We start from the raw sequence: 1118259 nt of genomic DNA, 5'->3' as shown, positions 1-1118259 counted from the left end.
CAAGGATGAGCGGATTTATCATTTAAAAATATTTAGTGTTAGCACTCAACGTCGACGGAAATAGAATATTAGAATATATAGGAAATAGAAAATTAGGCTCCTTCAATGAATCAGAATTCAAAATCATTAAAAACATCGAATAAAAGTCTCCAGAAATGGCAACGCTTTCCCATTCAACCAACTTTGTCACTCTTGCCGTTTCAGAGATCCCAATAGGGTGCGCGCCTCAATAATAAACCCTGTAAAAATCATGGAGACGATTAATTTCAGGTATATTATGAGGCCACAGAGTCCCAAGATATCGACACTTAAAATGGGAAAAACCGCAAAAACTAGGTACTCCCTCCCTTCTAGGAAATTTTCCCCACATTCAGGTTAGTTAGTTCAGGATAAAAGACAGTTTGAGCATTTTTTGGATTAAAAATTAGTTCGATGAGGCCATAGATCTCAGGAACTAAAAGAGATATTACAACTCTATTTGTCTACGCTAATAGAGCTCACTAAGACTATTCATTTTATCTATTATTTTAAGGCAATGGCTCTACGGTACCTTAAAACGATACCTCACAAACTAAAAGAAGATATTACAATTTTTTTATGCAGGCTTGTGGAACTGATTAACGCGATTAATTTAAGGCACACATTAGGTTAATTGCTCTCGGGAATTCCGAGATTTCGGCGCTCAAAGATTAAAAGGCGGCAAACAAGAGATGAGATCAGAAAATGTTCGGAATTTAGAGACGCCGTTTCTTGCTACAATTGACCTTTTTCTATCCTATATTAATTCTGAATATTGGTCAATTGAAGTTCCAGGGCTTTTGAAATGCATTTCCAAGCGTGCCCATGTCTTGGAGATGAGACGAGATATCTCAACTCGATTTGGGCAGATATGTGGAACACGTCGAAGCGATTAATGAGATATATATTTTAAAGCAAATACTCCATAAATTCCCCAGATATCGACGATCGTAATTTAAAAAAATGGAAGAAACTTGGCAGTAAAATATACCTCCCGCAGTATTTCGCAAATTTTTCAGAGGCTGATTCCCGTCTGACTGATGTGAATCCTATACTGACTACGGTTATCCCAATTAAGGCCTGCAGCATCGATAATGCATTTTTAGCTACATCGGAATATCCTCGAACCCTTGCTGAGCTCGAACTTGCTGAACTGAACAACTCTAACAGTACTTCAGTAGATGAAGAGTAAGAGTGGATCAACGTAGCCATACCGGGTGTTCTATCTACAGTGTCTTTATAATATACAGGGTGTTAGAGAAATAACTTTCGTGAATTTAACCAATGATTAAGAATATTATTTGGAACAAAAACGTTCCTTACAACAGGAGTCGTAAATACAACCATTTCCCCTGAAAACAAAAAAAAAACATTTTTTGAGAATTAGCAATGTCGCGTCATGTTTATTCAATTTTGAAATCAACCCAAAGAGCCGCAAACATTAGGTATGCAGTCTTACACAGGTTTTTTCGCTTTGATAGGTTTTACAGTACACAATTGACGAAATGCACTAAATTTATAAAATTTAAACATGTGATTCTTTTTTTATTATTTTGAAAAACCATTTACCTTTGAATTTTCCTTCTCATCTCTAATCAGCACATGTAGCAGGTTACGTTACACATTTTGCACCATTCACATCAGAATCAAAAACACAAATTTATTATTGTTTAACAATGTTCGACACGTCCACCATTTGAGGACATACGTGCTCCACTCCGGGTACTCCTTGTTGAGTCCTCTTCAACGAGGTTTGAAAATTGGTCTTCAGTACCAGGACCGACTTCCCGCTGTCGTCTTCGTTCTTGATATGTAGGAATTACGCTAACTGTGTCCAAAAAGGCTTTGGGAAACTTGCACAAATGTTTGTCGAGTTGGAAGCTTCCTCCCTAGATAACGATTAGGGTAAATGCGCTTGGCTTCTTCGGAATTCTTTAACGCCTTTCCATAAATCAAAAGCATGTCATGGTATTCGCGTAAAAAATCTTTTGCACGTAGGTACTGCTAATAAGTCGGCATAAATTCACGTGCTAATGAAAGGTCAGGTTTTATCAGCGATCGGGTATTAAGGAATTGCAAAAAATGATCATAACAAAAATAAACTCCTTTTCCTCGATCACGTTCAGTGCAGCGTTGCCGCCTACGTTTACCTGATATTAGTTATTAATTATGTTTTAAATTGCTTTTAGCAATGTTATTGTTGAGTAATTTTAACTTTTTTTTGTTACACGTCAAACAATCAACATCTGTCAAATCCGTTTTTCAACATTCTATTGAAATTTTGAAGCATATCATAGCTTTTCGGTTATCAACAATCGATTTTGACTTTTTTTTTAATAAAGTATTAGGCATTGCACCTCTGCTGTGACGAACTTTTTTGTACAGAATGATGTTTTTAATCATTGGTTAAATTTAGGAAAGTTATTTCCCTCACACCCTGAATATGTACAGGGTGCTACCCTGTTAGTATAGGGGTTAATCCTGTGCATATACAGGGTGTTCCAAAAGTAATCAGACGAACAACAATAGCAGATTCCTGCCATAAAAATATTAAGATCCAGTGCGACTGTTGTATTCCGAAAGTTAATATTAACAAGAATACAGGGTGTTTAAGTTAAAATTTTATTTTTGAATTTATTTCATATCTTCACAGTCCTTTGACCCATGTCACTGAAATTTGGTATATGGAGGTTTTTAGACATGGGAAACAAGGCGGTGGTGTCGGTTTTATTTTAGCTAATAGGGGATGCCACTGGAAACTGTTTTGGCTAGTTAAAAGGGATCTAATTTTTTTCTACTCAGCTCCAATAGTCCTATTAATAAGAATATTATTCTGGTTAATATTTTAGATAAGAAAAGTATACCTGTCAGTAGCCTCAAAACTTAACCGTTTTCGAGATGTTTTTTGTTTTAATAATGCTGCTATGTTTATAACGTACGTGCGCTATGACTTTCTGTAAATTAGAATTTAGAAAAAAAAAATCCAAAACCGATTTTTGTAGTTTCTACAATGCAAATAAGTCAGTATACCTAGGTAATTTAAAGATCAGTTTTGTATTATTGGTAATTACTTCGCCAGCTTTCGGCTCTATTCAAGAATGCATACATACGCACATTTATGAGGCATTAAACTAGCAAATGTTTCGAAAACAGTCAAGCATTGAGATCACTAACATCTATAGCTTTTTTATCTCGAATGTTAAACAGAATAATATTTTTTATTAATAGGACTATTGGAGCTGTGTAGAAAAAATTAGAGCCCTTTTAGCCAGCCAAGACAGTTTCCAGTGGTATCCCCTATTAACCACAATAAAACCGACAGCACTAGCTTGTTTCCCACGTCCCAAAACCCCCATATACCAAATTTCAGTACCATAAGTCAAAGGACTGTGAAGAAATGAAATAAAATGAAAAATAAAATTTAAACTTTAATACCCTGTATCTTTGTTAACGTTAACATTCGGAATACAACAATTGCGCTGGATCTTAATATTTTGATGACCGGAATCTGCCGTTGCTCTTTGTCCCATTACTTTTGGGACACCCCTACATACGAGACCATATTGCTGCGTTTATCCACATTCATCATTTGGTTGAAACGCTCACCATCTTACCTACAATTCTTGTCCCTCCTGCATTAATCCATGTCTTAATCAAATCTACTCCACAAATTTTAATTAGGAGGACTGTTTGAGGCCGTAAAACTCCGTAATACGAAAACTCCATCTACGGCATAAATTATGGACACACCGGCCAAAAGTGACAATTAAAGATTCCGAATGGCCGAGGCGCCTCGTTCCTTCTCGTTACCATTTGAGAAATCATCGGCATAACTCAATAATTCTTTTTTATCCTTTTTTCAGCTTGCCCGGTTGCAGATTTTATGCCGAATGCAAATAAAGGAATAAATTTGTCATCACTCTGGACTCAAACGATGAGCGAACAATAAATCTGGACCGTTAAGCGAGGCAATAAAAAAATGTGCCTTTATCGAGAACTGTATTTCATTTTGCTTTTGAGATGAAAGAAGTAGATTTGCTTATTGGGGTTTCGAGGATATTCGCGGCAAGTCTGAATCCGATTCTGCCGAAAAAATCTATTTATCGCCCTTTTTGTTTCTAAGAACCATATTTAACTCACTAGCTCTTAAAAACGTATTTAAGAAAATTTATTAACTGTTAACATACCGATAAAAAATAATGTTCGGCGAGTGTGTTGAGGTGTCGTTTGTCGGCCCAGAACGGAAAACATCCATAAAAGCCGATTCCTTCTTATATACTTCGAATGGAGGTACGTGCATAAAAACAACTTATAACATGGTTTCGCATAACGCATAATTCATGTTTTTTCTTCGATTTTGTCCGAAGAAGACAGCTCGGGTTTCCATTTTGCTTCCTTTAGATAATTAATAGAAAATTAAGAATATTATTTAGAGAACTCGCTAATTAACTACTTTTATAGCATCATTGGGGCTGTGCTCGAAATGAGTTATTGAGGCATTAACATTAGTACCTAGTATAAATTGTAAATTAATGCGGCATTAAAGAAAAAAGAAAAAAAATCAATTAAAAGGCATTCGATTTCCTCCAATTATCGCCTTTAAAGGACTTTAGGGCCTCTCTGCTACCGCTTTTATGCTCGAGATACCAATTTCCGATTTTATAGCTCGTAAAATCGGCTCTTAAACTTAACTGGCAGATATCAATTCGGTCGGTACTGATAAAAACGAACCAAAATGCGCGGTACTAAAGGACGGGTACTAACCATCGGTTTGGCTTTTTTTCACCAAATTAAGCGATTAAATGTTGGCCGGGGGAAGAAGCTCTTGTTAAAATTTTATGACGAATAAAAGATTGATAAGAAAGCAGTAAATCGGCAGCTATTTTCGATTTTATGTAGGTATTTGCTTACATACCAACATACCTATTCGCATGTGTTTTGGCTATGAGTAGGTAACGGAATTGACCTCCATCCTGCACTACCTACAATTGAATAAGATTGTCGAATCGACACGACAATTTTAGTTTCCCAGCTTAAAAAATGTCTAAAGCAACTAAGCATATTCTAAGATTTTTTTAGGAATATTTTCATAGGCGCTATAAGGCATGGCTGGACAGGAAAACCACTCTCTCCGAATAATCAGCTATTTCCCTCATGAATTTAATTAATATTTCTGAAACGTTCAGTAAATTCCATAACTAATCTGTAGTATTTCTTACTTTCTTGATGGCATCTCCTTATTTCGCTATGTGAGTCAATGAGCGTCACGATCTCCCCACCATTTGACCATACAGGGATTAACTATGCAAGACCAATCCAAATAAGAATGCCAAAGAGTCTGGGAAACAAATCATTCGAAGAAAGCTAACCTGAGGTTCGACAATGTACTTAGAGGTATAACAAGTAATATGATCATGTTCATGGCGTAACATACAGCAATTTGGCTACCGAAGTTTTGGAAAAGTCTGTTATCTTCTTCGCCTACAAATGGAACGAAACTAAGTAATGAACAATATGTCTCTATAAAGGAACTAATATAAATTTTATTTAAATATTTGCTTAAATGAGTTTTGTCATGAACATTGTTTTAGTTCCTCGTACCCGCTTTAGTTCCTCAACTTTTTGGTCCTGATTATTCTTCAGGTTGGCCTGACTTTTTCATAGGATTTTGACTGACCTCGCTTGCTGCGGCGTCCTCACCAGGCTGATATCGCTCTTGCTTCCGTACCAACAAAACACACTCAAACTCAAATCGTTTAACGTTTTTAATGATTTATCATCTCCATTCTCAATACCTGCATAAATCTAAGCAGAATTAACTGGTATATATCCGTTGGAGATTTTTTCTTGCAATTGCCAGTCCATCCACGCATCGTGTGACATCTCTTTTTACACGCACGCATCGCATGTTGTACGACAATCAATATCCCCGTATCTCGCTTTCATTTTCATCGATGCGACATCGATCAAACGCGAGTAAAGACGTTGCAAAAGACGCTTCGAGTTCGAAATTTTTTTGCATAACATAACATCGAAGAAGAAGGATGCCATAAAACTAAATGTTTTTTTTCTTTGTTGCTGAACTATTGCAGATGGAGGGTAGTGGTGATGTGGTAACGCTCCAAAAGTCGTCTAAGATGTGCTGGAAGCATCCCAAGACTGACTGCCTTAATTATTCGGAGTACCTACACCAATAAAACCTGAATAAAAACAGGTCCAGAGCCGTACAATACGGCCGTATAAAATTAAGTTGTGATACATATTTCTCGGCGATAGCAGCGAAACAAAACATACGGTACAAGGGGTATAAATCTGGCGAATCGGAGGCCAATCCCCGATTTGCATAGGACAAACATTAAGCTCTTAATTGAGCCTCGCGTGACTAGCTTTTATTAAGCTCCGGATTTGCGCCGGTTCAGTACGGGGTAATAAATTCAGAGAGGGATTGGTGCCTTTTGAGATATTGATTCGTTTACATAAAGTACCCCGTCGGTACCGTCTTCGGAATTTCAGCCAAAAGGAAATAAAAATCTTTTGGTGGATGCTTTCGTCACCAGTATCAAACCGAAGGTTCCATTACTGCGCCTGCTACAAGAATAAGTCTTCTCAGCCCTGATCTTTGTCTCCGCTTCTTTCATTATATTCAAATGTCGGACCACCGGCTTTCTGACGTCACGCATTTATCAATGAACCTGAAAATAAATCGTTGTTTTACTTTAAAACAATTACTACCGCGGCTACTGGGTATACCATTATCTTTTTCTCACAGGATGTCCTTTTGTCAATGAAGACCATTAATATTTTTAAGTGTATGCGCTCCTGGTTTCTGCGTATCTTCCCTGTAATGGAGATTACACTTAATGCACATTATGGCCGAGAGACATTTCGTGGAAAGTCGCTCTTGTCCAAGCTTCCTGGAACTCAAGTTTATGTCATATTATGGGATCAAATCGTTTGAGGAGATGTTCTTCAGGAGGCGCTTGATTTCCAGATAAGGTCATTATCACAACTGGCATAGCGGGGAGATATCCTGAATTTCTCATTGCTTCTCCTATGTCACATTAATGTTTGGGTTCTAATTTGTATGAAGTTTTCATAATGTCACCTTTCCATGTTGCCATATTTTCTTCCACTGATTGGCTCTACGTTTTCTATATTAACTTTGTGCCAACAGAGAATAGAGCCACCGCTCCGCTCCAACCCGCCTGGCGATCCAGAATTCTGTCTAATTCCGGGTCGTCAGAAATATACTCAAGACGTCTCAATCAGTCTACTAAGCATATTTCTGACTATTTCCCTCGATCCGAAATGGTTCTTTTACTGTTGAAACAGATCCAATGCTGCGTTTTTCAAATGATTAATTTTCTGATAACCCTCTTGAAAAGCTCTGCAATATCTCGCCAATGGTCATCAAACCCATCGCTATTCAAGAACCTTCTGGAAAGAAAATAATTGAAGTTTCTGAACGTCTTTTAACGTGATATATGAAAATTTAGCTTTCAGCATACTTTCGATGGAAAGGAACAAGGCGAACAATTAGGCGAAAAGTTACTGGCAAGAGACGGTTGATTGATCCGATCCCCGGTTGGCAGGAGCCGCTACGGTAGCAGGACAGCAGTCTTGTTAATAGCAGCACACTATCTGAAGACCACTATCTCTGAAATCGATTTCGAGGTGGTCCCATCTCTCTGTCTGATGAGTACCTTCTGGGAAAATTTGCTGCTACTGAATTTTATACGCGACCCAATGGGGGCTTGCGATACAAGTTACCAACTCACTAACTAGAAAAAAATTAACAACGGGAAATGTAAAACAGTTCTTATACATACTTGATTACACGAGAAAACAAATTATTTATAGTCACCGGCAGTGTTTTCTCATTATGATGGATCTTTCTGTGCAATTATTAACTTATTGTCTCAGTAGTTTTATCGCTCATTTATCAACATTAACCCTGAAATTTACTGCGGCAACAGGAGAAAATACTGCATTAAATGCTAATTAATCTAAATCAAACATCTACTCTAATATCGTAAAGCCATAATGACCAATCATAAAATCTAATTTAGCCCTAACGGCTTATATAGTTTAATTAAACTGACCACAAAGTAAAAATGGCTGTTTCACAGCAGATTTCTTACGCTATAAAAGTACGCTAATTGTACCATCAAAGCTACGGGTACACCTTAATGAGCAACCTTAGGTCTCTCAATCTAACGCTCTAAGGAAACAATCGCACCGAGGGCCAAATTTTTGTAGAGGAACCCACAACAGAAGCTACAGATTATCCTGGTAATGAAAGGTCATTACTGTTTTCCAAACCGACAGTTATTCAAAGTATGAAAACTGTTAATTGGGAACAAGTTATACCTAGAGAAAGATATCCATCTGCAGGCTGAATTAATCGCTCTCAAAGGCTACCGATTAAAGAGCAATGAGAGCCAGTTAAGCTGAACCAATATTTCGAATTGCTTATGCAGATCGGCATTAAAAAATAAGGTTGTTCTATAACTTGGCATATTGGAAAAATAAGCGACAATCAATTATCTGGAGATTTAGCGGATCTGGAAAAGTGAGACGTTAAAATGAATTTATTTTTTAAGGTTTCGCGGTGGGACAGCGAGATAGTCGGAGCAGGAGCTCAATCCGGACCTGCTTTCCTTGATCGAAAAATGTGGCCGCAGGAAATTAAGCGGCTACCGATGCAATTCTGATTTAAAATTAATTTCGATAGCGATCTAAAATTCTCCCAACAAATAACGCATCGCCTATTTTCCGAAGCGACCGAACGGCCTTCTGGCCACCGCGCTTTACTTTGATTAAATATGCCTTCCAGATTGGATATTTCCTTTTCTAGAATCACTTTTTTTATGCGCGATAATGGGTTTGAACAACCACCACTTTGCGAGTTTTTAGTAATCGTTTTGACGGAAAGGTGAAGAAAAAAGCAAAATGCAGAAAAGCTAGCAAAGAGTAATTATTCTCCGCCACTGCATTTTGAAAAATGTCTCGAATTCTTCCTTTACATTTATATAAATTATCAAATTGATTTGACGCAATACATGAGCCGGTGGTTCAAAATCAGTTCAAAAACAATTCGAACTTCTAGAAAAATCGTTCGATGTCGGTGCCATTTTTGGGAAACTTACTCTGGCTCTACTTTAATATTCTCATAATTTCATTTTAATTTGACTTTAAACAGTGGCGTACTAAGGCCCAGAAATTAAAAATCGAAAAATGATCGGTTGATGAGAAGATTTGCGTTCTGCGAGTAATACACAGAGAAAAAAATTAGGGATATTGAAAATCAGCATCTAAATTTAAACACTCGTAAACTTTTTGCGGAAACTGTAATCTTCATGTGTCTTTCATAGTCTGAAAGGCCATCTTATGGTCTTCGACGGATAACCATAAAAATGGTAGGACTATAAAAATGGATTAACCATAAATATAATCATAAAAATGCATTAACGTTGATAGGATATTCCCTATAAGGTGACTCAAAAATGTCTACAAAAAATGAGAAAAATGAATTCCCTCCGTTTTCTGGAAGATGATGAAATTTTATTAGTGTTTGTTCCCCTATCAAGCTAAGGTTTACTTTATGCCTGTTAACAAGGAATCGATTTTATTTAGAGTTTAAAGCAAAATTATAGATTATTAGGTAAAAACTGTATTTAGGTTTGATAAAAGAAACATAATTGAACATCAATTCTCAATAATTCAAATATTACCCCATCGGCTAGGACTTTTTGTAAACTCAAAATAAAACCGATTCCACGTTAACAGGCACAAAGAAAAACCTACTTCAATAAAAACAGAACAAATTAATACATGAGCACCACTAAAAAGTGCAGAGATTTTTAAGATTTTGAAAATTATTGAGGTTGGGGAAAAAAGAAAAAAACATTTCTGACTCCATTGAATTCTGACCTATAGAATGTACTTGAATTTATGATAACCGTCGTATTCAGCAATAATGTGAATCTCCAAGCTTTCTACCCCTAATGCGACTTTTATTACAAAAACTCTCATCTTCGAGCTTTAATGAATCACCTCGACATTGCACATGCTCCTCTTCTCAGTCAAATTGCTTGACTCGAAAATCCTAAATTCAGACACTTTAAACTCTTATGTGTCGTCTTATCCACATCTCAAATGTACAAATTATATTCATACGCATTTATGATTTTAATAATTCCATAAGAAGCCAATACCCCGCTATATACCAGTCTGAGACCCAAATTAAAGTAATTGCGCCCTTCAGACGATTTATGGGTTTATAGAAGCCCATTTTCGGTTTAATGGCTTCTACCTGATGGTACTTTACATGCATTGATTAATGTGCTTGTGACGATAGCCTCTGTATCTGCCTACATTCAATATTGGGCCCCCATCATCAATGCAGCCTCATTCAAATTCTGCAATATTATTAACATTCATTTGAGAAGCATTTGATTCATCTCCACTTTTATGCGAAAATGACATTGAGGCCTAGCCTGGATCTGGATCTACGAAAAATTCCTAAGAGTTGAAAGTTCTTATTCCAAGACTTTTTTCACACAAAATGTTTTAAAAAATGATCAGGACATCTTAATTCAAAGATTGATTGATGGTTATGGTTCGATTTTCAGGTCCCATTTCTAGTCTGCCATTATTGAGACGAAATCACAAAGGGTTGGAGGTATTAGAAAAAATAGTCATGTCATCGAAAAATAAACAATCAATAAGGAATACAAAGTGGAAACGGTTTTAGTGAATCTTGGGGCTCCTGAGGGTGCCCTGCAGGTGCCGGGGCACCTGTTTGTGAAGCACATGTTCCAACGGCCAAGCCAGGTAGAGTAAATGCCCGCGAAGATATGAGGAATGAAGAGACAGTTGTTGCCACATTGACTATAAAATAGAAAAGAACGGGAAATTTGAAAAAAAAAATTTTAATAATACATATAAAAGATTATCAAAGCTTTCAAAACAGAAGAAACAGAGAATATTGCAAAATTGTGTCCAATGTTTATGAATTACGCCTTCAGCAAACCAACGTACCTCACAAACGCATTTTTCACTAATCTTTGATAAGTTTGATTAGCAAATTAGTTTAGTAAATATGTGGCATCATTGTTAAAGAAAAACTTCCAACTGCAACGAACCTGTTGAACTGATTAGGATACTTATTGTAAGGACGTTATGGCATGACATGGGGAAGCAAAGGTATCAGGTGTTGGTGTGTTCTTCGATATTTGACCCTAAGCGTGGTGTCTTTTTTTACTGTTGTCTTTATAACCAGTGGTGGAGGTAGTTGTTAAAACAGAGCCATTGTTTCCAAGTGACTAATACCTCTTAAAAAATATCGATTTAACTAGTTTGATAAACTTACATAACATAGATTTTGCTGTATAGAACAAACAGCATGGGCACCTAGAAAACAGTAAAAAATACGAAAGAGATTAAATAAATGAGAAAAACTTGCACTCCAAGGAAGCTATAAAATATAAAAAATGACATTTTTAACTCTACAACGTGGTGTAATAAGATTTAAAATCCGACGTTTCCCTTTTTTTTTAAACCATCATCGACTTAATTAATTTTTTTTTTTCACTTTAGTCTAGATTCATGTAGGCCAAGCGTTCCTGTTTGATAATTGCCTTCTTATCATTGGTGGCTTATGCCTAGTGCCGTTTTATATGGTAAAAGTAAAAACTACACTCTCTTCATTTTACCGATTGTTGGAAAAATGATTTGAATATTTGTAGTATTCGAATAATTCTAACATTATAATTTTCGAATAAAAATATATTCGAAAAATAGTAAATTATTTCAACAGTCCAATACAACATTTGAATAATTTAGCTATTCAAATTGTTACCAATTCAGAGACAAATAAAGCAATAAGACTGTAACTCGAATGAGGTAATCTTGAATTTTTAAGAGCTTCCTAAATTATCAATAAATCCGCAACTCTGTTAATTGGTGAAAGTGATGATGAAGATGAAGCCTTAAATATTTTGCAAGTAACACCTATTTAGAAATTTTTGAACTATAAAGACAAATCTTGAGCGTTTCGATCAAGGCACAATGAAGCAGAAGATGACGACGAGAAGACGAACTTCCGTCTCATACGTCCGTTATCTGATGGTGCAATGGTTCAATGAGCAGTGTTACTGATCAGAAAATCATTTCGACTTTTATCTCGTATTGTAAGTTTTTATTCACGATAATTTGAACTTCATCCGATCCTTATACTGCATCCGTCAGTCGATAATACGACGTTACAATAAGCGTTCTGTTGAAATAATTTTAACTTTTATCCGATGTTATATGTTTTGACCTTGATTTCTTAATTGTTAGAAAATACTTTGTTTCCCACAATTTTGTAGTTTAACTAAAGCAATCGTAGTAACATAAAATCATCGGTTGTCCAATGCTTGGGACGGGAGGAAGCTTTATTCGTTTAACAAAATAATCGAATGGTGGTTCTATGAGACGGAAGCTTCAAGATGCTGCCCTATGGATCTCTCATTCGACAATTAGAAATGACTGTAATTTTTGCTCCAAATAAATTGTGCTGCTAAATGAGCAACATTAGAACTAAAACATTAAACAAAGAATCCAACAATAATGATTAAAATATATACGGGATGGATTATGTGTTTTGCGTTTCTGAATAGTTTACAGAACTATTTACGAGTGATTGAAAAATCCAGGGCCGTACTAAAAAAAATACCATTTTTAAACAACTTTCTTAAGTGCAGAACTATTTTATCATTTAATCAAAGTGGTATATGACCGTTTTTAAGATTCTCATGCGGCTGATTCATATGTGGGCACCCTGTATTTTAAATTTATTTCCAAGACTTACAAAAACGTTTGTGGGTTACGTCTATGGTTAACTGTCAACCGCTAAAAAGGGCAGAACTCGAAATTTAAATGCATGTTTTAAGGGTGAAACGTATTGTGTTTCTTAATGCCCAAGGCGCGGAATTCGATTATAAAGCACCTGCTTACGTAATTTTGCTCGAAAACCGATACTGTCGGTTTTCTAGAAAAAGGCCATCTCTTCCCATAAAAAAAAACAATTTGACGGGGGATGATTTTCTTTTATAGGCACTTTACAGGCAGCTGGTCATCATACGTCCATCAACAGCACCTTTGCACTAGTCTGCAGATAAGCCCAATAACACACGGCCAAATTCATTAACATGGGAATGTCAACTAATATCAATGTCGTCCCGGTCGCTTAGCATACAAATTGCGATCGGACTTCAAAAAATTTGGTAAACCACAGGAAATTTGCATAAAAATTAATACGAGCGAATTTACAAGGCAGATATCTCCTCGATATAAGCAAATACGGCCCATTAAATCGAAAAGACCTGCCGTTTGATGCGGCCATCAAATCCCCGTTGAAAATAAAGATCCTGGGTTTATTAAGTCATACAGGTCACTTTTACTGCCGATACAGGATTAGCACACCAAGAAAATCGTTCTTGTTACATTTATTAATATTATATTCTGGTTTTATACGAGCGAGCTGGGTTTGGCAGGTCTTAAGAGGCACAATACCGCCTTGGCTAAGATAACAAATATCTTTTAGAACCTCAACGAGCACCTTTTCATGCATACTCTCTTGAAACTTTGTATCCAACGGCAACAGTCAATGGTTAGTTAGCTGATAAAATTGAAAGCAAAATATCACATGAAATAGTATTAAATGTTTATTTGCTATGGGAGTCACTGGGGAGTACGCGAATATTTGGAACGTGACCGTATATGGAATTAGATTTTGAGATCACTTTCTTCCAGGCTTAAGAAATCAAAGTAAAAGTGATGTTGCCGACTTTTTTGGATCTATTTTCTCTATCATTGCTAGAAGATTTTAGAAACTTTATAGACATCGGTTTTACACCGGATGTCTCTAATTAAGATCTTAACTCGAAGATGAAATGCAAACTATCCCATAAAATTGTAATAAATGATGTCCCTGTGATATATAAGGCAAGACGCGGTAAATGTTTTGCTACAGGACAAGTGTTGATTGAACTAAAGTAAAATACGAAGAAAGTAGATTTCAAAAGAAAAAAGTTATGGATATGAGAAAGTGAAAGGACAAAAGAGGAATTAAAATTATAAAAAACGATACAGTGGTAAAAAATTAATGGAAACTAAAAGAGTAAAGTTTGTGAAAAATAAAATAGATTAAATGCGTAATTATAATTTTAGAACATCAGTAACCTAGGAGAAAACGAAAAAAACCGTCATAAAGAAGATAATTGAATCTATATCCCACTTACTACGAACCCAGATTACACCGTGGAAAAACTATTCGTTACGTCATTTACTCCTTCGACCAAATATTTGGTAAACCCAGTGCAAACCTACTAATTGATGGTCAAGACCAGTCAGAAAGTTCTGATGAGTTCCAGCGCTCAGCAACTTTAATCGATACGAAGTATGAATATAAGAATTAACTATTGGGCACATTCAGAGGAGGAAACAGATATGAAATTGCTGTACAACTGCTTAAAATTCGGAGCAAAAAGGATGTCAGTTGTAATTTTGAGGAGTAGTGTGTCGTCCAGCAGAAATCCTAATAGTTGCACAACTGTTGATTGTCATGAAGGTGGCCATCATGTCGAATTATAAGAATCTATAATAAGTTGTGATTGCATTTTTGCAATCCTTTAGAATATTGAAGATAAAAGTGTAGAGGTTGCATGTAATTCATTCATTTCCTGTGCTTAAAGGTATGGCGATCTTCTAAAGAAATAAAGAAATCATAGAAGCAAACGCTTTATACGTTGAACTAGAGAAATGCACGGTTCTGCTTGTTTTTCCTATAAATTTGAATGGAGCATCAGACAAGACCGATCAATTTCAACTGTAAAATTTAATTTTTAAGATGTTGAATTTCTTAGCAGTATTTTTTTTTGTTGAGAGACGTTGTTCCCAGTCACTCACTCAGAGTTCCGTTCTTCATTATCGTGTTGCATCTCGATACTTTACTGGCAATTTCTAGCTATCTTAACTTACCACAAAAGACTCAACGATTGGGACTCTTAATACTACTCATCTAACGAAACAAAAATCTGATCCATTCTAGTAGTTCTTTGTAGGAAGAGTTCGTCCCCCGTTTGAACGGTTTTCCTCCGAGTCCATCCGATCGCCGTTTTATTAGCGAAGATTTGCAGTAAATTGGCGAAGAAATGTGTCATAAATTGAAACGTAACGACCGATTAAGTGCCCGAACCTTACTCAACGAACATGAATGTAGAATAAAAATGGCATTTTATGTGGACTTTATTGGTTTTGTCTAAGCCTTGTTTTAAAAGCAGGACAATAAGGATGGACCTGTGTATTTTTCATTTGCGCAATAAACAAACTAATTAGGCATGCAAGTTGACGCAATTAAAATAAATCATAATAGGAAAATGGTAGTACCAGGCGAGGCACCGAGCAAGTGGCGTTTTTAGCATAAAAAGCAGAAAATATTTAAGGTCAGCTTCCAGGTTTCTGTTCCGAATCATTGAATGCGCAAAGTGGACGCTCGCACTACCAATTAGGCGGGCCTCCGAATAGCGGAAGTGCTAATTCCTTTTATTTATAATAATCCTGCCTTATTATCTTATATTCGCATTCCTCTTGGCCACTCTAATTTAGGCTTTATCCATTATTAATTGGAATTTCCTTGAATAATAAGCTTAAGAGTATTCTCGTAGCTAAGTAACTCAGCTAGCTTCATGATCTTGTCAAAGCCTGACGTCGAATTTTTACCAATTTCCTGACTAACGGGACAAAGTCTAATAATAATAATTAAGTAAAAATCAATACATAATATCGGGCACCATGTTCAATAAACCGTTTTATTAAAAAAATCGTAATTATTGCCTTAAGAATAGCGACACGGTTCGTGCTCGCATTATTCCCCACAGCAAGTGCAACGCGTTACGCAATAAAATGCTTATATGAGTCATTTTACTCAATGAAAATTACCTCTTAATGATAATTGCAGTAAATGAAACGCTATTGCTGTTTAATTGTTGTAAAAAGAATAATTATCAGTTAATTGGTAAAAGATCAGGATAGTGTTTCGCAACTTTTAGTAGGCGCATGAAGACCGAGTTTTCAATGGAGTTTCAAGACAATGGCGAAAATGCCTCGAAATGTTGAGATCCCAATATTTGATCCCAACACTCCCATCAGTTGAGACCGAGACATCTCTCTCAGAGTGTGTGGATGAAGGGTGCATAAAAAAATCCTGGTTAAGACTGCTTTGAAACAAATTTGCACGCCAATGGTAGACGGACAGGGTGTCCTAGAAGCAAAGGGACAAATGAGTGTTGAGTGTAAAAAATAGAGCTGATTAGTTAAACTTTTTTACCGGCGCTGATAACTCCATTACTTGTGCGGATTCTCATACTCTGAGCTCTAATGCATCAAAAAGGGCATTCTGCCAATAAATCAGTATTGCCTTTTTTGAGATATTTCCAGTAAAGTTTTTCGGTGCGTGTTAGAGTTAATTTCGTGTAGTGCTTTGACGTAATTGATACACAAACCCGCACCTAATAGCAAAGAGACGCTATGTTGCATATTGTTAGAGCTACAACCTGCAACATTATGTTATTGCAGGTTTACTACCGGAACCAAGGACAAATTTTAAGTGTTTTTAATCTTTAATCGGCTCATTTTATTACTTCACGGATCTCAACTTTACAGCAGGTGCTTTACTACCTCACAGAATTCTCAAAGCAGCAATTGATATTTAAACTTAATTGCAATTCTAACTAGATCAATGATTTATATCAGTGGGATTTTTAACGAGTATTAAATAGTAATTAAATAACTACTGTGTGCAGCACTCCTTTTGCATGTTTTATGCACAGGATATAATGCCAGTGGTCGGTATTTCTTCCTGATGGCTAATGGATTTACGCATGTCGGAATTAATGGAAATAGTGCTTCTGTTTTTATTCTTATATCAATATAATAATGATTAGTCTCGGTTTTAGAAGAAACGTGGTACGCTTGGCATTCGAGCATTTGGTAGCCTCAAGAATGGCTTTCCTTATCAGTTCGCGATCTGATTGAATCTGCAAGTAACCAATAAGTATCTGCGTGCAAAGTTACATTGGAAAATTGATTTTACGAGCATATAACACGACGGTAAATAATCGCATAATCGTAAACGTCCATTAGGTAACTTAGGGCCCATAAAACCATAAAGTTGCACTAGTTTCCTTTTATGGATATTATAATGAAATTATGTTCTCGGATTTGAGATCTGAAGCTTAACTATATTTGGTATATTGTTTCGCGCACAAGAGGTTCTCCGACACTGGAGATGCAATTGCAAAGTGAACCCACAACCCAAGTGCAAAATTAATAGAGCTATTACTACACGGTTTTAAGAAGCTTATGAACCACCTAGAGAGAAGAAACATTTCAGAATCTCTAGGAGCTCTCACCACCTGATCTAAGCAGACTTATAGAGGTTATCGAATCGATCAGTTTGAGCCATTGTTTAAGGTAATTATTTCTCGGGTTCTGGAGATATCGGAGGTCAAAATTTGAAAATTTTTAAAAAGTGAGTACCGCACCTTCTCCTCCATTTGCAGATGTTAAAAAATACCTTTGAGGTACCTATCTATCATTTTTTGCTGCAGTCGACTAATAATATATATCCTGTGTTGAGTCTGGACGCTTCAATAATCAAGGTCCGACGAGTACAGTATTCCTTCCTAAATTTAGGTTATTTTCTGGAATGGTCCCTCCAAAACGGGACATGACCGAAGAGAAATTTTAGCAAAACGAGTTGCAGTTTCAGACACTCAGTATTAAAGTATCTCAGAAACCAAAAGCTGTGTTCCAACCCACTTTACAGAATATTCATTGCCATTGAAGAATCGTTTTGTCTACTATTTTTCTTTTGCCAGAAACAAGACTTTGAAACCATAAAGGGATATTTGTACTACATCGGTGCTGTCATCGGCGAAGAAATAACTGTGAGAACCCCCGTTAAAATACTACAATGCTAATTATTTCACCATCGTTTCAGCAGAAAAATGAAACAAACTCGCATATTTAGAGACTACCATTAACCACCATGACACCTTTTCCCACCAACATTCGACACTGTCCAGAAGAGGATTTACGAAAACATCGTCAAATACCACGTTCGAATGATCGATGTAAGTTCAATTAATAGAGTGACATCGGCAACCATCTCTAGTGACCAAACCTCATTGGAACCTGCTGCAGTCTGTCCGTATTTACATAGCAGACTAAAAGGTATAAAGAATGTTGGGACTCGGTATTTCGCAGGGAAAAATGCAACGAATCGGTATTAATACGAACGGTGAGTTATGGAAAACGCCGCCGAGTTGACGGGTTAATTATGAGAAATGCGAGAAATGAGAAACAGTCAGGAGAAAAACGAGAGCGCGGGCAACCGTAAAGGTCGCGTTTATCCGAGAATTGTCACATCGAAGATGTACGGCAAAGATGCCGGCTTTTGTATGTTAATGGGTTCTGGGGCGTCATTAGGTTCCAAACTGGCTGCCAAAGTAGGGAAATTCCATTTCATTCCGTCGCATGGCGTATGGTGCCTCGAGCAGGCCGAATCAAATATTGGACTGCACAATTAGACCATGGAAGTCGGCATGAATTAAAGACGTGTTCAAAACCGATATTTGCTTAAATCCTGGGAACATTTTGAGAAAAAGTTCACATAGCAGATGCAAGTAGTTTCCACTTCCTTATGCTTGTAACTGCTCCAGCACATGTCAAAGTTTATCTGCAATTCTAAAGAGACCATGTTTCCTTCTTGATCACAACAATCGAGTTGATCCCGACCTTGGCATCGTCGAATCCATAAAGATGCGACTGCAACGGGATATTTATACGTTTCGTCTGCCCCAAAGACAACGACGGTAACAAAAAGTGGACGCGATTTCGGCGACCGCAAAAGAAAGGGAGATTGAATCGGAGGCACTATGAAATATGCATGGTACGCGTTTGGAAATTGCTTTACGTCCTAACGGTACTGTTTTTCCAATTTCTTGCGCTCCAAGACAATAGATGTTGGCTCATAGACTTGACGCGACCTAATTGATATTCCCCGGCTATAATGACTGGAACGGAAAAAGTTAAATATGCTGCATTAGTTAGACTCTCCAGGTTCCAATTAGACTACTTATCAGAGCCCAGTAATTAAAGTGGCGTTTTTGCCAGGTCCAGTTTTTAGTAGTTCTTATATTACTCCCGCCCCATATGGACATGAGCTCGCTTTTTTAGACGCTCGTAGACAAAGCAAAGACGATCTTTCTTGGCGACAATTAACAGGTTTGCAAATTATCCGCCCATATCGCTGACCATATCGGATTCCTTGACAAGATCGGAAAAATGATAGGGAAGGTATAGCCATCGCTGGGTTTGACCGCAATTCTAAGGTGTCTCGGGTTCAAAAGTACGGATCAAATGCGGACAGGTTACATGTGACGTTGTGGGTACGTTAACTAATTCAAAAAAACCAGTTCAAAAGCTGATGAAGAACACTCTCCCTGGCATCCGGCCTTATAACTAATATAGCGACAACGTTCAATAATTGCGAACATTTGACAAAGTGACGTAAATGGCAACCGTATGGATGTCCTGGCTGTAAAAGGAACATTTAATGAATTTGATCCTAAATGAGGTAAAAAGAAGTCGAGTAAATCTCGCTGCGAATGCAGCAGACTCGTCTTGATTATTACGCCTTTAATTAACCAGGATTTTTACTCTGGTAATCAGGTATAATGCGAAAGAAATAACAAATAATTAGAAACGCAATTAGCGCAATGTCAACTTGAGGAGAGGCCGGGTGTACAGTTGATATTGATTGTTTATGGACCATACAGAGACGTATTCGGATTGTTGTATTTCTGACTGGTCTTATTTCGTACAAGAATAATTAAAATAGTGCGCATTTCAAAAAGTGTTTCACGTCGGTAAAGAATGCTTAATTCTGAGATTTTCCCCATATTTTCATTATGTGGATGCTAAGAAACAAAGGCTTCCTATTTCTGTAATTAATTTCAAGAAATAAAGAGACAAACGGACAAACATTAAGCTAAAAAGTGCATTGAAATCATACATTCGTTCTCTTTACCAATTTGATTCAGTGCGTTCCAAATTGGTTCTCCGCGTATGGGGATCTCGGCTATTATAAGAGATACAGAGTCGATTAAATGGGGAACGTTTGACGTATTTTTTCAAAGTTGCTTTAGGTTTCACCATCTCCCAGAAAGAAGAAAACAAGTATCTTTTTAACTTTGCTCTGTAGTGTCTAAACCAAGTCGAAAGTGGCTTTAAAGGTAAACCGTAGAAGGGGACTTTTTTACGTAGAACGCGCTGACGTATCAAAAATAATTCTATCGTTGTTTATTGGCGAGTTCCGTGTGGTAACTTTGAAAGTTCTTACGCTCGCCATCTCGAATTTTTTAATTTTAGAAAAACGCTTAAAAACCTTTTTAACGATGTACTTGTCGACACGATTTTCTCATTTCTGAAAAGCGAGACGAAGTTTTTTGAATTTTGGTATTGCAAGCTTTAAATGGTTTTGCCTTCTGTTACTCAAAATAAAAGATAATTACTATTGTAAGTGCCAAAATTAATCTTCGTGTAAAATACAAGGTAGCGGACATGATAGAACAGCAGCCGCGGCTTACACGCGTGCAGAAAACACCTAACAGAGTATATAAACATAATTAACTAATTATTTATAAATTGTAATTAATTGACTATTTATAAGCAATTTATAATTCCTCTTGTCTTCCCAACGAAGTAAATCACGTGGAAGACAGCTTAGACACATATTCCATTTCGTTTTGGTTCTAACTTTTTTCCCATACTGTATAATTCGAAAAAGTGTCAAAATGTGCCCCCATTAGCTTCAAATATATCTCTTAAATTTTACGAACCCATTGTAAACTAGTTTATAGTGATTGCCTAATACCATTTCAAAAAATCCACCCTGTATAGGGGATGATACTTTCAAAAAACCACGCAGGAAGCGCGAACCGTAAACGTAGGACGTTAATTAAGTAATTTATTTAAGATTTAGGTTAAGATTACTGATAACAGGTGAATTTATCCAAGACACGCCTCTGAGATTTCAACACCGACTTAAGTTTACTTTTAATGATCACTTTATTTCTGCGGACTTAACATTTAAAAGAGCATAACGCATAAAATAATGACTGCATAGAAAGTTAAAAAGATATTAACTTTCCATGTCTCTTGTTTATACGCTATTGTCTAAGTCTAATCAAATATTATCGTGCGGTAAAATCTGTACACGTACGCGTGCGGTAAAATACATTCCAATGACCACAGCTTAACATTGTCCATAAAGATTTTTCGCACTGATACATGTCATTAATAATTTATTTGCATTTATTGACATTTACATCCTATGATAGTTATTTACCCAACAAATGCGATAAGTAATACTTTACCGCACGCTGTGTGCAGTTGACCGAACAAAACGAAGTCGAGTCCAGTCAGCAATTGAGTACGGTAGTTACTTACTGCGAGTGGTGGGTACTATATAGGATGTATCAAAAAATGTGGGCTGACTATACAGAGCGGGCTTCTACGTCTAAAAATAATAAAAAGAATTATATCGATATGGGCCCGAAAGTGCTTTTTAACGGAAGCACAGCCTTTTTAAAGATAGTGATCAAAAAGTAGTTTATACGTATTTAATATCATTGTAGTTACTTTGGGCAAAATTTTTTAATTTTGATGCGATACTTGCTAGAGTTAGTACTTAATTTTAGCAATTAAAAATGGAAAACTCTGTCCAAAGTAATTCCAACGATATTAAAGAAAAACCACTTTTTGGTCGTCATCTTTAAAGGGCTGTATTTCTGTTAGGAAGCACTTCCGGACCCTTTCAATTTATTGATATAAATTATTTTTTCATTTTTAGACGTAGAACCCCTCTATGTACATTTTTTATACACCCTGTATAGTTTCCTGCAGATGTGAGCGCGTGAGTGTTGGGTTTATTGTCTTCAGCCAATTCAATTTAATATTAGCGTGTGGTAAAATGCTTTACGGCACTCACGTTAACGGTCATGATCATTAAAAGAATTAAGAAGAAAGAAGAAATTGGAGGTTTTTGAAAATTCTAGAGAAAATTTTGCGACGAAACAAAATCATTGGCGCGTTGCAGTTTCTCATTCATTTAGAATTTCTTTGAAAGCTGGCTAGTTTTTTCCCGATATTTCTATTCTCCATATTCTTATCCGGCACGCCTCTGTTTTCTCTTATTTAAATTGAACATATCAAAACACTCTCCAATCAATTTCTTTGATATTAATTCTTAATGAAAGAAATTATTTCCTTACATAACTCTTTCACACACACAATTGAGAGGAAATTAGAGAGATCCGAGGAAAAGTTTCAGCAGGCGAATCCGTACGATTTTATTATTTGCCATTATTCATGGCTATTACTTTGTTATTACACTGTTATTAACTTGATTAAAATGTAGACTTTTGATTGACACGTTTACTTTTTGCTTATGTTAATTTAGACAGTTATTTTTGTTATCAATTAAGGTCTAACGAGGATAAAAAGATAACAAAGTAGCTGGTATTTTCTGATTTGCTGATTCGTTTGAAGTTGAATTAAATCGAAGTCGCAATGATGTTTCTTGGGTACCTCTAACGGATTATAGGTGAACCGATGAGTTTTTTTAAAAATCATTTAAAAAACTCAAGTAAGCGTTAAAATACCAGAGGAATGTCTTTGATAAATTAATCTATTATTTAGGGCCAATATTAGGTGTTCGTACGTGTAAATAGAAAATCGCTTAATCAACGCGGTACGTTTTCAGTCTATTCTTTTACTGCGAAGTTTTTTAATGCTCACCCGTTGCATAATGACGTCAAAAAGATTTTATTTTCTCACTAAAATATCATACTTTTTATTCAGTTATGTGAATGACTTCTAATTTTCTCTAGCTGCTTTCAGAGCTTTTCAAGATAATTCTGATGCTTTTTTAAAATTGTTTTTGATTATTTTCTAACACACAATGTTTTCATGTTTTATGAGATATGCAATTTCCATTTGACACGATTTGGAATAGAGCAAAACTATTGATACAATTTCCGTATTATTGTCGTTTGTCCGAGAGTTCTTGCACTAGTGGTTCGACTTGCATTTAAGAGTGAAGGATACAAACAGGTATATTGGTGAAAAATTAATTTTTATAACACAATTTAACAGCAAACTGCATCAAATAGAAACTAATAGACCGGATAAAAAGAAAATTCAAATTTTAATTCTGCAAAGTTAAGATCTTATTTCAAATACAGACCAGGAAAAAACATTTAAGAGTTATTAATTTTTTTTTACTTTTCTCACACACATAATTTCATTTCATTTCACTCTTTCTTAAATTTATCCTAGAAGCACGATAATTTTGCCCCAATAACAGATTAATATGGATTTTGAGTAAGCATGTCGTGTTCACGGAAGCCCTGCTTCAAAATAGGAGTTGCGGTTGCATACTGGATTTGGTAGAGAAATACCGATACGTGGAATTATTGTTAAAAAAATATTAAATTATATTGTGATTCAAGGTTTGCGATCATTTTCTTGAAAACTTGCTTCAAATTTGAAACACCATGTACATTTCTCGATCTTGTTCTTGATGATGTAACCATCCGAAATTACGCTTGTCCTTCTCTTTTCTGTTATCAAGTTGACCTAGTATATTTTAGGATTTTTTAATGGAATTCTAGTGTTATTTTCAAAGCTAAGTACTATCTGGTAGATTGGATTTGAAATAATTTAATTAACAAAACTACAAAATTGCAAATTTGGTTGTATTGAAGTCGTAATAGAGTTTTCATGTGTTCTTAGGAGCAAAATTAACAAAGTTTTGTTAATTTTAATACAAAGTTAATTTTCGTGGAAATGCAATAGCACGTTCTAACTCCTGGATTAGTCTGCCGTTGAACTTAACAGCTTGCCTTAAAGTGAGGATATGAACAGTCAATAGGACAAGATGCCATCACCGAAAGGCGATATGAAATTTAGGATAAATTTAGTATTATAATAAATATTAGATTTAGCTTAAAAAAAAATGTACGAGCAAAATGAACTTTAAGTTGCTGACAAAAAGGAGAGGAAATTAAGAAAATTTGTAGGGATAACTCAGGAACTTCTAATTTATACCTTTCAAGAGACTTCTTTTACTTCCCGGAAGACTGAGCGTATATACCTCGATTGCAATATGTCGAATACATTTTCCGTTGCTTCCTCTTTCTCTCTTTTTGCTTTCGAAAGAAATCTCTTGTGTTTATCTTAATACGGCGAGGTTTTAACTGTAATACCGAAATCAAGCCTTTTAGAATCTTTTTAGTAGAATTTTATACATTTTTTCGATTTACAGGCCAAAAAAGCATTTCATGGCAGCCGTGAAGGTTCACCAATATCATGATGAACCGTACTTAAAACAGAAGCCAACAACCGGCCGCAATTTATGGGTTTCGTCTGCAGTTTCGACAAATGCATTCCGGCTCGGAGGACCTGAGCAAAAAACTGCCCGCGATTTTCGAACACTTAACCACACTATGAAATATTTATGCTACGTGACGCAGAATCTTATCTAGAGCGATTTCAGACCAGGCGATCGAACCTTATGAGACCAATTAACGCCTTTAAAACGGTTCTCGATCTGTGAATGCTGCTAATATTTTCCAACCCACAGGGACAACCGGTAATTAGGATATTCCGAAATACTTAGGTATTTACCTAACAAGTGCGGAAAGTGGCACTTTTTCGTACGGTCAATAAATGAGGGCGATAATAGTATATCGAGCGCGATGCTCATTTTTGCTAGTATTTTTTCTGTAGATTATTAGTTGTAACGACCGCACTGGACAAAACTGTGAAACTTTTGTTGCGATGTATTTTATTATTTGTCTCAGTCATTTTCATCACAATCAAACTCGCAAATACGTAACGTTTGGCTCATTAAACTGTCCTTCGAATAAAACTTGTGCGAGGAAGATTATCGATCATTTTTATTTCACTTGTAATATTACATATGATTATATCATCTGAAGCGGAATAATGTACCTATTAAAATTATCAGCGACTTGTTTTCATGCCAGCTCCTTCAACCATCTGATAAAATTATTATTATTATTACTTGACCATAAAAATGTTTTGATTCCCTTTTACATGCCCGACCCGTTTTAACTCAACTATAAAACTTGAATAAAGCCATTTTATAATTATTATTTCTCGGGCACGATACGGTTATTGAACGTGAACTCATTGATGAAGTTCATAATATGAATATAAAATTATCATGATAGGGAGTAATAGGCAGGACCGTCAAATATACTTATTAATGGGTTAGTCTATAACAAACCAAAAAATATCCTTAATGGGGTGGTGCCCCTTTCATCAAATTTGATTTGTTTCCTAAACCACCGTAGAGGTTCCGTTTTAGCTATTTGAAAATAAAGGGCTATTATTAAAAAAACTGAAGTAGGCGTTGAAATATCAGACGTATGTCTCGGATAAATTCACCTGTCAATCTGTTGTCAATCAGATGTGTGATAGTAGATATAAAATGACTTAATCAACGCCCTACGTCTATCATTCGATGCTGTTTTTTTTTAATGAAGGTTAGCTCTTGAACTAACTATTAGTTCGAAGTTAACATAGGGGGCCAGTAACAACAATGAATACTGTAGCTCTCCAGATATGGCGCGCAACTTGAACAAAACCAATTATGCGCCTCGTTAGTCTGATTTCTTCATCACACAATAAAATTGGGAAAAAGCATTTATAGAGCTCATTAGGAAATGGCATTTTGTGTAATTAGTGTTACAATCCTACTGCATTTCCTAACTGGCTACATATGTAAGTAGCCGTTTTAGAACCAGGCTACTTCTGTATTTATAGCTACTGAACATTGGATTTAAAGACATTTTCTGTTTTGCAAGGAAATGCTGCTGCCACTCTTATAAAGCAAGAAAATGCTAGTTGGTTTCTTGCATGTTCAAATACCCCCTATAAACACCCACACAGCGCGATCGAAACAGGAAAGTCACTAAAAAGGCTTATCGCAAAGACATAAAGTGTTCCGACTCCGAGATAGAGGTTAATTAAGAAATAAACGAGCTACCGGACCTTCTAATGAGACAAATTTAAGCGTGATATTGAGAGTACGGTTTGCTGACAAGTCCTCGTTTTGCTCCGATAGTACCGAGCTGATTCAAAACGTCATTAGGGCCTGAAAATTATTATATTCCACAATTCATCAGAGAGCTGTGACCATTTCCCACAATTGGAATCAGTGCAAAAATCTAAATCAGCCTTGAACTAAGTACTACCAAGAAAAAATCTTCCCCTAGATCTGTTACTAATTAATGCTTGCTGAGGTGTAATAGATCACAATTATTAATCTGCTTCGGGCAATGCGATAATTATAGTATAAAAACCGAATAAGTTACAAGTTTGTCACATGGATTTAAAAAAGGCGAAGCAAACCTGATTCACGGCTTGATCACATATGCAAATAAACTTGATCTTGAGTGTTAACCTCGTCCATTAGATGCAGTTGTGGTTTATTATTAATTAGAGCCAGCCAGATAGGTACTGTCACTTCCTGCAATTTACCAGAACTCATTTATACCAGAGGCGTATAGGAGTCTAGACCAGGTTGCATTACGACGTTGCGTAATATCAATAGTTCAGCTTATAAATCAAGCATAAGAAAGGAGATGAATCACACGTAAAACATGACAAATAATAATAGGAAACTAACTGCAAAGCTATTATGGTTTTTTGCTGGAAAATTGACAAAAAAAACTTATTATTGTGTATAAAACTGATGGTTCTATTATCTAAAGATAGTATTGAATTCGATTGAATAAAAAGAGAAGTGGCGTTCTCAAGATTCATTCTACGACCCTGAGACCATAACCATACTGGTGTGACATATTTGTGGACGACAGGCGTTGATTATCGAACGGTGACAGAAATTGATCGATCGGTACAGCAACGAAAAGAAATGAGCCATCGAGATAGGATGGGGCCTTATTAATTTAAAAACAATGTCGCTTATTATGTGGTAAATCGATATCTTTTTCTTGTTATTGATTTCCTCGGACCGATCATGTGAAATGACACCACATTCGATGGGGTACCTGAGAAGCCCTGGATTAATAAGCGATCAGTAACCATCGACCATGATCATTTTGTCCTCAGTGGGACTATGTTTTAATATTCATAGAAATATGCAAATCTGTTTGCCAAAATATGTACAATTTATTGAACTCATTATTATTATTATTATCATTAATATTATTGTTAATGCAATCATATCTTTTCTTGATAATTTGGCGGACTAAAAACTATTGATAGTTAGAGGTATACACTATATAAAGTGAAAAAAAAGTGTAGTGGGTTGGCACAAGTTTCGATGCCAAAACGTTATATACAAGATTATTTTTATTTCTCCTCGCAGCATCTCCAAATTCTAAAACGTCATTAGGGCAAATCTAAATTATGCAGGATTTAGTAAATAAGTAGATACCTGTTCGATAATGTGGCAAATTGCATTCTGAGGCTGGCATATAGGATGCTTCAGAAACAAAAATGTTGTACCTTTAGGAGCGAGAAACCAACATCAAAATCATTTAAAATGTATGTTGCAGTACGTAGCATATTAATCTACAATTCCTTTCCTGACAATTTGGAGAATGCATAGGTTATTCTAAGATATATAAATAAGGAGCATCAAAATTAAATGCATCGTTTGGGGGCTAAAGACTTTTATAAAATGTTAAGAAAGTTTATTTAAACGTTTCAATTGTGTGGGTAAACGTTAAAATTCAAACTATATAATATTGAGTAAGTGTATTAACATGGGGATGCATTTTTCTTGAGAATTAGGTAAAGTTCAATTATGTTCTATCTGCTATTACAGGGACGAGAAACCTTCACACAAGTTATCAAAACTTGTGTAAACCTAATGACTTCGCAAACGCCTCAATACTGATACGCCTAGAAGGTTTTAAAGTTCTAGAGGTTTTGTTTTCGTTCGGCGGCAGAGTCGCCAAATTTCAACATATCCAATTAAAATTTTGGGCGCATTTTTCGTTCTTATATGCTATTCCCACTAACTATTTTTGGAACACATTGCCATACTTACCTATCTGCAAAACTATACACCATCACATCTGAATCCTCATTATACAGAATAGCATAATATTACAAATTGTACCTTATATGACGGGTGGTCAGAACATCTTTAAAGAATTCCTGGTAATTGCAGGTTCCGTTTTTCTACATCACTGACGTACCTTGCACGACCAAAGAACCACCTGATCCATCTTTACTCCTGCTCATTTTATTATTAAAATGAGCCTCACCAGCAACGGCGGCGTTCGTTCGTAATGAAGAATCAATCATAAATAATTAATGGACTCATACATTATTGATCTGGATTCTATAACTTTTATATGTACAGGGTGAAATTAGAAGTAACGCGTTCGTGATTTCTAAATTGCATTTGAAATTTTATCACCCATTGCAAGTAAGGCGTAATTATAATAAGTATTGATGGGTAGTATTATTAAAACTTAATTGAAGATTTAACTCTTAACTGATTTCCATGTCACAGGACAGTTTAGGAATGATCATCCGGAATTTAGCGGACGATCACCCTGTAAAATGGAAAACACGCAAACAGCTCATTAAAAGCGATCAGGCTTAATATCCGTTCGTTTGGCTCGAGCCGGATTCAAAGGTCCAAAAATGTACTTTTTAATTGATGTGAGCTTTTTGCGAATTCATAAGGGACATAATTGGTTTTAGTTCTATATTGGCGGAAATTGAACACACTTTTTGTATAGGCGCGCAACAAAACAGGAACAAAAACGGAATACGCTTCAAATAAAAAAATAAAAAAGGAACACAAGTAAAGCAAGATTTTTGATAATTGATCAATCGGTTTAGTATTGAAAGTACATCGACAGTAAGTTCTATACCATCAATCTCGCATCTCCTTAAAGGTGTGGTGCCGGTACGGTTCCCATCGACGTACCCAAATGGGTTCTTTGTTGTTATGTTAATCAGATCGCAATGGAGTGACTAATTATACTACTGGTCAGATTTTGATTTTGAAGCAACCGCCAGTGGCGTTTCTTAACTACCTGGCTGAATATATGGAATGTATTATAATAGAGGTAGCCTAATCAATTTTTCTCTAATTTTGTTACAAAGTTGCGTCTATGGTTATCTTATAATGTAAAAAGGGTCCCATAAAACTTATTGTTCTTCGTAAAGACAGCAGCATGCAGATAACCAAATAGTGACCAAAAAAAACAACTTCACTTTAGAAATTGGTAGAAATAGTGATGGTATCTATGTACATACATATATATACGGATCTCTTGCGCCTATACCAATATACAGAGTTTATTAGAGACTTTCTTGATGTTAATATAACAAAATATGAATGGTATGCCTTTGATTTTCTATAGGTAATAGATATGAAGATTACGAGCCTTGATTAATGACTCGAACATCCGAGATTAACAACATAAATTATCGATGCTACTGAGAGATAACCACCAGTAGATCTGTAGATGGAGATACAGATGAGGGGGCTATTTGCCCGTAGGTAAATTAGGATATTTTTAAGCTGATGTCCGCTATTTGAATAGTTTCATAGGATGTTTAATGTGTAAATGAAAACAATCGAATAAAATGCTTTTCTCTGGTAAAACTTGGCTCTGAAGCGTTATGGAATTCAAAGAAAAAGTGGAGAAATGAAAAAATATATATTATTTTGCATTAAAAATGCAGAATCATTAGTGTTTCGTGTATTAGACGAGGTTTTTTCCAACACTACCTGCTAGAGATGACTGTTAAGGGACTTTTGACTTTCAAGACGAAAGTGTTTGTAATAAAGCCAAATGTTTGAGACTGGGAGATTGATCCACTGGCCGCTTTGTGTAGCTTTCCGAGATTCATTAATAATCCTATAGCGATGCGTTTTAATAAATGTTAATAAGTGAAAAAAGGTTAACTAAACATTTCTTTTTTTAATATAAGCATTTTGAGATTATTGTAACGATCCTGTCGTGTACCTAAAAATTCTCCTCACTCATTCACCTAATACAAACTTCTCTCCTGTGACGACCAGCCGTTTTTGACGTATAAATGTCCAAATTGACACTATATTTCACATTGACACTTTTAATTTAAGATACGCATTACCATTTTTGGAAGATTTTTGTTGATTTCTATTTTAATTAAACAAAAAAGCATTTCTCGCTATTAAAATCCAGCTTCTACACAATGTTTGCAAAGAGAAAATGTAGTATACATCACGGCCTATGCGAGATTTACGCACAAGTTCTGAGCTAACAAATATTTGGAATGTACATCCCTGGGAAAAATCAGTAATTTCAAGGTAGGGTTGAAGGGGAACGGATTAACCTTGAGCTTTTTGTTTACTTTCCTTATATTCAAATGAAATATAAAGTTCAAATTAACCCATGCTATGCTTAATTTATTAATGATTCCATGAATGACTAAGACTATTGTTTTTCATTCATAACAAAGGGTTCCCAAAGAAATTATTGAAACCTGTCTCATCTTCAAAATATATTATTCAATTATAACGCAGATTTGCCTTGGTTAATTGAGCCTTTGCAATTCAAAACAAGGAAGCAAATCCTGAGCCAGAAAATGGGCTGTGTGAACAGCAAGCCAGACATCAATGACACACATCCAAATATTTTTCATGTGATAAATGTTAATGATCGAGGAAGACCTGTTAGCAGAGGGAAATTGGAAGTAAGTCTGCTAGAACTTATCTATTTATTAGTTTTCCCACTATTATTGAATAAGAAAATTCTCATTCTCAATGATATATGAAGGTTTATCAAGCTTTTCTCAGAAAATTATATTAATGAATGATAGCTTGCAATTTTTCATGTTTTTTAAGTAGATCTTTTAAGGTGTGAATAGTTCAAAGTCTTAGCAATTTTATGAAGAGATGAGAAGAGAATATCCATATCATATCCTTTAAAAACAAAAATTGGGTTTTGTGGTTTCAATGGAAATTATCTTCTAAGAAAGTTGCCAGTACATTGACTTAGTGGCTTTTAGTACATTTTGTAACAAAACAATCTGAAAGAGCCTTTGCTTTTATATACAAAATGTTAAGGTCTTATTATAAATAACCCTGCACAAACAATGCTTCTTTGCAAATATTTGGGTAAAACCTTAGAAGGCTTATATTTAACATTTTCATATAAAATTTAAACATAAAGATTTTTATTATGATGAACTACCTAATATCTCCATAGTTTTTAGAATTTTGGTGAGTCATTTGGCTCAAAAATAATAAAATGTTCTCATTAACAATTTAGCAATTTAAACACACATTTGCTTTAGGTAACAGACACTGAACTGATTCTTCATCAAAAAGGCAAAAACCCCATAAAATGGCCTCTACGATCTTTAAGAAAATATGGCTGGGACATTGACACAGATGTCTTCAGTATAGAGTGTGGTAGAAGAAGCCCTACCGGCCCGGGATACTATGCTTTCAAATGTAGAAAGGCAGAGCAACTATTCAATTTAGTGCAACAGCATATTATAGGCGGCTTCCAAGACAATTCGAATTTGATTAGTGGTGATAATCATGTGGTGCACAATTTGAATCACAACAATGTTGATTCTTCCGTCCTAAGTTCCTCTATTGGGCCAGTGCAGAGGCGGCCCGATGCTCATTTTACAGAGGGGGGGCATTTGAATCCTGTACAACCTATTGTGACTCGGTAATAATTTGGGGGTTAATAACTCACTTTCAGTATTGATTATTTTGGTTTAAATAGGTCGCATACCAGAGTGCTAAGTAGACCAGGCTCTGTTTCTAGGTAGGAATAAAAAAAGTATAAATTTTGGGTATAAAGTCTTTGAATTTGTCCTTAAAAATTGGTCAAAATATACCAACTTCAAATTAGGAATTAGGACAAAATTCACTAAATTTATTCAATTTTTTGCAACTAGGAGGCTTTAAGTTTTAAAGTAATTGAATATTTTAGTAATGGGGGGCAATTAAGTCCAACCACAATTTCACCACCTCCTACAATAACTGCTGTCTCTCCATTGGAACACAATAACAACAAACAAATTAATCCGGTAATGGAGAATGGGGTTGGACTTCCGAATTATGCCAATTTAGGTTGTGGAGATGGTAAGACACGACACTTTTTAATGCATTTAAATAAATAATTATTATTTTCATCTTTAGATTTTTTCTTGTCCATTTTGAACCTTATTGAATAGACTTAGTACTAATAAATTCCCCATACTTCAATAAATTTTAGATTCTACTTGCCATGTTTACATGAACGTCGATACCAAAGAGATTGTGAATAGCCTAAGTCAAGACAGTTTTGTAGAGAATAGGGAATATCATAGAGAGTTGAGTGAAGAAGTCCATTGTTATGCCAATATTGATACTAGGGATGTTGAAAGTTTGCAGCTATTGCAGGTAAATTTAGTTCTTAAGATGAAGTAATTAGTGGCAATTTTTTGAGCATTTACAGCAACAATCAAACGCAGTTACCAACTTACCAAGCAACAGTGAAATCGTACAAATGTATATGAGTAATAGCGTTCCATGCACGCCAACGACGGAATTTGGTGTTGTGAGAGAAGTTAATTATGCAGAGTTAGATTTGGGCGCTATTAGAAATGAGAATGGGAATTACCTCAACGGTCATACAGGTAAGTTTCAAAAGCAAGTTTTATATTTATTTTAAAATATGATTCAAAACTTTGAAAATATAAGGTGAGACCCCACCAAAACCCATCGTCAACAACGCAACAGCGACAACCCTGCAAGATAGCCCCGCTTTGCGCAGAAAAAGTTACGCAACAATAGATTTCCCTAAAACAATCGCACTAAGCCAAAGTATTAACCCTAAAGCAGACCTGGAAGAGGGTAGTAGAAAGACTAGACACAACTCTACAATAAACTCTTTCAGTGATTAGTTTGCTGTAAGGTTTGAATCCGTACAAGTCATTTGTCTATTTTTAAGATCTCGGGTGTTTATTTAGTAAGTATCATAAGTTGGTAAGTGAATTTTTTCTTGCTCTCTAATATAGAACAGAATCACTGATCTAATTGCAGAAGCATAAATCACCTAGAAATCCAAAGAAAAAAATTATTAGTTCCTGATAAGATGGGACTTTTACCAAAGATTTTTTCAGTCTTACAATTAATTTGATTACTAAATCGTCATTAGTTAAGGCGCTATTTTTAGTATGTGTGATAATAATGGTACGTCTGAGGTAGCTTTAGAAGAGATTTTTCATATTATTGAATTGAGTAGTTACGATTATAGACGAGTAGATGTTACATCAATCAGGGAGCCTTCGGAGTACAGATGAAGACTTTAAAAGCTCTTGTATTGCGTTTCATTCTTGCAAGAGTTAAGCTCTGTTCACACACGGCCAGTATTTAGTTTAGTTGACATCTGGAACGTCGAACGATCAGTCTAGAATATCAGAAGAAGTTTAACCGCGTGTTGCCATAGGGGAAGAGACTCATTTCCCATTTAACGGAGACTTAAAAAAATCTCCCACAAATTTTTGCTCCAATGAGTTCATCAGAGTTGTACGTATTGTGAAATTAAGACCACGGGAGTTACAGGCAGGATGAACAGAGAGAAATTTAAAAACCCTGCAATTTTTGCCTTCATTTTTGACATATTTATAATACGCTTATGAAACGAAATATCTGCTAAAAACCTCAAGCAGTTCAATTCTTTTCCATTCTAAACATTTTTCAGGTGGAACAGAGAATGATGAGATTCTAAACTTGTATTTAATAAACTAAACCCCTTAAAATAAAACACATTTAGAAGGAAAATCTACGTGTACATTTAAGCTAATTTATTTTTTATATATCTCAAAAACAAACACATCGACAAACGTGTCTAATAAATTAGTGGTCATAGGTGGAACGTGGTGATAGTTTTGTAAGAAAATTAAAACACGTTAAAGGTGTTGATTTGTAAAGTGAGTAATGATTATATTTAACTAGTGCGTTAAGTCAGGTAAGTCGAGTAAATTTAAAGGAAGTTGAGTTTTGTATTTTTTTTTTATCAAAAGAAAGTAGCATTAGTGAACAGTTTAAATTAAAAAAAATTAAATGTTACGTTTCTTAGCCCTTGTTAGACGTTACATAATTTAAAATTTTCCCCTAAGATAAAGTTTTACTGACGTTGTGAGAAATAAAGTTTTTATGCGAGAATATACAGTCGCCGACGAAAAGTATAGTAAAGCACTGTGGGATTTATTGCCAAATCAGTTTAAAAATGAGATTTTTACCAAAGCGCAAAATGTCCATGCCAAAAAATGTAGATTAGACAAATAATAGGTGTAGTGTAAATTACAAACAGATGTAAAAAATCGTATTAATTTTTAAATATATTACTTTGATAGTATTTGTTATGTGTTCTTGCGAAGTTTCACTAAGGAAAAATTTATGAGAATTAAAACACCATTGAACATCACAGAGTCGCCTTTATTAGGCAAAACATACAACCAGTTGTAGGTATAATAATAAAACTAAATAAATAAAGTAATCATGACAAAAACTAGTAACACACTGATCTTTGTTCTTTTGAGGATATTTTATACACTAATGCTTGCATTTTATAAGGCCCTACTTCTTTTCTTTCTCAGTTCTATGGGCGACATAAATAAACTTCAATACATCTAAAAATCTCTAAAAGATCTCTCTATCATATCACCGAAAATATACTTTTCATGGAAAGTTCACTCAGTCGCGGTATCATGTGCAAAAGCCAAATGGTGTATTAATGGTTACGTCGTTTACTTATGCTCATTCTTATCCCCTGATACTAAGCAAATAAAATTGCTGCTTTGGCTGTTTGTAGCGGGTGTGTGTGGCAACATATGCCGTTGAGTTATCAAGGATTATTCGGACGTTTAGCTAAGTGACTTTCTTATGATAAATATATGTTCGGTAATATTATCTTTGTATAGTAAATACTCTTATTAATAACAATTGATTAATAATTATGTGTACCATTGTATTTATGACTTACCTAAAAAGATTTATTGATTGGATTACCCTGAATAAAATACAATGAGTTACAACAAACATTTATTTATAGCATAAAGCAGCTAAAACACCTAAAAAACAAATATGAGATTTAATGAGAATCAAATAAGTTTCGGGCGTTAATGCGATTGACACTTTTCCTTTAAAAATACAAACATCTTGACATCACATCACAAAGTGAAGTAACTGATATCCACATTAACAATTAAACAGTTTAGGGAAAAATTGTGCTTATTACTCACAAGTGTTTTTATTTGATTTTTTAGTAACTTTATATTCAGCCATTGAAGATGTCTTTCAGGCTTCCACTGTCTTTAATGTTTTTTTCGGATAAGAATCTAGATTTTATTTGTAACGTATATTTTGAGGAATTTCATATTTTTTCTGTATTCAGTCAAAAATATGGTTTTCCGAAGTTACAAACAATACGAAACAAAAATCGCACGAAAATAGTTCTAGGTATATTCTCTGAAAACAAACCCTTGCAGTTCTGGTTACTTGAGACCGGCTAAAATCAGTATATCCGTGAAAACTATCATGCAAAAATTGAAAACCCCCATAAGGAAGTTTTTGTTATATGCGACACCACGGCATAAATCAGCTACATACCCCAATTATGCGTTACGGTGGCGGGTGGCAGGGGAGAACATGCGACGAGGAAACCAACAACGCAAAACGCAAGACATGAACGGCAAAAAAGCGGCGGCGGCCGAGCGAACGGTCGAGGGGTGGGCGGTTATGGGTGGTGGTGGTGGTAGGCGGGGGTAGTGGTGGTGATAATGGGTGGAAACCGAGAGCCGTACTCAGTTTATCGCTGAAACACCATATAACATCGGGACGTTAAATCGAAGGCGATCTCCCAAAGTCATGAGAAATGTCTACATTTATTTATCAAGTGCAAGTGGCATACGGATAAATAATAGATCACTTTTATGGGATATAAAAGACGACTAGAATAACCAAATAAAAGTAGACATTTCTTGAGATTATATTTTTATTTCAAATAGAATTTTTATTAAAACCATAAAAAATTACTTATTTGAATACCTCTTGGTTTGATCGCCTTAATAACAAAGAAAAGTCAAGAATGCTATTCACAGACTACAGTAACAATCTCTTTAGGAAGGACACATTGAAATACAACGATTAACATCAAGACAAATGCATGCCGCAGCAACAAGACATAGATTACAACGGGCTTAAAGTTTCTTTTTATAGATAATTCCTGTGAAAGGAATTAGTGAATTAAAAATACTTTGAGTTCAATGAAAAGACGATATAAAATTTGGTGTTCAATTGGTATTAAAAACCTCCCTGTATAAGAAAATATTATAATATATCACCCTTGATCAATAATAAAAACTTATAATACAAAACACAGGTACTAAATAAACCCTCAAGAACTCTTTATAAACTCGGCACTTTGCAATACTTAGTTCTTGACAATGACCGGCTTTTCCTAATAAATCAGCTACCTTTATTTGATCTCAAGCGTTCAATACCTGAGCGTTCCTCCTCCTCATCACTCGTGTACGAGGACATGCCACTCACAGCAGCTCGAGTCGAAGTGGCTTGCATGAGCTCTTGATTCGGTGCGTTGCGATTCTCATATAGGAGAATGTTTAGAGTCTCCTCGTAAATTCGAGCTTCTGGACACTCTACTTTTGTGTGTTTCTTGTCAGTTGCATACACAATTGAAGTGCAACAAACTTCTGATACCTAATATGCAAGTTGGTCTTGGGAATTGAAAATTATAGGGCTATTTCATACCTTTTTTCCATGCCCATAAAAAATCCAACAGCAAATCTCTCCAGTACTAATGACGTCCTTCAGGAACATTACCCTGTTGCTGTACCAAAGTGAGAGTTTGTCAAAAAGTTCAATATTTTTCAATAAATTGTCATCAGATGTAGAAGTGTAAGAGTATTTGTTATTATGGCGGTTGATTAGGAGTTTTATTGCTGGTTTCGATGAGTTGGAACTGATCAAAGTTTCTTCCTCTTTTAAAGAAGTGATCAGAGGCACCTATGTATTAAATTGTGGTACTAATTTTTTTTTACACAAAAAAAATAGGAAATATTCCAGAAATGGTTAAGGATTTGGACCTACCATACATATGGGCTCATGTTCACCTCTCTCCTTTTTTTGCAAAGCTTTGTTGCATGATTCTGCCAACTCTTCTATACAATAATACTTAGCTTCAGCTAACAGTTCTGCTATTTCCCTGCTTGATTCAGGCAGAGATACACTACCATCTCTAAGGAAGTTTAGAATTGTCCCAAAGTGTTTACCACATCGGTCAATGAGGATCCAACCTAAATTAAAGGAGAAAACCTAAGCTTATGCGTGAAAGATGAGGCTTTTAGCAGCATTCAAGAGAAATGTATATCTGTATGTTTACAACTAACTGACAAAAAACTTGATCTTTATTTTTCAGTTGGTTAATTTTTAAATCAAATTGATTCAATTTAAACTTTTAAAATTAACACTTGCTATGCACATAAACAAGTTCAAATTTTCAAGTTTATCCCAAAATACTATAGAATTGACTTAGCATTATGTGGCACAGCAATTTTTTAAAAATTGTTTTTACATATATCAGTCTAGGTAGGTGTATGATTTGTAACTGTGATTTTTCAAGGAACATTATGTGCCTACAATAACTAAAATTTGCTAATTTATGGTATGTAGTAGGTAAGGTGATTCGAGGGTACCTATTATGATTTTGTTGGTTATTAAATTATTAAGTAACTAGTATTTTCCACTATTTTCACAGCGTGCTTGGCTGCATTTTACCTTATCCTTAGCTCAGTCAGAGTTTAACTTTATTAAATAATGTTAAATACAAAAGTTGTTGTATAAAAGCTAAAGTTATTGTAGGATCAATTTATCAATATATTATACTGTTTTTCAGAAAAGCCACATGACACAAAGTTACAATATTCTAAATGGAAGCACTGTAACATTATTCGCTATTGTGCTTAGAATTATATATCTTAATATCTAATCTTAATAATGTACATATTAATAATAGATTTTCAAAAACCTCAAAGTAAAAGAACCATTTTTGTCAATTTAGGCAACTTGTCCTGTTATAGAAGTAAAATTGTTGACTTCCTGTTTTGTGTAGTCAATACACACATTTAGTAACTGGCAATTTACTGTTAGTAGGTGTTTAACAGATTAAGGATCCATTTTGCCCAAAAACTGTTTTACCTTAGTGGTGAGTGTGTTTATGTAAGCAGTACTTTCAGATTCAAATACTCAAACCACAATCACTGGGATGTTCTTACCATCTGAATCCGACAACACTTCCATCCGCCCACTAAACATAGCCCTAAGCATAGTATCATGTTTGGTAAGGGTCCCAATAGTAGTGTAATGCAATGATCCTCCTACGTTCAATTTCACGTACTGAGAAGGGTTACCCTTTATCGTCGTCTTGCCAGACATCCCGCTCGATTCAGTTTCGATCATATAAACGGACGTTTTGAAGGATTTAAAAGAGCGAAGATAACGTTTAAACTGGCAAAATAAGCCCTTTAAACGCGATTTGTTTTAGTAAAAGTTAAAGGGAAAATGACTCAAAGGGAAGTTTGGTATTTTACTTGACGTTTATATTTAAGGTTATGTTGGTGGTTACAATCGAAAAGTAGGCATATTGCGTTCTTCTTTGCATTAATGTATTAAAGAGACAAGGATAGTCTGTCAGTGCATTATGTAATGAGCACATGCAAGGAAGAGCAACGTTGCCTCGCTTTATAGCAGCGGTTACGTTTTCCTGTTGGACTAACCTGAACTAACCGGTAAAGTGTACTACGTTGAAAAGCTGGCCTTTTAAGCCTCCAATTTTTCGTAAAATCAAATTACCAACTGTTTATTAAATAAATTTGTTAGACCAAAAAGCAGTTAATGCATGTGCCCAATAATAATTTTGATTTATTCGTCCACAAACTCTCAAGATCTTCTATGTATATTAAATATCATTTCTATGGTTTAATTACATATTTATAAAAAAACTACTTTGGAGTATTAAAAACTAATTTTTATAGTAATTTCCGATCATCTTAGCTTTTACAAAATCTCGAGAAATATATATCTACATTGTCTACATTCGTTTCCTATGACTTACACACAAACGCGAACACGTAAACTGGTTCGAACTGTTTATATAATTTCATCTGATCAGTAATGTCCTGATGATGTGATATATAGGGTGTCGAATTTAAAATTTTTAAAATTATTTCTTTATAGTTTCCAGAGTGTATGAAATATTTATCTTAAATTTGAAATATAGCTAAGCTTTTAAGGAACGCATCATTAAACAATAATAATTAATTAAAATAAAAATAATTAATTAAAAAAGTAATAAAGTTGCTAAAACATAACAGTATAGATTTTCGCAATCAATTGGTATATCTAAAGATCTAGGCCCTAAAAGGTTAGCTATATTCCAAATTTGAGGTAAATAAATACCATGAACTCTATCGGCTTAAAGAAAAAATTGATTTTTTAAAAGTTGGACACCCTTTATGTTTATATGAACTTTTTGTATGAATTTAAAAAGTTCTGTTGTCTGTTAATGTTATGTAGAAAACACTTTTGACCACCCTGTATACCTTTGGATACTTTTGAAGATTTGACAAAATAATCCATCAGGATGGATGGATGCTGGTAAAGGAAAGGAAGTCCAAACAAGAGATGCACTGTGAATGTATAAACTGGTATAAAACTTAGCTAATGGATTTTTTATGTAAATTCCCTTCTACTCACGTCACGATTTTAGCTGGCCCTCTATGTAATCCCTTGTGGCATAAGATGATTGATGTGTCCCCTATGGTTATTCTGTTGGTTATATTTTGCATTTTAATTGTTTAGGGCCCCATGGTCTTAGAGGCTCAAAAGATCAGCTTTTGTTATGCAACTCACATAATAACTATTTTTGTGACTCGTCGGAAAATGTATAATTTTCTGTAGTGAGTGAGATCTTACGAGACGCGCAAGGTGTGGTCATGCATCACGAGCTACATAAAATAATATTTCCTATGAGTTTTAGATATGATTTTTCTAATTTTGCTATGCGATAAGGGAATTGTAAAGAAATGGTTTATGTATATTTGAAAATATATAAGCTGCGCTAGGTATTTGCAAAACCACAGTGACCGTTATTGTTAGCGGTTCCGTTTGTAAACTAAGTTATCAAACGAAAATATTTTTTTTCATTATGTAACTAGTATTTAAATGAAACCCATTTAGGGACCAGTTTTGATAAAGAAAACTGTAACTTTGTTTTTCTTTTATACTTAAAACGTTACAGTTGTCCAATTATACAATGGTTAAACTTTAACAATTTTTTCCGAAAAAATTTTAAGGATTTTCCAAAAAAATTTCTTACAAAATCGACTTAGTTTTTCATGACACAGCTACCCCTAAAATTTTATACATAAGCTGTGAATCACCCTGTATATAATGATATTTTTCAGAAGCCTTTGATGTTGAGAAACAGTTTACTTTTTGTAATAAGTCACAGAAAGTGCTTTTATCATAACTGGGAATGAAAAGATGTATCGTCAAAGACAAAACATTTTACTTTTCGTATCTGGTTGTGAAAACTAAAACAACATGCTGTTTTTCCGTACTTTTCCCAATTGGTTACATAAATAGCTATTTTGCCTAATCCCTCATGATCTGGATACATAAATTTATTTGAGACTAATTTAGACAGAAATAACGAATTAAACCGACCCAGTTTTCCATACATTGTCGGCAATTTGAGTGATTTAAATTTTTTAGGAGAATTATCTCCATTTTTGCTTTTTTAGTTTTCGACTGCTCGCCTTATTAAATTTATTTTTGATGGTAGATACTAGAATACTGAAGAATTGCTCAAAAATAAACTCTTTTTGCAACTCCAATCTCGGAAATTTTTACATAGCTGACGAAATAAAAGACGAAAACAAAGTCTGAAAGTTTCTGCATTTTATTACAATTTAATATTCTAATGTAGAAAATGTGACTTATTATTTGCACTAGTAATAATTAATTATAAATGGTGATTCGAGTAATATTAGCAAGTAAAGAAAATTCTCTATAATATGATCCTTATACTCAATGTAAAATCACAGTTTACTTTATACCCACTTATACTAGTTACTCTGCTACCTCTCCAGATTTTTCGCTATTCTTCACTAGTTTAAACAACTTCTTATTCGGCTCGATCCCACTTTTGCCCTTCCACTCAATAACTTCCACGGCAGTGTACCCTGAGGCTCCTATAATAAGCAACCCCAAAAGTAAGTAGAGTTTTACGTCAATGCATAAGTATGGGCTGTAGATGTAGGTAATGACCGATCCTGTAGATTCCCAGAGACGGAAGTTGCTATAAGAAGCTTCTTCTTTGCCAGGGAAGAGAATTCCATAAAGAGCTAAAAAAAAAACGTTAAAGCACAAAGAAGAGGAAATTTTAGAGAGGAATTTTTTACAGTTAATTTGAACCAGCCATATAGCATCGCAAAATCCCCATAAGCCAGCAATAAGGAAGAACGTCATTTTGGCATCAGGGCTTGGCTTCCACACCAGCAAGGTCACAATTAGCGCTACATGCAGAGACAAAGCCAGACAGATTACCGGACTTCTTCCTGTGATTTTGATAATCCCCCCTATGAAGAGGGCCGCAATCCCATTGCAAACACCAAAGCAAATCATAACAAATCCTATATTGCTTATGCCCCATCCGCAGGACACGAAAGCCTGAAAAGATAAAAACATGAACCTATATAGCTTCTGGGAGAAGGGCCTTTATTAAGTAGAACGGTAAACACAGTGATATAAATTAGTCAACAAAGAGGGGAAACTTGTACGTATTGGGGTTGGATCAGGGGGTCACAGCGATCTAAAAATTCACTCGGACTTTTTGATAAGATCTGGCACCGCATAAATTTTCGGAAATAGACCGGGTCATCGCCGACAACCAAAAGCAAATCATGACAAATCCTGTGTTGCTGAATTGCAATCCCTTAGAGATGAATGCCCGGAACGGTCACAAGATTGTCTAAATAAAATCCGAGAATGGATGACCAACTGCCCTAATCCGGCGTAAAGGATGAGCCAGGGATGAAATGGCCCTTAAAATAAGAATTGATGGGTTTTGTTTCGTGTAGTTAGAGCTAGAGGCTAAATGAGAGATTTGAATGTTGTTTTGTGTTTTTTAGCAGCGTTTATTTATTCTTTAGTCTTGTCAGTTTTCAATGTAGGCGTTAGAAAAACGGAATGGCCTTGCTAAGTTAAAGTCGTAGTATTTCAGTGAAAGGAGTCGTATGTCTGAAAATTTCTAAAGCAACTTTGTATTTGGTCTGACGTCAAATTAGGTACAGCTCCCACGAGACTATAGTTACAGGAGCGAGTCATTCATATTTATTTAATTGAGTGTCTTTCCTTGGCTTTAATATCGTAATTAGTAATGGTTGCAATATTAAATGGAACGATTTTTATATCATTACCAAGGAATAATTATTTAAAAAATACATAATTTCGACAAGTGACCAAAGAATAAGAATATTTTTGCTCCTTTCTAATTGCGCTAAATTAGCTGAGCATATTACTTACGGAGGTAAAATCTGCGGCCAAGAATGCTTGTTCTGCCCCGATAAACATCGTAATAGGCAAGATTAATATTTGATAAGGATTTCCCAGTTGCCTCACAATAACTGCCAGTAACTTGAATCCAGAGATGCCACTTCCACTTCCTTTTCTGTCCTTATTATACCTGATTAAATTGTGGCAGAGTCAATAATGCCTCATGACCAAATCTAAAAATTATTACCTTTTTACAGAGTCAACCCCCAAAGCCACAGTTAGGCTTGCGACAACCATACATAGTAGGTAAATCCCAGCTATGATGTTGATTTTACTCGCAGGAGGTGGGGCTAAATTGGGGATCACCTCAGTTGCAGCACTGGGGCAAAAACTAGCCCCACAGATCTCCTCAGAATTTTGAGTTTGCTTTGACACGTTCAAGGTTTCAATGAATTTTGCAGTGGCATTGTTGATGGTTACGTTGTAGGTCCCAATCTTTGGCGATGACAAAACTGCAATTATATTAATTAACCAATTCAATTAAATTACTGGACTTCTGAACTTTCTCATATTATCGGTTTCAAAGCCCACATATTAATGTTTAATTTTCAATGTGTTTGAATAAATATCAAAACTATCGATTGCCCCATTAGGAACATTTTCATCCACCACTGCTTGAGCGAACCACCTCAGACCAATGAGTGCTCTGAAAACCGCTATAATAAGACTCACCGGTCGAGCTGATGAGATTGCCCCACACTTGGGAAAACTGGTAAAAGAGGAAAAAGACGCCGAAAAATCTAGTCACCACAATATCTGCTCCTACTCCGGTCACCTTGGAGTAGGCCTCCGAGAGGATAGTGAGGTAGGTACATTTCGCACACCAGAGTGGCCCTCCTCCCAGGCCTACGGCCAAGCCTGCAGGAATCATGGTGAAGAATCGGGGGTAGAACTGGGCCATGATGAAGGGGATGTAGGTCACGAAGGCTAAGGCTATGGTCCATTTTACCCCAAGCCATCTGGAAAGATTCATAGGGTCTGCTTTACGACAACTTCGTGTGATTTATTCATTGCGACATTGCGTGATTTACTCATTACTTCATGCATACAATGTGATTCAGCTAAGTGGAACAAATTCATTGCCTATTTCAATTAAATTTTCAAAGAATTGCCCACAGAAAATCAGTGCTGATATAATTTATGAGCTTTTCTTTTAAAAGATTGAATTCGTCAGATCATTATAAAACCAGGTGGAGAATACTTTACTTGTAGTATCTGTCTTAGGAACGTAAACCAAGCACTCACCAATTCATTGACATCATCATCCTCGTCCAATAGAGAAGACAAGTCAAAACTAAAAAGATACAAATTGAGAGGATGATAAATATTAACTGCTGTTATTGGTCTAAGGGCATGATCCAATAGATTCATTCAGTGGTCACTTAGTGTCCGAATTACTACGACACTTTCGCCACAAAAAATTAGAGTGTTTTTTTTTTTTGTTAAATGGGCACAATAATCGAAATACTTTACCGTACTTATTTGTTTGGGACAGTATTGCCTTGTACATACCGGGTAATTGAAGAAGGTGGCACGCCCTTATGACTTTTTTGTTTTTGAACTTAGAAAGTTGAAATTCGGAGGGAAGCTATGTGAGAATAGAGCCGATTGATTGACATTAATGACGTTTATCTAGCACTTCCGGTTTAACCGGAAATGACTTCAACTTTCGATTATTAAATAAAATGCCCTATAAATTTTTTCTTTTTTGAAATGTAGAGGTCATTTTTAGTCTAGAAATATGTCATTAAAAAAAATTGTAATTTTTTCATATCGAAGCTACGCCCTGAGATATGCGTGTTAGGCACAATTTTAGGTCAGAATTATGGGGGAAAAATACTAATTTGTCATTTGATTGAATACTTTTTCATTTATAAGCAATTTAAATACCGAAAAACATTTTTTTCCATTTATCTTCCGTTTTTCAAATGGCAACATGGTGACTGTTGACATATTTTTAGACTAAAAATGATCTCTAGATCCCAAAAAAGAAAAAAAATCATAGGACATTACGTTTAAAAATCGAAAGATGAGATCCTCTCCGGTTAAACCGGAAGTGTTAGATAAACGTAATTAATGTCAATCAATCGGCTCTATTCTCACATAGCTTCGCTCCGAATTTCAACTTTCTAAGTTTAAAAACAAAAAAGTTACAAAGACGAGCCACCTTCTTGGATCACCCGGTATACCAATATTAGTATTGGTAATAACGACTAGGTACATTCAACTTAAGTAACTTCAAGGCCAGTACTGTACTGGCACCTTCAAACCGATTTTATTATTATTTATGACCCCATAGAGTTATGTCTGTTGTAGCAGACTTAACCATCGGCTTAACTGTTATCAAATCCGCCTAGATGTGGGTGAGGTCATGGGTGCTATTTCACGTATGTGTATATCTGACAGCAATTATTCTACTTCTGGCATTTTATTATCTATTATTGCAAATCTGAATCGGTGAGTGGGTGCAGCCAAATATGCTCGTGCAACTTATCAAATCTGACACCAAACGGGTAAAAACTAAGTAAGGCCATTGATGTGTAACAAGGAAAATAAATAATTGGGTTTAATTATTAATTATAGAGTAGCTTCCGTGTTTTTTACCAGGAAAATTCTGGCTTATACCAGACAGGAAAAATCATGTAAATTATGTTTACGTTCGTTTTAAACAATAAAAATGAAATGACTCGTTAATTGTTCTGTCAACAACCGCCAGTTTCAGCAAGGATAAAAATGTACCATTATTGTCGCACATAACATTAAACACAGTTAGCTAAAGCGAGTACAAAATTTGTAATAAGTGCCTTATGAGGCAAGAAAAAATATTGTTCTTTCTCCGTATCAGGAAGACTTTCACAACTCTCAGCTACCTATCAATCCCTTTACCCACCGAGCCATGTAGGTCCCAAATCTAATTTTCCTCATCAAAAGCTTCTGGAGTCAAAATGATAATTCGAAATAAGTTTTGCAATAATTCGAAAAGTTTGAGGCAAACTTGGTATCGCGCATAAAATTAATTGGAGACGTGTCTGAAAGCTTTGAGTTTATTCTAAACTACGAACGTACATAAACTTCTTACACGCATAGTGAATTATTAATTCTATGGATGTACCTGTTTCAAAGATGAACCTATCGCCACACAGGTACAAAGGTTCGAACTGTTCAATTTATACATTTCTCTTTTCCTCCCCTTGTTGTTGACAAAATTGACTTTTTAAATGGAACAACATGTATTTGCGGATATTAAAAATCTGGAAACAGGCAGACAGTTTCGACTGTTTTTAAGTTCCAGAGTCGTACAAGGCACATTTCTCCAGTAAAAGAATTTTTGGTTATGGTTACGTCTGTGTATCCCCTTTTTTGCCGCCTAAAGTCGGCATTTTTTAATGGAACTCTCTGTATATCTTTCGTTTAGGTGTCTTTCGTATTAGGTGTCCCTATATTTATCTCTAACCGCTTTGAAGATACAGAACCGCAAACAATGGAATGGAAAAAAAACAAAAAATGGAAAAAAAACTATTTTCGTCTTTCAATTTCTCCACTTTTTCAAATGGGACTCCCTGTATACTTTTAAGTAATTCAAAGCGAGAAAGTCAGGACATAATTTTCAACAGGATACAATAAAGTAATTCTCTTCCTTGTTCTCGTATTTCTGCAACTCGAAAGTAAACTTTTTTACATGGGACGCCCAGTATATTTTTAGATATTGAAAAACTCGAACTCAATTTCGAAACTATACTGGTCTCTAACCGTTTTTAAGTCAAAAAACCTAGAACAAGACACTAAAGACAATTTACAAAATAAACATTTTTAAGGTTTTCAGTGATCTAAAAGTGGACTTTTCACGAACTCTCCATATTATTTTTGAATATTTGAAAACTGGAAAATCAGGAGATAATTATTTCTGTTCTGTTTCATACTTTACCTGATAACGATGACTGGGAGAAATATGTTGGAGAGTAGCAGTGAGGCATAAATGGCTGCCAATGTGAAAGTGCCCAAAGAAGCCTCCGAGTTGATCGAGCTTTGCAGATTTGAAGCCCCCCAAAAAGCTGTGAAATGCAACATAAATGCAAACCCCACCACCAAGACATTCTTCCATATTCTCCATTGCTCATTGGAATTCGGACCAATCTCATCTTCTTCGGTTTTGACCCTTTGGAATTTGGCGTCCATGTCTTGTTCTCGAGTTCTGCAAAAAGTAAGCATTTTATATTCAAGCAAGAAATTTAATTTAAACTTTTGGGACGAAGTATGTGGCATTAATTCCCCTAATGTGGCATGTGGTGTGCACAATAACGAAAACGGTCCTTAATGTGAGCTTTTACTACACGTTAGATTAAAACTCGGCAGTTACCTCGATGTTTTACGCACTTTGTAGCTCAGGCCGTCAAAATGAGGTTTTTGGGCGTGTTTGAATTTTTTCCAATTTATTTATTTCCCTATGGAAAAATGATCTTCCTAGTTATACGACGGTTTTATCGGGGGTTTTGACCGAGTCAGTCAATTCAAAACAAAGTCGTTTTCTTTTTTAGTAGAGATGGCAGTTCTAGCTAGAGCGTCGAGGAAATTGGGGTTTTGTGGGAATTCAGGAGATGTTTTCTCGGGTTTTGGACTAATAATGTTATTAGTTTGTTCCACTCTATATTCCAGAGGAATTTAAACCTTTGATACTGCAACATGTTTTCGTAGGAACTGTTACAGGGGCGAAAAGTTAAACGAGGTGCTAACAATTCAATATAAAGATATGTGCGTATTTTATCAATACATGTAGGTATCGATCCATCCGAATTTTTGCTATTGGTTTAAACCGAACAAGTGGAAGTAAATTGAATATTTATTCAAATTAGTTCTTATATAAGTGAATATACGAAGTTGTGACTTCATCGAATACGATAAATCAGCCAATATTCAAGATTTAATGTTATGCCTAATTACTATTATGCTTTGTCATTATTCATGTCGGACTGCTTTACAGTATTAGAATATTATTAGAAGTATAAGTGATTACATTTTAATAAATTAAAAAAGGAGGTGCGTATCAATACATGCTAAGCTCCATAGAGGTTCCGGACATACCTCCTGTTGCACACAAATATAATTTATTAATTTAATTTCTGTATTGTAATCTAGGAAATAAGGATTGGCCATGATGTGACCCATTACGTCTCACTTTGGTTCAGCAGGATAAGAGAGATGAAAACCTTTGACTCATGGTCAGGAGTATTCATATACAAGATGTTCGTCTTCAATTTGAAACCATTTCAATTTTCTCATGCATAAATCGTAATTACATAATCATCTGTTACCTTCATTGAAAATAGCATGTTTCCACGCCATTACAGATTCGTTTTTCTTCAAGTGAAGGTTAAGCAAACATGACAAATATGAGTAGAAACACTATGAATCGTGGCTCAAAGAGCAATAATCGAAACACAAATCACACATGAAAACAAAAATTAATCACCTCACTAGCGAGTTGAGAGAATTTTAATTGGCTTCCAGGATGTGGAGATTTGCATTTTAGAAAAAGTTACTAAATATATGAAGAACAACTTAAGTGGTTGGCAAACCCGTCCAATTTTCCACGTGCAAGCACGGAGTCAGAAAACCTATTTTATTGCACACTAGATTATTAATTTAATTAAAATCTTCGTAGATATTTATTTCCTCCAAAATCGGTTTTCTGTTCGATACCGACAAAACCAATGGTGCATTAATGATTTTCAGCCAAAGAAGGATATGACGGATCATAAAATCCACCAAACTACGACCTACAAGTTGTCGGATGTGCTTGTTACTTAGCCATAAATTTTGTAATTTTCTGGGTTAATTGGGAGTTACATGCCAAGTAAGAATATTCTTGTAACTCGAATAAGAAACGATCTAACCTTGCACTTTTTGTAAGTGCACTATTCCTCATTATTGGCAAACAATCTTATAGTTCAGTACTTGTACATTGTACTCACCAAATAATTTAATTTTAAATTTACAGCCTTATTAAAAGCTATTTTTCAGTCGCAAAGTTGCATATGTGGAAATGTTTCGTAGGCGAGAAATATTTACCATTTCTCTTTCGAATTGCTTATTTATTCACTATTAGTTCTAAGCGATATATCATTAAAGGCTGCCTGGTGATATGTCTTAAAGACACCGTGTAATTTGTAATTTTTGAGAAATCACCAAATCAGCTTGTACGATCATTTTTGAAAACTCTTGACTTCATTTGAAAATTCAAACATTTTTATTCGTTTTGGTGCTTGAGGTGCCTCCGAAGCTCCTAAAGACCCGTTAAGTCTTTCTTGGACCCAATATGAATGGGGGTGCTAGTGATCAGTTCAAAGAAGATTTGCAGGTAGTATCGGTAGTAAAATTCAACGAACTTAGTTCTAGGGGAATTTTTCAGGGAGATCCTGTGAGGGGATGTAACAACGATAAAAATGAAATATGACTCAGAAGCAATTTCGGGTCAAAGGTAAATGAAATCAAAAACATATAGAAAAATAATTATAAATTTACTGGGCAAGTCATCGAAGCAAAAGACAAAATCTCACCAAAACAATTTGGATTTGTTCGTTTATTATAAGTAATTAAAGGGGCATGTAGGCGTGCTTGTGAGGATATGTCTATTTAATAGTACATGTATGGGAATTTAAATTCGGTAGTTTAACTAACACATAACTTTTTTTTACAACAATATAAAGTATTTAATGTATTATTAAATAATTAGAGTGATCCTGAAAAAATCCAGGCAATTAGAACCGGAAGTGTATCTCATTTCAGTAACGTATTGCAATTTAAAAAGAATAATTTATCTACCTACTTACCAATAATTTTCTGTAAAAATAATTTTTCACAACCCGAACTGAGCCCGATCTTCTACCAACCACCAGAGACGCGAAAATCGCATTAACCAAGGAATTGCCTACAACCACCCGCCAGTCCAGACCCAAGGCCGTCAGATTTCTTCAGTCGCCCTTCTATTCCGCCAAAGATAAGAAACAATAATACCATTTATTATAACGACAAAGTTATGTTTTTGTATGGTCCCACCAAGAAGCAACTTTGTAGGTGTGCGAGCGTCATTCGAAGCACACTGGGGTATCCCCAGTTGCTGATGGTGGAGCTGTTGGTATGAGTTTTCTGATGGTAAAAATCTGAAAATATCCAATGGGTTTATGCTAAGTAGCCGCTCTGACCAGTTTCGTTTAATTAGAAGAAACGCAGGTATACGTAGGTTTGTAAATAGGCTGGGTGTTCCCCATCGTTAGGCTATAAAAGCTTCGCGTACTGCAAGTATTTTAGTTAATGTCCCATTTATTGCTGAAAATGAGCTAATATTTTGCAATTATTCACGTGATGGTAAAGCAAGACCGATAAGGAGATAGAGCTTATGGAGCTCAAAGTCGTTAACCGAATTAGCAGCCTTTTATGCAAAAAGCTTATAGTACATATTATTTACTGATTATTTATACGTGTGGTAGCACTTAACAAACCAATAGATAATATTTAAGTTTATTGATAGGACTTTACAAACGTGTGCTAGGTATAATGCAGAGGCTATTCTTTATACTATATTACTTGGTCGTTTGGTGAGTTCTTCAGATCCAAAAATACTACTAAGGCAAAAAATATTTTTTCCTTAATACGAGGAAGATTTTGCAACTTATTTTTCCTGAAAATACAGTGTCTCTGTTTAAAACAGGTAGTCGTTATCTAGAAAAACCACAATGCTGGTATTATAACATACTATTACTTTCATTGTTGACCTAGACCTTGCAGCCGCTGTAAAAGATCGGCAGGCGAGATAAATCATTTAAATAATCGCATAATTTGCAAGCCAGATGAAGCTTATATTCGACGAAATTAACGCAAAACTAATTTGAAACTTACCCTAACTGGCTAAAATCTAATTTCAAAATCATACGATACTTTAAAAAAAACTTTATTATTTAAATTTTCAGGGTTTTTTATTTTAACAGAGGATTTTCATAAAAACCTGTATAGATGTCACGCCTTTGAAGTGTTCGTATTTAGAAACCATGTGCTATTTCACTTAATGAAATTCGTATCCATTCACCCATGAAATGTTAAATGCCCACGAAAAATCGAAAATAATCAGCGGATATTCGTGAAGGATACTTTCCTGCCTATTACTATTTTAAAGACTGCTGGATGTGCAAGGTTGATTAAATAAGGAAGTGTTCTCTATGTGAGAACATATTCGATTTCTCATTATTTCATAAATTAAGGAAGATATAAACGGTCAAAATCATAAATAGGCCGTGTAAAGCACTAATAAACGGCAAATTCTTTCATTTTTAATTTAATCAATCTTGCCATCTAAGAGTTCGAGGGTCCAATAATTTATTTTTGGAAATCTTAAAAATGGCCACATTAGGATTTTTAAAAGTACGCAGATTTGACATAATCAGACTCGCCTTGACTATTAAAAAAACTTTGAAAATGCTTTGTTATTGGAAATTATAAATTTTTCGTATTTTAACTTTTAAAAATATTTAGACTTCACGTATTTAAACTACAAAACCCGTTTGGATTCTGGATTGCGAATTGGCTGTTGAAATGTCCTGAAGATGGGTATCAATGTTTTAAAAAAATTTTCTGGTTTCTTCCAGTGAGAAGGAGAATCGGTCCAAGCCAAAATGCTGCAGAAGACCCAATGAAAACTCAAAACAAATGCCTCAAAATAAAATATGAGCACAAAAATACACATTATTCGTAAATCACTTAAATCTAGTTTTTCATAAAAGGTTATTTCCTAGCCGGACCTAACACTAACTAAACACATAAAATTAAATTATACTAACATTCGATCTGAGTACGCTCCTGGAAACCTGGATTTTTATCCCTAAAAAACGAAGAAAACGAACGATTTTTTTCCGAATCGCTTTGCAGCGAATTGCGCTCTCGTGCAATATTTTATTCGGTTTTGAGCGTCTTTTTTTGCCGTTAGACAAGATCCGACCAAACGACATTTTGGGCTTGCTTATAGTGTTATCAGAAAGAGTGACATCAAAGGAATTCAGCTTTATGTTCGAAACGAATGGAAATTCCTCGTATAATATGGCGCTATTTTTTCGCTTTGAATAATAAAGGGTAAAGCAATAAGTTCTTCTACGCAGTCTGATTTGCTGTTTAATGCAGAAATTTGACCTAATGCCAAAAGATGATTTTGAGTGAGTTCTTGCTTTGAAAACGATCTACAATCTTGACAAAATATAACTATGTTAATCAAAATAATTTAGTAATAAACTAATATCCTTCACCATATTTGCAAGAAAGGCTATTAACTAATTATGATATGATATATTTGCGATAGTATAATCTCTGGTGTGTGTTGCAATAACGCGCACATGAAAAATATTAAAGAATAGTGAATTAAACTTCTATTTACAATGGATGTAGTTAATTACGTAACAACTCCAATAGGTAACTTATTATAGTATGAGTTTTTTTATATAACAGTATTATAACAGTATTTCTGGACAATATGGCGATTAAAAATTTTATCTATCCAAATTGCTCAGTCGCCTTCCATCGCAATTGTGATAGGTATTTATCTAAATGTGAACGTAAATTGCATCGTTATTTATTTCATAGACTTTTAACTATATTTATATGCAAAAAGTGAATATTATAATGTTTAAAATTATTGGTTGAAATTAGTGCTCATTGTTATCACGACAGTAAGAAAACAATATGCAATTTAAGTAAGAGTTTTTGGACGGAGTTACAGTTTTTTTTAAAGATAGATCCCTCACAAGATTTCAGTAAGGTTGCTTAGCGACGACATTACAGTATCCATGGACTGTAAATGCATGTTCCATTTACTGGCCGTAAATCAGTGAAGTGCAAAGGGCAAACAGATTTACCCTGACAATATCAAATAAACGTATAGACAGTATTTTGACCTGAGATAATGGCAAAATCCTTCTTAAAACGAAAACCTGTTATTTTGTTCCATAAAGGGAGAAGAGAAAAATAAATAATTGGGAATTGAGTATCACTGGAGAACACAGTTTATTAGGTTTTTGGTGTTAGAAGGCTATTAGCAGTATATCTATTGAGATGGAAATAAAATACCGTGTCTATTAGTATTTTATCCAAAAAACCATTGTTTTCCTTCATTAGCTGATACGTTGGTGAAGAAAATAAGCGGTAAAGCTGGAAAGAAAAATCGTGCCTGGAATAACAATTGATTCATTAATTACGAGAACTTCTGGATATTTAATACTGTCGGCTCCAAGGAAAACCCATTTAATTGAGAATTCGTAGCCATGTTCCAAAACATATACACTTGTATATTTCTTCTATTCAACAAGACTTTTCAATCTTTATTGGATTTTCCTGAAGACTGGAGAAGGGGTTAAAAAATAGTAACTCATCACCATTTTGTTGTCTAGGAATGTTAATGCATCAGCAATGACGAGACATCATTTCTGAAACTGTGGTAATATTATAATATTTAATTTTTGGACACAAGAGAGACACTAGAGAGGCACTAGAAAGATACTAATTGTTAAAAATTAAAATGTGGCTCTCGTCTGAACTTATTTCTATTGGAGCTACTATGAGTGGACTCTGCTTGGAAGTAGGAAATGAAACTTTAACATTCTTCATTTCTGCTTTATTGTATCTAATTTGAAAACCTAGACTATGTTAAACCTTTGCCACAGAGTACAAAAAACTGAAATTCTTTTTTTTAATTTTTCGTGATACTGCAATTTCCGGAATACAAATGACCGATATTAATTTTTTAACAGCCTTTTATATTTAATCAGGCCGACTTTTTCAACTTCCATTTAGAAAGAGTTTGGGGGAAACTGCCTAGGAATTTCGAATTAATTTTTCCGGACATTAACGCTCATGAATATTTATGTAATAATTATTTATAGAGGTCCATTCATACTGAAAATTTTCCTGCAATAACTATTGAATGTGGCGAAATTGTAGCTTTTGTTTATTTATATCGAGTTAGTATTGGGAAATTGGATTTACTAAGAACGATATATTGATTTTGCGTTGATTGTATTTGAGGCATAAATAACTGCTGTTTAGTGTTTATAATAATAGCAATGTAGAGATTAATATTGCTAAATTAAGCAATTGGGGGGGCATTATGTAAAGTCCGAGTATTGAAGTTTTAGAGTTGCGTCATAGATTTTCTATTTTCACTAACATATGTTTAATGGATAAAACGGAAAAAAAATAGTGATAACGAAGAACTCTTTCCAATTAAATATTATTATACAGGACGTCCCATTAAAAACCCTGACTCCCCGACCCTTAAATCTCCGTTGCAGGACTCCCAGCACGCTACTTCAGCCCCGATTTCAGCTGGTTACTAATCGGGGCCACGAAGAACGGTTATCCCTTTTCAGTGACCACACAGCGAATATTATTATAAATCTCTACTTTATCGCTTTCACGCGCAACTATAAAAATTGTAAAGTGCAGCTAATTGTTTTTTAAATTTATTTTTACATTGAAAAAACACCTCATTTCGCGAAAATGAACTCCATAAACGTCTTTTTCTTCTTTTATTTGAATGTAGAAAAGACTTGAAAATAATATGGCGGACATAAAATGCGGATATCTTTTTAAAGGTACGGCAAGTTCTCCCCAACACTTTGTTACATTCTCCATGAATAAACAATTAATTTAAAATATCACTATTTGAATAATTACTATTAAAGTTCATGATTCTAAACTGCTGAGCGGACTTCAATTGTCAGTATATGACAATCACATTGACGCATTTTTAGCAAGAAGCAGCCATCTTCTTTTCAAAGCCAACTAAGATATTTCGAATTGTTAGTGTCTAATATTGAAAAATCGCAAATTACAGCAAAAGCGTTAATTTTAGGTATGGGGACAATTAATAGAAATCTATTCAGAATTAAATTTAAAACCTAGACGTGTAAAAATATACGGGATATTCTATTTAAAATAAGCGACTTTTTTGCTTTCAAATTCTTTAAATTTGACATTGTTCTTTGGGGACCCTGTATAATATTTATAAAAACTTTTCTCGTTAACCTAATCCACCAGGTCCGGTTAACATGTCAACAAATCTTCATAAAGCCAGCTTCAGTAATAGCTGAGAATTTGTATTTTGAAGGAATAGTGTTTTAGAAAGATTTCTCTTTTACATCAAAATATCTTCGAAACGGTTAGGTTTAGGTATAGGGATATCTAATAAGAATTTAATCAGGTTAGTCCCTAAATTCAAAAACTGCAAAAATATACCGGGTGTTTCATTTGAAATAAGGAAGTTGACCTTGACTTTCGGTATGACCGGAAGTAGCATGACCTTCAAAATATTTTTAAAAAATAGAGTGTATTTATATTAGTTTAACCCCAAAATATGAAAAATAAAAAATAGTCACAAGTCCAAAAGTTTCTAATGAAACAGTTACGTGAATCACCCTGTATCCCATTAATAAGTTATGAGAATATTTATTTTATTTCTCTTCACCTATTTACAACTTATTATAAACGGCCTCATTCCTGTTAATTATTCTTTGTTACATACACTGAATAATAACCGGCAAAGGAAGTCGAGCGCCCCAAAATATTTCATATAAAAAATTTATATCCCGTATCTGCATCTTGCTTGCTAATGTTTATTCAACTCGTTCCTTCAACCCATTTATCATTGTTAAGTTGAATAAATGAATATTTAGTGGTTTCTTCAAAAATTTCGGCTTTTTTGCCTGCTGCTGGCTTTTTTGCCGGTCAGTGTACCGGCTTAAGTTTCAACATTAAGGTAAACTGGCTTTAACGAAAACACAAACTAAAACAAGTTTGTAATTAAAAGCAAATATTATTTAGGGCATGCTGCCATTGAATGCCTATACTACGATTGATGACGCAACCCAACAATTCTAATACTCAGATTTCATGCACAGAATAACAATATCACAAATCAATTCATTTTCCTATAGCAAAATTTCACAATGCGGAAAGCACATATTCATCAAAACAAATATCTAAAGTAAATCTATTCTGAACTATGCATTATCGCACAGTTCAATGCAAACTTGGGGACCATTATCTTGCGGTTATGTGCCTTGAACTGCAAATGAATGACCATAGAAGGTCATGGTGATTCCCATTTGATACATTAATTCTAATTTGTTTTGATGATGAACACTATATTTCAGCGAAGCTTACTGAATTGAATTGTATCAGAACCACCAAATAAAAGCCCACCGAAGCAGCCATCTGAAACATCAGAAAAGCTTAGCTAAAGCTAACTGCTTGGCAAGCTTCATACTCCTTTCATAAGAGCTGAGTTCAAGTTGTATATCCCATAAGCTTGCAGCTCAAACTGCTGCTCAACTATCTGCCTGATAATCAACACACTCTGAAACATGACAAAAATACATCAATTGCTCAACACCTTCAAGTCCTTCTTTACATTTTTCTTAAAAGTAATCTTGTTGTTTGTAGGTAAGCTCAAAAGTTCCATTTTAGTGGCCATAAACTCGTTTACTGGTCCTTGACACACCATACATAGAGTCACTGTAGTGTACAAGGTAGAAGCACAACTTATCAAAAATTTAACTTTTCTTCCATATTGCAGGAACAGGTAAATTTGGGTAAATAAGTTGATTTCAAAGCTGAAGAGTACACACATCAAAGGGAGGCCGTGGATTTTCTGCAGAAGCACAGAAGTTTCGAAGATGCTTTCGAGAATTCGTTTGACCCTGCTCAAGATATATTCTTGCCAAATGCTGTTGAAATTCTTGGTTTTGCGTAGATGGTTTAGATTTACATTTACAATCACTAAAGAATGTCGAATCAGGAGAACATAGACGCAAAAGATATTTATAAATATTGAGTTTATCCTCGGAGGAAGCCTTTCTACACCCCATCGCGTAATGCATTGCCAGGTATCTGAGAATACACACTTTATCACAACCGTCGAAAGAATCACCATAACTTACTTGCTGGACAATCTAGGATTTCAAAGTAAGCCAAAACCATTAAAACCACCAGATTAAGTCCTAACATCACCACCGCAATTATTTTAATGTATCGACAAGATCTCCAAATACCAAATCTCTGACATTCCAACTCTAGTCCAATTAATCTTTCCCTGAGTTGAGATAAAGCCTTTTGGTTTGCCAGGCAGGTTGTTATAACTATTGAAGTCGCCAATGTTAAGCTGAGTGAATTCAGGAACACTGAAAATTCTATTAAGGTGTAATGAAGGAAGATGTGGTGGTTAAATCTGAAGTAGATCCACCAGACTGCTAGAATGTAGTGGAAGATGATGTAGAGGAGGGCAAGGGGTCTCCTTGAAGGGAGTTGAAGGGGGATGCCGAAGATGAGACCGACGAGCCTGTATGGTTTGAGGATGTTTAAGTATTCACTTTGAGGATGGTTTTTGAGAAAGGGGCGCATTTTTGCTTACTCTGTAGTAACTGAGCGAGGGATAGTTATGATGTGGTATTTTGATTTGACGCAAAGATAACGAGGAACTTCGTTAATAAATAATAATTACTATACCTATCGAAGTACAGCATTGACGAGGATGCCTGGTGAATAAACGAAGCCAAGTAGGGAACTTATTGTAATATTAATCAGAGTGATAGTAATCAAAATATAAAATAGGTATTTGTATCTGAAGCTTTATAGGTTGTTTACTTAGGTATTTTATAAGGTTTTCGGAATACAGGGCGTCTCTCAATAGTCTGGATGAAACTCTACCACTTAGGTTTTGGATTAACTTGGCTTAGCAAAGGTTAACCGGATTAAATTAAATTAAATTAAATTGTCTACCACTCACCAGCTGAAAACTCTTGACATAATTTCAAGCCTCTGAAAGAGCGTTATTAAACGACAATATTCCCTTAGTCCTTAATGGAATATTAACCTCATTTCATTGTATAAAAATTTCCCATGTTCATCATCATCCATTATAAGCCCATTTCTTCACGGCCCTTTGCCCGCCGTAACAAGACATTATTGTTACACAACCAGGTAACAATACAGCTCAAATTAATGCTTTTTTTTTAGTATAAAAATGAAAGTCCGTCGAAACGATTTAAGGGGAAAACCTCGGCCCTGACGGTTCGAAATTGTTTTTCTTTGGGGGTTTGAGAGGACGCCACGGAGCATACAATTTAACGTGCCCTTAGAAAATTGAATGTCCCGTGGGTAGTTCATTAAAATTACATTAAAAGAGCAACTCTCGCTTTATGCAGGGAAAATTAATTAATCTCCTGGACTGCGTTGGACTTTTAAATATCCCTCCTCCGAATACAGTTTAATTAAAGCTTTATAACGCAGATTTAAAGGCAAAGGCGGACCACTCGTCCGTGCGGATAAAACTTGTAAACTTTGTTATGAATTCACTTTCCATTTCGATAATTTCCTAATGGAAACAAGGCTTTTTTTGTTACCTTTACGGATTTTTGCTCGTGCGGATATACCTCTGAAATATTTCCTGAACCCTCGGAGCTATCAGTCTTTTTTCTCTGTATGCCCAACAAAGGTTTTGAACCCTTTAATGTACAAATTTGCTTCCTGGAAGAGAACGCCCTTATTTAATATAAAGGGAAAGCATGGAAGCCTATTTGAGTTCTGGCTCAATGTGAGGACCAAAAGATGTGTGAAAACACACTGAAATCGAAGAGTAGTTCGGTTGACGAGAAAATTCAGTTATAGTATTGCCAAAGAAAATTTCACACATTTTGATTTCTTTTTTTTTTTTGGGAGGAATAACGCCTTATAACAACGACTAATAAGTGTTGTTGTACCGATGAAAATTCATACCATTCTCAGATAAAACTAATCGAGAATAATGCTTAGTTGTTATTTGTGTTAATAATTGTTACTAAGCCCAAGTTAGATTTATCTCAAAATACTGTGAAATTCGACTCTTACAAGAAACCATACGGGTGTGTAAACGGTTATTCCCAAAAAAAAAGAATGGACAATCCGCCTCAAATGTATAGAACAAATTTATGACTTCTTACATAGAACGGTATGTTGATTAATATATCATCCTATGTCAGTATATGCACTATACATATAGGGTGTCCCAAAAATAATGGGACAAAAAGCAACGGCAGATTCTTGCCATCAAAATATTAAGATCCAGCGCAATTATTGTATTCCGAAAGTTAATATTAACAAAGATACAGGGTGTTAAAGTTTAAATTTAATTCTTGATTTTATCTCATATGTTTACAATCTTCTCACCTATGGGATTGAAATTTGGTATACAAGAATTTTCAGACTTGGTAAACAAGATAGTGCTGTCGGTTTTATTGTAGCTAATAGGAGGCACCACTTGAAACCGTCTTAGCTAGTTAAAAGGGCTCTAATTTTTTTCTACGTAGTAGATTAATATTTTTTCTTAATAAGACTACTGGAGCTACGTAGAAAAAAATTAGAGCTCTTTTAACTAGCTAAGACGGTTTCAAGTGGTGCCTCCTATTAGCTACAATAAAACGTACAGCACTCCGAAACCCCCAGATACCAAATTTCAGTACCATAGGTGAAAAGATTGTGAAGTAAAATCAAAAATAAAATTGAACTTCAACACCCTGTAGCTTTGTTAATATTAACTTTCGGGATACAACAATTGCGCTGGATCTTAATATTATGATGGCCGGAATCTGCCGTTGCTCTTTCTCCCATTCCTTTGGGACACCCCGTATAAGTACTGTGTAAATATCAAATAATAAACAACATAAAATTATCATAAACTTAATTGTTTTACATTTTTCGTTTGCTTAAGACAAGGCTAATTGAAGGCCAAGAAACTAGAGACAAAAGAATGTATTGCACTTCAAAAACTAAATCAAATATTACCTGCAATATCCTGGAGATTATAAGTGTAACCTAATAGAGTGTAATTATAATGATGGTTATATTAAATCATATCATTTTTGAACCTCGTTTATTCATTACAACATGTATTGTTATTGTTGAAATATATTCAAATTTTCGCAATGAATCTTTAAAAAAAAACTTAATACAAACAGCAAGTCTAAAAGCATTTTGAAAAATTTTTAGCATTTAAAAAAATTTCGGATATACAGGCAGGTGATTCACAACTTATCCGACGAACTTTAACTACTTGTGCGCCTTCAAATCACAAGTCGATTTGTTGAAAAGAAATATAATAAAAATCTAACAGAAATGGAAATAAAAATTCTTAAAGTTTCAATAATTGAAATTAATAAGTTAGACTCTGCCATCTGATTTATCGTACTAAAGTAAACACTGCATAAAAAATGACAAAAATAAGGTGCCACACTTGTTTTTTTTTTAATACTGAGTCACTAATATTTAGTTTGTGTAAATTAGTTCTTGAAGTGTTATTAAATTTTCTCAATAAAAATAGCGTATGTGTACAATAATGAGGAGTTAATGGACATTGTTTTAACGAAGAGACAAGGCAAAACTCAAGAGAGGTTGACGGTTTGTATGCCCAACGATTTCCTAATAGGCACTGGATTCGAAGAACCCAAGTTTGCTTGCAAGTCAATGGAGGTAACTTTGGACTTCTTTTGTAGAAGTAAGTAAAATGTTATGTTATAAACTTTAAGAATTTTTATTTCGATTTCTTTTGGACTTATATTATATTTCTTTTCAACAAATCGATTTGTTATTTGAAGGCCCGTATGTGGTTAAAGTTTGTCGGATAAGTTGTGAATCATCCTGTATAATATAGTTATATTATCTAGGTCGAACACAACAGTAACATTTGTATGTAAATGAACTGCAAGAAGTGAAAAAGTTTGTAAATCGAGCAAGGCCTTTTTTAGCCACTGGCCACAAAAGAATTTGGGGAATTAAAGGGGGCACAGCCCTAGTTACAAATATTACATGTCTAATTAGGAAGGATTTACTAATGCTTCAGATTTGAGCTAAGTAGCTCGTAAGCTGAAGAAGTTGTGAATCACATGCTTCAAAACATCTGAATTTTTTGAATACGTAAAATTTTTTTGTATCGTGTGCAAGGAGCTCAGGATTAGCAATATATCATACAACATTTTTGAATTTGAATTGTTTTCTCACATAAGTTACCAACATGATTGATCTCCACTTACTCTTCATTTTTCCGCTCAATTTTATCCGAAATCGTATACACCTTCCTGGAGCCTCCCATTTTTAGAGCTGCCGCTTTTAGCCACTTCTAAACTTCCATTTAACACTTTCACTTTGGTATTAGAGTCCTGTGTAATAAAACTCCATCAGTAGCAGGATTCTAAAGCTGCATACCACGTAAAGCGATAATGAGAACACTACTTGTCTACACGATGTAGACTACACCGTGAGATAAATCCTGCAACGTCCTTGTATGTATGCGAAATCAAGTTAATTTCAGTTTTAATGTTGCTAATGGCAATTAATAACATTCTACGTTTTCAAGTTGTTAAAATCTGTAAATACCGAGCCATTAGTGTTAGACAATTTAACATGATTATAAACTATTTCGATTTCAAAACTCAATCCGATTTACTGCTCGGCACTTTTACATGGTGAACACCTCGCAATAAAGATCTTTGATGGCTTAAGGTGATGCAAATGACATTATGGATTGCAATATTGGAATGTTGAAATCTCTTTTCTTATTGGGGAAAAATCTTGCGTAAACAAAGCTTGAGGTTGTAACTAAGAATAGGAATCCTAAAAGCTGTTAACAATGTCTTGAAACTCGAAACTGTCTTTGAACTTTAACCCTTAGAGCGTAAATTACAATTACAGAGAACTAGAGAAAACCTAATTTGAAATATTATTTCCTCTTTGGATGTTTTGGTTCGTTTTTCTTCCAGTTTCCTGGCAGAACAAACAGTTCTGAGCTGGATTTTGAGCAATTGCCAGAGGACATAAGGTTGAGCGGGCTTTAAAAGTTGCATTAAATGCTTTTCTAACTTCAAGCATAGTATTTTAATGATATAACAAAAACCAAATAAAACGATGGGTTTGAGTTTGTTTATATGTTTACGATCCTGGAAAGAGATTTTATGCTAGATTTAGTACCTAATGTTAAATGAAAAACTTTGATAGGCGATTTTGATGTTACAGGTTTATAAAAATTATTAATCTTGACGTAAAACCTAAGCCTCGATTATTGATGATCCACGGAAGGTGATTAGTCAGGCTAATGTACGTACTATCCACGGCGCATTTATAACTAATTATAAGATTTAATCAGTCTTAAAGTGATGATGAAATTCGAGATTTCTTCCTGAACGAACCCTGCTGGTAATTGATTTTATAATTTCGTTGTTTTTATTGGTCAAATCACTCTGTATTTTTCCTAATCAAGAAAACCAGTGTAATGATGATATATTCCGTAAAAACAATATTATCCATTTCAAGCTCATTACATTATTCAAAAATAATGCAGCTAACAATGTAGTTTGTGGAATCGTGTGAATGTTAGTTAAGGTCATGGCAAAAAATATTAAATTTAAAGTCAGTAAGAGGCGACAAAATAAATAGTTATTCAGTAGTTATATGCTGTTCCCACATTTTTGGCTCTGTTATACCATATTCCTCTGGTTCATTCAGTGCCCGCTAATACCTTCCGAATAGTAAATCTTAAGAAAATGTCTTAAATGTGAAAAACAAACTTGGAGGCAGTCGGTGGTATACCTGCACCGACGAAATTCAGTAGGGAGGTATTTGTAATTGGAAAAGCAAGTATTTTCAGATGTAGGGCGTATCAGAGGCTCTACTTCTCAATTTCAGTGGGAAATTTCTAAGTAAATAGGTTCCTTAAATAAATATAACAAAAAAAAACCTGTATAAGGTCTATAGTTAAACAGACAAGAATTTTGTATATTAACTGATTTTTCTTTGTTTCTCTGCTGAACTAAATTTGAATTCCACTAAAATTTCTTATACACAAAACAGAATCTGAATTTTAAAATTTTTGGTCCACATAGAATACAAAAACACTTCTCCACGACCGCTCTAATCAACTCAAATGAATCCAATAGCGAACTGGAACTATCTTGAATTAAGGTCGTTGCGTGCTTGAAATCCTGTTTGAGGTGATTTATTTTAGACATTCCTTTAATAGCTAATCAAAACATATTTATACCTTTTCTGTAGCTATAGGAAGGAATATACAGGGTGTTACTTAGTGATAGGCTGTATTTCTAAGGACGCGTTCTTGAATTAAATTCGAATAGAAAAGTTATTATTAATAAAGTGGTTTTTATTTTTTCTTGAATACGAAGTAAGATACGACATAATAACAAAAAACGAAAAAGTTGCATTTTTAGGTGCTTAGTCCGAAAAAAATACAAAAATTTGAAAAAGTCAATGGCGTACGTTTTTTTTTGGTAATATTGTTCGTAAGACTGCCTCCGGGATGCTACTAGAACTCACAATTATCATCTAGTTAGTGCTAACTTAGTGTCTTATTACAACGAACAACAGAGCCAAATTTCAACAAAATCGGCAAAAGGATCTTTGAAATATTAATTAAAAAAAACATTTTTTTTTAACCTTTGACACCTTGTATCTTGAAAACTAGACTTTCCAGGACACTTGTTTATATGAACTTTTCTACTTGAATTTAGTTCAGGAATACGCTCTTGAAATTACGGCCTATCACTAAGTAACACCTTGTATTATAGAAGCATGCGCATAAATATTTCTAACTAATCTGCGTAAAGAAAGAAAAACTTTGGGAAGACTTCTTAGTTTTAAGGTCCAAAACTTCTAAACACACACATAAATTTCAACAAGTTTTCTCTCCTGCATATTCAACGACAAACTAATTCCAAGCTCAAACTCCTGATTATTATAAATTCATTAAAGCTGGTATTAAGTGGACTCCAATGGTGCAATTACGACGCTCCTAGTAAGCGTTTAAAGTTTCCCGGAAATAATTGCTCCGAATTGTGAGTTAATTTATCGAGTGAGGTTAATTACCGCACACTTTGAGGACCTAAAGCAATTTGCTTATTTAACTTACTAAAATTTTCGTTCTGCTTAACCCTTCGACGACTTTCAAATGCGATTGACAATTTGAGGGATTTAGTGAGCTTTTTCGAAAATAAGTTTGGATGATTTTGGCTCATCAACTTCTAATGTAATCGACTATTGGAAGTGCGGTTATTCTAGGCAATCAGCGAAATCATAACAGACTCAGCTCAATCAATTATCCGGGGACCAGTTTCAAGAAGAACGTAATTAGTTTTAGATAATTGGATATTGTACTTACTTTACTAATAAACTTAATGGATTTATTTCATTAACGAAGGATTCTTTAATAAGTTCAGACATTAATAACAATTAGTTAGGTGTGATCCTAATTACTTTTAAAGTGGTGTATTTAATATAGTATATACAGGCTGTTCCTTAATGATGCGCGGATATTTTAAGGTGGGATTCTACATGAAAAAATAATGATAGTTTGTTATACATGTATAGGGTGGTAAAATTGCTACGGGCCACTATTGCTATCTTCTAAACCGTAAACGTTACAAGTTCGGTTAAATTAGACAAAAGTCAAATTTGATGACAAGTTAAGATCTCGAAGCACTGTTGTCAAAATTTGTTCGGTTTCGGAAATATTTTGGAAAAAACAAAATTTTGCCAAAAACGTGTTTCGTTTTCTTATACTTTTAGGTTTATTCTTTGAAAACTATAAATTTTATTTTGCTCCAATCTGAAAACTGGAATATAGAACAAAATAAATTAGGTACCTCTGTTGAAATAAGAAATTAAATTAATGATCCAGGTCATTGGTGAATTGAATCCAGGTCCGTATTTAAAAAATTGAAGTTAGTGTCGATATTTCAGAAACTAAAAGTGCTATTTTATAAAACTTAACATTGGTGTGTAGAGCTTTAAAAACCAATAAAATATCACAAGAAAAACTTTTTTTAGAAAACCCTTAGTTTTTAGCTTATTGACAAAGAACATTTTCGGCGAAATTTCGTTTTTTCCCAATACTTGTGAAATCGAACAAATTTTGGCAATAATGCTTCGAGATCTTAACATGTCATCAAATTTGACTTTTGTCTGATTTAACCGAACTTGTAATGTTTACGGTTTAGAAAATAGCAATAGTGGCCCGTAGCGATTGGACCAACCTATACATGTATAACAAACTATCATTATTTTTTCATGTAGAATCCCACCTTAAAATACCCGCGCATCATTAAGGAACACCCTGTATAAATATATTAAATGCAGGAATATATGATTACAGTCATTTAGCTCTAATAGAGTTTCTCTTAACGTTAGGACGTTTATCATGGTTAATAAATCACGCATGTAGCACACATGGAATTTTTATATTTCACCACACATTAATCTCTCCTCTCGCGAATAAAATTCCGAATGCATGTTGTAAAATATTGAGCTTGTTGTTGTTAGCAGCCCCTGTTTGTGTTATCAGTTCCAGGGTGGAATTAGGGAGGCAATCGCATGCAATTTTGTTCGAAACTAGTCGAGGGATGCACACAAGACGATTTAGGTTGTTTCGAATGTAAATTTGCTCTCTCTGCTTAATTTCGTTACTAAAACGGAATTTGTAATTTCGTTTAGTATCGGTCTCTGTGGGGTGTAATGCTGCCGTAATAGGGCGTTTGCAGAATGCAAGAGCTTTGTTTCAGTGTCGAAGGTATAGAGAAATGAATTGCTGTTCTCAAACGACGAAGTTATAGACTTTGTAAGTTAATAGAAACTACCTACCATGTCGAGTGTAGTTTTAAAGAATAATTTTACGAGTTAAATTACCAAAAAACATATTAGGAAGACAAGGCTAAAACCTTAAAAGTCTTCAACAAACTCTTACGAGATTGGTTCGTTCCCAAAATCCTGCTTTTCTCTTTGTCAGAAATCCGCCACTGATTTTAGAATGCGAGAGAATAATCAGCAATTCTCATGAGGCACGTAACCAAGAAGGGCTCGGGTTTATCTTTATGATCGCAATCCTCACAACAGTAACAAATTCAATATGAATTAAACTGAAATTCACAGTGCGTTCTACAAAACTTGACTTTACAGACTGTTTTCTTTTAGAGACTTCAGCAGACTGCTGTAGGTTTTGTGCGATGAAATTCACCTCTCTAAATATTCAAATTAAAAAAACTGCATTATTTCAATTTACAGAGTTTAGATTATTTCAAGTTTATTCAATAAATCTAAGAGCTGCGTCGCTTTAGTTCAGAAACTTTCAAATTTGTAAATATTGTCAGAGTATATTTGTGGGGCACGGCCGATCTCGCCCAGTTTTTGAGATTCAGAGCATTGAAATGTACGGAATTACCAAAAATGTAACTTGCATAACCTCTCTCTTCTGATGGAAACCCAAAGCAGTTTTTTTTATTCGAACACCCTGTATATGTTTTCATATTCTGAAACTACGTATCCTAAGAATTGTTTCTAGAATACATCGCTGTGCAGCCACAACTTCCAGACTTTTAAGTCGCTTTGTGAATTTTTGGGTACCTATTTTAAAACTAAAATTTTTTATTATGTTTCATTTCTGAATTTTTAACTAAAAAACCCAATTCGTTGTCTCTAATGTACATGGTAATCGGAACTCATTAAGCATTAACTTATGTCCCATGATTATTCTGCAAAGTTAAAATTACCTGCATAATATAGGAGCTAAACGACATGTTGTTTTATAGCTAGCTACTGCCGTTATTCTAAATTTTCCAGCTTTTTAGAGGACTTCTAAAACGTTATACTCAATGGAAGCTACCCCAGATTTAAATTAAACGTGTTTAATGTAAACATCGTCCAGATGTTTCTGAGAAAGACGAGCTGCTGGAACCAGAAATACTGTAATTAATTACATGAAAGTTATTAAAAATTATAATCGTTAGGATTTAAAAATTGGGAAACACCGCCTAAAAAAAAGGTTCAATAAATTCCTGCCTATCCCAGACACAAGACAGAGTTAGTTAATCTTATTTGCAATTACACAGTTAATTTTACGGCGTTACAAACCTGATAAGAGGAATTAAATCCTCTGAACTTATCGACTTGCTTCAGTTAATGATGGGGCAATTTTTAACAATCAAATGCCTTGAACAAAGATACCTTCGATACTTAAATGATCTTTTCAATATTTTTTTCGCATAGCAAAAAATCTTCAGATTCATAGAAAAATCTGAAGATTTTTGTTATCTAATTCGATCCTTCTTTATGTGATTTATGCTCAAATTTCAATAGTTCCAGACATTTTTTTTTCAATTTCTCGCCCCCGCTCTTAAATGGACACCAAACTTACATATTGGTTACCTGCATTTACAGCCTATACTTTACTGTAGGGTGGCAGGATCAATCAAAGATCATCTTTTGCTTCCTTTTAGCTTATATACTAAATAAAGACGGCTATATGATGCAGGATAGGCGGCGTTGAATATGATTTTATAACATTGGTACAGTTGTGGTAGGTGAGATTTTTAATCTGCGATTTTCTTTAAATAATTTGGATATTCGTGTTGTGTTGCTGTGGCCACCAATCATTTAATTTCTTTCATCACTAATGGAAATTAACAATTTCCGAGAGAAATTTACCCTAGTCTTGGGCCAAACTTTCTTCTAAAAAAATTCTTTTAACATCACGCCCTCGAAAAGTGGATGAAGGGCTGAAGGTCCATTAGTAAAGAGTAACGGATTCCTACTTGCGGAAGGAAAGAAAAATCGATGGACAGCTGTCAATTTTATTACTTTTGATGAGGGTTAATTGCGAGACGACCACAAAAAACAACCCTTTGGCCTTTGTGTGACGATATTTTCGGGAGATTTTGAAGAAACGGACATCTTCGGATTTCTGGAGAGGTGAGTGCATTAACGAATGAAGATCTCCACCATTTACATAACAACTGACAAATGGTTTTGTGAGAGACACGGATGGCCAGTTGAAGGTTTACCAGATAGTAATATTCGTGTTCAAGTTTGAAAAATGTGAGGTGCAAATTGGGCTGGAAAGGTTTACTTCCGCACGAAAACTCTTTCTAAAGGAAACATTCTTTTTCAATATATTGTATTTGAGTTTTGTTTGATTTTTGCGCGCGCATCTTATACTTTGCGCCCCAGTATCTTCATTGTGAAAAGCAAAACTTGAAGTGAAGCTTTTTGAAAAATACCGAGCTCCATTTCGCGTCATTCAGTAAACTGCAGTCGCCCTGCGGTAAAGTGTCACCGGATTTGTTAAATACTTAAAAACGGACGGTAGAGGATTATTTGCACCCGGTACCAAATTTCATGGGCGTAGAAAATATATTTTGAATGGTTCCATATAACCTAGTAAGACATTCCACTTTCTTTGATGTACATAATATGATTAAGATAAACATAAGTTTAACGTATTTTGAAATAGCGGAAAAACTTTTTCCAAGAATGCGAGAAACATCGAAATTATCCGAATTTAAATATCTGAAAAGGAAAGTAAGCTGTCGATATGAGATAAAGTATGCTTAAATGTATAAGAAATGTTTATGAAAAGGCCTTTACGAAGAGTAAGAATTCTGTTTTGCTTAAAATTTATCAAGTATTTTTAATAAAAAATGCGAGTCGGGAGAAGAAAGAAATATTTTCTTTTTGCCTTACCGTTCTTTTAACGAGATATGGAATCGGTTTTTATTAAAATACTCCAACGACTTGGAGCCTTACGGAGTCTGGGGAGATTGAGGTCAATTTTAATCCAGTTTGGTCACTGGATGGGGAAACTTTGGGACTAAAACTGCTTGGACAGTATATTAAGGAGCAGGATTTAAATTTAATACTTGGGAGCGTTGCTCGCAATTTCGACAAAGAGGATGATTTTTAGAACAGAAAACTAATTTACTAAATTGTCACAGATCTAAAGGGATTTTATGCATAATATACAGGAAGACGCTTTAAGACTCTTTTTTTTAAGTGAAAAATATATTATAAAATTACTTTACTTATTAAATGGTGCGATCATTTTTTTGCAATGATACGTACTATATATTTTTTGACTATTCAGTTCTGAAATTCACTGAAAGTATTTTTACATACACGTATAATGAGGGTTCAATTAGAAAGGAAGGAGGATGCTGGACAGCCCGGGGATACGTGTTTCTACTTATTGGCCTCGTCAGTCATGTAGGTATATTAAATAGGTACACAAGCACCATGTTGCGTGCGCTTTACGCATATGAGAGTACAGCGTGGAGAGGATGGAAAATAGAAAATGGAAATCGCAGGCAGGCATCAGCTCCGTCAATTAATGGATTCATTCAAAATATTTTCGCATGATGGAAATTCATATGCAATAATTTTCAGTTGCAGCAACTCATGCGTTCCCAACTTTCTTTTCGCTTCATCATTTAAGAGGAATAAAACGAATGGTATACAATGAATCACCTAATTTCAATATTCTCACCGGTAAATCTCGGGAGTTCTGGAAGTTTGAAGCGCAGGAGTTTGAGTCTGGACCGGTTCTCCAACCGTCGGCATCCAAAATACCGAACAGTTGACGCGACGAGCGCACATTTTCCAGACGGAAAATACGAGTCGGGAGTTTTCAAATGCGGGAAAGTTTCCGAAGTTTTTGCGCGATTTCTACGGATTAACATTACGATTACCACTGAGGACCTTTCGGTGAAATGACATCTTGAAAAATTGACTTTGGCCTCGACGATGTGTGAAATCTTCTTCTTGACTTCTCGCACAATGAGACAATTTATAGGCTGAGGTAAGCTCGGTGAAGCAGAACCAATAAAGTTCGACTTTGGTATTTGAAGCTTCTGCAAAAAGCGAAACCTAACGATGGTTAATTTTCATGATCCAGTTCAATTTTGAGGCGAAATTACAAGGCAAAGCAGAATTTTGAGGGGGTGTTTATTAACACCGGTTTAGAGAAATTTATTAATTTTAACTCAAAAGTTTAAAGCCAGCCATTTCCTTCCTGTTTCATCTATTCACACCTTTTGAACTTTTCTGCAGCAGCAATAGTTCTAAATTGCTTTTACCCTGGGAAGCAATTTTTCTTTCGTATGTCGAAATCAAAGTTTACCTCACTGCCCTGCGTCTGACAAGTATACATTAGATTGATTAGGTGTTTAGGGGCCGGAAATATTTCTGAGTTAAAAATGCGAGACCGATCATTTAAGAACTTTTATTCGCGAAGGGGAAGAAACTTCGTACCGAAACGTACTTTAAAGGTTGTATTTCGCATTGCCGACTTTTAACTTAAGGTGTGCTATAGAATTCGGAAGTTGAAATTTATGTAATGCGGGAAACGAAATTGATCACGGAGGTGAATACAGAGGCTTTGTTCTTGTGCACAAGTGACACAAAGACGGATTATAAAGTTCGAAAGATTTTAAAAATTATAGGGAAATTAAGTACCTCTTCTTTGACACTTGTTTTTATCGAACCTTAACGTATAAAGCGGGGGCAGGGGGGCAGTGGGGTGGGTGGAAAAAAATCGTTAAGTCAAAAAATCGTAACAGGCTTTAATTTGTATTGCATCTTGTTCTCGAATAATTACAGAATCAAAAACCGATTGCCTTATTTCTTAAAAAATTTTGATGCAGCAGCACTAGTCTTCATTGCTACATTTCATACCTTTTTCTACTTAAAATATTTAATTTTCTTTTTACAATGTTCCAGTGTTAAAAATGTACGATATTTATTTTACAGCAGTGGCATACAGGGTGATTCACAACTTATCTATACAATTTTAGGGGTAGGTGTGTCATGAAAAATTAAGTCGATTTTGCAAGACATTTTTTTGGAAAATCCTTCAAGTTTTTCCGGAAAAAATTGTTAAAGTTTAACCATTGTATAATTGGACGACTGTAATGTTCCCGTTTTTCTGCAGAATCCCTTTTAGGTTCATCAACCTTACGTATAATTTATTGTTGGGTCTCCCACGTGTCAATGGTTGGGAGCTGAAGACATGGGTATAAACACAATAAAATAACTTTATGTGACTTTTTCGCCTATTGGGTTGCGGTCATCATTCATACCTAGTAGTATTCCCTTCAACTTCATTGAGCTCCACTGAAGCTAAATTGCTGAAGCATGGCTTACGTCTGACCGATCTAAACTTAACTCTCGTAAATTTTCACGTCCACAATGGTCGTTTGCACCAAGAAACTTTTAAATATACCATTTAAAGTTAAGGGAACTTCAAAACAAAAATGCCATGGAGATTTTTCGTTAGTTCTAGTTAAGCAACGTTTTAACTATACTTAAAAATTGCTCAGTGAACACGACCATAAGAAACACATTCGTGTTACAATGATCGCAATCTAACTTTAACAATTTCATTATACGTACGTATATCCATAAGTTGAGTTCGATAATTACATCCTGAGCTTTGCATAAATGGACCCATGTTACTCGAAGTTATCGGACAATTTCGAACGACATTGCCTGGTTTTCGCACCATTCAGGATGCAATTACCAAACTCAGCTATAATGTGTGAGGAGAAGTTTTAGCTGAGTCAAGCTTATGCCGTGATTCGACAAGAGCTGGGTCTGAGACAATCAAAATAAGCAATTTTTAGCATTAATTTATGTGTTTTTCTTTTACAGTTGAACATTATTATTAGTAGCTAGATGTCTAATTTACATAAATTTCACAGCAATGTTTAATCCATATATTATTTGTCATGATTTGTGTGTATGTTACAGTTAAAACTTCTTTTCAGTCAAAAGTGCTTTTGATTGAAGTTTTGTTAAAAGTTGTTTTGACTGGTATTTTTCAGTTAAAACTACTTTTGACAAAACTTTGCGGTCAAAATCACTTTTGACTATTTTTTTTCAGTCAAAATCACTTTTGACTATTTTTTTTCAGTCAAAAGTAGTTTTGACTGAAAAGAAGTTTTGATTGTAACATGTACATTGCCGTCCGTAAGTATTTGCCCATCTCAAAATTTTCATCTAATCGCATTATATCTTAAGGTTTACTATAGATATTGTTTAAAACTAATTTTGAATATAAATTGCCTTTATTTCCAAACTTAGTCTTAAACATTAGCCTCGTCAATATGACCACCTTTATTTTTTATAATCGCTGCACATAACCGTGACATTCTTTCATTTAACTTTATTAGCGTTTCATTTGATATTAGACGCCATGTGTCTTGTAAGATCCTCCACAGGGATTCCTGACATGATGGACACTCGCTTCTTATCCTTCTGTCGAGCTCATCTTACAATAACTCGATGGGATTGAGGTCAGGCGACTGTGATGGCCACTCCATCACCTCATGTTTATTTTCAATTTTTAATTGATTCAAATAAGATTTGCATAGTTTGAAATTGTGTTTCGGATCGTTGCCTTGTCGAAAAATAAATTTGTGCCCGAAAATACGACACCTAGCGGGTAACATTTGCTTCTTTCAAATTTCCAAATATTGTTTCTTCTTCATTATTTCATACATTCTTTTTAAAATTAAAAAATACTGGAGCGAGCAAGTACTTATGAACGGTAAGATATATTTAACTAGTACGGACCCATTCAACTACCAAAATTTGCCGACATATGCGACAATAAAATATGTTTATTTTCGTCAAACATATAGGGAAGATGTTTACCTAACTTTATGATAAAATGAAGATACGTGGACCGAGACAAAATTACTTTCAGAAAAACGCATGATAAGTAGATGAATGATAAATCCTCAATAATAATTTGCTATCGTGTATAAGAACACCAAGTCAAAGCTTGGAGCTGCAAGGAGTATTTTCCCAAGTTGTGATAAATGATGCAGCTATCTCGACAAGTTCAAGGAAACAGTTTGAAGTTTTTGATGAGGATTTTGCTTTATCGCTCTTTCTTCAAGCCAAATTCAGCAGGAAAATTGTTATACTATAACGCGGAGAAGTTCTTCAAGACAAGAAATCTAGAAGGACCCCCAAGAATTGGCATCAATATTGAAATAGGGATTCCACATGTCTTTTGATCAAAATGGCCCTGTCCAGTTCTATTCGGCAGAAAACGAATCCGATTCTAGATTATTTATGACTTCCACAGTGTTGTATGAGACTAATTCATGAGAAAGCACTAGAATTATTCATTTAAATTTAGTTCTTCTTTCAGCTATTTTTCGTATAACTTAATTGTGTGTCCACTCCAATATCTGTGTGATGATCTACGGTTCAAATCACGTGACTTTTTATGCACGTCACAGGTTTCATATCAGCAGAGATGCCACATTTTTTCAAAATTAATATGTAGCAGGAATTTTTCACGTATTGGTGCAACGCTATCAGTATTTAACAGTATACGGGGTGTATCAGAAATAAGTACGTTAATTTTAACTGGTAGTAGAACTCTTCAAGGACAGCAACTTTCCTTAGTACTTTTTTTTCGATCATCTCTCATTATCAAGAAAATATTAAAAGTAGTTTTGGTCAAATTTCACTACTCAGCATTGACCTAGTCGACTGAGCGATAAACACATTTCAAAAACGACCGCAAAAAAGGTTCGCAAGTTTTTATACCTACGCAGTACCAAATAAATTTGATTTGTCGATGAAAGTACGCGTATTTTTTTTCTGAAAAATAATGTTAACTCGATAACAAGCATCATTGGCGTGTTACGAATTTTAAGGAGGGAAATGTAAGAATGAAAGAGTGATTTTCGAAAAAACTGGTACATAGAAAAAATGCTGCCCCAGTTAAAATTAATATACTTATTTCTGATACACCCTGTATAACAGTATTGTTAGATCCAGAACACGTCATTATCATACCAATGAATAAAAACGTCAACAAGTTAAGCGGCAACCATGTAAAAAAAACAGGATTATGTTTAGACATTCAAATATATCTTTATTCTTTTTTAGCATATTAAATTTATGTGACTTGTCATTTTACGTAAGGCGACTTTCAATCGTCATATTTTCTGACGTGAATAAAAAGACACGTGATTTGAACCACACGTCTGTTTATTTGTTATTAAATTTAACTATTTTGAATTTTTTAGCAAAGAAATTACATTTCATTGCTTTTATAAGCCTCAATTAAATCATAAAACTGTGGTGATCGAGAGTAATATTTGAATAATAAAATGCAGTGAATACTATGTACCGAATGAGTCATCATAAATTGACCATTGGATATCTTCGTCCTTATTGGTTTTCCAAAAATCCTTAAAATGGAAAAGTTTTATATTTCTCGTGAAATTATGAGAGCTGGACAACAAATTTGATAGCAAAATTTCATGTAAAATTTTGATGATTTTGGGGAGAAAAATAAAGGTTTTTGCGTTAAATCGAATTCCCTTCATATTATTCGTATATAAGATGCGCTTATTGATTCTGATTTGAAAAATATAGGTTTTGGTGATATTCTTTCTAACCGTTTTAAACAATATCTATTCCGTTAAAAGCAATGGTTTAGATAGATTGAATACATTTAAATAATACGTACTATGAAAGAAGGAATTGCTCGTGTGGAACGGATATTCTTGAAACCTTAGAAAGCGGTTAGAAATAATGCCATACGATTTTATAGCGTCGAAAGCGGAAGAAATACGTGCGTCTGAAACACAAATAATGTACAGGGTGTTCTATTTAAATAAATAAAGTTGGTGTGATTTTAAGAGATTTGAGGTGCCAACCTACTCAATTTGTCAACAAATTCTGATGTCCAGCAAAGGAAATGAAATTTTATAACTCTAAAGGTTTCTGTACGATAACTCAACACGGAGATATACTACATTGATTCATTTATGGTAGCCCACCCGTACCTCTGGAAGAAATTAAATCTTCGTTATATGGGGCGTCTGTTAAACATACGGCAAAAATTCAAGGAATTATTTTCCGGACTATTCTAAGAATATTTTGTCCTTTGATGATTTTTGAAAGGTCTCTTTGTTCCGAAGATACAGGGCGAAAAAATTTCCGACAATAGCAACATTTTATTACTAAATATTATTTACATATAAAGCTTCTTAATCTACAAGAACTGTTGAAAATGCCTAGATGCCACAACATATTTCATACAGTAGGAAATTCTATATTTCTGCAAGATATTCTGTTTTTCCTGCGAGACGAAGGGCATTTTCTCAGGAATTCTCTCACTTTGCTTCTTAGCTTTAAATGAGTATTGCTTTTGTTTCAGTTAGGACTGATAATTTAAATCATTTTCTTCTACTCCAGTTTTTCCAAATTTTCTTAATTTTAGCCAATTCCATTTAAAGTCATACAGTTTACCGTCTATAGTACCTAGTTTCAATACTGCCATCCATACTGAATTACCATGTGATTACCCAACAATTCCGTAAAATTTTACCATGTTCGTGGCAAACACACCTTAAATCACCAACATTAATGTCCAATTTGAACACAAACGAAACTCGGTCAGCATAATTTGCAGGGTAGTTTTATGTCATCGTTAATATACGACCATCCCCACGCATCGTTTTTGCCCATATCTGATGGGACAGATTTGTGCTGCTAAACCATTTAGGCGTACAAACAGGTCATAAAGTTATGGCGAATAAATTTATTTGGATGTGGTCTTTCTAGTAGCTTAATGTTATTATCAGCGAGGCGCCTAAAACTGGAGAAACTTGACGAGGGTTGGTAGTAATAAATACATAACTTTCAGGGCGATATTTCTGCTTCTTACATCAACGGGATTATCAATGAAATCTTTGGGAAGTTGCAGTGGTTTTTAGTATTCAGCAGGTCCAGAGCTTGCCAGAACTAATCTTTATTAAATAAATATTAGATGGGCTCTTTGGGGTTTAGTCTAGAGATTTTTCCGGTCACGTCGCAGTTAAGTTCCATTGACGCAGGCTGTCGCTCTGTTTGAAATTTCATCCCTAGTTTTTCCCTGTAGTGTTCTGGGGAAACATCTAAAATAGTTCGACCAGGGAGCCGTTGTGGGAGCTGAAGGAATGGAATTATTCCAGGGTTTCAAAAGAGAGTTAGCACGTAGAGGAGACATAAAGTTGAATTTATGTGCTAAAAAAATTTGAGTGGGAGATTTAAGGCAATGCTGAATCATTCCACAACAGTTATTTTTAGTAAGCATTTACTAAATTGAGAATTCAGGATCTTTTATGGGGGAGCCCAGTGAATGATTACAATCAATGATTTTAGTGAATGAAGGGTTTTTTCACTTGATAAAAGGTTAAAGTGGCAATAAACTCAACATCACAAAACTCATAATTTACGTGCAGTTTCCCGCAATTTTTTGCAAAATTTTTACAGTTTGTAAGCGTACGATATGACACGATAAGAAAGTAATAGTTTCCGCTCTATTGGCTTGTTATATGAACATGCAACTGCCGAGATAAAGCAAAATGGATGCTTGGCCCCGTTTTCTCATCACCGCAACCTCGGGCAAAAGAGGAATTTTTGCCGGGGAAATTTCAAGGTTCGTTGATTTGGGATTTCTTGGCTCCAAGTTCATGTTATTGTGTCTCAAGGAAAAGATTTATTTATGTTATTGTCCACGTTGCCCATTTAATCTCATTCAGATCACGAGCGCCTAATTAATGAGACAAATTGGAGTATATGTGCATCCTCGAATAAGAGAAATGCTCCTAAGTTATACAGAGTGTTCGATGACGTATACGAAGAAATTTAGCAAACAATATTTCGGCAATAATAAGGGCAGTTATTTAGTTATTACTATAAACATATGTTCGAAAGTGTCTCCATTCTAAGTTATTTCTCTCTAAAGGTCGCGATTTTGGAAGAGAGGGTTATACAAGGTGTTCCCTGATGTATACGAAGAACTTTAGGAGACAATATTTCTGCAGACATAGGGGTAGTTATTTAGTTATTATAAACATATGTTCGAAAGTGTCTCCATTCTAAATTATTTCTCTCCAAAGGGTTTGGAAGAGAGGGTTGCTAATAAAACTTGGGAATCAGAGTCTGCTCGCATAGGTTTATTTAAGAGCATTTTTTCCATTTTTCTCTTGCATCAGAAAAGAGGAAACTTCATAAGACCCTATCTTTTTTATCAGAATTTTTGAAGTAAGTGAAATTATTTTCTTTGAAATATTATATTACATTTGGAACTTTTATTTGTTGGTGCCACATGAAGTGCTTCTGTTCCGTAACTCTTATCAATAGCATTAGGGAACGTCCTGTATATTGGAACATTTTGTACATTACATTCGACCGAAATTTAATTTCCAAATAGACAGAAAACCGAAGCAATCAATAAGATATACGTTCAAGAACTTCTTCTTTTGCTTTTAGCTACAGCTTTGTGGTGAAAGGCATGATTTCTGTAACGAATTGGTCATCCTTTTGCTACTTATTTCTATGAAAACTATAACATTCATTATTTGATTGATATTTGTATATACGTGCAAAAATCTTATACTAGTATAAACTAGGACTGATCATTATTCAAAAAGAGTCTCATCCATCGACTAAACGACTGAACAAGGCAAATTATCCCCAAGAGAGAAATGTCCTTTATTTTATGTGTTCGATTCCACTGAAACATGGAATCGATGTCGTGATACAGAGATGTCGTGTTGGAATCCCAAATTAATGTTGTTGTTTTTGGCCTCTAGGAAACGAAAGAGATGAAACTTCTTTTTAGATAGAACAACAGACAACGCGTGATTTCTACCATACATACAGGGATTTTTTTTCTGACCGGATATTGGTTTAGATAGCAGGATGTTTTTCCGATGGGGTTTAGAATCCTTGATTGATTGTTGCGCATTATCTTTCTTCAAACTTTGTTTGGCTGAAAAAAAGTTAATAAGATTATTTGGGATTGGAAAATAAGCACTACTGAAGTTTCTGGAAGTTCCATATGAAGGAAGAAATCCTGGAAACTTTGAGAGACTCAACATGTTCTGGAAAGATTTTAGGTTCATTATCATCAAGAAATAATTCCGGTATAATTGCTTCTTGAGCATCAATTTTGCCAGTTTTTTGATCTGGAAAAGAGTGCTTAATGTTAATCCAAAGTGATGTCATATTTTGAAACTAGCTTGTTTTTCATTCGGAATTTTCCTGAAATGCTGCATCAGGAAGATTTTGCCAGCTTTACGAAGAAGGATGGATCTCTCCACAGCAGATACGGAGTGGAGATAATTTCACAAGTAGTTTTTATCTTCGCGATATTTTACCAAATTAATTATATTGTCCCATCAGTCCATTTGTTGTTTCATTTCCAAAGTGGAGATAATTTTAGAAGGAAATTAACGATTAACTACTTACTTGGTTCTAATGTAAAATTAGTGCGTTCTCTATTTCTAACTTCGTCACAGTTGTTACATCAAAGTTTTTTTATGCTTTGAACTTGATTTTAATTCTACTCGTCATGTCTGTGCGAATTTTCATTTGCCACTGCTCAGTGCGGACAGATGAAATTCGGTTCTTTGTCCCATCCAGATTGCCTAATTGTTTTCCGACCAGAGCAACTTCTTTCCGGCTCCTCAATCTAATTACGCCCTTGAAGAACTGCCAGATTACCTGATAATCGAAGCCATTCGACAGGGATTTTTCAGATAATTGCCTTTCAAAAGCTTTTTAAAATGAGAATATATTAAAAATTTATCTCACTGAAACTGAAGCAAATCCTTCGGATAAAAAGACAACGCCTAACCCTAATCTGGCCCAGATAGAACAGTCGGTTGCGAAGTTGTGACTAAAGAGAAACTTCATAAAACGGCAAGATTGAAAAATGGCGAGATTCGTATGCCGCCTGAAATGGGAAGCTCCATAATTATTCCATAACTATGCCAGACCTCGCGTCGCTATCCGTTTCATAAAGGGATTAAGCTCGCGAAACTGGGGACCTTGTAGCTGGGGTGCCCTATTAAATTTTAATGTCGATTGTTGGGGATTTTTTTAAGCCTATTTGTAAAAAATTACGGACTTAAAATCTAGAATATTTTTATAAATGAGAAAATTGTATAGGTATTTATACATAAATAATGCTGCTCCAAGCGTCGAAACTTCTCCACGCTATTGATATAATTAGGTATTTGGGCCCATTGCTAGTCTCGGACCATCCCCTAGAATGCCCTACACCGGTCCAACTGGAGCCATGATGTTCTACTACGACTACGATGTTCCAGGGTTCAGTTTTGCTTTGAAATCAATCAGGGTCAGTTCATGCTTCTGTAGGAAAGGAAATGCTGCTCTGAAGTAGATGAAACTGACATTGCTATTGGAATAAAATTTTTGAGATTGGCTCTTCAACGAGTACTAAGGGATCGAGAGATTCGACTGATAATCAGATGAAACAGAATCTAAAGCACAAGATGAAGAGAGCTATAAGGAAATTTATTTACTGATTCGCAAGAAAATCGAGGTCCCCTACATTATTCCCTGCATCAACAATCTACCACCTTCTCATGGTTACTCTAATGTTAAAGTTAGGGTGAACAATTAATTTTTGAAATATTCTAATTTAGAATTAAAAGTATTTAGGTTTTCCTGTAATATATTAATTTAGCACAAATTTATTCAACATTATGAGTGCACACAATAGAAAAATTGTAATTTCCACAAATAAGTTTCCAGTTACGCTATTATGCAAAAATTGTTTAATAAATAATGCAGAGGGCAACATATATAAAGATGTTAATCTGTGTGATTTAGCATTTCAATTAAACGAAAAACGTCATATAATTCTAGAATTTAACAAAAACTTTAAATGATATAAAACCTTCCTTGTGACCTTTAAAATAAAATGGAAATATTCGTTATATATTACAAATTTAAATATATAACAGTATTTATTTCTTCTACTGCAAATCTCCTTATTGACGGTCTTTTCGATTATACAAGAATGTTTGATTCAGGCTTAATTCGAAATTTATATGGAGAAATTTCCATGTACTCTCTGTAATTAGGCGAGGACTTGACCTCGAGAAAACTTGTTCAAGGGCAAATACCGAAAAATAAACGTGAAAAATTTATTTTGCAGATAAGTGGGGAAAGAAAGCCCCAGTAAATCAGAAGCTAAAGTGGGTAACACCACTTTCGAGTTATAAAAGAGCGCGTTTCTTTTAAAAACCGAACTAAACGCCACGGGATATTTCAGCAGGAGTCGTTCTCCTGGGGACTTTGTTGTTGGGAAGAAACCGCCATGTTGGCCTTTTAATGCTAAAATGAGTGTGGTTCTCGCTGTATTGGCTTACAAATGAAAAGAGGGAAACGTTATAACATAGGGAGGAAATTTTACATCCCTCCTGCCTAACTCATTGGATTAAAACCCAAAAACCTTAAATTTACATAATAAATATTAATATTCAAAACAGGTTGTTGTTATATATAAATGGATGAGGGATAGAAGTTTTCAAACTTTACATTAGAAGTTTCAATTTTAATTAATGCCTTTATTTATTCAAGGGTGATGTATAGGTATCTTTATCATTCATTAACTCAGAGGAACTGCCATGAATGTTTATTTTAATATTTTACAGTTTCCGTCATTATACATGGTGTAAGGAACTAAATGTGAGATTTATGGAGCGATATTCCTTGAATCAGAATAGGAAAAGAGTTTATTTAATAACAAGTCAACAAATATTTCGTTTCTGTAATATAGGGCGTAAACGTTTGCCATTTTTTCTATTTTTACCTTTACAGCTCCTAGATTTTATGAGATACTTAGCCCAAAGTTGGAGTGCCTACTATTTCTTAAGGAGTACGCGGTATGTTGTCACAATCAATGTTATGAATCTACACGATGATAGTTATCTTGGGATCAGGAACGCACCTATTTTCAAATGTTAACGTCATAAATTGTGGCAGAATTGTAAAAAGAATTGAAAATAAGCCTCAAATTTATATTCACCATTAGAACATTATTTATTTACGCCTTACGTACCTTCATCTTTTGAGAATCTTACGCGATAGTTCATGCATACTCAAAGATGGCTAACAGAAGCTTTGATTCAGGGTCTAGCCTCAAATTAAAATCCTCTTCCATTTTACAGCAAATTACAAAATGGAATTTGGAGTGTATAGAACAAAGCCCCTTTGCAGCCTTTGATAGTTTATACAGGACAAGAACAATCTCCGTTAAATATAGTTGAAGAGTCTTGATATTTGCTAGCAGCTCTGCCCATATATTCTCTTTACGTTTTTCACAATTTATGCATTTCACAGTCTAAGCAACAGGCCTGCTAAATTCTTAGGATACAGCATTGACGGGCTAAGCCACACTGACTTGTTTTTCAACGTCAATAAAAATGTGTAATCAATCTCAAAAGAAAAGTCGCGTAGATTTTAAACTACTTTTTGCTTCGAACCACTTAAGCCTTCATAGATCTCGTTAAAAACGCTATAAATAAACGATACAGCCCATTAAAGTAAAAAGAGAGCTACTAACAGGCTTTCCAAGGGAAGACCATTTGAAAATGTAAATAGTCAGCCAACATTTCTGTAAAGGCGAATTTCCATCTTGACAAATTGGACGTGTCGCAGTGATCGATGCCCACAATTTGTTACTGCTTTTTAGACATTTCGCACAACGACATTAAAAAGCGATGCGGGGCCTTCTAGCAGAGAAATGTATCAACATTAGTGGTTTGACCTTCCGACGTTTTTTTCTTCCTTATTGTAATTTATCAAGTCTCAATCGTTTCTCCTTCTTTCACTTTCTTTTATCCTAAATCTAGAAAAGCCTGAAGAAAGTGAAAGAGAATGTGAGAGATGTACCTTTGTAGAAGCGAAACGAATCAATGAAAACCATAATTATTAAGAAATAATGGGTTGTAACAAAAGTTTCCGTGATTTTGTAAAATTTATTTTTTAGAAAATAATAACAAGAAACTAATCAATAATATATTCTCCGTTATTATTTAAGACCTTTTTCCACCTGTCAACCAATTTGTTTATGCCGTTTCTCCAGAAGTCGGCGGGTCTGGACTCGAAAAGTTAGCGAGCCAGTTTTCGAGATGCTGGTCATTGTCCAAGATTAAACCGCGCATATGACTTGACAGTGGACGGAAGAGGTGATAATCCATTGGTGCAAAGTCAGGAGAATACGGAGGATGTTGAAGAACCTTTCACTTGAATACTAGAAGGGCGGCTTCGACCATTTGTGCTATGTGGGGTCGCGCGTTGTCGTAAAGCAATATGATTTGGCCCTGTCCATCGCGTCTTTTCAGTTGAGTTGCCTCGTTTACACGATGTAGCTGAGCTGAATAGAGATTCTTGTCAACCATCTTGTTCTTTTCGAGAATTTTCTAGTGCACCCGACCCTCCTAATCCCATCAAATACAGATCATAGTCTTTTTGGGATGAAGACCTTGTTTTACTCTCAGTTTCGGCTTATCTGTTGAGGCTACCCACTCCTTTCGCTGCGTCATATTGGCATAGAGGCACCATTTCTCATCTCCCGTGACAATTCTGTACAAGAATCGCTGCTTGTGGCCATATGTTGTTCGGTGTCGGGCAAGATGTTGAGCAGCAATTTGAAGGCGATTTTCTTTATTGTTTTTAGTAAGGTCGTGTGGTACTCAAGCCCCAAGTTTTTTAGTAAAGTAACTTGATTGAAGGTGACGGAATATTGTCTTTGCATTGCTGTTAATTTTTTCGGTTAATTCTCTGCATGTTTGACGACCGTTCTCCTTCATTAGCACCTTCAAGTGATTCTCATCGAATTCGGATGGTCGTCCGGCGCGTGGACTGTCCTGAAGGTCAAATGTGCCATTTTTAAACTTGATATACCAATCTTTAGCAGTACTCCAGGATGTAGTATCTTCTTTGTGCACACCACAAATATCACGTAGCGCTTCGGCAACTTTTTGGCTTCGATTAATAGTAAACAAAAATAGGAGTCGAAAATGTTGTTTTTTATAGACTCGACACTCCATCTTTCAAATCCAAAAATTAAAAGAAATTAAATGAGTTTAAAAAACGAGAACAAGAGTTTTGTAGAGATGAATAGGAGCTTTAAAATAGTATAAGTCACTTTGACATAAGAATTGCAAATTCTGTCAAAAAAAAACAAAAGAACAAAATGACAGAACTTAAGTTACAACCTTATAGTTGCCGCATGGCATCATTGTGAAAAGTTGCGGGCATCACCTCCTTTTACAAGCCTCATTAAAAGCTAATAAAAGGAAATTTTGGTCCTAAAAGTCGAATTTCTTCTGCAGTATGTAAAGCGTAATTTATTACGTTATCATTTTAATTGAACGTTTTATCTGAGCAACAGAATATTTTACTATACAGGCAGTTAGCAATTTATTATCATTCTCCCTAGCAACAGCTTTCACAAATCTAGGTTCTGCTAAAACCATTCTGCAACCCCCAAATTTACGAATTTATTAACTCTGGTGAACGATTAGGGCCTAGTTTACACCAGTTACGTTGGAATGAATAATGCCAGTATAATTAGCTTGAAATGAAGGTTTATCACTGATCTTGTCGGTTTCATTCATTAGCCATTTGATAAATTGAAATTAAACACAAATGTATGAAACTTTTTAATTATTCAAATGCGCGATTGATGTTCTCGTTGATGTTTAGTGCGACAACGACAATTTTTTTCAATTTTGTTCTATTAAAAAACCCGACTGCTCTGAGATGAGTCTCTCCCACCAAAAGAAATTATGAGGTGGGAAACACGTCTCTCCATTGAAACATAATTTAATTTCATACATTAACGAACATGTGCTTGCCACATACCCTTCATAAACAGTTTGTAGCTTAAAGCGAACCTGGAATTAAGTCTGATCTTTTCAGATGCAACTGGACTTTGATGCAACTTTAATTATCTCTAAGTTTCGTTTATAATAATGTCTGAATTCCGGAAATTACTAACGCTATGGTTTATAAGGGAAATTGTATTGAAATACTTCTTCCTTCGTTTCATAGGAAATAAGCTGGCAAGTACATCAGACCTAGATATTTCTATATATCTCGATATCGATTTGATGCATCATTGAAAGTGGTGCCATAAAACAATGGAAGTTTCTACCCATTTATTGTGCCTCGTCCATTGTTTCGTGTCTATGCAACAAAAAATTGCCGAAGCGAGCTCAGCAACATGGATATATGGATCGTGCATTTCTCTGCACTTGCAATTATCCAGGTTTTAATCTGAACTCATTGTTAGAGTGCTGGAATTGTGACCACCTCCAGAGGACTAATTAACCGAGATTTGATTTAGGCTGAAAGTGTAATTAACTTTGTGTAAGATGATGTGAAAGCGAACCAAATGGATACGACAGGCGAGAAAAGAATTTTTATATGTTGGATTGAAAAATGAAAGGAAAGACTTAATGCAATCCTGAAGGACAGCGATAAGAAATGTTATGAAAAATTTAACTTTGGCAGAGGGTTAATTACCAAGAAACCCCAGGAGAGACGAATGGGTGACGTCTACTTCACTAAAAATTGATAGATCTGATAAGACTGTTGCACACTTAGGCGTTAGATGCTGTTTACTGGAGATAACTTGCTTAAAAAATCCAAGATTGTTATGTCCTGTGAAAGAGAAAGGAGAAGGTCGCTTAAAAGATAATAGTGAGAACAGTTCATCAACATTTCAAGAACTATTCCCATATAATCTAACTTGAATTAACCTGAACTAACCTAGTTTAAAGACCGTTGTGGGTGAAGGGTCTTCTTGTTTATTACTTCGATGTTAGAATTATTTTGTTGTAATAATTCTGATGACAATTCAAATTAATTTATTCTAAGACATAATGACAAGCTCATTCATTCGAATATCAGGTGCCTTTAAGGCAGTGAAATATAGAGTTTTTGCTAAAAGAATTGGATTTGGACTGAAAGAGGGCTGAAAGCTTTTTCCTATTTCAAATAATGATAAAGAACAACAAATGGTTCTTCCGCAACGTTTTGTGGAAATATTTGCTTCATTGAATCAACTCTCAGATACTTAACTATAGCTAGTTCCGATAATAAGATTGATGCATGTCTTAGAAGAAAGATCACCTTCTTGGGCCATTACTCTGACCTCGGTTCCTGGTGTCTTTTTATAATGCATGCAATGCGGCATGATTTAATAATATTTTTGTTTATACGAGGTGTTCAGTTTTCGCTGGCCAGTATAAAGTTTTTTTTTTTTAAATAGCAACCCATAGTTTTTTTTGCGCCATTTGATGAAGCCGTAATTTATAAGAAAAATACATCCAAAATTTTTTTAATTGATTGCGGCGTTGCCATATTAGAGCAATTTTTTTAAAAATGCAACATCAGAAAGAAATGGTCACAAAACTGGTGTTTTTTTTAAATTTGAAATTTGTTTTTGTAAATTAGTAAATTAAGGTCAGATGTACTTAAAAATTTTAAATGTAGTTCTAATACATATTTTTGGGGTATATATATATATTTTGGGGATTAAAGAAACTGGATATACTCGTGACATAAATAGCTATTTGTTCCACAAATAGCGGTAAAGCAACAGAAAATGTTTACACTTTCTAACTTTTGTCGTTTTAGTCCAGGCAAGGAGTAGTTTTTAATAACCAGGAACCAGAACCTGAACAAACCTCTAGATGTATTCTGACTACTCTAAAATCTAGTTTCATAGCCTCAGTTCCTTATTTGACCGAATAACATTGAACACTGTTCTCACTTCTTTTGACCAAATATTATCTGCTAAATACAACGTCTCTTCATAAAACCTATATTTTTTATAACTAAGCAAGATTACCAATTTCTTCCAAATTCTCCTTTTAAATGCAACTCATATCAGCCTTGCAATTAAGTAACCCAAGAAACTTCTAATTGAACTTTTCACGTTATCGTGGGTAAAGTTGGAAAGGCATGTACCTATATTTTGAAAACTTGTAACATCAGGCAAGTAATTTTAAGGGGCTCAAATTTTACCACCCTCAATGCCGTTCTCTCCCATTGTGACGATAATGTTGTTACGAGGGATTTAGAAGGAAAACTTCCATTACTTAAGGATTTCTCAACTTACTATCTCTTTGCTTTAGATTAATGAGTAGTCTATCGGTTTGAGATTGATTATTCCAGGAGGTATTGAGTTTGGAAATCCCTGGTAAATCTTTAAGCTATAATTTAATTTCCAGGATGAGTGAGTTGTGTCAGTTATTTTTTGGTCGGAATTAAATGTTTATTTTAAAAGCCACTGGTGAAATATTGGATTAACTACTAATTTGTGTTGCTGTAACATGTTTTGAATGAAATATCCGTTCATAAAGGCTTTTATTCATCAGTAAATAAGGGCATAAATTATATCCAATAGGCATTACTCAATGCACCAAAAATAGTAAATCAGTCGCTTCTTGTATTTTATTTTTATTTGGTTTTTACATTTGAATTTTCAAGTCAACATGCTCAAATTCGCAGGCAAGTTTTATCTTTATAAGAGAAGCAATTTTTGGGTGCACTCATCATAGACCTAAAATTCGTATATCAACTTCGGCATTATGCCAATAAAATCTGAATGCGGCATCAGATTGTGTCACGTAATATTTTATTCAATACGTCATTTGTTATTCAGAAATTGTTATATAAAAATTCGAAGCAGGTCTAAGCTGTTCATCCATATTTCAGGGCGTGAGTGGCCACGGGGAAAAGGAAACTTGTTTACTTTGAGAGGGAAAATGCACTTTTATTTCGCCCCCGCAACCCCAGTCAATAGATCGTGCCATACAAAAATAAAAATATCAAACACAGCCGAGACCAAATAAACCTTCCGCCGGAAAAAACGGCATGTAAAATATGGTTGGGCCTAAAGTTGAAAATAATATACTACCTGTCTTTGAACAGAGATATCTATAAAAATGAGTTAGTAATCTACATGGGGGAAAATATCTCAGCAATATTTCTTCTGTAGACATATGGTCCAGAAGGAAATATTACGTTCTACCAAGCTTGAGAGGGATGAATCATCAACTTGGACGTTTACAATGCCCCTTAAATCCAAGTTTTCCTCTCTTTTTTTGGGATGCTGAAACAGATTTTTTAATGTCAGAAACATGAGCTTGCTAAATTATCAAGGTAGGGGATCGGCCGAGTCTTCATGAAAACTTGAATGAAAAGTGAATATTGTTTTCTGCGAACATTGGGCAAATGTGCGGAAAGATGAGATTTCAGCGCGCTTTGTTAACTTCGGATTTTTTACGTCGGTTTAAGTTAAAGAGAATAGAGAAGCGAGTTCTTTCAAATAGAAGCAGCATTCGAGAAGGCAAACAAGAGCCAGCAATGGAAAAAAACCCCTTATCCAGTAAATTGGCAAAATTGCAGAGTGGTCTGTCTGATCATTATAGTTAAGAGGACACAGGGAGTGGCACCCAATACTTTAGTGGGACTTCAATCTGGATTAACAAGGTGGCTGTTGTTTTCCGTAGGGGAATTGAGGTCTGTGAATATTGAAATAACAGTTCAATAAGTTCTTGTAGTCGAACTATTGTAATATATCGCAAGGGAGAAGAATTTACGATAGATCTTCTTCAGTCACCATCAGACAATAATCAAGATTGGTATACGATGGATGGATAACGACTTACTGCTACATAGTCATTGGGAGCGGGGGTATGCAACAAAGAAAATCTTCCATAACAAACCAAGGAAACTATTTTATAAAATATTACATTTTTCACAATAAGTTTTTTCAAGCAAAACGCTACCGCTAACCAGCAAATTTCCATCTCTATATGCACAAATCCCCATCAAAATTTCCTCATGCCCCATTAAAAACACAAATCGAACATCGCACACCCCATTGTGTTAAATGTTCGTTTTCATATAAAATTATTTTCGCGATTTGCGTTTCCACTTTAACTGCTCAGTATTATTTATTGGTTCGTTTCACATTTGTGTCCATACGTTAAAAAATCCCTAATTGGAACTTTGCTGCAATTTTTAAACCGGCCATCTAAAGCGTTTTCACTGCCAGACCTTGAAAAACTAAGCTTTTACTCATGCACGTTGTTTATTTACGAGTTGAGCCTTTTTTTGCTCCATTTGTAATAATTTAAAAGGTGTCGTCTCTTTTCCCCCCCCCACTGTTATTATCTAGTTCTCGTTTTGCGCCTTATTCGCATAGAAACCGCCAAAGACATCCAAAAAGAGAAAATGCCAGGATCTTTTTGTGTTTATACGTACTTTCTTGTATGGCACTCTCATTCATCCAGTTCTTTGCATTGGACCCGACAGCTTCGGCTAGTTTTATTTCGTACTCTTGGCAGCACGATTCAACGGGCATTATAAAGGGATTAGGGCTTATTAAATCATGTGCCGACTTCATTATACTGCAGAATAAACTCCTGGATTCACATGCAAGAGAACTTGCAAATATATATTCTAAAATTTACAACAAAGAGCAACGGAGTTGTGGGTATACTTTAGTAAGTTGCCTAATATTTATCCGATGTTATGTGAAACTCGTGTGTCGTGGAATCTTGTTTTCAAAACTAAATACGAATTTATGGGCCTCAGTTTTCAACGTAAAACGCTAAAAGCAGCTGAGGCCGTTGAGTGTATGTAAAGTAATTCCAAAAACTGCTCAATAGTAATAATAATAAATTTCAGTTCATCTTCGATATTCCGAAATATCGCAAAAAGCTTTCGAATAGTGCGCGTAAGGAAGTTTGTGAATGGACAAACTTAAAAGAACAAAATGATGAATAAGAAAAAAATACAAACAAGTGGATTTTACTTGTTCTGTTCCAGCGACTGATCTAGTTATTTTCTCTTACTTCAGGATGACTATGTAACGTTGCTATGGTACGAAATTAAAGTAAAAAATGCTACGAATCTACTGGAAAAGCCACTTAAATACCATGCAAAATCAAAAAATCTGGACAAAACTCGCAAACGAAGGAAATTTAAATAAATTTCGTCAAACAAACTGATTTAAAACCAAATTTCCTGGCCATTCCAAAAAGTTCAATGTATCTGAAAGCGAATTCCGCCCTTTATAAGACCACGTTCTTCATAATATTGCTACAATTTCCCCCTAAAATTTGAATAAAACACTCATCAGGCGGAATTTTACGTCTAAATGGGAACTTTACAACGCGGATTTCCTCTATTGATTATCGATACGCCGATTCTTCAAGAGGCAATATTATGTAATCGAAGGTGTGTTTTTAAATCAGCACGATCTGCAGAATATCAAGCAACACCGGATAAGTCAAACGATCCCTAATAGCTACATTGTCAAGGGATTTAGCACATACTTTGTAGATGTGTAATTGCCATAGCGATGCAGATTATGTCCCTTTGGGGAGTTCCATTGCAGATTCCACTTGTTTGTCTACCACAAAATCGACATTATTCTAAGACTACCAGAGCACTGAATAGACACTTTATAACGAATGAAACTGCAACAAGGTTAAAATTTGCGTAATTTCAAGATTTGTTTTAGACCTTAGAAGTAACAAGATTTATATCTCCGAAACACGCTTCCTTCATGGGAATGAGTAAACTTGTTTGAGATTATATACGCGTGTTTGTGTCTGTGTTTCGGTAGGAGCTCATATCTGATGCTCTTAGCATTACAATTCAAACATGAACTTTATGACAGCTTTTTCATGTTTGTGTGTCCTATATACCTTTATGCAGTAGATACAATACTAGAGTCATAATGTACATGCATGAGGATAAGCTTTAGGTCGCTTCCTGGCTTTAGCTTCATGGATATCTTTAAACTTGTGCTGGATCATCTCGAACGACTCTTAAAGCATAATGGGACGTTAAGTCTTGCTCCAAATATGGGAGCGATTATTGCATGGTTTAAACACTCCTCTTTCAGGAAATACACGCGCATTTACCCTACGTTTTACCATCCGTCGTAAGCTCTAAAACCAGGAAACCGAGCTTTCGATTCCGCTTGAAATCCCCTGAAAAGCCTAAGAAATTTCGAGCCTCGTTTAATTATTCAACATATTCATTTGGGGTCGAAATATTCAGCGAGATCAGATGCCATGATCCTTAATGAGATTTATGACCCTTCAGTTTTTCGAATTACGGCTCAGTGGAATTTTATTATCGAATTTTATCCGTACGAAAACTATTTCGTTTTATTCCGTAAATACGTATTAAGCATTGTAGTGGAATTGCCACCATTCAAATATCCGGAAGTTCGAGTTTATCTATGTTCGGAATGCCAGTAACTCGATTTCGGACAGGAGCATAACACTTCATGTAATTTCAGTTATGTCCTTGAGGTATTATTAATTAGTAATTTGCTTCAATACTACTAACACCATTAAATGGTCATCTCAAATATGCCTGAGAATCTGGTTTATGGATGGTGACAGAATTGTCTTGCAGAATGTAAATTTTGTTACGATAATTAATAAAGCTTCACTTCTCATTGAATTACATCAGCAAAATGTCCTAAATATGGTAATTGCAGACACGAGTTGGCTGCGTAAACGAACCAAATTGCATCGCGTTTCCTATGGTGTGACAATGCAACGAGGTGCAAATAATACGCACCATTAACACACATCTACAAATTATCTATTATTTAACGCCTCAATGGATCACATTTGCAAATAACGGCTATAGACGTGTTTTGCATTCATATTGCAAGCTCAAATTAGCAATTTGTAAGCAACGCTAATTGAAAATTATACGTTAAAGTATAATTAGATACGGTTAAATGTGTAAAATCAGTAGTGGGTTCGGGGCGGAGAAATCAAAAACTTCTCCTTTCGGAAAAGTATTCACGTTTTGATCTCTACGTTGAGTCCTTGTCAAGGCTAAAAATATAAATAATCCACTTGTAACCCGGAGAAAGTAACATTCATAATGACTTGACCACCTTCTTTTTATCTTTTTTAAAATATTTTGTTGTTAAAGAGACATTTGCCAACTCCAGCGTAAGAAGAGAGCTCGAAAAATGACAACACGAATGGAAGTTGCTTGTTGTATGGCACATTGTTCTGCATTTTAAATGAAGTAACATAACGGTCCGCAAAAAATATTGGCGTTTCTTTCTATCAAAAACACCTGGGAAAGGAAGAAAAAGTGAAAATTAATAAGCGAAAAATTTGGCCATGTAGAAGTTAACAGAGGATCAAAAGCAGATGGCGGAAGGTAAAGTTTGCGAGTTGCACCACGGGTTCCTATTATCCAAGTATTTACATTCTCCCTGCTATCCTAATTAGCTAAAAATTAACTTTTTAATGTTTTTACAAGTACTTAATAAACACCATATACAGGGTGTCCTGGAAAATGTGGGCATATTTTCGGATACACATACAGGGTGTCAAAATAATATGACAAGTTCCTATTAAAAAAATTTCTACAGATCTTCCCTACCAAGATATAGGCTGGGATGGAAGTGTTGCAAAGAATTATGATAATATAAAATGTAAGAAATATAAGAAATATGTCTCATTCCGATTAAATAAGAAACAATGCTGGGATTTTGTGGCGGATGCAACAATTTTCAATTCGCCGTGCGCGAGAATGTATTAAACTACAAGAAGCCCATGTTCAACCCACTTCTGAAGTTTTTAATTAAACAGCTAAATTATCAATTCTTCGTTTCGATGTCAAAAAGGTTTAATTTTATTAAAAATTATTTGAAATAATAGGCGTTTTCTGGAAAACGGTTCATTTTATCAATGTCAAACAAGAGTACCTTTTCTTTAATTTAAGCTTCAAGCTATTAAAATTTTTTTTCCTTATGTCTATCATACAGGGTATTAAAATATGAGTATTAATGTGTACCAGCTGGTCGGTCCCTGGCGAAAACAAACAGCAAAATGAGTTTGAAAGACATTATTTTAAGGGGTCTTAACTAGTATCTATTACATTAAAAATGATCAAATTTTACCAAGCACTTTAAAAGTTATTTAATAAAAATCGATTTTAAGGGGCGTCTTTTAGGGGCCCATATCTTGGTAGGGAGGGTCTTTAAAACATTTTTTTATAGAAACTTCTCATGTAATTTTGACACCCTGTATATGTATCCTAAAGCATGCCTGCATTTTCCGGGACACCCTGTATATGCAATAGGGGAGAGAATAATTATTTAGCACTGACACCATCCATCACTTGTCGCATAGAAGATTTCTAAGGGGGGTACAGATTAGAAGAGGTAAACATGCACACAGAGTTACCCCTTTTTGTTTGACTTTTGAAGGTACTTTAAAATGAAGTCAAACCTTAAACTCTGACACAAAAGGGGTTTGTGAAATATATGGCATTTCCTGTAGGTTTTTGTTTTGATATCAGACATTCAATAAAGTCCATTAAAAAGAATATATCTCGACTTATTTGACAGGTGAAGGATTTATCGTGTGCAAAATGGGGAGAATCCGATTCGATAAATGGCTAACGCAACGATTTATATACCCGAAAAGGCTTTGATTAAAAATTTTTGCCAATATCTATAAACTTGCGCATTCTTTTATAATTAATAATGTATTTCCAATTTGTCTAAAAAATCCCTGTTTCTGCTGAGTCAATAAAGAACAATAATTTTCCAACATCGAAGCTTTGTCATCTCAAACGCAATTACTCACTCAAGCCCCTGGATGCCATTATTTTAAAACAGACAGACATTAGTGATAAAATCACAAAGGCGTATGATTTAAGTTATTCATCATTTTTAATCTCCGACTTTCATTTTGGCGTCATAATGGTGATTAAAATGAATGACGCCTTCGTGGAGGAGGAATCAACTTCACTCGTTTAAAGCCGAATTTGCAGGTATACGATGAGAACAATGAGGAATTATAATGATTTGGAGAGGTTAAAGTTTTGTGTGGGACGATGTTGGGGAGGTGCATTGTAGAGTTTTTGGAGTCCGACTGTTGGTTTAATTGAAATATTTTCTAATGCAGGTTAAGTCGTTTATGGTACGAAAGAATAAGCCACTATTACTTGATAATTTAGTATGAAAGCTGTTAAGGTTCCTTCAATAAATGAAACCGCGAAAACAACAATTTGATTTACGAAAGTGGACTGTATTAATTTTTCACTTATATTAATAATAAAAAAGTAAATGGCTTAAGTAGTAATCGGGAGTTCGCTTAGATGGGCAAATTACCAGTTAAGCTTGCGTTTACATGCTCAGAGCGACGACCGAGAAAAAGAGACCCCGAACCACTTCGCTCTCCCCTTACGTACTAAAGCTGAGAAGTTCCAAGCAGGGGCGTACCATTATCAAGAGACGCTAAGAGCTAACAGCTCCTAAAGTCCTAAATCGCAGCCTTTGGGTGAATACCTATACAAGTCACTTTTTTGGAGTGTGGCAGACACGCCAAATTGAGGATCGCGGCAATAGCCCAATTTATAGAGCTTCTATTGAGAAGTAGCGTATTTCCCAGCCATAAAAAAACCTTTCGATTTGGCCTGATGGATACGGTTGTCTAGCCCCCATATGGCATCCTCCAAATATCGATATACATGGACGTAACTTAGGGGCTGGAAGTGCGAATAAATTAACTAAGAGAACTCCACAAAAAACAATAACCTAAAGTCCTTAACAAAAACCCTTTAAATATGTTCCAAAATATTATCCAGGAAAAGTTCTATTTTTAATTTATATAGTCGCAGAGGCACCATTAATATAAATGTGTCAGTTATGCATTACATTTTTTATTTTTGCCTTCATACAATTTTTCAATTGTAAACCGGTATACGCCACTGGTTTTGCAAGAGATGGTCTTCAGATATAATTTGTTTTATTTGAGTAAAGTAAGGTATTTGCTGGGTACAGAATATTAAATAAAAAATTGATAACTTTTTGAAAATACCCTGTAATTTTTTCATTTGTGAAAAAATGAAAATCAGCTAAACAGGCCCCGAGATATTTACCAAAGCTAGTAAATTATGTTATAATGATAAAATAAATATTGCTATCAAAATGCAGTGGATTGAAAATTTATAATTTTGCGTTAATTTTCCTTACCCTATATGAAATTGACATTTTTTTTATGAGATGAGTATTTTCCAATGATTCTAGAACAAGCGAACGTTCATAATTTTTCGTGTTCACGAGAGTCTGCCAACGTGTTCCCAAAATACGAACTCTGAAAAATGGCTGAAAAATGTGTCGCTTCGTCTAGTTTTGTGAGCAGTGTATTTACTTTATGGAATGGAAAATTGAAAAGCTCTTTACCTTTAAAGCCATTTTCCGGAACATGCGACCTGCATAAGAAATGAGCTTTTCGCTTGTGTATTCAATTAGCCGGGAATGGTTGATTTTTGTTTGAAAGTTAACAATATCAATCAATAGTAATAGGTATAACCAGATACAATTCTCAGAAGGCGGCTCATTAATCCATCAGTCGAAGTTTGCGAAAAAAGGAGCGAAACGACGAGTATTGTTACTGAACATAACGACTATGAGGCCAATAAGTAGTGTATTCTATGCAGTTTTTATGGGCTACAGATTTGTTTTTATAATAATAAATGCAATACATCAATATAAATGAACTTCACTTTAAAATTTGAAAGATTGATCCACCTCGCAAACGCCGACAGACGCCATTTATTGCATTGTTTTATTTAATCCACTTTAATATTAAAATATTTCAGTATTTTTTGTTTCTGTGGCTATTATGTTGATAATTTACTGCGGCAATTTTTGTTCCTGACGTCAAGGAGTAAAATGCAAAAAAATGGCATCATTAGGAGCGTCATTTCGATGCTGTGTTAATGAGTTTCGAAATGGGAAAAAAACTTTAGTTTTTATTATTATTCCTTAACAAGAGAATATAATAAAAAGCATTCATAAATCTCTAGTTGCCAGAAATCTAAGGTTTAATCTACACAATATTCTGCTGAAATAGTCCTCTTCCGAATACGGCTTTCGCAATATTGCTGATGGGACGTATTTCGATATAGGGGGTTTAATGGAGCAATCAAAAACTTGTTTAGGCATCAAACAGGCAACAAAAAATGTTTGAGGAGGTGCTAAACAAGCGTTAAGAAATATTGTAATAATCGTCATGATGATGGCAAGAAATTTCCCTTTTTACGTCTTTATTTCGATTTTAAGACTTGTAAACCAGAACGTCAAGTAAAATATAACGATGTCTCGCGTTTTGCATAGAAATGGAACTAGATTAGCCACGCTTCGGAACAAATTTTCAGACAGAAATATCAGCTAGATTTTTCTACATTTTTATCTTCGGCATAAATGTTAATGGCGTCCTAAAAGTCAAGCTCAGCTAGACTAAGTGGCTTATCTCCGGCAGTAAATTATAGTATCGCATATTGAATTTTAATCCAGGCTCGATTCTTTTTAATATGTTTTTAACACGCATCCAATCTAAACATGAGCACGTACCATGTGTAATCCGAATTTCACTTTATCAGTTCTCCGGAACAGATCTACAACTTGCCCCCTAAGGCATCATTGGATTAGCAGGCAAACATGACATGTAATAGTGAACAATTAATGCACGCTCATCAAATGCCCATTCAAACTTGCAATATACTCCACAAATTACAGTTGCCTTCGGATCGCCCCTACATGCATGCTGGTTATTATCCAGAAGGATAAATGGGTTAGGAGGGATATTATGCATTTGGATAGCCCTTGATATGCATTTCAGGTTATAGTGATGTTCTGCCCTGTGGAAATTTATTTAATTGCCTGACCTATGTATATACTAATTTTAGATTTGAATTCCCTGAGTAAAACCTTGTAGTTGTAAAGTTGCTGTTTAAAGCTGGAGTTCTAAGACTTTTAGATCATCACAGGTCGTTGAATTTAAGTCGCCAATTCAGATCTTCAAGTAGCTTTAACTTGTCAAATTTTTATCCATAAATCCCACGACGTTAAATGGCTTCAGATTGCTAGATTGGTACCTTGAAATTCATACCCCGAAGGACCCTCCAAAAGTTTCAAGTTTACTGCAAATTCCAGTCTTTTAGGTCGCTTCAGATTGGTAAATGTTAAATTAGACATTCAAGCCTCTAAGGGCACTTTACGCTACCAAATTGAAGTGTATCAATTCAGCCCCTCTAGCTCTCTTCAAGTTGTTTAATTTCTAGATAGAGAATTTTTAGCGTTACCTAGAAATTCAGGTGAAGGGGAAGCTAAGGCGTAGCGAAAGGATTGGCTAAAAGACATGAACTGGACAGGACAAGGACTGTTGATCGAGAAGAGCCGGTGGGGCGCTAAACAACAGAAGAGAAACAAACGTTAATATATTGATGGATTATGAATGACTGATGCACAGCCATTGGGAGCTGCGATCTATGGGTCTGGTCGCTGAAGAGGCGAAATCCTGATTGACTGTCGAAGATGCAGGAAATTTATATCTATTCCTACAGTCAATCAGCCCTACAAGATGTCTTGAAGGGCTGATGTATGAAAAGTAGAATGAGCCCAGGGTTTGTTCAGGAATGAAGAGACTATTCAGGACCTGACAGATACAAAGAATATCGCCCAAGGTTAGGTTCGAGGTCGCACGGGTTTGAGAAAAACGTCCCTGAGAGTGTACGATATGTGGGCACGAGGTCAAAGTTTTCAGAACAGTTATTTTGTCTTCTGGTAGGAACTTGCGACCTTTTAGTGGGATAGAATAGTCGCTTACATAAAAAATAGAGGGCCATTTTGCGGTAATTTAGAGTTAATAAATTGTCAAATATAAATCCCCGGTCTTAAGGTCACTACAAACTATTTAATTTTTAACTAGGAACTCAGGCCTCCGAGGTCACTCCAAGTTTCCACATTAAACTTAGGAAACTAGATCTCTCAGGTCGCTACAAGTTGATAAATTCTCCCCTATAAATTTCAGCAGTTAAGGCCCCTTGAGACTGCCAAATTTTTGATTACAAATTAAGGCTGATATTGATGTTGAGGTGATAAATTCACTAGATTTTAAGTTATGAATTCTATTCTTTTAAGGCATTTCAAATTTTGAAATCAAACCTGCTTTATCCATTAGATGAAATTGACTATGTCAGACGGAGAAAAAATTTCTTTATTAAAGACATAAACGTTAAATTTTCCAAAGTTGGCAATTCAGGAATATACATGGGTCCCATCGAAAAAAAACTTGGATAATTAAATTTTTAAACCCGGAAATTTGTTGAAAAAATGATCGGAAAATACAATTAAAGAACTTGAAATATTATAATAACTGGTAGAAATGCAAGTTTATTAACAAGGAAATAGCAGAGGTTTCAGTTTTAACGCCTTATGAAAGGTACGTTTTATCATAGAAACAATAAGCACCATTGTGTAAAATCAGAATTTGTAGCACAACATTACCGAAATTAGCCCTTTTCATTCCGGTATGGTTTTTATTAACATTCCCCAGTCTCTCTTGCAGTTTTACCCTCCAAGGAAGTATATTTCTAAGCTCGATGAAACCGTTTTGAGCTTCTACGAATTTCTCTCCTCGCATTTCCAAGAAATGCTCCCAAAAATCCATTATTTACCTGCTGGTCCAGAATTGACATCGTGAATGTTTCCTAAATTCTCTTCGACAGGTATTTCCTATTGCAGTTTAATAGACTCGTTCTTGTATGAATTGAACTTTAATAAAACGAGGAATTTTCTGCAGGAAGCGAGAAGATTATTTCACTGTTTTATTAAAATTTTGAACAATGGTTTATGCATCTTTATTTGCGCCTGGATGTGTCGAGGGATATTATCTTCAAGGCTTTTATCTGTCGTTGTGTCTTAAAAGCTTTCTGCATAACTACCTTAGATCTGAAGCAAGTGCATTTATTAGGCATTTCGGGCACAATACATTAACACTGAACACGTCTACATAAAACAGATTCTCTTCTGCGGAGGCCAATGGAACTGCAATCTGTAATGGAATTATCTACTTTGGCTGGATTTATGGTCGTACGAGGGAAACATTCTTATTCACCTCCACTTGCCAGGCACTGAATAACCTTATTTAAGATTCGACGAGATTTTATAGCTGTAAACAAGCGGTTCCGAAAATTGGCTTAGAGTCTCTGATGATAATCTATCTTCCAGTTTAATTAAACATTACGTCATAAACGAAAATATATTTACTTTCAGCTAGCTACGTACTGAAACCAGGCCAACTGCAAATAAATTAAGATGTTTGTCTAATATTTAACACATCCTTGTAGTTATTTCCATTAATAATTATAATATTCCATCTTGTTTTGCCCTGATCTTGCAAAGGGGACCGGTAGTGACTTTTGAATATTCAGAAAATTATCTACGAGATTCAAAAAGGAACGGTGTAAACCCACTCACTTCACAGCTACGAATATCCTTAGAGGCTCTTATAAATTTGTTAATGAAAACGCTATCTCTAAATCGTTTTAAAACTACAGTTTCTCAATTTCTAACTAGGTTTACTATGGAGTAAAATGATAAAAATTTTTAAAATGATCAACAAACCTTTGAGGTTAAGAAACTATACAAGATGTAAGATAAGTAGGGGTTTTCCTTTTAACACGACATAGACCTCAAAAAACTAAGCAATATTTTTATATAACATTTTTTCGAAATCTCAAAAACAACCAAAATGTGCGCCTATGAAAGTTTTAGTAACTATCATATTTTTAGCTACTGCTCACTTCGGGACTGTCTACAAAAGGTGGTCGAAATTGTCGCCATTGGTTTCATTTGCACAAATTGTCACTCGCCTTATCCACGACCTTATGCATGCTGTTAGAAGAGAAATTTTTCTTCTAACATCAACAACATATCCACCAATTAGCGATTCAAGTATTTATGGGCCAGTGTCAATTAAACACTGTCAATAATGATAGTTTATTAAAATAACACCTGGAGTTAAATTTCACGACTGATTTTTAAGCGGCATGGTTAAATTGCATAAAAACAGTAAACATTCAATGTTTTTGCGTTTTTACAATAGCTGATAATTTTTTGCGGGATATTTTATTTCCATTACATTGCATTTACAATTTTATGCAGAAATAGATTTAGTCTTCATGCAAACATGTATTAAAACTCGCATGTTTCGTTTTTTTTTGAGATTTCGAAAAAATGTTATGTAAAAATATTATTTCATTTTTTGAGGTCTATGTCGTGTTAAAAGGAAAACCCCTACTTAGGTTACGCCCTGTATAGACTGTTGCAATTTTTACATCTAACTATTACATTCAAAATGTCAGTTATGTGTAATGATTACAGCGATAAAAACACTTGTGTATAAGTTAATTCCCGATATTATTCAATTTTAATTACTTGACATGAATGAGATTTTGTTTACCCTCGGTAATGGCACATGGTGGCAAATTACAAGAAAACAAGGAATTACTGCGTATATATTACCACTAATGTGAATATCGCAGCATTTAATTGATTGGAAATCAATTGGATGATACCTAAAAGCAGCTTTGACATGTTAAACCTGAACTCCAATTCACAGCCCCTTTAGGCGCACTTTTTCCCATTATTGCAATCAGTTTTCAAAGCGAATATGTGAGGATTCTGAATGATTTCAGTTCTTTGCAATACTATTAAGCATCGAAAACCTATCGGTGTAGATGTACCGCTTTTATCATGAAAATACCATTAGATGTTGTTTGATAACTGAAATTCTCAAACGATACGCTACGTTTACACTATCGCTGTTCGAAATGTATTAATGTTGATAATACTGCTGATGAGTTTTGATGTTTATGAAATAAGCTCTCAGTCAGCTATGTGCTAGAAATTCAGGAGTAAAATGGATCTCAGCTTGTAGGGTTAGTTCTGGAAACCACAAATATCCCTCAAATGTTATTTTAGATCTGTTATACTACTTGTACAAACATCAAGAATTCTAAAATTTGCAGTTCAAATCAGAATATTCGAGTTATTTGCTCAATTTGAAATTAAAGACGAACGAAGTTATAACTAGTGGTTTTATGAACTAATAGTTCCAAATATTTAGCTGCGTTTACTTTGTCTAGGATTTAAATGTTCGTGAAAAAGAGCGATCTTCGTTTACCGTAGACCTTTATTTTCCATGGATTGTGCGCGAAACGATAAGTAAATAAATTTATTTCCCACGGCTTTGTCCCAGCGCCTCACTAACGAAGCAGAACAAACCAATGTCAACAGCCCGGCGGCAATTTCAGTGACAGCTGTATCGCATTTTGAAGTTTTAAGAAGTAGTTAAATCCATTTTACGCACAAATGGTTCGGAACTGTTTGGTTACAGCTTAAGTTCCATGACGGGAAAAATGAGGTTATGAGCGCGGGCGTTGTTGTACTTTACCTGCCCGTTGCCCATGGCAACGGGACATAAACATAGAATAACATACGTCGCCTTTGGCAACGGGCCGAACAGGAAAAATAATATCTTCTCACTTCTTAACTGCCTTTAATCAAATAACTAGGTAAATACTATAGTCGCAGGTAGAAGATTTCAAAAATATCATTTGTGCGTGGTAGGACTATAAATAAAATAACTTCTTAATAAAAGACTATTTCCTACTTCTCTATCTTACGCCCTTAAGTTTTGTGTTCTTCAGTCGATTAATTACAGCTTTAAGAGACCATTATTTTAAGAAAATATTTACTTAAGAAATCAGCTTTTAATCGCTCTAGCAAATTTTCAATATTCCGACAAAGAAATTGCTCCTTTTAGTTCCAGACCCATTATGGAACCATGTTCCAGGATCGCAGACATCGAACGAATTTCTGCGGCTTACCTGGATAGTTTTGCGGGGATAAAATTCGTAATATTTCACTGGTGAAGTGCATAGGTATGAAGTGAGCTTTTAAAAACTGTCGGAAAACTTTCCGGTTGCGCAATTTTCCAGAACAACAGTTTTAAAGTTCTGAATTTGGCAGCGAGACAAATAGTCTTCTGCCGTGCTTTAATATTTTAGTTTTTATTTATTGAATAAGTTTCGGATCGACAAATAGTTGGAAAGGAGCAGTGTTTAGTGTAGACAAAATACACGAGAGGACTACATATTCAGCATTAAATAATAGTCGAAGTTTTACATTTTTTATTAGTGGGTTTGATATATCGAAGACGGTTATATGAGATTACGCCTCATCTATTTTAGCAACAAAATTTGCAAGTAAAAATGTGTTAGGTGGTGTGAGGTATTTAAAATTTTTCACTAGCGAAAACGCATAATTGAAACAATTAGACCGATGAAGGTCAAGAGTTATTAAACTATATCAAATTATATGAGGAACTTATAAACACATTTCCATACATTACCGTGTTAATAATTGAAATAGTTTTGCAGCTTTGCGCAACACGCAATGGTTTCACATTTTACCCTACATGAGCTTAAGGCGAACTACAACGAAACATGAAATTAAGTCTCCTTTATGTTCAGACAGTATGCCAAGCTTAATTTTCCATATCCAGGCTTAACCATATGAACATAGCTACGTTGAATTCAGCATTCTAATAACAGAGAAATTGCATTTGTGATAAGATCAACATCCAGCGTAACTTTCTCCTCGTAATAATCACTTAACCTAAGGCAGAGGGTTGTAAAATCCGTCGAGAGGAAAATCTTGACTCTACGAAGGAAAATAAATTTTCTTTTATGGGTTTTCTTTGATAGGTTATTCGGTAAGCAAGCCGACTTTCAATAGGGCAACCACGATTTTATGAGTTGTAAGCTCGTATCTTATCGATACGGCTCGTTTCAAGTCAAAGAGACGTGAATGTTTTATTCTTTTCACACGGTTTTTTATCAGTCAAAATCCATGTGTTTACATTGAGAAAAAAGAACTTTTTCAGCAGGATTTCGCCAACTTTGCAAAATAGCAGTCATCTGTAAACAGAATTATTCTGAAATATGAAAGCTGTAAGCTTGCTCCCTCAATATCTCTATCAGCTCAAATTTAACATGAACCTTCTACCTTTTAACCTCAAAACGTGTTTAATCAAGAAACAGATACCATCATATCGACATTAGGAATTTCATCACTGTAAAATTGGAAATTTTAAGTTATTTGCAAGTTCTAGAATTCTAACTTCATTTTTAGGAGTTTAGTAAAAGATGAGAGATTGGTTGAAATTGCTAAAATCATATTTGTTCTCACTAGTTCATTTTTCAAATCCAACACCGGTCTCGACGATATTTTATTTGAATTTTAACACCCTTCAAATTCCTAGGAAATGTCTATGAACCCCGAATATTAAAAATTTAATTTCCTAGACGAATTATTTATATCCAAAGCTCCAAGAGAGAATATCCGTGAATTCTTCTCTATTCGTGCACCCAGACAGCTATTCCCCTTATTAAGAGCTTTTGTAGAGCTTTTGTTCACTCCATCAATTAAAGAAATTCCAGCAACCTCTCGTATCTATTCAGATATTTAACCTTTTGTATTTGGAAATATAAATTTTGTGTACTCTGTAGAAAGGAAGTACAACATCCTGTTAGCAGTATTCTTTACTGAATGGATAAGTAGGCTATTCCAATTAGGTGAACGGAAATGAGTTTTTCCTCTAGATGCATTTGGTCGGGAAATTTGTATGAGTTAATAACATCTGGAGATGAAACCCATTTGTGTTTACCTAATCGGAATCCCGTGAAATAAGAAATTAGCAAATAGCAATTCGTATTCTTCCTGAGGCATGAAACTGATTAATGACAGATCGCATGCGTTCTTGATCCGCCTACTCTTTCTTTCGCTGATGAAAATCAAACTTTTTTTAAAATTACACATTAACTATTAGAGTTATTAAATGTCGTATTCCCGCAATATGATCATGTTATTCAACCTTGTTGTGCAATGTACTATTTTCAATGCTCTAAAAATACAATATGTTTTTGTGAAAAAAGGCAGCTTTGTCATAAAGAGAATTCTTTTACAAACGACTGGATAAGGCTATCGAGGTAGTCCCATATACAAAAATTTATTAGCGCAAGGAAGTTGGGGTTTCATGTCGACGGATACTGTCGTAGTAAATTTCTAGGACATCAGATGTGGCCACGGAGATTGCCATTTTATGGAGCTTTGTGGAAGAATATTTTATTTCAATAATGAATATTTTTGTTTCAGGAACGAAGATGAGATGATCATTTTCCATTACTTGCAATTGAGCTATGATCCGGATTCTGGCCTTTTTCTTCATAGCTTTTATCTCTCTAAACGCCTCTGAAGAGCCAGTCAGCACCAATCCCACATTCACTGAAGTTGCTCGCCTTGACTTCGATGGCAATGATACACAATCCTTCTTAGCAGAGTGTGGGAAAGCCGTTGATGCATGTAAAAAGCCTCTTTATGAGGGCGAAGTGAAGTCACCTCCTGGTAAGCCGTACCATTCATTTTCGAAAATAAATTATGTCCTTCCTTTATTACTGAAGCTTGCCAACTTTCCAGGATAGTAATAATTTTCCACTCGAACTGCGCTTATAGCAATTTGCCAATACTTCCATTAAGTAATGCCTGAAAATGGTTTAAAGCCTATATATTTTCTAAGAGATAATTCATATGAGACATGGCTTCGCATTATTATAATCTCATAACATACAATGTAGTTCTATTGATCTATTAGCAATCACCGTTCTTTTGGACAAAAATCTCTATCTCGGCAATTGGGTCAAGTTCAAAATGACCACAAAGTAAGAGTGCATAAGTCATTTCCAGGGAAGTGTATGAGGCTTTAATTAGAGCTGGAGCAAATTAGACCCAATTAATCACAGAAATTAAGATGCCTCTAACATGGTTTCTCACTCGCAGAAAACGGTAACGGGTTTTTGCGTGAACGAGACCCGGAGAGTTTCCCCTCTAATTTCGCTTTTGCGGTTTTCTGCCCTTTTTTGTAGCTAAATGCTTATCCGCCTATTTGGAGCCTTTCAAAGGCTGTCGGTGTTAGTTATTTTGTAGAGGGGGCCTTAACGGCATCAAAAGACACGATTTTGTTGAATTTACTTTCTTTTATAATCTGGAGAAAGGGATCAATTTTAGATTAGTCGAAGTTAATACAAATTTATTGCACATATTCTAGGTCAGGAACAAATCTAGATCCTTTCGGGCTTATTCAGATTAGATAAGGTTTAAAATTATAACAAGAGGAGCATATGCAAAGATCTATCATAAAATCTAACTCTTGAATTAAGCCTGGACATTTAGGACAATTGAGATTAGTTCAAGTCTAAATAGGTTGAGGTTCGCCTTGATTAGCCGAGGATCAAAATAGGCAACAACAGCTAAAAAGAGGGGCCAGATATATTTAGCCTCTTTAGGTTTTTCAAGCTAGTTTATATTACTTAAATTTCAAATGTTTCTGTTAAAAACTGAGTTATTGCTCTATTATGCCTTTAATTAATTCTTTCATGAGGGAGTTGGTTCTTCTTCGTAAATTTTTCTTATTTTGGAGTCAAATTAATTTCTATTTTATTCCTCGTGAATTTCTACTATTCTTGCTAGTTCTACTTTTTAGCTTTTTTAATGAACATTTCTGATATTATTTAGGTGTGATTTGCATGATTGGTGTTTTTTTGTCGTTATTTTTGTTTAATTTCAGTTTTAAACGTATGAATGTTCCTGATTTCATTTTTAGTCTAATTTTTTCCCCCTTTTCTATGATTTCATCATTTTTGATATTGTTTCTCAAAACATGCGGTTTTGAAAAACTCTCGGTTTGATTGAAACGCATTAATCTGAGCTGACCCTTTGCAGAATAATATGATTGCATTCCCATCCAGGCCTTCCCATTCGTAACGAAAACAAAGGGCTTTTTTCAGCCTAGAAAGTAATGTATTATTCATCCAAGCCGGAAGATAAATAGTTTCAGTTGATAAATTTTCGTTACCTAAGCAGGTAGAATAATACCGCTTATATACGCTAGTTGTTGGTAAAAACCAGTTTCAACCCTCTACACCGTTTACATTTTATGGTCATTAGTTAGGCTTCATTCATTTATCAGGCGTAGAAACTGGGCCTTAATTTCGTTAAGCATCTTAGGTTTGAGCTGAAATTTCGCCCTAGAAAACCCCCTCTGCAGCACAGTTCTTGCATAGGGCAATTTCCTGACAATCATAACGGCGCCCTAATTAAATTAAGCTTTGTGCTAAACTTCGGTTGTGCAAACAACGTGGCATTGCACTTATCATATCCAATAAACTTTAATTAGAAGCAGAAGAACTGAAATTCGAGTTGTTCCCCGCTCACAAACGGCAGGATTATTGGTAATTTCCTGCTCGTTTTGGTTTCATTGAAGTCGCCTTTGTATTGCAGTTCGAGAGGTATTTTGCAAATTCCTGCTATTGCAGAGCACAAGAAGGTAAAAACGTAAAAGAAGAAATTGAGCGATAACTGACTGTTTCAAAGTGATTTCTGAATTTAAAGTTGGAATCAGCCATAATTTTAGCACACGTTTTTATGTGCCACTTTGAATAATTTTGTTCTACATGCATATTGAAACATTGCTTAAAAATGGGGCTTTATTGCTTGTGCCCAACTTCCAATTCGTAATATGAATTACAACCAACTTTGAAACCCACACATGCATGTATGTGAATTGCAATTGAGGCTGAATTTTGTCAATTGGTAATTGAATCCGAATATAAATGCATTTAACTAATTGTTAATTATCGTTAAACTTTATCCGATTTAACGGTACATGTGAAATTGATTTATTATAGTTCTAATTTTGCGGTGAAACTGATTTTTAATTATGTATTACGTTTCAATTTACGCTCAAACATTTAAAATTATCTAGAAGTAGTTGGAGTGTTTTGCGTTGTTTATGGCAATGAATTAATGAACATTTTGTAGAAAATTTGAGCTAAAGTTTCCAAATATGCTACGTACTTTGCCACTTTCTGAACGCTCCGCATAAAAGTTTCAAATGTTTTAATTCTTAACCAATAAAGCATCGAAATTCAATTTGCGTTAGTCTTATCGGGCCGTTAATTTACCGGAAAACTTGAAGAATGGTTTATTTTATTTGAACGACGTCCGAAGATTTAACAGACAATTTGAAAACTTTATTAAACCTTCACAAAGTGCTTCGAAATAGCTTTGCAACAATCGTGTTAAAAGCTCTCCGAAGTACGCGGAGAAGTGGAATCATAGAGGGTATACAGACATAAAGCTTGCAATTTAAAAAAGCGAGATAATCATGGGAAGGGAACGAGTAATTCATTTTTTGAGCGTCAACAGTACGACTCAAGACAGTTTCATTGATTTCGTTAGGACGTTCCAGGTTTTTCACTTTTCAATCAAATGTAAGTCACACTTGACAATATTATCCAGCTTTAATAATATATCTCATACTATCTAAAATGTCAAGCTTTTCCTTGTTCGGAGTACATAGCGTATTTGAAATGCCGACACTATTCAGGCAATATCTTTTTCTTGGCGAGAGTTTTGATGCACTTAGGTATATTAAACTACACTGTATGTGTCGAAATTGGTAAGAAGAAAATTGTGTTTTACTCGTAGATGAATTTTTACCTAAAGAAATTTCATCACTTTATTGATTAAAATCGTGTCAAAAAGTCACAGACGGGTGCCAGGTTCTTAAAATTCGTTATAAGTTCCAGAAGTAAAAAAACCGCATCTAAAAATCACGTTCATGCGATATAAACTGAGTTTTTTTATATGAGATTTTTCTGCTTTAGTGGCTAATATCTTCATTCTACCGTTGTGAATTGAATTTTGAGAGTAAATGGCTTGAGATTCTCTTGTTTAAATGTTCCTTCAGTATGTCAGCACGTTACATTAACGTCCTTCGCGAAATGCAGAAAAGACATCGACATTATTTGCGCTTAATCCAGCTCTACATTTTCGATCCCTTTTGTTACATTTTTTGAACGTCAGACTCGACTCCCAAAACTGGGTTGCTAGTGCCCTTTAAAAGTGATTAATCTTTTATATCATCGCTGCTATAGTTGGTTGTCACCTAAAAAAGTGCAATAATTTCAATTTTTAATAAAGGATACCTAACAACGTGCATGACCAGCAATTTCTTCATTCTTTTCCCTCATGTCCCGATTCGTTCCTCATACTCATTTCGTCTGATATTTATCTCGCCCTAATGTCGTATTTGCGCTTCCGTCACGATGGCTCCTTGCTCGTTACGGGTCGCTACAATCTTTAATATATCGTCATTTTCCTGAATAGTAATGTTAAGCGACCGTGATTAAGTCAGAACGATGCTGTCATCATCTTAGTTTCTCAAATCCCCTTTTTGCCATCTCGATCATTTTTAGAAATAAGGGGAAAATGAAGGCAGATATCGTTTCGTGGTAATTTAGGCTCCATTTTTAGGTAATTTTCATTTTATTAACCATAATTTCGTTTCGTCTTGAATTTGTTGAAAATATAAATAGTTCATAAATTTCTCTTTTTTAAATAGAATTCATTAAAATAATTTTCTTGGATTTTTAAGCAGAATATTTCTGGAAAATACATATGTAAGTTTTTATTATCATTGTCTAAGGTTTTGTTCCCACGATGGATACATTATTTTGAGCTCTGCTCCACGGATAACAGATACAGTTGACCCACGCGGAAGAAAGAAGACCTTTTAGGTTCGGAGCGATCTTAAGTTCTAAATCTAAGGGTAATAAAATAGTGTCGTATCCTGGCTAGAGAGCAATTACCTATTTATGACACCACCTGCGGTATTACAGCATTACTTATAGTACTTGGTCGGCACTTTCTCACCAGTGCCGACAAAGGGGGGCTGGACATCAAGTACCAAATATAAATACTACACAAAGATAACGATCGCAAAACCCTCTTAATTGACGAGAATACTGCTAACCAGGTTGCGAGACACATGGGTGCCCTATAGGGATACAGCAACCCCCTCACATCTCTTTTCACCTTAGAATTAACAGAGATAACTTAACGGATAAGTGGAACACTTTACTCTTACGGAACGTTTATCCGTAAGATAAATATGATACTATTTTATGCCAAAATAAAGAAAATTGAATGTTCTTTCGTCCTATGTGATAAAAAACATACCATTTTATTTGAAAAAATCAAGAAAGAAGTTGAAAAGGTGAAAATTAAAGTTGTTATTGTGGACACCCTGTATACATTTTTGGCTAAATGAGTATTAGTACCTGCTAAGGAGATCTTATGTGAGAATCCATCCTGAAATTATCAAAATCTAACTTAAGGTAACTATGATATTAGTTTTTTATGGGTCACTGTAAATGCCTAAAATTTCTTTTAAAAGGGCATAGTTCCGAGTCACTGCTTCCGAGGGTAAAACTAATCTAGGAACTAACACAGGTTTGAAAGAGGATTCTAGCACGTGAAAAAAAGGTGGATGGTCCCAGTTAAAAAAATTACACTTTACAACGCTCCGCTATTTTGAGACACCCTGTATGGTTATCACTAATTTTAAAATGTACCTTTATTAGCCTCATATATATCCTCATAATTGATTGTTTTATGAAATCACAAATAAATTCATAAGAGTCCGAGGAGCTGTTAAATGGGCACCCTGTATATATTATGATATATTACTCACCGACGGGATGTAATTTAGTTACGAAGGAGAGAAATAAAATTTAGTTATTGTATTATACATAAAATAGTTTGATCGGACAAAATGTAAAACGTTATGTACAGTGATAATTAAATCAGTATGGTGAAATTAAATCAGGATCGTATCGAGAGAGGAATGAAAAATGAAAAATTGACACGAAATTTCATTATGTTTCTCACGAGTATAACAAATGTGTATTTCAGTTATTACGTGTCAAAATAGGATTATAGCTGAACAAGTGGACAACTAAAACCAATACTTGCACATATCATTCATCTATCTGACATTAATTTTAATTAAAAGAATTTTCTATTGACTTTGTCATATTGCAATTTCGTTCGTATCTTTGATCTAGATGATAGCTTGAAAAGTTAAGGGCAAAATTATTGATTTTTTATTAACTTTATTCATCGGTTAAATCCTACTACCTATAAAAGAATCTAGCCAATACCTCCACACTGTTTCAGAATTTATTCTTTGGGCTATTAAAGCTTAATTGAATAGAAGATTATTTTCTGCGAGGAATTTTGAACGTTTATCATTTATGCAGAAGTAGGTGCAACGAATATGAAATAAGTAATAAAATTGCAAAATGAAAATTTGCAAGCAAATCAGCTTTGCGGCTATTCCATAGAGATTGAAATTGAGCATAAGTAGTTGTAAATAATAAATAGAATAAAAATTAAACAGATAGTTGAAGAAATTAAGATAATTGAAAAAAATAAGTTTCTCTTTTGAAATGTGACTTAAAATTGACATATGAAATAAATGGGTGAGATTTTCATCCATTCGTTCCATACGTGGACTTTGGCCAATATTTCAAAACGAAATTTCAATGTTTCCTTAATTTCTTCAACTATATGTTCGATTTTGGTACTAATTAGTTTTTATATTTATCCTGAATTTTATTCCCTATTTATTCGTAAGAATCAATTATAACCAATGTATTAAACCAAATTTTCGTCCAAATTTCTATTATTAGTTCGAGAGTACTTACTTCTGTGTTAACGTTAAAAATTTCAAACTTAAGTCATTAATGTTGAGAGTATATCCATAATTCAGACCTTAGCGCCTATAAAGGTCTTGGTGATGGTGATATGTATAGTCAATTTTCACATAATTTAAATTTTTTTAAAACTTGAAGCTCTTCTAGATAAATTAAAGTTTATATTCTTAGTTCCCATTAACATGTGCATCTGGTCAGTCTGCAATAATTATTGAAGATATGCTCAATTGCATATTTCAAATATAAAAACTAGGAGACTTTTGATGAGCTTTTTCTCCGACAATTTTCTAGGCGAATGAAATTTTTAAGGGAGTTTTGGATCTACTTTGCAATGTTATACAAGGTGGTTACAAGCCACATTATTGAGCAGTAGCTCCTCACATTCATAGATTTTCGAATAAAATTTCTTACTTTTCTACAGTTTCCAGCAGCAACAAAAAAAAACTGAAAAAAACTGAAACATCGTGCGTGAATATGGGATGCCAGTTTTTAAACTCGCATTTAAAAGGTTAAAATAATACTACACCTTTTAAATGTCATGATTATGTATCAACATCCAACATTTCCTCTCATACTCCGAAAATATTTCAAAAGTTCCCTTTAGAGTTGCAAAGTCACGAACGTCGGATTTTAATCTAAAGTCAAGCGTAATTTACTGTTGACTTTTGAAATTTCCGGCTAATTTGTTACGTGCACCAACCATAAAAAAATTTGAAACATGCTCTAGTCATTCTAAGAAGTTAATTACAGAAACACATAACTTACCTTGAATGAGTAGAGCAAATATTAATTGCACAACGTAGCTTTTTCTCGGAGCATAACGTATTGTGAAGTTGAGGAATTAATGTTTCAAACTCTGAATTGTAGGTTTAATGGAATGAATTATAAACTGAATTGAAACCCAGAGACCAGAAGTTTTGAATAAACAATTGGCTCGGGCAATTAACTCGATCCATATTGAGCAGTTTCAGCAAAACTATAAGGCAACAAAATTAAGTAATAACTTGCAATAGTTCGTAATTTTTTCTTAGATTGATCTGATGCAATTTGAGGCTGTCACAAGCAACAATATTTTAGTATTCCATTTGCCTAAAAACTGTGGGAAACGTGCAGCTTGTTTGCTATTATTTGTAATGAGACTTAGGAAAGTGGCTAATGGCACTGTTGAAAGGAGCTTTCCAGATAATATATCAAGCAGTTCCGATTCTTCATTGGGCAATTCTTTTACATTAAAGCAATTTCAGACTTCAACTATAATCCCAATTTAACGAGGCTGTAGCCACTTTTTTAATATGATCGTTTGACCCAATCTGGAACTAAACTTTAAATTAGGGAACTTTAAATTGGAAAACTTATATTATTGCGAAAAGTGGGCAGCAATTAAGGCACTAACTTCAACTGTCGAGTGTTCCTAGACAAGTCATATTCAGGGCTTTGTCGAAGGTCTTCATAATCTTTCCCCTTTCGTAAGCAACTCCGAAACAATTTCTATAGAATATTTAGGATTAAAACTTCCTGTTTTGGCTAAAGCTTATTCGAATACCTAGGCCGGAACCGCGGGTTTAAAGTTTACAACTTCCGAGCTTAAACTTCGGATTAGCATTCATTTCAAGTTGATGGAAAAGTTCAACCCGAAGTTGCGTTAATGTTTGTATTGCTTAGTTTTCTGGTATTATTTCAATTCACTGTTACATGGATTGTGTTCTCAGGGATCTGAATACTAATTTTGCTTTAGAAATCGTATTAGTCTATATAATATCAACGCCTCTGGTATATTTAAATAAATAGTCTAAAATCACTCAGAAATACTTTGAATTTTATCTATAGTGTTAATCATGTTTGAAGCAACCAACAATTTTTTTATTTGAAAGAATAAAAAAATGTTTAAATTAGCAAAAAAAAATGTCTTTTGCCATTCGGTATCTATTAAAATGATGTGTTTGTCTAATACTGATGAAGCCCTTGTTTCCACACATAAAAGGTGCTACGATAAATACGTAACGTCACTTTTTGATAGGTGTTGCGTTAATTAAAACCTTTGTTCGATTTCTCAAAATTCTTTAAATTTTTCTTCTTTCTTGATTTTTTTAAAAATTCTTTCTAACAGTTCAAAGATTTTAATTCTTCAACTTTTTGTCTCCTTTGGACGATGACATGTGTATTTCCATTTTCTACAAAAAATAAAGTTCGCCATTTTGTCAGGCATCTTCACTTGCCGGAGTAAACTGACCTGAACGAGCAAACTTAGGCACTAATTACTACTAACTCTACATTTAAACTCTTTGATATGGTGGTAAGTTTCACGTTTCTGAAAAAAAAACAAGTAAATAAATTTGTTAATTATTTTATAAGTTATTTTATGAACATTTTAATGCAATGACAATGTAAACATGAAGTAAAGAAATATAATAATTTCTATTGACGATTTTGTGGTAATCTAATGCGCTTCGCAGAGTTTACAACTCAGTCACAGATATGATCATTACGAGAGACAAAGATATCTAACACGAGAATATCGCAACGTTATCATACTTTTTAAGATTTGCTTATAGGAAAATATCTAAATATTTATAAATAACTGTCAAAACTACATATGCTGTAATTAGGTCAAATTTACAATAATGTGCTTTAAAGCTAAAGCGTGCTTTATGAACTGCCATAACCGGGTCAGTTATCAGAGGCAAAGGTAATAAATGAGTATCGCGATGTTGTCATTCTCCAGAAATCAATTAATTTCTTGTTAATGAAATCAATGAAAATACTCATACTTGAGTGTTAATGAAAGTCGTATTGGCGAGCTAATTGATTTCATGTTCCGTGAAAAGTTTCTTTTGTTCATTAATCCTCACCACCATGTGCATCCACGCTCTACACGAAACAGCTCACTGTTCTCATAAACCCTTCTTTCGGTGAGTATCTATCTAAAACCATTATAAGTATTTTGTTAGTAATTACCTAACTTCAATATTGCTAATCAGTATATAGAAGCGATTTGAACTAACTTTAGTCCTATTAAAGTTCTCTCGCAACTAAATATTACAAATATACAGCAACCAGGCAGTTAATATAACTGCAGTTAGTTCGAGGTAATCACTTTTATAGTTGCTTTGACCTATTTACACTACACGAATAGACTTTGAAATTGCCCTGAAATACATTTTACCCCCGTTATTGAAAGTTAAAAAATGTACATCCCATCCCTTTCTGATGTCTTTCCCCTATAATTTATCATCACCTTATAATAATACAGTGGTGCAAGTGAAGATATCTTCTAAAAGAAAAAAAAAGCGATTTATAAATGGAACTTCTTGTCTAAAGCAGTTTAGCTCTTCTGTTGATGATGATGTTCAACCTCATAGACATTTTTCCTTTTCAGAATTAAGGGTTGTGTCAAAAAATGGAAAGTGGGCAGTTGGGTCAGCTACGCCAGCTACAACGGCAGATGCTACAAGTGCTGAGGTAATGTGAGCTGATAAACATTTTAATACCTAACACGTTTTGTTTGCTTGAGCTTAAATATCATCGAATCGAAATTGAGTCTAAGCTCTGAGGTCGAACAATTCAATACATCAATTATAGCTCTAAAACAATATCTTCTCGTATTATATTTCCGCTTGCCGATTTTCGCTTTCTTAATGAAAAATCTATTGGCCGAGTAAACAAAGGGTGTTTTATTTGGTTTGGCCCGTCGGATGTTCAATATACTTTAACCAAACAAGAGGCTGACGCTGAAATATCAGTTTGTAATATTTTTGCTAGTAAGTTCCCATAACTAGTCGTCCATTCTTAGGTTTCCCCAGAGCCAGCCGTCAAAGCGGCTTTCCCTCGATCCACTTTGTCAACTTCGGAGGAAAGCGACAAAGTTTCCACCCAAGAATCCAGGGACATTACTTCCATTCCTGGAAGCAAAGCAGTTGAAAACTTTGTTCGGATAAGGAATGGCGACCATGGAAACTATTCATCACGGAGGCCTGTACACGAAATCTTAAAGCTGATCAACGGTCAGTATTCGTGACGATGTTGCAGCACTATGTAGCTGCTTTGAAGTTCTGAGCTTTGAGGCTTAAAATAGAGCTTTTAAATTCGCTACAGGAAATGCGTTCCATTAAGGCTTTTGTAAGCTATATTGCATTGCATTGTATAGGAGAAAAGAATTCTCAGAAATTTAACTTTATAGAGCGGAAACTTTGGAGTGCATGAAAAATTGTAGATAAAATGAGCAATTTATAATTAATTGACATATATTCATGCTAAGTCAGGGGTGGATGTTTTTGAAGTCATTTGTAGATAGCCTTTGTGGCTTATTTACTTTGTTACATATTTCCATTCTTATTGATTAATTTCATCTAATTTCGTTGGCAAAACTGGTCAGGTTCAAGAATACTAAATTGGCATCAGAAATGTGGCCATCCTCTTCAAATGTTCTTTAAAGCGGTAAACTAACCTGAGGTCTATTTTTAGTTCAGAACGTAATCGTATGTACTTTTGAACTCACTAATAAAAGTCACCATCAAAGCTGAAGAGCATTCTCAATGAGAAATCTCCATAGAAGCCCTAATGGGATTTTCGAAATAGTGAAAGATTGCTGAAAAACAACAAGCACAGATACATTGACTTCTTGACAAAATACTTAGGAAATAACAGTATAGTTCCGGAAACAAGTGGAATACCTCCCAGACATATTCTACCCTACCAGGGGGGTAATACCCTACCCTACCAGTCATATGATTGGAAATTTTATGTTTTTATAGGTACATATTAGAATATGGAGACTGTTGATGGAAACATGTTAGACTTTTGGAAAATTGTTGAAGATAATCGGAAATCAAAGCCCTTATTGAAATGTCTAAAAATTGTCAAAAATATTAAGAGACTTATTGCGATCACAAATATATATTATCGACAAGGAGCTGATCGTTCCACGCAATAGTATCACAAAACTATCCGCAATCCCAATAAATCGTTTCGATATCCTCAAAAATCCTTCGCAATCCATAGAAATCGTCAACGATTAATGGAAATCGCTTCGCAATCCATAGAAATCGCTTTGCAATCCTGCAATCCATAATGCAACTCCTGCACCGCAATATCGTATAAATTTCTACATGGTTTACGAATCGTCTGTTGCTTGATGAAGTGACTTACAGATTGAAGCACAAACCACACCAAATATGACTAAAGAGACCGAAGGATGATCTACCTATATGTATACGGGAAAGTCCAAAAGTACCCATGCTCGTTTTTTTATAGTTTCCAAAAAATTTGCATTTGAATCCAATTTCACTTGCATGTTCGCTGTTTTCGTAATGTAAACTTCCTAGATTTATTTTCCACATATCCGTAGTTCATTTCCACGTGTCAGTCGTTCATTTTCTATGAGCCCGTAGTTTATTTTTCAGGCAGAATTCGTCTAAAATATTCACCTTTTTTTGTTCGATTTACCTATTTTTGGGGCATTACTGTATGTGGGATCCGCTTGTCAGACCGCTTAGTGTACATAGTTTGTAAATATTATGCTATAAGTTAGGATTAAGAATTAGGGCACGAGGGCGATTTACCCTTAAGGTACGCCCATGGTTGGCGTTACCCGGTACCCTGAGTTTTTTCCACGACGCTCTGTTGGCATGGGAAGTACAATGCTGGTTCCCTTTGGCGAGATCTTCGCCAAGGGCTGGGTGCCAGATGTGAACGCAGCGGCTCCATGCGGAGGGCTGTCCCAATGCCTTTAAGTATTAATGGTACGCCCATGGTTTACGACCATGGATGTTCATACTTAAGGCTAGGGAGAAAGCGGATCGCCCTCTTTTTCCTGGCTTCCTGGTGGATTGAAGACTCAGGGGTCGTGTCCGCGCTTTTTTTTACTCAGTTATATCTAATATATTCATATCGTTAAGTTAACGTGGCTATCATTGAAAAGTCCCTAACTATCCCTAAAACACAATTGCCAAAGCTTCAATTAATAAACCCCTAGACAACGGAGAAAAACCTATACCGTATATGCTCTCAAGATAGGAAGAACCATTTCCCGATTGCTAAGAATAATCTGGGAAGTAATTTACTTACTCTTCAGTTGAAATTTCTCGAAATTTCTCAAAAAATGAATTTTTACTATTTTTTTGGAAATATGTACGTCTGTTTAAACTATACATGTTTCTTAAAATATTCACTCCTTTTACATTCTCCAAACACTCCTTTCAGACTAATTTTAACCTAAGTCACCACTTAACACAAATCACTTTGGCAAGCGACTTAAAATTTTAATTAACGCGGAAAAGTAATTTTCTTCCCTTGATTGCCTTAGGCAGTTCTAAATTTAATGAATTAGACGTTATTTTATGTGATTAAATTTGCACACGTAATCCCATTAGGGCCTTCGAGATGACGAGTCTAGGCGCGTTTGATGGATAAAAATAACAAATTTCCATACCATTATACAAGAGGAGTACTATGGAATACAGAAGTTCGTATTGTCACCATTCGTGATTTCCATTGAGATTCGGATTTGCAAGAGATATTATGTAAAGAACAGTGAAGTTCTCAAGGGAATAATAAAAGACACTTTCGCCCAAGAGTGCCGCTTTTCCTGAAGTAATCCGGCTCGTTATTTTAAATTTAAACACCGATTCAATTTCAATTATTGAAATCTAAATATTTTCTCCTAGACGCGCTCGGTAAAGTGATTTTGCAGCGCTCATTTAAGAACTGAAAATAGCAATTTACCACACGTGTACGGTAAAATTCATCAAGAAAAAAGTCATTATTACCCCAGAGAAATTATTTTAAAAAACTGGTTGTTGTCCCTGCTGAATATTTTTTTGGGTATTGCGTGCGGTAAAACTTTTTACCGCACGCGCGCGCGCAGAGACTCTGCAGCATGCTAATATTTAATTAAGCTTACAGAGGGCAATAAAGATAACACATGTGTTAGTAGGAAAAATATTGTACCTAACAGGTGTGTTAGTATTTTTGCCGTAGTAGATTGCTGACATCAATTGGTGAATTTTGATCAGCATGCAGTAAAATGTATCTTGTTAGGTAAATAACTGATGATGAAGCTGACGTTAATTACCGAGTATAGCTGACTCATCGCTGGGCCTTTTCATGAAGAACAAATCCAAAGCGAAAAAAAATTGAACTTTCCACAGCAATCTCGGTTTCTCCCCACATTGCAATTTACGCCTTTCTTGCAACTCTTTGATTTATTTCGTGGTAAAAACATGGTCAATGCCACGTTTTGATTTTTGATATATTGCCCGCGTTTCAAGGGAAAAGTACAATGGAAAGTCATTTCAAAAAATACAAAAAAAAGGCCACTAACGGAAGTGAAATTGGTATTACGTGATTAAATGTGGTTTAGAGCTTTGGGGATAACCGCAAATGTTGTTAAACCTCAGTGGAACAGTCTGGCTCCGTTCAGTAGAGTTGAAAACGAGTAAATAAACATAATCGATTGTCCCCAATATAATTAATTTCGTGCTGAGCTGTTTCGAGTTAATTCAAATAGTCCAACGGTTGTTAGCAAAGGGGGTTGCTCTAATAACAATCAAATTTTCTAGGTACTGCGCACAATAGAAACTACTCGACCCCCGGACAATCCCCAACCATGTTCGGGACAGTGAAATATCGGAAACCCGAGAAAAGTTCCGCCAATTCCACTGTGGCGAACCTGAAAAATGAATCGGTTGAAGGGCAGATGACTTTGTATGGAGTTTTTTCAACACTCTCTACGAGGCCCGAAACGACGATCGGCCTCGAAAGTTCTCTGCAAACTTCCACGGTCGCAGTAATTTCCGATTTTGCCACTCTTAACGACTCGAGTAGGAATGAGACGATTGATAAGGTAAGAAATTTATTAAATCAGAAATGAGACATTTTATTGGGCCTATAACATGATTTAGGGTTTAGTTATCAATCAAATCACAGACAAATTACACGAACATATTCGGTCCTAATGGGGGATTTCGAATTTATATGAGGACAACAGAGATATACGGGGAAAAATTCGGTAGAAACAATAAGTGTATTGGCTTTATTAGAAGGACAAAAAGCAATTTGGCGTGCGAGACTCCATCGCGAAGTTATCAGAGTGCTAATTTAAGTGGCATCAGAATAATGTATATTTTAATTGGTTAGGCACTTAAACGCTTTAGTAATCGAGTTAGAAAAAAATGAAAGGTTCACCGTACAGGGTGTTCAATTTTTATTAAAAATTTTAAATGCTCATTAAAAATTGTAAACGTCCACACAAATCCGACAAACTTTGGTTCTCACGTTAAAGGCCTCTTTCTTAACAATACCACCAATTTGCTCTCGGCTTAATGTCGAACTCAAAATAATCTTCACTAATCCTCATCTTGTTCCTCATGAAATGAGGCACTAGAATGCGATTCAGGTCAATAAGACGACTGCAGAGGAATTTATTTCCAGCTCGTTTTAATGAAGCACATAAATTACGAAATGTCGTGATATATGCTTATGCCGTTTGCCATCAAGATGAATGTGTTTTAATGGTAGACGCCTTATTGTAGGTCGTCGACTTTAAAGTCATGTCGCCTGATGGTTCATATTGATTTAGAGGAGTTTGGAAACTTTTTGAGGTGGCCTATTATTCTCCGAAGAGACTGGACGTGGAAACTTGGAAGGAAGTTTACGGCCACTAAAGGAGTATTTATTACTTAGGGAAAGTGAAACTTTATGGAGGGGAAACTGGTCCTCTGAGACTCTATTATGTTTTACCTGGATTCAAAAGTATCTGCCAAAAAATTATGATACTGATTTTCGGACAGGGTAAATCTGTTCTGAAACCCTGGTTAGCTATTACTGTTACAAATTCGGGCAATAAATTCCCCAATATCTCCATTTCAAGGTATTACTGTTGCATCGTTTGTCAAATTTTGGAACACATGCTGCCTTCACTCTGATAAGAGCCTCTGTGTCATTATTTAAAGTGGTCGATAAAACACGTGAAGGAAAGTTACACTTGCATTTGCTAAATCCCTGGCAAAACGCACTCCTCTCGTATCGTGAAAAATCCTTTAAATTTATCAAAGTTCTTTCGAAAATCTATTCCTCGCTTAGAGCGGCATGAAAGATTAATGTCCGCAAGAATTTAAATCCTTTCTGTCTAGTGTGAAGCTGACCTTGGGAATGAAACGATGCACTTTAAAGCCATTTCTCATCCTCACTTTTTCCAGATTTCTAATTTACCTTTGATGATTTATTGTTGGGAATGCATCTAAATCCACACAAAGCTAATTCTTCTCTTAACCCTGGAAGAAGCATGAACTCGAGAAATTTCCTTGCCCAAGAATAAACTATGTCAGTAAGCCACTTTTAAACTGAAATAACGGGATAAATTTAATGGTATAAAACGTTTTCCATTTTAACAGATTTCTCACTGCGCCTTCAGGACTCTCTAGATGTACTCGTATACTATAAGGGCTCGAGTTTACGTCCCATTAAAAACACATGAAAACAAGTCGTTTCGAAGGCAGTTCAGGGTTTCAGTTTACAAAGTGGTTTGTTATTGCATTGCATTAGAATTTAATGGGGAGTGATTAAACGTTTTTAAAACGATTTTCAAGGGGAATAACAAAAAAAATTAATTTGGCAACCAAATACTGATGACAAAACTCGTTCCATTGCTCGGCGATTTCAAAACAATTTTACTACGTTTATTTAAGGGAAACTGCAAGACCAAACGCCGTGTTTACAGTATTATTGTAAATGCCTGTTTTCCCGATACTAATGCATTTCGTATTTTGCAAGACCAGAAAAACACACTGCAAAACTTTCGAATCCGACCAGAACCGATAAACTTGGCGACCATGTTGATAAAGAAAATATATAACTTTTTAACGGCAGTCGCAGAACCGTAACACTAGTCTGTTGTCACCCTCTAATGACGCAATAAATACTTCTGGCGGAGCCACTAAATTTCCTAAATTGCTAATAGCAAACCGGCAGAGCTCTGCGGACATCCAGATTTTATTGCAGCAATTAAAGATAGAGCTCATAACCGCTATACATCCGTGGTCTTGATAGCTAGTAATATTAGAAAATTAAGCAAGTTTCGTTCTTCTGCAGCCCGGACAAGAAATCCCGTGGCCGGTGAAAAAGGAGGCCGTCATTGAAGGAGACATCATTCTCGGAGGGCTAATGATGGTCCACGAAAGGGAGGACAGCATCACTTGCGGTCAAGTTATGCCCCAAGGTGGGATTCAAGCCCTAGAAGCCATGCTGTATACTTTGGACCAGCTCAATTGGTCTCCAGAGCCTCTGCCCCCGAATATAACTCTAGGAGCTCATATACTGGACGACTGCGATAAAGACACATACGGTCTTGAGATGGCGGTCGACTTCATTAAAGGTAAGCGGCTTTATGAAATGTTCAGGTTGATGCAGGAAACGGGTTTTCTGATATTTTTAATAACAGAGGTTTAGGTCGGTTTGGTGCATTCAGTTTGATATTCTAAGATTGATGAGTGGTGACAACGTCTTATTCTTTCTAGACGGATTTGCTTGGATTCAAAATACTGCGTAATGTTTAGAGATAATGGTGTCAGTTACAAGTTGATATAGAATGGCAACTTTGCAATAATTTCCCCAAAGCTGAGTGTGTCATAAGTCTGTTTCAGATCGGTCAGTCGAACTGACTTTCTTAGTTGAAATATTCTTTTCTTTAGTTTTAAATTCCTCTACTTTGTTTCTGGGCAATCTTTTAAAAGTCTTTGAAAAGTGAGATGGAAAGTCAAATGGTTTTCAATGCACTAAAAACGCAAAAATTAAAATGTTTAAATGTATGTCAAATATAAAAATTCCAGTTCAAATATAATGTTTCGTCCTACTCTCTAGCTCTTATTTGCTTACAATCACAAAATACATGTTGTACAAATACGTGTTTCCTTGGAATTTCATGCAATTTAACCTCTATAATTTACATTTTATGGTAATTTATCATACGTGCGCTTACGCCTTCTTTTCATACATAAAATATATGTAAATTTGAGAAACACACTTGCTGTCTGAAGTTACAAGAAATGAAACAGAAACTCTATATAAGGAAATTTAATAAACTTATGATGTTCTTGAGAACGCAATTTCGACCAAAAATTAACGTTATTTATGTACAAAGGAATTAACTTTTTCTCTTCCTCATAAAACTTCTAAACCATAAGAGACGATTAAATTTAAGGATTGCCGCACAATACTGAACTCTGGATTAATACATTTTATCAAAAGGCAATTTCAATTATTGCAGTTAATTTCACTTTTAATCTCCAAATAAGTTGCACCGATAAACAATTTCTTCCATAACTTTGCCAATGCCGAATCTGTTAACATTAAATATCGTCACTTTTCAGTTAAAAAATTACTCTTATTTTTCGACTTCAATGCCTTCACTTAACTTTTCTCCTGAAGCTTAAACATTTTCAGCTCTTAACTTAACTTAATTTCACTGTTCTTTAACATCACTAGATTTCAAACAAGGGAAAAAAGAAATATGCCAATTCATTTTTTTCAACATATAGAATGCACTATACCTACTAATATGCTTAAGGAAGCATGTGAAAAATAAAGAAAATTAGAAAATCTAAATTAAAAATTAAATTATAAGCAATTAAGTTAGTATTATATATAGACTAATGACGGTTGAGAGTTTTTTTAACATTTTCTAAGAACTTAATTATTTGTAAGTGGATTCTATTAATTTCCAGTTATACTATGCTTAGTGTCGTAAAAGGAAATGTATTGCTGTTTACGATTCTTTTGATGGTTTACTAAAAGTCATATCCAATTTTATTGCAGATTAAAATTGTAATAAAAATGTCCCTTTGCTTAGATTAAATTTTTCACCATAACTTCCCATTAGCGCTCACGTCGATAGTCTGAAACAAATTTATTGAAATAATATCAAAATATTCTAACCGTCGCAGAAGTGATCAAATATGAAGTAATAGAAGAATGTTTTTGTAACACTTTTATAGGCTCCTAGTGAAGGAAAGTAGGTATGCAGAAAGTGTATAAGAAATTCAATAAAGTCTATTTTGTACCGGAATTCAAGATGCTCTTCAGCATGCATCTGCAAACTAAAGTGGATTTTATTTTTCAATATGTTTACTAACAAAATGTCGAGACAGCTCTATATGTGCACATAAGGAAAGTATGGTATTTGATTGATATTAGGGTGGTTAGGCACAAAAGGTTGTTGTGGAAGTGAATAAAGCGAAATAGGAAATTTTGCATTAAGGAAGAAGAATGACCAGGAAAACTGTTTTGTTGCACTTAATTTAGAAAAAAAGCAGAGGCAATTTTTTTGCGAATTTCCACTATAACTACTATGTGCGAATTCAATTTTATTATTGAATATTATTTCGTAAAACTGGGAATAGAAATAATTTAAGAATTTCAAGTTCCATTTGCAATTTTTGGGATTGTAGCAAAGCTCAAGATGAACCCACACGAAGTAATAAGGCATTAGACTCAAAATAATGTCAGTACTTCATAAAAACTGAATAATTACAACTGCAAAACATTACCAATTGAAGGAGTAAATAAGGAAAGAATACTGCATTTAGTATTCCAATAATGTGCCGCCCTCTACTAGTAAAATATAGCATATAGCAAGTCTAACATTAAATCTCTTTACTCTAACTGTGGCGCCATCTGAGCACAGGGTTTCAAACTTGACATATTGATCGATGAAATCTAGAATACTGCTCGTAAAACGCGAGAGATTGGCGCTGCAAATCAGAGTTAGCGCTGGATTGCTCGCAAATTCATTAAAGCACGTGCTTAGGATGAATACCCCATAAAACTCCCAATGGCAATTAATGCAATTTTTAAGTTAAATTTTTATAAGCGTGAATATGATGGAGGATTTAATAAAGGGAGTGAAAAAATTTTGATTTGTTAGAGAATTCTCGCCCCGAATCGCTTTGAAATTTCGAAAACTGAGGAAAGCAATTTCATCGCTACTCTTTGTAAACTTACCTTCCCCTTAGAGTTTTCTTACTTCTTAAAAGGCAAAGGTAAAAATTTCCATAAACTTATAATTCTCCACTGAAACCCGCCCTTAATCCGTGCTATAAACCTCCTTCTAGAAAGGGTCTTTCGAGTGCGACTGCTAATCTCCCTTGTCAAAGGCGATTCTAGATTATCTGCTTTCCGGGAAAGTTTGCCGGGTACAACTGCAGCTGTAAATCCAGTTGACAAAATTTCATAAGCTCTCTGTTGTAAATATGTTGGGACTTACGTTATTGACGACTGGCATGATTGTGGGGAAGTAACTTTCGACAGCAAATTGGGAAGGGTTTAATGGTGCTGCGAAGGGCTCATGTGAGTAGAAGGAAATGGTCTTGGGGAGAAATTAAGTTTGAGGTAGTTTGGAGACAAATCCATTTGCGAAATATTTGTTGGGGGAAGTTTTTTCATTATACACGTGTGTTCATTATGCACATGAGGATTAAAAAAAAATAAGTCGAGAAGATTTTTCAAACTTATACAATTTTTACTGGGAAGTAATATGTTTCCCAATCTTCACAGTTTTTAATCATTTGTTAATTTATCTAAAAAGCACTGAAGCGTAAATGGTTATGTTAATTTAGAATTAAGAAATTAAAAAGATTTTCAAGTTTCCTATAGATTTGAATTTTTCAGTAACTATTCTCGAGATGCAAAAGAAAAATGTTTTAGGGTTTCATCGTTTCCACATTTTTAAAAACCTTCTACAAAAATAAATAATAACAATAAATAGTAATTTGATAAGGTATTGGAGTAAGTTATTCTAGAATTTTTTTAAGCCTCCATTAGTTTTTTAGATAGAAAAATGAAACAAAAATGCTTACCCAAAAAAATTGTTGAGACGATGACTTTGCGTTTTCTTATGTTGGAGTTCCTATTCTTCCAACTTATTTTATCTCAGTATTTTTGAAGGAATACATTTGAATAGATGGAGTTTTGTAATTGAATTGTGTGTACCGGTCTTGTAGTCTGAAATAAAGGGTTTGTTCTGAAGTATGCTAACGTTCACACCAAACAAGTTTTAACGAAAATTGCCCCATTCTCCATCATTTTACGATCTTTTCTCCACTTTATCATGAAATAGCAGTCTTAACTCGTATATGTATTAGCAAAAAGATAACTGAAACACCGAAGAGAAAATGAAAAACTCCATTTCTTTCAAGAACCCATTGTACTTTTCCTTTTTCAAATTGAGCTCCCCGAGTATCATCCAATTTTTCAAATACAAATTGGTACATTCAGCAAACTATAGCATAGAATTTGCTTGACAAACCAAATGAAAGTAAAATCTCCAATTTGTCAAGAACTCTTTTGCGTCTTGCCAGCTTCAAAACAAGCAACTCCTGTTACCTGTAACCTAAACAATTTTTAAATGGTAAATAGGAATTTTATGTAAATGGAAAATTGAAATATGAATTTTCACCAGTTGATTGTGAAAATCAAAACAAAACATTAAGAACACACAGAAGATTTGGAGAACCGTTTTGGTTCTTTTTGTCCTCAAACTGAGCAATCCAAGTTTATTGGAAGGTGATGTTCTCTTAGAATACAAATTTTCATTGATTTAAACTAATCTGAAAACTTACAGAATATATGGAAAATACGCTTGTTTTTAAAGCCCTTTTTGCATCCTACTATTAACAATACTTTTACTGTGAATATAAATTTTTCCTGCAAACTGAAGTCAAATATTGTATTTTTCTGAAATGAAAGAGTATTTTTTTATCCTACAGCAACTATTTCTTTCTTCGAGGCTCTCTGAAGTGAGAAAAAGGCGTGCAGGATAAATAAAACATGTATGAAACAATGTATCAAAAAAACTTCTTGAGATAGAGGCCCAATAATTCATCTAACTTTGTAAAAGAATTTTACGGTACCTTTTATTTCCCAAACTTTTAGTAAAAAATTTGAAACCTTCACGCTCTAAATTCGTATCCATACAATGAAACAGAATTTTTAAAAAATACCCCACACAAGGATGGCGCTCGCTATCTTTAGCTGAAGAATAAACATCGGCAAAGAAATGTCGAAGTTACAGCTAATCAAACTATGTAAGTTTTTGTATGTTTCACTTGATCTGGCGCCTAGTTTATGTACTTACTACAAATAGAGAGAGTCATTCAACCTGATTATTATTTATTTTTTTAAGACCTGCAAATGGGTCTTTTCTCCAGCTGGGCTGTAATCTTCTTGCTATTAAATTCGCATTTTTTTTTGTAACATTAAAGAAACTTTAAGAAATTTTTAGCTGTAATAAAACTATAAATATGACTGTTAAACACGCTTTTACCAGACTAACTGAAAACTTTTACACAGATAACATGTAAACGTAAATTTTCACGAGATCGCTCATTTCGGCCTTTATCCTAACTGGTTAACTCTAACAACTTTTGCGTAACAAGTTCATTAATTTTGATAAGTTTAAGCTGCCGCGTGATACATATTAAGCTAATGACTTTATAATTACTTTGCGCACGCAAAACTTTAAGGTCCTTTTCTTGATTATTGATGTATTATTGTATACCTTTTGCTGGGAAGTGATAAATCTCACATTGCCTTAGAATACATTCACTGCAGTTTTTAAGCATGATTAAATTAAAATTTAGTAGAATTCAAGGTGTTTACAGGCCACTAAACCACTACTTACGTATTCGAAAAGAGCAAGGGTGTGTGAAATAATTGGTCATGCAAATGCTAAGGGTTAAACTTGAAACACGTTACGGTTTAGAAGTAATAAAACGCTTTTAAAGATATTATCAGAACTATAAAACGTACACAGAGAAAAACTTATAAAGGGAGTAATTTAGGGTAACTGCCTCCAGCTAACGCTTATCAAAATCATAACACTCTGGCATAAATTGTATGTTCCTTAACTTGACATCTGTGTACCTACCTCCAATGAAAAAAGCATGATATTCAAAATTTGTATAGGTGAATAACGATGCAGGGGTGAGTCGCTAAATGTGCAGGGGAAATATTTAACTCAGAAAACTCCGGGGGGAAAGTTTTCAGTTTTCAGTAAACAAATTGCCGGGATAGGCGACCCTGCCCGAACTCTCAAGTTTGTGATATCCAGGCATTAAATTATCAATGTCATATTGAGGAAAGTTAATTCTGAAATGATATCCAGACCCTTCCCTAAAGTTTGTTGGGATTAATCAGAGGTTTAAGAAAGGGCGTAATAAGAAATAATTTTCATCTCTGCACGGTCAACAATAAATTATATTATTTAGTCCTAGATATAATTCAGCTTGAATTAGTTTATATTGTGACTTCGTTCCGCCAAGATTAGTTGATGTTTGCCTCAAATTAATTAATGATGCCGGTAGGCAAAAAATTATGATCGAAAAGCATCCCCTAATAATTAACAAAGTTAAATGTGATAGAAACAAGAAAAGCTACTCGTCGCCATTTAAGGAAATACCTCATTTGCATTTGATTTAGAACCTTAATAAAAACTTTAATGGTTTGGGGTTGAATTTCCGCTTTTTATGACGCCTTACATCCGCCTCCATCTCCAACTGGAATTATCTGATAATTCACATAACTCAACACAGGACTTTTTAATGAAATAAAACTTTGAAGTAACTTAACTCAGCGAAGCAATCACAAAAACAAATACCTCCGTCAGGAGCAGACCGAATTTATTATCGTTCCGCAAAAAGTATTATTTGCTCTTTCAAAGTTCATTTAGTGGTTCAAACTTTTATAATATTTTGTTCGTCTAATTTATTAGCAAAGGGAATTTGAGGCACTTGCTCGGAATTATGAAGTTGGAAACTTAGGCTGAGAACAAGTTTACTCTACTGAGGAATTAAGTCGCTTGGAACTCAAACTTAACGTAAACAACCTGGAGTTTTTAAGAAAAATTACGAGTTAATGGATATTATACATTCTAAATTGATTAGATAATGTCTGGAAATTTAATTAAAGAGTTCTGCAACTATTATTAAGTCGATTTATTAGGACCATTAGGATGATTAATCCAGAAAATAGCTGTTTACATAGTAGGTACAGTTTCCTGAATGGATTGTAAAAGGCAAAGAGTAGGAAAAAAAATGGGAAATTTTGGAGGTACTGGCTTTCATTTACTTTGATTGATTTGGATTCAATATTGACCCCTTTGTAACTCTGGGCCTTGTAAATACATTTTTAGGCATCAAAACAAGGTATACAACTAACTCCGGGCCTGTGCAATAGTTACTTTAACGGGGTTAGTGTACGGTTATAAAACTCACCGACGTGAATAATGTGAAAAAGCAAAAACATTCCAAGACCACAGTGCATGGATTGTGAAGATGTAAAATCTATAATACACTCTGTGTGAAATTTATTCGCTCAATCACTGAGAAATAACAGTCTTTTTGCCATTCCCAAAATTGATTTGAGACAAGCGAGTAGTATTTAATCATTGCAGTTACCTCAGGTAGCTTCCACCGCTATAATATCAAGTTTTGGTCTATGAGGTGCTGTTTCCAAATTAATTAAAATAAAATATAAGTTTCAAACGTACAGAACATATTGATGGTATTTATGGTTAAATAAAGCCACCGCAAGAATTAAAAAGGGAGGAATAAATTTTTTCGTCGCCAGCCAGTGTAATTAACTATGTATGTATACAGGGTGTTCCAAAAGTAAACCGCCATACGTTAACCATGAATTTTACGTGGAAAAATAATCCTAGTTTGCTATATAAACCGTGGTCCCAAGATGTTTCGTTACAGAAATACAGAGTGTTGAAATAAAATATTAAAAAAAACAAAAACTCAATTACCTTCAAAACCGTTTTAAATGTTGTAATAAAATTTGGGTCGATAGAAACGTAATCCGAATATTTTGCAATGCAAAATACATTTTTCAGTGTTACTAATGGCACGCGTAGCGCTACGCCACTGATTTTTCCATAAATAAATTAGTAGTATTTCGTTTAATTCTTTATTCCATTCTGAAGGAAAAAGCTCCCTTGACGCTTTATCGTACGACGCACTGTTTAAAATGAAAAAAAGGATACTGTTGTTATGCACCGCATTACACTGTCGAGAAAATATTCTCATAGCGAATTGTTTTACCGGCTAGAAAAAATTAAAATAACGTTAAAATAAACATCTATTTTTAAATAATGAATAAAACTAACACATGTACAAAAATTGCTCAAAATGGCCTCTATTACGTCTTATGCAGGCTTCTGAACGCTTAATTATCGACCTAGTGTTTCTGTAACGAAACACCTTTGAACCATAGTATATATAGCAAACCAGCGTTATTTTTCTACATAAAGTTCGCGGTTAACGTATGGCGGTTTACTTTTGGGACACCCTGTATATATAAGAAATGATCCTAAGCTCTTCTGCAGCGTCAATTCATTATATTCGTTATTCTCCACTATTGGCCAACGTCGGTCCTAGCAATAAAAGTCATTATGGCGGTTTGAAGTTGTCATAGAAAGAGAGAACAGGACAAAAACAGACATTATATCGTTGTTATTCGGGACACTAGGACACTTATCCGCACCCAAATAAACACAAACAGGGTTGAAAACTGCAACGTGGTGGTCCACGTTGGCGGAGGGGCGTCGCGCCGTTCCAAGGGCGCGCAATCTCCCCAAGAAGTCCACAACTTCCAAACTCCTCTGGCAATGATTACAGTTGTCGGCGCGGTGTTAACAGAGCGGAGTCCCACGTGAAGTTTTCCTTCGTCGTCGCACCACGAAACGCGAAAACTTCTAAAGTTGGACTACCTGTTGTTAGATGATTATCAATCCTTCTAATGACTTTTCTAGAAGTTGCCATATCTCCTTGATGACGTGCCAAGACATGTGAGCTACATGAGGTAACTATTTCCTGAATTTTCATTCAATTTCAACAACTTAGGGAAGACTTGTATTTGAGTTGCGAGTACACTAACAGACATTCCCTTGTGTTCTGCGGTGGCAACAGGCATTAATTAGGGGAGTGTCGTGGTTTATAACTATTAAATTCGTTACTTAGAAGGTAAATTATATTCACCCCTCCGGTTACACTCACCCCTCCGGTTATATTCGCCCTACGGCTTCCGAAAATCTTCCGGGAAGATTTTGTTATACGATTAAAAATTTACGAGGTCCCTTCACAAGGCCACTAAATAGATTAAATTGTTAATAATGTACAATTTTGTTGTACAAAATTGTCCATTAGTAAAACTTGGGATTAAAAAGAACTGTTTCGGAATTTAACTTGGGTGCGGAATGAATATTGGACACTTTCAAGGCTTTTGAGGAAAAATTATCATGCTTAAGCAAGCAACATGAAGTCATTTTTTGTAGGCCATAAAAATTCAGCAAATCTTGAATCAAATTTCCTTTACTTGAAACTTTCCTGCGCTTCCTTTCAGCTACAATATTGTCAAAAACAACTATAAATGCGAGCTGAATATTTATCTAAATTTTAAGGTATTGTTTCTGCATATTTGGATTTTTGGTATTGTGAAATACTTTTTCGTTTTGCATAATTTCATGCAAATTCGTGAGGGAATAATTATTTTATAGATAGTCAAATTGAATTTATTTCTGATAAGAGCCACAAATTGACAAATAATTATTGGCTTCATGTTTCATGGAATGGTTACTCAAACCAACATTTTAGTTAAACCTCACATTGTTATTGAAATGTTATGTAATTGAAAACTCAATTAATTTAAAATAACATTAATCAGACAGATATATCAATTAATTATATGGGAGCAATTTTATAGTTTTGTAAAAAATATTTATAATATATCTGTTGTTTAATTTAAGGTGACAAATTAGAGCATTTTAGGCAAAGGGGCTGTTTTTCTGCATCTTTAAAAACTTTGTTTCTAAATATTAGGGGATTGGTTTTAAGGCTGTCGTTCGTTGTGTAATGAGAAACAAAATTCCCTAAAACTTGTTTCCCACACAAGGCACCACAATCGAACAACCAATCCCCATAATATGTAATATGGCAATATGGTACAAGACGTTTCTTACTGCACACTATGATCACGAAACCGATAAAACTGTTCGACGGAAGAAAAGTTTGGCTGATCTTCCCTTAAGGGTAATTTTATAAACGATTTAAAGCTGAAATAGAACGGATCTATTGATATGTTTGACACGAAAGCTTAATTTATTTTGGAACGTTTCATGTAAATTCGGAAAGAAATTAGTTAATTATCTAAATCGATTTTTACTTATCATGTATTTATATCTACGTATATTGATCTGCCTACTGCCTTATAAATAAAGCCAATGACTTACTGCTCCAGATCTTTAGCCCTGCCGTCTCATCCAATATGGCCATACGCATTTTCGCCTCATTGACCCGTCAAGCCGAATGATGCCTTTGAAGTGACCCCACTTCAGTCTAATGGATGGAAAAACTGTGCCGTCAATCGAATAAAGATCACAATTGATCTCTGATGAATTTGGAATTTTTTATTCCAGAAAAAGTGGCACGAAACCACATTCTAAGAACATCTCAAGGAACGTTCTCCTCCCCAGATTCAAGATTTTTTTTTCTTTGGAACTTAATGTTTATTGAGATGTTCAAATCGAAGTTGGACAGTGGCCAATTTCTTGGCTCCTATCTTAATTACGCTTATACTAATTCGCATAACTTCCACAATATGTCCCTAAAAGCGATGTTCGTTGAAGCAAGTTTGAATTAATGGTTTTAACCCCTCGTGAAATAACTGTTTCGGTATCAAAATCTTTAAGATGAGATTCAGTTTTCGTCTCAGATACATTTTTCTTGCAAGCATTACTAAGCAAATTTCCCACCACTCCCTCCTTAATTTAAAACTTGCCTGCAACCCCTCAAACGATTTAGCAATTTACATTGCTCACATTCCTTTACCGTTCCCCTAAACATAGTTACATTAAAATTTGCATATAAATTTAATCCACCAAAACAAGAATTTACCGTTATATTTATTTAAGTATATGTGGACTATAGTTATTCACGCTATCAGGAACTTAATCAGAAACACAATTGAGATTATTATGTTTGCAAAAATGGCAGCTGCTCCCATTTTCTTTGCTTTCCCATCTTACACCCATTAGTAAAGTAAACAACAGGGGAAAACCGATATCTGATCGGCTATACAACTGTCCAAACCATATTATAAATAGGTTCCTTCCACGGCTATTATGGCATCCTTCATAAATTGAATAAGCTTCCGCTTGTTTTAGCCGATATAATTGGAATTTTATCGCCACTACATCAATCTACAGACAGGTGATTTAATCGGGTATTGGCACGCAACATGGGCTTTTCTTCAATGATGGGTCAGCCCAGTTCTTTCACACGTCATCCTCCTGGAGTACCAGGACGGTAGACTCTCTGAAATCAATTATGCATAAAGTTGCAGTCAGCGAGAGCCAGATGATCCATTACGTTAATTGAATGGCTATTACGTAATTTCATTAATCTGATTACAGGAAAAGTAATTAAGTTATACATTCTATAATTAAGTCATTATCTTAATGCGCGTATAAATTAAGCCCGTTTTTGGGGGATGTTTGTAAGAAAAATTACGTGCGGATCGAATGGTGTTAGAAATCCATTTGAGTTAGAAACATTCTTAAATCAGTGGCTCAGAAAATAAGACGAAACTGGTGGAAGTAAGACCCTTTGATCTACGGAGCATTCAGAGATTTCACAAATTAAAACCCTTGTGGTATGTCGCCAGGTTCCTATATTCGCCTCTGAATTTGTGGACGGTGTTTGCCGCAAAAAGCTCCTAAAAGTTTTTTACCAGAACTTTTGTGCAAATACGTTCCTCATGTGATGTAATTTGTAAATGTCATTTGCACTGTGTATCCTTTTATGTTTTTGACCAGCTTGTTTTTTCTGTTATCTGCCTCCATGAAACCTGCTCGCCCCCCATATTACTCATCATTTAGGAACTTGGCACCTTCTCACATTCCTTTTTTCGCATTCATCAAATTTCAATTATTACATTTGGCAAAAAGCCACCTTTTTATTCCCTTTAACATTGTTTGGCCGAAATGGCTGCGTTTCAGATGCCAGGAACAAACAAAAATTCGTGGCCAATTTATGATGTCAAAACAACGTTTACGCAGCTTTTTGCAATACCCTCGGGCCGATTAACACAAAAACGATTTTCTAATTTTCTGGTGCAAATTGCTGCCTATAGTTATTGCCCTATAATCAAGTACATTTAAGCGCAATATGGTTCAACGTGCATTATCCGGTGATAATTCCCTGTTGACATACCCGAATGCAAAGCTTTTACTTGCATAAGATAATTGAGGCTTATGCGTTAGTTGTGTTTAATTTGACGGTCAATGAGCCTACATTGGGAAGTTAATTCCAGTTTTCAATACTGCATAATTCAAGTAAATAATGCTGCTCCAAATCTGAATATTTAGTGGTTTCGATCAATGTAAAAAATGTGTGCGCTAAGTGGCGATGGCCTCGTATAAAAGCCAAAAGCACTTGTTGGATAATGATTACTGTCCTCATGTCATCTCGATTTACTCAGTCGTAAATAAGGGTTCCTGGACGACGTACACGTGAGGAATTAACTTCTCAGTTGTGATGCCTTTCAAATTATTTATTTTAACAACTAACGAAAATAACAACTTAAACCAATGCTAACAATAAAAATTCCCGAAAGATATCAAGTACGCCCATTTCAACCAACTTGCCAAAGTGTTCTGGTTTTTTCTGTTGTATATCATCGTTGCCTGTCTCCCTGGTCCTTGGTCAGCTGCACACCATGTGCAGCTCACATGTTTCCTGGCCGTTGTCCACTTGTAAACGGTACAAGTTGGCCCATGTGTTTTTCTCAACAAAGGGTATTCTTTTCCTTGGCAATGATTTACAACGGGAGGTGGACAATGATTTACCACATGCTAAAAGTCCGAACAGCACTGACAGCTAATTGAAACCACAGAGAAAATGAAAACAGTATAACAGTGAAAAGCATAATTAAACCGACACAAAATAATGGAAATTTCCTTTCAAAAAATTATCAACTTCATGTAATTTATGCGAATTTTATCGTATTGCAAAAAACAGTTTCCACAATCCACATAAAAATCTACATCAATGATTTTTAAACGGACATAATGGAATCAACATGACGGGAGAAACTCCCTTGTCAAGCATTTTTCAAGAGGTTAACACTAACGATTAATATTCTGGAAATGGCACTTATCAAACCCTTATCAAAAATTATTTTCCTCATCGTTTATTTATTTTTGTTTCGCTTAGCGGTTCATGATTGAAATTTAAATTGGCAGGGCTATATTTTTGTTTTTGGTTGGTTGTAATTTTGTGATTAAGCAATTTAAGAGGAAGTTTAAGGCTTCATTTCAAAGCCTAAATGAGGGTCAGATAATAAAAGCAAAGCCACTGTCAGAAATTACAGTGGATCAAGAAAATATTGGCGCACCGCTGATTTTTCAAATATAACAAAAATTCTAATATATTTTTTCAAAAAACTAGTTTAACTATTTTCAATTACTTATTTTACGATAAAAATCGATAAAGTTTTTTTGTTGTAGGATTGCAGCAATTAAAAAATATATATTAACAGTTTTCATTACGTCAAAAAAGTATTGGCATAAATAAGAAAAAAAAATTTTTTGGTGCTTAAGTATTATAACCTTTTGCATCTATCACAACTTGTGGATGCTTGGACATAGACTCTATCAAATTGTGGAGTACAACAATTTTAGCCCATTTCTCATGTAGCACCCTTTTCAAATCATTTTGGGATGATATTTTGTGTTTGCGAACTTTCAAGTCAAGGCAATGCCACAGGTTCTCTATCGGATTCATATCCGGAGACTGTGGTGGTGTTCTTAATTGGCGCCGGACATTCTACAGCAATCACTCCTTCGTGTTTGGGGTCGCTATCTCGTTGGAACGTAAATGACTCCCGTAACCCCATTTTTTCGGCAGTGGCCCACAAATTATGACGTAATATATCAATATGGTTGAGAACACCCATAATACCATTAATTAAAACCAAATTTCCAACAACAGTCCAAGACATACAACCCCAAACAAAAACACTCCTACCACCATGTGTACCAATACTTTTTTGACCCAATAAAAACAGTTAATATATTTTTTGAAATTGATGCAGTCCTAGAACAAGAAAACGTTATTAATTGTTATTATAAAATAAGTAATTGAAAATAGTTAAACTAGCTTTTTGAAAAAATATGTTAGAATATTTGTTATATTTGAAAAATCAGGGGTATGCCAATATTTTTTTGATCCACTGTATATGCTCAATTGCATATTCAAACTGGCATTTTGTAACAGAATGAATATTATTATGGTCAATTGAGGGTCGTAGTTCCGGTCTGTTCGTATTGACGGAGTACACTTATAACATTGACAAAAGAACTCTCAAAATTTTGTAGTTTAATACAATTGCCGATGTTTACATCGTTATAGAGTCATTTCACCGGTTTTTGGTCTCTGTAATACCAAACTTTGATTATTATAATTAGACTCAGGCACACACGTCCGAACTCGACAAATCTCGAATAGCAAACATTCAGCAAATGCCAACACGCGTGAATGGATCGTTTCAGGCAAATATTCATACTTCGTGATTTTATTCGCCATTGCCGCCCGAAGTCAGTAAAATATGCCGAATCAAAGTATAAATATAGTAGAACCTTGAATATTCGAGGTAGCTGAACTCAAATGTCATGATGAATGGTATAAACTCAAAAATAGCTCGGATGAACCAGACTCGGTTAACCGGGGTTCTTCTGTATTTTAAAATAAGAGCATGTGTATATTGAGAGCTCGTCAATGTGTCGTGTGGTACCATCTATAAATAGAGTGTCTCTCCTATATCAATCAAAGCTTCGGCACCGAAAAAATATTATATATCAACATTAATTTTTCCTCTGTTATTTTAAGGCCTCCAGTATCTCATCACAGATTGTTTTTCATTCAAATGGGCAATTGCCCTAGGCCATTGAGATTATCATTATGAATTTCCAATAATATTATATAATATTCTACGGTGTACGTGTAATCCCGCTTTACGGTCCCATAAATAATCCTTCGGCTATTAGATTTTATGGTCTTTTATCTTTATGGCATCCTGTTAAACAATCCTATTAAATCTTCCTGATTTGCCACCGGTATAGTGTAGCCCATACATGCATTAAACCCGCGCTTATTTAAATACAAACATTTTAGAAAACAGTAATTAATGTGTAGAAATGAAGGATAAAGTAGAGAGAGCAAATATAAAATAAACAGGTCATTGTCAAGAAAACAAAAAAGGCATTTCCCTGCATAATTAACCACCCTTATTGCAATGCTAATTCGGCTTCCATGGCTCAGGGGGGAAGAATAAGCACAACTTTTATGTTTATATTTTATTGCATGATACCCGTGTATTTACTTAGGAAAGAGAGCAACCTTTCATCGATTTTCGGGCCCAGAAACGTTATTGTTTTACGGGATTCTAGGGGATTTTCGTAGGGAATTCTTGCTGAAATTTTATATAAAAAAAGCGTTGTATTTTGATTTTCTTGTAGAATGTTACAGACAATTCATCGCATTTTTATTATTTATTATTATTCGGATATTTCCTCAGAAAGAAAAATCCGGCTTTAGTAGCTAAATGCCTAATTTTCCTCTGGACTATTTTAAATAACAGTTAATTGGAAACTGAAAACCAATGGAAAAAGTGATATAAAGTCTATATAATTAAAAATGTTGGTGTAGTTACAAATTGCCTGCAACGAAATTCAGAAGAAGAATTTTCACATTTACCTGAAAATTTGCATTTTTGTATATAATTTCGGACCACTAGAGCTTCAGCTTGCTCACACAAACTTGCAAACCTTTTGCATGACAGATTAAAGCTCACCGAAATTATTATTTTAGCAGCCAACTCGCTGCATAATAAATGATACCTACCTTTGCATATCATATGTTTTACCAGGCTTTAGCCGGCAAATTACCATTCAACGGCTATTTTTAACATCTGCATCTAAAAGTAAATGTAATTAAAACCAACTTCCATTTACCTCTTCACAAGAAAAAATGATAATCATTTTTACAATCGCACCTTCCAGGTCCACATTTGTAAATTTTTACAGTTCCCGCCTCCCTGAAATTAAAATTCCGCTATCGACTAAGCCTTGGGATTAAAATATTAACAGTTTCCGATAAGCGGCATGAAGATTGTCACGTATTTTAAGGGCAAATCCGATATTTGATGTCGGTCGTGCTGATTGAATCGATGAATTGCTCGTCTGATTGCATAGAGAAATGGAATTTCAAAAGAGACTCATTGCACTAATGCATCTAGCAATAGATGATAATTTCCTTTCGGACAATGAGAATGAAAACACTGACTTTAATTTAGATAATGCTAGAGCGCACATTTACATTTGTTAATTAGCAATTGAACTAGGTTTCCAAAAAGCGTAAATTTTGCTTTTGCGTGTGCCGTTTACATATGTAACGTTATGCTGATTTAAATAAAATTGTATTAAAGGCAGAGCTTTTTGGTGTTTGACTAAAATGATGTTTTGTGCTAGAAAAATACATTCAGAATGGTTGCACATGGGGTAATAAAGCTTGTAATGTGTAAGCTCCTTAATTCCAAAAACGCAGTTGTTTAATATTTACAGCGGTTCTAGCTATTCGAATATTTCGATTACCTTATTAATGGTGAATTCCATCAAACTCGCAAAGCTCAAATCTCTCCAAATTGATCTCCAAAATGCTCTAATATTTACAGTGTGGTGGTCAAGAATCTGATCAATGCGCATATTCTATTTCAATATGTCTATGAAATCTAATTTGGAATAAATTTGATGTATTAATAATATGACCCTTAATCAAGTTCAGAAAATTCAAACTCAATATCCTTAACTTCCAAAACGTTCTTGCCCTTCAGGGATGAAGGAGAAGATGTTTCTAATAATTGAAAAAGCTCAATTTCCTAATTTCCAAAACGTTCTTTGATTTAGAGTGATGAGGGTCAAGAGTTTTATAATTTCAATACGTTCTCATTAGCTACCTTATCAACACCTCTCTTCACTGAAATAGCGTCGTCATTGGTCTGATTAAGTTACAAAGCACCAAAAATTACATGGCTGTCCTATATTGAAGGCTTTGAAGCAGATACATCAAAGGCTTTAAATAGCAACTCTATACAGCACAGACCCTTTCATAAACTCATCTTCAAACCCACCATGATTATTATTAGGCTAAAACCGGCATTGATCCCTCAACATTATAGTCTCGAACTTACCAATTTATATCCCTATACGTATGTGTGGTGAGATAACGAAAGCATGCTATTGCTTTGAAACATCTTGTAAATAACAGGGTAAACTGGGCGATATTTTATTACCACGCCTCCCGACTCCTTTTCCAGGAATTAAACCGTCCCACCTGGATGAATTCCTGTTGGTATACATTCCCTAGGGAATGCAATATATTTGCTCCGTCGTAAAAGACATATTGTGCACATATGAATCGTATATTCCGGGAATGGAGACAGGACACATTACTTTTAATATAGACTGTAAGATTTTTATGTGCTTTTTTCCTTTATATCTTCCACGTTGTGCCTCTGCATGTAGCTCGGAAATAACGCGGAATAATAGAAGTTGTCGAGGGGATATAACTGTTTGTTTGTGGGGGCTTCAGAGGCCTAATTTGTAGCGAAGTTTTATTTCCAGTGTATAGGTTGGATTTAAGTGAAGCACTCATGTAGGTTCAGCATGTTTCAAGTGTCTATTTGATGATTGAAAGCGTGTTTTTGATGACTGTATTTCAAGTTTGAAGCATATCGTCGCTGTGGGTAATGTCGAAAAAAAAATTAAATAAGGTTGAAGAGCTCAAATTTTGAAATAATCAGTCTGATAGTTAACGTTAATACTTGATTGGTAAACAACATCTTTGTTGCCGTTAAACGAAGTCTAAAATGTCTTTTTTGAATTAATCAGAAATTCAACATTCTATAATAATTAAAAGCCCAAGTTAGAGAGGATTATAGGATTTCTTGACTGAACGAACTGAATTTGAATCTTTCACATTGTCAAATTTAATATAAAATCTTGCCGATTTTCAGCCAGAAAATACGCGCCTAAATAATGGATAAATTAAAGGATAATTTTAACTTCATATATTTACTTATGTAAGGAAAAAGGTTTCTCGAGATTTGCCAGGTCTGGAGCTTCTTTCTGGTTTTAAAGTCCTGAAAAACTTGAAGTTTTATATTTTAATGAAATTCTAATGCTTGATTTGTTCATCACAGAGCTCAGTTGTTGTTTTATGTAAAGAAAGCTATTTAATTTTATGTCACTTCTTTTTAGAATTTTTGCATTGTCATAATTCAATATAGAAGGTGGTCAAAAGAAAAGAGTCTTGTTTTTCGATGGAAGTTAAATTTCGGTGAAGAGTAACCACAAACTATTTTTGCAGTTAAAATACGCCGAAATTTTCGTGGTCCACACATAGATTACTAGTGCACCCCTTTGATTTTTCTTTTTAAGATTTTTACATTGAGAGAAGTCGATATACAGAGTACTGCATATTTGAGGGTCACTATTGGGATCTCTGAAATTATATTATGGATGTAAATGGAATTAAATTATGATAAATAACAGAAATTTATTACTTATTTGAAATTTGCGTTAAAAAATTAAAAATCTGAGTAATTACGTAATTATTTGAAAGCAAGCGCAAGATTGCATATTGTATAATATGCATAATGTATAATAATATTGCCAAAAATACAATATTGCAATAAACAAATTATCAAAGCTATAACTTTAATTATCCAAAACAAAATCTGTAAATTATATTATATTAGTATATTAGCAAAATTTACAAAATATATAAGTATATTAGCAAAATTATATTAGTTGCAAATTTTGAAACTTACAACTAATATAATTTTGCCATTAATCAGATAAAATGATATTGTTATAATAGAGATCACTCTTTTGACTCGTGTTTCCAGAACTTTTGCAGTATCAGAAATCATCTTTTGATACTTATCACAATAAAATATCTGAAATCAATAACAAATCAATAACAAATCGCACGAATATTTCCAAATTTCATTGAACTTATTCCGAAATTTTAGTTAAAGCAAATTGAAAACATTACCTAAACGCAGTTCATAATATAACGCATTTCTAGCCCGCTATGGATGCATTATTAAGTATTTTCTTGCATGTTATACATATTAAACCTTGTGCATTTTATGGAGGCCCTAAATAACACTTATCATCTAACGTGGAAGAATGTATTTTATTTTGCCTATTTTCAAGGCACATGAAGTTCCTAAGAATAGGCTCATATGTTATGCATAAAGTGCTTTACCATTACCACTTTCACCAAGTATTATACCGCAGTTCCGAACAACTAATTAATCTCCCAAGTTCCAGTTAACAATATTTATGATTTCCAGAAAAATCTACTTTGGAAGCTTTATTTAAGGTATTTAACTATGACGAGAAAATATCTTGAAATTTTTAAATAGGCAAACACACCCCAATATGGAGCAAAAAAAGCGGACACATCCACTTACTGCCAACTTAATAAAACACTTCTCCGAAAAGGACTTAATCAAGACGATCCTAGAAAAATGGGAATAAGGCTCCGACGACGTAGCCAGATAATTAACTTTAACTCTGGATGATACGAGTCCATGAAAGCAACGAGGGACCTGCAGCAATCTGGCTTTCTCTCAAGAAAAGTGATATGGATGTGGACAAATTGATTGAACTCGTGCTATATTTACGTCCTTGGATAAAACCATCCAGATAAATGGAAAATTCTTTTGGTTCGGATTATGAGATATTCGTAGCTCTGAAAAAAAGGCCGGAGGTTAAAATAGAGTTTACTTCGAAACCTAGGCGGCGCAATTAATCTCGGGCCAAACCACATAAATCAGGTAATCTCAGCTTAATAAAGATCTCTGCTTTGCCCGAGCTAAGCGGATGACGTTATACTATAGGAATTAATTCAATCTGCGAAATGCATATATTCAATTACTGCAAATAAATCTGATCTAGGCGTAAATGAATCCAGAGTAGTGGAAATTATACTGGTGAGATGTCCAATTAGGGCTAATTGGCTTTGATCTTTATAGACATCCTTCATTCATAGACATATTTGGTGTCCCATTGTGAAAATACTTGACTTTAAGGCCCAATCGTGTTCGCTAGTTGTAAATTTGAATTGAAGCTCCCGATTCATGTATGTTCCATTGCTTATCTATCAAAAATCTGGATTTTAACTGACAATGGATTTTACCTTCAAGAGGATAAGGAAGGTGTTGGGTTAATTAGAATCAGAGGAAAGGAAAACATACATTATCTTGATCATGGCTTCTTAAATATAGCTTTCAGTGTTAAAAAGTAGCACTAAAAGAGAAAGAGAGAAGAAATTTTCATAATTTCTCACTTTCGTCAATTTACCTCCGATGCTAATTAACTCAACAACACCTTCTTTCCACTTTGTAAATTACTGGATGGATAAGAAAGTCAGTTTACATCTAAAAGTGTGTATATAAATGGTCCTTAAGGAGGGCTGTTGACTATTCTTATTAACCTAATTGTGCTGGAATATAAGGATAATACGACAGATGTTATTGTTGATTATGTTGATAAATGAGCAGGAATTAATGCGGTAAAAAAATGTATGAAGTTTAAATAAAAAAAAGTGGACCAAAAAGATTATAAAATATGGAAAAGTCTTTTAAAAATTGTTCAAATATTAGCATTTATGAATATACAATAAAAAGTTAATGCTTTAATTAAATCTAATATACTGCGTGACAAAAAAAGGTAAACACCCATTAAAGATAATTTTATTTTGATAATTTTTTTTGTACGTGTTCAGTACCACATACTTATTTAATGATTACATTTTCAGCAAGGTCAGAGGAAGAACTTCATTTTTTTTTTCAATAGTGTGTTGAGCATCCACGGTTCCTTATACACTCATTGATACGCCTCGGCTCGGATCTAATAAGATTGTCAATGTCTTCTTGAGGTATCTCATTCCAGGCAATCTGAACTTCATAAGTAAGGGCTGCTAAAGTCTGTGGAGGGTGCTGTAAATTCAACAGTCTGCGGCCAATCATGTCCCAGACATGTTCAATAGGAGACAGATCCGGCGATCGAGGTGGCCAGGGTAAACGGTTGATTTGATGTTGATCCATGAACGTTATTGTTTGCCTAGCAACATGAGGTCTAGCATTGTCTTGCTGGCAAATAGCGTTCGGGATAGTTCGAAAATATGGAATCACATATGGCTCCAACACTTCTTGGATATAGCGTTGGGCAGCCATGTTGCCTCTAATGAAAACTAGGGGTGACCTGCTACCATATGCGATAGCACCCCATACCATAACGCCTACAGTACGGTGGACATGACGCTCTCTGTCAAATTGTGGATCTCGCCTTTCACCCCGTCGCCTTCTCACCCTTGCCCGACCGTCGTTCATCCCCAGACAGAAGCGGGATTCATCACTAAAGATCACCTGAGTCCATTCTTGGTCCCACTGAATTCTCTCTCTACACTATTGTAAGCGGTTAGATCGATGTTCGCAAGTGAGAGGCAGCACCCAATGCAGACGATAGGACAAAAGGCCAAAACTTCGTATTCGGCGATATACTGTAGGCATACCAACCCTATTCCCATGTTCTTCAAACCACTGATTTGCAATAGCTCGACTGCTGCTAAATCGGTCTCTAAGAGCCAAAAGTCGCAATCGACGATCTTCGCGCTCTGTGGTTCCTCTGAGTCGCCCAGTGCCTCTGGCTCTGTGCCCACGGCCTTCCTGAGTCCACGCCTGGTAACACCGCACTATGGTTCCTAAGAATCTGTTAGTTCTTCTAGACACTTCTTTGACCGACAGACCTGCTTCGCGCAACCCAACAATCCGCCCCCTCTCAAAGTCACTAAGCTGACGGATCTGTTCAATTCTACGCACTCTAGGCATAATGAGTAAAAATTATGACCGATTGCAACACACTTCATAAAAGTTGCGATGCAAATGTGAACAAAAATGTTTAAACAAAATTTTATTTTTTTAAGGAACGACCCATGGAAACTAAAAAAAAAATTAACAGATAAACTTGAAATTTTGATCATTTCTTTCTTTTTTTAAGATTAGTCAACATGCAAAAAATTATCAAAATAAAATGGTTTTTAATGGGTGTTTACTTTTCTTTGTCACGTAGTATATGTTCTATTGAGTATTTTTAGGTTCATGTATTCACAAAATGATATATCTTGAGTTGAAAATTCAATTTCTTTGCTGTAGTTCTAACTACATTTCTTTATCTTTATTTTTCTTGTCTTGACTTGTCTTGACTTGAGGATGTCAAATTCTTATGTCGAGCAAATAGTCCTTTAAATTAAGAAAATACTTAAAATAAATAGGCGCAACTTCAATCGATCTTTTATTTCGAATAAATGTTCTGCAATTTCAATTCGTCTTAAATTCTCAATTTAAATGCATTTGCTTGATGTTTATTAAGGAAATTACTGGCGCACTTTGGTATTTAAAACTACTATTCACTTTTTCTGTGTAGTACCACTTGTAATTCATCCAAATGAACATAGGAATAGTTTTAAATATAAATAAAAAATATACAAAGATGTTTTCACTATATTTGGATGTAGGAATGGATGATTACGTTATAGCGAGCAAAGAATTTTTATACTCCCTTGGGAAGAAATCGCAAAAAAGCGAATTGTATATGTCGGTGTTGTTTTAATATGCTATTTTGAAGTCATTCCCCGAGGAACATTTTGCTACCCAAAGTACAGCATCAGACCCCTAGAGTCAAATTCTTGAATCTGGGAAGTAAATGGGGTATGGGGAATGACGTCAAAATAGCCTGTCATTCCCTGGGAATGTTCTTCTCCCTAGATACCAGAATTTGGCCTTTAAACTCTCGGAAAATACATAATGAGACGCACACTAATGATTTTAATTAATCATGAAATATTACTGGAACGTTCCTATTGACATAGCATTTTTTCCTTCTCTATTCGTTGACTTCGGAGACATTATTAGAAACGTCCCAATGTCTCCAGAAGTAATAAGGTCTTTCATAATCTTCCTCAGTGAACAGATTCTCAAATGCTTGTTATATAACTGAGGAAGATTGCAGCTAAATTATTTCTATACCTCCTACGCAACACTGAAATCCCTTTATATTGCAACCTACCGCACCCTAGATAAAACTATATTAAGACAAAACTAATCCCATGATAAATGGTCACTTACCCAACTCACTGTTCAAATAGCGACTCCCAGCAAATAAACTTTATCTAGTTAGTTATGTAATATAGGTACCCTACACACTATATGAATCAGCCTCATAAATTATAGCTATAGGGGACATACGGGCATTATATTTCCTGCTTAGCTCAAATTCACACTTAGTTTGCTTTGTAGGTTATACCTACGCAATTTTTATTTATTACAGTCAGGCAGAAAGTTACGGAAGTTCATGCAGGAACTACTGAACCACGAATTCTTGGGAAACTGTAAACCCTTGTTATTTTGCTGTGCGTTTTTTAATCCTGTTTATAGGATTTTACTTATTAAATTTTTCCACCCATTGCTAACATCTGCGTTCACAATCTTCCCACATATCCAAGCTTTATTCCTAAATTTGGATATTCCCTAGTCACTAGTGTATGTTGTTTTAAAGGTATTTTACGATTTTACGCTGATTAAGATAAGTATAATTCATAGATTAACTAACCTGAACTTGCAACTATTTATTCTTTTTATAATTGAAAAATTAATGTTAAATAAATGGCTTTTTTACTTGACCGATGTTAATCATCAACGTTTCCCTTTAAAACTCTTATATTATAATAAAAAGATATACCAACTCGCAGGGCTTTAATTTTTCCGTCCATTTTAATTTGCGTCATTTTATTTCATTACATATTTTGTCAAAATTTCATGCTTGTTCAAGCGTTTATTTTAAGATTTTTCATGCTTTCAAATCCGCACTTTAATCATAACCACGGCATAGGCCTGTATATGTTGATTTTATGTCAGCAAATTTGTTAGTGTCAAGGGGGAAATAGTCCGTAATTTAGCCGCTAATTGTAATATATTCAGTCTCGAGCTAAAAAAATGATTTCCACTTACTGCACTTAGCCAATTTAGATTTTTTCTGCACGAGGAATTGTCGAATATAAAAGAAAAAGAAAGATATATCGTATATTTGAGGGCCAGAGGTGTGCAAATTTAAAATGATTCATTACGTGAAATTCATGCTTGAATGGCACTTGACGGACGGAAATTATGGCTCTGGGTCACAGGACATTTGGACTTTCTATGAATATGATAATTCGCCATTAATAGTCCTAAGTCAAATACAGATAGCGCCATTATATCACCGCTCATAGTCCATACGCATCGTCCTTAATGCCTTTTATACGGACCTGGAATTCAAGCGGGTAATCGGTTTGTCGATTCATTTGTGCATAATATATCACTCATGGCGATCGGTTGTAAATCTGATCACGTTGAGCCAATAAGCTACTGACCTATATTAAAATACTGTTAGTAACGGTCGCAACTAAAATCGTTTATGAAAAGGATGGGATGTCACCTGCACCTTCACTGCAAAAATGCTCAGCGTTGCACATAAGCTAAGCCAAATGGAGTCGAAGAGTTCCCGTTAATGGAGTAGAAAATTCAAAACCTCATTTCCAATTGACTTAGGGGGGTTAAATTTTATGACTTTCCCGGTCACTAAAACGCGTTGTGCTTTAAGCCAGGGGTTATTCTAAATCAAACGAACGGGTTCGGAATGCGAAATAAATCCTAGACCAACAAACGAAATCGGATTGTGAAGCGGACCGCGAACCGAACAAATTCTGATTAGAAATTTGCGGTGAAAGGTCAGAGCCAAAGTGCTAGTGACCTGATCCTACAGTGTTTCCCAATTTACAAGAATTGCACTCGAAAAAAACGAAAATATATGCCAGAATATTTATTTATCTGTCAGGTGCAAAAAATTAACTTCCGCACGTGTTAAGTACACCATTTTTCCTCCGAGGGCCGACTTACCTCAAGTTGAACGTCGATTTATCGAAAAAGTAATGTTTAAGTTCAGTAACTTGATCAAAGAAGTGTACTTTTGATTGTGTGTGAGTCACCTGGTCTCGCGGATATATCCTATATTTGCAGACTTTAGGATTTCATACTACAAATAGCTCGAAATTGCTCGAAAAGGCAAACCAAAAAAAAGATATTGAAAGCGCTTTATTGCGATACTGTTTAAAGGTTGCAATCTCAAAGCCGTGCGATAAAGGTGCCATTTTAAGTGTGAAATACAACGAAATAGAAAAGGTAACTTTACCACAGCGTATTTTTATATTTTTCATGAACTGTTTTCTAAATATACGGAGGCGACCTGTAGGTTAACTGTAGCTTTAGCGAATAATCGTTAATCGATCTTAAAATAAAACAAAAACATGAGAAAACGTTTATGATGCAGCCACTGCAGAAATTCAGAGGAAAATTAAGATCTTGCAGGAACAGTTAAAGCTAAAAAATCTCAATGGCATAAGGATAAAGATAAAATGAGCAGAGATCTAAAGGAATAGGAGCACATATTTCACAAGAGGAGCACCGTTGAAAAGCAGAGTTGAATGGAAATAGCGGAAATTCCCGACCACATGGAAAAGCAAAACCTGGACCTACCTGGAACAATGACTTTTACGGCATAAAAACTTGCTAGAAAGTTGTCGCTTCTACGGGCATTATAAAAAAACAGTTCCAGAATGATGATGGATTTGCTCGCAATATTTACATATTATCCCATGATGTATTGTACGCATACATAATTTCAATGGTACAATGGAAAACTGAGAGAATCCATTATTTACACAGAAAAATCACATTTAGGTCACATATGGAGCATTTGCGAAATCTGTGATAGATGTTACGTAACTCTATATGTTTCCCTCTATCAGTTTGAATAAATAATTATTGCTCGTAGAGAGTAAATCATTATGAAGGCTGCGTCTATTTGCATACCTTATACGCTCATTTCCAGTGAGATAAATGAACTATTATTCACTACTGAGATACATGACTTATTATACATTAAAGTATGACAAACCTGTACATATTCATGGATATTATTTATGTTAAATTTTACTATATGTTGCAACAATGCCAGTGTGGGAAGATCCATATACAATTACCTTAGGCAACATTTATCAAATAAAAGTGGATAAGAATAGTAACATTTACCTAGATAAATATACACCACAGACTCGCGTGGGATAAATATCATATCACATATGAATATATACATGTATATTTCACTGTTGTAGAGTAATGTAATACTAAGGGAGATACTGTGAAAGTCAAGATTAAAGAGATAGTTCAAAATGTAACTTTCTAAAGAAAATTCTAGAATGATCTTTTTGGATAACAATGTGATTAAATTTGCCCAATTTTGACGCAGCTATACATATGTGCTGATTGTAATAGAAAATACTTCCTAATTTGTTTAGCTTTGGATGGAGAAGAAAGAAAAGGGAAAGGAGCGCAGAAATAGGAAGACATTTTTTGATTAAAATTATCTTAAAAATGTATTGTAGATATTGGTTTAGTTTTCTGAAATTTTCTACCAAATTAAAACAATTCGAACTTCACTATATACAGGGTGATCTCTATGGCTAATGGAGCGAATTACGAAATTATTAGGGTTAGAATCTCGTTTAAGTGGAAAAATAATTGTAAATTAAAGAGATCAATTACTATAAATTATATTTTTTATATCTATGACTAACTAGGTAATTCCAAAAATCAAAAAATATTTTAACTTTAACGATTTTTTATCCGATATAGCCTTTTTATTGTTTTCAAGGGCACCTTACATTGGACTTTCCTAAAATATATATATGTCGGAGATTTATTAGTTTTTAAGTTCTGTAGATGTAATATTAGAAGAGACAATAAGATCAAGGGCAGGCTGACAGCCTTCTTAAGAAAAAGCATTGTCGAGCGAGGTCACTAATACCACGACGCTCTTAAGTGGCCATGTGTGTTAATTATTTGGGTGACACTAAACTATTGGTTCCTTTGTAATAGGGACTAGCAGGTACTTTTCCCACGGTTCTGAAGGACTCACCAGAACTGGGAAAGTTAAGGCAACAGGGACAAAGAACTGGCAGTTAATAGATTGACGAGCAGCAGAGCGGTCGTACGGTAGTGAATTCGCTAGTCTGTCATTTCATTCTTTGACTTTTAAAGAGATACCTTTCCTCCAAAACGGAAAACGCATGAAACGCTATTCCGACATATATTTTTAAATCATTCTATAATGTGGTACCTTTAAAGTCTGAAAATCAAAAATATTGACATTTACGTCATACCTAAAAAATGATTACTGAAAGAATCATTCTGATTAGCTTATGTTGTTCATAGAGACTTGCACCAATCAACCTAGCAAGGATTTACCTAAACAAACTCAGTTTGTTGATCAGATTTGTCATGTAACTTTTGAAAAAAGATCAGATTCAGGAGTGAATTTCGACCAGTATGAAAATAGGTTCTGTCTTAATTATTGAAGTCCGACGATGTGCAGTCTGAATCAGAACACGTGCCATTTTCTGCATTACCTGAAACAAGCACCTTGAATACCAAACAGCCAAAAATCCGGACAATAACCATTGAATCACTGATAATTTATTCTCTTCCCCAAATTGAGTTCCTTAATTAGAATTTTCCAGGGCGAATCCAGTCACGTATACCTGAATCCATTAGTAGTAATGTCTGAGTTATAGCTCAACACAACTCTCTCTGATGCGACGTCCAACGTGATTGCGCCTTTAATGGTCCGGCCTCGTCATGCCAAGCACAGTTAGAATAAAAATGCACCTAATCCAAGTTTTTTTTTCGAAGCGGTACCTTTGTTTTCAAATTTGTATTCCACAGAGGGTCGAAACCATTAGTGACTTGACAGGGCACGTCCCCAGGGTAAGAAGTTATATCTACACGTTTTTGCGTTCATTTAAAAGCATTACGTTTTTCGCCACTCCCCGACTCAACCCTTCGTCATTTGGATATTATTTCCAAATTTATAACTGATTAAACGTGTCGTTCCAAGTAGTAGAAACGAAGGTAATTCCCATCTATCGTTCTAAAATATTATAAAAAATATTATAAATATATACTAGATGGAGTAAAATCTGTGGATGCGCCTCCTAAGTGAAAAAGAAATCATTTTTAATGAGGAACCACGACAAAATGTAAATCTCAAACCATTGTGAAAGCTTTGACTTCAAGTGAAATAAATACTAAACGTGACGTTGTTAAACCGAATATTTATTTTTTGAGAAGTGAGTTTATAAAAAGCAGAGTGATGTTTGCCCCAATTCACCTACCTGTAGGTGATGGAACTTTTCACAATAATACTAGGAATAGTACTAGATACTTTCACAATAATATTAGGAAGGAATCGCTATGGAGGCCCATACTATTATTATGAAGGCCAAATTGTCATTTGAAATTTCCGAAAATTGATAGAAATCCCAATGATTAACTTATACAATTTCCTTCAATCTCGTATAATTTGGCAACACTGCTCTAGGAGTGTCCCCGAATTTACCCCCTTAAAACTAAGTCTCAACCCTCTAAGCCATCAAATAACAGAGATCCCATACAACCTAATGTATTTTGCATGTTGCATGTGGACAGTTTTGTTACCGTTAATAGACTAAATTTGAAATTGTTATCGTTTACGCAGAAATAGGTACCATGAAAATGTAAAAAAAATAATAAAATTGCAAAATGGAAAATTGTAAGATCTGCCTTTATCGCCCGATGGATATTTGCAGATTTTTAAGTATTCGAATAGAACAACTAAAGGACAACTCTCCTATGCCATGACATTTATTCGTCTCCCGTTTCGTTTTTCAGCCTAAACTTAAGCTCTAAGCACTTGCACGTGTTTGAGCAAACTTAAATTACAAATTAAAAAAATTGATTAATTGAATTAAAATTTAATAAAATCGATAAAAATTGTAAGTTTAATTTTAATTCGATTTTTTCCTAAGGGGCTTCTAAAGTCATTAGTTAATGCTACGCTTCGGCATAAAATCAAGACATCTTGAGAAATCGGATAATTAATGAATGTAATTCAATAAGGGACAATCCTGGTATTTTGTGAGAATACGGCAACCACTTAGAAAGAGACTGGATTCATGCATCCTAACTGGTGGCAACCATTTCTAACAATGTTTTGTACACTCTTTTTTTATTTAAGTTAGAACAGAAGACTTGTGTATTTTTAGTTACTCTATTCGAAATAATTATGAAAAATGCAAAAGTCTAATAATAAATATTATTATCTTGGATAAAATTATGAAAATATTCCCTTAAAGTTACGCCGTAGGTTTAGAAAACATCCCATATAAGAAGATGATTAGTGCTGCACTACAGGATGGAGGAGTTTTAATATTAGTTACTGCAGTGAAAAGACCTGTTGTATTTGTGATTAAATAAAGTGTGTTTAGTCGCACAAAGTTTGAGGAGTAGCCTTACTCAGCATCGCATCCACGAGAAGTGTAACACTATTATTGGGAGAAGAAGATTAATTAATTATTATTAAGCACATAACAATCGATTAATTAAGGTTTTGGTTATTGCATAGTTCACCGTTGAAAAACATGATTGAGCGAAAGTCTTGCAACGTTGAAAGTAATTGATGGATGACGGAAATTCTGTCAAACAAAAACAAGAGAGAAACGCTGCGCTGCCAAATTTCCTTCTTCATTTAAAAAATTAATTTAATAATAGACACTTTTAGCAAACTTCTTTCAGTCTTCATTCACTGAACCACAGAATTTCCTATAAATTCAAAAATTGCGTACTCCATTAAATCACATCCACGTAAAACCTGTATTGTAAAAAGAAGGAATTTGAATTTTTTATTTTTACCATTCTCGAATTGAAGGGCTAATTTTAAATCTGAGAAAGTTGTAGGACACCTCAATTAAGGAAAACGCCACATATGATGTTACCAAACCAAACACCTACTTTGTGAATATATATGTATGTATGTATAAGAAAGAAAACTAATATTTCTAATTCAAATCTAGTTCAAAATTCTATTAGGAGACAAAGAATGTTAAGATAAAGTCTGGCAACATTGAACCCCCATTGACGTTTGGTAGACTTTTTGCTACCAAATAAAGGAAAAAGAGAGAAGCCGTTATCCAATCTCATGCTTCAATTCGAAAGCTTGATGAATAATTCAAATTTATGTCTCTTCCTATCTTGATTTATTGAGCTGCATAGACGAGTACAGCGGAATGTGATTTTGCTGGTCAGTTCAGGACGATCCATATTATCGGCGAGGATAGAGCCCGATCACGCTTGGGTTACGGTCAGGTCAAACATCGCATCATTAATTTTATATTGTTGAGACCATGACTTGACCGGGCTCGTAAATGTGAATAAATAATGCAAAATGAATGTTATAGTAGTTGATCTATTTAGTACACATTTTTTCACATCTTTATTTATTGAACTTTCAATCGAAATTTTGCGGTTAGAGTCAAGTATTCACTTCTATAAAAATAGAGGAAGATTTTTGTCACAATTTACTGGATATTGATATAGAATAAACGAAAGTTAGACAACGTTGCATGATGGTCGACATTGTAGAACTCATGCTGTGCGTTGAAAACAATAGATAGTTGCCACGTTGCCAAGCCACCTTGATCAACATTAACAAAGTAAGCTAACAATTACTTTTCACACTTTAAAGCTCCATTAAATATTAATTTTCCTGATATTTGTAGCGCTTTAGGGATTGACTTAATTATGCCTCACATAAATAAACATTAACGAAATCCTGTTCAAATCCTTAAATTCCTACGCACTTCTTAAAGGCTTTGGTAAGGCTAACTCAATTACTGTTAGGTCCGAATTTTGGCGCGTGTACGTGGTTGGGTCGATTCACCCTTTTCGATACGATAACCGTGAACTACGTAGATCGTGGACTGGATTGATCGATTATGAAGGACCACCCTGAGTTCGCAGTCTCAGAGACACTGTTTTCGCGTATAAAAGAAACTAAACCTTAACTTAACAAAGGTTTATTGGTAACATTAACAACTATACAATATCGAGAAATGCGTTATTTAAAGAATGTTGACGAGAGTTTAACGCGTACGAGTTCGTGATGAAGTGGCGAGAAAAGAGAGCTTCTTCAGTTTCGCACCCTCCTTAAGTATTGATACGGAGGTGTAACGCCCATAGACGTACCCCCGATAGGGCCCCATTAGCGGCTTCTAGGCTACCTTGTTACGTTAAAGCGTAGCACTTAGAGGCACGATCGCTGGGCTTTTATTGGAGCCCAGCCATTGTATTCGTTTGGCGGTATCTTTAATTTAAATTCGCAATGTTAGTCCGACAAAGAATAGTGCTGGAAATCCCAATCATAAAATAACTTCCCTCAACCGAAGATGGGTGTTAAGCGCTGGGAATTCCAACAGTATTACCCAATGGCTGGGGTTGTCCATGGGCGTAACATCAGTTTGTTAAACTAACTTTTAATCCGTGATAAAACAATACGTCGCAAGTCCTAACAATTACGATTTCTCCCTTGGTTAATTTTATGCGATTCGTTAGCAAATCGAATTTTTATGAATTATTGTTAGTTGTTCCTCGCTGGCGCTTTGATACATAAAGGCCACTTGACCGTCTCTGTAAATGCCTGCCCCGGTGTGCTGAATAAATAAAGTTCTACTCCTGTTTCTCACAAAATTAGGGCGTAAGCCTATCTTTTTTATTGACTGCTGGTTATTGCGAATTTTATTTAATATCAGCATGCACTTGCCAGGAATACTGATGAGTTTTCCTTTTAAAAAGTCCATTGATATACGAGTTTATTACTGGCTTAACTGGTTAAAGATAAGGACATATGTCTTTCCTTCTCTCCCCTTCTCAAAGCTGTGTTTGACCAAATTGAAGAAACGTGTTTGTGAGATTACACATCACGTCTCTCTGTTGTACTTCTGCCTGTAATAAATCATAGCAAAGAATGAAACTGATTTAAGTTTCACCCTAAAGAGTATATCTTTAAAAGCTTAAATATGCAAATTTGAGAATGATGCGCTTGAACTCTCGTGGACATCTTAATTTGATAGATAAACTTCTCGGAAATTTATGACCTTTTAAAATAAAGTATTTGCCAAAAGATAAATTTCCGCCTTTCCGGAAAGAAGCTTCAAGGTCTCCCCGCTAAGAGACTTTTTCCAATTTGCTAAAACAATTTATTGAGAAACCTGACTACGTCGAAAATCGCTGACAAACAGAGCAATAAAGCCCCGTTTCTCTGTGTATATCATACCATTTGTTTTATATCTACGAAGAAAGATATTTAAAATTTATAAAAAAATAAAATCAGCTTTTGTGTAGCGTTTAAGCAGATGAGATTTCTCCAAGTATAACTAGTTTCCTTATCTGTAACAAGCTCTTCGTTTGCTATGCAGATTCGTTATAATGTGATTTCCATAACATTGTGGCTTTCTTAAATGAAAACCGGTCTTAGGGAAAAACTTTCATAGAGATCGTATTAAGGTGAGCTTTGGGCTGTTTATGTTTTGTTCTTGTTGCGCAGTGTCACAACTTACTACGCCTAGAAAGTATTTAATTTATTTAAGTTTTAATACATTTTCTCACCTGATATTAAGTTTTTTAAGCGAAATCTATAATAGAAAATTTATCATGCATTAAAAGGCCAGAAATCATTTTAACATAAATATTTATTTCTTTTTTTCTTTTCTTCGAACCTAAAACCGGTAAAAACATATGGAGACTAATGAAATTTCAAGTCGACCGTAAAACGCCTTGAACTAAAATTCAATTACTAACAGCAATTTTATAATCATGGAAAATATTAACTGAAAAGTATGCTTTCAATTTATTGTTGGGCTTCTCCAATAGACTGCAGATGTCTTTGATAATGAACGGCCAATGCGTCACCAAATAAGTTTCTGAACTGTTATGTATAATTAAATTTTTTTGAAATAAAAAAAAAATTAATCGCAACTTTTTTAAACCCAAATACTTTTTAGACGTGCTATAACATGTTAAAAATAAATACATTACAGTAATTTTCCCTTAAACGAACCCGCTCATTGCGAACTTCCGGTTACAATGAACTAATCTGTAAAGTACCAACCAAAGTGCTATTAAACCGCATGTTAGATTTTTCTCAAATAACGAAACCGTTTATAGCGAACTTTCGGATAAAACAAACCTTAATATGTTGTATAATAGCAAAAGGTTTCGGTTGCAGCGAACTTAAATCGGTATTTTACAGAATATCCAGGGGATTTCCCAAAATCGTTACACGTGAACAGGGGATAGCTTGGCTTGTGAATTTGTCCTCTATGAGTCTTAAATAGTTGTGTGCAATTATGAATGATATTATACCAAAAAACACTCGAAAAACTCTTCTATGAGTAATAAATATCATATTGTCAAGAGATTCTCATGAGGTGAGAAACAAAGCAACATGTATCAGGAATGGGATTAAGTAGATCAACGGTGAGCATTGCTTAAAACTTTCAAAAGTTATCTAAATGAATGGCATATATAGTTTTCTTTAAATTTCAATGGTAAATAACTGAAAATCAGAATTCATTAATTTGACAAAAGTGAAACAAACTACAATAATCGATCATTTGGAGTAAGATTGTGTGCGATTGTGTGTATGTAATAAATTTCTGATATTTATTACCACTAACGCTTGTAGCGAACCGTTTTCAACGGCCCCTTAACGTTCGTTATAAGCGAAAAATTACCGTATTAGAAAACTCGCGGCCTTCGTCGTTGCATAAAATGAGGCAATCATAAACGGGATAATAAAATTCATAACTGTTAGTGGAAATTTAAACTATTAGGTGTACAACTTTGCTTCCGCCGTTTTTGAATAGATGTATGTAGCGGTAAGTAATGATCGAAATAAATAACCCCATGTGGGCATGCAGGAGCCTTGGGCACCTGTTAACATAACCTCATAAAAATATTAGTCTATTTGTGTCTTCATCATAAAGTTATTCGCAATTGAAAATGTCAGTGTACGAGCCAAATTCTCGTCATTTGCGGGAGGTTTTACTTTTCTGCTTCAATATGAAGAAATCTGCTGCTGAGGCTCATCGAATGCTCTCAGATACTTATGGGGAAGCCACTATTAGTGAAAGGACATGTCGTGAGTGGTTTCAGCGCTTCAAGAACGGTGATTTTCACGTCGAAGACCAACATAGCGGTGGAAGAAAGAAGGTTTTCCAAGATGCGAACTTGGAAGCATTACTTGACGAAGACTCGTGTCAAAGTCAACAAGAATTGGCACAATCATTGGGAGTGACTCAACAAACAATCTCAAAACGCCTCAAAGACATGGGAATGATTCAGAAGCAAGGATATTGGGTGCCGTACGAGTTGAAACCAAGAGATATTGACAGGCGTCTGTTCGCTTGTGAACAGTTGCTTGCAAGGCAAAGACGGAAGGGATTTCTGCATCGTATTGTGACTGGGGACGAGAAATGGGTTCATTACGATAATCCCAAACGCAAAAAGACTTGGGGATATCCCGGCCATGCTTCCACGTCGACGGCCAAACCGTCTATTCATGGTTCCAAAATCATGCTCTGTATTTGGTGGGATCAACTCGGCGTAATATATTATGAGCTGTTACAACCAACTGAAACAATCACAGGTGCTCTTTATCGAACCCAATTAATGCGTTTGAGCCGAGCATTGAAAAAGAAACGGCTGCAATACAACGAGAGACATGATAAAGTGATTTTGCAGCACGATAATGCTCGACCCCATGTTGCGCAAGTGGTCAAGAAATACTTGGAAACATTGAAATGGGAAGTCCTACCCCACCCGCCATATTCTCCTGACCTAGCTCCTTCTGATTATCACTTGTTTCGATCCATGGCACATGGGCTAGCTGACCAACACTTCCGGTCTTATGAAGAAGTAAGAAATTGGATAGAATCGTGGATCGCTTCGAAAGATGTCCAATTTTTTCAACACGGGATTCGTATGCTGCCCGAAAGATGGGAGAAAGTAGTGGCCAGCGATGGACAATACTTTGGATCCTAAAGGTATAATTAGTTTTTTACAATAAAATCGCGAAATTCGGAAAAAAAACGGCGGAAGCAAAGTTGTACACCTAATACTTTTATTGTTCTGTCTAAATAACTTCCGACCCATTATTAAAATCACTATTGAAATTTTCCTACTCTATTGGGAATACATCTAACCGCTCATTTTTGATGTAAAACGTTAGCTCTGGCAAGTCCTGGATCATTATACAGGGTGTCCATTAAAAATCCGGAAAAAATTCAGATGATTATTCTCTAGACTATTTTAAGAATATTTTGTCCTTTGATGATTTGAAGATTTGTCATTTGATGATTTTTGAAAAGGTTCTTTATTCCGAAAATACAGGACAAGAAAAATAGCAACATTTTATTACTAATTATTACATGTAAAGCTTCTTAATTTACAAGAACTGTTGAAAATGACTACCTCGAATGAAATAGTCATTGTGAGATCCACCTTGACCAATCCAGTTCTTGAAAAATTCGCTTCATCGGTAAAAAGAATCATCTTCGAGGTGGGCTTCATTTATGATCTGCTCGATCCCCGGACTTAAATCCTCTGGATTATTCCCTAAGGGGGCATCGAAAGTCATTGGTTTATAATACTCCAGTGCAAGATGTGGAAGATCTGAAAAATCGGATCATTGCTGGGTGTAACTCGATAAGAAACGGCCCTGTGTTTTTGAAAGAGTTCGGCAGTCAATGAAGAGAAGATTAGATTCTTGTATCCTAGATGGAGATGGTCATTTTCAACAGTTCTTGTAGATTAAGAAGCTTTACATGTAATAAAATATTGCTATTGCTGAAAAATTTTCTCACCCTGTATCTTCGGAACAATGAAACTTTTCAGAAATCATTAACGGACGAAATATTATTAGAAAGGTCCAGGGGATAACCCTGACTGAGGAATTTTTGTTGTATATTTAATGAACACGCTATATATCGTATTCAGCCAAAGTGAAATTATTATGAGCAATAATCCGAGGACCTCAATTGGAAATTTTCCGATATTAATTGAAGGGCAAGAGCCTCCAGACATATTTCCTGTAAATGCAGCTGCCGGCCTTTAAACTTCTCTTGAACGAATCGCCTTAGGGCCAATGCATCAATATTCAGCAACTTCACCGGAATTGTTGGAGCAAACTGGGAGCTTATCATAGTTGACAAGTGTTTAGTACTCGTTAATAGAGGATGTGGCATTATGTTAGTTTTAGAACGACGTCGGTTGTAATTTCGTCGAAGTGCTTTCAGTGTTCGACTTTTATTGTCTCATTTATTCAGGAAAGTTTCTGAAAATTAAATCCTACAAGGTAGTAACCTACTGGTAGATAAAAAAAATTGTGGCAATAAAAACTTTGTACTTTCATTGCAGGAAAATATTAAACTTTTATTGCTTACAGTGTGATATAAACTTTTAAGGCGGCTCCATCAATTGCTGGTTCCCTTCCGGCCAACTTTAGTGTGAAAAATACCATTTGAAAATTAAAAATAACCCTAATATCTTGAAGGTTTGCAGGAAGTTTCCGGTTTAATCCCCGGCAAGCCCCGTATTCCAACAGACAACATTTGAGTTCAGGTTAGAAATGTCCAACGTAAAGAGTCAGCTCAGTGGTTTCACAATTTCAGGAATCCCTTTTTTGCCATTTTTGCCTTCCTTACATCCCTCTAATATCACTTTAAGGTGTATTTTGCAAAAAGCCACAAAGAATAACGATTTGTTTGTAGTAGAATCAGGAAAAACTTATTTTTACTACCAGTTTATCGTGGGAAATTAAGTTCCCAGTTTCAGGGACAGTGTTGTCGTTGTGCAGATAAGGAAAAGTACCTATAGTAAAGCAATAAACAATTCCCCTTCATTTAACCCTATATCTTTTACACAAACTTTTAATAGGTCACAATGTGCTGCAAATTCTCAATTTTTACCAACAACGATCAGTGAACAGAAAATTGTCCCTGATTAATCTGAATTACTTTGTTCATTCCTACTCTGTAAAATTAGAATTTGTCGATAGAGGTTATTTGAAATGCAAATTGGCAAGGGCCTGTGGCCTAATTGCTAATACACTTGTAACTTCCCATAATCATTCGATTTTATACTCTCCATTATAATAAATATTGTAATAAAACTTATATGGGGATTAGCCTTCGACACATGCTTCTATATCAGTGATCCGTGTTGTAACATTCATGTAAGAAGCACGTTAGTTGAAGGAAAATTGCCATGTTGAGCCATAAATTAGATTAGAAACTTTCAAAATATATCTGATATTGACTCGAAGAAAGAAAGTAGAGATTGCATGTATGAAAGTCGTTGAAGACGGCAACTGTCTGACCTAGATTTCCATGATCTATTACGTATAGTTTCATGGAGCTAACTATACGACCTCCAGGGAATAGGATGAATAGCTGATTTCATGTAGAACATGTAAAGTTACTCAACTTTCTTGCAGCCGCTTTATAATAAATTAGTCTCGAAAAAGACTTCCTTACATTTGTTATAAAGTATCTTCATTAATACTAACAAGAAGCATTACGGTACACGAGTTTATTAAGAACACTTTAAGATTGTCTCTTAAGGTAAGACGCGATAAATAATAGAGATTTTTCCCTCATGTTCAACAAAAGTTCTAAAGCGAAAGTCTCTGAAGTTTGCGTGATATTTAAGAAGATTAGGTCGCAATTTATGGTACTTTGGAAGGTTCCCAAGTGACCAAGTCTGCTCAGATAAAGGAATTTAAGTTATATCTACTTACCAGCCATTTAAAGCGACTATTGTAAGATTTTTCTAACGGTAATTCTAAAATTTACGGTGAAAAAGAGACACATTTTATTACTGGATTTACAACATTGTAAACTCCACGTAACGGCGGCAAACATGAATATTAAGGCTCGCTCTGCTTGTTTTTAGCATTTCCATGAAGTTTATGGACCATTATTGTTCAAGGAGATTAAACATCCAATAATCCTCAGGACATCGTTAAAGTTTAATTAATTTAAATTGGTAACATTTCCCTTCACATACAGATCGATTTTGCTTATTATACTGCCAAACTTCACTCTCAAAATAAATAGTTGTCCAATGCAGATGGTTCCAACTTGGCACCTACGTATACCTTCGATCAAACTGCGATAAAGTTTTAAATGTGTTTGTGTTTAACTTGGCATTTCTGATAGAAATTGTTATTAGTTGAGTGATCCTGCCAAAACAATAACTCTCCGTATACTGCGATATCAGTACACCTATAGTATTTAATGGATAATTCAGCGGAAACTAATGAACAATTCATGTCAACATAATCACGTCTTGTAAGCTTACACTGCCTGTTAAGCCTATTTGCTTTTGACGATTGAGTTTCCAATAATCGCCCTTAAAACATTCGGGTTTAATTACCACAGCTTGGATGAGATGCGATTATATTAATCAAGGGTATAGGATGTAATTGTTTAGGTGTTGAGTCTATTACTATTGTAATTTGCAGGAAGTGACTTCGGAAAATAGTGAGGATAATTTTAAATATTGTGATTTTTCACTTCACTGAAATTTGGCAAAAAATTCAAAGAGAGGAAATAAGTGTTTTAAATAAAGATATATAACGATCAATTTTTTTTTGTGCAAAACAGCACTAAGATTAACTTTAATGTCATTAACTTTAAATTTGAGAAAAAAATTGAATATCTGAAAACCTTTGAGCTTCTAAGCGGGAAAACTTAGTCAAATTTAAACTAGCTTCATCTTTTTTTCCACGGGGTAAAATTTCAAAAAACACCTGACCTGATGTTATGTCGGCCACATAGTGTGGGATTCGCCGAAGCACCTCCCTACTGTAACACTTCAGGATTTCTATGAATGTAACCTGTTGTGTTCCGGAACTATTCAAACTACCTAGTTTGGTCTGCAAAAAATGCCATTTGATGAAAATTTAGAGCATTTAAAGATAAAGTATTTGGGTACATATCTTTCTTCTGAGAAACCCTACATTATTCGGAACAATTTTAAAATATTCTGTTCTCAAATATTGCTATCGACCCTCCAAAATGTAAATCAAAAAACTAAATAGGTAATTACGCATTTTGAGAAGCCTATTAGTCTGAACCATATTGTATATAAGTTTTGTGGACCAGAAACTTTTAGGTGACGTTTGTGGCTTAATAAAATGACTTCAGTTTCACATGATATTTTTTGAAATCATAGAATGAAATCAGATACTAATGAGATTTTTAATTTATCATGAAGTCATCGGATTAATTTGAAGATATATTTTTTTCGTGAGTAAGTCTGAAGTCTTAATTTAGTTCTTTGAAATGGTTTTATTGATGGTTTGATTCAGCTCTAGATCTTGCAACCATTCAATGACATAGTGAGAAAAGTAAAAATAAATTGAAGACATAAGTTCTCTGGTCCGAGAACTCAAGCCCTTTTTCTTCTACAGAATGTGTTATAATTAATTTGCACTTTTACAGCAACAATTGTAAAAAATTCTAAATGTTACATACTTTTGCTTTACTCGTTTCTAATTCTGATAAAGTTTTCACAACTTTAAATACTTCCAATTCTTACTGATCTTAACAGCATTTACGTTAATCCATCGCAAACTTAAAACCGCCCAATCTAGCCGATGCTTCAATAAATTAAGCGAAATTTTAATTGCTACTTTAATTTATACTAGACGAGGACTCTCGTTGCAACGCTGCGGCACGGAGCCAAAGGAGAATGATTAACGAGCGTAGCTAATATGGTATATCATTTGATAAACCGCCGTTAGAGACTTTGTTAATTAAGTTCCGATTCTTATAAATTTTTCGATTTTAATACCGAGATTTGTCTTTATATGATGAAAAATATGATCTCAATTTCTACGATTTATGGCCTGCAGTTTAGCCAGCAAATCATGAGAAATGTTTCCTGTTAGTATGTTATTGCACTGTAGTCGATTTCAATCATGGAAATCGCATAATCTGTTCTATTTAGCCTCTCGCATACAATGCTATTGCTCAAGGTTTACGTGAAAACATTATCTAAGATAAACTGCATCTTTCAGACGAAATAAGGATATTTTAATATCCGAAAATAAAGTTCATAAATCGTAAAAATAAATCTTACAATTTAGTATCGGTACCGATATATGGTGGGTGAATATTCAATTTTTACTGCCTCGTAAAAACGTGCAAACACTGCTAAAAACTTCAGAGTCTCGAGATTATTTATGTAGATTTTTTTGAGTGGACATTCAACTTACTTACATTCAATATCATGACTCACAATATTCCTGAATTACATGATTCATTATAATATGGCTACAATAGCCTAATAACTATTATAGGACAAAGAAGTATGTTTTGCAAGCCTGGCACTCAGAGTAACCTCGAACAAGTCTTCTCTATTCCCAATCACACCCCCTAATAAACCCTCTTTCAGTTTATACCCACAATGTACGCCAGTGACTCAAAAACCCCAGCCAAATCGGGCCATAGCTAACAAGCAGTCATGAACCTCATCCTGCTGTCCACCATTTACTTACTAATACAAGGCAGACTGTGCTTAAGAAAGTCTCGCCTTCACAAGCACTTCTACATTTCCAAGCCCTTTCTCAATCTGAAGGGATATGTGACCGAAAATGAGGGGTTCTCGTTGAGTGAGCTGGAGGAGCACCATAAAATCAGACACTCCCATAAACATACTACTTGTGGAGGATATATTCAGTGGCCTGTAAAGAAGATCGCCACTGTTGAGGGTGACTTAGTACTGGGAGGGCTGATGATGGTGCATGAGAGGGAAGATACCTGTACTTGCGGGCAAGTGATGCCTCAAGGGGGTATTCAAGCTCTCGAAGCCATGCTTTTCACTCTGGACCAACTAAATCAGGCGGAAGTAAAGGTGCTTCCAGGTATTTCGCTAGGTGCGCATATTCTGGACGACTGCGACAAGGACACTTACGGTTTGGAAATGGCTGTGGATTTTATCAAAGGTAAGGCATTTATGATTATTCGGATAAGTGTTCGCATGAAGGACTTCGGAGTTTGTAAGTGAAGGAAATCGCAATATACATAGATTAAGTGGTTTAGTACGCTAAACGCCAACCCTAATATTTACACGACTTAAGGCGAGGATAGGAGCCGGCAAATATTTGAATATGTATATTGGGTGTATTTCCACTGCAGCCTTGCCAAGAATGGTTAAGGTCGGTTTATATTGCCGTATATCAACATAATTATTAGGGACGTTCATACATATAGAGGTTCATACAATATTGGTGTTAGGAGGTACTATGAATTCTTATCTCTGTTTTCTATTATTATAAATACAGATTTAACAGGATACTTCAGAGAATTTTTTTAATTCATATTTTTTTTCTTGAATACTTCTGGAAAGTTAGAAAAGAAAATACATTAGAAAGAGATTCAACCTTTTTTTGATGATTATTAGCTCTTTATGAAATTTTCAAATCCAAGTTTAGGACTTTTTGGTTTTTGAAATTTTCCTGGTTAGTTCTTAAAAAAAGGGTAGATAGGTCTTTTTAGAATAGCGATTTTTTTAAGCACGAATCTAAATATATTGGCAAATTTTTTTGACTATTTTTATGTCATTTTGAGCTGTTTAAATTCAGCCTCAGAGATTTTCTATCCTAAAAAGTTTTCTATCTTGGTATTAGATTTAAATATTTTTCGACGTCTTTTCAGTTCAAATTTAGAAGAGTCCCTTAGAAACGCCTGAAAATTCTGCAGAAAATCTTGAGCTTTTCTTAGTAAAATTCAGACAATCTTTCGTAGTAGAACATTCTAAAAACTTTTTTAAAAATAGCCTGCTTTCGGTTATTATCGTCGATTCCATTTAAGATTAGTATATGAAATTATCTGTCTATTCTGTTATAAAAATCTCTTTTTTCTCATTGGCCTGAAAATCCTAAAAATAATAAATCTAACACAAGACACATTGGCCAACACCACTAGCCATCCTCCTCAGAAGTAAGTATCATTTGTTCCCAACAATAGCTTTCAATGGTTATCGACTATTTTCAACTCCCATTCACATCCTATGGGGGAAAAATGCAATGCAATTCTGGCAACTTCCTTTTTAGTTAAGGATTCTTGGAAAAATGCACTTTCAGTAGGAATTTTGAATGCAAGAAGTCGTATAATAATTTATAGAAGTTGGTTAAGCATGTCCACGAGGGATTGTTCACTTTTATAACAAACGGTAATTTTTTTTTTAGTCTGGCGCATTTCAAAAGAGGAGCAAGCAAATTTTCAAGGCAACTGATAAGCCAATTTAAATGCCAGAAAATTTAATCCCAGGCTGCTCTAAAACTTTTGTAATTTTACCACAACCCGCAGGATTTATTGAGCCTTAAGTTCCTTGATGCAGATGGTCTATTTAGGCAAATAACATTATTTAATATATCCCCTTTTAAAAATTCTCGTAAGCATGTTTTATGATATTCCCAGTTATACCTCAATTATGTCATATAGTATATTTGAAAGCTCTTTCTTGTTTGCGTTGGAATACACATTACAATGTTCCTTTCATGAATATTATCTTACAGTCTTACTACTTACCCTTATGGAATAAATCACAGACAATTTCGCAGTGATAATCTAAAATCTGAGAATAAGAGAAATGTCCATGGGTCTTTTATATATAGCAAATTGACTTCTCATTTATTGACCTTAGTCAGACTTTCAACAAAAGTTGTCTAGGAATGTGATCCTTGTCTTTGAAAATAAATATAATACATGCAAGTGAATAAGTCGGAGAAAGATCCAATTTAAGTTTAAATAGATAGCGCAATTCAAAGTAGAGTTGCGTTTACTTTAAAGGATCGCGCTTTAGAAGTGCATAAGTCTGAAATTGAAACGCGATCTATTCTCAATATTTTCTTGTATGGCGAGAACGATAGTTTACCTGAACAGTCCTCGAGGAACTTCCAACCGAAGACATTCTCGTTATCTACTCGATGTCAAACTTAAAATTTAATCAAATTTCTCTCCCTCAATTTAAACTTTCAATGTGTTAAAGTTAATGTACAACTAACAAGCGCTGTTTCAACTACTGCTTCAGCAATCGTCGGGAGAGCCCTTACTTCGCGGAAAACTAGCTTGGCCTTAAAAATTAAAAGTGCTTGCAATAAAACAAGTGTAGCGTCCTTTTCAATTTCCGTCAAGTGTTTATTGGATTTTCCGGCTATTCATTACGATTTAATATCATTTCGAGGGCTGGCTTTCCACTGTCAGTATCTAATCCTTTTCGATCAATATTCAATTGAATTTCAAACGCGTCTCGTAACTGACGTGTCTCGAGAGCACGCTTCGGTGCACGTTGCGAAATTACTTGGACTTTAAGATCCTCGTATACATACATAGAAAGGAGTTAACACAGCTTTAAAACTGTTGATACGAATGTTAGAATCCGTTTTAGAAGTTTAGTCATAAATTCCATTCTGGTAAAATGCGAGATCCATGAAGTGCCTTCTCGCGTCGCCTTATCGGGATTAGAATAAAATGGCAATGAATAATGAAATGCCGGATTTAATCCCACGATGTCGAATTTAAAAGCTTCGATTGGGGAAAGCGTTTTATGCGGTCCCCAGGGGTGGTTGCACTGCTCCAAGAAATAAGACCGACGAACGAGGGCAACCCCTCAAAACGCACAAGTTCTCGCGGACAATCAATAGAACAACAGAATGAAGAGTAAGTATTTTTATTTGATGAAAAGGACAAAGCTTACAAACAGGTTCTAAAAGAAAAGATTTAATCCCACGGGGAGTTGGGAATAAAAAAAAACAAACGCCATCCGAGGGATCAGGAACAATGCCGTTTCCCTGCGGATATATACTGCGATTTGTTACGGTTCACTCAGATTTTTACGATTAAGGCTTAGGCTCTGAATGATATTATTTCGGATTAGGTAAATCGGAATTTCAATTGCTTTCCCTCAATTACAACAAGATCCGAACAAGAATCAACATATGGAGGATGGGCATTTGAGGAAGTCAATGAGATCAGCTTCAGGTCTCTTAATTTTTCAGTCAGTCTTTACGCTTCCCTCTGATTGATGCCATTTTTAATCTCTAGATCCTCCAAAATCAACTTTCCAATTTACGATTCAGTGATCTTCGATGTATGATCCGAGATACGATGGATGCAAAGATAAAAAGGCGGCGTTGATGAGTTTACAAGAGTTTTTTTCTCTTGGAAAGATGTGAAGCAATTAAAACTGATTTAAATTCCACCAGCATTTCGGATCAGCGTAATTTCCCCAAAATAATCAATTTGTTTTCCTCTGTGAAAGTAAACGATCTAGAATGAGATTGTGACCAAAACTGCGAATTACCTCAATTAATTGAACTTTCCTTCAAGATATCGACTTTTTATCAGAATTACTGCCCGCTCGAGGGCAAATAACAAATATGAGTTGATTCAAAAGCATATAACATATCGGTGAACCTCTAGCTGCACTTGAGTTAACATTATAACTGCACATGAACAAGTTCTCACCATTTCTCTTCCTTTATTTCAAATGACTTGATATTTGTTTTCGACACGAAAGATTTATGAATATCCCCTATAATAAATAGGACTCTATCAGTTTGAATTATGTAAAGTGTGTCGATAGCGCGAGCATCTCGAGAGACAAGTTACTTTAATTTAAACAAGATTGGTGCAGAAAAAGATCTTAATGTGAAAAAGGAAGATTAGAAGAACTTTTTTAGACCTATGTGAAATGAATTGCTAAAGAGAGCGTGATATAGATGGAAATTCTACGAAGATTAGGAGTGCTCTAATACCATAGAGATATTTCAAATTTGGTTCATTTACCTGGGATCTCGAAAGCGGCAAAAGGTTTCTGGAGGAAAACAAGCTATAATAAATCCCAAATTCTCAGCTGCTCTTCGACGAATAATATTTACAATGTCTTTTTATTAAGCTCTGGTATAAACGAAAATAGCCCTCAAAACTCGCTCCTAAATAAAGATTGGATTATAATTGAGACAGAATCATTAATGAGCAAAACTTTGTTCTTAAGTAAACAGTAGTTGTCTAGTGGAAAGGGTAAGGAACAAAATAAGAAAACTTTCTTGAAGTGCAACTTAAATACAAAATAGACGCTCGAGTGCTTGCAGTGGAAACTTCCTTTTATTTCAGTTATATTGAAAATATAAAAAATTGCCAGCCTTAACCGCAATTCGATTGACTCGTTGCATCTTCTCACAGTTTTTTAACCCGAATTCTGACTTTTGCGATAAGCACAGGCGACAGAGCCGGGTTTTATAGTATTGCGAACAAGAGAAACATGACGCTACTCCCTAAGAGTAAGGGCTCGATGGAAGAATTTGGAATTAGCCAGGAGTCAATTTAAACCCTCAAGGGGGCCGCTTACTGCTGAATGTCAATTATTATGCTACTTCAGTTTCTGATGGCCGTTACTGCTTTGTGCCAAAGTATAAGGCAAAGCTCAATGATTCTCTAATAATAGCCTCCAAAGCTTGCTTACAGAACGTCAATTTCTGACGATAAATATTTAAGCTAGGAAGTAAATTTGCTCCCCTTTTAAGTTCGCAGACCTAAACTAATTAACTAACTCAAAAGTCGGCTTCTAAAGTTGTTAAAATGAAATATTTGCCAGTTTACATCTTTTCGTACCTAAGTTTTCTCATTAGAAACGATTGAAGGCTGTATAAGCTGTGAATTATTAATGGTTTGGATTTAAATAGGAACGTTCTATTGGAACTATAAACTCAGCCCTAAACTGCGACATATAGAATTCTTATTCAAGAAAAAGAGGAGTATATTCGTATTTCTTCTGACAACCTGCTGCCGATTTTTAATCAATCCCCATTCATAACGGTCCCTTCTAACGGAAAATCCGTCCGTGTGTGTTTGTGAGAGGAAACGTGCAGATGACATTTGAATTTATTCGAGTCAATATGAGAAATAGGCGGAAAGGTTCTACATTTTAATAGATCCACTCCGCATATTCACACAAGGTTAGAACAGCGATTTGTGTAAACCTGGCACCATGCCCATCCCATGGGGAACTAATAGTAAACGTGGGTAGAATCTTTTAATTTGCGATTTCTTGTCACCACAATTCCGCCAAAGTGCTGTAATGAAGGAGCGGTATTGTGTTTAAGTTTTTAATTAAGGCACGGACAAAGACTTCAGCTGGATAAAGCGAGGAATGAAGATATTTTTCAAACACGCAACGACTCTAAAAAGGGATTTTGATAAAGTGAGCGAATTTTAAAAAGTTTATCTGCGCCACACGCTTTGTCAATCTGCCTTTATGCCGCCGGGAACGGGTAAATAAGTCCATGGGAAGTGCAATCAACGCAGTAACCTTTGTCCCAATTCAGGTGGTAATAAATGGTTCTTCTTGTCGAAACTAATGGCTATTGGATACTACAGCATGCCAGTTAGCGCCGTAATGGAGGTATGACGATAACAAATCACGTCGAACTCTAGTTATCTCCGATGTAGACAAATCACAGTAGCAATGGCCTTTGAATTACTGAAAAATTCATTAAATTTTGTCATCAACACAGATTTTCTAGTAATCTTATGTTCTTAACTGTTTGGTCAAGTGATATTTTTCGTAAGATCGACTAATACTGTATATGAAGATTATACACTAAAGGCTTCGAGTATGGAATATAATACCACCTGTGCCTGGCAAATCTATTGACGTCATCTATGTTCAATTACTAAAATTTAATTATTCTTGCCCCCGACCTCTGAATAATGAACCAATATTCGGTTTATCGACTGAAGTTAACTAGGGGTTATATAACGTCAGAAGGGATAATGAGGGATTTGCGGGATATAAAGCCCTTATTCCCGCTGACCATTTAAGTTACATATTTCACACCGCCTAGCCACAGCCACATGAATACGCAGTCGTGGGTACTCTAACTCCGGTTTGAAATTTAAATAATTTTTCCTTAGAGAAGAAATTTCTAAATATGACGAGAAAACTCTCTCAAATCATTTATTTTTTCATGATGTCTAGGGCAAAAGGTTTTCGATTACCTAATCTAAAAATTACCAATATCAAATTGGGTCATGCGTTCCTTTATTCAAATAACCGAAACAACTTCTAAGAACCTTTCAATGACGAAAATCAGAAATCTGCAGAATAAATTTAGAGAATTTTATTGTCTCTTCACCAAAATGAAAGTTTGCAATGGATATTATTAGAAATTTGGGGGTTCGGGCTTAGCGACGAGGAATGCCTTCGATAAAATATTCATTCCAAGTTCCATTATTGCAACTTCTGGCATCTTCATGATATTCACATTGAAACTTTTCCATTTAACACCTATACATATTTAGAGAAAAAAAAAAGGAATTGAGTAAGTTGCTATAATTCCATACGTCTCAGAGGGTAAATAAGTTTTTCCTCAACTAGGTAACGCCCTTTCGTCCTTGATATTGGCAATAAAAGATATCATTTCCACACCGGAAGTTTCTTCAAGGGTCGTAAAAATCAATTTGCCAAGCACATCGAAAGAGCGACACTCCAATATTCTAGAAAGACGTTCCGTCTTTTATTACTGTTGTATTGTCCCGGTACAAAATAACCAATACCAAACAGAGTCGTTATGTCCATTTTCCGATGGAATTTCCAAAGGTCGATGCTACTGATTGCTTGTTATGGTTCGGTCGTAAAGCATCGGTAACATCTAGTTTACTCATTAATAAGCACTTTGAACTTAAATTACAAAGCAGATGAACGAAGTTTACAAATTTTCCTAACACCTTTGTGTGCAAGGAAGCAAGGCAGCTTTATGTAACGACGAAACACTTAAAATTATAATTTCATAAAGTACAGGATATCCAACTTTCGGGCACTGCACAAATGGAGATAAGTTGCTCGTGCCCGGAGAGTTGTAGAATTGAGGAATTATTGTCTTTGGGAAATATGCGACCTCTCAACAGTATAGTTGTGGACAAAGTTTTCAAGTAAATTAACCTCATTACTCAATGTGTATGCATATTCAACGTGGGGCTCAGCTTTCATTACAAACTTGGGATGACAGGAACGTTCGGACTTTAATTATTAAGCAATTCTGACAAACCGCATGAAAACGAATCACGAACATTATTATTTGTTACCTTTTTGAGGCACAAAAACCCCGAAGTCTTTGTTGGTCTCCGATATAAACGTCAATCTTAATATCGGGCTTAATGCAGGGGTATTGTGCCGATAAATTTGTCAAGCCAAACGATCTAAAGGCAGAAATTCGGCGTTTTAATGGACCGGAAAGTTATTTTCGATACAACTCCGATATGTAACACAGAACGTATTTTATTAGGTCTAATGTCTCGAACATTGGCGGTCATTTTTGAAAGTCTAGCAAATTTCATTATTTTGTGACTCGTCTAAATAAATAAATAATGAGTTATGCCACTTGCCGGACTATCCATACAACCGTATCTAGCCGAACATGTTATTCGGACGATAAATTGGTAAATTCATTGTTGATAATAATTTCCCATCGTATTGAATGGCGAGTTTTTTACCCAAAGGCAACTGGTTTGTGACCGAGATCGATGTTTGTAATATGCACACAACCGATACTAAATAACAGACATTTATTTAAACAAGCATTTTTTTGTAGCAAATCAATATCGACATAAACTTAGTTTTCATCCTCTACATTCAGAGGAAAGTTCTATAATTAGTCTTTCGTTCCTGGCCCACAAAACTTATTAACTGAAATTATCAAGGTCAGCTTTAAGTTTTAGTTTTGATTTAAAGTCTTTAGTTAATGTACAATATAGATAAATAAATGATGTAGCTAATTTTTGAAAGAGATTCAGTTTTCAAGGTCCACATGCTTAAATTCCAATTAGTGACACCCTGCATATTATTCCAATTAATAAGATATATTTTCTCTATTTTAGAAACCGAAAACCATTAAAGCCGGTAATCGTTTCCTACAATAAAAATTATTTTAAACCAGAAAAGCTTATATTTACTTATACGTGCTGTTGTATTTATGTAAATCCCATACCTCTCTTGGGATATATTTTTTGGATCCCAACTGACAATCTGTAGTTTAAAGTTTTCAGTACACGTTTTAACACCTGAAACTCTTAGAACTGCATTTTTACCTTAGACATAAAGTAAAGCAGTAAAAACCAAAGACATCATTTTTAAATTAAATTTTGTAACATAGTTTTAATAACCAAATAAATCAGTTTAACATTTAACGTCCAATATTGTGGAGTAATTAAATTTATGGAAATTTTCTACGGCAACCCAACGGGAATTTCGGTAATAATAGCTGTCATGGAGGATTCATATTTACTAGAAAGGCGAATTATTAAAATTTAAGGAAATTTCATCCTGAAAGGAAAGTCTGACATGTCGGTGAATGGGCGTTAATGCAGCTTTATCGATACAAATAATGTGATAGCTTGCCAAACACGTTTTAAATCAATTTTCGATATTACATCGTTAGGGACGCGAAGAGTTTTTCAACTAAATTTCTTTCTCGCTCAAGGAACTGTATCTAAATATGCGAAACTTAAAGCTGAGAACTTTTTGAAATAAATAACGCATATGACATCCCTCATACTCCGCAGCGACTGGAAAAAAAACTTGAATGGCCAGAATTTGAAAGCATAAAAGGTCTCTGATCCTCAGGGGACTTTACATCACGCTCCAATGGATGTAAATATATTTTTTCAAATATATTGGTGGGTTTTGACAGTCCTTTGGAATTACTCTTGAAAGCGTCAAAAGGCCTTTTAATACCTCCATGGCCAAGGCAAAAACTCCCGCTTTTAAATTCACTTGAACAGGCGCAAAGAAAGTAATTTGCTGCTTGCACGATATTGCTTAATTAATGGGTTTAAGTGCAATTTAGAAATATTAATCACGTCTTGACTCCTAAGGGTTATTAATTTAAGAATATTAATGGCGACATAACCACAAACACCAATGTTTGTTATCGTCGTTCCCTAATTACAGTTTCAGCTGTCAGGAACGTATGCCCGAATGAAGTTTTAAGTGAAAGGAGAGTGCTACAATGTGCTCAGGATAGTTGGCAAATTGTTGCAAAAGCCCAAATTCCATTAGAGGATTGCCTGTGAAGCCAATATAATGCAGAATTAAAATGTTTTCTGGAACACTTGCAATGAGTTGAAAAATTGAATGACCAGTTCAACAAAGGACTAACATAGAGAAAGAATGTGGACAATGCACGATAAGGATTATAACAGAACGTCAAAGCCCTTTATTGTTAAATGAAATTCATGCCTGTTTATGAAACAAAAGCATTTATTGCCTCTTTTGATAGACTTCATCTAAATCCGCTTTTATAAATTAGTTAATCATAAATATTGCGGACCAGAGACAAGTACTAATTCTACGGTTACTTTTGCACACATCTCAGGTTTTCAATGGATACATTTATTTTCCTCAGCTTAGATCCCATCAAGGCGACATTAGGATTTAAGACGAAATCCATTGTCGACCTCTGCTTCATTATCCCCTAAGCCGTACTTAATTAACGTAGGGCTGCGTCCCTTGGAATGTAGAAAACAAAGTCTCCATAGAAGCGATTGATCAACCTGCTTATAGAAACCAATTGGACCATCTCACTGGTATAAATAAACATCTATTAGGGATTGTGATTAATGAAAGCTCTCGGGGAAAAAGTTCCCTTTATTGAAGCGAGCTGTGATTTCAGAAAGGGCTGTTTTCCAGGTTATAGTGGCGAGTCTTTGTCAGAAAGCTGGGAGTGTTTCTGAAAGCTTGCAAAATTGTTGAAGGTTAATATTCCGTGAATAATACGTGGGAAAATGCAACTTGTTATGAAATGCGAACAATGAAATATGCTTTGGTGTCATATTCAAAATGGTCATGTAAAATAGCTGGGATTTCAGATGTAATTATTGAATAATGTGATTAAATTCGTAGCAATTACATAAACTTCGTTGAAGTGTCTGTACACAAATTTTATCTTCACTTTCCTTTTTCCAATTGAAGTCCACTGCACTAAATTCCCGGAAATATTGAACGGTTTTACACACCCTTTCTCTCACCATTTGCACCATGTTTCAAATGCGAGTTTTACTTCAGTAGAGCTCGAATTGTAGAGTACTAAATCTGATGTAGCTCATTTTGTGGATTTCTCTTTAATTTAAATTGAAACAGTGGTTTTACACGAGGTGGAAACACTTCTCTCTCCATTGTCGAAAATGGTTAAATCGAAAATATATGGACAACGAAAACCTGCACGAACGTGTTATTGCTTATTGCGATAGTGAAACGTCATAAATAATACGGAAAACAATGAATAATTGGGCGGATAAAGTTGATGTTCATTAGAAGTTTGTCGAACATCAAATTGGGGGCTATCGCGTTTCAGAATCAGTTTTTAGTTAGTCAGAGAGCAAAGTTATATAAATCAAATTGCACCTTTTCAGTATTCTCTCGACGGGTATTTATTTCTATTCGAAACGTTCTCGTATTAGTCTCACGTCCTCGCTTTCGAGCGATGAAGTGTTTCACTATTTTAGAGTGAAAAGCGAAAATTAAATAGAATCTGGCAAACATGGGATTTAGGGGGAGTGCCGAAAAATTGCGTTCGAGAGCAAAATAAAGTTTGGCAAAAAAATATATCATTATGTGATACACATCACTCGAGGACATTAAACTAATTCCCTTAAATACATGACCCGACATTTACATCCGAAGGGATCAACTTACAGTCTACATCCAGCAATAAATATTTGAGCGACATGTGGATGTCGGTCGGTTCAACTCCCAAATCAGCTTTTTGCGGCACTTCTTGCCAGTAACGTTCCTTGTGCTATGTACTTAAAGTACAAGACTTTATCGAGACTCCAAGCAAATTAACTTTACCTTTGGCTTGCGGCTGCATTAGTGTCTAATATTAGAACGAATTAATAAGGGTACAGTTAACAAAGCAGGAATATTAATCCCTACCAACTTATTTACCGAAAACATAGCCCCGAACAATACCGAATTTAACACACACTTAATGTAACTAACCTGAACAAAATTATTAATTCATAACGATGCGTCCGTTTCTGGAAAGTGCTATGAAGGGTCTTTATTGGGACCGGTTTCTGTAAATACATGATGAAAGACCAGAAGGACTGAAGCTATTTGGAGAAATTACCTTCAGGCGATACTTGAGCTTGATCAAAGAAAATTGGAACTTTACGTCTGAGGACCTTATGATTTCAGTTTTAGAAGGGGATCTTGCTGACTGTAGCAAAGTTATCGAGGTGGGGGATTCAAAGCTTTATTTGTAAAAACACTGATCGAAAGAGAAACATTTGAATTTTCATTGAATGTAGAAAAATATGTCAAATATGTAAATGCGTACGTTCTGTACGTTTGAAGCGGGTTTATCGTTCTTCTTTTTATTTTTTGGGAATAACGCCTCATGCACCAGTAAGGGTTGTCGAAGCGGAGGAATCACACACTATTCTCAGTTAAAACTAATTAACAACAACATGTACCCTTTATCAAGGGCTCGGATAAAAATCCTTGTTAACGTTTCGGTAACAAATAGGTCACAGTCTTCAAACCTAGGAAAAATCAGTTAAAAACGAAAAAGAACAATTACATAATACAATAATTCTGTATAAACCAAAATATCATTTTATTTTAAAAAATTTATATATTCATAGGTCGGCAATCGCTTTGTTTCCGATTTCAAACACAGAAAGTTACTCTTTGTTGAAATACCCAACAAATCTTTCTATAGTTACAAAATACTCACAATTCCATTCAAAATTTGTTATTTATGTACCCGTTAGTCAAAAATCCGGGGCAATTCTTCAAAAATTGCTCAATTCAGATTAGTTTAAAAATTCACGAATACAGCTGGATTGATAAACCCTGTTACTCCCGTTGCTCGTTATTCATTGTTCGGGATTACCGCTGTTCGGAAAATAAACATGCGAATCATACGCATCTGTTGAAAACTGACTCTAAAAGTTCACTGAATACAACATCAGAGGCGGAGAGCTGTAGTTCATAAAACCTTGCTTCGAGATATTTTACCAAAAGGGAAAACAAATTAATAAAAATTTTGCTTAATCATGTGTTAATTGATTTTCAGCGCTACAAACAAGAATTACAAAACCTTTTGAGAATCACTCATTTCTTCTTTTCCGAACCAAAAAACAAAAATTTCCCAAAATCGTTTCGCTACGTTGATTATTAAATGACATTTCATTCAAAATTTTGAAGTTAAGGTAATTAAGCTGAGAATCTATTAATGGATGATTTTTTTAAAATTTACTAACTTTTTCGCTATGGTAAAACTTGCCAAAGCAAATGTTTATGAACTATAGTTCTACGCCACTGATTCTGCACTCAAGGAACTTTCAAAGTCGGTTTATCTCATTTAAATCAGTTAACGAACACTCACTATAAAAAACAAATAGGAATGTGCAAGGGTTTGGAAAAAACTCTTTTTCCTGGGATAAAAAAATATAAAAAATATACCGCCTTGATAATTGCTAAAAATTATGCCATATTGATTTTTTCTGTGAGCAGTTTATATCTAACACTTTTATTATATATTTTTTCTACATTTGATATTGACAAATCTCAAAGACTCTGTGCCCATCGGATAATAAAGCATTAGTATTTTCTCCGGGCAATTCTCCTCTAACAAATGAGACAGTCAAGTTCAGTAGAAAGCGAGGTCAGGCAATTTGAAACTAATTCAGATCGTATTGAATCGAAAAGATTTGGAAAGAATTGGAAAGATTAGAATGGACAAGCTAGAGTTCAGGTTGACGACAGCCAAAAATACTCTGCGACATCGGCTAGCCTAAGCCACTTAATTTGTTTTGTTTTTTTTTAATTACCTCTAGTTTCTACTCGAAAGCAAATATTGTTCAATGATGGATGGGAACACGACTATGCATCAACTAAATTTATCCATCACTGATCAAATTTAAAATTCAAATACAGGAAATTTAAATACACAATAATAAATCTCTAATGAGATTCACTAAAAATGTTCATTTAATTTAGAATGGAGTTCGTCGCTTATATTTTAATATTCATGAACCGAAACCGACTCGCAAAATGATACGTGCGGCCATTTCGATTTTATGAGATTGTGTAGAGCTAAATTAATATCCGATTAGGGAGTTTATTGCATTTTAAAAAGATTTAATTATCATACGAAATTGCAAGTTTTCATGCATTTTTGATAGAATTTCTACATTATTAAGTAACTGGACGGAAATATTCTTCTCAGCGGCAAAGTGCTTTTTACTTGAAACAAAAAAAATGTCTTTCCCTCAGAAAAACGAGGCTTCAAACACCAGACGATGAAGTGTTTAAAATCAATATTCATTCAGACCCTCTGGGAAAGCTGGGGACGCCGCAAGCTAATGACAAAAAACTAAATATTGTAGGGAAATTTTAATTAGAAGGTAGTTGGAAGTTACGATAGCTTTTCAGCCCTTAATGAGGAAAGTGTTGGAGAATATAATTGGTTCTTAGTTGTCGAGCATAATCACTGCCAAGTTTTAATTTTTCTCGAGAAAAGGCAATTAAACGCTTAGAAAAATCATCAAATTGAGAGTTACATACTAAACAAGGTCTTGGAGCAATTTTTGCCTCGTCGAATTAAATCCATCCTGACAGAGCATTGAAACCCTTTTGTGATAAATTTCCAACCCGAATTTTCTGGTAAGAATTTTAAGTTGCATCAACAAGCTGTCAGCTTGGCGATAGCGAAAGGAAAGCAGTCGGTATTTCCACATTTTTCCGAAGCACTTTTAACGCCTACATCTTCCCTCACTTCGCAGTGAATAATGGGTTCGCTATTAAAATGTTTAGGGCTAATAAAATATCTCCCTTTTTGGCACAAATGAAATTAATGCATGTTCCAATTCTTGCACTGTTTCCAGCAAATGTGGAAAACTGGAACGACAATCAGCAAAATATGCGTGTCATGCGAAAAGTTTGGTTTCAGTTTTTGCTTCGGATTGAATCGGGTTCATTAATACCGTATATTTCCGCTCTGATGCCAGAGGGAGATTACAAAATTGAATGCTGGGTACTTAGGGGGAATTATTTACCTGTTACTGGTGCGATTTCCTCCAAAGCGAAACAAAGCTAGTGCTTTAACGCTTAAGCTTTTCTTGTATATAAATTAAATATAAATTTAAACTATTATACATACATTTAAATTTCTCTTTTGGAAGGTTTACCTGAGGGTAGAATTTCAAAGAAAAGACGATATTTGGAATTTGAATGCAAAAATTTCACTGATCTTACTAGTAAATGTGCATATGGGTGAGAAAGCAAGGAAAAAATGAGAAAATTGTCTCTTGCTTGGCTAATTTTCACGAATATTTTGTTAGTAGAATGGGCCATCAATAGGAGCTACATCATATTTGATAGTGACTAAAATTGTACTATTTATAGATGATGCCAAGTCCGATACAAGGTTTGCTTAGTTGGATAATAATGTATTAAAACTTCCTATCCTTAAGGGAATCTTTCTAGAGCCTTGTCCTGTCCTTGATTACAACCCATTACGGCTCTATCTCATTACCAATCAAACTGCAAATTGAACTGTTCATGCTCAACAAAAGCGAGATAACCGAGTCCAAAAATAATTGATGTTGAAAGCCTATTTGGCAGACTTCCACCTACGGCTCTATTTAATTACAACCAAGCAAGTAAATGAACTGTTTATAGACGACGTAAGAGGGACAATTGTTTTCGAGAAACATTGATGTTGAAGATTTTTTTCAGTAGCAACAGTCGAAATTTTCCTTCTTTTAACGATATTTCTAGTTGGCATTTTCCGTTCCTCAAATGTGGCTCATTCCAACACTGTTTCGTTATTAAAATGTCCAATTAAAATGTAAATTGGACTGTTTATACACAACAAAAGAAAGATAATTGGCTTCCGAAATATTGTTTGATATAAATACCTCCATTTTTCCTTTTTCGAGTGTATTGGTGAGCTTTATCCGTTATCAAATATGACTCATTACGAACCTGTTACATTACCGATAAACCTGTAAATTGAACAGTGTCGACACGGCAAAAAGTGATAATTTATACCGGAAATCATTGGCCTGGCCGATTTATTCGTGTAGTAACGATTTCTTGTTTTTTTTCAGATATTCCAGGCTTTTTCATGTCTTATCTATCTAAGGAGCATCTAATTGATCACCACTAAAGAGAGTAATTTGACTACGAAAATTAATGGTGTGTACAGGGTGTTTTAAAAAAGGGTTCAGGAATGAAGGGTGACATTCCTTGGCCCATTCTAAGAAAAAAGTTTCTATTAACATGGGTCCGCAAACGCACCGTTTTCAAGATACAGGGTGTCAAAAAAAAGATTTATCAAAAAAAACAAGATCAAAAACGGTTTTCACCTTTTTTCCTTACTTAAAGAAGATGTTCTACGTGTCCACCTAATATTTGTATACATAATTCACATCTTCGCCGAAAAGAACCTTTTATTCTTTCGAACAACCCTGGATTTTGTCTAATCGTTTGACGCTCATATTCTATTTACTGCTGTAGTTCATCCAGATTATTAATTAGCCTCGAATATACCAGTTGTTACCAGTTACTAAATGACATTTGCAACATTACATTTCCAAGAACAGAAAGCGATAACAACAATAACAAAGGCAGTAACATCGGTATTCTTTTTCTTGACACCCTGTATCTCGAAAATGGTGCGTTTGCGGACCCATATTAATAGGAACTTTTTTCTTAGAATGGGCCAAGGAATCATACCCTTCATTTCTGAATCCTTTTTTTTAAACAACCTGTATAGAGGATAAAAGATCTATTATTAATACCTAATAACTATTTATTAAAATTTGTTGGTGGGCATTATCTTATACCAATCAATCTAAGAACATGTTCGTAAAAAATTGTTTTATTCAGAAAGTAAGTTCCTTAGTTGCATTTTTCACTAAACAAATATGGTATTGAAATGAAGCTTCAACTTGCATCAAGTTCTTCTTTTATTGACCTAAGAATGCCAAGTTCTTATGTTGAGTAGGTCAAGGTTTACCTTTCTTGTAACGATTTGTTTATGGGCTTTCTCCTGTATTCCAATGTTCCATTACCAATTAAACCACGAACTTTTTTAATTATGTCTCACATTAGAGAGAATAGAGAGGACAAAATTAAATTGCACAAAAGGTCTATTTATGACACTCTAGGGCTAGAAAAATACTAGACCTATTCCTAATACGAAGATCTTCGGATCAAGCAACTGTTCCGTAAAAAAGATGTACATCCTTTAAGACATATTTTCTCAAACTCCTGATAACCTTGCTAGCAAGATAATTTTGATGGAAATAGAGGAGTAGATCAATGATCTCTGATTTCGTTGTTTCGATGAAAATTATTTGCTTTACCAGGAGTGTGAGAGATTAGATCTCAGCCCATCCCCTTAAATTTAATCCTAGAAAGTTCAATAAAATTGAAGCAGAAAGGATTATATGTCTTCCTGTTAAAGCTATCAATACAGCATTAATAATTCGACACTTGGCGATTCAAATAACGCAGCAATCAATCGTATCCAATGTTACTGTGCTCAAAACCTGGCAACTTTCTAATCAATTAAGCCCCACGGGGCAACTTTTCCATTAACCCATCAATTCCACACGATATAGCTTTTCCAACACCGAAACCTGATGTTTCATGCAAAAACTTCTCTAACAAATTTTAGATCTATCAGTGTAACAGTACGAAAATTATAGGCATATTTTTTACTAATGGGTCTGATTTTTTACTCCCTTCAACTGTCCGAAGAAGAATTTTTGCAATGGAGATAATCCCTCAGTTTAGGTCCCGCATCCGACAAACTTCTAAAAGGTATTCGAAGGGATAAACCGTAGCTTCGCTTTGGATATTGCAATCCCATTCCAGAAATGGACCCTAAATGATCCTTATAGCGAAGTTGGTATTATAGGATCGCAGTTTCCTGATAGTGTGAGCTGATATAGTTGCTGATGTTAATAATACTTTTAAAGTGTTTTTTACTTAAGAAGGGAAAATTAGGACAATTGAACAGATGGTAAATTAGGATTCCTCTCCGAGCGCCGTTTTGCTAGGAATATTTCTCCCAGTTTGAAATGAAAACCTATTCCTTTGGAAAATTTAATTACATTCCGGGGGCATTAAATTCATTAAACAATTTAATTAAAACCGAGACTATTTCATTGCTTACCTTACGAAACAAAAATATTGTCTTAGCAGCTCTTCTCGAGATTTAAATTGCTTTTTAGCTGAAATGCCATGAATGATTAAAACAGGAAAATAAAGGGAGTTCGGCGTTAGTGGACTTTCTGACGTTTGGTGTAATAATTAAAATCTACTCAGGTTAGTGGTGTATTAAAGAGTTAGTCGTCGTTTATAATGGCCAAACAGCGTGACTGCAACCTATCGTTGCATTTTTCATAAACACGTTCCATTTTAGTAATGTCATTCGTTATCCCGGAAAGGAGCAAGTTACGTGTTATGGAAGGTAACTAGGTTAAATTGGCGTTAATGGAACATTTTCTTGACACAACATTATGTGGCTGCAATAAGGCAATATTACCTAATAGTGTGGAAAAGACAGTAATTTCATTTCTCTATTATTAGAGTAGATGGGTATAAAATAACATTAATTATACTCAACAAAATCTAACACTTTAGCTGTAATATATTTAATGGCGGAACCTGTTTCTCCAGTATGAATTTAATTATTCGCCAAGGACTTCTTATTCGTTTTCAAATTAACTAGTATTTGCGCGAATATATCCTGTAGAATTTCATAATAATAATGATGGGCACAAATGGCTTTGAAACGACCATTAACATGTCTGAAAAAGCATACGAAGTTGCATGTTTTTCACATATTTTCATTTCCGGCAGTTGAATAACATTCTCCAGCCTTAGTAGGCAAATTCTTTTACTATATTTTAAAGCCTAAACCACGCAAACGAGGAAATTTTCATGTAAATGATCCTCAAGTGAAACATGGCGTGCCAATATCATATTAAAATTGCCTGAATTTTAATAATTTTAACCATTAATTTTGATTTAGTATCTTAATTCCTACTGAAAAACTTCTCACTCCAGCTCCAGATGGTTGTCGCTATTGCTGATGTAAAGTGATACCATCCCTCAGGAAGAGTGGACAATATTGAGATAATTGAGAGCGGAAGGAAGGTGGGTAAGAAGAAGAGATGTGAAAATGTAGTTTTGCAATATATTGAGTAAATTATGTAAATATAATAAAAAATAATAAAATAAAAATAGATAATACAACCGATCAGAAGCCTTGGTTTTAGATATGTGAAATGCATATTGCATATTATGAGTCTATATCATCAACCTCCAGCACTCCCCTGATTTCTGAAGGACCCAGTCGATAGTTATTGTATATTTAGAAAAATCAGAATTTACTTCCTTCGGAAGCTCAGTGGCACATAAAATATTTAAATAATACAATTTGAAAATGAAATTTTCCTTGTTACTGTTATTCCAGAATCAGGTTCTCACATGCCCCTGCTTTCTAAAACACCAAATCGATCATTCTTGTACCTCTTCAGAAATACCAAGATTTACTCCATGAGATTTTTCTTCTGATATTATTTTTATCAAGATATCTCATTTCCTTAGAGCGGTGCTAAGCCAAGCTCAGCTAGACCGGCGGTCCGCACCTCCAGCAACGATACATGATGCTGGTTTGTGCCGTGAAAATATTGACAAAATTCATTCAGGACGTATCGAAAACCTGCACTTCTTTCACTGTTTTGCTATAAAAATAATTTGAGTGCTATATAACCTATAAAAAGGAGCTGCAACCCCTGAAGGATCCCGCTAAACGGAAGCTAATTTGGTTTAGTCGATCCTGCCTGACACGGCAAAGCAGCTTGCCGCTGAATTCCTGCCGCCGGCGAAGCTGCCGACTTAGCCCAATTTGGTGTAGTCCCGGCTTTAATATCTTCCGGGTGCAACTATCAGAAGGCTAATACTTACTACGTAGAAATGGCTCGTTTCTTTCCTTTTCCAGATCTGAATGGGATCGGCTTCTAAACGCTCCGGTCTCTAAGATCCTTCGTCATTTAATGATAATATAAATTAAAAGTTGCTGACGGATCCTGAGTAGTGCCTGCAGTTCAATTTGTGTGGATCCAGTTAGTTCGTAACGTTCGCAATAGCGATTAAGAATCTGATTTTATTTCAATAGGACAAGACGGTATCAGATAATGGGTCAAGGGGCGGTACGGTCGGATAATCGACGGGATTCAGGCAATTGCTCTTCGTTCTTAGGGTCGGCAATTTCCGAGGATATTGGAAATAAATTACGCATTAATTGAATCTATTACGAAATGAAACTGATTATAATCTCTGGAACCTCCAGCACGGATATTTAATCAGGCATAGAAAAGCATTCCCGCAGGCGGATATTCACTGCTGAGGGCAGCTCATCTCAAGAATAATAAGCATCGTGGAAACTACATCGCCGGAAGATTATTATTTCATTTTTCAATACCCTCAACAACCCACTGGAAGATATACCGCGGCGGGAACTCTACCTTAAAGAAAAGTGTTACATGCTTTCAATTTGTTTGCAATCCAGAGATCTCTGTTTCGGCAAGGTTTATTAGTAGGGGTTGATATTCCCACGATAGCGTAAGATGTTCAAGACATGAATATCACGTCCAGTTTCGTACCGTCATATACATAATTTCTTTTGAAGATACCGATTGTTGTCCTATTCACGCTATTGTTACGAAGGTGCATTGAGGACAGATGTGCGTTTAATTATAAGAGATCCGCCTTTTTTGATTTACGACCAAAATTTCCAGTGTCGAGTCCAATAAACCTCCCTTCTGGTCTTCTCATCGACGGGGTTGAAAGGATGGGACAAGTCGCCTCTTCTCCACGAACTTTCGGACGGTACACATCGCGATCGGACACTCACAACATCTTATTTACACTCACGAATGCTATAAGTACATTACATTATAGTGATTCGAACATATCATATTTTAGATCTACTGTTATAATAAGTACTAATTAATAAATAGTGTTAACCAACATTGTGAATTAATTGAACTACTAATATCATCTCGTTAGCAAACATACGGGAAAAACAAGAAGAAATCACTGTAATTAATTAAAATTGTACAAATAAACATCCTGAACTCTAACCACGGATTTATTTAACTTGAACAAGAAAAAAATCCTTTAATAAATAAATTTAAATTTTCAAACTACAGAAATATCTAAAATCCCAATGGCTCTATTTTCCTAAGTGGAAACACAATACGTTTATCAGTTTTAGAACGTAAAGTTTCACATATCTCGCCGTCTCAATAGCCCCAAAAGAGGCTTAATTTCTGACTCCAAAACTCTACCCCTAATTCGCCTTGACTGGTTATCCTTCGACAAAAATCACCTTTCAATGAGATTTCCGTTGAAGACAGGGTATGTTATTACGGTGGCACCATCTATGCCACATGCCCGAACTTTGTACGGCATTTGAGCTTTTACAAATAATCGCACAGAATTCTAGTACAGTAGTCCCATCTATGCGACGACTCTTATTGTATGTGGGGCTTTGCAGGCGTTATTGTTTAATTAATTAAGTTGAGAATTCGAAAACTTTGCCACAGTATGTACCAGAACGTGCATTGCTTGCGAATGTTTATAACGACAAGATTCATTGGCCATGAAATATACGATAAAAAGTACCGAAACGCTTTAGAGAAATTGATGAAGTGGGCTCGATAAATGAAAGGAGGAGCATAAAATAAGTTTGATATAAATAAAGCAAAAGCGAGACTGCTTGGTGAGCGGAGATAACCAGAATGTCGTTGCGTGCATTCACTTGATTTCAGATGCTCGCAATTTAAAACGGTTATAGAACACCTCGCTAGTCGCTTTTTTAACTTAACAGATCGATGAATAGAGGCTTTGTCTATATCAAATTCCGATTTTGTTAAGTTTTCTAACGATAGCGAAATGAAATCAGCCGAAATAATTCGCGCAATCTCTTCCTCTGATCTAAGAGACTAATAAGTAAAGCTGCTCGAGCAATAACTTTAACCGCTCGTCTAAAACTAATATGATGATACGAAATTATAGCGGAGAATAAAGTTGAATTAAAATATTCATGAGGGTAAATTCAAAATTTATGGTGCTTTTCCACGTGATGAGTTAAATGCATGAGACTCCTTTAAAACCTCGTCTGGCACATGTTTACAACCAGCGTGGAAGATATGTTTGAAATTTATGAAACCAGGATAAAAGCATATTTGTGCCGGGAAAGGAGACTTATTAAACTATGCACTTTTACTATAATAAACAGCTTATTAGACGTGTTTGCTTAGCAAAGAAGTTCGCGAAGTCAAGCTGAAATCTGACAAGAAATTGGCACTAATAAGACGCGAGAAGGTTAATCAGATGCAAACGGATAGGTTTCAAGGAAAATTTTATTAGTTTTGTACTTCTGGATTGGTGAGATTTAACTTGCAAAGAAAACTCAAGTGGAGTAAAATGATTTTTAACAAAGTTCACAACAATAATTGCAAAAGCGTCTTGTGTACTTGGAAAAATTATTTATTTGAATAATGAGGAGTCCTGTCCCGTTATGTTCGATAATGTAAAACCCCGACACTTCCAGACGGCGACGCTCCCACACCGGCTCATTAAAATCCTCTTAACTGTTATTGAATAAATTAGGTTTTTTCCTCGACGCCAGGGGATTTAGAATTTCTCTCCCACGCCAATACAATTACCATCCTACACGACAAATAAATTGATTCTAATTTCAGAAAAATTCAATGCATCTAACACCTACGGAAACTAGACGAGATCCCCAAATATCTTGTAAAAGGTTAATCTTCCGACATAACCCCTTCAAATCAGACTTCTGCCGGCTTCAATATTATAGATGGAGAAGCCCTTATGTGGGCTTTGATAAGGAATCGTCCATGCGTTGATTCTGGATGAAATTGTAAAATTAATTCTCGGGATTTTAGATTTTTAAGGAGTTCTAGACGATATAAATTCTCTTTCACACAATTTCAAGGGAAAAGGTTCACACGGTCAAGACGACAACTCGTATCTGTATGAATATAAGGTCTTATTTCGAAAATTCCTAATCAGCACATTCCAAATGTCAGATAAAAGGTAAAATTTGTTTGAAAATTTCTGGAAGATACTACTGAAAACTTTCTGGACTAGGCACGTCAAAGTGTCTCGAAAATTCCTGATCAGATCGCTCTCGGTTAGTTTCGAATTTCCGAAAGCTTCTATTCAGATCAGCCTCAGTTACAGAAAATGTTCCGAAAGCTTTAACGTAATTTTTTTGGGGACACCTCGATTATCATGCCTGATGGTGTATCTGAATAGCTTAGACCTTCTCAGTGCGTTTACCAGCCATAGCCACCATCCTCTACGTCAAAATTTCACACAAATTTCGCACGTGCTGCTGCTTCATTCTGATTAAATCTTTTTAATTTATATTAAACTTTGATTAAATAGCTCACGCCTTTCGATATATATATATATATATCCCTTAGGGCTCGATTAAACATCAAATTGATATACGTATATACCCACATGTAACTGAAAAATTGCAAAATATTACTTGCTAAATCAAATCGAATACCGGGGAATAATACAGCTGACGATTTATTGGCAAAACCAAAAATGTCGATTTCTCACCGGAATATTTTATTAAATTTACAAGATATATCGTTTTGTATATGCGAGTCCCAAGATAGAAAAACATTAATTTTTTACCGAGGGTAGTCTCGACTAGTATCCGAAAGAGCTTATAAAATTCCAAGGAAGTTAAAACGGATTTATGACCGCACTCAAACACTTAACTCTAGTCACAGTTGCAATTATGCAATTCGACGACAAATACCGTATAAAGCTAAGCGTATCATAGACAAGCTAATTGCTTTAGAAAGATGCCGTCGAGCTCAAAAACCTCAAATTAATGTGTTAGTGGAGCTAAAGCTGCAATGTGGTTCATTTGGATTCTCAAACGGGTTTAATGGTTTACTGCGGAAATTTCGTTTACTAAAGAGAATTTCCAACTAACACTTTAGTCCGTGAAATGCTGTTTGATTGGCCCTGATGGCTCCGGGCCAAATTAAATATTTTATTTAGGGTTAAGTGTGCAATTTAACCGCAGTATTTAAGTTGAAAATGTAATCACGTAAAAAGGAGAAGGAAGGTCAAACTATCAATTAAAGTTCTGAGACTTAGGACAACTTCTCGGTACTTCTAAAGTGTGGAGATGTACTTGAAAATTCATTCAAACCGGCCTTGTCTAGGAAAAATTCCTTATCAATAATAACATCTCCAACCTTCATCTCACTCGTTTTTCCCTGGCAGATATGAAAAGTCCTACAGCAAGAAACTTTCCATGACACAAAACATTATTAGAAAACCGTTCGAGGATATATCAATGCCGTCGACTGGAACGAAAACAAGGACACCTTTCATGGGATAAGGGTATAAAATATATTAGAGAGGAAATTATTTTATGTTCGACTGACGACCGCAAAATACGATTATGGAAATGCCACACTCGATCGAAGCAACCTTTTGAATTTGAAATTTTGAGATTGTCCTAGGGGAGTTTCTTTATGCTTATTTTAGTCATATAAGTTCCATAGCGATTTTTACTACTATATTCAATGGCTTAAATAGCATGAGGAGTCTTTCTACGAAGAACGGGTCTAAAAAGGCAAAGAGCTATTCAAAATCACTCTCAAGCCATCGATGGAAACTGAACGTGTTTAAACAAATAACGAAACTACGATTGCAATAATCATGCTGGAATGTCCCATTCAAATGGGCATAACTACATCTATCTCAAAATTACATATTTGCACTTTTCTATTTAAGTTTTTTGAAACAAAACCATAATATAGATGTTTTAGCTGAACTGATATAATAAATTCCCAAAATACACGGCATATCCACAAGTGTTACTTGAGTAATCGGACAATATATCTGGGCGCCCCAAGTGAGTACGGGACTAATTTCGGTTAAACATGCCATAAGCCGTTGACCTTCGTATAGAAGCGACTTAACTGTAACAAAACCCCCGGAAACACAATTACGAAATGAGAACAACGATTTGGGCTCATTAACGGGATGGTCTAAATACGTATTTTATTTACTCAATCATTACGGAAATTGGAGAACATGGCAAAAGGAGAAGTTCTATTTCGCAAATTTCGGTATAGGAGATTACTATTGAGGCGCAAGAGACACAATAAGCGTCAGGAATATTGCCAATAAATTGAACCAACCCCGGATTACAGTACGCCCTAATAATTATCGGGGCTGTGATTTGTAGTGAACAGTTACTGAGTAAACTGGACATTTACGTGCTAAGCTTATCCATTATTTCAAAACATGACGCTTGCATGGAACATGCCTCAAATTAACTTACGAGCAGTAATGGCCTCCCGAAAAAACACACACATCGGAATGGCAGGAATTATGTTTCAAAGCTGTCCATATCATTATTTCGGCACAAAAATACTTCAGGGAGGCGAGCTTTGAACTTTAAAGCAATTATTCTGCGAATACTGAAGAAATTGAATTTGAGTTTTGTGAAACATAATATCAGCAGAGTAAATATAGATTCAAATTGAACAATGACTTAAGAATACTCAATGAAAACTAAGAAAAGAGTGCTAGCGTGATACTCGGACAACAAAAACGTTTCCTTTCTTTTATACACAAGAAATGCGGGTATTGATATAATGAGAGAATTTTTTTCTAAAATCGACTCTTCAAAACATCTGATAGACATTTGATGTTTCAAAAGCGAATTCAGCATTTTTGATAACGTTCAACACACCGATTATTGGATCCAGGAATAATTTTCGACCCACTAAATACATGTGAAATTCTTTCCAATTTAATACACATGAAACTGCTGAAACATTTCAAATTAAATTTCTGAGCTCAAGTTTCAGAGAAGAGCTCACCTTTTTGCAGTGCGCGACTGACCGTCCAGTTTCTGAAATTCTAATCCAAACTCACCTCAAATATCCCGCTCTTTTCTTACTTAAAACTAAAAATTTCAGTCACAGTGAGATTAAATTTCAGTTCAGCGCAAGAACTTCTTTAACAACTCCGGACCCTCATCTCTCTAAAGAATGAAGTAATTTATCTAATAAAAAAGACTAAAACAGTGCATGTTATTCATATTTATTTTACCTAATTCCAAAAATGCTGATCATTCAAATTTAAAATGCTTCGTTTAGTGTATCATGATTACGAAATTTTTCCGCATGTTGTGCTATGCAATAAAAAATCAATAACTGACCAGACCCAAAACGGTTGAAGCAAATTTCCTGCCTCCATATTGTAATGCAATACGAATCAATTACCGACGCAAGGGAGTGTCTAAGTTTGCATCATGCAGGTCCTGCCTTGAAATAACTGTCGTTCTCCAAATTGCTCGTTAATTCATTAATTTTATTATGCCATCTCTTTTCACCTAATTAATCGGCTTTAGTCTTATATGCACCGGATCTGCACCAGTAATTAATTTCAACCACACACGATACGCCCTGAAGTATTGCGAGAGTACAAGGATAATTTATGCATTCCATAGTGCTGATGTAAAGTATCAATCATGGTTAAGTGAGGCTGACGGAAAGATGCATAAATTTTAATAAAGATAAATCGATCATCAATATATAGACAACATGTGTCTCATATCGGAAAGTAGATAAAAATTCAACACTGTAAAAGCTAGGCTTTCAGTCGCTCTTTCTTAGTAGCGATCTATTTTATTGGATCTAAAAAACTTTGAGAGGCGGCAACTTTTCCAATTCAAAATCTAAGAAGTTATATTAACTTGGGGTTTAGCACGAGGACTAATTTGCCTTCTATATGCTTCTATGTCAGCGCAAAAAGCTACTATAGCATTTAAAGTGGCTGTTACGTTTTGATATATCCGCAAAAAATGGTCTGAAAAGTTTAATAAAAGCAATATCGGGAACGTGACAGCTATCCTATCGAGTCATTCCATGAACTGGAAAGTTCTTTTGTACCTTTTATGGAGCAAATCGTTCATAGAATTTAAATGTATGTCTAAAACGTATGTTTCTTTTTCTTTTCAGGTAGCATAAGCAATATCGATGGGGCAGAGTACCACTGCAACAAGACCCAGGTGAGGAAAGTTATCTCTGGTGTTGTTGGAGCAGCTTCAAGTGTGACATCCATCCAAGTAGCCAATCTTCTGAGGCTCTTCAAGATACCTCAGGTAAGTTGTTTATTCCATAAATAATCATCCATCATAACAAACCTTCATACAGTTACGTTTCACCCACCTTCAGCTTTCGAGCAAATTGTTGACACGTTGCTATTCGGTTAAAACTGGATTCCTCTGCGTAGGAGTGTCCTTCAACAGGTGATTCGCATAGACATATAAAAATAACTGGAAGTATATCGAATCTTCTAGGAAGGCTTTCAATATCGACTTAATTAAACTTCCACTATTCTAAACGTTGGATTCTCATTCCGGAAAGTTTCCCGAAAATATAACCGAAGCCACGTTTAATGAATATTTCAAAAAGCGCCTAATTACCGGCATGAAAGTTTCGACTCCGGAATTGTAGACGAAGTAATAATATCCCATTTCGCACGTGAAACATGTTATGGAGCGTGAAATTGAGAATTTCGTGTTAAGTGGAAATTACGAAATTTATATTCGCATGGCGCATTTTGAATACGCCAATAACAATTGGAATAATGTGATTATCCTATTAAAATTTGGTCGGGTGTCGTAATTAGATTGAGTTTCTTTAAGGGTTGATTAACGTGATTAGGCATTGCACGAGTTGGTTAGATAGAAAAGTGTGTAAGTCGTTAAATCTTGAGTATCGAGAGTGGCTTTTCCTGCATTATTCCTGCATCTACAGAGGGTTTTAGGTTTTAATACACAAACTTTAAACGAGTATTCTACATTCGAAAATAAAGCTAGTTTGTTAGATAAACTATATTCCAGAAATTATTTGTTTAGGAAATACATGGTATTGAAGTTTAATTAAAATAACACTAAAACTCTATTTTTTGCTGAAGGTGGTTTGAGGTATTTTAATGAAATTCTAGGGGTGCCCAGAGCTATGGAACGTGCATATTTTGCAACACAAAATTATTTTTTTAGTCTTACCAGTAGCGCGCATAGCGGCACGTCACTGGCTATTTTTAAAGAAAAAATGGTACACCACTGCCTTTTGGAAAAATAAAATTTATTTTTTTGATTCCCCATTCAATTCTGAAGAACAAACTCTTTTGAGTTTTTTCGTATGATGTTCTATTTTTGAGTAAAATATGACTATAACTTTTTCTGTGAATTCTTTTATTTGTGCTCATCTTATAAAACTTAAAAATACTATTAAAAATTTAAATTAAATTATTTTTATCTCATTTTGATGGAATACGCCGTTTTGGCTCTAAAGAGTTGAGAGTGCAAGGCTAATTATTGACATTAGAAATTTTGTTCAACACCCTGTATTTCCTAAACGAATCATTTCTGGAATATAGTTTATATAGCAAGCTAGGGTTATTTTTGAACGTAGCATACATGATTAAAGTTTGTGTTTTAAAACCTGAAACACCCTGTATTTCTAAGTAAAATGTCAGTATTAAGAATGTACTAAAAAATATGAAAAAGATGCATTTTTAAAGGACCTGCTTCACAAACTTGTCGCTAAATTAAAATTCTGTTGAGGGTAAGAAAAAACTCTTAAATACTACGAAAAATCAAAGTAAAGCGTGTTAGAAAACAGAAAACTCCTTTACATCTACTTCATTAGGGTCACTAGTAAACCCTTGTGAACAATCAGAATACAGGGTTATGCAAAATTAAAGCATAAAATTGATATTTTCTAAACTGAAAGGAAAATTTTAAATATAATATATTATAATATGTATATAATATATAAAGAGTTTTAAATTCTCTGTAATATATTCATGGCAAAGAACCAATAAGTTCTGTTCACCCGTTACCTTGTAAACGACCACTTCTGTTCACCCCTTACTCTGTAGCTTTTTTATTATTTTTTCTAGACCAGTCTGCATAGTTTTGTGTTTTTCTAAAAGTAGATATAATTACTGAACTCCATGATGTAAAGTAGGAAAATTACACCACCCAACGTAATAAGACATTACGAACACATAAAAAAACCTAACTTTATTCATATTTTTTACTCGTATATAAAATATGAATTTTCGTGCCCTTATTTTGCACAATGCTACCTAACAACAACAGAACTAATTATTGTCTTAAATTTATCCTCACCTCCATCGCTTTCACTATTCACATCGAATTCTACTTTAAACCCAATTAACGCTTTCCATCTTTGAATTACACAACCTTCAGACACGAGAGGGTCTTTGCCTTGTCCACATATCCCTTGATTTATCCCCTGAGATTCGTAAATGGAAATTTCTGACCTAAATTCGATTTAACATGTTGAGCTGCAAACGTCCATCACAATGGATGGTCGCCTCTCAGAAATTGAACAAATACGTTGCCTATTTCCCTGAACTTGACCGAGTTCAGTTTCCACTTCCAAACACTACTGTTTGTGGCCATTAAGTTAACTGCAGACATGACAAAATGAGGAATTTAGTTTTATGATATACAGTCTGTCCCAGATAAAGATAAACAGCATGAAAATCTCGGAAATGCTAATAAATAGAAAATCGTTTAAATTAGGAAAAATTGCACAGTTTAGAACAAATTAATAATCTGCTTTTATACCAGTTAAATTACCAATGGTACAAAGATATCCAGAAAAAAAACGAATTTGGCGGTTTTCGTTTCTTGGAAATAACTCTTATACGGTTACAGTTATAGACATGAAAGTTTTACATTATTAAGACATTTTTTTGAAAATTTCGTAGCAGTGTTGCCACTTTTCTTGTTAAGTCCTTACTTTCGGAAATAAATTGTTAAACTTTCGATTTTAAAACCATCATAAAATTCCCTTTTCAGTCTTACATTTGGCCCTTTTCTCAGAAACTCTATGAGTTATAGCCATTAAAACTATTTTTTATATATCAGTTATGATTTTGACTTTAGCAATGATACATAATAAATAACTATGTTACGAAACCGTTAAAAATATTTTAAAGTTGTAAAACCTTGAATTTCCTTGACGTGTGCATAATTATATTTACTTATGCGTGTTATTAAAATCAGCATAAAATAAGAAAAAAATTAATTAAATAAAATTATGTTTTTAATAATAGCAATATGGCTAAATTTGAATCGAATAGAAGCCTCAAATTGTAAAAAATGTTCAAATAAACCACCATTATTGTCCAAACATAAATATGCTTTTTTCACCGTTTCCATAGCATTTATATATTTATTGTGCACCATTGTTATAAGTCAAAATCATAGCTGACTTATCAAAAAATGTTTGAATGGTTATAACTCATAGAGTTTTTGATAAAAATGCTAAATGTAATACATGGCTAAAAAGAGAATTTTATGACGATTTTAAAAATTTAAACATTCGATATTGGACCTATTCGAAAATCAAAAGTTTAATCATTTATCTCCGAAAGTAAGGATTTAAGAAGAAAAGTGGCAACAATACTATAAAGTTTTCAAAAAAGTGTCTTAATAATGTAAAACTTTCATGCCTCTAACTGTAACGGTATAAGAGTTATTTGCAAAAAACGAAAACCGCCAAATTCGTTTTTTCCAAATATCTTTGTAACCATTCAGAATTCAATTGGTATAAAAATAGATTATTAATTTACTTCAAATTGCGCAACTTTTTTCTAAATTAATTAATTTCGTATCTATTACCCTTTTCGAAATCTCCATGCTGTTCATCCTTATCTGGAGCAGATTGTATATTACTCTCAACTGAAAGATTAACAGGACATGCAGTGAAAGGAGAGAAGAAAAAGGAATAAATAACACTAGAACTTGAGAGTACATGGTCCTTTTTGCGTATTACTTTGTCACCTTCGAATCTCGAATTAATGGTCAAGACAAATTTGAGAATTATTAGAAACACGAGAATTTTTCTTTGTTTTAAAATTTGAGAAATATTCAGTGGTATATTTTTTCGATTTTAACGTGTGATTTTGAATATATGCCTGAGGAATTTTAGCATCTCACGGTATTTGTCAGACCGGCAACTTTAACAGCTTGGTACTGGTCTAAATACGCATACAATTTACTGAGAACCAGCGTTTCTTCTCTGGATTAGGTATCTGCTGCTTTTGGTGACACATGAGAACGACTCCTTTATGTTTCGTTAAAGTTTTAAATAGAAAGGTGCGTACTACTGATGATAAACATGATAATATAAGCATCATTCAATAAACAATTTTAGGGTTGAAATACTGCCATTTAACAAAGAAATTTAATAATCTCCTCGCCTTCCGAATCGAGCTAATTATATTAGCAAATTCGAGCAAACTTTATCGTGTCTCATAATAAATTGAATCTCTCTCAACTTTGCCTATAAATCATTGTTAATTAAATAAAGTTGAAACTTCCGAATTAAAACGTATAATTACTTGACACTGAGAAAAACTTGTCTATAAGGAAAGACGAACAGTCGGTGTATGAGATTTAGAGCCCAACAACTCCTCTGATTAATGAATTTTCAGACTTCACTATAAACCGGCAACGTGGTGATAACGGGCGTTGTGCAATAAAAGGAAAGCTTGTTATTTGCGAGCAGTCCATTATTAACTTATAAAGTAAACATTTTCTACTCTTGAATATCTTAACGAATGGATTTACTCCTCGGTCGTAAAACCCAAATGGCCCTTATATATTACAATATCTCTATTGCCGCGGTATTTACAGAATAAACAGGGTTGGGTTTGGATATAATGGTGCAAGCAATTACATCCACGCAAAATGGATTTATCGATAAGGTTTTGCCTAATTTGTCGATTATATGTATGTACAAATCGTTCAATTAGCGGAAGGTCCTGTGGAAATGTACCTTGGTACATGAAATGTGTGTCGATTCAATTTAATTTGATTTACTTGCTGACTCCTTTGCAACATTAATGTAAAACTATATTATTAATAAGTATAAATTGCGAATGACATTTTAACAAAACTCGCGAATAATAATTATGTGGTGGTGAATAATTTAAATAAACAACCAAAATATTAACTTGATGACTCCAAATATTAGCACAACTCAATTCCACAACTCTATTGACTTTTGTTTCGTTATAAAATTTATTCAATGATAAATGACATACATTTCAGGATTCTCTATTTTAAATCCATAATGTGATATTAATTAGTAAAATGATGAATAATAATGAAGTGAATATAAACAATTTGAAAATTTATATGGAGAAAGTGCAAAATACAATATTGAACTGTCAAGACCAAACTAACAATAATTTCACATTATCCCTTCGATTAAATTATCAATCAACGCGTGGACTCTAACATAGCGAGAATCTTTCCTCGAATTTGAGCAAGAAAGTGCCTCTCAAACCCAGCTACATTTTCTCAAATTAAATTTAGAGTCGTCTCTTTTGGTAAGCGGATGGTAATAACTACTTACCATCCAAAATGCTATCTTTCGATGCTCCCATGTTTTACCAGCATTGAACTGCACTGTTTTTCTTGATCCTAAATCAAGAAACTTCCACGAACTTCAGTGATCACCACAAGAAATTACAGTCACATGTTAAGAGTTTTACACGTGGCCATTTGCCTATCGCCGTTTGATGAACGCTGAGAAGCTGGAAACGGTCTGCTAACGGCCTGACCAGGGATTCTGTGTCCGCTGATACAGTGTGGATCGTTTTTCAGCACACAGGACTATAATCTCTTGCGCTGATCATATGAGTTAATGTAATTTCTTAAATTCAAAGCACTCACCCAAGAGGTCACTACGAAAATCAGTGCAGTTCAATGCCGATGGGAGCATTAGCCCTCGGAGTAGATCTATCTGTTTCTCATCGAAGAAGCGCTTTGGTTTCTCAATTGCGACATATAATTGTAGGTAAATGTGTCCATATTTTTTACTGAAAAGGAATCACATTAATAAATCTATCTTTTGCGATAATACGAAATCCCTCAAATATCGCTGGATCGAAGTTCTTGAGAAGAATGTTTCTCGAACTACTCGTTATTCCATTTTGTGGAAGTCTAATCGACCGAATTCATAGCTTCAGAATTTTACAGGCATTTTTGCTTTTCTCTGGCTTAAGCTGCTATTTGAATTCTAGCCCAAAATACACGTAATTTCATTCATCCAAAGTTGTTCCTCTCTTGATAATCCTACCCAAAATGCATCCTTAAAACCGTCCCCCATCAAGATTGATCCTCCCACTTAAGCCGAGATTAAGATTCTTGATGACCAGCTAGCTTCGAGACGTCTCGCCCTTCAGCCGGCTTATTCCTCTCCCCGAATCCAATTCCCTAGAGCCCACTTTTTCCAATTATAAAAATGACTTTAATACGATTTACATTTTTGCCTTTGCATAGTCAATAGTAAGGATGATTGATGATAGAAGTTAAAAACTTATAGTTACTATAACTTTGCACTTAAATGTCGACGGTGGTGCTCTCGCTAATTCAGAAACAACGACTTTTCAATCCCCTGATCGACGTTTGCATGGAAAGACAGGAAACTAAAATCTCTTATTTCCCCTCGGGCTCGCAAGAAAGAGTCTGAAAAACAATTTAAAGTTTCCTTTTATCGCAAATTGTTTTGGTCGAAACTTGTTTATGTATATTTCAAAGTGCCGATACGCCCAGGAAAATATACTTATTACCCTTAGCCGCACTTATTACCTCTTAATGTCAGCTCAGTATTAAACCGGGCTTTAAATAAAAGCAGTAAATGGACTTTAAAAACTTTTCGATTAGGGGAATTAAGGCAAGAAACTCGTTGCTGTACTCTTTGGGCGTAAACATAACACAGTTTTGCCTCAAGAATTATTCAGAATGAGAGGCTTCGTCTGGCGTTTTGTCTTTATCTGTGCCCTAAAGTAAATGGTTCTTAATTTTCTCGACACCAGGCAATTGAGCCACAAAGCCGAGCTGCTTGCCAGTTACAAAGCGCTTCCTTACATAGCTACCAGTTTTGATGACTTTCGCAGGGAATTACTGCTCGAAATGGGTTTACAGTTTACAAGAAATTTGGAGGCACGCCAAATGTTATAGTAAAAGCTTGACTATGAAAAGCAAATATACCCTTATTTTGAATTTCAAATATAAATAAGTGTTTATTCATTATTTAGCATCAAAGCGGAATTAGGTACGTTTCCAGAATTAGAAGCAAACCTTCCGGAAATTCCGATTCCTTTTAATACCTGCAATTTCAATTTGAATTGCAGAAAGTTGGGAATATTTTCAAGTGAATTAGACATTTTGCTTGCTCGAACACGTTTTATGTTTTAATCTGGACATTATTAATATTTCGGAATTTCACAAAAATATCGTATGGGAATAAAGTTTTGTGATATACGAAAGCACATTAGGGCTTTCGGTCAAGCTTCATTATTAAAAGGTGCTTTATGGCACGCTGAACTTTTGCCGCTGATTGGAATTTGTAATTTTTGGGTAAATTTATTGAGGTTCAACTGGAAGAAGGAAGTTAGAAGGGTGTTCTCCGGGGCTCACTTTATGTGGTATGTCTTTCTCTATTCCAAAATTACCATAATCAACGAGAGCAATTTTCTGAATTCCTAAGTAACATGAATGAACAATAACATAAAATGTAAATCCATGAATAAGTTTGCTGCAGAAACCAATCTTCTAGAGGGTCTTTAGAAAGATTTAAATTTTCTCTGAATTGCTTTTTAACTGAATCCAGAAACTAAACTAAAAAAAAAATTTCTTAAGCACCGATTTTTATCTGCTTTAAACTCATAGTCTTCCTTAAAATAATTTTTAAAAGTGTACTAGTCATAAGAAATGTTACAATCAGGTTTCTGATTCTGATTCTGATTCTGAAAAAATAAAAAATCTGTGTGTGAATGTGGCGTTTCTTGAATATCTTCATGTGCCATATTCAGCACGAGAGTGATTTTGGTAAAATTGACTTTAAAATTTAGGATTTGCAAACAAAATCTTAGAATTTATAAATTAATTCACGTTAGTAGGCCACCTTTATTTCTTTTTTTCAACATTTTTGACAAAAAAAACATGTTGGATATATTTTTTATTAACCACTTTCAAAGAATTTAAATACGACCCGATTTATTACAAAATTGGCTTCCAAATTTGAAATTTCAAAGGAATATCCTCCGAGTAATGACTGTAACAAATTAAAAAAAAAGCCAAAAGCGTAATTTTATCCTCAGTACTTTGACAAACATGTCGACGAAAAAACTTTGAATATGTTTCCTTCTACAATATCTTTTTTCCCAACTCCAAAGCGCAAAAAGCTCGTACTTCCACCGGCATTCTCTATTGAGTTTTATAGAGAAAAGGGCAGTTTTTAAAACCATTTTCCAAAAGCAGACCTCTTCATCAGTTTACTCGTGTAGCTTGAAAACTGGCGTTTTAAATTTTTGTGCTGTATAATTGGAAAACCTCAAAACTGACGAAAATTCCACTATACACGCGAGTTTAAAAAGCCCTTTCTGCCACTTTACACCGTCATAATAAAACGCCATTAAGGGAAAGATCAAAAGGGCGCATTATTTTATGGAAAACGCGTCTTATCTAGGGCGTACATGCTCTCCAGCTATCTTATATTTCAGCTACATTATCCTAATACGTCCCAAATAGGATTCATCCATTTCAGTCTAAAAACCCGGTAGCTGTTTATGAATACATTGGATGATTAATTTGTTTGACAGCTAGCTATTAATAATAAAATGAGGCTCTAAAGACGATATCTTAAGAATAAATCGGTTCAATAAATTCGGGACCAAAATCAGCGATTATTTAAATCTCGGTTTAACCGCTGAAATACTCTACAGGTTTGGGACGTTTACGACCGAAGTTCTCAAAACAAATTATGCCCGATAAGGGGCGAAGATACTTGACTAAGGATGGATTCTTATAACCCTATAGTTTTATTTCTTTTTTATTCAGGAATCAGCATATTGCTCTCAGGCAGTAATATAAACACGAGGAAAATCGAGAAGCATTCGATTTTTTTGCAAAATTGATGGTAATATTACAAGGGGGATTTTCAGAAATTCAGTGAATATGTCTGAAAGGGGCCACGATGATTCTGTTCGGGATATAAAAACGGCTTTAATGGATCATGAAAATTTCCGGTTTTCTTTGTTCTAAGACGTGTATACTTGGAGGGAGATTCGACATCCGTTTCCAGACACCAAACTACTACTCTGCAGGACAAAGGTTTATGTTCGCTCCATTTGTCTTTCTTGTGGCACTCATATAATTCAACCCTCCGATGCAGCAAGATTATTTTTACCCATGTAGAAGCAAACTAGTTGTGATCGGAAAATCAAAGGTTTTGTTTACAAACATGCAATTCCAGTTCCCTTGGCATTGGCATTTCCAACAAACTCGATCCAAAGGCAATTTCCGAATTAATTTAAATTTTAACCACATTCGTTTTATTTTAATCTAACATAATCAATCTCCTTTTGCATATTGTCCCGGCTGCGACCCACAAAAGACCCGCTCTGGAAATAAAGGAAACATAGTTTAAATTCTGGGAAAATTTGTTATCCAGAACAGAAACAGCTGAAAAGGGTTTCTCCTATCAAGACATTTCTATTTTGCCGTAACTTTTATTTATGGTGAGATGGTGAGTAAAAGGATTCTGATAAATTGCCCATTCTTTTGCAGCTTTGATTTATTATCGGGGACGTCGCAAAGCATCCAGAAAGTGCTTAGTGTTAGAGAGCTGTCGAATAATAATTTCATGTGCAAGTAAACACACAGATAGAAGTTTTGTTTCCGAGTAATGGTTTTCTGATTCATTAAATTTCGACTTACAACTAAGGCTTAATAGTTTTCCCTTACTACGGTTACTAAAGATCTAATTGATGTAAGTATCGAACTAATTAACGTTGGAGAGTTTCTCACTCGATCTTACTTAGAAGACTCGAGGAGCACGTACATTAAATAAACTTCGTTCACTTGAGACATCTCGTTTTTCGGAAATGTCTTTATACTTTTAGTAGCAAAATTGCTATGAATTTATTGATCTCACCGGATACCTAAATCCTCAATTTTTGCTTTCACGACTTACCCTTTAAGAATCTTAGTCTAAAATATTTCCTCTTTCCATACTTCCTCATCCTTTAACTTTTAGCAAAGGCTATAGTCACATTTCAACATTCACTTAGGCTAGGGTTTTCCAAGCATCTCCACCATTTAAACTGTTCCTTTTCTTCCTCTTTATAGTCGTCTTTCCGAAGCTTCTAACTTGATTTCGCTTAATGTGCCTATCCAGAATTCTGCCTCATACTTTTCCTGGATAAACACATAACCTTTTTGAGAATACCTTTTACAGGCTGCCCCATTACTGACAATGAATTTAAATTTTTTGCAGTCTTTGATATCTGTTATTACTCCTTGATATCTATGTGTTTTGTGCTGGAAGTTAATATAAAGTCACGTTTCACTCTAGAGCACTGTAATTTGCGCGGTTTGTAAAACTTTTCACCATTAACGAATCAAAATTTTTGTTGAAAATATTTTTTTCGGGTAAACCAGTGCATGCCACTGATTTTTCAAAAAATATTAGAGAAAAATTAAGTTAAACTCCCTGAATATTATACAGGGTGTCAGCTTGAAAACTTCCCACTCCTATTATGACAATCTCCCAATCGTAAGATATATTTGAATAAAAAAAGTCTTAGTTGCGACGTTATCAAAACAGTAATAGAAAAAACGAATTTAGAAAGATCAAAGAGGTGTAACTTGATAACGCAACTGTCAAATGTAACAAATGAGGTACCAAAATGTAGAGAATGAAAGCCCCTTTAAAATGATGTATCACTTAGCCCCCTTTATCATTTGAGATATTTGAGAGGGTGGGTCTGGGGGGTAGAGGGTTGAAAGAGGCGCGGTGAATTTTACATAAAAATTGTAACAAAATCGTCGTGATTCGGAAATTTTCTAAAAATCTGTCCCGTTTCGAGGTAACAGGAGTGGGAAGTTTTCAAATTGAGACCCTATATATCTTTGCCTCCCCTATGGTTTCCACTAGTTCTAAGTACAATTCTGGATATTCGTGAAACCAAAGGTTTTAGTCTAATCTTAGGTTCACCAGATGCAACACTTTCTTTAAGGGAAAAGAGTTGATTTGTAAATTATGAGCCGTGCATTTCAATTTTTTGAACTTAATTCATTTACCAAAAAATAATTCCGTAGGTGCCTGTAAATGAAGGCATTTAAATGAGATTTGCAGTTAAATTCAAACGTAATTCACCATTAACAAACAGTGTACAACCGATTAAATATAAAACACTTTTTCTCTTTGTAAATGCTTCGTAATATGAAAGCTAGGGAAGTTCATTATAAAAATTTTAAAAGTTCCTACGAACAAACCATTAGCCACCACGATCCTACTCGTCAGGATACATGACGTCATTAGCTTTTAAGGGATTTTCTGGAGCCCTTTGAAAAAAGACGAAATAAGTCCCAACAAGCTTAGCTATATTATGTTAAGCTGTTCGGCTGACGCTGCGCAATCATTCTTCATCTTTTTACCGCAGTCACATAATACTTACTTGACACGTGAATAGAAAATAAGGGAGAGACGAGCAAGTGTGGCAACGAGCTCCGACTATAGAGATCGCAGTAAATAACAATATAAGGGCGCAGTTGCCGTCGTTTGTCATTTCACTTGGCAACCCGATCATAATTCTTAATCAGGAACGAGAAACTATCAGCGATAATTTTCTAATCGTCGGAAGCGTTTTTTAGACCGGAAAAGTATTTAGGTCATAGATTAGAGACGCACGATTTATTGTATCTGCTGTTTGGGGAAGAAACTTCAACTAACAAAAGGATAATTGAAAAACAGGGGAGAAAAATGATTAATCGATCTCCGTTAAACTTGTAGCGGAAGATGAGGGCAAAAGGCTCTATTGGTTGTAATGTTGTAATTGACTTATAGGATCGCGTGCCCTTTGTAAGGGATTTGTGAAGATTTGTTGCATAAATTTTAAATTTCACAACTCAAAGGATCCATTACTATTGCCTAAATCCATTTGAATAGTGCTTTGATTCCTCTTTTCTGTCTGTCTCTTCCAGCTGGAAGCTTGAACCCGTCCATAATTAAAGCTGCACAGTAAATTGCAAGCGAATCCTCATCCGCTTTTCTTTAAGAGTTTTAATTAGTTCCCAACCTTGTTAGAGGAGAAAATGAATTATTTAGGATGCTTTGGTCCATGAATTTTCAGCGGCACCGCTTTACAGCTTACCTGTAACCAGAAAACGCTTCAATTACGAAGGATCCGCTACAAGCGTAAAGCTTATAAATAGACGCTCCTTAATAAGCAGATTATCTCTGCAAAGTACAAAGGCTTTTCTAATTTTAATTTAGTTTTCCGGTACTTATGAGACGCATTATGTTCGTCAGATATTTAAGTCTTAATTCCTTCCTTAGGCAGAAGTTTTGCACTGTATAAATTTGTAGAAGATCCTTCCACCTCGCTGTGCGGATATCCTTCCATCCCTATGTCTCTTTGAATAACATTATTTAAATCTCCACTTGTTCCTGGAATTCAGATTTATATTTATGAGATTCTACTATAGTTCCCAAAGGTGAATCAAAATCAAATAAAATTTAGTAAGTAATAATTAAATTAATTTTTTATAAGTTACTTTTTACTAAATCGAACGGGTGTTAAAGTTACGAAAGTGATCACTTATATTTTTCCCTCACTTATCAGATGAATCTAAAAACTCATACATACATATATCTATTTCCACTAGCGAAATCGCATATTCTGCAATCCCTGGTCTATAAAACTCTGAAGATTAGCATGGTTTGAATTTTGGTCTTTAGATCAGGCTAATTATATTAAGCCAAATCCAAAATTCAATTTTCCTTGAAACTCACAAACGACATTTTACTATTTAACCATTTACCCATTTCGGTGGCGCAATTTATTAAATACACATCTCCGCGTATACTTAACTTAATTTGCTCTTCGGCTAAGTCGATGTTAGCCAAGCGAAGAAATACGTCTCCGACCTCATTCCAAGAACAATGTTAGTCTAGGTCATCCGATGTTATTGCACAAAATATTTACTTTAGCATTTGATTGGAGCTTTGGCACCGGAAAAAAGTATGGGTGTAGGACAATCATTAATTATCTAAAACTGCCACTTCGTGGACGACAAACTTTAAGCTTCAGCTTAAATCCTCCCATGAATCATTTTTCGGTTATTAATGGAATTTTGTGCAAGTCCGCCTATCCCAAATTTTACGACCCATAATGTCCTTTGGTCGAACAATTCTTAAATTACACAAATTTTAAGGATAAGCCAGCGTTATAAAGAACTCTTCCCGATAAAGGCAAATTCAATTTTAAGAGTCGTGCGACCCACATAAAACTCTCATTTAATCCGAGTTCAGACGTGCCAAAGGGCCGTTATTGGAATTCGGTTCAGACAAATAAGGGTTAATTAACGTATTTGTTAGGCCTGAAGCGAATTCGTCTCAATTAGCGGCCACTGAGGCACAATCCTTATATTTCTTGGAAGATAATTGGGGAAGCTAGCTTAAGGGCGAAATTGATTCATTTTATAGAGCGATGTGGGTCAAGAGTTTCTTTTTGCAAGGATATACAAAATCATTTCCATGTATGTTTAACGCATCAGAATATTGGTTATTTTTAGAGATTTTTTGTCCTTTATAGAGGGATATTTTAAAACAATCATCTTCTCAGCATGTATTTTTTTTTTAAGTATGTTACAGTACAAGAACTTTCTACCTTCCATTGGTAGAAATTTCTATTCAGTCATTAGCAGATCAGAGTTCATTGTTTGATCTCTTATAGAATGACGTAATAGAATCCTCCTTTCACCATAATAAACAAAGTGTGCCGAAATTGCGGTGACGAAACATCTGACAATATTAATTTTATGTTATGTTATTTCTCACAGCGATTATGGCTAAGAATTTTCTAATTTTTATATCCAAAATTTTAATGTTTTCAAAAATTAACAGCTCACGATACTACATATTGTGAAAGTGCGTTCACTTATGGAGTGATTTTCTAGAAGCCTTTTTCTCTCGTAATATTAATTTAGTGATCCATTAATTGTTAAAGGAATTAGGGGTAATTTATTTATTTTTTTTTTTACTTTAACAAAAATTAACCAAACCTCTTTTTGTTTCAGGTGTCGTTTTTTTCTACAAGCCCCGAACTGAGCAACAAACAGCGTTTCGAATACTTCTCCAGGACAATTCCCTCGGATCATCATCAGGTTAAGGCGATGGTGGACATAGTAATCCGTATGGGCTGGAGCTATATTTCCATTATATATGAGGAATCTAATTATGGAATCAAGGTGAGTCAAAACAGGGTTTGTTTCTATTATGAAATTCTGAGTTTTGGAGTTCCTGCTTATATGACTATAAATATTTATTCAAGATCCTTCCAATACATCAAGTAAACGGGGGAAGAAGTATTTCCTTGTTTGCCATGTATATTTACCCGATTGGAGAGCTGCCACCTTTATTACCTTGGGGAAGATAAAATAAGATGTAAAAGAGTTTTGGAGGCAAATGCGGTGTTTGCGGATTTGCCTTGCGAATCTAAAGCAAAAATCGTATCCTGCGGTTACATTTTTAGACAAACATAAATGATGATGTTAAGGCTGAAATGAAATTTGCACCTGAAACTCAGTTATTATTACGTTTTCAGCACTTTTATAAAATTGCAAATCTTTAAACTGGGATGAGATTTTTTGCATTTACTTAACCTGGATTTGCTCCTTTCCTCTTGACTTTAATTACAACAGATTTGCATTTTAAGTGAAAAGTTGGCCATTTCAATATTAAAGTTATAATTTTTCTACTATTCCGAATAGATTGAGACTTTGCAAGAAGTTTAATTAGCAGCCAGCTGATGTTTCAGTAATAATTTGACACAAGAATGTTGGGAATTTTGAGATTTTGGGATGTCCAAAATCGCTCATGAAAATATTCAAATCCTAATTTCTCTTTATATGACCGAAAATCTGTTCCTTGATTTGCAGGCCTTTGAAGTTCTGGAGGACCTTTTGGCAAAAAATAAAATATGCATCGCCGTAAAAGAGAAGCTTGTTAAAGATTCAGGTGTCGCGAACATATCAGTCTACGACAATATTGTGCAGAAGCTACAGACGCAGCCAAGGGCCAGAGGTATGTTCTCACAAATCCTTATCAAAAAACATCACGTTTCGGGGAAATGTCCTTCTTATGTTTTTTTTTTCTTTAATATTGGCAAAGGTCCCGGAGGCAGTAAAAAACCGTATTAAATTGAATCTTCGTATCTTTGGTGCGGCAAATTAGAAAACAAACATAAGATTGGACAGTGGACAAAAACGGTCACGTAGCCCGAAAATGGAAAACCCCCGCTGAATTTTAAACGGGGGTTCGTGGTAAAAAGTAATCAGACCCCTACAAAATACTCTCATCAGGAGAATTCGAGACTAAATTGGAATTCAAATGATCCCCTAATTGAACCTGTATATTGAACATGATTAGTTTTTTTCAATATTGTAGAATACACTCTAAACGGAATTAGCTCAGATATTTTTCCATTTTTGCTATACACCGTAAGGTGTAACGTTAGGTAAGTCAAGTACACAAATAAAAAAGCTATAATAAAAATAAGATCTGAAAAGAAGATAAAACAAAGGGTCTATAATAAATTTGAATGAGGATTGGAAATACTGATAAACATTAAAATTATTCTATATATTGTGAATGATTGGAGATAGATTATTGAAATTTCGAACACAGTTACCCCAAACACTTAATAGCTGTCCGCTACAGCTGACGTTAAATTATGGCCATCCACATTCTAAAATTTTAAATACAAATTTGGCGTTGTTTGTCACTATTCAGAATTTAATTTTTATTTTGGAGAATTTTTAAACTATTTTTAAGTTTTAGAAATCTAATGACAAGAAGTCATATGAGAGAGAAAAAGGGAATATCAAAGAGAGCGCACAATAAAAAGTAAAATAAATTAGAAACACTATGAAAATAAAAAGAAGAACAATAATTAGATGCATTCTGAGACGGCGATTTCTCATCTTGAATTAAAACAGGATGGGAATGGGAATGTTAACCAAAATTGAACAAAACGTAAAATTCTTAACGAGACAATACCGCTGCATCAAATTTTTAAAAGTATTTTGTTACATTTTTATGCCCCAGAGAGCCTATGCCTACATTCTGCAGTTTATCACACAAACGTACACGTGTAACACATCCATGCCATTAATACTATGGGCCGAGAACGGAGTTTGGAATTTATAAAAACTGAAATTTTATATTCTGCACCTGTAAATTACACAGTTGCATATAGAAGAAATGTGTGCTTATTTTTCTTGTACAGTGTTGAAAACAAAAAAAATACCGACTAATCAAAAAGAAGTATCTTAATTTACATCCGTTCCAACTATAAAAAAAGAATGCACCCATAATATCAGGGTTGCGAGAAAACTCCCACTTTAATTTTCAAACATCCCGCAGGCACATTAAAGAGAAAGAGAACCTCTTTTTTTCCAGTTCTCATTAGAAGGCATAAAAAGTATGTTTCCCATTACGAGGGATGAAAGGTGGACCGGATAATCCTCATATCCCCCAACCCTGAGCTGAATTAATTTTGTATAAGAAATTGATATGTTTTATAAGAATTTATTTCCTTTTTAATTTGCTTCGAGGTTAGATACTTTTAGGCTTTTTGTGATATTGTTTTGTCTTGAGTCTAACGCAAGAAATACATGTACGGATTTGGAATTTATTTTCCGCCCAATCCGCTCGACCTTTTTTCCTTAACATTTAAATTGCTTTTTATTCGTCCCGCGAGAGGGTTCTGGTAGCACCGCATTTAAGAATATGATCCTATTGATGTTGCCCGAAAAAATTATAACGATTTATACAGAAACATATCAAAGTCCCAGTTTAATTTCTTAAGGTCCCACTGGCGCGTCAAGAGGAAACATAGACCTCGTCGTTTGTCATTGCACGACCAAATTTATAGCTCTCACTGTGCTACCTGAGATGAGAGATGGGAGCTAAATATAGCTTCCTGGCAATATATTATTTGATGTGTAATTCATATTTTAAATAAACGAGATTTTCTCTAAAAGTTTTACCCTCGAAAAGACACACGAAAGGATATCTTTCTCATATTAATACCACAAAGTCTCCTTCTCTCATTAAAAAGAGCTGCTTTGTCATTTGTCGAAAAAACAGGCAAAAAGATCGGTCTGATTATAGCACCTCAAAATTCGGCAATGAAAAACCTTTACGAGGCAACATAAATTATTTCCCTTTGTCAGTTTCGGAATAAGGGTAATATTACAATGCTAAAAGTTGGAAAGTTTTGTTGCTTTTTTTGCGAATAAAAAACGAAGAGGCACAAGGGGTCTTAAATCATAAAAGTATAAGTATCCTACCGGGAAATTGGATTTCATTTAATAATGTGTGACCAGTTTGGACGTTCACATTTCACGTCAAAACGGGAAAATTCAATTTCCTGAAGGACATCCTGGAATTCGTCGGTCTGTGATACATTGTCATCAATTTATGTTCTTCTTTAATTCTCAATTTAATTTACGTATGACAATATGTACTGTATGTTTCGCAATACAAACAGACCCGCTTCCACATGAATTTGCTTTGTAGGTGCCGAGGCCCACTCATCTATTTAATTCTTAACAAAGGTAACTTACCTCTAAATCCACGACTATTTTGATTGATGCCATCACGGTTTCAATTTAATTGAACGGTATTTTGATGCCTTTAGAATCACTTTGCCAATTATTGTCCTCAAATTTTCACAATGTTCTTCATTTTCCCCTTTTTTCAGGATGCATAATTTTCGGTTCGGACCAAGAAGTAGCCGAATTAATGAAAGCTGTTCGAAGGTGTAATGCTACCGGCCATTTCACTTGGATCGGATCAGATGGTTGGAGTGCCAGGTCAGTGGTCACTGAAAACAATGAGGCAGAAATTGAGGGCACATTGTCGGTACAACCCCAAGCCAACCCTGTCAAAGGTTTTAAGGAGTACTTCCTATCATTGAGTGTGGAGAATAATTCAAGGAATCCTTGGTTTATTGGTAAGTTACATCAAGATTCTCTGCATATTCAACACGTTTATGCAAAGTTTGGGATAACATGAATGTCGGAATACAAATTTCGGAATTAGGCCCACGCCCTCCGCCCCTCAGGGGTTGAAATCTCTCTAAATACCTCGCAGTCTGCGCTCGAATGGATCGATTATATTTTTGATATCGGAACGTTTTAATTAAAATTTCGCCCTGAGCCAAAGTTTAAGGAGAGCTTACGAACTACCGTTCGCGGGGATTAAGCTCCCGAAAGCACGTGACTTTAACAGATTGAACACTTTGGGAATTAAAACGACATTATCGATGCTTTTTCGTCTGAGGGAGTGGTAAAACATCATTTGCTTGGCATATTAATATAAATCCCGTGGGCGAATATTGATCACTTCCCTATCGCGTTCGGAAATTTTATTTTTCCATAAACCCTATTTAATTCGATTTTGGTAATAAACAGTAATAGCCACTTATGCTAACGAGTCAAAAAAGTGATTTAAATTTTTCCGGTTGAATGATCATTGCTATGAAGCGCAGTAGTTCATTCCGATATGGCTCGTTTATGTAATTTTTGCGATTTAGGAATGCAGTTATTTGGACGAAAATTGTCAGGGTATTTAATTTTAATTGGTCAAAAGGCCATTGTTTTTGTTATTTCCCGTGCGTCAATAACAAAAATAATTAATTAAAGGATATATTTGTAGTGGAGAATCTGTTATTGCCGACATTCCTATACAGTTTCGATACTGATTTTATTATCGCGTCTCGAAGGACCAAAAATAAGCGGGTTAACTTTGAAAATTTGGAAATGGGGAACGGGCATTAACTTGACGCAGATTACTCGGGGGACGATTCTAAACGCCTTCTTTTCAGAGTAGATGTAATAAGAATTTGAATGGATCTCTTGGGTGAAAACGGCCGGAAGAAAATGTTTGTCAAATTTAAAGTTTTCAAGTTTAGCATCATACATATTTCGAATTTTTTGTTCAGTTCCCTATGATTTTAAATAATTTTAAAGATTCTCGTACCTATGGCCACAACCCAAGGTCTTTCTTGTAATCCCAGAGATAATAAGAAATTTTCTTTTCTGAACACATCTTGTAATGTAACACCCTGTAAATTTTAACTTTTTCATTCTTCTATAACGGTTTCGGATAGTATCAAAATTTAATGGTATTATGACGTCACCTTTGATCGAGAGGAAACCTATAGAGCATCTCAAATAAGCGAAGTTCAATGGTGATAGTTACTCGAAGTATACAGGGTGTCATTTAGGCACGTGGCCAAACTTTAAGAGATGATTCTTTGAGTGATTCTAAGACTAAAAGTTTAAATAAACACAGGATCGGTAATGCTTTCGTTTTCGAGATACAGGGTGTCAAACTTTTTTTTAATCTTTACATATAAAAAAAACTTCTAAATAACAAGACGCCAACTAATATGACGTTAAAACTTGGTGACTATTTCTAATATAATAAAAAGGAATCTTTTAAGCTAGAAATTGTTTGTCTCTTTTTACTAGCGACGTGCGCAGGGGTAGTGCCGGAAATTTAAGAAAAACCCAACACGAAAAGCGGTTTATTAAAACTACACTTAAACACATGGAACACAATTTTTTTAATAAAAAAACCATTTAACAATAAGTAAATACCAAATTTCAACAAAATCGACCAAAGGATTATTAAGATTTTTCCGAAAAAAAAACGATTTTTTAAGAACAATTTGACACCCTGTATCTTGAAAGCAAAACATTACCGGACCTGGCTACGTACTTAAATAAAAGCCTGTATAAGACCTGGATAAATCTCAGAGCACGATTCCATTGGCAGTTGTTATCGATAATGGAAAAATACCAAATTTTGTAAAACTTACTCCAAATGGTTTAGTTATAGTCTACGATTTTCGAACATCACTGTACTAAGATTCTTTGCTCGCGTTTAACTGACCCCTGAGAATCCCAAAACCCTAGCCGATGTTTTATTGCCTTGTATCTCTTGCCATGTCCATTGTCCCCTTGAAACTCACACTACTTGGAACACCCCGTATACAGACTGCAATCTAAGCAATCAACGGACAGTTTAGGCGAATCTCTTCATAATCGGTGAATTTGTACACGTACCTATGCCTTCAAGGCTAAATAAGTGTAGTATCAGGTTTTGATACTAGTGTAGATACAGGGTGGTGTTTATATCTATGAAAGAAATCGCAGGTCAGCAGAAAGGATGATAAATGGTCTTTTATTAACACAAACTGAAATAAAGCGGAGGACAGAGTAATTTGCGAGAGCGGACATGGCTTCTGAGTCGCCAGCGAGTAATCTAACCAAGAATCTGTACACGTCCTGCCAATCCTTAAATATTAAAGCCTATGATGATAAATCATGGGCGTACCCTGGCTAGGGTGCTATCTACACTACCCGCCGCATTAAACCGTGGCGCCTTCATTGGGAATTGGGACTACAATTATAGGACCGACAAACTATTACGGGGAATTCCAATGCTGACAAAGTATAACACGGGAAATTCCCGTGTATCAACTAATGCCTACCAGGGACGCACCTCGGGGATATATCAATCCCAGGTGCCCCTTATTAACACAACTTAAAAGTAATAGCTACAACCTATATACAAGGGTTATGAAACGTTCTGACTAATGTACAAAGACAAGAATACACAAATAGTCAACTGTAACTGCGGCTTATTTACACAGTTCTACATAAGCAACCGCCTGAACTGTCAACCGACCAAAAGTCTGTAGAGTGCGGGGGTTTATGGTCGATAATTTAGTCAGGTTGCGGTGCATTCTCGCACTCGTGAGGTAATTATTTTCTATCAGCCTTTTATGATCGGTGAGTGGTGGCACACACATATGGCATTATGCCACTTAAGCAGGCGATTGTGTAGTCTGGTACAGTAGACACAGTACACCCCATTAATCCAACGGTTCAATTTTCAGAAATGTCAAAAAATTCTTTATCGCTTGCGAAAATTCTACATGCAGGGTAAAATTCTGTGACTCATACAGCCAAGCCATTTTGATGCTTGAAATAGCATATTCGCATTATATACAACGCATAAAATGAGAACAAGAATAAAACACACGTGAAATACGAGCAGTATTATTGTCATAATGACCTAGTTATATAAATGTACAGGACGTTCCCAAGCCGGGGGATTTGACTTGGCGAAATAATAAGTGTGCGGGCGATATTATACGGGTCGCCGGGCTGGGAAGCCCTTTCTAGCTCTAAACCTTCCATAATATTTAAAACCCGTCCTTTGCGATTCCGGTTTTTGGCTGCACAAATTGGCCTGTCTCGCCGAAATAGAAAAATTTTTCCAGCGTAATTTATATCCGAAATCCGCCAGCGATATGTGCTTCGACGCGATGATAGGTCTCTTCAATATTCATGAAAATTTCTGCCGATCATTAGAATAACAATGACATTTAGATAAACTTCTCTGCGGAATCATTATAAGGCCTCCGGAGGGCTGATGACCAAATTATGGAAATTAGGGGACGTGCTGCGAAGCCGAGTTTGGGGAATAGTCACCTAGAAATTATGCAGATCGACGGGTTTCTTTGATGGCGAATTTTCTGATGAAAACACATCTGAGCCAATGGGATTATATATCTTAGACGATAATTATGAAAATTGCTTTGAAACACTGAACGGGAAAAGAGAGAATTTGATTAAAAGCCATAAAAACAGGCACTTAAAATGTCCACTAGACTAAGAACTCGAGCACATATATTTTTAATTCGATTTAAGGGCTTTCCCGCTCATTCGTGTTGAAATTTGCAAAACACACGTCTGACGGTGAAGCAAAAATTGACCAAATTCGGACCAATAACCGATTTCTCTTCGTTCGTAACTTCATTTTGTACAAATTAAATTCCGGCTTTCCATTACAGTGGACGAATCGAGTTGATTTAATTTTTAACCGATTGGTCCTATCCAACTCAAATAGATTCAAATTACTACATTGTCGAACAGCTGTTGCCAAATGTAACTTAATCTACTTAATGGAGAACGAGGCGACACTGTTTTCGACATGAAGGAATTCTGTCAATTGAGTTATTCAATTTCGGGGACGGCATTATCCAGGACGTGTTCCACTTTGCGTGATGTCATACCTTAGTGTTTTATCCAAGATTCGACTGTTTACTTAAATGACTTTAGGCCCGGTTTTTCAGACGCCTGATAGATTTCCAAGAAGACAATTTCCATAAAAAAGGAGAAATTGGCCAAATCTCTGCTCTGATTTTGTTATTTATATGGAAATCATCTAGCTAGCAAAATTACCAGGAGCTTGAAAAACTGGGCCTCAGGGCCAAATTATTAATGTGCTATCAACCTCCCCTACAGACTAACTTACTGTTATGCCAAAGTAAACAGTACATTAATTATTTCGACCTTTTTTATACAACTTTTTTTCAGTTTTTTGTCTCAGTTTACACCTGAGAGATCAGTCCCCTGGATAATCTGTTCCAGCTTAATTCCTCGTAACTGTTGATTAATAAATGATTGCCCGCTATCCCATAATTCAAGAGTTTTCCTGAATCATTTTGAATATAAGTTCGCTGTTTGGAAAGATATTATTTTACTGCCATTTTTACTGCGAGATATTCAAATTTTTATCCACAGTCATTAATTAAGATTTAATTCACGGATCGCGTTATGAATGTTTTCTATATTGCGAAAAGGTTCCAAATTGGTAATTCCTAACATCCTCATTTCGCTGTTAAATTGCCTCCAAAGGAACGTTTAATTGATCCATTACGTATTTTTATAAAAAAACTAGAAACAATTTTCTCCCATAATTCTTTTTATATTGACAGAATTCAAGTTCATACACATTTTTCAGTTGCATATTAAATTTAAAATTAAAGTTGCAATTTATGCAGGTTCCCCTAACGAGTCTGGGAACTCGGACAAATTATTGAATAGAACGATTTTAATTTATTCGTTCAGTAATAAATAAAACCCTTTTTTGATAAATGCTTGTTAGGGTTTTGACAATGTTTTTGCTACAGGGTACCTCCCATTGTTGTATATTTACAAAACAAACAGCATTTTCATAACGTCGGAAATTTACGATTAACACACGCATATTTTTTTAATTTAATTGAAATGCCAAAGGCAGAATTGAGTGGAAAATAAAATGTTTAATTACCAAACAAGTTCTTAAACTCTTTAGTGAGAAATCTCTAAGGTATTCCTGGACAAAATAGCAAAGTTAGCAGAAACTGACAACTATTACAAACCGAATACAAACTAATTAATCTTTAAGCATTGTCAAACTATACAACAAAAACATACGAACAAAGTTGCCTAACTTGAAAAGCATTGCAGCCGATGCACATGCATACTGAGGCATCACGAGCATCCCGGCAATTAAGTTAAATCATGGCACTTTCAATTACGTGGGGTTAAATTCGAAAGTTGCTAGCTTAAGTGGCCTATAACTTAGGAGTGGAACTGCTACCAACATCTTAACGGCCGCCAAGACAGTCGCATTTAAGTGATCCTAACTAAGAATTTTATATGACCTAGTTAAGAATGTTAAAGCAGAATGGAGGTTGAGTTGAGGGTGGTTTTTGTTTGGGTCTTTATGACCCTTAAATGGTTTGCCATATACAATATACAGAGTGCGCCTTTGTTAGCTGACACAATCCGTATGTGAAATATAACAGGTTTGATGTATTTTTGTTTGGTGGAAAACATTGGAAAAGTATTTTCAACCTGATATGACTTCCAATTCGCCGGAAACTGACCCTTACTTCATTTTTTTTTAATGGAACATGGCAGTTTTTTTTAGTGGAAACAGGTCTTTTGTTGAAAATAAACATGTTTCATAATACAACATAGTACCGATTCCCTACTGTATTTGATTTATTTTGATTTTTACGACTTTTTTCACGCTTGAAGTGCTTTACTAAAACTTAATTGTTCACAAAACTATTTGACATAAATTGATGAAGTAAATTTTAAATTACTGGAAAATTAATACATTTTGTAGACCATTAAATAATTAATTACAATTTTTTATTAGTATTAGCTGCAATATTTGCACATTGCGTACATTTCCCATGGTAGACATTCAGATTTAATTGAAGTTTGCTGTAAATGAAGCGAAATTCTTCATAGCCCTCCACAAAAATCCCGAGTTTTTAAAACGTCAACCCGACATCATCAACTATAAGCAAATTACCCCCTAAACTCCATTAAAAGTGGACTAATTAAGACGCAGCCCGCACTCCCAACAATATTAGAGCCATTTAAATTATTATTACTCTTTTTTAATTTTCTTTGGGATATTTACCCTCGTCAGTATATCAGGAAAGGAAGGTAAATTAGCTTTCTTCGACAAACTTTGATGAAGGTCATTAAATGAAATCTCGTGTTCATGTTTCACAAAAACAACGATTTACCATTGAGATTGAGTTTTGTTGCAGAATTTTGGGAGCACCAATTCAAGTGCCGGGTTCCTAACAGCCCCCCCACACCTTATAATGACTTCAGGGCTTGTTTTGGTAACGAAACACTTACAGAAGAAAATACCAGGTTTGAAGATCAACTGCAGTTTGTTTCTGACGCTGTCATGGCGTTTGCTTATGCGATAAGGTGAGTTAATTTTACGTTACCATCACATCCAGTTCAACTAAAGCTTCGAACATAACCGTATCTTTTATATGACCACTACAAGTAAGCTCTCTCAATCTTTTAAAAATATTACATTTTACATACAAAAAGAGAGAAACTCGTCCATTTGTCCCTTAGACGGTCTTTTTATGACAACATAAACAACTAAATAAGAGGCAAAAAATGCTCCCCTTGAGCTTGTCTAGTATCAAAATGCTTATATATTCTTATTGTCCCATCAGGAACTTTTTTATGGCAGACTTTTAGGATCTCTCCATAATACTCCAGATAAGGCAGTTATTGACGTAATCTTTTGACATAAACGGCAATTTTACTGCCGACCGCCTGGAAACAAGTTTCCTGAAGCATTGTGTGAAATAAATTTGATGCAGCGATTTTCAATGAAGAAGAGCTTTCTCAATCAAGACCCTGCAAAACTCATTTTTGCATCGGAATTAAAACTCAAAATTATCAACTTCAAATTGAAATCAGGTTTCAGCTCTGATTGTGAAACTGAAACTTAAAAGGAACGTCTCTGTCCTTCGTATTGCAGTTTATAATTTTGTACCCGGTCCGCAGTATTCAAACCACGGTAAAAGCATCTTTTCAATCTTTTTCTTGGATCCGATTTCTAGGGATTTAGAAACTTGAGCAATTTCGTCGTCTGTTTTATGTTGCAACGGACGTTTCGGTCCCTTAATGACGTAATTGCATCAGACAACTCGGAAACTGGATTATGGTCACGGACACGGATCATAGTTTCCTGTTTTCAGTGCTCTACGAGGAAACAAGGAACGTGAGGCGATGACGTTGAAAACGCACCAGATGTGGATGTTTTCCGTCTGAAAGAGAAACCCAGACATGCTCTTGTTGGGAAACAGGAAACGATAAAATTCGCGAATCGCTGGCTTGAAAACTACACAACTCGCCCCTTTGCAAAAATTGCTGTAGCTGGTTTTTGCCAAGAATATTAAAGTAATCTCGTAATGCCATTGTGAATTAGAAGTTTCTCTGGGAAGCATATAATAATATATCATTCATGCATATTAAATTTTCTGATAAAACTGCTCATAGCATGTTTTAATTTTCTCATATTGTTCTCTACTGTTTAAGTTTGTCGGTTTACTATGAAGAATATACATATCATGCATAGATAATATTATAAACGACTCAATGTTTAATCATCAGTTCTGTTCCACTTTTCAGTGGTTTCATTTTTCTTTCACCTTTCGTTGTACGTTTTATTCATTTTCATTTTTCTGCCTTCCGTTTTGCTCTGTTTTTTTTTTATTTGCTCTGTTCTTCTTCTCTATTTTTTCTCTTCGATAATTTGTTATATCTTCCGATTTCATAAAATTTTTAGTTAATCCCAATCTTACCATTTCGAACTTATTCAGATTAACTCTTATTTGCAACTTCGGCAATTCTTCCAAAATAACTATATTTTAAATGTTTTCATTTAACTAAACCCGTTCGCTTGTCTTTGCAAACAATAAGGAATAACCACAGACATTATGAAACCATCGAAAAAGTTCCAGAAACGTAGCTACTTTCGTTATTGCGAATTTTATCCAACTTGGCAATGTTCAGTGCAATTTCCTGCAGGTCCTAGAAAGATGTAAAATATTTTATGAAATCAGCTGCGACATTTGCTGACAAATAATGAAATTGATAGCCTCGAGGTGGATCATTTACGCAAAACAAAGGGATAGGATTTCTTGTTGCCTAATTAAAATGTATTCTTCAAACAAGAAAGATCAATTTAAGGTATATACACACAAAAAGTGATTGATTTTTGACAAATTCAATATTTGAATTTTATTAATTTCAAATTTGGCAACTGATGCTCAATATAAAAGACCTTTATACCGGGTCTCGAGGCGAACACTGGACACAGGCGATTAATACGGAAAATTAGTTTTTATTTTTTTGCGCCTGCACGGATTATCCAAATGACAAACTTTTACATGGAAGTCATAGTTCTCAGTACCGGCCTTCATTCCGCAATTTTTTCATTCTTCTAATTAGAGCCGTTCTGACTCAAAGCGCCTCCTAATTTTAAAAATTTGAATGTCCCGCGTAACCGTTCAGGGCCACGATTGGTCAGAGTCAAGTTTAGAATGAAACAAAAAGAATGTCGCCAACAATATAAGCGTAAAACTCCATGTTAATTGAATTTTCTTCTTTTGCTAATTTCTAAGCAATTTTTAACTCGTTTACGAGTCAATGGAATGGAATGGAATGGAAAACGTGAGGATACTCATCGAGTAAGCTGCTTTGATGTCCCTACAGTAAATAAACAAATTTTTTATTAACTTATAATGAAAATACAAAGACATAACCTATATCTTTTATTTCACTCATTAGACACAATCTCCACGGTTAGGGTTACGCGAGACATTCAAATGTTTTTCAAATTTTTTAAATTTGTGGGCCTTTTGAGTTAAAACGACTCTAATTAGAAAATTGAAAAAAATGCGGAATGATGGCCGGTCTTGAGTACTATAACCTTGATGTAAAAGTTTTTTAATTGAATAATCCAGGGTTCGCCTGAACACCCGGTATAACGTACATTCTTATGTTTTTCTATATAGATAGTTCATAATCCCATTTTGACTTCCTGATCTAAACTTCCTGACATAGAATATAGCATCCAGCTATAAGATCGCTGACAATAAAATTGATACCCTCGAGGTGGCTTATTTGCCAAAATGAAAACTGGAAACATGGAAGTGGAATAAAATAATTTTGTTTACGAGACTTAATTTCCTGCCTGTATTACGAACGACTTTTGAAGAATTCCCAGCCGTCTCTTTCGCAGAAAAACATTTTTGCTAATAACACAGCTTTAGGGGCAAGTCGACAGAACTGCGTATCTTATTTACTCATATAAAAATATTAAATTACTTGTTTATTGTGAGGCAACACGTAAATATTTGAACAACATTCACAAGAACGTTTTCTTTTTTTCAAGCGGTCTTTCCACGTCATAAAATTCCGTTTCCGATAAAGCTTTAAAAGCGTGAAAAAGGCCAGCTATTTTCCACTTTGGGCGTTATTTTACTTAACAACCCTCAATTTCTTCATACGGGCACTGGGCATCCACGAAAACGACCATAAATATATCGGTTCTTTGCTTTATCATTCAGAATAGACAGATTTACGGGAAACTTATTGATATCGGGAAAGCAATAATTTTTCTAAGGGTTCGCGTGTTAAACGGGGTTCATCTGATTCGCCAGAAACGAGAGAAGACAGAAAGCTTTTACGATAACTGATGATGAAAAAAGAAATTAGGTCTTTTTTCCACCAGAAAGTTGTGAATTCCCAGCCTCAGTTCTTCTCTAACTTTTTCAGAGATCTCCACGCACACGTCTGCAGAAAACCGGGTCTATGTGAAGCGATGAAACCCACCAAAGGAAGTGAGTTATTGAAGTACTTGCACAATGTTAGTTTCACTGGTAAGTTATCGTTTCAACTTGATTTAAAAGAAGTTAAACTTAAAATGTATCATCGAGGGCGCTATAATAGATTTCCTTGGGGCACGGTTGTCACCCTGGTTTTTTTAAATTTTCCCCCTTATTTTTGCCCCATTAAGCAAAGGTCAAAAACTTTCCCCCTAAATTCTACTTAACAAGACTGGTGATCTGGTTTAGTCTACACTTAAAAAAAAAGGAAAATCTAAATGGATTTTCAGCATTTCTGTGTAAAAATTGAAAATTGTTATTGTTAAATATGGTTTTGATGGGAAAAGTTAATCGATCGTATGAAGACGTAAAATTGTACCGCTGCAACCTTTTACAAAAAATGCAATTTTGCGTTTTTTGGGATGACCACAAGTATAATAAAAAGTCACAAATTTAACGTGAAAAATATTTGTTTTGAAAATTAACTGAAGGACTCACATATCGATGTTTTAATCATGTAGTGGACTCTTATGTTATTATGAGGTTTTTTAAATTCTGCTAACAATAGCAAACTAAATAAGTAAACAACAAAATTATTTTTAATGACAAAGCAATGAAGAAATTAAAAAATATAATTAAATTGTGACACGAACAAGTTAGAAATATTAAACACAGAAGGAAAACAATAATTAATTTTAAAAAAACAGACTAAAACGATAAATTAAACAAGATCTAAAAGAGTAATGGACAAAACATTTAATAATAGAAGTTAAGAGTTCTCGATGGCATTGGTTCTTCCGATTTTGCCAACATGAATTCGTAACATATCTTATCAAAATGGGGTTGCAGATCTGTAAAATGCAAATCTGGGTACAATATTCCTCAATCATTGATCCTATGCTTATCCAGGCTTCTTGTACAAGCACGAATAATTAAAGTCGCTGAAACAACACTACTAAATGAATGCAGAACTCAAAAATAAACATTAAATAGAGAAAATTTCTGAAAATATAGGATACGGGCACCCAATGCCAGATCTTTACAAAATTAAAAGCTTCTTGTATATGTATAAAAAATAATCTTGAAGACTTTTCACTGGACTTTGTTTAAAAGGTGAAAATTACTGCTCTAATTTAAAACATTCAGCTAAAGTTCTAGCCGAAATTGGCTCAGTAACATCCCAATTACATCCCTATACTAAAACTTATTTTAAACTTGATGCCCTTAACCGTGAAATTGACTAAATGAATGATATATCCGTTTGAGAGGGTTAAGGCACACAAAATGGCCAGTTTCACGAAGTTTTACCCGTTCCAAGAACTAAATTAAATTCCCTTTTTGAAAGTTTCGTTTTTGATGTCGTTCTTCGCATATACTTTCAAGGTAAAAGCTAGAAATTGGAGTTCAGAAATCTCAAGAACCCGCACGTTCGTGTAATTTGAACATCTCGCATAATGTTTCTGTCGATTAATAGAGCAAAAGCCGATACAAATCCAATCTAATGCAATTTCATCCTAAATCGAAATGCCGAGAAATTGTATTTCCTAGATTTGCATAGAAAACCAAAAAGTTGAATGCATAAAATGAAATTTTACACTCTAGCACACTGAGTTTAATTTAGAAAATTGCCAGATCCATCGATTTCCCGTCCGATCCTCGTAGAACTCAAATTTAATATTTGTCATTATTTAAAACGTTTTGCGCTGCAAACAGCGTTCCATGAACGATAATTTATCAAAATTTTTATTTACGATTATTAGGGACGTTTCAGGCAGAGAAGAACTTTAAAATTCCCAACGTGATAGGAGAAGTTTTTACTTTTTATCACAGTCAGAAATACAGCCAACAATTTCAAAGTGAGTCAAGAAAACGCCATAAAAGCATAACAGTGGGATTTAATAACCAAAATGGTGGAGTGACGTAAAAATCTGGGTTAGTTCGTTGGTTTGTCGCCGGAATAATAAAAAATAACGTATACGACAATTTTCTAAAGGAAGATATTTAATAAAGAATTAATTAAGTTGTTTGCTTAGCATTGTTAAGGATTGTAATGTCCAGAGGTGGCTATTGTTACACGAGAAGCAGGACATGACTTTGAGTTTTGAACGTATTATTAGAAGACTGTGAGAGAATAATAAAAATGCGTGCAAAAATACATTTTTCGTTACGCATGCATCATAATTGTCTTTTTGTGCGCTGCAGCGTAAAACGGTTTCCGCTGCGCTTCGTGTTTTGCAACATGTCGCGCGTGTTTTAAAGGCCTTCTGATACTCTTATAAATATTATTAAAAATGTTCAAGTTTAAAGAGTATTTTTTCAAAGCTTCTGTTACTTTACCAACTTTGTTTTTTCAAGGAATCAAAATAAAACGTCACTTAAATGTATTCCTTTAATGCATAATACATGATCGGAAACTGTATCCTATTTACTCGATATATCCCGTAATAGGATATTTTATACATTCTGCCTGAGAAAGGATATGAAAACATAACTTTGTTAGACGAGCTTTCTCATTTTATTGACAGCTTTATAACTGGAAACTTCCTTGGACAAAGTTGTTCTGATGGGACGAGCTCTCCCAATTGGTGGTGTAGTTTAAGCCTTAAAAATATTTAATGTTTTATTTACTACCAAGCTCCCTGTAACTAGTCAATGGGAAGATTTTGTTGGTTTTTCACAGCCTACAAAAAAGGAACTAAAACACATACATTAAATTTAGAAAGTTTCTTTGGTTCCCTATATGGTTCAATAAAGAAAGAGCGATGATTTGAAGTTATGAAGTTAGTAACCTTTAGGTATAGAAAAGATTTAAGGGCCCGCCCCTGTGTATATCACTTCTAAAAGCCACTAAAATCGAAGTAAAGTTTTACGATACAATTTCGAAAATTATTACGATCATTTTTATATTCCATTCTTTTTGTGATCGTTTTTGTTTACGATAGTCATAACGACGATATAGCTCTATGGTATAAATTTATAAGAAAAACCTTGTAATGCGCATTTATTTTATAGTTGAAATTTAGAGTCACATGACTGTAATTATATTTTTTTTAAATCGCTAATTAACTAAGACGAGAAACACGACCACAGCGAACCAAACGAAAGTTAATACAAAGAAAACAAGTTACTTTTCATTTAAAGTGTAATAGACTAGAAAGGTAAAAAAATGCAAACTCAAAATAATAAAATTTGCTGCAATATTACTGGTGCTAACCACTAATCTTGTTTGTTTTTTAGGTTTTATGGTATTTTTTGCACACATTATCTTGTATTTAAGTTAACCGTCCGTATGTAGTACGTAAGATGAAATAATGATTTTTAATACTTTATTTAAAAAACTCTAAAACGATGCAACCTACTACATAATTATCAGATAGACTTTTTGTATAAAAAATTCCATGGAACCTAAAGAACAATCTAAATTAGTGGTTAACATCAAAGCGTAAAGATTCTGTTAAGCAAAAGGGTTACTGATCCTCTCATTGACGCTACTAATGATGATCCAAAACGTTTCGCAAACAGCATATCGAGGGGAACCCCAAAAATGGCAACTTTTTTAGCATTTGACCGATTTTGTCATACCCACCGTTTCGGAGATAACAATAGTGAACAGACCTATAATTTATCTAAATATTAAAGAAATTAGTCACCCCCATAAGCCACACCAAAAAAGCAGCAAAAAGTGTCTCGACGCCTGATTAACCGTCCAGTGATCCAACATATTGAAAATTAAAAAATATCTTATTAATGGTAAATTTCAAGGTGCGTTTCATAGACAGTTTTTTTAAAATAAATGTTTGTTTTTTATTAGTGCTTAGAATTTATTCAGATACTTTAGGTATCTCAAGTGTCTTTGCATGCACTTGATAGTTGCCGATTATTTCTGAACGTTAGTTATGTAGCATTACAAGGCCATCTGCATCTTCAATGGTCATCTGTATTTCTTCGCATTTTCTCTTGTCCATATTATTACCTCACATATAGACGCCTGGCGCTGTGGACAAATGGAGCCCATTAGGATCCAGAAATGAGGAAATTAATGCGGTTTTAATTTTGACCATTCAGCAACATTTTGAACCACTGTAATCGCAATGTATATTTATCTCTGACCCATTTTTTTGCATGACCTACCGTGATGACTAATTTCTTCAATATTTAGACAGAGTATAATTAAAATGCCTTGTATATTCTGAGATGCAGCGAATTTAGTCACAGGGGAACCGTTTCTTACAAATTTATTTGTGAAAATCCTAAAGGTGTTTCCTCAAGTTTGATTAGTTCCCAGCATCGCCTCTTAAAAACATCCAAGAGCATCATTAAATTCTGAAACTCCCCTAAAAACTATAAAAGCTTGTACACAAGTTGTTTCTGATTGAAAATAAAGCTGAGGAAATTATTAAGTAACATAGGTTGCGCGATGAAAACAAAGTTGCGTTTTTATGGCATAGGTTTTTGGCTCATCCAGGGAGTTAAGTATAAAAGGCACGTATTTCATAAGTGGCGCAACTGGATCTAACAGATTCCAGGTGCGTCCTGCACTCACGAACTCTTACGTTTCCGGTAAGATGCAACCCTGAATTAGTTTCTTATCAAACGTCACAAGCACGTGTAAATTCGTAATTCCTGCAACCGCACGACTTGTTTAAATGTAAAGGAAACGTTCTTTCTAAGTTGTACATGCACAAAATTAAAGAGAAACAAAAGGAATTTCGAAATAATGTGCTTGTTTCCCCGGAAAAATAAGGTAAAAAGGGCCTTTCTTTTTTAGGGCGTTTATTCTAGCAAACTTTCAAAGTAAGTGGTTAAGCATTGGCTACTAAGTGCAGGAAAGTAAGCGATTCGAAAGTGCTTACTTTGCCTCTTTTGTCCTGCGATCCCTACATCCAGCTATTATTTCCCAGATAATACTTGGAAATGGAACATTGCAATTCTCCAGTAATCAGGCATTGTTTTAAAGGTCTGAGTGGGGACAAGTTTCATTTCGACGAAAACGGAGACGGCCCTGCACGCTACAACATCATCCATTATAAGCAAGTTTCTCAGGGAAAATACCAGTGGGTTCGAGTTGGAGAGTACCTGGAAGGGATTTTGAATCTCGACGATAATCGTGAGCTTTTGAATCAGTTTATTCAAAAACAATGTCAGAACCTTTAATTCTTTGCAGAAATCCAGTTCAAACTAGGAGAATCCAAGCGTCCAGAATCAGTCTGCAGCCTTCCTTGTGCCGAAGGGCAGGCCATGAAATATGTGGAAAAAGAGAGTTGCTGCTGGCATTGCTTCAATTGCTCCCAATATCAGGTTAGTACGAAAACTCGACGATTCAAATTCAAAGAATTCCTCTCTGGTTCATAGCAAAATCAATAATCCAACTGGATGTTTTTCCAATACCCATCGCCTTTAGACTAACAGGACAAGTCCGCGCAATTGGCATGTTTACATATTGTGTTGGAGTTGCCACCGAATATGCTGCATGTGCATACGAAACGAGGTTTTCTCCTGCTACGAGGGATTCTGCTTTGCATAGAAACGCAGTCTTTGGGGTCAATTCTTTGGCAGAGCTATTCGTCATTCAGCGCATAGATTTGCATCGACTCTTGGGCAATAAGTGTCAAATAGATGAAAGTGATGGAAGGATTGCTGGGATTGCACTTCCTGGTCATAAATCAGCCAAAAAAGGGGAAAAAGCGAGTTTGCTTGTTAGAGGCTGCGAGGATTGTAATGTAATTTGAAAGGTTCATTAATAAAGTTTCAAATGAGGTTGGTGCTGAAAAATGCATTTTCGTTTAAGTATTCATTAGCCGGATGAATAAGTTCGAAGTCTGAAGTACTTACGCATTGATTTTTCCAGCCATTTTAATAAAGATCTTACGGATTTAAGTGCTTAGGACATGACTAATTATATACTTTAGAACCTATACAAGACAAATTGGAAAAAAGCTACCCTTGCTTCTGTGCTCTTTTGAGGCGAACTATAGTTTTGAGGTCATAAATCATGACCACGAGAATGTTGCATGCGAATCGTTTATATCTCGACTTTATGGATTTCACACCCTTTTGGAATAATAATAATAATTTCTTTAAATCTTTATTTCCAAAGGAAAAGGCTATAGACCATTTGCGCTTCCTGCCTTTGTGATAAAAACGTTTACACATTTATACATAATCATTCATAAAATGTAAAGAAAAGAAAAAAAAAGTACATTTGAAAATGTTCCGATAGAGTGGTTGACGGGAAAAGGAAGAGGGTCTTGTTTCTTTAGTAAAACAAAGAGGGTTCAGAAAGGTTCCTTAATTTCTCTAATTATGGGCCAAGTTGTTTGGCTTTTATTATCTGAATTTTTTACTTTATTTTCATACACAGATTGTCCCAGATTCAATGTCACAGCCATTATTTCGACAACCCCTGTAGACAGAGAGAAAATGTTCATACAAAAGGGGTAGGGTGCATTTAGAGCTGTATAAAACACAATAATTTTCGTATAGGAGGTGAGTCAAAAATAAGTTACTTTATATAATAAGTATCATTTGATTCTTCAAATGGAATCCCTTAAATATTTATAACATTTTTTTACAAATTTTTGAATTAATTCATTTCTCCGTTCTTCTATTAAATTCCCTTGAACTAACGGCATTGACTATAGCTCGATCTACCTACGCCACCAGATAGTTTATTTATTTACTTTTTCTTTATGACAATTGCTAGGTACTTAATAAAAACTCATGTGCTTGCGAAATATAATTCTTAAAAATACCTTTTTTGAATTAGTATAACGAATACGTTGACTTGCTCCTAATATTCGAATAATATAAATGTAAAATCGTCACGCGGTAAGACTATATCATCAACGCTTCCCAGAATGGCAATCACCATCACATATGGCCTTTATTCGAGTAGAAACTATGTTAAGAAAAGGATTGTTTCCGTCAAAACTAAAATATCGGCAGCACACCGCACCTGTAAATAATAAAAATGTTCAAATAAATGTTCTGGCATATATGGCTATGAATCCTTATACTTCTATGACAACTATTCCCGAAGAGACTGGTTATAAGAAATCTACGGTTCATCGAATACCGAAGAGACAAAATTTTCACCCATATAAGTGTTATCTTGTCCAAGATTTGGAGCCAACGGACCCTGAACGTAGAGTAGATTTAATTACATAAATGCAACTAGTATTACATGATAATCCAAATATAATCAACAAAATCCTGTGGAGTGATAAATCCCGTTTTCATAATATTGGTTAAGTAAATAGACATAACAGTCACTACTAGTTCATAGAAAATCTCCATTGGGTCAGATGGGTAAGATTGCAAACCATTTGGGGGATCAATGTTTGGTGTGGCCTGCTAAATGGCAATATCGCAGGCCCTTATTTTTATGAGGGTACTTTAACTGGAGAAAGATATTTGCTCTTTCTGTGAAATGAGTTGCCATTACTACTTAAGAATATTACCTTGGACGACAGAATATCGTTGTGGTAGCAGCAAGATGATGCACCTACCCTACGATCTATCTACGAGGGTCACAGAATTTTTAAAAGCAACGTATAAAAATAAATTAATTGCGGCCGGGGACCCATTAAATGGCCAACTCGCAGCCCAGATTTGACGCTACTTAACTTTTTCTTGCGGACCTATTTAAAGGATACTGTTTGTTTTTTCCAACCTCAAAGTTTAGAAAGTTTAAAGACAAAGATAAGAACGGCTTTTGCAAACATTACCCCTGCTATGGTTAAGGCTGTCTGCTCAAGGGAATTTAATAAGAAAATGGAGGAATGGCTATTCGCAACGGAGAACATTTCGAACCATATTTATAAATAGGCACCTATTTAATTTTTTTCAACGTTTTTTTATAATAAAGTTCTAACTAAATTCAGAAATTTGTTGAAACATTGTTATAATTGGTGAATCGTTGATTTTAGACCATATGTACCTTATATTATATGAAGTGTCTAGAATTGAAATGGCAATCGAAAAATTGACAAATATTCAGGGAGTTCCATTTGAAAAAATAAAAGATATACCCGTAACTGATTTTTGACGCACCCCGTATACAAAAATTATTATGCTTCATACAGCTGTAAATGCACCCTATAACTTTTGTATGAATAGTTTCTCCCTATCTACAAGGGTTGTCAAAATAATGGCTGTAACATTGAACCTGGGACACCCTGTATTTTTCTTTTCTATTTTTCCCATAAACCAATCAGTACGCCCTTGGTTTTGAATTACTAGAGAGATAAATTCCGTTATCATTACTCAGAGCTCCCGATTTTTAATTTTCGCTCTCATATTTCTACCAAACACAATAATTTCCTGCGAACAAAAAGCAAATTCATCAATATCCGAGGACTAATTTATTGAAAACTTTAAAATATATATATTTAAAATTATAAGATCAATCTTAGCTTATTGTTTGGGGGTATTCGAGAAAAATTTTTGATCTTTGATGGGAACATTGGGAAGCCAAAAAATATCTACTAAAAGGAAAAGGCATTCCCTTTATTTTTATACTTAAGGACGCCGAAATACAGGGAGATACATAAAGGCAAAAAATAAATAACACATCAAAGCAAAGGCAAAGTCAATTATCCGCATTTTCAGGTTAAACGTAAACATAGCCACAAGCATGGGCGTTTAACGAGGGGTGGAGACTTAAGCCATTACCCCTGCTCCTTAGTAAACGCTCCTTCAGGATAAATTTAAGATTCAAACTTGTAGGTGAGCCAAAACAAAAGAAATTATCCTTTGTAGGGATTGAAATCCATTAGCAAAATAATACGACTTTACGTAACGCTTGATCCATCAAATGTTATTTAAATTTTTATGAAGAAGTTCAGATACGTTTTAGAACGTGTTAAGAAGATAAGGCCAAAGAAAAAGTCGTCGTTTACAATTCAAAACTCACAGAGGCTATGAAAACACAGTACGCCACTAACTTTCATGTATTATGAATATATTGATACCTCATAAATTTTAATTAGGCAGAACTGCTATAAGACAACCGATATCCGTGAAATCGCTCTAAAGACCCAAGGCTGTGTTTTCGAAATCCTGCTAACTTTACTAGCAAGGTACTTTCGTAATCTCTATGGGAGTTACCTTGCTGGCAAAGTTACCAAGAGTTTGCAAAAACCGGCATAAGGCCAATATATGAAACTCATAATAAATTTGCCAACAAGATAAGAGAGTTCTGAAATATTATATTTAATATTACAGGCGCGATGTGGGTAACGCCTTCTGTGTACCATAGCATATGTTTAGTAGTTGGCCAACATCTTGCTTGTTGAAGATTAAAGTAACACTAACACTAATTAAGTAGAAGCAACGGATTTTTTGCTTTTTTCAAGCTTTTTCTAGTTTTTTGCTTCCCAGAGGTTTCATACAAGAAGCACAATTCGTAACAATAGGGTGGCAGGGCCGTCGCTAGGGTGTGATAGGGACTATTACCCTATTATTATAAGTTATGTTTCTTCTATGGAACCTACGTAGTATACCTATCTACACGGTAACATTTTTTTGTGATACTTGCCATCAAAACTACCACAAAAAATATTGTCGTAAAAAAGGCCTCAAGTCGTACGGCGTGACCATTATCGCATAATTTTCTACCATTACCACATAATTTTCTATCATTACCAAGTTAGCAAAGAAATACATTTCTTTTTCAATTCCAGATTCGTGCCCCCGACGACTTAACCCAGTGCATATCATGCCCTATGGGCGAACTGCCCAATTTCCAGCACATAAAATGCATCCCCATACCCGAGGAGTATATGCAAGCAGACAGTGGATGGGCAATAGGGGCCATGGCCTTCAGCTCCACCGGGGTGCTGATAACCCTGTTCGTGTTCGGGGTGTTTATTAAACACAACACCACTCCGGTGGTGAGAGCTTCGGGCAGAGAACTCAGCTACACATTGCTAGCCGGCATAATGATGTGCTACAGCGTGACCTATGCGTTAATTTTAAAACCCACTGACATTGTCTGCGGGGTGCAAAGGTAATTAAACTTCTTAAGCTTAGTTAATTAAACCAGCTGGGGCAGATTTCATTTTAGCAAGTTTGTTCGTGTCTTTTGTTCCGCCTGTGAAAATGCTGCCTATAATTGGGTTAAAAATAGTGCCTGTTTCAGAGATATCAAACGTGTTGTCGGCATTCAGAGATGCATGTGTGCGATTTTTTTATGTTTTCACATCAGAATTAATATTTTGTATATCTCAACTTCAACAAATTGACAAAAAAAGAAAAGGAAAAAAAGGATAGAGAAAAAATGTGTAGGAAAAGTGTTGGGAAAAAAACACATGGAAATAGTATGAGGAAAAAAGTATAAAAAACGGAAATTGAAAGGTAACCCTACTCTCTAATACGGGGAAAACAAAACTCGTAAATGGACTAACTCTGTAAAGTAAGGTTTTATAGAACCAATTCCCAAACGAAAACTATACAGAACTCTCTTCACTCGCTACTACAATAAGTAGAAAGTGATATGTTAATACATCGCATGATTGCCGAAATGTCCCTCTGAAAAGTAACAGTGGACCGTCATAGGCAAGAGACCATCGAGGGTAAGTTTCCCCCAACAAACTAAACTGCTCATCAAATTGGTCAAAATGGCCCATTTTCTGTTCATTTTTGAGGGGTTGGTTTTTTCGGTCAATTTCAGTTTATGCGAATTGATTCCAAAAGCTCACGATTTCAGGAAGACTCGCAGGCGAAACAGGATTCTAAAAAGGCTTTTTTTATAGTATGCTGATAACTTTGACCCACTAAATTTGGTTGCTGCGGTTATTAGATAGCTTTTTTTATAATAAAATTTAAAAGCCCCTGCAGGACACGCATCTTGAGACTTGTTTGAGAGTTTTTCCGCTACGAAAAAAATTATAGAATTTTTCAGGCCCATACTTGTGCGTTGAAAACAGCCAAAATTATCAACCTCAACTCCGTAGAGCTGGTGTTGTAATTTATTTCGGAAAAATCTTCGAAAAGAAGAATCACTTCGCTTTATAGAACTTCGAAACAGACGGAAGAGTTTCTGAGGCACGACCTCTAGAAAATAAGCAAAAACCTAGCCGTTGCCGCTATTTTGATAAGTGGTTTACTTGGCTTGGTGAATTCCTAATACATACTGGGGCATAAATGAAGAAAAAAACCCTATAATCAAATCTGGCGGAATCCATAAGGGTGATAACTAATTGAGCATCTCATGTCTCGCGTGCGCTCAACTCAAACTCAATTTAGCAAGTAATCAAGGCTAATTAAAGGGATGATAATTACTCAAGGGGATAAAACAATGTATTTGTTAGACACAGGTCCCTCCGGAACAAAATAACCCAAGTAATTATTATCTGGGGTTTAGAGGCGAAAAACGTCCAAAACAAAAGAAACCTCAATATTTCACGTTTCAGATTCGGAACCGGTTTCTGCTTTACGGTCGTTTACGCGGCTTTGCTCACCAAAACCAATCGGATTTCCCGCATTTTCAAGGCTGGAAAACATTCAGCGAAAAGGCCCAATTTCATATCCCCGAGGTCTCAACTTATTATTTGCACAGGCCTCGTCGGGGTCCAGGTATGTAATCAAATATGTTTTATTCACTCTCCCACACCATTCAACATAATTTATCGGTTGGTTTCCAACTGGCGCTTTTTTAGGATGATCCGGAACTAGGACAAGGGTTTCGGAATATGCTAATTGAATTCAAGGCATCGCTGCGGAAACAAGGGTTTAACTACATGTAACTGTCTTAATAATGAGGCACTTTTTATTTCCGAATAGTGCAAAACTTCCTCACAATTTCCGCAAAAACTTCCCAACTTTCCAGACACTTACAATAACAAACCCCATCAAAAACCTTAAGTTTTCTACTGAAACTTCCAAACCCCGTTACCCTATTTTAAAATAAAGCTGAACGCCAGCCGTTTCATTTCCTGCAAGAGTAATACAGCAAATCAGGAATCTGGAATTCACCCCTTAGTTCCGGAGCCAAAAATTTATATTTAAAGAGTTTTTCCAGTCGGGGATGGAATCTTCGAGTTTATAAAGGGATTTTGAAAAAGGTGCAACCTTTTGGCCATGATGAGGTCTTAAATGTGCTCGAATGTTAAGATATTTTATCGAAGTCGGGTTCATGGAAAGTCTCCAAATTAAGAATGAGAACGCACGTTCCATATTCAAATTTCCTCCGAGTTAGATAGTAGCTTTTATAGCGCTTAGGGAACGCTAGAAGATTTCTTTTGTCCATCTTTCTCTGCTCTTTTTACTAGGTTTTTGTGAAAAATCGAGATTTTTGTCATTCGCTCAGATGAACTCACGTGACGTTGCAGAAGACTCAGAAAACTAAATTCTGTAACATACGGTTGAGCCTTTAACGCTTAAAATCGTTCGTTTATTAGAGTTGGAATTCTACGAAAACCCTGAGTGGGAATTACAATTTATGTAGACTCTCTCATAAAAAATTACATTATTAAAGTCCGCAGTGATCTGCAGCAAATCTCTAATGGAAGCGGAACAAAAATTCTTGTAGAAAAACCATCTTCGTGCTGACACTTTCCCCTTAAGAGCATTACGCGCGCCTCTAACTCCATTAAATTTCTCCCAGATTTTTCTCTTCGGTTATCAGATTTTCCACAGGCCGAGCTCTATTAAAAAACACTTTGTCACGAGACGGGGCCACTAACCTGAAACCGTTATCTGGACAATTTTTCAGGTAGTTGGAAATCCCATTCGTATAATATATAGACCATCGATCATCGACAAAAATTATTTAAGGTCCAATGGTAAAAGCACTTTTAATTATATCAGTGATATATCTTGTAGGTGCTGATAAACGTAATTTGGATGATAATATCTCCACCCAGGGCGATACATCACTATAGAACCAGAGAGGACAACCTATTGGCCTGCACCTCGCATATAGATGCCTCATACATGATTGCATTCACATATCCAATCTTACTAATTATCATCTGTACTGTATATGCAGTTTTAACAAGGAAGATACCAGAAGCTTTCAACGAGTCAAAACACATAGGTAAGATACAAATATATATAGGGTGATGAAGAAAAATGTTACCACCAGCCATATAATTGAAATTTTGATCACCGAGCATTGATCAACTTAAAAATTTACTGATAGATTCGGAGCAGGGTTGGAAAAATGTGTTTTTCTATGACGATGTAGAAAAGAGAACTTCCACTGTAACCGAAAACTTCGTTTTCCTCTCTTTAGATTATCCCATAACGAAAAGCTTTCATCTCTAGAGACGAAAGTTTGACTTCCCGCCATTCATGGGAGTATTGCTGGAACTTTATTATTACCTGTTTGTTGATTTTGTATACACTTGGGTGCCTATAATAAAATCGTGCATTATCGAATCCTGCTACATGCAGCCATTTACATCATACGTGCAACCGACAACATCGTTTCTACCTCTAGAAATGAAAGTTTCACAATGACGCATGAACGCAATCCACCAGTCATGGAAGTTTCGTTAGAAGTATGCGAGTAGAGTATATCAAAAATTCAAACTCATCTGGATCACAAAGACTGGGACATTGTAAAAGAAAGGAAAAACTATACTTTGGCCCAAAAAAATATTTAAAAAATTTTAAACTTAAATCTCCCTTTAAATGAATTCTGATGGCAAGGCCCTAGTGGAATATGCCTTGAAATTATGCTTGAAATGCCCCTGCAAAAAGAAAATGAATGAAAAAATATGAAAAAGTAAAATTTTGCCAACATTGTGGATTCCAATAGAATGGATTTAGTGGCACCGCCAAATATCAATTTTATTTCTACTTAAAAATGAATCCCCCTAATAATAATCAGATCATGAACCTTATGGTGCTCTCGAAATGAAAACTGGAACACCCCAGGAGAGTTAAAACGACTCTTGAAATGTTCAATTTCATAAAGAAACAACAGCAGATTGTTTATGAATGAATGAGTACGCACAGTATTATACCTCAGGAATTAATTACTAGAAACGTCCCTAGGAAACGCTGTAATAGAGGTGTAAAGGAAACAATTACAATCCTTCCCTTCTATCTTTACAACATACAATTTAATCTACTTCCTCCTCAGACGCCCACATAGGCCTGCCATTGAATAGAAAAGCAACTTGTCTATATTTTTCTTAAACCCATCTCACCGGGATAAAGTGGGGACAAAATGAATTTGCACGCCATTGATTAAATAAAAGAGACGGAGGAAAGGACTGAAATAGATTGCCTCCCTTTTGTTTTCAAAGACAATACTATCAAGGAAATCCCTGAGCCCTCTCGGAAAAGCCCACTTTTAGGCAAAACGCTTAACTCAACTAAAGTGTGTATTTTAACATAACTGACAATAAAATGTATTATCCTAAAGGAAAATGTTTTGTTTGTTAAAGTCCTTACTTACGAGATCGCTCCATCATAGAGAAGGATCTCATCTGAATTTCCAAGTCTCATAATGACGGTAGGGGAGAGTTGCCTGTGATGGCCCCTTTAAATTTAACCCTTAATCATGTCGTAACTTTTTTGATCATACATTCGGTTTATGACGTAGCTTTATGCAATGCAGTGTTTTTTAAATATATATTTTTTAATTTATTAGCATTAAAAAACTGGCCATCATGAGAACATATGTGCCAATGATGGTCTATATGAAGAAATTTCGAAAAAAACATTTCAATTGGGGGATGCCTTTAATTTAAACTATTTTAGACACCACTACAACAATCTGCACAACTTACTAGAAAGTTGTGGCAAGTCGTAGCATACATTTTTTAAAATTAATTGGAAAAGGATGGCCAAGTATGTACTTCATATCACAAGTTAAAGTTTACATTAGACTAACTGCCTACCAACAAAAACCGGAAAACATACAGGAACTTTAGATTAGAAAAAAAAGGAACAGGGGAAACAAAGAAATCGTTCTCTTGACATCATAAGCGTGTTTATAATGATAAAGACGATAAGCAGCCTCGAAAAATCTAAATTTATTGGAAACATTTTTAGGACTTTTGTTTTTCACTACACAAAGGGCCTCGACCCCATAATTTGCAAAATTGAATTACGTGTAGTAATTTGCAAAATTTAAACAAGGGGCCGTCATGGGTAAGGGGTCATCAGGGACGAGTCTCCCCTAATGTACTACGTCCAAAAGTAAGGATAAAAGTAATTCTTATACAATCTGCAAAAGTAAAGCTTAAAGGGGCAATAGTTTTCAGCTCAAAGGGAGCTTTATATAAAAGTTCTGAGAACAAATTCCGTTTAAAATGTTACCTTTTTTTATTATTTTTACAGGTTAGCGCACGTGAAAGTCGCTACCCTTATAGCTTAGATTATATGTATATTTTTTGAGTGACTAAGTTTCTCAATGTGTATTTTAGGAATAGAGTACGTCATTAAGTTGGCTTAACGAAAATCTTCAGTTTAACTGTACGTGTAATTTAAATTAAAGCTATACAACCCGGTATAAAAAAATTAAAAGTTCGAACTAAAAACAAAATTAAGAATATTCTAGAATTTTCATTAAAAAATCCTAGCACTTTTAATGAATGCTAATAGATCTTTCCCCCAACCCTCTGTTTATATCCAGTACTACGCTACCCCTTAACAAAAACACATTTTTGCTGAACCCATTTTCCAGGTTTCACCATGTATACAACCTGCGTAATCTGGTTGGCTTTCGTCCCCCTCTACTTCTCAACAGCCAACCACGTGGCAATGCGTATCACCAGCATGTCCGTAACCATCAGCTTATCGGCCACCGTAACTCTAGCCTGCCTCTTTTCCCCCAAAGTAATCTTCGAACATACATACGAATTCAATAACCAAAACCAAAATACTATTTCAGCTCTATATTATCCTAATTCGTCCTGAGCGCAACGTGCGACAGAGCATGATGCCCATGAGGTACAGCGCCATCAATAAGAGCTCTGTCACCACTGGGTCTGGCAGTATGATGGCAGCAGTGGTGGTTACTGCTGCCACTTGCGACCAGAATCAGAAGATTCAGAAAGCTGTGTCTCCAGTAGACAATAGTAAGTGATTGCTTTAGACCAAGTAGAGTTAAACGTTAACATTTTTTCTGACCTGAAGCTACTCTAGAACTAGGAAAAGAAATGGTGGAGCTAAAAGACACAAGCACCCAAACGAGTCCAGCCTCCAGTACCAACAACATAAACGGTTGTTCCTTGGACAATTTGGGTAAAATGAACAACAATTGCAACATTAACGGGCCGGTGGTACCAGCGCAGATTATTGACATGGCTTTATAGCAGCAGCCAGGTAGCAGGTCTTCCAGTTTAAAATCTAGGAGAAATCCTATACAGGTTTAGAAGTATAAAGAAATTAGCGATTTAAGGTGTTTTTTACGCAGTAGCTGTAAAGAGTGTTAAGGACTTTAGCTAGTTAGGGAAGAAATTTTAAATTGGTTGATGAGGCCGAGGTGTGGGTAGTTGACGCTATTAGGTGTTAAAAGGACAAAATGGAAGGACCTGAGTTGTTTCTAAGGCTATAAGCAAAGAATATCCGTATTTGACTGATTTCTGCACCAATGTTTAGGGACATCTTGCACAAACAACTTGTACTTGGTGATGACAGTTTGTGGTGAAACTGCAAAATTTTACTTTTGATCTTGCATCCGCTTTATTAAAAAAAATTACAAATTAGTACTCTTAACAGAAACTTCTTTTCTACATGGTATTATTATTAGATAATGTAAAAAGTAAACTCTATTTAATTGTTCTGCTTTTTCGCTCTAAATGCTTCTTTTCACGTCTTTGTTGTGATAAGTTTTAATTAAGTACTACGTCTCATAATGGACGGCAATTAAGAACTAAAGAACTCTAACAAATTAAATCATCCACAAACTTCGATTTTTCGCATTTTTCGGTCCTTCGAGCTCGAAAAAACAAACAAATTTCCAAGTAACTTTTGATCCTGCTAAGCGAGTTACACTTGTACACGTGTAAATATATTTTGGCGTTTCAAAACTTAAAAAAGTGAATGAAGTTTCCTTATTAATTTTAACTTATAGAACCGCGACAAATACCAACATGTATTTGATCCTATGGATTCGAAAGAATTTTTAGTTTTCCAAACTGAATCACGACAAAAATTTTATATTTCTTCCGCAAAAAACTTGTTTCCACATTTATTTTAACGTATAGAAATTACGGTGGATCACATATTTGTTATACAATTTAAATTCATCGTATTATCTTCTTCATGTTCATAAGACTTTTTTCAGTTCCAATGGATTACATTATTCATTTAAAAAACTCGATGTTATTTCAGCTCTCAATTTGACTTTCCCCTTTTAACACTTGTCTGCAAAAAATAATCACTATCCTCGCTCAATGGCCCCAAAAATTCCCGAATCAGAAAATTTACTTCTATAAATAATATAGAAAACCATTTGCATCGATCCTTTAAAAGCTCTAAAGACTATCGCATTCCCTAATAAAGAGGGGAACATGTTTTAAAGGTTTTATACAGGGTAAACTCTATGTCACCGTAAGCATATAAATACGTTAGTTGAGTAAGAATTATAGCGTTATTTGTACACGATTCTTATCATTTTTTATTTGAAGCAGTTGATGGTTGAATAACTGAAATATATACCCGAAAATAAAAAAATTTCATACATATAACATATACTTTTTCGGAGATATATGAATGCATTCTGCTACAACTATTTTCAGTGACACAGAATTGAAACTTCAAGAATGGATTAACATTTTTTGACTAAACTAAATAGAAACCTTTGGTTATTTAAAGAATCAACTGAAAGCCTCATATCGAACACTTTTTAGCAGATCTTTGTGCTATTGTTGCCGAGTCTTTTTATGTTCTATTTCCGCTTGTGGTCTTGTGCGAAGGTGCTTTTTCCAGGAGAAATTGTAAATCATTTTAAACGAAGCCAAACCACCATTATGCATTATTTGAGTCTTATCTTTAGCAGATTGACAACCCAGTTTTCCAGTAAGGTAGTACCCGTCCTCACGTACCGAGAGTTTCTTTAAACAAGTTTCTCGTATATTAATCTGTGCCCATTCACCAATTCAACATGAATCTGAACAATATTAAAAAAAATTCAGAAATTTACCAAATCCTTCACATACACTGCAAGCTTTCTAGTATAAACTACTGATTGCTTAGGCCATAATTCTTCAAGACGACATGAACTATTTACTGGACTCAATGACACGAAGACCGAGAGAATGTGAAATCAATAGGGCTGATTCAACCCATTATTAATTAAAAATTATGTTTATCTCGCGATATTTTTCTTTAAAATATCAATCATCACCACAATACCTAAAGGTTTGCTAAAATTAAAGCGAAAGTGAAAAGTTTGATCAAAAAATTCCGTTCTTTCTTGATGTTGCAAATTTCATGCCACTAAGTATAACCAGAACTTTTAGTAAGTATATTATATTTAATCAATATTAAAAGTCCTTTACAGTCTCTTTTATCTTCAGTCTTCCAATTACAGTTGAAACTAATAATTGTACGCATTTAAAAAATATCAAATTTGTAGTTATTTGTTCGATTTAATTTTCAGAATATTGCAATATTATATTACGAAAAATCGATACTTTTCTTAAAAAATAATGTCCATTTCTCCAATTTGTAAATATTGATAAATGTGAAAAATATGTGTTTTTGTATATAAACATGCAATCACATAAAGAGTAAGTACGATTGGTACTCTGTTGTGAATAAAACAATTAGGTAATACAAAATTGAAATACTCTTTATATGTACAAAATATAAATTGACATTCGCTTATCTTTGATTGAGCCCAAAGATAAGTAGGTAGGTACTTACAATGAATGTCATATAAGTGCTGTCAAGTGGACCTTGCAAAGTGTTCTGGAAAAGGATACATTGCGATGGTCCTATATTAATGTTGGAAAGATACTTATATTGTATAAAAACTTCCAGTTAAATACGGAATGGTACCTGTTTTTGTTAAATGTTTCAACGATATTCAATAAATATACAATGATTTATACTGCGGTCATTATTATGCCTTACACTTACCTACCTCAACCACATGCAACTTAAAAAAAAAATGAGTGTGTATCTTACAAATGAAATGAGAAATCAAGGTGCGACAACCTGAACAAAGCCACTAAAACTAAGAAATAGAAAATATAAAGAAGTATGAGCAATTTTATTTTAAATCTACCTATTACAGCATACAATAAAATTAAACAATATAAGAATTATGAGGAAAACAAAGATGAGTGAAGGAGGGGAAATCGTCGTAGCTAGGTGTAAATGATAAAGCCTGACAACTGGCAGCTGCTTAATATCCCTGTCAAGCCAACTCAACGAAGAAGTTTTATACCTACAAAAATGTTTTGGTATGAAATAAAATAAATCCCAATACAATAACGGATTGTTTTAATTTCCTTTTTTGACAAAAACTACTCAACTACTAATGTATTAATAGAAGAGTTACATCAATTATTGCCACAAAAAGTACAATTTGAACATCTCACCTCCTCTCTGACAAAAATTACGATTTTGACCAAAACTTTGTGGTATGTTTACCTTTGCTGGCTTTCGGTCCTTTTTTGCCCTTATCCCCGCTCGGAGCTGCTTCCCGACTATCAACCACCATGACCTCATCTGACCCATCTGACCTTTCTTGTAATTGCGTTTTCAAGGTCTTCTTAATATTTATAATCTAACAAAAATATGTATTCTCAATCCATTCCATGGCAATATATAACATACCTCTTGCTCTATATCAAGCTGCCTCAATACCGCATTATTTTTCTCAGTATCAGCCCTCCGAATTTGAGCTTCCACACAACCCAGTACTTTCCCGCATGCTTGACACCAATCCTGAAGGCAATTAACAATAACGTTAATGTCTTCAGGCCGAATGTCACGCCCAATTGCATAATCCACTTCTAACTGACTGTTTTTCTGGTCGAGCTTGCCATGGATAATATCTTAAGAGTTCAAGGAATGTTTTGAAGATCACAAAGTAGGAAAGGTAAGATTACCTGCGTAGATGGCTTCGATAATTAGATCCTCTAAATCACGGACGTTTTTTATTCCCAGTTCTTGTAGTAGTAACTCATAGGCTATACACTAAGAAAAGATCATCAATTACAGTCAAAAGAAATAATAAAGTGTTCAGTAAAGGCTATTTCTTATTGCAAATGGTGGCCTATTTTTTGGTAGCAGAACCCCTTGCTTCAGCCATTCGGAGTATTGACAATTTTCTTAGAATTTCAGATCTTAAAACTAAGAGAAATCTTCAGGACCCTTCATTTTACTAAAACTCATTAAATAGTGTAAATTAAAAAAAGCAAACAGGGGTTCTTCCTTTAACTATTTTAAAAGCAGTTTTAGGATATTTATACGCTACAAGGAGGACACATTTTGATGTCTTAATTAAAACTTTGAGTTTGGTAAAAGGAGAACATGAAACTGGCATGTCAAGTGGAATATAATTTTGCTTCAAAAATCAATACTGTGGAATTATTTATGCATTACTACAAAAATCTGCACATCAATTTAAGTAATTGTTATAATATCAAATTAAGCAATAGGAACACGAATTCTCAAAATCATTGTAATTTAGAGACTTCTCCCTCCTGTCTCTAAACAGGTTGAAAACACCATTTTCAATTGAACAAAAAATTAGCAATTGTTTGATTAAAAGAGTAGCTATTAATGCCTTTCCTTTTTAATTATTCTATTGATTTACAAGATTTGCTGTTTAATATTTCAATATGGATAATCCAATTCTAACCAAAATTCAAAGATTTCTACAAGGAAAACAACTCTAACAAATTTCTCAATATATGCTATTGTAACACCCCAACTGAAACAATAGCTTAAGAGACAACTTACCTTCGATTTAGTAGCTAAAGTGACAATTGTTAAATGTTGCAATTTTTTTGTTTGTGCTGGGGAGAGCTCAATAAATTCTTGCCAATTGGCCAAGTAGTCCTTATATGTTCCATAAGCAAATAAATTCAAAGTGTTGAAATAGATTTTGTGAGTGTCGGCAAGCTGTAAAATATAAGTTAGGATAGGAAAGAAGTTAATAACATCTGACCATCATAACCAGACTGGGATAAAAATTACCTCCAATATATTGGCATTATCTAATAGTTCTCCAAAAACATATACACCTGGAGCGTCCAGGGCTTGTTTAACCAATTCAGTGCAAGCAGCCCCTTTAGCAGATTTTGCCAATATGACAAACTGTTCTAAGGCATTTGAGGAAGTTGTATTTTTGTCTACAACCATTTTGTAAGTTAATATTAGTAAGCAAGTTTCTTGTTCAATGAGCTTTGTTGAAATGTGTTTTACTATTTAAAAATTAAAAATATTTCATTTTAGAGTTTATTTCGAGCCTGAGAGTCTTTGAACTTCTGATTCAGCAATTCTGTCTTTGATGAACTCCTTGATCTTTCAGTTCAGTAGGGGCGTGTTCGGTAGCTTTAGTGTCGTAACCGTTAGAGTCATATCAGGGCACACACTTTGACAGATCACAAGTCCGGAAATTCTATTACGGTTCCAAATAAATGAATAAAATTTCTAAGCGCCTTCCCGCGCCTTACTATCTTGAAAATGAATTTGTGTCAAAATTTCTTTTGACTAATCAACGTTGTCAAAAATTTCATTCTCACTCTCACGTGCTCTTATAGAATCAGGGTCCTGGCATCTATCCATAAATTATTTACCCCACTGTCTTGTTACGTCAATGTCAATACAATGTCATTGTATGTTGTCATTTAAATTTTTTTACATATTTTTGACTTTTGTTGAAGCTGAGATTTTTGCGAAGGAAAATAATAAAATCGAATAATAATTATTCATAACATTGTTTGGGAAAATAGAGTGCGATAATAAGTATAATATTTAACCCAATCAATCTTCAAAGTTCATCACTATAATGGAGACTTATGAGAGTGTTTTATTAGTGAAACCTGAAGTTTACGTGTTCAACATTCCCCCGCGATACTCAAACCGTGGTTATCGGTAAGCATTTCGTAGTTTGTAAATCACAATCCACATCAAATCCACCCACTTCCGCTCCATGTTTTTTATGCCGTTCACTAAGCTTTTTATTTAGAAATCTTTACCCATAAACAGAAAAATGTCCATCATCCACTTGGCCACAATTGTAATAAAAAATCTCCCATGACTTAATACCTTAGAAATGATACACATTTCATTAGCGCATAAAAAAACGTTGAAATGAACCACTTGCCACAGTGTGTACTTTGTTTATGTAACAATTTCTTCTCTTTTTTGGGTATTATGGCCCCTGTTTGTTTTCTTATGCCATGTTGTATGAGTTCTCCATTTCTTTTTTGTTTCAATTCAAATAGTAAAGTTTTCTAAATACATTAATATACAATTTCATTGCACTCAAAGCTCATATGGTCAAATATTCATAATCAGCAATTCTCCAATATAATTCAATATCTCCTTGTTAAGTCAAAAGCTACCATGTGGAGACTTAATTTTTAAGATAAAGGTTGCAATTAACAGTTTACATTCCTCACTGTCTATAAAAACTATTAAATGTGGTTGGTACAGTTAAGATTTTGATCAATGTACAAACCATAAATTTTACAGTGTTCTGAGCCATTTTAATTAATTTCTTTACTGGTTTCAAACCTCATTATTGTTTATATTATAAATTAGTGTCATCAACAAAACACCTAATGTTACTATATTCTATTTAAGATTACATGTATATACATATACAAGGTTTTGAATGTAAATCAAAAAGAAAAGTGAATTTGTGAAAAATGCTGCCTTATGGTTGGTACCATAATACCATGGTTAGTATCCATAATCTGCGACTATTTGATATTAATGAAGTTAACTTAATATTTTTTAGTAAACTTGAAATGACAAGCAATAGATGTTTGTTGAATTCATCAAACATCCTTTTTTATTAATAAAAGGGAGAAAGTATATATATTTTGTAAGAAGTTGACCCAAATAAATAGAAAAATAAAATTTTAGTTTATCATATTATGTTATAATGAATTAGATGAACTTATGACAACTTTCCACTACAACATCCCCTTACTAAATGTAGGTTCCTTGTGAATGTCATTTTATTGTATGATGGTAGTAGAGAATCAAATTATGATTTTGTTGCTTTTCAAATAGTGCTGCAGATTGGAATTTAGCAGAACCTCAATGGACTGGCCGGATGCGTCTCATTTCAAAAGGCACTGAGTTGGCAATTAAACTAGAAGACAAAAACAGTGGAGAACTATTCGCCAAATGTCCCATTGAAGCTTATCCAGGTGTTGCTATTGAGTCAGTGTCAGATTCTTCCAGATATTTTGTGTTGCGAATACAAGATGATAATGGTAAGGTAAATTAAATTGTCATAGTAATTAATATAAAGAAATGTTGGTTTTGAAGGTCAACTTTTCTAAGCACTTCTCAATATTCTACCTTAATTTGGAGTGTAACAATGAAACTTCAATGCATTTTAGCAGAGATTTCTGAGATTTACATCATTAATAAAAAAATTCTATTTTTTAGGAAGAACAGCTTACATAGGCCTAGGTTTTGGAGACAGATCTGATTCTTTTGATCTCAATGTGGCTTTACAAGATCACTTCAAATGGCTTAAGAAAGAGAAACAAATAAGTGAGGAACCTAACAGTGGTCCGTCATTAGATCTGGGTTTTAAAGAGGGGGAAACTATTAAAATTAACATGAAAATTACTGTAAGTTAAAAACTTTATACCCATATCTAAATAACTCTAAATCTCGTTTCTTAGAAAAAAGATGGGGGTGAAAATTCTAAAGCAAAGTCTAAAATGGGAAATGGCGGGGGCCTGGGTTTCCTACCCCCACCACCAAGCAGCGGGAAACTGCCTGCCCCGCCAGGTAGTTCTCCTGCAGGATCCCCAGCACATGTACCGAAGCCCGACGCGACAACAGGGGATTCTTGGGGTGAATTTGCCTCAGCTCAAACCAGGTTTGTAGCTTTTAACAATGAAAAAATAATAGTCTAAAATAAACTTTTTGGCAGTGGCTCTGCTCCTCCTCAGACAACAACTTCCAACACAAACTGGGTTCAGTTCTAGTTCAGTTATTGTGATAATTTGTTTTGTATGTAGGAACTAGTTTCTAGATAGGTTGGACCTTGTAAGATTTATCATTGGGTGTTATGGATAATAGAAGATATTTTTGTTGTAGTTTTATAGATGTTTGGGAAGTTACTTGATTTTTGAGCAGTACTTAGAGTAGGGCTCAAGGGAGTTTATCCTCACAAAAATGTTGATGTTAAAAATTGTCAGTTAAAGGGAGGCATATCATTCATAAAGTAAACTTAGTTGCCCGACATTATAATTATATTCACATGTTTGCCAAAAACTGGCTACAAAACGTACCAGATTGTCGGTACAATACATACAGTAATTAGATTTATAGGGTTCCTGGTTTTCGAATCTCATCGAACCTCAGTTATCTGAAGAGATATAAGTTAGATTGAAGGGCAATATTGCGCAAAATTTAACCAACTTCGTAGCCAAGATAAAGAAGATACCAATGGCGTGACTCAAAAAATGGACACCCTGTATAGTTTTATGATAGACACAGTGAACAAGAACAATAATGCTTTTTTTTTGAGTAAAAGTTATTTGTGTGAATATGCATTATACTATTATATCATGAATACAAATGTTGTTACTTACCAATATAGATTTAGTGCTATGTTATTTTGTATATTGTTTAAAATAGTTTCTTGTGGGAAACCGTAGAACGACACTCGCAAATTCGTTTTTAGTATTATAATTATTTATGAAGACATTAATTTAATGTTCTGTTTAGAATATCAACAAGCAATATTTGTTGACATTTTATATGATTTATTCAAGTTTTGGTCTTTATTAGAGTAAATTCAATTTTATCAGTATTTATATCATAGACTAACAGAAAGAAATAGTGCAGTTTGTAATTGCCATTACTTTTAAATGAGTATAGTTTCTGTACGTGCTTTTAACTGTAACTGATTTACCCTAACCTGTTCCACACATTCCAATCATTTTACTAGAATTTAGTAGAGATGAACAATTAAAAAGATGTTTTATTTTGTCCCTAGTCATCGCATAGAAACAACAGTGGCTTTCTCATTTTTACCTCAAATTTATTGTCACATTTTCAGTTTCTTTTTAAGATATAACTTAGTGTTTAAGAGAGATTTGTAGAGGAGATAATTTCTGCCATAACACCGATAAAGAAACCAAATCCATAACGTGATCAAAGTCCGGGCTCAATAATGCAACAATGAACATCCTCAAATATAGCACACAAATAATAAATTGTACCAAAAGAGCAACAGTCTGCGAAGGCGTAGAAGAGCACACAAATTTCAGAATTGTATTTTTTCTCACAATTTTAAATCTAAAATTGAACCAATAAAAAAACAATTCTGAAATTTGTTCTACACCTTCGTAATACTCGGTTTAAACACGTGCAATGAACCCAGTAAAGCCAACAGATTAGTACAGAACTGTCGAACTTTCAGCACCATACTCAAAACAAAATTGGAGAAGGGCTCTGACTTCGACTAGAATAGTACAGTACTCTTTGATGTGTTTATATTAAAAAACTTTTTTCTTAAAATAGTGAAAAAATAATTTATTTTTTTAGGCATTTAAAAATACTACGTTCAATTATGTACAGTGTAGATTACAAAATCAATCTAATCATAGTTATTAAACATCTGAAAGCTTTTGCACAAAAACATCAGTCTTGCCAAAAAGAAAATGCATCCCAGTCAGATATTAGGCACTCCTATAAAACGGTTAATTCACAATAAATCGAAAGGCACATAATCACAACTTACCTCACACAAATTATACATTCCTGTTTACGAGTGAGGAATATTTTGGTGCGCCCTGCCACACTATTCGAGACCAATTTTTAAAAAACCCTCTGTTATGAGGCCTATTTGTGCTTAGTCCAAGGCATAGCTTGGATGCAAAAGGCATCTTGTTCCAATCTTTTAAAGGTATACCCAAAGAAACTAGTATTATCTGTTGCAATAATAGCAACCAAAGCAGGAAGGCTATCAAAATACTGTAGATTGCTGAGACAAAGGCTAAGCCTAGTCTAAAAGATCTATCTTTGTAATGATTTGTTTAAGAAAGTCTACAAAGTTCTTACTCAAATTGATAGTACACATCAGAGCAATCATCTGGCAATAAAATTGTTTTCAAGAATTCGAATGGATGGCAAACAGAAGTTAATGTGAGGTTTGAGCTATAGACCAAGGCAGCTATGGCAAAAAACAGAGATAACATAAATAATCCCTGATTTTGTCTACTGATGCAGCAATCAAACCTGTGGTTTGAGTCATTAGTTGATGTGTTATCAAGCTTTCCAGGTCTTACCAAACACAATGATGATCTTTATCAGGAATCCTGGTATCACAAATCTTACAAGAATAAAATCCAATTACATCTTTCCCATTTAAACTTAAGTCAATCTCATTTTCTAAAACAGCAGTCAATTGATTGGCCCTAACTTTAGTAAAATACAGGCACATGACAAAGCCAAATATTAACACACTTAAAAAAATATTCTCTTCCACTAATATCTCCAAAAAGGGGATAACAACAAACTCAAAAATGAAGTAGAGTAAGACAATTGATGTAATTGTCCAGACTAAGAAAAATTTGGTTTTTGGGATAGCTCTTATCAGGAAATTAAATATGAGGGATAGAAACATGGCTACTGTGGAGAAAGCAAACACAGTCCACCAAAGTGAATTGGCAGCTATGAGAAACATTAAGGACAAAATAAATATTGGCAAGAGTGCATCAAAGGCAATTTGCCTGGCTCCACCAATCCATGGTAGTCTGATCCGATCTCTCATGGTATTTACTAGGCCCAATCGGTTGTGTTCTGGTACTTGACGGCCTTTTATTAAACTGGAAAAAAGATAATACATATACAATACAAAGCACACAGATACATAAGTATATAAATAATTTATGTAGTTTCAGTAGTAATAATAAGTGATTCTATATAATTTATGCAGAACATAATTTCCAAGCCACTCTAAACCACTATTCCTCCACACTACTCATGATCTGCTAACTGAATGGAGTTAGACTGAGTCTCATGTTAAATAGTTAGCTTGTAAAACCACTTTACTGTGAAAGTGTAAAAAAAAATAAATAAGACAAAGTGAAAAATAACACCATTTTACCAAGTTACACAGGATAACAAACTGTCTTGCACCTGCAAGGGTACGGCATTGGGCAAAATAATACAAAAATGCCTTGAAACTAGTTGGTGAGAAAACATAAAAAAGCCTCAAAATATGTCACAATACACTTATAATACCTCAAGTAAGGATGTAAGTATACCAAATTGTCTTAGCAATCTTTTTTAAAATACACAAAGAAGGTATCTGCATAGACTATAGAATAAATGTTATGAAATGACAATACTAGCAAATAATAACCAAGGTTTTTAACTATTTTATGTACTTATATGTTGGTATAAGTGCTTAAATATGACTTGAATGTAGATATGTTATTTGGGGACTATGCCATCTCCATCAATAAACATTAGACTAAATTTGGTTAGATAAAACTTAAAGCAAATGTTAAGTGGGAAACCTCTGAGGGAATTGTAGTACTCACTTGTCAACTGCCTCATCCAGATCGACACAGTTGCACAAACAGGCTAGAATATGGTTTCTTTCGTTTGATAAATCATAGTATTCACAACAACACAAATCCCTATCTTCTTTATTCATTATTTAATCATTTAAAACAAGTTTTAAAATGCTTTTTAAAGGGGGCTTCCATGTCCCTGCCCTTCCACCACCAGATGACAGCTCGCTAAAATTAACCTAACCTTATTTGTCAAATTGACTTTAGTTATGATATTGAAAAAAAAACACTTTTAAAGGAAGTTCTATGGTTATGTAGAATATGGAAAATAAACGTAAACTTCTTACGATTAATATGATTATTTGAATATTTACTGTAGAAATGGCAGTTCGTTGTCATAAAAACAGTTTAAAATGCTTTACAAATAAAATGGATGGTTCCAGCACCTAAATTTTCATTAACTATATACCATAGATACATTTCCATTCCACACATCATAACGCGTTCATGAGAGAAAGATAGACAATCGTCGGTGTCTACAGTCAACACTCTCTGTTCTCATGTATCGGATGTTCGAATTTTATTACTGCATTCTCGAAGCTCGAATAATCTGCCTGTATATTATTTTTCTTCCTCGCCCTGTTTCTCGTTTTTGTGCAATCGGTTTTGTTTTTGTAGCTGTAATTCGTAAATTCTTACACTCCAGTACCTCAGAACCCACTACCGATGTTTAGAAATCATCACCGATAGTATCCACTCATCGATGAATCAGATTCCTCATTGTGGTTCTTTCGCAAGTGATGGTGAACAACACATTTGTGGTCCTCAATCGCACATCCGACAAACCTGTTGCATATTTAGAGGATAAATAGATTTGTTTATGTGATGTAGTGTTTACGCGAGAACACCCATCAATTGCAGCATTTAAACATCTCACCACTCCGCAATGGGATTATCCTTTACAAAGGAGCCCGAAGAAAATGGGACTGACACCATGGATTACTCCTCGATTGGTGGTTCTAAGCTGCATGGCAGACAGGCCAGTATCAGGCAAAGTACCATCAAGGCAAAAGCTAAGCAAACCATGCCAGATCCTGGAGAGCTGGAACGCAGATTTACAAAAGTTTTGGTAAAAAAGTCCAGCAATTTTCTGTGTAAATTTATGCCCATACATATGAATACAACTAACATAAAATCACGGTCTATTGTATTCAATCAAAGACCTGCGTTATTTTAAATTAAACCCATTAACTGTTGCAATTTGTTTATAGTGAGGTGTGAGCACATTTGCTTGTTATTAATGAGTCATCAACTTTCATTGAGAAGATCAAGGTTCAGTTGATAAAACTACTGATTATTACTGAATAAATACAACACTCATTGCAAATTACTAGAATAGTTTTTAAAGATATTCCCTACTGAACTATAGAATAGTGGCAGAAAAAACGCCCACAAATATTAAATCATAGTCTCAAGGTTCATTACAAAGCCATGCCTGGTATGACATCAGCTTCCAGTTCTGTTGTTAGGAAATATTGAGGAAATATTAATCTTTTTACAATTTGTTTGTTAAATACTGAAATTTATTATTGCTATATTTTGTATTTATCTTATCAGCTTAGTAAATAAAGAGGTTGTTTAGTAAAGGACTTTAAGAAACTAAGTAGGTACCTACTCCTTAGACATATTAATTTGCTGAGAACAAGAATTGGCATTTGATGTAGTCTGATACTGGATGCATCAGAATATTCCTGGTTAACAGTATTTTCAGATTTGATTTATTACATGCATGTCATAGCTAAGATTAGCTTTAAATTTGACTTTGACAAACTTTACATGTACGTAATGAATTAAGTTACGACATATAAGTGAGGTTTTCATATTTTCCACAGTACTTTTGATCACGAACTTCCTAATACACCATTTTCAAATCTGGGTCTCAAAATAATACTAGGTGGTTAACCAATTAAAATGCAAGGAATTAAAGTTTGTTTTTGCTTAAAGTAAACTATTTAAAACAACTAAAAGCAGATGTTCTGTTTTAAGTAAAAAACAAATATTTTTTTCCAACCTTGGTAATTAGCCGATAGTTAGAGTTGATGGTATATTAATAATTTGGCTCTTAAACGAATGAAACTACCCATTTATTACTTTCTTTTCCATCCTGATTCAATACAGGATAGCTCCTTTATTATTCCGTAAAATCGTATTACCTATTTCTTTAATTGAACGGCTTATTATCTTTGCCCAACCCCTTTTTACTATCTAAAAACACACCTATTTAATTTAGGCATCAATGGATCTTCCACCTGATAAGGCCAAACTCTTGAAAAGCTACGACTCTGAAAAGAAATGGGATATTATCTGTGATCAGGTTTGTACATTTTTTGTTTTTGGTAAAAACTCTCAATTGAATTACAGCCTTTCTTGACTACCACCTAACAAAGGCGTTAATAAATCAATAAGACCGGAAGTTATAAATTGATTCTCTGACCACGTTCACCCATTAAGTTTCAAAGGGGTCTATTGTTATTTTTTAGATATTCTGGGCGATAATCGGTTTGTTATCTCTCTCCTCCTTTGCACACTATTCACACCTTGTGTCTTATAGTGCATTTATGGCCTGAGAAGTTTGGGCGCCAATTGGTCCTTAAATTTGTTTGTCTCTCAGTTGGTATCTACTTTGTGTTATCCTCTTTTTAATGATAAAACAGTTCCCCATTATTGTTAAATGTTATACCTTACATGTTGGGTTTTAAATGTGTACATGGTGTATGTGACGGTATATAAATTATCAAGATCGTTCTTCCCAGGAAATGGTTCAAGCAAAAGACCCACCGTCCTATTATTTAAACAAGCTCAGGACATACCTAGACCCAAAAGCTTCAAGGAGCCATAGAGTAAGATGATTTTTCTGCGAAACCAGTTCAATTTTCTTCAAACGAATTAAAATTAAAAGATCCAAATAATAAACCTGCATATTTCAGAAAAGAAAAATGGTAGTCGATTCCACTTCAACGCAAGTTTTGCGGGATCTAGAAATATCTCTAAGAACCAACCATATAGAGTAAGCTAAAGCACGAATATCCTAAAATAAAAAATTTCACTTTTCTCCTACTTTAGATGGGTGCGTGACTTTCTCAACGACGAAAACAAGGGATTAGATTTACTAATCGACTATCTAAGTTTTCGGCTTGGGATGATGAGGCACGAACAGAGGATCGCAGAATCTCGTTCGTCTTCCGAGGAAAGACTGACTTTGAATACTCAATCGAATTTATCTTCGAACACCTTTGAAAAACCAGTAGACAAATCATTTGATAGGTTGAGTTTTTTTACTTTATATTGAGTTAATTATGACTCAAACCCGTTTTTTTTTAGGTCAAATGGTTATGTGAGAATGTCTTTGGACTTCAGTGATAGTCCCAGTTTGAAGAGACGGTCCAAACATGTGGCCAAATTGAACATGGGCGAATCTAAGGACGATATTCATGTCTGTATTATGTGCATGAGAGCAATAATGAATAACAAAGTAAGTTTTTTAAATTTATCATCAAACTTCTTTGAGATGCAAAAATTCGGAGGTGTCTACTGTTGTTGTAGTGAATCAGTTATTGTTTAAGATTTATTTTACGTAATTGCCAGAATATTTGAATGACAGTCACTTTCGATTATTTCAGTACGGATTTAACATGGTGATCCAACATAGGGAAGCAATAAATTGCATAGCTCTTAGTCTAATGCACAAAAGTCTCAGAACCAAAGCTTTAGTTTTAGAATTATTAGCCGCAATATGCCTTGTAAAAGGGGGGCACGAAATAATTTTATCCGCCTTTGACAACTTCAAAGAAGTGTGCCATGAGACGCACCGATTTCAAACCCTTATGGATTATTTCCTTAATTATGAGGTCTTCCATATAGAGTTTTTGGTAAATTATTCCTTCGTATCAAATATAATTTATTTAAGGATCGATTGCAGGTTGCTTGTATGCAATTTGTGAACATTATTGTACATTCAGTGGAAGATATGAATTTTCGCGTGCATCTCCAATACGAATTTACAGCCCTCGGCTTGGATAACTATTTGGAAAAGCTAAGGATGACTGAAAGTGAAGAACTTCAAGTACAGATATCGGCCTATTTGGACAACGTATTTGATGTAGCCGCTTTAATGGAGGACAGTGAGACCAAAACGGCAGCTTTGGAAAAAGCCAATGAGTTGGAAGATGACTTGGCGCAGGTAAATTTTGTACCGTCTTAAATTTCAGGATCATAAATGTTTTGAGAGTTTAGATGCACGAAAGAGTGCAAGATATCGAACACGCGGCCTTAGAGAAGATCGCTATGTTGGAGACTGAGTTGATACAGCTGAGGTTATAAATAAAGCTTAAATTTTAGTTCCACTTGTTTTAGTATTCCTATATTTTAGGCAAGAGAGAGAAGATCTTTTAGAGTTCAAAAAGAAGGCTGATGAGGAGGTTTCAACTTTAAGGAGAGTGGTGCAGCATCACGAGCAAGAATCCAAAAACAGGCAGTCTCAGTTCGAGAACAAGCTCGCGGAATTGCATAACAAAGGCCTGAGCAAAGAACCGTCAGTTCAATCAACTGGAGGTTAGTTTTTTCATGGTTTCTAGAACATAATAGCAATTACATTTATTACAGACTCAACAACGTCAGAATATTCTTCAGCTTCAACTCCTGCACTTACCACCACCTCCCCAGTAACTCCTCCGGTGGTTGCAGTGGCTCCTCCTCCTCCACCATGTCCACCGCCACCTCCGAAACCTCCCTCTCAAAGCATGCCAATGGCTCCAGCTCCGCCCCCGTTCGCCGGATCCATGCCAGCACCAGATGGAGCTATGACTATCAAGAGAAAGGTTCAAACCAAGGTAAAAACGATTTTACTTTGAAATAAATGTATTCACAATTAAACTTTGATGCCCGATTTATAAACTCAACTTTGGATTTAGCTTCAGTTACTGCTCCGAACGTTAACGCTGTATTTGTAGTACAGCGTGGCAGCTCAATTTACAGTCTTGAATTGGCATTGTGCTCTTCGGTCTATTCACGGGGGCTCTGAGTCGTGCATATGAATAATGGGAATTCTACCCCTTCATTTTATATTTGATCATGCATGATTTGACCACTTTTTAAAAATTACTATAATTTGTATTTATTTTCCAGTACAAATTACCAACAATAAACTGGGTAGCCTTAAAGCCGAATCAGGTCAGAGGCACGATATTCAACGAATTAGATGACGATCGATTGTTCGCAAAAATCGATTTCAGCGAATTCGAAGAGAGATTTAAAATCGGCCCTGCAGGCTTCTTAGCTAACGGCAATTGTGAAACTGATGGCCTTCAAACATTCCCCAGCAAACGGTTTGTTGAACATAAAACCTTGTTTTCTAACTCTATTGTTTGACCTTCATTAGGGGTAACAAAAAACCTGAAAATATCACTCTTCTGGAACATACACGTCTTCGAAATATCGCAATATCTCGAAGAAAGCTTGATATGGCCCCCGAGAAAGTTATAGCAGCGATTAACATGTTAGATCTGAAGCAACTGTCTCTGGAAAATGTGGAGTTGCTCCAGAGAATGGTGCCGAGCGAACAGGAGACCAAAGCTTACAAGGAATACGTGCTTGAAAAGAAGAACATTAACGTGTTGACTGAGGAAGATAAATTCCTGCTCCAGCTAACCAAAGTCGAAAGAATATCAGCAAAATTGTCCATCATGAACTATATTGGCAACTTTTTTGATAGTCTTCATTTAATTCAACCGGTAATTAGTCTTCATTGTTCAGTAAATATTAGCTGAGTTTTACTCTCATTCCAGCAAGTCCATGCAGTCATATCGGCTGCAAATTCTGTTAAAACTTCCAGAAAATTGCGGTTCGTTCTGGAGATTGTCCTCGCTTTTGGGAATTATCTTAATAGGTGGGTAAAAGCAATTTCAAGTAACTTTGTTAATATTGAGTTTTCAGTGCAAAAAGAGGTCCAGCTTATGGTTTTAAACTGAATTCTTTGGATTCACTGCTTGATACCAAATCCACGGATAAGCGCACCTGTCTTTTGCATTATATAGTCTCAACAATAAGGCAAAACTTTCCTGACTTGTTGAGTTTTGATTGTGAGCTGCATTATATTGAAAAAGCTGCCATGGGTAAGAAAGATTTGCAGGTTCAAGGATCAAAGTTTTCACTTAAAATTTCCTTCTAGTATCTTTGGAAAATATATCGACAGACGTCCACGAGTTAGAGAAAGGAATGGATGCGGTTAGGAAAGAGGCAGACATTAGAGGACGGGGAAATCACAGTCTGGTATTGCGAGATTTTCTGGCAAACACCGAAGACAAGCTTCGACGACTTCGGAGCGACTTCAAATTGGCTCAGGAGGTTGATTACTGTTGTTACGCATCTCAAAGCAATAACTATCATTTTATTCTTTCAGGCATTCCGGGAATGTGTGGAATATTTCGCTGAAACTGCCAGAACCACCGATGCCAATACATTTTTCTCTCTGTTGGTCCGATTTGTGAAATCATTCAAGGTGAGTCCAGTTGTGTTGATCTATAAATTACAATACTGATTTTCTAGTTATAATAGTGAAATATATAACAAGTAACCATCCGAAATTTTGTATCAATAACGTTAGAAAGAGCTCTAAAGTTTCACTAAAATATTACCAAATTCCGGTCTTTCACAATCCTTGCGCTTTTTAGCTCGCAGACCAAGAAAATGAACAGAGGCGAAGACTAGAACTGGCGGCACAAAATGCAGCCAACAGCCAAGCCAACGAAGACGCCTATAAGAAGTCCAAATTTAACCCCAAAAAGCAGCAGGTATGTTTCACTAATGCACTCGCGCAAAAACTAGTGTTTGGCGAACTTTATTGCACGCTTCAAAACCAGCAAAACTTTCCCTGCTGACACGCGTAACGCTTCTGTTGTGTTAAGGTGATCGGAGGGTCATTTTTTTGTAAATAGCTTTTATTGGAGATTATTTTACTACTTTACCCATTATAGTGTTGTTGCTCGTTAAATAGGGAGGTCCACAACATTTTTTTTTAATTCTACTTAAATACTATTAAATTGTTAGTAAACGTTACATAATTATATATAAAATTTCACAAAAATCACATCAATCGTTTTGTGGGAAAAACTGGAAAAAAATTAATATTTTCATAAACGGGCGAGATTTTCTTAGCGGCTTACGTTGTAAGTCAAAGTCAACATATGGAATATATTGATACAAAAACTTACCCATTTGTGGATAAAATGATCATAAAGTTAATTTCTACAGGTGCGTAATATGTCAACTTTATCGTTCTAGTCACTCTAATTTATCCCTTTTACTTTGCATATTGCTTAGTACAGTTACAAACAGTTGTTCTAGATTATTAATCGATATGTACATACATATAGAGATGAGGCACCACTTCCTCCTATCTTATTTTATATTGCCGCTTCATAAAAGTTACTTCAAATATTTAAATATGATAATTTGAAAAAATTAATAATATCAAAGAACGAAGAAAAACAATGAGAAAGATCATGTTTTGAGAGTTTGCCGGCAAACGGCCTGTGGTTTCGATTTAACAGATGAGACGTACGACGTTAAAACAATGCATCGGTTAGTAGCATCGTTGATTTTGACTTATTTATTTTCGATTTAATTGGAAGTTAAACGCTTAGTACTTTATTATGTGATTTCCGAACTACCATTTTCTATAATAAGTAAAAAGAGTAGACCTGCCTATTGTGGTATTCATTGCAGTGGAGAGTTGCTCTTAATGCATTTGCCGCGCATGCTTTACATAGGACCTATGTTATGTTGCATTTTGTTTATATCTGTTATTCATTATATACGTTTTTATTTACTTCATGCATTTTCCTTTCAGAACTTATCCTTAATCCTGTTAAACGCACTAATAAATCTGATTTGTCATTTCCTACTTATATGGTGTATCTTTTCACTTCCGCATAACAAGAATTTCGTACGGTTTTTTAACGCTTTCAGTATTATTAGCAGGGAATTAATATTTATTCACTTTGTGTAGATATTTTGGAATTTGAGATATTTTTTGTATTCGTCATTATTTTATGTTTGTGGGGTTTGTTCGTGTTCCAGGTTTTATGTTATCCCTTGTGTAAGTACCTGTTTTTCTATCTATGGCGTTTTCTATGTTCAAATTACATGCGAGACAGAGAAGCTTCTTAAATTCTCCATGCTTTACTTCTCGCATGATCGTAGTATTTCCAAAGTTGGGACTTTAAGTGGCAATAATTTCAGTGGAGCATGTTGATGGTAGTATTAAAAATTGTGTTGTATTGGTCAGTCATCAAAATAAGACAAATTCAACTCCTCCCATCTTCATTTACTTCACCAAATTATATCAATCTCAATAAAATTGTCACCAAAGTATGTCCTTTAACAGGACGCCGTAATAAACGAACTGAAAACCAAAACGAGGATGGTGCGTGAAAAGCCCCTACTGCCGCAAGACGAAGTCTACAACGGCGCCTTAGAAGACATACTTTTAGGGCTTAAAAGTGAGCCCTATCGCAGGGCTGATGCCGTGAGGCGTAGCCAGCGCAGGAAGATCGACAACAATCGGCTTTCCAAAACCATGGACGAAATAGAGATATAGAGGCGGCTTTGTCTAGCTAAGATATTTAATAGCTAAAGCACTAATACAGGTTTTTAGCTTTATTATTGGAATTCTCCAGTCGTTAATGGTTTCGCTTTGTTGTATAGTTCCTCATACGTTTGTTTTGTGCCAGTAAGCATAAGGAGAATTTATGTAAATGTTAATGTTCCTTGCACATAAATTTGCAATTGCTTAGAAATTTGAGGCACATAAGAAGCTAAGAATAGCTTGTCGCAAACTTTCAGTGCCTTTTTTAAATTATAAGATAATTGCTGAAACGTTGCGTGCTTCATAAAAATGCGCAGTTTTTACCATCTCAAATACACAAACCTGTTAATAATAGTGCTGATTATACCACTTTCGTGTTCAGTTAAAACATATCAAAATCACGTTCTTGAAATTTACATTTTCAACTAAAATTTACATGAAAACTTTCTTAAATTTATTTTTCCAAAGACCTTTCTACCACTGAGCCATTTTGCTTCTTGTTATATTAAATGGGTCCATGGTAACCAGTGCCTTACCTACATAGATCTATTCTAGATTTAGGTAACTAAAGCAATATTATTAAGAACTTAAGTATATCTATAGGTTGTACATGAACTCACGAATAATTCCAGAGTATCTTTATTAGCGTATTTATATAATTTTTAAATAGTACATATCGTAAAATGTACTCAAAGTAACATTATTTCGAATTCTTAAAAACCTTTAAACATAATTCAGTTAAATTATGTTGTTGTTGATAAAAATTTATTATCCTTAACAGAGAAGTGATGTTTTATTATGTTTGGAACTCTTAAAACCGCACATGTTTACTCACCCTTTTGACAAAATTATTATCGTCAAAAAAAGTAATTTAAGACGTTTGTGATTTTTTATATTCATATTTTGATACATTTTATAAATACCAGTTGTAATAAATTCATTTGCATATTTGCATAAACTGAGTTTAATTATTCATTAATTAAATTTTAGGGTCTGTAGACTCTAACTTCACAAATTCTTCAGAAAGTTCCCACAGTTTCTTTGCCTTGGATTGGTCTGTGGCTCCGCGGTTCAAAGAATGTACTTGGCATTCCATGAAGTATTTGCCAGAAACGTTTTTCACTTCTTCAGAGCAAGCGAGAAATACTGACGTCTGGCAACCTAGGAAAATTACAAATTGGTTTAAATTCCTTCTTTAAAAAAAGTATATCGTAACTTGAATGCAAACTCTCAACGTAGAATCTTAAACTACACGTTGATTTAAGATAAAAGTTCAATTTTTTTTCTAAATCTCCTCTCGAGGATCATTCATTCAAGAATGACACCTAATGACGATGAGGAAATGACCGGACTTAAGTATGCTGAGCTGCTGAAAACTTAATGTTCATTATCAAAGTTTCATTTGCATGCCATAATCTTTCCGTACACATGACATACTTTGATACAACTGATTATTTAAAATGTTTTAAATTCCGCAAGCAGGATTATACCGAATTCAACTCTGTTACAGCTTGCCAAATGTAATGACTCACCGTTCATGCATTATCATCAAAAATCACTTTACCGGCCCCATCTTTAATGGTTCTGAATGTTCATGAATGGTATTTGAACTTTCATCTTAGTTAACTCAAACTTAGAATACGCTCCTAATGTAACGGCCTGAACTATAGTAGCAACTTGTATAAGGGCGTTATATTCTTAGTGTATTCCTAGAAGTGTGTTTTGATTTAAGTGGTAAAAATATATTTTAAACAAACCTAGTAGGTACGCCCCTGCTTTCTTGGTAAAAATTTTCCTCTTTAATATTTGTCATGGCGAAATAAGTTTTTTTCATTTATGTACTTGAACGGTAATTATGTATGAAAATTAGAAAATTAGCATTTTCACTGCATTAACTGGAATTTGCAAAACGTTAAACAACCGAACTAGAGATAGCATCGCCACACGTGGCCATAATTGAGAGTTATGATGTGAGATGTACATTTAGTTGCATTATTTTCAATTATTGCCGTCCTTGTTTGGAACGTAAATTTAAAATGTCCGGATAATTATAATTCTCCGCAGAAATATATTTCATTTATCAAATATCAATAAACACAATTTTCAATTACATCTATAAACATGAGGAAGTCCTACCTTGTTCTGGAGATTTAAAGAAACTTTTTACAATAAGCTGCAAAGGCCAGTTAAGAGGTGCAGGCACATTCCTCCAAATTCCCGATTCGACAAGACCTGGATGCAAACAATTGGCAGTCACCCCTGTGCCTTCCAGTCTTCTGGCCAATTCCAAAGTAAAGCAAATATTGGCGTATTTGGATGGATAGTATATCCATGGAGGAAACCACGACGAAGTCGGGTTCAGGTTGTTGAGATTGAGCGAGGCCAGTTGGTAGAGCGAGGAGGCTACCACGACGATGCGAGAAGGAGCAGATCTCTTTAAGAGCTCTAAAATGCCCATTCAGTTTCTGCAGTTTTGGAAATCTACTGAAAACAAACCTATAAGTAAGTGGGTGAGCAAAAATGGTCCAAAGTGGTTGGTGGCCATAGTGAGTTCAAGGCCATCTTCAGTTTTAATGATTTTTTTTTCGGCAGTACCGGCATTGTGTATCAAAACATCCAATCTTTGCTCAGTCCTTAGGATGTCTTCAGAGAATTCTCTGATGGATTTTTGAGAAGCCAAATCTAGCTTTTTAACCAATAAATTTTCGTTTTTGGTAAGCTTGACAATTTCATCTAAAATGACCTCTTTTAGACTAAGTAATTGAAGAGTAACTAATGCTTAACATACCTTTGACTTTCTCCCCATTCTCCACATTTCTGCAGGCCAAAATAACCTTAGCTCCCCTTGTGGCAAGTTCCCTGACGGTCTCTTTTCCAATGCCACCAGTGGCTCCGGTTATAATCACAGTTTTTCCGTTCATTTTTACTTTTTCTCTGGGGAAGAATGTTAAAGTTCTGATATATGGTGCAAACTAAATATGCACAATTAATAAAAGTTTAACTACTTCTTGTTTATTGCAAAAAAAATATTTATTATTAAACGATAACTAATGACATTTAAATGAAAATCAATTCTAGAGTCTTACCTGAAACGACGAATGGTCACGACGCAGTAGAACTTGATCAAGGAGACAAAAGTCAAGAATCCAATAACTAAGATTATGACCAGGGCTAGTGGTGATAGGTCTAATGAAAATATATGCATTCTAAAAGGAAAATTGAAATTTAAAACGGTAAAAATATATCCGCAAAACCGTTTCTTTTTAAATAAAAATTGCAGTTAAAGCGTTAAAAGCAAACTCTTAGCTTGCTTTAAATAATCTACGGGTCGCGTGCTTGCCTATAAACTCAGTTGTACTATTTATATTGTATTAAGATTTTTACACTATTTATGCGTCACAATCTTAAGTTTCACTTCAAGTCATATTAAATTCAATAATAATGCTGATGAAGTTTTTACGGTAATGGTTTTCAATAATTTATTCAAATATGAGCAGTTTTGCCATGTAGTATTAAGAAAATTCTATAAAAGATGCAATAAAACTCAAGGTCAAGTGGAAGCATACGTTGAAGACAGTCCATTTACTTCTGACGAGATTTAATTTAATGATTTACGTAAACGTGCATCTGGAGGCTAAATTGAAAATATCATCATTCAGGAACTTAAACGCCAAAATCACATACATAATCGTCATCAGTAACTTACCTCTGTTCACATTTGAATATGCCTGCGTCTCTTCCAAGATTTGATACAGCAGTACTATCCTAGTACCACCTTTACTTACACTCTAAATAACACGTTATTAATTAGAACCGCCCGTAACGAACGCTTTAGCAAAGAAAGATTCATTCATGTAAACTGACCCGTCGAGAGGTTTAAACTAGTTGGACGGCAATCGCTGACCTCAACAGACTGGTGAAGAACCGTTTCTCCGCCACACAATTATGACTTTCCTTCCAATGATGTTTACTGCTAATGGTACGGGTACATTATTACCATTACCACATAGTAGGTTTCTCGTAAATTAGACATTATATTATTTAGAAATGACTGTTAGATTTAGGTTTTAGCTTTCGAAAATTGCAAAGAAGTTAATGGTAGGTAACTTTAAAATTGTTGTAGGGAAAAATTCCATGTCATGATGTCTCAGCATAAGCAATACGTTAATGCAAATTTGGGACGTAAAATGAAACTTTTTACTTTTTATAATAGAATAAATACTCATTTTTATGATTTCCCTTTTTTGCACTCATGAGGTTTTTTTTAATTTGGCTTCGCACATCTTTATTATATAACTTTGTGTTTTTAGTACGGCAGAAAACCACTAATATACGGTCGAAACGTATCAAGAACAATGCATTGAATTTCATTATTGATTATTCCAAATCTCCTGATTGACCCACTCAGCCTTTCTGAAGATACTTGCAAAAAAAAGGATAAATGAGGCAAAAAATTCAGAATAAAAACTGCATAATTTTAGAAAAAAATACGCAATATATTAACGACAAAAATAATTTAATATTAACCACAAAAACCACCATCAAAAAACTTTTACCTCCAGTGAAAAGCCATTTTAATAATGCTACATTCAATGTAACCTGTGTCTCATACACACATATACAGTTTAAAATTGCTGCTATACATTACTATGTACAATACAATATTATTCAAATAGGTTTTGTATGTAAAAATGTGTACAAATATTGAGTAATTAGGTTTACAAGCGACACGTAAGCCTTCCTACAGCTTGCCCGCTAATTAAATCAACTCAAGGAAAGAATGCTGTTAATGAATTTGAAAATCGGGAAACTAAACTGCAAAACTAAATACGCCAACAACTTTTTTTTCGTTTATAAAAATCTGATTTCTTGGTCTCTCACATATAATCAATGGTGGTCAATTAAAAATGTGATAAACAAATTTAGTTTTCGAAAGTAATCTATTATTATCATTATTATAGGACTTAAAAGCGAAATGGTTGCATTACCATAATTACCAACGAGCTTCCCATTTTTGTCGGTACTGGCATCATATATCCTGTATTTCCCCTAAAAAATGGGAAAATTCGTTAATAAAAATGACACTACGTGGCATAAAGATTGTGAAGATATTTATTGCCTTTGTGTAGTTTTGTAACAATAACACATTTCTGGATTTACACTCTTCTGAAACTAACTTATCCAAGTTATTCGCTCAGTAATATTGCCATAAAACTAAATAATTTAAATATTGATTTTTAACTCTAAATGCTCTCTAAGCAAAACTGCCATTTTACGTGTAATAATGATGCAATTTAAATCAATTTAATGAAAACGATGAATTAACAAGTAATGAAATTATTCTAAATGTCGATTTTGAAAAAATTGTTTAATAGGCCAACAATCTATTATGTCTTGTGTAAACAATTAGTACCACATTACCGCGTGAAATTAAAGCAATGTCCTCAAATCAATCTTTAACCATTTCGCAACTGAATTCTTTTCATTTAGTGTATAGGAAAAATTGGGCTAACCTATTATGAACTAATAATTAATTATGTACATTCTATGTCTGGTGTCACTTTGAAGATTTACCTGTTTCCGCAGTGTGGTATTTGGGTTTCCCATGCGTAAACGGCAGATATTTGTACTTTATCATATGCTGTTGAGTAAAAAATTATAAACACAAACTTATTGCTTTCATGTAAAGTGGGAACTTACCCTAATTTGTCTCTTCATAGTAATACAGAAAAGGGTGAGGAAATACATTACTAAAATGGGCCAGAACACTGGTATGTTGAAGCACTCGAAGAATGTACAAAATACAGCGATCGTAGTGCTTTTAGTAACCGAGTACCAGAATTTAAATTCGGGCAATCGCCTAATGAAGGGCTTGAATTCCTCATTGGCTCTAGTGGGCAATTCTGGACCGTTATCTTCGGCTAAAATAATTAATTTTTTATTACGATTTAGGAAGGGGTATTACCACTCTTACCATCAAAATCCATTGCTGGATCGATTTTCGGCGTTAGAAAAGCTATGAAGAGATTTAGATGGTAAATTCCTAAGGCATATGTGACTATATACCACCCCTAAAATATATAAATGCTTTTAAAATATGTTTTTTCCATACAAAGCAAAAGTTAGTAGGTATTGGTTAAATGCAAATCAAATTCAATGAAAAACAGCATGCAAATAAAAACAAAATCTAACAGATAACATTGTCAAGTTATTAGTAATCTCTGGACAATATTTTTAATGGTTAATTTCTTTCCGCAGCTTGTACCTTGGCAAACAAAATCTGGATTTAACCAGCACCAGATATAAATATAATTAACAAAATACCTGAGCTAAGATAATACGGCCCATGAAGCCTAAAATAAGCAAAATAGCAAACACCCATCGTACTTTCTTCCAAGGTACAGTCTTGTCCAGGAGGCTTTGATAACTCTATAACACAACACAAAACGTTCAACAACCTAGTCACCTGTAACAAAATGATGCGTAGGGCAAATACAAGTAGAAGGGCCACAGTGGACAGCCAACGAGCACGACTGTACGGCGTCCACTTGTCTAGTGTTGCCTGGTATATCTGGTACAATATATATCAGGAATATTATGAAGGGAACAATACATATAAATTTCAAACTAACAGCAATTGTGAAGAGTGTTTAAATGTTCTTTAATGGAATGATATGGGAATGACGGGCTATGAAAATAGTTGGAATTTTAAGTACTAAAATTAGGTAACAGTTTGTATGACTATTTTAAAAACTGAATTAGTTATTACCAAACGCTAGAAGTGGTTTTTTGTGCAATTTTTTCTTAATCCTGTTCGTTTATGATTTATAGGGATTGAAAGTACACAACATCTAAGTCCAAGGAAGCTTTATGTCTGAACACCACCATCAATTCATCAAAATTTCACATTTTCATTAAAATTATAGCTAAATATTAAGTTTAATGAATAGAATATGTATGACATTATCAAAATTCTTTAATCAGTTCTGGAATAATCCCAAAAATACAAATGTAGTTGCAAGGTCCGTTAAATTTTAACACAAGTAAAGCATCTGGACAAGAGCTTATTAACTATTCTTTGAAATTAAGCTTTGGCATCCCTATAATCAGTTGTTATATGCGATTTTCAAAAGTCAAGGGTGTCTGATATATTATATGTCATAAACTTTATATATTGTATCATTCCATTTGAAACTGTTCAGGATAATATATCCCAAGTTCATGTAATGCAAAAAAGGTTGAATATTGTTTGAAAAGAGGCTTTTAAAATAAACAACTAACATACATATTATTTATTGGTTTGTCTTATTAATATTTTTCATGTAAAATAAAATATAACTTAAACTTTGTATTAAATATATCAGGATGGCTGCTGTGGATGTGTGTTTAGTCAAAAGAAATTATTAATGTGTGGAAGTTCCACATAAGTGCATCACAGTGAACAAATTAAATATTGAGTAGTGAAAGTGTCTACCTGAGCATATGGGCATTTATAATATAATTTCCCCCTTTATTTATGTTAAGGGTTTTTAAAAATTTGTAATAAATGACAACTATTTTTGTTAAGGTTAATGCCATTGCTTGACACTGAGTTCTGAGAAAGGTGGACATTGTCATTATTGTACCTAGTAATTCAATGTTTCCACGAAATCAAAATATGGTCCACTGTAACACTGGGGCTTATTGTTTAAGTATGTACCTAATGTTATTTTCTTCAAATAGTTGCATAAATAGGGATTTCAGGACATAAAGGAAGAAACCTTTTGAGCCTTACCTGAGAAATTCTTGTACACATTTGAGAAATTTTACTTTTGCTTCCCCCTGATCCACCCAGAAGTTCCTCATCCATCTTAGTTACCAGGTACTAAAACTCATTAAACTACAAAAACATATTTAATTTTAAAAATATTTTACTAACCTTGATATTGCCAATTTTCCTAAAATTTGTCTTTTTTAAAAATATGCCCTATTTAATTGATTCTTTTAATAAAATCTTAAATTGATATTCTTAAAGTTTCATTAGGGTACATTTTGGGACACGTCTATCGGCATTAAAAATTGACAACAACAGTGACATGTGACAACAAGACGACTGTCAGATATTGGAATATTTGACATATTTCTGCAAGGAGTTTTGTCAATCCTTCGATAACTTGAAATTCTGTCTTTTTCCAGAAATGTTCCAATTTTTATTAACTCAGAAATTCACAATATAGAAAGTCAAGAGTGTCGTGCAATTGCACGGTACCACATATAAAAAAATCACGTGACTACGTATTTTGAGTGCGTGCGGAACGCGGTGTGCGTCTTATTCGTCGCAAATTTTAGAACTTATGTATAGAACGTTTCAATTTCTCTATTTAGACCTTCCAGCGAGTCGAAGAACGTGCATATAAGGTAATTAGGGGGGCAACGGACCACGATCCAGAGGATGCCATCCTGCGACAGAAGTCAGGGCACAAGTTATTGGACGACGGATGACCAGGAGATGGACTCATCCTAGACCGATTAGAAAGAATAGGGGAAGAGATCGAGGGAATTTATTCCCAAAAATCTACTGCCGACTAGCCCTAACTGTAATCGCAGACGCTCTCTTCGAGGGGAAGCCACTTTCCGCGCTATCGCCATTAAGACATCCTTTTCCTTGAATAGAGTAGACAAGAGCCAGACAACTTTTCCAAGCTTAAAAATTTTCTCGCAAAGAAAAATAAACTTCAAAATAAAAATTAACTTATAAATTGTTTCTTCAAATGTGTCATTGGGTTGCCACTGCGCCCGCAATACACAAATAATTTAGCTTTTGGCACGATTGTGCTCAAAAAACAACCCTGACATCAACTGTTTTTGTATGTCCCTCCTCCTGCACATTCGTATCACATCGAGAGTCGATTGCAATCGAGTCAAATGGCGAGCTGTCATGTCATCTGTCAAATTCTCTGGCAATCGAAAAATGGCCGCATCATGGATCATTGAAAAATAAAATAATCCCAAAATATTTTATGACCTATGAGACATCTGCATAAACTAATATTAAAAGGAGATTCTATACATGAAGTAGAATTTAAATTGAAGATTATCGACATTCAAAAGCTCCAGAAATATCCGAGAAACGATTGCGAATGCAAAAAAATTGCAGTTGAAGTTCGGTGTTGTGTTAGTGATTTAAATTGTTTGGTGATTGTGGATGTTGATTTTGGATTGAGGTAAGCTATAGATTTAGTACACTCTACCTATAGTTTAGGGCGCTTTTTGTTCTTTTGTGTTTGGGGGGCTTTTTATGTTTTTGACCCACCCCTTTACTAACGTACACGTACTCTTGCAGCCATTTTGTTTCTTATCGTCAATGTCAAATTTGTCAACCTACAACAATTTCCATTTAAAGCTCAATAAAACACTGAAAAAATATAGTTTTTCAAAGACTAGAAAAGTAGAAATGCAGCAGCAAATTGCTATCAAACTTTAAACTCAAAATTCACTACTTTCTACAACCCAACATCTATGTAAACATAACCTATATGCGTGACATTTCGCAGGCAAAAATTCGGTGATTTTTCGTAGGAAGTTAATACTACAAACAGCCAGCTACTATGAGCTGGAACTGGCTCCGGTTATTGTAAAATGGAAAAGAGCCCCCATGCCAAACAAGAAAAGCATAAGAAGTCGAAAAAGCGTAAACCGCGCGATGGTGTTGCCACCTCGGTAGCCTTAAATCTAAAACCACTGGTTGAGTATTCAGATGTGAGTTCTGAAGACCTGTCTGAACCTGAAGCGGGGGAAATACAAAGTGGTGAAGAAGGAGGTGCATTAAGCCCTACTGAGGACAGAGAGGTTGGAGATTTTGGTGATTTTACTGAAGAATACGCTGCAGCCATGCATAGGGAACATCGTAGAAATTACATGGAGGAAATGTATATCAGGTCTGCTCTGATGATGAGGTCACCAGGTAAATTTCCACTTGTTTTGATATTGATTAAACTAAACATTCAAGAGTAATTTGTATTAAGTACTAAAATAAAATAACATATTTTTTATATTTGAAACACTACTAACTCAAATACATAAATTTAATCTTTAAATAACTGTAGAACGCTTTTGAAGACATCAAGGTGGTTATTTTAACACCTCTATATTTGAAAATGAAGTGTTTAACCTAAGTAGTTGTTAGTTTTTTGAAGAACCACATCATAGAAAAATTCAACAAATGCCATTTTAAAATTAAAATCACTGTCAAAATCAAACATAACTGACAAATTTTTTAATTTTATTTTACCCTCCGTAACATAAAGGGAAGAATTGGAACATAAGCCTGTTTGAACCTAAGTTTTAAATTAAAGCAAAAAGGCATTAAAGTATAAGAACTACCCTAACAAAACAGTCTACATTGATGAAACTTGGTAATAAGTAAAATATTGAATTAAACAAAAGTACAATATATGCAAACACAAATACAATAAATCTTTATGTCATCTAGAAATACAAGGCAAGATTACCAAGTCAGTCATCTTAAAACAAGTTCTATTAATAGCTCAGAAATTGATATATCATTATACAATAATAAGGCATTAAAAATGTTTTACCACCCTCAAAGTAGAAGTTTTGTACTTCAATTTTTAATAATAATTTTTCTTTTTTCAGGGCACAGACGACACTTGATAGACTCCTCTATGTTGCCCCGTTCTCCTACACCCCCTTTGTTAATCACCTCTCGGGAGCGACATGTCTCGGCTTCAGATTCTTCTAAATCGAGTGAGCTAAGGCGTCGGATCGTGGAGGTAATCTCGCCTTATCAAGTTGAAGAATATCAAAGTGTAGACAAAAAGAAGAAGAAAAAGAAGGAAAAGAAACACAAGAAAAGCAAAAAGAGTAAAAGGAAAAGGAAGAAGAAACAGAAGAGTTCCAGTGATAGCGATAGCGAATCAGGTTAGTTTACAATTCTATACAACACAATAGTCTGGAATTGCTTCTGTTGAGAAAAATTTTATTGTTTCATTGTTGTGTCATTTTATTGTTTTTATGTTATTTTTAGAGAAGAGCAACAGTCCTAGAACGCCTCCCAGAGTTGTGATGGAAACAGCAGTAGAACCAAATGAGTGGGATAAACCTGAACCTCCAGCTCAAGTTGTCGGTAAGTTTTTTGAATTTTATTATATTTGTTGAACCATTTAAAGGGTTTGAGTAATTGATAAAATGAAACGTTTCATTTACTTTTATTAATTAAATTCTGAGTTTTTGTTGTCATGCAAGACTATTATGGGATAGTCTCTGATAGCCCTGGTAAGTACCTCTTAAAACTAAACATAAATTGAAATTTTTGGTACATTTTATATAAATTTAACTCTCTCTCTTTTATGGTAAATGATATTTAGTCTTGGCAGCCCTATTAATAAATTTATTTCAGAGACCAAAATTGATACAAGTGCTTGTTCACCAGTGTCAAATGACAGTCATATTTCTTCTCCAGAACCAGTTTCCCCTCCTTCAGCTACCCCACCTTTAAGGGTATACAGGGACTACAGGGAATATCCTAGGGAGTCTCCTCACACACCGCCCTTGCATAGTCATCATTCTAGCAGGTAAGTTTAGTTTTCTTTCAGTTGATGTGAACATTTGAAACAAAATTACTTTTGGAAAAATTGAATCTATACGAATTTTTGTATTCAGGACTGTATCAAACCATCACATTACTGTGATGAGAGACGTGAGCCCTCCTATTGTTATTGATGAATTCAATAGACATTCACCTATCCCCAGGTGAGGTGAATTGATATTTTATTTAAAAGAGTTACCCCGAAATTAAAAGCAGCAAATCTTTCTTGAGTCAAATTTAACCAGAGCTATTTAAACTTTCCACAGAACATTAACCCCTGAGATGATGCACAGTAACCATAAACATAGTAGTATTCGTTCGTTATCTCCGAGCAGTAAGAAACGGAAGGAGGCCCACAGAAAACATAAACGGGAGCGGGAAAAGGCCCGGGAAAAAGCCCGGATGTCTCGGTAACTACTTTGCCCTAATTAACTTGGGGAAGTTTTTATGAGGGTGCTTGTAGGAGCCCTCATGGTAGAAAGAGGTCACATTCACCAAGCTACAGTAGAAATAGGCATTTCAGTACATCACCTAATAGAAATTCGCGCAGCAAGAGGCATAGATCAAGGAGTTCTAAGAGAGATCGAAGTCCGCGGTTTGTTTGATCGAACATTACTTTTTGTTCCATCGTTTATTATTGTCTTTCAGGCATCGGCATAGAAGTCCTTCGCCTCACTCAGTAAGGGCCTCGCAACTATCAAATAAAATTACAGATACAAGTCTGTTTGCTGAGCTAGTCAAAGACAAGCATAAGCGTGAGCAGGAACTGAAGAAGCTGGAGCAAAATTTGAAGTCAGAGGTTCCAAGAGAATCGTCGGAAACCATCACAATCGATGACGAAGTAGACAGTGGATTACTGGAAGTTAACACTTCTTCAGTAATTCCCATGGATATCGATAATATCCCCATTCCCGAGGCTTCGCCGAGAATCAGAGACGACTCCATCGTCGCCTCGAATAACGGAGATCCTATAAAGAAACTTCCACCTTTGCCAGTTTTACCCAGAACCGAATTGAGACCAGAGACGACGCAAAATAATTCCACTAAGAGTAAGCCCAAAAACGTAACGAAGCTGCCCATGCCTCCTGGAATGGACGACGCGGAATTGGAAGCTATCGAGTCGCCTCCGAGCAGTGTTTCTTCGCCGGTACCATCTCCAAAGAAGGAGAAAACGCCACCGCTCAATACCAGAAAGAGCATAAAAGATTTACCAATGCCGCCAAGTAAGTAAATAGTACTTTCGTTACAACAGGAGAGAAAACCAATTCCGGATTAATCAAATCAGTTAGGAATCGATTAATTTTTTTGTTGGATCAGGCCAAAGATTCGTCCACGCAGAAACAACATTCATTGTCGATTTTACGTACGGGATTTAAATAATTTAAAGAATTTTCAGTTGCATAATACTTTTGCAGTCTATGCAAGTTTTAGTTCTAATGTTTCAGTATATTTCAGTGGTACCAGGCACCGAAGAATTAAGCGGAGATGAGGATGATATACCGTCAACGCCACCACGAAACCTCGCAAAGAAATTGGAAATTCCTAAAGCGAATTTGAAATCGAAACCCGTGAAAAGGCCTAGGATCCTTAAAAGGAGAACATCTAGGAATTTCCAGATGAGCGGCAAAGATTGGGGCGAGCGGTGCGTTGATATGTTTGAGGTCATCGCGCAGATCGGAGAGGGTTAGTTTTGCTTGCGACTAGTTTACCTTTAGTGATGTTTTATATGGATATTTAGGAACATACGGTCAAGTATACAAAGCCAAAGATGTGCACGCCAACGAATTGGTAGCTCTGAAAAAAGTACGTCTTGAAAACGAAAAGGAAGGTTTTCCAATTACTGCTGTAAGGGAAATCAAAATCCTGCGTCAGTTGAACCACAAAAACATTGTAAATTTACGCGAAATAGTCACCGATAAACAGGATGCCTTAGATTTCCGGAAGGTACACATAAACTAGCGCGTAATTAAATATTTATATTAAAGTTTTTTTTTAACAGGAAAAGGGGTCGTTTTATTTGGTGTTCGAATACATGGATCACGACTTGATGGGCCTGCTGGAGTCAGGGATGGTCGATTTTAACGAGCTTAATAACGCCTGCATCATGAAGCAACTTCTCGACGGTCTGAACTATTGCCACAAGAAGAACTTTCTTCACAGAGATATTAAGTGCAGTAATATCTTGATGAACAACAAGTAAGTTTTTTAAGGAAATTTTCATCAATTTTTCAATAATTCGAGTGACAATTTTTACTAGTTTGGCGTTAATGTTTGTTTTGAAACAGGGGTGAAGTTAAGCTGGCCGACTTTGGTTTAGCACGGTTGTATAACGCGGAAGACCGGCAGCGTCCTTACACGAATAAAGTCATCACCTTGTGGTATCGGCCGCCAGAACTGCTGTTAGGCGAAGAACGTTACGGACCGGCTATTGATATTTGGAGCTGTGGTTGCATTTTGGGAGAGCTATTTTTGAAAAAACCATTGTTTCAGGTAAAAAACTTTTTATAATTTATTTCGAATGAGTTTTGTTATAAGTAAGGCAGGTTGATGGTAAAATTTTAAATATCTGTTTCGATACACTTTTAATTTTCATATGGCATAAGAGAAGCATACATCGCCCGTTGTCGGGAATTTACTATTTTATAATAAAAATTGAGAGGACTATGCAAATTTGGGCACTCTGTACATATTCCTAAATGTCAGTCTCTTAAAAAAAAGTTTTTCCTGCAGGCAAATGCAGAGATGGCTCAACTAGACCGAATATCCAAGATGTGCGGTACGCCAACTCCGGCAGTGTGGCCATCGGTAATAAAGCTGCCCCTATTTCACGCCTTGAAGCCTAACAAACTGCATCGACGAAGACTGAGAGAAGATTTTATGTTCATGCCGACGCCTGCTTTGGATTTGCTCGACAAGATGCTCGAATTAGATCCGAACCGAAGGATCACGGCTGAGGATGCTTTGAAAAGTGCTTGGCTAAAGAGCATCAATCCTGATCAGTAAGTTTATAGGCTATGTTATGCGATTTTAGATTTCATCGCTCTTTAAATTAACGAAATAAATGTTGTTCTAGTACGGTCATGTATTTCTTATGATTTGTTTCAGACCGTTTTTTTTTGTTTTCAGGATTCAAGCTCCAGAATTACCGACGTGGCAAGATTGTCACGAACTGTGGAGCAAGAAGCGAAAACGCCAAATTAGGGAGCAACAAGAAAATATGCTGAATCTGCCTCCGGGGAAACCGGCTATGCCTCAGCGGCCTGAAAAACCAGGTGATAAACCCGAGGAGAACAACGAAGGAGGGTGAGTTAACTCCCAATTAGCTGGTCCTTTGACTTTAGAGTTCGCATCGTCTTGAGTTTAGCTTCAAGCTCCTCGATCTCCTATGTAGGAACTAGATCTAAACTTAAAACAATTCGAAGTGGGCGCATGAATAACTATTATAATTCATAAACCGTTTTGTGATACTTAATTACCTGTCGTGGGTAATTTGATTCGTTTCGGATCAGTTGTTTTAGTTATAAAACCAAAATATTTACACCATTACATTATTCTAAGTACGGTACTAGGTCTTAAAATTATTTTCACGAGTGTGCGATTCGGAATAGTGATTTTTGTATTATGATTAGCGAGATTCGTCTAGGAGAAGGGTTTTAAATGACGGTTTATACAGACCAATCTAGATCTGAAATTCTTATTGTTCTTTTAAATTTTTTGCATCCAAATGAATATTGTGGCTAGACTGATTGAGATTGATCAGTCTGTCAATCTTTATTTTTTCATTTCCTACCATTAATCTATTGGGATCCAACGAGTGGAGTTCGAAATATCAAATGAAATACATGGCGTTACAAATTCGGGACTTCATGTCTATCTTTATCCTGTGACTATAATAAGATTGGTAGAAAAACAACCGAATACTTCTTTAGATATCATTCAATACACTTTAATTCTTTTAAATGTGGACATATTTTTTAAACAATTTTGAAAAGCCCTTTACTTCCATAAACTTATGACGTGGTATAAGTTTTTTGATCGTTATTAAAGTGGAAAAGAGTTTAGATTGGCATTTAAACAAAAACTGTGAGCTTAATATTAGCAAAAGTGCTGTCTCAGGTAACTGTCTGTTTTTAAAGTTAAACACTATGTTATGCTTAGCTGTCAATGTTCACTCTTCAATTTCAAAAAATACTACATAAAATTTGTTTCAAAAATTTAATGACATATATGATCATAGGTTTTGGTATGTCAAAAGCTATTTAAAAACAAAAAAAAAGATACAGGCCTGTATTTGAAAAAATAAAGTTGAAGTGAGTATCCTAAAAACGAAATGTCAAATTTCCCATTTAAAATTATTTTCAGAAACAAGAGTGCTTTAAGGACATGTTGGTTATTGAAAATATTAAACAATAATACCGTAAAAAAATACTGAAATTTGATTTTTTTATAGTTTATTTCAGAAATAATCAGATTTTATTAAATAATGCCTTTTTAATAAATTATTTAACATTAAAACGCGCAACAATGTTGATGTATCGAATTTGTAACACCCTGTTATATAGAATAGTACATACTTAATAAAATTAGACATTTTCTATATTGAAACATTAATAAAATTCTACCTATACCAAATACCAACGTCGATATCGACTTCGAACATATGATTACAAGTCCATAAATAAAATTTTTTAATCGACTCATCCCCTTTGCGGAAGTATAGATTCTACCTTTGTTTGGTAAACATTTTAAAGGAGCGTGGTTCAAAATAGATTGGTTCTACCGGGTGGTCCAAGTTGGAAACTCACCATTGGAATTTCGAAATTCGTAAGAGGTACCATGTAGTAAATTATTATAAAGTTGCACAATGACTAATCTAAACTGAACAAAATATCTTTCTTAGAATTGGAAACTTTTGGGGGGTGAAAATATCTGGTTAAGAAACAAAAATTTACAAAATCTGTTATATTCTTTTCTCCGCCTCTATTTGACAAGATATCTTTAAAACAATTTTGCTAATAGTACTTTGTCTCAACTACAAAATGGCTTTAGTCGAATTTCTATCCGACGTTTCAGACATAATATTATATATATATATATTTGGATTTAGTTTAGGAATTTTTGTTTCACCTGGCAGATTTACTTGTCGCTTTTAGGTACCTGACGCATATTTTTTAGTTCGTAACCGATTATTTGGACGCTCCAAATCGTCCGCAACCAATCTTAAGATGTAAAAAACAAGAAAATTTCATTTTCTAACAATCTAAAAAAATTATTACAGATGCTTAGTTTTTGAGCCGCAATTTACAATAATAATGCATCCATGATAGGCATGAACCCGTTAACATAAAATTTATGTTTGATAAAATAAAAACACTAACCGAACAAAATCTCTCATTTTCCAAAGCTTTACATATCAATAGGTATAAAAACCATTTTATTTTTAAACATTAGAAGAGGATAAAAATTTCTATAAATACCAAACATTTTTTATCGCACCAAGATTTAAAGCATGCAATAAATTAGTTGCATTCTTAGATCTTAGTGTGATAATCACTTTTTGCATTAAAGTAATGTTATTAATTAATGCCTTGATAAGATTTGTGACACCTTGTATATGCATTTAACATATTTAAGTTTAATAATAAACAAAGGGAAAATAGGGTGAAAGGAACACAAAGCAGTAAAAAATGATTATAAAAAGTTTAACTCTTATTTACATGTTTTAAAGTTCTTTTTTTTTTAATATAGAAGCAATAGTAGATTGTTGCTTACTTAGAAAGTTATTTTTCTAAGCTGTAAACTAACGCCAACAATTACATCGTCATTTTACAGAAGGACAAACGAGCATTAGTGCATCAAATTTCTTTAATACAGTTTTTACATCAAATTCCATTATTTTTATATTTCTGAAATGTTTAGAACTCAAGTTTGGATATCTTTATGGTTTCCGTATTTTTGATAGAACAGCATCCTTTTTTTCATTTTCATGTATATAACTTTCTTCAATAATGCTTCTGGTAATTTTGCTACCTAGGTCAAAATTATCGTACGATATTGCGTTGTATAGTGCGACTGTGTCACCACTGATACTAGTATTGCCAGTTACAAAGCCACCTACTTCAACTTCTCAAATGCCCCCAATATGAATAGTTTGAAGGATTTCAATGTCACTCTCAATAGCTTCATTCCCAGTGATTGAACTTTATTCGTGTTCTGACGTAATTATTTTGCTGTGCACATCGTTATTTATGAGTTCTTATATAATTTAACATTGTATAAGGTTGATTGGAAGTGAAAATAGTAAGAATATCTTGGATTAAGGGTTATATGTGTTTTTTAGGAGTTATACCTAAATATAGTTATTTCCTGGCAATATTATTGTTTATTATGCGTTATACTTATTGTTAGATCAGAATACTTACTTTACAGCCTCTAGTCTTTCTATTTTAAGTATGATCAAATATTTATTAATTGTGCGATGGTGAATAAAAGATTAAGAATAGTATTTCAACGCTTAGTGAATCATGGGCGAATTGAAGTTAGATTTACGAAAAATCCAAGACCCAGAAATCAAATATACGAAAATCCAAAATTCGAAACATGTACAAAAAGACAAAAAGAACTTATGTGGAAAGCAATATGAATGACAGAGATTCATTGTTTTTTAAATGTATTAATTTTTTTCATTAGTGTAATAGATCATTTTCTTTAGTCGATCCAATAAATACTAAAGATAAATGAAATGTCGGAAATTCTACTAACGCCAATTTGTAGGTGAAGAAAAGTGTCATTATTTTAAAGGTATATTACGAAGTAAGTGCGGGAAAGAAAATAGGTCTTGCCTGCTTTACGCTCTCGAAAATTGCAATAGGGAGCCTCGAATTTGGATCATGCTGTACTCACAAGAAAAATTATGCTGGTGTAAGATTTTATCAATTTAGGGCATTTTAAGTGATCAAACCCCGTAAAAATCTAGTCAATCAGCCACTTTGACCAAATGTCTATCATTTCCATTTTTTAAACAACACTGAGTTTTCAATAACAATAATTATTATTCCATGCATTTCCTAATAGTCCCTTTTTTGTATTTTTAGTTAGTGGTAGTTTTAGATGGCTTGGTTTTATAGACAAAAATAAAATAATTATCTTCTCCCATTTCAACACACAACAACACTTGGTAAATATACATCTAAGTCATATTTTGTGAAGAAAGTAGGATAGCGAGGTTGTCGGACTGTATATATAAGTTTAGATATTTATTGTATATTTCTGCAAAATAAAAACGATCGCTTCAAGGCAGATAGTGGTGTATTTTGGTGTATGATTTTGTAGAAAAATCCCAAGGCCCCAAGTGCTATGTACTCTATTGGGATAGTTTGAATTTAATTATAGAAAAATACAATTTCTTTACTTAAAAAAATATCAAAAACATTTATCTTAAAAGCCAAAACAAATATGTACCTATATGAGAAAATTGTTAATCACATTGTTTGTAAATACTGGTAAATAGTGTATAATTTGTAACGAACAATTGTTTAATTTGTACTATTATTTCTTTATTTTAAAGAATAAATGGGAATATTTATTTTATTTTTGTGTTTTAATTTTTTTTAGCATGGTAGGGCTTTTGCAATCACCCTTTGCACCTTCCGGCATTTTAGTGCTTGTTAAAATTCCTCATTTTTTTTCTTAGCTATGCTTGGCTGAGAGTGTACAGGTGTTAGGTGTTAGTTGATAAATTTTTCTGCAGGTAAGAGAGACCTCACGAGTATGTTTAATTTGAGTTATGTGAACTTTACATTTTAATATCTTATTAATATTTTTGTGGGTTTGGCGATAAAAAAGACTTCAAACTTCGTGAGACTCGACAAATGTTTTTTTAACCACAAACAATAATAAATAACACACGAATTTTTTAAATAATGTTTTGATACACTTTTGACACTTTTATATATACTTAAATTAGATCTTTTCACTACAGCATATAATACTTGACTCTTTCTCCTATGGCGCACCGTCGTTTTATATGTACTGAGACATACCTCCACAATAAAATCGAATCGTTTCAAGTAGGTGAGTCATCCGTGAATTTTCGGGAATGTTTATATCAGGGTTGTTGACCAAGTAGTATGCATAAGCTGCCCATAGGCAGCAGATGAAATCATATGATTATTTGGGTATCTTCGTTGTTTGAAGGTTCTGAAAGGTAGAGGCTTAAATATTGGAGGGATTATTTTGGGAAACTCCCAGTGCGACGTTGGCACGTTTTACAACTTTTCCCTACATTTATAGAAATCGCAAATTCATAATCTGGCCTTCATAACAATCTACTTTACACCTTATAAGTTAAATTTCACTTTGTTTCAGTTCCTCAAAGAACCTGAAAATGGAAGCCTACGATGCGGCTGTACTATCGTTCGCCATGGCAACAGCGGCAATCAAAGGCAAACCTGCAGGTTTAGGTACGATGTTGCTATTAAACATCTCCATTATTTGATTGCAAAAATGCCGGTTTTTAGGGGATACAAAGACGACTTCCACGTCAAATAGTCCTAAAGATTCGGAGGATAATATCGATCCCCGAAGATACATGTATCAACTCTTGTATAACTTGGAACAAATGGTTTCTAGCAAGACGGCAATTCCGCTCTCCTTGCTTATGGAAGTGTGCAGTTTAAAGCGCAATGAGGTAGTTCGCATTAGCCATTTAAGTGGCGATAATTAAGTTGACTTTTTGCGGGTTGTAGGAAGAATCTCAGATTGTCACTTGCTTGGAAGTTTTACTCGGGGAATTGCGTTCGATTTGCAAAGCCAATCCTGGTTCTATAAATCTTTTATCATTGCACTGTGAAGGTAAGCAGTTGTAGGTGAAGTTTTAAAGGAAGTTGTATAATGTATTTTCTTATTTTATTAGAAAATTACGTGGGTATATCCCTGAACACCGAGAAAGTGTGTAAAACACTGTCAGATTTGTTCCGGCAGTTTGGTCTTCACATCGGTTCCAATGCAGTAAAACTGTTTGTAAAGAAATAATCTCTTATCGGTTTATTATTATCAGTGTTATAATATAATTTAAGTAAACTAAGGAAATAATAGTATACTTGAAAATGTTAATTTATTGTTTTCAGCGGTGGTTTGTGTGACAGACGAATTGTGATTATTGTAGAATAAATTATATTATTAAATAACATGCATAATGGGCAGTTTATTTGGTTTGAAAATTATTATCAGAGGATATCAAGATAAGTTTGCTATTAAATTTATTTCCGCACCAAAACGTGTTTTAATGCATATAACCTTTTTTAATAACCTTTCGCCGTGCAGCAAACTGACTTTACCGCCATACACATTGCAAGTTTACAAATAGAATTACAGCTTTTTATTTTTTTAGTTATTATTTATTTTAAATCAATAATACAAGTGGTAAATGATAGCGTTGATGGTTTTTACAGGATATTTAAATCAAGAAAAAGAAAATGGGGTTGGTCAGTGGTAACTAGAAGGAAGGATATGGGGAATACAGTTCTTTGATAAACTAAGTCAATATAATAGTGAAGCGATGATGTATAAGAGTTCTACAAAAAAGACTTAATACGAGATCAGATACTTTAAGATTGCAATATTTTTCATGTAGATCTTTTTAACGGTACTCCTTTTAAACCAAAGAAATTAGAAACTGCGCTGAACTTTAAACCCATGTAAATGTAAATCCCTATTCCCATTCTACGTAAGCATTATTAGCCAACAGTTTTATCATTGTTTAGTCTTCTTTAAATTATTCAATATAAACAGTGATTACAAAATAAATCGGATAATACGCATTTAAAAGAAAGCAACATTCCTAGTACTAAACGCCAAAACAGAATCTCGCACAATATACTTAAAAATATATTTAGCTCCCTATATTCTACTATCAGATAATAAATTAAAAGCGTAATCAAGTCTTGTTTCTTATTCCGGTTGCATTGTTTTAGATTGATTTGTGAGCCTGGTTCTTTCCAGTTTTTTAGCAGTAACTTGGAATCATTAATTGGGGAAGGTTGTTCATCAAAGGTTGCCCGTTTTTAGGACATATTGTAATCCTAAATAATAATAATGCATTCAAAATATTGATAATTGGACTTGAGATATGTAATTACCCCTCTTGGCTTTCCAGACTTTCCACCGTGACTTTCTTTAAATAGATTTTGGGTGTGCTTAAAAAACGCCACGATAAAGGATTTAATAGAGCGCTGTTGTACTTCCATTCAAGTTCCACGGCCTTAATTTTCTTCACTTCAGTAGTGGCCACAACTTTCACGTAAATTCCACCTAAATTGAAGATCATTAATAATTTTTTTACAGAGTTCTTAACCAACCTGGCTCGTAGTAACGACTGATAAACTCAATAGGAGCCGACTTCATATCTTTTCCGTCAATAGAATTATGAAAAGTGAATATTAGCTGCCCGATTTCACCTCCATGAGATTGACTATTTTCGCTATCCGACACTTTGACTGTGATTCTGTAATGACCTCCTGAAAGTTAAATGTTGTTATTGTGTTTCAAGTAATTGGAAGAAAATTGTTAAGTACTGCAAAAGGGTTTTTCGCTTCCAGTTATAAGGTACTGATTAAGGCTGTAATTCATCCCACTGCCGTAGAGACGATAGTAGTGTTTGTGACCATGGTAACCGAATTTTAGACATTTTTCGCCGTAATTTCCACAATCCCAACATTTACCAGCTATGAAATCCTATTCAAATGAAAACTCAGTCTAAAACACAGATCATTAAACAGTATTTTGCAGAAAATCTTACCTGTATTGAACTGCACGCAATAGACAAGAAACTGCACGTAGGCCTAATGCTGTCCAAATACACTTGGTGAGCCCTTAAGTGATTGCATGATAAGTATTTCTTCATCCCTACTCAATAACCACAACCTTTTTTCTCATTTCCATATAAAAAAATCAAACTGTTCTCACCTACGAAGAAACTGTCTTTCTCGTCTTTAATGAACTGCATAATGCTCTTTTCGCAACCCGGCTGATTGGCACCCCCATTAGGGAAATAATCCACATGTCCTTAAATCCCTATTTGGCCATTTAATTATCACACAAAACTTCACTTACCAATACTCTCAGTCATACCCAAACTCCCCCTAATAAACTGACTGGCGTCAGTATGAATAACATCCACGTACTTGGCAGCACTTCTATCCAACCTCACGGGCCTGGAAGTTTTCCCAAAATGAGGCTCCGCCGGATCTAGACCAGTAATTCTGCCTAGAGTCAAATTAAACTCCTATAAAAATCAAACAAAACTCCTGAAGAGGCCTTAAATGATCGCAGCTACCTACATCTTGGAGGGTGTACCCAATATAACCACACAAATGGGCCCCTAGGGAGTGTCCTACGCAGTAGGCATGGTCCAAATTAATGGACTCAGTAGTTTGAGCAATATCGTGCAATAAATGGGCGGTCATTGTGCCTATTAGCCTTATGTTTGCCACTGCTTGAGTGTATGGAGGGCTTGAGCCCTTATGCCAGTCCACCACTATGACGTTGCAGTCCTCTTGGCTTAAGAATTCTTGAGCGATATTGTAAATCTAATGGAAAATATTCAGGCATAATTGGAAGATTTTGTTGGTTAATTTACCCATGGAATCATGCCTCCCTCCATGTAGCCATGAGTGATAACATAGATGGGCTTTTGAGGGTCTATATCAGTATTTGCTAGATAATCGAATTGGTTGACGTCAATGATAGTGTGTTGAGAGGGGTTTTTGCGGGTGAAGAGTAGGTAGTTGGGGTCGATCTGAAGGTTTTTGAATAACAAAAAAAAACGTGGCAGTAATTAAGCTACCTCATGCAGTTCACTTGGAAACATGGAAACCGGCCTGTGCTCTGATGTCCATGGCGATGATAGTTCGAAACAGCCATACATGCCGTAGCATTTTTTTGCATTTGACTCTATATAAATCCATGAAATACTCTTTAATAGTTGCAACCTGAATTAATACATCTCGACTCACCTCTGCCAATTTTCATAAAGTAGTAATTATAAGAGCTCTCGTCTTGGATAATACTTTGATTTAATACATACATCAGCGTGTGAAATATCACTGACCCATTACTAGGCACCGTTACCATATTACGATTTTCCCAATTAATCTACCACTAATTGCACGAAGAAAACCACTCGAGTTCGAAGTGAGGAGGTATGCCGCGAAGACTTTCAATATACATGCCTCCTAGATAGCGCAACTGAAATGTTGAGCCCGAAGGCGATTTGGTGTTATCTCAGGGGGTAAAGTCTATAGGTCGCAGGGTGTCCACAATCGAAAGACGTAAGCTTATTGATCGTATTCAATTAGATAAGGTCTGTCTGCAATTATGCGCTCAACTTATCTATGAAAATAGGATTGATTCCTCCCTGTAAGATCCGGGTTAGATGGTTCAGATTAGTTATTGGATTTTGCGATTTGTTTACGGCATGTGTAACCTATTTTGGGATTAGAGTTTCAGTCAACTTTGAAATAATTACTGGACTGTTTATTTAGTCTTGCTATGGTTGTTGTGAATATATGAAATATTATATCTTTGGGATTAAAGCCTTGAAACCAAAGTTTCTGGACTAAGTGGTGAAGGGCGTTTAGCCACATTGATTTTTTTCAGCAAGGAACCACATGTACTGAATCGAGTCGAATCGGTCGCCATGAAGATTTTCGGTCTGGAAAGTCTTTTTTCGCCATTTAATCAAGAAATAAGATGTAAATATGTTTATTTTTTGTTTTGAAATTAAAACTCTGACCTTATTTCTGAATGAAATAGTGAGGGAATCGAACCATCCACTTTTGGAGTGGGAATAATTGTAATAAACACATTGCTATCAGAATAAAGTGTATTAAGACATATGTACAAAAGCAAAAAGAGAAGTAGAAAAATACAGGCTTAAGATTAGTTTGAGCTAGTGATATCTAACGAATATGTAACGTTTTGGTCGTACTAACGATACAAGTTTAGCAAAGAGGAATTGATGATGTATAAGTATTTAGCAATAATAGACAAAATTGTATGAATTTATAGCGTTTAAAATTGGTCGAATAGTCTCTAAGAGTTACTTGGTCATTATTTCTTCTAATGTATATACAGCCTAGGTATTCCTAACGCAGTTGAATCCTATAATTGAAACGAACCTTATGTAAAATGCATGTAAAACGAGCTCTCAAAGTTTAAAGTTCGATGTTGTGTACAGCTGCCGGGAAATGCAAATAATTGCCTTTCATGTGGGATTAATTTATTAATGTTTTAACAGGGAAAACTACAAATTAGAAGTCTCTCTTTTTAATAATATGAAGTACAAATTATGTATTAATCGTATGAAGTTGGACGGAAACGTGTTTCTTTAAGTTGACAGTCAGTCGATACGAACATCAAACATTCCAACTAAAGGATTCAGCTATTTTCGGCACTAACAATTAACTATTTTTAGTTATATACCTATAGATGCCTCGACATCTACTTTTTCCTCTAAATTTATAGCCGACTACATGTGCACTCCATATCGAAGCTTATTTGCTATTTACTCTTGTTATTGAAAGTAAAATTGCTTACGCTAAACAATGGTCGGTTTCCCTAATCTCCGTCTCTTCCTCATTCTCAGAGGGAGAGGGTCCGCTAATAGACAAAGTGGGCAGGCCGAAATGTTGCTCCTCCAAGGATATATTGTCCACGCTCCTAGCTTTTCTACAGAGCCTTGACACAGATCCGTATCGGCGGAAAAACTCCTTGGGGTCAATTCCAGGGCCGCTATTCGACACGAAGATGGCAGAGTTCATCCGGGGGCGGGGGGTCCGAGGAGGTTGTGCATGGACCTGGAACATCGGGCTTTCCTTAAAATAGTTTAACTTGAAGTGTTCTAATGTTGTAAGTTAGGGCAAGTTACATGGATTTCCATATATCAGAAATCCTGTTTCTTCTATTGATCGAATTAACACACGGCGGGAATTTGCGTCATCGTAAACACAAATTCCATAGGTTGTAAATAATTTAAAAAGTCGAACGAGTTTCACCCAAAACATCTGGACACGTGGACATTTAACGTGACGTACCACAGGCGTCACTGCTTAAAGGTATTAAAATTTTTTTTTCTTATGTTAAAATTGATCAAAGGTTAAGGCGGATATAATCTCCAAAAAGCCTGCAGTCTGATTAGAATTCCTCTTTCCAGAAATTCGTTTTGTTTTAAAAACTTTAAACGTTGTCGTTCTTCACAGTTGTCCTAACGGGGAACCTATTTTGATGACATAGAGTTCTAAGACGCCTTCTCGCCCCATTGAACAACCATAATTTTTAGATTTTAGAGGACGAATCAGAATTGACTATGATGCTTTGAATGTGAATTTGAACGAACGTCTCACATATGAGGAGGGGTTGGTAAACCGGTGAAATTGCATACTATTTTCAGTTATAACTAACTGAGAATAACATTTATCCTTTACTAACAGGAGTTTCATCCGAGAATAGTGCGCCATCGCTTCAACAACTCCTATTTATGTGTAAGGCGTTATTCCCAACCAAAATAAAAGAAACTCAACAATTGCCTCAAACGTGTGGAACATATGATGATTTGCATTTTCTTCAAAAGAATTAAGTATTCTGAAGAATTATGAAACTTTCTGAGTAAGAGGAGTAAACGTTCCAAGTAATGACCTGGCTATATTAAGTGGAGCTTTTATGGGGATTTCTGGATTTCTATCCAGCTCTGATGTAGGATGGATATTTTGAATTTTGCTTGGACTCCTACTTTTTATGGAATTTGAGAGCCTGTGATTTGAGTTTTGACACTAGAAAATTTCTTAAGAGGAAAGAGGAATAAAGTGGATACTGCGTTGCGATGCTCATGCAAGCCCGTATTGAACCTGTCGAAGACATAAAATTTTCCCCAATATTGAGCATTCTAATACAACCGACTTGAGCATACTTAATTTAGGTCATTATAATCTAAATGAAACTTATGAGAACAAGTGTCAATTGAGAATGAGAATTTCACAAAACGTGGATTTGTGTATAAAATATAAGGCCAAACTAGAAACGAGCCAATAATTTACCAGCACCATAACTGTTCGTGGAACGAAGAACCCAACCAACTCACTGCTAATTCATCTTAATCTTTTATTTTATAATTAACGATGATCTCGGCAAATTTTTCTGATAGCAATATGATAACGTGGAGAGTGAACTATTTTGAAGATAATTAAAAAAACTTGATGCACAGATCTTCCGAGCAAATGCATATGAACACCATCAGTTGTGAATTAATCAATAATTTTCGAAAACCTCATCAACTAAAATAGGATGTTCCATTGAAAAAAATGCATTTCTGCATTGAATCATGCTTTTGTAGTAAAGAAACTCAAATGTACTAAAGAATTAGGTATCACTAATCTAAGCATGATTCAATTCTAGCAGTGAATAAAGTGATGAAGCTCATCTATTTTAAAATGCATCTATGCAAAATGACGTGTATAATTATGTAGTACTTCCAAACTTAGAAAAATCCAATCTTTTGTGGTAATAAAAGCATTCACCCCATACGCAGGGTATTTTATGACGAGAGGAAGATACTTTAAAAGATGATTATACACGCCGTTTCCAACAAAAAAGTCATATAATTAACTCCGATTTTTAACGCTTTAAGAAATATTTAGTGTTTATTACATGTTTAAAAGTAAAGAAGTAAAAGTAAAAATCCAGAAGTTTTAGATCTAGGCCGCGCGGAAGCCATCTTAAGGGGCCATATCTTCCAATCCATTTTCTCTAATAATTTTCATTTTCTGAGAAATTACGTGGATATTCTCTAACAGTTTCAAACGTTTTACCGTAAAAAAAACTAAATATGTCTTAAACTTTTTGCTGGAAATGAGCTGTACAATCACCTCCTAAAGTGTCTTTCTTTCCTCGTAGAGCACTCTATAGAGATTTAAGAATTAAGCGTAATATACAAAGCGGCACCAAAAAGTGATCTCCAATGACAGCAGCGTGAAGCAAAATCCGAGCCCTTCAAAGTGCAAAAAAGTGCCTCGTGCCGGACTTACGGAATGGACTGAAGAGGACCCTTGTTTACGTAACGACTCCACTTCAGTGGTAACGTAACATTGGGATAGTAAGGTATCCTGTTTAGCGAACATGGGCTCGTGTTCTGCCAACAACATTTCTACGCGACTAAGATCGGGGGTGTGATCTTCGACGTGATCGGGGGAATCTGTAAACTCGATCACGTCGGAAACTTCTTGCTAGGTTTCCTCTGCCCTGTGCAACAGGGCGAATTGGCATCCACATTCCTTCGACTCCCTAGTTAGGCGGGGCGTACTGAAGCAATTATCCCATATAGTACAACAACCCTGTATATAAAAATCCGCTTTACATGAACTAAGGGATCCTGCAAGGAAATTGAGGGTAGACGTTGAAACCATCAACAAACCTGTTGGCAAATATTCGATGTGGCATGATGTGCGCAAAGATTCCCAGTGGCGACAGCAGCAGCACAGGCTGCAGTCCCTGGAACTTTTAACTGCTCCTGCTTGTAATCCGGTTGGTAGGGCAGGAGCATTCTTATTTTACCCCAGCGGTTGAAAAACAAGGCTATGGCTGCTATCCACACCACCAGAACGATCAGAACTATTCCGATCTCCACTCCTCGTACCTATACAACATATGTTACATGATCAACACAGTCGATTCAGATTGGGGTAATTTACAGTGGAACTCGTTTGTGGATACTCGACGATGTTGTACTTTTCAGTAGTGGAGCTTCTAGGGGTGGTGTAGTCCGAGGTGGTGGTGAAGGTAGTGGCGCTAACCCCGGCAGCTACAGCCATAGAGTCTTGTTGCGCTGATGACCTGGGTGGTTCTATGAAGGAAAAAAGAGTATTAGGATTATAAAAGAAATCCGCGTTTTTAACAGATTTAACAAAACAACGCAAAACGGTTATTTTAATATCTGTTAAGGTAAACACTGCTCAACACTGAACTGAAGCCTTTTCTGAAATTGTCTTTAGGGAAAATTTCTGGATTTTTTAATAGTGTCCAGATCTTGCGTGCATCTCTATCTTCTAGAATTTAACAGCAATAGCTTGAACTGGATTGAGGTTGTACGTATTTTATCGTAACTTGACTTGCTGACCTTACCCAAAGAACTTTTCGTCACAAAACACTAATCAGAACATTTATGGAGATAATTTTTTTCATTTTTGGCATTTTCTGAAACGTTTTTCGCAAATCGTTTCTCGGAAAATCAATATAACTTAATTAGAAACGATGAGTTAAGGAAAGTTCTTAGGATTAATTATTCTGCCTTAGCAATAGGATTGTCTGAGCTTCTGAGTAACCAAAAAAGCCCTTGTTTGGAGAAAAACTAACCAGAGGCGTGGAGAACCTCATAATTCATAATTTGAAGATGATGAAATAATAGATATTATGAGGAAATAATATGGATGTGGAGACTATAATGGAGAACATTTCGGAGACTAGTTCAGGTTAGTACCTTTTACCGGCCATAAAGGGGATCCTTTGAGTCTCTGAGTAATCGAAAAGGGCTTTAAGGAGGAAAACAGTATATTCTTCAAAGGCGAAAGCTTTTTTACTACATTGAGAACATATTGAAAGTTAAGAAAACATAATCTATTTGGCCCACATCGAGTTAGGGATCATTAGAAAATTCCCTTAATTCGTAGATTTAATATTCCCTTCCAGCATGATATTATTGAGCCAGTTGGTGCTGGGTATTCCTGGTACGGTTATAGTTAATTTCTTCTACGTAAATGTAACGAATATAAAGCGTCAATTTACAAACTTATAGTACATTGAGATATTCTTTAGATGGAATTTCGAGGAAACTTACTGCGAATTCTCTCTGCATTAAATTAAAAATACTTGTTCCAAAGATGTTGCAAATACGTGCGATATGGTGCTACATCTTTGGTTTTAAGGTGTCCCAGGTTTTAAGATCAGGACTTCAGCAATATGTTCTAATGCGCGTTGCTCATCTAAACACAACTCGGTAATATTTTTCTTTGTGCAGATAAAGAATGGCAGAATTAAATTTATTTGTAGCACAACACGAAAAGAGTAATAAAAATAGACAACGATTAGCTTAAAATACATCTTTCCACCGATTTCCAAAGTCCTGAGTCCTGCTCGTAAAACTGGGTACCGGCCTCAGAATATTCTAGGCCGCTTACCCAGAGTCCGGAAGACGATAGGCCTACTTCTATACTTCCTCCCTGACCAGACAGCCGATACTGTAAGCTGGTACTGCGTATCTGGATGCAAGTTGGACAGGGTCACCGCATCGCTGTTGCCAGCCACAATTTCCACCACCCTGTAACTAATAGTATGCTGATTCACCACGGCAGAACACACCAGAATTAAAAGTTAAACGTCGTAAGTTGCGCAATATTAAGTATTCTTGGAACTGAGCCAACATTTTAGGCCCCTAAGGAAACCTTTGAAAATTCGAAATCCAAACTTTCCTGCCTGGTTTTAACTTCCAAAGTTTCCAAGACTTAATTCCAATCCAACAGGAGGTTACTTTAACATCGATTTTTCAATTTTGTTTTATGTATATATTACCAAACGATTTACCTGGCATCAGTCGGTTTGTAAGTGATATCATATTTATCTACGTGGTTCAATGCAGTCGCCCAAGAAACTCTGACTGTCGTAGGGTTCAGGAAGGTTACGGTGATATTTTCGGGGGCTCCGTACCCACCGGGCATCGATTCTGGAACAGAAACCTCACAGTTATACGTGTAACAGTTAAGACGATGTCTCGAATACTGGTTTCTAGGACGAGGAAACAGCTTGTGTGGATGTACTTTATGTATAAGTAAAACCCCCTTATATCGACCTATATTTCCATGTTGGTTTTCAATAAATTACTTAATAATCGTATGGACATGCAGGGGCCCCTTCTCTAATAAAGAATATTTTCTTATGCGCTTCGGAAGGAGAAAGTTGCTATTGAAATTGACGGAAAACGATGAAAGAGAAACGCTAACAATAAAACGTTTTGTAAGTTTGAAAGCTTCCATGGATTTACAGGAAATGATGAGCAATTGGCACGCATCCTCTTTGCAGCGGCTGGAAATGCAAGCTCAGGGGGTTGCATGCAAATACGACAGCAACATGAATAATGGAAGTTTCCCGTTTACTAGGCCGCAACACGGTAAAGTAAGAAGCCTTGAATTTATTTATAGAATTTGTTTACGGACAAATGACCAAAACTCTAAAATAATTCAATTTCCGCCAGATGAATAATAAAGTTTTCATTAAGCAATAACCCGGAAAGTAAAATAGGAACATTCAAATACACAGATCACGAGCTGAGCTATAGCGCAATACCGGACTATCGATCCGAAAAGAACAAATTGCTGGAAGGGTGGTTTGTGTTAAAACAAGAAATTGACAGGTGAATCCGGGGATTTGGACATGGGAAAAACCTCATCGTTCACTTTCTTAACGACCCATCGCTTGTCAGGTGTTCGAGGTAATTACGGTTATTTATGAAGTTATGCGAAGACGAAAAACGCGTAAACGTGAACCGACATTGTTCGAGAGACGAGGTGTTTTTCACATCGTGCTTCAGGGTTTGAATCTGATGATGTGCGAGAGGCAATTGGATTCTCAGGATTGCCGGACAGCCGACCAATCCATTCGGAAGAATTAAAGACTTAATAATAACCAGACGATTACCTAAAACTATAAGCTGAACCAACCAAAACTATAAGCCAACCGGACTTTTAAGTTTCGGTTAGATCATTTCGGGGTTACGGCTAATAACTGATGCTGAAAGGGTGAGATTCGAAGAGCTACATGTACCCAAAGAACAAATCGAAAGGTGGAAATCGAGGGAGGAAGGAAAAGTAGGAAATGCGAAGAGATAGCAAAAATCAGCATAAGAAAAACAACTCTAAATGTTTCCTGATAGCATATGATGAGTGTTGACAGCCAAGTGTCTGGTATCTGGTTCTAATTCGAGCACTCAAACTAGATACCAGCCACTTGGCCTTCAGCATATAAGCCACAAAATGCCCGGTTTTTAACATATATGTGGCCTATATTCGTTGGAGAATTGAATTGAATAGGATGAGAACAAGAGACTGCATTAACATAGCCGCTCCCAAAAGCGGAACGTTTTTAGTCACGTTCCAAAGAATGAGAGAGGAGAATGTAAGGCGTGTAGAAGAAAAAGCAAAAAAAAACGAAAAAATCGAAAAGAAGAAAATTGAGGAGGGAATTAGTTATGAGGGAGAGGGCAAAGTTTGCGCACGTGCTCATCCTTGCCTGGATGCAGCGCGACCACTCGGCCGAGCAACCATTTGAAGGTAGGTTTTACATCATTCGTAATGAAGAGTAAATTCTTTAATTTGACTTCGTCACTGGATCAGACCATTTAAAACCCTGTTATAAAGTCTACAAAATAACACTTCCCGAAATGGGATTACATTTTCTATACTAAGTGATACAGAAACCCGAACACCCAGTAAATATGTTCCGATTCCCATAATATTTTGCACAAATTTTAGAGGGGTCAAAGCACGTGAATGATTAAAGCACCAACTAAATTAGACAATTTAAATCCATTAATTGGAGTTTTTATAATTAAGTATGTGTTGATGCGCCACAATTTCTTATACATTCGTTAAGGCGCGCAGGCACACTCCTGATGAGGTAGTTAATATTCTCCTGGGATATATCATTCCAGGCAACTTCTATCTCATGTCGAACTGCCGTGAGAATTTGAGGAACCGGCTGTAAAGTTCGTAACCTCCTTCTGATAATGTCCCACACGTGTTCAATTGGAAATAAATCTGGAGATCTTGGAGGCCAGGACAGTAGTTCATCTGAGCTTGTTGAAAGTACTCAAACGCTACCTTTGCCATATGTGGTCGGGCATTGTCTTTTTGAAAGATAGGATTTTGGAAGGTTCTTAAGTATGATACCAAATAAGGTTCTACTATTTTTTGGACGTACCGCTGTGCGATCGTATTGTGTCTAATAAAGACTAGGGGTGACCTAGAATTTTAAGCAATGGCGCTCCACATCAAAACACCAACAACACGATGATCACGCCTCTTGACAAAAAAATTGTGGATCTTGTCATTCTCCGCGATGCCTTCTAACCCTTACCCGAATGTTATGCATGTCCGAACAGAACCTGGATTCATCGCTGAAGACTATTGTGTCCCACGTCTCATTCCAAACTAATCGTTCTCTACTCCACCCAAGTCGATTTTGTTTGTGCTCCGCAGTTAAAGGTAAGACAAATTGTGATCGGTGTGAAAATAGACCAAAGCTTATGCTTCGTCGGTATACATTTCGCATTCCGATAACTCTGCCGTGTTTTCTAAACCACTGATTGACAATTGCTCTAGTGGTAGAGAATCGATCTCGTATAACTGACGATCTTAAGCGATCATCTTGAAGTGGGGTCGTCCTACAAACTTGTTTGGTAGCTGTGGCGTTTTTGCATCTGTCATAAAAATACTCAAAAAAAAAGAAATACCCAACCAAATCGAAACGTTTTTACAGGATGTTCGGGTTTCTATGTCAGTTAGTTATATTAACTCCCATCGTATTAATCGGTTGATCTTCCATTCCAAAAAGATTTTTTCAGACTAATACACTTTAATGCTCCTAACGTTAAGAAGTGACCCAGCGTAAAAGATATCAAATTATTGTGATTCGAACGTTCAGCGGAGTTAAAAATTGCCTCTATTTGGCACGACAAAGTCATAAATTCTTCGCATGTTAAATTTTGATCCCCAATGACTCGGAATAAATGGGTTTTACCATTTTCGCAGTCAACCCACTAAAATGTGAAGCAGAAGGTGGCTCGAAATTCAGCCTTAAATAATCGAAACGCTAAACTTTCCGACTTTGTCTTTGCTGAATCCCTACATCGGTTATTCGCACTAACGAAATTTGCCGCATTGTTAGTGAAGCAAGCGATAACTGAACTTCTTTGAGGAGTTAATCTTCGGAAAGTCGCGATAAAGCTTTCATCGGTCGGTTCGTGGGCCAACTCCAAATGCACTGCTTTTGTTGAAATGCATAGAAACACACAGATCTAGAATTTGAAAGCTTTTGTTCCTCTAGTTCGAGATACAGGGTGTCCATGATTTCATGTACCAGCAATTATTTCAAAACCATAAAGAGGTAGAAGAACGGTATAAATACGAGAGTTAAGAGATGAAAGCAGAGGTATGTGCTGGACATAATTATAATCATACAGGGTGGCTCAAAAAAGAATATTAGGATTAAACTTTTTAATTTTAAACGGAATCCTTTGTTATTTTCACGTTTTTGATATTAGAATTCAAAGACAAATCTAAAAATATGAAAATACACAGGGGCCATTTTAAATAAAAAAGTAAAGGGAACCCAATCCTAATGTACTTTTTTGAGTCACCCCGTATATTTAAAATTATCTCCAGCCTTAACTTCTCTCTCTATTTTATAACTTTTGTTTGTAAATCGTCCTTCTATCTCTACAGAAGCATAAAATCTGGGGCACCCAGTATAATTACCAGGAAGGCACCGCAAAGCCATATGAGAGAACAGATTAAATTGAGAATTCTGTGAACTGGTAAATCGGCAATTATTGACGCTCGATAAGTTTTAGGTCACGCTTGAAAACTTCTGAAACATTTAGAAATTGTAGTTTTGTCTTCCTGAGAGAAATAATCCAATGTTGCACAGATAAATTATACAAAGTATTAATTCCGGGATGTAGACAGACTTTATATGTATGTTCAATGATTAAGATAACAAAACAATGTAACTTTGGTAAAAATAACGGATTTTTTACCGATAAAAGAAAATTCGAATAGGTTAAACGACCTCTCGTTCTGAGAAAGCCTTCTGAATATAGTCGTACAAACTTTGTGGCGAAAGATCCACTGGTCCACTGGCATCCACTAGTCTCGAGCTTCACTTAAAATGGAAATTTAATTCCACAATTTCACGAGCCAACAACTGCGATAGAGTAATACCGCGAGAAAAGCAAGCAGAATTCATATTAGAAAGGATGTAATAACACGAGCAATTTTAAATAACTTGTTGGATATCATTCATCACTTGGCTCTGTTAGCTACAAATGCCTTTCACTTACTAGAAGACGCTTTAACCCAAGGGAAGGTCTGAGAATTTGCCAAGAAATGTTGTTATTGAAAATAGCATATAATTCCATTTTTGGTACTATCAAAGTCTCTAATGGAGCAATCTAGCTTTTTACACAAAGAACTTGGTCAGAAACTTTTCATTCAAATTCAATACAGAGAAAATTACTGCACTATAACTAGTTGTGGATGCATCACAAAATCTGTGCAGTTCTCAGCTTTGAAAATTCGCTGGTAATATAAAACGAGAAATTGACAATTCAGATAACTAAGAAAGTTCGGTTCTTAACTGGGTCTAAGTTGAAACGATACGAGATTGAGGAGTTTCATCCCAGTCTATTTTTGAAGTCTGTAAATATTGCATAATGTACTTGACTAGAATGTCGGATAATACACTCCGATTTGTGCGAGGCTTGTCCATGGATAGACATTGGAATGTAAACCAATTAATTTATGGAAACCGCTGCAGTCCAAGAACCTTTAAGAAATGTGGTTTATTATTATCAAAAGTTAAAGGTGTTTGTCGATCGTGACCAGGTAATGACTTAAGAAATTCAGGTGCTTTACTCGCCCACTAGCAGACTTCCAACCCACTTGGTTTTAAAAGTTGAATAAGTTTCTTTTGTAAAAAAGTCCCTCAGAAAACGACTTATTGGTATTTAATACATTATCGATACACATTTGGTGCTCATTTTCATTTGTGTTGTATGAATCTGGACTACGTGCCGCTAGGAAAGCGGCAATTAGGGTAAAATTAATAATATACTATCAATATTAACTACAGGCCAATTTCGATAAAACCAGCGTATTTTATGAATTTTACAATATTTTCCTATCGAACTGGTGGAATTCAAAGCTTAATGGAATTTTAAAATAATAATAATGTATAACTATAATAATAAAGTAAAAATAATGTGTTTTAGAATCATTTGATGTCACTGAATCTCCAAACACCGATACATAAAATGTCGGTAGTAGAATAATTCATTACTACCGATACAGCGAATATTGAGTTAATGAGTTTCGCTAGTAGATACTAAATAAAAATGAATGGAGAACCCGGATGGCATGTTTACATTAGTGTATATGTTTTGCCCCAAATCAATAGACAGATTGTTCCAAATTTATTTGAAAACTCGCAACCCTCATCTGACTATTTATTAACGTAATCTCTTAGCTTTAGAACGATAAACTGTTTTTAATCTTCAGATTTGTACATTGAATAAGTTTATCGCTTGGATTATGTTTTCAAATTGATGGATTAATGGAATAAGAGGCCAAACAATAACTAAGATTTGCTCAGGTTTAAAGTTTTTTTACTCAGTTATTTACTCAGTTTTAAGCTGGTCGGGTATATTGACTTGACCTGATTTTTGGATGAATGGATTGAATTCTTCAACTTTTCATGTGGATGGAATCCATTTCTAAAAGAAATTCGGCTAACATGTGGATTGATCAAACATAATATATCTTTATGATGTCATTAAAAGAGATGTTAGTTCGGGGTTTAGAAGACAGAGTAGCGTTGATGATGTCTTTCTAGAGTGGAAAGATGTGATACTACGGAAATATAGAACTGCAGGTCTATGACTTAATGAATAACTTTACTAGGAAGAGTTTTAACATGGAGAGTTGTGAGTGTACATGTAGGGTGTTCCAAAATTAGATGTAGATATCGCAGGGGCTGATTGTACGACAAAAAGTAGACAAAAAACTGAATAAAAAATATGAGGGTTATATAAAATTCGACTTTGTCAAAATTAGAACCCTCAAATTAAATAAGTTAGATGTTGTTTAAAACCTATTTTATTCGAAAACGAATTCTATGAAAGGCATCTTTTTAATTTAGAAGACTACACTTTCTAAATTTTTGTGGTCCAGTTGCAGAGAAAGTTGCAAACAAAAAAGTTATAGCCAAAATACCCTAAACTGATCCATCAGCTTAGGGTACTTGTTTTAGTTAGAGTATTTGTTTTACAACCCTCTAAGCAATGTTTTCAATCTAAAAGTACCGTCTTACCTGTCACGCCAAATGTATGGATCAGAACTATTGCTGATACCACAAAGAACATATTAGACTGGCCCGGAACCTTTCGAAGGTGCCGACATGACGGTGGCAGTTCCACAACATTCAGACGAGCCTCCAGCAGTCGGTCTGCCTCCGCATACCTTTAGGATGTTCTGCTTGGTCAAATGAAGCTCCTGAAGGAAAAATTAGATTTCAGGGATAATTTTACGGCTGAAAATAGCCTGATGGGAGTGCTATACAATTAACTGTGTTTTCCCTGAAAAGAAACGTAAAAAGAAGGCTGCAGGCTGTTTGGTGAAGTTTTTAAGAAGTTTGTTAATTTTTGGAGAGCCCCTTAAAAGTCTCACCTTTAACGCAATGTATTTCTTTGGCGTAAAAGGCTTTAGGCTGCTAAGGAAAACCTCTTGAACTTTCAAACAAACCCGCATGTAGACATTTCTTCCACTTTAAAAAATCTTGAAAATAATGGAGAAATGTAACGCACTGATTTGACTCCAGAGACAGCTCAGTGACCTGTATCGGACTCTCCTTAAGGTCCTCCTAGCTTTTCCAGAGAGTGTCTCTTTCGAGCGCAGATAATAGAGTCCTTTCTCCAAAAATTTCACGTAAAGGCACTTGAATTAACAATGAGGATAAATAGATTGTGTCAATATTTTATTTGGGTTCGGGAAAACCTTCATGGTCTTATTAAATATTTAAGTGGGATGATAAGCGTTAAAAAGGAGCCTTTTCCAGTTTTATTTTATGATTTTTGATCAAAGGGTTGCTAATTGCGGAGCTGGAAAGTCACTTCATGTTTATCTTGAAGTTTTCTATCTATTTAAAAAAAATGGTTTCCAAAAAACATTTTCAATTCCCTCAACGTTGAAAGAACACAACTTTGTAATGTAATTTCCATGGAAAGTTACCTTCAAAAGAGATCACTTAAAAAGGACAGACGAGCTAACCTTTGCAGAGTATTCTCTTAAGATAAAAATTGATTTTCAACAATTTTAATAACTTGAGTACCTTCTGGCCCTCGGCCAGAATGTTGTTAACGTGTTTTAATTAATGCTCAACATTCTGTTCTTCGTGAGCCACAAATTGCGATTGCGTGTTCACGTATTTTGCGATTATGAATGCTTAATGTATGTTTCCTCTACTGCCCGAAGGTTTAATATTGCAATTTTGCCTCTTTGAGGCAAATTGGTAGCTGCAGATCTTTAAGAATTTTAATTTGAAAAGGTAAAAAAAAAAACAACAGCGATAGGGGAGGAATGAAAGTTTATGGCAGATTATGTTTCAGAGAGTTGTTGTATATAAAAATGTATTTGCTAGTAAAAAAAACCATTAAATTTTACCGTGAAATGAACTTAAAGAAGAAAATTAAAATATGGGATAAAACTTTTAAGCTGAGCATGTCTGAGTATTTTCGATTTTTCTAGGAAGGTTAGAGTTAGAAAATGAGCACTGAAATGGAGTGGTTGAATTTTCTTTTCTCTAAATGATCCACCATGTAGTGAACAGTTTCTAGATCAATTAATCAGCAAATTCAAACAACAATAAAATTTAAAAAATACCACCATTTTCAGATTTTTCGTTTCGCTTCGGCTTGATTTTTATTGTTAACCAATTCATTTAACCACCACATATCGATTTCGTAAAGTATACATTGGCTAGAAAGGTAGGATCGATTTAATTGGCACATGAATTCAGGGTAATGCAGCTTTGGCTTAATTATTCAACTCGTTATTGTTTTGCAGCTTATTTAATAAGGAAGTGTCATTAGTAGTTATCGGTAAGGATACGCATTAGGGTAGGTTATTCAATAATTCCTAAAGTTTTACCGCACTGGGAGCAATTCCACTTTCTGTCCATTTCCATCCAGTTTGAACTAAATTATGAAAATAACTATTGCGCTGCTTTGATTTGGAGATATCCATTTCTACAAAAGGAATTGTTATGGTGAAACTTTCGATGTTTGTCCTCTGTTTTGCTGACCTTTGATATTTATTTACCGCGACGGTAGGAAGCAAGAATACAACGGAGAAGTTATCACCAAAATTCATATAAATAGTTCATTCATTTTTGGCCAAAATATTAGGGAAGACCCAATTTCAACTCCTCAGGACGGGATGTGGGTTTGTTTCAAGTTTGGTACCTTCTGCGTGTCCCTTGTTGCGATAAAGAACGCAGAGATAAGGGAGAGGAGTTATTTAATGAAGTTGATTTTATAAAATAAAAGGTATGAATGAGCCAGCTGCAGTTACTGGGCATGGACTAAATACATGAAGACATTCTAATTCAGTATTTCAAATGAATTTTAGGGTTTTTCCACGCCTATGGTCTATTGTGTACGTCTTCATATTGAAAATATAGACCGTATTAGGGACTAGAGTTCAATAATAATAAACCTCATTAGACCTCCGCAACTATATTTGGTAATTGCGGCCCAATAGAATCCAATTAAGTCGAGAAAGAGACAGCCCAATGAACCATAATTATTAGTTCAGGTTAATTAATTTTAAGTGATTAGGGACTGGAATTTAATGTTAAAACTACACCATATTTGGAAATTGCAACTCAACAGGATCTCATTAACGCGGGATAGAGGACGATAGCCCAATGTTGCTGAATAATCAGTATAAGTTCATTCATTTTCAGTCATTACAGCCTACAGTTTAACAATCATCCTCATTAAACCTCCACAACCAAATTAGGCAGTTGCAAACCAATAGAATCCATTTAATGTGGGAAAGAGAATTAGAACCTCTAGTTGAGGTTAATTTATTTTGAATGATTAAGAACTATTAATTTAACGCTACACGGTTAACTATAATTTAGGAATTATCGTTAACTGTGTAAATATCATAGAATTATGAGTTTAACGATACAGCTATTTAGAGTTGCAGAACCATATCTGGAAATTACAATCCAATAGAATTTAAATAAAGGACGATTCATATTATCGGTTAGGTCATGGTTCAATCGCGATCTAGTCACACTCCACGAGTGATTTTGGGAAACGTCCCTTTAGTTTTACTACACGAAAATGATACAAAAGAAAGAACAATTTTCAGAATTCGTGGTTTTTTCAAATTAAAATTGATTGCAGGAAAAATTTTTCAAGACTTGATTATACCGAACTGTTTAAAAAAAAGCAGTCATTTTCCGATATTCGGAAATTATTCAAAAAAGGTGATTTTTACAATTTTTTTTACACCAGGATCAATTTAAAAAATGTTAATTTCAATAAGTGAAACTAAATAGTTCAAACAATAAAGTCATTTTCTGGATTTTATACCAACAAGACGAGCTCGAAAAGAATAATTTTCAAGATTTTTTTAAGAACCTGAACTAACTAGAATTGATCATCGGATCTTTGTAGATGTTTAATAAAAACTAATTTTCTAAAATTGCGATTTTAAGGAATACTCCCCTATTCAGGAGTAGACTTCGGAACCTGTAAGAAAGCGTTTCAAATTAAAAAAAAATATTTTCTTTACCACTTGTTACGATTTCATTTTTTCATAACCATCTCAACACAAAATTTGTTACAACCCCATATGGTGTTATAGCTAAATTATAACTTCAGCTTAAAACCAATTTAGGACGCCCGTCTGGGCAGGTTTAATTAAAAAATCGGAATGAAAGCTGATAAATGTGAATTTCTACCTTTTTTTACTCTCGTCTCCGTGCAACCCTAATTTAATTCTAACCCGTTTGTAAGTCATGGTTATTACATAAAATCCTTTGAGGCATCGAGATTTATTTACCCCTATGGCGTATCCTATCCTTTGATGTTGCACTGGATTTTTGAAAAAAAACATATTTACATTTTTTAAAGTAATTTCAAAACCGATGAAGTGAATATCGCATCGTTCAATAACTTCCCAGCTCTTCCCAAGTTTTGCTCAAAATTGCAGCTATCAAATTAACACCAAATTTACTTCTTTCTAAGCTAAGAGTGTAGCCTTTATTTAACTAATGGATGGAAGTTCCACTATCTATCACCTCTGTCTAGTGCGTGTCTATAAACAACATTAAAGTTTAATAAAATACGAGTACGTCGAATTCTAATTGAATAAAAATAGTTTTTTACGTTTGACCTATAAAGCATTTGGAAGAACAAATATAGTAGTATGAACTTTTCAATACAAATTATTAGATCGATTATTTGTTCCATTCCGATTGTGTTGTTGTGATGTATGAAGTTCGATATTGAAACGTTCTGGTTACAAATATTATTATAATAATGTTGCTCACTTACCTAGCAATCTAACTCCTCTGGAAGGTACTACTTGTGGAGAAGTAACTTGCTCGCACTAGAAGCCTGAGTGAAACCCAGCCACCATCACTATATGCTGTGCACACCAAAGTCCACTTCTGCAATGACCATCCTCCAGGCTCAACCAAATATTTATGAGCGAACCGAAGAGCTCTCACCCAGATTCTGGGCTCACATGACGTTGCTCACGACGCGGTAGAAACTGAGTGGACTTACCTCTATCCCGGTGCTTGACGACGCCGACGCCATCATATAGGAGTTCGAAAAGCCAGTTCCGAGGGAGTTCATCAAACGCGAACCACTCGAAAACTTCCGAATCATGAAATTTGATCTGGGTAAATACTAAAAGATGTATTAATGGATGCTTTGAAAGGCATATATTTTTCAGATCAATGTGCAGGAGTTATGATCATCAGTGTGTGCAGGGATTAGAGGCGAATTATATAGTTATTTATAACTTTTTGCAGACGTGTGTTAAAGTGGCTTCATCACACGTGTAACTCAATTTTTTTATCCTAATCATTAATTCATTCAAATTTTAATTTGAAAATCGCCTATTTTAAGCTGTCGCCGATAGCAAACGTATCGTACACACATGATTGACGTGTGAAAAGTTCACTTTTCACACGCCAATTTAGGAATGGTAATATTGCCTCTTTCCAAATTGAAATATCCATTATAAAATGTTACATTGTTCTTGTTAGTTTTTCTCATTTGTTTAAGCATCTTGCACCATATCTTTAAATATTGCCATATTTTTAAAAATGTTGAACGTACCTTCTGTCAAATTTAATATTACCATTTAAAAAACTCAGTTTTTTATCAATGTAATCGTACTATGTAATATTTCGGTCCAATTTTCAATAATTTGAAAGAAGACGAAATCTTTCATACTTCCGTCATAGTAACAGTATAGTATCAAAAATTGGGAGTTTGACTCTAGTTACATAAAGTACTATTACAGCACGTAAGACCGAGCAACACGTGTTAGTATGATTAACCCTTTTTTTGCTTCTGTCTTTTACTCGTGGAAGCTACTCGCCAATCGCAACAATACTTCCATTTTTTGTTCCTTAACACAAAAATTGTCTTTTGATGATCCCACAATGCAAACATGATGTATTAATTTATATCAAGGCCATTAAATCAATGAATTGAACTTAAATTGTTACGTTTAATAACTCTAAATTCGTTCCTTCGTTCATTTTTAAATAATTAAATGTATCTCCAGATTCAAGCATTAATTCCGTTAATAAATTAACGTACTAAAATATTTATCTTTTCAGGGATCAATCTTTACTTCAAATAGAACGGCTTTCCTTTTTCTTATTTTTATTTAACGGTGACTGAAAAATCACGAGGTCTGTATCCAACTTTACACTATGGTTCGTATGCATAAAAACTAATACGTCTTTACCTATGTTTCAAGCATTTACTTCAGTTAAGTTTTAATAAATATTCAGATTTTAATTTCCTTTACCATCTTCAGAACCTAGAAAAAGAGTAGAAAAACGATAATAAAAATTTAGTTAAAAAATCAACAAAAATGTATGTATACATATATTCACGTGTCATACAGAGTTTAGGACTACGTAGTGGACGCAATTTTACATTGAAAAATATTGCAAAGAAGCAGAAATGAGAAAAAAAAATCAGAAATTGCTCGATCTAAAACCACTATGATACGTCAATTACTTAGTGTATCTTAAACACCAGATTAGGAATTTCGGTCCCGAAATACCTGGGATCTTGAACTTTTTTAAAATTTCCATTAAGTAACAACGGAGATTTTTCTCTGTTCTTGAAGTACTTTGTATTCCCTAACAGTTTCTCTAATACATTTAAATTGAAGAATAAACCTATTCTAATGGGGTAAATAATCCATAGTCCAGCTATGGGTTTTGAATAAGTTTTATAAACGGTTTCAGAGCCGCCGGGATTCAAAGTAGTTTAAAAAGCTCTCACGTCTGTTTCGATCACTTCATTGGACCAGAAAACCAGGAGCACCAGAAGTAGAATTTGGAATCTATTTAAAATTTAAATCAACAATGAAACTGAACACGGGTTGGCGAATTTCTATAGATCTTTTGCAAAAAATCGCTAATACTACTATTCTATTTACAACCATAATATGTACTTATAGTTTGGATGGACTCTACAATATGTTGTCTGATCTGATATCTATCACGTAAAACTATTAATTGATATAGCTAAATAGACGTCACGAATCCAATCCAACTTTTCTTTTAAGCCCAAAAAGGTAAAGAATTTGAGTTCTAAAAATACTCTAATGACGTATTTTGGAGAACAAGGCAAACAGAAGAAACTACGTTACATGTATAGTTTGCTTGGAACAATACTAGAAATTAATTAAAATAGCCCGGAAAATAGGGGTGGGAAATGAGAGTGGGAAATGAGGACGGGAAGTAGAGCTATATACATATTTACATTTCCAAACCTGTAATGTGTATTTTATACATGTAATGTAAATTTGAGTCCATAACTAAGCACTAAAACTTCGTCTCAAAGCCAATGCGGCTGATATTATTTCACATTGCATTAAAACCCCACAATACCGCTTGAAAAAATGCCTTATTCTACTTTCGTAAAATATATTTTAAATTATATGAAAAATATACTATTTGAGGACAAAAAATACAGAATGCTCTACTCTTTTGTAACATAATTTAAATCATTCGCCCAACCGCAAATTATAGACTTTTGGTCGGTTGATAGTTTAATTGGACGTGTGTCACACATGCATGGATTCGAAATCGAAACAAACAATAAAAATTTTAATAAAAGTGAATGGATCTGATGGACAGTAAAGCAGGTTAATCGATAAAATCATATTGGAACGCAGCTGCGAGATTTTTAAATTGAAGACATACGAGAGACATCGACTGTTCTTGGGACTTGCGTTCGAAAATGACTATTGAGACCATTTTTCTAAAATACACATTTATTTAAAGGATGCTAAGTTCGATTTAAACGGGACAAATGAGGTGTAATTGAACTTTGAGGCTCTACTGGATTCACATATCAATGTGAAAAAAATCAAATACTGTTAATTTGATCTTCTAATCAAAGACAGCTTTACAACAATAAAACGCTGAATAGAAATTTCGAAAATCAACTAAAAAAGTGTCAGCGTATTTCTAACTTTAGACCTCAAATGAGTATCTTAACACTCATTGCAAGATCAATTACATGATTAACCCACATCGCTTTTGGCCATTACAAAGGTGTAAATTATTCAAGTCCTAATATGCCAACATATAACCACCCTTAAATGCCCTTTTCCCTGTTGGGGAAATCCGCCGGTGTTTCCTTTGACCTGAATAATCGGCTAAATCAATTTTGCCACAGTGCAAATATGACATTCCCAAGCCTAAAACCATTAAGGCTGTCGCCCTGGATGCGTGTTATATTTAGTCTTAACCGAATTTACTTGTTTTATGGAGCGTATATCCCTATGCCCTTTACTGGATGTACGGAATTCTTTATATGTGATGTACGTTGCAAATTGGGTCCGAAAGTAAACGAATGTTACGTTGCTATTATCCACGGCAAAAGCTAGTGCAGCAAGGCTTGAACTATGCATCTGGGAAATGTGTCTGGGTGGCTTATTGGTTTTATTTTCCTTTTAGTGCCTACATTCATCTTCCAGGAACTCTTCTTTTTGATGGGCTTTTACTTGATAAAAGAGGCTTTCCAGGCGTAAAGTTTAGAGCTCATTTTTTATATGCCCAACAGGCGAAGTTTGACTAAGTTTTTTAAGTTATTAATTGACTCAAGTTTCTTCATGCGGCATTTTATGGCTTTTTGAGAGGAGCCTAATTTGCAAATAATAGCTACGAAATTTCTGATTAGTATCAATCAGCTTTACTTAACTTAAAACAATGAGTGAGACAGGAGATATTATCGACCCCCGTGCCTGCCTATTAATTACCTATTTAATAAAAATAAGACATGAGCACTTGCGTATGAGGCTCATAAATCTAGTCTCCCTTTTCCGAATCTCCATAACCCTTTCTCATTTTATATGCATTTTGTGGCTGCTACGCGAATGGCGTAATTTTTCCTTTGCCCTTGCAAAGAAGACAAAGTATTCTGAATAAATTATGAATAAGGTAAGATATTTTACGCTACAAGGCCTGATTTTGCTATGGCTGAGGGTATTTATTTTTAGCCCATTAAATAATGACTTAACGCAGCAAATGGATCGAAAGGTACTTGCCAGATATTCATTCAAAGAGATCGGATACATGGTACATTTACCTTAAAATCCTGGTTTATAAAATCACAATGTATGTGGAAGATAAGCTACGTTATATTTTTAACTTCCGAACAATGTGTTAACAGTAATTGAGAACAATATTTTACCTTTTGCTTCAAATCGCATATTTTTATCGTCGATTTGAAGTTTAGTGTCTGTTTTCAATCATTTTATAACTTATTTCTAGTCATTATTGTAATTTCGAGTCATCCGTCATCTCACAATTCAGTATACTCCATACAGTATATCTCCCGACTATACGGTAAGTCGGTAAGCACTCTCATTGATCCACAAGACCGTCGGATGTCGAATAAATTTGAAGTAAGTTTCACTTTTGCCCCATATAATATTGTCGGTTTTGACCACAATATTTACTATGGATCATTTTAAAGTTATTATTTATACAAGTTGTAGTTCTTGTATATTGTTCTAGTATATTTTAAACATCTGTATTAATTTCGGAACATCATATCGACGGATGACGGATGCACGAAACAGAAGCTTCTATCCCGTCCATCCATCATCCCACAAAAACTCTAGCGAACGCTCTAACTGATCAGAAGCCTGCAAGGCGTCGGAAAAATGTGCTACTTGAATCAAAGTGTCATTTTAACTTTAAAGTTAGGCCTTGAAAAAGTCTTCGTGAAACCCTTTAACTTTTCGTATTTGAATTTTTTTTTAATATTTGAAATAAACAAGTTATGGATGTGACGGACTTTAGGTCCTCATTGTTTTACAAACTTGATCAATAAACTAAGTTTGAAGAACACTCACACACAGGCACAGTTCGTCAAGCCCCTATGCATCATCCCATTGAAGGTTTAAAAAGACCGCCCTCTTGCCCATCCGCCTTTCACAATGAAATCAATATAAACCCCAATTCGCGCGCAGTCCCTTTATCGTACAAACCGGACATTGCCCAACATCGTACAAAAAGAACATGCATATCAACCACATCCTACTTTTTATTTTCTTAAATATATTTACCCTTGAAGGTGCAATAATCCTGTGGAGCAATAAGAAAGTGGAGGTGTCACCCTTGCTGCCCTTCGACGATGAAGATTTGGAGCAACTAGTGAAACGGTTGGAGGTGAAGAAGGTTTATTTGTTTAAAGTGGGGTTGAAGAGCAGAACTGCGATTATTCCAAAGAACTTGAAGGAGATTATGAGTGGGTTTCACTCATCGTATAATCCGAACGGGAATATTGCGACTGCCGATGCTACTGGTATATTAATGAGAAGCTAATTAGTTATTCATATCATTTTTTAAATAACTCTTGTAGAATTGTCTTTATTAGAAGACTGCAATGGGATTGACACCAACAAAATAAGGAAAACTACAGGTCCATTAACGAATTCTAGTGACTTTCTTTGCGTCTTGGATATTGTTTATCCTAGGAGGAAGAGAAATGCTGATGATGAGGCAGCAGCAGTTACAACCATAAAAGAGAACGTAGAAGAAAAAGGTATTACATCTAAATAGAAATTTAATTCCTAATATAATCGAATGCAATTTCAGGATATGTAATTTATATCGGAGAAAGCAAAACTAAAGAGTTTGCTCTCCTTTATTCTTCTAAGCCACTCCAGCTAACCATCAGCAATACTACCAGATATCTCGGAAATACCGACAACAGCTTAATAACTGTTGACAAAAGATTGAACATTCCTGTGGCTCTACCTGAGAAAAGCAAAGTTATTTTAAGATTCGGAATTTCCTGGGTGAGCGGGTACTGGTACTTGCAAACAGCCAGAGTAGAACTGATTGAGGAATCGAATCCAAGTACTAAATATGACTTGACAACAGACGAAAACATCATGGCTCCAGCCCATTTTTCTTACCACTGCAATGGCCAATCGGTGTTCTCCGACCAAGCAAGTGGTACCAAACTGACAATTTTTGATCTCCAAGTACAAATTGATGCCAAAAAAGCCAGATTTGGCGACGCAAATGACTGCGTACCCTTTACCACAGCTCCAATTTGGTCCGGTTTATTTGTGACGACTATTCTGGGTAAGAAAATCTTGTTTATTCAGTTTTAAATTAAATCCCATCAGGCCTTAAGGCGCCAGTGTAGGAGAACTGCAGACAATAACAAATTTAATATCTGGTTGCTTTGAAATTAGAGAGGAGTTTGTTTAAGCAAATGCATCTGCATAGTTTTTGGCAATATATATTGGTGGAATTGTTTTCAGGTCTGGGACTTATAGTGGCAATCACCGCTTTAATGGACATTAAGACCATGGATAAATTTGATTCCCAAGCTACTAAAAATTTGGCTATTACTGTGATGGAGTGAAAATTCATATATTTTAATTTTAATACAATTCATAGAGCAAATAGGACTACCTACTATTAAAAACTTCAGTGTTGCTTATTTACTTCTACTCAGTTGGCAAGGTGGATATAAATCCTTCATGGATTTAAATCAAATCTTGCGTTTAATTTTTTTTAACCCAACTAAGCTATTTTGTTTCAAATAGCATAAAACTGACGTTAAACCATTCATACGTAACTATAAACAGTACATTTAATGATTTAAATTAACAAAAAAAAAACTGAAAAACTTTTAATTTGATAAATTTTAAATTGTTTTATCCTAAATTCTTTATAATATGGTGAATGTTAAATTCATCATATTGTCGCGAAAGAAAAAAATTGGAATCTTTTTTTAACGATATTAGAGTTCCCGTTGTAAATTTTAAACTCATAAAATATGATTTGAGGATTTTTTGATATTTAATACCCAAAATTTACTCTTGTTCTTTACAAATCTATAGAAACCAGTTACAATGTTGAACCAATCAGAATGTAACGGGTATGTGCGCATATTAGAATAACTTTAATTATATTTAACATGCAGGCAAAAGGTTTTAAATATTAAAGTTAGTTAGCAACTTCTTCAAACTTTAATCTTCGCAGAATATCATGTACAAAAAAACTTATATATTTTACATTATAATTCAACAATATTAATTTAAAAACGGTAGAATGTACAAAATATACAAAATACACAAATTTAGCCCTATACATAAACAAACCTTATACTAAGTATTCTCAAACCAAAGTCTTTGTCGTCATATTTTTGTCCGTGTTTCCACTACCACACAAAACGCTACTTCCGGTGATTACTTGGCGCACTTTACTCTCTTGAGAAGAATTACCGTGATCTTCTGCACCGCAAGAGTTATCAGAAGTCGCACTTTCAAGCGGATATACTACTGTTTTGTTGAGAGTTTCACTTTCAGGACTATAAGTTGGAGTAAATTCAGATTTGGGGGTCACTTTATCATCACTAAGACAAGGCGACAACCCGGAATCAGCGACATGTTCTTCGGAGCTACTGCCATAACGCGGGGTTGAACGGATCAGATTGGTGTAGACGTGTTGGCCCAACCGATTTACTTGAATATGGATTTGTGACTCGTGTTTACCTATAGTGCAAAATAACTTATCAGGATTAAAGACAGAGAAATTGTTGATTTGTTTTTAGATCACTTATTTTCACGATTAGGGAATTGGGGATTAGGGTTCAAATGAGTGTTTTAAGACGTTAGAAACAGTTCATCATACCAAGGTGTAAAAAAATTTCCGTCCTGATAATACATACTTGATCCAGATTGCTGGGTCTGACTACTTGGTGTGGCGTCAATCCGCTCACTAGGAAACATGGTGCTTTTGGTGAAAATCTACAAACAAATCAGGGAATCCTATTATTAATACAATACTATCGGATAAGAATGAAAGATATTAAAAATATTCAAATATTTGTATTGCAATTTCAAACAAACAGAGTTCGCGTCTGACTATTGGATTCTATGAACTGACAGAACTTTTAACCAGAACTTTTAAAGTCTAAATTCTCGTAACTCAATTTTTTTAAATTAAGGTCATTGCGTAGAGGAAAAGAACGAAGTCAAAAATGTAGAAAGGAAAATTCAATCTCCATAACCTTAATTTCTGATTTTAGAAAAATACATTCCTTTTATTTAAATGTAATATTAACAGAGTTCCATTAAATTATTTCTAAAATATAACTGAAAAAGGAAGAAAGTGGTTGATTATGAAGTTTTTTAAATTCTAAATGCAATTTAAAACCATAGAAAACAATGAATTCTTAACTACGGCACCGCAATATTACAAAATATTGCCTACACACCTGGATAGGCCTCCTAAACGCAGTGCTTTTATGCTGCGGATATCCTAACATCTCACTTTTCGCAAACCCCACAGCAGGCGACAACAAATACTCCCGAAATTTGTCGGGGAAAAAATCAATGCTCTTATAGTTCCTATAAATGATTTCCTGGAAATAAAGTCATAGCTTAACAATACTCGTAAATAAAGATCAAAAACAACCTACCGTTAAATTCTTTTTCCGTTTGTAGCTGCCCCAATGTTGGGGTTCCAAAATCAACTTTCCCCCCGGCCGCAATTGTTCATACATTCGCCGAAAAGATAATTTAAGCCCGTTATCACCCCAATTCAAGTGTATCCATTTAGTCACGCTTAGGCACATAATTACGTCGAATTGTGGTTGTTCCAGAGCTAACGATGCCTCGTCTTCTATTACATAATTACACTGAAAAAAATCCACCTAAAGTGAACGAGTCGAAACGACATTTTACGATAAATAAAAATGGAAATCACTTACCTGTTTAAAAATTACATTTTTAGGAAACTCCCTACCGGGGTATGAGTCATGGAACCCTGGAACATCAATAGGCCCATATAAAATAGGCAACGACAATGGAAAAAACTCACTGCTACTTTTATTCGTAGAAGATTTATAATCGGGCGTGGTTTCGCTTTTCTGCAAAGTATTATCGACCGTTTTAACGTAATGTCTTACGTTCTTACGGGCGATCGAAATTAGTGTTGGATCTATGTCTATACCTATTGGGAAGAAATAAAGTGCTGACAATTAAGATACGACCAATCAAAATAGGAAATTATGCATTGTTGCAAGAAAACAATACTCACCGGTGACAGTTCGAGCCTTAAAATCTCTTGCGATGCTTAACGTAATGTGCCCGATATTGCAACCAATATCAAGGATGTCTTTGTTTTCGAATAAATAAGGATAATGCGAAAATACTTTGAGTCTATGGTCAGTTTCATTGGTTGGGTTTCGATAGCCGTAATACCTAAAAGCAATATGGTAAAGTATAAAACCAAATACATATTCCCCAGCTGTAATTTCTGACTATGAGTAAAGTGTCCACACTATGAGGACTCACATATTGGGCATGATACATTTTAATGACATAATATTCACTTCTAAGCTACAAAACATGGGTAATGAGATCAAAATGATGATGGAAATGTATTGGATGACAACAGAAAGTGAGAAGAATCAATGACTTTTTACTATTTTATATAAAATTTTGAAAATTTGGTGAGGGTGAACCCAATTTCTGTTGTGACTCAAAAGTATGATAACATAAACCGTGCAACTTTCTCTTCATAATGTATAATCTTATTTTTACCTATTGTAGTTTCCATACTGAAAGCGTTTATTCTCCTCCTTAAAAACTGGCAAAGTCTTATCTGAAACCTTGTTTTGCCTAGGCCTGGGTAACTTAATGGAATTCGACCGTTTCAGCCAAGCCCCCGGCTGGGGCACTACTGGACTCACTATTTTATCCATGGAATTTTTGAATTTTTTAACTGCATGATTAACACTGGAATCTTCAGATCTTCTCTTAGTTTTGTCCTTCTTGTCATCACTCAAATCAAAGCATAAATTCCTAACGGTTTTCGTTGAAACGTTTTTGAAAATTTCCGGATCCTCGGGGATTTTCGCCGAGTCCACAGTGGCTTCCGGAGTGCATGCTTCAGAATTTCCTGTAGGATTTGGTACGGAACCTTCGGCAGAGCCGGAAAGTGTTCTTCTTTTTTTGTTTAAACGTTTTTTTCTTGCTAAAAATTACCATATTTAAATTTCGTTATGAATTTGTTCTTAAATTTAATCCTTACCTTTTTTAATCGGCGAATTTAAATGTTCCTCATACTCTTTATCATTTTCACAGTCCATTAAATGAAGCGGGTCATGCGTATTGGGGGAAACGATTACCTGAGAATGTAGAATGTGTTAAAAGGAAATCTGAAGTATTTAACATGTGAAGCCCGTTATACGGTTGCCGAATTTTCTTTGCAATTTTCTATTTTAAGTCAATGTGGTTTTTTTACTTAATTTTAACAACTTTTAATTATGTTATGAATATATGCCGTAAATAATTAAATAAGAAACTTGAATTACTAGTTTTTTACACAAATTTCTTATGGATTGAATGAAAAATTAAGGAATGTAAAATTCACTTTAAGGTGTCTTAAAATTTCTGGTCAAAAATATTTTGTTAAGTGTGTCAAATAATTGTTTTAAGTATTTAATTATAGATAAAAGTTATAGTTGAAATTAGTAATCCAAAAATCTTATTTGGTGGCTGGTTCTGCGCACATCCCGAGGACACTTATAGAATGGAAAACTACCGTACCTTTTTCACAATTCAATAAAAAAAACTGGTAATTTAAGTGGATGTTGAAAAGTTAAATATGATAGGGCTAAGTTTCCCATTATTTGTATATTCTAGTGGCTTTCCACCTTTTTGAATGGATTGTTCTTTTGGATTATTTAAGGATTCTCAAACTGAACTTTCCTTCTTCCTTTTATATTTGTCTGTGATTTGACTTTTTTTTAAGTTACATGTTAAATCTTTTCAATCATGTCTGATCTTGGGACATATTTAACTTTTTTAACCTCAAGTTGGCTTGAAAACGTCGGAATAAACGCAGCAACTGTTGAGATTACATTGTTCTATTTATATACAACTACCAGTAGCTTAGAAAGGGAACTGTATGATTCAAGACATAGTAATCATGTTTGAACCTATTTGCATAACCCACTTAACCAGAAATTTATCACCTATTATGATTAGAGTTTTTCTTTACCTCTATAGGCATTTTTCGTCTCGGTGGGGTGGGTAAAGGGGATGATTTTGGAGTGACAGCATTCATCGCTCTATTAATATCCTCATTCTGAAGACTGTTCAGGTTTAAAGGATCATTTATGTTGCCCCCAAGAAGGAATTTTGTTGGTAATACTGGTTTGGAATTTATTGGTCCACAACCAGAAAAACTGTTAAAAAAAATGTTTTTAAATCATTTCATTATAAATACTCAGAAAATTATGAAATTGTACAATTTATAATACAAAAATTATACTTACATCTTTCAATTATTAGTTACTATTCTTATTAAGTGTTATGGCCTGACCTCAGATCAAATTAAGGGCATGATTTGAATTTATAATGTGCAAACAAGTAATTTTCATGTAAAATTAAAACAAAATAATCAAATTATTAACTGTAAATGTGCTTATGTTAATTAAGATTTATAGCTGACTTTCCTAACTACAAAAACAGTACCTAACTTCTTCATGTAAAAAAACTGTAAATGTTATTATTTTGGTTATTCTATACCTTACATCTTACTACACTCAAGTGTATGATTAATGAATGATATGTAAAAATAGCAAAATTCAATGGAATTATTACTTTTTTTGTTTACAAAATAAACGAATAAATAGTAGATATTGAAAGGTATACCTACTTAAAATAACTTACCTCTTCGATCGTTTTCTGCTACTTCTGTCATGTTTAAATCTCTTCTTAGATGCATTTTGAGACTTATTTCCTTGATTACGGTTGTTATTAATGGGTTTTGGGTCTGGTTTAGAAACAGATAGAGTATCCATTTTTGGAGAGGACATCTTTAATCAAAAGAGAATAAAAGATGAATAATAGCCTAGTTAGTAGTTTAGTTTAGAGGCTAGAAAGCCTCTAAAAAAAAGGTTCTCTAGCCTCTAAGCTAAACTATTATTCCTTGATTTCCATCAAATTTCTTGTTTATCAAGTAACTTCTGCAATTGACCTAATGGCCTAATATCTAATTCAGAAAACAAAAAAGTGCATCATAACTGATAATGAATTACTAGCATATGCAAAAATTGGCAGATATGACTGTTTACCTATGGAAAAGATCATTTTTCTAAAAGTAGTTAAATTCTGAATTTTTAGCAATTATCTTCATACACTTTCTTTTAACATAGTATACTAATTTATCTTTTTTCATCATATTATTGCATATATTTTTTCTTATTATATTTTTATCTTAATTTAGCTTTATATATTTAATTTTAAGAATGTTGTGACATGAAATGTGGACCCTTTTCCTTAATAAGGCAGGCCTCTGGTCAAAATACTATACCTATACTATATATGTCCAAATAAATTAATGAAATGAATAAAATTAACTGCTGGTTTTCCTATGGATTCAATTAATTTCGTTTATTGAACTTAAGCCCTCCCAGGGGGTCCAAATTATCAATGCAATAAAAACTTTATGTTACTTACTTACCCAATTTCTAAGAAAATAAATTGATTGAATTTGAAACAGAAAATCATCTTACCTTTAATTTAAGTGATGTCCTCCTCGTTTTATATCGAAACTTGTTGGATCAATCTGCTTTATTTAAATGCAGTTTGCACCAGACTTCATCTTCAAATTCCGTTTACTTGTCTGAACTGGCGCATTTTTCACTGGCTAAATTTGTAAAACGAATATAACTTGATGCTCAGAGATTCGATTTTAATGATAAACAGACTGCAGAAATCTAGAATTTAAGACATTTTTGCTAGGAACCGAAAGAAAATGAGGGAAAAAAATGCGTGGCGCGTCCTTCCCTTTCAACAATCCGGCACAAACAAATTATTAAAGCAATCTGTCAGAAAAAATGTCGCCACTTGCATTATATACGAAATACGATTTCGCACGATGATCTCCGATAGCAGACGAGCATTCTTGCGCTACCATTTTTATAATCTTTGTTTTCAAACTAAATTTGGTGTTTTTAATATTGATGGTACAAGCACGGTGCAATTCGAGTTGGAATTAAGGCACTTTCTACTCCATTTTTATTAATTTTTGAATCCAAATGCTTTAAGTACTTATGATAACGCATATCCAAAAAAGAAAATTTTAAACTATCAGCTCTGAGTAACAGGATTTTTGATCGGAGATAATTTGGGGCGATTTTGGCCCGCGATTAGTAAGCGCCTTGTACCTGAAATTGGTTGTTCTTTTCTCGTTTCCACTCATAGAGCTGGTTATTGTTATTTTCTCTGAACTGATTCTTGAATTTTTTCTTAAAAATGATTGATGGATGACGTTTCTTTGACAGTGTTGCGATAGTTTATGAAGTTCACGCTGGTGAAACTGATAGAAAAGAAGAAGAAAGTTTTGCCACATAACCTAATTAATTAGAAGAATCATAAATAATAAATAAGCTTGTAAATATACAGTCCAGAATTTCTAGACTTCATCCAAAACTTAGTATTTTTTCTTTACATTTTCCTTTATTTTGTTGCATGGTGAAATTTTTAATTACTTTTAAGCGTACTCGAACTTACCTGCATTTTCGACGAACAATAATCCAGAAGCATTAAACTATGAACTCCTCATGGAATAATAGCACAAACAACCACAGTCTTGGCTTTCTCTATTTCAACCCCTCCAGGTCCACCTCTAATAATTCAGATTTTTTAAGTTTCGACAATACCCCTCCAAGTGCTTCACCTTCACAAGATGGGCACAATTTCAGAGATTTCAGTCCACAAAGCTACAGCAGCCCTAGAAAACCATACTATAGGAGGAGTCCTGGATTTGATAATGGGCCAAGGGGTAATAAAGGTCAGCCTTGGAGGAAAAGTTGGGGATTAACAAGAAACGACCATGTAGGTTAGATTCAAGAGTAGAGTAGACTTCCTCGTTATCCTTTGGGAAAATAAAAATGCACTCAAGTCAACTGAACGCTATGTGAATTTGAAGATGTTTGTCTTATTAAAATTTAGCATTAAATTTTCTTAACCTGAGTAACTTAATGGCACTAACAGTTAAAGAGGATTCCTATTATCACTCAGTTCAAAATATTATAACATTTGTTTTGTATCGTGTGACTGTGCAGACTAATGTAAAATTGGTCTGCAGGTAAAGTTGATCCCATATTAATCATTTGATCCTAAATAACTTGAGTAACATTGAAAAAACAACCTTGTGTTCATTTTTTTTTATAAATAAAATTTATTTCAGGATCACCACCACCATATTAAAAATGGGAATTTTAGAAAAAACATTTCAACTGGACATAGCAACACATCAGCATATTATGACCCAACTTGTCTTGAAGATCCCTGGATTGAATTAGAACAAAAACTTGCTCAAAGGCAAAATTCTCAAATTAAGTCTACACCAAACAGTCCGCTTAGTGCTTCACAAGGTGTACAAAAAAGTGAGTCAGAAAACAGTTCTGAAGGTGAGAACTCGAGTAGTAGTGGAGCAGGTGTCAGACATATAGAAGAAAATGCTGCATAGTACAGAAACAAGTTAAATTTAATTTATAGATTAAGCAAAATAATTATAATATACATATTTAGACTAGGAAAGAATGTGCTTTTCTTTGTTTGTCAAAATCCAAGGACTTTTTCCTCTCTAGTACATATATATATTAAAAATTGATGTTTTTAGTTAATTGATTAGAAAAATCGAACAAATTGAGTTAAAAATACTTACATGATATCATATAAGTACTTTGCAGATCATGAATTTATTATTAGGTACCGTAATTTGCCACCTGTATGTTAAATGAAAATAAATGCTTTTTGATGTTTCAAAGGTGGGAAAAAAGGCTGCTAGTTAAAAATTTGGTGTTTTACTTGAAAAGGAGGACGCAGTACCTTCTTAAAAAAAAATCTATTACAGTTGATAGAAAGTTAAGATTAATATTAAGAACCTTATTCTAAATAGAAGAATTAGAAGAAAGCTGATTATTTTCCATGTTAAAATCTACTTCACTTAAATATTCAAAATAATTAAGACACTGTATTTTACTAATCAAACACAATCATTAGCCATTGGACAGCCTTTGTTTCTTTATTGTAATATCACATGTTGTTTTTAATTATAGTAAATTAATAAAACAAACTATAATTAATTAATACTCCTTTATTGTATTTCCATGGCATAATCTACGAGTATGTATATACTATTGCTACACCCTCAGAATCTAATTTACATATCAATTCTTCAACTTAAAAATGTCGTTACTGCACTTTGTTATATGTTTTATTTTGCTCCATAAAGAACATAATGTAAATACTTATTTAAGAGTCTAAAACAATAAAGATATATTTTTTTGAGTGGGTTTACCTATATTGATTTATTATAAAGACTTGATTAACTGTTGATCGTTAAGCGATCAATATCACACACGTTTCACTTACATAACAAATACCTTCTCTACCTTTTTATAAGGGAATAGTTCCTTCGTCTTGGGACAAATAACGTGACCGTTATTTTCTTTGGCCATAAGCGCCAAGGCCTGAAAAAACAAAAACAATTCTTCAATCCTAAAAAAAAAAATCTTTTACCTGTTCTCCATAAATATATCCGTTAGGCAACATCATGGGCTGATTGTTTTCATTCAAAGGCAGCCCTGTGATATGGCAATAAAGTTTCGATTGTGAGCAATGGGAGAAAGGAAGGGCATCTGCCAGTTTATTTAGATCTTCATTGCAAACTGGACACGCCGGGTTCTTGCTCTCGTTGGTTTCTGCGTAGCACTGAGTGTTCACCATTAAGGAAATATCACTATTGGAATTGTAAAACTAAATTTAATTTAACAACAAGCATGAAAAGGATATGGTGTCTTTAATGCTGATAATCCGGCCTGTAAAGTCACAGTGAATACTGACTGCGACGATAGCTGGAACAATCTGTAATTCTCTTGGCGAAATTGCTCAATTAAATCGTCCCATCTAGATATGTCAAATAAGGCGGCATATGGGGCTATTGTGACCTCAACCGAAAAGACCAACAAAGCCATAACTTTCTGTAAAATTGTCTGATAATTATGCACCCAAATTCAACAAAATGGGTACCTGAATCGTGGGTAAATGTTCCTCTTCAAAACTGGAAAAGTGTTTCCTGGCATGTTTAATAGCCTCCATTCTTCTATCTTTCCTGATTAATTCAACAAACTCCTGAACTCGTAAGTTGAATTCCATTGTAGATTTCAACTTCCTGAGCTTGGATTTATTGTCATGGCACCAGAGGAGACATTTTTGAGTCTCATGGCTTGCCAATGAAGTCTCGACTTCACGCGAATTTAAAAAGATATCTAAAGGCATTTAGAAGGTAATTTGATGCTTGTTTTAAAATTTTTGAGGTAGTACCAATATTCGTATACTCTTTTATGTCGCTACGTTCCGCAAGTTTTATGGCAGAGTTGTAAAACCCATTTCGCAAGAAATATTCGACGACCATGCGGTCCAATCTTTTTCTCCTCCAATTGTTTACAGTTCCTAAAATTCCTCAAAGTGGTTTGTTTCTTGTATCAAATTAAAGTTTTAGGCAAGGTAAACACCATCAGTAACGAAAATGGCATTGAAAATTAAATTAATGTTGAATTGTTTGTTTAATCCATTTTTTGCTTGCTGACTTTATTAGAGAATTATTACCACTGTTAGGGTTGTGAGTCATTAAATCATGATTTGCAACAGATGCTAAAGGAGAAACCATGTAAGTGAAGTTGAGAGACTTTTGTATTTTCCAATTAGGTTCATTTCTCAGTTGGTACTGTTTATTTTGTTGGCTACCTAACATTCATTCATAATAATGTATCTACCTGAGGATGCAGTAGAGCTGTTTCCAACAGCTACTGTGTGTTCTTTTAAATGGTCCAATCTTCTTTTGCACACACTGGTTGCAGTTAATTCTTCAGAAATGCTTTCTTCAGCTTTTCGTTTAAGAACTTGAAGTTTTTCTACCATACCTCCTAAGACAAAAACTGTACTAGTCAGCAGAGCTTATCAGAAAAAACATTTGATTTTGACTGTATTTCTCTCATCAATAAAACTTTTATGAGATGTAAGATAGAGATATCAAATATAATTTAAAAAATATACCAAAGCATTTTCATTTTATTTGATAGTTTATTTGGTTATAGGAATATACAAATATCTTAGAAGGAAAAAGATTTTTTAATTCCTTTGGGATTAAAATTGCAATATTACTTTTTAAAGTGGATAATCTTTATATAATTTTGTTCTTCATTTAATTTCCACCTTTCTAAGGAAGTGAAAATTACATTTAATCCTATAGCCTCCAGCCCATTTTTAATTTGACCTGAAATTTTTTTGGTTTAACAGCAGGAAAAAATTTTAATGAATTTCAAGTGGGATACCTATTAAAAAGTGTTTTTAGTCTATTAAAGCTTTGTCCAAGACACTCATATTAAACTGTGCTAAATGATTTCACTCTTACCTAAGAGATTTGAGATGTTGATAGCTTTAACATCAGGTTCTTGAAGGCATTTCTCCAATTCTGTAACTCCTTGCTGGACATGAGATACCTCCCTGTCCAAGGTTTTCTGAGCGGTCCTGAATTTCTTGTTCAAGATCTCATAGGGTACCTAATATCATAAATCAAACAATAGAATATTATTGAAGATGAAAGGAAATTATGATCTGATCTGCTGTCTAGGTCATGAATAATAATTGTCAGGAAGCTTTTCTAAACTAGCTACTTGCTGCTTCTATTAATAAAACCATTAGGGCCTGGACATAATGATTAACGGGCAGTAATTTCTGCATCTGCGTTTCAAAATAAACGACATAATAGAAGATAATGGCTCTCTTTCAACTCATTAAAATCGATGGAGTTCAAGGTTTTGAACGCTGCATTCAACTTACCTTTAATGTAGGATGTTCTAGAGATTTCACATCAGCCATAATAATGGAAAATATAGAGAAATGGAAAATAGGAATGGATCAGAATATCTACGATTTGTTCTATATTTTATCACAAACCCAAAACTGTTTACTTTTACATCAGAAATGGACATGGACAGCAAACATGTGAAGAAAACAGATGACCGTGACAGGACAGGGACAGCTGTTCGTGACATTAGGCCTTTTCAGAAATTACGACCTGGATCAAAATGATCCCTATCATTCCATCAACCAATTGGATTGATCCCTGATGGTAATCAAACAATTTGATTGGTTGAAATGAGTTGATAGGAATCAATCAAATTCAGGTCATCGTTTACGAAAAGGTCTACTGACACCTTCAAATTTTGCTTCTTTGCAGTATAGCTGTAATGAATCTACGAAAACTACATCGTCTATACTACATTTTTTAATAACAATTTCATCCATTTTCCTATTCGTTTCCAACGTTAATCAATTATAATTTTGAGCACAATTAGAGTGGTTAGAGTGCTTCTGAGCATCTTGGCTTAAATTGCTGTCGTTTTCTATCTTGCGGAATACGACAGTGACAAAAAACAAAGACCGATTTCCAACCCCCACCACTTTCACCCTCAACCTGTCAAAAAGCAGCCAATCAATACAATTTATAGGTTTTTTCAATAGCGAAAGTAACTCACCCTATTTTTTATGTAGAAATTTTTCGCAAAAATTTTCGTTAAATCTCACCGAAAACCACGAATAATTTCCGATAATGCCTTGTACATCCCCCAAGCAAACCGACAAATTCAGTGCGTTCGTCCAGGACGCGTAATACTGCACGGAAATCGTTCATTTTCAAAATTTAACTGGAAGGGATGCCAGAGCAAAGCAACGATTACAGAGTGGTAGTTTTTGGGGCCGGCGGGGTGGGAAAGAGCTCCTTGGTGGTGAGATTCGTCAAGGGGACATTCCGGGAAAGCTACATCCCAACTATTGAAGACACATATCGACAAGTATGTCGCAAAATATGCCTCAAATAGTCTTGTTTTGGTCCAGCTTTTTTCAGTGTGTTCGAGTTTTTTAAAATATTGCTTGGTTTATATATCATTATTATTTATTCATAATTCTGTACTATTTTGCATGCAGTGAAATTGGTACTGGGAATGCAACTGTTGCAGCCATCAATATGCTGTTTCAGATTCATGTGATAATAACCATAAGTAATGGAAAAAACCTACTTTACTTCTAGTTCATAGCTATGAACACAGTATTTCCTTATATTTATATTGCTTCTGGTGTGTTTATTAGAGATGGGAAAAAAATTGAATATATGTATTATAAGACTGCCCTTAAATTTCCAGAAAATATTATTGATTGAAACCAAGAATATTGCAAAACTATTAATTAAGTTAAAGTTGCTAATTATATAGTTAAATTAAGATAAAGTCAATGCCCGTGCCAGGAGGGCAGTAGACTCGCCTTTCATGAAGCTTGAACCAGAATTGATGATATCTCACTGTCTGGTCAAAACGTAGCTCTAGAGATGGGGTGAGCCAATATTCAAGGAGCACTGGAATAATTTGTCTTGTATGTCACATTCTAAGAGGTTCTTTATGGGACCTTCAAAGGAAAGAGCTCAATTAAGCATATTCGGGATTTGTATAATTGAAAACGCCTACATGAATTTCAAAAAAACAGTTAAAAGTTCAAGCTTGGTTAAGAAAGTTAGGAAAAAAGAGCAGTTGCCTGTTATAGAGATCAATTAAGATTTCCAATTAGCTTTCACGTTCTTTTGTCAAATTCACACTTGTTCCATAAATTAGTTCTTATTAAAAAAGCAATTCTGGAGACACAAATATTTATTGAATTTCAAGTTACATTTAACTGTCTCAAAGCATGTTTTTATTTTTCTCATTTTTGTTTTTGTTGCAGTATATTTTGTTGCTTGATCTTACTTGACAGCCATTTTATTTGATGTTTTTCTAAATGGTGAGTAGACTGTTGTCAGCACTATTATTAATATACATTTGGTAAAGTATAAGAATTCATCACTTTGTCTCCCAACATTCCAGGTTATTAGTTGCAACAAGAACATCTGTACTCTGCAAATTACTGATACTACGGGCTCCCACCAATTTCCTGCTATGCAGAGGCTCTCTATAAGCAAAGGTGTTATTGTGATTTAAATTTGTTTGTAAAACAATATTTAATTTGGTAATTTTATTTTTCAGGACATGCCTTCATTCTCGTGTTCTCAGTCTGCAGTCGTCAGAGTTTAGAAGAACTCAAGCCAATCTATGAAGTAATAAAAGAAATTAAAGGACCAGACTTAAGCCATATTCCTATTATGCTCACTGGAAATAAATGTGATGAAAGTGTTGGATTAAGAGAGGTATTTTATTTCTCTCTGGTTTTTATCAGATTTTAATTTCAAGGCTTTTAATTAGGTTTCAACAGCTGAGGGGCAAGGGCAGGCCGCCGAATGGGGAGTAAGTTTCATGGAAACATCAGCAAAAACTAATCACAACGTAAAACAGCTGTTTCAGGAATTATTGAATCTCGAAAAGACGCGTATTGTTAGCTTGAATGTAGGCGGCAAAGCCAACAGTCGAGTGGCTAAAGATAAATGTGAAATTATGTAAACCAAACAAACGACCATAGCAGCGGTTTGATTTAATGTTGTTCCACTATTGCTGCCTGTGGATGTTCAGTTAGTATAATACATTGTCATGTTTTCAAAACATCATTTAGAAACTACATAAATTGGGATCCAAATTCATGAAAGTATGAAATTTTGTCATGTTTATTTTCTTTTCTTTATTATTATCTCAAAGAATTTAAATGTTTTTCTTAGAAAACAAATAAAATAGAAGAGCACAATATTGATAAAGTCCAGGTAAAGCTGCAGTACAAAATTGGCGTGTTTTGCCTCGCGCTTTGACACAACTGAGCATTTTACATCGATCTACCGTCTGCCATACACATAAGCTTGGTAAATAAATAAATGTGAATCTGTAATAAAATTATCTTTAAACAGCGATCTCCATCTTTTTTCCAATAAGAAACATTCCATTTTTTTATCAATTATTACGTCACCAATAGCATATCAATAACTGTAGATTTGAGATTTTAGTGTTATAGCGTTAGATAATTTCCTTAATCTTAAGGCATTATAACATCTGCAAAAGTGCTTCATATGGTGGTTGGAGACGAGCAAAACATCTTTCTCTTATCGAAATAAAATTACACGGTTTTTGTGCATATCACACAGATGGTTTCAAATCCAAAATTTGTATTTTTCTATCTTATTGTACATTAAAGAACATTGCTAATTGGGACTTAAGAGTACATGCTCCATCAAACCTTACTAGCGTTTTCCTAGATTACCACTCTAAGTCATCATTTAACTATAATAATATTGATGCAACTTTTATTAACTAAAAATGTCTTCCTTTTTGCTCTAAACTTACACTCGCTTTAGCACAAGGAAGCTTTGAATTAGAACGTTTTTCTCTACTCGCAGCTATTTAGAAATTTCAACTACTTATAACGATCATAGAACCAATTAGATGATATTCTTCATGAGTTACTACTTTTACCTCCAAAGCTTTACTTTAGAGCCTTGTTAACGTTTCTATAGTTAAAGTGGACCATTAATAATATATTTACTAACTTGTTTAAATAAATGAAGTACTTTTACAGAATATTTTTTAAATATTAGACTGAGTGCTATACGCAAAATATTGTTAGTGTTATTAATCGGCAGTGTTCGAGACCTCACTCAATACAACGTCAAAGACGTATATTGGTTTTGAAGTTTTGAAAACTGTACGTTTAAATCGTATTTGTTATATTCACGCTTTATAGTGTTCACTATATGAACTGCAATTGTGATCCGATTTGTAACGTATTTATGCAACGAAGTTTGTTAAAAATAAAAATATTAATAAAGATCAATAGAAGATTTAGATATTTTTAGGGATATTCAAGTAAGACTGATTTACTACTTCAGTATATCAGTTTTCTGAAGTTATTCATTTTTTTATTCTAGTACAGTCATTTCCGGTCTTCTCTTTCTTCACAAGAGTTTTTGATAATTTTGAAACTAAAATGTTATTAGCATGCTTTCTTCGTTGTCTTATTTGGATATATCTGAACGTGAGATTTAACACTTCTTTGGCTCTCTATATTATGGAAACTTTTTAAGTAATTTCGCCTAAGTCGGGCAGAAACTTTCTCTCAATCCACTCATCTCTTATAAAATACGACGCAATAAATCCCTTTTTGACTAGTGAAATTAAAAAGATATTTAGTTTTTGCCTGTTTTTAATAAAAGTTTTAGTTTCTACAGGTAGTTATAAACCGCACATCAGTTGCGAACGACATTTTTAATAATGCGAATATCTATTTAGGAAATGTAGTTAGTAACTGTCTAGTGTTTACTAAAGATTGTTATTATATAGTGAACTTATGGAACGATTTGTATACTTGTAGATAATTTCCCTAATGTTTACTCAACATTTGAATTTATTAAACATTATTCTTACCAACATAACAATTAGTCGTTTTAATGAAGTAATTGAATTGAGTATATCGTATCCATCAATTAAAAATGCCTTGTTTGAGGTCTTTTACATGCACGTGTCATTGCTTTGTAAATCACCCCGTATAGTCTCTCACCTCGTGTGATGTAAGTCCTCTAGTTACTTGAATCTGAGACAATAAATGTGACATTTTTAGAGGGATTGATTACGCAATTTATTAAAATGGCCAATATAAGACCTTTTTTAAGCGTGATGTATTGCACTGCTGTCGATACTATCCAAAATAACAGAGCAATATGCTAATACTCGTGTGTTGGGCTCTATGTAGAAACATAATGTTCTGAGTAATTTACAGTTTGGGTTTCAACTCTCAATCGGTTAAATACCAGTGGTATTATTTCCTCCTTTATGGAGTAATAAGTGTGTAATTGTGGTATTTTGCGAGTTCATAAAGGCCTTCGACTGCGCAAATCATATTTTTTTAATAACTTGTAGTATGGTTTCATTGGTGATGCTATCAAATGTTGAGGTCATATTAGCGCAACAGAACCCTGAAAGTTCTTAGAGAGCACACTGTTGAGATGTTGATCGTCGAGTTCCTTAACATTGCCTTAGTTAATGAATAGTGTGATGCTAATGAACTATTTTTGAATCCAATATCCTTTCAGAAACTGGGTTTGTACATAGACAATAGTTATATGCAACAACGACTAAAGGCTCTCGTGGGGCTGTTATGGTATGGGAACCATTAGCGTTGGGTGCTGTCAACGATCCACCAGCAGTGCCTCTCAAGCTCGTGAAACTGCTTTTTCGCTAGATGGCGACAGTGCAGATGAAAAAAGAAGGAATACCATTTCTTTAGTTCTACTATTGCAGTCGTGCCAATCAGCTGACTTGTGTCAAACTAGTTGTCAACGTCAGCACAAAAAAATTATTGTTGATTATGTGATGTGAACATGATTTGTTGAGTTTTGAATGATTGTTGATTGCTAAATACTCAATGGCGCATGTCCCCTTTAGCAATCTGATCTAGCGATTTCCGTCTCGCTTTCCACTGAATTCAGATTCAGGGTCAGCCCGGAGCTGGTCAGTGGCATCTACTGCATTTGACGAATTTAAATTGGTTCGTCGCTCCGTAATTCGATTTTATTTTAAATTTCACAATACATTGCAATTCCATTTTGCGAGCAAAACACAATGGCTAGATCTGCAATTGACCGGTTCTGTGATTCTGAATTTTGGGTAAGCACCTCTCAAACCAGCTTCTTTTTTGCTATTGTTTGTTATGACATAATCACCGGTTTTTCCAGTGCCCCCCTTATTATGATACAATAAGGGACTCCCCCAATACCCTCCTTACCAAGTGTACCTTGAGCTATATATTTGACCACAAACCTTTGGGTTAACATACTTTTGTTTCCAATTTAATTTCAGAATACATCACTCACCTGGGAGACTGATGACCCAGATTTCACAATATGCTTTGAAAAGACAGTTTTGGTGTGGATACCATGTGTGTTTCTGTGGCTATTTGCAGGCTTGGAAGTGTATTACATTGTGAGCAGCATCAAGAAAGACATCCCATGGAATTGGCTCAACTTGACAAAACTTGCTGTCACTAGTGCCTTGAATGTTTTAATGATTAGTGATTTTGTTTGGAATTTGCATAAATCCCGGACAGATTCTACACCAAATGTGGATATATTTACACCTTTGCTGAAGCTAGTGTCTTTTGTAAGTATATTTTTCTCACTTATTGATATCAGTAACAGTTGTACCAAGAAAATTCTGGAACAAGTATTAAAATAGAAAATGACTGCATGAAAATAGCGTAGCATATTCAAAATAAAGTTTTTTGTCTATGTAGGTATCTTAGTGTTATTAGGTTTAGGTTCGTTTACCATCTCTGCTTAAACATTTTCTATGATATTGTCTTTCTCCTGCCACTGTCACTTTAAATCTCAATAGAGATTTTTCATTACTCAGTGAATAGTATTCTTGTTATTTCCAAGTTGTACCGAACTAATTTGCATAGTGAGGCTGCCTTTCCAAAGAACATTTATTAGGGTTTTCTGCTCTGGAATTACAAGGAGAGCATCTTAATAATTTTATCTGTAAGCTAAATAGTATCAAAGGCAACAAAATATTTGACAATTTGAAAAGATACCTAATACTAAGGAATTTTGTAATGGTCTAGAAATAAGCAAATTTTTAATATTCCAGATTTTTCTCTTGATGTATATATGTAGATATATAGCAGTTATTGCATTCATAGTTTATTTTATTTCTATAGATTTATTCATTAGAGTCATCATTGAAGTAGCAATTTTCAGTGATCAGTGATGACCTACGGGTTAATTAAATGTAAATAGTAGAAATTGACACTTAAAGGCACTAATAATAAATTGTCCAATGTTTTGCTACAGCACCTACTTGCAGATATTTTGTGTGGTTATCATTGATGAATGTTAGTTGGGAAATAGTAAATAAGGGGAAGAAACCACCAACAAAAATTAATGGTCAGGGAATTCGTTGGAGTTTTCCAACAAACTTCCATTCTGTTTTATTTTGAAAAAATTAAGAAAAAAGTGAGGATGGATAACAATAATGTTATATCTTTATTTGCTCAATAAAAATTGGGGGTTTTAGCATCCTCATGTTAAAAAAAGGCATTGAGGTTTATAATTGATTTAAAATTCACAACCTAAAAAAGAGGGACATAAAAAGTAAAGAACAATATTTAGGCCTATCAGTAATTCTATCTGAGAACAGCTTTTCCCAGATACTCATCTAAACTATAGAGGTTCAAGGTAATTAGCCATTCTTCAGCCAAAAGATACTTTGAGTTTTACTGATAATCACATTAAGTCTAAGTATTTTACAAAGTTTTCCCCTTAGTGTTGTCTCTCATAATGTACAAAATTATCTAGTAAGGTTCAGACCCCCCATTAAGGATAATGAGAAATTACTTAATATGGACATTGTTTTGCTATTGAATTTTATGTGCGAGTATATTATAAGCAGGATGATAGTCAGTAAATTAGGTATTTTTTTTCTAATAACGAAATCGAGACTAAATTTGGATGAGTGGGAACTCAGTTTTGTATAATCAGTGTCAGAAAGCTTATGCGCAGCATTCATAATTAATAATACATATCAATTCCATACTTGGTCATAAAAATAAATTCGTTTAAAAATAAACTGGCAAACAATGCGATAGTTAAATAAATTGTTTAAGCGCCTTCGAAGATAAATGTGTATGCTTTGGGTGAAGAATCTATAAGATATTTATAAATTTAAGGATTTATCTATATTTCCTGAAAACAAACAACAATTCTGAAAAATCATAGGCGTATAATTGTATCTCATTTACGAAGAGCTTAAGGCATGAAACCATTGAAGAACAAACTAGTCAAGTATTGCCACAAGATGTGTACAATGCATCGGTTATATTTAAAAGGTTAAAAAATCACGGTTCATCTACCTTGTCTGAAATTGGCGCCCAAATCTTCAATCAAATCAAAGCCTAACCCGATGGCTAACCTGAACTGTTGATTCATTTTAAAGGATGTTCAAAACTAGTGACAAACTTGTTCTTTTTTACATTTAGCTGCTAGCACGTTAAATTCTTTAAGGCCTAAAAGTTCGTCTGTGTCTTTATTTTCTCTAAATTTGGAAGTAAATGGTTTCAATTAAAGAATTTGTCCTCTTTTTAGTTGATACTCGTCATTGCGCAACGGCATGCAATGCATTCTAATGGCCCCATGACTGGCTAAATTATTATAACTAAGTTAAGAATTGTTGTTGAAAATTACTGACGATATGTAGCACAGCTGCGATTAATTAACAAGTTTGTTTACATATTTTGATTGAGCTTTTCAATTAGTGGTTCTTCTCCAAATCTTTAAGAGAAGCAGTAAAATGTGAAGCGTCAATGTAGAGCGTTGATTAAATCATTTACTATTTACCATTAAACATTTAAATTACTACTGATAACAGATTAATTTATCCAAGATATGTGTATACTATTTGAAGGCCTACTTGAGATTTTTTTTAATGAGCACCCTTGTTATTGATGATATTGGTTTTTTATAGCTTCTCTCAGGGCTGCTTCTCTTTTACAACCGCAAAAATGGCATTCGTTCCTCGGGCCTCCAGTTTCTCTTCTGGTTTCTGGTGTCCCTCTTTGGGGCAGCCCAGTTCAGGACAGAAATCAGAGGGGCTCAAAGGAAAGATTTACCCTCGTCGTACTATCAACACATCAGCTACCTCGTGTACTACCCCTTGGTTGTGCTGATGCTCCTGCTGAACTGTTTTGCCGACCAGCCTCCAAGAGAGACCAAATATCCCAACACGCAGGTAATATTTATAACCTTCAAGAATAATAATTATAATTATTATTAGCGACGGTATTTCCTGTGGTTTGTTGTGTGCTACAAAAAATCTAAATTTGGAGACATTATTGTGGTGTGTTGTAGCATTACTTGCAAATTCGTAGCAGTCGTATAGATTAGTTGTTACTGATTAAAATTTTGTTGCAGTAACACTACTTATTATTTAAATAAATTCCTCACATGCATTTCCATCAGGGGCAGCTCAGTTACCATCCACATTTAAAAAACGCAGTATTTTATGAACCTAATGGCTGCAGGCTTCAATAAATCAATGCTAGATCAAATCCTGATTTACAACAATTTCCAACTCGCGTTGAAATTACGTAAGAGGTAGGATGCTCTGAAGCACGAGATCGCAGGTATAGAAGAACACAAACACATTCCTGTAATTCAAGGTTAAAAAGACTGCTTTAAACCAACGGGAAATGTTTCGAGTAAATTATAATTCACATAAAAACGATTTTTTTTATTAACGGATATAGTGGCAGTTTTTTTATACTCAACACATTTGTGCTAAAGTTTCAAAATAACATTGATTAACTCTTCAGCAAAACGTTCATATAATATGCTTATCTGTCCTTGGATGCAGATGTCTATACACTGGTGACTTACTGTTTGCTTATCTTTTATTATGTACGAAACGGATTGTTTGAGTTAGAATATTCCCAGGTAATACCTATTGTAGGATAGGGTACAACGGAAAATCGTTGGTTGTCTGTTTTACATGGGATTATTGGTATAGTTTTAGATCTATTTTTCAATTATGTCCTTAGAAGCGTCGCTTAAATACCTGATGTTTTGATACAGGCAATACATAGTTTATTCGCGTTCGAAGTTTTTGCTTGTAAACTGGTTTCGTGCTACCTGCTTTCCTTTTTAACCAGAAACAGACACAGAGGAGTAATTTACATGCCAAATAAATTTATAATTTTATTGATTCCTTGGATGTGAGTCGGACCGGACATAAAATATCGGATGTTTCTAAAAACTTCCGTTAAGCGGTTTAATTATTAAACTTGAACGGAAAATGGAGAAATTAGAAATTATTTTGAAAAGCACTGTGCCATTCGGGGTTTTTAAAGGATAGAAAGAAACAAATACTCTTTCATATTATCTCTATCTATACAGTATGTCCACAGATAGAGGGTCCAAGGGGATAAATGGACAAAAAATGTCGTTTTTCGACAAAAAGTCATTCTTGATAAAAGTCTCTGCTTTTCGAAAAAATACGGTTTATGAAGATAACTTTGAACTTTTTTATACAGGATGCCCAAAAACTATTAACACATGAAACACTATTAAGAGTAAACTAGCTTTATTTCTTATTTTAGAGCAAAATGATAAATAAAAAAACAGATTTTTCATCCTATCCAAAGTTTATATACAAAATTGCACTATTCCAAAATAGTTTATAAATAATTCAAAATAAAAGTTAGTAAATATTATTTATTCAAACACACCTCTCCCGTATTTGACGTATTTCTCAAATTTAATATTGTGACATTTGTTCTCATGCTTGTTCTGAATACGTGAAATAAGGTGAAAAAGTTAAAATTAGAAATTGTTTGAATTTTAAAAGAAAAATAAAACTTGGAATACTCAGTTAAAATTTTGTATATAAACTTTGGATAGGATCTGAAATCTGTTTTTTATTTACCATTTTGCTCCAAAATGAGAAATAAAGGTAATTTACTCTTGATAGTATTTCATGTGTTCGTAGTTTTTGGGCACCCTATATAAAAAAGTTTAAAGCTATCTTCATAAATCGTATTTTTTCAAAAAGCGGAAACTTTTATCAAGAATGACTTTTTGTCGGAAAACAACATTTCTTGTCCATTTGTCCTCTTGGGCCCTCTATTTGTGGACATACTGTATATGTTTTGTGGTTCAATGTAGTGGGGTGGGAGGTAGTTTTTAGAATTCACAAAAGAACAGTTTGCACTATGATCGGGATTCCGCTGATGGAATCGTGCAGTAATCGGTTTTAATAGCTTATATAGTATATTAGTCGCATTCAAAAGCTCTTATATTATCATTTGCGAAAGAGAAACCCTAAACTTGTTAAAATCCGTATTAAGTAGTATCTATGATAGATATACCCAGACATAAGTTAAAATAAAGAAATACTGCATTAGTGGTGATTTATAATTAGGTTGAAGTCCGTTCCTTTACTTAAATATTAATTCTAAAATAGCTGAGAAAATTACAGAATTTAGTTGTGCTATAACATGTGTTTCTACATCGCTCCATACGTATTTGATTTTCAAGGGGCCTTTAATTTTTTAACTGAAAATATGTTTAAAGAGAGAAACATGAATTTAAAATACATTGTAGTAGATAGGTCATAAAATATAATATTCATCTCCTTTTTCAGAATCCATGCCCTGAAGACGGCGCAAGCTTCGTATCTCGACTAATATTTGCTTGGTTTGACAAAATGACCTGGACCGGCTTCAAAAAACCTCTTGAAACCAAGGACTTGTGGGACTTAAATCCTGCGGATTCCGCTGCGGAAGTGGTGCCGATCTTTGAGAAGCACTGGCAGGAGACTTTACTAAAGTCAAAAAAGTAAATATAAAAAATTTCGATTTAGGTGTTAGAAATTTGTCGTAAAATTATTATAAGGATTGCCCCTCATGCCAGAGCACAATTTAAAGGAGACACTGGGCAAATAGATTTTCTACCTGAAAAAAAGACTGAAGCTTCTGTATTGCCTGCACTGGTTCGTTCCTTTGGGCTAATGTTCCTTTTCGGCGCCAGCTTGAAATTCATTCAAGACATTCTTATGTTCATCAGCCCTCAAATTTTAGGGTATATATCATTTTATCTATATAGCACATGTTTACTTAATAGTGAAATTTCTTTGAAGGTTCATAATCACATTCGTGAGAACTGGAGGCTACTTCTGGCACGGTCCCCTATTCGCAGTCCTAATGTTCGTAACTGCTACAATTCAAACCCTAATCTTGGCCCAGTATTTTAACCGAATGTTTATAGTGGGTATGCGAATTAGGACTGCCCTAGTAGCCACCATTTACAGGAAATCTCTTAAAATCTCGAATAAGGCTCGTAAAGAGAGAACTGCGGGCGAAATAGTAAATCTTATGGCGGTTGATGCCCAGAAATTTATGGATCTCACCGCCTATCTCAACATGATCTGGTCTGCCCCTTTGCAAATCTGCCTTTCCATGTACTTTTTATGGCAAGAATTGGGGCCCTCGGTTTTGGCCGGCCTGGCTGTAATGATATTTTTGATCCCGATAAACGGGTTTATCGCAAACAAAACCAAGAGTTTGCAAATGAAGCAAATGAAGAATAAGGATGAGAGGGTTAAATTAATGAACGAGGTTTTGAGTGGCATTAAAGTGCTCAAGTTGTACGCATGGGAGCCCAGTTTTGAGGCCCAAGTATTGAAGATCAGGGATAAAGAGGTTAAGGTGCTGAAACAAGCTGCGTATTTGAACGCAGGGACATCGTTTATTTGGTCTTGTGCTCCATTTTTGGTAAGTTGAATTTTTATTTCAAATTAAGATTTAATACATATTTCTGTTTATTTTCGATATTATATTAGATGTGTATTGTGCCGTATAAGCGTTTTCAGAGTGTGTCAATAGTTACATGAGATATGACTAAAAATGCGCAATTAGTGGTAATGTTGTGCAAGGTTTTTTGTTTATAGGTTTACTGTTACAGTCACATTATCAGAAGGAATTAAAGATAAGGGAACAAGTGCATGCGTAAACTAATATTTATCCTACAGGAGAGCTTATTTATAGTTTAAAAATATAATGCTGATGCAAAGAGGAGCTGTAAGAAGACATGATTTATCGAAATTTCTTTGGGAATTTCGCCAAAATATACGTTGAAAATCCATATCGAAATGACTGCTTATATTGAAAACTAAAGGCGATCGTACAATTTAAAGCTTATATTAGATTTATTTTATTGGAATTCACACGTCAAGAATATTCGCCACAAGACTCAATGCTACTCGTTTTTGTTCAAATGTGAATTTTTCGAGTTAAAGACAGTACGAATTCTGAAAATGCTTATGCAATAACTTTAGTTAATTTCCACGTATGTGTTTATCATATCTGTATCTAGGTCGTTTTGGCAACGTTCGTGTCCTTCATCTTTAGCGACAAAACCAACATCCTAACGCCGGAGATAACCTTTAAGTCTTTAAGTCTTTTCAGTCTCATGAGCATGCCGATGGGCGTCTTGCCGATCCTGTTGGTTTACACTGTGGAGGTAAACTGGTGCCTCATTTGGACCTGGACTTCACGCACTCCATTAATACTTTCCCCCTATTATTATCGCATTTAGGTGGCAGTGCCCGATTATTTATTATTTAACCTCCATGGTTTGTGGTGGTCGAAGGATCTGCCCTCTCAGTTGAACATTTTAATTTATCAATCGTGCTGTTATTAATATTCTTACATGCTGAAGTAAACATTTAGACTTAGACGTCATCGTTTCTATTGCATGCCCTAGGTGTCACTGGTCAGTTTCGCTACTTACGTGTTAGTGGACGAGAACAATGTGCTCGATGCGAGCAAAGCGTACGTTTCTATATCGCTTTTCAATATTTTAAGGTTCCCTCTCAGTATGTTGCCTATGATGATATCCAACATGGTTCAAGTAAGCACTTTATCCTATTCTTATTTTCAAGAGGGTTCTAATTCAGTCTTAATTTGCCGGTAGATCTAATAAGTTCTAGTTAGATATATTTTCTGCTTGTTGAAATTTAGAAAACTGTCCTGAAGTGGCAGGGGCGTTTGCACTATGATTTATAGATAAATAGGACTGAAATAGAACGATTCATTAGAAGCTTTTTATGTACTGGTGCAAAGTAAAAAATTAATTCTATAGGAGGTCTCAGTGTGAGACAATGAGAACTTAAAAATACTAATTCGGTTATGGATGATCAGAATTATTTAGAATTTTTTCGATTTTTACATTTTAATTAATTACTGGTTAACTTCTGTTCAGGCAATTGTAGTAAGGTGTTTAATGGTGTGGAGAATGCCTAAAATTCATTACTAAACTTTTCTATTCATTATAACGCTCATTTCTTGCACTGATTTTTAGTTGAATTAAACCTGGATTGGAAAATGTTGTGGGGCACTATTTGCAATATTATTGAAAACCTTGTATATATCAATTTATCTTAGTGTCCATCATTAAAAAATAAACTTTCAATTAGTAGAATAATATTGCAAATAATGTTCCAGCATTAATGGTCATTTTCCTAAATTTAATCTCACTTTCAGACTTGGGTGTCCGTTAAAAGAATAAACACATTCATGAACGCTGAAGAACTGGATCCCAATACCATTAGCCATGACTCTAATGAAGGTATATTCACCTCTTTGTTTTTATTGAAATACTGAATTTTAAGTTTATAGCCGAACCCTTGGTAATCGAGAACGGGAATTTTTCGTGGGGAAGCGATGATGATTCTACTTTGAAGAATATTAATATTAGAATCCCTCATGGAACTCTAAGTGCTATTGTGGGCCCCGTGGGGTCGGGCAAAAGCAGTCTTATTTGTGCTTTATTGGGAGAAATGGACAAAGTTTCAGGAAGAGTAAGTTTCAATAAACTAAACTTAATATTTTTGGACTTAAGAGTAACGACTTGAAGGTCAATACGTATGGAACAGTGGCATATGTGGCCCAGCAAGCCTGGATTCAAAACGCTACCCTAAAGGACAATATTTTATTTGGAAAACCCTTTAATAAATCCATGTATGATAAAGTTATAGAGGCATGTGCATTGAAACCTGACTTTGAAATGCTTCCTGGCGGAGATCAGACTGAAATAGGAGAGAAGGGTTCGTCAGATATTAAGAACAAATCGACGATAAGTTGTGCATTTTTTTTTAGGTATAAACTTGTCAGGAGGGCAAAAACAGCGTGTAAGTTTGGCTAGGGCTGTTTACGCCGATGCTGAAATTTACTATTTGGATGATCCACTTAGTGCTGTAGATTCCCATGTAGGGAAGCACATTTTTGAACAAGTTTTAGGGCCGAAAGGTATCATAACTCTCTTCTTTTCAATATTTATATAATATTATCATATTCTAGGATTGTTGAAACGTAAAACCCGAGTACTGGTAACTCACGGTATAACGTACTTACCACATACTGATAAAATCTATGTTTTAAATAATGGAGAAATCTCTGAAAACGGTACTTATCAGGAACTACTCGACAAAAAGGGCGCTTTTGCTGAGTTCTTGTTACAACACATTCAAGAACAGGATGAAGATGAGGAAGGTGAGTTTATCATGGAATTTTATTCGCTCCAATTGACTTTTCTGTTTATTTGTTGATGGTATTTCGGGTTTTCAATAGAAAATTGTTTTATAGCGCTTCGAATTCGCAGTAAACTTTCAGAGAGTCCTGGTATGTAACTTGCTATTTGAGAATGTATGTTGTTTTTCCATTGATTTCGTGTTGTGGCGAAGTATACGGAATGTGATCTAATTTGTTGAAGTATTGAATAACAATTACTGACATGAATATTTTTTAAAAATTTGGATGGGATTTTTTTAATTTTCTCTTCGAGCATAAAAGTTATGACACTTGCCACAAATTAACATCTTACATAAGGCGGATTTGACTCCGAGTAAGAGTTGTAATGTTGATTTCTTGTTTAGGTTTTTTCTTAAGCTATGTTTTCGAAGTTATAACGTATTTTTTTCTAGAACTGGACGAACTTAAAACCCAACTCAGTCGTCAATTGAGTGAATTAGGCGAAGATGTGTCAAGACAGTTCGTTCGTAAGAGATCAAGAACATCTGAATCGAAATCGGATACCGGTTCAAATCTTGCTTTGAACGGATCTTTGCAGCGGCAAAAGTCGCAAGATAGCAACAAAAGTCCCAGAAAAGGTAGGAAAAACCATTTTTTACATGAAATAGATAGGGTTGTGGAATTTAACCAAATAAGTTTTTTTCTATCAATTGACCAGGAAATGTAATATACAATTTATTCAAATTTCCTTTTTTTTAATTAAAAATAGCCATTTTGAAAAGCAAAAAACAGCCTAAATATTCAAAATTTTGAGCGAATTTGTGAGTAGTGTTTGGTAGGTTACGCTTTAATGATTGAGTATCATTTAACATGTAAAATTCACTTATATATTTGGGGCCTTAGAATTTATTACCGAGTTTAAATCAAGTTTTCAAAGGATCTGAAATATTCGGTTAATTGATTGTTTCCAATTTTAAGAAGAAAACACTAACTGTATTTTTCAGAGTCAAAAGGAGTCAATGGTCCTGTCCAAGGAGAAAAATTAATCGAAGTAGAAAAATCTGAAACTGGTAGTGTCAGCTGGCAAGTTTACAAACATTATTTGTTGTCGATTGGTGTTGTTGTGGTTATTATTACGATGTTTTTGAACATGTTGTTTCAAGCGTTTAGCATTGGTTCGAACGTCTGGTTAGGTATATAATATAATTTAGAGACCTTGCTGTATTTGATAAAATTTATTTTTCAAAGGTGTATGGGCCGATGATAAAGATATGGTCGATGCAAATGGAACTGTGAATATATCCAAACGAGATTTGTATTTGGGGGTTTATGGTGCTTTAGGAGTTGGTCAGGGTAAGTCATTAGTTAATATTTTTATCTTACTGTTATGTATATTCTAACTAATTATTATGCATGTTTTGATTACTTCCTACAATTTTTCAAAGTAATTTCGATGCCGTTATTAACTAGATTTTCTGCATGTAAAACAATACTCTTAAAATCATTACTTTTGATCCATTTTGAAAGATTTTAATTCTAAATTACTTACCTCTCATCAAATAAATTAGTATTTCTATTAAGTAATATTATTTACACACTCATATACTTCTCAAATATCAGTGTTAACGAATTACACAAATCATTACTAACAATTTTATCACAGGGTTGCACTTATCAAATGTTTTAGGTAGAAGGGAATCGTGACTTTGCAGCATTTTTGTAGCATTTTTCAGGCACATTTAGCTTATGCACGTCTAGTTTGCTTCATTGATCGCCATTCCTTTTCTTTTTATAATTTCTTTGGAATAGACCTAAACATTCACAGAGTTTTTCTTAGAAAATAAAGTTCTTCCAGGTGAAACAAATTGTGTTTAGGGGAAAAAATTGTGGGCTTATGAAAAATTGTATACTAGTTATAAGAAGTTTTTGACGTAGTTAAATAGGGATGGAGGAAATAAAAATGATTGGGCTTGATTTAACCTATATAGCTAGCCAAAGTTTCTGACAATTAGGAATTATGTGTTAGAAAACTCCCGCCCTTCATCACTTTGCAAGACATAAAGCGTTTGATAATTTTCTATGCAGTATCATCATAGAAATCTATGTTCATAAGGGTAAACGTGATATTCCTTAAACATGTACACATGTTTCTGATAGCATCTTTTGAGATACAAAAAAAGTATTGATATTAATCAAACTCTCTTTTAAAACAAATTCATCGTAACGAATAATTTTTTCTACAAGCGTGCGGTAAAGTGGTTTTACTGAAAGTATTTTTTGACTGAAAACAGCACTTTACTGCACATGGGCGGTTAAAATTTTTACCACACGAAATTCAAAATGGCATGTGTCAGTATTAAAAACGTTTGTGGATATTTGACATTAACATGCGTGACGTAAAACTTTAAAATTTACCTTACGCTAATATTTTATTGAGTTTACGGAAGTCAATAGATAACACACATGCGTTCGTAGGAAACGTGTGGTATCTAACAAGTACAGCAAGTGATATTTTACCGCACTCGACTAGTACCCTACACGTGCAAAAGTGTCTTTACCGTACTCAATTGTTGATCCATTTCACATCGTTCGCTCAACTATAATTAGCATACAGTGAAGTATCACTTTCTGCACTTGTCACGCAAATAACTATTAGCAAATCTCCACAAAGCGTCGGTAAAAGTGACAAATTGTTTTAGTCGTCGTTATATTCTTCGCATCGTTAGCCCTGTATGTGGGCACATTAAACGCCGCCAAGAAACTGCATTTGGTGCTTCTATCTAATATATTGCGTGCGCCCAATACCACCTTTTTCGACGTCACCCCCATAGGCAGAATCCTTAACAGGTTTTCCAAGGACGTCGATACGTTGGACACAGTTTTACCGATGACTTTGCGAGGATGGATTACGTGTTTCTTTTCGGTTAGTGTTATTAAAGTTGCAGTAACGTTTAAGGCAGTTATATTTGTGGGTTTATTGTGAAAAAGAAATAACGTATTTGCGGCGATATTTGAGAGTTTATAAAATTGTAGGCATGACTTATGAGTATTTGCATGCATTATTTTGCCTGTCTCCAAAGAAAGTCGCATTTACTAATACTAACTAATTGGCCTAGCATAAACTAATACAGTTACACTAATCTGATGTTTATAGCGATATCAGTTTGTTCTTCGGAGGTGAATTTAACAATAGCGTGTCTAAATGCTGCCATTGCAATTCACAGAAGTCTGCTCTACAACGTGCTTCGTCAGCCGATGTATTTTTTCGAAATCCGACCATTCGGTAGAATCGTATCTCGATTTTCCAAGGATCTAACTGATATCGATATCGAGTTGCCATTTAACTGTTACGAGGTCATCGAGAGCGGGCTAATTGTAAGTTTTCCTTTAAACAATGGATGTCGCATGTTGCATCAATAGAGGAAAACTCGTTAAAACCTGTGAGTAGCATGATGGTAGAGAAACGGGATTGCAAAGATCTAATAATATTCGCTTTGCTAACTTTTAAACCTCGTTAACCTGCTTTCTAACTGCTTACACCGAACACAATCCTTCCGTTTGTAAGACACAGTTCTACAAGGCTTTGATGCGTATCAGTAGCTTATTCCTAGATAATTTTTTTCTTTTCAGCGTTTTTCTCAGTTTTCCAGCAGTTGATTCCCGAGCTGGGATGCGTGGCAGCGGCTGCGTTGTTGCATAAGCACTTGTTGCATAACATTTTACGTTTGCCTATAAAGTTTTTCGACACCACGCCCTCCGGAAGGATATTATCTCGGTTTGCCACAGACGTAGAGGTTGTTGACGATACCCTGCCTTGGTATATTAACGATGGCATGTATTGTATTTTTGAGGTATTGAGCGTTTAATTTGTTGAGTAGGATTGTTAGAGTTAGAGTATCGGGAACGGTTGGTGAGAATTTGGCTGAATTTTTGGTTGTTGTTGTCAGTAGTCATCTATGGTTTCGTAAAATTGTCATTCTCTTTTTATAACACTTTAACCAACCAATTTAATGTCCGATTTTGGCTAATAAACAGATATTGGGGGACATTAATTTTTAATATATTGCATTATTAAATAGACTGCATGAATTACGATTCCAACCTGCTGAAAGTTGCCCATCAGTATATCAGTATATATTAAAGCAGGTTTCATTCACTAAAATTGGTTACTATGAACAGCAAATTTGTTTTTGCTTTCCACGAAATTTTTAGAAAGCTCATATTCGCCTGGTTACCAAGTACGGTGTTTAGTATCAATCATCAGTTCAATGTAATGGTACATGGAACTTTGGAGTTTCATTTGTTGTTGTTAATTTTTATGTACAGTATAAAAACCTACAGAAATCATCATCTTGTGATGCATTTTGAAATGGTAGTGATTTATTGTTTGTATTTAATTTAATTGCCATCAAAGAATGACAATCTTATAAACCTCAGAAATGTCCTTTTCGCAAAAATATAACTGCCTTATAACTCTGCGATAAACCTTGAATATTAAACACCGACTTACATCTAACACTTTCTTTTTAGGTGATCGGTACCCTAGTGGTGACCAGCTATACCACTCCACCCTTCATAATTGTAATACTTCCCATTGGCCTGATCTACTATTTCATTCAGCGTTTTTACGTGGCCACATCTAGGCAATTAAAACGACTGGAATCCGTCTCTAGATCTCCGATTTATTCCCATTTCGGGGAAACGGTGAGTGGTGTTCAGGCCATAAGGGCTTATGGCCAACAGGACAGATTCACAAGAGAATCCGAGACTAAAGTGGATCAGAACCAGATTTGTTATTATCCCAGCATTATATCAAATCGATGGTTGGCTGTCAGGTTGGAGATGATTGGAAATTTTATTATATTGTTTGCAGCATTATTTGCTGTTTTGGGGAAAAATCAATTGCCCGGTTTGGTGGGGCTATCCATCACGTATTGTTTGCAGGTAGTTGAAGCAGTATTTCAAAGCTAGCTATAGAGTTGGTGGAATTGGTTTTGGTAATTGCCGATATGTAGGTTTGTGTATTAACGAGTGGATATTCAGATTTTTGGACCAAACTCAATTCTATAGCTTCTTTGGAGACGTTTATTGAATCTTTAACCTGTGTTTCTATCTCTCAATTCTTTTTTCTAGATCACGCAAACTCTCAATTGGTTGGTCCGAATGACCTCCGATGTCGAGACAAATATTGTGGCTGTAGAACGAATTAAAGAGTACGCTGAAGTACCTTCAGAGGCCCCTTGGGATATTCCCGGTAAAATTATGCCCACTTCATGGCCTGAGACCGGTATTTTTTTACATTACCATAATTTTTAATAAATAAATATTTTCTGTTATAATTAGGTGCAGTCACGTTTAAAGATTATTCAGTGCGCTATCGCCCAGGATTGGAATTAGTTTTGAATGGACTAAATTTCACCGTTAAAGGAGGTGAAAAGGTTGGAATTGTCGGCAGGACTGGAGCGGGAAAATCCAGCTTAACCCTCTCATTGTTTAGGCAAGAAATTATGAATTTATAAAAACTACTTTTTATTAGCTAATTTTAGGATTATTGAAGCGTCAGATGGACAAATTATAATCGATGGAGTTAATGTGGCTAGCCTGGGCCTGCATACTTTGAGGTCTCGTTTGACGATTATTCCTCAGGACGCGGTCCTATTTTCGGGCTCCCTCAGAATGAATTTGGACCCGTTTGATACACATAGCGATGATGATGTGTGGAGGTCTTTGGAGCTGGCTCATCTTAAGGTATTCGTGAAAGGTAAGAATTTGTTGTTTTACAGTGGATTCTATTTTTTATTTACATTATAGGCTTATTTTATTTTATTGTTGCTTCCAGAAAATAACATCAGATATTCCAAGGATACTTAAGTAATCAGTATTTTGAAATATCTGTTGCTTATTGTGATATGTGTGACACAATGAGAATATTTTATAGTATTAATAATCTCCGAATAGTCGTTTCCATTATTTGGTGTTAATAGTAAATATACTAGTTCATGGTGGTCAGTTTTAATATCAAAACTTCATTAATTGATAGATAATATTTAATGCGAGTATAAATTGAATCAATCTTTTTATTAGTGTCAACTATATGTCTTGATTCTATTAAAAATAGATAACTCAATTTGAAATGTTTTTCAATTTTACATAGGTTTAGCGGCGGGCCTGAATCATGAAGTCGCCGAAGGAGGCGAGAACCTCTCGGTAGGTCAGCGTCAGTTAGTCTGTCTAGCCCGAGCTCTTTTACGGAAAACCAAAATTTTGGTTCTCGATGAAGCCACAGCTGCAGTGGACTTAGAAACGGACGATTTGATTCAAAGAACCATCAAAACAGAGTTCAAAGAGTGCACAGTTTTAACTATCGCCCATCGGTTGAACACCATAATGGACTCTGATAGGGTGATTGTATTGGATAAAGGGAGGATAGTGGAGTTCGATACTCCTTCTAATTTACTTACACGTCCTGATAGTATATTCCACGGCATGTGTAGGGACGCAGGGTTGGCCTAAACGTTTTAACTACAATTTACAAATGCTTATTTTTATTATTGTTGAGATTAATATTATTAGGTAGGATTCAAACGCCCCAGCAATGAAGGTTTTAATTTAATTATTCCATCGTTTAATAGGGAGTTTTCTTTTTTTACTTAACAAGTGAATTCTTGCCTTATGAATCAACTTGCTAAATTGTGATGTTTGTAAATGCAGTTTTTCTACTTAGACACTATTAAGGTTCAAAGTTTGGGATTAGTTTCGCTTAGTACTTGGCACCATTTTCACCTAACCAAGAGTTTCACTTTATGGCTGTCATAGAAATAAGAAAAGATAGTTGTTGAATTCTCTAAGTATGTGCTAAAGACAATCTGTGAGCTTTTTTTATTGTATTGGAGTATCAGAGTAATTTGTAAATGTCTATTATCCATAAGTAACAGTTTTAGTTGTGATAATGGCACATCGCAATATTTTCATGTATTTATTTGCAAAAGTGCAAATTTAAGTTTGCCGATCAACACAGTAGTCATTATTAAGATTACCACACATTTCCTATGTTAAGATAGGTAGTAATCAAACAAATGTTCAAAAAATATCATAAAAAAATCACTTTATTAGAGCTTTGTATTTTTGTCTTTTTTGTAATAAACCACGTATTTATGTAACTGCGATTGTTTTTTTCTTGTTCTCCTGGTCAACGTTTCAGAGTGTCGACGATTTACTCAACCACGAGTTAAATAAATTGCCCAAAAAACTTCAATCTGTCCTGAAAAGTTCTGATTATCTCTCGGGCTAAGTTAGAATAATTTTACGGAAAAGGTTTGGAGATTTAAAATATCGGGGAATAGATAGAAATTAATTTGCTTATTTTTTAGAAATGTAAAAAAATTTAATTATGAAATTCATGAAGATCACGGACATATTACAAATTTATCAGAAGGAGATCAGTTTTCTGTAACGGTTGTATTTGCAAGTATACCTAGACCGGCTGGCGCTTTTTTATTTCCAAACTTTCCGACGTCGAAAAGTTGTGATTTATTTGATTTCTGCTTAGACTGGGAAATCGCCTCTTACCAGCATTTGCTAATGCCAACGATTTATTGTTTAGAACCTTTTCACTTTTATGACTTGGTGTAAACTTTGATGTTCAACAGAGCTGGCTAGATCTCCGGAAAAATTGCCAGCAAACTTCCAGGGTAATTTTTTCGGCTTGCTTGAAGTAGTTCTCGGTTGATTTTTATTGTAAAGTGTTAAATGTCGCAATTGAATATAAAGTTAATTTGTAAAATAGTTTTTATGACATAATTCCTAACAAACTTTAAGGAAGTATCATAGCACCATTATTGGTTCTTCGATTAGCTGAAAAACACTTTGTAGCCAAAAGGTGTCTTACATCAGGTTGCCAAAAGTGTATTTAAACGTACTTTAAAGAAGATATGTGTTTTCCCATTTGAGGAGTCTATCTATTTCTAGAATCGAAAGATGACCTTTTTAAAGCAGGCGTAATCTTGCGAGTTGGGGCTATCTTTAAAGTGAATATTAGTTAATAATTGTTGGAAAAAACTACTGGACGACCTAATCTTCTGAACACACCAACCCAACTTTCTGGACATACCAAACTTGACGCCCCAGCCATACCTTCTGGACGAATTAATCAAAACATATTAACTAATGTTCGCGTTACCCTTATGTAAACGAATCCGAGTATTAAACGCAAACTTCTATATGTACCTAACTGCTACATAAATTATCTACACCCTAATTCACAAATCACATTAACGCATATTCATAACTATTGATATTACCCCGCAATTATACACATGTTTTTTAATTTATAGCCGAAGACGCAGTCCATCATCTCTAAGTGGATGCTCCATTCAACGTTCCACTCTCGACCCTCTTCGACCCCTCGTCATCGACCTGTTCTCTTTTGTATTTTACATTTCACAATCTCGTTATCATATCGAGATGATGAATTTTTAAAGTCGATCTCTTCAGTCCATCTATTCTTGTGTTTCACTTTTATTAAGGAAGGCAGTAAGTAATGCAGGAAATACATGAAGTTTGCATACTAAAAATTGTATTTTACGTAGTGAGCTTCTTAGCACCTTTATGTGGCTCAAAATATAGAAGCTTTGAAGTGAAGTCGCATTAATTAATTGAAATAAACCATTTAGCTACGCAAAGTTGTTACCTACCTATTTTATGTATTGGTTTGGCAGCAATTTGTAGAGAGGTATTTAGAAAATGATTTCTGGCAAATGAGCTTTTGCCACGCTTTTAGAAACTGGTGGAAAAGCTTTTGAATTAGTTATATCTCCATTATATGCGAACAAATTGGGATGCCACATCAAACCTGGATACGCTTCGTTTGCAGTCGGTACGTGTATACATGAAAATATATCAACGGGAACGTGACTTCTTCTAAATCAGTTTCACCGCTGACTGATAGATAATTTTAGCTTATAAAAGAATCTTTAAAGTGCTTTTTCAATTCGAAACTGTGACCCGAAGAGTGTCGGAGAACTTCTCCGACTTCAAACTTTTTAACCGTCCTATGCTGGGAATTTTTAGTAGCTATTTTTGTGTCAACACCAAGTCGTGTCTAATGAAAAGTAGGATGTGGCACTTTAAAAGTCCACGGTCAAGGGGCGCCTCAGCCTTGGAAACATATAGATAAGTTGAGACGTTTTAGGTCAGGCTGGGAGCACAAAAGCCTTGTGCACGACCCGTTGGCACGTTGTTCTAGCCAGCATGAAAGAGGAGGACGAAAAAGAATAATGTGCTCTAAAGGACTTTAATACTGAGGGATTTTATTATAGAGGTTGCAACCAGGAAAATAAAGGCTGTTGCAACGAAAATATTCCTCAATCCAATTTGTGAGAGAACAATAATTCTGCCAGTCTCTATTATTGGACTGCACGTTGAGATGAACCTGCGAAAAGATTTCAGAGGTATGTTTTAATTATTTTGCTGGCTCTCTTGGGAAAGTATTTCATTTCAAGGAAGGGGAGGAAGGGGATTTTTCATATAAACATGATGTACACAGGGTGGACTTCTTATCCATTGAAAGGCCAACAAAATTCTTGGAAAAATGGCTAATTGGGGGTGTATTTGCACATACATTTTTTTGCAAAATCATTTGCAAAAACTTTTAGAAGAGATTGATTTACATATTTATTGACAAATGTGATTTTAAAACATCTCGTTTTCCCTAATTTTAATCGATTAGTTCGCCAGCATTTGAATGGTCGTGTTGGTCCTATTTCGTAGCCTCCTTGATCGCCCGATCTGACACCTTTCGATTTTTATTTATGAGGCCTTAGGCCCAGGTTTTCATGTCTTAAAAATAATATCTCTAGACTTCAAACAACTGTACAAAAATTTTAAAGATTTACAGACACTTGAAAAAATGCGTTTTCGAAAAACACTTTGTAAATCGAATACGGAGTATGTTATATAATGTGAGTTTCAACCTTCATAAAAATAGCGAAGACTTAACCATCCATATCGGTATTCTTTTATCTAGACTGAAAATAGAATTTTAAAAGTATCTGATTTAGCATACTGTGAACAATCTTTATGCTAAAATCGACACACACACTTTGCACAAAAGGAAACAGATTAATCTTGCACCCGAGCTTTCAGAGGTGCACACTGAAATACATCAAAGAGGAATATAATAAACCCTCCCCAGATAGTGTATCAGTAGCAAAGCACATGCTTCTAAGAGAACCACAAGTGAATCACTTCTGGTGTTAATTGCGCCCTCCTGGCAACTAATTTTCCCTAAATTACGGCTCACTCTAAAGCTTTACTGCCTAGCCGCTCAAAGATAAATACTTAATCAGACATCAGTTTTAGAGGTCTAAACTTTACAAATCCATAAAAAATCTCTTAGAGAAACGTTTTTCCTTTTGTTCTTCTTCGCATTTCACCGTCAATTCCCGAACTAGCCGCAACCTTTTAACCTTTCCAGAGTTTCCCTAAGTCGTGACTTTAGAGCTTAAATTTAAAAGTGAGCCATATTTTAAACTGGAAGATAGGAGGCCAATATGTTATCGGACAGGCTGAATTTATCCCTGCCACATTGCTCGGGCACGATATACCGAAGAGGGGGTTGTAAAATTCCAAATCTTAAGTAGAGAGATATGTATTATTCAAAAGAAAAAGGGCTTTATTTAATGCTTAAGGGCCTATCGAGGCGGTGAAGCTGTAATATTGGTGGATTTCGGGTGTTCGGAATGGCTATATTAAGTGGAACGTAAATTGGAACTTGGAAAAAAGGAATACATTTCATTTTATTGTATTGTTAATCAGCTCTTAAGAAACGAATGTAAAAATGTATAGGTTTAGAATGTGCAGCTAGTGATTTAGAAGCAATAGATCATTTACGATCTAGCGCTTTGACTGCGAAATCCTCCCTATTTATTAATTCGGATAAGATGAAGCATGTAGCGATTACCTTGCGAATAATGAAATTGAGTTGCCTTTGAGTTGGTGGGCTTGGGATTTTCCTCAGAAATGTAATGGATCATCTGGGATCTTTGACGGTTTTCCTTGCCGCTCCTATATTAATTGATGTATACTAAAGTACGAGAGTCGGCTGATAAATTTGGCACACATACGCGTAGCATGGAAATGAAACGAAATATTAGAATGAAATGAAAAATTAATTAAAGCGCAATTCTTCAGCTACAAAACGCAATATTTATGTTTCAATATAATCTCCATTTATACATTTCTCTCAACGTGTAACAAATTTTTGCATTCCTATAGAACTCTGGTCGTCTTTCGCGGATCCAAGTGGTTACAGTCACCTCATAGTCGGCAATGTAATGGTTACCGTTGAAATACCTCTTGAGATGAGGGAAGAAGTGGAAGTCACACGGAGCCAAATCCGGAAAATATGGTGGATGTGAAATAAGCTTAAACTTCAGTTTATCAAGAGCCTTCCCGGTGGCATGAGATGTGTCATGTTGCAGGATTATGGGCATTGTGGTCTTTCGGATGCGACACGCTCGTCTTCTAAGGTGTCTTAACGTTTCAATATATCGTTCAGAGTTGACAATTTGTCTATGTTTGAGATATTCAGTCACGTAAACGTGCTTGACATCCTAAAATACTGTCAAAAAAAGTTTCTTCGCCGGTTTTGAATTTTTTGGGTCTTGGTGAAGTGTAATGTCTACATTCCAAGCTTTGCCTCTTCTCTTCGGGGTCGTAACGATTTATAGATGAGGATTTTCGCTGACATTTGACATCAAATGCAACTCGATAGTACCTTTCATTTCCGTGTGGCGTGCTAGTGTGCAATATTTATCAGCCGAGCCTCGTAGATCCTAGTTGGTAATTCTCCGGTGGGAATTGAAGCTTTATTGTAGGATTTATGTGCCTTTTGTAAAGTAGAGTTTACCAGGTCGTCACGATAGTTATTTTTTTTACATACAACAACCCTCACATCTTTATCCCTTCTAATTCTGGAGATACAGAATTTTCAATCCTATCATACGTGCTTTACGACGTGCAACAATTCATACGAATTTATTTTGAAACTTAAAGATACGCGTGAGCTCGGTTTAAATTCTTTTCGTTCCTGGTCAGAATGCTCTCTGGTAATTTCCGAGCTGAAATCCGGCGTTTCTTAATATATTTTCATTTCAAGGCGCTGAAACGAAATTTACATTGAAATTAAAAAAAAATTAATTAGTACTTTCGAATAAGAGATAAAACAGAAGTGGAAACTTGCAGTGATTTTGTATCACTTCCTACGAGATGAGTCTTCGAAGACCAAATGAAATTTTATTGTCTTGGCTAGACTTTATGGCATCTCATAGTAAACAGAGTAGAGTATATTAAGTTGTCAACTGAGCTGTTTCTTGTTTGCCCCAGATATAGAGATTTTCTTTGCCAACTCCGGAGCAATATTGGCTAATAAGTAATATGTAGGTCAATGGCGACTGCTTTAGACTTTCTTACTTTATTGTTTTGTTTTTCTTAGATATTTACGACACACTTTCCGAATTCAAAGTTATCTAATAAAAGTCTTTCGTCTGCAAAAGCCATTAAACCTTAAAAAAACAAACGAGAAAATCTGATTCTCTACTCTACACCAACGCAAGTTTTGGGTCGATATTGGATCGGACCTCTTAATGGCACCAGCCAGCCTGATGCAGAGAATGTATTTCACGGCTCGTTTTTAAGAACGCTCCAGAAAATCCCACTTTGAGATCGAGGAGTTCATGCATTTTCACTTTAAATTTTAATTTTATGCATCCTGACTGCGCTAATGGCTAGGAATGCAAAGGGGGACCTTAACTGAAAAACCAAAGCGCCTATTTTAGCTACACTCACTATTTACCTTTGTATAATATGATGGAGTTTGATTCTATTACCATTCACATCTCGCTCAAAGAATGACTCAAATTGAGTACACTTCCTTCAAATTACGAGGACGTATTTAAAATTTTTTCACCTTAAATTGCATTTCAAAGTTAGCAAGTTAAATTAGAATTCTAGAAAATTTGAGTAAATTGTAGTTTTCCTAGAAATACAATTACTGCTTTCAGAGCTCTTTGTTGGGCTTTTCTTCATTGCCTTAATATTCTATAATAAACTCAGAAAGCTAAATATTTAAAGTTATTTGGCGTTTCCTGAGTTATTTTACATTCCATTACAGAATTAAATTATTGAAATACAGCCTAATTTAATATTTCAAATTCGGATAAATCGCTATATTATTAGGCAATTTTTGCGTCAGTAGAACCAGAAACAATTAAAGGCAAGATCATGTAGTTACCGGAACGAGTCTCTACTGAATTTAAATTGAAACATGTAATTGTATTAGTGCGGTTTAGTAAGGGAGTTTCGGTATAATTACATGCGTAATAATTATTCTGTTTCCCAGAGCGAAATAATACGATAACCGACATAACGCTCCAATTTTCATATACCAATGATTTAGCGAGTCTTTTGAGTTTAGTGAGCTGTTATCTGGACAGCGAAGCGTTCACTTACTTTACTTACTATTTTTAGAATTATGTAATTTCACTTTAATATTGACAATATGTCTGCAATTGCTTCTTACCGTCCTCCTTATTAAACCTGAAATATCATTCAGATCCCATCACAGCCAATAATTAGTTGCGACATGCCTGAACCGCGATTTAGTAAGTGCTCAGGGTTCCTCACAGGCTTAAATAATTTGATCAGAATCACTTACCTAATGGAACCACCAACAACAATCTTCATCTGCCATTTCCTCACTGATTTGGTGAGTGTTGATAGTCAAGAATTTTCTGCGTCCGCTCGTTTGTATTTTTAACGAAAGGTGGGCGGGTACCATCTTCCCCGGCGGAGGCAGGGAAAAGCGCGATGGAAAGTTTAGTTTAGAGATGTGACCCTCGTGATCTTAACAGAAGATGCTATCCCATCTAGACCGAAACGCGCAAGTAAACCAAATCGCACTTGTGAGGCGCCAACCGCACTTAAGTTGCGGCTGAGGCTGGTAAAATGACTGAAAAGTAGGCAACGCCTTTATGAGCAATATATAACGTGATTTTACCCCTAATGATGATGGGATGTTTTAGGACATTACGCCGTTAACCCGAAACCGGAGGTATTAAATTCCATCTTGTCGATCATTCCCTGATACTTGCTGGTCTCTCGTGATGGTGCGGTTGATACTTTGATTTCATCGAGCTTTGATCCTCTGAAATGCACCATTTCGAAGCAAATTAGATATGTGGGAAGTCAAAAATCGATTGATATATCAGCTAATTGCCCTCGCACGGATCATTTCCGCTAAGAAAGCACCTTAATTGAACTAACTGGCAGCACATCGGGCGCTTCACGTTTAACACTTCGGCGCCGATTTTCGATGCAAACGTCGCAACTTGGTTTTCATGCTCTAATTTATGTTTCAATTAAGCAGCTTTAGCGTCGGTCGAACATTTTCCAGGGTTTTACGAGCCACGTTTACACGAACCGATTGGTTAAGCGCGTTGCTATTATGAGTTTTCTAGGGCAGCAAGGATCCGAGGGATTTATTTCTGCTATTACGACCCTTATCCCGAACTCCCAAAGTAACGCTTAACTCTCTGAGGTGTTGAATCCAGCATTTCTGCGTATTTATATTTCATATAAATAAGAAGATTATCCCTTTATTGCGTGACACACTGAAAATTTCCCCGACAGAGCGTTGTGTAAGGGCACCTGAAGGATGGCCGGTCATTTACTAAAACTAATGACCTCCCTAACGCAGAGTAAAATGGAGCTGCAAAAACGGCAGGAATAAACTGCTCAATCTATTTATTAAAGTACACTCGTTTGGGGGTTTTCTCTACGCTTTTTCGGTAATTTGCTCATTGGGTCGGATACTTATTACCTCTGCATAATTGATGATTTTCCTCCTGCAGAGGGGGTCGAATTCAATTTAGCACGTAGCAAAGGGTTTGCAAAAAATATTGCTACAAAGGAATATCTCGATACGTCACCTCGAGAGATCCTTTAAAGGAACTTTTCAAAGCCAAAGGGATTTAGCGATTCGAAACGTTGCTCCACGCCTGCAATATATTTGATGCTTTGGCCATCCCAAGAGTTCGGTTAACAATAAAAAGACCCATTCTTATGCAATACCTTTATCTATATTCCCAGCTGAAAGGAAAGAGCATGCTGGAGGTTGTTATATTAATAAGCCGTATTGTATTTTCGGCTCAAAATCTTATGTTTTGCTAAGATAAAGAAGTAAATCAGACTCACTTTCATGCAGTTAATTTCCACATAATTAGCAGTCGAATTACGTTGAGCTTCCACTTCAAGTCAAACGATATCCTAATTTACCTAACAGTATTGTGTGACGATTTCAAATCAAGTGTGTATTGCAAATAATGAACCCCTTGGATGCTAAAGCGGTCCTATATTCCAATGGGGGTAATTCAAATCAGCAATCAGAATCAGCCAAGTAGGGTAATTTATGCTTAAAATTACAGCCGACAAGTGGAGCATGAAGTATCTTAATTTTCTGAATAACAGACGCAGCTGCTTATCCATTTAAATCCAAATCTGGGTTTCAGTTACTTTAAGCAGATTCAAGACGTTCTCACTCCAAACATGGCTATTTAAATAGCTCTTCGCTCTCCACTGCAGCTTAAATAATTTAAAAGTTGGCAAGGGATTTTCTTTGGAGATATACTGTTTCAGCCTTTGGGCAGTTTGGGGTGTCACGATAAGGGCTGGCGACGAAAAACGACCCCATCAGACCCGAATCTGTTGTCTGTAATTTATTGCCTGTTAATGTCTTTTTGCAAATCTCTGAGGTACAGGAAGCTTTGTGATGAAGTGAAGAAGAATGGCTGTAAGTCGCCGACAAAAAAGGTACAGGGTGTCTCATATTCGGTTCCCAACATGACGATCTCGGAAAACGTAGAAGACACAGAGTTGGTTAAACGGCAGCAAAATTGTATCTTTATGAAAGGTGTACTTTGTTTTTTTAATTGTTTAAAAATTTCGATTACTTCTCGAGATATCCAGAAAAAACGAAAATTGCTATTTAAAAAAAAATTTCTGCCTTAAATTGCAGAGAAACATGAGAAATTTTCTTAAAGCACTTTTTCCCGCGCTACAACACGAAAATAGTTTTTCAGAATTACGACGTTTCGGTTTTCGATACCATCATCAGAATTTTTTTCCAAATAGAGACCTTTTTTTTTGTTTGCGAATTCGGATAGTAATTAATAATTAAGAAACAACCACGTGTCACACTTGCCAATTTGCGACGCCTGGATCAAAAATATTTATTATCAAATATCTCTGGAAGTAATGGGAATTTTTAAACAATTAAAAAGGCAAAGTGCTCCTCTTATAAAGACATAACTTTGCCTCCATTTAACCAACCCCTTATCTTTTATGGTTTTCGAGATCCCCGTATCAAGTGTTGAATATAGGACGCTCTGTATATCGTGTCAAAAATCCTGGAAACACCCCAATACTTCTCTAAGGCCTTATTTTTGAAACTCCTGCTAACTTTGCCAGCAAGATGGTTTCGATGGAGACGTCGAAAACACAGGAGAGTGCTGGCTGATTTCGCAGTCACAGATCGCGCTGAGGAACTCAATAAATCAAAGACAACTCGACGCCGTTATTAACAAAGTTTCACAACCCAAACTGATACAAACGCTCTCACAGACCTGCACGAAGTATTTTATGTTGTTGGTAAATGGAGGGTCCTCAGAAACTAACTCAATTAAGAGAATTCAATTTTATATTAGTGCAGTTATTACTAAAAATTACATTCGCATATATTGGACCGTTGTCATAGATGGGACCAAAGATCTTAAATTATTGTCTCTGTGGGGGAATTGACAAACTAACTAATTCAAAGCTAATTCACTTTTGTTATCCACGACGTTATTACGAGGTTCGGCTGATAAATATTGCACACTAGTACCCCACACGGAAATGAAAGGTACTATCGAGTTGCATTTGATGTCAAATGTCAACTAAAGTCCTCCTCTAGAAATCATGACCCTGAAGAAAAGAGACAAAGCTTGGAAGGTAGACATTACACTTCACCAAGACCCAAAAAATTCAAAACCGGCGAAGAAACTTTTTTTGACAGTATTTTAGGATGTCAAGCACGTTTACGTGACTGAATATCTCAAACATAGACAAATTGTCAACTCTGAACGATATATTGAAACGTTAAGACACCTTAGAAGACGAGCGTGTCGCATCCGAAAGACCACAATGCCCATAATCCTGCAACATGACACATCTCATGCCACCGGGAAGGCTCTTGATAAACTGAAGTTTAAGCTTATTTCACATCCACCATATTTTCCGGATTTGGCTCCGTGTGACTTCCACTTCTTCCCTCATCTCAAGAGGTATTTCAACGGTAACCATTACATTGCCGACTATGAGGTGACTGTAACCACTTGGATCCGCGAAAGACGACCAGAGTTCTATAGGAATGCAAAAATTTGTTACACGTTGAGAGAAATGTATAAATGGAGATTATATTGAAACATAAATATTGCGTTTTGTAGCTGAAGAATTGCGCTTTAATTAATTTTTCATTTCATTCTAATATTTCGTTTCATTTCCATGCTACGCGTATGTGTGCCAAATTTATCAGCCGACTCTCGTACTTCAGTACATCTTCTACATCAGAATTATTTTATCTCGAAATGTTATATTTTTATTTTCGTTTGGTCTTGATTTGGAAATTTTTCTGCTTTTCAGATAATAATGGCAAAAGTCTAGGGCGGAAAGAAGAAATTTACAATCCCCGAAAAGGGGCAGATCGACATGTTTTTACGTTCTTTCGTTTGTGATTTGGGATTTTTTTTTAATTTTCTTCTAAAATTTACAAAATTTTAACGTTTAATTCGTCAGTTAAAACAGCTTACAAATTATTAACAACTCAAAATTCATTATTTTTGAACGAAAAAAAACTATACATTCATTAACGTCGCTCACAGTAGTCCAGCTTGTGCTTCTGGAGCCGTGTTTGTGGCCTTACACGAGAATCAGAGCGACTAAAGTAATAAATGATAATTCAAAAAATTGATAAAATACTAATAAATCACCATAATTATTTTCTTAAAATTACGCCGGACGTTAGGATTAACGTCACTAACCGGCAGTTGACTCCTTTTTTAATCTTTTTTGAACCAAACAGACGCAAAAGTACATGAGACAGGGCCGAAGTTGTAGGAAGCAAGACATCATCTTGGCACGCCTAATTAAATTTCGAGTTTCCCATTTACGTAGGTATCTTACTGCAAACTTCATTGATTTCGAACCAGGAAATCCCGCAAACTCTGGTCTGAACTTATTTAGCGGGAATGATCTAAAAGGGAATAGGCGGAAAATCTGTTCTGAAATCTGAAACCCAATCAAGTATATATATGCTAAGTTTGATAATCTTTCTCATTTCATTTCAGTTTAGTTGCAGATTGCATGCACGGAGGTGGAAATGGTGGATGCTGCATGTTGCAGGCACAAAGGTGGAAGCGGCGGATGTTGCTGGTTGCAAGCATAAAAGTGGAAATGGCGAGTGTTTCCCTATACAAAGTGTTGCTACTGCTGGAAATTTCCTCAAATATTGACTCCCAAGACTTCGTTAAAATTATCTCCCTCGTCGCGACCTTAATATCTGAAACGTTAAGGACTCTCTTTTGTTTGGAAAATTTGTTAGTAGCGTTATAGATAAGTAAACATCCGGGGCCCATTTCAGAGGAACAGCATTTGTATTTTTAGTCATATTGGATTTCAGCAGAGAAGGGGGTAGTTTGGAATTAATATTTAACGTTGAAACCCTCCTATAAAAGGCGGTGTCAAGACCAAAATCGGCTGGAAATTAAGTCAATTTTTACTCGTCTTATTACGTTTTAGTTTGGAAGTAATCCATGACAAGCAAACGATATTGAAGTGTCTGGTTCTGCGCCCTCTAATAATCCCGTTTATTATTTGTGATTTGTGAGCCGATCGATTCAGTCGAATGCAGGTTTTCGACTAGTTTTAGTTGGAAGTGGATGTTTAGAAATGTTTGATGGGCTTTTCAACATGTCACAAGTCATCTCAGAACATTTTTCCACGCTGCTGAGTTATAATTATGAGAATTTCTGACAAAGCAGCAGGAACCTTTGATTAAGGCAATAAACAGCCGTTATCGCGGTGAAACTACAGACATAAATCTAGTGCAATAATTTTGAGGCAATTAGCTAAATTATAACTTAGGCAAACTTTCCTGAATCTTCGAAGCACGCGGAACATAATGACCCTCGAACGTATTCCACGTACTCCTAAAATGTGTTGCTTTGCAACATTAGCATAGACTACAGCACTTAATCTTTCAAACATAGGACAGTTCGGCTTACTGTGAAATAATGGTACTTATTTCATTACGAAATACTTCGTTTTGCCTTAAAACTGAATAGCTTGAGAAGTAGATGATAGACTTGAGTGATCTATTCCAATCAGAGGAACCATGTTGCGGCTCAGTTCTTCGCTATCAGCAGTAACGCGAATGGCTCTGGACTAGTACTACTTATAATTATAAGCGATCTGAGTTTTGCTTCTTCGCAGATTATTATAAAAACTACATATTCCTAGGGATTTGGCTTCATACTTTTATAAAACACTTGATTTGGATTGAGATTAGAATCACTAAGTTAAGAGTCAGTGGTTCATTCTTTGAAAAAAACGGAAAGATATACAAAACTTGAAAATTATTTAGGTTGAACAATTAAATATAGGGATGACTATTGTCACAGTCACTATCGATTAAATACATCTCTTTTAGAGACACCTCCTAAATTGCCTCTATTTTGGCTTCAGTCGATTTGACCTTTTCCTCCCATATCTGTCTATCATGCATTATTTTTTCTGTGGCTCTAATTCTCTGAAAGTGAACACTGTTTTATTGATATTTTTGCCAGATTGATTATTTGCTGTTTTTCTTTCCGCCTTTAGTGTTTTTTCAGTACCTAAGTACATTAATCAAAACTTTCATGCCTAGGCATTTTTCCATGATGGATAGTACTATAAATCATACTGAAAGTTACTTTCTCTTCAGATTAAATTTGTCGCTTCTCTTTATTCGCATTTCGATTATTTTAAAGTAATAACTCTGACGATGGTAGAGGATTTCCCCCAGACAGCATGTCTCAGCTGTCTCAAGATGTTCCCATTTAATGCTGCTGCCCCCGGTCGACTTCAATTACTTTTCTTTATTATTTCAGTGAGTTTGCAACATATTCCTATACTTCATACGACAATCAGTTGAGGAGATTAAAAATCCCTTGCTGCTCATTATTTTAGTAATTTCAGACCTTAATTTGATTTTTCTATGATTGTTAGGACATTGCATAGCTGCCGACCCAAAAATGATCTCGAAGGACCTTCGAATTTTGTATGCTTTCATTTCCTAAGGGATGTGCGGGAAACGATAAGGAAATAAGCATATTTTCACGGTTTCATACCGGTATCTACAGGAACGAGCTAACCGTATCGTATACAAAATGCACGAACTTACCATTCCTTACGAATATAACTCACTACGTGCGCCTAAGGTTCGTGCGCAAACTTCTCGCTCGTAGGAAATGAGTGTATTTCGTGCTGGTTATATAATATCACATTCTTACACTGCGGATTGTCGAAACGCGCTTCCATGTCTTGTCTCTATTTGTTACCACTGCTACTTTGAAGACGTACTTGATTTATATTAGTGAATGCTGCAGATGTAGAAATTGGTTCGTTCAACCTTGATCCCGTTCTTGTTCCCGCCTTTTTAGAAATTAATTATGTTTTTTCTAGACCTACAGAGTATGAGAGTAAGACTTTAGCTGAAGATGCACATTAATTCCTATTTAGTACCTTTAACTGTACGTTTGTGTTATTTTTTCATTCGTAATGCTAATCAGAAAGCACCTAAGTCCATATGAATAGATAAGTTTTGTTTTTTGATTATGGATGTAGGATCGCGTTTCTTAGATAGGTGATCTATCTTAGATAGATAGGTGTTACCTTTAAGTTGGATACATGTTAAATAGTAGGAATTATCTTTAAGATTGTCATACCCCTGGGGTACGACCCTAGTGGGCATTAGTTGGGGCATGGGAATTTCCCATGCTATGCCTTGTCGGTATTGGAAATCTCCGCAATAAACCGGGTCGGCATTCGAATTGCCTTTGATAGATTCCCTTGGCTCTATAGTTGCAGTTCCAATTCCCAGCTAAAACGTAACGGTTTGATGCGGCGGGGGTGCAGATGGCACCCTAGTCAGGATACACCCATGGTTTATCACCATGGGTTTTAGTATTTAAGATTTTACAGGGCATGTACAAGCTCTCTTTTCTTCAGACTTCGGTTGTCGTTGGTAACTCAGAAGTCGCGTCCGCGCTCACGAAACTCACAAGTTACTTTATACTCTCTTTTGTTCACTTTACATTAATAAACGCATATTTATAGTCCTTTTCCTATCAGTGATTTTATTATAAGATATAAACACCATCCTATATCTACAATAGTATCAAACCCGATGCTACATGGATATAACTTAACTATTGATTCCTACTGGTCATATTGACTAATTAGTCTTTATTGCTGATGATTACCCTACTAAACTTTTTCAACCAACCTTCTCTACATTTGAGTATAAATTAAAGATTTATCTCCACTTCAAAAATTTTACGACCGCCTCAAGAGTATCACAAGAGTCTCAGGAGTTTCAAGAGAGAGCTTCACATGTCAGCCAAGAAATTCAGAATTCTGACGGAATGATTCCTCAAATTAATTCTTGATTTTAGCGGAAGCTCCTCGTTGCAGTGCCCTAATCCCTCAAGTGATCAACTTTTTTAGCAATATCCTGCATTTGGATTATATCAATATCTGTTTCATCGCATTTCCATTGGGAATTCATCAAATTGCTGTCTCCCAATGCTCTAAAATTATTCCCTTTCCTGGAATTTTCAAGCAGTTATCCCTTACTTCCAATACTCTTGGCTTCAAATCACGTAACGGTCCTTTCACGTGTAGTTAACTTCGTTTTCTGTAACCTACAAGCCGTGGAAAATTTATAAGAAATACCAAAATAGCACTAGTTGTCGGTGACATTAGCGAGATTTAGAGAAGACTCAATAGCTCTATGGTACTTCTTACAAAACATTGCGGCGAAAATTTCTGTGTTGTGTATTTCTCCTCTGTTTTTTCTTTCATTTTTCCTCTGTACATTATGCATTAATTTGGCTCAAAGTAACAATTACGATTATCCAGAAATAATCCCTGGCTGGGACAAGGGCAAGGAGAAAATTACATTCGTCATGCACGTTTCCAGACTTCGAGATTCAAGTGGAGATAAAAATTTCCAGAGAAACGCAAAGCGCGTGCTTTGGAACGTAAATCGTCACACAGATTGCACAGACGTTGAATGGGCAGTAAATTGATAAGTATACATTGTAAAAGCTTCTTCAGAAAATCATATTGAACCGCTGAATATGCTGATGTTTCTAAGGCTGTTTCGTCTCAAATCGAGGAAGATTTATGCGAAAAATCAGTTCAAAAGTTTTTCAAGAGTATTTTTTGAGGAGTGAAAACAGCCTAAGTGTAATATTAATTCGAGCTTCGAGATCAATTTTCAATTGGCATGGACCAAAGGCTTGAAGTGAGGAAAATAAGAATATTTTGGCCCTCAGCCAATATGTAACCAGAACACACATTTCCGACCTGTTTGTGGTTGTAAATATTCGCTGGTAATGTCACACATAAATTTCAAAGGTAGGATTGCACATAAATATGTAAACTAGCTTCTCAATAATTCCGACTAACCCTAAGGTATGCTTCACGAGATAGACACCCGTCCTTGGTTTTTATACGAAAGGGGATATTTCCGAAGTTTGTTTTGCTATGTCCACAAAATGCTTCAGATGAGTATTTACGCTCAACGAACTTTGAATTGAAGGATCGTCGAAAACTCGTTTATGAGTGAGCCTCAAAAACTGCAAAAAAATTAATCGTTTCGAGCCCTATATCTCTCTAGGAGACTTCGGCTCTATACGCCAGTATAAGCGGAGTAATATCTCTTAGTTTTCCACAGGCGAGGGTAATTGCATCTATTTTCGCAATTTTGGAAGTGCTTTAAAATTCCAAAGCTCCAGAGCCACAATTCAGTTATTTTTAATTAAGTAGGCGAAAAACACCACCTGAATATGATGCATATTCAAGAATCTTTGGAAAGTCGTGCTCGGTTTAGAGCTGGGATCTTTCAGAAGAGTGTTTCCCGGGAATGACTTCAAAAATAAAAAAAGAGCTACGTTCCCCAATTCCGTTCTCTATCAGCACTTTGATCGTTCCAGAAAATCGTGAGCCATTCTGCGTGCAGAAGATTTGTACATCTTTACATCCGAGCAAAGTGATAATTTTATGGAGGGATTTTACCGATTTTTTCAAAGATAATTAAAACCTGACTGCCTCTTCGGTTTCCAGAAGCTTGGTAAATTTGGATTATAGAGGTGAAGGAATCTTGGATAAACGATGCTCAGTTAGAACCGATAGAGACTGGAGAAAGATTGAATGCGAGAGATTTTTTATGAATTTATTTATGTGTATTATGACTGCCAGGGGTGCATAGTGATACAGTACGCATAATTCGAAATGAAAATACATTTTGGCTTTGGTTGCTTATGGCGATATTTTTCTGTTCCAAGAAGCTTATTATTTGATTTGAACATATTCTCTAGTTTTTTTAGAAATACATTTGTAGACCCATAAAGTCAATGGATGTCCAAATATTTGATAAAAAATTACAGAGCGAGATTTCGGTCAATGTTGCAGGGTTGCCCGAATTACCGCTTTTCTAAAATTTTAACTCGCCCACTGATCAAAACTGGATAAAAGTTTGTCGGATTTTGAAACGATTCGTCCTTGAGGGACCCTCTTCAGACTCTTGAGGTCCTGAAACTTTATAGAACCTCTGGAGATTCTTTTATCTCTTCGCTTATACTCTGTAATTTCTCTTGAGTGTTGTGCAAATGCCCGAAAAGTTCTTTAAATGCTTATCCCCATAACCTCCTCTCTGCTATTTAATGACCAATTACATTTTTTTTAATGAATTTGAGATGGCAGCCTCTTTTGATGCTTTGCGTCTGCACTTTCTATTTGAAGCTTACATGAGGCGATATGTGGTATTTGGTTTTATTTATTATTCGATGTGTCGTAGTGTGAACTATCCGTCTCTGATCCGCCTTTCCCTTCAAGAAAATAATGTTGAAAGAAAATAGACTCTCATTAGGGAACTTTGAGCGATGAGTGTCAGCGAGCTTAGCAAATACAAGATCCTGCCTGCATTATACAGGGTGTTTCAGAGTTGTGGTGATAAAACGCTAGGGGAGATTCCTCTGACCAAAATTTAAAAAAAAGTTCATGTAAACATAGGTCTGCAAGTGCTTTGTTTTTGAGATACAGGGTGTTAAGTTAAAAAAAAAAGTTTTTTACTTATCGCTTAAAAACACATTTTCCTATTTGAATAAAATTTTTACGATTTGTTAAAAAAATTATTATACATCTGTTGGACCAGTTAGATTTGGTCCAGAATGTCTAGGAGCGTACCCTGCGAGCAAGTCGGTTGTTTTTTGCAGGAAAACCTATCATCTTACATTTTTTTGCAGTTTTTATGTCATATTCAGATAACTTCACTAGAAATACTACAGTTTTGTCTCTTGGCTTTTTTTCGTGTTTTGCTTCGTTTTCTAGAAAAAAATACATTGCCGTACTTCGGCACGTCCCTGAACTTTATACGGAGAAATAACGATGCTTAGAATATTTTTTTTTAACAAATTGAGCGTGTTTATTGTAAATGGTTTGCATTGATTTGAGCTGAAAGTCAACAACGTTAGTTCTTAAAATCTTAACAAAAAAAAACTTAACATCCTCTATCTCGAAAACAAAGCACTTGCGGATCCATGTTCATATAAATTTTTTCCTTATTTTGGTCAATAGGCTTTTGTCACCACAACTCTGAAACACCCTGTAATGGCCCAGGTTCTCTCAAATTTTAGTTTATCAAGACAACATTGTCCATTCCTGACTACAAATTTTATGGCCAAATTTTACATGCCAGCGGACCTTCTTTTCCTTTAAAACATAATCCATGTTTTCCACTAAATAAAATCCCATAAATTACACTTATAGGGTTCCAGTTTTTAGTCATAAACAACTTTCTGATTTATAGGGCGCCGCACCTGGAAACTCGGGAATACGTTCTATGAATGAAGTCTAATAGAGAAATTGAAGTTTGGGAACTTTAGCAGACAAAATAACATCTGACCTCCGTCTTGTTATATTAAGAACACGTCCAATGTCTGTGATTTATTATATTTTGTTGTTTTCGAGCAGTAGGGAATTAAATCCTCAAGCTCTAATGCTGGAAAGTTTCCCCACATAATCACGATTCATAATATAATGAATAAATAATCGTGTCCTCAATTTTTTCAGGCCATTTTTACATTAATTTGTGCAAACAACCGTGAAATGAAGTTTTCAGTTTTGATAGCTGGAGATCTTGCGATTTCCAATATTTCATACAACAAAAATTGCGGTGATGTGACTGAAAACAATACTTTCTGGGGGCAAATAATGGCGTTGACTTAAGAGAGTGCTTTGCCTTCAAAAGAAAGTGTTTTCTTTTGGAGAAGTGTCGACAGGAAAATGCTAGACCAAGGGCGGCTGGAATTAATAGCTCCGCTATACCAGGGAGGGCTCAATTTTAATTACGCAGAAAACATCCCTAAGGAATGAAAAATAATTCTCATGGAGTTAAAGGCTTCATTTGTCGTGGCTCACACAATATCCCGACGTTGTTTCCTGAGAAATTTTTCCCGGCATTGTTGTATCTTTGAGGGCCTTCAACGCAATCTAGGAAACTCAGTGACACCCTGTAATTCCTCAAAGAAACTAATGGCCTTTATTTCGTCACTGGATTCTAGGATTTCGTTATCGCCAACTGGAACAAAAGCAAAACGAAATGGTGGAGGAACAAGGATGACTTAAGAGGAGGAACCTTTCGATAACAGCCCGTTATTTATAGCACCAACCACGGATTAATGGTAATTTTCGAATCGATATTTCCCCGATAACGTCAAACTTGAACCTATATCCTTTACCTTCTTTGAATTATTGAAGAGGAGATTCTATTTTAAAGTTTAAACTGCAGGCGGTCAACTTTGTACTGCACAAGGCTGAACTTATTATACGACACGACACAATTTCGCCCTAGAATCTTAAATAAGATATTATTTAAACTTTATATTGGGTTTTCGGGAGTACGATTGAGAATTTAAATGAGATTATTTTATCTAGTTTTGCTTCGAGTAAATTTCAACTTTACGTAGGTGTTGGATCTGCCACTGCAGTAGCAGAAAAAATGGGGAAAAACCATTGATTTGATCTGGAAACGGGCACTTTTCTATGATTTAGAGGGCAACATCTGGCTTAAAGCTGAAGATGAAATACAGTGGTCAATATACCTGGGCGGTTCGGTGCTGTTAAAAGCTATAATTAAAAATTTAATTATGACTGCAATTAGTAAAATAATGAACGGCAAAAGACTTTTATTCCCCTGAACTGACTATCATATGAAGTATAGAAACCTATTACAAACTTATTAAAATATTAAAGAAAAGCAATTTAAGTGGACAGGGGAGAGCAGTATTAAATGGGAGCATTTTGAAAGGTTTTATGCTAATCTAGGGTAGGAATCCTCCACTGTTCTCTGGTCAGAATTATTGCTCCAGGACGATGGGAATGTGAATGAAGGGGAATAATAATATATAAGGTAAAGTGTCCTGATATATGATCCTGATATGTCTTTGTATATAAGTAATATATTAATGTGGGCGGCCATTCACTTACATCTGTCTGGAGCATGGACAAACCTCTACAAGACGTCTACTCACTTTCATGTATTAACTTGTCAGTTTATCCTCTGAACTTGAACTTGAATCTTTCTTTCGTTAGAGCTACAGAAAAAAGGGAAAACTGGAAAAAAGGAACCTAATTTGAACTAACGCGACTAACTATTTTTCTGAAAATATTCAAAATTATATTGAGAAATGTATGCCCTGTACAGCCATGATTTAACTTATATTAGGCCAAGGGCCAAATATGAATCCTACAGAGGCACAATTGCCTGCGGATGGCCATTTTATCAAAACGGAACTTATCATTGTCGGAATGAAAAAAGTTTCATTCAGTCACTTATTCAACTTTACTAAATATTTGACCATTACTTCCAACTAAATTCCCGCTCATTGGTCATTCTAATGCCTTTTAAGCTGGTCATATGCATATCGATATTCGATATTCCAAAATGTATGGGCGGCGATTAAATGCAGTTTTATTTGGAGCTTTCGAGGTAGCTCTAAAGTTCATTGGAATATTAACGGATTTTCCCTAAAGTTGCCTCTAATCTGAGTATCCACCACAGGGTCACAATCGATTAATTAGTTAAGCAGAATTTGCGTGGTCAGTGTCGTCAATGAAACGTTGGAAGTTTATAAGTTGTCTTGGTCAGTAGTTGACTCGTCAAGAGTCTTTGGTAAATGTTCTCTGGAACCTTAAAATGTAAGACAATTGTGAGAAGAAGAGGAATTTTGAGTCTTATGATTCAATAGAGTTAAAGAAACACAATATTTAAGAAACTCCAAAAAAGCGATACTTAGCAATTTAGTAACAAACTCTCCATTTTAAATATTGAAAAATCGATTTGAATTTCAGTTAGTTATCAAACCTGTCTTTTCATAAATTTGGCATTTTTCGGAAAATGTGTCTGACACTTCTTCACCGGCAACGTTGCATGGAACTACCATCACAATAATGAGGCTATCATTGGCGGAGCTGCGATTCTCGTGGTTAGCTGCGAGAAATACAGGGTTGCCGCGGTTAACACTATTTATTTATTTTTAAGGTAAATTATTGATTGTTAATGCCTGATGTTTGACTGTAATATATAAATGAGTTAAAATTGGGGATTTCATTGTGGAAAATTTTATGACCTATTATTATTTTTTCACATTCATATTTTATTATTCTTTTCCTCTAAATACTTTGATTTTTGCATATTACGTCGCAAATAACTTGACTGATTTATTTACTCATGAGTATTAACATTATATCTTCCAAGAATTAAAAATCTTACTTTTACTCGATATTTTGTAAAAAACATGCTACAAAATAAGAGAATTACGTCAATTTGGTTAATCAAGTTAAATGGCATTGGTTTAATTAGGCGGAATGGGAAAAACAGATATCCACCGGATTATTCCGCTATTCCATAAAGCCGTTTTAGCCAGGCAACAACAACCAATATCGAAACTTTATTGATAATAATTTTATGCAATTTTACTTGTAGTCTTGGGGGTGGTTCTAAAGTTCCCAGGATTATTAACGACTTTTCCCTTAGGTTAGCTATTATTCGAGTATATGCCACTGAGCCCTAATCAATGAATATTAGTGGAATTTGAATCTATTGTTGTCGCCAACATTACGTAGTCAGCTTATAATTTGTCAGTCAACCGGAATAATGGAGGAAATAGTCTGACAATGGCGTACTGGGATTGTGCTGTTCCTTGTTGTGATTGTTGTGAATGGGCTACATTAGAACGTGCTGGGAAGTGGGCCCTTTAAACCTAATATTTTTTGCTCGATTTACTGAATGGATACATTAAGAGTTGATTGAGATGGTTTTCTTTTTTTATTTATATTTGTTCTTTTTTGCAAATATGCACAATTTTTTTATTGTTTTTAAAACAAATGTTAATTTTAAAAACATTATATTGTTTAACGAGTAATGAAAATTGCATCTTCTGTTACGGCGAGAAGAGTTTATTTCGGCTCAGTTCCCCTCACTTAGTAATGTTCTGGAATTACAGAAATATGATACTTTTCCTACGATCATGATGATATAAACAGTATTTATTTATTGAACAATTTATTATAGACAGCCAAGTATACTTACATAGTATTGCTGTCCTACTCGATGCTTTTCCAATAGACAAAGACGGTAATAACCATTAAGTTTTTGTCATCTGTCATATCACGGTTCAATCACTGCCATCGGGTTTGTATTTTCGAAATTGACATAGTTCCAACAATATTCTCATGAATGGCGGTTTGCATTTATGTGTCTCTGTCAAACTTTTTACTTAAATTGGAATTTTCAATAATTTAATTTGTGTTAAATTCAGAATCATATTTCCTACAAGAAACATGACAAATACCTATGGTCAGCAGAAAAGTAATGTTCTTCCATTGTACTTTACAAGATTAGATCGCTCTAAATGTATTTGGGTAAAGACCTTTACAGTGCATTTTTCAAAGTGTAACGTGGGATTTCACGTGTTAAAATTTTAATCCCATGTTGGCCTCTGTTCTGTTAGAGTTAAAGCTATAAAATTTTTGTGTCAAATAAAACAATGGAGTCAAAACAACTTGTAAAACGTCCCAAAATGCATTTATTCAAACTTGAAACTGTTTACGATTCTCGTATTTAAATGTTAACAACTTTTACACGTTAATTCAATTTTTTGCACTTCTGAGACTAAACTAGTAGTTTTATACTTTCTGCAGAGGGACTAAAGTATTTTTGGATATCTGACATTACCGAATGTTTCAGAACAGTGTACAATATGTCCAACAGTTACCTCAGATCATCAATATACAGGGCTGCACTTAGCACTCGATATTATTTTATGTGTGACTAATAATAATACCTACATTTAGAAGTATAAAATCTAGCGCATACATCTCGAGACTAAAGTGTCTTTTACTCCTTCAGCGATCTGCTGCCTTTCCTGCGATCGAGTAGTAAACTTTGCCGTGGGACTAACACGTCTGCTCCATTCTTCTGACACATGATATACTATTATAGTCACTTAAATATTGCTGGCATAAACTGTAATAACTTTTATGTAAAGAAGATGATTTTCTGTCACCTTGAGGGTGAGGGTGGTCTCCTGCACCGGTGCATTTCCAGCCGCCTCGACGGAGGCGTCTCGACGCGAAGCATCCATCCGTCAGTTGTTTTCAGACGTTCGCTTGTTTCGGTTGGAAAGGGTTAGCCCTCGGCTAATATCGACAAGTGGCGGTTAAACGCGAAATCGTTCGCGTTTCGCGCTCTCAAAATTTTCAAAACTTTTCCCTACTTTTCCGGAATTAATAATAATTTCTATGTTAGTAGAAAGTAGAACTAGTTTTGGGTGTGTAGTTTCGTGTGTAGGACTAGATTTGAAATATCTAGTTTAGGATTTTTTCGGAGGGCTTTTGAATCAGGTAGGTGAAATATATAAGAAACCAAATGGGGTTTATTTCACTATATCAAACATGCAACCGAATGTGGATTCAGACTTTCTTTGAACCAACCGATACTGGCGGAATTACCAAGTTCCAAGGAGTTGCCAAGATTTTAAAACCCCAAACATTCTGAGCTAGTGAAACTTTCAAGTTTTTCAAGATTTTTCAAGTTTTCCAAATTATGACACATAAAAATATTTTTGGAGCTTCAGCAAGCCCAGAATCTCTTGCGAATCCAAATTCAGACTTTTGAACCTTTCAAAACTTATCATACCCATTTGGTGCTGTTCGTGGAAATTTTGGTTAAGGTAAGGCGCCACCAAATGGTAGACCGTTTGATGCCGCCTACAGAAACTACTGTTAAATCTTGGACAGCACGGAAGTGAGTGAACCTAGGCAGGCATAATTACCATCTGCGGGGAAGGAAATAAATAACGAAATGCTACAAAATTTTAAGTAAGAGTAGTGTAACAAGTTGAAGACATACCAAAGGAATTTAGCTAAGTTGTGCTAAAAAGGCCGTTCAAAGTGTTAATGAAGAAACAGCGAAATATCTGAAAACTGTCAATTGAGACGTTGAAGATAATTGGTAAAGTGAGGTAAATAGAATTAAGGAAAGTAGCGAGTGGTAAAAACAGAAAACTTCAGAAGTGACTATGCAGATTAACTCAAGAAAGATATTGCGGACCGCGTTGCATTTATCAGGCAATTGGAGTGGTTTTTTTAATGATGAAGATTTGAATTCAGGTTAGAGTGTATTGTAATGGAACTAATGATTAAAGTACAAAAGCAAACTATTTTGAAGACCAATATTCTGAGCAGAACTGGCTTCAGTTTTTTTGTTGATAAGTTCTGATCATGTAGACAACTGTACAGGATAGAAAATAATGCAACTATTCAAAAATATCAGCATTCAATGGAGATTCATTGATTACCCTCGCATTGTGCTGGAATAATTAACACTGTGGATTTAAGAATTGGTTGGCATATGAAAGGACTTAGGAACGCTGACACCCTGCATCTTGCCGAGTTACATAACAATTACTTTACAAGGTAGGTCAGCTCAAAATGAGTAGATTATTACTGATTTTGTCTGACCTTTGGTCATGCCCTGGCTCCAAATTCGGATGTTGGCAATGAACATTCTACATTCAATCTGAACGTTCTCATACTTTCGGTTTTCGACGTTCTAGCCAAGTCATTTCATCTTTATAGAGCTTGAGATTCAGAGTTTAGATGCAATAAGCAAAAGATGGAGTGGTTGCAGAAGCAATAGTTGTAAAAGCAACTATTGCAATTTTACATCGTTCTTTCCTCGATGAATTTGACGCTGAGTCATCACAGAATTATTTTGCAGAACTTAAGCGGATATTGATTCTAAAAATAATGTATATGTGCATTCAATTTTCAGAGTTAATCATGAATATTGCAGTAATACTTATACGGTGTGTTCCCGGTTAGGGGAAACGACTCATGTGAAGTTAAAAAAAGTCCCGAATTAAAACTGAAGGAGAGCACTTGGTTTTAATGCCCCCTTCAAGGAAATTTTGTATCTACAATTTCAATACGTAAATTTGCAGGAAAATTTTGTAAATTTAACACTTCATGTACCTACCTCTACGTAAATGCTAAAAATTCAAACCAGAACTATTTTTCCCAGAAAATAAATGTTTTATTTAATTTTTCTGTGAGGTCCCTTTGAAAACCGGCTCCTAGAGTCGTTAGTGAGATTTAATTAATCAATTAGTTTTTTAAGATTCACGGTCGTCTTGAGATCATGAGGTAAAGTATTATGCGTCGTGAACGCGAAGTTCAGCAACTCATGGGTATTTAGTTTGATAATTGTTTTCGTCTTGGTCACTCCCGAAAGTGTGAAAAAGGCCTTTTCAATAAGATTTTTGGTTTCTGTAGATGACGTTGGGCACACTTTTGAGTATTTGTTTATTAACCGGCGTAAAATATAGTCGGTGCTTGGATTTTAAATAAGTACCTTACTGGCATAAGTTGACTCTCCAGGCACCACCTTGTTTCTGCTTCTTATCTAAAAATGTTTCTTAAAGAAAGCTTAATAAATGAGAAGTAGTGCGGTCCCAGGAGCGGACTGTGTAATATCGGCAATCCCATTATTTTACTATAGTAGTATGTGCTAATAGTATGGCTCACATTCGTTCCAATAGCATCAATCTTAATGTTTGTTTTCACTTTGCTTTGCGGGTAATAATTAATATAGGTGAATAGGTTAGGTCGGGTTAGCTATATGCATGTCCTGTTGCAGGCAATGCCCTTAATTAATACACTCTGCGGATAATTGATCAGGGGAACAAGTTAAATAGGGCAGTCATACCTATTTTTTTTAAAAACTGAAATATTTTTGATATAACTCACAAATTGGCGTAAAGTTAGGTACAAAAGCAATAGAACAGAGCCTAACAAAAGGTTAACATTTTAATAGGTAAAATTGTACGTTGTGCGCCAAAAATTGGCGTTTATCGGTTGTTATTAAGTACGTTTTAATCCATTTTTAAACAAAAAGAAAAAATAAGGCGGTGCCCGAATAATAAATTGTTACATCTGGATAATTGATTACTATTTAAGTACCGCCAATTTTTACTGAATTATGTGGCATAAAAGACTAAAAATTACCTTCCAGCAGTTGATTCTCCACTCATTATCTGCTTTTAAGCACATTTTAATGATCCTGGAAAGAAAAAAGCTAAAATGAGGCGGCGTCTGGATAGCACACTGTTACCACACTTTTAGAAAATTGTTGTTGCACCTTGAAATGAACGATGGTTATGTGTGCTATACAGGGAAATTTCCATGCATAGGGTGGATCCAAAAGCATTGCCAATGGATTTCATTATGATTTTGTGACGTGGAATCCAGTAGCATCAATAATTTGATTTTTTTCATTTTCGCAATAAACTACTAAAATTTATAAATTCGTAACAGACGTGCCAGGAGCTTTCGATAGAAGGCCAGGAAAGGGCGTGAACAAGAGCATTTCTGCGCTATATAGGCTCGTTCTAGGTCAATTTAATTCACCAGTAAATTCGGGTTAGCTTGCAAATTAGATAGGCAGAAACCTGAATGTTTCAGGCCATAATGACCCTGACTCATCCACTAATAAAATTCAACCTAAGTTATAGGTACGCGCGGTTTCAACCCTCCTACTGCGCGACATAATTCTGTTTTGCAAATTGTCATGCAAATTAAAAAATACTTTCTCGTTTTAGGACTGGCTCACCTCCGCCATAATTGCCGTAACTGGCTTAAAATGGGAGATACCGACCAACAATAATGCGTTTTAACCAAATAAGCATGAACTTACAAATTAGGTGCCTTGGCTGCATGTGCACGACTAATTGCATAATGTGTTCGAATGTTTATACGTTGGAGATGTTTAGGATCGCCGAGTAATATTTCAACGAGGAATGAAGAGAAGGTAACGTTTTTATCGGTTGATGCAGTCGAAGGCTTCGGGTTAATCTATGAGTGTGTCCTTGCAGGCTTTAGGAGCCCCTAGAGGGGCAATCAGGGTGGCATGGCATCGAGATCTTTAAAAAAATATACATGAATAAATAAGCAAAGAACTTCAATAACCTGTACTTTTACGTGGGGCACTAGTCCCAAGAAAGGGACAGGGAATAAGAGAATTACTGGTGTTCTATAGTCCCGAAGATGTGGTACTTGGGTAGCCTCAGTTGGAATAACAATTATGTAGAAAGCTACCAAATTGTTATCCCAGCTAAACTCCACTTGAGGACGTAAAACGGAGCTGAGTTCGAGTTCGTTAGGGGTCTACTTGTTCAACCTCAGCACATCTTTTCCTTCTTTTAGAACTGGACTCTGTGAGAGGACTCTTGAAGCTGAAAAATGTTTTCATTAATTACACTTCACACCCTGTACATCAACAATTGCATATTAGCATCATAACTGGACATAATTCAGTGCGTTATGTGCTTGTAAACAATCTCAATCATGTCCAAATATGTGTGTGACAATATGGCGGAACCACACCGGATGAATTGGCAAGAGATTGTGTGGTCGAGTTCCCAAAACTCGACCCGAAACAATTAGATTTGCATAATTTCCCCATAAAAATGTCGGCTATCTTCTTCAGTATAACAGTATTGTTTGTTGTTATGTAAAAGGGTGGAAATTTTTATTTTTAAATTTAACGGCGTTACCAACATGCCAAACGTGATTGCGTTTTGGAGCCCTCAGGGTAAGGTATGTGTTATTAAACCATTGAGGGCAAAAAGGAAACTCTCATGCGGCTAAAAGTGGAATATTAATCAAATTTAATTCAAAATCAACTCAAACATCCATGTTGTTCTTTTGCCTGCAAAATAGTATGTTAATTTGGCCCTTTCTATTCCGACATGAAACTTTTGTTGATCCCCTGTTAAAACTTCCAAAGTTGTATTAAAATGGTTAGCATTTTCTGAGCCCCCGCTATGAAGTTTCTTAAAAAATATCCGCATTTTGGATAATATTATCTCCTTGTTTAAAGAAAAATACAATTAACCAGCCAAACTGTTAATTGCACGGTTAATTTTCTAATACATTTTTGCATGTTGCATTATAGAAATTGCAGATCCAATTATCTCCATGTTCAAAGCTGGTTTCAATTACCCTAACAATTTGTCGTAAAAAGCGAAAACATGTGGCACAACATTTTTATGTTGGAGGAAAAAAAATTGTGTTCACCTATGTTGTAAAGTTTAATTCCAGACAGGGAAACTGGTAACACGAGCTTGTAGGGATTTCTTGAAAATATGGGCCGACAGAAATTTACATTTCCTCGCAAATTAGATCGTCAAGTTTCCTTAGCAGGAAACACGAAACGAAGTTTAAAAAATGTTTAATTCAGACGGCCTTAAGGGGAAATTTTTTATTCGTTTAAGAGTATGAGCTAAAAGTTACTGAAACGTAATTTTCATTCTAGAACATTTGAATGATCATACATGTGAAACCAAGTGATTAGAGGGAGTGATGAAAAGAAGTTCCTGGACTTTTTATAAGATTTTTTTTTTTAATTCGAAATAAATTACTCAGATTTCTGTTTTTGTGAGACATGAATCGGGAGCGGAGTAGAAAAGTGGAGAAAAAGGTTAAATAAAAAATAATGTTACAAGAATGACTACCAAATATTCCTTCCTTTTTTACATATCGTACTTCATTGAATTGCGCGTATTGAACTCTTTCAAAATTGGCAACAATCTGGTAAAATCCAAAAATTCGCTTGGGAGCGATTCGAGGCCCGGAGGAAAGACCAAGGGATGAAGAAAGAGAGCAAATTATCTTCCACATTCTCCATTCTCATTGCCTTTGGAGGCAACTTATGCTATGTGTGTTGTACTTTTTTTGAAACTTTTTTAATTTCCTCAGTTTTAAAACCTCGGATAAAACCTCAGTATCATCAAATCCAAATTTAAAAGAATATAAGTGAGATGAAGTCTGCCTTTAAGAATATAATTTAAAATTTTTACTGCGCTTTAGCAACCGTTCCGGTGATTTTTTTTATAACAAATCTCTTGAGGTTTTTTTGCGTTCCGTAAGTTAAAGAAAATTCTTTGATAAAGTTATGGGACGTATCAGGATCAAATTTAAAGGTAGACGTAATTCAAGAATGAATCCTATATTCAGCTGAAAGCAAAGTATTGATTTTTTCTGTATTTTGACACCCTTTTTATTTTTTGATATCTTCCATAAGATTAATCGTCGGAATCTAAGGGTGTTTCGCATATATTTAATGGGATATATGCGAGTTTGTTTGTAGAATTAAATAATTAATTTTGTTAATTCCTTGGATGCTACGGGGGGGATTAGGAACGGGATGAAATGAGATGAAAATATGAACATATACATGGAAAGATAAAAAATGAAGAAAGGTGAGCTAAATATCCAAATTTTTTTGATAATGACATCTCTGTTTCTCAGTTACAAATACAACGAAAAACAACACGAATAGACCTTTTCTTAAGTTGTAATTGTAATGGCAAACTTACTATGCAAACCAAAATCTCGAGACTGCTGTAATTAAAAAATTAGATCCGATTTGCACAAGTTCAAAATAGGAAATTGCAATTAGACGGCATTCATCCTAACAGGAAAACGTCATCAGCAGTAATCGAATTATCAATAGCTAAGGAAAGGACAATCGTCCTTAATTTCTACCAATTATACCTAGAGACAATGCTTCTAAATGGTTACCAGCCAGCTGAATAAAATACGGTGCGAGTCATCTCTTTTTTGCTAACAATAAATTCAAATGTATTTATGTATGATGTTTAAAGGGTAAACTTTCACTTACATTTATATGATAATTTTGTGTTAGTGTGCATACGTATGCTTCAAATGTTTTTTATTAAAACATTCTTTTTTGTTTAAATATGTTAACTGTTTTTATTTCTAAGTCTAGATAATTAGCTCAGCTGGACAAATAGACGACCGTGGAAAGTTGACACAAAAAGTTAAGGCAATGTTGGAGGCATATTTCTATCTATTTGAACGTAGGCCGAATGTTTGACTGGTTTTAGAGATTTGCATTATAATAATAAATCGATGAAACATGGTTATAACTTAACTACACTTAGGTTAAACTAATTCTTCACTTAATACCCATTTTAAAGAAATTATAAGAATAATAATAACAACTGTAACACACTAAAGTTTCTTGGCATCTGGTGAATGCGCCTCATTTCCCTGAATCTGAAAGAAACTTATTTTAGTAGGCGCCATCTATCGAGAATCAGGAGGTGTTTACCAGTAATAGAACACTACCACCCTCTACCGAACCACGCTGACTAATTGTCTAAACTTATTTTTAGCTTTCTAGTCGTTTAGAAGCGATATTGGGATTTGATTAGGTGAAATTTAGGCTTATTGAGACACGACTAATATTTGCCTGATATTTTTCTTATCGAACTAGAGATAATTTACCCTCAAAATATTATTTTATCGTTAAGTATAGTGGATAAAATCTGATCGATTTTTAATAAATATAATTAGATTTGTTCGAATCATAGTTTCAAAAATTCTCTGGACTAACAGGAAATACATGAGTAATGCGATTTTTGCAAACCTACAGCTGTAAATTCAACCATCGGTAAACAAGTCAATTAAGACTGACAAATTGCCGTTTTCCTATAATGTGACCTACAATAAATTTCTCTATTTAAGAGCGAGGGCATGAATGTGGGCCATACATCAGGACTTAGGGATATTTCTCATTTATTATAGTTTTATTTGGAAAATTGCCAATGTTATCATTGCGAACTTATTTGCTTCAATTATGTCAAAAAGAAGTCCGATGTTGAAGATAAATATTTTTAAAAAGGTAAAAGAACATTTTTCAAATTCATTACGGAATTAAAAATGAGAAATCTTTATTTTACAAACCAATTTTTTGATACAAAAAACTTTTTACTTTTTTTTGAATATTGTTCTTTTGTCAATTCAATTGTATGCAGGCTAGAGTTAAAACATCACAAAATTTTGAGCTAGTATTTCCATGCCTCTGATATTTCACTGATGTATTATCTGAAGTATACTCTTGGGAACGTCAACACCAGTGGGCCTAAAACCAGTCGTTGAGAAGGTGTAAGCTTCTTACCATTTCCCTTAGGGGCCCCATGGCTTGAGGTCACTGTGCGCTCATCCAGTCCGCGCAGGTCATCTTCACCACCCAGGGTGACGTATGCAGCTCTCGTGGGTCTCGGGGCATCTTTGCTGTTCGGTCGCGAACGTTTATTTCTGAGCAGGATGATGATAACCACACGGACTGATATTTTTGTTGTTTTAAAAAATCTCTAATATCAGCTTCAAAAGGTCTTCTGTTTATATATTTCTATTATTTTATGATTATTGCTGTTTAAAAAGTTTAAAAAATTGAAGTTAGACCTTGAACCTTCTTAATATTTCGTTAAAGTTGAAGTGACGTTCTTTGAATGTCGATGTTAGCGGGTATAGAGGCAGAAGTGAATGTACATATAAAAAATGTCTATCGAAATCATTCTGGACCATTCGTTAGAGTTCAATCGGTCCATTAAATACTCTAACTAACTTTTCGACCCCTTTAATGTTTTGATTAATTCCCACCACTTGTAATTACTGGACCTTTTAGGTCCTTGATATTTCATTACTTTATTACCTGCAGTGTTATTTTATTATAGATGTCAACATCAGCAGGACTAGGAGAGGTGGAATGTGGACAAGAAATTGTGTATTTCTCCAAATAAGTTTAAACTTCTCTATGAAGGTTACAGTTCAATAATTCCTATTCCACGCAATCGTGTCCATTCTAAACATTTCAGTTCACTCTTAATCGACATACTTACTCAAATTTTGCCTGATTCGAAGATTCTGTGCTACACATATGTATATTTTGATAAAGAGTTATGTTAATGATTTCAAGTCAATGTTAATTGGATTATGTGGTGCCAATTATCACTTTAGATTAATCAATTCAAGCACTGCTAACGTGCTGTTCAGAGTAGTGATGCAAAGTTGATCGAGTAGTTAGACCCTCTAGGACCATTACGTTTGAGGACAAAGTTCCCTTCAATACACCCCTGCAGTAATTTATGGTGTCCACTGAAACTTATTTTATTAAATAAAACGTCATATTATCATTTGTAATTAAACGCGAGCCATTGATGCGTCACCAGTAATTTCACTTGACCCAATTGCGATAAAGGCAAAATAACATGAAAAATAGTGTCAACAGTCGACGAGCCAATTGATGTGAAAGCGCACACAAAATCATATTATGCAAATTGCTCTTGACAAATGATGTGTGATGCCTACGATCTACTTATTTCCTGCAAATATGGTGATAATAAGCGTCTGAACGTGATTAATTGATCAGCCCATTGTCCAGGGTAATGGAATCATTCGGTGTTATTACGATATTCAGATGCGTGGGTAGAATTTTGATTGCTTGTGTTATAACACGTAGCGACTTTGGCCAAAGAATGATGCACTTGCTCACCCGAAATTGATAAATAAGTAAAGATGGTCCCTCTCTTAAGGAGGCGACGCCCTTAAGGGTCTCAGCTAATTCTTACAATGTGAGTGTGTTATCTGGACCCTGTAAGCTATTCCGTTCACATAATTTAGTTTGCGTGGGATATGTCTATTCCAATTGCAGGGAAAAACTATTGCGAATGCACTTAACATCGAGTCCAACAACTTTTTTTATTAATTTCAGTTATTGTTCTGCCCACTAAGTTAGAGCAGAAGTTCTTTGAAAAGTTACTTTTATGCTCTAGCAATTTTTCTTTGTAAAAGTCCTTTAAAAAACCTCTGAAGCAAATCAGTTGATTTATGGCAGAGACACAGCTTTGATTACGTGCTCGATATATATTTTTTAATATCTCCTATGTTGTTTTCCCTTACAAACCGCGGAAAACCATTAATCACCGAAGGAGAAAAGTGGAGCTAAAAATGAAAAACTTGATCCATGATGGAATTTCCTTTGGGTTGCACATGACACATCGCGGGGGTTGTGGATTTTTAACGTCAATGGACGGATATTAGACTAGTTCAAATTCTAAATCCAGACGAGTTTTCACGGAATTTATGATTCCGTTTCGGAGATTCGTAGGCGTCTGGATTACACTATTCTGGTTGGAAGTCAATGAGGGGCAAATTATGAGTCCCTTCGGCAAATTTAACAGAGATAGATGGAGAGCTGTATATTTATTTTTTTGTAATGTATTTCATTTTGTGTGTACCTTCCAGCCCTATCTCCTGTGCATTTCTCGTTAACAAGTGTAGAGTGAGCGACTTGCGAGATTAAATTTTCAAAAGCCAATATATTGTTTAATGTCACGAAACCAAGAAGATCATTAATCATACGAGGAAATTACGGAATGGAGAATGAACAACATGACGTATGACGTAACATTTTCTTGGTGAACGTTAAAAGGTTGTGTCGGTGTCAAATAAGCTATTTTGGGGCTAGAATTCGCATGTGTATGATTTACATCTTGTCAGGGAATTCTTTCCGCTTTTGTGCTTCAAACGGAACTTTTCTCTGTCTTAATAGAAGCTGTGTAATTTTTTTTTTTAAATATGCATTGCATACGCTTCCCAATCTTGACTGCGCGATCTTATTTTGAGAGTAAATTTTATTCTCTTTTTGATTTTGGAAAGGTTATTAGAGGTGTAGTCGTTTTAGCTTTTACGTCTGAATTCTACCGCACGTTTAGGAAAAAACACGAGGAAAACTTAGTAGAAAAGATCATTTTGTCTAACTCATGTCGTGACGTGACATGAATTACGCTTTCCCTCAGCTTCACCCTCCGGGTAATTCTACTCGTGACACAAAGCAACGTATTTCGTAATAGGTTGTGTAAATAGTTACTTTTCAATAATATGCTATATTATACATTTTCCATTATAAATGCGAAGGCTTTACTGCATTTTTGGGAACCTCTGAAGGGAAGGAAATTGTGGTTTTAATGAAGTCCTGGTGCAAATTCTGTTACATTTTAACCAAAATTTCATCATCACATGTTGTTATACACTCGCAGACAAAAATGTTACATATTTTATTTTAAGTCATTATTTTTCTTTTTTTTAATTTACATCAGCACTCTGTGTTTATTATTGCTAGGTGCCATGCACTGAAGTGTTTTGCATACGTTACAACCAAATAAATTACAAGCTGAAGCTTTACAAAAAACTCGTAGAGGAATTAATAAAATAGTCTGATTTTTATTGTAAAATCTAATTAGAAAGAGTAACAACAAACAAAATACAACAATATTCTAAGGCACAAAAATAACAATTTAGTACTTAGTGTTTCCTCCTCTAGCTCAGGCGACAGTCTGCATCCTCTTAGGCATGCTCCGCAGAAGATCTTTTTACGGTTTCTTGCAGAATTCGATTCCATTCTTCAAGTGCAGCATTTTTAATTCTGCAATCGAGTTAGGAGCTGTATCTCGTGCTTCTATATGTCGCTTCAGGGTGTCCCATAGATGTTCTATGTGATTAGCATCATAACTCATCGGTGGCCGCTCTAGTGCCTCAATCCCGACAACTTCAAGGTATTGGATCGCTGTTTTTGCGGCATGGGGCGGGCATTATCATGCATTAGCCCAAAGTTATCGTACCCAATAAAGCTCGCATAAGGTAAAACTTGCTCTTCAAGGAAATTATTTATGCAACAGTCAACAGTTATTTTTAAGTGTACCTTTAAATATCTTGTTCAACAGAAATATCCCTCTTCAGTTTAGTATATTCGTTCACTACAACAAAGTTTACAGTTCCAGAATTAAAAACTTTCAGGAATTCAAAGTATCTTCAATAAAGCCGAATTGTTTGTGTTTGACATGATCTCTTCTCCTCAGAATATTCCATTAATATTATATTCCAGGAAAGCTCTTGATACCACGGCAATAATATTTCTGACTAATACTCGAACCGTACTTATTAGAAACCATTACATGGTAATTAGTTATGAAATGAGTTATTCAACTGGTGGTATCTATGTTAAATTAGAAATGTATGTGCTGGATAAAATAAGAGAAAAGGTAGGATATTATAAAAATGTTTAACGACAAAATTTTATGGCTTAATGCAGGGAACGATTAGCTTTCTAAGTTTCTTGGAATATGAAAATATCAGGTATTTATGATAGGCAAATTGTATTTTAACACTAACAGCTATATAGATTCCCTTTAAAAATTGGAGTAAATGGTGTCTTTATTCTATAATAAACAAGTTAAAGTTGTACAAGGATGTTCAGGACCGTATTAGTGTAAGTTAATGAAATGCTAATTTCATGCAAAGAAAATGATTAAATTTATTGAAAATATCTCTCAGCAGTAATACCGACTGTTCGACAGCTGTAAGTACTTGCAGAAGAAATTTTATTCTAAAGCATTTATTGAATTGGATTTTTAGTTGATGACAAAGGAACATTCTAATAATGATTACTTTTTCCGTAGGAAATATATTTTTGTGCTTTTTATGAGATATAAATCTAGTAGTAAAGAACTGCATCCCGAGAACTTTTGTAATTGGTTCTTTCCAGAAAATGATCGACAGATCAGAAATCTCCCTATCGATCACACTTCTCCAATCACCCCTGCTACTGTCGACCAAGTAGTAAGGATGGTAGAGGGATTAGTATGAGAATTTCTCAGGAATATAAGTTTAAATTCAAGAGGTTTGGTCTCAAATACGGGAACTATGTAGTTATAGTTACTGACTTCCTTATCTACAGGTTAGGGCAATTTTCACTAGCCCATATTACAAAAGCATAGACAAATAATCCGAGTGCAAATAACAAAATCAGACAAAGCTTTAGACATTTAATTCCGAATGGTTAGGCGACGTTCCTCCTGATAAACGACCAGCAATAACTAAACGTCCTGCTATAAATTCACACCACCTAAAGGCAACTGTCAAGAGAATTTGCCATGAATTAATGTTTTAGATTTTCCAAAGAATTACAGACTTTATCGAATGGTATCAATTAACAATTGTGTTATTTTTAAATAATAATCCTTCACTTTTTTTACAACTGGCCCCCGGCCAAAGCCATTGTAGAAAAATCGTTACAAATGCTGATATTTATAGACTAACGCGTCGTTATAATGCATTTCAGTAGTATTTAATTTTCGGGATTCATTTGAAACTGAAATTGTTATATATCAGTTATCATAGAGAAAGTGATTAAATGAATCCTGATCGAATCTCAATTTACCTCAAACAGTAATTGGTTTTGGTCAATTTTTAAATTTGAAATATTGCAACCGAGTTAATTTAGTTTTATTCAACTAAACTGCGGTTTTTCTTCGAGCCGTGAAGTCTAACTATCATAAGTGGTGAGGGAAAAATGATTAATCATGTTCGGTTTAATAATTTATTAATTTCATAGTTAAAAGTACGAAAAATGTTTTTAACAGAAGCTACTCCAAATGGATTTTTCTTTAATTGCCCATTAATTGATACTATACTCTGGCTGCCTCTAAAATCTAATAAGCTCCCAGTTTAAATACCTGGCTCCTCTTTTTTTTATTCAACTCCTTTTCTTTCTCCCTCTTAACGATTTATTAAAATTTAATCTAGGCAGATTAAATCTAAACTGCAGTAATTATTTCCTTCGGCTTCAAATGCTCTTAATCGTCTAATGAATTTCTAAATATAAACTTAAACCTGTCAGGAAAAGGTTCTATGGATCATTCCTATTTTAAATGCAAACTATTTTGTTATTAATATATGTGTCGGTTGAGTTTATTTTAATTTGCCGATTTTTATGCAATAACAGTTAAACATGAGATAAAGAAGAAGGAATTTCTAATTTTTAAATTAAATAACATATTTTTTGGATATATATAAACGCAACCGTCATTTTTTCATTCTCGTCGCAAATATATTCTTCAAATTTCTATATAATTTTAAGTAAGTTCAATAAGATATAGCTAATTTGATTTCTTAGTAATAGAAACAGGCACTTTACTGCTGAATTTTCCCAAATTTGTAGCTCCAGACATTTCGGAGATGCGCAAACTGGCCATTCTTATATTAAACTTACTGTACAATACCATTAAATTGAGATCTCGAATAAGTATCTTGAACGAGGTAATAAAAAATCCCATCCCGTTTGAAATTTAGCTCACAAACCCAAGTGTTAATCCGCCTGATACTCTCAGGAAAAAAGTTTTAATGTTAAAAACAAAAAGTGTATTTATAAGCTAGGCCGTTTCAATCCCGATATAGAACCGACCGACACTTTAACCGAAACAAACTCCCGACTTGTGAGCCACTAAATAAAAGTTTAATTCCGTCTTTATGTGGTCAGAGCTGGTCAGGATTCTCCAATAGGAAGAAAGTTGAGCCTGTCCTAATCGGCTTTTCTTAAATTGAATTCTTAGCGGTGATAATATTGCTGTTCGCGTTTATCAGAGCATGCTCAGAAGATGACGCATCAGAAAACGTAATTCTGTTTATGAACATTTATTTAAATGTAGCATACATGAGAGAGAGAGAGAGAGAGAGAGAGAGAGAGAGAGAGAGAGAGAGAGGAAACCGGACACCGAGAACATTATCACCCTGTAGGTATTTCTGATCGTTTGTAACACCTAGTGGTGCAAATTCTAAAGCTAACTATAAACTTAAAATTTTAGTGAAATATCTCACAAACCGTAGAACAAAAAATAAAAAAATAATTCAAACTTTAACACCCTGTACTCGAGAATGACGCTTTAAAATATACACTATCGAATTAACTTCTCTCTTTTATATGTATATTTAATGTTAGAAAAAAATAAAATTAAATACAAGTTAAACTTGTAATTGCGCAAAGGCAATAAAACACGGAATAAAATTCCTTTTAAAATGCACAACATCCAAAATAATAATACTCTACAGGCAATTTTATTAAATTGGTCAACAAGCGTGAAGAAAGCTTTCACAGGCTGTCGGCATAAACTGAGGATTAAACACTTCGGACTTTGATTTTTACACAAAGCTATAGTTTACGCTTTTCTATATCTGCCGCAGAAGAAGTTCTTTGTTTCATTTAACTGCTAGAAGGAGATTAAATTCTCCAATGGAGTTTCTGCAGCTGGATATTAAAGTGAATTATTATTTCCATTTGTTTAGGAAATTGCACATATTTTATATCTCGTTTTGGCCTTCACGGCTATAGTCATTCTTTATTTAAGCTTAAGCTTTTGTTGAGAGATATAATTGTAGGTTCACCAGAATTCCATAGAATTGCGTTAATTTGAGTCAGATGATGCATTTATACCACTGTTTGTGACTAATGATTGGAATTAGATGCATAAATATCAACCTGGAATTGAACAAATCTGAGGTAATTTCCTAGCTCTTTAATATAAAAAAATAAAATAAAAGAAACCTGAAGGTTCGTGGCAAATTTAGAAAGATGAGGTTACAAAATTCACTAGAAAAAGATATATGAGATCATATCACTCCAGACTAGTTCAATCCTAAAAAATTATTCAAAACGCTGAATAGGTAACTACGAGACACAGAACTACAACAATTCTAGTGAAATGAGCAGAATACTTGTTTCCAAAAAATGGCAAAGTCCACCAAATATTATGCAACTTTCTGGTTGAGTAAGTTATCATATAATTGCGAAAAACTAAGTTTTAGGTTAAATTTTCGGATTTCACGGATTTGCAACGATATTTCGATTTCTAAGATACAGGGTCACGTTACTACCGATTTGAAAAATCGCATCTCAAAAATTCTGAAATTTCGTAAAAATGTTCAAAATACACTTTTTTCAGTTTTAAAATGTTAAACACCGATATCTCAGGAACCTGTGGAGTAGGTATTAAAAATAGTTTAAATGAATCGCCTCAGTACGCTCTATGATCCTGCATATACGAATTTCCAATACGTTAAAAATTCCAAAGGAGGTGTCAGTAATTTATTGCTTGCACTACAAACTTAGCCACTTTTGAGATGAACACATGAAGCCCTCGTATCTCAACTTTTCAAGATTTGAAGTCCGAAATATGATGATTTAATTCAATTTTCTACTTAATTTTCTTCAGTCTCTTTCTTGCAAAGTTGAGAACTTAATTTTAAGCTATTATTGAGCCAATTGTACTAAGGGTCAAAAAAGCAAGAGCATTTCCTCGTATTTTCAAGCTAAGAGAGGTCAACTTTTAGATGATATTTTTAAAGCACATTTTCCTCTACGGTTTTAATAAGCTTTAAGAGAACAAACTCGAACTTCAGCTGGATTGTCCAAGCTTTTAATTTTCTTTCAGGTTTTTTCTTTCAAGTTCGAAATAATAGGATTTCTTCTAAGACTTCGAGCTTTTACTTTTCTTTCCTGCCTAATTTAGCATTATTAACAAAGTTCTACTGCACCATTTTCAATGATTAAATTATATATTTCAAAAATTTGAGTCTCAAAAGATGGCAGCATTAGGTAAACAGAGGTGCTGTTTTTGTGGTTTTCAGCAGGAGCGCGGCGCAGGAGGGAGCAGCAGTTGTGTTGTCAAGGAGGCACATTTTAACATATAGCCAAGTGATTTTTCTATGATAAATATTGAAAATATTGTGTTGTTTTGAGAATAAAATATACCCTGGACTGATTTTTGCATCAGAATAATAATTCAGTATGTTTATATGCTTCTATGGTTCTTGATTCTATACTAGACTGCAAAGAACCATTAGAATTTCAGATCTCAACAGTTGGTATTATAAATCTATAGAGCCATTTGAATCAATTTGGCATTAAAGACATAATTATCTATAATGATCATTGATATATTGCCAATATGAATAGCCAAAATTCGTTTATTTTCAATTATTAATTCCTATAGCTTTATGCTAGCCATATTCCCCTCTAAACTAACCATAAATAAATTAACAGTGTACATACACTGGTATTTTCATCAATAATTCGACAATCGACCAGCCGCAAAAAAAATTCAACAACCCTACACAAAAGGCTTATCCATCCTTTTCATCATCAGGCATTTTGCCAATATCATCACCTGGCTAATAGAGCCGATGCATTGTCCATACTGTGATGGATGATTGGAGCAGAGTCATGTATTATAACCAATTTTTCCTATTTTATTTTTAAATAAGACCTCTTTTCCAGGACTATGAAAATGGCTGAAACTGGCACCTTCATCCCTCAAACTGAAGACAACCCACAAGCAGAGCCCGAAGCAGCCGACCATTGTGCACTACAACATGCATACGTTTAAAGGGTGGTCAGTTTCGGTTAATATGCGGATGTAATGCGAAATACACTAAGCGAGACCGCATGCGCGGCGTTACTAGAAAACGTCCGGTGGTTTGATGCGACTGCGTTGGCCAAACTGACCATTCTGTTACTGATTGACGTCATGGTGATTGTTGGCAATTGTCTGGTTATAGCAGCAGTGCTGTGCTCTTCTAAGCTACAAGTGGCAGTCACTAATATCTTCATCGCTTCACTAGCGGTAGCTGATTTAATGGTTGGAGTTGCAGTGTTACCGTTCTCGTCGGTGTGGGAGGTGTTCAAGGTAAGATCAAGGATAGCTGACTAGTATGCGGAAACTAAAGGGTTAAGTACAGAGGAAGAAGACAGTTCATGTGGTTTTTCTGAGCTCATTTATATGCATAGGAGTTAAAAATATTCAAATTTGCGAAATACTTGGTGTAAGTTTAGAATATTAACAAATTTTTCTTCATACATGCATGAATTTGACTCAGAAAAAAATGGGAATATTGATGAAGTTTGGAGCCAAAATAGAGCTTAATACCTTCATTGTCCTCTGTTGAAAAAAGAGCTATTACGTGAAGGCGGACTAAGGGACATGTAATTTTGAAAATAATTGATGATAGACAATTATTGAATATAATAATTCAGAAAAATAGTCTAAAGTTTGCAAGCAAAAATATTATTTGAGATATCACTCAGATTGATTCATATAGGTAGGAAATCAGTTTTTTGGAACTACAGGTATTAACCATTTCTCTACAGTGTAATAGAAAATAATGAGATTTTGGAGGAAATACAATGTAGCTGATAAATTCAACGCAACTCATTTTTAGCAATCTCTCTAAAATACATATATGAATCTATCCAAAAATTGAAAGAAATTTGTAAAAATTAGAAAGAAATGTTGAATCGCTACGAAACTTCAATTCAAACTAAAGGTTAACGCCTATCATTAATCATGTCCATAATCATATCATTAATATTGCAAAAGCTTATCTCTCTCATACATTCAAATTATCCAGCTTGACGCCAACTAGCAATATACTACAATTTACGAAAGGGGGGGGGGGTGCAATGTACGCCAAGAGATGAGGAATATAACTGTGTTCAATGAAATTGCGGATTAATTATAATTTTGGAATATTTAAATTATATTATCTGACTTTGAAGGCTATTTTGCGGTCAAATACAGTTATTGAAAATATTTACCACATATATAAACTACGGAATAATGCTATTGGCTCTTGACATTTCGTTCACCACTGCAATGGACATTAAGAAAGGCAATGAGATAGAGGACGGAGTAATCTTCCGTGTCTCTTGACGTTGATTAAAGCGTTAACTCTAGAGTCCGGTGTATTTATTCGCTCCTTCCCTGCTGGGTGGGGCATTGGTTTACATGAAGTGCGCTCGCGTACACGGAGCGTAACGTAGTAGATACGGAGTAGACTACAATCTGGGTTCTGTTATTCTCTGTGATTGAGAATATACATTTTTTTAAATAAGATAAGCCTATTAGGTCTTGAATCTGGCACAATTAATAAAAAATCGTTTTAAAAAATGGTGCACATATTCATAATAACACAACATGGAAGTGCTTTCAAGTCTGATTTCTTATACATTCAAAATTCTTGGATGGAGTAACATGCCATGATTGAACTGGGTAAACGTTATATTCAAAGAAATCACTTTTAATGGTGGCGCTGTTGCCTCATATTTCGATGGCAGTTGCCTGACTATAAATTGAGGAAAGTAGAACGAGAAATCAGAGGATTTCCATGTAAATTATTTAGCCGATACCATCAGGAGTGCATTGCCTTTGCTTGTAAATTGATTATACCTTAAGACACATAACACGTAGGGAAATTAGGTTAGTGGGATATCAATGGACGTTATTTCGGATTTATGACGGTTTGGCATGAAGTTGTGTTTAATGGCAAAATGTCTCGCTTGTTATATGAATTTAGGTTTTTAAGAGGCTATTGTATTGTGGCAGTATTTAACTGAAGGATGGTGTTTGCCTTAGTTAACAGTAATATTAATTTTAATATCTAATTAATTAATGCTGAGAGTCTAAATTTAGCAATTTATTCATAACGATTGAACAAAAACGAAATTCTATTTGCTGTTTGAAAAATATAAAACTTGAAAAACCAGTAACTGCCAACAATGGGACTAAAACCAAATACACTACATTATTACCCATGCTATGCAATAATAGTATAGGCAAATAAATTCCCGAATGATTTAGCAACAAATAAAACTCTAAAGAATTTGTTTAATTTTAGAGCGATGCAGGACAAGAGTTTTCGATTTTTTTTTTTTTATAAGCACCTCCGTTACATCGTGTTGAATTCGAAATAGGTACGAGATTGGAGGGTGGATTTAAGATTCATTATGACATGTGAAATATGCCGATGGTACGTATCCGATTATTCTCCATCAAAAACGCAAATAAAATCCTTTCGACAATGCAAAACGATGAGGAAATAGCTGGCAAACAATTTATCATTTCCCGAAATATAAACCGTGTGTTTTATTTAGCTTTCTCCCCCAGTGCGCGTAACGAGCCCCGGATTTTCCGTATTTCTTGGACGAATCTCACAGGTGCCAGTTGGGAAAGATAAATAAGCCTAATATGATAAACAGTTTTAGCTGCAGTTTCATTCACTTTACAGCCATCACTTTGAGTTGAAAGTAATTTGGCGAAACACTGCTTATAAATCTTAATGAATGTCACCCTAGCGACAGCCTTAATTGCGTTTTAGAATGCTTTCGTTGCTTTAGTTATCGCGGATAAGCCGGTTAACCAGAAAATGACAGAGAACATTGAACACTCCATCTCAGTAACCGTTGCTGGCATGTAGAAGGCAATGAGTACAAGAAAAAGATAATAGACTAATGGATTAGTACATCCAATTTGGGATCATAAAACACTCCCCAAGTGCTGCAGGGCTCTGAATTGAAAGAAATATGACCGGTCTGGACACCAGATAGATATTATTAATCTATGGGGTGCACGAGAATTTATCAGGCTCGTAATCAAGTATGTTGTTCTGGCCTCGAAAAAATTAATGTTTTCTGATTCTGGAAATCGTCCAGAGTTCGAGTTAATTAGTTGGTTTCTCTTTTCGGCAGAATCTTAGAACTGGTGTTTAATAATCAATACATTTACGAATTCCTCGAAGTTAGAGTTCTTATTAATTTGGGATTTGCTGAATTTTGCCGAAAACTGCAAATCCAAGTACATTCGTACACGAATGTATTATATCTGAATAAATTTTGAAAACACGCTTCAAACGAATATTATTCCTTTTGTCTTTCATATCTCGTAAAGTGGGAGTGAAGCGTTTCGTAAAGCACATTTTAATCACGTTCAGATTCGAGGCGTGTTTGAATGCGAATCTGGCGTTTTCCAGGACACTTTGGGAAAGTAAGCGGCTTTCCCAGCATGTAAAATATTCATGCAGCTTGTAAGCCATTGTTTCGGCTCATTACTTTTATACATTATTGAACAGCTGATTTTTTTTCATTGAGCTGAGCGAAGCGTCGAGGGTACAAAATTCTAATTATCCCGTTTTCGCTTCAGTGTCTATGACGATATTGTTACTTTCAGGAATTCTAACTTTTTTCAGTAAATAGGGAATGATTGTACTCTGCTAGCCTTTGACAAGGTCCGTTTAATAATACACAATGTCAAGAGGATGCTAATTTTATTTACTGAAGGGAGCTTAAAAATAATCCCAATTTAAATGCAAAGGGAAAGGAACAATTACCTTAACTAAGTGATCTTTGCCTGCTTTAACATTTTATGTTGCCAAAAACAAAAATAACGTTGGTTTATTTCTCTCATGTAGTTTACTCAAAATCATCATTTTAATAAATTATTAATTCCTTAAACACTGTTATTGGCATTTTGATCATCAATCTTTCTATACCTTTACAGAAGATTAATTAGCTCCAGCTCTCAAAGAATCAATCTTCGGAGTCGCTTCTTTTAATTTAAAATACTGAACAGCTGACAATATGCTTAAGCTTTTACTGCTAGTAAACATAAACAGGTGTAGCGAAGCTTTAGAAATTGCCGCTGTAGCGGTTTTCTTAACTCGTGAAAAGCGCATAAAGGAGAGCTTTCTCTTGGGATCTTTTCGAAACTCGTGCCCAATAGATTTGGTTTTCTTGGAAATATAGGTGGGTCAAAACAAAATAATTTCTAGGCTTTACCTGTCAAGCACGTGCCGTAGATTTGAGTAACAAAGTCTGGAGATTGAAACGAAAAGAACGTGCAAGGGTCGAATTTATATTCGGAAAGACTTGGGAAATAAAACTTTTTCCGCATTACTTGACAATAACTTGCGAGGATCGTGAGCAATAAGCTTGCTATTGTTAAGAACGAAATGGCATCTGGCTTATATTGAAGGAATGCAAATTAGCTGCATTGGAACAGTAAAACTTCTTGTCTTTATATTGTCAAGTTTTCCAAGTTCGAATGAGCTGACAAAGTTTGGAATAAATTCCGTATAATTTAATAAATAATAATAATACTCGAGAACGGAAAAATGTGGGTACTTTTCAGCTGCTGTAAATCATTATTTGTTTGTTTAATTTATTTTTTCAGCAACCAACAATCCTACTTTTGGCCAAATAACTGAGGATAAATAATCTAAAAATTTTCCTCAATTCAATTCTCTTTGAAGTGTTAAGGCTGCTCATTAATGTAGCATGTCTTAGAAACACTGGCATAGATTAGTATATTATAATATAAATATACAGGGTGTTTGGTAGAGCGATAGAAAAATTTCAATGAGAGATAGTTGGGGTTATTTCGAATCTAAAATCATATTTATATTTTTATGAAGGCTCTTTATTTTGATATATCGGCCTTTTTAGGTTTTTAAATGAAATATTTGAGTCGATACAATTAAGTTCATTTTTTAGTACTAAATACTTTTTACTTTTGGATATAGTTTTAAAAAAATTCTTAATATCCATATTGACAAATCAAAACAAAGCTTAATTAAAAATTATTATTATAAACAATTATGAAGACAATTTAATGCGTAAAAATGCTTTGGTTCCAATTTATTCTTCCATTATGAATAAAATTTTCTCCAATGCGGTACTAGGTCAAGATATTAAAATAATTTTAAAAACTTCTCCTAAAACCTTTTCTAGAAATACTCTTTTAAATTATATATAACATGACAAAATTATAAATCACAAAACTAAAAACGAAAGGAAATATTACTCACAACAAGAAAATAACCGGCATTAAATTTAAATAAGTATTAATCATTTTATAGCGCTAGTTCTAACTTAAACATTACTACAAATAATTAATTTCATTTTCAAAATGAGTCCCTCCATTTTTAATGCATTACTTGCCCCTTCTACTCTGCCCTTCCCACTTTTTCCCCTTGGTCGATATTTCGAAAACCACAAGACTTTGCATAAGAATAAATATGGCTATATATACTTAAAACGACCCTGTATATTTTCCATTGAAAACTTTCTATTGCTCTATCAAACACCCTGTATAAGGAGCCCTTTAAAGCACGTGTGACATATTTCAGAACACGGCGCGCAGCGGATTATTTTGTAAGGCGCAAGGGATTTAAAGGCTTTTATACTCGAGGATGATACAATATTTTCTTATATAAGTGTATTAAGATTATAACTAATTGATGCTTTTAGGCGTCAAGAAGGGTCGTTTTTGTGCGTTAGCGTCAATAAATTTGTCAAAGAATTTAGATTATATTAAACATGTCTAAATTGGTATATTTATAGTATTGTTTTCCTAGGGATCACATATGCACGATAAAGATCGTTTTATGCACCCTGCCTGCATAAAACTGACACGAACATTAATGAACGATTAATAATTTCAATTTCTATTAAGGAGTTCACTATGCTCACGCGTTAAATCCTCTGAATTATTAATCGCCGTCATTAATAAACTTGTTCGTTAAATAGCTATTCAATGGCATATATTTATTACGTCATTAAATTATTAATTTAAATGAGGTTATATAAGGTATTGAAAAATTATAGTAATAATTTAGTTTGAGAATTGATATTTTGGGTTAAATGTTCGTACTGGACATAAAAGTAGTAAGTGACGTGAGAAGATTGTTTAGTTTTTCCTCTGTCTCTAAAAATTAAGCGTGGGAAAATTAAATATGAACATCGGAAAATTCTGTTTTTAGTATATGCCGGAAATATTGAAAATGTAAGCTAATATATATATACATAACTACCCAATAATGTAATTTTGACCCATTTAAATCAGGTCGTATCTTACTGTTCCCGAGATCACAATAATAAGCTTTAAAATTGGAATAATCTGTGCAAAATTGTCCTCAATATTTCAAAAATTGAAAGAATTCTGGAATGATGTCTTTAAAAATTCTTTAATTCTGAGCCTCGCTGGACAAGATTTTGCGACGATGCGCCTAATTAATCTACAACGTTATTATTTTTCTATTTTTATATTAGTAAATTGTAAATTACATAACGATAACTTAAATTCATGGCATAATCATTAAAACTTTAGTAAGTTTATGGCCAAATGGCTCGAACAGTTCTTATCCTCTCGGTGTTATCGAACTAGGTAAGTCATGGAAAAAGTGCTGTAAACTACTCAATAGCAAGTAATGTAACTCTTTTTGAGGATATTACTGACCTCGCATGCTGCTCGGTCGCAAACTTTCGCCTCGCACGTAACATATTTCTTGTGATATTTTAACTCAATGAAACTATAATATATATGATTAAGGAATTGGCTTTCATTCATGATATCCTGTATAAGTTATTTAAGATTAAAAAAAAACTTTTATTGCTGGATAATTTATTACCGGTAGTTGAGTTTCGTTGTCCCAAATTTCGCATTTTTATATCTGCATTTGAAAACGGGAAGCTTAGGAATGGCCAATTTGCTCGCAACCAGGTACAATATCAAAAGATTTTAGTTGAAGTGTTATGCAATTTCCAACGTGAAAATTCTCCCCTGTGATAATGGCCCAGAGGTTTCATTGCTCTATTTCCCGCTCTTTGAGGGCCAACAATAATACAAAGGCGATTATCTCTTCTGGTTAGTGTGTCATTTGCAGGTAAAATTGTATCCGACCTTTTTTCGTTCTTATGCGGATTTTCGCCAGCTTTTCTAGAACAATAAGGTTTTCCAATAACTGATTTTCTAGGAAATATTTGTTCAGTTTTCTTTTAATAGCTAAAAATAAAATACGTTCCTACGTGTCAACAATAACATTTTGATGATCATTCATGCAAATACAGAATAATAAAATTCAATTCCAATTCAACAGAGCCATGTTTTGTATCTGGTTATTGTGGAAATCGGTGTTCATTTCGAGTTAACGTGTTTACTAGCTCAGCTTCAGTCATATAATGTAATTAGTGGTATATTTGTTTCATTTAATTAACGCAGTAGGTGCTCTAAGTTTTGCTTTATTACGTACGCTCCTGGTTGTATAACTTGATTCGAAGCTGAGTTGCTGGGTGAAAATCATAGCTACCGGTTCAGTTTCATTGGATTAATCCGATCTATTTTTAGCCAATTTTCTCATAATTAAAAACAGTTTTTAAAAAGTTTGAGATACTAACTGCTGTTGACAAGAGGACAGCGGAGATAATTCGACAGTCGTGGCGAGGCACTATGGATATTAGAGTGTATAGTTAAATGAATCGTCATTTTGATAGAGATTGTAGAAGAATTTCAGGATTTTGTGTGGGTGTTTCTATGAGTTCTTCGCCAAAGGCTATGACGGATTTAATATGCACTACCGTCCATAAGTATTTGCCCACCTCAAAATTTTCATCTAATCACATTATATCTTAAGGTTAACTACAGTTATTATTTAAAACTCATTTTGAATATGAATTGCCTTTATTTCCAAACTTAGTCTTAAACATTAACCTCGTCAATATAACCACCTTTATTTTTTATAACCGCTGCACATAACCGTGGCATTTTTTCAAGTAACTTTATTAGCGTTTCATTTGATATTAAACGCCATGTGTCTTGCAACATCCTCCACAGGGATTCCTGAGATGATGGACACTCGCTTCTTATCCTTCTGTCGAGTTCATCCCACAATAACTCGATGGGATTGAGGTCAGGCGATTGTGGTGGCCACTCCATCACCTCAAGTTTATTTTCGGTTTTTAATTCATTCAAATAAAACTTGCTCAGAGTTTGGAATTGTTTTTCGAATCGTTGTCCTGTTGAAAAATAAATTTCTACCGGAAAATACGACGTCCAGAGGGTAAAATTTGCTTCTTTAAAATTTCCAAATATTGTTCTTTCTTTATTATTTCGTCCATTATTTCTAAAATTAAAAAATTCTAGGGTGGGCAAATACTTATGGATGGTAGTGTATAAGTGCACTCTCTTATAACTTTTGGCAATCATATTACGCATTAGAACGCTAACTTTTAAATAAATAGGAATGCATTCGGGAATTCAAGCAAAGCTGAACTAAAACTATTTCCAGTAAGTAGTAACAGTTCTTCTTCAGAAAATTAAATTACCTCGCTTTGTCAACATAAATACTTTTAAATTTCTCTTAAAAAGTTATGAAACGAGGTCAAAATCCTTTTACTCAAACCGCCTCAACAATACAGCCCATACAAACGCTAAAATTTTAATAATTTCCCTGAAATTGTAATTGTTTACAATTTGTAATAACTAGTGTCGAAACCCTATAATGGTCACGAGCCAGACTTATAGCTTTATTCAATAGGCCCCAGGAAGTACCTCTGCTTCAGGCAGTTTCACATCTTGGTCATTTTTTCATTATGAGGCTATTTTTTAACAGTTGTTGGTAACTAGGGCAGCGGATATCAAGTCATTTCTGGTTAGAGCTCGATAAGATTGTCCCTAGTTATCGAAAATATCTATTATGTAAATTGATTTGAGCCCGAAGATTATGAATTAATTCAGTTGGAATATAAAAGCAAAAACTATGAACTTTGCATAAACGACAGGTCGTTTAATTTGCCTATTGTTTTTGGCCAGTTTTTTGAGAAAAATGTTCGTAACTTTTTGACCGAAAAACATACTGAAGTAAAAAAAATGCAAGAGAACTTTCGTTTCCCAAATTAAACAGGCTTTTCAAAAATAAATTTTAATTGAAAAAAAAAACAGTGGCGTAACAATTTGTTATCAAAAGTATCTAGGCATACGTCGCTGCACACGTCACTGTTTACGACAAAGTCAAATTTTTTCCTTTATTGAAGGCAGTTTGGATGGGAGATAATCACTCAAAAGTTTCAGTACAATATCTCAAACGGTATCCGAGAAATTCCAAAGTATGCAATTTTTTTTTTAAGTTTAACACCCTGTATTTTGTAAACGACGCATTACTGGATATTGGATTATAGTGTAAACTGACTATTTTTTTACGTACTATAGGTCGTTAAAGCTTGGGCACTTAAAACTGAGACACCCTGTATATTTTCCGTATTTTCGGAGCATTTTTTAAATTTTCGCACTTATTTCATTTTTTTGGTGAATTTGTCGCTTATGTTTTTTAAACATCTAGGCATTGCCAGCACTGGCATTTATGTGTATAATTAGTATACCAAATGCAATTGTTTAACACAATATCGAGCTATAGGAGCTCAAACTCTATTTTAATGCTGGGAAATGCGGCTTGCTTATCTACATTCAATTAAACTACTAACAATTAGCAATGTGGCTTTGCAGTTATTTGCTACAGGAAAACAGCTATTGTTTCAAAGCTATACGACTAGACAACGCAAATTAAGTAATTGGGGTCCAATTGCATTATGCACTTTACCATGTAGGTTTCAGTCTACTGATTGTTAACTTAAAATAGGGGTGTCACATGCAAATATGTCATGAGAGAAAAATAAATGTTTTTATTTAGCATTTCCTTGTTCTGCAAGACACGAAGTATTACCAATTCGTGATATCCATGCCTCCATTTCCATAAATATTGACAGCTAAACAATAAAGAATAAGCTTTATTTCCATTTGCCAGTGAATATGAATACATACTTTTATGCATACAACGCTGGAGACGATCAATAGCATTCCTTATATCGAAAGCTTTGCAGCCACACATAAATTATTATCAATGTAAGTTCGCGTCCATAATGGATTCGAGCATAAAAGATTGAACTTTGAGAAATGTTCCCGGACATTTTATTAGTCGTAATCTCAAAACAGTCGAACGAAGCCCGTGAAATAGCTGCCTCGTTTCTTTTAGCATATTGTCCGTGTCCTGAAGGAATTTTGCTCTTGGAAGATCAATGGGCGTAAATATAGGCCATAAAATAAAGTTGAAGTTGAATTTTATTGGGCGTCAGCCTTTACTTTGTAACACTACGTAAGTAATGCCTGCTGCAATAAATAATTGTCGAAATGTCCCGGGGCTGATACTCACATTAGGGGAATTCCTCTACAGTTCTAAGTTTAATGTAGTAGAGGATGAGGTGTTATTCGTTATATTAGAAAAATGCAGAACTCTATAATCCTTAGAGGTGTCCCAAAATTGAACTTTGTTGGTACGTCATTAAAAGGATTCTTTAAAAAAAAACAAACGAAATAATTGTATCTCTTATTAATTAGCTGTTTTTTTTAAACTTTTAATTGCCCAGTTGTAATTTATATGTTCCTAGCTTTCGGTCCTTAAACCCCCTTCTAACACAAAATCAAACATGTTGAATTACCCAGTGGAAAATGGGAATGCAATTTCCCGTCCCACAAGATTGCGAATTGTATTTCTTTGATAGGAATAGCGGCACGGATTGCATACTAACTGTGGCCTTAACGGCTTTAAAGAGGGGTAAATAGTTCAAAAAGTGTATGATAAAACAGACTGCTCTGATTTGCTCTTTAAGATTGGGACTTGCCCATGCATTAGTTAAATTAGGAGAAATTATATTAGTGGAATATCTCAGTTAATTACTTATGCATGTAGAATGTGTCCAACTATACGAGAGAAATTCAAGACAGTTTATGATTGTACAAGCCATGATAGTCATTATTCGCTAAGGGAAACGTTTACTTCAGGAGCTCTAGGCGAGGGGGCAAGCCTCTCGAGGGAATGATGTCCATAAAAAGCAAGTACAATGGTATATTTTGTCCACGGCTCTTGTCCATCCCAGGTGTATTAAAAGATAAAAAATATGGAAATATCTTTCGCCATAGAAAAGTTAAGGGCCTGTGGGAGTTTACCCTTCGTTTACATTATTATATGTAATGTGATATCATATCGAACATAAATAATATGGTATAATATTGAACTCACATCCCTTCACCGATTTCCCTTCAGAATATCCTGACTGGGGTTTGGAGGATCATGCCTTTAAGGTACCAAATATTTGCCAATTTTTTGTGGTTAAATTGCTATGATGAAATTCCATATATGTTGCGATTTGTACCCTCAGGCCTTTATAAAGAAACGTCGCTCAGAAAGCTTCCATATGAAACTTCTTCCTGATTAGGTCGTGTGTAAAATTCGAACTGCAGACGGGAAAATTGAAATTCACCTCCTTCGAAGCCACGGAGGTAGAATATTTCTGCTGAAGCTTATCGATTTCGATAGGTATTGTTCTCTTAGGATTAAACAAAAAAGAAGTGCTTCGAGTTCTTTAAAAATAATTCAAAAGGCCTCTCTGAGGATTTAAACGAATAGCTATAGAGGATCTAGTAATTAGGGAAGTTGGTCAACACATTAGAAACTAAACGGGCAAGTTGCTGCTAATTATAAATTACAACTGCAAAAAGGGACATTCAAGTTATTCCGGAATTAAACGAGGCCCATTTACGTTATTTATTACGGTCGGAGTTTTTTTTGCTTTTTGCTTAATTTTAACTCTCATAAATTAGCCCTAAGGACGGGTACTTAAAAATATGCTGAAAAATCTGAATTTGTCAACGGTCGAGGTAAATTTTTGCTCTTAAAATTACCTACACATCAGGCCATTTGTTTACGGTTCGAAGGGCGCATTGCCTGGCGCATAAAAAACCTCCCTTTACATCCCTTAAATCCTCGAGCAATAACGATAAATCTCCGGGAAAGTGCAACGTGAATCAGCAAGGAAAACTAATATGTGCGCTTATCTTTATGCATGTCACAAAATGACGCAGATTAACTCGGCTGCTGCAGTACTAAGAGAGAAATATATAGTATTAAGATAAATTAATGCGCTGCACTCCTGCTGACACCCTAAAACTACTGCATTGTTAATTTAATACTTGACGAGTGAAGTGGAGTTTAAAGTTTAGAAGTTGCTCTTCTCATTTCCTTTGTAATATAAATTTGTTTTGAAGCGTTTGCCAGGTTAGTTCATGATAGTTCTGGTCAGCCAGGAAAAGGGGTTGATTAAAAGCATCCATTTATTTGCAATCTTATCGATTCTTCTTGACCTGCCACGGATGACTTTCCATCTGGATTTCACCTCACTGGCCGTAGCGGCTAATTTAATTGCCATCAGCTTTGAAACAGTTTCAGCTCTCTATATTCTATTTACAGTTCCGGTACATTTATTTTAGCCTTTGTGCATTTCCGATATTACGTATGATAAATTTTTAAATATAATTATTACCGAATCGCCGTATTTGTTTTCCACAATGGTTTGGATCATTTTTGTTTGTCTATGACAGTCTCCTATTATCCCATCCCATCTAACCGGTGGGTGTCGCAATAACCAGACTTGTTTATCTATCCGACGCAGCTGAATTTGAGTCGATTTTTTCAAATTTATTTCATTTCGTAGCATGAATAGTATTTCAAATTGATTCTGTAATATTCTTCTATAATATTCGATCGAGAATTTCTAATTAAATGTATTAAAATATCAAAGCTAGCCCAACTATAAAGTTCAAGGGATGAGATTGATCGGAATATTTAATGGAAAAGTTCATTTCCGCAGAAAAGTTTATTGAACAGTCTGATTCGGAAGCCACTAAAGAAATTCAGTCTTTAATTTTAAAGAATATTAGATTTCAGTTTCGGTTAAAATTTGCTTCCGCGAACAAATTCCGGCTGAGTAATTATTTTTCTGCAAAGTTTCAAAGTTTCTAACTTCAGTTATAAAGTAAATTGGTTTTCGCCTAAGTTTAAATAAAATCTGCAATTTAACACTTCAATTATCGAAAAACAGGAGCAAATCTTCATTAGAATCATGCGAAAATCACTTTCCATTTTCCGGGCAGTCGGGAACTTGTAATCAAATTTCATACATCTAACTAATTATCGAGCCGAAAGTTTTGATATTTCAATTAGCGCTAATAGGGCTCCAATTAAGAAACAAGAAACTATTAGTTAGTGTTTTGATAAAGTTTCCAGAAAGTTTAAGGTGACCGCTTGTAACCCGCTGGCAAAGCATCTGGAGCAACGTCAATATGCATCCAACGTCTCTTTCGCTGGACTTCGACTTAAAAAGAGTACATTGTTATACCAATTATTCCGAAAAATAATACTCTGGACACAAATTTCGAAGGTAGACGTTAATAATGGCTTTTTTCCAAATGAAATGTCGAAACACGCAATTGTGTGATAGATCACAGAATTGGGGTTCAAGCTGCTACTAAAATGTGATTAAAAACAGCAGATAAAAACAAGGCTAACAAAGAATTTGAAGATAAAGATGGAGATGTAAAACAAAAGGGACGAGAAAATTCTGGGTTTTGGGCTCGGTCTGTGCAAAACGGTTGTTAGTTAGTCATACGCTTCAACAAGATCGTTTTCAAGTTATTTTATGTTATTAAAGGGGTATTTAAGGGTTACAACGTTTACAAAGAGCCCTTTAAATTACCAGGGCAAATTATCAAAGATCGAGAAGGGTTTGGTAACTATGAATTGGAGGGACAAAAATCAAGAGATCAAAATTGTTGCAACGATCGTCACATTCGATCGAAACACTTTTTGCGGTGAAAATAAAATGGGGAATAGTCTAAAGTCTTGGCTAGCTTTGTCTCAGGCCTACTTGAGAAAATTGAGCCGTAAATGATGTGAATTGCTCCCTTGACCATTTGACATTATTGATATCTAATCCATTCTTGCCAACGCGGCTCCAGAGAAAAACTCTGGAGGAAGAATTTAATAATTGGTATTCTAAATGTTTGGAGTTTCTCCAAGTTTTTTCTCCCGAAAGAGGGAATTAAAAGGAGCTCCAATAAATTTACCGTCTTCTGTACCTACAAAACGATATTTACCGTTCTATAAGAAAGCCATAAATAACCTTTTTGAATCATAAGCACGAGAAACGAAGATAAAGCCGCCTCTTGTTTCCGCTTCAGCGGGTAATTAAATTGATGACACAATACAGCAGCAGCAGGCGGAGGTTATTGTCACATCTTTGAATTTTTTAGAGAACAAAGCCCCGCAACGTGATTTATGACCCAGGAACATTAAAAATGTAAAGAATCATCAGAGTTCGATAATGAACTCAGACCGAAAAATCTAATTACATCCTGAGATCACACAAACTTGCAGGCTTAAACAATTTGCATGAAAATTCCATCGTTAAACAACTTTCGCCTGCCACCAAATCCCTTCAAATCCCCTATGACAAATCGCCTGCTAAGGCAAGTCCCAACTAACGTAAAACCCCGAAGACAGATAGAAGTTTTAGCTCGGTGAATCCCTTATGTTTTTATTACCTGGCAAAATATTGCATTGCGAGATAGGAGAATTTATCCTTCAAGCAATCTCCATTCGACATACTTGTTCAGCTTAAAAACTTCAACCTTAAAGCGAGTTATGGAATAAAATGACTTGGTTTATAGTCCAATGATGGATATTTACAGCCCATATTAAACCATTCTTCTCGACTTCAATTTCCCCCTTTCTTGTCATTTACTAGTTTTAGGTATAATAACCTGGATTATCTTGATCAAACGTTATTGATCGGTTTCGTTAATCCAAGTCTTACAGTCGATTGATAAACTACCCTACTAATTATTTCTACCATCATCTAAGTTGGATTCATATGTATTTAATCGAATTCCTTCGGTATGGGAGACAATGAAAAATTGGATTTCTCCTCAGGTCGGCGATTCGCTTTAATTTAAACGTTTCCTCAGTGCTAAAAAGTCAAACGACATAAAACGCAGAACGATCATCAAACATTCTGAAAAGTGGCAATCACAAATTACACCTTTTAAAACGAGAAAAGTGGATCTAGGTACTTGAGTGTTCTCTTTTGTTCCAGGTCTGGACTTTCGGGAATATTTGGTGCAGAATTTGGCTAGCAGTGGACGTCTGGATGTGTACAGCTTCTATTCTGAATTTGTGTGCGATTTCACTGGATAGATACGTGGCGGTGACCAGTCCTATCACTTATCCGAGTATAATGTCCAAATCTAGGGCCAAGATGCTGGTGGCCGGATTGTGGATACTCAGTTTCGTGATTTGCTTCCCGCCGTTGGTCGGATGGAAAGATTCGAAGGTAACGTCGCAATGGTTGAGAGCTTTTCAGATAGAAAATTACCAAATATGCGAGGTAAACGTAATCGTCGAAGAACAGTTTGTGTGTGACCAGAGAATAAGCAAAACATGCATTATAAGCTGCCTGTGCTGAAAGGTAATTTACAGAATGTTTGACTGCTATATTAGACTAAGACTCTTCCATTCGAATAGATTGTCCTATAAGATAGCCGCAAAATAGGGAAAAAATCTCTGCCACTTTGATATCATCGGGATTGTCCTAATGTTTCTTCTCCGCTCTCCACACGAAAGAAAGCTGGGAGTTAATAAATTGCGATCATATACAATTGGTGAAAGCTATGGCTATATCACTCCGAAATTTGAAAGGAGTACATCCTTTTCAACCCTTGATTGCGTGAATCCAGGATCATTATTATTTACGACATTCCAGACAATAGTTCTTCCATTTCTTTTTCTGTTCCCTGGAGAAGAGAGACGACCGCATTTCCGCGTTTTATTTTTTCGCTTTTGATATACACCTCGCATTTGCGAGCCTACGACTTTCATTCAAGGGAAGTGAATGCAATTTTTTAGCAGAAAATCAATCCCGAACGTTACGAGTCAAGAGCAGTAAAATGCTAAAGGTTATACTTCCGAGTAAATCCAGAATATCTCAATAAACAAGAGCTTTATGTCTCTATTAGAACGTATCCAATTTCGATAAGGAGACAGGCATAACAGTTTCCGCAGTTAGCCCTAATGCTTGGCTTATCAGCCCTTCTTACATTTTAGGGCCATTAGACCCAGTGCCCACATTTTTCATAGGTGCACAAGAGGTGAATACTTGTTTTGAACCAAGTACGAGAATCAAGTAAGTTCCGTAGTTCCTATCGAGCGAATGGATTTAAATTGAGAATATAGAACGAATTGATGGTAATAAAACGTTTATTTGCAATAAGAGAGCAATAGAAATAGCACTCATTTATTTTTAATATTTTCTTACTTTAAATGCCCTATAGAAACGTTTACACAATATGAAAATTTGAAATTCTCAATTCAATAAGAAAATGACTCGATGCAAGTTGAAGTTTCATTTCGATAACATATGTATAATAGTTAATAGAACTGTAAAGAAGAAATTGATATTTTCAAAACGAAACAATGCGCGTTTTGCAGATACATGTTGTCTTCCTTAAAATGCTCAATATCATGCATTAATATACAGAGTGTTCCAAAAAGGTTGTGCAAAACTTATGGAGGTTATAGAAGACATTGCGGTAAGCAATTTTGGTATAGAAACCCTTGGCAAAAATAATAGTATTAAATTTAATTCAAGCTTTTTACTGTGCACCTGAGAAACGTTTACGTTTCACATGTAGAAATTCTTACTAAAATGCTATTGAGCAATATTTTTCAAATTAGCACACATAGAAAACTCCTTCACGGAACTAAATGGACAAGTTTAGAATTTAAAGTTAGTGCCATAATTCTTCCCCAACGTTCGCTGTTTGGGTTGTTTGGGTATTCCAGAAATTCTTAAACTCTTTATTGAAATAGAGCTCTGCAAACTTACTTTAAGTGCCTCTATAGAACTAGTGAAACACGTGCTTTCAGGAGCTCCCATAAAGGAGATTTTCGGGGAGATGTGCCTTTTGCGAGTGCTTTTGTAGAGTAGGGAATGAATAATTGAATTGTAACTTTGTTTTCTAAGCTATTGCTCTTTACTGGGAGTTTATTGAAGTATTCTGTTGAGCTTCCTTGGATTCGATTTCTAACCAGGAAAACTCATTACTCTTCATCTCCATAAACTGCGAGAAGCATCCAGAGAGATTTCCAGCATTAATAGAATCTTTTCGTTCCAGTCGGGCGACAACGAGTCGAACGCAACCCTTTCGGAAGACAATCCACACTGTCCCTGGAAATGCGAGCTGATTAACGAGTCTGGATACGTAGTTTACTCTGCCCTCGGGTCCTTCTATATTCCCATGTTTGTCATGTTGTTTTTTTATTGGAGAATATACAGGGCGGCAATCCGGACTACGCAGGCGATCAATCAGGGTTTCAAAATAACTGGTAAGTAGAAATATAGTGCTTTAAGGCTTGGTGTTTCAAAGTCCTAGTAACTTTGCCAATAAGGTAATTTTCGTGGAAATTACTAGAGTGACAAATGCACCGCTCTAATTTCGTCGTTTCCACGCAAATTATCTTGCCTGGCAAAGTTATCAGGGCTTTGAGAAACCGAACCTGGACATGTTATTCTACTCGTAATTTCACGTCAAACTTAATTTCCATAAAAGCTAGGAAGTTATATTTATATGCAATAATTTGGCTTTTAAGAAAATTATCCTTGTGGGTAATCTAAACTAACCTCCTTTTTCAATAATTTACAACGGAGCAGCAATTTTCATGTACGATTTATTGTTCTATTTCGTTTTCCACATTCGTTGTTCATATTTCCAAATATATTTAATATGAAAGTTTTCTAATTTTGTTGTTTAGCTTGATGCGCTGAGTGAAATTTGATGCAGAGAACAAATTTTGTTTTTCAAATCGACATTCGGAACGAAGGAAACCTTGGAACTTTAGAAAGTTAACTTTTTGAAATCTGGAAAATAATTCTGGAGTTATTTTAGTTCGGGGAAATACGAAAATGTAAAAAAAATGCAAAACTGGCCAAGTGGAGAAGGCGATATGGTAATTTCGCAATCAAAAATGCCGCCCCGTTAGGCTGCGCTGCCTAAGGGCTAATAGACAGCTTTTTCGCGGCCATAAAGTCAAGAAGCTATGTAGCCAAATCTTTGCATTTTAACTTTCTGGCAAAGTTACCTGAGCATTGATTTTTCGACCCTAACTGATTTGAAGTTGGAAGAGTGCCGGATTCTGCGAGGGAGAAACTTTAATCGAATCAACGTCTCAAGTTAATCTCTGGAAGTTTAATTCTGAATTCGAAAGAATGGCAACGCCCCATTGATTGAAAACTTAGCAATTAATTTATTACACAAAGTTCAATCGGGTACGAAAATGTTTGAGGGAGACAGGCCTCTAACCTCTGACAAATTACGATAGAGCTTCTTAATTATCGCCGATCTAATTTTTCAGTCTGGTCAGTTTCAAATATTATTTTAGGTGGTAAATTATCCGTTGTTTTAGTTGCTAGTGACCCATGTCAAAAACAAACCAGAGCACCCTAAACAAACACACTGGCACAAAGCGAAACCGTTCTAACAACTTCACCATTGCCCGAGAATCGGGGCGCTATTTCGCCTTAGTTACTAATAGTTTTGATTGGCGGAAAAGTTTAAAAGTCTTAAGGCCAAAACTAAAACTTGAATCAATTTATTCGGCCTCAAATTGGGAGATCCCGATCTAATTTAACCGGCAGCAGCATTATAATTTAATGGAACGAAATGGGACCAACAAATAAAACGCCACACTGTTAGATTCCCACAATTTGCCGAATAATACTTATTTATGATGTTTACTGACCCAGATGTTTTGCTCAACGCTGTAAAAACATATCCTCGTTTGCAGAGTGAGGGACAAAGCAAGACGTCAAGTGAATGAGACAGGAAAAATGCCACTTCATTTTCTTCAGCCCTTCTATAGAGCTTAAAAGACCGAACAGGATTAGTTATTATCTATTTGGTTCACCCTCTTCTGTATAGCCTATAAACGTTATACGTAGGGAGGAAGGCCTGGGGTGATTAATTTCCCACTCAAAGATAAAGAGACAGCTCTAAGAGATGTATCCGATATTGCAGGATATTTGGCCGGTTCCTGACTGGCCACAAAAAGCAGATTATTATTATACAAAAGTTTTTAATTCATAGGAACAATTGTAGACTTAAAGGAAAGCACACAATCCTGTTGAAACAAAAACTGCCAGCAATGATTACATCCTGATATTAGTTCAGGGAATCGCAAACAGTACATGTCGGATGATTTTAAATGTAAAAATAACTTTTCAGGAAATCGCAATATTTATTAACAAAGTTGCAATTACATATTTCGAAACTACATCGTTAAGGTAAGTTAACTACCAGATAAATCGATTATGAATTTGTTTAAATAAATCCGAATAAATTTGAAACGAGCTCGTTGCTGCCCTCATTATAAGCAATATTCCCTAAAATATGTTAATATCTATATCATGGCTATTAGGGTCATTATTAAAATGCTGAACCCCCATCATGGCGAGCTGATATAATATCGAAACACGCCGTTATATTAGTGAGCTTTGTCGAAAATAGAAAGTTCGCGTGCGGTCGCCCATTCTCTTTCCATAATAAATGAAATATTATATCGTTTTAGGTGGCCTACTTGAAATCGACTTTGCTAGCATTGTCAGCCGGCTTTTCCTTAAATTTTACATGGAGTTTTATAAAAGACACTTCAGCTTGGATCACCGAACCAACGACCACCCAAGGGCAACCATCACAACTGGGCCATTCTGAACCCCCTTTCCTTACAAGGCAAACACGACAACCCCGCTTCCTCACTGTTTTCAATCGCCCTATCGAAGCCTTTCCAAATGCATTTTTTTGCTATTTCTCGATAAAACAATCATGGGCGTTCAAAGCCAGCTGATCATAACCAGCATTCCCTTAAATTAGATTCGTTCATTAGGCAAAAATGCTCCGGATGTTGATAATATCATAACAGCGCTATGTCTAAACTTCCATCACATAAATGTTTTATCGAGTTGTGACCTACTTGTAATAATTGACTTTGTCCGGATTCTTGTTCGATTTCCTCAAAATTTCTATGATCTACTCCTTTAAATATTCATCGAGCTCTAAGCCTTGAGTGCCTTGTTGTCTTGAACACTGTCTGCTAATAATAAACCCCCTTTCTATATTATAGGGCTTTATAAGGCCCAATCTTCAGCAAACAGGGACCAAAGCAAACAAACTTTTGACCTACGGCGCGTGATAAGAATCTTAACAGCATTGATGCGTTTGTATTATATTCGGCCGACGTGACTTGTGATTACGAGATACAAGAGAAGGCATTAACTCGCCATTACCAACGCAATAAATAATCAAATAAACTCTTGGGAAATAATGTCTATAGAAATGCTCTTCGATAGATTCAAGTAGCGTCTCTGGCTTCGCTCAGAATGCACGACTTACACCTCGCGCTCATTTGAATTTGTAATCCGAAAGAGCCCTAGAAACTGGTTTCCCAGGCTGCATCTCAAGGGCGCGGATACTTAATTTGCCTTTTGTGCTACAATTAAATCACACCATTATGCTTTGACCACGCTTCGCGTTCAAGTTAATTGGGTGCATTAGACGAGAAGACTACAAGTGGGCATAATTTTAAATTCCAGGTTCCCCGGGGAATCGCTTTGAACAGCAACGGCTGACATTAAGAATTCATCGAGGACGTGGCAGCTCCACTAAAGCTCCATATGCTTCTCCTAATGGAAGCAGCTACACGGCTACTACTACGAGCAGTGCATCCCCTAGTCCAAGAAGAAGTCACGACAGGAAACACGAGAGGGTTAAAATAAGCGTCAGCTACCCCTCCAATGAAAATTTGTCGTCGGCCACGTCCAGTCCTCAACTATTAGCAGTAAGTATTACTCACAGTGTGTGTCATAAACTCAAGAATTATACGAACAACATCTCTAAAAGCGGCAATTTTAAAATTTTCATGGCGATTTCATGGAAACTGCACCATTGAGGCAGATGCAGCTGATGGGAATTCTGGGCTTTAGGGCCACGTCTTCTCTGTTCCTAACAGTTTCTAAGAACGTGCTAAGAGGAAAAGTGCCTCGTAAAGGCAACTACCGAATAACTTTATTTTTCTATTAAAATTAAGCTTTGCTTTACTAAACTCGAAACGGCGTGGGAGATCAGTGCCACAATAAGGAGAGAGTTAGAAAGAATTAATAATAAAGCTTCTCAAGTCTTGTTTCTTTTTTCTGAAAATAACTTTTGACGATTGCTCTTCTCGTATTGTTGATTTTGGTAGGGTTGCGTATATATATGTATATAATCTATTTTTAGAGACAACATTTATGTCCAAATAATCATTTGTAAAATGCGAAGAAAAGAAAAAAAAACATTTGGGAATGCTCCAATAGAGTGGTTGAAGGGAATGGGAAGCGGGATTGCCCTGTTTGTTCTGTTGTCTTGTAAGGTAAAGAGGGTTCAGAAGATATTTTTATTAAATTTTTTGTCGGCCCTTGATCTTCTGCATGAAACGTTTTATCACATTGTGTATTAAGCATATACTTCCTAAAAAAATCGTAATAAAAATTCTTAACACAAGGGAAAAATGTTAGGTATGATTTGCTGCAAATCAAAATATTCATCAAAAATTCAGTACATTGAGCACATGATGTAAATTTACGAAATGCGAAGTATTCAATAGAATCTGAAAGGAGGCATTTTCAAGCATATGATATAAACAATTTTTTTGGACTTATTTCACGAAAAAAATTGAAAGGGAGTACGCAACATCTTTCTCATTTTTGATTGATAAGTATTTTTAGTTTTTGGTAAAACTAACAATAACCCTAGTACAAAACAGCCCTTATCATTTGTTTCAGGTAACACCTACCTCACCATCGGGCCACCCCTCCTACGTGGTCCATTACACCGCCAACGGCAAAGACTCTTCTACCACCATGGTATGCAACAGATACCTGCACAATAATGACAGCAACAATCACTTAAAAGTGAATCGCTGCAATTCGGGAAAATCCCCCAACAAAAGACGATCCAGCAGCGTGGACAGTGGCCGAGAAAGGGCTCCTAGTCCCAGCCCCAGCGCGCATGATGACATAGGTCTGGGGAGCGGAAAGTCCAAGTTAACCAATAGGCGTATGGGGAAAAGGAATATTAAGGCACAGGTAGAATGATAATACCCGCTTCAACTTAAAATTTTTAAATACGAACCTGATTTTTAGTTTTGGTAAATTTTGATGTGCCATAACTGATGATTTCACATCTGTGACTAAATTATTTCAAAAAGATATTTAAACGAAATACCAAGCTGTTTCACAGGACATCAGCGCCGGCCCTGGTTTAAAAGCGTAATTTTACGGATACAATTTTGCCAGCGGGCATATTTGATCTTGCCTCGAAATTGTCGAAACTTGCATTATGTACAAAGCACATGTAGCGTCAAGCGTCTCCGACTCCCCGTATCGTTTGCGCAGTAGGGAATAAATTACTTGGTTAACAAGCTTATGTGTGGAGTAACATTTATATGATGTCTTCTACGAAAAGTACTTCTCTCGCGAGATACAGGATGTTAACATTTCATAAATTTTCATAGTAACATTTAACAGCAACGAAATTTTAAACTAGACTTACAAAATACCAAGAAATAATCAATCTTTGTTAGTTGCGAGAAGGAGAAGGGACACCAACTGCTAAGAGTGTCCTTAATGTGTCTGAGCCCTTTTGTAAACAAAAACACCACCAGCGAATAATCTCCACACGAAAACACTACAAGAGGAACCGCAAGGGCTAGATTTTGGCATCGTCAAAACCTTGGAACTTAAGAAACTCAAACATGGGTCTTGTTGGGTGAACAACGAAAACGCAGTCGTTGTTATTCCTGTTATGTTTGATAATTTCCTTATTCCTGAATGTGCAGGTACTTTAATTTAAGCACTAAATTTAGTATGTTTGTTGAAAACACTAATGAAAGTTAATGCAGCCATGGAAGCGGTATAAATGCACAACATTACGGAATAATGATTTGTTTGAAGACGTATCTCGGCTGCTATGTATTATTTGTTGATTTTCTTGTATTTTTCTTGCTTTATCTAGATGCAGGTTTTGGACTGCTATGGGAATTGATTCGGTGGATTAAAGTCATATATAAAAGGAAGGCGTGGGCAGATGTTTTCGGGTTTCAGTTAACATTGCTTGATTGGGATATAAATGATGAGAATCCCTAAACATAGAAGCAAATGGATGTTTGTGGGGAGAACAGGAGAATAAAGTGAAAATAAAAACAGTGCAATTCGCGTTTCTCCGAATTGGAGAGAACCCAAAATTGCACTGCAGCCAGTTCAGATTAAGCGAAATATACGGAAAAAATTATGGAAAGATATGCGAAATTAAAAGAAAAAGTCACGTTTAAAAATTTTTAACATTGCAGGAATCTCATCAAACTCCAGTTATGCAAAATTGAAAAATTGCAATTTGTGTATCACTTTATATTAAAGAATTGCAAAAATACACAGGGCCTAATATTTGGAAAATTACAGCTACTTTCACTTTTAGATATAACCGGCAAAGGTGTGTTATTTGTGATAATATTTTAGATGGATGAACTTAGTTTCATTATTCAGTGTCCAAATTTTCCAAACGAGTCTACGAACAGTTTTCCATAAAAGTCTAACGCATCATCGCTTATCGGACCTCGGGGGTACATCGATCGATAACACACTGTTGGTTTATCCTGAACATGCTAAATTCTTCCAATTAAACCATACATAAGAGATTACTCTATTTATCCATTTGCCTTTGCTGTTCTAAATTTATTACAGCTCTATAAATGTATACGAAGCGAGCCTAAAACTGGAAATAATTCCAGATTTAGCTTTCATAAATAATATTCCTTTTCCGCTAGAAGAACCCCTCACGGAAAACCGCGAAAACTGGTATTTTGAATGTATTTAAATACGTATTTATCAAGGACTTGCAAGGAGAATTAATTTCCTTTGCGTAAAATTTATTATTATAAATCGTATCTCCTGAGACAAAATTTTAACGGTTATTAAACGTACTAAAATAGGCGACTTCCTCTCAAATTAAGGTTATTATTATTTAAACAAAGCATCCATGTAATTCCCATAAGTTACATACGAATTAAGGCCTTCCTGGCCTTACTTATAAACCTATTAAAGAATTATTGACCTAATATTCAAGGAAAACAATTATTAGATTCATCCATGATTAAAAAACAAACTTTGTACTATAATTAAGCGGGGAATTCCCAAAATTAACTCTGAGCGATGTGTAGTCTTCTTTAATTCGCAGTGCAATGAAAAATCCACAATCGAAGCCAAATTTAGTTATACTTTTTTACGTACGTTTGTGGTGCTGATTTTCAGGTCTTTTGAAGAGACAGTCACAAAAACTCTCTAAATTTTTACTACTTATCACACCACTAGTGCTTGTATTATTTTCGGAAATTTACAAGAAAATACGTGTTCGAGGAGACACTTCCGGATACTAATTCAAGCAGGCATTGAAATCGCTAAGAATTCCCTAATCGTTCGATTCGAAATGTTCGAATAAATTTATATCCGTCAGTCAATACTGTCCGTTCTATAATAAGCACGTTCAGTATGCGCTTTATTGCACTAAGGCTATAATGAACCAGTTTATTATCGCTAAACAGTATAATAAAGAGACCTTTCAGAAGAAGAAGAAAGAGGTAATGATAAAGTAATTATAATATTTGCTAGTTTGAAAATTTTAACGTAAAACAAAAACTGTCCATTCTGGTTAACAAATATTAAGGACATGGGACATAGATAACCAAAAAAATTACTATACTTTTTACTTTAATGTGGGCTAACCCAGACGATAAAAATATTCGGAGGTTTTAACGGTTGCCTTAGTAATTTATAAAAAAAAGCATCTGATTGATCAGGGAATGTAGTCGTGAAATTTTCCTTATAAACTGTGTTTTAAATTACCGTTTATATTCCTATCAGGTGAAGCGCTTCAGAATGGAAACCAAGGCTGCCAAAACCCTTGGTATAATCGTAGGAGGGTTCATATGCTGTTGGTTGCCCTTCTTCACGATGTACTTGGTGCGTGCCTTTTGCAAGGACTGCATTAATCCCCTAATGTTTTCGATCCTCTTCTGGCTGGGGTATTGCAACAGTGCCATTAATCCTCTTATATACGCCCTATTCTCCAAAGACTTCAGATTCGCCTTCAAGAGGATTATATGTAGGTGCTTTTGCACTGACAAAGGATCTCATAATTCCCGGCGGGGCTCGGACGGGTCACAATTACAGGTCTGTATTTTAGTCCCTTTCGAGTGTTTAATTAATAATAAGCTACATTATTTCTGAAGGCTAAGGAATGTTAATTTACTTTAACTGTAAATGCACTATCTGGTTTTTACGAATGAAACCCAAATGATAATGCCGCAAGTCGTCATGTTGTTTCGCCTAGGCTTTAACTCTCGAATTGGTAATAATGCGAAATTAAATTTGTTTAAAAAGAAACTCTGTCAAAAGGGCCTTTAAACTAGAATTCAAAGAACACAGTCAGTTTTTATTAGCTGCAAAATTTTTTCCTTTAGTAATAACAAATCTTCACCGCACAATTAGTGCCCAATTGAGAGACCATATACATATTGTCGGTTGGGTTCCCACGCTCCCCTGTTTACTTATAACCAAAACAAAATTGCATGTGTATGATATAGTTGATTTTCCTTTATTATAGTTCCGATTACGTCATCTTCATTTTCTGCATCTTTTCACCATTTTCTTGTTGCAGGGTCGCCAAAACAGGTCACCAAGTTACAACGTTCAAGTCCATGGAAACTCCCTGGGAGAGGAGAGCGATGTTGGTAGGGACCAGTCCGATTCCAGGTGACGTAACCCGTTTGATGTAGATACGGGGGGAGTCTTCAAATTGGCCATGAGCGTGGTCATGGGGTGACAAATGGAGAACCTCAAGGGCGGAGCTGTGGGATACAGCACTGAGTTGTAAGGGTTGAGATTAGCGACTCAATTTATCTTATTGTAATATAGAAATTATTGTGATTTAGCTCTAAGTACCTATGGAGCTTGAAGGGTTTTGAGTTAGAAAGAGTTAAAAAGATAAAGGGACTATGATCTCGTGAAGAACTTAGGCTCGATATTATCTTCTTGCCATGTATACGTATTATATTGTAACATATTATAGTTTAAGCTACAATTCAAAAGTGAAATTCAATCAAATAAAGTATATAGGATAATGTCTTCACGATCAATCAATTGGCCTCAAAACTGCTTGAAACTTACACAAATGCCTCTCAGGGACGTATTTCTTTTCTTGCCACAAAAGGTACAAAGGAAGGCTTTCCGTGGAGCATCCTTCAACTGTTCCAAATCAAACAGCCGAGATTTGACCATTGTGAATCTAAGAATACCGAATTTAAGTTGTTGAGAATGCAGGAATTGCTTTTTAAAGCCGAGACAATTCTCTTCTGTGTACCGAAATATCTTGTGCAAATTTGACAAAAAAATTTGGGCTGGAGCGTTCTTGCACGTGAAGTATATTGATGAAACTGATATTTTTTTATTTGCGTGTAACAAGAACAAGTTTCCGCGCTCACATTAGCCCTGGAAAATGCGCTTTCAGAAAAAGCTGAATTTTGGGACTCTCCATGTTTCGTTCGTCCAATAAGATGTGTGGATTCGCTTCTATCCATCCATAAAGCTTCGATACCTGCGCCTAATTCCTAGATCTTTTAAACTACACAGAAAAAAATTTGCGGTTCTTTGGTTCTAGTGGTTTCCAAAAGTTCTTAAATTTTTCAAGCGAATTGATTTTTATTATCAGTCAGTTTTTCTAGGAAATCTTTTACATTCGTGTATAAAAGCTCGAGAACCCTTCTCTTTAGCCGATGATTCCTTATAGTAAAACATGAACGCCCAGAAATAATACTGAACTATTTTAAGCAAATATTCTACATCGAAAAATAATTGAAAAAAACAAATAAATTGTTTATTTCTATGTGATTTCCTCAAATAGCCCAAAAATGATCTTATTTCACTGTATGGTAAACACCCAAGGCATATTTTTTCCTGAATTATCCCAACCTTCTGCGTTAAACACATTTCTCTGGATTCATTTCTTTGAAGTCTAAACGTTTCCAGGAAGCTTTTATTTTTACTACGTTTTATTTCCTATATTTGTTAGCTGCATAAAGCCCTTAAGGGCGGGCGCAGAATGCACAAATTGTGTCAGACAATTCGATTGAAGGGAGCAGGCATCATTTCTTCGTAGAACCTGCCGGCAATGTAAAACATTCCTTTCAGGAAAAAGGCTGTCTCATAAGGTTTTCATTTCTCGCATAGCTCTGTAAGAGGAATACGTCTGGAGATGCAGCTTTCAGGTCGATTGAGCCGTGCTTTTGAGTGCTTTTGAGTGCTTTTGAACAACACTTGACTGTATTATAGACTTATTATTATGATTCCATTACTCGTTTTGGAGAGGGAAAGATTAAACGACTTAATATTGAAATATTAACTAATAACAAAGTGTACATACAATTATTTATGTATACCGTTCTAGTTTTAGACCCAACTGTAACGTCTTCAACAACGCACAGTCAATATTAATATTGTATTACAGTCTTATAAGTATGTATTTCTAAATTATCAGGGTATTATTACTAATATAGGGCTATTTATTATGATTTCCTTTGGTACTCAACGATGTTTCTCATTAGGTACTGATGCCTTTTAAAGCATTGTTTCGCATTTTTTTTCTAAACGTAATCAGTAGGTTTAGTAATGTTGCTTTATTGCGCAAAAATGGGGCTGTGTCGTAGCCAAATACTAGAGAGCAAAGTTTGTACATAAACAGTTAATTGCGTGTAAATATTATATTATTGTTATATCTCTGTTATTGTGAAGAAGGTGATACTATAGTTACTGTTGTAATATATGTGACTTTTAAGAAAAAAGCATCAGTGTTGACTTTTTCGACTACTCGAGGTTATGAAAATATTTTCCGAAATTTAAATTACGTTACTTTTTGTATATTTTACTTATTAAGTGTCAGATGATTATTCAACTTGCGCCCTGCTATTGCAGGAAATATAATTATGTACCTACCTATGTATGATGTATTTGCTAGAATAATAAAGGCATCATGAATATATCACCGCATTTTACTGGGTTTGATTGCAGGACGGAACGTGAAATCAAAACAGCAATTTTCATTATTGCGATGCAGGACGTAAGGAATTTTCAGAAAAACGTAACACCAAAAATATCGAATGAAGGACAATATTAAAGCGAGGAGCATAAAAAATTTTGATTTGCAAGTTCAATTTTCATGCTGGCATAGTTAAAACGTAACAACATATCTGCTTTGTCATAATGGAAACATCATCACCTATGCAATTAACCTGCATCCTGCAGCGGCCGTTGATTGAAAGGACACAAAAGCTCGTTTTTAATTCGGTGTAAGTGGGTTTATTAGCGTCTGTGACTTCATCTGTCATTGAATTTCATCCCCGAACAAAACAGCGAGATGCAAGGATGTGAGATACAAAATAGGGGATGTTTGCATCCCAGGAATAAAATGTAATTCTGTCCTCGATATATCCCCAAAAATTTTGAAAATAATTAGACCGCTCATTGGGAGATTCAAGTAAACTATACTCTCAACTTTTGAGCGAAATCAGTTAAAAAATGATTAATCGATATTGGCCCTAACCTGAATGCCTTTGGAAAATTTTGGAAACAATTCATGGATATGGCTTGTGAACAACTATTAGGAAAAGTGGAAAGGGGAAAAAACGAGAACAATTTGAAAATATCGCCAATAACATTTTAGACGTCTGAAGATCATCTCTAGTCGTATTTGCCAAAATCCTGAAAATGTATTTGATACTTATTGGAGAGTTTCAATTTTTATTGAATATTGCTCTTTGAAAGAAGATTTCACCCCTTATATTCTCCTGCCGAAAAATGGAAAATTTCCATTACAAAATAAGATTCGCTTGAAGGTTTTTACCTATTGACGATAAAACGAACTGAAGAAAAGGTGAAAGGCATATAGCTTAAGAAGATGACGTTAAACTCACATTTTTAGTTGACGATGTGAATCAGAGAGTGTTCTTTGGTAATGTCGGCAGGCAGTTAGTCAGCTGGTAAATTAATGAAAAAAAATGTTCCTATAATGTTGATTTTAGAACTAGACTCCCAGAAATTTCACTTCGATTTTGGGGGAATTGCCCTAGATTAAAATGCTCGATTTACATGAAACCTATTTTTCCCCTCTCGTGTTCCACTATCAGATTACAATGAAATACTCTTTCGTTTAAATTAATTCTGAATTAGGCCCCCTTTATATATCAATTCGTTCCTAAATGCCTCAAATACCACTCAAATACCACACATTAAAACACCGGACACACAAATAATATAAGAGCATATATTGCATATACTGCGAACCAGTAAAACTATTTTAACAAATAAAAAAAAATCACAGTCAAAATTTGTAAATCTACCAATAAAGTTTATACAGTCGTGGTGGTTTTATCGCTCTTCTCATAACTCTCACTTAACCCTCCTTGATGCTCTCCTCTCAAAACATCCATAACCTCCTCAATGGTCTTGCCCTTTGTCTCCGGCACTAATAATACCACAAACAAAGTACCAAATCCACAGATTATACTAAAAACTATGAATCCCAATCCAATTCCTAAGTAGTTCGTTAAATTAGAAAACTGATTGGTCACCAAGAAAGCTAAAAGCCAGTTTAGGGACGCTGAAATGGAACTAGCAGTACCTTTCACCTTTGGATGGAAGATTTCGCTCATTATCATCCATGGAATTGGGCCGAAACCCACAGAGAAGAAGATAATATAAGAGATTACGCTGAATAATGGTATAAAAGAGTAAGAGGTGAGGTCCATGTGATCGCTGAGATAGAAATAGGTGCCGAGGACTGCGAGGCTAAGGCACATTATGGAGTCTGAAAGGATGAGGAGGATTCTGCGTCCTGCACGATCTATTAGAGCTGCTGAGCAAAGGGTGGCTATAACCTGAAAAAAGAGGGGTTTTGGAGATTATTTATATCAGAAATATTGTAAGTAGTAGTAAGTTATGGTTCCATATCCAGGATTTTCTATATTTGAGTATACTCGTAGTATTTTGAAGGGGCCAATTCCACAAGCCCCTGAAACTACGCACTATTTTCAAGTGGAATTCAACTAATTCAAAAGAAAAAGACCCTTTTGTGTATCTTACTTTTTCCTCTAATGTTTCTTTCATATTATGCAAGAGGTTCTAATGCAAATAAACGACAATACCTTTCATATTTTTGAATTTTTGGATCCTACTCACTCGATAGATGGTTCTGGTATAGATATTCCTATGCCTACTTCTTGCTATTTTCGACTAATGTGGGGTCGTTGAATGCAAAATTTTTAGTTTTAAAGCAGTCTCAGCATCCCTTTTATATTTTTGGAAACTGATCTTTTAAAGGTTCAATTTGGTATACATCCATCTTTCGTTGCTGTATACAACCAAAGATGTCATATGCTTCGAGTGTAAGCTTTACCTATAAAACTGGCTCTTCTGGATGCTTATTAACTACAAACTGGTTACCAGAAACTATAAACAGCACCGTGTTTAATCTCTCAACAAGGCCCATGATTCTTCGAACCCTGTGCATTTACCCCAAGCTGTTTATTAGGCATACAGTTTTGGAAATGAATAATGCATGAAACAAACAAACAAACAAGAAACCTTGCCAAATTTCGAGCTGTAAATTTCTCTGATTTTCAAATAAACGTCGCGAACAGTAGGAACATATTTGAATTCGCAAAATGCGGTCTCTGCTTGAAACGGCCCTTTTTTCTCATTAAAATGATGCGAATCTCTTGAAATATTGCCCCGCATAAAATGGTATGAATGCACCCATGAAAGTTTATCACTGTTGAGTTTTATTCATTATCTAGGGGAGAAGAAATTCGTCAGTTTTATGTGATATCTAGGGGTAAAATTAGTGATATTAAATCCCTGAGCTAATCTTCGTCCTGACAGTATTTCAACCACATACGTGTCGCAATGTATGAATCAATTCCTGTGGGATATGTGGGCAGTTATTGAATCCACAAAATCTCTTTGGGGAATTACAGGGGAATGTACATAACCTTTGAAAAATTATTTGATTGGTCGCAATATAGAGAATAATCTTGTCCAAATTACCTGAGCTATTCCCATCAAAACACTGCAGGTTCCTGGCTCGAACATGCCTCCCTGCTGAAATATGTCGTTGCTATAGAAGAGCACTGCATTCACTCCAGATAGTTGCTGAAAAGCCATGAGCCCAAAAGCAATAATCAGCCCTTTTGACGTAGCCTTGCAGCTCACCAGGTCTGAAAGGCTTGTCTTGTTCTTCGCCCCTTCTTTAAGCTCTTCCGTAATGTTCACCAGCTCATCCTCGATATTGTAGTCCTGGCCTGAAAATTTATAAATCCACCCCTGAACAGACAAATGGCAAAAATCTGGGGCAAACGCCTAAAGAAATAACTAAAGTACGTGTTGGTAACGTATTCTTAAGCGCAACTTTCAACCACGCTTTGATGGCGAAAGCTCCATTCTCTCCATTATTAAAGGTTCATTGTGTGCCTGATGTTTGAAAGCTTTCCCAACAATATTTCGGATTTAAATAAAAGTAGTGAATATTTCAATATTTTTTTGGTTTTCAAGTTATATGATGTTTTCCCTGTTTAACGTGCCAGCAAATCTAGTTTATAAACTAATCTTGACGCTTATTTAGAAAGTTGAATCCAGACTTGGTAAACTGTTTGAAAAGGGGGAAAAATTGAGAGCTATAAATTGGCAAACCTCGACGATCAATCTGGGGAGTTGCGGCGGAATTATTTCCAATTCCTCACTTGACTTCGTGGTGTATGCCATCTTCACCTTATTACACTTGGCGTGATTTATGAAGGGAAATGAAGGTAATATTTCATCAAAGTATTTTGGTGTGCGAGTGTGTGCTTTGTAAGCATCTTTAGGATCGAAATAATTTAGGAATAGTTTAAGAAAATACGAGAATTAAGAAGTGTCAATTGATACAAACAGGTTAGTGCTTACCATTGGCTTATATTGAGTCACCTCCTTATAGCGACCTAGGGTCACATTTCCTATACTGGACAATTAATTGGTTCAAGTTAATTTTAAACGAAGACACTTCAGTTAGTAAAATTTAACGAGTTAAACAAGTAGATTTGTCAAAATGATCGCAAGTTTAAGTAAAGAAGTAAGTTCCTGTTAAGTGGGAAATAAGGTCTTGTCGAAAATATGTGCTCTCACCAAACTAATCAACAATTCTTCCAAACTTTTTTACTCTAAGTTGAAATGCCTACCTCTAAACCAAGTGAGACTTTTATGAGCTTCTTCAAACTTGGCCTTCTGGCACAAATAAACTGGCGATTCTGGAACAAAAGCAAACGCCAAGAGAAAAACGATGGGCAGTACTGATGACACAAGGGACAATGTTCTGATGCCTGGAACGATGTCACCTGAAATAAAAAAAATTAAAATCGGAGAAGAATAAATATATCTCATGTACTCTGGCAAGTATATGTATATAGGATGTTTCGGAATAGATGGTAAAATTTTTAATGCGTGAATCCTGAGCCAAATTTAAGACGAAAAGTTTATATAAAGACTTGTTCAAAAATGCTTCACCTTCGATCTACAGGGTGTTAAAAAACACTTTTTTTCGTTTTTTTTTTATTACTTGTTTATTTTTGGTCGAAACGGAGCGTTCTGAGCAATTGACTTTAATGGACCGTGATGATTGTCATGTAAAGTATTTATTATTCAAAGTTAGTCATAGAGAATAAAGTGGTAAAGCAATATTATCATTTTCTTGAATTTCTTACTAAAAATCTCTTATGGTACACAAAAATCACAAACATGAACGAAACTTAGCCATGCTCATCCTTCATGAACCGAAATCTTCCAATCCTGCTTGAATTGATATTCTTCACGGTAATATAGCTAGAACTCCTCAAAAAATAATATAGTTCCTCTCCATCTCGACATATTCCACTTGATAAGTATGTGTGGCACGTAAAAATAAAAACCCAGGTCTTTTACAGTTTCTCTGTTATATTCGTTTTGGTCGGATTTTGGACAAAGTCAAGATGTGTTTTCCAAATAGACATGTGTGTGAATATATCATGAAAAATTCGGAATGAAAATGCGAATTTACTCCCCCAAAACAAAAAAAAATGTAAATCTGTTGTTGTGTATATCCAAATATGCTGATTTTTGGAGCTCAGCTGCTACTTTTGCATTAATACATAAAATTTTTGTGGAAACATTTTTTTCCATCAAAAAAGTTCTGCAAAGTGTTAAACATATAGAAGTCAGTAAAGTTAACTAAGGAAAATATTACACCCAACGCGTGTGAAAGTATCTTTACCGCACTGTGTCGATCAGCGTGCAGTAAAGTGTCACTTTCCGCGCTCCTTAGTTAAATAACTATTGGAAGTAAGCCTTAGATCGCCCTCTATAGGTAATTGTCTTACCTAACAAATACTCGATAAGTATTCCAATGGTTATCTGTACTTGGAAAAACGTCCCTAACGTTCCTCTAATCGATATGTGAGCTAGTTCTGAAACGTACATTGGGACGGCGACACTGACACCTCCCGAGGATATTCCTGCTAGAAATCTGGCGAAATACAGCAGATATAAACTGCGACTAAAACATAAATAATACTACTATATAACAAATACTGCCATGAATCCAACACTTACTAAAAAAAGGCGATTATGATCCAGGATATAAAAAGTGGGGCTATAAGCACCTGCAGGGTGGTTTTTCTGCCTAACAGGTGGCACAATGGGCCCGCAGGAATGGCCCCTGCGAATGCCCCTACGGTTACCAAGGACCCCACCCAAGCTCCTTGTGAAGAAGTCATTTCCATTTCTTTCTGTAAAGCTGGAATTGCCGACGAAGTCCAAGAAAAAACCATGCCTAGGCATACTGCTGATATTGTGCCTAAACAAAACCGCTTTTAGATTAATCTCTTTGGAAATTTAAAAACTGGATACTTACTGACAAATGCTGCTATGAATTGTGGTAATTTGCTGGGTGGTGCCACGCCAGCAGAAGTCATCAAAATACTCCTAGAATTTTCACTTAACAAAACCGGCCGAGTCATTTTCGAGTCGCAAACTTTCCTCCATAAAAACCAGCAACTAATTAAAGCGTTTTAGCATTTCTTAATTCTTATATATCTCCTCAAAGGTTAGAGGCCAGACTGATAGACTCTTTACTACAGATTCATTACAGTCGAGCCCCTCAAGATAACCAGAAAGACGTTTAGTAAGCTTAATATATTGCAAACATACTTTAGAGTGTTGATTCATTAATAAAGATGTCATTGTTGTGATTTCAGGGTTTCGAAAACTATTAATAAGAAAGAGCTGAAGCTAACTGATGTCAGGGTTTGCAACTTTTTTTTAACGAGCTTAAAGGCTAAGGATCAATAGGCCGCAACATTGCTTAATTATATTTCAAACAAAGTTGATAAAGTGTACACAGGATTAGGGTAAATTGGTTTAAAATCACAACAGCCGTAAATCAGTCTAATATTCCACACTAGTGGAATAAGAGACAGGTACAAGTATCTTCTCTTCTGCTACTGGGGCTGCTGGGGCAGAACTAGGCTGACTTAAATGGTTCTTGTCCACAGGAATATTGGTAGCAGCCACTCTAAATCCAGCCTTATCTGCTATGTAAGTGACAGTCTGGACGATGCCATGGGCGTCTATGTAAGAATAGCCTCCTCTGACTACTCCATCTGAGGTTTGGGTCTCCGATTTTGCGCTGTGAGGTCCAATGTATCTAAGGCAAAATTCGAATTGGAAAAAAATCCCTTAATTATTTCTTTATCTTATCAGTAATATTTTTATTTTGAGGTCAAATGACAAATTTATAAACCAAAAAATTGTTTACTTTTAGGGTCATTACATTATACAGATAAAGATAAGCTTTAATGAGTGTAACTTACCCATAAGAATACGCATTAAATCCGTATTGCTCAGGAGTATAACTTAGCTGAGCCTGAGGAGCTACAGGCAAAGGATTTCCATCACTCACGTGAGTTTGAATCGGTACCACATGCCCGTTTAAGTTCTCAGGTACCGGACTTAAAGCCACTTCAGCTCTAAGTTGGCTCTGAATGGCTCGTTCTTTCGCAACAGCAGCTAAGTGTTCTTGTCTAGCTTTTACCACCTGATGTTTCAAATTACGAAATTGTGTTAAAAAATTAAATTATGAAAATTAGATAAAAATAATTGATCGAAACATACCTCTGGTAGATCTTGTACTGGTAGTGGTGCCTGTGGTAACCCATATCCCAACTGGGCCCCTTGGGCGTTTCTGTAAGCCTCATGAAGAACTGCCAAGTGTTGAGCTCGAGCCTGTACTACTTCTGGAAGGTCAGTAACCGGTGCTGGAAGCTGATAATATACGATTAGGAAATCTAATTTTCAGCATTTAAAATGCTGATGCAAGCAATGTGTCGAGTAAGTTTTTATATGCACCAAATTTGAAACTTTAAAACGGTTTACCGGATTTGAGTTTCTTCAGTTTAGGTTAGCAGGCCTATTTCTTGGATAATTTACATATCCCTACAGCACACGTAAATCTGGGAAGATATCGCTAGATATTAAAATATATGTTCCCTTCCAGGATTTACCAGAAACAATTGCTTAGTGGAATGGAAAATCCTTCAGGTACTAACTTGTCTTACTCATATAGCGTACAGGGAGGTGTTTGTTCTTATACTGGAAAAGCACTTTCTATATTTTATCTTCAAATTTTACACGATGGAAAAATTCCAGCTAAATCACCCAAATCACGTAATTTTTTGTCTGCTTAGTATCAAAGCACACTTCCAACTTTTTGAGAACCTCTTTAATACTGCAGTAATGACCGTATACTTAAGATCATCGCACTAAAATAAATTTTGTAAACCTTTTTAGAGTTTTCTACTATTAAATTTGGTACGAAAGTCGGCATGGTATACACTTCATTTTACCAACAGTTTATATGATACGTTGATTTACCTCAGGAACTGCATTGTGAGGAACGCTAACAGGATTGAAATATGGTACTGGTACTACTTTATTCGCTCTCTCAGATTTAATGGCTTCGAATTCGGCCAAATGAGCAGCTCTGGCTTGAGCAACATCAGCAGCTTCAACTGGTAAGTTAGTAGCAGCTACTCTGAAGCCATTGTGAGGGTCTGCAGTGTATTGGACGGTTTGCAGGTGGCCATCGCCATCTGAAACAACATTAAGCTTTATTTAGTTACCTGTCAATTTAATCGTGTCTAAATATTACCTATGTACGAATACCCTCCATGGGTGACCCCATCGGGGGTCTTGGTTTCACTTTTGCTGATGGTGGGGGTGGCGTATCCATAGACATAGTGACCCAGCTGGTCTTGAGAGTGGTAGAGAGATTGGATTGGGTGGAAATATTCAGGGGATAGTTTGATTGGTTCTAGAGAAGGTCCTGCTTCGCACGAGACCAGGGCGATGGTGGAGACCTTAAAGTTTTTTGGTTAAAAAATTCCAATTAACGTTGAACCAAGTTTATAATACTTCGCGAAGTTTACTCTAGATCACTTCTACGGGTCACAACATGGATGACCTGACGTGTTAAGCAATGAGAAAATAGACTTCCATGTAGACAGATTGTGAATGTGAATTTTTATTCATAAATCTCATCATAGACTAAATATCATGCGCATTTCAGTCTGTCGTGATGCCGGAGTGTTATCAATTTTTCCTCTACATAACATGCGAGATCGTCTCGGGTCTTTGCCTTTATTAACTATTAAATGAGACTGAAATTAAACATAGTGAATCGTATTGAACGTTCTTTTGCCTAATAACATTCATGGGTACATGTAATAGAGATAGGTTAGAAATGATTAGAGTAGTCGCCAAAAAAGCGATAACGACAACCACAAAAATTGTTACTTGCCAAATCAGCTCTTACCAGTAAGTATCTGATGATCATAATTTCTTTCAATATGCACCTACTGAACCAACAAAGAACAACTTATTAAAACAGTGACCTTAACACCTTATATAGCACGCCCCGCCTTTGGAGAAAGATTTTTCATATGCTTCCACGTATCGTTTGAACATATCGGAGACAAAACTGTCTCGCAAATTAAAAGTGTAGCAAAAAAAAGGGTTTATTTATTCAAGGTTGGGAAATCAAGTTATGCAAACGAATTCGGGGTAGGCCCCAGGATCTCACATGAAAGTGCTTCCTGATGGGTGCGCCCCTAAGGATCGCAAATCTTCGAAGATCCTTGACAACTGAAGAATTTGTTATGGTCGGTACTGGTAAACGAGTTCTGATTTTCATAATAACAAGTCTAACTGCACTTTGCGATTTTATAAAAGTTAACAGTGTCCCCCACTTTAAAGGGTGAGGCAAAGTGCACGGATTATTTATAGGTGCATAATTATGAAATTTATGTCTACTATTTACACGGATAAGCTCTATTTCGGGCTAATGTTTTAAGGGTAAATAACATTATCTTCCTGAATCGAATACACGGAGTAAACCAACCACCCACTGGCCGGCGTTAGTGACGTTGTGGCAATATCTATGCAACATTTACTTAAATGCAAATGAGCAAGCTTGAAAACCCCCAGAAAATATTATCAAATATTTCATTTCTACGTGACTGAATTTAGAGAATTTGTCGCGGTGGTAAGTGTCTACTTTTAGTACTTTTTCATCGTCATTATCATTCAACAAGGCGGAAAATCCAATTTGACCACACCGAAATTAACCCGAATACCTGCATTTCTTACACCCATATCTTCAACTATGTAACCGATATGGTTTATCTATGTTAATTCCCCTTTGGTTATATCAAATTAATTCGCAGGCATAAGGAATCAACAGAGCGGAAATATTCATTCGTGCAAGATATGCCAAATGTACCAACATATCGGTTTTGACTTGAGGTAATAATATGAATCACTAGCTGATCAAATTATTATACTTAAAACTTGTGGGAAGGATAAGTCATAATTATTTTGTGAGAGATAATATTTATTGCTCTTAATTAATACAAAAATGTCCTACAATAATGGTAACTGTGTTGTTCCCCCATACAATTAAGACTGAATCAATATATACATTTGGCAACAAGGGTGGTTTAGGACCGGTTTAATTGTTAATTAAGGCACCACCAATGTTGCCAAGCTACAGGCTACTCTTAAATATATCTTAGAATCTACATCCATCAATAGTAATGTCCAGGGTTTCCACTCAAAGCCTGAGAATACGCAGCGAAATGGTAGGCTTTCGCAGCCTTAACTTCTTGAGTCTCCTGTGGCTGTCCATCATGTCCTATCTCAGCATAAGGGCCATAGTACCGTTGATGGTCATCTACGTAGGCTCCAGAGTTGTAGGGAGCGTGGGCGTATTGGGCGGGTCCTCCCCTGGTGGCTGCCTCAGCGAGAGCTGCAAAATGGTGGGCTTTGGCGGCTTGGACTTCAGGGGTTTCTTGTGGAACACCATTAGGCCCGATCACAGGGATGTGATATCCTCCATAGACGTCACGGCGCTTGCGTGAATGGAAGAAAGTGAATGGAGTGGGACCTGAACGAGATAAAGCTTCTGCGTGGGCTGCAAAGTGGGCAGCTTTCGCCACTTGGACCTAGATAGGTTTTTGAGCAAAACCTTACAGATTCATGTGTGAATGCAAATACCTCAGGTGTATCCGCAGGATAGTTGCCAGCAACTAGAGGAGATGAATAGAGGGGGGCATGAATCCCATTCCTTCCGGCAGCCACTGCGAAGTCATGATAATGCTGAAGTTTGGCTGAAGCCACCTCAGGGGTGTCCAAGGGGAGAGCATTATGTCCTAAAAGGGATCTTTTTCAAAATCTCATTAATCAGCGCTAAAATATTACCTAAAGACGGTACTCCCGAGAAGGCAGTAAAAGGCGCAGAGCCGTAATAAGGCGCAGCTACGGACACCCCGGAATGAGCTGAAGCTAGGGCTGCAAGGTGGCTAGCACGTGCTGCTTGCACTTCATGGGGCTCCACTGGCACCCCATTGGGTCCTATAACAGGAATGTGTTGGGGGCCCACGTATAGAGCGGAAGCCACAGCAAGGACATAGGAAACTAGCACCTGAAACATTTGCTGATGTGAATACGGGGAAGTAAAACGTTTTTCCAGCGCTTGCCACACATCGTGGTCAGAAAATCTACTGAAGACATTTTTTTGCTGTACCACATATGTCGCCGCAGTATATTGAAACAAATATATGGACAGTGGCTGAAAAAATCATTTACCCTGCCTAAATAACGTTTGAAGGGTAAAAATCTAGAAAGCGTCATGTTCACAAGAAATCAGTATATGCTCCGTGTATCCTTCATTTTGTATTTCCTGAATTACAAAATAATGTTTTAACATTACAACTGAAGCTTTCGGATGCGGGCTGACAATACAAATTTCAATAGGCGCTTTTATTGTATTTAAATTGTAATTACGCTTGACTCAACTGAATTACTATCGACTATTCTAGATTACAATGACGGTTTCTGACTTTCAGCTTGAAAATGCCAATGCTACCAGCAAATATTAAAATTTTATTCGCATCAGTCATTATATTTGAATCTTTCCGCTTCATTCAGCACAATCAAAACAAAAGCAGCATTCCAAACAAGGTTTTCTCAGAAAGGTCAACAAATTAGTTTTCTATTGTATTAATAAAATATGTTAGTCTATTAAGTTATGATTTATGGCTGTCATTGGTTGCAGACACCTTGCTTGGTTTAGTGCAGAAACTGCGGATAACGTAAAATAATCGTGAAATGTCATTGATGTTTGATTAATGACCGAGTTTTGGTGTTGAGTAATCGGTAATTGATACAGATAGCGGTGATGTATGGCTCTGGCATGATCTTGTTAGGTCGGTATAATGTAAATTCAGTTCGAGAAAAGAAAGAAAGTGTGCGTTGATTTGCATAAGTAGGAGTGAGGGCAATAATCCAAACTTGTATCTGTTTTCAGAATAACTAGAGCTTCGATTTCGAGGTTCAATACTCAATAGGAATTTCGATTATTTAAGCATTTGGTGTGTTGGGAACTATCTCGAAACTCGACCTTTCAAATAGTATGGTTAATCGTAATTATATTTTTCACTTTTCGAACCATATAACCGCCTAATCAAAAACACAAATTATGATCGTAAATAAAGTAGTATGCAAATCTCCGTGCCGAATCGAACGTGGGAAATCGAAGAACCGACATTACGAACATTTTTAAAAAACCAATGGTGCTAGCGGTGATTTCTAAAAGTTAACCTGAATTCGCTGCTCTTTAATAATTGAATAAAAAGTGCAGGAAAACAAAAAGTCCGGTTAGAGAAATGCGGTTTTCTACGTTTTTCTAAATTACAGATTTACTGAAGCAATACTATTACAGTGGGCTCGACCTGCGTTTTTTTAATATAAGGAGAAATTGGACGTGAGTTAATGTAAGTGAAGTGTCTCTAACCTTGACTTTCAAAGAAAAATGTTATGCTCATGATGAATCGGTAGTAATGCATACTTGCATGTATTTGCAATAATGAAGGCAGCTAAGCAGTAACATAAAATTTAATAGTTTTTATATGCGAAAAATTATTTTGCTCCTATACAAATGCATTCAAAACGTACAAAATACCGTAAGTTCAAGTGGCAAAAAATTTGAATGTAAGATGGACCAAATGAGCAGATTTTAGAAGAATTCTGCATGAAATCCTTAATATTTGTAATGTTTAAACAAAAATAATATAAAAGAATCTTTGGCCTAAATATTGATTTCACTTTTCCTCCTCGGGGTAACTTTAAATTAACGGTTCTTAAGGCGTTTAAAACAAATTTTATGAGTATCTTCCAGACTCTTTAAGAATAATTTCCAAAATTTTTTTCAAATTTTCAGGTTGAAAATCAAATATCCTGAACTAACCAAAATTACAATGAAACGGAAAACTTTCGGAAATCCACAGCTAAGTTTTCCAACAAAATCTCACTTAAAAAAGCACAAAAAAATTGCTCACAAAACTCACTGAATAGGTCGCACTGCTTCAAGCACCGATGCACTTGTCACAAAGCACCAATGTGGTACTGTTTCTAAATGGGTATCGAGTACTTACCAAAAATTTCATGATGGAATTGAAACTCGACCTCCTGTCAACTAGGACTGTTGAGTTGGTACTGTATGCTGATACTGGGACTCCGCCCGATATATATAAAGCCCCCCAGTGCGTAGCACCATCTGAAGAGCAAGGTCCCTTTCACTAAATGGATCTTGGATAATCATTTTTTTTGTCGCACTGGAAATGGAAATTTGGTCTAAAGAATAATTCAGTTTATTGATTTTTTAATAGAAAAGCGTTAAAATTTGAGATTTGAAGAAGCTTAACAATGCTGAAATCTCAAAAATTATGCTGAAAGAAATAATAGAAATACTGGAGAATTTCCTCAGAAAATGCAGATTAGAGAATGTGGAATTATAAAGATTTTTTATACCGTTTCCTTAATTTTTTATATATTTTAGATGTATATTTTAATTTTAAACTTATAAATCATAAAAAGGACTGATCTGTAGTTAAAATGCTCTATAATACGATTATTATCAACTATCACGGGGAAATATATCAGCGCAGTACCTACCCAATTAAAGATTATAATTATCACGGGCGGTAGTTAATGAGTGTGAAATAGTGGGTAATGGTTAAGATAATAATAATCATTAAAATTAAGGCTGGAAGGTAATTGGACCTTTTAGTTTCGATTTCAGATTATGTATAATTGTTGCAAAAAATTCTCAAAATATGAAGTAAATTAATACTTTTGGAATTTGTCATACGCGAAAAATGAATTTTGATACCTTTGCCGGAAATGGGTTATTGAACAAGGTAAACCATAATCGTAAGAACTGAAGATTTAATTGAAAATAAGACTTCGTCCCGAATTTCAAAAAGACACGTTTAAAGGATGAATTCAGCGCTGATCTGAAAACTGAAAACTGACATAAAATGTCTTGAAGAAAATACTTGAAAAAACCTGAACTAATCTGAAAAATAACCCCTAAGATTTATTGGATCAAAAAAGCCTTTTGAAGTCATCTGACTTGGAGTTTATGCTTAGACATCATAATAATCAAATAATTATTTGCTTGTTTCTAATCGCTTAAATAGTACTGGAGCTTCGTGACCGTAGGTGAGTTAATTTTTATCTAGTATGTCTTATCAGTCTTCTTTTCTTAGGAAAAGTGCAGAAACTCGGATATTTCCATCGGTAATCAAAATAAATGGTTAAAACTTTTAAAGTAATATGTATTTGAACCTTCTTTCAGGCACAAATCTTTACAGGACTATTTATATTATGTGTCAGGCCACGGTCAGGCCAAATATTATAACATTTATTTTGCTTTCTTTGACCATGATTTGACAGGGCGCGTTAATGCGAATAAACAATCTAAAAAGATGTTACAGTATTTGACCTGACCGTGACCAGACCGCGACCTGACCGATAAAATGTGAATCACTCTTTATTAGGTGCAAGTCTGGGCCTTGCATCATTGATTTGATGATTGAGATTGATCAGTTGAATCGTCAGGTGCTGCTACTGGCAAAACCGTAGACAAAGCTTTCTGCTGATTCTAAATCCAAAAAAATAGGGAGTACTTCTTAAGGTCAGCTGTTCGGTAAGGAGATTCATCATTTTCCAACTAAGGTTATATTATTCCAGTCAAATAAAATTATCTTATAAAATTAATTCGATTTGTCACAAAATCTTGTAACATTTCAAATTTATGAAATTCTAAGAAATTTTTTGGACCATAAATATACCTCAAGGTGTACTTTGATTATAATCGAATTTTAGTTAAGATAACACGTTATATCGTTATTACTTTTTTGCTTCTTTTATAATGCAAAAATTAATATGATTATATTGTTATGAGCAAAGTTCACACTTTCGGAAACATTAAATTCGTTCTGGTTCCTATAAATGGTGCAAAACCCATTACAATCATATGTAACACCTATGATAAAATAAAAAATTATTAACGTAAATCAATTTTCTTCTACCAGTCGCCTAATAAATACGCGTACATTTTCATTCATACACAGCAATGGATTAGTCAGAAAGTCCAAAGGTTCCATCCGTGATCAGCAATGGTTCACCAAAAATCCAGAAAATCTTCTAATATAAGACCAACTGGAAATTCTTGAGGTCAAAACAAGAATAAGCCTATTAATGGATATGAAAAGGGGGAGTAAGTCTATGAGAATCTATGTATGGATAGAAAACAAGCATTAATTTAATCTCCAAGATTACGACTGCTTCACTTTGCAAGACCAACTTTTGGTTCTGATTCCAATGAACCACAAAGCAGAACTAACCAGGACATTATTCCATCGGAATTCATCGGAATCAGTACTAATTACTGGTATTGTATATAAAATCATTGATTAATGACCGCTATTAATGCATTATTTTTCACTTGCATTAGCCAGTAGAGTAAATCGTAAGTTAGGCCTCTAATGCACGGCAAAAACATTCAGAGTTTTCTTGTAGATAATCTTGTGACGATTGGTAAGCATTAGAGATATAGTTTTTTTGAACTCCAAAATTGCAAATCTTACACTGCAGTTTTTACTAATTTGACTTTTCTGAGTTGGGATGAGATGGTCATATCACAACTTTCTTTAGAGACATTTTTCGGTTAGAACCCAAACCAAATTACCTTATTTTAACGCATTTCTAATAACGATCAGAAAAAATTCCCATGTAGGTATCTACATACATACGAATCATTAGTTGTGTTTTGTGTGTTATTGTTTTGTGTATTTACGGCTTGGCGGGCCTACAACACCAATTAGAGCATGACGAGAGTTATTATGGCATTTGCAATTTTATGTTATCCGAGATAATGCCATATTTAGAATTGATAAAAAATCACCAACGACCCGTGATAATAGAATGATTTATGAAATTTTAATAAAGTTTTCGCTTGATTCGGACCGTAAATACACTTGAATGTGTGTTTTGATGTAATCGGAGTTTGGTTAACATAACACGTTATGTGGCTACTGGTTTTTGCTTCTTCTTCTATAACGTAAAAATGAATACCATCATATTGTTATCAGCAGAGCCCACGCTTCCTGCAGCATTAAGTTTGCTCTGGTTCGTATAAATGGTGTAAAACTCATTACCATTATATGTAACGCCTAAGATAAAATGAAAAATGACCATAGCAAGGCAATTTTCTTCTAAAGTCGTTTAACAAATATGTAAATGCTATTGGTTGTCCTTATACAGAAAAAATTGATCCCAGTATATATCCGGCTCGGCAAAATTAACGTCTAGTATTTAAAGTATTCGCTTTGCATTAGGTAAAAATCTAATTTATCAACGTTTTTGTCACATACACCACATTAAGATCAAATGGTTGAAATTTTAATAAGTCGCTTTGGTCTTTTGAGAAAATTTATTGCACAATGTCGCGGTTAATGCCATGAGCTAGATTTCTAGGAGAGATATGATCGATCGTGAAGGTTGAAAATTTTATTGAACTCTGAACTATCCTTATCCAAGGCATAATTAGATTAGGTTTAAGAAAAGTGCTCCTTAAATGCATTAGAAGACTAATTTCCAATTGTATGAGTCGTTGGCGTTCATAAATCAAAGTTTATATTTCCCTTTAGTAGATAACACTGAGACATTTAATATTTGATTTACAATATTGTTCATATTGTAGCGCTAATTAATACATGGTAAAGGATATGTGTACACTTATATGAAAAAGGACATTCCAGTGTGACAATTTACGATTCCATTTGATTCGCTAGTCAATATAGTTAAGCACCTCCATTTGTCATTTTGCAGCGAGCTTGATTGCCACGGCAGTCAAGTGGTCGATTAAGGATTATAATTCCTCATTTATTTTCTTAGACAATGCACAAAACGTAGTATCATGGTTTAATTATTATGGAGCTAATTATCAACGTTTAATCTAGGAGTACAAAAAGGAAATTGAGGTTTGAAAAAAAGTAAATATGGTCTCCTGTGGTTAATACGTCCAAGGTTGCTTCTATATTCTCTATATCTCATGGTAAAATATTGAAAGAGAGAGTTTTTAAGGAAGATCTTAGAATGTTAATGATAAATTTTTTTATAAGAATATAAACCAATCTTTAAAAGATTAGATCTGTAAAGAACGAAGCAACTAAAGCATCGGTGGTTCAATGGTAGAATGCTCGCCTGCCACGCGGGCGATCCGGGTTCGATTCCCGGCCGATGCAAGCTTTTTTTTATTATTAATTAATTTTTTTTTCTTTTATAAAATTGTATTATTAAAATATTTCCAAAATAGTTTAGGTTTAACAAACAAGCTCCCTTAAAATTGGTTTAAAGAACCGTTGTTTATTGATATAATGCAAAATGTAATGGACTAATAAACAAAATGAATTAATCTGTAAGTTCAATTAGATATTAGCGCACCATAAAAGTTTCAGTTCACACTAATATCTAATTGAACTCTGAGATTAATTTATTTTATATTGGTCTATTATACGTTTAATAGATAACGGATTGTTTGGTAAATTTTTATGGAACTAGCTTTTTAAAATTGAATTATTTTATATAACATTTGAATTACATAATACAATTATCGTAAAAATAATAAAATAAATACTGATAAATAAAAAAACATGCATCGGCCGGGAATCGAACCCGGATCGCCCGCGTGGCAGGCGAGCATTCTGCCATTGAACCACCGATGCTTTTACTTTACTGTTCTGTACGGACCTAATCTTTCGAAGATTAGTTTATATTTACACAAAAAATTATCTATTAGCATTTTTATATTTATTCTTAGCAGAAAAATTAATGCATACCATCATATAAACTGAAAATAAAGGTTGTCTATTTACATCATCCATTTATTAGGACAACATATCGATAGAGGTACCTGTTGTTTCAGTATGGTTTCAGCATTGATCACTCGATGCGAAAATAAGGTTTCTGTATAATATCGAACCATTGGAGTATCAGTATATCGGAAATATCGGCATATTAGGGATATCTATATCTATAGGAATAGGAATTTCCTACCAGAGGCACATATTATTTTATCTATAATTTAACACTAACAAAAAAGTTTATCAAATCCAATTAAAATTTTGTTAACAGTAAATAATTTTTTTTTCCACTATGGGACGACCCAACTGTTTATTTGCTTTAAGTATTTTAAAGTGATTTGGATCTAAGCAATAGTAAATTATACATTCAAGGTTATAAAGTCCATCATTATGACTTAAACACCACACCTTCTCCTTATTAACCGAAAGTGTTTCCGAAGTAAACTTATAGAAATTCATACATTATTATTGATCGGGTGAGTTTTTAACGTGTGAGTGCATGTGGTTTCAAAATAATTTGAAATTTCATGAAATCAGGGTGAAATCCTCTTTCCGAACAATTGCTCCCCTTTATTGAATTAGAGTCATTTCCATTTTGGTTTTCTTTTCTTTACTTTCCTAATCTGTATTAGCACACACTAAAGAAAAGCACTTTTCGTTTTAGAATATTGGGGATTGAAGAATGACAAATCGTACACTGAACTTGCGACTTCTTTCCCTCAATGATTAAAAAATCTGAATATGTAATAAATCATTGCCTCACGCCTCACTTATCGTGGGCGTACAAACCAACAAAACTAACTGGAGCATTAAATTCAATTACCATTTGCTCACACCCAAAAGAAAATGTAATAATACACAATAAAACTAAAACCATCACAGCCATCTGGCACCAAGTACCTCATTTTTTGTCGCAATATCTACGCAAAAATTACGAATATTTGGAACATTCTGATCAAAAAAAATTTGAACAGGTGTAAATTGCAAACTTGAGTTTGGTCTGATTACTGCAAGCAATTCTGACCTAAATACGTGATACCGAAACAAGTGTTGCACTTTGTTCTGGGATTTTTTTCGTAGTGACTATTTAAATTGTTGTTTTCAAATACTGTACCTATACAAAAGGAAATTTGCATCGGCTAGCGGCGTTTACGCCCTTATTTAAATAGACCATTCATTGTTTATTTTTCCCGTTAAATTCAAGGCATCAATTAAAGAGCTTTTCACTACAGGGCTTAGCAGCAATTATTAAATCCAACTAAGCTTGCAACACTTCATAAATCGTTAACTTTTTAATGCCATTATAAAGGAAGCTACAAAAATTCCTAAGTAGCGCTTATTTCACGGTCTCTATTCAACATTGATTTACGTTTATTGCCCACCTGTCCGGTGCTTGATATAACTAGTTTGAGAAGGTCAGTTACAGTTAGATCAATACCTCCAAAATCTCCTATGTAAGCAAGATATTAAAGGTGGGATTTAGTTTCAGGGTATGCACAACTAATGCCGCATTGTTTTCCTTAGTGGATTCCTGCAGTAGGTGTAGGTCTAAGCGAGAACACCTATTCTTTGAACCTTGTCATTAGATTATAAACAATGTTGCGACATACTGTCCTGGTATTTAGTATTTTTACGCCAAATTTCAATGCACAATGTGTTGCCATAGACAACCAAAAATTCTTGGCAATAGACAGCAATAATTAGGTTATTGTTTATGCAAATAAAAATGTTACGCTTCTTATACGAAAATTTCTTTTCACGTGGGTCTAATGGAGTCACGTTGGAGGCAAGAATGATAATGGAACTAAATCAATTACCCGATGTAGCTTGTGCATGGTAACGGGTGGTCAAGAAAAAACCCCGAGCGGTAAGCAATGAACCATAAACGTGGCACGTTGATTGAGCAACTCTCTATTTACCACCGAAGATCTGATCGACAACAGATTAACAGATGAACCTATTCAAGACATGCAATTGCTATTTCAACTCCTATTTGAGGTTTTTTTAAGGATCACCCTGTATGGTATTATGATAAGTCAGAATAAAATATTTATACCCCATAAACAGGCTCACAGTATGGAGTCAACATGGAATGCATAGAAATCATAATATTGTAATATGTGGGTATTAGAAAAAGCTGACGGTTTTTATGTGGATAATCAGCATACTTGTTTGGATTTAATCTTGCACAACTCGAAAGATAACTTTTCTCCATGAAATATAACTGTCTTATATTGTATTGGAATCTAAAGAACTGTCCGCTCTGTATATTACTTACATATAAGAACTGGGAGAACTGATGCTCTCTTCAGATCTCCAAAGAAAGACGAGTTTAATGCGAAGCCCTAGAGCCTATTCAGCATAACTTATAGTTAAAACTTTGTTCGATGGGAAATATCGCGAAGATTTGATTATTAAGATTAAAAACATTGCGATTATTCTTATTGATACAGCCCAACATCTCTTCCTATTCGAGATCTTTAATGTCTCTCAGTTAATTTCACAACGTTTTTAATATTTGAATGGATAATTCCTTTTAAACTGAAAATACGTTGAAATGGAAGCTCTAAATTAATAATTAATATCTGAATAAATTCATTTTATCGATGAGGAATTAAATAGTATTTATCCATGTTTCTGTGTCATAGTGAAGGATTTTGAGAACAGAGAACTATTTGATATTGGATTTAAGCTCATTATGGATTTCACTTGTTATTTCAAGGTTCGAACGTTTAAAGCATTAACGACTTTCCTTCATTGTAGTTTTACTGTTTTGCACCGCGTATTCTCTCTCACAGTGATCTTAAATCCCTGTATCATCCCCATAAATCTCATAGTATTAATGGGAATTCACTTGCTGTTCTTCAATCAGTGTCCAGGTTAGTTCAGGTTAGTTTAGGCTAGTTTAGGGTTAATTAAGGTCACCAGACTAATGCAAAATAGATTGCTATAAATAAGGTCAGTTCAGATAAAGCTAGGTCACTTTAAACTAGTAATGCATCAAGTAGCGATTTTTTAAAATAAAGATGGATTTGAACTTTCAGTGACCAAGAAGTTATTGTTATTAAGTGTTAACACTTTAATAAAAAAGGAAATATGCGTTAAAAAAAAGAAAAAAGAGAATCGCTGCTGCATTGAGCATTTAATCATAAAAAAATAGTTTTCTTTGATATTTTTTTGTTTGTCACTGTTTCGTCGTAAATTTGACTTCTGTGACTTATTGGCCTTTAATCGATTGGATTAGGCTGCGAACATCAGTCATCAATCTGAGATCACAAAAATGTTAGAAATTAGTTTTGAGGGGTTTATAAAAGGGTTCGGTCATCTGGACTCACCACTGGGAGGGACAGATTGGAAAATTCGTTGAAAAAGACTATTTGAAGTGCATTCTACTCCTTACAGTCCCACTTTTCAGCATCATGAGATATATTAAGGCTTTCAATTTCAAACAGAAGTTCTGTATATAATTGCGTATATATCTGATGCTCAAGGGAATAAAACATCAATTTCTATTCAATCATCACGGGGATATACATTTCAGTTTCAGCCCGAATTTCTTTATAATCCTATAATCTATATCTATAAGGCGATATAATTACGTTTCAGTTTTAATATCAATTTCCCTTCAATATAAGCATTGTGGGATAACGTTTGAAGTTTTAACTTGAATATCCATCTCATATAGTATTATCACCTTCTTTCCAAATATCTGTTCGCCCTCAGTATCATGCTAGCTTTAGATTCAACCCAAGTCTGTTGTGTACTTTAGGATTTTGAGGCAATCACATCACTTATACGTATAAATATACTGCAAATTTCAATTTCCTATCAATTTAGATTTTCGATCAGTCATAACTTGGAAATCCACTATGATACAAATACAACTAAAGAATCAACTTCAATTTTCTTTTACTCTCAGCACCGCGATATAAAGCAAACAGGTGTATAACTATTTTCAACTTATTTACAGCATCTATCTATGAATATCGTACGGCTCTAAATGATACCTCCCCCCCCCCCCTTCTTCTTAATTTTTTGACATTTGTTTTCTTAAATATTTCTTACGTCACCGATAGAACAAAATGGCCGATTTTTTAAAATTTAAATATGGGTCAAGTGACACCTCAAATTACCGGTTTTTCAAAATTACACTTAATAGTGTATTGTGATTCAAAATCTATTGATTAGTTTTTGAAAAAAACTGCCATAAATTTGGCAAATAATGCAACACAAACTCAGTTAAATAGTTCGCAAACAACGAAAAACTTGTTTGTTGATAAGAAGTTGGTATGTTTTCGATTCTGTTCTCACAAACAGTACATGGTTCTTTTTATTTATTTACTTATTCTTTTTTTACCAAAAATTAAAACGTGAAGGGGGAGGAACAATTTAAAGCCGTATGGTATATGTTTAAAACTTAAATCCGTACAGGAAGCTGGCGTGATTATTACGTCATTATTTCATAAATGAGGAGCAACAGATCAAAATGTATTAACTCCATATGACATAAAATATATTGTTTGAAGCGATTCGAAATTTTCTTTGAACGTTTTAGATGTTTGTCAAATATGTGCATATTAAAATAGTATTTTTTATATTTTATAAAATGTTAAAAATCCCTTATCGTTTTAAAAAGTGTTAACTCCAATGATGCGATCACATCAAAACGTATTGTTTTGTCTTCCCATCAAAGTGTGTTAAATCCTAATGCATCGAGTATACGTGTATTTTTGAGGGCATCCAATCATATTATAGCTGTACCTAACTCATTGTTTCAAAGTGTATTAAATACATTTGTGCCACATCAAACGGTATTATTTTTCAGTGAATTAATCAAAGTAAATTGAATTAAAAAAAAAATTATTTTCTGTTATGTCTATCATAAAAATGTATGTTGATTATTTTTTTGTATGCTTATTTGACTGTCAATAAACATGTTTTTACACAAAACTGCTTTGTTTTACCTAGTTTTTACAAAATAATATATTTTTGCTTCTTTTTCAAAAGTTAGATAAATAAAGTTAATACGTTTTGATATGTTGCTCCTCATATATCGATAAGATGCCATAAACGTTATCCTGACTGGTTATTGTCACGGACAATGGCCGTCATTTCGTGACGTAATTCTGACCATCACCATCGACGTTGAATCGAATATGAGGTTGGAAATATATTTGAATCCACAGCAATTAGTAGAAAATAAAATTTGGACCCTATTCTTCATTGAAGCTGCCAAATTTGAGAAACGTGTAATAAAATTGACGTTACTGTGCAGGATGATAAGGTATCTAGATATATTCTCGGATATGAAACTTATAGATTCATATCTGTTTATTTACTAAAAAAAATCACCAGAAACCTGCAATCAGGAACACTTTTTATACCGATTTGAATATACTCGTACATATATGTCTATCTATTTTATCTGCAATATAACCTGCCATAAAACTAATATAAATTTTGCTGTCAGCTATAATAGCCATACAACATTTCTCCATTTTAATTGTTGTCAATGTTCAATGGGTTTTAGATTATTTTTATCGTTATTGCTATTTATTACCAATTCCTATCAGCTACAGCAAGCTCCAGTCAACACCTACGGCATAAAACTGCATTTCGATTGAATTATGGTCCGGCAAAGAGTACTTTTGGAGGTCTCAAAATCCGGTCTTCATCAAGGAAATTGATGAAAAATACATCTACAACCCACACCAAATATTAGTGGGCACACATCATCAAAAGACACATGCAAATAGTTTTGGACTTTTAAATGAAGTTTTTGCATCAACTGTAAAAGCATTTCCTATTGTATTCATAATAATTATGATCACGTAATAGCAATTCGTAGGATATATAGCTGTCTTAATCAATGCAAGGTTATTTTATATTGTCTTAGTGGAGATTTGCTAGTTGAATTGGCTCATTTGCCTGAAAGGCTTTAAGACAAAAAACACTATACAATGGGTTCAAATTTATTCTAAAATCCCAAGTTAATCAAATGTCAAATTTCATGTAGGCACCTTAGATTGATAGTTTCATGCATTTCACAATCGTCTATTTTAGATATAAATATGCTAAACTAGCCTTGATTGCGTCCTACCGTGAGGCGTTCCTCATGTTATGAATAACCGAAAGGCTATTAGCATCGATATATTCCATATAAAAATTCGATTAATTCATATAGGGAAAAATTCGCAATACGCCACAAGAACGTCGCAACTCGTCAGCTGCATGATTGCACTTCAGCTGCACTCAGTACGGCATCTTAAATAAAACAAACATATTTGAAATAAAAAAATGTATCTTTATTCGGCCTACTTTTTTTTATTTGAAGGCCAACGGCATGTTTATAATAAATAAGATTACAGGTTGGGATACGACTTACAGATAAGTACTTAACGCCTATAGAAACTTTTACATAGTATAGTACGTCTAGGAAGTCTGGATTCACAAAAGTAAAGATCTTTTTTTCTTTTTATTTCAATGAAATTTAATTATACATAAAAGTGCCCAAACCTGTTTCATTTGCTGATGCATTGGTAATTCATCCTCAAACAGGTCTAAACTCTCTCGGAGATGCCCAACAATAAATTGAATGCATTTACTACTTCCACCTACTTCCTTACTACTGATTCTAAAACCGCTGCCACTAATTGAATTTCAGCAGTGATATTAGAAGTTTTACACATATTTTCTTTTTTATAAGCGCTTTTCGGTGGACTTCAATTAGCGGAAAAATGTTAAGAGTATTCAATAAGGGGAAATATAATAAAATTAAAACAACGACCAAATTCTTTCTAGACGTACTATACATTAATACTAAGTACGAGTACCTACTTTGACGTCTCAATTACAATTTCCTCAGTAGCTCAGTTCCAAAAGTAAGTAAAAAATCAGGGGTAAATTTGCTGATTAAAAACTCAAGAACAATTTCCATTAAAAACAGCATAATCTTCACGTCTTAAAAATAAATAGAACTTTCTTAAGCGTAGCTATCTTAATTAAAGTTACAAAAAGCGTTTAGAGGGCAATACAACACAGAAACTTTATTAATGTCTTTTATCAAAGTTAATAAGTACTGATACAGCTAGAGATCACAGACTTGCTAAGGCACCGAACCCAGTTCTGAAGAGCAATTCTTATATACCGACGCTTCCAGATCAGTCACTCTAGCTCAAATCATAACTTTGTCTTGTAAGTACCATTGACTTCTTCCATAGGCATATCTGGAGAATACCCTGCGTTCACAGTACCATTCGTAACATCAACCTTTTTCTCAACCTCTAAATCTTGTTTGCTAGGTGTGGCAGTACTGCTGCTCGCAACTGAGCTGTTTCTCTTCATTTTTTCTTTGGGTTCTTCTATAAGGGCTTTTGAGACATATTGACGTTTCTTTCCAGGAAACCAGTGCGCCATCTTACGCGCCCATGGATGTATCAGTTCTTCGTCGTATTGATCTGCTTCGCTGGCAGTAAAGAAGGACACTGTCCAGCCCACCAGGACGGTAATGATGCAACCCAGGATGGAGTAATACATGTAGGTTATTGAGTAGAGGGCTGTCAATGGGTCTCTACAACAAAAGAGGGGGTATTAAGGGGTTTTAGAGCTGGAAGTTGCTTATCTAATATCAAAACATTTTTTGAAGTTCCAAGTGAATGACGATAAAGTGTGAATTTGTTATTAAATTTTTAGGCGAAATTGCTTTAGTTCCATTATAAATAAGACAATGATGATTATAGATAAAAAAGACAATGATGGATTGACCAATTCGACTCAATTATTTCAAATTGTTTTCCAAATTGCGTTCTCCCGTTTAGATATATTCGGGACAATGCCGACGTTTTTATTTTGTTTTTCATATGAATTGATTTATTTTAATTCCGCATTGTCCTTGAATCATTTGTGGGTTTCTAGCATTGGAAATACAATCTATGGCAATTTCATGTGGACACATTTTCAAAATAGCTAAAAAAGGTATAAAAATTTCTTAATATCCGAAAAACTGAATTAGAAATTATAACTTGGTTTGCACATACCTATAGAGCTCAATGAGACGGTTAATTTAACGAAATTTTTCAACCCATTTTGGGAATATATTGTCGATTCTTTTTTTTAGTAAATTTTCGAGAACATTTTTGAGGGACTATATTTCACTTAATTTGGTTCATTTTGATTTTTTTTTTTGACTCCCTATAGTCCCATTTTGATTTCAAACATGTTTCGATAAATACGGTTTAGACTTTGAGCAGATCCCGCTGCTTGTAGATGCTTAGTTTATGGTTAAGACACACAGCGAGGCACAAAAATATCTATTTTGACTTTTTTTTATTTTATATTTGATTTGCCATGACATTAACTTTGATTCACCTGACATTTTGAAACCATCAGAAATTGCCTATACTTGAAATTTTGCGCCTGCGTAGAGAAAGCTTTTCCGGGGAAAGTCGTTTGTCTTGAGGAGGGTCCTTTCCACAAGTGTTTAACATTAGCTCTTTGTATTTCTCCTTTAATGTATTTAATAGAGAGGCGAGAAAAATGTGTTTAGGTTACGCATAACTTATGGATGTAGAGTGGCTCGTGTTCATTGAAACGTACTCTATGTCTAGTGCTTAACAGCAGCTTGTTGAATAACTTCATTTTTGTTAATATCTATGAATATAAACCTATAACGCAATTTCATTTCATGTCGTTTAATGTAGTTTCATATTTAGAAGTGAAAATAAAATCCGATTAACTTCCTCAAACTTGATGACCGACTTAAGATTTTTACCAATAATTATTTTTATGAGTTTAGTTCAAGGACTGTAAATCGTCCGTTAACAAACAACTGAAGGAAAACATTATTTCAAAGATTTATCATCCTAAAAGAGAGATTGATAGACAGGTCATCTCAAGGGCTGTAAATTGCGACCATTAAAAAATCACTCAAAGTGCCATTAATTTCTACTTCAGTTCTAATCACTCAAGGTATCTGTTTCCAAATTGAAAACCATCAAAGATCCCATTTTAGGATATCTCCTTACAACTCGGTTATTTTCAATCCTACGACATCTTGTAAAAGTCAACTGATAATACAAACTTTATAGGGTTGTAAAGGGATGCTCAAGGAATAAACCGATGTTTTATATTTTCGAGAGAAATGAAGAAAGTTTTAGGTCGACATTTGACACCGAAAGAGACTAATACAATTCTAATTTGGTTTTTTCAAATTTCTAAAATTTTCAAAAATGTAAATTTCAAGAATTTCAAATTATTTTCTGTTAAATTTTCCACGAAAATATCAGAAAATAAATACTTTTAACGGATATTTCAGATTGAATAATCTGATTACATTGCTTTGGTAAAAATATGCAATCCTGAAAAAGTTTCCAGACATTTTTCCCCAAAATCAATACTCGAAAGGGTAAAAACCCTCAAAACAGCAGATCCCATGTGTATGAACTCTCGGTTATTTATTGCCACCTGACTTCTGGATCCCCCCCAAGAAAGATGATTAATTTCGTACTTTTCCCGAGACAAAAATAGCCGAAATTAATTTACTTTTATTTCACACACAAAATAATTTATTACACTTTTAGGAAGCGTAAAGCAGATAATAATTTCGGTTTTTCCTCGGTTTCGCGTCACGAGCAATAAGAACTTTAGACAGGAATTAGTTTCATGCAACCAAAATTTATCTCCCAAAAGATTCTTCAAGTACTTACGATTTTTCAGCCCTGGTGGTGTTTAGAGGGGCAAGGGGGTCGTTGTAAATCGTATATGGTGAGATGGTGGTCGTGGGGGTCCAAGAAGCGATCCTGTGCTCTAACTTCAGAATGTGGTCGTTGAACGAGGAGTTTGAGCAACCATCAGTGTGTAAAGGCAATTTGGCTGCTGGAGGCTTGTCCACGGTCAAACCACCGAAAGTTATCCACAGAATTATTATATGCCCTACGATGACCCCTATGGATGCTCCCTGAAAATACAAAAAAATCACCAATCAAGGCACATGGGGATACAGTAAGTAATTTTTACAATATTTTGGAGTCACCTTTAATCAGATAAATCCCCATAAATCTTTAAGACAATAATGTTGACGTAAAGTGGGTGAAAGGGTACTTTAATGGTTAAAGTTTCATGATGGTTGAGCAAGCGAAGCGATAGAACTACTAAAGTATTTATCACTACGGACAATGGGGCTATGAACATGGAGAGGACTGAATGATTTAATGGAGAGATGTCGGCGATACTGTAATGTGAAAGGTTAACCTGCGGGTTCGCGTATGGGTGGATTTATGAAGTTAACGCAGGGATTTTCGTGGACAAGATTAACCATATGGGTTATATTTAATTAGGGAAAATTGAACTGAAAAGTGCATTTACAGGATTAATGTCTAGAGTGTGTTATAGCTTCATGTTTGGGTCACTCCTCTAAGTTATACATTTTTCCAGATAATAAAAGAAGTAATGATGGTATTGAAAAATTTGATATTGAATTTGATTGATTTGATTGATTTGATTGATTTGATATGAAATATTGAAAAAAAGAAAGTCATGAAGCTTGTTGATTTTAGCAGCAAATTTAACCTTATGTGGTCAACATCTCTGTCTGTGTTGCCAGTTTTAGAAATTAATAGTGGAATATAGTTTAACTGCTCCTACTAGCAATGCAAAAAGATCAAGAGATATCATCAAAAATTGATAAAAATTTATTGAGAACTTGGCATTTTTTTTATCTGATTAGCGGAACATATTGAAGATTTGGTGTTTGTAGACCTTTGGCCAAAAATCCACGAAAAAGGAGTTCCAATATTCTCTTTCTATTGTTCTTTATTGTTATATCAGGAAGAACTTAAGGGGTAATCTGCAGATGCTGAGAATGCGAGACTGAGGAAATTGTGTTAGCCTGAATAAAATTTTGTAGCTTTTCAACCTCACCCTATATACAATGGATAGAGGCTCTTTTCTAAGAGAGGTTTTAATACAAGGAATTTCAAGGTTTTTAGAGCAATCTTCGTCGCGTCCCGTGTCTGATCCCGGTCTGCTTCTTAAGACTACCATTAACATAAATTTCTGCTAATATTTTATTGTGCCAGGTCACAGAGGCTCATATTATAAGTGTAAAACTCGTTGGGGTGCCTGCCGTGACTCAGTCCTGGGATTTGCATGAAATTATCGCAGAGCTCTATTCTTATGGTGACTGCTTTTGTGATGGCTACCTTCCTTTAACAAACTTTGTTTCTTTTATTCACGCTACGGGACCATATCATGCACTCCAGGCAAAAATTAGAGTTACAGAAAGCTCAAATACATAGTTTTCCGTCGGACAAACTCGTGTCTGCCAGATTAAAAGGGTCTGTTTAAGGTGTCTGCCACAGCCCTTCCGTTATTTATGTTTGCACAACTTTTCTCGCGTTGAAGACATAAATGACGTGTGCAAAACTCTGGGGTCCTCGTTGAAAACCCTAATTTAGGGTTCGGGCAGACACTGGTGTATGTTAGAATTTAGAAATATTGTTAAGCTGTCCTTCGACAGAAATGTCAATATTGGGAATGGTGCTGAATGTGTTAGCTACGTTCGCGAATCATTGTGTGAATACGAAACAAACGTTTTTTTTTCATTTCCTTTTGCGTTTGTTTTCAAACATTTAAGCATTCGTCGGCTGAATGTTAATACGTTTCTTTAATGAATACAAAATCATTCATTAATGACTCCAATTAACGCATGCTTTTGCAAATTTGATAAGTAGGCCGCGCTCGCTGTTTGCGATGCTGACTAAGAGAATTTAGTCTCGGCCAGAAGCGCAAACACAGAGTACGTAGTACATGAATCTCATCTTCTTCTAAGTGACGGCCGCCCTCGCAAACACCAGGGTGGCCTTTTAACACCACATGCTTCGGAAATGAAGCGATTCTCGGACACATGTTTATGGGGACTTCTTTTCTTATTCCGAACTAAGAAATATCCCCTTAAATTCACGCGCTACGTTTAGGAAACACCCTGCATATTTCCTTCTTTCGATGTTATACGCCCAGAGAAAAATTCTCCGGTTAAATGCGAACTTGACTATCTCGCTATTTGTAGCTAAAGCGGATTTTCCGTTAAATAAACTTAAATATTCTGACATGTGTGTGCAGTGTGCAGCCTGATTTTATTGCCAGAGGCAAAAGGTTTAAACAGTCGCTTTCGCGAGGGCACACGTAATGGGATTTGTCACTTCTATCGCTTCGTTGGATTAGTTGTCACTCGAAATGACATCGTTCACCCATGTCGGCATGCATGAGCTAAAATCCTAGATCCAAAGGGAGTTTTGCTCTAAAAACACTCTAGATTTCACTGCTAAGTCAGAAGTTAGTTAAAATTGTTCTCCAAAGTATTACTTTGAAATATTTCGAACGTAGCTAAGGCAGCAGTGCAGATGTGTGTACGAGTGTGTGCATTTATAAATAGAATAATTCCGCATCTACCTAGAATCAGAATGGATTATTTTTTAAGCGCACTGCGGTGTAATTGCATGTATATGTGCGCGTCTGTATAAAATATTAATGAAACAACCCCCTAGTAAAAATAACATAATACGCAACGCTCCCTTTGACGTGCCTGCATAGGGCCAATTTCAAGCACTATGCAAATTAATTATATACTTAAACGTTTTGGATTATGTTTTTTGGGAAGTTCGCATAGTAAACATCACGATTTTTAATCAGGAAGTCTAGATTTAGGGCCACGGAATCCGGGCGAACAAATATTTACTTCTTTAGCTGATAATTGGCTTTGAACTTTACTCAGCTGTAGAGAGCTTGACGATGCGAATGTTTAAAATTCCCGAGCCACTCGCGAGATTTTAAGCATCGCTTATTACCATTAATCAACGAACCTCCACTAACAGTATTGATTCGGCTTTCCACATGGACGTTTAAAAAATGACATTTAAATTATTATTAATCATCATAATGGATACGAGCCGAGTTCCATTTACATCCGAACCGGTTCCACGATTGATTAAATCCGAATTAGATTGATTGCCCTTTGAAACGCGCGAATCATTTATGCAATTAGGAAGTTAGTATTAATCAGACCAAGAAATTTGACTATGTATATTCCAGCCGCTGCTCCCCGTTGTTACCTCGGGCAACTTCGGGACAAATAATTTACCCGGTTATGCCTTAATCATTGACGATGCATGTGGGGGGTGTGTGCGTGACTAAGTTACCCTGTCACTAATTTACCCCTTCGAACAATAATTAACTATTGTAGTTTACAAACAGAACTTCATGAAGTGTCGAGTACCGACTTCCAGGCTCAAAAAATAGATGCGAGAGTGTGCGTCAACCCTATCATCCCGAAACGCAGTCAGTGTTTATTAACGGCAAATTGAATCTTTTTGAGAAATACTTCAGAAGTTGCTGAGACCACCTCAGTTGTTATTTTTAAATTAAGACTAACAGTAACAGCCAAATGAGTATTGAGTAAAATTTAATACGCGTGGTGTAAGTTAAGTCGCGATCAACAGTAAAATTAAATGCGAGCGTTGCAAGTTAAGTTACGCTCAACAATAAAATTAAATGCGAATGTTGCAAGTTAAGTCTCGCTCAACATTAAAATTAAATGTTAGTGTTGCAAGTTAAGTCACGCTCAACAATAAGATTAGATATGAGTGTTGCAAGTTAAGTCTCGCTAAACAATAAAATTAAATGCGAGTGTTGCAAATTAAGTCTCGCTAAATAGTATAATTAAATGCGAGTGTTCCAAGTTAAGTCTCGCTAAATAGCAAAATTGAATGCGAATGTTGCAAGTTATGTTACGCCGAAGGTGTAAAATTGAATGCTTATGTTGTACAATATCTTCAAAACAACTATAAATTGTATATGCTTAGTCGGGTCTCCTCGTTAGATTCTGCGACGATAGAAATTTTCTAATACCAGTGAATTTATAGCAAACAATAACCCCCAGGTACAAAATTTTATCTATGTAGGTTAAATACTGTCGGAGATACGTTGTAAATATCACTTAAGGAACGCCATCTTTAAAGGGCTCCAGCTGCCTCAAAAATAATTTTCGAACTTATCCTCATCAGAACTTTTTTTTAAATTTCGACCTAAGGAATAGTCTCCCAAAATATGTGTACGTTATTATCGGACACGCCGTATGTTGATTGATTCATATTTCTAAATAAAATATAAATTTTTGTTTATTTTTATCAATTATTTGCTTCATTTTGTGGCTATTTATGCTCAATTTCATTCTATATCTATCTGTAATAATTAATTGTAGTTAGTTGAATAATTACAATGCAGATTTGTTTGCATAGTTAATTTTGTAATTTTATTACTTACTGCATATTCATTCTACCTCCTTCTGTGTAAACACTCGGAATAGAATTTTTTAAAGAATTCTCAATAACAATAGTATGAAAATGGTTTAATTTCTATGTAATTTGATTTCAAAATAACCCCACCTTGAATCCCACCTTAAGAGTTTAATCTAGGGCCAGGTTCATTCTTGGCGAGAGAGCATTCTGACTGCTTTCGCTGTAAATATACATGTTCTACAAGTTTGAGGCCGATTGTAAGTCTTTTCTTCTATTTTCTTCTGGATTTCGCATTTCTCGTCAATATTTGTATTTTCTCTCTTTTCTTTTGTTTTTTACAAGCAAAAATAAAAATAAAAAATACGACTGTCTCGCAATATACTGCGGTGACACTGGGCTGAAATGACGGAGTGAAACTCTGGTGAATTAGGTCAATGGGGTGACAGAAGTGATATTTACCTTCCAGTTTGCCACAGGAATCAATATGGCCATAATGAAGACACCCAGCAGTGGTCCTGAGGTGGCTGAAGTCACCAACATTGATGACTCAATGACTCCATCCAACAATCCAATCAAAAACGAAATTCCCATAATGACGAAACCAAAAATCACACTGATGAGTTTGATACACAGCAGCTGCTTGGAGTCCGTCAATCCTTTCAAGAATGGCAAGGGACGAACAAAGTCTTCAAATGCCACTGTTGCTAACGAGTTCAAGATGGAGACATTTAAGCTAAAAATAAGAAGAAAGTTCTTAATTAATTTTGATGACATATTATTAGATGAAAAGGACGTACATGTATGTATGTGCCAGACCAGTTTACAATGTTCAAAATTAAATTATAAATTAATCTTGGCGAAATGACGTTAGAGAAAATGTAGCCTGGCTCTTATGCTATAAAAGCCACACTTCCATTATTTTCCAGGGGTAATTTATAATCCTTCAACTTCAGTTTGATACGCAACAAAAGAGATAAGTTGAGCGAAAGTTCTCTACTATTCGCTAGGTTATATGGTGTGTTCGGGAAATATGGTTTTGAGAAATGTTTTGCAATAAGAAACATTCACTATATCGAGGCTGAAAGGTTAAGGAATATCGATATTTAATCACTAAAGCGACAATCCTCTTCAGTTATATCGCACATATTCATGCATCGAGTCGATATTTTATTCCAAAGAAAGCATACTGCTGCAGAGGGATCTATTAGTGATTTAGGGCCTATTGTCCTTAAAGAGCATTTTTTATCGTCAGCTTCGGAACAGACTCGTTCCCCGCTTTGCGATTGCTTTCGCCCTACCAACTCACTTTTAGGATAGCAAAAGCTTTTAAGGAAATCAATTTCACAATTGTTTAAGAAAACGGATTTCCTTGCCGCGCCCCCTCATATAAATCATAATCAAATTTGTATGATATGTGGCTCATACATACAACTTACCTGAGAGCCCCGTTGAAAAGACTGGCCATAAATAAGCCGAGAATCCCCGGCAAGTAGCTGAATCGGTCCTCGACGAAGAACGGAAGGATTTCGTCGTATTTTTTTATGTATCCGGATGTCAGGGGATCGCAAGAGGCGTATACCGCATAGACCACCATGCCGACCACCCAAGATAAGCTGAAGAGCACGGTTATGACTGGGATGTTCCACATCAACGTCCTGAAAGTTAATCATTTAGTGAAAATCAAATTAATTGAAGAAATATGTAATATTGATCCTTTGGTATGTTGCAAGTCAACCGATTCTTCGTGAGCTTTGTTGAGACGGACAATGAAGAAGAAAGGACAAAGCCACAGGCGACCTCCAAAACTTCGTTAATTCCTTGTAATGACAATCAAGGTACCATAACATAGGTAATTCGAGCTGGCTGCCCAGTTGTATGTGTTGGTAACCTAAATTGGTACGCTTTTTTAACCGCACGAATGGAAGGAGGTAAGATCCGAGGTATTTGAAATATCACGCGCCTAAAATCATTGGCTCATGAAGGTTTGGATGAAAAATGTGGGTTTCAATTCACAACATTTCAGGGAATATTTTGATCTCATATGAGAGATTAGTATTTCGTTTATTTGCACGTTGGTACGGAATGAATTTTTGGTACTCCAGCTAATTTGCAATGTCAACCACCATTTTTAAGTTACAATAACTATGTGAAATCGGAAGCTTTAGTTTTTTTCTTGGGAGATCTATACGAAATTATCCTAATAAATTATATGAAATTTGTCTGAACTGAAATTCTTTTGTTTCATTTCGTTCCAATGAAACGTGTATAAATAAAACCAGTTAACTTTTCCAATAAATCACATGTAGCTTGTTTGAAATAAAATTCTTTCATTCTGCTACGTTCAGCTGAAATTGCTATGAAATCGTATTGATTCACTTCGCTAAATCGTCTCTTTGAATTGTGAGCGGAATTAATTTTCTCTTCCTGATTAGGTTACAGATAAGTTTATGAAACCTGTAGAATTTAATTTATTTCACTGAAGATGTGAAATCCATGTCTACGAATCAGATCTTTGGATGAAATCAGCGTCTTCCGTTCTCATTCGTTCTGGTAAGATTTGTGTGAAATCGTGTTCACCTAATTTCCTAAAACGTGCGAATGAAAGAAATCAGTGTAATTTCATTTTCTGAAGGATTAATTTTTTTCCTTCACTTAGGTTACTCATAACTGTATGAAACCGGGCGAAGTTGTGTGAAATCAGATTCTTTTGTTCCGTTTAGTTCAGGTAAAGTTTTGTATATACATATTTCAATTTTGTGATGAAACAGAGTTTTGTTCATGTTAGAGAGAAATCTATGAAATTAGGAGCATTGAGTTTATTTTCGGGCAGACCTATGTGAAGTGTGTACCTATATATCACGTGTAATCTGTCTGAAATTAGATTATATCGGTGAGCCAAGGCATTTAGGGCCAGGCGCATACAATTTTAGGAGGAAGCAATATCGGCTCGACGACACGTTCCAAACTGTAGTCATCGATATATCAATTTTTGTTATCAATAAAATCAGAGTCGAGTACCTATAATTGAATTAAAAAATAAACCTATAAATGAGAAATCGTAATCTCGTTTGAGGGAATTTATATTTGATACGGTGAATCCCAAAAGATTGAGGTAGGTACATTTCACATTGTGTACTAAAAAAAAGGTAAAAAAAGATACCCTCTTACCCTTCAATATTAAATACTACACCCAAATTACAAACGAATACATAATTTTAAAAGGTAATCCCAGTTGACGTGGCATTTTAATAAAAAAAAGTACACGAAACAACATCCCTTTTTTCAAAGAAAAGTTATTGGATTATTTCTGTTCCTCGTTTTGCATAAACCCAACTGAAAACCGAAAAGGGGTTAAATTAGGTATGTTAAATACACAATTTTACTCGAAATTATGTAAACGAGCAGCGAAATTATAATGTCTGAGCGAAATTAAAAAAACTTTGCTTACAAGGAAATAAGGGCCTTTGCTGCCCTTAAATTCTGACTTACTTTGTGACTTTTTTTTGCGAGTCCATGCTACAGTATCTCTGGACGAAGTTCTGCTGACAGCCGAAAATGGACACAGACATGAAGAGCTGTCCGAGCACGGCGGAGGTGGTGGTGACGCGGGCAGTCGGATCGAGATTCCAGCTACATAAAAGTACAAATAAATTTCAACATTGTTCCATGTCTTTACAATAACTTATGGGCTAAAGGCAATAAATAAGGCCCTATTCCCACTATAACAGGAATTTGCGCAAATATTTTGCATTCTATTTTGGGCGATATCTTCGGAGATGGCTCCGCTTAGACGAGATGCAAATTCGCAATTTCTGGAATTTCACTGCTGCATTTCATTACTAAACAAATGGTTTTACTATAATGTTTTTAAGATTCGCGAATGCACTTAACGTGGGGAATTTACACTCAATATTTCAAGGAAAATGGTTAGAATCAATTTTCGGGAAGGTTTATTTAATCGCAGCCGAAAGGTGCCAAATAGAATTGAAATATCAAAGTCCAATGGGAGATTAAAATAAGCTGAAATAACTATTTGAGCCACCTCAGATATTGGTAAAGACGTTTTGACTGATTATTAATCCTTGACTGTGTGTCACTTCCTATGCAGTTTAGCAGCATATTGAAGAACAGGCTCTTAGAGAAAAGTTTTGAAATTTAAAATTAGAATTCAAGTTTTTCTGCTAAAATTCGAATATTTGTAAGATATTTTTAATAAGTTCATCTAGCTAATTTTGCGCAGAACCAGAAAGGTCATATTTTCTATTCCATTCATCATAATGTTTCGATTTGCAAAACAACATGAGAATCGATAAACTAAGCGGCTGTAAACAGTCCGCTCGTATCTTGCCCATCGGCCAATCCATATTCATTGGGAACATCCATCAAAACGTACCTATTTCAAAACGTCTATTCTGGCAAGCCGGGAAACAAACTTTAGTGCCTAAATATAAACAGCAATCTTTTTTTGCAAAATCCCATTAATCAACGAATAATGTCAGTGATGTGGATCAACAAATATTATGTGACCCAAGTCCGGCCAGAGCTGCGCGCCATAGAATAGTAGGGGAGGTTCGGGTACGAGGGGACATTAATAATTAATATGGCGTCGTTAGAAACATCGACCTTGGATGCGGTCCAAACAATATATAAAATCCTTGTACTTGAAGCCTCATTAAAAGCACTGGATGGTAATAAATAATAATCGAAGCCCGTCATACACTTAGACTGACAAGCCATTACCGAGCTTTTAGATTCCGATAATGATACGTCGGTTTTTAATAGATGCGCTTCGAAGGCTACGCAATTGCACCGGGCTCCCCTTTCTATGGACACCATTTAACTTTTTAATGACAGATCTTATCTATAGTCGAATCAATCCAGACGCAAATTAATGGGTTCACTTTTTTCTCTAAATCGAGTATCCGAATTGCATTTTAATTTAATGAGTGTTTGGGCATTTTACTGACAGTTCAAAATTGGGGATGCGGTTTAAAAACATGGAGATATTGGGGAGCATTATTTGAATTTGTATGATACAGTGAGCACACGTGGAACGAAATATTGGGTTTATGAAATGTTATCTTACAACACTGTTAATTGTGCATAGTGCAAGTACTGACCTACTGACCCTCACTGGAATGGAAAAAATGTCTTTTTAAGAGGATTTTTTACCTGTTTTTCATGTATGCAATTATTATTAATTCGGTCAGTTGTTTGCTTAATAAGAAATTGAACTTACTTGAAGAAATTGAGCCTTCCATCCCTTTGTGTAATATTAAAGACGTTCCCGAAGCCCCCAGCTTCGACACACCCCTGGACGATGATGGCTACACAGATCGCGATCATGGTTAATCCCTGCATAACGTCGGCAAGAATGGCGGCTTTTAGTCCTCCCTGAAACGACATAAAGTTAATCGTAAATATTTCTGGCCTGTTTGGACTACATTGTTGTCCAGACTTTGCTTTTGGGTTATTAAATGATGTGGTGCATCTCAGTCTTGAGTATACTCGGGAGAGAAACGGAAATTGCCAAGGGCGAACAATACACGTTGCTCCGCATCTAAGGATTTGAGTAACAGTTACAGTTGCTATTCGCAATATGAATTTTGCTGTACGATGAAACATCACAAGAAAATGACATAATTTTGAAAAGATTTAAGCTTCGCCCTGTATCTGCGGAATGTTAGATAAAGACCAAACGTTCTTTGAAACTTAAGTTGAGGAAAAGTGAAATTAACGCTTGAGAAGTAAGAAGAAAGGCGAATATTTCAGGCCATCTAAAATTTCTCAGGGATATTCGAGAATATGTATTTACTCTTTAATCTATTTTTCAGATCATCAATCAACCTCGATAACCCATTTAAGGGCTAAAATAGTCTTGGAAATCCCGCTTGACTTAAAGTGGGGTAAAACTTGAGAAATTACAAAAAGTGGATACTTCTGGCCTTCTGGAATTTTTTTGGGATAGTTCCTAAAGAATTAATTTTCTGGGATAATGTAATAAGTGTAATGAAAATGATTGATAATTGTTGGGATCTTTATTGTTAAGTTGAAATTTACAATTTAACAAAAATTTGCGACTAAATTTGAATAAAATTGAAAAAGACTAGAAGTGCGAGCAGTGCATGAGTGCCTCTTTGAATTTAAGTTGGTAAATTAAGTTCACATTATGAAATTCTTTTGGGAGTAGCGATCCTTGCGCTGTTATTCCTTACATATACATGAGATTGAACAATTATATACATTAAACCACATGTATCGATCTTAAGTTCCGCAGTTGTACTTTGTTTCTGTTGCTGTTTCTTGCTTATTTCTACCAATTTGAATGTTGTGCCGACTCTAAATAACTCAATGGGAGTTTTGGAATCTTGGGAATTCATTTTAGAGCTTTAGTGGTAGACTTTTGCACGGATCATTTAGAGATGCCTTATATAGTAAACTATTCAATGTATGCCCGCAATTTGCAATCCCCAAGAAACTGGCATCGTTTAAGTGTCAGTTATGCTAAGACACACTGCATGTAAACTATACAAGATGATTTTAAAGTTGGGGTTATCCTTTCACCGGCGAATAGGGCTTCAAAAAATAAGATCTTTTTCCTTTAGCGCGTTTTCGAAGTATCAACATCAACGGAGATACAGTATGTCAAAGTTGGATTTAAAAAATAAAAATGTATTAACAATTGTCAAACCACTTGAGATAATTATACAAAATTTTATGAGTGTCAATAGCTACGTGGTAAGAAAATTCTTCAATAAATGGAATTATTTTTAGATTTACCAGTGACGCGCGTATAAAAAGGATGTTTAATACTTTTGAAAAAAAAATGGTATGCCACCGATTTTTCTAAAAATAAAAATCATTATTGAATTCCATGTACAATTTTAAATAGAAAAGCTCTTTTATTATTTTTTCATATGACGCATCGTTTTCGAGTAAAAAAATCAAAACCGTTTTAATGCGCGCCTACATTTAAATGCTGTTTTAATTTAAAATTTTAATCATTATATATATATTTTTTTATATATATATATATATATTATATATAAAATTTAAAACATTATCGAAACTTTGATCAAAGGCAGCTGGAAAATTTTGTTTTTGTTTATTATTAATTATTTTATTATTTATTACTCATTTTGTTTAATTATCTCCAACGGTTTGGCAATTATTAATAAATTTTAATTTTTTAAATAAAATTTTAACATTCTGTATCTCTGTTGGCGTTGATATTTCGAAAAAGCGCTAAAAGAAAAAAAATCTTATTTTTTAAAGCTCTATTCGCTGGTGAAGAGATAACTCCAACTTTGGAATCACCTTGTATACTGAAAATAACCTTTTATCAACATCAAGTGGAACTTGGCATTCCCTCGCTGAATAAATGGGTATAAAAGGGATACTGTCCTACATCACGAAATGTGTCCTCCACAAATACTCGATTTAAAGAGTGAGTTGTTAAACCTCAATCATTTCCTTAAATTCAAATTCCAAGTAAGCAAGACTGCGATTTCCTATTTACGATAATTGAATTTCAGCCTAGAAACTGTACAGATATTTTATTCATTTCTTTCCAAATACCTTTGGGATCATATTAGGACTGGAGCAATCCAGCAAAAAAGCCTGCATCTCACTGTCATCGCATATCTTCGCACCAAACTCGTATGTCACTATTGTTCCGTTATTGAAATTCTTTATCCGCATTTCAACCGCGAAATACATTTGGCAGACCGGTTTTGCGTTTATAACCACATAAAGGACATTTTGTACGCAAATATATAAAATTTCAGGCTTACCAGAAGGTTAAATATGATGCTGATGATGGATATTCCAAATATGGAGGCCCAATACGGGATGCCAATCACAGTGTTCAACGCTACACAGGGGGTGAACACTGTGACGCCTTGATTGAGCATTTGACGAATAACGTAAGTTCCAGAGGCTAAACATCGGACTAGCCGCGATTTGAATCTCATATCCAAATATTGATACACTGAAGTGATTCCTAAACTAAAGTAAACAGGAACGAACACGAAACACACTATGGGATAGGCCAGGACCATGCCGTATAGGGTTTCCCACATTGCGCTGCCTCTATAAAAGAGTTCAGATGGATACCCTGAAATTAAGAAATGTGGTTAATTCGGGTTATGGAGTCAGTTTTAATATATTATACAATATCTCGGCCTGAGAAAAATGTAAAAAAATACAGGGTGTTGCATTTAAATCAATAAAGTTGCGTTCATCTTAAAACTATTATGTCTTTTGAATCGCAGATTTTCCTGCAAAATCCTAAACAAACATATAGTATTTCCAATACCGGGAAAGAAGTTGTGTTTAAAATATATAAGTTCGCACATAGGTGGCTCTACTGGCTTTATTTCCTTCTCGCGAGTGCAAATGAAGACACTTAAACTGCAATAAAGTAGAAGAGGTCTTGAAAGCAAATTGTAACTAACTGCATGTATATAATTTGAGCCTAAGCTTTTAGAGGCAATAAATGAGATCAGACGCTTTAGCAAGCATTTTAGTATTAAAACGACTATTTCTATGCCTAGTCCCTCCAGGAAAATAAATTCTTATTTACACGCAAGAAGAGTAGGAATATACGTATCTACGTCGTTATTTTAGCCGGATTGCCACGAATTCCTCTACAACACAAAGAAAAACCATAGTAACTAACGTTTTTTTTTCAAAATTGTGTTTTATACACTGTTTATAGAGCGTTTGTTCTGCGAATTTATTACGCGAAATTTCCTACCATTGAGTTGCCCTTTTTTTTCATCAAAAAATCTTCCATCGTTAGAACCATGTAAAAATTGCCGGCTAATTGTTTGCCTAACCTCTTGAATAACCTTTTTTCAACAGAACTTCAACTTACCTAGGAAGGATCGGACTCCTAACGTTCCTCTAGCTATACTCAGCATCATGGCGAACATGGAGACTTTCCCTGCTGCGAACACATAGTCCGCCTTGGTCTTCTCTTTGGGTCCGAAGAATCGAGAATATATGGCGACAAAAGAACTTGCGATCACGAAGATCACGAATACTAGGTAATCCCATATCATCGAATTATTATCCTTAGACATCTTGATGAGTTTGTGCTCGGTTCGATAGAGTTTCTGTAGCAATCTGCTTCAAATCTGTAAAGAACAATTGTCTCTGTAAAGAAGTCTTAATTTTGTTGGACATCTGATTAAATCAAGTTGATCTAATTCCCAATAATTCAAATCGCTTGAAATTCTTAAGGAATCATATTAATTGATATTAAGATATGTCACGATATATAAATTTTTCTAAAAAAGATGCAAGAAATCACTACAAAAGTTCACAAAATAACTTCTTAAAATTTTAGGTATTTTAAATGCTCAAAAGACTTTTCACATCGTTAAAATTTCTCCAAATAAGTTTTCGAAAATATTTCACACTTCAAATTTTTAAGAAAAACCAGTTTTAGATTGAATTGGAACATTACCGGTCATATACATACATTACATTAAATCCTATACAACTAATTATCTATGGTCACGAAACTCATGGTTTGATTGTCGGACAAAAAACCTTCTTTCGTGTCATACTTTTATAAATTATACATATTTTTTTACAAGCTGGTGTTGTAACCAATAAAAAGAAACTGAGAATGTGTGCCTAATATTTCATTTTATGTAGGTCCCCAAGAACGAACGAAACCACTTTGTTTTTGTGACAAATTGATCCCTCCGCCCAGTGTCTAGTGGTTTTACTTTGTTGGGCCTTTTTTTAAAAAAGAAGATTAAGAGTGTTCAATAGTAGTCAAATACTACAGAAATGCGTCCATGATCATGGAGCTTTTGTGGCAAAATCCAGTGGCGTACTCCCTTTACTTCCGTACATTACGGTTTAGCCGCAATTACCCATAAGAATGATTTTTTAAGTTTAAGTAGTAACTGAGATACACCGTAAAATTTTAATTAATTTAAAATCATGACTGATTTTCCTAGGACCTGAAAATGTTATCCAAATCTAAAATTTGTACAAATAGCATATTATGGAACTAATAGGTAAAGTTACAAATAATCCACCGGCGATGTAAATTGATAGGCGAGGCGCAGCCGAGGCAAGAATATGATTTCCTTATGAGATCCACATATTGTTTTTTCTGCAATTCAGTCGAATGTGTAAATTTTAAACATCGATGCGAGACCGGCCAGCCCCACACGAAAATATTTTCACGGACTGTTATGTGCCCTGGTTGCGGAGTAACAGACATTCCTGGCCGCATATATGGGCAAAACCTGGACCTACCTGGAACAATGACTTTTACGCCAAAACACGCCAGAAAGTTGATACTTTTACGCGGATTGCGAAAGAAAGAATTTTGCGGAACGTATTGGATTTCCTTCTCTTCCAAAACAAATGAAAAAATGTACAGCGTGTTGTGTTTAATACAACACAGTCCCGGGTATCGCAATAACCTTTCTCTTTACCTTTGAGACTATTATTTTTCCTCAAAATCCTAGTTATGGCATAGCCAATTATGGGGCAAATTATGCAGGGTATGACATTTAAATAAAAAATGTTATCTATCTAATCTCTGTATTGATTTAGCATATCTGATATTTATGAAATATTTTTATTTTATTAGGAGGAATATTTCTAGAACTATCGTGCATTTGAAAGCACATTACATACCGTGGTTTTTAAGACACTTGCGGCAGAGAAAAATTTAAACATGTCCAGAAATGAAAATGGTGAAAAATATAAATGGAAAACACAAACACTACGAAAACTAAACGAGGGGAAAAGAGCAAAACAGCGGTATTGCATTAAAAAATTAAATTGCACAGAAGATCCATGACACTTTAGGTACTTTTTCATTTTTATGAAAAAAAAACAATAATATTTTTGGCATTCTGAGGACATTTTCTAACGAAATAAATGTGGGTCTTGTTCATCTTTTCATTTTTTCAACACTTACCTGTTTTGCGGGACCGTGGAGCGAAAAGGGGTGCTGGATGGGGCAGCTAAAACGGGGTTTTGATATATTTTTAGGGTAGTTCAGGTTAGTTCAGGTTAGTTTTGATGTATTTTTAGAAGTTTTCCAAAGGGTGACATCACTTGTATTAAATATTTTTGTGTGAAACCTTTATTTATTGCTGTTCTTCCATTACACTTACTTTACCTTTCCTTATCTTATCTCATTAGCGTATCCCCTGCGCAAGAAAAATATTTAATACGAGTAGTGCCACCGTTTGGAAAACATCTAAAAATACATCAAAACTAACCCGAACTAACCTGAACTACCCTAAAAATACATCAAAATCCCGTTTTAGCTACCCCATCCAGCACCCCTTTTCGCTCCACGGTCCCGTAAAACAGGTAAGTGTTGAAAAAATGAAAAAATGAACAAGACCCACATTTATTTCATTAGACAATGTCCTCAGAATGCCAAAAATATTATTGTTTTTTTTTCCTAAAAATGAAAAAGTACCTAAAATGTCATGTCACCCGCAGAGAAAAAATATGGTACCATCAATGAAAATACGTAATTGTAGTGTCAGAATGAACATGCACTAAGTTTGAAATTTTCTTAAATATGTCAATGGCCTTTATTAAGGAACATAGAAAACTTGTTTATGCTATTTTTCTAGAATTGAAAAATATTTAAATAAGGAAATACTTAATAAGAGGATCATAAAAACTGATAAGGACGGAAGTACGAAATCTATAAATATATTTAATCTCGATAAGTCTTCAGACAATACAATTATTATCAAAGAAATGTAAAGCCTATTACGACTTTATGTGTCATTCCAGCTGTAGTGTTTAGTTATACGCTACTTCAATGTTCTCAGATTTTTCCCGCAACTGTTACATTAATCTTCTCTTGTATTGTGTTGAATTGGGTGAACAGTGCTCTGCTGCGACCTGAGATCTATTGCAGCTCACTCAATATAAATACGTACATATATTCTCCATAAAGTGAGGTATCCCAATGTTAGTTCTAGACCTATACAAGGTTTCGAATTGTCGTTTTGCTGAGGTTGATTGGTAAAAAAAAATTATTCACTACACAAAAATTTTCATTCTTATTCTCACAGGTTCCTATGGAATCGAGCTCCTGGTAGTCATATCAGCATGACTCGTTTATTTAAACTATTCTGAGCCATGTGATAGTTCTAGATAATTCAGAGACAGCAGTTTTGCCACTATAGTAATGTGTTTCATTTTTTAGACCCAAGCTGTACCTTCGTACGTGAATAGTAATTTCACGACCATTACGTAGCTGTAGAGAGTTTACCAGGGGCTTCCCGCACACGTATTATTTACGTGCATAAATTGAAACTTTTAATTACGTATGAATTATCTTCATAGTAACCATCCACAAATAATTTATATCAATTATTATTATGGAAAAATTAAACCATGAGAAAATTTAGGTATGCAAGAAATTACTGAACTCGTGATTCTAAATGCAAATTTTTTGATCTCAATAATGGGCAAATCTTTGCATGATTTATGAATTACATTCTATGATATTTCGAAGTTTATGGAATAATACACACATAGCACAAGATATATTAACACAAGAAACTTTCCGGTAGGTATTAACATTCCACTACTAGCACTTATACGATAATAATATGCCAATACGGTGTTTATTTAATATTACCATAATCTGCGTCAAAAATAGCATGCAATTTAGGTAGATTTTTTTGCACTAATGGTTATAAATAAAACCACCTACTGCAAATTACTTCGTTATTAAATACTTACCTTTATGATAGTTTAATGTCCGATTGTGAGTGGTTATTAAGTCATATACAGACTTGACGTTATTGCGTTAGCCAAATGAGTGAATTTTAAAAATCTCCTTTAACTTGAAATTTGCAGTGCAATTGAATTCAGAAAAAAACAATAAAAAACTGAAATTGGTTCAAGTTACTAGTATACACAATGACCCAAATAATTTTTAAAAAATTCACAAAAGTGTTCCTCATAGAATAATTTTTAAACAATTTACAGACGCTTACCTGGTGGTATCTTCTCATGATAGTAGGTACCTGCCTACTTATATGGGAACCCATTCAATATTAAAATATATACATTTGGGACATGCGAGTTTATTTTAAGTACTGATAGTACCGTTTACGTAATTAGGCTTAAAACAATTAAATTATTGTTAGGTTGAGCTTTTCACTCGTGATTTGTAGGTATGAGCAGAACGTGCGGAAAAATGGGGTAAATATTTAAAACGAAAAGGCAAACAGAGATTGACGTCTTTAGTTTTTTCAATGGTTTTGTTTAATTTTTGTTTCGTTTTGTGAATTAGCTTAAAGGACAATAAATCAACTGGCAACTTAACGTGGAAAATAATATTTTTGAAAACGAAGAAGATCTCTTGGTAGAGTTATATCAGCATCGATTCTTCGACTCTAAAAAAACGGTTTAAGGGGTACTTTGCATTATTTTATATTAATAGTGTAAAAATTACTCACGTCAATTCGTTCTTAAAACGATAATTCAAGTTCTAGAACTGGCCACAGATTTTGACAACAATAACAACAGAGTTCTTAAAACCGTTGCCGACTAATAAACTTTTATGTATCAGTGGAAGATTTAATATCGATTAGAAATTCCCTGGAAATACTTGTAAAGTAATGGGACAAATTGCAGCAAATCTAATTTGAATGGTGATACATTGTGACTTGAAGAAGAGATTACAGAGGTAAAAGGAGCAAGACATTTGCGGAGTACGAACAAGACTGAACGAAAAAGAATTAAAAAAATATTAATTTTGTGCTATTTGCGCTACATCAGAGAAAAAAAGTTGAAAAAAATGTAGCCATAAAATACACCACCTAAGTCAATAAAATTTGGAGAATATAATCAATTAGTTATCGGGTATAAACAGTTAAATTTGCATCTAGATGAGGCAAGAAACATTTGGTGATTTGATACTGCGCAATTAAACAACTTTAGAAGATGCGAAATTTTGAGAAATTGTTACTGCCCAAATAACAATTCAAATAGATTTTCGAAGTTAATGAATTTCAAGAAGAATTATTCCTCATATATTTCTTGTAAAGAGGTTAAAATTTGACCTTGATTGATTAAAAAACAGTGGCATAACAGGCCATTATGTTATAAGCATTCTTAAAACTCCTTTTAACTAACTATATAGGTCTTTTATGAATTTGGGGGAGTACAGGGTTCGCCTTTGGAAGCTGACACAATCCGCATGTGGAAAATTGCAAATTTAATGTATTTTTCAAGTTTGTATTTTTGTTCTGTGAAAAATCTAACATTGTAAAAATATTTTCAAACTAATATTCACTTCCAATTAAATCGGAAACTGGCACTTATTTAATTTTTTAAAATTGAACATCGCAGTTTTTTTTAATGAAAATGAGTTTTTTTGTTGAAAATAAACATGTATAGTCAATCAGGTATTGGATCTTTAAAGATGAATGCTCAGGAAACAATGCCGTTCTGGGGTGGCATTTGGAGACTTGATAAAGCACAAAAAGGGAAATTTAGTAAAATAACAGTCTTTCCTACAGATTCAAAATAATTTTTTTTAGCAATTCATACGGAGAAACCAACACGTATAGTCACTTTTTTTAAAGTACACAGTTTCACAAGTCGTGTATAACAGGAAAGTCATAATCCAATGTTATTGTCTGGAAAACCTCTTCTAATACTTTATCAAACAGTCGAAAGTAATATGCAGTTGATAAGTTATTCTAGTCAGTTTTCAAGTGTTTGTTTTATCACTAGAAGCGAAAACACGTGAAATTTGACTAAATTTGTCTCAAAATAACATAGCAAGCACGTGTGGGTACAAAATCGTGGAGCACAGTGTTCTGAGATTAAAGGTCGTTGAGAAACCGAAATTGTTCACGAAACTGCCACATGAGGAGTTGAAAATAATTCCGCGTCATGTCGTTTTAAATAACTTTTTTGGCTAATTACCAAAAGCGGTCTCATGACCAAATCGAACTAAAAAAATGTTACCTGTGTATGTTGAGATTTGCGGCACTTCACGAGCCGTGAAACTCAGCAGTTTACTCAAGCTATAGTATGGTATGTTGCTACTTAAATATTTATAAATGAAAAATAACAATTCTTCCGAAATAAGTTTTATATAAACAATTCCTCATGGGTGGGATTTGGAATTTTTCCTAGTTTGCTTGTCGTTTTAGAACAAATATTGGCAGATTTTCAACAAAAATCATCGTAATACATTGTTTCAAGGGCCGTTCGGCTAAAGCCAAATTACATTAATTTGTCCCTGGCATCACTAACGTTTTATCTGCGCTTTGAAACTCTAAAAACAACGGCCAATTCGTAATTTTATCGTCCAGTGAGGTCCAGGTGATATTACATTCTAAGCTCAATAAACCATGGTGGTTTGATGACTGCAACATTGTGGTCTATTCGCCTTGGAGGTAGAGAAGTTGAAAAGTAATTCCTCAAATAAAAGGAGAAGCAAATTAGTGTCGGTCTTTGAATGTGAGTGATAAGGAAGCGTAAACAGATGGTTTTCCAAGTGGAAAGCCATGTTATTGTGTTTGACGACTACTGTTACACTTTGGTGACAATTGGTTATTAATTTAGTCTAAACAAACCGAGTCTGATAAGTAAATGGATTGAATGATGCAGTAATAGACTTGTTGTAACAACAATGGGAATCACGTTGAGCTAGAGCCAGGCAGGAAATCAGGATTTACACAACAATGACCGATTTTGCGTCAGCTACTTCGAGCAAGTTTGAATGGATGGAAAAAGTGGTTACGTCATCGAATAGTCTTTTTTGCAATACTTACTAAAATGACGTCACAGCTGTTCTAGTCATTTCTGACTGAGTCTAAGGGCTAAGTAACGGATTTGTCGTATGACATCATGGTAGTAAAATAACGTGTGAGAAATTTTACTATCACGGTAACATCACGAAGAAAAAACGAAATTAGCAATTATAATTACCGCGTTTCGATAGAAAATTTTCATTATAAACCCATTAATTTGCCAAAAAAGTATAACTATTTATGATATGCATGGTAGGTACATTATATGTGTCTAGAAAATTAAAACTTTTGTTCCGATTAACGGTTAAGATTAAATTTTTATGGGTTTTCGTAGCGATAAATAAATTGATGATTTAAATCTTTTCCCATGCAAAGGACAAATGTGTATGTTGGAAAACATTCGGAACATCCTCCATGGTTAAGAAATGTTCTTGTATTATCAAAATAAAAAAAGGCAAACTATCTAATTAACTACTACTTGACCTCTCTATCTTCCTATACCTCCTCTGGCTATTTTCTGTTTCCGCTTTTTCTTCTCCATTACCGAGGCGTACCTTAGTCCCAAATGGGATTCCCCGACACTGGGCCTTTCGGTATCGACGGTAGTAGTAACTTCGTTCGTACTTCATCCCTAGATGGCTCTGTCAGTTTTACTAATTCGAATAGCATAACACTAAAACTTATGAATTAGTAAATTTCCGAGATATAGATATATTATTACTGCTTATACCGAAAATGATTCGTGCTCATTCTCTGGATAAACGGAGATCTGAGTTATTTTCCAATTCTTGATATTATTTGATATATGTACGTACAGCACCATAAACCCCTTTTCGAGACAATTTTCTGGATGTGGAGGATGGTAGAAAAGACATCCCAAGGGAGTGCATGTTTTATGATTTTTGTCTTAGAGCCAGTTTTGCAATCACGTTCGAATAGTCTGAACCAGAACTGGTACTTGGACCACTCCGAAACATTAGCACTCCTGTTAAAATAATTTCATTTGCGACATTTGGTGGGAGCAAGACTGGCCTAATTTTTAAAGACGATCGATATACATATTTGAAAACCTGAAAATTTTTACACAGACTACTTTTACACTTTAATAAATTATGCGTTAATCTTCTCTTAACATATTGGAACTTGATCTCAGTCTTTAAACCTGATCTTCACCTACAATACAACCTTTCTTAATTTGCAACACCTTGTTCATAACAGTTTCCTTGAATTAAAGCCGGAAGAAACCTTGTTGAGGATCAAGATATTGGACACAAAACATCTTGAGGATGTGTGTGGCTGTTGATAATGAAACACGCAAACTAAAACCGTTATTTGATTCGTCATGGTCATTTTCTTGTATATTCAACGTCCTTGACATCAAGTATAGAGTAATACTGTTATATTATTGTATTTACATGTTTTTGCCTCAGTGTTTATGTTTCACGTTATATGTCATATTTCGGTGCAAAGTGCGAACTTTGTTTAACACTGCAAGATCTGAGTAAGGAAGATGTGAGTTTCGAACCAAAAATATTATTGAAAAAGCATTACCTTGGATGTGCCTCTTTGTTTATTTTGGATCCCATTGGCTATAAAAATAAACATTGAAACTGGATTTCTGCCAATATTTTTCGGCAAGTGTACGAAAACCTTATTGTGGAATCTTTATCTTCTTCGCAAGCTTTACTTAGGATTTTTCCTAAGTAAACTTTCGTAGATTACTCCCGCAATGAAATTAAATATTCCCTCTTGGATTTCTCTTGTAAGAACTATACCAAATAAAATGAATAATTAATAATTGTTAAAGTTCTTAGCTACCTACCTAAGGTGCGTTTTTTGCTTTCACTCGCTATAGGGAAAGTGCTGGGTTAAATTCAATGATTTATGGCAAATCACCGAGGCATTCATCAGATTCTGAGGTCTATTTCAATAATAATAAAACAGATTTGATAACATTCTCAACTAATGACGTATTTCTCTGATATTCAAACAACGCACGTTCCATCTCGTTAAAATTTGTTTGAATAATGAATTTTTATTTGGCAAATTACAATAATGGCGAGAGCTTTTGGATTTATTTCATTTTAAAGCTGCATATTAGTCTTTGAGCGAATTGTAAGGTGGATTTTGCTGATACAAGAATTATAGTTTCTAGTTGTAATTATGGAAAAACCAGTGAGAAGATACATGAAGTTATCTTAAATTAGAAAGAATAATTTATGAGCAGCATATCGAAAACTGAGAGCTTCCAGAGAGCTTCTTATTTTTCAGTTTGCTATCTGTTTCAAGGTTTCATGAGCCGTTACTGAGGAATTGCGTCTTAAAATGCAGACATTGGAAAATTTACTTCAGACAGAAAAACCTGAGTAAGATCTTGAAGTAAATAGACTCTTTATCTTGTTCATACATTCCTTGTTGGAACAAGCAAGCTAATAAAAATTTGAAAATGTTATTTTACGTAGATTGAAAGGGGAATGAAGTAAATATTAGTATTTAGAGAGCAAATAGCAAAAAGTTAAAATTAGCAAAGTAAATGGAGCTTTTGTCCATTTTTCTTAGGTTAGTAGGTTCTTTGAGAAAATATTTCAAACTTAAGCAAAATTCAATGGATAAGGTGGGAAAATTGGCAGCCCAGGCATGATCGAAGTTAGAAATTTTCTATTAATAAAAGTTTGATCGATGGTTATCTCTAACTACAAGGTCGAAAAATAGGGCTTCAAATGAGCAATTTTGACTAATATGAATACGTCTTCCACAGTAAATTGCAGAGGTATGTCAATAGGAACAAACGGGAGAATTGGTGATAAATCTTTTTTCAAGTTCGATCTTTTCACCTCGACTGAGCAGTCAAATCAGAATGAGGACCGCTCGAAAGAATCCAGCAGAAAACTAAGAACTTTTTACTTTAGCATTGTCAAACAATTTTAAGGAGGATTTTTCCACATATATAAAATTTTTATGGAGATAGTTAAAAAGTTTGAAATTTCGGTGATAAATTTCTATTCATCTCTTCCGTCTCCATGTGGGAGGGATTAGGGGCAGAGGCATGTACAAGTACATGTAGACTTTGTGGAAATTTACGGGAATCTTTAGTAACTCGAATTAATCTAAGAAAAAAACTAACGTAAATAACTTGAATGAAAACTTTTCAGGAATCTTTTTCCAGCGTACTTTCACTGTTAAAGTAACTTACATAAGAAATTCATGACTAATCTGAATTGAGTCAATTGAAATACGACCTTGAATTTTCAGTTTCTTCAACAGATGTAATCAAGGAATCAACTGAATCATAATCTGTTGTAATTCTAATTTAATTAATGAAAGAAAAGACTGAGAAACTTTTAAGTTTGAACTAACAGGGGTTAACCAGGTTAAACCGCAATTTATCTGACCTAACTTGAATCGATAATTTAAACGATCCTTGAATAACCCAAATTGTCTCAATCAGATGTTTTCCGAATTCTGTACTAGTGTGACCCTAACCTGATCAAATGATTAGATATGACTAACTAAATAATTTTCAAGATTAATTGGAATGGAAGTGAATGAAAAATCTCCCTGATCGTTAATTAACTTAAGCTGCTTTCAACACAAAATGTACAGGATTCTTGAGAAATTCATCGTACACACAACAAATCAGAATGAACAATTTCACTCTCTTCACTGACTTAGATCTGTTTGAAGTTAACAGGTCTGCCTAAGGACTTTTTAGAATTCTCGACTAACCCAAACTAGAAATTTGAGTGATTATTGCCTAACGAGAACTGACCTAATGCTAGGTCTGCCTTAATCTTAACTAATCTAAATTCTTCTGAGTACAAAATATAAAAGGTTCCTCATTAACTGAAATTGGCGTAAATTCTCGACTAAAGAGAGTCGATCTGATTGTTTTTGGAGGGAGTTTTTGGAGTGCTTCGCTAACTTGACTCTAAAATTTATATGTTTTCGACTAACCGAATAAGTTATATATTTTTTTGGGAGAAATATTTCAAGTTTCCCCTATTAACCTATTTTATTATGAATGCAAGCCTTCCAGATTTCTTCGTTGATCTGAACTGACCTTGTATTTTCTAAAATATTCACTAGTCTGAAATTTATAGGATTCTTGACTAATTCGAATCGAAAGATTTTTCAACCTACCAAAACTTTAAAGCCAACCAACCAAAGTTATGTCTAAACCGACTTCACCAAAAAAGCGTTCTTGACAAACCCATAGTATCCGGAACGAAAATATTTCAAGATGCTTGACTAACCTGAACTAACCCGATCCAGAATATTACAAGACCCTTCTTTAATCCAAACTGCTTTAGAATTCGAATACTCACTGATTCTTTCTGCAAAGGGCTTTGCCTCAATCAAGTTTAGCATGCGCGCAATCACCTCCTCAGTTCTCTCTTAGCACTGAACCGAGGTCCTTCGCGAACCACAAATCAAAACAATATATCCGTCCTCATTTTTTTAACAACTGAAATCACTGATTTATGAAATGGTATTCCGGTGTTTTATCGCTTTGAAGCTAAAATGACTCCCACTGAATGGTAACAAAGCTTATGAAGTCGATTCGAGATCAAAAGTCCGTACCCAACACATGAGCAAACGGTCAGCCTCAGGTAAACTGATTTGGATGCTGAATCGTGCGATTTGTTCGCCCTGATGGGAAAGAAGATAGAACTTGTTTGACTTAAGGAAGATGAGCCAAGGGATTTGATTGGTCGCTCGCGGCCGGAGTAAAAGTCGAAACCCGCTATCAAAGGATCTTTTAAACTTGACCTCCTGCTAGTTATTCATATGCGTCTCCTAGACGCGTTATAGACAATTCTGAAAGCGTTCTCAGAAGATTTTTTCCCTTCAAAGATAAACTGGCCTTTGTGGCTTATAGACAGCCAATCGGCACAAAAACACACATAGAAATTACGTACTTAAAAACGAGGCGTGGCGGAAAATAGCCTGGTCAGTTTAGTGGTCATGTATGTCGACGGACCTTTGCTATTAATAGAGCAGTCTTGCTATATTTACCAGTCGGAACTGGACTGACTGGAGAGTTGGAGAGATCCAGTTTTTCTTTATTGCCTCTTCGGTTTATTTGTTTTCCCATCGTCCTCGAACGTCTAGTCCCAAATCTGGGTTTAGATAGACATACGACGTGTTTACGTTCTTAGTGGATATATTTCTGAAAGGTTAATTTTCTTAGTTTGTTTATATAGGAAAATAATTTCAGTATTTAGTTAATGGAGCGCATATACTGTGGAGTAAGAGATACGTTTGTTCAAGGTGAAAAGTCTTTAGGTGCCATTCTCTACGTCACTGCAAGCATGAACGTGCTAGTTGATGCACATTAAAAATAGATTTATTTTTGGTTAATTTGAATAAATATGCGGGCAAAAGAAGGCTTCAATTTATGCGGTGAGAACAAAGAAAATGAGGAAATTTCAGAAGAAGCTGGTGGAGTAAACTAGACGAGGAAAGATAATTAATTATACTGAAATAGATTACTTCTTTCGATTAACTGAGATTAATCGAAAACTAGGCTGAAGTAATCAATACAAAATGGAGCTACGGCTTATTGCAAATAGGGAAAGCATCTTTCGTAAGGTGTTCGAATGCAACTTATATACCAATGAGCGTGCTAACGGATAAAATACTAGAGAGATTCAGTTAAATTTGTTTTATATAAAGCTTGCTTGTTTTCATTCTAGAGAATGCCAAAATATTTGTTTTCTATAAATAGGGAATAAACGTAACAATTTTTCATTTCCAAACTAGAAATTGCAGATGACTTTAAAAAACTGCAAAAAACGAAATCTAATGAGCTTAAGTAAGGACTTTGTAGTGGTCACAGATTGTCAATATTCTCACTAATCCATCGATGTGGGTTCATACTCAGGAATTCCCTTACATGTATACGGAAATGAACAGGAGCGTCATCTTGCATAAACCCAAAACATTGTCTTAAGGCAAAAGGAATAGCTTTCAAAACTAAAGGTAACTCGTTTCTCAAGGAGCTTAAGTACCGTTCTTAATTTAGTTTTGCCGGAAGTTCAACTGGTCTCACCACACATGAATTGAAAATTCATGTTAAAAGTGATGTTCTCTCATTAAATGGGAATATTCTGTCTTGTAAGAATCGTTATTTCTCCAATTAAATATATCTTTCCTCGTAAATGTAGGCTCCTCTCTGAACAATGTTTTATTAAAGAACAAAAGTTCACGATGTTGCTTTTGGAGTAACAAATTGCAGAAATCAATTCTGGGTTGAAAATCCCTTGGCAATAAATTTTGAACAAGCGTAAAATGGTATGGAAAAGCAAACAGCTTCTCTTTGCGTTGAGGCCAAGAAATTGATTATTTGCTGACCTCCGTCGTCTCAGAAATACGTCTAGTGCTGGACTTTGGATGTTTCAGTATTTAGACGAAGATTTCCTTCTCTTAATCCACAATAAGAATTTTTGGTCTTCCATTATCTGGCTGCAAACAAAATGAACCAGTTTGACCCAGTTTGTCGTAAAGTTGTTTGCAAGTTAGACAATCTCGTTGTCTATTATTGGGCTAAAAGTACAGAAAAAACCTCATTTGGTCTATCCGTCCTTTTGACGAAAACACTTGCGTCTATTCATAAAATGCAAAAAAAAATAATTTGAAAATTTTCCAATAGAGTTGAAGGTAAAAGAAAGTCGAATTGTCTTATTTGTCTTATAAGACAAAGAGTTCCATTTTACCTCCAAATTATTTTCTCGTACGCCATCTCTCGAAATTTGAATTCTCTGTTTAATTTAGCACCATTTTCTTTTCATACATTTCTCTCCATTCATCAAGGAATTGTATATATACCACCTTGTATGGGTTGATAACAATTTGTGAATCGTAGTCATATCGATTCCAAAGAGCACCTACTGTAAACAGCGGCGCATTTTCAATGAGATTTTCAAATACAATTGCACATTCTTGGATTCAATAGCAAGTCAAATTTTGTGACGTGATTTAAGTTAGCCGTGAAACTCTTTTGTCCGGATCTCACAATTCCACTGAAAAGACGCCACCCTGTACGGGGTCATTCGATTTCAACGGCTCACCCATTTGATGCGAAACCGGTTGGGTGCAGCAAAAATGTTTTTTACCACTTTAAATAAGAATGCATAAAGTAAAACAAACGCTCTATACATTTAAATTTTGCGAGCGCACCATTAAGCATAAATTTCAAAAATGCTTTTTTTGTTGTCAAGATTTTTAATTTTGTTTTTAATTTTAATTCACAACTTCATTTTTTGAGGTATCAAGATAAAATCAGTTACGTACAAGGTCATTTCAATTTAAAACCACACGCATATTCCGCGAAACTGGTTGGACATAAAATACGTTTTTTTGCGAAATTAAACCGGATAGGGTAAACAAACGCTCTACAGATTTAACTTTAAGTAACACCGTCGGGATTTAAGGAGCACCTAACGTATCGTTTTCTTTTCAAAACTTTGAAGAGCGACAAATTCTGGGCACGTTTTGTATAAAAAGTTTTTTGATACATTTTATAATGCAGTCGATGATCACAGTCTCATAATAATATTCGATAGGTTATGACTGATTTTTTTTCACGTTTAAATAGTAAAAATTCAGGAGTGCCCTACAAAATTGCATTAAAAGACTACGCATTCACTGCATTATACAGAGTGTTTCATAATAGTATGTCATTTTTCAAGAGAATGAATCATGCAAAAAATTTCATATAAAGATCTGTCCGAAAATGCTTTGCTAGCTACAAAGTGATTTTAGTCGTTCGATTTTGCCGACGATATAACAATTATGTGGCATCACCAGGGTGCTCCTACGTTGGGGATTTTCGTGAAGGATGGTTTCAGGAAAATGAAAGAACGGTGTAGTTCCAATTCCATTTGTTGTAATTTCAGTATGATCAATTATAACCTTTAAGTGTAACATTGATCAATATTGGGTCGAACGTGATAAGTGGTGGTCTGGGTACTCAGCGTTAACGACCATCTGTTATTCGCTGGTTGAATCACACCACCTCCCTATGTGGTCTGGGGCTAAGGGATTCTTGTCGAGATCGTTTAGTGTCTAATACAATATTGATCCCTTCGGCTTTATTTCAACTGGAAATCTCTCCTTCAATGTAGAGAAAATAACATGGACATATGTACACACCAATGTTTGGCAAGGAGATTGCTCTACCAATTCTCGTAATTATCTGTGCCAATTACGAGGAGTACTCTTATTTGGAATTCTATCTTCTATTGTTCTGTTTAGATGTTTACTATCCTTTTTATAAATCAAGAGGAAATCATCTAAGAGGATTGAAATTCTATTGATAAATCTTTGATCTAAAAATAACTACTAAACTTTAAATTCATCTCACTTGTCTTATTCCTAATATTCGATCTCGAAGGCTCTTTCTGAAATTATTTATATCACATCTATTTTTTATTTTAATCTACAGATTAATCACATCTACAGACCAATTAAAGCCATCACAACACTTATAATTCAAAGAATAGCTAATTTTAGCATATTAGCAATAACAATGCTAATTTATGCGTTGATATTAATAAACACACGATAACTAAATGACGTTATTAATTTCATAAGTAAATTCGTTAAATAAATAGTTGATTTACAAGATAATTAATCTTTCGCTTGTAAAACCTCATCGGTTGTGCAACAATAATGGTCATATTTCCTCGAAAAACACAACTTTGGTATGGTATTAGGTAAATTAATAGTCAATTAAGGACTTATTCGAAGAACATTCTCATTTTCATGTTAAAAGTAGAATGTAGCTTTCCGTTAGAGTAGTTAGAATATAGCTTAGGATGTAAATAATAAATATAAATTTATAAAAAAATGGTGAAAATATGGAATTTCGGTTATAATCAACAATTCAAACGAATCAAACGAAATTGATAAAAAAAACCGAAATTTTTGTTTGCTCTTGGAACCATTCGCTTATTACGTTGTTTGGCAACTAATCCTGGCTTCACTACTCATAGCGTCCCTAAAAGGTAAATATTATGTTTTGCATGAATCATAATTTCACTAGAATTTTTTTCCAATCTTTATTATTTTCTTATACTACTTTCACATCAAACCCTCTAGAAACGCAGACTGCAGAATCGCATGAGAAATCACCACACATCTAACACGAGAGTTAAACTAAAGTAAACACTGTAGAACGCTATCGATATGAGATTCTCCCCATTTCTTTCAAGAGCTTCGAGATGATGATTTGCAAAGTGGCTATTTTCAGCAAGATTGTGCATCTACTCACTATACTGAACCAATTTTACATCTTTTAAGATAGTATTCTAATGACCGATAATCAATACGAATGCAACTAATGATTGTCCACCAAGATCAACTTCTTGCGGTCCTTCCTATAGTCACAAATTAAAGCCTGATTTATTACGAGACGTCAAGTGATGCTCACGCTCACACTCCAATGAGCGCAGCGACCATTACAGCCCATTTCATTACTAGGAGTCACACGACGTTCACGCTCATACTCCAATGAGCGCGCCGACCATTTGAATGCATAGGAGCGTGGCACTTACTTTAATGAGAATACAATGATTACTTTTCAATGTATTAAATTTTGGATTTCTTTTCAATGGAGCGTGAGTGCTTAAACAGTCTTAATATTTTTGTTTTTCGTACACCTGATAGAAATTTAAATAATTTAAGGCAACGAAATCAAGGAAAAATCGACTAAATTAATGCAAATCTTGTTAGTTTGAATAATGTAATAGGAAGAATTGAAAAAACAGAATTTTTGGGTAACGAAAATGAAGGAGTTCCTTTTAAATAGCTTCTATAACGTGTGTGATGTTGTTTAGTTATTTGAGTCATTGTTAAATTATAGTTATTAATTCAGAGGACATTATTTATCTATTGCGTGTTTTGAATTGTCCCGTTGTGACAGTAATACCTAACGATTGATCCATAGATCGTTTCTGGACACTGGTTATAATCGTATGAGCTACATCCTCACACACATACAAATTCATTACTTATTGCAGACACAAAATGTGGAATGCTGCGTTCCACATAAATCATAATTTTATTTCAATTTTGCTCAGGTTTATAAGAGAATTTTGAAAATATCCCTCAATTTATTGGGGAGTAAGAAAATCCCAATGTTCGTCTTGTATTGGGTAACACATTCATAATTTCTGATTTACTACCTAATGTGACTTATTCTTCAAATAGTCAACAGAATTCTTTGTTGGCTATCGAAAATCCATTTAGCTTCCTTCGTAAACTGGGTGCTGAATCATATTATTTACATACATATATTGTTTTGGAACTTTGTACGATTGAATTTTTATGAGAGCTTTCTCTCACACTTTGTGGACCTCTGTACCTATAAAGTCATTTACTTCACCGTCATAATTCCTGTTTTCTTCGATTAAAACTTCACCGTGGATAATTCCTAAAATCGCACTAAAAATAATGACTAAGAACGTGGTCGCAGTTGAAAATTTCCAAACAAAAAGTAAATTTATCACCTACCTGTTAATAGCTAATTCTGAAGCAAATAAAATTCGAGACCCTGTTAGCATACAAGAAGAATTATTTGTATGCTAAACATATTCTTAGGCACTAATGTTTTTTAATTTATTGCCAAAATTTGCTAATTTATCACGAGTCCTGTCGGTAAATTCTGATTCTAATCAATTTTAACCCGTTCTAGCAGCCCATCTCAGATTTAATAGCAGATTCATTTCAGCACTGCTTTAAAAATTCAAAATCTGGTTTTCCCCTTAATATCCCGCAGTCTCGAAACTTGCACCAGGAGCTAACTAATAAACTTGTTTATCTATTAGAAGTTTTCGATTGAAAGTTCCGTGGAAACTTCCAGGATGATGGTGTTCCCAGCTCTCTGCATAATTGGCATACTTCTCGGCAAATTCGTTTAATAATAATCTGGTAAAATGTAACGTTGTTAGTTTAAAACATGATCAAAAATGCAAACTATGTCACTAATGTTATGCATGCGGACTGCAATGCAATGGAGAGGTATTCAAGCGGGAAATGGGTTAATTAAATTTCTCCTGGCCATGGCAGAAATCCATATCACTGAGTGAGATAAAAATGATAATTCTCTGTCACTATTCCTAATGTGGATCACGCAATGTTTTTGTAATTAATATCTTTGGGAAAGTAAATGTTTGACTCAGGACCGATTAAAGGGGGCGATAGCATGTCAATTTAGAGTTGCCCAAAATGATGGAGGGGAAATCGATAAAGCGTCGTTATTCATTGAACTTTTAGTAAACATGAAAAGTGAAATGATCTCGTAAGGGTGGACCTTGCTGACCTAATTACTTAATGGGTGTAAACACCTAATAATATGGCAGCAGCCATCAGCATAGTCGTCATCTCCATACATGGACTTAATCAGTATGTAGATAAGTACCTTTTAGCCACGTGTCTTCGCTTGAATTTCAATAATATCCGTCGTCTATACACATTGTAACCTACCTCAGGGCAAGGTGAGATTTACTCAACGCTCATTTGTAGTGTTGTAATTTCGAACTTCAGAATTGACCTTGTAATTTGTAACTCGTTAAAACGGTATACGGCCAAATAGGGCTAATTGCTTCGAACTGCGAGAAATGCGGCTTGTTCTCAAATTTCTGCGATGTTTAAACGCTGTTTTTATCGTTTATCTCGAGTGTTAGGATTTCGGAGAAAACTTCATTAATTTAAGGAAATTGTTGACGAGAGGGAAATGTCGAAATTACTATACTAAGATGTTCTAAACATATTTAATAGGTATTAACTCTGTAATTCCTTCAGATACAGTCAGAATAATTATCTGTTTGCTAGACAGCAATACTAGAACCTAATCATATTACCAATATACCATAAATGCTATTAACACAAACTTAGGAGGCAATGTTAATAGTTTCCGACAATCTGCTCAAGATAATTGCGCCATAATGTAATTGGACAATTATCTTTAATAGCTCAATCAAGTTCTCTTATGCATGAAGATATTCGGCCAAAAAGAGGGCAAACTTTGGCATTAACCCGTGCCAATGACGAAAAGAGCCAGATCTTTGTTTGCATATTCTCATCAACGGATTTTAGTGATTGACAAAGCCCTCAGCATTTTGTATACTCTTTATTAAAGGGCCACGTTCCCGTGTTCATCTGCAGGCATTCACAATGAGCTTTGGACGATTTCCCAATTATTGTGAACCAAGCTGGGATTGCCGAATTCAAATTGAACTACGTAAAACGTGAAATCCATGCAAAAAAAGATGGTTTATTTTTTCCTTGTTTTTGTCATCGTTGAAATATCTTGGCAAATGAGCCATGAAGTGATCTCGAGCTCGTTTAATTTTTAAAGGAAATTTGCCTTATTCGACTATCTTTATTCCTAGAGAAGCGATGTCGTAATTTAACGGCAGAGTATGGCAATACTATTTTTCCAGCGTCAATTACGGTCTTACCTCTCTTGCCTATACCGCTAGTTAAAAAACCGCAAACCCCAGCTTCACCCTAGCGAATTCAAAGTTTACCGTTAACCTTAACACAAAGGTTTGATTTTATATAGGGCATTTCAAGTAAGTACCCGTCCCATAAACTACTTAAGCATGCTTTAAATTTAAGCCTCCGTTTTTGATTCCTGAAATGGACACTAAAATTTATGTAACTGCGGTTTTAGTATTTGAGATAACGACATTGACATCGAGCAAGGATAAAAGAAAAAAAAAAGCCGGCTTTATACGGTGCATAACACATTAACATAATGCATAAGGTAGGAAGTTCATCCTTTCAACTTTCTTACTGCGCATTATGTTGTGCGTTATGCGCTATATAAACCCAGCAAACAGCTCTCAAACAAAGCACACAACCGTGCTCAATTTGAGATAGTTGCAGCTTCTGTTGCGAAATTTTCCTCACTGCGTTAAATAGAAATTTAATTGAGTCAATAAAAATTTAAATCTGAATAGACCAACAGAAATTTTGACTAATACAGTAATGCATTTTATGCTAAACTAACTTCACTAGAACAGAAAACAAATTTGACCTAAATATTATTTTCCTCATAGCCCAATGTGCAATTTAAAGTTATAGCAACTATGTTTATTCAAACCCATAAAGCTACTTTACTGTCCCAATAAAATAGTTTTTGGGAAATATAATCTTAACTGCCTGGATCGGGAATGTTCCATCCTAGATGCAGAAAGGCTTTTCTAGATACACTATTTAATTTTTGAAGAGGCTTTCATGCAAATATGTTGAATGTTTGCATGGCCCTTCATTAGATAAAAAATTCCTTAAAAAATCATCATACTTCTAATGTTTTCTTGATTGATGTTACACTACCAAACGCACACTCTCAAATTGAGGAAATTGAATCTTGGGGTTACTGTCCTCATCGCCCAAAATCACGTTCGATTATTCATTAAAGAGAGCTTAACGAGGAAGTAAATAAGAACTTTTTGCAGTTAACTGGAATGTGGGCAAACAAAAGGCAATAAATATTAGGGAAAGTAGGTTTGACGTACCGTATATTCAGTGTATTATTATGGCATATCTCCAGTTGGATATAAAATATACTGAAAAAAATAGTTTCAAAAGATGTGTTTCTTTGTACATAAACCATGCGAGGCTTTTTAAACCTCTAGAAATGTTTTTCTTATTTAATAACTGGATACCTCAATAGATTTGGAACGCTATTCGAAAACTGCAACAACTTTTCAAAAAAGCCCGAAAACTTAAACATTCATTAAGAAGAATGCCAATATCTATAGGCATTTGGCAAAGTAAAAAACAAGTATTCTCGAGGCTCGGAATAATTGGAAGAAATCCCTTCCAAACAAATCACAAGAGAAAAATCTAAGCAGAACTAAATAATAAACACAAAATGGAGAATTATGAAAAACTGAAAAAGCGAGTAAGTAGGTGCTATCCAAAATTAAGTGACGAGAAAAATTATTTATTGTATCGAATACCATTATGAAAATATGTATACAGAGTCTTAGTAAAAATGTGCTCATTCGTGATTTGTAAAATGGAAATATTCTACAATCATTAGAAATTTCATACAATGGATTGACGGCTAGCTTTCGATAATTGCACAACGCATTTTTATGAGAATTGAAATACGATTTTGGAAACAATTATAGCACACAATACCTCATATGCATGTAACAGCATTGCTCAACTTTCCTAATCTATATAAAAAATATTTTTATTGAATTTCCTCCCATAAAACGAATTATTAATCTCGCAACATTCTAGATGTTTTTCCATCAAAAACACTGATAAAGCCAGTGACTTGCATCGTCCATTACACACACAAAACCCAATTTTCTATTTTTAGATAATAATTGCACTGCATGATTATTATTACTTCCACTTTCATCTATAATTGAATTGTCTGATCAACTATGAACAGTGTTTTGCCCCATTCAAGATAATGAACATACCTATTGCAATCTAAAGCCCATAAAATGTTTAATGCGTATTGATTAGAAAGCATTTCTGTGTTGCACACCTTATTTTAAAGTCGAATCTAATGTTATATTAATGGAGGGAGGAGAAAAATACAATTATTTGAACATTTTTTTATTGTATTCAAATCCAGCCCTGTATTTATTTGAATGTAACAATAACATGACTGATTTTTTTTTACTGTGTATTTACCGCAATATCAAATGATTTATCTAGCTATTCAAAAACAGGCATTGTGCATATACCTTTCATTAAACCGGCACATACGGGGTTAAAGAACATGCAATGTAGGCATCATTAATCATAGTTAAATTATAATTTTAGTTTATACCGGATTTTATGCTGTTTGCTTAAACAATAATGGTCTTATTTGCAGCTGGTGACAATAAGAAATTTGCCATAAAACTGTGTTCCATCATTAACCCTATTTGCCTTTGTGATTTCAAGGTAGATCAAATTAAATTTCATATTCACATTTAGCTAGTTAGCAATTTCGTAATAATTTTCAGTGCAAATTGATGAAAATCCGATATTAATGAGTGAACTAATTATTCAGAACGTGAGAAAAAATGTGGGATTTTGTATGTACAAAAAGCAAACAATAATTTGCAAACAATTTCCCAAATGCATGAAGGTGAAGCATGCAAGGCTGCACTTTAGATAGCGCCACGCGAGTTTATGACCGCATCAGCGAGATTTGGTTTGAAATTGCTGGCATTTTATGGTCCGATGGCACTGTTAAAGTAAATGGAACTGTAACCCAGAGACATCTGAAAATAGGGCATTACAAAGACTATTAAGTGCTAGGAATTACTTTGGGGAATCGTTTGGACATTTCGGATAAAGCTCGATTTTATTCGAGGTACTTTTTCCTGAGGAGAACTGAAAAAATTTGGCCGACTATCTGTTGAAGCTGGCGAAAAATATTGCTACGAACTCGGAGTTCGAATGATCCCAGTATATCCACTTTCAACGTAAATACTATTTATTGACCCGCCAAATATCCCCAACTGCAGTTCGCAAACTAATAGTCCACTAAGAGGTCACTATTTCACTAGATCCTAAATACTTTAATATTGTTTATTAGAATTGCTTCGCACTTATAACCTAGCTTTGCTAGTAATTCGATTTTCTAAAGCCTTTAAAACTCTAATTTGCTTATTTCGGTACTATATAAACGACCTTAAGATCGCAGATGACTCCTTACTAATCGCAGATAAATTACAGAGCCAATAACAACGCAGCGTTTCATCCATAAATTAATTTACTTGAATTCATTGGCTTCAAGACATGGAGAAACCCATAAAAACGTTAGATATTGCCAAAATAATTTATGAATCAAAACAACAATCAAGGGGGAAAAACATTAGAGTATACCAGATTTAGTTAAAGAGTATTTGATTTCTGTGGTTTTCGTCATCACGAGACTACTCTAGGCCCATGAAATTCCAAATACCGATAATATTATTAACCAGAGATATTAATAAATATTGATATTTACTGTTGTGCCACTTATTGAGAAGTGGTTATCAATCTTTCGTAGAAATTAATCTCATCTTGAAAAATTACAAACATAATGCAATATAATAAATGTAAACGCACAGCCAAAAACGATAATGGCAATGATTAATCTTAAGCAATTTTAAGGAATTATGACGAACTTATAATACATAAAATGTAGTCGTGATCGATGATAATTGATACTTAATGGTGCGTTTGGAAATCCGAAACGCACACACTATCGGAAAGCGTGTGTGTTTAATATTCAAAAAATTTGCAACAAATTTCAAAACTAGTATTTTTTAGAAATTGCGAGGAATATATGAACTTCAGTCAACAGATCTTTGTGCACACGAAAATACACCATTAAGAATTCAGATATTTCGTAAAATTCACTTGAATTTTAGAAGCTCTTAACGACCTTGACGCTTTGGAACCGCATTTCGAATTTACGATAAAATTACGAACTTAGCACAAAGCCCTCAGATATTGACGATCAAATTTTATAATGTGCTAAAAGCTTCTCTCATCACAGCCTGAAAATCTTTACAAATTTCCAGATTTTTTCACTTAAATCCGCTCAAAGCAGATGATTAAAATAAAAGTTTACTAAAAAAAATTATGCAAATGCCACAAATAAGGACAGGAATAGATCAAAACTGTTAACAGATTCAGTCGTTCAAAAGAACTATAGGAAAATCCGAAATAGCAGCAAATTGCATATCGTTTCAAGGTTCATAGAATTCACAGACAGTTAAGAAGAAAATTGTCTCTCACAGTATTGCGCCAAAAAATTGATAAAATAGGGACAAAAAAAAGTACCAAACAATGACAATAATTAATAAAAGGCATTAAATTTGAAAAAATAATAAGCGTCAAAAATATATAAGAGGTATGATTTAATCGAATTTACTATCTGAATGAATTCTCATAGATCTGAAATTCAAAAACAATTCAAGAAACTCAATCTGCTCCTTCACGTGATCTATTAAAATTCATGATTGATTTTAAACTTCGGCATAGACTCACGTCCACTTAATTTAAAAAAATGCTATTTCATTATTTCATGAACAGCGAACAATTGGAAAAAAAAACGAACAGTATGGAGTGACGAAGAGATCGAAGTCACACTTCGTGAAACAACTTTCAATAAACTGAACAATAATGATTTAACCGCATATAATGAAAACATCCGCATTTTGAGAGATTTACTTGGTCTTAATTATCTGTAATTTATGCCCATTAAAATATTATTGTTGGATGTGGAAGTAATTTTTGTTTATTTCAGACAGAGGAATTATTTTAATATCCCGAGCAAATTGCGGTTAAAAAAAAAATACAAATCATTCCTATGGCCACGAGGCATGATGTTTATTCGTACAACGTGAGTACACATACGTAATATGCAATTTAGATTAATTACTGTTTATTACATAAGAATTTCGTTATTTGGGAAATACATAATTCATACAAACACGTTTAATTTTTTTACATTCACATTAACACTTAATGCGAGACTTTTAATATGGCAATAAATATCTCATAAACACCCAATGCTCACTTCCTATCTAATAACATTTTACTGATACCAGTAACTAGTACTGCAAGGTACGATCAATGATCGTATGATCTCATGAATATTGCAATGCGATACACCATGGGAACTATCCGCGCATTAGCATTTTCATGGAGGTTTTAAAGATCTAATGAGCCTTACCTTGTTTCCCTCGCAAACTCAATCACATGGTGGTCAATATCAATTTGAAGAAGATTCTCTCACATTTTTAATTGGACGGTCCCAAGGCTACCCACTTCTATTTACCACTAAGATGATGTCCGATCGATTTTGAATTGGTTTTGGCAGCTGTTGCAGTTTTACCCGAGTAAACAAGCGAAGCCGATTGAAGTGTATCGGACAAGTACTTGTACTTTAGTTGCTTGTCATTTGCAGTATAAACAAATAATGGGTGTTTTACACACTACTAATGTGGCTATCGGTCTAAGAAAGGGAAAGGTTGTGGGAGAATCGCATTTCAACGTGCGTCGCCATTTACTAATGCCATTCAACCTAAACCCATGTTAAGCGTTGTTTATAAACAATGAAGTTGATTAGGATTGGGTGGGGCTACCGTTTTCTAGGAGATGATATGGTTTTAGGAGTTTGTTTTCAGGTTCTTCTACCATGAATGCTGAATGATGTTGTTTTTTCTAGTATCCCGAATATCGCTGTGAGAATATTTTAATTAAAGTTCTCTTTTCTGAGATTTGCTGTTCGACGCGAAAAATCATACGAAAGTAATCGTGTGCTTATTTTCTCTTTATATGGGCTACACACCAATTTCAGAACTTTTATCGCTACTCTTAAAATATCCATTATCGTGGTATATGTTCTTATAGCCGATATATTGCGATACCATCAGGGAACTTTAGATTTTGATCGAAAACGTTCTCGTCCCGATGACGATTTCAACGCGAAAAAAGCTAAACGTTCTCTGCTAAATCTGTCCTGGATATGGTACACTACTCAGAAACGGGCATATTTGCCAATGACCAACACTGTTGTTGAAATACATGGTACAACTAGTAAAACGACTTTCAATTTTCCTCTTTACAGAAAATAAATGAAAATAAATCGTTGCATAGCTTTCCAGGAAAGAGGTTTTGAAGCTCATTAGAGACTGATTTGATTCCGACGTAGCAAAATTGACTCTGTCAATAGTTACTGATTCCGTTTGAAATTGATTTATTTAAATTTTCACCCTCTATTCGTCTGTTTCAATAGCTAGAACCATCGGCCATGGCCACGTCAGCTTCAGCAAGCTTCGTATCTCCGTTGCCTTACCTAGCCAGGAATATATTATGAAAAAGTTTGCTACGGACAAATACAAATGTAAGTTAGCAGTGGCAATCCGCAAAAGAAATCCAGAGTTTAAGCAAAAAGGGTACGAGGATGTTTGTAACACATGTCTCTAGCTATTGGCTAGCCAGAGATTTCCTGGATGCTGGGAATGCTGAGAAATTACTAATTTGAACGAACAGCGTTTTCGGATGGAATTTACCCGATACGAGAGTGAGGAATTGTGTTTTTGCATTTCGTTGACTGAAGTAGGAACTATGCTCCCTCCGAGCAGGGACCAAAGCCTTATAAGGTCTTGCAATTTCCTTACAAGGGGGTAAAAAATTTACTACTTTGTCTGACGTGACCGTTCATTCGTATAACAAAATAAAAGGTTAATAAATAGGAAAGCTTCGTACAATTTCAGAATAATGTTTAAACCTACTTCTAAATTCATTTGGCTAAATTACAAAAAGAACTATTAATAGTTATGTTCACGTTTGAACACTTGAACAATTTTTAATAGAAAGTAGATGTCCCATTTAATCTAATACAGTTTTAGCTGCTGATTCACGTGCCACAGAAGAAGATGCAACTGAATGTCCTTAAAAAGTGCCCAGCATAAACCAGTAAAAAAAGTATAAAGATTGGCGCAAAGTAACTTGAAAAAACTACCCGGTGCCACAAATAGGTAGTTTTAATTTAGAAGAAATGATTAACTAAATTTGACACTTATCTGGGCTTTAAGCCCGATTCAGCCAGAACGATGCGAGACCAAAGCACGCCCCATGCACATGTAAACATTTCTGGGAGATTTGCGATAATGTTAACTAAATTTTCAAATTGTTATTCATTTAAGCATTTTTGGCTAGAAAAATTCGGGGAACAACCGCTGAATCAATGCCTTCACACATGTGAACATTGAAGCTTTTGCGTCCAGGTGCTTGGACGCCTGACAAAGCACAATCAAGCGGCAGCAGAAGAGTGCAAACGCGGAGCAATGCAGAATTTTGTGGTCGATTGTCTGTTTGCAGATGCAAACATTGATTTATCCGAATGGAGGACGCAGCATGGCAAAAACATTTTCGGTGCTAAAAGTCAGGAATGAATCAGTAGATTCCAGCACCGTATAAAGACACGGCCATATCTGGAGTTTCGCGGTGACGCACAGTGATGATACAATTTTAGATATATTTTAACAATACGCAATTACAGTTAACTATTCATACATTACTCATCATGAATAATTCAGCATTTGTAGTGAATAATGTATTCGTCCATTGGATAAACCACCATCAAGGTAAACATAGGCGGAAGTCTATTAGGCAAACCAAACCCAATTAACGAGGGATGATTCGCGAAAGTTTACATTAGTTCCCATTAATATTTGTTGTTGTGCTGAACCGCTGCCTAATTAACTACGGGTTATTTTGCCTTATGTTTAGTTAAAAGCACCCTCAGCGTGTGGCACATATGTGACTTCGTGCGATCTAACTTCCCGCAAATTCCGGACCGAAGTAGTTTTAAGCAGAAATATTCTTCCAGTCCAACTGACAGCTCAACGTGGTGTGAAATACTCTATCTTCTTGACAGCCTTATGAAGAGGTTTCAAAACTTTAAATTTTTCCGCCATTCAGTCTATGTATATGCACTTTCAAAGAACCGTTTCGTTTCCATTAGTAGTGATTTATTCTTGCTGCCTGGAAATGCTTTTCCGCTTCCTATGTGTACGCAAGGACAAATTCTTTAGAATGATGTTATTCCTAACAATTTAAGGCTAAAATAGGAGATCACATAATTTGTCTTTATTTCTATGAACGAAAGTCCCGGAAACACACAGTTATCATAGATTAATGCAAATGGAGGTAAAATATTCTAGTTCGAGCGAAGCAGCTGGCTCTTTCATTTCCATAAAACCGGAGTGACATATTGACAAACACAGACTCGTAAGTTTCATGTTTATTTGCATTTATTCAAACAGTTCATTAAGTTTTACGGGTGACACTGGTTTGAATTGATTTCGGCTTTTACATTAAAATTTCGCATATAATAAGTTGAAACCCGGGAGCAGGATAAATTATATGAATAATAGATGAGAAAGAAACTGCACATATCCGAAACAAGTTCAAAGTAGGATATATTCACACTTAATTACTTACCAAATGGAAATAATCAGCAGGTCATTACAGAACAACTTCAGCGGGTCACAGCAGCTGATTTGGTAACTTTATCATAGGAATCAAACTGGCATTTGCCAGTGGCTATTTTCCTCTTTGCTGTGTGCTTGTTGTTGTTGTTTAGCAAAACATACACAACATAATAAGGGAATCTGATAATCCTTCAAGGGAACCGAACCTCTCCTGTTCGACTGCCCTTACCTCCAAAAAGTGGTTATATATTTTCGCCCCCCACGAACGGCCCTTACCCCCCCAAGCCAATAAAACGCAACCGAAAAATTCTTCAAGATGTATTTATTTTTTAGAATTAATTATGTCAATAACCTTAACCTAAATAATAAATATTTAAACGTACTCACGGAAAATGTACACACACAAATATAGGACAGTATTACAGATAGATATAATAATAATCATCATCTTGTTTCGTAACAATAAGTAAGTCTAAAGACGTTTAACAAGATTATTTGGAGAGCAGGGCCGGAGTCGCCGGAAAAGCGGGCTCAGGGGCGTATCCGGCGACCCGTGTGCACGAGGGTCCCTGACCGGAAACGGGACTTTGACGTGGTCGAAATCACATTTCCGTTCGTCGAACAGTCATTTAGCACCATTAGATTCGTTGCACAAGAAATTAGTCAAAAGGGCCTCGTCATGCCCCCGCTCTCGTGGAAGACTTCCTTCAGAGACCTTATAAAAGGCAATAAATGTATACTTTTTCATGAGCTTTAAAAAGCTGCCCAGCTGATGCCTGGATACTCTGGAAGAATGATTGTCTATAATAATAATAGGTAATAGTATATTATAAACTGAAAGAACATGATTCAACTGGACATCTTTTTGAGCAAATTTAGGACTTCAGCCTCTAAAGGTTTGATATTGTTATATGAGGGCCGCAAAGAAAGCTCGGTGGAAATCTTTGATTCGACTTTTTGTACTGCAAACAAAATTTATTAAACCTGAGTTATCTATGTATTCAATAATCACAGAGAACACATAGATAATAAGGCCTTATTGGACCTCGGAGTGCGTTAGCATTCATGAAGCGAATTTCTCTTTAACCAAGGATTTGATAACAGCTTAAAACTTACTGAAACTATCACTATTTACAAATCAAGTACCCGGCAGTAGTAATTCTGCTATTCTAAGGCTTTGTCCCCTATAAAGGAATAATAAAAACAAAACCTTAACGGCTCTATTATTGCACTCTCCGAAACTTTTTTTACATATTTTACATCTTACATTGGAATGCCCCTAAAAAAGTGTAACTACACCTCGAACCGTACCATAATTATTTATTTATAACCCTATGAGTACCCTACTTAAGAGACTACCGGGTGTTTCGGGATCTAAGACATCAAATAGTATGTTTTTGGTACAAGTCATAGTTTAATTCATTTAGATACATAAATGTTATTGTTTTTTAATTAAAACCGCTTACACCGTAAATCTCAGAATAAAAGCGTTATATTATCACAGTGGTAGTCATTGCTCCATATTGGTTTTTTCACAAAAATAGATTCAATGGAGAATCACTATAGGGTTTCGTCATTTAAAATGTATTTTATTTAGTACTCTATATTACTAGTTTTTGAAAGATTCTTGTGTGAGATGTTTGATTTGAACATGGGTTTAAATTATAATACAATTCACAGCACCTTGTTTGTCTAACTTATTATTATAATGATAATTTCATTACGATCCTGAAATATCGCCATAACTTTACAACGTATGACTGACATGTATGTATTTTTTAAATTTATTTTGATAAATATTTTTAAGGGAAAGAGAAAATAGTTTTAATATGAATGCAATGTAGAATTTAAAATCTGTAAATTATTTATTAGTGATATGTTTATATCCAGAGAAATTTGATATTAATAAACGGTATGTTTTAAGTTTTTTCGTACAGGATGTTTCATTGGGACAAGGATGTATATTTATTGTACAGGAACCACCGCACTTTCACGTTTTATCCTTATACCCTAACTAAGTTAAAATATCTTTCATTGATCATACTTAGCTGATTACTAATGTTGCTTTTAAAGAAGCAACAACGAGAAAAAACGAAATTTTGATAAATGTCTTAAGTGAAAACGCACTCGAAATTTTAGATTAGCGAGAAACCTTAGTTTAATTTGGTTAATCTGGTCCTGGATATTTTCTTCTTAACAGGGTAGCTGTTGACACCGTATAACATGCCACACATCAAACAAACCTATCCAATGGCTCGTTATTAATCATACATAAGATAACAAAAATACAAAATCGAAAAAAGTTTAAAGTACGTATGTTTCCCAGTGAAACACCCTGTATGACAGATGCAACTCGAAGGGGGTAATTTTTCAGCTAAAAATACCACATGTTAATAGAAACAAAAAAGAAATTCGCTCCAAACAAATGGTCAGTTTTGTGATATCCTTAATTTTTTCTTATAATTTTCTGGATTAATTGTTACTGATAAGTAAAATGTAATAAAATAAAATCTCATGAATGGGACAAATAAAAATACAGAAGAAGGACAGAAGTCGAAGACAGCATAAGATTAAAGAGGAGAAACAAGTTTGACAAGATTGTAGTCGGAAGCATAAACTCCCATCCAACTTCTGGAGGAAGCTGTAAGTTAAATTTTTTATTTGTTCTTGGATTTGTGGTTGTAAAATGGTGGACTTAAAGTTATGGGTGATGATCAAAAAACCTTTTCATTGGCTTGATGATGAATTTAAAAAAACTGAAATATTGAATATTGAAAAACTAATAATATCCGAAATCTGAAGAAGAGTAAACGCATTAAAAAAAATTGAGTTTTCCGTCTGAGAATATACTTATGAGAAATTGATCAATGGATTCAAGAGCAGGAGGCATATATCTATTTTGAAGAAAGTAAATTGAAAAGTGACTTTAGGTGTGGACTCGGTTTCAGGAATTGTAAGGCGATACATAATTATTATTTAAGAATTTTCTATGCGTTCTATGCAAAAAGGGACATGCTTATCTTGACTAAAGGGTGGATGTGTCGCACGAACATTATCTACTATTACCTACGGAGATTCTACAAAGTGTCAAGAAATAAGGATTAAAAGCCTAGAACTACAAAAAATGTAATAATATCGTTTTTTTTTTGGTGTATCAAGTCTATCTCTACAATCGTTGCCAAAACACTATGCACCGTATACATGAGGGTATTTGTTTTTTTATTTGATCATTATTTTTTATTTCCAACGAAGATTAAGCTATTCTTGAATCCCATTTGCAGGGCTTCAACAATATTTAAAATATTTTATATAACACTAGGTATACTTAAGACAATCTTTTTACGCACTAAAAATTTAATAATTCTCTTTCTAAGTCTCTCCTAGTGATTCTCCATTTTGAAACAAAGACTCTCTAACGAACTGGAAGTTATCAACAATGCTTTCCTCGGGATGGATTTGATATTTTCCGTTTGCTTGTTCTGGATTTTTAAACTTCTGCATATACATGTATATATATGAGGTCAATTACCATAAAAATTTCGTCAAACGTTTTATCAAAAAAAGTGGCCATCAATAAGAGAGAGAAATGTCCCAAGTTTCCTTGAAAAACTTGGCAATAAGTAGCAATTTTCAACTTTAACAGCAAACGGATTTATTTAAGGCTGCAAGAGAGCTGAGACTTTTGAAATGGAAACTTTGAAACGTAACGCGGAAAGTTGTAAGACGCCAATTTATTTCCTTTCCGGAACAAGCAAGACGAAGGTTCCTTTCTAACATCCCGTAAGATGAATTAAATATAACATGAGATGAGGATTGTCGACAGAACAATATAACAGTTAAGTTGCGCCCCTAATGGACTGTAAATGCCGTTCATCAATTTTGCTTCTGCCAGAACGAAGGGTTGCCCTGGAAAATGCCAGACTATAAAAATGAGAAATATCGCATCTCTTCTGACATAAATTTTCATTCCGGTTTAAAATGTCCAGCTTCAAAGTGAAAAATTAAAACGGCTCCGTTTTTAGAAGGATTTAAATAAAGAATTATTCGCGCTAAGAAAATCTTTGTGTGCCGCCTTATTTGACGGTGGTGTTTTCATCCCGCATTCATTTCAAGTGCAATTTCAAAGAGTCTTACTTTCATATTGTACAAACGGCCATGTTTTTGGGCAGCCTATTTCAGAAACAATTCGGACGTGCCCCAAATAGCGAATTTTTTCCCCCGTAAATTTCCAATACCCAAGTTTTAAAAGCCTTCAAAAGCCCTTTCGGGCGTGAATGCTGTTATTCACAGTCCCTATATATTATTTTTGTGCCTGAGTTCTCGTTTGATTGACACGCCCTTAATATGCCTTTTCGGGGGCTCATATCGAAATTATATTAAATCCACCATAATTTAATTTGGAGCCAACGAAATTAACTTCGGCTTCGCTACAGTCCACTCGGGGAACCCATTTAGATAGAGATATCAACGAATAACAAAAATAGATCTTTATTAGAATTTCTTCTTAGGGAATTTTGTTATTTTGAATAATGTTAATGCCTATAGAGAGCACTCGGTGCGCTGCGGTACTGCGCAGTTCGAACGCGTCGACTTACGCACTCGTAGCAGCACACGTATGCTAAACATCACTTGAACAAGATGCGTCGAAACGCTCTTCGAAAGTCTTTGTTGAATATCGTGTAGATGGCGGGATTTAGAGCTGAATTCATATATCTGAAAGGAAAAACATATCTAGGCACTCATGTATTTTTACAACTCAAAACGTTTCAATCAAGGAATATTCTAAGTATCATAAAATTAACTAAAACTAGGTACCCGAAAAATACGTTCATGCACCTTACTTTTCGCAAGCTGCGCAAAATCGTTATCATATTTAAGACTAAAATACTTCAATGTTTATCAACTTTGGAATAAACCTTGAGTTCTCGATGTGTCTGGATTTCACCAACTACGATAACTGCTGATTTATATCTAAACCCAATTTATTCTGAGAGACTCCAAGAGATGACGGTATTTGTTCTTATTCTTAGATTTAACAATTTATGTTTTCTCCTTTTTAGGAAAAACTCCACCTCATTAAAAGTTGGGTCCACAAACACTTTTTCACTGCATCCGACAGGCTGAAGCGTAATTATCATGTTGAAGCCATTTTTGGAAATAATTCTGAATGAGAATATGACCTTTGGGGTAAGTAGACGGTTCTGGCCCGCATCGACAGACAATAAAGAAATTCAATCTCCATGCCTTTTCCACCACAGTAATAATAATTTAGTCCCTTTCGCAATTTTTGTTTCTCGATTTCTCATTAATACGAGTTCAGATCTTAATGCAAGCAAGAGTCATGTATTTTTCTATTCTGACTTTCCTTGCTCTTTTTTGCCAATTTTCATCATTTTTGCCATTAAAATTATCGTCTCTGAAAGCTCGCATCAATGAAAATTATTTGATTTTAATAACAATTTTACCGTTTTGTTGTATTCTCCCTAAACATTATTTTCCTTTTGCGTTATTTTATTGTTGAAGGTTGTAATTTCTTAGAGCTAGGATTTTAGCATAATCCTTCCATCTTCATTGCATTTTATTTTTTTTTCTAATTTGGTTCCATTCTTCAAGTTCTTACAACTTATTTCCTTTAATTACTTTCAAAGAGAGTCCACCAAGTTCAACAATATTTTTTCTGAGTTTTCTTCTTTTTTCGTTCTTCTGTCTTTACTAATACTAAGTGCTTTTTTGCTAATTTGATCGTTAAATATGATAAGCCATTTTTATGGCATGCTCGCAAGTGTGTTCTAAATTTTTTTGAGCGTTGACAATCTCTCCATTTCTTTCCAAGAACTATTTCTCTTGGCTTTTTATCTTTAAAATATTGCAAATCTTTTCCTTTTATTTTATTGCGCCATATTGTACCACACATTTATTTAATATCATCTTTTTAGCTTTTTTCAGATTTTTTTACCTTCTTTCGATCTACCTTAGATTTAGCAAAATTTATTCGTTGTTTCCATTAATACAACTTTTTGTTCTTTTTCATGTTTTTACTAGTTGCATTTTATAATTATTTTGTCTAGACTATCTTTCTTTGTTATTTCATGTTCTATCTAATTCCTTTCAGTTTTATTTAAGTTTCGTCAGTAATATTTAAGTTTTCGCTAGTGTTTCTTTCTTGACAAGGATTTTAATCGGATATAAAGAAAAGGTCTCAGTCTTCAGTAATAGCCAATGATTAAAGGAGAGAGCATAATTTCTGTAATTTTTCCAGGTACTTAATATTGTTTGTGTTTTAATTTAGTTTTCTCTAACTTCTCTTACAGAGTGTTTCCTAAAGATGCGGCTTATAAAAAACAGTTTTTTTATTTGTCTCAATTCCTTCTTACTTTGCTTCCCGTTGATTTAGATAACACATTTCTCGCCTTGTTAACACCAAAATACGGACCAGCTGCTATCTACATTACGAGAATTTTTACTCCACTTATCTTCCGAACGAACCCCCGAAGCTACATAATATTTAACGAAATAAAAAGAGTGACAGTTTCATTTTCCCGAAATTAACTTAAATGGATGAGCTCATTCCATAACCTTTTTTAATGCGCCCCATTTAAGTAAAACAAAAGCAACACAATATTCCGACTGGAACCCATAAAATAACGAAAACATCATTTAATTAAGCTCGAGAGAAAAATTGAAATTTGCACGTCGGAGGCTGCAAAACACCCTTGAGGGAGAACTTACCCTAACCAGAAGGCTGTAGAGAAGGCTATGGGTGGAATTTTATAGGCCAGTCTTAATATGTACATAAAGAAAAACGGCAGCCAACACGCTATAAAAGAACCCATGATAAGTCCTAAAATTAACGTGGCCCTCTTTTCTTTTTTCCTAGCTATCCGTCTTTTCTCCCTTTCAGGGTCTCTGGGTTTTTGCACCCGCGGCACTACATGTTCGACCACCGGTTTGCTTTCTGCCCCGTTGCTTTCGCCGCCCTTTCCGGACTTCTTGTCGTCGGTCCGGCGATTTTTCGAGTGTTTGCCACGCCCGAAGATCGGTTTACACAACCGGAGTTTCAGAGGTTTCACTGTTGTGCACTGGGCCACAACGCCACTGTCCGAACTACTTGGATCGAATTCACTGACCATATCGGTATCGATGCCCATCGATGGTTGGCGACTTCGGGCTAATGCTGCGGCTTGCTGTTGCAACTCCCCATTTACGGAGAGGGTCGATCCTCGAAACTGGCAGGTCGACAACGTGTTGGGTCGTGGCTGGTTGCACACCTGAAACAGAAATTTGCGATTTACACACGTAAAATATCCCATTTTGTGCAAGAATTGAAGGAAAAAATGAACTCTTTGTTGTGTCTTTTTGCACTCTTTCACATGTAAAATCCAATCTCATATGAACAGAAGCAGAAATTTCAACTGTAATGTCTGTAACAAACAACGTGTGAACAAAGGTATTTCACAACGTTGTTTTTTTTTCATTCTGTATGGGAGAAACGCCTTAAGCACAAATAGGGGTTCTTGGAGCGGTGGAATTGTAGCCTATACTCAGTTAAAACTAACTAAATTCTCCCCTCAGTAAGGGCTCCGAAAAAAATGTTAAAAATGTCCCTGTTAAAATTTTGGCGACAAATCTGTCTCCATCTTCAGAACCTGGGACCCAGGTTATTAGAAAAATGAAAAAATAACAAAACTGAAGTGTACGGATTGTGAATATGTAAAATATGTAATTCGCTTTGTGACGCTTTAAAAATTCCTCATCTAAATCACTGAAGTATGACCAAGGTTTTTGGACATGAGTTACATTATCATTTCAAAAGGTTGAGCTAGTTGAAGTGATCAGTGTTTAATCGTTTTACCCAATTTAACTTATCTTTTTGTACATTTATTTTCTTTGTTGGTGATTTACTCCAGGCGATATTTGTTTGCGTTTAGTTTCTCTTTGTGCGTCCGAGGTTGACCTTTAATTCAAGCGTAGGAAGACGAGTGTTACCCATGGGTAAAGTTTACTGAACAAGAGATCGCACATCGATATTATTAAGTAAAATGTATGAACTTTCGCGAGTCCATTTCACTTCATTGTTGGCTGTTTAAAGTTGTGAAAACATTTATCGTTGTTCTCAGCGTTATTCTCTTATCCTTTCAACGCTGCTCTCAGCTCAGATTAGTTCAGGTTCAGGTGAACTAAAAATAGTGTACAATTTCACCGCTCCAATAACCCTTATTTGTGTATGAGGCGTTATTTCCGAGTTTTGTGTAACAAAAACAAACTTTGTTTACTAAAAAGTAGCAGATCTATAGATATATCGCGCCGATAAAAACAAAAGTCTCAACTCACTCTGAAATACTGCGTGGTTTCTAATGCATTTTTGCATATATTCGACTAATACTGTAAAGATTGTCAGATAGATAAATTTGTGCTTAACATTTAGGAATATTTGGTTCATTTGGATTACTGTTCCCATTGCCTTAAAACTAGTCAAAAATCTTATCTGCGTATCGCAAATTTTATTATCTCTTTTCACACAAAACAGGTTTGAAAAAGACATACATATGTATAAATATATAGTCGAAACGTTGGTGCTTCTACCGCCCAGCCGTTTCTTCAAATTTGGAAACAGGAATAGTCACAGGGGGCTAAATCTGGAGAATATGCTGGGTGGGGTAGCAGTTCGTAGCCCAATTTATGGATTTCTGCCATGGCGACTACACACGCATGCACCCGTGCATTTTTTGGTGAAACAGCACTTTTTTTTCGCCAAATTCAATTCAACATCGAATCAGTCCAAAAGTTCTGAATAATATTCATCAGTGATCGTTTTACCCTTTTCAAGGAAATCGGTGCGAATGACACCGCGTGTATTCCAAAAAACTGTGGCCATCACCTTATTGGCCGACAGACCCATCTTGGTCTTCTTTGGTGCACGTTCACCTGGAGAAACCCACTGTTTCGATTGTTCCGTGGTCTCTGGTGTGTTGTGATAGATCCACGTTTCGTCAACGGTTATGAAACGGTGAAAAAACTATTTCGAATTGCGGCTGAATATCTCTAAACACTCTTTTGAAATGGTCACACGAGAGTGTTTAAGGTTGAGTGTGGCAATCGCGGCACCCATCGCGCGGATGGCTTTTTCACATCCAAATATTCATGTAAAATGTGATCCGCTCAGTTGAGATGTCTACAGCCTCAGCCACCTCACGCACCTTCATTCTTCGATAGTCTAATATCGTTCCATGGATTTTATCGACAATTTCTAGCATGAGGATCTCTTTTGAACGACCTGAACGTTCTGCGTCACTTGTACTGGTACGACCACAACGAAACTTAGTAAATCACTTCTTAACCATTGAAATTGATGGTGCAGAGTCCCCATAGTATTTATCAAACCTTTTCTTGGTTTAGGTGATGTTTTTTTTTACGTAAAAAGTAATGCTTGATCAGCACACGAAATTCATTTTTTTCCATTTTTGTCGAAATTCACGAGGCCGTCTGCTTTCAATGGCTGTTAAATACAAACTAAATGACGTAGCTTGCTCAAAGTTTCACAACAGTCGACTGACAGATGACAGTTGACGGGAATAGTGTTGCATTTAAAGTTATTACGCGAGAAATTCAAAAAGTTACTGACTTATCAAACTGCCCTCGTAGCATGTTCCATTATTCTCTTTCTACCCATCCTAGTAAATATGAAACATGAAAAAAGTAAATGAATAAGTTACTCAGCTATTCCAATTGGCTCCTACAGTTAATTAATTTTATAAGTACCTATTAAGTAATTAAAGATCGATTTTCCATTTATTGTTTTCTATTTATGTTCACTTTTAATCTCTATCACTCTTTAATAATCTATCGCAATCAATGGAATGGCCGCAAAGCAGATTTGCCTGTAAATTTCCATTTTGTAGTTTTATTATTCGCTTCACATTCATTTTACCTACTTCTCTGTAAATATTCAAAAATCCCCAAAATACCTATGCCCTGAAATTGCAAATAAATTCCCTGTCAGCCATCCTTTCAAGCTCCTAATAAGCATGGTCAATGGTCAAAGAATGAACTCCATTTATGGAAATCATCAAATTTCCTGTGAATTGTTAATGGAAACTCCAAAGCCCGCTCACCAGAAATAATACACTTCCACGTAACAAACAGATTACAATTTCTCCATGTCGGACGCATACATACTATCTCCATATGGAAAGCATTTGGAAGGTTGCGATTCGCATGCAATACTGCTTCCAGTTTGCATATTGACTGGCTAAATTGTTTTAAGAGCCCTTTGATTAGGGTAGTTTCCATTTACTGTGTATGAATCAATATCCCGTTTAAGAAATCAAACTGTTTATCCGACAGTTTCATAATATCTCATTTTGGCATGCACTGGTTATGCAGTATGAAAGTTCCAATTTGGCCATAGTAAGTCAGGAACGTCCATGAGGACACGGATAAAGGAAAATTGGCTTAGTTATCAAAAGCCAGGAAGAGGTTCGATTTTTAGGGTGATTTAGTGTGTTCAGATAGCGACAAGAAGATCCGTTTATTTGTACGAGAGTTGTGTATAATATCCCATTAATCAACATACAAAGAAGTAAGACAGGAGAGGGAAAAATATCTGTTGGGTCCACAGAGAAGAGGGCGACATATTTGTTGGGGAGTTTCTAAAGCCGCCCTTATGAATTTAAATCAACTTTCCAAGCAATGGAAAGTATATAAAAGAAAGGCGGGATTTCATCTAAGTTTAAAAGCTTCTGAGGCTGTAGAAAAGTTTTATTGAATTTTAATTTGCACCTGAACTACCTAAGTGCAGCTCTCCTAAATAAAGTTTCTTAATCTTTTGAAAACTTTCCCGTGGCAGATTTTGAAAGCCTACCTCGGAGCATCATAATTTATTCCTGGTTTAATGATTGATCTAGAACATTGTTTTTCCTTCCTAACCGAGCTTAGGACATACGAAATCTTTTTAATGTATTTTAATATGGGATCGAAGGAAATTTGGTTGGAAATGAGCGGCAATTCAATATCAATCTGTTGACAGTCGCGCATTGCAGACATCAACCGAAAAACTCCCTTTCTTCTATAATGCTTGGAGAGTTATAGGCGCATTTTAATGGGGTATTTCGTGTGGCTCTGCTGCCGGCACATCGATTTCGTATTCATGGCGAAACGCTCCGACAGCACATTTTTAGGCAGGAAATTGCTTTTGTTGCTCCATAAAAAATCTCTTACTCTATTTTACCTGCCGCGGAATTTTGTATCCACAACAGAGTTTCCGACTAATCCATGTTGATGACCACCGTCCACCATAAACACTAAAACTCGCCCTTATCTGGGCTGGGCCACAGCGCTGCTCTTACCCTTTTAAAGTTAAGCAGATTAGCAAGTTTACTTTACGTCCTTGCCTCCGTGCAGGACCGGACCTAAAACAGCAGGACCTGTTTATTTATATTATTTGGTTAAAGGTAGGCAATTCCATAACTGAATATTTATAGTTATGGCCGGAGCGTGCTTTAACTCTATCAAGTACTTATCGGTAACGTAAACGAGGGTGGTCTGGTTTCGGAGCTAGTTTGCGGGGTCAAGAGTAGTTTGTGGGTAATGTAAATATCTGTATTATCTTACGAATTCGGGCCAGAGCAAATCTAGGTTAATCCTATGACCACTGGGATGATTTGCGATACAAAAGAAATTGAGTCAAAAAGGAAATTCTTTATCTGTGGTAACAAAAACCGACGGTGGAGAATTATAAGCTAAGTCATGAACTTGAAGAACTGAGCCAGAAGTACAACTTGTGAATTTATTAACGAGTGGGTGACTAGAAACACGAGGTTTTCAGTTAACACAGTATTGAAGAAGAGTGTGAAAAGGCGAGATCTCTATCGCACCAAAATTTTCAAAGGGGGCTGAATGTCGTGCAACAAGTGCTGGGGGAGGAAATCCTGAAATGAGCCTAAAAGTGAATCGTTTCCAGATAATCGGGAACTCAATTTCATCTCAGTAGAACGTTCTTACGGAATTGTGACTTCAACTCATGAGTTTGACCAGTGACGTTAGGTCTAACTCAAAATTTCGACCAGTGACATTAGATCAAACTCATGGGTTAATAGATCATCAACAGAGAAGTTAAGTCATATGAAAAATGACTAGAGTTAGGGACAAGTCATCGGTACGAAAATTGCCGAAATGGCCGGTTGGTGAAGTCAGAGAGAGTATGAGGAGTAGAGGTCAAAGAATTTTTTTTCTCTTGGAAAATAATTCACTATTTTACTCACATTTAATTCAAATTACTAATTGGTAGATGATGAACCCTCGGGCCATGACCCTGTTCATAAAAGAAGTTTATCGACACCGATAACTATAGCCGTACACGCACAGAACGCACAGTAAATTTATTCATAGGTGTTGTGAAAGTCGCTTTCTTTGTTTGCAAAGTGCTCCTGATGGAAATCTGTAAATCGTTGGATTAAATTCCTGGGGGTGATTTTTTATCGACGGGGTGAATACAAAATGGCCTTTAATTCCGGCAAACCCTTTCGAGGGGTGCGGAATTGTCATTTATTTTAAATAAAGCAGGCTCGGTTTTTGATTTTATGTATTTACAGGTGAAACAGAGGGTAAATGCTAATTAAGGCCGGTAATATTTTCTGGAGGTGGAATGAAAATGGGTTTAATTTAAAGATTTAATGGGTTGGGTTGAAAGAACGGTAATATGAATGTATAATCAACGTAATATATGTAAGTGAGGATAATTTTTGATAATATTAATAAAAGGGGATAAGGATAAAATTTGATAAAATTTCTAAGGCCCAATAGATGAATATCCTGGCATCTTAGCCAAGAGTACCATACTCGTGGAGACATTGAAATAAAGCAAGAGCACTGCTCACTTTCGTACTTTCCATGAAATTTATTTTCCTAGTGGACCCTATCTCGTAGGTGTGGCATATAGTGCTTCCCACGAATATAAAATAAAAAATTCTCAGTTTTAAACCGTATGCTTTAGAGCAAATTACATTTCAGTTATCCCATTTAGAGTGGCTATTCTGGACAGCCATTGACCGAAACATTTTTGCGCTTAATTCAACTTTTCCCAGAAAGCTTCATTACTCACTTCGCGTAGTTTCTTCCTCCACTATTAACCCGTTGATCACCTGTCTAGCTCTATTATTTAACAGAAGCCAATTTGTTTTTTTCCTACTTTCTTGGTGAAAAGAGAAATCACTTTCTAAAGGTCGGAGGGGCCTCAACATATTTCAGGTGATACATGAAACTGATTCAAAGATACAAGGGTTGGGATTTATTAGATCAGCCATAAATATTCACAATTGAAACACGATCCGTCCCAAATGGCGCAATCATCAGTCACATGCGATTTGGAGGCCGATATATCAGGCCTGGTGCTATGGAAATCACGGCTCTAGATGGAGATTACGACGAAATGATTTCCAGTCAGGATCGATATTTCAATACAAGCTGAACATATGGCTGGACCATTATGCACGAACTGGTAATTTTTTTTTAAAGAGAAATCTTCTTTCTTATTTAGACTGCAAACCAATCTCGAAATCCTACACGAAGGACAAATATCTTAAGCGAAAAAGGAAAACCTAAGCCGAACATCAATCCTTACTCAAATTGTCGTTTGGGGATGATGTTAATGGGATTCTGGTGGTTAAACGACCGCTGCAGACAAATTTCTTTGACCTTACTCGTTAGTTTTAGGTTTTAGGTGGGTAGTTTCATACTTAGTGGGATAAGAAATACCCGAATTTATTGGGGTTAAAATGGGTCACGTTTTTAGCGATACTGCAGGGTTTCTTTGCAGAAGTTAAAGAAATATAAATTATTCGTTTTGGCACTATTAAATATGAAAAAGATATAAAGATACACATAGATGTGATATATTTTTCTATCTCTTATAGTTGTCAAGATACCCATACATGTAAGATCGATTTGGGGCACATTACATAGCACTGTGTCCTTATGGAATAAAAAAATATACATAGAGCTCATTGAGGCTACTAATTTGGGCTGTCATTTATCGCAATTGCTCCTTGCGTTTTCGAGATATCGACGCTCGAAATTTTAAAAATAATAAAGAGTAGGTTTTTCAATCTAATCAAATTGTTTAGTGCTGTTTTTCGATCTAATATGGGTCCTATTTGAAACGTTGATATCGCAATGTTTGGAATTTTGAGGCCTTGAAAAAAATAAAATAATATACAATATATTCAACACCTTGGATTTTTCTACACCTTCGGGAATTTTAAAATTTTTGATTTACAGTCATATGTACATCAGGCAGCTCAACTAGATTACTCGGTGCCAGCTATTCTATTATCCTAAAGAATTTAACACTCATAGTGCTGTGGCTATTCTATTTAAAGGAATATTTACTTCTGCAATAAATTAAATGAGAACTGGTATGCCTACCTTTAAGGTGTCCTTTTGTTCCTGTCCCTCCTGTTGGTCATTGGCATTATCGCTGGTTGAAATGTCGCTGGCCAAATCGCACGTGACCGTTGGAATAGATATGGGAGTAGTGACTGGAGGCGGTGCCTCTATGGTGGCAATTTGTCTTTCTCCATCCCGAGGTGACGTATTGCTATTACGGTCCACCGAGGCACTTGCTTCCACTGTATTATGACCTGAAACGGTTTTAGCCTATTTATCCTGCACTCTGCCACATGCACGTTATAAGGGATTCGTTTTTGAATTCCAGCTTCTTCTCAGAATCAAGTTTTACGAGGCATAATACCTTTGGCACTGTATTGTGTTTAACAAAGACTTCCTTTGTGTGATGGAAACGTTTTAAAGGCAAACTAACGATAAGGCCCCAAACTGCAGCATTTCCACTATAGTTGACGCCAAGGATAAATAATAAACGACTCTTTTGTCTCGGAAATATTGCCGTTCAAAGGGTCTCTCTTTTCAAAGTTAAAATTTAAGGTTTTGCCCTTCACTGTCCTTCTGGAAATGGCACGGTTCATTGCGCAAGGTGATCTCTAACGTTCCACTCGAATACGTAACCTTTTATCACACTTTGAATCTGGACGGGTCCAGATTGAGACTGGGAATAAAAAACTGTTTATGAAACATCGAAAGCCTCCAAGCGGGAATAATTCTCTTCCATCAGGTTCTTTTATCGATTGCCGCAGCTGATTTAATCCGTTTAAATCCCCAATCCCGATGAACTAACCGCAGCTGCTTTCGAAACTAGTTTTCAAAGTCCCCGGGCGAGGCGAGTCCTAACTGTGCGCACAAGGTTAATATATTATTGGAAGTTTAACTTTTCATTTGAAAATGTTTTCATATTATTGCAAAATAATTTCGATAGTTTGCATAAAGTTTACCGCTATCGCGGTAGAGTCCCCAGAGGGGGGGGTGGGGCACTTATAAAATCTTTATTTGGTTTACATGAATATCGCTTTGCTGGTTAATTAATATTTACCCCTAAGGGTCGAAGGTGCTCGACTGTAAGCATATTCAAAGGGCTTTGGGTTGATGGCCATTAACTATTGTAGAGGCAGAGGGTGAATAAACAACAACCCTCTTAAATATTTATTAACACCACTACTAAATAGCTATGTCGTAATCCTTTTTTCGTGATCGCATCAGACAGGCCACGTAAGTAATACCGACATGCGTATAGAAGCTACTACATATATTACAGGGTTAGCAAAAATTGTGGAAAAGGCTTAGGACCAGTTTAGATGAAGCACAACTGGTACTTGAATCATCATTTTTTCAGATTGCTAGAGATAGAAGAATAGCATCTTCTAGATTAGCATTGCATCAGAACAGCAGCTTCGCAAATCGGGTTAATATTGACGGTGATGCTATTCTTGTAGAATGGTTCAAATACCTGTTCTGGTTTACCCAAAGCGACTTTTCAACCATGATAGTCTAAAACGATCATAAAATTGCTTGATAAATCTTTCAAAATTGGCCAAATTAACAATTTAAGTTCCCGCTACAAAACTGCGACTAAAAAGGAATACTTATGAGTTCCGATTCCTGTTGGCAGGAACAGTTTTGGCACCGCTTTATTACCACTTTGTTCCCAAAACGGAGAATGGTTGTTTTGTTTAATTGATTTTTGGGCAAACCTAATGACCCACATTAATCCTTCTTATTCTATACAACTCTTGTTTATTTTAAATAAAGTGGCACTAATTTTTTACAATAAAATTGAGTTTAAAGTTTCAATGAAAAACATGCAGTCAATACTTTCAAAACTTTCGGTAAACTCGCTGAAGGAAGCTTATACCTTAGGCAGCATATATATATAAGTTAATAATGTCCCTTTAGAAAAGTTCTATTACATCAAAGTCATATTTCTAGTAACTTTTTACACTCTAAAACCAGTACATATTATTCAGTAGTGTTTTATTTCATAGATTTTTTACAGTGACAGATTCATATTTATTACCTTCAATTCTTATCTAATAGTTACGACAACTTTAAATTATGTTTTAAGAATTAACAGCCACCAATAAATTTTACTATAAAGTTTTATTGTGTAAGATAAAAGTACTTTTATATTCAGCTTAATTAAGTTCTACGGTGGTTAAACTCATTGGTACTTCTTTTTTGTCGCCGTTGCCACACAATAATATTCAGAGTAATGCAGTAAGAATTAGTAGAATTTCAATTTATTTTGAGTAATATTTCCTCTAGGTAGTTTATTGCGACCGTAAAACATGGTTGCAAAAAAAGACAACCGAGGGATTATTACTTTTGTACATAAAACATTAACAAATTACAGGCTGTGAAAGCATTAAAAATGTAAAATTTTAGGCGCTATTATCTCAAAAACTGTTAAAGACATAGGACATGCCATATAGAAAATACTTAGAATCGGCAACACAAACTAAAAATACTACAATATACTAGAATAAATGGAATAAATTACTACTAAGGTTGGACAAAAGAAAAACCTTCTTTTGATTTGTTCACCATATGTTTTGCAAAATATATAATATATGTTTGATATCGAACAAGTTATTATTAAGCCGTATCCGAATATTTCGCTAACCCTGTAAACATCAAGCAATACGAGTACAATTCCGCTAACTCGCTCCCGATGATCCCGTTATTCGGGATATTTTATTGGTCTTAGTTTGGGGATTAGAAATGGAAGGTTTTCCATCAATTCGTTGAAACTGAAATAAATATTTTCGGAGCGCTGTGTTTCGTTAAAATCGACTCATTTGCTATATTGTTTGAGGAAAACACTTATACAAACTGTCTAACAAGATCCACTCTAAAACCGAAATTCCTGCAGTATAAACTGCATAAGCCGGCAGCCATTACAACTCATTCCAAACGTAATTGAAACTCGGCAACGTCGCTTGGATAACTCGCTATTAAAAGTAATGACGGTGTATGAGGGTTGCCTGCTTATGCCACTAATAAAGGTTCAAGCGTTGTAGCCGCTTATTACGTAATTTCCCAAATGTTCTTTACAAAAGTTTCACGTATACATTTAGTTCGTGTTTGAGAGTTAACGAGATTTATTCAAAAGACTTTATAATTATTCATGAAATGCGATATTGTCGTCGATATATATGCAGATTGGTGTTACATTTTGATGGCCACCATTGATATCTCGGAAACGTTGAAAGGCAGGTAGTCTTGCCATGTTTAATATGATGGAATTGAAGAAACTCTAAAGTTTACTAAGATGTTATAAATGGCCAGCGTCCTGAGAAAATCGCACTCTAACTAACGACTAGACCTAACAGGGCTATGACTAGTTATTGCGCCATAACTTTTTGGATGAGATTCTGCGAAAACTTCCTCCAGCTAATATGGGTTTTTAAATATTCGTAGAACGTAATTCTCCTTAAAATCTTCCAGGATTCAGTTTTAAAAAGGTAGGACACATATCTAGAAGTTCGCGATAAGATTGCTAACTTGAAAAATAAAGCCTCTATTGAGCTTTATAACATGCAAGTCCATCTAATTAATTGTGGAAAAAATATTTTAATGGCTGACAAAGCATATAAACTAGTGCGGCAGATTGCTTAAAAATAGCAAGGACAGTTCCAATTCAGAAAAAAATCGTGGGCAAGAAATGTTCACCACCCTGTATATCCTAGGTAGTAATAATGAAATTCTCACTATTCCTGGAGGAAAATCGCTTTCCTCTGTAATTAATATTTACCCCTCTAGGACCAGAGGTGCTCAACTCTAGGCATATTCAAAGGATTTCCGGCTGATGGTCATTAACTATTATAGAGACAGGACAACTAACCAGCAACCCTCTTAAATATTTACACTTGTCCCTTCAAACGCTAAAGCAACTCTTTCTTGTTTACAGAGATACAGAAACTATATTTATACGTGTTTACAAAGTGCATATCAAACAAGGCTTACCGTTTTTCACCGATCCACCCTTGGGCGAATTCGTGAAGCTGGTTTGTGCGTCCACCGGAGGCTTCCGAGGAATTTTGCGAATCCCTCTTCTCGCCCTCGCTTTCGCTGCGTAATATATCCGGATATACACGAACACCATGATGCATGATGGAATGTAGAACGAACCTAAGGCCGAATATAGGACGTAGCCCAATTCTTCACTTAACTGAAAAGGAAAAAAAGAAAATTAGTCTCTATAACACTTCGGTCCTCAACGGAGAAATATTTCTTTCCGAATGTTCCGAATACAAGTTGAGATAATGATTGCATCAAGTTTCCTTTTTTTTTTCTTCAATTTCTTTCGATTTATTTCACCCCCTCAAAGCATTCTGATTTTTGAAACCCGACTTTCAGTATCAGATTTTGTAAATTCAGGTTCAAAAAAAAAAAAAAATCAGCGGACCTATGTCATTTTCCAAAACCAAATGATGACGTTGTTATCCCACAGCATTCTTCGAATTTTAGTGTTAATTCGACCTTCCCAAGTTTCAATTTATAAAGCCCATTTCCACATTGAATATTAAATCCCACTGTGACGCGCCCAAAATTCCACACGACCTCCATATGATACGGGTGGCGAGAACTGAATAGCACACAACATGTAAGCTCAATCTCCAATTAGGTGCGCTCGATGGCTCAATAATTGGGGCGACTGTTGAATTACCGAGGCATCTATTGTTTGGTAAACTACTCAAAAATATTTTGTAAACAACCTTGGTTTGCCCGAAATCGATGAACTATTCGATTATGGCTAAGTGTAATCGTATTTTCATGGAGGTTTTTATTTCGCTCTGAGTATTTGGGTCAGGAGTGGTAATATAACGCCGCTCACGACCTAAAGTTCATTGTCAGCAAAAGGTCCATTAAACTTTAATCAATTTTGGCAGCAAGGGTGGCGCAATGGCATAAAATTTAATAACGTCACCTCAGACATTTTATTTTATTGCTTTTTCCGTGGCAAAATACCACGTCTTGCCATTTTTTCCCCGTCAATTTAATGATTCTTTTTGGGGAGGGGTAATGGAATTTCGTATCAGCTCGTAGAGGCATCCATGCTTGGGTAATATTGATGTTATTAGTTGTCTGCATGATTTGACAACTTTGCCAGGAAGATGAATATTTCTTTTGGCTTTTTATAATGGCTATTTAGTAAAAGACGGATTTAATATAAGCGAAAGAGCACTTAAATAATTGGAAAAATTCTTTCGAAGAAAAAAAATGCGGAAAACTAATCCAGCAATTTGAGAAGTGCATAAAGGAAACGCAAAGTTAAAAATGTATTCATCTTCGTAATGCAGATTAAAAATATCAATACTGCAACTTACTTAATTTATAGTTTTTCTGGCTAAACGTAATCTAATTTCACTGAAATCTCGGCCTTATTTGTATAAACAAGAATAATCTATTTTGAAACGATTTTAGTTCTCTTTCGAAAGTCAAAAGTTTAGCGTAAGTCGAAATCGCTATAGTGGAAAGTTTATCTGAACTTTCAAGTAATCCAAAGCAGATTAACCCACATTAAAGTACTCGAACTTTCAATTTCTCGTTCATCTTTAGTAGGTATAACTTTTAATTTTCTTTACTAAATTTAGTGATATTGTATTTAACTCATTTCGAAGTCAAAATGAGTTATTGTAGAAGTTCCCTAACTTTAGCACATATACAGCAAACCATCCTCCATCTAAGAGTGCACATTTTTCATTGTTGAATTACTTTTTCCGGTTAAATCATGTTAGTATTTGAACCAAAAATTCAACAAAAATGATCGTAAATAATTCCGCAATCCGAAATAAAAAAAAGGGTAAAAAAGCTTATCTGGCCTTCGTCACTTTGATTTATAGCGGTTTTGTGGACACCCCCCTTTTTGCGTTTGATCATACAGGTATTTTTCTGCATTTTTATTGTTTTCCTTTAAGAACCAATGCTTTTTTAGCTATTTTAGCACGAAAAGACATGTAATTTAATTTTTTAAGAATGCAAAACTTCAACAACAGCTTCCACGACACGCGTCTTCGGGATGGAAAAACCTGTTTCCAATCTACTTTATTAAATTGTACTTTAGGTTTTTCAAGCAAGAACAGGAACGGCAAGGGCGATACAGACAATTCGCTTGATTTAACACGGTAAAACTTTGATGAATGTTGGGAACGTGTTCTCGACGTGGTCGGGATTTACGGAAAATTGAACAGGCTACAGCCAAAGCGACGTTTAATTTTGTTTTTAGGTTACAAAGACTGCTGTAGCTCATGAAACATGTGGAAACAAGAAAACTTTTTAATTTCCTTCTTTAACTATTAGGTTATGCTCTTGTTCGCGGTTAGTAGCAAAAGAACTTAGAACAGGAGGGGGAAGATTCCAAGTGATTCCAATCTACCCCTTTGCAATCCATATGGGCTTCTTCTTCCTACGTAAAACAGTCAGTCCTTTTTTGGAGAGAGGATATCCTATGCTACTCAAGATTCCGAAATTCCTCCCGGAAGACCAAGGAAATTTCGAAAACTTGGGCTTAAGACGTACTTACCTGCATTACACATTCCAAAGAAGTAATATGAAAATTCTTCTCCTACGGATCATTTTCAGAGCTGTCCTCCACAGGAGGTACACATGTCTATTGAGTCTGCAATTACTTATGACGACTGCCATTATGTCTTCTACGCATCCTCCATACTTAGTAGCCATGATCCCTTCATTATCATCATCATCATTATTATTGTTATCATCATCATCATTATTATTGTTATCATCATCATTATTATTATTATTATTAAGATTACTGTTATCGTAACTGTTATTGTTAAACAATCTAGATTTGGAAAATTTGTCTGAACATTAACGAGCAATTTTAATAAATGATGTTGAAGTTAATATTTCCATATTGACTGACTAGAACGAGCAACAAGGATTATTCGATAGTGTATAAAAGTTGGGCAGTCAAGACTACCAGTCTAAATGATACCCCGTTCCATTGGCATTAAATTTCAAAGGGAGGTTCGAATTAATTACGCACAAGCGATGGCCGCATTCCCTTAACGACGTGCCTATCGATTGACCCTTTATCTGGTTTACAAGCGTACTCTTGTCCATCAAGATACCTTTACTATACATGCCCGACTGACCTCTATCGAGATTTTTGCAGGTTATTTGAGGCCACTTTTAAAGCGTATCATAAAAGAATTCCAAACATCTCCGACACTTCAAAGCCCTCAAAATTCCATCACAACCGGTGGGATGTACGGAATTTCCAGCTGACCTGAAGGGGTAAATTGCTAGATCCACGGAATAACTCGTAGGAAAATAAATGGGATGCATTTTACAGGTTGACCGTAGGATCTTTGTTATTACACGTGAAATTTGCCAGGGAACAGAAACAGATGGCTCCAATGAAATGAAATATCGGAATAGTTAATTGGAAAATAGCGCTTAAAATTGAAGGAAAACCCGCAAAAAAGTAGTAAAAAAGTAATAAATGTGAGTCATAATGTGAAAAATTATGCCACCAAAAGTTGATATATATTATAAAGGGTTGAACCGCATTAACTCGGGTCCGCAGCAAAAACACTCTCTTAAGGAACTCAGGACAAAGGTTTAATTAAACGAAAACTTCAATTAAAAACCCGCCATAGAAACTTTCCAGAAGTTGAACTGAAACAACAAAAAGCCGTTGACGTCCAATTTACCTCGGCAAAAATTGGTTGTTTTGCTTGAAACCATCATCAAATCTACTTTGCAAATTGTTTTAGATGTGCCCTTAAACACTTGGCCGCGCTAATGGTGTCAAAGAAGTGCACCAATCTCAAACCCATCTGTGACAGGATTAATTTAAACTTCCCTGGTATATAAACTTAAAGTCTCCTCCCCCTTTTTGTCCAAGTTTATTAAATCTTGCATCTCTTGAGACACTTTCGTCACTCATTTTGCAATTTAGTCCAAATTGGATTTCAGTGTAAGACCGGTTTCAGTATAAAGAGCGGAATCAATGAAACAATACGGTGCTCTGTGGCACAATTACGGATATGATCGTAAAATCAAAATAAATTGGATATAAGTGTCAATAAAACGGGGGAGTTTATTTGCCAAAAGCAGAAACTCTGCAACGTTGTGCCATTAAAGTGGCAGTAATGTAAGGTGGAATGGCACTTTTATTAACAATCCCGATAAAATTGGCTGTACGCTAAAAAATAGTCACCGAAAGAAGGAGAGTGACATTGCCGCATAAATATTAATGGGAATATAGAACTTTATTGTTTCCAGAAATAAGGTTAGCTTAGGTTAGAAAAAGAAAACGTTGCTGGATTTTCCCATTAGATGAAGGTGGAAGGTTCTTCAAACTTTATTTTTAAAGTTCTAGAGCCATCAGGTTAACGTATAATCCATATCTGTCCATTAGAGCCATAAACATCAACTCAAAATATTCTCTAATCCGAACTAACCTGAAAACTTCCAAGGAGACAGAAAGTATCCAACGTTAAGCACATTTTGAATTTTAAATGTCTATATTTTGACGTTCCCAAAAGCAATTGCTCAAATATGTCGCTGCCCTGAGGAGAGCAGGTCATCCCTCAGAAGACGATTTTTACTCTGCTTCTTGGATGCTGCATGGTGTCCAACAGCTTTAAAGGAGGACGGCTGAAATTCCTATTCGCAAACCTCGCCATAGGCCTTCTCAATCAAAGGGACAGGCCATCATTAAAGGATGGGCTTCAACATGGTGCACTCCACTGATTAAACATATCTTCCTGCATCACTGAGCAACTAGATGTGTCACAAAGGTTTACATAGAATACATGGGAACTTCTTTGACTCGAATAGATGAGCTTGAAGGTAGTGACCGGCCACTGCTGTTTTCGATAACTTCTAATGGGCTCACTATGAGAAGTCTGGACACATGCTGTGGCAGTTTTCAGGTGTACTAGAATAGAGTTCTTGGGGCAACGAATCGAATGTCTTTCTTATTAATCAAGATAGAACGGTGCAGTTTTGGTAAACCATTCTGAGATTTCTTTTCTGAGCATTTAATATATTCGAGACATTGAGGGTGGGAGGTCTTGAAATGAAGGTCCTCTGTATAACTTTATATATAAAAAAAGTATTTTTGAATTCAAGCGTTCAATTTCATTGATGAAATATGTTATAGAAGTTTCTTTTCGGTAAATATTATGGTTTCAGCTCCTTGAAATTTCATTCAATTTCACAATTTATTTTGCCGATGAACACAACACAGCATTTCAAACAGTCTAACTAAACGATACAAATCACCCGCCTCGATCCAGCCAGTTTCATGCACTCTTGACCACTCTCTAAGTAATAAACAATACCAAATTTACAACTCACCCCCTGACCATTAATTCCGTGCGCCCTTTACCAATCAATATCGGTCAAAAGTGAACACTGACCAGTGCCATAAATTTCGATCTGACCTCCGGCGTACAGACACTTTCGAAAACAATATGTTGCAGTTAAGTAGAAGTAAAATGAATGGCTATCTCGCAGGCACCAGCCCTGACCAACGTTTGTTCGTAAAGGTAAATACAACATAATAAATATACGAGTATGGACGTATTTCACTACGTTGGTATAAATACTGGGTTTCAGTTCCTACCATAAATCGTTGAGGTGTGCTCACCTTTGTTTCACTTCGAGATGTGTTTGAGCAAATTCGAGAGGCAGTTTAATAAATTATGGTAATGCCACCAGAAAATCTAAGCGTTCAAGAGGGCTGTTGTCCCTTGTCAACATATCCCAAACATAAAATATAACCGAGTTTAAATTCCAAACTAAAGGGTGCCTATGCATAAAAGATAAATCTCTCCCGGGAATATATTTCGGCGCTAATTTTACATTCCTCCGCAAGTTAAAAATTGCTCGGGGATATTGTAGACACTTCCATACATATATTTCGCTAAAAGCCTTTTTAGATCTACTAGCATGAAGTGCACGTATTACTCCGGGAAAAAGGAGGAAAATACTGGAAAGAATTTGAGCCAGTTGTGGCAATTTCTTCTAGAGGTACAAAAAGAGTTTTGAATAATTTTACATGCTGAATATACATATAGATATACAGGGTGATTCATAGTGGACACGGTAGGTAGACGTTTACGGGAAACTAGTCACGTGACCCTTCTAAAAGTGTGAGGTTATGTGCGAAAATGCAATGTTGCCGGATGTATAAAAAGCAGCAGTACCTCCGACGTATTAAATAGGACACACCGAGGTGGCTCCAGGACACCATAATGATTGAAGTAGGGGTGAACATTCGTTTGCTTGTTTTAAGAACAGTGGATTTTTACTTGCATGGTAAGATAAAAGAACAAATTTCCATCACACCAGTAAACCGTAAAGAGGAATTGCCCCAGCGTGTAACCAACTGCATTCGTGAGTTTAATGTAAATGAAATTCAGAGAGCCACAAATCTGTGTGTAAATTTGTGCATTTTAAAGTGTTTCAAATCCAATGGCGGTCATTTTGAGCATCTAATGTAAATATTAAATAATTGTATTATCTCAACAAGTTATTTATGGTCCTGGAAACTTGTTCCACATTTAATGGCATTATTTTGCATGTATATAAACGCGCAAATGAATATTTACAACTCCGACACCTATCAAATTGTTTGAATAATCGCATGGTCCTTTTTTTGTTCTAATGTAGGTATGGGAACATGTTTCATCGATTTGGAGATAATTTAATGGTTTTCATCGCATTTGCCAATATACAGGGTGTTCTATTAAAAAACGCACTTTAGGCATGTTTGGTATCTAACCGCAAAAGCATAAATTTTGAATTACCTTATACAAAGTAGATCCAGTACCACTTTTCCATGAAAAAATCTCAAAAATTTCTGCCTTTTGTGAATTCAAAACACGTTCTAACGATAAGGGTTTATTAGAGCTTTATGTTCAGCGGAAAAATTAGAATATTTATTAATATTTCAAAAACTACTAAAGATAGGCACAGAAATTATTAAGCAGAAATGATTAAAAAAAATAGCGAACCTAAAAAAGAAATAATATACAGAGTGTTTCATTTAATATATCGAACTTGCTACTACTTCCTTATATAGCAAATATGGCAACGGCAATGACAATGTCGCATTGCTAAAAAATATTTTAGATCTATAGGACAAAACGGATTATGCAAACGTCTAATGTACCATAGACCGCGAGTCACCCTAAATATACCATGCAGATGCAGTATCCCAGAACGATTTTTTTTTAATCCTTTAAAAAGGACATTCCTTATTGTGACACACATTTTACTGCATTGTTAACAGTTTGATATGCTCAGAACGTTAGTTTGTCTCATAAACTGACCATATAATAATTTTAATTGCATTTGGCGACAGCATGTGCAGGCGAATTTTGAACTTATAATTAGAAGGCCCCCATGGATGAGACCTCCATTTAAAGTCCAGGAAATTGTAGTTCCCTGGAGTGTTTTTGACGTGTGGTAAATATGCCGGAGGGTGTAGGTATGTAAATTAATGTATTTCTTCAGATATAGGAGTGAGACTAATAACTGAAATGTATAATCACTTTCAACCGTATAATTAAGTTTAAAAACAATTTACAAATCAGGTGAAAAACACGCCTAAAATTAAAAAAAAAAACAGCTTTCCGAATCTTATCATTCTCCTTAAACTATCATTAATAGCTACTATTAGGATTACTGATGTTTGGAACTAAAATCTAGAGGTTAAGTATCTCTAAACAAACATTTCCCACAATACATCACATATCTGAATTCTACAAAATTTTCAAGATGCCAATCAGATCAAAAAGCATTGTTGTAACCTTTTGATCCTTCTATCCACTTTGTGTTATCGATATAAATTTTTAATGATTCTTGGGAAGTCTGCACCATCGATCAAACTTATTTGACTTCGAGCCCAACACGACAAGAACAAAGTTAAAAATGCAGTAAAGAGCGGCAAAAATAAAGTAAATAATATTCCATATTCCACCCAAAAATTTCGATTTACCCATAAATCCTTGAGAAGGTTTTCTCAAAGATTCTAAATATTCTTTAGAAGCAGTTTTTGCATCCAATGACCCCCCTTAAGGTTGAAGCTTTCGGGAACCTTTTGAGTATATCATCTTCTTATAGATTGTGCTGTGAAAAACGTATAATCCAGATATTTTGTTAATTCAGGTCAACAAACGGGTAATAAATTTCGCATTCCACTGGGTTGTTTTAGACGCTTTGATTAGCCAAATTCAGGACAACATAGAGAACAAAAAGTTAATCTTCTAATTGGGTTTTCCAGGTGCTTAATTTTAAAAAGTTCTTTCTCAGGATTCTTATCAAGCCCTTATAATTTAGGTAAACACCAATTCCAAATAACATCAATTTGACCACCGTAGGAAGAAGAATGGTTTTTTCAGGTGCTAAATTAAAGGAAAATCCTCTACCTGAATAGTTTTACCAGCTGCTTGGTTGAAGTTCTTTAGGCAATATCATTCTTGGTCTGAAAGATTGGTTTTAATTATTCCCTCAAAAAGTTAAAATAGAAAAAAAATTATGCTGTTGAAGATGCAGAGATAAAATTGGATGAAAAAAGCGGCGGCAATCAACAAAATTTGAAGCAGACCTCTAACCGATTCAAGCAATTTAACACTGCTGATAACACAACTCAAATGCCCCCAAAAAATCCCCTCATTTCATTCGCATACTCCATTTCAAACCGACATAACTTATCACATTATATTTTCTCTAAGTGTTCCTGAGATAGCCTTTCAAGTCGAGTTACTCAATTTGCCGGAAAACTTGCGCTTTTGGATTGTCAACCTTAGGTGTCCTTAAATGACCTTAGATGTCTGGGTGTTATGTAATGGTGGGTGGACTCTTGAATCGATATTTACAAGAGAATCCAGAAACTGCTTAAGTTTGAGCAATTTGTTTAAATCAGATAAATTGTCGGAAGGGCCCGGAGCAGCTGGAGAAGTTGCAGGCTGGAAATTAGTTAATTGCTTTGGAAATTAGGTAAATCCTATGATTAGCAACCCTTGGGAACAGAATGATGTTTCCCTAGTTGGTTGCAAAACAAAATTAACTTTCAGGTGGAAAAATTGCATCAGAGCGAAATTAATCTTCAAACCTGAAGCTGAACCCCAAAAGAGATCGTTTTTCTGGAGGATGCTGCATCATTTTAGAGGGTAGTAAAAAACTACCCTTCAAAGAAAATGTGGGTTGCATGAAGAATGCCTCTTAACAGACATAAAGACAAGATCTAAATTTTTTTTTATTTCTCCATTCTTGAGATATTTGTCTGAAATTTAGGGTGAACACGAAACCTTTCACCACACTAAACCTTTGAGGCCAGTACCTGCGCAACTACAGATAAAAACTGATTCAGTGTCGCTGATATCGGCTGAGTTGAATCCGTTGTTCAGGTTATTTTGATCCCTTTGTTTCCGAAGCGATAACCTTTTCAAGCGATAAGAAGGCCCATTTTTTCTAATTTATTATCCTTTAACTTAAAAGATAATTTGTGGATATTCAAACGTAACATTCATTACGTATTCGTTGCCCAACTCTGAAATATCTTCTCGGCACGTGTTTGTCCCGAAAACGGAATGTATGTTAACAAACAGACAATCCTCAATGACTTAAGTAAGTCCCAATACGACAGCCATCCAGAAACGTCCTTAGAGGAAGGTAGAGGCATTCGGATGTCAGTCTATTTAGATTGAAATAAAGTGTCTGCAAGGTAATACGTAGGAGGAATCCTTGAGAGTGTTCTTTTGTGTATACTCACTACCCCGAACAGTCTGCTTTATTTATAGGGTAGTTTTCCAATGGGTATAGTTAACGATTTGCTTAGGTGCGGTTTAGAGGTTGACAAACGAGCGGTTCTTGCCTGCTTAATGCAGAATCTATACACCTTTCAGTGAAATCTATTCAACACTCGAGCAGCACTTGCAGGATTGGTGTCAATGGGAAGTAATAAATTACATTTGAGGTTTACTGCGGGTTCACTCTGTTGTCGTATAAAATAGAGTTCCATACTTTAAAATACACGGAGATTTTTTTTTTCACGAAATAAGCTCTTTTTATTTCAGCATGTTTACATTATTATCTTTTGTATGAGGTATCGATTTATTCTGGCAAGCTTGCTCATAAAATGAAATGGCGTCTCACATCGGAAGCAGTATTTTTCCGAAAGCCATAAATTACGTTCAAGAAAAGTTTAATCTTGAATTGTTGTAATAAATTCAATAAGAGGTTTAGCAGTGCTATATTGAAGATAAAAACTCAGGGGATTATTGAAGGGGAGGAGCGATAGTGTGGACGCACTAGAGTTATATTTTAACCTGTATATCAAGAATAGCTGGAACTTTGAAAGCGATAAAAAATGTAATTCGTGCTTGACTTGATGGATATCTGGATGAAATATTCCTGTATTTGTTAAAAAAATTGCAGAGGAGGAAAGTGTAGGAGGAAGAGTATAGGAGGAAAATATAGTAGATCCAAGGCTTTCGAAAAACGATTGATTTTAAAAATTTCTTCACATTTCACGCCACATACATAAATATACAGGGTGTTAGGGAAGTAACTTTCGTAAATTTGACCAATGATTAAGAACATCATTTTGAACAAAAAAGTTCCTTACAACGGAGGTCGAAAACCTAATGGTTAAAAAAAAATGTCAAATTTAGTAACCGAAAAGCTATAGATAAACTTTAAAATTTGAATAAAATGTGGAAAAACGTACTTGACAGATATCGATTGTTTGACACGTAACAAAAAACTTAAAATTATTCACTAATAACATTGCTAAAAGCAATTGGAAACTCAATTAGTAACTTAAGCGGTAAAAATAAACGCAAGCGGCAACGCCGCACTGAACGTGATGAGGAAAAGGAGTTTGTTTTTGTTTTGATTGTTTTTTATGGCCCTTCGTAGGGTCGCTCGCCCACTTTGCGGATGAAGCGATAAGGCATTGGAATGCGCAGTAAACAGGTAGACCTGGTACCTCAACAGTACATGAGTCACGTTAGCCATCTGCGTCATGCTGTGGTTATCTGCATTTCATCCCATCTTATCTGACATATGCATGATCCCGTGCAAAGACGCCTGGCGTCATGGATAAGTGGAGCCCATTAAGGACCATCGAGAAGGAACAAGATAAAACCACCCTAATTTTTCAGTTTTATCATGGACTGTATTTCCTTCTATACTTTTAATATTTTAGCGTGATTTCGTTCTCGCTGAATGCTTCTTCTGTCAGTATACGTAACAGATCATCCGCAAAGTTAATTTAGGCGAGCTTTAAGCGATTTTATTTCGACTTATTAACAGCATCTACAATGTATTTTTTACGCGAGTATCATGACATGCTTTTGATTCATAGAGAGGTGTCGCAAAATTCTGAAGAACTCAGGCGCATTTACGGCAATCGTTATCCAGAAAGAATCCTTCCAGCTCGACAAATATTGGTGCAAGTTTCTCGAAGGTTTCTGGATGCAGGTAGCGTTATTCCTACACATCAAAGACGAGGCCGCCTGCGAAAAGTTGGTTCTGAAGCCGAAGAACAAATTTTAAACCTTGTTCAAGAGAGTTCAACAAGAAGTACCTGGAGTGGAGCATGAATGGAGTCGAATGGGGAACATTTCGAACGTTTAATGTAGCAAAACAATAATAAATTTGTGTTTTTGAGTGTGATGTGAGAGGTGTAAAGCGTGTAAGGTAACATGTTATGCTAATTAGAGATGAGAAGAATAATTAAAAAATAAATTACTTTTCAAAATAATAAAATAAGAATGACATAACTTTTAAATTTCACGAATTTAGTGCATTTTGTTAATTATGTATGTTTTTTGGGATTGATACCATACCTACCAGACCCAAAAAAATCATGTAAAAAATGCATTACAAAGCCACCCACTTTATGTGGTACTTAAGCAGGTATGGATATGAAATAAATACGACGCGACCTTATCAATTCTCACAAGATGTTGTTTTGATTTTCCGGGGAAATAGTTGTATTTACGACTCTCTTGTGAGGAACTTTTTTGTTCAAAATGATGTCTTAATCACTCGTTAAATTTACGAAAGTTATTTCCCTAACACCCTGTATATTTCTCATATTAGTTCCTGTGCGAAATCCTCACTCCTCCACCTGATTGTCATTCTTAATTCCTATTTTTTTCCTTCCTCATTTAACATAAAACACCAAACACGATTACGTTGATTATCTTACCGAAGATTCCCGCAATACAGTTTATGATAAAAACCATTATTCTTTGAAGTAAATATCGCTGCCATAGTTTGTGCATTAAAACCTGAAACAGCCTGAATAATATGGAGATCTCATTGAATTCGGACTTTTTTACGGGTCACTACTTTCTCCCAACACAACCAACTGGTGCATCCCTAATTAAATCTTGCCAGACACAAAACAAAGAAATGCACAAAGCGCCGGGGAACTTTTTAATAAAGGGCCTTTTTAATAGTTTATTTCTACCGCATTTGTGAACGCTAACAGTAGTTCTTTCGTTATTAAACATGCCTCGAATTTATCTATCCACCTTCCTTTTTCCAGAATTCCCACGGCACTGGATAATTCTCCCCAATTCGGTAAGCGATTATCGGGAATGAATGTTCCGCTGTAAGTAACTTCCGGTCTGGACACCTGGAAAGGTTTGCGTGAGTTTGTCGCTGTTCCAAAAGTGCCTGTTGCTTCCACACGTAACGAGATTTATATTTTTAGATTAAGAGGTGAAAGTTCAGAAGGTCTGCCGTTGTTCTTTAGATTCTAGGAACATAGGATAATAAACATTCCTCAAAACAAACACAGCCATGGTGGAAATCATGCATTTATTTTCAATTTCCTTCAGGTAATAACAATTTTATTTAGCTTAACTGTAAAATATGGTTTCAATTTTGTTGCGATGTTGGCTGCTACATGAAGAAATAAGTTCCGAGAGAGGGTTTAAGAAAGGAAATATATCCTGTATAAACTATAAACGATTGTATTCCCGCCATAAGCTTGTTGGTAGCGGCACAAGGGTTCCGTAAATAACCCCTCTTCTATGATGGATAATTTCCATTTCCATGACTGATTTGCCATTTTCGGCGGCGGGGAAATTCAATAAAGAATTGGCTAGGTAACGGATTCCTATTATTCTCCAACAATGGAATTCAGGAAAGATAGATAGGTATGGATGGACCGATGGCAAATCTAAAAACTATGTTCTTGGCGCTTATTCCTTAGGATTCAAGAGGGGATATCGCAGGAAATTCGATTGTAAGTGGGTATATAAAAGGAGATTTATAACATAATTTGGCAATAAATTGGCTCAATATTACAGTCGTTATCAAATAAAGTGTGCATTGCATTATTTTACTTCGAGATTTGTGTGTTCCGCAGTTTTCGGTTTTTGAGTTCAGTGAGTTCGGTGTAGCACACAAGCAAACACGATTTCCTTAACTACTTGGTCTATCGACTTTGAACATAAAAGCGGCCAAAATATGTGGCAAAGAAGTTCTTTACATACATAGTTTTGTAGATGTTTTCTTCACTTTTGCAACGATGTTTAAGTTGCAAACTAACTAACCAAAGAGGAAACTTGGAGCTTGTTCCAGGATAAAGGAATGATAAGAAAACTAAATTGAACCTGGATACTTCCATTGATTTTATTCACATTCAGGATCACGACAATCGAGATCAAAGTGATCTCATGTTTCAGAATCTAAAAGAGTTATTACAACTCGGTCTAGACCGAATTACAGAGCGCGGCATTTGCTCCCTTAGGTTTTCAGGTATCAGTCTTTAAAAGTTAGATAGCAACGAAAAACGAATAGTCTTTTCAAGCGGGCTAGTCCCATAAATGTTCAGATTATTCCTTCAGGCAACAGCATAGCGGATCCTTCATCAAACAATTTGACATTATCACGCGAATTTAAACTTTCATTTCACGTGTTTATATTCGTCGCTTTCTTCTATTTTCTTGCTTCTTGTCATCATTCCTTCATCTCCATTATTTTCCTAAGTTGATAACTTACGAAATCTCCTCCGTCTTTCGTTACCAATCAGTTTCTTTCAGAGGCATTTGAGGCTTCTCTTCTATTTTTATTTTCCAAAACAATCTCCTCTTCCATAAATTTGTTCCTTGCCTCCAAGAGATTGGTTGCTAATTAGCGGATCGCCCAATTTCCAGAACAATTTACTAAGTTCAAGTTTGTAATTTCTCCAGCTGCGTCAAGACACTTCAACGATTTATTTGATTTAAATAAGTTGTCTAGGCTTTAGTCTGTTGTGGATATCGATTCGAAGATATTTGCCTATGAGAATTAGGCAATCGAGTGGATGATTGGGAACCAAATTAGATTTAACACCACAAAAATTTAAATTCATGTTGTAAACATGAGCAATTATTGATCAAAGAGAATACATTTTTGTTTAGTACGAAAACATTGTATTGTGGGGCACAATTCAAGCTACATACAAGAAGGTCCTCTCTGTTATTCATATTTGCATGAATTGATCTCTTGGGAAAATACTTCAGAAGCGCCATTTTATTCACGGGCGAAAGCCTTTGTTGTTTGCATGATGCCCCACTTTATACTCCGTTTTTGAGTTATTCGGGATTCCAATCCAGAGGTGGAATTTGTAAGTCCTTAAGCAGGAATTCTCTCTCTCTAACTGCCATTTAATCAGGCCCATTGAGGCAAGCTATTAGGCAAAATGTTGGAGACGACCATAAGGGTTCATTCCTCAAATATGATTAGTTCAAGGCGCTTGGTAAATGTCTCAATAACTCCCAATTATTGTGGTAATTTCTGCTGCTAAATGCAGGTCCGGTTGCACAACCGTTCCAGAGGCTCCACTTGTTTCCTTGGTATACTCTAAAGCACAATTCAACCGCCCGATGCCAGGATGGATTTTAATTGTACTTGCAGTATTTAATTATATTTACTTAAAGCAAGGCGGCTGTATAGCTGCAGGAGATGGAATTAATTTGGGAACTCGTAATTTATGCAGAAGGAATCGACTTAATGAGATTTTACTGATTGCTGGCTTATCGATTGAGGAGTGAAGGATTTAGTTTCTATCTGCATTTAAGTATCAGAAATGTTTTCTTCTGAAATTTCAATATCTGAAAATCGTAGTGCAGCTATTATGTCTCGACCATTTAGTTTTTCGATCCTTGAGACAAAAATAATTTAATCTATAACATAAATAATTATTCATAAAACCCAAAAAACAAGAGAAGATGAAATTACATTTGGAAATGCTCCATTAGGGTGGTTGAAGACAGCAGGAATCGGTACTGTCTTGTTTGTTGCAGCTTTTGCGTCGGTTCCTGAGTAATTTCTATTCTCATATTTGGAACGTGTTCAGCGAATCTCAGTTTTTTCTGGATTCTTACTCCTATGCAGTTCACGTCGTTTTCTGATTTAGTTTCGTGACTGTCTGCTATTAATACCGGAGATTTTGCTTTAATTTGAGAATAGAAATTGTTTTTTTGTAGCGTTTGGTGCTAGTCTCCATTTGTAGAACCATGTTATTCTGTGGTCCGTAACTGAAGTCTTTCTACCGCATTCTCAGTCGTTTTGATGTACAATGAATCCTGTATCGTCAGAGTATTACAATATGTATACAGTTTTGTCTATATGTTTTTTATCCTTTAAGCTATGATTGTGTATATCATGGCAGTATACAGTATAAAGGAAGGATGAAAGCGGCGATCCCTGAGGGAGCTTTTGTTCTGGAGAAAAAGGGAAAGGAAGAGTGCCGTCAATTCGTCTTCTAGCTGTCTGTTTTCAAATGGGTTTTTGATAATATAAAGTAGGTATTTTGGCGTTTGAAATGTGTATAATTTGTATAGTAAACCATGTTCCAGACGCTGTCAAATTCAGCGAAGTCCATAAATAAACTTGCAGATCTACCATTTAGATGTGATGTTTGTATGTTGTTGGCCAAAACAAAGAGCGGACGAATAAAAGTGTTTCGGTTTAAAGACGAATTGATATGTTGATATATATTTTCCTATAAATTCCTAAAGTCACTTTTTCTATTATATGGTCAATGCTCAAAAACCTTACTTAGCCTTAGTAATCCGGGAGTAATGTGAAAGGTCTGTAATATTGGAGTTTTCTTTCGCCTTTTTCTAGTGCTGTGCTGTTGATATGAGTTAGCGCTTCATCGTCTAATGTACTGTAATTAGATTACACGCCTAACCGGATGGGTTACCAGAATAGTTTTCATACCACTCCTCCATCGAATTCCAGTTGTGTTTACCAATTTCAGGATTTGTCCAAGTCCCAAAAGCTCTCTGAAAGCGTGCGGTAAATGCGTCAGCTTTATCGTTGTCTGTGTAACATTCCGTCCCATCTTCGTTGGTTCCACCGATATTATGTGTTTTTTATATCCTGATAGTATCCTAAAGTTTTTTGCTGGCATTTTGCCAGCGTCGATATTTCTCCATCAACCTCTTTATATTTCTCTTCTTGAGGTTCGTACGCCCTCCTTTTAATTCATTATCTCAGCGAGCGTCGTTATTTTTATTTCTCACATTTTGGTCTCAAACTTATCAAAGATTCCTAAAACTAAGTGAGAAAATCCCCCTCGGAATGTAAACACGAAGCCACACAGCAACTATGTAATACGAGGGCAAATTTTTAATTCGCTGACAATGTTTTCTTAGTGCAAAGTAATGTAAATTACTACTGTTGCCGACAAAGTTTCTTTGAAACAATCCCGCATTGTTTGCCTCGAAGTCTGGGTTCCTGCCAGAGTACCGCGAAATTTGAGAGTGCAACAACTTCAAATTAATGCAAATATTTGCACGGGGGATACTAACTAGACTGGCGATAGTGTTGGGTCTGTTTTTGGACGATGAACTTCCAACTTGATTTCTAATCTTTTGACATTTATTAAAATATAATACTCTTGTTTTCAGGCAATTACACAATTAGTTTTTTAAGCTTACATGCATGTACAAATTTCCCATTACAAGCCACTTTGGGGTATAAATTTTCAAGTAACGAAATGCACCTTGAAAACCTGTGCACGTAAATGTCTGCAACAACAGGTGTTTTGCAACTTTGCCAATTGAATTCCGGATTTGGCTTAAAAAGGCGAACCTAATTACAGCTGAGCTCTGGATATCCACGGTAACTGATTAGGGGATAATTTTGCCAAAATCTAGGTAACTACGGTGTTCTTTTTTAAGCCGGTTAATCATTGGAATTTGATATTCTGCTTCTGTTGTGATTTTTCATGGCACCTTTACAGTTGGGATAACAGAGATTTTCTACAGACACAATACGATCTGTTGGCATCGCAAGTAGTAATTAATTAATTAATACATATAAGAGTCGGAGCGATATTTCTATGAAATAGCTCGAATGGCGTAGGTGAGTGCCACCCTTATCGATTCTGTATAGTTTTATTTCAATATTTTATACTTGGAGTATGTAAACAAGGTAACTGGGTTGATTATAAACCTCGACTCCGCCTCGGTTTACAAGCTTCAGCCCCATATTTTATTTACTCATTACCGACCTTGTAACGTTAATGACTATTTCGTTTGACATTACCACGTTTTGCGACTTTTCGGCAATAAAGCTAAACAAAAGGTGCTTTGCTATCAAGGAATTGCTTAGACGAGGAAAATATGCAATTTTCCTTCTCTAAGTGTCTCTGCACACGCTATCGTTAAAATTATTAATCTATCTGTTCATGTCCAGGTGCTTTCCCAACTAATTAAAAATTCATCCAAAAGAATACACACTCAAGGCAACAGGTTCGAGCAAAATGTGTTACGTGAGGGCGAGATGCAAGAGAGCTTCGGCTTCGATTTTATTCATAATATATTACCCAATGCGGGAGTTTTATGTGCATAAATTTGAAGCAGATTTTCCTGTTGTAAAAAAACGAAGAAACAAGTCTAATAAATGTTTTCACAACACGTAGCTTTCAGCGAGTGCGGCTTCAGAGAGAGTTGCAAGTAATTTTATTTTGCAAATAAAAAACCGGTTTTCTTGTCTGAAGCTTAATCAGATCACGACGCCCGGATTGGAATTGGAATTTCAGATTTCAGAGCTTTAAGATTGCCTTTTTTACCCTACATATTCATTTCAGCGAAAATAATATGTCACAGAATGGGATTTTTGTTTTTGAGGGATAATCTAACGCCCAGAGGCGATGCTTTCTTGAGTAAATTGAAATGCTGATAGGAACGTTTCCTTAAAAGTGAAGAAGCAGCCTTCTGGGTGTTGGATAATACATTATATCAACAATTAGGTAAAAATTTAATTATTCCTAAAATGGCATTGGACGGATAAAAGAAAAATGCCTAGCTGGATATATCCAGCATTTGCGTTTTTCGGCATTCCCGAGTGTTAATAGTTAACAGAAGAGGACTTCATGTTAAAAGGGTTTTAAGTGTTATAGATCACTAATTATTTCAAAAATCCAAAGGTGGGAAAGAATAATGAGTCTTTCTGGATTTAAAATTTCGAGCAACAAACAACGAATTCTCTTCCATCCAGAGCCTTTCGGAATGGGCCACCGCCCTGGAATAAGCTCGCATAATCCGTGTCTCTGTTCGAGAGCCGGATACAAAAGCTGATGATTACTACCTATTTTAATCTGTTAAAATTCTTTGGACCGGTAAAACGGCCCTGTGTTACAAAAGGTAAAAGGTTACCGAATGAAAAGGGTTCGCTCTGAATAGGTTATCCTTTAGTGTCTTATCCGGACAAAGAAAACGTTAGGATAAGTTCGGCCGAATTGTATACTTACACAGAGGCAATTTCGTCGGAACTGGAATAAGCCCGTGTTTTAAATTGTTAGGGGAGTGTTTTCATTGGCAAGTTTCAAATTACTTTTTAATTATTGTAATAAATCCCCCCCAAAAAAAGGAATTTTAGCATATAAACAGTCCAAGAAAAGCATAAATGTGCACGTTCTGGTTTGTCGCGGAAATGGAAACATTTTTATGTGAAACTTTCAGTAAAACCACTATTATACACGATATAATGTTTTTACCTTTGTTTCTCTGAAACACAAAGGTAACAGACGCTTCTAATACAACTATAAAGTTTCAGCGGCCATTTGAATGCCATATCTGAATCCCTTCCCAAACTTTGGTTACACAAATGTGGCAAAAACTCTCGAATTGAGAGATTAAGTGCCATTTGAAAGGTGCAAAAAGCAGTCAACGCAACGTGAAATTCAATATTTTCAAACCTAAACTACACAACATTATTTTCAATTAATTATAGCACTCAGTGGATTATTTTTGCATTTGGAAGTTGAGAGAGAAAATTCCTTGAACTGTTAACGAGGCTTAGCAAATGTCATCCCATATCATATTATTAGGGCGGAGAAGAGCAGGAAAATTTTCGGTTTATAAGGGCTTAGTTGCCATTTTCTTGTTCTTAAGTGTTGAGAGAGATGGTTGATTGAGGTGGCAGCTACCTAATTATGCTAAGAAATTGACGATTCGATGGTGCAAGAGACTGGAACGTACGTGTTCTCTTAAACCATAAGCGTCTTCGTCTCTCCATGTGCCTTGTCCATATTCACAGTTTTCTCACTGGAAGATTCTTTAGTTTCTGGCTGTCAACTTACTAAAAATCGACTAATTGAACTTTTTCCTTCCACCTTTTAATTGGGAGTTTCAAGATACCTTTCTGGGAGTTTCTTCACCAAGACCTCCTAGGCCAATTTTTTTCTCTGTGTCAAGTGGCATCACTCGATTCTACTGTTAATTCTCGTCTTTGCATTAAACAATTTCTTATCATGCTCACTTTCCGTATCCATTTTTATTGATCAAATAGTCGAACTTCAACATTCCGTAGACTAAAATTTCTATCGCATTTTCCTGTATCGCACAAAGTCCAGAAGGATTTTAATTAAATTTTTATGTTAACCTTTTCGGAATAAATTCTAACCATTCCGCGTCGAGCGCACTTTAGATTACTTTTGTAATTGATTTTGCCTCTCCAGAGCGAAAATTTCAATTTTATCGCCATGTTCACGTGAAAGTTCTATCCATTGCAGCTTCCATGGCAGCCAGCTTAGATATCCATTAGGAACATTATTTGTTTGTCCGAATGCTGGGAATACATGTACAATTTGCGCTTTAGACAGCAGGATTGGAGTAGTACATTGGATTCGATCCCTAATTGCCACAATAAATCAATCAACGTACATAAATATTGACATATTTAATTCCCAGGTCGGTTTCGTGCTATTATAATAGGCATATGGGCAATTTATATTAAAGGGTCGATCATTTATCTTTGTGTTCGAAACATCTGTTCAATACGGTCTTTACTCCACCGGGGAGAAAGCGAAAATTGTTTCTCCCGGAGCGTAATAATATCGATTAGTTTGGAGAATGATGTTGTTCATGACTGATTTTAAGATTATACCTAGTGATTAGATAAGCACATTCACATACGGCTATTAATATTATAACTTTGTATCTTTACGTTAGTTATTGTACTTTGTCATGCACCCAGAGGCGACGCCTATGAACGGTCACTAATTGACATTATTCCAGAATGCCCAGATGTGGGGAATCCTTTGTTTGAATGATGATGGTTCCTCGAAAGGGACTAACTTTCTCTCCATTTGTATTGTCGTGCAATAGCACCACATTTCTAACGGCTGCTATTAAGAGCACCCTCTTTGTCGACAAGGTTTCTATTGGAGTACGCCTATGGGTGCCGATCCCTGAATGTGGTATTTAAGATTCAATAGGGCAGTTTTTTTTAGCTCTCTCACTGTAAGGAGACCTCACAGCAAGTGTCCCTTAATCACCATATTTATTTAAACTTGTACCAAATTATATCATCCAGAAGTGCAAGAGAAACGTTTTATTATACAGTCCTTCAATCCAGAGGCAAAGTTTCTCTAAGTCAAAACATGGTCCTTCGAGCCGGATAGAAGCAGGGCTGTACGGTGAAATTGTGTTGATAACCAAAGGTGCCGAAAGTTAGTACGTCGTCAAGAAAGTGTCAAGACATTGTGATAAAGACAGTACAAGAAAAACCTGGAGAACGCAGCTGGGAAACGGAGCACGGCAAAATCAAGATGCAAATCATACTGGGTGAGTCGGTTCCAATTAATCCCTTTATCCTCTGAAATTTATGCTGACTTGACGCGGTGATTAGGGAAACAATTTCAAACGGTGATCAAATCCTTGGGTCTAAATTCAAGGATTGGTGACAAAAGTACATAGGTACCCAAGAAAAGGAAAAACGTTACAGTGCCCTTTTCTTGAAGTGTACAGCGGGAATCTAAACAAGGGAGAGGGCAATAAATTAAGAACAGGTTACTGAATATTGTACAATGGCTCAACCAAACAGTATCCGTAAAAGAGCGGCATTAAAATCCAAAATGACCCTTTTCAAAACCTTTTTGGGAGGATTTGAGAAGCAGCTAAGTGACCAAACAGTCACAGAGCTCGATTATCGACAACTTCAAACGAGAATAGATGCCTTGGACAACGTCCTTTTCGAGTATGAAGAAATTCAAGCCAAAATTGAAAGTGAGGAGAATAGCGCGGATGTAGATCTCGCAGAACGCACCTTATTTACCAACCAATATTTTGATTTAATTTCTAGAGCTAAACATCATTTAGAAACTTTTTTGCAAGAATCAAATGACCTAAGTAATAATAAGTCTGCGTCATCTCCAACCTCGATTAGGCGTAATGCTTCTCATGATACAAATGTTAAGCTTCCTCCCATAGACATACCTAAATTTGATGGTAACTTTCAAACTTGGCTAGAGTATCGGGACACATTTGAATCAATGATCCATGCTAGTACGGTTCTGAGTAACATTCAGAAATTTCATTATTTGAGAGGTAGCTTGATGGGAGCTGCGGCGTTGGTTATAAAATCTTTGGAATTTTCGGCAAGCAATTACGAAGTAGCGTGGATGCTGTTGTTAGAAAGGTACAATAACCCCCGCGTGTTAGTTCAGAATCATGTAAAAGCTCTTTTTCAAATCGAATCTATATCAAAGGCTTCGGCAGAGCGTATAAGATGGCTAATAGATACGGTCTCTAAACATATGCGATGCCTCGAACAGGTGAAGGAGCCCACCGTGGACACGTTAATCATTTTTCTGATAAGTTCAAAACTAGACAGCGTCACATCACGGGAATGGGAGGAATATAAAACGAAAAGGGATCTTGAGAACACCTCCCCGTCTCTGGAGGATATGAAGAAATTTTTAAAGAATAAGGCTGTTTTATTAGAAACAATAAAGATGAACCAGACTCAGGCACAAGAACCCAAGAATGAATTAAAATACAGGCAGCAAAGGGAAGTACGAGGGTTAGTTACGGGGACGTCAAATTGCGCAATTTGTAACCAAGAGCATGTAACCGCAAATTGTGAAAAATTATCAAGTCTAAACGTACAAGAACGTATCAAACGGATACAAGAACTTAAACTTTGCATAAACTGCTTAAAGTTCGGACACCATAGTAAAGTGTGTAGGGGACGTCCTTGTCAACGGTGCTCATTAAAGCACCACACGTTGTTACATTTGGATAGGCGTCTCAACGCTAATCCCTCGCAGAATTTTCAATCTGGAACCCGATCTAATATTTCGGGTACCGGAAACCATGATACGGGGAACAATAGTCCGGGCTCCAATGCGTCCACCGAAAAGAGATCGGGTCAGGTACAAGAAACTAGCACTCTTTGTGTGAATTCTGCTCATCCAGCACATGTGCTTCTTAGCACCGCGTTAGCGAAAGTTTCGACTCCCGAAAAGAGATCAATTAACATCCGGGTACTATTAGATTCAGGATCTCAATCTAACTTCATACGTGGAGAGGTAGTTGAAAGATTAAAGCTGAATAAACAGGAAATCAACATGACTGTAACAGGTTTAAATCAACTAAGGTCGAGTGTAAAACACAAGTGTGATATCATAATCGAATCGTTGTACAATGCCTTCAAAAGAAAAATATCGTGTCTAGTACTTCCTAACATAACGGGAAACTTGCCGAGTGTACGTGTTAACACACAAAATTATAACATACCCTCGAACATAAAATTATCCGATCCAGGGTATGGTGAACCTAGTGAAATTGACATGTTAATCGGGGCGGAAGTTTTCTGGTCGCTGATTTGCGTTGGTCAGATCTCTCTCGGAAAGAATAAACCGATTTTACAGAAAACAAGACTGGGATGGGTAGTTTCAGGATCGATTGAGACATTTCCTAGTCACCCGAAAAATAATATGTACTGTCACTTGACACAAGAAATTGACATTCAAAATCAATTATCGCGGTTTTGGGAGATAGAAGAAGGGTTTTCATCTCAATCTAGTCAATCCGAGGAAGAAATAGCGTGTGAAAATCATTTTAATCAACACACCGTCCGATTAGAAAACGGAAGGTTTCTAGTACGCATCCCGCTCAAATCTTCTCCTGACGATCTCGGTGATTCATTTCATCAAGCAAAAAGGCAATTCTTTGCGCTCGAACGAAAACTCGATTCAAACCCAAATCTAAAATCTCAATATGTCGAATTCATGACCGAATACATAAAATTAGGGCACATGCAAAGGGTGTCAAGCGCAATGCTACATAAGCACGCATACTATATGCCACATCATGCCGTAGTACGTGACGAAGCCAGAACAACAAGGCTTCGAGTTGTCTTTAATGGTTCCATGAAAACGTCGACCGGGGTCAGTTTTAACGATCTTCAGATGATCGGTCCTACCATACAAAGGGATCTAATGTCAATCCTATTGCGGTTTCGGCAGCATCGGTACGTAGTTGCCGCCGACGTTGAGAAAATGTACCGGCAAATTCTGATCGAACCCGACCAACGGTCCTTACAAAGGATTTTATGGCGTGATAATGCACAGAAACCGGTGGAAGTTTACGAACTAAAGACGATCACCTATGGAACAAGCTCCGCTCCGTTTCTAGCGATAAGATGTTTGTTCCAATTAGCCTTTGAATGCGAAAAATCAAATGCAAGAGTGTCACAAGCTATAAAAAATGACATGTACGTGGACGATCTTTTAACAGGAGCTGATACGTTAGAAGAGGCGGCCGAAATTGCCCGCGACATATCTCATATATTGAACGAGGGTTGTTTCAAGCTGCGTAAGTTTTTCTCGAATGAGAAAAACGCACTGAGGTACGTCGAATCTTCTGATTCGACAAATCAAACGTTGAACTTTGGCGAAAACGAGCCAGCAAAGACGTTAGGGTTAATATGGCATTGTCAGGCTGATACCCTGACGTATAATATAGGTACAATATCCAAGGAGTTTCCAGTCACCAAACGCACGATTTTAGCTGGTACGGCACAAATATTTGACCCTCTGGGACTGCTTGCAGCATGTATCATCAAAGCGAAAATCCTATTGCAAGCTTTATGGCTAGAAAAACTATCCTGGGATGAAGCGGTTCCCACCAGCATTCATACCGCTTGGCAACAATTTAGAAACCAGCTTGTAAGATTAAATACCTTACGGATACCCAGATATGTTCGGTGTACGGGGGCAATTAAGGTACAGATACATGGATTCTCCGATAGCTCAGAAGCAGCATACGGAGGGTGCATTTATCTTCGGTCGGTTGATGAAAATGGAGATGTGCATGTTAGACTTCTATGCGCAAAGGCCAAGGTTGCCCCGCTTCATACCCTTACTCTGCCCAGACTCGAACTTTGCGGTGCGTTGGTGCTATCTCGTCTTTTATTAAAGGTCACATCCTCTATCAATATAAAATTTGACGAATGCGTCTTATGGTGTGACTCATCAGTGGTACTTGGGTGGTTAAAAATCTCTCCAAATCTACTGAAAACCTTCGTAAACACTCGTGTTGCAGAAATTCAAGCGATCACGCACGATTATGTGTGGCGGCATGTCCCTTCGAAGGACAACCCCGCAGATTTATTGTCTAGAGGGTTAACTCCATCTCAAATGCTAGAATCGGAAATGTGGTTTCATGGACCGAATTGGCTGAAAGGTAACCCCTCGACATGGCCGTCTAAATTTCGGCGAAACGAAAATTTACCCGAAATGAAAATTATTTCCCGAGCGTTTCTCACAGTATATAACAGTGAATTTCCATTTGAAAGATTTTCGAGCTATCATCGAATCAAACGTACAGTGGCCTATATGTTTCGTTTTCTACGAAACTGTACGGCAAAGGGTAAACCCAGCACCACAGAGCGAGGTGGGGCGTTAACTAGTGCGGAAATAGCCAATGCCGAAATTCGCTTAATAAAGATTGCCCAAGAGCAATCGTTTCCTGAAGATATCTCTAATCTCATGACAAACACTGAGCTCAGTCATAAGAGTAGAATTTTGGGACTTACGCCCTTTTTGGCGGAACAGTCAATGCTACGAGTGGGTGGCAGACTGACGGAGTCAAATTATTCCTATGAGAAAAGGCATCCTATACTGTTAGACTCTAAACATAAGCTCACTAAACTCATTTTTCAATACGAGCATCATCGGCTATTGCATGCCGGACCTCAGCAGTTGCATTCCTCCATACGGGACAAATTTTGGGTTATTGGGGGAAGAAATTTAGCGAAATTAACTTACAGAAAATGCGCCCTGTGCTTTAAATATAATCCAAAGATTGAAACACCACTGATGGGTAATTTACCCAAGGAACGCCTACTGGCAGAATTCCCCTTTAAGGTATGTGGAGTTGATTACGCAGGACCGTACTTAGTGAAAGATCGAAAGGGTCGTGGATCAAAAACTTCCAAATGTTGGATGGCCTTATTCATCTGCTTTGCGTCCCGAGCAATACATTTAGAACTTGTATCAGACTTGAGTAAAGATTCCTTTATCTTGGCTTTAAAGAGGTTCATATCACGTCGGGGCAAACCGACATTAATTTATTCAGACAATGGCACTAACTTCAAGGCCGCTCAGTCTGAGTTGTCAAACTTCGGTACCTTTTTACAAAAAACACAAGGCGATATAGTCAATGCCATGACAAATGAGAGTATCGAATGGCGCTTTATTCCCCCTAGCTCGCCCCATTTTGGCGGTCTTTGGGAAGCGGGTGTTAAATCTAGTAAGTATCATTTAAAACGGATTCTGGGTGCTCAAGTACTGACCTTTGAGGAATTGTACTCCCTTCTTACCCAGGTAGAAGCAGTATTAAACTCCCGACCACTTAGCCCTCTTTCAACCGATCCTATCGATTTGAATCCTTTAACCCCGGCTCACCTGTTAATTGGACGACCCTTAGTCGCCCTTCCAGAACCCGATTTAAGGACGATCACTACTAATCGGCTAAACCGATTCCAACTGATTGAACAAATGCGCCAGCATTTTTGGGATAGATGGCATAAGGAGGTGGTGTCTGAGCTGCAACAGCGAGTTCGTTGGAAAAGGAACCAGCATCAACTGAAGGTTGGTACCTTGGTTATCATCAAAGAAGACAACACACCAGTGATGAATTGGAGACTTGGACGGATCTTAAGTGTCCATCCAGGCAAGGACGGAGTGGCCAGAGTGGCTACCATAAAGACTGTTCGCGGTGAAGTAAAGCGAAGTTTTGCTAAGATATGTCCGCTCCCATGTAATGATAAGACTGATAGTGACTAAAACAGAAAGTGTTATTGAAAGTGGACGCTTTCAAGGTGGGGGGCATGTTCATGACTGATTTTAAGATTATACCTAGTGATTAGATAAGCACATTCACATACGGCTATTAATATTATAACTTTGTATCTTTACGTTAGTTATTGTACTTTGTCATGCACCCAGAGGCGACGCCTATGAACGGTCACTAATTGACATTATTCCAGAATGCCCAGATGTGGGGAATCCTTTGTTTGAATGATGATGGTTCCTCGAAAGGGACTAACTTTCTCTCCATTTGTATTGTCGTGCAATAGCACCACATTTCTAACGGCTGCTATTAAGAGCACCCTCTTTGTCGACAAGGTTTCTATTGGAGTACGCCTATGGGTGCCGATCCCTGAATGTGGTATTTAAGATTCAATAGGGCAGTTTTTTTTAGCTCTCTCACTGTAAGGAGACCTCACAGCAAGTGTCCCTTAATCACCATATTTATTTAAACTTGTACCAAATTATATCATCCAGAAGTGCAAGAGAAACGTTTTATTATACAGTCCTTCAATCCAGAGGCAAAGTTTCTCTAAGTCAAAACAGATGTAATTTGTGGGAATAAAATAGCCAAAACGTTTACCATTCTCTTGTTTCAGTTAGGGTTGAAGGGAATAATATGTGGAGTCGAAGTAAGAAATCCCTATTTTCTAAATTGAAATTTCCATTGGAAGCCGGAGAAGCCCAGAAAAGCTAGTAGGATCAAACATTTCCAGATGCCATACACCGAGGATTTAGTAGTAAATGAGACACGCTCTAACACTCTCTGTGCTTTATATTTTAGTTCCTAAATCATTTCATATTTAAGCCCCAGGTTTATCTTCAAGGAAGGCGTGTGTAGGCTTTCACCAATAAGAAATAACTGGAAACTTTGAAGTTATGAGGGGAAAATCCATTAAATACACCTTTCGAGCTTTGTAAGAATTTATTAAAGTTGACGCTATATTGATATTTCTATCCTACTTCGATCTCACTGTAGTGAAAAAAGTAAACTTTTATTGTAGTTTAGAAATTAGTAAAGTTTTACAGGATTTGCATTAATTAGGTCTCTTTTGTCTTCAATGGAAAAACTTTCTAGGGTATCTTTCCGTTTAATTATAGTCGACTAATTACACTGTGCTTCCAACTCTTTGTGTTTAAATTAATTAAATTTCGAAATTCAATCAGGCGGTTTTTTGCATTTTTGACTTAGCGATGGCAGCGTAGGTGAGAGACAAATTCAAGTAAGAAGTTCCACGTAAAATTGCAAATCTACTGAAAATCTTTCGAATGAATTATTTAAAATTCAGCTCAGAAATCTTATACGAACCTAGCGGATGCTCTATAGGGATGATTTGGTAAGAACAATTTCGTTTATCTCTCCACTCGAGAATAAAGAGTATTTTCCCAGAATTTGATAATAAGAGAGTGGAGACCTTTCGTGGATATTAGTTAATCCTTGCAAGTGACTTCTGCACATAGATAAGGAAAGAGGAGGTTTTTCATAGATATTACTGAATAAGCCCAGAAATGGCGTTGCTGATTTTATTATTTGCTTCCACGACTCTTATGACCACACGTTGGTGACACTTATCATCTTTTTCCCTGTCGTTTTCCCCGGTGAATTCGCTCTGTAAAATCTCGCACTTACTTTAACGTAATGTCAATCCATAACATCTAGTTTTAAGTTACTACAAAATCCGAGTCTGCCTTGACATATCCCTCCTCATGATATAAAGAATGTCACGACTTAATACTTCAAGAAGGGCTGTCTTAAATTTTATCAATGTATATAATAAATCTCCATGGCTCGTTGTGTATATGTTCAGTGGCTTAAGAGATAAGACTTTATTAACGACACAAAAGAAGAAGAAAAATAGCCTTTCTAACCTCCTGAGAATACATCGTTTGCCATATCAGCCTCGCTGCTCAGATCAGACACATATTAGGAACAATTAGCAATTAACGTACTTTTAATTTGGCACCTACTTGCAATGCTGAACCCAGCCAGACGTGGAAGGTCAGCATATGTTTATTTATTAGAGATAAAAGCCTCAATAATTAATCAATAGACCGGTCTGACCCATTTCAGCATTGCATTGTTTTTTTCAGGATGCTGAACTTTATTAACGCGAGCTATTGAATTCGTCAATGATCCCATTAATTCTTGATAAACAATCCGTCAAAGGATATTCCCTTTTTAACGCTGACAGCTTACCAAGCCGTGAAATATGCTTTCCAATCCCTTTTGTGGGGTGTTTTAGGGATAATTACACATACAGAAAGTTGTGGGCTGCGCCGTTGAGCGATCCAGTGAAATGACAGCTCTGCTGTGAGTAACACATTAATTTTTTTAAGAAGAATTGAGGCTTAAACTATTCCAGTAACGTCCGAATAGAAACTAACAGACCCGAGAGGAGTAATCAGATTTAAAGTGCATTTCTCTGCTTTTCGTATTCTAATATTTCCCTTTCTCTTTATCTTTTCTCTCCAGAGGCTTTTTGAGGCTTTTTCAAATAATTCTTATCTGAGAAGATTAAGGCCTGTTACGATATTATGCCTCATTTCAGCTCGTTTAATTAACTCGAGTACCCCAAAGACCGGTTTTGATCCTATTAGATCTCGTCGGTTCGGTTCATCTTGAGTCAATTAAACGCAGGCAGTAACCGGCATGTCAATGGCAAGCGTGTTGGGCCTGTAGGAAAAAATTCTACCAGTGCCATCTGTCACGTCCTTTTACTATATCTCGACCAAGTCCTCGAGTGTAAGCAGCAGGACTTAGCGCACAGCTATAGCAAAGTTTAATGCAGGTAAACGCGAAGAGTTAAATAAAAACAAAGCTGTTTTCCCTAGATTTTTCCCATGATTAGTTGCATTCCTCTTCAAAAATTCTTCCTAAATACAGTCTGGCGCTTTTTCAAATCTCATTTTCTTCTTCCCGGCGATTGAAAGATAAATCTACTAGGGGTTGTAGAAGGCCTAAGCTTGGCTGGATTTTATTAGTTTATGCGCAGAGTTATGCCTATTTGATGTGGGCAATCAGGAAAAAAATAGACTTCTTTATTATGGCCGCGAATTCACAGTTTCGTTTTATTTTATTATTAGTGGTATTTACGTTTGTTCTCGTTCTTCCCCGGCGAACATCCAGCGCGGATTCGACATCACTAGTGATTCGTGACTCGCCTCTGCAAAACGTTCCTGACATTCACTGAATGAATTGCGAATTTGTATTCTTGATGTTTGCAGCTGCAATGTTGTATAGAAGAACTGAGCTGTATTTTAACCGTCTAGTTGCATGATCTTGAAATCCGTCGAACTGTTTGAGCCCCTACGTGCGTGAGGGTAAGTAAATTTTAATTTCAGTTGTGTAGCCTTTCTTAGCTTCGCTCCAGCAAATATTAAAATACATCTACTTCTAAACTAAGAAGATTTTGAGAGATCTGAGTTGTTTTTGTACATTCGAACATTACGACTATGCGAGTTCCCTCGACGTTTTTGAAATTTTCATCTCTCTTCAAGTTTAAAGGCAGTTGCAAGAAATATCTGCTTCTCTCGTAGTCGCAATAACCTCCGGCAAGGGCAAACACCTCCACTTTCGAATATTGCTATATATTCTTATGCAGCTTCTAAGGTATGTATTTTAAAGGCAATCGGTTAAAATTTGAAAAACGGTTTAAAAATATCTCAGAATTCTTCTCAGCAAAGGTCTTAAAGTTGAAAGAGTTATGTCAAACAACTTTAGAACTATACAGTCCTCGAAACCATAATAAAACTATATGCCTTTATGACGCCTACTTAAAAGTTTATAATAAAACTTTTACAAAGGCACATGGTTTTATGTCCAAAGAAGCCTAAAAGGCGTTGTTGAGAAGTACTCGAAATGTTCCGTATAATGAACAAGCTATGTGAGGAATGTAAATGAAAGAAGTTTAAAAGCTTGTATTCATTTATTCGCCAATTTAAGACTGCTATAAAACTTCGTTGAGTGTTAATTTTTTTAATTTTTACTTGCCGGTTACCTACCACTCCGATTATGCACGAAGTTGTTGAATATTTATCTAACCAGGGGATGAAGCTATGCTTAAGGGCGATTATGAATTTTTAAAAGTTGGCCACTTTTTAGACTGGGTGTCTAAAGTTAGTTCTAATGCAACCGCACATGTGTCATAAGGAAACTTGAAAAACTTGCGCATCAACCTCCTGTACATCTACTTTTTTTCGCAACAAAAAAGCTCGCAAAATTGCTTTAAATCTGCAGCCTATTTTCTCATAATAGTCATGCCCTGTTCGCCTCACCCAACCCTTTTCCACTAAAGAGGCACTGGTCCCTCAATTAACAGACCATTGATTGTCGTATTAGTACCTTTATAAATTTCGCTTGTTTACGGATAGAATACATAATGTTTCCGATTAAATTTTGCAATGAAATCCATAAATTCTGTTTGCAATTAGAGAGTTTTGCTTGGGATAATTAACGAGCGAATAATTCAAACGTACCCCGCGATCTTGTTTTAGATAATTTGCATCATATATTTATGTTTATCATCAAATCGATTCTACAATAATCCGAACCGGAATTTTGCCATGTTTGCGAATAATGGTGATTAAACGGAGAAATGAAAAAATTGTGGGCAAGTATTAAAGTTGCTTGGACGGTAATTTTTTTTGATGAAACTGGAAAAAATGCAAATATTCCGGATGCAGCTATAAATCCGGGGCACAGTGTATTCGGGAATATACTGTTGTCTTTAGTTGACCCAGAATCCCCCGGGGAAATATAAAACTCGAGAAGATTCGCCGGTCACTAGATTAAATCCGCTTCCAAAGCGGAGGGAAGCTATTAAATCGTCAACTAAAAGCGTTCTCGCGGTTTTATGATGCTTTAATCAGATGGTTTACTGCACTATTTCTTGCGTGAATTATTAAAGCTTTGTTTACAGCAAACCAAAAATTATGAGCAGCAAAATGCGGCAACATAATCTGAAAATCTTGAATCATCACAAACTTTAAGTATTACGTAAAGAAAAATCCATGCTCTCAAAAAGAATGTAGCGGTCAAGTGGAAGTGGAAAGAAAATGGTGAGTAACCCGGTGATGCATGTTTGACGTTTCTCGTTAGTGGCTTCATCACACACATCATACGGCGCATGCATAAAAACAAACGCATGCGGGCTCTGAGACGGAGAGAAAGAAAAAAAGGGAAACCGCAAGACGTCAGTTCGGCTTTTGTGGATGTACTTAAAATTTTGTCAATTTCGGGAACAGGTCCAGGGTGTACACGGCACCTTTGCCATAGACAGGTAATATGATTTGCCCAGCCAGGAAGGTTAAAAACACAACATGGAAGGTGCACAAATGTAAGGAAAAGTTCATAAAGTGTTCGCAAAATAGAAACATAAAGAGGATGTTCGACGGCTCGACGAAGCGTATTTGTACTTATTGACTTCATCAGGCATGTTTCAGTTTTACATCGGAAACCAACCGGAGATTAATATATTAATTAAATTCCTCAGGTAATCCTGCAAGCTGTATTCCTACTGCTAGAGATCTGTCCGTCCTGATTAAGTATATTTAAGTTCTTTCAAGTTTTTTCAAGCGGAAAATTCCATCGCAGTATAAATTTGCGCGAAAATATTGTATATCTAATAAAAACCGTGTTTTAAAATCAGAATTACCATTTTTAATGTAGTTATTTTGTCCTGGGAAATTGTTATTAATTAAAAACACACATAACGGGAAAGGTGTTTGAAAGTATTTGTAAAGTAAACAGATGCCTAATTGGGTGGCATGTCTCCCAGCTTAACTGAACAAATTTTAATTTTGTTTTGTCAACCTTAACTTATTTAACACAGAAAAATTTCTAGAGAATCGTCCCTTATATGTTCTCTCCCCTGGAGGGACAAATTCATAAATAAAAAACGAAACTTATCTCTCCCCGGGGAGAATACGACAAAGTTAAATCTTCTACACAATAAAGTAAGAAGTGGTTTTAAGCTCACTCATAATGCAGTAAATATTCCTTCAAGTCCCGACGTAGTCTCAGGCGATAAAGGGGCCACTAAATCGAGCATAAACACAAATGGGAAAGGTCCTACAATAACCTAGAGGGACCCATGATTTGCCCTTCTTTTATTCGTCCTATACGCCATGAGATATCCTAATGGGATCTGGGAAGTGATGGCCCACAGGACTGCGAATGCTTGATTAATCATGAGTTTCTGCTGTTCGTTAATGTCTTGATGTATCAGGAATATAGCTATTTAGCGAAAAAAATCTATTTTAGTTTATTTTAGGGTCGTTGAAACATTTATGTAATAACTATTTTAGATATTCAATTCACTTTGCTGGGGGCTGCAATCTTTCCTTCCTGCCTCAAGTTCTCGAAAGTCATTCATATATTCAACCAAGTAGGCCTTCTACTGCTAGAAAATCACCGATCCACAACTACTGCTAACAGTGCTTTTTAACTTTCGATTACGTGATATTGGACAGCGTTATGTGAACAAAGACAGCATAATAGCAATCTAACAGCTTTGGCTTTATTTCGGAGAAAATCAGAGATTATCATTATGAGTGTCGGACAGAAAGCGGTGGGGACCTGGTAGCAGGACGTTGTCACGTTGAACCCTTTTGCGATTTTATCAAGGCGTTCGACTGTATCAACCATTGAGTCCTACTTGGTAGATTGAAATCCCACGGTATCCCGAAACTCGTTCTCAAATAGTTCTTATTCCTGCAGAAGCGTTGACTGAATTCAAAATCAGTTGTGGCTAGTCGGGCTCGTCTGCCTGCCCTCGGGAGCTTGATGTGGGTTTGGATATGCCACAGGCATCAATCCTACACTTATTGCCGGTTAGTAGTTAGAAGACTTTCGGGTACAGGAATTAAATTCTAATAATTCTTAATACAGCATGGTGCTGTATTCGATACATTCAAATGATTACAGCTCAGTCGTCCCTTGCGAAGTTAGTTTTTTTGGCGAAAATAACGTCTTTTTAAGGAATTTGTGTGCAAAAAAGTGTACTATGTAAAAGTCAATCTTAATAATTGCTCTTGACCTCTTTCGCATTTTATCAATGATTGCATCTTTAAAATAACGCAGCAAATGTAATGACAGTGGTGATGGATAGTCCAGAAGTTATTAAATTAATATGAAATACCGAGCAAAAAATTCTAGTTAAAAATGTTCGTTGTTAGGAAATTAATTTAAAAAACAACGAAAATAAATTTTAAACTCTGACGCCCTGTATTATGGAAATGAAAGGTTTGCGAACATTTATTAACTTAACAACTTATCTGGGGGAAACCAAGCGTCCCCATACGTCATATAATGAGAGAAGAAGCTTCGAAATCGAAAATTGCAAAGCATGCTTAATCCAACGTCACAAAATAGGGTGATCAGAAGCTAAAGTCGTTCACAAGGAAGAACACTGGAAAAACCGGAAATATAAGAAAATTGTCTTCTTTGGAAACGATCCAGGCGTGTTCAGTAAACCGAGTTTGAAGTTGCTCTAGTCTGGCAAGCGCTGAAACGCTCAACAGCTCTGTCGTGAATCAATGGGCGTGGCTAAGTAGTATGTAATATGCGGCGAGTAGTCTTAGGGCTAGCCCTATTAGTCTCAGTTTAACTTGATAACAAGTAGGAATAGCATTTCTCAAGACGTCGCCTGAAAAACCCAATAAAGATGATGATGGTCTAAAAAGTAATCATTTAAGGAGATCCATGTTCACAGAATCTAAAGTAAAAATAGAAAAAGTATATAAAATAAATATGTATTTGCAGTTTATTTCTTTATGAATGCGGCTAGTAATTTACGGGGGTCTACAAACCTGTTCAATTTATACTTCCAATATTTAACCCTCAAATCAGTAACTTCTACGTTTGCAGCATTTCTCTCCTGTACCCCGAAGGGCACAACAATATTAGTCTTTTATTGGCTCGTTTATTTTTAAAGACCGGATTTTAAAGCAAACTTTTAAACTACACAGAAATTCCAATTTGCTCTGCTTTTCAGCAAAGAATTTACTGAAACCATTATCGAGAGCTTGAAATATTGATGTAGGTTCTTTTGCCCAACTTTTGCTATAACAATAGAGCCAAAATTGCTGCCGTAAAGCACGTTTCGTTTATCGAAGGAAATTTTACTTAAATTAAGCCGTTAAAAGTTTTAATTAAGTCGTCGGAATTTGTTTTTTTTATTTTGACATTTTGTTAATATTATACAATCGGCTTGCATGGCCTGCGGTAATAAATTTGCAGGAATTACTGCAAAGCTCTGGACTGTGTTTAAATTTAGTGGCTTAGCAACTTGTAGGGCCGTGGTTTTTTAATCCCTAACATCTAATTTACAGCCATATTATGCGGCATAAATTTTTTGAATTGCTAACGAGCTGGAAAATGAAGTTTCCTGCTGGTATTTAGCAACGAAATTTGTTAAATTCCCATTCACTAACCCACTAAAAATGCTTTTAATTAGATAGGAAACACCACAATAGTTCTGGAACTTTTCTCCAGCTAAGAAATAAGTGTTTGGGGAGTTCCGGACTGGATATGAATCTTGCGAGGAATTGTTAAGTTAAAACTTTCCGTCGAACAACATCGTAATTCAGTTTGAAACTATTTTAGAGGGGGTGCCAATTACAAAGTTTCGGATGGTGATGAAAACGGAGTTGGATCGAAAGTGTCACGTCGAATTCGAGATAAAAGGCATTCGGTTTGGGACTACCTAGGACGTATTCGGGCTTTGTAAGGAGTTTTAGACGGCAGCTGCTATTATCAAAACTCCTCCTACCGTAGCAAGTCCACATAAAGTTGCGTGTATTTTGCTCAAAGTGCGACAAATTCGGTTAAACAAACGGCGTCAGATAGGAAATGTAATCATTTAAGCAACTAAGTATATACTTCCTTAATTACCTCTAAGCACGCAAGTCGCCTGAATTTTGTGTATTAAGCCATTAAACAGCCCATAAATTTCGACTTTCTTATGACGTTCCCGGGGCGGGAACTTAATAGCTTGGAAGGTACATTTCGAATCCTAAATCGCCCTCAAATGGCTCATTTTTCATCGGATTAATCTGCCATTTAATGATTAGTCCTCTCGAAATTTTTCGCCGGGAATTTCATTTAACACATAGTAATTCCAAGATTTGCATTTCTATTATACATAAATGTGTTCGCTTTCATAGTAGACCAATGAGTGTTCAAACTGTCGAGAGTTATTCCGGGCATGAATTTAAACTTTTAGGGGTTTTCAAGGAAGTTTGAAGTGTGGAGCAGCTTAGCCTTTGATTTAATTTGTAGAGGGCCTTTTACCCTCGGATTTGAGTGAGATGTGAGAAGTAAGTTTGTTTGAGACCAGAGTCGATCTAAAAAGCAGTTTTCCAGCCTGATTACTCGAAAGTTCACATTTACGAGGCTACTGGGTGACGGTTATTTTCATGGCCACATGTGAGAGCTTCCAGGGAGTTATATGTATTGGCGGTTGCTTCTGCAATTTCTACTGCTTATGATCGAACGAAAGTTATTTAACATGTGGCAGTTTCATGAACGGCAATTGAGCAATGATTGAAAATGTCAGTCTAGCAATTTTTGAACACTAAGTGAGTCTTAGGCACATGCCTAATTGGAGGTATTGGGCCCACCGATACAGTATAATTTCTTTGAAACTCTCAAATGTACTCACGAAAATAGAACTGATGGAGGTTCCATGAAAGACCCTTATGAATCCCATAAAATCGACTAGCAATAGCCTGATTAGTGCTGAATGAAAAAAATCAAATACTGAGTGATTAATTTTTAGAATTTATCATTCGGATAAATAAACAGTAATCCATACCTTAAGTAAATATATGTATACACATAATGGAGGGAATGCTGAATTTAAAGAGCAATATTAAGTTACAAAAACATGGAGTTGCCAGTTAGAATCACAAAGCAATTTGTGTAAAACAGGAGGATTTATTTATATTAAAATGAATTTACTATATTCAACTCTCTTTCCAGTTACCAATTCCCCTTGGAGAATTAAGGAGAGAACTTATTCCACCTTGTTTAAAATGCGTTCTTTGCTTAATCAAGGATTGATATGTTTTAACACATCTACTTTTAATGTGACTTCAAAAAAGGAGGTAATTAAATTAGCGATTAATTATCTTGATTTTTTGGGAAAATCATACTGCATTTGGCAGTGTTGGGGATTTCTAGATTACTTCAGGATCCGTTTCAATTATACCAAGGATTTTTTGAGTCCATAAGGAACTTTAATACTTTTGAAAAATTCTGTTTGGTGCCGTCAAATATTTCTGGTAACCAAGCGGGTTCCAGAAAGAAAATCTCTGGATTCAAGTTATATTTTTCCCAGAACGTGAATAATTCCAAGTTATTTCAAATAATCAGAATGTGTCCTCTATCGTGAATATTTTCACGAATATCACACGAATGCCTCATGAGGACATTTTTACAGTAACTTGGGAGACATCTTAGTGTTACCAAGTGATCTAAAAAAAATTTTGAAAACGTTGAATCGAAAAGAATAACCTTCAAATACGCTGAACAACTTAAAACAGACAATTTACCGTTTTCTAATATTAAAAATTTCAAGCCTCCTTCACAAATTTCCTTTTGATATTTTCATATTGCAGGAAACCGCTTTATCTTTCTCAATAAATTACCATAATCAATAAACGTGTATCTAAGGTACGAAAAAATTTTAAATTAAATTTGACCGAAACTTGGAGATACTGAAAACCGATCAAACATGATACATGGCCGAAATTATTCATTAAAACGTGAAAATGAAAGAAAAGTGCGAACAAAACGAGTGAAATTTATGAGAAAATTTTCCAGGGACTATCTATGCACGGAGTTCGGACAGCGCACCTTAAAATGATATCTTGAGCTATAAATAATTTTCTTCGCAGGAAATTAGTTTTCGGCTTTAAATTTAAATTTGCGCTGCGTAATTAGTTTCAAACAACTTTTTTCATTTTCGCCTCTAACTAGGAAATGTTCAGGGAGAATTATTCATAATTTCGCTATGCAGTTTCCGGGAAGGTTTGGATAAGTTCTTGAGAGACTTGTTAAGGTAATTAGTTGTAGACGACACTGAATAAGTGTGATTAGCAAAGTTCTAAACAACGGTTCATCGCCTTATACATTAACCCACTGCAAGGAGGAAACACTACACTTTATCATCTTGTTAAAGTATTAAGATATATAGCACCGCATAAAACTTGCAACTCGTTAAGTTTGATACTTTAGACATTAAGCCTGAGTTAGTTGGTGAATTCAACAAAACTACAAAAGAATAATCTCGGGGTGTAAAATAATGACTTGGCGTGCACCATGTGAAACAGTTTTTAACAACCTCGACTCTGTATTACCTTTTAAGCTAGGGAGAATTATATGTGAAAGGAACAACACATATATCTCCGTGGCAAGTACCTTTTCTCCTGGAATCGCGACTAGTCATTAGGCTAATGATCCTAAAGCAAATGCTTCAATAAAGTATGTAGTTAAGGGAGAAATTCCAACCTGTTTAGGTCACTTCGGGCGTTTGAACCCGAATTAGCCTAAACACTTAATCCAAAGACTTTTGCCTGACCTGAGCTCCTAACAAGCTGTTCAAACTCGGATGTAGCAGAGGACACTTACCTGAAAGGAAAAAAATATAATATTAAAATTGTTTAAAAAAAGAGGATTAATGTTATAATTCTAGTACAAATTTTCAGCGAATTCAGCTTTCAGCATTCCTTCAGGTTGCTTTTATTAAAAAATTATCACCCAGGACATTATTGGGGCGAAATTCTCCCAGAAGGGTCCCATAGACATTTCATTCATTATTTGCTATAATCCTTACATTTTCTCATCGAAAAAGGCAGCTACTTTTATAACTCAGGACTGTACGGGCTTCCATTATTAAAATTGACATTAATATGATTGATTGCATCAAAATAAATGTAATCCCAAATAACAGCATGCCATCGTTCTCCATTAATAAATGATTTTCCACGACAAACTCAATTTGTTCTGATAATTTGGGTATTAGCCCATTTTCTGAGTAATTCGTTGTTAAAATTGCTAAAATTGTTAAAAAATTTAAAGTAATGTTAGCTCTCGTCGTCAATATTCTAAAACAATAAAACGAATTCATCACAATTCGGATTTTTATTATTAAAAAATCACACTTGACAAATGGATTATACTGTTAAATCAATTGCATTCCACTGTTATGGCTTTGACAACTCTCAAATTAAAGTGCCTAGTGATTTTGTTTCTCTTTGGATTTCAATTGCCCATTGGAAAGTGTTTGGATTTTAAATGGAATCAATCGGTTTCCAAAGCTATTTCAACCGCAAAAGGACTCATTTGTGGAAAATTTGTTTGAAAATCTTTATTATGTTTATTCCGGGAAATAATTTAATTTTGGAACATTTGTAAAATATATATTACACTAAACTACCTAAGGGATTGAACGTAGTGAAAATATTGCCACACATTTAGTCTACAGGCCTTATACCCATTTACCTAATGAGGTGGGGAATTATGAGAACAAAGGTTATCAAAACATGTTGTGGATGTTTATTTGGCTTTGTTTGTCTTTCTTTTTTGTTGGAACTGTGTACATAAGCTTGGGGGAAAATTTATGGAAAGGCTTGATGCAATCCAGCAATAGGCTCACGACGAATAAAATAAAAGCGGGTGTATTTCTCCCATATATCCTGAAAACGCACTTATAGACAATTAATCTAAAATAGTCGTTTTAATTATGGAAAGTTTGAGAAAGTGCCGTGTTAAAACAGGCTCTTCTGCAATATTATCACACGTTACTGAAATTTCCTGATGAGTTTATTTCGGTTGTTGAGAATCTCAAAGGTATGGAGGATTTTCTGGCCATTTCCTAAAAATTCTCAGGAATTTTCTACGAATTGACAAAGGAATTGATATTTTCAGAGGGGTTCATCTAAGGATTTCAAATGCCTTCTTTAAATTCAGTTGATAAAATACCGAGATTCGTTCTGCATTCTCCCACAGAAAACCGTTTTATGTTCTCTGTGGACTTCTAAAACGCAAGTTACAGTCCTAATTATGAATTCAATATTCCATTGGAGTTCTTAATGGTGGTTGTGTTTTCGGGAACAAACTTCATTTCCCTCCACTTTAACATTTTCCATGAAACCAAACAATTAAATTTCAATTACCGAACTCAAGATTACCTTAATCGATACGGTTAAACTTTCAGACCTCGGACTCCGATCTTTAATAAACTCAACAAACCACGGCGCTTTTCCTTTTACCTGATTTCTCATCGAAGATTTCGTGACTTTCATTTCAAGAAAGGAGAGAAGAAATACCATTCATCAAGATGCTCCCGTACAAAACTTCTTGGGTTTTTGCAAACAATTAACTTTTTGTTTATTTCTGAGATGGGAATATAAATAAATTTCGACTAGAAAGTGGCGAAATAATCGCAAATTCCGAGACGCTGTCATATTAATGTGGGATATTAAAATAGAGCATATAATGGGCGAACGTTAACAGGTAATGGAAGGGCTAAAAACCATAATGGCTATACAAGCGCGATGCACAATAAGCTGGAATTTGCCTCATTATTAAAAGGTCGGTGCTCTATTCTAAATGGGGGAATGTGGTGAAACTAATAGGTTCTTGGCCTAAACTATTTAATTAATAGGCCAATAAACTTTAATAATACAATTTCTTGTTTTGGCCCTATAGTAGTACATAATTGCCATTTTCAGGTTTATGATAGTCTCATCTTCCGTAAACAATCCTGACAAAGGGTTCTAAAGGCAAGAGGAAGGAATATCGCCAAATAAAGGTCTAAAAAGCTGAAAAGTTTATAGGTAAGCAGGTCGCCTTAATTGACAATATGTTTCAGTTATTTGCATGAGGGATGCTCTACGCAATACTATGCCAGTGAAACTTTCGGGGAATTTCGTTTTAGATGGAAGGATATATATGAAAATTGAATCGCTCAATCTTCGATATTCTTGCTGATATAAGCGGATAAATAAAAGAGAGGGAAAGATACCTCATTCACAATTCGATGATAAACCAGGCCTATACCTTCGTAAATTCAGCAATAAATTTACCTTAAATTGGAACAGGGCTTTATCAAGGGTCCAGCTGGACATCGCATATCGCATAATTTCCAAACTGGGGCAAAGGCAAGGGACCAACAAAAACTATTCAGAGGTGCTTTTATGCCCACATCCAATTCTAGGTAAATAAATATTTTATCTGGTGTTATCTTTATGTGTATGTAATTGATTTGAGAGTGGAAGCTTGGGTTTATATCCAAGAAAACATACCTACACGTTTCTTTTATAGCTGCAATTAAATCAAGCTTAGAAGAATATTTGAGAGGGACTGCGTAATTTAGGCCTGTAGAAAGAGTTTTAGTCTCAGAGAAGTTTTTATTGGAGAGATTTATTGCTGCCTCTGCAGCTAAATTGTTATTTTTATTGTTCAATGTTCTAAATTCTTCATTAAAAAATTTTTGAACTCCGGAATAGAATTACACATAGAACACGTTTTGAATGTATTTGGATTTCAGCTTCTTCTTTTGAAAATTCTCGTCCTTCATCCCTGTATTATAATGCATAGTAAAATAATATTTTTTCCCGTGTTGCATCACATTTAGTCCTCGCCCACAAATTCTAAGCTACCCCAGTAGAAAAATAATCCTTTTTGGAGAAAGAGGACTCCATAAAGGCATCCATTAAGACGGATACAACGGAGAAAGGGAAATCGCATTTTTAACTCCTACCAGCAATCAATTTTCATTACGAAGATTTATTTCAACTTTTGTTGTTCTTTTTTTGTGTGTGTGAGCGCGGAAATCCTTTTCGCCAAATAAGCAGCATATACGGCTATTATTCTTTCTCACTTTGCGGAATAATGCTTTAAAATATCGGCATGGCTATTTGAGCACACGCGAATTTATAGCCTTTTGTTTTCTCTTTATTTTCGGTTGTGAGAAAATACAAACTCATCAAAGTGCAAAATGGATTCTATTTAGACCGGATTGTAAGTCAGATGAAGGCGATCCTCTTCGCTTTTACCGTAGTCCCCAATTTTTGTACCTTGAGCTTTCGCCCCCGTCGTCGACGTGTTACGCCTTTTAAACTGGAGGTATAATAATACGGATTCCATTTGATCTTAGGGTGACATCGATGCAAATTACGCGATTTTCGTCTTACTTTTGTCAAATAAGGTTAATGAATTGAAAACGGTGCATATCCATTGCAAGTGTCATGGATAATTTAACTAAACTGCCTTTGCTTTTTGTGTTCGGATTAAGCAGGTTTAGTTGACAAGTGTTCTACGAACAAAGGGCTTTTGTTTCTGTGTAACGGGTTTTCTTGTGTTCTTTCCATTTTAGACTTACCGGAGGAGGAAATACAGTCTTGAATAAATTAGTTTATCTGATGGCGCATTACTAGCACCAACATCTATAAATTATTCACAGGGCATTCCGCTTTATTGCTTTCTATACTTACAGGACATGTTTCGAGTTTTTGGCTCCTACAAGGAATTCCAGTAGATGCTTAAAGCACAGCACTAAAAATTGCATTAGAGGAAGCCATTTTGCGCGTAAAATTTTATGATACAGCTGATTCTATTACGGCTACTTTTACGATGGAAATTTAAAAATTCAACAAAAGGTCCTTCCGCACTATAAATTCTGGTCCAAAAATTTAAGCTGAAATATAATAATACATAGAGCTCCTCCTTCATATAAGATTGAAACTAATCGATAAGAGATTTGCAGCTTAATTAAATTGGAATCCTGAATGTTGGTCCATAAAAAGCTCATTAAAGCCGAATTTCTTAAGCATAAAACTTTATTGAGCCGTTAGGGCCAGTAATATTGCTACTGCATTTGGCACTGTATAGTCATAGCAAAGAAATATATTCAAGTTGCCTCGCTTTCGCCAATATAAAGTCAATGGGGAACGTGGAACAAAAACGAGCACTGAAACTGATGGTTGATTCGTGCCGGAGCATGTGTTTGTTTTTGTTAATAAACAATGCGGAACGTCTGCTATGTATCCAGAATCCAGAGATGGCCAGAATGAAATTTAATAAGCTGCCTCTCTGGAATTGCCACACAGAACAATACCCGAATATTCTAAATGAATAGTTGGTTTTAGTTTGACTTTATGTTTAGTATTTTAAGTTCTCAAAGTAGTTTTTGCCCTTCGTAATAATATTGGAATCGAGATGAAGAATAATTTTGATAAGGGTTGACATCAGGGTTTTCGTCTTGTTGTTATAGTTTATTAAGCACGATAGACTTAATAGTCCTTCTCCTTGTGTAACTGAATACTACTCGACATAGGGAACCTAAATGGAACTTCAGTTGCAGGAAATAAAAATATCGGTTTACATAGGGCCTTCCATTTAAGAAAACTTAGCTTTGGTAAACAACTTTCTTCTGAGCAACCCTGTGTCATTCGAATAAATTTTAAAATGCATTTTCGGATCGTCACCGCTGTTCTGGAAACTGAGATAAATACGTAATATGGCTTTGCTGTAAATGAAGGCTTCCTGCACGATACTTCATACGAAAATTCTCTACTTTGATTGAGCATTTTTAAATTTTAGTTTGAGTTCGTATCGAGTTCTTCAGGACTCGTAGGTATTTTTTGCATGGATTTGCGTGGACACATCATCAAATAGTAATGCATAGATTAAAAAATGAAACCTTTGTTCTGATTCTTTATTGCTTGATATCCAGATACCGAATATGGCGTATTGAAAATAATTTCAGTTGAAAATGATTATCTTTTAACGGAGTTTGCAATATGAAATCTTCGAATAAACCCTTCCGACATTCCGACATGGAAGTTACAGCTGTGCTTGTATTATAGACTTTATACATATGTAGTTTGGAACTGGAATATCTTTTCATTTGAACGAATTAGAATTTCAGAAAGAATGTCGCCTAAAAGAAATAACCGAGACACATCCGCGAGATCAGAAGCAATTTTAGCTATACCTGAAGATCCTGATGTTATGTAAACAACATTTCTTTGCGGGGGTTTTTCCTTTTTCTTTTCTCACTGGATTATTAGATCATTTATAACCAACTTTAACGAATAAAGTTTCCGTCAAAATGTTCTCCTCATCTGAATCTATACTTTCTGCTTCAAAACTTTGACTCGAAACATGTGGAAGCATTTGTAAAAGTACATCTCAGCGAAGGGAATCAGGAGGTGAATTACTTTCTTGTGCATCGTGAAGGGTTTTCTTCCACATGGAGCCAGATGGAACAAGAATGATATTGCGTTTTTTCATATAACTTCCTAAGTTTTGCAACTACTTTCTCCTCCATTTCATCCAGAATATCGTTCTTGTTTCCGATATTATCATGATTAGAATAATCCACGCCCATCTCCGCACCATTATCTTCTGTCTCTGTTATGTCATTAAATGTAATTGGTGGTAATAATTTGCTCTTAATCTCCGTCATTTAAACTTTGTTTAGAACTTAGAATTTCTTTTGGTGCCCTATTATGCTTGAAACAATTAAAAAATAACAAGAACGATAATATTTTTGTAGTTATTAACAATTAATAAAAATCAAAAAGGAAACACAAATGCCAATTTAACGCAAAAATTAACGCCACGAACCCATTTTTTACGACAAAGCAAGGTGTCTTATTTTCGAGTTGTCTAATGTTCGAGGGCTTATTAAGGAGAACAGGGTTTAACCATTCCTTTTTTCACAAATCTGATAGGCGGCGCTACCCTCTATTAGAAAATTCTCAACCTTCATCCGTCTATCACATAGTCATAGTGGTATTCTAAGTAATGCCAGGATAAAGGTTGAACATTTCATATTTGTAGTTTGAGTTTCTGTCGAATTCTTGAAAATTTGAACGTGCTTTGTAAGTTCTGATGGTATTTTAGGAACGACGGGGTTTATCTCTTCTCCTCAAGCCCTCGCAAGATTAAATTCGAGTATTATTATCTCGTCTGTATGAAAAATAATTTGGAAGTAAGTTGGCACGAGTATTCGGGGTTGCCGCAATCATAATAAAAGCTCTTTCCTAAAGCAGCCGACAATATAAAAGGCGATTAGAATGCCGCCTCCGACCTCAGCCGTTGGCGCCACAAATAACCGAAATATGCTGATGCGCATTAACGCGTCTCCTCGTTTCCTATCAGCATTGCTGCATGCTGGCCCACAGAATAAGCATTTCTCTAATAAGTCTAAAAAGTACAATAAACTATCTGGGTGACACACAATAAGCCTACAAAATCGAATCGAATCAAAGGAAACGAGTGGCTGTAACGCGATATAAAACAGTTCGTGCGAAACCAAATGCTCATTTCAGTCACTTAGTTATTGTTCTCCTGATGGGTTATTACATTTCAGTTTGGCTATCTGGATGCTGAATACATACTACAGGATTTGCATGATTTGCTCGTATGAAAGGAGTATGCAAACAGTGGCGCTTTGACTGAATTTTATTCCCTCATGAATAACTGGTTCGAACTAGGAAATATTGATCAATGATGGTGGTGTGTAATGCACAATTTATTTCATGTGGACCTATCTAACTTGCTCGTTAAAAATAAATTGGATGAGGTAGGTCGAGGTTAGTGGGACTGGCCAGAAAAGATATGAATAATATCCCTGCAAAAATCGGAATAAAACTTTTTTTCAAGACACTAGGGAATTTTTGAGGATAAAATTGCACGGGAGAGGGGAATGAACGTAAGCCAGTAGAGATTACAGAATTTGATGCGTTTCCAAAATGGCATATTATAGTAATTACATCGATCGACACACAGTGGGGACGCAACAACATCCCGAGGGATTCGTTATATCACGTGTATTTCAAAATGTGTATGAGGGAACATCAACATCAGCAAATCTGGATAAACCAATGATATCCTGGATGAACAGCATTCATGTGTTGTGGATTGGATAGGATCATTATTTATATTCTAGATGCTAACAACAGGCTAGAGGGTGAGGCATATCGATTTGTAACCGTTTGATCAAATTTAAGATTCACCGAATGTTGCTGATCTTTACAGGAAAGTCTCTACAGTTCTATTTTGTGGGTAAAATTACCTGACAAGCCTACTCACTTCAAAAGACGAGCATTTGAATTTTCTCGATTATTTGCGCCCTTTATAAAATATTTTAGGACTATTGGAGAGTTAAATTCATGAAATAATGGAATATTCCATTTTTGCAAGATGGCTTTTTTCGTCTAAGAATGGTTTAGTTAATCTGACAATGCAATTCAGTTTGCTATTTTAATCTCTGTGCATGAAGATAGAGAAGCTTGCAAATTCAATATCGGAGCAGATAACGATTTCCAGATGAAATGAAATAGTTGGGCTTTAATCTTCTGATACTGTTGAGAGTTTTTCCTGGAGATGTGCTGTAATTTTATTTTGAAACTCGTGATATCCTGAAATGTTCACTCGAGAAGAACGGATCGATGGGATGAATTTAGTTGAATTTCCGTAGAAAACGCAATTTTTCGAAATATTTCCACGACATTTTTCCATGTTCCATTGTCTCTCCTTCCTGATACCTTTATGTGTGAACTACTCATTCGTACGGAAGAAAATTAAGGAAAAGCATTATTTTTCCTCTTCCTCTTTCTCTCCCATGAAGGTCACGTCTCTCACCCCTAATCCATCTCCACAGTTCATCAACTATTAAAATCCCTGCTGCCTTGGCTATATCAACTTTAAATTCAAAACCGTGCCCGTGAACTCTATTTTCAATCTCCATCATTTATTCCTTTCAATTGTTGTGGCACTAGAAAGTTACTAGAAGCTTTTTGAAGTGTGAACATGTTAGAGTAGCACAATGCTGGAGTTCATATTATAAATGCATTTTACACAGTGAGGAGGAAAAGAGTTTTCTAATCCATAAATATTTTAATACGATGTGAGTAAGCACTTATAGGCTGATCTTGCAATTGACCACTGCGAATTACACCATATAAGTCACCTACTTTTTTGCCGGACTATCTCTTACAATAACAACGGAACCAGATTCAATAATTTATTTCTCTTTGAAAACCAATTTCTTAACATGCCCCAATATTCTATTATTACATATATGATGGATCGCGTCTCGTCCCTGTTTTCAAACAAACTTGTATAACCCAAATTGATAAACCAAAACAAACCGAACAACAAAGAGTGTTTTTCTAGTACTGGCTAGTTTCCAAAACATAAATATTGGCTCAAATATTTGTCCGATATTAATATCGTCCCACCCTAATGATGCATTTTCCTTATTTCTCCAGAAAAAATTGATACTGGTTGCAAAGAAACTTTTAAAGGCAAAGAAATAATGAAATGCGAGTTAATGTCAGAAAAATAATAGGATTTTGTGCAAGAAGTGAAATATGCAAAAGTCTGTAAAATCCCATCTCTACATAAAGTCACATAAAAAAGCAACAGAAAACACATGTGACCTTCATTTTTAACTAAAATTCATATACACACACATTGTTGAACATAAATTTTTCTCAGTTGTGGTGGTTTTTATTAGGCATGTAACGCGATTTATCCGGGCACATTCCAATTTTCTCGAACCGTCTTCCATCTTAAACGATCGATTACTTATAAGTGGTCATTTATGATCTTCTTTGTCTCCAACGAATGGCGAGCTTTGAATGTCATATATTTCTCCCAAATCCGCTTAAAAATCTAGGTCATCCGGTTGACCGCATTCTACATCCCATTCGGACCACTTTTCTTCATTCGGGCCTGTCGAACGCGACAAGACTGTGATACGACCATTACCCAAAGTTTTTACCATAGATTTTAAAAGGTGTTGGAAAGAATGGACAAATATGGCGCCACTCCAACCCGGGTCGATTTAACTTTATGAAAGTGTCATGAAATGTCGAGCAAGACCAGTGAAGCTGGAGGTAAAATTTATCTACGTAAAAACTTTAGGCGAGCTTAAACAGAACAAAGTCATTACTTAAATTCAGGCACTTCTGGTTCTATTCAATATACCGCGCAGTTGGCGAAAGTTACATATTTACTAGGTTAAAAGTTGAGTGATTGATATTCATTTGGATTGGAGTTAAGTGTATTAAATTAGGAGGATGAGAAGCTAGGAATATCGGTGATTAATGAGCTTTTCTAATTATTTCTTCTACTAAAAAAGATTTATTAATAGGGCTTTGCCCCTCGGAATTAGTAATACGTCTTAATCCTTGCATTCATCAATCTACCCAGACATAGCTTAGCTCCTTTCGGTTCCCAGCAAGTTGGGATTTTATATTAGCTTTGTACCAGAGAAACAAAAATTAAAAGTCCAACCTGAGGTCGCATTTATCAAGATGTTCCAAGTAATTATTAATAAAACAGGTTCCAATAATTAATCTTCACTACTTCCCAAGTCGCACCCGTACAATTTCAACTAACGTTAAATGGGCTAGACATCAATCATCCGACATTTTGTCTATTCCGGGGGTTCAATAAATCTTTGGGACGGTCTACACCTGATGCTTCTTGATGCAATTCGGTCTTTTCGATTTATCAAGACGATGTTGGAATTATTTTGAAGCAAATTTCAGCAATTGTAAATTGTTTAAATAAGTGTTAGTAGTATTGGGGGGCGTTAAAAGGAAAGAGGTGGAAAAAGTTTACTTTTTGCTTTGCTTGCAATTATTTGCTTGCGTTCGTGTGCATGAAGGCTTACTTTTTAACAAGCTTTTAAGTACCGAAAGTTGCACTTTTTCACGCGAGTGCGGCAAAATTTTTTACGGAAAACTAATCGGAACAGCTGACACTGAAAAAGTGGCAGATTTAGGAGTAAGAGGGCCTAGGTGCGAACCAAACTCAGTAAACCCTAAATCGTTGGAGTATGACGCTTTTTATGCTTCATACCCTATAACCATGACAGTCAATGGCGTACTGCATTTTTCGTAAAAGCGACATGCCCTTGGAGTTTTCACTTTTTTATGGCACTGATTTTTTTCATATAAAGTTAATAAATATGAGGTTTTGATATTTGAATAATTTATTTTATATATTGACTTTGACTCACCACTTAGAAACAAATCTATTTTTCTTAATTTATTCAATTCTCTGCTTTATTTTGTGGCTTTTTGTACTAAATTTTATTCCCTATCCCTATCTCTAGTAATCAATTACAATCAAAGGAATAAATGTAAAGCAAATTTACTTGAAAATTTCCATTTTCGCTTCCTTCATGTTCATTGTACTTCTGCGTAAAATGCTAAAAATTTCAAATTAAAATGAAGTTTAAATATTCATTAATATCAGTGGCTCGTTTTTTGGAGCTTTTAACCTTTTTCGGGTACAATGTCTTTAAAGATCTAAAAGCTTTCAATATACTTGAAAATCAGCGGCATGCTTCGCTGTTCAGAGTCTCTTTATACACAATTTTCTTAAACGTTTTGATTTTTAACCCCTTTCGGTACAATCCTGGTTTTTGATTGTTATTGTTGGTTTTTTTTCGAAAATGTTGTTCTGTATGTCTTTGTATTTATTGGCTTAATCTTGTTTCAGTCCATCAGGAAACTGTCACGGAATAGTTGAAGAACCCTTCTAGGCACGTGTATGGTGCCTTGCCAGCGCAGTGCTAATATAGAAGTCGGGGGTTCTTTGTTGTCATGTATGACCCTCTTTAGATGCTCTGTAAATCTAATAAATTTGAGCTATGTAGATTTTCAAGTTTTCATGTAGCTATTGGGGGTAACTCGAGGTAACTCAGTAAGAATTAAAAAACCCTAAATTTATATTACTTTAAGAATTTCTGGGTGACAAATAAATTGGTTTAGTTATGCTTCTTTCGGCTCTATAATTATCCTTTATCGAAAAATTTCAAATAAATCCGCACTGTTAGATGTGCCTTTTAGGTCACAGTAACCCAAGTCGACTTAAAGAACTTTAATAAATGACCTTAGTTCCAACATCGGCGACTTCTAGAGATCTAAGACAATTTCGTTTTTGGGATACTTTTTCCGAACCGGCTGTCAATAAACAATATGAAAGTTTGTGATATAAAACTTAGAACATTTTCAGGCTTGCCGATTGCATTTGTCCAAGGATGGCTTACACAACAAACAAAGTGTAAAGAAACGGAAGAGTTTTCAGTCATTTCGCTTAACACGAAATATATTGATATATGAAGTTTATATCCATCAGGACTTTGATGCGTGAAATAATGATCATGCAAGCGTACTGGATTGGTCATATTAAAACTTGATGTTAAATTTGTAAATAAATAATAAATTATGCTCCCATTTTACTCAAAATCGCAATAATGCAAACATTGCTCCCTTTTTAATTAAAAGGAGGGTGTTATGAGGCTTAGGAAGATGGAAAAAGGCTTTAGAACTACCATTACTGTCATTAGTGCACATCTGTTTAAAACTCGAAAATATTCGCAATAATAATTGTTTGTCTCGAACATCGCAACAGCCAGATTTGATAAAATATATGTGAGCTTTGGCAAGGTTTAGCGGCTGGCTTTATAGAAACTAATTAATTCAAGTTTTACACGTGTGGCTTGTGGCAACTAAAATGTATATTACGTGTAATACAGGATGGCTTTGTAAGTACAGTCGCTATTGCTATCTCCAAAATGGCGAGTTACGAAATCGGCTAAATAGGAGAAACGTTGGAAATTTAGAAGGGTTTTAATATAGCGCAAGCAGCGTTCTCAAATTGTTTTTGATCTCCTAGATTGTCCGAAAAATGTAAAAATGGCTAAAATTTTCACTTGAAAGTGTTTCAAAAACTATGAGTCTAATTTAAAAAAGTGTTTTTTTGTTGGTTTATTCCTCTTTACGGACTGCAGAGTCTTATAGTCCAAAAATAACGTTTGAAATTCAAGATATCGCTATCAACAGTTTTTTTTTTAATGCGGACATTCAGTTTTCATTTCATATTTCGCAAACATCACAAAAGAATGCCAGATAATAATAAGAATTAAAAGATATAAGAATGCACAGTGCATTACCTCCTTGGTTTATCGCATCTAATCCATGGAAAGCCTAGACTTTGGCTTTGGATTTAGAGATCTCGTAAGAATATTTACGAATACTATAACTCGCCCTAAACAAAGTCGCTAATGCAAGCACCGGAAAAACTATTAACATGATTTAGAATTCTCAAACGACGTCGTTATTCCTTATTTACGGCTAGTTGCTTTCCGCCTTTGCGTTTTTCCTTAAATATGCCACTAAAGCAAGTTTTCATAAATTTTCTTGTAATCTCACCTCTGTAGCCCGTTTATATCCAACCAAGGAAAGATGAACGTTATTACGTTGTAATTCGGTTAAAGCTACATGCACTTACGGAGTAGAATTGTTTTGATTTAAGTTTCTCTTATAAAACACTAGCGGGAACTTTTTGCCCCCTCCGCAGCTGAAACTGGAAGGAACTTCTTTGTTTCGAAACTAATTTGAAGCTTCTTAATGCTGACATCAACACTATTTCACATCTGGGTCAAGATAATTTCCCCGTTGTGTGCTGTGAGTTGAATTTAGTGTATTGTCGACGATTCCTAGTCTCGAGCTAAAATAAAAAGGAAAATATGCGAGACGTGAAATGTGAAATCTTCCGGAATTTCTGCCACCTTTCTCACGGAATATTGTCCGAAACTTCTCCTTTTATATGTTCGGCTACAGTGATATTTCAGTGCTCACATTGTAAATAAACCTCGTTGACAAAAGAAGAATCCGAAGGTTTAACTCCAATATCAGCTTTTCCGCATTTAACCAGGACGATTAAATTTCCAAGCAGGCGGCAAACACACAGGAATACTAATAGGAAATTACTTTATACAGATCAAAGAATGTACTTCAGCTGGATTCTAGGGTGCTGGCTTCATATCTTATTCAAGCCGAGGAATGACCATCAAGCATTTCCAACTTATTGGCCTATTATCCTGAATTTCTAAAGAGCCGAAACTTTTCGCTATATTGAAAGCCCAAATTTACAAGCGTGACCATACACACAGAGGCAAGTATATTAAATAAAAGTATTCAGACACAACTTTTGAATATCATAACTTTGGGGGCCTGCCAGGCGAACTTGGTAACAAGATAGAAAGTCGAAAAGTTGGTGCTGTCAAAACACATATTTCCAGAAAAAGCTCCGAGTGTGTTATTAGTTTAGTTTTAAAAGTTTGGCTACGCGGTACGTGTAGACGGGCCCTAAAACCCAGTTGAAATAATTTTGAAAAATCGGTTTCAGTTCAGAGAAAAGGAATTTCTCACGGAATTCACGAGAAGTTGGGATTTAATGAAATTTTTTTATTTAGAGCTATTGTGACGGAATTGGGGCATAGATACGGAAGTTATGTTTGGTTGTTGCTGTTCAATTGCCAGTAGAGTTGTTGTTAAAATATGGGAATTGAGCTTAAAAACCTTTCATACTCCTTTTATGCGAAACCTATCAAATTGGCACATTTAGGGGCCTCGAGACGGTGACAAATTACAGGTTGTCCACAACTCGCAATGCATCAATCGCAAGTAGTCGGGGGCGCTCTTCAGGCTGAACATTCCTTTCCGACGCACTTTCACGTATTTTTAAGCACTCCACGTGTATTTTTCCGTATACAAGATCTCGAGCAATTTCCTCCGGTAGTTTTTCCAAGGAACATATTAATAGCGATGTGGTGGGCCCGGAAAAGCGTCGCATATTTAAAATTCAAATTTACCGCTCCGCATTATGGGGAAGCAATTTCATCTCGCTAAGCTCTGTTCCGCTGTTAGTTATTGAAAATATGTTGCGAGAGACCTTTCGAGCTCTATTAAAATGCATTTTTGCCTATTTTTGAGGTCTCGAAGCAGGAGTTTTGGGTTATCACTTAAAATGCAAAAAATGTGCTGATCAATCAACTTGATGCCCGATTATTTTGTTGCTATGCAAAACCTGAGTAATAATAATTATATTTATCCGTAATATTGTTTTACTTCAATTAGAGGCAGATTTAATAATGGAGCGAACAAAACACTAATTATAATTCTACTTTGCAACTCCCATTACTATTGCATTAATTTAATGCCCAAACCGAACAACGAATTAGTCATTACTGAGGATATTTTTGTTTTCATCCCTACACTCGCTCTGGGTAATCAAGAGTCATAATTAATCCAGTAAGATTTACTTGTTATTAATTGATGGTTTTTGCCTGCATTGTGGTTATAAGATTTTAATTAATATTGATCACAATCAATAGATCGAGGCTACGACAGAGCGTGAAATGGGCATTAAAGAGCAGACTGAAGAGGCGTTAAACCGTGATGGCATCTGGATTCACAAATAATGGTTATTCAACTTCCCTATGTCTATCCATACGAATAATTCTATTTAATGCTAGATATCGCTCATTATTTGGTTCACATCAGTGAAGCGATTGATGGGCTGAAACTAGGAGATTTCATAATTTGGACTTCAATACGGAGCCATTGAATAAGGTAAAATTTAATTTTAGGTCGGGTTAACAAAAATAACTAAATAAATGGAACGCTTCGGGTCAGCGCCCCTGTTTGGTTTATATGGAGTGCATAACATAATAACAGTCTAGTGCATGGAGCTTCAGTATTTAAAATTCAAATTAACAGCTCGGTGCTTTGAAGAAGCCATTCCAGGCCTTTTCGTGTCAGTGCTGATTAACTAATTGCTGATTTCTCGGTTTACAAACTACAACAGCAATATCCTCATAAAATTCCAATGCATCAAAACGTTCGTAAAAACGTTTAGCTAATGTAAAACGAGTTTCGAGAATTGCAGAGAATAACATAATAACAAACTAACGGGTGATTAACCCGAATTAATTTTTCGATTTTGTCGTTGCAATGTTGTATAAATCAGTTATTAAAAGTATTATTTTTTACGTCCTGTGGAGCATCATGAATAAAGGCAACATCTGCTACACATGCATAGGACATACAGTGGAGAATTGTCATTTTTTTAAATTCGCAAATTTACAGCTATCATGTGTCTTCTCGAAAAAATGTCCGCTGTGGGAGACCGAAACGTGTTATGGCCTAGTTAGAATTAGGTCCACGCGACATAAACGTGCCGCATGAAACACTAGTTATGGGATTTGCCATAAATTCACTTTTAAATTTGTATTCGAGGAGGGTGTTGCATTGCTAATAATACTGAGAATTTTGCTACAAAAATTGAAGAGATATAATAAAAAATGTCGCCAAGAGCGCTTATTTACAAGAAATCAACGATACTAATTGGAACGATGGAAGATTTTGTCCATTCATCCTAGGGATATTGTCCAGTTTTAGTACATCAGGGAATATCATTATTAAAGATGATTTCAACATAAAATTTAACTTCAACGCATCTGATACAAAAAAACTCTTTAACATTGCAGAAAGCTACACAGTATTTCATCCAACTAGACAGCGGTCATGTTTGAACATCTATTCTGTGAGTCACGCAATGTGGAGATATGTTCTGTGTCTTCTTTTTCTCGTAATATCATCACTAATTTTCACAATAACTCTAATTGGACTGTAGAAAAACCGCATGCTCTCATAGAAAATCATCATCAACTACAATTTTCTTTCTGGCCCCTTTAAATCGCTAGTACTTTTTATCGGTAGGAATGAATGGAGAATATTTTTTAAGATAGTACGGACATTTTTTACCTATATACTATCCTCCTCTTTAAAATTTTATAAAATTTCATTAGGATTTGCTGGTGTGACAAAATTCTTTTCGAAACGCCGATTCAACATCATTCTAAGATTCAAACAGACCGGTATAAAGTTATCCTTTTTTCCCTAAGACTTACAATGGGCGAAGGAATCTCAGCATTTTTCCACTTGATAATCCTTCAACACAATCTCCTCCTGCCTGCGAATAATCCAAAAGGGTATGGAGGAGGCCGAAAAGCCTTACAGTTCGTCAAATCAATGTCATGCACATATCCTTTCACACATACGGAGACTTCCGAAAATACCCCTCTATATTACCGCAACACTTCAATAAACTACGCTTATCCTCTTCCGAGGCATTCGCCTTGTAAACTGCCAATTCTATCCATTCTATTCAGAGTGGCAGAGATGCCAAATGAAGCTCACCGATCTCTATTCGCGGTTTTGTCCAACATATACACCTCCTTAATTAACATCCTGACTTGAGTATAAATTTATGGAAGTATTGACATTGCCCATAACCAAGACTTTACCAGCATTTGTAGAGTGGTTTTTGCTTTGTACCGATACGTCTATTTAGAGAATAAAAGAATATTGCATTTCAACTCCAGCACTATTAAACATATAACGTCTAATGGATATACCTGATGGCTAACTCCCCAAGTTTTACCGCCTATAGCTAAGACCGCCACACTGGTAACCGGCAGAAGAGACAAATGAGTCCCCTTTGGATCTTCCAGGCTATCGAAAAACACTTGAGATATGCCACAAACATCCGACCCGCTATTCAACAATATCTCCACTCCTGCTCAGCAATAACGCCCTTTATTGTCGGTGCCGCAACATCTCCCTCCCCCCCTTTACATTCATCTTCCGAGCAATTTACTAAAACCTTCATTAAATAAAGTCATGGTCTTGATATCTGAATTTTGTTTACCGGCACCCCCGCTCTATTCACCTGCTCCATCTGGTCCTCTTCGTGGTTTTAACCCTGGAAATTTGTATTACTACTATTATTATTATTATTATTATTATTATTATTATTATTATTATTATTATTATTATTATTATTATGTCTCTACCGCGCCAATTATTCCCCGCACGAAAACCTGGATTCTCCCCTGTACCAAGCTCATCTAATTTGGCCAAAAAACATTCTGCCTGCTCAAGTTTAGAAAATCCGTTAGTTAAAATGGCCCTTTGAACCCGTCTAGGAAAATGTTGGGTTAACATGCTAATTAGCGTACTCTTTGGAATGGTTTCAGACAAAAACCAGATTCATGAAATATTCCGCTTGACTACCTGACTCGTAACCACCATAACTCAACTGTTAGATTAATTCTCTCTTTTTTTTCGCAGCCCATGGAATTTACCCTCAAATGTCCCTTCAAAATGACCTTTACATTTTAATTATATTAATCAATAATCTGAATTAACAGGCATCTATATTTTAATTTTGGCCACTAGGATAGTATTTTAATTCAGGTTCAAAAAAACTATGAAAAAAGTAATTCTATTCGTGTTAATTGATATTAAATTTTTGTTATATCCGTAATGCAATTCCTTATTAACCTAATAGTTTATAGAACCTTTCGGCGTAATTTGAAAAACTTTTTATTAGATATTTCAAAAACCCGATGAAATTTATCAAACGCTGCTTTGAAAGTTTAATTTCAAAATCAATTTTAGTAAAATTTGTCTAATTTCAGGAACTTTATTGAAATTCCTGGAGCTCTATCTTACATCACAATCTTTTCGTTGAAAATAATTTTCAAATTCCTGTGCTCAGAGTTCTGGTCCTAATATTTCAGTTCAGAAATATGTTTCATCTAGTCTTTCCAATTAAAAGATATTTCAATAAAACCAAAAACCACTGATCATTCCTAAAACTTTTTTGGTGAGGCAGCAAATAACAATGAGTCAAGAGAAAAATATCTGGAAGAAAATAGTAATTATTTACCAAGGATGCAACAACGGAGAGAAATCAACGAAATGAAACTTCCGACAGTGTAACAAATTCGAAAACAAATTACATCTTTGAATGATGGAAACTTCTATGGAAGCAACAGAGGTCGCATGATTAGAGAGCAGGAAATAAGCATAAAGAAGGCACACAGAAATCTATTAAAAATCGCATTGGTAGTCGCATTCTAGTTGAATTCGTGGAATCTCTATCCCACCATGGCTATAAATCATCTCTCCTTCAATGACTTCAAAACGACGCAGCACTTTCAAGTCGTAGATCATCGATAATTATTAAGAAATTTAATCAAATATTTTACTTTAAAAGGAAATGAATGAATGAAAAATGTTGTTGCTTTGAATTGAATATTTCCCCTGTTCGAGGGCAACAAGTATAAGGCAAAATTTAAAATTTCAGTGTTCGCGGTGTCGGTTGTCGCCAACACATTTAAACATCTATTAAGGGAGGACAAATAGAGGCGAAATTCCGAAAAAGCTCACCCAAAATGAGGTAAATTCGTTCGCTGTACACCCATTAAAGTAAATGCTTAAATTTGATTGCGGGGAATTCATTTGGTCGGTCGTTACTTGGCTTTTAATGGGGAATTGTAATTAAATATAACCACTCGGAATGATTTTCCAGTTTTTCGCAATTCGCGCCATACGATAGATTATGCGCAAAATTACAAACGATTATCGTTTGCTACAGCGACATTTCCTGGATATTAATCCAGAAATCTGGCGTTTTAAGTAACTTCCCGGGGTATTAAAAAAGAAATGTCACCTAGATTTAATGGAAAAGAGGGTCCTTCCGGTTTCAAATTAGTTCCCGCTTGTCAATAAACGATCGCGTGTTTAGGAGGGAATTTGAAATTAAAAATTTCCTTTTGTACGAGTCCTCTTTTAGCCTTTACGTCATTACGGTCATCATAAATCAAACCGATGTATTCGGAAAAATCTCCAGTTACACGCTATTTCTCTTTACCGGATGCAGAGGGCTCATATCTGGAGCACGTGCACTTAAAAACTGTGTACATAAAGCAGTGCTGTTTTATTTACCGCATTCGTTGCTGCCTCAGCTACAGTTTTAAAGGAATTCGGGACGACGTATACTGAATATTCCTGAAAAGTTAGATTAAAAGAAGCGTCGGAGGCAGCCGAATAAAGGCAGTAAATTTTATTTCTCCAGTTGGTTCAACTTTTTGGTATGCTAAATAACGCTTTCTGTTCATGATCGAGTCGTATAAACAAACACTGAGGAGAATTTTCAAATAGACGAAGAAAGGATGTGTGAACTTTGTATGTGTATGATATTTTTTAAATCCCACCTAAACCCGCGAAAGCAAATTAAACCGAGTATATATGGTTGAAAACGTGCCTGGTCATAAAAGAACAAGCATAAAATTAATGGAGGTTTTTACTACCATAATATGCCAATTTTTTTGCTCCCCTGCACCTAATAAACCCGAACCCAGTGACACCGTTCATTTATATTTAAACCGCATACACTCAAAAATAGAGGTAAATTTTGCTCGTTTTGCCTTTTGTAATGCGTTTTACATTAATGCATTGATTGAATGTGATTTGGGTTTAGTTTTAATCCGAATTTCATATTTCTATATTTTATGATAAACATATCTTCCATGTTTTGAGCAAAATGAAAGTCTCTTTAATTGCAATTCCAAAGGCGTTTATTTCTCTGTGCCTACATTTCATGTTCATTTGATTTTATTGAATTAAATTTAAAAAATATATAAAATATACAGTTAATTCCCAAATTGAAAGGGTTCTCCTATCATATAATTTTGCTTCCAAAATCCCCAATAAAATATGCTTCAAATTCATGCTAAAATGCGTTTCGCCTGAACAAATTAGGCATGTTTTAGTTTGAGATATTCTCAAAGCCGCGGAAATAGCTATAGGCAAAGTCCCCCCGTATCTCGGGAAGTAAAAGAGATATTACTCCCTTTATCCATGCTCAGCGGGACGATTTATTGATATTTTTTTAGATCATTTGCCTAACAAATTCCTGGAATATCGACAACGAAACCTGAAAGTTATAAGTTACTTCTAATTATTTCTGAAACGACGTTGTACTCGCCTCATTTTCGTGTGGTAAATCCAAATGAATCTGGCAAAATTACAGCAATTTTTATTTAATAGCTTTAAACGACAGCACTTTAACGAGTCCATATTGAGTAAAAAGAGATATCGAGCATTGTTACATCAAATCATCGTAAATAAAGCTCCACCATTTTATTTGAAATAGTGATTTCACACCATATGCAGCTGCGAGCTTCTGTGATTTAAATATGTTGATTTCCAAGACCAATTCCAGTTTTCATGAAACACAGAATCTGAATTGTCTGCATTGAAAAAGAAGGTCGACAAATAATAGATGGACTAGGTACGATCCTCATGATAATGGTATGGCCTTCTGGCGGCTAAACTCAGTCCACAAAACTAAGGAAGGTATGTTCATCGCCGGTGTATGAAATTTTTTTTAAATGTCAAATGCGCTCTATGGATATTTTGTGCAATCCCCACGAAATGAATAGTCATGGATCTAAGTTTTGTGTCAGGAAATAAATTTAATGGATAAGGTGCGTTCACTGCAATTTGAAAGTAATGTGACAAGGCTGATAATGACTCAGAACTGAGAGACTATCTGGGCTGGAAGAGTGGTGAAATAATGATCAAAATATGTATCTGAAATCTTTCCTATTTAATCTCAAGAAAACTCGATATGCAGTGTTCGTGCTCCGTGTGTCCATATGTCTTACGTGCTATCCCTAATTATTGAAAAACCCGGACAGGATACAGATTTGGGTCAAGGAGGCCCTTTGCAGAAAAAACCGCAATGTATTTCAAAACAAGCCTTTCGGTCGTATAGTGGGGAAGGTTTTAAGTTAACTGAAAAGTCGAGAAAGAAACCCTCGTAAATACAGGACTTCACTCTTAATATTGGATAAATGAGTACGTTTTCGCCCTCATCCACGCAAACTTATAACCGGAAAAAATCTCGGAGATGAGTAAAAAATTCAAGGAAACACGTCAGTTCCTTTGTGCTTTTAAATTATGTAATACACTAGACGCTATTGGCTATTAGGACGTCATCTTTCAAAACTGTTGAACGTTAATAAAAGACCACTCTCGAAATTAATTGGTTGTTAAAGGGCTCTTGAACACAAAAGTTTTGCAATAACAGTTATCTTTGAAGGCTTCATGCAAAACCGTTATAAGAAAAAATTCATAAAAGTTAAATTTTACGATGGAAGTTGTTGATCTAATGTTCGTACTTTCTGAGCTTCGATTAAAAAAACTGCCCTTTCCGAACAAAGCACCCTTATAATTTATTTTGTTCATTATAGTGTAATTATGTCTCACAGTAATTTTCCTTTTATCTGTGAGCAGTTAAAAGTAAACTATTTAGTTGTTGTAAACATTTAATGAAAAAAGGAAATGATGGTAACATTAAATTTGCTCTCGCTGACACGTGGCATGGTCTGTGCTGTAACTACTTTATGAATATCTTTTATACTTTTCTAAAAAGCTGTCTAAGAGGAAATATTAATCACTTTTAAGAGACGCCGCTTTAGAGCCGTCACAGTTGGCTGTCATTAAAGAAAAGCAAGAAAAATTCCACAATATGAAGTTTAATGGTCTGTATTACACAAAGTATAAGCTAAAGACCTTCTCGGGATTTACGGTGGTTAACTCGAAGAAGCATTTACTTACATAAATGTGTCATAAATTAGGGCCGTTTCACATTTTCAGAGATCTCACAAACATCCTAATGGAAGTCTCAGCTGAATAAAATGTACTCACCGCCAATTACATGATCCAACCGGGAAGAAAGCTTAAAAAAAAACATTGTCGAAAATAATCCTTCTTTTTCCGGCCACCAAAAAATTTCCTGCAAGTAAGGCCAGCAGAAGCAGCATATAACATAAATCTTTCTCTTCCAGTGACTGGTACGCAAGCTGCCTAATTTATAACTCAAGAATTTCAACGAAATTGTCCATTTTAAAATCGGGTTTCTCACGTCCTATTACTGGTGTACTCGAGAATGTTGGGTCCACTAAGTAATTGCTAGCGGTCAACCTGAAGAAAAGGAAAATGAAATTTCGATGCGTCATCAAAGGAGTTTACGGAAAGTCGATGTAAGAAAAGGCAGTCGTGGAGGATTTAAAAGGATAATCCCGGAGAGAGAATCAGATTGAATTTGGTGAACTTGAGAGGATAGAAAATGCAAATTTGACTTAACATTGTCTTCCCAAAAGGGTCACTCGTATCGGTTGTATAGAAGCAAAGATATTTCAACAAAAATTGCCCTAGATTTGAATGAAATAAAGCACCATTGTCTTGGATTTAGTCCCTCGTATATGGAGATAAAAGAATTGTAGTTGGACAACCAGTGTCGATGAGATGACCAGGTGTATCATCTACAGAGTTATGAGGGTCTAACTGTGCTAAAATCTTTCTGATATAAGGGAAAGTATCTCCATTTTTCCAAACGCCCAAAAATTGAGAAATTTCGTTTTGTCCAGTTCGTATCAATTGAGATTAAACAGAAGATGCACACAGAAGCGCAACATTTTTCATAATTTTGTTGTTATATTTCCTATGTGTGAGATTCTAATATGATACTTCGGAATACGGGTCCCCATCTCCATTTTGTTTTATCTCTTTTCATTTTGCCAAATGTCGGGATGAAAAACGCAATTTTTAGTCTGAAATGCATGGTGGAACTATCTAGCAAAAATTTATCCGAATATTTGATTTTTCATATTTTGTAAGTCTGACTGAAAATGGGCTTGACAAGTGTCTGAAAAATCTAATTTCATATAGGTTTATCGAACACCAATGTATGAATAATTTTTATGGATAATTCAGAGGTCTATTTCAGCTTAAATTTACGTAAAAATGGTAAAAATGCCTTAGGTTCAAATTCAGACTGGAGTTTAAGTATTCGATCTAATTTGTATTTCCATCTAAAGAAGTATAAAGACTTTCTTGGCTAGACTTGTGCGAAGAAAACAAAAATTCTTCGATTAAAAATGTTGAGCCATAATTTTTCATTTTTTTCCACTTCGCGTTGTTGCAAACGAAAGATAAAGGAACCGAAGGAGTGAACAAAGAGCAAAACAGCTAACATGAAGTACGCGGAAAAACAAGGAGACTTCTTAAGAAATTAGTAAAACGGACTGATTATATGTGAAAATTACATTAATCGCCAGTTTGATAAACCAAGCAATGAAGATCTGTGCATTAATTGAAACAACGAGGAAGTCATCATGAAAACCCAATATAGAATTAGTAACGGGCTCGGCAGCCAAGAGATTTTGTTCAGCATCGATTCGGCAAGTGATGAAAAGATCGCAATTGATATCTCTTCAGATCCTTTATGGATTGCAAACAGGCATTGCACAAGACCTACCTTACATCCATCGCGGAATCTTCTAAAAAACAGATAATGGGACAAGCTTTGCCCAGACAAATGTCTTCTGGCCTGGTGGAGGAAGTGGTTGGCCTGTTTTGAATAAAAGTATGTACATGTATGTAAAAGGGGACTAACAGTAGAACAAGAAGAACGAGGGAAAAATCAGAACAATGTGCATTTTTTTATTGTTATTTTTAAAGGGTACTATACAGTGTGCCCTCCGTTTCGAGGTTGGTGGTATTACATTGAATCATGTCTACTCGCAACATCAGCAAAACCGTTTAGGAGAATTGATGAAAAGGCAAAAACTGCAAAGCTTTTTTAAACCGTTTCCACGTATCACTCAGCTGCCCAAAACATTTAGATAGCAAAACTAACACTACTAAACCAAAACGCTTATTGACATTCTTAATATTTGTCCCACAATTCTGGACGCATATTTTCCCCACTGAAACATAAATTTCCGCTATTGTTGGCACACTAATTGCACAAATTGACTACACCCAACCCTTATTTTATTCAGGGCTCTGTTTGCAATCAGAACTGGAGGATAATTGAAAAGCATTTTCTTATCGATCCAGCCTAACTGGAAGTTAAATACATGACCTCCAAGTAACTTGGAATCGCGCTCTGGAATGTAGTTATTAAAATTCCTTGAAAGTCTTGCATGGTCCTGTTCTCTCTCTCTGTCTCTCACTCTCTGTCTCTCTCTTTGATATCTTCGCAAATCCCGTAGCTTCATAATATTATCATATTGGTGTGTCTCTTTAACGATACTCTTTGCTCTATAAACAGCGACTTCTGAGAATGCTTTATTAAAATTCCGGCGATGATGGGTCTGCTACTAACACTCTTGGCAAGCTTTCCCTACCCAATAATCGAGACATTACACAGTACTGCCTGGAGCAATAGCTCGCTAGGAATATTACCAGAAATTGAAATGTTCCTGCGAAATATGCAAACACGATTTAACGGCACATATGCAGGGAGAGGCGAACCTATTTATGCCCTATTTATGCCTTTCCAGAGCACTGTGATCACGGGCTTTGAAATACAAACAAACTTGCAGATTCATGGCTGTTTTTCTTTAGCCGTTAATTTGCTATCCCACACACTTTTTAGTCTGATTCAATTTCTTTGTAATAAAACAAAACTGGTATCCCAGCGACAATAGGGAATTGCGTCAGAATCGAAGAACTAAATAAGAATTTGATGGCAGGAAATAAGGGCTTCGCGGCCTTGCCAAACTGGAAATTATTGGGGTCTTTTGGAGAGGAATAAGAATATAGTTTAATTTATATTTGTGCCATCGGAAATTGCTTTAGTGACCTAGATAGGCAGGGCTTTTCTACGAATAAACCTCTGTGTGTTATCTCTCAAAGTATACATAATAGTTGGGAGGATATGGTGAAATACTAAGTATGGAACGCGATTCAAAGGAATTAGAATTTTTTTGTGACCTAATCTATATTTGTTTCCACAAAGAAGACGGTTAAACTGCAGCAATCGAAACTAAAATAGCTTCATTTCTAACAGCCAGTTCTCAAGTTTAGTCAATTTGCTCTCTCCTAGAGAGTTTAAGAAATGCAGATTCTCAAAATGTGGAAGGATATAAGTAATTACCTCAGGAATGCCCGTTTCGGCCTCAAGGAAAATACTTGAAACCGTTACTAAAACAACAAAACATATTTCACTTCGTGGAGAATCTATGCAGACTTAGTACTCATTTCCGGGAACGTCCATATTTCACAGCTATCCAGAGTATCCAGCCGATTTAGCATGGACTGTTTGGGCAAAACTATTATAGTTAGTTAAATTCTTGACATAATTTCTGGAGCGGTGATGCTCATCGAGGCAAAATGTACAGGGTTGGTTAGAAAAACTTTGGTACCAAATTCGATTTTTTAATGAAAGACCCTGCAACCAATCGCTTTGATCTTCCCTATGTCGATTAAGTGGCCTTAATTTTTCCTGCGTCGAAATCGATTGATTTGTATTTTTATTTTTCTCGCAAATTGGATCCTTTTTACGGCTGAAATATTGCGGGTAAATGAGTAAAGATTTCAAGTTGGAAGAGTTGTTTACATTTTTTAATATACTCGCTTTCAAAAGTCTTGCATTGGTGCAACCTACATTGGTTTTAGCAAAGTTTTGTAAAACCTCTTAAATTTCCAGTGACAAGTATGAATTTTGAGCCGATCTCTACGGGCTGATTGAGCAATATAACAATCTCCACTAATTGTGGTAACACGAGGGCGACCAGTAGAGGTTTGCTTCGCATATCCCCATACTCTTCATGTCGTTGAATTGTCCTGCTAATGGTGCTTCTCTGAATATTCAACCTGTTGACCATCTGGAGACGAAACAAACCCTCTTGCCACAGTACAACAAGTCTACCCCTCTTAAATGCTGACAACTCGATTCTAAACATGAAGACATGTTGCTCGCACTGAATTCTTACCAGTACTGATAGACAACAAATGCTTTGTGCAAAAAAAAATGAACAGGTAAAAATGTTGTTTTCAATTTCTTTTTGTTGCCTACAAAGTGCTCTTTTTATCAACAATACTACTAGGAATGTGTTAAATTTATGTGTAATTAACATGGGGGCGCAAGATTTCTGAAAAGGAGTGTACGTCTATGACTTTTAGTTCATTCCTTCCATCCACTTCAGTGCTTTTAATGAAATAATACGATTAAATACGTGAGACTCTGCATATCAGAGTTTTGCTTACTAGTCTCTAACGTGTTAATATTGGTCGGAGGAACAAATATTAAAAACTTTTATGATTTAAGTCGCGTAGAAGATCGCCGGTCAATGAAGAGATGCAACGAAAAGAGGAGGAGATGGCTACTCCTGTATTTAATCTGTATGGAAGCGGTCACATTGAAATACAAATTAGATGCTATAATTTTCAATATGTGTGTGAATTTAAGTATGTTTACAATGTTGACAAAACCTCCTACACACATATGAACTGAAAACTCTATGGACCATTATCCCCAGCCACAAGCATTATTCAAATGATCTTTCTGAACACAAAATCCCAAAATGTTCAACTGACTTTTCAAGTGGGTTACACTTAATGCGGTCTTAAAACTCCAATAATAGACAACCAAGAAGCGTATAAAACGAAATTTCGTTTTTAAAAAGTTTCCAGACGCCATAAAACTGTGCTTATGCTCTTATTCGGTTAAAAGTTTCGGTGTGTTTGTCTTTTTTGGGCAGTAGTTGAGTGGTTATGAATTGCACTTGTAACCACTGAGTTTTCATGTTTGTTCGATAAAATGTGACATTAAGAGCGTAGAAATGCTTTCACGAATTGATTTTAGTGTGGAGATTAAATAACTGTATCCATCTTTTCCCACGAAAATTTCGCCCATCGCAATTAAATAGGTAATTAACCAGGATATTCGTAGGTTAATTAATTTTTGATTCAACAAAATCCCAGTGCCACATTAGTTATTGATTTAATACAAATTGAATTCCGGCAAATACCGTTATGAAAATGGAGCCAGGGGTCCCCAGAGATTGATTCAAAATTTATCGATACCCAGGCTTTGAGTAATAAAAATTCAAATTTGAAGCAAAATATTTTTGCAGTGCCGGATATAAAATGGTTCATTTAAAAGTCAGAAGCTAAAACAAGCTACTTAATCTATCCGAGTTAGATAGAGAGATAATAGAGACGATCCCAGCGCTAAAAGCGTACATTTCCTTACGAATTACTTTGCGTTTATAAGGCTTTGTTGAGTGAAAATGAAAAAGTAGTAGACGCTCTCAAACAATACAAAACGAACAAGACCGTTTACTTTTTCTAAAGAATTCCCTCTCTGATATCTCCCGTGTATTTTGTATACTTTCGCAGGGGAGATGAAAGTTTCAGAGATACAATGGAATCGGGTTGTAAATGACCGAAACTTTACCTGGCTACCTACCCTCGAGATTAAGATTAGTTTCGGAGTTTTTGAGCGAGCTGCGATCGGCAATTTTGGAATAGTTTGTTTCTTCCCGTTTTACGTCATTCTACATTTTAAAGTTTAAGGCCAAACTTCAACGGTTAATTCCAAGGGGAGAGCCTTCGAAATTTATCGCAGAACCGCAAAATTTAAAAAAATTACGAAATCAACCTGAAACGAAATAACTGAAAAGCGTAACAGCAATTTTAAGCATGGGGCTTCCAGATTGGCAGCTAAATCAAAATTGGTTGAGCTCAATTTGTTATTATTTTTAGTGAGCAATGTAAATCTTCGATAACGAAAATTATGCTTCTGGATTCAATGGTTTTAAATTGGAACAGGATCAGAAAGCAACTAACACACGTAAATACAGTTTTTCCATGAAAACCATTTTTGCGTTGATGGGCTCGTTTTGGTTCTCCCTGGCAAAGAAATTTCTTTTACGTTTAAATTCAAAGAAATAACTCTACCTTTTGTTCATTACCAACTTCTTTGAAATTCTCCTTTGCTTATCTTCCAAGATTTGGCATCCCTTTAGATTCTGCCTTTTCTTTTTTAAATCTGGTAATGAATTTTTGTTCTGTATCTATCCCATAACTGTGATTTTTTTGCGGTGCTTTTATAATATATACACTAATTTGAATGGTTAGTTTCTCTAAAGTACATGTTTTTTCTGCTTTAACTTAGTTTTTCCAGCTGAAAACCGATACGTGACCCGAACAAACCAAACGATCACCTTTTCTCGTCTTTATCAATACGTTCTATACGTTTAAGGAGGACTGTTGATTTTTTATTTTTTTTCCTTTAGGAATAGCGCCTCACTCAGACAAAAAGGGGTTATTAGGGCTGTCAAATTATGCAATATTTTCAGTTAAAATTAACTAATTCGCGCTATATTTTCACATCTCGCAAGTTAAAAAACATTAGACAGGTTTCGTTTGAATATTCCTATCTTCTTAACTTCTTGAATAAGTTAATTTTCCAATACCTCACAAAAATCCTTTGCAGTCATTTAGATCGCAGACGACTTGCACGGTGAAAGAATAGAGAAGGAACCGGAGTCCCAATTCTGTTTCACTGGATATAGACTTAAGTGTCTTAGGGGCTCCCTCTGACATATCTATACAAATCGGGGTCTAATACTTCTCTTTTCTTTGCATCGAGAAGATAAATAGCAAGATGACGCGCTTTTTTGATAACATAACTCACGTTAAAGTAGCTTCTAAGGATCAAAGAAGTGTGTTCTGAGTACCAAACTCAAACACAGAGACAATATTATGTAGTCATTAGACGTACTTTATTGCTTCCGGTATACAACCTGTGAGTTAACCAAACCTCTAACTTTCTCCAACGCAGAATTTATTTCACATAATAGTGCCTGCAGGTTGGTTAAATCCCGGACGGTAGCTGGAAAACATCACACGACATTATTACTAGCTTCGCAAAGGTCAGAATTCTTGACAAAAAACTGAACTGTATCGAGAGATTTTTCTTGGAAATGGTATTGTATCTACTACAACTCAATTAACAATAAAACTCCCATGGAAAACTGTAATAAAATATACTTTAATCTTATAAATCAAGACCAACACAATCATTAAGGGAGAGAGAATAACATATCCAACGGTTTTGTCCGTTTAATGAATCCTGGTTCTTCCAAACTGCATCCAAATAGCCTTCTTAATTTCCTCTTCTCCACCCATGTAACTCTATAATTCATGAACTATAACAGCCTTGGTACGTCCTTAATTTGTTAGATTGTTGTCTCGTAGAGTCCCAATCTACGAGTCCATTGTCAAAACTCCCTTTCCGGTGCACAATGCATTTTCCGGTCCAGAGAACTACCACATTTAGTTTCTTTTTGAACATTGACTAATTCAGACAACTTTTTCTTTTTTATCTTTTTCAGAGAGCATTCGCAGATCTGAAATAATATAGCATCAGCAAATATGAGTTTCTGGCAACATATAATTTGTCAATTCTTCTAGGCAATGCTGAATTTTATTCTGGAATATGGACTGGTTCTGGTTTTCATTTCTGAAGAAATTTATCTGTGATTTTGTATCTAAAAAGGAAGCTGTATCATATCAGCTTTCCTAAATCCGATCCAGAATTTTATCCGTTTTCAAGTATCATCTCTCTGTTCTATTTACTGAACATTGTCGAGGATAATATGGCTTATATACTTCATTATTTTTGTTTGCCACAAAAAGTTGGGAAGTATATTGGACGGTTGCAGAAATTATCTATATATGTCTATGAGGTAACGAGAGTAAATAATATTTGCATACGGTTCAATTTTTCGTTCTACTACATTGATTCGAAAATGGACAAAAAAATAATTAATAATTTTGTTCGCATCAAGTAACATGGAAATCAGCAATCAAATATGGAATATTTCTGCATCTACAATTATTACATCAGCATTTTCTCTTTTATTACACCCTAATTGGAACAAACAATCACTCGTATATGTTTATAAACAATAATTTCAAGTCAATATTGTATTACAGATCAATTTACCGTTTGTTATTCAACTTCGTTAGTGAAATATTGTTTTAGTGTAAAATTTTTTATCCATTTATTCAGTTCTCGTGTTTAGCGCTAATAATTATTTTTATAGTGTCGTCTTTAATTACCTAAACGCTCCCGGTTCAAATTTCGTGGATTGCGAAAGAGCAAAAATTAGGGTCGCAGAAAAGTGGATATCATTGTTGTAGTATCTAATCAGCCTTGATGCAATAATATTCGTTTCTTCTAATACTTTGTTTACCAACAACGCCCCACAAACAAGTAAAGGTTATTGGAGCGATGGAATTACACACTATTCTCAGATAGCTCTAACAGTTAGAATAACATTCACCTTTTACTGCGGGCTCGGACGGAAAACCATTATTGAAATTTTTTCCATTGTTTTCCGACCGAGCCCGTAGCACAGGGTGAATATTATCCTTAGTTAGTTCAACAAAGGATGCCGTGCAATTTCACCACTCCAACAATCTTCATTTGTGCTTGAGACCTTATTCCCAAACAAGGTAAGAAAAAACGAACAAACCGCCACAAACATATATAACGTAGTTATATTGGAGCGACTGCAAAGCAAGAAACACATTACGTAGATTTAAAGTTGCCATATTGTGTTGTTATTTCCCATTTATGAGGAGACATTATTCTGGTTTTGCATTCCCAGTCAACTGCAATAAATCTTAAATTTTCCTACGCTGTCTGGTGTAATTTAGGCTTTTACAGTGGTTTACCACCGAGTCGGTGAATGTGGTAGCATTAAATTTGGGCCAATTTTATTAGACAAGGTTCATTTCCAGACAAAGTGACTGCCCAAAAATGGTTAAGGTTTTTATCCGTTTCTTCCATACAATAACTCTGACTTACGCACATTTGAAGATTAACTCTCATTTTTTACTCAATTTTCTCAATTTATAAAACTTTCCTTTGTAGCTGCTACAAAACTTCAAAATCATATTAATTTTTTTGTTAATTGCAATTTGATAGTTATGTACGGTCACTAGACAGACACACAAAGTGTTTTTTTATTTGAATGCAATTTCTCATAATTCTTGAGGCAGAGACGGAAGACGAAGTAAAAATTTATCTAAATTAATAAGGAAAAAAATCCCATATGATACGTACTGGTTGATACATAAGTACTCGTATCGCCCAATTTAATTCGAGGAGAATGTATAGTCATATTGCGGAAGACGAACGTTCGGAAACTCTATAATTATTGATATTTCGTAAGGCAACTTCAACTTGGAATTACAATATGTACGGTAACAGAAGAAAATGAAATTCCATTCCATTCCTACGAACATCTTTATCTCTATTTTCCATCCACAGTGGTTAGGAGGGCTGCAATAATAAAGTTTTATTAATGTAGAATTACTGATGAAGAGAACTAACAATTCAATATAAAATTCCCATCATAGCAATATTTTGAATGAATTAGTAGACATATGGAATATGCATTACAATGGACAAATTGCTAGAAATTCAGATTGATGAAAGATGATAGTTTCCAAATCGCTTGTGATCTTGAACTATTAAACATCATAGTCTCCGATATTAGTGTTTGACATGCAAATAGCCAAATTGCTATTTAAATCGAGAATGTCATGTTATGAGTTATTGAGTTTCGCTCGGTCGTGTAATCGAACAATGTGAGTCACTCCATCGCTAATTGATCAGGACTGTATCTATCTCAGGATAAATCCTATCAAACTTCATCAAAGTTCAGATTACCTGAGTTTATATGGATTAAAGCCAAGATTGTAACTTTTAATTGACTTAAATTGACGATTCTATGATACTAGCTAATGAATAGATGTCTTAGAAATGTTGATTTCCCGCGAGATTCTTATTTTCCCTTTTACAAATTTATCACTTAAACCTCCATATTAGTTTCCATAACCAGCGAAATTCTGAGTCTGTTGACGTTGAAATCTCTTTGTAACTATTAAGTACGTTGAAAATATATAAAGTATTTTTTCATTCGAAAAAATATACTTTTATCTAAATCCACAGAAATTTTTGTAGTCGTAATTTTTCTTCATTGCAATTTACAAATTTTTAATTAAAAAGCCATTATTTGCTACTCGAAGTAATGATATTCCCAACCAACTAGCATTACTTTGCCTCTAGCTCTGGAGCTGATACTCAGGTTATTTTTTACTTGAAAAAGCGTACTTTTGGCTAAATTCTGATTTTCATTATCATAATTATCCATTCTTCAAATTTTCATTTTATAAGTGGTATTTGCTGCCAAAAGCAATAAGATTATGGATCAGCGAACTTTGGCATGTCTACAGCTTTTTAGGAACTGCTGGTTCGCTCATAAGCGATTTTTTATTTAAAATGGTGCACTTTGATGTATGTTATTAGAAACTTTCATTATCGTAACATTGAAATTTTCTATTCTACAAATTTTAATTTAAAAATAAAATTCTTTGTCAAAAGTCATGAGATTCTGAATCAGCTAAATTTGGAATGCCTATGATTCCGAACGCGCTACTAATACATTCATGAGCTTTTATGCTTATATTCACATACTATTTTTTATTAGAAATATAGCACTTTTGTCCATATTATTGGAAATTTAACATATCGTTACTTAAAATTTTCTAATATACAAATTTTTGGTTTAAAATTAATATTCTCCGCCGAAAGCAACGAGATTCTAAATCAGCCAATCTTAACATGCCTGTTAGTTTTAAGGCGCGACAGACACGCTCGCGGGCTGTTTTCTATTTGAAAAGATGTTTTTTGTCTATATTCTCACAGAATTTCATCACAATCACTTTAACCTTTTTCAATCTATAATTTTTTTAATTTAAAATTGTTATTCATGCTGGCGGTAAGAAGCAATGAGATTCCGAATCAACTGACCTTGGCATGATTGTAACTTGAGAGGCCATGCTTGGACGACCGTGAACTGCTTTTTAAATGAAAGAGCGTATTTTTATCTATATTCTATGAAATTTCAGCTGGATATTTGATTCCAAAGCAACGAAAGTGTTGCCGGGAATGTTTCAATCACTTAAGCAAGACATTGCCAAATAAATATTAATTAAGCACAAACGAATATAGAAAGTACATTTTTTTACATATCGTGTTATACTAAATAGAATTAAGTAGTAATTTACACGAAAATACTTCAAATGAATATTTTCAGTGAATTAGTAAGTATATGAAATGTGCACTATAATTGACAAATTACTAGGAACTCAAATTGATGGAGGATAAGAATTTTCTAATTATTGTTTTGCGAAAACCACAACATGCAAATACCCCTAATTGCGATTTAAATAGAGAATGTCATGTTTCAAATCAATGCCATTTACCTTGTTTTAGGAATGGAAAATCATGACGGCTTGCAATGCTTCATCATTAATTTTTAGAGAAGAGGTTAAATCATATGAGATATGATTAATATTTTTTAAAATCGAGTGCTATTTAAATTCGTTATTTTGCATGTAAGATCACTTTATTTTCCATTTTGTATCTTTTGTTTCAATGAAGGATCAGAAAGAAAATATTCCAGGCACTTTCTAAATTGATCGATTTTCTGCCTGTACCAAATCCAATTAGGACCCTAATTTGACCTTCTCAATGTTGAGTGAGATTACTCCTCGACTTTCATTTCAGGAAAATACCCTCGAAGACATAATATAACATTGAGGAATTTTTTTCGGTTACATGTTAGTGGGGTATGATTATTTACTTTTCTGTGTCCCGGCATAATGTTAACAGTTAGTAAAGATCTTAGATCATTGACATGTTGACAATAAGTACCGCAAGAATTCTGCCCTCCCGACATTGCATGGTTTGATGTTAAGTTTAAGTTTGTGCGGAGAACTTTAGTTTAGGCAAACTCGCCATGGAATAAAATCAGGAATCCTCTCATTTCACAGTCTCTTGCATCTACCATTACATACATAAACTTCCGCACACACATGTCATTCGCTCAAGTACCCCAACATCTAACAGCAGGCCACTTTACTTTCTAAAACAGCTGGTTTGCTCCCCTTTCCATTTTATGGACGCCCTTGCCAGGAAAAGAAACTCTTTGCAAGCGAAGGATACGAAAGAGAAGCGTCACGTGACTTTAAGAGCGTAAGTCGCCCATTTTCCATTCTCCGGCTTCCAGGCTGGATGCATAGTTCGATCGTTCCACTTTTTTCCGTTTCCAGAGCGTGGCGCGTTAGTTTCGTAATTTATGACTTCGGATCTCCGTTGCCGGGTTTCGCTTGAGGTTAGACTCCTGCAAATTAAAGAGGATTTTTCATCGCAGCGATTGAATCCACTCCCCTGGATTGATTTATAACTTGTGTCTCGCTCAAATGGGAATTAAGGAACAACCAGAGGCGTGTCTAATTAACACCCACTCCCTTGAAGGTGAAGGTCTAAGATGGCGACGGAGATTAAAGCAATATTGGGGTATCTGTTAACTTGACAAATCTTAGTTTGTAAAATTGAAAGGAAATCTTCTAAAATGATATATGAGCCTCTAAAACCTTGAAACTTTGGTACGCCACACGATGCCAAATCCAACTTCAGAAATATAAATTGGGCTATCAAGGTATTTTAGGAATATAGCGCCGACATTCGGAGCTGGCACCGAAGCCAAATCCAACATTGAATTTATTAATCCGGCTTAAAGCCGTCTAATTATGAGTTAATTGCCTCTTACGATTCTCAAAACTTACACTTTGGATGCAGGAAATCATACATTCATGGCTTGCTAGAAAATTCGAAGTGTCTCAGAATTACCAGATGGCAAAGATTTACCGGGAATCAGGAAAACAATGTGAAATTCATCAAATTTGACTAAATTAATTTTAATAATGTATTAAAGCAAATATTGTTCATGAAGCCATGTCCCTTTGGCCCGATCAAGTTTAACTAGACCGCATCACACGTGAGGCATATATGCATTATGCACACTACCCCCTTATGGCCAATATCGCTTGTATCATTAAGGTAAAACTTGTTATGGGCCCTCATTACCAAATATGCATTCGGGCCGATCGTATCAAAACTATTTTGGAGAGAACCCCAAAGCCGACATTACAGTTGGACCAATTTTCGGTCTCCGGTGAGTTACGTACGTGATATCGAGTTCGGCCATAAAGTGGAAATGATAGAAACGCATTAGGGGATGGTAATTTCTGTTCCGGTTTAACAACCTGCTAAAACATTCAAATCCCATTAGCATTGTATTGACTTTGACACAGTCAAAATGCTTGCGGTGCCGGTAATTAATGAGGAAATTGGAAAAGCTTGCGCGCTGTTATGTTTTCTGGGAATTTGAATTTCCCGATTAATAGTAGAGTATGTAGCGATGTTTCAACTCAATTTACATAGCTTAGGAAGCGATTCCTTAGTTTTCCGTTTGTTAGGAATCAGACACACCATGTCGAAGAAAACACAGGGAAAATCAATAACTTATCCTTATTAGTTAAGTTGATCCGCCTTAAGAACGTCACCATAATAAAGATAACTTTAGTTTTTTTGACCCCTAGAGACAGAATATCCATTTACTATGTTTCCATGCAAATTGAAAACGTTCTAAAAACGTTTTGAGTTTTGATTTTACCATGTAACCCCATTTTCAATTCAATTTCAATCTCGTTTTGCTTCAGGGTTGCTTCGCGAATTTTTGGGATCATATCGATTGGCGTATATATTATACGCAAATATTCCCTTTCTTCTTAGTTTTCCCATCTCTATACTCGTCTCTAGATTGTTCAGAGTCCTTCTTTTGATCTTCCTAGTTTCTTTCTAGTAAATCTATTATTTTAAGCGCCTACCAAAATTTTTATACTTGCATCTCCCTTTAAGGAGTAATCTCTTTTTGATTCTAATAAAAATATATTTATCTCTGTTTCTTATTCCTGTCCTTTCCTTTTCCGCTTTTATGTGTATCCTCAGACTGTCCTCTCTGTTCGATAGTATCTTAGGTGAATTATTTAGATTTACAGATATTTGCTTATTGTTGTTTTCGAATCATATGTTTGGCTCACTAATGGATTTCTTAACTTTTTGTCTTTGTATTTCATATCCATGTTCACTATTTACATCTGACTCTCTCTTCTCGATGTTTCAATATATCTTAACATCCTCATCTCCCTTTTGGCCTTTCTAACACCCAGATCGAGGTTGCCAGCTATTCTGGATGGTTTTCCTTGTGAGTCTGTTGGTTTTTCTTAGAATTGTAAGTGGTTAACTAAATCAAATATTAATAAAAAATAAATTTTTTTTTTTCTGATTTGGTCCGAAGGATATAAATAAAAAACTCATCAACATTCCGATCTGTTTTCGCTATGGCCATTCACCATGCCACGAAATATTTAATGATTCTATCCAAGTTTCCCCCAATATATAATAAATAAACAGCATTAATATCTGATAAATTGGGTAAGCTGTTTGGAATCTTGATGGGTTTCAGGGTAATATTTACTTAAAACCTACGACGACAGTGTTTTAAGAAAATTAGCTCGAAAGACAGTATTCGTCCCAATTCCAACCTCAAAACAGCCACAGAGCTTCCCTTTAATAGACCTTATTTCCTTAATCCCCAACTTGATCTAGACTAACGAAGTTTCCGAGTAATATTTCTAGAAAAATGCTTCTTCTGCATAGAAATTGATAACAGGAAAAACACGAAACAAAATAGCCGGCTCTCGTAGTAAATAGAGCGGATAACTCTCTATTCTTTGCCCGGTTAATTTATAGTTTTAAGTGTAGATAAGCCTCAATAAGTTTGCTCCTAAATTACTCCCAAGGAATTTCTATTTAACTTGCTCTAAAGCGGTGGGCGGAGTGCCAGTATTCCTCGAGGTCTAAGGTCGGGATTACGACAGTTTTAGCCGGAGTTTTGGGCGGGATTAGTTCTATGCTTTATGAGCTGTAATTTTTAAAACTTACAAGTTTTTTTTTTGTTGACAGCTCTGCTTAGGCTGGAATAGATTCCATCGATTATAATCCAGGCCGAACTGCAATCAATTCCCTTCCTTACAAATTAGTCTGCTGGAGCGATAAATTGGACAATCAAGAGCATATCCCTTTTGAAATATGAACCAATAGGAAACACGAAATATCTTAATTTTTTACTGTAGGGGCTTGGAAATAGAATAATTATCCACACGCAATGATTGACAATTGATTTATAGAGCTTTGTTAATAATAGGTTTTGGTCTGGGTAAAACTTCGTTTTTTATTCAGCATAATGCCTATTGACAAATTTTTGTAAACAGATCGAGGCACACCGCACGCTGCACTCCATTGGTTTTTTACCATAAAACAACAAAATTAAATAAAATTTCGATTTGATTTTCACAGTTTCAACATCAGACAATGGGGCATTAACACACCACTAGTGCATGCGAGGGAAATTCATAAACAGGGATTTTCTTATCAAATAGCACCGCTAATGAATAGAAGAAGATACCATTACTGAATTTTTAAAAGACGGCTAAAGAAGAGGCAAACTGATTCTATCAACGTATAACATTCATTTGAGCACTCAAAATCCCCCTATCTCCGTCAATCTCTGTATCCTCTTCCATTTTCTCTTTGTGGCTCCCTTTATAGGATAACTTTTCAGTGTAAACCATTATGTGTTCTTTTCCGTTGAGGTCAATATTTTTTTAACTATTATAGGTACGCGCCTTAACAGTCCTCTCAAGACCCGTCTGACATAATTTATTGCAAGCTAGGAAATGTAAGAAGTAAAAATACCGAACCTAAAGGAAAAATAGTCGTTCGAATTTTTATACATCGAAGGGGCATAAACGTAGCTAAATTTAATTTGTTTGATCGATCATCATTTTTTTACAGTATGCTCGGTGATTGTGGTGCCAAAACGATGATAGATTAACAAAAACTAAATGCAGCGAGATTAATCAATTGATGTCCGTAAATCTACAACCTTTTTGAAAAAATCGTAAATTCTCAGAAAAGCTCTCACAGACAGAAATACAGGGTGTTAAAGTGTAAAAATTCCTCTAAATCTTTCCTTGGCAGGTCCGGAATTTATGAGACATTTAGTTAAACATTGGGATGAGCACTACTCGGGGTGTATACTATATGATATTCTAGGCAGAGCTAACACTTTACAGATTGATAATTTTCTTAGAACATAATGTCTTCGGAAAAATAAATAAAGGCCTGGCTTAAAAACAATTATCACCCCGTAGATCGTCAACTCCAATTAAGATAATATATTCTGTGTATCTTGCCTGAGCGCTGTACCTACCCCGCGTTTGATTTAAATATCTCATAAACTTTACGAGCTGGTAAAGCAAAATTGAACACCATTTTCCAACTTAACATCCTGTTTGCAAGATATTTTTGTATAATTAGATGTAAATCATCCTCTAATAATCTTTGATCAACATTTTACGACCCCCAAACTTCCTTCTTCCGAAAATTACTCCAGGTATTAAAATTGAAATTTAACACATAAGACGAAAATAGTGTTCCAATCTTATCGTTGCTACGTGATAAAATGCCTCCCTGAGTCAAATTAAGTCAGGATTAAGAAGCTTTTAGCAAGGAAGTTAGGAAGGAATTGGGGCGTTCACTATGTCCTTAATTCAAATCGTCTTAAAAGTCCCAAATTTAGGTCAAACATTTCAAAGCAAGTTGAAAATTTCGGACACGCAACCCTTCTCAAACAGATGCGAACTGGCTGCTTGCTCGACAGCTGATTATTAAGGCCAATTATTAAAGTTGAATGGCTACAAATGTAGTTATCTTCAACAGCTCAGCCTACCCTTGTAACGTTATAGATTTAATCAGATGTAAAATATTCCCTAGTTTGAATTTGTCCTTGTACAAGGTTTATGCCTTAATTCTGTGCTATTATCTTTGCGCTTAATGTCTTCGGCAGAACGAGTTCTATAGAAATGGAAACTGCTTTACATGCAGAAGAATTGAACGCAATGCGCGCATCATGGTTTCATTAATTCCGCAGCCCGTTTCCACGTTGAATAAATTTTAATTTTTAGCAGACATTGTCCACAATAATGCCATTATTATGGTAATATTTTTTACCGAAAGGTATATTGTCGGAAGCTTCGGCGAGGTGGTTGACGCGAAATTAAAACGCGAGCGAAAATTTTGATGGGCAAACTTGCGCCGCAAAGCTTTTTGCCACACCGACGTTTTGTCCCCAAATTCCATTGTGCCGGTAATTGGTTTTACTAGCTAAACCAACTACATTAACTCAATGTATACTCTACCTCTGGAAAAATATAAAGTTAACATCCACGAAGCTGTTAGCCCTGGGATGTTTCATTGTGTTCATGTCCAAATCCGCGAAGAACTTGAACATCAAAACCACTTTAATAGAGATTCAAATTTTAAGTGAATATAAGTTTTGCTACAGGGTAGGAATCTTATCTCCCAGACAGAGCATTTTCGTAGGCAATATAACTGTGGATTAGCATATTTATTCAAATGCACTCGTCTGTGCGCGAATTAGAATCAGGGGCGGACTGCAAATGCCCCACGATTAATTCGTGACGCCACTAAATTACTCTGTTATCAGATGCGCTTCTGTGTTTGCAGAGACAGCTGGCTCTGTTATCAGCAGAAGCGTTTTTACCTTTTTGAACCGCCTTCTCCTCATAATCCAATTCGCCAATATTCCTTGTCGGCCAATGAATGTAACGGTCGCAAAACCGTTACATTCTCCGCTGAGAACGATCCAAATCAAACGCAAAATATGCGCCCCCTAAGGGCAAAACCACCTTTGTTTCAATCCCAGGTGTTTTTTCAGCGTAATTGTGCCGGAGAGTCGCATATGCGTGAATTTCCTAATTTTAAATAAGCAGATTTATCATTAAGGGATTCTTGAAGAAAGCTGTTCACAGAGAAATATAGCCCTGACATTCCTCATCGTGAATTTAAGCACCGTGCCTTTGATGGGCGATTCAGGTGGGAATTAAATTTAAAAAGTTTTTTCGTGAAAACGGTGATTTAGAGACATAATTAGGCGCACGTATTTCCGCCCAAATACCCCCCATGAGGGTCGAATAACGATTTAAATCAGGTCCGCATGAGGAAGAAAAATTCAATTTGCCATGTGAATTCGTCTAATTTGATAGTATTTTGGACAAAGGATTGCACGCAGGATGTTCATTTCAGAACTTCATATCCCTAGTTTCTCTTTATTGCCAAATATTCGAGAAATTCCTAAAACACGTCAATAAAATTTAAATTATTTATATCCTGAATATTGGGAGTAGACTTAACTTTTTCAAGGCAAAGCCTTTAAGTCGAAACCCATGTTTAAAGAAGTTTTAAATGAAAAGGTGTAGTTTCTCCATTCGGCCTTTGAGAGAGGCTATTTTTTGGTCACATTTCTCACCACTCTAGTAAATATATGTAAGAAAACCTTCAAAATTTCAACCTAAAAAATCACAGAAAAGGGATTAAAGTTAAAAACGCTCACATAATTGTCAGAAAAAATGAAAACCACTAATCGCTCGCTGATTATTAAATTTAAGAGGTAATTGCTGAGAAATGTGAGTTACAGGGGACATTTTCCATGACATATTCAGAAACTATACCTTCCATTAGAGGCTTCTATAAATATGGCTCCTGCACTTAGGACTTTGCCCCCAGAAAGTTAAGTCCAATGTCAATATTCGTCCCATCTGAAAATATCAATGACGCGGCTAAAGATTTTCCTGGAATATTTAAAGTAAAGATAAGATGGGAGTGGTAAGTTTTGAAAGGGCACTCTGAATGTATACTAAAGATGCTGAAGCAGTTCTAATAAAAAATAATATTTAAAGGAAATTGTAAGCTCCCTTCCATTTTGCTCGAGTATGAAAACATTAGAGTTTAGGTGTGTTTAAATCAAGATATTCATAACCTACATAGTTATTTTCATAACAGGGTAGGAAAATGCTACTTTTACTCACGCGAATAATTTGAGACCCGACGCGAAGCGGAGAGGATCGATATTCGAGGGAGTAAAAGATACTTTCCTCCTGAGATGGGTTTCTCATTATTTCTATGCATAAAAAAAGCAGGTGTTATTCGATCAAATGAAATGCATCCAGAAATAATATCTGGACATAAAAAGACAGGTTTATCGTTTCTGAGGGTATTTTTTTATAAATGTGATTGTTTCTTTCATTATCAAAGAACGTCGGAAACGCAATATACTAAAAAACATTAAAAGGAGTGTCATAGAGTTGCCCCGCAAGATTCCAGGAGAAATCGCTGTCATTAAATTTAATGTCTGAAAATTAAGGAAAAGTATGAAAAAATAAGTCAGGTTTAAGAAATGGACAGATGGACGAAAAACCAAGCACATAACGCAAGACACAGCTTTAATATAGAGCCTTCGTAAATGTTTGACCACCACGTGGCCAAAACCTCAATTTCCAAAAGAGAACTAGTTAAGTTACCAAAGTTCATAATGACAATAATGACAAGAAAAATGAAATTTAACCTTAAAAGTCACGCGGTGGTCAAACATTTATAAAGGCTCTGTATATACTTTAACAAGCTCTAAAACTTTAATCCACTAACTCTACAAAGCACATACTCGATCGTGAATTCTATGAGCCCAACTTCAAATAAAAAATGATGTTGAATTTGAGATGAAGATGATTAAGATGAATACCTTCCGGGGGCTCATCTTCGTTCGTTAATTTGACGATCATCGATTGAAAAACTCTATTGAATGTCCCGAGCGACGTGAGCTTATTACATAAAAATAATTATTATAGAGGAATTTACACGCTCCCTTTTAACCTACAGAGCACGCATAACTCTGTGAGTATTGGGCAGTCTCACCGTCAATGACTCGTTTAACATAAAGGCGCGGACGTAGGCTAACTCATACAGATGCCTTTTTCGTCTTTGAAAGAGCTTTTGTTCTAATATCGGTAAACTAAAAGAAATGTGTAGAATTTCTTATTAACGTGGAAGGATAGGAGTTTGCACGATACAAACCCACACGGAATACTTCTTCTGACTGATGTGGCGAATCAACAAACTGTGATTTTTTATGGACGATTTAACATGGCTCCAATTAAATCTGTGGAATAGTAAACATTTTTTGCGTAAGGACGCAAAACATGACGTCCAACGTTCTTTAAGGTTGTTTATATTACATAGCTGTTGTTTGCCTTATCAAGCTGAATTTTAGTAAAGTTAATTCGCCTCGCCCCAACAACGTTTCCACTCTTTTGAGAAGAGCAAACTGGGAAACCCAATTAAGCACCAACCACTTGGGCGCAAGTTATAATTTAGAAACCCTTAATAATTTGAACACCCGAACTTTGTTTGAATGGCTGCGGCTGTCGGATCGCGAAAATTTTATTTCCGTTTTATCAACTTCGTATTGCCAATTGATTGAGTCGGTGTAATTTACTTAATTCGCAAACAAATGACGAAGAAATTCCCTCGGCCTTGTCTCGATTTGCGTGGGGGTCGCGTTTCGTTTCATCAAATAATCCGAAAACAAGCAGTTAGCGAAACGGCCCTGACTGGGAAGTACCTAATTTTCTCCCGGTAAATTGCTCATCCAAACTTCTTCCTTAAATATTGATACTTAAGTGGATATAAGGATTTGTTTTTGAGCTTCAATATTAGATTATCGCCAGTTTAGAATGCCCTCGGAATAAAAATCATCTGTGACGGATTGTGTTTAAACGGACTCAAAATGAAAACTCGGCTGAAAAGTAGAGAACTGAGCGAACAAAAGCCGCTTTCGCAATAATTGCCCGACTTAAAGCTGATACTACTTATTTGCCTACTTTCAGCTCAATGGCCGCCAGACTAAAAACTAACTTTGCGTTTGCAAAGTGCAAAACTTTACCAGTAAAACTAAATTGGTAGTACAGGGTAAATAAACGCGAATACAAAATCAGCGCCTTTCGCGGGAATAGCAATTGAAACAAACTTTGCCATTCACGATATAAACGCGCTTAAATGATATTCAGAAAGTTCCCAGTCCAGTGTGGTTGAGGTTTAATTTTGTTACAGAGTTTGTGCTAATCGAAACAGTTGATTAACGTAGAAATTTCGTTTCAAACATAATAGTCGTTATCCAAAATTTTTTTTTTTTATTCGTAGCTGCAAAAAGCAGGGGAGTGATGAAGCAATCCTAGACCCGTTTGAATCGTCTCTAATTATCTATGAGAATCGATTACTTCGGACGTAGTCAGAAGAGCCAAATCAACGGGCATAAAAATGCAACAAAAAAGCATTTTAGAGCTGAGCGCGTTGTCTATTAATTTAGTCATGAGTTCAAATATGAATTGAAGTACATCATTGTCGAGCGAACAGCACTGATATGCAAAATTGGCATTCGTGATGTGCAGCATATGAGGGAACGTTTGTTTAAATACTGGAGCTAATTTTGGAAAAAATGATGCGAAATCCGACAGTTTAAGTAAAAAATTGAAAAGGGATGTTGGGCGCTGTACGCACACATGCTCGATGAAACCAATAAATAGAAACACGAAAAAAATAAACGAAAAACCCTCTTATAAAAAGATACCAAAAACTTGTAAACGAAAAGGCACTTGGAGCACAACTAACTTTTTCCATCGCATATCATCCAAAAATTTCCCAATTCATAGATCAAAATTTATTACCTCGAGTGCTAAATAATGCAAAGCAATTCCGTTGATTTTCCATTACAAATATGTAGTAGATGCACAGGTGAAGTAGGATAAATCTGGAAATATTACGTTTCGCTTTTGTATTATTTAGATATAATATACTAGCTTTATTAAATGCTGCATATTAGCTTCGAAAGTTGGCAAAGAAAAGTAAAGTAGAATTCCCTACAATTTAATGAAAGTTTATGTAATTTTAAATTTTTTATCAATGATATTCAATAAATTGATAAGACTTTGTGATGTTTTATGATTATAATAGAAAGCACAAACGAACAAAGCGCAAAGTAAGAAAAAATGTCCAACGATTGTTGAAGGTTTATTTGAAAAAAAAATTCCGTAACAATTTAAACCATAAATTTCAAAAAACACTAGACAAAACCTTTTCATAAGGGGTATTACCCCCATGTACCCGGATATCTGCTTGCGTATTCTCTTGGAATACCTAATATCAAATAGCGATAGAGTTCATAAAGAAAAAGTTCCCATTCCTCTCAAAGAGCTTGTCGTACCTGATTTATGGGCAAAGGAGCAAGAACACGACCTCGCATTCTTTGCCCAATCATGGTTCACATATGTTCCATTGCATTCAGTTCTGAACTGAATGATGGCTAGTGCGTACTAGAAATGATGGCATTGTCGCGCATTAGAAGAAAGCCAGCCCCCAACAAAAACAGCATAAGGAAGAACAAACTAAAATCAACAAAGTTTAAGTACCGATGAGGTTCAATGCCTCATAGCTTCTGAACCAACTAAGACATCAACATTATTAAAAAAATAATGGACAGAGAACACATCAAAACTTCAACTAGAATGCAGTTACAAGTAAATGCACGATTTCGCTACAGTGTTCCAAAGTTATCTGGTATTCATCCCAAATCCATTGAAACATCTGGAAAAATTGTATTAATCATGGAGCATTTTCTGCTCATTTGTAAAAAAGAATTTGAATATCGGAGAAAAAAATTAAAAAGTTGGATAAGATCATTTACATATTGCTAAAATTGATAGTTTTTCCCTTTTTAATACCGATCAGTATATGAGTTGCAATATCGTTTGAAGAGGATGGTCAGGTACATATTTTTCCAACACAATTTCAATGCAGATGATCATAGGGAACTTGACTGGACACTCGAAGTAATTGCTACTGACTAATGTGAATATTTGAGGGCACCTATCTGTATAATTTAATAACCTCGAAAGTCAGTCTTTAATCATCTCTCGTCTCTTTTCATTACAGTCAACAGAGGAATTCAATTAAATCTGATCACCGGGCGAAAGCGCCTGGAAGCAATTTAAGCGCTTTATTAACTGAAATGTAAAACTTTATTTCAATTGGCCAGTGCCACAAAGGCGCTACTCTTTTTTCAGATTTAAATGCAGCTGATGCCAATAGGATATTTCCTTTCAAAACGACATTTTACATAAGAAACGCCGAGTTAAGTGCCTGTTACAGCTAAAGCTTTTGCAACTAAACCTGCGCCATCACTCAGGGCCAAATTAAGAATTTCCTGGAAATTTTTTCGTCAAAAGCTTTAATATAAGACATTTTGTGACCTTTAAAATATTATTCATATCTGCTACTACTAAAATCGTGCTTTATGCTCTTCAACACATGCAACAGCCTTATTGCCATTCAACTCGCGTCCGTTTTTCATTTTCCTCATTCTCTTCCCACACATAGTGGACTCTGTTTTAATTTAATTACTCTCCTCAATTGGCTTTGTACCAGCGAATATAAAGCAATTTTAAATTAAGTGCACTCTACCTTGACCAACGTTGGAATCAATTCTATACAACTCCAGCCTCAAAAAAGTAAAAAGTCGCCATTCCTGCCGATTCGATTCGTCCGATGCCGCAGTAAATCCTTTAAAGTTTGTTTAACCGGACGGAGTTTTTGTATTGAATTCCCCCTAGTTAAGTTAAATTGGAGAATACGATAAAAGATCGGGAGATTTGTCTTCGGGGGGAATTCGGTCAGGATTGCCACGTTATCCGTCTTTGTCGTACGCTGATGGCCGCAATGGTAGCGGAGCTATTTGTATTCTTTTTCTGCCGTTTACTTCCTGGAAGGAGGAATAGTCACATCATGGTGATTTTGGAACTTTAATACGGAAGGATAGATATGAGATTGATATTAAATTCAACTTAAAAAAAAACTCATTTTCAGCTGAAGTCCATTATTCAGTCTTTTCGGCTTACTTTAAGTTTATTTTCATTCCTGTTGGTGTTTCAGGCATGCTCCCAACTACTTTGAAAAAGAAAATACAACAGGCGGCATTTCAAATTTTAGTACTTCTGTAAGAATCTAATTATTGCATCTTTAAAAAACGAGGAAAGCTCCGTAGTACTTGAGCAAACCCGTTTTTTGGGAGGAGGGACATTAATGGTACCCCTGAGAACCATACGTACATGCAAGTGCATTCATTTCGATTTACTAGAGATTTTACACCAATTTCGATCTAACAACAAGTGGGACAATGAATCAACAAAATCAAAGGGCTAAGACTTAGTTTTACTTTAATGTAATGTTGATCTTGCATACCACCCTCCAGCTCTATCACTCTCATTTACGAACGTAGTTTGTTCTTCCACTTAATTCAGTTTCCGGTCAATAAATATGGTAATGAATTAGATGGCCACTGGAGCTTCCTCATTTATGTTAACCATTCGAAGTCGACGCAGCGTTGCCAACTATAGGGATTTTTCGCAAACCTGACGACTTTTTATTGAGGATGGATGCTTAAATTCCTATTTGTGATTGGCGTCAAACCTGCCAAAGTATTAATTGCTCCCCTAGCATTGGCTGCTTATTAGATAAAAAGCATAATAATTATAATTCATTATAATTATACTATAATAGTGTTTCATTGAGAGAAACCTGACTTCCCCAAATTTTCTCCAAACGGATCTGAAATGATTATAGAGTTCTGTGTCCGTAATACTAACAAACTCGAAAATAATGGTAGAGGCGGGGCAGTTTTTCTCAGACTTTTGCAAATTTGAATTGAAAATTTAGATAAGTGCGTCTTAGTGGTGCACTACAAAAATGAGGTGATAAAAAGAGGTCTGACCGGACCCCTGAAAAAATGTCATAGTATAGATTCTTTGATTGATTGTATACACCAGGTCGTGGGGGCTGTCAAAAGAAATGACTCTCTTAAATTTGAATTAAATACGTAAAACACTGGAAAAACTTCAAAGAAAAGATATAAAAAATTTAACTTTAATGTATGTTTGTAATAACCCATAAAGTAAAGAAAACCCGGGAGAATGGCGAAACGATTAATGCCATAAAAGAGGTCTTAAAGGAAAAACCGTATGACAACTATTTCCTGAAAGACGACGTGCTATAGAAGTTTTGTAATGGCGAGGAAGCGAGGGTAGTTCCAAGCAGCTTCAATCATAAATTCTTAAACAATACGAAGACGATCAAATAGGAGATGTTTATATCTATTTTAAAGAATAGTTAGAGCGATATATCATAACCAAAACAAAGAAATGTGACATTTTTTATTATTCATCTACTGCCCGTTTGGAGCTTGCACCCAGCAGAAAATGAAGCTTTTCTTATTACTTTAACTGCATGTTTTACAAGTAATACAGATCTTCTCACCGTATGTTTTAATAAACTGTATTGCGTTAAATCTAGTCAGTTGCCAGCTTTTATTAAAATATAATTCAGTTATTATAATTTCACAACTCGCATTTATCCGACATGAAAAATTGAATAAATTAATTTAATATTTTATGAACAAACACTGGTCCTGGATAAATTTTATTTTATTCGCTCCATATACGATAGAATATTATTTGCCAGCTTTAAATTATAATTGTTGGCATGGAAAATTTTCCCATATTTTTAGCGGTTTAGCCTTTTTATTTTATGAATTAATATAACAATTTTAGCGTCCGGTCTACGGTATCCTACACTGTTTGTTGTTTATTAAAACCTGAATGACAAAACGCTTTAGAGTATTAAATAATTTTAAACCAGGAATACGTGTTCTATTATCAATATTTATAGAACAATAAGCTGCAAAAAAAAACATTGATTAAATGGAAATACTCAATGCTAAAATTACGGTCACCCACCCACTTTATGTCGGCATTTTCAGTAAACAGTCCTTTCATTTAAGAAGCCCATTTACCTCCAATTTTACGACCAGAGTTTTCCACCATTTATCTGAGCAATTTCGTTTTTCTTGAAATTTATTTTCAGCCCTCTGACTGTGACAACGATTGATGTATTAAATCTATTAGAGATTAGAAGTATCCTACACAATGTTTTCTTCTGACATCGAAGAAGCCAACTTTATTAGAGATGAATTGATGAAGGATAGGGTAATAAAAACGAGACGTTATTGTGTCTCAAGGGATCTCCTATAATTGTATCTTAGTTTATATCCTTTGAGCTGCAGAGGAGCCCTACGAACACAAATTAGTGTGGTATGATAAAGTTGGAAGTTGAATGCTGAGGAAATGTTCACTTGAAATGCGCTGGCGATACCACATTTCTATTAAGTTACATTGATACGTAATTAGTAGCTAACATTTACATGTGTATAAACTCCGCAAATGAAAAAATTATAAAAGAACTAAACACCTGTCTAATGAATTAACGTGTTCCACGCAAAACAATTCGCGATTTAAACCAACTATTTATTACAGAATGTGCCCAAAAGTTCGGCGCCTATCGATTTCCGAGAATAACAGAAAATATATGATAATTTACCGAATTTCCAGTTACTTATTCGTTAACGATATTGGAACTGCTTTCTCCAGTTTCAAATGAGAAATCCAATTAAACGTCAACTCCTAGAAGCGAAGTTTGAAGTGATTTAAGCGCATTATAAGCTGGAGTGTGTTCAAGATTACCATTCTGATCATTTTCATTTTGGTGAAGCAGAATGGTTGATGCAAACGTCGAAGACGTATAACTCGCATTGTTGCCTATAAAATATTACTCTCGAGGGCATTCAGGTTATTTCGTTAAGTACCACGCCCAAATACTCAAATTTCGGAGGAATGATTCTTGAAGGCAAAACAAGAACTGAGTGATTGTCTACTGCATCCCACTTCCCAATATCTAGTTAAGTTGGTTGGTGTGGATGAATAAAAAAACAGACATCTGTTCATATATCTACTGATTGTCAATCAATTGATATTGTTACGGCTGGCGGGCGGCAGCCGCAGGTAAAAACAGAGGCAAATAGACGTAAAAAAAGGTTTATCATGCCGCGCTCGACGAGAGATTTATTGCTTCTTTTTATGTATATGGGATATTTTGGTACGTTAATGTTAATGTTTCCATGTTAATGTTTAGGTATTAAATAGTGATTCGTTAGTAGACTATTTAGCGTGTGTGCTTATTAGGGTATGTGTTGCTTTTTTATTGTTTAGTTAATAAATAGTGTTATGTTGAAAGCGAAATTATTGGAATAATTTATACCCCGAATTCGCAACAATATATATAGACATTCATTTCAGAAATATCAGTGGTCTATGTAAAACTTACATGAAATAGGGATATTTCTATTCGTTAAAGCCCCCATGAAATCCGGATAATACAATTTTCTTTCTATAATAACATACTGGTGATATCCCGAGAATGCTTAATTCCGGTAAAATCTATGCTGAATCATGAATATTCATAATATATCAAATCAACTATTGACTTTTTTCTCTTTGGATCAACGTCACTTATTGAAATTAAAATCACTTCCAGATTAGATATTCAGGTTACGATCCTAGACAGCAGAAGCACATTAAATTGATATTGCAAACTGGCCAGAGAGTAATGAGAAATTACCAATTGAATGACGTGGAAGTGCCGAGAAATTGCCCTCCTAATGCACAGACCTACGACGACATTAATTAAACGTCATTTACACGTTAGAAATTTGACATCTTTTTCCGGTTTATTTACTTCAAAATAAATGTGAATAACACAATTTTGCAACCTTTAATCTTTAATTTATTAGCAAATAAGTAAAACTGACGTCAATAATCAGCATAGTTAGTGGGGAATTTTTGATGGCCGGAACAGGAATGAGTATGTGGCATACGCTTCCACGTATGTCACATACGCACAAAGTAGCAAAATAGAAATTTGAAAATTCAAACGGTCACAGCAACCTGACTAACCTGGTTGTCTTTGCCTATAGCTACCGAAACCTGTAACTCCATTTCGAAAGCGAGACGAACCGGCGAAGGATTAAATAAAATATAAAAGTTATAAAATAATAAAAAGCATAAATTCCACTTAACCTCTCATTAAAATGGTGGGTGTTGAAGAACTGCTCGCTCATCGGTGCTGTGCATAGAAAGCAGCAGGTAGCGCATTCGTTCACATAGTAATTTTTGGCGCAAATTTTAAATTTTTGGTTATTTTTAGATTAATACTAAAGATGAACCCGAAACGACTTTTTCTGTCCCGATATGGGTGCATTATTCCATTTTGCAAAAATCTTCATTCAATACCAATGATAGCGATAATGTAAGTTTGAAAATCTGCAACCCACAAAGTCCGTTTATCATAAGAAAAGAAACTGGATGACGTGATATATTAACCGTTATTAGTTATACGTTAATATGACGTCGCTTGTTAGTACACCGACATCTTATGACAGTGAATCAACAAACATTGACGTCATTATCATATACCCTGCTACCTGAGATATCTAATGTAAAATTAATTTGATTTGGTTTGCTTAACATTAAATCCATGTGAAGTCTTAAATATTAATGAATCATTTACATTGTACATTAGAGTGGGTGTACAATCAGGTTGTTTAAATTTGCCCTACAGATTTGAGGCGGTATGATCAGTTATTTTTTTATTTTGATCCACGGACGCTGTTGACCTAAAACCAATTCAAGAGGATTAAAGACAGCCCTTTTGTGCGACATCAAATTAACCTGAAACCGATCTTTGCTAAAAAGGTTACACAAGGCGCAAGGCAAAAATCGAAGTCGAAAAAATCTAAGAGGAAATTCTTAGCTGATCCATTTCAATTAGTTATCGCCTCGCTACTGTTGGGACACAAAACAACATAGAAAAACCAGCTAAAAGTTGCAACGAACGCTGGTATCATACAACCTGTACCGGGAACTTTCATTATTAGACCGTCAAAGTTTTTCAGGTAGAGAAGCGCTCCTCTTATCCTGAAAAGTTCTTTGGATACATTGTGGAATTGAGTTTCGAACAAGTTTGATTTACTTTAAGGGAACGTAATGATTTATGGCTGTTAGATTGATTGTATCGTGCTCGCAGGGGACTCTATCCGAAAGTTTCGCGGGTTTAACTTTAAGCGAGAAAAACGTACCTACCGATTTTCACACGCTTATACATTTCATTTTACTTTTGCCGACGAAAAATCCATTAGTTCGAAATTCATCTCCGGAAAATTTCAAACCGGCGACAATTAAATTGCGCAATAATTGCCAACCTTAAACTGAAATTGCAATTCGTTTCCAGACTTGCAAATCTTGGAATTAGAATTCCAACAAAATTTCAATTTGTCCTTTTAAAAGTTTAAGTAGAAGTGAAATAGCTGTCTTCTCTACAAAAATATGATTTGTCCTCCGATCTAGTCTTCCAAAAAAATTTGCAGCTTTAAGGCAAGTCCTCAGACAAATAAATTAGAGACAGTTAATTATTGTTCCCCAGACTGAGACCAGACAAAGGAGATTTTAGGGAGTCAAAAGGTTAGATGCAAAGGCAGAATGGATATTTACACGCCTACTTAGGTCCTTTTCTTGAAGTCTACAAACTGAAGTAGTTAGCAAAACGCCCAGCATGTTTTCACTTAGTACTGAGGACAAACACAGACAGAAAGAGAAAAAAGAGAGAGAATCTTGTTCCTATCGAAATTTTATTGTTTTTATAAATTCCAATCGGAACCTTTTGATTGTTTGAACAATAGAAGGATTGATAAAATCTAGCTCCGGTTGTTTATTTGGGAAATTGCTTGCGGCGTGTTGACAGAAAAGCACAAAAGATAATCCTTTCTATTTATTACTTGCTGCCTCAACTATGTTGGAATAAGAATGGAGAAATGGAATTGAATCTGCCGGGGGGAGGTGGGGTTATTAATCAAGTCATAGGGTTTTTTTTCCAATTTTCCAACGTGATGAGATTCCCTCAAAAAGTCCTTGGCTACAAAGAACTTTCAAAAAACCCAAAACTCCATTTAGGAGAAGCTAATAAAAGTTGATAAATATTTTCTTAAGTTGATGTGGACAATGTTGGTAGAAACATACAGGACGTTTGAAAAAGATGGTACAGAACTTAAGTTCCTATAAATGTTGGTCCAACGACGCACCGTTACTGAGATATGGCCCTCCAAAGGGGAACTATTATTTAGATATTTTTTAAAATAACTTTCTTTCTGATTGAGATAATGGAATGAAAATTGCAGGTAATAATCATACCATAAGGGTCTTTAACTGTCACAAGTTTCATCAAAGTGGATAAATAAGAGTAGTTTTGTAACTACTCTTGATAGAAATTTTTCGAAATTTTTTATTCCTTTAAACTTTCAAGCAAATAATATTATTTTTTAATGGATTAGATTTCTTTGATGAAAAAATTTCTCTATTTTTTTTGAATTCTGAGAAGTTTAGTGAAAAATAATTATTTTTTAAATATTGTATGGCTTTGAACAGTAACATTTTGTTAACATTTTCACATAGTAGACATCTTTCACGGTAACAGTTTCACTATAGCGACTGTCACTTTTATTACTATTTTTGGCTCTACATTCACTTTCTTAAGTTTTTTACAAATTTTTTCCAAACACCCTGTATACGAAATGACCTTAATTAAATTTTATCAAGGCAACCAGTATTTAATTTGAGGTTATTACGACAGCCCAGTGAAATCACAATGATTTTCTTCGCAGCACCAGCTAAAGTTTAGATGAATTCTGTGTGAAATCCGGTTCACTCAGTGTGCTAAATCGTGCATGAAACCACCTTACTTCCATTTTATCAGAGCTCAACTTTTTTCATATGAACAGGTTCCAAAAACGATTATGTGATATTAAGAGGATTTCGTTTCCTTCTTGGAAGATTTGTGTAAAATATGTATTTAAAGCTTAAAAAAAATTTTGTGAAACTTCATTTTTTTGTTATACTTAGTTCACGTGAAATTTGGGTGAAATTACATTCGATCAATTTTTCAAATGCTGCATGAAACCATGTTATTTCCATTCTTCGAGGGGCTCATTGTCTTTATAACATGGTCAAGTTAAAATAAATAGGCGAAATCAAGGGCATTTATTTTTCCTCGCGCAAAGTGTATCTAAATTAGCAAGTACTTCTAAATCACGTGAAACTCGTATGAAATCTGATCTTTTTGATATATGCTTATTTCGGATGAGGTTTGCCTCAAACCACAATCATACAGTTTGCAAAAGTGTCTTCTTCGTCACGTTATAAATTATTTCAACTTTTCGAGGGCTCATGGGTTTTCACCGAAATAACTAGGTGCATATATGAAACAAATAATCTTAGGATGCTTTGCAGCCCGAATAGATCACATGTAATTTAGTTGAAATCTCGTCATGCCACCGAGTTAGAAACGTATGTGAAGTCAGGTTAACACAATTTTGTGAGGCTTAAAGTCGGTTCAGATAATCAGATCATAGAATCTCAGCGAATGAAGGGGATTTCGTTCATTTCAAATTTATGTGATATCCTATTATTTCGTTCCATGTAACATAAGAATTAACGAGAAAGTAGTCTGTAAAAGAAGTCTGTTCCAATCCAAGCAAAGAAAAATATTTAATTTCAGAGCCATGATTTTAAATGCCCCTCAATTGCGGAAATGGTGAGTCGGTTACTGAAACAAACGTGGTTCAATTCCACTATAACGTCGGATCGGAATGTTTCGCTTCTATGAACGGAATGTCCAATCGAGAAAATTCAATTCCTCTTATTTATTTGAAACTGCATAGTGGTTCTCTAATGGAAACTCGAAATAAGTTACGTATCAAAATGTTCTGTACTCGATTTTTTCGATAGAAATATGTTTCGATGAAACTGTTAACCGTCCAGAGGAACGTTCGAAATCTTCAAAGTAGCTAAATGCAGTTAAACGAACAGGGAAGCGAAAACTTGCTAAAGCTCATTACAAATTTGTTTAGAACCTATATAATTGAAGCAGAAACCACCCTATTGAGACAAGGCTTACCAACAAATTACTTTAACATGTTAGACAGTGCTGATAGAAGCTTGTGTAATCACTACGTATAATCTTAGTAAGTTTACTACATGAGAACATCTCATGTAGGTATAATACATCGGTGTCTATGCAGCAAACTTACTAAGTACATTGCCAAGCCTGTTTACATCATATTGTAACATGCTTTAAATTAGGCATGCACACTTATTGCCCAGATTTACAAAACAAATCAATACAACTTTTCAGACTCTGCTAAAGTCCAATAAATCTCACTTATTTGATTAACGATAGCTCTCTATGAACTGTACGAGCAGAGATACCAGTATGAACAACAATCGCACGTATACTTTGATAGAAAGCAAATAGCCTTGGACAGATTTATGGGAATTCATCCAGGGAGGAAAATTGGCATGCCCGATATGTAGCTGATTTATTTCCTGTTTACTTTCTGTTCAAGGGAGCTATTGTGGGCTCCAATATTATTGGAAGGCAGTTCCGAACTTAATAAGTCATTATCTAATGAGGAGTTTGCCCAAATTACCAGCTGTTACGTTATTAATGAGACATTGAGCGCTAAAATGAAGAAACGGATTAGAATTGCAGAAATGGTAATTTCTGGTAGTATTACTGAACGATGGAATGAACTCGAATTACATGCTATTACTGCCCCTTGTTTGCATGTTGCAATAGCTCAAACAATTTATTAATGCTTAGCACACCGAACATACAAAGGTTAAAAACGACTATATTCCAGTTTAAGCGGGTAAATCTTTTAAAATTGCTGGTCGCATCCCTGTTCCATTCCGGCCTTTGTTGCAGTGCTCAACAAAAGCCCGTCTTGTAATTAGAATCCGTAACCGCAAGAGTTCAAATTAACTTTTAATTTGCTGTCTTTGCCATTAGCGCTGCTTTTTCCTACTGCCATTATTCGAGCAATTTGTGGTACAGATTGAAAATTAATTTTTAAACACGATTTCGGCTTTGGAGGTTTCCTTATGATGCGAAATCCGACATTAATGTATCGGAGGTTTTGCAGCAGAAATGAGAGTTTTAAATTGATAAGTGTGCTTGATGGATTCCTCGAGACGGAACCAACCAGGTAATTAATTATGAGGAACATTGTTAGTACTTCCTTGTTGCACAAGGTATGTTATTCAATATTATGAACCTACCGATCACAAGGAATAATTTTCCTTTAGATACCTCCCTATAGGTGTTAACGGGTTTTAACTCGATTATCCCAGATATGGATGTTTAAAAAGGTACATACCTCATTATTAAAGTTCTCGGTTTTTTAGATTGCATTTTATAATAAAGTTCACAAAAACTTCACTTTTTTGACGAAGAAAGTTAATAATGATTAAAATCAGGTGATTAAGTACTGAAACCTTGCAACTAAAGTTGACATAAAGCGATGAAATTTAATATTGCGTTCAGAAGAAAAAAACGCATTTTCTCCAGTAACTTTTGTATTTTAAGTGCATTGAAAATGCGGCAAAAGATATTGATTCTCTTTAAAAAGTGCCTTTATAATGCCTTACTTTCCCGTTTAAGCAATGAGTAGTTTTTGAATGAACCTAATTTTGTTGACATCCAAATCGAATCACTTTTTTTCTACTTTAACTAATCGCTCGCCTCTTACTGATTACAAAACCTCTATGCTTGACCTCAATATGTTGGGAATACTGCATTATTAAATATAATTCATCTAGCGATGAGGAGGGGCAATTCTCAAATACGTTTTCTTAGAGTTACTCATCTTGGCGTAGTTTTGGACGACAAAAGTCAATATCTTTATATGGAACACCGGGTATATTATTCGGTATTTAAAATCTATCCCCACTAGGTTTGATTCACCTATACAGACTCTTAAGAGGTCTTACTACCTCTATCTCCTAAATAGTGAAAGTTAGAAAATTGGTTAAAATTTTAAAAAGTTGCCATTTTTGGGGATTTTTAGTACGCTGCAAACGACATTGCCAAATTGTTTTTAATTTCCGGGATCTTGCGAAAAAACCCAGAATGAAATTACAAAATTTTATTCTTTCCTCATTTGGAAATATCGAACTTCACAGAATAATCAGGACTGACTCTTATTTACGTAAAATATTAATTGAATCCTGTTCCCGGAAACATATTTTACTGACAATGCCACCAACTTGTACTGGGAATGAAATTTCTTGAATTTGCTCAGTTAAGGCGAGTCTATACAAAAACCTGATTTATCTTCATATTTAATTTAAAAAGTTGATTTACTGTTCACACAACAAATTCAATTTATAACTTAATTTAAAAGTTGCCTAAATTTTTTTAGCATAAAATTAGATTAAATCTAAATTAAATTAAAATGAAATTAAGTCTCTGTATAAACCCCCCCTTAACTTACAATGTATTTGATCTGTCGAACAGTCATTGCTGTGAGTTCCCGGGTGAGAAAAATTGTCGAAATCTAAATCTGCGGCAAAAACTGTGGTCCTAAAGCTAAATTCAAGGCAAAAATAGATTTCCAAGTAGTCAATTGGGAGAACAACTAATAAAAAATTTCTTCATTCCAGATAAAAATTCGGCTTGTGTGTTATCAGTTAAAGTAATACAATACAAATAGGCCAAGTCGACTTCTGCCGATATATCTAAATGAACCAAATGCCGAGATATCTAAAAGAACAAAGATCTTTCGATATCTCATGCACATTTTCGATAAAAAAAAGTTGTTGCTTCTACTTATACAGGGATCTGGGCGAAGAGTTTTGAAATTGTTATTTTTACAATACTAGACCGTTAATGGCATGTTTGTAATCACAAAATTTTATTTTTTCCCTAAAATAGAGAAAATTCATAGAATAGTCAATTCCGGTCCCTGTTTAATTAAATTATTATTCCAGTCTAATAAACATATTTGACGAACCATACTGCCAACTTGAATTCCGAATGGAATTTCTTGATATTGCTCTGTTAGTTAATTATGCATTAGACCTGTCGAAGGGATAGAAACAACGTTTCCATCAAATTAGAAAATAAATAAATAATAGGAAATTCCAAATTTCAGGTTAATAACTAGAAAGAGTTCTTCTTAATTTAAATGTTAATGTAACGGCTGTTAACGAGCACACTGAAACAGGACTGGGCAAATCAGATTTGTATCTTTATCGACCCTTCAACGTAGGAGTAGCCAATTTAATGTCAAAAAGTGATAAAAATCGCCATCAATTTAGTTTAGTGCTTCAGGGATCTGAAAAGTATTTGCAACGCTCCGAAGAAATATTAATCGGCCCAAATGGTGGCTATAGGTTATAGGTCATTTAAGTCTTGAAAGTTTTCTGTGGAAATAATACCGGGATCACAGGGTCGCAATTTACAGCGCAGGGTTAAGACAAATGCGTCTTCAAGCCTGAATCGGATATTGATATATCCGTATAATGTGGCCATCGAAGTATTAGACCTTGGCAGTTTTTTATGCTTCAAGTGTTGACCCTCATAACACATAAAAGTTTTTTGATTGATCTGTCCGCGTTGAATGGACCTCCCGAAGCCCCTGAAGGGCACACGTCTTGTTATCTCTGATAAATTCGGATCTTGGGATATGATCCGGTCTTCCTCCTTCGAGTGCTTTGTTACTTTTTATTCTGCCAAAACTCAATATATATGAATAATTACTGCGCTATAAGCCGTATTCTCCTTCAAATCAAGGCGAAAAAAATTTAATTAGCAAATGGCTTTTCCTAGGTTCTTTTACTTTAATACCCCTAGTAAATATTTGATTTAGTCTATTGCAAGGCAATGTAAATACTTTTTCTAATTGGCACTTAATTGTACAACTCGCTTTACCCTTAGAAGGGGCATTAAGGCCCGAGAGATTTTCCTAAACTGTTTCGGGGATCCTGGATCTCATTAGAAGGCCCCAAAAGCTCCAATTTTTTGACTACAGCGCAGGGGATTTTTTTGGATTAACGGGCACTTTCAAGTAAGATAACAACTGTACACCAAAAGCATATTATTATTGATCAACAGCAAATGACGATCACTTGATGCAAACGACAAATATTGAATGAACAGTGCAAAACGAGAATGTTGAAATGTTGACTTTCCGGAGTTTAACCAATACCGGAATGTTTTATGTTCACTTCCACATAAAGCAGGAAAATTCATCTCTGATGCCATTAAACGTTACAAGGGTAAAAGAGCCGTATTTACCGCATCGTTTTTAATGAAATCATTTTATTATACATCGTTACAGCGTAAATTTTAAATTGAAACGCCATTTTTCGAGCCATTTTGATTTAATGACCGGTCGTAGTTAACGTCTACAGCAACCGTTTATGGAAGATGACAACTCGGTTTATGGACGTAGAATATTCCAAAAAATTATTAAGGTTTTATGTCTGCTACGTTTATGTTACGCACGTAAAATTCTAATCAGGGTTAAATGTGGATTTGACCTAAATTTTTTAAAATTTTACGGTGCCAATTCAGAGTCAAAAAAAGTAAAAGACTGGGTCCAAAATTATAAGTAATCACAAATCAAGTGGTTTCAAATCTGTAACCAGAAAGTCAATTTTGCATTTCCAAATGTTGATATGGTATGTAAGAATACCGAGAGACGTACTAAGTAAACCTTGAGCTATGAGATAACCAGCGATGAGTGTTTTCACGAAAGACAGCCTGGCAGTTAAAATAAGGAGTCTCCAAAACGCAGATGAGAAGCTTGCAGCGGACAAAGAAGTACTAAGAGAAAGGTTGTATAGGAACTAATTATTAATAACCACTTCCCATAAGATCGACGCAGAGAACGCCTTTTCAACTCAAGATAACTTTCTCGGTAAAGAACAACGAATAACCGCTAAACTGCTGTGGTAACCAGTATCAAAGGATATGACGTACAGGATGAAGTGATTTTCCGTGTCTGTCGACGTTGACTGAAGCACTAAATGGAGAGTCCGGTGTACTTATTCTCTCTTCCTCCAGTATATAACCTCTGACCGATATAACTGTAAACAGAGGAGCGACGTAAAAGCTAAGATGGACATTTGGAGTTAAAATCAATGATTGTACCTTTTCCATGAAGCGTATTAAGTTTCTAATCGAAAACGCTCCATTTGGTCTGTTTTTGGCCGCAACCACTTCGTCCGCATTTGGGAAGTTTGTGATCATAGACCTATGTTGATATTACCATAGGAACGTTTGCTTTTAATTCTAGTTCGCTGCAGCATGCATAAAACAGTCTATATGATGTGTGTATTGTTATGGAGGAAACAATATTGGGAATTTCAATTTCGGCACGTTGACGTAGTTATCTCCATAACAAGCAAAGAAAGTAACTCTTAATATACGAGCGTGAAATGTGCACAAGCTGTAGGCGAGGGCAACAATCACGCGAGTGGGTTACGAAATATTCTTGCGAGTTATGTACATTTTTTATCTACTAATTTTTAGTCCGAGTAGTTGATTGTGCTGTGTGCAGCAAAAAACAGATGTTATTTATCTGCTTTTCCTAACGCACGTGTGTGTTAGTGTTTATTTCCTCCATTATCAAAACCACTGGTTATATTTACTTTTATAGGGAGTCATGCGAAAGAGTATTTTTCTGCAGTTCTTCTTCTTCCGAGTTACGATAGCCTGCCATCGTTAGTCGGAGTCCAAGTAAGATTTATCTGTATTTCCGAGGTACACATAGTTATACTATTTATAGAGCGATGTAGGCTAAAAGTTTTGGAACATTTATTTACATTATTAAGCCGTTAATAGTATTATCGTAGCCGGAGGAGTTAGTTAATAAGTGGAACAAACCTTTTCAAATACACCAATCCCAAGTTGAATTTCCAAAACAACTTGACTTAAGGGTCCTTAATAATCCCTGAGGCATTTAAACTTACTTCGTTATCCTGAATAAAGAAGTATTTACCTCAAAAAGAAATGGGAGTAAAGTAAATTTAAACTCCAGCTGACCAAGTTAAACGGACTACCCTGAGGACCTTAGTAATTGAAAAAATAATTTGTTTTGTGAGTGAATTTGTGAATTTTTTCAAAACGAAAAATTATTGAATTATCAAGTGTTTTAAAGTTTCTATGATCTAAAAGAGAAAGGAAGGTGATTAATTAAAAAAAGCAAAAATATGCGATAGTATACAGGGTGTTTCCTACATATTCTAAAATATTTCACGGGGTGATTGCTCAGCTCAAAACATAAAAAAAGTTCATCTGATCATAGATCCGCAAACACTTCGTCTCCAAGATACAGGGCGTTAAAAATTAATATTTGCTTTCCGTACTATGCATCGGTTTGGAGAAGAAAGAATCAATAATATTGCTGCGTTAGTAAAAAAATGCAACATTATGAGGAGGAAAGAATATGATATAATAAAATAATTTAATTATACTAGAGAAATTGCTGAATTTGACCTCCATTTGCCATTACACATGCTTCAGCCTGTCGCTTAAGAGATTCCTTCACTCGTCCACTAGGAGACCAAGCGTTTGCGGACCTATGATCACATGAACTTTTTTTATGTTTAGAGGCGAGCAATCGCCCCGTGAAATATTTTAGAATACTTAGGAAACACCCTGTATACAGTATTTTATATATACGCAATATTCAGTCGACCGGCAAGTTATGCGAAGAGGGCTAAAAACTTCGAAAACATTTAATTGTAATTCAAAGACACCCCTCTAAGCTATTTCAAGGCACCCTCCGAAAAAACAAACTTCTTCCTTCTATATAAAATAAAAATAAAATATGGCTAATTAAAGAGTATCTAATGCATCAAAGTTTTAAATTCTGGACTCGCTACAACACTTCTCTCAAAGTTTCTTAAGAAAAGTTAAAAAGTTTATTAAGAAGTGTCGGGGAATTTTGAGTTGGAGATTATTTCATGCCCAATTAGTTCCGGGGTTTCTAAAAAATCCGTCGTTCGGTTATAAAAAATAATTCAACGAATTTTGTTTAATAAAACGAGTATTTAACCGGTTTATATCCATATAATCTTCTTTCTTCTCAACAAGGATGGTTTGCGCTAATGCTTAAAGCATATTTCGGCCATCATTTGGTGACTCACACAAACAGACAAACGTCGCTTTTGATTTGCATTTTTCTTTGAAGGTCTCACATTTGCAACAAATCATAACAGATTTATAGTCAGGTAATTATAAACACCGATAGTTTACACAACACAGAAATCCAATCCAATCGGCACAAATCAAATAAAATATTATTTCAATTTCAGAAATAGCATACCGCGTCCCGATGATCGATAATTTTAAAATATGGTTGCCAGCGGGTTTAATTTAGATTCCAGCGACGATAATTCCAGAATTTTATGTCCAAACTTCGGATAATTTTTAACAGTATTTGAAGGTAATCAGGGTTCATCTAATGCCTGACTCAATTACAAATTTAATATCTCAAATCTACTGATCCGGATGGATCTAGGCGAATGCAATGTTAAGTTTTCATGTCACATTTTCCTGCGATATAAATACTCCAGTTTAGGTCACTGACATTATCAGCAAATCCCAAGTTATTTAAAATACGGACCGAATCGAACTGGTTGAAGTAGATTAATGACACTTATAGCAATCAGTTCGCCCAAAGTGGAGGCTCTTCAATCTCGACATTAAATGGTACCGACATTCACCAAATTAAAGTTAACTTGCACACAACATGGTAAACTTCAATAACTACTGGTTCTAGTTTAGTTAACCAAAGTAGGTTCCTCATTACTCCCCGAGGTGTTGTAACCGGCCAAGTGCCCGAGCAGGTCATAGTTTCATGTCTATCGACCAAAATTGACCCTGGAAAAATCAGCATATAACCAAAAATTGATGTCATCTTTCTCAGATATATAATATCTGTGTAACGGGTTCTTTTTCTGTTGCCCCACTTTTAAGCAGCCATAAGATGTTTGTTATTGACTCATTTCAAAACGAATTTGCATGTTTTTTCAGAGTTCGAATATGAAAAAACTCAGTTTCTGGGGTGTAAAAGAGAGTTAGTCTTAAAATACCTTTACGAGAATTGAAAACATAAAACCTCCATAATTCCTCAGAAAACTTAACTAAGAAAGATGAATATAGAGAGATTTTTGGGTAAATTACTCTACCGAGAGGTAGACTCCAATATAATATTATTATACGAGCTTTTTACGATAGCTGTTATTCTCTAAGGGAGACCTTTACATCGCGAGCTTCAGGCGAAGGGCACAAGTCTCCCGAGGGAACAATGACCATTAAACGCGAGTATGATAAGTACTACACTTTCTCCACGGCCATTGTCCGTTACCAATGATACAACCTATTAAGACACAAATAACATTACGCTTCAAAAATCATTGAAATGTGAAACTCGAATTTGAATATGGGCGAGGAGGTTGCCATAGCAACGTGCATAACTTAAATGGTAAGCGGGAATAAAGACTTTATATCCTGCAGATTAATTTATTAGTCCCTCTGAGGCTACATGACCCCTATTTAACTTCAGTAAACAAGCTGAATATTGGTTCATCACCAATATTCAGCTTGTTGACTTTCACACCGATATTGATCATGGACAAAAATTAATTAATAGATCAAATACAAGAAAATTAAAACTCTCTGTATAGAGCTTTGCATTACTCCCCGTTAATGCTCAAATTACTAGAAATATGAAACTTCTATTCGTGTTTGTTATGAAAATAACTACTCACTGGGTGTTATAATCCAAAAATCGATTTTAAGAAGGAGGTTGGAAAGGATCGGTTTCAATCGAAATTAATAATTTTTTTAGGTAATAGAAATATTACTAATTTAATTTCATGAGATGAAATGAACGAATTAACATTTCTGTATTAAATTATTTTATACATCAATATACTTGTAGGTCATGTTTCAAATTAGTACAAAACAAGGTTTCTTCTCTAGTTTCTGGAATATTTTACTAATCATATATCAACGTTTTTCCTTGATTTTTTCTGATGAGTTTTTAAAAGGCCGCTACTCTAAGAAGTGATACAGAGTGACAGAAGCATTTCAGTTCCAAAATTTGGAAAAAAAATTAATTTCTCGGTCATTGAATTCTTGATGGCGTACGGACTTTTAACATTTAAAATGCATTCTCGAATTAGTATATCGCAAAGGGCTGTTTGTTCATAAACATTTTGCTTTAAAATACCTCATTAAAAATCCAGAAGGGTCAAATCAGGTGATCTAGGGTGCTAGGAGTGTTTCATGTTGTATCCAATTACTCTACTCCAGAACAGCTCTAGAAGCAATTCCTAAACGCACCTCAAATTATATATATATATATAATGTAGGTGTTCCATTGTCTTAGAACACAAAGCGTTCCTTACGGCCAAAGGCATATCATCCGCATACATTTATTTTAAATGAATATTGATCTCAGCATTCAATTATAATTTTCGATTTTTTTAAAATCACCATTTATAGTTCTATGACCTACCACACTATTAGATGTGAAGGAGACTTCTTCTGGCCAGAATATTTCATAAGGAAACTCCGGATATTCTTTTCGTGCATCTTCAAAGCAAAAATAAGAATCCCAGTCTCATGTAGAAATCGCGTCTTTTCAAGAGACGGAATTTGTTTCCATGTAAAATGCATCTTACACTCTCGCAGCTAACACCTGTTCTTTCTGCAATGGCTTGAATAATTCCTTTCTTCATGTTGACCACGTATACTTTTAATTCTATATCTTCAGGATTTTTTAATCGCCTGTGAGGCGTTTTAAAAATATTATTTACTGTACCACTTGATTTAAATTTAGGAATTAAATGAAACACAGTTGACTGCTGAACATGCCTTCCTGTATGCCAGGAGTCAAAGCTAACAGGTACTTCTTGGCGAGGTGTATTTTATGTAGAAATGAACCCATAATCAATTTTTGTCAACAACAAAAAGCTGAGAGCCGCTCGAGAAACTCGAAAATTGGCGTATGGATGGAATGGATGAGAAATTAACGAGCTTTTTCCTTTATAGTTTTTTCAATTTTTGATTCTTAAGTAAAAAAGTTTCCCATATGATGCGAACTTTATGTTCATATGACCCTGTAGATATAAGCTTCCGAATAGTAGTTTTCCATTTTAAACGGATTTTGAACACGAATATTCGTTTTAAATGATCATTCGTTCGTTAAAAGCATTTCTGTTAAACGTATTCGATTCTTAAAACTCGTTTTAAACGGTCGATTATCGCATCAGACCGAATGAAACCTCTGGGGATTTTAAATGCAAAATTACAAAAAAAAAATAGAACTAAACTTATTTTATAAACTGTTCTTACCTGGCATTGTGGATACTGCTCATCAGCTAGTCTCTCCACCTTCCATCCCAAAAGTGGCGGAATGCAAATCAAAGCCGACAACAACCAAACGGCTGTAATCATGATAATGGCGCGCATTGGAGTACGCTTTTTCAGGTACTCGACCGCCTGTGTGATACTCCAGTACCGATCCAGCGATATCAAACACAAGTTCATGATCGAGGCAGTACTTAGAAGGACGTCCATAGCGGAATGGAAGTCACACCACCAGGCGCCGAAAATCCAGTAGCCCATCAGCTCGTTCGCGAGTGAAAAGGGCATTATAACTAAACCTAAGAAAAAGTCAGCTACAGCTAGGGAAGCTATGAACCAGTTTTGGATATTTTTCAAAGCCTTCTCCGTGGTAATAGCTATAATAACGAGCATATTCCCCACTATCACTACAATCATGAGAAGGGTGACCACAATGGAGGCCACGACGATTTGGGGCAGCGTGTATCCGCTGGGGTAATGCTGCACCGCCACTGTAGCATTAGTATAATTGCCGGTGGAGTTCTCCGTCATCATCAGCATGTCTTCGACGGACAGCGCCGTCTTCGCCGTCAGATTCGACAATGCCATTTGAGTTTCGCTATATTTACAAAAGTTGGTCCCTAACAACACTATTTACAGTACCCGTGTTAAACCGAAACTTGTGCCGCCAATACTATGACGGTCCGAATTGAGAAACTAAACCATACGAAATCAAGCAGTTTGTCACTAACTAGTTTAGAATATCGAGATCGGTATGTGCGTGCTTCGTGCGAAATGAGGCAGCAGCAGCGGCGTCCTCGTCGTCGTCTTCTGCGGGGCCCCGGGGCTCACAGGGCATGTTCTCGCCTGAGTTGACGACCGCACACTGGATGAGGGCGAGAGCGACGCCTCACGACGCCCGCCGTCGCCGCCGAAGGTGCCCTCTCGCATGCGTCCGGCCTGCCAGCGCTGATCTTGCTCTTCTCAAGAAGCTAATAATTATAAATATGGGATTGCCGTTATTTGCATGGGCGCCCCAGGTGGATTCCAATTCAATTTCGAAGTGGGTTTTTGTCGCTTGGTTTGAGCGTTATTTATGAGGCGGCGCCGCTACTGATTAAACGTGTTGAAGGTAACATGTTATCCGCTACAAAAATACATGGCTAATCACCAATATGCATCACTAACCTGCACTAACTTAGATTATTTTGCCACTTGTTTTTCTCGGGTGGGTTGTCCCGCACATACAGGGTGTCTATGCCCCTATTTCGGTAGACAATTTTTAGGCAAATGATGATGATAAAGGAGTGCACGTTAACGTGTGTACGCCTCGTAAGGTGCCTCTTAATGATACTGAAAATATTACTTTAAAAATGTGATCTGACTGACGAATTCAGGTCAGTTCTGACTAATTCATGCTTAGAAACTTTAACAGAAATCTCTCTTATAAAAAAAAAAACAATAATTCTATATATTTTAAGAAATTTACTTTGTTCTCTGTATGCGTTGATTATACCCTCAAATTACCTTTTTTGCTGATTTATGACTCATTTGCATGTACTTTCATTCCCTCCTCCACATGCGTGATAAAATTCATTCTGCGTGAATTTTATGTATTCATTCATATCGGGGAACGTCATCCTGGCACTAAAACTGCTAACAATTGCAGCCATCTAACTTAAAACTATTCAGATGTACAAATTGAAAGTAAGTTAGAAAAGAAATTGTAGGAAATTGGTACAAAGACTCTTAAGCTGGATTATAAACTCGCTTGCTGTTGTTGCCGTTGGAATAACGGAGCAAGACAACAACATATAAACTCATAGAGTTAAACGAAGGAAAAGCTTGAACAGCCAATGACTAATGGGAAAAGGTGCTTATAGATCCCGTTTCAGTTATTGGAAAAGAGAACTCAAATCATAAAATCTGTTCCATTACCTAAGGCACAACTTGAATTTCAGCTATAAGGAAAGGGGTAGTGCCATTTTAAATTTTAAGGCCGTGCTTGGTGCGTTATTGCAGCTTTTGCCGTTTTCAAGATATTCGCATTTAAATTTTTCTACTTCCTCTTCAATATTCGCGTTCTCTTTGATTCTCTAAGCGTTCAATGCCAATCCTCTCACACAATTAGTTTTCCCTGGAATGTCCTTTGTCTCGAAAACCAAAATTTGCATCGTAGTAATTTGAGGTACAAATAGGTTGAAACTCTGCACGTTTAATATTGGTAATGTAGCCCATTTACTAAAGTAAACTAAACGTAGCTGATCAATAGTAATTGTTTTGGTAGCCGATTAAACGTGCCGCTGCAATGGTGCTTAATTCAGCTGTATACATAATATGTGTTGCGTATCAAAATATTTAGGTTTCGTTCCGTACCATCAGGTGTAATCAATGATTCCTTGCCCTGCTAGGGGTCTTCGTTCAGCGCAGTAAGGTCGAAACGGAAACTAGTTGATTAGCTGAGAAGGAAGGAATGAAAGGGAAAAAAGTGCGAAGGAAAACTGAATGTAAGCTAGAAGAAGCTAAATACATTCCAACCGTGAAGAGACAGAAACAGGACGAACCAGGGAACGTTAACCCTTAAGTACTAAAACTTACTACTTAAATTATATAAGTACTTAAATTGTAAACACCCGTCGCATAGACTGTATATCAAAAAGGAGCTTATTATTAATGCATAAAGTTATTTAACTCTTAACCAAGATTTCAATTCAAAAGAAGTTACTTAAATTGTTAGTTAGTTGGAAACTCTAGTCTATACAGGAGTACTGTCGTTATACTTTGTGAGCCCTTTGTGAAATATCTTACGGTCAGCTTCACATTAAACAAAGTTTTTCGGAAAATTAGCGGCCCATCAGATTGATTCTTTGATAGGTCCACACTTGGGAGCCATCAGACGCTTAAGATGATTTCCACCAGCACCCTACCTAGGAAAATTTGAGGATGCTTTTATATCATATCCTTCTCCTGATTGTTTTCTATTTCTTTCTCAAAAAAAAAAAAAACGAAAATCTCAAATCCAACACGATTTCCATTTGGATGTCTATTATCGACTCTCAACAAAAACTTCAATACACTCCGTGTACCGCGTTCGCTGAATATAAATTTTTCTCTCCGAAGATATTTCGTGCATGCAGTTGCTTGTGCTAGTGAAATATAGCCCGTATGACGTAGGTAGGGATATTGCTATATTATGATATATTACCCTTCCCCATGGAATACAAAACTGGTGCGATTATTTTTATTATTACACAGGCCGTTGAACTAGAACTCATACAAATGTGAAATTCCTTCTTTTTTTCCCTTTATATTATTATATAAGTTTGGGACCCGTTCGGCGTATGTGAATGGGAATTCTTATTATGGCGTTGGGGAATTGGAAAAATTTCACACAGTCTGCTATTTGGTTCGCGTAAGGGGCCCTTAAATTATGAGCCTGATTTTTGTATTACTGAAAATTGCCGCTTTGTGCAGAAATGGCCGGCGCCCACATGCGGTCGTTCAAACAGAATCTGAGTTCGCATTACTAGCTGTTGTTAACGAGCATTATCATCGACTAATTAGCATATTAAAGATAATTCATGGTGGTATTTTTAGTCAGGCGTATTCAAATATATGCAAAAATTACAAAGGGAAAAATTGCAAAACACTGTGTTTTGATAAATCAGCCCCCAGTTAATGGCATGCGGTCTACGCGTATATCAACATTATGCACGAGATATATAAATTATATTACGGTTTCAGTCGATGATTTGTGATTTTGTACTGTGTTTTGCGTGGTATATTTCAGCCCGCAATTACATCCACTCGTACTAATTAAATGATAATCGCACACTACTTTTCAGTTAAAAATCTAATTATAAAGCAACCAGGGACAGGCAAAATCGATCGGTGAAAAACTGGACCGTAACGAGTGGTGTTTTGCACAAAGAAAAGCGTTTACAATAAAATCGACTTGGTCATTTCGGCGTAAAATTGAGGCCGCTGGATACCGATACCGAGGGTTCGGTTTACAAAGTTATTTCTGGAAAGGAAAAACGGTTCAAACGTTTATTTTGTATGGACCGAGCCGTCAAAAGATAAGGAACAAGAGAATGAGAACTGCCCTCTTGAAAACTGCCCCCATGTTTACTGCTTTGTATTGGAGTGAGTGAGATTGGAACAGGGGAGAGTTTTTAATTCAGGATCTAGTAAAATCTATCTTCCTCAAAGAATGGTAAGCTGTTAACCTTATTTCTCCATCTTCTCTGTACTTTTTTATCTCTTTCTAACTCCACCACATAGCACGAGGAATATTCAAATAAACATCAGCGTTCTGTATAGCCAAAAACCTTCAGAATCTATCTTTAAGGACAAAACTTTAGATGCTTCTCCCTTTTTTTTTCTACCAATTCCCGTCTTCGATGAATTGATTTATTATGTCATACTCAATAAAACTTCGAGAATTCCTCCACAAGATATCCAAGTTCTCAATGGCATCATTCTGCTGTAAGATGAACTCGATGGGAGTTTCTGGAATGGTTGGGAAGCCAGAACATTTGACCAAACCGTATAACCGAAACTTTAATTACAAACAGTAGTTCGGAAAGAAATAACAAATGTTCGGAAGTTGCCGCAGTTTAATGCCTTTCGAAGATAATTTGGAGTTGCCTAGTATTTTTCTCTATTCATCATCCTGCCAACGAGGTCTCGTTTCCTAGAAATGCTTTGAGCACCCTCTCACGAAATAATTACTGATATTACCCCCGGTAATTACTTAGATTAAGGGAGTTAAAATAAAGGAAATGCTTTGGAGGAACATTAGGCTCGTCTTTGTTGCAAATCTACCCCCAATTTCAATGGAGTAGCAGTTCATTCAGACTTCTTTCCATTAGTAAGATTACCAGTTTTTTCAACTACCTAGGTAGAGATTGTTCCGGAGATTACGACTATGCTAAAAATAAATTGCCAGATTAATGTTATCAAAGCTTCAAATAAAGCTTCAATTTTTCAGTTTCATTTCTAACGCAAAAATGCGACATTCCAGTTTAAAAATAGCTTTTATCGACGAATCTTTTAAATATAATAAAACAAGAAAAAAGTACAAATTTGTGTGAAAGTTCGTGATCCGAGACCGCATTGCGTGATCAAGATTCATAATTCCGTGACAATATATTGAAACGGTCGTTTCCAGTCATAATTGTTAACCGTTACTTTAGTTTCCGTTACATTTTCATAATAGATTATCATTAACCACCCCCCCCCCCTCTCCTTCTCCTTCCTCATATGTTTCGTAAAAGATATGAGAAAAAAATATAATAAGCTTCTCAAGCGTAACACGCCTATGTTTTTTTCGAAACCTGTGGGACAAATTTAAATAGACAGTGGCGGCGCAAGCTCCTTTAAAGTGCAATATGTATTTGAAATCGTACTGCTGAAAGATATTAAATATTAGTTTACTTAGCATAACCGTTAAATCTGATTTGCTACGCCGCTGTTTTTTGAAAATTCTGATAGTCAAATTTCCAGAATGTTATAGATATCCCTCTATCTACGATCAGATGTGCTAACAACGCGGCAAGTTCCTTCGAAGTGCAATAATTTATCAAAATGCAGGTTTGAAAGGTAAATATTATAAATTTAGTTTATAATAATCGGTTAATTTTTAAACGCTCAAATGTTCCTGAATATAGTCTATATCAGCACGTATGATGTTACTTAATATAGGTACATGTACAGTGGCAGAGTTAGGAGAAAAAAAAGGAAAAAATCTGAAATATGCATATTTCGGTGTTGGATATACCTCTTCGCGAGGAAAATATTCAGAAAAACACTCGACCTATTGTTCTGGCTGTCGGATAGTGTGGTATTCGCCGAAGCGCCTACCCGCTAAAAACCTCGGAATACCCAATAAACCTTCGACGACCGAGAACCGTCCTTGGAGGGATATACATATCTATCATTGTCGAAAAAACGTTAAAATTCTACTTTTTATAACGATCCCTATTTTTATTTGGCTTCTGTGTCGCCCTAATTTCTTTCTTGAGCAACGGCTCGCTCCAATCGTTCCTTTTCTTTGACCATCGCAGAAATAGCTTTGCTGCAGTGGTCCCACTTCATTTTGCTTTCCAATATCCTGTTGATGAGAATTGTTGGAGTCAGATTGTTCAGACACTCGTTTAGCGTTTCTCTTTGTTCACCGAATAACGGGCATTGAAAAATGCAGTGCTCTGCGGTGTCGTTGACTCCACAGTTCCTGCAAACATTGGATATATATCTACGAAACGTTTTGTAGACCGGTGGGAAATATATTGGATCTTAAAAAATGATATTAAATCGTTCCGCTGTGATGATACGTAAATTGCATAAAAACCGCTTCTTACCTGCCCAATCCCAATCCCCCTTCGCAATGCTATTAACAGCGAAGACGAACATTAATCTCGCAAAGGATTAAGCAGGAAATTATGCCTTGATGAATGACACCCAATTTTCTTTCAGGAATCTGTCAAAAAACGTGACAATAGACTGGAATCTTAAAAGTGAATTTTAAAGCATTCATATGCAAATAATGCGTCCTTATATTCTGACACCGTTATAAAAGTGTAACGTGAAATATGAATTTATATCTCGCGTTTATCCCTTGTTATTCAGGCCTATCCAACAGCCGAGTGGTATTATGACAAGAAAAATATAAGTATTCAAAATGATGGATCATCTTAGTTTATAAAAAGGCCATTCTTTCCCCCGAAGACACTTAAGCTGACGTTTGTCGACTTTACTTTTGATCCCTGTCGTCGTAGTCTGTAATATTTCTATTTGTCGTCGAGGGGTGTTGTATGACGCAAACGACTCAAATGCCCTATAATGAGAACTAATATAATTGTTAATATGTCGAAATTGCCATTTGTGAGAGGTTTTTATTAGGACGAAATCACATTCAGTAAGCTTAATAGAATAGACGTCAGCTGCTGTCCGGGGACAAAATCCTATTAAAACTGAGGAAAAAAGGGAAAAGAAGATTACTATTTCCAAGACTGGTATATACCTAGATATTAGCCTGTTTCATTGCTATTTATTATATTATTTTTGGCAAAAGACAAGGGGAGGATGAAAATAAGACCAAGCATAAAGTTTGGGGATGTACGTAATTGCTGAACTGATCTGAAGGCTTAGGAATCGAAATATGTTTCTTTCATTTCTCAAGCTGCGAGGTTTGTCTGAAAGTAGGTTATTCCAGACCGGAAAAACACATGTCCTAGTTGTGTCGCCAATCTGAATTAAATTTCTGAAAATATTACTGAATACTTGTAAAGTTTGTCAAAGTCATTTGCATGCAGTTTGAGATATTTTGATTCGAATGCACTTTCCAAGTATAGGTTTTCATAAAATACACAAACACCAACACTAAGTTACATAACAATAGGTACAAGAGTTATATGTGCAACAGACGACTGATATCTCAAAGAAATGTCAAAGTCTCAAGAACTTTCACTACGCGAGATTCTTAAAAAATGTTATAAAGTTTTTATCTTTAACGGCCGTCGTTCGTTAACTATTATTATTTCAAATTTCTAAATCAATTTATTCCCTACTCAAATTTTTCTGTTTTGAGTAACAAACCAAAGTTTCTTTTCACCTCGTTGCTGCCAGTATATACCTACGAAAGAGCCATTTAACTATATGCCGAATCCCTCATTGTTTTAGTTATTTTCAAATAAAAATGAAGAACACTCCTCCAATCAGGGGTTTCTACCGTAAACTTCAAATGTTCTCGCAAGCTCTAGAAGACATCAATATCTTTTCTCTAGAAACATAATTTCCTTTCTAGCCCTGAAGAAAATAATTTAATTAAATAATTTTTATGTTACATAGAAACTAGGCCACTCCTTGTGAGTTCTAGGAGCTTTCTTTCCAGGATCAAAACAGTTTGCTGAGCCATTCAACATTAATTGTGTTTTGTAATTTTAACGGAAATTGGCTTTTAGGTGGCCGGCATTAAATCGAAAACCAATATTTACTACTTTTATAGGTTTCCAACAGCAAACTTGCCAAGAAACTGCTCTGGAAGTGGAAAATGCACGTTAATGTGTTTATCTTAAACATATTTTAGATTTCTGCTTTGTGACGACGAAATGCAAATTTGCTCAATTGTTATAACCACTCGGATTTAGGGTTGAATCCTGGAAATTTGTCGGAAACGATTAATTTAATGCAGAGAGTTTCTGGATGAGCCACGGAGAGCCTCAAGCTGATAGAACGTATTTCCCTATGATTATTTGATTAAGGGCAAGAAATGTTGTGTGTGATTACATAGCAGAGAAGGCACGAAGCCCTCTAGAATACAAACTTTATGAGGTGAAACTGAAATTTTAATGATACATAGATATTAACTGAACAAAATAGATATTATCTATATTCCATTTGCTTGAAAATAGCTTCACGATGGGGGTCCCTCCTAAGAAATAAATTGAAGTATATTTTTAATAAAAAAAGGCAATTTACTTACAGTAGTAGTCGTTGAAGAATCATTATCATCATCATCATCATTGTCATCATTATCATCATTATCATCATCATCATTATTACCATCATCATTATTACCATCATCATCATTACCATCATTATCTTTACCATCATCATCATTACCATCATCATCATTACCATCATTATCTTGACCATCATCATCATTACCATCATTATCTTGACCATCATCATCATTACCATCATTATCTTTACCATCATCATCATTATTACCATCATCATTATTATCATCATCATTATTATTATCATCATTACCACCATCATTATTATCATCATCATCATTGTTGTCATCATTGTCATCATCATTGTTGTCATCATTGTCATCATCATTGTCGTCATCATTGTCGTCATCATTGTCGTCATCATTGTCATCATCATCATCATTATCATCATCATCATTATCATCATTACAATTATCATCATCATTATCATCATCATCATCATCCTCAGGCAATTCTACAGGGTCAGAACCTTCATGAGAGGGGAAACACGGCTCCTCTCCACCTTCCCGTGCCACCACAATTCCCCTTTCTGCGGCATCAGCATCAGTTGTATCAGTTTCAGTATTATCAACTTCAGTAGTAGTAGACTCAGTAGAGCAACCTTCATTCGTTTCTCCTCTTTCTATATAGTAACCTTCAGAATCACCGCATTAGCATTTTTTCTGAAATATTCGACATAACTTACATTCTACTGCTAGGATTCCCATTGCTATTAATAGAATTTTATAAACCTGCAAAATGTGATTTAGAAATTTTCAAATTGAATAATATTAGAATACTTACCCTCATGGTGATTTTGTATTTAAATAGACTTAAGGAAAAAAACTCCAACTGAGGAAGACAAGCACCTTTTTATATTCGTTGAGGAAAATGCACTTAAGTTTAATTGAGCTTTGTTGCTAGGTACTATCTATGGAGGTAATGGCCATTTAAATTAACTGAAATAATTTCCTATCGGTTAAATGAGTGGTTAAATTAGTCTTAAAAATGTTATTAATTCCAACCAAGGCAGATCCAAATACATTTATCAAAAAATTCACTAAATCATCCAACACGCTATTAAGAATATAGTTTTCTTAAGAGAAATCTAACTTAGATTTTTCACTTATAAAGTCTTCACCAACCAATTAATGTTCTTTGTAATTTACATTGTAGAGTTATTATTTACGTAATTTTTTTCTATCATATCAAATACTGATATTTCAATCGCACATGAGTGCTGTTGCCTATCGAAACTATTAAAGAAAACTTATTTTCCTTTCAAGTTGTCATACATTTAGATAGCATTATGAATTACGCACATGTGTTGTAAATATGATGAAGGACGAAAATGCTAGTGTTATGTCGATTTGTTTATTATGCACTTGACTTAGAAAGTAAATGGAAAATGCTTTTAGTAATAAAGTCATACAATCATGTTTATTAATGAAGAACTTTAAGATATATTTCTGGTAAGTTTACAAATGAATGATTAAGAATATAAATATCTATTCTTGGTTTTCTGAGATATTACAGTGATCTGTATAGTGAATTTTATATACATATGTATTATGCTCGCTACTGCATCACTTATGTGATAATATATTAATAATTAAGCCTGAGATATAAATAGGCAACAGGGCTATTGAACTTACTTCGATGCTTGATATAGATTTTTCACCATAAAGCTGTCATTAAAAATAATTAAGTTGAGCAAATAGCAAATAAATGGAAAATTTCCATATATAAATTAGGTTTATTTAATAAATATAAAAATTTTATGTAGAAACGTGGGGTAATTCAGTTAATGAACTGAGAATCCCTCTGAGAGCTGATTGTAAATCTATGTAGACAACCACTCTTTCAAAGCTCTAGTGAAATCATAACAAGGGATGAATATTAAAATGTGCCTAGATGATTTTATAACATTAGTGTCAAGCTCATGTGATTAATTTGATTTTCATGGTAATTGTGAGTCAAACGAGTGAGGTTTTATGGGACAACATGACAAGAGTTACATCAAATAGTATTTCCTAATAATTTTCATACATATTTTTTTCTTATTTTGTTTTACGCGGAAATCCTGAAAAGAATAATGCTCAAACTTGATCTTATTCCAGCTACGCCCCGTATCCTAGACCTACAGCATCCATTCTTCTAACGGTCCCCGATGATGATATTACCATACTTCAATAAGATCCATATGATTCATCTACTACAACAGACTGCACAAAGTTGAACGAACAGTTGTGACATAATTCGTTAAGAATGTCCTACTCTCCAGATTCAAGAAGACTATTTTTGCGATTTTGAAAGCAGTGTAAAATTAAAGTAATTTTCCAAGATTCCAGGACCTCAAATGAGGTATCCAGATACAATATATGATTCATATTTCTAGGAAACGGATAACCGCAGCTTCAAAAGTGTTCTCTTATTAAAAATATTACAGTATTTTCAAAAACATTATAAAAGGGTCTGTCAATACTGATAGTCACGTAAATTCCAAATCAGTCTCCAGATGTCTGTGCCCATACAGAAAACGAACGAGAATCAGGACTGCCGAATGATTTGCTCCGCTGCTGCTCGAAGTTTGTCCTGCCAAGAAGCTTTGAGTTATTGCCACTTGAGGCCAACGATCCAGAAATAAACACTTCTGACTCGGGACGATTGCTTGTTTTTTCCTCTTCTGCAGCTTACGTAGGACGAAAAATTTAAACCGACTTATCGTATTTTGTCAACCGGTTTTAATGAAGTGAAGCTGAAAAAGCGCTTTATAAGAGCAAAACTAACGGAGCAATTTTAGAGCGATAAAGGTGAGGAATTTTGCAATAGCACTTGGGAAGCAATTTGACTCGGAACCAGGCTTAATGAAGAGGACATTCGTGCAAGCATATTTTAAAGGATCTAATGCAACACTATCCTGATACACAACGACCTAATTGGACCGTGCACTTTCGGTTCGGGTCATTGGTTTTAATGGTGTATTAAGTCTGATAAATTAGTACGGACCCGTACACCACTGTGAGTTCGCATTGTCTCGCCTTATTCGGTTGCCGTGTTTTTGTTGGCCGCGGCTATAATAAGCCGTTTAATATTCCACACTCATTTCAATTTCGTTCCGTTTAATAAAGGGATTGAAGGGCGTTTTACGAGCCCTTTATTTGCATATGCATTTTTCATCATGCGGTCGTTGCCCCACATTCCCGTCGACGATTTGTCTTGCAGGAGTGACATAGGGCCCTATTAAAAATCCCGCTAAGTTATTTGCGGGAAAGCTCCGCTATCTGCAACTAGTAATTTACTTGGAGTGTAAATTGGTCATGAAAAAGAGCGAAATAAGATATTCCGTTCCGTTTTAATCGTCGTTTTGAAACGGACCTGGAATGAGGATTAATCGTCTCGTCTGCCATATAAATAAAATTAATCCCGAAAATAGTTGCCGTCAATCCAGCGGTACAATGGCAGACAAGAGGGCGTTTCTTAAAAGGATTTTCTGTGTTGCTGCAGGACTTTAATGACAGAAGTGCCATTAATCACTAGTTTTTCTTTTGCCACACAAGTGGATTTTTCATCGAGGGGACGGAATAAGCGCCCATGAAATTAATTTGACTCAATTTTATTAGACATTTAGAACAATCAAAAAACACAACACGTAAAGTGCTTTAAAGCACACTCAGTTTATTATATATGGGATTGCACTTCGCTAAAGGAGGCTGACATGTGAATGCTGGCGTTCGACGGACCGTAAACACATCCAACAAATCAATTTCTTCGGTGCAACGCTCGTTCATTTCGGTTCCACTTAAAAGTTATTGATGATTTTTCATTTGAAACGAAACAGCGTTATCGAAAACGGCAATCATTTAACGTCAGCTCGGCTAGTTTAACGGTGCCAAAGTTGCGGCAAAATCCGGATTCCGACCGGATCAAACTTTGACGGTTACTAATTCACATTCGCTCGGTGAGATACTAATTTGGGTTTTCTGGTCTGGCTTTAGAGGCTGATTTTTTTCATAAAGGAGCGACATTTAAGCATGCCTTTTCACGATACTTTAGATTTAGTATACAGTTAAATTAAGTTTTTTTGGACTGCCGTGCTTTTTGAGCACTAAAGTGGTGTTAAAAGTTCAGACTCGCAATTCTTAAGGTATTTTTCAAAGTTCTCTATGGCTAAATTTTATATAGAATTACGTCCATTGCAAAACTCGTCGCTTCACTCCTCGTTTTGCAAATTTAGACGGGTACGACACCTTATAAAACTTTTATCTTAATATACCATTTTCAGTGCGGCTCCAAACAAAATTGCCTAGAATTTTTATCCAGTGTGTGGGTTTAAATATCTAAGAAGAGGCTAGACATGCATTTATAAATAGTTAAATTTTAGAAATCAGGGATAAAGGATTTTTGGGAAAAAATTTGTAAATTTCAAAATTTTCGCAATCGCGACGGAAAAATTCGCTCGATCGAACGTACTAAATCATCCTATACATAACTCGTGGGCAAAAATAGTGTACACAACTTGCAAAACAATTTCTCAGCACACTGACGTGATTGTCGACCTCGCCTGCGGCTCGTGCACTATGTATGACGCCCGTGTGTTAATAGTTATTTCCTTAGCTTGTTATGTAATACAGTATTCTTAACAGTTAAAATTGCATTTTCTGAAATATTTTATAGAGAAGAATACTCCAATAAATTTCGAAACGAGACACCTCTCATGAATTTCATACAGAAGAAGCTTCGGGTATTAAGTACAGCAGCGAAACCTGCAAGGAGATTGGTGTCTAGAAACATTTGGAGATATGAGGCACAATACACAATAAGCACCTTCGCCACTAATTGTTTACGCAATATTACTGTTAACTAATAGAATTTATCTGTATTTATGTAATTTGGAATTTATCCAAGACATGCTTCTGATTGAGACCGCGAAGTTAAGGTATTTTTTAATGATCACCAGAGCTAAGCATGAGTTAGTTCCCTGCACCCTCGAGCAGTAGCTGACTAAATTATGAGCATCTGTGCAATTAGGCCTTAATGCGAGTTTTTGGTAACGGTAACTTATGCTAAACCTCTGTCGCGTCTCGCTAGGTAAACAAAATGCTCTCATCTCTTACCGAATTTGTCATATCTCGTGTTCTGTCTCGAATAAAACGTGAAATAAACTATCAGACACTCAATCCTCATCAGAATTATTTAGCAACCCCCCGATTCAAATGAAGCACAACTACAAATCGCCACCATACATCAAAATGAAACACTGCCTTCTGTCGGGAGCAGAAACTTGCTATGGCCCTAAATTACAATGGCTGTGTTTGAATTCATTGTTTCAAATTCATTAGGTTTACGATTGTTTATTACAGATTTTATATCCGGATTTGATATTCTCGCATCGATTTTTTATGTGTGTGAGTCCCATTCGAGTGTTTTTGATTGGCTTGTTCATTATTAACAGCCTGCAAATTGTTGGTAACAATGTTGTTTTACTTCACTCAATCTAGTGAATTCCTGTTAAAAATAGTTTTATTTGCTTTATGCAAATTTTATCATTTTGGTCAAAATATGTTATCGGAACAGGCATTTGTATATTATTAGGATTGATAGTCTCAATTTTATTTGCATATAAATTTCATAGCGGGTTATGTTCCCCCTTTATCCGATTATGATAAAACGAATATTTTATTGGGATCATAAAATAAACCCCTGAGGAATATCAGTTTTATTTTTTCGAGATTTGCATTATTTACCGACGCATTATGAGGAAGCAAATTAGGGGAATATTACCATAACTCAATAACTCGATGGTAAATATTAACATTTATATTATATGGCCATTAACCAAACCGCCATTTGGCTAAAAGTATGAAAATTGCATTTTTACGATTGTAGTAATAATTATTAATAAGGGCGTAGAAGGAATAAAAGTATTCAAAACTTAATCAGAAGAAAAATTCAATTCGGTGTATCTGGCACAAAGAAACGCAATCATCAAGCCTCAAAAGAAAAATATTGTCTCTTCCTTTTCCAAACACCTCGAGGGTTATTTGCAATATTCACATTAAAGAGGTGATGAAGAGCTCCTGAAAAGCAATTACCTTTATCGATTTTATCGAGGGCGCTCTCAAAAGATATTCCTCACACGTGGCGGTAAACGGGTTAACACTTTTAATTCTATTTTATCGGATCATTCTTTTAGTTTCTTAATAATTTAACGAGGTTATTTAAATTGTATTTGGAAACGGTCTTAATAAAGCCTCAAACTTTCGAGCAAACAAACTTGTTATAATTGTAATGGGATTTCGACCGAATTATGCAAAATAGCGATGCAGATGGAGAAATGGTAAGGATTTGGGGTCATGAGGGACAAGAGTGTTTTCTGGGAAAGATAGAAATTTAAATATCCCCCACCTCAATCGATTAAGTTTGAAGCGCATTTAAATAACAAAGAAAGGCCGGATCTTTAGAGTCCTCTTCAACTGAAAAGTACAACAATGGTGGGGAACAAATTACGGCAAATCATTGATATATTGTCCATTTTTGGCTTAGAACAATCCGGGATATAATATATTACTTTCCTGACGGAAATGAGACGTCTCCAATGTGATTCGGTTACGTGTTTCAATAATATTTGTGTGAGTACGTGAGCAGAAATGTTGTGCAAGTTGTATGAGCTTGGGGATGAAATATTGCCTTTCAATGCCACAGAGTGTATTTCGGCAATAGATAAAGGTTCTTGTGTTGGCTAAAGCTATAAGAGAAATGACAGAGTGAGAGATGAACACTCCTAGCCTGCATCCATTTAAGTTCTCTTTTTCGAATAATTCAATTCTCACCGCTTTCGCCTTTTAATGTATGGAACATTTTTCTTCCCGTTTTCGTTCTTTGACAGCACACACCATATCTACTGCTTTGTCGCATAGACAAAATTAATTTGAAAACAAAAATAGTTATTTTCCCACCGACTGCGCAAAAGTGATCATTTCCACTTCGCTTCGTTCATGCAATCACTAGTTAATTACAAAATTAATTTACAAGAAGTTAGTTTAGCATAAAATCCAGTACCGTATTAGTAAAAATTCCTACTTGTCCTCTATTCAAATAGAAATTTCTGCTAGTTAATTTAAATTTCAATTTACGACGTTGGGGAAAATTGCTCATAGGGCACACCTGCGATACTTGTAAAGCTGGATGGTTGTTACAATTTCCATTTTCGGTCAGATCAGATTCTTATTCTTCAAACTTCCTCCCCTTCGAATTGTCGTAATTTATGATCACCTAGAAAAATGATCAATTCGTATTCCTGAAAAGTTTTTCGAACTCTGGCAAGTGAATTTCATGCCAACGCTAATATTTCACTATTCTTTTTTCTAGTTTCTAGTTTCTACAGGACTCAATTTTCGCATCGTTGAAGGATTAAATTTAGTTTTTTTAAGCAATTCGCTGAGCTAAGATTTTCCCAGTTCTTGTTAATTCCTTACCAATGGATCATAGGGCATTCATGCAAAGAGAATGAAACTGACGATTATTGCGAAATTATTGAAAATCTTGTGTTACCATTAAGGTCGGTTTTCAGGCGGTTTTGGAAATGTAGAAATTGGACGGTTACTAAGGTAATTTCTATTTTCTGTCAGACTTGATTTCTAGTTACTCCGAGAAAAATTGCTCTGAATTTTTTTTTCAAAGACCTCAAATACCGGGTTGCCATATAATTTATCACACCACAACAGCAAATTTCAATTTTCCAGTCAAATAAATTAATTTTAAAACTTAAAACAAAAAACATATTTTCCCATACAAGCGAGGCTGGTCAAAGAAGGACGCCGTTTTTGTCCCCAAAAGCAATAAAAGCCTAAATATGATGAATTGAGGTTAGGAAAAAATTCAAGCCAGAGAAAAATGGACCAAACAAAGCCTAGGCTGGACTGTTTTTATTGTTATTTGTTGTTCCATTGTGTCTTAGATGAAAACCCCCATAAGTTCAGTTTTTCTTGTAGCAAAAAAACTCCCTTTGACAGGTAAATACAATGGAAAACTTTGCTATAGTCCTGTAGAGCTCTGAACGTAAAGCAATAATTCTAATCGATATATTGTCGATAAGAAAAGGGATAAATGATGTTTGGCACCATTATTGGAGCCCACGATAAACCACTGTCAAGAAACGGGTTTTTGTCCATATAAAAGTTTTAAAAGAGATAATACCAGGCAAAGCTGGAAGTTCGCTTGTTACGATATCTGGAGAAATATAGAGGTCCTGATAGGACCCATTTTAGAATCTCGTGGACGACCGAAGCGAGACAACTTTTCAAATAATATGCAGTTAACTTTTTATAAATTCGGTCCGATTTATCTCGTGTCAAAAACAAAAGTTTCTCTCGTAGTTTAGCAAATTTTCGGCGAACGTAAACATGGCGGCTCAGCTAAATCCCACGCAATTTTTCCCATATATATTTAAATTAAATATTCCCTATCTTTGCGAAGTTGAAATCGATTTACAGACGGATGTATAGGAATAAAAACTTTTCCCCCAACAGCGTTTGTCTTAAATCTCTTTCTCGAAGCGAATTACTCTTTCTGAAAAGTTGCGGAACACGGAGAAGAAATAACAGCGCTGAAACAACTGGTTCTTACCATTTTCGTATTTCGCGATGTTGTTGTTAACACTTTTCCTTCTCTAGATACCTCATTTCTCCCTCAAAATTGTTTGTCATCCGTATTCCTTAAGATGTGATCGGGATATAGAAAAACGCTCACAATCCTCTCTATGATCATTGAGGCTTGATCCGGATTTAGAATACTTCTCAAATATATAATTTTTACGCTATTTACTTACTAAAGAAACTTTTCGTGGGCAAGTTAATTTCTCAGTTCAAATTAAGACACAAATAAGAAATATGATTTCGGGTGACATCCTAAACCTTTAAGGCCTGCTTGGGTTAGACCAGTCTTTGTACCTACTGCTATGGCACTTTGGGAGATTAATGCAAGTTGTGTTTAAACTTCATTCCCATAGTCACCCGAATTCGTCCAAAGTTAGACACCCCAAATACATCTTGAGAGGCCAAAATTTATTTTTACGTACAATTTTCCTCCTGAGGCTCAAACATCATCAGTAAGTTCTCTAAAGTCAGTTGTGGTCAGGCTACATTTGGAAATCTGTTACAAGACAAAGCCACACATTTTTTTAAGTCTCAACTTACCTTGCCCTTTACATTACCCCCGAAGTCTTCCATAAAGTGTATTTGGACTCCCTAGATACAATGTAACAGCAGACTCAAACTTCATCCTGAAACCTAAACTCGAAATTTATTGGCGTGAAAGGTCCATTTTGGGAAGTTACAATTTCATAAAATTTGCGGCATTGGTAAATCTCGAAAAATAGAGCTTTGGCTTGCTATCAACTTCGACTTTAACTGCGTCACTGCTTTTATAGCAATTCGGAAGCAAGATTTGTCCTTCTTAGACCAAATAAGAGACATTATAGAGGCTGACGTTCATTGGTGTAATGCCGAAAGTTTTCGATCTTGGAGAAGAAACGTTTAAATAGAATGGAAAGAGTGGAAAAATGTGGAGATGGATCATCTAAATCGAACTTTCCACTAATTTTCCCATCCTTGCTCGATGCCTAATTTAACAAAAACCGAGCCTTAAGTGGAAATCTTCGAATTTACACATCCAAACTGTACTCTCCACATATGGAGATAGTTGAAGTTTACTCAGGCTTGGGGTGGAATAAGACACAAAGAACACAAACACATTTTGAGCTTAAGCCGTAAAATGTTTTAAGGTCTTTGCTGAAAACGGGTCTGTATCAAAACCAAATATACCTAATGGATCCGCATAAGGGCGTGTAAACTTGTCTCCGGGCGCAGAAAGTAGTAAAACGCGATAAAGTGCCTGTATAAACTTGGAAAAGGTATGGCATTTTTACGTGCTGGTAAATATCCAATAAAGCGCGAAATGATCTGGATGCTTAGGTATTTGCAAATGTAATTGAATTTCTAGTATTGCAATTACTTAGCTAATGGAGGATTTATTGTGAAGCGTATAAATTCAGAGCTGTTTCTACAAGACGAAATCATTGGGGGGTAATCCTCTGGCACCCACTTGTGTGACTTTGTACAGACACCCATCACCTGGAGCGTTTATTACGTATCCTGGTAATGGCGTATTTCCAGTGGTCACGAATAATATATCCAAATCTGGGCCTCCCCAGGCCATTGCGGTTACCTATGAATATATTCTGAAATATTGCCACTTTGAATAAAAGTCATACCTGTTTTGCAGGGATTTCAATGGTTTGCAGGACAACCTCAGGCTTGCTAGGATTAATTTTAACAATCTTCTTCCCTCCAAACACCGCAACCCAGATATTACCATCGGTATCTATAGTCATTCCATCAGGCAGCTCCTGCAAGTTTTTAACTTTATCAGTAATGAACATACGTTTCCTTTTGATTGCACCTGAAACAACCTTCGATATATTTCAGGGAAAAATACTCGACAAGACTCAATAGAGACCTGGAGTAATCACTCCATTGTCGAGATCAAACTCATACTCGTCCACGAGTCCGGACATACTGTCAATATAATAAAACTTTTTAGTAGAATCATTCCAGGCCATTCCGTTGGATATGGAAATATTCTCCAATTGAGTTTTCAGGCAGTTTTGGTATGAATACAGCTTTCCAAATCCCCCTTTTTGATTTGTCGGATTCATCCCAATAGTTCCTATTAAATTTACTTTATTGTTGCGATATTTACAACAAAAAAGGATGAAGTTTACCTGTCCATAATCTGCCCAAAGAGTCGCATTTTCCGTCGTTAAATTTACCATCTTTATCAGCATCAACGTCTGATCCTTGCAATTTCTCAATTTGTTCCACTTTTTCAGAAACTCCATCCCACTTCAAAGTCGCAAGATCTGTTTCTTGACTAACAATAAATTTGTCTTTGAATGATTTGATTGGAATTATGAAAGAAGGAGTTTGATCTAGAATCACATAATAATTGAGACCAAATCAATTTCTCTCTTGCTGTTGCTTACCCAAAGGTGCTTTAGCATGCTGACGCGTTGAAGGTGTGTACTTGTGGATACATTTTCCAGGAATATCCACGAAATAGAGGCTTTGAGTTTTGACGTCCCAATGAGGTGATTCCCCTAAAATTAGAGGAGGGATTTCTTCAATTTTCTCAACTATGGGGCTCATGGTTTTCTTTGAGTTTTGTGCATCTAGAAAAAAATGTTTGGTGAAGTTTTAAATGGTTTTTTTCTTTACAGAAATGGGAGGAATATCTCACGAGTAAATTGCAATTTACGAATGGAGAAAAGTATGTTTCTTTACAACTAAGGGACTCGAAAAAGACATATTATCCGCAATTTAACTTGAATGAATTTTTATTAAAATACCACCTACACCTGAAGAGAAATTTTTAGCTAGGGGACTGAGTTGCAAATTCCATAGACGCCAAATTTCCCTCGAGAGGACTGATTTGCAAGTTCAAAAGACTGTCTGGTTTTCAAGATACTGGATGTCAAAGTGTTAATAAAAACCCGTTATTTTATTAATTAAGGCAAAGTCTTACCAGGGATTTTAATAAAACTTCGTGTGGGGAAACTTGTTAGCAATAACAAATGGCTTTTTTTAATGTAATTCAATGTAAAATAATAATTCCAGTGTTATCGCGAGGTCTACTTTATCGAGATTTATCGAAAATATATGTCATGGGTTTTTGTGTGTTTACTGATGCGGTATACGGTATACGGTATAATCTATAATATTATAACCCAATGAAGCAGCATCACGCAAATTGCGACGGTATATCTATTACATCATTCTTTAAAAATAAGGCAAAAGCTATTATATGTCTAGTGTAAATGATACGGCAAATGTAAAATTTCTGTTCAATGAGAATAATGTAGTAGACCAAAAATGCCAGCGAATTGATGTCTTCACTTTAGAACGACAATATTATGAAACAGGAATTCTTGAATTCCGTTCTTTAGTTCTATAATGTGCGCATTTATTTAATGGTATTTGTCTAGTACATCATTCTTACACTAAAACTTCTTCAAATTTTCATCTATAGAGATGGCAACACACAGGACATATAAAAAAAAACGAATCAAGATGTGCATTGTCGCCCGAAGTCCCTGTTTTGGAAGCTGCTAATAATAGTCATAATCGTCTTCTAGAAAAAGTAAAAACCAATAAGGGATCAATTCTCAGTTCAGTACAATGTACAGTTTGTTTTTGTTCAGGAAAACATCACCAAATATCAACTTTTGTTGCGCAATATTACTAAATGATTGACTCTTAAGAGGTACAAATACGCCACAAGACTGATAAAAAAAATTTAATTAATTTTTCATTAAAACTTTGGCATAAAAACATCCTGAAATTAAGGTCACTGACGATGAAACACACTATCGTATAATAGGCATTTCAGCATCCCAGAATACGCAAGACGAGGAAATCTATTCGATCATTTATAGAAACTGCACTTAACACATAAACATCTGATACGTTACTTACACAAGCCACTGTAGTACTAATACTCAGTACTAAAATTTCATATGTTTATATACCTATATAGGGTAACAATTTATAATGCCAAAATTGCTTACACATGTAAGCTCGCTTTTTTATTTCGGGTGAAACAAAAGTACCTTTAAGTCGGATCACCCATGTCTTCAGCTCCCAACCATTGACACGTGGAAGACCCAACTATAAATTGAACGTAAGGTTGATGAACCTAAAAGGGATTCTGCAGAAAAACGGGAACATTACAATTGTCCAATTATACAATGGTTAAACTTTAACAATTTTTTCCGAAAATGTTTTAAGAATTTTCCAAAAAATGTTCCTACAAAATCGACTTAGTTTTTCATGAAACACCTACCCGTAAAATTTTATAGATAAATTGTGAATCACCCTGTATATTGTGACATTTAATGTCTATGAACGCGCATCCGGTACGATCTGTGGTGCAGCGGCGACGGGAACTGAATTTAGTAAACCCAAAACTTTCGAAGGAGGTGTGTTATCGCTCGCCAAATAGTTTAATAAATTTTGAGTTGCGCTATTAAAAATTTGCGTGTAGACAACATTGTTTATTTTTACATCGGAAATAAACAAAAATATTAATTTCTCAATTAAAATTACTAATACCCCAGAGATTCGATTAAAAAACGTCTGGTTCCAACAGGATGGTTGTCCTGCCCACAATAGCCAAGAGGCACAGGAATTTCTTTAGAGCGATCGTACCGAATGCGCGACGTGGATGCGCGTTCATAGACATTAAACGTCACAATATATATAGATGTAGACACTAATCGTCGCCGCAATATGTATATTGTAAAGCAGAGGAAAGAGTGACGAACCCTGCGGAAGTCCTTGTTCCGCTGAGAAGGGGAAGGAGAAACTGGTGTCAATGAGAACTTCCAGTTGTCGGTCTTCAAGTAGATTTTTAATTATTTATAGTAAATATTTTGGTGTTTGAACTTTGTACAATTTGTATAGCAGACTCCTGTACCACACACTGTCAAATGTCTTATTGATATCCATGAATAGACATGCCATTTTCCCTCCGTTCAGTTGTGTTGTTTGCATGTTGTTCGTTAATATAAAAAGTAGGCGTATAGTCGAGTGTTTTGGCTTAAAGCCGAATTGGTAGTTTGGGATATGTTTCCCGATCTTTTGTTGGAGTCTGCTTTTTATGGCCTGTTCAAAGTTATTACTCAGTACCGGGTATAGTGTAATTGGTCTATAGTTTTGCATAAGTGTGTCTAGACCACACAAGTTCTTCTCTCTTTGTGTTGCTCGTCTTATTTAGTTGATGTTTGTACTTGTTAATTATGTAGTCATGTGTTGTCACCGGTACGTGAATTCTGTTGCCCTGTATTAGTGTTTTGGATTTCTGAATAAACTTCTTATTGAGGCATTTAATCTTTACGTTGGGTATAGCTTCGATTGGGGCTGTAAGTCTTCTTGGGCACTTCATAGACCACGCTGCCCGCTCTTCCGAACCACAGGCAGTACACCTTCTGGATAGTGGCGATTTGCAGGATTGGTTCCTAGCAGGTATGGGGTTCCTGGCACTTATTATATTTCACTGGTTTTTGCAATCCTCTATCTTGTGGTCAAATTGCATTTGTGGCATGGGACTTGTATTGGTGTTGGCGGTTTGCTCTCTATTATTCTAAAGACGCATCCCAGGAAGTGAACCATCCTGTCCTCCATCAGTTTTTCATATGTTGTGAGATCCTCAGTTATAAGTCTCATCTTTAGGGTCGGAAAGTTTCGCTGTCTTAAGATAATTCTCTTGCAGAACCTAGTTTGTAGGTCCAGTCTCCCCAGGTTCTTTAAGAACATGTCGTCTGTTATCTCCTGTAGCTACCACTAAATATGATGGTGCTATCTGATATTGCGTTTGGTCTTGTGTTGTGATCATAGAATTCTGTGTTATTTTGTTTGCCGTTACCACTTTCTAGTTAATGAGTGTTTGTAGGGTTTCTAAGGCTTTAGTATCATTGTTGGTTTTGAGGAGGAAATTCTTCTCCTGCTTGATGATAACATCTCCGTTTGAATTGAGTTCCTTCCATCTTAATGCAAATTCGACTCTGGAGATGGTCATGGAGGTTGTAGTGATCGTTATTGAGTGGGAGAATGATGGATTGTGTGGTTTTGTGATTATTGCATTTTTGTTGTTGTGTGGCGTTGTTGTGGTTATTGTTAATCAGTCCAACGCTGGCCTTGTAACTTCTCGTATCGATGTGGTTGGTGTGGAAGGGGTAAATTTAGGTTTTCTGCCCCTTTTCTTTGATCTGGGTTGGAGGAAGCCCTCCTGGGATATACGGTCCGTATCGGACCCTTGCGAGCTCCCAGGATACACTTCGTTTTGAGAGCCCCCGATTCGCTCTAGCGACTGCATCTGTGTTTGTTTTGGATTTTTGGAATTCTTTCCGCTTCGGGTTTAATGTGCCAACAAAAAATTAACTTGCGTATTGTGTTTACACTGAGCGCATCCCGTTTGCACCGAGGTTTCCGCAGCATTCCAGTAGATAATAATTCATATCAGTTTCGCCTTTCTTAAATATCAATATTTATTTTGATTAATATTGATTTGGTCTTACTCAAAGATGTGTGTTGTCTATGTGTGATAAAAATAGCTAGGAGTGACAACATAGTTCAGCTTTAGGAATTATACAACATTTTAGCAAGAAAACCATTAAATTGATTTACAACATATAAATATCGGTTATTATATTGTTCCTACCAGATATCACATTTACGTTAAAAAATACAGATTATACGTTTGACCTTTATTATTCTTTATCAATGAAGTAAACTGCTTAAGGACTGAAGTGTGAAATTTCGCTTAAAAAAGATTTTCCATGCAAATAATTAACTCACCCGACCAGCTTACGAAAATGTATTTTAAATTCCAAAATTAAGAGCACGCGCACCTCTATCAGTTATGAAAAGACTATTAGAATTCCAGATTTCTTTAAGTAACCAAAAGTGTATCAGATCAAAATTACAGTTCAATGTGAAAGATACGATTATTTAATATTTCATACATCTTGAAAATATTTGCCATCGACTGATAAGCTATGAGTCAATTCAGGCTATCTTACTATACAAAAAAGGAAATATGATTCAATTATAATTAACTCGAAACCTACAAAGGAATTGTGTTTTGGTTAATTAACAAGTTTAAAGATGTTTTTGAAAGGACCTTACTTTCTTCCGTGACGCTGCAGTCTTTAGTTTATCCGCAATTCTACTTAACATAATGATAATTCCTTCGCCGCAGCTTAATAGGAACATCAAAATAACGATGAGGTCTCCTGAGGTTTCTGAGTTTAGACACTAGGCAAAATCGCGGCAGCACCATTAGCCATATACATATTAAAAAGAAATGATTGAAGTAAATTAAACTCCGACATTTTAAACCCTCACCTCATTTTCCAGCAACGGCAACTAACAAATATTTACATTTCCACGAAAAAGCATTTTCCTCGGTTCTTCTTAACAGGGAGAGCGGTTTGGGGCCGGCATTTTAATGCACCTTAATCGGTATTATGTTTCGTATAAATTCCGTTGTCATTCCCAGCAAAATAAAGCCCAGAAAATTGTTTCGGTAACAAAATTATTAATGCAAAAACTTTTACTAAGTCAGGTTTCTCTAAAGCTCACAAAAACTTCGTACCGGGTCAAAAAAAATGTGCTAATGGAACGGTGAATCTGAGCCTTAAATGAAATCTAAAATATCCCCTGTCAAGGGATTATTAAGTACGTAAGCTGCCCTGAAATAATTGCACCTTAAGGTAAGTCTTCATTCAGCTACGCCGAGGTTTGCATCAGACAAACAATAAACTAAGGCCTTGTCTAGAGAGGAAGTTAGCGAGCAGCAATCTAGGAAAGACGTTTATTAACTATTTAGTTAAATAACGGTAATCGTGGTGCAGATTAATGGGGTTGTTGAGAAATTACCGACTTTAGAAAAGCCTAAACCCGAGTCTTGCATATAAATAGGTTTAAGTGCAAATCTAAATTCGAATTCGTTACCAAAACATGCTTTAATTAGACTGTTTAATTAATGATAATCGTTTAGTTCAGCGAGGTACAGGATGAGCAAATATCGATATTTACATAGGAAATCTCGGCAACAGTACGAGATAAGGGAAAACGAGGAGAGCACTCTAGATGTCTTTTTTCGAGACAAATCTGGAGAACCTGAAGTTTCTAAGGATTCTCTCAGTCCCTTTCTTAAAGTATTGTTGACAAATCTCATAAAAAAATCCCAATGCCATACACGTTAAAAAAAAATCGCCTTGCAAAATTGTCAGTTTTCAACCCTCTGCATTTGGCAGCTGCCTTCATTTCTATCGTTGTAATGTAATGAACTTTGGCAGATATCTCGGGGCATGCTTGGCAGATGGTCGATTTTTGGAAGGTTAAAAAATTTAAAGGGTACTTTCAAAAAGTTAACATCTTTTATTTAATTACCCAGTTCGACCAATCAGTAGTATGAGCGCCTGAGTGATCGATGGATCAAGGAATGCATAGATCGACCAACCAAGAATCGGCTAATCTGCCATTGACCAACAGACCACCAACTGACCGATGCACAGGACGATCGACCATCCGACCCGCAGACCAAACAACCGATCTGATGCCTGACCGTGGATATCATATAGAATTGTAGATTGCATCCACAATTTTAGAACTAAAATTGCAACAATAAAAAAATAGTTGGGAAATTTGCTATTGTCTTTCTGCGTCTTCGTAGAAAGATCTCTAGTTGATTTGATTTTATTTTGTTTCAACTTATTAAAATATGTGATGAAAAGATGCCCTAGCACCTAAGCAAATACTGCAAGAACATTGAAACCTCCTTACAGAAAAAAAATGCGACTATAGTATCATACTTTGCCCCTACGACGTGGGGTTGAGTAATATTACCGTATACCAGTGCTTTTCCCTTCATTACGCCACGCCGTGCGGTAATATACTACTTTCCGCACTTGAATCGGTGCGGCTAGAGCTATAGCGCACGGTTCTAGATAAAAGTGATTTCTTGCAGTTGCTTAGTTGAAGAGTATAGTTCGTATTTACATGTATTTTAATCTGATAGAAATTCGACCACGCTTAACTAAATTAACTAAAACAAATTTCTAGTCGCAGCTGCTATATTCCCATTTATTCGAATTTTCGTTAGGGTGTACGCCTTTGTAACGAAGTTTTCTTGTAAATCCTCGAGAAAGGCTCGGATAGCAGTGCAAACACATTTAACAAGTCATGTCTCCTGCAGGCGATAACCCTGCGACAATGGAACTTGTGTTGAGTTTGAGTATTCTTGGACGTGATCCTCTTGGAATGCTATTCCGATGAGACGCCCCGAAACATTAAAACCCTGTCTCGCTCTCGCACGCTCCAGATATTAGATATATTAAATTATGTCCTCCATATGTTATCAAAGTGGTAAATAACTAACAGGTTTGGTGATCGGGTTCAGAACTAACGAATTTTGCAAATTTCCTTTGTTCGAACTCGCACCCAAAAAAAGGACGGAAACTTTCATTTCATTACTCCTAGAGCTGTCACATATTCGAAGAAAGGTGCCGAAAGCCCGGCCACTATCCGGAAAAGTCGGGAAACTTATTGCAACTTGTCCTAAGTAATTTTTCACGACCTGGCATCCAATAATACGATTGTGGCCTGTAAATGGAAGATAACTTAAAGAGGAGGATTAGAGAACGGAAAGCTGAGGAGGTGACGTGCATTTTCTGGAAATAGTTTTCCCATTCGGCTCGATTTTTATGGGAAATCTTCAATAATAATCCCAATCCGGTATTAATGATTTTGAAATTGAAGCCCAATATTTTTTCTTTCTCGCTCTTGAAGAGAAATTCCTGATATCACTGCACCCACGTAATAAATTTCCATATTAAACCCATTGATAGGAGGGCCAATATGTTTGAAGGGTCATCCTAAAAGGGTTTAATTAAAATCGGAAAGGGTTATTGGGTTTTTAATTCCCACAGGGTTTTGCAAACAACTTTTTCCCAAACTTTAGAATGTCCACATTTTAATATGGTGTTTTTGTTAGGTTTCAAAAATCTGTTTAAATATGAGCACGTCCTAGAGAAGATAAAATTTTATAAAGTTAAAAGCTCATTTGGCCACACGACAAGGGTAGTTTCTCTTTGAATACCCGTTGATCCATCCGTGTCAAAATCCACGAGAAAGCTCGACTTAATTATTCCACGAACATGGAAACTTTAGCCTAAAATGGGAACTTACGTCTGGAGCTATAATAAATCGCTTAATTTTAATGCAGCCATTTTGCTTTCGAATGAAATCTGTAGAAAGCCATAGGCTTTGTTGTCATAAATAAATCATCCCACTGTTTACAAACTGGTAGTTTCTGAAGCAAACGCCTCCTCGAAGCGGGTAATTAGATTTCGAGACGGAGGGTTGATGTTTAGCCTCAAAAGCCCAAATCTTCTATATCTTTTATTACGTGGCTTTGAGGTGATTTGTTATAAGCAATTTTTGCCCCGAATATCTTTTATCATCTGCTGCTGGTTGGTTAAACACGTTGGTAATGTCTTGTTAAAATTCCAGATTTATGGGTTGTTAGACTGCAGTTTAAATTGGACTAGGGGCATGTTTTCAAACTCATGCTCCTAAAGGGGCAGCTCTTGATTCCAGTGGTAAAGCAGGAATAATATGAGTAATTATTTTTGGTCTTATCAGCGCGGAAGCAATGTGGAGCTTCCAAGGACTTGAACTTGATGCGCTTTAAAAATTTTGCAATGGAGACGTCGGCGGCATGTAATGTCCCCTTGTAGATTGTGATTCGAATTTAAGGAGACCAGGAAGTCTTTAATAAAAACAACCCAAAAATTCACTGACTAGGTCCTATGCAATGTATACGTTAAATGGTTAATTTACGGCCGGATACAAAAACACGCATTTCATAGCATGAAATCCTCAATATCGCCGATCAGCACTTAGCACCAAAAAACAAAAATCAGTCCACCATGCTTCAGATTTACATATATAATCACCTTTTATATGCCATGTAAACTAAATTTATAAAAATACCATCTTTGAATTTAAATAGCTCCCACATACCCACCGTGAATACCTAAACACCTCTGTAAAAATCCTTGTCCTTCAGGAGGACTTCAATAAACGAGGAAATGCTCGAAAAAAATTCAATTCTCATAATTTTCACGTAGATACAGTTTTAAATTCTCCCAGCATTTCAACAAAATGAGCTAACAATTTGAGTTCACAAACAGCAATTGTATGTTTAACATACTCATTAATCCCCCCGCGTAATTATTTCGGCTGCAAAAATGCGATTTTTATGATCTTTAAGTCCTTAAGTAATGCGATCTTTGCTCATGTCTGTCGCAATGATTCCTGGCGTTGGATATTTGCTAATATTGATGAGTATCCCTGAAGTTCTCTGCATTAAAAAATTATCTCTGGCAAAGATGGTAAGTCACAATAAATAATCAATACCCAAGTTAATTTAATTTCTTTCCAGAACCAAACCCTGCAAGTGAAAATAACGAATGGGGTGATACAGGGCACTGAGAACAGAGGAGTATTGGGGGGGACTTATTTTAGCTATGAGGGGATCCCCTATGCTCAACCTCCAATAAGTAATCTAAGATTTAGGGTAGGTTTGAATGCACACTTCAAATATTTTTATAAATGCATGACGTAGCCCCCAAAGCGGCCATCCAACTGGACAGGAGTACTGGACGCAACTCAGTTTTCAGCTTGTTGTGCGGGATTTGAACTGGCACAGATTGCGAAGCTAAATTTCGTCACCATGGGGGAGGAAGATTGCTTGTATTTGAACGTCTACACTCCTCAGGTGAAACACTAAAAATTAAAAATTAAATACTTCAAATTTGCGTTTATAGATTCCAAGTAGTCCGAGAAGAAGAAATTTGCCAGTGATTGTCTTCCTCCATGGAGGAGCCTTTATCAGTGGTTGTCCAAATGAATATGGCCCAGACTACCTTATGCAGCATGACATCATACTTGTAACCTCCAATTACAGATTAGGAGTCTTTGGTAACATCTTAAACTCCAAATTACCTATTTTACTGAAAGCAAAAAACACAGGATTCCTAAGTACTGAAGATCTAGAATGCCCAGGCAATATAGCATCTAAAGACAACTTGGCAGTACTAAAATGGGTCCAAAGGAACATACAGTATTTCGGAGGAGATCCACATAAAGTGACCCTTCTTGGACAAAGCGCTGGTGCAAGCCTCGCAACTATTCTCCTCCTAAGCTCTAAAGCAAAGGGATTATTCCAAGGTAAGCAACTTTGTACAGAACAGCTTTACCTCTGGATAATATTGATATAGGGGTAATATTGATGAGTGGTTCTAACCTGCCCTTCTGGACCTACCAGACCGAGCAAAGAAGAATCGCTTTCGACTTGGGAGTTTCTTTGGGTATAGAGACAAACAGTAGTAAAGAACTTTTAGAAAAATTAAGAAGCGTGGACTTTAAAGCTTTGGGTAAGGCCCAAACTCTCGTTGAAATACTGGTAAGAATGTTTTATGTTATAAAATTAAACATTATACATATAAAACCGAAGAATGTTATGAGGGTTCTTACACATGGCCTACCCTTTACCCCGACCATAGAGCCTCATCATCGAGGGGCTATATTGACTGATTATGCCTATAATCTTTTAGAAAAAGGAAGGTTTATCAAAGTGCCAATATTGGCAGGGGTTACTTCATTGGAGATTGCCACTTTTAATGTTGGTAAATTTTTCACGAGATATTTTATATGAACGTTAAAATTTTGGTTGTAGTCACTTCAAGGCTAAGGCCATTTCTTGTGATATTTGATGCAAGTCCCGGATTGTACGTCCGACTGACAAAATCGTCCGCAATAAAGAGAATTGTGGGAAAGAAAATTGCTGCTCAATTCTTCCAGCGTAGGAGGTTCTCCGAAGCCGGCCTTCAAGAATTTAATGAGGTAAGTATTATGTGCTTGCAAATTGCAGTTATTCCTGGAAATTTCATTATAAGATGATTATGTTAACATGCAAAAAGCTCTCCTTTATCATAGTACCAGGTACTACAAATTTCGAAACTCTTCATACAGTTCGTGAAAAATCCCCTAAAATGGTAAATTTATGTAAAGGCTCTGGAACATAACTTACACCACTGTTTATCACCTGATTAAAGCGAAAATTTCTCACTTACACATTTACATTAATTTTACCCAAAATCTATTACAATATGCGTTTAATTTTACGAATAAGAATTTTAAAAAATTATCTTCAAATGAGTAGTAGACGCGATTCCACATCCGTATTTGGCACGCCACTGTTTACCACTGGTTTCAAGTAAAAATTCATCATATTAATAATGGCACTTATACGTATCTAGTTGCTTTGCCAAAATTAAAATATTCTCTTAATTTTAGATATAAGATTTTTTAATGTTCTACTTATCGCGATTTAAATTGTAATAACGAGGACTCTAAATCCGAAATTTGTACGTCACTGTTTCTTGCTCGATTCAACTGATAATGATATTTAATTGCACCATTTAAAGCATTATTAATAGTAATAATTTCACATCAACTAATTCATTTTTTTGGCAATAACAATATTGGAAAACCCCATTTTTTTAATTCATTATCTCGGTATGTGACTGTTTATGATCTGATTGAATCAGAAATATCTCAGGTTTTTTAAGATACTCACAGCAGCTAATCAACAATAATTCAGAAACTATTAGCTTTTACAAGAAAAAAAGGTAATAAGTGTCTCATGTGAGACATAGTTAAGACACTATTATTCCTCAGCGAAGGACGAGAAAAGCATTTTATATCACTAAGATGAAAATTACTCAGTTTTTATGTTTTGCTTTGTTTGGAAATGTTCTCGAATTACAGAAAATGATTTTTCATAAGTGTCACTATATTTTTCGATGAGCAAGCATGATGCGACTAAATTATTAACCAATTTGACTATTCAGGAAAGGAAATTTCAAGATCTTCGCAAATTACACGACTGATGCTTCATATTAAATATTGGATATCTAATCTAAATCGAAAAATATAAAAATTGAATAGCACTTAGTTATACAACTAGTGATCCAACTTAAGCCAACTGCTTCGCTCGTGAGGCTAATCATTTTTATCATAAATAAACAATGATTTAATTCCTTTATTATTTAAAAAATGCCTGTTATTTCACTCACATATGTTACCATTGACAACTCAATGATTCTCCCTCCCTAATTGTTAAGCTTATATCACAATAATTATTAATATAAGAATTATAGTTGAAATAAAAAATTCAGTTGCAGAACATCGAAACGTTGTTTTAAAAATTCAAACTCACAGGCCAATTCCACTCAAAAAGTTGTTTAAGAGGAGTTTTTCAGATTTCGACTATCTTTCAACAGCGAAATACTTAGCTATAACGATTTTTTGAAAATGCACCATTTCAGTTATCCAAAAATTCTTGAAAAACCCGAGCAGTTAGGACCGCTTTGTTCCTTAGATAGCCAGGAAAATTCAAGAGATAACTTTGGTATTAATAACACTCAAATTTTCTCTTCCAACTGGATACATAAAGAATGCATTTTGCCTCCAAGTCGAAACTACAAAACATCTTTGCAAACTCGATTTCTGGTAAAATTCTTAATTGTGTTTGCCAAAGGGTTTTAACTTAATTATTTTGAGTGGCAATGTCATTTTTACATCTATAGGAGAATTCATATATATTACAAAATTATCAATGAAAACATTCAGCTTGCAGAAAAGCTTGGTTTCTTGATATAATGGCGAATAATAACTTCTCTTACTCTTCGTCTTAGATATAAAATGATTCTGAAACAGTAGTACCATAAGTACATACATATCAGTACTTACATACACCACATTATAGGACATAAAGTATTTATAAGCATGTTTAAAAAAAAATCTTCAATAAACAGACTACGGACAGATCATAGTTACTGATAATGGTTTTTTATTATATATTTAACATTCCCAGAAATTATAGAGATAAACTAAGAACATTTGGTATATTAATTATCATTCCATTTATTTTTTATGAAACCATTAGTATAAATGCATACAATTTTCCAGATCCAGGTAATACAGGGTGAAGTGGTGCGTAAAAAAATCAAAATCTATTCATATGTACAAGGCGTTCCAGCTACGACTGAACACCCTTTTCATTTGTAACACCCTATATTTATTTCAAAAGTTGGAAACATCCATTTTGTGCATTGTTGCCAGTAGAATTTTAAGATGTCGTCAAATAGATAATTCTATATAAAACACAAGAACGGCAGTATAAACTTTCGTTTTTTTTAAATGAAACACTCTATATATCATTATTTTATTAGATTCGCTTCTTATTGCTGACTTCAAAAATATATAATGTGATATTGCCTCTAAACGTTTTCACATAATTTAATTATTGGTGATCTATAAACAGTACCGAACTTATGAGGGGATGAAATTGGGCTACGGCCCAGGGGGCCGACCAAAAAGGGCGAAGAACTTTCCTTGTCGGCGCTTTTTCTTGGGAATACAGGGGCGATGATTAAAAATTTAGCCCAGGGCGCTAGACGTGCTAAGGCCTGCCCTGTCTATAAGGATAATGTGCAAGACAAGCAAAGCACCTTAATTTAATTTACCTATTGAAATTGATGTGATTCATTTGTCTGCACGCTATCCTTATGGAACACAAATAATTCGATTGAGTGAAAACGATTAGAGATAGGAGACCGGATTCTTGAAATCTCAATTCGATTGAGATTGCCATTTTATCAAGTTTAATTGACTGATTAATGGACTTTCGGCAAGATTTGGCAAAAACACTTCGAGACCTTTGAACATGAAAGATCTTTGCAAAAATATCGAAATTTCTTTGTCGAATTCCTATTTAGAGAGGCAATTAAACTTGATAAAATGGCATTACAAAAATTATCAACTCGGAGGTCAAAACGTTCGAAACTAAGATTAAATATCTAAAAAATCGGTATATATTTAGAGATCGATGCAATAAAATTAGTTGTTAATGTTTCCGCAATAAAGCCGTTATTTGCTTCAGCTCCTCACAGACGAAGCTTTCTGGAGGCCAATGCGAAAAACTGCCTCCCTCTTATCCAGACATGTCCCGACTTACTTTTACCAGTTCTCTTATGACGGGGAAACTGGAAGGAAACTTATAGAAACCTTCACCGGAGAAAACGTCACTTGGTATAGAAACCAGCATGGTAGAATTAACATAAATAAAAAAATGAATATTTTTTATAAGTATTTATTCTAGGAGTTGGACACGGAGTAGATTTAAGTTACTTATTCCCTTTCGCTCTCATAAAAGGGCATCAGCCGAACAAGGCAGATAGACACCTAATAACGAGGTTCTGCAAAATATTTACCAACTTCGCAAAAACTGGGTAAGCTCCCTGAGCAATAAATATCTTCTGTAAAAGCACGAAATTAAATTTTTTATGCTATATTATGTTATACATTCAAGGAATCCGACCCCGGCTTCTGACATGTTATTGGATAACATAACTTGGCCTACAACAACCCAGGGCAGATTTCCATACATGAATCTCGATGAATCTTTCAGAGTCTCCTCAGATAGCTTCAAGGAAGAGAATTTCCGGTTCTGGGAGGGTTTGTTTAAATCGTATGCAGATAAGCCTTACGCAGTGTACTAAGAGTTTTTCCAATAATTTAACATAGTTCTATTAAGTTAATTAAACAAAAGTGCCAAGTTCATACATATATTAACCTTTGGTCAATATTACCAGAGACAATTTTTTTATGTGCAACAAGTGAGTAATTGTCTCTGTTAAATTCATTTTATTAAGGTAAAATGTTTAGTTTTCAATAGCAAATGATATGAAGTCCGTTATTGTGCTTTGTGTGTCTTTCCTCCAATGCTTTTCTCAGTGTCTTTGCATAGGCACGGTACCTTTAGAAAAATTGGTAAGATTCACTAATTAATCAACGATTCAGTTCCCATTACTTTCTTGTTTCTTTGAGAATCAATCGCTGCAAATACAGACCCTGGGGGGTATTGTACAGGGAAGTGAGCATACAACATTCAACGAGAAGAAAACTTTCTACAGCTTTGTGGGAATTCCTTACGCAAGACCTCCAATCGGATATTTAAGATTTAAGGTCAGTTGCTATTATTGGACTATACAGGAGTCTGATGAAGGAGATTGCAGGGTCCGAAACCTATGCCAAAATGGACGAATGTTTTAGATGCTACGAAACTAGGTCCCTGTTGTGCCGGTTTGAACTCTTCAGGCGTATCCAAATTGGAATTAAGGGCTACCGGTCAGGAGGACTGCCTTTATCTCAATGTATATACTCCAGTGAAGGTTTATGTCTAGTTAAGGTGCAAAACTTTCGTATAATTTACAATGCAATTTGCAGAACCTGACCTCATCAAAGGAAACCTTGGCAGTAATGATGTATATTTACGGAGGAGCATTTTTCAGCGGTTGCGGTAATGAATATGGACCAGACTTCTTCATGGAAGAAAATGTACTTCTTGTAGTTCCCAATTTTAGAACATCAATTTTTGGTGAGAAATCTTAAAAAATCCACATTAACGACTAAAATTTGAATATATGTAGGTTACTTGAGTACAAATGATTTAGAATGTCCAGGCAACTGGGCCTCGAAGGATCACATCGCAATTTTAAAATGGATTCAATTAAACATCTACAAATTTGGGGGAGACCCGAAAAAAGTGACCATTTTTGGACAAAGTGCGGGGGCTGCCAATGTGAACACATTACTATTATCGCAGAGAGCCCAAGATTTATTTCACAGCAAGTATATTATATTAATTCATCAAAATATGCTTAAAATCCAGTTTATTAGGCCATAATCAATTTTAATCTATAGGAGCAATATTGATCAGTGGCACCAGCCTGACATATTGGTCCTATCAATTAAATCCAAAGAAGATCGCTTTTGACGTTGGACTTGGTCTTGGATTTGAAACCAATAATACTAGAATCCTGATGGAATATTTGAGATCCCTTGATGGAGAAGACCTTCAACAGGTTCAAGTGCCTACCATTTTAACGGTAACTCCAACAACCAGGTCAATATAAGTATAATGATACTAAAATGTTTTAGAACTTACTGACAACCCTATACCTAGGGCTGCCACTTGCTGCAGTAAAGGAACCATTACACAAAGAAGCAATTTTAACTGAAGATCCCTATGCCATATTGGAAAAAGGTGGATTTAACAAAGTTCCAGTTATGATAGGGGTTACCAACAAAGAGGGAGCTTACTTCAGAAGAAGTATACATATTTCGCATAAATGAAGAGAAGTTTGAATAGATAAATGTAATTTTAGTTATCCAATTCTGTCAACCTTTAATGGGCGTGTTCAACTTAAGTCCGGGTCTTTTAGTTCGAATCGGCAATAGCCCCAGATTAAGAACCAAAGCAGCTCTCAAGATACTTAATCATTTTACACACTCAACCAATTTTGAAAATATTCAAGAGGGTGATTTGATAAATGTAAACTGCCTTCTATTTCCATGAATTGGATAGATATATCGTTTTCAACTTGTTCTTTTGTAGTTCGTATCTGAAGATAGTTATTATAGACCATCCAGAAAAACTGCCGATTTCTTAGCCCAGCACAGCCCTGTGTATTTCTATCAATTATCGTACGAAGGTGAAGCTGGTTTTAAATATCAAAGTCGGTGGTCAAATCTCCATGAAACTAACAAAATAAAGGGCATTAGTGATGGTTTGACAGTGGGTATATTAAAATTAATTTATCAATACCATAACTTTCTCTAGGAGTGGTCCACACTGAGGATTTGGCATATTTATTTACCTTTAAAAATATTAGTATGCATTTCAATAAAAAAGACTTGAATATGGCAAAAAAAATGACAAAATTGTATGCGAATTTTGCCAGAGTTGGGTAACTTGGAATTGCAACTTAATTGAACTGAAACAAATTGAAATAAGTGAATTTTCAGGAACCCTACTCCTATAAAAGATGCCTCTTTAGATAATATAACTTGGCCTAAAGTGATTCCTCCAAAGTTTTCTTATATGGAGATTGGTGAGCGTCTCGAAAATGTTGTGGAGAGCTTTGATGAGAATAATTTTCGTTTCTGGGAACAACTTTATGAGGAGTTTGCTACAAAACCCTATAAAGTCTTTTAATTAGAACATAAAATCGAAAAAATGTCTTTATAAATGTGCAAATTGCTAATTAATAAAAAAAGTCATTAAATTAATATTTAACATGTTTTTAGAAATAATTAATTTTAAAAAATGTTTGATATGGTATATTTATTATTTAAATTTATGGTTATAAATATAATAATAAAAAATACTATCAATATACAATCCACTTTTCTTAATTTCGTTAATGACGCTTAACACCTTATCTACTTATCGATTTGCTTATACCTAATGTCTATTCACTTGGCAAAAAGTTAATTGAGTTTATTTGCTAAGTTAAAATTACTAATAAAAGTACAAATAGCAAAATATAAATCCTACTTCTGACTCCTGCTCTGTATCGTCTCCTTATTCTCATTTCGGTCCTGTCCAAAGATAATTCGAGTTCCACAGAGACCCGCATAAAATAGTGAATCCACGAACTGGCGGTTCGTTTATGCGGGATTACGTCATTCGCACTCATTGGTCCAAAATGTCAATATGGCGCTTTTTCTACCAATCAAGATATCGCAGTTTATAGCGTTCGATTTCCTCCGTAAGAACATAGCTTAGAAAGGCTTTCTGGCCTAACTCTCAATGTCTAAATATGTACCTAACCTTAAATATTTAAATGCGAATTTTTAGGAGACTTTATTTTGTATTTTTAAAGAAATTTCCTTAATCATTCGGTTTAAATTGTTTCATTTAATTCAATGTATTTTTTAAGGCATTAGTGCAATATTAAAATGTCATTGGCATCTAAAATTACATTGGCATCTGCTACAGCATTTGCTGTTGGGATTATTTCCTATGTCCACTATAAACAGGTCTCTGATAGGTAAGAAAATCCAATATTTTAATATTAAACAACCATAGAAGATATGTGCATTCAGCTGGTTCAAAATCTACATTTATTAGAACTTATATAACCTTACCAGAACTTACAAACCATCTGACAAATCTGTCTAGAAAGTTCATCAAAGGGTTTGTTCGAAAACGTTCCTAGATTAATTTAATCACCATGGGAATTCTAAGAAGTTCGTTTGCTTTAAATTTAAAATCTATTATAGCTAAATAACCTGAGGTTACTAACAATTATTTGTTCCTACTTAGACAATTGACCTAAATAATTTTCCAACTAGGCATAATTATTATGGTGGGTATGTACTTATGCTACTTATGCAGAGTTATCTCTGGCTAGCCAAAGTGGCCTCAATATTTAGGTAATTTATAAGTAATATTCTATTACACAACCATTTGAAGATTTGTTTCATAATATTTAAATATAATTGCCAATATTCTGTTATAACTACCTAGATTATTGGTAGGTACATTATTTGTAATTTGCTGCAGATCAAATGAAATAAGCTTTATATACCATATAAAGAAGAAAGCTGCATATACCAAAAAGGATATTGAAGCAGAAAAAGTGCATCAAGAGTTTTTATAATTTTTTTTGTCTCACTTCATTGTCCCTAGATTTTGAGCATTAAGTGGTGGTTATTACGTTCCAGCTCTTTTTAAGGTTTTTTTTTAATGTTCAAAACTTAGGCCCAAATTTTAGTTTGCTATAGGGCAGATCAAAACTTAATAGACTTCTAAACTCTTCAATTACTGGAAAAAAATTTTAATGGCCACCCTGTATATATGTTTTTTTTGACAGAGAAAAGCTTCATCAAGGCGTATTAAATGACATTGAAAGAAGGCAACGAAGGAAAGCTGAAAACATATATGTTTTGCAAAAACAGAAAGACTTGGAAAAACAACTCAGAAATGCTGAATCTGCTTTACAAGAAACTGAAACCAGTGCTGGGTAATATGAGTTATGTACATATGTAAATATGGACACCTAAGTAGAAAAATTTTAATTAAAACTATAATTGCCAATAATTATTGAGTATATAAATTTTTTTATTTACAAAATTATTTATTTGTTTAACAGCAAAAGTAAAAGCAATTACAAAATTAGCGTGCCACTTAAAATTTAAACCAATAAATTATATGAACAATACCTAGCAATCTAATTCATGATTTTTTCCTACAATAAGTCTTCCCCATTGTCTGCCCATCTCACTCTCCGATTCTCCAAATTACTAAAGCCCAATCCAAAATTCTTATGTAGCTCCTCTAACGAAGCCCTACTGTATTCTTCCTTGTAATGGTTTTTGTATCGACGTACCAAAGCTAGGCAGGCTATTATAAATATCAATTGAACAATAATCCATGTTACGATTAGTCCAATGACTAGAGAAAAATCCATGCAGACCTCATTGGTTGTATAGTCTTAAAAATGTTAACATTTCCTTAAAGTTTACAGTATTATTAAACTACTTACTATAGCCCGCGACTAGAACTTTCCCATCTTTATTGCCTAAGATCAGTCTATCTGGTCTGGTACTAGAGTCTCTGACTACCATAATATATTCCAAAGGCATTTGATTTACTACAGAGCTTTGTGTAGTCCTCGGATTTATGGGTTTTAAAAAGTTTTGTTGAGTCTGAGCTTGAATCCTTTGAGTTCCATTAACAGTTTCCAAGAGATGCGATTCAATTTCACGTCTCTTTCTGCCGTAAGACTGAATGTTGTTTTCGCATTGGATCTATTAGAGAATGGTTAAATATATTTCGCAGTTTTGGAATTGGGATCAACTTACAGGCATGCACTCTTTAGGGCAAAATTGCACAATTACACTAAACCTGACCACTGGAGAATTCGCAAATTTAAAAGCCTGAAATGTGGTCATTAGTTTTTTTCCAGTGTTGGTTGATATTTTCTGCAAGGCAGGGAATATGTTCAAATTTGTAGGGCAACCTCTGTCGTCCAGTAAAAATATAGATTCATCTCCCTTTTCAGTCATCGCAATTAGATGACCTGCCCAAATGTCATAGGTGCCTAAAATTTTAATATTAATAAAGTGATTAAATTGGTTTTTGAAAATTTAAACCGGCAGATTCTTTTAATTCTATTATAAGTTGTAGCTCCTGGCCAATTTGAGTATCAGAAGTCTCGTCTTGGGACTTCAAATCTACAACTTTCATCTCAACCACGGGAGCCACAGTTGCGTTCGAAGTCGTATTTATTAGTGGGCTGCCTTTATTTGGGAGATTCCTATAAGATTTTCGTTATAAAAAGTTTTCTCAGTTGAGCCGAAAAGTAGCTAATTACGATGTGATATTAATTCCAGTTCCCAATAAAACTTTGCTTTCGTTTCCAAATATGCAACCCACTCTCATTATTCTGTCCGATTGAGTCTGGATTAGCGGATTATATTGTAGGATGAGAGTTCCTGACATTAACGTTCTAAGAAAATATGTTTTAGTGAATATTTCCATTATCATGATAAGTTTGAAAGGACTAGGACAATTATTGTTATCTTATAATTTTAGAAAATTGCCCCCTTGACACACTTTACCTGTTTGTAGGACTATCAGCCTTAACAATACCGCACTGACTCGTAAGCAGTTGCAATTTCAGCGTAACCATCGTATATTTTCCTTGACCTAGCACGAAGCAAGCAGGATTTTCCGAATTCCCTTGCATATACAATTTCCCTCGGAAATCTATTTCTGGCTGATAACGAACGGTCATGTAAGTCTGGCTACACGACACAGTAACTTTAAAAAAACGTTTTAAGTAGATATAAATCATGAGTTATACTAGCAGGTTCAGAAAAAATTGACCCTTTTTTATTGCGTCTAGAGCAAGTCAAATTATGAGCCTTCTAAAGTAGGAGCAAAAAATTACATGTTTCTAATCCATTCCTTCACCTAATTGGCCTGAACTGTTTCCTCTTAAACTCGACGAGCAATTAGGTACTAATGTTAACTCTGAGACAGAACTGTGGCCTGTATCACGGTACCACTGGTTTCTCAAAAATTGATTAGTGACGTGCTGGTAGCCACGCTAATGGTTAGACCAAAATTCTCGTATTTATTTTGCTGAATAGAGATCTTCCTAATACGTACAAGATTTCATAATATTATCTTCAAAGACTAAATAATGAATTAGGAAAATATAACTTTGAAACCCCTATTTTAGGGAGCACTTTTGGTTTATTAAAATGTTCCCTGTATAATGGTCCATGTGACATGTAACCAAAAAGAGACCATCTTTTCCCGAAACACCTTGTAAGTTATAATTACTCACTATTGAGACATCTGGCTTTTTCAAAGTAGAAACCTCCTTTGTGAGGTGCCAAGACTCGTGGACCTCTCAATTTTGTATCTTCGCTATGCAACATGCACAATTGAGGGTTTGAAATCACACTAAAACCCCTGCAGTTGAACCCTTTGTAACTATCGCATTGTTTTTGGCAATTTTCTTTGCTAATTTTCTCGAAAAGAATATCTCCATGTAATTGGACTACATCTTCGTATTCCTCATAGGAGCAGTACCCCTCGTTGTCAAAGGCTATCAAATATCAAACAGTATTAATGAGATTTTTAGAATTTTTCGATATTACCTCGTTTAGTAGAATCCCCGCATTGATACTCTAAATAATAATCATCATTAGTGGACACCCTATAGGCCATAGGGTTTAAATGTCTATCAGCGCTGCTTAGAGTGCATTGCCCTACAGATTCGTTGTGTTGTTGAGTCAGGTAATTGAAGGATATTTTGAATTTTATGGATCTACATTGAAAACTCCTTTCTTCCAGGCATTTCTGCTCACACTCCTTTCTGGAAATATTGTAAGTCCCAAGAATTTTAGTGTCATTACCCAGGAGTGTAGCTCCACGAACCGCCTCAAAAACCCATGATTTTTTGCAATCTAAAATTTACCTGCATTGATGACTATATTTTTACTAAAGAAATGTAATACCTATTTTCAGGCAGCTCTTAACAAACCAGGCGGCATCATTATCCACCACCAATCGAGTGTCTTTAGTTACATTCGTAGCATCATAGTCAAACCAATAGCATTGCAGATTGTCATAATACAAGACGAAACTCTGACAAGCCTCATTGGATTGACACATTGCCAGACAATCCAAAGTAATCGGCCGCCCAGTTTCATTTGGTTTCAATTGAAACAGCAGTTGGGTGGCATTAATGGGCGGCAGCCCAATGACTTTTTCAAATTTGATTTCGCTTTTTGGGCAGTTTAGTAAGTGGGCTCCTAAGACTTAACAAGTTTATGAAGGTGAATAATTTCTATTGTTAGCTGCACAGTCGATTTTATCAGTGAAAAATGCATTAATATAGACAACCTTGCAACTCACCTGCATTAGCTTTAATTAAAATAAGAGCCCACAAAACAGGAGTCATCATAACTATTGCACATTATATTCAGTGTTTGAAAGGCGTAGTTTGGTGTTGATAGAGCACTCCTAAATCATTACTAGTCATCAAAACCATATTATCAACCCGTGAGGATGGCACCAAATAATGAGCACCGAATTGGTACCTTACTGACTATCGTGTAAGTACCTACTACCAGTATGCGTTAAAAAATTACACTGCATGATTGACACAATCGAGTATCTGCATTACGCAAACAATAGTGTCCTTGCTGGAATGTAGGTGTATGGGGTATGTTCGTTTTGTGATTTTAATGTTTTTGATTCGAAGAAGTGGTTTTCATCAGAAGTTTCTGCCCAAAACCTCTTTCTTTTTTGATAATGAGTGATAATTAAAAAAATTAATTTAAACGTTTGAGGTCGGGCTTCCACCTGTGCTGTAAGTGAAAGTTGGTTGTTGAGCAAAAATTTTATTAATCATTTTTCAATCCATTATTATAAACACCCATTTCACCGCAACAATGGCTGTCCACACAAGAATTTTTTTAACGTCATTAATAAACCTTATTACAATCTTTACCGGATCCAATAAGGTCATCGTAATGTTCTATCAAGGCATACAAATTTCAGAATCCAATATTAGGCAATAATTCGATGATATTCTATTACTATTGTCGTAATTTTCTTGTCAATTTACACACAAATCTAAATAGGTCCAACATTATGTGGGCGGTTTTCATGCAATTCTAATGAAATGACCAAATCTAATAATTTACGTATGTGTTATTTAGGAATATGACCTGTGATTATTATTGCAATTGTCTGTAATGATTGTATATTCTTCAGGAGGACGTATTGCCTGATGACTTCTTTGTTTGTGGAATTTTTTTCTTCAAGGCGGTTGTTAGAACCGTCTCATTTTTTAAATCTTATGTTTAGTTAAGTTTTGCGGCCCTTTTTCACTGATATTTGTAATTTTTTGAAATGGCAATTTCAATACTTGAATCTCGTCAGAACTTGTGAAAGTTTTTTTTTAATTGTTGAAAAGTTTTTGAAGTTGATTTAGACTTGAAAAAAGTCTGACTTCAAGAATTTTTAGGGATTTGTGAGTTTCCCTGAAGGTTCTTCACAGAAACTTGTTTAGTTCCCAACTCAGGGTTTCTTTTTTTGATAAATTTTAGCATTTATTTAGAATACATATTGATATTGGGCCTTAATCAAACAAAATAGGCTGCTGCCAAACTATTCTGCAAATAAGCCCAGTTTTAAAAGAAATTGATGCGCAAATTACAATCATTAATTCACTTTATGTGCATGATGCATCACATGACTAGTTTTTAATAATTTAAATATAATGCAAATCTACTTAATTCTTAAAACAACTTTAATATTGCTTATGACTAATTTGTTTGAGACTTCGATTGAAAATACGCAACTGAAAAAAGTCTCTATTTTTGCTTATTTGCCATATATATTTAGAAAGTAGCGATCTGTACCCGGAATTCACATGTGATTTGTATAGTATTAAGGTGCGCTATAGTATACAATGTTTAAGCTTTTATTACCTGTCCATCCATGTCCAATTGCAGTTACACGTTGATTACTTATTTTCATTACCATTCATTACCTAATTCTCGTGTTGTTATTCTAACAGAGAGCAAGTGTCAACGTTTTTTTCCTTCGAAGTGCTATTATTATGTAGATAAATAATTAGCAAATTAATAATGTTTAAGTTCTTTAATCTCTATAACATCAAAACAAACTCCCATGAAGCTTATACACAGGATGAATTTTGAAATGCGTCATATTTACTGAATGTGTGGTCTAAAATCCAAAGTTGTTATTTATTTAAGAAATATTTTGTGCTGAACATCTTACTCGACTAATTCGATATCGTTCATATAATAGTTTTCGCATACAGACAAAATTCCCTGGTTCATGAAATCGATAAAAGCCTCCCTTGTAATGGGGTGGTTGCAGGATGTTTGCAGATGGGATGTCAAGCATGGCTTCATTTCTTCCAATAAACTAAAGACAGAAGTGTAGTCAGTTTCAAAGTTTAAGTGTCAAGAAATCGATGTCTTGACGAATTTGCCGAAAGATTTATTTCCACAGAATGGAGAAAATGAAGGCTGATTTTTTATGTTTCAATGGAAGTTGTCTACCAGAAAAAGCTACCAAGACTTTGATCTATTGGTACCAAGTCGCTTGGGTTAACTTACTCGCATATTTCTTCAGCAGATGGATAACGGTTGGATCTTATATATTTCTGTCGGGTCGTCTCAATTTTGCGAATGCATCTTTTAAGTTTAATGGTAGGAGTCCTGAAGCATTGGTTTTGTAATTCTGTGGTTCATAACCCGGCTGTTAGAACTTTTTCACAAGACTGCAAAACACCTTACCCAACAGGTGTTCTCCATTAGTTTTGCATACGTAGTTCAGCGATGAAAGTATCATTTTGACTAGCATGGCAGGAACTCTTCTGGATCTTTCAGGGAGACATTCCTCGAAAAGTTTAACTAATGGTTGCATGCATTTTTCCAAATTGTTCTTCATCATGGAGCAGATAGTCTCGTTCTCCTCATCTATTGATTCAGCACAGTCAGCTATTTCCATGGTCACGTTCTGAAAAGCTGCGAGTTTTCAGAATCCTTTTCTAATTAATTCTCATGAATTCTACCTCAAATTTATTGCCATATCCTGGACAAATGATGTCCAATTTGGACCTTGCATTTTCAATTGCAATCTGACTTCTGATCTGCTCTCTAATTATTTTCATAGTGAGTTGATGTTGTAATTCTTCGCTGTCAGGACTAAGATGGCCATTTGCGGCTGAATTGAAAAATTTAAAAAGTGTGATTTTTATTCATATACTCTTTTTAGTTTTTACCTCCCAATGCAGCCAGAATAAGCACTACCGACTTGAACATGTTTCGAGTTCAGCTTTGAACTGTCAACTGATAGTGCAAGAGTTTAAGTGGAGCTTTTAAGATAGTTCAGAAATGTATTTATCTCTGGGCATTCTTCTTTCATAACAAATATTAATGAGTTTACTAGTGGAGCCATTATCATGTGTACATATTTAAGATTTATTACGGGGGTCCTTCAATATGATTTCAGGGTTAGTTTTTGAAGTATGTATTTGATCATGCAATGAGCCTTAGCATCAGGAAGATGTCTCTGTAACAACAATCATTGCAAAGTTTCCGAGAAATAGATATGTACGTAGTGCAATAATGGTATGAAAATATTTTTAATTCAAAACACTGATATCACGTGGAATTGGTATGCTCTTTGGGTCTATGTTTTGATAAAAAAATTGAAGAGTTTGGAAAACTGTAGAACCAGAATTATCCAGTTAAATTTTTCAATTGCTTAATAATCTGTTTATTACGTTTTAATTTATCAGAAATCGAATATTTTACATTTAATTCATGTTCGAAGGACCTTTGAAACTAGAGACTTTCAACTTTTGAAATTTATCCATAGAAACAACATTGTGATACGCTACAAGGAGAAGGGTTTTATATAAGTGAATAATTTGAATTTACTTTAGAACATAGGGGCAGGTGAGACTCAAAGAATAATACAATTTTTTTTAGAAAATTTTAGATGAAATGGAATTTTGAAAATATATCAGTCGACACAACGTTATGCATATATGCCAATAATTTTTCGGGACCTTTTGCAGTAAGTTATTTCTATAAATTTTAAAATTTTAGTTTTTTAAGAAACTTAAAATAAAGAGCACTTTCTTCGAAAAGGACCCTAAATGTACAGAAAAACTAGATATATGATGTTTTTAGAATCGAAATGGATTTTAAAAAATAAATGATCAGTTTAATTCATCGTTTGAAAGAGTGGTAAATTAGATCCTGAAAAAACCTCACCTATTAGGTTCTCCTCAATAATTTGGGATCATTTATGACAATTAATATCAATCAAAACTTATATGGCCTGTATAGTAGAAGACATAGAACAAAATTAGAAAAAAAATCTTTGTGTGTGTATTTCGAAAACCAATCTTTTGCTCCCTTACCTTTAGATAATCTACATTCACTTTTAATACAGGTAGAATACAGGCAGAAAGATATATATCTTAGTGAAATATTTGTGTATATGGAAATTTCCTCTGTGAATCACCTCCAAAGATAACTTTCCTAGAGAAAAAAGTCGCTGCGTTCGTAATTTTATTGCAATATAAGGGCCTAAGGGTTTTCTTAAGAAAGAAGATGCATAAGAAGAAAACAGAGAAATTAATGCTTTATTTACGTATATTAGTTTTAGTAGTATTCAGATATATTGGTTTGTACCATCGTGCTCCCCTACATCTAACGTTTTTTGGTACAAAGAAAATTATCGTATAAACCACTGTATGCATCTCTGGTCGTAGAATCTTGGCACGCGTTGCGCACATGAGTTTTAAAACAATCCTGAAATTGGTCCAAAAACCTGAAAACATTAAACAATTTACTCAACATTTACAATAATCAAATTGCAATAACTCACAAACATATGACATTTTTTTCGGGCAAATTATCATAATCATACTTCTTCAGTTCCTTGTTGAGCTGCCTGATGCAAGTTCTGCTGTAAGGGTGTTTCTTCTTTAAGAGACAATTATTTCCCAGTTCTAAAGAGCGGCATTATATTTTTGAATAAAAACGAATATTTTTGACAACATTTTTACCTAAAACATGAGCCCCATTGCTATCGCAAATGTAGTTTACAAGATTCTGAGTTGTGAGCAACGCGTAGGTAGGCATCCCCCTTGCTTTTTTTGAGACACATGACTCAAATAAGTCGATAACTGGTACTATACAGCTCTTCAAGTTCTGTTTAACCACATCACAGAGCGTCATGTTGTCTTCGTTGATTTTTTCTGAGCATTTTTTAAACTCTTCTAATTTTTCCTAACAATTAAAAATAGGCAACATAGGTTTTAGTGAGAACCATTCACGGTTCTAAGGTTGTAAAGATATTAAAATCACAATTCCCCGGGAAGATAATAGTTTACCTTAATTTGTTGCGTGTGATTCGGACAGATCTTGAAACAAATTTGAACTGCATTTTCCTTAGCTTGTCGCTTCGCTTCTTCGTAATTAGTGGAATTGAAAAATATGTCCTTATCATCTTCCACTTGTGGTTCAATTTGACTCGAGGCCCTCCATATCACTGAACCAAGTCTTAAAGGTGCCTTACGATTCCTAAAAAATTTCAAAACTCACCTGCACACAGAAGAACGATAAGTTGAAGAGCCTTTGCCATTTCAAAGTGGACTTTATTTACGATTAGAGAAAATCAAGTCAAGCACTCATGCGATCACTGCGAATTGATAAATTATGGTGTTGTTTAATTTATAAACTGACTCCAGTTGTTGCTAACGTCTTCTCCAAAATGCAAAGGTTAGTTTTGATCTTTGCGCTCGGTGAGTTTTTATTTTTTTGTGCTTAATAAATCGCACTTTTTAATGTTTTTTTTAGCCAGTGGGGCATTAGCCCTTAGTTATATAGGCAATCACTTAAAAAAGCATATTACTCATGCAAAAATTCACGAAGCGTTCCAGAATAAATACATTGGGAACTCATCTACGTCCACGTGCAAGAATTTCGATACGGAAATGGAGGTGAGACGCAAATACCGCAAATGGTTCAGAACGATCTAGAATAATTTGAATTCCAGAATGCCACCTCGCTAACCATAGCATGCTTTAACAATAGTTTTGATTCAGAGAAATTGAGTTTTTGCCATTTTGTTGAAAAAGGATTGCGCAAGTGTTTAGACGGACCCAGACTCTTGCTGAACCGATGCGTGCCACCCAAATCTACGGGCCTCCCTGATCTTGTTTTGAACATGCTATATGCGTTTCTGGACTTCACCTGCAAAGCGAAAGGGTCTCAATTGATCGGTAAGAAATTTACACAAGTTTTGCCTTCTGGGAAAAAAATTACACTTTGCAGAGCTTACGAATCCATGTGTTACTCTCACATTAAATGATTATACACCTAATCTCTGCGGAGATAAACTGAATGACCAGGCAATGAAGCTCATGGGACCGGAAATGTGCCTTTCGAAAAGTGGTCTCTGCGAGTAAGTTTTTATATGTTTCAGGTTTATATTTTTTCACTCCCATCGCCGTTTCGCCCTAAACTTGATTTTTGTGATTTATTGCCCCCGACCCGGTTGCTCTATGAACATCAATCATAAAACCAGAGACACTCTGTATTTTTATTTTCCGAGTGAATAGTCCCCGTTCCTGTGTCCTCGGAATATTTTCTGTACGAAAACAAGGTGTCTCACAAGGTTTCTCATTGTTACTCTGAACCAATCACTAGCAAATTCCAGCGGTAGTTTGCATTAGTGCAATCATAGTGATAATTTTACTGATCGCCTTAGTAAAATTATAACAAATTGTGATATTTTGACATGGCGGCTGTATTCCTCACGGATGTGATCCTCTAACAGTGCTGCAATATGATTATTTACCAGCTATCAATAACCGTGACAGCATTTTTCTTACATTTTAAGAATTTTGAGTGGTAAATAGCGATTTTTTTCCGTAGATCTCTCACATTTTTAACTTATTTTAGAACGACCCTGATTTTGTGCATAGAAAATTGTTAAATATTCATGAACATCAGGTGCTTGCTTCTATGAAACTTAAAAATGTTTAAGGGTAAGGAATGACATTTTTTCTTTTGACCTTTTAACATTTTTCGGTGCAATTTTTTACAAAATTTAAAAGCATTACTTTGCAATATTCTTGAAAATCCATGGTGTCCTTCATTTTTCTGGGTCTCTACAAGAGCAATTTTGCGTGATAAGATGACTTTTTCTTTCAGATTTAAACTTTTTAACCCTTTTCGATCCCGATACGATTGCAACTACGTGCTTAGGCCATTAGCGTATCATAATGTCTTGGTTGCCCAGAAATTTCCTAAGATTAATATTTAATTCATTTATCTTTATTTTTGCTACTTCTGTTTCTCTAATTTTTTATTACATAATATTGGTATTGTAGATAACTTTTACACTAAATACCATACTCTAAAATCCATTAACATCTCGCAGCCTCAATAATTATTATTTTGAGTCTCATTTTTTCTCTGCTCAAATTTATGTCCGTTTTGTGTTGTATATTCTGCACGTTATTCCTTCTATTATTCTAGACTTGCCAGAGGCTTCAAAACCTGTCTTAACACTCTTTTTAACGAATACTGTACCAGCCCCATTACCAAAGCTAACTTCTTTAAGTTTTACGACACCATCCTCTTGCCCTGCAAAAAGGAAGGCATATAAGAGCTTTACCATAGTAAAACCAGAGTGTTTCTGTAATGTATACTGATATATTTTGGTTGTATAATAGTAGAACAACAATACTGTTAGGACTTGACTAGACTGTCTCTTAAATTTAAAAAGCTAAATATTAATTAACATTGTTTTGATCAATTATTTGGGAATACTCCATTTCTGCTAATATCTTTTTACTTAAGTATTTAAGTATACATATTGGCAACGTCAATAAAGAAAATATAATAATAGGAATTCATGTAGAAATTATTGTTTTATATCAATAGTCAAACACCAGTTATTCTATAATCTGGTGGGGAAAAAATTGTACCTTTAAACAAGAATTTTAATTAAATTTTTTGTCGGTAAAATTAATTTTATATGAACCCGCTTTAATATAAGACAAAAGTTGAGTTGGCACCAATTGAGACGTTCAACTAACAGGTTTGGAATGATATCACAGATCGAATAATGCACACCCATATATCAACTAATTCTACCTTCTACCTAAGTCTTAAAAAATAAAAATTACTTAAGTTGATTGATAAAATGTCGGTCTCTAAATTACATAATGATAGGATGTAGTGATAAACCTTTAAAGTAGTGAAAATTGACATGCAAGAGATAGTTGAATTATAGAGCTGAGTTTGCGAAACAATGATATGTCCTAAACCTCAAATCAATCATCTAGAGGACAGTAATTAATCTAGTGCTTTGGCTTTGCTAAAAAATTGTATGAAAGTACAAAACTTAAGTGGGTTACTAAGGCTTAAAATAAATATACATCAACTATAGGTCCTTTAGGTGTGTTCTGTTTCTTGGTTAAATAACGTTAAGGCACTTCGAAAATAACGTACATAATCCATATAAGTAATGTTGCAACATAATTGCTATAACAGAATACCTTTTTAACAAGAATATCAACGGTGATCATTGTACTAACAACATACAAATACCAAGACAAATACTGAACCGTTGAGCCCTTAAAATGCGTTATTTGAAGCGTTCATTCTATAGTTCTGTAGTTTTGTTTATGTTTATATAGTTTTCAAACACAAATAATACAGAATATTTTAGATTATTTTGTAGTTTTAAGCCATGATTTTAAACACGAATGTCGGAAGAATGATGTGGAAAAAATTCTCATTCTCTGCACAACGTAAACTAGGCATGCCAAATTGCCATTCTAAACAAATGGGACCAACTTTATTTGAGAAGCTTTTAAAATTTGATACTTGCGAAATGGCTTGGCCTATTTTGTTGATTAGAAAATATTCTTATCTCTGACTTTCCAATTCATGTTTAAATTTCCACTCATGAATTGATTTTTCTTAATCTTTTTTAATCGTTGAAATCGCTTAAGCCTCTCCCAAGATTTCTTATTATTTTATTTACTTTTAGATTAAATAGGGTTCATTACTCATCAAAGTTCCTCCCATTAATTTTAAAATTACAATTTAGAATCTCGAGAATAATATATTTTGAACTTTTCGTATATGGAACGAGCACTTTAAGTTTACCTCCAACCTCCGCCACAATTTATCTGCAATAGCAGTATTTTTTCACATACGCATCAGTCACGCAATAACTATGAGTCCCATAATAATCCAACCTACTTACATCCCCCATTTTCAAAGTGCTATTCATTATATCGTCAACATAACTTATAGTAGTTTCAAATATAGCCTTTGGATACGTTTTCATGATCACCAAAAGAAACGAAGTTTTCTCGTACGACATCTTCTGCGACACACTTATACTCACGTCATTAACCGTATACTTGGAGCATTTATCACTCCCCAAATGCACGTACTTCTGGATGATCTTACTAATCGTATCAAGGAAGAATTGGGTGACTTTTTTCTCAGCTTTAGATTCGAGTTTGATCTTGGTGTAGCCAGCGCAAGTGCACCAATGCTGACTAATGGCTGCTTCTTCGCAAGATCGATCCTTTGGTACTTCCTCAAATAGGGAGACACATTTAGGACAAGCATCACTAGGCGTAGTGGTGTGATTAAGTCCAGACATGGTCAAGATGTGTTGTAGAGTCATGTGCAGATCATAAGGGGTGGTGAGTCTGTTTACATTGAGCTGGAAGTTTTGGTACTGTGTAGGAAAACGCTTCTTGAACCATGGAGGGAAACCAAAGTAAATGAATGGTAAACGCTCCTCCAGCCATCCAGTTTCGGTAGTCCGAATATCACCAAAGCGAATTCCATGATCACTGAGGAAAATTATCAGGGTGTTGTTGGTGACTCCTTTTTTGTCCAGGTCTATGAGGAAGTTTTTTATTTTTTGATCCATCATTGTAGGGGTGCTGATTTCGTTGTGGCTAAAGCAGCAATGTTATTATGTTTACTTTTGAAAGTGAGAAATTGATTGTCAAAGTACCTAAAAGTATTCATCCAAAAGAATCCGAAATGAGGATAGCCCTTAAAGGTGTCTCCGAAATCTCTAATAAGATTAAGTATCCGTTCCCCGCTAGTTTCAGGACCTGTGCAGAAGGCCATTGAGCTTACGCTGACTTTGTCCAGTTTTTCTGTAGCCATTACATATGGGCGAAAGTAATAGTCGGTTGGGGGTTTTATAAAACCTGAAAAATTAGGAAATCATGGGCTCAGCTTGAGCAATTGAAGTATTTATTCATTTACATTACAAGACCGAAGAGTAGTGTTTTGCAAGGTGAGCCGAGTAAATTAGCTCACCTTGCAAAACCCTACTGGCCCTAGGATCTACAAGCTCTGGAAGTTTGGCTGCTTTATTCGTATTTTATATTTTATTTTTCATTTTACAAAACAATGCTATAAATACGTTTCTAAAGATATTGATGTTTTTACAAGTTTTACAGTATTATTGCACCGACAGATATATCAGAAACAAAATAACTAAGATCGGAAAATGGGTTTGTCGGTTTTTTAGATCAACATCGTGATTTTTACCAACAAAGCTTTATTTTCAAGTAGAAAAATCAAACAGAAAATGCATACTTTCTGAATGGTTGTAAAAATAGATATTTACATTACAATATCGGTAAGTAGTATTTTGTTAAGCGAGCCAAGTACATTTCAGGGCGAGTCATACGCGAGGACTAGAACCTTCATGAGTCCTGCCTGCAACTTTATAACTATTCCAATATTACTTAACATGCCAACCTTTTTTAACATAGTTGAAAGTGCTTATGCTAGCCGCGTCCTCAGCATATCCAGTAATATACCCTAAATCCCGATATTTGTACCACAGCATGGGACATTTGTCCAAAAATCCTGAATCTTTAGGCTTGCAAACTTTATAGGCTGTTGTTTGATTAAATCCTGTTATAATCCCATCATTAGAACACATTACCCTTAATAATGACTTAATTCTGACCGGTAAATATGGCCATAAGATTCGGGAAAGTATTGTCATCCATCTTATTGTACCCTTTCAGAGAAATCCATCCTTGGTCTTCCACGTACTTATAAGTTAAGGGCAAAGCCCTGATGAAATTAAGCCTGGAAATGCTGTCTATTCCAATGAAAAGAACGTTTACGGGTTTGTTGTTACTGTTGTTGTTACTATTGTTGATACTATTGTCATAGAAGTTCATCTTCTTTTGGACGTTTGAATTTATCCTAACGGAGGTATGGACGTTTTCGTAGACTTTTTTTCCTTTATCTGTACATCGAATCACAATGGCATCTTGGGTAATTGTGGTGTTGTTTTGAAAGTCTTTGCACTGGCTAGTCCTAAAATAAATTCAAGACATTGCTAAAAAAGTTTTAAACCTTTCGGAACGAAGCTTTACGAAAGCGCCTGATTTATTGCTGGTAAAACAAACTGCTCGAGAAATTGGGGAATATTCGGGAATCGAAGAATTCTTTATGCCGATATATCGAATTGTTACCATCCAGAACCCACAAATCGCTACAATATATTTTCTTGTTATTAGACGTGATTCAACAAACTTACTTAATAGAATCGTCAGGATTTTTCGGTGAGTCGCTCCTGCTGACATCGGAATAACAACAAGATAGAGTATTATTGGTATACTGGGGGATGATTTCAGGATTCACATGAACCGTTGCAATATTGTCTCGCTTTGTCACGTAGGTTAATAACTCATTTTTGGTGCAGCTCTTGTACTTCAGCGGTTTGAAATACTTTTTGGCATCCGAGGTAAAGACGTCCAGGTTGACGATCTTACACTTTGAACTTGATATTAAGTAGTTTTTGTCTGGAAAGTGATTTTTAAAACGTTTTCTTCTGAAGTATTATAAAAGGAAAATTTACCTTCAGAAGTCTTAGGAATCTCTGAAGTTGCCACAGCAGCGTGAGTCGTATCTTGAAAAAAACTTTTTTTACGAATATTTTATTTTTAGTATCTATTACTATACAAGGTGGTTTCCGCATAACGGATCGATAAGGATTAAAGTTAACTGTTTCTGGTACTAAGCAGGATATCAAAATATCGACTATTGAGTACTGATTTTAATCAATACACGGATCAAGTGGTGTTGAAATTTAAAGTATATATTTTTCATGCTGGTAGACCGCACTCTTGCCCTATCAAACTTTCGAATGACTTCTTAAACAACTCCCTTAGAATAGCCTAACTTTAATCAAAAAATTTATGTATATAAACAAAGGTTTCTCAAAAGTTTTGAATTAAAATAGCTTCACACAAATCTTGCAGACTCTCTTACTTTAATTATTAAGTTTTCACAAACTGAACCGAGATCTTTCTAAAAGAGAAATTACAATAATACAAACTTACAATGTTTTTGAAATTCTAATAACCTATCAGGGACCAGTTTATAAACCTTTTGGAGCCTCAATTTCCATTAGCCGGTATTATTTGAATCTTCAAAATCAAATAGAGCGGGGTATCATCGACACCGGGAATTTCTAAAAATTCTCAAAAATCGATAAAAGACAATTTCTGCGAAACGTTTGGGAAAACAACGTTTGAAAAACATTATATTGTAAATTACCGTTAAGAGAAAAGCAGTGAAAATTGCCAGTAAACTTCAGTACTTACCAAGTGGGTCTATATTAATACTTACCTTCAGTAACAGCATTTATTTCTACAGATACATTTATCCTGGTAATATTTGTATTCAATAAAACTTGATACTTAAGTATTTTGGCATAATCGTAGTAGGATATAGTAATCAAAACACTTGCAGTGATCAGCATAACTAAAATAATTTTCTTCCACGTAGTATTAGGTATAGCTTCGTGCATTTTTATGCCTGAAAGAAAATTCGCATAAACATCTTCATTTTATTATTAAAGCACTTTTAATTGTTGTTTATAATTGAAACAATAACAACAGGAATGAGGTAATTTTCATTTTTAAATGCAATTGTTTTAGTTAAAGAAAAAATCTCAATCTTGATTATAATTTAACTAAACTAAGTGCCAGATGAAAGGGGACAATTGAAAACTTGCCTGACTTTAATCACTATAACTTCGACGTTTCACTGATAATGTTGGATTTTCAGCCAAAGATAGAAAGCATGATTTTTATGAAGACGATTGAATGATGATTGTTTAGAAGGTACCGATATTTGTTGAGCGTTTAATCTCTAACCGTTGTAAATGTATTAAACTGTCGAATTTATAAATTTTCTTAAATCGCCCTCTATAATAAATAATTTTGGGAACACCAATGAGTTATACGAATATACTGCCTAAGTAAAAAATGAAAAAAAAGTGATAAGGAAAGTGGTATTTCATTTTTTTTAACTACTAAAGACTTTGTTGACACTCTGTATAACTACTATGTATAACGACTAGGAGAAACTGCAAAAAATAGTCGACATCAATGACACATACCGAGGATTTTTTTCTTTCGATCTTTGGCTAAAAATCCAACATCGGGAAGAAATGTCGAAGCTACAGTTAGCCAAAGTCCGCTTTTCTCTGTCCCACTTCATCTGGCGCTTAGTTTAATTCAAAAAAGTTGGCTAAATGTTCATTACCTCTTGGCTCTATTAGAATTTGAAATGTTTTTACACAGAAAGTCCTAGTAGCTCCCTTATCAACTAAGTAATTGACACTAAATTTCTTCAGTATATTCCAAAAAATGTCTGAATAGCATCTAGCAAACTTTTGACTTCATCACTTAAAAATTTCATGATTCTTCTCTACATTGGTACTTACCATAATTTGCAGTAAAGAACCAACACAATCAACTAAAGGTACTAATTTATTGCCACCCAATAACGAACATAAAATGACTTCATTGATGGTGAAATATGATCCCCGGAAGATAGTTATTCTAATGAGAAACTTGGCAATCTTCTTCATGATTTGTATGTTACTGGTAACCTTGATTATTAGTTCTTGATGATGGTTTCGAGTCGGTGGTTTCAGAGGGGGGTGAAATAACTAAAAGCGCTTCATCATGGGAGGGAGAATTCTGTCCGAATGAATGCCAGCGAGGGATGAAATCGGCGAATATCAATAAAGGGAGTCTGCGCGTAGATCAGCGAATTGATACCGTTTTTAGAGTAATCTACGGGATGGTTCATAAATCCATGGGCGAGAATACACATTTGTTGTTTGAAAAAGAAGTTTAAAGCTGTTTAACGTGCAAGGCTATATCGTTGAAATCTCAATAATGGATCATTCAAATTTTGAAGGAGAATTCAATCAGTGTAGCTACCATTTTCGCGCCACTTTTTCTTCATTTGCTATCATGTAATAACGTTTATAAATCTAAGCACATTGGCGCACGAATTAAATCTTGCATAACGAGAACCGAAAGGACGAGCTTCTGAAAAGTGATTCTTATATTATTTTTTTCTATTGAGGTCGCACTTTCCACATGTTTTTAGCATTGCCTCTTATGGAATGGTTTTGTATTTCTTTTCAAATGCATTTGATTGCAGACACATTTTTCTGTCTGTTTCGACATAGTTCAAGGCTTTATGACCGTTGCTGAAACTTTTTTAGTTGGTTGTCCGGGCACATTCACAATAGGTAGGGATTTCTTTAAGTTTTTTCCCATTGTTTGGGCTTAATATCTAAAAAACTGCTAGAGATCAATGTACGAATAAATAGATTTTTGAAATCGCGGAAATGAGACCGCCTGGAAGTGGTGTCATGTTGGCAGATTTGTGAGGCTCATATATGCGTTCAACTTGACAGCAGATTCTGAGGATTTCAGGGAGTGGAAGGACTGAAGATCTTCGTAGGGCCCTGTACATATCACGCGATTTTGCATCAATGTTTTTGATGAAACCTTCTTCCTTCTATTTAGAATACCTGGTTTATCATTTTCCATACAATGAATTACAAAATATCCGGAAGCTTCAGACCGTTATATTGATCAAACTTTCTGGAACTAAAACTGGGACAGGACTTTATACATATTTTATATTGGTAACGTATAATTAAGTAAAATGACGTTGTGTTAAATTGTAGTAGTTGGATAAATTAAAAATTTTCGGTAGCCAATTGTGGATAATTAGAATTTGAAAGACACTAAAATAATTTGAACTCACTTTAGTGATTCTACATACAGGATGTAAGACATTATCATGGAGATACTTCAAGGGGCGATAATACTGTGCAAAATAATTTTAAAATGTTAGAATACTCATGGTCAAAAGCGGGTCATTTTCGATGTCCAGGGGGGCAAGGTTTTACATATTTTCTCACATTTACTCATATCACATTCACGTTTAGATTTATTTTGATTTCTTTTACTATATATTTCCTTTACATTTTTAATTTACATCGATAAATATGTTTGCCAATTCTACGAAAACGACGAAAATATTGCAAGAAACCAAAAAGCTAAAGATTTGAAGAAGGAATTTCAATTTGGAATCAGAATTCATATAGGATGTTCCAAAAAATATGCAAAGCATAAAATAGTATATGACTCAAAAAAACATAACGCCCTGTATATGGCCACTCACGATTTTGACATTTTATTGTAGAAGGTATTACAGAAGATAGACGAAAAATATGATAAAAAATGTGAAACTTTGCCTTCCTCTATATCGGAAATGGTGCGTTTTTGATCAAGGGTCTATGAGCAACTTTTTATCATTTTGCAGGAAACTATCGCCCCCTGAAATACCTTCACGATGATGTGTTCCACCGTGTATAACTAGATTTGGAAGTTTTATTATCACAATAAAATCAAATTTTATTCTCTTATGGGATTACTTAATTTGGAAAATTAGTATTTTTATTATTTTCACGAAACTTGATTTGAGCTTCTTCAAAGTTTTTTTAAGTTCAGGATTTATTTCTTTCAATAAATAATAAATAAAATTTAGATAACAGAATGTTTGCAAGATTTATCTCATTTCACTAATGCAGTGTGTCGAAATTTACGCAGGGGACTAATAAGGCGAAAAGATAACCTTTTAAATAGATTCTTATTAGTATCTGAACCTGACCTCACCCCGACCCTTCTAGTTCATCTCCCACAGCGAAACTAATATATAATACTTGACCTTCATTCTCGGTAACTATTAATTATCATTAAAAAGATGTACGCTTCGACTGTTTACTATCGCGATTTTATTTTTTACACCACGCCATTATTAGTTTAGCAACTGAATTTTTGTCGTCCTTGTAACACATTATTTCCGTTGTTATTGAAATTGCTTTAATGCTATTAAGTTTGTTTAATGCATTATTTAATGATTGTATTGAATAATCTAAGACGAGATAAAATATTGCTGCAAATACAACGGATTTCCGTGTGATATGTGCAAATTGTCACTTCTATATTTCGTTTAAAAGTGAATGAAAAGTGATGAACGTTCGCATAGACAAAGGTGGTATTAAGGGACTGTGGAGTAAAAAAAAGGCAATATCCCCTGAAAATAACATATTCGGTCCTTGAAAGAAGACGATGTTTTGCCGGACATAAATAATTCACCGTGGTTATCGAACTTCCGCTTAATTACTCCGAAGCAGGACGCAAAAATCGAGTACTCCAAACCATGCAACACTCCCAAAATCCATGAAAAAAATCAAGAGGATATTGACTGGGACTTCCATGGTGAATTTTAACTGCCCCTTTCAGGGCTGAGAACTCAAATTAAAAAAAAATGCCGACAATCAAGAACAAATTCAAGTGATATCTCTTGAAGGCCAAATCGGCGGTTAGAGACATGCAGCGTTAACTTTTCTTTCAACCAGTATCCCTACAATTCTGCACAAAATCGAATTTCATCCGTACAAATTAGTAGCAGTTCAGGCGTTAGCTGAATGAGAGAAACAGTGCCATACTGAATTTTGTCGAAGCTTTGTGGCATCGTCAACCAGATATCACAAACTCTTTTTGTGAGTGATAAAGTTCACTTTAATTACTTGGTCAATAAGCGAAATTTTCGCCGTTGCACTACAGAAGATATGGTCGAGGTCCGTCGAAGCGAGATTGGAAACCAAACCTGACCAAGACATCACCGGTTCCTGAAGACGGTTTTGCATTGCAAGAACATTTTTGAATTCATCCTGCTTCTGCATGCAGCCCGTACGACCGCTTGACTGTCGGAGTAGATGAGAATTTCCTATTTTTTTCCTTGACTGATTTTCTTTCGCGCAGTCTCTTCATACGTAAGGAGAACTTCGTCCTGGAAGGCTTTTCTCCCAAGGAGGAAGTTTCCCCGAGAAAAGGGTTTGTCCGTTCTATAGTACTTGTCTAGATCCCCCGGATGAAATCAGCAACATTGAATAGCTCAAATATAAGCTCGACATGTTTGAATATTTAGGTTCTAGGGGTAAGTTTCTTAGTTGCTCTGTATATTGTGCTTTAACAGTAATACACTCACTTTCACATGAAATGCACCACCCAGTAATAATATTAATTAAGTCTTATAATTTTGGCAAAGTAATGCTTCATAATAGAGTATCAAATTATCAGACTTTCAGTTAAAAGATACAACATTTCATAATGAAAAAATTAATAATAAGTGACATCGCCTCGTACGGCAATGCAAGCACGTACTCTTCGCGGTATGCTTTACAACAAATGATCAATATCTTCCTGGGGTATTTCATTCCATGCTACCTCAAGATGATGTCGTAGGTCATCCACATTGTTTGAAGGCCTCGGTAAATTTCGAAGACGGCGACTCATCATATCCCAAAGATGTTCGATGGGCGATAGGTCCGGTGATCGTGCAGGCCAAGGCAGTATTTCCAATTGTGCTTCTTCCAGGTATCGTCGAGTAATGTTTGCACTATGTGGTCTTGCATTATCCTATTGGAAAATGCCATTTGGTAAAGATTGCATGAAAGGTACTAATACTGGCCTCAGAACATTGTCAATGTAGCGACGTGCGTTTAGGGTGCCTGGAACGAACACAAGAGAAGATCTTCGGCCAACACATATCGCACCCCAGACCATAACACTAGGTGTTAAAGCTGTGTGGCGCCTTTCAGAAAATTGCAAATTTCTTCTTTCACCTCGGTATCGTCCGACTCTTCTACGACCATCATTGATCCATAAACAAAATCGCGACTCGTCACTGAAGACGATATTGTTCCACTCATGATTCCAATCAATTCGTTCTTGACACCAGGCCAATCTGGAAGCTTGGTGTTGGGCGGTTAGTGGCAGTCGTAGATTTGGGCGGTATGAATGCAAGCCAAAAGACGAAATTCTTCTGTAAACTGTTGCCATCGACACCCGACGATTTAGAGCTCCCATCCAATCTACTGCAACAGACATTGTTGTTTGAAATCGATCACCAATGGCCATCCGTCTAAGAAGTCGATCTTCACGTGCGTTGCTGCTACGGGGAGGACGTCCAGCTGGACGATGTCGTTGAACTCTCTCTTCAGACCACGAAGACCATATTCTCGCAATCGTGGTGCGGTTCCGATTCATTCTTCGGGCAATCTCACGAAAAGAAAGTCCACCCTCCTTCATGCCGATAATTCGCCCTCTATCAAAATCCGAAACGTGGGAAAAATTTCGACGCTGTCTCACTGGGGGCATTTTGAGATGTCTTGTTCACAGTTCAACAACAAAATAAACTGATATTTCCATGTAAGTATTATTTTATTTATTTAAAATTGAATAAAAAATCTAATAGGTCGATGACAAAAAAACCACTAGCATTCTTTCTTTTTTACGGAAAGTCTGATCATTTGATATTCTATTATGAAGCATTATTTTGCCAAAATTACAAGACTTAATTATTATTATTACTGAGTGGTGCATTTCATGTGAAAGTGAATGTATAATACAAATAATACGAATAACTTACGTAGCCTGCTAATCTTGTACCTTGCACGTAACATAATTTTTATGTTACTTCTAACACATACATAGACATATAGTATACTTTTGTTTTATCATATCGATTATACACTTCACACAGATAACTAGTCCACATATTATTTCATTTTAACACTTATGCTACATGATATGTTACGGTATCAATAAATCAATATAATATATTAATATTGAAATTTTTTAATGAAAACACAGTAAATAGTTGCATTAAGTGAAAGTTGCATTTAACGTTGTGATTTGTGTACGATTTTGATTTAACAATAATGTCTATTGCTTAGTTATGCTTTATAAACGCAATTCATACAAGTTTTTTAAATTTTATCTAATCTAAATATTGCCATTCCCAAGCAGGATCATTGTCAGTTTTAATGATTAAGTAAACACAGTATAGATTTACCTTCCAAGGTATGAATTCTCCATAGATTTCAAACATTTTCGCAACGTACTTTTTGATTTTGAATGATATATTTTTTTATTGATTTTTGATCAGTCAGCATAATTTCCCTCAATATCAAGCTTCAACTACCATTTTCAACGTTGCAACTATCTTTCCCCACACCGATTACTAATCAATCTGGTGCAAATGTGAGAGGATCATACAATAATCAGAGTGGGAAAAAGGAATTGCAACGCTGAACATAATAATTGAAATTTAATATTGAGGGCAATTATAATGATTGAAGAGACAAATCTATCAAGAAGATGTAGATGGAAAAAAAATGTTAAATTCTTTAAAAAACTCTTACATAAGAACGGAAATCTGTCCTGTATAGCGATTGCCGATACCTACATTTGAAAAGCAGGTACTAGTGTGGATAAGAGTGCAGATTTTAATAAATTATGTTCAAATTTACCAAGAAATATCCTCTTCGTTCGTGATTGAAGCCAATTTTTAAAAATATAATTAATCTTTTTATCCAATTTTGAATCAATTTATTTTCAGCAACTAACACTCTACAGGGTGTAACATATTACAATAGAGATATTTCAGGGAGCGATAGTACTTTGCAAAATAACTAAAAAATGCTAACAAATCCATGGTCAAAAACGCACCATTTTCGCTCTACAGGATGGTAAAGTTTCACATTTTTCCTCACATGCATTGTTCTCACGTATGCTTTGAGTTAAATTTTTGAAATTTTGTACACTTATTTTCTTTGAGACCGTCTACAACAAAATGTCAAAACCGTCGGCGGCCATATACAGGGTGTTATATTTTCTTGAATCATCTACTATTTTATGCTTCGTATATTTTTTGGAACATCCTGTATAAATTCTTATACCAAATTTAAATTCCTTTAATTCTTTTGCTTTTTGGTCCCTTACGGTATTTTCGTATCTTTCACTGTTTTCGTACAATTTTCAAAAATATCTATCGATACAAATCAAGAACGTAAAGGAAGTAAAGAAACAAATAATTATCCTGCTCAGCTATCAACTATTTGAAGCAATTTGTAACATTTAATCAATTTTTTTAAAATAACAATAAATCTAAGCAAAAATAAAATCATAAAAATTAAACGCAAAATGTGAGAAAAATTGTGTAACTTTGCCATTCTGTACATTTAAAATGATACGCTTATGACAATGGGTTTTTTTGTCATTTTGCATGTAAAGTATTAACTTTAATAAGGTCAAATGGATATATTATATGGAATAGGTCTAATATAATCAATAAACTTTTTGTTGATTTATATCTCGTTATCTGTAGAACTTTTATCAAGTTTTTTTGGACAATTGGACTTCTTCTCTAATAGTGCATATGTCGGTAAAATTTGTCCCATAATTTGTGAAATACCGTGTATAAGGTAATATAACATTATAAATGACGATATGTAATAATATACATGTGGGATTCTTAGGTCGAATAGATCTAACCCTTTTGTACATATGTAAAGACTTCTCCATTTTTACGATAAAGTCGAGGCACAATCGGAGGTCTTTCAGTTGTAAATAAGTTAGGTCTGTTAATTTAAGATGAAAGAGTTGTGAGGGGGCTGATGTTGCCCTTATAGGACGCCTATGTATGTCGCAACCTGGTTAGAAGTATTTTCGTTTAAGATTAAGTTATTAAGAGGGTTTCGCAATCGTTACCTTCATGCGATCCTGCTATTTTATGATTAACGTCTAACCACCCTTTGTCGGTACTTGTGGGAAAAGATAGCCGCCCTTTGTCGGCTTTTGTCGGCATCAGTACCACGGTAACGACTCAGGTGGTGTCATAAGTCGGTAATTGCCTTCTAGCCAGGGTACGACACTGTTTTAATTACCCTTAGTTTAGTACTTAAGAGCGCCCCGAATCCAGAAGGTCCTCTTTCTTTCGAGTGGCTCACCAGCACTATTATCCGCAAGCAAAATCATAAGTGTATCCGTTAATATCAATAAACCCAAGACAACTTTAGAATAACCTATATACATATAATGTTATATCTGTATAGTAATATAAATTCATACAATTAAGCTCAATATCTATTATAAAGTTTAAAATTCCCACGAAGCTTCAATGAATAATAATAATTTACTAATCCGCTAAAATGTTGTTTTCGTCATCATAAATCATTTCGTCTCTATGTACACATCAGGAAAGTGGTAATGTCAGGGTTAATATTCCACGCAGAAATTGTTGACATATTTTTCCAAGGTATATGTACAGGCTGTTTCAGAATTGCACGGTGCTATTTATGCTGTGTATTCTCTAGTACAAAATAAAGAAATAAGTTCATAAAAGCACATATGCTAAGTCAATTCACTATTGAGATATTGGGACATAAATGCTGTATTGTTTAATAAATATCTTTATTCCCCAGTATCTCAATAGCGAATTGACTTAAAACATATTTTATAAACTTTCTTCTTTATTTTGTACTAGAGAATATATACCTCAAATAGTGTCGTGCAATTCTGAAACATCGTGGGATCTGTAAATTTGAGTGAATTTATAAATTAATTAATTTATGAAGAAACTAAACGGAATTCGGATAAAAATGAAGAGAGATAATTTAGGTCGTGGATTGAAGATCTTTAAAAAAAAATTAACATACATCAGTGGCGCACGAGCAAATTTTTCTAAAGGATTTTATGTACCACGACCTCGGAAAATACCCTACCCTGTATAATACTTAAAGGCAATCTACTCTCGTATTAAGCAGCACCTATTACCTAATACGCATATAAAATTTGAAAGCTCTATCTGCAGTAGATGAAGCGCAATAAAATAAAAACCCAATTTTTTCTAAACTTTTAACACCCTGTAACTCCGCTACCGATGGAAACTTGACACATGCTTATATGAACTTATTTCTTTATTTTATACTAGAGAATACACAGCTTAAATAGCGCCGTGCAATTCTGATAATGGCAATAATATCCTAAATACAATTCTAAAATTTGATTTTTTAATGCAAAATTAATGTACTGCTTCTCCAATAACTGTAATTCGGGAAATGGTTTATTAACGTAATTATCTATCTATGACTATAAATATATGTAGCGCATGTATCGATCCTTGGCAAGAAATTCGGGTTGGTCAGCAATTTCCTGTAAACTAATTACGTTATGGGTTGACATGTATTTGTCAGCAAACCCGCAGGGTGGGAATTTAATTAATTACTTTGAAGCTGTAGTAATTAGTTAAAGAAATTAGTGTAGAAGATGAAAATAGAACTCCAACCAAAATGAAATTATTAGAATGTCTATGTTGTTGAAATTTACCAACGAGTGAAAGCATTATAAATTCATTCTAATTAGGGCGATGTTAATTAGGTTTATAGTAAAAATTACCCGATTCTATAATACTTGTTTAACGCGGGAAAGGTAGGAGATAACGTAACTATCCTAAAATGAGGAGTATAATTTTTTACCTAGTAATATAACAGTTATCTGGCCCTCTGTGGTACCTACGTTTTCTGGTACTTACGAGACTTTAGCTGATGTGATCCTCTTTCGACCACTACATTTTAACACATCTATCATTGCATTTTGGTCAACCGTTGTTTCTCAAATCGCTCTGTCGGAGCTACTTGTGTACATTATTACTCACACTTTCACAACAATTCAAAAACGCATTACAGCAGCCGCATTACTACACATGTTAATCGCGTTATCAAATTTATCACGCCCACAGAATTTACCCACTAATTTGCATGTTTCGTCGCACAAACTAGTCAGATTTTTTAACATCTGTATGTTACATTTTTAAAGAGAAATAGTTATTTATTTCATTATATAGGAAGCATTTAATTTATCATAAATGAGCCCGTTAAAATTCACGTTGCATGTACACCAAATGGAGGGAATTCCTGAAAATTGTCAATTTATTTATTTCTTTTTTGTATCGAATCAAGTCCAAACCTGCTTCCACGCAGCTCCTCTCGGGGATTTTTTCGAAAAATGATCTGCAGTGTGGACAAGCCCTCACTGGGGATACTGTGTAATTCGCCACAGACATTTTCAAAACGTGTTGCAATGTCATGTACAGATCGAAGTTACTGGTCAGTTTCTTAGTATTCTCCTCAAAATTCCTCACTTCTACAGGAAATTCTCTCTTAAACCACTGAGGAAGAGAGATATAGTGCATGGGAAGGCGCAGCTCGTAAAAACCTCTTGTAGTGTTAATAATATCCCCAAATCTAATCCCATGATCACTCAGCAGGATGACTACACTTTCATTCAAAACAGAAGAATTTTTTAGTGCCTGAAAAAAGTCCCTGACATTCAAATCCATGGACATTGGAGAAGTGATGTAATTGTGGCTAAAGGTGTTCATCCAGAAAACTCCAAAATATGGGATGTTTCTTAGGGTTGTTGCAAAGCCTTTGGCCAAATTCAAGATGCGATCACCTAGGGTTTATGCACTAAGTTACTCCATCAGCCAAACCAGCAGCGATTTACCTTGAGTTTCTGGACCTGCACAGAAAGGCATGGTATCCTGGTTCAGACATTTTAAGTAAGTAATTGCATCCATATAGGGCTTGTAATAGTAGTCAGTGGGCTTGTCCCTGAACCCTTTTTTCATATAATTGAAAGTACCAATTGGTGCCCAATCTTCTGCATAGGCAGTAGCATACCCCGAGTCTCTGTATTTATACCTAAAACTTTGATTTTTAATTCGTCTAACAAAAACATTGAGAAACTATATCACCAAAGAAGAGGGCAATTCATGAGTCCATCTACTTCAGAGGGTCTGCAAATGCTGTTGGCTTCATGCAGGGTTAATCCCGACAAAAATGCCATGGCATTGGGGAAGGTGTTATCAGCCACTTTATTGTAACCCTTAAACTCATAAAACCCATTACTGGTGACGAAATTGCGGGTCAAGGGCATGGTCCTATAGAAGTTTAATCTGGAAATTGAATCTATGACAATCATCATCACACTTATGGGCCTTTTTATGGTGGATTGTCTCAGTTTTTCTGCTTTTTCTTCAATTTCCGGAGGCACTGTGATGACCTGATGAACATTTTGATACACAATATCGTCAAAACTTAATTCCGGAACTCTGCTGCAAGACACCCAAACTAGGTCGTGATTAAGGACACGAGAATGGAAGAATTCTTTGCAGCGTGAAGCCCTAAAATTCGCTATAACATTCAAAAGAAACCTCATCAGACTTCTTCATACATTACTCCGACATCTGGATAATCTTCCGAACCGTTCCTATAAATATAGCTGTAGCAACATTTGAGGCTATAGGGTGTTCCAAAATATTTTGCTACAGCTTCATAGTTGATATGCAGTTTGGCTTGATGGTTTTCTATAGTAGTGTAAGTAAGTAATGTTTGGAAGTTGGTGCACTCCACCTTTGGGTCCCTAGTGAGGTTCAAGTCTGGTGAGTAGGTGGGAATGTTGGGGATTTTGCATTTTCTAGTATTTATTAGATAGTTTTGGCCTAAAAATTTGGTAGAATTTAGTTTTTGTTTATTTGTTAGTAGGAACGCTTTTTTAAAAGAACCCTTAAATACTTACAAAATTGGGTTCTATGAATTACTTAGGAATTGAATAAATTGTAGTCTGAGAATAAGTGTTTTTTTGTAAAAATTTCAATGGAAAAACAGTCGAAAAGAAGCAGATAATTTTTGACCCCGAAGATGCTTTAAATCAGCGGCCTGATACTGCTCATTGTAAAACAAAATCTTCAGCGTCAATGGCATTTTATTTGATCACGCTGTATTTCCATGCTAACTTCCATAATTCGAAGCTGAACCCTGTAGAAACTCTGTCTTCACGTTGATACTTACAAAGGCAGCGAAAATGGAGGCGCTTAATGCAACATCGATCGAAAAACATTTGATTAAATATTAAGAAATTCATTTAAGCAATGACGGAAATAAAACACCAATTCTAGTTAAATACTTACCAGTAATTGAGTATTGCTGTGACCTCGAAACCCATATTACCAAGATGAAAAATAGATCGAAAGGCACATCCCACATTTTGGACTCAGGTTTTCGACTTTCTCACAGAAATTTCACTAAATTTGCAATGTTTTTGATCCACTTAAAGCGCCATTTCGTCAACAACCAGGCAGAGCAATAAGTCAACGTTACAATTAGTTAGAAAATTGTCTAAACCTACTTATCGCAGGTCAAGGAAACATTTTTAATGTTATTACAGTCAAGGTTGAGCTATCTTCCGAATAGTCTCAATGTTTCACGCATTATTGTGTCTATATATGTTACAGTAAATACTTTGTATTGTTAAATTTCATGGAAAAAAAACTTTTTTGTTACTATTTTATACCTTTAATTTGCATTTATTTTTGTACTTAGAATCTATACAACTTAAAAGCTAAATATAAGCATTCAATAACCTTAACACATTTTTACATCCAAATATCTACCCTATTTACTCGTATGTACGCAGGTAAATAAATAACTCTATAAATTACATAAGAAGTATATTGATTTGAGCTTCGCGTTCGTTATTACTTACTAAACGTGTAGCCGCCTACCACTACATATTACATAGCTTGGAGGCCTCGTTATCATTACTTTTTGGCATGGTACAAGTAAGTGTAAGTTGTGCTGACGCCCTACGAGAGACTTCTCCCTTGCACAACTGGACAACCTGATGATGAAAAACTGAATACCGAAGATCTATTGATTCAGTATAAACTTACGACAGACTGAGCAGTGACTTTCATCAGTACCATCTCCACAACCGTCCCTTCCAGAACATGCGATGGCTGTAGATCTGCACCGGCCATTTCCACACCTTAAGGGACAATAACCCTTTAGCCGCCTTCGTGCCCTTCCTCGACAGATGTGCGCAGGTTCATCACTACCATCGCTAAAAGATGAAAAAAATATGTCAAGTACCTGCAAAGATTTTAAGGGCGTAATGTATAGATACCTGCATCCAATGATGGCATTGCAAAATTCATACTCTGGCAGGCATTTTCCGTCTGCACATTGAAAGGTGTCCGAAGGGCATTTGGATCTTCCCAGGGCTTGGCAGTCACGTTCGTCTTCACCTAAAATAATTATGAATTTTCTTTATTCGTTAAATAACACATGAGTCATTGGTAAACTTTACCTAAATGGCAATCTTGGACTCCATCACATCTGCTAGCTTTTGAGATGCATTTGCCAGAATCCCTGCATCTAAACGATTCATTCGGGCATTTTCCAGGTCTGCATTCCTCATCGGAACCGTCGGAGCAGTCTCTACGGCCATCGCAGACAAAGAACCAACTGATGCAGGTACCAGAGTTGCGGCACTGAAGATAAAATGGGAATGTAATGGGATTTAACAACAGTCCTATGCGGAATACACTCTTAAAGGTTCTTAGTATATCAAAATATTGCCAATTTCCTTTGGACGATAGTATCTAAAAAAGCTAAGAAGCGATATCCAGTGATTTGGGGGTTTCTATTCTCCTTCGTTGTTTATACTCTTGATAAAGAGCTTTTATTTTTCGACTTTAAATTAATTTAGTTAATGTTTTAGATTGAAGTTTCAGTACTAACACTAAAATTAGAGAAGGAAAATAAATAAGTCTCGACAATATGGTGAAGAATTATTTCGGAGAAATGCAGGATATCCCAGATGTGATTGCAAATGAAAAGATTAAAGTGGGGCAGATTCGAATATGGGACACTTCCAAATATTTCAAATTTGATGTGAAAAAACTTTAAATTCGTTCCATTTCCAGCCGGCTGATTAGTGCCAATTTTGCTATTATTTCCCTAAATTCTTTCAGATTCAAAACTCGTCTAACTCTTGGTAAAAAATCAGAAAATATCTTTAATTCAATTTTTTTTTATAAATCATGAGCAGAAATATCCACATGTTAGAATTTCGGAATTCAACTTTGAAAATATTCCAGTAATTTCCCCATACTGAACATTCACAGTTTTGTCCAAACCTACGTGTAATGGTGGAAATCGAGTCTTATTAAGGAGGTTCTTTACTGACGATTCCGATTATTGCTGGATTCGTTTCATCCATGGCGGTAAAACGCAAAAATTGATCTATAATTCAAGCAATTATTATCCAATTATATAAAAATATAAATACTTAATATTGTTTCTTATTATTTCAAGAACCCATATCCAGGAATTCGTTAATTTTATTCAATTTCTATCCAATTTGTGTTTTTCGAATTCAATTAAATAACATTTTTCCTGTTGCCTCCAATCTGCCATTATCAAGTAAATGGGCTGTAATTATTACCTTAATTGCAAAACATCATTAAGGCGAATTTTACCTGAAAAGTTCCAGCCAAACATCCCCTATTACTAGCAGAGCAAGCATTGGTCTCATTCCCTTTCACTATACAATCACACACTCCTTCAAAACACCTCGATGAGGGGTCTGCAGCCCTACATTGAAGATCAGTAACGCAGGGAAGTCCCAAACTCACGGCTTCATTAGAAGTCTCTATTCTTGTTCTAAGGGCTATTTTGGTGGTAGATGGAGCTACAAGCAAAGATGACCGTAAAACCAAAAGCGAAAAATTGGTAAAAGGCACCTTTGGTGGTTGTTGTGATGGTTGTGGTTGTTCTAGTTGTAGTTGTCGACATTGGAGGTTCCATTGTTGTTATCCTACTTGCAATGTTAGCCCTTGTGGTCCAGTCAATCGGCTTTGCAGATTCTGGTCCTGGGGTTGTTATAGTGGTAGCTAGCAATTCTGTGGTTGTAGTGGTGGGTGTAGTTGTCGTCTATGTGTTTTGTGAGTTAAAATTAAAATAATCTTGCTTTTATTGCATACCCTTTGAGGGAGTCTAGTGGGCCTCCTTCCAGGATTCTTCCTCTTACTAGGATTCCCCGGCTTCTTCTTCAAATTTACCTTCACCTCTGGCGTATGAATTACATTGGTTTCCACATCTTTCTTCAGGGTTGTAGTATCCACCGCAGAAGGAGAAGATGTAGGTTTGCTTTGGAAAGCTGATCGCACACAAGAATCGCCCAACTAAAGTGCGGTTTTCTCATCAATGAATTATCATCCCTAAAATAGCTCATCGAGAAATAACTACCTGCTTAAATGGTGAGTTGCACTGACACCTTCCAAAGAGGTTTGGAATGAGGAAGTCACAGTGACTGTCTGCGGTCCAAAGCTGACAATGAGCGTTGCTGTAGCAAACGTTGCCGGGCCTTGCAGCTGCAACAAATCATCGTAATTTTGGTTGACTATAACACACTATAAATCAGCCAAACCGATTCTTACATAGATAAACCCGTTATAAGTCGTTTTGCACAATTTATGTAAATACATCTTAATGGATAGACGCGTGAAGACGTTAGGTAATGTCAAACCGTTATCTAAAGAGGAGAACAATTACTGCTTAACGAAATTATAACTAGGAAACACCTTGAGCACGTTTTAATGTGGAATTATTATGCAAAATGCGAGAACTTAATTTGAAATTGAAAATGCGATAGTGCTAGGGGTGACTGCCTTCGTTTTCCTCCAAAGAAAACTGATAGAAATGATTGAAATGCTAAGCCTTGACTTGGCAGAAAAACATGCATTCCACAAGATGCAGAAGTAGTCGATAATCATAATAATCAATATGTTAGCTCTCAGGAAGGATTACCCACCTCCTAGAATCACCTAGATTCATCGGAAATCACAGTACTGGTTATTGCGAAGATAACAATGTCGTTAACTATAATGAGGTTGTTTATCCCGGCCCTGTTTATGCTCAGCCATATCTCATTGATATTCATCGAGTATCACCACGTTTGAACCCTACAGGTATAGGTTGTAATGCGTTTTTGCTTGGATTCTCCTCAGCTCAATAAACCAAACGCAATGGAGTGCGTCAAAGCTTCGCTTCGGAAGAAATTCAATTCGCTTGAAGAAACTTGTAAGTAATGCGGCTTGAAAAAATTACGATAATGCATTCTTCTAACATGTAATCTCGTAAGGTATGCTTCATGTTGCATTAGAACAGTAAACGTCAACCATAAGATAAAGTGATGAAACGGAGTTTAGTAACGATTTTTAACTTAGAAGCTCTAACGCGATTCACCGGATTTCCTGAAGTGGGATGATTTGATTTGTCGAATGCTTTAGACAGTTATGATCCGAGAGAATAAACTGCAATCAGTGCGGTAAACTGCGATGCGGTATCACTTTTCGCACTTTTTAGATAAGCAACTATTTTCGCATTCATCAGCCATTTCCTCTTTTTAAGCTTTAAGGCTTCAAGTTATAACCGTTGCGAGTTCAATTCCTTTAAAATAAAAACTTTTCGGGAAGTTCGCTATGAAGGTAATCTCAAAACCTAAGAACGCTAAACACGGTGCATAAACCGCTTCAGACATCCTTATCTAATGTATGGGGTGCCCTAAATTCCACTCTCAATTCGACCCCCTATCTCCCTTACAGATATGATAGGGAAAACTGTCGATTCAGAATCTTCCAGAATCTCAGCTATAGGTGCTCCGGCTGTGGTAAAATTATCTCTCGGAAATAAAGTGGAGGACGAACGTTGATCCTCGGATATCGATATTCCGATTTTGTGCAAAGGTGACAAGACAGCGAAAGAGTGGCAGCTCATTAAAGAGAAAAAGCTATTTGACTGAGAAACTGATAAAACAAATTCTACTTATCCCACAGAGATGAAGATTCTGGCAGGACAGGAACCGTTCGTGATAAGAACCTCATAGGCTCCTTAGGTTAGATTGTTGAATCACGGCTAAAGCCTCATCTAAGGTCGACCCGCAAATTTTGACGTCCACGAGAAATGAATGGTGCTTATACAAATTTTTTTCGGTACGCCCCTGCTGCAACGGTATTTTCCTATTCTATACATAAGTGGAAGCAGGATTTTCGATTTTAGCATTCGATATGCGTACTCATGCCCGAGACAGGTGCGTTTCCGCCATCATCATCACCGTAGCAGGAAGTCATGCGAACGCCCCAACAACTCCCGAAACGTACTCCCTGGAGACCGCGTTGGAGTCTCGTTAGTGGGAATTACTACTTGTCTAAACAACACTTAAGTCCTTCCCGGAATATCGTCCTAACAGAATCTAATTGCTCCGTTGCTCGCAGTAATTAAATTGTCACAGTCGTACGAGATTGATACTGCAGGCTGTATACTTACGTCCCAGACAAGTGTGTTTCCTGAACTGCAGAAATCCATCCACGCAACGGCACACGCCATCCAAGCAACTACTATTGGCAACCTTCAAGGAGCATTGTTCAGGCACTTGGCATTCATAACCCAGAAGAGTTGCTGTGAAATAATGAGAGAAGTTCAACTAATAGATAATTCCTTAGATGTATCATTTTTCTGCCTATAGGGGAGTAGTCCAACGCTTTTAAAAGTTTCCTTCTTCGGACTGAAGAGTTGAAACTTGAAAGTAGCAGAGAGCAAAAAAGTCGTAAAAAGCAAACCTATCAGTTGAAATTTTGAGCATAAGAAATGGAATTTTAATTTTTGAACGTAGTTGCCGATGCTTTTCTATTGCTGGTGTAGGGAGTCAGTCAGTTGTTTTGAATAGCTGCGTTCGAACATCCGGTTCTGTTACCACATTTTATTTTCGGAAAATAAATTAATATTAATAAACAGATGTCGGATCTTCCATCGCATTAAGCTTTGCATACTCATTTCTAGCATAACTTCGCAGCATGTTGTGTCATTAAATATTGTAATTGCTCTGAATGTGTGTTGCCCCTGGGTAAAATTATTCGTAAAATAAATAACCTCCATTAGTCTTATCTTGGGGATAAAATAACAAGTGTTAATACCACCAGACATGCCCTAAACTAAATCATAGGAAACTGTGTCAATCGTCAAAGCGAATGTAATAAATCATATTCCTCAATAGCAATAAAACATGTAGATTTTTATCAGTCTGCCCCACTTAATGTTATTACTCCATCTGTATTACACTTTATGTGATTATATTATTTTCTAACGTGTGAATAAGGATTCTCGAAGAATTTTACATACTTACATGGTAGACAAGAGGTTTGGTTTACTCTCGCATAGAAGGGCTGGCAGGAACACCTTCCTTTTTGGCATATAGACCCAACGATGTGTTCTCGACACTCCCAATCGCCCCTACATTCAGTGCCCAAGGTATACCCAACAGCTTTTTCCCCAAATATCTGCAAAAAATTGCCTGCTGTAAGTGAAATTGACAATAAAACACAGGTAAAAGTTTTTCCCCTCTTGGTCTGGTTTTCGAATAAAATATTTACAAACATCTTCGCGACGGGGTGCAAAACGCACATCATATATTTTCCTTAGGCCTGCGACGTAAGACGGATTGTTGCTTAAATGGGACCCTCATCAAAACTGGAGATGGGGGATAAAATAGAAAAGTATAACATTTAGATTGAAATGTAATGGAGTGATGGAGGGAATGCCATATAAGAGGAAATCGGATTTCCCCGTCTTCAACTGTAAATTTTGTTAATTAAAATTAATGTGAGGCGAGGCCTGGTTGAGCCCTGATAAGACTACGAAACACAGAATTAGGGGCGAGCAACAATTCAACTTGGTGTGTGTCTAAAGACACTTTCAGAATATACAGGACCACTCCCAAAATTAGGGCAACAGTATATTTTTCAACGAGTGGCGAAAACAAATTTTACATCGCTGAGAGAATAGACTTTATCATAGGCAACCAAGTATACACGAAAACAGTTAAAATCAAATTCCAACAATACTTCTATGCAGCTGCGGTCGCGCGTCACTAGCAAACTTCCGTTTTTTAAGAGGAAAATCAACGATATGGACTTCGGTCCTCCAACTGCCGAGCAAAAATGGAGAAGCCTTAAATAGAAACAGGTCAAAAACTCCTCCTTCAAAAGACTGAAGATGTACTCAAATATTTTAGTTTGTTTCCACTTTACCTGGACGATTGAAAGCCTGCACGAGTGCAATTAAGTCAATAATTGCACTCGTGCAAATTAGCCCGTAATTCGATGGTAATTAATTCAGCTAACAATAAAATTACATTGTTGAAATTATTGAATTTGCACTAATAAATTCTCACTACAAAATCGGGAATTAGATTTTCTTTAATTTCTCACAAATCATGTTGTCTTCGTAGAAACCGTTTCTCAGCCGCACATATAATATGCATTTTGCAATTTAACGCTCCGGGAACCTACTACATAAACCACTTAATTTGACCACCATTTTAAGCTATTTCACAGTTGAGGTGCCCCTGATGGTCAAGCCAGGGACGTCAGAGTCAGAGAGACGGATTTATTGCACGTTAGCTCCGACAAGATGTCTTAATTTTGTTCCCGGCCCCCCTGAAACTGTAACCATTACAGAAATTCCGCATTTCCATGGATTATCTTCCTCGAGGGCAGATATGCTTCAAATGTGCAGTAATTAGATTGTACAGACATAAAAGTGATAGTGGCGAAAATTGCAAAGACGGACTTTATTGCCTAATTATAACTCTCCTCAGTACAGCTCAATTATCATATACAGAGTGATAATTAGGAAATTATTCTGTCCTGCATAGAATCCTTTGCACTTCCGACAAACCGCTTGGCTGGCATAGCAATTAGGCGCAATCGAGACTATGGCAAAGTTTTTGCAAATAAGCTTCCCGGAAACTTGAAAGGAATGTTTATGGCTCTGTCTAGCACCAATGCATGGTACCACCATATTCCATAGGAAAATAAATCCCAGTAAGTACGCGGCTTCGTTATTTTGAATTTATAATGATCGTCCGCCGGATTTAGTGCTCTCCAAATGGAACCTGTTGCGTGACAATAGAAAACCACCATCCCGTATATTAACGGAACTTAATGGTAGTTGAACGGTGAAGAATAAGGAAACCAAAATGGATTTTAATTAACAGCCTTAGTTTTTTTATAACTTCTATCTTAAAGCCATGGAACTTTCACTAATAGATGAGTCTTGTCTCTTGTCAGTGTTGTATGTTAAATGTTCTTATTTATTTATTACGTTTACCCATCGCTACTGAAGCCCAAGTGGTGAATGATGTTGCCGCATAGGAAGTTATTAGGTATGCAAATACATAATATCATTTCTTTGAAATGGGCCACGATACGGTGCTCTTTGAAGATGGCGCGTACATGCCTCTTAGGTATACGCACAAGTATTCTAACGATGATAAAGATAAACGACGTGTGTCTAATGTTGGTTACATAACCAGATAATTAATTAAAATTATATGCATCAAAGATAATTAATTTGGGAACCAGTCAGTGGCTTATTAAAAACCGGTCTCTAATTCGCAAAAGCTATAAATTTCTAAGACTCATGATCTCATATTAAGCTGGTCACATCAGAAAATCACAAAACGCTACTGTTTTTTAATAAAATTTACCGTTCATTATAAAAAAAAATATAGTTAATTAGATTAATTACATTATGTGTGTTCTAGGCCTCTTGGCACCCCAGACCCAGGTTCATGGGACTTTGATTATAATCCACATTAATTATTCTGCGCTCACGCAAACCAACAATTTTATGTCACATATTCAATTTATTTCCTGCTTGTTTTATTCCTCCTCTAATGTAATGATAGCAGTTCTTCCTAGCAGCCACCAATGTAATGAACATATTTTCACATTGCGCTTTCCTCCAGTAGTTGCTCAAAGCTTAATTAATCTTCAACAAATGATAAGGTAGTTGACTTATAAACATACAACAAAACTTGTTATCAGAATCTAAAGAGCTTCACTGCTGGGCACTATGAAAAATACAGTTTATTTCTACCTTGGCGACGAGAATATCAATAACATTTGCGAGACTGGTTGACGGTTATTCCAGCCCAATTGCGACAGAGCCGGCTAATTCTGATTAATAGTAGAACGATGTGTCATGTACGTCATGATCATGAGACGAGATCCACTTGCAATTACACAGAGCCTGCATGCAGCTCTTAATTTATCTCCCCTACATCTCTTAATCGAAGGGTCGCAAATATAATCAGATTTCGATTCACTAATCTGTAATTAGGGTCTATGGAATCAATAGCTGAGTAATTGATATGGGTTAGTGAAGGTGCTGAGATGGATCTTGTTTAGTTTTTCAGGCTATCCTGCAGGCGAGGTTTAAGATTTTAAATTTGGAGGTGACGCAAAAAATTAAAAACTAAGTACTTCAAAATTCTGCAATAGAAATGCTTTTTCGAGGTTATACAGACATTTCATTTACAATAAATTCTAAAGAAAGCGATAATGTTGCGTTTGGCACTTATTTTTAAAGTAAATGTCGTTGGCCGGCGAATCATCAATCGGTTATATTAGAACAGAAATTCTACTCCAAAGAATAACGAGAAAAAAGCTCCCGAGATAGATTATTTTGTTCTTCGATAAAGCAAACGCGGATCAATTCATACTTCGCCTTATTTATTCACGTATTGATCATTGCTTAGAGGCAGCAAACCTCAGTAAAATATATTTTTCCCATCATAAGCTGTAAGAAACAACATGATTGGGTGTTTCGAATGACTGTGAACTGCGTTCTCTGCCTTTTTTCCTAAAACAATTTAATAACAGATTAATAATGACATGCATAAGACACGTTATTTACCTAGGGAGCTAATCGGTAATAATGCCACCATTATCCCCGTTGTTATTTTATTTATGGTTGCCATGGAGATGAACGTCAAATGAAGCGTCACGGTTGATGTTTTGATTGAAGACGCGTCGACTTCCTGTGTTTCAGATTTAATTGGAAAGGCGACGAAATTAACGATTGATGAATTTTTTATTGATGATATTGATTGCGTGGTGTGTTAAGCAAAGTTCAGTTTTGTCGCATTACTGGTCGCAAAAATCATTGAAGAGCCATATTTCAGGTCGAACCAACCAAAGACAAAGAAATTGGCAGTTGAAGATGAGGATGTCAGGGAAAATCGATTAAATGCATTTTGGCCACGGTGGTTGTCTGGGGTTCGGGCAAATGGAATTATTCATTAATGTGTAACAGTTGGCCAGTCCTTTTCATCCCTCGGCGGCCATTCGGCCTGTCAAGCTGCGTGATATATGGCAAATTTACTCCGCACCAGCCACGATTGCTAATTAAAAATTTAGTGAGTGCTAATTAATTCGGTCCAGCTCTGTAACGGGGTTATGGAGATGATGAGGTTGCAACTTGTAACATAGAGAGGTTCAGATTTTGCCTCACTGACTTTTATATTGGGGAGGCAAATCCAACTGTTTCCTCTCTGTCTCCAAAGATGTTTCGCGGGTGATTTTGGGCTACACCACATTACATCACCAAGCGAACACTAGTGGGTTGTTAAATTATTATCTAGTGAAGCTAATCATATCTCATCTACTTGTCGCTTGATGGTTGCAAATGGCAGGTGTGCCTCTGGCACCAGATGACGGTCTTCGGAGGCCAAGTAAAGATGATTGATCTGCTTAAACACGCGTTTCTCCATTTTTCCGGACAGCCTTAGACTGTGGTAATAACTGATAATTGATATAATTTGTTTACATGCAGCTGCAAATTCCACAACGGTATTTCATTTGCGAAGGAAAAAAAATCTAATTAGCCAATGTTGATACATTCTTATAAGAGAAAAAAAAATCCCGATTTTCGACTCATTAGCCCCGAAAACTTTAACCCCGTTTTTGCCTACAATTGTAACAAAAATAACCGTAAAGTTTTTAATTACCGTGGGCTAATTATCGTAAACACGTGCCTTTACACGTAAATCCGAAGAAGTAAACGCCGAGTAATTAAGTGTTGGTCAGGATGTCACGGCCGTGTCGCAAGAAAAATATGTGATAAATCGTGGGCTTACAATCCGCTATTTGAACGGCACATCTTGTTTCGAACTCGTCTTGTTTGCCTAAAAAGGGGCAGGTTGACTGGTGTGATTGCCTCGTCCGATGGTCTATATCGAGGCAATGAAATTCCTTCCTGAGTGCATGCATACCATCACCACAACCAGCGTGAATATGGAGCTGCAAATGTGTAATTTAAAGCCTCTTATTCAACAAACAGTAAATATGTTTTATACTTTGGTTCATTTTTTCTCTGTGTAATAAACCAAAGCATATGGCTATATAAATATGTTTCTGGAGATCATCCATGAGGGTTTGGTAACCATAAAAGATACGAAGTTGATTCAACTAGAGCAGCAAAATGATGCGCAGTTTAGAGTTGAAAAAAATGCTGTCTTAAAATTTGAAAACTGCCGAAGACTTTCGAAAGTATTCGAAAAAAACTTAAATTTGAGAAAAACGTCTAAAATATCTCCCAGTAGAGCCATTTTAGCCTATGAAGCCATGCATTGGCCGGTACGTTCACCAGATCTTTCTCCATCGGATTATTATTTATGGGCAACTATGAAAGACATCATTGATAAAATTACTTCCGGCGATATTGATGAGCTGCGAAGAAAAATCAGTGCAATTTTAAGGAGCAAAATGAGAAGAAAGGATGTTTTAATCTTTCACAATTTAAGAAGCCGCACATAGCTGTGCCTGGACGTGCGGGGCAAGCCCCTCGAGCACTTCTTACGATTTTCTTTCTTGTTTCTTATTGTTTTCTGTCCAAGGCATTCTTTGTCAACACAGGATATTTGTCGTTTCCACCAAGCTATAAGACTGAACCTTAACATGTTATGCATCATCGTAGATGAGTCAAAAAAAGCTTGAAAGTGACTTTTCCAACCTTCCAATTATGGTAAAAAGGGGCTGTATAATTTCTATGCGACAATCGATCGTAATTAATAATAAGCAATGATTATGATCGAAATCGGAATAAGAAGATTGATTGAAAATTTATATAAGTGAAGATATCGTTTAACTTGTATGTCATATTATGCCATCCTGATTAGAATTTATATAAACACTAACCTAGTTTAAGCACATTACCATAGACTAATGAACGGCTCTGATCTAAATACTTCCCCTTTAATGGGTAATGATTAATTTATTGCCCTAGAACAATAATTCTAATTACCCTCTATTCGAATAAATTTCCTGAATTTTTGCACATCCTGCTACTAAATTAATTCGGCCGCAAAGAGCATCCATACAGCCTCATTTAATTGATAATTAGAATAATATATGATTTTGATTATAATAATCTTTAATAACCTAATAGTCGCGCATTTTCACTCGATTCAAATTGCATTAGCCTTAATTCGCCACTATTCAATGAGTAGTATGTGCGGCATCTGCCAAACGATATTGGAGCAATCTTCCCATCTACCAAGAGGTTTCAAATGAGAAAGTTAAAAAAAAAGCAGTAAAGAAAAAGCTCTGGACACACCTCCATAATTATGATTTTATAGTGGATGTAGCGTAATACTTCTCGACACCTCGGGTAAAGATACACAAGCATTAGACGTTACAAAAACAGTCGTTTAGCCACTTTTTAGTGATGTTCAAGTCGGTTATTAAGTCGCAGTTGATTAAAATTTATTGGGTGATCTGAAGGTATTATCGGTAACACATTGAATTAAAAGCAATTTCGAATATACTCGTTATTGGATCTTACATAAGCTCTTGATCCCTTGATATCAATGCTTTACATTCGTTTTGGAATGTTTGTAGAACGTTCTCTTTTACATTCACCTAGTCATAATTTGGTGATGGTCTCAGTTGCAGTGATGAAAACTAAGAAGGGATTTATTCCAAAAACCAAAAATCATCTATTGGAATTGTAACGAAAGGGGAACTAGATTCTTAGATCCAACCATTCTCGGTTGTATCATGCAATTGAAAATAGTTTTCACCAGCTCCTGATCAGAAACACCTTTGGACGTCTAGGAGAGACTAGTCAGCATCCAATGTGATTTTTGAACTTGCCAGCTGCTACCTAAACAAGGTACCGGACACAATGAAGAAGCAGTCTTCCTTGGTTTCGGTGAAAGGGAAGAAAATAGGGTTGTGCGCAGTAGTGAACTTTTTCTGGATAGCTCCAATTTAAAGTTATAATATTTAAAAAGTGATGTGTCCTTCAGCAGAACTTCCAACAGTTGCACAACTGTTGACTCTGTTGAACTCTATCAATGAAACATTTCCATCCACTTTTGCTTAAGGATTCTCTACGTTTGACCAATTTATTCAATATCTTGATTTTAATCCACTTCACCAAAAAGGACTAATAGCCGAGTTTGCGACACCTTATAGATGCCTACTTGTGTCCAATCCTTAAATCTATATTTTTCTAACTGATTACTCTTTAAATCAATCATTAATTTTATCAACTAAGAGCAATTTTATTATATGTTAGATGCTAACGAACTAAATCCCTTTGAAACCTAACCCTTTTCTTATACCTAGCCCTCAAAATCTCCCCCGCAAAAACCACAACCCCTATCCCGTATCCGACAATAACAAACAGAAACACAAACCTCAAGTCATTAAAATCCAACATGGTTTTTCCCCGATCCAACTTCGAGTTTTCAACCACCGCACTTCTGTTCATCAAGTCAGGACTTTTGCCAACCCTCATCCATTTGGCAGCCAACCCGGAATCAACAGCCATAATAATCAAATCGTTAACTTTCTCAAAACCCCAGAAGCCTTTTATCATTAAGAAGTTCATTTGGTAGGACACCACCGGTTTGGGAAGGGCCCTCAGGAGGTGATCATGGGATGGAGATAGATAGTAGTCTTCTACATAATTTAGAACTGACTTCTGGACTAGAAACGCTGAGTTTCTGTGCATAGCAACATCGACGAAGCATCTTCCATCAACATTGCTCAAGCAAACCTTAGATTTGTCCATTAGTTCTGAATCCAAAGATTCGTTCGTTTTAAAGAACCTTTCGCTGTTTGGAGGTCGATACACCTTCAAATTGTACTTTTTTATGTCTTCGACTGCCTGATACTTCTCCTGATATTTATTGCTATTAGCAAGCACGCTGATCAAATAAGTGGTATATGCAGCATTGAGGATAAAGGCAAACAAAAGCACCATGGAAAATACAATTCTCACCTCGTGGGTTTTAGGTAGGTACCCTACAGTGAGGTTCACATAGGTCAGCAACATGATCAACACAGCTTCTTCTGGACATTTATACAGTTCCCTTTCATTTCTCTTACGTTTGGCAACAACAATGATGATGATCGTTGTCGTGGCAAACAACAGTCCAATGACCAACCAAACATCAAATTTAATGATACTGGCGAGGCCAATCAAGTCATTGACCGGAATGTGTTCATGGGGCACTACCCACAAGAGGAGTTCGATCCCATAAGGAAAACTGCAATCGAAAAACTTCAGCCTTGGTGGACTTATGGTATAACCCCCAATTGCAATGTGTGCTCTTTTCTCCAGCAACACTCGTAAAGCCCCAAAAGATGTCTTGTTGGGGTATATCTCCCCTAAAATATCTGATCTTATGAACTTCAAGGTAATGTTCATGTAAGCGAAAATGTTGCTTAGAATGCCGATTTCTTGACCGTGATGAATAAACTGATAAGGTTCCAACTTACGGACCCGTGACATGTTGATTGTATACGGAGGTACTTCAATGTATACCACAGTCAACTCGCAGGAATGGAACACTTTAGGAATTTTATATGAGTACCAATTAGTTCCCTGCACGAAAGTACCATTGTTGCAGTAATCCATCAAGAATACATCTTTTTCCACATTATAGGTGCAGCTGTTGTTTTTGAAAGGTATCAACCCATACAACTTGAAACCTCTGGTATTATTGGGGTCAGCTGTGAGGAGGACAGCTTTGAGAATCTCGTACTTCTTCAGTTCTTCAAAAACCTCAGTAACAATGGCTCTGTCCTTAAAGCGAGTTGATGTCACTATCAGGAAATGGGCGTGAGGATTCAGCACGTGCACATCATTCATTTGGTTAATAGTCTGAGTCAATTCCCCCTTGCGTCTAAAGTAAATGATATAATTGTGAATGCTTCGTGCCAACGTCTTATCGAAAGCCTCAATGGAGCCCTGCGATAAATTGGCCAGCATCAAAGACCATTTCCTAAACTTGCTGAGCTGCCCTGTCAGTAAAGTGCTGGACAGAATGAAAGAGTGGTCATCTGCGTCTTGCTCAGTTAGAGCGAGGGATATTAAAATAGATTTGTGTGGAATAGCGAACTGTTGCTCACCTTCCACGATGCACTGCACCAACACGTTCCTGTCCACTTCAGGGATTAGGTATTTTAAAAGGTTACCAGAGGATAACTGTAGGGACAGCAAAAGAATAACACACGCAGTAAGTTTACTCATGATGTCTGAAAGGGTATACTGAAAAATTGCCTTTATGGGCTGCATGAGGTTTGCTTAGCTTCGTGTCTAGTTGTTATCTAGATGCTTGCTCTAATATATCATTTTTAATTGTTTGCTTTTTTAAAGGGACATTTCGGGCTAATGTGAATGATGTTGTTATAGCGTTAAGGGATGAGTTATTATTTTTTCTTTCCGAAGGTTGATAAAATATGACATTCATTAATGCTATAGACTGCTAATGTCTACCCCATCTATTAAAGTAGTCATATGAGAATCTACAGTTAACGCCAAACTAAAAATTTCGTACGTCATCTATGACGAAATAACATGGCCACATTGGTTACGTTTATCTCAGAAGCAATATACAGTGTGTCCACAGACGGACTTCGCTATACTTGTAAAAATTTTTACTTTAAATTTTTCAAAAAAAAATCAATCTTCTTAATTTCTTTAGCTTGTTGTATAAATATGATTCACATTGAAAAACTTTGATATTGATGTACAGGGTGCGCAAAAAGGGTAAAAATGTATTTTCTAAAATCAAAATTTTTGAAAGCATTTGTGGTTGCTGTGATTTTTAATATTTAAGTTTTTCGATTCAGGCCTTAACTTGATTTAATTAACTGTGTATTATTTTAAGAAGTGGGTTGCTATCTCATTTTGTGAATAATAATATCAAGAATACTGTGTTCAAGTAACGCCTAAGTAACATTTCTACATTATTTGTCGAGATTTATGTCAACAGTGAAGTGAATACGCACTTTGATTTCCCCAGAAAGATACTTACTTTAGAGCAGAGTATTTATTAAATCAAATGTAGAAATGTGTTAACGTTGGAGGATTGTATGTTGAGTAAATTTTACTGTTCGTCATTTATCTCAGTGCAATAAATTAATGATTTTTTCCACGGATTAAACTTTTAAATAAAAATTACAGCGACCACAAATCCTATCGGAAAACTTTATTCGGCTTTTCGATTCCTTCTTCTACGCTCTTTCATTTTGATGCTCAAAAAAATTTGATTAAAAAATTTTTAATCTGGAAAATTACATTTTCACATTTTTTTGCACACCCTGTACATCAAAAGCAAAGTTTCTCAATGTAAATCGTATTTATATAAGAAGCAAAAGAAATTATGAAGAATTAGTTTTTTTCCAAAAATTGAAAATAAAAATGTTTACGAGTATAGCGAAGTCCATTCGTGGACACACTGTATATCAAACTTATTTAGTTATCATTATCATACGAAGGTAAAACGTATTAATTATTAGAAATATAATGAATATGGTCATGTAGGGACATATTCATATAATCAAATATAAATCAAATATGGTTAGAAACTCTAATGTGACTTCATTTAGCTAAAATTCGATAATTCCAATGCGATATAAACATGATCACTGAAAAAATTTGAAACCGACAGGGTTGCCATCAGTCACAAACCCATGTTTCTTTATGCGTCGATCATTAGATAGATAGAGTTTTATTTACTCACACAATAATAAAATTATTTAATTAAATACATTTTTTTACTAAATTTTACGATTGACCGTCCTGAAACAAATGATATGTATATCGCCTCAAAGATTTGTTGGGAAGTCTGGCAACAGCGTAGGGCAGCGCGACATAGAACTTTGATGACGTGCGAAACTTTTAGTTTGATGCTTACTAAATCTATAAACCCCTTGTTATTGCATTCACTTTTCAATTACCGGTAAGTTCTTCTACCGTAATCATCTTGGGGTTCCTCCTTTTCAACTCAAACAAGAAGCGGCCAATTCCGCATCAGCAAGATGGAGATAATAGGTAATTTTTTGCACGTTATTGCCCATATCTCACCGCTCATCTGAAGGTGTCTGTAATTCTATGCCTAATTTGTCAATAATCGACCCATTTTCCGCTACGGTGACTATGTTGTACTTTATCCTACAAAGCCACTCTTTCAAGTAATGGATTTTATTTAAACCTGAATCCGCAAATCGAATTGAGGCAGCATAGCAATCGGTGACCATACAAGAGGTAAAAGAAATCTCCAACATGGGAAAATTTCTCCTCTATCCGTGAAAATATTTTAACTCGATTAATTGCTGTAGATAATCATTTGATCCGAAATTCAAGTCTCGAAGGATAATCGGGGGTCTATGTATTATAGAAATCGGTTTAAGTACATGCTCGATGTTAATAAAAACCTTAATGCTCCAAGAGGCTAAACACCTTTCTTGCAAGTTTTTGCTTTGAAGTTTTAATCCCTGTGAGTTTATTAAATTATCTCGTGAAACGATGCGTGATTGACGCTTGTTGATTAGGAAAGGAAATTATAAGATACAATGTCGTACAAAGTTGCCGGCTATTTGTTTTTATGCGAATGTAGAGCATGGGAAATAATCATTAATAATTATTGTCATATAAGGAGTAGCTCCAGCACTTTATGGCAGTACTAAGAACCTGCTACATATTGTTTTTTATTCACGGAAAATATGTATAGAACACCAGTGTGGTGCCCCGATAGGTGAAGCGACTCTTCTTAAAGGCAAAAAGTATCGATTTAAAATTTAATTTTTTGAGCCCAGTCCTGCTTGATTAAAGAATAATTTCAACGATAATTGTGGTTTTTGAAGAATAAAATATGTCTTAAAAATTTTTAAAAATGTGCAAAGTGCCTTTTATATGGCAAGTAGGACAAAAAGTTACTCAAAAAACTTTTTTGAATAAACATCTATACCTCACTAAACTTTAACCTTTCCAATATGATTTTATATTCATTCAATTACTTTGCCAATTTTTTTAAATTATATTAAAAGAAAACACAAGAAATCAAAGTTAGTCGAGGTTTTTGAATCTTGGTGTAAAGGTACATTTTGATTCTACACAACTTTTCTGAGCAGCTTGTTGCCGTATTTGCCATAGAAAATGCAGTGGCAGGCAGTATTCGAAATGCAGTAGCATTTCGGATATCTTTACAACATCCAGTCCTACCCTGCACAATTTAAATTTTCAAATTCAATATTTTACTTTATTCTACTCTCTACTACTAGTATTTTAAATATAAATTGATTTTTTTTTCATTTTGAAGATATGCGGGGATACAGTTCTAGAATTTATGAAAAATTGGAAAAGTGGAGTAAGTTTGCGAGCCTGACTTGTAAATTGTGTTCCACCTTCTGTAACTCATTTCTAAAATAGACATCCACTAGGTATTTTACTTAAGGGTAGAATTATATTTTGGGAAAGTATTGACGGCCTGACTGTCCAGTAGGCCTGACCTACTGAGTGAGTCTGCTAATAATACTCGTAATGTGAAGTAACCCGCGCTAACCCAATCTATTCACAAATTGCGCAGCTTGCTAAAGGTCACAATAATCTCTTCCCCTTGAAGTTAAACTAAGTCAGGCCTTAAAATTTCCGACACAAAATATATTTTTGTCATCAAAATGTACCATTTCATACTACATAATATTTTATTTCGCAAAATTTTCCTTAATTAAGTAAACCAAAAATTAAACAAAGGTTACCTTCTCTTGTGTCTACAAAAGTGCAGCACATAACTCATGTTACTCATTCCTAGAAACCTAACTTGATAGTAATTTTTTCAGAATATTCCAAAAAGTTTTCTGATCTCTTACAGGATCTTGACCATGTATACTATATCCGGTGAACCTGACTTGGTCTATCTCAAAAGGTTCCTAGATTTTATAATATGACCTGGATATATTCCAGAATTTTTAAGAATATACCTAACTAATTTCCCTTCAAAATTTTATATTAGCGAAAAATGTCACCAATTTCATTTTCAGAATATTTTAGTAAAACACCTACCCAATCATATTTCAGAATAATTCAATCACCTAAATTTTCATGATTTTATTCTAAATTTTCGAAAAATACACTCGAAATTTTAACAGATTTTCTGTGAGCCCAACTTTAAATCATAACCTGGACTAACCTAACATGCTACCATTATAACCTTAAATTATCTATATTTGAGATACTTCTATGATTATACTTCACTTTTCCAAATATTTGGACTGACTTGATTTGCTATGAAAACTTCCCAACAACCTGAGATGAGTTTAATTATTTTCGAAAAGTTTCAGTGTACTGTCCTATGTTCTTCACGTCTTTCCAGTAATTTGAAAATATCTTTTTTTTAAGAATTTGCCGAAAAGGAATTTTAATTCTTTCCCATAACCGGGATGTTATGCCCGAATTCAGATTTTAGTTCAAAAGAGATCCGAACTTCCATAAGCATCACAGCAAGATTCGCTCGGATGCTCGCAGAATATTGTCAACTTTGAAGTTTTAATAGTAAAAGAGAAAATGATTTGTTTCTTAATGGCTGAGAAAGATTCAACGTGCATAAAATTAATTATAAGAACACTAAGTAATAATTAGCATGTTGACTATTTACATGTAAATTTAAGGTAATAAGTGGCCTTAAACAAGAAATTTAATAACCAGTACCGACTTGTTAATCGTTAAATAAAATCAGCGAGTTTAGCATAAAAGAATATATAACACTTTTATGGTTACTTCGCTAAGCTACTTCTCAAAGAGAGTACATCTTAAACAGGCAGTTTCTACGAAAAAACAATTCCCGAGTTTACACAAAGGCTTTTGGGTGCCCAAACAAACACACATGCACCTGGCTTTCCACTATGGTAACATACCCAAACACACACCCTCGTGAAAGGTGCTACTGCACACAAAAGAACCAGAGACGGCCACTTTTCTCCAAAGAAATGGAGATCTTGTAATGATCTTCTCAGAAACTCGATGATAGTTGGACATAGAAAGAGAGATCTTGGAATGCATTTATTCAAATAAAAAGTGGTTAAAATAAGTGACGTTCTAATTACAAACCCATGTCAAACAAAAAGCAAAATGGAAAGTAATTTTTCAATAAACCTGTCTTTTTAATGTTAACACCGGTGTCACCTGGTCAGCGGCGAATGCTAATGCACATTTTCGAAAGGTGATTAAACACTTCTTCATAAGTAACAATATTTGAAGTGGCAATGATGGTCCTGATCTAAAATATTTTTAACAAATTTCCGCTAAACTTTTCGAAAAGTTTCAAACGGTGCTTAATTTGCATATTAACCAGTCTTTTGTATCATCAAACAGGTAAATGGTATGTTGACTTTTGGTTCTGCAAACACGTTTTTTTTTCCTGTTATCTCCATCGAGTCACTCACCTCATTACGCACTATTTATAGCCAATGGTGGTTCAGAAATTTCTTTGCTACATAGATATACTTCTCTTTCTGCTCCTGAGTGATATTGTTGAACATGTCACTTAAATCACTTTGGGGATCGTACTCCTCATCTGTAACATCCTTCACATCCCCTTTCTGAGCCAACACAATGGGGATGAAAAACATTATGTGCTGAAGCTGCAGCAGAGCTTCAAGCTTCAGCTCTTTCTGGAAGCTTTCATATGAGAACTGCTTAGTATCCACTTTCAAACTATTCAGATTTGCGATTAGCTCCTTGTAGTAAAAATCTATGAAATCATCAAATAGATCCTCGGCCACAGTAGTCTGCACAGAAGTTCCAAGGAAGAACAGCAAATCCTGCACCGGCGATCCAAATTCGCAGCATTGCAAATCCAGGATGATCACCTTGGAGGGAACATCACCACTTTCTTTGAGCATTATATTGTTCACCCAAAAGTCTGTATGCAAAACTGTGGCCCATGGTTCCCTATATTCTTCTGCGACATTTGCAGCCGCTTCAGACTTGAGGCGTTGAAGTAAGCACTTAATTTTCGGTACTACTTCAGCGCTCTCAGGGTCATCTTCCAGTACTTTAAAAGCGGCTTCAAAAAGTTCTGATGGAAATTGTGAGTCAGAGGCTGTCAGAAGGCGCACAAACTTTTTTACTTTATTGTTAAATTCTTCAGGCTTTAGTAACTTGAGAGCTAAAGTGGAGGCGTGGAATGAGGCCAAGCCTTGAAGGGTTATTCTCGTTTGGGACTCATTAAATCCTAGAATTCTGTTGGCGTTTTTAAAACCTATAAACACAATCCATGTACTACAGATAGTACTAATTTTTATTACAAAATTTTACCTTTATGTATTAAATTCTCAAGCAGCAATACTCCCCCATCATCAACCTCCTTTTTATTATCCTCCAAGCTGATCCGGGCTCCAAAGATCTCAGTATAATAATCAGCCACCTTTGCTCCTTGCTCCCTTTGCAGATCCTTCAAGGCAGGTATTGCCTCCCGGTACCACCCAATCTCATTAATAAAAGTCACAGGGGTATTGAACACTTCTTGCATTTTCTTGTTTGGGGGTACACACTTAGCAACTGCGTTGATGATTTCTTCTTTACCGTCATGGTTTCTCACTTTAATGTCCACTTTCAGCATCAAACTTCCATAGTTCTCTCCTGGAGCTGTGAGTCTGCTCACATTCTGGGACACTATTTCCCCTTTGAGGTGGAAACCCAGTAAATCCTCTAGTTTTGGTATTTCTGAGCTCATGTCTCTGAATGCGATTGTACACACTAGAACTACTATTTTAACTACGTAAATATCTTTTAAATACCATTCTGCTAAAATAATGACATGATTGAATTTTATCATTAGATTTAGATAAGAAAAACGCGTATAGATGACTAAACAATTTGTAGTAAGTTCGTGTAAGTTAGATCAATAGAAAAACCATAAATAATTAATGTTTAATTTGGCTCGATGACTTTAACTAATTATTCTGCTAGCAAATGAGGACAATAGAATTTTCTCCAATTTCTCGAAAAGTCTAATCACAGTGACCTTTAATCCCTTCCGATTATTCCACTACTTCATAATATCTACCAGAAACAATAAGTATCATGTTGACTTTTTTGTATAATCATTGAAAAATAATTCACTTACTCCAATAACTTCTGTCCTGCAATTGATTCTTTATAGAAAATTTACGATGGATTCTTAATCGGTGGCATTAAAATTAACTGGAACTTTGCCTCTTAACCGTGCTAATTTTACGATAATTTGTGAAGAAACCAAATTATAATCGTTATACGGCCGAATGGTATTGGTAATGCAAGTAAGTGTGGTTTTATTATTAAATGAAGAAAGCTGACATTGAAATGGAAAGCATGAGTGTGCTGAAGAATGTGCAAATTTGGGCCAAATATCAATGGTATTTGAGACTAATTTGAAGATTGCAGAATCGTTCTCTTCTGATTAATGTTAACCTACGTAATCACTAGTGGTTCGAGTTGAAGAATAGAGTCGAAACAAGGGGCGTCGTTGAAGATTAGAAAACGTTAAAATTTACACAATTAGTAGAAAAACATCTGTTCATCAAGAAACTTTTGAAGAAGTTAATAAAAATTCCGAGGGACGTCATTGCAGGCTGGAAATCAATGAAAGTTACATTTCTCTCTCCTCTGCAATTTTCTAAAATAAACATCAAGTGATGTTGGGTCAGTTTTGCGATAATCAATAAATTGAAGACAGAATCAAAACAATTCTAAAATTTCACACAAAAGCCTTGAAGTCCCGTATTACCCACGATTCATGAATTACCCAGACAATTTCTTGAGTATTTAACGTCTGTGAAACTTAAAGGCAGGGACGGACTTTGTTCCTTTGAACAGCGCAAATACACGAATATGAACATTTTCGGTTTTTTTTTATATAAGGAAAAATGAACTTCTCTCGATTTTTTTTCAGTTTGTTTTCAAATTCTCTAGACGGTTCCTTTTAAGCATTTATAGAGCTTGCGAAGGGCATTCGCGTACTTTGTTGCTTACGAGATACACCACGCTGATATTTTTAAACACCAAATTGACATTCCTAAACATTCTAGAAAAATCGAATTCAGCACACATTGTTGAAACGCAAATTTTGAGTTTTACTCACCGAATCTTTCAATCTGAAAGAGGCATTTTGTTGCACTAGAACACATACGATGCGAGGGACAATGCTAGAGTTGGATAATCTTGGAAGTTAAATCTTTCCTAATTTATAAAAATCTGAACATTTTTAGCCGATATTGCAAAAATCAGGACCGTGCCGCAAATACATAGTTTGAACACAATTCTAAAAAATTAGGAAAAAGTCTCGAGAGACGAGTCCGAGACACACGGTCGCTACTCATGGTTATAAAGTGATTATAACCCTCAGTACAGCTTTCTGAAACTTAGTTATGTGTACTGAAACACAAATTAAGTATCTATTTATTTCAGTCCATTAAAGGATATTGTTATAGTCACTCAGTATATTTAAGATTAATCTAATATGCAAAAAGGTTTAGGAACTATTATTCAACCAAAAAGTGACTTCAAAAGTGAATGAAATAAATGAGTCATATATAGACTTAGTTTCATTTGGCTTTGCAACCTTAAGAGCATTAGAAGCCTTGCTTTTGCAGAAGATGAGTAGGGCTTCAAAGTTTCAAAAGGGTCTTAAAACTCTTATAAATTGTTTCAATGTTTCACTAAAATTTGAAGATTAAGGTGTATATGCTCTGTGTTAAAAATATTGATTGGAAAGATCGCTGGGAAATAAGATGAGACAACATTAAGAGAAGCGAATTCCGTGAAAATCAGCTTTCAAGCTCAAGTCTCAGTATTAGATGCACATTCACTTTTAATTCGACCACGTTGGCGTCTCTTAAGATTTTCAAGGCACGATTTTATGTTCACCTATATACATCTTCGTAATGAAACCATCTAATTCAAACAGAAACAAATAATATAGGAAAACATGCAAAATGTAGGTATAAGAAAAGAGAAAAATTTTCCTCCACCCTCCAAATATTTCAAAGCGTTTCCTATGGGTGATTGATGATAGAGCTCGTTTGACAACGCATCGCAACAATGATGACTTACCTGCTCAATTATTTATGAGCGAAATAAATGGCCTGTAACCTGTGAAACGCTCCAACTCAAAACTTACCAAAATAACGCTAAAAGCCACCAAACTCAATTCAGTCCTCATCTTGCAACGCAACACCCCCTAACTGCTTACGCACCATAAACAACCTTAAAAACTCTCGGACATACGCTTAGTGAGCTTTATTTCAAACTGTTTTCGATTAATTTAAATTTTCATGGACCAATTCAATGGAAATTTTTGTTTTCCTCGTTAATAGTGGAAAACCCCGTTTCGATTTCGTAAAATTACGGAAACGCATCTGCCGGTCGAGGTACAGTTCTTGCGTTCGTTCCGGCTGGCCAAAAGCGCGCACGATGAATGAATCGCCAAAAGAAAATGTTGGTGGCAGAAGCAGACGACAGGAGGACCCCTCTTTGATCAAGGGAGATCTGCACCAAAGTCTTCTTGAGCTTCGAGAGGCCTAAAAACAGCGCTTAAGACTGAGAGTAATTAGAAAAAGCAACGGGTTGTTTTAAGCAAATTAAGTTCAGGTTAGATGACTAACTGAACGTTGAGTAATATACATATATTAGACTAAATTTTCATGTATACACTCAGGCTTAGAACTTCCTTATTTACGTTTTCCGATGTTATAATAAGGACTGTGGACCCATTTAGGGCTAAATATTTTTAAATTTTTTATATACATTTCAGCACACACCCTCCACGAGAAACGCCACTGGTTTCTAAAAAAAAAAATGCCAAGTTTGCCTCTTTTAGGGCCGTGTACTTGAACTTGAGCTTCGCAATAATTAAGCCTAAGCGTGGCTTAAATTGAGAGTTTTGCACGCAAAAGTGGTTAACGACTAATGTGCGGATTTTTCGCTTTTTAAACGACAAATTTCAAGTTTGCTTTTCTATTCTCAGACATTTTTACTGTTTTGGAGTTTTCATCTTTTCAATTGTTCATTTTTTTTTCTTTGCGCATTTCTTCTTTTCTTGTCAGTCCTGGGTCTCAGTAGTCTGAGCGATTTAGAGAGTCAATTTTAACTTTTAACATGTGCAGTAATCCGCTTTAATCGTCTTTTTTTAAAATCGAAAGTACGTCCTTAGTTACCACACTATATCCCCCTAATCAGGACAACAAAACAGCATGGAATATGCCCGCTTTATTCTCACGAGGCACATGCATGTCAACCTCACGATTTGAGGCAGCTTTAAAATAATTGTCCAAACAAGCCAAAAAACACAAACATTTGTAGTTGGAAATATCTGTATTAAATCTGATTCATATGATTCAGGTTTAATACTGTATTAAACCTGATTCATATGATGACCTGTGGGCCCGTCAATTCAGACTGCTTAAGACTATACCGATTAAAAACAAATTCTCTAAGGAAATTCGATGTTGAACACATTCTCTTTCTAAAAACCTAAATAGAACTATTAAAGATATTAAATTTGGAAAATCAATGTTCGTACCTCTAATTACTTAAAATTCACCGAATGTGTCTAATTGAGATTCAGTTCTATGGATTGATTAATATGGCAATCTGAGGTTTAAGCTAAGGAATCAATCAAACTAATTGGGAACATTCTCAGATTAAGAAACAGGTATTTATTTGTCTTCCTTAATATAGATTATTGCCTAACAGAAAGTATTTTCTTTTAGTTTAAACTCATTATTAGTCCAAATACAGTCTTTTCGCAATTTTCTTCAATCCTCCATATGACGGGTCCCGGAAAGTTCCTAACAAATCTCAATTTGTTCATATGTCACTGCAAGCCATGCATCTGATTTAGTATTGGAATGTACATCTATTCCAATTTAGTGCCTAATACCTGTATCGACTAAAGTCCATACTTTATTTAATTTTTTCTGTTTAAACTCTCATTTTCCACCACTCTTCACATAGACTTATGACCCAAAGCTAATTAACACGTGCGTGGCGTAATATAACTGTCCTTGTTAGATACGTGCTTTTAAACGAAGGCAAAAGATGCAACTTATGTGGTGCAACAGGATGAAGTGCATATCTTTCGTCTTTATCTAATCTTATAGAATAAACAAAGATGGGTTTATGATCGGGCTGAGATGGCGCTGAATATGATTTGATGGCGTTGGTACAATGGTGGAAAACGAGAGTTTTGTCGGTAAAAGTAGCAATTTCTCCTATCACACGTACTTATAGGGTGAGTAAATGTGTCTAAGTATGCGGGGATCTTGAAAACTGTTAAAAATGTGAATTTGGATTAGAAAATGTTATGTTCAATTCCATTGGAATACGTACTAATATTAAAATTCCAGCGATCAGTTTTTGGCTTATGCGTTGAACATCGTAGTGTCTCAGCTAACGAGGTGAATGTAGGTACATACAGTACCCACCGATCTTTTGCATCAAAATATATTTTTAATTAATTTTAATTATTTTAATTAATCTTAATTATTTTTGAGATTCGAATCGTTTAGCTCCCTAGTTATTCCCACCATCAAGCGAAATTTTAATTGAAAAACGCACTTTTAATCCGGAACGCAACCCTTCGTCGGGTCCTTAGGGAACGCGTGTCGCAGCATCTATTCTCCCTTTTCACAAATCAGGAGTATCCCAGACGATAATAAACCATTTTCGACGGTGCGTTTATGGCGTCATCTTGATGTCTCCACCAGGCTGATACATCGACATACAGAAGGGGAGAGGTTTTGCAAATTGGATATTGGGAAAAGGGGGGCGTCAAGAACATAGCGAAATTTTTTCTTGTAGCTGGTAAGTTTGAAAATGGACGGACTCGAACCTAAACTTCTGAACAGAAATGTCTCCGATTGACTCTCAAAATTCTTCTCAAGATCGAACCACATAAACAATAGAATTCAGAAAGGAGTTTTACCTTTCTCGACCCTCTCGCGGCATATCAAAAATCCAAATCTTCAAGTTTTTGCTATGACCTAGGTCAGAAGGAGGTTGGTTTTGGTATAGGGCTCATTTGCTTCTCAGACACGTAGTCACTTCTCAAGCCCAAATTATAGTTTCAGAACACCTCTCTGTCTATAAGTAACAAACACATGGGGAAGAAACGGTACAAAATTCTTGTATGGCAAATCGCCGCCACTATTAGTATGATTAAGTTGGTTAATGTGTGATGTAGTAGATTATATACGGGGTTCCGTTAAGTGTATTTGGTATTCCGGACATTGCTGCTTCCAGCGAAATAGCATCGAAGCAGGGTGAATTAGGAATATGTGGAATTTCTATTATACGATGATTATAATGCTGTAATACGCATTCGAGGCAAGAAGGGATATGTTAAGGAAGTACTGAATAGTGCGTGAGAGGGAGGATCAGGATTCGTTCCGGAGATTTCATGATTCATTCACACCGACTCGAAGACTAAGATGTAATTCGATAAAGGAGCCAAATCGAAAAAAAAATCGGCTTGCACTTTTTCGACGGCCCCTGTACATCTGGTGTTTTTGTCTGCAACTTTCGAGGTACCCTGTATAAACCTTGCCAAAACGAACTATTGGTGTTTCATAGACTGAGAGAAGATCCTGAGAAGTATTCACGGATTAAAGACGTTAACTACAGTAACTTCTCTACGAGACCTGGAAATGGTGGATCAAAGAGATATTTGAAGAATAATCCAGCAACTCGCGATTTTTAAGCAAGAGAATTTAATAAATGGAAATTATACAGGATGTCCGGAATTTCATATACTACACGTCAGGACGTGCTCTTACATAAAATTCGTATACCTACCATCAGGGAATAGACATTCCAGAAGAATTGTTTCTTTTCTCAGTCAAAGAAAGAAAAGAGTCCGAAGGGCAGTATATTACGTTAGTCTGGACTTCTGATTTGTGGACAAGGGGAGCTTGGAATGCGTGACGGGCAAAAGTGAATAAAAAGCTTTTAGATTTTATTGTAATTCCATTTTTATGGCTTTTAGTGGGCTTTGTGGGGCTGGCAACCCGCATGCAGGGGACAAATTTAGTTACGAGCCTCAAGAGATGAATCCTGATTATAAGGCTTACTTGTCGCAAATATTTATGCGAATTCCTAGTAAGTAACACGAAACTCAACTAACTCGTGCTTAGAAGTAGTATCTTACGAAATATCTCATGTGGCCTATATACCTCTCATGCAATGGTATCAAGATCGCCACATATGGTACTGAAATATTACGGATGTTCCGTTAGGAACATAAATCTCTAACTTGGCCAGACATCATCAGAAAATCAGCACGGTCGAGACAGTTTCTCAAAGTTTAACGATAACAGTAATATTATTTAAATAAGTCGTATCTACATCGAGGAAACTGTATCTAGAGGAATAACGATGGGAATTCTTTACGTTAATAGTGGTACCAATTCCGGCCTTTTTAACCGGACAAATAGAACACGGAAAAATCTGTTCGTAATTTTAAGAGACGAAAGCTCTTTATAACCTGTCGCCCATTGAGAATCAATTTATATAAATATCGATCTGTTTAGGTTTGAATTGTTGTGGGTTGAGGAATCGCGAAGAGACGCCCAATAAGGACGATGAAAACATCCTGCAGGAAACGATCCTGTCATGGACCATATGCACCAATTTGATTTGGGGGGCAAAATTCGTCATAGAGGTCCTCTATTTTAGGTTTAATTGCAAAATGGGTTTAATCTTCATCTGTGGCAGATCAAGGACTAAAGGCTCCTCCGTGTAAACGAAATTAGATAATATTCAATTGAACGTTTCGCATTTTTATTACAATCCCTCGTTAGAATCAGTTTTATGGTAGTATTCTCTTTTTTATCTTTAGAATCCGACAGCCCCAACACGACTATGTGTCCGCCACTGTTTAGGTACCGTGGGTACTCTACAGCGATTAGCGCATTGCAATATTTGTGTACACAGATTTTTCAATATTATTTGTCCTGTTTATTTATATTTTAAGTCCGATAAGCACTTTATTTATGTGTAATGCATTATTTGCGAAATTGTGGAGAACCTTTACAGCACTCAATGTATTCTAAATCTTTGGCGTATCAGTTTTTAAGTGGTAGCTTTTTCCAAGTTATTTCTCTCGCTTGATTTATTTTTTATTAGCTGCAATTTGTATTCTGTACACCCCTGTTTTTACTATATTAATTATTTATTTTACTGCCTGAAACTCACTGCATGTACGTCAAATTACAGAGAACCCTATCTTACAGGGAGTAGGGATCTAGGGATAAATAAGGGAAACCCCGGGCATACACATTCCTGCTAGACTACATGTCTGCCACTGAACTGTTAGGCTTCGAGAAACATTCTTGTGATGTTGTAATACACATATAGAGTTGTGATAGTAAATTTATATTCCCTTCTCTGCTGTAACAAAACGATCATTATCTTCGACTTAAAAAGGAATGAGATTGTTTTTTCATTCGTGACAATCAAATAAGTCATAAATGCATTGAAGAATCTCAATTATAATTACATATCCCAGTAATTACCTCTGACTTGTCGACGAGATGAAGATGAACTTTGTGCCAATTACAAGACAATGAAAGAAAGGAAGGCCTCGTTAATTTAAAAGAAGAATGGGAAGAAGAAATTAAAGCGGTCCTGCCCTGTGTAATTATTTCATTTTCTTTCTTCAGATCCTTCAACCACAGTTAGTTGATATATGGGAAAAAACTTAGAATTTAGATTCGGTGCAATTTCCTTCTTTGGCCGTTTTCGATAATCTCTTTTTAAAGCACATAAGAATGAGTCCACATACCTACATACTCATACAAACCCACGGTTGAAGGAACAAACTTAGAAATACCATATTACCATTCATTGACATTGAGATTAGATATTATCTTTTAGTTTAACCGCACGCTCTGGGAAGAATGGCTCTTATCTCGAATATAGGAAGACATTGTTTGAAGACATGAAATAGAGATAATTGTTTTCGTTCAGGTTAGTTCAGGGTTTATTTAGCTCTAGATCTGAACTGCCTATTTAGATTTTAGGAAATGTGCATGGGAATATAGCAAGATGTCGTAAGTATAATTTGGTGCTATGATAATCATGAAATTTTTCCTTTATTAATAACACCGTTGACTCTGAAGGAAATCTTTGGACCTTTAGGTTTGAATGAAAATAGAGAAACAGAAGTATGGATACCCATGATTTCTGTCGACTCAGAAAATTTAAAAATTCAGTATCTCAGAAAAGAAGGTTTTGGAAAAAGGACGCAAATTTCAACCAAAAAAACTTTCCAATGTAAATGTAGGTTTTCCTTAACATGACCCTGTTTGATGGAAAACTCAAACGGAAATTTTTCAAAAACTTCATATTTCTGCATAGGTACCTACTTATACTGTACTCTGATTTTATACAAATCAGATGCCAAAATATTCCCCATCAGTTTCATTTCATTCATTTTGCTCAGTGTGGTCTCATTTGCCACCAAATTTCATGGTCGTTCCTATGGCGAACGGATTGTTTTATAAAATAAAAAAATTTAATTTAAATTAAAAAACAATCTTAATATCTCAAAAGTACTTTTGAAAACCTATATGATATGAGTTTATTGATGTCTAACTAATTTTAAATTAGGTTTTCCTGCAGTCCTGCATTTGTCCAATTTACATTTCTCATCCCTTATTCACTATCCTGCTGTGTATGTATAGGAAGTTGCATACACTTCAGGAAATAAAACATCAATATTTCCACCCCTTAATGCGATGTTGCCAGATCCGCATACGATTTGACCATTTCTTTGTAATTAGACTTGTGCATGCTGAAGACTTTTGCATATAAGGTCCTGCGATTGCATTAATATGGCAATTCTGTATGCATTTTATATAGTGTTAAGGCATGTTTTACTTTGAATTTCGTTACTAATTACTCCCCTGTTAAGTACTTTTGGGTTGTAAAAATAAAACAAAATAATTTAAAAAATACGTGAATGTCTTTATTACAACTGCAAATCTCACTATGGTACAAGATAAGCATTAAATTATCTTAAGGACTTTATACTTTCCATAACAGGTGTCCAAATGGTTGCTGGCTGCAATGCACTTCTTCAAAATCTTCAATGACCATATTAATTCTTTCTTGCAAGGAATCATTTTAATAGAAATTTAATTATTTTCCTGAAAAATTACTTCTCTTTTCGATAGTCCTATGAGCTCTTTAGAAAAATCGATTTCATTAAATTTCCTTTGGAACGTGACGACAAGGTACCTGAAGTGTCATACAATCGTAATTAAGCGGACGCCCTTGACTGAAAATGTATGATAATGAACTCTATCTCCAGAGGCGGCAGGGACAATATTTGGTATTTCGACGTGAGAATATGCGAGATTTTAGAAGATTCCTTCCTACTTTTGATATGGACCAAGCCAAAGTTCTTGATTTTTGCATGTCGTGTCGCATATTTGTATACATTTTTTTTTCTTGAATTTTCTTAATCCGCGTGTTCAGCAAGTCCCTATTTGACTTTAGTCTACCGAAGATCCATATATTGCTCATTCACCCGATGAGCTTCGCAACTTGGTCTTCTGCAGATCCTCAGTGCAGTGTTCCATATTTTAGGGCTTTTGTCGCCAAGCCTAGTTATGCCGTACACACCCACGATTGTTGCCCTTATCAGGATTTTCATCTGGTAGCAGAGAAATTTTCATAGACCAACGTAGAAGACCCGGGTACCGTATTTTACACGCTTATTAAGAACCCCTTTGTTTTTTTCCATCAGGGTTTATTTATTTTGTATATTTTTTTGACTCTGATGCAAATCTGTCTGCATGTATTTTAATTACGAATTATTTACAGCGTTCTAAAAGGCCTGTGGACTTCAGATACTTTAACATATCCGTTAAGTCATCTTTAATCATTTTATTCAAGTTTTACTGCCAGCATTAACGTTAGTTTACAATCTATCTTACGGCTAATTCTCGAGGTATCTTTCCTTCACCATAACATCAAGAACTTTTCACATTTGTGTTTTATTAAATTTAATTGTAGAAAATTAAAACTCTATCTATATTTTATTCTTTTCCAAATATAACAAAATTCAATATTTCTCACTTTATGCAAACCTTTAATAGGAATTAATAAAGCAATAGACGATTTTATTAGTTTTATAGGCGACACTTGCGAGTTATCGAAAAGAATTATTAGATAGCGCTTTTCACGTGGTAGAGAAGGTGCAATCTAATTAAACCTCTATCGATGTGATTGTAATTAAATTTATTACTGTACCTGTGGGATAAAGGAGTATCTCAAGAATGAGATAACAACACCGACGCAGCGACAAATGTCGCCAACGTTATAGACGCCGGAAACGACGGCAACGGCGACGACGCCGCGGCGAAAATCCGCGCGAAGCAACATTCTTCATTCTGGCAACCACAAAAACTCAACATAACGTTGAAGGGATTTCTCGTCACGTTTAGAATACATCGTATTCTTGAGAAATTCCCTCTTCCCGGAGATTGGTAAAAATCAAAAGATTTTTCCAGCAAGTACAGTGACAGTCATTTATTTATCAAATGTTGAAACCGAAAGAAAGAACATAGCAATTAGCGAGAATTGCATAAATATTATTACTGCCATAGCTAATATCATTGTGGTGAGAGATTTAGCACAGAAACATTTAAATTTTCTTTAAAATTTATGTAATTTCATACACAATGTATATTTTTATTTTACTATTACTGTATGGTATATATTCAACCAATTTTTTTCTGCAATTTTCGCTAGGCTATCGACCTACATGATTTTATAACAATCACCATAAAGTACAGAATTTTACATTTAATTTTTAATTCTTTTTTTTGGTGTTTAGAATTTTTAGCTCCGAGATATTTCACATGCCCGACTACATTCAAAGTTACAAAATTACATTTATTTACCTGATAAGCTTCGTAGCAATTGTCTAGGCCGAATTTTCCCCCACGATTGCACTTTACCTCAGGACTTTCAGCTAACCTCGACAGGAAACCTTTACAAACTAAAGTAGTTGTACTATCGTTTAAATATTTTGTTTATCTTCTTTTTAATATATATTATTATTTTATTGTAACTTTTTGGTATATATTCAACTAGCCTTTCTTCGGCAGTTTTTGCGACCTATCGATCTAGGTAACAGGGTTGCAGTCGCCACAAAGTACAGAATGTTACATTTATTTTAACATCTTTTCTTGTACTATTTCAGGACATTTTACGTGCCCGACCACGTCGCTTGTTTTGTTTTTCGGGTGTCCTAATTACGGGGAAGATTATATATACATATGTTGCTATACTTATTTAACTCACACAGCATCACGGCAATTCTACAGAAGATAAATCTCAAATGATCGTTTTATTAGGTTTGGTAGTGGGGAAACCCGACAACGACTTAACTCATTTCCCTTTCTGCAAATTTAAAGACCTTTTTGATCATATTTATTAACCGTTGCACACCTCCTGGACAATTTTTTTTATTTTAAACTCCAATTTGAGGACAAGCGAGGCGGTCGGGGGGACAGAGTCGACGCTGCACAACGGCAACAACGTTTTATCTCAAACACCGCAGCCGTAAGAAGGCTGACAGTGCGTCAATATTCATGTCCCAAATGTGATATAACTTTCATGTGTTTTTACACTAAATTAAAAATAAGGAAAAATACTACTTAATAAAGTGTTTCACTGATCAAGCATAGTCAAACCAAATTCGTACCATGTCTTCATTTATAATTGCCCGTATTTTAGCTCCAGGTACGTAAGCTCTTTAAGCAAACTGCCGGCCCAAATTTGAAGGTTACACTGTTCAACAAACTACGACAAATTTTCTTTAAAACACTTTTAGTGACCCACCGTACTCTCAGAAGCATCCTAAACAAGAAATCAATAGCCAGGTTTCACAACCATGCTAAAACATTACAAATTATCTTACCAAGATCCAATCAAACAAGACTCTATTCTGAGAAGAAAGTGTTCGAAAGGAACAAGCCGCATTGTAACATTGGGACGATAGGGCATGTGGATCACGGTAAAACTACATTGACTGCTGCTATAACAAAGGTATTAGCTGATCAGAAGTTAGCCAAAGCCAGAGGTTATGCTGATATTGATAATGCTCCAGAAGAAAAAGCAAGAGGCAAGTAAATACATGTGTGTGTAGATACTTATGTTTTTTAAATAAAGGAGAATAAGTGTTTTTCTCTTTTTTTTAGGAATTACTATTAATGTAGCTCATATTGAATACCAAACAGAAAACAGACATTATGGTCATACTGACTGCCCAGGACATGCTGATTATATTAAAAACATGATCACTGGTACAGCTCAAATGGATGGGGCTATTCTAGTAGTTGCTGCCACAGATGGCGTCATGCCACAAACCAGAGAACACATACTTCTGGCTAAACAGATTGGGGTTAAAGATTTGGTTGTGTTTATTAATAAAGTGGACACTGCGGATAAGGAGATGACTGAATTGGTTGAGATGGAAATTAGGTAGGTGATTTTTAGATAAAATTGGACGACTTTTGTCTGTGATGTTTCAAGAGTTTGGTAATTTTTGTGAAAGTCTTAGCAGGTAGATTAAGAATCCTCTAATACTATCATCAGATTTAGAGCTATGTTCCTGACATATAATTATTTTCATAAGGGGTTCTTGCAAAACAGCTATTGTCTACCTTACCCCTTAATTTATTTATTTATTTTTAATTTTTCAATTCTTTTCTTACTATGGCAATAAAGTACATTATATTATAAGATAGACATGCTTTGCCAATTACAGTTTTTGTTAAAGAGGTATTAAGGGTATGTTAAGGTTTTGTTTTTTAACTCTTCAATTTCTTTAGTATTGATTCTACTGATTTAATTATAAGAAAATAATTAAATAACCAAATCATAGGACCAATATATTTTTCTAGGGAATTATTGACTGAAATGGGCCTTGATGGAGACAATGTCCCAATTATATTTGGATCAGCTTTATGTGCACTTGAGGGCACACAACCTGAAATTGGAAGAGATGCTATATTGAAGTTGCTTGCGGCAATTGATGACCACATTCCCACCCCAATTAGGGAGCTAGATAAACCCTTTTTGTTGCCAATTGAGAACACATATTCAATTCCTGGTGAGATTCGTATTTTAGTTTCAAAATCAAATATAATTTCTTGGTTAATCTTTTTAAATAATGTGTTTTATTTTGTGGCTATTTATGCTCAATTTTATTCTCTATCTATCTGTAATAATTAATTGTAACCAGTGGAATGACTGTAAAGCAGATTTGATTGCAAATTTTCATTTTGTAATTTTATTACTTGAAACCCATTGTACCTACTTCTGTGTAAGCACTTAAAATTTCAAATTTAAACATCTTTAATTTTTTTAAATTAATACCTTAGGACGTGGAACAGTGGTGACTGGGCGACTTGAAAGGGGCATCGTCAAGAAAGGAGCAGATTGTGAATTTGTAGGTTTCAATAAAGTGGTTAAGAGCACAGTGACTGGAATAGAAATGTTCCATCAAATCCTTGAGGAAGCTCAGGCAGGTGATCAGCTGGGAGCTTTAGTTAGGGGCATTAAAAGAGATGATGTTAAGCGAGGTAACAAACACCCTGTCACAAACAAACCAAACGTGTATTTTTGGAATATTAAGGTATGGTGATGGCAAAGCCAGGCACAGTAAAGAGCTATGATAACATAGAAACCCAGGTATATGTGCTAAATAAGGATGAGGGAGGCAGGTCTAGACCTTTCACTTCTTTCATCCAACTGCAAATGTTCTGCCGCACGTGGGATTGTGCAGTTCAAGTGATTATTCCGGACAAGGAAATGGTTATGCCTGGAGAAGATTCAAAGTAATGTTCCTCTTTTATTTATTCATCTGTACAATAAATGAATTATCCTTTTATAGATTAATTCTGAGAATGATAAAGCCAATGGTTCTGGAACAGGGCCAGAGGTTTACTTTGAGGGATGGTACGGTAACTTTGGGGACTGGAGTAGTGACTAAAGTCTTGCCCCTTCTCAAAGAGGACGAAAGACAGGCTTTAACCGAGGGTAAAAAGGCGCGTGAAAAGAAAGCGAAAGCAGCAAGTGCCTAATAGATATCTGATTGTAGACCTGTAACTTTTACTGTGAATAATTAAATTAGGTTATCTTTAATTTTATACCACGTTAACGTATCAAGGAGAATTGCTAAGCAGGTTTTCGTTATAAAATTTATAATGTCAATCGGAAAAGTATATGTTGTACCTCTGAATAAGAATATGTTGTAAGTTATTTACTTTAGAATTTTCTTTTAGTAAGTATCGGTTTGCATAAGATTGTGAAACCACATTTTTTCCTCATTCATTTAGCCAAATGGTGAATCAATTGACCCGTCATTTGCGAAAATTGTATAGTTTTTGTATTATTCATATTTTGAATATTGAAACTAAAGGTCCCAAACCTTATAATATAAAAAAGTCCAACCCCCTATAAAATGTTAATATCGAAATAAAGGTGTGAACATGTTCAAATTGGAAGCAAAGGTCCTATGTTAATTAAGATGAGCAACAAAGATGTGGCCACCACAACAGACGGTGTTGTACTTAAGGTAAGTGAAAAATAAAATCGTCGTTGTGCTATAAAATAAAATGTATCAAGATGATACAGGAATTATTAACCAAGTGTTTCCTTCTGTTTAAAAGAAGTTAGAATTTTGAGATATTCTATGGAACTTTTAATTCGGGCCTGAATAACGTAGATAGGTTGAATAAACATGAAAACTCGAAATTTTTCTGAAATAAATAATATAAGTCAAAAAATTACAACTATTCATACCAAGATATTACAATTGAGTTGGATTTTAGATTTAAACATTTTTCAACATGCACTTGGAGTTAACCTTACAGTAGGCCAACCTCGCGTGGCTGGCCAATTATTATTATTAGAGAAATGAATAAAACCTAATCTAAAGCTAATTCTAACAGAAACTATTATTTGAAAACTTAGTGTTTCATCACAACCATAAAATGACTTGGAAATACCTAAAGAGAGGTATTGAAGAAAGAGAAAGGGGAGGGGTGGTTAGAAAATTACTACGTTAGTAGTTATGAGAAATTTTTGCCTTAAGAATACTTTAAAGAATAATGTGTCTATTGTTAGATAATTAAAGCCTCTAAACACAATAAATAATAGCTACTAAGTAATTCAATACTGTTACCTAGACTACCTTATTATTCTACATCGGGAAATGTTTTGAATTATTACACAATAATCCATACCTCCTAGGGTTTAGTCTATGGCTAAAAGCTAATCTAAATTTTGATTCTGCTTGAGAAAATTCTAACAATATGCTTGATTGTCCTAACAAATCTTGATATAAAATTTATATATATTTTATTCTAATGGAGACGTATTAATACAGATGATAATTTAAAAAAAAAGTTAAATATAATCAGCAATATATGCTTATGAGGCGTTGAGAGATTTTTAACTAAAACAAGACTACAAATATTTCAATCTGTTGTTGGTAGGAAGACCCCCAAACCTTATTAATGCTAAAACTACGAGTTTATATCACACAAATGATCTACCACAAAAATAAGTACATTTTGAATATAATATTACAAAGTATCTACGTCTAATGGTGTACACGCAACTAGAATCTTAAAGCTATAAAATCTTAAATCTATTTTTATTCAAAACCTTACATAGTAGCCGATTTATTGCTTTTCTTTATTTCGCTTATTTCCTAGAAATGCCTGAAATCAAACCTTTTCATTTTAGTGTTTAAGAGTGGTCGAAGATTGTGGTTCGAAACGATGCCATTTATTGTGCTTGAGATTGCTTTGATAAAAGATTTTTAAGTATTTAAAGTTGAAAGATGAAAGACACATTCATTTTATTTATGCTAAGATAAGTATATTATAGAGTTTTAAAGCTCTCAGTAAATTACTAGTTAAAAATATAGAAGATATTTATATACAGAATATAGAATTAGTTAAAGTATATAATTACAGAATGTCTCAGATTCCATTCGAATTTTGGGACACCATGTGAGTACGACATTTAGTATGAAAAATAAGGTGCTTCTATACATAATGTGCGTTCCAGAGCCTTAAAATTTTTAAATATTTACAAGGGAGGAGCGGCGTTTTTCTGGCAGTCTCATTTTGCGGGTTATCCTCATTAGTGCTAAATATATCGATTTAGCAGCACCCGAAAGAAAAAGAACGTTAATTGCGTTCGCCTCCACTGCCATAGAGTTATTGTCTCATTATTGCTGAAAAGCAAAAAATCAGCTACGAACCGTGAACAATTCGAGGCAAAGGGATCATATACTAACGGGTGCCCTACTAACGAGCTTTTTTCCAGTGGAATAAATCCGCTTCGTAAATTGGCAATAAATGGCAACAATAATAAAAAAAAGACACCGTCAATTTAATATTAATGGAAAATTTGAGGAGCGAAACCTAAATCGTTTCGTTTTGAAATATTTTAATTCTTGGTTTATGAGAATCGGTAGCCTCTCTACCTGACAATCATCAGTTATCATTTAGTCCCACAAACTAGAGCATAACCAATTCAAAATCCAAAATAACCTGAGAAAGTTGTTACTGAATGCTGTTCGAAAAATTGAAAAACCAAAAAATATATTGAAAAATAAAGTAACACATTATTAAAACCAAATACCTATTTATCTAAATTAGTACAGCTTACAGAAATATACCACGAAAGTTTTCTAAGACTGAAACAGAGCAGATTTCATAATTTGGAAATTCGGAGTCGTTTAAAGCCTTTTCTCTAAACATTCCAACCCTCTCAATAAGCCTTATCACATTAAATTTTATTGTTTCAGTAAGCCAGCCTACGGAGGCGGACATCAAGGGACTCCTGGGGATACACCCATCTCGTTAGGATGGAAGAGCCATCCTAAGCACAATGATTAGGTGATATCCAAATGTGTAGTAAACTCTGCGTGGATGGGCTACTGGATTATTCCAACCGTTTAAAGCACTTGGCGTAAATGGTGTCTTAGCCGTGAGGAAATGTGCCTATACAAGAGAGATGGGCGGGGAAGTACATACTTTGGTGTTAAATATTCAAATGAAAGAATTACTTTATCGATATAGGAAAGTAGAAGGTAAAATGGGGTAAAAAGTGAAGAAATAACGAAAAGATCACTCTCATGTAAAGAATAAAAAATCGAATTTTGCAGTGGATAGTTAGTAAATTTAAACTTCTATAAGCTAAGAAAATGAGTAATAACTTTTCGTTGGGCTAATCTTTATAGATATCATTTTCGGATGCCAAAGCAACTATATGAGCATAATCCGCAATAGACGCCAGTGATAAAATGTCTTAGTAAAACTTTTCAGATCTAATGGAAATGTAATTATTATTAAAAATAGGTTATAAGTATTTCAAACTTACATCTACAGAATACTCTAATGAAACTAAAGGTAAGTTTTCCTAACTTTCAAACATGAATTCAGAAGTTCGATACGGTTATTCTACTCATTCTGCACTTATTTGAAAGGCTTTGATACACCTACTATTACTTACTTCTCAATGACTAATACCTTACTGGTTTAAATTCTTAAAAATATCTACATAGAGATATTTCTACCGAAGTCTCCACATAATTGTTTTCTACTTACCTTGACCTTACCTACCTTTTTGAGACGAACTGCGACTTTTTGAGTTCTGTAACGTCTCCTTGAAATACATGATTTACTAATAAATATTGTATATTAGGTACCTATTTTGTATCTTAAAAGCTATAAGTGATGAAAGTGGTAAAAACGACCCGCATTTTTACCCGACTGTACGTGATATTGTGTGATGATATGATGATTACGATCTCCTAGGCTCTAGTTTCTGCGACATACTTGTCAGAATCCGTTGATTGTCGATTACCCTTAGGCAGGATATGTACGATTTCACTTCTCCTTCGCTTTTTGGGGACGGTGGATCCAAAACTAGTACAAAATCAAATATGTATGCTTTGGGACACACCAGGGCTTCACAGAAATAATCGCCATTGGCACACTTTCATAAACTTATGGCAAACTGAACCTTGAGAATCTGTGTGTAAAATAGCTGTTGAAAACTATTTAAGAGCAGATTTTTAAAGGATGTAAATCACCCTAAGTAAGCTCATCGACACTTACCTAAATGTCTACTCCTACAAAATCTAATGGTCCTCATAGTTTGAGCAAGCATGTGCATCTTTTCGAAATTAACTAATCCATCAAGGGAGGTCTTGTTGCCCTCATGCGTGAAGGTCATATCTTTCAGCAAGAGAGGCATGAAAGGTACCACAGGGGGTTGAAGCTTTCCCACGCTCACCCGGTACGCCCTGTGGTTTCTACTGGGATCTAAATCCAGTGTTTAAGTATAATAATTTACATCTGTGTTGTTCAGAGGATAGTACCTATCATCGATTCAAAATCTGTAAATAATTTCCGAAACTTGGACGGCAGTTTGTCCCAAGTATTGGATAGACGGGACACTGCCACGTTGCTCAGCCCCATGACTATTGCACAAAATGCATTGAGGTTCTGGTACTCTCTGCAGCTGCAAATGGACAGAATTAAGGATTTTGGGAAATGGAATAAAGTTAAATATACATGATGAAAAAATTGGGAGGGGGTCGAAAAATATCTTCACAAATATGCCCATCGGGGGTAATTTTGGAGTCGGATTTCTAAAACAGCTAAGAAACAGGGCACAACTATAAAAGTTATTAGCATCTCTGATATAGTTAGCATTTTGGGGGGTGAAGTTTTGAGTGTAGAGAGATTGTCAGTTCTGAATCAATTTATTCATTTACTCATTACGTGTGTGTCTGTTTGATATATACATATATTATATATATATGATGTGAATGTTCATATGCAAAGAATTTAAATCCTTTGCTTTAAAGATATGAGTTTGGTAAACCCCCATAAATCTGGAACGACTTAATTAACAAACTAATTCTAATTAAATTTTGCCCATACATAACAAAGTTCAATTCATGTCAGGTAATTAGATTTGCAGTAAGCAAATAGATCTAAATATAACAGGGACCGCGAGACAAATTCGATTAGCTCTCCCTTTATATAAATGCTGCCGACATTGATTGGGTCGATATTGATTGAATTAAAATCGGGTATTAAATCAACATAATTTTAATATTAATCTTAGATTAGTCGTAAATTTAGTGGTAATTTTAAGGTGAGATGATGCTTATAAAAGAAATTCCTTAATTTCAGGAAATGTTTGTTGACTGTCGAAATTTAACGGTTTTTTCTAGTTTTTAAGCAAGTTGCCTGTTTGATCATCGTAAACAGCAGCCTCTCTCAATCTTTCTAACTTTTTGTTTTTGCACGTGGCAATAATGTGCCCGGAAGCCCTTTTCAGACCTGGACGACTAGGTTTCCCCTTTCGGACCTGGACGGACGCGGTTCCCCATCCCGACCCGGAGATCAGGGTCTTCCTTCCTAACCTGGAGGGCCGTGGTCCCCGATTCGGACAAAAGAGGACGTTGCCAGAGTTGCAAGAATTATTTTTTTTATTAACTCAGGTAGGGAAAATCAACTTATTCACAATCCAAATCCATAATGAAATCTTTAGGGTTTTCGCTATGGTGTTACTATAATTGGGACTTCGCCTGAAGAAATTTTTAGAAAAATAGGAACTATATCAAAAGCATCTCTAATTAAGTGTAAACTGGTTGGATTTTTTATGGAGATGCTCGACTTACTATGCAGCCAGCTTAATGAATTTCCTCAAAACAGCCACTCTCTTACTCAGACTGCTCATCATGCATATTTCGGTGGCAACCCAGAATTGAATCTCGTTGAAACGTCTAAGGAAGACGTCTAAATTAGCCGTAATTTGGCCAAAGTGATGTCTGCCGAATGTATGGTAGAGCAGTTCGTATTCGTGGACGCACCTGAATTATTAAATACTCGAATTGAATCCGGGAAATTTAAAATGGAGACAGAAACTGGATTAATGGGATGAAAGGCTTACCAGAATAAATCCCAATCGAAAAGCGTCATGTAATAAGCCAGCTCTTTGGTTCCGAACATTTCAATGTCGCCGTCGATACCCTGAGTACATTCTTCCTGTTCAGTCAAACATGTCTGAAATTACGAAAATGGATAATAAAGTAATTGAAAGGAAGGCATTGTTGATTTTACCAAAGGTAAGCATTAGTAACATAAATTGAAATCAATAAATTTTTCATTATTGTAAAACACAGAAAGTTTCGGCTTTCCAATGAAAAATATTACATAAACTGTCTACCACGCGCTCAGGATAACGACCATTATCGCGTTTCCTTCAATTTTATTCTTGGCAACACCGCTCTGTTAAATTAATGTCAAAGTGAAGACAATGTTGCCAGAGTTCACATGGGAATGCGTTCATCCTTCGTGAGAAAACACACACACCAGTGTGATTACCTGAGTTTTCATAAGTGGCAACAAAGCATGTTCCCATACTTCACGTTAAATGTCAAACTAAAGACGGTGTTGCCAGAATTACAAAGAAGTCCTTACGGGAATGAAATTCTGCTCCCGAAGAAAAAAGTCTCTCTGCGGACTGAATGAGACTTACCAAGTCACTTAAATACGACTAGAATCAAGTGAAATATAAAAATATATTGACACAACGGTGAGTCTTTTATAATCTTGCTCGTTCAAACAAGTCTGGAATTAAGAAAACCGAAGTTTACTTGCTTAATAGCAAAGAAATCACTTTGTTTTGTTCATCTTTGAAAACCCTCTGGATAGAGATTGTTAATTTAAAAAGTAGCCCCTCTCTGGATGTTCAATTTTACTTTTCCCAATAGCCGGAAACCGTTTGAGGTTTAAGAAAATAGTACCAGAGCTGGCTATTTTTTTTGCGAAATGGGGCCTCGTATTAGTCTGTTTGATTAGGGACTCTCCAGGTTTTTTGCCAAAGACAAGCACAAATTGAAATCAATAGATTTTTCATTATTCTAAAACACAGATATCTTCGATTTTCCAACAAAAGAGATTAAACTCTGTCGAAATTCTTTCGGATCCGATGCTTCTGGCCATTTGTCGTCGATTTTATCCAGTCAACCTATCATGTTTCTCGATTTATTCGCCTCAGTTAACCCGATATAAGTGCCAATCCATTGCAGATCCATAGAAATGCTCTCTGTCGCTTTGGGGCTCTACTTTTAGCCTGAATATATCCAGCTCGGTATCCGGTGTTAAGGTAAGTTTTATGTAATATCAGATTAACATTCCTCGTATCTCTTCGAAGATAAATTAAACTTTCTTGCACAATTATCGAAAGGCAAAGGTAATTTATTAAAACGTTTATCCAATATTCCGCAAGTTTAAAACTTTCAGGAAATACTTCTTGCTGCCATTGATCGGCTAATAAAATGTGTAATTTAGTGATCCAAAGTTTATGGAAAACCACGCTTTAAAGTTTTGATGTTTCAGCCAATCATAATTTAGTTAATTTGCCTTGACGCAGTTTCGATCTCCATTTAATAGTAGAACGGTGCTTCTCTCGAAATGGCTATATCAGCAAAGTTTGGTTCGTAAACTTAGCTAGAGCTAATAACATCTCTGTTAGAGGAGAAGTAGGGAAGAAAAGAAAGGACAAAATGGTCCTCATAAGGTCTTTGAACCAGAAGGGGGCATTACTTCAGACCTTTTAGAATACACTTCAGAACAGAAAAAATCGAAAGCATGTAAATCACCATCGCCAGGAATATACTACTTTACTTGAAATTGCGTATTTGCAACCAAAGCTGGTTCCATCACGAACCAATTAACCAAAATCGGTACCTGAAACTTTTTCAAAGCCGATAGCTTATTAAAATGGCAATGTGAGCCTGAAAAAGGGATGTTTTGCTCTGCTACGCAGGTACAACGAAACAAAAGAAGACAGGCCTGAAAAGTTCCAAGATAACCCACCATTGTTCCCACCTGCCTTCTTGGACGAACTGGATAAGTTAACAGTTTAAATTTTATCTAGATCCAAATTCCATATTTTCTTAAGAAAGGACCACCAATTTCTTCAGCTATAATAGTTTAGAATGTAGCTTCTAAGAATTTTTATTTTTATTGGTTTCCTCTTCAACGTTATCACATCACAATTTCAATTTAATTAGGATTTATCAAGATTTTCATCGTCAACTAATTACGTTTTTTATAAGTCTTGTTTTTTTGGATTTAAAAATAATTAATTTTGCTCTTCGCTTCTCTCGACATAGTAGTCGTGTTATTTTTCTCCAAGTGATCTCTCATTCAATTCATTCAATTTTACATCTTAATGGTGTTTTCTTTGGTTTAATTCAATACATCGCTCTTTCTGCCAGAGCTCTCAAGTATTTTGTGTTGGCCATATACACTCTTTTTACATGGACGGTTTTTATTTTCCTCAGTTATCATACTTTTAGTTTTAATCATATTTTACTTTCTTCTTCGGTTCTCTTTTCGTGTTGAACTAGAAAGATGAAGAAATTAAACCTTCTTCTATCTTTAGCCAACAATCAAAAGGAGGAAGAAGAAAAATTTGGGGCTTTATTCGGCGTACAAGAAACATTTCCACTGTGTTCCATGTTTCAATATTTGAACGGAATTTCTCACATTTTAAAAAGTCTAAATAAAGACCACACAAGCAAGCTTCTGTTGTAAAATTTTACAACATATGACAGAAGCAGTGAACAACAATATTTGTTGAACAAACATCAACATGGCTTAAAAGCTGAATGTTTTCCCCTTTGCTGATAAGCGAAAACCATCCGTAAATAAAACTTGAAAGAGCTTTGTTCCGCCCCAAAGCGTGAAGAAAATCCGAATAACAAAGGCTTCGTTAAATTTGAATGCCAAATGGATACGTATCGGTCTGGTCCTAACTCTATTTTTGTTTATTGAGAGCGTTCATCATTCTTTCTTTTTGCACATTTCGATAAACTCCAGCAAACATTCTGTGTCGCATTAAATCAAAGCGGAAAGAAATAAGTGAGAGCGGTCAATCGAGATACGTGAATCATTTACTTTTATATAGACTGACAAGGGCAGCGAGTGCTGCAACAATGAAAAAGTTACATACCAGCGCGTCCAAGTGGTCCTTCGGAGATACGAATATGCGTCCATTTATGGATAAAGCAGTGGGTATGCTGATGTCATCATCCCGGAAGACCACCCTTTCCCCATTCGATTTTACTTCCACCAAAAGCAGCTCTTCTTCTCGAATTTTCAGCTTATCTGCGGCTACAAGTTTGATGGTTTCAGCTGTACTGTCCACTGGCAATCTCAGAGTGCAATATGTATGATCCGCGCAGTAAACTCTGAAAATTACTGAAAGAAAAATTTTTTATTGAACAGAAATTTGAGAAACGGATTGCCTCACTGTCATCCTGTGGCATTATAATGGTCCTGTTGGTGTCATCCCCGGTGCTAAACAGACTTATGGGCTGACCCAGGGGAGGCAACTTCCATTTCTGTCCCTCGTGCGCCTTTCGATCTTCTTGATATCTGACGACGGGAAAATATTACGATTTTTATGAAATGTGAGCTATACGATTGATGGAGTGGAAGTGGAATAAGTTGCAAAGATATAGACATACAAGAAGTTAAAGTAAATGATATCTTCTTTGCGCAAAAACTCGAGAGATTATAATGCCACGTGAAATGCTTCGTATAAGTTCTGAGAAAAAGAAAAGCACTGAAAGTTCTTTGGAAAATATATGTTAGATAAATCATTATTCCCTAAAATTAAAAACTTTATGTAGATTTTCCCAAAATGTATGTTGTGCCAATTTGTGTTGAGTTCTGAACAATATTTATTGATCATAACTGATGACTAAACATTTCCTGTTCCTTTTAACCGACCCACATCAGATGGTTGACATATTCGCGAGGGGCTAAATCCTGATTTCTTGAGGCTGAGAGTCAGAATTGTGATTGTTGGAAGTAACCCCTGACACAAAATCAAAGTCACGAAAGTATGGACACAATAGCCTGAAATTCAATGTCTATATGTATAAAGTTAAAGAGGGACGAAACTTCACCTACGGATTCAAATGACAAAAGATTAAATCAATGTTTTCCTTATATGCATTGAAATGAATTTTCCTACGTTCTACGCCCTCCATTAGTGTTAAAAAAGTGCATATTTTTAAGGAAAAAAAAGGAAATTGTACTCGTGTTTCTGTTCCAGTTGTTTGTTTTCCTCATTAAATATTCAGGTCCAGCAATTAATAAAAATAAACTTCAGGTTTGAAGGTAATTAAAATCTCTCTTAAATCTTTCTTTGGAATTAATTAATTTCGTTGGAACCTGAAAAAACATCTCAACGTTTTAATGCATCATTAAACATTGCAATTCTGGACCTTGTTTAAGCAGTTTAATGGATAGATACATATTTTTCCTAGTTTCAAGATGAGTTTTATAAGCATCTTTAAGATGCAATAATGCGTAAAAACTTTCCTAACGTTTGACGGAGCAAAAGGGCCGTTAAAGGGTTGCGGTATCTGGACATAAATGTGTGAAAACAAAATTGACAATGCAGAAAGGACCTGTAAAGTGCTTGTTTAGGACATGCACTATAAAGTTCATGTCCATCAGCACTTTCCATTCACATATTTACAAAAATATCGAGTGGGAAATGCATGTAAAATTTCCTAATAACGACAAAGCACTATGTTCACCTGAAAAGTTAAGTCTCAATTTGAGGGTTTTCTTTCGCTTTCCTGCTTCAAATAGAGATAGTGACTTAAATTTCGATGTAAGATTGTTGTATTGATTTTCTGCGTCATACAGAATGTTAATAATGTACACACTCTTAATATTGATATTATATGAGTGTGGGTTGACCTAGGGGTTAACGAGAGGTCGTCCGCTCTAATCATATTTTCCTTACTTACGAAAGTTAATTCGTGATTATTGAAAGTTTTCACGTTTGGAAGGAATAATAAATTAACTCCGATCAACGTTGCGACGTTAACGTTAGGACGCATATATATAGAAATTTCCATTTCACTATAATAATTATTTCAAAACCCTTGCAAGCTCTTCGTGTAGCGTATAAAACCCGGAAACATCTACTCTGCGATATTTCAAATTTTACTGAGATTCATGCAGGGATTAAGTGCCTTTACGCCCTAAAAGCTGAATCCGTCAAAGCCCTAATAATTTTATTATAAAGAGGTGCTTTCAATGGAACATGCTCCCTATAACTGCATTTTCGATTTACAGAATTTATTCGTCCTCTCCAATTCCTAAAATTGAAATAAATTTGGGCTCTTAAATTGCCAATCACCAGCTCGTATATTAATCGCTATATAATTAACGCCCCTCTGTTGACCTCTTAATCCCAGTTAATTAAAACCTGCCAAAAAACATGTTCACCGGAGACAACTCGAAATTGAGAGGGGCGTTAAGTAACCTCAAAAACCACTTAATTTTGCGAACAAACTTTCGTATTTGCCTTTGAAAATAAGATTTGTGAATTGCGCTTTAAAACTCCTTAAAACAGCAACCCCAGTTGATATTATTTTTCTTCTATAGACTGCTGAAAAATTTAGGAGCGCCGGAATAAACCACCACTAACAGCGAAAATGATTTAAGCCATTTTCGAGTATCGAAAACATTTTCAAAGGCGGTGTCGACTTTAAAGATTCTTTTACATTCGCATTTGAGTAGTTGTAGTCTTTTATAGAAAGTAGTTTTATGAAGTGGGCACAAAATGTAAATTTCCGTATTGCTGTGAAACCACGAACAATCGATTTCGCTGCTCGAGTGCTGTCCAATTTTGCAGTGCGAATTTTGCTGATAGGAATTTGCATTATTCGATTATTCGACCTAAAATCGTATTGAGGTTGAATTAGAGAGGGAACATAGGAATTTTGTTCAAATTTAAAACTAAATTTCAAATGAATTATAATGAAGTTGGAAGTTTTTACGCTGAAGACTATCCGCAGACTATGATTTTTTGCACAATTTTTCTACCAATTTAGAGACGCCACATATATCCCCCAGAATATAACTTTTTATATCATGCACTTTAAAGCGCCAAAAAATCTATAAAGTGTGCGAGGTAAACCAAACAAGGTCAATATGCTGCAGGGGAAGTTTCCTTCTATATAGATGCGTATTATGGATTGCGTACAATCAGGAATTATGCATATGACGCTTGACTAAGTTTATACCGCCGCAGGTCATCCTGACTGCGAAATTAATGTGAATAGATAATTTTGCGGATTTTGAACTGTAATTACTAGTGGTTTTAGAAGTTTAATTGAGAAACACTGGTTGATGAAAAATTACACTTTTATCATTTGAATGAAAGAACCGATTAATCTTAGTCGTGTGTAGTCGTTTACCTTCAGATTGCGGTGGTATATTTTCAAATTCAATCCGAGTTCTACGATTATCAGCTCCAATCTATCTTATTTATCTACAGGTTTCGAGACCCCAAATTCTCATTAAACGAACTCACGTAAAGAAGCATCAACCCGAAACAAACCGTGGAAGAAACCTGTGCCTTTGCGTCTCTTTTGACAAGCTCTATGCTACCTGCCTGGAATCCCCAAAGAATTCTCTCAACAAACAGGTATTAGAATTCCCCTTTTAATTGTGCCTGAAATCCAGAATTTTTCAAACTCCTTGGCAACAAACTTTCAGCGATTTAACAAGGATTAATAAATTAGGCACGGATTATAGTTTGGTATCAAAGTGTCGCAAAGTTTAATCGCAATCTCTTAGAGGAGCTGTGACAAATTGATCTTTTTGTTTGTTAAGGGGATTAGGAGTGTTGGGGAGTTATGAGCCCCGGGTTATTAGAGAGGTTAACTTGGATAGTGCACTTCACAAATTTGCTCAGAAATATTTGTCTAAGATCCGTCTTAAGTTGTATCAAATGCAGTATTCCATTGTTCCCTTAATAGCAGCTGCTAATATCCCATCAATGTGCTAATTTCAACATTGGAGTAGACACTATTATTGTATTGTTGTTATTGGCCGTGGGACTATGTGTTTAATGTAGCTACATTGTTCTGCTTCTAATTAATCATAGTTGTTACGGAGCATTGAAACTAATTTCAGATTGATATCAGTTTGGATGAAATATTTACCTTCTGAGCTGGGACATTACGTGGTGCATTAAACTGGCCTCCTCTTGAAGAGAATTGAATTGCATTATGTCGTTTTCTAGGCTTTGTGCCAGATCTTCCAGAAAATCAACGGCTAAGTCGTCCTCGAAGACCGGGTGTCGAATGGTTGTCACCCACCTGAAAAATAGAATAAATCTAGTCAAAGAGGATATGGAAAAACGCAATTTAAAATCTATTGCACACAGTGCATTTGCATAGGATTTAAATTGTAAATCAGGTTTTAAAAATAATGAAAACTTGCGTCGCCGGGTTGCTTTTCCTATGCTAATGTTGGAGTTTATGAGCTTTTAGAACTAGCGGGGATGCGCCTTTATAATTTACGGGGTTAAAATAAAACATATTTGTCATCGTTAGTCATGCGAAGCGTTGTTTCTGTTGTTAATTTGAGAAAGTCAACTTACGGCAACACGGCGTTAACGGTCCATGTTTTAAGAATGTATTTTAACGCATCAAATGAAGCAATAATGAATAAACATTTCTCGCTCTATGGTACAATTATAGAAGTTTAAAGAATTCAGTCATAAATTCAAGCCTTAGAACAGCCTTAGGACAATATGTCCGCGACCTTATTCCCAAAATCACATAAAGTTGAATAGGGACATGTCTCTGAAGCTATATAAGGCTTTTCTATATTTTTTCCTCCATATGCAAAGTGGTTAGCCTATCAGCAGAGAAATCCAGAGACTTAGTTACGTGAGCCACTCTGTACATGCTAGCAGCTGTTATAAACCTGAACTTATATAATTTTACATTAAAATACAATGCTGGATATGTGATTATGTTGGAAACCCGCACACAACGCATAAATATGTAGTTCCAGGGGCTGTTAATGAAATAGGGGATAGAGGATATTCTTCCCAATGGCAATATCGTTTAGTTGGAATTGGTAAATTGGGAAAAAGGCAGAAAATACTACAAATTTTTCTCCGAGGAATAAGCTTGAAGAGAATTGCAGTAGACATTATTTGCTGTCATTTTTAGTATATATTTTTAGATGAATCGATCATTGGAGACTTCTACTTTTTCTTTGTTACCTGTACACGAACTGTATCACCCTCCTTTTGCACGCCAACACAAACTCCTTATCCTGATTGGAGAAGTCTATGCTATAAGTATGTAAAATTAAGGAAAATTTGCTTTATTATTATATGTATATTTGTGAACTCATTTTAGTATACGAAATAAATGAAAAGGATATTATTTGTCAAGTTCCTCGACCAGCTGGTGGGTGGGCAGGAAGACTATGTGCGTCAACAGGAAATCATCCAGAAATGGGTCTTGGGCGGTTGCTATAATGAAATTATCTCCTCCGCCCATCGACCCTCTTCCATCTAGTCTCGTTTCGAGTAGGTGTTCTAGCATTTTTTGCGGGGTACCCGCCATCACAGTATATCTGGAAATGGAGGTGAAATTAGGATAAAATGCCTATTTTCCCTAATAAAAATGTATGGTGCTCAAATAATGAGAAGTAATAAAATGCGGACACGGAACAAAAAGCAAAAACCCTTAAAAGGCACCGATAATTGCAAGTTTCATCTCATATTATCATCGGGCAACCTACAATCTGAATTAAATGAGGTTTGATGATTAAAATTTAGTTCGACGAGAAAAATCATAGATATGAATTATTAAGGAAAGTCGGGTGAGGAATTTTGAGGTAAATGGCCTGGAAGTACGTGGGAGCATGGTAATATTCTGCCGAATCACTCTTCCCGCATCTAAAAACCACCTTGTCCCTTTCGATTTTCATGATATTGCATTTTAATGATGCTGCAATTTCCTGAAAGACCTAATAAGTAAACTTCCAGTAGTTTCAGTCATTTTCGTCTCTACGGGCAACAAATCTCGTGAATATAACTTTTCCCAACATGAAATCGATGTTAAATGCGAAACTGAACTTACAGGTTGCAACTCTTTTCTTTCGCCTGTCTCGACAAATTTTCAGACGTTTTATTGGTGTAAACTTCCATTTCTCTGGAGTTTGAAATATCGGGGCCACTAGGCCCGTAGGGAATTTTCATCTGTCGAGACATAGACAAATACACGGGGTTATTAGTTGTCGGTAGAGCAAAGTGCAAGTTTTTCTCTGCTGAAGTAAAACAACGCACTTGTAATTACTTCCTCTCGTTAAAGGCGGGGTAATTCGTGAACAATTACTTTCCAGGACGTCATTTCCAGAGAGCTAAAATTTAATTATAAAGCAATTTAAATAAGAATTTTTGTTCATACTTGGATTTAGGTACCAGCTCGTGCCTTTATTGCCTGCTTAGTTCGTTATCTGACGCCTTTGTGCTATTAATCATCGATGCCCAGGAGTTAAGTCCGATAAATTTCGAAACCGAAAGGCACTTTGCTGAATCATTTGAAGCGTCTTACCTCGAACATTAGAAGGAGAAAATCCCGTTAAACTGCAAGATAGATGGCGGATGATTACTTATTTAAGTGCTGATTGCGTTTAGGGTGTTTCTCTAGGGGGTTGTGGAAGTGGAAAGTTTCTAAATTGTTTCTTCAGCATTGAAGAGATTAAGTTAAATGAGGATAGATTCCAATTCAATCCGTCAAAATTTATTTTGGCTTTTTTGTAAAATAAAACGAATTTTAACAGTTAGCAAAACAAATTACTCAATTAAAAAAAGACATTTATCACCCACAGGGTAATTTAACTGACTTCATTCTACATTTTTTGGGACTCAAACCCGATGTAATTAATATTTTTTTAACAGTTTCTTTCCCTTTGTCCGGGAGATTTCCCCACAACAAGGTACAACGGTTTTATTTAGGGGCCCCAAAAACGCGAGCACTCTGAACGGAAAACGAAGGATAATAAAGCAATATTTCCGGTTTTACCCTTTTCCCATTCGATCGAGGAGCAAAGGAAGTTCTGTTTGTAATGAATTAATCTGTAATGAATTATCGGACTATAAACCGGCTGGTTATTTTGTAACGGCCTTGGAGGGCTTAGTTTCCTCTCCTTTTTCTTGCGCGAGGGAAGTTCATGGAGGGTAATATCAGTAAAATCAACTGTGATTAAATTCACCTTTGGCGAAGTTTTTTCATCAAAAATTCCCATTCAAGTTTTACAACCTGTTTCCATTTCATTCCGATGAAATGAGAATGCATTAGCGTTACTTAAAAATCAGGGAACGTTTCGAAGATTTTCGGTATATTGGAATCTATTTTTACTAAATATAAGTACACCCACTTTTGTTGTGGAAAAGATACAAGCGTGATCGATGGGAGCTTTAAGGTTCTCCAACTGCCCGGAAACGGCAATGTGCCCCTCAAGTAATCTCGAAATGATGTTTCTTATGGTCTATTTGTTTCATAATTGAACTGACGCTCTAGTGAATGCTTACCTTCATGATCAATCATCTGAGCAATCAATTCTTTGATCAATACTTAGGATCACTCTCTAAACTACAAAACAGTTATAGAAGTCTAAAAATATTCTTACGGAAAAACGAGACATTTTTTAATTTTTCCTCAAATATTCTTTGTTTTGGACATCTATCTTTTTAATAAGTTTCTCAATTAGTGCTTATTTATTCCAGGGTTTTCCCCCTAAAGGTAGAATTAAATTTTGTCTGTCACAATCGTTTTAGTCAAGCGAACAATCGATCTATATCAGACATAAAAGGAGCCTTGAGAGCATCAAGCTTTTTCGGAGGAAATTTTCTGGAAACGATCCGACTTACTTAAAATGCGAGGAGAAGACCTGTTTGCCGCTCGTGGTGATTTTTTCCAGAATAAGGACGTCCTTTCCATGCTCTTTTAACCGGACGGTGTTCGCTTCGACATCTCGCAGGATCCTGTTGAAATTTTCCTTGTCCAGGCGAAGAAAATGGCAGTTGTTTTCTCTGAGAACTATCGTTGCTGCTCTGGAAAGCAAATGAAAAAATCAAATTTCAGGATATTAAATGTATTGATAATTCGCCATTAAATATCTCATTACATTGATTTATGTCTGAGGCAAAAACCAATAATACTCAGTAAATCTTAATAAATTAACGTAAAGTGCTCACCTCGGGGCGTCGTTTATCAAGGCGAGCTTACCGAAGTCGTCGCCTTCGTGTAGAGTATTTACTGTCCCTTTGCCATGAATTACGACATCTACAGACCCTCTAACTATGATATACCAGGACCTGCCTTCATCTCCTTGATGAAATACTGCAATAGAATAAAGTATATATCTTCGGGAAATTCTTCTAGGTTTTTTTGAGGGGGGGGGGGCACTAAACGCCTTACACACACAATAGGGGAGTAATATTTACCCTCTATTAAAAATTCGGACGAACACCCTTGTTATCGTTCCGTTTCCAAAACCTGTCACTAAAATTATCAGATTTTGTTCTGAAACGTTAATAAATTCATCCAGAAACTCTTCTTTGTATTGGTCTTCCTTGTGTTCCTTGTATTGGAATCTCGGAAATTATTGGTGCTTTTAAACCTTTTAAATGGGGAAAATTCTAGACAATGTAGATAACGTAATGACGAAAATAAAGCTTCTAGTCGTTTAAATTTTTGTGAAACTTTGGAAAAGACGGCAAACATTGACAGAGCTTCTAAATGTTTAATGTAATGCAATTGTTTAGGATTTTCACCATTTAACTGATGCAGTAGCGCCTATAGTTTCCAATATTTCAATATATAGAAGACCAATTAGGAACACACTGTACAGAACAATATGAAGTGTGAAGAATCTAAAAAAGTCATTGAGATACGAAAGAAAAATGTTCAATCTGCAAAACACTAAATCATTATGAGGCCTCTATTGATGAAAGGTTTCTCTTTGGTGCACATTAGAGATTGGGGATGTACAAAAGTTATACAAAATCTATTGTGAATTACATTAAAGAATGGAAATTTATCAGTAAGAAAATAATCAGCTTTGAAACGCGATTAAGAAACTCCAAATTATAAGATAATACCGTCTATATCGAGAAAAAGTTTTTTCATCGTTATTTAAGCTTTATTATCATTATCCAAGCATGGGATGAAAGACAGAGAATATCCATGAAAGTTGTTAACACCTCATTAATCGGGAAAGTGAAGACAACCTGGATGGGTCGGTCGAGGTTTCCCAAATAATTATTATCACGTTATAGTTCGCTGGATACCCGAATAAGTAAGAAACACCAAATCCGCTCGCCACAGCTCGAGCACGGGAAAATAAATTAGGGTTAAACTAGTCCTAAATATTCTGGGCAAGAGCGATTTGAAATTCTGAATTGAAACTTGATATTGAACTAACCATAATCTGCTCATGGAAGTAAACAGACCCAAACTTTTCTCGCAAAGGAATTATTACGGTAATAAAAGGTAGATATAGGGTGTTATTTAAGTACGTGGCCAAACTTCAAAGGATGATTCTTTGAGTGATTCTAAAACGAAAATTTATATAAACAGAGGTCTGGTAATGCTTCGTGTTCGAGATGCAGAGAGTGACACTTTTTTTAATCGTTACAAATTAAAAAGAAACTTCTAAATGACAAAAACACGCAAACTAATATGACATTAAAATTTGTTGAGAGCTTTTAATGTAGTACAAAGGAATCTTTTAAGCTAGAAATTGTCTCTTTTTGTTAGTGGTGTGCACAGGGATAACGCCGTAAATTTAAGAAAAATCAAACAAGAAAAACACTATTAAAACTACACTTAAACAAATGGTACGCAATTGTTTTGAGTGAAAAAACATTTAACAATAATCAACACGAAACTTACAATAATTGCTGTAAATGTTTATTAAAATTTTTACGGAAAAACGATTTGTTTAACAAAGTTTAACACCCTGTATTTCAAAAACGAAGTATTAACGGAGCTATGTTTGTACAAACTTTTCGTTTTAGAATCACTCAAAGAATCGCCCCTTGGTCTTTGGCCACGTACTTAAATAACACCCTGTCTGGCATTAAACTATTTCTTGGCCTGGCACATCGGATCAGCAAATGGGCAATTTCCAGAATATCGCCCCAGGCGTAGGGAGCCAAAATAAATTATAGTTAGCGGGTATTTGAAAAATATCTTACACACAGTTCCAGCTTTCGGATGTGCCTCGAAAACTATGACACTCGCTATTTCTCTTTTCACCGAATTGGACAGGTGGGATAACGCCCGTATATGCAGCAGCTCTTCGTAAATTATTTCCAAGTCATCTAGGGTGCGTTCGTGACTTCTGCAAAGGCAAAGGGATGTAATTTATTGATAGTGTCTGTCTAAGGTATAGAATGTTTCAATATTCACTGCCTGCTATACGAATGCAAAAAAGCTCTGTCTAATAAATTAAAAAATGCACTTTTATAGGAGGAAATACGTGAAAGGTAAGGAAGTGGATAAGCCCTATTTACGCCCTCGCTAAGCGTGAATAATTCATGTCTTTCGAGCTTCTGGGATCAGCTACGATTTATCACTTGAGATCGTTTGTTATTCGGAAACAATGTAAGAGAGAAATGTGATATTTTAAAACCAAATACATACCAGCAAAGCAATAGTTAGTTTAGTTAATTAGTGGTGAAGCACCGGTCCCTAATTAGTAAAAATACTTACTGTTTTCTTAAAATCATTCTCAAATAAGCGTCAGGTCCCCTGTTTACCAAAGTCCCTAGATTCTCCATTAATTGGTCCTCAGCAGTTGCCACGTCTTCGGCCGGAGGTAGTACTGTAGAGCCTTCTTCGTCTTGCCAGAAACGATAGAGGAAGCACTTGTCTTTGAATGGTTGCTCCTTGCTCACTAAAAAATGTTGTATTTTGAGACATTTTACAGGGCTTATTAGATTATAAGGAGAAACTATGGTTTTCCAAAAGCACGTCGAAAATCGTTTTACTAAATTCCACGAAATTCGATTATTTGGCTCGTTATTTAAAATACCGTGTAATCTCAAGTTCTATAGAGAGAAAATGTTTGTTTGATAAAAATGTATGCTCGAATATTAAATTTTATGTCCGTTTTGCAGATACTCTAGCCATATATTCCCCATTTTTCATTATCAAACCCGATGTTCCTTTCGTTGCTATTCAGGGCAAATATTTTCATGCATTTTCATTCAATGACAAATACGAATGTAATGTTAAAATAATTTTACGACTGTCAGGCGAAAGCCCATTTTCTGAATAATGGCCCAATAAATCAAAAAATCCCATGATTAATACGTACGAAAATAAGACAGATAAGAAAATAAAAGCGGTGCTTGATTTAATGAAAAGTGAACCATCATATTCTGTCGAGTTATGAGCTAAATTTTCTTTTGGACTTTATTCGAAAGGTAGAAGGAACTACGAAGTAGGGAGTCTCAAAAACGTAATTATGGACCGATTTCCCGCTTCCACAAAATTCCAGTTCGATTATACCATAAGACATCTTCAGATCGGAAACGGGTTTTTCCTCTCCGTCAGTTCGGTAATTCCCTGCATTTTATTTGGAGACCTCTTGACACGGAAAGGAGGATTTCTCCAATGCCATAATACAGTCAGTGCCGAATGGGTATTATCCGATTTGACGGCTGACTCCGTAATCACATTCATTTCGGAATATTGTAAGGAAAATTCTCAAGGCGCAGCTCTATTCAAATCTCAATTGCTAATAATCGTATTATTTAAATCGCCTCACGTGTTTATTATCAGGTCTTTTAAGAGAGTTTCAACAAAACATCTGAAGTGAATTTTTTAGGGCATTTCAATTATCTTCCATGCGGTCCAGAAATCTGGAAAGGTCAACAATGGCTTTTATGAGTTTTTTTGCGGCAATTTTCGATATTTCAAGTCTAGTGGGCGAAAGTGTTCAAATATAGGAGTAATTGAGTTATTGTAAGTTCCAGGTGAGTTTGTTATCGTTTCAGTTCACCTGATTGATGATGATAATAACATTGTATTTGTCAGTTAGTTTTTGTTGTGTAATTTGTAAACAAATATTATTTAAATGCAGCTGTGAATAGATTATTAAGACTCCAGTCACGTTTTTATGACATTAACTCAGAGAAAGAAGGAATGAAAATTATGTCGGCCGAATTTTTCACAAACATATTGCGGCAGAGAATTTCTTTGTTTAGAACGTGACAATTTTAATAATTTTGAAGCAAAATAACACCGTAAATACGAAAGTGAGTCTCGATAAACGACTTAAAAGCGATAAAAGAAAAGGAGATATTCAGTTTCATAGCATTATTCTGGAAAAATGGAATGTTATCGCAGATGGTTAAGTTATTCCCCGATAGAGAAGTGCACCGGGTCAAGTATGCAAGGAAAATAGTCACATTTCTTATTCTGTGACCGGCAAGGCCAAGATATATATGCATTTGAGGAGTGCACTCTAATTTTGTAATATCTCCTGTTCAGATTTAATGATCTGACCCCCCACTGGATTTAAAATGTTAATATTTAGCTCCAAGGTATGCAAATTAAGTAAAAAAACTAGTATAGAAACCCTGCTAAATAGTCTTTGTAGTGTCAACTAAATCCTCAAATATATCTTCATTGGTAAACAAACAGGGTGTAAGGGGGTAACTTTTAATAACATAAATAACAGGGGTAAACTTTTAATGTTTAGCGAAAGCATCTCGGAAACTATCAGAGTTGCGAGTCCGTCTTTAGGTAAAAAATTTGAAATTCAGTTTTTTTGCACATGGATCAGGTTATTCAATTAGAAATTTTGGACGGTGTTTTAAGAAAAATCAAAATTTTATTAAAAAATACTGGGCAATCCATTTTCTGTACATTTGACTTTTATTTAAACAAATTCGCAAGTAAAAATAAATGTAACTTGGGAATTAACGAATTTATTTCACACTTAATGTAGATACTGTATGCCACTGCTTCATTGCTTGGGTCTGTTAAACTACCTGAACTGAATTTAAGACATTTATAAATTACTTTTTGAGAAACTGAAGCATAGCAAATGATGCGCTACAAAAGCCCGGTTCAAAGAACCTTGATCTAATCTGACCCCAAGTCAGTTAAGGGTTTTCATACTGTCGCTCTTGAAAAATGTGCTTCTTTTCTTGAGATTTTTACTCCAATTTTTCCGTAAGAAAAGCTTAAATAATATATGTATTATTAGATCTATGTCTACATGAGTCATATTTCCCATGTGTGGAATGCTATTTTACGTAACATGACGTGTTAAATCCATTATTATTACTAAATGTCTAAAACATTTCCCTCTAAGAGAAAATGATTATTTAAACCTCAGCGCGATGAAACCCTCCCTGCTTTATAATAATAAAACGAACAAAAAGACGAATTTCTTACAATACCTTCACTCCAAACGTCTATCATCCCCTTAATTTCCTTTTCGCTGACAATATATGAGGCAGTAATTTCAGGCAGAGCAGTCAATCTTATATGGGCATATTAAATATTTAATACCTTAAGAGCTGGTAAGACAGTGCATTACGTTGGAGAGCGGCATTATGGGCCGCAGTTCATTACGGCATAATGCATTTTAGATGAAAGAACTTAATGCAGCGTCTTCAGTAGTAAATTATTTCTGAAAATCTCGGTTTAATTATTGAAAAACTTACCGTGAGATATGACTCCTTCCTCTAACAATGCTTGCCACATGCCGGCCGCCTGGGCCCTGGAATGAATGCTGGGAGATAGGTCCAAAAGCCAATCCACTAATTCCGTACCTGGGGCGCATCTTCTCACCAACCTTCCCGATACCTTCCTGTCTTTCAGGCATGTATTTTGGGCTGCAAAAAACACAAGAGAAATGAGGGAATCCTCAAATACTTGAAATAAATTTCGTCGTAAATTTAATCGAAATTCCGGACACAGCCATCAAACTAATTTGTTTCGAGGCATAAATATTTAGGTCTGCTTTAAGCCCAATTTACAATTCTGTTTTAAAAGCGAAAACGCATTTAGGGCATGAGCCCCGCTCCCGAGGGTTTGTTCGGCATAAACAACATGTAATCTCGAAATATGCTGAATCTGGATATTTTCGTGCAGCGCTTGTCGGAAGAGTCAATATAATAATACACTAAAGTTGAGACTTTTAAGAAACTAAAAATTTGTGAAGACTTTTTCAGAATCGGCACTTAAAGACCAAGGTCCTTTTGCCTTTGCGAAAAACGATTCTCATTGTGTAGCTGTTTTGGGTTAACGTAGGTAAACGAATTTGACTTTAAAGCCGTATAGGGAAAGCGATCGTTTCCCTAAGTGTTTATTTCCTTTTCACCCAAGGAGGGTGAAGCCAAATTTGAGAGGGTATATACAGGAGAGGCAAACTTACAGAGAAGCAAAGTTCTCAATGCCCATCCGATGCGACCCATAACCTGACTTGGTTGGTCGGTTATGGGTTCCGCTGGATTCGGTTGGTCGGGAGATAGTGACCTTCTTGGTGGAGGGGAGGCGGATTGGTTCATGCTTTTTCCAGATACAGCTGTTCCAAAACCTGGAAAAAAGTTGAAATTATGAAATATTAAGTTGATTAACATGCGAAGAACGGAAACTGTAAGGAGAATCGCGTATAAAATATGTTTCAGATTTACTGTGCGGAACGTTATGAGTACAATAGCAATTACAAATACTATCACGTTCTCACACAGATATACACAACAAAAATTGAAAAATGTTTGCTGTTCCCGCCTTCAATGGAATTGCATGTCGATCCATGCCTTTTGTGGAAAATTAACGCCGGTAATGAAGCCTGAATTGCTATGAAACATGGAAAGAGTGATAATGGAAAACGAACACGGAAAGTCTTTAATTATATCCGACATTCGGAAATATATTTATGTTGTAGCCATGAACTATATTGTTTTGATGAATTAGGTGTAACCTGAAGGATTAGGTTGACCGGCAGATCCGGAAAATTCGAGATTGGTAAAATTTACCGCAATGCCCATGATTGAGCTTCAAAATCGGACGCCCTGTATACCTAATTAATACTCCATAGATAATTGACGATGCTCATTTGTGTCTTCTGATTGCAAATATAGAACCAGCCAATTCTAAGATATCGGTCGTGCAAGTTCCATAATACCTGATATCATGAAAGCTTTGTGGTGGCATAGGTAATGTTTCTGGCTATTCCTGCCAGTTGCCTCTTACAAGGCTTATTCTCGCTTGTTCCTGTTGAATCAGCTAATTACTATCTGCGGCTCTTGCAGTAAATTCAATCTATTCTCACAGGATGTGCGCCGCAAATCCACTAAGAGCAAACGAAAAAACCGAATTAAGGTCCATAAATCGCTCTCCAGGGTCGTCTTGCCCGCGCCCGGTGGCCGAGGCTTGAATCAGAATTAATTTCGGCGATTTAATTTGTCGCATTGAATCTATTGCTCCTGGGGCGTCCCTTTTTAGCGCTGCCGCCCTTTTTTCGTGCACAGGAAGGATTTAACAGGAAACCAAACATCGGTTAAATGCGCGTACGTGGTCCTAAAGTCGGATAAGCATATTTTATTGTTTTTGTTGTCTGGTAGGTCACCTGGGAACGCATAGGGCAATAACTTAACTCAGGGCGATTTCAGAGGAAATAATATATAGGTGTCTAGGGTCGCTAAATTCGGAAAATCAGAGATAAACATTGTAGCACGGAACAACAATAAAAAATTGCTGTTTTAAACAAACATCTGCTCAGTGATCCCCTGCAATCAGTTGCATAGTACTGCAATATATTTCCTCAGAGACGGGAATTTCCATTGATTAACGGATTAATGAATCTAATAGTACGTACCCACCTAGTTTTAATAGAAATTCTAATTGCTCATTATGGATCGCCGCTGGAGATTTAATTAGGTCGACAGTGAAGCCGCTTTAGGTGCAATTTTCCTCTTCATTGGGTTAGCACTGTGAGCCAGTGCTGTGTGGGATGTTCAAAATTGAAATTCGCACACTGAATGTAACTTTTTGCGACGATTTCACAAAGATGACATTTTTTGAAACTCGAAACATGTGACCTTTGTTTGCTCCGGGGATTGCAAAAGTTAGGCAGAGATCCAGACTGAACGTAAACTGAAGGTTTTAAAGAAGACAGATATAATAATTCCAACATTAACACCATTTACACCTCAGCAGAAAGGCTGGAAATAGAGAGTTAGTTGCCTATTGCTTGAGGCCAGGCTTGAAAGAAAAATTTGGGCAGAAGCAGTAAATACTGCAACCTACCTGATGTAACGTTCACGTGGAGGTGCGTGAAACAAAAGAATCTATCACAACCTCCAAACCGAAGAAATTTGACGAGTACGTCGAAGACAAGCTGGTGAAAGAACGTGGAGGATCCAACTACTGTGGAGGAAGCATTGGTGCCATCTGATCAAGTTCTTGGCGTGGGGACGATAAAGACGGAACTTCAGACGTTTGAAGAAAATAGGCCTTGAAAGTTGGTGGAGCCGATGCTGACGGTCTTATTGTGGGAGTTTTTGAGAAAAAAGTAAATAGTACGGAAAAAGGGTGTTACCGAATGCAATTGCAGGTTTCTTGCAAAAAGAAAGATAATAACTATGGAGAAGCTGTTTTAGTTTCTTATTTTTTTTTTCTCCCTTTTTATTTTTTCTGGTTCTAAGGACTGTCCACTCCAAACATATAGAACATATTTAAAAACAATCGGAGCATTAATGATCAAGATAAAGTTAGATGGAATAAATAAAAACTGAATATGGTATTAATAGGATTAATCTAAAACTAAGCCTGCGATATAAGTTTGAGGGTCCGATAAGATCTGAAATTTATATATGTATAGAATTCGAAAGTCATAATCCCAATTTCAAAAGCAGTATTCCCACTAAAAATATTCAATTTATTCATTTTTTGAGGTGCTATTTCGGACACTGTATCTGAGGGAGAAGCTTTGAAAATTCAATTAGAAGTACCTTCAGCTTAGAGGCACTTTATGTTCTAATTAAAACATGGAAAAATTGCATAAACTGAAAAATTGCACAAAGATGCTCGGCAGAGCAAATGGTATTTTTATCCTGGAAACCTTTCAGATTTTATACTTTATTTCCATCCTAAAAGTACCCTTTATACATACATATTTTAATGTCTGGGAGAATCCAACAATAACAGCTGAATGAAATTATTTAAATCTCGCTTTTTCGCTGGCTAGACTAAACTCTGGATATTTCATTTTAAAAGTGATTTTTTTTTCTTCTAAATTTAATACTTTTTTATGCGTTTCGTTAAGTATAGCATTATGAGAAATTTACAGTGCAATACTTACCGTTCTTTAACTTGCAGTTGGAGACCAGGTCGTTCATCAGCTCCTTATTTTTCTGAAAACCACAAAAGCAACAATTCAATAAACAATCCATTCCTGTTGCGTAGTAGTGCACATGGTCCAAAATAATGAGCTGACAAATCAGTAGGACAATTTTTCGATTCCTGATCGATTATAAATAGAAACATTCGTATCTCATCGCTTGCAATACATAATAAACTAATCGTCCACAAGGTGGTTTCATACAACTAATTTAGCAACTTTAATTCTGACCTTTCGCTCAATTTGTTTGGAAGTCCTTTGCCACATTACGAAGATCAATTATTATTTTGTTTATGGTTATTATTAAAATCAACAACCAATTATTGATGTATTATTCGCCTAATCGATGAGATTCGTCCACGAAAGCACCGTCACAACGTTTTGTTAGAGTCAGAGACATCGATAGCAGGCAAACACTTATCAGAGGTGATAATAGTTAATCGTAGGTTTATTTAAAGGTTACACTGAATAGGGTCAGGTGGGGCAAGTTAACGATGCCAAGGGGAAATGTGATGTAAAAAGAATGACATGATCTTGATGGATGTAAAAATGCATGGATAATAAACTTCCATATATTGCCTTCGAGGTAAAACAATGTTAATGGAAAATATTTTCGGAAAAATTATTAAAAACGTGATTATATATTTTATTAAAATTTCGTCCTCTTACCCTAGTGCGGGGCAAGATGACGTCCACATTGGGGCAAGATGGCGAAATGTAAAAAAAAATTAATTAAATTTAACATTAAATGCTTTGGTGCGGCTCGTTTTTATTGGTTAAAAGCTCGCGTTGATCTTCCTCTGTTTTCTTTCTTCTTTTCCTCTGTTTCTTTCTTCTTTTCCACGTTTCCGTTTTTCTTCGTCTTCTAAGCGTTTTTTAATCGGTGGGGAAATTATCACGGAAGCTTTTTAAATGGTATTAAATGGTCCTCTTGCCAGAATCATCGATCATTTTTACGCTTATCACTTCCCACCATTTGTTAAAAAGACATTAAGACTAGAACATGACGAGTTGGCCATCTTGGCCGCATCATCTTGCCCCCGGTGTAGAACGTGTTCAAGAATTTTTTGTAAAAATTCAAAAAAACCTCGAAATTAGAACGACACATGCAGAACATTTTAATTATCAAGGAATCTCTTGGAAACATAAGAATACTTTTGATCAAAACTTACCTTTTTGTTGAAAAATCCCTTATTTTCAAGTTGACGTTTATTACATCAAACAATTTTTTATTTTGCGGTTAGAGACTAAAAAAACAGATCCAATCGCCATCTATTGACTTAAATTACAACTTCGTACATAAATGTTTCAAAGAACTGTCATCCGTCAAATTAAACATCTTTTTGATATTTAGATCACGAGAGTCCGTCATCTTACCCCGTACGTCATTGTGCCCCGCCCCACCCTATAGACAATAGATTGTCAGTTTCGCTAAAGGGGGCGAAGGGACGTTTTTGATGATAAAAGCTCGTTGAGACCCAGGTGTGGTTACCTATCCGAATTTCAATAGTAATTATTGCAAACGTTTAGGTGTGTAATAGAAATTAATGGAAACAATTCGAACACATTAAAAGTACATTTCCATTACCGCTGAATTTCTCAAACTTAAAGTTCAATTAAAGACTACATACAACTAGTCCCAAACTTTAAGACAAAAATTTATTAATCTGACATTTGATTTAAAGCACAGCTTTAAGTTTTCCAATTAAATGAAGTTTACCGAATTTCGTTCGTTGGAAACGGCTGAAAACTAGTTGCTTTGTTTCGGAATGTTTGATAGAATTGTTGCGTACTGTTGTTTAGGTTTGTTTAAGGGGAAACATTTGTTTAAACGGTAGACGCCTATCTTGAGCAAACTGTTTCGTTAGTTGCCGCATAAGGAGGAGTTTGAGGAGATGTGGTGATTTTCTACGGTGGAAGCCAGTAACTTCTCAGAGTTCAATTGAGATAACTACACAGATGTACCCGCCCATGCGAAGCGACATGAAAATCGCCATTTTCCAGAGTTTTTTAAATGTACTTATCACATAAAAGTTTTGCGATGACCTCGGCCCCGGAAGGCCCTTGGATAGTGTCCCAAGGAAAAGAATAGCTTCAGTGCAGCAAAGTTATCTACTCAACTAACCAGCAGTATTCCTGTTTCTCTTTCCATTGTTGATTCATATGTGTTGGGTCCGCGGAAGGATCTGATTTGAATAGAGATTCGAGAGATTAAATGTACGTCCCGGCTCGAAGGCCAAATGTTGCCTCTTCCTGGCAGTTAAGTTTGATTGGATTGTTCACTCGCGGACCACTCTGAGTTTTTCAGTCTCAGAGTTGCTACTCGTGAAATGATAACTCTAACTTTTTAAACTGAGGTTGCATTACTGAGTCCATATTGTAGTTCACCGCGTAATACTAATTAACGGAGGGTTATTATTAAGAAATCGAGTAGATTGCCAGTTGAGTTAGAGAATGAGACCTTTCGTGTGGCGTCTCAAACCTAACTAGATTTTCCCTCAAGAAATCAGCTTGGGAAAGGAAAAAGGAGACGTAATTAAATTTTTCCCCAGGCTCATCAATTACCGATAAAAAGGGCATATTTATAGGCTAGACTAAACTGAAATAAAATAAATCGACCATCACGGTAAACATTTTTAAATGACCGCCAGACTAAATTTGGACCTACATGTTGACAAATCAATCGGACCGGCGGTGTTTGATAATAGGTATGTCCTTGTGGTTAAAAGATGTTGACGATCGCGAATGTAGTAAAGAACTGTTTTTATTAAATCTTGACAACTACTTAAATAAACTAATTTGACAAAAAGTAACTATTCACAAATACTCTAAAAAATAATAATAATTGGTGGTTTGCCAGACCTATCTATGACAACAACCAGATTATAATACACCTATAAATAAACTAATTATTAAGAAAGTAAAACAGGTACTAACAATTAGCACCTGACCTAAATTATGTGCACCACAGGTATATTTATGAGTCTTAACACCATGCACCTCTTTCTTTTTTTGAGAGAAATTTTTTGTCCAACATCGGGCAGTTTTTGGACACACGATTTTCCTTAAGCGTCCAGTGCTCTGAGGTTTTCCTTTTTTGACACGTTGGAGAAGAATTAAACCAGCGAAGAGGATACCGAAGCGAAATTCATAACATCTGTGCTGTAGGACTTTGGGTCCATTCAGCATGGTAACAAATGGAGCTGCAGCTTTCTTAAGACTTATTTAATGCCAGAACACTCTGTGGCTTCGGACTATAACCTGGTATTAAACTTCTCCAAAGTCTCTCTCGAAATTTCAATCGCGCAGTAATTCTCAAAAAAACAATTTACGCTTCTTAATGAAGGTAGGAACCGTGTCCCCTATTACTATTCCAAGGAGGTGTTTTCAATAAACACGATCGAGTTTATGTAAATAACCAGGGAACTAACTTAAGATCGAGTAGCATGACTTTAATTTGCTAAGCAAGCACTGCTGTTACATTGTCAAAGGCCGAAGTCCTTACGGAAAGTTTGTTTTGTTAATTATTCCATGTAGCTTCGCTACAATACATGACAATGATAGAGGAATTCTGTTTCTCAATTAAACTCCAAGAGAAAGCCCGTTGAATTTGTGTTGCGCAAGTAACGAAATGTTAAATATATTTGGGGCCTTTTGGGCAAGGAATCACATTATCACCGTAACAGATGTCTTTCTATTGACCTCTGGATTTCGATATACGAGGCAGTTGCCCTAAAATTATACCGATGGGAATCTTTTAGGTCTGTAGAACTTAAGAGAGTTGTTTCTCCAGACGATTATCGAAGTTGCTGCATTTTTAAAATTGATTACATGGAAGATCAGGTGATGGTACCAACTAGAGTAATTAGAACTTCTGAAGTGCCCCTCACCTCTGCCTTCAGAACCATGTAGGTATCACTAACTCAAGTTTTACATACATTTCAACGTTTTTGAAATGTAAAAGTCTTTCTCTTTTCCCTAATTCGCTATTTTCATGCCTCTGGTGATGATTCGGATACATTTCCTGGTATTTCGACGACTTTCATTTGCTTAATAAAATTTTTAAAAATAATAAAATTTTTGTGTCATCCTAAAGTTTTATCATCCCCTGGTGATCTCCTTGAGGGCCTAAAAACTTCGCGCAGAAATATGCTTTTATCCAAATCTCATTTATCAATTACTTAATTACTTAAACCGGTGTTCTTCCTCTAATTCCCATCAGCCATAAATCCCCATTTTAACAGAGCAATTAAACCCATCTATTTCATTTCCCCAATTTGCCGGGTAGGATAATTACTAAAATTGTCCATTTTTGAGTGAAGATGATTCTAATTCCAGAAAAGATTGCTTTTAACGGTGAACAAACTAATGGAAAAATGGAAATTCATGCGGTGAGAACTGATGAGATCAACTTTCTATCCAAATGAGTTAGCAAAATTTCTGGAAAAATTGGGAAATTCATCAAAACGTGTTAAAGACAGCAGAGTTTTTCGGATTGTGAGAAAGGTCTGACTTTTTGGTAATCGTGTGACTGCAGGAATTTACAAACCAATTTTGAATGTTTCGAATCCCATGAAAAATGCTTCCAAACCGCCAAAAGTCGCTGTTTGGAGAGATAACAGAAAACCGCACTAGTTGGTACCTGTCTACTTAAACTAAAACATGGAAGCTGCTGTGGTTTTTAAGGGCCACTCTGCAATTAAAATTTCCAGGGAAATATTAGGGTAGTATTCCTAATTTCATTTTCCTCTCTAAGGCGCAAGAGTGTTTTGCATTAATTTAAATAAGCTTTCTGGAAAAAGGAATCCGCGACCGGAATGAAAGTTAAAATAACTTTCCCATCGGGTTTCTTGAGTTTTTTTAATCCACTTGAAAAATGGTTACTTGACACCCTTATCTCAGGGACAGAAGACGGAAAAATCTGGCAGTTACTTACCTCCCAAATTAGCTTGAAATCCTGCTGTTCGACTCGAAGCAATTCGCAGGTGGTTTGAGTTACGACGGTCGTGTCCCTCGGTAGATCCTGAAGTATGGACTCCCCAAAGGTGGCTCCTACTCCCAATGTACATAATGTCACGTTGGTCTGAAAAGAGAGGTAAATATATGATTTAAAGGCTGCTATTCGTCTAAAAAAGCTTTTTCATTTCGAGATCGAACGTCCCAAGTTTCTCGCGTAATCACCCATCCGTATAATTACACCCTTAAATTATGAACCACCATTTCCATTACAATGCGATAACCTTTATGGCCAGCAAAACTCAATAATAATGTTTAGCTTCCAACCACTAGGTTTTTCGAATCGCGCTGAATACGTAAATGTCTCCCTCAGCCCCCTTTGAGGGAAGATAGTTCCACAAATCTAACCGAAGGTTATTCAAAATTTAATTAAAACTTAAACGATCCAAACTAGCAATTAACATGTAAATTGCCCCCTGGCAGTGTAGAAAGTGGCTTCGTACAACAATTTCTTTAATCTCCGTCTGAAAGATGAGGGAATAGAGAAATTTGCACTAATCTAATTGGTATTGCAAGGAGAAATAATGGCATTTGGAAGCCCACTTAACAATTTAGATCATTATTGCTGGGGAGTTACATTTAAATTCAAAATGAAGTGGTAGAGAATTCATTAATTCTATTGCGTTTTTTCTGAGTCACCGTCTGTAGGTCTGCGCATCTGGGAGGACGTGTTTTCCTCATAGCCTCAGAAATGTTTATAGTCGTAACTTCGAAATTCGTATATCTATAAATATCACAATTAACAGCGTTCACCTTGCCGGAAGAAGATCCCGGCATGAGTCCCTTTGAGACACCTGCCCGCTTAAGGGAGCAGAAACTTGCGTAAGTATGAAGAGATTGAATGTACGTTAAAATACAAATAATACACAGGAATCCCAAAAATAAAAAAAAGAACTAGTGTGAAAGTGCGTAATTTATCCTTTCATCGAACGACACTCAGATATCTTACGTGAAAATAGTGCAAGACACAGGGAATTTTCCGCTTTGTGACGTCAATTTTTGGAACTCTTCGGGATCTTACCTTCCTCTGAACGTGCTTAACGATGAGAAGTTTATCCTATTTCCGGAATATTCTCGAAGGCCAAACGAGTTTATTTATAGCAGTTACATAGGTAATAAAAAGAAAATTAAAGTCGCAGAAACCACTCGAATGGTGTTTTGTATTGTCAGTAAGAGCTACATTTGAGATTGAGAAAAATCGTTTATGGGATATCGTGGGATGAATTTTTAAAAGTTGTAGATTGAGTGGTAGCTGTGGGATAATGCTTTTATGTGTTTCTCGCATTTTTGGGAAGTCTAATAAGACGTACTGTCGTCGAAATTTATTCCTCTATCCGGGGAAAATATATCATTATTAGGGGCCTTACGGTATTGAAAAGAATAAAGCGCCATCTTTTCTCCCCATCAGATGTGATTTCTCCACCTTAAAAAACTGAATTCTCAACAGACTCAAATCCATTTTAAACCTCCTCACGAAGACAAAGGGCGAGCAAATCGTTCTGCAATTCGTATTCCCACTTGAGTATTCCTCCTCTTTCTTTCTGTTGCTCAAATGAAAAATTCATTTTACATATGCGAATAGAGCAACACCCGTTTCGGAATAAATCTCTCTTCTAGACTTTTTCACGCTCGTATTTCCGAAAATATCGAACTTTAAGCCTCAAATATTTATAACTCAATTTAGCTCTTTTAAATATATATATATACCTTCTTGTCGCAAATATTAGTTGAAATAAAATGTAACAAGCATGGGTTCATTACGGGTTCTTTATTACTCACGATCAAGCTTGTAACTCGGGGCAAATAAAAATTGGACTCCCTGAGTAAGTAGTTACCGCAATTCTAGTTACGACTTATATTGCCGTCATAATGCCATAAATCAGAAACTCCAGGGCAATATTGTTGATTTCGAGCTGTTGAGCACCAGCTGTATTGTTTTCCATAATAACTTCGAACTCCGAACTCTGCAACGCGATGACAAAGGTTGGGTAATTTTTCTTTTTTTTATCGTAAAAGTAAACGAAACGTTACAATTCGCATTATTTAATCTATGGTTCAGTGTCAGGACAACCCTTGGCAATGTAATCCTCCAACCCTGAAAGTTGTTCCACCGCATTCTCGATGCAGGTTTTCGAACCGTCCACCAAGGCCTTGAGTCCGTTGGTTATGCCAGCTTCAATCTAAAACCAAAACTCTGGCAATTTCCGCTTTTTCCCTTGGACTTTGAGTACTCACTTCATCTGTATGGGCCATGAGTTGCGAAGCTGCTTGCTGGAAACACTTTTTAATATCCTCAGTCCCTTTAATATTCCCGAGTTTGCACTCCTCTGGAAAACTACCGAACAGCTCCCCGAAAACTTTGGTACTTTCTCGGGCTTCACTGATCTTACTCTGATCCAAACACTGAGGTAAATGGTTGAAATCGAGGGTCTTGGCGTGTTCCAGGAACTTCTGTTTGCATTGCCCCAGGCCTGCGTCTGCACCCGCGGAACCCTGCACGAGGGAAATATCGTTCACTTTTGGTCCTTAAAAAAAATAGACGATTCTTTTTACCTGTAAGCTGAGCAGCACTAATCCTGCAACCATCAATAGATTTTTATTCCGGCGGCACTGCATGTTTAATATTCACTGTCACGATTCTTTAAAGCTACTCAAATTAAATAGTATCAGCTATCATTTGCTGCAGCTAGCGATTCCTCATTTAATGACGTCGTTAAAAATAATTTTTTATCTTTAGCCATGCACACTGGCTTCAACGAAACTATTAATTTTTAGGTATCTTTAAAACGTAAAGTTATGTGACTCAGCCAGTTAATGGATTCGATGTAAACGTAAGGGTTAATGTTAGCGCACGTTTCCTATAATTATAGATAGTGTTTTACGAAAAGCAAATTAACTGCGTGTGTTTTTGCAAGTTTATCTGTTGCTTAGCATCAAGCCCTAATTCGGTGCCTTTTACGCATATTTGGACACCACATGATGGAGAGGTTTAAGGCGGAACTTATTTGTCCGATGTTTGGGGTAACGGACAGTTTGGCATCAGGAAGGCAGGAAACACAAATTACTGAAAAGTTTCACTGAAATATTGGTTAATGAGTTCTGCCTTATTCTCCACTCGATACGGTCCTGCCCTTACTGTGGCCAAATTGGTCATCGGACATGATAAAGTGTAACCGGCGGGAACCTGGCGGTTTTGAAATGAGCCGTACACAGTTATTTTTAACAAAAAAATTAATTATAATTCGTAAAATAGTTTATTGTTATTTGCCATTTGGTAGCGTGTGAAAAATTATATCGGATAGGTGGTGTCCCTCCGCCTGAATACAGGTTTCCAATTTTCGCACAAAATCAGCCATTGCCCAGCCATCATTTCAGCGTTGATTTGAGCGACTTCCTCCCCGATGGCCTCCTTCAGTTCTGGCAATGTACGAGGTTGATGAGAGTAAACATGCGCTAAATACCCCCACAAAAAAAATCACATGCGCTTAAGTCCGATGATCTCGGGGGCCATCAAATGATCGGTCACCCTTTACTTCGCAGCTTTAAATATAGAGAACTTCAGTTTCATGGTTGTAAAAAATTCCTACCGCAAATTAGCTAATATAATAAAACCAATCGTGCCCGGCTTTGTAACGGAGAAAAATGAAGAAATTTTAAAGTTCGGTTTACTGCCCTTAGAGATCTTTTGATCGTAAATTCTTAATGAATAACCAAAAAATCGGGGGCGTCCCAAGACATCAAAAAAAAAGGAAACTCGTGAAATATTAAGGTCGAGCGTCTAAGGGCTAAAAAAAATTGTAATTTTTATTGAGATCAGCTACTTGGCTGCGTTCAATGCCACATGATGTCTTTAAAGTTCCCTATATTGGCAATAAATAACAAAAAATCACAAAAATCAGGAGTCTGCTAAACGTTGTAGAGCTTGGGCCATAAATTCTCGAGATAACCATAATGAGATTTTGAAAAATGCTAAATACTACAATTCGATATTTTCACGACCCCTCAACAAATTTTCTCGATATCGAAAATGGAAATTTAAATAATAACTAATGATCTTTTCAATGAAAAATGTCACTTACGTCTTCAACTATAACTTTGATTTCGTATTTCCCACACTTGCACCATTTCCTCATACACCTCATCGATCAATTTCCGCTATATACCTCATAAGCTATTAAGGTCAGTTTAAAGGAAACATTTTAGCACAATCAAGAAACACGTACTGGCACGGGGCTTTAGCAAAATAAGTCCTGTTTATCAGGTTATTGAAGGATTATCATTCTGGTATCATGAGGAGATAACGCAATGAATATCAGTCATACAGAAGTCGATTAATACAGACAAAACGATATCTGTCTTCGTTATCAGAAAACCACTTCGAACCATAAATTTTGGACTTATCGAAGCTTAAATTTTAAACCTCCAGTAAAATCACTGGCGGAATTGGCTTTAAATGTTCTTAAAGGCACGTAAAACTTTAAAGAACTTTTCCTGGAAAGGCATAAAAGTCACTTTTCACATTTAAAGGCTGCTGCAAGTTCTCATTTAATAAGTTCGCACGGATGTGTAGGAGAATTTAGTAACTTTCTAATATATCTGAAAGTAATAAAATTCTAAACAGGAATCAGACAATGCAAGATCTCCTGGATTGGTATTACTGCCTCTTTGATCTTTTCGAGTTGATTCCGGCTGGCATAAAAGACTTCGTTTCAACAACAGCAAAGAGATAATAATTACAAGGTATGTGCTTTCATTCCAGAAATCCGACGGTTGAATCTCCTGATAGTCTATTAAAATTAATTAGCTACAATTGATTTATGGTCTCGAAAATGGAACGGAATTTCAGCGGACCGGATTTAATGAATATCAGATGCTGGGGCGTTATTAATTGCGTTTGCCAGAAACGACTTGAGAATGGCAGATCCATTTGGCGGATTATTGGGAATAGGATTAAAGATGCAAGCTGGATAAGAATCCACATGATTATGAATGCAGTGAGAAACCAGAACTGCGTTGTTGAAATATTAGATTTGCTAGGCAGATGAAAGTTTCAAAGAAACGAAGAACACTTCTGTTACAGCCATGAAAAAGGAAGGCAGCCTCAACTCTTTTCTGCGTTTTAGTATTCGATATTTGATTATTTTGTTTATTTTATTATTTTTAGGGGATCCCCTCTCTCCCCATGCCTATACAATGTGTACACCCATAACCTTCCAAACAAAGAGGAAATTAACAAGACAACGTATATACTGCACCGCACAGACGACACCGCACTGATCTTACATGATAAAAGTGCCGTTAAAACGGTGAAAAACTTTAGATCTTGACCGACAACACTATGCAGTGGTCCTACAGATGGAGACTGACACCCAACCCAATCAAAAACCAACTTCTGCTCTACAAGCACAAGATTAAACAGACCTCACCAACAATAACTACAGACGGACACACGACCGAGATCAACCACATCAAATACCTAGGAGTTATCGTCGACAATAAAATGACATTTAACAAGCATGCTAAATACATGAGAGAGGAAGTCGCAAAAAGGACCAAACACTTTAGAGCACTTACGTGCAGAGACAAAGAAATCAACGCAAGAACCGCCACAACAATATATAAAGCCATCTGTAGACAATTGGTAGCAGATCATTATTATTTTATTAGATTTATTTCTATGGGGAATTTCTATCGAGCATGTTGTCAAGCTATACGATCAGTGCATATTGCTGCGACTACCAGAGCAGTCGCCCAAAGATGCAGCCAATGTATTGAAGCGGGAGGCACTTCCAGTTAATTAATTTTTTTTTGTTTATTAGGCAATAATAAAAAATACACTTTGAACGATTTTTATTTATTTACTCGTGAATGGTGCATCGGGGAGGAAAATGGACACCCTGTATATTATTTTTATTTTGAAATTGTTTTCATTCTAGTATAAATTTCTTTGTTGCGCAAACAACCCTTAAAATATTGCCTATATAATTTGTCATTCCTGGCCGCAATACCGTTTTAAACTACGACTATTTACAATTTAAATTCGCATTATAAATGCTTGGCATGTTATAACAATTTACTGTTAATTACAGAAACCACATTTTCAGTATTATACAAAACACATGGCACACCACTAATGCATTCAACGCTGGCCTGTATTCATACTATTCAAGGTATCTAATTCAATAAGGTTTCGATTTCTGACATTCATTCATTATCTACCAAGTGTAATGTCCGTATTACTGTGTTCAAAAATATATTTTGTCTTTTATCAACGCTGAGGTAATGAAAGACATGCGGATGCTATAGTTTGTCCTTTTTAGTCCTTTTTGTAGAACCGACACTGGGAGGTTTCTGGCAATTTTTTTCATAGCGTACAGTACTTCGGATATCACAAAGTCTGAAGAATTTGATGTTTCATGAGGACTCACAAGCAGAGAAATCAATTTAAAATCTATGGAGGAAGTTCTGAAAAGAGGTGAAGAAAACAAATATTTATTTCCTTTTCAACGTTTATAGCTAGAATCTGCATAGTCTGTGTAAATATATTTCCGCCTAGTTTTGTATAGAATGTCAAAAACAATAAAAGGACGAATAAATATGAAAGTAATCGTCACTAACATTTTTACATTTATGTCATGTAAGATCATCCCTATGACAACAGAGAAAGTGGCCCTCTGGGCATAACATTACCTCGGTCCCTTTTAGAGTCTTCGCTTAAACAAGAAGTGAGCACAATTTTTCCTTTTAAAATTCCAAAAATCCCATAAGAACTGGACCTGAATAAGTCAACATAAAAAGAAGGCCTACATCTCCTTTAAAGCTCCTCATTATTAAAGTATCTAAATACACCCCTGGAGTGTAAGTCCCAGTTCCACAGCTATGACCGATCCCTATTTGTATTAAATTTGGACTTTTTTTGCAAAACCGATCGTCCCAAAAGACCAAAAGTAGGGACTTGTATACACACTTTAAATTGATTGCTTTGGGCCTTTGGGCACTCCAGGTTTGTTTATGTGTTTGTTTTCTGATGCTGTATTTCTCCTCGAAACAATGTAATTATGGTCTTACAAAATGTTAATTCAATGGCGCTATCTTTCCAGATATAGAAGGCTATTACCTCTGTCCCCATTACGCGGTAATTGGGCCAAACCCCAGAAATAAGTTTGTGGACTAATGGATATTTAATATCCGATTCCCATAACGCCATTTATTGCTTATCAATCAGGATAACTGTTACTAATTACCAGGAAATAAATCTATTTTCAGGAACTCTGGTATTTATTCTTATAAAAAATTAATCTCAGGAATTTATCTGGGGATCAATATCAGCCAGAGATAATGGAGAATCCTCCTTAAGCTTGGACTTTTATTCGCGAGCTCACCTGCTGCTTCTCCTGAAAGTCAATATAAAGTTAAAGTTGAATAAACCTACCTTGCCGTCAGTTTCTGGTTGAGCTACCCGCACATCAAGTGTTCCAGACATCACTGCGTACCAGCATTTTCCGGAATCCCCTTGCCGGAAAACTGGAAGAAAAAATCACATGTAAAGTCTGCATTGCAGGAAAAAAGACTTATCCGAGCAGAAACAATATCGTCTCCAGGAATCGAATTGGATAGATAAAACCAGTCTGATGGAAGAACAAAAGGAAGTTAAAAGGCCGTTACCTCTGGGATGATAAGGACTGCGATAAGAGTTCTTAATAAGAAGCTTTCAAGGAGATAATGGAGAATTAAAATGGTGCAATGTTTCATAAGTTGGAAACAAGAAATATCAGGATTTGTATTTGTTTCATAAGCAAGGGAGTTGTCTCTGGAACGCGGTCAAGTATGAGTTTCTAGAGTTGAATTGGACACTAATTAAAAAAAATCAACTTGTATACGTGTTTGAAATATAATAATACTACATTAATACATTAACATTAGGACATTAAGGTTCATAAGACAGCACATTGACTCACAAGTTCTAGTTTGCCAAACGAGAAGCAAAGCGTCGAGGTGGTAATGTATGAGGGTTCCAATGTCCTTACGAAACGTGTAACTTATATTATTTTTTCAATTGAATCAGAGAAATTATAATAAAGCTCGAAAACAATAATAAATGTCCAATATTTAAGAACTGGGAATCATTTTTAAAATTTGTCGTTAGAAAAAAACAATCATGGCAGTATGATTATGAAGCTCATAATCAAACTATTGACAGTGCGGTTATGTAGCCATAACTGTTCCAAACTTAAAAAATGAACTATAAAATATAATAATACAAGACCAGGAAATTTTGAACTGATACAGAAAGACCCGATGAGCAGTTTTCGAAATATTTTTAAGGTAACTCAAGATGATCGACGAAACCGTAAAATTTTGAGACTTTTGAAAAAACCCGATTTGAATATGAATTTGAAACTTTCGATAATTGGAAAGTCACTTAGACTGGTTAGATTAGGAACTTTATTTAAAGTTTAGTGTTCCGGACCAGCCTAATCAAGGATACTTAAGAATTTGGAAGTAACTCAAAACCGCCTCACTGAGGAGTTCAATGAATAAAGTTTCGGCACGAGAAACTGTGCAGTACGTGTCTTCTTCATAAAAACGTATGGGAGACACTGATAATGGGTAGATGGTGCTCAACATCTAACTTCTCTGAAAATGGAAGAAAACGCTTTATGTGTGTCTGAAATCATGATAAGTCGAAAAATATAACCGATTAGAGAAAAAGAACTTTGTGGCATTGGCATAAAACATAAAAAATCTGCTTTACTCACAACTTCATGCAGTATGACAGGCATGTTTTAAATTCTATTATAAAGTCCTCCAGATACTCGAGTTCCTCCTGCATAGGAATATCAAAAAGTCGCGTTTGGTCTCTGTACATATTACTGTTTGCACATAAAATTCTAATAAATGTCCTGAAACCTGTGATCCTGAAAATGTAATCAAAACCTTCAATTTTCCAAACGGCCAATTGATGAAAGCGACTGCACCCCTTTGTGAATTCACAATCGTGTCATTCAGTATAGGGAATATATTCCCGGAATACTTTCGGAAATTGGGTGTTTTGATAAGATATTGATGAATCTATTATGTCAGCTACGTTCCGTTGCATATTTAGTTTAAAGGGATTCTCCCCAACAAACACACGTGAAAGGTGCAATCACCTCCAACTAAAATTCTACTTAATTTCCTAATGAGGTTTGCCACTCACATATCACCACGCTGCTACATAGTTTGCGTGCTCACATAGCTGAGACGTCATTGCTAAAATATATTCTAGACGGTGCTGTAATTCCGTATAATCTTATTAACAAACCAGAACAGGAACGCAAATCGCTTGAGGTCTATTCAACTGTGGGGTAAATTAAAACCTAAGAGCCAACAAAAAGCTTAAGCTCATCCTTGGAAGTTTACAAAATTCAGATGTAGAGGGAAACAGTTTAATGCAATTTATGCGACCGGTTCGAGTAAACCCGGATTTTGATGGATGATACTGTTTGGTTTAATTATTCGTCTTTCTGCTCCAACAACTGTACCAATTAGGGGGTTGATCCTATTAAGAACATAATCAAGAATAGGCATAGTTTCGTTTGCCTTCTTCCGATAGGTCGTCAAATCAAAAGAGAGAAGGAAAACACATCTATCCGTGGACAAGTACCGCTTTCCACCCTTGTTAAACAAACTGCATAAATTAATCGGCCTAGATTAGTTAGGACTTCAATCACTTGCACAACGTAAAAAAATGCCGTACAGGAATTTCCCATCCTGTTAGCGGATATTTTCCTGCTCATTATTCAACTTTTAACGTGAAGCAACTGAATAACGACTTTAAACAAAAATTGTTATAATTCATTCAGACTTCCCTCATAAATCAGTCTGAAGGCACTCCAATGCTGAGATTGCCCAAATTAACCATCCCTGAAACATCTTCTTACAACGAAAGGCCAGAGCAAAACTTTTATTCAGGGTAATGCGAAATTAGAACTCCAACAAAAGTCAGGGTGGAAGTTTACCATCAAAATACTTTAATCATTTTCCTTAGATTCTATCGCTTTTGTGTCCCATAAAAGGAAAATAATGATCATGTTGGGCTATCCTTTGTGGCCCTTTGAGCACCTTGCGAGGACAAGATTTACTTTTATTGTCTCAGCATCAAAGATAAGTTTATGATAACAATTTTCCTCTACAAAGGTGACTAAATAAAAACCAAATTGGGTTAAAACCCTGGTTCTCACAGTGAACGATCCTCAAAGGCAAGGAGGATGATAATTTAGGTTTTGGGATCTTACAACTTGACCTACAATCATTTTTTATGTCCGTGCCACATGTGCTTTTCCATACCCAAAACAAAACAGAACGGAGCATCTGACCTGGGAAAAATTCGCCTTTCGTGGCTATTATGTAGGCTCGGCTTCACCTGAATTTCTTTCAAATTTCGTGGAAATTAGGTATTCCTGAAATAAGTATAGGCTTGTTTCGGGGCTGGAATTTCACTCTTTTGTATTACACCTTCGCACTGAAAATTGCATGTTTTCAGTTGTATAGAGCGTCTCATATTCGATGGTTTTACGGGGCAACTCAATTATTAAAGTTAGGAACGGTTTTCCCATTCCTGTGGCAAATTTTTATTTCTTTACATGAAATGAAAATTAACAGTGACGGAGAAGTCGAGGCAGTCTTAGTTTCCCAGATACAGGGTATTTTTTTAAACTCTGCATTTTGGGACCGCCTTTGCATTTCAGTTATCCAGCAAGACATCGAGAACTCTACGAAAAGTTTTTATTCTTGTTTCCGAGAAAAATTCGTTAAAATACACTGGGTGTCTCAATAAAAAATTATAATTAAGGTTAATTAGGCCTTAACCGTATGGTAGAAGACTTAACCAGAAAAGTCGACTGTGCCACCGAATTCTGTGGTAAAACCTCTATCAGAATCTGTTTTTTACTTTCTCGACACCTTGTTGGACAAGCGAAGACGAAGGACACCCCAAGGTGCAGAGTTTTTGAAAACCCCCTGTATCTCCGAAACCACGTTGACCTTCCTACCGCTCCCAACCTTCATAAAAAAAAAATCGAATGCAGGATTCCGGAAACCATACGGCTCCAACTTCAACAATGAACGACGGAACCGTCGCATTTGAGACTCCCTGTACATTTATATTAGGAAATTTCGATCGAAACGGGCCATATAAACCCAATTAGCGTGCATCTAGGGCAAACCATTGGGGCCACAATTTAGCCACATTATTTGATGAGTCGGAAGACCTGTGAATGTGAATATTAAATGGTATAATTAAAGGTTCGAGCAAATTTGGTTTGGACACCACTTACTAGACACTGAGGACTAATATAATTGGACGATAAAGCTGTTCGATAAGTCTGTAGAAAATGCCTTTGCCTGCACGTTTGACTAAAATATCTTTGAAATATAAGCTCTTCCTGGTGCAGTAACTAGACGTACGTTAATGTATGTATCAAAATGTGTGTGTATACCCCAGCGAAATAATATGGAACTAAAATGTCCATTAAAGGGTGCGCATTTAACTATAAAATATAAGTCACTTTCATTAACGTTGCGTGTCCGAACAATAATTGGTTTCAGCGTTTCACTTTGTGCGTTTCATCGATTTTAATTTATTAGGCAGCAATTTACAAAACGTCAAAGGGTTGAATAATAATTGTATTACTGAACTCCGCGAGGCAATAAATTAATATTCTATAAATGCGTATTTATACCCAGCTGAACGATTTTAACAAAAATAATCTTGGTTTCTATTACGCTTTTGACATGCATTTTAATTGTTTGCAAAGAGGAGAGATTAGCGGGAGTCTAAAAACGAGCAGCAAAACAATGTAATAAAACGTTAATTTTTAATAGTCTTTTAAAAGTTTCTGAATAAACTCTTCTGTAGGTAAGCGAAAAAAGCTCTGAAGTAACTTTGAAGGCACCTCCCAAACAAACACTGCTGAGCTTTTTCGACGTAAGACACTAAATTCATCAGGAATATTTGAGAATTATCAGTATCTTCTAAAACGCTTTCCGAGCTCTTGGCGTCTCGGCCACATCTGCGGTCGACGTTACCAAAGACGACGAATCAACGGCCGAAGTGATCTCTCGTCCTTTCCGGGGAAAGCTTGATTTAGCCCCTCCTAACGAGAGAAACCGTCTTCAAGCACTGCAACAGCTTCAATAGCAGGAAATAAATTACGGCCTTCGCCCCCAATCTGGGCTTGCAGGTTAGAAATTTGGAAAAAATACTTCAGATGGTTCGGATCACCCATGGAGGGAATTTTCAAGAATTTTTAAGAATCGAGATGGGCTGTGCGGTCCTCCCTCGAGAATTTTGAGTTATTCCTCATCGACTCGATCAGGAATTTTAGAGCAACTTAATAGACTCAAAATGTTCATTGAGAACTTTGAAGTAACTGGAAGTGGCTAATAGGAAATATTCGGGAATTTTGTAGCAAACCGATATAAGGAGTTTTAGGAAATTTTTAGGTCACCCGGATCTAGCTGATTAAAAGCTTTAGGGATATTTTAAGTGATACGGACCGAGCTTCCAGGAAGTGTTCGAGACCTTTCACGTAACCCAGACGGATCTTCATTTGGGAGGTTTGAAGGGTTCCGGACGAACCTGATAAGGAATTTTCAAGAACGTTGACGTAAACCAGAACAATTTTTCCATTGAGAATTTTTAGCCAACCCAAAACGACATCGATGAATATTCAGTTAAATCATTTTTAGCTTTGGTGTGCCGGATTATCCCCCGAAGCAGCACCATTTAAATACTTTTCAAATGCGGTTATTTATTCGCAAATAAAAATAACTACTCTCATACAATAACATATAGTTGCCAAATTTTCACCAGCCTCATTTCGATCTATATTGCCTACTGAGTTAGCCGATAGCTTTATTGATTTCGACTCATTTTAAAACGTTTAATACGCGTCAGAGAGCACAATAAAATTGCATTACGCGATGCGGGATAGTGGCCTTTTTTAGAGCAGTTTTTAAAAACGAAGCGTCCAGAATACGGACAGTAATACATATATCACGTCCAGGCTCATATGGCTAACTGTAATTTTTGAAAAATCCACAATTCGGTATGGGTTCTTTCCAACTTTCAATTCCCAAATCAACTTCGCCGAAATTAAAATGAAAGCCCTTCTTAAATAACTTTATAGAATTTTCCAAGTTCAATTTGCAGCGAAAAGGTCTGGAAGGTTTTCCAGCACAAATTCGAAACGAAGACATCTGGAATGGCTTTTTAGAAAAATATGATTAAATCCCTTTCTCACTTCCTTTAATAAAACAATATGTCCTCTGAAACTGGCGTCATATTTATTGAATTTGCAAGATAAGCCAAGATTTAACGTGCTTCAAAATTTGCCTTATTGATCGGTGGTAAATTGCTACTTTCACGAGGAAATTAGACTCTTGCAAAGTTTATATTAGCTGGGGCATAATCTTGGTGAGGATTCATGAGTATATGAAGAGACGGTGTAAATTTACAAATAAATTTAAAGTGCTATCCCATCAATTTTATCTTTCCGTTTAGTTTCCTCCGCCATTAGAGGTAAATTGAAATCGCAAGTAGGAAAACAAAAACACAATTTTCCCGGCAATGCCTCAGTTTTGATAGGTAAATGTGTATGTATCAATTCACGCTAATTTGCAAATGTTAAAGTAGCAATTCGGGTTCTTTGTGGTTGATTTTTGCCCCATAATTCGAACCCTTCGCTCGCGGAAATGCGAACGTATCGATGACGATATAATCATCAAAACACGTGTTTTAGTAATGTACACGATAATTAGAATCAAAATCGGATCCAATCCGAAACGATTCACTCTAACCAGCCCCATTGCCAGACGATAATCTGTAATATTCCTATTGAGACTAATTCAAATCAACACATTTAGAGTGACGTACCGAACAAATATTTGTCATAGAAATATCAGTCGGCTTAAGAGCTTTGATCTGGTCAGATCGCCGAGAACGGACATTCACAATTCTGTTGCCTTTATAAGCGAATGCAGTCGCTGCTTTCACTGCTCCCGGCGGGTGCGCGAGGTAGGGGGTAGGGACCGTTGAGTTATCAAGGACACATTCAGCCGTTTGACCAAGTGACTATATACATATATTATATGTGTTTTATAGTAGAATATATTACGAAACGATCTTTGATAAGTTCAAGGCTCGACACGGTGAGATATTATAGTAAAAGTTTGTGTTCTAATTTCGAAAGGGCATTCCCAATAGTAGTTCTTAACCACTAAAAGGAAAGGACCGGGGTTTACTAGGAGGTTGAGTGGCTCTGCCAATGATTTAAGATCGCTACGCTCTATACGCAGGTATGTGGGGAACAATTAGGCCTTTTACTAATTATTGGTTAAGATATCGGAAAATTGTTGCCATTAAATTAGCCAGTCTAACGGAATCTAGTATATTATAGAGATGATCGAGAGTAATTAAATTAATCTCAGACAGATCCGCTCCCTGCCACATTACCCCCCCGCAGCGCTATATACCGAAGGTAGCGCCTCGGCTAGTACAAAAATCCAACATTTATCATTTTCCAGGGACAATTTAAAGTTTTAAACGATGTCACTCTAATCCTGTGGGCAAAGCAAACTTTCCAATTAATTTATAAAAGTTTGGGAAATTCTGAAATTAACTGTCCAAAATTAGAGTAAATGTGGACGAATTAACGATAACAATTGCTGCATATTAGACAACGATATTACCATAATAGAGCACATTTATATCAACAGTCAAAAGTTTCTGTTAATATATGCTGTTTAATGAAGTCATCCCATATAGAAGGAACAACAAACTTGTAGTGGAGGTAACACAACTATATATAAAGGAGGTGTTCAAATTATCGAACTACTAAAACTGCAAAAAAGAGACTAAGCAATTGTGGATATTGCCAGACTGAAGTCAAGGTCCAGATTCAGAAACCACACAATGCGTTTCCATTTAAAAAGGCATGGGACAGTTGCGAAGCATTCAATAGACTTTTCTGTAACAGAAGTCTGCTATGACGAGGGATTTGGAAGGAAGTTGGACCCCCAATAAGGCCCAAAATCAGATAGGAAATTTGTAATACTAAAAGATTCGCCAAAATAGAAATAGGAAAGTAAAAGCAAATTAAAAATGCAAAGAATATCGATTCAATCCGATTTATTGTTTTATTTTGAACATTAATAAATGCCATTTATGTATGAAAAATAATATCACTCAAATGTCCACCGCGACTCGTTTTACAGACGTCAATGCGGTGGTCGAAATTTTCGATATTTCCCAACGTGGTCGTTTCAATTGCATTTATCTCGGCAATAATGTTGTTTTGAAGGTCTTGGTAGCTGGACGACTGACGTACACTTTACTTTTCAAAAATCCCCACAAAAAAAGTCGAGAGGTGTAAAATCGCACGAACGAGCGGGCCAAGACACATTTCCATTGCACGGAATTACGCGTTTTCCAAATTTCGACTGCAAAAATTCAATGTTGGCACGCGTCGCGCGGCACGTCGCACCATTTTATTTGGAGTGAAGGTCCTTTATGTCGACACGGTTAATTTTCGGAAAAAAATATTCACTTTTCATGGCCCGCATCGGTCAGAATTCACAGCAACCGCATTCCATCGTCACTTTCAAAGAAATAAGGACCACTGATTCCTTTCGACCGCGATCCACTCGAAACAGTTATTTTTGAAGGAGGCAACGATCGTTCTCGATATTCTCTGGGATTCTCGTTGGCCCAAATGCGACAATTTCGCTTAATTATCGTACCATTTAACGCGAAACGCGCTTCATCGCCGAAGATGATTTTCGATGAAAAAGTGGCATCAATTGCGTGATGTTCGACGAGCCAATCGGAGAAAACACGACGCGTAAAATGTTCTGCTGGCTTGAGGGCTCGTGTTAATTGAATCTTGTGTGCACTTAAACTCAAGTCTTCATGCATAATACGTAACGGCGTAAACTGGTGGATGAAATTCCCGATTCTTGCGATCGACGAGTTCCACTCAATTTTCGATCCTCCTCGACACTTTCTTTCGCGGCAGCGATATTTTCTGGTGGACGAACACTTTCGTCTTCCAGTCTTTGGCAGATCACTAACCGAACCAGTTGACTCAAATTTGAGCACTAAACGGCCGATTATGCTTTGATTTGGACGGTTACGTCGACCGTGAAAATCACGTATTGCGCGAAAGGTATTTTTCGCTTTTTCTCCATTCTTATAGTGGTCTCGAATGACTTTAATTCGTGGTTCAACCGTACACGACTCCGTAGCGATAAATGGCAAACCTTCAACTACCAAAATGACATATATGTAGTTGACAGAGAAACAAAAGAGCGTCTCTGTCAAGTTGACGTCCGACAATTGACTTTCCTGCGCCGCATTTAGCGGACCCTTTACTACCTAGAGTAAGAGCCAATATATTATCTGTGGAAGTATTGGAAGCTGTATCAGCAAGATAGAACTCGGGTACTCTAACGTGCCTCTCTCTTACTCGAAACTCTTCTGAAAAATTGAACTACGGCTCTAAGAATTCAGAGACGTGAGAAATCTCAAAATAATCAAAATGAAATCCAAACAAGCGTGTCAATTTTTGGAAACTGCCACAGCGAAAATCATCAAGATACTCCGACGTGTTATACGTGTTTAAAAGCCCTAAAAGCCGTTCCATACTATAGCGACGTTCATGCTCCACTCAAGCAAAGCTGAAAACTTAATACATTGAGAAGCAATCAGCGTGTTCACACTAATGTGAGCGCCCCGCTTCTGTGCATCCAAATGTGCGCCGCGCTCATTTGAGTGTGAGCGTGAGTGTCGCTTGACCCAAAGTACGAAGCGGGCTTAAATGTTCCTTTGCAAATTGTGCCGAAGGTTTCAGCGCTATTTGAAAATGTTCAGAGGCGTAGGAAGCGGGATCTCAAACTAATCAGAACAAATACGAAAAGAAACTCCTTAGAACAGTGTCGCAAGGAAAAAAGTTAAGAACGCTGAAAATCAGCATCCAAATTTGTACGGTCTTAAACTTTTCGTGAAGGATTATGACTCGTTGCCGAGAGCGATGGGCCATAAAGTAAAATTAAGAGCCATTAATTTTTTAACAGGTTATTATTCCGTGATAAAGGCGCAATAATACTCAACTTGCATGTAGAAAATGTAAAACAATGCCATTTGGGCGTAAAACGCTGTACGTACCACGGATCGAAAGAATTGCGCCCTCGACCGAATAAAGTTTTGGTTGGTTGGCATGGCGAGAAATAATTTCGGTTGGGAATTTTTAGCGTTTACGCAGAATTAGGTACGATGAATGTGAAATAAGTAATAAAATTTCAAAATGGGAATTTGCAAGCAAATTTTCTACATTATTTGAATGCCTCCAAAGCAAATTCACTTGCATTTTGAAACTTTATCACTTACTTGGCAATGATTTTACCCACTTCTCCAAACACGCTAAAAATCTCAAACTTAAACTAGTGCCGCCCGCGGAAAATAAATCTTTTATCCAATTAAGCTCTAGATATAGCACCTGACAGGTAATTTTTGTAAATTATTTTCTCATTGACGCAAACAGCGTACCTCAATGTCGGTAGAGGCAGGATAGAGGTACGAGCCCCCGAGAGAATTGTTTCTATTTGTCTGCTCACGTTCTTTTCTGTGCTATCTCCCATTACGATCCATGAAATGGCTGCAAAACAGATTCGCTTGGAAATTTCTATATTGTAAATTTTACTTCCTTCACGCTTAATTTTCCCGTCTTTTCTAACCTTTTTTTCTACAACACAAATTAAAATCTCAATCGCCGCACGTTGCAGCACTATTGACTCTCTTTTTGAAAACTTTAAAGCTCTTGGTGCACTTGAAAAATGAAGGAAAATTGATTAATAGTTCAATTTAAACCCTATTCAGAGCCCCAAATATGTCAAGAGAAAATTGACAAATTGGAAGTTTTTAACAACATAATATCTTCACTAAATATTAATCGATAATCGGCAGCCAAATGAGCTAAGAATTCTAAGTTTTTAAGGAAATTTTGCAGCATCTCGTCGGCACACCAGGCAAGGATCACCACCAGACCGAATCCGAATTAGAATATTACACGAAAGGGGGTGGTTACCAGGTGGTACGTGGACACTGCTTTAATAATGATTTGGCTCCAAGCCAGACGCTTTGAATTCACCATAATTTGAAATAAAACAAATATTAAAGTTACTAAATTGAAGCCATTTTATATCAGTTTGCCGAAATATGCTGAAAGCAATAATTTCATATTCGGCCAATGTGAGCCCTCCAATAGTCCAAACAATGTTTCATTTTATTATAAACGGGGTCCAATCGCATAATCCAAACAGCCGAAAGGCGATTTGGATGTATAGTTTCTGGATTGCAATTATATCATAAAATTTATCAAATAATACTGATATGTTTTTTGCGATGGAGAAAAAAGTAGCTTTTTAATGACACAAAACAAGTTGTAAAGTGTCAATTTTAGTGCCTAGATTGTGAAGCATCGCTTTTGCTGCCTAGTCATTAAAAGTGACTCTTTACAGCATATTTGGGGCAGTCACTTTTTCATTCTATTACTGTAGGATCGCGTCCCTTGTAGATAGGTGTTACTTTTAAGTGGGATACATGTTAGATAGTAAGAATTAACTTTAAGATTGTCATATCCCTGGGGTACGACCCTGGTGGGCATTAGTTGGGGCATAGGAATTTCCCATGCCATGCCTTGTCGGTATTGGAAATCCCCGCAATAAACCGGGTCCAGCATTGGAACTGCCTGTAATATACTTTGTTGGCATTTGAATTGCCCTTGATAGATTCCGTTGGCCCTATAGTGGCAGTTCCAATTCCCAGCTTAAGATGTAACGGTTTGATGCGGCGGGTGGTGCAGATGGCACCCTAGCCAGGATACGCCCATGGTTTATCACCGTGGGTTTTAGTATTTAAGATTTTGCAGGGCATGTACAAGCTCTCTTTTCTTCAGAGTTCGGTTGTCGTTGGTAACTCAGAAGTCGTGTCCGCGCTCGCTAAACTCACAAGTTACTTTTTACTCTCTTTTGTTCACTTTACATTAATAAACGCATACTTATCGTCCTTTCCTATCTGTGATTTCATTATAAGATATAAACACCATCCTATATCTACAATAGTATCAAATCCGATGCTACATTACTTTTTTTGTAAATTGGAGAACGATCACTCTATAGGTACCTCTTGGAAAAAAGGGGTGTTTTGCTCGGTAAAAATGCAAATTTACTGCCTCCTCCGCGATTTTCTTATGCATACGAGACCACGGCAGTATATTTGCGACTTTTTCGCCTTGTGAACCAAATAACTGTTTGAGCTTTAACATGCAATAAGGGTCTTTAGACTGTGAGAAAATGTACATTTTCAAGACTTCACATACAGGAAAACAAATGGCAAACCCCGATTATGTTGTTGAAGCACTAAAATCCAGGTAATAAATAGCTCCGCGTGGAAACAGGTAATTCCTCCTCCTTCCGAAAAATAAAAGCGACGAAAAGCATGTTCTAAGCGAAACCTGAGAGGGATTGGACTATAAATTAGCTGTTTCGGGCCTGGCATCATTATTTCATTATTCCAGACGCGATAAATAATAAACGAACGTCGATTAAATCCAACCAAAGTCATTAGGAGAAAGGGAGAAGAAAAGGGAGAACTTACGTGTCACTTCGCTCTCCAAGTCCTCGTAATAGCCACATAATGCCAGTTGCTGTAAAACGGAGTTCGGCAGTCGACAAAGTTGGTCCACACGTCGTAATCTGGCACAGATTAGCTCCACGTCCTTCACATTGCGATCGCAGGGCCTGAAAAAAATTTAAATTAATTATTTTAAAATTTAAAAGAAGTATTCAAACCCAAGTGCCAAAAGGGCAAAATGTTTAAAAGAATACTTGAACTTCCCATGAGTATTCCGAAAGTCTCTCAATATTCGGATTGTTTGGATTTTTCATTTCGCCGGGATAAAATTTGTGCACAGAAATTTCACCCCGATAAAATTTTAAAGCCAACAAAAATTTTACCTCGATAAAATTCCTAACGGTATCTATTACGGCCATTACAGTTGTTCATAAATACTTTTTGCTTCATTTATTGTTCGGAGGTATTTTCTTCGTGTTTGTCGCGTTTTTCGAACAAGCTGCCGAGGCAGTCATTTTAGCAAATAGCCCAAAAGGCATAGGTGACCAAATCACAATGTCATTCAACGTTGCTACTTCACCGCTTGTTAAATATGGGTTGCTATGAAGTATTACTTAACGATAAAACACCTGATTATTAACTTAGAATGGGCGGTACATTAAACTCTAATAGGTAAAACTTCTTCCTCCTCTACTGGTTGGTTGTGGGTACAATTCAATAGCTCTTATCGTTTTCGAGATATCACCAGCTAAAGGTAAGATTTCCCATGCGGTGTTTAGCCCGCAGCGTCCAAACCATATTACAGCGCCATTTATAACATTCATTCGTTTAAAATTAATGGATTTAAAACGCATCATAACTAATTCTAGTACACAGACATATTTAACTTCGAATTTCGTCAGTTGCGGACCTAAAGTTGATACTTCGCAAACTGGCTAGCTACATTTGAAAAATTCAGGCAAAGCGTTAAGATGATTCCCAAAACTATAGATCTATCACACTATTTCTAGTACTGGGTAAAGTATTCGAATACATAACAAAAAACCGACTACAACAGCTGGTAGGAAAATATATACCAATTTGGCTTTAAACTGAAACACTCGATCATTCGCCCTCTGTTCGTTTTGACAAATAACATACAAACAACACACCTAAATGGCGAAAGAACTGCAAGTTTATTCATGGACACTAACAAGGCCTTTGACAGCGTCTGGAACGGGCTTTCTATACAAGCTATACGTATTTCAGACTCCACAATACCTACTCCATATCATGAGGTTATCGTGAAAGATCTTAGAAAACGGACAACTAGGAAGGCGCATTGACAACACATTATTCTTTCCCTTTTCCCCTGAACAAGAGCTTCCTCAAGTATCGCCATTTTCATCACTGCTCTACAACATGTTACATACTTGTAGGACATATAGGGGGATTGAAAATTGACCAGCTTTTATTAATAAACTCACATGCTGAAACGCACCATTTACGAGCCATGGTTAGATTTATTAGCGATGTTCATATTAATCAAACACGGCAAATGACACTTATACAACTGTTTAATCTGTCAATAACTACAATAATTGTTTAAAATAACGACCACCAACTTTAATGCACGCATTGCATCGACGTTTCATATTTTGGTACAATCTTTCTAAAATGCCAGGTCTTGCTTGTGTTTCTTGCGCCAACAGCGTCTCATAAACAAGACTGTTCGTATGACCCCATAAAAAAAAGTCGAAGGGAGTTAAGTCGGGAGAACGTGGTGGCCATGCAACTGGTCAACTGACAATAGCTATCAAAAGAATGACAGCTTACTTCAACAAAAATCAAGGTAATCACAGAAGTCACACGCATACGGGTGGGTCATTTGCTGGGTTTGATTAATATGAGCATCACTCTAGCCATGGCTCGAAAACGGCGCGTTTCCGCATATGAATTTATTGATAAAAATTGGTCAATTTTCAATCCCCCTGTATGCCCTATAAGTATGTAACATATATTCATTAACACCCTGTATATTGCCACGACATATACAACCACGATCTATAGGAAAAGGATGAAATAGGCAAAACTTATTACCATACGCTGGCGATAAGGCACTAATTGTACACGATAAAAGTGCGGAAAAAGCAGTAGAAAGACTCCAGACGCTAACAGACAAGACAATGGCATGGTTCTGCAGATGGAGGCTTACACTTAAGGCAACCAAAAATCAACTCCTGCTACAAACAAGTACAAAACATCTGGATCGAAGCCACTAAATGAGCAAAACATTTTAGATCACTAAGGTTCAAAAACAAAGGCATTAACATCAAAACTGCAACAAGAATTTACAAATCCAATTGTAGACCATTGCTAGAACACGGGCATCTATTGAGGGCAAGTTCAAACGAAAAAACTAAGCAACATATGCAGACAATGGAACAGATCATTCTAAGGCTGATTACATAGATGAGACACCCGAGAAACTCACTACACAACCCATCCAACGAAGTTTCATACGAACGCACAAAAATGACACGAATAATTGAAAGACTGCTACAAATTCAAACAAAGTAAGAAAACAACCGTCATAACTGGAACATAGTAAACCCACTTTGCCTGACAAGACAAACAAGACAATTCCGCTTCCTCTTGCCCTCATCTAACCTACGAGAGCATTTTGAGCAAACTTTAAGTTATTTCAACCTCAGCTTCAATTACTTTTATGTAACATTTGAGTAAAATAACATACCATTAGGCAAACTGTTGTAATAAGGACAGAAAGACCAAATGGTCAATAGTCTGTTCCTTAGGGAATAAAAATTGTTTGTATATGTATATACAAGGTGTTTCATAAACATATCGACAAACTTCCAGGAGATGTAGAGCTCATAGAAACATTTAGATCGAATAAAGTTACGTCGTTTCGTTTCCAAGATACAAAGTGTATAATTTCTTTGTTATTTTATTATTTAATATTTGTTCAAATATTTCAAAAACGGTTTGGGATGCGGACATAAAACTGGAGACGCGCTATGGCGGGATAAGTGTGCATGTTTTGGAGTAGAATATTTCCACCTAGACCAGTGGCGTCCGCGCGGCCTTTCAATGAGATGTTTTTAAGGAAAAAATGGTACGCCAATGACTTTTTAATGCCAATATTTTTTTTTAGTATTCCATTAATTCTTAATAAAAAGAAAAGGCCTCTTAGTGTTTTATTGCTCAAGCAGCCGTTTTCAAGATAAAAAATAATTTCTCATTACTGCGCCTACCAAAAAGTCGCTATAGGTTTTCAAGTGCGAATTTTTACAATTCTTTAGGAGAAATCAATTTTGTTTTCTTTTAGAAGAGGTAGAGAACATGAAGGCGAATATGCGTGAAACATGCCTCATCGCAAAACAATATTCTTTTTCCAAGATATGATTCCATTAAATTTATTTTCCATTAAATTAAATTCTGAGCCATTTACACATGTAGAAACGTTTCTATGCATCATAATGATGCGCCACAGTCAAGTCATTTATTTTGTCATTGTCATGGAAATCTATTGTAATTTTGTTTTAAATAAATAAAGCAATTCTTAACGGTTTAAATTTAAGTTTGTTCATAAATAATCGTTGATTTTTTATCATTAAACTGCAGACATATTTTTTTAGACAAAAAATGTTTGTCTCCATGTTCTTTACCTCTACGAAAAGAAAATTAAATTAATTTCTCCTAAAGAATTTTAAAAAGTCGCACTTGACAACCTTATTCCGGTTTTTTGGTAGGCGCAGGAATGAGGAATTGCTTTTTATCTCGAAAACGGCTGCTTGAGCAACAAAACATTAAGAGGCCTTTTTTTTATTAAGAATTAATGGAATATTAAAAAATATATTCGTATTACGATGGTTCCAGCTTTGCAAGGCGGTCGAGTCATTTTTAAGTCTACCATTAATTTCAGTGCAAATTGCATGATATATTGCAAGTTTACACAAAGAGACTATCAACCATTTGGTTCTTCGTTACCAACGAATATCGTGAGCTGATTCCAAATTTGATCAAAAATTAAATTCTCTACATAAATTATTTTCAATATTTCTGAAACCTTTAATTATAATTTTTTCTCAACTCGAAGGATCATAAAATATTAATTCTTCGTATAATCAATTCTGTAAAAGCCCCAATAATTGTTCCTCAGACGAAACAAACCAATATTTGATAGGAAAAATCACAAACGCAAAACAAACAGTTTTTCTGCTTTTCCCTTATCAGACGAGTGTAGTTGTAGATACATTTTATCTTTTAAGTATCTCCGAGCAAGTCTAATCTCTTTGGTAGAATATAAATAGCGATAAACGAAACATGGAAGATCAGTTTTCATTTATGGATATCAACTTGTTCGACATAGCTTATAAAGGTTGCTTCTCAGTGCTCAATCTAGCTCTAGACCATTTGAATATATATAATTTTCAAGTCAACTCCAAGGATCACCTGGGCAACAGCTTGTTGCATTATGCAGCAAGAAAAGGTATGTTAAACAGTGTGGATCATTTTTGTCAATTTTCTGTTATTTTCAATTATAACGCACCCGTTCTACCTTCAGCATAATAATAATCTCGAAATATTACTTTCGGATTTGCAGCAGAAAAGCGGAAATCTTGGCTGCAATCTCGCGTTGAAGAATATAAAATTTTAAAGTGAAAATAGTTTAAATTAGTTTTCGAGAGGTAATATTCTATCAAAAGTGGAGTGATAAGTCAAAAAGAATTGCGCTAGCGAGTAGGCAGACGCTTCGCGTTATTTAACTTAAGCCGCGGGGAATGTGTCTCGTTTCCACCCTTAAAGTTAAAATAGCTGGCATAGTATGTCTAAGAAATATTCCAAGAAACGTAGCATATGATATCCGAGCACTTAATAATTAAACGGAGTAAAAGGAACTAGAATTTAAAATAGAAAAACTGTTATGAAAAACTGGCACAAGCGGCCAAGCCGAAATACGTTTCGTTCTGTTGTGACCGGATTCTAAGGTAACGCTTAATTTCTCCTATTGCTCGGCTGCAACTTTCCCCTTCTTCTCATTTGACCCTCATTTCCCTGATTTAGAGTTTTCCTCATTTCTTATTCGACTTTAATATGAAACTCCAGCAAATAAACAACACGAAATTCGAGAATATTAACGACGAAACCCTGGTAAAGTTTAGTTTCTAATGCGAATAAGTTTCTGAAAGATTTATTAATACTGACTAAGTTATTATTCAGAAATGTATCACCTTGTAGATATAAGGCATTATTCGAAAGAAATGAGAGCAACAAAAAAAAGCTTTAATTTGAATTCGTAAGCAGATAAGAACGTTCTCTATTATTTTTCAAATCTTGTTATGCAGAAATAGTTAGGACCTAATCCCGGTAATACACGATATGATAAGCTGCATATTAAAATATAGATAAAGGACGTCAGTTTCCTACGGAATGATAATTCAAAACGAACTTATAAAAGGGAAATAAAGGGTCCGCTAAATGCGGCGCAGGAAAGTCAATTGTCGGACGTCAACTTGACAGAGACGCTCTTTTGTTTCTCTGTCAACTACATATATGTCATTTTGGTAGTTGAAGGTTTGCCATTTATCGCTACGGAGCCGTGTACGGTTGAACCACGAATTAAAGTCATTCGAGACCACTATAAGAATGGAGAAAAAGCGAAAAATACCTTTCGCGCAATACGTGATTTTCACGGTCGACGTAACCGTCCAAATCAAAGCATAATCGGCCGTTTAGTGCTCAAATTTGAGTCAACTGGTTCGGTTAGTGATCTGCCAAAGACTGGAAGACGAAAGTGTTCGTCCACCAGAAAATATCGCTGCCGCGAAAGAAAGTGTCGAGGAGGATCGAAAATTGAGTGGAACTCGTCGATCGCAAGAATCGGGAATTTCATCCACCAGTTTACGCCGTTACGTATTATGCATGAAGACTTGAGTTTAAGTGCACACAAGATTCAATTAACACGAGCCCTCAAGCCAGCAGAACATTTTACGCGTCGTGTTTTCTCCGATTGGCTCGTCGAACATCACGCAATTGATGCCACTTTTTCATCGAAAATCATCTTCGGCGATGAAGCGCGTTTCGCGTTAAATGGTACGATAATTAAGCGAAATTGTCGCATTTGGGCCAACGAGAATCCCAGAGAATATCGAGAACGATCGTTGCCTCCTTCAAAAATAACTGTTTCGAGTGGATCGCGGTCGAAAGGAATCAGTGGTCCTTATTTCTTTGAAAGTGACGATGGAATGCGGTTGCTGTGAATTCTGACCGATGCGGGCCATGAAAAGTGAATATTTTTTTCCGAAAATTAACCGTGTCGACATAAAGGACCTTCACTCCAAATAAAATGGTGCGACGTGCCGCGCGACGCGTGCCAACATTGAATTTTTGCAGTCGAAATTTGGAGAACGCGTAATTCCGTGCAATGGAAATGTGTCTTGGCCCGCTCGTTCGTGCGATTTTACACCTCTCGACTTTTTTTGTGGGGATTTTTGAAAAGTAAAGTGTACGTCAGTCGTCCAGCTACCAAGACCTTCAAAACAACATTATTGCCGAGATAAATGCAATTGAAACGACCACGTTGGGAAATATCGAAAATTTCGACCACCGCATTGACGTCTGTAAAACGAGTCGCGGTGGACATTTGAGTGATATTATTTTTCATACATAAATGGCATTTATTAATGTTCAAAATAAAACAATAAATCGGATTGAATCGATATTCTTTGCATTTTTAATTTGCTTTTACTTTCTTGCATCTATTTTGGCGGACCCTTTATTACATCGTACAAAACTTTTATATTATAAAGAATATTAATATCTCTCTTGTATACAAAACTCAATTTTTGGTTAATTTCTTCATTTATCTGCTTTATTTTCTGACAATTTATACTCAATTTCGTTCTCTAGTAACCTGTGGTAATCAATTAGAATTGGTGGAACAACCGCAAAACTAATCTACTTGCAAATTACCGTTTTGCATTTTTATTACTTACTTCATATTCACAGTATCTACTTGTGTGTAAACGGTAAAAAATCCATACTTAAACCATTTCTTGCAGAAAATAAATCTTCGACTCAACCTTCTTTAAATTGAAACCTCAACAATCGTTATTTCGCTTGTGAGTGACAGCATTAATGGTTCAATTCATGTAGAAATTTGATGAAAATCATGAAAAATGCATGTGTTTAACTATTTGTTCACGGTTGGGAAAAGTCCAAAAAAATTATTAAAGGCAGAACCGGAAATTTCCTTTGGATTTTTTTCAAAAACTCCACTAAATAAAAAAAAATAAACAAAGACTTACCTAAGAAAGTCAACACAAAAAAATTCTTTCTTTTCCCTTTCAAGAGACATGAAGCATGTAGCTTTGGAGTTGCCGCACTAAGACCAGATATTTAATTTTGCCTTTCTTTTCTTTGGAAAATTACTTTCTTCTTCATTTGAAAGAAGATAATCTAGCAATCCTTGCAGGATTTATTTCCACCTCGTTTCACTGAAAACTTCCAAAAGTATATGAAAAAGAAGACAAACTCCCTGACCTCATAATCTGCTTACTTCAAAATCCATTGCGAGTAACCCTCTGGAGATATTCCATTCAAGAAAATCAAGAGAAAACCAGGAAATTACATTCCCCTCGTAAGATAAATGATAACTGTAGATTGAGATGTGTCAAATTTAAACATTATATTCAATTTATTCGTGATTTACAGCTTCATAAACTTCATTAAATATCGAGAGAAATGAGAAATAATGAATATAAGAAAATTAAGAGGAATGATGGAAGTAGATTTAAATCTACTTAGACAAGGCAATGAATTTCTTTTTAAGTTCCTCATTTGAAGTGTAAGTGAATTCTGAAGAGAAATTTAACATGATTTAGGTTTAACAAAGCTGAATTACTTGAGAGAGATAAACGATGATTAAATTTTTTAACTCAAAAATTTCTCAACATGTAAACGAGGCGAAAGAAATCATTGACGTAGGAAACGTATGAGAGGAACCACTTTGCCTGTAAGATTCTGTACACTTCTGCCTGTAAAAGAATAAATTGAAAATTCTGTACTTCAAAACGGCCTGTTCAGTTGATGTAAGTGACCACTCTAAAGAAAGGAAGCAACAATCAAACCAACTCCACTATATCATCATCATATAGAAACACCTCCAAATTTACCGCATCATATCACCTTTATTTAGGCAGATTGAGGCCGAATCCCATAATATCTGAGACACATCATCTCACTGTACTCCACTTGAGTCAACTGCCTTATCATTTTTTCCGTCTTCATCTCCACATACTCCAATTGCTGCAACTGGGTCTGCAGAATCCCTGCAACCTGTTCCAAAAGCGATAGCTCACTTTTCTGAGGCAAATGTGTCAACACCTCGTTCATCTCTGTCTCCAAGTTTCTCAAAGATTGAAACACTTGTTCCGCTAGTTCATATGAATTGCCAAAGCCACGATTTGTGGTAAGGCATTTACACTCTACAGGAGCTGTTTCCTCCAACTTGCCGATTGCTTGTTCCGTAGAAGAGAGCTGATACTTGATGCATTCGAGTTGATGATTCAAATCGTCCTGGAGCCTTTTTAAGGAGAATAGCTTTTGTTCGATGGGTTTGAAGCAATTGTGAAGGTTCTGGATTCTCTGAAAATGGCAAATTGATTCCTTCGCTTGCATCTGGAATATGGTTTCTTCTTGGGTGAGCAGGGCTGAATAGAGATCAATTAGTTCTTCGAGCTGACCGAAGCTTAATTCGGGGGTTCTTTGCCGGAGACCAGGACTAAAATTTTGATTCATGTTTAATGAAGTGACTGCGAGTGGTGACATTAAAAATACATTCCCTTAATGCGAGTTGGGCGCATCCAGGGAACTTACTGCGGTCAAGTGCTGGACCACTCAGAGCTTGAATTCGGTCACTGATTTTTATCTGACAAATTAATTTGCGACAAGCAAGTGTTAATTTCAAGGTTTCTAATCCAAAATTTCACTCGGATTCCAGCTTTCAACTGTAATACGATTTAATAATTTAAATCAGCGCCACAGCGAAATCCAACCGCTGCCATAAAGCGCTGCTGTCCCGCGAATAAGCCCATAATTGCTCAATTCGAGTTATGAAATTACCCAAGAACGCGCAAATCCTTAATTAAATTTTGTTAGGGATAATCAATAAACCTGAAAAAAATTCTTTAAAGTCACTTCACGAGATTGATTTAATTGGGAAATCTGTGCAGGCAGGTTTTCATGTTCTCCCACATCCATTCCTTTATGTCTTTCATGTGAGTGCGGAAGGATGTTACGTTCCATTACTGTTTAAAACGGTTTCGGTTTTCACCGAACATAATTTGTGAAAAACCAATAGTATGCTTAAAAACTGCCACCAGAGCAATGGAGCAATAAATCCGACAATGCCTCGTGTCTGATAGCTTGCCTTTAAATTGCATATTTTGGTCGATATATCAGGATAATCTGGCAGCTCATCCCTTTTACCATCCTATGCAATGATCAATAACCGCTGCCTCATGTAAAATTTATGAGATTTTTTATTTTCAGGAAACATTGAGACGACTCAAAAGCTACTGGTCCTCGGCGCCTCACCAGATACCTTGGACGAAAAGGGTAGCACTCCCCTACATTTGGCCTGCATCAAAAAGCACATAGCAGTGGTCAGGATTTTGCTGGACCATTCGGCAAGAATCAACATCAAAAATTACTTTGGGGACACCCCCATTTTCCTGGCTGTTCGTAGTGGAGATGAGGCTTTAGTGCGATATTTAATAAAGAAGGGAGCGGACATAACTACAACGAATAACGTCTCTGAGTCCTTATTACACATAGCGGTAGCGAGCAAAAATGAAAAGTTGGTAGAATTATTTATAAGAGGAGGACAATTAGAGGTGGATTCCAAGAATAGTTCCAGTGAGACGCCTTTAATGATGGCCGTTAAATATGGCACTTCTTCCATCGTTGATATGCTTGTAGACTATAACGTAGACCTCACAGTCAAAGACCACAATAAACGAAATTTAATACACTTGGCTGTTTGTGGTAACCATTTAAATATCTGCGAAAAACTAATAATGAAAAACGTAAGCGTTAATGATTTGGATAATGAGGGTAGATCACCCCTGCACATTGCGGCGGAGATGAATCACTTGAATCTCATAAAACTATTAGTGGAAAATGGGGCAAAGATCGATCAGCAAGATTTAGATGGCTACACTCCTCTGCATGTAGCTGCCAGCAATGAACACAATGCAGACTCTGTAGAAACACTTTTAAAACTTGGTGCCAAAAGGAGTTGGTTAACTTTCTCAGGTGAGCTGCCCTTCCATAGGGCTGCGGCCAGTGGCAGTGACAAAGCCCTAATGAGTTTGTACAAGAAAGAGTTCCTGCAATTGAAGACCAAAGATGGGTACACTGCCGGGATGCTCGCAAGTAAATTGGAAAAAGTATCTGTTTTACATTTGTTAGAAAAATTGGAAGAGGGAGAAAACCGTGCTGGTTCCAGATGAGAGAAGTAGAGGATGTTACATTACTTCATGAATACTTAAACCTGAGTTCGCATTCAACTGGGATTCTACTTTGTTTGAAATTTATTAGAAACTTTGAAGTATTTGAGTGTTTTGTCTCTCGCAGAAAGCAAAGAAGCCCATAAATTGTATCATAACTTCATAAGATAGCTGTCGCACCAATTCAAGTTTGCTTGTCCAATCCAGGAAACTGCTAAAAACCATGAGATTTGATGTCAAAAAGCAAATCATTTCTAGATCAGCGATTTTCAAGCCGAAACCAAACACCCGACATACAAAATCAGTAACTTCTTTTCATGAATAAAAAATGCTGAAACTATGAGGTTTTATGGCAAGAAGTTTTCCGATTAGTTTTAAAAATCATAGAATGCTATCAACGCGGTATTTTACATAATATCAGACCTGTATATTTTTCTCCAATATACAGTGCCTTCGTGGATTCAAACATTTGACAAAACCATAAGATTTTGTTGTGAAAATCAAATTAGTTTTAAAACTCGGCGTGAATTTCCTTTGTTTGAATTAACCATCTTTAGGGCATCTGCATAAGCGAGTAAATAGTCAAAACTTTGTAGTCGAAGCTGAATAAGTAATGAATAAATAATGAGCAACTTTCTGATGAGACACTGATTAAGGCATGAGACATTAACATTTTCTCTTATCGATCGATCTCTACCTTGTTTTAAAGAACATTGAGCCTGTATCAGCAATTAATATGCTCTGATTCCTGAGCACTGGTGGCGACAAAAGCTTCAGACGAAAGTTTGAATCTGCTCTCTACCTTTAAAACTTTAAGTGGTGCTTGAATTTAAATTGACCCAATTCATCTTAATGTTTCAAGACTTTTAAGTGAAATTACAACTGCTCCGTAAAGAATTAGAACTATTAACTGTGTGTAATGTAGAACTGTTTGAATGAAAAACTAACACCTCTAGTCTAGGAAGCTTTTAATTAATTTTCACTGGAATTAATTTAAGCAGTCCGAGTCAACCTTTTTGGCCTAAAAACATTAGACGCAATTTTAGCATAAAAAAATACAAAAATAATCCGTTTGATACCAAAGGGAAAGTCCCCCTGGATATCGGCTTTCCATGTTCCAGATGAATGGCTCTTTCTCGACGCTTAGTCGGCGATTAAATTTGCCCAAGGTTGGCCTATACGCCCAACACCAAGGGCATTATGGATTTTGTAATTTGGTCAATGGTCTGAAAATATGGCTGACGCACGTTACTACTTTTGAACGTGTGGGGGAGGTAACGTTATTTCAAAGCAGTAACAATTAGAGAAGCTCAGTTCCCTTAAACGTTAACGCTCGCCAAAATTCACAACCGAACAACTCAAACAAACTCCACAAAAATATTCAATATTCACAAAGTCGCCATATCAGATACGGTTAAAAAGGCAAGATTGGGAATTAAGTAAAGTCGCCATTTTTCGACTTCTTCACATCCAGAAGCAAAACGTTTGAACTCCCCTTTTTTCCCATCCTAATCAATTTTGTAGTTGTATTTCGAAATGCGCAAGAATCATTAAAGAGAAAAATTCATTGTAAAATATTCAAATTTTTATGAGTCTGGGGTTTCCTCAGGGAGTACTTTCCACCCGGGCGAATGTCAAGTGATGTTTCAAAGACACCACAAATTCTTTTTGGCCTCTTGTACAAATTTATGCATATATTCTAGAATGTACCTATAAAAAGACTACGCCGTATTTAATCTCCGACATGTTTTCCTAAAATTTGCTTTGACTGCAATACAAGTACGATTTTGTTTGTATACAGCGGGGCTGGTTAAAATGGTTCCATATTTTTCTTTTTATTTGCGCTAATATGTGGTTGTAAATAAAATAGTACACACACCACTGAGGAAATATTCTTTATCTGTCTCCTGCACCTGTTTCATGCTCCAAGCTGCTACATGGAACTTTTAGATGTGAAATTTATGGCATTAAAATTAAAGTTAACGAGAGGAGTATGTCTTCCTGTTGTGAGGGTTTTCAGGAAAAATGGAGTCTCAAACGAAAACCTCGTTAATACATTTGATGTGACTGCTAACAGAAATGTGAATACTTCCCGACGAAAACTTGAAGTATTTGTGACAATTCTATTCTATATCTATCTATTCTATAATAGCTAAAAATACGATCCGCACCAGAGTTTTTAGAAGCATTTATAACATTTGCAAATTTTAGACAGGACCTGGTATGTTTCATTGACAAAATCGGCAACTCTAAATTATTTTTTGGCATTAGACTTTTATTATAAATTTTCGGAGATAGAACTTCCGAGAAACCGTCATTCAAAGCACACATCTCTAGTAGCAATCTTATCAAATTTATTAACGACCTTTTCATTTGACCCTAAAGTTCCTGAAAAACACCACAACGGGACGGGACTTCCCTCTCTTTAGCTTTAATTTTAATGTCATAAATTTCACTTTTAAAAGTCCCTGCCTGGAGCATAAAACAGGTTCTCCTTTTTAACTATTGCATTGGAACTTATGCCCTAAATTATTATTTTGACCAAATATTTCTGGATATCCCGAAGCAACTAGAACTGGAGATATTTAATAAATTAATTAAATAAATCTCTTCCACCCCGTTTGTCTAGATCTAATTAGGTCGGTTCGTTCAGGAAATAGACCTGCTCGAATTAGCTTAGGGATCGTTACTAGCCCCATATAGTCCTCGAGGGCTTCGCTCTTATCTATTTGACTGTCCTATTTAGTTTGCGATTATTGTTTTCCTTGGCAGTGATCTCCCTTGTCAACCGTAATAAATTTGCAGAAAGAGAACATTATTTTGAGAGAACGTACCGTCTTTAAATCATTAATTCAAACCAAATATTTATTTGTTGAGGGAGTGGAAAATGATTGTGGGTTGTGCCTAAATATAGGTGGAATGTTTAGATATGCGAGTTACTAAATGTGTCTCCTGCTGCTGTAATGAGGTTTCAATGAAATTATTACAAATATGAAACGTTCGTTTAGTCGCACAGGAGAAGAAAATAACAAAATAAAAAAATATATGTATTTATTTAATTTTTTAAAAAGCATTGAACATAGACATCTGCCTCATCAATTAATCCATCTGTAACTCTTATATACTAGTCATGTCGGAAGTTTTAAACTAAGTTCGAAACTGCCAGTTGGTCTTAAACTTCAAGTGGTGCTTGAACTTAAATTGCGTTTATTCATCGCAGTATCTGAGACTTTCAAAAGGCATTATAACTCCAACCCGAACACCTAATGTATCTGCTGAAGTTGTCTCTGTTTTCCTATCAATAAAGTTTCACATGGAGATTTGATTCTTGGGCTCTCACGACTTTTTCCTTTCAATGCAACCTCAGTGTAGATTTTATTATATAGCTATATCTTGAAAGAGCCAAAAACAGCAAAGCGTAAAGAGATAAGTTAATTTGGAGTGAAGGCTGAAGGAAACCAGGCACGAGAAGCTTTCTAGTTGAACGTTTTTACTTTCTTTACTTTGATGTTGTGATGATGACAATCTAATGTCATTTGTTATTTGTAATTAAATTTAATCCTAGTATTGAAAATATCAGTTTATCACACCGACAGACCTTAGTAGTAACAATTTCAATAGTATTGCCAGGCAAATATGAATTCATTTTTGAAGCCCAAGTTTTGAATTGTACATCGCTGAAATCGGCTGATCATGTTTTATTATGGATCTTGAGAAATTCAATTGAGTGTAAACCTCTTGGAAATGCATTTTAAATAATTTTCAATATTTCTAAAAGTAGGACTCATAATTGATTAGTGTTTTCTCAAGGCTAATTGACTGATGTTCGTCCATGAATACCGTCACGGGATTGGTTCGAAGCGATTTTGACAAAGGAAACTGCTATGACTTTCGGTCATTAATCAACTCCCACAGCACATATTTCAATGCCCGAATTGACATATTGCCTATAATTCTGTGCTAATTTGGACATATCCTACTTTGCAGGTCTACAAAATAAATGTATACCTTGGAAAATAAAAATTCAAAAGAGCTAGAAAACGTCGCATTGCTTGAGGAATCGAATTACCAGACTTGTCTTGAAATTACAGAAATTCAATGTTGTTAGACTAATGATGCACCTATTGGTCTTTTACATTCCCACAAAAGACCAAATGTCAAAGAATAATTCAAAATATATGTTACTGACTCATCATATTTGTCGTTCGCTTTATAACATTGCCGCGTAGAATACCAAAATTTAATTCCAATAGGGTCCCCCTCCGGCTCTGTTCATCCTGAAATCTAAATTACCGGAATATCTTAGACGCCAGCCACGGAAATTCCCGTCATTGAGTTAATATTGTGGTTAGCCTGCATAATTGGGTTCCCAGGATACACAATCCCTCCGCTTTAGATGACAGAAATTGGTTTAAGCTGACAAAATGCAGATATCTCTAACGGTGCTAGAAAGTTCTAATGTGGAAACCAACTGAAAATGGAAGTTTTCCAAGAAACGAACAATGGCTGTGAATAACAAGTTCGTTTGTTGGAATTTGTGTTGCGTGGATATTGCATTGAATATTTTATTAAAATAGTAGTTCCATTTTAATTTTCTGGCTTGTGCAAATTAGTTGTGGATTTGTACAAGAAATTTTATTTCACTGCCAGATGAAATTATGGTTTTAAAATTTTGTTGTTTTTTGCCGCATTATTATCGATCTGTAGAGATATCCAATTAAATATCCATAACAAACTCTAAAAAATCTAAAAAGCTGTCTAATGTAAATTTCTTCTTTTAGCCGAATCCATTATCCGATTTACCATCAGCTATCAAATGTGACAAGTGTGACACCATCTAGAATTTTTTTAAATGACATCCTGCCAATATTTTTCTGCCTGTGGATAAACCATCTCGATCAGTTTTCAATAATATAGGCTATTCCAACTTATTAAAAATCTCGGCTTGCCAGAAAATGCAGATGTTTTTAATGACGAATATGCCAAGTTTTTGAATGTTTGACTATTTGACCTTAAAAACTGAACACGCCCTCTGGCTATATTCATTTGTCAAATTTGGCTACTGGCGCTGTTGCTTATTTACACAGACAAAATCTGCATCCCATGGCATCTCCAGATTTTTAACAAGTTGGAATAGCACATATTTTTGAAAATTGCTGAAACAAATCCGACTACGAATTCGACCTCGGGACAATATTACTGTAGAGAGCGTCTTTAAATTTTGAAACAGCCAACAGGAAAGTTGTGATTCCAGTGAGACACTTAATTGGATATCCATGTAGGTACATCTAGTTTAATTCTGTTTATAGCCTTGTCATGAACTATTTTGGACATACATATTTGATTAACTCAGTCCACCCTTCAAGTAATAAAGCCCCCATTAGGAGAATTAGTTTGGAAATCCTGCTAATCTTAAAAGTCACTTACGAAATAATTCTTGGTTAAAAGTTGTTAAAAATATTTATTCATTTATATGACGACTTTATTAAAAAAAAAACAATACATTTTAAACCTCTATTTGTACTCAAGGACAACTTTTTTGCATAAAAAAATCCATTAACCAACTTAATATTGCAGCCACGTGTAAACAACGTTTTAATTGTGTGAATTAAAATGAAGGCCCCGGCGGGTTATAAAACAAGCAAATTGCAGGGAATTCTCTCCTGGTTTCAAAACACTCTGCCCTTTCTTGTTACCTAACATGGAACTATAATATTATTTCAAAAGGAACGGCTTTCCCTCGAACCTCCAACTAATAAACCTTATTATAACACCCAAGCACTATATAATAGACAATATTAACTTCAATAACGACAGTATTTCCTTATCAGATACTTTGGATCACTTAGATTAGCATCGGAAACAAGCAGAGATAGTCTTTTAGGAGGGTTAATCCTTTGAAACATATCAGTTAGTGGCGGGATTAATTGCTATATTTTGGTAGGGTAAAGTCTTCGACATAACTGGAATTAACATGACAAGAAGACTATTTAATTCTTGAAGCAGATACTAATAGAGACAATTGAGAAAATTAAGTCGAAATTTGAGGAATGAGAATTCAAACTGTATGAGTGTATATCAAAGCCTGGTAATTGGCTTAGTAGTATTGAGTAATAAAGCTTCTTAGTCGAAATATCATTAGTAGAACGGGTTTACAGCTGCCTCATCAATACCACCAAATTAGGACATTAAAGCTGTCGCAATTACTCGACAATCGTAATTAAATTACAACCAATTAATCCTCAATTTGGGATATAATTAACCTTCCAATTATTACCTACTAGATTGCCATTTAGTAATTAAATTATGTGAACACTGAGTTTGTCTGCAATCCGAAAAAACTTCCATCTAGAAGATCTGGCTATAATTCTTAGTAATTCTTTAGCGGAAATCGAACAATGAAAATATTTGGATAAATATTCAATTTCATTTTTGTACAAACTTTCATACATTTTCAGGTTTCGTAAGGCTTCCTTTCAACAAATTTGTACAAACTTTCGGTTTTATTATCCTGACTGAAACCTAAATTAAACTACAAATACCCTTTCATTTCCAGAAGTTTGAGAACTTCTTGAGAACTTGCGGGATTTATCTAAAAAAACACACACATTTTTTGTGAATTTATCATAATTTATTTACCTAATCCATAAACTTCCAATTTCCTAGTTTTTATGCGCTATTCTTGGCATTCCGTTATTCCTAGCTAGAGGAGGATTCTGCGAATGTAGTAGATATTATTCTGTATTAAAACCTTTACGCGCACAGGTGCGGTGAAGTCTTACACTTTATTTTGCGTTCGTTAAAGAAACTTTATCGCACGCTCATTAATTGACACATTTGAAAGATTTTTTACGAATTATTTTATATATTACATTGATTATATTATATATTATTATATTATATAATAATATAATATATTGATTTTATAGCATGAAATCAGAACTAGCTAAAGTACCAAATTGTACATTTTTGTTGTTGAGTTGTTACCGAGTGTGCCTACTGAATAAATGATACAATCAATGATTATAAAATACCATAACTTTTAAGCAAAAATATGAAAATACGGGCAGGAACTTCCCAAGATAATATTACTTAAATATGGTTGCCCTCTAAAGTAATTCCCTCGGCAACTTTTTCGTACTGCACGCAAAGCAAATGAAACGGTTCAATAATGTGTCGTGCTGTTACATTGTCTAATTTATGTCCTATTTTCATGGAATTTCAGATATTAGGGAAATGTTTCGGAACATGCATTTAGAGGCATATTATTAACTGATCAATAATAAACTCGAAAAGAGGAGTTTATATCTCCAGGAGCAAATGAATTAATATTATCCTGCAATTTGAAGTTTTTTCAACGCGATGAAAAATGAAGGACAAAACTTTTCAAGCACCACAAAAGAGCGAAGAAAAACAATTTCTGTTTCATTGAAGTTCTCCATTTTCATTTTCAAAAGCCGAAACAATACGTCAGTTTATATAAGACTAGGCACTCTTAGCCGTAGAGCAAACAATAAATCAGATCCTAACAACTCATAATCTGCCCTCTCCGGTGTTCCTCTTACATTATAAATATTCAGACATGATGTATTTGAGCCTTAAGGGCAACATTCGAGGTCCCTTATTACATTTTATCCATTTAGTAAAAGGTATATTGCGTACGCCCTTGTGCCATTCCAATGGCTCCAGTTTTTGTTGCAAAGGAACGGTGTGAATATTTTTAGGTGGTTTGGTAGACGAGTTGGCGAAAGAAAAAAAAGTATTCAGACTTCAGAGTTAGTATTTTACCCTTAATTAGAACTCAGAACAATAGCGATTTATGAAAATAACTACCCTACTACAAATTAAATAAAAAATGCTTAATTTCATTAAAAGAAAAACAAAATGATCCTATCATCGTTCTATCTGTCGTAGAAAAAATGGTGCTGCTGAATCAAAAATATCATAAAATACAGGATTTTCCGTTTTAAAAATCAATCATAATGTTGCCTTGCGCACTTGGTCCAAATTTCAAATTTTTTAATCAAATAGTAAAAAAGTTACACAATGTGCTCACTTTCTGTTGTCGCCCGGTATTTTTTTCGGAAAATTTCACTTAATTTTTCAAGTTTTGCCTTAAGTTTTTGAAATATTCTTATCTGTTCATTCTTGCAATGCGTGCTATAGTCCTTTTTCTTAGACACATACATAGACTTACACTCGAATCTGGTTATAACGGATTCAACGTATAACAAAATGGTAATTTTATCTCGGCCACATTTTGCTTCAAAAATCCATATCACGTGGCATTGAGAGTCGTGTTCCTACAAAGTGTTAAAAGTGCCATTCCTGCAAAAAGGTAACACATGGTGACTGTAGGCGACGCTATGGAGTGTTTAAAAGAAATTCTGTTGTTCTTTTTTACATAATTCTCTATCTATAGTAATAATCAATTGCAATGGAACAACCACAATCCAAATTTGCTTGCAAATTTCCACTTTGAAATTTTATTATTTAAATCATATTCATTGTAGCTACTTCTGAGTAAACGTTAAAAATTCCAAACTGAATTTCTTACAGAAAATAAATCTTCTATTCAATTTACATCTCCTTTTTGGAGTTGGAAATTTTCAGCGACTCCGATTTAAGAGAAACGAACAGGCGAGTTAGAACCCTTAAATCGACTAACCTTATTCCTAGATCTATCCTGGATGCCTGGACTTCGGGAATGTAACCCCCCTCTTAGGAAATAAAGGAGATTTTACAACCCCTTTTATCTAGACTTATAGAGCTGTAATGAAATGAGGATGAGTTGTACTTCAAACGTGTCATGACTACTTTTTATCGATTTTCGTCATGGTGCCCGCTTGGGAACGAAACTAAAAAAATTCAAGGCGATAACTTGACCTGTCGTAAAGTTACTTCTACCCCCGTGCCTTGAAAGTTACATCCAACTTTATGCTGGATAGACATTGCAAAAACTAGACTTCTTTGAAAGCTTTTCTGGGGAATTTTACCCTGCCTAGGTTACGGAATATTAAAATATATTTTATTTCCCATCTTCTTACCCCAGAGCCCCTCATTCTATTTCAATTTCCCAATAACGCAGATCGATTTAAGAAATATAGCCCCCTTCAACCGATAGATGCGTATTTAAACATCACCATTCTCAGGTCTTCCCGCATATCTGATGTTCTTTCTCTCGTGGTTCGTATCTCCTTTTACGTTTCTCGTAGAAGATTAATTCTAAGCCCCTTTTGAACTTAGCGAAATTTGAAGTCGATTCCTGGTTTAAGGGTACGGCCGAATTTATATCCATCGCCTCTCCAATAGTGAGAAATGGAATCCCAAGAAGTCTGGATATGGGGATTTAACATTACCGCCTTGATATTCTTCAAAGATAAACATAAGCTTTGTTTGAAACTACAACCTTCACAGCTGCAATATTTCTCTCCACTTTCCCAGCAGGATAACGAGCGTCTTCAAACTTCAAAAACTTCTGGTTAATTACGAATTTAATTGTTCCCTTCGAATGAAACGGCCCTTAGGAGTTTCAACACGAATTCTATAATAGAGGACTTAACGTGATCCATCTTTGTTCCTTGTCCAAGATTTCAAGACAATTATTATAGTAACAAATACAACTTCTGTAATAGCGGAAAGTTATTACCGACAGCCCTAGGAAGGTAATAAAATGCTTTCAACACATGTTTCGTGTGGCAGGACTGAAACTTCATTAGAATGTCCACATTGGGGCTTTGTGTGAGAGCCAAATGGTGCTTTATGAACTATGGGCAAAACTAGGGCGCGTTTCTAAGGGTTTGGCAATAAGCTAAAATTGTTAAAAACGAAACACACCATTCGCATGCAAAAGTTTTATTGAAATAAACATAGAACAATGTAGAGGAAAATTTGAAAAAGAAGGGAGATACAGAAGAGATAAAATTGGCTTCGGGCCATTCTACTATTAGATTGGATTATTTGTTAACTTTGGTCAATCACGGATGGCTTTTAGAAGGCTTTAGTCAACAAGAAGCTAAATAAATTATGTGACAACGAAGAGCACTTAAGGACAAGTGAGTGGTTTAATAGCAGAATCGATAACTCTTTAAAGCTTCCGTTAGCTTCTTGGTATTGAAGGATATAGTTGACAAATTTCGTATTACCAATTTGAGTAAATTGATTGGTGAACAGATAATCTGAGTATTTTAAGAACCGAATAGGTACTATTTTAGTTCCTGTTTATGTTGCTCTTTGGAAGTTTGTAGGAAAATTAAAGACCTCCACTTTTGTCTGGTCAAACTCTTGTTTGCCTCCACTATTCGCATCGATCTATAACTAAAAGCTTAATTAATTACTACGTATCATATATCCACCTTTTCCAGGTATACGCATTTTCACATGAGACAATATACAACGTACATAGCAAATGCATCCAGAGCATGCTTTACTACTTAGGATAGCAGGATAAATTACATAACATTAATGTTCTTCTAACCTTATTTAATTAACAAAGACTGCTACATGATGCAGGGTAAATGGCTCTGAATTATTTGAATTAGTTCACATGGCTAATGGACACAGTGGTGGCAAATGAGAATTGTAAGAGAAAAAACAAAAATTTGTCTTTTTGTTTTTGAACAAATTCGTGAAATCGGCACTACCCCTACTTAAAATTTGCATTCGAATGCTCCCTTAATAAGTAAATATTAATTCCCTAGTGGTTCCAGAATTAGGTATGCAACTTCATTGCTACTTCGGTTCAACTTTTTATTTTTATTGTCAAGGATTCAAGGGTCTGAGATATGATGTGATAGCAGTACCATCTAGCTCAAACTCTTCTGTCACGCAACAAGAATAGAATTAGCATTCAACTAAAAAAAATCGACATTTTTGCCAGTAGTGTTAATGATGTTCCCGCAAATTGTTTATATTTCCGTTTCGGCTAATTTACAATGTCCGCATTAAGCCCTCCATTGATGTTTTCATTTGGATGTTTTTATTCGTGTCCCTCGTTAAGCTTTTAACGAACATTCTGCTTATTTAATCTAATGGAAACGTTAAATTATTAATCGAGGGGAGGACTTATTCCTGAATTAGGTTGAAAAAACTTAGATACATAACGTCGATTTGCTTCTTTTAAATATTTGTTGCGTTGGTGTCAATTGGACGAAATTGGTAGTGTGAAGTTGTTTTGAGTTAATGTAAACAATTTCCAAATAAAAGAGCCATGGTTTGCATGCTATTTGAAAGTTAAAACCAATATTTGTCCTAGTTGCGCGAAAGTTTGGAAGTAAACTCCCAATAGACATTTCGTGGTTAGTTCTAGGTCGAATGGCCTGAAGCGCGTGTTATTGGACAACTGTGAAAGCTTTGTTTAAGACTTATAAAAGAAACGTGTTTACCTAATTTACTAAGGCTTAAGTAAATATTAACAGGCCATAATTTTGGGAAAAGAGTAATTTCCACGGCGACTAAAGGAGGGGACCTATGTAAAACCGTATTCCAATATCTACATGATGGGACTTCTTGATAAGTTTACTTAAGCTGCAGTAATATCTTTAACAAGTTTTACACATGCATGGTTTACTGGCGTCAGTGCCCGTGAAATTATTGGCACCAAAAAGTTCAACTTGTTACTGGCACTTCAAAATTTTCGTGTTTACGCAAAAAAAAACACGGGCATTAGTCAACTGGCGCCAATTAATCATACATGTATAAACCTTGCTTTACAACTTTCAGTTATGAAATCCAGAAATAAACTGATTATGAAAATTATATTAACTTTAAGAGAATTTCGAATGAATGATGTTTTGTTTGAAACTCACATTCTCGCAGTTTCTCATATTACAATAATAGAAAGAAAAATATACGAAATGAATAAAATTTGTTTTCTACAAATTTTGCTTTTGCACTTTTTTCTAGAACGCAATTTTTCATCATAGCACGGTAATACTGCTAATTTTCATTGAAAATGTCAATCCTCAAAATCGACTTGAACCAAAAGACTGTTAATTCACTATCCAAGAGATCGTAGCAGGGCAAAATTGTTACAGGATATCGATTGCCTATTCAACTTTTCTGCTGTTTCTAAATATTATAGCTAGTCGAGAATAGTTCGGCTCAATTCCACTAAGTATCTATTCTAAAAACTGAATATATTAATCTTCAGTTAAACTGGATAAAAAAACTGCTTTTATTTTCGTATTACTTTTCATGTAAAAATGTAAATCATCCATACTTGTATAAGAAAGGTAAGAGAGGCTGATAATTGTGAAAAATAAGGAAAGAAGATGAAACTTATATTTACAAAAAACACAACAGTAGGGCATGGAAAAAAATTCCCACACTCATTTAGGGAGAAACTTAATTTCCAAATGCAGTTGCATGTGGAAAACTGCCAATTAAGCGCAGTTTTGGAAAAATAAACTTTGACACTGATTTTATTTCGAGAGATACACTCCCTGACAAAATTATAGGCCACCCAATTTTTTACGATAATTGTTAATTCTAGTAAACAAGACTTTTTAAAATTATTTCAAGTTTTACAACATTGCAAATAATAAACAAAAAACAAATTTTTGATATAGCTGCAGTAGACGAAAAAAATTTTGTAATTAACTCGTGTATTAATGAGCGATGTGTTCAAGCGTTCAGATTACTAATCGCCTTCATTAAAACACCAAATGGTTAAGTACCAATGAATTTCATTTTATATACCAAAAGTGTCAGCTACTACTGTCATTTACGACACATTGTCAAATATTCTGTCATTATTGAAGTTGACGATTAAAATAAAAATGTTCAAACGCAATTTGATTGCTTCATCTTAGTAGTTTCTGCAGGAATTTACCAATAAGACAATTTCCATCTTACCTCATAAAACTGACTTTTCAATGGTATTCTAGAGGCCACACTTATGAAAGCTTTCACCATACCATATTTAAAAATCCGTCTAGTGCGTTTGCTAAAACCAAACTTACTTTACCAATGTGGAAAAGTAACTTTATCGCAATCCGTGCTAGGAAGTAGACCCTCCCACAGCAAAATCAGCGTGGTTTTTTCCCGCTAGTAGGAAAAATTAATTTTTGAACAACCCTGTGTAACCGTTAAACAAAGTGATACTAGTGGATTAAAAAATTAAATTCCTTTTATAGATAATCAAGTTAAATACAAATAATAATGTTTGCTTACCTTTTATCAATGGAGGTGATCCATTCCATAATTTAATGGTACCGCGTCGCCCCGCGATTCAACCCCAATCGAACTGAGTAATTTACGATCTCGCGACGTTTCGACTGTTATGTCGACTGTTTGTTATGTGCATAGCGGACGCATCCATTTCAGCGGGAAAGCAACAACTGGCTCCTTTACTCCTTTTCGTCACGTTTCGCTGAATGTTGCGGGACGAAAAGGTGGTGCGCAAGACGCGCCTTCGGGATGGACCTCTATTTTACCATGGACGGTAAAATAGAGGTACAAGTCCCGATGGAAACCTGTGGTGCATTTAAACAGGAGTCTTGCTGCCTCCGCTGCACTCAATTCATTTATTCCTTTTTTTAACCAACGGTTTAATTACAACCGCAGGGTTAATGAGTTTTTCATAATTCTATATAAGGTCGAGAAAATGGAATTAATTGATGAAAAGTTGATTATGAGGATTTGTGGTCTCCACAGTCCTTGGTCAAAAATAAATTTATTATTTAGGAATGTACCACTTTTAGGTTTCATTCATTTGACCAATTTGAGCCAGAAAAATAGACTTGTAGGAATATTAAGAAATGCTACCCCGAATACACTGATAAAATCTTTTTATTAACACGAATTTTAAATTTACTAGAATAACAAACAAGCCATATTTGGTAAACAATTAACAACTACCCAATACATCATAATAAGCATTAGGTTTTATGCTGGATTTGGGAATTCAGGAACGTTAAAAAACCCTGTAATATACTCTATACAAGTGTATGGTATTGGAACAACAATTAACATCCCGATTAGCAAAATCTACATGTTTTATCTCAGAATAAATTCGATGTTCCAAACAGTTATTGTATTTTCCTTCGTGGATTTTCGTCAATAATGCGTATTTCGGCAGATTTCCTTATTAAAGAATTAGGACATATATTATCTATATAAATTACTAAAGTTAATCGTAGAATTTCAAATTAAAACAAGTAGAGATGATATGGGAGAATAATTCGGATCGCTTTAATAATTTAGATTTAGACCATTTATGGTAGTTTTGATACTACATTGAAGAATAATAGACAATTCCCAATTGCCCAGGTAATTGGTCAAAATGAATTACATAATGTTATTTTTCTATATAGGAAAAACGCTTTTTTTTAACTGAGATAGAACAAATTGCAAGATAGACTAAATTGCAATTCTTTTTTAATTTGGGCATCGTGCGAAAAATTCATTTAAGTAAAAGATAAATCAAATTCTAAATTCTCCTTTTATAAAAACTAAAAAGAAATATTCAGAAGTCGAGAAATAATTTCCTTCTTCGATCACAAGTTAAAATTAAATTGCAAATGAAATCGATAGATCGGATATACTTTAACGCTACTTTCATAAGCTGTAAATTTGAATAGAACAGGTGAAAGTGAATATCCGACTTAATCCCTTTATTCCGGTAAGACAATTTGAAGTGCTACAAACCCGTACAACACCAACCAATACAATAAATATGAAACTTTCCGAAACATTAATGCCATCCCGGAATGACACACTCATTGTCGTATGTTTATATCAAGTATTACTTTATTCTGTTTTTGCTTTTCAGAGCCAAATCAGAATTAAGGATTTCATCCTTACATCATTAAATTATCTTGATTATAACGTTAAGGATTTGTGCGGCAGCTACGGTAATTTATCTGAAGTAAGGCTGCAAAGGATTTATTTTTAAAGAAACCACGCACTACTGACATTACTAAACCGAAAAAACCTATTCACTAATTAAAGCTACCGCCATGGCGGCCCCTTTAGCAGCATCACCTCCTTTTGTAAACACCAAAGGAAGCTGGTAAAGATGTTGAACCTCCTTTTGTAAAACGACATTTCGTGACAAACCCGACCCATTCCCTACGATTCTCGTTATTTTAGCCTCTTGTAGTACTTCCTTTGGCATCATACTATAACCAAACCATAAATCATACCGTCAAAAATAACTCCCAAATTAAAGAATTATCATTAAAAAAAACTCAAATGGACACTGAAATATCTAACGTATGTCTTGAATATATTCATGTGTTATCTGTTGCTAGTCCATTGCTTGATGGTAAATAGCAACTGATTTAATCCAAGTCTTGCGGTTACGTTTCATGGCTTACTGCAAAATTATTCTTTAATAATTATTATATGTGATTCACTTTCAACATTTCTGACATATAACAGCTCGGTATGTGATAACGTAATTAACGGAACTTAACCGTTAATGATCACTCGTTATTTTTAAACTGTGTTTTCGATCAACATCCATGAAACAAAAACTTACAAAAATATACATTCTTTTTACCTGTGTAAGTTGTCCAATAGGCCTCGGCAAAGAGCACGAAAAACTTTTCCTAAACCTAAATTTCCTACGTGAATATTCCGTACAGAGGCACTGGCATCAGGAGCATGCCTTTCTCCTAAACAAGTAGGCACGATGACCAGATCGGACAATGAATTTTCATCCTCACTGAGGGCTAAAATTTTCTCCCAAACTTTCGCTAAAAAGGAAAATCATATTTTCAAGAATCCAAGACAATATTCCAACTTACATTGGGGAACACTAAAGCCCAACTCTAATGTCCACTGTTGCAACATTTTGACGAAAGTGGCCAGACTATTTCCGCCATTTAAAGAAGCAGCAATGGCGATGTATTGATGTTTGAAGTATGGGAAATATTCAACTGAAGAATTCACCGGTCGATCCGGAGGGTGATAATTTTCAGCCACGAAAGTAATTTGGGCTGAAGTTGAAATATTTATAACTGCATCTGAAGGAGTTTCTAGAGTTGAAAGAACTGAGCACTGTATATCTCCATAACCTAGACCTACGAAAATTTCTCACAATAATTTCAAAGTAATTCTACAGTTGGGGGGACATTGTTCTATTAATAATTAAAATATAAATATCTCAAAAACCGATAGTTCGAGTGATATCTATAAGTTACACCTTTTTTATGTAGAAAGTTGTATCATTAAATAGAGGACACCCTATAGACTTTGACTTCATTTACGAACACTTATTCAAATTATGAAAAACAATAATAATAACAAGACGATTATTTGCGTAAATAAATGCTCTTAAACTGGATTTTTCTTGTGAGGCAAATCAGGGAATAAACAAAACAAAGTCCAAGCAGTTATTGGTAGTTTCTAAATTACAGGCTGTAAACGTCAACAATTACATAATTGAATAATGAGCACATTATTAAACCATTTACAACGACAAAGCAATTTTCTTGCTAATGAAAATGTGCTTTAGTGCTAAAATACATGCCACTACAACAAACCTATAGGAGTTCCTTTAGGAATGCCATGCCAGCTGTCCACCAAATGGCCAGCAATTTGACTAGAATCTCGAATTTCTGGCAGAATATAAACGGGAAATCCCGCCTTTTCCAAAATATCCACGTTCCACGAGTTAGATTTGCAATCAAAATACCCCCAAGACGCTGCGTTTTGATTGCACATGACTGGCTTTTCCAAGTCGCATAACATGGCAATTAAAAAGTCTGTTATGGTGGCTGCGCAATTGAACTTTTTTAACTTTTCAGGTCTAAAACCATTATTCATAAACAACACTTCAAATATACTATTAGAAACTAACTTATGTCTAACCATCCAAAACAGGGTGGCACACCCAAAACCTGTAGCCACTTTTAGATGACTTTGCGCTTCAGGAAGAGTAGAGAGAAATGAGGGATCACACCTGTTATCTTGCCAGGTATAAAGAGCGGAAACGCGTTCCTTTTTCACATCAAACCGGACGCTCTTTTCTTTATCCACGATATCCCAAGCCTTTTCCTCAGGGTCGTTCATCCATAGCATTACTCCATGCATTTGCCCACAAATTCCAATTCGGCTTACCTGAGCGAAATTTATATTGTCAGTTAATAAACATCACTAATTTATAATGTAACTAATTTTATAATGGAATAATAGTTTATGAATCTGCCGAACGGAACGCAATTAATTGCTTTGTAAACTATTGACGCGAGTATACAAACATCCTGTAAATTGTTTCAGGCTGGCAGTATTAACAGATTAATTTAGGATGGAAAATTTTCTGTAAACGTTAATAAAAAACAAGTAGGACAAAAACCAAAAAAAAAGGAAGGGTACTTTACCTACTTTTTGCAGCAATTGCTTTGGCAACTTCGAAACGCATAAATTAACTGCGGATATAATGGTGGAAACATCCTGCTTGTTCCCTCCAGGACCAATATCACTAGGCACATTTGAACGAGTATCTTTTCCATGATGAGCCTCCAAGGAATGGTCTTTTGTGTTTATAATGCATACTTTCACAGACGTGGTTCCCACATCTATTCCGAGGAAATATTGGTTCATTTTTGTATAACTGCAATGAACGATAAAAAGAAAATGACAAAATATTCAACCCAATAACAGTTTTAATTTTTTTTTTCTACAAATATTTAACAAATTGTGAAATTTAATTATTGTATTTAAATGCTATTTGAGCAAGTACTAATTAATATCATTTTTTGTAGACTCTTTTTATTTGTGAACATTCCAATACTCAAACCATTATTTATTATTTCAATAATACTAATTATTCCAGCTTAATTTTAAGCAATGCTGACGAATACCTACTCAATTAAGGGGTGTGTAGATTACTACTATGCATTTCAGTATCTATTGCCCCCAAATATGTTATCTAACAGCAAGTGTTTAAGCATTATGCAAATATAATTTAATATTAGTATTAATGTATACAATGTGAAATTTGGAAAAGTGATGTACTGACAATAGAGTCGTTTAAGAGAAGATATTGATAAATACTTTGTAAATGCTATGCATTACTTTTGGTGATCTTTACAAGATATCACTTTTGCCAATCGTTACTAAAAACTGTACTATGTACCACAGTGTTTAGTCTTTTTTTGCTCAATTTTGCTTATCAATTAACTTTAATGTCTCAAGACCTCAAAATTTGTATTCACTCAACCATTGTAAACCCTTTTCCTTAGTATTCCTGATACAAAAAAATAGCATATATTTTAACAGACAATAGCAAGACCAAAATTTAGTAACAACAATAAAACAATAAATACTTATTGGAAATAGTTGTTGTATAAAATACTAGAGGTATTTGAGGGATAATAACACACAAAAAACTAAACAAGTAATGTGGCTGAATCATGAGTTTCAAACAAAGATAATTAATTTTAGCAAAAATACACCTCCACACTTAAATCTACCATTTCTTTAAACTACTATTCTATTAATAACACCTATAATACTTCTGATAACTTACATTTGGTGCTTTAACATCTTCTCCCAACCTAAACCAGACCTAAACTGACTACTGCATACGAGGAACCCACACACAATGTCTGATATGAGTATATTAATTAAATGAGAGCACACTACTTACTAGCTATCTGTTTTGACTCCCCCTGAGGTTTCTCTAAACAAACTACAATATAAACACTTCCTATACTTCCTATATGCAATTTACTTAGTAATATTGTTTATCTAACTTACAGATAGGCAGGTAGGTAATACTTTTTATCTTATTTATTGATTTTGTACTCTATAACATATATTAGGCTTACAGCAAGTGATGGGACATAAACCTTTCAGTAGTAATTTATTAATTTATTATTAATATAGTGGAGTGTCTAAATAAATTTACAAATAAAATGTATAAGAGCACTAATAACCTTTAGGTGAGTATTGAAACTTAATATATCTGAAAAATATATGAATATGTATCGGGAACTTGATTTCTTAAGGAATGTCTTAGCACTAATACTGTGAATTATATTTACTGCGACCTCACTTATTTTTTACCTCAATGTATTCCATACTATATTATGCATATTTAGTGATACAATCTCAATATGGCTTACCTGTTTTAAAGATTGTGGAATATCAACGTGAATCTCTTAGCATAAGAATATGTGGTAGGATGTTCTCTGCGTATTTACCTAAAAATTTTAAATAAATATCATCCACGGCACTTATTTTAACCCAAGTTTATTCTAATTATAACAAGTACATATGAAAGAACATAAAAGTAACAGCAGATCAAGGATACTTAATTCCAATTATGTAATAATATTTGATTTTGCAGATAACCACCATTTGGATTAATGCTTATTCCTAAATATACTGATAATCTACTAAAATTGTATTTATACATGTTTTATCTTTTTATAGATATTTATAATTAGGAACATAAGTGCCTATTACTTAGATATTTATGTTTACCTGGCTAATCGAAGACTGTTGTAGTCGTGCTTGTAGAAGCTGTAGAGCTTGAAAAAAGCTGTAATTAATTGAATGGTTTTTGCAGTGGATTTAAAACCTTAATTAGATCATATTATTTACAAATAAATAAATAATTAATGCGTGTTTCTTTGTTTTTATTAAAAAATTGATATTCATTAGGTCTTTTCAGAAACGGCACAACGGTTCGAATTGGTCCCCATCAACTGAATTTCACCCAATCGAATTTATCCCCGCTGATAGCCAGCCAATCCGAATGATCGAAAATCAACTAATAAGAATCAATCCGATCCACATCATTGTGTGTGTGAGTGATGCACCAGAGAGATCGTCCACTCCAAGAACCTGCACCGGCAAGTGACACTATCAGGAAAGTCTTACTTGACGGATTACAGCGGAGGACGAACAAAAAGGGTTGTTAGTCTTTGAAAAGGAAAAACAACCTCGAAAAATCTCTCTTTCGGCTTAACTTTTTTCTGCCCTAAACTCTCTCGAGGTAAAGTACCACATCATCCTTAGTATTAATGATACCAAGCTGTGATAATTAGTGCAAACCTTAACTCTTTGCAAACTAAAGTGGTTTAGTAGAAAAAGCGCGTATTTAATCTACTAGATCAGTTTCTTTGTCGGGTTGAATACTGATCCTTCTTGCGTGTCCACCGGGAACTATAACACAAATCGAACCTGTTCACTCCAGATGCACGCTACACTATTACCTACATCTCAATCGGTAAACGCACGTACACATAAGCCCGACAAAATAGCACAACATTAGGGTTGAAACAAAGACACGTAAGCACATTAATGTCACATAGTAGACATTTCATTAGCTGGAGTGGAACATCAAGTTTTATTTCGAATTTCGTTCATTTTTGCTCTTCGGATATTTCTTAGGGATTAGAAAGTTAAAGTATTCTTAAAACTTTTAAAAAACGCAATAAAATACTTAAGTTATCTAAACCTTATCAGGCGGTCAATAGAAAACCAGACACCGATTCTTTATACGAGAAATAAGAAACCACGGAAGTATCAATTATCACGCGGTACATGAAAATCGTTACTACAAATGCAAAAAATATGCATTTAAATTCTCTTTGGAATGAACATTCACTCATACCAGGGGCCATAATGGTTACTACCTAAAAAGGGTTCTATTTGTCAAATGTTCTGGCTTTTACTATTATTTTCTAAACGTGACTAAAAGGAATCTTGAGAAAATTGTATTTTAATCCGTTCCTGCCAGGCAGGCAGAAGTCTTGATTATTGCTCGTCGACGTCCGTCTTTGCATATAATATTTTTTTGTTGCTTGAAAGTTTGTTAACCCGTGTGTCCAGTAAGTCACTTTTTCAGTTTAATCTACTGAAATTCAGAATACTGTTCACCCACTTCGTGGGCCTCGTGACTTCGTTTTCGGCAGATCCACAGTGCAGTATTCTATGTTTGTGCCTTTGCTGCCAAGTTTGGCTGCATTGAGATCGCTCACTATTAATGTCTTTATGGGGATTTTCAAGAGAGCACAGGAATATCTTGGCTAGTTAAAATTGCATTTTTACTTCACCATAACACTAAAAACTCGTTCGCCCTTGAGTTATCGAGCAGAATTACTACATTACCTTTTTAATATTATTGACGGGGAGCTATCTGAAAATACCTCTATATAATGATCAGACCTAACATTCTCTCAACCGTCAACTTCACGTTTCACGCACGCCACTTGCTACTACTTGAAATAACCTTACTTTTTCACGTGTTTTTAATTTTTGATGTATTTTTCTCATTTTTGTCTTTACTTTTACTTGACTTTGTTATTTGCAATTGCTAGATTTTCTTTACGCCCGGATTTCCGTGGGTTTTTAAGAGATTCTACCTGAATCTACATAAGTAAGTCCACAAAGTTACATAGGGACGTTGTATTTCCAATATTAATATCACCTGAACTGGAAACCTCTCAGAAAAAGTTGAGACTTTATGGACACTTAATACCCCTCTTCCGCAATATATTTATGTATATATACACATACGGCATAATTACAAGAAACATATGCACATGCATACAACAAAGTCAAAACTGAATGTTTCTTCTGTGACGATCAACCCTCAATAGTACTTGCATGCCATTAAATATTTTAAAACGTTTACTGAAAAAATTTAAGCTTTTATATCGCTTCTTTTATAGAGAGTATAGAAAATGAAGTCTTCAAGTAATCAGTTGAAAAAGCATCTGGATAAAGTGAGTAATATTACAATTTATAATGGCTTTTGTTGTAACTCTTATTTGTCTACATTTTTTTAGAGCAAACTGAGCAAACAGGACTTAATTGACAACATATTAAACCAAACTCTAAACTACATTAAGGTGAAAAAAGAACCATTGACAGAGTCTGATTCAAGTGAAAAAATAAACAAAAAGCGTCACAAATCAAAAGATAAATTAAAGTCACGAAGAAGTACTGGCAATGAAGAAAAAGAATTATCTACAAAGCAAAGACGAAAATCTCTCAGCGCTAATCAAATTTTTGATTTCTCCATTAGTGAAAATATTAAAACTGAAAAATTGGTGGATGATAAAAAATCGTCTTCAAAAAAGAATGAAAGGAACAGAGATTCTGTTACCAATTCCAGTGAAGATGAAAAACTTGTCTCACAAAAGGGTAAAAAGTTGGAAAACTTTATTTCAAAATATAGTGCTGATTTAAGTGATGTCAATGAAAAGGATGTTACCCCACTTAAATCTAATTTAAAATTAAGTAATGCTTGGTCTAGTCCAAAGAAAGATCCTGATTATGCTTCAGAAAATATAGAACACAACATTTCTGTCAAAGGACAACAAGTAAGAATATTTTATAAACACTTCTTAGGCTTTAAGAAGAACTCAATAATTTATAATTTTTTAGAAAAATAGAATATTAAATGTGGTTGAAAACATTATTCATAAGGAGAAAATAAGTAAAAAAACAGAAACTGACTCTCAACAATCAACCTCAGGCTTTGAGAGTGAGCCTCGTCAATTACAAGCCAAGAAAACAAATAACAATACACAAAGTCCAAAAGTAGAAAAAAGTACCAAAAAGTCTCCCAAAAAAAAAAACACACAACTTGAAACTGTCATTGACAAGCAGCCCCTGATAATTAATGCTCCAAACAAACACATAAATGTGTCAAGGAGGGATTCTTCATCAGATTCAAGTTCAACGAGTGATGTTGGACAAACAAGTAATCCGTTAAAACCAAAATATAAATTGTCAGGAAGTAAAAAGTTCATTTCAACCACTGAGTCAACAAATTCTGATGATGAAGAAATGACAACAGAGATTGATAGAATTATTCAAATGACTGTAGCTGAAAACAAAAGAAGTGTTATAAAATCCCAAAACAAAGTATGATTCATATTGTTTTTTTAAGATATATGTCATCATTGTTATTGGCAATGTTCTTGCAATATTTAAATATCTTGATGTTTTTGAATAAATTTTAAAAATCTCACAAGCAAATCATAATGGCATGTGTGAGTGTCAAAAATATTTGTGTACAGACAGGCAATTGACATTTACATGTCTGCTTTAAAATGTTTTAGTAATCTCCAATATTTAATTTAACTCATACAGAAATCACCAAACTTATCGCACGTATATAGATTCGTAAGAAAAATATCGCACCCAGCACGTGCGAAACAGTACTCTATTGCTAACGGCAACTGCTACTAGGGTGCGGTAGAGGATCGCTGTTACACTTAGATGAATATTTATGTATTTCAGACCGGATTTCGCTATGCATCAAAGAGGAAAAAGACGAATGAAAGTTACAGTAGTTCTGATGAAGATGCAGTTCCTAAACCGATTCAAATAAAATCTGAAACAAGATTGAAAAATACGACAGTTCCAGTGGCTTTACCCATGAAGAATGAGTCGCCATATGGAGTAACTGAATGGAAAGAGGTAATGATGATTTACATCAAAATGTTGTTATTTATTTTATATTTTTGTAAATTTGGGGAGTCTCATAGTTGTAAACGGTTTCCGGGAATACATTCTGGATTTTTCGATCAAAAACCATATAAAATCGTTGATCACACCACCAACGGCCTCTTTTCTCTTTTGGGCTTTGTCTCCTCCATATGTACTCCAATTGGTAACAATCATACTCTGTACACAGTAGATATAAGTTTATTCTAAATTTAGTAATAACACATTTAACGTTCCTGTTTTACGAATTCTGTGTGGAAATCCCATTTCTGACACCCAACGGAAAACGCCTAGTGATTCCGTACTTCGACGACAGGACAATTGGTGACCCCTCTGAAAGAGCAGCCTTGGGAATGCATTTCCTGTAGAAATTTAGCATGCCGAGAAAGCGTCTTAGCTCTGAAACTATTTGGGGTATGGGAAAATCAGAAATAACAGTCATCTTTTCTGGGAGAGGTGTGGAACCTTGTGCTGAGACTAGGTAACCAAAAAATTTTACTTGCTTCTCACCAAATGTGCATTTGTCAAGGTTGATAGATAGCCCAAATTCTTGTTGACGAGCGTCTTGTTGACTAACCTGAACTAAGCTTACGATGTCCGGGGGTGATTGTGCCTAGCTGTTATGACAATCCGGTGGCCCCACGTCTCTGATCGCCGAGGATGACGTGGAGACTAGTTTTCCTGCTGGTAGCTGCAGGGTTTAGTGCATTGCCTAACCTTGACCCTGAACCTCTGATGGTACCAGCACACTTCAGGATCCGCCGATGGCGATCTAGTTTCAGTCCTCCGCGTCCTGAACTTGCTCCTGCTTTTCCTTATCGGCTTCAGTCGCTCCAGTCTGCTGCTCCTTTCGATCAATTGGAGGGCTTGTGTTTCCTTGACGGAGGCTTGGGCACTATAGGTTTAAGGCTGCACGATCTCGTGGATTTTGCCTGCGAGGTTCGTCATTTTGTCTAGAGGCTCGCTGCTTCCAGCCAAGAAGGGCTGTATGGACGTGGGTAGGTGTTGCATCCACAGGGTCTTTAGGATCTCTGGGGGTACTGCTGCTCCTCCTAGGCTCCTCATCTCATTTAACATATGAGATGTTTTCTTGTCGTCTGACTCAGCAAATAGGGAGATGAGTCTATGCTTGATTCCCTCATATTTGCCGTTGAAAGGTAGGTTGTCCATGAAGTCCAAGACCTGATCCAAAATTTCTGAGTCTATCGTGGCGATCACATGGTGGTACTTCGTCAGATCCGCCGTTATGTGCGCCAGAGCAAACTGTGCCTCAAGGGTTCTAAACCAGGTTTTTGGGTTCTTTTTTCAAAACGGGGGGGCCCGTATGGAAAGTCTGCCTACCTGCGACATTATGCTGCTCTCTTCCTCCAGGTCCGGGACTGTAGATGGTTGGGACTTCGCTATGGTTTTTTGCAGTTCAACTGATTCGAATGCTCCTCCAGGGAGGGCTCTTCCAGAGGATGCTCTTTTAGAGGGGTCACCAATTGTCCTGTCGGTGAAGTACGGAATCACTAGGCGTTTTCCGTTGGGTGTCAGAAATGGGATTTCCACACAGAATTCGTACAACAGGAATGTTAAATGTTTTATTACTAAATTTAGAATAAACTTATATCTACTGTGTACAGAGTATGATTGTTACCAGTTGGAGTACATATGGAGGAGACAAAGCCCAAAAGAGAAAAGAGGCCGTTGGTGGTGTGATCAACGGTTTTATATGGTTTTTGATCGAAAAATCCAGAATGTATCCCTGGAAACCGTTACGGAAAATGTTTTCCCGCCGTTGTTTTAATTCTCTACAGAACCGAGATGTTGCTCTGGTTCGCAGTGCACTGTCACTGTCATTAACAGACGGGTGACACTGCACCGCGCTGCTGGGTCCGCCACAGAGGTAACTCAACTCAACTCAGTTGAATAAAATAGCGTTATGTTCCCATTTAACCATATTTGTATGTATTACTATTCATGAGATGTTCATGCTAGATTTCCATATTTAGAATTTTGTGATTCTGTTATATATATTATACATACATACATATACAGGGTCATTCACGGTGAGTGTCCTATTAAAAGTTTACGGGGAAGTAATATAGCTAGAGATCTGAAATTTTGGATACCAATGTAATGGAGTTTGATCTATTCAATTCAAATATTGGTATCATTGCGACGTTGCCAGATCTATGTGTAACTGAACACAACTTTGTTATTTTAAATGGCACAGCCAGTATTTTATTAGATTTTCGAATTGTCCAGAAAATTTAAATCCCAGTTTATGTACCATATGCCATAGCATCGCATTAATTTTCTCACGCCCTGTATGTAAATACAAAAAATTTATAATACTACAAAATAAAGATAACTAATAAGAATCTGTAGCTCAAATTTCAGCGCTCTAGCTATGATAGTTAAAAAGATATGTGCTTTTCAATTTAGAGCTATTTGTTGCCAAATCAGCCAAAAAAAAATGTTTATTTTGAAAACGGTTCATCATAGCTGTGGTATATGGTACATAAACTGGGGTTTAAATCTTCTGGGCAATTCGAAAATCTAATAAAATACTGGCTGTGCCATTTAAAATAACAACGTTGTGTTCAGTTACACATAGATCTGGCAACGTCGCAATGATACCAACATTTGAATTGAATAGATCAAACTCTATTACATTGGTATCCAAAATATCAGATCTCTAGCTATATTACAATCCGGTAAACTTTTAATAGGACACTCACCGTGAATGACCCTTATATATATACAGGGTGTCCCTAAAAGATGTGTACAACGCTCTACCACGTAGAGTACAGTTCAAAATAAGTCGATTTAACTACACTTGCCTTAGTGCCTTAGTTAATAATAACCGAGATACAGGGCGTCAAAGGTGGAAAATTAAATCACATTTTCTTTAATATATTTCTACTGCTTCGAAATAACTTCAGGAAATTTTGTATTTCGGAATTTCTCGGGACCAGAAATCCAAATTTATCGTCGATTTCGTTGTATCTCCTAGGGGGCGCCACAAGTAGCTATTTCAATACATTTAAGTCGCCAATACTTTTTTGTGTCACGGTGTACGTCACTTTGAGTTTCAGAAATGTTTTTCCCACCTTTTTTACTTAAAAAAAGTATACCATGCTAATATCTCTAAAACCAGCCGTTTTCGACAAAATGGCATTCTAAGTTATAAACGCATAAAACATAAACAAAACATTTAATAGTAGAAACAATCAGTTATTAAAAATAATTTCTTTAAAGAAAACAGTTTAATTACAGTTCAATTACAATTTATAATAAATAACTAATTATTATTAACTTTCCTTAAAACTGGTTCAAAATGACTGCCACCTAGACGCCTGCATAGATTAATTCTATGCAAGAAATTAAGTTGTAGTCTTTGAAAAACTTCTTTATCATTTCTAATTACATTTGTACATTGCTGAATCCTTTGCCACAGATCATCTCTATTATTTACAGATGTCGAATAAACTTTTTCTTTTAAGCTTCCCCAAAAGAAATAATCCATAGGTGTCATATCTGGAGAGCGTGGTGGCCATTGTACTGGAGCGTTGTTACCTCTGCCAATCCATCTGTTTGGATATTGCTGATTTAAAAAGGCTCGAACATTAACAGAATGATGAGGAGGAGCTCCGTCGTGCATAAACCATACTTTTTGCCTCAGAGCTAAAGTTAAGTCTTCCAGCAATTCTGGCATCGTATTTTTCAGAAAATTTAAATAATTTTCTCCATTAAGCCGATCAGGTAAAATAACAGGACCAACAATGAAATTATCTACTATTCCAGCCCAAACGTTGATTCTAAAATCCTTTTGGTGGTGTCGTACTTTGGCTGTATGCGGATTTACCTCGGCATAGACATGTTCATTATGAATATTTGATATTCCAGTTCTAGTAAAACACGCCTCATCTGTAAACAAAATTTTTTTGTGGAAAAACATATCCTGCGTTCTCTGGTCATTTATGAAAGAACAAAAATCAAGTCGTAATTGGATATCTCCTGGTAAAAGCTCTTGAACTTTTTGTAAATGGTAAGGATGTAGCAAGTAATCCTTTGTAACACGATTTATCACACTTTTAGATATGTTTAGTTCTAAGCACAATCTCCTGCAGCTTATAGACGGTTCTCCATTAATTCGCTCTAAAATTTGTTCTTCTGCAGCGGAAGTCCTTATAGTGCGAGGATGTCCACAATTAACCATATAAGGAGCCAAACTGCCTGTTTCACGAAGCCGTCTTTCGATTCTTGCAAATGTTTGATGGTTTGGAATGCGTCTGTTTGGAAACATATCATGATATGTCCTTACAGATTTCCGACCATTTCCTCGACAAAACCCGTATGTTAACAACATATCCGTCATTTCTGCATTACTGTACCTTTCATTGGACATTTTGTAATGACGTACTACTATTAGTACTATTTAGATATCAGGAAATCACATAAAAAAGAAAAAAAATGATTTGAAACTTTCGAAGTGCCATTTAAAACAATGCAATAACAACAACTGCCTTAAATGTCATGTATTACGACTTGATATTTTATGCGTTTATAACTTAGAATGCCATTTTGTCGAAAACGGCTGGTTTTAGAGATATTAGCATGGTATACTTTTTTTAAGTAAAAAAGGTGGGAAAAACATTTCTGAAACTCAAAGTGACGTACACCGTGACACAAAAAAGTATTGGCGACTTAAATGTATTGAAATAGCTACTTGTGGCGCCCCCTAGGAGATACAACGAAATCGACGATAAATTTGGATTTCTGGTCCCGAGAAATTCCGAAATACAAAATTTCCTGAAGTTATTTCGAAGCAGTAGAAATATATTAAAGAAAATGTGATTTAATTTTCCACCTTTGACGCCCTGTATCTCGGTTATTAATTAACTAAGGCACTAAGGCAAGTGTAGTTAAATCGACTTATTTTGAACTGTACTCTACGTGGTAGAGCGTTGTACACATCTTTTAGGGACACCCTGTATATATATATATATATATATATTTGATTAGATGATAACCCAGGCAGATGACTCTAAAAGTAGTTCTGATACTGAATTGCCGCCACCTAAAAAAATTGCACTAAAAGCACCAAGTTCTGCAGAAACCAGTACAATCAACGTTTTGCAAAATGATTGTCTCAATTCTTCGTTTTGTGCCGAAACTCCAAATTTTAAAAAGGTAAGTCGGGTTGAGTATGATAGACTATATGTATGCATTATCAAGGTTTCATCCTTATTTAGATGTCCTGGCTTGATAAATTGAAGCAGAAGTATCCAGCACTTCAAGAACAGTCACACACTAATATTAATTTCCCGGGTACCAATGTAAAATACTCCATATTAATGGTTCCAAAACATATCCATCCTCAAAGTTTGTCTAACTTAAAAACGAAGCATTTTACCAAGGGAAAAACTGTAAAAGTAAACGATAAGGATTTCATTTGTGAAGTCCTGCCCGTGAAACCAGACCCAGTCATAGTTGCTTTTAAGGCTCCTAAGCTTATTGAGCCACAGAGTATGTATTGCCTCAGAGAATTTCTTCCGTCATTGATGCCTTTAAGCGAATTGAAATCGCCTGAGAAACAATACGTAGCATTACCTAGTCAAATCAAAAACAAACGGCACCCTTTATTCGGTGGTAATTATAAAAATAAAGTTAAATTGTCGGAAGAAGTCTGTAAACAACTCCAGGAAGCTGTGGAACGTAAAAGTAAAGCAGAGGAAAAGGAAAGGAAGAAGCACAAATTCAAGAAAACGCACATTTCTAGAGACATCGAGGAAAACGTGTTGAACATTTTTAATTCAATAGGCACAACCTTTGAGAATAACCATGTGTTAGCTAAGTCTGGGAAGAAAAGTTCATATGGTTCTAAAAGCAAATTCAAGAGGAAGGATTTGAGTACAACATCTGAAGAATTGGACTTTACGGTGCTAGAGGAAAATAACAAGAAAAGGAAAAGGAAAAGTAGCTAGAAAAATGGGTGGTTCAAATTTGTACATACGTATATAAAAAGTATTTAATTAGTTTTTATTTTATGATGTTATTTACATAAAATGGAAATTCTAGAACTAATAATTATTTGAATAATTATATTCACATAATTCATAAGACATAATTCATTTACGTTCTTATTTTGTACTGACAGAATCGAATGTCGCAAAATATCTGCGATATTTGGTTCTATACAGGGGCTGCATCGATCGATTATGGAAGAACTATAAATAGGACTTTAGCACGACGTTAAAGACGCCGAATTTTTTAAGTTATGTTTTAAACTATAATTATTAGTATATAGTTTTTCTGTTATTGGTCGAAATAATTCATAGAGGACCACCGTGTATAGGAGAAGAAAAATATATGGAAATAGATTGTATAGTCAGATATTTTTCCAAATCCATTTTATCCTGTTTCCGCACATTATTGCCAAATGACATCCAGCTTTCGTAAAATTGTTTTTATTTTTGGACCATTAGGATATTCACGAAACTTGCACTCTGTGGATGGATGCGTTCATGTCAAAAAAATCATTGAATGCTTGCCAGAATATCGGCAAAGTGGGTTTTGGATTCGGTGAATTCCGTTAACCACTGGCATCACTTTCACAGGTAAATCTTTGTCTCGTCGTCAGTATAGTGAGTATTAGTTAAAAATATGACATGAGAGATATTTTTATAAAATTGTGGTGATGCATGGTTTTTTAGAACGTGTTATGAAGTTGTATTAATCTAGTACATATGCAGTCAACTACTGTGTACGGGAAAAGGGACTTGTTGCTGGTGCATATTAACAAGTGCCCAATTGTATTGTTCCACATCTTCCCGATCTCCTTTTCTGTGTTCTAGAGCGCGGAAGTAGATTGGGAGTCATTTTGCAGATATTATTCTGTACAATGAAATTGGCATGCAGTTATGTTCCCACGTTGGTTACTAGTCTATTTGTCAAAGTACCTGAGGTTAAAAAACACTTGCAGTAAAACTATTGTTCCTAACTTTTGCGGAAAGTACCTTTCCCGAGCTTGATAGCCTGCCCGGTCTCCCCTTCGCGTCGTTCATACGGCAGTCGCGTGCTGGAAAATATCACTTTCCGCACTCATTAGAAAAATAGTTTATTCCAGGCACGCAATATAGGGAAAATTTAATAAAGTATCAATTATAGAGTTGTACTGTGATGTGCCCATTGGAATGGGTTTATTTGGAGGTATGTCATGTGCAAAAGTTTAATTTGGTCTAACGTGATAATTATCCGACGTAATACAAGAAAGAAGTGGAGAAACAGTGATTGGAGGCACAAGATAATCGCAAAGTTGCGTACGTGTTTCTTTAGGGGTTGTGCCGGCATTTGCTCAATACTCGGTTACGCCTTGGAAACATGGTTGAAATGTTCGCTGTATAAGAAAAAAAAGTGAAAAAGACGTTATTATCGAAGTCTGCAATATTTAAAAAATCTCGAAAATTTAATATCTCGCTTTAAAGTTTATCTACCTATACCTAATATCTACTCACTGAAATTATGCTCGAAATTCGAAAGGCTAATCGACGGTATGTAATATTGAAATAATCGGAAAAATTGATTATCTCCTTTTTTAAGAGTGGTGCCGGCATGCGCCCAATCATGAGATACGCTTTGGAACGAGCTTTAGAATTGTACTCAAAATGCGTGTTCGATAGGACATTATATCAGGTGTTTCTGCAAAGTAGTTCACCTCAAATTTCCACCCATTTATTTATATAAAAATGTAAAATTTTCATTTTGAAAAATTCACAATTTGTCATTTTTTGACGTATATGTGTGATGTCGATCCTATATTGATCTTGAACACTTTAATTAGAGTCCTGGAGCCTTGTAATCATTTTTAGAAATTGTTATTTTGCAACAATTTCAAAATCACAAAAAATAGGTGATAGCATGACGCCGTAACGTAGCTTAGTTGGGTATAAAAATGGACGACTTTGCTCCAATTTAATCTAGAAATTCAAAAAGAAATAATAGGTACCCCAAACACAAATTTATAAGGTACTATCAAGAACCCCCCAAAACTTTTTTCCTAGCCATACATTTTTCATTAAAAACATGCTATTGTTGAGATGGCTTTTTTCAGACATTCTAATCTTGTGATAGATCATTGAATTGAACATAAAAAATTGTTCCGAAATGCGACAAAAAATACCAATCCGTATTTGAAATATTGAAGCTATAGGGGCAAATCTTAGAAACTAAAATGAAAAAGTATCCAATTCGAATTTGGTCTGTAGCTGTGCAAGTCTCAAAAACTAATCAAATTTACTTACTCTAGACCTCTCAGTCTCGATGAATCTTTAACTGTGCGTCCTGGGCCCTGTCGCTGCAGTACGGCAACTATTTTCTTGTAGGTATTCAACCTCCCCCGTATCACGGGGCCAATAAAAAAACAGAATCATACGATCCAACAACGTAAAAACATCGAGGCACCGCGTCTGCGCTGTAGCTCATGTCTACGTGACTCTCGAATAAAACAATCGTTTCGGCTTCAGTCGGAATTTTAACATCAACGGAAGGAGTAGTTAAGATGAGTGTCTAAACCAACGAATTTTTCTTTGTGCCTAACAAATTTTAGTGTACCGGCCGTTTACATCAGTTTGCCATAGGAGCGGTTTATTTTTTTCGTTTCTATCCCGCCTTCTACAGTTTCACAAGGTTTTATTTCGCCGATATTTCCCACCACAAAATTTCATCATGGTCGAGAAGATAATAGAAGAAACGGAGAACTACGAGACAGGTGTGTACTTTTTTAAATCGGGATTTGTTTGTTTGCTTTTTTAGAGTAATTTTAGACTAAAGAGGCCATTTTAAAAACGGCTTATTATTCCTTTGTTTTTCCGGCAATGCCATGTTTATATTTCGCTGTCAAAGATGTCCGTGCCCGTGTGCGTGTGTGTGTGTTTACCAACAAATTGTAGGATCTGGTGACGTGTCCCTTTCGAGAATTATCTTAAAAGCGGGTGTAGAGAAATTAAAATGATTAATATTTCATTTAAATTCAAGAATTCAATGCGTATAAAGTCCCCTCTTTGTTTCTTCCCCAGGTACAGCTCAATTCAGTGGCGTGCACCGGCACGTTAAATTCTATTGCGTAATTCGGAATAATCCAACAGGGATTCTGATTCTGAAACTTCAGTAATTCAACGTTTTGGAACTTTAGCGATTGAAGAAAAATAAAGAAGTGTTCAGATAAATAAATTCTATCTGAATTAGCGTTCTGTAGAGTGATAGCATTAGTTAGTTCAGGTTAGATAAATATGAGGGAAGATAAGTGAGAACTTGAAAATTGCATTTTCTTTTATTTACGGGGGTAGGATAGTTAGTTCTCGGCGAATCCATGTTTTTCCTTTAATTTAAGTTTAAAAAAACGTCGAAGGTCATCCGCCCATATTGTATTGGGATGAATGCCTGTATTCGTTTGTTCATTTGGAACGTGTTTTATTGAAAATAAGGTTAATATGCACGAGAATAATACAAAATTGGGAAGAAAATATAAAATATAGGAATATTCCATGTGCTTTGTCATAATATTTTACTTCCAGAGTAGAACAGTGTTTACAAAATTCTCATTTTATGGTGTAGCTATTATTGTAGAACAACTCCAGAAAAAACTTAAATTTATTTTTTCTATGTCACATAATCATTAGTCCCTCGTTAATCAAAGAAAATCTCCATCCGTTTGTCTACTATAATTGAAAACGTGCCAAAATCTTTGTGGATTTTCGTCGATTTAGTGAAGTTTTCCACTGGTAACTTTATTAACAATAAATATTAATAAGTAGATACTTATTATGTGTTAACTATTAAATACCAAGTTATAGAATATAGTTTGCTGTCAGAAAAAAATGTCATTATCAGTTGATAAACAATGTCTACATACTTGATAAAAATGATGTAACATTAAGATTTCTTTATCTACATATCAAATTTGATTTTGTACACGTGTCTTTCTCTGGTAAGTATAAAAGGAAAAGCCTCGGGAAAAGTTAAAAATAGTCTTCCGAGATTAGGATTGGCCCTATTCCAATTTTCGAAAAAAAAATCTATTCAGGTATTTAGCGAAGCTTTTACATAAAAAAATTACAGTGCCTTAATAAAGTAATTTAAGCATTTAAGTAAGAATGGTTTAAGTTCAGTATATTCATGTTTAGCCTAAAAATGTTGTGGGAGGGTAATAAGTGAATGTTTTAAATATACATGAAGTTTGGTGAAATTAGAATAAGCAAGGGATACAGGTACAGGTTTGGAGATTATCTATGTGAAAGTTGTTCCATAAAAGCAAAACTAGACAATCAAAGTGTTTCTTATCCCCCCATTCATCCAACTGATGGCTGAATTGTAAATCCCGGTTTTTTCTTGCAGTTTTCTCCAGAGCTTTTCTTATTTTTCTTAAACCTTTGTTGATTCATCTATAACATTAACTTTTGGACCATAAGTATCTTTTACCTGTAGTGTTACCTACTTACAGGTATAATATTTGTAGAAGTGTTTAAATACAATGAAAAGTGCCACGTGTACTTCAAAACAAATTATTTTTGGCTGCTGGAATCGATGCGGCATCAACTAATCACAAAGCAACAATAAACCACTGAGAATCAGTGGCTTTATTGCAGACCCTTCGGACAACTTCAAAACAAACACCTTTTGTTAGTGAGCTGATGCAATCGGTATTCAACTCAAAGAAATAGCTACTCAATAAAGGGTTTTACTATTTTCTGAAAGAACTGCCAATAGTTTTGTCAGCCCTAAATGGTTTCTATATGCCCTTGAATGAAAGCCAATGTCCGCTTGTTAGGGTAATGTTATTTTTAAGTTGCAAAATATTTCCTCGCCTTTAAAGCTTCTTATCATTAGTAATTTAATTATTCTACGTTGACTAATCCTTTGCTGTTACGTACTGACTAATAAGTTAATAATGAAAATTAGAATAGTGTAAAGTAGGTTCGTATTGTGCAATCTGTTTAAATAGGCATTGGTGTTGTGTTAATTTTATTATTTATAATATGTTTAATGATAGTTGTTATGTGTTTCTCTTGGAGTTTTTGATAAAGATTGTCTGAGATTGATATTACATTAATTATTTTCAGAAGGCTTACAAGGTAGGTAAAAACTTCATTATTGGTATAAAATTTTCAATTGCGTTTTCCTTTGGGCGATAACTGGACCAATTTCAACAAAGTGACGTTAAGGAATACTCATGTAACTTTTAAAATTGGCGCAAGATTCTTATATTTTTCTTTAGAAACTTCAATTCGATGAAATAAATAAATGAATAAAAATCTAAATATTTATTCAAAAGATTTTCCATAAAACTGCTGTTTTCTTTATCAACGTCGTACCTGAATTAGGCCTTCCTCTGCTCCTCTGTATTCTTTAAATAAATTGAGAATATAAACATTGATCATGACATAACAGTTTTGCCACTCTGTTAATAGTGTTAATATTAACCTATTTATTATTAGTAGGATTATAGTTTATTTTCATTATCGTCTGATATTAATGGAAAATAAAGTAAGAAAGAAGAGATATCTGTAAGTCAAGTTAATTCAATTAAAGTTCAATAATGAAGTGGTAGTCATGGCGGCACCGTGTTGATATGATTGGGGCTTTTTAAATTGGTGTAATATTTGTCTAATCATCACAACTTCGATAACCATAGTCCATGATTTTGTGATGCGTTGTTATTTTTTATGTTTGTTTACCTAACTATGTCATTTGATCCTTTAGTTGCCAGGCAGTGTTGTCCATTATTTACTAATTTTACGTCTTTCCGTTTCACATTACATAATTATATGGTTGAAAAGTGATTTTTACTTTCTAACATGATCGTCAGGAAAATGGTTTCAGTTTCAGCCCTTGTTTTCATTTTACAAGCTTACCAAATTTAGTTGCAGTAAAAGCCAAATATTTTGAATATTATGAGCTTTTGTTATGTCATGCAACACTCCAATAAAAAAATCATTGGAGTTTCCCTGGCAAGTACATTTTTAGCTTTTTTGCAATATTTGATTTTATGACTTGAAAAAGGTTTTCAAGATTTCGTTACTGCTGTTTTGTCTGGACTTCTAAATGCAGATGGGTTATATGATCACCCATAGTTATTCTCTAACCGTAATAATTTAAGCCCCCAATATACGACTGTTCCATCGTTACCAAGAAACTATTATTGAAAAGAGTATATATCCCAAAAACAATTTTTTAATGAACAATCTGGCTCAACGTATTCACAAAACACTTATTAAATATTAATTCTTGAGTTTCTTCATTATTTCAGCAGTTTTTAGGTCGGTTTTCAAACCTCGGATCGTACGGCTCAGTGATGATCCCACATACTCCCCAGCCCTGACTGTGCGAAGCCTGACCCTTCGAATTGAGCGACTTCAGGGTTGCCAGTGGATCGTGATGAGGAATTTTAAATTTCCCCCCATTTATAAATTTTTTCTCGATTTTAAACGGTTACACAATATTGAAATAAAAATTTTATTACCTATTTCTCACTTTTGCGTTTTGAAGTCTGTGTGAACTGTTCTCATGGTGTGGGGTCAACATTCTATTTACCTTCATCAATACCATGTTGATTGCTTATCAGGAGCGCAAAGCAACACGCAAATTGAAATGCTTTAGTAAATTTTTTACTATTAACCTAAATAATTTAATCTTATCTGCTTTAGATTTCAGATTTTTATCCTTCCTTTATCACAAATCGCGGATGTTCTAAATTTGAAAATAGATTTGTTTCGCATAAACTAGGTAAACCTAACCTACCGCGTTGTGGAGACATGTGGGTATTTGGCTATTTTTAGCAAATTTTATTTTTATCTGGGTCATTGTTCACCTAGTAACGTAGATAAACTTTTTCACATCTTGCTCCAGTTAAAAAAATCAATACTACCTGCATATTTAAGCCTTTCTGGCTGTCACATTTATTGGCCAATGTTCATCGTTCCTAGTTATTTTCCTGAGAAATGCGTTTCCATAGAACACAAAACACTATCCCCTCCCCATATGGTAAGATTCACAAGATTATGAGGGAGTAGGAAGTATGTATTTTTGGAAGCATGGACCCTTAGTTTAGATGTGTTGCAGATGTTAGGGTTTTTTTGTAAACAACGTGATGAGCATCATCTTGAAATTTTGCTGCGTTGTGTCGTTCCAAAGTGGTGCCAAAACTTCTGTTGTGTTGAGCGTTTCTGGTATAAATATAAAGACAAAGTGAACGCGAAAGATTTATAATTAAACGACTAGTGACCAGGGGAAACAAGGAAGCGACACTTTATTTCCACCAGACTTTACTGTAGCAGTTCAACCGGTGCCAAATACTTGTTTATTTTTTTGGTTCCAAAACTCAACCTTGTGTTACTTTTCCTTGATATGTATGGAACATGCTCTCCCCCAGGGAACATGCTATTACCTACGAATAAACAAGTCTAATTGCATGATGTATTATGGTTCGATTTATTTTCCCTGCTGAGTGTCTGGTGTTATTGCTGATTTGAAATGTAACCATTAAGGCTTAAATAATTCATTTACGCTCCATCAGAATTCACAGCAAGAGAGTTGTTCTTGTAGAGGTTGTTTCGAAATGAACATTTATTTTCATTCCGTTCAGTTCATTTACAGACACGTTGAAGCAAAGGAATTATTGCGTATGTAGCGACGCAGAATGGTTCTACTTGTGTTTTCTAATCACATATTCATTACATTTAGTGGGGATTTCTCTTGAGAGTCCAATAATGACATATTATGTGTTTCCAGACCTATACATTCCATCATGGTGTCTCGGTGTAACTTTCGATTTTTTTTTCAAACTCAATACATTCAACCCTCTATCTGAACTTGGAAGAACCCGAACACTCACTTAAAACGATATCAATGTGAATTTTAAATGAATGATTATTAGCTTGTTGTAAATAAGAGAGTGATACGTGCTAAGTCACCTTCAGAATAAACGACGTAATATTTTGTTGACACCCTGTACACCCGGTGCAGGCTAACGACCAGCCTCGAACACCGGGTCTGATGTCATGTCATACGTTCTAGAAACTGTTAAATCACTCTCTCGGCTTTGTTATTTATATTTTGTTGGTTTGGAGAGCTTGTGCATCGGTTATTGGCCAATTAGATAATTGTTTCTCCACGTATTTTTTTTTTAAATAGATTTGGTATTCGTTTTGGTCCAGTAGTAGATTGTTTACGAGATCCTCGCCATATGTCTACGAATACGCCTAGACGAACCGTTCATTAATAATGATTTCTCCGATTTTTATACCTAGAAGTCGACTGGTGGTCAATTTAGCAGCGGTTTTGTGTCAGCAATTGTCATGATCTGTATAGTAAACTCAATATATTTTCGTTTTTCTTGCAGGTAATTTATTTTGTTCAGGGTTATCACCATAATAAAAAAGGATTTTATCTGACAATTTCTTCAAGCAGAAACCATTAGCATGTTGTATAGAAAATTTCAACAAATTTGGGTCATCAATGGGATCTTGATGTTCTTTCATTAATTAAGAACTTGAAGGCTACAACAAACTTACCGAAAAAATAAAGTAAATTAACAGACGATTTGTAAATAACTTGTTGATTGAACCTTGACTTTGCAGATGAACCTCATGCTTTGTTAATCTAACCCTAATTTTAAAAGGAATATCACTATAGATCTTAATTGAAAGAGGATTTATGTTGATTAATTGTATTTTGACTTAGGTCGATTAGTAATTCGGTCTTGTCAATCAAAAGCGGCTGATAACGAATAGGTCATGGTAGGACCAATTATGCATCTACATTGCAAGTCTACACTGCATAATTTTTTATATTTGATTTCGATATGCTGACCCATATTCAACCTCACCCATATTTCCTGAACGATTAATATAAATAAATATTGAATCACGTTAACTATTTTTTCGACTAGAGCCTAAAGTGCCTGTCGTACAGTACTTGGTCAAATTATAATAACAGGTTTCGTCATAAACTCGCCCACTTGGTCATGGTACAAATTAGAATCTCTTACGTAGGTATATGAAATAAAGCTGGAAGGATTAGTTGATAACCATCTGTTTCTTCTTTATGTATGCACATAGGTATTTATCATTGCTTGTTAAGTGCCGAAAAATTCGATCAAAATAACCTTACTCGGAGGATAATTTACATAGAAACTACCAAGTAAAAACCGAGCATTGGCATTTCTTGATTTCCATAGGAAACATCTTCCAGGTGTAATTAACTGTACTTTGACCTATTGGCCCGAAGGCATTTCAGTGTCTGCTAAACATTAGTTAATTTTTGGATGAACCCTGAACATATAAACGTGTTCCATGTCTTTGTCAATCTTCGCACTAAAATCCATTTCTCTCAACGTCAAAATTGGAAATCTAGACGGGTTTGTCAGAAAAATACGAATATGCCTTAACTTACCTATTTAAGCAGTCTTTCCATAAGGAAAGCCTATTTATTGTTAAGATTTTAATTTATTTAAATATATTTGAGGGAATGGTGATTTTAATCGGTAAGGAAGCTTTTTTCCATCTAAAACGGAAAGTAAAGCTGCGGTTTTTTTTTCAGACGCCGGCTTACAACTGACTAACACCCCAAAAAGCAGCATCGTAGGACGCAACGGGGCTTGCAGCGGCAGTAGCGGTGGCAATGGCAGCGCCTCGGATAGCGGTGACCAGGGGGAACCCCTTGATCCGCAGGCCCGGGCCAGGGAGATCGCTCGCCACAAGGAAGAGGCCAAGAGGAAGCGCCGCAAGAAAAAGCGTACCGGCTCATCTCTCGTTTCGTCTTGTTTCCAAGGTTAGTGATATTCGTTAGAATACTGCGTGGCCAGACCCGACCTGACCCGAGAGGCTACTACTCTAAGTAAACTCTTCGGGTTAGGGCAGGAATGAGCCTTTAACATATCGGGTGTGGGGTTTGACATGTGTATTGATAGGATTGCATCTTGGATCTCGAATTACTGTCCCCCTTCATGGCGGTAATATTTTCTCTCCGTACGATATTTTTCTTCCTCTTTTTCATAAAGTTTTTTATTCTGCACAGTAGTAATAAATCATCAGCAGTAATACTGATAACCGGAGACATTAATTACACTCAAATACCGATTCAAAACCCACATGTCCATCAGAAAGTAGACATTTTATTAGCAACCTAGCGCGCAAACAATACAACCTTGGATTTTCTTTTAATACCTCAGGAATTAATTAGCTGTTTATCGCATTGTCTTCGTCGGCATAGATAGAGTAACCTTTATCGTTAATAAATTAGCTATTTTTGACCGATTTAAATCGTGCATCGTCCGCTATTAAACCTTTGATAATTGTTTGAAAGAGCAATGAAGATTGATATGTCGCACCCAATTATTATCTGCTCCTAATTAAGATTTGCAGAGAAAACAAGTTTTTGATGCTGAAAACTGGGTTTTGAGGTCTTAACAGCTTTGTGGATATCTGCAAATCCTGTGAAGTTTGTAGAAATCATAAATCTAAGAAAAACAGATTCATTTGAGTTTTTTTTTGTGAGTTTTCAAGCATTTCTATGCATTTGCACATTTTTACACGCTTTCGGGACATGTAGATAGCTCAGACTACGCTTTTTCCTTTGCCAGAAGCATAAGTTTCATAAAAGCATAAAGGTCTGGAGTTTAATTCAAACGGAGGAAAATTCCGCAAAGGCAGTATCATACTCAACTCGGGAGGTGATGAAGATTCATGAAATCCCGAAAATAATCAGAGCTGCAGAATGTTTAAAACTTTCTAGTTATGCCACTTCCCCTTAATTTTTATAATAACCGGTACCCAGAAAATTTTTCTGCATTTCCATTTCTAATAGCAGGAATTTTGCAACAGATTTTCAAATTTTTGTATATAATTTTTTTTTAGCACTTATTTTTCCGCTTTTATTGATTCCGCATACTGTTCATACTGAAAGTGAATGTTTTTGGGTTGGTTAAATTAAACGTACATTATCTGACCAAAGATAATGAATGACTGATAAATGAGGTTAAATAAGTGTTAAATGATTTATCCATAATAGTACTACCGCTAATGGGATTAACAACGTAGAAATTATTGTTACAAAATCTGTTATCTCATCACTAATTACTCAATACTGTCTGATGACTTATACATGCGATGCACATTTGTTCCATGTGGTTACTTTTGGAAATTTCATTTCCTCCATTTCTTCCTTCAAAAGTGGAGCAGTTCTCATGATCAATCTTTGTATGTTTCAGGATAAGATTTTTTTCTAGAAAAACAAATGAAAAATGACAAAATATAAAAATAAGTAGATCAATAGAGATAAAACAAAAAGTAAATATAGATATGTGGAATAAATAGGATATATATTCTTGTAAGATACAAAAACAATCTAATTACAGTAAACAAGTTTACGTGCGCTTTCCCGGGTTTTCAACCATCTGAATGATAAAAAAATTTGTGCGCAGTAAATAGGTCATGCATCAGTAATGATGATTATTGTTGTTTACCCATAAAACAATGTTAGTATGGCTAAGTTTCAGATGTTTAACACCAGGCTATTTAAGTTTTTGTGGTAGCGATCAAAGTTTATATCCCAATCATTGTTATTGACCAAACTTTGTTAGAAAATTTGAATTGTTAATTTGATCTTAGAATATGAAATATTGCGTCGTAGATCAGAAAACGATAGTTTTCAAATTCCTCAACACACACTACAGACATTTAAACGATATCAATGGACATAGGTAAATATCTGATGAAATTTTAAGTTAATAGCGGAAACAGGAATAATGCGAAACAATATATAATATAAAATGTCAAAAAATGTTAATAAGGCAGGATGAAATAAAAAGTGTAAACGATCCGTAATACATGGCCACTATTAAGTCTTATTTCAGTTCGCTCATAAAAGTCTCACGTACCTAATTAATTCTTTTATACTACACTGTTGTATATATAAGAGGATGTTATAAGTAAACTTTTTTCTGAAAGATTCTATCAGAGCGTATCGTCAATTTCCTTTGCAACGGTTTTTTACCGACTATTTACCGGCCCAAGTCCACAGGACATTAAGAAAAGTATTCGCGTTTATTGTAAACAAATTAGCTAAACGTTAATGATGCAATAATGTATCGTTCCAATTAGCAACACTGCTTGGTCACATGAGATGCTATGCCGGTCTGGTATGGTTTTCTCGTATTTTGGTTTATCTCGAGGGCCTAAATATTTGCGAACTGATAAAAAAAAAGTATATACTACCTACTTGATACCAAAACATGTATGTGTCGGCTCCTAATCTGAAGATGCCTAGTTGTTCAAGCCAAAGCAAAAGCAAGATTGCTGGTTCAAGGTTGTAGGGTACAGTTTTGACAGCTCGATAGGCATGGTCGTGCACCAAACAAACATTTATGAGTCAAAACTTGCAACATGAAATTGTCAATAGTGAAACTTAGTATAGTGTTTGAAGACATAGCGTAAATAGATTGAATATAATAAAATATCATCTTTAGAACATTTCTCCAGACAGTATTACTGCATATCTCTCATGTTTCTCTCCACATGCTATCTCGCATCATCTGGTGTGCGACCGGATTAAAGATTATGAATTAAACATTTCAATACATTTTTGTCCTTATAAATATGTGTGTCTTACATATACATATGTAGGTACCACTAATTCTCATTTTTTTGTTAACTGGTCATAATGTGTTTTACTGACATTCTATTAGCCAGTGTGTGGTCATATTTACGATGATAATAATTATAGCGTTAATTCTTCTTCCAAGTTCGCTTTTGCAAATTTTTATTTCTATCAAAAGCAAGTGTGCAGTTACATAACTTATATCTGGAACACGATAACTATTTCCATGCAGGATGTTTTATAGAGCACTACTAAAATAGGGCTTGGAAGGCTTCAAATTTAGACTCGATAATAACACAACTATTCTATGTGCTTTTTGCGACGTAGGCACACTTAAAGTAATTGAATACGTCCTCGAAATAAAATTAAAATGCTAGTAAACACGGAACAAATAGAAGGATTTTTCGTCGGTCTTAACTCAGTGGTGAACATGAATAGAATAAGCGAAGTCGGTAGGATGAGGGTTGGAGGAAGTCTTACATTTTAAAATTTTTAGCCAGGGCAGTGTTAAATAATTACTAATTAAAAATAATTGCAATTGTTTCTTTGTTATTATCTCGACTGTGCGTTTACGGCACAAAACTCAACTTTCTTATGTAAACAAATTACAACCATGTTTTAATTTGGGTACTCATGTACCCAAACCAAAACATTTGGATACCCTTATCGGGACTCTGAAGACGGGGAATCACGATTTCCCGATAATATGAGCAGTGGAAAACATCGCTAATTAATAAAAATCAAACTGTAAAATGATCTTCTTTGCTCTAAAAAAACAAACGCAGATCATATTTTTTTAACAAAAATTGCAGTACAAGAGCTGGTCCTAAATATTTAGAACCGATTTCTACTTATGGGGTCATTGTTATAAATCGAATGCGGCTACGGAAACTATCGACGTTTATGTTCTCAAACGTCATGACGAACAAAAACGTCATGATAAAACAAAAAACAAAGAAAAATCGGCCCTCCTGCTGCACTGAATGCGCTCTCGGACAGATCCCTGAATTCTCCATCTGTCAACTGCAACCAGAACCGCTAGCGAAAAGAAAGCGCTCATTGCCACCATTCATAGGTAAAGGTAAGAGTAAGAATGAAATTTTTCTTGCTGTTGACTTGCCAATTTATTCACTAAAAATCTCAATTTAATACCCTCGTTAGCGTTCCAAAAATTAAAGCAGTTATAAAATAAAACTTAAAAGATATCTTAAATTTTCACACTCGATGTGTCGATAACGAAGCATTTTAGAGCATAGTTTATCTCGCCAAGTAGTACATATGTGTGTGTATTACTTTCCGATGTGATTATAGTTTCGCCATTGCAATTCGGAGCACCGCATATGTGGGGTAATTTGGTACATATATTCATCATAAATTTGTTCCAAGTTTGCTCTCTTTTCTTTACGTCACCGTCTCATAACTGATAAAATAGCAAATTTTCATGTTTATTCATTAAGTAGTTAAATCCACGAGCTTAGCGAGATGCACTTGCACTTCTAATCCTCTTAACTTGTAGTTTTTTACGTAGATTTGAATTTTGGAAATAGTAGCATGCCGTTCGATTTAAAATTTCGAACTCGTCCCTCTTAAAATCTACAATAGTGGAGAAATTCGTAAAAAATAGGCCTGAATAATGACTCCCTATCTTTCTATTGCTTTGCAAGGTATCGCTTATATGGAACTTTGAAAAGTCACTCTGTATATTGACGGTTAACCACGAATTAAATTATTGAGTTAGTTCGTTCCAACAAAGAAAGCAAGGCCAATTGCATCTCCCTATACTAACAATAATTACATAGCTGGTTTTTGCAGCCAGATAAGCCACAATATTCAATAAATAAATCGGAAGCAAACAGTTTTCTTTCCCATACAGATTAAAGCCTCTTACGTTGTTGGCATGCTATTCATTTGCCATATACACGTTATATCCAGAACAAACATGCGTCATTGCAGCCATGTATGACTTCTTACACATAATTAATTGATAACCGCGTTTATGAAGATATGTATGCGCTAACATTAAACAATAGCTTGGTGGTAAACAGCGGTCCTGAACCCATTTAAATTTATTGTTAATTATAAATAATGAATTTGTTAAACATCAGGCCTTCTATAAATAGATTTTATACTTACACCGATAAAAACAAGCTCTCGGCTGATTCGTGTTTTCGTTTCGGGATATTTTTACCTATAAATTGCGCATTTGGTACAGCCGGTTGTATCCCTATCCAAGATAAACCAAGATTTAAGGCAACAATGCGTGTTTCCGTTATTTTATCTGGACAAGTTATGTAGGTGTGTAATATGCGCCGTAGTAATATGAATTGTTAATTTTATCGAATATTAATATATACTTGTTCCCACTAATAGCAATTGTTCACATTTTTCCTTTGGAAATCGTATTCATTATCACAAAAGATATTAATAGTCAGTGGCGCATATTACGGTTAGTAATAATAATAACAATGATAATAAGGTGTGTTTAACCAAAATTAATAAAGCACATAATAGCGGTACTTCAATCTTCTTTTTTGTTTACAGATTCAAATGATAAAGCATCTGCTTACTTGCAAATTCTAAATTCCGCCTTTCAGACATAACAACTGATAAGAATCGTTAAGTTTACGCTGAATAGGTGTTAAAGAGGTTTTCCTGCGGTATTGTCATTAACGGTACTAGTAATTGCAAATAAATAAAGGTAAACAGCTACAGGGGATCCACGTTGGTGTCAACATAGCTTACAGTTATATCTTTTCCAACAGCGAAATGGAAAATTGTGACATTGATTGTAAACATTCTTTCTCTATAGTCTATTATTGTACCTGGCAGTGGTTTCAAAGATAGAAACCAGGAACTGCTTTAGCATCTCGTTACGAGGTTATCGAAATAATAATTCTAAGTCTTGTTTACAACTGGAAATATATTTTTGGGATTTGAACAGTCTTAAGATCATTTGGGTCCAGAAGAAGGACCTTGGCTTCAAGAACGTTGTTAGTTACGTATTCGCAAAAAAAGAACGATTAAGTAACAAAGACATAAATAATAATTTGTTTTTGTAAACAAATACAGAAATTACGCAAGGAATGCTCATGTAAAATTATTCTTGCTCTACAAATGCATTCATATGCATTGACTTCGGTTTCCTGTTATTGTCTGCACGCCTATTGTGTCTTTTGCATTCCCAGTTCAACGAGATAAGAATTCCTTGATGATTATATTGAACTTAAAGGAATAGCTGCTATTATGATGCCAAAGGCTTCCTGTTGTGTTCACAATATGTCGCCGGCGCCTTTGGAAGTGTTATTTATTCAATTCCATTACTTTTTTGTTGTAAACACACGTTTAAATACAGTGCATGGAAGTCGATACTGACTTATTCTAGGAAACGTACGCATATTACATCATTGTCTTAACTTCCCTCGATAATGGGACATTTATTCTGCTGAGCTTGGATAATTGCTTTATTTTTGTAAATAAAGATGTAAACTTGCAAAGAGCGTAGGTTAGCGATTAATTCCAGTGAGTAGTCAATTCTGTATATGGAGAATCAGGAACTTGCAGAATTATGCGTTACATTAAATCGCGATTTAAGTCTAGAACGAATTGGTCTAAAGACCTATGTAGTATTAAAATTATGTGTAAGACATATTTTTAGTAATTTCAAATTTCCCATGAAATAGCACATTAAATTCCATACGGATATGTCCTTATTAGTTAAACAAATTCAAACCCCCAAGTAACTTTGCTGTCTGTGTACTCTGTGACAAGTTCCCCAAATCAGATTATAATACGTTAAGATACAAGTTTCATCAGGCGACATCACATTGTAGAGGTAATACGATGAATCCAAAGAGAAGCGAAGTGACAAGTTGGCAATAGATGAGTGCGACAATAACCTATGATCTTATTAAATATGGATCTGTTATTTTTTTTAATGGAATCTAATATTTATAATAATAATTTTCAATTAAAGTCTATTTTAAGTATCTAATAGTATATTATTTTTTCAGATCTTTACAAGATGACGGGGGAGGTACTAGGGGAGGGAGCATATGCCAGTGTGCAGACATGCGTCAGTCTGTACACTGATCAGGAGTATGCAGTGAAGATTATCGAAAAGGTGCCTGGACATGCACGCGCCAGAGTATTCAGAGAAGTGGAAACCTTTCATTATTGCCAGGGCCACCCTAACATCATACAGTTAACTGAGTTCTTTGAAGACGAAGAAAAATTTTACTTGGTTTTTGAAAAGGTATATTGCATTATCGCACAATTTGTCCAAATACTAAATAAAATAATCCTGTTTGTTAAGATTAACGGAGGACAGCTTTTGAGAAGAATCCAGGAGAATAAGTATTTCAGCGAGGCAGCAGCAGCGGAGATAATACGGGAAGTGGCTTCAGCATTGGCGTTCATGCACGCCAAAGGGATCGCTCATCGAGATCTCAAACCCGAGAACATCTTGTGCGTGTTCAAAGACCGGCTATGCCCCATAAAGATCTGCGATTTTGACTTGGGTTCCGGAATACGGTTCCAGGCCAGTGTTTGCAGTCCTTTGGCCACGCCCCAGTTGTTGACACCCGTCGGGAGTGCAGAGTTTATGGCCCCGGAGGTACGTAAAGGATTTTACTAAAGTAGGTCAGGAAGTGTTACTTTCCCGAATGCGGTTAGATATTTAGTAGATTGCGAAAATAGTTATTTTAAAATAGAATCCTCATGGAAAGTAATTATTTTATTTATCAGAAAACATAACGAATGGTTTAACAGATTTATATTTGTAGGTCGTGGAAGCCTTTATAGGCGATTCAGACACCCAGGCCTACGACAAAAGATGCGATCTGTGGTCTCTTGGAGTGATAGCATACATCTTGCTATCGGGTTACCCGCCCTTCTATGGGAAGTGCGGGGAGGATTGCGGTTGGGAACGGGGGGAAAACTGCGATGCTTGCCAAGAACTTCTTTTCCACAGTATTCAGGAGGGTCGCTACGACTTCCCGGAACCCGAATGGGCCAATATCTCGCCTGAGGCGAAGGACTTGATCGCGAATCTATTGATCAAGGACGCGCGCAAGCGGCTCAGCGCCCAACAGGTAATATAACTGTCCTCTTGTTGGTTTCAGTCAAAAACGAGTGATTTGGGTTTAGGTGCTGGAACATCCGTGGTTGAAATGTGCCAGCGACGCGGCTTCATTGGTCACTCCGTCCGTGATCAAGAAGAACAACTCAGCGAGGGAATTGTCTCAGTTCGCGGAATCGGCCATGGCCGTCAACAGGGTGGTCCAGCAGCATTTCAGCATGAATCTAGACTACATGGAGAGGCCTAATATTTATCCAAAAGTACGATTATCTATCCATTATATTATAGAAAGTATTAATCATTTCTCGATTCAACCTCGAGTTGTCGGGTCATAGTCATCCCCTATGAATAGTAAGTTTTTAAAAACTTATTATTCGTACGCATAACTTCCAAAAATTTATATATTTGTGTCGTTTTCTGTTTTCCCCTCCGCCATGTGACAAGAAACTCGAATATAAAAGGACCTATTACATCAAACCATTTGCCTCTTTTTAGGAGGGCAGCACCAGACCACTCCACAAAACCACGTGCTCGTCTGCCATCATGTTCGGTCTTAGTCCACCCAGCGAAAGCAAATTGATGCAGCGTCGTATCAAAGGCCGCTCTCTCTATTTGCAGCCGCATCCGGCCTCCAACGCCATCTCCAGTCCCAGCTGTTAACCTCTCCAGCCCCTCACGGTACGTCGCAGTTCATTTGACAACTAAACCATTATATAGCGACGTATAAATGTGCGGATAAAATCCAGGAGGAGGCAGACGCTGCTGGCAGTGAAGGACTACCGGAAACACATCAAATGTGCTTAATTCCGGCTTGGTTTGGGTGATGGTGGTTTTTGGAAATATGTTTAAAGTAGGTGAACGTGATTATCTGGAATTTTAATGAGTGATGGAACTGTGCGCTGGGTTTGTCACCTTCTGGTTCAACTAACCAATACGGTTCTTTAGTGTATCATCTTGAAGTAGCTTCTCACTCGTTAGGATTTTAGTGGTTAGGTTAACTATTGTGTGGGTTCCTTCTATTTTGCGACATTCAAAGTCTTTGTAAAGGCTGAGGGAGGCAGAATTAAATCTGCTGAAACGTTTCCTTAATTAGATCCTATTAAACCGCTAGAGTATCTGGCACTTTTCCTTCTGTTGATATACGAGTAGATCTAATGTTTGCAGAATTATTGTAATATTGAAAGTGAAAAAATGAAATTTTCTATATAGATCGTTAATAATTTATTTTTTACATGCGTCGATATTTTTATAGTGTTTTCATAATTGTCAAATAATCGCATCACCCAAATCTCGATGTAACTGGTTAGGTTTCCACAAAGCCATGGGTTTACTTATATATTATTAAATTTGGGTTGTCGCTTTCCTTCGCAAGCGCATCTCGTCAGAACTTTGTTTTTTTTATACTTTTTTTATATGTTAGGGTCGGGGATGCGGAAAAGCCGGAATATGGTAATTTGTAGCTGAGAATCGAGGCTCTGAAAGAGATCTGCAGCTGTCAAAAAAAACTAAGAACTTCGCATATTTTGACCGTTTCGCATTTCTTCGTTGCCCAGGCCTAGTGTTTAGATACTGCGCTTGATTTTTTAATACTTTTGTATGTGTTGAGGTAGATGGATGTATCCAGTCTACATTTTGTGATAATAAGTAAGCATCTGACAGTGCGATTTACGCACGTGATAGACTGTAGACCGCCGTACCTGCTTTCAGTTCAGTGAGAAGAGATACGGAACTTTAAAGAGATCACGTACTGACAGTCCATTTATATTTTTACGAGTCCTAAGCATGTTTGGATATTTTTTTAAAAGAGATTTTTGTAACGTGGCTCAATACGTAGATTACTACTTATACTATCCTGGTTTGTATATCCATCGGAACGCGGGAATATATCCAAACTGGGGCTTAAAGAAATGACAAACTGGCAGGATAGTATTACGTTCCGGAATTTCGACCTGGTGTGTAAACCATGGAATAACAGAACGAGTAACAACTGATTACTATTGTGTGATATTTGTGAAGCAATAAGCTGGTTTGTAATTGGCCAGTTTAAAAAAAAACGTGTTCAAAAACCAAATAGTAATTCTTTGCGAGTGTGCGTTGTCAACGCTGTTTATAGTACCCCAGTAGATACTGCCAGTTTGACATTTGACACCTTCCAACACTCAGGGTTGTTGTAACATGGAGGGCGAGTTGATTAAACAGCAGTTGAGGAACTCGCAGCGAGTGAATGGGCAGACGAATGACTGGAGTACCGAATGAATGCAAAGAATATCCATAAGTTTATAGGTTACTTACAAATCAGAGTATTGTTCTTTTTTAACATCATTATTATTACCATTATAAAAGCATTTATTACTGCGTTTCTTCATATCGAAAAAGTCAAATTTTTCTGATCATGGGTTTAATCCGTGAGTGCCATTTTTGTTTTTATCTACTTAGTTTCTTTCCGGTAGTAGTTTTGGCAAACAATCACAAGCATTGATATTGAAATAGAATTCTTGTTTCTAATTCGATCATGTCTTCACTTTCAGCAGCCAACATGTTGGGAAAACAGGTATGGAAATTTCTGTACCAAGTGTGCTTTAATTTCTTATAATAAAGACCGATTTTTCTAGTTGTGTAGTATTACTTTTATTTCCTTTCCTCCTTAGCCTTGTTATTCCTCGACTAACTAGGCTAAGGCCGCACCTGACAGACCTATTTCTACATAGAAAAGGCAGCTTTTGTGCTTGTCACATCTTTTAAGCAGCCAATTAAAGAAAACGTTAAGCCGAATCAAAAAAGTATAGTGATTAAACAACTCGTTTTTAAATTTGTAATTTTTCCCAAAGATTAACTTAATGCAGATAATTATCTCCTTAAAATCCAACCCTGAGAGCTCCAGGCATCAATCCAACCCTGTTTTAAACGAAACAGTTTGTTCTTTGAGCAATATAACGATTCGCCTCTAGAAACAGTTGTTATGGGCTGATAACATTTTGTTTGACAGTGACGGAGTCACAACACTTCCACCGCTAAATCAATTAAAACTATAATTAACTTTGCTATTTACACCTTTATCGATGGGAGACACAGAAATTAAAGAACAAAAAGAAGAACCCAAAAAAATAGTTCATACATATCCACTAATAAGAGTAAGTAATAATAGTTTCAGTATCGATCCGATGCCAACTTTCCTGCATAGCCCGATTTTCAGCACTCGGATATGCCAGAGGAAACCAAAGCTGAAACGATGGAACTGGTTGTTACGGCTTGTGAAAAATTTTCCTCTAACAACGAGGTAAAAATAAACTGCAAAATTTCTTTAAAATTCACCAGAGGTTTTGCGTAATTTTAGGCAGCAGCTAGAATGATAAAAGATGAAATGGATAAAAAGCTGGGATCTCCCTTTCACGTTGTAGTGGGCGAAGACTTCGGTTTTGAGATTTCCTACGAGTGCACAAACTTACTATACATGTACTTTGGAGGAAATTTGGCTATAGTTATATGGAAATGTTAAATAATCAATTTATAACTTAAACCGGTCTATGTGCCTTATTATAATAACAGTAAAAAATAAAACGCCAATAAAACTATTAACAATAATTATTTTAATTTAGTACATTTAACTCCTACAACTAATATGTAAAAATTAAAAATAAAAGTCAGTCGCTTAAAATCTATAGCTATTGTATAAACACTTCGTAATAAACTCAGTATAAACGTTGTTTTACTATTAATGTTATGTTAAAAAAAAACAAAATATGTAAGCGGTTAAGATTTAGATCCTAGGGTACTTTATAGGGAGATAAAAAAATGAAAAACTATTTTGTATTAATTATTACTATTATTGTCGACGAGATCGGAAGTGTGAATAAATGGCATTAAGAATGTTTAAAGAGATGATAATACCCAGGAAAATGGTTATTATTAATATTAAAGCTATAAAAACAAGTGAAATATCAAGAATCAATCAGACAGTATAGCGTCTGCCAGATGAACATACAATCTCAAAACGCAATATAGAGAGAAAGACAAAATCAAACCTTTCTATTTATGCAAATATTTCAGATATTTTCGTTATTAAGGCTATCTACCAAACACTGGACTTCACCATTTGCGGTAGATAGCTTTGATGAAGTAAAATAAACTTCGAAATGTTGGTAATTTTTACGTAAATGTGAAAATTTGATTTTGTCTTTCATACCGCTTTTTGGAATTAAGAAACATCGTTGCAAACCTATAAGTTGGAATAAAAATTATCATTGTTAAGTCAGTCACAATTCAACACACGTTAGTGTATTTATTGTCTTTGTAGTTTTTAGTGTATGTAAGTTTTCAATCCAGTAGTATAATAAAAGTTTAACTTTCTCTGTAGTTAAACTCTAGAACGTGACAGATGAACAATACAATAGATGTAGGTCCACTTTTCAATCTCCTGGCAGTTTTGCCGACAAGACATTTTATGTGGAAATGGAGAAAATTCCTAATGCTCCTGCATTGATTTCGGCGTTTCTATGACAATTATCTTGTTGGCAAAGTAGCAGGCAAAAACCGGGTCTGAGAATATAACGATCTAATATTGCTCAGGGTGAATAGATCAATGCCCTGGCAACTTTAATAAGATCGGGTTAAAGTTGTCAGTAACTTGATTTAATGGCTCTTAGAGAGGCACTATAAATAAAGTGGATTAAAACAGTGGTAGCTGAGTCATTAAAACACTTATCAATATTTAAAAAAAAAACTCAATCAGTAACAATAACAAACACACTGACAATCATTATTTTCTCGATGAATTTCTACGCTACAAACTACAAATTCACGAGTTCGACGAGTATTTCGTCACGATTTCCTTCGTTAATTTGGCCAGGTGGAAAGCAATATCCCTGATGCTAATAAAATGGACATCAACTGCTTTACTGTCGTTTTTGATTTTTGCCAGCTGTAAATTTGAACATTCTGGATGCAGTCTATTGACAATTTCCAACATCGATTTGATTTTATCGCCTTCTGATTCCTGCGAAAATTAAGTAAAACACAATTATATCATTCGTCAAAATAAACAGTAGTGGAAATGAGAATTTTATTAAATTTATAGTAGAGATACAAGCAAACAGTGATGGATAATTGGAAGACTACCGACTAGGCTTCAATTGTCGAACACAGTGTTATTCAACAATTGAATCTAGAAAAAATACTCCATATTTCCTGAAAATCGTAAAAGTAGGAAGTAACGTGAAGGTAACATTGCTAGCTTTGATAGAATTAGCCTAAATGAAAAGTAAATATATTAGAGAATTAAAAAATCAGCTAAAACAGAGATTAATTATAAATCTGGAGATGCACTCTTCTTATACTCAACGATTCAATTGAAAAATACATACTTTTGACAATGTCCCTGCTAACTTCATTATCGCCATTTTAACTTTTTCTCCGCTGCTCACGCACTCCTCTTTTTCAGGTTCCTGAATGCATTTACATAACTGCTGAATGGTCCGCGTAATTTGTTCTGTGCATTGTAAAACATTTTCCCTTTCGCGTGGTGATGAGTACACCCCCGGTGAAGTGTTTCTGACGTTTTCGTTTTGCTTCATCTGAAATAGGTCTGTGTTTAAATAGTCGAAGATGTATGACATTGGATACATACTTGTGATTTAATTGCATGCCAATTTGATGTTTTACTAAGACCCTCCCGTGTCTCGTACATACTGGTTGGCCTCTGATTAATAGGCCGTCTGAGTCTCAGACCGTGTTCGATGTTACTTTTACCGTTCGAGATTCCGTGTGATGGTTCCAGGACTTGGTTCTACAAATATGGATTTTCCATGGAATGTGGAGATTTTTCAAGTTGCAAAATGGAAGTAATGTAAGTAAAAAAAAATGTTTAGTAATCTTTTTAAATGACAAATCCGGTCCAAAAACTTAATATTTAAAAAGACCCCATTAACATATAATCTCACCTCTCCTATGTACTCCAGCGAATCAAATCCGCTGTCTCCGTTCATAAATGGTTTTTGTGTCATACGACTCTTCAACTCAAAATTCTCAGTTTGCAAATCCTTGACGCATTGCCTCAATTTAGTCACCTCCGAACGCAGGTCCGTAATAGTATTGTCTGAATTCCTCAACTGTTTCGTCAGCTGTTCCAGCATTTGATTGGTCTTGTTGATGCTATCAGTGGATATGCTCGTGATACTGTCTACATTGTTTGTGGATGTTACCTAAGACATGTATGAATTGATAATAACTATAACAAACTGATTGACCAGCCCTACTTCCTCGTCTTTACATAAAGGTACTGCGTAATCTTCATCTTCAGCGACGGAGTCATATAATGGGTCGTCGCTGTCTTCGATTTCTGATTGTTGTCTTAACTGAATCATACTTGCTGCAACAAATGTATAATTCTATAAGTCAATTACGAGACTAAACAAATTCATTTAATAAAAACACACCTAGACTTTCGAACTACTTTGAAAACAATAAGATTTACAACGTGAACTGTAATGCAAACTAAAATGTTGTGTCTGCAAGATCTGTTTCAGAGGCCCCAGGCTAAATTTGTACTACTTAAAAGTTAAACCCACTGGGTTGGCAACCTTTTATTTAGCCCTACTTTTATTGTTGTCATAATTTAAAATCATAGATACTAAACTCTAGGAAAAGCCACATTAGACGAATGGAATTAGTCTGCATTACTCAAACTTTTAGTCATCACCCCAACTCTTCTTACCTTTATCTGCACTTTGCCGTCGTTGTGTATCGACCAGAATATCGTAAACCAGGCTTTTGAGCTCCGGAGTTGAGAACCTCGCCAACTTTTGCCGACCTTGATTCCTCGTTGTAGATAAAGTGTTGTCCGACGGCAAAAATGGCACATCATTTAAATCCGTGGTATCCGCGCAACTCAACCAAACTGAAACGAAAACAATTATTATTGACCAAAATTATTACAGTCCTAAACACGACAATAAAATCAATTTAATGGAACATGAATCAGCCTTAACGAATCATTACTTTACTGCATGATACACACCGCTAATTCTTTTAAATGCTTTCATCTAGCTGCGCTTGGATTTTTGCAAGAAAACACCTTAAACCGGTTGACGGTCCGATGAATTCTAAGTAAATACTAAACAATACGTAAACATTATGCATTTTAAATACTTACGGCAGATTCCCTGAGATATGACAGACCGGAAACAAAATGCGTTAAACAGAGATGGACGTAGTAAATTTTATTACCTCGGTACTAATAACCCGCCCCCACAACTACAGATATTTCACTAATAACTTACTAATGACCGCCGGTAATAAAATGCGAATTTAGAACTAGTCCTTAAATATTTGTCCACTTACTGCTTTCAGTTTCCCTTCGGTCTACCTCATCGTATACGTCCATTACCAGTTCTTCAAACACACTATTTTGAAGCTAATAATGGAAAAAAAAGTGAATTTTATTTGTTTCTTGATGTATACCAAGTTCTACCTTTTGTAGTTTGGCGAGAGAGGCCGGATTCGATTTAAAGCCTGCAGAGGGCATAAGGAAATGGACCCCTGTGGAATGATCAGGTTTGCGGAGAGACAGGTAGTAACTAAACATATCTGTTACTTCGTACAGACTCTCAATTAATCGACTCATCATGTCTTTGTTATTGGCTTGCCTAGAAATTCAGAGAAAATGTAGTATTTAAACGAACACATAAGTAAGTATAATGTAAATTTAAGTTTTTTGTATTTTTTTAATTGTATCAGAACTGAATTTGTATCTCATTCTGGGAGAAGTATTCTATACCAAATTATATGTATATGCCAAATCAGGCAAAAATGTTCAAAAAAGTATATCACACCAACTATCTATTGTGCACCTGCTCATCCTAAACATCTTCAAGTACATTACGTGGTCATTATTACCACAGCATAAAATCGTACGTTAAATCGATCCCTGGGACAAACTTAATCAAAGAATAATCATGACTTATGATTATGATAATTCCACTGTTTAAAATTAGGCAACTTCATCATTTAATAATATTCACCTTGCATAATCTAAAGGTGTTCTTCCTTGGTTATCTGGACAGGTAGGATCTCCACCATACACCAAGAGCAATTCAACCTGTAACCTTTGATCAGATTTTACTGCAACATGCAGAGGTGTTGAACCCTTTTCCTGAAGCACAAACTTATTTATTGCCAAAAGACCTATATGAAGAGGTAAATACACACATCATGAAAATAATTTGAATCTGCTCCTAGAGCCAATAACCGAAACGAAGTCTCCAAATTTGGAGTTCTAACACTAGCGTGCAGTTGTTTGCCTAGTTCATTTTCAACACTGAGTAATCCATCTTCGTAATTTTCCCGAAAAGCATAGATACATTGTTGGTGTTTGGCTTTTATATACTCTTGTTTAGCACTAAAGAAAGAATATAATAGTTATACCATACAGTGTAGTGTAGTTAAAATAAACCACTTTATTCTACTTAGTTAAAATTAATTTAAAACAAAGGCAGAATTTATTAACAGTCATTATTTATTAAGATTTATTGCAATACTATCTAGGAAAGGAATTAGAAAAATGACACTAATGTGATACTGGGTTAAAAAAATGGAACCACTGTGTGATGGTTACTATAAAGTTCTATGGATACAGAGCTGTTTATTCAAATTTCCACTATTTTTGTAAATTTTCAATGTTACAGCAAAATTAAAAAATACCACATATTAAAAGATGGCCTGTTTTAATTGTTATTACACATTATATAGTACATGACAGACTAAAACAATCCTTATGATACATATTTTACAAGGTAGTTACCTACCTGATAGGATCTTTTGGACTAGGTTTCTTTTTTAATAACTTCGACCCATTTTCAAGCAAAGCATGTTCCCAAATATTATTGGCCCCATTATTGTTCAAAGTGCACACCATCTAAAATAAAATTTGATAGAGGTTAATGAGATTTTAGATTATGTGAGCCATTGGGTTTGGTTTATTAGAATGCTCCTTGGTTTACTCCTGGTTTAATACTCACATTAAGCTGATTAGAATTCCATGTACTCTTGAGTAGTGATTTTACTTGGCTGATGTGCCGCCCTAAACTCCGATGAATACTGCAACATTCCGTACATAATAATATGCCTTTATTAACTGACGCCCATGTAGCATCTAATAAAAAATAGAAATCAAATGGGAGCTTGAAGACAAAATCACTAGTCTCCCCCTTTTACCTGGAGCACCACAATCACCACATACTTCAACATTTTGTCGGGATTTCGTCCGGGACATCTTACAATAACGTTGAAGGAAAAAACAATAAGAATCAACAAAATCTCAGGAAAATTTAGAAAAACACAAATTATAACTTAACCATTTTTTATTATTTTTTTATCATCACCAATTCAAATGTCAAAGTCATGACTCAATACCAAACCGAAGGACTCATTTGTCGAATGGGCGTCATATTGGCGCGTTATGCCTTTCTCTTTTTGTCTTATATCAAAAAAGTCATCATAACATACTCGCTCGACTTAAAAATCAAGGCTTCTCGATAGTTGTCCGGATTACACTAAATTACTAAACCTAACCTAATAATATCTGGAGTTCTTTGCGGTTTATTAGACTTTTTTTAGTTTATCATATAGTTTATAGTAATTAATTTAATCTAAATCATGAATAATATTGAATTACCTCAAGATAAGGAACCAGAGAAAATATCGGCCGATGAAGTGAGCTTGCTAGTCATCGTTTTGGACACAAATCCCGCTCAGAAATTGCTTAGAGAGAGGCCAAATCAGCTCACAAATATTGTAGATTCCGTAATTGCTTTCGCAAATTCCCATTTAATGCAGAAAGCTCAAAATAAGCTCGCCGTTATGGTCTGCCATTCAAAGACTAGGTAAAATATATTTTTTTTGTTGAAATAAACTGCTCACAAAAATAGTCAAAACTGCCCACTTTTCAAAACGCATATTTTAGAAATGTCTTTGCCAATTTCCATGAACAAAAAAGCTTCTGAAACTCTATTTTTTCTAGAAATAGTTATTATATAATTACAATTATTCTTCAGGATAGGGCTTTATGCCACCACAATATAAGTTATGCAGTGTTTAATCAACAAATTTATGCTTACTTACCTCTGAATTGTTACTGAATTTGCTCTTGTTTGAAAACCAGAATTTTCTAGCCAGTTTGTTTACCCTGCTCCAAGAAAAACTTTGGATGTTAGACAAGTAGATGGTCAATATGAGATCTTTTTACAAGTTGAGAAAACTGCAAAACAAAATATTGCTCAACTATTGGCATCGGAGAATTCGGCTGCTGTTGCTACTGAATCATTATTAGCAGGTGCGATTGCCATGGCTTTATGTTACATTGCACGAATACAAAGGACTAAACCAAGTGGAGTAAAGGTGCAAGCATGCTTTGTATTTTCACATATTTCATTATTAATGAAATCGTCTTCTAGTTGAATGCAAGGGTATTAGTAGTATCTGGAAGTGGAGATTCTGCCTCTCAATATATGAACTACATGAATGTATTTTTTACTGCACAAAAACAGAATGTACTGCTGGATGTTTGTGCACTTGATCAGCATTTAAGTCTATTGCAGCAGGGCTGTGATATTACTGGTGGACTTTACTTGAAAGTGCCTCAAGTGTCTGCACTATTACAATTTTTATTGGTAGGTTTTTTTACATCACTCTAAACTGTATATTACAAAAAATGTGTGATTTGTTAGTGGGTGTTCTTGCCAGAACCTCCAATTAGGGAAAAATTGGTTCTTCCACCACCAGTCAAAGTAGATTACAGAGCCGCCTGCTTTTGCCATAGGGAACTTATTGATATTGGATATGTTTGTTCAGTATGCCTTTCCAGTAAGTTTAATTAATCATTTTTAAACTTGAGAAAATTAATTTGTTGTATTATTTTTTAGTATTCTGCAAGTTCAGTCCTATTTGCACTACATGCCAGTAAGTAATTTAAAGACATTTTTATTTCATGTGCTTTATTTCAGTAAGGTTACAGAATTTCCTTTGATTGTTTTTTTAGTACTGTATTCAAAATTCCCGGTCCACTTGCTGTGAAGCCAAAAAAAAAGAAAATGAAGCTTTAGGTGATATTTTACTAAGAGGAAAAATGCCTTTGTTTGTTATTTTATTATTTAGTACGTAGCTTTGAACCCTTTACATTAAACTATGGTTTTTTAAATTATTTTTACAACATACATACATCTGGGTGCTTTGATTAACTTACCTTCTTTCTGACATCAGTTAATATCGACGCTGCGCGTCTTGATGTTAGCTATAATCTCAATAATAATGAAATGTATTCAATATGCTTTTGCTTTTTACAGACTAATAAAACTAATTAAGCATCTTGCAAAGACATGTCTGTCTCACTATAAGTGCCGTTTTTAGCAGTAAGACTTTTTGGCCTAATTCCTTTTCATATATTATATTAGAAGGCCAGGTACAGATGTACAGACTCCAAAACACAAGTTAAGGTACGGGTGTGCTCGGGACAAATCTACTTCAAACTGAATCTAACGACTATGTCTAGCCGGCAATATTCTCTGACATATGCCTCCTGTGACAAACTATCATCCGACACACAAGGTGATCTTCCTATTAAAAGTGGGCTGCTGCTGGTGTAAATAGTTTGCCGGACTTTGAGGTTAATAAGCAGACTACCCACACCTTCTCCATTGGAGGACGTACATTCTATAATCATTTATAGATTTGTATACTTTGATATCGACTGCGACACTAGTACATGTACAAGATCGGTCTGGCAAAAACACCGAATACAAACCACATCAAGGGAAAGTTTGATATATCCAAAGTGAATCTATGTCCCAATACAAAGACAGATTCAATCTAACGTAAGAAAATAAAACTAAGTACCATTCAATCGTTCCGGTATTATTTCTTTATGTTACAATATTTATATTTGCAAACTACAAGTTGAATATGAATTTTTAAGTTTTTATCTAACTTTATCACTGGTGTGCAAAACTTTTGCTACTATCAGTCCCAAGGCTGTTACTGCGGCCAAACTCAGGCCTGCTTTCCACCAAACTGTAGGGTCATTAGTCAGAACTCCGAATTCTCTGAAGTTTCTGTAAAATGTAAATTATATGTTTTTTTGTAATGTTTGTTACTTTCGATTATTTAATTGCTAAAAAACTCGCTCGATGATAGGAAACTTTGCAAAAGCTGCAATATTTTAAATTATTTTAGAATCATGCGACGAATTGAAAATAGAAAAAAAATTACAAATCAAATTTAGCCAACAAAATAAAACTCAACTAATGATTTTGAAACATCAATGAGCGTAGTATAAAATTCCACACATGCGGTAATTATCATGTAAGTCATGCTGACACATACAACTCCGAATCTCAACTCTTTCCAGGAACTTTTTATTAGTCTGTAGTTAATATATGAAACATTGTTAATGATGAGGGACTGCCAAGCATCTACTCTCGATGTTAAAGGTTTTAAAACAGTCACAAACAAAAAGGGCGACAATGGCAATCGTAATAAATTAAAATCAAAAACCTGCAAAATTCGTATAACCACTCGGTAGGTTGTGGGCGCACTAACAACATATGAACCATGCGCCGTAAAGGACTGGAAAATAAAATTACGTTGTCAAAAACTCTCCCGACTTCAAAACAAAACAAGAAAATAAAGTGAAATTATTCGCAATTATATACGACAAACCTTGTTTTATAGAATAGAATCCAGGCTGCTTGAAACCGACTAAAATGATTTGAATGTAAAGAAATCTGTTTTAGGAAATAAATACTTACGGAAAGGCGGCCATTGTTGCCAATTTAATAAAAACATCCTTCCTAAAGTGGCCTCTAACGCTGAACCTTTGAGGTGGCAGGATTTTGTATTTTTGGCAAAAAGTAGCTGGTTGCAACAGGTACTCCTGCCTCACCTCCTCTAAATCATCCTTACAAGCTAATATTAAAACTGGAATTTTGCTATCGGCGAAGTATTTCTAAAAATGGTTTTCATAGAAAAAGAACAGCTATGGAGCAGCTTTATAATGTACTATGTAAATACGGGCGATATACTCAAAACTTTTAGGATTGTTGATGTCATATACCAAACAGGCCACGTCGCATTGAACCTCATGAGGTAATAAAGGATCAGACACATTTTTTACGTTGATATCTCGTAAGACCATAATTTTCTCTTGACCGTAAACCTGGACTGTGCTAACTAAACAATTTGGAGTTCCAGATTTGTCTGACTCTATGGTTTTTGACTAAAAAAATTCATCAAGAAACAAATATATAAATACATAAATTGTTCCTCAACCTACATCAACCACATTCCTAAGAAAACTTCTACAAAACGTCGATTTTCCAGAATTTGACGGACCAATTACGTGGCATTGGTACACATTTCTACTGGATTGCTTCTTTGCTAGATCTAATTTCTTTTCTCTAGTCACTAAAACATTTGTTTTTCAATCTAAATCCGGTATTGTTAAGGAAAATGTACCAATGATGGCGGAAAGCTGACTTTCGTTTTCGTAAACGTTATATCCTAAGTAAGCCAAGTATTCAAATGTTCTGGGCAGGTCGATCAGAGTCATGAGGGCCCATTGACACATGTAACCCTGATATGTTATCCATCCTAAAAAAATATAATGTGTTAGAAAGAGTTCAAAATAACCAAATATTTTGTATTTAGCTAGCAACACAAATAATGAAAGAGTAGTTCAGATTAGAATCCTACTCTTAAATCAGGCTTATTCATGTATAATACAATAAGTGTAACAATAACAATTTAAAATGCAAGGTCAAAAATACTTGTAGGAAATAAAACCAACCTCTGTCATTTGTCTGCACCACTGAACTAACATCTGGAGGCCAAGCTGGTGTGGGACAAGTGGCAAAAAGCTCTTCATATTCAGTCGGCGACAACGCTTTATCCCTATCTTTGTCAAATCTTTCGAAGACATGTGTTAAGAACTGTTGCCCTCGGTATGAAAGTTCCGTCGTGCTACCCGAAGGAACTTTGATACTATAAAGAATAGAATTTTCTTAAATGTACCCATAAATATTTTTATTGTTAATCCTACCTAGGATATAAATATTCTTTGGAAATATTCAAATTATCGTTATATCCAAATTTCCTAAGTACCGTCCAGGTCGTCTCGTTCCTACCCCGCTGTATAAACAGGCTGTGCAAGTATAGGAATCCTTTTAATGTTACACTATTTTGGCACACTCCATCATCTAAATTTTTCCTCAGAACTGCTTTTACGTCGTCCAGTACTTGCGGTTGCAGAGGTGCGTTAAAACAACGCGATTGGAAGTTGTTTAGTTCTACATCGTTCAGTAAACCATCACAGTCAATGTCGCAGATTTTGAATATTCTTATTAAAGCTTTTTTACAGGGCTCAGTTAACTAAAAAGTATGTTGATGGTTTTTGTATCTTGATTTGGGAAAAAAATCTTACATCTGCTTTTTCAACTGAATATATTGGGGATGTGGGATGCAGAACAGCCTTTTGGGCATAATAAAACATTTCTGAGATGTTTCTTAAAGTTTTAGCTGAACATTCAATGCATGTTTCAATTTCCGAAAAATCCTCCATTATTTCATAAATTCCCTAAAAGCCACAACTTTTAAAATTTCCAAAAACACTTTCCGTCAAAGGTCCACTTACATCAATAGTTGAATATTCAACAACATCAATTTTATTGCCTACAAGCACTACAGGGCACTGAGAATCTGGATGATTTTGTCGGATTAGAGGCATCCAATAAGAAGATATTCTGGAAGAAATTTAACAAAAAATAACAGGAAATCAATTCCAATTCCACCTTTTTACCTTTCAATTGATTCTTCGTCATCCACAGCATAAACAATACAGACCACACTGGCCCTTCTTATTTGTTCATTTAGTTCGGCCTCATTTTGCTCTGAAGTTGAATAGTCAACAATATTTGTAGGAACTTGCTCAGGAGTGACGTCGGCGGGTATTGTAATTTCTTCGGCTTTAGGTGGGACACTCTCTGGAAATTCCTCACTTACCAAAGAGAGTATAAGGGATGTTTTCCCCACACCCTTGTCACCAAGTAATAAGATTCTTACTGTGCGTTTTAACTGTGATTTGATAACCATTTTGTTTCACCTAAAAGGAAAATATTTGATTATGATATATGAAGAGGGGATGGTTTGGTACTTTTTTTTAGCATTACTTATTAACAAAAAAAAAAATATATATATATATTATATATAGGATTACACTTCAGTTTCGACAATATGTCCAAGACAAATCTCTTAAATAGGAATCTTGTAAAATACCTACCAAAGGTGACATGGGAGAAAAGTTGTCCAATTTAGGCCATAATGGAATGGTCTAAATTGATCTCAAAAATTGGCACTAAAATTTCAAGTTAAAAATAATTAAAATTTAGAATTTGGATTTACAGCTAACTACCTAATAATTTTATCTACCTAACTCCCTAACTTAATTGAATTTTCATATCTGTATCTAAGTTGGGCCTACAGTCTGGTTGCCATTGACCACCAACACATTGAGTACCATAGCAGATACTAATGTCTGTTTTAGATTTCCTTTGTAAGGCTACAATAGACCCCAGTTTCTGTTAATATTTTGTTGTGCCAGGTTGCAAAACTTAAATGTTTGCCATTGGCATCTTCAACTTGTCATTTGTATCTGTTCAGGTTCCTGGGTTGAACATTGACCTCAGCAGACACCAGTGTCTGTTAGTTGCTTTGTTAGGTGGCTCTTTGAGGGAATCCTCAATATTAGGTTTTGGCGCGAAATGGGTCAAATAAGTATCAAAAAATGCGTAACAAAAAAAATTTCTAGACAATTATAATATACATCCACAGTTCAAATTATTGAAAGTACTTGAAAGCTCCAGAATGTTTCTTCCCCCACATAGTTTTTAGAACTCAAAAAGATATGGCCTAGTCCCTCAGAGAGTTTTGTAACTGCCAAAAGGACTGCTTTCAAAACTGGAGAATCCAACTTTACTTCAAATCTGTTAGTACCAACGTCACAGAAATTTGGATGAGAAAATATAAATCTGCATGGGGAAAACATAGCATGATCTTGTTTTTACCATTGCCTTCGCTGTACATCTTCATTTAAGGACGAAGTGTAACTAGAGGGTGTAGTCCTATAGTCTTGGCAACTAAAGGTGGATATAACTGAGAGAGCAAATGAGGGGGCAGTTTAAACCTTCATATGGAGAGTAACCCCAAATGGTGCATGGGGACAAAGAATATACAAATAACAAAAATATTTGGACGCTAAGGGATGAACTAATTAAAATTTAGATAATTTACGTGCCTGCTTTGGGGTGTCCCAGAAATTTACATGGAATTAGTCGGCTTCGGTGGCATAACAATTGTGAACACACACAATACTGCAACGTTTGCCCTAAACACTACTAAATTCCACAGTTTTAATGGTACCTAATTAATTTTTTTCAGGGAAATTCACGATCACAGGAGGCAAAAATTTTCTTTTTTTCGCGACAACTTTGGACACTTGCGTCACTACACATGTGACAATTAACTTATTCGGTATAGTCATTAGTCGCCAGCAATGATCTCTCTTTTCTATACAATTCACGCGCTAGAAAAGGACGCATAGTGATGTTTCTCGATTGGTCAAATTAATGATTTAACATCATGGGAGGTGAACACGGTTTGCCAAATTGTGCATACTCTCTGCGAGCGAGGGCAACGCATGTTAATAGTCATGTATTGTACTAAAGACGCCAAGCCCGAGAGACCTCCTGCAAAGTGTTTTGTAAAATGTAAACTAACCAGATAAAAAATAGAGAGGGAAATATTACGATAATCTCACGGGTGTCGTTCACGTGGCCCTCCCGCGCTGTATTAATTACGGGAGATAATAAGCGTTAAAATTCTAAAAATAATGTAATTCCATTAATTAAAGCGGAATACCTTGCTCTAGGAAAATTAACATTTTTACTTAAAGTTATTATAAATAATGCGGGTAATCAATAATAAAGAAAGCATAGTTAACTTGTTTTGCCTTTGTAAATAATACATAAACTTACCTGTCATAATTTCAAATTTTAGGATAATTAATATAATATATCGTATGAGCTAAAAAAAAGTAATACTAATTAAATGATGCTTTATATGCACGTACAAGTATTTAACGAAAACAGTTTTCAAAGGTGAGAAATAAATTCTCGAGACCTGTCTTCATTACACACCTACAGGGAAGTGGTATAGATTATAGCAATATTGCATTTACCTTTAGACCATGACAAACAGTGACAACTAGTGATACGTGAAATTAACCTCACTTTTTCGGTTATTGACATTTCAAGGTCATCAAGAGTTGTGCATATAAAAAGCCAGGGCTACCTGGGTGATATAATAACTATAAATTTTTACCGTGTTTTGAAAGGGCAACCATTAACAATTGTACAAGAGTGCGAAGTCCTCATACAGAATTTTAATTGTCTAGGCATTCATTATCTAGGAACATATATGTTAGCATAATACACAGGTTTATATCATTGGTTTGACTTTGGGCCAAAACTGAGGTTTTAAAACAGAAACAGCAATTTGGTATCAATGGATTACATTATTGAATTGATTGCTTTGGGAATTGACTCTATGGTTCTTATTACGAGTTTGAGACAATACTGTAAGAAGTCGAGTTCATTATCCATGATATCGGTAAGAAATATGTTTAATGATATGACAAGTTTGTGTATTAAGAATCATTGGAACCTAACAAACTTAAATTCATTCAAAAATCCTTTTAAGCGCCTCATTTCTTGCAGTCTGCACCCACCATAACAGTAGACAAAAAACTGAAACAATCAATTAAAACCCAACCAGATGCCAAATTACCTTATATTGCAATTCGGGGCGCTGTAAAGTCTATAGGAGTTCCCATTATCAGTGGCAATAATCCTAAAGTATCAGGTGTAATTCAATGTTTAAAAATCAAGGAACATGTTGTTCAGAGGAGCTCTTCAGGTTTTTGGTCTGACTCCGAAAGAACCATCCAGGAAGTCCATAATGTAATACCTTTTGGCCTTGAGTCAAAAGGAATTGTTGTGGAGGTTGTTGATCCACTAATTGCTGAATATTTAGGTTTGGAATTTATTGCCAGAAAGTGATGTGACCTACATTGAAAAGAATTTTAGATATGGAGGTAATATCAGACACTTTCACACCCACAGTTCCCAGTATGATGGACCATATTTGGGGATTCTTTTCTGGTTTTAGACAAAGGGGGGTTCAATCAACAGAAAAAATGTTGAGAGAAGGGACATTGATGACAGGCATAGGTGAACTGGTTTATGAGCAGGATGGCTCCTTTAAATTGCAATCCCCCTCAAATGGAGGTTTATACTATTTAACTAGTTTACCTGTGGCAAGCTTGCAAAAGAAATTAGAAGCGTCAAAGAGGAATTATGGGATACTGGCTTTAGTTTGTACAGCAATTGGAGCAGTAATTGCAGGGATAGTTATAAGAAAATACTTGAAACAACAAAAGTTATTGAAGGATGAAGAGGAGAGGAGAAGTCTTAGAGAGGAGACAAGGAAGAGAAATAGGAGATCGACTCGCACTAAGGATCAGCTGTCAGACACTCAGTTATGTGTGGTTTGCAGGTCTAATCCAATAGAAGTAAGATTTTTCATTGTCAACGAACATTTTTATGATATGAGCAATATTTTAGGTCATTTTACTGCCTTGCGGGCATGTGTGTTTATGCGAAGACTGCTCAGATGACATAAGCAGCCTGTGTCCTATTTGTCGTGCAGTTATTGAACAAAAAGCTCCTGCTTATGTTGTGTAGATAAAGATTTTTATTCATAAATAAATTATTTTCTTGCATAAGTTTGTTTTATTTTAATGGATATATAATTTTTCTTTTACGAAATTTCCCTAAAAGTTTCAAAAAGTTGTCACATACAGTAACACAATGAAAATCGCTTCTTAAGAAGTTCAGTTTGCCGGCATACGGGGAAGATATGCTCTTAGTTTGGTTTGGCCTGGGAGTGAAACTCAAACGATGAACTTCACAGGTCGATAGCCGGTAATTTTTCTTGGAGATTTCCTTAACTATCTTTGTATTGCAAGGTGCATGTGCTGCATTTGGCCAGAAAACTAATTGAATCAAATAATATGATACAGCTTTTGCCCTTAATGAGTTTATATACTTTTTAATATTTCTCTGCTTTTTTCTATGGTAATATTGCATTGATTTAGTGTTTACTCTTATTGGTTTTTAACATGGAAGAGTACTCTATTACATTCCATGAAAATCGTTGTGGAATATCGATAAAAAGCCTTTTGGCCCTTCAAATCCTTAGAAGTACTGCTTTAAAAATTTGATATTCACTCATAAATTACAGCAGCAATTAAATTCATTTCTGGTACAATTTTTTACGTTAAATCCCACAATTATACGTACAAAACTTGCATCTTAATTTATTGAATCTTAATATGCACTTGGAAACATAAACTTAATAATAATCCTTTACTCTCCGCACAATTTCTGGAGATGATCGCACCCTGATCAAGCTCCCGCACGTCTTCGTGGACACTCTTGAGGAAGCGTTGGATACTTGGAAAAGGGCCAATTTAGAACTGGATTTTTTCGACATTTTTTCCATATTTATTTGAGTGTTATTTTCTTGACCTCTTGGAATCTGGCCTCCTTGCTTTGAACCCTCAAAGCCGTTCAGTAGCTCAATTTCTGGAATTCCGGGCACTTGACACCGTTCAAATATTTTATGTATTTCTTTGTCATGCTGGTAACTGGTTGAAGGTGCATTTTTTGACTGGCCAAAGGGCACATCTTTTTCAGCGCGTTCTTCCTTCATTCGCACTGTTTTGTGCTCCTTTACCAGAGGTCTTTTAAGGTGTTTGGGCTTTGCACGTTCGTGTTTGATGTATTTCAGCCTGCTGTTGGTTTCACTCCTCGTCTTCTTCAGCTTCAGCCTATCGAAATGAAGGTGCAAATTGTCTACCTCAAGCTGAAGACAGAGATTCTCGTACACCAGGCAACTGTTTTGCTTCACCAACTGACATTTTTTAAGTTAAAGTTGGTTGGAGATAACGGGAGATAACTTACGTGTAAATACTTTTTGCTGCTGCAGGAAATCGGCGTGTTTAGTCTCTCCTGGATTAAGTTGTTCAGTTCTTCTGAGATATCGTGGATTTTCGTTTTATACTCAGTGACTAGCTGAAATCATAAAATTAATGAGAAAAATTCAGGGATTAAAAATCACCTTTTCATGTTCCATTTGCATAGTCTTCAGCTCGGTCTTTAGACACGTCTTGGTGTTTTTCATTCTCAGAAACTTTATGCTTAAATTATAATTGGCCCCCAATGTCTGATTGAGTGTTTGCTTAATTTTCTCCATCTCGGTCTTGTAAAACTCCACAGGAAGCTCGTTTTTTGAGATGCTGGTGGTGCTGTTGCTCAAAGCTCTTTTCAACTTCTTAAATTGGTTCATTTCCTGGCAGTAAATCTCCTTCTCTTTGTAATAAAACGTGCGTTCTTCTTCCAACTGCTGTAGCAGGTTTTTGTTAGACCTTCGCTGCTTGAGAAGCTCCAAAGTAATCTTTTCCTTATCTCTTGCAATCTTCGCTATCGCCACCTGAAATCCGGATACTTCCAGTGATGCGTAACAAAGTTATGCTACAGCTCCCACCTCTTTCTTTTCGGTGTCTTCTTGCAGGTTGCTAATTGCGGCCTTAAGACGATCGATTTGGTCGTTTAAACTTTTAATTTCGTTTGCCAGCTGCTGCTCCTCAGACATGAATCGCTCGTTTTTAGTTTTCGGTTCGGTCTCATGCGACGATGAACAGTGCGAAAGATTGGACGATTTCGACAGTACTTTTCTGCAGGATTAACGTTTGGTCCATTTTTTCCTGCAGGTTTGCTCATGGTTACGTACCTGACTAAGTTGTTGGGACTTTTAAGGATTTTTTTCATTTAAGTTTTTCTTCTGGGTAGGGGATTCAATGGTTTTACTTTGGAATATTTCTTATCGTTAGCTTTATTGACGCTTTTTGAGTCAATACATCGAATTTTGACAGGTTTACATGACCAGTCACGGTGTGTCGAGGTAGGACAGGATGTACCTATGGTGCGATGGTGCCTAGCCCAGATTCCATGACACAGCTTGTCCTGTTTTAAAGCTCACATTACAGTGATGCCCGTTATTTCAGGAAAACGAGTCTCGGTTAAATAGCAAAAATTGTGAAGAGACATATTGATAATTTAAATTAAAAAAAATTTTTTAAATGTTTAAAAAATTCTTTGCATTTTGAGTAATTTTACTTTCAAAATTTTTAAAGGCGGACTCAAATTCTTCGCATCCTAACTTTTTATTGTGGAAATATGAGAATGGGACGAATTCCATTGGGTCAAATAAAATTTGATTTTTTTCGTATGTGCTTCTACTACAGATTGAGGGATACTTTATTAATTATGTGAAATAATCAGAATATCGTTACGTTTTTGTCGCTTTAGGTAAAAATTTATCATGAGCTCGAATGAAATTATAATCAAACTCAACAAAACTCCGATGAGGAACACTTCAAAAGCAAAATAGCACTCGACTAAACCGACGCTCACGAAAATTTTACTTTTTCCAGTGCACTTGGGCAGCTTAGAAAATGTTCTTCTGGCCTGGCGCGAATGGAGGCCAGTTTCGAGTATTCTCTCCAGCCTAAAAGCATTTTCAAATATATTCATTTATTTATTTTTAAAAACTCATACCCGATCAGAAGGTATTCTGCGAAGGTCGAGTTTACAGGACACGACAAATAGGGAATATCTCCTTTGTAAATGCTTTCTACTTGTCTTATTGAACAGACTTCTTCACTTGTGAATGAGGACAATATCAGGTCTGAGGCTGTGGTATACTCAACATGAAATGCGAAGAACGAGTGCTGAATCAGTTTCACCCCTTCAGACGCTGCGTAAAATTTTTCTTGTCTGCCGTTAGGGGCGATTTTATGATCGTAGATTAGTTTGCGCCATTTTTCGTTGGTTCTACTGTTGGGGTTCTAGAAGCAGGCAATCATTTATTATATAAAGGGCGATCGACGGGAACCTGACGGTTTTGAAATGAGCCGCACACAGTTATTTTTACAAAAAATGTAATTATAATCCATAAAATGATTTATTATTATATACCATTTAATCACGTGTGAAAAATTATGTCAGGTAGGTGGTGTCCGTCCGTCTGAATACAGGTTTCCAATCTTTGCACGAAATCGGCCATTACCCGAGCTACCATTTCAGCGTTAATTTGAGCGACTTCTTGATGGCCCCCGAGATCACCGGACTTAAGTACGTGTGACTTTTTTGTGGGGGTATTTGAAAGCGTGCGTTTACTTTTATCAACCTCGTACATTGCCAGAACTAAAGGAGGCCATCAAGGAAGAAGTGAAAAATAACTGCGTTCGGTTCATTTCAAAACCGTCAGTCATCCTTTATAATTGAAAAAAGTGGAAATACATAATTCATTTTAACTTACACTGAAATAGTATATATTATAAGGAGTGCGTTCAACCCCCATATCCATCTTTGCTTCGTAGAGTGCCTTATAGTTTTGTAGATTAGTTGCCGTGGATTGAAGCAGCAGTACTATACGAGCACAAAAAGCGTTGTAAATATAACAAAATCCGAGCAACAAGCTGAAAGTTGCAATTTTAGCTGAGGAGCTTCTTATCTGGAACGAACAGCTCATTTGTGCCACTGCAGCAATCTAATAACTTCCCCATTAAAAGATTTTTAACCGTTATTTTACCTCTTACATGTCCAATTAGCACGTCCAAAAAACTCGTAGAATTTTCCTCGTTTTCTTCTCGGTCCCTGATAAAATCCGGGTTACCATTCTCCCATTTTATTATCACCCAAATCACAAAGCAGCAACTAAAAAGAACAACTCCACAGCCAATCCATGCTTTAATGTCGAAAGGCATGGCAAATAAATTACTGGAATAGGGGAGTGGAGGCGCCTTGAACATGAAGAAAACGGCCATTTGCCAGGCGGTGCTCACCAAGAATTTGAAATATTTGAATCGTTCTTTTGGGGTGAATTGAATTGTTCCAGCTGCATCAGCTCTATCATGGCACAAGTCCCCTAGCATCCCCTTGTAGTACAACTTGGTTGGATCGAATTCCATGCCCCATTCCTTACGAATTACTATCTGGTGGGTCATGTTCCAGATATCAACCAAGTGGTCGTACATGTGGTAATTGATTTTTGAAGGTTTGTCGATGTGTTTATGCCTGGAATAAAAAAGTCTTCAGAAACTCCTCGAATTATTATTGTCCGAAGCAGTACGGGCCTTAGGGGGAGTCAAGTGGGGCTAGGACAGCAGACCAGGAAAGGCGATGGACGTTCCTGGTCGGTGGTTTTTCTTGGGAATAAGAGGCGGTGAATAACAATTTCGCCTAAGGCGCCGGACTTGCTAAGGCTGGCCCTAGCCTGAAGTCAACATTTCAATTCAGAGCCAGATTTCAGCATTACCTGTTGTTTATCAACGTATCATGTTGCAGGCTGCGATTATCTGTGATAACATAAGAGACCCTGAGTGGCATCCCAAAGAAGTTGGTTCTGTTTTTAATGGGGGTTAGCTGATTGAAAAAGTTGAATTTCTCTACTGGGGACCATTCTGCAATGATGTCTTCAAAATACCCATAAGAGTTTTTCATTTGGTAAACTGCACGTATGGAAACTGTATTATTTTGCGTGGTCGTTTCTGTATCGATGATTACGATGTTGCTATTAATTGGTAAGTAGAAGCTGTAGCTCTTTAGGTTTGCGATATTTCCAAAGATGATCCATTTGTTTGGGTGTGTGAGCAACTTCTTGTCGGATATAGCCTGAAATAACAATGACCTTCACATGATATTCATTAACGTTAGGGAATAAGGGTACTTCCTGTAAAAGTTGGTTGAAAAATTTGCATAGCATGTCTGTGATAAAAATTCGAGAAAAGTTGGTAACGGTGAACAAATGTCCATATAACTGTGAGTGGCTGATTTCCAAATTTACCAGTAATCTATGAAGATTAATGAGGTCGCCTACAAATAAATCATAAATATTTGCATGAGCTATAAGCAAATGTTGTGTTACTTCATATCCATTTATATAATTACACGTAATTTTCCATTTTCTATACTCTTTTGTGCCAAAAGAAGATTTTATACATTTGAATATTGGACTAAATCAGGGGTATAGTAGAAGTTTCTATTATGCGTTACATAATTGCTATTATAACTCTTAATGATTTACAGCCCACAAACGAATTCGAGATCTAATGTAAATTAATTGGAATATCCATGTTAATAATTGCTTAATAATCAGATAACAGAATTGAAGATATATTGATTTATGAATTGCAGTTTTCACTACAAGACTTTTGAGCGCTATTTTTATAAGAATTTGAAGCAAAAAGTGATGCTGTGCATTTAGAGTCTACTCAACCTTAACTTAAATGTGACTATAGTTTAAAAAAAGATTCTTGTAAATCAAAATAAGGAGAGAATCCTACATTCAAGATTCCTACATAGAAAAATCCATGTTTGGAACGTATCATCACGAAATGACGTCAATATGGTACGTGCATTAGAGTATGCTCGGTAGCAACTTCTCACATGTGCGTCATTTTGACGTCACAGGAGTAACAGAATGACTGCATTCGAAACTTAAAAATCCTAGCCCCCGGATCGAAGGAACGTTTTTATGATATGAGATATCCTAGAGAGTGAAAATTCGGGAGAAGAGAGGAATGTAATAAGATTTTAACCCTAGCTATTGTGGGTGAATATGGGATGCAAGACATGGTCTTTAATATGCGGTTTTACTGCTTACTGAGTTTGAGCCTTGAACCAATAAACTACACTCTTATTTACCTTGATTCCAACATAAATGCATTTCAACAAAACGATTTCCATCGCCCTTGGCTAAATAGTCTCCAAGAATATCAATTTTGTTAACTATTGCCAGAGTCCTACAAAATGCCAACTCGCTTACAATAACGTAAACCATAAGTTTCATTGTTTTCATGGAAATGCCTTTTCCTTTCCAAGTTTATTTCGCATTTAAGTGCAGGTTTCTTGAATTCGAAATCCCTTAACTGCACGTTAACACTTGTAATTTTAAAAATTCGTGATATATTATTGTAGGAGGATGTGTTTGAGGATTTTAAGGTAGGTGCATATCTAATTTGGTAATTTTATGTTAAACGAGTTCCTTCAGTTGTTTGAAATTGCATACATAAAACTCCTTAACTTTTGTCAATTAACCGAATCACAACAGCTCTTCTATTATTGCTTATATTCGACGTTTTAATGAATTGTTCTTTGCTTAATAGACCCTCATTGTCGAATTACGATACGGTCATTGGAGCTTAAAAGTGGAGGAATTGTGAACAAATGCGATTAAAAATCACATACGTATCTCTTATATTTGCAATAACATTATTATATATTTGTGGCAAGTACGTTTTCATTAATGAAGACTCAGATGGAATATGGTTTTTTGTATATTTAGCGAGAAAAATTTTTAACGTTGGATTCTCAATTTTATGTAATCGAATATTTGCCGAAGTAAACGCCTCGCATAGTTTCAAATAAAAGATTCCTTTTATTGGTTGATTCAATGCTTCTTCATGTTTTTTGGTAAATATATGCTGCGTTAATAGACATTTAAGGTACCACTGAATGTTAGAATCGCGCACATTACAGTAAACAATATTGTTCTTAATTAAAGTGAAAAATTCGTTTAAATATGGAAATACATTTTCTGCAGAAAACCCAGAAGTCATTATTTTGTTTTGAAAAAAGCAATTTGAAATACAGGGTAAATCTTGAAAGTGAGTTTTTTTTTAACAAGATGTATATTTGACCAAAACAAGTTGTTTGGGAAAAAATAGTTCATATAAAAAATTTAAGGTAACGGTGGTATAGAGAGATCTATTAGGGAAAATATTATAAAAATTATTACAAAAACTGTTCAAAATTATCCCCATTTGTCTGATGGGCTCATAGTGTTACTCGGCGAATCCAAGACTGCAAGTAGACGCGCGGAGTGCGAGTAGTACAAATGCAGCGGTTTGGGATGAACGCATAATAGAAAACGTTCGGAATAAACACGCGAAGCTGCAGCAGCATTCTGATGGTATTCCCCGTAAATCAATATCATATCCACCAACTCATTGTTTTCGTACACATGTGCCATATTATTAATAATTTATTAATAATCATCATGGTGAAAGAAGCTTTTTAAAACGTTCAATTTCTTCTGAAACGTTTGGCAAAGTTGTTAATGATTCTGTCGCTTCTCGGCGCATATTTCAATAATAGAAAGTTTCGCAGTAATAGAGGCTTTTAGATCGTCAAAAAAATTCCCAGTTTTGTTTATTATAATTATAAAAGTATGTGTTTCTAGGAAGAATGCCAATAAAATAATAAGAGATATACAAATATATTTATAATTAATTAATTAATTAATTAAAAATATTCTTGTATTCTTTCTTCTACCTTTAATGGTCGCGCAATCTTACGGCAGAAATATATACTACATAAGAATAACTGCCCTACGTTACAGTTTCCTGCATCAATCAATAATAAAATTCTGACTAACGCTACACGTGCTTATTTTGACATTTCACATTAGACAAGAGACATTTATTTGGATCACGAACACTACCGGAAGGAACTAGATATTGTTTATAAACATTATGGAAAAAAGTACGTATAACAAACATGTTTTGAAGACACTAACTTTTTTATTTTCAGTCGCAAACGTATTAGAAGAGTGGAGAAATTATCAATTGTTGAAATTAAAACAGGAATTGAAGATGTTTCGTTGTAATTTACTACTATCCACTGGAATAAACATACAATCCGCCCACATAGCATTCATAACAACAGAACGAGAAAGAAAAATTATAATTTCTAGTATCGATGGAATTGTTTCAGCTACATTCTTATTTAGCAATATAAATGGTTTTACACCTAATAATAGAGAGGGTAGTATACGGCTAATACATGGGGACCAACAACACGCAATACTAACTTTCCCAACAGAAGTACATTATACGTCCGTTTTAAATCAATTACGAATTTTTTTAAGGTAATAAAATGTTGCAACGTCATTTCATATACAGTACATCTAAAAAGTCTCTTCTGACTTTTTGTAAGAAATGTCCACATTAATTATTTAATGTTGCTTCAGGGAAATTGAAAACGTACTGACACCACCATCCACAAGTGATGATAGCCACAATAGTAGCAGCACTTCAAATGAATAAATGTAAGATTTGTACATAAAATAGTATTTTAAATTACCTATTTTTATTTTCATTTTTTACAAACAAGAACTACAAAATTATAATGCGGACCTTCGGATTTCGAAAAAACCTGGCACTAGTGCAACTTTTAAATTAATTGAAGTGTTTTCACTTTTATTAAATGTATGGACTTCAGGAGTCCTATTAGGGCGCCTTGCGCCCTTACGTAATCTAAAAATGGAGACACTCAGTCACTGCCATTATTTATTTTGGTGCGTTGCTTATGAATGCAAAAACCACAATGAAGGAATACCTAACACTTTTAATGCAACCAAGACATATATAAAATGAAAAACAGGACAAAGCCGAGACAGCTAAAGGGAATATTTTTTTTAACTCACTATTAAGGCCAAAAGCCCATATAAAAAACCGTTTTTCTTAGGATTTCAAGAAATCGTTGAGCTTTGTTCAACTGAATTCGCGCTCGGTGTGCATCGTTACTTTCAGTTACCTACGTTAGAGTAAAACTGTTTTACGGATGGCGAAGGTATCCTATTAGGACTCTTCGAGTCTGTATTAATAAAAAATGCACAAAATCGTCTTCCTCCAATTCGTCATATATTGTACAAAGTAACTTTTTTTGGGGAAATAAAATAAACGTTTGAGGTAATTTTTAAAATTTTCCCCCAGGTAGGTCAGTAGCTGGGGATTTGAGAAGTCTTTTTGATGCCTTAGTTTAAAAGTTTTTCCAATGGTTTTATGCGGGTATTAATTAGTAGTAATAAATTAGTATCATCGGATAGAACAACTATAGTAAATGGTGATTTAACGGGTCGTAAGCATAAAGAATAGTAAATGTTACTACTACAAGGTTATGAAAGAAATACTTCACTTGATAAGCAGAAAAGTATAAGTAATGATTAGCTAGGACTACTCTTTTAGTATTTACTTCACAAGATAGTAAATGCTTAATTTTATATGCATAAATTTGTGCTTCTAATATGTACTAACAACAATGTAAATTATTTTTGCAGTTGACTTCGAATAGTGTTACGAGTCGAAAGTGTGGCTGAATTTATGAACATTAATGCATAGAAATAAAACGTATAAAACCTGTAAAAGTGGCGAAGCAAGTATCTATAAATCACTACATTGTTTTACACCAGAAAATTTCAAAATATTATCTGAAATATTTTTACCTGAAAAACGAAGAACATGAGGTGGTGCTCTAAGCAATGTGCACAAAATGGAAATCTTTTTAAGATACATGGGAGGTCCAGGGTTTCAGATAAGTGTTGCTGATAGCGCAGGAGTTCATCAGTCGACAGTGTCAAGAATAATTGACTACGTGTTTAAAATTCCCGATACAATCTATTATTTCGTCTGCAGATACCCAGATATAGTGATCTTTGATATTACAGTGCAACCTCACTAATCCGAATAAGTTCGGAGAGAAGGTTTTCGGATTATCGAGGTTTATCAGAGAATTTGAAAATCTGAATGTTTGCTACAAAAAAAACATAAATTTATTATTGAAACATTTAACAAAAATTATATAACTAACATCATTAAACAACAAACAACTTAAACAAAAATGAATTAAAAATATATGACAGTAAAAAAACTATTGAAAATATTCTTTGATGGTGTGTTGTTTCATTTTATTAAGGCGTAGAAGGACTGCTTGTTCTCGCAATTTCAAAATAACCAGTTGATCATTAGAAGACCTTTGATTTTCGACAGCCCATGCAATACCAATTTATAGCTTCCTGGTGAGAAACGGAAGATGGTGGCAGATCTTCTGCGGAATTAGTTTGGATATCGTCATTTTTGCTTTCTCTGGCAACATCAATCAATCTTCATCGGAGAAAAAGATCTCGTTATTTTCCTCTTTGTTCACAGTTCATCCCTTTACTTCGTCTTGTGATAATTTTTCGCCCTCTGATAAGGTATTCAAGTGTCGATAATTATCGAAGGAATGGCAAGTTGGTGTTCTGTATGAGAAAAGAAAATAATTTTTTCGGCGTGAAATGTTAACCGTAGGAGAAATTTCCAAGAGATAGAAAAGTTGAAGAAAGGGCTAATGTATCATCAGAAAAAAAACCAATACGATGCAGCTACTCAATGAAAAGTTCTGATAATTTTTGTACGAAAATGACTACCACTTTCACATTGCGAAGAGACATGAATGTTACATAAAAATAATCCCTGTACTAATGAATACATGCACAATGGGTTTCATTAAAATCCATTGAAGCATTCTCTAGATATAGCAAAAAGTATGTTTTTTTTTTCAAAAACTTTGACCGCCAATATCTAAACGAGACACTTTTTTCAAATAACTTTTGTACTAAATCTTAATGTTTTGACCCAAATAACCTCATGATACCATTTTTGACATTGATTCTTGGGATACCCTGTATATAGCCCCCATAGATAATTCGGGAATTTTTAGAAAAATTCTTACAAAAAATCAATTTCTTTGAGCCATTTACCAACACTAAATATAAATGAAAAAACTCTGTGGCACGGTTTTAATTGGTAAGTGTCAGCAAATGTATCAAAAGGATTTAAGTTTTTTCTTTGTCGGTATTTTTATTTATGTTTAATGTTGGCATATAGATCAAAGTATGCATTATTGTTGACGAGGACTCTAAGACACTATACTAAAAATAGACCGTACGGATTATCGAGGTGTAGATTTTGTTCGAATTAACGGGGTTCCGGATTAGCGGGGTTACCCTGTATTTGTTTTAGGACACACTTCTAACAACGTTATGTAAAAATCCCATTATATGATTTTTGACAATGAGCATTCAATCGAAATAGATTGAGGATATAATGATGCAAAATGAGACAGCAGACTTTTATTCTTTAAAATTACGAAGGGAGTGCTCATACCAATCTATATTATTTGTTGAAACATCTATAGAAACATGGGGAAATTACATGAAATTTTAAAGATTTCTTGCATGAAGAATTTGCTTCTCAAGCCATTTTTAATTCAAGAGGTCATAGGCCACACCAATCTAGTTACGCGCACCATTAGAATTAAAAAGTCATTTTAACGTAACGTTAATTGAAAAACTGATTTACGCAGAACAACGCTGATTTATGTAATAAACACTTTCTGAATTAGTTCAATCAAAAATCTAGTTTATTGCAAGTCATCACAACATAAAAGTTATGAATTATACATATAGTTCCAATAATAAAACGAAGTACGTAGGTATTTGTAAATTGAAATTGCGCAGACATTGATTTTGGCCTCCTGACAATATACGACCATCACTTTGGACAGTATCAGCACGAATTTAATCTATTACATAATCTTTTCTATAACAAATCATTAGGTCCGAACGCCCGTACTTCTTTATCCTTGACTTTTGCAGTCATTTAGTTAATAAGACTCACCACCCATACCTTATTCTCTTATGGTTATCTAGATAATATTCAATTTGTGATTTTTCCATGGATTTAACATCAGAATTTCTGTGTAAAAACTTAAAACCATTAAAAATATTATACAGGGTGTAACATCAGTAGGGGTTTTCCTTTTGACATGACATAGACCTCAAAAAACTAAGCAATATTTTTATATAACATTTTTTTAAAATCTCAAAAACAACCAAAATATGCGCTTATGAAATTTTTAGTAAATACCATATCTTTAGCTACTGCTCACTCCGGAACTGACTATAAAAGGTGTTCGAAATTGTCGCCATTGGTTTCATTTGCACAAATTATCGCTCGTTTTATCCACGACTTTTTGCATACTGTTAAGAAAGATGGTTTTCTCCTGATATCAACAACATGTCCACCAATTCGTGATTCAAGTACTTATGGGCCATTTAATAGTATCAATAGTGATAGTTTATCAAAATAACACCTGGAGCTAAACTTCACGACTGTTTTTTAAGCGTCATGGGTAAATTGCATAAAAACAGTAAACATTAAATATTTTTTGCGTTTTTACAATGGCTGATAATTTTTTGTGGGACATTTTATTTCCTTTACATTAGATTTATTGTTTTATGCAGGAATAGATTTGGACTTTATACAAAAAATTGTTAAAACTCATTTGCGCATATTTCGTTTTTTTTGAAGTTTCGCAAAAATATTATATAAAAATATCGCTCAGTTTTTTGAGATCTATGTTATGTTAAAAAGAAAACTCTGTATAATAGCACTAAAACCAACGCAAGGGAGAATTAGTTAGGGACGCGTTCCGACAGATGGCGCCAGAGCTCTGGGTTTCCTCTGTGACCATTGACTATAACTACTTCGAAGAACAATAGGATAGCACCACAAGACGTTCATTCACCATTGTCAAGTTTGTTAAATTATGTAAATTTTAACTTAAGACTATCAATTAAAAGGTGTAGCGGCATTGAATCTATTGACGCATCTACTAGTTTCCTTAAGAAGAGAAAAAATATTGCCTTCCTCTAGGTGGGAAAAAATTTCCTTTTAGAGTATTTTAAAATTCTGGCAAACTTGTTTTTGAATTAAAGGGTTTAGGTTTATTTCGCAACATTAATTAGAGATTTTACTGTTAAGCCATTGGCATCACAATGCACAAGGAAAGTCTAGAAATTAAAAAAGGAAAAATTCAAGAAAAACTGTTTGAGACGAAGTTGTTCTTTTTCAGATAGTAATTCAGTCTGAAACAGAAATTTACTTAACGCAATGAAATTGCTTGCACTTTTAAACCCAATCAATGGTTACAGCTGCAATGCAAAGTTCAACTGAGATCTTGCCTGCAGATACAGACATCTGTATGGTTGCAAGATAACAATTACTCCCTGGTTTAAATGACGCACCTATTTCATACATTTCTTCACAGAATTTGCCTTCTCATGAATTTTTTTCTAATGAATTAATATGTTAAAGTGTTATTTTAGTAGGAAGCAAATCGTTCGAATCGCTTCCTAAATTATTGTTAAATCTACAATGGGCGACTGCAATTTAAATTTGCTTTAATAAAGAGAAGAACCGAAAATAGTTTCAAGGTCTAAGTTAAAGCCGGCTTATTCATATTATGGATCTTTTACCGGGCACTGCTTATTAACACTAATGATTAAGGAATTGCTTCATGAAGTCATTAAAAGTACCTACATATTAGTTTGATCTGACTTTGTGAAGACATCGAAGAAGATTAAGTTTTGAATTTTTAGCGCTTACGCAGAGGTGGATACAATGAATATAAAGTAAGCAATAAGTTACAAAATAGAAATTTGCAAGCTAATCTGTTTTGCGGTCATTCCACTGGTCGGAACTGAGTCAAAGTCAACATATGGAATAAGCGGGTAAACATTTTTGGGATAGATTACGCAGAATGCAAGATTACTTTTTGCGCAGGTACACCTGCTTCACCAACGCCCTTTCTCTAACTAAATTTAGAAATACCAAATCTTCTGTTCAACCGAATGGAATATTCCATAAAGGCCAAACGAAGGAGCCCCGACCTAATACCGCATTCCATTGAATAATCGTATCAAGGTCGTTTTTTTTAAGTTTCCTCCAAACCAACGACGCAACTGATTATTAAAGGCATACCTAAAAATTGCTGGCTTTTGATACCTTTGTATAATTAAATAACGATTTTCTAGTTCCGTTTAGTTTGAAAAGAGGAAAAAATATTTCAAAGCGTGAAAATAATAAGTTATATGTTTACGCATAAAATGTGCTGCCTGGGATTTCCAATCGAGAATTGTGAAATGACGTACTAAGTTTGGGCTTAAGCTTAATTAGCAATTATTTTTAGGAGCAAATCCTTGCGAAGATCGTTAAAAATAAAAACCAAAAAGGTCGCAACAGAAGAGAAATTCTGTGAAAAAAATTCTAGTTATCTAGCTTGCTTTTTAGCAACCACTAAACCCTGCATATTCAAATTTATTTAAGCAGATCTCAAACTGATAGGAATCGACGCAAAAAGCTAACTTGTTACGCTCAAATTTATTTCAAAAAAGGAAAAAAACTTCGAATCAAGTTCCAAAAATTATCCGGTTGTCATCAGCGACCTTAAGATTCGACTTTATAATATCTCGAAAATCAACAATTCGCTCCATCACCGCTTCTTATAAAACCACTCTCTTCGGCCAGGCATGGCCAGTCTTTAGTACAGACCATTACCACCAACATGGTACCTCTGAAACAAGTTTTTCTAGCTGCAGTGTTGGTGTATCGGGTGTCGGCATTGGCCAACCTTGAGGAGGTTTTTGCATGGAAGGAATTGTCCTTCGTTTGGCCCAGCGAAGAGTCCCGCCTCAATGCCATCAAGAGTGGAGATTATGTGCCTGGAAATAATCTTCCATTGGGGATCGAGAAATGGAAGAACAGGCTGTTTATTACCGTCCCTAGGTAAGTCTTAAAAATCATGTAATAGAGGTTCCGATGATGAAGTTGGCGCGGTACTTGAAGCGATCAATCCCATGTCCCTTGTGTAGGAACCTTGAAATGTTGGCAGTTATCTATAAGGACAACTCATTAATAATGTGGGCCTGACCTAGTTACCGTTCGGTTAAAAATATAAATATTGCTGCGTAAGAATACATTTTCCCATTTTTCATTGCCACAACGCGTAAATAATCACTTTTTACGCAATTTGCGTAATTGCTTTGATAATTAGTTTAATTTAAATGTAAATGGGAAGCTTTTCAAGCATGTAATCACTTTTCAGGTGGAAGAAGGGGGTAGCAGCAACTTTGGGGTACGTGCCCTTAGACCAACCTATCAACAAAACCGCAGCCGTCATCCCTTACCCAGACTTAAAATCGCAGATTTTGCCCAAAGCCGGGGAAAAACCTGGAGATGGACATATCACTTCGATATTCCGGTAAGTCGTGAGTTAACAAGATTGAACAATTGTGATATTTACGTGATTTATACAGGGTCACTGTGGACGCCTGCGACCGTCTGTGGGTTGTGGACACAGGTTTGGCAGATATTTTGGGCGATCCGACCGTAATTTCTCAACCGGCCATATTAATATACGACCTTAACACCGATAAACTTATCAGAAGATACACATTCAAAGATGATGATGTTAAACAAGACTCGTTCCTTGCGAACATTGTAAGTATCACTTTCGGGGGTTTAATGAGCTAAAGATCAAGACAAAAGTTCTAGTAGAAGATTTTTCACTGCGTTAGCTCGGTGCCTTCAGGGGAATCTCAAGAGGCTTTGTTGCGTAATGATGCGCTTGGGCTTTGGCGATGAGATCAAGGCTCAAGCGTTGATGTAGGATAAACGAAAACTTGAGCTGCATTAAGTAAAAATTAATATGCGTTATATAAGTCTTTAAAAACACATTATGGTTCGCCAAAGACATACTGTATAGTCAGCGCTTCTTCTCTGTAAGTGCAGTTTGAAGCATTTGTAGCCAGTAAAAACAGAGATAGTCATCAGTATCAACTGAAAACCTTCGAAGTAAACACAACCAATGAGGCGCACTTTGGGTTTACTGTTCTTAACTCAATCTGCGATCGCTCTATTAACTATTTATGATCTGAAGATTGGATAACGGTTCAATTTGAAGCGAGGATTGAGCGATATCTCGAACGAAAAAGCTCTGTCAAAAACGTAAGCTGAATGATTCAAATCGCGCCACATCGTTCCGTGAAAACTTTTCGATCGGCCGAGAGCGCGCGAAATTAATTTTCCGAGCAGTTCTTAAAAAAATCGATAACGCAACTCGAAATGCGAGCGATTGACCTTTTAAAGTCAAGCACGTAAATCGCGCATTGCGCGATTTCGAATTGCCCGAAAGCAGTAAGCCGAAAATGTTATTAATTTGTATGTGTGTCTGGTGGGTTGCCTAGAATCAGGAGCTATTCAGTGCTAACCTGAACTAACCGGATTAAGTTCATAGCGTTAACGATATTTTTTTTTTTACATGGATTTTCCTGATTATAGTATAATCCCATAATAAAATCGTGCATTGTTAAAGCAGAGCGCGTGCGATGCAGGGCGTTTAGCAATGATGCAGTTGGCGATTTTAGAATAATTAAATTGTTAAATAACTAAATTACCGTCTGTATTATGCATGGTTGGAGGAGAAGTAAGTTTCACTGGTCGAATTTTTTTCCTGAAATTCTAGGCCAAACTCAGTTCCGCCTCATTGGTATTGGGGCACTTTGTGCGATCTTAGGGCAGATGCTTTTGTTGAGGTTTTCACAGTTCAACTAAAAAGAAATCACTCGTCCCTTTGTGAATTTCAATAAGAACACCTATTTCTGCTAATTCATTCAACATTACACACATTTGTCTTCCCTTTAGATCGATTTATCTTTCCATTGTTTTGTAATCTGCACATGTAATATGATGCATGTAAATATCCTCATTACAACAAGTTTTTTTCCTACACAAGAGTGTTAACACAATCATGACTCAGCAGATGCAGAAGCAATTATTCCACACGATCTAAGTTTCAACAACGCATAAAAATCTTTCGTTGAGAATATAAAATTTTCTTCTTATTCCAGATCATCGATACCAACAAAAACAGATGCGAAGATGCTTACGGATACGTGCCAGACTTAGGAGGATTTGGTATTGTTGTCTATTCTCTGAAGGAAAACGATTCGTGGAGGTTCAAACACAATTTCTTCCATTTCGATCCTCTGCAAGGAGATTTTAACATCGGAGGCGTTAATTTCCAATGGAAAGATGGCGTATTTGGTTTGGCTTTGGGGCCTGAAGATCAAAATGGGTATAGCGTCGAATACCTACGTTTCTGCATTAATCCAGTGAAATTTAACTTGTCTTGCAGATATCGAACGGTATATTTTCACCCCTTGGTAAGCCTGAACGAGTTCGCAGTTAACTCTTCTATCCTCAAGAACAAGACCTTGGCCAACGACCCTCATATCTACTATGAATTTAGAGTAAGTTACACTCAACATTTCACCTCTTCTAGAGAGTACACGATATTTTGCAGCTGCTAGGAAATAAGGGCGAGAAATCCCAAACCTCTTCTTCAGTTTACGACAACCCCACCGACGTGCTATTCCTTACGCAATTGAGCAAAGACGGAGTGGCTTGCTGGAACACGAAAAAAGATCTGAAGCCTGAAAATGTGGCCCTGGTGGCCCATGATCCCGAAAAGCTCATTTTCACCAACGACATAAGGGTATGATGGGTGGATATGTTGAAAGGTGCTGACTGAATTGAATTGGATTTCAGATTGACGAAGACAGATATTTGTGGATGATTTCCAATAAAATGCCCCAGTACAATTATTACGGACTGAATTCCAATGAAGTAAACTACAGGATCTTTAGGGTGAAGGTGGATGACGCCATCGCAGGAACGCCCTGTGTAGCATAGCTTAGACTTTAAATGGATTGAGTGCTTAATATTTAAGTGAACTTGGCCATAGTGAAATAATAGATTTAGTAGGTATGTTTATGGGTATAATTATCTTAAGATGAATTGGTATATGATGAGTGTGAATAAACATATCAATATAAACTTTTTATCCTCCTAAATGTCCGACGATACTGGGCTAAGGTATTTTTTGGGCCATTTTTAAGCCTGGCGGTTTCAACAGGTTTAAATGGAGTTGGGCGGGCTTTGGCCTGTTTTGAAACAAATTGAATTCAGTTTTTCCCAAAATGTTTAACTTAAGGTTTAGAGTTTCCCGGCTGAATTGTACAGGATGGACAAGGAACACTCATAAGTACGTAAAAGACGCACAAATAATTTTTGAAGATATGTATTATAAATAAAGATACAACTAATTGGATACAATGATGCTCTTATGAAAACAATCCAGCTTTAAGTACTTAAAAGTAAATAAAAATAATAAATTTCAAGCTGTTGGATATACGTAGTGGAGGTTAGTATCTATCGGCAATTTCGCGTACTTAAAAGGTAAATTTTTAACTTGAAACTGAAGCTACTTAAGAAATATAAAATATATTAAAGAAGCAACAATAGAACAATAAAATAAAATTGATTTTACAGGCCAATTATTGATGCACACGGGACAACTTTTGGAGGTAGTTGTACTTACGATGCGACAAAGCGTTGGAGAGATACTCTTTGTCGCATTACAATGTGGACAATTGGCCTGCAAGTCATCAGAGTATCTAAAAACAAATCTGGAGAGCGACTTGTTTCATGTACTAGTTCTCCAGAAGAAGCTGCAAATACGCGTGGAGAGTTCGGGTCAGTTGCAGCTCGCTCTGGAAATTGCGGGCTGTATTCAACAGCGTCTATTCTCATACACAACCATCAATATAAATCAACAGTATAAAATATATATTAAGTCAGTAATATACTCGTGTGTGCGTACTTCCCAATATACATACGAAATTTATAATTAGCTTAATCAGAATATTCTATAAAAAGAAGGCTAAAAGCTACGCGCCTCCTGTAGCTAAAACAGACGTCTAAGGCAAAACACAGTATCTCATCTTAAAGCTGCCAAGTCACTATATTTACAATTCGTAGAAAAGGAGCTCAAGTAATAAAATTATCAAAAAACTTTAACAACCTAAATACAAAAACAATCTCAATTCATGTTTCGTTTCATTACGAAAACGTAAGTATCAAATGGAATGGATTTCAAAACTTAAACTAGGAACCAGGATTTTTTTTTCAAATTGGTGGATTTCCCTCGTTATATCTTAAAGTAGGAGTGAGGCTATTCGTGAGTGAATTGACTAGAGAACATGCGTAATCATCTTCGGGATGGGGTACCAACGAGGCGGCACCCAGCATCAGGAGCATGAGGGCCTGGATGGGCACCGAAGCCCGGACCACCCTACCCAAGAAACGGTAACCGCGCCTGAGCACAGATGTATTGATTTCTGAGTCATCGGTAGTACCACTGCAAAAGAAAGGCGTTCATTAGAGCAGGCGCTATTTTTAACAAAATAATGATAATTAATGATAAATTTGATGATATGAGTTAGTGTGTATTGGGTTTTGATTTCATTGTTACATATTAATTCATAAGTAAGTACGTGGTTCCTTTGATAGACAGGGAGAACGCGGAATAAACGATTGACTTGGAAATAGAGAAGTCAATACTTACGCATTCCTATAGCTAAAAATAAAAAAATATATAAAATGTGAACAACTCAAAATTGAATGGTTTGATAAGGCATGCACTAGGATTCCAGTAAAAATGCTTTTTAAACCAGTTAATCAAAAAATATAGCCATTTCCCTTATTAAGTAGTGTTCTAGTTTCAGATCGTTAGGGCACTGAAATTCCGGGTACAAAAGATCCAACCGAAAAATCCATAGGATTTCCCTTACTGTTAGTTTAGATTATCCTATAGACTACAAATTATCTTATTACAGAGACTATCTAACACAACGAATTTTACCGAAACAGTTTTATTATATCAAAGAAATAAGAAAATTTTCATTGAGGTCAGAGTTCAGGTTATACACAGGGTATTAGGATACTTTCATTTAAAATCCAGAAAACCAGAGCAGAGAATTTCTATGAAAATGTTACTGGCAAAGTTCTCAGGAGTTTGAACAACCAAGCCTAAAGACTAATAGACTAAAAAATACTGAACTTTTAAAGCTAGGAAAAGTGTCCCTGATAGCTCCACTAAAACTTCGGATATAAATATTCGAATTTGTCATCCCAGAAAATCCCCGGAGACTAAGTTTAAGTGATCATACTTAAAATTCTTAAAATTTATTTTCCAAAGTTTTTCTTTATTCCGTAACCATCAACGCTATAAACGTAGTCAGTATTACAATAAATAATACGTGAACACAGGCAGCCAATTGTACGCAGTGACTTGATAGATTGGAAGAAATGACACAAGGCTATATTGGCTACGTTTACCTCGAAGATTTTGAGAGATTTTCGGATGCATTTTCTTCTCGCTTCAGTCAGGATGGAAACTTAACAGTCTTAGTTTTGAACATGACGAGAACGTGGTCATAGAAATATTTATTTTTACCGTTGAAATTGTCGATATTTCGAAGCAAGACGCGAGTATTACGGGTGGAAGACTGTATGTATAGGAAATATCTTGGGAAACGTTGGTTTATAATAAACATGATCTATATGACATTGGAGTTATCATCGTTAATATTACATAAGGGTGTTTTGCGATGTTATTCTATTTAAATAGGTAGGTATAGTAGACACTAAAACCCTGTCATGCCTTGAAGTAATAATGTACTCGCCGTCGCTCATCTCTCAACCTTTTCCCGATGTTTAACCCACGGCTTCCATACCAAAACCTAAACTTAAAACAAGCACGTAGTGTTAGTATGGTGTGAGTTGATGTCATGCATGAATGTCTATGGTGAAATAAAGAAGCGACATTTCCACGACCATGTTAGAGGGTTATTTGTATTTGTAGTAACTGATAAATGAAAAACTACTTCTAGTAATAAAACAAAAAAAAAAGATATTTACTTGTAAGCGGTTTCGTCGAGTGCTGTGGTCAATGGCTGGTCCCCATCAGGCTGGTCCAAAAGCTGTCCAAATGCAAAGAAATGTAAAACAGTGCTCTTCGATAAACTTACTAGACTATTTTGTAATAAAACTAAGTCAGTGCTCCAGTAAACCAAACAAAAAAATCTACATAAAGGGCAATCCACATAGTTAGAGTCTTCGACAGTTTAAGTCATTAACCACCATAAACAAACGAATAGTAAACTTCGAAAATCAACAGGATTTAGAACATCTTGGCACGAAATGATCACGTTTTTAGCTACATCGAAAGCCTAAAATCTAAAGTTACAAACTTGAACATAACTAAACAGGTCTAATCAAACTCCTTTCTTTTTACAAAATAGCACAACGTCTGGGCAAACTTACGTCATAGCTGAGCGCTTGCAACGGCGAACTATGGCTAGCCGCTATGGCCATGCCTATTTCGTTAGGGTCACGCCCTAAGACAGCTCCTAATTTCAACGTATATACAACGGTCAGTCTTATCAAGGATTGCAGCTTGAGCCTTAATTCCGTAAGCCTTCGATGGACGGTGCTGGAACCTTCAGGGGCGTCTTCAGCGCGAAGCAGCTGATTTGCGGCCTCCTGTAAACTGAGCACTCGAGGTTCGCAGCGCTCTAGCTCAGCTCTTAGCTCTAGGAAATTGTGGAATTTGTGCTCGATGGTTTCTTTGGGTGCGGTCAAATCCACGGGTTCTGAAGATTTGATCTTGCGCTCGTTCTTTTCAAGCCACGCACAGAGCTCGGACAAGATGGAGTGGAACTGTTGGTTCTGAAATTATTGGTTTGGGATGTTACCATCGATCTGATACCATACTAACATGCATTGAAGAGGCAACATTGTAAGTAAGGTAAATTGGAGATAAGATAAACTTTAACTCATTTGAAATCACGACACTTTCAACCGACTAATCTGAGCTAAGCTCAATTAGCTTCAACTTACAATAATTACAACACTTACAATAATTACAACACTTACATCCATAAGAGCTTTCTGCAGCTGCACCTGCCACGCGGCAGCAATCGTACAAATGCTCTCCCAGCGCTTGTTATCCATCTCCAACCGAGCTCTTAGCTCTTCAGCTCTCGTCGTGTCCTCAGTATGATCAGCCAAATGAGTCCCGACAATATTCAGCGACCTCACGATGCTCTTGTGACTGTCCAAGTCCAGCAAGAATTCGTGATGATCCTGAATGATGTCCTCTAATTGCTCTATGTTGGAAGGGGGTATTCTTCTGGATTTTTGGGTGCCTTCGGCCACCTGGAGCCACTTCTCCAGTCGCCACAAGTCGTTATCCAGTTGCGCCCAATTCCGTTTGGTACAGAGTGGACACAAGAGGCGACCGGCCTCGCTAAAGTCAAGCAACGAAAAGACATTGAGGGTCGTTGGTCGGCCGAGAAAAGTTATGGGGTTTAAAAATAGTGCAGGTAAAAATAAGTTGTCTATTATTAGGAGGAAAATGTGCGGTGGCAGCCAAAGAGCAAGGTGCTGGATTAATATTTGTCAGGCCTAAATGAGAAGGTTTAATTAAATTTGACAAAATCGTTGCTAAATTTGAAGACGGTCGTTCTGGAACACCTCAAGCAGGGTGTAGGAATGGGGCTATTATGTTATAGTCGGTTCCTAATTTATTCTAAGTTGCAGCTGATTATAACATTTTGATGATTACTTTATTTGCTATATGAAATAAAGCTATATTGCTCTCATAATTGTTGTTTTTTATTTACCTTGAGTAGTACCTTACCAGAGCTGGAGCAAATGTGACCCCCACTTTTGAGTTCCGAACAAATTTCGGTCAGCAAAGCTAATTCTACGTAAAAGCGTAAGTAATTGAAAATAGGACTCGTAATATAAATTTTGAAAGGCTGTAGGTACTACCTAAAATAATCACAAACCAACTTTATACCCACTGTCCAGATAACTCGACATCAAATTTAGAATTAATAGCTAAACCTTAAAATCCTCACTGCACCTCTTCCACCACAAAACCCCTGATTGCATGCTACAGTTATACGATTGGATTAGGAAGAAACTACTTACTGTTGGCATAACAAGTTATAAGCATCGGGCACAGTAGTTCTAAGGGGAAAGACGAAAAGAAAACGCCAGTTAGTACTATTACTTGTAAACCACACCTCTCCAACCACCACTCAACAGCCCTACTCACCTCAATTCCCGCAACTTCTGCTCCTTCTCCTTCGCCTTGATCAACAAGACCTCGAAGCCGTCGATGAGGCTTTGGACCTCGTCGCTGTTGGCCTCAGCGTTGGTAGCATTACATTCGTTGACCAGAAGGTCATGAAGATGTTTTATTAATTCGGTGCTGGCTTGACATTTAGCCGACATTTTTGCTATTCTCTTACTGCTGGTTGGGAGTTCTGGAGAGCCTTGTTTTGGGATGGCCTTGTTGACGAAGGTTTCCAGCTCTGAGAGATTAGTCCTGCACTCCCCGATAGCAGCTTCTAGTTCTACTGCATAGGCATCTTTAGCGCTTATCGAGGTCATGCGTTGGAGTTGCTCTGGGAGGGTGTTTACTTGAACCGCAGTATCTTGCTCGAACTTCAGAGTTTCCACTTGGACACTCTCATCAACTTCCCTGAGCCCCTGCCTTCTAACTTCACTCAGAATATCAGACTTAATAGTTTGGATTCTTTGGGTAATTTCCTTGCACAGGATTTGGTACTCATCGATCATCTCTTGAATCTTGACAATTTCCTCTTGCTTGCTCTTCTTCATTATTTGCAATCCTAAATTGTCAGCAGATTCCAGTATTGGGGTTTGAGTGGCCAGTTCACTTTCCAGGGCTTCTAGTTTCTTTAGCCGGTCCTGCGGGGAGATGGTAGCGGAATCCAAATGTTGCACCTCTGTGAGAGCTCCATCGATTCTACTCAACGTGACTACGTTGTCTTCATGGGTGAGTGAGAATTCTTTGAAAGGTGCTAGTTCGTTTTGCAAGCCCTTTAATATACTTGTAGCTTTAGGTAATAGGTTCTGCCACCTTGCAATTACTACTCGAGCCTTGGAGGTAAGCTCTTGTATGTTTTCTGGATCAATACCGCTTATCCTTGCGAGTTTTGAGTAGGTTTGTTCCAATATCTGGAAAGCTGGAAGTCGAGATTCAATGTCTTTTACCTCTGATTCAATCTCGTAGATGGCTTCTTGGGTTTGTGCTCTGTCTAATTTGGAGGCAGGTTTGTCGAAGTCTTTGAGCCGCTGCTCCTTGTTGGTGAGCCACTGCTCTTGCTCAGAGCTCAACTTCAGCACTTCCTGCAGCAGCTTCCAGGAGAAAGTTAGTTTCTTTTTCCGGTCAACTGATTGGCCGCATACAGCCTTCCATCTCCTCTCCAAATTCTGCACTGCATTAGCCAGGTTTTCGCTTGAGAAATGCGCTTTGACCATATCTTCATCGCTCAAAAGTAACTCGCACAAATTCAGGACTTCCCCGATATCTCCGCTCTCGTTTTCGACGGATTTTTTGAGCTTTTCGTGCTCCTGCAGCTTTCGCTCTATGACTTCCTTAGAACAGTTGTCGAATGAGAGAGGTTTGGACATTTGGTTCTCGATCTGTGTCAGCCAAGCTCGAATCTTTCGTATCCGTTCCTCTAGCTGCATCGTGGTTTGAATCATGTCGTGGATTTTAGTAGCTTTGCTTTTGCCTATGGCTTCAAGCCGCTCCCATCGGTCCTGCACCTCGTCAGTCTTGGCTTGCAAGATTTGTTTAATTGTCACATCTGCGTATTCTTCTCCACAGCAACTTACGAGTTCTGTGCCCACTCGGATTAGCCATTCATACTCCCGCTCTTTCAGAGCCATCTCTGCTTGGAGCTCCACTTCTAGTTTACGCAGTAATTCTCTAGGATCCATGGCTAAAGATTGCTGGGAGTCTTGATCCAGACGTTGTTCCAGTTCATCAGTCCAAGTGATAAATCGAGCATGACGGCTTTCAAACATTGATTTAATACCAAGTTTGTCTTCTAATTGGTGGCAAATCGTTGCGAGTTGGTGATCCAAGTCTCCGTGCTGATGCCACAGCAGCCACATTCTTTGATTAACAGTTTTAATATCTGATGGACTGAGGCACTCCTTGAGCTGCTCTTGTGATAATCCCAATTGTTCCAGTTCTTTAACAGCTATCGTTAGGCGTTCTCGAGTTCTTTGAAGAACTTCCAGTCTCTGAGCGACCCCAGCATGTGAGGTAGGCATTTGACTTTGAGATTCATTAATCACGGCTTGAATACCGTCAAATAGTTTCTGAGTAGCTTGAACACGATCCTCGTGGGTAATAACTAGCTTGGAAATGCGCTCTAAAAATTGCTTCCACGTCTCAAGACCGGCTTGCAAGTTTGAAATTCTTTGTTTAATGGCAACATGTTCCATTCTAATGGATGTTGCCAACGCATCATCGCAGAATTGCAGCAAGAAGTTTTGTTGCTGTTGTAGGCTTTCTGCCTGCTGTCCCCCTTGAGGGATCTTGTCCAGTAATGACTGAATTCTGCTTGTTAACTTGGGAATACGTCTAACATGGAGGTATCTCAGCTGCATTTGCTCGCGCTCCTTTTCCAGGTTTTTCAGCCATTCCAGTAACACGTTTTGGTCCATCCGGTACTTTTCCCAGGCTTCCAATCTCTTTTGTACTTCCCTGTGACGATCCACGATCCTGCTTAGAGTCTCGTTGTGAAGATTGGTCAAAGAGTTGAATTGCTCCATGACGCTGGTCTCCACGAGGCCGCCAGCCAAGGCGCTTCCATCGTTGGGTTTCAAGACATTTTGTTGGGTTGTGAGGAGGTTCTGGTGCACTTGACACAAGTGCTGATGTTCAGACAAACTTTGGTAATCACCAGGTATCGTGCCTTGCAGGAATTGTTGCACGTTGAGCAGGTACTCCTGCCAAAGCCTCAAAGCTGCAGCTCCATCTTCGTTTTTGACCAGTCTGGAGCTGAGTCGGTGGTACTGTTGGAAGGTCTCTCTGAATACCTGCTGCCACAGCTCTAGAATCTCTATAACTGAGGTTTCGGTTTTCACAGTTGAAGTTTCAACGGTCTCCTCCCGGATTTTTTGGATCTGGCTTTCCGCTTTGCCTAGAGCTATGAGGTGGTCGCGTAGGGCTTGCAGTTTTACCTCAGTTTCACTTTCTAAATCGCCGCTCTGGATTTCATCTACGCTCTGCAATGATTTTAAAAATTTGTGTAATGGCGTGACAAAAGTGATCTCCAGTAATTAATAAATGAGATATTAAATTCACATGTATTATGAGAATAGGGATATCGATGCAAATAACAGAGATTTCGAATAAAAATCACCTACCTTTTGCACTGAATCTAAGTAACGCCGCGCTCCAAGTATCTCTTTGCTGGATTCCTCTCTTGCCTTGGACTTGGCCTCGGCCACGTCGGCGAGGGTGGAGAGGCTCGAGCGAACATCTTCTAGACGTTTGCCCATGGCCTCAACTTCACCCCCTAAGAGGGCCTTGGCGTCCAATCCGACCGCTGACGCAATGCTGGTCACCAGATCTTGAAGCTCGGCCAGGGTTTTGGAGTGGCTGGATAGAGCCTCCTCGCACACCTACCGGAAAACTTATATTTAAACTTCCTGCAGAATTAATTTATGGTTGGGCCGGGGAGAACTGTTTCGCGTGTCAATGGATATTAGGTCTTGCAATCGCTTGTTTCGATTTCCATTAGGGGTAATTGAAAACACGGGATAATGGAGGGCCAAGGTTAGGCGAAATTAGGAAGGCTCTTCGGGATTTATAATGATGCAGTAAATTTTAAAACTGTGAGCAATAAGAGTTCCTGCATACACGCAAATGTAGAGAATTTATCCTGTTAAACTTTGTTATTACGAACTTCCTCTTTGGAAATATTTTTATGTCATATTTGGACGGTTTGCGTGTGCACAGCTCTTTTAATTTGAATTACAATATGTGTTTTGGGAGAAGAATGTTACAAATATTAGAATGAGTCAAACCTGTAGTTCTTTGTGGGAACACATTTCATGCGATCGCCAGAAAACAAACGATGAGGTTACATACAGAATCAAGCAGTTTTCGCGCTTTTTAGAAAACTAAAAGTCCGAATCTCGGTGAGGGAAAAATTCACGAAAGTGTACAGTTATTAATAAGATTTGCACAACACTAGAATGCTCGTTGGACGTCTGTCGCTAATTTTAACTTTCTTGCTGAAATCAGGCCGGTTAGTGCCGATTTATCCTTGGGAATTCTCTGCCAGACCAGCCTCCGTTTTCGGGAATATATTAGAGACGTTCAGCCGTGTTTCACTTCAGTTAAAACAGATGCCACCCCAAAAAAACATTACTTACTCCAAACATATTCTGTGCCACATAACAAGCCTTTCCTTGATTACAATTTGCCATTGCTACAAACTGAGTCAGTTTGCAGGCGAAGAGGCTGCTGCTGAAGCTGTCTAACGCAAACACACGTGTTCGATCCGGCACGTTTTTGGGGTGAAAAAATCGATACAAAACACTAGGGGTAAGTTTAGAAAATCAAGCTGCTATTGTGAACACCATAGGGAAGAAGAGCTGATGACCGAATGGTAAAATTGACCTCTACAGTGCCTGTCCAATTTGAACTAATCTGTTTATTTCTTTATCCTGAATCTAATTGTTTATCTGTGCTTCAATTTGCAATTATCTAGCTTTACACAGTGAATATTTATGTTGAGATAACAAGCAATATGAGTCGATGTTTGAAGAGACATTAAGGTTTACTTCATCACCTTTATACATAGGTATCTACCTAAACAAAGGGGATAATAAAAGAGTTGTTTACATTACACAGGGAGATAACCGGCCAGATCGAGCAAAGGGAACGGTAAACTTATACAAGTTTGAGCTTTTGGAAATTTTGAAACTGAAGCCGAAGAAGGAACACGGAATTAACACTAATAATTTCAAAAGGTTGCATCAATGAAGTGGTACACAGAAGACAAGCTTAGACGGAGCTGCTTTTTTTCAAGTGCAGCGTCACATTTTCAATGATTTTGCCGGGTATCTCGATTGTACTTGGAAAAAGGAAGAAAAGGAAGGATATTGTGAAAGGAACAAAGGTAAAAACGAATTTTTCATGAGGCTATTGGTTCCCATTACACAGAGAGATCTTTGAAATGAAATCTATTTTCGGAACTCGGTTGCGCAATCCAGAAGGTTTTTATAGCATCGAATTGCTTCAATAGTGTCACTAATTTGCTTCTATATCGCGATGAAGAATAAAAATAAACCAACATTTTTCCCATTTAGAAAACGGTAAATTTCGTCAGCATCTTAAGAACCATTGCAACTGCCCACGCCACTGGATTTTACGGCAAACACCCTCGAAATTTACAGTTTTTAAACACTCCGTATCTGAATTTTTTCTTTAAATGCTTATATTGATGCATACTCGCACCATAAAACGGTTGAAAATCCCTTTTTTACGACAAAACTTCTGGGTACATACCCTGACTTTCTCGGCAGCCTCCTCTGGCGGCAGCTCATCAACAAACTCCATAGGATTCTCAATCCATTCTTTGACTAAATCGCTCGCTTCTTTATACCTCTTCCAGAGGTCCGTCGCGTTCTGATACTTAGTACACAACTCCTTCAAGTTGGTGCAGGTGGTGTTGTACGCAGTAACGGCCTCATTTACTGCTGCGCCCACGCGGGCCGAGACTTCTGGTGCGCAGCTTTCTGACAAGGGTTGAGCTGCGTCGTGGAGTTCAGTTACCAAATTTTCGCGGGAAACTAAGTCTCCTGATAATCCCTATGAAAAGTGGGTTATTAGGATGGGAATACGTACATGCGATTTCCTGTAGGCAGTATAGCGGTACTTTATTTGTAAAGGTACCATAATTGGAGCGAGTGCTTATAGTACTTATTGTGAATATTAATTTCACTTACGTTAAAACGTAAATTGATAAAGTAGCTTCAAGTAGTGGAAATTGAAAGCGAGGAATTCACTAAATTTAAAGCGCGATATATCAAATAAACACACGTCATCAAAAATGTGCGGTTGCTTTAAACAAATGTATTTTAAGCCTTCGACGGCGATGAATAAAGTTTGAATGCATTAACAATAATAAATACCGCAATGTTGTTGTTGGCAAGAAATAAACATAATGCCCTATAAATATGTAAATCTGGAATTTTAAAGTACATGTCCCAAAATACCGAATAATGTGCCCTTGAAAAGGTGGATACTTTGAACAGACAATAACTAAATAAAATAGAAATTTATAATGCAAAACTTAAAAGTCATAAGAAAGGTATGGGCACATGCACTTTACAGCTATTCCAAATGATTTTTAATTTCTAAAATGATAAAAAAAATCATTCAATCGCAAAAAAGCCAACATTTCAGTATTTAGACAGAGAATTGTGTAAACTAGGAATTCAATCATTTCAACACGACTACAAAACTCAAAAACGGTAAGAGGTAAACGTAGGCGCCCGCATATTAGAATCGTTCCACGAGATTTGTGGCGTGTAAAAATCAATTAATATGGGAGTCGCTTAGTGTAAACAAGGCGATATTTAGGCAGGTATTATCAAATTCCAGGCTCCAGAACTTAAAAACGGTGAGAGGTACGTAAGGTCATGTATACTAAAGTTATTCCACGTGGTTCGCATCTTTTTAAAATCCGACAATACAGGGGATGTTCAATTTAAAAAAGCCCGCTTTAATTTTCAATACAAGATTGAACTAAAATGCTTTTCTATGCAATTTTCCTCTCGAATGGAACCGAAGGGCGAGGTATTAGACCATGCAGGTATAGTAGAGCCATGCGGGTCGATGATGAACCCAATAGTAATAAAAGTGGATCGATAGTGGGTGCCTGGTACCCAAAAACTTTATGTTGATAATGTGTTTATTACTGTGAGATAAACCACCATATAATTAAGAAACTTTGCCATTAAAACAGTTAAGGCAAAAAGTTAAATAGAGTTTAATAATAAATTTAATATTTAGGCAATTGTTATTATTTTATATACAAGGTGTCCGGAAATTGGCGGACCAAAAAGAAATGGTGGATTATATGGTCAGAAATAAGAAAAAAATGCTTATAAACATATACCCAATAATATCTTCAAGAAGAGCTACAGCTCTTTAAAAGGTGAGCCATGGCAAAGGTTTTTTTGCAATAATGGCAAAACTGCAGTAGTTTAAAACACCAAATTTGAAGTATTCAGATAACTTAACACGTTGAAGAAGCTGATATATCTTATTTTGCAAAATGTCAAAAAACCTTTGTCACAGCTCCTTCTTTAAAGAGCTGTAGCTCCTCTGGAAGGTATTTTTGGACATATGTTTATAAGCATTTTTTTTTACTTTCGACTATATAATCCACAATTTCGTTTTGACCCACTAATTTCCGGACACCCAGTACGTGGACCAATTAAACATGATGTGTTCCGGTTAAGTTTCGAGAACTAGAAGAGAACACTGCTAAATTGCTACGTTTTTTGGTAAAAAAATTCCCAATTGTAGTAAGTTTATAAAAATTCCTCGGAACCAATGGAACGTGTAAAACCATATAATGGGATTATCATGCAACTGGTATATTTCTACCTTCTACAATTATTTTCGAGGGGTTTCGGCCTTTTTGAATCTGATACTAAAATTGTGAAAAACATTTCCAGTTTCAGTGTTACCAAACGTATCATGGACGGTGCTAATTTTGTAGATTACATAATTAACTAAACAGTAAACGAAGTTTACCATTATCAGCATAATTATAATGATCCTTGTAAATATTGCCTCAGCAATTAAAACATATTGCCCAAGAAAAATCAAACATGTTGCTTTATTTATTGTATTTACTTTTGACCATCAGCGGAGTGAGCCGTAAACGCACTCGAAATGTTATTTATGCCCGACAATTTGCAGAATGTAATGAGCATGTGAAAAAATCATAACAAACTCTTGATATTAAGTTCACTTTTATTACCGCTGTTTGAGGCATATTTCACACTTTTTCATGGCGTTTTTGTGATTTTCTCATTTCCATCGCATTAAATTTAAGTCCCTCTTCGTACCTTTACCTGCCTTGATCTATAAAAAAATCAATTTGGAACGCCTCCAATTATAATTAACTTCGTGTTACTCCGACACTTTCCACATTAAACTTTAATCCTTTGGGGACGTTTTAACAATTTCAATTGTGTCGCTAATTTAAAACGGTTATATTTAAATTATACAACAACGTCACTGTACTTTTTCGAATCTCGTTTAATGTCGGCGAACGTTTCGTCTGTTGGAAGAGTGAGCCGGCACTGGTTTACGTTCAGTTTTGTTCCCAACGATGGGATGCGCCGGTCGCCATCGGAGCATGAACTGTGGTTCTAAATGTTGTTGCCAATTTGTTGATGTGGCTTAACTATTGAATTGTTAATGAACTAAGACCGAAGGTAGGGGTCCAGATCTAGTAACTCGGGGGGCAATCAAAAGCGCCTAACAAAGCTCTTTTAAGCGCAGAATTAACGATAAGGCGAGCCCCTTGACTCATAGATGAGTTATCACGCCTTGGATTATAATTCATAAGTTTCGTGGAAGCGAGCGAGAATTTAGATGTTAAGGGTACCTACCCATTATAGGTACGTCACTATTCAATGCATGATATTAGCACCATCGCAGCGTGCACGTTCGAGGGGGCCACGATAATTTCGCAATAACACTGTTAGGAAATGAATAATTTTATTTAACGAGTGCGACTTTGTGGAACGAGCGAAGAGAGGTCCCGCAATATCGCACGATCTCACACGTGAGTTTTTCAAATTTTGCTCTGCGGTGAATAAATCGCAAGAAAATGGCATACGTTTAAATGCAGGGTGTTTCAAAAAAACACGGGCGAAGCTGTAACTCGGTAGTTTATGAACGGATTTTGATTTACTAAAAATCAAATAAAATGATATTTTTCAGGCTACTAAGTAACATCAAAGTTTTTTTTTTAACTCAACTTCTTCCGGTTCCTTCTTCAGGTGTCAACTTCAGAATTTCAAACAGAACTCCATATTTTTTTAACACTTTTTCTGATAGAAAATAGTTTTCTGAATTTAATGACGTCTGACAAGTTAATGTTAAGACAATTTTTAACCGGAAAAAAATTAAAAGTTTTGACAATACGAGTTATGTAGCCATCTGTGTCGTCATGAGACCATCTGCATTGTTCAGTGAGTACCATGACGATACAGATGGTTACATAACCCATAATGTCCAAATTTGGGACACATATGGCTACATAACTCGTGTTGTTAAAATTTTTCATTTTTTTTCGGTTAAAAATTGTTTTAACATTAATTTGTCATACATCATTCAGTTCAGAAAAATATTTTTTCTAAAAAAATACAAAGTTCCATTTAAAATTCTGAAATTGACACCTAAAGCAGAAGAAGTTGAGTTAAAAAAATCAACTGTGACGTTACTCAGTAGCCTGAAAAATTTCATTTGACTTGGTTTTTAGTGAACCAAAATCCGTTCATAAATAACTGATTTATAGCTTCGCTCGTTTTTTTAAGACACCCTGTATATTCATGCTGTACCCTCTACGGTGACTAACTGCTGTTGCCGACCCCGATGATCAACTGAGTTATGAAATAAAGGTACTTCCGTATTTCACTATGTAACTAGTTACGAAATAAATCTTATTTACACACACGCGTGCATCTCAAAAACTGTGGCTTTATTTGTCAATATTAGAAAAAACTTCCTTACTACAGCAGTGCGTTAAAAGGGCCTTAGTGTATGCATTCGCGAGTTGAGAATAGAACTTTACCATACGTGTGTGATAATGGTATATTATATTACAAGAATTCTAAGAAAGTTGAAATTATTTTTGAAAAATTAAAATATTTATTCGAATAGCAATTGAAACAAAACAGAAATTCATCCTTATTAGACTCTCTACATCACTATCAAAGTACTACCATCTGCCTAATAAACAGAAAACCTCTGATCACTTCTACACCTCCACCACACAACCACACCCACTTACCTCCAACCTCTCGGTAGCCTTCCTCAATCTCTCATAATCCACTGTTCCCTGAACGGTAAGCAAATCGATCATGAAGTCAGCTTCCTGCACACTCTGCTGCACCAGCTCTAGTTGTCTCTCAAATCTCTGCCACAATGTCAATCTGCCTCGCAACAGGGCTAAAATTTGACCGCATCTCTTCTCCAAGTTGGTGTGGTCGTTTTGCAGCTGAGAGATTTCCTTCTCCACCTTCAACGGAGAGACGGTAGCACGCAACCTCATTGGCAACGTGTGCAGCAATTGCCTGCAGCTCATCAAATCTTGCCATAGAGTGACTAGTTCTTCACCTACTTCGTAGCATTCACTGATGGCTTTCTCTATGGCATCGCTTCCCATTTTCTCAGCGCTTTCGCATTGGTCCAGATTCTTGCTCAGCTCTATATGTTTCCTTCGCACTCGCCCCAAACCTGTTTGGATTCCCAGGAGTCTTTCTCTGATTAGGACTCCTCCTTCTAGTTCTTCTGCTACAGTGCTTTCCAGGCGTTTTGATAGAGCAAGAAGAGTACCCACTCTATCGCTTTCTTTTGCGGATAATAAGCCGAGTTTTCCTAGTTCATTTTGGATGGTCTCAAGGCGGTTAGACATGATTTGCAGTCTCTCTATGTACAAACTCAGTTCCTCCTCAGTTTTGATCACTCCTCCAAGAGTGTCAACATCTTGTTTGAGCTCTTGCAGCTCCTGCTCTAAGAGGGCCAATTTTTCGTTCACAGATACATCGGTGGCAGAAATAGTGCCCATGATTGAAGACTGTATCTCGTTGATTCTTTCAGAAACTTTTCCCCATTCGGTCTGCAGTTCTGAGTGGAATTTTCTTTGAATCATTTCGTCGGATATGGGGACGATTTGGAGGGATTTTTCTAAATGTTTTGAGGAATTTTGGCGAGCGGTATTGTTCACCTCGTGTTTTGCTTTCAGTTCCTGCAAGAAAAAATCGATTAGGTTACTTGAATGTATTTCTACTAATTTGTTAAAAACTTACCCAAAACTGCCTAATATGTCCTCTAGGTCCTGTAGGAATCTCTATTTTCTTCAACTGAATTTGAGCCTCTCTCAACCATGCCTCTACTTTATCATTAAGAGCATTGTAGGTAGTCCAAGACTCTCCAAACGCCAACAACCTTGTCAGGTTATTTTGCACATCTTCATGCAGCCTAGTGATGATTTCCAGTGACTCAGAGTACGCTCCTTCTAGTCCTGAACACACCACCAACTCTTGAAGATTCTGAGCTACCTCATTTAAATGGTTTAACTTTGCGTGGTGAAGCGCAATATCAGTTGCTAAAGAGTGGTGCAAATCAATGTATCTATCATAGTCTGAAGAAGTGACGCTGTTTAAGTCTGGAATTCGTTGTTGGGCCACTTGAAGCCACCTCATTTCTTCTCTGGAACCCTGTTCTAGAATGGTCCATCTGGACGCAGCTAAGGACATAAGCTGGAAACGTCCAGTCGATTTGTCCAGGATAAGTCTGGCGCGTTCGTAAAGGTCTTGATGAAGCTGTGAGTGGCTGGCTCTAGTTTCGGAGTCGAGGTTCTCTTCTAGAGATTCTAGAATGGCTCTGCAATGACTAAGATTGACGAAAAACTTGCGGTGATTTTGCATTTCATCCTCTAGGTGTTCCAAATTCCTAACTTGCACCGGACTTTCCACTAAGGCTTCAGCGATTTCGATTATCTGGCTGAACTCTTTGAGAGTCTGCTCGTAGTCGTCAGCCAAAGAAAGGAACTGCAAGGACTTTTCTCGCTCTATATTAATTTGCTGCTCTAGTTGCTTGACTTGGTCATGGTTGCAGTATACTTCAGTTGGAACTTGCCTTCCAGGAAAATCTCTGAGTAAACTCTTAGCGGTTGCAATCAAATGAATGGACTTCACCAAATTGGCCCTGTTTTCACCCTCCATTTCATCTAATTCGTTGAGCTTGGTTTGAGGAGCATGATCGGATTCTTTGAGATCGCTAAGTTGGCGCCGTAATTTCTGAATATTTAAAGACACTCCGTCAACATCGTAGACAAACTCTTCCCAACGCTTCAAATCTCCTGAGGCCAAAAGTTCGTTTTCCTCAGTAACAGCCTCAATAATCCTGACTTGTTGCTGAAGCGACTCAATATAGCTGTGCATCCTCTGTCGATCCTCTTCACTGTATAGGGGGTCAGCTTGCAGTATAACGCACTGAAGCTCATCAACTTTCTCCTCAATGTTCGCAATCTCTTGCTTCAGATGATTAAACTCTTCAACTCGTTCTTTGGACGGACCATCAGAGGTTTGCTGCCTGCTTAGGTAAATTCGGTATTCAATGGTCTCCAACCATGTAGTAATAGTCTCAACAGTAGTAATCACAGTTTGCTGGATTTGGTTCACGTCCGCTTTTTGTACTGCCTGCCTTAAAACCTCCAATTTTTGCTCTACATCGTTGTTTCTTTGTTCCACACTCTGATCTACAATGATTTCGTTTAATGTGGCCATGTAGAGCACACTTTTCAGATGTGTAGTCTTCTTGGCATTCTGCAAATTCTTGATCCTCTCTAAGGACTGAGCCTGGTTCCAACGAATGTTTATTTCATTGAAAGTAGCATTTCCAGGTTCTTCAAGAGGGGAATGGGCAGGTTTCCATGTGCTCACAGCATACTCTGGCGGAGACACGGCGGAATCAGATACTGGAGTCAAAGGAGTGTCTGATACCATTGCTGAAGTCTGCACTTCTTCAATTGTAACCGTTGGAGGGTGTTTGGATTTTGATTTGCCTTTTAAAATTTGCTTCTGTTTGACATCTTCCATTACATGAATATGGGGTTTGCTATCTTCAGATATTTCTATTTGTGTAGGAGTTGATGTCTCAATTGATTCAGCTTCAATAAGGTCTTGACTAGTTTCAGCTGCTATTGCTAGGGTTGGAACTGCATGCGATTCTACTAAAGACTCGGTTTTCATTATAATGGGTGTTAATGAAGCTTCAGATGAACCAGCTTCAGAAGTAATAAAATGTACAGTTGCAGCCTTTGTTGTTGATTGAGAAAGGTCTTGAATTTTAACAGGTTTGTCGTTAATAATAATCTCATCTTTTGCAACATTTTCCTTGACAATAAATTCTTTTGGTGTTAGTTCGAAACTACTTTCATCTTCTAACGGATCGTCCATCAATTTGGTTTCAGTGACTATAGACTCTACAGTGAATGCAGTTTGCGGTTTAGCTCCTTCATCTTCAGTTACAATAAATGTGTCATGAGTAGTGATATCAAATCCTTTGGGAATATTTTTAGACACTTGAACATCTACACTGACTTCATACTCTTGGTCATCTGCTGCCTTAGGTTCATCACTAGGTTCATTGGGGGGACTCTTGATAGTTACAATTTGTTTAATTTTGTCTTTATTGATATCAGTGATAACTTTGGAGCAAACTTCCGCCATTTTATCACTTTCAACTGAAACAATCTCTTGCGGTTGAGATATATCATGTTTCTGTGTTGGTTCGTATGGTACTATCTTTGTTACTTCAGCCGCAGCTCCAATATTGTGGTTTTCATCTTCAGTGGTGGTTTGATGGAGCTGTAATTGGCCTCGCACTGGAACAGATTCTTCAGATTGGTCCTCTTTTTCTTCAGGTTGTTTAGTTAATTCGCTAAAGGTGAGACCAGATTTTGTAATATCCGAAAACATTAGCTGGTGTTGAGGCACATCCACTCCTGAAGCCTGTCTATGAAATATTGAGAACAGATCTCCCTCTTTTTGTTCTGAAGTCTGATGTGGAGTTTCCTCTTTGGTCTTCTTGCGTCTCCTTTTTATCTTACGTTTAGATTCACCCTTTTCAGTCTCAATATACGATTCCACTCCAGCAATATCAACTTCTATATCAAACTCCCCGGAAGAATACTCACTTCCAGATTTTTCTTCTTCACGTGGTTGTAGAGTAGTCTCAGAAGATTCTGATAATGTGACCTCAGAACTATCACCCGGAACAGTAAAAACTGCCTGTACTTGTACTTCGTATTCTTCACTAGTGCTTTTGGTTGGTGTTGCTACTGGTGTGAGTGGTAAATCTCCGATATCTGTGATAACCACCGGACTGGTCTGGATGACTTGTTCAAAAGTTAAAGTGGGCTCTTTTGGAATTTCTTCAATTGGTGATGTTTGCACTTCAGTGGTGTTAGTTACTTGAGGTAGCGGTTCAAATGAAGTTTGACTGGAGAATTCAGAAATGGAGGGCATTGCTTGAGTAGCAACTTCTGAGGCAAGAATTAGCTCAGGAGGAGTAGTTTGCACTGCATCCTCTTTGCTTTCCATCTCGATAGTTTGCATTGCTGACTCATTTCTTGGTATCACTGGACTTATTGTCTGAACCGTTTCATCTACTGAGTCAATTCTTTCAGGGGTGGCTGTTTGGTTTGAAGAATCAAAGGTTTCAACTTTGTCCATTTCAGGCTTTGGAGAAGTTTGAGTATCTTCTTCAACAAGTTCCGTTACAATTTGGGTAGACGTTTCATCAACGTCTGGCTGGGCAGATATTTCGATATCAACTTTGTCAATTCTATTAGGTTCAGTAAAAGCTTCCACAGTTTCAATGGTGGGTTCTAGAGATGTCTGAGTTGCTGCTAGTTCAGTTTCAACATTGCTCTGGTGTTCTAGAACGGGTGCTGATTCTTCCGATACCAAAGGAAGAGTCTGAGTTATTGTTTCTTGTGTCACCACTGCTTCAATAACTGGAACAGTTGTAATTATTTCGGTGGGAATGGCTTGAGGGAACTGACTTTCAGGTGTAACGGCTTCTTCAACAATTTTAACAGTGCCAGGTTCAGAAATTGTTGATATAGTGTGGTATGAGTCATTGGGTGATATGATAGTATCTTCACGGGCCTCAATAACTTCTTGATCTGGCTGCTCAGTTTCATCTCCATGTTTTCTTTTTCCTTTACGTTTTTTCTTGCCTTTTTTAGCTTCTTCGGGGACTTCTTTAGTGCTATTATCGAGTTCTGAGTCTGCAATAGGTGTAGTAGATTTGGGCACCTGGGATTCCTCAGTATCTTCCACTCTCACTTTCTGACCCCGCTTCTTTTTCTTTCTGTGTTTCTTGTCTCGCCCCATTTCAGATAAGCTCTCATCTAATGTTCTGTCAGCCTCATATCCCAACTCTTCAAATTCACTAGCAGATTCGCTTTCTTCAATTCTAGATAAGTCTCCAATGTCCAGTTCTGTTAATATGGGTTTCGGAGTTACTTCTGAAATTTCTAGTTCTTCCAATATGGGCCTTTGTGTATCTTCTGAAATCTCTAATTCCTCCAATGTAGGTTTAGGAGTTTCTTCTGAAGGAATTGAATCTTCTGGGATAATAATTTCCGTCGATTCTGCTAAAGACGTATTAGCTGAAGCCTCGTTACTCACATCTTCAGGGCTATCGTCACTTTTCTTGGGCTTCTTTTTCTTTTTCTTCTTTCTACCTCCATGATCTATGTCACTTGGAGTTGTTTCCTCATCATGCTCACTTTGCTCCTTTGAAACAACGGGAACATCTACTGCTTCAGAAACTAATTTCTCAGGTTTATATTCAGCTGCAGGAAGCTGCACGTTAACGTCTTTGGAGATCACATCGGCATTTCGACCAGGAACTTCATCGATTGTCATACTAACTGAAGCTTTAGGAGTAGCTATGGCTGAGTTCAGTTTGTCTTCTAATGAGAGATCTATCTGTACAATTTGTCCTTCTGTTGTTAAGCCTGCAAGAGGAATTACTGGATGTTCTTGTTCTTTTTTGATTGGACTAGGCGTGGAGTTTTGACGCTCGGCCTCGAGAAAATCCGAAACTTTCGGGGTTTCTTGAGGAACTGGATGGGAGTCCTGTAGTGATAGGCTTATGGTGATATTCTCAGAAGGCTGCTGTACTGTTGAAATTTTGGTAACCTCCAATTGGGTGGAGGTGGCTGGCAAAACTGCCCTTTCAGTTGTAATAGTTGCAACATCCGGAACTGTTGAGATATGAGGTTCTATTTTGTAGGATTCTGATGACTGAGAACTTGTCACCTCAGATTCTGATTGACGAACTGCAGAAGTTACTTCTGAGACTTTATTGACTTGAGATTCAGTAGGTGAAGTACTGGTTACGGTAACCTCTTGAGATTCTAATGATAGAAGAGTTGATACTTCTGGTGATGAAGTTTTAACATTTATTTCTGAGATTTGCGTGATTTCAGCTTCTGCAGGAGAAACACTCAGTATTGCAACTTCTTGTGGTTCTGATGTCTGGAGTGTTATATTTTGTGATGGGGATTCAATATTTACTTCTGACACCTTGGGGTTGTCAGGTTGTATAGACTTTGTCGCTTCCACAGTTTTTTGGGATTCCGATGCCTGGGAAATTATCACGACACTTTCGGTTGGTGAAACTTCAAAAGATATTTCTGAGACTTTGGTAATATCAGCTTCTTTAGCTGAAACAGGACATTCCAAAGAGTCTGATGGTTGGGGCGTAGTCATATTAATATTTACTGATGGAACAAAAATATCTTCTGAGACTTTTGTGATCTCAGGTTCTGAAAATGAAACACTCGCTCCCGCTGCCATTTTTTGAGACACTGATAAATCTACTGTAACAGTACCTTCTGGTGGTGAAACCACAATATTTTCTTCTGCATACAATTGTTCCCCTCGGATAAATTCTTGCAGCATTGCTGCTTTATTTTCTTGTTGGATATATGTTTCCACAACTTGCTCAAATGGTGGTGCTGTGGGAATTACCTGTTCGAATTTAATTTCTATACTTTGTGAAGATTCTGATCCTTTTTGGAGTAAAGATGACGCGCTGTCAACCTCAGATGTTACTGCAGCAGGAGATTCAATAAGAGGGAGAGGCTCTGCTTTACCCAGAACAGAAACAATCTCATCAGTTGTTGAAGAAATAGGAGGCTCGGTACTTGGAGCTTTACTCTTTTTTGTCCTCTTTTTGCGTTCTGGTGCTTTTTCAGGAGGACGTGTTTCCGCAACTTTACTACTTTCAGATGAAGCACTATCGCATACTTTACTTTCTTGCTCAATGAATTGGCTGATTGTGGAAGTAACTACTTGAGGGTCTGTGATGGTTAACGACTCGTGCTCTGGTGCTACTGATTGTTCAATAACGTACCTCGTATCTGGTTCTACTTCTGCAGCTTTAAGTTTCTCCGATTCATGTTCATCAATGGGGCTTTTCTGAGTTTTATCTTTGGATTTCTTTGACTTTTTGCGTTTCTCCGGAACTGGAGGTGCTTGCGCTGTTTCCTTAATTAGAGTCTCAGCGTGCACTTTTCCAGGCATATTCTCTGAAAATGCCTCTTCAGTTTTACTCAAATTGGCGACTTGCGGCTGCCCCAACTGCTGCTCCTGTACCACTTGCCCATTTTCAGTTCTAGTGACATTAATGCTAACCCTCGGAACTCCTTCCTCTGTAACTTCCACTACTTCTGGTTCTTCGAAAACTTCCTCAGTCACATGTTCTTTTCCATCAATGATGACAACCTTGCGCACTATTTTTCGAGTAATCCTAGTGATTTTCCTGGTGACACGCTCAACCTTACCTACCACGCTAGAGCTGGAGGTGTGAATTTGAGCACCATCTAATGATAACTGTGCTTGATCTATTGGCATTAACTTATTTTGTTCCTTATCCAGAAGAGTTAAATCTCCTTGTTGCAGGTTAAGTCCTTGAATGTTTATAGGAATAGGTTTAGAGTCTTCTATCACAGAATAGTGCACTTCCGGTTCAGATTGAAACTCTTTAACATCCAACTCTCCCCCAGGGGCACCGGTAACGACCTTTCCTCCATATTGTTGAGTAGTCATAGTCTCTCTCCTACCATCTCCTCTAGCTACACTAGTATTGCTTTGTTGGCCCTCAAGAGTCACTTGGGAGAAAGATTGAGTGACCGGAGGTCCATCTCCTTCGGTGACAGTCCTCAGCGTGGTCAATTGCTGCTGCCTCATTGATTGCTGTTGTCTTGTTACTGTTTTAGTCCTTCGCGTTACCAAGATCCTCTTGCTGCCATCGGCATCTACGATAACTTCAGTGGTAGTCTCATCAGGTTCAACAAAAACTGTCTCGAAAGGTTGGTTGGGCTGCACATTCGTGATATTGAGTTCAGCAATCTGAGTCTCAGATTCGGGCCTCCTTCTATAGTTGGCCTCCACGAGGAGGTCATCGGGTTCTTCAATGATAGGCTCAGGCTCTGCCATTGCTTTGGTGTCGATTTGAATGATGTCCTGGTCGCCTGAGGTGCGTTTAGTGATAGTTATGGTTTCCTTTCTAGGAGCTGCCACTTCAAGGGAGGTCGGTTCAGAGAGTTGAGTTTGAATTTGCGCATCTACTGGTTGGTTGTAAGTAACGGTGAAGTCTTTAGTGGTGGGCTCCTCTTCAACCTTATCAGGAGAGGAGAGGCTTCGCCCGGTTTGGGTTTCAATGTCAGCAACTGGTTGTGTTCCTTTTTCTGCTGTAATGAATTCTTGCACGATATTTTTAGCTGATGGTTTGGTTTCTTCTATGGGCATAGAAGTTGAATCAAGAGTGGCTTCAAGGGAGAGATCTGGGGTGGCTAAAGCTTTTGCTTTATCTTCTTCTATGAGCGTTAGTTCTGTTTGTAAATATTCAATTCTATGCTGGATCACTACTTTTTGTTCTTCGAATAAAAGGGTTAAAGTTTCGAGTTGGGTCAAAAGGGTCGTGACCAATGGTTGTAAATCTGGGTACTGTTTGAATTTTCCTAAGCTCTTAGTGTGATCTTTCAAAGCTGCTTCCTTTTCTGCAATTTCAACTTTCAAATCTTGGTATCTGGCAATATAGCCAAGAATCTCTTCTTCAGTCTTGGGTTTCTCAAAACTTTTAATAGTTTCTTTAGTGGATTGAATCCAACTCTCAATTTCACGAAGCAGCAGCTGATACTTCTCGAATTCGTCCTGTTTTCGAGCTCGTTCAGCTTGGGCGTTCTGCAATAGGTAATAAAACATTACTTAGCTTGTAGTGTTTACAGGCGAGCATGAGATATAAATAGTGCCGGCAAAATTAAGAATTTCGACTAAACCAGAGTATGTAAAAATATTTTTACTGTTGCAAATGTAAATCGAAATTAATTAGAACTAGTTGGGCTCAGAAGCGAAAGCTGAGATTTATTAATAGCTTATTTAATGTTATTTATACAGTTTCTCATGTGCTAAATTCAAGTGTATAATTTTCTTTGTACGAAGGTACCTACCGAGACTACAATCCTGCCGTTTTCCGCTTGGGACAGGAGCGTAGCGATTCGAGTTCTTATTCCTGCTAAGTGAGCCGCCAATTCTCGGGTTTCATGGTCAGAAGTCAAGACCATAACTTGTCCTTCCAGGCGAATGGCTTCGGTGGCATGTTTCTTAAGTTCGCTGGTGATGTTCTGAAATTGGAAAAGATTTTAAGTTTCTGCCAAGTAAAATTAGTTTTGCAATGCATGATATGGGTTTGCGTGTTCTTAAAATATCGCGAGGAAAATCTATTGAAACTCTAGCGATTGATGCCTTTTTAGCTAAGAAAAAGACTTAGAAATATTAGAAAATAAAGGGATGACAACAAATTAACAGGTACAAATTCTTATAAAGCGATACGAGAAGACCTGGCCATATAACCTCCTTATATCATGTTCTCTTATCCTTTTAGAAAATAGAGGCGTGTTCCTCATATAGAAAAAATACTCTTCATTTTGTATGATGTGTAAATTATTTTTTAATAAACGCAAATGATATATCTTTCAATTTTTCTAAGCTTCATAGCAAAAATTTTTGTATTCTTCACTGGCAGCCGGTGTGAAACACAGAAAATTGATTTATTGGAATAAAAGTTCACGTAGCCATAACAACCCTTTGGAGGCTAATAATATCCGATTCGCATTCTAATGAATTTCTTTCCTTAATTTTCTGTATAAATCACGTTTAATGATTTTTCTGTTATTGTGTCTTATTTTTGTTTCTGTTCCTGTATTGATTTTTCAGCTGAATGAAACTTGAAAGAATATGAAAACAGGAGAATTCGGGACAGATAAATGAAATAGCATCAGAATTTCTAAGAAAAAGGAAGCTGAAGTTTCAGGAATTTAGTTTTGTTCCAATATTTAGATAAAGCCGTATTATATTTTTTAAACAAAAATATTAAATAAGGCTGTGATATACATTTTCGTAAAGATTTTAATTTTTCAACTAATTTTAAATACATCGCAATTTGGGCTTCGAACTTAATTTCATGTAAATATCACGTCTGACTCGAAAAAAAGTGATAAAAAACAAACACTGAAATTTAAAATAGAAATTAAAACGATATTGAAATTTAAAATAGAAATTTCCAAAAACCGGGTAATAGAGGCCATACACAAGCTAGCAATGGGTAGGAGCTTTCAACAAGCAATGGATAAAGCTTTCAATAAACGAGATCAGACGATTGTACAAATATTCATCTAGAATCTGTAGATGCTCATCGTAACTGTAATGGTCAAGTTTTAGGGCTTTGGATTGAGGGGATGCTTGAACCACATTAAGTGGGGATGTGATCAAGAAGTGGGAAGTGGACGGTCAAGCGTCATACAGAGAATTGAAAAAGTTTAAAAAATAGGAAGCTCCTCACATTTCAAATAGCCAGACACACTACTTCTTTGTCATTCCTTTTAATTTTTTTTAAGAACCTTCTTATTTGAAAAGTGAAAAATAAGAGATTCATTTGAGATTCTCATCAGACCGCCATTCTTAGCGGTGAGCTTTACCTTCAGAAAAAAAATCCAGGACTGATCGGAAACACAATTAATTAAATCAAGGAACCGGACAACTACTCACTTAAAAAAAAATCACTTTAAACATCGATCCCCTTTTAGCGATACGAGTTCAGTTCGCGCTCTCAGTCCTCGCACTAATGATGATGACCGTTGAATTCTGAATGGGAACAGCGTTGTGCAGAAGCGCGCGAGTCCACGATCACTTCAACTGACCATCTGCACGTGATTCTGATGTTTATTTCTAATATCAGAAAAACGAATTCCGTCCCGTGTCGGTCAGACATAAAAATAATGCAACAGGCAGGTTAGTTCAGGTTGGAAAAGCGCAGCTGAAGTGTTCCCCGAACGAGAGATGAAACCGCTGGCAATAATAGATCATCGCGAAAATTGTACAAATGTCTATTTGATTAATTTATTAAATAATGGTGCGCAAACAAAAATAAACGGCTATCAGCTATAGGAGTGACCCAGCTTGAAACTTGACCTCAACGTTAGTCAGAGCTTTTATTAGAAACAATTTAACCGCTGGTAACGCGAGGAGGATTTTTTATTATTATAATTGAACATTTATTTATTCTGTACTAGAAATACCTTCAATAGGTGACGTACCTTCACAAGGAATTTAGTGGTCAATGATAACGGAATCGATGATGAAATCTCAATATGAAAACCTGAAGTAATGGTGTTTGTGCTATGCGTGAAAGTGCATCGGGTTTGATGAGAAATTTTTCCAATTAGCATGGGGAATAGAATCTATTCATCGGTCCTCATAAAGGCTCACTGGCGTGTAAGCGGAACAATAACCGAACATGAGCTGATAAGGGGAAACAGCACTTTCTGAAACGGAATATGAACAACAAGAAGAAGAAGTGATTCACAGGTGTTATTTGACCTGAGTTCACCTTGGACAAGTCGCTATTAAATCACCTTCTAGTGGGATGTGGGAGATTAGTTCGAAATCTCACAATATTGTGGAAATAAAAAGCACCCGAGCAAACTGGTTGGAGACGAAAGCATATAAAAAATACTCAAAAAATTGGGAAGATTTTATTTCAACACCTGAGCCCCTTTGAGGCTGGAAGTTTGGCAATAACTTACAAGAGCTTTCAGCTCCCTGTTCGGCCAAGCCTCCTGACGAGTCACGTCACGTGACGAATGCCGCACGTGATATGAACTCGGCAGAACCCTGAAGGGAACGTTTTTGCAACTTAAAAAGTTGTCCTAAGACGAACCTTTAGGATCTTAGAAAAATATGTTAAAACCTGAACTAAAACCGGAAAAATACGCAGAAATGCCCGTTTGAACTTTTGTTCATCGATTGTGGTGAACTGTGTATTAAACTGATCTCGGCTTGAAGGAATACTGAGGACCTGCTGAAATTTCGGAAGCCCAGACTAACCTGAACTAATCTGAATTAATTTAACAAATTAAAAAAATCGCTTTTTCTTCACTGGAGGAATGATTTTATGCTATTAATGCAATTATATGAAATCAACCCACAGGTACTTCTTTTTGCCTTGGAATGGGCATTTTGAGCAGGCATCCGGGCTAAAACATTTTAAATTTCTGATATAAACTTTAGCTTCCTGCGTTTTTAAAATTCATCATTCTTCTCCTGTTTACGTCTGCACCTTCTGCCATCAGTCAGCTGGGCAAAGCCCCTACCAACTGACCTTCAAAACGTAACAATTGTGACCCCCAGAATTACGTCATGTCGTATGCAGATTTTACTGCTTGTGGCAAGTCAATGATACACCCGAAGCAAATTAGAATAAAATTGAAATAACCAACTGATTTGACCAGGTTGGAGCATGGGTTCCAAACCTCTGACTGCGGGTTATCAACTATAAATGTGAGCACTTTCTTCATGCCAATTTTGTCCTCTTTATACCTGCATATGTAGCACGCAAATACTACAACCTGGGAAAAGTTAATGAATTCTTGGCTCGAGATCCAGTGATATAACATGGCACCCAGAAACTGGCCAAGTCCAGAATAAATGGCGCCTGAAAAAGTAATGCAGCGCCCCAAAAAAACATCCTTGTTTTGGCCGGACTCATTGAACCTACCTCATGACATTAAGACCAAAATAGCTTACCACACATGCTTTCGGAAGCACTTCATTGTTTAAATTAGAGTGTGACGTAGTCAAAGTGCTATTCTTGCAAATGACGATGATTTTTTCATTTGCTCATTGAAGTGTCGAGCAAGTAAAATATCGCGTCTTGGCCGCAAAATATTTCTGCCTTATAAAGAGTGTAAGTTCTCCTTGAAGGTGGTAAATGACCGAATTAATGGGAACAAACATATGGTGGCCCAGTTGACTTTATGGAAATATAACTGCTAAAAATACTGGCTTACCTCAAGAGCTTGAAGCATCTGATTGAACCCTTCTTGAGGTAGATATTGGATTGAGGTCTCCGTTTCGGATAGAGACGACTGGAGGTCCTGCACGTGGCCGGCAAGACTCTATTTGCAAAGAAAACCGCGTTAAAATCACTTTATCGGAGGAGATTTAAATAGAAATTATTTAAAAAATAACAGCAAAGTTGTAATATTTACAAATCACACACATTAGATAATGAAGATGTTAAAATTAGTTATTTGTTCATTCCAAATGTTTATTTTTCAAACCGTATCTACTAATACTTAAAAATACTCATATGGAGTAATTTTTACTGTCTGTTTTGCAAATTGGTCCCAGCATGCATTGAGGTCTTATACTCAAAGTTTAAACTTCCTGCACCAATAAAATATACGTTCTGCCAGGAGCTTAAGAAACTTCGGATCTCCTGATATCCTGCGGAAATTCACTTCTAAGCTTGGTCTATTAATAAAAATTATATGACAAATCTGCTTAATAAACCGAGTTTGAAGCTAAACATTCGTCGATTCGATTGGTGCAATCCCGTATAAGAAGGTTGTCAAACTAACTTCCAAATATGTGATTTTCATGGTGGTTCTTCAGCCAAAATATATGTTGAGAAATGTCCGAAAAAACTGAAAAATTGAATTTTCTTCTCAGTTTTTTATAGTTTATCGCTCATTATTTGCAAAAACTCCCAGCACTCCCTTAAGGCACTTACTAATTCGATCTATTTTGTTAATTTTTTTTATATATATTGTGTCACCCTGCCTATTAGTTGTTATTACGGGGTGTCCCGAAAGAGGACCACAGTCGATTAACCACAACTTCTTTGAACATAAAGAAATCTAAGGGTAGCAAATTAGATTGTTATTCCCTAAAGCTTTAAGATAGACAAAGTGTTCAAATTAAATTCTGAAAACATAATTTTGACCTCTCACTTCTTATTTGAATTCTATCCTTTTTTTGTGATATATCAACAGCCACTTATTTCTCAATGTTTGAATCCCTTTTTTAATTTAAAAACTTCACTTATATCCCAAAATCAATAGGAGCTTTGGAGAAAGAAGATCATTGAAACTGAACATAAATACGCTGTACATATTAAAGCTCTGATTAATAGAAACCCAGTTTCGTGCCGTTAGATTCGATTATGTTCGACGAATTTGTGGTTTGCGAATTGGCCTTCCTTTTCCGGTGACCCTGTGAGGCCTATAAGCACATTATTGTTAGGTAATTAATAACAGGGGTTCTAAGGAAACGTAACCCTTTACGATATTTTCTTGAACATTTATTATTTTTTTATTGGAAAACCTACTTCATAGCTATCAAAACTCAATTAATTCAAAAACAAGGAAATATTGTGCCTTAGGGAGTAAATAAAAGAATCAATTTTCACCCTTATTTGATTGGTTTGACCTTAATTGATTGGGAAAATTGAGAAAACAATGTTGCATTATTTAATTTTTTCGAATTTGCCCACTCTAAGCACAATGTTTTATTTAAAATTTCATCGGATTCCATTCAGAAATTGCACACTTGTTAAATGTAATGAGAACCTCCAATTTCAATCAAAACACCCCACGCTTAAAAGCACCAATCACCACCAAAAGCACCCAATTAAAATCTGCATATACGTTTTATTGTTATGCACTTGTCAAATAAAATATGAAAAATAAGAATATTCACATATGTAAATAGACCAAATTAGCAGATAGCATGCAAAACGACGAAAAACTGAGACAAACAACACAAGTGTATTTCACCTTCTTCCGTTGTAGGCCGTCTTCGACACCTGCACTCGACGATTGCTGCATTTGGGGCCCTAGAGGGGGACTAGTGTGGCTGGACAGGGAATGAGACGAGTCAAATTCGTTTAGGTCAGTGTCTAGGTCAACGGAATTAAGTCTACTGTTCTCTACTGATCGATCGGAGATGAGGGTGCAGGATTCCGACCAGCCTGTTTGGCCTTTAGGGAGGTCGTAACCGATTTGTTGTGAAGTTGGTTCTCCAGAGGCTCCAGTTCTCTTTAGGGAGGAATCACTGGGAGAAGAGCCCCCTGGTGATTCTGTGTCATCATCGTCGTCTTTATCGTGGCTATCAGGGAGATTTACAAGATCTTTTGCGGAAGCTGGTTGCGGCTTGGAAGAATGTTCTATGACCCATAGTTCCTCAGCTTCGTCGTAGATGGGTTTCAAGAGCCACACAGCTTCGAGTGGTGGTACAACTTTTAGAGGCTCAAATACTTCATCATGATCATGTTCATACCAGACAATTTCAGCTTCATCGTAAACGCTTTTAGCAAGCCAGAAATCGTCAAGGGTTAAGTTGCTAACCAATAAATCTCTATTGGTGTCCTCATGGTTTTCAGGTTTAGATTTGTTAGAGAAAACATCAGAAATTTTGTTCACAACAGTTTGGATTAAACCGGGCTTGGGTTTGATGTCACAGTCAGCGCTATCGGATGATTTTTGCTTTTCCAATTTCTTGTCTTTGTTCTTCTTTGTAGGCTCTGAAGCTAATTTTTCAATAGAAATAAACTTCTCAATGATATTCGTTAGTGGTTTTACAGCATCATCAGGAAGCTCAGTAAGTTTAACGACTTCTTCAGATTCAGCCTTTAGGCCTTCTGATACAACTTCATCTACAGCTTCTTCAGCTATAGACACGTCCTGAGGAATAATCTCAAATGTATCAATATCACTTTCTTGAATCTGGGTTTCAGTAGGAACTTTTAATGTCGGAACTTCTATTGCTTCTTCAGCTATGGATACATCTAAAACTTGTATTGAACTCTCAATATTTGAGTTATCGTAATTTATTACAACATCTTTGGTTACAACTTCAAATGAATCTTCAAGTTTGGGCTGTTCTATTACTTCACTTACATCTGGAGAAACAGACACAACTTCAACAGATTGCAGATGTTTTGCGAATTGGTGTTCTGATGTTAAAAATTCTTTAGTGATGTTTTTGTTATCTAGAAGGTTTTCGGGCGGTTTTGAAGCTCCCAAAACTGTATTTTTTAAAGTAAGTTGTAATTGCCGAGAGTCCACATTCTTTTCTGGCAAAACTGTTTCTTCACCAGCTTCATTCGCTGCCTCTTCAAGTGCAAGTTCCAGTTGCTGAGCTTCTACTTTACTTAAAATTGTCTCTTCAGTAGCTTCATTCGCTGCTTCTTCACATGCACATCTCTCAGATTCTAATATCTCTACTTCAGGTAAAATGGTTTCTACTGAAGAATTGTTTACTCCTTGTTCAACTGCATGATGTAAGTACTTAGTTTCCCTTTTCTCTTCCTGTGCAGTGATTTCTTCACAAGTCCCACTCGCTACTTCTGTAGCTGCAAGAATTATATTCTCAACTTCTACTTTCTCTTCTTGTAATACTGCTTCAGCAGCCGTGTTTACTGCATTTTCAACCTCAAGTTTCAATCGCTGATTTTCCATTTTCCCTTGTTGGATAATCGTTTCTTCAATAGCCTTATTCACTACTTCTTCTTGGACATCTACGTTTTCTTCAATTGGTTTTTCCGGCAATTTCTCAACCACCATATCATCAGGCGAAACATCATCCACATATTTAGTTCGCTTCTTTTTCTTGTTCTTCTTTTTTGATTTTACCTTTTCATCAGTCACATCTTCTTTCTTCCCAGACACGGCGTTCTTAACTGAAGAAACTATGCGGCTAATAATGCCAGATTTCTTTGTATCTTTCTTCTTCTTGGAGTTGACTTCCTCATCTAGTTTTGATACATTTTCCTCTGTCTTCGATACTGCTTCTTCTTCAACCCTTTTCTCAGGTTGCGACTCTTCCATCTTCACTCTCAACTCATTTTCCCCGGTCACAACTGATGACCAAGATTTAACCAACGAATCCTCAACAGACTCTATTACTTCTTCAACTGTCTGCTTTGATCTTGATCGTCTCCTACTTCTCCTTCTCTTCTTACTGGTGTCCCTTTGAGGTTCCGTAAGTACTTCTTGTTGAGGAACTTCAGGGAATTCTCTTGAGGATTTTTGGAGTTGTTGAGTTTTTTCGGGCAAATCAATGACTTGAGGAACATCTTCTGCATGTTTAGGAGAGTTTAATGCAACTATCTTTGCATATGTGGTTTTGCTGTTAAGGTTGGTATCAATTTCTGTTATAAAAGTATCTTTTGAAGGCTCATCATGATGTGCCTGACCGGTTGAAGGTGTAGATTCGACGTTTTCCCTCTCAACATATTTCTTAAGCGTTTTTTTTCGTTCAGGTGATGCTTTGACTTCTTTAATAATGTCAACTTTTTTAGGTTTAGGAGAAGTCTCTCTACTTTTAGCTACCTTGGCAATGCTAGCATAACTAATTTTTTCATCATCGTGGACTTCCTCTCTTACCTCAAGTTTTTGTTCGATTTCTTCAGCTAATGTTGGTTCGTTAGAAGCAACATCTAAGGTAGTGAAAATAGGCTCTTGTTGTTGAGATAGAGGAGACTCTGGAGGAGTTCTAATAAGAGTCTTGTTGGGCTTATTGTGAGGTTTGGTTAATGGTGAACTTTCTGCGCTTAGTGTCTCTGCAGAGATTTTAGTAGGAACTTCGTTTTGTTTTCTGGTGGGCTTGGTCAAAGGTGAATTCTCCCTACTAGAAGCAGCAATTTTAGCCCAAGTAATAATATTAGAAGTCACAGGTTGATCCTTCACTTCGTCTTCTTTGACTTGATCTTCAATTGAAACTTGAGGATGCAATTCAACGGCTTCATCAATTGCTTCATCAACTAGCTCATCGTTTTCAGGCCTTGGTGTGGCAGGTCTGGGCGACTTGTTTCTTTTTCTTGACCTTCTTGGGCTTTTTGGAGATTTTGCAGCTTTCTGCTCTTCCAGTTTTAGCTCCATTGGTTCAGAATCTTCATCGTCATCGGTTTTTAATGTGACTTTTGTAGGAGCATTCTTAGACGTTGAACGAGGTCTTTTCCCTTTTTTTGGAACTTCTATGAAGGCGTCTTTATTTGAGAGATCTACCTCTTTCACATCCTCATCAGGAGCATAGTCCACCATAATATCTACTGACTTTATTTGAGACACAGGAGGAGTAGTATGGCGCTGATGTGACAAAGATCGTTCTCTGAGGATTCCTTCAGGCAATTCAGATGCTACAACTTCTGCGTAGGTCTTGTTTGAGGATTTTAGCTGCTGCCAAACATTAGGAGTTTTCATTTCCACTTCTTCGAACTTTGGAATAGATTTAACCTCAACACATTTCGTCTCAGTAACCACTGGTTTTTCAGTCTTAATATTTACACCTTCTGCCGGTTCTGGAACTAAAACTTTTACATCTTCTTTCCTCACTTCCTCGTCAGATTTTTCAGTTGCCCAGGATGTCGTGATAATGTCACTATGGCTGCTAGTTTGAATTTCAGAAACCACATCTTTAGGAAGTAAATTCAATCGCTCTTTTTCTTCCCTATGGAAACTACTTCTCCTCTCAGGACGTTCGGTACTTGCAGGTTTCAATTCATGTTGAGGCTGCTTTTTTATGACTACATCTTTTGCCCACACACTCTCTTCATGAGGACGTGGATATGCCACCTCATCCTCCTGTACTAAATTATAAACGACCTTCGTGTACTCCCATGATGGCTCATAAACTGGTTCGACTGGGCTTGGTTCGGTGGTAGGGACAAATTCAGCCGCATTAGGGTTTAACTTAAATTTGGGAATGAATTCTTCAGCCTCAGTGGACAGGCTGGATTTTGGTACGAATTCCCGAGCAGTTTCGACGATTTTTACGAATTCCGATCTCTCGAGATCAGAGTTACGCGATTCTTCCGTTATGAATGATTTTGTGGTATCGATTATGTTAGGGATGGTTTTGGGGATGAATTCGGGGGATTCAGGTGACAGAGAGGAGAGTGAAGATTCTGGTAAGAGACTATCGATTGTTGTAATATCTTGTTCATGTGGCAAGTTTTCTTCCTCGTTAATACTTTTAACAGGAAATGCATCATCATCACCAGATATGTTCATAGAGTCCATACTAGGAATCTCTAAACCAGAATCTGCTTCATCTTCTATAAGCCTTTCATATCTTTCAGCTACTAGTTCTTCTAGCGTAGCTACTGTCGATTCTTCAGTGAGAGTGTGCGTGTTAAAATCATCATTTGTAACTTCTTTTATGCTTACTTTACTAGATTTGGTGTCGGCAGGAGCCAATTTTTCAATATCAATAAATTCTGTTATATTTACTGACTCTTCAGGTATTTTTTCTGTTGTAGTTACTGCAATTTTTGCGACTTGTGCGTTGACTAATTCTTTAACCGTTTGTGTGAGCTCTCTTATTGGTTCTTCGGTGTCCTCATCAGAGAAAACTAGAGGATCATCCAAAGCATCCAGGAAAGCATTTGATGTCTCATCTAATGGAAGTCCTTTATATTCAATTTTTTGTTCTTTAGTCTTTTCGACTCTCATAAGAGATTCCTCAACTGTCTTAACCTCGTTTTCAGCATCCTTGAGAAGTTCCTGAGCTGGCCGTTCTTCAATTTCCTCATCAGAAAAAACTGGTGGCTCATCCAACACATCTAAGAAAGCAGTTGATGTCTCATTTATGGGAAGTCCTTTATATTCAATTTTCTGTTCTCTGATTTCCTCTATCTGACGAGGTTCCTCAACTGGTTCAACCTCTCTCTCCTCTAGTTTGAAAGGTTCTTCTCCTATTTTAATTTTAACCTCAGGTATTTTCTCGATTTCTATTTCTTCGTCAGAAAACATTGGTGGTTCATCCAGCACATCTAAGAAAGCACTGGATGTCTCATCTATAGGAAGTCCTTTATATTCAATTTTTTGTTCTTTGACATCTTCCCCTTTTTGAGGTTTCTCGACTGATTTATCCTCTCCTTCCTCTGTTTTAAGACATTCTTCACCTGCTTTAATTTTAACCTCAGGTATTTTCTCTTCGACTTCTATTTCTTCGTCAGAAAACATTGGTGGTTCATCCAGTACATCTAAGAAAGCACTGGACGTTTCATCTATAGGAAGTCCTTTATATTCAATTTTCTGTTCTCTGACATCTTCTACCTTATGAGGTACTTCAACTGATTTATCCTCTCCTTCCTCTGTTTTAAGATATTCTTCACCTGCTTTAATTTTAACCTCAGGTATTTTCTCTTGAACTTCTATTTCTTCGTCAGAAAACATTGGTGGTTCATCCAGCACATCTAAGAAAGCACTGGACGTTTCATCTATAGGAAGTCCTTTATATTCAATTTTATGTTCTTTGATATCTTCCCCTTTTTGAGATTCCTCAACTGATTTAACCTCTCCTTCCTCTGCTTTAAGACATTCTTCACCTGCTTTAATTTGAACCTCAGGTATTTCCTCTTCGATTTCTATTTCTTCTTCAGAAAACACTGGTGGTTCATCCAGCACATCTAAGAAAGCACTAGACGTTTCATCTATAGGAAGTCCTTTGTATTGAATTTTATTTTCCTTAAACTCTTCCTTTACAGGTTTTTCAATTGGTTGTTTAACATCCACTGATGGTTTGGAAAGTTCTTTGTGTTCTTCAGTTTCTGTATCTTTCACAAGCAGCTGTGTATCAGCTATCTCTGGTAGCTTTACATCTTTTTCCTCAACTTTTTTAACAACACTCAATTCAATGCTTTCTCTGATCTTCTCTTCAACCCACAAATATTCCTGTTCCAGAAGGTACGTTGTACTGTATGTGATAATTTTGAACTCCTGCAGTTCTCTTTTCAGGTGTTCAGTAAGTTGGATTGTTCTAGTACGCTCATCAAGTGTTTGTGAAACTTTTATGGGTGTCTCAACTTCTTCTAGAGACTTCCGTTCATGCCAAGCCATTTCTGCTCTTCTCAGAGACAGAGTATCATAATTAAAGAGACCGTCAAATTGTTGTAGATGATTTACTTGTGGTTGCTGTATTGTTGAGTCTTCTTTTGATTCTGGTGGTTTAATTTCTGCAATTGTTTTAGTTGTGGTGGAAACAGAAATGGTTTCATAATAACTTTTTTCTGATTGAAGTAAGCCCAACATGTCGTACTTTCCAATAGTTTCCTGAATGGGATATTCCTTAGTATCAGAATTCTCTGAAGATTCAGCTTCCTTAGCAATGAAATCTACAATTTCAGTTTCACACAACTGTGGAACTTCTTTATTCTCAATCACCATTTTAGCTCCTTTATACCCTTCCTCCCAATCCCATATTGGGGAATTATTTTCATTTTCAATACACTCATTCTCGTATTTAAGTTTGGATTTTTGGAATAAAACTGGAGATATAGATCTATCAGAAGTTTCATCTTTAGAAGATTCTTCACTAAGTTGGATAGTAGGTTCTTTTACCAAAGCTTCACAAATTTGATCTAGGGGGGATTCTTTCAAGGTTTTGAAGCCGTCTTCCCAAGCCCAATGGTGTCTTTCAGGTTTCATTTCTATTTCGACTAAAACAGGTTTAGCTTCAATTATTATATTTTCAACAGACGTTGATTGACTAGATAAAGATCCATTATTGTAAGGAGTATTGAATAATTTATCATGTTTCATTTCTTGAGAGTTGACCTTTTCAATGTTAATTGATTCTTCACCCTGTTGTTCGAACTCTACTTGTCCCTCATGAGAGGAAACTGGTGATTCGTTCAAGACATTCAATAATGCATTTGATGTTTCATTTAGAGGAAGACCTTGATTTTCTATTTTTTGCTCTTTAGCTTCTTCCTTTTCAACTTCAAGAAGCTTAGGTATTTTTTTCTCTTCTTCAACTACCTGCAGATAGTCCTCAACTACCGTCATCTCTTTTACTATCTTAAGGGGTTCTAGAACTTGTACCTCCTTTAAAGGTTCTTCCAGTTCCTCATCGGAGAAAACTGGTGGTTCATCCAAAACATCCAAGAAAGCACTGGAAGTACTATCTAAAGGAAGTCCCTTGTACTCAATTTTCATTCCTTTCCCCTCTTCTTTCTCAACTTTAACCTCTGCTTCATCTTCTTTCAGAGGTTCCTCTTTTGCTTCTTTGACCTGCCCTTTGACTTTTAATTCAGAAAAAACTGGCGGTGCATCCAAAACTTTGAAACAAGCACTTGATGATTCATATAAAGGAAGTCCTTCGTATTCAACTGTCGGTGCAGTTACATTGGTGATTGCATCAGTTTTACTGACAATTTCTTCAATTGTCTGCTTGAGTTCTTTCGTTAGTTCTTCAGGCTCTTTATCAGAGAACACTGGACCTTCGTCTAAAATATCTAACAAAGCACTAGACGTGTCGTCAAGTGGAAGCTCTTTATGCTCTATTTTCTGTTCAGAAAGTTTAACGTCATCTGCTTTGACTGGTTCTTTATCCGCCTGTTCAACTTCTGCGGTTTCGTCATCTGAGAATATTGGAAGTTCGTCCAATACATCTAAGAAAGCACTTGATGTGTCATCCAAAGGAAGTCCTTTATATTCGACTTTCTGTTCTTGGACAATTTTTTGAGGTTTTGTTACTACTTCATCATCTTTGTGTTTCTCATTAATTATCTCAACTGGAGGAATTACTACTTCACAAACTTCCTTAAGACTAGATTCTTCAACAACAAATTCAGATGATCCAACTATTTCCTCATTATTTTCTTTATCAGAAAACACTGATGACGTATCTAATACGTTTAAAAATGCACTGGAAGTCTGATCTAATTGCAAACCTTTATATTCGGTTTTCAGATGAGATGGTGCTTCAGTTACTATCAAATCCTCATTTACTTTAAGTGCTTTAGCGGATTCATCTAACATGTCCCCTGTAGCAGATTCAATAATTGTCGTTGGTTCCTTAGATTTATTTCTCTTCTTATCTTTCTTTGATATTCCAGGCCTCTGCAGAACCACTGGCTTCTCTTCATGCTCAGGAATAATTCTAATTTCCTCAGTAATTACAAATGCTGGCTTCTTTTCTTTTTCCTCCTGACCCTTCTTCTTTTGCTTCTTCTTTTTTGATTTCTTTTTCTCTGGAGTAGCTTCCTCATGACTAGACTCAGTTTTCTCCAATTCTACAGCGTTTAGCGCAGAACTTTCAACAACTGATTGTTGTTCTTGATCTTTAAATACATGTTGAGGCTTCTGTTTCTTGTTTTGGCTAGCTATAATTGGTACCTCCACCAGTAAAGGTTTGGAGGGTGCTGGAACAATTCGTTGAGGAGGTAGAACGGATGATTTTGTTTCTTTGGCTTTAGAGCCTACAATATTGGCCCATCGCATGGTTCCTTGGGTTTCTACTTGAGTATTAGATTCTATGATTGATTCAGGTTGTGCCAAAGACACCTGAACAATAGTTTCTGGAGTTTCTTCGGTTTTTTCTACTACTCCTGCTTCTGGGATTATGACTTTTTGTATAGGCTGAGTAATCGTTTGATGTTCTTCGGATCCAACAATACTAGCCCATCTTCGTAACTGTTTGTCTTTAGTACTTGCAGTAGTTTGTTCTGAAACCGATTTTGTATGGAGTTCTTCAGTGACTTTTCCAACAGATTCAAACAAAATTTCTGCTTCATCAACCACAGGCGCTTCATGTTTTATCTCCTTGCCTTTCCTTTTTTTCTGCTTCACTGAATGAGATTCCTCCTTCCCAATTAAAACACTTTGAACCTCTGCCGAATTTTTATTGTGCTCGTTATCAACTACAACCTCAGAAGTTGTATATTCTAAACTTGCTTCAGTATGCTCAGGAGAATTTGAGACAACTACACTTGCATATCTCCGTAATTTTGGTCTAAGTGTTCCTGTAGCTTCGGGTTCTTCTAAATGATTTGCTTTCTCACCAATTGAAGGTTTATGTTCAATGTTTTCTGCCTTTAACTCTTCAGTTTGTTTGTGTTTCTTATGGTGCTTCTTCTTCTTTCGTTTCTCCAAATGGTCTTCTTCTAGAGGAATTTCATGACTGACTTCTTCTTTCTGCACATCCTCAATGAGAGCTTCAATAGTAGGCTCACTTTTGACGACCCAGCTCTCGTTTGATGAATCGACCACATTCCATTTTTGTTGTTGTTGTTCTGAGCTAATCACAATACCTTCTTGAGCTATTTCAGTAATCTCAGAAGGCTGTCCCACAAATGGCAATGGTAATTTTGTGGGTCTTGGAGTTCCTGGCAGAGGAATTTCTCCTTTAGACTGTGCTGTAACACTAGCCCAAGTCCTCTCATTTGAAATGAAGTCATGAATTTGTCGGGAAGCTATCACGATTTCAGCATCTTTGATTGTATCCTCTGCAACTATATCTTCAGTTGCAATTGGACTCTCATTCATTGGCTCATGCCATTTATCTCTCTTTCTTTTATGCTTCTTCTTCGACATTCCGCTTTCTGATTCCACCAATTCAACGTTGGTTTCTAACTTTTCAGAGAGGACCTCAGATAAAGGCTGAATATCATCGCTTACCACATGTTCAGTTATATTTTTTGGAATTTCAGATGTTTTCTTGGAACCCACAACACTAGCCCAGCGTCTCAAAGTTTTGTTTTCAGGAACTATCTGAGGTTGAACTTCAGCTGTATTAGATACTTCAGGTTCATGTTGCTGTATTGGTGTATCTTTAACCGTTTTTTTCCTTTTGTTTCTCTTTCTCTTCGATTTGCAAATTTCTGGTTCAGTGGTAAGATTATCACACTCGCCGGGTGCTGAATCTTCTATAACAATGAGAAGGTCGGTTGCTGTTGTCGGATCTTCAAGTTGTGTTTCAAATTGTGTATATTGAATTGGAACCTCTGAAGGAAGCAGATTCCTTGGTGAAGTCTGATCTTCATAACTTTGGAGTACTTGAGTATCTTTCTTTAATTCTTCACTTACTTCCGCTGGAGTTTCAATTTTAATCTCTTTGGGTGTAATTATTTCTTTAGTTGGGGACTGCAACTCAGATTCTCCAACCTTAGGCTGAGGCTGAAGTTGTTTTACCTCAATTTCTTCAAGGTGATGCTTCTTATGCTTCTTATTTTTATGCTTCTTTTTATGTGGCTTAATGGTTTCTTCATCTGTCAATACTTCTTTCTCCACTGGGGTTAAATTTTCATCAGTTCCTTTCAAATCTCCCACACTAGGCCAATGTTCTAGACTAGTTCTTCCTTCTTCAATATCAAGAATTGGCTCGATTGGGGCATTAATATATTGAGATGCGAGTTCCACTTCAAGAGGTTTTGGTATATCAGTGATGCTTTCTGCTGCAGATGAAGGCAATTCCGAGTGATCAGTGGTTGTGGCAGGTTTTTTGTGCTTTTTATTTTTCTTCTTTTTATGTGGCTCAGAACTTTTTTCACTTGTCACCACTTCCTTCATCTTTGGGGTTAAATTTTCGTCAACTTCCTTCAAATTTTCCATACCAAGAGGCAGAGATTGTTCAATTGGGGTTTCAACTTCTTGAGGTGCATCAATGAGTTTTTCTGCTGCAACACTGAGTAATTCTGCATTCTCAGTAGTTGTTGAAGGCTTTTTCTGCTTCCTATTCTTCTTTGTAGCAAGCTTTAGCTCTTGTGGTTGGGTTTCTATTTGCAATTCATCAAGTTTTTGCTTAGATTCTTCTTGTTGTATTGTTACTTCATGTGTGACCATGAGTTCGTTAAGGGTTTCCAAACTAGATATCTTTTGAGTATGAGAATGTTCCTCAAGATCTTTATTTATTTCAACCACAGCTACTTCTTCGCCTACCTTCTCACCTTCATTATGCATCACATCTTTCACCCCTTCTTCAGTTACAACTACATGATCCTCTACAAACCTATTTTCTGTAGTTTCTTCAGAAACCATGATTTTTTCTACTTCTGGAGACTCGATGACTGCAGACAATTCAGTTATCTCAACGTTCTCCGAATGTGATTCATCAAGATTATCCAAGTCAGTAGTAATCTCCCCTTCAGGTTCATCAACCAAATTTTCACCCGGAGTTGGAACAAAAATAAATTCATTAGCTAATTCAGTATCAGTGCTTTCTTCTTTAATATCGGGTTGAGTATCTTCAGGTGGAGGAATAACCTGAGGATGTTCTTCAAATGAAACAGATTTCTTCTTCTTTATTATGATGGGTGCAGAATCGACTTCGTCTTGAGAATTTTGTTTTTGAGTAATAAATTCCTGAGTATTTGCTGTGAGAGCGGATACAGGCTCTATGCTTTGCTGATACTTAGATAACGTTTCAGCCTTCAGCAGGCTCAAGATATCGGAGATGTCATGGTCAGTTTTAGTTACAGGCTGAGCTATTTCAAATGAGGATAACTCTGGTTGAAGGTAGTCGATTTCAGGCAATGGGGTCACGGGGGAAGGGATAATTTCTTTAGTAAATTCTAGAGGTGGTTCTATTTTTAAGTTCAAAGTGGGTTTTTCTTCTAAACTAAAATTAAGTTGAACACTATCTTTACCTTCTAATCTAACGTTTTCCGCTATAACCTCTTTTTTAATATCCTTCTTTCTACTTTGCTCTAAAATATCCATGATTTCTTCAATGTTGTGAATTTTATTGTCAACAGTTGAGTCAGTTCGTGACAGTGACACTGACTCCTCAAATACCGGAGGTTCGAATGTTGGTAATAATGGTGTAGGTTCGGAATCGAGTAAAAATTCCAAAGGTAAAGCATGTCTTTTTGAGCTTTCCAAATCCGGCTTTACTTCACTAGACAAATCCAGATTCTTAATACGATCTTTCCTCTTTTTCTCCTTCTTTGCCAGTTGTTGGGGCCTCTGTTTCACAGAACCAAATATTGCCTGTTCAAGGTCTATATCTTCCTTTACTGGTTCTGAAGTAATCTCGATAGTCCTGACTTCTTCAGGTATCTTGCGAGGAGGTCTGTCTTTAATAGTCTCGAGTTTGGAGTCAGTCTCTTGTTGGTATTTTGATAAAGTTTCTGCTTTGAGGAGGCTTAACACATCTATTGTCACTTTCGGATCTTCGGCAGATTTTTGGTCAATTTTAAATGGACTCAGTTGTGGTTGAAGATATTCTATGTCAGGCAAAGGTGTTGTAGGTGACGGAAGATTTGGTTTTATTTCCAGTGCCGCTGCTAATCTTTCCTGGTCCAGAAACTCAGTAACTGAAGGTGCTTTTGCAGTGTGTTCCAGATGATCCAAAATAACGTTAATTTGTTCTTCAAATGCTTTATCATGTTCATTTTTCAAAACTAAAGCCTCGTGTTGCGGAGGTACCTCAATATTCTTTTTGCTTGGCACAGCTACCTCTTCATTAGTACTAACGTCTGAAGTATCTTGCGCAATATCAATTTCAACTACTGTATCCAAAGGCTTTTCTGGTATAGGAAGGGATGTAATCACATGCGAAACTTCTTGCTTTTCAACAATATTTCCTTCAATATGTTCAATAGTCGTATCTTTATGTGATTCACTTTCAACTGTGTTTTCGATTACAGGAGCTGCTTGTGGAAGTCCACTAATTATCTCTTTTATTTCTAACTCTTCTATTGAGCTTTTTTCAATATGCTCAATTTCCTGGAGAGGAGTTTCTGTAAATTCCATTTTAAGCGAAACCACTGGTTTCATCTTCACTTCTTCGTGAGTGATGAATACAATCTTGTTGGTAGGTTTAAGTTCTATTGTTGCAGTTCTTTGATCAACTTCCACCAAGTGTGATTTATTTTCATTATTGGCAAAATCAGATCCATTCGTTTTTAGCTTAAAGGAGTTATTAGGTTCTTTTGAAGCAGTACTTTCAGATGATTCGCCCATTGATATTGCTTCAGCTTTAGTAACAGTTTTAGAAGAGGTATCCATTCCATCCCCTTCTCTGTTCTCTTGCTTCTTCTTAGTTTTCTTAGGTTTAATCGTAGCCTCAGTTTCAGAAATGACTTCTTCTACAAACTCCTTATGTCCAGCAACAGTTTGCACGACATCTTCGACTGTTTCAGAAGTTTGAATAGTATCCAGCTTCTCGATGATTTCTTCAATTGAAGGTTTATGTTGGAAAGTCTCTTCAGGCTTCTGCAATATTATATCTCCAGATTTGTCATCTTGTAAATGATGCTCCGATCTGGCGAGAGCTGCAATTTCTTCTAATATTAATTTATTGGTCTCTTCAATGAGAACTTTGGCATGTTCGACTGCTTCATTTATTTTAGATGAAGAATCACTGTAGTCGAAACTTGAGGGTTTGTATGTGGCTTTTTCTTCAACTGGCGTTGCTTCTGTCTCAGAAGATTTGATTATTGCTTCAAGTTGCTTTCCTTCTTCGGTGGTATTTAAATCTTGTGGAAGAGATTCGATGGAGGTAGCAACTATTGGAATCTCTTTTTCTAAGAGAAGATGCTGCTGCTTCTTTCTCCTTTTCTTGCTCTTCTCTTGAGGAATTGGAATTGGAGCTAAATCAGAATCTTCGGGAGCAAAAATTGATTCATAAGTGTTTGCTTGTAGAATTATGGGTTCTTTAGCTTCTAATAAAGGAGTTTCTAATACTACTTCATTTATTGTTTCATCTGTTTCTTGAGTTGATGCAATAATATTCGTATCAAAGATTGTCCTTTCAGTTGTTTTATTATCTAACGTGGATTCATCTGTAGAGATAAGTGCGGTGCTGACAGTTTCCACCAATTCAGTGGATGTTATAGAGTTTTCAACAAATTCGTGCATTGTAGTTTCTTGAGCCAGTGCGAGTTTAGCAGATTCAGTATCGATTACAGGTGCAGCAACGGGCACCAAATCTTCTACAGGAATGTTCTTTTTTCCTTTCTTTTTCTTGTTCTTTGATTGACTTCCACGGTTAGGCAATAAGTCACTTACACTACTTGCAACATTTTCTTCAGGTAGGGCAAATTCAACTTCCATTAGTGGAGCTATAGATTTTTCAATTTTCAAAGGAACGCTTTTTAATACCACATCAACAGTAGCTTCTGCACTTTCTTGGGTTGAAGGAATGTTCGTTTCAATTACGGTCGTTGCAGATACTTCAGTAGTTCTGGATTCTTCTCTAAAAATTGATACGTCTTTTTCTTCCATCTCTTTGGCGAGTTTCAACTCAACAGATTTTTGAGCATCTTCAGCAACCGCATTCAGTGCTGTTTCTGGTGATACTATTTTAGCTAGTTCGGTAGATTCAGCTAGAGTCAGAGACACTTCAGGGGATACTAAATTTTCAATAGGAACGTTTTCCTTCTCTTTCTTTTTCTTCTTCTTTGCTTTGTTACTACTATCAGGCAATGAGCCACTTTTAGTAGAAACACCTTTTTCAGGAAGAGTGTCTTTAGCTTTTATTTCTGTAGTTACAGATTTGTCAATTTCTAATGAAAGAGTATTCAATATTGCTATATTTCTAACATCTTCAACATTAGTTTGATTACCTATCGTTTCAATGGTTGTATCTAATGTTGAGTCATTTGTTGAGGTTACGGTAGTTACGTCTTTATCTTCAACCTCTTTTGTGGGTTCTCTTTCAGCAGACTCCATAGAATCTTCAGCACCTTTATGTAATACAGTTTCTTGAGATTGTGATGGTTCCACTAATTCGGGCCTTTCAGTTTTCACCAAATCTTCAACAGGAATGATTTCCTTGGCTCTTTTTTTCTTTTTCTTTGATTTACTTCCACACTCAACTCCTTCATGACTTGAAATAATATCTGATGTTTCAAACTCTCTCTGGGGTGAAAACAAAGATTCAGGTTCTTCTTGTTGGGTTGCATCCTCAATAGGTGAATGTTCTTCAACAAGGGTCGCAGTGTTGTGCGATACTAAAGAGTCTGATTTAGGTGCTTCTTCAGTTGCGTGATCTTTGCTCTTCCTTTTCTTCTTCTTTTTCTTTGACTTCGTGCTATGCTCTTGTGATAACTCACTTTCACCCTCAACAATAGCTGAAGTCTCTTCAGTTTTTGTTTCAAGCATGACTGGTGGTGGTATGTCAGCTATCAAGACTTCTTCAACTGTTTGAGACAAATGGACTTCAGGCTCCATAATCGCGGCTGTTTCGACGACATTTTCCAATATTTCGCCACTTTTAGGAACTCTTTCTGAGACATTCTTCTTTTTCTTCTTGCTCTTTTTCTCTTTTGGTTTACTGTCTTGGTCTGTCCCATCTTTCTTTGAAATGTCCTCTTGGATAATGTTCTCTTCTATCTTTATTGCAGTGGCTTCAAAAATTTGAGCATCAACACTCATTTTAACTTTCTCTTCTGCAGTTTCTTTTAATGAAGCGGTAGATGAAATTATTTCAGTTTCTTGAATATCCTGCTGAAGCCCAGCTTCTAAATTTATGATTTCAGGTTTGTCTGGAATTGGAGTCTGCTCTTTTTCAAGCTGAGCTTCGATAGGTTTTGGGATAGTAGTTGGAGTCTCTTCTTTTATGAGTCCAGATATTTGATTAGAGATGAATATCAACTCATTACTAACAACACTAGTTGCAACCTCGTGAGGTTGTTCGCTTCCATGAGAAGCATCTTTATCCATTATAGATGTTTCTTCATTGGTAGCAACCGAAAGCTGCTTATCAATTATTTCTGCTATATTGGAGTCAGCTGCATGTACATCTATGGATGTCTCTTTTCCTGCAATATCTTCATTGATTTTAATTTCTTGGTTAATATCGGCCATTGCAGAGTTGTTAATGTCTTGAGTAAGTTGATCTTGATTTCTCTTCTTGCTCTTTTTCTTTTTCTTCTTTGACTTGACATTAGTTTCAGTTTCTGTTGAGGAAAAGGAAACATCTCGCGTTGTAATTTCTTCTTTAGGAGTTTTGATTTTTTTCTTCTCTACCACTTCGATTTCATTATTTTGCAGAGGAACATCTATAACTACAGTTTCACTTGATTTGTCAACAGTAATCAATTTGGATTTACCCTTATTTTTCTTCTTTGTAACTGTTTTGGTTTCAGATGTTTCGTCTTCTGGTAGAACTTTTATAAGTACAACTCCGAGATCTGAAGATTTTGATTTATTTTTGGGCTTCTTAGTATCGGGTTTCGGTGCAAAGTCTTCTTCTGAAGGAACTGTGTTTTGGATTAATATTGGGGTTTCTATAGATTGTGACGATGGCTCTTCCACAATTTTTAATGGTTTCTTTTTGTGTTTTCTATTCTTCGGTTCGTCTAAGTTTTCTTGAATTATACGAGATGCTGATTCAGCTTCATGAACCTTCGCATTTTCCGTAAATTCTTCTACAACTAGAGATTGCTTTTGCATTTGCGTTTTATTTTTTTGGCGCGTTTTCTGAATAAAGCTTTTCTGAGTATTATCGTCTTCGCTGTGCTTATTTGCCTTAGGTTTCTTCAACTTACTAACATTCATATCGTTATATTGGGAAGTACTATCTAAATCACTAAGTAAGTCTTCTGAATAAGGAATATCAACAGTTTCTTTACCACCCAATTGCTTAGACTCTCCACGGTAAACAAACTGTTGAAAATAGTCGGATTCGACACGTCGTGGTCGTTTCTCTCTATGACTAGGCTTTCTATCTCTATTTGAGGAGACAGGAGGTTGCTCCCTTACGGGAGGGGTTTTCCTGTTTTGGCGATAACTGCGCTCCCTCGTTTCATCCAGAGACGTGGAAGAAGTTCCAGGTCTCGGAGATAATTGTTTGGAAGCGTATCGCGTGGTCGTTTTTGGATACACCGTAATACTGGATGGCTGGAGAGGTTTCTCACTTAATCCTTGGGACAATACCTGAGCATAGGTAACTTGGGAGCTCTGCAGAGCACTGAGGGCCTCTACATTATCTCCTGGAACTGCAGTTTCTGGCTGCGTTTCCACAAGGTGTTCAATAGCTTCCACCTCTTTCTTTAGTTCAATTATTTGTGGTGGAGAAGTAGGTTCTTCTGCTACCTCTTCAATTTGAGCATTCGCAAATTCCTGAGTGGAAAATTCTGGAATTTGGGAATACTGTTGGGGTGGGGCAGCCGCATGGTAGGTGCCCAGGCCGGAGCTCATTAGTTGCTGGCCTGAGGCAATGAAATTCACCATGTCCGGAATTGGCTGAATATATTCCAGGATGTTGGGTTGCTGCGCCACAATAGTTGGATGGTAGTAGTCGGTATTATAATCGTACGGAACTTGTTGGTATTGGTTCCACATTGGAGTGGGTTGGATGATAAACTGATTAGGTTGTTGATAGAGAATTGCGCTCTCTTGAGCTATTGTCGGGGGATATTGCTCTAGTTCAGTATCTACCGTGGCAGGTTCTACTACAGGTGTTGATTCAACTTTGGGTTTTAGAGGTAGTATTTCCAGCTGATTATTGGTGGGAGCTTGAGTCTCCATTTGCTGCTTCTTGATCATTTGATTTCTGAGTACCTCCGCGTAAGTGATCGATCCAGGAGCCCACATGGGGCTCCTAGAGCGAGTACGCATATTTGGTACCCCCAAAGGATTTGATTGTGGCAAAACTATCGTCTCCTCGGTATGTTTCGCAGGTCTCCTCTTAGGAGATCGACTTTTTCTTGTATATGATTTGTTCCGGGCCTCTTTGGCTACCGGCAGGGATGTAGGGATGGGGCGGGACTCGGATATCTCGACATCATGGGGGCGTTCTTGGGACAAAGAACGTCTGGCGGTGATGTCAGCATAACTGACTTCTAGTATGGGACTGTCAATGAGGGCGTAGGGGTCCACGCGGCGAATGTAGGAGACCAGCATGGTGATTCGCTGTCGGCACTCTTCGATCCGCGCCTAATTCGTGCAACAATGCAAAATATCAGTATCCCGTTAAAAATCGCGCAAGAGTGTGGCTGAAACGCGTGTCATGGTCAAGTTTTCGGAGAGTCGTGATCGGGGGTGGTGTCATGGTCTGGAGGAGGTTTTTTGGGGGGAGGGGGGTTCTACGTGCCTAGAGGCTCCAGATCAGGCACCCCTAGTTGAACGATTCGTTTGACTCGTTCGTTGCGAAGGGAGAGGCTGTGTTGCAAACCCCTTATTCGCTCTCTGCAACCCTGGGCACGTGAACGGGGATAAGGAAGGGAATGCAGCAAAAAATCGAAAAAAAGAGAAAAACCATTTGATAAAATCAACAGTCAAAACAATAGCAAACAAGACTTAAATCGATTGTGTTCGCTTCATCTGGCTCACCCAAAATTTACTTAAACTGAAAATGAAAGCGTGATGCACGAGTTTAAGTGTGGATAGTGTACCATGAAACAGTGTTGGGTGAATGAGATAGATAGTGAACACAAACCAGGTGATAAGTAGTGTGAACTCAAGCAAAATGGCAACTACAAGCATAAGTGGAAAATGGTAAAAAAGGCGATAATCAAAAGAAGGAAATGAAACAAATTATAGAGCCCGAAACCAAAACAAACACAATCCCCGCTGCCGGTTGGGAAGGGGGAGATGGAAACACCTTGATGATCGTGTCAGCCACCTCTAGAGCGCAAAGCTCATCAAAATGTTTCCAAAAGTTTCAGCTTTTCAAAGGTTTCAGTTTTCAATTTACGTTTCTGAGAATGAGGGCTGGCTCTAAATGTTGAACGGATTTACTGTATAGTTTTTAGCTTCTACCGCTGCGGTGCACACTGTGACTCGGAATGGTGGAGGCGAGACCTTTATTTTTTTTATAAAAATTAGTGAACATCTAACTGGTGATTAGTGAAAAATCTACAGGGTGTTCCGGTTAGGACTGCGCACCCGCCTAGTTAAGAAACGATGCGAGTTAGATTAAAAAGTATATATATGAATATATGTATATATGATATGAGTCTTCTTCAGGGCCTTATAAGAAATAAATTTGGAACAAATTTATTCGAAAACGTGCCAAAAATTTTACTTATTATACACTGAAGAATTTCGAGGAAAGAGGGTACGCATACCTAGACGGTTCACTCTGTGTTCCCAAATCCATGCTCACCACTAGGATCTCGGAAACCGCAAGAGAAATGATCTAGTTTAAATAAATGTTTCTTGATGTTTTCGAAATTGTGGAATTTTTAACACTGAAAACTCCACAATTTTTCCCCATTTAATAAATCGCTTATAATTTCCGAGATCTTCTCCGAATTTGGGACACCCTCTTTAATAAGTTTATTTCGAGCTAAGTTGAAGTCTAAGTTACAACACAATCTAAGGTGCCTACGTAATTTTTAATATAAAAGCCACCAAGATCAAAAGTGATCACTTTGATCTACATTTAATACGGTCCTCTCCTCTGTATTAAGAGGCCCTATCGTGCCTCCATCATTTTAGTCAAAAGTAAAAACTAAGACAGTCAAGTTAATCGTCACACGCCCTACCTCTTGTTCTCTGGTTGCTCCGTCTCTATCATGAGGTTTATAGTTGGGAGCCATTGATGTACGTAATTGTTGCTCCACCTGTAACAAACAGTAAATGTTTCTCCCCTGTATTGTTTTCCTGCTTAACCAGCAAGGGGGGACAAATAAGTTACAATTAAACAAAGGAGTTCATTTTAGAACTGAATTGAATATTTTCAAATTCTTTTGTTAAATTTTTAAAATCATTATAATCTTAATCCTATTAAGCTACACGACAACCACTCAAGACTTCTTATTTATATACGATACCTGTACGATTTGCTGCCTCAACTGCTGCAATTCGCCCTGATAGCCCTCGACCTGCAGAATTGCCTTCTCCAGCTGGGTCACCTGGCCTTTGATGGAGTCCTCCAACCCGTCTAGGTCCCGAAGAAGCTCACTGACCGATTCCGTGATCTTCGTGTCGGCTTTAATTCCAGATCGGAAGTGAAGCTAAATAGTCCTCATTGTCAAATATGTACATAATTTCTGCACTCGGAAGATACCTGAAGCTTCTCAATGGATAGAGAAATCTTAGTTTTCTGAACGTGAATATCTGCCAACATCTTCTCGCGGATTGCATGCTGGTCTCTCAAGGGCTTCTTCTTGTTTTGGGGCGATTCCAGGGCAGTTCTGGCCTTCTCGGCCCATGTTCGGGCTTCCTTCATTTTCTTTTCGCACTGCTCCCATTCCTCAGAGGTTTCTTGTAGAAGCGCGTTCTGTTATAAATGTATATAAAACCTTCATAAAATATTGGCAGCTAAAAAGTATCTTTAAAAACATTTAGTATTTGTTAAACAATGTTTCTGAAGTATATGGTGCTCATAGGGAAAATTTAAAACCAACAAACCCTTTCTAGAATTTGAGCCTCAACTTCAGTCTTCACTTCTTCCGCATGCTCCATTTTTTTGGGCAAATCCCCCACTGTAGTGACAGTGCTGATATACTCCAGTTCTTTGACCATGTCGCTGAGGTTCTTGGTGGCTCCCTTGCAGCTTTTGACAGCATTCTTCAACATAGTTTTTAGTAATAAAAGTATAATTTTTCTTCAGAAAAACTTACGTTATAATCGTGTAATCTTTGCTTGACATCCTGCAGAGAACTAACATTCAAAGGTTCCTGCAAAAATATTCTCCTTTCTTCAGTCCATTGAATCACCTGCTGGTACAAGGCGAGGAACCTCTGCCAGGCATCCAGAATATCGCCAACTTGATCTCGTTTCTCCTCCAAAGACGATTTTACTTGACTAATTTGATCTGTCAGATTGTCGATGGTAGATTGCACTATGTCTTTTTCATCCTGTTTGCGCGACTTTTCGATAATTGTCTTCCCATTCTTGACAACCTTATCCAGCTTATCCGTAATGCTACCAATCTCCGAGTAGATTTGCTGCAGCCTCTCGTGAAGCTGTTGAGGCGTCACCGACCGATCCTGGATCTTCAACTCAGAGTCCTTGATCCAGTTCTGCAATTCCTCCACATCAGTCAAGTAGTCGGTGCGGATGGTCCTCGCTTTTTTGAATTCCCTCTCTTTGTCCTCCATAGCTGTCACTACACCTTCAGTGAGCAATTCCAACTGATTGAGTTCCTGAGCAATGTCGGACGGTACGAGGTTCTGCGCTGCTTGGTACTTGCTCCTGAGGTCAGCCGAAAGCTGCCTCGCGTCGTTGATTCTACTCTGCACCTGCGAACTGAGCTTCCTCAAGTCCTTTTCGGTCCGCGAAAGGTCCTCGTCGAACACGTAGAAATCAATTATCTCACTCTTCAAATCTACAAGCTCACTCTTCTTCTGGGTCACGTCGCGAAGAGCTTTCTCGATTGTCGCCAAGTCTTCTCCGACTTTGACTTGCTTCTCTTTTAGGTTGTCCAAAAGCCTGGAATAAAAAAGACGGTTAATGCGTGATTAGTCCGAAGCAACGTGTTTTGATTTGGTTAGCGTGACCGCACAAATTTTGAAAGTACATCAAAAAGCACAGTGGTATTTTTAGAGGTTTGACCTCACGTAGGAGTTTTTGAACGCGGACCAAAATAACGTTTTGAGCAATCCTAGGCTTTTAATTTTAACTCGAGAATGTAAAAAATTGTATTGATTTCTAGTCAATTCGATGGAAAGGTGTGATTGTATGCTTTTGAACCTGGACATCGTTTTTGACCTATTTAATGTACAGGCTATAATAGTGAGAATGACCTATAGAACGCAAGAAGATACATAATAATACTGAGGGTATTAAAAAAAAACATAGTTTAGGGACGCTGTACTTCTTTAAGCCAACCTGTATATTTTTTTATAATTTTTTGAAGAGTGAGGCACTTCTTTCTATATAGAAATTTTTCTCGTATCCATCGTTTAGCTCTAATGTGTGAATGGTGAATTTGTAGCGACCGAATATACTCTCTTGAAACAGCTTGTAGAGGACAGTAAATAAGTATGTGTGCAATTTTTGAAATTTTAAATTTTAAAGAAAAAGACATTTCTTCTTTCTGCTATGACGGTCATTGATTAGTCGAGATGTCCTAATCATTCCGATTCCTGCAAACACAAACAAAGAATGAAAAACATATTTCAAAAATATCGGAAGTTCAAAATAAAAATCAGCTCAGCGAAGAAGCAAAAGTTCATTTAGTTTTTGAGATTTTCATGGCATAGATCTAATAATAGAGGCTACAGAGGCAGCATTAGAAGTGGATCCCCATAAAATGTTTAGTTAATGAGTCATTTAAATTACATGTAGCAATGAAAATACCGTTTTTCTTAAAAAGATCACTTATAGAAATTTTGAAATATTTGATTCAAATCAACTGGTGAGTTTTTAAAAAACGTCTCTAGGGTCATCCGAGAGTATTTCCCACTGTAGAACCAAAAAAATGCTGTTTTAACAATTGTTGTTGCCAGTGAAATTTGGACAACCTTTACAATCCCCCAGGTGCGTAATTGATCTTAAAAATCATGTGAAAAAATTACCAAATTAATTTTGTTGACTCAGGTGTTTTGCTTATAAATTGACTTAATTTTGGCTACGAAACTGTTGAGTAGACCAAGGACAAAACTGAAAAGTAAGCGATTTTCCAATACCTACAAGTTATTTTTACGACTATTTTTAACCTACACTAAAAGCACTTTTTTGGAATAGCAAACACTACTGGCGCTTGAGCGTTCAGAGGCAATGTCCAACAATGACTAATTAACATTTTCCTGCTAATTCCTCTGGCTCGAAGGATGTGGAGGCAAAAAAATTGGCAGGCTCATTATTTAACGATCTTCTAGACAGGAAAGAATTCGCTTTGCGAATTTTGGCATAAGCCTGCAGACACGTGCTTCCTCTGTCGGTCTCCGAAAACAAACATAAGGCTTAAACAGGTAAATCTTGCTGGTATAATAACTGTTCTGCTGCCTTAAATTAGCTCTGGCCGGCCAGAGTGGACGCGACGCACGGTCAAAAATAGCCCCTCAAATCACTGTAGTTGTATTCACCTCAAAATTTCGGCTTCGAAGGCAACAACCAGTTCATGTAATAATTAAAAAAGCGCACTAAAATCGCACTCGGGGGGCCTCCGAATAAATAAGGGCTCCGAGCATGAAATGAAAATCACTAAAAATGCACAGAAAACTAAATCCACCACTGTATTCGATGAGGGTGGGTCGTCGGTCGGTCGTCAGGGTTGGATCGGTACCAGGCAGTGAGAACTCCCCCTAAAAATCGAGGATTCTATCCAGCCATCCAGTATGTTCAAGGCGTGATTTTGATTTGAATTTGGGACGCCGACGACGGACGTCAGACTCGTGGCGTCGCGACGCTCGCGCGCATGACGCTAGATGCGCTTTTATTCATTTTTACATAGTCAAAGAAAAAGTTTTTCATAGTGTTAAATTTCGCGTTCATGTTAAGTTAATCAATGGCAATGATTTAGAACAAAATAAACAATTTTAAAGGGTGGAAATGCCGACGTTCTGACCTGTATTTCGGTCTTCCTTAAGGTTGAAAATACAAAACATACAGCAAAATTTAGTAAAGATAAATTTTAAAAATGGATGAACAAATTAGTTGAAATACTACAAAGCAGAGCATGCGTGCGTAAATTTGGAAAAACAAGCATCTACGAATCGTGGCTTCGTCGTAGCAGACATCAAAATTGCTGAAAACTTTTTAATTTTTAAGGCCCTCTATTTCGGTAAAGAGGAGCTTGTGGTTTATCAATGAAGGGCGCATCTTAAGTTCGTCCAGGGATTTATCCGTGTGATTACCGAACATTCTGTAAAATTACCAAATTCAGAGTTTTAGTTGAAATTTGCAATTTTGCCCGTTGCACCTCTACGCTATTCTTGTTCATGACTAGGTGGTTTTGGTAAGGTTTATTTTAGTTGCCCCGAGCAAATGGTTTCTTTGTAGCTCGTCGAAGTTCCCGCAAATACGATTTTTTAAACACAGCAAAATGCATCTATTAAACCGGTTGGTGAACATGCCATCCATTGGCACTGCGCCAAAACGGCCGCGGTTTCTAAATAAAAACGTGAAGGATTTCAGTTTTATTTACGGAACAAGAAATTATCTAATCACTTGTTTTACCTTTTAGCACAGTAAACTATAGGCTTGCATGGTGACCTTAATGTGTCTATTATTCCCATTTTCATTCCACATTCCCAAGTTGGGAGAGTTGACCATAAAAACAAAGATCAGGAATGCCGACTAATCAGATTCCGACCAAACTGGGAAAAAACGCTATCCTAGGCATATTGCAAATACTGGTCAATTTTGAGGATCTAATGAACACCTCTTGCAAAATAAAAAACGACGGTCCTGGTATATTGTGCTCGAGATCTCTCATGTATCTCCAGGATATGTGCATAGGGACCAGCAGTCCACGTGCTCGATTAGTCCCATTTTTTAGACCATTGAAACAGATAACAACGATGAATGATATAAGATAATTTATCACGATGAATATGTACTGAATCATTTGTGCCAAGTTTGTGTAAATTCTCAGTTAAACAGTTATTTTTTGTGGTAAATAAATTAGACAGTGATGAAAATACAGTTTATGTATTCTCTAAAATTACATAGAATGCCGTCTTCACCACATGAATGGCAACGTCATTTATCTATTATAGATCACACTTATAATTTCATTCCAGTAAATTTAAACTCAATTGAAAATCACGTGAAAGTGAGTGAAATATGAAAATAAAAATGACCGGATACCAGTGTGAGTGAGTGAAATAGAGAGTTATCGGAGGTGTGATAGTGAGATGTGCCCCAATGTTAAGCATTTTTAATTTATCCCAAAAGAGAAAAATAATTATTTTACGAAAAGTAGTGTGATAGTGAGTTGCAATAAAATAGTAAGTGGGAAAATATAGGCGTGAAACCTTCAAGTTTTAGTAATGATTTGGTGAACAAAATCAGTTAAGTCAAGCAACTGATTTTTGGATTGAAATTATCGAAGACCGACACGGTTAACGTAGAAAACACTGCGGATAAATGATGTCGAAAACTTCGAATTAAAAGTTGCAATGTGGTGAAGAATCTGATGAAGCTGAACCACCGTTGAGTCAGAGATGAGCGAACGACCAACCGCTTACGAGTGCATTTCAGATGATCTCAAATGGGACTATTGTGAATTTGACTTTGACCGAGAAAAACCTAAATCTTCCTTCATCCTATTTTAAGATAAGAAAGGGGATTATTTCTTCGAATTTATGATTATTCCAATTTCCGGGTTTCAGAATTTTTCGGCCTCGGCAGTCTAAAACAACTACAAAAATTTGGGAGTACCGTAGCTGAGAGAGTTATGCCAGTGTCTTATGGGAGCTTGTATGTATTTTCAGGATAGTTTTGGTTAGTTCAGGTTAGCACCTGATCCAGAGTGTTCCTAGCAAGATTCGCAAAGCGTCCGTCTGAGCGAAGACTCCTAGCATTAGAATCCTTTAACACAATTTTACGAAAATGTGTTGCTCCAGGAATGGAGTTTTCAGCAATTCGTTGATGCCAGAATTTTTTAATACATCCCTAAGTGAATTCTCCAGAATATCAGAACCCATTTTCCTTTCGCAATGACGGTTGAAAATGAAGACATTTCTAAACATCTATAAAGAAACACTGCGAACCTAATATCAATAGGTACTTTCCCCTTTTCTTAATAAATGAATCATTGTGAAATAAATGTCACGATAATTCTATAAAAATTGCTGCGAAAATTTCATTTGAGTTAACAGTGAATGTTTGTAACGAGTAGGAGTGCAAAACATATTTATAATGCTTATCCATAAAGCAAGGTCAATGCTTTGAAAATGACTGAAAATAAATAATATGTAAATTATGCCATCAGTACTATTTCGATAGCAGTCGCATTGTACTGAAGAATATTTGTCAATAATACTTAGATTTAAAAATGATCTAAACGCGTATTAATATCGGTTTAAATTGGTGAGCGTAATTACCTTTCGTATGAGCTGATTAACTGGTCCAATTTCTTAGATAATGCTGAGGCTGATTCCGGGGAACATTCTTCCAGAAACAGAAGAACTGCCTTGGAATGGTCCAAGACATCTTTCTCCTGCGATTTGAGGCTGAAGGCTTCGGTGTATAGTTCCTGAAATCAAATAAAGATTATTAGAAACGAGGATGAAGGTGGAAGAAAGACAACTAGATTCTAGTTGGCAGAAGAAGGGAATTTTGCACAAATGGGAGAATTTTGACTGTAAAGGGTGACCGACAAGAACTTGACGGTTTTGAAATGAGCTGTATAAAGTTATTTTATAAAAAAAATTAATTTTAATTCATATAATGGTTTATTATTATATGCCATTTGCTCACGTGTGAAAAATTATGTCGGGTAGATGGTGTCCCTCCGCCTGAATGCAGGTTTCCAATCTTCGCAGGAAAGCAACCATTACCTGAGCCATCAGTTCAGCGTTGATTTGAGCGACTTCTTGATGGCCCCCAAGATCACTGGACTTAAGCGCATGTGACTTTTTTATGGAGGTATATGAAAGCACATGTTAACTCTTATCAACCCCGTATATAGCCAGAATTAAAGGAGGCCATCAGGGAAGAAGTCGCTCAAATTATCGCAGAAATGATGGCTCAGGTAATGGCTGATTTCGTGCGAAGATTGGAAGCCTTTATTTAGACGGAGAGACGCCACCTACCCGACATAATTTTTACACGTCATCAAATGGCATGTAATAATAAACTATTTTATGAATTATAATTAATTTTTTTGTAAAAAGTAATTGTGTATGACTCATTTCAAAACCGCCAGGCTCCCGTCGGTCAAACTCTGTATCGAGATTTGTAATAAAAGAAAATTGCGACGTAGAGAAATATTTTGCGAGTTTTATGTGAAACTTTAGGAAATGCAACAATGATTCATTTTCGAAATTTGTTACTCATTATTTGCCTTCACTGAAAAGCGTTTCCTGACAAATGCTATTTGCCAGGAAGCGTTTTCTAAACAAATTTTTGATTACAATAATAGACAATCAAGCCAACATCAAAACATGATTATATCCATGAATATTGTTTGGCGACCGCATAATAACCGATAAATGACGCCTCACATCTTATCAAAATCTCACAACCTACTTTTATTATGCCCGATTTATTTACGATTAAATAACAGCGTTTAAGCTATTTACCCAGATGGATAATTTCTAAAATTAGCACTTGCATATTAAATTGATAACGAATTTTTATCGATAAATTTGTGGAAATCCCTTATTTTCAAGCACAATTTCGACGCTCGGACATGAAAAATTATATTCACCAACTTACCTCAATTTGGGTCTGTGTGGAGACCACATGATCTTTATTCCTAACCACCTGATCAATGTGTTTAGTTCGGTCTTCAATCCCTGAAAGGGAGCGCTCAAAGTTCTGCAATTTCCCCTCGAAACTGCCCCAGACGTCTGCTAATTTAGTGAGACTGTCTTTTCTGCCCTCCAAGTTGGAAACCAGGGTGGACCATTCTTTGGTCACCTAAAAAAACACCATAGTGGCGATGTGAGTGTATTCAGGCTACTTCTGCGTTCTTTCTATCTTACTTCAACGGATTGCTTCTGGATCTGTGCGCGATTGTGTTCATCTGCCTCCTTTGACAACTCTGAAATTCTCGTATGAAGCAAATCCAGCTCACTCGCTTGGTTCTGGAATAGAGAATTTAGGTACTTTAGCTCTATGAATATTCGTTGTGCAATGCACGGTTCCGCCTGTGTTTCTCTAGTTTAATTCCTCGAGTTATTAAAAATCCCCGAAGTTAACCGCAATGCAGGTGTCGTAAGCTCTACATGACTTCATGTCCGGAAATTTAAGGTAATGCCTATGAATGATTAAAGGGGCGCCTAAGATTAATGTAACGATGTTTGCATTATTCATCAAAAGCCAAAGGGTTAGGATCGTCACCGCGTTGTTTTAACGTTGACTCATTTGAATATTTCACAATTCAACCTGAGAGTTGCTTTTTAGTCTTCAGGAAACCCAATCAAAGGAGCTTTAAAATACATCGAACTTTCTTCAATGAACTTACGCAAAGACGTAGCGATGCCGCATTATCACTAATCTTATCAGTTGCCTGCATTTCCATCCCTTTTCTTCATTATTATTCCAAAAAACAAACTTCCAAATGCACAATGTCTAACGGAAATGTAAGAAAAATTCACACTGTAAAAATCACTATCATCACTTAGAATCAACAGACATCCGCTAATGAGCGTAATGTAAACGCAACTAATTGCGATCCGACGTCCTTGTTGTTCCAGCGTTGAATGCATATGGTTCTCGACTGTATGTGGTATCAATGAGGTAATCAGGCTCGAAAAACATTATGGTATGATATCATCACTTGGTTCGGTTTGGTTGTTCACCTTCCAAGGTGTTTCGGGTTACCAGGCGACCGTAGCCGGCTGATGGTTCCGGTCTGGCCGTTCTCAAGTAGTGAAAGTGGTAATAATAATTGGAAAAGTTGGAGATAGTTTTCGATAGAAATTAATGGCAGAAGTTGATTAAATTAGATTATAAGAATTATTTCATCATAAGTGAGTGACAGGAGGGGATAATCCGCATTATCGCCATGAAAAATATCCTTAAATATGGGATTTGTTTGATAAGAGGACTTATTGTTTCGTGGAAGAAAAATCCCCCAGAAGTGACAAAACAAATTAAGTTTTATTAAAAATCCGAAGGGAAATTTCTGAAGTGGTAGGTATCTTCATCTTTCACCTCTTAGTGCCGGTGCTTTAATGTCTTACATCTCAAGCAACTTGCAGTTAAGGCTAACTGTTGCACAAGTGTTGCATGCGGCTTTTTTCTAAGATCAACAATTTGAAAAACACTTCGTCTGCTAGTTAGTTGTTAACTGGCAGCTGTCGCTCCCTAACTGGACATCGAAAAAACGGTCCTAAAACTTTAAGATATTCTGATAATTGAGGAAAGAAAGCAGCAGATTGCGAAAGATCAATTTTTGAATGAAACTTATACAGCGGTTCACGATCAGTTATGGAAATAACATTAATGGGAAAAACGGCCTTTCAGTCCGCAAATGTCTGAAGTAAAGTGATTTTACCGCCTACTTATCCGAAAAAAGTTACATCCTTCATTAAACAGAAATATCTTTGTGGTCGATTACTGAGTAACCACAAATGGTGCCAAATTAATGAAGCTTGAAGGGAAATGTTTCGAATTTAAATGACAACAAAATTGCCTACATTGGACACTAAATATTTGAATCCATTCAAATCCACAGCCCAAAAGCTTCCGGCACTTCAAACAAATATTTTCTAACTAAAAGCCCAACCAAAACACTCACCTGAATATCATTAATCGCATGCGTGATCTTCTGAATATTGAACTGCAACCCGGCCAAGGTAACCACTGGTTCGTCGCTGAACTTCGACCGAGCAATAAGGGCCTTCACTTTTTCCAAAGCCTTCAGATAGCCCTTCCACATCAACGCGTCCTGTTCCAGCTGAGCTTTCTGAGACTTAGCGGAATTCACTGTGTTCTTAAACGTTTGCGTATGATGCTGCTGCTCACGACTCAATTCCTCTTGCTCATACGGAGTCAAACTGGGCCATATCTTGTCAGCTGCCTGTTGAAGGCCATGGAAAGCTATCTCTTTAACGCCTGATTCGGCTCCGAAGAAAATCTTGTGCTCTTCTAGATCGGTGAAGATGTTCTCGAAGTCTACGCCGTCTTTGTGGAGGTTCAACCGAGAGTCTGCCTCCTTGATCCAGGCATAAAGTTTTTCTTTGAGTTGATCGTATTCTTCTCTGAATTTTTTGTTGTCTTCCAGGTATTTAGCCTGCTCCTGCAGCTCCCTAGGAAGGGAATTAATTAAGGAGTTGGCCTCGGAAAGCTGTTCCTGCAGGGAGCCTGGCAAAGTATCATCGTTCTTGACACTGTCTTGAATCTTCTTCAGTTTATCCAGATGATCGTTGACGTCTTTGTTTAACTGCTCATGTTTGTTGATTTCTTTATTAACACTTGCAATGTCTCTGCTGAGCAGAGGTCTAGATTTGACACTACCTTCATTAGTGTGCAGCCAATCTAGGATTTCCTCAAGTTCTGAAGCCAATTTCTTGTACTCAGCAGCAGTATTTTCGTGCTCCTGTCTCTGCTTTTCTACAGCTTTCCTTAGGTTATTAAGTGATTGTTTGAGCGTTTGCAACTGCTCAGTGATCTCGTTTCTGTCCTGCACGTTACAATCTTGAGCAATCTGAAGTCCTTTATCAGTAGCTGAAGCATGCAATGCTTCGCATTCCTGGATTTTTATAATAATGTCATCATACTTCTTGATTTTTTCCTCGATACTTCCTCCAGTCTTCTCAACATCTCTGACGATTTCCGTGTATTTGGTAATAAAGGTCATGATTTCAGTTATCAGTGCCAAGTACTGTTCTCTCAACAAAAGTAGTTGTTTCAACTTGGATATTTGGTCTTCGATAGACTTTATTAGGTCTTCTTGCATATTCAATATCACTTGTAATTCTGTAGCATTGGCGCCGGGTACAGTGCTAAGCTTGGATTTATCAGCTTTTATATCTTTGAGAATTCTCTCATAAGCTGAAAGAACGTTCTGCACATCCTCAACTCGAGAGCCCAAAGGCTTGTTCAACTCATGTAATTGGTTTTGTACTTCTTTGACAAAAGCCAGGCTTTCAGCAAGCCTAGCTTGTGCCTCTTTGATTTGCTGGATGTTACGTCTTAAGTCTTCAGTTCTCTCCTTGATCACTGCATCAATTCTATTGTGACGCTCTTTGAGGTTGTTCAAGGTCTCTTTAAGAGTGATTTTATCCGAGTCGCTTATGGTAGGCAATATGGCTTTGCCTTGCTCCGAAATTTTTTCTATATCCTTTCCAACTTGTTGAGAGTTTTTAATGAGCTTTTCATACTTTGCCAGCTGTTCATCCAGAACTTCTAGGCTGGATAATCGTATGTCTGTAGAGGTAGCAACCTCAGCTTCTTTAAGCCAGTTTACCACTTTATCGATATCCCCTTCGAATTGTTTCCTTCCTTGCAGCAAATCAGTGAGTGCTTCCAACTTCAGTTTAGATTCTTGAGTAAGACCGTTATACTCCTCCTGAACCTCGTCGAGGAGGTGCTGCAATCGCTCTTTATCACCTTCATCGCAATCCTTCAAAATGCTATTACCAGCATTGAGTAAATTCTTAAGGTCAGCTTCGCTGAACTGTTTTATCTGACCATCATATGCCCTATGCTGAACAATTTCCTTCTCAACTTGGTTGGCCTGAAGCGGTAAATAACCGCTCAATTTCCGAACCTCAGAATTTTTGTTCTTGAGCCATGTTTTCGCTTTAAGCAAGTCAGCCTCAAAGTTGCATCGAGTTTCAGCTGCAGAGTTGAGTCTAGCGATTTCCTGTTTAATTTTGTTAACCAAATCTGCCTGCTCACCACCAAGGTTCTTAAGAGAGCTCTCCAATTCGCTATATTCAGAAGGTTCTAGCTCATTAGACATATCATTCACACGTTTTAAGAGGGAGTCCTTGAGGATGACTTTGTTTTCAGCATCCTTGAGGAGGTCTTTTAAAGAATTTAAACCTTCCTCAACTTTATAGCTTTCCATGCTAATCGGTTTGGTTTTCTGCAAGTCATTAAACTTGTCCTTTACCCAGTTTCTGGCCTCATCAATTTCAGTTTTAGCTCCATCAATCCCCTTCCTGGTCATTTCCAAGACTTGGGCCTTCCTCTGAAGCTTCTTGGAGATGTCGTTATATCTTCTATCAGCAGATTTTACTTGTTCTTCTACTTGTTGAGAATCTAAGTTGTGTACAATATCAGTAACTCGTGAGGCCAGCCTCTTGAGCTCCTCCATTCTAGGAAGACCTAATTCATCAAATTCTTCTTGAATTTCTGCCAAAGCGGCCTGCTTTTGTTGGCAATTGAGACCAGAGCCTTTATCTACAGCATCAATTCTCTTGTTCAAATTGTCGAACCATGTATTAATGGCCTGCAGCTGCTGCTTGTACTGGTCGATGATTTCCTGTTTTGCCTGTTTGTCTGCAATAACGGACATTAGGTTTTTTTCCAATTTATCCAAGGATTTGGACAATGTCTCGTCAGCTCCGCTAGGACCAGAAAGCTCAGTGGTCAATTGATTTCTGCGCTGGGTTATGTTGGCTAGAAGCTCATTCATGGCATTCAGGTCTTGTTTAGCAGCATCAGCTCTCAGTTTATTAGGTCGATTCTTCCATTCCTTGACTGCATCTTCTTGTTTTTCAATCCAGCTTTTGAGCGCACCTTTTTGCTTCTCTACTTCTTCAAGTTGAGTGATTGATGATGAGAGGTCGCTGAGGTGAGCTTGGACCTGCAAATTAATAAAAAGCAAATTAATCATCAATAAGTCTTAAGTTTGGTATACATTACACTCAATCACTGATAAGCTTGTTCTCCAATATAAATTCAGCAAAAAATCATGCATAACAAACGAAATTTGAAGTCAACTTTAAAATAGTTATTTACTAATAATACAGACCATTTAACACGTATTAGGTACGACACTTTTCCTACGAGTGCATGTGTATAAACTATCTTTCCTCCCGTAAGTCAACTTAAGCATTAACATGGAGTAAAATCTGTATATGCACACATGCGCTGAAAATTTCTTCTCCCCGTTTATGTCAATGACATTGACACGATGTCGAATACCCATAAAAAACTTTAACAGTGACATATGTCGCTTTGATGTACGTGCTATAATATGCTGCTGTCAACTCATAGATATGTGCGATAAAGCCACTTATCTCACGCCTGTTCGTAACTTTTTACCGCACATATGATTATCCAAAAATAGATTTAATTGTCCAAGTGTTGCTTTTAGTTGAACCGTTTCAAAGAAATCTAGTTGACTGTAAATCTCATTACTCAGTTTAATTACTTACCATATAACATTTTTAAGCAGTTTTAGGATACTAACCTTATTGATCTGAGATTCAATTCTGTAAACGAAACCTCCGGTAAAAAGCTGATCCAAAAGCAACTTCAGCCTGCTGTGTGAGTCTTCTGAACTTGCCGATCGCTTGTAAGTCTAATAATGGTGTTCGCAAAGCAAACAAGCAGTGCACAATTAAACAAAAACAAAACGTAACGTGTTAAAAAGCAAACTACTTAACGCCACAACAATGCAAATCAACGAAACTCACTTGATCAATGAGGTCTTCCAGACGAGCCCTGCATTCCAGCTCCTTAATAGGAACTGGGGGAGGTAATGCATCCTTGGGGCTGCTGGGTCTGCTGATGGAGGCTGTGGCATCTTCACAGGCTTGAACTGCAACTGCAAGTTTGTTTTTTTCTGCTTGCAGCTTTCCATGGAGGGACTGAAAGATATTTTATAACGTTAGCTCCGTCTTCTAAGACCAATATTCTACATACTTTAGCAATTTCTAGTGCCTCGTTGGCCTCATTGAGGCTGTCAATGGGCCTGTCCAATTCTTGATCCACAATCGGTTCGTATTCGTCCAAGTTCTGCATGATGCTCTCAAGGGTATCTTCATATTGTTTGAACTTGGCCAAAGAGTCTTCAAGTCTGCTTTTGATTTGCAGTGCAGTTTGTAAGAGTGAGTTGTAGCTGTCTTGGACGTTGTCTAGCTGTCTTTCGATGTTGTCTTTGACTGCAGGGGCTTGCCCCACGTATTTGTCAATAAGGCTGTTGCCCTTATCCTTAACATCGTCTATTACACTGCGATAATTCTGGATATCCTTCAACAGCACTTCGTGTTGGGCAATTTGCTCTTCTGTTTGCTCTCTATTGGTGATGTAGAGAGAGTTGTGGGCCATTAATTGGAAGGAGACTTGCAGCAGCCACTTCTCAGTGTCTTGTAATTTTTGTTGATAGATTATGTATTCCTGTAGCTCCGCCTCTACATCATCCTGTAGACTCTTGCAGAGCGACGAAACAGACTCAAAACGAACTTCTAGGTTTGATATTTGCAGTAACACCTCAGGCTGCTCAGACAATGCACTCAGTTCCCTGGCTTCGATACTAATTCTATTCAAATCCTCCCTCTTCTTCGAAATCTCATCTTGTAGATGTTTGTATCTCTCCAACACCGTTTTCATCTCACTCAATTCCCCTTTGGTATTCGGAACTTTAGCCAAAGATTTCTCTACTCCACTCAACCACTTCTGCAGCGCACTAACAGCCTCATTGAAACCGGCCCATCTAGTCAAAGCAGCCTTCAATTTGGCTTCAATAGATTTTGATTCCATGTTCAATTGGTCCCAGCTATTTCTTAGAGCAGTAGTGCTTTCACGCAGCTCATTTTGCTTATCTGAAGTGGCAGTATTGATGACTTTAGCAAAAGCATCCTGCAGAGTTGAAAGCAGCTTCTGTCCTTCATCTAAACTTGCAGAAAGTAATTGGACCTTTACCAGCTTGGCCTTAACATCTGATTCACTGCCAATATCCACGCATTCTTGCAAAATTGCGTGTTTAGCTTTCAGCCATTCATCCAAAATGATTTTAGCATTGAGAAATTCTGTGTGATCTGAAAGATTTTTCTCTACTTTGGAGACGAGACTCTGGGCGTCGGTGAGGAGATTGGTGTAAGCCGATTGTAGCTGCACAGTTTTGTCACGCACCCAGTTTACTGCACTCAGCTCCATGAGGATTTCGCAAGAATCTGAGAGGGTCTCCAAATTTGGCTTCAAAGCCTCTATTTCAGCCAGTAAAGCCTTACAACGCTCCAAGTCTTCAGGTTTCTTATTATCTCTACTTCTCTCTGTTTCAACTTGACTGCTAAATTGCTGGATGCTTTTGTCAGCAGCATCGCTGTTGCTCTTAAAGTCCTTCCAGGCCTCCTTACACTTACCCAGATTCTTCTTAACTTCATTGCAAATATACTGAAGCCCTTCCCACTCAGAATTGATCTGCTCTATTTCATCTCTAATGGTGTCTTTGCCTTCTTCCCCTGTGGTTTTCATCACATTAATGCTCATTTTGATGGTTTTGTTTACCAAGTCGTCCAATTCTCCTAAGTTACTAGTAATTTGCTCAGCTTTAGCTTCTTTTTCGATGATTTGCGGCAGTTCGTCTTGAAGATTTGAGCAAGATTGGATATCGAGCTGCAACCGCCTAATCCATTCCACAGCTTTGTTGTAGGATGTTTTGTACTGATCGTGCTCTTCAACTTGCACTTCCAAATCTGAAACTGCCTTCTGCAACTTCTCTCTCATGTCCTCATACCTCTTCGTGACCCTTTCTATTTCTTCATCAAGAATACTATTATCTTCCTGGTTCTTGGATTGTAGTTTCTCAAGCAAACCATTGTTAGTAGTGATTTCTTTTTGCACTTGCTTATATTTCTCCAGTTTGGCTTTCTTCTCATGGAGCTCATTGGCGTAAAGATCGTCAAACTGTATCTGATTTTCTTGGTCTTGTAGCCAATCCAAAAACTGGCTCAGAAGCTTCTGCCCTTCCTCCAGCTGACTAGCTCTAGCTTGCAGTTTATTCCTAAGGTCATTCACGTCATTGATCAACTTCTCCATGTCCTGCTTCAAATTGTCTGTATCCTCTTGGATTTTACCAGCCCCAGATTGCTCAGTGTTCATAATGACTCGTTCCTTCAATTCATTTATGTAGCGGAGAGTGTTCTGGCCCTGCTCAATTGAAGTTCGAATGTTCTTGACTACCAGCAGTTTATTGTTGATTTCAGCTAAAGTACTGGGGATATCAGTACAGCCATTGAGTTTATCCCGGGTTCTATCTATCCAGTCTTGGCACTCTTGATATAGAGCACTGTGCTGTTGATGTTCTTGATAATAAAGCTCCAGTCTCCTCATGATTTCTTTTGCCATGGAGAGGATTGCGTTATATTTAGTGGAAAGCTGCATAATTGCGTTACTAACACGCGAATCTGCACATGTTTCTAAGAGCTGTTGTGCTTTCATGTTGAGTCTGTCTAACTCTGATTGCCAGTCAAAGAGGGTTTGCAGGTGCAGCTGAAATTGTTCCAATACAGCTCGTTTTTCTTCTAGACTGTCCTGCAGCTTATTGAAGGACTGCACAATTTTCTCCTGTTGGCCGAGCCATTTCAAGGCATCCTGGAATTGTTCTTCGTATTCTGTCCACTTAACAATGCCATTCTCTAGAAGACTTTTGATGTTACCTAGTTGCTCAACATAGTTGTCAAACTCATCTTGGAGCAGAGCAACTTCCTCTTCAATAATTTCCTTGTCTACATCATCAGCATCCTGGCATGCCTTATCTCCTTCTTCTAAAGCAGTTTCCAGTTTTTTCTGTCCGGTAGGAAGTTCGTTGTGCAATATTTTTACTTGCGATAGCTTGCTTCCTAAAGATTCCTTGTCTCCCATGGGTTCAGCACATTTTCCAAGCTTCTCCTTAGCTAGGCGAATCCATTGCACAAAATCATTAGCAGCATCTACAAAAGCTTGATGCTGTTCTACTGTAGCTTTTTGTTTAGCGTATATCTCTTGAGCTTGTTTGGTTAAAGTTTCGTATTTGGATGAGATTTCTGAGGCTGGAGCCGCTTGCTTCAAGTCCTCAGCCTTGGATGTCACTGACTGGATCATTGGTTCGAAGGAAACTATGTCTTGAACAATACTACCTGTCTCCCTTAAAGTTGCCTTTCGCTCTCCAATTGGAAGAGCGCTGAGTCCTCCTTGACCTTTCACTTTCACGGCCTTCGGCTCTGTAACTTGCTGCAATTTCGCTTCTCTCTCAGAAATCCATTGCTGCAACTGATTATAAGAGCTATCATAATCGGCCCATTGCAGCAGTGCTGTTTCTAAGTTAACTTTCAATGTAGACATTTTCTTTACTATCCTCTCCCAGTCGCTCTGAACCTCTTTGATTTCGTCATTGATTGCATCTCTTCCATCAGATCTGGTGTTACGCAATACTTTTTCTCCGCAATTTACTGTGGCATGAACCAAGCTCTGTCCTTCCTCTCTCTTGCCTATCAAGTTTTGGATTTGGTCTAAATGCTGCTGCAAGTTATCTTTGTTGCTATTGGAAATTGCCTCAGAACACTCAGAAATTATGTCTCGCGCCTTGTCAATCCAATTGCGAGCTTTCTCCAAATTTCCTACATAGTCTTTGTGTTGCTCATAGTTAGTTTCCACTTTTTTGAGAACGTCCTTTGCCGTATTTAACTCTACCTGGTATCGAGAATTGAGCTGCTGCAGCTGATTGTTCACGTGAGTCTCTAGGGGAGATTTGAGCAGAGTTTTGGCAGAGTCGTTGAGCTTATCGATCTGACCTCTGCCATCGACAAGTTTCTGAAGGATGTCTTTGACGTCCTTCACTTGTTTTTCTTTTTCGTCCAAAGTAGAAGACAACGCGATTTTTTGATTTTTGATCAAGATTGAGATTTGTTGCAACCAATCGGAGATTTTTTCGAATTCATCTTTGTAATCGCGCCAGTGCACTAGGACCACTTCAAGTTGTTCGCGTTGTTGTTTTAAGTCTGAAAAGTTATACTCTAAGAAAATTGTTTTTATTATTGAAAATTCGTAATTATAGCAAAATAACCTCGAATTGACTTTCTCAGTGTTGCGACACTGACTTTTTTAACATAATTTCCAAATTATTAAGCATAAAATGATTTTTTACAATATATGAATCAACTTACCTTTGAATAGTCGCTCAAAGCTCTCCCTTAATGCCCTTATTTCATTCTTAATAGCTTCTTGGCCTGGAGCGTTGGTATTAGGAATCACCACCTGAGCAGTATGCTCCAAATTCTCCAGCAGCACTTCCCCTTGAGCCTGCTTGTTCAGCAAATGATCCAAAGGCCCTGAGAATGTCTCAATTGACAATTTATCTCCAATAGGCCTTTGTTTTAGCTGAGGCACTTTCTCTTGCGCTCTAGTCATCCAAACTTGTACTTCCTCATAAGCTTCTTTATAGGCCTTATGGTCTTTATACTGCTGTTCCCTATCATGCAGAAGCTTCTGAATTTTCTGAAATATATCATCGAATCTGTCAAGCATTTCTTTCGCTTTAACTGCAGCCTCCTCTGAGCTCTTGCTCTTTAGAATATCGGCGGCTTGAGTTTTAAGAGCATCTACTTCGATCTTCTCGCATCGCACCTTTTCTTCTAAGGATTTAATCCTGTCTAACTGAGTTTTCTTTTCTGAAGCAGTTGCTAAAAGTTGACTTAGATCGTTATACTGAGACTCCAGATTTTCGATCTTTTTATCCAATGCATTGATTTCCTCTAAAAGTCCTGCCCATTTGCGCAAAGCTTCTTCGATCAATGCTTTAGTTTCAATCATGTTTGTGGCAATATTAGACCATTCACTCTGCAAATTAGCCAAAGTGTGATTGATGGCATCGTGACCTTCCGGAGCAGTGTTAGCCAAAACGCTTTGCGCTAGCTCTACCAGTTTCTGAATAGTGGTAAAACCTTCTTCTTTATTCAGAATCAGGCCTTGAATGGTCTCCAATTTGCTTTCTAGTTCCTTTTGTGTGGCAGTTTGTACAGCTGCACAGTAGGAAAGTTTACTATTCAAATCCTGAAGCCAATGCTCACACTGTTCCACCTCATTGTTGAAGCTGTGGTGCGTATGGACATACTGTTGCCATCTAGAAGTTTGTTCCTTGACTTTCTGGCATATCTGCTGATATTTTACTCCAAGTTCGGAGACTTGCGAAGGCCTGTTGGAGAATCCTTGGTTCAACTGCTGAATTCTTTCAGTTACTTGATCAATCTCAAGTTCCTTCGCTTTAATTTCGCCTTGCAAGTTCTTCAGTACTCCCAGCTGTTTTTCCTTTTCGGGCAGCGTTGGTTTTAAGTCGATGGAATGCAACTTGCTATCAGTCTCTTTCAGCCATGCCAAACAGCCGTCTCTAAGTTTCTCATATTCTTGCCAATTTTGAAGTTTGGCCTCCAATTGGGTGATTGCCTTTTCGATGTTGGACACAAGGGCCACCCATTGCTGTTGGGTGGTGTCTACTTGACTACGAATGTTAGATTGTCCGTGATCTATGGTATTTGGTATAACTTGGTCGGATAATGATTTGACGTTGGCTAATTTTATTTCATCTTCTTCTATTGATACTGCTAGTTTCTGAAAATTGAATCAAATTAAATTTGAGGGGTACCACTTCTAATCTATTTTAACTTACTTTAAGCCTCTCCAAATTGGATAACAGTGAAACTCTTTCCAAATTAATGTCTCCCCATAAAATGACTGAAGCCTCCTTCGAGTCTACCCATTCACTGATTTCCTGCACCGCCTTGTCAAACCGCTGATGATCGCTCACAATCTGTTCATACCTCTCCACGAAATTCTGAGCTCTCTTCACCATTCTTGCATGATGATCAGCAATACCACGTATTTCTTTTTCAATATGCTCGTTCTTTTCTGGGAGATGTTCCACTTTGCTGCGCAAATCCACGACGTTTTGTTGATGACTGGTGACGTCGTGCAGCAAGCTTCTATAAACCTGCAGCTGCTGCTTCTTTTCTTCCAGGGTGGCCCTCAGCTCGATCTCCTGAGGAAGAAGTTTCTCTATTTCTTTGCCCCATCGCTCCATTGATTGTAGACTGTTATCGAACTCTGACCAAATGTTGAGCTTAGACTTCAAGTCTCTGTCGGTTAGACTGATTTCATCGAAGAGGGAATCGAAGGCTTGTTGCAACTCTTCTAGCTGATGGGCTACGATTTCTCTACCTTCAGGAGAAGTGGCGGGATATAATTTCTCTCCAGCTTCAATAGTACCATTGAGGAGTAGAGAGGAGCTGGTTTTCTGTGCTAACAGGTCCTCTATGATCTTTGCTTGGTCGGACAGAGTGACTTGAGTGGCGTTTTTCATAGTTTCCTGACTAGCATCAAACCTAGAAAATTATTACCAAATATTTTATGACTGCACAGCTACTTAACCCAATGATTCATACTTCGCCCTAGCACTTGCCAGCCATCCTAAGCACTGCTTATATTTCTCATTATAGGTTTTATGGTCTGTATAAGCCTGTTCACATTTCTTAACGATTTCCTTGGTAGTGCCCTGCACCGACTGGAACCTGGAGGTGATTTGTTGGATGCTGATGGAAATTCTGGTGTCGCCACTGGTTAGAACCAGTTCAGTTGAATCGTCGGAGATTTTATCAAAATTGGTTTTGTTTTGCTTCAGGTTAGTGATGAGAGCCTACAATTTCCAATTCAAGTCTAAGTTAAATGCGTTTATGAGGGTGTACATCAATTTCGCTTTAATTATTGAGGAATATTTAAAACCATCACCTGGAAGAAATTCTGGAAGGAACAAAGAAACATAGTGAGTTAGAAAGATGTGGAGGCATGACATTATACTGTGAGTTAAATAAAGTAACAGACAAGACTTCTGTATTTGTGAAAATAAGACAGAATAGAGGCCAAGACTGGATAGTTGTGACTTTGTCTTACTTGCTTGAGACGATCTCCAATGCGAATATACTCTTTAAGCTCCTGAGCAAAAGCCTCTAGGGATTTTGATAAAATCTAAAGGAGAAGCAGTATGTTAAGATTCGCTATCATATGCCAGTTAATATTTCAATTTTAGCCTCGAAAAAAAAAGAAATATGAGGCAAAATGTGGTCTCTTTAGTAACTTCATGATTGGTTTTATTGAACTAAATTTGAAATGCCGAAGTCATTATAATCAAGAAAAATATAATCTAAAGTTGGCCCCAAAAGACGCTCAAAACTCTAATCGACCTCATATAACCTTAACTAGCATAGAAAAATTACTAAATCATTAAAAATTACTGAAAATTCTAACACCTTAGCTGAAGACCAAGACCAAAACCAACCTGAATTTTCTGAATTAACTTAGCTTTTTTCCGAAAAATGGCATTACAAATTCAATACAGCACCAATTTTGAAACCTCTGACAGCGGTACGTAATAATAATCTTGATTCGTTGATCTCTGAGCATTGATAGATTTACAAGATTTTGCCAAAATTCCCTCAATATTGAATTCAAGGCATCAAATAGCTTTGTCAATAAATTCTTGAACGAATGTGTTTCTTACGAGATCCGGCGTACGAAGTTCTGAAAGATAATCATGCCACAATAACTCTTTGTATACCTGATATTTTCCTAATTGTTCTTTCTTTTCCTCCTCCGTAGATTTCGGCTCATAACTCTTCAACGCCTGTTCCGCATCCTTCAAGAACTCCATCAGCCTCTCCATAGAGATTTCGTAGTCATTCCATTGCTTCAATCTATTCTCCAACGCACTCTTAACGTCTACTAAAGTACCATGAAATTTGTCTTCATCAGCCTTAAGGTTTGCCACGTCCCTCTGCATCGCCTCTTGAGCCCGAGCAGGTAGCATGGATATATTATTTTTGGTATAGTTTTCCAGTTCCTTAAGTTTGATTCCCACTTCCGGAAGATTGTCTTCCAACTCATTTACTTTAGAAAATCTCTCTGCAATCATCGGCTTATTTCCGCTGTAATCCACATAGCAATTTAACGTGTCCCAAAGCTGCTTTTGATTATCTTGTTGGATCTTCAAAAGGTCGTAGAATTGCTGGTACGATTCTAGACAGCTTTCCAGTTGCTTGATGTTGTTTTGGACGGTTGAGAGGAGGTTGTCGTAGCGCTGATTTATGGATTCGATGTTTTTCTCTATGTCGGTTATGTGGTCTTTGTTGTTGGTTAGTTTGATCAGTGAAGATGCTCTCTCAGTAATGCCTTAAAATTGATTTTTTGACAATTATCTGCAGAAAAGCTATGACTTACCATCTACGACTCTCTTGTAAGGAACTATTTCCTGTAACGAAGTTTTCTGCTTAAGCAGCTTTCCTCTAACATCTTGAATGGAAGTCCAAGAAGAGATATCCAGTTTTACTTGTTTTTCCATCGTCTCCAACCAAGCCAAGGTTTGCTGAAGCATGTCCTGGTAGCTCGACAATTGTAAGGTTTGCGCCTCTTGGTGCTTTTGCTGGACTATTATTCCTATAAAAAAAATAAATAAATGTGTAAAAAATAATAATCGCATTCATACCATCAGAGAGTTTCTCCCATCTCTCCCTAACATCCTTCAACTCATTTCTAATAATTTCCCTTCCAGGCATCGCAGTATCGGGCAATATCCTCTCTGCAAGCAATGACAAGGAACCAATCTTTGGTTCTCCTTGCTCTTTCTCAGACCTCAAGATCTGCATCCTTTGTGCTACAGCCTGAGGGTTATCCGCTAATTCTCCTCTTTGCAGCGTTGCAAGTTGATCCTCCAAAGGCTGTAACCACCTTAAGGTATCTTCGAACTTTTGCTGGTACTTTTTATGGTCATCCACAATGCTTCCCCATCTATCTATGGCGTCTTTAGACAGTCCCAACAAGTTCTGATACCTAATTCAAATATTTTAATGTATTGGGTAATATTAAATTAATATTAATCACTTGCTAACCTGACACTAAATTGAGTTACAACCGGCTTAATCTTTTGAACACCACTTGATCGTAACAGGGCATGAGCCCTATCAATAAATTGATCGACTTCTTTCTCTTTGACCTCGATTTCCTGGCGTTTCTGTTGATACTGTGCAAGTTGCTCAACTTTCTCTGATAGAGAAGCCTGTAATGGTTGATTTCTGAAAGCTGCCTCATTCTTTTGCAGCCACTGGTTGAGCTCCTCCAAAGTTTTCTCGTAGTCATCCCACTTTGTTACTGAGCTTTGTTGTTTGTCGAGCAAAGAATCTGTAATAATTGGACATGGTGAGGATGGAATACAAAATATCAGCCACAAGCGAAAAGTTTGTACGCGATTTATACGGATTTGTACGGATTCATGTATCTCAGAATGTCTTTAACCATGAGTATTAAGGATTTTTGTTGTTCTTCAACGAGATTTGAATCAAACATACATAACGATATTACAGTTTTTTACTCACCAATATCTGACAAATGCTGCAGCAGCTGCCCTTGCAGCTCAGCCAGTTCAGCCCTTATTATATCAACCCCTTTAGGAGCAGTGCTCTTTCCCACCACAACACAGCCGCTTTTCAGTCCCTCCAACGCTCCTAATCCCTCATCCTCACTCTGCGATTTCAAAGCCTTTAAATTTTCAATCCTTTTGGCAATTTCTACCTTGTCCCCAGCCTCATTATCGTACTGACTCAATTTCAGATTCTGCTGCGTCAACCAATCTCTGAAGGCATCCACTTCTTTGTTATAATCTTGATGCTTCTCAACGCAATCTTCAAGCCCTTGCAGCAACTCCTCAGACTTGGCTACAATGCTCGAGAAAAGCAGCTTTATTGATTGTAGATAGGCATTCAGAGACTGATCTTGAGTCTGATCTACCAGATGCTGCGCACGATCACAAACAGTCTCCACGAGCTGCTGATGAGACATGATTTCCTGGTGCATGATTTTGTGATTCTGGAGTTGGGCCCGTTTTTCTTGCAATGTGGATTTCAGTTCAGTGTGCTGTTTCATGCCCTTTTCCACATCCTTAAGCCATTTCGTTAGTTGCTCCTGAGTAGCAGCAAAGTCTGAGAACTGCAGAATGCACTGATCCAGTTTATTGGTGGCTACTTGCAAGTCATCTCCTAAACAATCCCAGATTGTCCTGATATTTCTGAGTTGCTGGCGAATTATTTCCCGCCCATCTGGAGATGTGTGAACATAAAGTTTCTCTCCTTTTTCGATGAGATTCTCGAACTCAACACTACGCCTGTTTTTCTCATCTATGAGATTTCGGACTTCATTCTGACGCTGCTGCAACACATTCAAGTCTCCGACAATGTGGCATAAATCCTGAAGCTGTTCTGCTTTATCAGAAATCCATTGCAAAAATTCCGCATATTCCTTGTTAAACTCTGAGTGATCTTTGACAAATCCTTCATAACGCAAAATGTTTTCTTTAATTGCGTTCTTTAGACTCTGGTAGCGAGTGTTGAGTTGCGATATCTTAGCGTCAGTTTTTAGGTTCTTGATGGCATCAGTAAAATTTGCAAACTCAGGCTCTTTAGATATAATTTCTTTCTCTAAAGCTCTCAATTTGTCCAAATGAGCTTTTTTGGCTTCTTCTGTGTTTTTTAGACTCTGATCTTTTACTTGATTTTCCTTGGACTTCAACCAACTATCCAAAGTATCAACCATTCTTCCAACTTCAGCAAATTGGCTCGAAATAATATTAAGTTTTTCCTTAGCATCAGTGCAGAGCTCCAAGAACAAATTCCAGGATTTCAATTGGTCTTGGAAGCTGTTGATCAGGGGAGGATGCCCTTCAGGTGCAGTCTGGACCAACACACTTTGGAGCTGAGCTCTGCAAGCTTCAATGATCTTATCCCCTTCGTCTTTTTGGGCCAACAGATTCTCCACAATAGTCAGCTTGCTTTCGGTGGGCTCACTAGAGGACTCATCAACTAAAAGAGCAGCCTCAGCTGTGAGGGCACTAAGCCAATCATGGCACTTCTCAATAGCTTGATTGTAGGACTCGTGGTTACTAACGTAATCCTCAGAAAGCTCAATTCTTTTACTCACATCTGTGGCGAGTTGGTTCACAACCTGAACGTTTTGCTTCAGTTTGTTTTCTGAATCTCCATCAGAAATATTTAGTAATTTTTCTTGGAGTTGTTGCAGTATGTTTTTATGCAAGTTTATGTCTTGACCAATGGTTTTGTAGTTGTAGAGGGTTTGTTTCTTTTCTGAAAGAGTTGCGTCGAGTTTGGGTTGGTCAGCGAGCTTCAAATTAATTTCATTCAGCCATAAATTGACTTGCTGCAAACTATCGTCAAATGAATGCCGTTGAGTCAGTGAGTTCTCAACGTTCTTGTAAATTTGATTGACCTGACCAATCAGGTCCTCAGACCTGGACCTTAAAGTTCTCAGTTCAGTTCTAATCGCATCTCGATTCTCTGGGGTAATCCCACTGAATAAGGCTTCACCACTGCTAACAGCTTTGCCCAAAAGCATTTGTCCTTTTTCCTTTTCTGAATTGAACTTCTTCAGCTCCTCTAAAATAGCTTGGTTAGGCCTCTGAGATGTTTTAGAGAAGCGTTTCACCTTCTCCCCAACATCATCCAACCAACCCTCCAAGTCTTTAACGCTGTTCCTATAGATCTGTTGGTATGCGTCCAACTCATCCAACTTGTTCAAATACGTTTGTAAAAACTTGTTCAAAGATTGGTATCTGCTGTTCAAATGTTGGACATATTGTGGAACCCTAGTGTCAGGGATGTTTTTAATAAGCTCATCGCTGATTGTACTCAGACGATTCATTTCCGGCTGGAAGTTCTGCACTTGTGTTAAAACTCGCTTAATATCCTCTCGTTTTTCAGCCAAACTGTCCAAATCCATCTGCACAGAACTCTCAGATTTCACCTTATTCTCAACATCTTTAAGCCAGTTATTGATCTTATCAGCCAAATCTTCGTATTGTCCTTGAATGTCTATATTCTTAGTAAGTGCCTCTTTGGCCTTATCAAACTCCTGCTTCAAATTGTTCAGCTCCAACAGGAGATAGTCCTTTTCTGCTGTTAAGAGCTTTAGAGATTCCGGAGACTCTACTTGCCCTAGCATTCGCAAGGAGTTCTCTAGCTCTACCATACGATTTTGACAATCATCTAAGGCAGTATCTATGGCATTGAGAGAGCCAAGTTTGACTTGGAGGTTGTATTTATCGCTTGTAGTGTCAGGTAAGCACCATTGAATTTTTTCTCTTTGAGTTGTGATAATTCTCTGCAGAGCTGCGTACTTGTCATTATGGAACTTCTTCAAGAAAGCTGATAATGCATTATCAACTTTATTGGCGTGAGACACAATGCCTTTGTAGCGCTTCTTCAGAGCTTCTTGTTCTTTTATTGTGGAGCTTTCTCCAAAGTTCGAATAGGTTTCAGTCATGCGCCTAATATTCTCATCTATGATACCTAAATTAGGTTGCTGATTCTCCAAGTCTTTTTCCAAAACTTTGATATTTACTAGCCTTTCCAAGATCTTCACATTATCACCAGAAAAGTCTTCACATTTAATAACCTCCTCTCTCAGAGAGGAGAGGGTGGTACCAACAGTCTTAATGTCATCTCTAATCGCTTTCTCCTGCTTTTCAAATGCTGTGCTGGCCTGTTCTAAGGTACTGGCATTCTCTGCTACAGTTGTAAATTGCTCTTCCAAAACTTTGATGAGAGTTTGAAGAGTGGGTACCTCTTTTCCATCACTAAACTTCACCAACTGCTCATATTTATGAGGGATGCTCTGGAATAATCTTTGGTGAGCTGGAAGTTCTTCTTTGTATTTTGCCAGTCTTGCTGCAGCCACTTCAGTCTCATTTGGCTTCTGTGCCGCTGATACAATAGCGTTATTCTGAGCACTCAACCACTGGAGCAAGGTGGTCTTGGTTTCATCAATATGTCTCCAAATGGTGGACTGAGACTCTGTTGAATTAACAGTTTTGACAATCTTCTCGTATATCCTGGACCAGACGTCATTAACAATCTGCAAATCCCTCTTCACCTCAGATTCAATTCCAGGAATTTTCTCGGTCTTTCTTATTATCGTTTGGCCCTTGCTGTCCACGCGATCCAGAAGAGTTTTAGTCTTCTTTATGGCATCCTGAGCTTTTTTGGCTTTATCTGCATTAACGGTTGCTTGAATTAAATCCTGCGGGACTTCCAAGCTCTCGACTGACTTATCAATTTTCCCAATTTCTGTAACAATTTGGTCTTTGGATTCCTGAAATTCATTCCAGGCTTGTATGATATCCGACAAATGCAATCTTTCCTCTTTTATATCCTCGTTCACTTTGTTCCACTTGCCTTCAATATCAGACACAGCATTTTGAATTGGACCTACTTGCTGAGCATCTTCCTTCATGAGCTGCAAAGCATCGCGTCTCAATTCCTCTTTAGTTACAGATTTGGCTTGTTGGGTCTGAAGAAGATTATTTAGCTTTTCTACAGCATGAGGCAAATCGCTGGAATGCTTCACAGTGCTTTTAATGGCTTCAAGCTGAGTTTTAGTGTTGCTGATCTCAGATAATAATTTTTCCTGCAGCTTTGTAAAGTCGTTCCAGTGAGATTTGACTTTCTGCTTTTCCTCTAAGTTATCGGAGAGCTTTGACTTCAAATTAATGGCTTCAATCTCAACTTCCCTAACAATGTGTTCTGCAGTGGTCGGCAGTCCTGTCTGCTTATCCAGAATGATCACAGAGTGAGTTGCGTCGATTTTAGGGGCCTCTTGTTTCCAACTGATGATTTTCTCCACTATTGTATTTGACTCTTTGATCATGTCTTTCAGTTTCTCGGGAGTGCAATTTTCATTCTCCACCTGATACTTCAAATGTTTCAACTGATTGACAGTATCAGTGTGCCAATTCAGCAACTCACTCCATTTCTGAAGAGAAGACATTTTGCTTTGAAGATTATGTTCCACTTCCTGATTCACCAGCACTAAGTGAGTATACTCAGCGTTCAAAGGCTCGTTTTCCTGTTTTGTGGTCTTCAGTGTCATGTCCTTCACATCATTATAAATTTTCTGCAATAAAGGTTGCTTCTCTGCATGTTCCTGCAGCAATGAATGTACATTCTCAATAGCGGATTCGATCTTATCAGAAGGAACCTCGTCAAGATGCGCTGTATTGGCATTCAAAGAATCCAGCCAGTTGCTGAAGTCAGCAACTTGAGCTTGAAAATCGTGTCTAGCCAAAATGGCGTCAGAGAGTTGGTTGATCTTGCCTCGTACACCTTGAGCAAGGTCTGTAACTTTGGTTTTCAAGGTTTGTATTTGATCTTTGACTATAGAGGCTCCTTCAGGGGCTATTTGGTAGGCGGTATTATCTGCGCTTTGAGTTAAAGCTATCAGCTTACCTTGCTGCTCTGATATTTCATTGTTGAATTGTTTGAGCCGTATTAGTTCTTTTTCTAATTTATCTACGTCGGTTACAGGTTTCTCACTCAACACTTTCTCGTTGGTTGACACCCAATTCTCCAAGTGCTGAATATTTTTGTCCAGCTCAACCCAACTTGAGACCAATTTCTCCAATTTATGGCTCCACTGAGTGGTAGTTTCTTGAACGTTGAACAGTCGAGTTCTCACTGAATCTACTTCATCAGGAGAATCCAGTTTGGCGGCTAATGACTCGATTTCTTTTAATTGCTGCAGCTGCTTTTGGCACTCTTGGGTGAAATGTTTCGTCTCTAATTGGAGCTTTATAGCCTCTTCTAAAGTAGCTGGCTTAGGGAGTCCTGATTGCACCTTCAGCTCTACTTTTTGCACTGCTGGAGTGATTTTCTCTAAACTTGATTTGTAGGTCTTCCAATTTTCTAAATCTTGTGAGACCAAAGCTGCCTGGCTTTGAACTGAGGACTTAAGCTCAGTTACTCTATCCTGCAAGGATACTATGTCGTATGTCAATGTTTGTGCGTCTGCAGATTCTTTTTGGAATGTTTTCGAGGCCTCTTGTCTCAATTGATTCAACATAGTTTCCTTTTTGGCAATCTCGGATTGTAATAGCTGAGTTTTCTCTACTCTTTCTTCTGGGGCGATGTTTGAATCGCGTACAGAAGATAAGAGCTGCGGGGCTTCTTGTGAGGACCATTCTTTAAGCTGCCCTAACTGAGATTGGAAGCTACTCCACTGAGATTTATAATGCTGCAAAAGGGCTATTTGCTCTTGAATATTTGTTGTAGTGGTCTCCAAGCGTTTTTCTACCTCAAATACATCCTTTTCCAGTTGGGCCTTTTGAGGAGCTGTGATATCTTGAGACAATTTTGAGGTCAGTTCCCTTAAAGGTGCTATTTCATTCCGAACCTCTTCCAGATGCTTAACATGTTGCTGCTTAGATATTAAATCTGTAGGAGTGCTATCAATGCTCAATTGTTTTGGAACTATTAGATCTTTTTCAACTCTTTCTAGTATATTATTAATATCTCTTCTATGTTCCTGATAAGTTCTATAAGTTTGCTGGGTAGTGACTAATTGCTGTAGTCTTGAGACGCTTTCACTGTAAGTCTGAGTCCAGCCAGACTCAAGAGTCTTAACTTCATCAGCGACGAAACTAGGCGCATGCGCGTCTCTAGTCAGCTCTTTTCCTCTTTGAAGCATGGTCATAACCAGCGGTCTTTGTTCATCCAAATGTGACACAGTCATCTCTTGATGGCGGACACTTTCATCGATTTTCTCCAGGACTTGAGGCTGGTGGGACGTCTGTTCACGAACTTGTTTAAGAAGTTCGCAAATTTGTCTGACTTCCCGGCGATACGTGTAACACTTGGACATGGTTTCGGTCTTGGTCATGGTAATTTCAAGGGAAGGAATAAGATTTTTGTATCTGAGGATGAGGTTTTCCAGGGTCTTTTGTTCGGCAAGGGCTTCGTGCTCAGGGCAGTGAGATGCTAGGTAATCTAGTGTTTGAACCAGCCATTTCATATCGTCGCGTTTTTTATCTGCGTCCTGGCATATGGACTGAAAATTAAGAAGGAACGTAAAAGCGAGGTATTGAGATCTCGAAAGAAGTCGGGTAGGGTGTTTAGGAAAGAAATTACTGAATATATACTTATACTTACCCTAAAAGCTGCAATTTCCCTTTCAAATTCTTCAGAAGTATTAACGTCAGTCAAAATGTTCTTTAAGGCACTATCCACTCCATCCATCCAACGGACCATGTCATTGAACTTCGCCCTGTACTGATCCCACTTCTGCGGAATCCTTTCCAACTGCTGTTGCACATTATCGATCTTCACATTCACATTGGTCCATTGGTGCTCAGCTTTCTCCACAGCCTCCTTCAGGGTCTTGTCCTCAGGACAATTCTGAGAGTAAACCTCAGCTAAATGCTGTAAATTCGCTAAGCTGTGCTTAGTTTCCCTTAACGGACCTTGAGGTCCGAAAAACTCCTTGTGTCTGGCAATTACAGACTCTACGTTCTCGCTTTTGTTGATGGCTAAATGCTCGCTTTGAATTTCCTTTTCCAACTCTTTCACATAGTAATTGAACGTGTTCTCATCCAGCCTGAATTCCAACCTCATGAGGTGCAAGGGGGCGAAAGAGAGGACTTCTCTCCACTTGTTTTGGAGGTGGTGAACCGATGAGAGAATAGGTGCATGTTGTTCTTTTGGAAGGCAGTTGCATAACTCCTGCGCACTCTGTACTAGGTCGTGAATCCATCTTTCATTGACCGATTCGAAGAAGTTCTTGTGTTCTTCAACGGTGCTTTTATTATCGATGTGCTTCTCAGCAATCAGCTTTTCAGCACTGTTCAGCCAGTTAGAAATAACTCGTTCGCTCTCAGAGAAGTTATGCCAGCACCTGATAGCTTCCTGCAATCTTTGCTCCCACAGCTGAGCGTTCTGAGTCACATAAGTAAATCTCTCGTTGATTTGATCCAAGTCATCAACCATTTTAATTATATCTGGGTTGTTAGCGTTGTCTATCAGCTTTACTATGTTGGTTAGCATCTTATTTTTGCTCTCCAACATTGATTTATAGTATAAAGTTCTCGTAAAGAAGTTCTTGATTTTATCTAGTTGATCCTTGAGCTGCTCCTTGTCGGCTTCTAAGGTTAGGGCTGTAAGCAATACTTCAGCGTTATCCAACCAAGAGTTGATCTCCTTCTTGCCGCTTTCCAGAGATTCTTGCTGGATGAGCAGCTGGTTGAATAAGTTTATCTGAGCAGGAATCAACGCCCTGACCTTCACTAAAGCCTCCTTCTCTTGCTTTAAAATATTCATCATTTTATCCACCTCATCTCTAGATAAGTCCTGGATGAGAGTCTGGAAGGCTTTGCTGATGTTCTTGAACAAATTTTCAATTTCCTCGACTTCGGATTGTAGTTTTATCAAGTTGTCCCTGTGCAGTTTGATCCGGTCCATGGAACCTAGGCAAGGGGTATTCAACACGTCCTCAGCCTTCCTCAACCAATTGGAAAGGACCTCCACGCCTGCCCTGAAGTCTTTGCGATTGCGCAGTATATCCCCTGCGTGGCTGTATTTGTTAACGTAAGGATAGATTTTATCCCATCTGTCCGTCATGTTCTGATAAGCATCTCTAAGCTCTAATGAGATGCCGTCCTCTACTGTGGCCATAAGAAAGCTAACAGTGTCCCCTAAGAGTTGGTATTTGTCTCTGAAATATTTATTTTTTGTTTAAAATACATGGTAAAAATTGATGATATTAATGTACCGATATACTGTGATGTCTTGGAAGAACTCCATTTTTTCCTCTTCATCCAGGTTGATGGCTTTTTCCGCTTGATTCAGCCAGTCGCTAAATTCAGGAGCTAGGGAGTCCCAGCGTTTCCAGTACGCTACTACTTCTTCAAGCATGCTTTGGACACATCTCAATTCCATGGATACGTTCTTCCATCTCTCAGCGGTATCTCTCATAAAACTGTCAATTTCCATTGATTCTTTCTTATCTGTAAATTAAAAAAAAAACTTGAATAAGCTGTATGTGAGCGCTGAGATGATTGGGTCTGATGGTAAATAATGAAAGTTTATGGAATACAAAAAGGTAGGAACTCAGAGATGACTTACCAATATTTCCGTCACGTTTGTATTCATCTATAACAGCCTGCATATCACGGAAAGCTTTGTTGAACTCCTGGAAAATGTGGTTTTTGGATACGAAATTGCGGTATTGGTCAAGCAGCTGGACGACTTTATCGACACGTCCATATTTGGCAGTCCATGCTCGGAGTTTGGTTTCGGTAAGTTGCAAAAATGCAATAAGGCAACACTAAAAAAAGAACAAAATTTCTGACTATCAGTACTTTTTAGTGATTTTTATCGTCAAATATCGAACTGCCCTAGGTTCTTATACCGTATCAATGATCTTTTTCCACTTACTTTATGTTCAAGGAACTTAAGTCTCACTCGTCTTTGGGCAGCTTTAGGTCCAACATCGTTCAGTCTTTCAGCCATATTACTTAACTGATCAGAAGGCACTTGATTAGCTAAAGGACTCTGATAGGCCTGCGCGAACTTCTGCTGAATAGCAGGCAAGTCCAAGAAGAACGCCTTGTGTTCTTCCAATTTTCTGCTAATAATCGTCGCTGTTTCTTCGTTCATCACAGCAGGAATATCATCGCAATACAGAAGCTTTTCAGCCCTTGCTAGCCATTCTCCCACTACCCTGAAGTCTCCAGGTAAAGTGGAGTCCAACAGCCACAGCCAGTAGAGCAACTGCTGCCGCAGCTTGTCCCACAGTTTCGTTATATCGAACCAAGACTCTTTAGCTATGGAAATTGGGCTTTGAGACTCTATCAGGTGTTTTAGTTTGTTGTAGAGTCGAGATTTGTCGTCCACCTCCGCCTTGAAAGCTGCGTACTCAGGATAGTTTCCAGGAAGGGAGTTGGTTTGCTGCAAGTGGTCTAAGTACTGAGTCTTCTTGATTAACCAGGAAAGAAGGTCGCTGTATTGCTCCTGGATGGCTACAATGGCATCTGGACCTGTAGCTTTAGGTTCAGGATATCTGTAACAACAAAATGACTTATTGTGAATACTCAGAAAGAGGAAGATAAGGATACCTGTGCAAAAATTGTGCAACATAAGTCATAATGGATTTTTCGTCGGGTTTGGGGACATCCACGTCCACAGGATCCAGTATTTTCGGTATACCCAATTCGGATTCAGCAACATCGAAAGCGGTCTCTAATCTGGCTCGATTGGACGCCTTCTTTAGTTCAGCAATGTTAACGAGATTCTTCTTTATGGCGTCGATAATGGCAAGGAAAGCGATGCCGTCTCTCCAACTGGCACCGAAATCCTTGACTTCAATTCCTTCAATATCAGAAATTTTCATTATTTGTTTAACGTTGAAGTGCTTCAACTTACCTGCGTCATCAGGCAAAGCGTTAGCCACCCAATTAAGTAGCGTTTTTCTGGCACCTTGCTTCCATTTATCTCTGGACGAGGTAGTACCAGCGCTCTCCAAACTGCTGCTACTGCCCCAATGGGCCAGATATTCTAGGTTTCTGGTGTTTTCTTCAATCTAAGAAAACGTTTGAACAGATTGTTAGGGATAGGTTGCGCGTGGTCAAATTTTAAGGATTAAAATCGAAATTTAGTTAATGGAAAAAGAAACCCAACCATATAATGTCATGAAGACTGCTGGATAAGAAAAATTGTATCGAGTTAATTTTAGAACAGAATTTGAAGCTCCAAAAGCATAAAACAGTTCACTGAATTTGGAAATTGACATCGAGCATTTTGGGAAAGACATTAGGATGGTTAATTTGAGCAATTTTCTAATGCAAATTAATTTTTCCTCCTGCAGTTTCCGAGATATTCGCACTCAAGACATAAAATGCGCCAAAAGTAGGTCAAAAAGCCCACCCTGTTTTGTTTTGTTTGAAAAATCACGAAAATAAGTATCAAAGTGACGTGTATCTAAAGAACTGAAAGATATTATGATTCGGTTTTGTAGTAATTATTCCACCTCCAGCTAAGATATCGAACATATCACATCTCTCGAAATGGAGCGTTCATCTCCATATTACTATGGAAGATACTCATGTGCATTTAGAAAATTGCTGAAATGCTCAATATTCAGCGTCTTCATAATGAGCCGACTTGAAATCATTTCATATCACCTTTGAACTGCTTCAGAATTTTGAAGATTCAAATTTAAAGCTAAAATTGATTTGGCTCGCGTCATGTAACCAGTAGTTTATGTAATTTTTTAGGAGGTAAATACTAAAGTACAGCTTTAGAATTCCAAAAAGCTGGTGTACCTAGTTCTACTTACCAGGATATAAGCCCATTCTTTACGAAGCTTATAAAAAATTCCATTGGTTAATAATAGTGCAATGCAAATACAGAAAAACTACCATAGATTAGCACTAACAGTATAAGTGGTTATTTTAGTACGTGGAGGAAGCTATTTTTCGATGTTTTCACAAACATTAAAAATATTATATTACTTTTAGTTAAGCTCGAGGGAAGAACATCATAAAAGTTTATTTTTGTCATTTTACGCGAATTATAAAGATACATTTTTATTTTCCGTAAAAACCCGATCTTTATCGGTCTGAAAGATAACCTCGAGCTCGTTAGAGGCACTAATCTACGTTAACCGGCATTCCGTCAATTTACTCTAGGAGGCAACATAGCTATAAGAAGATGTGTCTCCTGGACACGACATTTCAGTATTATTACCTGGAAATACAATATGATGGTCCATATAAGCCCCAGAACAACCGGTGGTCTCCCATCCACCACATCGCTGGCATTAATATTGACTAACTTAATTCGTTTACTTTGTAGGAAGCGAAGAGCTGTGTTGGCATTGCTGAGAAAGTGAGGTCTACGGAGGACTCGGCCCCTCTCCACGGGCTAAGTAAGATCAAATTTTTCGTGTAAGATTAAAAAAGTAAAACACCATCAGATACCCACCAGTCTCTCTCCTGATAACACTTCAAGCAGAGCAAGCAACCTGGTTCCATCTTTCAAGTCTTCTATTAAATCTTCTACCTTTAATGGAGGGACTCTCTAGAAATGGAAAAAGATGAAGAGCTTTAAAGTAATGACAGACGCAATTTGAATCCTTTCTATACAAAAACTTCAAATGACCTTATTAAAGAATAAAAAATAGGGTAAGAGTCGCAAAACGTATTTCTCAGGCAGTTAAAACTCGAATCATTCATCATGAAATTTGGCACGGGACCACTTTCCCTTCACTTTAAGTATCGCCGCCATAGTACGAGGTATATCTAGAAATGTATCTTGATGATGTAACAATTGCTGCTTAATTCGAAACTCTCGACAGCCGAGGCAATTAATGAATGAAGCCCCTTGATGGGATCTAGACACGGAGATTTCGGTACCAATCGGCAGCTGAAACTAAGCCCGTCATCAAACCCCCTTGACATCCGGATGTCGTGACTGCCTAGAGCATGCTGAATCGATACACATTAGTTTTCCAAATGTCATAAGTCATGACGCGGTTTGGGTTCATGATTTCCACCCTAAGAAGATGAAGGAAAATAACGTCAAGAATTGTTGTTTTAAGGTCCGGTTTTTTGAACTCCTGGCAACTTTGTCAGCTAAATAATTTCCATGGATCTTGAGAAATTGACAAATTCTCTGCTCTAATTTCGTCGCTTCTATGGAAGTTATCTTGCTGGCAAAAGATAGTCCCAGAAGTACCCGATCTAACAATTATAAAAAAAAAATTGGAAAATATTACGTTCTTTAGCTTCTATACCCTGTTTATAGTAAAAAGCTTCAAATGATTCAAAATAGGCATCAACCTCGGACTCCACCTCTTCATTATTGGCAAATTTCTTTCCACTAAACCATTTTTTCAAGTTTGGAAATAAAAATAATCTGAAGGGGCTAAATCTGGCGAATAGGGTGGGTGAGGAAAAACTTCGAAATTAAGTTGATTGATTCCAGCCATCGCAATGACGGAAGTGTTGATTAGTACGTTGTCTTGATGAAACAAAACTTTCTTTTTCGTCAAATGCGGTAGTTTCTTCCTAATTACTTCGCTCAAATGCTGCAATAAATGTGTATAATATTTTCCGTTTGTTATTTTTCCTTTAGGGAGATATTCGATAGAAATTATCCCACGTGCATCCCAAAAACTGACGCCGCCACCTTTCCTGCAGATGGAACGGTTTTCGCCTTTTTGGAGCCGACTCTCTCCCTTGAGTCTATTGTTTTGACTGTTCTTTCGTCTCGGATGCGAAATGATGGGCCCATGTTTCATCCACAGTTATGAATCGACGCAAAAACTCGGCTTTATTGCTGCAAAACTTTGCCAAATATTCTCTTGCAACATCCTTACGGCGTTGTTTTTGTTCAATTGCGAGTAATCGCGGCACCCATCTTGCCCACACCTTTCTCATATCCAATTGTTCGGTCAAAATTCTGTCTAAAGTACTTTTTGAAGTGCCTATCGTGTCTGCTAACTCGCGCAATTTTAGTTGACAGTCTTCCAATACAATTTTGTACATTTTCACCACAATTTCTGAAGTGGTCACCTTATTGGATCGACCACTGCAAAGTTTGTCTTGACCGCATTTAAACTTTGTCACCCAATATTTTACAATTGTTAACGAAAGACCAGATTTTCCTAGAGTAGATTCTAACTATGTTTTGATGTTGGGTGGATTAAGATTTTTTTGAAAAAAAAAATAGATGTTAGATCGAATACTTTTGGGATTGTCTTAGTACTATGACTGACTTGACCCTTAAGAAAGCGTTGTCTAAGGTACTCTATCTAGGGCAAAAGTATCGTTTCCAATCCCCACGAACTGGTTGTTGCTTCTCCAAAATAAAATGAAAAACAAAATCAGTTATATTAGATTTTCTTTCAAGGAATTGATTTAAAGGGTCAATTGTCCATGTATTAGGTTTTCTATTTCAGGAAAAACTACTGTTTTAAATCCCTGGGCTTGATAGTGGTGGATCAAAAAAAAACAGTCGAAAAGTGACAGATAAAATAATGAATTTTCGGAAAATTCTCTTCGAGTCTGTTTTTGAGATAGTTGTGATGAAACAAAATGCAGTTTTCACTTACCTTAAGCAGATAGGAATTTATCCAGTTAACAAAGGTCTTCTTCTGTACTCGTTCCTGTTCATCTGTAATAAGAAAACAACTCTTAAATAAGAAAAACATGTTAGACTTGAAGAGAAAACTTAAATCAAATTCATAGATCTGAAATATTTCAAGCAATTTTATGGTCATTCGTAAATCCCCACCTATAAGGGATAAGGAAATTGCTCTCACCATGGCATTAATTACTTTGCGATTATTTGAATTATTAAGGGCACAGTCTTAGCTGAGAGCCGTATCTAGAAGAATTGCACTTAGAACTTAACGTAAGTATCCCTTAAATCAATCGATGCTTCAGGAAATCGGGGAAGTTCAAGATAAAGAAAAGACTGATGATTCTGATAAGTAGCCAAAGCCACAATGTCGTTTTCTTCTATTTCCTCAGATTTTCTCTTCCCATCCACATGTCTTAATACTGATTATCTTTGAAAAACTCTATTCAGCTCGGTCTACTATTTATTATTGTCGGTTTCGGATTTCGGTTTTAGCGATTTCCGATAATTTAGGTGTAACTCGGTACACAAAAAACAAGCGATATATTTAAAAAAATGATCTCACGATTCCTTCATACGGGAACATTTCATTTCACAAAACGACATTCTGCATAAATTTATGCTGATTATCTTGAATACCTTGAATTTAACGTTCTCGATTCCAAACCTGTAATTTTGTTCTTTATCTGTTAATCACCATAATGAAACAGCAGCGAAAGGCATAAAAAATCGTTGGGTTCCCTCTAAATTAGCCCTATAAGTAGTGGACCATGGGTTCTTCAAAAAACATGTTTAAATACTGAAGTTTAGCTTTATTCTCAAAAAGGAGAATATAGACACAGAGGCTCATGGAGATACAAAACCCATAACTTAACCAGTGGAGTTGGCTAAAAGTGAATAATATATATAATAATAAAAGAAATGAACGTAGCGCTAACTAAACATCAATGCAGATCTCCAAAAATAAATTTCAACTTTCTTAGTAATTCTTACAACCTTTGTAATTAATCCCTTTAATTCCATTAATCCCAATGAAATCCCTAGGGAACAATCCTAGTACGCTAAATTTTCCAGGACTTCTCCTTACTATTCCTAGCTCATCTGACTAGGGAATCATGGTGCAGGCACCCAATACATTAGTTTAGAATAATAGAAAGCGCACATGGCAATAGGGCCTAGATGAAAATCTGAATTAGAAGTTTCTCATTCGATAAGCAAAAACAATCTTGATAATGTGATAGCGTGGCAATTTTCCGTCCTTCCCATGTGATATTAAATTTCTCCAAAAATAAAACTACTTGTAATAGAAATAAATCAATGTTCTATAGGTTTACATCCATTAATATACAGGGTGTTCCTAATTATCTTGTACATAGGGAAGGGGGTAGTCCTTTTAGTTAAGAAATAAGCTAATGAATTACCCCCTTGTGTATGTACGTAATATTTAGGAACACCCTGTATATTGCAGGGTCTAGAGTTCCTCTAATTCGACTAACAGCCCTAACCTGAACTAACATCTTTTTTTAGAGGATTAGGAAATTTACTATACCGACATGGGCTTGGGTCAAAGATAATTTCGTTGCCCACCGAGTATCGGAAGGACCATGGTGAGGGCGATCCCGTACACCGAAATACTCTTGAACATAAGCTAACCTGAACTAACCAGAATTCTTATAATCACTTTCCACTACTATCCACATTCAAATTCGAATCTTTCTTTGATGCCACGACAAATTAAAACTTGGCATCCTCTCTATTCAACAGAACCATCGATAATATTTCTTGTTCGTATTGTTTTATGTCTATGCGTAGGCACGCTACAGTTATTATTTCAAGTTGCATGCCCAGAAGTTATAAATAATCTCATTTAAAATATCTTCCTTATAGCGAGCCCATAAAACTTTCGAAAACATCTCGTATCGATATAGCAAAAGTTCTGGTTAAGTGTGCCAAAACTACCAGATGTCGAAGATAGGTCTGGAACCATGAAAAGGAGGCGAATTTGAGCTAATTCGGCCAAATCCGTCGAACTGAGCTTCGTAAAAGTTCAAACACGGAAAATTTTATTTAAACGAATCAGAAGGGTCAAAAGCCATCCAGGATGATTTCAAGCAGACAGGAGGCCACGCGAACGATCATCCAGAAGTAGCAAACACGATGGACGTGACTGATAGACAAGAGGCAGTGGACCAAGCGATTGATTCCTGACCTAGACCTATGGACGTCGTGCAAACGTAGGCGCCGGAACTTCTATTTAACTCAGGCGTTCAGCGAACCCGGTAGCTTCAAGAGCTACATCCACAGAACAGGAAAAAGGAGTCCGGATTGCGAAAACTGCTCCAACATCCCTCATCGAGCAGAATAAAGCGGGGCCACTGTAACAATGCCATTTTTGCGATGGTTAAGGAAAAGGAGCGCATGGAGCGCGCCTTTCAAGAGACGAAACAATAACCCTGGGCCTCGAGGGACAATAACCATGGGCCTAAAAGAAATTGGCGGCCGAATCCCCAAGCTTCTCAACACGACATTTTATCCCCCAGGGATATTTCCGGATAGACGTAGATTACAGGAAAAGGAAACCCAAGGTTTTCAATCCCAGTGAATTTCACATTACCCGGTTGCCAGAACACCAGGCCGAGTGTCTTTAGAAGATTTTCCTCGATGCCAAGAAAAAAGATCATTTCAGGAAATTCTCACATTTTCAACCAGCAGCAATCGAACATAGATCCCACATTGCCACACCAAATGTCAATCATTTTAGGAGCAATTTTGTTCACATGATTTTGCTTCTTTCCCTGCTACGACAACTTTAATTATCATGCGATTTTCTAATTATTCCTGCGATATCAATTGCAGAAAGCAGTTGTGTGACAGTTTGCACGTACTAAATACGTAGTAATAGACGGGAATTAATACGTCTTCCTCGAGCAAGCAAGAGGGACGAACTCAACAATACCATGAGATAATTTAATTTAGGAAAATTGGCTTCGCCCAATATAGAACTTTGTACGGAGCGTCCCAATGAAAAGAGGCCACGCCGGATATTTCTTATACTGTCGTGTTTGGGGAAATGTTCCAAAACACGTTGATTGATTTTTCTTGGGAGACATGTTTTGCCGTACACATGACGCCTGAACGAGCGACCCCCTGGGGGGGGGGGGGGGTCGTTACGACTTCTCAAATTTGAATAGAGAAGAGGGTTCGTGTGACACCTAGATTTAAAAGTCTTAGAATCCTCTTTACAACAGGCTGTGATAGAAGTAATTTTGGCGAATAATTTTTGGAAAAATTTCAATTTTATTTATCAATTCTCTACTTATCTCTTCTGGACTTTATGAATTTCAATAAAAAAGTTTCACACAACACAAATTTTTCCAAAAACGATTCGTCAAAATAACTTTTATCGTAGCCTATGTATCATAGGCAAGATCTTTCATAGGCGTCATACGACCTATTCTTCCCTACTCAAATCTGAGGGATTGTGACGCCCCTCTTAGGGGGTTGCTCATTCAGGCATCAAGTGTACGTCAAAACATGTTTCCCAAGAAAAATCAATCGACGTGTTTCGGGAAATTTTTCCAAACACGATAGTATAAGAAATATCCTTTTCATTGGGACACCCTGTACGGTACTACTACTGCCGTCATTTAGGCAGACAGTTAGATCACAGAGCGAGTGCACTAGAAAGAGTAGTCGGGGCTATCACCCATAAAATTGGTGCTACGTATCTTACCTCTAATATTATCGATATGTTCCTCGTACTGCGATTTACTCCTCACATACTCCAACTTACTGGAACCACTATGAAAACTTTGAGTCCTGTACTCGGAATACCACTCCGAGCTCGAGTTGGTCACTTTACTACTACTGCTATTGCTATCGCCCTCATCTCTCTGTCGCGAGGGGGGTCTCTCTAAGCTCTCCTCAGAGGGAAACCTCCCGGTTAGTGAGGACTGACTTGAGGTTTTTGAGGTTGTGGCTAGGTTCCCATTGGACTGGGTGAGGTAGTCTGAGTCGTCTATTCGTTCTTCCGAAGGAGTTCTACTACTGCTGGTTTTTTTTAAGGACTGCGTGCTCAAAGAGGAACTAATATGGCGCACTTTTTTGGAAACGGTCACTTTTTCGATTTTCACCGTCCTGACACCTGAAGCCAGATTTCCCTCTTTGGTGGTAGTCGTGAAGGATTCCTAAAATTATTTCAATGGCCGAGAGAGTTCGCTAATGCAATGAGACTGATTGGATTAAGAATTCTTCCTGTTTTATGCGAGTTTTTAAACCCACTCAAACTCAAAAGACGATTTTAATTGTCTTTCAGACTAGACGGCGCGCTATGCGAGGAGTTTCCGCATAATTGGATAACTTCCCAGGAAACTATGCGCAACTTGATCATGCAGAGAGAGAAGTATGGATTTAAATGGCTGAATGACTTCGGCAAATTTTATTGCAATTACAAACATAAATCAGATAGAATATTTGCCAAAGCATTTCAAGCCAATTGTCGCACTATTTGCGGTGGATGACAATGTGGCGTCTACACATGACCGGCATGTCACAGTTAAAATTAACTTTAATCAACCTTGAATGAGGAGCATAAATATTTGATCAGGTGAACTCAGGTGCGGTTTCAGTTTCAACCTTCATCAAGGTTCAAGAAAATTCATTTTCCATTCGAACTGTATCATCAAATACTTGCGTCCACAATCGTCACGATTCAAATGCGAGCGCTGTTAAAGATAATGTGAGTAGCGCTGAATTTAGACTATTCTAGATCACCTTGGACTATTTAGAAATGATAATGATATTTCTGAAAACTATAAAATATGGTGACCTAACCGCGATTTTAAACTTATATACATACAATGACCAAAATGGATTTGTTTTTAATGGTCGGTTGCGAAAATATGAGTGCCCGACCATAATCTGTTTGTCCCAGTAGTCGTTCAAGATAGTTCTGTAAGAGTTAAAAATAACAGTGAGCCCACAATATCTCATTTGATCATTTCAAATAAGATACTAGATGTTTGTTTACTCATTAATTAAAATAAGTAGAGTAGAAAATAAGAGAAAAAGAGTATGATTAGGAATTAACTAAAGAGAAAATAAGGCTCTGTTACTCAGAGCGACGCCCAAATACAGGAAAACATGTCTATTAAAATTAGAGGCTCCTGGATGCTGGACGCCTTTCCAGAACCTGCGTCGCTGGACCTGAACTTACAACATTTTTAATCGAATTATTGAATGTATCGAAAATGATCCATATGTCGACTTAAATCCAATTAAAATTCAAATACCATAACATGGAGAGCGAACCAGCATCGCTCTGCCTACATAAGCCTAATCGATAAAAAAATGGCAAAGGAAGGTGCAAAGAGATCATCGTTATAGCCATTTTAGAATTATTCATTGAAGAGAGAAAATACAATAAACCACAATGCGCAAACGTATAAATACGTCCACAACGCTCTAATTAACCCTCCACTATAATTTATTAGTTTCTATTACAGTTTCTGAGATATCCGTACTTTCTCTTGGAAAAAATAAATTATGGCCTGAAAATTCCGTGAAATCCCAAATAATAGTAAATAGCCGCAACACTGCTCTTTTAATCCAATAGCCGAGTTAGAGCAATATAAGCAACTCACCATACGCATCGCCCATTGATTAATGCGCTATTGCCAGATTGTCTCAGAGCTTATTTCTTACTGTTAACTGGACGTATTTCCAGTTATTAGGTCCTATAAAGTTAAACAGGGCTCTTAAGAAGAAATTCGATATTGAGCCTGAAAAGCTTCCAAATTACTGAAAATCGAAAACTGGCACAAACGTGAGCTGTATCTCAAAAACTGAAAGATGTATTTTAGCACAGTTTGTGCAAGTTTATAGAATTGACCTAGTGACGATTAATTTGAGATGCGTTTTGGTGATGATGACAGTTTTTACAAAGAAAAAAATATAAAGCTTCAAAAAAATTGTCAAAATACGGATACTCAACGCATCGATAATGCGGATAATTTAAGAATTAATTTAAGGCCCTTCAAGAAAATTACACCCAAAAAAAGTTGATAAAATTTTCCTCTTTGAGATTCCTTTTGAGACGGGTTCTGTTTATAACCAAATTTACCAAACTCGCATATTTCAGGGGCATAAACGAACATTTCAGGGGCATAAACGAAACTTGGGCAACAAAGCTGCGTAAAAGACAGGAATGTCCCAAAGAATTTCGATTCGTCTGAAAGATTGTTAGAAGAAGCCTTCAAAAGTTATTTCAAACTCTTTATTGCTTTTCTTTAAAGGTCACTTCTGAGATCATTTTCCATATATAATTGAATTGTATAACTTTGAAAAGGGTTTTAAAACTGTCCGTGAACTCATCATTTCGCAAGTGTGCGTATATGTATAAACGTTGAGACTCGCCTTGTATAGAAAGGAACTTTTAGTGTCCTCTGTGCTATCTTGTGTTACTGCATTGAAAGAAAGATTTAGGGTTCCAGATTTTCAAGTTTCCAAAGTCTTTTTTAGTTTCAGTTTTTAGTTTTTCTAATATATGAATGAAGTGAGATTAAGAACGAGACTGTTACAGATGAAAGAAAATTATAATGTGAATAACAACGGAAGCAACTAAAAATTCTTTGATACATGGAAGAAAAGAGAGAAGACATTCAACAGAAAATAATTTAGACGAATAAATAACGAGAAGAGAGAAAAACATTAAATGTGCCGAAGCACAAAAGTTATTTTTTATTGTTTAAAATGATCGATACGTTCAGAATTAGAGAAGTTCGAATACATCGAACCCAGTACAGCGTGACTCAAATTCTTGATCTATATATTGGGATTTTGGAAACCGTAAAAGATACAAAGATGGGCAATGTTTAGGCGAATGTTACAAGAAACTCATATCCGGTTTAGAAACTGTTTTAGCAGCAAACCGGAAAATGGGAAAATGAGAAAAACAGACTTTTAAACTTTTTCCTCAATAGTTTTAAGGTCAACACGAATTTACGACTAAAACAGGTTTACTGTGGAAAATCTTATGACAAATCTGCTCAATAAACACAGTTTGAACGTAAACTTTTGTTAAGTTTATTAATTCAGTTACCTGTAAATTAAGTCCAATATAGTTTTTAAAGAAAAGCATTATATTGGACAATTTGTGCGTAAAATACACTGATATAACAAGAAATAATTTATCACCATTTATTTCCGAGTTATGTATGGTAACTTCGCATATTTTTACCGAGACTCGTTCTTCTATTGTCAAAAGAACTTCAGGAAAATGCTTTAACAATGTACTTTTTGTTGCAATTTTCACGTTTTTACAGTGTAAAATGAAGTTTTTTTACTAATAAAGTGTTTTTCCTTTTTCGAAAATGCAAAAAAATAAAATAGCGTCCATAAAAATTTCCGAAGTTTCCATACGTAACTGGGACTTTTCGGGAAATACTTAAGCTATTTGCAAACCATCAGATATGGGTAAAATTGAAATAGAACTTTCATTTTAACAATAAAAGAAATTGTCAATTAACAATATGTAATTCTCTAAAATTTCGCCCATTCAACCGCCTAAGTAGTCCTCAATTTGGACCACGCTTTATATGCCTACACAAAATCTCTGTATTCTTATCTTTCTTCATGTTTAACGTTTTTCCATTATAGAGAAAAATTTAAGAAAACATATTCAGTTAGTGGCCGTAATGGCGCCATCGAAATCCACTTATTCCCAGAATCAAAACCTACTTTCGCTTTCTCATGTCTTTATTCTCATTCATATTAAACCGACAACCTTGAAAGTGGTTCGAAACACATTTTTAGCCGTCTGAGTGTGTTAATATATTACATGTTATATTTGTGTGTGTTGCAATACCCATTACATAGTAGTTTCTAGGTCATTAGATGATACTTACGAAATTTTGTTTTCGGCCACATATTGACAATAATTTAACAGATACTAACATTTTAACAAAAATAAAACAGGTTGCAGTGAGATATCTCGGTACCTCTATCCTGTCTGCGCTCTTACGCGCAGGTACCTACAGTATGCTTGATATGTAAAAGCGCACGTAACCTATGCCGAAAAGGATTAAAATTAGCACAAAACGTCGTTAAAATTCAACGTTGTCGTTAACTACTTATATACCATGAAGATAATGATTTGATGTCATAATTTGTTTTGCTGTTACAACAATCTTTTCCCAGGGAAACTATTGAGAATTGTTGATTGGCTTTAACAGGCGGCTTCCATAGTGACGCCAGTCGGCTTTTAATTTCAACTTAAATCGCTAGAAATATAAAATATATTAGATTGTTTTTTTTGGGCGAAGCAATAACAAGACGAAACTATATAGAACAAGAGCATAAGTCACGCTCATGAATTCATTTTAGAACCGTTTAGATCCTAAGAGCGCATTGTTAAACATCTTTTAAAACCAGTTTCCGGGGAATCAAGCCAAAGCTATCAATTTGGTACATGAAGAAATGCGATTTCTCTCTTTGAACATGTAAAACTCTGTCACATGAGAAATTTTCTATACATCCCCGGTCCCCCCGATCGAACCTGAACGGCTGGCATCCCCCGGTCTGAACTGGAGGGACGGGGCGCGTTTCTATGTATGTGCTTTATCTGCACATATAGGTAAAAGGACTCTTAACTGTTAGGTCAAAATGAAAAAAACATGCAATTACTGTGTTTGATAACGGCATTCTACAACTATGTATGAAGTCCTGCTAAATCCATTTTTCCAATGAGTTTCTAACACTTCTCTATTCTATTGTATATCGATATCTCAAAAAAAGTAGCAGCTGTGGACACATCATCACCACCCCTACTATTTTTTTTTTAATTAGAAATTATTTTCTTTTCATCTTTTTACTAATATTGTACTTTCTACCACAAGTCCAAGTCAAAACACGCAATCCAAGAACACCACGAATAATAAAATAGCATTATTATTACACAGAAACAATATCGTAAGATAACACTATCTTTATAGATTTCAGGATTATGTGCATTTAGCGGCTTCAAAAAGTAACGGCAGCGCATGTTAAAATAAGATAGAAACTAAGGACAAAAATATAACGCAATTAAGTAGGCAGAGAGATTAAAATCAACAAGAAAGCCACTACCAAGATTAATAAAGATGTGCTAAAGTTGTTTCTTTGTAGAAGTAAAATTATAGCAATTTTAGCCAAGAGGAAGGTTCTTAAAACGAGACATTAATCTGGATATCTGGGAGTTCCCACGCTAGAGGTGAATTTTTATATTTAACAGCAACAGCAAGGAAGAAGAGATGTTTATGGCAAATGGTGACCATAAATAAGAATTTCTGGAAATTCCCGCCATTAAAAGAAAAAACCACAGTGGTTTTCTGAATTCAAAAAAGGGCTCATTTGACTGATATTTGGGAATAAATACATTGTCTTTACGGCACTTATTTTAGAGCAACAGCGACCCTTTATGGAGGCAAATTTGTTCGATATAAACTGTATCAGTAAACAAGAACTATTTTAAAATTTTTGTCATCTAAATGAAGACTAAGAGAAAAGGAAAATGAGAGAAAGTATTGAGTGTTGAATATGAGAAGTTTCTAAAAATTTTACAGTGTTAGTCTGAAGCAAAACAGATTAATAGAAACCATCAGATCTCGCTCTGCATTTAATTAAATGTGACAACTTTTTAATTGGTAGATAAGAGATAAAAGCTTAACAAGAAATTGAGGCAATTATTATTGATTAAGCACACACATAATAAATGATAATACGAAAGTTACTTTTATTGTTATTATTCGGACTACTTGCAAGACACATTTCAATGATGTAATAGAGGAGTCTACATTTTTAGAATTTGTAAAAAAATTATCCTTTCAGAGCTAAATAAGAATTTTACTCAATTACACGATAATTTCTTAGCGGACAGATCGTTTGCACCATTTCTAACAAACAACAAATTGGTTATAACCGGTTCTACCTGGTCAAAGTTTAGGATTAAGGAACCATGTTTGGTACACCAAACAAAATAAACATGCAACAATCAGCAACAAAGAATTTGTCATTGAATAAACACATGGACGTATTCAAGGTTGTCCCATTTCCCTGGATAGACTTTATATCCTTGTTATTAATTATAAATCCTTCAAAACTTTTGCAAAATACATATTTAGACGTTTCTACGCTGACTGACATCTTCATCACCATGCTACAGCATTAAGAGCGGAAATCGGTAATAAAAAGCAGAGAAAAAATTTAAACAAACATCGGAATTAAAACTGACTAAAAACAAATAAATTGCATAACTGAACAATAAAACTTCCTGCAAAACATTCTCGGAATGTTAGTTAGAGAAAAAAAACTTTTTTATCCCCTTTTCTTCCTGTTTTAAAGATTTTACTTTTTTCCTATACAAAGTGGTCCAACTGCGATAGTTCACTATTGCTATCACGTAAACTTTTAGAGGTGGAAGCACGGTTAAACGAGACGAAAGTTGCTAAATTTAATAGTAATGTAAATTTCGAAAAGTGTGTGCTGATTTCATTCGGTTTATTCAGGAAGAATTCAAATCTGTAAAAACGTATTTTTCAAAGAGAGGCAAAAAAGTTTTTCCCCTCTGAAAACCCCATCTTCAGACATTTTCATGAAAATATCAGTCGGAATTTCGACATGAGATTAAAAAATATACGTAAAATAGTACTTTGGAAATAAATTTGGGTGGTGCCAATAAAAACCAAACCTCTGAAAACTGAATTCTTGAGCGTGCACTTTTTCTTCTATGCTTGCTAAACTGAACTGTGCTATTAAGATATACTGATGACGGCTCCTACCAGTGTCGAAAAGTTGCAAAAGTTTTGAGAAATTTTGTGCCTCATTTCACAAAGGAGCAATCCTAACAGCCAATCCCAACATCATAAAGACAAAGATCATCGCAGTGTTTAAATGTAGCAGGTATTAAAGGTACATTACTGCGAAACTATTTCTGGTTCCATTATATCACAATATTGACTTATCAGGGAAGCTTTTAATTCGATTTTAAAAGGGTTTAATCTCTAGCGTATTCCATAGCATTTAGAGCGAAATTTGATACGAAAATCCGTGCTTTAACTAGGTTAAAGATGCGTATCAAATCATTTTAGAGGCGGGGCAATGTGTCTAAAAGAGTTGCTGAGCTTTTCAGGAATATCTCAAATATAAATCTGAACATCGGGTTTGGAATTATTGGAAAATTTTAATATAAAATCGTATTCCACAATAATGCGCATTTTTAATGGAGACATAAAAATCGTCTTTAGGACTGCCATTGTGAGGCGTCGATATTCGCTCGTATCTTAGATTTTATGGTCTATACAGCAAATATGGTACATGACATCAGACCAAATCTCCCTGAGGAATATATGTATGTATGTTGATTTCTCCGAGGATTTATTGGAAATTAGAATTGCGAACATAAAACGCGTGAGAACTTATTGGACAAATTATAATTATTATTTAACAGTTTTATGAGTTTTAATTTGGCTTGTCCAATTTACATTTTGAACTTCAAATTTGAATTTATTTGAAAATTTTATCGTGAGACAATCACTTGTCGCGCAGTTCGGAGCAATATGAAATGAGACATAAGGAGTAGTAAATTATTCTCTCAGATTCCCTGACTTAAAGAGAGCTAAATCAAAAAAACATTTTTATCTCTCTAAAGGAGGCCAAAAACCAAGAATAGCAAACCATCGATTTATACTCAAAAATTCGGGCGAAAAGTGCCACGAAAAAACTCGATTTTCCCCCACTTGTTTTGAGAATAAGGCCCAAACTGAGGAAAAAAACATACAATAAATCGCTTTCATATGCGGGAAATAATGTAAACTTAAATGACCGTGCCGGAAAATGACGAGATATGAAGACACCCTGTGACAAAACTATTTTTATTCTCTCTACAAACTGCTTTCTTATCCAATACTCTCCCTATTGACCATTAACTACCACAGACCTAATGTCCATTTCATGGTGGATCAATACGTCGCGGAGCAGAAGTTTGTATTGTTAAAGAAAAAGAACCCTTTGCGGGGTGATGTAATTTATTCATGATAACGACTTAAAAAAAGACCCTTTTTGATGGGTGGATTAACCACATTACCATCATTTTAAGTAGGTCAGCGCACCGAGTTCAAACAAAACCGAGCTGCAGTTGGGTTCCATCGGTCAAAAACCGGATTTGGACTTGGTAAAAATCACACTTGTTTGCAGTTTAGAACTATTGCATGTATGGGTGGGCACGTCGGATGTATAACTATGTAAATGGTACAAGAGTCGAGACCTACTTTATTACCATCAGATTTTGTTCAGCTTTTATTGGGTGAGAATCCCTAGTTTTGCAATTCTGGTTATTAAATAATGAGAATTTTAGGCATGTGTACTTGTGCTCAGGTTATCTAAGGAATTAGGTAAGTATTTACATTCCCTGATAATCCGATCCATACACGAGTAAGACAGAATTATTTAGGGCAATTTTTGACTGAAAAATATGGTTATAGAAAAAAATTCCCTCAGTCTCATTGCAGTATTAAGCTGGGAAAATTGCAGAGAAACATGCCTGAAAGCTCCCATCTGGACCAATTCCACTGCTATATAGCATTTCATGCCTCGGAGAGGACGGAGCCGTCCTCTCCGCCACCTCTTGGTGCCTTGCCCTCTCCTCAGCCAGCTTCCTTTCCAACTGCTCCACATCCACATGAACACCCTCACTGTGGACACCGGGCGACCCGGTGCCCGTCCACACCTTCTCATAAAATCTCACAGTTTCACGTAGTTTTCCACTCGAAGGGCTTTGTGGAGATTCGGGAGGCCGTTTCGGGCCCTCCCCGATATCTTTTTGGGGTGCACTCATGCTGTCATATCATTAAGAATAATCACGGGATGAATTTCGCCTTCGGCGCCGCATCTGTCAACAACTGCGATAGCACTGCGTGCCTCTCTTTCGTCGTTCGCGTACCGTTCGATACTGGAGAGTGACGCCAACGTGGAGAAAGGACGAGAAGTCGATGGGGAGCCTTGGAGGGATCATATCGACGCAGGATAATAGGTTTAGTCTGGCAGGATAACGCGACAAAGTGAGGTGTATAGAAGAGAAAAAAATACCGCCCTTTTTGGTTTTGAATCCGAGGAAAAATACAAAAAAAAGTATGTATCGTGTCGCTTCTTGGTAAAATAGTGAATGGAACTTCGTACAATCTATATTTCTCGGAAATCGTATGGTCGCTTAAAATGACAGCAGGTCGAAGAATTGAAAACAAATACTATAAAACAAATTCTAGACTGAAATTAAATTTTTAATTTGTTAGTATTAACTATTTGTAGTACGAATGTTTCTAACACGCATAAAATCTGTGTGGGAAAAGGGGAAGGACCAATGTAATTTTTATCTTTGTTTTTAAAGAAATAGAAAAAAAATCATTTCATAGAATGTTGTATCGTTTCTCGACAAAATGGAGACTGAATTCTAGTTTAACCAACTAAAAATGGCTCCAATTTCTTAAATAAAACATCTTACAGAAGGCTAATATCGAGACGGGACACTGCATTTATATGTACCTAGGTACAGGTTTAATCTGGTTGTCTGTGGAGAAATACTTCCTTTTTTGGTTTTATTATGGTAAAGACGCAGATGAATGAAAAAAAATTACGTTATGTCATATCCTGGCAAAATGGTGAATGATACATTATCCAGTTTATATCTTTGAAAAAGGAATGGTTTAAAAACGGTCAAGCAAAAACAAGTTGAATGCATTTTCAATAATGAAACCATGTGTGGGTTCTTCTAAAGGCGTGGTTGCTGCACCAAACTGGGTTATGTTGGCAGCCCGTGCAGCCGGACTAGGCAGTTGCTTTTTGCCTCGGAACCATTAATTTGATGCCAACTTGCTTGATGCTATTTGGCGGGTGCTAGGAGCACCATTTCGTTTTTATATTGTAATGGTAGAAAATGGTCGTTTCAAGGTGTAAGCGAATGGAAAAGGTGATGTATAGTGTACTTGGTAAATTGCTGATTATCTTGGAGCAACTAAGGGTTTAGAATGGAGGTTTACATTTCAAGCACACCTGTCCCTGCTTATATGTAGAAAATGAAGAAATGTAGTAATATTTGTAGGCATACGAATTTCCGACATTCTTGGCAACATCACATATAATTACTGTTAAATTTACACAAGAAACGAAATGCAAAAATTGCGCAATTAAATTAATATGATTAAACTCTGGGATTTTGTATGGAAGAAGTTTATCCTAATGTTTTAACAAATAGTAGAAATTGTGTTAAGTATACGTATGTATTAAATTTCGTAAGTTAAAATGGGTATTTTTTCAACAGGGCGTCAATATTTTATTGATCAAGTCTACTTATTTACATTATCAGGCAATATTTCTGTTAAATCTCAACAATCTAAGCACTATAGGAGAGATGAACGATCGTCAAATTATTGCATCGAATTTAAAAATAATCTTTTAAACCGTTGCCCTCTATAATTTACGTAAACGTTAACAGTGAACAGAATTATCGTATCAACATCGAATAAACGTTCAGAATTACTGTAATTAGTTTAATAATTATAACTCTGAACTGTAATTTTTGATATATATTTAATGGTAGAATTGGAAAAATGATGTCATAAACTGTTGCCGCGGATGAGTAAACCACCCGCGCAACAATGCGGACAAAAATGTCATCCGCTCCTTGTCAATTTGTCATTTTGTTAAAATTCTTATTTGAAATAGGAACTTTTCTGAAAAGGAGCAGAAGTTTGCTTTAACCTTAATCAGTTGTTTTAATAAAGAAAAAGAACCAGGCGACCCCTTTTACGTGTACCTGCAGCGCACGACGTAAGCATTATCCACCTATGATCTCACTTGCTTAAATATTTATACTTTGAATTGTTAGCTCAGGGCATTTTAGACTTTATTAGATAACATCTAGTATTAAATTATATACTTATTTTAGCGTATTAAAATAATATTAAAATAAGTTTTACAAAAAATTAGCTATTGGGTTTGGGGGATTCTCCATGAACTGCAGGAAATCTAGTATTTTTTGTTCTCAATTTTTAATGTTTTTAGTGCTAGAAAGTCGCTGATGCATTAGAAGCGTTCATATCAACGACAAATAAAATTGGATCACCGCGCGTTTTAAGTGATAATTTAAAATTTGATCAACTGCTTGAGAAATGAGTAAAAGTAGGCATTTTTCGTTTTAGAAATGTCATGCGTTCGAATCGTACAGCGAAATTGTATGAAGACCTCGTAATTCCTAATTAAATTTTTCGCTTCTGCTTAGTCTGCATAACTAATTCCTTCATGGTTTATAGTTCTGTTTCTGCGCAAAGACCAGAACGGGCATTTTCGTCTTTTATGGGGTTTAAAAGCCCACTAATACGGTCCTCGGATAGATACGAAATCTCGTATGAAGCTAAGTTGTTTTACAACTGAAAGAACTGGAATCGCTGGATGTAACGAAGGAATTCGAATTACTAATTCAGGTTTGAAAATTAAGGACTCGTTTTGATTAAAGTTTTATGGGGTTTTTGCTCCGTAGGTAACTTTCCGTCGGGTGAAATTGCACTTCGTTCCCGATTTTCAAAAATGTGATAAATGATTTATATGTGTGCTAAATTCGCGTTTGCCTTGGCTATAAATATCTAGTAAACAAAATCTTATGTCATAGTTCACTTGACCGCGAACTTGTTTAATGAGATACGTGTTAGCGATGTATCCACTGCTATCGCTTATACAGAGAGATTATTTAAAATTCATATCTAGCCAGCTGTGGGATTTTACACAAGGGAAATGGAAGGTAAAAAGTAGGTCGTAGCTTAATCATGTGCCGCCAGACAACTTAAAAATTAGTTTTTGATAAAGGAGCGGAGTGAGGTTATGTTACTTCATTTACTCTTAATTTTGAAGATTTCAATTAACCACTAAGGCTATTTTTCACCAACGCAAGTCTAATTGTTTGAAAAATTCACGATAATTGCTGAAAATGTTGTCCATTCACTTCAATTCACAAATTTACCTGACGCTTCACACTCTCGAAGACGTTGTCGCGAACTTCTGGGGTGACATTTGCACACTCTACCCTAATCCGTTATTTAAGATCTTCGATTGTTTGCTGGTTGTCTAAAAATGTCATTTTTAAAGTTGGGAACAGGAACTAATCCGGTGTCATAAGATCTGAGGACCAAGGTGGGTAGATGTGCCCTGTATCTGAACTTACCAAACGATTGACATAATATTCTCTTAGATAATCTAAGGTTATAAGAGCTGTTGCTCCATCACGTCGGAAATAATCCTGTTGTAATTCGTCAGGGCGTAGTTGATGAATTCGCCCAACACGTTTTGATAACGCTCGTCGAAGGAAATTGGTCCAATTAAACGTCTTCGAGAGACAGCAACCCAAACTCCAACTTATTGCGGATATAATGGAGATTCTTGAGATATGTGAGAATTATTTGCACTCCACATTCGCATATTTTGAGAGTTCACATGTTCCGACAAATGAAACCAGGCTTTGGCACTAAAGAATGATAAATCCAGAAGATTGTTATTCATTGTCTCATTGAACCAGGTGCAATAAGTTATCCTCGTTTCATAATCAAAAGGCTGAAGTTTTTGCAACACTCGCATTTTGTAGGGAAACAAATTTAGGTCCCTTTTAAGGATTTTGTGTCAGGTGCCATAAGATAAATCGATCTGCTGTGACGATCTCTTCAAGGAAGCATTCGGATTTTCATGCATTATCCGTTGTACATTTTCTGCAGTGTCCAGAGTTCGTTTTTTTGGTCTTCCGCTGCCTGAGTTTCTCTGAATGCCGCCGGTTTCACGGTATTTTACAACACACCTCGAGGTATTTGCGAAGTTTAGTTCATCTGTTGCAACTTCAAGGAATTTTCCACGAAATTCTCGAAAACAGGGTTGAACTCGTTCTCCATTAGTGTGAGGTCCATTACGAAAATAGGCTTCAATCGTAAACGTTTTCTGTTCGTCCGTGAACATCATTTTGCGGTAGGTACGGGAAACCGAATTTAAGCACAAACGACACTGGTCTTAAAAAAGACCGATTTTTATAAAACGGATAAAATTAATAAAATAACAGAAAAAGGAAGTCGAAAAAATGCAAAGGCCGAATGGTAAATAATCAAAATAATGATTGGCTAAATGTGTCCGGAAGAAGCGTTTCGGCATGAAAAATTAGCAAATGACGTAGTAGGTTGCCCAGGTAACCAAATTACACAAACGATAATCGACGTACGTTCTTTTGTTCAACAAACTTCACAGCCCACTAGATATGAAATTTAAATGATCTCTCTGTAGTTTTATGTTTATTGCAAGGATTTATGGTCAGCCCACTTGTCACGTTTTCAATTAGTTATTCGACGACCGAACAAAGCGACCACAAGGGCGAGTAAGTGACCACATTTAAGCATAAGTGAGTTCGACCACATTTAGGCATTTTAAAACTTAAATTCTAAAGCTCATTCCAAAGCTCGGAAAACATGGATTTGACCCCTTATCTCAAACTGCGTATTTTGCGTCTCGAACAATACAGCCTTATCGATTTTTTACGTTGAGGGTGATCTCACCAAGGGGAGCCCCATGAAATGGAAGGTTTTCATTGTATTGACCTACTGACCGAGCATTGCGATCGATACAAGTGGCCTGTGGTCAGCAACATAAATAATAGATTTGCAAACATTGAAACGGATACGAGAGTTTATTAACCGTTTACTCGCCATTGTGAAAACGAGTCGCCTTTGTAATGGCCATCTCGAGTGATAGCAGATTTAGAGAGAGGTCCGCATGATGGATTTAACCCCTATCACTTCCAGCCTAATTTTCTCTCAGGTCCAGGGTGACTTCTAGTTTCCTAAACGTATGTCGCTAGACTTTCCCATGGCAAATCTCGGGGCAGGCACCACCATAACCCCCTCCTCCTTCCTACTATCACTATTTCTACTCTCGCACAAGGCGAAGTCATTTTCATAAACCAATTTTACCTAATTTTCCGGTAATCTCTACTTCCCAAATTTCAGAATTTAAACCTTGAACTGAATACTATCAGATAGAAAAATGATGATCACAGACAGATAAAAAGCTATATATATAGAATCGCTTTCTGTGACGCATAAACTGATAGGTGCAAGTCTTAACACAATGTGAAATGAAAACAAACCGTAGATCACTATTTTTCATATCGTGGGGCCACTTGACTCGTTGCAGTTGGTACTCATGCATCCCAACTCTTCTAATTAGGCAGCCGAATTACGTAGTAGGTACCCTTGACATCCTTTGGCTCTTCCGTTACCGATTAAACTAATTAGCTTTTATATGATTAGATCAAAGGCGCAACTCATGTAACAATTTTTGATTGGATGTATTTAACTTGAAACGAATGTTTATTAAGCTTACAGAAACCTTTGCGTGTTTTCACATACGAAATTACGAAGGTAGAGAGAAAATAAGGGAAAGGCTAAACAGCCGTGAGAATAATCAATTAGGGAATAATAAGAAAGCTTTCAGGTATTTTTTAGGAAAAGTGGCAACGTCGCGGTATTCATTTGTTTCAGCTCTCCTAAAGAGCGCGATTGCATTCGGCTTACTGGATGTTAATAAAACTCGAATTAATGGCCATGTTGCCAAAAATTCAGAAATCCATTATTCATGTGGAGGTATTAAGTTTGTTCGAGAGACTGCGTGAATTTTATCATTGCTGTGCGTTAGTTTTTTCACAGAAATGATCATGTCAAAGAACTTAAAAAATAATAGACTTGATGGTGTCGATAGTGAATCGTTCAGGCTTTTTCAAAGTATCTTCGTTAACATTAGAGGAGATGAAATTGAGGGCTCCATGCACTTTGGCTATTTCTTGAGAGCCAGAAAACATCGCTGAAATTCAATATTTTAAAACACAGTAAAATTTTAAGAAATCTTTTGATGAATGATTTTTGCAAGCAAATGTACAGCAACGGTGGAGAAAACTGCGCTTTTTTTAAATAAAAAATAGGTAAGAGACGTGCTATTCATTAGTCAAACGTTAGAGTTTTATGAATGTCATCCCAGAGCTTCCTCTTTCAATGGTCTTGAGTGCATCTGAAAATTTCAGAATTTCAAAGTAGGAATTTACCTTAATTACATTTTGAGTAAGCATAAAGAAAACTACGCTCTTTATGATAAAATATCATGCCTTAGAAGGATCAGCAATAACTTAGAAGAAACGGCTACAAAAAATTTTCACAGAACTTCTCTCGGTTACGACACAATTTACCTTGAGAATTTGAAAGCATCCAAGCGGAAAAATTGTCTGAATAAAATGTACAACGGAAACAAATAAAACTGCGCTTTTTTCAAATAAAAGATACGCCAGGGACGCATCTTCCAATGAATAAAAGTTCCAGGTTTACGAACTTTATCTCAGAACTTCCTTTTGAAATCCTCTTCAATGCACCTGCACATTCGAGAATTCTGAAGAGGGAATTGACGTCAATAAGGCCTTCAGTAAACGCAGAGAAATCTACGTTTTTTGTAGATAAAACCCTCAAGGTCTACAGACCTCTGGAATTTTTTGGATCAGGATTACGCTGCCTGATCTTAAATGGCCAATCGACGTTTCAGACTCAAGGATTTGGCCCGAATGGTGAGGCTGGATTTGACTAATATTTTATACAGGATGTCCGGAAATAACGTCAAGATATTTTGGGTCGAGATTCTAGAGATTAAAATAACAAAGAAAGTTCTTATAAACATACCTCAAAAATTGCTTCTTAAAGAGGTTGAAACCCCTTGAAGTTGAAACTCTGAAGATGGGTTTTCCCCAATATTTTCGAAACGATTTACGCTAAAATCATGAAATTCGGTATATTTTAGTGAGTTGAAAGGAGAAAAATTTTCTGTGTTAATAATTTCAAATTTCAGTCAGGGACGTCACATACGCGGGATCTCCTACGTAAATGTTGCCCTAACTTTTTTGTATATGATATTTCTGAATTTTTTAAATCAAATTACTGAATCGCAAATACATTTAAGTTAAAAAAATCCTCTTATTTCATCTCGTTAGGATAGAGCGTTTTCCAGAAAAATGATTTTTTATAAACTGATGCACGATTACATCGACATCGAAATCTGTGAAGAAAAGAATTAAAGGGGCATTAAGATGAACAACATTTGTCGTGAATATGTGATAAATCCTCAATAATATTAGTGTTGTTATTGCTGGCTAATAAAAAAGATTTCTGTTACAAGGATGCCTAACAATGTTTATTAAGATGCATTTCCATATCCATGTAATAGTACATTGGTTTATAGGAACTCATTTTTCTGGAAAACAGTTTATCCTAACAAGATGAAATACGGGGATTTTTTACATAAAAATATTTGCGATTCAGTAATTTGACTTCAAAATTTGATCACAAACAAAAAAGTTGGGATACCATTTACGTGGGAGACCTGTGGACCCTGGATGTGACGCCCCTGGCGAAAATCTGCAATTGTTAAGCCAAAAAAAGTTTTCACCGACTTATCGAAATATGCCAAATTTCGTGATTTATAAACCGTTTCGAAAATATTGGGAAAAATCCATCTTCAGAGTTCTAACTTCGAGGGGTTCCCACCTCTTTAAGAAGCGATTTTTGGGGTATGTTTATAAGAACTTTTTTTATTACTTTAACCTCTAGAATTACCTCCGAAAAGATTTCCACGTTATTTCCGTTTATAATTTCCACAGCATTTTTTGTCTCTGTAAATCGCCATAATAGGAGTGCCTCGAAGGACGAATTTCCATCCCATCCCTGGATTAGCGCTGGAATATTTGGGCTTTAGTGGAATTCCAAATATAAATACATACAGCGATAGAATCAGAGTGAAACCGGAAGAGTTGCGTCATTCCTCGCGTGTTCGCGTCTATTTTCGTGATGACAATCGCATGTTGGATGAAATAATTCGAAAAGCCGGAGTTTCTGTGGTTCCACTGTCAGACTTCGATATTTTTATGAAACGCATTGCATTACGGAAACAGACCACGATATCTCCCCCAAAAAGGACATTCATGTGCAAAAATTCGGCCATTAAAATCTCCGACACATCCAAAATCGAATCCGCCCTATCTCGTCCATAAAATAACGCGACACCCTGAATCCGGTACCATTTATACCTGCGACTATGTTGAAACGTTCCCGCAGATAAAGATTCCGAGATAAGCGGCTTATTGTTGTTTAAATTAATTTAAAAGATAAGATAAAATTATCCATACGTACGCGACAAAATTTTACATCAATTCTGTAGCTTTTGTGTTTCAACTAACACTAAAGTAAGCAATGTCTAGAAGTACCGACGACCTGCATGACTTGGAAATATTCAAAGATGCTTTCAGTGAGGAAAACCTGGAGGTGAGTAAACCAGTCGTTTATTCCCTCGTGAAACAAAAAGCGCTTTAGCTGCACATCACCACAATACAAAACCTGGATCTGCTAGCTAAAAAGTTGGGCCCGAGCGCCACTAGGGAGGAACTACTAGAACTCGTCAAGAAACACTACGTGGAGCTCCACGATGAGGCCCTTCTTCACCTGGCAGACCAACTAAGGAAGTTCGTCCCTTTAGTAGGAGGTTTGCAACATTCAGAAATAATCTTCCAACTCCTGGGAAAGCTCTGCGTGACTGGCGAGACCATCGTGAGAGAGAAAGCGATAGAAACGATAGTTTGTATCCTCGAAACTTTGGACCTTGCCCAAGTTGAGAACTTCCTGTTGCCAGTCGTAAACGACTTGATCAAGAATGACTGGTTCACCAGTAAATGTTCTGCAGTGGATCTCTTTCCAGTAAGGGTCTCAAAGGTACCAAGAAATAGCTTGAGTCAAGCTTGGATTTCTTCTAGTATCTCTATCCCAAACTCAGCGAGGCGAAGAGGTCGGAGTTAAGGAACAACTTCAAGACGTTGATCCAGGATGATTCTCCCATGGTGAGGAGGGAGGCTGCAAGTGTGTGCGTTGGATTTGTGGGGGTGATGGAGGAGGAATTTTTGGTGAGCGAGTTTGTGCCCATTTTCCAGGACATCGCTCAGGATCCCATGGTATGCATTAGGCAGAGAATTGTTCGATTCATTATTGGTTCATTGTTTAGAAGAAAAAATTAATAATTATTTCCTTATCTTGACAATCCTTAGTTAGTCAGGTTATTATGTTTTTAATTCGTTATCTTGAAGCAAAACATGACCACAAATTAACCATGTTTGACCGTTGAGTAAGGACTCGTAACTATAAAGTTTAATTAAGTTGGAAATGGGGAGCTATAAAATGTCCATAGCTATGGAGATAGAGGGTCTCAGGTTAAATAATGTGACGCTTAACATGTATAGGAAGTAGATAACAAAATGGAATTAGAGGTCCTCTGAATTGTACCCAAAATTATTTTTCCAGGAAAAAGATAAAACTTGTGATTAATTACTTTTCAAGTTTTATCAAGATCCTCTGATAAATAAATTTCAGATCTCCAAGAACATGATCGAATTGACTAAAACATTAGGTGTTCCTTCTCTTCTACCCCCCCTTCCCTCCTCTGCCCCTTCAGCTACCCCATGTGAAGCTTACGGCATCTCTCCCTAAAAATTTCACCTGCTTTGTAACTACCAAGATTTCAGTTTTCCCGCCCTAAATCCACCACCCATCACGTACAATAGCCAAACTGATTAACGAATCAATTCTGAAGTTCATCGAACTCATTCCCTGTCCAGACATTCAATGACTGGTTGAATTGCATCTCCATAAAACTGAATAAGAGGCGAGAACAGCAAAAATATTACATAAAACTACACCTAAAAATATTAATAAAAATATTACACTGTTGACTAGTTAAAATAACTCCGATGCTACCTCGTCAGAGGTGTCGGAAATATTGGCATAGTTTAACTCAAGACAAATTGCAGTTTTCACAATACAAAACGAGCACATTTTCAATTTTAGGATTCAGTCCGAGTGGGCACCATTGACATAGCTCTGGCATTATTCAAACGAGTCAAAAAGGAGTCACTACAAGAGTGCATCTTCAAGACTGTCGAAGACACCAGTGGTAAGCCGCACCCTCAAATAGGACTAACAAGGGCATCCATTTCAATTTTGTTCCATTCTCTTCCAGACGACGTCTCCTGGAAGATTCGGCAGCGCTTAGCGAGCAGCATAGCTCTAATTCAACAGCAAGTCCTCCATGGAAAGTATCGAGGCAAGATTGTGGCTCTCTTACAGAAACTCACTCAAGATTCTGACCCTGAGGTGCGAATGTTGGTGGCCTTAAATCTCTTCAACTACTGCGAGCACTTGAAAGAATCTTACGCGACCTACGGAGAGAAAAACTTTGAGGCTGTATTTGAGCAGAGCATTATGGTCGCTATCCAGAAACTGGCAGTTGATGAGAGCGAAAATGTGCGATTGGCCTTGTGTTCGAACATCCTCCCTTTGCGTTCCCTTCTAAGCGAAGAATGCTTCAAAAAGAACATCGTTTCGTTTTTGTTGGAGACCCTAATCAATGAGGAGTCGATAGCTATCCAGGCGAAATTCCTTTTTGGTTTGAGCAGTTTGTCAGACAAAGTTGATCTTACAGATTCTCTGGATGAGATAAAGAACTCTATTAGAGCAGTCATAGTGCGCTCTCACACCAATTGGAGGGCCCGCAGGAGCGTTGTCGCGACCTTTGTTGATGTTGCAAAATTCTGCAGTTCTGACTACTTTTCCACCCATTTCAAAGCGTACTACGCTACTCTCCTGGGGGATAGCATATTCGCTATCAGAAGAACTGCAGCTACGATATTGCCTGTAATCTCTAAGCATTATGGCATAAAATGGTCATCGGAGCACTTAGTACCATTCTTCACCACTTTCACGAGAGATACGAGGTATTTGTACCGATTTGTATCCCTGTTCGGAATCAGTGAAATGGTGCGGCCATATCTCTGTCCAGAGCCTGGAACTTTTCTCGGCGATTGGAAGAGGTTTTTTGAACGAGGTTTTTTGAATGAAGAAATTGACAAAAGAGCTCTGCTGGCGTTCGCGAAAATCGTCAAGACCAGCCACTTAATCCAGAAAGAGCTGAGAGAGGAAAAATATGTTTCAATGTTGAGTTTAAAAGACGAGCTGAGTTATGTCTCCCATTTAGACGCGGATATTTACTTGGAGCAAGATTTCACCAACATGAGCTTAAAGTACAAAAACCTGAACCTCTACTCAGTGGAGGATGCAGAATTGAACGGTACCAACTGGCCATATTTGCATGGACTTTTGAATTTAATTTACAACAAATTCCTACCGATTTTGGACACCCTCAACAAGGACCCCATAGAGAACATTCAAATTAGGGCAATTTGCACCTTGGCCGAAATCTCCGAATTCATCACTAAACTGAATCAAGAGGAGTCGGAGGAGTGGGTCCAAAAGGCCTTGAAACTACTAACAAACGAGGAAATTTCCGTGATCATAGAAGAAATTCACAACGGGTTTAAAACGGCCATTTTCCAGGAGAAAGATCTGGCAGAACCGTTGGACACGGACCTCATAGAAGCCGAGGATGAGCCAGATTTGACCAAGACGATATTTGTGGAAAGTTCGACTTCCGCAGTTCTCAGTGAAAACACGAAATATACATCGCTGGTTAAGGAAGTCATGGAAATTTTCAATGAGAAGTTTGAAAAGTCAGCGGAAAAAAATCTAGATATAGGAGAAGTACCGGAAGAAACCAGCAATAAACGACAAACTGAATCGCTGAGTGAAGTGCCGCAGTAAAACTAATCTTAAGATAAAACTGAAACTTATTCACTGGAGAAATGATCAATTGATTAACCAGAGCTAACCGGTAGACTGGGAATACGTTTCCAAACATTGCGGTTGTTAACCCAAATAAAAAGACTTGGCATGAAACCTTGTGGTTAAATTTAGATTTCTGATTTTGAAAATGGTTTTAACGCAAATCGCGGTATTTCTGAAAGAAATACATCTGTCTGCGTGGCTTGAGGCAAGTAAAGAAATATTCGAGAGTTTATTTGGGGAAATCCCCAATTACAATTTCAAAGACTTTCGCGGAGATGTCCTTCATGGGATTCCGGATCGGTGCATCAGCTAGCCGTTTTCTCATTTCCTTTTCCTCCCTTCTGTGTTCCTCCTCCAATGAAAAAAACAGGATTTGCCATCGTGATATAATTTCTTCAGTTTCTTCACTTTCGCTGCCCCGAACTCATCCGCAACTCGGCTCGGACCCGACGAGCTCAATCTCAATAACACTCGAAAAATCGACAATCCAATTAACGTAATATAATTTACGAGTGGGATTTTCGGGTATTATTAGCTATTATGTTCCTAAATTCGTTGTGACAACCCACAATATGTAATAACATTCGCTAAATATAACGATGACCATAGGCCAGCGACTTCAGACTATAGCAACGAACTTATTTAATTGTGTTATGGCTCGTTTAATTCAGAATTAAAGTAATTAGACGGTGCGTCTGCTAAAACTTGGATTTATCTAGCTATTATTTGATAATTCAAAGAATTAACCGAAAATCATCGGATTTTCAGCTTTTGGACTGTTTTAGTCACGGCACGATCTCTTATGGTGGAGGCGTAGCCGCAACGGCACGAGCGACCGCTATTATAGTACCTAAGACGCCCTGCGTCTTCGACCATCAGTATCTGTCGCACTTACCTTGCAGTTGATAAATAGTCGCCTGATACTCTGCCAGTTTTTCGTCGATATAATCCTGAGATTGGTTGGCGATGATTTCAGCAGTGGATGGTCCAGAATCCTCCTCATCGTCGACTTCGTAGTTACGAGGAAGGGGAGGAGGAGTCATGGGCATCCCCACGTATTCGTAGTCGAGATTGGGGGGCCCGATGTCGGCGTAGGTAACTGGAGAGTAAGTTCTGGAAGAGTAGGGGTGGACCCCTTGGAAGTAGGGGTCTGGAGAGGGGCAGCGGTTTGGCGCTGGAGAAGGCTGAAAAAGAAAAACCCGCTTCAGTATTTCCATTCACACCTTTATGCCTTAACCACTAATCCTTGACAACATCAAAAAATCTCAATTATGTTGAAGTTTACAATAGCTCTGTTAACTTGCAATATCTTTTTGGTGGGTGAGTTAATTCGCCCTACGAATTCCTTCATAGATTGCTAACAGTAGATATCAGGGGGCCTTCAAAAACTAGAATCAGCTGTTCCCAAAGATCTCAACGTTGTGTTATTCTTCGCCTACATAGACCCCTGCTGTACCTCTCCACAAAAAACACTGTGAAACTCCTGCATCTACATGAAGCCGCCAGAGTTAAGGTATTCAAATAAGGTCATATCAGGCGTTGGGAAACACAGCGCAATTATCCAGACTGGGCTGGGTCGGAGTGGGTCGACTGCGCATTGAGCATTGTGGATCTATTATGGCTTTAAGAAGCAACTTTAGGGACGTAAAGTGCGCACTCAGACATAAGAATTATGTGTTGTGGTTTACTATGATGTTAACGCTGACTGAAGCATAGTGGGCCATTAATCACATGAAATTCTAGAGCTTAGAGGAAGTCGCTTATTACACTCCCAAAGAGATATTTTTCGAGCCACAGGAATCCAAAGAAGCTCAATGGGCAAAGAGGCGGCCCACTGGTACGCCGGAACATACGTCAGTGGCGTAGTTTTCCTATGAGGTTTTTTCGGGAATTTCATTTTCATTTGCTAATAATTTCTGAAGCGTGACTGCGAAAGAGAAACCGCGCATGTCAAAAAACAGCAAAAATCTGGATCTGCGTTTTGCAAAGAACTCCTCAAGGACAGTTTAATGTCGCTTATTCACTACTGCGATACTGTTAGGAAAATGAAAACTGGTAAAACTACATTGTACCTCGCAAACTAAGTCTATCAAGTATTCTTATAGCAGTAGCCTCAGTGCCCAGCCAAGAAATAATCAACAACATTGAAGACTTGAACAACAATCAATCATCTGAAAAAAAAGGTGAAAAGTGTGAGGGCATGCCGCTGGAGGAGGACGATAAGAAGTACATTAGCCCTACAGGGAAAACTTTCATCACTGGTGATAAGCACACTGAAGTGTTCCAAATTAGAGCGAGAAGAAGCTTAACTAGTGAAAAAAAGCCTGAAGAAGTTCCAGTTATTAAACGCAAATTTAAACCTGCAGCCTGGGACGTACTTAACGTGATGAAGCTTGTCCAGTATTCATTTCTAGGAGGCATCTGGGATGACGGTAGCAACCAACTCATATTTCAAACCCCCTTCACCAACACCTCAAACCCTCTCCTCAGGCTTTCAACCCCATGTAACAGGCGACCAACCAAGCCTCATAGATGTCCGTGAGCTGAGAAAACAGAGACAAGATCCAGAGCTTTTCGACATGGTAAAAACCACCCTGAATTCACTTTTGAATCGCCCAGAAAAACCCTTTCTTATGACCATTTTCGGAGGGCATCTGCATTCAATAGCTGAGCCTCATAGCCCTATAGTACAGAGTATCAAGTATGTGATGGAGAACACTGAATCTAAGAAGACCTTGATCGTTGTTACTGGTTAGCTTTTGTAAGAGGGCAGATTCTATTTAAATCAAGAAATACAGAGAAAACCATGCTGTAACGTGAATACGTAAATGTTTCATTGCCGAGATACAGGGTGTTAAAGGTTTAAGATAGATTTCAAATTTGTCTTCACATTTCTTAGACTTTATCAAGGGTTTAGAACGTACCCAGAACCCGAAAATTGAACTAAATATCTGATAATCTCTTAATAATGTAGAGAAAAGCACAATGTTCATTTTCAGATATTAATACCCTGTACCTCGCTGACGACGCAATTATTGTTCATAGATTTTTTAATGTAAAATCTGACCTAGAAATCTCTGAACGTTTTACAACATCCTGTATGTTATTAACAGGATCTTATGCAGGAGATGCTGAGCAGACAAAGAGTGCAAAAGGGAAGAAGGATTCTTGTACCATTCCTGTATATGCCAAAGGTACTTGTGAAAGAGTAAAAATGCTGAAATACATGCGAATTCAAATTAATCTTATTCCTAAGAATTCCCCAAATATGTCTAATTTGGCCCTAGGGCGTATTTGACATAAAGGAACATTTCCAGACCAAAGTAAAACTGAAACTAAAAAAAGACAGATTTGCAAAAATCCTCTTGAAAACGATATTTTAATCTCCAAACCAAAATACCCTGAATAGCTAACTTGAGAACAACCCTCGTATATCCCGAATAATGCTGGAATGTTAGTGTCTGCAGCTCAAATAGAGGGCGCTAATACCGTACAGTGGAAGGAAATCTTACTTTCGCAGGAAAAAAACAGTGTTTTTTTTTCTTTGAAAGATTCTTTCGCCTGTGAGCCCCTGAAATTAACGTTTTTGTCCATATCAAATGTCTCTGGGACTCAGATGAAATTTTAATTCTGAATGCGTTTAGTAATAAGATGAAAAAGGCATATTATAAATGCTGTAGCCATATATGTCATTGAGTTACTATGGTTTTGTACAGAGATAGTTTTTCAGGTCCTAATTACAACATCCTGGCAGAATGTAAGCTCCTATACGACATTCCTCTAATCATACGGAAAATCCTGGAAGTACACTCTGCTTCAGGCAAGTTCCAGATTATATTTATTCCCCATCAACAATAACACCCCTGTATTTATTTTGCTTTCAGAGTTTTAGATTTCAAATTACTTTTCCGAGCATATAGCTGCGTCTCAGCATAACCCTTTTGACATCATATCTCATTATACATACAGCACTATGATGCAAATATACCGCGTTGCCTGTTTATTAATAAGCACAAACTTGATCACTTTTATCACTACAGGTACTTACCGGATGCATAGGAAGTCTGAATGGTTTAGGCCCAGGGGAGAGAGAGGTAAAGGATTTAGGGACAGGAGATGGTGAAGGGACTCCGGGGGGTGGCATTGGCCATCTCGGTCTTGGACAAACAGGCATCCGACCTGCGAACATGTTGACGCTAGGGCTGGTCAGGCGCGGGGGAGGCGACGGCGCGTAGGGGGATGACGGCCGAAAGGGGAGCGGCGACCAGGCGCCCCTCGGGGGGGCGCGCCCACCCTGGCCGCTTTGCATTTTCGGTTTTGGACGTTTGGTTTAAACGCGACAAAGTTCCATCGGTTCTGAAAATAAATAGAATAATATATGTACCTGAAATATATGGGAAAGTATATGCTCAATCATCGCTCAAATTAGATCTATCAGCGAGATATTCCTTTTAGCTTTAGCTCAATGAAATTTTGATTTATAGTGCATCATTATCGCCTTTTGATCTCTGTCTCGCGACGCGCCTTGGGAACCTCCTGGCGATTTTTTTAAAGACAATACGATCAGACCCGACCTACTTATTATTTCCATAATCTAGAGGGTTACCCGGTCCATCATCGTCAACGTAAAAATAGCGCTCTCGTGACGCGCGATTATTTGATCGAAATTTTCTCGTCAGTGGCATATCTCCCGAAATAAACTGAATCTTGCTTTATAAAAAGGTGTTACAAACCAGAAGCTCGATGTAAAAAAAACCGTTTATTATAAGCGACCGGTATTTACAAAGGGAATGGTTCAAAAACATGTTTCTCTCAGTTATTGGTGCCTATAGAGTTGGTATAGTGGCATAAACTTCTTGACATAATGGCGGAAATAAATATTTTCTTCAGACTTTCAGGAATTTTTCCATAAAACGAAATAAAATACCGAAAACATCCAACGATTTTAAATGGTAAAAAAATCGTTTATACGTGGTACTATACCTAATCGTACCTATATTTATTTACTTCATACTACTCAGTATAAGGAAATCGAGAAAAGTGAAATGGCCTTTAACATAAACAATTTCCCTAAGATAAACACTCGATTATTCGGTATTTAGTAGGAACTCGAAAAAATAAAATAAACTCCAGTCAACATTCTTTGTAATAACCGTAATTCCTGAAATCGGTCGTAACAACACAAAGTTTGATTTAATCCAGAATACAGTTTTATTTTAAGAGAAAAAAACCTTATGCTGCCTACGGCTTGTGATGCTTACCTGCCCACCTCTAAAATAAATTTATAAATTTAGCTAAGATTTTTTTAATCTATCGTGTTAATCGCTTCCTCAGATTCTTACATGTAGCAAAAAAAATACGATGGAAAAACCGAGAAAATAAAATTTTCCTGAACACGCGCGTTTTCAAACGCACAAAATGAATATACACACTAAATTAATATTCTAGAAATATCGAGCTTTTTGAATAAAATCTCTATTCTCAGCATTTTCCCGTCTGTTACAACTCCTATAGCAGTGGCAATTCTTGCAGCATCAACCCTTTATTTAGCTACCATATATAGATCCCCGGTGATCCTTTTGACTTCACCATCACCCATTAAGCCTTATCATAGGATCGAATGTGATATCTAACATCGAAAACCTTCACCACAAGTAGTCGAGAACCGAACACACAAAAACCCCGGAATATGTCTTACCGGAAAGTGATGGCGGCGTGGTTCAGCACGGATGGAGTACCGAATAGGTAACACTTAAAACTGCAAAATCCAGACAGTCATGACCCGAGCCCACGTAGTAGCTACCCCTTCCCACGGGAATAATTCTTAAATTTAGATTTTGGCACCCGAGACGCCTCGCGTCTCGACGCTAAACGATTCGTACTAAAGCGGCACGATTCCATTACTCCGAGTCACTGGAAAACTAATTTTGGACGATTTTTCATCTGGATTTGGAGAATCCAGAAGAAGAATTTTGTCTGCAAGATGGAGAGCTACATGCGCTAGCCATATACCTGCCACCATACACTGTACTTAGGTACCATGTACGTATCTGGGTAAGTATACGTACAAGAGTCTACAATATTTCATTTTTATAGTATTATGTTGCCCGTTTTATTGATTGAACTGAGTAATCAACATAATACCAACTTGAGATAGGGTAACAAGTAAACGGACGCAAACAACATTATTAAAACAGGTACTAAATCTCAAGAATATCTAAGGTCAGGTATCAGTCACAGTTTGCTTCATCGCTATAAGCATAGTGCATAACATCCCTAATTTTTGGAATTATAGAAGTGTATGCAACAGTCATCATATCTTCAAATATCATTCAGTTTCCAGCTCTCTATCTGTACCTAGTTACTTATGGGCACAGCGATTCTACGAGCAGCCACACAAGGACAGCTTTACAAGAAGGATCCATGCAATTTTTTAAGTCTTTTTGCCTCATTTTGTCATCGTTCCTTGTTATTTCTCTAACTGAGAATTTGCATCTTCGGCTAAGAAATTCCAGTTCAACTGCATCAATTATTATTTGAGGAACGACCCTCGTATTTTGCGAATAATGCTTCAATTTTAATGCGTCCGCGCTCCGATAGATGGAGCTAGCCGCACACAGTGGCAGCAAATCTCACTTCCGCAGGAAAAAAAAGAGTGAATTTCGGATATTTTATCAGAATCATGCTAAACTTCGGTATTGTTAAGAAAACATGAAAACTTCTGAACCTTGTTACGAACATTTTTATTTCTTAAAGAATTTATAATTTGAAATAATATCGAAAGATTTGATATTAAAATTTAAAGCACAAGGAAAGTGAATCCTATTTACGCAGGACAAAACGACGTGGTTTTGGGGGAAAAATACGTTTAAAATTAGGTTCAATTGGAATGCTGGGACGTCTTTCTCTATTTCTATTCACAACTGGTTATAGAAAATTTTTGAACCTTTTTCCCTGATTAAAATATGGAAAATAAGGTGAAAAAAAAACAAACTTACTTCTTAATTTTTTAATGGTTCGTCTAGAAGATGAAGAAGCATTACTTGACAAACAAAATTAATTTATATTAAAAAGACGTTTGTCTTGAAGACAAAAATGTGCATATGTCACCAATCAAACCTACTGTATATCTCTTGATTACCAAGAGGATTTAACTCTAAGCTATATAAAAAATGACACTAATAACAGACACTTAATAAAAATACAATTTAAGTCTATATAACAATACAATTACACCTAGAGAAATTACAGTTGATACACAATTTCTAAAGAAGTTTCATGCTACATTCCCTTGTGAACAATTACGTGACTATACAAAACACTAAAATAAACCTTGGTTCAGAATCAATTGCAATGTTTCTATGATAACATTACATACAGTATGCTCCAAATTCGTGTCTACCCATGGGATAATGGAAATTATTAAAACTACAACAAAAGTTACATGGAGAAAGTCTCGCAAGAATTTGTACTAACTTTAGATAGTTTAAAATTTTAAATTCACCATTTGGCTTTTCTGCTCTTTGGCATTTTTGCCTATCACGTTTCATTTTTGACTTAAAAAATTGTTTAAAATGGCCATCGGCAACTGGAATATATGAATCTAACCTTCGGAGCTAATTTTTTATTATTTGCAAACAGGACCCCAAATCCCAAACAAACCACATTCTCATTTCATAAACAATAAATGAAATCAATACTTTCCCCATTTAGCTTTGTTATAGCTTTAATATTTTTCAACATTACAGAAACAAATCTGGGACACTGTATACAAGTGAATTATGACTAAAAAATTTTCGGTTTTAGTTGCTTCCACAAATTACTAAACAAAAAATGATATAAAAAAACAATTAATATTTATAAATGAACACAATACATGTAAAAAGTTATTGAATAGATTTGATTTAAGTGAGAAAGAGTTTAAGTTTGGAATTTTTAGCATGTATGTCAAAGAAGGTACACTGAATGTAAAATAATAAACATCAAAAATGGAAATTTGCAAGTAAGTCTCCTTTGCAGTTATTCCACTGATTGCAGGTAGACAAAGAATGTAATTGAGCATAGTCAGAACATAAGACAAATGATTCAGGAAATTATGCAAAAAATTAATTTGATCAGAAATGTGAGTCCAGCCAACATATATTTACTTAATAACCATGCTCGATTTTATTGTCTATCTGTCCGTTTTAATCAACTGCAGCCACTGGATGAGTAGCAAAGCAGATTTGCTTGCAAATTTCTACTTTGTAATTTTATTACTCCCTATTCATTGTCACCTACTTCTGCATAAATGTTAAAAATTCAAAACTTAAATGTAAATGGTAAAATGTTTCTTAACAATCACAGAGGACTAAAAAATTTCTGAATGACAAACACTTTGCAACAGTGTTAGGCAACAACTATTGTAACTGGGTCATACAATACAGGTTACTTCTTGTCTTTAGATGGGGAACTGGACTTGGTCTCTGTCTTATTTTCCTTACCTGTATCAGGTGCCACATCACCCCAATCGGAAAGGTCGTACTTTGACAAATCTCCATCGTCATCCTCCTCTTCTTCCTCTTCCTCCTCCTCCTCTTCATCCCTCACCTTTTTACCCACAACAACATCTTCTTTATCATCTTCTTTGCTACTATTGCTAGTTACCGAACTGCCAGTTCTCCTCTTCTTCCGCCGCCCAAATTCATCGTATTCATCATCAGAATCAGGCCTCTCTTTGTACTCCACAACTCCCCGATCATTGTAACCTCCCCCAAAGCCTGTTCTTTCTTCCACCTCTCCGAATTTGGGTGCATTGCAAACGTTGCATTGCTGACGCCGAGCCCAATTAACGTTCCCGCATTTGTTGCACTGCCAGTCATCAGCACTAAACAAACCTCTGCTTTTTTCAGCAGCAGCTTTTCCTATTTCAGTTCCCAGCTTGCGTTTGCTGGCAGTGCTTGGGGCTTTGCCCTTTTGGCAGCGGTTGCAAGATGATCTCCTGGCGAAGTTGAGATTGCCGCATTCTTCACAGGTCCAGTCTTCGCCCATGGATTTGATTGAGGATTGTTCTTCGGCCATGGTGCTGTGGAAAAAATGTAAAGTAAGGTAAGGTTAAAATGTTACTCAGATGATTGAACTCGTAGTTTTGAGGTATTGTGGTGCTGGTGGTGTGGAGAATGTCGGAATGTCAGGGGGTATTGTTTTGTAGCTAGGTGGTTGATGAGTGCACAAAATAACTGATACTTCCTTTAGGGGCGCTTTTATACCTTTACTAACCCAATGGGGACACGTATTTTAACACACAAACTTTAAATAAACAGAAAACTACGCAATAAAATCTTAAAATTAGACAGAATAGGCTAAAATTCGGCAAAAAGCAACCAACAAACGAACAAACACTCAACAAATTTGTGGCTTTGTGGAAATAAAAGTAAGGATGGCGTCGATTAATCAAAGTTTTTAAAACATTAGAGATGAGAGATATTTTGTAACCAGTGACTCCAGTCCAATAAAATGCCAATTAAACAAAAAAGTACTTTTTGCAACAATCCATAAGGCACACCCGACGAAATCACTCTTACTACTTTGAGTTATCACCTCCCCGCACTTCTTTGTACAACAATTCAAGGACCTTTCTAACTAAAAGTTTAAATCACGATTTACCTTCTAGATAAACGGAACCAATGACCGTATACTCGTTATCAGCGGAACGCCGGTGACTTAACAGTCACAGCTTAGCTCATCTCTATACAACATCGATACATCATGGGAAAAACATAGATGTAAATCGCCGCCGCAGATACATTCATGTATCGATGTTGAAAATTGTCGGTGTTTTTTGCATATGCACGTGGAACATCCGCTGGGATTTCATAAGGGCTCCACTCTGTTCAAGCAATATGAGATTTCCCATACTTTTCCGAATTCACTATCACTTAATTGCAGTAAAAAATTCCTGACTCTCGGCTCAAATTACTTGTTTTATTGCTATTTCGTTTTTTACGGATACGTCGCGGATAGACGCGAATATGAACGAATTAAAATAGTAAACTAAAGAAAATTGAGATCTAGGGAGAAATACGCTGTTTAAAAATGTTTTTGGCTTCTTCCTCGACCATAGAGGGATTTATTGGTATCGATACCATCGATATCGATTTGAATGTCCCATTTTCATGATCGTATTCATAACCTAAAAATATTTTGTTTTTCTGTTGAAGGAAAAGACGCGGTTTGTTCCCTTTTGTAGTATCTCTATATTTCTTTAATTTCACTTCCCTTTTAATCGAGTATATCCTTCATTAATAAACCATGTCCAAAGCACATCCACCAGAATTGAAAAAGTAAATATAACATTCATTATTTCTACAATTTAACTTGAAATGCAACCCTACATCGCAGCTCTTTTCTTTAAGATTCATGGACAAAAAACTGTCTTTAAAACTCAACGGGGGCAGACAAGTTACCGGAATCTTGCGAGGATTTGATCCCTTCATGAATCTCGTTGTAGATGAGAGTATCGAAGAATGCAGAGATGGCTCCAAGAACAACATTGGCATGGTGGTAAGTTCAATTTAAGAACCAATCAAGTTTTTACCATAAAACTACTAATTTACATCCAAGCATTGCTTAAAGATTTGTTGGAACATCTGTAAATTATAGTCAATTCCAATTCCACTGTTATAATCTGGTGGATTACAACAGATTTTCAATTGGGATTTTGCTCAATGTCTTGTTTCGACGGCTAAATAAAGCTTAAACTCTAATTATGATAAGGGACTTTAGAGAATGAAGGCCTATTCTTGTTAGAACAAGAAGACATTCATTTTTTTTTCAAATTAGGCAAAAATTGGAGGTAAAAAATTTGTTAGAAAATAGAGAATAACTTGCATCAATTAGCCCATGATTTGTTCCATTATTGTCCATCACAAATCACATTATTATATTTACTCCTATATACTATAGATTCAACCAATCTAACAGTATGTTTTGGTTCTAGGTAATTAGGGGGAACAGTATAGTAATGCTGGAGGCATTAGATAGAATATAGGACTGTCCTCTCTGTAGTTCTTAAAGGTAAAAACGTTATTTGTAGTTGAAAAACAATCTTAAACTACAAACAAAGATTCTAGCTTTAAGCACCTATGTACTCAACTGTGCTAGAATTAAACTGTAAGATACCCATGTAGTTTGGTTTGTTATTGACACCTTTATATATTCTTAATAACCACATTTATTTGGTATATAAACACTATTTGTGAAATTCAGTGCCAAGTGATCTCAGACGTGAAGGTTACACATATTTCATAACCGCGGTGTACATATGATTTTTTTTCTACTACTAGATTTAAGTAGCTTTAATCAAATTACATTAAAGTTGCCTAAATTACGAATAAATGAAATCAAATCTATTAAAGAACAATGCGTCTTGAATTTTGTCATCAACGGGGACGTTTCATTTAACGTTTGTTGCCATGAGCAGCATAAATGAAACAAGAATGAGGATTACAACGTCATCGCTGATTACCTCACTAGGTAAGTAATGTGTGTCATTATTAACCTGTCACTCAACTGTTTTATAGCGAATAGTTGAAAAAGCGCTTTATTGTGGAAATAAAGTCGGGCCAGGGATTATTGAACAAGTCGATAAAATTGTATACTAATAAAGTTTTTTTCTGTCACTGTTTTCTAGTTATTGGTAAAAGCTCTAGAAGCACAACGATTTTTCCGTGAATAAGTAATAAATATCTGCTTCGTGTGTTCCCACTTGCATTTCCAAATATGTAATAAGTTATGGTAAAAATCCCTTTTTTATCATGATTTATTTTGTATCTGGAAATCCAAATTGGAGCACCTGAAGCAACCATTTACAACTGTAATTGCTTCATTTCCAAACTAAATCAATATTATTTCACTACATAATTTTGAGATATCACCATACTTATCACAAAAATAGTCAATGAAAGACTTATTGACTTTAAAACTTTATGTAGGTATAGTGCAAATTTAGTACACGGTGCTACATTAATAATATTGTTCACACTTAAACAAGAATCAACAATTAATACAATATACTTTGTAATACATATAGGTAACATTTAACATTTTTTTGGACATAAGCTGGTCTCATTGCAAATCAAGAAATACGAAACTCAAACTAACTCATATCTGAAAGAAACATTTACAATAAAACTAGTTTAATGTCCATTGACATAAGCGTTTGCTAGAGGTTCATTCGAACTATTTAATACTGTCTAAAATACTGTCGTCTATTAAAGCCCTTAGTATTGGTTCTAAATAGAGCTACTTTATAATAGTTCTAGTGTGAATAGGATCTATAGAAACTGGACTAAGGTCAGTTTGGTTTTTAGATATATTCATAGCATAGATAAAAAGATTAGTAATAACGCGTATAAAGCAAGTTTTGAGGCAATCTTCAACGGACTTTACTTATTTAAAGAATAAGTTGATTTCAAAACTGGTGAACAGATAAATGAAAATTCATAAGCCTCAGTTAAATTTAAAAATTTCCAAAACCTTGGATGGCTCGCAGTTTAGTTTTCATTCTAGGTAGATCCCCCGATGCACTATTTTTGGGTGCAAAGTTCCCAGTTCTTGTCGCATATATTCGCAACCCAGTGAACCTCAGAAATTCTTGACAGGTCCCGCCTGAAGCATGTTTGAACGGTTAACCTTCCTTGTAGATACGATACGCCCTACTGTTTGACCCAGTTATTTATGATTTTGGCATAATGGCATGCAGCCTGCTTAAAAGACAACTTCATCATTGGCATGATTGCGTTATGCCTGAACCGCAAGGCAAAACGTTAGATATTGGACCGCACAGCGTCGCATGTAGGTACCCAAATTCTGAACTAACTCATCGTGAATTTTTGGGATTTACTGAGCAGTTGCCTCGTAGGATCTACCAAAAAGGCCAATCAAACTGAAGTTTGTTTCGTCTGAAGTCTCCTAATGCGAGTTAGTACTAAACTGCAGGCTATCGATGGCCGTGGACCTTCATCGACCATTTAACTCAGGTTCGTGAATTCGTATTCATGTTAAGTCGTCAAATCAGTCGCGAAGTAAACTTATTCCCAAAATATACAGAGTCTGTTGAAGGATTCTCCCAAAACATTCGTTACATGCGTTATGCGAATAAAGACTTGTGTCCACGATGATAGTTCTTGTGATAGTTGTTGCTACGATGGTACATTAAACCATAGTTGCCAAACTATCGCGACTACTATCACCGTGCATGCAAGCCGGCGGCGTGATAGTTCTCTTCTGCGACAGTTTTCTGAGCCACGAAAAGCTCGGTATATAGACATCAACATCAGACAGTCACGACGCAACCGTTAAGGTGGCTCATGAGAGTAAGCTCGTGAGTCACCATGAAAGTACTTGTGGAAACTTTTAGTAATTTTTTGTTACAAGTTAGAACAGGTAAGTACGTTATGTATAGTTTAGCAATAGTATATTAGATATAGCTTACTTGTCGATAGTCTATAATAGAGGTACTAATAGAAGGACCAATGATTTAAAGAATAATACTAGATGGTTATCAAACTAATTTATGAGTCTTTTTGATGATAGCCTATGAACATTTTTAAGGCTTTGTTATTGTCACAGTTACTTTACTATTTAGATTATTAAAAACAATGGGTCGCCGCATTAGGCTACAATGATAATTGTATTTCCTAGTCTTATAGTTGCTGCAAGGGAGAATTGTCCTAAGGAGGAATAGAAGAGCCGCTGATCTACTTTTATCAATAATAATTACATTTCTATAACACTGAGGCGTCTATTAAAGGCAAATGTCAATGTTTTTTTTTCAAATAAAGGCGCAGGTAAAATTTACAAATTCGTTTAACCGCACAACAAAAGACAAATCAGTGTACTGAAGAATGACACAAATATAACATAATTTATCACTAATTATCGGAAAATAAAATTAATTACAGGGTACATCTCTGATTGGTCTGTGGGTAAATTCACATTCATACTTTATTATACACTCCAGTATTTGGATAATTATACTACGGAACACCCGATTACGTAAACACATTATAGCATAGGATTTCTACGCTAATCAAAAAAATTGGCATAATTTTTTAAGTCAAATTTCTACACGTTTCGATGTACGTAGGTAGGTCTTCGGATAAATAATCATCAACTTCTTTAGAGCAGAGCCAGGCTGAATCGGAAGTTTTGAAAAAAATACGAAAACTATATTGTAGTTGTACTTCTCAAAACTAAGTCTCAGTGTTTGATCTCTTCACCTGAGGTCTTTGCATGCAATTTTTTTGGCAGGTAGTTTGGTACATATTTAAAAAAAAAATATTTGTGCACACACGGCGAATAATGCAGTACGTGAAAATTTTGTTTCATATTGACACTAAGTATGTTTTGTTGTCGTAGTGATCATTTGGTAATTGAACGCTGTTCATATAAGTTACAATACCACACACGTTTGCAGGGATCAAGTAATTACCACCCCTTGGCAGTAGCAGTGAAGGAAGCGATTTTGTTATACGCGAAGAAATTGCAGGAGCATATTCTGATTACATGTAAAACTCGGTTACTTACAGCATTAACGACAAACTGCAAGAAGAGGAAGGACCTTGAGTCGGGTAAACTAAAGGAAGACTAATTAAGATTACGGGAAGCACGAATATAGTTGAATTAAAATGATAAAAATTTGAACATTCTTAAAGCCTTATGAGGTAAATATATATCCCTTTATGTCTGATTCATGTTCAGAACTATCGGATGATTCAAATTGAATGTGCTCAAGTTTTCTTCACTACAACGCTTCATCTCGAGGTAATGCGGATACCTACCTGTACCTGCAATGCACAAGGTGGTCAGATTTGGATTGGTTTGATAAAAAATCCCCATTTTCTGACTAGATAAAGAAAAATTAGCTTATATACTATGAGCTCCATTTTTGAGACATGTTTATTGCCGAAAACCCCATTTTGAGGTCAATCACTGTTTCGAAACTATAAGGTATTTTTTAAACACACTCTGTAGGTCCTAAATACGGAAATGCAGTTTTCGCTTTTAGACATTTTTCAGAAATCGAGCTCATGACCGGAAAGCCAATTTTTCCCCATCTATCCGGAATATGGGGTTGCTGTGTCAAAACAAACCAAATCTGATCGCTCTATACAAACAATCCATTTTGTACAACCAATATAAACTCCACTCGAAAACTGTGGAATAGCCAAAAGCGCACCGTTTGCTCCATTCGTGAGCGACGATTTTTTACTCGTGCTTGATAATGCAAAGCTACACACGTATGTAGCAAAAATTGTGCTCGAGCACCCGGTGACGGTTTGGCCAGCTGGAAGCCTCGATCTTAACCCCATAGAACTTGCGAGATCAAGTGGACGATCTAAACGAACCTTCGTAAACCCTGGTCGAATTCCGAATCTCACTGCAGTTGAGTGAAGAAAAGAGACGAAGCAGCGCTAATCAGTTATAAATGCTACAGGGAAAAACAGAGGTTTTTAGTTGTTTTATTGTTGTTGCCTTAGACGGAGATTTGCGAAAAGCAAAAGTTTTGAAAATTGTTTCACACGAGTTAACAACGTAACATAATGCCCAAATTTATGGATGGGAGCGGTGGAGGGTCGCGCAGTCAATAGCTGAAACTGATACAAAAGCCAAGTTTTCAACTCCTCTAAAAACAGTTCGAATTTGATATGCGTTTTTGGATATTCCATAATTTTCGAACAGAGCGTGTTTTCTCTCCCCCGTATTAGTTTTCCAATTATTATTATTTCAGTGGAAATGTTCCACTTATTCCCTATGGTCGAGTGGACCGTTAATTGACGGGTGGCCTGATTTTTCTACTACACACTTTCAAATTTTGCCCTCATTTTCATTTATTATTTAATGCGTGTCATTAACAAACATTTTGATTATTCACGTTTGGTCATCTTTGATTCGTACGACCAATGAACTTCGGACCGGCCAGTTCAAATCAGATTTGGCTACTCTTACCCACCTGTAGGTATTGAAAGCACAAAACCACACATCCAGAATTAAATCGGGCTTGAGGGTGCGCAACCCTGGAAGCACGAATTGGTGCACAGTTTTGCGCTTCAAAAGTTTAACAATTATTGTAATTCGAAAACGTTTAGAACCGCTAAATCTTTCAGTAAATGAAGCCTTATTTGATTTGTGGTATTCTAACTTGCTTTTGGTCTTTCGTTCACTTATAATGTTAATTGCGCTATTAAATCCTTTTACTACAATATAATTGAACTTAAATTGACAGTTATTGCTAAAAGGACGGGTACTACATCCACTAATCTAGCGGTAACACCTGTAAATTTCTTGTTAGAGACCTGTACGTTACCACTGTGCGGAAATTCTCATCGTCAAAGAGAACTGCAGAGAAATATTTTAGCTTTTGTACAACCATTAATATAGATCAAAAATAAATACAAATGCGCCATACATTCCCTTGATCTAGTAATTTAAACCCTCTCCTATAATAGGCAACACCAATACCAACATACTTATATCATCGTTGATTCATTTTAATAGTCGGTCAGGCATTCTGGGGGATTCATGTAACCGAAAACGTTCAATTCGTAAAGACTAGCGAAAGTTATGAATAAGAGGTACCAAATCATCAGGACTATTCCGAATTTTCTATCTAGTTTCCAGCCATTGTAGTGAACTGCTACGACCAGGAATGCCACCGTTGAGAGGAGCGATAAAGTTGAGTACGTTAGGCCTTATAAACCAGGAAAAAAAAATTTAGAAAAATTTTAGAACTTATCTCCAGGAGAGTGATAGAAGAAATACCTTTGCTGATGACCTTAATGTGCGATCCTGGGTGCGTAAGGGCAGTCTTCATAAACCAAGGAAGTCCCAAACATACCAAGATGTCGAACACATTGGAACCTATGGCGTTTGATACAGCCATGTCGCCATATCTGAGGAAACGTCTTACTTGCAATTCCTATCGCCGGATTTCAACGAAACTTACCCTTCCTTGATGACCGCTATACTGGACAAAGCGTCAGGGACCGAGACTCCTGCAGCGACAAATGTAAGCCCCATCACCGTATCCGGGACCCCCATTGTGTACCCTTAAATCTCACCTTATTGCGATCAAATAATTTTTTCTTCGTTCATTATACCTATGATTGTGATCATCCACACCATAAAATACGAGTAGAACGATATCCAGAGCATGGACACGAAAAATGTAAAGGGGTACCAATTCCTGTATTTCTCACTCCTGCAGTCGGGCATGGTGTAAATGCAGAAGAAATGGATGGGATATAAAACGGCCCATTTGGTTTTCAACCATAGTCCTGCTTCATCTAATAGATTGGCTCGCTACTAAAAGTTTCAACATCCTGAGGTAGGTACCTACCTGCAGGTTTTAGCAAGGGATTCACTTTAGCGCTAGGATCGTATTCTTTAGGTCTATAATAATCCTGCTGAATTGGCGCTACCACAGGCTGAACTTGCTGCTGAGGTGCAGGGACGTCTGTTGTTGCCTGATTTAAGTCGGGCCCACTCAAGGGTTCTGCGTGGAATGCTTTATTTCCAAAAGTTTATTATTAAAGTTGTCAGTGGAAGAAGATTTTCCATACCTTGTGCAGGGTGTTTTTCCGGGCTCCACTCGTTTCCAGGGCTCCACTGAGCGGCCTCTTGTGGGGGCGGTTGGGACTGCTCAAAAGAATTGTACTCAATGCCATAATTTGCAGGCTTCGGCTTGTTATCGTTTTCCAAGTTTTTGTAGCTGACTAACCCCGATTGTTCGTTGGGGGCTGGGGATTTAAACGGGACAGGCAACGTTTGCGCCCATTTCTCCAGGGCAGGATTGAAGTGGAGGACCACGCAGTAAATGGCGTAGATTATCAGCATTATTGTAGACTCGAACCTAAGAAGGGCAATAGAACAACCATCTCAATAAATGGATGTTAGTTCAGGTTAAATGTGTAAGTATGTCTTCAGCAGGGTAAGAGCGAGGTAACTTTTATCCTAAAGCGTAAATACTAAACATAGAAAGTCTTTTAAAATCCGTATCAGGGCATTAATCTATTCAATTGAATGTGAACTCACCAATTTACGTCTTCATCCACGATAACTGCCAGCATGACTAATATTGAGATGGCGTAGAACGTGGAGTCCCGGATAAGAGGCCACCAGTTAAGATAGACCATGGTACCAGTCGCTAAGGCGCAGACCGAGATGACGAACATTATATTGAAGACAGCAGAGCCGATCACTCCGGATATACCTAATGGAAATTCATGCATGTTTGATTTCCGTATTTCTGATAAAATACTAAATCAGAGTACCAATATCATCTTCTGCATAGAAAACTCCAATGATCACAGTGGCCAGTTCAGGCGCAGAACTTCCTGCAGCCATAAAAGTTGCTCCAGCCACGTCTGGAGACATTTTCAGTTCTAAAATTTGCGATTTTTAGTCATTTTTCTAGGGGATTTTTAATACGATTTACCTTCACATATTCGATCGAGGGAAGCCACAAAATATTCATCGCACACTATGGCTAGACCTATGAACATGTAGATGGCCACAATTATATGGACGATAATGCCTCCGTGCCTTCTTGTCTGCTGGGACATGATGGGTCTAGGAAACTACATAACAAATTAACTGCTAACATAACAAGACAGTAGTTAATACCCACCTGACGAATTGCAGCAGGAGTGCATTGATGCGTCGAGGTAGTTTCATTCTGTTTCTTTATCTGAAGTAATAATAATAATGTTCTATATTTGCGCACAGTTAAACTGGATTAATGCGTAAACACAGACTTGTTTATGTTCATAAACAACAAATTTAATTATTCATATTATTAATGCACCACCTACATACCGCATCATTAATTTTTCCAACTGCACCTTCTGCCAGTACCATTCCATGCTCCAATTTCGAAGTTTCATCAGGTTTCTCATTGAGAACATCTTCTAAATCTAAAGATTTGTGCAGGTGCGTTATGGCAGATTCAACCTTTGAATGCTGTTTCTAGTAAAAAAGATGCTGTGTCAATGTGATACATTTCCCCATAAGTTTAATACCTTGTTGTTGCTTGCGTTTTTGCTGGGGGTCGTACTGGGGTGTATTTGACTTGTAGTCTCAGAAACGCTGGTAGTGAGTGGGGATTGCAATTTTGCATCTTTATTATCGGATCGTACTGAGACTATGTGAATGATTGAGTAGACTAAAAAAAACACCGATATCCTAATGAACTTGTGGCGCCCGGATCTTCTCATGTTCTGCAAAGGATGTATAGGCGTTATAATACCGCACTTTTTCCTGCTATAAAAACCGTAAAGTTTATGTGTCCGAACATCGAGAACAGAAGAACAGCACAACCCGAATTAATTTGCGCACTTTTGTAAACCTTCTTAATAGAAAAATATGATTTTTCCAGTCAATTTTAAAATTTGTTATAGAGAGACAAAATGAGACCAAAAGACCTAAACAAAACGTCGTTTAGAGAAGTAGTGAAGTTCGCGAGAAATCTAAACATACATTAGGGGAGACGGACCTGTAGCGCCCAACAGGCGCCATATATTGAGCCACAGCAGACCTCAAGTCGCAATACAGGATTATTACCAGTCCTGGACCACTATGGTGCACAAAATTCATGAATTTCATGTTCTTTTACAATTGCCAATATTTTTCAGTATTAAGTATAAGACTGGTTTTGTCCACAGAAAACGCTAGGAGTAAATCAAATTCCAGTTCCATTTACATTGTACAAAATTTCTGCCCTCTAAAATGACCCAGAAAGCTTTCCATTAAGAAACAACGAGGAAGTCAACCAACTTTCTCACGTTACTAGGCGTAAGTTGTGCCATTCAGTCGGGTAACTTATCGATTAAATTTCGTTTTTCAATTTGGGGCCATCAATCATTATTGTCCCTCGACAAACTGTATCTGCAAAAAATAACTTAAATATCTATCGCGAGTGTGTTTATGCAGATTTGAAATAGTGCAATATAACACTAAAGCTGATTGAAATCGATAGATGCATATAGGTATTGATAACAAAAGAGTTAGTTTTCATTGAGATGCAACAGTTTACAATAAGTGAAAATGATTCAGTTGTTAATGCATACGAATACAAATTGATTCATTTTTAATTGTTGTATTGGGCAGGTTATTGCACTTCTTAGCACGTAATTTCTTGACAAAAAAGTGAATGCTGACGCATTAAAAAGGGATTTTATTAATATAAGTTTATTGTAGAGAATTATATAACAGCATGCTGTATATATTAGAGCTAATATAGGTAAGTAAATATACACAAGGCTTCAAGTACATATGTTGACGTAAGTTGTTCATTTACATATCTCCCTGTAAACATCAATCTTCATACCACCTTTTTCCTCTGCATTATCAAATGTACCGTGCATATGTCTTATCATATAATCATCCATCATGGAAAATACCGAATACATCAAAATTATGTCCAATATACCTCTGACACATATAAAACTTATTCGTTGTCCAAACCCTGATCAATTTCACCCACAAAGAGCATCACTTACCGCAAACGTGCCAACTCCGTCAAGCGATTTACTTCTCCATCAACGTACTTACTATTAATGGACTTACCTAACAGCCCTATTGACTCAGATCCAGTACTGATTAAAATCAATCATCAAATCACAACCCTAAATGATTTTTTTACGTTGAACACCGAGATTGAACTTACCTACACCGATATATTGAACGGATTGCAAGAAGGAAACTTTGAGAGTTTTCCTCGACGTTAGGCCGATTGGGAAAACTAATGGAAATGGAAAGACGGCGTAGCCGCGGCAGCTGCTGGCCGGAAAACCGACGCATGCGGAAGAATGGAAACTGTCGGGGATTGGAATAAGGCCTGATCGAGACAGTGGTGGAACATCACAATCTCGTTAGCGATTTGGAGTTATTATTAATCTAATGGATATCGGGCGCGTAGTGCTAAGTGAACTCGATTTGTTGAAATTAATTTGTATACTGATTTCGAGTAGCCTACTCTCACTCGAAGTGGTGGGATCGGTCCTGTCCAAGGACCCGGGATGGGTCTCGTCAAGACGTAATATGTACCATTAGAAATACTTAAGTACCATTGGGAAAAAAAAATTATTCTGTGGTGCCTAAGTATTTGGTAAGTGCCATTGCTTAAGTTGTAGGAGGGTGGGAGGGAGGGAGGGTTGCTCTATAAATTGAGTGCGAAAATAGGTTTACTCAAATTAGTGAGAAAATTCGAAAAGAATGATATTTATGAGAATGAGAGAATGATTTTTAAATGAAGTTTAATAAGATATTTTCGGTTTTCGGAGGAGGGAAAAATTTACGTCTCTGATCATTAATGCAGAAAAATCTGGTATTTTTTGCGCAGCGAAATCACGCAATATTCTCAGTCACAGCCAAGTATTATCCAAACTTACTGAACAACAAATAACACGTCGGTTTTTTTTATCAACTAAAATACATGCACATCCTTTGATTTTATGCTTCTCTGATAAATAATCGTTGTTTAGTAACAATGCAAGCATCGTTCTGTTAAATTTAACGATAATTATCAAGCATCAAAGGCGGGCTGGTTTATAAAACTTTATCTATTTTTAATGCAATTTTGATGTTCTCTAATTTTCCCTTTTTTAAAGTTTTAAGAGTTGCGCCAATATTAAATTTATCGCATTCGCAAGGAACGCGAGATTTACGCGTATTTTTACGTAAAAGTGCTGACACATCGCAAAATAAGTGAGGCGGTAAAATATAAAGACCCGAGTGGTTTGGTTAATGTGATTTTGTGTACCCTATAAAGAGTAACCAATTCGTTTAAAAATATCGATAACTGAAGGAGGTATTACCACCCCCGTATGTTTGTTACGGAGTGTCTGCGGATCTATATGAATTTTCCTTATCTGTAAAGCATTTTAGCATAGAACCTGTACCTATACAAGTGACACGCTCACGTAACGTCCTGTATACATTTAATTTTTTTCAACTTTTAAATTAAAAGAATGAAAACGAAGGAAGAAAAATGATTGGGTTACTCGAATTTGTTGGTCGAAAACACCGATATGGTGACAATAATACTATTTCCAATCAGATCGCAGCTGTCGTGTATCACATACGTACCCTACCATTATCGAAATCGATCACATCCTACACGTTTATAAGTTGCTTTTATATTTTTCGGTCGCCTCTAAACGCCTACTTTATCAAAATCGTTCACCAAACTATAAAATCAACCCAGGCTCGATATGTTGTTGACAAAAACTAAACAAATATAGAGAATACATATATTTGGACCAAAAAAGTAAAACAGAAAATTCCTACAATCAACAAATTAACTCGTCATCAGGCAATCAAGTTTAGTTCAGTCATTTATAATTTCAATCATTTATAATAACGAAACAGAATGTTACCTAACGAGGATATTAATCAAACTTGGAACAGAACAACATGGAAAATTTCTAAATTCGACAAATGAATACTTCATTACGCAATAAAGTTCTAATTTCTTTAAACTATATATAGTAACGAACCAGAATGTTACCTAGCGAGGATATAAACGACAAACTCATTATAACTACCTACTCAAAGAGTAAAACAGCGCATTAAAAACGGATTTATTAAAACCAAAGTTATTTTCACACTTCATTACGCGTAACCGTTTTTGGCATCAAATATTCGTAAAACATTACATTCCTATTCAACCGAATAATAAAAATCATGGGTATACCCTACTTTATGTCAATCTAATACTATTATAAAGGGCAGTATTGAACAAACTAAATACGAGTCTAGAATAGACATTAAACATCTGGAGCTCATTTTACAATTTTCATATCTTTTAGTTCAGTCATATACTGTCAAAACTAACTCTATGAACTTCATAGATAAAAATAACAATAGCACTAGCTAAAAGTGCAATTCTCCTACATTACCACGCACCTATTCCTCTTCTCCTGATCTTCGGAAACAACCTCCGAATAGATCCCCTCTCCGTGGATCTCACTTGTACTGTCCTTATATCCAATAAGTTTCGGTGTACTTGTGTTCTCCTCAGAAGTAAATTTGCTTTTCAAAAAAGTTAACGGACTCGAAATATACGACATGAAACCAGCAGCAGTTTCAGATTTGAATCGTTTGGCTCCCTCGGGACTTTCACTCCTCTTCCTCTTAACTCCGTAGATACGATCAGTTGAATCTCGCCATGCATTTGGATCGTTAAGATCCGATTTGTTCAGGACGTTCTTAAATGCTCTTTGCCGATAGGAATCGTTCAGAGGCCGTATTGTTTTTCTTGCCGAAAGCGGTCTGACGGTGACCCTCAAAGATCGTTCACGGCTGACATCCGAGTAGTCTTTGTCAGCACAAAATAAAGACTCATTTTTCAAATAATCCACTCTAGTGGAATCGCTTTGTGTCTCCGCCCTTGTTGAAACGTCTTCAAGATCTATTGATTCAGTAGTATCGTTGAGATTTTCTGGAGTCGGTGTTGGTGCCACAGAATTGTTTTCTGATTCTGAATCGATGGATTTCGGAGTTTTAGGCGTGGGTATATTTCTCGTATGAGACCTACGGGTTTTGCATCTGGACTGCACTGGTGATCCTTTGGCAGAATCCATGTCAGAATTTTCGTCAAACTGCAGCTCTGGATCAGGTTCATCTGACGATAAAATTAAAGCATCCATTTCCACTACCTCTTTGGCGGTATCACTGGATTTTGAATTTTCAGGTTGAGCTACCTCAATCTCTTCAGTCTTTGGTTTGCCACTAACATCCTCCTGCTCGTTAGCAGCCTTTCTGCCAGACTTCCTCCCTGTTTTAACCACTTTCTCTCCTTCAGAATGTCCGTTTTTCTTGACGCTTTCCTCTTCAATTTTATTTAATTCATGACTTTGAGCCTCTTGACCATTTACGTTTTCCTCAAGCTTCGCCTTTGAAGGATCATTAGAAAATTTTGCAGATTCGGTTTTTTTTTCTTTCTTCTTTTGAGGAGTTCGTGAACGGCTTCTTTTCTCTCGTACGGGTATAGCTTTAGAGGGAGTTTTTATCGTTTCTTTTCCATTGGTTACGGATTCGGCATTAGTGGGATCTGTGTGATCTTCTATTTGTGAACCATTCTCATGTGGTGGCGACGGTTGCACTTGGGTCTCCATTGTTAGCCCTTAAAAAAAACCTGGGATTACTCAATTTCACATATTCTAGATTTTATTAAAATCATTGTGTGATTTAATGAAATAGTAGATATGATGTAGTCGTTATAAATTCACCCCTTATAGGGTAAGACTCTTTTTATAAAAATATGATTTTTCCTGTGACGAAACCAGATTATTCAAAAAATCAATTTACTGAATTTTGTCTTATTGCCTACATTCAGAAATATCTCAGTTGTTTTTATCTCCTTAAATTTGACCCGTATATTTAGGAAACACCCTGTAGGGCGCATTTTTTAACAAAAATATGGAAAATGTAAATTAAGTAAGGGCCTCCTCAATTAATTTTGGGCCCGGACACTAGACCTGGGTTAGACCAAAACCAAAATGCTTTAAAATTGAGTACCTAGACTTTGAAAAACATTTAATTCAAAGAAAAATACAAAGATTTCCCTAAGCAGAAACGCACCTCGAAATCGCTTATCACAAACCAATTTCTTAGTGCCGTTACGCACAGTTTTCCTCATTACAAACGCGGCACGGCAAGGTCTTCGGCCTGGTACTACTACGGGGAACATTATTTAAAATTTAAAATCCCAGTCAGCTAGCATTTAGTAGTACTAAAACATGTAAAAGCTTCTACATGATTGTACTAACCGGAAAGAGAAACTATTTCTTAGTGTAGTAAAAGTTGTACTAATCAGTGTACAATTCGAGACACAACAACCACTTAGAATGCGGTACTACTAAGTTTAGATTAGAAAGAAGGGTCTGAAATAAGTTGCGGCGTTGTTTAAGGTTGGGCATCCGCTTGCAAGTCATCAACGCGCTTAATTACAAGCCATGATTGTTTTGTGTTTTCAGATAACGACCACGCCTATGTTGGTAATAAAGGCTATAGCAGACTGTTATTGGCTCATTGTAAAGCTTGCGTTTAAGTAATGTTGTAAGACTTGGATAGCCACCCTTAAACAGACGAATGGTGGCTAAATATATAAAAATACTACAAAGGCAGTACTGCCAATTGCTGTTGATTTTGTCGAGTAGGTAATTGCAGCTTTGTGATAAATATCGGGAGAAAATGGATAATGTTGTAGAAATAGTCTGTATTCTTCTAAGAGACCTACGTTATAAATCTTAAGTAGTAAAACTCAGCCTGCGGTCTTAATGATCTTCGTCGTCAGACCTTTAAACTAAAATGCAAAAACTTTAATTACACCAAACCGCCATAAAACGAAAACAAATCCAACTCACAGAGGCAGTTACTGTGGACACTAGCACACAAAGAGTCAGACTAGGTCGAGTTCACCCATGGTTGGGCAGGAATGTACGTTGCTGACTGGTTTGAAACCTCAATACCGTGGCTAAGTGAAAACTTCCTCATCGCCTGGTAAATTAGGAAAAAATAAATTCTAATCTAAGTTAAAGACGTCCCTGACACAATTATCCTTCGAAGTCCTTTTTGCTTTATCCAGATTTTTCGAAAGACTTAACCTCTTAGCCCATCCATGAACCAAGTCAACTGTAGCAAAGTAAATTCCTTGCCCACCATGGATGACCTAACTCTGTGTGTTAGTATCCAGGGCAGTTTGTCGCCTTTGTGAGCTGGATTTGTTTTTGGCAATTTAGGGCAATTAAGGTTTCTACGTTTTAATGTAAAGATCTAATAATGCCTGAAAAGGCAAAACTCAAGTAACCTATTATAAGATCTGTAAGGCTACAGAGTGTATGTTTTGTAATACATAGATAAAAATGTTCCAAAATCTTGGAATTGAAGGTTGCTCTATTTTTGTGTAATTGTTTACGCTTATGTAAGGCCACACTGGCGCAAAATGTAGAATTAAATAATTACAGTATTGAAGTACACTCTGTATGTTTTGAATGGATAAGCACAATAGCTACTATCCCCTTACTCTTCTAGAAGATTTGCTGAAACTATTAGATACAAATACATCAAGCTATTCTTGATAACGTATAGAGACAAAGTTGAACCTCAATAATTGGTATTGTTTAATGTATATTTGGCGCTTAAAAACTTCTTGAAAATTATAGGTATAGACTTGGAAGTATATGCTTATCTCATAAAAACCTACCGACATTATTGCCATTATACTAGAAAATAGATACATACCTCTTAATCTTGATATTTTCCTAATATACCGGCAAATAATTCAATACAACCCAGTATGATTATCTCTCTATATAAACAAACAAAACCAACTTGGGAAATGCTAAAATGGCGACTTGGGAAATGCTAAAATGGCGGACTAATTAAAAAAATGAACGAGATATGTCGTTGAAATTGACGTGATTCAGTCATTTGTCACATAAGGTTAGTAAAAACAAATTGGAAATGTGGCGACACTGCAATTGGTAAGTTATAAATGGGTTTTGATTAAAGTCTAGTTATTTTTATCTTGAACTCTATATATTATTAACTTTTATAATTCTGAAAGTTATTCTATTTTTATTCTTGAATTAAGGTTATTGTTGCTTTATATTATATATATATCATTGCACATGTTTGAGATATTTCAAACAAAAACAATACTTCTAACCTCACCTTTATTTTACTCTCTTACTTTTCCATCAGAATGTGAAAGGGAAATTTGACGAATTGTAAATATCTGCTTCCAATTTGTGACTTTCCTCCTTCCATTTTACCACTCTCATCCAGCTCATCCTAATTATTATGGCACCGTGTTCAACAAAATGTGGGAAAAACGCAATTTTAAAAGTAGGTGAGACAACTTCATTAATCTATAATTTTGTCCAACGCTACTATGAACTCTTAGAGACCAAAAACTGGCGACGCATTATGCAAAGAATGCTTCTTTGAAGCATTTGAGAATGAAATACATTTCACAATTCAAAGAGCCAAACTATTTCGGCCAGGCGCCATTGTGGCTGTTGCAGCTTCTGGAGGCAAAGATTCAACTGTTCTCGCATACGTCTTGAAGCTATTAAACGAGAAATACAATTATGGTTTAAAGTTGGTTTTGTTGTCCATTGATGAAGGCATTACTGGCTACAGGGATGACAGTTTGGATACAGTTAAACAGAATAGAGATGACTATGGAATACCTTTGAAAATTATGTCTTATAAGGATTTGTATGGTTGGACTATGGATGAGATTGTAGCACAGGTGTGTGTCTAAGATATTACTAAATTTAGCAGTTCGAGTTAGTGCTTGTTTGTAGATAGGGAGGAAAAATAATTGCACTTTCTGTGGAGTGTTTCGAAGACAAGCTCTGGATAGAGGGGCTAATTTACTGAAAGTGGATTATTTGGCAACTGGACACAATGCTGATGATATAGCTGAAACTGTGCTTATGAACATTCTTCGAGGAGATTTGGCCAGATTAACTAGGTGTACCTCCATAATAACCGTTAGTAAATACCATTAAAATTTTAATTAAGTTTCATATGTTGTATTTCAGGATAGTGGGGATGGAATTCCTCGGGTTAAACCTCTAAAGTACACATTCGAAAAAGAAATAGTCATGTATGCCTATTTTAAAAAATTAGTATATTTCTCAACTGAATGTGTCTTTGCTCCAAATGCCTATCGAGGGCATGCTAGGGTACTGCTTAAAGACCTTGAAAAGATTGATCCAACAGTTATAATGAATATTATCCAATCAGGTAAATTCTGTTATTATAAGTTTTTGTTTAGAATCTCACGGTGGCAGGTGTTTTAAGGTGAAAATCTGAAAGTTAATAAATCAGCCAAAATTCCTACATTAACTCGTTGTACCAGGTGTAATTATATTTCATCACAGGAAGTGTGTAAAGCTTGTATACTGTTGGAAGGACTGAATAAAGGTCTTCCACGGTTGGGGATTGGCAAATCTAGCAAGGTTAAGAGAATATTGAAAGACAACGATGAGAATGAGAGAATCGAAAATAACAAAAATTCACTTAAAATGACAAATAGTTGTAATACAGAGTGTAAAAGTGAGACACAAAAGTCGGGGTGTTTATGTAATAAAGCACTGGCGAGTATAATATAAAGTTGCGTGTTTTTTTTCCCTACACCTTATCACATCCACCATAAAGTCCTCATTTCTTCCATTTCTGACTCTTGCGTTAAATGTGAGATTTAAATTCATTTTTTGATGATACCATCTCAGACAACAAAGAATGCAATGTTTTTCGGTACCTAGTGCCTACATTCCTTGCATGTATTACCACTTTTACTGGTGAAAAAGATTGAAACTACTGTGTCTGCAAAGAGCCTAGATTAAAAAATTACTTTCCCGCCAATAATTGCAGTTCGCAATTTATCAAGGTTCGGAATCAATTTCTTCGTGTATCGTCCCTTTCATCGTTCCATTGATTTTGACATTTATGCAACATTTCGCTTTTGATTTCACCCTTTTCTCAGTGTGTACCGCACGACAGTGCCTTTTCCTCAATGTGTAGGTTATTTAGTGGTTTACACGTCTTAACGCATTTTTCATGAATCCATTAAAAGGCTTTCAGAGGGTAAAAATCCTTCAATAGTTTAAGCTGCTGATGCCTTTCTGAGGGTATAACTGGGGCATATAACAAATGCTTGAGAGGCGTTAACCAAGCATCGAGACATAACCTCAAAAATTACCCCCAATTTTTAGACTAAATTCACTAAGTGCTAGATCAAAAATTCCATTAATTGCATAAGAAATTCGACTGCCATTAACTCTACAAGCATACGTATTAAATCAGCGTCTGTTCCAGAAAAAAATCAAACCAAAAATAAGAACATGGAAGCAGGGATTGTGCTATAATTAGTTTCCGGCTAAAATTAGGTGAAACTGAATTCGTCGGTTATTTAACTTACTAACGTTTCACCAACTAAACTGGTGTTAAGAAAGTGAACATACTTTAACAAACGTACATCTTATAGAAATTTTTGTTCGTATATACATATCCCCAGGCTCACCATCATGAATTCTGCTGGCTGGGTTGTAGATGAGAATGAAGAAGGTAAGAAACAACTTTGAAATTATAATTCTAAATATTGAAAATACCTACCATAGCTCTTCATCTTTAACTTATTATCAAGTCGCATTTTATTCTAGATATGAAAAATGCTCGTCTTGCTAAAACGGATAGGCATCACGCTTTTTGCAAAAAAGAATGGTTTGAAATGTATAAATCACGGCCGTATTCTGGAAATCAAGGTAGTCAGTTCCATTTTCACCTAAACCCTTTCTCTTTATACATATCAATTACGTCCCAGTGTAGTTTTTTCTGTTGCAGTTTACACCTAACTCGAAAAGTGTAACAAGACACACTGTGATCTCTCATTTACGTCTGATCAACATTTGTTTGTGGTAGGTGTTTTCCATTGATTCAATTCATTAAATCATTCTGTAATGTTGATGTAACATCCACTAATGCATGCAGTTAGGTCAGTACTAAATCTGCTTAAAAATTGTTGTAGCTATGTTTATAGACATAGATCAGGACGAAGCATTGGCAGAGGAAGATTATTCCCAATGGAACAATCTGCCTGATTTACTTCTTGAGCAAATTTTTGCTTACCTTTCCATCAAGGAGAGATACTATGCAAGTTGCGTATGTAGCAATTGGAATAGGATATTTTACTTGCCTTATGTATGGAGGGAATTTGTGCTTGAGGACCAAACCTTAACCAGGAGCAAGTTTAATTATTACCTGGGGTGGCAGGTAAAGAAGCAGATACTTGTAAACAATAATTTGATGCATGATAGTATTAACATTCTCTGGATACTGTACGTGTTTAAATTGGATGTCAAACAATAAAACGCTTTATTCCATTCAAAAAAAGGCTGAAGTTTTGGATGCCAGGCATTACCTTTCAACTGTGCTGTGTGTGGAGGAATCAGTACCTTTTACACTTCGAATCAAAATGGTGCCTGCATAATCCTACATATACATCTTATATACAGAATAACATTGCGGAAGATTGCAGATGGCAATCCTAACGTCGGCCTTTTCTTTAATGGAATAACACAACTCAATGCAAAAATGTAATCAGTCCTTTTTAGCTTCAATACTTTTAGTTTTTGACTTTAGGAAACACAATATTAGGTGTTTGTCACCCGCCACAGCTAAATCTAATGGGGTATGGCCAAAGTTGTTCTTTTCATGTATAAGAGCTCCTTTATTTACTAAGAGTTTTACTATCGGGAGTTCTCCTTGGAATACAGCCAAATGCAGAGGGGTAAATTTATCATAATTGAGGGTATTTACGTCAGTCCCATGGTCTATTAATAGCTCCACTACGTTCTTCTTCCTTTCTTGGCAGGCAAAATGGAGGGCAGACCACCCCTTAGAGTCTTTGAACTCAGTCTTAGCTCCTTTATCTAACATCAACTGTAAAATATCAATGTTGCCCCACAGGACAGCCAATTGTAAGGGCGTTTGTTCATGCCACCCTTTTCTGTCGATTTCAACCCCTGCTTCCAATAGCAATAAACTTGTTTCAAAGTGCGCGTTCCTCATAGCCAAATGCAAGGCAGTGTCTCGTTGATTATCGACAGCATTTTTATCCACTCCAAGCCAAATAAAATACTTGACTAAATTAACTTGATTTTTTTCTGCAGCCATATGGAGAACAGTTCGATCTAACTGCCCCTTGTCAGTTATATCTCCTTCTTTTTCCAGAATGCAGGTAATTACTTCTTGATTACCGTTGATAGCTGCCTCATGAATTACAGTGTTCCCATTCTTATTTCTCCAGCAAGCCTTAGCTCCCTGCTGTAGTAACTTACAGACAACAGTTTCGTGGCCATTGCGTGCAGCATAGTGGAGAGGGGTGTTTCCATCGGCATCTTCAGCTTGAATTTTAGCTCCAAAGTCCAGCAATTTTTGTACAATGGCTGTGTGGTTATTGCTAGCAGCACAGTGCAAAGCTGTCTTTTTAGATTTTTCATTCCAATTAATAATTAAATTGTTGTACTTTAGGATAGTTGTTAAGGCATTCAAATGCCCGTTTCGCGCAGCCAAATGCAAGGAAGTAAAGCCCCACTTATCTTTTAATTTTAAATTAGCCCTTTGTCTTAAAAGTAAAACTATTATGTCCTTATGACCTTTTTCTGCAGCCCAATGTAGGGCGGTTCTACTGTATTGTCCCCGATGGTCAATGTTGACAGTATGCTCTAACAGTTCCACCACTACAGCTTTATGGCCCTTTCGGACGGCGAGATGCAGAGGAGTGTTACGATGGATATCCCGTACTTGCACATTAGCACCTTCGGTGCATAAATAATTCGTTATGTCTCGGTGTCCTTGGTCTGCAGCTGCGTGTAGAGGTTTTTTTCTGTTTGGACCAGTAGTTTTATTACAGATATAGTTTTTGTCAAGCGAAGATATGAACACTATATCCCAAAGCTGACCTTTGAATGCCGCTTCGTACATTGCTCGAGATATCGCAGTTGTCGATGGTACCGCAGACTTCGCTTTTCGAATTCTTTTCTGAGGTGCATTAAGTTGACTCAATGGAAGTTTTACTGCAATCTTCACCTTCTCCAAGCATCGGTCCAGTATTTCACAGTTTGGTGTGATCAAAATAAGTTTTGATATGCATTCTTTTTCTAGTAACATACTCATTAAATTCTTCAAACATTTTTCGTGTTTTGTTAAGTGACAACTTTGAGTCACCTCACAAACTATCAGTTTCTTATTGAAATCCGGCCACTCCTCTTGCTTCTTGACAAAATCACATAACTTCTGCCACTCGGCGAAAATTTGATTTTTTGGGTTTAAATATCTTAAAAAGTCCTTCTGCAGGGTCAGTTTTTTCAGGATTTGCATGATTAGAACTGCTACAGGTTTGGTATCAGTGGATTCTAAAACTAGGAAGCTTTTTTCATCGTTGCCTAAAAATGATTTCATCGATTCAGTTAAACTGCTCTCGAAATTTTCCAAACCATTAATAAATGTTGTAGATAAAAGACGTAATCCCATTTCACTTGTTTGGTTGTTGTATTGCATACACTAAATATTCGGTTTTACAAAGAATTGTTCGATTTTAATTACTGCGCACATATTACAACACTATCTATATATTAAATGAATCATCTGATAGAAATAACTATTTATTTATTGTTAATGGTCGCAGTTGTTATCTACCTCATACATTCGCTGCGGTTCAACAGATGTACAAATATTCAGGGTCTCATAGATAAGCTCGTATATTTCATAACATAGTTAAGAATATCGGGGAAACACAAAACCAGCTTTTGTGTTATAAAGGCAATGAACCTCGTGCTCTTGTTATTAGTGCATCATATAATTTCTCCCGTAACCCTGATTATTGCCTTGTACGACCAAAAATATATATTCATCATTCAGATCGCCTCGTGTTACTCAGAAGTTTCCCTTCGGGTAGGAACAAGAAATATCAGAAATTTTAATTTATCCGAACCGCTTGGATGTCCCAGAAATATGCAAAATACTCAGGAAATCTTAAAAACTTCTCCTAAACTCACTTCAAATGAATGAGAAATCCGAAAAAGTTGCTAATTGTTACAACTAATAGAAATGTGAGATTAGCGAAAAGATTACTACAGAATTCACATCATTAATGCAACTTATTTTCACTTCCAGTACGTCCTGGACCATCTCAGAACCTCCCTCTGCCTTCAAACAATCGGCCGCAACATCAAAAGACTCATCATCAGACCCATGTTCAACTTTTCCAACTTATACGAGTTCATGAACATTTTGTCCTGGTATATAGAGAAGCAAATCACTAGGAACAACGAAGTTATTGGTGTTGGCAACAACATCTATCACCTAAAATTTACATTTCCCTGCGACATGAACGAGGAAGAGGATGAGGATAGGGTGCGGCTCTTCGGCACCGGGGGCAAGTTACTAGAAGGGCTCAAGAGACTCATGAGCAATTTGACTAAACTGCAGAGTCTGGAGTTGGTTGATTTGATGCTGGAACCAAGCGAAGCTCAGTTTTTGTTAGACGAAGTCTGCCAGACTTGTTGTTTAAGCTTGAGGAAGCTGAGTTTGGTCAATACAACCAAAACGCCATATCAGATATTGCATGTTGGAGTGTTTTTGAATCTTTTTGTAAGTTGCTTGCTAAGAAATAGTAAACTGTTGCTAAAATGGTGTTTCTAGGAATTACACATCAGTCCTCAAAACCTGGGAAACGACTTAGTGGAATTATTGGGTTTCACCAATTTAAAGCACTTACATATAGTACAGAATAAATATACCACTGATGGAGGTTTCATTAAACCTGTTTCTCCGTCTAGTTGGAAAAAGGTTCGATTGCAGAACCAATGCCTGAGCGTGCATTTGCAGTTGGAAGGCAAGGAAAAAAGTGTCAAATCTATGGTTTGGCAGGAAGGTGCACCAGTTCGAACCATCTTGTATGATTCACCATATATTGGGGTAAGTTTTAATGATAAAAATACAATACGTGGTACTGAAGTTCTTGTTTCAGATATCGGCTGATACTCTAATAACTACCATAGACCTGTTTGGACAAGATCTAAGAACTTACGGACATTTGAATGTACCCAAGTTTCAAACGGACAAATCTTTTTCGGATAGAAACGATGAGAATTTGGTCTTGCTTATTAGGTCTTGCAAATACCTTACAACCTTGGTTAGTTCGGACTTTTTCTTATAAGAATTATTTTTTCCTGTCAATCAAATGATCGGCGAAAGGTTGTTTTACTAGACGAAAATTCGATTTTATTGCCTTAATTCCACTCATATCGGCTACAAAAAACAAAGCTACTATAAATCTGCTAAATTAACAGATAACCATTTTTTAATTCCTATTCTAGGTAATAACAGAAAAAATCTCTACTTCAACGGTACTCTTGCTGGCTTACACTGGACGCAATTTGAAATGGCTGCACATTCGCGAAAATGCAGTTCTTGACAAATGTGATTGGCCCAGAAGTTTAGAGTGGACCGATGAATTTTACAGTTGGTTAAAAACCAACAGCAAATTGCACGAGTTGGTTGAGAAAGAGGTGTCTCAAATTTTGGGCTATAGATGGGCATTTTTAAGCGATGATGAATTCAGTAGGTTAGAAGTAAATTTGCACGACTTTTAGTGCAGATTATCACTCATATAAGGTTTAGTTAGATTTATAAGGGAGTGTTATATATTGGCTGTGTTGAGTAAACGTGATTTCTAGTCGTAGATTTAAGTAGATACATAGTTATTTTTAAGACTGATCAATGTTATTAAAACGTCGTAGTACCTGTACTTTGATATATCGAGTGTTTGTAGTTTTCTTATTTGATACGAAATAAAAGCTAATTTTTACTTTGGATTTTTAGTTATTAGCTTTATTCACAATCATTCGTTCACCTTACGATTATTCAAAAATAAGTACGTCTCAGTAAATATTTATTTATACCTACGTAAATAAACAAGCTGTATTTTCACGAAAATCAACCTCAAAAACTTCAGGAATATCTTAACGAGATGATTTGAAATAACGTCAAGCATTACTTGTTTTCTAATTGTTTTCCACTTACTCTACCTTGTTATCGTATGCACTCTAGCTAGACACATCAATTTGAACCCTGTAACTGTGGTTGATTTCGAAAAAAATCATGAAATAAAAAAATGTTACCAATTTTATCTTATCTTGCTTTAGGAATTTATAGCAATTTTATGCTGCTACGTACAAAAAAAAACAATTCACTTAGAAGCGAGAAATATAATACATGATATGTCCTTTTGGAAAACACTCGCGAAATTTTCATGTCTCAGAATTTTGTCAAAAGTTCAATAAATAGAACTTGAATTCATCCACTCACAACTGTGACAATATTCCAGCTGATAAGACACTTAAAAACAAAATGAATCGCTAAAATTTATTCGTTTCTTGGAATATTAATGAACATTTGCGAATACATATGACCTAAGTTCTCAATATTCCTCTGCATTATTATCCGTAAAGTGTTTGTGTAACGTTCAGGGGGTCTTGCTGTTATGGGATCCCTCCAGTGAATCCCATTGGTGTCGCAGCCAAACAACGCCGGGGACGGAATATGATCTCTCATATAACACCAAATACAATCCCGTAAAATATCCACTATCTGGAACTTAATCATTAAATTACAGTAAATAATGACAAAAATAATACCTCAAAACAACGCAGAGAGGGCAATACATCCCGGATATTGCACAGAGGAGGCGGTAGCAGTTGGCCTAAAGACATGACGTCAATGACTTTGATGGTGGTGTCAAGGAGATTGAGGTAGTTTTCATGGCCGCTTTCACGGCTTTGGTCACCCATGCTCTTCCACTGATGGATCAGTGTTGCGGTTAAAGCTCGTATTAATACTGAACAGTAGCATAGCGCTGGACGATATACTGCTACGAAACTTAGGAGATCCCAAAGCAAGGGGGTGTTTGTGAATATTCTGCGTATGAACAAATCACGCTCTATCGTCACCTAAAATGTAGAGTTAAATTGATTTGAACACTCATATATAGCCCTAATTTTAAAATGGGTCATACTTTAGAAAATTCTTCTTCAGGCCAAGGCAGTCCGTTATACATAACATCGGGACTGACAAATTGCACTAAAAGCAAAGACAGTAGGGTCATGCTATCCAAAGAAATTTCGGAATACTTGTTCCCTTCTGGCAAGGAACAACAAGCTTTTAATACGCAGATTAATTCGATAGTATTTGCTGCCACTACATCCGGCGAATGATTGTTCTCCACGAATGCTTTTCTCTTGCCTAACCCGATGATGCCACCATTGAAAACCGTGGAGTGTTTTGTCAATGGTATCGTTTTGTTCTAAAATACGGGAATCTATGAAAAATTCAAAGGACAATAATTAGTTTTCCTATTTACGATATTTTTATTTTGTTTCAGGAGCATTTTCTCGCTGCTATCGTGCACAACACTGTTTTTGGCACCGAATAAAACGTTGTCACTTCGGAATAGAGCTCGTTCCAGCAGTTCTCGTAACGCTAGTACTTTTGCTACTTTTGAATAGATGCAAAGACGTTTTAAAATTTGGGAAGCCTTTTTGCAGCCTGATAGTTTCACTGTTGTTCCTAGAAATAAAATGATTTGTCGTTTCATTAATATACCATAAATACCAATAAAGACATTGAAAATTAGGCTATTGAATTAGTTATCTCAAATCCCAATAATGCTCCCAGAGAAATAAAACATTATAATCAATAACAATTGCATTGGTGGGATTAAGATTTGATGTGATAAAAATTACGAGACAACCTGGAATTAATCAATAGGAGGGTGTCTAAAGTACTCAAAGAATGCTAAAAACAGTAAATCATCAAAAAATGGGCATAGCAAAATTTCCAATGATCAAGAATATAAGGAAGATTTGCCAGCTTGGAATGGATATTTAATTTTAAACATTTTCAAGTACATATTATTTACAGTATTTGGGAAAATCCAAAAATATTCCTAAAGCTACTCATTTTCTCTGCATGCATCCTATCGGTCTGGGCCATGGAAATTAGGGGTAGGTAATACCCAAATATTTAATATAATTTGACTACAAAGATTAACATAGAGGAAATCCTATGATATCATAGTCAAATGTTATTTCGGAAACTACACTTATTTATTACAACAATGCTTCGACAAAAACATTCAAAATTTCAAGTAAAAAAATTTTGTGGCTAAATTTTGCGAAAAAAACATTTTGCGCGTACGAATGTTGCCACATTGAGATATAATATTGCTCCTTAATTGATGTGTTCTGGCATACGTGTATGCAATGAAAAACACTCAAAAATTCCAACACTACAACCACTCAACCAAACAATTACTTGTGAAACATCCCATTTAATAATTCCCATATGTTAAAACAGGCTATCTTTAAATAAAATCTCAGCTATTGTTTGGAGAGAGTATAAATGAGTAAAACAGGCCATTCTGAGATCACACCACCTGGTATCCTTAATAAGTTCAATTTTCCGCAATACAATTTCATATACCCACTTGAGCAAGTAAAACTTAAAAAAGATGTTCTTCAAAATTTGCATTTTCTTTACGCTTTTCATAACTATCCTTGGCAAGGTAAGTAAAAATGAAACAAATTTTCAATTTACAATTAAATTAATCTACATTTCCAGCAAATCCCACCCTCACCTTTAGTGGCTCGCCCACTGTTACATAATTCAGACGATGCTGTGCAATCTGGCAAAGACGATGTCAAAAAAGCCTTGCATGAGATGTTACAGAAGGTAGATGCTGCTATAACAACAGCTCAAGACGCAGTAAACTCCGCCTTTAACACTGTACTAGCGAAAGTTTCCGAGTTGGAAGCATCAGCGAATGGTGAAATTGACAAAGTTTTAGCTCCTTTCAAGAAGGAGCTAGACGATTTGGTTGAAAAGGCTAAAGAAAAGGGTATGCACACTATATAAATTACAAAACAGCTGTATCAAATTTCAATTTATTTCATATAGGAATAGACATAACTGATTGCGAATATATCGTAACAGACTTCGGGAACATTCCAAGTAATCTGACCTCCGATTTAGAAAACTGTTTGAACAAACAGGTGGTACAAGCTCAAAAGTACGTCAACGATATCCTAGACAATTTGAAAAAGATTGTTGAAGACTTGGACGCTATTGATCAACAAATTGATGAGTGCTCGGGTAATGTAATTGCTAAGGCCAAATGTTACGCCAAACTGGCAGAAACTATTGCCGAAGACGCTGTGAAAGTTCCTGCCAAAATAGCGGAAGACGCTACTAAGACTGTTGCACTCATCACTGGACTGCTTGACAATCTGGAAATTTGCGCTGTTAATGAGCTGAAGAACGCAGGAAAAGATGCAACCGAGGATATTGCAGAATTTACTTTGTGTGCAGCTCTTTAAAATTATATTTTATTCAGATTTAATCACTCTTGTTATTGAATCTATTAAATATCCAATGTTTGTCTTCATTATGTAATCATCGTAGGAACGTCTTTGGAAAAATGAAGTTTCTATAGATTAGTCGCATAGTTAATGTTTTTTTTTTTGTAATAAAACAAATCTTTAATTTTTCTTTACGTTTTTTTGCAAATAAGTCATGGACACTTTTTATAAACTCCTTAACTATCGATGTAAGGTGCAAATAAAATCAGATACCCTGTACATTCCAAATTTAAATTAAATAACTGAAAAGCTATAAGAGCTATAAGCAATAAGTTTCGAAATATCTTTTACCACAGTGACGAAGCGTTTGTAGATCTATGTTCATGTGAACTTCTCGCCACATTTTTAGACGTAAAACACCCTCATAGAATGTTTTACATTAACTTTGAACCCCCTATAATATTAACTTACCTTCGCTAGCACAGCACGCAAAAAAGTAGTTTACAGCGGATTGCGTCAAATTCAGTATAACTCTAATAGGCGGATTATATGAGGCATTCAATGTCGGGATCTCCGTCTTATCCAATACTTCTGCTATAATATGCATATGATGAACTTCACTTGAAAAAACTGAAGTTAAACTGATAAAATTCTCTTCCAACGCCCGGGATATGACGCAAGAGGCCAAAAGCGACACTTTGCCATTTTTTTCCCATTCTAAAAGTATCAGTAAGTTGGTCCACATTTGAGATAAATCAAGAGTTTCCTCGTTCGACTGGGAATATTTTTGAATATTTCTGCTTAAAATTTGTTCAAGCACTACCGAAAAATGACCCCCTTTATCGGCGTACACTTGCACAGTTTTATCTACAAGTTCGTTAGTCAAAAGTTTGATGATTAACGCCAACTGATCAGGGCTTGTCGCGTATTCTAATAAATAAGTAACGGAGTTTACTATCACTGAAGGATTTATACGCCCTAAAATAATTGTTTGTAAATAAGTATTTTTTAACTTTAAATGGATCAATACCCAAATACAAAACCAAGCGAAACGCAGTTGTTGAAACAACTTTACTCGGACTTAAAAGCATTTCGTTGATTTCAAGCACGTTTTTAGCACAAGAAGACAGTATTTCAACTGGATTTGCATGTCTTACTGATTCCTCCATATCTTGAAGAATTGTCTCTACAATCACAAATATAGAATTTCTAGTGTATAGATTAGGAAAAGCTAACCTAACAAATCTAGAGCCTTTCCTCTAATGTCCGTTTTCACCGAGTCATTGCAACCTTTCAACTTGGTCACTTGAGCACAACTCATGATTAAATTAAGAATCTGCACTCCTCCAGTTTCACATTTTAATATGAGAGAGACTAGATGATCCTAAAAGTTCATTAGTAGTTTTAAAAGTGGTTTTAATATTGCATACCTCCAAAGCTTCTGGAGTTCCAAAGTACTTGATCCAGTCATCAGTTAAATGGCACAATTTCCCAATAATATCAACAGTCACTAAACCACAATTTGTTTTTAGCTATTCATGGTTTTAAATGTGTAATTAGTACTTACGAATATTTCTAGTCTCATTGCAGATGGAGGAGAGTAAAGTATTTGATAAATAAACAAGCTGTAAAATATATGGGACTGTAGCTTTCTTTTGAGCCCGGATTAAGTCAGAGTCTGAGAAAGATTCCTTTAAACTCCACTAAAATGAAATTTGGTACACAAAATTCATAAAATAACAAAATTTAGTACCATAAACACTTCTATTATAGCTTGTCTAATATCTTTAGCATGGCTGCCTGCTAAATGGCCTAAAATGCCCACAACAGATTTCAATTTTGGAGAGCTCCTTATTTGATCATATGATCTATTTTGTAAAAAATCTTTTAAGCCAACAGACAACACACGAGTGATTACTGTATTTGGAAAACAACTTCCCACATGTGCAACAACCCAATCAAAATTTGGCGAATGCTTCACTGAAGTGTCTGAAACAACAGTTTCATTCTAAGATCATCACTTACTTATTCCTGTAAAAGATTGTTTTACCTAATAATGCACTAATACAACTTTCTGTATCTGAATGAATAAGACTAGATAAACATTTTGTGTTTATATCAACCAACGTCCTAGTGGCTCTGCAGGCCATCCACAACTGCAATGTTTCATTTAAATCTAAAATTAAACAAAATTGCACATATATATACATTGATAAATTTCTAGATAACTACTTACTAGATGTGATATGTGCTCTTCTGGAATATTTGGTTGAAATTTCACCCAATAATTCCAATGACCAGGTACTTATAGTGGGTGCCCAGGAAATGGTGTTTTCTGAAATTAAAGTTACCAAGGCAGCATGGATATCTGATACAATCAGTTCGTCTGATTCAGGTGGATTTGAAGGTTTGCCTGTATTGATTTCAGTCTAGGAAAGATAAAAAGATAGCCTAGGTGAATGTGAAAGTACTATATTTTATGGTTTTGTTCAAAAAGCTGTTTGTAAATATTTTTGGTATGATATGGGATATAAAAAAATCTGTAACTTTTGCACTTAGCATTTAGTAAGGAAATTTGTGACACATTTGTGTTCAAAGGAGGAGATGGATAAACTCCAAAAGAATATTGTTGTCGTATCTTGTTATTTTTACACTGTGGAACATATTCCATATTTTATTTTTTAAATAACATATTTTTCATATATTAACTTTGGTTGGCAACCTTTTAAGGGACAAATTGCATGTGTATAAATTTGATTTTATTATGGTTTTCACTAAATATGTACCTCTATTGCCTCAATATAATGAGAAGCTGCAGCATCAAACACAGTACAAAAGTATTCAAAAATTGCTCCTCTGCTGGAGGGCAGTTTTCGAAGCAATATTAAAGCCGTCTTTGTCAATTCCACAGATATTTGTTTCTCCTTTTTACGTGTGCCTTTAATGAAAGTTCTTAACTCATTTAACAGGTCTTGCTGGGGCGCATTTCTAACCACGGGACACTCTTCAGACATCATCTTTTGCTTTGTATCCACAGCTGATGGTTCAACGAATTAAATTAGATAAATGGGATAGAAAAGATTATTTTTAACAGATATTTTTTTTATATTATAAATTTTGAAAATAAATTAAAATTATTAAATAAAAAATGTTTGAGGTTAGGATCATGTTATGATTTGACTTTTTATTTTTTGATTTTTAACTGTTTTTATGTAAAAATTATACTCTTTTTGCTCTATTAACATAGCTTATTAAACAAAAAGCCCTAGAGGTTCATTTAAAAAATAGCAGGCTGACGTATATGCTGTTAATGACAAGCAAGCGATGTCAACAATCAGCTGTTTGTTAATGTTGGTCTTTTTAATTTAATTTAATAATAAATAATAAAATAAGTAATTTCTACTTCGGAATCGGTCTCCCCAAAGAAACTGAACGAAAATAATGAAGAAATATAACTATTGCTATTAATATTAGGCCCAGATAAACCCTTCATTTACATAAGGGCCTTTTGTATTGATCTTGTAAAAACTGATTTTCAATAATGGAATTTACAGTGCAAAATTTGGAAGAAGCAGTCGCGCTGTTTTATAGGGCCGAGGCAAACCAACAAGCGGAGGCTCATCAGTGGCTCAATGAAGCGCAAAATTCGCGACAAGCTTGGTCTTTTGTATGGGAACTTCTTGACCCTCAGAGGGTAAATGAAAATTTGTTTATTAGAACTATACAAATTGTGTTCTTCAATTATTAGTTATACTTTCTGTTATTTTCCTAGTTTAGTCAGCCTTATAACTGTGAGCATTTTCTGTATTATGTACAGAAAGCCAATAATAGATAGTGTATAATAATATATAGGTAGAAATATATATTTCTTATTGGAGTCAGTTTGCTTTCTTTCTGGATAAATCCATATTATATTATTGCTCATTATCTGTTGAAGGTTTTAAATTTTCATTTATTTTAGTGCTTTTACTGCATTTGTTTATGTGCAGCATGGAAGGAGTAGAGCTTGAACTGTAGTTATATTATCTTTGGGTTCTTGGGGCAGGCACTCATTTATGTTGCTCTTCCAAAAGATATGAAATTTGGCAAAATTTTCTTAGTGTTTTAATGACTAATGATAAAAAAATAAAATTCACAAATGCCCTCAAGCAACTCAAGTCTTCAAATTGAAAAAACCAAAGCACTACTAGTAGTATTTCTTATAGTGCAGCTCTTCTCTTTTCTACAGTAATTTAATCTTTGTATAAATATTTTTTAAATGAAAAGTAAATATTTTTGGGTCAGAATTTTCAGGTGCAATTTTTTGCTGCCACCACCTTACATACCAAACTAATGAAACACTGGGATGAAGTCCCAGAAGACCACTATGAGTATCTTAAAAAGAAAATACTGGAGGCCATTGTTAACTATGCAATGGGGCCAAAAATTGTGTTAAATCGACTTTGTATTGCTGTAAGTTTTTTGCATCATACAAACTAATATGTTCAAAATTGAGGAGGTTGCAGTTGTCAGCATATGTAATTCACACCATACCAACCCATTGGCCTAATGCTTTTGAAGAGCTGGTGTCCAGTTTTCAACCTCATAATTTACCAACTATTGAATCAGAGAGGGTTATTTGGATTTTACTTGAAATTTTAACAGTTATTCCTGAAGAGGTAAGACTATTTTTAATGGGATTGTAATTGTGTCCTGTAATAAAGTAGCTATTGAGAAAACCACATTTGAAACACATTTCAGTTCCAAAGTACAACTTTATCTAGAGTTCAAAGAAACAGAGTCCGAACAGTGCTCCAAGAGGTATCAAAAGATATTCTGAAAGTAGTAGAAATGTGTTTGATGCCTCTCCCAGATAAAGGGTAATTGTAATTATTTTTATAGCAAAAAGACTATTCAATATATTTTAGATTTGATATGATGAATTTAACAACTTACCTAACTGCAGCCAGATGTGGCTCAGCTTGGATGCAACCAGGTGGTTTGAATATACAAGAATGTGACTCAATTTGCAATCTTTTAATTGATCTTACTTGCTACGTTTATTGGTGAATATTACAAATATTCCAATATCTTGTTTTGAAAAGTGTGGTATTACAGGAATAAAAGCGATCCAGAATGTCTGTCTGGTGAGGAAATGGAACTGTCTGAAGTGGCTGTTGAGGCTCTAACTGCCATAGTGCAACATCCGGACACTTCAAAGTACACATATAATGTTACCAAATTTGTGGCTAGTATGCTTTATAAATTTGAGAAAATAATTGATACTGAAATTCAAACTAGTTCATTAAATAAGGTGATTAAATAATCCCAAAATCAACTGAATTGAGACCAAAAGGCTTATTAATTTTTAGGATGTTATTACTAATCTGTATGGCCTTATTATTACTGTGGCAGACTCTCATTCAAAAATCTTCATTGATAACCTGAGATCTAGTAATACTGATGGGCAAAGGATTAGTTTTGACCTCTTCAGTTCAATATTAAAATGTACAAATTTGCCTGGGCTTTATCCTACTGATGAATCCAGCAGTACCATGACCTTTGGTTTCTGGTACACTTTGCAAGTAAATTTGCAGTAACTTCAACAGTTTTGTTCATTTTATTCTGAAATTTTAGGAAGATATTCTATCTTTTTTCACGGCCGACTGCCCGAAATTACTGCTAATGGTCAAACCCTACTACAGGGAATTAGTATGTGTTCTTTTAAGGAAATCAATGCTTCCTCTAGTAGATGATACTAGTTGGACGTTAGACGATAAAGAGGTATTTCGCTGCTATAGGCAGGACATTGCAGACACTTACATCTATTGCTATAATACGTTAAATCTGGAAATGCTGGATATTTTAAGCGTGAAACTGAACGAAGTTCTTAATAAGGAAAGAAGGGATTCAAGCCAACCAAAATGGAATGAAATAGAGACTTGTTTGCATGCGTTTTACGCCATTGCAGAAAGTATTGAAATGGAGAATTTATATCTGCCCAAATTGATGGAAACTATAAAGGAAATCCCGTTTAGTGATTTGCATGTGAAGGTTTTGGGCACAGCATTAGAAACAATAGGTAGAATTTGATTTTCAATAGTGATAAAAAATTACCTACGGTCTTTCTATCTTTTTGTATCTTTTTTTTATTGTTTATTTATTTGTCATTTAGGTGCCTATTCTGAGTGGCTTACTGACCATCCTGAACTTTTGGGGAATGTCCTGCCTCTTGTAATATCATGCCTAGGAAATCCAGAAGTATCAACGAGTGCCACATTAGCATTGAAAGACATTACTCACAGTTGTCAGAAATTGGTTCTGCCCTATGTAGATCATATTCTAATTACAGCACAGGTAAGTGTGTATGTAATATCAAGCTAGTTTCCATAGAAGCCAAGAATCCGGCCATTACTAAGGCTATTTCAAAGTTTCTATGGAGTTTAGTTTGCAGGTAAAGTTAACAGTACATTAATAATTTGGCTCTAAAAATGTACGACCAATAATTCCTACCAACATTTAATTTTGCCAATTATAAACCGCAATATTAAAAAACCAACCGTGAATGATCATAAAATTTTGTAACTTTCCTTTATTGTATCAATATAGCATGTCATGTTATGCTGAGTAAATATATAAAATAAAATAATTTTATTTCAGGTAATAAAAACATATTTCATAAAATTTAAATATATTTTACAAAATCACATAATGCACCGCTTAAGACGTCTCAGTGCCTGCTGTATCATCCGGTAAAGTCAAAGTTACAGGCTCCCTCACGAGCGATAGCAATTTATCTAATTTCATACACTGTAAAGTCCGCTGATCCAAATATTGTTGTTTTTTTGGTGCTTTGCACGGTATCCTTAAGTTAGGAGACAGTTTTAATGTTGTCACACATCCTTTATCATCCCCCACAATAATAATCGGCAATTTTGGGTTAAATGAAAGTCTGGTCAGTTTATTACGTCTCCTTGATACCACTGCCTGAACGCATATCGGCTTGTATTTGTTAACATTCAAGTCAAAAACGTACACTTTGCCCTCTGTGGTGACCGCTGCGAAGACTGTAGATGAATACGGAGCCCATTTAACGTCCCCAACTCGATCTCCTAAATCAAAAACGAACAGAGGCTCTTTACGGTTATCCTCCCATATTTTAACCCTCCAATCCGAGCTGCATGATATAAATATATCGGTATTATATCTGTTAAAGTCCAATCTGTCTACTGGAAGTAAATGAGCGTTGTAAGTAAACACCGACATGGAACTGTAAGCAGTACTGCACTTGAATATCTGCCCCTCTTCAGTCCCTACCAAATATGTTAGAGGTTTTTTGGGGTGCAGCCTGATGCAGGTGGCGCAGCCTTTCACCTTAAGGTGGGTCCCGTCAGGTCCAGGCACAGGTTCATTGTCCAAATATAAAGTCAAGATGGTAGTCACTACCATCTCGTTCTGCATCAAAACCCAGTTATTGATTAATCCGTCAGTGGCAACCGAATAGAAATTTAGTTCTCCGTCTGGAAGATCTGGGGCCCATTTTACCTCCCACACTACTCCTTTATGTTTGTTTCTCACGCTGTTGCTTTTATATGCCGGAGTTTTGCATGTTGTTTGCACGTTAAACACTTGCACATTACCATCGTAAAGCCCTATGACCACCATGTAAGGATATTTGGGGTGGGTGTCCACGCACATAACTCCCGAATCGGTCATGCATATGTAGTCTGGAAAGGAAGGATTTTTCAAAGTAAACATGCATACTGCGCCGTCGATTGTAGGCTTTAAGAAATCAAAAAAGCCAAAGCAAACTTGAAACAAGTCGTAGTAATAGGGATTCCATTCGAGGTCTGTGACAGTGTTTTTCTTGGTTTTCTCATAAGTAAACTTCCACAATGGTAGAAGCGTTCCTTCTTCCTCTCTAAATTCATCAGAAGGATCGTCCCAATATCTATAGTCTTTAGCAATGTCGTCATAAGTGTTTTGATTAATCATCCTCTCGAGAACCTTCCAGCAGTCCAGGACTCTACCTTGAACAGCTTCGCTTAGCTGCGATCTACCCGTAGTTTTCCTTACTGCTGGCTGTCGAGATACCGGCGCTTTTTCCTTTTCTTTTTTCTCTCTTTCTAATTCCTTCTCGAGCTCTTGCGCTTCGAAATCTTTCTGATAATCGTCGTATATAACCCATTGCAGAACGTTCGCTGAAAAGGTGGCCATGGGCGGAGGGACTGTTTGCGTCTCTTGAGCCCTCATTAGATTGTTGTACGTTAGTGTAGCTCTCTCACAAAAATTAAACTGATTGGTCAACTTCCGAGGCTTCCCTCCTTTAGCTGGCGTCTTGGCCGTTTCCACCTTAGCCTCACCTTCACCTTCTTCAGCCTCCCCTTCAGGTTCCTCATCTTGTTTATCATGTTTAGGAACATCTTCTTCAGCTTCCTCATCCTTGGGCTCCACCGTCTCACCTTCTTCAACGTTTTCTCCTTCACCTTCAGGCATTGCTTCCTCTTGAACTTGCGCGAGAGCTTCAACTTCAATAGACGACTCTGACGAATCTTCGAAAGTTTCGATGCCCTGCTCGGTCATTTGCATTTGCGCCTCATCAGAATCCTTGCGTATGCATGTTCCTTGGGCCTCGTAGGCGATAACCATGCTACCTGAAGAGGGTAAACTCACGAACTCACCTGTGGCGAAATTAAATTCCACCAAGCTATCTGGTAGGTCAGGTTTGGTGGATGACAATTGCTTAGCGATGATTTCTTTCAACTCCGGCTCTGTTAGATCGAGCTGATTTTTCGGTTTGAGAAGCTGCTTTCCTCTCTTCCATTCTTCTAGTTCGTCGTAGGTGTCCGCGCTCGATTTCACAACTTTTTTGAGAGTATACACTGATGCTTTGGCATTTTTTGCAAGGGGCATTTTGGGATTTTTTTAATTTACACACGAGCAACGTGCCGACTCAATATGACATTTAAATTGTAGGCATTGATACCGGAAACATTTATTTAGATAATTAATTAGATCTATGAAGTTATCGATATGGTAGGATTTTCTGGTTGAATTCTATTTTTCAGGGAAAAAATTAGGGCTACGTTTTCTCAGAGAACACTTAACAGAACAGGAGAGGTAAAATTAAATGGAAATGCGGCTATAGATCCAATAATTGTTTTCTTTATTTAATCAATATTGATATTACCAAGACAACTTTGCACAATTTGTATAGAGACCTTTACGAGGGCTCCTTCATTGTTTTACACCTTACATTATCTCTATATTATCATTATACACAGGTAAAAACTAGCCGGCCTTAATAACAAATTTAAATTCCACTTTGAATGCGATGCTAAATTAAAAGGAAATTAAACATCATCTGAGGTCAATGATTATACCTTCGAAATTACGAGATCCTGCAGTTCGTTGTTTACAGGTAGTCATCCAAAGTGGCTCTTTAAAGTTAACGGATAGCAAAAGACTGATGTACAGTATAGGTAGAGTTCTAAGCATAATGCCCATGAATCGAGTAATGGAATATCTGAACGTAACTCTAGCTCCCACTTTCGAGGAGATCCAGAAACTAGTTCTACAGGATCCGGTAAAGCATTTTCTCCACACTTCACACATTGAACTACTAAAAAAACGTTATTTTAGTCTCCGAGTGTTGCAATGTCTCTGATATCACGCCTCAAACTTCTATCAGCCCTCTTTAACTCTCTTTACATCGAACCAGAGCCGGGGCTGAGCGTGGAGCAGCCTGTGTACCTTATAATGAAAAACACCATGTCGTTTTATAAGAAAATTGCCGAGAACTATTGTGATGATATGGATGTAATGTTGGTAAGCTTGAAAAAAAGAGAATTATTTGATTTTACAGGATTTTGCCCTATAGGATTTAAGCATGTTGTTTAAATACGTCTTAACTACTCTAAAAGATGATTGCAAGCCCTTAATAGAAGATATCCTGCAGATAATAGTGAGAATATACATAGATCGTCCTCAGGTGCACATATTAGTGGTGGCTAAGACTGTAAGTTTCGATAGAATTATCGCGCATATTGGTTGATATCTTGGTTTCTGTGGCATTTAACTACCGGATACACTTACCAGTACTTTGATCTAATGCCCTTAAATGCATAAATAGTCAAATTTCGGTGTGTTTCAGGTTTTGATATTGTTTGGAAAAGAACCAGGCTTATATACGATAAATCAGCAGCTAGTACAAGAAATATGTAACAGAACATTACTTCTTTGCTCTGAGAGTAATAGTAAAAATCAGCTGTCCGATATAGCAGACCTTTTGGAAGGGTTTTTTATTCTGCTAACGAATCTAATCAAGAAAGTTCCTCAGCTGCTGTTTGCCAATAAATTGGATACCGCCGCTTTATTTCAATGTGGTACTTAAGTTCACTGGATTAAAACATTTTTAAGTCCTGCTTAAATTTTTTTCCAGCTATATTATGCCTAGTTTTACCAGAAACTCAGACCGTAAAAGCAGTTTCCAGTTTTTTAGTGAATTTTATCACCCAAAGTAGGGAAATGTCGCAAGTAGATATAGTGCAAACTTACGGAGAGAGCCTGGTGTTAAGAATACTTTTAAATTTAGGTAAATCTTCTGGGATATTCCGTATAACCTTCTAGTTTATTGTTTTTGCAGGAAGTACCACCCCTCGTTCGAGTATAGACCTTCTAAGTGATATACTTTTAGCATTAAACAAGAAATACTGTGATAATTTAAGCCGGTGGTTGAACTCACTTTTAACCCAAGAAAATTTTCCGTCTCCAAGAATAAGTGCTCAACAAAAAAACAATTTTATTAAAATAGTGTTAAGGTGCGTATTTCAAAGATAATATTAACTAGAGTCAAAGAACATTATTTTTTAGGGAGAAAGCCAACAAAATGAGACTCTGTCAATCGGTATTAGAATTCGCCTTAACTTGTAGGGGAATGTTAAAACATGATAGCACCTTACCATAAATTATAAGTCAGGTTATGTTAAAAATAAGAAAAAATGAAATGTATAAAAGTGATTTTAAACAAAAGTAAGAAGCCTTTTTATTGTTCATCTGTAATAAGGTTATTTATGAAATTCCTGCTTTATTCCCTTTAGTAAAGTCTGCACAATGTACATAGTGGGTCTTATAATTGAATTCAAAATCGAAATCTGCCCCAAATTGCCTTTTCAACGATCTATTATTTACCCTTTTAAGAAGTGAACTACCCAAAAATCCACATTTTATGGTAATGGTAATGGTAAAGTTTTTTCTTTGCTACCGGGATGCGATTCAAGTTTCAAAAAGTTTATCAAAATATCTTTATTTTCGACGTATCCGCGACAAAACATCGCATACAAATCAATTTAATCAATTTTTTTATTTCAAATTAAGAAAAGTGTTATTTTTTTAACAAACATTTTCGGTTTTAATGCATAAATCCAATGAGTACACTTTAATACTATTACCAACAAGAAAACATTAATATTGTGTTAAAAAAGACGTAAATTTGCATTTTTCAATTATTTGCTCTTACTCAAAGTGGTAATACATAAGTGAAATATAAAGTTTTTTTATACAAGTACTTTTTTTCCATACAGAATTAGTAATTTACTATCAAAACGGTGGTTAAACTCACTTTTGACGCAAAAAATATTCCATCTTTGAGTTTAAATCATAATTTAATAACTAAATTAAAATAACTAGCGTGTTATTGTTCCTCTGCTATGCCATATTTATTAAGAAGTTCTTGCTTTCTTCTCCTTAATAAAGCCTGCTCAATGTCTTGTTGAGAGGGCACAGGAACGTGGGCAACAAATCTTTGTTGGGACCCATCTAGGAGTGGATGTTGTGGCTCCTCTTCTTGCTGAGGCTAAAGTAAAACAATTATATAAAAATTGGCCTATTTTTTTGTAACACCTTGTATGATATATAAATTGGTAAATATACCTCTTTTTCTGCATATATATTAACTTCTTCTACTTCTTCATCTGAAGACTGGTCTGTTGACATTTTTGCCTCTTTCTTTGACTTCCAATCAGATAATGATTTTTGGATAGCTGTAAAGAAATATTAGGAGTATTAATGAAACATTAATTTAAAATTGTCCTACCTGATTTTTCAGCTTGTAGCTCTAAAGGTATTAAAATGCCATCATCATCATCCATATATCCATAGTAATCAGCATCAATGTCTTTCATTAATTCTGCCCTGGTCTTTCTAGGGGGAGGAGGAGGTTCCTGCTCAAATAACTCCCTGACACCTTTAATATAAATTAATATAAATAACAAATTCCGGTATTGTCTGAATAGTAGTGTCTTACCTGGTAATTCTTTTGCAGCCCCAAAATATTTATAGCCCCTGTTTCCAGGTACTTCTTTTCCTTCATGATCCAACATGCGAGGCCCTACTTTCTGATAATCAGGACCCCCTACTTCCTTTATTTGGTCTTCCCAATGCCTTTTCTCTCTTAGCAGTTTATTAATTTCATCATTTAAGTCTCTTATTCTGAATTCTCCTAAGCCGGCATTTTGGATTTGAGCCACTTTTTGTGCAATTTCTCTGATAATCTGCATTCTCCATTTCTCACATGCATACAAGCTTTTACAGTCTGATGCCAAATAAGGTCTTCTCTTTTTCACCTTTTCTAGTTCCCCTGATTGGGCTGCCCTCCACCGAGCTAATGTTGTCCTATCAATTTAAAGTATTTGGGGTGAATGAAAAATGAATATGGACATATTGGGAGTTATACTTCTCAAATTTTAGTGGTTGTGTCAAAATTAACTACATAATGTACCTGAATATATTCAGAAAAACTGTGATTTTCCACCAGTAGAAAATTCTCAAGAGAGATATATTGTGATTAAGAAAAAAGTTGACTTAAAACCTTTCATTCTTGGCAAAAACTTACTTCTTTTGCTTTACTGAATATACTTATTCAGAGCAGTTTAGTACAAAAATATTTAGCTGTATCAGCAAAGGAGCTAATTCTAGACTGTTTTCGTGATTTCTGACTATTGATGAATGGTTTAAATAAGACTAGTTAAAGTGTTTTACTGAGATTTTTACTTACATCGCCTTCTCTGCATTTCGAGCCTAAAAAAGTTAATACAATAAGCAAATTAGGATTTAATTACTTATAAATATGCAATACTGACCATGTTGTTCTCAGACGATAGGGTTTAAATTTGCAATTAACCGAAACGAAAATTTACTACTAAAAGAATGGGAAATGGTAAGAAATACAAATAATACCAGACGCTTACTCTAAGGTTTAATAATATACTTTTTTTAAACTATAGCAGGAATGTTAATAGAATTAAATTATTATTAATATATAAGTTAAAATATTCTAAAAATTAATATAAATTTTAGGAAATTTGAAGATTTATCAAAAAATTAAACACAAACAACAATTTGAGGTTATGCCACGAGCAAGCAATGTATATGTTCGGCACGAAGCGGCAACTTTGTATGTAACCATGGGTGCATAACGAATAAGTACTGCTACAATGCAATTCAAAATTGAGAAACTTTTCCAATCGATTCTATAGCTATAATAATTATTTAAAATTCATAAATATAAAAGGGTACGGTTGTGAAGAAATATATTCTCCTTCTTGAATAGGCAGTATATAGGAATTACAATAAAATTAATATCTATTTAGCACTGCAACACATTGTTCCAACATTCCTGTTTGTTTTTTGATTTGGCCTTTGCATGCCTAAAATAAATGAAATTAAAATTGTATGATTTTACAAAATGAATTTTTTAAAGCATTGTAAAAGGATATCTCGAAAACCGTTAGACTATTTAAAATGAAAATTTAAGATATTAATGTGTTACAAGAGGGTTGTATCTAGACGTCGTAATTGAAATTTTATGACATGCAGTTTCATAAAGGGTGAAGGTGACATTGACATGCCAAATGAAATGATATAGTTAATCCTGTATGATAATTAATAATCCACACATTTTTACCTACCACTTAAATGATGGCCTATAATGATGCCTTTATTACTATTACTTGAGCTTACATTCCGAGTAACCTTGTCAAAGCACAAAGCTGCAATTCGTCGGAAAAGTTTAGAGACGTGTTTTCCAGTTTTGGAGGACACGCACCAATACTCGGCATTTAACTCTTTAGCAAATTTAAGTGCATGCAGTTTCACAGCAGAATAGACCGCACGATTCTGGAATGGGCAACATGAAAAGTCTGTAGAAACGGTGGAATTCAAAACCTTCGTATTTCAATTTACCAGTAAATCTCTCTTTGAGCCCACTAAAAATATGAAAGGATGCAATTCTGCGGCGGCCAACGCTTCCGAGGCCCATTTCTTGCAATTAGCGAGACTCTCGCAGTTTGTTAGGTCAAACATTAAAACCAGCGCTACAACATATCACAATTTATGTATCATCTCAACATATAATTCGTTAATTTGAAATCTTTATTTTTACCGTTGGCCCCTCGGTAGTATGATTGAGCGATGCTTTTAAACCTTTCTTGTCCAGCGGTATCCCAACTAAAATGATTATTGAATACTTATTTAATCGTTTACTGTAAGGAACACATTTGATGATCAAAAATGCGTTAGAACTTCTGTGACATTTAAAACACTTTATGGGGTACAACTTACATTTGAAGGTTAAACGGGGAATCTAAGACCAAGAATTTTTCCAGCTCAAAATCCACGCCTATGGTCGCTTTGTAATTGCTATCGAAATAATGTCTACAAAACCTATAAATAAGGGATGAAATTTTCATTTGAGAAAGAAAAACACACAAAACACAACAGAGAAGAAACAAAAAAGAATTAGAACTAAATGTTAAGAGTAGAGTGACGCTCAATCTCATGCCGTAAGAAGAAGCTAAGATAAAATCTATCAGTTTATTGATTGTGTTCATTATATACATTTTAAGTAAACAATAGCGCGAAGTGTGTCAATTAACTTTATGCTACACCTGTTTTTTAATTTACTTATATTAACTATATTACCTATTAATTAAACACGTTTTCCCCACAGATACGTCTCCAACCAAAATACATTTACTGCTTTTTACCCAAGAGCCTTCTGTACAATTGCGCTCTTTCCATTCTTGCAAGCAAATCCTTTTCGTAAAATCACTGAAATCTGGCTGCACATAAGGCGTAGCTTCTAATGAATATGGCACAGGAAATTTATTTATTATATCGTGTTGTAGAAATATATCTTCCATTTTATTCCAGAACTACTAAACTTTGCACATTATCGAATATCTCTCGCTTATATATTCATTCACGTGTTATTTCAAGCGTAAAGTGAAACGATTAACAATGAAAAGGGGATATAAATAATGTTTGTATCGCACTTTTAAAGAAAATTCAAATTTAAAATTTACGCGCCGCATGTCACACGTTACTTCCCGTTGTCCAAATTGTCATTCGTGAAGTCAGTTTCCGTGTGTCAGAACAATTTGAGGTTATCATTCTTTTTGTGAGATTTTTCCAGGATAATGGCACCTTCCAAACCCAAATCAGGAGAAAAACCTAGTAAGTTTAATTAATTACTAAGTCCAAATGATTGTAAAATATCTACTAGAGACCCTTTTACCGATAACATACCTAAAAATGCATGCAAAGCCCCTAGGGGATTGAAGAAAACATGACCCAAAGCATTTCAAACTTGCAACCACATGGTCAAATAGTAAAAGCTACGTTATTTACTTGAACGAAATACGTAACAATCATTGAAACCCGGACTTTTAAACATAAGCATCGTTCGCTTCGTAAAATTAACTTATGCCTATATTCTCAATTTTTTGGTTGTTGACAGAAATAAATATGTAATGTATAAAATTTCTTCCAGCGGGTAAAAAAGAAGAAAAGAAAAAGCCTGCTTCGGCGCCAGCAGCAGCCGGTGCAGCCTCAGGGTCTTCTTCAAAGACTCCTGCACCGGCCCCTAAAGCTGCTGCCAAAGTGGGCAGCACTTCATCTGCCAAGCCTGCAGAAAAAAAATCCATAGGGAAGGCTGCGTCTAAAGGCAGTGCTAAGACTCCAGCTGCTGCACCTAAGGCCGCCAAAGCTGCTAGTAGTAAGGCACCAGCAAAGACGACTGCCAAAACAGCTAAAGGTATGATTTAAGGGAAAGTACCTAAGATGTAATAATTCAATTATTATGGTTAATATAGGTGCTGCCAAACCTACTGCTAAAGGGGCAGCTGGCAAAGCTGCTGCCGTTTCAAAACGTTTACCAACAGCTGGTAAACGTTTTGAAACAGCTTTCTTAGGAAAGAAAGCTGTTTCAAAACAGCAAAAGTCCGCTGGGCCAACCACCGTTGGTGGTAAGAAAGTTGCCCAGTCTGCTCCAGCTGTGGCCAAAGCTTTAAAGGTTAAAAGAAAGGTAAGTGATTAAAAGAGAAAATGTTTTGCTGCCATTAGTATTTAATTGTCTCTTTTATATGCGTCCTTTCTTAATTATAGGTTATAAAAGGACCTCATGGAACTAGGAAGAGAATACTAAGAACATCTGTGCACTTCCATAGACCTACTACTTTAAGACCTCCAAGGCAACCAAAATATCCAAGGAAGAGTGTCCCTACAAGGTGAGTAATGTGGTTGATTGTGTTTTGTGTTCCTACACACTAAAATGGTAAGATTCTGTACTGACTACCTCTGATATAGCTATGTATCACATTAAATTAGCAATGTTAGATGTAAGAAATAATAGATTTAAACCCTAAAATAATTAATTATGATTTCCAATGCAGTAGAGTAAACATTTCGGCAATTCCTAAGGTTTGTGGATAATAACATACCATTCTTCAATTGCATTTAAATGAGAGATGGCTGTCATTTTTTTTTGCTCTAAATTTCAAACAGTTACAGAATTCTTAGCTGTGTTGAACAAGGCCATTATTTCTCAACCTGTCTAATTTTCTGTTTATGTCATAATTTGGTAGGTCTCGTATGGATGCATACAACATCATCAAGTACCCATTGACAACGGAAGCAGCGATGAAAAAAATTGAAGACAACAATACCTTGGTATTTTTGGTCCACACCAGGTCCAACAAACATCATATCAGGGCTGCTGTCAAGAAGTTATATGACATCAATGTTGCTAAAGTGAACACCTTGATAAGGCCCGATGGCAAGAAGAAGGCTTATGTCAGGCTGGCCAGGGACTATGATGCACTGGATGTAGCCAACAAAATTGGAATTATTTAAGTGCTTTGTGGTTTGTTTATTTTAATACATAAGTAAATTGAAAAGTGGAAATAATGTGTTATTTGTTTCATTACATGACATCTTATTATGAGGCTACTAGAAAATCTAGAACTGATAAAAGTTTCTTTGACGACAGTAGACAAAGTTCTTACGGTGCCGTTTTGTAAGTTCTGCTCTTTGATATTAACAAATCATAAAAAAGACAAAAATGGATAATATTACACCTTGAACCTGCATTACAGGAATAGTGGCAGGAATGGGTTTTTGCCAAAATAAAAAAGACATGATATAATCATAGCTTTCATTTTCACAATAATGTTTAAAGAAGCCTCTTTAAGTAACTTGTATTGTTATATGTAATCTTCATGTGGCATCCACACAAGTTATGTATGTGAATTAACAATAGATGTCAAATGGCTGTCCATCCCTTCGAAGTATGGAGTTATCTAGTAACTGTTCTGTATACTCTGATGAGGGGCAAAAAATAATTTAAAATATAGATTTTGATAAATCTTATATTTTTAAAAAATAAAATAACAAATAACTGCTATAAATAGTATGTGGTATAAGTATGTGGTTCCATTAACACTTTCATCATTAAATATTACATAAGCGTTCAACAGGAGATATATTTCCTCTATCTACAAAGTATCTTATTTATGTGTCAAAATTTTCTAAGATGTATCATTCTAGAATTAAAAACCAAATCAATTTTAAACTTGGCCAAGTCTAAAGCTAAGAAGTATTTAATTGACTTTGTAAAGTGCAAAATAAAAGCATGACATACATATATATGTAAAAGTTACTGGAGCTGCACTTTTTCATCAGGTTTTTGAATATAAATGCTCTCTGTCCTCTGATCATGTTTTGCAGCTATTCTTGACACTGTCAATAAAAAATCTGACAGCCTATTTAAATATACTAAGGCCTCCCTGTCTAATTTTTCACTTTGGACCAAGGGGCATATAACACGCTCAGTTTTCCTACAGATTGATCTGGCTACATGAAGGGAGGCACTTGGGACTCCACCTCCCTAAATAAATAAATACAAAATTCTGCAAATTTAATAATGAAGTACACGTACTGGAATAATATATTGTTCTACAGGTGGCAATTGTTTGGCATATTCTGAGATCCAGTCCTCTAATTCTTTAGTATAAACAGGTGGTATGGCCACTTTACTGTTTCGAGATATTGCAGTGCTAATATCAATAATAACAGTTTGAATTCTTTTTAATTTGTCTGTGTACTGATGTTCTGCCTCATTTGCATGTTCCCTTGCTAGACTAAAAAACTTAGTTTGCAAAATTTCTCTGAGATTTCTGGCACAATAGGCCTTTTTTACCCAATATAACTCAGCAACTCTTCAGCAGCTCCTATTGCATTGAAAATAGGGCTGTCTTTTGGCAAAATGTCTCCAGTGATTGTCTTCGAATTTCCATTATCTCCCTCCCTGCTAAATGTCTCCTGGCAGTATTTTTTACTTAAACCTTCTTTTGGGATTTGTTTCTGGGTGTCAGTACATTTATCTGAACTGAATCTAATCTTTATACCCAAATAAAGATTTTATAGTTATGCAAATAGACTTACCTCTTTTTGGTGCACAAATTACGAACCTGGCATAGAGATCTGGAGCTGACAATTTTTCGAAAAACCATGTTGATAGAAATATGCAATTTAATTTGTTTTTCGCTTTAATAAGCTTTAACCTAACCTAGGAATATGACGTTCCAGACATCAAAATCACATGTTATGAATTACTATTTCATTTCCTTTAAACTGATATTCAGCGTTAAGGTCGCATTCTGACTTTATTTAGTAGATGTATTTGAATAGAGAGATGCAATGCCTATAAAGAAAGGAACATTAAATTGACTACCTGAATGTCATTGAGCATGAGCACGTGCGCATATGTCAAAAAAATCAACAAGCTTTAATTAATATATTTAAAATTTATTTAACCAATGATTTGTTCTATGGTTATGGTTTTCTCTAAAAGGCTTCTTACGTGTATACGAGATTTTAGCACGAAATATGAAGGGAACGAAGGCATGAAATTGTACCGATATCTGCTAAGGCAATGTCAGAAACTACCTAAAGGTCCTAAAGAACACTATAGATTTATGGTGAAACAGGTTTGTATCTTGTTCTAAAAGAACTAGGGCCCCAGGCACATAGTGGCGTTTCTTTAACACTGTTCCATGATTGCCAAGTTTTCTGAAATTGCTTTTTATCTTTTTATAGATTTTATTTTTTCCTCTTTGAGAGCTCCGCTACGGTATGCTAAATTCTATGACATTTAACAATTTTTCACTTTTTGGAAGAGATATTATAAAAATAGTACAAGTTTCCAGGGCTCGTTTTTAAAAGAAAAATGATTAGTGTAAACTGCATTTCTCTAATGCTTTTAAAAATGTTCTTTAAAATCAAATCAAGGAAATTTTCTTTTTTTGAATTATTTCCTCTGGATTTTAAGAAATCTCTAAATTCCATCAAATTCTCACCACCCAATACATAATATTTTACTTATTTTTATGAGTTCTCATTCTCATTATTCCTCCATAGTAGAGTTTCAAACAACATGTCAAGGAATCTGATCCAGAGAGAGTGAAGGAAATAATTAAGAGATCTTATGAGGATTGCGACTGGATAATGAAGAAGGTAAACTATGCTGTAAATGACCTAGGTATTTTCCATTTTTAATTTACATATTTCCTTTGCAGTATCTTGGAAAGTAATATACTTATTCAGGATGTTTCCAATAACATTAGCAACTAGTTCTACCACTATACCTCTTGAAAAATTTTGGGATGCAGTTTTTCTATATTACAATCGCCCGCACCTTATTAATCGTAAAATCATTACTACTTCTGCTAATTCATATTTTGAACTTAGATTTGATTCAAGTGGCTTAAAATTGCATGAGCTTATAAATAGAGCAGCTGTGTTATATGAAGCAAGGAAGTTTAGAAAAATATCAGCTGATGATATTAAAAAAAACTTTTTAAAAAATTTATTCTATTGCTATGACAATAATCTAGAATTAAATGAGGTATCCTTGGATTGCGTAAAGCTTGCTCATAAGGGAATATTTTTATGTACAAGAATATTGTTTCCAAGAACCAAAAACAGCCCCAATGCCATTGAAATAGTAACACTTGACAAAGAATATAACAAGGCAACATTCTTGGCAGTAACTGATTCAGATAGGGTATTGATTACCCCATCATGTCCATATGAAATAGGGCTGACAAGTTCTTCAAATTTAAGAGTTAGTGTTCCTACATTTGAAGATGCAGATACTGCCCATGCCCTATGGCTGGCTGATAAATTGTTTTCAAAGCTTGTGAAATGGGCAGATGAAGATTTGAATGAAGGGAAAATTCATTCTTTATCGTTAATAAATTCTGAGGAATATTGTTTTACTTATAATAGGCTAAAAGAATGTTATGGAGCAACACTTGTTAAGGTAGTTATTGTAGTATTTTTAAAGATTAAAACAGATTATTTTTTACTTTTCTTTTATAGGATTGGCCAAAAAAATCAGGTACTGATCCACAAAAATACGTCTTTGAAGATATTGCTATAGCCAGCTATTTGATGTGTCTGTGGAAGGACGAAAAGGACGTTAATTTCGTCGATTGTGGATGTGGAAATGGGCTTTTAGTTTATTTGTTAAATAAGGAGGGTTATGATGGCTATGGAATAGATGTTAGATCAAGACCTACGTGGGATCTATATGATAAGTCTACAAAACTTCAGGCAAGTTTAACCATTACACAGAATATTTCGGTTTAATTAATGACAAATCACTGTCTTAGGTGCATACAATAGGGCCTGATTCATCTTTCCCTTCAGCTACTTGGTTAATTGGAAATCACTCAGATGAACTAACACCTTGGGTTCCAGTACTAGCTTTAAAATCTGAAGCAAACTTTTTTGTTTTGCCCTGTTGCCCTTATGATTTTAATGGTCAGAAACACATTCGAAAAAACACCTCAATCAGCGCGTATGCCGATTACTTTACATATATTGAAGATATTTCAAAGCATTGTGGCTTTGAGTCCTCAATTGATAAATTAAGAATACCATCAACCAAGCGAACTTGCTTGGTTGGAAGGCAGAAAATGATGTGCACAAATGATCGGGAAGATATTTTGAAACGCGTTACAAATTTAATAGAGTCCAAAATTTCTGAAAAATTTGTGCAAAAATCTGGAATTGAGAGAGTAAGAAATTGCACTCAGTTAGACACAAATCTTATTTCGAATATTGTGGAGATTTGCATTAGGACGCTGTTATCACATGAGAATAATGTAAAGAAAGAGAATGGGGAATTGTGGAACTTGGGTGGTAGTGTGAAAATTTTAAATCTTATACAGGAAATCCCAAAGGATATGTTGAAGCAATTGAAACAAGAGTGTGGAGGGCTACAGACCATTTTAAGGAATCATAGGTATTTGTTTGTGATGCAAAATGGTTTAGTGACAATGAGAGTGCCTATAAATATTAAGGAAAGTGTGAAATATAAGGATAAGAATTGTTGGTTTGAAAATAATCATCCACAAGGGTGTTTATATGATAAGCAGAATTGTGGATACAAACACAAATAAATAGTATTATATATTAGAGTTTTACTATTATTTCTCTTTATCATTGAAAAAAACATTAGCTTCATTAGTATCACAAGATTATTAATAAAAAACTAAAAATATTCATCCCCTAATACCATTTCCTTGTATGACAAAACTTCAATGAGCCCTGCACCTTTTGTTTCAGACTTTACCAAACCATCAATTTCTTTAAAAAGCCCAGGATCTACAACAAACACTAAAGTTATTTGAGGTCCATCCTGTTCCTCACTTTCAATTTCAATGCTTTCCATATTTTTCAATTTGTCTCTCAGCTTCTTAGCCTCCTTGCCACCAAAATTAACTTTCAATCTCATTTTTGCCCTTTCTATTGGTATTGAGTCACTTTCCTTTAACAGTTTTATTACTGCCATGGCTTGCACTTTGGTAGTCTGATTGGGCTTAACTGAATAATGGGCATCTTTCATAGCTTTCTCTATGATGGTGACGGGATATGGTCTTTTGAGTTCCGGATTTATGCACTTGTTAGCAACTGTGGTGGCAACGTCTTTGAACATTTGATCAATTTGACTTTGTCTCTCCTTATCTGATACTTGTAGTTCACCCTTTGCTAAGATTTGCTTGCATATTTCTGTCTGATCCTCTATACCAAATGCTTTAATTAGATCTTCCTTTTTTGCAACTTGCCCTTTTGAGACGTTGATGAACACTGTGTGAGTTTGCAGGACTTCGTCTATATCTTTTTCCCTATAATTATGTGACTATTACATATATTTAAACATTAATTTATGTAAAATTACAACTAACACTTGATTACGCCATGACACAACTTTATTTTTGTAGCAGGCGACTTCAAATCGTTTTCCTGCCTTCTTTATTCGCACTATTGCGACGTTAGTTAACCGAATTTGATTTGTTGGTGTGAATATTTTACTCATTTTAATAAAACTTTATTATGAACTGAAAATATTCCCAATTAAAATACGACATAAAATTGTGAAATAAAACTAAGGTTAAATAGTTAGATGTTGCCGATATAAACGTTTACTTTACCACTTTTTGCTATTATCTCATAGATGGAGACATCTAAGAGAATAATTGTCAAGGAATTCCTATTTTTCATTGGTGCACAAGATAACATACGGCGTTTTGATTGGTCAGGGGCTCGTATTGAACTATTGAATGAACATGGCTGAATTGACGTTCCAAATATTTGCAAGTTAACGTCAAACTTCCCCATAAACCATAAACGAAAAATGTCCTGAGATTATAGGAAATAAATACTGAAGATATGTGAAATTGTGGTAGATTTTGCTGTGAAACTGTCGTGCATTCAATGTCGTTCATCGTCTTCACATTCCTTCCCTGAAATATGGCTTTGGTTACCATTCAACGGAGCCCTAGTTCCAGCAGCTCTCCAAGTCAGGTAAGTGGCCCATTCAAAACAAGGGAATTTTTTATTTGATACCAATTTTTATCAGCATTTTTATATATTACCAGTAATTTTTATGGCCTTATCAAATTTACTTGCTACAAAGCATGTAATCTTCATATTTGAGTCATTTATCCATTTAAATTCCAATTATGAAGTGAAAACATCTCATATTAGACCAATCTTCTTATCATTAAAACAACACAAAGATTCGTTATACGTGTTTTCATTTAGGGAATGCATAAGTATTCAATATTAGACATAATAAACCTGCCTTTCCTTTTTATCATCCTTATCTTCTTTTATCAATATATAATGAATAATTTATACAGTTTATATAAACATTGGAATGATCTGTTTCTGTTTACTTTTGTATTAGGGTTCCAAATTATTATCCAGAGTGAGACATATCCAAATAGGCACACAACTAATGAAATTAATCAAAATGCGTCAAAAAAGGCTTTTATCTGTAATAAGAGCAAAGTGAACTTTGAAGTGTACTTACATTTAGGTTTGCAGAAAAAGCACCCCAAAAACTCCACAGACAGTGTTGTGAAGGATTCCCATTTTACCAACTTAGGGTGGATTGGTTTCCACCCCATCTAAATACAATAGTTTGTTTAGCACCTGTCCATAAATCAGAAATAATATTAAACAACCCATTGCATAAGTGTGTAATCAATAAATTCAGTATGAAGGAAAATAAGTGATAATAACAGAAAGTGGCTTTAGGCATTAGTGCTATTAGCCTAGAGCTTTTTTTCATCAAACTTGAAGTCACCTGACTTTTTTTGGAGCTCCCACAAGCCAAACATTTAAAAGTCAAAACTAGTCAGAAAGGAACGACGAGCAAGAATAACTAAAACATACGTAAAAAAATAAAAATAATAGAAAATAATATTTAAAAAGTATGACTAGCATGACTAGCATTTACTGCCGATTTTGACTCAATTGGCTAAAAATATATTCAGTGATAGAACAGTTTTTAGGATAGAAAATACGCTACGTTCAAAACTTAAAAAGACAAAACCACAAAATAAAAATGCACACAAAAAGTGTCGCATATAAATTTCCTTTGTTAGTGCTTAAATATACATACGTTAGTAATGGTCACAGAATTAAATGAAACGATGCTTACGACGTTACGATTATCCAAGAAGCATAAAATCAAAGAAAGTGCGTATATTTTACTTAATAAAAATCGGTGTGTGGCCTCTTGTTCAGTAACCATGGATAACGCTTGGTTACTTATGCTTGAGCAAGAAGTCAATCTCGGACAAAAAAAAAGAAACTAAACACTAAGAAATACCACTTCGAGCAATGGCCAACACACGAATCATTTACCTAAAAGTCCTCAGCCATTGAGACGAAACATTTTCAGAGTGTTTCACATATTCGCATATTTTACTTATTCGCAATTCATACACTTTCGCTGTCACTTTTTTCCGTTTTCTAATAATTTTTTTCTAAATCCTGAAAATCGTGATAGATTTGTCCTCGAAACCTTAACAAGGGTTTTCGTCCGAGCTCTTAATAAAGGTTGAACGTTATCCTCAGTTGGGTTTAACTGAAGATAGCGTGCAATTTCGCCGTACCAACAATAACCGTAACCGACCTATCTGTGAGACGTTATTCCTAAACAGAATAAAAGAAAAAAAGGTTTTACTAGGAACGTAGCTAGTTGCCGAGGGCACACAGGTACATCTGAGTCAATGGCTTCGCGAGCGAATTACGAGTTTTCAAGTTTTATTAACGCGAACGCTCGAAAAGTTCCACGTTTCCTCTCTCAGCGGCAATTAGTCGCAAAATTATCTCCTCTGCAGGTCCAACTGTACGTAGGTTAACATAAAGGAACGTTTAATAAAAAAAATGATAAGAACTGACCTACATTCTTGCTTACGGCTCGCGACGGCTGCAACTATGCCTTGTGACAATGTCCAATAGGGATTTACGTAATATCGACTCGAGAGATTCGGTTTTGCATTTTAAGCAGCCTCAAGAGGATGCGGATTGAGGCATCATCAAAATTGCTTCGCCGGCTAATTCCTATTCCAAGTACGGTGCGCGCAAATGAATCGATATACGGTGCTATCGGTCATCGAATAGAACTCCCTATCGATGTAGCCCTCCCGTCTCTGTGTACTGTTCAGTTGGTTCGGTTTCAGTCAGTTTACGCCCGTTCCGTGTACCGCTTGCTTCGGTTTTACTATCGCTATGTCGGATTTCAGTGCGGAACGGCGACCAGGATAAATCGGTCGGTTTCGAAGACTGCCTTAGATTTTATCGATATTATTTCTCCTTCGGCGCACGATGCCGGAGAAAAATTCGATGACAACAAATGGACATTGAGTGTCGCCAGAGTCATTTGAATGGCGGAGATGTTGTACATTTTGCCGCCACTTCGAAGCCAAAACGCGCCGGCCCCCTGGAGCAATTTGGTCTGCGCCAGCAGGAACAACAATCCGCAAGAAAGTTTGGATAACCGCTCGACCGGTTGGAGGAACAACAATTCCAAACCCCCGAAAATTCGGCTGAGGAATCTGAAATTCGTTTCTAACAAAAATGTGAGTGAATCGTTGAGTCCCGGGGGCATCTTTCCTTAATGGTTTCCCGGTTTGTAGCTACGGCCGCAGTTAGATCCTTGAAAGTTTACTTTGGAGGAAGTTTTCGCCTCCTATCAGAAACTAAACTCGAACCAAGAGGATTCTTTATCTTTATTTGGAGCAGAAAATATTTTCAGACGCTCGTCTATTACCATTACATTTATCATCGATCTTCTTATCATAAGTCTTTATTTGTCGGCGGCACCAAACCAAATTGACTCCCCTGGTACTCAGCACAATAAAACCAATCAGAAAGTGATTTAGTACATCATTTTATAAGTATTAAATTTGAACTCTTCCGAAGCCCTAACTGTGACGTCAGGAACAGTTATTTTTCGCTCAGCGAAGCCCAATCGGTCGTGACGTTCGGCTGGTTGATACAATTCATTCCTTCCTCGTTCCTTTCTATTCGAATCATCAACTTTTACGTAGGAATATGTATTTTGATTAGCATTTTGTGGGAAATCAAATGAGTTTTTACCAGCTGGACTGGCCGTGTATGGTCAAAACCGACCGGTTAAAAGCCACATTATCCGACTTATCCTAGAAATAAATGAATATTCTTTAGAACTGATGTGGATAAGTCGGAAATTTTAAATTGATCCGTAAAATTTGCAGGAATTTCTCAAATTACTGAAATCGAAACTTGTTCTCAAATTTGTGTAAAATATTCAAATTTCTCAGATCCAAATTTGGCCATCAGTTTTGACCGTGTTTTGGATTTGCTGAGATTTAAAGTTGCGCTGAACATTTGCAAACGTTCTAAATATTTCCTTAAAATTTAGGAACTTTTATGTTTCATGCACAGATCTTTCTAAAACTGGGTTTGATCCAGGCCGTTGATTAAACCCAGTGGTTTTAACTACTCTCATCCAAATCTTGCCCACCTAGTTCGTCCAACGTAAACTTAAACTGACGAGAATCATTTGCACTTCTGAAGTTGTTACAGCGCCAGAGTTTTTGGAGTTTTTTCAACTCTTAAATTAAATTTCAAGGGCTATTAAATTCCCGTTAACAAAGGCGGGGGGTTCGTAGACCCCTTAAAGTTCGCAGCGAACTTGGGGATAGATGTCTCGCGTCTGGCGCCGCAAGTTTGCTTAGGGGAATTGCTATGTAACCAAGTGTTTCAATAAAAATCACTCTAAAGAGTCTTGCCTAGTTAAAGTGCCCATGTAACAACGTGACTGCCGCAAAACTCATCCTGAGCGTTTTACGTGCAGCTCGAAATTGATTTCGCAATATTTCGCATAATCACAGAGCAAATTCCTGCCTTGTACCATTATATTCTAAATTAGAGTTAAAATTGCAATTTTCATACCATAACAGGTACAATGGCGTCGTGAAGAGCTGTTCTTGTCGGCCATGAGAAGAGCTTTTCGAAAAAAGCGTATCTGGAATGGGAAGACTTTAAACTGGTCTTCAAAAGCGTTGAGGTTAGTGATCTCGTAACCCGGGACTTTTGCTAATCTTACGCGAAAAAGACGCATTAATTAGGAAGAAATAGGATACGCATGAAGAACCTTATGTTAATGTCACTTTGTGCGAGTGTAACAACTTGCGTGACGTCATTAAGAACAATTCAAAAGAACTTGTAAATTGTGGTTTAACGTGCTTGACGGACAACGCACCGGTGGCGGAGAACAATTACAAAGGATCCGAACAAAGAAGGAACTTGACCATGAAACGGCACAAATTTGGGCTAAATCCTCTTTGTGTAGATCCACAGATCAAATGAGGGCACTTACACGGAAAAATCCCTTAAGTTTAAAAGTAGTGTGAGGTTTAAGCAAAGCGAAGAGTTCGTATGTGTGTGCATAAATGATGAATCATTAAGGTAATCCGAGAGGTAATCTCGAGAAAGCACTTAAAGCCTGAGGCGTAGGAGCTAGAGCAGTGTACCAGTAATTAGAACGACTTATTCATTTAATTTGCATTGCTGATGATGGTCGTTATTAATTTTCTGATTGTGATGTTGATCTGTGGGTCACTTCCTTGTTCTCCTGCAATGGTGTCACGGAGTGGAAATTGCTCGTGTCTCGGACCAACAGTCTTAGTGGCAGATTTAATGGATCAACAATAGTGATGTGACTATTATAGATGTACATGAATATACGACTTAAAATGGCCTATAGCATGCTGCCAAGAGTTTGATGATTCGAAACTGATGCTCTTTATTCCTGCAGTTTTAAGTCAGTCTTTAGAAGTTTAGAACATTTTTAATAGGAGAGTTATCAGGATTTATAACAAGAAGAACCGTTCAGAATTTGAACTTCCATAAGGTTACATCGCTGTTAATATAGGTATTAGTGAAGATATTAGGGTTCGATGTGATGAGATTTATACAATTGGGTAAAGATTTATAACAATCTAAAAAGATCAATAAACCTTTAGGAAACCGTCAAATTTGAAAAATAAATTTCCTAACATAATGAATATTTATACAAACTAAAAAAAACTTCAAAATCTGTTTTCCATTATCAAAATAGCTTGAAAAACACTTCTGAAATTTTACTAACTTTGGACGAAAGTGGTTTTAAAAAAGTTTCCGGTAAACTTCTTTACCTCCAAATCTCTGTACTTGTTCCGCTCCCTACGCTAAACTCGAGTAAAATTTGCACTAAAGTCGCCTTAAAAACGATTCCCCGTTATCGTATTCATTAGAAGATTAAGAACCCTCCTAATATTTTTCGATAAGAGAATTCCTAGAAATTTACCATGTAAAATATTTTAAAAGGGAGGGATATCAGAGATTTCTTTAAGGAAAAAGATAATTTAAATTTTCAACTCCCTTAACCCAGGTTACGAATCCTTGGAAATCCTTCTTAGTTATCGATTAGGAATTCTTAGAAATCTATCTGAATTACCTTGATAAAGAGGATTCTCAGTATTTCCAGATATGTAAAATATATATTTATCGAATATTTTAAGTGGGTAGAACGTTAAGATTTTAGTATAAAAAAGATAATCTGGATGCTTATTGTGGTTCATCTCCATCAAATTTTGATTGCCGACCGAACGACACGTGCGGTAAAATATTACTTTTTGCTCTTGTTAGGTCAATAACTCTTTTATGGAATGTCATCGTTCGTTTAAGAAAAAGAAATATCCAGAATTTGAACTGCAATCGTTTATGACTTGATATATTCGGGAGCAATTCCTTGATAAACTTCCAGATGTCTGAGCCGTCAAGAACTCGAAGGCTCGTTAAGAAATACAGCTACAAATAAATCTTCCTATCCATCGACGTTCATGGACGAATCAAGGGCGAAAGTTGAAATCAAGTTTGTGGAGAAATTAAAATTAATCGGCTTTTCTTATCTCACGATAAGACTTTGAAATACAATTATTTTGCTTTTTTGGTGGATTGAAATCATTTGGTTGCATGCATAAAAAGTAGTATTTGTTAATGCTTAAAGTGTCTACTTCGTATGAGGAGCATCTACTAGGCCAATGAATTATTTACTAGAGTTTACTACTATCTAACTGCAGTAAATGCTTCGTTGATGTAATAGATACTCCAAATGCGAAGAAGATACTTGAAGCATTAGCAAATATTACTTTTTATGTATTCAACCCATTGTATTCAGTCTTTTGTGACCGTGTTTTCCAGATTTACTTTGCTTTTGAGCACTTAATTGCAGTTTTTTAGTCTCTCTCCTTTTTAATTATCATTTAGTCGTTTTGGCACAAATCCATTCATCGTTTGGGATTGAGGGAATGCTCTGAAATAAATGTCGCGCTAGATGCGGGGTCCTTGGCTTATCCAGGAGTATCATATCGATTCTAATTATAAACGGACATTTACAAACAAACGGCCGATTTAAAATGCCAAAACGGGCCTGGGCAAGTAAGGTAAAGTGCGATTTTGCATAAACAGTTAACAAACTCTTGCAAAATACTAAAATAGCGATAAATCTTTCGTTTTCTTTGTCTGTTTACATTTGCATAATTCAGCATTGGGTTTACACGAACTACAATCTGGGTTATTAATTTATAATTTGTAATTTCGAATCACCATGCAGGTGTGTCTGCGTATACGCCTATATTTGTGCGGTTTTGCGGTTATTTTTAGTTCAGAGACCTGAACTAAACATTTAAGCGTGTAATTAACTAAGAAGTTCGCAGATAGAGGAGATTATCATTACCCCGACTGGACAATCCAGAAAGCAGCTAAAGTACATAATAGTAAATGAGACGAAGCAATAATAACTTCGCTATCGAACTAATTTATCTGGTGTTTGTAATGCGTGCCACTGCCAATAAACATCTCGAAGCTTTATTAGATAACAATAAATAAAAACAAAGCCAATGACAAAATTATTAATGCGAGTTGCGGCTCGTGGAATGTCTGGCAAACGAATGGTGGTATTGGCTGTGCAGTAATTTCTTCGAGACGTAGCCATTCCAAATAATGTGTGTTTGTCTCAGTTGATGTAGTTCCTAAGAAATCTCATTAGCATGATCATGCAGAATTGATTTTTAATAGGAAAATTTCCCAGTTGGTGTAGTCAGATATGCGAAGACCGTTTATCCTTTGCTTTAGAAGTCGTAAGTGTAGAGGTGCTTGTCACAACACGTCTTCTCTGAGCATTATGGATTTTATGTAGGCTCTTCTATGTCGTTCACCACATTATCATGACTATAGTTTAATATTTATAAACTGGTGCATTACGAAAGACGTACACGGCGTGTAAGCATGTCGTTCAAAATATATCATGAGCAATTTGCATATATGAATATTAATAAAGCGCGAACAACAAAAAATGTACATATTAACAGTGTGTTTCCAATGAGTGCATTACCTTGATTCTATGGGATGAAGCGCATGTTTTGGTTTGAAATGTGGAACCTACACAAAGCAAATGCAAAGAGGTAACGAGAACAGAACTTGTACACTCACTTTTTGCTAGGCATGCCTAGTGATTCTGTAGAGCAAATCTTCAGTGATGGCTCGTTTCGATCATCTGAAGAGTTAGATCACATTGCTGCTGGTATCACCTCTCGGGCATGCCCACTCCGTTGTTATTGTATGAAGTCTCGTTAAGTATCAGAAAGTTGTTATTGTGCCTTACTGTGAATCACAAAGATACCGTCTTCATTAGACATGCAATAATTGCGGTAGTTAAAATGTTTTGTTTTGGTTAATTCCGGCACTCGATAAGAAGTGCCATCGCCATTCTTATCTTATCAAAGCTCAATATAGGAAAGTGTAAGTAATAAGGATTAGTTTCGTTCACCTAGTTATTAAGGTTGTACTGAATCCGAGACGTTTCGACGCTACCATATAAGGCAATTTAGATTCACCGTGACCGAGGTGAAAGCTCGCAAATCATCTAGTTGTTCGATATTATACCATTTAAGGAGGAAAACAAGTTCAATGAGTGTTTTTCTGCAATGTGCATGTGCTTGTTAGGACTCTTGAAAAAGCAATGAACTAACCAAAGCAGTCTAACCGGAAATTATGGTTTAAATAGGCTTTTTGCTGGGGTAGACGCAGAGACGACTGATACACATGGTTAGTGGCTATGTTGGTCTATATGGGTGTATCGGATCATCTAGCCGAGTTGCCGGGCACATAATTCATTGGAGGAAAACTTTCATATTCAGTTTTGCTCTGTAGTTCCACATGAGACAAGGGTCTTCCCTGTTCGTGAGCTTTAAAACTATTTTCTTGGGCTTCTTAATTTTCCCAAAAAGTCTTATTGCAAATTTTGGCCTTCCTTATGACATTCAGAAATAAAAATTACAGAAGAAAACAAAATTTAAGCAACGAAATAAATAAGCAAGAACGAAAAAAGAATTAGAAAATGTGTAAGAGGGCAAGAAGAACAATTCGAAAACGCTGCAAAAATTATAAAGTTGTTTTTCTAATTGGGAACGGTCAAGGCTATTTTAGTGCATTGATAGCGGTTTAATAATGCTATATTGCCGTACTGCTATAGTTATTTTTTTCTGCTGCTGTGGTAGCTATGCTTGATGTGTACAACTTAAATGTGCGATAAGCGCGCTATTGGCTCTATGAAATCGTGAAGTTACGTGAATATTAATTTATTCTTATTTTTCTATTAATTATAATTTTTTTTCTCTTGAGATCAAACAATTTTAATAAAACCTCAATAACGATATTAAATTCGAAGCATCTAGTAATTGTAAGACTGCCAAAAGTTAAGTTATGTCGATCATACCGAAATAATAGAGAAGAAAATAATCACAGCAATGCGGTAATATAACTCATAACCAAACTCAGCAATACAATAAAATAGCTTTAAACGTTTCGAATTAATGAAAATAATATATATAAGATACACGTTTCTTAAAGCCATTGGCGCAATCCTCCTTCTTCAACCTTTTCATCTGACTTCGTTCCTTGTTTTGCAAAGTTGGATTTGTGCGCCAATGTCTGCCTTTGAAACATATCTTAATATTCTATTTAAACATTGTATACTTACTATCAAAGTTGCCATGTAATTTGCTTTCGCTAGATATAAAACAGATTAGACATGAACATCAGATTGCAAATGTGTGTGGTAATTTATGTGATGAAATTTACAGTCGCGCTGCTTTAATAATCTAAAAGGTAAATCTTTAGAGCTCAAATGCTGAACAGTAAAAAAGGATTTAAAACGAGATACATTATTATTTAGAGACCAAGATTATAGCGATTTAACTTGATTGAAGGTAAAGTTTTAACTTCAGGTTTAATCGGTTTTTGGTGATTATAACCGTAAACACTAAGTCATAACAACTCATGAATGGAGTTATACTAAAATCTATGAGGTATGTCTTTTCTTCGTAAAAAGCTTTGGAGAACCATTTCTTTGTTAATTTTAAAGTAGAAAAATTTTAAGGTTTTACTGTTGGGAAAAGTGCCCTCTAGAACCTGTGTCAATGTTTCAATAAATCTCGAATTCTTCATCCAAAAAGTTCTACCTGTTACATCTTAATAAGTTTGCGTAATGAATCTGTTATGTTATGAGATACTGTCAATATTATCAATTTATTTGCAACTGTAGAGTTTATAATTTCAAGGTGTAAGTTCTTGTAATTTGTTTCAGGATGAACCATCAGAGTGCCATGACAATTTGGATGCAAATAGGAATGCGAAAAGGTAATAATATGTTTTTTCCAAATATGCAGGATATTATTGTCTTTAGGTTCAAATTATCTTCTAGTAATTTAGTTGGTTTATAAGTCAGATAAAGAAGTTGATGATTCGAGGAACACCTTCAACTCGAACTAATAAGGCTGAAAGGGTCCACAGTACACAACGGGCACTTTTGGTTTTAGAGATTTTTGAAAAATTCAAAAACAGGGCTCTTATTAAATTTAGAAATTACCTAGATGAGGAAAAATTGAATTTTCTCAAAAAATTTTCCGCGAATTAAAGTGTTTTACGGGACCGTGAAGTGAAAAGGGGTGCTGAGTGGGGAAAGGTAGGGTAAGTACAGTAGCCAAAACGTGGTTTTCGAAAATTGGAACGATACAGAGAAGATTAGCATGGTCCCTGCGTAAGGATGACACGCAAAATCGTGAAGGTTAGGTTAGGTGGTAATACTGTCTGTGGTAATCCTTGCACAGGAGTTATGCTTATCGTTTCTGTATTCTTCCAATTTTAGTATATGTATCGTCGAAGCGAGTACAACCTAACTTAACCTAACCAAAGCAAATATGCACCTAAATCACGTTTTGTTTACCCCACCCAACAGCCCTTTTCACTCCATGGCCCCGTAAGAAATTTTATTTCTTGGAAATTTTTTGAGAAAATTCAATTTTTCCTCATCTAGGTAGTTTCTAAATTTAATAAGAAAGAGCCCTGTTTTTGAATTTTTCAAAAATATCTAAAATTAACAGTGCCCGTTGTGTACTGTGGATCCGGCTGGAATAATATTGGAATCAAATCCAATAGAAACCTCGCATGAAGAAATAAAATAGAAGCTGAGTCCAATCCTTTGACGACCAACAAAAGTTTTTTCCCAAGAAATTAAGTTTGAAACATCTCTTAGTGTGTTTTACCAACAAAAAGAAATTATATTTTGTGAGTGCGCGGCTTGGAATTGAATTTAAGATTTTGATACGTCGAAGGATTTCTCAGTAAAGAGTAAAAATCAGAGAGCAGTAAGCGTTCTTCGTCAGCAGAAAAAATCCCATCTTTCCAGACGCGTATGAGGCTTGGGTTTGGATTTAACTTATACCAAATCTTTAAAGAAAACCTTGGATCATAAAAAATTGCGAAATGAAAAAACATCTTGATGTGCTATACTTTTTATGGAAATAACGAGTAGTATGTGTTCTTTCTTAACAGAAAAAAATCCATTTGTTTTTCTTAGAAACCAATGGCGTGTGAGTCTTGATTTTGGGTTTAACCTTGAAACAAACATTTAAAACATTTTGAGCTTTAGAAAGTTGCCCGTTAAAAAAGTGCTATAATTTTAAAGTCTAAAAAAAATGGAAAAAGCGTAGTTGCTCTATCATCCGCAAATATGTAAACACGAGCATAGATTGGCGTTTATCAAAAGTAACAATATTTTCTCTACCATTTTTCAATAAATAACCGGTTTCTATTTGTAAGCCATTTACATTACAAAGTTTTTCAGTGAAGGTCATTCGCACTGAATTGCCGTAATTATCGTTGTGATGCTAATTATCCTTCAAAGATGTGTTTTACTCGTCAATCTTCATTCTTGGATTATTAGAATTGATTAAAAATTGGTTAAATACCTGATGAAGGTGTTTATTGAGTTTCCCAAGGCACACAAATCTATTAAATTTATCGATTGTGGATGTAGCAATCGAATCGTGGCGATATAGAGAGAAAATAATCGCCAAAGTGAAACGGATCTAGCACGAATGGTCGCGGCAATTACGCGCAAACCCATTGACATTACGTCACGAGAATGCCGTGTTTTAAGAGTGGCTTTGGTTCAATTTGCCATTAGGTAATTGCTGCCATAATTTAATGACTAATCGAGCACATGGTTTCAGTTATTAGTCGTTTTCTTTCCTTTTGTCGGTCACTTGCAAGTGGCGAAAATGGCTTATTTATCCGGGGTTAGGTCGGCACAGTACAATTTTTTAACACTTTCCATTTAATTCAGCAATCAGCCATATGTTCGCGATTTTAATAGAAAATCCATGTTTTTTAGCGTAATTAGCGAAGCGTGTTTTCGTTTACTAGATCGGTATCGTAAAACAGGCACAGTCCCGCTTAGGATTTAGAAGTTTTGAGGGTTCCTTAGGTTTTCTCTCGTGCCATTCCTTTTGGAACATTTTCAGTACATTTCCAAAAATGTTCTCTTATTTTAATTTTTTTTATTATATGACCTTCGAGCATGGTCAAGGAAGGAGGAACCATCACGAATAGTACGTTCAGGTCTTCATTTCTTTTAAGTAGGCATTGAAATTCTGAGATACGGTCCGTGATAGATTATTGATAATACATGGAAGTACATCAATTTTTAACTAATTATCTACCTAGCATCCGTTTACTTATGATCCTACCTTATTAACAATGTTAGTCCTGACGGCAGCAAAATAGGCTCAGAAATTAGACGTTCCCAGTGTTACCTTTACTGTTTGAGAAGTTCTGTAATATAAATGTAATTACGAAATATTCAGTATATCAACAAATAAAATAATGTAATCATGATAAAAATAGGTTTAAGTAAAACGAAAGTGCACATGTTTCAAACAATTTCGACTAAACCATCGACCGACGATGAAATACCTGGTATTACTAGCAAATGTCCATAATCGGGCCTACAAAGCAAATCGGAGATTAATGATGATTTGAGAACTTATGTACTTTGCATTGTACTTAAATGGTTGCCTCGTTCTTTCTAGATCTATAGATTTAACCAATAGAGCAGTAGTTCATTTCATGATAAGCAGTAAGATGCAAAAGGACATTGTTAGGGGTATGAATGCAAAGAAGTGTCAACGCATGGTAAATTTAACGCATTAAAAACGTTTTTTATACGTAAAAGAGGGATGCATTTACAGCAAAATTGTGATGTATTTATCAAGTGGCAAAAGGAATTTTGATGAAAACTGGAAATTATAAGGCACGAATCTAACTTAAAAAATGAACAATTTTATCAACATTTGTTGTAAATGCATAATTAATTTTGGCGGCGTCTAATTCAATTGAGCACTTTGATATCAAAATTGTACATATTTTTTAAGTATTGTGGTATCCGTGTAGAACAAAATTATTACTTCTAACGTAACGAATGTAAGTTTAAGAAGTTTGGCAATATCTTATACGGTGGCAATAACTGGAAATTCCACTATCTGTGTAGAAGAAAATAAAGTCTGGACGTACTTTATGTTATTTTTGCTCTTTTTCGCGGTCACTTTATATTGCCATCCATATTCTTAAGTAGGTTATTTCAGGTTAGCGGCTTTTCAAGTGCCCCATTCATCAGATAAGCAAATTTACATGATCGGAAGAAGTACGTATTGCCCAATACAGAAGACGACACAATAGCGGAACATCTGCCATGGCTGTCGATTGTTTGGGTTGGGTCGTGCGATTATTTATTTTTATAACGTACGATCATTGATAGCCCCTTTTACGTTAACTTATTACATTCATTGCACGTTTCCTCGAGTCGCAGAAGGTACCGAAGGACTTCCACTATTGGCAGTACTATCAATATCAATTGTCAGGGACCGGATTCTGCTCGAAAAATACAGGGCTATGTTTTAAAAAGGTGTATACGATGTAAACTGCGGTCGCTCTGTGTTATAACGGGTGATCAAAAAAAAAATTACCCAGGGAAAAATTTAACCGTAACCAGAGGGCCGTGATGAAGTCATTTACCATTACCACCAACTTCTAATACTGGCAATAGACAAGAAATGAATTTGTCCAAACCGAACCTCTGATGTTTGAATGTCTTCTTGAGGGTTTTCTTTTGAACAATCACCCTTTGTAAAGTTGACGTCATTAGGGACTTTAGCATGCAACCCTTACTTCCCTGTGAGCGACGAAGGGATCCCCCTATCCGGCATTCACCCCAATTTAAAACGGGGTAACTAATTTCTGCAGGGATTTGCAGCCCCACATTGTATTTGCTCATATATTTAAAATCGATTCTTGTACAGGATGGACGGTTTGGAAATATGAGGAAATACAAGAGAATTTTTTCTGATGTCAAGTTGTTCTTGATCCAAGAGGTTCTCAGGTCAACCCGGGGGTCGTAAACCTTTAATGGAATTATATAAAAATGGCAATAAAATATGTCAAAAATTTAAAAAATGCTAATAAGTCAGCACAGTGACGCAATGGTACTAAATGTGTATTTTCCGACATTGGCTCTCATCTGCAAATGATATGGCTGTGTTTAGGAATTACACTATGGGTGTGAGTCCATTATCAAATTTTCAGAATTTAGTAGGAGTATTTCCATTGTCCTATGTATTGATATTTATTTATTCCTGGTCTAATTGGTGAGTTTAGTTGGTCGATTTTGAAGTCTGTTCGGATTTCTGAATTAAAATCCTGTTTTTGTATCAGAAATAGCCTTAATTTCTCAAAAATATCAGTGTGCTTTGAGGGTGACTTGGAATTAAAATGATAATTATGAGTCCAAAGAAGCAAATTATTACGGATTTTAATGCTCGATATTATTTTTTTCTTTGAATATCAAAGTTGTCTTAAAATTCCTCCCATAGTACAGTTGTTTTATTACCCTACCTAAGCCAAGCAGTCTACCAACCCATAAGATTATTTATGCTCCTGGCCTTGAATGGTAATAGTATACATAAAATCCTATATCTGTATTTATTCGATGAGACATGTGGTTCGTAATAAAATTGCCTGTATACGGATAAACTGTCAATGTTGAATATCAACTTTAAAAACCGCATATTTCAACATCTACTACAATGCTCTTTCAATATTATGCTCTTAACCAATCTCTAGGATCCAATTCTTCGAAATCGATGGTCTGCGGTATCAAACATTTAAGTGGTATAGATACAGTCGGAAGGGTTGGCAGTCTTGTTTTGGTTTTTGACCAAATTCGTGTGGACTCTGCGGTCAACGAGCTGACCTGACAGACATTCTAGTTTTTCTTCAGCGTTACTCAGAAGGCTTATGACAGTATCGTCTACAGGGGGATGTTGGTCAGAAATTAGATATATGAAATAGTTTTAGGTCGAGATTCGCTGGTGGTCGGGTGTTTTTCTTTCCATTTTCAGTCAAATATTTCTTATACATTTTCTAACAACGTACTTGATCCGGATGAATACCGGAGTCAAGTGTATTGCTTTGGGTTAGTCAAATTCAGCCATGAATTTATTTTTCAAGTATGCATGCAATTTAGGTTTTATGTCAAGCATTTAAAAAAAAACCACAACCACCTGACTTGATGAATCCCTAGCTTCAGTTCTCTCTTTCTTATCTTTCGCTCACTGTTTGCGAACAAGTTTTATCTGAACAGCCGAGATGTGATTCACAACAAATTTCAGTAACTATGAGTTATGAAATATCTGGTAAATACAAGAAAATATTTGTGCTGTAAGCGCTAGGAAGTTAGTAAAAAGAAGTTATTTGTTAAAACATTCGTAAATTTTATTAAAAATAAAGATATTTTACAAATATGCACACATATTTCGAACGAATCTGTGCAATAGCGAGCGTGATTGCATCTTGAACTGAAAACCTTCAAACCACCGATGAGTTTTCGGGTCATGCTAGACTTGTCTGAGTATTAAATACAGGTTTAAACGATTTTTAATATCGCAACGAGGTTTTGCGTCAAAGTATTGTTTAAATAATAAAGACATTCTTTAAAAAAGTCATTGTTTAATCACAATGTCTGGCTAAGCCGTATCGTTTAAGAAATCTCGCGTGTCCCAAAAATAATGACCCATTGTTCGGTGATGACAGTCCTTTCAGGCGAATTTCTGCGGAGGAATTAAGTTCACTGGGTCACAGTGTAGTAATTGTTAATTGTTTTAAAACCAGCCGTAGTAGAAAAGTTTATTTATGGACGTTTTAATAAGCGACTGAACATCTATACTAACTCTGCTTAACGTTGCGTTTTTGTCCGTTCTAGCGGAAAACCTTGTCCAGTTCATACTTCATTTACCTTAATTAGCGGAAAATTTACGAAATTCTCCGTCTTGCAAAAGGCAATAATAAGACAATGAGCAATGAGCAAGGAAACGTTGGAATTTTCATAATGCATGAAAGGCGGCGTGAAGAACCAGAATCTTCTTCGTAAGGGTTTCGAGACCCATACTAGAATAATCTTCGATGCTGAAATCTAAGAACAATCACGTATTGGGCAATACAGACATTTTCCGAAAAAACATATTGCCGCCTAGAGGTCAATGAATTAATGAAATCCATTAAAAAAACTCAAATATTATTATTACCAAATATGTCTTAGGCTTTACGGTCTGCCGGCCGCAAAACCAACTTTAATGGCCTCAAAACTTGTTACCTAACATAAGCGTAATCTCATAATTAGTCAATTTTTGAGCAATAAAAGTAGGTTAAGATTAATGCAACGCAATTCTGTTTCCAATTACCACTACTATTATAGGTACGTGTAAAGCGTGAGAAGCAGAAAACAATATATCCTTTGGCTGATGGCTGCCTACGAGGTGTTCTTTAATGACAAAATAATGACCTGCAAAAACCTTTAAAGAGGAATGAAACGGGAGATTGTTCGGTACTAGCTCTGTGAGGATATTTTAATTTGATATGCAAGTTTTTGCCTTTGTCCTCTCATAGAGTCTGCGTAGGCACGTAAAGTTCGCAACTTCAGTCCGAGGAGTGGCAAATGTTACATTGTAGGTCAATTTTTCGCGGTTCGGTGTTTCTCTCACAACCGAACGCTAATAGATTATTAGTTAGCTTAATGTATACCAAGCTAAAATTAGAATTAGGTTAAGCAAGTATGTACAGTCCAGTTGTAATCAACATCTCAATAAGTGCTGCTGTAGCCTAGCGCCAGTTCCACTTAGTTTACGTATATGTTCCTAAAATATAGAAGTGTGAAAATATTGCATTTAAGTAGGTAATCTACTATCAAATTTGTGCAATCGCAAATCTTGTACACCACGTCGCAGTTTATGCTGAAAACGTTATTTCTTTTTTCACATTTTCTGTAATTTTTCCATTTTCTTACGATTTTTGAAGTGCCACACTCGCACATATTTCGTCGCAGTTTTTGATATCATATGTCGTTTTTTTCGTATTCTTTTCCACTTAAAAAACTCAAAACATCTTTATTAAAAAGCCCTACAAGTATCTACACCTTTAAAAGTTTCTTTAGATTAAAAAAATTGCACGGACGCTCATGATTTTCTACAGGGCAGAACTTGAGATGCAACCCTCTAATATATCCTTTAGTTTAAAAAAATAGCAGCTTGAAGAAATTGATTAAATCAAATCATAGACGTACCTACCTATTCGCCATACATTGAACTGTTGGTGAAATAAAGCCGCAAAAGCTCAATTTATAAAGAATGTCTGCGCACCCAAAAATAACCTGTACGCTTACAATTTCCTATAGGACGCAACCTATTCAATAACCTTGTAGAATTACTCATATTTTCGCATATTAGCCATATTTTCTTGCATTCCATATATATTTTATTTTTCAAGACATTTTCTTGACTTGTACACGAGATTTCCATCGGCGGTTCACCTCGTATTGCAGGTATTGACAAAATGATATATTCAAATATTGTTACGACTGGCGTGCAGCTGCCGCAGGTTAAAGACAAGTGAAAAAAGAGTTTGCGCACACATGGGTCAGAACTATTTGTTTACATCTGAGTTTCCATGGTGGAAACAAAAGGTTTCCGACAAGTGGGCGTTGTTTTATTTTGTGCGGCCCGCCGTTTAAGGCGATGGGCCATAAAGTTGCGATAATGTCCGTCTCTGTTGGCAGCGGGCCGTAAAGTTACAATAATTCCCGTCGCTCTTGGCAACGGGCTGTAAGGTAAAAATAACTCCTTCAAATTTTTTAACCATTTTTAATCAAATAGCTAGGTATACTATTATTTTACTTGAGTGTAAAAGATTAAAAAATATTGTTACGGCTGGCAGGGGGCCACAGCAGGTAAAAGGCACAGAGATAAAAAATAAGGTTTATCGTGGGAACTCGACGAATGATTTATTACTTACTATTTATGTCGAATATTCTGGTATGTTTGTTTACATTAGTGTTTGCATGATTATCAGAAAATTGTGGAATCTCTAGTCAGGATCTTTAGCTATATGAGGAGACTGTTGTTAAGGCGGAGTCTAAACCTAGTTAGTACAAAAGGTAAAAAAAAACTCTTAAATCATAACATCAACATAACAATGGCGATGATGATGGCACTCTGGCCGATTAGATCGCTAGGTAAATAATGAGCCATGTTATTAAGCGTGTCACTATTAACATGTTATTCAACTGATTTAGAAAAAAGGCGAAAAAATTAACTCGACAGTAATTCAATACACCTAATAATGGTGTCTTTTAAAGCTAGCAGTGTAAACTAGTCTGTTCCCGTCTGGACTTTATCTGTCGACACACTGCATGTCATTACTAAATTTTTTTTTAAATACAGATTTTTTTTAGCAAGCACATCAATTCCTTTTCCCTCCGTCTTGTTCTGCGTTTGTTCTAAAAGAATTAAATAGCAAATCTTTTCCCGTTATCTTTTACCCACGCTATGCATTTGAGCCATGGCAATAGTGGCCTTGTTCGGTTAATCAAAGCCTGTTCGGATAATGCCATAGTTTTATTGCAGTTCGGGTAAGCGGATTTTCGGATAAGTATGTGTTCGGATGACCAAGCTTGCACTGTAATAATTATCATTTTTGTGTAAGTTAAGGCTGAATTCCCATTTTTAATTTTGCTGTTGCTGTGAAATATTTTTTACCAATACGAGTTTGAAGCGTTTAGGCTTTCCAATCAATATATTCTATCACGAGTTGTTTATCTCAACGTCGACAAAATAGCCATACTTTACGCACATACCGAAACAAGATAAGCTTCTATCAATATTTCATTACTAATCATAAGTGTCACCTGCTGCATAATCCATTTGAGCTTAATTTACTCAGGTTCGTTTATCTATAAGCTAAGGTTTAATATATTTAGTTTTCCATGTTGGACCTGTTATCAGTAAAGTGCATACTGCTCATTACAATTTCACACCGGTATGATATGAGTAAAGGAAAACAAAGGCATTTGCATATAGGGGTATGAGCTGTTTTGATATGAGTTTCCTGTAAGGTCGTAGATCTATCAAGGCCGAGGACTATATGTTTTTTTTCATAACATATTCCTCGATCACAACCCAAAAACGGTTCAAACTTAAAATAACTTCAAAATTTTCAGTTTCAAGTTGTAATAACTTGAAAATCTCTGATAATATCTCAACCAAAAACATACCAAATTTTGTCAAAGTTCAACTCGGGCTCGATGGATTGAAAACAACAAAGATTTCTTGAAATTTTGTGGGATTTTGAGGCCTAAAATCCAAATTTTCTGTTTGGCGTGAAGGGCCAAAGATTTTTTCAATTTTTTTGGGCTTGAAAAACCCAAATATGTCGACATTTTTAGAATTATTTCCCGGGTTTGAAGGATTAAAAATAAGTTGGAAATCTTAAAAAGATTTTTCGAACTCGAAGGATTCAAAAATTTTGCCTCAGATCAATGAAATTCTTAAAGGTTCTCGTTTGTTCTCGAAAATATGTGTATGTAATTACATAAATCTTTGATGGTTTCCGTATAAGTGTCCTTTCACAATGTGATTTTGGGTTTGAGATGAAAAACATCTTAATGGGTTTTAAGGTCACCTTACTCAATTAATCAAGACATGTATGTAATCACATAAAATTTTGATACTTTCCATATAAGCGTCCTTTAATAATCTGATACTAGGCTTAATTTGAGATGTAAAATATTTTATGGGTTTTAAAATGAACAAACTCAATTAATCTCTTATGGTCGAGATGGTTTCTGATCATAAAAACATTCAATTAAATTCAAATTACACAGCATCGAATAAATAGGTTGGAAACCGGACGGAAATACTAAAGCAGTGATGTTATTGCCATTAATTTAGAATTGAGATTGTTTGTTCTTGCAAACGGTGTTCTTCACTCGTTTCCTGCCAATAACGATGTTGGATGCGAAGAAACACTGAAAGAACAATGAGGAGTTGGTTGTCTGTTGGGTACTCGATCTTGTAGGTCAATAACAACAATTATGATTTGCTAATTGTGGATTTTCTTGACATCATTCCAGAGCAAGGTATCTGCCTAAAAATGATCGCTTGCCTATCATTTAGTGTAAAAATAAGTGCGTTACCAGGAAAAACACCTTTGCTTAATTTAAAATGTAAAGCTGACTGCATAATATGATGTCAGATGAATGAATTTACTACGTACAACTACTTTTACAGATGGGTGTAACGATTTTTGTGAAACTTTCAGAACTTTTTTAGAATTAACCTCGTCTGCATTGCATTTATTTTTGTTTCAGGTAAGTCGCAATGAGAAGTCACCTTGACTCGGCATCGGTAAGTAGGGCTATAACCACATCTCCTGGCTGTACCAGATAGGGAGATTGACCTACTTATGTAAGTTGCTGAAAAGTTGGATAAAAGCAATCTCCAACATTCGTTCGCCCTCGTTTTGCCCTAGCTAGATCACGAACGAGACGTAGTAACACTAACAACGATTGGCACAAATACACAGGAAAGGGTAGATTACCCTTGTTTTTCTTCCTGGATCTGGCTTATTTTTAGTCAGGCTTTTTCCATTTTCGTTCTTCAAATTTGGCGGGGCATCGCTTTAGTTTTTCTTTTCTAGTTTAATGCGCCACGAAACTTTCCTGTTACTCCGTCCAATTGGTTATTCGCGGCTCTCGCCACGTTTTTATAATAATTTGTTATACCTCGCATATCTAATTTTATGACAATGATTAAATGCGCAATTATTTGTGTCGCTGCTTGATGATTCGAGGTCGAATTTGTGTTTAATTTATTTTTTCAGTGTTCTGAAGTCTTCAAATTTAACAGAGAATGCGGCACGGTCCTTTAGGATACAATAACTCGGCGACTTGAAAACTCATGAAAACAAATCGGGTCAAATAAGGTTTGGTAAACGAATATCTGTCTGATAGTCTGTCGAAAATGATCAGGTCTGTTCGACTCTTTCGAAGTCTCGGAAAAAAATAGGTCAGTTCAAGTTATTTCAAAAAATTCTGATAAAAACCGGATCAGTTCCGGTTTGGTTGATTGACATACCCGCTCCCATGAACGTTGAACGAGTTTCGTTCCACCCATTTGAAACGATTAATTATTTTCTATCAGCATCAACGTTTCGTTTGATTATTTCCTCGACTATGCCAACTTCAGAAAAACGGAAAAATCGTGGAACATTTTCGTAATCAGCCATTCTGCCATGTTTCCTTTTCAAACGTCTTAAATCACGACAATTTATTATCGTGCAGTTTCAGTATGCACGCGGACAAGTAAAAGCAAACGTGTATTGAGTAGGTACCGCCTCTTAATCGATGATAACAAACGAATTTCCAGTTGAACGAACTTGTTAATTTATTAATATTTTATGTAAATAAACGTGGTTTCGCTATTTTAGAGGCTTAGAGGAGTCTTCGCATTTTAACCCATACGTAATCAAACAGGTGTGCCGTAGATGGTACTACTCGTGTTTGACTCCCATCAAACATATTAATATTAATGCCTATTGATGGCAACATCTGTAAAAGATAACTAAATTTTTTGGTAATTCTACATATTTATTTATTGACTCAAGTTTCCTAACAGTATCACTATTGATCCTCACAAACGAGATGACGTAGTTCACAGCCGCGTATGAAGGCTTGATTAATGACCCATCGGCCCCCGCATATACGACTTTCTCCTCTTTGTAGTATTTTTTGTTGTTTTTGAAAATGGCGGTGGCCCCATCATAAACTTTCACTCGTTCGCAGTTTTGGTAATCAATTTTTTCGTTGGTATAACCTTTGCCCGGGGCTTGATTTACATATGTATGTACGTAAACTACTTCGAAATGTGGGGCAACGATAGGATGGTTCGAAAGATAGATGGCACATCTGCAAGCCGGAAGAAAGTGAATGACTCATTCCTGGGTTCGACCCGGGATGATTGATGATGGGCAGATTGATTCAAGTTTGATATTGTTTAATGTGTGGCGAAAAAGCAGCTTAGTTTGGCAATTCTATGCGTTAGATCAACATAGATTACACCTCATTTTGACGTCTTCCGTTGAAACGACCCACTTCGCAAATTTAAGATTGCGATGGCCTCCAGCGCGCTCAGGTCTCAATTCCTCTCGATTGGGCCCTCAAATTTAAATCTTCAGGTTTATTTTACTTGCACTCTCAACTGATAAAGGTGACCGAATAGCCATCCACATTGAATTCGTTTATTTGAAAATATTTTCCCTTTTTGCACGACGATCTTCTAGCTTCCCTTTCTTGTCACATTTCTCATTCTATTTGCCCAAGCTGTTAGATCTTCGTTGCAGGGTCGTTCTTTGAACCTTGCCCAAAGTTCAGACGCAGTAAGGCCCAGAGTTGCGCTTTTCTTTGGCCAATGGCGATATCTCACAAGCCTTCGAGCTATGAGAAGTGGAATGTCTGGAAACTGAAAAACACAATTTAGATGATTTTGTGGGAAAACGTATGTGATAAATTGCGTTATCATTTGGTTTTTGCGATATAATAGGAGATATACTGAGCAAGATTAGCTTCATCGAGTTTTAAAATTTGATTAAGTATGTGTGTTTCATAATTTCTTGTGAAGTAAAGTTAATCATTTAAACTGCTTCATCATTCTTTTGGTTAAGTGTAAAGGGTATCTTTAAAATTAAAATAACAGAACCTTTAAAAGCGCCTACTATGCTTATGATACAAGGTGTCCACTTTTAAGTTCTTTTTTTTTAATAATGAGGGATGCGGGGTTTTTCTGAAATTTCAACAGCAAAAATAAAATCGAATTTATCTGTTTTTTTTTTAATTTGACAGTATTGATGCGGTAAGTGTCATGCGACGTCAATTACAGTGACAGCTGACATTTTGACATATAAAATGAAATTGTCCTGTAATTTGCTGGACGAATTTTTTGTCCGGATACTTAGACGTTTTACAGCCTCGCTTTGAAGGTAAAATTAGTGGCCTTTTATCGATTATAAAGTCTGTTCCTACGAACTCGTCCATTGAAATACAGGCCAGCTGCTTGCCTCTGGCGAAATTTAACCACATTTTCTTACTATTCTGTTTTCAGTTTTCAGTCAGTGCTCCGTTTTTACTTCTCGTTGTGTGACGTCTTTGTTAGAATTTGTTCCAATCGTCGTTTTTCTGCGTGACCGTCAAAATACAGTTTGTTTGTTTTTTTTTTTTAATTTAGAACACGTTTGGATATTTTGAAGAACTTTGTTCTAAGATAAGTTGGCGAAGGGTTTTCGCGAATTTATTCGCGTCCACTTTTCTATACTTTAATTGGCACTATTTAGCCAATTTTATCCTGCTTTGAACAACATTTAAGTAGACATTAATCCAACGTAATAACCCACTGTTTCTTGGATAATAAACGAGCGGAACTTGTCCCGTACGTCAGGGTCCCGTGGGAATAATTTGGCACGGTTCGTGTCGCTTTTGACAACCCGTTGTTGCACGCTCTGATATTTCCAGGGGATTCTTTATTAATGTCCTGTTCCTGTCAGGGACATTCAACAGGGCAGATTTATTAATAGAACCTTGTACGGCCGCGTTTTGCGTTAAAACCCCAACATGGATTGCTGGCAGACAATTAGAATACGGGGTGTTCGAGAGGCATGCATAAAAGAGTGTCCGAAAAAATCGTAAAAAGTTACTATTTTTTTAAAATGCCTTTATGGCTGGCTCTTCTGAAGCATTCTTTTTTAAACATGTGGCTAAAACCAGATGATTCATTGTTGTTGTACGCATAACAACAAAAATTATCGGAGAAATGTAAATCGTCAATATGGCAGTCATAAGAAACAGAAGCTTTTATGTCTTTTGCATTTTGGTCGCCACCCTGTACAGTTCTCCATTCTAAGATTGGCATCAGGCAGGACCATCCAAGTCAAGTGTTTCTCCGTTGGTGAACGTTTTAAATCACGTTTCACTATTCCTGTCATACCTCGAAATCAGCATGCTAGTCGTTAATTGGCATTTAATGTGTTTGTTAAGGCTTATTAAGCCATAGCTTTGCTCTAATGAATAAATTAATAATTAGTTTTAAAACTAGTCAAGTAGAGGTGTGTACTAAATTCAGTTCAAAGCGAGCGGTAGTTCGGAATAATACCTATTGGTTCGATAGCAGTACCACGATTTTATCTTTGTTTTTGAAGTTAAGTGGAAAATAAATCTTTGTCTTCATACTGGAGAGATTTAGATATCGAACATCAATGCCGCACGTGTGCAATGAAGTTGATGCTGTCTTATTTATCGTACTCGAGGTAAGTCCTTGGTGTGCTTTCAAAAGCCGATTATTGCTTTTATGGTTCTCTTTCATGTAAAATTGTTTGTTGGATTGAGTCGGAGGAGGAGGAGAGGAACTTTCCCTCCCCTTAATTGCTGCTTTTTTTACAAAATCGGTAATGACTTTAATGGTAACCTTGAAAGGAAACAAAATCAAATCCGGTAACACCGGAGGGGACAGTAATTCAAACGAGCACAACCGACAAAACCGCGATCCGCTTTTAATCACACTCTAGTTACTCGGATAACGACAATTGTAATTTATGACTACGGTACAAAAAGAACAACGATTATAACACAGACCGCTTTCACCTTCTTTTGTGTTAATTTGCGATATTTTGTTTGCCGAGATAATTATAGACACTTAAACAATAAACTTTTGGTTTTGTGCTTAAGCTCAGTCAGGAGAATATCCGCAAATTGTGCGGAGAAACCTGCGCGGTCGCAGAAAAAATTTAAATCATAGTGATGAGTTTTCTTGATGAAAAGAGATCATTGAGTTGTGGCCAAGTGGGAAGGATACAAGAAACTGGGTCATTCTTCCGGCCAGTTTTTTTCCTTTTAGAAATTATAAGGCTGAGAATCACATGCTATTGAAAATGTACAAAATTGCACAAAATTGTACAAAACATAATATGTAAATTGTAAGATCATCATAGAGGTCTGATTTAAATTTGTCCCTTTTGTCAAGAAAAGACCTTCCAAAGGACCTCGATTTTACAATTTCTTTAAAAAATTTGTTTCTCGGATGGTATTTCTAGAAAACCGACCCTGTACATATCCTACAAACAATACAAACAATACAATAAAGAACACATTTTTTACCTTCATCTCTGTTAATTGGAACTTAAGAGAGTATTATCTGATTGAAGATTCGTAACGAGTTGTTCTTTTTCAGGCGAATGTCTGCATAAGTTAACTCTAAAGATCCAATCAGACAAGTTTACTTAAAGCTGTTTTCCTCGATTTCTTGAGTACGAAGTTCATTCAGCTTTTTCGATTATTATACTACTAGGTTTTATTTTTGCTTGGAGACACTTAAATAATGGTGCAACCTTCAAAATCGGCTTATTGATCAAGTTTGTGAAGTAATTTTGGAGAATAAACCACCAGAATTATTTGGGCGGGGAGACTTCAAGGTCTTCACCTTTGATATCCGTCCCTCTGGATTCGCCTTTGTGTCAAAAAAAGATCTTAAAAGAGTTTGAAAATATAATAAATAACGTGAACATTAAAATAAATTAAAATTTAAAAAATTCGTGGCAGCTTTGAAAGTCGTTGTACCTCGAAAGCCAAAAAAAAACCCTAAACTTTGATATTTTTTAAAATTTTCTCAGAAGTTGCGACTTTGGTAAATTGATTTTACTGACGCCATGGAAGGGGTGAGGAGTGTTTAAAAGTATTTGAAGAACATTAAATTAAACGAAGCTTCTTTAAAAATATAGTGCAATTCCTTCGCAAAAAGCAGCATGGAATAAAATTTCAGCTCTTTTGTTCAAATTAATGAACTTCGAGAGCGATTCACTCAAAATTACCGTAAACAGGCGGACAAAACCCTAAATTATGCATTTCTGAAACCCAGGGCCATTAAAATTCCACGGGGCAGGAACAATAGTGAGACCATTCCGCCAAGAGGTACAGTTCGGTTTTAGTGTTATGACCGGACAAGGTCATTTCTTTCCGGGTCCGAAGAACTATACACTGTTGTCGGCAACAATTTAACGACAAATGTTATATGCGTGTGAGGCACTAGGAACGGCTTTGAGTAAACAAAATGAAATAAAAAAAAAAACACCGGAAAGCAAAATTTACCGTTGATCGGGTGAACGACCAAAGAGGTTGACGATGATGGTAAATGGCCGATGGGCGATGGGCTCGCATTTGCACTTTCATCGCTAGATCGCTTTGCTTTAGCGGCTTTATGTGCACACTATTAAAGCAAAGTCAAAGATTGTCGAGTGGAAATCAATTAAACCAATTTTTAAAAATTGGAAGAGACTTTGACCGTCATTAGTCAGAAAGCATTGACCGACACGCATCGCGATCAGTGTGGTCGTTGCACTGTATTAATATGTTTTTTATTGCATTAAGGTGTTGGTATGTGTGGAGCTTAAGGAGAGTCGTTTAGAGATTATGCTATTTCCAAAGTGCTGCGTTGGAATAATCTCGTAAGCGACAATTTGACCAAAACCGTTTTAATTTCGCCTATAGCAGCACTACGTACAATAATCGTCGTTAAATTTCTAAAAACGCAAAACTAATTTCCCGGTATAACGTGTGACTGATTGCACCGGGGGAAACCTCGCAATCAAGCCCGCAATTGCAAAACTTTCAATTTTAGTTATTGATGTTGCCCATGTGACAGTTCCCGTGCTATTAAATGAACCATTGTGTTGGGTTCTCCCACTGAGGCACAAAGAACAAGACCGTAATTTTGTATGCGTTATAAAATTGTTATTGCGATTGTTTAAGAGTGGAAAAGTCTTAGGACTTACAAACTTGTTTCAAGGATAAGTTCAATGATATTTTCCAAGAAATTGCTTGCTCGTGTCAATTTTCAGGGGTCCCTAACCCATTTCCAGGTATCCACTCAAAGTTCGTCTTTTTCTTCAGGTTTCTCCCAATGCACTTTTGACTTTTTAATTTTTACTGGAGCATTTTATTAGGCTCTGATATCTGCAACTTTTTCCGATCTAATTGGCCTTGTACATTTTACTTTTTTCAAAATCTCCACGCTGTTCATTCTTACATGGAATACCCTCTATGTTTCGTTTTGTCAAGGGTTGTTCGAGGATCATTTCAATTTTAATTGCGTTAAGATATTCCTATCATACGCCTACAGTAAATTTACACATTTCTTTTGAGCATTACCGCAATACATATTTATTTAGGGCATCTTGTTCATTATTGCGTGCTATCAATTCCGTTCCATATCTAAAGAGCGTGTATATCCACTAAGGGCAACAACCCTTATATCGTGACATCAAAAACATCGCGTTTATGTGGCGATAAAAGTGCAAGCTTGACTTTATGAGCGACCAATTCAAGAACCTGGTCATAGAAAAATCAATAGCTTGTGTGTAATTACGTTAAAACTGGTATTTTATAGTGCTCACACCTGAAACAGGTTTAAAAAAATGAAATCCGGATTCTCTAGCTGTTTAATATGAAACAAATTACGTCATTTATTTTCTCATCATTGGGACGTAAGATGCGCGTAAAATAAATTTGGTCAGGTTAGTTTTATCAGCATGAAAACGGCATCGCACAGTGACCTACAACACAAAAGAAGATGTTTTCGAAACTCTATTGTTCACCCCCTCGTGCAGTTGTAGGAATGCGATAGGGGTTCCTATGTAATCTAAACAAAAAATCTTATTGATTCAACAGGACGTTCGTGTGGCGCCCCATATTCTGCCCTTTGTCGGTGGACGCTATCCCCCTTCTTTAGAAATCCCCAAATTGATTTTTCTTGATTAGATTTGTTCAAGAAAATTTGATAAAAACATTTTATTTTCAGCCGGCATAATGAGAGGAAGATTATTATCGCTCGATCGCTTTGTCGTCTTTACGACCTCATGGTTGCACACTTTTGGAGAAACTCTGACTTGGCGCATTGAATCAGAAAAAAATCTCCTCTTGTTTCTTCGTTATTCTCCAATATCTCTGATGTATAATACGATCTGTAACCTCTTCATGAATCATCGTTCCGCTTTAATTTGGAACACCCACATTAATTCTCCTTGATCCTTTGTCGCAAGGCGGAAAAATCGAAATGAGAAGTGTCGGTTTTCTTTTTATGTCACCTTTAATCTCTCTTGGAATCGAGCAGTCTGTTGCTTTTACTTCTCACAGACTAAGAAATTCCCGTAACTGAGTCACCATCAGGAATCACTGAAATCGCATCCTTTATTTTCGCCTTTGTTAGTGGGTTACTTTGTTTTGATTGTAAGTCGCTTTCGAAATGTTGTGCAATATTTAATTGATACGGGATCGTTCAGCCGATATAGGGTCGTATGTTCAGTACAGGATCGTTTAATCGATGTAGGATGTGGTTAATATATCCTTCGTTTTGATTGAAACTCAGATCCAGCAACTTCATTCGGTACGAGGTTGTTGAACTTTTTTTGGTTTCACGAAACTTCCAGGAACGGAATGTACATACGAGGAATCGGAATGTTAGGAGAAGTGATTAGAGTCAAATTTGTTTTTCTGTTCAGGATCGCTTCTAAGAAATTATGAGTGAGAAGGATGCAGATTCGCAAGTCTCAGACAACTTCTCTCTGTGAAATTGACACGTCTCGGGTCTCCAGCAAACCGAAACGCCTCCGATGTGCGTGTGAAATCTTGCTGAAAAACCAAAGAGCAAAAAAGCGAAGCACTCTTTACTACAATAGAAAAAATGAGGCTCGAAAGGTCAGAGCAATTTGCGAACACTCCACCTCTGACCTTTCCTAATGGGCTAATACGGACGGCGATGGTGGCGATGGCACTTTCGCGGTAAATGCGAAGAATTAACTTTGTCACCGACTTACACACTTCCTGTCAGGCTGATTATCGGTATCGAAGCCGTGGCCAATCCGATTTTTAATTGCCAACCTCGACTTACCTTTTGCGACCAACTCTTCCTGGTGTTACAGAACGTTGTTATTACACAGCCTTGCCTAGGCCTTTATGTAACAAGCCTGATGGGAAAACTGACAAGTGCTAATTTCAAGTCGGCGCAGTCAGACAGGTAAATGGCACGTAAGCCTTCGTGGCTGCATACGCTGAAGCCAGACGTGTTATTAACAGGTACATGAAGGGGTGTGTCTTTTGATAGAGTTGAATTGGGGTTGTTGCTCTCCGATTACTCAATTGTCCGTTTCATTGGAAATCAGTATGTTGCCGAGATATTGGAAAGTTCTTGATTTTACATCGCAGAACTTTCACCCTCTTTAATCCAGGACTTACGGTCACGAATCTGAGCAGTGGGATGTCCCAGGGAAAAAACCGTGAAATTACAATTCTCTAAATGTGTCTTCTAATATGCAGAGTCCCCACGTTGGACTGTTTCGACAGAAGACTCCTGTTTCTCGGGTAGGCGGCCAAACCACCAGTCGTACAGAGCGACTCTAAGTTTTACGGGAATTTACTCTAATCTTTCTGAGCTCACCCTAGATTAGAACATCATAATAACAACACACAGTGTAGGTCGTTGCCCTTAGTCGCGTGCTCTAATAATTTACAACGAGAGTTGGGTGATTATTCTAATAAGTTGTAATGACCCAGTGTGGGCTGTCATTAAGGTCTATTTGTATGGGGAAATGTGGCGCCGTGAAACGATCGTGCGGGAAAAACCGAGCCGATGGAGGTTTTACGTGTTTTGACCCTTAAATTGCTGCGTTCGGGTTGGAATACCAAAAGCCTCTAAAAAAGTTTCGTAAGGGATTTGTGGTTAACACAAAGCAAGCTACTTTTCGACACAACGTCTCTAGGGATTCCCGAGATATCGGAAAATGTTTTAGGTGCTGTTGTCCACCTCATCGACTGATATATACCATATTAACGTCCTGTATTAACATCCTCGCATTGACAATGAAAATAGGCCCGTTGTTCTCCTTAAAGGGCCATACCGGGCAGGGTACATTCCACTCATCAGCGTCGTCAATTGCGAACGCGGTGTTCTTCGAACAGTCATTATTAACTTGCACGTAGCACGCCTCAACGGAAATTTCATTTCGCAAAAAGCAACATTATAGAGGAAGTGGTGATAAATAGGAGTGAGCATCTCACATGGCATCTACACAATTGAAAATTCGTCTCGACGCTTTCGCCCACGTCCCCCATAAAAAATGGAACGTTAATAACCGCCGATGGTCGTACCAGAACAAACGTGACATACGTAGTAAACTTACTGGTAGATTTCGTATTCTCAGTCGGTTTGATACCGCAGTCGTCGCGCTGCAGCAGCCACGTTCGGCTTTTTTGTGATCTCACGTCGTCTTTTGGTTTTGGTACCATACGCGAATCGAATTTCGGTTAACGGTATTCGGTTACACGAGTAATGGTGCATCGTTAAAACTGAATCAATCAGCGATGGATCATCGAAACCGAGTCATCTATTAATATTTTTTTTTTTCAACCGATGATAGTCATCGTTTCGAGTGCCGATTTATGTGTCAGTTGAAGAGTGTTTTGGTGACGAGTGGTGACTGTCAGCCGTCCACAATTCCCAACTTTTTCTGGGTGTCCTCGGAGTTTGCCGTCAATGTCGGCAGGTAACTACCGCATAAGCTCATCAGTGCATTGTAATCAAATTCGATGGGGCAGACATGTCCCCGAGACCCATCTATATGGGCATATACTTATATGGTCGCGAGGCAGAAGCTGAATGAACGTCCGTTCTCTAAAAGGGTTCCTCGACCGAGTTTTATGTTCCGGTCCGTAGCATTTCCATATTCGGTTTGGGAATTCGGAATTTTATGCGTGTCCTAAATCAACGACTGACCCAGAAGAGAATATCTTTCAAAGTATTACGACCGTACTAAAAGTCATGTTTTTACGATCGGCGTCGTAAACGTCCCATATTGGGAAAGCTTATTGGTTCCTTTGTTGTCACTAATAATAGATAAATTTATTGTTGTTGACCAAGCAGCGGGAGAAAGTCTCGGAGGAGATGACCATTGCAAAAAAATCTATTAACCGAATTAACGATAGCTTTCGAGTAGGTACAAGTTTGGCAGTCGATCGGGCCAAGTTTCAAAATTAGCACCTTCACCTCGTCTGGGGTCATGCCATTATATACACGCCACAGTGGATAGGTGCATGTGGATCTTTATAAATAACGTCTTTGTCCTGTGGTAGTTGCGGCTTTTTAGGTTGAGTTAGCCACGTGTTAATCTATATAGTAATTACGTGAAATAGCAGACCTGTAATTTCACATTTCCTTCTCGATCGGGGATCAAACTTCTCGTTATCGTGATCGACTGATTTTTTTTAAAGAGCCAAGACTTTTAATTCTAATCGAATCGTAAATTATCTAATTTCTATTTCAGTACTCACCACTTTTTCGCACGCACTTTAGCCACCTACCCATCAACAGCATAAACCAGTTCCGAGAACGAGTCGTTTTGATAATAACAATAATCACTACTTTCTAATGCTAAAACCGCAACCAAAACGAATTCTATTATTACCACTGACACAGAATTAATATTAATAACGAGGTCGGCAATCCCTGTTACGATTCTTCACGGAAATCACATGATAATCATAGTTTAGCGCAATCTTCGTTTCTTTTGCAGCCTCAGCGAATGTTACTTTGCGGGCAAGGGGACAGCGCTGGTGCTGCCCGATGCCGACGCCACTGCACAGTACCAGAAAAGTGTCGTGGACGGCTCGTGCGTCGCGACGGCGGATAATGGGTCCAATGGAAGCATCCAGGGGGACGTATACAACGGGGTGCAGGAAAGCAGCGCCATTCAGCTGCACCTGCAGTCCATGTTCTATCTGCTTCGGCCGGAAGAAACGCTCAAAATGGTGAGTAGTGACTTTTCGGTCAAAAAAATTTTGCCGGTTTAGTCTCAGGTGTATACAGAGGGTTTATTCACTTTGTTGTTGTGTTCAGTACTCGATTTGGTAACAATAACAGATTGAGAGATAAATCTACAGTCGAGATGCCCTTTGCTCAGAATCGTTGACACCTTTCTCTCTCGATTTGAATAAATCTGTGGTCTGAGTTAAGCCAAAATGTCAAGGATGTAATGGCATCTTTAGGTTTGCCTGGGAGTATTGGGACCTTTCAACATTGTTTGCCACCCTTTTGTTTAAGGTGTAGCCCCAGAGTTGATTATACTCGTATAAGGCTATTTTGCTCTTCGAGTCCTAATAAACCCTTTCAATGCCTCACCTATAATCAGATATAATTTTATACTCTTGAGAAGCTGGGCCTTCAAGGCTCAATGCAATTCACGGTGTAGTGGTTTAGATTGAATTTCCCGCTGATCGGCAATGGTGTAATGAAAATGGAAAGTAATTTGCAATTACCGCCGATCTTACAGTGTACGCACCCAGAACGTGCGGATCAAACTAGTTTGACCTTGTTCAGTAAATGTCAACTCCTACAAGGGTGAGAACAAGAGATTTCCGTTTGTTTCATGAATTTTTATTTAACGTCCAGAACTGTGTCAAAAGTCTTTTCAAGATCAGGCAAAGCTCGAGTCGCACAACGCTGCTTAACATCGTGTAATCGGTGGCGACGAAATCGCCAAGTTAATCGCGATTATAAAGCCGCGTTACTCAATCAAACCTGACCGAATAACCTGAGGTTTAAGAACATGGCGTATTGCCGTGTTACGCGACTGCAAAGGTTTATTAAAATTCGAGTCACTATTGCAGTGAAAGTGTTCATATGTATATCCAAACATACACGCATTCATCAGAGTGCTAGGCAAAGCGTGACAAAAAAAATGTCGCACCCGGAAAGTGTGACAACGCTATAGTACTGTGTTACGAAACATGCGAATTTCTCCTGTATAGTAATCGAAAATGAGTTGCAAGAGTGCTCATTGTGAGTGTGAGGAAATTTATCATTAAACAGGAGACACGAGTCACTTTTGCACGGCGTTTTCAAAGTTTCGTTGTCATAGTTTGAACAAATAAACGGAATAGGTAATTACCTAACGCTTGCGGTGCAGACACTTTCGCACGTGTTAGGTACAATGTTTTTACTACGCCCTCACGTGTGTTAACTTGTTGCGTTCTGTAAGTTCAATGAAGTACTAGCGTGCGGTAAAAATTTTACTGCACGCGTCACAATGGCAAGTATGAGGCGTGACGCTGATACATGTCACTTCGCCCCTCGCACGATTGCTATATCGTCTGCGTCAAACATTTTAAGACATTCTAGAATTTTCTGCCCGGCTCTGATTCCGGTGAAGCTGTCGACAGTAGATGGTTTCGAAAGACCCAACTCGCAATTCAGTAAAGATTTTATTTGGGTTTTTTCATCGAACCGAGGAGACCTAGTTGTGGCCGACTTACAACAATTTTCGTACAATTTCCTACTTTTTTTGTGGATCTAAATCAGATTGAACGTTTTGTTATCTTGAAATTGTGAAAACTGTACCATACACGATCGATCATCCAGCAGATAAGCATGTCGGATATGCGATATTATTGAATAAAGCAAAGCACCATTAAATCCTCCCTATAAAAATGGGAGAATCAATCACGATACGCTTCCATCATTTGCGTACCGGCATTTAAATAAGCAGCTTATTTACCGAACATAGATGTCTTAGTTATTTGAATATGTAGTGGTAAATTGCTTTGTTGATCGTATCATCTACGTCGCAGTAAGTTTTAACTCGTTAAAAACAAATGGTCATGTTTTTTCTGTTCCTACAACTTTTTGCACTTCTGGCTTTCACTTATAAAATGGACCAAGTTTCGAATGAAAATTTTTATTTGTCTTAATTTAAATTTAGTCTTAATTAAAATTTTTTAATTCGTAGAATTTTTGCCAATGTAATCGATTTTTCCTGTCTTGCTGCAAGCCTGTCGGTGCCACCTTATGGGAGGTACTTATTAGAAAGTTGGCGGTCGAATTGTTCATATAAGGCCATTAAAACCTCACAAAACCGCTGAATTTTAAGATTACTGCTTTGTGAAATCACTTCGAATTGGAACCATACTTGGTAAAGGTGTGGAATTATATAAATGTCGATTCCATATTAGTTCAGCTGCGTACGAAGACCAGAACTATACGTCTTTTTCATCCTACTTAAGCATGATGTTTTAGCTTCCCAAAAAGTACTATATTTTTTTTTTTATGGAAATTTTCCATATTTCAAAACATGTAATTTCAATTTGCAAATCTCCTTCCGTTTCTTGTTAAAGACTAATATACTAATGGTAATTTACAAATTAAAGTCATTGAAATGAACTTTTTTTGAAGGACGTAAAACAGCCTCGCTGGCAAGATGTCAAGCAAAACCCACTTTTGTCTCCCCATCGAATAATCTCGAAGACGGAAGAGGCTGTTGAAATGGCAAAACCAGACAATTTACTTAAATGCCGCACTCGATGTGCTTATCTAATGGCAATGTAAACTTAAAAGTGACGAGGAAGTTTAGGTTTAGGAAGGAAAATCTTAAAATGCACTCAAAAACTCGTTTTTTAGCCTCTTTTACTATAAGGATCATTTAAGTGTATATACTGTTTGTTGACTTAAGATCGATCATTTTGGACTATTATAGTCTGTGAGCATGTGAAAAATAATAAAAAAGTGTAATTATCTAATGGGAACTTTGAAGTGCCTCAAGGAACGATAAATTTCGGAATATGCGCGGAAATTTGTGAATATTAAATTCTTATTTATGACAGCAATTTGGGGAAATGTTCTACTCATTTAATGGAAACTGTAAATTTCGACATCTGCAAAGAGAATAAATTTGGTTAAATTTTAGAAATTATTCATGTGCGATTTATCGCCGTCTGAATATGAGATTCAACATACGTTTAACACTCTCGCTTTCCTATTTTTACTCATACTTTAAACGCACAGAAAGCGTTATTTTGATGCGAACTTGCCTAGTTCTCAGTAGGACAGCTACCTATAGTTGTTAGGGAACATGTCAGACATATAAGTACGAGGAAATGTACTAATTAATCAACAAGCAAGTCTCAAACAAGCTTTGTTCTAAAAAAGGTTTGTTAAAATGCTATAAAGAAGAAGATGGAAAGGAATGATTTTAAGTGTGATATTTGAAATTCACTAAAAATGAACCACTAAGTGTCATAAACTTCAAAATATTCCTCATACTTATGATGATTTTTTTAATAATTATAGAATGAATTCAAGTATAATTCAAAGAAATGGGGTTCTGTAAAGAAAACCCGGCACTAATCAAATTAATTACATTTTTACCCAACGTCGTTTGTTCAATGGCTGCAACTTGTTATACCTTACCGATCAAAACCCCTATTGAAGAACAGATAATGATAGCAAAGTTTCCAATGAAACGATGACTTTTCCGTTTTAGGAAATTCTGTTTAGTACAGCATGATACAGATCCTTTTTAGGTCGGTTTTCCACGAAACAACAACATACGAGTATAAGCTGCACTCTATCATGGGGGTTCAATAGAAACGCAGTTAATTTTGTTTTATTTATTTAAAGCAATACTTGGTTGTGAGGTTTGCCATAGTAATTAATTTAGTGATCACAAGATATCACAAGTGTACATGTGATACGTGGTTTTAAAGCCGTTAAAACGAAGAATTTATCGTTCTATGAGGTGTTTCCTAAACATACCGGTCAAATTTAAGGAAATGTTTTACATTTCCGATTTCGAATTCCGTATGATGGTAATCCAAACTGTAAGTACTTCTCTCTTTCAGGCTGTAAAATTAGAAAGTGAACATTCAGGCAGAACCAGGTATCTGGTGGTGGTTTCCAGGATGGGGAGCAGAGGTGAAGAGTCTTGTCTCTTGGGCATCGATTGCAACGAAGAAACCACGGTGGGATTGGTGCTCCGGGTTCTGGCCGACACCAAAATCACTTTGGACGGCGACGGGTGAGTTGATTCTCTTTGTGGTTAATTGTAATACAAAGCCAATGAACTTAGTGCGACGTTATTTAGGTCGGCCTATTGAAGTCTAATCAAGCTGTCGTAAAAGCTTATAAACACCACTAAGGGTCGGAAGGTTAAATCCATCAATTTCGGTTCGACGTCGATGTTTAAATATCACGTCACCTAATTATCAACGATCTGTTCTTTCTTTATTATGACATAAATGTTGTAATAAGCGCCTGATACGTATTGCCTCCATTTAAGAGCACCATATGGGCTAAAGCAGCGCTTGAAAAGCTAAATGTTTTGGTTGAGAATGAGGTGCGTACGAACACATCCCATTCTGGTATTATTATCATTTTTTTTTGGTGGAAAAATAGAATGTTTCAAAACAATAAACAAAAATGTTTAATCACATGTTACTAAACACGTTTCGGGCATCTTTAAAGTGGGGCCAGCTGAGGCCCTTTGACAGATGTGCATTGCATCCATTTAAGAGCACCATATGAAAAGCAAAATATTTGGTTAATGATGATAGATACCTATGATAGATACCCATGAACACATCCCATTCCCGTTTTTTTTTTTTTAATTGATCATTTCAAAACAGTAAATAAACATTTTTAATTACATGTTACCGAAAGCGTTTCGCACATCGTCATAATTGGGCCAGCTGAGGGTCTTATGTCATCAGACTGCAGATGCAATTTTTTGCTGGCTCTCGATTTGTCAGATGTGTCCTAAATTCAGACGGGTTCATCGCCTCTCGTGGTGTATCAATTATGCCTCTTGAATTAAACATGTTTATCTTGGGTGTTACGGTGATGTATGCAATGTGTGGTTGCATTGCAGAAGACCTACATAAGAGTAGTGCTTGTAAACATCATTTTGTTTTTTAGGCCTTTTTATTGTGTTGAGGCATGCATGTTAAATCATCCATAGATAGTTTTCGGGGGAAATATGCCGATTTTACATACTTAAATTTTTTCCAAAACGTTTCGACGTGATCACCAGTTCTTTTTAACTTTCGCCATTTGGTCTACTATCTACGCATTTGGTTTCTATGAAAGTTACTGATTATTATGAACCTACCAATTACAAATCGCAAGAAACAATTACCTGATGCACTTCTATAGAAGTATCTTTACCGGTTTACCGGTAATTTCCGTAAACATCATAAACCTTTATGTTATTGAAATCGGCATGAGGAGCCCTTTCCAGTAAAATATCAATATACCGGGTTTCCATTTAAAATTCAAAAGATGAAGTCACTCCCGTTCCGACCGAAAATTACATTAAATTCAAAATGTCTCAAAACATTTGTATGTCGTCTAACGTAAGACCTTTACATTTCTACCTGAAATAATTAAGAAGTTACAGCGTGTAACCTATTCTGTAGTCACCCTATATAGGCATACAATATAAAGAAATATTGATAAAGGCAGGAGGAGCGGAAATAAAAATATGTCCCGACTTCTTGATGCCTGAAATGAAGGTCGTCATCTGACTCTGTAACGCTGGCTCTCTTTTGCCCGTGCTTTGTCAATAATCTTTCTTGCTTTTTATGCCTGCAATATTCTTTCCATTCTCCTCGGGTGACCTAAAGGAAGTTTTGCCTTTTCCAACGATTCCCGATTAAATTAAATTGGCGATGGTATGGTAGCAGCCTTAGCATATGAATTGCTATTGAATTGCCCATTGAAAATCTAATTCATCAAACCAATAAAAGACAATATAATCGTTTTAAAGAAGCTTGGTTAACGCAGGGGTCAAGAATTTAACATTAAGGCCCGATTGCATAATTGTGGCTTAAGTTTGGTTGGATCGATTTTGGCCAAACCAAGTTGTGATTGTACGTCCGTGCCTAAATTGTAGATCTGTACACAGTATCAACGCATTATTTCTAAGCATTGTTTATGATAACAATTAATTGCTTGAAATCCCGGAAATTTCTATCTAATCTCTGCGTCTCGTGCTCAAGGACCAGAAAATTAACCAAGGTAACCTTTCGTGAAGGGAATTATTTACTGGGTAACTTGTGGTCACAAATTACAAATTCAACCAATCCGCATTAAGAAAATGTTTGCATAATTAGATTTTGACGATCCGTTTTTAGAAATTCACTAATTAGTAGTGTTTTGTTTGCAGAGGCTTCAGCGTCAGTATCTGTGATAGTCACCATATTTTTAAGCCAGTATCGGTTCAAGCTATGTGGTAAGTATTCTTGTTTATCCTACAATATTTCAAACCATATAAAGTCTAAGGTTTTTCCATACTAACGTTTTCAAGATAGTAATGAAAACAAACTTAATGGGACTGACCAGAACCATATGGCGTGGACATAAATTTTTTCCTGGGTTTTAACTACATCTCAATGACCGGTATTGAACGCACAATTACTGCGTCTGTGACAATACTAGTTGTGCTTGTTTTTGCAATAAATCACGCCTGTTTATGTAGAAAACCTATCATTAGTTCAATAGTCCGCATATTTGATTTTAATTAATATTGCCCTGTTATCGATGGTCATTAATTAGCGTCGAAAACATTTGTTACTGATGACGGTTAATTAAAATATGTATTAGATGAATAGTTTAATAAAGTTTTTTGATTTTCATGATTTCCACGGAAATTTAGAGTCCATACTTCGTGTTGAATGATTTATTGGAGATGTGAAAGCAAACCTGTAGGTGGACTAGCAACTGTCGCATCGTCACTTTGCTCCATTGACATCAGCAATGAAGAAGCAAGGTTTTTCTGGGGATGATTGACGCCGATTTTATAAATAAATGTTAGGCGAGGTCAAGGAATATTGAACTTCGCAGCTCGACTACTGATTTTATCTCCTCATCAACAGTGCTCTGCAAATTACATGTTTTCTCTCAGTGTAGCAGTGGTTGCTTGTTACTGCAGCGATTTAGAATACTTCCGCTAAATAAAATTCCTTGTGTCAGTAAAAAAATAATGTTGCTCCTTTAAGTATATAACACAAAGCCCCATCTAGCTTCTTGCTCCATTGCGCATTTCCACTCTCGTGTCCAAAATGCGTCCGCATAAAAGGCCATGGAGCGATAAAGAGCGTCGGTAGGTCTGCCCGAGCGTCTAAAAAAAGCGCCACGACGCGGGGGAAGGCCGACGCTGGCGTGGCCATTTAAGGAATGGACGGCCTACAATTCGGACAGACGGCCAGAAAACGTCTCAGGAATGACGACATTAGGATTTACAGTCCACGAGTTCAGAATATTTTTATCCTCTATAAGAAAATTATCTTCTTATATGATTATAGCGGCAGTAATTATTTTAGGTAAATTAATTTCCGACCCATTTCTGAACTTATAAGTTTTGATTCACACGCCTTTCACGTGAATCCAGGTATAAAATTATGAAATGAGTTCATAAGATTTCAAAGTAACTGAAAACCTAAAAATAAGACGTTCGATGTAGATCGGGCATATGTGTGTCAAGGCTAACGAAATTATTTATTTTCCGAATTGCGCGGTCCATCTCTGGTTAATTTCAAGGAATTCAGTTTACGTATTTTACGGATTAATCAGCTTATTGTAGGGTTTGGTTCTTGGTATAAATAAGTCTGTTCCAGGTAACATCATCCTAACGTCGCTTCTCGTCGCATCGAACCCATTAACCTTTAAATACTCAGAGCTCTCTGAACTTTATCAAACTAACTTCATCATTGAGCCAAGACGAAAATAAAAATGTCGATTTTCGAATGATCATGTTTGGGCACGTGCTGACACTTTTAATTTTTTTTCTGAGGAAATGTGCGTTTTCATTGACACTGTTCTGTTATTTTTAATCCACAAGGTCTATTTTTGTTGTTCCATAATTCTGAAAAGGGGAAATAAATAGTGTCGGGTATATGCGTTCTTAATAACTCCTCAAGGGTTTTGAAAAGTTGGTTGTGTTATTTTTGCTCGGAATCACCTGCGATCTCAATATGTTTGCAAGACTTTAAAAATTGGTTGTGACTATTTTTTTGTTGTTTTCGTTCTAAATTCTTATAAAGTATAATAGTAAAAGTTGTGGTTGAGTATTTTTGTTGCTGGAAATACTTTCACTGGATCACTTTCTCATCTGTGCCATGTGTTTTATTGTAGTTCGTATAATGCTTCAAATCGTTCAGAAGTACTAAATATTTGTACATTTTAGAGGTACTAAAACGAATTCGCTTTCAGACCACGTGCCTCGTCTGCTTCGATGTTTATTTTCGGTTTTTACTTAAATCATGCCGTTTTTAAGAAATTCAATAATTACTGCTTGTGAATAATGTTTGCATGAGCTCATCGAAAATTGCCTCATTTGTTTTAAAATTGTATTTAAACTTTTACAGATTTTACGTGGACCAAAAATGTTTCGTCTAGATGTAATAAAATCAGTTTATTCTCGTATTTCCCTGTTTTCAAAGTTCATAAGCCTACAACTCTCGTAATAATTGCTATCCAACAATCTGGCTTTGTTTGTTGTTTGTTGTAAGTTTCTATAACGTAATTACATATTATATAAATTCTTCTGACCCATGTTATGACTACTTTGCTTACACAACGATGGAAACTGTACCTATTCTTCTAACGGACATGAAATGAGCATGATTATCTGTGAGTCGGCAACGTAATGCGCCGAATTCTCAAGGATGTTCAGTTCTTTGTTCGGTTTGAACACAATCGGCTTAATTCTTTTACCTACTAGGAAACGTTCTTTAAGCCCCAATCGGTAGAATTTTTAACAATAAAGAATTACGAATCCGATGATTCAGGAATCTATAATAAATAACCCTTATGGTTTTAATTGCTTAGTATGTTGTGTGTGTCTATTTTTTATGTCTTACGAAACGTTTTGCTGTTGGGATTAAATTATTAAGGGGCGTGTCGATATTCCGAGTATAGGATAACGAAAAACAAACATGAAACTAATTACGGTTATAATGGTTATTACTGGAATTGGTTGAGATTACTTTCGCCATATTTTGTCACCTACTTAACTTCCACTATAACGCTTCTTAAGTATTTATGTGCAAAACAACATCAGGAATCGAAATCTTTATAATAAGATTAGCTCTAAAAATGTCTGTTATAGAAATAATCAGCGAAATTGTTTTTTGCAGGGCCTGTTGAGTAATTTTTGTGATTGCATTCGACCAATTAAAGGTATTGGGAATTCGCAATTAACGCGCGTATTTGATTGACCTTGACCACGAAACCGATTAAAAAATCAAACGCCAACGATAATTGCGTGAACTTTATTTCCTTTGTATGAGTTCATCCTATATAGAATTCATAATTGTACCAGAAATTTATTTTTTCGTTAAAATAGAAAGAGTATATGCCTCGACTAAGCGATATGAGAAATCTCTGGTTATAGTTCAAGCATAACCATGCATGCAGTGTTGAATTAATACGTACACTCAGTAATGAAAAACAACAATTAATAACTTATCAATATTATACCGTGACGAAAACAACACGCCTGCTAATATCATTGGTAGAATTGGCTATTCTATAAGTGAGCTCTCAAGTTTTTCATAAGCAAAAAAAAAAGCATTGTTTGATTAAAAATTTATCAATGTTGCGACTGTTATCGATGGTAAACAACCACAGATATGTAATTTTGAAAGGACTCGCAATGCGCACTCTTACATAAGCGAGTGTTTTTAATTTTTCATGGATGCCTTCCATTTGAGAGTACTACAACCGTGGTAGTGAATACGTACTTGATGGCATAACTTATAGTGTGAAATTCAGCTGTGAATGTGTTAATACAATTTATAAAAGAGGTGAACGCATGAACATTGGCCAGAAACTAGAATTCCAGAGAGACTTCAATAGGCGATTTAAAGAACCATTTTTTGCGAGTTTTCTAAAGCAATCAAATAGTGGTTTTTAGTAGAGCTTCAATAAACATAAAGGTTGGAAAAGCCTCCAGATTTTGCGAAAATGCTAAAATAATCTTTGAACATTTTTCCTTGAAAATGGGCAAAGAAATACAAATGTTCTCTCTTGAATGCCATCTTTTTTGAGTGAAAACTACATCGTTTGTAGTGCATTTATTTTGTTGGTCTCTATCAAAATCAATACCGTGTGACGTAGAAATGTTGATTCGCACTAAAAAAATTTACATTTCTTGTTGTGACTGTTTGCATTGCTTTCTCTCACCTCCAATATAATTAATATCTAAGATATCAGCAGGCGATTCAAATAGAAAATCCTTCTGTTGTGATATTATGTCGATGATTTGTGGTAGAGCGTGAATTAAACTTCGTTCCTGACTTTCAACTCGTTCTGTGTGAAAAACTCTGAATTTCACATCACTTTTTTAGTTTGAATTATCAATATCAATGCCCTGAGACACAGAAATTACGATGATCGTTCAATAGAAGTTATGACTTTGCACGGGCGCGTTTTTAACACATCCAAAGCCATTGATATCTAAGGGATTTCAACGGGCGATTCGAAGAGTACGGTGTACGGCATACCTAATAAATTATATAAAGTGCATTTCTTCTAATTTTTTTACTTATGCTCCCAGGAAATCATTTAGCAATGCCTTTAACTCGAATCAAAGCAAATGATTCAAACAACTTTGCCATCACCATCAGACATTGTGCCATGATTAAATGGCGTTTAATAGCCAGCGATTCTTCGGCTTTTACTTTGTATTGATAAATTCGTTTTAATTACCGTTCCTAAGAAAGTCGGTGAAACTCCAGACAATTACAATTACGTGTTGTGTATATCTCGAATTTATCAGCGTTTTCCGCAGCTAGTAAACCCGCACAAATCTCTCAAGTATTTTCAGATGTTGGAACTGGGCAAGCGGACGAGATTTATGGTGATAGGAAAAAAGATGGTCGCACTACATCGGGTAGGTTCATTTGAAACATTAATGAATTTATGAGTAAAAGCGTCGTTAATTGATGTTGTAAACAGAGGTAATGCGATTACAACCTGAAAAAAGTGCATGCAGGGAAACATTATATCATATTGCATTTTACTGGAGATCTTAGATTAAAAGTCAGCCCCTTTATCCGTTGTAGGTTTAATTAGTGTAATGCCTTAAAAATGAAATTAAGTATGGCTTATGCATGCGGAGAAAGTGATTTTTAATGCATGTTAAAGCGATTATCGATTGATCATCTAAGATATAGCTAGGAAGTGGCCATTCGGTTTGACACACAAGAAAACCTAATCTGTGCCAGAGAAGAATTAGTTGAATTTCTAATAGACTAGGAAGAGAAGAAAACTATGACTTAAAGCGCAGATTGAGGTCGACCGGTTGGGCGTTTTTGGAAAAGTCTAAAGATTACGATCGAGTTCTGTATTTGGTCATGTTTGAGAGAGTGGTGATAAGCCACATCGGGACTAATTAGTAATTACCTATTTGGAAAAAAGCTAGGTGTGTTTTAACTTGTAGAAAGCTGTAATACGCAGAACTCAAAAAAAAATCACGATAAAGATGCGCTTATTAATAGCAATGACGTGTCTATCCAATTTTGCATAAACGTCGACGATGATTGATAACCGTAACTGGTATTAAAGCGAGCCCGTCGATCATTTCCATTTCATTAACTTGTTTTCGGCGATCAATTAATCGAATACATAAGAGCCCCATGCATTATTCATTCTGCAAAGTAGGACCCCACAAACTCAATAACAATCACCGATGATAGAGCAAAGGTGCCAAGACCTTTTAAGGTGTTTAATAGTGTGCCAATGCGGGTAGGACACCCATGTGATGGTCGATGCAAATGCGATGAGGCCCACCACCATCGGGCAATGAAAGAAGTACGATCTAGTCATGAATTATTGAATACGCGGCCGGTCAACTAAATGCTCTAAGCCTAATTTGGATGAAGAAGGCTGTCGTCTCCGTAAATGCAGACGGCTTGTTGCCGCAAATGGCCACGCTAATCTGGTCGTGGATTGGCGAGAATGGAGGAATTTCGAAAGATAGGAGTAGAATTTACTGATTTCATGAATCGAAGAACAGGTATTCCATCAAATATTTGACCCTTCCAATTTTTTTCCCTCCGCAATTGTCGCACCGAAGTCCCCGCATCCCGTAACTCTTGATGTAATCTTGTGAGTTGAAAGTTCTAAAATTTAAAGTCTTTCACAACGTGCTTGACAAACCCGCAGGCTTGTCTTTTTTATGACATTCCAAATATGGCATTATTTTCGCTATGCTGTCATGCCTTTAGTAAGTTATATGACGGTTTGTGGAAGACATTTTGTTACACCAATTATGGTGTAATTTTTTGAAACGTGAAGAGGGACCAAGTACTCAGGCACGCACCATCTAAATTTTCACAGTATCTCGACTCAGTTTTACTGTTGCAGTTTCGTAGATTTTTTAAGAAACCCTTCAATTTCTGGCATGATAACACAGCATAATAATAAGTTGTAAATCTGGTTTGATACGGTGGAATTGCTCTATCCTAGAAACATGCAAGTTTTCGACTGGCGACTAACCCTCTCACGAGGGCTATACTGGATGTTGGTTCGAATTTTGGAATACTTTCCAATTTCTGACGTATTATCGAAGAAAATATAGAAGAATATCTGAACACTAATTGTGCAGCCCGTTTAAGACTGCATTACACCTAGCTTTTATCATGTTGTGACGTTGCTTTTGCCGACCCTAGAGGCTTTTATAAAGTGATCTCGAAGTGTCCTATAAGCGACAGCTACAAGCAAAAAAGAATTTCTGTGGTGTTTGCATTTCTTACTGACTTCCACTGCTTCCTCTTCAAGAGAATTGAATAAACCTGGTTTTCATGTTCACTCTCGGAACTGAATCAAGTTGAGAAATTTGTGAACGTAACGCTGGAGGATTACGGTCTTATGAAAAATCTGTCAGGCCTCTCTCTGAGATCCTGAGCTTTCCCGTGTGTGTGTGTGTTTTTTTTTCAGGTGCTTTGGCACTGAAATTTTGAAAGATTCGGTTCCTTCGTTTCGTCAGCAGCTCAGTAGCTTCGTCTGAACGATCGCTTATGAGGCGGAAGGAATGCGAAACTTAGCTTTTGAAACACTGCAGGTGTCTAGCTCTGTTTACAGGGTTGCGAATTTTCTATATTCAAACGGGAAATACTAGCAGCATTCGCCATTCCAGCAAAATCATTAATAAACGTAACGCATTCAGCACACGCTATTTCGACCTGCGAAATGCTTTCGTTACAGACAGACGTCCTTTAGGGTTATCGGCACGATCGAGCGAGACAACACATTACGGCACGTCGCCGTAAACCATATCTCGTCCATTCTGCACAACCATACCGGCCGCCTTATCCAAATATGGTCCTTCCTAGCGTGGGTCGCCTTTTTCATGGCCGATTCCTTCTTTGCGTTTTTTCCGTCTTGTCTACAATGGCATCTCATTAAAGCTCGTTTCAGTGTTTCAGAAAATCGCGAGCGATTAAGTAGCGTGCACGCGCCATATTCCAATAAGCGTCTCTTTTCTGCTATGTAATTGACGACTGGCATAATAGAAATTGAGATTTTCCGGTTTCCAGAGGCTTTTGGTGTCGGTCTGGTCGTTACAAAAGTTGATGTAACGGGATTTTGACTGTTCAAAAGTTTCGGATTGCGTTTTTGAGGAAGAGGTACAGGTACTGGTGAAATGCGCAGTTGATGGATTGAGTCGTGGTTTTTTTTTTTGTGACGTAAGAAGTTAGTGTACCTTCGTTGGAGTAGGATTTCCCACCATGCTGATGGTGTGTAAACTTGAAAGAGAATCCACTTCTGCCAAATCAACCAATTCTACTATCCTGGCAGAAACTTCGTCAAGAATTTCCCGTGACAAATTTGAGCTGTTGTAACTACATAGAAGAGTGATTCATTTCTGGGAAGTGTCCCATCATACTGAATTGAGTGAAAGAGGACAGAAAATCCTAGGGATATGAGCCAATGCATACCCACTCAGTAACCCAGTTCGACTATTTTGGAGGAAATTTCCTCCAGAATTTCATCACTGATTTATTTGGTGTGGAGACTTCTTTCTTCTCTTTCTGCATTAATATTCTGCAGAATAGAATCATCTTTTCATTTCTCTCTGAATTCCATGTGACAATAAAACTGATAGTCCTTTCATATAGATTCCATTACAAACCCCGAAGATCTATACTCTTCAGGTGATGATTCTGTTAAGCTTCTTTTTTTCTAACCCTTTAGTTCAGGTTCAGGCTTGGACCTTCCTGCATAATTAGGTCTTTTTTCGGTAGTTTTTACTCTTAAAGACCGGCTTTCCTTGGCGCTTTCAGAGATTAAATTTGTCCGATATTTTGCTAACAGAGACATTTTTAGGTCTCTCTTAAGAGTTTCGAAGCTTTCTGTGGAGGAAGAAGTGAAATTTTCGAGAAATACTGAACTTCGAACGCGACAAAACCTAACTAAGTATGTGGCAGAAATATTTCACCATTATGGTCGCAGCTTTCTATCAACTTTCTTCTAACTCTGAACCAAAAAATTGGCAAAAACCCACTCGATTCACCAACCGTATTTCGGCTCTTGCAACCTGTCTTAACAATCGTTTTTTCCAGCATCATTCATCGCCCGGTCTTTCCTAATACGAAGCAGGAGCCCCCGTACCCCGCCGCTATAAATGGTCAATCACCAATACAAATTATACCGTGTGTTGGCGGTCTGAAGGTATCGCCATGTTCGGCTGATTGACGGCTGGCTTGGACACACTGACCCCGGGTCGGATTGTCGAGTTATTCTTAACGAGCAAGCCCAAAAAGTGTTTTTTTTTCTTCTTTTTATCAAAAACTTAAAAGTGCTTTGGGAAGTTTCCGAGTCAGTGGTTTAGTTTCTGTTGTGATAATGGTGGTACGTGAAGGAAGGAAGCACTTCGAGAGAACTGCTTCGATGATATGGTTCGATGACAGGTTTGTGTTTTAAGCATTCGAGATTTCTCAAATTACGCTTAATATTACGTATAGAGATATTTCTAATAGTTATTTAACAAACGAGCTTATTAAAGGGGACGATTAACAAGCGAGACGTTAATAGAAGTCGAGATTCACAGTCCGTCACATGTTATGGAACAATGTAATTTCTATTTCATTAAATATTTTCACGCTGTGTTTTAGCAAGTAAGGAGGAATTTTTCCTCTCCTAAATAAGTTAATCCAAACTCTGTTGTTTGTCGCTCAAAATACTAATTTAGGAGAAGTAAATTAGATTTCACTGTAGCACAAGGCGGCCCACCCACCGGTAGGCTATAACTGGCAAAGTGTCTTCAAATTGTGAGACGGTTGTTTCTCGGATTAGTGATGTAAACGTTTATAGTGGTTTTGGCAAGCGATTAGGTCCGAATATACTTCGTCAGGTACAACCTTAAAAGTTCGGAGGCACACAATGTTGAAATCTTTCATTTAGCACCAGTGCAACAGCTGCGCTGCTAATGATTAGGTTTAAGCGATGGTCGTCATAAGAATGAATTCTGGCAACTGACATCAACTAATTGGTAACGGTGCAAAATTAATCACATATCCGTTATCAATTGAAATCAACAATAGCAGTAATCTTGCAAGATGTATTACGTCATTGTAGCAGCCTCTCACCACACGTTTGAAGGTGAATGAGTGCTGAAAAAAGTTACTTACAATGACTGAGTAAATCTGTGATGTCAATTGATATACAGAAACGGTGCAATTAGACACGGATGGAATAACAGTTCTCTATCGTGACCTATGAATTTTTTTCGAATAGAGACCTTGATAAGTGAAGAAATTTTCCCTATAGCTGCATTTATAAGTACCAAGAGAGATTTTTCACTTTGCGTGCAGAGCTCATTTTTCTGGCACAGATTTCGCATTATCAACTGAGGGGCAGTCAGTATTACAACCTCGTAATTACACATTTACCGGTGGAACCGATACAATGTTTGTCATTCATCAAAACATCCTACAGCTTCATTATCTGCCAATTTGCATCTGTGACTTCCGGATGTTTATCGTATGATAAAATGCAAATAAACCCAGAAACGTCGTTTTACCTACTATTTGCAATAAAAATAGCTGTGACAAAATCGAGGAAGCCCATTCGTTTCAATTTCATTAATTGCATGTCCATGCAGGAAACCGACAACGAAACTGCCTACACAGAAAGATGAATATTATGACAAAACGGGTATGTAATGATGTATGTTCAATCACTTAGTGCTACGCTGAGAGAAGCTTCCAAGTGCAATTCTAGAAAATGTTTCGTAAATACATAAGCGTGACAAAATTGGGGAAGCGTGTTTACTTGCACCAAAATGAGACAAAAAGTTTACGTAGTGTGGTTAAATGGCGTAGGAACGGTCCAATTCTCCAGAAATGGCTTAAGTATCGATTTCCAAATTTCGTATAAGGGAGATGTAACACCCGATCGAATTGGTACTACAGCAACACTGCCAACTTTATGCCTTTTTTAGGGCAAGAGTGTTCTTGTTTCAAACACAACATCCAAGATATTACAATTTGTGCTTTTGCAGGTCGTTTCAAGGATTGCCTATAAGCCGTGTCCTATGTATACTTATCTTTAATGGGTTTTGACATCATTTTTTTATTTTTAAAACGTCTGGCACAAAAATCATATGAATTTTAAATTTCGCTTTTTTTTTGGCAACTTTAGAAATTTTTCCAACGGAACATCGTTCCATTAATTATCGACTCGATGGACTCTAAATTTACTTTATAGAAAAACCTTACGCTTTAAGTATAAGTAGTTGCCTTAAGAGGTCTGACTTCTAGTGTTAAATTGCTCTAGGTCAGCCCTTCAGACTTTACACAAAGTGAGCGCGAAAGCGCGAGAAGGCAATTACTATCCAGGAGGAGGCACCCACACATGGGTCGAACACTACGAGTCAAGGATAGCCTCTGACAGGTCTTGTCTGAACGAATGGCATGCCATGGATTGTTTGGAGTCTAGACGACCACCTTCGCCCAATTCGGTACGGGCTAGACCCACACAAAGGGAGGAAACTGAAAAGGTTAGCTACATTTAAACACCTAGAATAATAAAAAATGTGTTTCGTGGTCTGTGAAAGTCAGAAACTTTACGAATTTCTGTTATGAATGTCCCTTTTTTTGTCATTACTCTATTTCTAAAATTGCTAAAACTAAGAAAAATATTGAGTTGCTGCCGGTTTGAACGGTACCTATGCGTGAGACTTCAAATATGCAGTGAAACTCTTGTGCTTAAAGCCAGAATTAGTGTTAGCTCGTATTGAACGCAAGCACGATTAGAAGGGGCGTTCCCAACATCTTGATTTGCAGATAATAAGAACTACCTTGAAAGAAATAATGATGTCCGTTGACCTGGACGAAGTGACTTCCAAGTTCATCCGCTCAAGACTAGAGGAAGAATTGGACATGGACCTTGGGGAGTTCAAGAGTTTCATCGATCAAGAAATGCTGGTCATTCTAGGTCAGATGGATGCCCCCACAGAAATATTTGATCACGTGTATTTAGGCTCCGAATGGAACGCGAGTAATTACGATGAACTTAGAAGAAATGGGTGAGGAATTGCATCTAAGCAAAGCCTTAATTTGTTAAGTTAAATACTAATTGTTTTGATTAGGGTTGGTCACATATTGAACGTTACCAGAGAAATCGATAACTTCTTCCCTGGTACCTTCGATTACTTGAACGTGCGTGTGTATGACGATGAGAAAACTGACTTGCTCAAGCACTGGGACGACACATTCAAGTACATCACAAAAGCAAGGAACGAAGGCTCAAAAGTACGTCTACAACAATCTATCTCTGCTTGTTTATCTAGTATTTTTATAGGTTTTAGTTCACTGTAAAATGGGCATAAGTCGATCAGCCAGCGTGGTCATTGCTTATGCCATGAAGGCGTACAACTGGGATTTCAACAAAGCTCTACTGCACGTCAGGGATAAGCGTAGCTGCATCAAGCCAAACACAAACTTTGTAGGTCAGCTCGAAACATATCAAGGCAAGAACTCACGTCGATTTTGTATATTTTTAAATCTGTTTTGGGACTGACACTTGCAGGTATACTAGATGCAATGAAGAACAAGGAAAAATTGCAGAGATCAAAGTCTGAAACTAATCTAAAATCGCCGACTAACATTACGAAAGCCGAGAAGACGCCTGTTGGTAATGAACAGAAGCAGTCAACAGTGGAGCCCTTGTCTCGGTCCTATGATCTCCATGCGATGCTCTCTGGACAGGACTTGCGCCTGATGGGGGCCCGACCCAAGTCTTGGTCTCCCGACAATTTAACGACAAGAGAGCTAAAGGAAGGGGTTAAGTCCTCTCCAGGTAATTTTTTCAAGGGTGTTGTGACGTACTAAAAATAGATAGTTTTTTGGTGATGTTTAAATATTGATTTTTCAAAAATGCGGTTAGTCGACCTAACGGATATCTGAATTTTTGAAAAGTTGTCGTTTACACATGATGAACGAATGAGGCAGTGACATCGTTCCGTTACATAGTTTATATAAGCATTTTGTTTTGTCACTATAGGTTTCATGAGCCTGGAAGATTTGAGTCAGAAAAGCGCCTCCAAAGAAAGCGTACAAGAAAATAAAGCGTCACTGGCCCGTCACGTGTTAATGCCCTGTGATAACGGGGAATCGTACAGCGTTTCCCCGAACCGAATCGTGCATTTGCCGGGCCACGACACTCCCTCCCGTCCCGAGGACAAGAAACTGGACGACCGCGAAACGTCTGAACTCAGTTCCTGTAGTAGTAATAATAGTGGAAAAACAGCCGTGACGTGGGACCCGGGGGAACGAGAAGCCGAAGTGGGATTAGTCAGTGACAGTACAACTAGCGTCGTCTGTGATCAAAGTAGTAATATAGTGGCTCCCGTGTGGACCTCCTCCGCCGTGATAGTAACTCAATGTGCTGTGTCTTCTGCTAGTTTTAGTCAAGTTCCTGAATCTCGCTCCAAAAATGCTGCTCAAAGTGATCCGTTTTCGAAGCAACTCGACCGGGTGTTCGACAAGGAGGAAAAGAAGCAACAGAGGCGGGCAACCATTCAAATCACTACCGAAAGTGTCGCGGAAGAGAAACAGCCAAGAGAGTGTCCGTCGAGGCAAAGTTCGTGGAGTTCCTATGATAGTGCGGTTGTGATGGGGTATTCGGATAAGAACGAACTATCCAGGCATAGCTCGTGGGGATCCGGGGATACCAGGATACTGCCAAGCAGGAACAGTTCGTGGGGGTCCTACGATATGAGGCCAAGGAAGAATGTTTACTACAATAATGAGAACGGTAAGTTGAAAGTGATTAAGCGCTAACATCGTTGGATATAAGTATCCGTCATTGTCGATCCTAGAAAAAGCTTTAAATTAACCGTGTTTCATAGTTTACTCCAACTTGTTAGAATATAATGTCAAATTGAATAGATGAGTGTTGTAAACGTATCAAAAAGACACGACTGTGGTGGGATCAGTGGCTTCGGGGCTCTATACAATGTACCCGCGATAGTACCTAAATTTTATTCGGGTCCACATGTTACACGTCCACCCAACCACATATTAGTTCCACGCTGTTTCTTTTTCCAGGCGAAAAAATTCAGCACAGTGCATCAGACCTGCAACAGAACTTTGGCAGTCCTTTCCAGTACGACAAAGAAGACATTCCCTGGCACCCCGGAACGGTTAAACGCACTAAGCAACGCCTCGAGGGTACTACAATGAGGCGGCTGAGCAACGACAGCGCTACCAGCAGCTGCACGTCGCTTAACAAAACTCCCAGCTCCGAAACTCTGCTGTTCAACTTTGCACAGGCGGTAAATGAAACTCTGTTGGACAGGCGCAAAACCACCGCGGATTTCGATGTAACTAGAAACAGTGCCATATCGGACAAGATCGATATTCCTAAGGTAGAAAGGGATGTGCCTAGAGCGTGTAGGTTGTCGGCCAGCGCCCCAGAACCGTGCTCCTTGGAACTTGTCGCGCAAGAATGTTCGTTGTCGCGGTCCACTTCTAATGTCCCCGCATTATCACGGGAAAATTCTAAAGAAGCAGGAGAAAAATTGCCAAGGAACTTTTCGGAAAACGACAGTCAGAAATTTGTTAAGAAAATGGATGAATGCGTGGAAAACACAAGCTCGCTGGGGAAAGTACAAAACTTGATGAAGGAATTTGAGGCCAAGTCTAATACCACTTGCCTGGAACAAAATGCGGAACAGTCTGACAACTTGAAAGTAACGAAGAACCGCAGTCTTCCCTCGTCGCCTGTGTCCGTTCATCAAGCTAAAGAACAAACTCAAAAGCCGGACGTCAAAACAATTCGTAGCGTATTCGAGAACAAGAAAGAGGAAACAGGTCAAGTAAAACTGAGGCACAAGTTCCCGAAACCTACTAATAGGAGCAATGCCAGGCACTCGTGCTTCGAAGTATCGGGGGATAAAAATTCTCGAGTCGGGGGAGCGCAGTTGATCAGTTTAAGTAAAACAGAGGAAGTGGAAACTGAGTACAAGAGGCCTCCCAAGGTGCCCGCGGTCAAGCAAATAGCGGCCACGGTTATTGCAACTGCGGCCAAGAAGCAGCAGCAATTCGGAAAGACTCATCCGCTGGCGAGGATTAATATTAAGCCCAGACACAACAATCCTGTTTACAACACAATGTAACATCACAAAGGGACAAGACAGAGTCATATTTTTGCGAAATTTATTTCAAGTAAGATCGCTTATGTGGGCAAAGGTATATTAATTGAGCCTATAAATATAAAAATCTATACAACTATAGACTGCGTACTGTACAAATTTGTAATTTTTAAGGGCAGGTTTTAAGATATTTTTTATTGCATAACAGTCAGTTCAATTTTTGTGTCATTGCAGCGCTAATAAAACTTATAATACCTAGTTTTTTTCTGCGTTATTCGCTTATATCTTTGATAATTGTTGGAGAAAGACTCAAATACTGCTTTGTGACATTTTTGATTCAGTGTTTTGTTTACATTTTACATACAGAGATCACCATAATTTTGTGATTGCTAAGCTCAAAGTTAATTAAAATGGTCGGGTAATATTGACAGTCGTTCTTGCAAATTTCTCTTGATATACTTGTTTTGCTCTATGGAAACCGAAAATTCGGGAACTTGGAGGTAAATATCCTGTAATTTTTTACTCTTATTATGGACCATTCTTCCTTTTTAAACTTGATCGTTCATCCGCTAAGTGTTTAGTGCAAGATGTGTTAGCATTTCGACTTTCTCAGATCCTTTCTATTTCTCCGCTTCTAAATACTACTTCATTTTTTTAATTGTTAAAATTAATGCTGTAGGATGAGCACTAAATGTGAAAAGACTGTAAAGATCGATGTGTGTAGATTGAACAAACCTCTTGCCTTCTGGCAAATGTACAAAGCACAAAAAAATATGTTTAGATTGAATTTATCTACGATTAAAGGTCTTCCAAACAATTCGCAATAAAATTCACTACCGTTCGTTGTGCGTGCCAGTAAATGTTCTCTTATTAAGTCGCAAATATGTTTGCTATACGCATGCGTATAAATGCGTGTGGTGGTAAAATAAGTTTACCGCACGCTTTTGTGAATCAAAAAGTGGAATTTCACAAACTGAGAGACAAATATAGTTTCGAAGTGGATTTTTTATGAGGATTACTATGTGCAATTTTTTCGTAATTTCACCGTCTTTGTAACTGTCATCCTTTAGGAGATCTCAATACTGGATATAAACATTTTTACCACCATTTATATACGTAATGGAGAAAGGTAGTCTGTTTGAAATCTTTCCACGTGAACTGGATGTATAATCTATGAAAGGGCAATCGTTGAAAAATGTCAGTACACCGTGAAATATCAGAGGCATGACTTAGATAAATACATGTTATCTATTGTCGATGTCAGATGTTTGATGGTAAATGGCTTAAGCAACGTCCTACGTTTATGATTCCCTGCCTATTGGATTTTTTTAAAATCATCGCCTGTTATAATACATGTAGAGAATCCAATGTTCAGGTTCGGGATTCATTTTAGGGATTTCGGGACCAATATTTACAATCCCAGGATTGAATCCCGAATTTTCATGATTGAAGCAAATAGTGTTCATGCGTCGTGAGAGAAAACGTTAAAAAATTTAAAGCTACTACGGGATTCTTTGATTCCACGGTTATTACCCGGCCGTTTGCGAAACTGCATGCAATTTGTTTAGCTTCCTTTAATACATTATTATGTTAGTTTGCTGAATGAGAAGATTACTTGTGGAGGAAATCAGGTCTCACGATAATTTTTGTACATTTTTAAACGTCTCCCGTTCGTAAAAATTAAAACTTCATCGTAATCGTCTCATCAAATGTAACTTATAATGTAAAATTGTGTCTTACCCTGCTAAAATTGAGACACCAGAGTGAGCTAATGTCCTTTCTCGCTCCTACGTAAAAACATAAAAAATCGGAAATTCTTCGTTCAACGTGGAGTACATTTTCTTGGTGTGACAAAAATAACTGTCAACCACTACTAGAGCTGACACTGACGCTCTAATGTGGAACAGTTAGTGAATTTTATGCGTGCGAAAGATGAGCGAAAACGTTGCGAACTTTCCGCCTCGGTTTGGGAAGGCCTGAAAAGTTCTGATAAGTATGCTTCCTTTGCATGTTCTAGGATACCAACTGAAAACTCAATGTACATTTGACAATAAGACGTTACTCGCTCATTTATTGATGTTAACAAAATTTAATTGCCACTATTATTGCTCTCTTTGACCTGTTAGAGGACATCACCCTGATCATTTGTAGGGGGCATATGGAAATGTGACCCTTTTTTACGTACATTGAAGACATTTTTCCAAACTGTGTATCTTCAAATTTATTTTTTTTTATCTAACTAATTTATTCTCTATGAGAGTTACTGCATCGCTACCCAATTTTTTTTATTGAACTAGAGTTATTTGATGGGTATAACTGTGGTGCATTTATTAAGCTCTTCGCTTGTAGGGCCGTATAAACGTTTGTTTTGCTGTCACAAAGAGGTTTCTACGCAACACGTAGACTTGTGAATTATTAGCTAAGATTTTCCTAATATTAAATACATGCGCTGTCGTTTTTCTGCTTTTGTGTGTATTTATGTGATAGTTAAAAAAACTTTTTTGTACTATATAGATGTAAATTCTTCTACGATGTACCGCTTATGATAAAACATGAGAAAACTGTTTCGAACAAACTATACAATTAAAGAACATTTATTGTTTCATCAGTTGGTTTTATTTCACCAGATTCACAGGAAAACCACCTTTAAACGTTGAAAATGAGAAGTTATACTTAATTAAAATCAACTTGTGACGATCTTTTTCCGCACACAAAGGCCATTTTTTGTACCATAAAAATGTCGTTACGGATACTCTATTTTTTTTTTGTTTTGGGAAGACCAACATCGAGACCATTAAACTGTTCCAGGAAACTGACAGATTAGAGCTGAAGGTTTAAATATTAAATTGAGTGCGGTATTTCAAATTTGTTTTTGTGAATAATTATTTTATCGCCGAACGAGGGAAGAAAAGTGCTATTAGATTGTTGTCCCACATGTCAGTTTTTATGTTAAATTTCAGTCGTTTCTGATGTCATACTAGATGCATGTCAGCCAGACTTATACTATTTATACTAAAGGGTCAAATACATCACAATTTTGTCAATCTGTAGCCCTACACTCTACGCACTGGGCAAGCGACTGTTTGTTAGGAGAACAAACAACACAGGGACAATAATACTGCACAATTTACATCAACTGTCCAATATATTCTGCTCTCTTCAGTTTGGCTTTAAGACTAGGCCATTGCACAATAAAATTATCAGCGATATACATTAAAATCTTGCCTGTAAGGGAGAAAGTTTGGGTCCTACAGAAACTTTCAATAAACATTATCCTGGTTTCACAAAGAAAGCAACATTTCAGCAAAAAACTTACAACACAAATTGGAATGCATGTTCCAGGTCCATTGCAAAGAATGAGGTCTGGTCTTAGTTTAAAGCTTACAGGTAAGACGTAAAGAATTGAGTAGATGGTTGTGAATATTGAGGAAACATAACTCTGGCCCACACACCGACTTCGTGGAATGTTTAAGATAAAATAGTCCTTATTAAGAGACGACTTCCTGGCTTCTTCTAAACTGGTCACTTTGTTGAAACTAGTGACATCATTTTTTGCAATGACATAGTACCTGGGAGTGTAGTTATTGAAATGCAAGTTTTCTATTAAACGGAGCATTTCAGTGGTGTGTCCCCCGGACCCTATGCAAATTATAGTGGAACATGACTTCTGTCGTTTTGGTGCATATCTGCTATGTCCAGTGGTGATTTTATGTATAAGGTAGGCAATTCGTGCTACCACAAGGGCTACTACTAGAAAGCCAAGTTCAAGCTTTAGTTGCCCTAAAAATTATAATTCTAGTAGGTGTGTATTATATTAAGATCAATGGGTAACCTACTATTAAGATATGGTGTACAAATTAAAAAGTAAGGAAATGTCAGTTAGGAATAGTGTGATAAGTGAGAATGGGGATAAATAGAAATTATTCTGAGAGTTGGTGTCCCTATATTCATTGAACTATACTGATGGTTCGATAGATTTTTTGGTGAAAATATATGAAATCAACAAAGCTTCACACATCCCAGTGTCTATCACATTCTACTTGGGTGTAATTCCCTATGATAAACATTTTGCTGCAGGAGGTTACACTATTCAACTTTTTAAATAAACTGCTGGTCAAATCTACCCCATTGTGCTCATTTTTACTCTAGTTTAAACACGGACATCTAGAAAACGCAAAAGTACTTTCATAAACTGAGTGACACTAACATTAATGTGCCTTGACCTCACATCTTCGAGGGCATAATTAATTGAAGTAGGGCCTCAAAGATAATGTGGTGACCAAAATAGCTGAGGGTCAACAACATGCCTTTGCAATTGAAAAGACAACTTTATCAACTGCAGACATAGTCAAAGTCAACAACTGGCTGAAGATAAAGCAAAATGGTATTATAATTACATGGGTAGGTAGAATAATTCAAAACACTTCATGGGGGTACTTTAAAATGGTTCATTTTGGACTAGATTGGACTTGGACGGGACGGTGGTAAACAAGTTATTATAGTATATTATCTAGTTATAGTTGATAGGTCTGCTTACCATCCATGGTAAAAAGGAATCAGAAATCTGCTATACACAGCTCTTGTTGAATGCCATAATTGATAAGTGAATATATTTGGACTTAAAGTATAATGAATAGTTATATCGTTATGTTTTACTCCTGCGTATTCAAGTTTTATTCATTTTTTAGTGCTTTTATTCCGGATATTCAATATTTACAATTACTTTATTTAATATCAACAAACTCAAACCAGTGATACGACAAGAGCGGTAACAGTGGAACAGAAAACTACCAAATAATCAACTGATAGTTTGGTATTGCTTTCGCACTTTAGTTCACATACTTCTATAATATACCAATTATGATAAAAGCTTTACATTGATGATTTTAGATTAAAGAATGAGGATGAGAACATCGATATTGATATTAATCATATTTTGTGAATTCTGCGCATGCCGTAAGCGAGCTTTCAAAATTGCACAGCTGTATTGGGCAGTTCTGCGCATTGCACAGTCTGGATCGGGGTACCTGAGTAAGAAAGCAGCATCTATACCTCATCACGCATGCACCCGCTAACCAATGTTGCCAATTACACACTTAGAATAATAATACTAATGAAGCAGGTCCGCTTTCACACTCGCAAAAAGTGATGTTACAGTAAGTTTGTTCAAAATTGGGTAAATTTCTTTATTAATTTATGACATGTTGGCTTTTTGCAATTTCTTCAATTGCTGCTTTGTTTTGTGAATAGATATGTTTCATTTCATTTTCTATCTATTTGTAATACTTAACTGGAAACAATGGAATGGTAAAGCAGATTTTATGGCTTCATACTCTTTGTATAAAATAGATCTTTTATTCAACATTTTCACGAGTTACTACGACTTAAATGTAATGCTGGTATAAAAATATTCTCTTATCCGACTGATTACTGAATATATTAAAGATTTGGCAATAGCGCACGCTTCTGCGCGTGTTGAGCAAGAACAATGTCATTCACCCCCACTCTTTCCAACTAAGGTTATCAATGATGATCAGTATTTTTTGGATGGATGGTTCTTATTACTCTTGTTCTCTCTTTCTAATAAGTTGTACGATTGTTGGATAAAGACAGCGAGCTGCAAGATTGGACCAGTGCACCAATCAACCTATATGTTCCCTATGTAACCTTGTCATTTTTACTCCCATTACTGTCAATCAATGTCGTGTCCATGTCATGGATAGAAAGTTGAAGTTGAATTAAGAATTGATGGATGGAATGGAAGACCACAAAAAGGAATTAGATGCAGGTAGGTTGTTATACAATTTTCCAGAAAAGTCCTTTTTTTTCCCTGTTTTCCCAATTGTTTTTATAACATTTCACTCACTTTCATTGACCCCATATTCCTCTTTATAGCATTTTACCAGAAATGTCACTACACCCGACCTAACCTAGTTCTCTAACGTTATCAAATCGCATGTATATAAACAATTTCCGACCCAAAGGCATTTCGTTGCAGATTTTAGGCTTGTTCATAGGAAGAACATGAGACGTGGGAAGCCCCAGCAAGAGATTTATAAACCGGGAAGTGGCAAATTGCGACGTTCGCATCCAGGTCTGGAGGACTCCACATTGGAAGTTGGAGGGTCACCCATTCCCTTTGTTGCAAAGGAAGATACTAGAGATGAGTTTGGTGAATCAAACATAGATACTCATAAACGTACAAAGAAGCCTGAAAGGAAGATTTATGTGCCCAAGGTTGTGGCTGAGCATAGGGGGCAATTAAGTCCTCACAGTTTCAGCCATGAATCAGGTCAGTACTCCCATTAAGTTCAGCTGAGTTTGTAGGATTTAAAAATGAGTTTATCAATTAAGTATCATTTATTGTATTGATATGATTTGGCTTATCAGAGGTTACTTAAGTCAACCAGGTATTTATAAAAATAGATACTTATTTGTCTTCTTTTTACATACACCTCTGTTATGTGTTGTTTTATTTTTTTATTATGGAAATTTGTTGTTTCATTCTGCATAATTGTGATGTTTGCCAAAAAGTGTGAAAGTACATAAGTGTGACCTGTAATCTGATTTTCCAAACAATATTTAAAATACATTTTTTTGTACATTGATTTTATTACGTCTTGGTTTACTGTGCTGGGGTTAGTGCCTTATTACTCAAAGTTTTTTAATTTAGTGATATATGTCCTGCTTATTTGAATCAGATGACAATACTGACTGAATGGCAATAAAAAATCAATCTACATACAAACATATAAAAACATGCTCTTACATATAAAAATTTTAACTTTGAGGCACTTATAGTGGCCAAATTTATGAAGAAAACATTTAATAAAATAATAACTTGTTATTTGGATAAATATATAATACTTTTGGGAACACAGTTTAGTTCCTGGGAGATTGTAAGCACTTTGGACCTACCATTACATGTTTTGGACAGCTGTTTCATTTGGGTTTCAATCATGATAGTTTCTATAATAGTATTTTATAATATAACTAAGGGATTTGACTATGACTGTCATGAAACATGGTTTGGAAAAAGTGAATACTATAAATTGGTTTCAGGCATATCTTTCTGATAAATTACAAGTTGTTAATTTCCATTAGATAGTTTTTGGTGAGGAAAGTTTCATTGCTAAGATTCAAGGTTTGGTTTTAGTGTCAGTCCTTTTTCTTATACATATATATCATCAAATCTAAAACATGACATTTTTTTGTTCAAAAAATTGAAAAGTCAACAGTTCTGGAAAAGTCAAAAAACTAATAAAATATACATATCATAATAAGGAACATTTGTTGTCATTTTCAAAATCTCTTGATGAAAAAATTCAAAATATCTAATAATATGTTCCATTAAAAAAAACAAATTTCTTCTATAACACAGAGACTAAGAATGACAGATTAAAATAATCCTAAGCCATTGAATTCTGCATAAAAATTTATTGAATACCATTTTTTACTTTTTAGCCCCATACTAAGGCAAGGGAGGTATGAGCATTTATATTTTCAGACAGTTTTTGCAGTTCCACCTCATAACTTAAAAACAAAATAACTTTGAAATTTTTATAAAAATGAATTAGTTAAAACCACTTTGATTTAAATGTATTGCATAAGTCATACAAAATGTTGCCAAAAAGTCTCAAGTAAATTTGAAAATTTTATCTAAAGTAGTGCATTCTGTGTTATAATGGCCAGGAATGAAACTGATTTTTTAACTGAAACAACTTTGAAGAGTATTTCACCATATTAATTTTTCAGGAGGTTTAAATGGAACTGAGAATTTGTTTCATGACAAAATGAATAGATCAAAAAGGTATTCAAATAGCAGAAATGCTAGTGATAGTAACAATGGTAGGAGCAATAATCAAAATGAGTGGAGAGATAAGTCCCCTAGTAGGAACAATTTCAGAATGGGTTCAGAACCACGAGGTAAATAATTATCAATCAAAATTAAAGTTAATATAATTAGTTCTAAATCATTTTTTAGGAGGGTATAATAGTAATAATTCTAATTACAATCATGAAAGAGATAAGGATAGAAATAGAAATAAATATAGAGAAAGGGACACTAGAAGTGTTGAGCCATCTGGAGGGGGTCATAGAAACAATAATCCTGAAGGAGGGAAAATCGCATCAGCGAAACCTCCCACTGGTAGAAGGCACAGTACTACTGGCAATTATCACTTTCATCAAAATATGATTAAGAATTTAGAAAATTTACCACCAAGGCTTAAAAGGAAGTTTATGGAAGACAATGGATTGACTCCTGAAGATTTAAGACTTGACTGCATTAGTAATAGTTCTGGTTTTTATGTGAGTTTCTTATAAAACTAGCCAAACTAAAGATTAATAGATATTTTTGTAGCCAAATACATCACAACAGCATCATCAAAATTCAGGGTATCATTCTTTGGATTCTTATAGTACTTTGCCACATGCCGTTGCCCCTCCCGCCTATAACCATAACCCCAATTATCACACGTTGCCTGGAAAAACACGCGGAAGGGGCCGTTTTAACCATCATGACTCAGAACCCCAACTCGGTGTCATGATCAGACCCATCACCCCAGACAGAGTAAGGTAAGTTTGAACATGGAAATGAAAGATTTTTGATATGTATTTTCACTTTTTTGTTTGTTTGCTTTTTTATATAAAATAATATAAAACAGTTTTTCTCGAAGTCCTGGTAATTCACGCCCTGACACTCCAACCAGGCGATTTGATAATAAACCGCCTAGTCGTCCCCCGAGCCGTTCTCAAACTCCTTTGAGTCACTATGATGATAATCGGTCTACTAATGAGTCTTGGAACGATAGAAGCGATAGGCGCCCGAGTAGATCTAACGTCATTGATAGGTTAAGTGGTAGGCCTAATGATCCTAAACAGTCGAGCAGAGACAGGTAGGATTTTATGTTTATTTATTTATTTTTTTAAGTTTTTAAATCCCATTTGATATTTTACAAACCTCAAACAAACTTTTTAAGGTTTTTATCATTTTAATCAATTTCTTATCTCTGATAGTTTTGAGACCCTAATGTGAAGTAACGAATTTGAATAAACCTTCTTATTTATCAAAGATAATTTTTATTTCTTTAACTTTCAAAACACTTTGTTTTTTTTTGAAGTATGATTCTTTGTCAGCAGATATATAATAGAAAAATCTGTGATATGAACTAACTAAAAAGTAAATTCATTTATGCCTATCACAATTCTAGGGATAAACGCAATGATGATAACTACACTAGAAGAGATAAGAGAAACGACTCGGACAGAAGAGAATTTGATAAAGACAAACCGGATCGTGACAGAACAGATCATTATAAACGTGCAGATAGAAGAAAAAAGTCCGGTAAGTACAACATAAAATAATCGTGGGCAAAATCATATTCAAACATATTACTCTTCAGGGCGCGAGAGAAGAAGTTCGAGCCGGGACTTGACACGTTACGGCTCAAAAGATTCTGGCCTTAGTAATGATAGTGCAAGCACTCTGACAGGAGAAATCACAGATCGTCTGCCTAGTTTAAAAATAAATGAAGATTTTCATGTTTGGCAGTCAGAAAAAGCTGTTAGTGAAGCTAACTCCAATCTGACAAAGACAGTTTCCCTGAAAATTGAGAGTGCTGACTTTGAACTTGCAGCAAGGGACAGAAACATATTAGTAATAATTTTTATTTTAGATTATTTAGGTTATAATGTTTAGTGTCTTTAGGATTGGAACGAAGAAGTAGAGCTAAATCACCGACTTGAGGCGGAAGCTTTAAGCGATGCCTTAACACGAAGTTCATCAGTAGTGAGTTTGCATGATACCAGCACTAAGTCTATGCCTGCTTCAGCTGAGACTACTCCAGGAATACGCAAAAATAGGTAATTTTGTTCTAAACCAAATTTGTTTCATTGTTATATATAAAATCGTTTTCAGTCATTTCATACTGTTAAAGTTCGAATCATTTTCATATGTTTAATCATTCATTACTTGCAGGAAAGGCACCAGAAGGAAAAGTAAACAAGGGTGAGTTTAAATAGGCTTTTTTGGAGTTGGTGGTGCCCTATTGTGTAATAATACCTTACTAGGTGTTATTTGCTGAAGATTTTTCTTTTTTTTTGGAGTTGATATTTACGGCACTTTTAAGCCTTCTTAGGATTTTGTTTTTATAATATTACAGAAGTAGCAGCGGCTATAGAGATCGAACTCCAACCAATAGAGATGGAAAAGATTCTTATACTTCTGTGGAAAATCAAGACAATTTCAAGTGAGTAATTTATGATATCTTGTTGTCTTTTTATATTATGCTACTTGTAACTGATAATTTGAATAAATGCGTTCTACGGTCGTTAATAAATAATGGGGCCACTGGTAACGGAAGAAGTGACTTCTCTCTCTTTTAAGGGAGCTGCATTTCGACTTCGTGAATAATTTCATTACCCCTCATTACCGTTCGTTCAGATGTCGGAGGTAATTGCGCTCCGCCACTGTTGCGAGCCTCACCTTAATTTATAAAGTCACTATGTCTTAACTATTACTGAATCATATTAAATATATTACTGTTAAATGTGATAGATTTATCTGAGAACCAAGTCCCTCGACTAGATCGCGCTCCTGCACTATTCTTCAATATTAAGGGTTTTAGAGAGGATACAGTGCTACAAGAACAATTTCCTATAGTTTCACTGGAACGATTCGAAAGACTAAACTTTTTAAATAGTACACTTAGATATGATTGGGTTTCAATCGAAACAGAAACCGAATACCGCCACAGGACAATGCTGAATTTGTCGAATTTGCTAATTTTATAACACTGCCCTCTAAATTAATAATAATTATTCCCACAAACTTAGGAGAATCTTATATGTTAGAGAAATAAACAATTTTCCATATTTCACGTTTACATCAAATGGCGCCTTCCAGTTTGTTAGGTGCATTCAACTTTCACAATTTAGGGCTATATCCAGTAAATCTTTGTTTTATAGTTAACTTATATTAACCGTACTAAAAGACAATACTCAATATACGAGGAGTAGTTGGTTTCATGAAATACGGCAATTGAAGCCAACATAACCCCATTTATAGATGTGAACTACTTGTGGATTCACTAAAGTAAAAAAGTTTCATTTTACCGTTTTTTACATAGAAAACTAGCAGTAACCTAAACTAAGTTGAGAATTTCATTAAAATTCATGATAAACCCGCCAACAATACCTGCCTTTCCAGCTACATACCTGTGAATTCCTCTCCAAAACTCAAGTTGTTCCAAACGGGAAAAGATCGTATTTCTGCCACTTTAAACCGCAATCAATGACTCAATAAACCGTCAATTACAGTTTCCAACAAATTTCCATTATCCGGAATGGAGTTTTTTAACGTAAAATTACGAACATTTTACATTTCGTAGAAACGGCGCGGAAGAATTCGGATAACTAAACGGAATTGCAAAATGGTGGCGTGCACTGGAACCAGCCAAGCGCTCAATTGTTTTTCCATGGCCAGTTTTTTGCGAAGGTGTTGTTGATGTTCGTTCCGCACATATAAAAAATGTCAATCCAAACGCATTAAACAGAGATGTAGAATTCGAATGATAGCCGGGGGTTAATAAGGGAAAATGATTTCTGGAATGGAATTTCTTGACGTCATGATAGACCTATGTCGGGTTCGCTTATGCGGCCTTTATTGTACATTAGGTAGCATTTCGAGGAATTTGCTCCTATTTATGCCAAAGGGTTGATAATATTGTGATAAATGACGTTGCCTATATAGGGTGTATTACAACCAAAAAGGTTGAATAATAATCTAAACCCAAATGATGATGAATTGTAAGATTATACAAACCTTTATTTTTTGGAGTTTGTGTAACCCAAAAAAATAAGGGTTTGTGTAATCCTACAATTCATCTGCTGTAACTGGAGTGATTAAAGGTACGGAGGGTCTCTCCGTTCTACTACACAGTTCAAAATTTGTTCAGAGAACTTCTTCATATAAAGCTCTAAAAACCTACTAGACAATGCTTCGGGATGCTAGGGAACCAGTCAGTTTTTCTAGTCTTCTTAGTTGATTGGGAAGCATTAGTATTCTTCGAAGAGAAACATTTTTTTACTCTTAAATTTAATTAATAATGTTGGAGCGTAATCATAATCTCTGTTCGTAAGCTGTATCTTTATTTTGTTGACTTATTCTGGAATTTTCTTGAGGTCTCACAGGTATCATTGATGATGCTGTTTTATGCTGTAAGACATAATTTTATGGGCAGTGCAATAAAGGATTTTTATTTAATATATTTATTTATATTTAGACCTACAAACATCAACCCATCGAAAATATTATTATCCTGAGATATTACGAAGTATTGGGACTTCATATTGAGCCATATATTGAGAAATTGTTGTCAATTTTTTATATGGTTCATCTCATAGATGTATTTATTATAAGTACGAAAATGCTGTTTAGTAAAAAAATATTGTAAGATGCTCGATTTGTACGACTCATTGTCGCAAGTGCTGATCGCAAAACTCGTCGTTTTGCTGAACTTCACTCCTTATTTTACAACTTGAATAAATGTTACAATTATGAAGCTTGTATTTAATAAATTGTATCTAGCATGCTTTCTGTCTATGACAAAGATCGATTTTCCTTTAGGGTTCCCCAAGAATCAGGATCTGGCCGTCACGGTCGTCGTAGGAGGCGTTCCTCAAGAGATCATCGCGATTCTAGTTTCGAAAGATTCGGCAATAAATCGCGAGGCCCAAGTAGGGAAGTTAGCTTTGACAGATCTCAAACTTCAAACTCCCACAACTGGAGAGACGAAATTATTCGAAGCCGACAAAACTCAGACCGTGAGGGTTCGGCCCTTAATCGCCCTAGAAGTCCTGTTCACAAGGACTCGGTAGATGGGGAGTCTAGAAAGGAGCCTGTCGTAGATAGTACTGCTAAAAAGGGGGGGATTTTAATATTGCCTGCAAACAAATCACTGAATGCGGCAACTTCCAACTCAGATCGTCCTAAATTCCCCGATATCCGACAAGCTCCATCGCTCCAGAGAACGCTGTTTGACCCCAAAAACCCCACTAAACCTATATTGGTAAAATCACCCGGAGGTCGAGTGTCTGGACCTGGAGTTTCGGACAGTTCTGATATTCCTAAAATGGATGCCGATAAATTACCTGTCTGGTATAACGAATCTAGGTGAGACCCAATCTCTCTTTAACTTTCCAATATTCCCGTTTATTGATTTGTTTAGTGAGGATTTCAACATGTGCTACTTCCCAGACCTCCTCAGAGACATCAAACGTGCAGACGTGGAACTTCAGTGTATAATCAGCAAAGGTTTATTGCTCATGCATCACGATATGATGGAGAATCTGAGAAAGTTCCTGCAAAGCGCACTGGAATATTTGCTCTCCAAATCCATCAAGTTTTGTCAAATAGCAAATTTGGAACAACACCTTTGGAAATTGCTCTACTATAACATCATCGAGGTGACGAGGAAGGCTTTAGTGGACGATCCGGAAAATAAACAACAATATAAGGCTTATTTGTTGTATATTATTGATGATGGTGAGAGCTTAAAACAGATTTTTACAATTTCATTATTAATGAATTGGATATTTGGGCATCTGGTTGTTATTTTAATAATAAAAAAATATTAAGTTATGTTAGTTCACGTTAGTTCCGGTTATTAAAATATATACATGGTGTTTCCGAAACATGAATTTCACATTTCATCAAATTTGAAACGTCCAGTATATGACTTGCAATAAGTGTAACCGCACACATACACTTGCGTAATTGCCGCCCTCGTCAGTAGCTTGAGTGCAATATTTCATTCTCGCGCGTTAAGAGTTACTTCCTTAGCTTGTTGTATGTAAATTATAATCAAATGTAACTTCCACTTCATGTTTAGTCCTCATAATTTAAATATGGTTTTTCTCTTCCTTAGGAACAAAATACTTTGAAAGATTAATTGGCATTTTAGAAGAAACTTACAAGTTTAAAGTAGTCAATTACGTGGGCAACAACAGCATGGTGCAACATAAAGGACTGGGCCTTAGAGGGTTGGCCCTTATTTCGGCCCAGAAAATATATCTGTTTTTGGGCGATTTGGGTAGATACAAGGAGCAAGTTAACGAAACTAGTAATTATGGAAAATGTAGACAGTAAGTTGGAATTCTTTTTTTTACAATATTTGAAATGTATGCCCTTGTTTTAGGTGGTATATCAAATCGCACGAAATCAATCCAAAGAATGGAAAACCTTATAATCGTTTAGCAGTTTTAGCTGTGTCTTCGGTAAGTACGGGTTAAATTTCAGGGTTGTGTAGAAGTACCCGCAAGCTCAAATATTTTTTTATTCTATGTTTCTCACACAAATATGTTCAATAATACTGTAAAAAAGACTTTACGCTTTTGTTCTTTTCTTTCCAGAGAAGGAAATTAGATGCAGTCTACTATTACATGCGAAGCTTGATGTCCTCAAACCCAGTGCCGACTGCCAAACAAGATTTAGTCTCGTTATTTGATGAAAATCGCAAAAAGGTTTGTATCTATATTTTTTTATATACCACCAGTTCTCAAATAACTGTAATACCTTATCCAAAGTGAGTAACACCAGCATAATTCTATGTTGGTTGAAGCTTTTAATTCACTAATTTTGAAAGGAAATTTGATCTTGAATTAAATAGTTTTTTGTGGTGAAATCATTGAAAAACTTGTTTTGAAATCCATTACTTACAAGTGTGTTTCTTTTTTAACATGCTCGCCGTTCGCACCGCAGTATCTGCAACAAATATACGTATGTATATGGAATATTGCCTAATGTAACTTTAAATGTTGCACATTCTCCAGCTTCTGCCTTAGAAAACACTCTTTTATTTAATTTTTGGAATTTGCCTTGACATTTGTTTGCTGTGGCTGCTTAGGTGTGTTAAGGAAGATGATTACGAATAGGTGGTAATCTTTAAATATTTAATGGTACGAATACCTTTCTTTACTAATACCAATTATATTCTATTACATGGATAAAGATTTATGCATAATTCATTACCAGCTTCAGCCCCGTATATTTAAGTTCTGTTGCTTATACTCGAAGGACGCAGCAGATGGCTCTGGAAGGATATTTTCCTTCAAGCTCAACATACTTGTTATTAACATTACCAATTTGTGCTTGCGCTTAATTGACTGGAGATTATCCGTATTCACGAGATCTAATAGGATTGAAACCGGTCTTTGGGGTGCTCGAGTTAATTAAATGTAGAGCTGGAATGAAATATAAAGCCGTAATAGGCCTTAATCCTCTCAAATAAGATCAGATACATTTTTCTGTCCAATGAAAGTGTTTGTGGTCCCAATGGAAGAAGAACACAAAATACTATAGTGTGCTATAGACTGGACGCAGAAAAGAAAAACTCCTTAATGGTTCTAAAGATAAAACCTCGCAGATGCGCCTTAGGAGCATCTTTATGGCTCAAAAATCGGTAGAGTTAAGTCCAATTGGTACTTAAATCTCCTCAGAAGAATAGCATTGCCGTCAAATTAGTTTCATTTAAGACAGCAATGCTTTTTTATGGGGTGATTCAAGTATCGGATGGATTCAGCTGCACCGACTTTCGAACTATGAAAAATTTACGAGAATTGTGTTTACAGAAATTACAGATTATTACATTTACAGAAATAACCTTATACCAATTACTACTTCATGTCTAAGCTATCTGTAGTCATCTTCCATATACGCTTTAAAAGGTTCTTTACTATTAATTGGGTACATGGAATTATTTTCGCAATTAATAGACCAGTAGCACACCCCTTTTATTTAATATTTCACATTCCATTTGTTCTGGCACACAGGTTTGGATATAGAGATCTGACAACAAAAATACACCACACACTGTAGATTTTAATATATTCATTTTAATTTCTTTTGCAATGATGTATGAACATATTGTTAGATGAAAACCCTTATTAGCTTACTTTTATAATGCTTTTACTTCTTAGTACGAGCAAGGTGAAAAGAAACGAAGAGAGGAGAGATTAGAACGTCAGCGGCAGCATATGAAACAAAAGGAATCAGAGGAAAATGGGGCCCCGAATTTCCTTCGAAAAGAAACCTGGATTCGTCCTGATGGCGGCAGAAGGTTGCACCGTACTACCAAAGCGTCCCAGGAAGAGACGCAAGATTCGGAAGAAGAGGATTTGGCAGCATTGAGCAGTGTCGATGTACGATATATTCAAAACTAAGAACTAAATTTCTTTGATTGATAAATTACAGGTTAACAAGAGATTTATTACCAGCTACCTTCACGTGCACGGAAAGTTGATTACCAAAATTGGGTAAGGAAGTTTAATATGTCTGAAAATTTATTTGACAGATTTTTGTTCAAACAAATTTTATTTCAGCATGGAAAGTTTCCAAGACGCTGCAATGCAAATGTTAAAAGAATTTCGAGCTCTGCTGCAACATTCACCGGTATCGTTGCCCTGTAACAGATTTTTGCAGCTTTTGGCCCTGAATATGTTCGCTATTGACAGCACCCAATTGAAAGGTAAGTGGAATTCGGGATTCCAAATTCGCCATTTCACTCGTAATAACCAATCTGGCACACGACAATAAACACCGGCAACTTGTCCATAACAACAGTTACAACGGCCAGATTCCAGCGTTAACTGTCGATAAATCTCCGAGAAATCATAAAGTTATAAAATCGAAAATGTCCGAATCGACATAAATTTGCGAGAGAATAACCGCTGCCGCCTCTTATTTTAAAGGAACGAACGAGAACTTCAAACTTTTATGGCGGAAGTCGCAAATCATTAATGAGACTCTTAAGATGTTTTAGCGCGGTTCGTAAAATATGCACTTTTGGTTTCGGCCTCTCCGTGAACAGTTAAGCCGATTTTATGGCGGGTTGAAGGAAGTATTGCACTCCATCGAAATTGGACATTACGTTAAGTGGTCATCAAACGGTGACCTGGAGCAAATGCCCATTAGAATTGTTTAATGGAACAAAGGATGTTAAACGAATGCAGTCCGAATACGCCTTAAGTTTATAGCTTCTTTGCTTCCTCATCATTTCCACCTCCATCTTCACGATTGCTTATATACCTTAGAGCCATAAATGTGACATTTTAATCCTATCAAGACCATTTTATTACAATTTAACAGCTTAATGCAAAATGTTAGTATTATGAGTATACCAGACGAGATTGTATCAGGCTTTTCCAGATATCCCCCAGCAAACGGTACTGTATCCAAAATTGTATTAATTTATTAAGAGTGCAAAATTTGCCATTTAGTCTCAAAAGTTTGCCGACCTAATGCGTAATTCACATTAAGCCAATAATTTAGTCGAGTGGCAAATACCCACCAGTGGTGAAAGCACATAGGTAGCAAATGCACAATCAAGAGTTTTAGACTGGTTCTTAAAGGTTCGGTACAAGATAGGTATCGATATGGATATATGTCTCTCTTGATAGAACTCGGACAGTGGTTCAAAAGAATTTGAAAATTATTTGCAAATGGGCAGTCCAACTTATAGCCATGTAAATGTTCGCTGCTTTCTAGTTTTGCAGGACTGGTGGTTAGTCCGTTTGCTCGTTCTAAATGCCACACCACTGAGTATTTACGTGTATAGATTTAAACTGCACATTTGGAGGTTGTGCTCCAAAACTTCTCGAAAAACCTTACGTGTAAATAACATTAATATCCCCTGTTCGTAAATTACTTACCACTCTATTAAATTACTGCAAATGATTGGTTCACACGCGGCCAGTGGTATAGTCAAGTCAAACGGAGTCAAGTAATTTAGTTGACGTTCACATGAGGCAAGTAATTTAGTAAAGTTTGTTTAAAGAAGGCGAGTCAAATCGAGAACTCACACGATAACAATATTTAGTTTAGTTCATAACTGTAACGTTGAGCCGTTTGTGCGCTTTTGCATTTTTGTTTGTCATCTTTCTTGTGATGACTTCTGGATTCACGAGAAAGGATGACAAGGCGGCATTTTGCTATCAATTTTACAATTTCTGATTAACAGCACTTAGGATTTTAACGTAGCACACTCTGACCACCCGACAAACAAATTCGTATGACATTCAAATAATCGAGCTTTTTTTTCTTTTTTATTATTTTTTTACCAAAGTTTCAACTAACGTTTGGTTATACAAATGGTGTATCGAAAGTTATTTGGTTCTCTTAGCTGAAACGTGTTTTTAAAAATTTAGCGCAAAGAACGTTGTCACAGAACAATTTTATGATTCTAATGGGTTAAATGTAACATTGTATACAGCATCTTTTATAAAATATGAATGGTTGTAACGGGTGATCATTGAAAAAAAACACGCAGTAGGCGGTGAACCGTAAAAGTAAGACGTTGATTAAGCCGTTTGAAGACGCCTCTCTAATATTTTAAACAGTAATTCACCATTTTGTCATTAAAAACTTTGATTGGTGATAGTAATTTACCTTTGATTATGAGACAAATTATGTCAATCGTACACTTAATTTAAGAATTTGTATGGCTGTAGTAGAAAGCTCGATATCTAAAAAGTTAATAGTTCTTTAAATATTTTGACTGTTGCTAAACTTATCACAATAATTCCCTCCCAGCATGTCACTGGGGAATCCCTTAATTAAACTTGTGCCAGGACAACAATATACACAATAACATAAAAGCGTTCACTTTAAGGCCACTCCACTCTTCGAACTTTTTAGCAAGGTCGATCGTGACTATACAAAGGCCCATCAGGCGTTCTCCTAAAGATTGCTATTCAAACTCGGCCGGTAGCAAAAAATCTAAATATGATTCCGTTGCGAATGCCTACCGTTTCTTATGTACCTGCCAAATTGTGTTGAGTTTATTATTCCGATTTGACGAGATAAAATCATAATTGATTTAGAGGCGAATTGCTACCAAGCGATGCCAATGAACTCATGCGCTCTGGTCCGGTGGATTTTGGCGTTTTGTTTGTTTGCAAACAAGGTTGCAAATAAATGTCCCGGCAACTTGACCAAGAATATAATATCCAGGGAAGCGTTAAAAAAGTTGGAGTTTAAAAACAGCATTAGTGAGTTTCGTCGTTTCCATGGAAATTATCTTTCAGGTAAAGTTGCCAGTACATTGATCGAGTGGCCCTAATAAGGTTTTCAGTAGATATGAGGAAATATAATAGCTCAATCACTCTGCACATGACACGCCATCAATAAATATTGACACGCTCGCCTAAAGTGAAAAATCGTTACAATGGAAAATTGAAGATTGCGTTGCGGAATGCGGTAATATTGTAAGCGTCGATCAATTTGTCGAGAATAATGACCGAGTACGGTGGGAGATTGGCATATTCTAAGATGGAAAAGTACTACAAGAGATTGGTTGACACTGTTTTGGTTTTAAAGAGTTTCCGACAAACCGCTAAGCCTTTCTGACAATCTCCGACCCGTTATCCGCTGTATGGTCGAACAAAAAGGTCTCAAAAATAACCCAAACAAGTTATCAATATTGACAAGTTACACACGGAGTTGTTTATACTTAACCACATACTCGAAAGGATTTCTGTTTTGCGCATCGCTGGGAATGAACAGTTAGCTTGTCTCTTTGTACATCGTTATCGATTTCGGGGAATATAAACTCGAGGAATTTTTAGGAGCAAAAAATGCGGTCATTGTAATGGGCGATCGAACCGTTTTGTTTGCCTTTTTTCAAGCTCTTGCTCCATTTGAATCATGAGCCACACAAGTAGAGCTCACGAGAGCAACTCATACCATAATTTAATGGTTCTTCTTCCTGGATGGCACCGCGAGAGAAATAACGATTATTATAACGCAGTTCCGTAATCTTAGATGGGCATCGTCCGCTCCCCGTTGTTGCCTCCATCTAATTTAATGTGCGATTTTATGGGCGAATCTTTGACGATTAAATAAAATATAACTACAGGTTTCAGCCGATTGCATTGGTGGAACAATAATTATCAGAGATGAGACTGGCGTCATAAAATATAACGTTTTCGAATTATTATATTTGTCAGACGAAGCAGGTAAATAACGTTCATAAAAATTCTGCATTTTTTCGAATTTCTTAATGGGTTAATAAAACCAAGAAAATAAGTAATTCAAGAAATAACCGGGAAAATTTAAAAACTTGAATTAAATGTTAATTTATTATGTTGAATTTTTGAAAAATTAGATTCAACTATCCGGAATACGATGTATTTTTTTGAATTGAGAAGGTCATTAGATATGTATCACATAAGCGTGGTATTGAAATAAAGCCTCAATTTGCATAAATTATTTTTTTTATTAACTTGAAAATGCCAAATTCTCACGTTGAAGAAATACTCGTATAGTACGTTGAAATAGGAAAAGGTAGAGGCAAGTCCGGAAATGGAACGAGCGTTCGAGTAAAAGTGGAAAGAGGATTTTGGGCAAACCAGCGACACGGACTTTTACTTTGTGTGTTTCCGCAATATGTTGATCTGATGCTTGCTTGTGGTTCATTCTCTGTTTTCCCTTCCATTCTTTCCAGGCTACACTCGCATATGCGTCTGTTTTCAAATATGCACAGCATGACCTGTGTCTACCTACTTTGTCCGAACTCACATATGCCTGATGAAGCCAATAAGTAAAAACACGTGTCGCCGGATTATACTCTTTCCATTTTTACTTGAACACTCATTCCTTCATCAGCACAAATCTTACCCATACTAACGTTTCTCTACTACATTTAAGATAAGAACGTACTTAAAAGAAACGGCACTACTTCAATTGATCTTTTATTTCAAATTTGTTTTATTACTATCAATTCGTCCTGTATTCACGATTTACTTGATTTTTTTTCATTAATTTCTTCAATTATCTGTTTTTTTTTTGGACCTATTTATGCTCGATTTCTTTTTTTATTTTTTCGCAATAATCAATTGCAACCCATGGAACGGTCGGAAATAGATTTACTCCCAAATTTGCATTTGACATTTTTCTTATTTTACGTTGTATCCATTTCTGCTTGGATACTAAGAATTCAAAATTTATGCTGTTTCTCGCAGAAAATAAATATTTTATTTATTCACTTGATGTTAACTAGGAATACTAAGGGGTGCTCATTAAAAAAAACCTTTAGTAGGGTTGAAATATTAGAGGCATGTCTTGGATAAATTCATCTATTAAGTATTGTCATTGTCAGACGTTTTATGGTAATAGTAAATGGCTTAATCAACGTCCTACGTTGGTAGTTTATAGTGTACCGCAAGGTTTCTTAATTATCACCTACTACTTGCGGTTTTGGATGTTCAAGAGTGCAAATTTTCACATTTTTTCTGCAGACTCCCCACAGCAAGAATTATAAATTCAGTGGTGATCCCCGCTATAACACCCATAGTTTCTGATTTTATAATTTTAAATAACGTTATCCCGAACTGACTCGTCTGAAAACGCACACTTGACTTACACAGTTTAACAGCTGGAAATAAAAACACTTGAGACGAGTTAGTAGCTTTAACGCCTTACTTATCATAATAAATTATATGGTACCTGGGTAATGATAGAGTGAAATTATTGAGGATAAAAGTTAATCTCGCATGACTTAAGAACGTTATTTCCATCGCTCCGTCGACGAACTTTACTGAACATTTTTGTGATCCATCGGACGTGGTGTTATAGCATACCTGTCGCTGAGGATGAAGCTTCTAATGGACGATTTATTCTCAGGAAGTCAGTGGTGTACGTGTACTCAAGAAGCTTGTCATGATCTCAATACCACGCTGAAGTTAGGTTCGGCTCACGGATAATCTGATCTCGCCTGGACTAACCCGAAATTCGGGTTGAGCTGAAGAAATCCGAAGATTTAAGTTATGACGAGTCAATCCGTACAGATTTGGATAGTCCAAATTAAATATTCCGATCGTGGCAACGCAACTCGAATATTTTGAATTCAGGTTATAGCGAATCAACTCGTTTACGACCCTTTAAATCACTTCAAATTGCTGATTTTTTTTATTGAGAGGTTAAAAGTAGTATTTAATCACTTGTTTAAGAGTATTCAATTAATTCAGGATGCACTGAGATTAAGAAGAGTTGTGAAGAATGTACTTATTGTGAGGGCCTATTATTCCATTGACCAGTTCTTGGCGGACAAACGAGATAAATGCTCGTCTTTAAGTATTTTAATTCTTAATGGTTACGTGCATTTTTTTAATTCTTATATGCGTGTGATGGTCTCCTTTTAAACTGATTTAATTATTGTTTTTATTTGTTTCGTCCGTATAGATGATAGTAGTAACCGTAACTTTTAATGCTCCACAGGACGAGAAAAAAAATTTGTATGATTTTAATTATCGGTGAGGCCAAATATTGTGACACAGATTTGGAAACGGTCTTGCCAAATTTCGTTTGGTTTACGAAATATTGAGGAAAAGTCAAAATTTGCCGAAATGTTTTTTTCCTGATATCAAATCCAAAAGGCGTGATTCTAACAAAAAAGCAAGGCGAAATTTTATTGGTTTTTTAAGCCCTGCACGCTAATATTAATACATTTTTTTGCTGTTTAATTTAGACCCTACTTTTAATTTTTTAAATCCACAGCTGATACTTTTGATTGTATTTTGTAAATTCTTCTTGTCCCCAATTCAGCAATACCGCAAGATTACATCATGTTTAACAAATACCATTCGTGATAAATATTTTTGCTAAACATATTATGGTGACGAATCGCAAGAGAATAGATGAATACATTGCCGTGTTGACACCCATTGAATATTTTCATTATTTCAGACACTTAACATTGTATTCTTCGTTTGATTTAATTGTTGAGGAGCTGGTGATGTAACGGTAAAATTGCAAATTACCCTTAGAATTCATCTTGGTGTCCTCTACAATTTCGCTACGTCACTGGGAGTGCAATAAGCCTTTCACATGCATTGCACTTTTCGTTTCTACATTTTCCGCCTTGATTCCTTCGTCCGTCCGTCTGTACGTGAGGTGCCGACCGTCCGTAATTATCGGTGATGTATACGTAATTTACACGAATCAATTTAAACCTGATAGTGATGGGCGTAATCGGCTGATTACCGTAATTTAACGACTCTTTCAGCTCTTCGTCGTGTCGATGGGCACCTTCGAGCAAATCCCAAAGGGGCAGTTTTTTTTGCATTTTGGTGCTCTATCGTTCATTGAAATTTACGGTTCTGGCAATTGATTGTTAACAGTAATTTTAAAGTTTAATGGAAAGAATGTCCTCTTTTTGCTACTCGGCACTTTAATTATAATTCGCAATTAAATAGCTTGGCTTGTATTTCTGAGCATATTATTATTACGAAGAAACGACTGTGGAGCTTTAAAAACCGGGGATAGGCAGAGAAGAAGCGGCGATACGGCCAAATCCGTGTTATTACGTTAATGTACCGGGATTAACCGTAAATATAGCGAAAGCAGAGCCGAACAAAAACATGCTTATTATTAAACGCATTATTTGGTCATTACTTATTACCAGTTATCCACAGAGCCGCATTTCGAGTTCTTGCTTCCTTCGACCATGCGAGAGAAGAGTCTCCATTTTCTCGTTTTTCTTCTCCGAGTTATTTTGTTATTTGTTTACGTCGTAGGATATTAATAGTTAACTGCATTTCGATTATCTGTTCGGAATGCGCTTATTTCGTTAGTTGGTCATAATTAAATAGTTAGTATGTATCATCTAGGATTCGCGTTTTTGTTCTATCAAGCCCAAGATTTTTTTAGAAAAACGAGTTTGAACTAAACATAAGTAAGATGAGTAGTTACTTAGATTGTAAGTCGGAAGATCAATGTTTTATGTGACGATGAGATTAAAAGGACTATCTAAAAGTTGCCGAAATAATTTAATGCCGTCTCTGCTTATAGCAGGGAGACATGGCATCAAGCTACCGGGGGCATCTCTCACTTTTGCCAATCTTGTCAAGGTCGTTCGTTTGAGGTTAACAACATAAGACGGCTCCATTCTACGGTTACCGCGAGTTACATACACAAGAAAGAAATAAAATTCAACAAGTGTCCTTTTTTCACTAATTCGAATTTAATGCCGTTCTAACCGTTTCGATACAGGGCTGGCGAGAGAATGTTTTTTACGAAAAAAATAGGTTGAATACACGCAGGTAGCACATTGTCAACAGTGCGCGCGCATTTACCGATTAAAAGGTTGTACGTTTCGATTAAAGAAACTGCTGTCAAATCGAGGAGGTCCTTTAATAACTCAAGTTTCAATTCTACTGGTTGAGATAGTTAGAAAGGCGCGTCCATTCCCTTCCTTTTTTTTATGGAGCATTGTCACACTTGTTCAATGTAAAAACCTCGATACTAAACAATTAATTTCGTAACAATGTCTTCAGACTATCTTCGATGACGGTACTTCGCGGCTTATAATTCAAATTATAATTTTACAAAAACTGAGATGGAAACCACGTTATGTCCTCGTTTTACGGACGTATTCAGATGGGGAGTGTGTCGCCGATTGAATCCTGTGTAGTTTCACTTTCATTTGTTCCTTTTCTTCAGCTAGTCTCAAGTTGTGTTAACGACCACATGGCGAATATTTTTGAATATTAATTGAATGTTTTGCAATTAAACTTATCTACAAATTTATGCTTTAAGTCTATTTGCCACGTTGTAAGAGTGTAATTTAAAGGCTCTAGATCATAATTCATCGAGAAATGTCGATGTCTCGGCCATTTGGTAAGCGATAATCAGGAAAAATTGCCTTAAAGTATTTTTTTTCCCTTTTGGCCGTCCTGAAGACATTCCATAAAGATCGTGACTAAAAAACGATAATTAGAAAAAAAACTCAAGTAGGCGTTGAAATATCAGACGCATGTTTTGGATAAATTCATCTGTTATGTGTTGTCTGTCAGATGTTTCATAGTAAATAACAAATTACTTAATCAACGCCCTACGTTTACAGTTCACCGCCTACTGCGAAATTTTTTTAATGATCGTCCGTTAGTTCTTTGAGATGTGATAAAGCACCTAGAGGGTATCTTATAGAATATAGAGTAGCACCACAAAGAAATCCAAAATCTCTACGGGATGAGTCGGCTTCTGGAGTCCGGGTGTTGAAGTTTCAGATATCTTTTGCATTTTCCTCATAGCTCTTATAGTTTCTGAGATAATGAATTAAAATTTAAGTGTTGAGTAAATTTTTTTAGGCCGTGCCATACCACCTAAATACTATTTTTGGATATTGGCCCTTTTTCTACCAAGCTCCATCCAATTTTAGTACATTTCTGCATACGTTCCTATATCGACTTAATCGTAACCGGTTTTATAGCATGTTTGTGCTGATTCTCACGCACTCATCTCACGCATGTTAAAGAATGTTATCAAAGGACCTTTTTTTCCCTCTTTTACATTCCTCCAACTAAATCTGTATAGGCAAACCAACAGCACCTCTATAACTGCATGTGTAACACGTGTTTGTTTCTCTGTGTTTCAATTGGGGCAATACTTACGTTTCCCCGTACACCTGCCTTATCTAATTGCGATCGTCAGTTAAAATTACCCACAACATTAACCTGAAGTTAAGATCAACGATTTCGTATGCAAATTTGGTTTGTTAAGATGGTAGATTATCGTTCTCCATCATTTCGTATGTCTTCCTTAAAAATCAGCCACGCGTAAAGTGTAGGTTAGTACAGGTCAGAAAACAAAGAGTGAATTGCATATCTATTTCCTTTCTTTAAAAATCGATATGTTAATATATCGATACCTTTATCATCGAGATAATTTAGATAGAAAATGAGTTTTCCACCATCTAGTCTCACCACCGTCCAACGAGAAGAGGGTGCGTCAGGAAGTCCAGATCGAAAATATTCTTTTCAGTGTGTATTTTAGGGTGTGTTTTAGGGTAAATCTTTCAATATGGTGAACAAGGCTGCAAGTACACCAACAACCGGTTCTTCCTAATACCGGACCGAGTACTTTGTCTGCAAAAGAAGAAGAAGCAAGAAGGAGAAGAGGTATCGTGGCGTGAGCACACTCACGCAACGTTTTCTCAACTCATTTTTCTCTTTGCTGATCATTCGCTTTATTTTGTTTTCTTATGGTTTTTGCGCAAATTTAGCGCCAGTGCCAATGGCAAATTTTTGCTTCGTCGACAAAACTCGCAAGACGCTATGGACCCTGTTTAGGTGGGGGAATTTTACGTAATTTTTGGTGAGAAAAGTTCAATGTTGGGAGTTCCGTCTTAAGGGCCGGTCCTCCTACAAATCGATTATTTTAATCAGTGGGCGTTTTACTGTAATGACTTGGAACGGGCGATGGGAAAGGTCGAGTCGCTGGGAATCGTTTTAGGCAGCAAAGCGAGATTGGGAGATAAATTTTGGCAGGTTAAAATATAGATATTTATAGCCTCATCAAACCTCGATAAATCTATGTCAGATAATTTTATAATTGTTTGATTATCTCGTGAGATTGAATTGAACCACTCCGTGATGCTCCAAATTAATAATGACTTTGTCTTTCGATGTTCATCAATTTTTTTTCCTTAACTAATGGATTTTCCCTAATAACCTCCCGAGGTGCGAAACTGGCAATTACCATTTGTTGCAGGTTTAAATTAGAGATCAGTAGAAATGTTTTCTTCAGTCGATCTAATCAAGACCGTCGCCAAATCGGCGTCGATTGCCGAAGGGGGGCTCCGCTGAAGGCTGTTCCAAGGCCGAACGTTGGCCGCCAGGCGTTCTTTCGAGGTCGTTTCTTCACTACGATGCTCCCATTATCGGCACAGTCTTTTTATGGCGATCACCTTTCCTCCCCGATGATGATGATCATCTCGATGATGCTAATGGCCGGTAGCGCCATGCCGGGTCAATGCACTCCCTTTACTATTATTGCGGATTTCGAATTCTTGTGCCTCGTTTTTTCTCTGTTTTGCTCCCCGTACTTGGCTGGTAAACGTGAACCAGTTTGTCATGGAGTTAATGGTGGTTTTTTGTCGCTGGGATTTGGTTGTTAGGCCACATTGTGTCACTGAGGCTGTAGAACTTCCATATTGGTATGGAATGTTTGTTCTTGGAGTGTTTTCCTTCCTTCATGCGGTTGCTAAGGAATAGCACACTGAGCTGTATCTGATTCGATGTCCGAGTCCTAAGTTAAGGTGGCGACTATGGAAAAGAAATATCACCGCACAGAGGAAAATGTCCATTTTGAAGCTCAACAAACTGGGATACCTAATCGCTGTTCAATTAATTGGTTAAGAACTGCTCACCTCTTTTTTTAAACTGAAATATTGTTTGTGAACTTCCACTCCGTTTGGGTTTATATATTTATAGTGTTCCTCAAACTCGATTTTGAATATGGCAATTTCGAGAACTATAAAATATATAGACTGTTACATGGAAGCAAAATTACAGTTCTTAGTAGTGTTATTTTTCACTTTTAGTATTTTTCAAAAAGTGGATTTGACAGTATTTTTAAGTTTTTCTTTGTTAGTTTTAAGCATTATTTAACAGCTGGGCTATGTATCAATAGAGACTTATCCAGTGTGGGCTCGTTATCAGTTATTTTTATTCTGAAAAGTTACTTCCCACAGGAATTGGCATATTTTGGACGTTCTAGTTTTAAATGACATCATTAATTATTCTGTTTTTCATAAGAACCTGATCATTTTACGTAATCTGCGAGTTTTCGAAATTCAAAAAATTACCATGAAATTATTGATAAAATTACGAGAAACATAATGAATATTTTTTATTAGAACGCCACAAATCGTCAAATTACAACATACGGTAGTTTCTTAAATATCAAGAGCTCGGACAATACGAAAAAATTGACGGGTCCATATTAAAAACGAGAAGTTGATGATGACTTGAAGATGACATTGGAAAACGGATAGGTTGAAACCAGTCCTTCCATGTAACCCGAAAAAATGAGCCGGGACGAATTTAAGAAAAAATGCGCCTTTTAAGACAATAATCTTCCTTTTTGGTTTCATCGTTGATTTAAGAAAATTAATGAAAAAGGCAATTTGTTTTTTGTTTTTTGCTAAGTTGAGCTGTCTTAAAAATGTACACATTTATTTTAGGAGATATGTATCACGAAATAGGACACTTCCTAAAGACATTTTGTCGACTTGATTTAAGCACCCATTACTAAGCCCAAGAACTTGTTAATCACTCTGAAATCACCGCAAGAATATCCGGCCATTATCCCCTGCCATAGCTCAGCACTTTCCTGCAGAACTATTAGCCAAATTCCAGCGAAAAATTATGTTCCTTTAACAAGCAGGTCTCGTTCCGGGAACTCCGGACTGTTAACCATTATTACCAAAATTTACTGCGTATTTAAAACATGAGCCCGATGACTTGGTGAAATTCTTAAATTACCGGGTACCGCTACTTGTCCATCAGCACCTTGTGGTACTATTTTAATTAAATTTTGATTGATGGTAGTTACTAGCCATGATTTGGACCAAACCAGCTAGGATTGGTGACCACCTAGTAACAGAACATGAAGCTTTGTCTTTTTGTGATTCGAAGGGGACAGGATTGGGGTCGTTTCTTATGAGCTCTTCTATCTTTCAACTAAATAATTTCAGGAAGTTTGTTTTCACCGATGAAGCGTGATTTCTCCGTTTTGCTCCTTTATTATTGAAATCCTGAAAAAGTCTTCGGTAGGAGTGCACCGCCTCATACTTGACCGGTGTTTGTCTTAAGCCGACCCCGTAATTAACCGTCCCACGTACTGGAATACTGATAATGCATACTTCCGATGGTTTTGTACCGTTCGCCACTTTAGCACCGAAACAAACCCATTAGTAGTAAAAATATGAACCGCAAATGCAAATTGGCAGTTTCCCAGGTATAGCGGTGAGGTGAGGACCACGCACTTGTCCGAGAACACTCCCTAGTGCGCACCGCGATGCATAAGGCGCAACATTGTGATTAAAATACCGTACGAGAAGTCGGAGAAACAAGAAATATTTAAATAGGCTCAAGCAGAATTCAATTGGTCGATAAATAAAATGAGCCGGGACGAATTTAGAACTTCCGTCCCGGGTAGAGGGAACACCACCATGTAACTTAACTAATTTTCAATTTTCTTTGAAAAAAAAACTGGTGCATGTGATCGAAAATTGTTTAGGCACAGATAAGTAACATATAGGGTACGACATACGGGGCAACTTTAAAGGGGCGCTCTTTGGGCCAAAATAAGAAAAAAATCTTGTTTTTTAACGCCCTCTTTATGGGCACTTTCTTCGCATTTTGTATCTTCTATATTTTCAAGTTAGTTGAACATACGTATGAGTTTTGTAGCAATGATCGTTATTATTTTTGTGAAACGAGAGTTAACGGTAACAAAAAAGTTGTCACCATCTTGGTTTCGCAGACACGGCACGATTTTTCAAAATTTACATTTTTTGAAGCTCTGTTGTCCTCGAGGTTTTCGGCGGTAGATTTCCGGTGGATTGCTACGAAGATTTCAGTGGCGTCGTTGGTTGCAAATAGTGATTAACAGCCAAGTAAACTGTCTATTAACATTATAGGTCTGTAATTGTTAATTATCAATTATTACCTTTTATTGGACAAACATTTATCTTAATGAGAATAAGGTTTTATGGTAGCGTTCACATTACAAATCCGTGGAAAACGTCAGCGTTCATACTTCACAGCGGTCTGGTTACGCCGTTTTGGTCATAATTTTGATTTAGACGTGACGTAAACGGTGCTTTTCAGTTAATTCAAATAGTCGCGCATATATTGACAGCCCAAGGAATAAATATGTGAAATGAACCTTTGTTGGTTCCGTTCGGGGCCTAACGTTTTGAAAAGGTGCTGCCGTACAGATTGAGATGTTTTAAGCCGAGGTTGTTGGCTTTTAAATGGCTTCCTATCGGTGAACAATGGGCACTTGTAAATATTAATGGGAATTTGTTGGTCTAGACCCGAATCTGCAACAGTTGGTCAGCTATCGGTCGGAACTGCAAGAGAGGGCCCTTATAGTGTCACTGCAGATGTTCAATCTGATCTTGGAGCGATGCGTGTCCATTCTTGAGGATCACTGCTCCGACCAGGAAAAATCAGGATTATCTGTAGATTCCCTACCACACGATGCAAACGTGCTTTTGCCGGCAATCAAAGTCTGGTGCGACTGGATGCTCTGCCATACGTCGGTATGGAACCCGCCACCTAGCACTCACGATTTTAAAGTGGGGTAAGTTCGTCTCCATGCAACGATGTGCTTCTAACAACGTGATAATGTAAATTCAGGCCTCCCGGAGATCTCTGGTCAAGGCTAGGATTGCTCATGAATATCCTCGAACAAATGGACCAAGGGTCGTCAGAGGTGTTCATCAACGACCCCAAAGAAGGTGCGTATAATTGAACTCTCCACATTTAATTATGCTGTTGTTTATTTATCTTAGAGGCTGTTATCTTGTTAACAATCCAATCTGCCTTGCCAATTATTATTTCGCATAACTTTCAAACCGCCTACGCGAACTTCTCAATTATTATTACCGCATCGTGAACGAGCGCTCAAACTCGGTCGTGTACGTGAAGTTAGTTGAAATTAGTTACGATTAATTATTGAGAATTAATAGCGAAAATTCTTTGGAGCAGAGCCCAGTAGGGGACGAAAGTAGAGCATTAATAATTTCGGACAAGAATGTATTCATTTTCGTTGCATACGGCCACAATGGATCATCGCTCTTCTTGATTGATGATGCGGTTACCAAATTAAGCCGATTCTAAGGCCACGAGACGCGTGTAACCTTATGATTGTTTATTACACGTTATCGACTAACAAGAAAATTACCACTGCAGATTACCAGCTCGATTATTTCGAGCAGTCGGGGACAATGCTGTATGGGAATAATGATGGGTTTAAGGTGGTAACACTTCAGTGTTAAAATAATTGATAGTGATATTTTGAATAAAATTGGATATTTTGCATTCGCATTGGAGATATTCTAATTGAGGTGAACTTCCAAAAGCAAAAAGTTGTACCGTTTGAGTTAATACTGTTCGGAAAACAGCACTTTACGTTACTAATTACCGGTAATGAGTACAGGTATCCGTAGGCGGTAAAATTTGTTAATGCGATGATTAATGAAAATGTCAAAAAATAGAAACCACGATTGTGTTAACACAGATGAAATGAACGATACACATCCGTTCGATAATATTTAAAGCACTCGTTGATGTTCCGTAAAACGCCTTGTGCTCTAACCTTCGACTTCTGGACTTACCATGAATATGATGATGGATTTTCTGAAACATGCGTGTACGAAGAATCGGAACTAGTACGATATTTTGCATTTGAATGCTCCCTTTACTAGTTACATCTGTCATATTTGTACGCTCATAAGGGCCTACCATTATTCCTGGCTATAAAAGCTGTTACACATATTATTAAACATAATTATGCATTTTTCCAGAGGAAGATTACGGGGAGGAATGCACTTGCATACTCGTGCATTAGCAACTTTTCTTCATAAATAATTCACTCCGGTTGTGCCGTCAGTCCATCCTTCGGGCTTTCGCAGTGACTCGTACTCTCCACGTGCGGCTCTAGTTAATTAGGCCTAATTGCATATCTAGATGGTTTTTTCTTTAGCCGGAAACCAGTCGGTGTCTAACAACTGTGTTACACGACACACATGGGAGCACTTTTTTCAGGCCCCGGCAACGTGTCAGTCATGGGAGGATTGAAACAAAGGAAATAATTGCCGCGAAACGGGAGGTGGCCTTATTATCTCCTGCTCGCCGGCTATATCGGGGCAGAAAGTCATTTTTGCTTAATCCTAATCGTACTTTGTACGCCTCTTGTCGTTCTTTATGCGCAGCTGTTGCTGTCATATGAGAGATTTTTTTAACGTCTCAGTACCGTTATGGAGGGCTTTAAGAGGAATCCGCAAATGAGACGTTTGCAGATTTGGATAAGATAAATGAAATTTACTGCCGCTCACCACTCAATCTGTTTAATGGGTGATATTTCAGGGTACGAGCAGATCAGGTTGCCAGAAGATGCGACGCTTTGTGGTTTTACGCCACTCATCTTTCACGACCGAGAACCATCATATGCGCCCTCCAGTTTGGAATCAGAGTCGGCGCAACTGCGGCTGAGGATCTCGAAGTTGATCTTCTTCGGCACCGTCTTCCTTTGCGGTTTAGAACCGCCGGTTCTTAAGTTGGAAATTGAAGATGGAAGGAGGGAGTATGTGTCGGTGGTATCTACCGATAGGGGACGAGATTCGCCGAGGACAGAGGCTGTGTTGGTAAGTTGCCTTAAATTTAGTTAAATTTTTTCTTCAAGTATTTTCCTTATTAGTTAGCATGTCTAAAGACATCCTTTTTCCAATGTGCAGTAATAAGACATCGATTTAGTTCCTTTATTAGGAGCGAAGGAAATGCATTTCCCAAATTCCAAAATGTTTCATTGTGTGTTGTTTGCATTAATATTGCGATTTGATAATACCCCTAAGGGTATAGTCTTTAATTGTAGTTTGAGTGTACGGTGACAATATCATTACAGTCATTGTCGTATTCCGACAGTGAAGTTATGCCACACCGTATGGTAACTTCTTATTGCCATTTGGTTTAACCTGAGTTCTTGCTCTAGCAGATTGGAAATTACGAGAGGTACCTATTCCTATGAGTCAATTTCCAATTAGATTGACAGCTGAAAACTTCACGTAGATCTAGGTTTACAATTTTACGAATATGCAAACATTTTCATATCTTTCGTAGAACATCAATAGGATTCTTTCTTTGGGAGAGGAAAAAATCTCATAGGTAGAAAACATATTCCACTTCGGTACTCGTTGTTGATCTCATACTTTGACACTTGCGAAAAATCGAAACAATTTTACAGTAAATAAGGAATGACGTGAGTGATCATCTTAATTGGTGTGGGTACTTATATACTTATTACAGTTGATCTTCATATGCGCAAGTGTAAATCAGAATAAGGGCGCCTAGCAAATGATTTAAGCAGAGTCAAAATCAACGAAGATGCCGCAAGCATTTTTTGCGTGAACGTGCTTTAACTGTTCTGTCTCACTTTTGTATATTTTGGCAGGACGTGGGCTGAGAAAGAAGGAATTAATTGGATCACGTTCTATCTGTTGGCAGAGTTATGCGATGGATACGATGAAAAGTTGACTTCTAGTTAACTTTTTGGCCCAAGTTGAGCCTCTACGTGAATAAGGAAATTTTTTAGGAAAGGCCAAAAGTAGCACGTATTTATTATGTCATGCTTTTGAGCCGCATGTACGCGGATGAGGTTGCACAATGACAATAATATTGACCAATTTTGAGCGAATGACTGAAGTGTAATGATTTTTACCACTTTTGACCGAAACGGTTTAGCGACAGCGGTTATGGGGTTGGTTATCATTTTAATGGCGTCATGAGTTAGCTGTGGCGTGCCAAAGTTATCACATGATTTTGCGGTTTTCAACTTAGCTCGGGAGCTATTTTATTCCTTTTGTACACCCTATAGAAACTAGATTTGAACGTGATTAAATCCCAAGACGGGTTGTCTGCGACTTTATCCCGAAGAGAAATAGTAGCGCCTATCACTCGTCTTATGATGAGTTAGGAAATCGTTGGTTTTCTTTCTGTAAAGAGATTGTCCATTAATTTTGTACGTTTTACGCCATGGACAGGCAGGAAATGCTCGATAATGCCTTTATGAACTAGATTTAGGTTTAAAGTGAGTCCTAGATTGTTTATTTACGACTTTATTTCTAAGAGGAATAGCACGACTTAAAAGTGCTTTCGGAATTGGGTATCAAAGCTTGAACAGTTATGCTTTCTATTTACAAGAGATTCTCCATTTTATTCGTTTTACGTTGTGGAAAAACAGGAAATCTTCATATCTTACAAACTAGATTTGTGAATAAATTAACTCGAAGATTGTTTATCTCTTGGTATATTAAATCCATCTTAAGCATCAATTTGTGTTCTTCTTTAGAATACAACATTTTGGTTCCGGATATTTATAGCTAAAATCAGACTTGATTAAGCAACAAAATTAAGGAATATTCAACATTTTCGAAGCGAACGGTACTACACAGTTGCGGAGAACGTCAAGGATGGCAGAAAATTAAATTCGGACATTCTTATAAAATAACGTTTATTTAATTGTCCGGACAATAATATTCCGCCAGCCTTAATTAAAGTTGCCGTTGAAAGGCAAGGACGGTAATTAGTTCCGAAGTTTTGTTGACCCTAAAAGTAAGGGCTTTTAAGAAGTTCATTAAAAGTGCTGCCGAGGACAGGCTTATGACGAACGCCCAATTTTAATCTTATAAAGTTCCTGAAATAATAAATTTAGAAAGAAATTAGGTCTCAAAGTATATATTTTTTTATTAGACTAGAAGCGATGAAGTTTTGCTCGAGACGTTTAGTGGAGATGAGGAAGACGCAGAGGGAAAACCTGATATTGCCCAAGTAAATTCTTCACTAGACACATCGTCTGAAGTGAAGGATCTTTTGACTAGAAAGTTGGAGTTGGAGAAGAGAAATAGGAGTCAAGAGAGACATCAACAACGTGTAATGGTAAGTCGTTATTATTTCTGGTACACTTCTATTTATCAGATTTTTTTCCATCGTTGAGCAGCAGTTCATGTGTCTACTTCCAATAAAGCAAATGTGCCTCCAGCAAAAATTGTTTCTCATAATATATTATCTTTGAAAGTGGATTAATCGCGGTATTATCATGTGAGAACCATGCAACAATTTGCACAATAATAAGAACATTTAAATAATTCATTGGTCGTATTCGCTGTCAGGTGGTAAATTTACGACGTGTCTCTGGCATACGCGACTTATCAATAGCGCCAAGACCAGAAACGCTTTTGAATGGACGCAGGAATTGTTTCGCTAATATCGCTCTTGAAACTGAATGAGGTAACCGAACTTGTTCTTGTTACACATGCAAGTAAAAGTTCAGTGGAGAAGAACAGCTTCCAACGTGTAGGATGTCACAATTTACGTTTCACGTAACCAAATTCAGTTCCCGTTACTTCCCCGGGGCGATAATCAGCAGCTACTTGCGTGAAGTACCAGGCGCGCTGTAACCCGATGCATCTCAAATCGAACAACCTGTTTGTTTACAAATATAATGGAAAATATGCGAGCGATTTTGATTAAGTGATTTTTTTTTCCTGGTTCGGCACGATTGAATAATGTCTCTGCGTGTAGCTGCTGTGTAATGATGATGAATAGGGCGGTGGCGCGGCGCCCATCGGATCATCGGAAATCCGTCGTTGGTGAATAATACATTGTGAACCGCTGAAACTGTAATTTTGCTTTCGGTCTGAATAATAATTCAGTTCTTGAGTTGGAACATCTACCGAAATCGCCATCAAGGGAACCATTTAAAAATTTACTTTGAGGATTTTTGAACCGTGAAAGTGTCTTTTAATTTTGCGGAGCTTTAGTATTAAATTTCCGGGACTAAAGATCGAAGAATGCTCACGGATTTTGAAGTAAAAAGGCACTTTTTCTAGATGTCTCTGAGAGATAGTTTATCCCTATTATTAATTTTTTGTTTTTCGACCATTTCAAAATTTTTTTCTATGATTGCCTTGAAAATAGAAAAAAACGCACTGATAATTTTAAATAATTGTAGATTCATGATGATGCCTATTGATTGATACCTATATCGGCGAATGTTATTTAGAGTGATAAAATGTGGCTTTCCATTATTGATAGACAGGAAGTGCCCCGAGCCCCCGTAAATATACGGTGTGTTCCCGAATAGGCGATGCTATTCTTTTATAAGTTAAAAAACTCGATTTATTGCGTGCAATGAGCATCGTCCCCTTAGGAGAATTGCCCCACTCACTTCCCTCGAGATGCAAACTTCTCCGTCGGGGACGATAGCCTTCATTAGAAGTTCCTCCACGAATATATTTCTGTCCTGAAAATCGTAAATTACAAACTGTCGGTGACAGCAGATCAAAGAAAAGAATATTTCAGACTCGGCAACAAATATTCTTTCAAGACGCAGTCAATAAAACTACTATATCCAACGATACAGGAAGAAGATGCTAGTTGCGACTAAAAACAAAGGCATTTGCGTTAACGGTACTACTAAAGAGCAGGGTTGGGTGTTGGCCGAAACGGCATTCGATATGTAAATGCCACTTTGATTTGCACATAGAAATACATTAAAGTGGTGATTGTTTTACTGCGGCTCGTAAACCACGTCAAGAGTGACGTATAACGACTCTCTGCATTTTAAGCTATAAATATGATAAAGAATCGGTTTTGGTAATAATAAATAGCTTAGTTAGTTGACGTAATGTTTGATAATTAATTACGCAATTATCCGGCAATGCAGCCGCGACACACATATTGTCATTGCGCCAGGGGCGATGAGGTCAAGAGCGCTAGACGGAACCCATCTCCACGCATTATTTAACATCGTTTCCATTTTGCGTAGACGTAAATTATCCTCAGTAATACAGGCCCCTATTGGCTGGCGATGTTTAACCCGATTCTCACCATGTCGCCTCACGCCTCAGAGCTTATTGAAATTTACTCCCTAAATGTGTACATTAGTCCGGCAGATTTATGATTTAATCACAAGTTCACATATTCGTATCTACAATGCACAGTCTGGAAAAAAAGATATCCTGAAGGAAAGGAGTCCTCAGGACGCGGCGATCTATTGGAAATGCCGACGGTTGTTGGTGATTGGCTTATCGAAGTTTTGATTGATCCAATTTTGAACTAAACCATCGAATATTTGATGGTTCGTAAGGCTACCAAATATTCATAGTGTAGAATGTGTGAAACATTCCGATACTCCTATTCTGACTCAACCTGGTCAAAATATCCAAATCATGCAAAAATATCCTCATTCTGAAAGCTGGATTTGAGGTAAACCATTGATATTTGATGGTTTAAGTATTACTTGTCTTTTTTTTAAATTTGATTTTCTGTGTTAGTGATTACTCTAAGTGGCATTTCATAGTTTTTAATTTCAAAATTGTGTCCACAATTGACCTTGTTTGTAATTATATTTTTTAATAAAAACCGAAGTCGTGTCGTTCAGTAAGTATAACATTTGGTTACTGATGCTTGAGCAAGAGGTCAATCTCGGACAGAAAAAAACGAAACTGAACGCTAACAATTTAACCGATCATAACGGACGTCCTGTGCCCGAAGTCGGTGGTGTGTCCTCAGCTTTAAATAATGTACTTTTAACATTACTTATTTTCCACTCTTTTCTATGTTCGCCATTAAGCAGAAAATCATGTTGGAACTGGAAAATATATCATGAACCAACTGACTGGACAATTCGGTCATTTCTAACCGGACTATTCGCAAGACAATCACACTCGCTAATGTAAACGTAAATTACTTGTTTCATAAAAACGATAAAAGGTGCATCCATCTGTGCTGGTGTGAAGTATGGTCGCTGGGCGGTCAAAATAAGCAGTTAGAATGTTGGCCGTGAGAATGAGATGCCATTGTCTTATTTCTCGAATGCCGTTTTAACCAAGTGTCCGTAACGCGTTGGTGTGTAAACGAGTCTAAATAGTATTAGCGACGACTGTTAACCCTGGAATAATTGACTAATTTGCTGTCCGTGAAAACTGTCTTACAGTACTGGTCACAATTTTTGGAATTTAGATGGTGCATCCATTTGGCATAAATATAATCATCCAAGTCATCTAAATTCTCGATCCAAAATTTAAAATAATAAGTTAGTAAATGATAACTGTTGTCTGTGGTCTCGCCAGTTAGAGAAAAAGTTTGAGTTGACGTGGAATATTTTTCTGGAGTTTTCCTACAAGCGAACGGTTTTAACGCACGCCTTTGCGAGTTGAAAGTAGCTCGTTACCGCACGCAAACCCAAATGGCATGTGTCAGTGTTAATTTTAATTGAACTCACGTTAGAATTCATACAGTGTGTACAAGATAAGGATGTCCAGCGTGGGGATCTCGTAAACGGTAATAGGTACAGGCTTGGTTAAATGGGAGAAAAGTTGCGCTTTCATAGGAGTAGCGTCATAGTACAAATAGATGTAAAACATTATTTTCGGTTTTCCAATTATTTAAAAAAAACAAGTTTCAAAATTTTTGTCCTGAATTATGGTAAGAAATGGACGAAAACTAAAACCACCTTCGTATTGCAGTTTTTTTAAGCCTCAACATGAAAATCTTGGTTTCGTTCTGTGCTATTTCGTTTGTCAAGACTGATCATCAATTTCTTTTTTCTAGATACGACCCTGGTAAGGTTTTTGTCGATTTTAACGCGATTTTATATTCTAAATTCATTAATATATCACATTTAGTAATTTACGTTTCCTTCAAATTTCTTTCAAATAAAATACGATATTAAAAATGGTAATGGTATCGGATATTAAGATGGGATATCCGATGCCGTTAAGGAAATACGGACGTTTCTTTATAAAATCAAACGACATATTTTTTGAATTTATTAACATCTTATTCAAATTCCTAAACAGTTACTCTCGTCTTTACCGACAATCGTCGGTCGAAATGGACAAGACATTGTAAGAAATGTGCCCATAAGAAAAATAGTACAATTCGCAAAGAAGTGTAGATGAGAGGATGCGATTTTCGCAAACTGTTACACTTATATACCGCTAATATCGGATGGAAATTGTTGCAGAATCATATCGTTAATCTGATACCCATCTCAAACCTACTCATTACCAAGATGCGCTTTTCATATAACTTTAGAACCAAAAACCGTGTTTAAGGACCTAGGCCAACTTCACCTTCGAAGCTTTTACTGCAAACAAAACGGAAATATCTGCAATCTAAACACCAGCCATAATTGCCGGTCTTAACCCAAAAACCCGGTCACCAGAAGTACGTCCAATACGGGAATAATAAATGTTGTTTTAGTGAATTCCTCGGTCTTTATTCTCGGTCTTGTATAGACGAGACACTCGAGAGGCCAAGTGGCCCCTGCACAGCAGCGGCAGCGGCAGCAGGAAACGATCAGTTCGCCTGCTTTAAGAGTGACATTAGTGACACCGTTGTATGGGAGGATGAGAATCGCTTAAAATCTCATGCGATCGGTATGCATGCAAAATGCACCGGGATGTGGGCGTTCGCCTTAATCTTCTAAATAAATCACTTAGCGCTCTTCCCGGTTACGATAAATTCCACGGCAAAGCGTTGTTTGGGTGTGAATTGGTCGTTTTGCTTCGAGTATATGGGTGCTGCCACAGAGCTCGATGATGATTTTAGTGGTAGGCCGTCAAATAACAAAAATCCTTTTTGCAAAACCTTCAAAGTGTGAAGAGTATAGCGTATCACCATCGCCGTCCAGAACAAGGCGTTTTTTCATTCGACTTTTTTTTTTCGTTATCCCTGGCAGCATGTACGAAGTAAAAGTAACTGGGCCAAGTGCCTATTTCGCACATAGTTATTCGTCTATCTGTAAATTCAAAATAAAAAGAAGTTCCGGGCGATAATACAAAATCCAGAGAGTAAAAAGTCAAGCTGATGATGGTTGCAGAGACTCAAAACGTCTGATTTTAAATCCGATAATACCACGTTGGACACGGCAAGAAGTATTCTCAATTATCATTTACTTCTTTTTTCTAAATTCTCATTTTTCTGAATATCTTCGAGCATACATTATAAAAAGCATTTTATGACGCTCTAAAACACGCAACTTGTCCCTAAATTATTTTGTCATCTTCGTTTTATTATTATTATTATTATTATTATATTATTATTATTGTTGTTATTATTGTTATTATGGAGGTGGCAGAATTAAGAAAAAAAGAAAAAAACATTATTACATTAACCCGCGTTTTTGCTAGTTGCACTGATGCATTTTAGTGTACACGCTCGCGATATTTCGCTCTATTACCGCGGTACATGTTTCGGGATATTTCCAAAGAATTTAGCGATGTTTCCAAGGTATTCTGGTGCAAAAAAAATCATCAGCGATCTACAGTCGGTTTGCGATGTTCTGGAACATTTTTCTTCTGAATGGACGAGATTCCCTCGCTGCAATTGCAACAAGTCGTCCCGCTCTCGACTGTTGGCATTCCTGCGATTAGCTCGGATAAAGTATGAGCGGCGCGAAGCGATAAATCACCGCAAACTATTGTCGCCTATCGTTGATTAGACGATACTGAGCCCCCAGGAGACCTTAGGAAAACATTAAAAAGGAGAATTACACGCGCCGCCCCAGTAGCAGTACCGGTATTCGATCTTCTCGCAACATGTCGCGGTTCTTCCTGTGTAATTTCATGGCTGAATGAGGGGTTTTGTTTCAGAAAATCCTTAGTCAATCCATCGTAAGTGTTCATCTAGAAATCCGACCAAAGTACCTAGTTCCTGACACGAATTGCTTCATCGACCACCTAGATAGTATACACACAGTAGCTAAGTCACATACCTATACTTTAATGGTGCCTACCGTCGGTAAGTATGCATAATTTTGATTCTACATTAATTTGCTTAGTACTTCATACACTTGAGGAGGTAAATATCAAAAGGGCACATGTTTACCTCCCACCAAAAAATACGAACGAAATGAGAAAACGGTTTCTTGAAAAGTTGTTGGGCATTTTGTGGTTTTAATGTTCACCTCATCGCTTGCTGTTTTCTTTCAGTTTTAAGCGAACTGGAAGGGCTTAGCAAGGGCAACCCCCCTCCTACCTCCAAGGGCAAATTCTCCCCTAGTCCAGAACACGTTCAAAAAGTGGCAGAGGCATCTAGGGCGGCGCTAGAGTTCCTGAAAACGCGCCATGCAGCCGTTAAATGTGTAACAACGAAAGGAGCAGTTCTTCCGTCAATGACGTTCAGCGTCGAAGATGACGCCACCTGGGATGTTACCGTGAAGAATGACGACAAAATATTGGACACGTGTTTGATTCTCTGTAAAAACCATGGGAAGGAACAATCGACCGAGACTAAAGAAGGTAAGAATTTGTAGTTTTGTGTGAAATAGAGCTAGAGTAGCGAAAAATCATTATTATTTGGATGGGAGATGGGCATTAGTGGGGAAGTACTTTAGAGATTTCTATTAGACAATTATCATTTTTCGACCGAGCACCTTCAGCCAGCACTGCATACCACAGGTAATAATGCTCACACGATTACTTATAATCAAAAACAAGGTAAAACTTTTGTAAGTAGTGGAATTGTAATTATCGAAATTGACAAATCAGTGATGTCGAACCGCACAAATCAAAAAATGGGCAATTTTATTGCAGGGGAACCCCGACATTTGTTCCGCGAAGTGGTATTGCTCACCGAAGATCGAAACCTGCGCGTGAAAGCGCATGCACGCGACGTACCTGTACGTGCGCTGCCCGATTTTATGCGCTGGGCCAGTCTCGGAGGATGAATACGCGATTCTGCGCAAGGCGGTTTTGGACCAGTCTGAGATGTTTTTGGCACTATGAATCGACCAAAATAAGGACGAGGTAAGTCCTGAATGATTTGAAGTAATTTCTTAAGGCAAGAAAAATTCCTGATTTTGCAGGTTAGTTCAGGAGAGTTTTGCTATACTTTCCATGCCTATTATTTGAGCCCTTTGAATTTACGTCTTAACAATAAGCAATTCTATTACAGCTTTTCTCAGAACTCAGATGAATAGATGAACCGAATTTAACTCCGAAGCTAAAACCAAAATTTCATCGAGTTTGTATTTTCGCACACGTACTAACCCAGCATTACCTTAAAGAAATGATCTATAGCGCCATTTTTTTATTGGTTTTAAATACTACTTTTCAAAATTTATTAGCAACTATTATTGTGGTTATCGCTCTAAAACAAAACATATATTTTGTTGTATGTACCTCAGTCCGAAATTACACAAATAAGGAATATATTTGTAATATATTCGTTGTTATATTTACGTGTCATATTTTATTTAAATTACGTTCGCAAATTAATGTCTTTATACACTTGTCTTAAAGTGCAAATATGAAAAAGTAATTCATAGTACTTATACAATTTTGTACTAACAATTTACGATTTTTTTAAGTTTATTGTTAAGTTATCGCGTAGATGGCTCTGTACAAATCGTTTTTCGACTGAAAATAGCGTACCTAAGCAAGTAGACTTAATAATTTTATTATTAGCGCAGCGAGGCTTTTTAGACGAATGTGTCAATTTTTAAACTAGGATTGTTTCGATTAACCATTCATTTTCTATTGTTTTGAATTACTTGGAAAATAGTATAGTATTAAGGTCATTCTTGCCCTCAAGGACTGTTGTTTGACCGACTTGCGTTGACTAACACGCCATGCCATTAATTACGTGTAAATTTTATATTTCATTATTACATCTATTTTCTCGAGCATTTTCGAGTTATCAGCCGATTAATTCCTAGTTATTGATATTTTAACTAATTAAATGAATTGTACTTATTTTTTAGACATCGATTTAGTTGTATTAATTTTAAGCTATCGGGTATTGGTAAGATTCAAGTTTGAGGATTTTAAAAAATCTACTTAACATCAACGTTTCTAGGCATGACATAGGTAGATAGTGTTTTTTGAAAAACTAACAATCATCACAATTTTCATATTGACCCTTTATATTGTAGTTGTTAACGTCTTTGCTCAGGAACATGTTTGTAAATAAAGATGGTTTATTAGAGAACTGACTTTGCTTTCGAGTTCATTTTGACAGAAAGGTAAGCCGAAAAACAAAAGAATATGACAGAACTGTACGGGTAAGTAAAGTTCGCCATTGAAGTAAGGCATAAAATTCTGTTGCCTGTTCGAATATTTTTTCGATGGGTATTTCGGTCGGTGAAGATTTTATGATACTACTAACTCGTCCATTAACTAGACCGCAAGAAATTTTACACTTTTATTAAAACAACTCTCAATCTATAACCGCCAACTTATGCAAAGCGACATCCATAAATGTCAAAGAAGCGCTCTTTTAGACGCAACTTCAGCTAGCGGTTTGATTTACCTAGAAGATCAAAGCATAAAGCTCGAAGTCGCCGTTTTCATAAAAGAGCTATCTGCCGCTCAATTTTTATGCCATACGAAGCAGATATATCACATCAAATCAAACGATTAGGAAATATATTTAATAAAAGAATAATTTTTAGGACAGGAAACGCACTACGTTCAAAACTTACAAAGACAAAACGCATTAAAAGAAACGAAACAATAATAAATGCAATTTAGAGTAATCACCAATGCAGAAAATAAAAAAAACAGCTTAAATTATTCGGTACGATGATTAAATACCGATCATTTATCTCAAATCACCTTTTGGATCGATAACGTGACTCATGTTAAGGAAATTTTCATTTCTCAGCGATTGAGAATAGGAATTTTCGAATTTCACACATTGTCCATATCCACCTTCCATTAATTTTAGTTACCTATTAACTTTTTAATCATTTTTCCAAAATTTCTAGATAAACAAAAGTTTTCGCCCGTACTCTTAGCAAAGCATGAATGTCATTCTCAGTCAATTTTAACAGAGAATAGAGAGCAATTCCTACTTGTACGTAACGCATGATTCTTAAATAGAATAGAAGAAAAAATAAACAAACGCATAGAGCATTTTTACAACAGCATTACATAAGCACCATCCTGATGGTACTATTATCATAAGGCTGACCTAAAAAAATCAATGCATTTCATCTTTGCCTCGGTAGTGGTATGCGGCTAAGATGTTTGGAGAGGAGCCCATCTCGTATTGAATGCAAATTAAACAGTTACGTACAAAGGCTGCTGGTGATGGGTGTGGTACCGGTAGCAGTTCCTGCTGCCGTCGACCCGCGACACGATGACAGGTGCATCTCAGATTGGGTTCAAGCCATTGCTTGGTTCTTTGATTTATTGATGGAATGCGAAGAGAAGTGCGGAATTTTATACGGGTGGTTTTATGGATGTGGTTAGAGGAGAAGAGGTCCGGTTGTAAATAACGTCACTCGAATCGTATTATTACTCACAGTTTACACATTGATTTGTGTGCCGCTTAAAGTTAGTGAGCTATTTGCCTATTCATTGACGTCTTCCTTTGAATTTGCAAATTACCTCTGAGACTTTTTCAGGGGGAGATTTATAGTACTCTGCAGCGATCGCACAATTAGAAGACGTGGCTTGCCTTAACCAAAATAGGCAAAATCCTTTCGACAAACGAGATTATTTGAGTCGCGTACAATGGATCTGTGCTGGAAGCCGTTTTTGGTCGGAGGCACTTTATGTTTTCATCTTTACAAGGCAATTGCTGAACCAACACCTGAGAATTTCATTTTTTTAAGTGACAAGGGAGAGAAGTTTCATTGAGATGTCAGTATGTGATGAATTGAAAATACGACTGGCTGCGAATGGCTGCAAAACACAAAAAGAAGGACGCGGATTGTATCAGTTGCACCTTTTGCGAAAGCTTTTTCCATAAATTATCCAAATCTTGCATTTTCTAGAATGGCCACAGATTGTTTTAATGTGATTTTAGAACGGCCAAAAAACGCTCTCCTCGTAAAATTTTGCGTTTCATTAATAGGCAGTTTTTGTATTGAACAAGGGTAACTTTAAACGCAAAAAGGGTCGACTACAAACTAACTGGAACTAGCCTAGAATAAATAGAAAGTTAAAACCAAAAATGGTTTAGAAACTTGCCGATTTGCATCAAACACCTTTTTATATCCAAAACAACAAGACTGTTTCACTAAATTTTGAGCATCAGAAGGTTTAGCTCTATGATGGTTCACACAGGCCCATGTTAGTACCCACCCAGGCTGCGGCCATTAAGCTCTTCATTGTGCGACGTGTTAATGATCCTAGACGTAAAACAGGCAAATTTAACCACAGCCAAAGAGATTTTCGTCCCACTTACCATAAAAAGAATATGTGCAAAGTGCACTCCTATAAATACTAGGTAATTTATTTAAGCATTTTTCCCATAGACTAACTGTTATGTGTATTTACTTAAATTATTGGCTCTTGGCACCTTCTTTAGAGCTCCGGCCATTTGCATACAGGCATTTGAGAAAAACTGCGCTAATGATGATGACCGCTTCTTCCGCAGCATAAAATCGCAACCGAGACAAGACTAATTGTGCTGTCGAGTGGATGTACTTATACTTTTCATGGTTACAGAGTGCATCTTGGATGATAAGTTATTCAAGTCTGCTACACTTTGCAATCAAACCTTAAAATTCATACATAGTATAAAACTGACCATGAAAGGAAGTTAACTATTGAGAAAAACCGACTTTAACAACATTGAAAACCGACTCAAACAGTATATTATATAATAAGTATGGTATGTAGTACAATCTCGCCTCACCGGCTTCTGTTGCAAATTTCACTCGGTGTGCGGTAATAACCAAGTACCACACTCATTACATACAATACTTTATCTACAATGGTATCAATTACGTAAAACGATTGGCGCGGTAAATAAAATAACGTGCGGTAGAGCAACATTACCGCACAACATGCGGTAATTATAGTACTTACCGTGCGTTTCTAAATAAAATATTTGATTTACTGGGTGAATTTTTTAAATTCGACATAATCACATTTGAAAAAAATGAGAAGTTCTCAAAAATCTGAGATTACATTACAGTATTAATACGTGAGTTTTCAAATTACAAAGTCGTCTTAAATCTTCCAAAAAAGATTTAAAGAGATACTGGATTTAAAACCAAAAGATTATGTTAGAAAATATAGGTTTTATTAGAGGAATTTTCACACAAAGTCGTCTCAAAAAGGGTAACAAAAGGGGTTAAATGTGTAAGAAAACTGACTTGAACAGACTTTCAACCCTCGAAGATTCAACCAAAAACTTTTTAAGATATGAAATGACTTTTCAGATTTCAGGTTTATCCTAAATTGTATAAAAAGAAAGATCTAAAAACTAAAATTTTAACGGACACCGAAGTTTAAAACAATAGATTTCGCAAAGTGCAAATAAGGGAGAAACAATGTTGGAAAATTAACTTTAAGACAGTACGAAACCTCAAAGTTCCAACTACAAAATATTTTATTTACTGAAGAAATTTTCAAAATTCAGAATCTTCTTAGAAAACACAGATTTTAAAAAAATCTGATTCCGACTCTGCCAGAAAATATGAAAATTACGAAGGAAATTTGCTGAGTGTAGAGTCGTTTCAGTGAAATATAACATGTAAGAAAACTGACGTTAAGAGAGTCTGAAACTTTAGACACCCTCGAGAATTTTCCAATGCAGAGCTCAAAACAGGTACAAGGAAATTGGTAAAAAGTGAGAAAATCCGAGTTTATAACAGAGTCTGAAAGCTGAAAATTTAAATTGAATTATTTTTAATAAGTTTAAAATTCTTATACGGTGTGTCCATAAAGTAAGGAATAAATTCAATTAAAATTCAGGGAATTTTTTTTGCGAAAAATGCACGTATTTTATTGTTTTTAAATGTGTATTTTTGAGAAAAAATTTGAATATACAGGGTGTTCCAAAATTGAGATATGACCTTCAAGTGGAAATTTTCAAACGAGAACCCCCGTTTTTTGTTACCTTTATGGATTCTACATAAAATTCCGAGTATTTTTCATTAACATACCCTATGTCAATATTTACTTGTTTGCGAGAAAATGGCGGTTGAAAAAAATTATTTATGATAAAAGATAACAAGATTGTATTAGAAACATTGTATTTAATAATAAGGAGCAATAATTATTTACTTAAATGGTGAAACTGAATTTATGTGATTAATTGCTCTTTTGTGTCAAAAACGGGAGTTCTCATTTGAAAATTTCCACTTGAGGATCTCAATTTTGGAACACCCAGTATGTTCAAATTTTTTCTAAAAAAATGCGCACTTAAAAACAATACAATACATGTCCGAGCACTTTTTTGAAAGAAAATTCCCTGAGTTTTAATTGAATTTATTTCTTACTTTGTGGACACACTGTATGTTTAATTTAACAAAAGTTTAACTACATTCTACTAATAATATCTATTGTCTATCTCGATCCATGTAAGTTAGATGAGGTGAGTAAAGTCTACTGAATATACTTAGTGTTTGTAGTAAATTTGCTATCAATATTCAACGAACCTCTATAAAACTAAAGAACCCATCACAGAAATTTATGGGCTGCTGAACTCTGATCATTAAACCTTGGCGATATTAACTTTTTTTTATCCCTTTTTGCGATGGATGTTCAATAAGAGACATTGCATCTTGCAGCAACATTAACTTTTAATACTGGCTGTTATAGAGTGATTAATCTAATGCATACCTATAACCGCATTTAAAAGATGCGCACAAAACCTAAGAATAAATCCTAAGATAATACGTTAAAAATAGTCATGACAGAGAACCAGGATATAAAAATCTGAAATTAGATTGACATTGTGCTTAAGGTAATGAAGATGAGTAAGTTCGTAATCGCTATATCGAAGCTCTTTTCGTTCACGACGCCACACACCAAGAGCAGTTCGAAAAAATAAACTTGTTGCCGTTGTGTAATAATTTGTTTAAATGAATGAACGAGCTATGCTACAGACGAGCTCTAGTGGATTTCTTAGAAATTGTCTTAGTCATTTCGATCGAACTGAATTGCTTCTAATTTAATGGTAATTGGATAGATAATTTTCAGTATCGATATGTCTGTAAATGAAACCCGGCATCTTAATAAATGAAAGAACTTGGAATAATGAACGTGGAACTGCTTGCGTAAGGGGATGACGTTCATCATACACCAGTAGAATATTATAGTTTATCCACGCTGAACCACTGTACCTTCCGCAAATTCAAAAAAATTTAGACGGAGGAGATTGGAATAATCAATATTCCTGCATCTGTCGGGATTTCTGCTAAATTAAATATTAAAAAGAAATTTTATAACATTTTTGACGAGCATTAAATTAAAGGCCTACTGATTAAAAAACTTCACATTCAGAGACTAAGCCGCTTACTTTCGACTTATTATTTCGAATCGAAACACATTACAATTTAAATCGTGTGATTTTTAAATCATTACGCGTTTTAATCCGATATCACAATTCGAAAATAAGCGGCTCTACTAAATATTCTGGCCGCCGTTATGCAAATGGAAATTTTATTAGGCATATTCCAGAGGGAGACATATTTGCATATTATTCTCGCTTGATATGATTTAATTTGTATTATCCCATTTCGTAGCTCGCATTCTTCCTTAACGATTAAAAGTGATTAAAAAAGCGTTAACAGTAAATAAAGTCCACCAATGCATGAGTTGTAATTCATATTTTTTGCTTAATTTCCTCAATTAACTGCTTTATTTTCTGGTTATTTATGCTCAATTTTATTCTCTATACAGGGTGTTTCAGAGTTGTGGTGAGAAAAGCCTAGGGCAGATTCTCCTGACCAAAATAAGAACAAAGTTCATGTGAACATGAATCTGCGAGTGCTTTTTTTCGATATACAGGGTGTTAAGTTTTTATTTGTTAAGATTTTAAAAAATAACGTTGTTGACTTTCAACTCAAATCAATGCAGACCGTTTACAATAAACACACTCACTTTGTTAAAAAAAATAATTCTAAACATTGTTATTTCTCCGGATGGAGTTCGGGGACGTGCCGAGGTATGGCAATGTAATTTTTTCTCGAAAATGAAGCAAGACACGAAAAAAAGCAAAAAGACAAAAATGTACTATTTTTAGTGAGGTTATATGAATATCACATAAAATGCGGAAACAAATACAGGGTGATGGGTTTTCCTGCAAAAAACAACCGACTTGCTCGCTGGGTACGCTTATGGAAATTCTGGACCAAATTTAATTAGTCCAACAGGCGCATAATAATTGTTTTAATAAACCGTAAAAATTTTATTCAAATAAGTAAACGCGTTTCTAAGCGATAAATAAAAAACTTTTTTTTAACTTAACATCCTGTATCTCTAAAACATAGCACTTGCGGATCCATGTTCACATGAACTTTTTTTCTTATTTTAATCAGAGGAATCTCCCCTAGGCTTTTGTCACCACAACTCTGAAACACCCTGTATATCTGCAATGAGTAATTGTAATCAATGGCATAACCGCAAAACAGATTTGTTTGCAAATTTTCTTTTTGTAATTTTATTACGTACTTCATATTCATTGTACCTATTTCTGTGTAAACGTTAAAAATTCCAAAGTTAAATTATTTCTAGCAGAAAATAAATCTTCTATTCAATTAAACCTCATAATGATGTGCCAATATTGCCATCGTTATCTCATAACGACTGTAAAATTACAGATATCCCTAAGACTAATTTGAGTAATCTATCTTTAGAGTCTTATGAAGTTCCACAACTACCTCAACATTTAAGTCTTCAAGTGTGATATTACAGAAAAATAGTATTTTCAATTGGACGATTGTAGTCAGGAGGGAGAAGTTTTCATATTTGCTTTTTCAAGTCTAGTTCCCAAATAGGGAATTTATAGGGTGTCCCAAAAGTAATGGGATAAAGAGCAACGGCAAGTTCCGGCCATCAAAATGTTAAGATCCAGCTCAACTGTTGTATTCCGAAAGTTAATATTAACGAAAATACAGGATGTTAAAGTTTAAATTTTATTTTTTATTTTATTTTAAATCTTCACAGTCTTCTGACCGATGGGACTAAATTTTTGGTATATGGCGGTAAACAGTCAAGTTTTGAGGTTACTAACAGGTATACCATTTTTCTCTAGAATGTTAGAAAGAATAATATTTTTTATTAATAGGACCACTGGAGTTGTGTAAAAAATATTAGAGCCCTTTTAACTAGTCAAGATGGTTTCAAGTGGCATCCCCCATTAGCTATAATAAAACCCACAGCACTAGCTTGTTTCCCACGTTCGAAGACCCCCATATACCAAATTTCAGTACCACAAACCAGAAGATTGTGAAGATGCGAAATAGAATCAAAAATAAAATTAAACCTTTAACACCCTACATCTTCATTGGTATTAACTTCCGGAATACAATCGCGCTGGATCTTAATATTTTGATGGCAGAAATCTGGCGTTGCTCTTTGTCCCATTACGTTTGGGACACCCGGTGTATTATACTAATCCTCAAGAGCCGTAATAGACGATTGTTACAAATTTGAAGAAAAAATTTAGCTAGAATCTCCAGGTGCGTCTTTACAATCATTGTCGAGCGTCTGCCGAGTGCGTCCGGTGAGTAGGTTGACTCATTCAGAGTGTTTGCCCTCCATTTACTTTGTTGAGCAGCGGGACTTAACGAATGCACTCGGTATATGCCCGACAATGACTGTGAAGGTGCCCCAGCTTTGATTTTATTGCTTCATTGATTCTGTGGGTTTATATGTTTTTTTTAACGCTATTTTGGAGGATGTGGGAAATTAGTTAAGACAAATATGGTTCTTTCAGGTTCCTTGAACTCGAAACCTCAGACCTAACATATTTATGGAGCACACGGCAGACAAAGAGTGGAAAAATCACGAATCGATCCCATAATTTCTCCTCGATATTTCTTGCGGCGATTCGCTTTAAGTCCGGCACATTTTCGAAATAAGGTCTGAGCTAATTTCGATGAAATCCGTTTGCCTGCTGGATTTATTTTTATTTATCAACATTCATCTTTCAATTCTTCAGTAGATGTAGAAGAATTGGTCAAACCCTCCTCGGTGCTCCTTCTTCGAGTAACTCTTCCACGTCGCTTCTGTTGTTTAAGTCCTCGTTGGCTCCTTGCCCTGATGCTGTTGGCTCCTTGTCACAAATCTTGGCTCAAACGGTCTTCATCAGTTTCAGGCTTAATTAGTTTCGCATCGTCCAAAAAACATTTTACCACAGAGGGTCTCTTCTGGGTGAACTTTTCAACCTTCACCAAACCGCGTAGATTTCCTTGTTTTCGAAATCCTGGAATTCAAGCCGTCTCAACGCTTTTCTTCCTTCCTTCAAAAGATGCCCTCGCAGCGAAGATACGGTAGCCATAGTAGCTGAATAAAAGTTGCCCATACACGGGAATTAAGATGTGTAGAATTCCTGCAGTTCCCATTCTACACACATACCGGGCGTACATCGGAGCAAAAGAATTATGGACTATTTTATTGTGATCGAGTGGCATTCCCGGTATTCCTTAAGAAATAAATGGCGCCACCGAGCAATTACATCGGCATTCGCCATTTATGCCTCTGCGTTTTTCTTAATTGGTAGGTCGGGAGTAAAATATAGAGTGCACTAGTTTGTTTGGAGTAATTTAAGCATACTTTTTTCGTTCCTGTAAAAGCCTTTTATCTCACGGCGGTAATCTCCTATACTCGCCCAATGATGCTCAATCATCATAACTAAGTAATTATTAATTAGCACTGCATATACGGGCATTGTAAACAGCAATAGTAATACAAGTTCGTCTGACCGTTTTAAAAATAGTTAACTACTTTTCGTATGTGTGATATTAGGTAATTATAACTTTTTCTCTGTACCGTTACAGCTTGAGAATCCACTTAACATGTTTCATTAATCTACATTATGTTAAGATATGGTGGTTCGCGGTCGCAGTGCAACGATTTTTAGGGCAATTACGATAAAAAATGAGCCGATATTTATCAGTGTTAGACTAATTAAAATGCTATATAATAGATTGCTGACCGGACAAGAGTCATTAACTCTGAATAAATAATTGAAACTTGAAAGAGTTGAATACATGTATACAACTTAGGACAACAACCAACAGGTGTCGCTTAGTCACATTCCAGCACCACCTTTTGAACACCAGCTAGGTTTAGCATGCGTTTTCCCGTGGCATGCTTTTAATTTCCTCCAAGAAACAAATTAATCTTCGCAGCTGATTTATCTCCGCCCGCCTACATACCAGACCTCGCCCTTCGTGATACCAATAAAAAATATTATCGATATAAAATATTTTAGCGACTTTCCGAGTCTCAGCGGGTTGTACAACTTTTTCGGCCTCACAACAAAGAAATCGAAAGACGTTTTTATTATCCTCAGTCATACGGGCTCTTTATGACGGTACCCGTGTCATCATCATGTCAGCAGTACGGCGTGGTTTTTACATCCAGGGTTCGCTGTTGTGCGTGTCTTTGCATCATCTATTTTTATGAGGGGTGCTCGCAACACATTAGGTATACAGGGTCAGACTTATATCTTCGGGCGGGCAATCTGCGCGTTGCCAATTTGACGTAAAACACAACTCGAACGCCGTTATCCTTGGGAATTAATGAAAGAAGTAATGACAGTCTCAATCGTATAATTCTCAATTTCGTTTTACTACACTCGCACACGATTTTTGCGGCCAGTTTGATGAGAACTCGGAGCGATTCAATGTTACACAGATAAAACTAGTCAAGTAGTAGTCATGATTATCGGAGCTTGCTGATTTCATGACTGGATTACACTTTACAAGTGCAATGAAATGAGTATTCATTTTCATTGCAAATTGTGTCGGACTGACGCCATTTCATCAGTCGTGTGAATGATTATAAAAATTTATTCACATGCGGTTATTGGATTTTCTGAATTTGTTGCTCTATTATTTCTGATTTATTGCTGCTAATGTAAGAAAAATGGGAACAACAGAGTTTTTTTAAGTCCGGAAAATTCGCTTCCATGAGACACCCTGTATAATATTGAAAACTTATTATGAACTTTCACGACTATTTTGATGGATAATTTAATTTTAATCGTTCTGGATGCCATCGCGCTAGTGATTTTCGATTCTACTTATCGTGCTTCCTAACACACATCAAAAAATTTTTGCTCCACCAGTAATTTATAGGAATAGAGCGTTGGTATTGAAACTAACATTAAGGACAGTAAGCGTAAGTTCGCGTACAAATTGCGTAATGAATAAAGACAGAATTTATTTAAATACAAAAAAATGTATTTTTTGCATTAATTTTAATGATACGGCCAATAAAGAATTATGCCACTTCTTGCATGTCGACAAGCTTTTACCCGACGGGGCACACTGTCCACTAAGTCATTGAAGCGTCACTGTTCAATATTTTCCATTCCTCTATTGCGGTCTGTTGAAGTTCCTCAATGTTTTGCGACTGGTGTCTACGACGTCGCACAGCCTCCTTCAATCGTTTCCAAGCATGTTCAATGGGATTCATGTCGGGCGATAATGCTAGCCCCTCCAATTGTTCAATCCCGACTTTTTGGATGCACTTACTGACAATTCGAGTACGATAAACGTTATCGTTTTGCAGGATAAATTAATTACCAAAATGTTGATGGAAGGGCTCAACAATAGCTCTCAGGATAGTGTCCAGATATAGTGTAGAGCTCATTGTGCCCTGGACTGGGATAAGCTGCGTCCTGTTTCCGCGGATGATACCAGACCAGAACATTACAGAGCCGCCCCGTTGCTGCACGTGAGGAATTGCGTGTCAAAAACAGTTCAGCATTTCCACATACGTTGGAGATGGTTATCAAGCAATAAACAGATTCGCACTTCATCCATAAAAAGCACAGTGCCAGCGTCCCAGATCCCACATTTCATGTGCTCTGGCCCAGGCGTATCGTGTTGTATGGTGACGTGCTGTGAGTGACTATTGTGAAGGCGGTTACGAATAGTTTGAGTCCACGTAATCACTTCAGTGGCCTTATGGAACGATCTGCGATGAATCGTTGCGTTTTAGAATCGGTTTCTGAGCGATATAGGAGTTGATCTTCAACGGCTGATGTGGCACGAGGACGACCTGTCCGATAACGATGTCTCACTTCTCCGGTTAACTGATAGCAGTTCCAGGCTTTTACATCATTTCTGTCCACTTCATGTGCAACTTCTTTTACAGATAATTCTAGTTGATATAACGTGATGATACGAATGCGGTCAAAAGATTAAATTGGATTTCGAGGCATTTTTATCAAATTTTCTGTTCACTAGAGGTGTGTATAACTGCGCAGGCGTACAGAGTAAAAACAAACATTTAACCAAATTTGTTATCAATACTTTAAAATGTTTTTATTGAATGGTAGTTTTTGTCGGATCAGAACGTTTTCTTGTTTTTTTTGCTTTAACAGACATTGTACTTGTGACCTTCAACACCATTTTAATTGGTATATCTTCTGTTACAGAAAATTATAGTGGCGCAAAACTTTCTTTGATGAGTGTAGGTTAATTAGTGAATGTACAGAGAGATCATTTAAATTTCATATCTAGTTCGCTGTGAAGTTTGTTGAAGAAATTAACGTATGTCGATAAGAATAATAAAAGCAACATAACCTTTCTCGGCTCCTTTATCAAAAATGAATTTTAACATCCTTTTGCGACATATGATCGAGCTACGACCTACTTTTTATTTTCTATTTCTCTTATGTAAAATCCCACAGCTGGCTAGGTACAATATTTAAATAATTTCATAGTAGTAGTGCACTGTCAAATGCTTCTTCTATATCCAAAGAGATTCCCATCGATGGGCCCTTCAAGTTCAGAGATTGCCTGATCATAGTTGTTCGGTTGTTGAATGCAAAATCTGCCGGGCTGGTGGATTGCCAGGCGTAATATTCGGTCCCGAGAGCAAGGACTCTGAGAGCATCGTCCTTTAGGTGCCCGTTCAGCAGCTTTTTCGCAAAAATAATGTCAGATTTATTCGTCTGATCGGTTTTGGCTCCTTTGGATCATCGAGGGGCCCGTTCTCGGATCAAATTATTTGTTTGCGTGAGCTTCATTCATACCCTGATGCAGGAACACTGGGAATAGGCCACTGAAAATTACTTATAGATCTGCCAACCATAAACAGTTTCTTTTTGGCGTATACCTAAGAGAATTTATTGCCATAACAGCAAGTTTGCTATTTATGCTTAATGAACTTTAGCTTGACACTAAGTGAACAATAATTATTATAAATTACATAAATGAGATAAAAACAAAGTAACCAGCTCTATAGCTTCTTCATAAACAAAATTCCCATGGTGCTTCATGTAGGGTATACAGGTTATTGTTTACAAGTGACTTAATTTCCGAATGGGAAAAGCGCCATGAACGTGAACTTGCATTGTTTCTGCCAGGAAATATTGGCTTGTTCCACTATTGTCTTAAATCGTTTGACGTAACGGGTACAATAAGATCAATGTTACAGATAAGTAATCAACCGACATTATGTAACTGCAATGACTAGAGAAAAATCATATCGCAAATTTGAATTTTGCGCATTTCTAATTTATTAACACGTTAAAACCGAATCCGGGTAATAACGTAAAATGCTCAATCGGCAATTACATAAAAATTAATTACGCCACTTCGAGGAATTCAAGAGTGATGTTCATTCATTGCCATCAGGTAAAAATAAAAATAATCAATAAAACTCCACGTGTAAAAGTGTATTGTTTGAGAGAATCTGTGAATCATACCGATTTAGTTACTCATCTCGAGTGGTAAATATTCATTCATTATCCAATTTTTTTTCAATCTACCAAGGATATTACGTTCAACGAAAACCATAAAGACGACAACGATCGTGGAGAATGCATTTAAGATTTATGTTGTTGTTTGAAAAGTTGTTTTGTTTGGTAAAATTTGTAATTACCCCCATTGTGCGATTTTCCTACTATCCGTCGCGGTATGTCACATTGACCTTGATTATATGGCTGTCATTGTTTTTTACGTAAGATTAGTTCGATGAAGAGAGGGAAGTGGATAATCTTCTTCCTCTCGTTCGATGTTCAAATTTTGAGCATTAACGCGAAAACGCGAATATTAGTAAATTAATTTTTCGCAAGTTCTGCTAACGTATTGAAGTAAAATCTGAATAGTCATGGTATGTGACTATTTGTCTAAAACTCACCTGGGCCCAACCATCCCGAAGAACTGAATGCAGCATCGTTTTTTTACAGTTTTGAGATCCCGTTTTGACAAATGAGACATTAATCTACGGCAGCGAAATCGGAGGAAGTGACGTCATCGTGACCCTTTACGTCTTATATGCACAGATCGATTGCCGAT

General features: G+C 35.9%; 76 protein-coding genes, 3 long non-coding RNA genes, 3 other non-coding genes and 1 pseudogene across 150 annotated transcripts; 36 read left to right on the top strand and 47 right to left on the bottom strand.

Annotated features, from left to right (window-relative positions):
* The first annotated feature begins 30289 nt into the window (after positions 1–30289).
* Positions 30290–34206, top strand: LOC136413667 (uncharacterized). Of its 2 annotated transcripts, none has more exons than XM_066397356.1 (8): positions 30290–30505; positions 30762–30891; positions 31495–31880; positions 31938–31979; positions 32148–32299; positions 32433–32599; positions 32655–32835; positions 32900–34206. In XM_066397356.1, the coding sequence occupies exons 1-8, from the start codon at positions 30429–30431 to the stop codon at positions 33100–33102; spliced, it is 1338 nt and encodes a 445-aa protein (XP_066253453.1). In that variant the 5' UTR covers positions 30290–30428; the 3' UTR covers positions 33103–34206. The 2 variants fall into 2 exon arrangements, with proteins under 2 accessions (XP_066253453.1, XP_066253454.1); XM_066397357.1 differs by having other exon boundaries at positions 30722–30891.
* A 412-nt stretch (positions 34207–34618) lies between these two features.
* Positions 34619–38811, bottom strand: LOC136413668 (BTB/POZ domain-containing adapter for CUL3-mediated RhoA degradation protein 3). Its single transcript, XM_066397358.1, has 5 exons — positions 38497–38811; positions 37313–37518; positions 36974–37228; positions 36706–36922; positions 34619–36017 (listed from the first exon to the last, which is right to left on the bottom strand). Exons 1-5 carry the CDS (start codon positions 38678–38680, stop codon positions 36007–36009), a joined length of 873 nt encoding a protein of 290 aa, XP_066253455.1. The 5' UTR covers positions 38681–38811; the 3' UTR covers positions 34619–36006.
* Positions 38812–41160: 2349 nt separating this feature from the next.
* LOC136413581 (UNC93-like protein) lies at positions 41161–61210 on the bottom strand. 4 transcript variants are annotated; one of them, XM_066397228.1, is made up of 9 exons: positions 60934–60974; positions 49892–49995; positions 49666–49818; positions 46764–47030; positions 43511–43797; positions 43026–43290; positions 42809–42968; positions 41686–41953; positions 41161–41628 (listed from the first exon to the last, which is right to left on the bottom strand). In XM_066397228.1, the coding sequence occupies exons 4-9, from the start codon at positions 47012–47014 to the stop codon at positions 41354–41356; spliced, it is 1506 nt and encodes a 501-aa protein (XP_066253325.1). In that variant the 5' UTR covers positions 47015–47030; positions 49666–49818; positions 49892–49995; positions 60934–60974; the 3' UTR covers positions 41161–41353. The 4 variants fall into 4 exon arrangements, with proteins under 4 accessions (XP_066253325.1, XP_066253324.1, XP_066253322.1 ...); XM_066397227.1 differs by lacking the exon at positions 60934–60974 and having other exon boundaries at positions 49892–50243; XM_066397225.1 differs by lacking the exons at positions 49666–49818; positions 49892–49995 and having other exon boundaries at positions 60934–61208.
* An 8113-nt stretch (positions 61211–69323) lies between these two features.
* On the top strand, positions 69324–231040 carry mtt (mangetout). Of its 2 annotated transcripts, XM_066397223.1 has the most exons (20): positions 69324–69530; positions 102651–102899; positions 112488–112570; positions 112902–113112; positions 116668–116951; positions 119198–119480; positions 186454–186596; positions 200637–200807; positions 201498–201642; positions 204326–204577; positions 211037–211205; positions 214581–214684; positions 219588–219737; positions 219795–219928; positions 224314–224639; positions 226045–226207; positions 227456–227669; positions 230274–230425; positions 230481–230667; positions 230726–231040. In XM_066397223.1, exons 2-20 carry the CDS (start codon positions 102695–102697, stop codon positions 230902–230904), a joined length of 3555 nt encoding a protein of 1184 aa, XP_066253320.1. In that variant the 5' UTR covers positions 69324–69530; positions 102651–102694; the 3' UTR covers positions 230905–231040. The 2 variants fall into 2 exon arrangements, with proteins under 2 accessions (XP_066253320.1, XP_066253321.1); XM_066397224.1 differs by lacking the exons at positions 69324–69530; positions 102651–102899; positions 112488–112570; ... (1 more) ...; positions 116668–116951; positions 119198–119480 and adding exons at positions 127792–127963; positions 159716–160265.
* A 2755-nt stretch (positions 231041–233795) lies between these two features.
* On the bottom strand, positions 233796–236081 carry CSN7 (COP9 signalosome subunit 7). Of its 2 annotated transcripts, none has more exons than XM_066397234.1 (6): positions 235748–236026; positions 235511–235672; positions 234655–234742; positions 234380–234600; positions 234194–234329; positions 233796–233987 (listed from the first exon to the last, which is right to left on the bottom strand). In XM_066397234.1, exons 1-6 carry the CDS (start codon positions 235910–235912, stop codon positions 233968–233970), a joined length of 792 nt encoding a protein of 263 aa, XP_066253331.1. In that variant the 5' UTR covers positions 235913–236026; the 3' UTR covers positions 233796–233967. The 2 variants fall into 2 exon arrangements, with proteins under 2 accessions (XP_066253331.1, XP_066253330.1); XM_066397233.1 differs by adding an exon at positions 236036–236081 and having other exon boundaries at positions 233955–234329; positions 235748–235974.
* Positions 236082–236430: 349 nt separating this feature from the next.
* Positions 236431–239643, top strand: LOC136413488 (NECAP-like protein CG9132). The gene is made up of 5 exons (XM_066397074.1): positions 236431–236647; positions 237797–238002; positions 238181–238368; positions 238423–238622; positions 238677–239643. Exons 1-5 carry the CDS (start codon positions 236562–236564, stop codon positions 238729–238731), a joined length of 735 nt encoding a protein of 244 aa, XP_066253171.1. The 5' UTR covers positions 236431–236561; the 3' UTR covers positions 238732–239643.
* Positions 239644–240251: 608 nt separating this feature from the next.
* On the bottom strand, positions 240252–242517 carry GABPI (zinc finger DHHC-type palmitoyltransferase GABPI). 2 transcript variants are annotated; one of them, XM_066397082.1, is made up of 5 exons: positions 242302–242517; positions 241042–241581; positions 240815–240991; positions 240495–240769; positions 240252–240442 (listed from the first exon to the last, which is right to left on the bottom strand). In XM_066397082.1, the coding sequence occupies exons 1-4, from the start codon at positions 242415–242417 to the stop codon at positions 240505–240507; spliced, it is 1098 nt and encodes a 365-aa protein (XP_066253179.1). In that variant the 5' UTR covers positions 242418–242517; the 3' UTR covers positions 240252–240442; positions 240495–240504. The 2 variants fall into 2 exon arrangements, with proteins under 2 accessions (XP_066253179.1, XP_066253180.1); XM_066397083.1 differs by having other exon boundaries at positions 240495–240760; positions 242302–242515.
* A 343-nt stretch (positions 242518–242860) lies between these two features.
* Frl (formin-like protein) lies at positions 242861–251872 on the top strand. Its single transcript, XM_066397135.1, has 19 exons — positions 242861–243403; positions 244565–244648; positions 245088–245174; positions 245262–245341; positions 245398–245598; positions 245656–245806; positions 245955–246203; positions 246254–246514; positions 246568–246647; positions 246704–246885; positions 246937–247163; positions 247459–247658; positions 247712–248063; positions 248118–248218; positions 248266–248444; positions 248501–248676; positions 248732–248830; positions 249003–249122; positions 250718–251872. The coding sequence occupies exons 1-19, from the start codon at positions 243221–243223 to the stop codon at positions 250928–250930; spliced, it is 3225 nt and encodes a 1074-aa protein (XP_066253232.1). The 5' UTR covers positions 242861–243220; the 3' UTR covers positions 250931–251872.
* Positions 251542–254843, bottom strand: LOC136413552 (retinol dehydrogenase 14). The gene is made up of 6 exons (XM_066397172.1): positions 254625–254843; positions 254005–254124; positions 253707–253852; positions 253415–253651; positions 253055–253363; positions 251542–252079 (listed from the first exon to the last, which is right to left on the bottom strand). Exons 2-6 carry the CDS (start codon positions 254121–254123, stop codon positions 251898–251900), a joined length of 993 nt encoding a protein of 330 aa, XP_066253269.1. The 5' UTR covers position 254124; positions 254625–254843; the 3' UTR covers positions 251542–251897.
* Positions 254844–255415: 572 nt separating this feature from the next.
* LOC136413558 (protein RER1) lies at positions 255416–258996 on the bottom strand. 2 transcript variants are annotated; one of them, XM_066397184.1, is made up of 7 exons: positions 258837–258996; positions 258693–258782; positions 257385–257489; positions 256893–256989; positions 256619–256839; positions 256493–256559; positions 255416–255967 (listed from the first exon to the last, which is right to left on the bottom strand). In XM_066397184.1, exons 2-7 carry the CDS (start codon positions 258765–258767, stop codon positions 255948–255950), a joined length of 585 nt encoding a protein of 194 aa, XP_066253281.1. In that variant the 5' UTR covers positions 258768–258782; positions 258837–258996; the 3' UTR covers positions 255416–255947. The 2 variants fall into 2 exon arrangements, with proteins under 2 accessions (XP_066253281.1, XP_066253280.1); XM_066397183.1 differs by lacking the exon at positions 257385–257489 and adding an exon at positions 257243–257347 and having other exon boundaries at positions 258837–258995.
* An 805-nt stretch (positions 258997–259801) lies between these two features.
* Positions 259802–271782, top strand: Cdk12 (Cyclin-dependent kinase 12). 3 transcript variants are annotated; one of them, XM_066397132.1, is made up of 20 exons: positions 259802–260121; positions 260477–260861; positions 261554–261838; positions 261945–262043; positions 262163–262192; positions 262317–262491; positions 262580–262669; positions 262772–262915; positions 262969–263100; positions 263154–263728; positions 263961–264188; positions 264244–264449; positions 264505–264701; positions 264791–264995; positions 265236–265504; positions 265632–265808; positions 270873–270967; positions 271025–271194; positions 271253–271358; positions 271420–271782. In XM_066397132.1, exons 2-20 carry the CDS (start codon positions 260537–260539, stop codon positions 271536–271538), a joined length of 3627 nt encoding a protein of 1208 aa, XP_066253229.1. In that variant the 5' UTR covers positions 259802–260121; positions 260477–260536; the 3' UTR covers positions 271539–271782. The 3 variants fall into 3 exon arrangements, with proteins under 3 accessions (XP_066253229.1, XP_066253230.1, XP_066253231.1); XM_066397133.1 differs by having other exon boundaries at positions 260452–260861; XM_066397134.1 differs by lacking the exons at positions 259802–260121; positions 262163–262192 and having other exon boundaries at positions 260268–260861.
* Positions 271783–272369: 587 nt separating this feature from the next.
* On the bottom strand, positions 272370–383689 carry LOC136413542 (pancreatic triacylglycerol lipase-like). 2 transcript variants are annotated; one of them, XM_066397158.1, is made up of 11 exons: positions 383685–383689; positions 274351–274459; positions 274144–274302; positions 273845–274093; positions 273618–273789; positions 273471–273569; positions 273304–273410; positions 273080–273239; positions 272864–273022; positions 272645–272816; positions 272370–272587 (listed from the first exon to the last, which is right to left on the bottom strand). In XM_066397158.1, exons 2-11 carry the CDS (start codon positions 274429–274431, stop codon positions 272512–272514), a joined length of 1434 nt encoding a protein of 477 aa, XP_066253255.1. In that variant the 5' UTR covers positions 274432–274459; positions 383685–383689; the 3' UTR covers positions 272370–272511. The 2 variants fall into 2 exon arrangements, with proteins under 2 accessions (XP_066253255.1, XP_066253254.1); XM_066397157.1 differs by lacking the exon at positions 383685–383689 and adding an exon at positions 274520–274830 and having other exon boundaries at positions 274351–274457.
* On the bottom strand, positions 275375–292157 carry LOC136413553 (collagen alpha-1(XII) chain). Of its 4 annotated transcripts, none has more exons than XM_066397173.1 (7): positions 291949–292157; positions 287691–287872; positions 281133–281271; positions 280730–280875; positions 279248–279399; positions 278971–279192; positions 275375–276379 (listed from the first exon to the last, which is right to left on the bottom strand). In XM_066397173.1, exons 2-7 carry the CDS (start codon positions 287740–287742, stop codon positions 276098–276100), a joined length of 993 nt encoding a protein of 330 aa, XP_066253270.1. In that variant the 5' UTR covers positions 287743–287872; positions 291949–292157; the 3' UTR covers positions 275375–276097. The 4 variants fall into 4 exon arrangements, with proteins under 4 accessions (XP_066253270.1, XP_066253272.1, XP_066253271.1 ...); XM_066397175.1 differs by having other exon boundaries at positions 275375–276361; XM_066397174.1 differs by having other exon boundaries at positions 280730–280869.
* LOC136413551 (uncharacterized) lies at positions 297129–298627 on the top strand. The gene is made up of 4 exons (XM_066397171.1): positions 297129–297471; positions 297529–297711; positions 297765–298259; positions 298442–298627. Exons 1-4 carry the CDS (start codon positions 297186–297188, stop codon positions 298543–298545), a joined length of 1068 nt encoding a protein of 355 aa, XP_066253268.1. The 5' UTR covers positions 297129–297185; the 3' UTR covers positions 298546–298627.
* Positions 299137–305041, bottom strand: LOC136413436 (7SK snRNA methylphosphate capping enzyme-like). Of its 2 annotated transcripts, XM_066396993.1 has the most exons (12): positions 304717–305041; positions 303872–304017; positions 303198–303384; positions 302226–302322; positions 301736–302168; positions 301230–301393; positions 301011–301142; positions 300901–300956; positions 300610–300828; positions 300406–300552; positions 299857–299935; positions 299137–299680 (listed from the first exon to the last, which is right to left on the bottom strand). In XM_066396993.1, the coding sequence occupies exons 2-12, from the start codon at positions 304015–304017 to the stop codon at positions 299304–299306; spliced, it is 2037 nt and encodes a 678-aa protein (XP_066253090.1). In that variant the 5' UTR covers positions 304717–305041; the 3' UTR covers positions 299137–299303. The 2 variants fall into 2 exon arrangements, with proteins under 2 accessions (XP_066253090.1, XP_066253089.1); XM_066396992.1 differs by having other exon boundaries at positions 300901–301142.
* LOC136413559 (uncharacterized) lies at positions 305571–306751 on the top strand. Its single transcript, XM_066397185.1, has 2 exons — positions 305571–306040; positions 306396–306751. Exons 1-2 carry the CDS (start codon positions 305756–305758, stop codon positions 306675–306677), a joined length of 567 nt encoding a protein of 188 aa, XP_066253282.1. The 5' UTR covers positions 305571–305755; the 3' UTR covers positions 306678–306751.
* On the bottom strand, positions 307293–310225 carry Kaz (Katazuke). Its single transcript, XM_066397190.1, has 8 exons — positions 310055–310225; positions 309627–309774; positions 308989–309138; positions 308537–308665; positions 308243–308481; positions 308006–308193; positions 307733–307928; positions 307293–307683 (listed from the first exon to the last, which is right to left on the bottom strand). Exons 1-8 carry the CDS (start codon positions 310091–310093, stop codon positions 307582–307584), a joined length of 1191 nt encoding a protein of 396 aa, XP_066253287.1. The 5' UTR covers positions 310094–310225; the 3' UTR covers positions 307293–307581.
* On the top strand, positions 310693–314612 carry LOC136413388 (GTP-binding protein Di-Ras2). The gene is made up of 4 exons (XM_066396919.1): positions 310693–311067; positions 312127–312223; positions 312286–312446; positions 312502–314612. The coding sequence occupies exons 1-4, from the start codon at positions 310930–310932 to the stop codon at positions 312694–312696; spliced, it is 591 nt and encodes a 196-aa protein (XP_066253016.1). The 5' UTR covers positions 310693–310929; the 3' UTR covers positions 312697–314612.
* MRP (Multidrug-Resistance like Protein 1) lies at positions 315537–332415 on the top strand. Of its 5 annotated transcripts, none has more exons than XM_066397130.1 (22): positions 315537–315840; positions 316033–316332; positions 318694–318957; positions 321367–321560; positions 321618–321803; positions 321862–322495; positions 323487–323633; positions 324266–324350; positions 324401–324582; positions 324639–324828; positions 324881–325030; positions 325082–325273; positions 325367–325402; positions 325705–325890; positions 326257–326445; positions 326501–326605; positions 328407–328627; positions 329783–330196; positions 330386–330539; positions 330596–330749; positions 330799–331013; positions 331407–332415. In XM_066397130.1, the coding sequence occupies exons 1-22, from the start codon at positions 315796–315798 to the stop codon at positions 331763–331765; spliced, it is 4602 nt and encodes a 1533-aa protein (XP_066253227.1). In that variant the 5' UTR covers positions 315537–315795; the 3' UTR covers positions 331766–332415. The 5 variants fall into 5 exon arrangements, with proteins under 5 accessions (XP_066253227.1, XP_066253226.1, XP_066253223.1 ...); XM_066397129.1 differs by lacking the exon at positions 328407–328627 and adding an exon at positions 328883–329103 and having other exon boundaries at positions 315538–315840; XM_066397126.1 differs by lacking the exon at positions 328407–328627 and adding an exon at positions 327952–328175 and having other exon boundaries at positions 315539–315840.
* Positions 355337–436541, top strand: Oamb (Octopamine receptor in mushroom bodies). Of its 4 annotated transcripts, XR_010752488.1 has the most exons (9): positions 364159–364482; positions 372210–372618; positions 387522–387758; positions 389599–389809; positions 393069–393313; positions 394296–394598; positions 397428–397736; positions 398224–398936; positions 436531–436541. XR_010752488.1 is itself a non-coding variant. In XM_066397154.1 (8 exons), the coding sequence occupies exons 2-8, from the start codon at positions 372352–372354 to the stop codon at positions 398320–398322; spliced, it is 1671 nt and encodes a 556-aa protein (XP_066253251.1). In that variant the 5' UTR covers positions 355337–355573; positions 372210–372351; the 3' UTR covers positions 398323–400579. The 4 variants fall into 4 exon arrangements, 3 of the variants coding, with proteins under 3 accessions (XP_066253251.1, XP_066253250.1, XP_066253252.1); XM_066397154.1 differs by lacking the exons at positions 364159–364482; positions 436531–436541 and adding an exon at positions 355337–355573 and having other exon boundaries at positions 398224–400579; XM_066397153.1 differs by lacking the exon at positions 436531–436541 and having other exon boundaries at positions 398224–400579.
* LOC136413437 (facilitated trehalose transporter Tret1-like) lies at positions 401864–406835 on the bottom strand. The gene is made up of 6 exons (XM_066396994.1): positions 406534–406835; positions 406233–406476; positions 406001–406176; positions 404828–404983; positions 403662–403915; positions 401864–402493 (listed from the first exon to the last, which is right to left on the bottom strand). Exons 1-6 carry the CDS (start codon positions 406637–406639, stop codon positions 401966–401968), a joined length of 1464 nt encoding a protein of 487 aa, XP_066253091.1. The 5' UTR covers positions 406640–406835; the 3' UTR covers positions 401864–401965.
* Positions 406964–409640, bottom strand: LOC136413438 (uncharacterized). Its single transcript, XM_066396996.1, has 6 exons — positions 409492–409640; positions 408829–409036; positions 408552–408769; positions 407793–407942; positions 407492–407715; positions 406964–407325 (listed from the first exon to the last, which is right to left on the bottom strand). The coding sequence occupies exons 1-6, from the start codon at positions 409510–409512 to the stop codon at positions 407067–407069; spliced, it is 1080 nt and encodes a 359-aa protein (XP_066253093.1). The 5' UTR covers positions 409513–409640; the 3' UTR covers positions 406964–407066.
* Positions 410548–413804, bottom strand: LOC136413359 (cuticle protein 18.7-like). Its single transcript, XM_066396873.1, has 4 exons — positions 413669–413804; positions 411435–411657; positions 411231–411385; positions 410548–411178 (listed from the first exon to the last, which is right to left on the bottom strand). Exons 1-4 carry the CDS (start codon positions 413678–413680, stop codon positions 410762–410764), a joined length of 807 nt encoding a protein of 268 aa, XP_066252970.1. The 5' UTR covers positions 413681–413804; the 3' UTR covers positions 410548–410761.
* On the top strand, positions 417756–417826 carry TRNAG-GCC (transfer RNA glycine (anticodon GCC)). Its single transcript has one exon. It is a non-coding gene; the product is annotated as a tRNA-Gly (tRNA).
* Positions 418236–418306, bottom strand: TRNAG-GCC (transfer RNA glycine (anticodon GCC)). Its single transcript has one exon. It is a non-coding gene; the product is annotated as a tRNA-Gly (tRNA).
* LOC136413538 (sodium-coupled monocarboxylate transporter 1) lies at positions 424728–466345 on the bottom strand. 3 transcript variants are annotated; one of them, XM_066397152.1, is made up of 9 exons: positions 466213–466345; positions 441614–441875; positions 440529–440851; positions 437975–438129; positions 436225–436365; positions 434172–434390; positions 433195–433468; positions 428149–428399; positions 424728–426014 (listed from the first exon to the last, which is right to left on the bottom strand). In XM_066397152.1, the coding sequence occupies exons 2-9, from the start codon at positions 441819–441821 to the stop codon at positions 425624–425626; spliced, it is 1962 nt and encodes a 653-aa protein (XP_066253249.1). In that variant the 5' UTR covers positions 441822–441875; positions 466213–466345; the 3' UTR covers positions 424728–425623. The 3 variants fall into 3 exon arrangements, with proteins under 3 accessions (XP_066253249.1, XP_066253247.1, XP_066253248.1); XM_066397150.1 differs by lacking the exon at positions 466213–466345 and adding an exon at positions 452846–453171; XM_066397151.1 differs by lacking the exon at positions 466213–466345 and adding an exon at positions 445746–445778.
* A 6380-nt stretch (positions 466346–472725) lies between these two features.
* On the bottom strand, positions 472726–591062 carry Octalpha2R (alpha2-adrenergic-like octopamine receptor). The gene is made up of 5 exons (XM_066397156.1): positions 590128–591062; positions 487850–488054; positions 483902–484116; positions 476210–476748; positions 472726–474193 (listed from the first exon to the last, which is right to left on the bottom strand). Exons 1-5 carry the CDS (start codon positions 590725–590727, stop codon positions 474106–474108), a joined length of 1647 nt encoding a protein of 548 aa, XP_066253253.1. The 5' UTR covers positions 590728–591062; the 3' UTR covers positions 472726–474105.
* Positions 591063–598444: 7382 nt separating this feature from the next.
* On the bottom strand, positions 598445–599524 carry LOC136413578 (uncharacterized). Of its 2 annotated transcripts, none has more exons than XM_066397219.1 (4): positions 599424–599524; positions 599326–599371; positions 598604–599274; positions 598445–598552 (listed from the first exon to the last, which is right to left on the bottom strand). In XM_066397219.1, exons 1-4 carry the CDS (start codon positions 599427–599429, stop codon positions 598535–598537), a joined length of 741 nt encoding a protein of 246 aa, XP_066253316.1. In that variant the 5' UTR covers positions 599430–599524; the 3' UTR covers positions 598445–598534. The 2 variants fall into 2 exon arrangements, with proteins under 2 accessions (XP_066253316.1, XP_066253317.1); XM_066397220.1 differs by having other exon boundaries at positions 598445–598549.
* A 352-nt stretch (positions 599525–599876) lies between these two features.
* LOC136413489 (uncharacterized) lies at positions 599877–601283 on the top strand. Its single transcript, XR_010752482.1, has 2 exons — positions 599877–600091; positions 600740–601283. It is a non-coding gene; the product is annotated as an uncharacterized lncRNA (long non-coding RNA).
* Positions 601284–608629: 7346 nt separating this feature from the next.
* Positions 608630–611301, bottom strand: LOC136413391 (regucalcin-like). The gene is made up of 6 exons (XM_066396923.1): positions 611287–611301; positions 609664–609849; positions 609403–609609; positions 609138–609347; positions 608893–609080; positions 608630–608846 (listed from the first exon to the last, which is right to left on the bottom strand). The coding sequence occupies exons 2-6, from the start codon at positions 609824–609826 to the stop codon at positions 608682–608684; spliced, it is 933 nt and encodes a 310-aa protein (XP_066253020.1). The 5' UTR covers positions 609827–609849; positions 611287–611301; the 3' UTR covers positions 608630–608681.
* Positions 611302–618552: 7251 nt separating this feature from the next.
* LOC136413639 (uncharacterized) lies at positions 618553–626399 on the top strand. The gene is made up of 22 exons (XM_066397316.1): positions 618553–618636; positions 618687–618821; positions 618870–619022; positions 619072–619225; positions 619277–619474; positions 619525–619709; positions 619761–619932; positions 619983–620149; positions 623253–623418; positions 623472–623601; positions 623682–623868; positions 624038–624142; positions 624200–624337; positions 624388–624543; positions 624599–624749; positions 624802–624999; positions 625076–625260; positions 625313–625484; positions 625540–625706; positions 625770–625941; positions 625995–626121; positions 626180–626399. The coding sequence occupies exons 1-22, from the start codon at positions 618553–618555 to the stop codon at positions 626367–626369; spliced, it is 3492 nt and encodes a 1163-aa protein (XP_066253413.1). The 3' UTR covers positions 626370–626399.
* Positions 626400–626944: 545 nt separating this feature from the next.
* Positions 626945–628380, top strand: LOC136413563 (protein PET117 homolog, mitochondrial). The gene is made up of 2 exons (XM_066397189.1): positions 626945–627207; positions 628033–628380. The coding sequence occupies exons 1-2, from the start codon at positions 627116–627118 to the stop codon at positions 628184–628186; spliced, it is 246 nt and encodes an 81-aa protein (XP_066253286.1). The 5' UTR covers positions 626945–627115; the 3' UTR covers positions 628187–628380.
* A 27-nt stretch (positions 628381–628407) lies between these two features.
* Positions 628408–631916, bottom strand: LOC136413534 (uncharacterized). Its single transcript, XM_066397142.1, has 10 exons — positions 631593–631916; positions 631193–631495; positions 630833–631141; positions 630517–630780; positions 629783–629984; positions 629536–629670; positions 629315–629478; positions 629024–629262; positions 628705–628969; positions 628408–628652 (listed from the first exon to the last, which is right to left on the bottom strand). Exons 1-10 carry the CDS (start codon positions 631639–631641, stop codon positions 628408–628410), a joined length of 2175 nt encoding a protein of 724 aa, XP_066253239.1. The 5' UTR covers positions 631642–631916.
* Positions 631917–633332: 1416 nt separating this feature from the next.
* On the bottom strand, positions 633333–634708 carry LOC136413556 (uncharacterized). The gene is made up of 6 exons (XM_066397181.1): positions 634501–634708; positions 634291–634442; positions 634013–634235; positions 633833–633956; positions 633489–633638; positions 633333–633434 (listed from the first exon to the last, which is right to left on the bottom strand). The coding sequence occupies exons 1-6, from the start codon at positions 634538–634540 to the stop codon at positions 633419–633421; spliced, it is 705 nt and encodes a 234-aa protein (XP_066253278.1). The 5' UTR covers positions 634541–634708; the 3' UTR covers positions 633333–633418.
* A 452-nt stretch (positions 634709–635160) lies between these two features.
* Positions 635161–638921, top strand: LOC136413555 (uncharacterized). 3 transcript variants are annotated; one of them, XM_066397180.1, is made up of 5 exons: positions 635161–635179; positions 637094–637236; positions 637293–637518; positions 637571–637700; positions 638780–638921. In XM_066397180.1, the coding sequence occupies exons 2-5, from the start codon at positions 637231–637233 to the stop codon at positions 638907–638909; spliced, it is 492 nt and encodes a 163-aa protein (XP_066253277.1). In that variant the 5' UTR covers positions 635161–635179; positions 637094–637230; the 3' UTR covers positions 638910–638921. The 3 variants fall into 3 exon arrangements, with proteins under 3 accessions (XP_066253277.1, XP_066253275.1, XP_066253274.1); XM_066397178.1 differs by lacking the exon at positions 635161–635179 and adding an exon at positions 635182–635300; XM_066397177.1 differs by lacking the exon at positions 635161–635179 and adding an exon at positions 636912–637038.
* On the bottom strand, positions 635867–636975 carry LOC136413557 (uncharacterized). Its single transcript, XM_066397182.1, has 5 exons — positions 636839–636975; positions 636628–636785; positions 636301–636523; positions 636120–636243; positions 635867–636062 (listed from the first exon to the last, which is right to left on the bottom strand). Exons 1-5 carry the CDS (start codon positions 636876–636878, stop codon positions 635942–635944), a joined length of 666 nt encoding a protein of 221 aa, XP_066253279.1. The 5' UTR covers positions 636879–636975; the 3' UTR covers positions 635867–635941.
* A 15-nt stretch (positions 638922–638936) lies between the features above and the next one.
* Positions 638937–650174, bottom strand: LOC136413536 (uncharacterized). 2 transcript variants are annotated; one of them, XM_066397147.1, is made up of 8 exons: positions 650126–650174; positions 643943–644131; positions 643170–643220; positions 642849–643113; positions 642267–642625; positions 642053–642211; positions 641292–641493; positions 638937–641232 (listed from the first exon to the last, which is right to left on the bottom strand). In XM_066397147.1, exons 1-8 carry the CDS (start codon positions 650157–650159, stop codon positions 640440–640442), a joined length of 2052 nt encoding a protein of 683 aa, XP_066253244.1. In that variant the 5' UTR covers positions 650160–650174; the 3' UTR covers positions 638937–640439. The 2 variants fall into 2 exon arrangements, with proteins under 2 accessions (XP_066253244.1, XP_066253245.1); XM_066397148.1 differs by lacking the exon at positions 650126–650174 and adding an exon at positions 645045–645434.
* A 3998-nt stretch (positions 650175–654172) lies between these two features.
* Positions 654173–656662, bottom strand: LOC136413544 (uncharacterized). The gene is made up of 6 exons (XM_066397160.1): positions 656510–656662; positions 655774–656041; positions 655295–655723; positions 655045–655241; positions 654505–654993; positions 654173–654452 (listed from the first exon to the last, which is right to left on the bottom strand). Exons 1-6 carry the CDS (start codon positions 656583–656585, stop codon positions 654367–654369), a joined length of 1545 nt encoding a protein of 514 aa, XP_066253257.1. The 5' UTR covers positions 656586–656662; the 3' UTR covers positions 654173–654366.
* Positions 656663–656917: 255 nt separating this feature from the next.
* Positions 656918–680980, bottom strand: LOC136413543 (uncharacterized). Its single transcript, XM_066397159.1, has 11 exons — positions 680680–680980; positions 662566–662719; positions 661710–661841; positions 659631–659755; positions 659366–659566; positions 659126–659315; positions 658862–659073; positions 657688–657871; positions 657505–657625; positions 657272–657441; positions 656918–657219 (listed from the first exon to the last, which is right to left on the bottom strand). Exons 1-11 carry the CDS (start codon positions 680719–680721, stop codon positions 657185–657187), a joined length of 1566 nt encoding a protein of 521 aa, XP_066253256.1. The 5' UTR covers positions 680722–680980; the 3' UTR covers positions 656918–657184.
* LOC136413445 (uncharacterized) lies at positions 667448–671915 on the bottom strand. The gene is made up of 2 exons (XM_066397003.1): positions 669928–671915; positions 667448–667525 (listed from the first exon to the last, which is right to left on the bottom strand). The coding sequence occupies exons 1-2, from the start codon at positions 671811–671813 to the stop codon at positions 667456–667458; spliced, it is 1956 nt and encodes a 651-aa protein (XP_066253100.1). The 5' UTR covers positions 671814–671915; the 3' UTR covers positions 667448–667455.
* On the bottom strand, positions 676566–678304 carry LOC136413549 (uncharacterized). The gene is made up of 2 exons (XM_066397169.1): positions 677838–678304; positions 676566–677781 (listed from the first exon to the last, which is right to left on the bottom strand). The coding sequence occupies exons 1-2, from the start codon at positions 678253–678255 to the stop codon at positions 676979–676981; spliced, it is 1221 nt and encodes a 406-aa protein (XP_066253266.1). The 5' UTR covers positions 678256–678304; the 3' UTR covers positions 676566–676978.
* Positions 680981–690139: 9159 nt separating the features above from the next.
* On the top strand, positions 690140–692834 carry mEFTu1 (mitochondrial translation elongation factor Tu 1). Its single transcript, XM_066397168.1, has 7 exons — positions 690140–690311; positions 690403–690693; positions 690770–691052; positions 691475–691683; positions 691955–692155; positions 692209–692410; positions 692467–692834. Exons 1-7 carry the CDS (start codon positions 690275–690277, stop codon positions 692654–692656), a joined length of 1413 nt encoding a protein of 470 aa, XP_066253265.1. The 5' UTR covers positions 690140–690274; the 3' UTR covers positions 692657–692834.
* A 1981-nt stretch (positions 692835–694815) lies between these two features.
* Epac (Exchange protein directly activated by cAMP) lies at positions 694816–767440 on the bottom strand. 5 transcript variants are annotated; one of them, XM_066397136.1, is made up of 21 exons: positions 767267–767440; positions 743604–743746; positions 731340–731431; positions 723828–723974; positions 718853–718904; positions 715922–716083; positions 715209–715379; positions 712240–712423; positions 711723–711868; positions 709719–709863; positions 709392–709574; positions 706895–707089; positions 706731–706808; positions 705658–705813; positions 701934–702058; positions 701634–701881; positions 698562–698674; positions 698290–698481; positions 696976–697118; positions 696713–696919; positions 694816–696520 (listed from the first exon to the last, which is right to left on the bottom strand). In XM_066397136.1, the coding sequence occupies exons 1-21, from the start codon at positions 767293–767295 to the stop codon at positions 696396–696398; spliced, it is 3036 nt and encodes a 1011-aa protein (XP_066253233.1). In that variant the 5' UTR covers positions 767296–767440; the 3' UTR covers positions 694816–696395. The 5 variants fall into 5 exon arrangements, with proteins under 5 accessions (XP_066253233.1, XP_066253235.1, XP_066253234.1 ...); XM_066397138.1 differs by lacking the exons at positions 718853–718904; positions 767267–767440 and having other exon boundaries at positions 743604–743625; XM_066397137.1 differs by lacking the exons at positions 731340–731431; positions 743604–743746; positions 767267–767440 and adding an exon at positions 727987–728246.
* On the bottom strand, positions 725897–726630 carry LOC136413560 (uncharacterized). The gene is made up of 3 exons (XM_066397186.1): positions 726461–726630; positions 726143–726400; positions 725897–726087 (listed from the first exon to the last, which is right to left on the bottom strand). Exons 1-3 carry the CDS (start codon positions 726521–726523, stop codon positions 725956–725958), a joined length of 453 nt encoding a protein of 150 aa, XP_066253283.1. The 5' UTR covers positions 726524–726630; the 3' UTR covers positions 725897–725955.
* On the top strand, positions 747905–756037 carry LOC136413550 (serine/threonine-protein phosphatase 6 regulatory ankyrin repeat subunit B-like). The gene is made up of 2 exons (XM_066397170.1): positions 747905–748071; positions 753135–756037. The coding sequence occupies exons 1-2, from the start codon at positions 747906–747908 to the stop codon at positions 754094–754096; spliced, it is 1128 nt and encodes a 375-aa protein (XP_066253267.1). The 5' UTR covers position 747905; the 3' UTR covers positions 754097–756037.
* Positions 767441–767871: 431 nt separating the features above from the next.
* On the bottom strand, positions 767872–773646 carry LOC136413547 (sedoheptulokinase-like). Of its 5 annotated transcripts, XM_066397163.1 has the most exons (8): positions 773531–773643; positions 773170–773247; positions 771425–771653; positions 770901–771160; positions 770584–770849; positions 769846–770121; positions 769599–769794; positions 767872–769215 (listed from the first exon to the last, which is right to left on the bottom strand). In XM_066397163.1, exons 3-8 carry the CDS (start codon positions 771641–771643, stop codon positions 769029–769031), a joined length of 1404 nt encoding a protein of 467 aa, XP_066253260.1. In that variant the 5' UTR covers positions 771644–771653; positions 773170–773247; positions 773531–773643; the 3' UTR covers positions 767872–769028. The 5 variants fall into 5 exon arrangements, with proteins under 5 accessions (XP_066253260.1, XP_066253262.1, XP_066253261.1 ...); XM_066397165.1 differs by lacking the exon at positions 773170–773247 and having other exon boundaries at positions 773531–773646; XM_066397164.1 differs by lacking the exons at positions 773170–773247; positions 773531–773643 and adding an exon at positions 772692–772713.
* A 279-nt stretch (positions 773647–773925) lies between these two features.
* Positions 773926–783857, top strand: LOC136413535 (uncharacterized protein DDB_G0286299-like). Of its 4 annotated transcripts, none has more exons than XM_066397144.1 (7): positions 773926–774044; positions 775726–775779; positions 775843–776379; positions 776444–776926; positions 777305–777484; positions 782525–782692; positions 782755–783857. In XM_066397144.1, the coding sequence occupies exons 2-7, from the start codon at positions 775738–775740 to the stop codon at positions 783484–783486; spliced, it is 2142 nt and encodes a 713-aa protein (XP_066253241.1). In that variant the 5' UTR covers positions 773926–774044; positions 775726–775737; the 3' UTR covers positions 783487–783857. The 4 variants fall into 4 exon arrangements, with proteins under 4 accessions (XP_066253241.1, XP_066253242.1, XP_066253243.1 ...); XM_066397145.1 differs by lacking the exon at positions 773926–774044 and adding an exon at positions 775333–775430; XM_066397146.1 differs by lacking the exon at positions 773926–774044 and having other exon boundaries at positions 775355–775779; positions 782537–782692.
* A 2126-nt stretch (positions 783858–785983) lies between these two features.
* Lk6 (Lk6 kinase) lies at positions 785984–803841 on the top strand. The gene is made up of 7 exons (XM_066397161.1): positions 785984–786269; positions 793097–793327; positions 800164–800405; positions 800466–800765; positions 800935–801243; positions 801299–801490; positions 801726–803841. Exons 1-7 carry the CDS (start codon positions 786227–786229, stop codon positions 801888–801890), a joined length of 1482 nt encoding a protein of 493 aa, XP_066253258.1. The 5' UTR covers positions 785984–786226; the 3' UTR covers positions 801891–803841.
* Positions 803842–804195: 354 nt separating this feature from the next.
* LOC136413562 (dynein axonemal light chain 4) lies at positions 804196–804825 on the top strand. Of its 2 annotated transcripts, none has more exons than XM_066397188.1 (3): positions 804196–804361; positions 804424–804507; positions 804565–804825. In XM_066397188.1, exons 1-3 carry the CDS (start codon positions 804290–804292, stop codon positions 804724–804726), a joined length of 318 nt encoding a protein of 105 aa, XP_066253285.1. In that variant the 5' UTR covers positions 804196–804289; the 3' UTR covers positions 804727–804825. The 2 variants fall into 2 exon arrangements, with proteins under 2 accessions (XP_066253285.1, XP_066253284.1); XM_066397187.1 differs by having other exon boundaries at positions 804412–804507.
* Positions 804795–810618, bottom strand: Git (ARF GTPase-activating protein GIT1). Its single transcript, XM_066397149.1, has 13 exons — positions 810438–810618; positions 810242–810375; positions 810029–810138; positions 809433–809622; positions 809246–809376; positions 808696–808870; positions 808566–808638; positions 807940–808122; positions 807482–807594; positions 807167–807427; positions 806854–807012; positions 806591–806800; positions 804795–806223 (listed from the first exon to the last, which is right to left on the bottom strand). The coding sequence occupies exons 1-13, from the start codon at positions 810493–810495 to the stop codon at positions 806026–806028; spliced, it is 1995 nt and encodes a 664-aa protein (XP_066253246.1). The 5' UTR covers positions 810496–810618; the 3' UTR covers positions 804795–806025.
* A 192-nt stretch (positions 810619–810810) lies between these two features.
* On the top strand, positions 810811–812451 carry Tfb4 (transcription factor B4). The gene is made up of 6 exons (XM_066396880.1): positions 810811–811105; positions 811394–811619; positions 811676–811891; positions 811949–812084; positions 812144–812180; positions 812260–812451. Exons 1-6 carry the CDS (start codon positions 810879–810881, stop codon positions 812321–812323), a joined length of 906 nt encoding a protein of 301 aa, XP_066252977.1. The 5' UTR covers positions 810811–810878; the 3' UTR covers positions 812324–812451.
* A 664-nt stretch (positions 812452–813115) lies between these two features.
* Positions 813116–818532, bottom strand: Miro (mitochondrial Rho GTPase). Of its 5 annotated transcripts, none has more exons than XM_066396869.1 (13): positions 818506–818532; positions 816070–816372; positions 815905–816013; positions 815695–815847; positions 815314–815642; positions 815062–815255; positions 814731–814865; positions 814549–814679; positions 814276–814491; positions 814025–814221; positions 813936–813974; positions 813771–813842; positions 813116–813328 (listed from the first exon to the last, which is right to left on the bottom strand). In XM_066396869.1, exons 2-13 carry the CDS (start codon positions 816360–816362, stop codon positions 813196–813198), a joined length of 2001 nt encoding a protein of 666 aa, XP_066252966.1. In that variant the 5' UTR covers positions 816363–816372; positions 818506–818532; the 3' UTR covers positions 813116–813195. The 5 variants fall into 5 exon arrangements, with proteins under 5 accessions (XP_066252966.1, XP_066252964.1, XP_066252965.1 ...); XM_066396867.1 differs by lacking the exon at positions 818506–818532 and adding an exon at positions 817564–817923; XM_066396868.1 differs by lacking the exon at positions 818506–818532 and adding an exon at positions 816699–816721.
* Positions 818533–818651: 119 nt separating this feature from the next.
* LOC136413358 (mitochondrial E3 ubiquitin protein ligase 1-like) lies at positions 818652–820110 on the top strand. Its single transcript, XM_066396872.1, has 4 exons — positions 818652–818936; positions 819044–819359; positions 819413–819897; positions 819950–820110. The coding sequence occupies exons 1-4, from the start codon at positions 818832–818834 to the stop codon at positions 820067–820069; spliced, it is 1026 nt and encodes a 341-aa protein (XP_066252969.1). The 5' UTR covers positions 818652–818831; the 3' UTR covers positions 820070–820110.
* Positions 820111–820594: 484 nt separating this feature from the next.
* Positions 820595–822217, bottom strand: LOC136413638 (chromosome partition protein Smc-like). The gene is made up of 5 exons (XM_066397315.1): positions 822180–822217; positions 821934–822123; positions 821508–821879; positions 821351–821461; positions 820595–821300 (listed from the first exon to the last, which is right to left on the bottom strand). Exons 1-5 carry the CDS (start codon positions 822215–822217, stop codon positions 820740–820742), a joined length of 1272 nt encoding a protein of 423 aa, XP_066253412.1. The 3' UTR covers positions 820595–820739.
* Positions 822218–822709: 492 nt separating this feature from the next.
* Positions 822710–833708, bottom strand: LOC136413637 (ionotropic receptor 75a-like). Its single transcript, XM_066397314.1, has 7 exons — positions 833656–833708; positions 825180–825325; positions 824769–825124; positions 824050–824527; positions 823770–824000; positions 823007–823296; positions 822710–822956 (listed from the first exon to the last, which is right to left on the bottom strand). Exons 1-7 carry the CDS (start codon positions 833684–833686, stop codon positions 822710–822712), a joined length of 1779 nt encoding a protein of 592 aa, XP_066253411.1. The 5' UTR covers positions 833687–833708.
* LOC136413351 (uncharacterized) lies at positions 827930–828560 on the top strand. The gene is made up of 3 exons (XR_010752468.1): positions 827930–827995; positions 828044–828380; positions 828483–828560. It is a non-coding gene; the product is annotated as an uncharacterized lncRNA (long non-coding RNA).
* Positions 833709–834637: 929 nt separating the features above from the next.
* yellow-c (L-dopachrome tautomerase yellow-c) lies at positions 834638–838009 on the top strand. The gene is made up of 7 exons (XM_066396858.1): positions 834638–834900; positions 835220–835375; positions 835431–835614; positions 837024–837250; positions 837311–837425; positions 837479–837670; positions 837724–838009. The coding sequence occupies exons 1-7, from the start codon at positions 834680–834682 to the stop codon at positions 837865–837867; spliced, it is 1239 nt and encodes a 412-aa protein (XP_066252955.1). The 5' UTR covers positions 834638–834679; the 3' UTR covers positions 837868–838009.
* A 230-nt stretch (positions 838010–838239) lies between these two features.
* On the bottom strand, positions 838240–954798 carry Msp300 (Muscle-specific protein 300 kDa). Of its 7 annotated transcripts, none has more exons than XM_066396852.1 (45): positions 953090–953393; positions 949937–950225; positions 924204–924265; positions 922073–922168; positions 921836–922012; positions 921426–921452; positions 920513–920669; positions 920206–920458; positions 919526–920150; positions 919214–919415; positions 918861–919095; positions 917246–918803; positions 910631–917144; positions 910148–910436; positions 909745–910088; positions 909480–909695; positions 908821–909431; positions 907652–907902; positions 906880–907591; positions 905381–906821; positions 901161–905215; positions 900932–901105; positions 900706–900816; positions 897079–900096; positions 895319–895420; positions 895050–895253; positions 893714–893865; positions 888341–889151; positions 888129–888287; positions 887785–887997; positions 887549–887731; positions 887261–887338; positions 867876–885707; positions 866106–866213; positions 862209–862382; positions 853981–861942; positions 852963–853919; positions 848432–848734; positions 846280–846537; positions 843143–846138; positions 843016–843054; positions 841954–842326; positions 841342–841746; positions 840937–840998; positions 838240–839374 (listed from the first exon to the last, which is right to left on the bottom strand). In XM_066396852.1, the coding sequence occupies exons 1-45, from the start codon at positions 953348–953350 to the stop codon at positions 839143–839145; spliced, it is 55281 nt and encodes an 18426-aa protein (XP_066252949.1). In that variant the 5' UTR covers positions 953351–953393; the 3' UTR covers positions 838240–839142. The 7 variants fall into 7 exon arrangements, with proteins under 7 accessions (XP_066252949.1, XP_066252947.1, XP_066252948.1 ...); XM_066396850.1 differs by lacking the exon at positions 921426–921452 and adding an exon at positions 908157–908231; XM_066396856.1 differs by lacking the exons at positions 838240–839374; positions 840937–840998; positions 841342–841746; ... (9 more) ...; positions 900706–900816; positions 921426–921452 and adding exons at positions 908157–908231; positions 954740–954798 and having other exon boundaries at positions 885676–885967; positions 953090–953397.
* LOC136413506 (serine/threonine-protein phosphatase PP2A 65 kDa regulatory subunit-like) lies at positions 945518–949305 on the top strand. Its single transcript, XM_066397098.1, has 5 exons — positions 945518–945639; positions 945688–946068; positions 946125–946319; positions 947209–947314; positions 947381–949305. Exons 1-5 carry the CDS (start codon positions 945568–945570, stop codon positions 949015–949017), a joined length of 2391 nt encoding a protein of 796 aa, XP_066253195.1. The 5' UTR covers positions 945518–945567; the 3' UTR covers positions 949018–949305.
* LOC136413477 (uncharacterized) lies at positions 950856–952899 on the top strand. The gene is made up of 6 exons (XM_066397060.1): positions 950856–950894; positions 950964–951096; positions 951147–951473; positions 951532–951792; positions 952041–952235; positions 952772–952899. The coding sequence occupies exons 1-6, from the start codon at positions 950856–950858 to the stop codon at positions 952897–952899; spliced, it is 1083 nt and encodes a 360-aa protein (XP_066253157.1).
* Positions 954799–956035: 1237 nt separating the features above from the next.
* On the bottom strand, positions 956036–958455 carry LOC136413462 (zinc finger Ran-binding domain-containing protein 2). 2 transcript variants are annotated; one of them, XM_066397036.1, is made up of 2 exons: positions 958290–958455; positions 956036–958105 (listed from the first exon to the last, which is right to left on the bottom strand). In XM_066397036.1, the coding sequence occupies exon 2, from the start codon at positions 958099–958101 to the stop codon at positions 957469–957471; it is 633 nt and encodes a 210-aa protein (XP_066253133.1). In that variant the 5' UTR covers positions 958102–958105; positions 958290–958455; the 3' UTR covers positions 956036–957468. The 2 variants fall into 2 exon arrangements, with proteins under 2 accessions (XP_066253133.1, XP_066253134.1); XM_066397037.1 differs by having other exon boundaries at positions 958300–958455.
* Positions 958456–959209: 754 nt separating this feature from the next.
* Positions 959210–960208, top strand: SNRPG (small nuclear ribonucleoprotein G). Its single transcript, XM_066396979.1, has 3 exons — positions 959210–959363; positions 959436–959583; positions 960020–960208. The coding sequence occupies exons 1-3, from the start codon at positions 959332–959334 to the stop codon at positions 960068–960070; spliced, it is 231 nt and encodes a 76-aa protein (XP_066253076.1). The 5' UTR covers positions 959210–959331; the 3' UTR covers positions 960071–960208.
* A 2370-nt stretch (positions 960209–962578) lies between these two features.
* LOC136413442 (probable sodium/potassium/calcium exchanger CG1090) lies at positions 962579–970021 on the bottom strand. 2 transcript variants are annotated; one of them, XM_066397000.1, is made up of 13 exons: positions 969749–970021; positions 968103–968300; positions 967900–968049; positions 967712–967771; positions 967520–967661; positions 967356–967466; positions 967117–967294; positions 966645–966934; positions 966422–966589; positions 966183–966368; positions 966029–966131; positions 965845–965975; positions 962579–965773 (listed from the first exon to the last, which is right to left on the bottom strand). In XM_066397000.1, exons 2-13 carry the CDS (start codon positions 968295–968297, stop codon positions 965574–965576), a joined length of 1914 nt encoding a protein of 637 aa, XP_066253097.1. In that variant the 5' UTR covers positions 968298–968300; positions 969749–970021; the 3' UTR covers positions 962579–965573. The 2 variants fall into 2 exon arrangements, with proteins under 2 accessions (XP_066253097.1, XP_066253098.1); XM_066397001.1 differs by having other exon boundaries at positions 969649–969757.
* A 1630-nt stretch (positions 970022–971651) lies between these two features.
* On the bottom strand, positions 971652–975478 carry LOC136413421 (splicing regulatory glutamine/lysine-rich protein 1-like). 3 transcript variants are annotated; one of them, XM_066396972.1, is made up of 3 exons: positions 975328–975466; positions 973666–973761; positions 971652–973207 (listed from the first exon to the last, which is right to left on the bottom strand). In XM_066396972.1, the coding sequence occupies exons 2-3, from the start codon at positions 973721–973723 to the stop codon at positions 971973–971975; spliced, it is 1293 nt and encodes a 430-aa protein (XP_066253069.1). In that variant the 5' UTR covers positions 973724–973761; positions 975328–975466; the 3' UTR covers positions 971652–971972. The 3 variants fall into 3 exon arrangements, with proteins under 3 accessions (XP_066253069.1, XP_066253070.1, XP_066253071.1); XM_066396973.1 differs by having other exon boundaries at positions 973666–973758; positions 975328–975460; XM_066396974.1 differs by lacking the exon at positions 973666–973761 and having other exon boundaries at positions 975328–975478.
* A 295-nt stretch (positions 975479–975773) lies between these two features.
* Positions 975774–977210, top strand: Ctu1 (Cytosolic thiouridylase subunit 1). Its single transcript, XM_066397313.1, has 5 exons — positions 975774–975933; positions 975992–976342; positions 976398–976586; positions 976638–976842; positions 976900–977210. Exons 1-5 carry the CDS (start codon positions 975889–975891, stop codon positions 977208–977210), a joined length of 1101 nt encoding a protein of 366 aa, XP_066253410.1. The 5' UTR covers positions 975774–975888.
* Positions 977211–977810: 600 nt separating this feature from the next.
* LOC136413660 (uncharacterized) lies at positions 977811–983470 on the top strand. Of its 3 annotated transcripts, XM_066397341.1 has the most exons (7): positions 977811–978165; positions 978261–978362; positions 978638–978870; positions 981775–982251; positions 982303–982578; positions 982631–982795; positions 982980–983470. In XM_066397341.1, the coding sequence occupies exons 1-7, from the start codon at positions 978126–978128 to the stop codon at positions 983253–983255; spliced, it is 1569 nt and encodes a 522-aa protein (XP_066253438.1). In that variant the 5' UTR covers positions 977811–978125; the 3' UTR covers positions 983256–983470. The 3 variants fall into 3 exon arrangements, with proteins under 3 accessions (XP_066253438.1, XP_066253439.1, XP_066253440.1); XM_066397342.1 differs by lacking the exon at positions 978261–978362 and having other exon boundaries at positions 977812–978165; positions 978626–978870; XM_066397343.1 differs by lacking the exons at positions 977811–978165; positions 978261–978362 and adding an exon at positions 978382–978515 and having other exon boundaries at positions 978626–978870.
* On the bottom strand, positions 979142–981200 carry LOC136413367 (putative ankyrin repeat protein RF_0381). The gene is made up of 2 exons (XM_066396884.1): positions 981096–981200; positions 979142–981044 (listed from the first exon to the last, which is right to left on the bottom strand). Exons 1-2 carry the CDS (start codon positions 981157–981159, stop codon positions 979198–979200), a joined length of 1911 nt encoding a protein of 636 aa, XP_066252981.1. The 5' UTR covers positions 981160–981200; the 3' UTR covers positions 979142–979197.
* Positions 983471–983905: 435 nt separating the features above from the next.
* On the bottom strand, positions 983906–990134 carry omd (integrator complex subunit 5 omd). 2 transcript variants are annotated; one of them, XM_066397338.1, is made up of 13 exons: positions 989804–990134; positions 989254–989446; positions 989068–989193; positions 988771–989006; positions 988585–988720; positions 988448–988527; positions 988254–988401; positions 988048–988203; positions 987489–987995; positions 985022–985227; positions 984677–984964; positions 984300–984611; positions 983906–984252 (listed from the first exon to the last, which is right to left on the bottom strand). In XM_066397338.1, the coding sequence occupies exons 1-13, from the start codon at positions 990032–990034 to the stop codon at positions 984028–984030; spliced, it is 2844 nt and encodes a 947-aa protein (XP_066253435.1). In that variant the 5' UTR covers positions 990035–990134; the 3' UTR covers positions 983906–984027. The 2 variants fall into 2 exon arrangements, with proteins under 2 accessions (XP_066253435.1, XP_066253436.1); XM_066397339.1 differs by lacking the exon at positions 989804–990134 and having other exon boundaries at positions 983909–984252; positions 989068–989173; positions 989254–989378.
* On the top strand, positions 986067–987206 carry LOC136413662 (uncharacterized). The gene is made up of 3 exons (XM_066397344.1): positions 986067–986224; positions 986281–986557; positions 986617–987206. The coding sequence occupies exons 1-3, from the start codon at positions 986171–986173 to the stop codon at positions 987033–987035; spliced, it is 750 nt and encodes a 249-aa protein (XP_066253441.1). The 5' UTR covers positions 986067–986170; the 3' UTR covers positions 987036–987206.
* A 209-nt stretch (positions 990135–990343) lies between the features above and the next one.
* cdm (importin-13-like protein cdm) lies at positions 990344–998027 on the top strand. Its single transcript, XM_066396881.1, has 16 exons — positions 990344–990711; positions 991302–991469; positions 991523–991675; positions 991758–991876; positions 991925–992062; positions 992115–992310; positions 992369–992581; positions 992634–993078; positions 993172–993353; positions 996418–996582; positions 996639–996824; positions 996877–997014; positions 997150–997381; positions 997438–997590; positions 997642–997816; positions 997869–998027. The coding sequence occupies exons 1-16, from the start codon at positions 990559–990561 to the stop codon at positions 997960–997962; spliced, it is 2910 nt and encodes a 969-aa protein (XP_066252978.1). The 5' UTR covers positions 990344–990558; the 3' UTR covers positions 997963–998027.
* LOC136413366 (dynein intermediate chain 2, ciliary) lies at positions 993717–995952 on the bottom strand. Its single transcript, XM_066396882.1, has one exon. The coding sequence runs from the start codon at positions 995907–995909 to the stop codon at positions 993717–993719; it is 2193 nt and encodes a 730-aa protein (XP_066252979.1). The 5' UTR covers positions 995910–995952.
* Positions 998028–998573: 546 nt separating the features above from the next.
* Positions 998574–1000375, bottom strand: LOC136413512 (pre-mRNA-splicing factor ISY1 homolog). 2 transcript variants are annotated; one of them, XM_066397105.1, is made up of 6 exons: positions 1000136–1000270; positions 1000051–1000073; positions 999301–999668; positions 999091–999240; positions 998928–999037; positions 998574–998850 (listed from the first exon to the last, which is right to left on the bottom strand). In XM_066397105.1, the coding sequence occupies exons 1-6, from the start codon at positions 1000136–1000138 to the stop codon at positions 998689–998691; spliced, it is 816 nt and encodes a 271-aa protein (XP_066253202.1). In that variant the 5' UTR covers positions 1000139–1000270; the 3' UTR covers positions 998574–998688. The 2 variants fall into 2 exon arrangements, with proteins under 2 accessions (XP_066253202.1, XP_066253201.1); XM_066397104.1 differs by having other exon boundaries at positions 999091–999668; positions 1000136–1000375.
* Positions 1000376–1000637: 262 nt separating this feature from the next.
* LOC136413634 (ras-related protein Rab-34-like) lies at positions 1000638–1002227 on the bottom strand. The gene is made up of 6 exons (XM_066397312.1): positions 1001976–1002227; positions 1001616–1001717; positions 1001437–1001501; positions 1001238–1001368; positions 1000964–1001171; positions 1000638–1000702 (listed from the first exon to the last, which is right to left on the bottom strand). The coding sequence occupies exons 1-6, from the start codon at positions 1002194–1002196 to the stop codon at positions 1000638–1000640; spliced, it is 792 nt and encodes a 263-aa protein (XP_066253409.1). The 5' UTR covers positions 1002197–1002227.
* A 162-nt stretch (positions 1002228–1002389) lies between these two features.
* Positions 1002390–1004240, top strand: RpL23A (ribosomal protein L23A). Its single transcript, XM_066396859.1, has 5 exons — positions 1002390–1002509; positions 1002826–1003089; positions 1003148–1003359; positions 1003440–1003561; positions 1003919–1004240. Exons 1-5 carry the CDS (start codon positions 1002473–1002475, stop codon positions 1004184–1004186), a joined length of 903 nt encoding a protein of 300 aa, XP_066252956.1. The 5' UTR covers positions 1002390–1002472; the 3' UTR covers positions 1004187–1004240.
* A 693-nt stretch (positions 1004241–1004933) lies between these two features.
* On the bottom strand, positions 1004934–1005882 carry LOC136413390 (corrinoid adenosyltransferase MMAB-like). The gene is made up of 4 exons (XM_066396922.1): positions 1005777–1005882; positions 1005532–1005720; positions 1005271–1005472; positions 1004934–1005219 (listed from the first exon to the last, which is right to left on the bottom strand). The coding sequence occupies exons 1-4, from the start codon at positions 1005842–1005844 to the stop codon at positions 1004989–1004991; spliced, it is 690 nt and encodes a 229-aa protein (XP_066253019.1). The 5' UTR covers positions 1005845–1005882; the 3' UTR covers positions 1004934–1004988.
* Positions 1005883–1006156: 274 nt separating this feature from the next.
* Positions 1006157–1008815, top strand: LOC136413591 (probable tRNA (uracil-O(2)-)-methyltransferase). The gene is made up of 5 exons (XM_066397247.1): positions 1006157–1006321; positions 1006755–1006847; positions 1006910–1007655; positions 1007715–1007948; positions 1008008–1008815. The coding sequence occupies exons 3-5, from the start codon at positions 1006939–1006941 to the stop codon at positions 1008797–1008799; spliced, it is 1743 nt and encodes a 580-aa protein (XP_066253344.1). The 5' UTR covers positions 1006157–1006321; positions 1006755–1006847; positions 1006910–1006938; the 3' UTR covers positions 1008800–1008815.
* On the bottom strand, positions 1008727–1009801 carry Sbds (SBDS ribosome maturation factor). The gene is made up of 2 exons (XM_066397248.1): positions 1009586–1009801; positions 1008727–1009525 (listed from the first exon to the last, which is right to left on the bottom strand). Exons 1-2 carry the CDS (start codon positions 1009714–1009716, stop codon positions 1008892–1008894), a joined length of 765 nt encoding a protein of 254 aa, XP_066253345.1. The 5' UTR covers positions 1009717–1009801; the 3' UTR covers positions 1008727–1008891.
* Positions 1009802–1009999: 198 nt separating this feature from the next.
* Positions 1010000–1065069, top strand: ssh (Protein phosphatase Slingshot). Of its 6 annotated transcripts, none has more exons than XM_066397242.1 (12): positions 1010000–1010204; positions 1019869–1019921; positions 1041609–1041843; positions 1045708–1045883; positions 1048029–1048094; positions 1058645–1058867; positions 1059154–1059395; positions 1059459–1059621; positions 1059671–1059839; positions 1059899–1060168; positions 1060373–1061125; positions 1061419–1065069. In XM_066397242.1, the coding sequence occupies exons 1-12, from the start codon at positions 1010151–1010153 to the stop codon at positions 1062486–1062488; spliced, it is 3474 nt and encodes a 1157-aa protein (XP_066253339.1). In that variant the 5' UTR covers positions 1010000–1010150; the 3' UTR covers positions 1062489–1065069. The 6 variants fall into 6 exon arrangements, with proteins under 6 accessions (XP_066253339.1, XP_066253338.1, XP_066253341.1 ...); XM_066397241.1 differs by lacking the exon at positions 1010000–1010204 and adding an exon at positions 1012514–1012774; XM_066397244.1 differs by lacking the exon at positions 1010000–1010204 and adding an exon at positions 1018308–1018328.
* On the bottom strand, positions 1016659–1017774 carry LOC136413464 (uncharacterized). Its single transcript, XR_010752472.1, has 3 exons — positions 1017714–1017774; positions 1017616–1017662; positions 1016659–1017253 (listed from the first exon to the last, which is right to left on the bottom strand). It is a non-coding gene; the product is annotated as an uncharacterized lncRNA (long non-coding RNA).
* Positions 1020263–1020362, top strand: LOC136413671 (U6 spliceosomal RNA; annotated as a pseudogene).
* LOC136413672 (U6 spliceosomal RNA) lies at positions 1020346–1020453 on the bottom strand. Its single transcript, XR_010752492.1, has one exon. It is a non-coding gene; the product is annotated as a U6 spliceosomal RNA (small nuclear RNA).
* Positions 1065070–1065590: 521 nt separating the features above from the next.
* Alg14 (ALG14, UDP-N-acetylglucosaminyltransferase subunit) lies at positions 1065591–1098729 on the bottom strand. Of its 2 annotated transcripts, XM_066397024.1 has the most exons (3): positions 1098718–1098729; positions 1067002–1067059; positions 1065591–1066244 (listed from the first exon to the last, which is right to left on the bottom strand). In XM_066397024.1, the coding sequence occupies exons 2-3, from the start codon at positions 1067006–1067008 to the stop codon at positions 1065592–1065594; spliced, it is 660 nt and encodes a 219-aa protein (XP_066253121.1). In that variant the 5' UTR covers positions 1067009–1067059; positions 1098718–1098729; the 3' UTR covers position 1065591. The 2 variants fall into 2 exon arrangements, with proteins under 2 accessions (XP_066253121.1, XP_066253120.1); XM_066397023.1 differs by lacking the exon at positions 1098718–1098729 and having other exon boundaries at positions 1067002–1067353.
* On the top strand, positions 1068101–1105025 carry Smg6 (Smg6 nonsense mediated mRNA decay factor). Of its 5 annotated transcripts, none has more exons than XM_066397007.1 (28): positions 1068101–1068252; positions 1068463–1068756; positions 1070220–1070390; positions 1070449–1070774; positions 1070827–1071041; positions 1071143–1071361; positions 1071677–1071810; positions 1071869–1072122; positions 1072174–1072328; positions 1072444–1072473; positions 1072628–1072714; positions 1075093–1075638; positions 1075694–1076010; positions 1076393–1076609; positions 1076663–1076741; positions 1076877–1076987; positions 1077226–1077243; positions 1078443–1078664; positions 1078717–1078778; positions 1078845–1078990; positions 1092342–1092612; positions 1092669–1092769; positions 1094400–1094677; positions 1096779–1096964; positions 1102688–1102835; positions 1103027–1103335; positions 1103630–1103842; positions 1103991–1105025. In XM_066397007.1, exons 1-27 carry the CDS (start codon positions 1068213–1068215, stop codon positions 1103761–1103763), a joined length of 5070 nt encoding a protein of 1689 aa, XP_066253104.1. In that variant the 5' UTR covers positions 1068101–1068212; the 3' UTR covers positions 1103764–1103842; positions 1103991–1105025. The 5 variants fall into 5 exon arrangements, with proteins under 5 accessions (XP_066253104.1, XP_066253103.1, XP_066253106.1 ...); XM_066397006.1 differs by having other exon boundaries at positions 1071131–1071361; XM_066397010.1 differs by having other exon boundaries at positions 1068141–1068252; positions 1068482–1068756; positions 1071131–1071361.
* The last annotated feature ends 13234 nt before the right edge of the window (positions 1105026–1118259 follow it).

Source organism: Euwallacea similis, chromosome 14, assembly GCF_039881205.1.
Source record: "Euwallacea similis isolate ESF13 chromosome 14, ESF131.1, whole genome shotgun sequence".
NCBI classification, from domain to species: Eukaryota; Metazoa; Arthropoda; class Insecta; order Coleoptera; family Curculionidae; genus Euwallacea; species Euwallacea similis.
This window is presented reverse-complemented; position numbering and strand designations above follow the sequence as displayed.

What these genes read in the sequence shown, in the direction of transcription:
- LOC136413550 (XM_066397170.1), top strand. Translation starts at nt 747,906, where the DNA reads ATGGAAGATCAGTTTTCATTTATGGATATCAACTTGTTCGACATAGCT. An exon ending in GCATTATGCAGCAAGAAAAG is followed by an intron (nt 748,072 to 753,134) that starts GTATGTTAAACA and finishes TTTTATTTTCAG; the next exon opens with GAAACATTGAGACGACTCAA.
- LOC136413542 (XM_066397157.1), bottom strand. Translation starts at nt 274,637, where the DNA reads ATGGTAACGGTGCCTAGTAATGGGTCAGTGATATTTCACACGCTGATG. An exon ending in AGGGAGGCATGATTCCATGG is followed by an intron (nt 274,094 to 274,143) that starts GTAAATTAACCA and finishes ATTTTCCATTAG; the next exon opens with ATTTACAATATCGCTCAAGA. An exon ending in GAAAGACAGTTTCTTCGTAG is followed by an intron (nt 273,411 to 273,470) that starts GTGAGAACAGTT and finishes GTTATTGAGTAG; the next exon opens with GGATGAAGAAATACTTATCA.
- LOC136413438 (XM_066396996.1), bottom strand. Translation starts at nt 409,512, where the DNA reads ATGATCATCAGATACTTACTG. An exon ending in TGGAGGGTATTCGTACATAG is followed by an intron (nt 408,770 to 408,828) that starts GTAATATTTAGA and finishes ATGTTGTTTCAG; the next exon opens with ATGGCGATGGCCACCTGCAA. An exon ending in CAGTACAAGATCTACCAGAG is followed by an intron (nt 407,716 to 407,792) that starts GTATGTTTCGAT and finishes TTGAAACATCAG; the next exon opens with GTGGTAAAAGCTAGACAAGA.
- LOC136413534 (XM_066397142.1), bottom strand. Translation starts at nt 631,641, where the DNA reads ATGATGACTCCTGTTTTGTGGGCTCTTATTTTAATTAAAGCTAATGCA. An exon ending in TTTAATTAAAGCTAATGCAG is followed by an intron (nt 631,496 to 631,592) that starts GTGAGTTGCAAG and finishes AAACTTGTTAAG; the next exon opens with TCTTAGGAGCCCACTTACTA. An exon ending in CGGGGATTCTACTAAACGAG is followed by an intron (nt 630,781 to 630,832) that starts GTAATATCGAAA and finishes GATATTTGATAG; the next exon opens with CCTTTGACAACGAGGGGTAC.
- LOC136413591 (XM_066397247.1), top strand. Translation starts at nt 1,006,939, where the DNA reads ATGTTTCCAATAACATTAGCAACTAGTTCTACCACTATACCTCTTGAA. An exon ending in ATGGAGCAACACTTGTTAAG is followed by an intron (nt 1,007,656 to 1,007,714) that starts GTAGTTATTGTA and finishes TTTCTTTTATAG; the next exon opens with GATTGGCCAAAAAAATCAGG. An exon ending in ATAAGTCTACAAAACTTCAG is followed by an intron (nt 1,007,949 to 1,008,007) that starts GCAAGTTTAACC and finishes TCACTGTCTTAG; the next exon opens with GTGCATACAATAGGGCCTGA.
- Epac (XM_066397136.1), bottom strand. Translation starts at nt 767,295, where the DNA reads ATGGAATGGATCACCTCCATTGATAAAAG. An exon ending in ATTGAGAACTTTGCTTCTCT is followed by an intron (nt 715,380 to 715,921) that starts GTAAGTTTGCCT and finishes TGTTTTTTGCAG; the next exon opens with CCCAAAATACATGCCTGAAA. An exon ending in AGGACCACTTGGACGCGCTG is followed by an intron (nt 698,675 to 701,633) that starts GTATGTAACTTT and finishes TCGTAATTTCAG; the next exon opens with ACATGTTTGACTGAACAGGA.
- LOC136413488 (XM_066397074.1), top strand. Translation starts at nt 236,562, where the DNA reads ATGGAGACTTATGAGAGTGTTTTATTAGTGAAACCTGAAGTTTACGTG. An exon ending in AAATTAACATGAAAATTACT is followed by an intron (nt 238,369 to 238,422) that starts GTAAGTTAAAAA and finishes CTCGTTTCTTAG; the next exon opens with AAAAAAGATGGGGGTGAAAA. An exon ending in TTTGCCTCAGCTCAAACCAG is followed by an intron (nt 238,623 to 238,676) that starts GTTTGTAGCTTT and finishes ACTTTTTGGCAG; the next exon opens with TGGCTCTGCTCCTCCTCAGA.
- LOC136413639 (XM_066397316.1), top strand. Translation starts at nt 618,553, where the DNA reads ATGATTCCTGGCGTTGGATATTTGCTAATATTGATGAGTATCCCTGAA. An exon ending in AGCAAAGGGATTATTCCAAG is followed by an intron (nt 619,475 to 619,524) that starts GTAAGCAACTTT and finishes ATATTGATATAG; the next exon opens with GGGTAATATTGATGAGTGGT. An exon ending in ATAAGCCTTACGCAGTGTAC is followed by an intron (nt 623,869 to 624,037) that starts TAAGAGTTTTTC and finishes TAAAATGTTTAG; the next exon opens with TTTTCAATAGCAAATGATAT.
- LOC136413437 (XM_066396994.1), bottom strand. Translation starts at nt 406,639, where the DNA reads ATGACTCGGCCGGTTTTGTTAAGTGAAAATTCTAGGAGTATTTTGATG. An exon ending in ATTCATAGCAGCATTTGTCA is followed by an intron (nt 406,477 to 406,533) that starts GTAAGTATCCAG and finishes GGTTTTGTTTAG; the next exon opens with GCACAATATCAGCAGTATGC. An exon ending in TTTTGATGGGAATAGCTCAG is followed by an intron (nt 402,494 to 403,661) that starts GTAATTTGGACA and finishes CTCTTTTTTCAG; the next exon opens with GTTATAGCCACCCTTTGCTC.
- LOC136413578 (XM_066397219.1), bottom strand. An exon ending in GGGAATCCTAGCAGTAGAAT is followed by an intron (nt 599,275 to 599,325) that starts GTAAGTTATGTC and finishes GTGATTCTGAAG; the next exon opens with GTTACTATATAGAAAGAGGA.
- LOC136413549 (XM_066397169.1), bottom strand. Translation starts at nt 678,255, where the DNA reads ATGAGCTCAGAAATACCAAAACTAGAGGATTTACTGGGTTTCCACCTC. An exon ending in TGAGAATTTAATACATAAAG is followed by an intron (nt 677,782 to 677,837) that starts GTAAAATTTTGT and finishes TTGTGTTTATAG; the next exon opens with GTTTTAAAAACGCCAACAGA.
- LOC136413506 (XM_066397098.1), top strand. Translation starts at nt 945,568, where the DNA reads ATGTCTAGAAGTACCGACGACCTGCATGACTTGGAAATATTCAAAGAT. An exon ending in ACATCGCTCAGGATCCCATG is followed by an intron (nt 946,320 to 947,208) that starts GTATGCATTAGG and finishes TTTCAATTTTAG; the next exon opens with GATTCAGTCCGAGTGGGCAC. An exon ending in GACTGTCGAAGACACCAGTG is followed by an intron (nt 947,315 to 947,380) that starts GTAAGCCGCACC and finishes ATTCTCTTCCAG; the next exon opens with ACGACGTCTCCTGGAAGATT.
- LOC136413637 (XM_066397314.1), bottom strand. Translation starts at nt 833,686, where the DNA reads ATGTCTTCACAAAGTCAGATCAAACTAATAT. An exon ending in AAGTCAGATCAAACTAATAT is followed by an intron (nt 825,326 to 833,655) that starts GTAGGTACTTTT and finishes ATTTATTTGTAG; the next exon opens with GCGACCTCATTAATCTTCAT. An exon ending in TCAACCAACTTTTACAGGAA is followed by an intron (nt 825,125 to 825,179) that starts GTACCCTTATTC and finishes TTGTTATTTCAG; the next exon opens with GCTATATCCGACAAGAAGTT.
- LOC136413667 (XM_066397356.1), top strand. Translation starts at nt 30,429, where the DNA reads ATGCGAGATTTACGCACAAGTTCTGAGCTAACAAATATTTGGAATGTA. An exon ending in TTAGCAGAGGGAAATTGGAA is followed by an intron (nt 30,892 to 31,494) that starts GTAAGTCTGCTA and finishes CATTTGCTTTAG; the next exon opens with GTAACAGACACTGAACTGAT. An exon ending in AGACCAGGCTCTGTTTCTAG is followed by an intron (nt 31,980 to 32,147) that starts GTAGGAATAAAA and finishes TGAATATTTTAG; the next exon opens with TAATGGGGGGCAATTAAGTC.
- CSN7 (XM_066397233.1), bottom strand. Translation starts at nt 235,912, where the DNA reads ATGGTTGTAGACAAAAATACAACTTCCTCAAATGCCTTAGAACAGTTT. An exon ending in ATAATGCCAATATATTGGAG is followed by an intron (nt 235,673 to 235,747) that starts GTAATTTTTATC and finishes TATATTTTACAG; the next exon opens with CTTGCCGACACTCACAAAAT. An exon ending in AGCTTGATATAGAGCAAGAG is followed by an intron (nt 234,330 to 234,379) that starts GTATGTTATATA and finishes TATTTTTGTTAG; the next exon opens with ATTATAAATATTAAGAAGAC.
- LOC136413555 (XM_066397177.1), top strand. Translation starts at nt 636,927, where the DNA reads ATGCGATCACTGCGAATTGATAAATTATGGTGTTGTTTAATTTATAAA. An exon ending in ATTTCGATACGGAAATGGAG is followed by an intron (nt 637,237 to 637,292) that starts GTGAGACGCAAA and finishes TTTGAATTCCAG; the next exon opens with AATGCCACCTCGCTAACCAT. An exon ending in TCGAAAAGTGGTCTCTGCGA is followed by an intron (nt 637,701 to 638,779) that starts GTAAGTTTTTAT and finishes CTATTATTCTAG; the next exon opens with ACTTGCCAGAGGCTTCAAAA.
- LOC136413512 (XM_066397104.1), bottom strand. An exon ending in GCTACAAGCTGAAAAATCAG is followed by an intron (nt 999,038 to 999,090) that starts GTAGGACAATTT and finishes ATTTCTTTACAG; the next exon opens with CTATCCAAAAATCATTATCT. An exon ending in ATATATATGCAGAAAAAGAG is followed by an intron (nt 998,851 to 998,927) that starts GTATATTTACCA and finishes GTTTTACTTTAG; the next exon opens with CCTCAGCAAGAAGAGGAGCC.
- Kaz (XM_066397190.1), bottom strand. Translation starts at nt 310,093, where the DNA reads ATGGCTGATGTGAAATCTCTAGAACATCCTACATTAAAG. An exon ending in AACATTTACCCACGATTCAG is followed by an intron (nt 308,194 to 308,242) that starts GTACCCATTTTG and finishes ACAATTTTACAG; the next exon opens with AAAGTTATGGCTTTGTTGGT. An exon ending in TTATCAGCATTAAAGACACC is followed by an intron (nt 307,929 to 308,005) that starts ATATCCTTTTCA and finishes AATGGTGAACAC; the next exon opens with TCAGTGCTACGCAGAAACCA.
- Smg6 (XM_066397006.1), top strand. Translation starts at nt 1,068,213, where the DNA reads ATGGATGGAATGGAAGACCACAAAAAGGAATTAGATGCAG. An exon ending in AGAAGGAAAAGTAAACAAGG is followed by an intron (nt 1,072,474 to 1,072,627) that starts GTGAGTTTAAAT and finishes ATAATATTACAG; the next exon opens with AAGTAGCAGCGGCTATAGAG. An exon ending in GACATCAACAACGTGTAATG is followed by an intron (nt 1,096,965 to 1,102,687) that starts GTAAGTCGTTAT and finishes GTTTTGTTTCAG; the next exon opens with AAAATCCTTAGTCAATCCAT.
- cdm (XM_066396881.1), top strand. Translation starts at nt 990,559, where the DNA reads ATGGAATTTACAGTGCAAAATTTGGAAGAAGCAGTCGCGCTGTTTTAT. An exon ending in ATGCCTCTCCCAGATAAAGG is followed by an intron (nt 991,877 to 991,924) that starts GTAATTGTAATT and finishes AATATATTTTAG; the next exon opens with ATTTGATATGATGAATTTAA. An exon ending in CTTACTTGCTACGTTTATTG is followed by an intron (nt 992,063 to 992,114) that starts GTGAATATTACA and finishes GTGGTATTACAG; the next exon opens with GAATAAAAGCGATCCAGAAT.
- omd (XM_066397338.1), bottom strand. Translation starts at nt 990,034, where the DNA reads ATGATGTCTGAAGAGTGTCCCGTGGTTAGAAATGCGCCCCAGCAAGAC. An exon ending in CTATAATAGAAGTGTTTATG is followed by an intron (nt 988,721 to 988,770) that starts GTACTAAATTTT and finishes ATTTCATTTTAG; the next exon opens with TGGAGTTTAAAGGAATCTTT. An exon ending in TGAAACAAAATAAAAATATC is followed by an intron (nt 984,965 to 985,021) that starts GTAAATAGGAAA and finishes CCCGTATTTTAG; the next exon opens with AACAAAACGATACCATTGAC.
- LOC136413388 (XM_066396919.1), top strand. Translation starts at nt 310,930, where the DNA reads ATGCCAGAGCAAAGCAACGATTACAGAGTGGTAGTTTTTGGGGCCGGC. An exon ending in TTGAAGACACATATCGACAA is followed by an intron (nt 311,068 to 312,126) that starts GTATGTCGCAAA and finishes CCAACATTCCAG; the next exon opens with GTTATTAGTTGCAACAAGAA. An exon ending in GAGGCTCTCTATAAGCAAAG is followed by an intron (nt 312,224 to 312,285) that starts GTGTTATTGTGA and finishes TTTATTTTTCAG; the next exon opens with GACATGCCTTCATTCTCGTG.
- LOC136413563 (XM_066397189.1), top strand. Translation starts at nt 627,116, where the DNA reads ATGTCATTGGCATCTAAAATTACATTGGCATCTGCTACAGCATTTGCT. An exon ending in TATAAACAGGTCTCTGATAG is followed by an intron (nt 627,208 to 628,032) that starts GTAAGAAAATCC and finishes TTTTTTTGACAG; the next exon opens with AGAAAAGCTTCATCAAGGCG.
- Cdk12 (XM_066397132.1), top strand. Translation starts at nt 260,537, where the DNA reads ATGGAAAAGAGCCCCCATGCCAAACAAGAAAAGCATAAGAAGTCGAAA. An exon ending in GAAAAAGCCCGGATGTCTCG is followed by an intron (nt 262,916 to 262,968) that starts GTAACTACTTTG and finishes GGGTGCTTGTAG; the next exon opens with GAGCCCTCATGGTAGAAAGA. An exon ending in AAGAGCATCAATCCTGATCA is followed by an intron (nt 265,505 to 265,631) that starts GTAAGTTTATAG and finishes TTTTGTTTTCAG; the next exon opens with GATTCAAGCTCCAGAATTAC.
- SNRPG (XM_066396979.1), top strand. Translation starts at nt 959,332, where the DNA reads ATGTCCAAAGCACATCCACCAGAATTGAAAAA. An exon ending in CATCCACCAGAATTGAAAAA is followed by an intron (nt 959,364 to 959,435) that starts GTAAATATAACA and finishes CTTTTCTTTAAG; the next exon opens with ATTCATGGACAAAAAACTGT. An exon ending in AGAACAACATTGGCATGGTG is followed by an intron (nt 959,584 to 960,019) that starts GTAAGTTCAATT and finishes TTTTGGTTCTAG; the next exon opens with GTAATTAGGGGGAACAGTAT.
- Sbds (XM_066397248.1), bottom strand. Translation starts at nt 1,009,716, where the DNA reads ATGAGTAAAATATTCACACCAACAAATCAAATTCGGTTAACTAACGTC. An exon ending in GTGTCATGGCGTAATCAAGT is followed by an intron (nt 1,009,526 to 1,009,585) that starts GTTAGTTGTAAT and finishes ACATAATTATAG; the next exon opens with GGAAAAAGATATAGACGAAG.
- LOC136413552 (XM_066397172.1), bottom strand. Translation starts at nt 254,123, where the DNA reads ATGCATATATTTTCATTAGACCTATCACCACTAGCCCTGGTCATAATC. An exon ending in GAATGGGGAGAAAGTCAAAG is followed by an intron (nt 253,652 to 253,706) that starts GTATGTTAAGCA and finishes AGGTCATTTTAG; the next exon opens with ATGAAATTGTCAAGCTTACC. An exon ending in CTTTAAATCTCCAGAACAAG is followed by an intron (nt 252,080 to 253,054) that starts GTAGGACTTCCT and finishes TAATTTTCCTAG; the next exon opens with GTTGCCAGACGTCAGTATTT.
- Miro (XM_066396869.1), bottom strand. Translation starts at nt 816,362, where the DNA reads ATGGTTATCAAATCACAGTTAAAACGCACAGTAAGAATCTTATTACTT. An exon ending in GACGAAGAATCAATTGAAAG is followed by an intron (nt 816,014 to 816,069) that starts GTAAAAAGGTGG and finishes AATTTCTTCCAG; the next exon opens with AATATCTTCTTATTGGATGC. An exon ending in GGTGCAGACAAATGACAGAG is followed by an intron (nt 814,866 to 815,061) that starts GTTGGTTTTATT and finishes ATATTTTTTTAG; the next exon opens with GATGGATAACATATCAGGGT.
- LOC136413421 (XM_066396972.1), bottom strand. Translation starts at nt 973,723, where the DNA reads ATGAGGAAAACTGTGCGTAACGGCACTAAGAAATTGGTTTGTGATAAG. An exon ending in TTGTGATAAGCGATTTCGAG is followed by an intron (nt 973,208 to 973,665) that starts GTGCGTTTCTGC and finishes GTTTTTTTTAAG; the next exon opens with GGCTAACAATGGAGACCCAA.
- LOC136413543 (XM_066397159.1), bottom strand. Translation starts at nt 680,721, where the DNA reads ATGAGGACTGAATTGAGTTTGGTGGCTTTTAGCGTTATTTTG. An exon ending in GAAACACACTTGTCTGGGAC is followed by an intron (nt 659,756 to 661,709) that starts GTAAGTATACAG and finishes GATTTGTTGCAG; the next exon opens with CTGCAAGGCCCGGCAACGTT. An exon ending in CATCACAACAACCACCAAAG is followed by an intron (nt 659,074 to 659,125) that starts GTGCCTTTTACC and finishes CTTTGCTTGTAG; the next exon opens with CTCCATCTACCACCAAAATA.
- LOC136413366 (XM_066396882.1), bottom strand. Translation starts at nt 995,909, where the DNA reads ATGCCCCTTGCAAAAAATGCCAAAGCATCAGTGTATACTCTCAAAAAA.
- LOC136413557 (XM_066397182.1), bottom strand. Translation starts at nt 636,878, where the DNA reads ATGGCAAAGGCTCTTCAACTTATCGTTCTTCTGTGTGCAG. An exon ending in ATCACACGCAACAAATTAAG is followed by an intron (nt 636,524 to 636,627) that starts GTAAACTATTAT and finishes TTTAATTGTTAG; the next exon opens with GAAAAATTAGAAGAGTTTAA. An exon ending in GAAAAAAATGTCATATGTTT is followed by an intron (nt 636,063 to 636,119) that starts GTGAGTTATTGC and finishes TAATGTTTTCAG; the next exon opens with GTTTTTGGACCAATTTCAGG.
- LOC136413462 (XM_066397036.1), bottom strand. Translation starts at nt 958,101, where the DNA reads ATGGCCGAAGAACAATCCTCAATCAAATCCATGGGCGAAGACTGGACC.
- Oamb (XM_066397154.1), top strand. Translation starts at nt 372,352, where the DNA reads ATGCGAAATACACTAAGCGAGACCGCATGCGCGGCGTTACTAGAAAAC. An exon ending in CCAGTCCTCAACTATTAGCA is followed by an intron (nt 393,314 to 394,295) that starts GTAAGTATTACT and finishes CATTTGTTTCAG; the next exon opens with GTAACACCTACCTCACCATC. An exon ending in AAAGGAATATTAAGGCACAG is followed by an intron (nt 394,599 to 397,427) that starts GTAGAATGATAA and finishes TATTCCTATCAG; the next exon opens with GTGAAGCGCTTCAGAATGGA.
- LOC136413477 (XM_066397060.1), top strand. Translation starts at nt 950,856, where the DNA reads ATGGGCAAAGAGGCGGCCCACTGGTACGCCGGAACATAC. An exon ending in TGTTAGGAAAATGAAAACTG is followed by an intron (nt 951,097 to 951,146) that starts GTAAAACTACAT and finishes GTATTCTTATAG; the next exon opens with CAGTAGCCTCAGTGCCCAGC. An exon ending in AGGAGGCATCTGGGATGACG is followed by an intron (nt 951,474 to 951,531) that starts GTAGCAACCAAC and finishes CCCTCTCCTCAG; the next exon opens with GCTTTCAACCCCATGTAACA.
- LOC136413538 (XM_066397152.1), bottom strand. Translation starts at nt 441,821, where the DNA reads ATGTCTAAGGATAATAATTCGATGATATGGGATTACCTAGTATTCGTG. An exon ending in GCATCATATTTAACCTTCTG is followed by an intron (nt 438,130 to 440,528) that starts GTAAGCCTGAAA and finishes ATGTCGTTTCAG; the next exon opens with GGAGGACTAAAAGCCGCCAT. An exon ending in ACCACCAGGGCTGAAAAATC is followed by an intron (nt 426,015 to 428,148) that starts GTAAGTACTTGA and finishes CTTTTGTTGTAG; the next exon opens with AGACCCATTGACAGCCCTCT.
- LOC136413581 (XM_066397225.1), bottom strand. Translation starts at nt 60,992, where the DNA reads ATGGGAGGCTCCAGGAAGGTGTATACGATTTCGGATAAAATTGAGCGG. An exon ending in CAATCTCATCAGCTCGACCG is followed by an intron (nt 43,291 to 43,510) that starts GTGAGTCTTATT and finishes ATATAATTGCAG; the next exon opens with TTTTGTCATCGCCAAAGATT. An exon ending in TGGCCGCAGATTTTACCTCC is followed by an intron (nt 41,954 to 42,808) that starts GTAAGTAATATG and finishes TTATCTTTTCAG; the next exon opens with GCTTTCGTGTCCTGCGGATG.
- LOC136413547 (XM_066397162.1), bottom strand. An exon ending in CAAAGCAATTGCTGCAAAAA is followed by an intron (nt 771,161 to 771,424) that starts GTAGGTAAAGTA and finishes AATTTCGCTCAG; the next exon opens with GTAAGCCGAATTGGAATTTG. An exon ending in CTATTGGACAACTTACACAG is followed by an intron (nt 769,216 to 769,598) that starts GTAAAAAGAATG and finishes GTTTGGTTATAG; the next exon opens with TATGATGCCAAAGGAAGTAC.
- LOC136413634 (XM_066397312.1), bottom strand. Translation starts at nt 1,002,196, where the DNA reads ATGGAAGATATATTTCTACAACACGATATAATAAATAAATTTCCTGTG. An exon ending in TCCCCGTTTAACCTTCAAAT is followed by an intron (nt 1,001,502 to 1,001,615) that starts GTAAGTTGTACC and finishes TAATCATTTTAG; the next exon opens with TTGGGATACCGCTGGACAAG. An exon ending in ATACTACCGAGGGGCCAACG is followed by an intron (nt 1,001,369 to 1,001,436) that starts GTAAAAATAAAG and finishes GATATGTTGTAG; the next exon opens with CGCTGGTTTTAATGTTTGAC.
- LOC136413358 (XM_066396872.1), top strand. Translation starts at nt 818,832, where the DNA reads ATGGATTACATTATTGAATTGATTGCTTTGGGAATTGACTCTATGGTT. An exon ending in GTTCATTATCCATGATATCG is followed by an intron (nt 818,937 to 819,043) that starts GTAAGAAATATG and finishes CATTTCTTGCAG; the next exon opens with TCTGCACCCACCATAACAGT. An exon ending in ACTAATTGCTGAATATTTAG is followed by an intron (nt 819,360 to 819,412) that starts GTTTGGAATTTA and finishes AAAGAATTTTAG; the next exon opens with ATATGGAGGTAATATCAGAC.
- Lk6 (XM_066397161.1), top strand. Translation starts at nt 786,227, where the DNA reads ATGGTCGAGAAGATAATAGAAGAAACGGAGAACTACGAGACAG. An exon ending in AACGGAGAACTACGAGACAG is followed by an intron (nt 786,270 to 793,096) that starts GTGTGTACTTTT and finishes TTTTTTTTTCAG; the next exon opens with ACGCCGGCTTACAACTGACT. An exon ending in CGTTTCGTCTTGTTTCCAAG is followed by an intron (nt 793,328 to 800,163) that starts GTTAGTGATATT and finishes TTATTTTTTCAG; the next exon opens with ATCTTTACAAGATGACGGGG.
- LOC136413445 (XM_066397003.1), bottom strand. Translation starts at nt 671,813, where the DNA reads ATGCAGCCCATAAAGGCAATTTTTCAGTATACCCTTTCAGACATCATG. An exon ending in TTGGATTTTAATGACTTGAG is followed by an intron (nt 667,526 to 669,927) that starts GTTTGTGTTTCT and finishes ACACATTTGCAG; the next exon opens with CTCCATATTCACGCTGGTTG.
- MRP (XM_066397126.1), top strand. Translation starts at nt 315,796, where the DNA reads ATGGCTAGATCTGCAATTGACCGGTTCTGTGATTCTGAATTTTGG. An exon ending in GGTCTTGTGCTCCATTTTTG is followed by an intron (nt 322,496 to 323,486) that starts GTAAGTTGAATT and finishes TGCATGCCCTAG; the next exon opens with GTGTCACTGGTCAGTTTCGC. An exon ending in TGATATCCAACATGGTTCAA is followed by an intron (nt 323,634 to 324,265) that starts GTAAGCACTTTA and finishes TCTCACTTTCAG; the next exon opens with ACTTGGGTGTCCGTTAAAAG.
- LOC136413556 (XM_066397181.1), bottom strand. Translation starts at nt 634,540, where the DNA reads ATGTTCAAGTCGGTAGTGCTTATTCTGGCTGCATTGGGAG. An exon ending in TATTCTGGCTGCATTGGGAG is followed by an intron (nt 634,443 to 634,500) that starts GTAAAAACTAAA and finishes TTTTCAATTCAG; the next exon opens with CCGCAAATGGCCATCTTAGT. An exon ending in TAATGGAGAACACCTGTTGG is followed by an intron (nt 633,957 to 634,012) that starts GTAAGGTGTTTT and finishes TATGAACCACAG; the next exon opens with AATTACAAAACCAATGCTTC.
- LOC136413559 (XM_066397185.1), top strand. Translation starts at nt 305,756, where the DNA reads ATGAACTCCTCATGGAATAATAGCACAAACAACCACAGTCTTGGCTTT. An exon ending in GATTAACAAGAAACGACCAT is followed by an intron (nt 306,041 to 306,395) that starts GTAGGTTAGATT and finishes AATTTATTTCAG; the next exon opens with GATCACCACCACCATATTAA.
- mtt (XM_066397223.1), top strand. Translation starts at nt 102,695, where the DNA reads ATGATCCGGATTCTGGCCTTTTTCTTCATAGCTTTTATCTCTCTAAAC. An exon ending in CGAAGTGAAGTCACCTCCTG is followed by an intron (nt 102,900 to 112,487) that starts GTAAGCCGTACC and finishes TTTCCTTTTCAG; the next exon opens with AATTAAGGGTTGTGTCAAAA. An exon ending in AAGGAATCCTTGGTTTATTG is followed by an intron (nt 204,578 to 211,036) that starts GTAAGTTACATC and finishes GTTTTGTTGCAG; the next exon opens with AATTTTGGGAGCACCAATTC.
- LOC136413668 (XM_066397358.1), bottom strand. Translation starts at nt 38,680, where the DNA reads ATGATCGAAACTGAATCGAGCGGGATGTCTGGCAAGACGACGATAAAG. An exon ending in AGTGTTGTCGGATTCAGATG is followed by an intron (nt 37,519 to 38,496) that starts GTAAGAACATCC and finishes CCTTTAATTTAG; the next exon opens with GTTGGATCCTCATTGACCGA. An exon ending in AACATGAGCCCATATGTATG is followed by an intron (nt 37,229 to 37,312) that starts GTAGGTCCAAAT and finishes TTTAATACATAG; the next exon opens with GTGCCTCTGATCACTTCTTT.
- LOC136413359 (XM_066396873.1), bottom strand. An exon ending in CTCGGGAGTACCGTCTTTAG is followed by an intron (nt 411,386 to 411,434) that starts GTAATATTTTAG and finishes GATCCCTTTTAG; the next exon opens with GACATAATGCTCTCCCCTTG. An exon ending in ATCCTGCGGATACACCTGAG is followed by an intron (nt 411,179 to 411,230) that starts GTATTTGCATTC and finishes AAACCTATCTAG; the next exon opens with GTCCAAGTGGCGAAAGCTGC.
- LOC136413553 (XM_066397173.1), bottom strand. Translation starts at nt 287,742, where the DNA reads ATGTTCTTTGTGGTATCAGCAATAGTTCTGATCCATACATTTGGCGTG. An exon ending in CCATACATTTGGCGTGACAG is followed by an intron (nt 281,272 to 287,690) that starts GTAAGACGGTAC and finishes TTTCTGTTCCAG; the next exon opens with AATCGATGCCCGGTGGGTAC. An exon ending in ATCCACAAACGAGTTCCACT is followed by an intron (nt 279,193 to 279,247) that starts GTAAATTACCCC and finishes TATGTTGTATAG; the next exon opens with GTACGAGGAGTGGAGATCGG.
- LOC136413660 (XM_066397341.1), top strand. Translation starts at nt 978,126, where the DNA reads ATGAATTCTGCTGGCTGGGTTGTAGATGAGAATGAAGAAG. An exon ending in ATGATTCACCATATATTGGG is followed by an intron (nt 982,579 to 982,630) that starts GTAAGTTTTAAT and finishes TTCTTGTTTCAG; the next exon opens with ATATCGGCTGATACTCTAAT. An exon ending in GCAAATACCTTACAACCTTG is followed by an intron (nt 982,796 to 982,979) that starts GTTAGTTCGGAC and finishes TTCCTATTCTAG; the next exon opens with GTAATAACAGAAAAAATCTC.
- Ctu1 (XM_066397313.1), top strand. Translation starts at nt 975,889, where the DNA reads ATGGCACCGTGTTCAACAAAATGTGGGAAAAACGCAATTTTAAAA. An exon ending in TGGATGAGATTGTAGCACAG is followed by an intron (nt 976,343 to 976,397) that starts GTGTGTGTCTAA and finishes GCTTGTTTGTAG; the next exon opens with ATAGGGAGGAAAAATAATTG. An exon ending in GGTGTACCTCCATAATAACC is followed by an intron (nt 976,587 to 976,637) that starts GTTAGTAAATAC and finishes GTTGTATTTCAG; the next exon opens with GATAGTGGGGATGGAATTCC.
- LOC136413662 (XM_066397344.1), top strand. Translation starts at nt 986,171, where the DNA reads ATGTTCTTCAAAATTTGCATTTTCTTTACGCTTTTCATAACTATCCTT. An exon ending in TCATAACTATCCTTGGCAAG is followed by an intron (nt 986,225 to 986,280) that starts GTAAGTAAAAAT and finishes CTACATTTCCAG; the next exon opens with CAAATCCCACCCTCACCTTT. An exon ending in TGAAAAGGCTAAAGAAAAGG is followed by an intron (nt 986,558 to 986,616) that starts GTATGCACACTA and finishes TATTTCATATAG; the next exon opens with GAATAGACATAACTGATTGC.
- Git (XM_066397149.1), bottom strand. Translation starts at nt 810,495, where the DNA reads ATGTCCCGGACGAAATCCCGACAAAATGTTGAAGTATGTGGTGATTGT. An exon ending in TGGTGATTGTGGTGCTCCAG is followed by an intron (nt 810,376 to 810,437) that starts GTAAAAGGGGGA and finishes ATTTTTTATTAG; the next exon opens with ATGCTACATGGGCGTCAGTT. An exon ending in ACACCTTTAGATTATGCAAG is followed by an intron (nt 808,871 to 809,245) that starts GTGAATATTATT and finishes CTGAATTTCTAG; the next exon opens with GCAAGCCAATAACAAAGACA.
- LOC136413390 (XM_066396922.1), bottom strand. Translation starts at nt 1,005,844, where the DNA reads ATGGTTTTTCGAAAAATTGTCAGCTCCAGATCTCTATGCCAGGTTCGT. An exon ending in AATTTGTGCACCAAAAAGAG is followed by an intron (nt 1,005,721 to 1,005,776) that starts GTAAGTCTATTT and finishes GATTAGATTCAG; the next exon opens with TTCAGATAAATGTACTGACA. An exon ending in TAGAACAATATATTATTCCA is followed by an intron (nt 1,005,220 to 1,005,270) that starts GTACGTGTACTT and finishes TTATTTATTTAG; the next exon opens with GGAGGTGGAGTCCCAAGTGC.
- Msp300 (XM_066396850.1), bottom strand. Translation starts at nt 953,350, where the DNA reads ATGCAAAGCGGCCAGGGTGGGCGCGCCCCCCCGAGGGGCGCCTGGTCG. An exon ending in TGTTATCAGGAGAGAGACTG is followed by an intron (nt 922,013 to 922,072) that starts GTGGGTATCTGA and finishes GATCTTACTTAG; the next exon opens with CCCGTGGAGAGGGGCCGAGT. An exon ending in AACAATTAGGAAAATATCAG is followed by an intron (nt 908,232 to 908,820) that starts GTATACAAAGAG and finishes CTTCTCCTTTAG; the next exon opens with ATTTTATCAAAATCCCTAGA.
- GABPI (XM_066397082.1), bottom strand. Translation starts at nt 242,417, where the DNA reads ATGAATAAAGAAGATAGGGATTTGTGTTGTTGTGAATACTATGATTTA. An exon ending in AAAGATCATCATTGTGTTTG is followed by an intron (nt 240,992 to 241,041) that starts GTAAGACCTGGA and finishes CTCAAACCACAG; the next exon opens with GTTTGATTGCTGCATCAGTA. An exon ending in GATGTGTACTATCAATTTGA is followed by an intron (nt 240,770 to 240,814) that starts GTAAGAACTTTG and finishes TTACAAAGATAG; the next exon opens with ATCTTTTAGACTAGGCTTAG.
- LOC136413551 (XM_066397171.1), top strand. Translation starts at nt 297,186, where the DNA reads ATGCATATCAACCACATCCTACTTTTTATTTTCTTAAATATATTTACC. An exon ending in TGCGACTGCCGATGCTACTG is followed by an intron (nt 297,472 to 297,528) that starts GTATATTAATGA and finishes TAACTCTTGTAG; the next exon opens with AATTGTCTTTATTAGAAGAC. An exon ending in AGAGAACGTAGAAGAAAAAG is followed by an intron (nt 297,712 to 297,764) that starts GTATTACATCTA and finishes ATGCAATTTCAG; the next exon opens with GATATGTAATTTATATCGGA.
- ssh (XM_066397241.1), top strand. Translation starts at nt 1,012,580, where the DNA reads ATGGCGGAGATGTTGTACATTTTGCCGCCACTTCGAAGCCAAAACGCG. An exon ending in CGGAAGAAACGCTCAAAATG is followed by an intron (nt 1,041,844 to 1,045,707) that starts GTGAGTAGTGAC and finishes TCTCTCTTTCAG; the next exon opens with GCTGTAAAATTAGAAAGTGA. An exon ending in TCAGCTCGAAACATATCAAG is followed by an intron (nt 1,059,840 to 1,059,898) that starts GCAAGAACTCAC and finishes TGACACTTGCAG; the next exon opens with GTATACTAGATGCAATGAAG.
- LOC136413560 (XM_066397186.1), bottom strand. Translation starts at nt 726,523, where the DNA reads ATGCAGTGCCGCCGGAATAAAAATCTATTGATGGTTGCAGGATTAGTG. An exon ending in TAGTGCTGCTCAGCTTACAG is followed by an intron (nt 726,401 to 726,460) that starts GTAAAAAGAATC and finishes TCCCTCGTGCAG; the next exon opens with GGTTCCGCGGGTGCAGACGC. An exon ending in TCATGGCCCATACAGATGAA is followed by an intron (nt 726,088 to 726,142) that starts GTGAGTACTCAA and finishes TTTTGGTTTTAG; the next exon opens with ATTGAAGCTGGCATAACCAA.
- LOC136413638 (XM_066397315.1), bottom strand. Translation starts at nt 822,217, where the DNA reads ATGAAAAAAATCCTTAAAAGTCCCAACAACTTAGTCAG. An exon ending in AGTCCCAACAACTTAGTCAG is followed by an intron (nt 822,124 to 822,179) that starts GTACGTAACCAT and finishes TTAATCCTGCAG; the next exon opens with AAAAGTACTGTCGAAATCGT. An exon ending in TGCAAATGGAACATGAAAAG is followed by an intron (nt 821,462 to 821,507) that starts GTGATTTTTAAT and finishes TTATGATTTCAG; the next exon opens with CTAGTCACTGAGTATAAAAC.
- LOC136413391 (XM_066396923.1), bottom strand. Translation starts at nt 609,826, where the DNA reads ATGAGCCCCATAGTTGAGAAAATTGAAGAAATCCCTCCTCTAATTTTA. An exon ending in CAATGGAGTGATTACTCCAG is followed by an intron (nt 609,081 to 609,137) that starts GTCTCTATTGAG and finishes AGGTTGTTTCAG; the next exon opens with GTGCAATCAAAAGGAAACGT. An exon ending in TTGAAATCCCTGCAAAACAG is followed by an intron (nt 608,847 to 608,892) that starts GTATGACTTTTA and finishes ATATATTCATAG; the next exon opens with GTAACCGCAATGGCCTGGGG.
- yellow-c (XM_066396858.1), top strand. Translation starts at nt 834,680, where the DNA reads ATGGTACCTCTGAAACAAGTTTTTCTAGCTGCAGTGTTGGTGTATCGG. An exon ending in CATATCACTTCGATATTCCG is followed by an intron (nt 835,376 to 835,430) that starts GTAAGTCGTGAG and finishes TGATTTATACAG; the next exon opens with GGTCACTGTGGACGCCTGCG. An exon ending in TTTTCACCAACGACATAAGG is followed by an intron (nt 837,671 to 837,723) that starts GTATGATGGGTG and finishes ATTGGATTTCAG; the next exon opens with ATTGACGAAGACAGATATTT.
- Octalpha2R (XM_066397156.1), bottom strand. Translation starts at nt 590,727, where the DNA reads ATGGCATTGTCGAATCTGACGGCGAAGACGGCGCTGTCCGTCGAAGAC. An exon ending in GGGTGGATCGGTGAAAAACG is followed by an intron (nt 484,117 to 487,849) that starts GTAAGCCTTGTT and finishes AAACCGTTTCAG; the next exon opens with GTCATAATACAGTGGAAGCA. An exon ending in AACAAAAGGACACCTTAAAG is followed by an intron (nt 476,749 to 483,901) that starts GTAGGCATACCA and finishes TTTCTGTTTCAG; the next exon opens with GTGTGCAACCAGCCACGACC.
- RpL23A (XM_066396859.1), top strand. Translation starts at nt 1,002,473, where the DNA reads ATGGCACCTTCCAAACCCAAATCAGGAGAAAAACCTA. An exon ending in CAAATCAGGAGAAAAACCTA is followed by an intron (nt 1,002,510 to 1,002,825) that starts GTAAGTTTAATT and finishes AATTTCTTCCAG; the next exon opens with CGGGTAAAAAAGAAGAAAAG. An exon ending in GACTGCCAAAACAGCTAAAG is followed by an intron (nt 1,003,090 to 1,003,147) that starts GTATGATTTAAG and finishes TGGTTAATATAG; the next exon opens with GTGCTGCCAAACCTACTGCT.
- LOC136413535 (XM_066397144.1), top strand. Translation starts at nt 775,738, where the DNA reads ATGAAGTCTTCAAGTAATCAGTTGAAAAAGCATCTGGATAAA. An exon ending in TGAAAAAGCATCTGGATAAA is followed by an intron (nt 775,780 to 775,842) that starts GTGAGTAATATT and finishes ACATTTTTTTAG; the next exon opens with AGCAAACTGAGCAAACAGGA. An exon ending in TTTCTGTCAAAGGACAACAA is followed by an intron (nt 776,380 to 776,443) that starts GTAAGAATATTT and finishes ATAATTTTTTAG; the next exon opens with AAAAATAGAATATTAAATGT.
- Frl (XM_066397135.1), top strand. Translation starts at nt 243,221, where the DNA reads ATGGGATTATCCTTTACAAAGGAGCCCGAAGAAAATGGGACTGACACC. An exon ending in TTTGGGAATTATCTTAATAG is followed by an intron (nt 248,219 to 248,265) that starts GTGGGTAAAAGC and finishes TTGAGTTTTCAG; the next exon opens with TGCAAAAAGAGGTCCAGCTT. An exon ending in TTAACCCCAAAAAGCAGCAG is followed by an intron (nt 249,123 to 250,717) that starts GTATGTTTCACT and finishes GTCCTTTAACAG; the next exon opens with GACGCCGTAATAAACGAACT.
- LOC136413367 (XM_066396884.1), bottom strand. Translation starts at nt 981,159, where the DNA reads ATGCAATACAACAACCAAACAAGTGAAATGGGATTACGTCTTTTATCT. An exon ending in ATCTACAACATTTATTAATG is followed by an intron (nt 981,045 to 981,095) that starts GTTTGGAAAATT and finishes AATCATTTTTAG; the next exon opens with GCAACGATGAAAAAAGCTTC.
- LOC136413436 (XM_066396992.1), bottom strand. Translation starts at nt 304,017, where the DNA reads ATGTCCTCTCCAAAAATGGATACTCTATCTGTTTCTAAACCAGACCCA. An exon ending in GACGAAAAATGCCTATAGAG is followed by an intron (nt 302,323 to 303,197) that starts GTAAAGAAAAAC and finishes CTACATTCTCAG; the next exon opens with GTAATCGTTTCCCCCAATAC. An exon ending in AACGGAAAAAGAATTTAACG is followed by an intron (nt 300,553 to 300,609) that starts GTAGGTTGTTTT and finishes CTTTATTTCCAG; the next exon opens with GAAATCATTTATAGGAACTA.
- LOC136413536 (XM_066397147.1), bottom strand. Translation starts at nt 650,159, where the DNA reads ATGTTACGTGCAAGGTACAAGATTAGCAGGCTAC. An exon ending in GTACAAGATTAGCAGGCTAC is followed by an intron (nt 644,132 to 650,125) that starts GTAAGTTATTCG and finishes ATTTTCTTTCAG; the next exon opens with GCATAAAAATGCACGAAGCT. An exon ending in AATAAATGCTGTTACTGAAG is followed by an intron (nt 643,221 to 643,942) that starts GTAAGTATTAAT and finishes GTTTTTTTCAAG; the next exon opens with ATACGACTCACGCTGCTGTG.
- LOC136413544 (XM_066397160.1), bottom strand. Translation starts at nt 656,585, where the DNA reads ATGTGGGATGTGCCTTTCGATCTATTTTTCATCTTGGTAATATGGGTT. An exon ending in ATGAATTGCCCTCTTCTTTG is followed by an intron (nt 655,242 to 655,294) that starts GTGATATAGTTT and finishes TCAAAGTTTTAG; the next exon opens with GTATAAATACAGAGACTCGG. An exon ending in GAGGAGCTGCGTGGAAGCAG is followed by an intron (nt 654,453 to 654,504) that starts GTTTGGACTTGA and finishes GACAATTTTCAG; the next exon opens with GAATTCCCTCCATTTGGTGT.
- LOC136413562 (XM_066397187.1), top strand. Translation starts at nt 804,290, where the DNA reads ATGGGAGACACAGAAATTAAAGAACAAAAAGAAGAACCCAAAAAAATA. An exon ending in ATACATATCCACTAATAAGA is followed by an intron (nt 804,362 to 804,411) that starts GTAAGTAATAAT and finishes TTTCCTGCATAG; the next exon opens with CCCGATTTTCAGCACTCGGA. An exon ending in AATTTTCCTCTAACAACGAG is followed by an intron (nt 804,508 to 804,564) that starts GTAAAAATAAAC and finishes GCGTAATTTTAG; the next exon opens with GCAGCAGCTAGAATGATAAA.
- LOC136413558 (XM_066397184.1), bottom strand. Translation starts at nt 258,767, where the DNA reads ATGGATGAGGAACTTCTGGGTGGATCAGGGGGAAGCAAAAGTAAAATT. An exon ending in TGTGTACAAGAATTTCTCAG is followed by an intron (nt 257,490 to 258,692) that starts GTAAGGCTCAAA and finishes ATATTGTACCAG; the next exon opens with ATATACCAGGCAACACTAGA. An exon ending in CTATGAAGAGACAAATTAGG is followed by an intron (nt 256,560 to 256,618) that starts GTAAGTTCCCAC and finishes TTTACTCAACAG; the next exon opens with CATATGATAAAGTACAAATA.
- LOC136413442 (XM_066397000.1), bottom strand. Translation starts at nt 968,297, where the DNA reads ATGAGAAGATCCGGGCGCCACAAGTTCATTAGGATATCGGTGTTTTTT. An exon ending in GTGGATGAAGACGTAAATTG is followed by an intron (nt 966,935 to 967,116) that starts GTGAGTTCACAT and finishes TGCCCTTCTTAG; the next exon opens with GTTCGAGTCTACAATAATGC. An exon ending in TCCCTTGCTAAAACCTGCAG is followed by an intron (nt 966,369 to 966,421) that starts GTAGGTACCTAC and finishes CCAATCTATTAG; the next exon opens with ATGAAGCAGGACTATGGTTG.
- mEFTu1 (XM_066397168.1), top strand. Translation starts at nt 690,275, where the DNA reads ATGTCTTCATTTATAATTGCCCGTATTTTAGCTCCAG. An exon ending in TGCCCGTATTTTAGCTCCAG is followed by an intron (nt 690,312 to 690,402) that starts GTACGTAAGCTC and finishes AAACACTTTTAG; the next exon opens with TGACCCACCGTACTCTCAGA. An exon ending in GAACACATATTCAATTCCTG is followed by an intron (nt 691,684 to 691,954) that starts GTGAGATTCGTA and finishes TTAATACCTTAG; the next exon opens with GACGTGGAACAGTGGTGACT.
- Tfb4 (XM_066396880.1), top strand. Translation starts at nt 810,879, where the DNA reads ATGAATAATATTGAATTACCTCAAGATAAGGAACCAGAGAAAATATCG. An exon ending in GTCTGCCATTCAAAGACTAG is followed by an intron (nt 811,106 to 811,393) that starts GTAAAATATATT and finishes AGAATTTTCTAG; the next exon opens with CCAGTTTGTTTACCCTGCTC. An exon ending in CACTATTACAATTTTTATTG is followed by an intron (nt 811,892 to 811,948) that starts GTAGGTTTTTTT and finishes GTGATTTGTTAG; the next exon opens with TGGGTGTTCTTGCCAGAACC.